Source organism: Pan troglodytes, chromosome 5, assembly GCF_028858775.2.
Source record: "Pan troglodytes isolate AG18354 chromosome 5, NHGRI_mPanTro3-v2.0_pri, whole genome shotgun sequence".
Taxonomy (NCBI): domain Eukaryota; kingdom Metazoa; phylum Chordata; class Mammalia; order Primates; family Hominidae; genus Pan; species Pan troglodytes.
In genome coordinates, this window is record NC_072403.2 from 43,649,349 (window position 1) to 44,550,407 (window position 901,059).

The 901,059-nt window shown below is 40.8% G+C and overlaps 2 protein-coding genes, 2 long non-coding RNA genes, 1 other non-coding gene and 1 pseudogene across 22 annotated transcripts; 4 read left to right on the top strand and 2 right to left on the bottom strand.

Moving 5' to 3' along the window:
* Window positions 1-43,692: 43,692 nt before the first annotated feature.
* On the bottom strand, window positions 43,693-46,236 carry LOC107975127 (uncharacterized). Its single transcript, XR_001718396.3, has 2 exons — window positions 45,802-46,236; window positions 43,693-44,219 (listed from the first exon to the last, which is right to left on the bottom strand). It is a non-coding gene; the product is annotated as an uncharacterized LOC107975127 (long non-coding RNA).
* Window positions 46,237-46,353: 117 nt separating this feature from the next.
* ZFAND3 (zinc finger AN1-type containing 3) lies at window positions 46,354-381,815 on the top strand. 6 transcript variants are annotated; one of them, XM_063812421.1, is made up of 7 exons: window positions 46,705-47,240; window positions 157,202-157,242; window positions 230,993-231,187; window positions 288,854-289,036; window positions 309,667-309,732; window positions 343,818-343,985; window positions 379,417-381,815. In XM_063812421.1, exons 1-7 carry the CDS (start codon window positions 47,170-47,172, stop codon window positions 379,569-379,571), a joined length of 879 nt encoding a protein of 292 aa, XP_063668491.1. In that variant the 5' UTR covers window positions 46,705-47,169; the 3' UTR covers window positions 379,572-381,815. The 6 variants fall into 6 exon arrangements, with proteins under 6 accessions (XP_009449458.2, XP_063668491.1, XP_063668493.1 ...); XM_009451183.5 differs by lacking the exon at window positions 230,993-231,187 and having other exon boundaries at window positions 46,354-47,240; XM_063812423.1 differs by lacking the exon at window positions 309,667-309,732.
* An 18,900-nt stretch (window positions 381,816-400,715) lies between these two features.
* BTBD9 (BTB domain containing 9) lies at window positions 400,716-877,338 on the bottom strand. Of its 13 annotated transcripts, none has more exons than XM_054686797.2 (12): window positions 877,233-877,338; window positions 835,234-835,445; window positions 831,265-831,628; window positions 829,826-830,090; window positions 817,434-817,653; window positions 814,814-814,933; window positions 631,462-631,548; window positions 572,606-572,715; window positions 512,462-512,651; window positions 480,676-480,783; window positions 419,728-419,806; window positions 400,716-402,401 (listed from the first exon to the last, which is right to left on the bottom strand). In XM_054686797.2, exons 2-12 carry the CDS (start codon window positions 835,416-835,418, stop codon window positions 402,204-402,206), a joined length of 1,926 nt encoding a protein of 641 aa, XP_054542772.1. In that variant the 5' UTR covers window positions 835,419-835,445; window positions 877,233-877,338; the 3' UTR covers window positions 400,716-402,203. The 13 variants fall into 13 exon arrangements, with proteins under 13 accessions (XP_054542772.1, XP_054542768.1, XP_009449461.1 ...); XM_054686793.2 differs by having other exon boundaries at window positions 831,265-831,676; XM_009451186.5 differs by lacking the exon at window positions 631,462-631,548 and adding an exon at window positions 850,257-850,456 and having other exon boundaries at window positions 877,233-877,298.
* On the top strand, window positions 434,539-434,610 carry LOC112209657 (small nucleolar RNA SNORD45). The gene has a single exon (XR_002944480.1). It is a non-coding gene; the product is annotated as a small nucleolar RNA SNORD45 (small nucleolar RNA).
* LOC107975128 (uncharacterized) lies at window positions 719,161-720,087 on the top strand. Its single transcript, XR_001718398.3, has 2 exons — window positions 719,161-719,351; window positions 719,632-720,087. It is a non-coding gene; the product is annotated as an uncharacterized LOC107975128 (long non-coding RNA).
* On the top strand, window positions 824,538-825,835 carry LOC104006822 (protein TFG-like; annotated as a pseudogene).
* Window positions 877,339-901,059: the final 23,721 nt, after the last annotated feature.

Consider the following 901,059-nt stretch of genomic DNA (forward strand, 5'->3'; position numbering starts at 1 on the left):
AGCAATATAAACATTATTTGTGGAGAGATGAGACTATGTTGTACCCACGAAATAAAAATAATATAAAAGGAAACAGAAAACAAGTGCTCTTAAAAATTTAAAATAATTTCAGGCCTGGCGCGGTGGCTCACACCTGTAATCCCAGCACTTTGGGAGGCCAAGGTGGGTGGATCACGAGGTCAGGAGATGGAGACCATCCTGGCTAACACGGTGAAACCCCGTCTCTACTGCAAATACAAAAAAAAAATTGCCGGGTGTGGTGGCAGGCGCGGTGGCGGGCGCCTGTAGTCCCAGCTACTCAGGAGGCTGAGGCAGGAGAATGGCGTGAACCCGGGAGGCGGAACTTGCAGTGAGCGGAAATGGCGCCACTGCACTCCAGCCTGGGCAACAGAGCGAGACTCTGTCTCAAAATAATAATAATAATAATAATAATAATAATTTCAAAGGATAATGGCTTAAAATCAATATAAGGGTTGAAAGATCAAGTTGTGGGACTCTCCCATGAAATAGAAAAAAACAGAACAAAGAGTGGGAATATGAGAGACAAAAATAAAAAAATCCAAAGATTAGTCAATTAAGTCTAACATAGGACTAATAAGAATATCAGAAAAAGAAGAACAGGCTGGGGAGCAGTGGCTCATGCCTATAATCCCAGCACTTTGGGAGGCTGAGGAGAGAGGACTGGTTGAGCCCAGGAGCTCAAGACCCCATCTCTAAATAAGCAAGTAAGCAAGTAAGAAAAAGAACTGAGACTATAGAGGGAAAAAATAAGTAAAGAAATAATAAAAGAGGCGGACGCAGTGGCTCACGCCTGTAATCCCAACACTTTGGGAGGCTGAGGCGGATGGATCACTTGAGGTTAGGAATTCAAGACCAGCCTGCCCAACATGGTGAGACCCCGTCTCTGCTAAAAATACAAAAATTAGCTGGGCGTGGTGGCAGCCACCTGTAATCCCAGCTACTCGGAAGGCTGAGGCAGGAGAATGGCGTGAACCTGGGAGGCGGAGCTTGCAGTGAGCAGAGATCACGCCACTGCACTCCAGCCTGGGCAACACAGCGAGACTCTGTCACAAAAAAAAAAAAAAAAAAAAAAAAAAAAGGAAAGCAAGCAAGAAAGAAATAATAAAAGAAAAATTTCCAGCACTAAAATACATGTTTGAGATTATCTAGAACAATGAACAGAGACCAATACAAAGCATACATCATTATAAAATTTCAAAACACTAGCGATAAAAAAGAAACCCTAAAAGCTTCCAGAGGGGGGAAAAAATTGGTTACTTGCAAAGAAAAGGAAGTCAGAATGAACTCAGATTTTGTTTATCCATAAAGTGGAAGCTAGAAGACAATTATCAATGTATTTTAAATTCTGAGGACATGGTTTTCTATCTAGAATTGTATACCCAACAAAACTATCAACCAAAGGGCAGGTAGAATAAAGACATTTTCAGGCTTGCAAGATCTCAACATATATGTCTCCTATAGACCCTTTCTCAAATCTCTCTTGGAAAATATGCTCCACTAAAAGGAGGAAGTCAATCAAGAAAGAGAAGATTTTATGGCCCAGGAAAGAAGGAATGCAACACAGGCGAAAGGTACATGGCATTTGTCAGATAAGTGTAAAGGGAACTCCCAGGATGAGAGCTGGGCAGCAGTCCCAGAGAAGAATCCATCCAGATTGAGTGGAGGACAGGACACTTCCAGAAAGATATCACTAAAAAGGAAACACAATGGTTAGATCATCTAATGTGTTTAAAAGTGTTCAAGAATTTGTCGGGGCCAGGTGCAGTGGCTCATTTTGTAATCCCAGCAATTTGAGAGGCTGAGGTGGGAGCATTGCTTGAGCTCAGGAGTTGGAGGCTAGCCTGGGCAACATAGGGAGACCCCATCTCTGAAAAAAAGAAAAAATTAAAACATTAGGCAGGCATGATGGTGCACACCTGTTAGTCCCAGCTACTCTGGGGGCTGAAGTGGGAGGATCACTTGAGTGGGAAGATCGAGGCTGCAGTGAGCCATGATCATACCACTGCACTCCAGCCTGAGCAAGAGAGTGAGAACTTGTCTCAAAAAAAAAAAAAAAAAAAAAAGGATTTGTCAAATTTGTGATATATATAGGAAAAACTAAGATTTTTTTTTTTTTGAGACGGAGTCTTGCTCTGTCGCCCAGGCTGGAGTGCAGTGGCACAATCTCGCCTCACTGCAAGCTCCGCCTTGCGGGTTCACACCATTCTCCTGCCTCAGCCTCCTCAGTAGCTGGGACTACAGGCACCCGCCACCATGCCCGGCTAATTTTTTATATTTTTAGTAGAGACAGGGTTTCACCGTGTTAGCCAGGATGGTCTCGATCTCCTGACCTCATGATCTGCTCACCTCGACCTCCCAGAGCGCTGGGATTACAGGCGTGAGCCACCACACCCAGCCTAAGATTTTTTTTTTTTAACAGAGCCAGTAATTAACTCCACAGGAAGCAGGGTAATACAATTTTTAAAATGTAATCAGAGTCTACTTTTTGGCTCAACCATGAATAATATTTGCAAAATCATAATAAAATAAACATTGAATATTGACTTATTAAAATGTGAAAAAAAGTGGAGCCAGGTATCATGGCGCATGCCTGTAGTCTCAGCTACTCTGGCTGGGGTGGAAAGATCGCTTCAGTCCAGGAGTTAGAGGCCAACCTGGAAACATAACAAGACCTCATCTCTATTAAATTAATTTAAAAGATGGAATAAAATGATAAAACTACATTGGCGGAGAAAAAGTGGAGGGTTGGGTTTAGCAAACTTAACTTTTTCATCTTCCATACTATAAAGGCAATAGTTTATACTTAAAACTAAAACATCAATAGGAAAATAAGTATTTTTTTGCATAGAAATCTGAAAATACTAGGAAAAAACCAAAACAGTTAACACTTAAAAATGGCTGCCTCTCAGGAGCAGGACTGCAGGGTGCAGAAGGCCAGTGTGGAAATGGCTGTTTCATTATAAGCCTTTAAGTATTTGACTTTTTAACAATGTCTATGTATAATTGTAATTTATAAACATCAGTGAATATTAATACTAACATGCCAGCCAAACAGAAATTAGTGAGATCGCTAATTTTTACTTCTACCTCCAGCTCTAATTCTCTGAGTCTTTTTTTGAGACAGAGTCTGGCTCTGTTGCCCAGGCTGGAGTGCAGTGGCACAGTTTCAGCTCACTGCAACCTCTGCCTCCCGGGTTCAAGCGATTCTCCTGCCTCAGCCTCCCGAGTAGCTGGGATTACAGGCACGCACCACTGTGCCCGGCTAATTTTTGTATTTTTTGTAGAGATGGGGTTTCACCATGTCGGCCAGGCTGGTCTTGAACTCCTGACCTCAAGTGATCTGCTCACCTTAGCCTCCCAAAGTGCTGGGATTACAGGCATGAGCCACTGCACGGGGTCCTCTGAGTCTTCTGTGCCTGATTCTAGCTGTGCCTCAATGCTCTTTTGTTCCTCTATCCTCTTCCCACCTCTTCTTTCCTCTCTTCACTCCCTCCTGTCTCCCCACTCCCACCACACCCTGAGACCATGCCCCTGCCAGTCAGTGAATCTCGGGAGCTGCCATAGTGCCCCCAACTCCCCTCTTACCTCTGGCTTGTCGTCCCCGCCCCCTTGATCTCATCTGCAGTTCAAGGGCTGAACTGAGTGGGCATGAGCACGAAGGCTGTTGTCCGCAGGCCGGGGGCCTATCATCTCCTGAGCCTGTCTTTATGTAAAAGGCTGGTATTCGGTTCTTCATTGTATTAGTTCCTTATTGCTGCTGTCGTAAATTACCACAAACCTAGTGCCTTAAAACAACACAAGTTTATTAGTTCCCAGTTCTGTAAGTCACAGTCTGACACTGGTCTCACTGAGCTAAAAACAAGGTGTCAGGAGGACTTCATTTCCTTCTGGAGGCTCTGGGGGAACGTCTGCTTTCTCGCCTTTTCTAGTTTCCAGAGGTTGCTTGCAGTCCTTGGCAGTGGCCTCCGAACATCTTCAAAGCCAGGCGAGTCTTTCTCACACCATATTTCTCTGACTCCCCTTCTGCCATGACATTTCTTTCCCCGATTCCAACTCTTCTGCCGCCCTCTTCTGCTTTTAAGGACCCTTATGATTACATTGGCTCCACCTGGACAACTCAGGCTCCTCCCCCTACCTTAAGGTCTGCTGATTAGCAACCTTTCTTCCGCCTGCACCCGAACTCCCCTTTGCCATATAATTTAGCATATTCACGAATTTTAGAGCACGTAGACCTCTTCAGGAGGGGGCATCATTCTGCCTGCCACAATCACGGATCTTGTTTTGCATTAATTTTGATTTTTAAAACTAGCTCATTCAAATATTAAGTCTCTTAATTGCTGAGTTTTTTGGCACCCCTAAAATTTGATGCCTGAGGTGAGTGAGGCACCCTCATCCAGGCCCTGTCTATCTTTCTTTCTTGGCCCACCCCTTCCATCCTCAAGCCCAGCCCAGCCAAGCATCTTGCACCTCAGGCTGCCCAGGATCCAGCCAAGTTCTGCAGGTGGTTTCCCAACCGCACGCATTTCTCTGCTCCGGTTTCAGAAGTGGGGGCTCAGGCTCTCAGGCTGCCGAGTCAAAGATGGGAAGAGAAAATGTTCGATTTCTCCTGGGCCCCAGGGAGGAGTCAGGCCCCAGTCACTACACACCTGATCCTCCCCTGGTGGCTGCAGAGACAGCAGCCTTAAGGCTGGCCACAAGCAGCGGGGCCTGAAGCTGGGGGAGCGGGGAGGAGAGTTGAAAGAGGATCCTAGCACTGCTTGAAGGTCATGGGCAGCCAGCGGGTGTCTGGGCCACCACAGTGGGGAATACTAGAAAGCTGATGTGGCTCTCACACTGGAGAGGCCCCTGGGAGGTAGAGGGTCTGATTCCCAGCCATCCTAGCAATGTCACAAAGGAGACTGCTGTGTTGTGGGGGGACAGGGGGAAGACTGGGAGGGGAGAGGAAAGCTGGGAGAGGAGTGGGTCTTCCTGAGGCTGTGGGGGAAGGGGAGTGGCTACCAAACATTCTGCAATGGAGACAGTGCGTACCTGAGTTCTCAGGAAGGTGGGGAGGGGGTGGTAGAAGGAGAAGGGCAAGTAGAATCAGCATGCCGCCGTAACTTACACCTCTCCCTGAGCCTGCAAAGCCACCCTCATGGGGAGGCCATGCACTTGAGACCCTACCCTTACATAAAACTTTCAAGTCCCCAGAGCACCTCAACATTCTCATCTGATTCCCACAACCCCAGGAGGCAGGCAGGAGCACCCCCATTTTACAGATGAGGAGGCTCCATGCAGTGACTTCCCACTTTCATCATGGCTCAGAGAGCCCCCACATCTCCCAGCTCCTCCTCTTTGCCTCCTGGCTTCTCTTCCTAGAACGAAAGGGAGTGTGATGGAGAAAACTGGGGAAGAGGTGAGGGTCCCTGGGCCAGATAAGAGACAAACACCACCACCATTACCACCCCTAACAACAAAGTGTCTGACTCCAGGAGTTACTATGCAGGAAAATGCCAAGCTCAACGCATCCTCCTGGAGTCAGCACTCCACGGAACTGGCATGAGGATTTTAGGGGCTCCTCCCCTACTGTCCTCCATCCATAACTGCTCAGAACTGCCTGATGCCCCCTTGCTACCCACATCCACCACTACTGAGGGCCAGACTGTGGGGTCCAGTGTCACTGGTTAAGGCTCCTGCCACCCCATCCCCTGGGGCAAAGGTTGGGCCAGATGCCTCCTCCTTCTATCCTCTGGGTCTCCCTCACCACCTGCTTCAGGGGCCCCTCACTTTCCCAGAGAATGCCCCAGAGATGGAGTTCCCCACTCAGGCCCACAGGCCTACAGACCTCGTCTTGCTGGCAGGGCGCATTGAGGAAGGGGGTTTCAGAAAAGGTGGTTTCTCTGAATACATTGTGCCCACTCCTTCACTTCATTTTATAGCACTGTACCCAGAGTACTGCCAGCCACATGGCAGGGACTTGGCAAATACAGTATTGATTAATTTACTTCTCTCTCCCTGCCGTGGCAGAGACCCCAGGAAGAATTTTCCCCCTCAAGTGGTCTTGGGGGCAGGCTCAGGTATTCAGAAGGTGATGGGATCTCCCTGGGTCCTGCCAGCATGGAAAGCCCTCCTTATGTGCCCAGCATGGCCTGGTGGGAGGCAGCAAGATGGACAAGCTGCCCTCAGAGGCAGGCATGACTGGCAGCTCCCATCAGCAGCTGCCAGCATTCTCAATGAAGTGAGGTGATGGAGCAGGTCTCCCTTCTCCCTCCCTGCCCCAGGGCTGGCTGAGCCCTCTGAATGTGTCAAATGAGAACCAGGTGCAAATTAAGTGACTGAGGCACAAAGGCATTGAAGTTGGTATTTCCCATCTGAGGTACTGAGGCAAGGTCACTGGGAATCATTAACAGGTGGAGAGAGGGAGGAAGTGGGGCTATTCAGACAGAGGCTGAGAGGCCAGAGGGAAAAGGGTAGGGTGGAGGGGGAGGGAAGAAGGGAAATTTGCACACCATGAAAGGGGAGGGGAGAGAAGAGACTTGGCCCCAGTACCCTCAGTGGGTGAGCTTGGCATGGCCGTCTTGGGGCTGAGGGCTGCCTGTGCTCTGGAGCAGGTGGGGCGGTTTGTAGCATGAACAGGTTTCTCTGATCCTCCAGCTGCCTGGATCCCTTATTGCCCAGGGGTGGTGGCCTGGGAGGCTGCCCAGAAGGGCTGGTGACCTGAGGGGCTGGAGGTCCTGGGCCAGGCCCCCCAAGGTCATGCCAGCTGACCCTCCCCTGGGCCCAATCATAGGCTTGGAGTGCACAGCTGCCAACTTATGACTCAGAGGACCTGAGTAATTGACCCACAACTAATCACTAATGGTTTGCATATTTTGCATTTACTTTACATTCTTCTGGGGGTCTCTCTGCAATCACTCCCTACAGGCCCCTCCCCCTGCCCCCATCCCCTGTCCCTCTGTCTCCCTGCTATTTCCTCCAGGCCCAGACCCACAGACCCCCATCTCCTGTCCCTGCTCTCTCACCTGGGATCAGATAGGGCAGGTCATAGGTGGGAACATCCAAACTCCATCCTCTCTGACTTAAGGGCGCAGCAAGGGCAGCTAGGGGCACCTTGGGAGTGGCCAAGATCTGTCTGATAATTAATCCTCCTGCTAATGGAGGCTTCTCTGCCATCAGGGCTTTTAAGGAAACTCAGGGAAGTCCTTTAGTGCCATCAGCGCTGTCTCTGAGGTCCATAGGGGGCTCATTAGCAGCCCTCCACCTCACAGTTAGTGGCCCCTCCTCCAAATGGCTGCAGGAAGGGAGGAGAGCAGCCCAGGGCCCTGAGCGGAACTACTGCAGCCTGAACTGCTTCCCCACTACACCCCCCACCAAATCTCTGAAGTGGAGTGAAGCGGCTCCTGCCTCTCTTCCAAAGTACTCCCCTTAGCTAGAAAGGACCTATCCTAGACAAGGAAAGCAAGGTCCAGAGAGGCTGAGTGATTTGCCCGAGGCCACCCAGGCAGCGGGACAAGCTGAACTGCAGTCGGCTGCAGCCTCCTAACCTCAGGTCTCCTCTACCTCCATCCCTAACATGGGGAAAGGCAGCCCTTTCTCCAAGGGCTTTGGAAGGCAGGCAGGCCACTGATCCAGTTGGGACTGACCCCCAGGCCAGAGGCCAAATGGGATGACCCCTGGGAGTTTCCCATCATCCCAGGATGCTGGGGTTCTTTAGTACATTGAACCAGACCTCTTTCACTTTCAGGACAGGCTGTAAAGCTCTCCGTTGTTTGTCACAGCAGTTTAAGGCCAAAGAGGCCTCTCTCAGTGAGAAATCAGGTGCAGAGTGGGGTGGTGGACAGCAGCCATACTTTCCTGATAAAGGCTGCCCAAAAGGAAGGATCGGGCACAGAGGGCTGCAGTTTCCACCTATTCTACAAACAGGAGCACCCACCCTGAGCTAGACCCTCTGCTGGGTGTGAGAAGGCCCAGGAGTGAAAGAGACGTGTTTTACTTTCAGTAAATAACTGATCAAAATGGACAGAGTGATTTGCAGCAAATCTTTTAAAGTATTCTGGGATTCAGTTTCCCCATCTTGTTTTTTTTGTTTGTTTGTTTTTGAGACAGAGTCTCGCTCTGTTGCCAGGCTGGAGTGCAGCGGCGTGATCTCAGCTCACTGCCAGCTCTGCCTCCCAGATTCAGGTGATTCTCCTGCCTCAGCCTCCCGAGTAGCTGGAACTACAGGTGCACACCACCACGCCCGGCTAATTTTTGTATTTTTAGTAAAGACGGGATTTCACCACGTTGGCCAGGACGGTCTCGATCTCTTGACCTCGTGATCTGCTCACCTCAGCCTCCCACAGTGTTGGGATTACAGATGTGAGCCACCACGCCCGGCCTCCCCCACATCTTTGAGATGGGAATCTGATCTGATGCTCGAGGAAGCCTGAAAGGCCACAGAGAATCAAGTCTCAGGGAGCAGCCACAGATGCTGCCTATTGCCACAGATGCAGATGATTCACAGATTGGAGAAACGACAATATAATTCTGCAGCACAGTACTAGCCATGGGAGTGCTGGAGAAATGGTCATGGGTACTCTTAATATTACTTTGTGGTGGTGGTGATTGCTTTTTTTTTTTTTTTGAGATGGAGTCTCACTCTGTTGCCCAGGCTAGAGTGCAGTGGTGCGATCTCGGCTCACTGCAACCCCCACCTCCTGGGCTCAAGTGATTCTCTTGCCTCAGCCTCCCGAGTAGCTGGGATTACAGGCACCTGCCACAATGCCCAGCTGATTCGGTGGTGGTTGTTTTTGAGATGTCTTTCTGACCTCAGGTCCCAGGCTGGAAATTCTATATAGCAACCTTCTTTCCCAGCTTCCCACAGATTATGGGGATAGAAGAAATGACATTTATTAAGCACCTGCTGGCACTGTGTTGGACACTTTGCATGTGTTATCCCATTTAACCCTCATGATTTCCTAATGTGATAGCTAATACCTTCCCTCCCTCCCATTTTAGAGATGAGAAAAATGTGGCTCAGAGAAGTTACGCACCTTGCCCAAGGTCACACTGTTCTTAATGTGCAGAATGTTACAGGTATTAGAATGTTCATGAAGCTTTATTCATAGTAGCCAAAAACTGAAAAAAAAAATCCAGCTACCTATCAGCAGGAGAAGGGTTGAATGACTTGTGGAACGTTCATATGATGGAGTACTCTATAGCAGTGAAAAATAATGAGTTACCGATACAAACAGCAACATGGACAATAGACATAAGTTGAGCAAATGAAGCCAACATAAAAAGATATATACTACATGATTCTATTTATATGAAGTTCACCAACAAAACTAATTTGTGGTGGTAGGGGTCAGAATAATAATTACCTTGGCCCTGCGCAGCGGCTCAGGCCTGTAATCCCAGCACTTTTTTTTTTTTTTTTTTTTTTTTGTGAGACAGAGTCTCGCTCTGTCGCCAGGCTGGAGTGCAGCGGCGCGACCCCAGCTCACTGCAAGCTCCACCTCCTGGATTCAAGCGATTCTCGTGCCTCAGCCTCCCCAGTAGGTGGGATTACAGGCACGCGCCATAACACCCAGTTAATTTTTGTATTTTTAGTACAGACAGGGTTTCACTATGTTGGCCAGGATGGTCTCGAAATCCTGACCTCGTGATCCGCCCACTTCAGCCTCCCAAAGTGCTGGGATTATTGGCACCTGGCCAATCCCAGCACTTTGAGAGGCCTAGACAGGTGGATTGCTGAAGGTTGGGAGTTCGAGACCAGCCTGGCCAAAATGGCGAAACTCCAACTCTACAAAAAATACAAAACTTAACCAGGCATGGTGGCGGGTGCCTGTAATCCCAGCTAGCTACTTGGAAGGCTGAGGCAGGAGAATCGCTTGAACCCAGGAGGCGGAGGTTGCAGTGAGCCGAGATCGCGCCACGCACTCCAGCCTGGGCGACAGAGCAAGACTCTGGCAAAAAAAATAAATAAATAAAAATAATCATTACCTTAAGGTGATGAGGGGATGAGCTTGGGCTCATGGTGATTGTGGTATGAGGGGACTTCTGGGGGTGCTGGAAGTGCTTTATCTTGATCTAAGTGGTTAGTGTTATGTGAGTGTGTGTATACTATGTAAAAACTCATCCCGCTGTACCCTTAAGATTTTTCTTAACAGAAGAGAAAGTCAATAAATAAATGTCTCATATATATCATTTTAAAAGATGCAGGTCTAAGATTCGGGTAGCTCAGTTAACTCCGGCTGTGCATCCTGGCAGGAAGTGGGGCTGGGGAGGCCGACCCTGCCCACTATCCCTTTGAAGGCACAGGTCCTGAGTCTTTGCTCAGGGACAGGGGTGTGAGCTTCCAGTCCCCAGCAGCACACCCTGCTAGCAGCTCTGCTTCCTGTGTCCACCCGGCAACTCGTGGGTAGGGGCACGTTTTCTCCAAGCCGCCCCTGGTTTTGAATTGGGTGGGGTGAGTTCAATGAGACCTTCTTAGGCTTCCCGGGAGGAGGCCTGGGGATGGCAGGAGGCTGGGAGGCCGGGAGAGAGACATTTCTGTGCATTTTGATGGGTCCTGAAGAGCATTCGCCCTGAGTGCTCAATGATATGCCAGAGCATGTCCCAAATGCGGAGGATGGGGAGGCCGGCTCCCTGGCAGATCTTCATGGAGAAGCTGACTCCAGCCGGCTTGTGTGCCCGCCCCAGAGAAGCGGAAACAGAGCCGATGCCCACACCCCCAGGGCCCAGGCCCAGCCCTTCCAAGTCCGGAGCTCACCCAGCCTGCCCCTCGGCTCCTTCATCCTCCTCCAGGCACCGTCCCTTCTTCTGTCTCTGCATTTCCCATCCTCTCCGCCCCTCCCTGTGCTGCTCTGTCTCCACCTCCCTGCCCCTGTCTCTCCATCTCCATCTCTCATTTCTCCCCCAGGCCCCCTGCTCCCCCCTTCCCCGGGCTGTGCTTCCTCTCTAGCCCAATATAAATAATAGAAATTAATTTGTCAGCCAGCACACGCAGCCCAGGCGGCGCAGTAGCGAGCTGAGGAGGAAAGCTGGTCGAAATAATTATTCTTGACTTACGAAATCATTCTTTTTATTCCTGAAGGCTAATGTGAGAGCAGCGCCGGGCCGGGCTGCGCTAATGGCGGACAGCGTGGGCCTGGGGAGGGCGCGCAGCCTCTTCTGTCCTCCTGTAATGAGCAGACCCCCCACTCACAGCCCATCCCACTCTTCATTTAAAAGGCAAATGAAGCGTGGAGAGGCACTCTCTCGGTTAATGCAGTCACAGGTGTGGTTTTAAACAGGATTTGTCCTCAGGAGCACTCCCTCTGTCCCGACGTTCCCGTCTCAGAGCGCGCGCTCTCCCCAGGTCAGCTCCAGGCAGGTGTGGGGAGGAAGCCCCTCCGCAAGGGGAAGGAGCCGACGGTTACCGAGGCTCTGCCGTAGGCCAGGCACTGTGCCAGGCACGCGACTCGCGAGCACGCGTTGAATCCTTGCAAACATCCCGGGAATGAAGTCGGACAATTATTCCCACTTTTCCCAACAGGAAACTGAGAGCATAAGCAACTTGTGCAAGCTCAAAGGGAAGAATCACCAGTGACCAAGGGAGATCTACAAACTCTCCCGCCCCACAAGAGGGTGGAGGGAGAGGGAGGCGGTGGGGGGTTGAGGAATGTATCAGTCAGTTCTGGCAGGGAACACAGGAAACACGCCAAGGTTTCATTGAAGGGGCATAAATGAAGAGGCTATTTACAGAGGTGGGGGGCAGCTTTAAGGAAACTATGATAAAGCACCCAGGGTGGCTACCATCCTAGGAGGAGAGGGAAAGGGCGGGAGCTGTGGCCATGGGAGCTGGCAGCCCCCGCAACAGGAGCTGCAGCCTACAGCCTTGGTAGAGAAATGCAGCCGCTGCCCAAACTGCCGCCTGGCAGCAAGGGAGGGGGTGGATAGATGCCCCGGGCTTTATCTCCTCCTGCCTTCAGATCTACAGCAGTGCCTCCCATTGCCTGCATCCAGCTAAAAGCCAGAGGGCAAGAGAGTCCAGTGATGCAGTCGTAGAGGTCAGCCTTCCAGGCACAAAGCAAAGTGGAGGACAGAAACTAGCACCAGATGAGATGTTCTCCTGGAAGCTTTGGGAAAGGCCATCTCAGTCCCATAGAGACTGGAGACTTTAGGAAGAGAGAACCCCCAGTCTTGGAAAAACAATTCCTAATAGGAGAGACACCAGTTCCTGTTCATAAGAGGTACCAAGTTGGGCGTCCTTGGACCCAGACATAAGCTGGGGAGCCAGAGAAACCTGGATGGAACAGGGACCCTAAGAAGTGGTTGAATAACCACCAGGAGAGAGGGAGTGGCTTCCTGAACAGGAGCTGACCTGCAAGACTGGAAGAGGGAGGAGGAGAGGAGCTGGCTGAGTGATGAACAGGGGCCAGCACTGAAGTACTGGGAAGAGATGAGGGGCTACAGCGTTGGTGGCAGGGGAGCGCAGAGTCTGCATAAAAGCATCCAGGTAGGAAAAGGTGTCTGGAGAGGTGGGCAGGCAGGGACGGGGGACCCAGGATGACTCCTGGGTCTACCCAGCAGGAGGCTGAGGTCATGAGTGAGCTGTGGGCTGAGTGAATCCGTCTCCCTGCTTCATTTTGGAGGTGAGGCAATGTGGCCAGAAAAGGCTATGATTACCCCAAGCCCACATGGGAACGGCCGGGTGGGCTGCCAAGCCGGCGAGGTGAGTGGCAAGGCCTACGGCTGGAGTGCCCAGCTGGCCTCCCTGCTGCATCTGCGGCCCCTCATCCCATCCATCTTCCTCCCGCACAGCAGCCACCGGGATCTTTCCAAAACACGAGCCCGATCACGTCACTCACACTTGAGCCCGCTGGATGCTCTCCACTGCATGGATCAAGTCTAAAGTCCTTCACTCCTTCCAAGGCTGACAGGAGGGCCATCAGCCCCCCCCACGCTTCCCCGTATTGAATCATAGCGTCTTATGTCTGCGCCTTGTGCAAGTTCCCTCAACTTGAAATTCTCCTGCCTGCCCACTCGGGCCCCATCTGGCGGATTCCCAGCCTCGCTGTACTGTCACTTCCCTCGGGATCCTTTCCCAACACTCCTCTGCCTTTCTAGTTCTCCCGTTATAAAACTTACCAGGAGACAAAGGCACCTGTCTGTGTTCTTATCTTTGTCTCCCTGACTGTAAACCCCAGGAAGGCAGTAACTTTGGCTGGTTCGTTGTTACAACCTCACTGCTCAGCAAACGCACAGTGCCTGGCACTTAGTAGGTGCTGCATGTACGTGTTATAATCCATTCAAGGGAACAAGCGAGGAAAGCTTGATGTGTGCTGACATGGAGCCACCACCACAACACACTGTCAAGAATTCAGGACAGGCTGGGCACGGTGGCGCATGTCTGTAATCCTAGCACTTTGGGAGGCCAAGGCAGGCGGACCACTTGAGGTCAGGAGTTTGAGACCACCCTGGCCAACATGGTGAGACCCCCATCTCTACTAAAAATAAAAAAATAGCCGAGGGTGGTGGCGCAAGCCTGTAATCCAAGCTACTCGGGAGGCTGAGGTAGGAGAATCACTTAAACCCAGGAGGCGGAGGTTGCAGTGAGCCAAGATCGCGCCATTGCACTACAGCCTGGGTAACAGAGTGAGACCCTGTCTAAAAAAAAAAAAGAATTCAGGACAGTGTGTGTTTGTATAAAACAGAATATACGTGTATTTATGGATCTGTACATAATATCTTCACAAGCAGACTGAAGAAACTGATATGGTGATTGTCTCTGAGAAGAGCTGGGTGAGTGGAGATAGGAGTAGAAAGACATGATTAACACTAAGTGGGAAATATTTAATAATTAATTGGGGCTGGGCGTGATGGCTCACACCTGTAATCCCAACACTTTGGGAGGATGAGGCAGGCAGATCACTTGAGCTTAGGAGTTGAAGACCAGCTTGGCCAACATGGTGAAACCCCCATCTCTACAAAAAAAGAAAAAAAAAATTAGCTGGGCGCAGTGGCACGCACCTGTAATCCCAGCTACTTGGGACGCTGAGGCACAAGAATTGCTTGAACCTGGGAGGTGGAGGTTGCAGTGAGCTCAGATTGTGCCACTGCACTGCAGCCTGGGTGACAGAGCAAGACTCTCTCAAAAAAAAATAATAATAATGATAAAAATAAAGGGGTGGCCTGGACACCCTGGAGTGTGGAATTATGGGTTTGGTTTGGAGCAACTTGCCACTGCCACCCACTCCTCCTGGGATGTCCAGCCACCAGTCACCCTAGTTGAGATGCCCAGGTTGTCCCAGGTGCCATCCCAGATCTGAGGTGGACCCTAGGGGTTGGTGCAGACAGCAGCCAGGTGAGTCTTCCCTAAGTGAGGAGGGTCTGGTAGAGCTGTCTCGGGGCTCAGAAGAAAGGCAGGGAAGTGGGGCCTAGAGAGAGTGTCATTTACCTCCCTGCTCCACTGTACAGATCAAGTCTAAAGTCCTTCACTCCTGCCAAGGCTGACAGGAGGGCCATCCTGCTGGCTCTCCACTTCCTCTGAGGACAGAGGGCTGGGAAGAAACTCAAACAGGAGGGATGGAAGTTAGATAGCAGAGAGAACTTCCCAGAAGTAAAGTTCTCAGATCAATGGAATCACACTGTATGTGATTTTGTTGTGCCTGTTTACTTTCACTCAATACCATGTCTGTGAGATTCATCCATGTTGTTGCATGTGGTTACAGGAATTCTCTTCATTACTGAGTAGTACTTCATTGTATAATAAAGGAAAGGGCGGAGCTACGATTTGTTGGTGGTCTGTTCTCATGGTACCTCAGGGCTGGCTAGAGGGCAGGGACTCTGTTCTCTCTTTCCCACATAGTAGAGGAACTGTGTGTGTTCTTTCCCTTGAACTGGGACTAATAATCGTAGTTCTGCAGGGCATCACATCAAGTGCAAGCAGTCCACCCCTCCTTGCTCCCCCCTCACTCCATTGCTGCCTCTTACCCCAGGTCTCCACTGCATTAACATCTACCCTCTGCACTCCCAGCCAGCTACTAAACATGGGAAATTGTCTTAAAGCAAAAACCACATGGAAAATTGTACTGAAAGGATTCAGCCCTTCTCAGGGTGGCCAGCAGAGGTCTGTGGGGTGGGGGAAGGGTAAGGAAGGTGGTGTCGTGGACACAGAAAAGAAGGAAAGCTTCCAAGTTTCTTCTCCCCTGGGGAGCGATGTGGGGAAAGACAAAACTTTCGAAGGACTCCATACACCCCCATAACCAGCCCAGTGACTACACACATCTTCCTGTCTTCCTTCCCATACGTGGGTACCCATGCTGATATGCCATGGCTTTGGTCACCAGATTAGCGGAGAAGCCCGTCCCCAAACCAAACTCCTACTCCAACCTAGGGAGTCCAGGAGAGAGGAGGGCTGGCTCTAACACCAGCTCTCAGCTAACTCACCAGGGGATCTTCTACAAGCTCCTCAACCCTCAGGACTTGTTTCCTCAGCAGTAAACTGTGGTAAACCCTGGAGGTTTGAACGAGATAAAGAGCCAGCAAGGGCCTCGAACACCACCTCTTCTTGAAAGAAATATGGCAGCTCATTCTTTGGATGGGGGCATGGGTGGTGCCATTTGTTCAGTGTGTCTGGAGAGAATCCCAGAGCACAAACCAGCATGCCCAGGGCAACATTCCTTACTGATGACTTAGGGGATGGTTGGGGAAAAAGGGCACCCACCTGCTCCTAGAAAGGGGCTGGAGTCTGGAACAAGTAAGTGTCCATCCTGCCCTCTCTGAGAGCCACTGCTGTCCACCTGCTCAGCACTCCCTGCCCTTTTCTTAGGCAAAGCTTTCCTTTACCCATCCTGCTTCAGGTGGCCATGGCTGAGAGTGTGCACAGGGGATCTGGGGGAGCAGCAAGATACATGTAACACCCTAGGAAACATTACCATTATTTTTTTTCTTGATATATAACATATATGCAGTAAAGTGCATAAGGCTCAACGGTACAGCTCAATTAGTTTTTACATGTGTGTACTTTCATGTAACCATCACCCAGATCAAGACAGAGAACATTTCCACGTTTCCAGCTCCTCAAAATGTATATGCCCCTTCCTAGTCAACACCCCCCAAAAGGTAGCCACAGTTATGATTTCTATTGCCATAAATTAATATGGTCTCTTCTTGGACTTCATATAAATGGAATCACACTGTATGTGATTTTGTTGTGCCTGGTTACTTTTATTCAATATCACGTCTGTGGGATTCATCCATGTTGTTGCATGTGGTTATAGGAATTATTTTCATTACTGAGTGGTGCTTCATTGTGTAAATATATATACATGTATGTATCACAACTTTTTAATTTTGATTTTTTTTTTTTTGAGATGGGGTCTTGCTCTGTTACCCAGGCTGGAGGGCAGTGGCACAACCATAGGTCATTGCAGCTTCGACCTCAAATGATCTTCCCACCTCAGCCTCCCAAGTAGCTAGGACTATAGGCGCATGCCACCTCACCCGGCTAATTTAAAAAAAAAAAAATGTGTAGGCCAGGCGCACTGGCTCACGCCTGTAATCCCAGCACTTTGGGAGGCCAAGGGGGGCAGATTACCTGAGGTCAGGAGTTAGAGACCAGCCTGGCCAACATGGTGAAACCCCATCTCTACTAAAAATACAAAAATTAGCCAGGCGTGGTGGCACGCTCCTGTAATCATAGCTACTTGGGAGGCTGAGGCAGGAGAATCGCTTGAACCCGGGAGGCAGAGGTTGCAGTGAGCCGAGATCATGCCACTGCACTCCAGGCTGGGCAACAGAGTGAGACTCCATCTCAAAAAAAAAAAAAAAATTGTAGGGATGGGGTTTTACTATGTTGCCCAGGCTGGTCTGAAACTCCTGGGCTCAAGCAGTCCACCTGCCTCAGCCTCCCAAAGTGCCGGGATTATAGGTATGAGCCACTGTGCCTGGCCCAATCACAGTTTATTTATTTAACTTCTTGTTGGTGGACACTTGTGTTGTCTCCATTCGTTAGCTATTCTTTTTCTTTTCTTTCTTTTTTTTTTTTTTTTTGGAGACAGAGTCTCACTCTGTTGCCCAGGCTGGAGTGCAGTGGCATGATCTTGGCTCACTGCAACCTCCACCTCCTGGGTTCAAGCGATTCTCCTGCCTCAGCCTCTCAAGTAGCTGGAATTACAGGTGCCTGCCACCACGTCTGGCTAATTTTTTGTATTTTTAATAGAGATGGGGTTTCACCATGTTGGCCAGGCTGGTCTCAAACTCCTGACCTCAGGTGATCAACTCACCTCGGCCTCCCAAAATGCTGGGATTACAGGCATGAGCCACCATGCCCAGCCTTGTTAGCTATTCTTAATGAAGCTGCTGTGAGCATCCTTGTACCTGTCATTTGAATAATTCATTAACATTATTTTGAGACACATTTTTGACTTTTAAAATAAATGGCAACATACCATTTCCACCTCCTTCCACTGGGTTGTGCCATGCTGGGATGAGATTACTACAACGCTGCATCATGAACGTATCTGTGGGAGAAGAGGACAGCCTCAGGACCCCCTGGACCGGCCCTGGAAGCCTCCAAATACAGTCTTGGGTCTTCGTGCCATGCACGGCACAGCTGAAGCCCTGACCAAGGTCTTCGCCATGAACCTGGGGAGGGGGAAGCAGAAAGGGTTTCTAAACCCGCTAGCCTGTACCTAGCCTGGATTTTATGTATGGCACAGATTTAGTCTACAGATGAGGAAATAGATTTGGGGAGGTGGAGTGACCTGGGTTCAAACCATGGCTCTGCCAGCTGTTAACTGTGTAGTCTCAGACAAGTTTAACTAAGTTCTCTGACCCTCCATTCCCTCACCTAGAAAAATGGGGATAATAATATTTACCTCGCAGTGTTGTCAGGAGAATTAAATAACAGATGTAAATCACCTTGCATAGCACTTGGCATCTATAATAATGGTTTTTTTTTTCTAGTTTGTTTTCTGCTCAAGGTCACATAGCTAGTAAGCTGAAAAACTCAGAAACAGAGCTTTTGAAGGGAAGGAGGAAAGAGTAAAAAGGAACAGTTTGGGGTGCCAAATTAGGGACTATGACGGTGCTTTGTGTCTTTATACCTCTAGTATCCCCCATAATGCCTGGCATACAGGGGCCACTCAATACATGCTTATTGAAGGGTTGAATGGATAAGTGAACAAATAGATCCAGAAATTCACACTAAGATTGCTTTCAAGCCTTGATTTAGACTGGCTACCAAGTGGGATTTATTGGGATGGAGAAACCAGCTTGTGGGGGACAATGGGGTTGCTGGGTATCAGTAATGAATGATCCGCTGACAGGCTCTCACCTCAGCCAGGAGAGTTTGGGCCCAGTAGACAATCAGGTTGAGTTAGAGAGTACATGTCAGGGAGCAGGGAGAAAGGGGCTGCTGGAAAGAGAAAGAGGACTTGGGAGCAGGTGCCTAAGGGAGGGTAGGGGAACCATTTGGTCAAGGAATGGAAGACTCGCTGGGACTATCAAATGTAGGGGCTCTGGGGGCTGGGCATAGTGGCTGGATCAAGAGGTCAGCCAGGGCACCTGGGAGATAACACTGTCATCCCTGTTCTCCTGTAGACCCAGGGGCTGGACAAGCAAGTTTGCAAAGAATATGCAGCAGCCAGGCAGCGGAGCCACTCTGGGATTCCTGCCCCCGCCTCCAGAAGGCGGGGTTTGTTCTCCAGCTCATTCATTCTTTGGGATGACTCATTACTGAGTTGTCATGTTGTCATCGAGTGCAGAGTTACAGGGAGGAGGGGCAGCCTGTCTCGCCCATCTGTGCACAGGCAGTCCTGGCAGCACTGCAACTGGAGAGTTCCCAGGCTGGCCACATGGGGGCGGGGGGAGCCAGGCCTGACATCCTGGCCATCTGGGGGACTCCAGTTCTGGGAAGAGCACTGGACTGGGAGTCAGGGGCCTGACTTCCTGGGCCTCCTACACCCTGGCCACCCTCTGTGCCTCAGCTAATTCCAAAACAGAAATGATGATACCTCTCCTGCCTAAAACCAGGACGTCTCATCCCTCATTTGTGTTTATACCTTAATTTGCGTGTCAGAGAAATCTCCCTGGTAGTTAGCCATACTCCAGTTTTGTTCACCCGGAGGACTTAGGGCAACTACTTTTCTTGAGATTACATCTTGCAGATCCATCCCAGGTGCAGATAGGGGATGAGAGAACACCGCGGTGCCAGGCAGGCCCTGTGCGAAATGTTTCTCTCTCACCAACCCTGTAGCCCTCACAATCACCTTTTAGGATGGACTTGAGAATGAGGGGCATCTTTTCTGTTTGTTAACTTTTTTTTTTTTTTTTGAGATGGAGTTTCACTCTTGTCGCCCAGGCTGGGGTGCAATGGCGTGATCTCAGCTCACTGCAACCTCCACCTCCCAGGTTCAAGTGATTCTTCTGTTTCAGCCTCCCAAGTAGCTGGAATTACAGGCATCTGCCACCACGTATGGCTATTTCTTTTTTTTTCTTTTTTCTTTTTTTTGTATTTTTAGTAGAGATGGGGTTTCACCATGTTGGCCAGGCTGGTCTCGAACTCCTAACCTCAGGTGATCCACCCATCTCGGCCTCCCAAAGTGCTGGGATTACAGGCATGAGCCACTGCGCCTGGCCTATTTGTTAACTTTTATATTGGGCTGTAACTTACATGTTAGTAAAGTGCCCTTATCTTAAGTGCACATACAGCCGGATGAATCTTTAAATGTATGTACACCTGTGTAACCGCCCTCCACATCAAGATACAGAGCATTTCCAGCATCCCCTATGCTTTGCCCCAGTCAAGGCTGCCCTTTAGGTAACCTGTATTCCTACCTCAAAATAGTATTTTTGCCCATTACATAGATGAGGATACTGAGGCTCAGATATGTACAGATGGATACTGATGCTCACGATAAACTGCTGTGCCCAAAGCCACATAGCTAGAAATACTACCGTTAATGCTTTTGGAGGCAGAGGGTGGTGGGAGAACTTGAAAGAGGATGTAAGACTGCTGGAACCAAGACTTCCCATTCAGCAGCTGTCCAGCATCATCTGCGCATCCTTGCACCCTCGATCTTCAGCACCCACACTTCTCATTGCACCCAGCTTTAGGCAGGAAATGCTTTTGCCTCTGCTGGCCTAGGCTACACCCTCCCTGGCTCTCTGCTTCTTGTCCCTGCTGGTGCCAGAGTGCCTCCCCTTGACTGGAGGGTCCCCTCAGGAGAACAGAACCCTGCCCAATCCCAAAGGGTTAAGCCTGAAAGCCTTTACTGAAGAAGTGATTGAGGCTAAATTCTAGGAGCGAAATGCAGCAGTTTCCTATTCGCAGCTGATAAGCCCTCTCCATAGCCCAGCACTGGGCCACCTTGGAGTGCTGCTGCAAACTGTCTTGTCACGAGGAAACTATGCTCCCTCCCAGGTCCTCCCTGGGGGCCTGGCTGAACCCGGGCTACAGGATTCTGCCTCTTGAAGCTGTTGCCCAAGAAGTGACCTAAGTCCTTCTAGGAGACTTACCCCAACCTCTTCCTCTACAACTAGTGACATCACGCGTATTTGCCAGCCCCTCAAGGAGAGATAATCCACCCCTGTGGGACCTGACTCAGTATGTGCATTCTGATGCGCAAGTTCCTATTGATCTTAACCTCAGAACTCTCCTATCTCCAACTCCTAGCATACTCTACCCTCTCTTTAAAAAGTTGTAAATACCTTGCCCTATCCTTTTGATTAGAAGTGTCTCATAGAGATGGGCTTGAGTCCCAGCTTTGGCGAATTCTCCACTGTGTGGCCTTAGCTAGGTTACCTAACCTCTCTGTGGCAAAGACTGCTAGGGTTGCCTCTCTTCTTCCACAGCAATAGAACTTCCAAATTTGGCTGGGTGTGGTGGCTCATACCTGTAATCCCAGCCCATTGGGAGGCTGAGGTGGAAGGATCACTTGAGCCCAGGAGTTTGAGTCCAGCCTGAGCAACACAGCGAGATTCCCTCTTTAAAAATGAAAATTTATGGGAGGCTGAGGCAGGCGGATCACTTGAGGTCAGGAGTTCGAGACCAGCCTGGCCAACATGACAAAAACATGTCTCTACTAAAAATATAAAAATTAGCTGGGTATGTTGGTGCACACCTGTAGTCCCAGCTACTCAGGAGGTCAAGGCGGGAGAATCACTTGAACCCACGAGGTGGAGGTTGCAGTGAGCCAAGATTGTGCCATTGCACTCCAGCCTGGGTAACAGAGCGAGACTCCATCTCAAAAAATATAAAATAAAAATTAATTAATTAATTAAAATTAAAATTTAAAAAATAGAACCTCCAAATTTTGCCTTAGCACATGACCACCCAGAAGACATTTCCCAGATTCCCTTAGTGAACATATAACAAAGTTTTGGCCAATGGGACATAAGAAGAAGTACCATGTGGCAGCTTTAGCAAAGCTTCCTTAAAAGTTATGCACCTGGCCAGACGAGGTGCCTCACGCCTGTAATCCCAGCACTTTGGGAGGCCGAGGCAGGTGGATCACGAGGTCAAGAGATCAAGACCATCCTGACCAATATGGTGAAACCCCGTCTCTACTAAGAATACAAAAATTAGCTGGGCATGGTGGCACACACCTGTAATCCCACCTACTCAGGGGGTTGAGGCAGGAGAATCCCTTGAACTCGGGAGGTGGAGGTTGCAGTGAGCCAAGATGGTGCCACTGCACTCCAGCCTGGCGACAGAGCAAGACTCTGTCAAAAAAAAAAAAAAAAAGTCATTCACCCTTTGCTCCCTTCTTCATTCTCCCTTTATCTCTACCTGGAACAAACATGATGGCTGGAACTCTAACTACCATCTTGGACCATGATAACAAGGGGCACGTCCTAGAGACGGTGGAGCAATGAGCCCAAAGGACTTGATGCGGCAGAGCTGCAATACCTGGACAGCTCACCTCTGGACTTTCACTTAAGTAAGAAATAAACTTCTCTCAGGGCCTTTGATACTTACAACAGAACCTATTCCTAATATACCCTCTAAGTCTCAGTTTCTTGGTCTGTAAAATGGAGATAACATTTTAATAGTAATTCTCTGAGGAGGATCAAGGAGGGTAACATACAAAAAGAGCATGGCATTCATAGCATGTGCTAATAAATACCTGTCCTCTCTCCCCACCCCAATGTCTGTACTCATTCAGTACAGTACTGAGCATCTGCTGTGTGTGCAACACCATGCTGAGCACTGGGAATACAGAAATAGAAGGTACAGTCATGACCCTCAAGCAGTGCCCAGGCCATGGGAGTCAGACTGGCAAACTGTCAATATAACAGAGAATACGATTACACACACACTTAAGAATGTTTGTTAGAACTCTGCTTGCAAGCAATAGAAACTAACTTAAGGACAAAGAGGGAAATGTATTATTATAAAGACAGAGGAGTGTCTTGTGGAATCCAAAGATACCATCACAACTTGGCCCCAAAATACATAGTCTTTGCCCAAAATGAGCTTAGATTATAGGACCAGCCTCAGGTTGAGTTTGACTCAGGCCCCCTACAGACAGCTTTCTCGCGCTCTCTTTCTCTCCATTTCTTTTTTCTTTTTTTTTTTTTTTTTTGAGGCAGGGTCTCACTCAGTCACCCAGGCTGGAGTGCATAGTACAACCACAGCTTACTGCAGCTTCTACCTCCCATGCTCAAACGACCCTTCCACCTTTGCTCCAAAGTAACTGGGACTACAGGCATGCACCACCACACTTGGCCTTTTTTTTAGAGACGGGGTCTCACTATGTTGCCCAAGCTGGTCTCCAACTCCTGGGCTCAAGTAATCCTCCCACCTCGGCCTCCCAAAGTGCTGGAATTACAAGTGTGAGCCACTGTGCCCAGCCTCTCTCAATTTCAAATTCCTAGGTAGAGCCTCTGAATGTCAAAGTTCTGGGCAGGTGCACCCTGATCCAATCCCAGGGTCACAGTAAACTAACTTAGTCCCTGGGAGACCATCCCTGGAGAAGGAAAGAGTGGGGAACAATTTAGGGAATAATAGAGGATTGGGTAACTAGCCCCACAGGAGTGTAAGTGATAAGGAGGAGGAACCACAGAGACCAAGATGAGATCAAGGTGTACTTATTCTCAATTCAGAGTCTTACAACTAATAGTACGAATAATGATGGTAATGATAAGACCCATGCCATAGCCAGGCATGGTGGAGAACTCCTACAACCCCAGCTACTAGGGAGGCTGAGGCAGAAGAATCGCTTGAGGCCAGAAGTTAGAGACCAGTCTGAGCAGCATAGCGAGACCCTGTCTCAAATAAACAAACAAACAAACAACAACAAAAAATACCCATGTCATATGGAGAACTTATTTGTTGCTGGGTATTGTTAGAAGCATTTTAAGTGTATGAGCTCATTTAGTCTTCAAAACAGCACCGTGAAGCCAGGCATGGTGGCGCATGTCTGTAGTTACAGCTATTTGGGAGGCCGAGGTGGGAGGATTGCTTGAGTCCAGGAGTTACAGGATACAGTCAGCTATGATACCACCACTACACTCCAGCCTGGGCAACATAGTGAGACCCTATCTCTAAAACAACAACAAAAACAGCCCTATAATTAGGTATTATCCTCACACTCACTTGACAGATGAGGACACTAAGGCAAAGTGATTTATTAACTTAGTCAAGGTTGCACATTCAGAAGCCAGGATTTGAATCCAGGCAGTATGGTTTCAGATTACTTTTGTAACCATTGCACTGTTCTTTCTCACCCTCATCAGGTTATGGAGATTTTACTGTGTGTCCCAAAGTGAGTGTTTGAGCCTTGGCCCTGACCCCACATGCATGCACAGCATGACTCGGGTGTGTGCCATTTTCTATTTGGCTTCTAGCCCAGGCTCAATCACAGAAAACTGTCTGGGATAAAATGCCTGACCCTAGGCCGGGTACGGTGGCTCACGCCTGTAATCCCAGCACTTTGGGAGGCTGAGGCAGGCGGATCATGAGGTCAGGAGATCAAGACCAGCCTGGCCAACATGGTGAAACCCTGTCTCTACTAAAAATACAAAAATTAGCCAGGCATGGTAGCACATGCCTGTAATCCCAGCTACTCAGGAGGCTGAGGCAGGAGAATCGCTTGAACCAGGGAGTCGGAGGTTTCAGTGAGCCAAGATCACGCCACTGCACCCCAGCCTGGTGACAGAGCGAGACTCCGTCTCAAAAAAAAAAAAAAAAAAAGAAAAAAATGCCTGGTCCTGGCTACATGAGGTCTCTATCAGCCCTTACTTCAGGGCCAACCATACCCAGGCCAAATTGTCCCAAACCCTTTTGCCTTCTCCCTTGTCTGCTTTAAAACCTGCTCTGGTGAAAGTAGTTGAAACTCATTCTCACAAGGATGTAAATGACTGAGAAGAGCTTAAAATACTATCCTGCATTTAATAATCCTTAAAAGCCAATCCTGGCTGAGACAGTGGCTCACACTCTGTCACCCAGGCTGGAGGGCACTGGTGCAATCACGTCATGGCTCACTGCAGCCTCAACCTCATGGGCTCAAGTGATCCTCCGACCTCAGCCTCCCCAGTACCTGGGACTACAGGCATGCACCACCACACCCGGCTAATTTATTTTTATTTTTTGTAGAGACAGGGTCTCACTATGTTGCCCAGGCTGGTCTCGAACTCCTGGCCTCAACAGATCCTCCCACCTTAGCCTCCCAAAGCACTGGGATTACAGGCCAGGGGCGGTGGCTCACAACTGTAATCCCAGCACTTTGGGAGGCCGAGGTGGGTGGATCACCTGAGGTCAGAAGTTCGAGATGAAGCCTAGCCAAAATGGCGAAACCCCATCTCTACTAAAAATACAAAAAAATTAGCCGGGTATGGTGGTGAGTGCCTGCAATCCCAGCTACTTGGGAAGCTGAGGCGGAAGAATCACTTGAACCACAGGAGGTGGAGGTTGCAGTGAGCTGAGATCACACCACTGCACACTCCAGCCTGGGCGACAGAGTGAGACTCCATCTAAAAAAAAAAAAAAAAAAAAAACCCAAAGCACTAGGATTACCGATGTGAGCCACTAGGCCCAGCCACTATCACTGTTCCAGCACTTTAGGTATATTAGCTCATTTGACCCTCACAATACCCCTATGAAGTAGGTACTATTATTGTTCCCATTAAATGCTCGAGGAAACAGGCACAAGGTGATCAACTCAGCTCCTGTGGCTCCTCTCAGTCTACCCTGGTCTCTGTTAGAGCCCCATTTTGATTCTCTTCTCCTTCCAACCCATTGCTTTCTTTCTTCATCAGTCAACCATTGTACCTGGGCCTCGCGTTCTGCCTCCTGTTTCTGTCTGCCTCGCCTCCCCTCATCTGCTTAGAAAACACACATACACTTCCCCGCTCTAGTCACTCATCATTCATCACAGTCAAAGAGGGGGAGCTGGCACAGTGGCCAAGCTCTGTGCCATCAATAGAGTGCTAATGCCCCCATCTTGAAGGAGTCTGTTGGAGAGAAGGCTGGGGATATGGACACCTGCTACTGGTGGAGACGGGGTAGGAGGGCAGTGCCATGGTGGGCAGAGAGTCTTGCTTCATCCTATTTGTCCTAAAAGGGCTTTGCAGTAAAAATGGCATGGATTCAAACCTTAGCTCTCCAGCAAGGGTCTGGAAAATCTGGATTCCTTACACTCCTGCAATTATTCCTGACCATGTCCTGGGACACGGTAGGGAGAGAGAGTCCATGAAGTTCACTTTGTATGCCAGGCCCAGCTCCTAAGGATGAGGCTCCATTTGGAGCTGGGAGGCTGGGACAACCCAGGGAGGGCTGCGGCAGGAGGGAGCAGGCAGGCAAGGGCCCAGGGAAACTGCGATACAAAGAGGGGTTCTGTAGAGGAGGTGGAGGAGTCACTGAGGGCAGAACTTCAGTCCTTGCCACTGCACTTTAAACCCACTCCTTTCCATCTGTCCTGAGAGGCTGGTGCACAGTGTCTACCGGTATGGAACGATCAAAGCAGCTCTTCTGTACACCTGGAAGGGATGAAGGCTGTATTTGGAAGTCACTGCCATGCTAACAGAGCGATGTGAAGATATGTGAAGTGCTCACCCATCTGTTCTATCACTGGATTCTTTATCATCTGCATTAGGGTGTCCTAGCATGGCAGAATTAGCAGGAAAAAAATTAGTCCAAAGACTTAGCACAAGAGCGGTTGGATCTGGATCAGCACATTACAATAAGTTAATAAGCCCAGCAGCCGTGGGTCAAATAAACATCCTACTGACACAAAGCTGGTTGATGGACAATTCTCCAGATTGACTGTACTTTTGGACCATGGCTTTTTACTGACTTCCCAAAATCAGAAATTCTGCCAGGAACAGACTTTGGCAAGAGGCAGAAATACAGCCGAACACATACACACAAATCAGATTATGAGGAATTACAAAGGTGGGAGGTGGGATTTTAATTATTTTGTGATAGCGAATCCAGTAGGAGGTGGGGGTGCCTCCCCATCCCCTTTCCCTGCTCCTGTTGTATGTCTAGGCTCAGGCTTTGTCCTGTGATTATAAACATGTTCTTTGATTTCCTCTGCGTAAACTGGAATGTTCTGGCCAGGCCTTCTTCTGGACCACATAAAAGTTTTAGGAGATGTATAAATAGAGTTAAAGTCACAGGATCGTTTCCCCACAGTTTGTTCTCTAAATTGAGAAGGCTAAAGTGAGAGGTGAAAGGACACAGGGGATGGGGACTCGCCTCTGTCCTCCCTCTCCCTGGGCAAATTCATTGTCATTGCCTTTGTCACCAGGACTTTGAACCCTGGGAGATAATGCTCCTCGTGCTTCCTGGCTTTCTCTTGTCCCAGCTCGAGGAAGCAGAATGTGGAAGTTTTCCACCAGCCCTTGCCCTGCCCTGCCCCTTCTGGGCACGTGGGCAGTTGAATACTAGAAAGATATCGACAAATTCTAATAGCCCACTCAGTCAGAAGTGTTGAGGCCCTACTTCTGTTGGAAAATAGCCTCCTACTTGGAATTTCCTTCTTTCAGAAATCTCCTCTTGGCAAGAAATTTCTTTCTCCTTGGAGAATCTCAATGTATTGAAACCTCCTTCACCTGGGGCATCTCTGCTAATGGAGAATCCCAAAGGAATCTCCTTTCTTAGCTTTTTGGTTCTTGAGGCTGAGCTGGGTACATTGCGGGACTGGAGTGGGAGAGGGTGGAGGAGGCTGCTGGAGGGAAGAGTTCCTGGTGTTTAGTCCAAAGGCTTAGATGGCCATTTATTACTTATGTTAGAACAATGTTGATAGATTTTAGATGCCATCTTGGGGGCAGGCTAGATGAGACAGAGTGGAAAGACGTGCATGTCTTGTAGGATTCTGTCACCCACTCCTCCTATGCACCCTCATTTCCCTACCTTCCCTGCAGGGCTGTGGTTCTCAATCAGAGGCGATTTTGGCACCCTGACATCAATTGGTTTTTTTTTTAGATGGAGTTTTGCTCTTGTTTCCCTGGCTGGAGTGCAATGGCATGATCTTGGCTTGCTGCAACCTTTACCTCCTGGGTTCAAGCGATTCTCCTGCCTCAGCCTCCCGAGTAGCTGGGATTACAGGCTCCTGCCACCATGCCCAGCTACTTTTTTGTATTTTTAGTAGAGATAGGGTTTCACCATGTTGGCCAGGCTGGTCTTGAACTCCTGACCTCAGGTGATCCACCCGGCTCTGCCTCCCAAAGTGCTGAGATTACAGGTGTGAGCCACTGCATCCGGCCTGCCCCTTCTTCAGCCTCAGCGCAAGCCTACCTGGACCACCTGATTGCTTGCCACAGATACTCCCATTGCCACTGCCCCAGCCCCCTCAGTGTCCACATTTTTGGAGCTTTAGAACAGGGCAGAAGGACTTTTTCGAGCTACTCAGGAGGCTGAGGCGGGAGAATCGCTTGATCCCGGGAGGCAGAGGTTGCAGTGAGCGGAGATCATGCCATTGCACTCCAGCCTGGCTGAAAAAGTGAGATTCCATCTCAAAAAAAAGAAGAAGAAGAAGAAAAAGAAGAGGTGAAGGTGCCACAGCCTCTCACCCCTCCCACTGATGAATGTGGAGAGTGTAGTCTGTCCCTCCAGAGCAGGGAGGATGGAGGGGTGACGGTGTGAGGGGGGCACAAAGCTGGCCACGCTGCTACTGTCAGAGCGTCTCTCTTCACAGCTGATCTCAGGGGCAGCATTACTGAAGCCCATTACAGCCCTAACCAGAGACAAATACAGCAGCATTAATTTAATTTTATTTACATTTCAGAGTCATTTAGAGGGAATAAATTGAACCAAAGTTGATTGAAAGTGTCCTACAGGATGGCCCCTGAGCTTCCTCAGGCTACTGGGCTTTGATAAATGATGGCAGCAGCCTCTGCCCAGAGCACCAGCCCCCCTTGAAGGCAGGAGGGAGAGAAGCCAGGGAGGGGCAGCCCACTCCAGGCAGCCAGCACGGGGGCCCAGCCCCCTCTCCCTTCAGCACCCTCCACCGACTCCTTAAACAATTTGTCCTCTCTCTGCTCCAGTTGTCCTCACAGGCCCAGGACCTCTTTGTCCACCCGCACCCACCAGCCATCCTTTAATTAGATCCAAATAGGACACGCACTAATTGAGCTCTGACCACGTGTTCTGACACTTTGCTAAGTTCTGGGGCTACAGAGATGAACAAGCCAAACTTCATGGACTTTGGAGTCAGGATTCAACTTCCAGCATCACCAGTTATGAGTTTTGTGATCAGGGCAAGTAATTTAAACTTTCTGGGTCTCAGTTTCTTCATCTCTAAAATGGAACAAAAGCAGGAAATACAAAAGTGTGCTATGTTTTAAGAAGCGGATGTGGTTCCTCCTACCTCCTGAGTAGATGTTTCTTTCATTTAGGAAAACACCTTGATGAGTCTTCATAGAAGATTTTGGTGAGAAAGAGGACAGACTGTGGGCCCAAGCTGGAAGAGAAGACCAGGCTAAGAGGAACTGAATTGCTTTGCATAGCAAAGGAGCGGGGTAGGAGGCCCAGAAAGGAGAAGAAGAGAGAAAAGCCCAGGGTTCCCAGCTGATAGCACTGACTGGATGCAGACCTCAGGAATGTTGGTTGGAGCTGAATATGGCTGTCCTTGTTTCATGGAGCCTGGACCCCATGGTTCATCCTAGTCCCTCCTTGAACCCATCCACTTTGGCTGCTTTTCTGTCCCAGGTAGGATTTAGAATTTGTGATCCTCACTGGGCCTAGAGTGCAATCACGTGCAATCACGTGCAATCACGTGCAAACATAGGATCAAGAAGGAACCTAGGAGAGACCCCCTCCAATGACAGAGAATGGCCAATACCATTGAGTGCCTGCTCTGTGTTCTAAGAACAGGCAACACTCTAACCTATAGAGATAGAAATCAGAATGGCGATAGCTTTTGTGAGGGGCTGGCTTCTTGGGTGCTGGAAATGTTCACTATCTTTTTTTTTTTTTTTTTTAGACGGAGTTTTACTCTGTCACTCAGGCTGGAGTGCAGTGGCAGGATCTTGGCTCATGGCAACCTCCACCTCCTGGGTTCAAGCGATTCTCCTGCCTCAGCCTCCTGAGTAGCTGGGATTACAGGCGCCTGCCACCAGGCCCGGCTAATTTTTGTATTTTTTAGTAAAGATGAGATTTCACCATGTTGGCCAGGGTGGTTTCGAACTCCTGACCTCAGGTGATCCACCTGCCTCAACCTCCCAAAGTGCTGGGATTACAGGCATGAGCCACCGCGCCCAGCCGGAAATGTTCACCATCTTGACCTGGGTGGTGGTTATATAGAGGTGTGGTCTCTGTGTGTTTCTGTATATAAGTCAAGCTGTACATTTTAGACGTGCACTTTTTTGTATGTGTTAGGTTGGTGCAAAAGTAATTGCAGTTTTGACATTGCATATAATGGCAAAAACTGCAATTACTTTTGCACTGACCTAATACATTATACTTTAATAAAAGCAAACAAAAATTGGCTGGGCATGGTGGCTCACACCCGTAGTCCCAGTGCTTTGGGAGGCCAAGGTGGAGGATTGCTTGAGGCCAGGAGTTTGAGGCCAGCTTGGCAACATAGCAAGGGCCTGTATCTAAAAAAAAATTTAAAAATTAGCCAGTCATAGTGGTACATGCCAGGAGTCCTAGCTACTCAAGAGGCTAAGGTGGGAGGATCCCCTGAGCTCAGGAGTTTGAGGGAACAGTGAGCCACGCACTTCAGTCTGCAACAAAGCAAGACTTGTCTCTAAAACAACAACGACAGCAAAAACCCAAACAAAAAATAAGGAACAACAGGAATGACTTTATAAAGTTACAGAATGGTGCAACCCTCACCACAATCTTTTGCCCATTTGGCCTCATTTCTTTTCACACCCCCAGTCACTGGTAACCACAAATGTACTTTCTGCCTCTATGGATTTGTCTCTTCTGGACATTTCATACAAACAGAATCATACAATATGTGGTCTTTCACTAAGCATAGTGTTTTTGAGGTTCATTCATGTTCTAACATGTATCTGTGCTTTTTCTCATTTTTCTTTTTTCTTTTGAGGCAGGGTCTCACTCTGTTGCCCAGGCTGGAGTGCAGTGGCATGATCTCAGCTCACTGAAGACTCCACCTCCTGGGCTCAAGTGATCCTCCTACCTCAGCCTCCCAAGTAGCAGCAACTACAGGTTCGTGCCACCATGCCCAGCTAATTTTTGTATTTTTTGTAGAGATGAGATCTCCCTGTGTTGCCCAGGCTGTTCTTGAACTTCTGGGCTCAAGCGATCTGCCTGCCTCAGCCTGGCAAAATGCTGGGACCACAGGCGTGAGCCATTGCACCCAGACTTTTGTCCTTTTTATTGCTGAATAGTGTTCCAATGTATGGCTATACAATTCACACGTTAATGAATATTTCAGTTTTTTCCACTTTGGGATACTATGAATAACACTGATATGAACACTTGTGTTCAAGTCTTTGTGTAGAATATATTTTCATATCTCTTGGGGGGTAGATACATAGGAGTGGAATTGCTGGCTGGTATAGTAAACTTATGTTTACTCTATCAAGAAACTGCCAAATGATTTTCCAAAGTATCTGTACCATTTTATATTCCTATCATTTTACATTCCACATGAAGTTTCCTACCATTTTACATTCTAGATGAGGGTTCCAGTTTTTCCATATCTTCACCAAGACCTGTTACTGTATGTCTTTTTGGTAACAGTCATTCCAGTGGATGTGAAGTGATATCTCACTGTAGTTTTGATCTGCATTTCTATAATGGCTAATGATGTTGAACATCTTTTCATGTGCCTAATAGCTATTTATATACCTTGTTTGGTGAATTATCAATTCAAATGTTTTGTCTGTTTTGTTTTGTTTTTTAGGCAAGGTCTCACTCTGTTACCCAGGCTGGAGTGCAGTGGTATGATCACAGTTCATGGTAGGCTTGGCTTCCCAGTTTCAAATGATTCTCCCATCTCAGCTTCCCAAGTAGCTGGGACTACGGGTGCATGCCACCATGCTTGGCTAATTTTTTTGATTTTTAGCAGAGACAATATCTCCCTATGTGGTCCTGGCTGATCTCGAAATCCTGAGCTCGAGCAATGCTCTCACTTCAGCCTCCCAAAGTATTGTGATTGCAGGCATGAACAACTGTGCCCGTCCCTTTTGTCCATTTTTAATTGTTGTCTTTTTATTATTGAGTTTCAAGTGTGTGTGTGTGTGTGTGTGTGTGTGTGTGTGTGTGTGTGTACTTCTTGGATAAGTTTCTCCCAGTCTCTGGCTTGTCTTTTCATTTTTTGGATGGCATCTTTTGAAGCATGAGTTTTTATGGACTTCTTTTCTTTTTTGCTTATTTATTGATGTATTTATTTAGAGGCAGAGTGTTGCTCTGCTGCCCAGACTGGAGTGCAATAATGCAATCATAGCCCACTGCAGCCTCCATCACTGTGTCAGCTGGACTTTTAAAAAATGAAACCAAAATAAACTGCTGTTGTGCTTAAGCCACTGTTTTTTGGGGTGTCTGTTATAAGCAGAAAATAACTGATGCAAGGCTGTTTTTCATGCACCAGTTCCCGTGGGCCATGCAATATGTACAGTATGGAGCATGAACAAGAAAGTGCAAAATTCTAAGAGGAATATTGGGAAATAAACCTTTTTTGGGTATTTGGCATTTGAGTTTGGAGATGAGTCAGGAAGTTTTCTTAGGCAACTCATCTGTCAGTTGTCTTCAGGTTGCTGATACTCACTCAGTCTGGCCAAACTAGGTCCCTTCAAGTTTTCAAAACAAATTCTATCAGTCTCTGTATTTTTTGGGAAAAAATTGAGGGGTGGATTCTAAACAATTTCATAGGGAAAGAACTCCCACCGCACAGCACACAGCTTCATAAGCCTCTATAAAATTAGACTGCTCTCCCTCAGAGTTCTGAGTGGGCTACCAACCTGGGAAACTGTCCTCACTCCCCTAAGCCTATGTCTTTTCCTGGGTCCCTTTTCTTGGATCTCTCTCAGGGAAACTTTCATTGTATTTATTTATTTATTTTTATTTTATTTTCATTTTTTCTTTATTGAGATGGAGTCTCACTCTGTCACCCAGGCTGGAGTGCAGTGGTGCGATCTCAGCTCAACTGCAGCCTCTGTTCCCCAGGTTCAAGTGATTCTCCTGCCTCAGCCTCCCAAGTAGCTGGGATTACAGGCGCCCACCACCATGCCCAGCTAATTTTTGTATTTTTAGTAGAGATGGGGTTTCACTATGTTGGCCAGGCTGGTCTCGAACTCCTGACCTCAAATGATCCACCTGCCTCGGCCTCCCAAAGTGCTAGGATTACAGTCGTGAAACACTACGCCCGGCCTACTTATTTATTTTGGAGACAGGGTCTCACTTTGTCACCTAGGCTGGAGTGCATGGCAACATCATGACCCACTGCAGCCTTGACCTACTAGGCTCAAGGATCCTCCCACCTCAGCCTCCTGAGTAGGTGGGACCACAACTGGAACCAGAGGTATGTACCACACTCAGCTAATTCTTTATTTTATTCATTAATTTTTTTGTAGAGATGAGGACTCACTATGTTGCCCAGGCTGGTCTTGAACTCCTGGGCTCAGGCAATTCTCATGCCTTAGCCTCCCAAAGTGCTGGGATTACAGGTGTGAGCCACTGCACCCAGCCCAGGGATTTTACTTGTAGAGCTTATCAGTTAGTCCCAGCTGCTGCCACCAACCTTGTGCCAGCCTGCCCGTCACAGACCAGGTCCCACCCCATGGGTAATAAATCACTTCGTTCTGGCCACGCAGCTATCCAGTGTGGGTGAGGCATCTTCCACCTGCCAGCCTTTCTGATATTTGAGGAAGCTCTCAGATTCCAGAGCATCTTTTCTTCCACTTTCCAAACACATCTTTACTTGAATGCCAGCCATGTACCATGCTCTGTGCCAGGTGTTTTAACTATATAGTGTCATTTAGTCCTCAAAGAGCCTTTACTACCAGTGACTGCATTGCACAAGGAAGGTAACCAAGGTTCTGAGGGGTTGAATAGTTCTCTCTACATCCCACAGGGAGTAGAGGATCCAGCTGGGGTGTCCATGCTGCTATCTTCTCTTGGCCACTGCATATTGACCACCTCTGGTGGCCCAGTCTTTACACTTAACTCTCCTTGTCACTTCTCATTCTCCTTGTAAGCTCCCCTGGAACACTCAGCTCAGAGTCCACTGACCTCAAGACTTTCTACTCCACAGCCTAGAAACTTCCTGAGGCTCAGACTATGTCCCCGTGATTAGAAGAGAAGCCCCATAAGGGTAGGCCCAGTGGTGCTTTCTTTCTCTAAATTCCTCTCAGCACCTGGCAAGGCTTTTCTTTTCATTTTGAACTCCTACTGAGATGAAACATTCATACAGAAAAGTGTACGAACCATACCTACACAGCTCAATGAATTCACACAAACTTAATGCACCCATGTAACTAGCACCAGGTCAAGAAATACAATATTACCGACTGGATGCAGAATTGCTGGAGCCCAGGAGTTCAAGCCTGAGCAACATAGTGAGATCTCATCTCTAAAAGAAATTTTAAAATTAGCCTGACATAGTAGTTCATGCCCGTGGTCCCAGCTACTCGGGAGGCTGAGGTAGGAGGATCACTTGAGCCAGGGCATTCAAGGCTGCAGTGAGCCGTGATTGCACCATTGCACTCCCGGCTGGGTGACAGAAAATATTACCAATTACTAGCCCCCCACAAGTCCCTCCAGTGTCCCCTTCCAGTCATTCCCTGCCCCTTGCAAGGCTAACCATTCTCCTAACTCTTGATATCATAGATTAGTTCTGCCTGTTTTTGAACTTGATATAAATGAAATCGTGTAGTAGGTATTCTTTTCTGTCTGGCTTCTTTTGCTCAACATTAATTTTATGCAAATCACTCCTATTGTTGTGTGTAGCTGTAGTTTGTTGGTTCATTCTCATTGAGAATATTTAGGAGAGGATGAAAATTAAATATCATGTACTGTGGAATAAGAGACATGGTCTTGAAACCGGGCTCTGCCACTTATGAATTGAGTGTTGGACAGCTCATTTAGCCTCACAAACTTTGGTTTCTCATCTGTAGCATAAAGAAGATAAAATTTCTTTTGAGTGGCACTTGTAAGATTTATATTAACTACAATAACCAAAGTGTATAAAGCACCTACTAAGTTACTCCATGTGGAAAGCATTTAAAAAACAGAAGCATTATTAATTATTAAGGACTTATTTGCTCAATGATCTCTGAGAAGGAAATTGAACGCAATAGTTTTGAATTCTCAATGTTCATGTTCCCCCCCGTATGTGCATGTGCATGCACATATATAAACACATCTAGCTTCACACCTGTGTACTCACACCTGTGTGTACACACTCCTCCTGTACATGTGTATACACGCACACCCTCCCACCAGCATGAGCAGTATGTGGATTTTTTCTTCCAGCAGCCCTTTCAAGAACATACACCAGACGGGATTGGGTCTGCTACATGACTGAGCAGCCCCCACATCAGAAAGTCATCATCATTGAATCCATCATGTGGTGCAGCCTTGGCAAGGGCACAGCTCCTCGTCCTGCCCAATGGGCCGTGGAGGAATGCCTCCTCCTCCAGAGCAGAGAGCAGATATGGGCAGGCAGTTGCCAGGCTGTTGAGCTGGGAGAACAGATGGCAGCTGCACAGCCTCCTTCTAGCCCAGTTTCCTGGCTGCCGGGGAAGGAGTTGCAGGCGGCAAGGATCCTGTGGAAACCGCCCTCCCTATAACAGGCCATCTTGCCCTCTATCCTCTTACTGGGCTTTGGAGGCCCCAATCCTGCCCTGGTTCACCACCTGTGTGGCTCACCAAGCTGTGCAACTTGGGGCAGGATGAATATCCTGAGTGCTTGTACTAGAACTCTAATTCTCTAATCTCAGTTATAACCTCAAGTCTGCTCCTTTACTCCTAATCAGAAGACAACTAGCCTTACCTGATTAATCATGACCTTAGGAAGAAACCCCTGGATAATTTTAGCAAATATCACATCTCTCAAATCTACACACACACATTGTCTCCAGGTATAGAAGACACTGTAGATGCCAGTCTGGTCCGTATCCCTCAGCCCTTACCACTTCAGTGATCCCACCAAATTCCAATGGCCCGTCTCTGCATGTCTTTGCCTGAGGGTTTTCTCTGAAACCAGAGAAGCCTGTTTTGCCTGCAAAGGCAGGCTGAAGTGCAATGATCTATGTCAACTATTGATGGAAGTGGGTATATAAAACTCAGTGTGCCACCTCCCCCGACTCCTCAGATGGGATGGCTTTAATGTGAGGTTTTGCACAGTCCCCACAGCTGTAGTCACTCCCAATGATAACTGGCTCGATGATACACCCTTTATTGGCCACCTTGCCATCCCCAGCTGTGTTCTCTGTACCCCTCAATCCTTATCTCAGGCTCAGCTTCTGGGGAAACCCAAACGAACACACCAATCTTTTTTTTTTTTTTTTTTTTTTTTGAGACTGAGTCTCGCTCTGTTGCCCAGGCTGGAGTGCAGTGGCACGATCTTGGCTCACCGCAAGCTCCGCCTCCCAGGTTCATGCCACTCTCCTGCCTCAGCCTGCCGAGTAGCTGGGACTATAGGCACCTGCCACCACGCCCGGCTAAGTTTTCTTAGTACAGATGGGGTTTCACCGTGTTAGCCAGGATGGTCTTGATCTCCTGACCTCGTGATCCGCCCACCTGGGCCCCCCAAAGTGCTAGGATTACAGGCGTGACGCCTGGCAATGAATACACCAGTCTTAACCTTTCGACTTCATCCTGTACATCTGAGCTTCTTTCCAGGTCATAAACCTTTCCTTGAGCCACTAATTCTGTCTGGCATTCCAAATGTCTACTCCTGACTCTCAAGCCCAACCTCCCCAACTCTGGCTCCTTCCCTAATTTCACCCTAATAATGAATTCTAACCGTTTTATCCTAAAACTCTCTTTTTCACAAACAGCCTTGGTTCTTCTCCTCGAGTCAGTTCTTGGAGTCCATCCCAGCCACACATGGTGCATTCACCCCTAGAAATGATCTGTACAAACAAGCAAGGGACTTGATAAAAAACTGCAGGCCAGTCTCTGGGATCTCAGAGTTACATGGCAGCCTGGCTGTGGCTTCTGGCTGCTTTTTTAAAACCTCTAGACAAGAACGGGGAAGGCTGGGGCACGTGTCCTGGATGGTTCACCCCAGGGAGCTCAGGGCTGGCATCAAGCCTGATGGGCTGGGCCAATTCATGAAGTTCTTGGCCATTTATTGGTCTCTAAGCTGAGCCCGCCTGAGATGAGGTGGGATGGGGCAGGCTGAGGGGGCAAGATTTCTCTCAGCTGCCTGCTCCCCAATCCCTGCAATATCCTGTCTTTCCCCCTTTAATTTTCTCCTTTTCTTTTTTGCCTTTAAGCAACAAATAGAGGACTTAAAAAAGAGTGCCCGTGTAGGCAATTCAAACATTAGCCAAGGTTAATTCACATATTTCAACTGCATTTTAGATATCTTGAAAATCAAAATTCCGAAACCATCATTCTCAGCAAACTATTGCAAGGACAAAAAACCAAACACCTCATGTTCTCACTCATAGGTGGGAACTGAACAATGAGAACACATGGACACAGGAAGGGGAACATCACACACCGGGGACTATTCTGGGGTGGGGGGAGGAGGGAGGGATAGCATTAGGTGATATACCTAATGTAAATGACGAGTTAATGGGTGCAGCACACCAACATGGCACATGTATACATATGTAACAAACCTGCACGTTGTGCACATGTACCCTAAAAATTAAAGTATAATAATAATAATAATAATAATAAAGAAAATCAAAATTCCTAGATACAATTAAGAGACAAATGACAGAGAAATAATTTGCAGTGCATATGACAATGAGTTAATATTCTTAAAACCAACATTAATGGCTGGGCGCAGTGGCTCATGCCTGTAATCCCAGCACTTTGGGAGGCCGAGGTGGGCGGATCACTTGAGGTCAGGAGTTCAAGACCAGCCTGGCCAACATGGTGAAACCCGTCTCTACAAAAAGTAAAAAAGTTAGCCAGGTGTGCTGGCAGGCGCCTGTAATCCCAGCTACTGAGGAGGCTGAGGCAGGAGAATCGCTTGAACCCAGGAGGCGGAGGTTGCAGTGAGCCGAGATCGTGCCATTGCACTCCAGCCTGGACGATAAGAGCAAAACTCTGTCTCAAAAAATAAAATAAAATAAAATAAAATAAAATAAAATAAAATAAACCAACATTAATATCTTAAGCTAAATAAGAAAAAAAAAGCTCCTGTAGAAAAACAGACAAAGGACATAAACAGATAATGCCATATAAAAGTAAATTCAAATTCAAATGGTATATTTATATACATTAAAAAACCCAGACCTCATTAATAACTCCCAAAATGCAAATTAAAACATCTATTATGTGCCATTTTTTTACCTTTGCATTGGCAATGATTAAAGAGAATGATGATATCTCCACGCTACGGAGGTATGGGGAAATCTGCTTTCTCATTCACTATTGGAGGGAGTGTAAATTGGTATGAGCTTTCTGGAGGGAAGTTTGGCCATATACAATGAACGTTAAGTGGCATTGAAATTCTTTTTTTTTTTTTTTTTTGAGACGGAGTCTTGCTCTGTCACCCAGGCTGGAGTGCAGTGGTGCAATCTCGGCTCACTGCCACCTCCACCTCCCGAGTTCAAGCGATTCTCCTGCCTCAGCCTCCCGGATAGCTGGGACTATGGGAATGTGCCACCATTCTTGGCTAATTTTTTGTATTTTTGGTAGAGACAGAGTTTCACTGTGTTAGCCAGGATGGTCTCCATCTCCTGACCTCGTGATCCGCCCACCCCGGCCTCCCAAAGTGCTGGGATTACAGGCATGAGCCACTGCGCCCAACCAGCCTTCCATTTTTTTTTTTGAGATGGAGTTTCGCTCTTTTTGCCCAGGCTGGAGTGCAATGACCTGATCTCACTTCACCACAACCTCCACCTCCTGTGTTCAAGCAATTCTCCTGTCTCAGCCTCCCAAGTAGCTGGGATTTACAGGCACTTGCCACCATGCCTAGCTAATTTTTACATTTTTAGTAGAGACGGGGTTTCACCATGTTGGCTAGGCTGATCTCGAACTCCTGACCTCAGATGATCTGCCCGTCTTGGCCTCCCAAAGTGCTGGGATTACAGGCATGAAACACTGTGCCCGGCCTGAAATTCTTTTCCTAAAAAATTTATCTAAGACATTAATAGGACAAATGGACAAAGATGTTCATTGTAAAATTGTTTATAAAAGTGGAAAGCTCACGCCTGTAATCCCAGCACTTTGGGAGGCTGAGGCGGGCGTATCACGAGGTAGGGAGATCGAGACTATCCTGGCTAACACGGTGAAACCTCGTCTGTATGAAAAATACAAAAAATTAGCTGGGCATGGTGGCGGGCGCCTGTAGTCCCAGCTACTCGGGAGGCTGAGGCAGGAGAATGGTGTGAACCCGTGAGGCGGAGCTTGCTGTCAGCCAAGATCGTGCCACTGCACTTCAGCCTGGGTGACAGAGCAAGACTCTGTCTCAAAAACAAAACAAAACAAAACAAAACAGTGTGTGGCATTCCCCTGTCCCCCAATTCTCTCTTGTTCTTGCTTTCACCATGTAAAGTACCTGATCTTGCTTCACTTTCTGCCATAAGTAAAAGCCCCTTGAGGTCTCCCCAGAAGCTGAGCAGATGCTGATGCTATGCTTCCTATGCAGGCTGCAGAACCATGAGCCAATTAAATATCTTTTCTTTTATGAATTACCTGGTCTCGGGCATTTCTTTATAGCAATGCAACAACGGCCTAATACAGTGCTCAGTAAGTGTCTTTTGAATGAATAAATGAAAGCAAATGAATCAATGAGAGAAATGAATCAAGAGGAGATTCTTTAAATAATTCACCCATACAATAGTCAGTAGCCATTAAAAAGAAACAAATAATAATAACAATAGCATGTGTTTATGGAGCTTTTTTTTTTTTTTTTTTTTTTTTGAGACAGAGTCTCCCTCTGTGGCCCAGGCTGGAGTGCAGTGGTGCAATCTCAGCTCACTGCAACCTCCGCCTCCCAGGTTCAGGCGATTCTCCTGCTTCAGCCTCCCAAGTAGCTGGGATTACAGGTGTGTGCCACCATGCCTGGCTAATTTTTGTATTTTTAGTAGAGACAGGGTTTCACCACGTTGGCCAGGCTGGTCTAGAAATCCTGACCTCAAGTGATCTGCCTGCCTAGGCCTCCCAAAGTGCTGGGATTACAGGTGTGAGCCACCACGCCCGGCCTGAGCTTGTACTACACACTACATACTACGCTAAGATTTCCTCACAGATTATATACTTTAATCATCACAATAAACCTATGAAATAGGTAGATACTACTAGGGATGGTCAGGATTTTCTCATGGAACATAATGAAACTCAATTTAAATTGTGCAGGTAAAAGAAGGAATTTATTGGCCCATGTAACTGAAAAGTCCAGAGGGTAGCTCTGGCGTCAGACTTAGTCGGATTGAAGGACTTAGACAACGTCGTGATGATTTAGTCTCTCTTTCTCCAACTCTCTTCTTTCCCTTCTGTTGGCTCGATTCCCCAGGCAGCCTCACTACAGATGGTAGGTCCTTCAGCAGCTCCAGGCTTACATGGTCTTTGGGACACTTGATCTCAGAAGACAAAGCTCACAAGTCACCCTAGGGAGGGCCCTGCCTTTCCCTGAGCCAATCCCAATTCCTGTGTCCAGAAGGATAGGGCTCCCTGACGAAACCAGTGAGTGTGTGCACCCCTGAAGAGCAGGGAGAAGTAGGCAGATAAAAACCACAGCTCATTACAAATGCCTCCTTTACAGATGAGGAAACTAAGACACAGACCAGCTAAGTAACTTCCCTCAAGTCTCTGAGCTAGTAGGTGGCAGAGCCCACATTTGAACTTAGGCAGCCTGACTTTTGAACTTAGGCAGCCTGAGTTTGGAGCCCATGATTTTAGTGTGATAGTTAATGTTACGTGTCAACTTGACTGGGCTGCACAGTACCCAGATATTTGGTTAAATATTATTATGGGTGCATCTTTGAGGTTGAGATTAACATTTGCTACAGTCTGAATACTTGTGTCCCCCAACACACATAGTCCCCAGTTTATATGTTGAACTCCTAATCCCCATGGTGATGGCATTAGGAGGTACAGCCCTTTAGAAGATGATTAGATAATAAAGGCACAGTCCTCATGAATGGCATTAGTGTCCAAGGGAGCTCATTTGCCCCTTCTACCATATGAAGACATGGCAAGAAAGTACCATCTATGAACCAGAAAGTGGGCTCTCATCAGATCAAATCTGCCAGTGGCTTGATCTTGGACTTCCCAACCTCCAAAACTGTGAGGAATAAATTCTTGTTGTTCATAAGCTGCCCACTTTATGTTTTTTTTTTTTTTTGAGACGGAGTCTCGCTCTGTCGCCCAGGCTGGAGTGCAGTGGCGCAATCTTGGCTCACTGCAAGCTCCGCCTCCTGGGTTCACGCCATTCTCCTGCCTCAGCCTCCCGAGTAGCTGGGACCACAGGCGCCTGCCACCACGCTAGGCTAATTTTTTGTATTTTTAGTAGAGACGGGGTTTCACTGTGTTAGCCAGGATGGTCTTGATCTCCTGACCTCGTGATCTGCCCACCTCAGCCTCCCAAAGTGCTGGGATTACAGGCGTGAGCCACTGCACCCGGCCCTTATGGTATTTTGTTATAGCAGTTTGAATGAATTAAAACAAAATGGTAGACTGAGTAAAGTAGATTGCCCTCCCCAAGATGGGCAGGCCTTATCCACTCTATTGAAGGCCTGAACAGAAGAAAAGGCTAGGCAAGAAAGAATTTGCTGTCTGCCTGAAAGCCTTTGAGTTGGGACATCCATCTTCTCCTGCTTCCGAATCAGACTAGAACTTACACCATGGATTCTCCTGGTTCCCAGGCCTTCACACTGCAAATCTTGGGACTTCTCTGCCTCCATAATTGTGTAAACCAATTCCTTATAATAAATCTCATATATAATTTCCCATTGGTTCTGTTTCTTTAGAGAACCCTAACTAAAAGACTATACTGCAGAACTATATATGGAAGATGTACGTGACTTATTTCAAAGTTAAAAAAAAAATCAGCTAGAGTATACTATGTGTTACATGATTCCATTTATATGACCATACACAAATGAAAAGCCTAGACGGCTATATACCAACTGTTAGCAAAGGGTATCTCTAGAGGACGATGGTATTAGGGAGGACTCCTGCTTTCTCATTGTTTGAATTTCTTTTTCCCCACAAAGGTCAAGTATTTCTAGGAAAAACAATTATTTCCATTCTTGAAAATAAATTTAAAAGTCAGCAAAATCAAATTTCACACCAAGATGGGTGTGAGCAGCAGGGAAATCAGCAATTGCTTCATGAACGTGAGGAACATGGGACGTGAAATGGCAGCATTTTCTCCCCTCCTCCCTTTTTCCCTGTCGCACTCTTCATTTTATTTAATTCATTTTTAGTTTCCTGAGACAGGCTGGAGATGGTATGCTTGGTTGCCCTTCTTTTCCCTTGGCTCTGAGAGTTTATCCATGCCAACTGGACCATAAGTGACTAAAAGAATCAACCGCACATCAGAAAACTCAAGGGCCAGAAGGAACCTTAGAGAGGATCTCGTTCAATGCCTTTTGAAAAAAAATTTCTCATCCCCTTGGAAAACCAAATTCAAATGAAAGAGGAGAGCAAAACTCAGAATTCTTGCTCTCTGAGAACATGGCGTAAAAGCCACTCGTCTAATCTAACCATATTGTTTTGCAGAGGGGTCACTCGTCTAATCTAACCATATTGTTTTGCAGAGGGGTCTCAGGTCTTCCACTGTAGGCCAACTGTACCTCACATTCCTGAGTCTACATAGGTGACTTGGAGTGCATGTATTCTGGACTTTCAGAGGCTTAGTAGTCCCTGAATTAGGCAACAAGAAATGTGACTGGGCAGGGTCTCTGCCTCCTGCTCTGGTCACAGATGCCCCACTTTCTCTTTCCTGGCAGCCCAAGGCCTTGGATCCAACCTGGATTATTGAAATTGGCTCTCATTCTCTCCAGGGGTCCAGGATGTTATAGGGTTCTCTGCTCTCATTCGTCAGTCAGGGTCAAGGGACACAAGAAAAAGGAGCTAGGGAAAATAACTCAGTGGCAAGGCAAAGAGCCTTTGTTAAGCTCATAAAACTAGAGTTGGGAACTGAGATTAAATTTTACAGATAATATTAGGATTATAATTAAATCTAGAGTTTGGATTGGACATTGGGGCTAATACTAGGTTAGGATGGATTATAATGATGACAGATTTTGAACTGAGAGTGAGTTTCAAGGGTAGGGATTAGAATTAGAGTGGAGGATCATCTGCTTTCTCTCAGGTCTCTACAAGTCCCTTCTTTTTGGTAAAGTCTTCCAGGGCTAAGTAGGTCTTTTGAATTCTTACCAAGAAGGCAGCCATTGTTTGCTCCTGACCTTGAATCATACCAGGCTCTTTTCTATACACCCTCAGTTCCTACTTCAAAAGCTCTGGCTGCTGAAGAATTAATATTATCCTTTACTAGACCCCACTGAGCACGTAGATGGCTCCTTTTGGGCCAATGGTGATTGCAAACTACTCCCAGGAGTCACATCACAGGTTCATCTGGAACATAATACACGACAGAAAATAGTCAAGACAATTACAACAAAAGCACTCTACCAATTACCCCCACACTTTGTTCCCCTAATTTGATGATGCCCTGAAATTTTATGTCCTCTCTGAGCTTTCAGTCAACTAAGTGGGCTTGTTATAGGAATTGGATCAAGGGCTCTATAGATAGAGACACTGGGAACTAAGAGTAAAGAGTTATCTGGCTAGGAACGTCATAAGCAGCAGCTAAATACTGTCTCATCTCATACAACTTCAGTGTGACAAAAAAGCTGGCAGCCTTGTGATGAACGAGGTCAGAAAAAAAAAAAAGCAGAGAGCTTCAATGTCTTCTAGGGAGGGTGGGTTGGTAACTAAGACATTCCCCCAGGATTGTCTAACTATGACTCCAATCCATTTGTGGGGCTCACATTGACTAACAAATTATTGTGCTTTTATTCATGCAACATTTATTGAACGCCTCCCAAATGCACCTTGAGTATTGTGTATATCACAGTAAACAAAACAGACATGATTTTTGGAGAGGAGACTCACAAATACATATTTAAACTATGATAGGTACTATAAAGAAAAAGAGTGCCATGTAAGATAATAATGGGGCCACCAAATTTTGATTGGGGCTTGGGTCAGGGATGACTTCTTTGAAGGAGTTCCATTTAAATTCAGGTCTGAATTTGTTTAAGTAGGAGTCAGTCTGTTGAAAATCCTTAACATGTCAATTGTTCTTTATGCTTTTGAAGTTCAGCTGCAATTTACTCGTTTATGGTCTGTGGTGGACATTTTTTGGAATCTTTGCCAAGTACATAACTTTGAGAACATAGCTTACAAAGATGGGGTTCTGGCAGCCATGTTTGCTTTACAAAACAAAGAGACCTGACTACATAACTGCCCTGATGGTCAAAGGTGATTGTACCAAGAGTACACAAGCGGACATAAATCGAACCAATCAGTTTCTTTCTCCTGGGGATTGGGATTCATAGATACTAATTAGTCTCTGTTTGTTCTTGAAGTGAGGCTGGGTAAACCTGGATTACGTTCCCAAAAAAGCAGTGAAAACAGCTCTGCCGAGATTATAAAGCAGCTTTGTAGAGAGAAGCAGAGATGGAAGAACCTGTAACCAGAGAGAAAAAGATATCGAAAAAAACCAAACACTTGGCTTCCTGTTGATGTATTAGGTACCTATTTCAGTCCTTCATGAGATCTTACCGCTCTCTGTGTCCTTGGGTTGTATAAGATTATCTCCTTGTGTTGTGTGTATACATATAAAGAGAAAAGGCAGCTGAAGCAGTCAGGAACAGGAGGACAAAGGAATGGAGATGTGGGAAAGCAAGGTGTATTTGAGGAATGGCAACTAGTGTCTGCTTCGCAGGGTGAATAGAGAAGAGTAGAAAATGAAGTCTGAGAGGAAGACTGGAACCAAATTATCTACATTATATGTAGGGACCTGCTGGTGAATGCTACATTTTATTAATCCTTTTAGTCTCCAGAGTGCTTAGCAAAGTCCTTGTGTATACTGGGCACTGAATAAATGTTTGTTGAATAACTGGCAAACAGGAAAGCAGTTTGGAAAATGACAATCACTTTTTATGTTGAATTCTCCTTTTAGTTGTCGAGTTTCCTTTTCTGTACATAAAAGAAAATCATCAAGATGCCAAGAGAGATAGTCCCACTTAATCTTTGTTAAACTCAAAGGCTGTTAAGTATCTCATGCATGTGGGAATTTTATGTCGGCTTAAATGAAGATTTAAGGGTAATATGAATCCAATGAGAGCAAGGTGTGCTGTATGGCTTTATCCTTTCTATGCATTTTTTTCTTTTCTTTCTTTCTTTTTTTGAGACAGAGTTTCGCTCTCGCTCTTGTTGCCCAGGCTGGAGTGCAATGGCATGATCTCGGCTCACTGCAACACCCGCCCTCCGGGTTCAAGCGATTCTCCTGCCTCAGCCTCCCGAGTAGCTGGGATTACACGCGTGCCACCATGCCCGGCTAAGTTTTTGTATTTTTTTTTAACTAGCGACGGGGTTTCCCCATGTTAGCCAAGCTGGTCTCGAACTCCTGACCTCAGGTGATCCACCCGTCTTGGCCTCCCAAAGTGCTGGGATTACAGACGTGAGCCACAGCGTCCGGCTTTTTCTATGCACTTTCTTACAGATATACTTATTGAAGGCTTTGGAAAATCCACCAAATTAAAACTAAACATTGTGCATAATAAATCAGCACTCACATTTTAGGGTGTTTTGGCTTTAAGTGCTTGATTTTTGCAATCATTAACTTCACCATCAACAGCATCTGTGGCATATTAAGCTAAATGCGATCCTTGCTCTTTAGAGGCCAAAATAAACATCAATGTTAACAAACCCACACAGTATGCACAAACAGAAATGTGATTTGGTATATAAAGAAATAAGATAGCAACATTTGGTAATCAAATTAATCTAGGTAATAGTCTCTCTGAGGCTCTGATATACCCGACAGGCAAGGAGGGTATACGGCAGCTATTCCTAAGAGCCAGGAAGTCTTCCTCAGCGATGGGTCTCCAAAAGGTCTGGAGGATGTTGCCTCCGTGTTGAATTAGTCATCAATAATCGATTTCTCTGTTCATGACTAACTGGAGATCAGAATGAGCTCAGGATCAAGGACTAGGATCGTTAAAGGACTCATTTTTTTAGTGTCTCAAACTTCTTTGGTCACTTACCAATTTCCATTACTGATTCAGCTACAGCTCCCCTTTCCCCTCCAAAAACCAAACGTGTCAGCTGTAGGAAGAAGTGCGGCTCTCCTAGCCTGGGCATAGGGACTCGCCTGGGCATAGATAATGTACTTGTGGCTCTGTGGTTGGGAGTGGAGACAAGGAACTCCCCAACACCGGTGGGGGAGAAGAGACAAGGAAGTTGCCCCGGACAAGGGGCTGGGGGAGGGGCATTTCCCAAAAGTTTCTGTCAAGAGACCAGTATACCGGGTGGAACTATAAGAGTTGTTTGGGTGTGGCGGGACCAGGAAGAGAGAGAGATGCCCAGGGAGTTGGCAAATTGGGGAGAAAGGCTCCCCGGAATCGCCCAGGAGCCAGAGCGGCAGCTCCAGGGACCTTGACTCCGACGTCCCGGGAAGCCAGAGCTCCACTTCCGCGTTTGGCATTGCTCCCCCAGGCCCCTCCTCGCACTCGATTACGGGTTCTACGGGCGCATGCGCCGCCACTCTGGGACTGGCCCAATTTACCCTACACAACTAATCTGCTCCTCCCCCTCCCGCTTGGAGCGCACCATTCGCGTTTAGGGGGAGGTACCGCGCCCCGGAGTACTCAGAAACCTGCTCCCCTTCTTCAGACAGGTGGAAGATAAGTTTGCTTCAGATTCTAAAAGTTCTAAGAATACGAAGGCCTCAGCCGCCCGTCGCCGGGCCACAGCCCGAGGCTCTCGCTTTCTCCCACAGCCCCGCATTCCGCCTTTGAGGCGCGGAACAAAGTGGCACGCCCGGATCCCAGCTGATCAGCGGCTGGGCTTTGGCGTTGGCTCTCCCGGGCGAGACCATTGTGACTCCTCGGGAGGGGCGCACGCCGGGGAGGGGGCGGAGCGGCCATTGTCCGGTCAGCGCAGCCTCAGGGGGAGGGGACGGTGTTACGGAGACAGCAGGGCCCGGGGCTTCAGAGCGGCCGCTGCGACTCCGGAGCCGGCGGGGGGCTCCGGTCCTTCCCTGCGCCACCGCACAGGACATCTTTCTGGCTGGGGAGCGGCGGTGAGAGCCGCCGAGGGCGTCTGTGTCCCTCCTCCCCCGCGGTCCTCGGTGCGTCCGCACGCCCCTCCTCCTCGGCTCCCTCCTCCTTCTCTCCGCGCCTCTCCGCCCCACCCCCCCCGTCTCCGCAGGCCGAGTGGTGCGGCCCGCCTCCAGCTGACCGGCCTGGAATCCCGGCTCCGAGCCCCGGACTCGCGCCCGCCCGTGCGCCCGCTCCCTCCCCCTCCCCCCGCCCCGAGCCCCCCGACGCCGCCGCCACCGCCTCCTCAGAGCGGGGCCCGGGCCCAGCCGCCGCCACCGCTGCCGCCGCCGAGCTCCGCCGCCGCCGAGCACCATGGGAGACGCTGGGAGCGAGCGCAGCAAAGCGCCCAGCCTGCCGCCTCGCTGTCCCTGCGGCTTCTGGGGGTAAGTGCCCGGCCGGGTGGGGGCGGGGGCCGGGGGCGCGGACGCCAGGGCCGCCTGGGCAGGCCTCGGGGCCCGGGAGGCCGGAACCTTGGAGGCTGGGCCCAGCCCGGGCCTACGGGGAGGGGGTGGGGGTCGCGTTCCGGGGAGGGGTGCCGGGTGGGGAGCTGGGGGTGGGCAGAGAAGGCCCTGCCGGGGGTGCGTTGCCACCCTTTGGGACTCGCCGGCCTGAAGCTCGGGCCCACGGGGGCCTCCTGGGCCACGGGTGAGGGGGGCAGGGCGGCGGGGAGGGATGAGGGGGCGGCGTTGACCGCTCCGGGAGGAGCAGGGGTACCCCTTCCCTGGGCATGTGGAAGCCAGCCCTTCCTCCCTCCCGGGGTGTGAGTTGGTGCCCAGGCACTAGGAGGGTATTTCCTCTGACTTTTTCACCTCCCCTCCTCCCCGTCCTCCGGAGACTTGCATCATCACTTCCTAGATTATATCCCAGTGCCCCATTTGCTTTTAGGAAGCTATTCACACGTCACCCGTTTGTAAAAACCGAGTCCAGAACCAGGCTGGGGTAAAGTTACAAGATTGTTGAGGTCTCACCTTCATGTAAAACACGTTTCAGGAGATATGTAAAATTTCCTTGTCAAAAAGGAAGAAAAAAACCACACAAAACCTGAAGTCAGCCTGGATTGGGGAATATGAGATCCAGTTTCCTCAGTTGGCTCTCAAATTCTCCTCTTTCTCAATTTAAGTAAAAATGATAAAAATGTTCACAGTGGGTAGCATATATTGTTTGGCCATCATGTGTTAAGGCGAAAAAAATGTGAGGTGGGAAATCAGCTCCTCTCCCTCCCCCCATTACTGTTTAAATTCTCCTGGTAACACTTTAAGCTTCATGGATTGCCACCTAACAGGTGCCTCCATCATACCACATGACTAGTTCTGCAGTAAGAAAGCTGGAGACTTTGAAGGCTGGCTTTTGTGATTTGAGTCCCTTTTCTCTTTTATCGTTTTGTTTTAGTTTTATTTTTTGAGAGATTCCGTATATTTGGAGACATAGAGGCAGGAAGGAAGATTGTTTCTGGTGAGGACATCTTGGGAAGAAGTATGGAAGTAGTTTTCCCTTTGCTATCTCCCATATTGTAGGAATGGTTAACAGAAATTAAGAGTAATTTTGGGAGTGCAGAGAAAGATTAGAAAGTGGATCTTAATGTAGACTTCTGTGGAAGTTGTCGTATCTCAAGGTTATGACAAAGAAGTGGATTTTCATTTTCTCATTTTTCTGCCTTTCTCAAAAATTTCCCTGTGGAAGGACATTAGTCAAAAATAAGTTGTGGCATATAAAAAGTCCTAAAAATGTGAAAATATTTCTAGTCTTCCCTTCATTTTGATTTGAAAATAATTGGTTTGCCTGTGAAGTGCTTTCATGGACTGTCTAATTCCCACAAGAATCTTGCGAGGTAGGAACCATTATCTCATTATTAGCTGGGGAAACTGAGGCTTTGGGTGGATAATTTGCCGCTTCACACAGGGAGTGTAGGGTGGAGCTGGTGAGCTCTTTAGAGTGCGTAGTACCATCATGTTTATGATATCAGTCTGCTGCCCTGGAAAAATCTTGTGTCACAAGCCTCAGATTGTAACTCATTGTAAGACATATGTCCTAAAGAAAGTCGCTGCCAGTGGCAGCTAATGCTCAGGATGTATCAGGTCTCTTTCCTGGCAACACGTTTATGTCCTTCGGACTGTTACCATGAATGGAATCTTTATCGAAAGACTTATATCAAGGCTTAGAAACTAAGGAAATGGAATAGCCTTTTACCTTTATTTATTTATTTATTTATTTTTGAGTCGGAGCCCTGTTCTGTTGCCCAGGCTGGAGTGCAGTGGCGTGATCTCGACTTACTGCAGCCTGCACCTCCTGGGTTCAAGCAGTTCTCCTGCCTCAACCTCCCAAGTAGCTGAGACTGCAGGTGCACACCACTATGTCCGGCTAATTTTTGTATTTTTTAGGAGAGACGGGATTTTGCCATGTTGGCTAAGGTGGTCTCAAACTTCTGACCTCAGGTGATCTGCCTGCCTTGGACTCCCAAAGTGCTGGGATTACAGGCATGAGCCACTGCGCCCGGCCAGCCTTTTACCTTTAGCCGGTAGGGTTCTGAATGCCAAGAGAGTTTGGTGGCAGCAGACAGGAAAAGTTACACTAATGTTGTGCTTGACCTATAAGCAACCAGGGCTTCTTTTTAGATACTTTCAGTCTGATACTTTTTATGAACTGCAGTTTACCTAGCAGGAGTAGTGACCACAAAACTAGTATTTTTATCGTGAAAAGTGTTCTTTTTGGTGCAATGTTTTAACCTTTCCTAAGGACGTTTGTAGACAATTGTGTAGTTTGTATTTTATACCAAAGCATAGCAACATTGCTGCCTTGTTTCCATCGTATCACAACTGACTTTGGACATGTTTCCCTTACTGTATGGGCCACATTCATATTTTGTTCACTGAGTAAACTTAGAATATATTTAACAGATATTTGAATGCCTGTGATATAATGGTGGGCAAGGAGGTGCTGGCCCCATACTCTGGGGCAGGGGGCGCAGGGAAGTAAACTGACAGTTGCAATACGTTGTACAGGTGCTCTAGGGGAGGGGCACCTACCCTAGCTGGGGTGGAGGTAGAGGAAAGTAGCCTGGAGAAAGTGACACTTTAGCCTAGACCCACAGGAAGGGTAGAAGTAGAGTATGGAAACAAATATTCCTTTCAGGCAGTGGGACTAACATGGGTGAAGGCCGGGATGTGAGTGAGAGCACTACTCATTTGAGGAACAGGTTTGTTGGGTCTGTTCATAGATTGTGAAGGGGGATCACAATCTAGAGATAAGGGGGTCTGTTGGTAGATTGTGAAGGGTGATCACAATCTAGAGATAAGGCTGGGGAATTGAGAGGAATTGGTGATACAGGGCCCTCATAGCATTGTAATGCTGAGGACTTTGGACTTTTATCCTGAGTGCAGTGAGGAGCTACTCAAGAACTTTGATCAGGGAGTGATGTATATCTTTAATGTGAAAGACTATTGGTGGTTCTTGAGAATGGGTTGGGTGTGTGGGTATGATTCTGTGTGTCTGTATGAATGTGATATACGTGTTTCCGTGGAACGTTGCCAAGTCCAGATTTGCCCTGTGGTGGCGTGAATCAGTGTAATGCCTGGGGAGAATAGAGCGAAGTACATAGAAGTGAAAGCCATTCAGGAGGTATCTTTTGCCTTTTCCCTTCATGAAAATGAAGGTGAGTATGTTTTAAAAAATTTTATGCAGCTTTGCACTCCTTGGAAGCTCTAGGTCTAAAGTCAGCTAGCCAGGGCCCACACCCAGCCCTTTGCTGAGGAGCCTCTCAGCAGAATGTTTTGGCTCCGGCAGACTAACGGCAGTTCCTTTAGGATTGCTGCTCTTTCCAGTGACTTAGGCTGCAGGACTTGCTGCCCAGCATTGTCCAGTCAGGACACTAATCAGTGTGGCTCGGTTGAATAGGAGAGCTTTAACTGCATTCTCTTGTGAGAATGCAGTTAAAGAAGAATGCCAAGAGGAGTGTACAATTCAAATGCGTTAGTGCTTGTAACACGTGGTTCCAGTTCTCTCCCTCTTGGCTTGTATGGTATAATTGTGTACAGGTAATTAAGTTATTTTATAGAGGCCATCTCCACTGGGAAACTTTGCTGCCATGGAAATTGTTGAATATTAACCAGTTGATAATAAAGTTGCAAGTTGTTTGTATTATATATGTATTTTTTTGTATTTTTTTGGGGGGGGTAGGAAGTTTTGCTCTCATTACTCAGGCTGGAGTGCAATGGCGCGAGCTTGGCTCACCGCAACCTCTGCCTCCTGGGTTCAAGTGATTCTCCTGCCCCAGCCTCCCGAGTAGCTGGGATTACAGGCATGTGCCACCACACCCAGCTAATTTTTTATTTTTAGTAGAGACGGGGGAGACTGTTCTCGAACTCCCGACCTCAGGTGATCCTCCCGCCTCGGCTTCCCAAAGTGCTGGGATTACCGGCGTGAGCCACCGCGCCTGGCCGGTATATATTAACATCATATTTTTAGGATTAAAACAAATTTTTCCTGGAGACATGGACTTAAAACTTTAAGTGAAATATGAACATTTTCTTGGCTCATTTTAGGCATTCAGTACTCAGGCAAAGAACGTATTTGTTGATAATTGTTGTATCTGAAATGAAATAATTAGTACACTTTCTTTAGATGAAATATACACATACACAAAAACACTTTTAAACTATACAGATATAAGTGGTATTAGTTGAAGCTGTATTTTAAATTATTTAGACATTTAAAAAGTGCTGAGGTGTGTAGATTCTTCACAAATGTGAAGACCTAGAATATTACAGAAAAGATAGGAAGAAAAATAAGTATAAGAATATAGTATGTGTATTATAGGATAATAGGGTAATTAGGATGGAAGGTGGAATTGTTTTCTAATTCTATTTAAGTACAGAAACATAATTACTATTGATATTTTGCTTTTACAATTGGAGATAATCTCGTGATGACATATGGAAACCTTGGGAATTACTATTTTGTAAATAAGCTTAAAGCGTACTAGACATAAACGTTCAGTCTGGTATTTAGAGAATAATGGAATAGTTAAATATGGGGCTTATTAGGTAAATTATTCATTGTTTTGATTTTAAAAAAGAAGCTCTTCTAACAAGTCATGACAAAGCAAATATCATATGGGTTCATTTTCTTTAGGGACATAGATTTTGTTAGTATTTCATTTTTATAATCATTGCTGTTGAAGCATTTTGCCTACAAACTAAATTGGCTGGATAAAAGATGTACTTTAAGATAGGGATGGGTAGAGATAAGGATAGGGGTAATCTCCTAAAATAAATTCCATTTCTGAAATCGGTACTAATAGAAAGTTGATTGAAAACATAACATGATTTGTTTTATTCCACTTTATTTTTGGCAATCATAAGATACTGACTAGTTTAGAATCAATGTATATATTTTTTCCCTCTGAGCCCAGGCTTAGTGAATTGCTGTCGAACATCAACTTTGTTACTGTCACTGTGTAGATCATCTAGCTAGTGTGCTTGGCTCCTCATAGTGTGTGGACTTCACACTCATTTTGCCTCTTCAGTCTCAGTCTCCCAATTGTAACATGTTGCCACACTTTAACCAGCTTAACCTGGGCTTTCAAGATCATGTGAACCCAGTATGAATTACTAATCAGTAGAATGTTCGTTCCATTGATGTCACTACTTATCCCTTGATTATAAAACCCCCTTAAACATTCTCTTAAAAAACAAAATGCTTGCTTGTGGAGTTTTACTTTGCATCTTTGAGTATTGTGTGCATCTGAAGATAAAACATGATTTAAATTAAGTATTCACTGTTGGTTCATTTATCTGCTTGCCCTATTTTCCTGATTACATTTGGGGGATTCAGAAAATAGGAAATTCGTCCCTTTGATGTGATGGAACACAGGGAAATAATTTTTTTTTTTTAATTTAAAGAAACATAGTCTTCTTTCTATTGGTTTGAGGCAATAGTTTTTTAGAGTTAGGTCCAGTTAGCATATGGCTCTTTTGGTTTTATCATCTTCTCTTCTCCATTTACCATCTCCCACTCTTCCAAAATAGAAGAGAATTCTAAACTTTAAATCATGCTGAAAAGTTTTGACTAAAAATCTCTTTATAATCCTTAATGGTATCAAAATTAACATTAGTTTTCACAAATTAACCTTTCCTTGCTCTAAAAATCAGAGAACTAAGAAGCCTTTGAAAAGAATAAAGTCCTTAAAAAGAAACCAAGAACAGTATATAAAAGATTATTTATTTAGAACAGAATACTTAGAGGGTGAGAACTAATATCATTTGGATTTTTTATTAGGTCATAGGGAGGTTCTGTCCATGCAAAGTGATGTAGTATTTTGAATTCCTGCAATAATCACAGATCAAAATTGAGGTTAAATATTGTTGTTTTCTTTTTCACCCAGGCCTGGGACTGGCAGGCTGCATGGCTTTGTGGCTGAGGCTGGAAGCAGAGCCTATCAAGGTCCCCTCTCTTGAAAAAAAAAAAAAAAAAAAAAAAAAAATTCTTTTCTGTTTTTGAAGAAAGGTTAAGGTTGATATCTCAGCAAAGCTACTTGAAGGAAGTGATTGGTCTTAACCCAGCACTTGTAATGCAATACTTACAAAATCATCCAGATTCTGGGTTTTTGGATTTCGTGGGACTCTGTGTCAGAGTGGTTTTCAAAAGAGGGCCTTCATTCCAACTGTGTGGATGACACTGATGTTACTCAATTTTTCTAGGGTTTCTGAGGAACAGCGATCCTGCTCTGGGCTGGGTCCCTGTGTAACAAGATTACATTGCTGAGTGAGATATTTAAACATAAGACATTTCCTGTAAGTGTCATATGCAGAAAAGGAGGTTAAGGAACTTTATTTACAGTGTCTTGGCTGGATGCTGTGGCTGGCGGCTGTAAACCCAGCACTTTGCGAGGCCAAGGCGGGAGGATCACTTGAGGTCAGGAGTTTGAGACCAGCCTGAACAACATGGTGAAACTCCGTCTGTACCAAAAATAAAAAAATTAACTGAGGTGGTGGCATGCTCCTGTAGTCTCAGCTACTTGGGAGGCTGAGGCAGTAGATTCGCTTGAATCCAGGAGGCAGAGATTGTAGTGAGCTGAGATTGTGCCACTGTACTCCAGTCTGGGCAACAGAGTGAGACTCCATCTCAAAAAAAAAAAAAAGTGTCTAATAATCAGAATCTAAAACTGTATCCTAGAATGGCACTGCCCAGTATGGTGGCCATTAGCTGTAAGTAATAATTTAAATTCAGATTAAAGTTAAAAATGTAGTTTCTCCGTCACAGTAGCTACTTTTAAGTACTCACTAGCTCAGTAACTAGTGATTACCCTATTGAGGAACACAGATATACAACATTTTCATCCTTCAAGAAAGTTATGTTGGACAGTGCTGTTCTAGAATGTTGACTGATGGGCAGCCAGAATTTTCAAGCCTGTTTTCTTGTGGGCTCTCTAGATCCCTTTTTTTCTTACATTCTGAACATGAGGGACTTAGCTAATTTAGCTCTAAATTTCTTTCCAGCCCTAACATAGTTTATTTCCACTGGGAGAAGCAATGCTATTGTTAATCCAGATTACTGGGATGTGTTCCTTTGGTCAGGAATGGGAATTAACATTTCAGTAATGGGAATTATAATGTAGTCTGTAATTTGAACCTTTTTTGAAGTGTTACTTTTGAGTCAGACATTTTAGCTCTTTTAGCACTGTTAAACTGGCAACCTCAGCGGCTTGCACAGGGAGGTATTGGTCTAACAATCAGTTTCTTTTTGGTTCAAAGAATTTTTGGAGCTACTCACCTTTTTGAAAGATGATAGGTTGTAGATAGGCTCTAGTTAGCTTTTATGACTTTTGTGGAGGAAAAATATTTGTTTTCACAAATGTAAATCTCATGGCAGCTTTTTATATGTGATTAGGGATAAGTGCATTGGATTTTCTGGTAAATTCAGGTTACCATATATAGAGAAAGGTGGGGTATATTGGAATTTCCAGCAGTAATGGACAAAACCAAACTGATCTGTGATGCACCCAGGCTAATAGAAATAAGTGAATGAAAATGCATGTCATCCATGAGGCTGAGGGACAGAGCTGCAACAGTGCCGGGCACCTGAAGTTTTGGCTACAGCTATTAACTCAAGGAGGGATGATGTACTAGCTAACTACATCTGTTCATTTAGCTGTACCAGATGTCCCATATCGTAGGCAAGTTCGAGTTTATTAGGGCAGAAGAATGTCCTGGGAGAGGTCATTGATGCCACTTGCTACCGCTCTGGCCTTGGATGGAAGAGGAGGGCCAAGCCACACCAGAGCATTTTGTTTCCAGGTTGTGGATAAGCTCTAGTTAGCTTTATTGATACTTTAGTCATTACCTGGCAGAGTGAGGTTGGTGATGTACTTAGGACCTTTTTGGGAGTGTCTTTTCTCATTTATTTCTGCTGAAGTAGAGTGGTGTGGAGGAACAGCTGTTGATGTATCTGCTTCTTGGACTCTTACACACTGATAAGTTGAAGTGCAGTTGCATAAAATAATCACACTCACAGCCACACTTCCTGGAAGGAGAAACATTCTGACCATTCAAGAATATCACAAACACTCTTCCTGTAGTCAGCTTCTTTGTCCAGGCACTTGGTTTTATTCATTTATTTTTTACAAGAAAGTAAAAAAAAATTTCTGTGGCTTATGGTACCTAACTGGAAGAGTGGAGGCAGGAAGTTGAGGAACACAGAGTGGGTGGTGGGCTTTGCTGTCAATTCTGTGCTTTGAAAGCTTTTATCTATTTCAGATCATAATTTTTTAATGGCAGCCCTTTCTAGGATGCTTTCGGCAGAAAAATGTACTGGCAAAATCGTCTCCTGAAAAGATTTACGATGAGACACATAAAGTACATTGAGTAGTATAGTTATTCTTAAACTAGTCATAAGAGTATTAACTAGCAATAAATAATAAAAAATAAACCAGAGGTAGGAGAAGGTATGGTGATTTCAATGTGAGTTGCTTTTGGATTTATGATTTCTTGGTTTCTGTGCCTAAGGAGGCATGGATGGTATTATTTTCTTTTCTTTTTTTTTTTTGAGACGGAGTCTCGCTGTGTCGCCCAGGCTGGAGTGCAGTGGCGCCATCTTGGCTCACTGCAACCTCTGCCTCCCGGATTCAAGCCGATTTCTTCTGCCTCAGCCTCCCGAGTAGCTGGGACTACAGGTGCCCGCCACCACACCCGGCTAATTTTTTGTATTTTTAGTAGAGACGGGGTTTCACCGTGTTAGCCAGGATGGTCTCAATCTCCTTACCTCGTGATCCGCCCGCCTCGGCCTCCCAAAGTGCTGGGATTACAGGCGTGAGCCACTATGCCCGGCCTGGATGGTATTATTCTTTTTCTTCAGTTGCTGCTGAAATCTAAAAAAACCAGGTTTTTCAAGTCCTTATGTGTTCGTGTGTGAAACTTTGCTTGTACATACAAAATTTTTACATTGTTTAACTTTACTGCATGCAGTTTAGTTTGCCTTTTCCTTTTAATATAACTTAAAGGTATTCTCTTACCAAGTGGAGAACTGTTCTGTGGACTGATCAGCAGTGGGTTTGAGCCTGTAAAGAGCCACTGCACTCCAGCCTGGGTAACATAATGAGGCTTTGTTGCTTTAAAAAAAAAAAAAAAAAAAAAAGTGGAGGATGCCAGACTTGGTGGCTCATGCCTGTAATCCCAGCACTTTGGGTGGCTGAGGTGGGCAGATCACCTGAGGTCAGGAGTTCGAGACCAGCCTGGACAACATGGTAAAACCCCATCTCTACTGAAAATACAGAAATTAGCTGGGCTTAATGGCCTGCGCCTGTAATCCCAGCTACTCGGGAAGCTGAAGCAGGCGAATCACTTGAATCAGGAGGTGGAGGTTGCAGTGAGCCAAGATTGCACTACTGCACTGCAGCCTGGGCAATAGCGTGAGACTCCGGCTCGAAAAATGAAATGAAATAAAATAAAATAAATGGAGGAGTGTTTTTGTATATTGACCCACAAAAATACTTGCATGTAGAAACTTTTAATTTTTTTTATTGACTTGGGAGGACATGTTCATGTAGTCTCTGAGGCCTGAGTTCCCTGTTTCTGTGGATCAGTCACTGTTAACTAGCTCACCCTGTTCCCCCAACCTCACCCATGCTGTAGCACTTCCAATATGTGCTTCAAACCGTGCATTTTATTTGTAAGGCTGATGATCTTCTTCAGGGAATATTGAGCAGGATCTATTAAGGAACAGTTGCTTTGACTTAAATGAAAAAGTCTTTGCAACTGACAGATAAAATCTTGAGTGAAAATGTGTGGAGTACTGCACTCTTGTATAGTAGGATCTCTTTAGGGGATCTCAAAAATCCTGATCTGTGGAAGTGTATGTCCCTACAAACTGCATTTTCTTACCCTTGGTTTTAAACTTTCTAGGATTATATATTCTAATATGATAGTTGAAAGCCACCAAATTTACCTAAATAGTTTTCATTCTAAATAAATTAGATTTTTACATTGTGTGTGTTTTTGGTTGGAGTTAGGGACAGGAAGAGTGGACTGTTGGTTTTGTGTTTAAAGTTGCGGTGCAGAAAAGTCATTGGACAGAGATCTGTGTAATTTGGAGGTGAGTTGGAAGGGAAAGGACACAGAAGGTGGTCAAAGGGGAAGACGGGCAAGGGGGATGAGGATGGGGACACACAGAGGAAAGTAGAATGGTGGGATTATAATTGGGAATGAAGTTGTTTTGTGGCCACCATCGTTTAGTCAAACTGTGAGAGGTGGTCTCATCTGTAGGGCTAGAGTAATTAATGTGAAAAGGTGGTGGTTAGGGCTAATGAGATGTTCTGTCTTTTCTTGAAGTGTGGTATGTGAGTCCCCTGGGACCTTACAGGAAAGTGCTAATGATCACAGGATGACAGCTGAGATACAGATTCCAAACTAAAGTTTAGTGGAAATAGCAGCAGCTTTCAGCAAAATTGGTGTTCCATCATTTTAGAAACCCACGGGCTCTTCTGCTAAGACCATAGATACCTTCTTAGCCAGTTAAAGAAAAATGCTTCATGGTTTCTCTTTGCAGCAGGCCATGGAGACTCAACCTACCTTTCTTTTATTGGTATTGCCACAACCTGTTAATTCTATTCCTTGGGATTGATTTTTCTTCTCTCCTCTTTCCCCCATGCCTGGTGGGAAATTCAACAGTCTTGCCCATCGTCTGTTTAACTTGCTCTTCTTAGAAAAACAACTCACACAAGCCCTTCTTTTTTAAAAGATTTTACAGTGAGTACATATGGGGAAGTTACATTAGATCTTAAAGAATTTAACAGTAGTATTTCCTGGGGAATGGGACCTTTTCTTATTTGCTGAGAGGCTGACGAAGGGCCCCCTTTCTCATCTATCCCAAACTCCTCCAAAACTCCGAAGATGAAGGGCATACTGATCTCTTATCTCCAGAAAACCAGCTGAACCAAGTGGCTAGGCATGGGTTTTGGAATCAAAGATCTGGATTGGAATCAAAGACGTGAGTTTACCTCTGTGTCTCTTTATCTTTAAAAAAATAGTATCTTAGAGTTGGCTTTGAGATTTAATGAGCTCTGATGCCTCTCAAGCCCTTGCCACAGAGCCTGGTCATGGTAATTACATTTATTAAAGGCCAGCTTCCCAACTTGAAAGAAGGAGCACTGATGGCAGATTAGTAAATACAGAACTATCTTACCTCATATGGGCAATTTGCATTTATAGTGATCTCCAGACTGATGCCACCTTATTAATTGGTGAAGTTTCTGACCAGCTTTTGGCCCCTTTGGCCATTTTCCAGAGCCAGTCCTTTTTCCAGCAAGTGTTAAGCACTCTATTGTGTGTCTTGAGCTATGCTAGGCAAGAGATACCTTGGTCTGGCTTCTGCCCTGAGAAAGCTCACAGTCTAGAAGGGGAGATGGATCAATAAACTGACAAAACAGTGTTCGAGAAGTGCTCTGGGAGATCACTGAGTATTGTGAGAACTCTAATGGGCAGCTTACCTAGATGGGAACTGAGGGCGGCCAGGAGAGCTTCTCATGAGTTAGGTTTGAGCTAGATATGAAAGACGAGCAGAAGTTAACCACATGAAGATGGTAAGGAGGGGATTTCTGGGCAGAGGGAACAGCATGTACAGAGAGGCACAGAGGAATGGGAAAGTGTGCTGAATTAAGAGAGGTGCAAACACAACTCAATATGTTAGCTGCAGTGTATGGCAGGAGGCAAGACAAACCTGGGGAGATGAGCAGGGGCCAGTTATGAAGATACTTCATTGCTGCACTGTTGAACTTAAGGATCAGGAAGCAACTGGGAAGCATTTAAAGATTTTAAGCATGGATAACAGATGATATTTATAATATGTTTCAAAAAAGTTAATGTGGAGGATGCATTGGAGTGTATAGGCAGAGAGACCAGTTAGAGCAATTAAACCTTTTTGGACCATGGATCCCTTTGGCAATTTGGTGAAGTCTGTGGACCCCTTCTGAGAATAATGCATAAAACAAAACACTTGTAATTACAAAGGAAACCGGTTAGCCTATGGACCATGGGAGCCTGTGGACCCTAGATAAAGTAACCCTGGGAGAAGGCAGCAGTAGGGGGCTGAAAATAATTGTAGGCTGGCAGTGGGGAATGAAGAGGGGGCTTAAGTTTAAGAGCAGCGACAGATTGGATGGCGGGGAGTGGTGGTAAAGGAGAAGAGAGGCAGCAGGGTCTGACATGGACTGCAGGATGGAAGATGATGTCAGGTCACTTGCGGTGGGTGTAGAAGTTCTTTCACTTACAAACTCTAGATATGAAAGGTCATTTGTGAATTCATCTATTCCTAAATCCAAAGTGAAATTGGAGAAGCAACTAGTAGTGCCCTCTGTCAGTGGTATGCATTGTTTTGTACAGTAGGAAAAAGTTTATGCTTTGGAAGTTCTTAAGTTGAAGTGATTCAGTGAATTTGTACTAGAAGATGGTAATGGGTGGTGAGAGAGATGATTAGTTTTAGACAGGTTAAGTTTACTTTCTGGTGAATTATAGACAGCTTAAGACAGTTTCTTGCTTTGCTTTGCTTTTCTCTTCCCTTCCCTCCCCCTCTCCCCTCTCTCCTCGACAGGGTCTCGCTCTGTTGCCCAGGAGGCTAGAGTGCAGTGACAGGATCATAGTTCACTGTAGCCTCGAACTCCTGGGCTTAAGTGATCCTTCTGCCTGAGCCTCTGAAGTAGCTAGGACTACAGGTGCATGCCACCACACCTGCCAAATTTTAAAGTTTTTTTTTTTTTTTTTTTGTAGAGATGGGGGTCTGTCTCTGTTTCTCAAGCTGGTTTTGAACCTCTGGCCTCAAGTGATCCTCCCGTCTTGGCCTCCCAAAACATTGGGACGGGCGTGATCACTACTGATGAGCACAGGAGTTTTGACCTGCTCCATTTCTAACCTGGGCCAGTTCACTCCTCCTTTGGTAACCTGATGGTCCTTTGTTCATGGCAGGTCACCATATTGATGCTGAATTTAGTGTGGACACCTGATCAGCATAATGCAGTACTGCCCAGAACTCCTGGGCTCAAGCAGTCCACCTCAGCCTCCCAAGTAGCTGTGACTACAGGCATGCTACCATTGTATCTTTTTTTATGTGAATTTTTTATTGAAATATAAATAATGAAAAATACATGAATCTTCAGTGTATAGCTAAATGAATTTTCACAAAGTGAATATGCCTGTGTAACCAGAAATAGCTAACAAGAAATAGCATTTCCGGCCCCCAAGAATCCCTCTTCCTGTCCTCTTCCAGTAACTGCTCCCTTCCTCTCTCAGGGGTAATCGCTATCCCAACTTGTACCATCACAGATTACTTACAATTTTTTTCTTCTTAGATGTTTTTCTACTTTTTAATTGAAGTATGACTTAGTTTACTGCAAACATTTCAAGTGTGTACTTTGGTAGATTAAAAAAAATAGACTTCATGGCCGGGCGCGGTGGCTCACACCTGTCATCCCAGTACTTTGGGAGGCCGAGGCCGGCAGATCACTTGAGGTCAGGAGTTAGAGACTAGCCTGGCCAACATAGTGAAACCTCGTCTCTACTAAAAAATACAAAAATTAGCTGGGCGTGGTGGCGAGCGTCTGTAGTCCCAGCTACCCGGGAGGCTGAGGCAGGAGAATCACTTGAACCTGGGAGGTGGAGGCTGCAGTGAGCCAAGATCGCGCCACTGCACTTCCAGCCTGGGCGACAGAGTGACACTCTGTCTCAAAAAAAGAAAAAAAGACTTCATTTTTGAAAGGGAGTTTCAGGTTTACAACAAAATTTACTAGAAGGTAAAAAGAGAGAGTTCCCATATACCCTTTAACTGTCTACACACACAGCCTCCCCTACTATCGACATCTCACATTAGTGTGGAACATTTTATAGAATTGATGAACCTACAGTGACACATCATTATCACTCAAAGCCCATAGTTTGCAGTGGGATTCACTCTTGGTGGTGGTATATTCAGTGGATTTTGACAATGTGTAATGAATCCACCATTATAATGTCATATAGAATATTTCACTGCCGTAAAAACCCTCTCTGCTCTGCCTGTTCATCTCTCCCTTCTCTTCAACCTTTGGCAACAACTTTTCATTGTCTCCCTAATTTTGGCTTTTCCAAAATTTCATATTGTTGGAATCATACAGTATGTAGCCTTTTCAGATTGACTTCTTTTATATAGTAATAAGCATTTAAGTTCCTTCCATGTCTTTTCATGGCTTGCTAGCTCATTTTTAGTGCTGAATAATATTCCAGTGTCTGAATTATACTACAGTTTATCCACTTACCTACTGGAAGACATCTTGATTGCTTCCAAGTTTTGGCAATTATGAATAAGGCTGCTAGGAACATCTGTGTGCAGGTTTTTGTGTGGACATAAGTTTTCAACTCATTTGGTTACATACCAAGGAACACAACTGCTGGATCATATGATAAGAGTATGTTTAGTTTTGTAAGAAACTGCGAAACTCTAACAAATGATTGTGCCATTTTGCATTCCTATCAGCAGTGAATGAGAGTTCCTGTTGCTCCATATCCTTGTCAGCATTTGGTGGTGTTGAATGCTGACACTATATGATACATATGCATATATCATTATGCATATATAATGATATATGCTCATATTATATGCATATATCATTATGCATATATAATGATATATGCTCATATTATATGCATATATCATTATGATATATGTGTATATGCATGTATGTTTCAAAAAAAAAAAACTAGATACTACCAGTTTTCAAAAATGATTATATCAGTTTACATTCATACCACCAGTATATGAGAGTTCTGGTTAGTCCACATTTTGTCAATACTTGCTGTTGATGGTCACTTTCATTTTGGATGTATAAAGTTATTGCATTTTTCTTTTAATTTATATTTCTCTGATGACTAACAAAATAGAGCATCTTTTTTCATTGGCCATTTGGCTAAACTTTGTTGTGAGGTGCCTGTTTAAGCATTTTGCTTAAGTTTCTATTAGGTCATCTGCTTTTTTCTCATTCATTTGTAAGAGGTTTTTGTTTTGTTGTTGGAGATAGAGTCTCACCACTCTCTCCCAGGCTGGGGTGCAGTGACAGAGTCATGGCTTATTGCAGCCTCAGCCTATGGGCTCAAGTGATCTTCCTGCCTCAGCCTCCCATGTAGCTGGGACCCCAGGTGTGTGCCACCACACTCAGCTAACTTAAGTTTTTTGTAGAGACAGGGTTTCACCATGTTGCCCAGGCTGGTCTTGAACTCCTGGGCTCCAGTGATCCTCCTGCCCCAGCCTCCCGAAGTGCTGGGATTACAGGCGTGAGCCACCATGCCTGGCCTGTAAGAGTTTTTTTTTTTTTTTTTTTTAATGTATTCTGGGTGAGTCCTTTTTTAGATAGCATGTACATGTACTGTATGGTTTTGTATTATCTTAAATCCTTTTGTAAAAAAATTAGAAAATGAGTGTATTTGTGTGGTAAAAAATTTAAACACACAAATGGGTATATTATGAAAAGGATGTCTCCCTCCTAGTTTTAGTCCCTTAATGGGAGACCATAGCCTTAGTCCCACTTAGTCATGGTTATGTTCTTTTGAGTATGTTTCCTATGCATATACTGCATTTGTTCTTTTTTTTTTTAACACAAATAGCATACGACACACTATTCCGGAACCACCTCGGTTTTTTCAGTTAACGTATCTTGGAATTCTTTCCAAATGAGCATATACATTTCTAGCATCCTGTATAATAAATGGCAGAACAGTATTCCAGTTAGGTGCATGTACCAGATTTTATGTAATCAGTTTATCTAGTTCCTTCTTGATGAGTGTTATTATGCTACAAAAGTAGCATGAAATATGTTGAATTTTAGGGCTTATGGACAATCTAAGTGTGAAAATGCCTTAGGTGTCTGAATTAGGAGAGAGGATGAGCTAGGGCTTTATCATTTAGGGTGACATGAGTGTGTATTGTCATAGCTGAAGCCAAGGGAGCAGGTAGAGTCACATAAGAAGTATTGTTAGATCAGTGATTCTCTGTGGGATAGAAATGGAGTTGTCAGAATCACTTTGGGAGTCTTTTCTAAAAAACACATTACTCATGCTTTCCCTAGCCCCAGTTTAGTGGGTCCATGATAAGGTTTGGATAGTTCATCCTTGACCTTTTTTCTTTCATCTCTTGAAAAAGTGTCACTTTCCTTTTGAGACCCAGTGGTATAGAGTGAAAAGATAACTAAGGATGGAACCCTGAGGAACACAGGTAGAAAAAGATGAGTTTGGAAAGGAGTTGGATACACTGAGATAGGAGATAAATCAGGTGAGTATAAGGTTAGTGAAACCAAAGGAGGTGATATTTCAATGAAGAAATGGCAGTAGGGTCATGCTGCAAAGAATGGTCAAGTTAAGATGATAATTGAGACATCTCTGCTCCTTGAAGGTCCTAGAAGAACTTGAGTAATGCTTTTATCATGCTGCAAAGAATGGTCAAGTTAAGATGATAATTGAGACATCTCTGCTCCTTGAAGGTCTTAGAAGAACTTGAGTAATGCTTTTAAAGTCATGTTTGTGCCTCTCAGCAGTATTCTGGCCCAGCATGGTACCAGGGTATGTTTTGTGAAAAATTGTTGTAATTACATCGTATGTGTACCAGAAATGAACATCTTTCATTAATCATTCATGAATCTAACCATCATGAATTGAAACTTCTCTTGAATCTATATTTTCACTTCTATTAACACTTCCAATAATATATATGTTTTTAGGGTAGTTTTTTAAAAAACTCTTGAACTTCAACTTCTTAGTCTTCTAGGTTCTGGCAGACAAGATTGCGTTCACCTCATTTGTCTTGATATTTGACTTAATTTTATAGACCTAACCATCTCTCTCAGCTTTTGTTTTTCTAGGAAGAAGTCCCTTTTATTTAGTCTGGACTTTGATTCCTATAAATATTTAGATGTCTTTTCTGAAGTCTTTCCAATTGTATGTTATGTCTTTTTGAAGTGCATCTGTGTTGCTGAAAAGATACTAATACTCAGATTCCATGTCTCTCCCCCTCCCCCGTATAGGTTGGGATGTCATAGAAAGAAGGCATTCATGTGGGAGATAATGAAATATATTTCTTAAGAAAAGCTCAGTATATATATAGGAAAAATTAGGTGAAGTATGAGGTAAGATGAGGGGACAGACTTCTTGGCTGATACTGGTTTATGCTATTTTATTCATGACATGTGCTGTATGTGTCAATATGACACAAGAAGAAAGGACATATTGGAATTATTAGAGGAGACAGTGTGAGGATTAAGGTCGAGTAGTATTTTTCAGATATTCTAAAAATCTTATTTTGCTGTGTGTGATTTTCTGTAAACATTCTTCAGTGTATTTTGCTATATGTAACTGCTCTGTTGTTATTTTAGGGAATTTTAAGCATTTCAGCATTGGAACTGTGTAATCAAAGACAATGGGTCCTTTTAATGTATAGATAGTCCTTTTTTTTTTTTGAGATAGAATTTCGCTCTTGTTGCCCAGGCTGGAGTGCAATGGTGCAATCTTGGCTCACTGCAACCTCTGCCTCCCAGGTTGAAGCGATTCTCCTGCGTCAGCCTCCCAAGCAGCTGGGATTACAGGCATGCGCCACCACACCCGGCTAACTTTTTTGTATTTTTAATAGAGACAGGGTTTCTCCATGTTGTCAGGCTGGTCTCGAACTCCCGACCTCAGTTGATCCGCCCACCTCAGCCTCCCAAAGTGCTGGGATTACAGGCGTGAGCCATCACGCCCGGCCGATAGGCTCTTATTAAAGAACAACATATATAGAGAACAGCGTGTATACCAATATGCTAAATATACACAAAAATACACTTTAAGTTTGTTTAAAATTATATTGATACAATTTAAATAGTGTCATAAATATTACGGCAACTTGATGTTACTTTATTTTAGAATATCCCTGGAGGCCTTCGAGGTTGAAGCTGTTTTGATTTCACACCCTTCTGTTTTAAAACATAGGGACTGACAGGGAGACCCAGGGCTGCAATCTGGGTGGTGCTACATTTGTAGACAAGGACAACTTGCTGTATTTTAACCCAGAAACATTAGAAAGTTTGTTCTTGAACTTCTGGCTCAGATTTAGATGCATCTTTGAAGTGCTGATATTTGGCTTATCTGAAGCTTTGGGGATTATCATTTTCTAGTTATGAAGGGAATGAAAGTGTTTATAACATTTTTGCAGGTGGAAGGTAAAGTTGTTGTTTTGTTCCTCAAATTTTTTTTTGCTTAATTTAAAAAATATTGAGATATAATTCACATACCATAAATTTCATCCTTTTGGAGTGTATAACTGTGTGTGGTTTTTAGTCTCTTCACAAAGTTATGCAACCATCACTACTGTCTTAATTCCAGACAATTTCATCACTTTGTAATTCAAGACAATTTCATCACTTCATAAAGAAATCTCATATCCAATAGCAGTCACTTCTCCCCTCAGCTCCTGCTAACCATGAATCTACTTTCTGGTTCTATGGATTTGCCAGTTCTGGACATTTCACATAAGTGGAATCATACCATATATGACCTTTTGTGTCCGGCTTCTTTGACTTAGCATAACGTTTTCAAGGTTCTTCCATGTTGTAGTGTACTTCATGTCTTTTTGTGGCTGTATAATACTCCATGTGGATATATCACATTTTGTTTATCTGTTCATCAGCTGATGGATAATGAGTTGTTTCAGGTTTTTGGCTATTATGAATAATACTGCTGTGAACATTTGTTTACAAGTTTTTATGTGAACACCTGTTTTCGCTTCTCTTATTTGAATACCTAGGAGGGGAATTTCGGGATGATATGGTAACTCTGTTTAACTTTTGAGTAAACTACCACCCTGTTTTCCAGAGCAACTACATTATTTTACATTCCCACCAGCAATGTATGAAGACTCCAGTTTCTTTACATCTTTGCCAATACTTGTCATTGCTGCTCTTTTTGATTATAGCCAACCCTGTGGCATCTCCATTGTGTTTTGATTTGCATTTCCTTAATGACTGATGATGTTGAGTATCATTAAATATGCCCATTGACCATTTGTGTATCTACTTTGGAACAATGTCTGTTTAAATATTTTGCATGTTTTAAAATTGAGTTGTATGCCTTTTTACTTGTAAGTTGTAAAATTTCTTTTTTTTTTTTTTGAGACAGAGTCTCACTCTGTCGCCCAGGCTGGAGTGCAGTGGCGCGATCTCAGCTCACTGCAACCTCCGCCTCCCAGGTTCAAGCGATTCTCCTGCCTCAGCTTCCCGGGTAGCTGGGACTACAGACGCATGCCACCATGCCTAGCTAATTTTTTGTATTTTTAGTAGAGACGGGGTTTCACCGTGTTAGCTGGGATGGTCTCGATCTCCTGACCTCAAGTGATCTGCCTGCCTTGGCCTCCCAAAATGCTGGGATAACAGGCGTGAGCCACCGCGCCCGGCCAGTTATTTTTTTATTTTTTGTAGTTGTTGTTTTGTTTTTTTTTTTTTGAGATGGAGTCTTGCTCTGTCGCCAGGCTGGAGTGCAGTGGCGCGATCTCAGCTCTCTGCAAGCTCTGCCTCCCGGGTTCAAGTGATTCTCCTGCCTCAGCCTCCCGAGTAGCTGGGACTACAGGCGTGTGCCACTACACCTGGGTAATTTTTGTATTTTTAGTAGAGACGGGGTGTCACCATGCTGTCCAGGATGACCTCGATCTCTTGACCTCGTGATCCACCTGCCTCCGCCTCCCAAAGTGCTGGGATTACAGGCTTGAGCCACCGCACCCGGCCATAAGTTGTAAAATTTATGTATTCTGGTTACTAGTTATTTATCAGATACAGGATTTGCAAATTTTTTTCCCATTTTGTAGGTGGTGGTTTCACGTTTTTTGGGGATGTGTCCTTTAGAGCACAAAAGTTTTAGTTTTGATGAATTCTTATTTATCTTTTTGTTGTTTTTGCTTGTGCTTTTGGTATATCTGAGAAAACTTTACCTAATTCAAGGTCACAAATATTTACACTATGTTTTCTCTAATAGTTTTACAGTTTTAGCTCTTATTTTACATTTAAGTTGGTTATCTATTTTTTTTTTTTGAGATGGAGTTTCGCTCTTGTTGCCCAAGCTGGAGTGCAGTGGCGCGATCTCGGCTCAGTGCAACCTCTGCCTTCTGGGTTCAAGCGATTCTCCTGCCTCAGCCCCCAAAATAGCTGGGCCTACAGGGTCCCACCACCTTGCCTGGCTAATTTTTTGTATTTTTGGTAGAGATGGGGTTTCACCATGTTGCTCAGGCTGGTCTTGAACTCTTGAGCTCAAGCAATCCGCCTGCTTCAGGCTCCCAAAGTGCTGGAATTACAGACATGCGCCACCGCGCCTGGCCAATTTTATTTCATTAATCTATAATTTCTGTCTTTATGCCAATGTCACACTGTCTTGAGTACTTCCTTTGTAATAGGTTTTGAAACCAGGAATTGTGTGACTTCTACAATTTCATTCTTCTTTATCAAGCGTGTTTTGGCTGTTTTGGGTCCTTTGAAATTACATATGAATTTCATCAGCTTGTCAGCTTCTGCAAAGAAGCCAGCTTGGAGTTTGGTAGGGGTTGCATTGCATCTCCAGATGAATTTGGGGAATGTCTCCATATTAACAATATTTAGTCTTCCTATCCTTGAACATGGGATATATTTTCATTTATCTGTCTTCAGTTCTTTCAACAACATTTTGTAGTTTTCACTGTACAATGATCTGGTCTTTTGCTTTCCAAAACCAGAAACTCTCTTTTAAATTGAAGGTTTCCTAAGACTTTTGGGGAGGCAGTTCTGCTAAACAAACAGAAAAGAGACCATTTGGTTAGAAAAAACAGAGATAACAGGAAGATTAATTATTTTAATAATAAAACAAGGAGCCAATTTATTAAAATTTTTTAGAATATGCTTTGTAACCATAATGCTTGAATCTGTTATACATTTGTCTCAGACTGGAAGTTCCCCTTTGTGACTTCAAGATACTTGAGAAACAATCAGTAATCAGTTAATGGGTTGCTGGGTTATAGAAAAATCAACACAGAGGAAATTTAGAGATCTTGAGTAAATATTTCACTTTAGTTATGAAAGAGGGTAATGAATGAAAGAGGGTATTTTAAGAAGGGTTTCCGAATAAGTTTCAGTTCTTTGAGTAATAACTTTATGGAAAGAGAGACTATTTTTCTAGTATCTGATTTTCTCCTCCCCCATAACATTTTATCATGAGAAATCAAGAATTGTACATCCATTTATTTACTACCTAGATTCTGTAATATTTTGCTTTATTTGCTTTCTATCCTTCTATCCATCTATTAATCTTATTTTTTATTTTCCAAGTAAATTGTAGACTCAATACATTTACCCTTCTGTACTTCAGCATGCATATCATTAACTAGAGTTTAACATTTGTTTTTAAGTTTTTGTTTTGTTTTGTTTTGTTTTTGAGATGGAGCCTGGCTCTGTTGCCCAGGCTGGAGTGCGGTGGCGCGAACTTGGCTCACTGCAAGCTCTGCTTCCCGGGTTCACGCCATTCCCCTGCCTCAGCCTCCCGAGTAGCTGGGGCTACAGGGCCCGCCACCACGCCCGGCTAATTTTTTTGTATTTTTATTAGAGATGGGGTTTCACTGTGTTAGCCAGGATGGTCTCGATCTCCTCACCTTGTGATCCACCAGCCTCAGCCCCCCAAAGCGCTGGGATTACAGGCGTGAGCCACCGTGCCCAGCCTGTTTTTAAGTTTTGAAGTACAATTTATATACAGTGAAAAATACATCTCTCAAGCATAGTATTCAGTGAGTTTTGACAAATGCATATACCTGTATGTCTTAGTTTGGGCTACTATAACAAAATACTTGGGTAATTTATAAACAGTGTAAATTTATTGCTCATAGTTCTGGAGGGCAAGGTCAAGGTACTGGCAGATTCAGTGTCCGATGAGGGCCCATTCCTTATAGGTGGCACCTTGTTGCTGTGTCCTTATGTGGTGGAAGGGTCTGAGGTGCTCCCTTCATCCTCTTTTATAAAGGTACTAATTCCATTGATGAGGGCGATGCCTTAATAACTTAGTTACCTCCCAGAAGCCCCACTTCTTTATACTATCACATTCGGTATTCGGTTCCAACAAATGAATTTTGGGGAGGACACCGACATTGAGACTGTGGTACTCTGTAACCCAAACCTTTACCAGGAGATATACTATGTAATGCTACTCTTGCTCCAGAAAGGTTCCTCATGTCCCTTCCTAGTCAGGCTGGTCCCTTCTGCTGTTTCTCGTACCCTATGAGGCAGCCATGGTCCTGATTTTTTTCCCCATCATAGATTAGTTTTGCCTGTTTTGAAAGTCGTATAAATGGAGTCATATGCTGTGTACATTATATACTCTTTGACACAGTGTAATGTTTTTGATATTTATCAGTGTTGTATGAATAAGTTTGTTCATCTTTGTTATTGCATACTTTAAATAGTATTATTTCATTGTATAACTATACAACCAGTTTCTCTATTCTCCTGTTTATATATACCCTAATTTGCTTTTTAAATAATAATAATAGTAATATAAAAATCACTTATCAGCAAACACCCTTACTTGACATCAAGAAAAGGACTAGAATAGATTGGAATTTACTTAGATAACTTTATATTCCATCCTTGCTCTTTTAGTTGCCTTAATTTTATTTTTAGAGTTTGGGAGATACCCTGGCCCTATGAGCATCCCAATGTTAAATAATCTCATTCATTATGTTGTGATTTCTGCTACAGGATTATCTTTTAAATCTTAATTTCTTTCTGGGTGTGGTGGCTCATGCCTGTAATCCCAGCACATTGGGAGGCCGAGGTGGGTGGGTCACTTGAGGTCTGGAGTTTGATACCAGCCTGGCCAACATAGCAAAACCCCGTGTCTACTAAAAATACAAAAATTAGCCAGGCGTGGTGGTGTGTGCCTGTAATCCCAGCTGCTCAGGAGGTTGAGGCACGAGAATTGCTTGAACCCAGGAGGCGGAGGTTACAGTGAGCTGAGATTGTGCCACTGCACTCCAGCCTGAGCAACAGAGTGAAACTGTTTCACAAAAAAAAAAAAAAAAAAAAAATCTTAATTTCTTAAGCCCACTGTGCCTTGACTATTCAGGTGATTTTGTTTCTTTAAGTGTTCCTGGCTGAGTGTGGTAGCTCATGCCTGTAATCCCAGCACTTTGGGAGGCTGAGGCAGGTGGATCACGAGGTAAGGAGATTGAGACCATCCTGGCTAACACGGTGAAACCCCATCTCTACTAAAAAATACAAAAAAATTAGCTGGGTGTGGTGGCGGGCACCTGTAGTCCCAGCTACTTGGGAGGCTGAGGCGGGAGAATGGCTTGAACCCGGGAGGCGGAGCTTGCAGAGAACCGAGATCGCGCCACTGCACTCCAGCCTGGGTGACAGAGTGAGACTCCGTCTCAAAAAAAAAAAAAAAAAATGTGTTCCTGTCTTTGCTTGTTATACAGTTTTGTAAAATCCTATCTGTTTCTCTGAAGCTGAAATCAGATCTGAGAGCTAATAGGAGAATTTTGTTTTGAGAACTATGCGGTCCACATTATTCCTGTTTAGAGACCAGTGTTTGCTTAATGGCTTGGGCCTGTTTTTGCAATTACTCAGCATTTTCCTCACTAAAAAACCTTTAATATACTCAACAATCATTGGTAAATGAGATCTCTTTTTCTTTTCTTTTCTAGCTGAGACATTGCATATTCTTTTAACATTTCCAACACTGATAGTTTTCTGTCCTTGTGTATCCTTGTAGTTTCTAAAAAAAAAAAAAAAGCTAATTTGAACATATTCTCAAAGTTAATAAATACTAACAAATGCTGAATACAATAAGATTATTTCTTTTCTATTGTTTTCTTTTTTGGGGGGGACAGAGTCTCACTTTGTTGCCCAGGCTGGAGTGCAATGGTGTGATCTTGGCTCACTGTCACCTCCACCCCTTGGGCTCAATTGATCCTCCCACCTCAGCTTCCTGAGCAGCTGGGACCACAAGACCACCACGCCTGGCTTTTTTTCTTTTTTTCTTTTCTTTTTTTTGTGAAGACAGGGTTTTGCCAGTTGCCCAGGCTGGTCTTGAACTCTTGGGCTCCAGTGATCTGCCCGCCTCGACCTCCTAAAGTGTTGGGATTATAGGCGTGAGCCACTGCACCTGGCCAAGATTGATTGATGCTTTGTCTGTGTGTCTTTCTCTGTCTTTCTGTCTTTCCTTGTCTTTCTTTCCTTCTCTGTCTTTCTTGTCTTTCTTTCTTGTCTTGCCCTGTCACCCAGGCTGGAGTGCAGTGGCGCGATCTTGGCTCACTGCAAGCTCCACCTCCCAGGTTCACGCCATTCTCCTGCCTCAGGCTCCCGAGTAGCTGGGACTACAGGCGCCTGCCACCACACCCGGCTAATTTTTTGTATTTTTAGTAGCGATGGGGTTTCACCATGTTAGCCAGGATGGTCTTGACCTCCTGACCTCATGATCTGCCCGCCTTGGCCTCCCAAAGGGCTGAGATTACAGGCGTGAGCCACTGCGCCCGGCCAGTTTTTTTCTTAAGTGAAACAGTGTTTAGGCTATTGGTGTGGTGAAAGGCCTGAAAACTGGAGCTGTGGTCTGCTGGCTGAGGTTCTGCTTACTTGTTGCTTCTGAACAAACCACTTCAACACTTAGGGTCTTAAAAAGCAATTATCGGCTGGGCGTGGTGGCTTACTCCTGTAATCCCAGCACTTTGGGAGGCCGACGTGGGCGGATCACGAAGTCAGGAGATCGAGACCATCCTGGCTAACACGGTGAAACTCCGTCTCTACTAAAAAAAAAAAAAAAAAAATACAAAAAATTAGCCAGGCGTTGTGGCGGGCGCCTATAGTCCCAGCTACTTGGGAGGCTGAGGCAAGAGAATGGCATGAACCCAGAAGGTGGAGCTTGCAGTGAGCCGAGATCGCGCTACTGCACTCCAGCCTGGGCGACAGAGCAAGACTCCATCTCAAAAAAAAAAAAAAGCAATTATCATCTCTCACAGTTGATGGGCTCAGTTGGAGACTGGCATAGCATCACTTTTACCATATTCTGTGGTCAAAGCAGTTATGGAGCCTGCCCAGATTCAAGAGAAGGAGAACTGGACTCCATTTCTCAATGAGAGGAGTAGCACAGAGCTTGGGGCCATCTTTAATCTTCTACTGATGGTGTGACTGGCAAGTGGCAATCTTGGGAGGCAGACGTAACTGAATTACAGACAGCAGTCATTTTTAGGTGTTATAATGTGTTATATACACCCTCCTTATCACTCACATTTTTTTTGTTTGTTTTTTAATTTTCTTCTGGGTTAAAATTTACCATGCCTAGGCACAGCTCCAAAGTAAACCTGTTTCGTTGTCTTTGTTGGCAGAAGGGTAAACATAAATGAAATTTGGTTAGGGGAAAGGTTTTTAATGAGACAGATAAGAAAATAAACTGTAGAAAAATGTCAGATTTCCTAGCCCCTTTTCCTCAAAGGAAGCATGTATAGCTTAATCTTCCAAGAACTAACTTGTTTTATTGCTTTTTCGTACTGTGAGCTGTGGTAACTTGCAGCATTTAGGAAAATGGTTTTTGAAGCAGGTTGCATGTATCATCAGTAGAACAGCATATGCCAGTCTCTACTCCCTCAGAGACTTGCTAGGCTGGACTTGTCCCTTCCTTGTACTCAGTGTCCTTGGAACATACTCTCTTAGATAAAATGTTTGTAAAGTGCTTTGGGAAATAATGATGAAATGGGTTGAAACCAGCATTGTTCATAATTTTCCTAACTTCTGAGCTTAAAGTGAGCCTTAGCTTATCCTTCATGATGTTTACCTTTTAGAGGTCTAAAGACTAATGGTACAGTTTTTCTTTTCCTGGTTAGATTTTTAAAATGAAACATTATTTTTGGAATTTTAGAACTTGCACTGCCCTGCATCCTGGAATTTGTGAAGTGAAGTGTTCTCTCATCTCTACCTCAGCTCTTAGAATTGCTCTGTGACCCAGGCCCTGATTAAATACCTGTACAGCTTTTCCTGATCCCATAGGACACTCATGTTGGCTTTTGCCTGTTCCTGTTACAGCCCTGATTCGTCATATGTATATGTCTGAGTTCATTTTAAGCTGTTTGAGGGTTGAGGCCATCTCAGTCATCTTTAGTTCCACCACAGTGCCTTACATTATGCTTTGCTTAAATGTATTCAATGAAATATACTTCTAGGTGCACAGTATTCCACTAAGAACCCAAGCCTTAGCAGAAACTAGCAAGTGCTATTAAAAAGTGTGGAAAATTGAGCCAGGTGCAGCTGTTTGGAAGGCTTAGGCAAGAGGATCCCTTGAGCACAGGAGTTTAAGTCCAACCTGGAGAACATAGCAAGACCCTTGTCCCTTTAAAATAAAAGGGAAAATTATAGTATTAAAGTTATGAAGAAAGCCATCGAGCACCTAATAATGGCAGCTGATATTTCTGTAGCACTATGTAGTATACAGACCCTTTCACATAAGTTGAATTGCACGCTTTGACTACTCTTGGACGTTGCAGATATTTACTCCTTAACAGTAAAGAGTCTGGAACTTGCCGAAGCTCACTCATCTAGAAAGAGGTGGAGCTGGAACTCAAATCTAGTTTGTTAGTATCTGAGGCAATCCTATAATTTATACTTGTGATTTTTTTTTTTTTTTTGAAATGGAATCTCGCTCTGTCGCCCAGGCTGAAGTACAGTGGCGTGATCTCGGCTCACTGCAACCTCCGCCGCCCAGGTTCAAGCAATTCTCCTGCCTTAGCCTCCCGAGTAGCTGGGACTACAGGCGCATGCCACCATGCCTGGCTAATTTTTTGTAGTTTTAATAGAGATGGGGTTTCACCATGTTAGCCAGGATGGTCTTAATTTCCTGACCTCGTGATCTGCCTGCCTCAGCCTCCCAAAGTGCTGGGATTACAGGCTTGAGCCACTGTGCCTGGCGTATACTTGTGATTTTTATTCAGGTAGGTTTTGCATTTGAGGTTACAAAATAGATTGAAAGATGATAGTTGAATTATTGGCTTTACTAAAAGAATGTTTATTTCTGGTGATATATTAACCAGAGATTTAATTTGCACCAGTTTGATTTATATCACCCGTTGGCAATATACTACATGTGAAAGTTACTTTTTATGTTTTTTATATTTTGAGAATTATTTTAAAATGTTAGCTCATGTAAGGTTATTTGCTCAAGTTAACAAGTGCCCCCAAAAACCTCATCAATCGGCCGGGTGTGGTTGCTCCCGCCTGTAATCCCAGCACTATGGGAGGCTGAGGGGGGCGGATCACGAGGTCAGGAGATCGAGACCATCCTGGCCAACATGGTGAATCCCTGTCTCTACTAAAAATACAAAAATTAGCTGGGTGTGGTGGCATGTGCCTGTAATCCCAGCTACTTGGGAGGCTGAGACATGAGAATCGCTTGAACCCAGGAGGTAGAGGTTGCAGTGAGCCGAGATCGCGCCACTGCACTCCAGCTTGGCGACAGAGCGAGACTCTGCAGAATATTAGACAATCAGAGTACTATTGATACACAGAAAGTGTTATGAGTGACTATTTTCTCTATTCTCCATAATATGATACATAATTGGTACCATTCTAGATACATAGGAAAGAAGTTAATCTGTTACATGTAAAGGATGCCTTGGGAATAGGTCAGTAAACTGCCTAGAGCCAGATCTGGCCAGTGAATTCGGAATTTTTTTATAAGAATGATGTTATGTTTTTAAAGCCTTGGAAAAGTATTTTTGTGTGAAAATTACATGAAATTCAATTCAGTATGTTCATAAATAAAGTTTTATTGGAACACGGTCATGCTCATTTACTTATCGTTGGTGGTTAATTTTGTGCTACAGTGACAGAATCGAGTAGTTGTGACAGAGATGTAGTGGCCTAAAAGCGTAAAATACTTACAGAAAGGTTTGTTAATTTTTCTGCCCTAGGGCATTAGTGCCTAATTCTGCCTTGTGGAACCTCAACTGAGAAAGGGCTAAGATTACCAGTGATGATCCCTTTTAGATTGCTGCAGTCTTCTTTATATTTAGTAGGAAAGTACAGATATCATTACTGTTTTGAGAACTTTATCCTTTCTTTACTCTTTGTCACTTGGCTTTGACAATTGCAACCTGGATTGGGCACTCAAGTTTTATTTTGTTCTAACATGCTGAGTTTGACTAGTCCATTGTATTTGGCACTTTGAAAAGTACTTTTTAAAAATAGCTTACGTTGAGATTTGCTTTTGAGAAGCTACTAATTGGCAGTTCCAAACTGGACAGATTGAGGCCAGGTAAAGCCTGTAGGTGCCTGTCAGGCAGCGGTGAAGTTAAAAATCACCTGCTGTCAACACCAGGGAATTCTATAATCATTTTCATTTTTGAATAAATGGAGAATCATTAGATTCCTGGAGCTGCAGCACTGAATGGGGAAAATGGTTATTCTGCCTATGTGCACTATTTCCTTTGTCTCTGTAGCCTCATCATAAGTTACTCTTTGCTAACCTCTTTCTGGCTTTGGTTAAAAATTATTTTTCTGGTAAGTTTTTAATTAGGAAATGCAGAAATAGAGCTGCTTGAGTTGTCATAACTTAAACTAGCCATGAAACTTACAAACTGGAGAGAGAGCTGTCTCGCTTAGAATGTAACTGAGTTTATTGTTGAAGTTATGTTTAAAAAGAAAAAACTTGGGAGGGTTGTGTTTGTGTCTTTATGTTTTTTTCTTCCTCAAAAATTTTTTTTAACAATGTTTGGTGTCTCGATGCTGGTAGTCTGGTATTATATGATGCTGAAGACAATTATAGACAGGCATAAGAGAATTGTTGAGAGAGCTGTCAGCTTCTCCTTTAAACTTCTATTTTGTATGGAACTTTTTAAACTTTGATCTAGTTTGACAAGTGAAGTTCTTTAAACATCATGTTTTTCTGTGGAAGGGGAATTTGAAATAAAAAATCAACTCTAAGATTTGACAGAAGTCTTAAGGCTTATAAGCCAATAGTGTCTTCTATTATTCTGGTAATTATGATAAACTGCTTTGCAAGTTGAGATGAATTAGTTTGGATTCTATATTCCTGCTGCTCATCAACGGGGGCTGCAGGGGGCCAGAAGGTTGGAGTGAAGATGGAGGAGAATGGGAGAGACGGGGGAGGACCATAGACACACTGCATTCTCAAGCGAGAGCTCCCCTTTTAGAGTTGCATTGTTCTATTCAATTTTTCTTTTTGACTTTTTCCCCTCTCCTCTTCTTTGGGCTATGGGGAGGTAAGTAATTTATAAACACCTGTCTTCCCCAGATGAATTGCGTCATATAATAGTTTGTGCTTGTGCCATTAGTATTTTTATTACTTTTCTTCTTATTATTTTTGAGATGGAGTTTTGCTTTTATTGCCCAGGCTGGAGTGCAGTGGCGTGATCTTGGCTCACTGCAACCTCTGCCTCCTGGGTTCAAGTGATTCTCCTGCGTCAGCCTCCTGAGTAGCTGGGATTACAGACACCCACCACTATGCCTGGCTAATTTTTTGTATTTTTAGTAGAGACGGGGTTTCACCATATTGACCAGGCTGGTCTGGAACTCCTGACGTCAGGTGATCCACCTGCCTCAGCCTCCCGAAGTGCTGGGATTACAGGCGTGAGCCACGGCGCCTGGCCTTGATTTTTGTTTAAAACTTCACTCCTTTTAAAATGATATAGAGTTGTGATAATAGATGGAAAATGTCCTAAAGGGCAGCAGATGGACTTCCTAGAACTTGATTTAAGAGCCCTTTTGGGAAGGAATGTTACGGTCCTGAGTAAGGGATGAGTGAGGCTCTGTGGGTTCTGCCACCATCTCCCATCCTTTCCTTTAGTTTCACCTAAATGTGATTGCTTTCTCTGCTGTACTCCTTCCTCTGTGCTTCCTTCTGTCTATCCTTGCTGCTGCCACCGTTGCTTGCTGCGGGTACCTATAAAATGGCTATGTGGTATCTCAACAGCAAGTTGAGCAGTGGACCATTAGTGAGAACATTCCATTCATCCTGGGCACAGCCCTAGTAGGTTTATTACTATAGTAGGAGGTCTGTCTTGTAGCCCTTGAGTATCTTATCTGAATTGGAAGCTAGAGAAGAATAAAACGTAGATGACTGAAACATAACCAGAAGCAGGATGGTTTTATTTCAGTTGAAACTCTTTAGAGCCAGTCAGGAGAGGCATTTTGGAAGAGATGAGGTTTTTCTATCTGAGGAAGGTTAGAATGGGATTAATAGACCTTTAAAAACTGGAATTGGGAGTCAGAATCAGTTAGTCAACAAATATTCTGCTGTTTACTTTGTGCCAGAAATGACTCTAGGCACTGGGCATACGGAGAATAAGTCACTGCCCTCATGTATCCGGCATGAGGATGACACGTCTAATGGGTAATAGTCATGTCAGTCAGTGACAGACCACAAATACGAAGGTGGTCCTATAAGATTATACTACTGTATTTCTACTGTACCATTGCTATGTTTAGATACACAAATACCACTGTGTCACAGTGGCCAACAGAATTGAGTACAGTAACGTGCTGGTTTGTAGCCTAGCAGTGATAGGCCATACCACATAGCCTAGGTGTGTAGTAGGATATATCATCAAGGTTTTTCTAAGTACACTGTATGGTGTTTGCACAACAATGAAATTACCTAATGACATGTTTTTCAGAACATATTCCCATTGTTAAGCGATGCATGACTGTAGTTAACGGAGTCAGCGATGGGTCTTGCTGTGTTGCCAAGGCTGGTCTCTGACTCCTGGCTTGAAAGCAGTCCTTCTGCCTCAGCCTCCTGAGTAGCTGGGATTACAGGTGTGAGCCACTGCACCTGGCCCTTTGACTCTTTTTACCCACTCTGTTTCCCACCCCATTAGTCACCAAATTGATTTTCTTGGTTTTATCTGTCTTGTCTCTCCCTCCTTGCCATCACTGTCACCCTAATTCAGTGAGCCTCTGCTTCCTGCTTGGCCTCTTGCCTCTTTTTTTTTTTTTTCTTTTTTGAGACAGTGTCTCGCACTGTCACCCAGGCTGGAGTGCAGCGGTGTGACAGGCACATGCCACCATGCCTGACTAATTTTATCATTTTTTTTTTTTCAGGTAGAGATGGGGTTTCACCTTGTTGTCCAGGCTGGTCTCGAACTCCTGACCTCAGGTGATTCACCTGCCTTGGCCTCCTTAAGTGCTGGGATTACAGGTGTGAGTCACCACGCCCAGCCATTGGCCTGTTGCCTCTTACTAGAGCTTCTTGTTGGATTCCAGTTTTTTCCCACTCTATTTTATTCATTTGTGGCCTTTGGAAAATAGATCTGTTCATTTCATTTACCCACCAAAAAAGGATAAGTTCTTACTCTTTGAAATAAAAATCAAACTCCTTAGTCTGCCTCCTGAAATAAAAATCAAATTCCTTAGTCTGCCTCCAAACTATCTTGTTTAGCCCAGTCTCCCACCCTTTCCCACATATACTGTATTTGAGCTACATAAAACTAATTGTTGTTCCCTACTTACAGTATTCTCTGAAGATCTCAAAGTGTTGTTGCACAGTTATGAATGGATTTCATAATGACCCTGAATCCTAAAACAGAATTATTTTTAAAATTTTTGTTCAAGAATGAAAGGCAGTATATGTATAGAAGTAAAGATTTCTGTCCAAGAGAGTTAAAATTGGAAAAACATACCTTATATCTAAAGGGACAGATTTTCAGCCATTAGGAAAAATTGGCTACTTAGAGAAGATACTCAGGTGCACAGAAATTTGACCAGCTATTATAGTGTAAGTTGCACATTGCCTGTTTGAGCTCCCTCAGTAGCTCAATTTCTGTTGTTGTTTTTGTTAATTAAAGATTGATTCTTTAAAGGCACAGAAACAATAGCTGATACATTGCAGTAAAGTGTTCATCTTAGGCATATAAAAATAATTTTGATCTAACTTCCAAAGAATTGTTAGCCATTCTAATTATAATGTAGGAATATCACAGAGCCTACTGTGACCAGTGCTTTTGGGCTTAGTTTATATTCTAGCTGTAACAAAACCCAAACTAGGCTGTGCGACTGTAGCAAGTTATGTGACTTACCAGGAAATCAGTTTATTTATCTCATAAAGGGAGTTGGACTAGGTAAGTGGTTCTCCATGGGGGTGAGGAGGATGGATTTGTCTTCCAAGGGAGCATGTGACAATGTCTGGAGATATTTTTGCTTGTCACTACTTGGTGGGAAGTGGTGCTAATGGCATCTATTCAGTAGAGGCCAAGGATACTGCTAAACATCCTACAGTGTACAGGACATCCTCCACAACAAAGAATTACCTGGCAGTGACTCAGTTTTTTTGTCTATTCAAATCTAACCTGTACTTGTTTGCTTGAAGATTTTTCTTTTTCTGCCTGGCTCCATAAGTCTACCTAATCAAAACCATGCTTCTGTCCTACTTTATCACATTGTGGTGTCTCTATCACCTCATGCACATATCTTGCCGTTTCCAAACTCCATGCCTTCTTATTTCTTCTCTTTTTGGAATGTATTTCTGCCACCTCTTATATTTACAACTTCTCCAGACATAATTTTTGTGTTCCCTTAGCATTTTGTGTTAATTTAGACTAATCATAGTTCTTTAGTTTCACACATTCTTATGTGTATTTCCTTTTTCTTTTCTTTCTTTTTTTTTTAAAGACAGAGTCTTGTTCTGTCGCCCAGGCTGCAGTGCAGTGGCATGATCTCGGCTCACTGCAATCTCCACCTCCTGGGTTCAAGCAGTTCTCATGCCTCAGCCTCCCAAGAAGCTGAGATCACAGGCGTGAGCCACCATGCCCAGCCTTTATGTATATTTCTTAAATTTTAAGTTTCTCAAAGGGTGTCCATTCCCTGCTGCTAATATTTTCTTCACTAAAGATGTCTTTGTGAGAAGGTTTGGTACTTTTCAAAACCTGTTGGTCTTAGAAAGAAGAAGGTAAGAATTGTGAAAAGCTGATTGCGACTGGTGCCCTTGTAGGTCAATAATGTCTATTTTGATGTGGCCTGAATATTTCACTTCATTTTATATGGTCGGATGCTCCATGTTAGGATTAAGGGGTAATTAATAGTAATGTATGTGGAATTCAGTGTGAGTTGATTCATTCATCTGATTCTGTATTTAATATCTAAATGGGATCAGTGACACTGGTAGGATGGGTGAGAGAAGAAAATTGGCTAAAATTGCATCATGGAAGATCAGGCTTGGATGGGGTGCCATAGGTGGGCCTGAGGGGCCACATGAGATCCCAGGAGCACAAACTTAGAGGGGTGTTGAAAGATATCAAGACAAACTGTCTGCTTTAACATTTTGCCAACAGCCCTTCTGAGCCTCAAGAAAAAAAAAAAAAAAAAAAAGGTGGACTCATTCTTGCTCTTTGGTGGCATGACCCTGGATTTCAGAATCTGGACCAGTAACTCTTACTACTAGAATTCAGTAATACTATAAATATTTTTGGGGGGTTAACTTAGGAACTGTAATCATACTCACAACATTGTTTTTAAGGGAAAATGAATTCTGAGTTCCAAACAGTTGAATTACAAATGGATTATATTCTAAAAGGGAACTGCTGATATATAAAATATAATATGGTTTTAGTAAATGCATTCTGTTTGCAAGCCTTTGCTCATGAGCAATGTAATAGGTACAGAAGTAGGAAGAAAATACTAAAACCCCTAAGAATCTAAACTATTTTATTAGGCACCTGAATAAATAAGTAGATTGTATAAGAATTCTTGATTACCAGTAAACTATTTGGGGGGGGAAAACACTAATCTTACAATGTCTATTGTATTTTCTGATTATAATAAGAATGTATTTTTAGTACAGAAAACTGAAACACATAAAAATAGGGCTTTTGCCTTTAAAAAAAAATTTTTTTTTTATTTTTTAGATGAAGTTTCACTCTTGTTGCCCAGGCTGGAGTGCAATGGCGCTATCTCGGCTCATTGTAACCTCCGCCTCCTGGGTTCAAGCGATTCTCCTGCCTCAGCCTCCCGAGTAGCTGGGATTATAGGCATGCACCACCACACCTGGCTAATTTTGTATTTTTAGTAGAGATGGGGTTTTTCCATGTTGGTCAGGCCGGTCTCGAACTCCTGACCTCAGGTGATCCGCCTGCCTCAGCCTCCCAAAGTGCTGGGATTACAAGCATGATCCACTGCGCCCGGCTTGCCTTTCTTTTTAGTGGACTAACCCACTCTAGGTCTACAAGGTAGGAGGAAAACAACAGATAAAACATTTTCATGAATGTCCCATCTTTAGGGGAGACATGAATTCAGGTGAAAAGCATATTATTGATTTAATTTCACATGTTTTGGACATTTAAAGACAAAGTTACAGAACTTTATAGCTCAAGTCCCTTTACTCTTTAGAGATTGTTGGAGGTGGTGGTGGATCCAGGTCCCCAGGTTATTATTATGTATTTTAAAGCCTAGAGAAATGTTACTAATGATTAAAACATTTATTGAGCATTTTCTGTTTGCCCGGCACTGTTCTAAGAGTGTTATGTGTATTAATTATTTCCTTTCTTCCTTAAGAACTCTATGAGACGGGTATTAGTAATATCTTTATTTTATAGATGAGGAAACAAGTACCTTATCTGAAATCAGGCAACCATGTTTTGATTCTAGAACTCTCTCTTAACTGTATTATATTTTATTAATGAGACTACATAGGCTAAAATGCCCCCCCCCGCTTTTTTTTTTTTTAAGAAGTAGGCTGACCTGAAATTGAGTCACTTAATTATGGTTGTTTCATGCTTAACAGAAGCTCTGCAGTTATATATGTCTTTGGTCTGAAAAGCTAAAGCTAATAAGTTAGTAATGAGTACAGTCTAGGAAGCAAAATTATTACCAGTTGAAAGGTTACAGGAGAAAAATAGTAGGTGTTTTTTTTTTTGTTTTTTTTTTTTGTTTTTTTTTTTGGTGAAGCATTTGGGATCTTGCTGGATTATGGTATGGTTGCTCACTAATTACCTCTTCTTTTTAATCTCTGGATGATCCCCTCTGATATCAACAAATCTTTGCTTTCTAAAAAGCAAGGTAGCGCTAAGGGAGTCATTTTGGATTTTGTGGCAGTTTAATTTTTTTTTTTTTTTGAGACAGAGTCTCACTCTGTTGCCCAGGCTGGAGTACAGTAGTGCCGTCTCGGCTCACGGCAGCCTCCTCCTCCCAGGTTCAGGCGATTCTCCTGCCTTAGCCTCCCGAGTAGCTGGGATTACAGGAGTGTGCCACCATGCCTGGCTAACTTTTTTTTTTTTTTTTAAGTAGAGATAGCGTTTCACCATGTTGGCCAGGCTAGTCTCGAACTCCTGACTTCAGGTGATCCACTTGCCTTGGCCTCCCAAAGTGCAGGGATTACAAGCATGAGCCACTGCACCTGGCAGCAATTGAAATTTGTGTCCATAATTTAGTTCAGGGCAACACCCCCCCGCCCCATATTCTTTGACAGAGGTTTGAACCCCATATTCTTTGACAGAGGTTTGAACCTAATGAAAGAGGGAAGGAATTTAGTTTTGATGTTAGAGACTTTTTTCTTACCAGGGATACTTGAATCAATATGTTAAAATTTGAAGAGAGGAGTGAGTACTCTCTCTAGTATCTTTTCTTTTTGGGGGGCAGGTGGTGGGACTGCATTGATTTAACCATTGTGAAATCTAGGTTCCATTTTGAAAAAGAAGAGCATATGTAGACCTTCATGTACTTTGCATATACACAGTGTACTTCGTTGGTGCCTCAGTCTTTAAGGATTAACTAGGAAGAATTTTCTTTTTGCATAGAAACTTTATAAAATAATGACATTGTTAATAATTCAGGCATAATATTACATTATACCTATCTTGAATGCTGACGTTGCATACAAGGGTGATCTGTAAACCTCCATCATTTCCTTGCTCTCGCTTTTAGACCTATTTCCTGACATAAAACCTTGGTGGTAGTTCTGGTTTTTTTTTTTTTCTTCTTCTTCTTTTTTTATTTTTGAGACAGGGTCTCACTGTGTCGCCCAGGCTGGCTGGCATGCAGTGGTGCTCAAGTGATCCTCCAGCCTGTGCCTCCTGAGTAGCTGGGACAACAAGCACAAGCCACCAGGTCTGGCTAATTTTTATATTTTTGGTAGAGACCCAGTTTTGCCATGTTGCCCGGCCGGTCTCAAACTCCTGAGCTCAAAGTGATCTGCCCCACTCGGCCTCCCAGATTGCTGGGATTACAGGCATGAGCCACTGTGCCTGGCTGGTTCTGTTTCTTCTCTAGTCTTACTTCTGTCAGGCTCACTTACCTGACTTCATGTAGAAGCATTCTTCCTGGATCCATGTTATTCTCTTTTCTGCTAACCTGATATTCTCTTTCTAGCAGTGCTAGTTACTTGTTTCTTTCAGTATTCAGCATATATAGCTTTTTGTGACTGCTTCAGATTACACTCAAAATTCCACCTGCACAATGAAGCAGATACCACCTACGGGCTTCCACCTTCCCTTATTTCCCCTTCCATTTAGTCAGGGGCACCCTCCACTCCACCTGTGTATGGTTTGTATTTACTTTAGGTTGTCTTTAAGTTCTAAACTCCTGAAGGCACAATTTGATTTTGTTCTCTTGATACTGTGCCTAATACCTTTGTATTTCATAAATAATAAAATATACATATTTCTTATTTTTTATATACAATAATTTTGTGAGGATGTATTTAATAATGCTAATTAACAAAGCAAATACTGTACCTAAAACAAAATGCATGGTTATAATTGTCCATTTGGTTTTTTATTTTTATTTTTTTTGAGAGTGAAAGTTTATTACAAATGAAAGATTTGACAAATTATTAATTAAAAAAGCTGACAACCCACATAAACATCGCAAAATCTAGGTGATTAATATTATTTATTGTTTAACTCTTGACAAACCTTTTTTTTTTTGAGACAAGATCTCACTCTGTTACCCAGACTGGAGTGCAGTGCCGTGATCAAAGCTCACTGCAGCCTGACCTCTTGGGCTCAAGCAATCCTCCCACCTCAGCCTCCCCAGTAGCTGGGACCACTGACAAACGCCACCATGTCTGGCCTTTTTACTTTTTGTAGAGATGGGGTTTCACCATGTATAGCTGTCCTTTTTATGTGTTTGTGCAACTATATTAGAAAATCCAGAATAATGGAATCATAAAAATAGCCCACCTTCAGATATGCTTTATAATAATCTGATTAGGATAAATATTATGTTTATCAACACAATTGCTTATTTGTTAAGAATGAAACACTGTGCTAAGGCTCTGCAGAAACATATAACATGATAAATACCTTGTATTGGGGAGACAAATGAAGTGAATACAAGTGAGTATGAAAAACATGGTACTGTGGAAACAATGGTAAGTAAACATACCAGGCAAACTGTGTGGGAATAAAAGTATCTATTTTTAAAGAAAAAAAAATTAGAGGCCCTGCAAATTTCAAATACTATTTAGCATGGGGCAGTTTTTTTGGATTTATAAATTGGATTGAATCTCAAAAATTCATTGAAATGATGTGTGATTTATGGAACAAACTAAACATATGGAGGGTTTGTAGAGTAAAGGAGTTTCATTTTCAGCAGTTGTAGAAGTCTTCCTGAGGAGGCGACTTGTCGAGCAGCTTGAGTTTATTATGGATTTTTACAGTAAGAGAAAATTGTAGGTAATAGCCTAATATGGTCTAATCTCAACTTTACCAGTCCCTGCCTCCGTAAGAGTATAATAGTTTATGTGATGGCTTGAATGCCAGATGACCAGGTCCAGTGTGTGTGAGGGTGTGGTGAGTGAACTTGTTGGTATGTCTAGAGAACTTGGTCAGTTGTATCAGATAGACCTTTTAGGGTTATGAGGAAGAGATGTTAACTTCAGGAATGGGCCTTTGAGTGTACAATAGTGTAGGATAGTGTCTGTTTATTAATTGTGCATTCACTCTGGGTCCTCTTCCTTCCTAGACTAGGAGTTAGAGTACTCTTGATGGAGAGAGCTTAGAATCACTCGGAAAACTGTGTAAACTCTAGTGACCTGCCCTCTCTGTGCCATAGTGTTTGTGAGAGGGTCTTTTTGGATAGTTTGCTAACATTCCTGTGTAGTTGCCCTTGTTGAGCCAAGTTTGACCCTAGGTGTCCAGTCAGTCTATGGCATCCTTTGCTGGGACACCAGTAGCTGGTTCAGCCTGGCACAACCGGAATATTAGGGTTGTCTTCACTGATAGACACTGGCAACTTTATGCTGGAAGAACTTCTGGGGACACTTTTCCTGGGGAGGGGATGGTAGATTGTAGGTGGTTTGTAGCAGGCACTAAGGACCTTCAAGACTTCACCAGAATGCCAACATGTGGTTGTAAGAAGGGTTATGCTTGACGTGCCGAAAGGTTAGAATAAGATTGAAAACTAGCATTGGAGTAGGCTGTGGAGTAGTAGAGCTTTGAAATCCTTTTTGAGGCTTTACATGCTTTCAAAGAGGATGGCTTCTGGCAGTGGAGAGTAGTTTTTTTCATAAAACATTTACTTTGCAAATATATAACAAAAGACTGTTTCCACCTATATGACTGAAAAATGGAGCATTGACTATAAAACACATCCTGTTATATTTTCCTGATTTGAACACAAAAGACATAATCTAACACTGTGTATTTAATATTTCCTGCATATGAGTGAAACCTGTTAAACAAGGTGAAGAAAATCTATAAAAGGTTAAGATGTTTTTAAAAACAATTTTTGGGGCAGCGTTTTGAAGACCAGTGTGTTTACTCCTTGAGGATTTATTAATGTTTAATTGGCTCTTTCGTGTTTATAGTGCTCTGCTGCAAACACCTTTTTTGATTTTACCAGTAGCTGCACTGCCATTTCTTTATACTAGAAGAGCTAGAAGATTTGCTGCCAGGGCCAGCATTGTGCATGTCGTACTTTTATGCATGTATTATTATTTTTAAAAATCCTGTGTCTGTGGGAGCAGGTCAGCTACATTTCTGATACACATATGTTTTAGCCCTGGCTTCAACAAGGAGCAGCATGTTGGGATGTAAAGAACTTTGATTTTGGAGCCAGAAAGCCCAAGTTAGCATTTTGGCTCCACCACTTGTTAGCTTTGTTGCCTTGAATAAGACAACCTCTCTTTATTTCAATTCCATTACCTGCTTTACAGGATTGTTGAAAGGATCAAGTATGTTAATGTATATACTAGTACTTTTTAGCTGAACAGAGAAAAATTTATGTTTAGATTCTATCCATCTCATTGATTCTTTCTATTAAAGACAGATGATCCTGGCACACTTTTGCTTAAATTTTATTTCAGTGTTCTGTGTTTGGCAATTTGGACTTGGCCTGTAATATCTTCTGTTGCTGAACCCTTTCTTCTCTCCATTGCTCTTCTGTACCATTTGTAGCTATGATTGTCTGTAGTTGTCACCAGAGACTTTGTTGCTCCTTAAATAGTATATTGTATGTTACAAAATATGTAATTTCTACCTACCAATTTTCTGATCTTATGGTCTATTTTCATATCTTATGGTCATGAGCTAAAAATTAATGTTTGCTTATTGGGGAGGGGCATGATAGCAGCAGGCTGGAGACCTTCAGGTGAGGCTTTGATTTCAGTGATAGGTGAGGATTGAATTCATGAATGGCTTGCAAATATTGTGGGACTGGCCTTGTACCTCAATCAGTTTGTGTAACATTTTAGAATGTAGTAGCTTTTCTCCATTGTCATTTGAATTTTGATGAATAATGATTTATTTTTCTGTCTTTAAAAAGGGTTTTTTTTTTTTTTTCCCGAGATAGAGTCTAGCTCTGTTGCCCAGGCTGGAGTGGGTTTTTTTTTTTTTTTTTCCTTTCTTTTTTTGAGATAGACTCTTGCTCTTGTCACCCAGGCTGGAGTGCAGTGGCGTGATCTCGGCTCACTGCAACCACCACCTCCTTGGTTTGAGTGATTCTCCTGCCTCAGCCTCCTAAGTAGCTGGGATTACAGGAGGCTGCCACTATGCCCAGCTAATTTTTTTTTTTTTTGTATTTTTAGTAGACGTGGGGTTTCACCAGGTTGGCCAGGCTGGTCTCGAACTCCTGACCTCAGGTGATCCACCCACCTCGGCCTCCCAAAGTGCTGGGATTACAGGCGTGAACCACCGTGCCAGGCCAAAAAGAGTTTTTTTTTTGGAATGTACCTGTAACCCAAAAGGACCTGAGGTAAGAAGTGGCAGTTTTATGGAGTACTTACATAGTAAAGAGGAATAATATTATAAAATATTATGGTTTTAAAATGCATGGGCTCCAGTAGTTTTTGTGGCTAATATTCAGAAGTTTGACTTAAAAAGAAATTCCAGAATTTCAAAAATTTGTTAGCCATAAGTATTTTGTGACTATGATGTTAATGAATTTGCACTCCCCCTGCTGGCTGACTTTTTAGGAAGACAGTGAGTTAGGAAAAGCAGAATCCTAATTCAGACCTGAGAATATCTGTCAAATTTTTTATTCTCTGTAGAAGTGGCTAAAGTTATAGGGGGTATCATTTTGAGTAAGAAATTGATTGCATTATGTCTTTCCTCATTTGGACTTGTTTGCAGTGATGTTTAGTGCCAAGGGGATATTCACTTAGTGTTTTTTTTTTTTGTTAAGTAGGTTTAGATTTTAGTTAACACTATATACCATATATTTACTCTTCTCTGTTTGTGACGGCCACATCAGGTACCTTTTTCACCCTGTTTTTTTTTTTTCAAACAGAACAACTTGTAATTTCTGTGCCTTTATTTGATCATTTATTCATTTATGGGATGTGGCTTAGTTTCTGTAAAGCACTGATAGGTGTTGAGGTGGATGAGATATGGTACTCCATGAAGCCTTAAAGCTTCTCTGCTGGAAATCTGTACCATATGCCAGTGAAATGTTAAATAAAAATGAGAGCAATGTCTAGTTAAATAGCATAAGGCCGGGCGTGGTGGCTCATACTTGTAATCCTAGCACTTGGGCGTCCCAGGCGGGCGAATCACTTGGCAAGGAGTTCAAGACCAGCCTGGCCAACATGGTGAAACCCTGTTTTTACTAAAAATAAAAAAATTAGCCAGGCATGGTGGCACACTCTTATAATCTAAGCTACTTGGGAGGCTGAGGCATGAGAATTGCTTGAGCCTGGGAGGTGGAGGTTGCAGTGAGCCAAGATCGTGCCACTGCACTCCTGCCTGGGCGACAGAGCTAGGCTGTGTCTCAAAAAATAAAAATAAAAAAATAGCATGATGAAAGTAAACAGTGTGATTTCAAAGATGAGAAAGGCTATCATAGTGTTGTAGATAAAGTGGGTATCAAGAGTGACTAGAAAAGGACACTGAAGAAATGATGTGGTTTAGGTAGACAGGAGTGGGGAGGAAAAGGACAGGCATTCCAGGCTGAGGGGACAACATGATAAAAAAGACGAGTAGGAAATTAGTGTAATTTATTAAGGGTACAGTGAAAAAAGAACTGTTTCAGGGGCTTTACGTACTTACTTGATTTGATCCCAGCATTAATCTTCTGGTGTGGTATGAGTGTCTGCATTTCACAGGTGAAGAAAGTAAGACTTACAGGGGTTAAAACTATTATGAAATATTGTGAAAGAATTATGAAACTTCTAGGTTTTCATCCTTCATATATCTGGCTGCAAATAAGTCTGTGCTCCTCTAGCAATAACTTCAGAGAGAGTTGGTTAGTACCACAGAGCCTTATGTATTATGATGTGTGGTTTTCACACTCCAAAATTTACTTAGAAATACTTCTTTTTAAGCATTACATATGGATAACTGGAGCTTTATTCTAATATTTCACTGTTTTTAGAGCCTTGTAAGCTTATTGAACTATTTCAAGTAGAAATAGAAAATATGTTGTATGTGTTTTGCTGCTCTGCATCATAAGCATTTTCTTATAATCTTTCCCAGTGTTGTCACTGATGCAAATGGAATAATTGATTCATAACATTCTTTCTTATTAAGTTGGGCTATGACTTCAGAATTATTTTTTAAAAATGTGCTCAAAGAGGAAATAGCCTAAGAAAATTTTATTTTTTAAGTTATGTTTTGATTTCTGTTTACTTTTTTATATGTTTACTTTTTATTGAATTTTTAATGTTAAAAAATTTAATTTTTAAGTTATATTTTGATTTTTGTTGTTTTTTAACCATATGTTTACTTTTTATTGAATTTATTAATATTGCAAAGTTCTTGCACTGCCAAACCATGCCTAAGAATTCAAAGAAAGAAATGGTACAGTAGACGGCCTCATTCACCCATCATACAGTATCTTAAAACTTGATTCATGTACCTTTTGATATTTTCATAGTCTTTTAAGAAGTTATAACGAGTTGGAATTTAAATCTGCTGCAGGGGCTGAGCACAGTGGCTCATGGCTATAATCCCAGCACCTTGGGAGGCTGAGGCTGGAGGATTGCTTGAGCCCAGGAGTTGAGACCTGGGCGACATAGTGAGACCCTATCTTTCCAAAAAAAAAAAAAAGAAAAAGCAGGCATGGTGGTGCTTGCCTATAGGCTCAGCTACTCAGGAGGTTGAGGTGGGCGGGCTCACTTGAGCTCACTCAGGAGGCTTGAGCTGGGGAGGTCAAGGCTGCAATGAGCTGTGATCGTGCCACAACACTCCAGCCTGAGTGACAGAGCGAGATCCTGTCTCCAAAAAAAAAAAAAAAAAAAAAAAAGTACCCTGGGCCTTCAGATGTCTAGCATAATATGGTATTACAGAACATCTCCACGTATTCATGTCAGTTCATTCCTCAATAACATAACCCCTAACAAAATTTTGCTGGGAAAAAAAATGGGTATTTTCCAGGGAAAATATTTGGGCCAACTTCCAACTGATTATTTGTTAACTTTTTTTTTTTTTTCTCAGATGAAGCCTTGTCTAACTAAAAATCCCCTATTTCTTATTTAATCATCCAGCCTCCCCTTGGCTTGCTCAGCTACTCACCCAAATACATCAGAAGGTAGGCATCGAGTAATGGCAACACTATTGCTGTGGTTGGCAGGTCTTGTCAGGAGATACTGTAACCTTCCTAGGAGTCTGATTCCTGCGCTGACACTTTGATCAAGACTGAACTCCAGTAGGAGAATGCTCCCACATCAGGATAAGTTTATTCACCTATTTGCTTTATTTACTCTTGCCAGAAGCAAGTCTGCAACTCCCTGCATTTGGCAAAGGGATTTATTAGAAGGAAACCGACATTCCACATCAAATGGTCACATACCACTTTGAAATATTTCTATTGAATCAGATACAAAACTAGGAAATTGCCAGACTGTCTCATTAGGTGGAAAGACACTTCTGTAATCCTGAGTAGGTTCCTCAAGTCCCTTTTAAGGACCAAAAACCGCAATTACTTTTGCACCAACCTACAGGTAGTTTAAACTGTAATTATTAAAAACAGAAGTGCTACATCACTTGTCTTTCACTCTGACTCTTCAAATGACAATAAAGACACACCAAAAGGTTGATAATAGAACTAGTGATTTCTTTGATTTTTAATGATGACCTGTTTTAGTGTTATTGCTTAACAGTTTTAGGTTTCACAGGTTTTTTTTTTTTTCTTTTTCAGTTTAACCAAAATGATTTCTCAAACATATTTTCAAATGGGTAAGCAGTCATGGCTTTGATTATAGTATCCACTTAATTAGGACCAGGCAGTCAGTCATCTGTTCTGGGAGGCAAACCAGTCCAGGACAAGTAGCGTTTGGACAATATGCCAAATCCTGTCACATCACATTGTTGCTCTAAAATGGGTGGATGGATTGGGTTGATGGCATACGCTAAGCTCCATGAGGGCAGGGATTGTGGCTGGACTAAGTCTAGTGGCAATTAAATAGAGCTCAAATTAAATAGAGCTTTTGCTTTGAGGTCTGAATCCATCTCCATGATTTGTCACTAGACTAGTGACAAACAGTGGCTGGGATAGCATATGTTGTTTAGACAGCTTTTGCTTGTTCTAAAAGTTTGAATGTGAATTGGGGTTTGCAACTCAAAATTTGTGTTTAATATTTGCATCTTATGTTTAATGAACATAAAGTTTGTGTAGGCCATGTGAAAATCAGAGACTGTATATTTGGCTGAATTGCTCTGTAATACATATATTTTATTTGGGAGCTCTCTGTATTACCGAGGACCAGGATAGAGACTCTTACTGTTTCTGACCTGATCATTTAAGGGCAGGTTTTTGCCAGGTTATGAGATTGATGCATCATGCCTTGACCAGTTAAGATTAGTGACAATTTAAATTTTCTGCTTTTGATTTAAGTAAAAATTCAAATTAAATAGAGCTTTTGCTTTGAGGGCTGAATCCATCTCCATAATTTCTTTCTACATGCACATGTGTAGACAATTTCCCTTTATCTGTTCTTACAGATAAACTTCTCCATAATTGCACACTTATCTGGGGATCTGAGATAAGCAAAATGATGGTTTCTTAATTAAATATGAGTACTGTGCAGTAGTAACCATAATTCTAAATGAGGATTATGGATTTTTCTGGAAGATTCTTTTTTCCTGTGGAACATGATGAGAAATGTTTAGGAGAGGGGACATAGCCATTTTTGTATGAAGACCAATTCAAGAAAAAAATATATGTATGTGTGTGGGTGTATATATGTGTATATATGTGTATGTTCATATGTTTATGTATGTTTATATATGTGGTTATACACACACACACACACACACACACGCACACATACACGCACACTCTCACTCTATATTTATTCTTTGGTATTCCTGGGGGATTGATTCCAGAACCTCCTGTAGATACCAAAATCCGAGGATGCTCAAGTCCCTGATGTAAATAGCTTAATATGGCTGGGCGTGGTGGCTCACATCTGTAATCCCAGCACTTTGGGAGGCCAAGGCGGGCAGATCACTTGAGGTCAGGAGTTTGAGACCAGCCTGGCCAATATGGTGAAACCATGTCTTTACTAAAAATACAAAATAGCTGGGCGTGGTGGCGGGCACCTATAATCTCAGCTACTCAGGAGGCTGAGGCACGAGAATTGCTTGAACCTGGGAGGTGGAGGTTGCAGTGTGCTGATAGCGTGCCACTGCACTCCAGCCTGGGAGACTGGGTGACACTTCGTCTCAAAAAAAATAAAAAATAAAAACTTTAGTATTTCCATAAACTTGCGTACATCATCCTGTACACTTTAAATCATCTCTAGATTGCTTGTAATACCTCATACAATGTAAATGTTGTATAAATAGTTGTTGTATTGTTTTGTTTAGGGAATAATGACAAGAAAAAAGATCTGTACACGCTCAGTACAGGTGCAATTTCTTTTTCCGAATATTTTCGATCTACAGTTGGTTGAATCCATGGATGCAGAACCCACATTAAACAGAGAGCTGACTGTATGTAAAATATGGCACACACAGATACACACGCACACACTTGTCTCTTGAAATTATGCCTTTTAAACTCAGATCAAACAGTATCTGTCATTGTACTTAAGCCTTATCTCTGAAGAATTTCCCTTTTTTGATGAAAAGTTAGAAACTACATATTTTACATGCATTGCAACATCTGTGACTGTGGGTTGGGGATGTTGTTTGAACAGTTTGGGTGGACTAAATAAATTGATTTCAGAGTTAAGTTGTAGACTCAGGACACGAAGGACAGTTGTGTTATAGCGTCACAGGTGCAGAGGAAGTCAGAGGCAAGGGAGTTGCCATTTGGAATGGAGAGCTGGGTTAAATAGGAGTAGGTCACAAAGAGTGTGGTCCGTAGGTAGGTTGCAAGTCGAACGGTAGGTGCAAAAGTGCAAAAACTTCTCTTTTCCAACTATGAAACTAGGAGTGGGGCTTTCACCCTTCAGTCTTCCTGCATCTTTAGCTGCTTTACTTAATTTCTGGTCTGTGTGCCCTAATGCCATATCTCTGGTGGCAACTCCTATCTTTTTGCCCCTCACCGCTGTAGAGATGGAGGTCTCACTATATTGTCCCGGCTGGTCTCAAATTCTTGGCCTTAAACTATCCTCCTGCCTCCTCCTTCGCCTCCCAAACTGCTAGATGTGAGCTGCCCCAGGCTCTGTAGTGGCAACTCCTACCTTAACCTGGAGATAGTAGGAGCTCTGTTTGTCCCAGGTGGATAGTAGGAGAGTTGATTGGAATTGTTCAGCTAAAGGGAAGCTTTTTTAAAAAAGTATGTTAGAATGGGATTAGGTGAGATTATCATTCTTTTATTTTCCAGTCTTTTTTGTTTCTTCCTGAAATTAGATTTGAGGGTGGTATTGTGAAGTTAGGTGGTTTGGTCTATATATAGTTTGCCCAATGTTGTTATATGATGTGGTATTTGAGAGAACTCTAAATTATCTTGATAACCCCCACTTCTTTTTTTCTTAGATGATTAATAAGAATAGAATTAAATTAAAAGACAGCTTTTTAATTTTAAAGACATTATTAGACTGTCCAAACATGTCTGAATTCTTAGAATTAAAGGGAAGTTTGAAATTAAAATATTGGCTTATCCAGAAAGTAGTCATGATAAGGCTGTTTTGTTGACTGCTTGATTAAAAATTAGGTTACCCAGTGGTTTTCACAGGACACTCCCAAAGATTGTTGAAAAAGACATTTTGAGTGTAGAAGTATCTGAGATACTGGTGCACTGTACTTGCTAGTGTATTATCCAGTGACCTTTGAATTTTCTGTGTCACTTAAAGAAAAGAGGTTCTTATTTTTACTTCAATCACTGTAAATGTCAGTGAGAGATAGCTCTGTGGTCACTGACTTTCAACAGTGGTAAGGTCAGGTAAGAACTTCACAAAGCCTTTTAGGAATTTGTCTGTAAAGGGCACTGTGTTGTCATGAAACATATGGACTGCTTTACTAAGGACCTGGGATGCTCACACAGAAGGCAACTCCATTTGTGGAGAAGGCTTATTTTGTCTGAATTGTTTAATGTCTTGTCTCAGACAGATGATGACTCAAAGTCAAATGTTCACCTTTAGGGGACCCAAAAGGATACAAAAGAGAATGCATGGTAATGATTGGCCTATAGGCGGTTGAGTGGCAAAGCTAGTTTAAAGAAGAAAAATCCTTCCTATCTTTTTTTGTAGTTCTGTAAACATTATTTGAAGAAACTTGGATTTCCCTGTGTGCTTTAAAGTGAAGTGCATGTTGTGCAGTAAAGAAGCAGATCTAACCTCATTGTGGAACTTGCTTGCTGTGGTGGATCACAGAAGGAATGATGTGAAGGCAACATTTATATTTTCGTGCGTGAAAAATTCATTTGAATCACAGACAGAAACTCAGAAGTGGCCATGTCACTCTGGTTTCTCTGTTAAGGAGCTGTGGTCCTAAGCTTGCTGCTGACAGGTAGCGAATTAGAAATACATCTTCAAATTACCAGTTTTTCTGCTGCATCTGCTGCATTTTAGACTAGTAAAGGGAAGGAGCAGACCAATGATTATGCCCTTTCCTCTCTGTGGCACCCCTATTTAAGGAAAGGGGATTTGAGGTTGTTGTATGGGTCCTTAATGTGGGTTTAAAATTTTTTCATTCCACATTAGTGGTACTTGTCCAATTTTTTTTGATCAGCTAAAGAAATATAATAACTGTTTGCATATTTTACTGCCTATTCGCCATAGTTACCTAAACTAGTGGCATTGCTAGAAAATGTTGAGAATTGTCACAATAAGAACCAGTACTCAGTCTTTGATAAAGTTCCCAAAGTATGCTTTGTAGGAGGGACTAATTGTCCATTGTGACATGAACCTGAATATTAGAGATAGTGTACTATAGTGAAAAAGTACTTTGGGTGAAAGACTGGATTCTTGCCCTGGCTTTCTTACTTGAGTATATGATTTAATATTTTTGACCGAGAGTTGCTATTATACCAGTTGGGACAATAACTTCCTCCTTTTTTCTTTTTGTTTCACATTTAAACAGGGTGGTTGTTAAGACCAGTGAGAGATAAATAAGCTAATGTAAATGTTGACACCTGCTACCTAGATTACTGATACTTGAAAGTTAAGAATGATGTTAATTGTTAAATTTTTCTTAGATGTCTTTACTAGATTGAAATTTCCTTTAATTCTTAATTTGATGAGTTTTTTCCTTCATAAATGTGTATTGACATGTGTCAAATGCTTTTACTGCATCTTTTGAAATGATGATATGGTTTTTCTTCTTTATTCTGTTAATGTGGCATTCCCTGCCCTGTAGGAGTGATAGTTGAATAGAAAGAAAAACAAAGAAGTGGTAATATTTGTTGTGATTGAGGGTTACAAAAGATGCAGTGGGAGTGTAGAGAGAGGAGTAATGAAATCAACCTGATAAAGTTAGGAAAACTTTCAGAGAAACTGGGCCAAGATGGAGCTTTGGCATTTGTGATAGAGGGAAGGAGGGGAGTGGTATATCTTGGGCAGAGGACATGGCCATTGTAGTGGGAATATGGGGTACATAGTGGAGGGTACTACCTAGAGATGTGACTGTAGCGCGGGGCTGGGGTTGTGAAAGGAGCATTACATGTGTGTTAAGGTTTCTGTCTTGTATGTGGTTATGGGAAGCCAAAAACCAAGCCAAAGAGTTTTGAGAAAGTGAGGAATGTGATGAGATTTTTGTGAAAGATCTCTCCTGCAGTGTTATGGTGTGGGTGTTGATGAGTTGTTTTAACAACCTTACATTCATGTGATAAACGTCACTTGGTCATGATGAATCATTTTTAAATATATTACTAGACTCCATTTGTTAGTGCAGTATTTTGTTAAAGATTTTTGCATACGTGCTCATGTTTTCTTTGTCACGATTGGATATGAGGTGTTATGCTTGCCTCAAAATCAGTTGTTAAATATTCGTCTATTTTTCTGGAAGTGTTCAATTGATGTTAGTTATTCCTTACGTATTTGAGAGAATTTGCCATTTGAACCTGTGGTTTGGTTTGTGTGAATATTCGCATTTGATAACAAATTCAGTTAGTAGAATTAGGGCTATTAGGATTTTTTAGTCTATAGTATGTCAATTTTGATAAGTTATATTTCTCATGGAATATGTCTATTTTGCCTAAGTTGTCAGATTTTTTTGGCATAAAGTTCATTGTATCGTTCATTTAATAATTTAATATATGTATGGTCTGTAGTGATTTTGTCTTTATTTATTTATTTTTTGAGATGGAGTCTCGCTCTATCATCCAGGCTGGAGTGCAGTGGCACGATCTTGGCTCACTGCTGCAACCTCCACCTCCCGAGTTCAAGTGATTCTCCTGCCTCAGCCTCCCGAGTAGCTGGGATTACAGGCGCACCACGCCCGGCTAGTTTCTGTATTTTTAGTAGAGATGGGGTTTCACCATGTTGGCCAGGCTGGTCTTGAACTCCTGACCTCAGGTGATCCACGTACCTGGGCCCCCAAAGTGCTGGGATTACAGGCGTGAGCCACCGTGCCTGGCCGTTATTTTGTCTTTCATTCATGATATTGGTTAATCTGTATTTATCAAGTTTGTTAATTTTTTTTTTTTTTTTTTTTTTTTGTGATAGGGTCTTGCTGTCACCCAGGCTTAAGTGCAGTGATGTGGTCATAGCTCACTGTACCCTCCAACTCCTGGGCTCAGGCAATCCTCACACCTCACCTTCCTGAGTAGCTGGGACTACAGGCGCACACCATTGTGCCTGGCTATTAAAAAATTTTTTTTTTGTAGAGTTGGGGGTCTCACTTTGTTGCCCAGGCTGGCCTCGAACTCCTGGCCTCTAGTGATTCTCCTGCCTTGCCTCACAAAGTGCTGGTATTATAGATGTGAGCTACTGCACCCAGTCTCGATTTTGTTAATCTTAAAAAAAAAAAATTAACTCTTGCCTTTGTTCATTTTCTCTATTGTTTTTGTTTGCCCTGATGTTTGCTTTTATTTTTCTTTCTTTCCTTCTATGTTGGGTTTAATTTGGTCTTTTTCTAGTGTCTTGAGCCAGAATCTTGGGAGATTTTATAACTTTCTTCTTTTCAGATATTGGCATTTAAAGCTATACATTTTTCTCTCAGTACTGCTTTAGTTGAATTCCACAAATTTCGGTACATTGTGTTTTTATTTTGATTAAATTCAAAGCATTTTCTAATTTCATTTGTGATTTTTTTCTTTGAAGTGTGTTGTTATTTAGAAGTGTGTTGTTAGCTGGGTGTGGTGGCGCACGCCTGTAGTCCCAGCTGTTTGTGAGCCTGATGTGGGAGGATTGCTTGAGCCTACAGTGAGCTGTGATTGTGCCATTGTACCCCAGCCTGGGCGACAGAGCGAGACTGTCTCAAAAAAAAAAAAAAAAAAAAAGGCGGGTACAGTGGTTCATGCCTGTAATCCCAGCACTTTGGGAGGCCGAGGCAGGTGGATCACCTAAGGTCAGAAGTTCGAGACCAGCCTGGCCAACGTGGTGAAACCCCGCCTCTACTAAAAATACAAAAAATTAGCCAGGCATGGTGGCACGCGCCAATCCCAGCTACTTGGGAAGCTGAGGCAGGAGAATTGCTTGAACATGGGAGGTGGAGGTTGCAGTGAGCCAAGATCGCACCATTGCACTCCAGCCTTGGCGACAGAGCAAGACTCTGTCTCAGAAAAAAAAAAAAAAAAAAAAAGAGCACTTAACATGACCTTCCACTGTCTTTTGGCCTTAGTTATTTTTTTAACTAAGAAATTAGTAATTCTTTTGTGAATGAATGAGACAGGGTCTTGTTCTATTGCTCAGGCTAGAGGGCAGTGGTGCAATTATAGCTCACTGCAGCCTCAAACTCCTGGGCTTCAGTGATCTGCTTCAGCCTCACAAATAGCTGGGATTACAGGTGTGCACCACCACTCCTCGCTATAAATCAGTAATTCTTATGATTGTTTTCTTATATGATTTGTCATTTTTCTCTGTTTTAGCAGTTTTGTCTTTTTCGTTGCTGACCATTTGACTATGATGTGCTTAAGTGTTTTTCCTTGTATTTTGTTCTGCTTATGTTTCATTGATGTCCTAGAACCTGTAAATTTCCATCTTGTAATCCATTTGGGAAAATTTTGGTCATTATTTCTCCAAATATTTTTCTCTGCCCCATTTTCTCTTAGTTCTGATTATAGAATTCCAATTATACCTATTACATGTAGGTTTAGACCTTTGATGTTGTAATACACAGTACTCTTCAGTTTTCTTATTTTTTCCCTCTGTGTTGTTCAGATTGAATAGTATCTATTCTAAGTTTACTGACTCTTCCTGTCATCTTTATTTTGTATCCAGTGAATGTTCTTATTTTGGTTATTGTAATTTTTGGTCCAGAATTTGTGTTCTTTTATGGTTTCTGTTTCTTTGCTGAAATTTCCTATTCATTTATTAAGAGACTGTTTTACTCTTTAATCCTTGAGCATAGTTATAGTAGCTGCTTTAAAATTCTTGTCTACAAAGAAAGACTGGGGAACTGTCTCAGACTGGTGGAGACTGAGAATATGTAGCAACTAAATGCAATGTGGGATCTTGGATTGGATCCTGGGCCAGAATAAAGATATTGGTGGATTGATTGGCAGAATTTACATAAGGTTTATAAATTCCTTGATAGTATTGTATCAACATTAATTTCTTGGTTTCTATAGCCATATTAGGGTTATTTAAGATACTAACATTAGAGAAACCCAAGTGAAGGTAGCTTAAAAAAATCCTTCTCTAATTACACATTCAGGTTATCATAGTGTTGGTCTGCATAGATCACCTTTTCTCTTTGAGTATGGGTCATGTTTTCCTGTTTCTTTAAATGTCTAGTAATTTTGAAATGCATCCTAGACATTGTGGACAATTTATTATAGAAATACTGGTTTCTGTTGTATACCTCCAAATAATATTAATTTTTGTTTTAGCAGGCATTTCACTTGAATGGTCTCAAAATTGAAACCATCTTTCCCACCACCATCAGCAGCTAAATTCTTTATTCAGTTTTTAGTCTTACCTGGGCTGCTGTAGTCTATCCCATGCATGTATATTTCATGGATCAGCTGGAGATTTGGGCCAAGTTTATAGGTAGATTTGAACCTCTCCATTTCTGGCTTTCTCCTTTTCTTGATTTCCCCCTCCACTTTCCACCTGATAGAATCACTCTGAACTCTGTCATCTGGTTCTTCATCTCAGTAAGACAGTAGTTTCTATCTGGATTCTATTACCTAACGTGGCTTACGTAGGCCTTCCCTCAGGCAAAAAGCCATTTAGAAAAACAAAAGGAAACTTTCTCAATGCAATTCCCATTTTCCGGTGCAGACTCACAGTTTCTGCTTGGTTTTGATTGCTGTTCAGTGCCTTCAGGTAGTTACTTTTTATGTTTTGTCCAGAGTTTATGGTTTTTACCTATGGAACAGTGGGGCCAGTAGGAACATATTCACTTCCACTTCTAGTAATCTTAGGAAGTATCTCCTGGAAGTGGAACTTGTTTTTTGTTAACCTTTTTTTGTTGAAATATATCATACACACCCACAGTAGGGAAATAGAATATTACCAAAACCTCAGAAACCCCTTTCATTTCTCTTCATGTCCCTTCTCAGTCATTACCCCCACTTGCCTCTCCAGAGTACCACTCTCCTACTCTGGCACCATAGATTAGTTTTGCTTGTTACTGAAATTTACGTAAATGATATCATTCATAGGTTTTGCTTTTTGTTTGGCTTTCATCTTTGTGTTTATGAGGTTATTCTATGTTGCATGTAATTTGTTCATTCTCATTGCTGGAAAGTATTTCATTGTGTGAATTTACTGTGATTAGTTTATCCCTTCTACTGTTGATGGGCATTTGGATTACTTTCAGTCTGGAGCTATTCCACAAAGTACTGCTTAAACATTCTTTTACATGTCTTTTGGTATACATGTGTATGCATTTCTGCAACCTTAGTACATGCTGCCAAACAGTTGGCTAATGTGGCAGAACTTAATCGTTTCATTGCATTAACAAACATTAAGTTTTTAGCTTTTAGAAAATTGGGGCCAGGTGTGGTGGCTCACGCCTGTAATCCCAGCACTTTGGGAGGCCGAGGTGGGTGGATCACGAGGTCAGGAGATCGAGACCATATTGGCTAACACGGTGAAACACCGTCTCTACTTAAAAACAAAAAAAAACCCCAAAAAATTAGCCAGGCGTGGTGGCGGGCGCCTGTAGTACCAGCTACTTGGGAGGCTGAGGCAGGAGAATGGTGTGAACCCGGGAGGCGAAGCTTGCGGTGAGCTGAGATCACGCCACTGCATTCAGCCTGGGTGACAGAGCAAGACTCCGTCTCAAAAAAAAAGAAAGAAAATTGGAACCTAAGGAGTTAATGCAGACACAATTAATCATTCTTTCTGTGTGCTACCCCCTAGGGTTTGGTCAATAAATCGGTATTTTTATAATAGAAGGTAAACACAGCCCTAATTCATACATAATCACTTGTTTGCTTGCTTGCTAGAGCCTGTCGAATTTTATTGGGATCATTTATGCGGTTGTGATTCTTGGATCTATCGTTGAGAGTTGTATGAGGTATTTTATATAGTTTTATCCGTCACATAAGTTCTTGCTGACATTAGTGGACTTAACAGATTGATGGTCCAGGGATATGTAAATTGTCTGTTGACCTAATTTTTAGAAGAAAAGCAGAATAGTGAAGGTCAGCTGGAAGATGGAAAATGATAACAAATTGATTTTCTTAGGGAGCATCTACAATATAAGGTGTGATGTTTTGTAACAGTAGTTTTTCTCAGATTGGCACACTTTTCTGGAAAGTGCTATATTTTAGCCTTTGTGGGCCACAAGCTCTCTGTTGCTGCTACTCACCCCTACATTGTGAACACAAAAGCAGTTTGTCATAGGTAATACATAAACGAATAAGGAATAAATGTGACTGTGTCCCAGAAAAACTTTACACTGAAATTCGAATTTCGTATAATTTTCACGTCTCAGAATAACATATTTTTTTTAACCACTTGAAAATGTGGAAACCATTTGTATTCATCTGCCAGGGCTACTGTAACAAAGTGTTGCAAACTAGATGTCTTAAGCAACAGAAATTTATTGTCTCATGATTCTTTCTGAAGGCTGTAAGTCTGAAATCAAGGTTTGTTGGCAGGGTTTGTTCCTCCTTAGGCAGTGAAGGAAGGATGTTTTCCAGGACCTTCTTCTTGGTTTGTAGATGGCCATCTTCTCCCTGTGTGTTCACATCATCTTTCCTCTGTATGTATCTGTCTCTGTGTACTAATTTCCCTTTTTGGCCGGACGCGGTGGCTCACACCTGTAATCCCAGCACTTTGGGAGGCCGAAGCAGGCGGATCACCTGAGGTCGGGAGTTCGAGAACAGCCTGATCAACACGGAGAAACCCCGTGTCTATTAAAACTACAAAATTAGCTGGGTGTGGTCGCGCATGCCTGTAATCCCAGCTACTCAGGAGGCTGAGGCAGGAGAATCACTTGAACCTGGGAGGTGAGGTTGCAGTGAGCCAAGATCGTGCCATTGCGCTCCAGCCTGGGCAACAAGAGTGAAACTCCGTCTCAAAAAAAAAAAAAAAATTCCCTTTTTTACAAGGACACCAGTCATATTGGATTAGGGCCCACCCTAATGATCTCATTTTAACTTGATTGCCTCTGTAAGACCCCATGTCCAAATAAGGTCACATCTGAAGTATTGCAGGTTAGGTCTCCAGCATATCTTGTTTTTGTTGCCAGGGGTTTAGGGTAGGGGAGGGACACAATTCAACCCGTAACACCATTCTTTCTTTTTCCTTTTTGTAGAGATGAAGGTCTCGTTTTGTTGCCCAGGCTGGTCTCAAACTCTGGACTCAAGCAGTCCTCTCGCCTCAGCCTCCCAAAGTGCTGGTATTACAGGTGTGAGCTACTGTGCCTGGCTCTGTAACACCATTCTTAGCTGTGGGGCTGAAAAATATGGCTAAAGGGCTAGACTTTATCAGCTGGCTGCACTTTGTCAGCCCTTGGCTTATCTGATTGTAGGAGAGATGATACCTGTAAATCTTACAAAGGCCTGTGTAGATGTATCTTTGAATGAGATGGCTAATCTTGTGGACCTTTCAAATACACCAGAAGAACGATAATCATTTTCATTTTTGAATATGAAGGACAGCAGTTTATACTGATGTACCTGAGTATAGGATTATGTCTTCTCAGACATTTAGAATTCAGGTTCAAATACCATTTTTGTGTTATTTTTAATTTTAAAAATAATAGACTCATCCTGGCCCCCCAATTGGAGATATTTTTGGGAGTGGATTGGAGTTGCAATGTAATAAAAGAAGGCTTGGAAAGTGATTTGAAATAGTTGTCCAGCATTTTGTAGAGATGCTTTTAAGGATTTTATAAACGTTTGATGAAAGTGTTATTTTAGATGTTATTCAAAAAATAAACTTAATTTTAGTACATGATTACCAATAATGCATTAGTTGTTGCTGTTCTGTTAATTCATTTTTGTGAAGATCTTAAAAGTAAATGATTTTTTTTTTTTGGCCTGCTCTACTTAAAGAGCATCCCAGAACTCTGAGGTGAACTGTTTAAAATAAAGATAAATCTGTTATCAGCAACTTATGTTCGTGAACAAGATTTTCTTCGTTGTCATCTATATATTAGTTCTTGTTTATATAATAGTTAATTTCTGTTTTTTTTTTTTTTTTTTTTTTTTAAATAGAGATGAAGTCTCATTGTGTTGTCAGGCTGGTCTTGCTATGTTGCCCAGGCTGGAGTGCAGTGGGGCAATCACAGTTCACTGCAGCCTTGACTTCTTTCACTCAAGTGATCCTCCCGCCTCAGCCTCACAGGTAGCTGGGACTTCAGGCATGCACCACCATGCCTGGTTAATTTTTGAATTTATTTTATTTTTTTATTGGTAAAGATGAAATCTTACTATGTTGCCCAGGCTGGTCTCAAACTTCTGGGCTCAAGTGATTTTCTCGCCTTGGCCTCCCAAAGTGTGGAGATTACAGGCCCAGCAGTAATTTGCTTTATAATATGTGAATGTTTTACATTTGAACTTAGGAGATATATTTACCCTAAAATCACTTTTTTTTCTATTTTATATTCATGTTCTTTGCAAGGTTTAATTTGAAAGAAAGTTTTACTGTTCGAAAATTTGGAAAATTGCTGATTCAGTATATGTAACAAATTGGAAAAGGTGAAGCAGGAAATAAAGGAAATTGGTTATTTTAAATTGAGTTAATATTCTGATGGGGAGGGCACAGCAGAAATGAAATCAGTTCAAATTTCTATTCCAAGTTTTGTTTTCATTTCTTTGACAAGTTTTAGAATCCCGTAGGCATTGATTTGTTTCTGCCTTCAGCTTCAGTAGATACAACTTAATTATTTCCTGTTAAGTAGAGTTACTGGTAGCTCCTGAAAAGGTGAGAGAACTTCTTACCTACGTGTTAGTGGTAAGTGAAGTCATCTCAGTCAGCATTATGGCAAAGCAGGTAAGTCTAAAAAGGCTTTAAAGTAAAGGTACTGCTTGACTGCCAATAAAATATAGAAGAAAATAGAGAAAAGAAAGAGCCCCTACTGTTGTAAAGGCTGTATATTTGGAATATGTTCTCATTGTAGGAGTTCTTGTATATATTCATGTAGTTGAAATGATCAGAGGTAATGAGATAGTTAATTTTATCTCTGGTCAGTCTTTCATATCAATTCGTACTCTAAGAATTTGTAAAGAATGGCTGACATGGTGTGTGTCTTAGTCTGTTTGAAAGGCAAGGGACATTTTGGAGTGTGGTTGAAAGAGCAGTAAGCCTCTTTTGCATATATTGATAGGAAAATAATGTTTATAACCATGACCCTTTTGGCTTGGGACACTCATCTCATGATCTTTTTGCCTGTGAGATTAAAATACACATACATATACCTTGGCTAATTGAGGTTATTTTCGATGTTTAGTTGTTTTTATGCTATTAAATTCCTTTGCTTTGAAGATATTCTTTGTCCACTGTGGAGACTCTGGAAATGCATCAATTAGTTCTATGCCTGCAACAATCTTCCTTGAGTGACACACAGATCCTAGGTTTTAATTTTTGTGTATTTATGCAAGTACTTTATGTATATGAAAGGAGGGCTGGAGGGTTTTGTATAGGTCTTTAATTACACACACGTGCATGCGACATTTTTAAAATTTATTTCACCAGTGGGAATCAATAAAGTGGGTGATTTTTATTGTTTATCCTGATTATGGACAAATCATACCACTTCTTTCTTGGGAGCATTGCTTTGTTGGTATTTCTTCCACACTTGTGAGGGAAAAAAGTCCTTAGTGCAGCATTGTCATTTCTTATCCTGTACATATTTAATATGAACCTCAGATTATCATGGAAATTGATTGTTTCCTTGGTAGCTGGTTGTGGAGTGTTTTTGTTTTTGTTTTTTTTTTTAATTTTTTCCATGTAAAGAATTGAAGGGTATCAGAGAAAAAAGCAGAAGTCCAGACGAGATAATAATGGTGGCTTGGATTACAGTAGTAATAGAGGAGATGGTGAGAAGTAGTCAGTTTGGGGCTATGTTTTTGCAAGCCTTGTGATAGACTGGATGTGAGGTGAAAGAAGAGGAGTCAGAGATAATGCCTAGGTTTCTAGTTTAGCACTGAGCAATCCAGTGGATGATGGTTTCACTTACTGAGGTGGGAGGATCTACTGCGTAAACATAATTTGTTAATAACTTTACATGCTTGATATTGCTTACTTGTGGCAGGGCTGGGATTCAAACCCAGGGAGGCTCACAACAAAGCTAGTGTTCCAAACACTACAAAGTACTATGTATTAATAGTTTCTTCTGGGAACTACTGATATTGAGAGGAGATGTGGAGAGAGAATGAAGTAAGAGCCAAACCAGACAAAGTCTTGGTCAAGCTAAGAAGTCCGAGTTTTATTTTAAGTGAAGCAGACGCTGGAGGGTTTTAAGCAGGGAATGACTTAATCAGACTTACACAATGCAAAAAGATCAATCTGGCTGCTTTCGTGGAGAACAGATTTTAGAAAGGAGGTAGGAACAACAGCTGTATCAGTCCAGGCAGGAGATGATGGTGGCTAGATGGTTGGTGACAGCAGTAGTTGGAGAGAAGTAGGCAGATTGGAAACAAATTTGCAATACAGTGAGAGTTGTGTGGGAACTCGTACAAATGTGGACAGCCTGTGACACTGGAGGGAAAGTATGATCCGATCCAATCCAATCCCTATTTGATTTATGGAGGTTCTCCACACAGTCATTAACTCAGCTTGAGTCACTCCAGGAGCTCACTGCCGTTACTATCCGTGGGACAGTGGGAGAGACAGATTGAGGGCAGATCACTGGAGTGATGAAGGGGGCTTGATGCAGCACTATGTGTGAGCCCTATCCTGAATGAGTTTGGACAGACAGAGGCAAGCCGAGGTCAGGCCTTGAACGCCCTGCTGAGTAGAGGGTTGTGTTGTAGGCTCCCCAGTGCTTGATGTAGCTCTGAGAGGTGAGGCAGGGCCTAGATCCCTCACGCTTGTCATAGCCCTGCCCCTGTGACCTGAACACCCCACAGCAGCACCCTGGGGCTGAGCAGCTGGGGAGTCCCACCACTGGCAGCTACAGCCTCCTCCTCTGCTGGCCGAGGCAGTTTGTCCTGCTGGTTGTGTAGTTTCTTGAAACTAGGAGAAGTGAAACAACTTCAAGCTGTTAGATTTGGGAATTAGTTTAGTTTCTGGAAAGGATTTGTCCTAGCCTAGTCTGGTTGATCAGGTTTTTTAGTGGCAAGGAAGAGACACTTAGTAATCACAGGGATGGAATGAGAGGTAAACATTTTGTGTCATTTATTATATAGGCACCCAATCTCCGTGTTCCTGGTGAAGTTCTTAAGAAGCTAGGAAAGTGTCTGTTTCTCCAGGACAGGTCAGCTGCTCCAGATAACCTTTCCCAGCCCTGTGAGTTAATTCTAGAGCTGGATTGGATTGATTTTAGCATTCTTGTGCCAGGGTCAAATATCCTTCTTGGTCACAACTGGAGTCAGGAATCTCAGAGGAAGAGCCCCTTATCCCCACCCCATATGTAGTTGAGTATTAGCCTAAGTAAATTGATTTTTCTTCATCCAAACCCCTGTGACATGTGTAACTGTTGGTTTTATGCTCCTTACAAAGTATACCTTGGAGAAATCACTGAAGAGTGGGATAGGGTGAGAGAATAGGTTGGTACCACCGTGCTCAGAACTATCTTTGTATGTGATGGGATGCTTTATATATCACTTCTTTGGTCCAGCAAGAACAGGTTTCTGCTTTACCTCTAATTCCAAATGCAGAAGTTTTTTTTTTTTTTTTTTTTTTTTTTTTTGTGGGGGAGCGGGTGGTGGTGGTGCAGGGAGTAGGTAGGGGAAGATTGGTGTTAGAAATGGGGGGAATTGCATGGAACCATCTTTATTATTCTTGATACCCCACATGGACTTGCATACTTGGGTTAGTTATTTCTTGTGGCTGTGAAATGGAGTTTTCTCTCTGTGTAACTGACAAATATATAGGTATATCTGTGTACTAGAACCCAATTAAATGAATTAACTGTAATTAAAGGTACTTAAAAATGTGTGTTTCTTAAACTTTATTTTGCCTGTATTCGGTGAATATTTTAAAAGAGTATTCAAGTAACTGGGATGAATGAGCATGCTTTTTCTCAATCTGGATGATAGTAAATTCATTATTGGTAGAAGATATTATCCTGCCTGTTATAGAACTTTCAGAATGTGAGTTAGGGTATGAAATACTGAATAACACTTGAAACCAGATATATCTGGTACTTAATTCTTTTGAACTGAATACTGCATTATTTTCAGGATAGCATGAAGATGTTGGCTTGGAACTTTTGAAGGGGCTGCGTTATAGACTCTGCATGGAGACAAACCATTAGTACTAACCACCTGGCTGTATTCTAAGGCTTAAAAGCAAAATCTTTATGTGTGATGTTTTGTATATTTGGCTTAAAAAATTCACCAGCTTTTAGAGGTTGTGAGATATGGGTCATTTTTGTTCAGATAAGAGAGGTCAATAAAGCATTTACTAACATGAAATGTTTTTCTTTTCTCCTTTCTCAGTATTAAAAGAAAGGTGAATGGACAAAAAGCCAATAAAGGGCTTAATTTTTAAAATGTAGCAACAAAAACTCACACTCTGGCTGTCATGGTACTTGAAGCTTCATATTTCAAAACTGTATTAACAGCTTTAGAAATAAACTTTACAGTAGCTGCATGGTATTAACCAGTGCTTTTCTCCTTTGCTTTATCCTATTGTGTCAGCAGGGATGTTGCAGCAATTCTTTTTGATCTAAAAATTACTTTGTTCTGGAGCTGAAAAAGAAAAATGTTCTAATCTCCCACTAAAATTTTACCTGACAGTGAGGTCAGTCACACAATGGAATAACTTGCTAAGGGAGTTCAGTGAGAATCTTTCACTAGAGATGTCCTGAAGTTGACTAGAATGAGCCAGTTGGAATCTGAAGATGAAGTTGGAAAAGTCCTCCAGGATGAGATACCCCCTCTGAACCAAATTTTTAAAAAGGAGTTAAAAAGTGTGTATTACAAGGTTTGAGAAAACAGTGCCTATTTATTCAGAACTTAGTTTCAGGTCTGTTTTGTACTTTACAAAACATCTTTCCTGAAGGATATATTTGATAATGGAAAGTATTTTTTTTTTAAAGCTGTATAGTTCTGAATCACAAATTACTGTGCTATCGTGTATATTCTGAAAAGTTCGTGATTAAATCACGTACTGTTGTGTGCTAGCACCTCATAAAAAATACTCTTCAAGGGAAGGCTGATTATGATAGTCTTTATTTTTATTTATTTATGTTTTTTGTTTTTTTGAGTTGGAGTCTTGCTCTATTGCCCAGGCTGGAGTGCAGTGGTGCAATCTATACTTACTGCAGCCTCCACCTCCCGGGTTCAAGAGATTCTCCTGCCTCAGTCTCCCAAGTAGCTGGGACCACAGCTGCACGCCACGATGCCCAGCTAATTTTTTATTTAATCTTTTTGTATTTTTAGTAGAGATGGGGTTTCCGTATGTTGACCAGCCTGGTCTCGAACTCCTGGCCTCCAGTGATCTGCCCACCTTGGCCTCCCAAAGTGTTGGGATTACAGGCGTGAGCCACTGTGCCCAGCCTATGATAGTCTTTAAATTAAAGACCTAGTTGGGTGGCTGGCAAGACTGTCAGTCATTATTAATGCCAGAGATCTGGATTTGATGGTCTGTTCTGTCTTTCTGCTAAGGCCAGCAGGAGGTAGGATTGCTGCTGGAGGGGAAGCTGTTAGCTCTGGGGCAGGCTAAATCTTTAATCTCTCCACAGGTTCCTCTTTCACTAATTAGAAAAGAAAACAGCTGGGCTGCAGGAGCTTTGCTGTTTTCAGATCTCCTTAGCCAAAAAGTACGAGCTATATAGGGTTTTGAACATAACAATAGAGCACTAAAAATACGAATTTTTAGTCTTTGGGACCTTCATAGAGATTTTTGTTCCTTGCTCCTTAGGGTTTGAAAGAAAAGTTCAGTGTTGAGAGCTGGACTTCAGGGATAGGGGTAGGCAAGAGTAGAGTTGAATGCTGTTTGTATTTAGAATTTCAACAATTGTAGTTAAAAAAAAAAAACATTCCTTTGGATGCTAGTATATGGTAAGAAGTACAATGAATTCAAAAACATTCCTGTATAATCACATGAAGACTATAGGTCAGTGGTGCAGAGCTCAGCATGTCGTCTGTGTCATGACAATTTTGTTCTTTTCACTTCTTAATAGCCAATTTAATTTTGCAGCAAAATGTGTCCAATGTTGAATTTTCCAGGTTCTCTAAAGTATGTCTCGTGCAAAGATAGCTCTGACATTAGGGTCCTTTTCAGTGGTCCAGTTGGGTGGCCATGTTGCTGGAGTGGGAGGGGAGTGGGATTTAACTTTAGGCCTTGTGTTAGCAAAAGTATTACTCTTTGTTTGTTTGCCATGTAGGCAGTCCAACCTCCCCTGAAATAGAAATGACTAGTAATGATTTGTTTCTTGTCAGTATGAGGTGGACCACACGAAGCCCCTCCCCCTAGGCTCTTCAGATTCTGTTTATTTTGGGGGCAGTAGTCAAATCAGAAGCATGATATAGCCGCCCCCCCCAATTCTCTTCCTCCTTCCCTTTGCCCAAGGATAGGATACTTGTTAAGGTTAGGGCTCCCAGGCCTAGGGTCCCTTTGATGCTTGAAAGGATTGCATGGCAAGCTATGTTTTTCTGGATTAGTCCTAGGGTTTAGTCCCTGCTACACACACTGCTGCTATACTTCCCCCTTGGAGAAGGAAATGAATGTAATTCCCATATAATTGGGAAATGCCAACCTCACTGGTCTGTGCCCCTCCCAACCCCCGCCACCCCCATTTGTTTGGTTTGGAGTGTTTGTGCCCCCCACCCTTCCACCCTTTTGGATATTAGAGATGTGGGCCATGGCCAGACTAGGTTAGCCCACTACCTGGTCTGGGCTGCATACAAAGATAATGAACAGGGAGTAGCTGGCCACTTCTTTTGGCATTTCTTTACAGAAATCCTCTTTGTTTCTATGTCTGTTCACTGTGGGACTTTGGAATTTCTTTGTGTTTATCCCATAAACATTTTCTCTTGCTCAGGACATTCCAGTGGTTGCTTAATGTTTCTCTAGTACCATCCAGTGTATGGCTATATTTAAAACATGTAGCCTGGGTGCATTGTCTCATGCCTATAATCCTAGCACTTTGAGAGGCCAAGGCAGAAGAATCATTTGAGGCCAGGAGTTCAAGACCAGCCTGGGCAACATAGTGAGACCCCTTCTCTACAAAAAAATTTAAAAACAATTAGCTCAGTATAGAGTTGTGCACCTGTAGTCCTAGCCACTTGGGAGGCTACATTGGGAAGATCCCTTGAGCCCAGGAGTTTGAGGTTGCAGTGAACTATGATCACGTCACTGCGCTACAGCCTGGGTGACAGAGTGAGACTCTTTTTGTACAAAAACACAAACAAAACTAAAGCATCTTACAGTCCTAGTTAATAAAGTCAATAACGTGAGTCACACATAGTACAAGCAGTGTACAAAGCACATCCAGAGAGTAAGTTTAGCATCCTAAGATAGTTTTATCTTACTGTACCAGCAATATTGTCACAGTAAAGAGAATTAACGTTGGATGGCCCCCACCCCCTACCCTTTGCTGTTGAACGTATAGAAAGTACCCAGACTACAAATGAGTTTTGTTTGCAGATATTTTAAATAATGAAGACTGTAGAAATCTACCCCATATTTAAATGATGTATACTTTTTCTTTTCTTTCTTTCTTTTTTCTTTTTTGAGACGGAGTCTCGCTCTGTTGCCCAGGCTGGAGTGCAGCGGCACAATCTTGGCTCACTGCAACCTCTGCCTCCTGGGTTCAAGCAATTCTCTGCCTCAGCCTCCTGAGTAGCTGGGATTACAGGTGCCCGCCACCATGCCTGGCTAATTTTTGTATTTTTAGTAGAGACAAGGTTTCACCATCTTGGTCAGGCTGGTCTTGAACTCCTGACCTCATGATCCACCTGTCTCGGCCTCCCAAAGTGCTGGGATTACAGGCGTGAGCCGCTGCGCCCGGCTTGATGGATACCTTTTCATTATCTATTTCCCTTTCTCCCGTCCACCTAACTAGTTCATAATGTATGTTCAGGAGATTCGCCAGGCCTGGGAACCTTTAGCCAGAGTTTCTCAAGGTTATAGTCATCCTTGGTGGAGAAAACTTGGATGACCAAGAGCTTTACAAGGGCCCTAGAGCTCCTGGGTAGGGAAAGATGTCTAGAGTTCTGATGTATGTGTAGCTCTTATAATAGAGATTGATTTTTAACTTGATCACATGGAAGTGGGAGATTAGAATGGTTTTGATATTGTTTGAGTCTAATCAGGGCTTTACAAGTGATTGAAAATGAAATATACCTTGATTCAGGAAAGTGAGAATTAAGAATTACATCAGGTGGCTGGATGCGGTGGCTCACGCCTGTAATCCCAGCACTTTGGGCGGCTGAGGTGGGTGGATCACCTGAGGTCGAGAGTTTGAGACCAGCCTGGCCAACACAGAGAAACCTTATCTTTACTAAAAAATACAAAATTAGCCAGGCGTGGTGGCGCATGCCTGTAATCCCAGCTACTTGGGAGGCTGAGGCAGGAGAACCACTTGAACCTGGGAGGCGGAGGTTGTGGTGAGCCGAGATCGCGCCATTGCACTCCAGCCTGGGCAAAAAGAGCGAAACTCTAGCTCAAAAAAAAAAAAAAAAGAATTACATCAGGTAAGTTTGCATGTCTTTTGAGAGATTGTTAGGCTGTAATTCCAGTGTGGCTTCAAGCTCCAGACCAAAATACCAATGAAATACTCTAGACCAAAAGACCAAATGAAAATCATTTGTCATTTATCTGCTACTCTAAATATCAAGTGGGAGGGCAAGATTACCAACAAGCACATTAGATTGTAGGGTCATTCCAGGTATGCAGTGATGTCACTCAGAACGCTTTTCTGAGAGATGTGAATGAAGAAGAAAAATTATCAGTGGATTCCTCAAGTTGCTGTTGCATAGAGAACATTTATCATATATCATACTTCAGTCACTCTAGCCCTTGCCAGATAGGACTAGTTTCCAAATCCACATGTAAATTTTGGGTTGGAATTTTGAATTCATCTATATTTTCCCTCCACCTTCAAATTCCATTTCTGATGGAAATGAGATGAGTAAATCTAACAAGGCTCTTGTAACAGACATCCACATGATTGTTTTCAGAAATCTAGTTTTCGAGCCTCTTTCTTCCAACAGTACCATCATTGCTCAGAATGTCTTGGGGGCCTCTTGAATCTGTACTCAGGGACTGAAGAGCATCTCTGGTGGCCAATCATCTTTTGGAGCTTGTATTTGTCTTTGGGTGGGAGAAATGATTAACATGTTTTTTAGAGACAAGATTGGGAAAAAAGGGGTGGGTAATTGTCAAGTTGAAGGATACTAAAGGTCTCTATTGAGGTGACTATAAAGAGCAATGAAAAGAATATTTCCAGAGATTTGGAGTCACAAGACTTGTGTGACCTTGGTTTCCTCATCCCTAGGAATACATTTATATGGTTTATAAATGAAGATCTGGGCTAGACGCGGTGGCTCACGTCTGTAATCCCAGCACTCTGGGGGGCTGAGGAGGGCAGATTAACTGAGGTCAGGAGTTAGAGACCAGCCTGGCCAACATGGTGAAACCCCGTTTCTTCTAAAAATACAAAAATTAGCCGGGTGTGGTGGAATACGCCTGTAATCCCAGCTACTTGAGAGACTGAGGCAGGAGAATTGCTTGAGCCTGGGAGGCGGAGGTTGCAGTGAGCTGAGATCGTGCCACTGCACTCTAGCCTGGCTGACAGAGCAAGACTCTGTCTCAAAATAAATAAATAAAAATAGATGTAGAGCTGAAGACAGTTCTGAAGAATTTCAACCTTATTTGAGTAATGGTGTTGATGTCCAAAATTATTTCCTTGAGGTTACTCCTTTAAAAGACAGCACTTAATTGGGCATAGAATTTGTTTGCTTGGGGAGAGGGGCAGAAAAAGTCAGTATACTTTGCCAACTCCTAGGCTCAAGTGATCCTCCTGCCTCAGCCTCCCAAAGTGCTGGGATTACAGGTGTGAGCCCAGCCAGAAGTCAGTATACTTCTGAGCGGAAGCAACTGAACAACTATTTTAAATTCGAACAGGCCAGGTGCGGTGGCTTATGCCAGTAATCCCAGCACTTTGGGAAGCTGAGGTGGGTGGATCACTTGAGGTCAGGAGTTCGAGACCAGCCTGGCCAAAATGGTGAAACCCCATCTCTACTAAAAATACAAAAACCAGCCGGGCGTGGAGGCAGGTACCTGTAGTCCCAGCTATTCAGGAGGCTGTGGCAGGAGAATTGCTTGAACCCAGGAGGTGGAGGTTGCAGTGAGCTGAGATTGCGCCACTGCACTCCAGCCTAGGCGACAGAGCGAGACTCTGTCTCAAAAAAAAAAAAAAAAAAAAAAAGTTCAAAGAATATGCTGTTACTCAACCTTGATTACTACAACCAACCTTAATGACAAAGAAACCAATGGTAGGTTTAAATTCAGTAATGTGATCTTAGGTAAATCACTTGTGCATCTCTGGGCCTCAGTTTTCTGTCTGTACAATTAGGAATTTAGATTTGATTTGTTAGAACACAAGCCTTGTTGGTTTGAAAGGCTGAATCCTAAAATAGTACAAGTTGTTTGGGTCAGAAGTAGTGGTTTCTAATCACGGGAGATTTTCTGCAGTCATATCATGGAAAGGACCCTTGATTCCACATTGGTCTCTTCAGCACTGTTGCTCAGTAAAGCTATTAAGAAGGTGGTACAGAGGTACATGTGCATGAGTATCCATGCCTATGCTACAAGTGAGAATTCCATGTTTTGGATTTTATAATTAAGAAGCTATTAGTTGTCTGGACGTGGTGGTTCACGCCTGTAATCCTGGTACTTTGGGTGGCCAAGGTGGGCGCATCACTTGAGGCCAGGGGTTCAAGACCAGGTTGGCCAACATGGCAAAACCCAGTCTCTACTAAAAAAACAAAAAACCCCAAAATTAGCCAGGTGTGGTGGCACATGCCTGTAATTCCAGCTACTCAGGAGGCTTAGGCACATGAATTGCTTGACCTTGGGAGGCAGAGGCTGCAGTGAGCTGACATCACATACACTTCACCCCAGCCTGGGTGACAGAGTGAGACCCTGTCTCAAAAAAAGAACCAAAAACTGTTAGTTGTATATCATTGTATATCATACTCCTATTCCTTAATCTGGTAATGTATTATCAATCTGAAAATTATCAAGCATAAAGAATGTTTTAATGAAGTAAGAAGTGTTGTGATATAATGAATAAAAGCCCGTTTGGCTTTCCTTTTAAATGTCATTCTAAGTATGAATTTTGCTCTTGGATTTGAAAGCAGTGAAATTACAGAGAAATGGAAGTAATTCTCTTGTAAAAACACATCAGAGTTACTTCTCAGTTTAAAAGAAATGCATTTATTGTTCTTGGCATATGTAAGAATTTGTATTAAATATGTAATAATCTTGACTTTCTTTTTAAAAATCAAAATCATGAGTACTTTGTACCAACTAAAGCATTTGTTTTATATCAAAATTATTAAAAGAAATATATTTTAAACAAGTTAGGTAACCTTAATGTATATTATGAGGAAAGTCATAATCAAATCAGAACTTACTATGTTGGAAATTAACTTGTGATAAAAAGAAAAAAATTCACCCTAAATTGTATTCCCTGATGGGAAGAATCTTATCTAGGCTAAGGCTGATACAAGTATGAAATTGTATTTTAGTTTTGCTTCTATTTAGATTGGGGAACTTTGGTTTGGTGCTAGATGCAACTGTCGTAAATATACCATGTATGCATCTTCTCTGTTAAATGATTATTTTATGTAGTGTTAGGCATTTAGCCAACAAGAGTTAATCTAATTAAGCTGTGAAGATGTTTGTTAACTACCATATATGTAATTTCTGGACAAGTTCTCTTAGCCATTGATTGTAGAAGGAGGAATATGCTTTATTCTTTGAGATATTAATGTATAGCCTTTTGGAAAACAAATGGCCTTGGCAAACACATTTACAGAGTCATGCTATCTCAAGTGCAGTTGGGCTTTTCATTGTGTTGAGATTTTTGACTTGTATGTTCTCATCTATCCGTCATTCTTGACTATACTAAGAAGGCATTCATAGACTCTTCTTACTGAGCATTTTCCTAATTTACTAAGTAGAAAAAACAAAACAAAACTGTAAGGTGGAACTGGAAGTTAAGGATTTTTTTTCTTAATTGTGTTACATCTTTCTGGTAAGTACCTACGTCTACAGCTATAAATTTTTTTACATGTATGTTTCAGCTTCCATATATTAGAGTATGGTTAAAATATTTGCAGTTTTGATTAGAAAAATAAATTTTAATGTATGAGTAAAAAGTTTCTCATTGTGCATCGTTTGAATGTCATTAAAACCAGACTTACAAGTTTGAATGTCACATAGCTCAGTCTCTGATACTGTAATAGATCAGCTTGACTTAGCTCTGAAGTAGTTTAATGAAGTCAGATAATTTTCTAAAGAGAATTAACATCTGAAATGTAGTTGCATAATTATGGCATTATCAATAGGAATACATAATGGTTCAATCATTTATGCTTTATTCTTTTAGAGCTTAATTTTTTCACGTAATTTGGATTGTATGTGCAATCCAAATTATGTGAAATTATATGTGCATTGGCTTGTATATCCCTTTTTTTTTTCCACGGTGCTCTGGAATCCTTGGAAATATGATTAGACAGGAGACCGAAATCCCATTTTCCAGATCACATTAGTTTATATTTTTGTTTAATTTCCCTGGATATGTTTTACTATTTGCGGAAAGGTTACCCTTAAAATGGGTGAGGATATAAGAAGACTTGTATAGATCTCTTTCTCTTTGATGTTGCTGAGACCTTGGACTTTTTGGCTGCAAGAGACTTAATACCCAACTGAAAGTGGCCTAAAAAATGCTATTTCTACTATATGCTAATTGACCTTTTTAAACAAAATTCAATTAAGTGCAAACTTATATTTTGTAAATACAATAAAAATGCTGCAGCAATATAAAATTACTATGAAGTTTCTAAATGTTTGCTCTCTGTTCCTGTATTTATCCCACTGTGGATTGGAAGCAAACCTTTTTTGCAGACTAGCAGTAGTACGTGGACCATCTTTTGAGTAACACAAGCATAAACTACACAATTATTATTTCACTTAACAAGAAGTCTGGATTTGGTGGTTCCAGGTTGGGTTCAGCAGCTCTGCAATTTGCTTGTCTTTCTCCATTACGTAGTTAAAAAATGACTACAGCACCTCTGAGCATGCCCTCCTCAAATGAGGACATCCAAAGCTAGAGGAAGGAGGAGGAAAAAAAGGAAGCTTTCCTTCATCTCTATTTTCTATATTAATGGGGAATAAAACTTTCCCCAGTGATTCATCTGCCACTTTGCCAACTTCCGACTCCCAGAAAGCTTCCCTTTACATGTTATTTGCCAGATCTGGGTCACATAGCCACATCATCAAATACTATGCAGCCATAAAAAATGATGAGTTCATGTCCTTTGTAGGGACATGGATGAAACTGGAAACCATCATTCTCAGCAAACTATCGCAAGGACAAAAAACCAAACACCGCATATTCTCACTCATAGGTGGGAATTGAACAATGAGATCACATGGACACAGGAAGGGGAATATCACACTCTGGGGACTGTGGTGGGGAGGGGGGAGGGATAGCATTGGGAGATATACCTGTTAGATGATGAGTTAGTGGGTGCAGCGCACCAGCATGGCACATGTATACATATGTAACTAACCTGCACAATGTGCACATGTACCCTAAAACTTAAAGTATAAAAAAAAAACAAACAAAAAAAAACAAAAGGAATAATAGATTGCTATACTGGCTTAGACCAATTTTGATTTCTCCCCTGGCACTGTGTCTAGGGCCACCAGAAGTAAATGGGGATTTTATTAGTGAGAAGGATGGAGTAATAGCTAGGTATGTTACCAAGTATTAACTGCCACACTGACAAGAGAGGTCAGAGTGTCTTAGACATTGAATTTAATAACTTGTTTCTTTGTGTTATAGTTAAGAAAGGCATACAAAGTTGATAGGAAAATGGTAAATGCATTAGCCTGTGAGACCCAGTGTGCTTGATACTGAACTATGACTCCTCTTGGTGAGTCCTGGAATGTGCCATGGGGCATTGCTGTACTTGACTGCTAGCTGGAATATCTGATTTGAACCATAGTTTAATAACTGGCCAGGTAGTTTGAAACAATAGAACATTATTATTGTTATTGATATAATCTTTATTGTGTAATGTATATTATTAGGACTTTCAAATGTGTTTCATTTTTAGAAGCTACATAATACATATTTTAAGCAGCGATTTATTTCTGATTATTTTTGCAGTATGTTAGAAAAGTAAAATAATTTGACATGTTAAGACATGTTCCATCCATCTTCAGGGTACTTCTCATGACATTTCATTTGAGCAACTAGGCTTTGTATTTTGTTACTGCTTGCATTTAGCACTCAATTCTTACTTTTAGATAATAAGAAAAAACAGGTATTTTAAAAAAGGACATGTAGCTGCTAATAATAGCATGAGTCCTATGGTTCCTTCTCTGTTCATATCCTAGCTGACAAACATACAAGCATTGCTTTGCTGGAATATTCTGAAATTAACAATTTTGAATAAGTTTATACATGTATGTTTATAAATCCTTTCCCAGTTAACATTTTTTAATTTTGTGTTTTTAAGTAAATAGCACTTCAGTTTGAGTCCCTATAGGTTGACTATTATCAAATTTGAGATGCTTACATGAGTGATCCCCGATTGCTGATATTTGGACATTTGGGTCTCAATAGAGAGATTGCAGGTTGAATGGAAAGACCATGAACCTGAGAGCCAGAAGCCCTCAGCTCTCTTGTTCTGACACTGTTAGTATCTGAATGGCTGCGAAGAAGCCCTTTATTTCTTTGAGATGTGGTTGCCTTTTCTGTAACATGTGATCTGTATTGTTCTACCTCATTGGGTTGTGTAGATAGAGTTAATACTCTAAACAATTTCACAAATATATAGTGGATATTATTATTAATAGTAAGTTTTATGGAGTAAACATATTAAAAGGTACTCAAAGTGTCTGAAGTATGGCCAGACTAACACTATCACATTAGTTATAATTGTTGCTAATTCACAAAACCAGATTGCTTTATCAGTTTATTTCAAGATAAGCACACAGTTCTGGTATTGTAGAGTTCTTGATAATCTGAGATTTGAATATCAACATATAGAACAGCAGTAGTTATTCTAAATTCAATTTTTATTTTGAAACAATTTAAACTATCTTGACAATTCATCCTAGTTTTCAGTATGTTAAAAGTGACTCTAGCCAAATGGCAGAGCAGGCAGCTCCAAACACACTAATCTCTTTACAGAAACATCGGAAGATGAGCAGAAACTGTCAGAAACAACTTTATCGAAGCTCTCAAAATAGCCAAAGCGTTATAGTAACTAAATGTTTTCATCACCACACACACATAACAACCCTGTATGTTTTAGCTATCACTTCTCTATCCCCCAAACCCGGAGTCCTCATATCCACTTGCTGTCTAAAATTTCCTTCTTTGGGACATTTCATATAAATGGAATCATACAATACGTGGTCTTTTGTGACTGGCTTCTTTAACTTAGTATAATGTTTTCTAAGTTCATCTGTGTTGTAGCCTGCATCATATCAGTGCTGCTCTCCCTTTGATGACTGAGCATAATTCCATTATATGGTTGTTACCATTTTTTGTTTAGTCATTCATTAGTTGATGGGCATTTTGGTTGTTTCAACGTAGAGCACCAAAATACATGAAGCAAAACTGACAGAAATGGATAATTTGACAAATAGTTGGAGATTTCAGGCCCCCCCCCCCCCCTTTAAAATACAAAAATTAGCCAGGTGTGGCAGTGCATGCCATGCCTGTAATCCTAGCTACTTGGGAGGCTGAGGCAGGAGAATCACTTGAACCTGGGAGATGGAGGTTGCAGTGAGCCGAGATCACACCACTGCTACACTCCAGCCTGGGCTAAATAAATAAATAAATAAATCATAGAACAACTAGACAGAAGATAAACAAGGAAATAGAAGACTTGCATAACACTGTTTAAGCAGCTAGAGCTAATACATTTATAGCACATTTCACTTAACAACAAAGTATACATTATTCTTTTTTGTTGTTGTTGAGACTGAGTCTCGCTCTGTCGCTCAGGCTGGAGTGCAGTGGTGGATCTCGGCTCACTGCAACCTCTGCCTCCCAGATTCAAGCGATTCTCCTGTCTCAGCCTCCCAAGTAGTTGGGATTACAGGTGCATGCTGCCATACCCTGCTAACTTTTTGTATTTTAGTAGAGATGGGGTTTCACTGTGTTGCCCAGGTTAGTCTCGAACCCCTGAACTCAGGCAATCCACTTGCCTCGCCCTCCCAAAGTGCTGAGATTACAGGCGTGAGCCATTGTGCCCGGCCAAAGTATACATTATTCTTAAGGGCACATGGGACAGTCTCCAGTATAGACAATGTAGTAGGCCATAACATAAACCTCAATAAATTTAAAAGGATGGAAATAATACAAATCATTTTCTCTGACCACATGGGATGAAATTAGAAATCAATAGCAGAAAGAAATTTGGAAACTCAAATACGTGGAAATTACAACATACCCTTAAACGATTAGCTGGTCAAAGAAATCAGAAAATACTTTCAGATGAATTCAAATGAAGACATAGCATGTCAAAATGTATAGGATGAGCAGGGTGTGGTAGCACGTGCCTGTAGTCCCAGCTACTTGGGAAACTGAGGTGGAAGGATCCCTTGAGCCCAGGAATTTGAGGCCAGCCTGGGGAAGCAACATAGTGAGATGCTCTTAAACATTTTTTAAAAAATGTATTGGATGGAGCTTAAGTAGTGCTTACAGAGAAATTTACAGCTGTCAGTGCCTATGTTAAGAGGGAAGAAAGATCTCAAATCAATACCCTGTCCTTCTACCTTCACTAGAAAAAGAAGAGCAAGTGAAATCTGAAGCAAACAGAAAGAAGAACAAAAATAAAGACTAGAGCAGAAATTAATAGAGAATAGAAAAATAACAGTAAATCAATGAAATCAAAAGCTGGTTCTTAGGAAAGAGCAACAAAATTGACAAACATTTATATAGATTGAACAAGATACAAAGCGAGACTCAATTAGCAGAATTAAAAATGAAAGAGGAGACACTACTGTTGACCTTACAGAAATACAAAGGATTATAAAAGAATACTGTGAACAAATTGTACACCAGCAGATTAGATAACTTAGAGGAAATGCATCAGTTCTTAGACTCTGAACTTCTGAAACAGACTCAGAAAGTAGAAGAAAATTAGAATAGGCCTGTAACAAGTGCAGAGATTGATTCAGTAATTAAAAAGCTACCTCTTAAGAAAAACTTAGCTCTAGATGGAATTCTGAGGGATTCTACCAAACATTTAAAGAATTAATACCAGTTCACACACACACACGCACACACACACGCACGCACACACACACGTTTAGGAGGAAGCACTTCCCAACTCATGAGGCCATTAATACCCAAATACCAAGACCAAAAGTAAAGTATCATAATCACATTCCAATATCTCTTATGAATATGTATGCCAAAATCCTTAACAAAATGCTAGTAAACCAAATCAGAGATGCATAAAAAGAATTGTATCCCATGACTAAGTGAGATAATCTCAGGAGTATAAGGTTGGTTTAACATCTGAAAATCAATTAATGTAATACATCAACAGAATGAAAAACAAATTATATCATCATCTCAATAGAGGCAGAAAAAGCATTTTATGAAACAACACTTTTGATAAAAACATTCAACAAACTATGAATCGAATGGAACTTCCTCAATCTAATAAAAGGCTTCTAGCTATTACTTTTTAACTGTGTTATTTTAGTGGTTACTTTTATCTTTAACTTATGACAGTCTGCCTTCAAGTGATACTATACAATTTCAGGATCTTCTGTTTTTGTTTGTTTGTTTGTTTTTTTGGAGGCGGAGTCTTGCTCTGTTGCCCAGGCTGGAGTGCAGTGGTACAATCTCGGCTCACTGCAACCTCTGCCTCCCAGGTTCTAGCGATTCTCCTGCCTGAGCCTCCTGAGTAGCTGGGATTACAGGCGCATGCCACAATGCCCGGCTGATTTTTGTATTTTTAGTAGAGACGTGGTTTTACCATGTTGGTCAGGCTGGTCTCGAACTCCTGAACTCAGGTGATCCACCTGCCTTGGCTTCCCAAAGTGCTGGGATTACACCGCGCCCGGCCCAGGACCTTTGTTTCTATCTCTTCAACTTTGTGTTATTGTTGTCATGCACTTTCACTTCTCCATATGTTACAAAACCCGTACTACACTGTTACTAATTTTGCTTTACACATTTGTCTTAGGCTGGGTGCCGTGGCTGACACCTGTAATCCCAGCACTTTGGGAGGCCGAGGTGAGTGGATCCCTTGAGTCCAGGAGTTCAAGAGCAGCCTGGGCAACATGGTGAAACCTCATTTCTACAAAAATACAGAAAATTAGCTGGGCGTGGTGGCTGGTGCCTGTAGTTCCAGCTACTCAGGAGGCTGAAGTGGGAGGACTGCTTGAGCCCAGGAGGCGGAGGTTGCAGTGAGCTGAGATAGTACCACTGCATTCCAGCCTGGGCAACAGACTGTGCCTCAGGAAAATAAAGCAGTTGTCTTTTAAGGAGATATGAATAATTAGAAAAGTCTGTTTACTTGTGCTCATTTCTTTGTGTAGGTTCATATTTTCATTTGGTATAATTCTCCTGCTCCTTGAAATCCTTCCTTTCCTTTCCCTTTTTTTTTTTTAAGTCTGTTGCCCAGGTTGGAGTGCAGCCGTGTGATCATAGCTTATTGTAAACCTGGAACTCCTGGTCTCCAGTGATCTTCCCACCTCAACCTCCAGAGTAGCTAGGACTTAACCGGTGTGTGCCTTACTAATTTTTTTATGTTTAAATTTTTTGTAGAGACAGAATCTCTCTATGTTGTCCAGGCTGGTCTCAAACTCCTGGCCTTAAGCAGTCCTCCTGGCTTAGCCTCCCAAAATGCTGGGATTATAGGCAGGAGCCACCACACCCGGCTTTAATATTTCTTGTGGTGCAGATCTGCTCGTGAGGAATTCCTTTAGCTTTTATGTTTGGAAATGTCTTTGTTTCTTTGTTTTTGAAATATATTTTTGCTGAGGATAGAATTCTAAGTTGATAGATTTTTCTTTCAGTATCCTAAAGATGTTGCTCTACTGTCTTTTAGCATGCAACATTTCTAATGAGAAATCTGTCACTGTCCTTATCTTCTTTCGTTTACATATAATGTGATTTTCCTGGCTGCTTTTAATAATTTGTCTTTATCACTGGTTTTAATTAAGCAGCTTTATTATGTGATGTGCGTTGGTGTAGTTTTCTTTGTATTTTTTGTGTTTAGTTTTGTAGAGATTTTTGGATCAAAGGGCTTATGTTTCCAATCAGTTTTTAAACATTTCTGCCATTATTTCTTCAAAAATTTTTTTGCCTCCCTTCTACCTCTTCATAGACTTCAGTTATACATATATTAAGCCTTTTAAAGTTTCCTCACTCATAGATCCTTTTTATTTTCTTCATTTTTTACTGTTTTGTTTTATTGTGACTATTTACTGCTAGGTCTTCAGGTTCCTTTTTTCTTCTGCATTGCTTAATCTGCTCTTAATTTCATCCAGTGTTTTTATCATCTCAATATAGTTTACATCTGTAAGAGTTCTATTACGTTCTTTTTCTCTTTTTTTCTTTGAGACGGAGTTTCGCTCTTGTTGCTCAGGCTGGAGTGCAGTGACGTGATCTCCGCTCACTTCAACTTCGGCCTTCTGGGTTCAAGCGATTCTCCTGCCTCAGAGGTTCTTTTTTTTTTTTTTTTTAATCTTATATGTCTAGACTTAACTTTTTGAATTTTCTTTTTTTTTTTTGATTTAGTACAAAAAACATGAACATATGGAATACAGTTATATTTATTGGTTTAATGTCTTTGGTTACTGATTCTATCATCTGTTTCAATTCTGGATCACTTTTGATTGAGTTGATTTTTCTTGTCACTGTGGGTCATATTTTCCTGCTTCTTTGCATGCTAGTTAAAAGTTTAAATTGTATACCAGAGATTGTGAACTTTACCTTGTTTTCATAGATATTTTTGTATTCTTGTAATATTCCTGACTTTATTTTGGCATGCTGTTAAGTTTCTTGGGCAGAGTTCAGTCATTTCATGTCTTTCTAAGTTTTGTTAGGCTGTGGTGTACCAAATCAACATTTAATCTAGGGTTCATTTACTCCACTACTGAGGCAAAACCCTTTTGAGCACTCTACCCTGTGTCCTATGAATTGTGAGGTTTTCCATTCTTACTGATGGGAACACGCACTATTCTAGGCCCTGTGTAAGCTATGGCATTTGTTCCCTCTAGTTATTTTCAGAAGTCTTTGTCCTTCCTTACATTGAGTAGATTTACAGATGTCATCATAATGGTTATGGTTATACTGATTTTGTTTCTTATTTGAAACAGAAAGCTCAGCTTTTCACCGTTAGGTTTGATGTTCCATTTTGGCTTTATTTAAACCTTTTTTCTTTTTCTTTTACAGTATCCTTTTTTTCTGAAAGAAAGTTTCCTTCTGTTGCCTTTGATTTTTTTTGTTTTACAAAAAACCATGGATGAATATTAATTTTTATCCAGTTATTTTTCTCTGTCCATTGGATGCTCAAGTTTTTTTCTCCTTTATTTTGTTAATGTGGCCTATTACATAAATGTTTGAGTATTAAATCAGCCTTGGACTCCCATGAAAAAACCCAACTTTATTGTACCATGGTATTTTATTGCCCATTTTGGTTTGCTAAATTTTGTTTACATTCTTTGTATCTGTGTTCATGAATGAGGCTGGTGTCTTAATTTTTTTTCCTCTTTCTTTTCTTTCTTTCTTTTCTTTCTTTCTCTCTTTCTCTTTTTCTTTCTCTCTGTCTTTCTTTCTTTTCTTTCTCTCTCTGTTTCTTTCTTTTCTTTCTTTCTTGCCTTCCTGCCTTCCTTCTGTTTTGTGTGTGTGTGTGTGTGTGTGTGTGTGTGTGTGTGTGTGTGTTTTAAATACCTATAATGCCCTTATTGAGTTTTGGCATCAAGGTTATGCTGGTCTCATCAGGTGAGTGGATGAGTGCTCCTTCTCTTGCCCTGCTGTGTTTAAGATGGATTTATTTCTTAACTCTTTGTAGAAATTGCCAGTAAAGCCAACTGAGACTGAGATTTTCTTCATTTCTAATGAAGTTTTAAATTTTGGATTTATTTTCTTCTTCACTGTAGGATTGGTTAGATTTTGTTTATTCTTTTTGGTTTTGGTAAGTTTTTTTTCCCTAGAAGTTTAAAATTTATAATTTATTAACATGATATTGTTGATAATATCCTCTTTTTAAATTTAGATATGACTTACATATAATAACAACTATGATGTTAAATTTACAATGTAATGAATTTTCATACATGTATATTTCTATCTATATATGTCTATATTTGTGTAATCAACAGCTAGAGCAAGGTAAAGAATATTTCCTTCATACCTGTAGGCTCCTTCTTGCCCTCTTCTACTTAAAGCCTTGTCTGTACGTAACTATTATTTTGATCTCTATCACTGTAGTTTTATCTATTTTAAACATCATGTAACTAGAATCATAGGCACTTCTTCATGTCTGGTGTGTTTTGCTCAACATTATGTCTGTAAGGTTCATCTTTGTTGTTGCTTATGGTAGTAATTCTCATCCCATTGTGTGAATACAGAACAGTTTATGGATTTATTCACTTGTGGGTAGACATTGGCTTATCTTCCGTCTTTGTTAGGTGTAATGCTGCTGTGAATGTTGCTTTATATGTCTCTTGGAAGAAATTCAGCTTCGTATTTCAAGAGTATATAGATGAGAGGGAATCAGTGAGTCATAGGTTATCAGTGCTAAGCTTTTGCGGTAGTGGCTATACCAGTTTACTCTCCCAGCATCAGTGGATTAGTATTTCAGTGTTCTGCACCTTTGCCAGAATTTGGATATTTTCAGTCTTCTAGCCTCTGGTGGAGTTATATTGGTGTGGCATTTTTATTTTAATTTGCATTGTCTGATGTCTACTGATGTTGAACTGTTTTCCATTTTTTTATTGACCGCATAGATATCTGCATTTTTGAAGTGCCTGTTCAAGTCTTTTGTCCAATTTAAATTGGGAATCAACAGTCAGCAAGTAGTCAGAAAAGAATAGCAAAAACACACAAAATAAATAAATTGGGAGTCAGTCTTCTTATTGATTTATAGTTCTTTTTATATTTTACACACATACCCACACACACACCCCATATATGTGTATTGCAGCTATCTTCTCCCAATCTGTGGTTGACTTTTTTATTCCCTTAGTGTTATCTTTTGATGAACAGAAGTTCTCAATTTTAATGCAGTATTATCTATCATTGTTTTATGTGGTCAGGACTCTTTGTGTTTTAAGATATCTTTTCCTATTACAGAGTTAAAAAAGACCCTCTTGAGTTCATTCTTCTAGTTTTATTGTTTTATATTTCGCATTTGGGTCTACTGTACACATTTACATGTGATGTAAAGTAATGGTGAAAGTTCATTTTTTTTTCACACTGATATCAAGTTGACCCAGCTCCGTTTATTGAAAAGACCATTTTCCCTAGTGCTTGCTGTGGTAGTGTTAAGCCACATGCAGGTCTGTTTCTGGACTTTTAATTCTGTTCCATTGGTCTGTTTGCCTGTTTCTACATCAGTGACATGCTGTCTCTATTGCTGTAGCTTTCAGATAGGTTTTCATATCTGGTAGTGTAAGTCCTTCAGGTTTTTTATTATTCTTCATGATTGTCTTAGCTATTCCACAGCCTTTGAATTTTCATATAAATTTTAGAGTCAGACTGTCAATTTCAGTTAAAAAGAAATGCTGTGGTTTTGATTGAAATTCTATTGAATCTAAGCATAGTATATATATTTCCATTTATGTAAGTCTTTAATTTCCCTCAGAAGTGTTTTATAATTTTCAGTGTAGCAACCCTGTACATCTTTTAGATTTATTTCTTGGTATTTGATATCTTTTGATATAAGTACTATGATTTAAATTTCACTTTTTAACTTGTTTATTGTTTTAAATGAGGAAATAAAATTAATTTTTGTATGTTGACCTTATTCAGTGACCTTGCTAAATTCATTAGTTAATTCTAATATTTTACAGATTTCTTTCCATGATACCCAGTCATGTTATGTATGAATAATGACAGGTTTACATATTCATTTCTTATTTATTTATTTATTTATTTTGAGACGGAGTCTCACTCTGTTGCCCAGGCTGGAGTTTAGTGGCGCGATCTCGTCTCGCTGCAAGCTCTGCCTCCTGGGTTCACGCCATTCTCCTACCTCAGCCTCGCAAGTAGCCGGTACTACAGGCGCCCGCCACCACGCCTGGCTAATTTTGTTTTTGTATTTTTAGTAGAGACGGGGTTTCACCGTGTTAGTCAGGATGGTCTCGATCTCCTGACCTCGTGATCCACCCGCCTCGGCCTCGCAAAGTGCTGGGATTTACAGGCATGAGCCACCACGCCTGGCCATTCGTTTCTGATTTTTAAGATTCCTTTTTCTTTTGATGATGTTGGCACCACTAATCTTTTTGATTCTTATTTGACTTTCCTTGCTTAATTCCACTTGCTAGAATCTCTACTATAATGTTGAGTAGATGTGGTGATAGTGTACCTTCTTACTTTTTTCCTGCATCGGGGAAAAGCGTGCAATATTTCACCATTTAATGTGATATTAACCTATTATTGTTAGCCTTTAACAATAGTGGCTGAGTAGCCACTATTATTGTTAAAATGTGCCCAGCCTGTTCATTTTTGTGTTGTGACTTTTTCTGAGGTTTCATTAATGCTTTAATGATCCGAAGTTATTGTTCATTTGTCCAATTTAGATGTATATTTGTATTTAAATTGTAGATGTAAACTAATACTTGAAATAAGCACTGTTTAAATAGGATTGATCTAATTTTAGCCCTTATGTTTTAGACGTTAGAGATGCCCGTTATTATCTTTGCATATTTCAAATAAAATTTCTTTACAATTCTTTAATTGCCCTGTTTTGAAGAAATAATACAACTAATGCACATGGTAAAAATTTAAACAGTTCAAAATGGTTTACAGTGAAAAGTAAATATTTTTACTTCCGTTCACAGTTCCATTACCCCGAGGGCAACCTATGTAACCATGGTGTTTTTTGATGGGGAGTATCCTTCTACTTTGTACTGTGCTTAACCATTATACATTTAAACAGTATATGTTTGGGCATGTACTATACATACTATTCAGCTTCTTATGATGTGTTTTATTGATTGTTTTATAACAGTGTATGTAGAATTACGTCATTCTTTTGGGTAAGATTGTTTTATATCAGTATATGTAGAATTATATCATTCTTTTGGGTAGTGTCATATTATACTCAATAGATTCAGCATACTTTAGTCTCTTTTTATGGACATTTAGGTTATTACCAATCTTGTTTTAACTGTTTAACTGTGATTTAGTTATGTAACTATTTTAAACAATACTGCAGAAACCCTTGCAATACAAGTTTTTCTGTGTATGTGTGGGAATTTCTTCCCATATTATCTTAATGTTTTTATTTATAACTTCTTTTATACTGTGTTCTGAGAACATTACATAGCAAAGTACTCTTTCAGTACTCTTGAGAATTAGAAATTACTATTCAAAATTTTACTCTCTTGGAATAGGCTTGCAGAAGACATCTCTTTTTCAAGAGGAGAAACTCATCTTACAAATGGTGTTTGAGCAAACTTCCTTTTGTGTAGAAATTCAGTGTAAAATTTTAATATCAAATAATGGGCAATATTGAGTTGTTGCAATTTTCATTACTTTTAAACTGATTTAGTTTTTAGTTTTCTAAGTAGAGTGCACTAGTTCTGTAGATTTTTTCCCCTCTTTTTGGAAAAGCACTAGTATTTTGTAAAGAATACATTACTTGCTTGTTGTTAGTATTTGTAGTAACAGGGTTATTAACTCATTCAACAAATACTTGTCACAGGTCTGTTATGTTCCAGGTAGCGGAAATTCCATGCTATGGAAATATATCAGTAAAGAGTTCGTCATGGAGCTTTTATGGAGTTGCAGAATCGGGTGGGGCAAGAATAAAATAATTGATTTAATTGTAAATAATAAAAATATGTTGGCAGGCTAATTGGTGATCAATACTAGGAGAAAAATAAAGCATGCAGGCAGAATATGGAGTGCCGAGATTCAGAGTTTAAAATAGGATATACCTTAGGGAAGGACCTACAAGAAACTGGTGGTTGCTTTTAATAGAGGGGAACTGAGTGTGTGAAAGACAGGAGTGGGAATGAGACATACGTTTCACTAGTACTTTTTTGTGCCTACTGAATTTTTTTTAACATGCAATACGTTTATTGGAATAAATTCAATTTTATTGAAAGATAGGCTACTGTGGTGTTAGAGGTGAGGGAGCAAGGGAGCAAGCCGTCCAATTTTTGGCAATTCATTCTGGTGCTTTCACTGTGGCCAGGCCTTCTTACTCAGAAATGAGTAGTAAGTGGTTCTATAATCGTATATTCCTACCGATAGCATATTAAGGAAGGAAAAGGGCATCCTGAGAAAGCAAGGGAGATTTGAGTGGTAAATGGGTAAGAGATGAAAAGTTATCAAATCCAGAAAAACCTTTTACTGTTATTTTAAATCATGAACAAGGCTGTGTTGGCCAGGTGTGGTGGCTCCCGCTTGTAATCCCGACACTTGAACTGGAGTTCGAGACCAGCCTGGGCAACATGGTGAAAACCCTTCTCTTGAAAAATACAAAAATTAGCGAGACGTGGTGGCACACACCTGTAGTCCTAGTTACTCATCGGGAGGCTGAGGTAGGAGGAGGATTGCTTGAGCCCAGGAGATTGAGGCTGCAGTGAGCCGACATTGTGCCACTGCGCTCCAGCCTGGGTGACAGAGTGAGACCATGTTTCAATAACAACAAAAAAAGGATGTGTTTGTCTTTCTAATATGGGAATGAAATCATCAATTACTAACTTCCAGTATGTTTCAGTTAAGCCTTTTAGAGGGGCTTCAGCCTTTTGAATGAAAGCAGTGAGGTTGAGTGAAGGTTTGATACTCACTTCCATGTTCTGTTTGCTGCATCTGAACCACTAGCAGACTGACTTGAGGTTTCTCTCACAAAAGCTGAAGGGATTCACAGGTGCTTAGGTTAAGTACTGGAGAGACCTTCTTGCTGAGGACTTTAACAAAATTGCAAAAGACAAAAGTAATTTAATTCCTTACTTGGATCTCTGGTGCTGTATATAAAACCAATTGACATGTAACACTTGTAGCTATTGAGGGTTAATTTTAAATATTCTGTTAGTTTGTTGAGTGTCCTCTGGTAATTCTGTTTTTAAATTTAGCGTTTGTATTTGTATATTTGGAAAGTATAGATACTGCCTGCGAAGGGTAAAGGTGGGGTTAATTTGGAATCTGAATATAAAATATTTGTTATAAAATGAATATAATAGCATTATGGCCAGGTACAGTGGCTTACTCTTGTAATCCCAGGACATTGGGAGGCCAAGCCAGGAAGATTGCTTGAGCCCAGGAGTTCAAGACCAGCCGAGGCAACATGGTGAAACAAAAAATACAAAATTATTGTATTTTGTATTTTTAATACAAAAATTAGCTGGGCATAGTGGCACATCCCTGTAGTCCCAGGCACTCGGGGGGCTGAGGAAGGAGGATTGCTTGAGCCCAAGAGGTTGAGGCTGCGGCTGTGGTGAGCTGAGATGATACCACTGCACTCTAGCCTGCCATGCACTCCAGCCTGAGTGGCAGAGTGAGACCCTGTCTCAAAACACCACCACCACCACCAAACAAACGAAACAAATATAACGTTAGTAAAAATTATAAAAGAAAATGTTGTTCATATCTTTTCAGGTGTGTTAGACCCTTCTAGTTCTTGTCTGTTGCTTCCACATCTGTTTCCAATAGCTGTAATCATGAATTAGATCCCATTTCCTTTTTTAAAAAAGTAATTTTAATTGAATGTAGACTTTTTCTTTTCAGATAGAGATGCAGCAGCAAGCTTCTTTTACTTACTTTTTTTTTTTTTTTTTTAAGAGATGATGTCTCACTATATTGTCCAGGCTGGACTTGAATTCCTGGGCTCAGGTGATTCTCCTGCTTCAGCCTCCCAGGTAGCTGGGACTATATATAGGCATGAGCAACTGCACTGGCCATGTCCCATTTACTTAACATTTTACAAACATTACCCTATGTTGTTATTTAGTTTGGAAGTAGTTTCATAGATGATTTTAAATAGTAATAATTTCAGAGTAACATAAAGCTGGAAAATTGGCAAAGCATGTCAAGCTGTGTGCAGTAATTTAGGATGGATCCTTACACTTCTCTAAAAAGTATTCATTTTTAAAAGGTTGCTTTGATCACCAGTCTTGAAAGTTTCGAGAGTCTTTATTGGTACATGATGAGAATTTTTAAGCTTAGAAAACCAATTTTGTGTTAAAACTTCTTTATTTATTGGGTAGACTTGTATCAGAATTATAATTACCTGTATAATTGAAAAATCCTATAATTTAAGGTGTAAATATTTAAGCTTTCTAGTTAGAGTCACCAACAAAATATATAGGAATATTTAATTTCTTCTTTGACACATGAAATATTCTGGCAAGCTTTCAGACTAGTAGAACAGTTTCCAGAGATTGAATAAAATTGTTTATCACTAATTTACTGGTCATCTAGATTACCACATTGGTTTTCTGGGAACTTCATCATTCAGGGGCTAATCATCCATTTTCTGAATTTTCTAAATTACTGTCAAAGCTTCTCCTATCTACTGTATCACCTTTCTTGCTACCAAGCTTTTACTTACAGCACATATTCCGTTTAGTAGAGTAAGATGGAATAGCAAGAGTATGTAACATTGACCCTAGGTCAGTGGTCTGTGGTTCTTGGGTGGGAGAGATAAAGGAGGTTTAACAATTGAGAATTTCAAAGTCATCGATTGATTTTAATATCAGTGGCAGAGCACGCGCTCTAATAGCATGAATAATTTAATCATAACTAAGGTAGGACTGATGAAAATTTTAAACGTGCAATTCATAAAAATGTGCTTGCTTTTTAAAAATTGTTTTCCATAAATAGGTTGGAATCTATCCTCTGTACCTTGTAAGTTGCTAGCTGCTATTCTAAACAATAGTCCCTTTATGAGGTGAGAGGTTTTTGTTCTGTGGATATTCTCAAAGGGCAATATGACGAAATTCTGAAATAAAGGGACAGATTTTCTTTAAAAAGAAACAAACTACTTGGCCTGCTTGGAAAGGAATAAACAACTATAGCCTACAGTTTTTGCTTTTCTGGAATGCCAAATTTCAGCTCAGAGCAGATTCTTCAGCTGAGCAATAAACCTTTGAAAATTGCTTTATAATGGAAATGCTGACAGACCATTAACTATAGTGGTGCAAATGTGCTGCTCTGACATACATAAGGTTGTCCCAAGTTGCTAAATAGAATAAACCATGTTGGGCAGTGTACATCCTGTGGAAGCCTATGTGGGTGTATACAGTTTGTCATGTTATGCCACCTGATTATTTATGGGCGAAGTTCCATCATATCACCTTTGACATGCAGCAGAAGTACCGTTTTAGAAGGAAGGAGTGGTTTAGGCTCTGCTGATGCTGATAGCTCATTTTATATTTGCTATACTGGAAAAGGCCCAGGGTAAATTTAACATGATGCATTTAATCACCATTCCAATTACAGTGCCACTGAAGCAAATCAATGTTTTCTTACTACCAATTCTTTGGAACTTCCAGGTCATAAAGTATCATTATTAGGCATATTGGAAAGTCTCAGCCCAATGAAAATGTGGATTCTGGGATTTTCCAGTTGCTTTGAAATAGTGACAGAGGCTGCCTGGCTGTACATTTTCCCCATGTATAATGAAAACTGGAATTTAAAGGGATTGATACGACAAAGCAAGAATTATATAATGACCTAGGGAAGGATGAAGCAGAATGTTCACTTCTAAAAGCAAAATAAGGAAAATGATGAAGAGGAGTGATTATTTCCATAGTAGCCTGCTTAGTGACTCATGTCACTGCTAATAATAAGTATTGTGAGAATATGTCTTATTCTTGGCTATGTTCACAGCGCCTAGAACAGTGCCTGGCACATAATGTGGATGTCAGTCAATGTTGGATTTACTTGTGCTTGTTTATTTAAAAACTATTTGGGGTTAGATTGTCAGGAACCCTGCTACATGTTGTGTAAGGCTTCTAGTGTGTACGTGTGTGTATTTCATATAATACATTTATGTGTATGAGCAGTTGAAATTGATCACTAAAAGATTTCTTAAAGGTAATATAAGTACAATTTGGTATGTTGAGTATCATGAATGAATCAATGCAAAGATTCAAGTATCTTTGGGTAGAATCATGTCCTTTGAAATGTCAGTGTACAGTAAAAAGGTCTGACATCATAACTAGATTATAAATCCTATACTCTTGTACTCCAAAGTCAGTATAGTTGGACTGGGCTTATATGTCCTGTTCGACAAAATATAAATTTTACTTTCCTGTGGCAATTCCCAAACTGGGCTGACCACTTGGACTTTTAAGAAAATGTAAGCACTCTTGGGCATTGACCCAACGATTTTCATTCACTAGATCCTGGGGTGGGGCCTAGGAATCTGTGTTTTTTAATAATTTCCTTTCTGTAGGTGTTTACATATAGTCAGTTTCTCTGCTACCCACCTTTCATGATTTACTTTGAAATTTGATGACAATCACCTTGGACCTTTTGGGTTCTCTGGAAATGGTAACCAGTAAGGTAATTAATAATTAATATCTTATACTGGTAGAGGGAAAGAAATGCTAACATGTGTCATACTAAAGATCTTTTAGGACTAGTGCTGACTTTCTGTTCATATATTTCACTGGAAAGCTATTGTCAGGACATTTTGCGGAGGGTGATTTTTAAAATGTGGCATATTCATAGAGTTGTATTGCTGGAAGTTACCTTACAAATCATTTAGCTTATTCCCTTTTATATTTGAGTTAATCTTAAAAATGTTAGGTTAGGGTGTACCACTTATTAGTTAAGTTGCCTCATTTCTCTTAGCCATGGTTTCTTAAGCATAAGATGGGAATGATAATACCTACCTACCTTATAGTTTTTTTAAGGATTTAACTGAAATTCAAAAAAAGTTGCTAGTATACATCTTGTTTGTAGCAGTGTAGCAAGTGTTCAGTAAATGTTTAATATTTTGACATACCTGTAATATGATCTATGGTATACATAAAAGCCAAAAGAGGTAGAAAAAGTTACAGTAATTAAGTTCAAGTTAAAAATGTTGTACACCCACAGGCAGAGTTTTATTTTTAAATTATGGTATAACACTTACACAATACACCATTTTAAACCATTTTAACCATTTTTAAGTAAATCATTCAGTGGTGTTTAGTACAGTCAGTGTTATGCAGTCATCACTGTCTAGTTTGAGAACATTCTTATTACCCCAAAAGGAAACCTGTACCCATTGAGGAGCCACTTCCTATTCTTTTCTCTGTATCCGCTTGCAGCCACTAATCTATTTTTTGTCTTTATGGATTTGTTTATTCAGTCTCTTTCCTATGAGTGAAATAATAAAAAATGACTTTTCACTGTATAATGTTTTCAGGGCTTATCCGTGTTGTTGTGTGTATCTTACTGCATAACTTCCATTTTTTTTAAATGACCGAATAACATTCCATTGTATGGATATAACAGCCTTGTTTATCCAATAATCAGTTGATAGACATTTAGGTCCCTTCCACCTTTTGGCTGTGTGAGTGGAGCTGCCACGAACATGCATGTATAAGTTTTTGTTTGAACACCTGTTTTCACTTTTTGGGTATACACGTGGGTGTGGAATTGCTAGGTCTTGTGGTAATTCTATGTTTAACTTACTGAGGAAGTCCAAACTGTTTTCCACAGTGGCTGCACCATTTTACACTCCATTAGCAATGTATGAGGGTTCCAGTTTCTCCACATACTGGCCAACACTTACTTTCTGTTTTTTTTTTAATTAAATTTTATAGCCACCCTAGTGTATCTTATTGTGGTTTTGATTTGCATTTTGCTGATGGCTAATGACAGGCATCTTTACCTGTGATTTTTGACCATTCGTATATCTTCTTTGAAGAAATGGCTGTTCAGGTGCTTTGCCCACTGTTTAATTGGGTTGTCTTTTTGTTGTTGAAAGCAGTCTTTTGATTATGAAATTAATTTATGTATTCTTCTCTAGGGGGCTTATTTGGAAATATATACTTGGTAATATAAAAATTTATTTCGGAATATAAAATAAAGGACTGGACTTCATTACTTTTTAAGTAAACTTTATTGGATGCTTCCTTTTAATGTATTTTTTTGGTAGAAATGAAATTGTTTTAATTTTATAGCTTAGCCTGATGCCTGATTCCATGCTTGCCTGACTCTCTGTCTGCACTAACAAATTATCAGATTTATTCCTTTCCAAAATATCATTGATTTTTTTTCAGATCATAGAATATTCCTCTCCCAACTTTTTTGTTGACAGCTTTACTGAGGTGTAATTTACATGCCATAAAATACACCCATTCTAACTGTATGTAGTTCAGTGATTTTTAGTCAACTTAACAGCATTGTACCACAGTTAACACAATGCAATATTATAACATTTCTATCATTCTGAAAAGTTTTCCTCAGACCTTTTGGAAGTCATTTTCTGTTCTGCCCCTTGGTGAACACTGATGCTTTCTGTTACTCTTGATTTGCCTTTTCTGAGTATTTCACATAAATGGAATCATAATGTATAGTCTTTTGTGACTAGCTTCTCTCACTGAACGTGTTTTTGTGGTTCATCTGTGTTGTAGCATGTATCTGTAGTTCTTTTTTTAATTACTGAGTAGTATTTCATTCTGTGGATAATACCACATTGTGTTTATTCATTCACTAGTTGATGGGGATTTGGATCATTTCTAGTTTTTGACTATTATGCATAATGAACATTTAAGTACAAGTCTTTGTGAGGACATCCTCTTTCAACTTTTTATTTTGAAAAATTTAAACCCCACAGAAAGATTGAAGTAAGTAGTATAGCAAACACCTGTTTACTCTTCACCTTCACTATTAACATTTGCCTGCTGTTCTTTGCCTTTTTCTATAAATATACCTTTTCCAGAACCATTTGTAGATATTATACTTTATCTCTTATGTATTTCAGCATGAATTTCCTAAGAATGAGAACATTCACATACATAACCACGATTTTATCACACTTAAGAAAATTAGCAGTAATCCCATGTCAGCTACTTTATAGTCCATATTGAAACTTGTCCCAAAAAGGTCTTCTGTAGTTCCCACCCCGCGGTTTCTAATGTAACATCCCCAAATGATTTATGAATCGCAGTTGGTTTGATATTTCTCTTAGTCTGTCTTAATCTAGAATGGTTCTCCTTCTTTTTGTTTGTCCTGTCAGTGAGGTTTGGAAGAATACAAGCCTTCCACATTTTAGATCTGTCTCATTGTTTTTAATGATTTGTTTTAGGTTAAACATTTTGACAAGGATTCTTAATTTTAAGGTGAAGTTGTGTACATTTTAGCACACCAGTGATAAAGTGAAAAAGTGAGTTATAGCACAAATCTAAAAATACCTTAAATGCTTTATTTTAATGTAAAACGTAAATGTACATTGCCATTAGTGTGAACATAATGTCAAGTTCTCCCCTTGTGTAGAAAAGTTTGATCACTTGCTTAGAGGTATTGAATGCCAGATTCTAAAGGAATGACTTTCTCTTTGTATTAAGTAATTTGTAGGATGAAACTTTGAAACCGTATGGGATCTTGTTTGTCAGTAACCTTTTACCTGATTGTTTCAGGGTCCTTGAAATAATTATTACATTGGGAGAATGCTTTAAAAAATAATTTCATAAGTTGTGTATTAGTTGAAGACATTTGACATTGTCTCCTTAGGTTTCTGTACTTGGGTAAATATACCCCAGATGTCTCATTGACTTGTTACATTGTATTTTATGTTTAACTCTTTCAGAGAGAAATTTACTTATGAATTTGTTATGGTAGTAAGTGTGGAGATCGATTTTGTTTTAGAAGTTGCTTTTGATTTTACATTGATAACTCAATTGCACTTTAGCACTTAGCAAGATGATAGAGAAATTAATGGAATCCATTAAGAGGGAAGACTTTCTAAATAGATGTTCACCTGACAAAACTAGATTTTTTTTCTTTTCTTTTTTTTTTTTTTCTTTTTTGAGACGGAGTCTTGCTCTGTCGCACAGGCTGGAGTGCAGTGGTACGATCTTAGCTCACTGCAACCTCCGCCTCCCAGGTTCAAGTGAGTCTTCTGCCTCAGCCTCCCTAGTAGCTGGGACTACAGATGTGCGCCACCATGCCCAGCTAATTTTTGTATTTTTAGTAGAGTCGGGGTTTTGCCATGTTGGCTAGGCTCCTCTTGAACTCCTTACCTCAGGTGATCCACCTGCCCTTGGCCTCTCAAAGTGCTGGGATTACAGGCAGGAGCCACTGTGCTCAGCCTAGGTTTATTTCTGAATGTTAAGAATTTTGTTCAGAATTCTTTTTTTTTTTTTTTTTTGATGTTTTACTAAAGCTTTTGGTGGAGTTTCCTGTTTTGTCCTCTGCATTTCTGAAATTGCTTGTACTATAGTTGTGCTGATTAATCATGGGTAGAATCTCAAAATGTTACATTCAAGCCTGTAAATACTTTCATTTCTTTTCCTGGGAAAAGAGAATACAGCATGTCAATAATATCAGTAATTAATGTGAAGCTCTTTGCTCTATCATTGATTTGTGACTGGCTTACACCAGAACATGGGAAGTGTACAGCAGAAGTCTCTTATTCAAATTGATAAAACTGATAGGTAAGTAAAAAAATGTGTTAAAGCATGGAATCTTAAAAAGCAACTTGAATGTTTAGTTTAATTTAAAACATAAATTTACATGATTTGCGTTTTTAAATGTAGGTCTAAGACTTGTTCTTTGCATGTCGTCAACTGATTTGAGAGCCATACACTTGTTTCTGCATAAGCCACACAAATAATACATTGTCTGTGATAATTTAGCATAGTAGAATGTGGCCTCTGAGACCAGGCCTCCTGGGCTGCAACCCTTATTCTCTTTTCTTACTAGCATATGAACCAAGGCAAGTTACTTGACAGTTCCTTGCCTCAGTTTCCCCATTTGTAAAATGCAGATAATACCAGTGAGTCAGTAATTGTCAAACACATACTAGTTTAAAATGATTAACTCATTTAATCCTGTTGGTAACTGGCATGTAAGTGCCTAAGTAATTGTTAATTAAGTAATGTCCAGTTTTGGTTTCATTAAGTGACATGAGAGTCTAAATACATTTGTGAAGCAATCTGAAGGTACTCTTTCTAGATTTAAAAAAAATATTTTAATTAAGACATTTTTAAATCTGGCAAATATAAATTGTGTATGTTTATGGTGTACAGCTTGGTGTTTTGATATATGTATACATTGTAATGGCTAAATCAAGCTAATTAACACCTCACACACCTATCATTTTTGGGGGGTGGGAACATTTAAAATCTCTTAGCAATTTTCAAGTATACAATAAATTGTTACTAAATATAATCACCATACAACTGATTTATTCCTCCTAACTGAAATTTTATGTCCTTTGATGAACATATCCCCAACCCCCCATTCTACTCTCTGCTTCTATGAGTTGGACTCTTTTACATTCTGCACATAAATGAGATCATGTGGTATTTGTCATTCGGTGTCTGGCTTATTTCACTTAACATGATGTCCTCCAGGTTCATCCAGGTTTTTACAAATGAAAGAATTTCCTTCTCTTTTAAGGCTTAATAGTATTCTGTTGTGTTTATATGTCACATTTTATCCATGCATCCATTAATGGGCACTTAGGTTGATTTCATGTCTTGGCTATTGTGAATAATGCTGCAGTGAACATGGGAGTGTAGATATCTCTTCAGCATCCTGATTCCATTCCTTTGGATATATACGCAGAAGTGGAATTGCTGGCTCAATTCCACTGGTAGTTCTATTTTTAATTTTAATATACTGTTTTCCATATTGGATGTACTAATTCCAATGAGTACTATACAAGGGTTCCCTTTTTCCCCCACATCCTTGCCAACACTTGTTATCTCTTGTCTTTTTGGATCATGGCCATCTAACAGGAGTGAGGTGATAACTATTCCACTGCAGTTTTAATTTGCATTTCTCTGGTGATTATTAATGTTGAATACTTTTTTGTGTACCTGTTAGCTGTTTGTATGTCGTCTTTTGGGAAATGTCTATTCAGATCATTTGACCATTTAAAAAATTGGGTTGTCTGTTTTCTTGCTATTGAGTTGAGCTCCTTGTATATTTTAGATGTTAAAGAAGTATGGTCATCAGAAGTATGGTTTGCACATATTTTCTTTCATTCTGCAGGTTGTGTCTTTACTCTGTTGACTGTTTCCTTTTCTTTGTATAATCTTTCCAGATTTTTATGATTTTTATCCATCCCAGTCTTAATAAGTTGTCCTGACCATGCTTGGCAGTATGTCTTTTGATCTGTTCAAAGCAGTCAACATAGATTTTATAGAAATAATGCATCCTTTTTGCACTTACTGGTTTGGGTTGTAACTGATTATATTATCTACAGTAACAGAACAGGCATAATTATAAGGCAGATTTGGAAACAGAAACCACTGATTCTTGTTAGACATTCAGTTCAACAGGTGGGAGTGGAGATGAGCTTGTATATTGAAAAATAGCTCTGCTGCCTGAGATGGCATCTGGCAAGCTGTGGTTATGTCATCTATTTTATGGGGGGCCTCACTAGCATAGGTTACTACAGTCAGTTGAGTAGAGTGTTGCCAAGAAAACTTAATGCTGCTTTCTTTGAAGATGAATATGATGCAGATTCACCATCTTAGGGTGCCTAATGTAGGTTGATTGCTATGGATCTGTCTTCTGCCAGTCTTTTATCTGTGTGTGTGTGTGTGTGTGTGTGTGTGTGTGTGTGTGTGTGATGGTGTAGGTAGCATATGTTTGTGAGAGGTGGCAAGTTTTGTGGCTAAGAAGATAGACTGACCTAGGACTATCAACATCCTCTGAGAACAATTACCTGTGGCTCATCACCAGTCCCCAGCACTGAGGAGGGGGACCATGCACTCTGAGTTGAATTCTGTCAGTCGGATCCTGATCCCAGTGCTTTTTAATACTTCCACCAGAGTCTTAGATGGTAGCACACAGAGTATGCTCATTAAGATTGTGAAATGGCATCAAATTGAATAGGTGGCTCAATAGAAAACTTGATTAAATTTCAGAATACCTGATGGTTCAGGAAAGTTGGCGAATATACATATGGCATTTAGCTGGATCAGGGCAAGATAATTTTCTTTTTTTTTTTTTTTTTTTTTTTTTTTTTTTTTTTTGAGACGGAGTCTCCCTCTGTCGGCGGGATCTCGGCTCACTGCAAGCTCCGCCTCCTGGGTTCACACCATTCTCCTGCCTCAGCCTCCCGAGTAGCTGGGACTACAGGCGCCCGCCACCACGCCTGGCTAATTTTTTGTATTTTTAGTAGAGGCGGGGTTTCACTGTGTTAGCCAGGATGGTCTCGATCTCCTGACCTCATGATCCGCCCGCCTCTGCCTCCCAAAGTGCTGGGATTACAGGCGTGAGCCACCGCGCCCGGCCAGATGAGATAATTTTCTTAAGGAAAGTAAATAGTTGTTGAAATTTGGTATGGGAGTAGAGTTTTTGTACTACACATGATAGTACAAAGTATCCCAAAGTGCTAAGAAAAACCAGTTAAATAAGGGTCATTGATAATGCTTTTGTAGTTGGTCCAAGTGTTGTGGGTTATTGTTAAGCTGATAATGCCTTTGCATTCAAAATCATTGATAAGAAGTCATATAATTGGAATGGTGCTTATGGAAATTACAGGGCTTCACTGTACTTAGTATTTCACAGTGTAAGCATATGATAGGGATATCAGAAAGAAATGTTCTGAGTGAGAAAACTGTTTGAAAAACTAGTAAATAGTCCTGTAGATGAATGTTGTAGTAGATACTTAGTTTAGAAATATTAAGAAATTTAGTAATTCTCTTAATAAATTATACAGGTATACCTTACAGATAATGCAGTTTTTGTTCCTGACCACCACAGTATAGCACAAGTTACACAAATTTTTTGGTTTCCGAGTACATATAAAAGTTATGTTTATACCATACTGCAATCTGTTAAGTGTATAATAGCATTATGTCTAAAAAATATACATACTTTAATTAAGATATATTTTTGCTTAAAAATCTGCTAACAATCATCCAAACCTTCAGTGAAGCACAACTTTTTGCTGGTGGAGGATTTTCCCTTGATCAAGGTGGTGGTTGCTGAAGGCTGGGTGGGGGCTCTGGCAGTTTCCTAAAATAAGACAACAATGAAGTTTGCTGCATCAATTGCCTCTTTTTTATGAAATATTTCTCTATAGAATGTAATGCTGTTTGATAGCATTTTACCCACAGTAGAACTTCTTTCAGAATTGGAATCAATCCTCTCGAACCCTGCTGCTGCTTTATCAGCTGAGTTTATGTAATATTCTAAATCCTTTGTTATTTCAACAGTGTTTACAACATCTTCAGGAGTAGATTTAACTCAAGAAACCATTTTCATTCATTACTCATTCATTTCAATTTTATTATGACATTGCAGTGATTGACATCTTCAGGCTCTACCTCTGATTCTAGTTCTCTTGCTGTTTCCACCACATCTGCAGTTATTTCCTCCACTGAAATCTGGAACCCCTCAAAGCCATCCATGAGAGTTGGAATCAACTTCCAAACTCCTGTGAATGTTGCTTTTTTGACCTCTTCCCATGAAGAGGTATCACAGATGTTCTTAAGGGCAACTAGAATGGTCAGTCCTTCCCAGAAAATATTCTATTATTTACTTTGCCCAGCTGTCTATGGCAGCTATATTCTTTTTTTTTTTTTTTTTTTTTTTTGAGACAGAGTTTTGCTCTTGTTGCCCAGGCTGGAGTGCAATGGTGTGATCTTGACTCACTGCAACCTCTGCCTCCCGGGTTTAAGCAATTCTCCTGCCTCAGCCTCCTGAATAGCTGGGACTTACAGGCACAGGCCACCATGCCTGGCTAATTTTTTTTTATTTTATTTTTTCATTTTTAGTAGAGATGGGGTTTCGCCATGTTGGCCAGGCTGGTCTTGAACTCCTGACCTCAGGTGTTCTGCTCACCTCAGCCTCCCGAAGTGCTGGGATTACAGGTGTGAGTTACCGCACCTGGCTGGCAGCTATACTCTTATGAAATGTATTTCTTAATAAGACTTGAAAGCTGAAATGATTCCTTGATCCATGGGCTACAGAATGAATGTTGTGTTTGCAGGCATGAAAACAACATTCATTTCCTTGAACATCTCCATCAGAACTCTTGGGTGACCAGGTGTGTTGTCAGTGAGCAGCAGTATTTTGAAAGGAATTTTTTTTTCTGAGCAGTAGTTCTTAACAGTGGGCTTAAAATATTCAGTAAACCATCCTGTAAACAGATGTGCTATCTTCCAGACCCTGTTGTTTCGTCCCTGGAGCATAGGCAGAGTAGATTTAGCATAGTTGTTTTGTTTTGTTTTGTTTTTTGAGACAGGGTCTCATTCTGTCACCCAGGCTGGGGTGCTGGAGCGCAGTGGTGCAACCTCTGCCTCCTGTGTTCAAGCGATTTTCCTGTCTCAGCCACCTGAGTAGTGGGGATTACAGGTGTACACCACCACACCTGGCTGATTTTTGTATTTTTAGTAGAGATGGGGTTTTGCCATGTTGGCCAGGCTGGTCTCGAAATCCTGGCCTCAAGTGATCAGCCTGCCTTGGCCTCCCAAAGTGCTGGGATCACTGGGATCACAGGTGTGACCCATAATTATTTTCTTTCTTTTTCTTTTTTTTTTAGTGGAGACGGGGTTTTGCTGTGTTAGCCAGGATGGTCTTGATCTCCTGACCTCGTGATCTGCCTGCCTCGGCCTCCCAAAGTGCTGGGATTACAGGTGTGAGCTACCGTGCCTGGCCAGGTGTGACCCATAATTCTTAAGGGCCCTAGGATTTTTGGAATAGTAGCTGATCACTGGCTTCAACTTAAAGTCACCAGCTGCCTTAGCCCTTAACAACAGAATCAGTTGGTTCTTTGAAACGTTGAAGCCTGGCATTGACTTATCCTTTCTAACTACGAAGTCCTCTGTAGTATCATTTTCTAGTATAAGACTGTTTCATCGACATTGAAAATCTGTTGTTTAGTGTAGCTACCTTCATTTTAGCTAGATCTTTTGGATAACTTGTTCCAGCTTGTACAACAGCACTTGCTGCTTCACCTTGCATTTTTGTTATGGAGATGGCTTCTTTTTTTTAAACTTCATGAACCAACCTCTGCTATCTTCAAACTTCTCTTATGCAGCTTCCTCACTTCTCTCAGCCTTTATAGAATTGAAGAGAGTTAGGCTCTTGTTCTGGATTAGGATTTGGTTTAAGGGAATATTGTGGCTGGTTTGATCTTCTGTCTTGATACTAAAACTTTCTGCATATTCGTATGTTCACTGAAGTAGGATTTTAAATTTCCCTTCAGAACTTTTTCTTTGCATTCACAACCTGGCTAACTGGCATAAGAGGCCTAGCTTTAGGCCTATCTTGGCTTTCAACATGCCTTTCTCACTAAGCTTAATCATTTCTAGTTTTTGATTTGAAGTAAGAGACGTGTGACTCTTTTCAGTTGAATACTTAGAGGGCATTGTAGCATTATTGACCTAATTTTAATATTGTCCCAAGAAAATAGGAGACAGATGGAGGAATGGCCAGTTGGCAGAGTGATCAGAACACACATAACATTTATTGATGAAGTTTGCTGCCTTGGGCTTATCCATTGCACTCTGGATGTGCTGACCCCTGCAATTTTCCACAAATGTGAGAAACTTGACTGCATAATTTATGGTAGTGGGAGGCTGCGTTTGCACTCTCCCCTGATGCTATGTGTTTTTAAAAAATTTTTTGTTTATTTATTTTTTCAGACGGGGCTTCACTCTTGTTGCCCAAGCTGGAGTACGGTAGCACGATCTCAGCTCACTGCCTCTGCCTCCCAGATTCAAGTGATTCTCCTGCCTCAGGCTCCCAAGTAGCTGGGATTTCAGGCATGCGCCACCACGCCCGGCTAATTTTTTATTTTTAGTAGAGACAGGGTTTCACCATGTTGGTCAGGCTGGTCTCAAACTCTTGACCTCAGGTGATCCGCCCGCCTCTGCCTCCTGAAGTGCTGGGATTACAGGCATGAGCCACTGTGCCCGGCTGCTGTGTTTTTTTTAACTTAAAAAAAAAAAAAAAAAGTTTGCTGGCTTGTATGGGCATAGCTTATGGTGTCCCAAAACAATGACAATAGACATTAAAGACACTGATCACAGATCACCATTGTAGATATAATAATAATGAAAATGTTTGAAATATTGCAAACCTTATCAAAATGTGAAACAGATATGAAGTAAGCACGTGCTGTTGAAACAAAGACTTGCTCAATGCAGGGTTTCCATAAACCCTCAACTTGTAAAAAGTACAGTACCTCCAAAGTGTGGTTAACTGTAGTGCTATAAAACCAGGTATGCCAGCCGGGCACGGTGGCTCACGCCTGTAATCCCAGCACTTTGAGAGGCCAAGGCAGGCAGATCACGAGGTCAGGAGATCAAGACCATGCTGGCTAACATGGTGAAACCCTGTCTCTACTAAAAATAAAAAAAATTAGCTGGGCGTGGTGGCACGTGCCTGTAATCCCAGCTACTCAGGAGGCCGAGGCAGGAGAATTGCTTGAACCCTGGAGGCAGAGGTTGCAGTGAGCTGAGATTGCGCCACTGTACTCTAGCCTGGTGACAGAGCAAGACTCTGTCTCGAAAAAAGAAAAAAATAAGGTATGCCATGTATAATTACAGTGGTCTCCCTTTATCCATGTTTTCACATTTCGCAGTTTCTGGTACCTGCAGTCAACCATGTTGTGAAAGTATTAAATGGAAAGCTCCTGAAATAAACATAAGTTTTAAGTTGCACACCATTCTGAATAGCATCATGACATCTCATGCTGTTCTGCTCTATCCTGCCCTGGTGGTGAATCATCCCCTTCTCCAGTATAACCACACTATGTATGCACTACCTGCCTGTTAGTAGCTGTCCTGGTGATCAGGTAGACTGTCATGGTATCTGTCATGGTATCTCAGTGCTTGTGTTTAAGTAATCCTATTTTACTTAATAATGGCCCCAAAGCACAAACATAGTGATGCTGACATAGTGTTAAAATTGTTCTGTTAATTATTGTTGTTAATCTTTTACTGTGTCGGATTTATAAATTAGGAAATCTGTTTGTATAGGAAGAACACAGTATATGTAGAGTTCAGTACTATCCATGATTTCAGGCTTCTGCTGGGAGTCTTGAAATGTATCCCTCAAGGATAATGGGGGACTACTGTATATCATTGTGTGATCATAGATTTATAGAATGTTAGCGGTCATTGGTCTGAGTAGCTCACTTTATTTTAATGGGTGACAAAACCCAATTGCGACGTCCCACCTTCAAGCTAAGCCCTTTCTTCCCAAGTCATTGCTCTTAACACTACTCCTGTAGCAACTGTTTTTACCCTGAAGATAGAATTATAAAGTTTACAACAGTGGGAGGAAATATGTGTTGGACATTAGAAATTTATGATTACAAAGGCAATGAAATATGATACACAAATAGCAATAGAATCTCTGGTGATTGTAGAACAGGAATACTTTAAGTCTTTTTGAGGCAGAGATAGAAAAGATGTACTCTTGAGTTCCCTTCTGTTTTTTTGCTGGGGGTTATAACCAGATAATTTTCTCTTGCAAACTCTGGTCAATCTTTGTATTTTGTGATGAATAATTAAAATAGGAAATGAATATTTTGAACTTTGAGCTTCACTTGTCAGTGAGCATTGGACTGGGAATAAGGAAAGCAGTTTATTTTCTGCTGTCACCTTTCAACCATTCCTTATCTAGTTTCGTCGTAGGTGTGGTATCCTGACTCTTTCACAAACTCCCTGAGAATGGCCTAGTAGATTGATGTAAGGTATAATATGTTTGGAATTTGAACAAATGAAAGATGTTGAAGTACAAATGACATTTAAAAAATATGTCAGTGACATTATGTATACATTAAAATTTTTCTTGTATGTGCATATTGCTAGATATTGCTTTCTCCTCCTCCATATTTTGTAGATGTTCTGTCAGTATTTTTATCTTACCTGAATGACATGAACAGAAATGTTGCATCGTGTAGAAGTCTTTTTTTGTTTTGTTTTGTTTTTGTTTTTTTGATATGGAGTCTCGCTCTGTTGCCCAGGCTGGAGTGCAGTGGTGCGATCTCGGCTCACTGCAAGCTCTGCCTCATGGGTTCACGTCATTCTCTTGCCTCAGCCTCGCAAGTAGCTGGGACTACAGGCACCCACCACCACGCCGGCTAATTTTTTGTATTTTTAGTAGAGACGGGGTTTCACCATATTAGCCAGGATGGTCTTGATCTCCTGACCTTGTGATCCACCTGCCTCAGCCTCCCAAAGTGCGGGGATTACAGGCGTGAGCCACCGCGCCTGGCCTGTGTAGATGTCTTTTCCTGGATATCCTCCAGCTTCTAGAAGTACCTTGTGCTTTTCTTTCTCAGCCATACAGCTTCCTTGCTAGCCTGTTTAACCTTGTAGTTTGAACCCTTGTAACTCTATCATCTCCCAGGTTTATGTCTCATTTTCTGACAAGGAAAGATCTAATAATAATACTTTAGGTTACTTTTCATCTTTCATTAAAATTATCATGCCTTTGATTTAATTTACCATAAATATGGATAAATCAAAGCCTCTCTCTGTAAGCCTGAATTATCTTAATGAGAGTGGATGAGTGGATGAAGCAAAAATATTTGCCACTTGGGTAGGACAGGTGAATATTTAATTATTTTGACACACTTTGGGAAAAAGTACTCTGAGCTCCATAAATGTTGTTGTTCCCCCAACCCCACCTATTTTCAAAAGCAACATTGTTAGCCAGAAGAAAAATAAGGCCAGATAATACCTTATTGTTATCTCTCTTAAATTTGTCATTCTCAGTTTAATTCTCAGATACTTGCTCTTGTACTAGATGGTTGGGAAGTTTTCTGTGTGTTTTCAAAACATGAAAAATGCCTTTTTTTTTTTTTTTGAGACGGAGTCTCGCTCTGTCGCCCAGGCTGGAGTGCAGTGGCGCAATCTTGGCTCACTGCAACCTCCGACTCTCTGGTTCAAGTGATTCTCCTGCCTCAGCCTCCCGAGTAGCTGGGATTACAGGCATGCGCTACCACGCCCAGCTAATTTTTGTATTTTTAGTAGAGACGGGGTTTCACCATGTTGGCCAGGGTGGTCTGAATCTCCTCATCTCATGATCTGCCTTGGCCTCCCAAAGTGCTGGGATTACAGGCGTGAGCCACCGCGCTGGGCTGAGAGATCTTATATATATGTTCACCCATTTTGTCCTGATGGTAACTGCATATGCATATTTAAAGGTCATGGATTATATAAAATTATATGTAATTTGTATATGCTCCTAATATAAATTTTAAAATGTTACTTTTCCCACAGTTATGAACAGATTTAAATTCTCCATGTCTGCACAGACATCAGACTTCAATATTTACCAAATTATTATTTAATATTTACCAAGCCGTTTTAAAAGTTATTGACCATGGTTTTTCAGAGGATATCACATTCATTTTTTTTTTTTTTAGCCTCCAAGTTGTTTGAGATAAAGCACTTTAAAATCTGTAAATGTTGCAGTCACTGGAAAATTTATCCCAAGCCACAAGAATTCATTCATGTAACATTAGGAGAGTTGTCATCATCTTGACGTCATTTATGATCTTCCTCACATTTCAAGGCTGTTACTGCATTGCTTTCTAGAAGATCTTCAGAGGCCTTCTTCAATGGCAGCTACTATTTGTAATCACTCTCCAGAAATAAGTATTAAATCTGTGTTTAAAACCGAATCCTCCCCTTTTTATAAAACTAGTTTGTTGTAGTAACCATGACAAAGTATCCAGTATTGGAGTTGGCTTGACATCCTTCCATACCTCAGTGTCCCTGACTAGTGATGAGAACTTCACTGTCTCAGCCATTTCACAGACTAACTGGAGAGATGCCTCTGGGACTGTGACTCTACATTCCTCTTTTGAAATCCCAAACACCATTCCTTTCCCTGGGCATGACTGCATGCTTGGATTTCTCTTTCTCACTTCCAGGTTTTTTTTGAAGCTTTTTTTTTGGCCCTTGTTAGTATTTAGTATAAAATAATTGGTGTCTGCCTCAAAAGTAAGGATTTAATTGTAAAGCAATTCCTTCTTTCTGAAAGATAACTTTAGGGAAGAAAACCTTATCTTATGTTTGGGGATATATAGTGGGACAGTTGCAATCATTGTATATATTGGGTGTGTTAGAGTTGATAGCCTCATTAAGTTTCTCTTACGTGGAAAAATTATTTGGCATTTTAATTCACTTCATTGTGTTTTTTTTTCTCCTTTTCTACAGGGGCTTTCATTCATATATTTTAATTTTTCTTGTTCTTCTTTTGACTAGTTTATTGATGGCCATGCCTCATCTTGTCTGTAATTGTTAGATGGTGCTGGACTAAACTTTCAGTAATATATACAGGGCCACAGATGGTAATGGGACTAGTTTTACATCTATACACTATAACTTTTAGTGCAAGTACTTGAAACACACAAAAATCGAGGCATTTTGCTCTGCTGTTCTTGAATTTGGGCATAAAATGCTAAAACCACTGCTAATTACAGTAACCCACTTGGAATCTAAATTGTTACATTAAAATTAGTTTTTAAAGTGAGCAGGATCCATATTGCTACATTATAGAAACTAATACCCTTTTTAACAGTTCCATCTTCTCCATTGTAATATTTCCTTAAAAAGAAAATTTGCAGACATGGTCTGAATGATTTAGAGTGATGTGTAACAGTTTGGACAGGCTGGTTGCACCCCTGAAAGCCTCCTTTGTCATTGCCAGCTAGGATGTCATCTGTTTGAACTGGTCTTTTTCGTGTTTGCCTAGGGTGAGTAGAGAGTGGTGATTTAGTAGAGCTGTTGGCTGCTTCCTGGCTGCTGTAGGAAGTTAGTTTTTCTGGCTATATGTGTATGAGGCGGGAAGCAGATTGTTAGTAGTGTTTAATATTCTAATTTTACCTCTGAGAAAACTGGGATGACTTTTAGAGTGTAGTAGGTATTGTGGTTTGTTTTTCCCTTCCTTTCCTTTACCACCCCACTCCTCGCCGCCTTCTCCTTCTCTTTGTCCTCTTACCCATCCCTCCCCTTTCCTCCTTTGTCTGGATTATTAGAAGAGGTTGAATTCGGAAATGTGACTAATTTTTACAGATTGTGTTTTTACAGACTAATTTTTAGAAATGTGACAGTTTTTACAGATTGACTCCCTTCACTGAAGAAGGAACTTTCTTTGTAGTCTAGATTTTTTTAGTTTTATGATACATGTCTAGTGTAGAGAAGTTCAGGGACCATAGGACTGGAAGAGCTTGGTATACTTACGTGCTGGTACTGTTTTTTTTATACTTTTCTCTATTTTTCTTGTGCCCTAGGTTTTTCCTTCCAGTTGGGTTAAAAAAAAAAAAGTTGTTGAGGAACATTGATATGGTGAAAGAGTTGTTTTTTATTTCCATATTTATATTAAAATAGTTTTTTGCATGTGTATGTTTCTCTGAGTGGGGAGAGATAGTAGTCTTGTGTATGTGTCAGGAAAATATTATAAATAAGATGTTTCCAGAATTCCCAGAAATTAGGACTGTTACTAGAATTCCCCAAGATGAATTAGCATGAAGGCTAATTTGTCATTAAAACATTGATATCCTTCAAAATTGAAAAAAAAATTTAGAAGAAACATTTACAACATAATCATTTCTGCCATCAAGTAAAAATTAAAAAGTACAACAGTGTTGGCCAGGTGCAGTGGCTCATACCTGTAATCCCAGCACTTTGGGAGGCTGAGGCAGGTAGATTGCTTGAGCTCACTAGTCAGAGACCTGCCTGGGCAACATGGCAAAACCCCATCTCTGCAAAAAAAAAAAAAAACCCACACAAAAATTAGCTGAGTGTGGTGGCATGTACCTGTAGTCCCAGTTACTTGGGAGGCTAAGGTGGGAGGATGGCTTGTGCCCAGGAGGCGGAGGTCACAGTGAGCCGAGATCACACCACTGCACTCCAGCCTGGGCAATAGAGCCAGGCCTTGTCTCATAAATGAAATATAAAATATAAAATAAAATAAAATAAAACGTTGTTGGCAAAGATGTATTCAAAATAGTATGTAGAACTTACCTGGAAGGTAATTTTGCAATATTTACCAAAATATACTTTTTCATCTAGTAAGGTCTCCTTCTCAGAATCAGTCTTAAAGCCATTCAAATACAGATTTATGATTAAAGATTTAAGTCCAAAAATGCTCATTATAGCAATATTTATAATAGGAAAAATTGGGGAAAAACAATTATACATCCAACAGTAGTAAGAGTGTGACTACATTATAGTATTAGTATGTAATGGATTGTCACAGAGCAACAAACATGTTTTTGAAGAATATTTAAGGCATGATAAATATTAAATGTAAATGTAAATTGAAAAAATGATATCTGTAGATTTTCATTATGCATTTCTTTATGAAATTTTTATATATACACAAAAGAAAATAGTCATGCATTGCTTCATGACAGGGACATATTCTGAGAAATGTGCTGTTAGTCGGTTTCATTGTGGAAACAATGTTGAACATCATAGAGTGTCCTTACACAAACCTAGGTGGTATAGCCTACTCCACACCTACACTATATGGTATAGCCTGTTGCTCCTAGGCTACAAACCTGTAGAACATGTTACTGTATTGAATACTGTAGGCAGTTGTATTTGTGTATCTAAACATAGAAAAGGTATGGTAAAAATGTGGCATGAAAGATAAAAAAGTGTACACCTGTCCCAGGCACTTACCATGAATGGAGCTTACAAGACTGGAAATTGCTCTGGGTGAGTCAGTGAATGAGTAGTGAGTGAATGTGAGGGTCCTAGGACATTATGTTACTGTGGATGTTATAAACACTGTACACTTAGGCTACACTAACTTTATTTTTAAAATTTTCTTTAATAATAAATTAGCTTTAGCTTACTATAGCTTTTTTACCTTATAAACTTTAAAAAATTTTAAACTGATGACTCTTTTGTAATCACACTTAGCTTAAAACACAAACACATTGTATAGTTACACAAAAATATTTTCATTATATCCTTATTCTATAAGTTTTCTTTATTGATTGATTGACAGAGTCTCACTCTGTTGCCTAGGCTGGACTCAAAAGTCCTGGGCTTAAGTGATCCTTCCTTCTCAGCATCCTGAGTAGCTGGGACTACAGGTGCATGCCACCAGGCCTGGCACCTTTATTTAAAAAATATTTTATTTTTTGCTTTTAAAGCTTTTTTGTTAGGCCCCAGCACACAGACATGCACACAATTATCCTAGGCCTGCACAGAGTCAGGAGCATCACTGTCTTCTGCTTCCACATCTTTTCCCACTGGAAGGTCTTCAGGGGTAGTAATTGGTATGGAGCTGTCATCTCCATGATAACAATGCCTTCTTCTGGATACCTCCTGAAAGAGCTGCGTAAGGCTGCTTTACAGTTAACAACTACTTCTTCCTCTTCCTTTTTTAGTAAGTAGAAGAATTACAGTCTAAAATAATGATATAAAGTATAGTAAATACACAAACCAATCACATAGATGTTTATCATTTTTTATCAAGTATTATGTACTATACATAACTGTATGTGCTAGACTTTTATATGACTGACAGCACAGTTGGTTTGTTTACTGTGTTGCTCTAACACTACAGCTATGATGCCATTAGGTGATAGGAAGTTTTTGGCTGCATAATAATCTTATGGGACTTCCGTTGTGTATGTGAACTGTCATTGATGAAAGTATCATTATGCAGTGCATGACTATATGTAATGTGTATATATGGTATGAAGCATAATAAAATGAACACCTGTGAACATACCATACAACAACCAATACTGTAAATATAATAAATTCTGAATTATAGATATCTATCTAAAAAAAGTATTTCTTATTTTGGGGAATTATAAATGAGTTTTAGTTTTTACTTTTTTTTTCTACATTCTGTTCAAGGGGTATGTATTTTCAAAACCAGAACATACTATTAAACATTATTAGAAAAAGAAAAAAATTTAAGCAGATTTCTCACTCCGTGTCATTAGAAAGAAACTTTTAAAAGTGTCTGCCACCTGTTATATTCTGAGTGACAGATCATGGCCAGATACATAGGATGACGTTATCTACCAGCCATAGGTAATGCATTGTGACAGAGCTCCAGAAAGATGACAGGCTGACAGCCACAGGAATTGTGGAGAACCTGTCTTCTAGCTGGTGTTTGACCTCTACAAAATACATTTCAAATATCTACTTAAGTGCTTTTTTTTTTTTTAAATGGTTCAGGCCTTCAAAAGAGATTTTATTTCTTCATTTAACAAGCATTTATTGGGTACCTGTTAAATACCAACCAAGAGTGACCAAAGGAGTCTTTGCTCTTATGGCACTTACATTCTAGTGGTGAAAGATAGCAGGCAAACAGGCATGTGGTGAGATATCAAAGAATGATGTGTTGTGAAAGAAGAAAACAGGAAGAGGAACTGATTTAAATTGGGTAGTCAGGCCACAGGAGTTGTAGCTCACACCTGTAATCCCAGCATTTTGGGAGGCTGAGGTGGGAGGATCACTTGAGCCCAGGAGTTTGAGATCAGCCTGGGCAACAAAGTAAGACACCATCTTTACAAAAAATAATGGACTGATGTGTGCCTAGAGTCTTATCTGCTTGGGAGGCTATAGTGGGAGGATGGCTTGAGCCTAGGCGGTCAAGGCTGCAGTGAGCTATGATTGGGCACTCTGGTCTGGGCAACAGAATGAGACCCAGTCTCAAAAAAGCAAAAAATAAAAAAATAAATTGGGTTGTCGAGGGAAGGCCAGTGAGGAGGTTTGAACTAGGATATGAGCAACAAGAAAGAGACAGCATTACAGTGATTTGGGGGTACAGGGAACAGCATGGGCATGAGCCCTACAGCACAGTTGGAGAACAGAGAAAAGGCAAGCGTGGTTGAAATGTGGTGAATGAGGGGGCAGAATGATAAGAGAGCAAGAGGGGAAGTAGGCATAGTCAGATCACAAGGAGACTTCCAGACTTTTTTTTTAAAAAACTTTCTCCAGGTAAAAAGTTTGGATTTTATACTCAATAGGAAATTGTTGGATAGTGTTAAGCAAGAAAATAACACGCTCCAACTTGTTTTAAAAGATGACCATAGCTGCTATGTGGAAAAATCATTATATAGGGTCAAGAATGGGAACGAGAAGACCAATAAAAAGCTATTTACAGTGGCCTAGGTGAGAGTTAATGGTGGCCATCATAGAAGCATTAAGGAAGGAGAGGAATACATAGATTTGAGATCTATTTGTAAGTAGAACTAATGCATCTTGCTGAGTGTTGTATCTGTAAGACTACAGGAAGGACGGGAATCAAAAATGGTTTCTGCTGGACGCGGTGGCTCACGCCTGTAATCCCAGCACTTTGGGAGGCCGAGGTGGGCGGATCACCTGAGGTCAGGAGTTTGAGAGCAGCCTGGCCAACATGGCGAAAACCTGTCTCTACTAAAAAATAGAAAAATTAGCCAGGCGTGGTGGTGGGTACCTGTAATCCCAGCTACCTGGGAGGCTGAGGCCGGAGAATCGCTTGAACCCAGGAGGCGGAGGTTGCAGTGAGCTGAGATCATGCTCCTGCACTCCAGCCTGGGCAACAGAGCTAGACTCCATCTCAAAAAAAAAAAAAAAAAGGTTTCTAGATTTTTGATGTGAGCAACTGGGAAGAAGGTGTTTCCCATTTATATGAGTGGAAAAGATGGGTCAGGCAAATTTGTGGGAAATACTGAGAATTCTAATTTGAAATACTAAGTTTGACTAAAACGTTGAGATGTCAAATAGGCAGTTAGATATGTGAGTTTGGAGCAAGGTAAAGAGATTTGGGATTGAAGGTAAACATTTGTGCATCTTCCGTGTATAGATACAGTATTTTAAAACCATGAAAGTGTGGGAGATCACTACCAAATGAAAAGTAGAGGTAATGAAGACTGAGTTTCTGGACCTCCAGTTAAGGGTCTTTGCAGGGGAGGAGCAGCAGCAAAGGTGGCTAAATGGGAGCAGTTGTGGTGGAAGAGGGTTGTTTGATCTGGGATTTGAGTGACATGAAGGTATGTGAAGAGTGTTCCGGAAAGAAGGATGGATCTAGCTGAATGCTACTGAGAGGGAATATGCTATGATCAGATACATAACCCTTGTATATTAGTTTTCTGAGGCTATTGTAACAAATTACCACAAAGTTGGTGACAGAATAATAGAAATTTATTTTCTCAAAGTTCTGGAGACTAGAAGTCCAAGATCTGGGAGGGCTTCCTTCCCTCCAAGGTGGCTCTGAGGGAGAATCCATTCTTCACCTCTTCCAGCTTCTGGGGGCTGCCCTAGCATTCCTGGGCTTGTAACCCTGTTACTCCAGCTTCTGCCTCCATCTTCATGTGGCTGTTTACTTTGGGTGTCTTTCTGAATTCCCTTTGCTACACCCTTGCAAAAATGTTCTTTGCCTCTCTCTCTTGTGATGTCATTTAGGGTTCACCTGGATAATCCAGGGTAATCTCATCTCAAAATCATTAATTAATTTGGAAAGGACCCTCCACCGCCTGAGTAAGGTAACTTCGGGATTAAGACTCGATATCTTTTGGTAGCCGTTATTCAACCTACTACCCCTTGGTTTTAGAAACGTGGTACCCATTGGAGAGCTCAATAAGAGTAGTTTCACTGCTCCAGTGAAACTTTACCTTTCATGCTTACTGTCAAAAAGAGAGCTCTGTTGTCTGTTCCAAGACCATGCAAGTTGATTACACTGCTTTTTGTTAGGTAGCGAGTAGTTGTATGCCTGTGATTAGCTTCAAGTTTCCCATGTTCAACATGAGAAAGGATCAAAGTTCCCGGAAGTCTCTGCCAGTTCTTTTGGATTCAGTGTTCTTGACCCATGTGATCCAAGCTGGCATTGTTTAGAATGACCATTATTTCGGTAGCCAAAGTCTGGTTTATTTTAGATTTAAAACATCTCTGTTTTGAGTAATAATATCAGTAGTTATATTATTTCTTTTATAACCTGATTGACAACCATGTTGCTGAAAAATTTCTATCCAGAATGTGGAATGGATGTCATTTAGGTAATACATAGGTATGGTAGGCATTTTAAATACATAAATTATCTGAAGAGAGATCAAGGGACTCTGAGAAAAAGGCCATTTTGCCATTTTTTTAAACCAGGTTTCTGAAACTCAGATGTTAAAACTGGCACACTGGTTGCCAAGTTATCCTCTGAAGGCTTTCCATGATTCCTGCTGGACAATTGGGAGTAGCAGAGGTTATATGAGTTATATCTGGCTTTTTGTGGCATTGCGTGGACAAGAGATAGTGACCGCATCAGAAGGGCGCCTGCTTCTCTGGCAGGGAATTCTGGCCCCTTCAGACAAGTTGAGTGGAGATGAGAGGGGAGGGGACAATCCCAATATTCTAGCAATAGAGAATGTTCTGCAAACCACAGATGTGTGTATACTTCATCCATACTAGTCATCTCTTTAGGATGGAGAGGCGCCTCTAGTTCAAGTTCAGTTAGTTAAAACAGGCATGTAGGATTTTCTTCATTCTCACTTCTTCCTTGCGTTGGAACTGAAATGACTGGGAATCTTGGGTTGTTTTCCTATATGCCTGCAGGGTCAGGGAGAGCAGAAGTTGTGCTTCTTCTAGATGAGAAGCTTTACTTTCTCAGGGAACTGACTTGATTTCCATAGACATTCTCACAAACCACCAGAGTGCTGGTTCTGGACTGGTATATGCCCCTCAGCTTCTATATTGGGGCAGAGGCCGAAGTTTGGCATGATGAATAGAATACAGGTGTTGGAGTTAGACCAGATTAATTCACTTACTAGTTCTGTAATCTTTGGCAAGTTACATACCCTCTTGGGACCTCTGTTTTCTCAGTGGTAAAATGGGGTTGAAGGTATCTGGTATTGTGCCTGCCACATTATAGGCATGTAATAAATGTTAGATGCTACCATTAACACATCTCTTTATCTTTTTACTCATCTTATTCACTTATTGATACTTAATTTTCCTCATTGCTGTTGTGTTTATATTAAGCAGGATTCTAAAGGAATATCTACTTGTTGACAGCATCTTTTTTGGGAAAGAAATAATGACCCCCTTTCCCCCATCTTGTGACAATTGCTGTTAGGTCTTCGGTTCCAGCACATGGGGCAAACAATCAGCATCAGAGAATACTTCCTGAGGGAGGCTTGCTTTAATTGTAAAACATAGTAAAGAGGGCAAAAGAAGGTTGGCTTATTCTATTTTTAGGGGCAGTTCTGGTCAAAGGCTCAAATCTTGGGAATGGAGTTGCTGAGGAATGAAGTTTTAAATAGGTCAGCTTGCCTAACGTAGAGCACTCCAGGAGGTCTTTGGAAGGAAGAGCTGTTAAGAATGAGTCTGCTTGGGAGAGGATCAGGAAGGGAAGCAGCGGTGAGATGAATGTAACAGAAAAGTCATTATTATTTATTATTATTATTTTTTGGAGACAGAGTCTTGCTCTGTTGCCCAGGCTGGAGTGCAGTGGTGTGATCTCAGCTCACTGCAACCTCCGCTTCCTGGGTTCAAGCGATTCTTGTGTCTCAGCCTCCCAAGTAGCTACAGATGTGTGCCACCTCTCCCAGCTAATTTTTTCTATTTTTAGTAGACATGGGGTTTTGTCATGTTGCCCAGGCTGGTCTTGAACTCCTGAGCTCAGGCATTCTGCCCACCCCTCAGCCTTCTGTAGTGTTAGGATAACAGGCGTGAGCCACCGTGCCTGGCCAGAAAAGTCATTATTGATTGCCCACCATGTAGTCCCTAGGGTGCTGTGCTGTCAGGTGCTGTGTTGTGAACAAAGGATGTTGGGTTGGCCTTTGGAGATAGCTTACACCCAAGGTCAGATATTTTTCTGTAGTTCCTAGCTTTGTGACCTAGAACAGTCTGCCCACCTATGTAATGGGGATGAGACTGTATGTCTTTGATTTCTAAGACCCCCTTCTAAGTTGAATAATGCCTTGGCAGAGGAAGGGGTAACATAGTGTTCCATTATTGGAACACTAAGCATGTGGGAATTATTTATATCCTGCTCAAGGTCATTGCCCTGGTCTCACTGCAAAAATTCAAAAAATTCCAACCTCTGGCATAAACAGGTTAAATTATTCATCGCTTGTAACCAATTCTAAGGTATTTCCTTGTTACAGAAATGCTAATGTGATTTTTTTTAAGTGCGTTTTAAAAGCAAAACAATATGGTAATACCCATCTTAGTGATGTTGGGACGATTAATAAGATAATGTATGCGAAATGCCCATCCAAGTTAGTATTCAGTGAATTGTAGCTATTATTAATGGATGAAAGGACATGAAAAATAATTTGATTGGCGTATCTGAAGAAAGAATTTTAAACAAGAAGGTCATAATGTGACTAGGATCTGAAATAGGAAAGATCAAAGTTCAGCTAATGTTATAGAGATAAATGACTGTGTATATGAGGAGAAAGTTTTACCCATTTACGAAGTATTTGTGATAACTTCATATATTTTTCTGTATGAAAAGAGGGAATGTGGTAATCATGTGGTTTAAATTGACTCCCATACCATCTTCTGGGCATTTTATAATGTTTCTGAACTTGCTGCTATATAAGCTGCTAATATACGCAATAAATAAAAGCAAACATTGGCTAATTTACAGGTAAAAAATAAAAATAAAAACCAAGTGTTTATATTTTTGTTTTTTTTTTTTTAATTTTTATTTTGTTGAGGGGGGAGTGGTGGCTAGCTAGGGACTTGTTATTAATTTATCAGTTTATTAGTTCAGTTGCCTGACCAGAAAGTTCTTTGCCTACGTTTCTGACATCTTATGTTTTGATTAGAGTGATATGGAGTTTTTAGCTCTTCTTTCTTTCTTTTCTTTTTGTTTGCCCCAGGTCCAGCAAGACTATGAATCTCTGTTCCAAATGCTTTGCTGGTAAGTGCAGAAAAAGGGTTTTTTAATTTACTTTCATTTTTCTTTCTTTTTTTTTTTTTTTGGTTGTTTTTAAGACTAAATCATTTGACCCTAAAGGATTTATGCATGGGGTTTTGTTTTCTTAGCTTGTGTGAGAAAGCAGTTTCACCTTACCAAGGTGCTTCATATATTTGCCTAGGACGGTTGAAACAGTTTTCCTTGAATGAAATCCTATCTCCTATGTACTTGCACCAAACAAACTGTCCTTGGTTTACTGTTGTTGGTATACAGTAGAACTGTAAAAAATGCGTGTGTTTTAATAGGGTAGTAGATACTCATTGCTCATCTTGACTTGAATGATTATTGGTTAATGTTGCTCTATCAATGAGAATGTAACAGAATATTTTCATGTTGGAGTCAGGAAGAGAATCAAGCTGAGTTAGCCCATCATCAGATCCATCATAGAGGCTGCCATGGTGTCTCATGCCTATAATCCCAGCACTTTGGGAGGCAGAGACAGGAGGATTGCTTGAGGCCAGGAGTTTGAGACCAGCCTGGGCAACATAGTGAGACCCTGTCTCTATAAAAACAAAAAGCCTCCTGCAGATCCCTCATTCAAATCACCTCGGGTAAGTCACGTAATCTCTTTGGACCTTAGATTCATCATTATAAAATGAAGGACTTGGGCTTGACATGTGCCAAGGTCCTTTTCTAGCCCCAGAGGTAATTGGTTAACTTCTGGAATTATGACTCCTTCATGAAGTTGAAACTTTTAGGTCTTTTTATTTTTACTTTTTAAAAAACTTTCTATCTAGCGATCCTATATAAATAAGTCTTTGCTAATTAGGATATGTTTAACTTTCCTTCTTTATTCATTTTGTCAAAGGTAAACAAAGCTGCATACTAGCTAAAGTTCTAAGGACAGGTTTTAGTCAGTAATACACTTTTGCAATAGGGAAGAGAGTCCAGTATGAAATGAAGTCAATGTCGATTTGCAGAGATGACTGGGAGTTTTAAAGGGAGAATGGCAGGGGACTTGGCAGGGTGGATAAACGGAATCTGTAGACTCAAAGAAGTGAAGAATTTAAAAAGATTGGTAAAATATGGTGATTAGGCCAGCTGTGCCTGTTAGCTGACACTGTGACTGGGGAATAGATACCCTATTTTTCCTGATGGTTACATTTTTAAAGGAATGGCTTTCAGGTCCTTGAGAAAGACACTCCTGAGTTGTAGGAGTACAGCTCAAAGGGACAGAGGAAGGATTCACAGTTGTAAGCCCTTTTTAGTAAATGATCTAAGAGGATAGTTAGGGCCTATCTTCAGATGCTGGCTAGAACAAACAGTAGATTCTTTGGCAGCCTTGAGCTTTAAGAGGCAGACAATTTAAGAGAGGCTAGGGTCATCCTAGGGAGGTAACCTTGAGCTGTTAGAAATGTTAGTATTTAAAATTAGCTGGATGTGGTGGTGTGCACCTGTAGTCCCAGCTACTCGGGAGGCTGAGGCAGGAGAATTGCTTGAACCTGGGAGGCAGAGGTGCAGTGAGCTGAGATTGCGCCACTGCACTCCATCCTGGTGACAGAGTGAGACTCCGTCTCAAAAAAAAAAACAAAAAACAAACAAACAAAAAAAAAGAAATGTTAGTGTGTGTAAGTCTTTTAATGTGAAAGGAGGGAGTGGACCAAATCATTTGTTTTGAGAGTCTGTAGTTTTTAAAGGTCCAGGTTGAGGCCTGGTCCAGAAGAGGGCTCAGAGGAGGCTGGCTAGATTTTTATTAAAGAGATTTTTGTTGTTGTTGTTAATTTTAATCTATTCATTATGCTATTTGGGCAAGGAAGTAATCATGGTGTAAGCTTTAGACCTTTACATTTGTGCCTAAACTAGGGGTTAGATGGGAAAGAATTGGGGAAGCTGACAGCTTTTATAGGTTCAAAATTTGGAATTTGTCAGATATTTAGGTTTTTAAAAGAAAAGAAATATTGGTGGGTTTTTATTCAGCTTTTAGCAGTATTTGTGCCATGTTAAAGGACTGTATTCGGGCCGGGCGCAGTGGCTCACGCCTATAATCCCAGCACTTTGGGAGGCCGAGGTGGGTGGATCACGAGGTCTGGACAGCGAGACCATCCTGGCCAACATGGCGAAACCCCGTCTCTACTAAAAACACAAAAATTAGCTGGGTGTGGTGGCCCGTGCCTGTAATCCCAGCTACTCGGGAGGCTGAGGCGGGAGAATCGCTTGAACCTAGGAGGCGGAGTTTGCAGTGAGCCGAGATCACGCCACTGCACTCCAGCCAGAACGAGACTCTGTCTCAAAAAAAAAAAATAAATAAAAGGACTGTATTCTGCTGCTTACCTTATGTATCTACAATTACAGATATGAAGAAATGCTTCCTCACTGATGAAAGGTTAACTTTATAGTGAAGACGAAAGTAGCAGTGAGACAAAATGTATACAGGTTGAGAACCCCAAATCCCAAATCTGAAATGCTCCAAAGTGCAAATGTTCCAAAATCTGAGAAAAACAAATCCCAACACTTCTGGTCTCAAGCATTTTGAATTAGGGGTACTCAACCTGTATTAGATTATATATTTGTCCCCACATGGAGACCCCATTGTAATTTAGTAAAGTATGGCTTTGGGAGAAGGCCAGACACCTTTGAATAATAAGGTGGTTCACATCAAATACTCCTGAGGAACTATCTTGTGCCCCTAAATGAATACAAAGTTAAAAAAATTTAACTATGAAGCTAGAGTTCAGCCATGGGCTTTGTGTTTCTTTGGACTTGTTACAGTTTTACTTTCTGTGTTTATAATTATCTGTCTCGTGATCTGTGTCTATTTACATTTTATACAGCCTTGCCATTTTTGCTTTTATAAAAATATTAGGACATTTTCAAGTATCTAAAGAAAATATTCGCTTCTCTCTATATTTTTTACCTACACACTACTGCTTTCTCCAGTTGCATTTGCGTGGCATGACTAGTTAATATCCTGTCTGCTGAAACAGAATTTTGTGTACCTTTAGAAATTCAAAAGAAAAGAGATCATTGAACTTTAAAAATACATTTTTGGATGTCATCTCAGTATGAACATAAGGAGAGTATAGTGAATGCAGTATTACAGAAGAGCCGTGAGTTTTACAAGACAACATAAAGATTATTTTGGCCAAAGCCACTGTGATCTTAAAAGACTCTTTTTAAAGTATATTGTAAAATGTACAGTGTACTTTAAAAGATGGAAAAATCACTTTTTAAATAGTTATTGTTTGCCACTAGGTTAAACATTTTCTTTTCAAGATTCCTTTTCAAAATCTATGTGGTGACAAAATTAGTTTGTTATAACTTGTTTACATAAAATTGAATGAAATGGGAAAAACATCTTTAAAATCTTACCAAGAGAATACGTTGTAGGTTAGGAACTAGGGGTGTGTGTATTTACTTGGAGAACTGTTTTGCTGCTGGTGAAATATTCTGCTAAGTGGTGAGCACACACCTGCCCCAATAACCATCATTACTTAAGCTATTTCTCCTTTATAAAATATTCTTGGGATGTTTGAATTTAGAGGAAAGGAATAAGAAAGGAGAAATGAGTATATGCAGAGTGACAGTTGCTAAAAGCCATTGAAATGTTAGTTGCTGGTGAACTATATACCAAATTATAATGCTTCTGTGTATTGTTAGAACGAGAAATGTTTGTGTCAGACCTTTGCATGTATGTGGAAGAGGGCCCAACCTGGCTGGGCTGGGTTTGCTAAAGACTCGAAGCTCAACCAAAATTCCTCTCTTTGAAATGAGAGAGGTTTTTTTGTTTGTTTGTTTGTTTGTTTGTTTTTTAAACTTTTTGACAACTATCTTATCATTAACCCTGGTTTGGCCTCTGTTACCTTTAAAGGCTAAAATCATTTAAGACTGTTTAAAGGATCTCTCTCTCTCATTTTTTTTTTTTTTTTTGAGACGGAGTTTTGCCCTTGTTGCCCAGGCTGGAGTGCAGTGGCGCGATCTCTGCTTACCGCAGCCTCCGCCTCCCGGGTTCAAGTGATTGTCCCGCCTCAGCCTCCCAAGTAGCTGGGATTACAGGCGTGCGCCACCACGCCTGGCTAATTTTTGTGTTTTTAGTAGAGACAGAGTTTCTCCATGTTGGTCACAGTGGCCTTGAACTCCTGAGCTCAGGTGATCCACCCCCCTTGGCCTCCCAAAGTGCTGGGATTACAGGTGTAAGCCACTGCGCCCGGTCCTTTTTTTTTTTTTTTTTTGAGACGGAATCTGGCTCTGTAGCCCAGGCTGGAGTGCAGTGGTGCCATCTCAGCTCACTGCAGCCTCTGCCTCCCGGGTTCAAGCGATTCCAAAGGACTTTTCTTCACAAAGACATTTAAGTATACTTCTTTCTCAGTCTTAAGAGAAAGGCCTTGACCTAGAAACCTTTATCATCCAATATTTTCTATGCCAGGATAACTACGACACTTACAGTTAAGTATTCTGGGGAAGCACCAGGAAGTGATTGACTCAAGTATTAGGATTTGAGGTAAAATGGACTTAAATTGCTCATCTACATTCTCTTTATCTGAGGTCATTTAGTCTATTAAAAAAAAAAAAAAAAAAGTCCAGACCCGGTGGCTCACGCCTGTAATCCCAGGACTTTGGGAGGCCCCAGGTGGGTGGATGGATCATTTGAGGTCAGGAGTTCGAGACTAGCCTAACCAACATGGTGAAACCCTGTCTCTACTAAAAATACAAAAAAATTAGCTGAGTGTAGTGGTGCATGCCTGTAGTCCCAGCTACTCGGGAGGCTGAGGCAGGAGAATCACTTGAACCCGGTGGGTGGAGGTTGCAGTGAGATGAGATTGTGCCACTGCATTCCAGCCTGGGCAACAGAGTGAGACTCTTGTCTCAAAAAAAAAAAAAAAAAAAAAAGCAAAAGTTAATCTTACCATACTATATTCTCTCCATTCCTGTAAGAATTCCTATTTGTTATTTTTCTACCTTCCCCGTCAATCCCCCTTTCACATATTCTGTATTTTCTTTTCTCAAATTACAATTCAGTACATTTGTTTGGAAATGTGGATCTATATCTCTGAAGTCTAAGACTATTGTGTAGGTAGAGAAGCCTGAAATTCCTGGAGTTTGCATAAGGATTCTCCCACCTTTTAGTTGATATATAATTCTTCCCAGTCAAAAGTGTTGATTATTTTTATATTATTGCTAAAGAAAGGTTTTGCTTAACAGCTTTGCATTTTGAAGTTGTGGAGACTTTCTAAACTATTGAAAAGGATGGTATGTAAGCACCCTGGGACACGAGTTATCAATTGATTTTGCCACAAATCTTTCCAATTATCAGAGCTGGTCTGAGGATCTCTTTTGGCCTAATTTTGGCTTTTCTTACCCCCTTGATAATATTCTACCTGTCATACTATCCTTTCATTAAATATTTTTATATAGTTTTATATATGATTTTACTTAAATAAGTAAATGAATATAAAAAGCGAGAAAATTTTATGACATAGTTATGGCAAATTAACATTTGGTTGAAATACTACCTCTTAATGCAGTTTTTCAAACTGGGTATTGTCACTCATTAGTGGGTAGACAATTTAATGGGTCATGATTAGTATTTAAAAAATTCTGAGTAGAATAGAAAATATCAGTGTATTGCACATAGTAAAGTTATTTTGTGAAACCTTTGTTTGACTTGCATTGAGTTGAAAATAATGTGTAATGGGTTATAATGTAAATATGTGTATGTTACTATTATGATTTTAAGTTTGAAACCCAGTGAATTGCAGGAGTATGGCTTTGGAAAATCTTGGAATCTAATTTGCTTTGTAAAATAGGGAATATTTCATTTGTGTCTTCAGGCAAGAGGTTAATAGTTGATTTCTTGTGATCTTTGTCAGTTCTGAGCTGTTGAGTAGTTTAGAAGTGAAGCTTAAACTAGACCTGATAGCCTACTACAGTGTTAAAATACATATGAAAAGTCAAGCATAGAGTCTAATGAATATTCCTGCCTCTTACAAAGGTAGAAATGATACTGCCTATGGTATTTTTTTTTGTTTGAGTGCAAATCCAATTCATGAATTTGTGCATTTTAGTTGACCAGTGTTTAATATTTAGGAATAGTTAGTACCTAATTCATGATGACCTCTTGTTCTAGCATATTGAAGGCCAGCTATCATTAAAGCAGTGCTTTTCACAGAATGGTTTTGCTGACCTCCTAAATAGAAGTGTGGATGGCAGAAGCATCAAAGAGGATGATCACAAGTGGGGAAGGCAGAAATTTTAAAAGAACTGACTGAAGTAACTCCTCTACTAATGTGACACCATCTCTATCCCCCACAAACCCTTGGAAATACTAGTTTTGGGAGAAGAGAGGAGTATGGTGACTAGAAAGTAGCTATAACCTGTTGATCATTGTATACTTTATAAGGCAGTGAGTCAGAAGATATGTTTAAGAAATGGAAGGTTGTTGGAGTAGCTCTGATGACAGATGCTTATCATAAGGCAAACTTAATATATGTTCCACAGTGTTCAGAATACCACTTGGTCGGTGGACTTTTAAATGTGTGCATACTTAATTTTTAATAAACCGTAGACATGGTATCTTTAAACATACTGTTTCATTTAAGACTAACTTTTAAGAAATTTGCTATCACGTGGTTCACATATGATGTACAAGTGTATAGTTGCATGAGATAAAGCTGGAAGATGACATGAAAAATTTAATTGTGGTAGTCTCAGAGTAAGAGTAATTGGGGAGCTTTAAAATTTAATTTTGTCTGTGTTTTCAGATTTAAGTATTAATGTAATTGCACAAATTACAAATGTTTAAAAAGTGAAGTGAATTTATACAGTCTAGAAGTGGTTTGTTTCTTTCTGGAATGAGCAAAATAAAATTAGCTATCGCCTGCAGCATTGGGAATCTAAGTGTTGACATCTAAGGTGAGTGATATAACAATGCTGGGTGCAGGGTGAAATGGTAGATAAACCAAAATACTAACATTTTTCTTGAAAGTGACTTGAGTTTCATGATAGTTCCAGAAGAGGATAACAAATTCCCATTTCATACCAAGTAAATTAAAATATTTCCTTATGAACTTGCAACTTAGTGGTTGCAGTTACATACTAATCTCTTTTCTGCTTCCATTTCCTGTTAGAATACCAGAGTAAAAGTGGTCTGATTCTAGTCACTTTTGAAAAGCAAAGAGTTGTAGGTTACAGCTGAATTTTGAGGCTTTACAGTAAGAGGAACAGAGTGAGTCTGACAAATTTTAAGCTCATATATTTTCCTTTTAGAAATGTAGGAACTCTGCACAAATAATGTAGAAACAAATTACCAATTTCAATACAAAAAATTTTGCAGGATAGTGGAATTTGTAAGCTTGTCATACCTTGATTTTTTGAATTCACCTTTTCCCAAAAGAAAGCAACTGTTGGCCAGGCACAGTGGCTCATGCCTGTAATCCTAACACTTTGGGAGGCTGAGGCGGGCGGATCATGAGGTCAGGAGATCGAGACCAACCTGGCCAACATGGTGAAACCCGGTCTCTACTAAAAATACAAAAATTAGCTGGGCGTGGTGGCACATGCCTGTAATCCCAGCTGCTTGGGAGGCTGAGGCAGAAGAATCGCTTGAACCAGGGAGTCGGAGGTTGCAGTGAGCTGAGATCACGCTGCTGTACTCCAGCCTAGCGACAGAGCGAGACTCCATCTCAAAAAAAAAAAAAAAAAAAAAAAAAGCAAAAAAAGTAACTGCTGCTCTTAAGACGAAGTGTTTGAATAGAGTATTTCTGTTTTTGTAATCTTTTTGACTTGATTGCTTTTGTATACTCTTTGATTTCTTCTAAGCCAGACGCCCAAGAGGGATTTCTCAAGTGTAACACACACACACATTTTGGTCATGTGTTTGTTAAAAGGGGACAGCTCAACTTACCAGGCTCTTCTTAACCATTATGTGTCTGTTGGTAGGTATCTGTTGGATGGTTGGGTGTCTGACATTCAGAATATCCACAAACCCACCCAGAAGTAACAAATGTTAATGTTTTGCCTTTTTTCTTATCACACTAAAAAGGGCACTAAAATGTCACAGTTTTCTTTTACCCTAGTCATCATCTTCCCATCTCAGAGACAACTACTCTCCTTCTTATCCTTGTATTTACACTTTTTATTATGAATGGGCATTTATATAAATATTGTTATGATTCTGTTTTTAAAATGTTTAAATGGTATTTTGTACTAGTCTACAACCTGTATTCTTTTAAATAATGCTTTTAGAAACTAATCATGTTGACATGTTGCTCTTGTTCATTTTAACTATAATATTCCATTATAATTAATGTCTAGATTTACCTAGAACAATCTCCGTTTATGCATTTTGTGCCAGTGAAAATACTAATAGTACCTCTTTGTACCAAACTGGTACTATTGTAAATGTACCAATTTGTTTGATACATTAATTGGTCACCTTCATTATAATGTGCCCTAATTTATTTATCTAGTCCCCTGTAGAGGGACATTTGTTTTCAGTGGCCATTTTTATACCACAGTTGCAATCCTGTGTTTTCTCTCTCTCTCTTTTTCAGCACTTGCTTGACTATGTTAAAAGAATGTTTCTGTAGGAAACTCTGTTCTTTATGATGTAGCCTCCCTTACTCTGAAATGCAAGCAAGACTCGGGCAACAGTTCCTTAACGGATTAGCAGTGCTGGACTGTGGCAGCCTTTTCTAATCTCTTAGTCTATAGCAGTTTGATGTCTTACTAATAAGCATTCTTAAATTGTGTGGTTAATTATTATGCTAGTCAAGATACATGAAGCAGTGTGTTAAAGATGATGATGATGATGTTATGGAAATTATGTCAAAAATAATTGTTGCATTTCTAACGGGAAACAGTGCTCAGTGCTGTGAAATAGCTGAGAGGTGGCTTCTTTCAGGCCTCAAGTGGGAAAATTATGACCATGTGTTAGAGTATGATAGGGAAAATGGAAGAAATTTAGTAGTTACTAGGTCTTTTAAGATAGTTTAGTCTGTCACTTGGCTTTATTTCTTCCCTCATGTTGGTCTAAAGCTGTAGTCTCTTTGTGGTAGACAGGATTATCCATTGTGGCATAGAGAGAAAATGTTAGAATTCCTACTTGTGTTTATTTTTGTCCTGTATACATAATCTCATTGGTATCTGTATTAGTTTCCTAGGGTTGCCACAACAAATTGCCATACACTTGGTGGTTTAAAACAACAGAAGTTTATTCTCTCACAGTTCTGGAGGCCAGAAGTCTAAAACCAAGGTAATGGCAGGGTTGGTTTCCTCTAGAACCTTTGAGGGAGAATTCATTCCACGCTGCTGCTTGTTTCTGGCTTGTCAATAGTTCTTGGCATTCCTTTGCTCATAGACATATCATTCTAGTCTCTGCTTCATCCACATGGCCTTCTCCCCTGTGAGTCTCTATCTTTCCCTCTTCTGTCTCCTCTAAGGACAATTGTCATTGGCTCAGTCTTATCCCGGATTATCTCATCTGGAAATCCTTAACTTAATTACATCTGCAGAAGCTTTTTTTCCCAAAATTATCACATTCACAGATTCTGGGTGGACATATTTTGGGAGGTGGGGACAGGGACAGGGTGCATCATTCAATCCACTACGGGAATATGTAACTACTTTTAAAACAGAAATGGAAGAGATGTGCACTCAAATTTTATGCTGATGGTACACCTTTATCAAAGCTTGGAGACTTGTAGTTTAGAGAACTGTTTGGGTTGGATACAGTTGGCCTCTTTTCATGTAATTAGACGACCCTCTGTGACATGAAAAGTAGTATAAGAGTTAAGGCCAGGAACGGTGGCTCACACCTGTAATCCCAACACTTCGGGAGGCTTAGGCGGGCGGATCACGAGGTCAGGAGTTTGAGACCAGCCTGGCCAACATGGTGAAACCCCATCTCTACTAAAAATATAAAAATTAGCTGGGAGTGGTGGTGCACGCCTGTAATCCCAGCTACTCCGGAAACTGAGGCAGGAGAATCACTTAAACCTGGGAGGTGGAGGTTGCAGTGAGCTGAGATTGTGCCACTGCACTCCAGCCTGGGCGACAGAGCAAGGCTCTGTCTCGGGGTGGGGAGGCGGGCAGTGTGGGGAGTTAATTGGTAATATTCCCTGTGTTTCATATCCTCAGTAGACTAATGCAGGCTACTGTATCAGAATGACCAGGCTTAGGTTTATGGGCTCCCTTTTAGACTTGTCAGGAATATGGATAACTTTCAGATAGACTCAGAAAAGCACGGGACTATTTTGTGCTTCAGAGGCTTTGGCTCCACCAAGTTTCAGATACTTAGCATAATTCTTGTTCTGGCTGTTGCCTTTGTGTGTGAATTAGAAGATTATGATGAGGTTGCTTTTTGACATTTTTCCTGGATATAATACCCACTTGTACTTAATTCTTAGTCCACAGTAGGGATGATGAGTAAAAAGATTGGACATTATTTTTGGGCCATTAATGTATGACTAAAATATCATCTTTCATGCTATAAAATTTTATACCCTTTAAAAGCCTCAGTGCTTAGCTGGTTCTTGCAGTGTAAAGTAGATCTAACTATATGTTAACAGTCTTAACTATTTTTTTTTTAATTTATAAAGAAAAGAGGTTTGATTGGCTCACAGTTCTGCAGGCTGTACAGGAAGCATAGTACTGGCATCTGCTTCTGGGGAGGTCTCTGGAAGTTCCCAGTGATGGCAGAAGGCCAAGCAAGAAGTTGCATATCACATGGCAAAAGCAGGAGCAAGAAAGAGAGAGTGACAATTTTAACTATTATCAAAGGTTGTTTTACATTTCTTAATTTACTTTTAAACTAAATATTGGGGAGAGAGAAGAAAAAATACCTTAAGACTTCCGGCTTGAAGAAAAAGAAAAATGACACATAATCTTAAATGGAGAATGCTGAAAGACAGACATTTTAGTAGTGGAACAAGAATTAGTTTTTGTGAAAAAAGAGAGGAAAGGCATAGACAATTACATGGGTTTTTGTTTGTTTGTTTGTTTTTTGTTTTTAAAGGCAGTAAAATCCTGAAATGAAATAATTGCAATTGTAACTAAGATTGCTGCAGCCCTTTTATATTATGAAGTCCTTTAATACAATATTATCACATTTGATTCTTACAATGTTGGTGATTTTATAGCTCCATTTTACAGATAAGGAAACTGACTCAAATGGGTTAACTCATGTTCCCAAGATTAAATAAATTTTAAAGAACTGAGATTTGATCAATGGAAGTTTAGACTTGGATCTAATCTCCACTGTTTGATGTTATTAGGATGAAAGTAGTAGACTTAGATGGAATTGTACTGTGAAAACCAAAGCTAAATAGATTAGTCGGGATTGTACTGTGAGGATGTAACAGTAACATTGTTTTGCATTTGTGTGTAGGAGTATTCTCTTTTCTTCTGCTCTTTTAGTTCAGTTGTAGTTTGCCTCTAGATCCCCTCATAATCAGAGAAACAGTGCTGAAAGCTTCACAGAGTAGCTAATTTAGGAAAAGGTGTGCATATGTGGTGGGGGGAGTGTTTTTGTCTAACACATTTTCTGTTTTGGTGGTGAGATCTTCATTTCTTAACATCTTTCTTGTTCTTGTTCATATGACTTTTAGCTCATTAACCTTGCTCTCTGTGCTGCGTAGTGAAGCACCATTTCTATTTAGTCTCCTGTGTTTAGCTTCTCAGAAGAATTTTTTTGAAAATGTTTGGAAGTGTGATTTAATTGCAAGGCTGTTTGCACATTGTCAGTGTGAAAGCAAAGATGAATTTCGTATTTAGACTGTGCAACCTGCAGATTTCATTTGTTAAACCTTCCAGTTGGTACTCCCGTTCTCTCATACATGTGTGCATAATAGTATGGAAAAAAACTCCTGTTTTGTTGTATCCATATTTATCAGTTTGGTTGAGTTATGGAAAAGCCTGTCCTTTGCTTTGTGTATTTGCTCATTTGGAAACCTTGTATAGTTTATAGAGACACTAGTGATTTGTTCCCCGGCTTCCCTGTGGATTTTGTTCCATATTACAATCTAATTCCACCTCTCTGCCCCATACTCCTGAGCTGTTAATTTGTACATTTCGATGCAGTTTGTTTCATCCTGTGTTTTTGTAATCCAAACTGAATGTAATGAGCTGTGTGCTTTAGGGACCTGGCTTTGCCTTGCCAATTAGAACAAAGTGGTTACTGAGTAAGAGTATGTTTTAAATAAAACATGGCACCTCTGAATGGTGCTGATACTCATTTGGGAATAAAAGAGATGGTTTTAACCCTTTGACTCACAAAGAAGAGCCATTACAAAAGATCATATATGTATATATTTTTTTTTCTTTGAAAAGAAGGGTAAAGTTTACCTCCATAAAATGTGGTTTTACAAGTTTCTTAAGGTAACTAAATAAATTTAAAAGTTTGTCATTAAAAATGTACTTTTTTCCTTCATGATCATTTGAGACATGTTAGCAAAATTCTGTAAATTTATGAATATTGAACCAATGGCTGCTGCTGAATTTTGAATTTGTTCATGTTTAGGAAGGTGAGGGTATATGAAACCAATAGGTATGTCAGCCTCTTTTTATTTTTATAATATATCAAGCCAAGTTTTCAATTTAGTGGTGACACTCCTTCCCCCAGAGATACTTAAAAATTATGAAGGTGAATGTAAGCTTCTACAATGTTGTGGGAATATTATTTTCAGATAATTGAATTTTGAGCCATCAATGACTTAAGGCTATTTGGAAGTTTAGCTGCACTTTCACCAAACGTTTATAGCACAGATGTTTCTGAATAGACCTTCATAGGCTAATAGTTTACTAATTCACGTCATAGAGAGACACTCATCAGTTACTTCTGTTATTGTATTTGCATCTACCCTAAAAATAGAGTTCTCTTTTTAGCTGATATAGCAGATAAACTGTAATTCATCATTGGAATAAGGAAAACATAAAACTTACTTTGAAGAAAAAGTGGGACTGTATCAAAAACTTTGAAATAAAGACATCCAAGGGAAAGCTAGACGTAGAAAGACTTGGTGACGGGTTTAGACAACATTAAAGCATGTATTAACCTATGCAAACAAGAGAGAACAAAAGGAATGCATTTCTGTAGAACAGTTCAATTAAAAAGTATGTAGGAGTATCATGTTGAAAAAAAAGGTTTCTAGAAAAATGATGTCTGTACTAGAGGAGGCCAGTTAATTGGACTAAGTGAAACTAAACATAGGCATTTCTAACATTGTACTGGGAAAGTCTTGCAAGCCCTACTGCTGGTTTGAAGAGACGATCATTGTAACAGTATTACTAAATGCCCTGTACTTCAGATTTGAAGATTAACCTCCATATTGCTAGTACTTTAAATTGTTCAGTTTTCTGAGTAAAGATATTAAAGTTTAAATGTGCTTCCATCTTCTCCTCAACACTGTTTTAACCTGTAGCTAAACTCACAGTCCAGGAGATTGAATTTTGTTTAAAAATGTTTGATATCTGTAGAGAACACTGTATTTTCCAGCTTTGCATAAAGTGACAGTGTTTTCCTTAACTCGTATGTTTTAGGATCCAGTAGCTGTTAATTTCCATGCCTGAAGCACAAATTAATGTCAGGAAGTCTTTCTCAAAAATTATTTTCATGCAGGTCCCAGGCTTCCAATGGCAACTGAAAGCTGGGTTATTCATTTCTCCTGTACCTGTTACTCAGTGTGCATCATAAGTATTTGTAAACACTGGTTTTGCTTTTAGGAAGTCTAGAAGTGTGAATCCCATTAATCATGTGATATTAGGAAATGATGATCATAGAATATTTGAGTGGAAAGAATTTTAGAGCCCTTTTCTTACCAAAACACTGGTACTCAGTCCAAATGTCTACTGAATTAATGAGTTTCAAAGTAAACTGAAGTGGTGAGGGTAAAGTGGCTTATTATTTCATCTTTTATTTGCATACTTCAACCTCAGTTTCCTTTCTCCTTCCAGTGTTATATGCTATATTAGTAATCTTGAAGATGAGACTAGAAATAAATCTATAACAAAGTTGCAACAACCCTTTAATTTGTAGATACTGCTTTAGGATTGTATGCCTTTTTCTGTTTACTATCTCTTAATTCAGGTGCTGATAGTCTTGCAGGTAAACATTCATTGTTCTGTAGAGTTGATACAGTTGTCAAATTTTTGTGTATTTGTGTGTATGTGGGTTTATGCACATGCATACAGTTATTTAGATGTGTTGATTATAATTTTTAATTAAAATTTTTATTTAAATATGACAGTTGGATTTTATATGAGATTTTATACCATATAGCAATTACAAGAAGAACTAAAACGTCCAAAAACACTATCTGCATCATTAGTACCTTAAAGAAATTTCCCCAAACTTGATGAAAATCTTTATTATAGATTTTTTAAAAACCCATGATAAAGTGTTTCATGTTCTAAGATACATACTCTGTGGAAATGGATCTTTTTTATAGTGTCCCTCTATCAAGTAGCCTGGGTTTATAAAATATCACAGAGACAAAATTCTTTTCTCAAAATCCCTACATGGCCCTACAAGAGGAGGAGCCTAAAAAAAGAAAAGAGAAAAAACTGTGTGTATGCTTCCCTTAGGCCAAAATTTGTCTTCATTGAATGGGAAAGGCAAAACTACTAAATCGGTTTTTCTTTTGTGATGACTGAGGTCTTGTGTTTTGACCTACAGCGTATATCACGTGGAGAAAGGTGCCTCTTATAACTTGGGTAGCAATTTGAGAACTTAAGTAATGACAATACTAGGTATTTAATATTTTTTCTTTTGGGCTGATACCAGTGGGCTGGGGGAGGTCCCTAAATGCCAGTGGGACATCAACTCTGATCAATGGTCAGGCTCTTGACAGTGTCTTCAGTAGGAATTCAAGGATGAGTTGGAAAATAGTGAAATGTACTAAGATTTATTGCAAAATGAAAAGCACATGCTCAAGAAAGGGGTGTGCGAGCATACTCCAGACAGGGTTTGGCTTCTATCTGTATGGGTTTCTTTAATCAAGGAGTGGAGTATTCATGAAGATTTCTGGAAAAAGGTGAAAATTTCTCAACTTTAGTGCCACCCATTTTTACACCAGTATGGATGCTCCCGGAACTGTCTTGGCATTGGTGGGTGTGATTTAGTATGTTAATGAGCATATAATGAGATCCTAGGTGAAACCTAGGTCAAATCCAGTGCCATGTTGGGTCCACTTCGTCTTAGCTAGCTTAACCCACACTCTGCTTTTCAGGGTCTTCTTGGCTCCTAGCTTATGTATGTATTTCAACAGTTTCCTTTTTGCTAGTCATGTGAAACTGCTGCCTGGAATTTTCTTTTCACCTTCGACCACCCTGTATTATTCCTGTCTCAGGGCTTGGGGGAAACTATATGGTATTCTGGAAAAATACCACGTGGAGGCAGATAATTTTGGACAATGGGAAATTTTGCATTGGAAGATCATTGACATAGTCTTTTTTTCAAGACAGAGTCTCGCTCTGTCTCCCAGGGTAGATTGCAGTGGTGCAGTCTTGGCTCACTGCAACCTCTGCCTCTCCGGTTCAAACAGTTCTCCTGCTTCAGCCTCCCTGCACCACCATGCCCAGCTAATTTTTGTATTTTTAGTAGAGATGAGGTTTTGCCATGTTGGCTAGTCTAGTCTCGAACTCCTGAACTCCAGTGATCCGCCTGCCTTGGCCTCCCGAAGTGTTAGGATTATAGGTGTGAGCCACGGCACCCGGCCGACATAGTCTTATTTTAGTTATCAGTGGTAATTTATTTTTGGACATACCATATGGTTTAATCTTTATAAAGCAAAAATGAATGTCTTGTCTAAAACACTGTTTTATATAGTTGTCATATAAAATACCTGACTTTGTTTTAGCAGACTTTTTCCTTTTTTGGTGTCAATACTCTGAGTTTATGAAAAACACAGCTCTTGCTTGAGTGCTTATCAGACACCTGGATACCTGAGGCACTGCTGGTTACCACTTATTGTTAAAATTTGGTCAGTGATTCTAGTTGCATTATAAATTAAAATTCAGAGAAACAACCCCACCCTAACATCAGAGTGGTGTTTTTGGTATCTTAAAGGGTTGGTGTGGTTTGTTTAGTGGCTCCATTGAAAGGCTGCCTAGGACTTCTGTCTGAATTTTAGATGGACATAAATACAGGGTATTCATTGTGGAGGTTCAGAGTGAGAGAATAATGGGGAATGTAAAGCATACAAGTCTGTTTTTTAAAAACTGCAACCAAGGGAACCTTTTCAAAGTACACTGTAAAGGTCAAGTGTCTTGTATTTCCTACCTGATCTCTATGTGACTGAATGGAGGCTATTTCACTTCTGATTTATAAGATATTTACCATGACTCAAGGTTTTGTGAACATCTGACATTATTAGCGCTTTTGTCTTTTGCATGGCTCCACCCTTAAGAAGGAAAACACAGACCTAGTTTACATTTAGAGAAGCCCTTCCCTATAGGCCTTTGTTGCACAGCTCAAAAGAGCAACAACCTTAGAAAAGTAATTGGGTTTTTCAAAACACAAAATTACAATTTTCCCCCCCATTCCTTCATGCACACTGTAAAGTTACCAGTATACCCTTTCTCAATAGTTTAAAATTGTGACCTATTTTTTCCCCCCTTTTGGTGTCCTGATCAGGGTTGGGAGAGAGGGAAGCATTAATTTTTTTACTAATTTCCCTTGAATTCACCAGTGCCTTAATTTCTCACAGCATTATCAAATAATTGATGTTTATGCTGTTTTGGAAACTGGCTTTTAACAAGTGTTTTTGCTATAGCGTGAATGAACCTTGACAACATTATGCTAAGTGAAATAAGCCAGTCACAAAAAGAACAAATACTATTTATTCTGCTTACGTGACGTACCTACAGTAGTCATATTCATAGAGACAAATAGAATGGTGGTTTCCAGGGGCTAGAGGGTGGGGGAACTGGAGAGTTGTTTAATGGATAAAGAAAGTCAATTTGGGAAGATGAAAAAAAGCTCTGGAGATGGATGTTAGTGGCAGTAGTTGCACAACAACGTGAATGTACTTAATGCCACTGGAACTGTACGATTAAAAACGGTTAAGATGGTAAATTTTATGTTATGTGCACCTAACCCCAGTTAAAGATAATGATTAAAATAGTGTTTACTTTTGAGTACAGTTTTGTTCTTTACATTTGCCAAAATCTTTCTTTGTTCAAATTTCTTTTAAAAATCTGTTAACAGGAGGTTAAGTGTGAATATTTCATCTTGTTCTGTGACAGTAAACTAGTCATCTATAGTAGAGAGCAGAAAATAAAAATATTTCCAGAAATAAAACTGAGATTTAAAAACAATTTAATTTTTTTCCTTTTCATATTTATCTGTGTAGATGATGCCATAACAGGCATAATTTATATTATTTATATGATTAAATTAAAAAGTTGTAGTGGCTTAGATTTTGGACAAGCTACTTTACCTGAAATATTAGTTTCCTCATTTGTCAAATTGGGGGTTACTATACCTCCTTCCCTGGGAATAAAATTAGATGATATAGATGAAATCTCTTTAAAGGTATTTTATTAAAGTACTACATGTATGTAGTTTGAAAAGTCAAAATATTACATGTAACAAAATGCCCTGCCCTTTCTACTCCCAAGTTTCCCCACATGCAGTGATTAAGAGGAAACAATGACTCTGAATTCTGTCTGCTGTTTCTTCTAAATTTATACTTCTCCATATTTATGATTAATATACATACATTGCTGACTTTCTGATTTATCAGTTGTACACATTTTTTTTTTTTTTACCTTGTTGTGATATATAAAGCCTTTGCTTTCTTATACCACCCTCTCCTATTCCCCCCAACATATTTATAGTGAAGTTTTGGTTAAATCTTCAGTATTTACTTTTTTATGGGTATATAAATATTATGACATTGGAGCATTTAGCTTAGTATTTCCTTTCTTTTTTTCCCTTCCTGGAGGATTTTCCAGAGATCTTTCTGTTACTTCTATTTTTATTCCATTGTGCTCAAGAAACATTTTGTATGACCCTCATTTATTTATTGAGACTTGTTTTATGACAAAATACGTCTTGGAAAATGTTTTGTTTGTATTTGAAAAGAATGTGCATTCTGCTGTTGTTGAGTAGTGTGTTCTTCAAGTGTCAGTTAGGTCAGGTTGGTTGACAGTGTTCAAGTTTCCATGTCTGTTGATTTTTTGCTTACTTGTTCTGTCAGTAACTGAGAGAGGGATAGTGAAATATCTGAATACAATCATGGATTAAAGCAGTTTTTTCTTATATTTGTATCATATTTAGCTTTATGTGTTTTGAAGCTGTCTTACTAGGTACATAAATATTTAGCATTTTTACATCTTTATAAATTGATCCCTTCATCATTATGAAATGATCATTTTAATTGCAGATAATGTTATTTGTTGTGAAATTTACCTTGAGATTAATTTAGCCATGCTAGTTTTCTTTTGGTTAATGTTCACATGGCATAGTTTTTTTCTTTTTGTTTTCTTTCCAACTTTTGTTTTTAGGTTTAGGGGGCACATGGGCACATTTGTTACATGGGTAAATTATGTGTCATGGGGGTTTGGCGTACAGATTAGTCACCCAGGTGATAAGCATAGTACCCAATAAATAGTTTTTTGATCCTCACCCTCCTTCCATCCTCCACCCCTAAGTAGGCCTGCGTATCTATATTTGCCTTGTATCCATGTGTACTTAATGTTTAGCTTCCACTTATAAGTGAGAACATGTGGTATTTCGTTTTCTGTTCCTGTATGTGTTTGCTAAGGATGACTTCCAGCTCCATCCATGTTCCTGCAGAGGACATGATCTTGTTCTTTTTTATGGCTGCATAGTATTCTGTGGTGTTGTCTGTACCACATTTTCTTTATCCAGCCTGTCATTCTTGGGCATTTAGGTTGATTCCATGTCTTTGCTATTGTGAATAGTGCTGCAGTGAACATATATGTGCATGTGTCTTTATAATAGAATGATGTACACTCCTTTGGGTATTTATATTCCTTTAGGTATACAAACTCAGTAATAGATTGCTGGGTCAAATTGTAGTTCTTTGAGAAATCTCCAAACTGCTTTCTTCAGTGGCGGTACTAATTTACTTTCCCACCAGCAGTGTATAAGCATTCTCTTTTCTCTGCACTCTCACCAGCATCTGCTGTTTTTTGACTTTTTAATAATGTTCTGACTGGTGTGAGATGATATCTCATTGTTGCTTTGATTTGCATTTCTCTAATGATTATTGACTTTGAGCATTTTTTCATGTTTGTTGGCCACATATTTGTCTTTTGAGAAGTGTCTGTTCATGTCCTTTGCCCGTTTTTTAATGGGGTTATGTGGTTGTTGTTAATTTCAGTTCTTATTGTGTGGGGAAAACTCTGTGTTTTTCCTCTACTCTCACACCACAGCAGTCATTTATGCAAAGAAAACTCCTGTGACCAAATGTGTGTGGGGGGGTCTCTCCCCACCACCAAGCAGTGGACACCAGCCGGGTATCCTCCAATTCAATTCTGACACTATCTACTTGGAGGTGTAGTGCCAGATCCCACAGGTTGAGGTCTCCTTCCCCAAGACTGCTCCCTTCTTTCCCCACCAGTTGCAAGCCCAGGTTTCCGGAACTTCTGACACACACATCAAGTTGAGATTCCCACAACCCCCTCTTTGGGTTCGATTAATTTGTTAGGGCTGTTCACAGAACTCAGAGAAACACGTTTACTAAGAAGGATATTTTAAAGGATACAGATAAATAGCCAGATAAAGAGGTACATAGGGTGAGGTCTGGAAATGTCCCAAGCGCTGGAGCTTCTGACCCTGTGGAGATGGGGTGCACAACCCTCCCTGCACATGGAAGAGTTCTTGTTCACCTTCCTTTTGCCCTATACATGTTCAGCTATCTGGAAGCTTACTGAACCCTCTCTTCTTGGGTTTTTATGGAAGCTTCATGACATTATCATTTCTTCCCACAGGGTATAGGGTGGGACCCTCTCATGGGAGGGTATTAAGACCCACAATCAGAAAAGGTAGGGGAACATGAGACAGGAACTGTGGATTGTGGATGTTGGACCTTTGTTGGGTGCATAGTTGGCAAATATTTTCTCCCATTCTGTAGGTTGTCTGTTGATAATTTCTTTTGACGTGCAGAAGCTCTTTACTTAGGTTCCACTTGTTAGTTTTTGTTGCAATTGCTTTTACAGTCTGCATGAAATCTCGGTTTTCTTCTGGGTTTTCATAGTTTTAGGTTTTACATTTAAGTCTTTAATCCATCTTGAGTTGATTTTCGTATGTGGTAAAAGGAAGGAGTCCAGTTTCAATCTTCTAGCCAATTATTCCAGTACTGTTTGTTAAATTGGGAGTCCTTTTTCCATTGCTTGTTTTTGTTGACTTGGTTTTTTTTTTTTTTATGAGTCAGAGTCTCGCTCTGTCGCCCAGCCTGGAGTGCAGCAGCGCAAACTTGGCTCACTGCAACCTCTACCCCCCAGGTTCAAGAGATTCTCCTGCCTCAGCCTCCCGCGTAGCTGGGATTACAGGCGCCTGCCACCGTGCCTGGCTAATTTTTTTGTATTTTTGTGGAGATGGGGTTTCACCATCCTGGCCAGGCTGGTCTCAAACTCCTGACCTCAGGTGATCCACCCACCTCAGCCTCCCAAAGTGCTAGGATTACAAGGGTGAGCCACCGTGCCCTACCTGTTGACTTTGTTGATGGTTATAGTTGTATGGCTTTATTTTGGGTTCTCTAACCTGTTCCGTTGGTCTGTTTTGTACCAGTACTATGCTGTTCTGGTTACTATAGTCTGAAGGTGGGTAATGTGATGCCTCCAGCTTTGTTCTTTTTGCTTAGGATTGCTTTGGTTATTCTGGCTCTTTTTTGGTTCCATATGAATTTTAGTATTGTTTTCTTCTAATTCTATGAAAAATGTCTTTGTAGTTTGATGGGAATAGCATGAAATGTGTAAATTGCCTCGGGCTGTATGGCCATTTTAACAATATTGATTCTTCCTATCCGTGAGCATGGAATGTTTTCCACTTGTTTGTGTCATCTCTGATTTTTTTCAGCAGTGTTTTATAATTCTTGTTGTGGAGATCTTTCACCTCCCTGGTTAGCTGTATTCCTAGGTGTTTTATTTTTATTTTTTTGTGACTACTATAGAAATGGGATTGCAGTCTTGATTTGGCTCTCAGCTTGGATATTGTTGATGTATAGAAATGCTGCTGATACTTGTCTGTTGATTTTGTATCCTGGAACGTTGCCGAAGTTGTTTATCAGATCTAGGAGCTTTTGGATAGAGATTGTATTTTCAAGGTATAAAATCATATCATGGCTGGGTGCAGTTGCTCACGCCTGAAATCCCAACACTTTGGGAGGCCGAGACAGGCGAATCACGAGGTCAGGAGATTGAGGCCATCCTGGCTAACATGGTGAAACCCCGTCTCTACTAAAAATACAAAAAAAATTTAGCCAGGCATGGTGGTGGGTGCCTGTAATCCCTGCTACACAGGAGGCTGAGGCAGTGGGATCACTTGAACCCAGGAGGCTGAGGTTGCAGTGAGCCGAGATTGTGCCACTGCACTCCAGCCTGGGCGACAGACTCTGTCTAAAAAAAATAAAAATAAAGATTAAAAAAAACCATATATCATTTGCAGAAAGCGATAGTTTGACTTCTCTCTTCATATTTGGATGCCTTTTATTTTTTTTCTCTTGCCTGATTGCTCTGGCTAGGATCTCCAGTACTGTGTTGAATAAGAGTGCTGAGAGTGGGCATCCTTGTCTTAATTCTGATTCTCAAGGGAAATACTTCTAGTTTTTGCCTGTTTAGTATGATGTTTGCTGTGGGTTTGTCATAGATGGCTATTATTTTGAGGTATGTTCCTTCAGTGCTTAGTTTGTTGAAGGTTTTTAACACGAAGCGATGTTGACTTTTATCAAAAGCCTTTTGAGACTATTTAAGATGCATTTATTGAGATGTTCACGTGGTTTTTCTTTTTAGTTCTGTTAATGTGATAAATCACACTTACTGATTTTTGTATGTTGAAACAACCTTGCATCCCAGGAATAAAGCCTGCTTGATCATAGTGGATTAGCTTTATGATATGCAGCTGGATTTGGTTTGCTAGTATCTCATTGAGGATTTTTGCATCTGTGTTCATCAGGGATATTGGTGTGAACTTTCATTTTTGTGTGTTTCTCAGCCAGGTTTTGGTATCAGAATGATGCTGACCTCATAGAATCTGTTAGGGAAGAGTCCCTCTTCCTCAGTTTTTTGCAATAGTTTCAGTATGATTGGTACCAGCTATCCCTTATTTGTCTGGTAGAATTCAGCTGTGAGTCTTCTGGTTCAGGGCTTTTGCTGGATTGGTAGGCTTTTTATTACAGATTCAATTTTGGAACTTGATATTGGTCTGCTTAGGATTTCAATTTCTTCCTGGTTCAATCTTGGGAGGTTTTATGTTTATAGGAATTTATCCATTTCTTCTAGATTTTCTAGAAGAAATGTGCATAGAAGTGTTCATAATAGTCTCTGAGAATTTTTTTTTTAAATTTCTGTGAGGTCAGTCGTAATATCCTCTTGTCATCTATGATTGTGTTTATTTGGATATTCTCTCTTGCTGAGGTCCCATTTCTGCCACTTCTCCGTACAGCTCTTCCTGTCAGCTCAAATGTCTGTGGGGGTCCTGGGGTCTCCTGCAGCTAGGATTCTAGGTCCATAGTGAGAGTGGGCTACTTCTCACCAGTTTAACTCACCCCTTCCCCAGGAACGACTGTGGGTCAGGAACAAGTCCTGGTGCTCAGCAGCCCCATGCAGGGTTCCCAGCTTCCTTCTCCTCTATCCCAGAGTCTGTGTCCTCCCTCTTTCCACTCTCGGTGACTTTCTTCTGCAGATCTGCTTGGAGTGTGCTGGTCTTCTTGATGGTCTAGTCTCGGTGGGAAATATTCTTCCTGGCTATGTCTAGTTGCCCATCTTGGCTCTTCTCCCATTTATTTTTTCCGTAGTTTTTTTTCAATTCTTTTAACCTGTGGTGTTTTTATATTTAAAATGCTTTTCTTGTAGGAAGTAGGTAGTTGAGTCTTGCTTTGACGTGTACTACAAGTCTTTACCTTTTAGTTAAGGCATTAAGATAATTTTATTTAAATGTGGTTATTGGTATAATTAAGTTTAAATCTCTCATTTTGGTTTTAGTTTTCTATTTGTCCCATCTCTTCTTTTTTTCTTCTTTCCCTGCTGTCTTTTCAATTAGTTGAACATTTTTAATGATTCTAATGTATCTCATTTGTTGACATATTAATGATTAGGCTAGGGTGTATCATATATATTTAACTTCTCACAATTTGTCAAGTGACATTCTATTACTTTATATGTGGTATAAACTTTATAATAATATACTTTCATTTCTTCCTTCCTGATCTTTATGCTACTGTTGTCATACGTTTTACTTTTGCATAATTATCTTTTTTTTTTTGGCCTTTTTTGAGACAAGGTCTTGCTCTCTTGCTGAGGCTGGAGTGCAGTGGTGTGATCATGGCTCACTGCAGCCTTGACCTCCTAGGCTGAAGCAATCATCTCATCTTAGCCTTCGAATAACTGGGACTCAGGCATGTGGCACCACACCTGGCTATTTTTTTTTATTTTTTGTAGAGACAGGGTCTCAGTATATTTCCCAGGCTGGTCTTGAACTGCTGGGCTCAACTTGGCCTCCTTCCTTGACCCCACAATGTCCTGGGATTACAGTCGTGAGTCATCACCCCTGGACTATAGTCAATTATCTTTTAAAGAGATTTAATTAAGAAGATATCATATGTACTTGTCTATTTAATAACCGTTTCTGCTGCTCTTGACAATATAGATCTAGATTTCTCTCTGGTATCATTTCCTTTTTGTCTGAAGAATTTCTTTTAACATTTCTTTTGGTAGGGGACTATTGGTGATAAATTCTTTCTTTTTTTGTAACTTTGAAAAAGGATTTCATCTTTGTTTTGAAGATATTTTCACTGGGTATAGAATTATAAATTGGCTTTTCTTCTTTAGTATTTTAAAGATACTGCTCCACTGTTTTGTCACTTGAATTGTTTGTGATGAGAAATTTGTTGGCTTTATTTTTGTTCCTCCATATTTAACATATCCTTTTTTTCTCTGGGTGCTTTTAAAATTTTCTCTTTATGGCTGGTTTTGAGTAATATGATTATGATGTGCCTGGTGTAATTTTCTATTTCCTATGCTTGGAGTTCATTGAGATTTTTGGACCTGTGGGCTTATACATTTCATTAAATAGAAAACCTTTTTTCTATTTTTTAAACACCTCCCTTCCCTCTCCCCATCACTTGAAGGGGATAACTGATAGTTATCCCACAGCTAACTGATGCTCTTATTTTTTTCTTGTTTCTCTGTGTTTCATTTTGGATAGTTGTTATAGCTTCATGTTCACTAATCATCTGCAATTTCTAATCTTCTGCTAGTCCCATCCAGTGTATTTTCAATCTCACATGCTACAGTTTCCATTTCTAGAAGGCCAGTTGGGTCTTTTATATTGTCCTTGTCTCCCATCTAGCTTTTTGCACACAGAATATAGTTATTCCGTATGTTTTAATGTTTGTATCTACCAATTATCTGTGCCAGTTCTGGGTTAGTTTTGATTGATTTTCCCCCTTCATTTTTGGTCATATTTTTATTACTGTATTTTGTCTCGTTGCATTGGATATTTTTGTATTCCTTAAAAACTTCCCATGCTTTATTCTGGGATACAGTTAAGTTACTTGGAAACAGTTTTATCTTTTGTGGTCTTGAATTTATTATTTGTTAGGCAGCCCTACAATTCACAGTCTAGGACTAATTATTCCATGCTTTTGAGGCAAGATGTCTCCTGTACTCAACAGTGTCCCATGAATTGAGAGTTTCAACCTTGCCTTGTGGGAACAGGCACATTCCCTGGCCTTGTGTGAGCACCAGGTATAGTTACCTCTAACCCTTTCAAATGGGTCTTAGCCTCAGGCTCTTTCCTCACACAGGTGCCCTTACCCAGTACTCAGCTAAATACTCCAAGGGAGCCCCTCTGTAGGTCTCCTGTGTTCTGTCTCTTCCAGTACTCTGTCCTGCAAATTCTAGCTGCTTTGTTCTCTGTGGACTCTCAGCTCTGCCTCTTCAACCAATTTTTGTGTGTGTGTGTGTGTGTGTCTCTAAGGGAATCACTGTCCTTATCTAGTGTATTGAAAACCGTTTGATACATTTTGGCAGTCTATTGGTTGTTTAAGACAGGAAGATAAACTTAGTCTCTCTCCATCTTAGCTAGAAGTGGAAGTCCTCCAGATCATCTTTATTAAAGTTAGTAGGAAAGCTAAAAGATATGTTGTTTAGTTCTGAAAAATAGAAAATCTCAAGGGAACCAAAGTTTGGTTGCTTTTTAAGGGACTTTCCGCTGTCCTGTCAGTTTACATTGGCCTTTAGTGATATATGTGCCATTCATTTCTGCTGTACAAGTCAGTAGTATTATATTTGAGCTTTTAAAGTGATGGAGCACCCCAGGATAGAAAGGCTCAGTGTTGGATCATAGGAAGAGAACGGTGGGTACAATTTTTTGGCTGCAAGTGCCAAAGTAGTAAGTTCTGCTATGACCCAGTAACTATTATAAACCACTTAGGCTCTGAAATAGGGAATTAAATGATGCCAGTGCTTTGGTGTACTCCAAGGAATCAGTGTAGCTTAATGAGTGAGAGCTTGAGCTCTGGAGGCAAATAGCCTCTTCCTGGCTCTGCCACTTTACCTCAGGGCAAATCACCAGTATAAGGTCCCAGATCAGCGCAGTAGTATGGGAATAGGAGCAAGGGTGAAATCTAAATTACATTGGGATAAAAGAATCCATGGGTTCTCGATGGGAATCATATGTAAGGAAAGAGGAAGAAATAAATGTGACTATAAGGTTTTCAGTCACTGAACAGAATAAGAAAATTGGTTGCCTGTGCTTGTGGGTGTGGGGAGGGTGGTTTAGAGTCGGGGTGGAGGGTTGTTGATGAACTGGGTTTTGGACGCAGCTTGAGATAATTTGGGAAGTGCATATGCTGTGTAGGGTACTCAGAATTTGGAACTCTGTGAAACATCTAAAATCAATTTTGAAAAATTGCCACGTTAAGATGAGGTCCTTGCACATAGCTAGTATTCATTAAATGTTTGAAAAACAAAATAATAGAGTTGAAGCTTACTGTGCTCAGGGCAATATTTCTAAAACTTGAGCATATACCTAGAGGGGCTGTTAAAACTCACATTGCTGGGCCACACTCTACAGAGTTTCTGATTTAGGAGGCATGAGGTGGGGCTGGAACCATTTGTGTGTCTTAAAAGTTCCCAGGTGCTGCAGTGGTCTGTGGATGACACTTTGAGAACCAGTGGCTTATGGAAGTAAATAGAACACAAAGGAATGCTCAGATCCTTGGAGGAGGAAGCAGAAAAGGAGATAAATGAAGTCACAGAGGTCACAACCATCAGTCATTAGAGTTAGATGACGCTAGTGACATAGATTATAGAAAGGGGATATTTTAGGATTTCAACTTTGGGTAACAAATGGCATCAAGTGAGGTAGGGAGATTAAAATGAATGAGAAATGATTATTGGATTTAATGAATACTGTTATTTGTGATCTTGGAGAGCAGTGTTTATCTTTTTGGGGTCACGGAACTTTGAAAACTGATGAAAGCTGTGGATCCCTTCAGAAAAATGTGCAAGTGCTCGTAGTTTTGCATATATTTCTAAGGAGGTTCATGAATTTTATTGAGGCACTTACATCTGCTTTAGGATGGATGGTCTCATTAAGAGTGCTAAGTGTGGAAGCCAGATATGAAGAGAGGGAAAGCGTGGGAAGAAGGAAGTAATTGTGGATATGAACAGTCCTTCAGGATTGCAAAGCCTTTTGGGAGTGGACTGATAATTGTCCAGTTTCCTTACTTGGAGGTCTAAGCCTGTGACAGTCTTCACATCTCGCTGAGTTTCTAGGGATATTGTGAAAAAAATGTACTCATTTATGAAAACTGAAATGACCCATGGCTTTCCTGACTTCCTGGTCACTTGTTTCTTTGCTGCTCTTCAGCTCTGGTGTGGTCAGAGTTACTGTGTTTGAAATGATTCAGTCTTTTAGTCTTTCTGTCATGTGTTAAGCAAGTTCCCCCCCTTTCTTCCTCTCTTTTCAGGAATAACGCAAATTATCTTTTTCTAGAAGAACTATTCTATAACTTGCCAATTCTAGTGGAAACATTTTACCATTTCTTATATCCTTAGTCTCATGCTCTGGATTTGGCATCAATTTTTTTTTTTTCATTGAATTCCAAGACTCTTTTTGTTGATTGTGTAACCTTGGACAAGTGACATAAATGTCTCGGAGTCTCAGTTTGCACTTGTTCTTGGTGGGGATGGTGATAACCTGCTTTACAGTAGGTTTGTAAGGATCAAAATAAATTAGTGAGGCACTTACTAAACTTTCAACATACATACATGTAAGTTGTTTCTTATTAGGTACAGTGTAATAAAATATATTGGTAAGCAATGCTAGGGTCATCTAGATTTGTTTTTTACTCAAGCAGAACATTTGGCTGTAGTATCTTGAAACTAGAAGCTGGTATGGAATAATTGTTGCACAGATTTAAAATGATGGATGGAATGAAAATAGAGTTGCCAGCTACTTTTTAGCCAAGAAATATGGTAGAACTCTACCCTTAGTTGTTTTCAAGGACACATGATCTACTCTAGGAAACTTGTCAGTACTTTTGTATGCTAGTTGCATATGGACCTAGGCCGAAATTATGAGGAAAAGCAGCAGGACCCTGGTAAATATTCCTGGTGGGATAATTTATGCATATACCTTTGGAGAAAAACTCCAATATGCTGTGTATGTGACATATAGGGTGTTATGCTCTATGATTTGTTTGACTATATTTAATCCAAAAATCGTGTACACAAATCAAATAGAGGGACTGGACCAGATCAATGAGATCAATAACAAAGGTAAATTTGGATTTTTTTTTCTTGGAAAGAATTTATAATATGACTATGGACAGACAATTAGTCATAAAATTTTAAAAAATATTTGTCTTTATTCTTTAGTGGTGTCCATTCAGATCTGTAAATTTTCAGTACAAAAATATGATTTTAAAAATTGCTCATTTAGGCTGGGCATGATGGCTCACGCCTGTAATGCCAGCACTTTGGGAGACCAAGGTGGGCAGATCACCTGAGGTCAGGAGTTCGAGACCAGCCAGGCCAACATGGGGAAACCCCATCTCTACTAAAAATACAAAAATGAGCTGGGCGTGGTGGCGGGCGCCTGTAATCCCAGCTCCTCGGGAGGCTGAGGCAGGAGAATCGCTTGAATGGGAGGTGGAGGTTACAGTGAGCTGAGATTGTGCCACTGCACTTCAGCCTTAGTGACAGAACAAGACTCGGTCTCAAAAAAAAAAAAAAAAAATTCTCATTTAGGTAGATTCTGAACCATTTTATGTAAATGAGATTTTTAAAAAATAATGCTGTATTTCTGCCATCACTCTAATTAGCAATCCTGGAAGCAAAATATTTGACTTAAGATAATGAGCACTTGAATTGACTTATACTTAGGGAAAAAATGGAACTACATAGTCATAGCAATTAAGCTTGGGATGAGTATGTATACATCACCTTTTCTTCCACACTTAAGACTTCTAAAAAACCTTGCTTGGCTTTTCAGGACCGCCCCCCCCCCCCCCCCCACCTTCCCCACCCCGCCGACGGACAAAATGTACCTTGTGTTTACATTGCTTGTATTTTACAATTGTAAATTTCCATAGGGATAGACGTGAATTCTGGTAAAATTTCTCCCCAAACCTTGCTTCATTTATTTTCCAAACTTTAAGATGACTGGCCCCCATTAATGTGTCTGTAAAGTTTGAACCTTAGTCAAAAGTACAAAAATGGTTAAAGGGCTTTGGGAACCAAATTCCTGCCATTGATTTTATCACCAACATCTTTCCTCTGGGTCATTACCCATTTGTTGGCTTCAGTGGAAGTATTGGTGAAGAATGAAAGAGCTAAGTCCTTGGGGTATAGAAGTGGAATAGTGAGTAAGCTGAGGTGTGGTATTCTCGGCAGCCCCCATTTCACCTTCTGAATTTGCTTAAATGCAAGACTTTGCTTTTGTGCTGGTTTTAACCAATGTGATGCAGCATAGCCTAACACAACACAGTGGTTTGTAAATCAGGCTAGTTCTGTGACATTAATGTGCAACAACAGAACGTGTTTCAACATTATCAGTGCAGTTTCTCTCCACGGTAGTGATGGTTTCCTGCAGATGCACTTAGTCTGACTTCATCAAAATGGAAATGTTAACATTGGAATTACATAGATGGCTCCAAATCCAGAAATTCTGTCCACTATTGTTATGTAAATGAACAGTGTCAAGAATGGATTTTCACTTAATTTTTTTTAGAGCCTAAAGTATTAATAGTTAGCCTATTTTCTGTTGGTTGTGGTAGTATTCCATTTTTGTTGCTTTACTGAATGTCAGTTTGAATAATATGGATTCATATTATGTATAGAAATGGTAATGATTTCACATAAATTGTCAAATATGTAAATATTTGAATATACAAGAATTTGATGTAGACATTATTGGAACTTACTATAAAAGACCTTACACTTGTGATCCTTGCTTCATATGGACAAGCATTTTCTGGAGCTGTTTCCTGGTTGTATCTGTACTTTGAAAGTCTTTCCATTAACTTTCATCTTCTAGATCCAGAATTAAATTGAGACTAAATAGAGGCTAGTTCCTCAGGCTTACAATTTAAACTGTTTTCTTCTTGAGAACACTTATAACCTAACCTGGGCCCATGAAACTTGAGAAGGCGAATTCTGTATGGAAATAAATTGTATTTGTTCAAAAGATTTTCTTGAATATCTGCTTTGTTTACTGCCTTACATTAAGCACTTTAGGGAGAAGTAAATATATACTACTTGCTCTCAAAATCCTTAAAGTCTAATTGGGGAGGGTAGGCATAAGCATTGAAATAGCAACACAGTATTTCAAGCAAGACCACTGAAATGTGTTCTGAAATCTTCAAGATACCGCAGTGTAGCATCTATCTGTCTTAGCTATAAAATGGGGATAATAATAGCCCTACTTATTTTTCTGAGGATTAATTGAGATCCTGTGTTAAATAAAATAGTAAAACCACACTGAGCTGGTCAGCTTTAGGCACACTGACCAGCCAACTCACTCATGCCTGCAAAGTTGTCCTGCAACACAGGTAATTCAGATTCATACTTAGCAAAATCATTTGTTATATGCAGTGAACCTTGAAACCTCAAATGTCAGATCCTTGAATGCCAAATGTTTAGTGTGACAAACATTTCAAGTCTATGTGGGCAGCAAACATTCATATACATATACACCCTTTACTCTGGACAGAAGGCAATGGGGAGTACCATCAGTGATGTTTGCCTGAGCCTGGCAACTTAATTCCTTTGTGGAACTGCTCACTTTCCATGAATTACATCCTCTTAGCACGTACACATTCTGCTGATGTTCAAACAACTACCTTAGAATCCTGTAGCTACCTTCGCATTTGTGTGCCTTCCATTTATAAATAAAGGGAATAAAGGGAAGTTTAGAAAATGTTGCTGTATTTACATGTTCATTCATTCTAGGTATAGAAACAGAAACTTCTCTCATCACAGTTTTTACTCATCTCCAAGTTAAATGACATTCATCTGTTCTGAGAGTTCTTCCCCACTCCTTTCCCTACCCCTTGGGAAAAAAAATTGACTGGTTTTGGTGGCTCACACCTGTAACCCCAGCACTTTGGGAAGCCGAGGCAAGAGGGTCACTTGAATCCAGGCATTTGAGACCAACCTGGGCAACATAATGAGACCCCACCTTTACCAAAAATTAAAAAAAAAAAATCAGCTGGGTGTGGTGGGATGTACCTATAGTCAGGAGGCTGAGGTGAGGGTGTTGCTTGAGCCTGGGATATTGAGGCTGCAGTGTTCTGTGATTGCAGTACTACATTCAGCCTGGGTGATAGAGCGAGACCCTGTTTCAAAAAATAGTAAATAATCAGTGCTCTTAGGATCTCAGATTCCAGGACTTGGCTCTTGGATGGCATTTCTGGACCTGCCCTGGGCCACCAGACAGGAGCCCACTCCCTTGAAAAGTGAGTCACTGCCAGGTGGTAGTTGGGCAGTACTCCCTGTGGGCCTGAGGTATCGGTGGACACGAGGTGAGGCTCCTCTGCCTTTGGAAAGGGGAGGGAAGAGTAGGAAGGACTGTGTCTTGTGGTTTGGTTGCCAGCTCAGCCACAATACAATAGAACACCAGGTGGACATCTAAGGTTTTTGACTGTAGTCTCTGGCTCCAGGATAGCACCTCTGGCCCCTCCAGGATCCTGGGGGAGCTTGCTGCCCTGAAGGGAAGGACATAGGTCTGCCTGGCTTTGCTACCTGCTGATTGTAGAGCCCTAGGACACTGAGCGAACAGAGGTGACAGCCAGGGTGTGGTTACAGTGGGCCTTGGGTGAAACCCAGTGCTATGCTGGCTTCAGGTTTGACCCAGCAAAGTCCTAGAGCTGGTGGCCATAGGAGTACTTATGTCAGTCCATACCCATCTCTAAGTGGCTCAGAGCAGAGAGACAAAGAGATTCTTTTTGGGAGAAAGTACAGGAAGAAAACAAGAGCCTTTTTCTAGTAATCCAGAGAACTCTTGGATTTTGTCCAAGACCGTCAAGGTGGTACCTCTTAAGAGTCTGCAAGAAACACAGTCCTGCTGGGCTTGAGGTCCCCCCTAAAGCAGATACAGCTTAGATCACAACACCTAAGTCCTTTAGAATATCTGGAAGGCCTTTCCAAGAAGGATGGGTACAAACAAGCCCAGACTGCAAAGACTACAATAAATACCTAACTCTTCAATGCCCAGACACAGAGGGGTGTCTACAAGTATCAGGATGATTGAGGAAAACATGATCTTACCAAATCAACTAAATAAGGCACCCGGGACAAATCCTGAAGAAATAGAGATATCAGACCTTTCTGACAGAGAATTCAAAACATCTGTTTTGAGGAAACTCAAAGAAATTCAAGATAACACAGAAGGAATTCAGAATTCTATCAGATAAATTTGAAAGATTGAAATAACAAGAATTAGGCAGAAATTCTGAAGTTGAAAAATGAAATTGGTGTACTGAAGAATGCATCAGTCTTTTAACGGCAGAATTGACCAAACAGAAGAAAGAGTGAGCTTGAAGACATGCTGTTTGAAAATATGCAGTCAGGCAAAAGAAAAAGTAACAATGAAGCATGCCTACAGGATCTAGAGAATAGCTGTAAGAGGACAAATCTAAGAGTTATTGGGCTTAAAGGGGAGGTAGAGATAGAGATAGGCATAGAAAGTTTATTCAAATGGCAGGAAAGTTTACAAACCTAGAGAAAACTATCAATATCCAAGTACATGTGAGAGGTGAAGCCGGCTGGGCCTCTGGATCTGGTGGGGACTTGGAGAACTTTTCTGTCTAAAGGATTGTGAACACACCAATCAGCACTCTGTGTCTAGCTTAAGGTTTGTAAACGCACCAATCAGCACACTGTAAAAACGCACCAATCAGCGCTCTGTGTCTAGCTAAAGGTTTGTAAATGCAGCAATCAGCACTCTGTAAAAACGCACCAATCAACGCTCTGTGTCTAGCTAAAGGTTTGTAAATGCACCAATCAGACCTCTGTAAAATGGACCAATCAGCAGGATGTGGGCGGGGCCAAATAAGGGACTAAAAGCTGGCCACCTGAGCCAGCAAGGGCAACCCTCTCGGGTCCCCTTCCACGCTGTGGAAGCTTTGTTCTTTCGCTCTTCACCATAAATCTTGCAGCTGCTCACTCTTTGGGTCCGCACTGCCTTTAAGAGCTGTAACACTTACTGTGAATGTCTGCGGCTTCACTCCTGAAGTCAGCGAGACCACGAACCCACCGGGAGGAACAAACAACTCTGGACGCACCACCTTTAAGATCTACATGTAACGCTCACTGCGAAGGTCTGCGGCTTCACTCCTTAAGTCATGCAAGACCACAAACCCACCAGAAGGAAGAAACTCCGAGTACATCTGAACATCTGAAGGAACAAACTCTGGACACACCATCTTTATGAACTGTAACACTCGCTGCGAGGGTCCGCAGCTTCATTCTTTAAGTCAGCGAGACCAAGAACCCACTGGAAGGAACCAATTCCGGACACATGTAGCCTATGAACACCAAGTAGATTTAACCCAAAGAAGACTACTTAAAGGCATTTAATAATGAAGCTCCAAAGGTCAAGAAATGGAAAAATTCCTTGAAACAAATGATAATGGAAACACAACATACCCAAACCTGTGGGATATAGCGAAAGCAGTACTAGGAGGGAAGTTCATAGCTATTAGTGCCTACATAGAAAAGAATAAAAACTTCAGATAAATAACAATGCATCTTAACTAAAAAAGCAAGAGCAAACCAAACCCAAAATTAGTAGAAGAAAAAGTAAAGATCCAAGCAGAAATACATGAATTTGAGATGAGAAATAATACAAGAAATCAATGAAACAAACAGTTGGCTGTTTAAAAGTTAAACAAAAGAGACAAACCTTTAGCCAGACTAAGAAAAAAAAAAAAGATCCAAATAAATAAAATTCGTTTCTAGTTCTTCAGCTTCCATCCTGCTTCACCAGCAACAGTAATACCTTCTCTTTATGATAAGTTTCCAGTCTGCTTCTGAATGTAGAAGCCTTCTTTCCTCCTTTTCTTTCTTTGACTTTCTGCTGTTTTTCCTCTCAATCTAGAATTTAAAGATGTTCTATTGATCTAGGTGTCAAGCCCTCTTAAGATCTCTCTATTGGATATAGTACTCTCTCATACAGCAACAGAGTAAGTAAATAATGCAAGGTACATTATAGATAAATAGCTGTGCGTTTTCCTGTACTATTCCCAACATCTCAATTATGAGTCTGTTGTTTTACAAATCCTACTTTTCTGGAAGAATTGTCAACTGTTTTTGGCTTGGGCTAGTGTTCCATATATTATAATCCTTTCCATATTTTGTTCTGTTGTAATTCGATTTCTCCTTCTGTTTCATTCTTTTTTCCTCCCTCAGGTTTTCCTTGTCCTCCCTTCTCCTAACTCCTGCAAAATAAAACAAATCTTTGAGTGCAAATCTTTCCTCAAGACTTCTGGACTATTGCTGTCTTTTCAAAGATCAGGTAATAGAGTAAAAGAGATATGAACTTTGATGTCCTGCTCTGATGCCTAGCTGTTACAGGTGCATTTACCTAGGTTCTGTATCACATGACTACCCTACCATGCTACAGGACCAGAAGGGATGCTTGATTCATAAGGTAGCCAGTCTATAACTTCTGACCTGTGTGGCTCTTGGGGAAAATGTGAACTTCTGAGAGAGGCAGAGGGAGATTAAACTGGTGATGTGCAGGTGTATTGGGCTGGGCCATCTTTGGTTGTGCAGGTTGAAGAAGAAGAAGACCTTGGCAAAGAGAACAAAGCAGAACCACTCATAGTGTCAGTGACTGCACAGCCCCTTAGAGACAGCCAGCCATCTTTGATTTCTGACATTGATTCAATCCCTGCCTTTGGATCCCAATGAGACGTATGTATTCTTGTATGCAGTTTATCTTCACTTGAGCCTAGTTAAGTAGACTACTCTCTTATATACCGCAGAGCAAAGCCAAAATACCCATATTCAAAGAACACCAACTGGTCTATCATGCATTCCGGAATCCCTTCTTCCATCATTTCTCAGTAACTTTAGTTTTCTTTTATTACTTTATGTGGTTTTCAGGACTCTATGGCTTAGTGATTAAGGGCCTAAGTTCATATCATTTACTGTGGAACTTAGGCAAGTTGTACATCCTCTCTGAGCCGTAGTTTTCTCATCTGGGGAATGAGGGTAGTAATAGGACTTAGATCCCTGTGAGGATTTAGTGAGATACTGGGTGGACAGCATACAGTAGCGGGCATGTAGTAAGTGCCCAGTGAATATTAGCTTATTGTGTGTAAATGTAGGATATGAAAATTAGTGTGTTGCTTTTTAAACTATCTCTGGTAAAAGACCAGTTCTTTTCTTCCCTCAACCTATGACAATTCAGTATTTTTGTAAAGTACAATAAAAATAACTTGATTTTTAAAAGCACCAATTGTAAAGACATAAAAATGTCCTGATTTTTATTATTATATTCAGCAAACTTATTCTGTCAAGTTATTATAAAATTTTCTAAATTCTACCCTTAATTTCTCTACTTACTTTGTTTAGACCAGTAACTACTTATTGACCAGTTACTGGTCTATTTTTTAGACCAGTAACAATTTGCAGACCGGCACTGATCTGTGGACTGTGAGTAGCACTGTCCTGGTGTATACAGACACAGTCTCATGGATGTCAGAATATATATGCGCACACATGTAAATGGGGAAAATACCCCAACCATTTCTATAAGGTTAATAGTGAGTAGCCGGGAGTTCATATATCCATTTCTTGACCCGGACAGTATACAAGGGACATCTGAGACCTCTGGAATTCCTTCCTTATATGATTGTTATTCCACTGCTTCCCAGGTGAGGGTTGTCATTCTTTTTTTTTTTTCCTTTGAGTTGTGCTGTTCTTCCCTTCTTGTCCTTCACTTCATGAGGAAACTATACTCCCTGAAGGCCAGATAAATATATGTTGTCTTAGACAAATCAGCTGTGCTAAGTAGTTGAGAATAGGATACTGAATACTGCTGCCTTATGGACTGAAGTGAAGCAATCACTGGCAGTGTGGCCAGAAGAATAACTTTTTAAATTTGAGACAGGATCTCTGTAACACGGGCTGGAGTGCAATGGCATGATCATGGCTCACTTCAGCCTCGGCCTCCCTGGGTTCAGGTAACCTTCCCACCTCAGCCTCCTGAGTAGCTGGGACTATAGGCATGTGCTACCATGCCTGGTTAATGTTTATATTTTTTGTAGAGATGGGGTTTTGCCATGTTACCCAGGCTGGTCTTGAACTCCTGGGCTCAAGGAATCCTCCTGCCTTGACCTCCCTAAGTGCTGGGATTGCAGGTATGAGCCACATTTCCTGGCCCAGAAGAATAACTTTAATGATCCTTTACACAACCGCAAACCAGACTGCATGGTTTGTAGACAAAGGGGGAATGAATCATAGAAGAGGTTGGCATTTGCATTTTCTTTCTATGCAAAGACAGTGACAGACCATGATACAGAATTGCAAACAGCACGTTCTAGAAATAGTAACTGTGATTGATGACTAAAAGTCTATACAAATGCTAGAATGTGACCAGGGTTGGGTATTCTCTTCCAAGTATTTTAGGGAAAACTAAGCATTACAGTACCAGATTTTATTTTCAGAGAAATTAGAATTTTCAGTTAAAAAGCACATACAAAGTGCCAGGCATTGTGCTAAGGTGCCTTATATCTCTCACTTAATTCTCACCACAGGTTGATCCTCATTATTCACTGAGCAGACAACGCTTAGAGAGATTCAGCAACTTGTCCGAGGCCTTGCGGTTCATAAGTGACTGAACCTGATTTTGAACCTAGGTTTGCCAGACTTATAGTTGAATTTTCTGGATTTTCTCATAAGTGGATTTTCTGGATTTACCTTAAAAAAAAAAAATCACCATGACTTTGCTGGAACCATTTGAGAAGAAGTTGCCAGCTTGATGCTCTATCACTCCCAAATACTTTAGTGTTTATTTTCTACAAGAACACTTTTCTTTGTAACTAAAACAAAATGTCCAAAACCAGGAAATTTGTATTAATAGATTGTTACCATCTAATCCTCAGGTTTAATAATGTCTTTTATAGCACACGTCCCCATAATGCCCCTTTATTTCCTTCTGGAACAGTTCCCTAGTCTTTTCATGATTTTCATGAATTTGGCACTTTTGGAGATGACAAACCAGTTATAAGTTGTATTTTCCTTGATTTGATTTTATCTGTTATTTCCTCATGTGATGCAAGCTATGTACCTTTGCAGGAATATCATGTAAATTATGTTGTTCTCATTGTACTCTGTTGTTACAGGGCATACATTTTCAGTTTGACTGATGACTAATGATGACCTCTCTAACTGCTTCATTAGGGTGATATCTGTTGGGCTTTAGTACTGTAAAGTTACTCTTCTTGTTTTTGTAATTAATAAATGTTTTGTGGGAAAGTATTTTAAAACTAGGTAAGTATCCATCTTTGTGACACTGTTTACTCATTTAATTTGTATCTACTTATACTCATGGTTTCCTATTTTATTCAGTGGATTATGATCTTCTGTACTGTTACTGGTTTTGATGCTCAAATTGTCCTAGATTTGGCCTGTAAGAGCCTCTTCAGGCATTCTGTGTCTATTTTGAGTAGTTTCAGTAGTTTCTTGCTTTCTGGCACAAAAAAGATATTCTAAGCTCACCTTGTACTTTCCGCATCCCAGCCCTAGATAATCAGTCATTTCTCCAAGGAGCCTCAGTTCTTTTTAAGGGAAAGAAGTATTTAGAAGCCAGGATCTGGGTAACCAGTGTGCTCATTACCATTGGGGTGTTGCTACTTCCAGATCCTCTCAATGGATACTTTTACATTTACCTATATTTTCTATGTTTATTTCTATGTTTAAATATATTGAAAATTGTGAATTAATACTGATAACTCCAGTTCCAACTCAATACCTCAGGATTCATTCTAGTTTTCTCACTTTCTTTTATAGTGTTCTCTTACAGCAAGAAACTTGGTTTCCATTATCCTTGATACACATGCTAAATGATTGGTCTTCTCTTGTATGTTGCCAACCTCCCATCTTTGACACTATTTTCTCCCCTTCATGGATGTCCTGTTTTTCCTTTTTAAGTGTTGACTCCACATTCCAGACACTTCCCCTTTTTTGATGTAGTCACCCTTTTCTCTCCATGTGGGCTCTCAAGTAAATTTACTTGATGATTTTATTTTACTAACATAATCCTCTTGTTTTGGTGTTTTTGCTGCCATACGTAAATTGTAACATTAAAGGTTCCCTAAAACAATTGCCCTGCTGGTAGGAGAGCACCAACTAGAATATCTAAATGGGAGTAATTGAACATTAGAACTGAAAAATAACATTTCCTGGGATCATCCTGGGTCAATAATTTGTATTCTGCAAGTGATCACAGGACTAGAATTGGTTTTTTGACAAGAAATTGGGATTTAATGGGCTATCTCTAGAAGTCTCATTAGAGATTTAAAAGAAAAACAAGTTTTACTATTCTGTAGAGGATGTAGAATGAGATACGTTCCTGGGGAGGCAAGAGGGCTAAGAATGGATGGGGGAAAAAAAGCGTTTTTATTGAAATTACTAATTGGGTGAGGCCTAACCATTGATAGGATATTATGCATTTAGTAAGCCAAACAAGATAGAGAGGTGGGTTAGCGAATACTAGATGCAGACCCCTCCTTGGAAGGGTGAAAAACCAGACCACCTGACAGAGGATCAGTAGGAAGCATGAAGCTGGGTGTTAATATGGGGGTGTGGTATTGGTAATATTTGGTGTGTGCTGCTCCATGGGGAAAATAAGCAGTAAGGATGGCTAGCAGTTACTACGAGAGAGGCTTTAAATCTTTTCAGAGTGAGAACTGGGACAGGGAGTGAGCAGGGTTGGCACACTCATTCCCAAGACCACATACTTTCTCATGTTTTCTCATCAGGCCAAGCTGATCAAATTTATTCAAACCCTTCCCCCTTCCGCCTTCCCCCTTCCCTTTCTCTATGTTGCTGGGGCTGGTTTTAAACTCCTGGTCTCAATTAAGTGATCCTTTCACCTCAGCCTCCCTGGTTGCTGGGATTACTGGCGCAAGCCACCATGCCCAGTTGACCCTGTGTTTTTGAAACACCCGAGTGTGTCCAGTAATCTGGGAACATTATGAAATCCTACCCCTAAAATTCTTAAAGATATATTTCAGTGCAGTTAAACTGCAGTCATGTGTCACTTAACAATGAGGATATGTTCTGAGTGAACTTCCTAGAGTGAACTTCCACAAACCTAGTTGGTGTAGCCTACTACACACCTAGGCTATATGGTATAGGCTATTGCTCCTAGTCTACAAACCTGTGTAGCATGTGACTGTACTGAATACTACAGGCATTTGAAACACAGTGTTAAGTGTTTGTGTGTCTAAACATAGAAAAGGTATAGTAAAAGTACAGCATTAAAAGTTTATGGTATCACTGTCGCATATGTGGTCCATCATTTACAGGAATGTTATGTGGCACATGACTGTTTATGCTATTTGGAGTATTTTTAAGCAAGAGAAAGGTATATAGGGGAATCAAATACAGATGCTTCTTGATTTAAAATTAGGTTACATCCTGGCAAATCCATCGTAAGTTGAAAATGCCGTAAGTCAAAAAGGTGGTTAATACACTTAAGCTGCCAAACATTATAGCTTAGGCTACAACCTACCTTATACATGCTTAGAGCACTGACAGCCTATAGTCGGGCAAAAATCATGTAACAGAAAGCCTATTTTATAATAAAGTGCTAAATATCTCATATTTTATTAAATAGTGTACCAAAGTGAAAAACAAAATGGCTGGATGAGTACTCAAAGTATGGTTTCTACTGAATGTGTATTGCTTTTGTACCATGGTAAAGTTGAAAAAGTATGTAACTCAAACCATTGAACATCGGGGAATGTCTGTATACAGTAGTGGTCAGAGTAGTGAGTTACTCAGAAGAACTAAAATATTGTGTGTGGGGGGAGGGGACTTGCTTCAGTAGTTATTGAAATTTGCTTTAATTTTTTTTCTCTGTTCCCCTGTACTAGATTTGAGTATTTGGGAGATACTTACTCCCTAAAAATCTGAGGGAAACTGCTTCTTTGATGGGAACCTTGCTTAGTAGATTCTTGCTCAATGTTTATTTTTAGGAAACAATCAAATCCCCTTGTGGTTATTAAATTAATTTAGTATCAGACCGGGCGCCAGTGACCTCAGGAGTTTGAGACCAGCCTGGCCAACATGGTGAAAACCCCGTCTCTACAAAAATCCCAGCTACTTGGGAGGCTGAGCACAAGAATCGCTTGAACCCAGAAGGCAGAGGTTGTAGTGAGCTGAAATGGCACCATTGCACTCCAGTTTGGGTGACAGAGCAAAATAAATAAATGAATGAATAAATGAATAAATATAAAAATAATTTAGTATCATTAAAATCAGAGAATTTAGAAGGCTTGTTAGGATGTAAAGTCATACCCAGAAGAAAAACATGTGTAGGTCAGGGATCAAAAATGTGTCAGATTTTTCATAACAAGAAAATGTGAATAGTTGGTAAGTCCGTAAATGGTATATGGCAGATCTTGAATTATGCTTGCAGTTTTCGAAAGTTTGAAATTAAGTAAAAATTAAAAGTTACAAAAGATTTTGCATGTCAAGATTCTAGCCTGTTTCTTCTGGTGTACTGAGAGGCCAGAGGAGCCCATTCTAGGGACTAAGTATTGACAGAATTTGGTTCTGTGGCAAGAATTGCCTCGTGTCCTAGCACTAAGGACCAGTAGGTCAGAGCCCTTAACTCAGATTTCAGGACAAGAAACAGAAAGATTGGAATAGGATTGGAATGGAGTCTCCCCGTGATTTTAGACAACACTTAGTATGGGGCCAGGCGCGGTGGCTCAACGCCTGTAATCCCAGCACTTTGGGAGGCCAAGGTGGGTGGATCATGAGGTCAGGCGATCGAGACCGTCCTGGCTAACATGGTGAAACCCCGTCTCTACTAAAAATATAAAAAAATTAGCTGGCCGTGGTGGCGGGCGCCTGTAGTCCCAGCTACTTGGGAGGCTGAGATAGGAGAATGGCGTGAACCGTGGAATCAGAGCCTGCGGTGAGCTGAGATCGCACCACTGCACTCCACCCTGGGCTACAGAGCGAGACTCCGTCTCAAAACAAACAAACAAACAAACAAAACCCACTAAGTATGCATTGGTCTAGGACTACCATTTATGAATATCCTTAGTCTTTCTGTGATGATCCTTGTTGAAAATTTAGATTGATGATGTAGTTTGTGATGTCGATACAAGTGTATTTGTTCACAGAGATTTGAGCATATTCCTTTCAACCATCAGGAATAACTTTTAGTTTTTGTTTGATTGTAATTTTTTAGTCTCCATTCTCTGTAATGTGCTTTACGTTGAACAAAGTGCTTTTGTAGTTCTTGTTATTTTGAACCCATAATCTGAGACCTTTTTTTCTAAGCCGTCTCGTGCCCCAGCCCTTACTTACTGAGCCCTCTTATTGTATATACTGAATGCATTTTTAAATTGAAGAGATACTATTCTGTGTATCTTTGCAGGCGAATGAGTCCTAGGTTGGCCAGTGTCTCACTAGTTGAGATTAAATTTTTGCTTATACTTGTTGATTTGACTGCCTTCTGAATAGTATTAGGAACACATTGTAAATTTGTTGTTGATGGCTGGCTGAAGTTTTCCAGCACATTTCTTGAGGTTGCCAAGTTCTACAATGACTGAATCTACTCTTCATTCATTCTAGTCAGCAGTCTGCACTTAATTCCAAGGTTTACTTAAGATTTTTTTCTGAAAAAGCAATGCTTGCTTTCCATATTTGCATATTTTTTCTCTGCCTTAATAGCAGAAACAATGGCTTCATCTTGCATTTGTATCAGATTCTTTCCATTGATACATCTTGTCCTTATTAGCTAGTTGTTTCCCAGCTGGGTGCAGTGGCTTATGCCTGTAATCCCAGCACTTTGGGAGGTCAAAGCGGGAGGATTGCTTGAGCCTAGGAATTCAAGACCAGTCTGGGCAAAATAGTGAGACCCCATCTGTACAAAAAAAAAAAAAAAAAATTAGCCCAGTATGGTGGTGTGTGCCTGTAGTCCCTCTACTTGAGAGGTTGAAGTGGGAGGATTGCTTGAGCCGTGATCTTGCCACTGCACTCCAGCCTGGGCGATAGAACAAGGCCCTGTCTCAAAAAAAATAAAATAAAATAAAATAAAAATCTTTGCTTTCAAAAAGGTTTTTGGTTGCATAGGAGGGAAAGAAAAAAATGGAATATCGAAATTAGTTGTGTATGCTGAGTTTTTCTACCACTTCCTTCCTTTGGGTTAAACAGCCTCTCTCCTATTTATTTTAACTTGTTTGCAATTTATTAGGCTTGGTAGGACCCAGCTGTTATACCTCACTCAGCACATTACCCATTTTGCTTTTTTAAAGTGACTGAGGCAGCAGCTGTTCTCCAGCTGCACACAGAAGGCCCACATAAAGCTGGGTTTAGCACATAAGCCCCACTCTAAGAGCATTGATTCACCAACCCAGTCTTTCTATTTTGTCAGCCACTCAAAGTTTATACTTGCCTCTGTGAGGCTTCAGAAATAATGGATAAATCTTCTGTTAATGAAAATACACCTCCAGATATAATATTCACACTAAGTGTGGTGTTAGAATAACAGATATGGCTCCTCAGTAGTTTTTGGACTCTTGTAGGTATATGGAATTGTGAGACTGTTCATTTTGAGGATCTGTAAAGAGTTAGGACTTACCAGGTATGATTTGAAACACTCAAGATTATCTCTTGGAGTCTCACACAATAGCTATTATTTTATTTGAATGAGACTATTGGCAGATTGATAGTTGGACCAGGTGCTATACTTTATGCCCTCTCTTCCCTTTGTAAGGTTTTCAGGCCTATTAATTTTTTTTTTTTTTTTTACACCATTGGGGTAAGATTTTATTTTGGCTGAAGGTACTTAAAATGGGTGGGTGAGTGATAGATAATATTTGTCTTCACTATTGGCTGTAAACTGGGATTAGAGTAGATTTATTTATTTATTTATTAAGCAGTCAACTAGAAACAAGTGCTGTGAAGTCAATAATATATGGCTTTAGTGAAGATTCCACTTAACTGAAAGTAGACCTGAATTATTCATGCAATTTGCCAACATTTATATCCATTAATAAAGTGGTAGTTTATTTTGAAAAAAACTTTGCACTTACTGAGTTTTTGTTGGCATTTCCCTCCCTCGAGTTCATTTGTCAAAGTCATCATGAATATACTGTTAGTATATTCATGGCTTTTGATTGTTTCACTGCTTTTTCTTAGTTTCTGAGTTGCTGATTTGGTAAAACTGTCATGATTTTCTTTGTCAGTTTTCAAATGTTGCAAAGGGGGCAGAACAATTTTGAGTCCCATAGATTATTGATGGTGCTTTGCAAGTAGTTAAATACACCCAAGGTAAAGGAAATTTTATGGGATTAAAAAAATTCTATGCTCCATTCTAGGTTGATAGTATTTGAAGCAAATTTCATTTCATTGATGGGTGGCCTCAGTACCTAAACTTTAAAAAGCATGGATTCATAAAACTGTTACAACACCACTTATGAAAGTTTCTGAAGAACTAAAGAGTTGTTAAAAAGCTACCGTCTTTCTCTAAACTTGGTTACTGTGGAGTAGCACTGTCTGATGCAACTTTTTGTAATGATAGAAATGTTCTCTATCTGTGCTATCCAACATGGTAGCTACATGTGGTTATTGAACACTTCAGGTGTGGCTAGTGTGACTTAGGAACTGCATTTTCCATTTTATTTAATTGTAGTTAGTTAATTTAAATAGTCACATGTGTCTATTGCTTTCTGTATTAGATAGCACAGCTCTGAAGCATTACACTGAGTACTTAAGCTAAGCTAGTGTTTCTGAGAGAAAGTGATCCTTTGTGATTTTCCTGAAGCTGAAGAAGGCCTGTGTATGGCCTGGAGTCAGAAATTGTTGTGACTTTTCTTGATTTTTTCATGAAATAATTTAAGGACTGTCTTTTCTTTCAAATCTGGGAAAATTCTGAAATGTTCTTTCTCATCTACTTAGAAAGCATTTACTATCACCTTTGACGAGCAATACAGTGGCCAGTATATTGTGTTGTAGGTTTGATTAGTTCTCTATCTCAGAGAGACAGCTTTAGTGACCGAGAGTTTATTGCCTATCTGCAGGAAAATAATAAAGTTTTCCTGTACTCAAAATTGCCAGACTTGGAAGTAGAAATAGCAGCTTTTGCCTTTCTGCAACAAATAATTATTCTTTTGGCTAATTCCCATACCTGCCACCTTTACCTTCATTATTTTCTCTGAAAAAGAAATCTGGGCTCATTGCAACCTCTGCCTCTCCCCTAGGTTCAAGCGATTCTCATGTCTCAGCCTCCCGAGTAGCTGGGATTGCAGGCGCCTGCCACGACACCTGGCTAATTTTTGTATTTTTTAGTAGAGACGGAGTTTGACCATGTTGGCCCAGCTGGTCTCGAACTTCTGACCTCAAGTGATCTGCCCTCCTCGGCCTCCCCAGACTGCTGGGATTACAGGCGTGAGCTACCGTGCCTGGCCTGAAATCATGCATTATATTCTCTCTCTCTCTCTCTCTTTTTTTTTTTTTTTTGGAGACAGGGTCTAGCTGTGTTGTTCAGGCTGGAGGGCAGTAGCGCGATCACACCTCACTGCAGCCTCAACTTTCTAGATTCAGGCAATCCTCCCACCTCAGCCTCCTGAGTACTTGGAGCTACAGGCGTGCGCTCCAACACCTGGATAATTTTTGTAGAGATAGGGTCTTGCTGTGCTGCCCAGGCTGGTCTCAAACTCATGGGTTCAAGCGATTGTCCCACCTTGGTCTCCCAAAGTGCTGGAATTATAGGTGTGAGCCACCATGACCAACTATATATACTCTTGTTTGGTCTGGCTACTTTCACTCAGCATATTTTGAGATTCATCTATGTTGTTGTCTATATCAATAGTTCATTCTTTTCTTTTGCTAAGTAGTATTCCATTATGTGGGTAGTACTACAGACTGCCTAATCCATTTATTAGTTGATGGACGTTTGGTGGCTTTGAGCTCCTGAACTCATGTAGTCCTCCTACCTCAGCCTCCCAAGTAGGTAGGAATATAGGTGTGTGCCACTATGTCTGGCTATCACATAAATGTCTTTATATGGATGTATATTCCTTTGCTTCTGGGTAAATGCCTGCAAATGAAATGGCTGATCATATCATAGGTTGTATGTTTTAACTTTTTAAGAAACTGCCAAACTTTTCCAAAGTGGTTATATTGTTCAGCATTCCTACCAGCAGTGTATGGAAGTTTCAGTTCCTCCATATCCTCACCAACACTTAGTATGGTTAGTCTTTTTAATTTTAGACCTTCTAATAGGTGTGTCCTGATTCCTCATTATGGTTACAATTTGCATTTCTCTAATGACATTGAGCATCTTTTCATGAGCTTATTGCCATCCATGTATCTTCTTTGTTGAACTGTTGAAATTTTTTTGCCTATTTTTAAATTGGGTTTTTTTCTTTTGTTACTGATACTATTAATATTCTTTATTCTGGATACAAATCTTTTTCATATTTATGTTTGCAAAGATTTTTTCTTGCTCTTTGACTTGTCTTTTTTATAACAGTGAGTTTTGAAGAGAAGTTTTTCATTTCAATGAAGTTCAGTTTATCCATTTGTTCTTTATAGATTATGCTTTTAAATATTTTTTCTACATTTTCTTCAGGAAGTTTCATAGTTTCAGGGTTTATATTTATACTGATGATTTATGTAAATTTTAATATATGATATGGAGGTATACATCTGAGTTTGTTATTTTCAAGCACCAGTAGTTGAAAAGGCTATCTTTCTTCACACTGCAGTGCCTTTGGGACTTTGTCAAAAGTCAGTTGTCCATATATGTGGGGGTTTTTTTTCTGGAGGTTATATTCTGTTGCATTGATCTGTTTGTCTGCTTTATGCCAATACCTCTTTTGATTACATAAACTTTATAATAATTATTGAAATCAGGTAGTGTTAATCCTTCAACTTTATTTTCAGAGTTGTTTTGGCTATTCTAGGCCCTTTTTATTTCAATATGAGTTTTAGCATCAGTTTGTCAGTTTCTCCCAAAAAACCTGCTGGATTTGTGGTTGGGATTGCTGTGAATGTGTAGATTAACGGGAAAATTTACATCTTAACAATGTTGAGTCTTTCAATCTATGATAGAAGTGATCTCTCTTTAGGCCTTCTTTAATTTCTCTCAGCAAAATTTCATATTTTTTGTTGTATAGGTCTTTCACATGTTTTGTCAGATTTATCTCTAAGAAGTTAATATTGTTGATGCTACTTTAAAGGGTATTTAACCTTTGAAAATAGTATGTGATGGTTCATATATTGATTTTGTATCTGTAAACTTGGTAAACTTATTAGTTATAGTAACTTTATTATTTATTCATTGGGTTTTCTATAAAGATGTATTAGTCCATTTTCACACTGCTATAAAGATACTACCAGAGGCCAGGCGTGGTGGCTCATGCCTGTAGTCCCAGCACTTTGGGAGGCCGAGGTAGGTGGGTCAGTTGAGGTCAGGAGTTTGAGACCAGACTGGCCAACATGGTGAAACCCTGTCTCTACCAAAAAAAGACAAAAATTATCTGGGAATGGTGGCACACACCTATAGTCCCAGCTACTTGGGAGGCTGAGGTGGAAGAATCACTTGAGCCCCGGAAGTAGAGGTTGCAGTGAGCCGAGAATGCGCCACTGCACTCCAGCCTGTGTAACAGAGCGAGACACTGTCTCCAAAAAAAATAAAAATAAAAATAAAAAAAAAGATACTACCTGAGACTGGGTAATTTATAAACAAAACAGGTTTAATTGACTCACAGTTCTGCATGAACAGAGAGGCCTCAGGAAACTTACAATAATGGTGGAAGGCAAAGGAGAAGTGAGGCATGTCTGTCTTACATGGTGGCAGGTGAGAAAGAGGAAGGGCCACACTTTAACACCATGAGCTCTTGTGAGAGCTCCCTCACTATCATGAGAACAGCATGGGGGAAACCACCCCTATGATCCAGTCACCTTCCACCAGATCCCTTCCTGGTGGGGACACGTGGGGATTACAATTTTAGATGATATTTGGGTGGGGACACAGAGCCAAACCATATCACCAGACAATCATGATGTTTGTGAATGAAGACAGTTTTACTTCTTTCTCTCCACTTTAGATACCTTTTATGGCCATGTGTCTCTTAATTGTGAGGATGCATTCAGAGAAATGCATTGTTAGGCAATGTCATCATTGTGCTAACATCATAGAGTATACTGCACCAAATACTGTAGGCAATTGTAACACAATGGTAAATATTTTAGTATCTAAACATAAGTAGAAAAGGTATAGTAGAAATATAATCTTATGGGACCCTCATTGTATATGTGGTCTGTCATCGACTGAAATGTTGTGTTACGTCGTATAACTGTATTTCTTTTCTCACATGATTGTACTGGTTAGACTCTTCAGTACTATTTATTTATGTATTTATTTATTTTTGAGACTGAGTCTCGCTCTATCGCCCAGGCTGGAGTGCAGTAGCACGATCTCAGCTGACTGCAACCTCTGCCTCCCGGGTTCAAGTGATTCTCGTGCGTTAGCCTCCCGAGTAGCTAGGATTACAGGTGCCCACCACTACGCCTGGGTAATTTTTGTATTTTTAGTAGAGACGGGGGTTTCACCATGTTGACCAGGCTGGTCTTGAACTCCTGACCTCAAGTGATCCGCATGCCTCAGCCTCCCAAAGTGCTGGGATTGCTTACGGACATGAGCCACTGCACCCAGCCTACAATGTTGAATAGAGGTGGTGGGAGCAAACATCCCTTTCTGTTGCTGATCTAAGAGGGCAAGCTTTCAGTCTTTCACCAGTAAGTATGAGATTAGCTATAGGTTTTTCACAGATGCTCTTGATTAGGTTAAGGAAGCCCCCTTTTATTTCTGGTTTGCTGAGTTTTTTTTTTTTTTTTTTTTTCAAATGAAGAATGAATGTTGAATTTTGTAAAATGCTTTTTCTTTTTTCCTTCCTTCCTTCCTTCCTTCCTTCCTTCCTTCCTTCCTTCCTTCCTTCCTTCCTTCCTTCCTTTCCTTCTTCCTTCCTTTCTCTCCTCTCCTCTCCTCTCCTCTTCCTTTCTTCCTTTCTTCCGTTCTTCCTTTCTTCCTTTCTTCCTTCTCACTCTGTCTCCCAGGCTGGAGTGCAGTGGCTTGATCTCAAGCTCACTGCAACTTCCGCAACTTCCGCCTCCTGAGTTCAAGTGATTCTCCTGCCTCAGCCTCCTCAGTAGCTGGGGTTACAGGTGCCCACCTCTATGGCTGGCTAATTTTCGTATTTTTAGTGGAGACAGGGTTTCACCATGTTGGTCAGGCCAGTCTCGAACTGAGACTGTGCCTGGCTGTAAAATGTTTTCTCTATGTCTGTTGAGATCATGTTGTTTTTCTCTTTTAATTCATTAATATAGTGAATTAATTACACTGGTTGGGTTTCAAATGTTAAAGCAGTCATACAATTTTGGGATAAATTCCATTTGGTTGTGATACATTCTATTTTTGGATAAAATTTTGCTTAGAATTTTTGCATCTACATTTCATCATGGATGTTGGTCTGTAGTTTTATCTTGTAATGTCTTTGTCTGGTTTTGTTATTAGAGTACTTCTGAACTCATAGAATGAGTTGGAAAGTATTCCCTTCCTCTTTAATTTTCTGTTAGGAGTTTGTTTAGAGTTGCTGTTGTTTCTTCTTTAAATGTTTGATGAGATTCATGAATGAAGCCATCTACACAGGGAGTTTTCTTTGTCAGAGAGTTTTAACTGCAAATGCAATTTCTTTGATAATGATACACGGTTATTCAGAATATCTATTTCTTCTTGAGTGAGCTTGTCTTTTAGTGCATTTGTCCATTTCCTCTAACTTGTATTTATGGCATAAAGTTGTTTATAACATTTCATCCGTCTCAGCTCACTGCAACCTCTGCCTCCTGGGTTCAAGTGATTCTCGTGCCTCAGCCTCCTGAGTAGCAGGGATTACAGGCGCCGGCCACCACACTGGGCTAATTTTTGTATTTTTAGTAGAGATGGGGTTTTACCATGTTGGCCAGGCTGGCCAGCATTTTATGCTTTTAATATGCATAAAACTGTAGTGAAGACACCTCTCATTTCTGATACTGATAATTTGTGTCTTTTTTTTTTTCTCTAGTCAGTCTAGCTAGACATTTATCAACTTATTGATCATCTCAAAGACCCCTCTTTTGGGTTTCATGGCTTTTTTCTGTTTCATGAATTCTCACTTTAATCTTCATTTCCTTCCTTCTACTTTGAGTTTAATTTGTTCTTATTTTCTTTCTTAAGGTGGGAACTGAGTTTATTGATTTGAAATCTTTTCTAAAAAAGATTTAATGCTAAAATTTTTCACCTCGTTACTGCTTCAGTGGCAGCCTGCAAATTCTGCTGTGGTGGTGTTTTAATATCCATCTCTGCTAATTTCAACACCTCTGTCAGTTCTGAGTTGGTTGTGATTATTCTTTTCATGGTGGGTCATGTTTTCTTACAACTTTGTGTATTTGATTATCTGTGTTTGGGTGGCAGATACTGTGAGATTTACTTTGTTGGGTGCCAGGTATTTCTATAAATGTACAAATCTTGAGCTTTGTTCTAAGATGCAGTTAAGTTACTTGGAAGCAATTTTGTCTTTTGGAATAGTGCTTTTATGGTGTGTGTGTGTTTAAAAGTGGGTTTGGAGAGGTGCTCAATGTAGAGTTAATTGTTCTCTACTTCCAAGATAAAACCTTCTTGAGTACTCTATGCAATGCTCCTGAATTATATGAGTTTTTCCAGTCTGACATTGGGCACAGGCACTATTCCTTGCCCTGTCTATGTGCGTCTCAAGCCCTGTCAAAACAATCCATTACGATGGTTCTTTGCCTGGCATCAGATAGTTTTTTCGTATGCATGTGCTGACCTGTACTTGGCTGAATAATCAGGATCCTCTCCTGATATATAACTCTTCCTTGTGTGTTTTTCTGTTCTGTGAACTCTAGCTGCTTTGTTCTCATCAGGCCTCTTAGCTTATTTCCTCAACTTACCACATCTGCTGAGTAGGACCAGCTATATAATTAGCAGGGCCCAGTGTAAAATGAAAATGTGAGCCTTTGTTAAAAAATTGTTTAGTTTCTTAAAATTCTAATTTTAATCAGATCATTAAACCAAGCACTGCACCCTTTGGAGCTGCAGCTGCACAGGTTACATGCCTACCAAGCCAGGGCTACTGCTGTACTCCACTTCATGTTCCCTTCTCTGTTCCATGGCCCAGTAATTCTCTTCAAGGCAATAAGCCAAGACAATTGTAGGGCTGGTCTCCTTTGTTTCCCATCTCTCAGAGGTCACTGTCTTTTTTTTTTTTTTTTTGCTAGATATCCAGAGTCATGAAAATTGTAATTTTTGTCTGTTTTTATTTGTTTTTGTTTCAGGCAGGAAGAGAAATCCAGTCCCTGTTAACCTGCCTTGCTTGGATGTAGTTGTTTTTAATGTACATTTTGTTTAAGGACCTTGTAGCTGCTTTTGTGTCAGACTAGGCAAAGATTTCCCTATTTGGCCTCTTGGCTTGGTGCCTTGTTTAGAGCTGTTTGGGTAAAATCTCTCTTGTATCATTTGCTGATCTGTTTTCCAATTTGTTTTCCTGGTAACCATCAACTCATTTTCTGAATTGTATCACTTGATTTGAAGCAAGTATTAGCTTCCTGCTTGAAACCACTCTACCCTTATTCTTCTTTCTGCTGCATTTAACTGCAAACTGCAATGGGTGAGGACAATTCTCTTCTTCCACCTCCTGCACAATACATCCCCTTGCAGTACAATTTGATCGGCATTTGTGCAGTAAGGTATTAACAGCTTTTCAGATATGCCCTGCCCTATTAGCAAGAATATACAGTGATACAAAAATGAATTTGTCAAGAGTTTTATGACTTCATGATCTATCGTACAATATTAATCCTGCTGCAGTGTTATTAAGTCATTTTTCATCTCCCCTCAAATTAATGTTGACGTTCTATTACTGGATTTGTTCTTGTCCCCAGATTAAAACATAAAGGAAAAAAGCCTTCCCTGCTACAATATTAAAATTAATTGTAGGGTAAGCAGTACCTAGCTTGGTGAAGTAGATTCCTGCTGGAAAATTTATAATGGGAATTTATTTCTCTGCTTTCTATTTGTTCTTGTGCACAAAAAAGCACAATTGGAATATACTTCTGAGGGCACCAGGAGAACATAGCAAGGAGCAGGGGGTACATTTAAAGTACTGAGTTTCCTAAAAGGGAAATGAGGAATCAGTGGTCTGAGCCTAAGGCAACCATACCTAGCTGGTAGTTCCAGCCTAGAGGCTGATAGGGATACTTGTGGTGATAGATGTATAGGTAGAACAATTTTGGCTGACTTAGGATGGTATTTTCTTCATAGGAATAGCGTGTTTCTTGTATTTCAAGACATTTGGGGCACTTAAACAAAAACTACAACATGGTGAGGTCAACAGTTATAAATCACAGTACGACCTTGTTCAGGACTCTGGAATGAGAAGACAGCTGTTATCTTTGTTTCAGATTTGGACTAAGTGATGCTGTTCTGTGAATATTCTCTTTTAAAAATAACTATTTTCACCCATATTGAAGCCAGGATCATCAGCTTCATGTCTATGACCACTGTAATGAGATCTTAGAGTATTGTGATTTTTGGTCATGGTTAGGTAGGTGCTTTAGAATGCTCATTGTTACTGTAGGAGGATCATGGAATTCTCAGTAAGTTTTGTTATAAATTCTAAATTTAAAATTTGTAATATGTAAATATATATGTGTATGTTTTTGATGGGAAACACCAAAATATATAGTGTTTGACTCTGGGTGGTGGCTTGTGGGGAAATAATATTATTTAAAACATTTTTCCTTGTAGAAGGTCAACATGAGTTGTGTAAACCGAAGAGTGTCTGAGATAAGTCTCAATTTAGGAAGTTTATTTTGCCAGGGTTAAGGATGCACCTGTTACAAAGCCTTGGAAGGTCCTAATGCCATGTGCCCAATGTGGTCAGGGCACACAAGCTTGGTTTTATATATTTTAAGGAGACATGAGACATCAGTCAGTATATGTAAGATTTACAGTGGTTCAGTCTGGACAACTCAAAGTGGGGAGAGGGCTTCTGGGTCATAAGCAGGTAAATGACAGTTTCATTCTTTTGAGTTTCTGATTAAGGTTTCACAGAATACGCCATTTACAAGGATAGTCATTTATGCCTTAGTCTGGCTTAGTGAAACAATAGGGCAAAGGAAGCAATCAGATGTGCGTTTGTCTCATGTGAGCAGAGGGACAACTTTGAGTTCTGTCTTCTGTCTGTCTTTTGTCCACAAGGAATTTCCTTGTGGGCAAATGGTGAGGGAGGTATGTAGCTTTTTTTTTTTTTTTTTTATCTTTGTATGTATCTTATTTAGGGATAGAATAAGAGTCAGGTTTGCCATATGCAGTTCCCAGCTTGACTTTTTCCTTTGGCTTAGTGATTTTGGGGTCCCGAGATATATTTTCCTTTCACAGTTGTGCAATAAAAATGTAGCCAATTATATGTATTTTTATATTTGTAAATGACATAAGCAGTGGAGCAGCCTTCTAGAGGGTAAAGATGATGCAAATATAGTCATGTGTAACAATGTTTGCATCAAGGGCAGACCACATATGCAACAGTGGTCCCATAAAATTATAGAGGAACTGAAAAAACTCCTATTGCCTAGTGACGTGGTAGCCATCCTAACACAATACATTACACATGTGTTTATGATGATGCTTGTGTAAGTATATCTACTGTGCTGCCAGTTGTATAAAAGTATAGCCAGTACAATTATGTACACCACATAATGCTTGATAATGACAAGAAATGACTATGTTACTGGTTTATGTATTTATTATGCTATCTATCCTTAGAGTATGGTATTTATTTTTTTAAAAAGTTAACTGTAAAGTAGCCTCAGGCAACTCCTTCAGGAGGTATTCTGGAAGAAGGCAGTGTTGTCACTGGAGATGATAGCTCTATACCTGTTACTACCCCTGAAGACCTTCCAGTAGGAAAAAATCCTTGTGGAGGTGGAAGACAGTGATGCTGATGATCCTTACCCTGTGTTGACTTAGGCTAATGTATGTGTTTGTGTTGCGGTTTTTAACAAAAAGTTTAAAAAGTGAAACAAAAAATAAAAATGTTTTAAAATAGACAAAAGCATATAGAATAAGGATATAAAGAAAATATTTTTGTACAGCTGTACATTGTGTTTGTGTTATAAACTAAATGTTAATACAAAAGAGTCCAAGGTTTTAAAAATTTAGAAGTTTTATAATATAAAAGTTACAGTGAGCTAAGTTTAGTTTATTATTGTAGAAGGAAAAAATATTTTAAACAATAAATTTGGTGTACCATGTGTACCATTTATAAACCCCACAGTAATGTGCTAGGCCTTCACATTTACTGACCATTCACTTACCCAGAGCACCTTCCAGTCCTGTAAGCTGCCTGCATGGTAAGTGTCCTATACAGGTGTACCAGTTTTTATCTTTTTTTTTTTTTGAGATGGAGTTTTGCTCTTGTTGCGTGGGCTGGAGTGCAATGGTGTGACCTCAGCTCACTGCAACCACTGCCTCCCGGGTTCAAGCTATTCTCCTCCTGCCTCAGCCTCCCAGGTAGCTGGGATTACAGGCATGAACCACCACACCCGGCTAATTTTGTATTTTTAGTAGAGATGGAGTTCCTCCATGTTGGTCAGGCTGGTCTTGAACTCCCGACCTCAGGTGATCCACCCGCCTTGACCTCCCAAAGTGCTGGGATTACAGGCGTGAGCCACCCCCCACCCCTGGCCCCATTTTTTATCTTTTACATGGTGTTTTTACTCTGCCTTTTCTGTTTTCAGATATGTTTAGATTCACAAATACCTTTGTTTTATAATTGCCCACAGTATTCAGTACAGTAACATGCTTATACAGGTTTGTAGTCCAAGAGCTATAGGCTATACCATATAGCCTAAGTGTATAGTAGGCTATACCATCTAGGTTTGTGGAAGTTCACTCTATGATGTTCACGCAACAATGAAATTGCATTTTTCAAAAGATAACCCCATTGTTCAGCAACACGTGACTTACTTTGGGCAGTGCAATGAAAAAAGCTGAAGGATAATTATTTATTTCATGATTGCATCATCCTTCACTGTAGGTGATTCCATCATTTTTCTTTTTGGGTTATAGTCTTTTTGAAAGCATAGTTGGATATAATTGATGAGTAGTGGTAAACTATCTGGATGATGAAATGTTAACATGTTTCAAGATATAGGAAAAATAAGATTGCTAAACTTCCATAATGTGTCTTATATTTATAAAGTGAGTCTATTGGACCAATATGGTAATTGCAAGATAGAGCATGAAATTTCTTGCAGTGACTCAAAAGTATAAAGGTCATGAAATGCCAATTCTTACAATTAGTTAGAACTGCTGAGAAAGAAACTAAAACAAAAATTGAGTCAGATGAACTAAGTGTTAAGAGCTTTAAAGGTAAAACTGTCCAGGCTTCCCGTTGTACATATGAGAAGAGGGAGTATATTATCAGTGGCAGAGCCATGGGTTGGAATGGGGGCTCAGATGTGCAGTCTTAGCTTTCACATTCCCCCAGGTGGTACTAGAAAGCAAACTAAAAATTTGAACAACAGTCACTCCCTTGTGAGTTCCTCTATAGTTGATGGTAGGATGTGAAGATGGTACTTTCTGAAAACATTTAAATTGTATACGATTACGTAATTTGAACAAAGCAGTGTATCACTGCTAAAAGCTAGTTGGCAGAAACTTTTGTCTTAAAAGTGATTTATTTAAAACTTCTACTGAAGCCCAGTGGACTTCTACATCCCAGCATCCAGGTGTCCAGTACTCTCATCTATAAGAGTGAGCTACTCGTCTAGAGGCTAAGGCAAGTTTCAGCTAGATCCAGCTAAGCTGGTCTGAACTAGTGGAATGAGCCAGTTGTAGCTGTTGTCATTGCATCTCCCTTTTGAGACTATAGAAGCCTAGGACTTAGTCTGTTAATTATCAGAGAGGTCATTGCTGTAGGTGTTACGTGTTCATGGGGCTACTGCAGCAGTTATACTTTTTTCAGCAGTCTCAAAAAGTTGAATGTGAAAAATGTCTGAAAAAATTAAAAAGGGATGTTTTATTTCTAATTGTTCAATGATATAAGACTTCCAGTACTTTAGTTTTACTTTCTCTCAGTCTTTAGTTTATTAAATAAAGATCTATAAACTAGGCAATGAGTGTTTATTGAGCATCAGGTATGTAAGGCACTAGAGGAATGTGATACTCAAGGGAATTCTCTTATAAAATAAAATTTCAGCTGGGTGTAGTGGCATGTGCCTGTAGTCACAGCTTCTTAGGAGGCTGAGATAGGAGGATCACTTGTGTCCAGGAGTTTGAGGCCAGCCTGGGCAACGTAGCAAAATAAAAATAAAATAAAACAAACATTTCTTTGTAATGAAATAACTCAGTTTAACAAATACTGATACATTAAGAACCTAGGCTCATGGCTGTAATCCAAGCACTTTGGGAGGCTGAGGTGGGCAGATAGCTTGAGCCCAGGGATTCGAGACCAGCCTGGGCAACATGGTGAAACCCTGTCTACACACACACATGCGCCTGGTGGCACGTGCTTGTGGTTCCACACACAGACACACACACCCACACATGCCTGGTGGCACGTGCTTGTGGTTCCAGCTACTCAGGAGACTGAGGTGGAAGGATTGCTTGAGCCCAGGAGGTTGAGGCTGCGGTGAACCAAGATTGTGTCACTGCTCTCCAGTGTGGTGACACAGTGAGACCCTGTCTCCAGAAAAAAATAATAATAAGTAAAGTTTAGGTTGGTGTTATTACTTAAGGTTCACAGTGCCACCAACATACAAAGCACATGTAGTTGAAAAGTAAAAAGAGGAATAGATAAAGGAGAATTAAGTTAGAAGAGGTAGATGAGACAGGAGAGGCAGATGTTTGTCAAATTGTGACGCTATGTGAAATTTGCTTTTTATTATTCTAGTCTCTTTTTATGCCTGAAATATTTTGTAATCTCAGATCTATCCATCCATCTAACAAGTCTTTATCAAGCACCTCCTGTGCTAAAAGCATTTTGTTGCTGTCCCAAGACTGAAACAGATAACCAGCTCTCTCAGGGACATTTGTATTTTAAAAGGAAAACACAAAAGTAGACATTGTCTGCAGATACTTCTGATTTGGCCTGCAGTGTTTTCAAAGTAGGGGAGATGTCACATCAATTCTGAGTTTGGGTTCTCTTTACAAAATATAATTTTTTTTTTCTTTTTACATTTCTTTGTGGCTCTGGTTGGCAGGAGTTGAGTAGATATTGCCCGTTAGACTGGCAGGTATCCTTGAGTTTGCCAGTCTAAACTACTGCCTGTTGTCCTGAGCCTAGCTTACTTTACTCACTTACATTACCTGCCTTATCCTTTAGACATTTGAGTTTGTGGTCTGTTAAGTGACTGAGCTCTCATGGGATTCACCAGCTGTTACCTAGGTGAGTATTTGAATGGATTTTTGGGGTGGTGGCAGTGGTTGCATGTTATTATAGGCACCAGAAATTATGTTCAGTAAGCCACTACCAGTACCTGCTGTGCAAAGAAACATCTTCCTTGGGGAGTGAAGAACTAACCACCAGTTTTCTTGTGACATTTGTTGGTTTTTTTATCCTTAGTTTAGTGGATAAAAATAAGCGTTTAAATTAGTGAAAACCCGATTACCTCCCAACCCCGTCTGTCCAGCTTTATGTTGACCTGGCTTTTAAAATCATTTATGTATTTATTTTCGCATTTTCGCAGTTCATTTAGTCTTCTTTCTCTATTTAGGAAAGTTTAATCATTATAGCAAAGGATGAGTCTCTGAAGAAGGGAGGATTGTTATATTATTTAACTATCCATACTTAACCAGGAAGGAGCATATTTTCCCCTCATTAAGAAGCCTAAGTATTAAAAAGCAATTAATACTTTATTAAAACCACAGTTACACCAACCTAATAAGTGACAACTATGTCAGTGGAAAAAAAAAATCTAGAATGTTTACTAAATGTTCCAGGCACAGGGAATACAAAGATAAGTAAGACATGGACTCATTCAGATAGCCCACAACTTATCAGTGTCAAAATTTACATTTCCTGAATATAGGGCAATGATTTATCTCTGAGAATTAATAGCCTTGAAAATATTTAAGAATATTTAGGCTGGAGTGGGACTTTACTTTGAATCAGATTGTGTTACCTGCTGTAAAGTGTGAAATTTAATCCCAGTTCTAGAAAACATTATAAACTGAGAACAAAGGAGTGGAGTTAGAAGTGAGTGGCCAGTGGAACTCTCAGCATGAGAGAAATTCATTTTTGTGATCTGATGAGTCAGAGGTTGCGGGTGGTGATGTTCAGAGGAATACATTTCTAGATTTTGGAAAAAATGATTCAGTTTTGAATTTGCTCAAGAAGTCCTCCTAGTAACAATATCTAGCATTTCTTTCAATTGGTGAGTATTAACCAAAAATGTTTACAATCAAATAAGAAGTTAGTAGTAGGCATAGAATTCATTTTATAGAAACTTTAGACCCTGGAGTGAATTATTCTGATAAAGATGATGATACCTATAATTGTGTGTGTTAGTGGGACTATAAATCTGAATCTATAAATCTAAAAATGTAGTAGGCATCTCAGTGAAGTGATTGTATCCTTTCAAATGGTTGTTCCAACTCACCTGCAGAACCTTTGTAAACTTTAAATACCCTGGCCCTGCCCCAGACTTAGTGACTCTAAATCTTAACCCCTGTGTAAGCACTGCTGTTCTGCCACAGAATTTCTGAGATCATTTGCTAGCACTTTGTTGAATCAGGATGGAGAGAGGGGAGAGGAGCAGGAGCCAGATACTCAGGTTGGGGTGACATGCCAACTCTCCTCACTGGAAAGTGGCACAGATGTAGTGACCCTCGGTCATGGTTTGTTTGGTCTCAGCTGCCCTTTCTTTAGAAAGTTGCATTATTACTGTTGGACATGCCTTCAAAATGAAATATCCTCTTTAAAATAAGCTCTTTTGAATAGATTTAGTATTTTCCGGGAATAAATTCTGAGTTTCTCAGGCAAGTCCAGAACTAAACTAATTACTTGCATATTCTTACTCTTACAGAAGCATGCTTTAAAAACTACTGGTTAAAGTTATTGCAGTTAGAAGGAAATATTGTGTGAATTAAATTTTTTAAAAAAGTTTTTAATGCTTCCTTAGAAGAAAATATTAATTTTGCCAATAAGTAGAAAAAACTGGAAGCAAAGTTCCTATAGTAACGTTATCTTTGCCTTTACACAGCTGCATTATTATTACCCCATTGGCCTGTGTGATTAATGCTTTTTCCTCACAACTGTGGAAGCACATAGGATTCTTTCTGTATCACTGCATATGAACTTCAATGCTGCTTTCCTAGTAAGCTGTGTAAATATGTGGTCTCAATATGTATCTCCAGTTTGACCTTTATGCTTTTACTCCTGCCAAACTTTGTCCTTGCTGTGGTATCTCACTACATCTATTGCAAACTTTTCCTCATCTGCCAGAAATGTCATTGCTCTAAAAATTTTTATTTTGTCTTTGTATCTCGCAATTCCTGACATTATGCATTATTTTCCCCCATGTAGTTCAAGCTGTTCATTTTCTCTCAGTAAAGCTTCTGTTTATAAGCTTACTGTTTTTTGTTGTTTTGCAAAATTAAAATATATTGCTTCCTAAATGCTTATTTGGCTCCCTGTCTTTGAAGCCAGCCTCATTCTGAGTTAAAACAAATATCTTACATTGATTTGTCTTCATAGTTCTTCTAGTTCCTCTTGTTCCTGTTGGTTATTTAAGGATGTGGCCTTAACTTAGATTCTTAGCTCCTCCTTTCCTCCCTCCTTCCAACATTATTGAATATTTGCTCTATGTTAGGGACTCTCTTGGTCTCCAGAAATAGAGCAGAGAGCAGCTTCCTGAGTGGTGTGCTTGTTCGCATGTTTTTTTAAGGGTCTAATTTTATTCATTCCACAAATATTTAGCTGAATTTTTTTTTTTTTTTTTTTTTTTTTTTTTTTTTTTTTTTTTTGAGACAGAGTCTTGCTCTGTCACCCAGGCTGGAGTGCAGTGGTGCGGTCTCAGCTCACTGCAATTTCCACTCCCGGTTTCAAGCAATTCTCCTCCCTCAGCCTTCCCAGTAGTAGCTGGGATTACAGGCACCTGCCACCATGCCTGGCTAATTTTTTGTATTTTTAGTAGAGACAGGGTTTTGCCATATTGGCCAGGCGGGCCTCAAACTCCTGACCTAAGGTGACCTGCCTGCCTTGGCCTCCCACAGTGCTGGGATTATAGGCATGAGCCACCATGCCCAGCCTAGCTGAACATTTAAGGTATACCAGGTACTATCGTAGCATAGGGATATAGCAGAAAATAAAACTGGCAAAGTCTCTATCTTAAAATACCTTGGTTTGGGTGGCTAAAACAATAAATTTATTCCTCATAATACTACTGAAGGCTGGGAAGTCCAAGATTACATGCTGGCCATTGTTGGGTTCCTGGTGAAGACCCTCTCCTTGGTTTACAGACACCTTCTTGCTGTGTCCACATGGCAGAGAGAGAAAGAGATCAGCTCTCTTGTTTCTTTTTATAAGGGCACTGATCCCATTCGTAAGAACTCTACCTTCATGACCTAAATAGCCCCACAAGTCACCACTTTCTAATACCATACATTGAGGAATAGGCTTTAACATACGAATTTTGGGGGGACACAAACATTCAGTCCGTAGCAATAGATAAAGAGCAAGCCACATAAGTTATCTGGGGAAAGAGTGTTAGGCAGAGGTGACACCAATTGCAAGGGCCATGAAACTGGGAGTGTTCCAAGATGGGTTCAGGAACAGCCAAGAAGCCAGTGTTGGCTGGCACGGTAGTTTTTGTGATTTTAGTTTTTGTGATTTTATTTGCATTTAAATCTGGAATCCATCTGGATGTTAATGAAATGAAATGCTGTTTCTAGAAGAAGGTTGTTGAAGTAATACTCTAGAAAGTTAGGATGCAGAGCCAGAGGCACAGTGCTCACCTGATCTGGGACATGGAGCAGTTTCCTCGAAGAGTTTCAAGAAAAGATACCATAACGGAGACGAGCCTTGTCTCATGCTTCTTATATTTATCCTCTGGGAGGATTTCGTTGGCTGTTACTGGTATAGCCCAGGACAGTGGTTCTCTAACTTTAGGGCTGAATCAGCATCATCTGGAGGGCTTGTTAAACTATAGACTGTTAACTAAGTAAGTCCCACCTTCAGAATTTGACTCTCTAGGTCTGGGTAAGAGCTGGAGAATTTTCGTTTTTAGTAAGTTTTCAGGTGATGGTGATAGTCCTGGACAATACTTTGAGAATCACTGGCCTAGGGGTTCTGAGCTTAAGCTCTGGAATGAGAGTTTTGCATTCAAATTTCTGTTCTGGTATTTACTAGGCTATGATTTGGGGTACTTTTGTGTGTATATTCCCCCTCCCCTCAAGCCACACTTTGCTTTCTTTGAACCCAGGGTATGTACTTCCTAGAGCCACTGTGAAGACTAAAGAGAAATACTGTATTTGAAATAGCACATAATTGAAACCTGGCAAGTGCTCCTAATAAATATGAGTTGCTGGTTCTTTTACTGCGCTCTCTTTTTGATTAGAGTGTGTCTGACCCAGTGCTGCTCAATAAAAATATGTAACATAATTTTAAAACTTCTAGTAGCCATATAAGCAAAATCAAAACAAGGCAAAATAAACGAATAATTTTAACACAACATACATGAAATATTTTAAAATATAATCAGTATAAAAGTATTAAGGTTTTAAAATATTATTTTCTTTATACTAAATCACTTAATTTGGTGTGTCTTTTGTACTTAAGCACATTTCAGTTCAGACCAGTCACATTTTAAGTGCTTAATAGCCACATGTGGCCAATGACAGCTGTTTCACATGGTACCAGTTTAACCAGCACTCTTTCTCACCCTTTCCTCTTGGCCACCTCCATTACAGATTCTTAGTCTAATTAGTTATAGACGTGGAAGTAAGCTTGTTTTAGTTAATGCACAAAGAATGACCCCAGGCATGGCAGGCATCCTTGACAGGCTTTTCTGTCTCTTAAAAGTTCAGTCAGGGATAAGAGTTTGTATTCGTGGGAGTCAGTTTTCACTAAGGATGTCATGTCACTTATAACCCAATGTCCTTTGAAAGATCTCTTTTTTTAAGTTCTGTGGGTTTGAATATTTCCCACTGGAGGAGGGTCTCTGGAAACCTCAGGAGTCTAAGGAATAACTCCGCCTGATTCTTAAAAGCTAGTCACGTGTGCTAACATTGGTTTCCAGAACTCAGCGTCTTGACTCATTGGACAGGCATTTTCCCTCTGTGTGTCTGTGGAGACTGTTGTGAAGGAGGATCCCCTTAGGATTTGTGATTATTTTTATTTTATTAATTTAATTTAATTTTTTGCATTTTTAAAATTTATTTTATTATTTATTATTTACTTTATTTTCTTTGAGACCTAGTTTCACTCTGTCACCCAGACTGGGGTGCAGTGGTGCAATCTTGGCTCACTGCAACTTTTGCCCCCCAGGTTCAAGTGATTCTCCTGCCTCATCCTCCCGAGTAGCTGGGATTACAGGCGCCTGCCACTACACCTGGCTAATTTTTGTATTTTTAGTAGAAATGGGGTTTCACCATGTTGGCCAGGCTGGTTACGAACTGCTGACCTCAGGTGAGCCACCTGTCTTGGCCTCCCAAAGTGCTGGGGTTGTTGCAATTTTAATAAACAGGGAAATTTCACTTGCCCCTGTGTTTCTGCACAGTAGCATATTTCAAAGGCATGTGGTGTACTTTTGTCTTCAGTTAAGTATTCATTTAGCAAATATCCGAGTACCCACTGTGTGTCTGTCAGTTTTCTTATGCTTTTACAGACCCTATTTTGGAGTTTCATATTTTTCAGTGATTGTTTTTTAATCTTTTAGCTTTTATATTATAAGCTACTCAATGAAATCCTACCAGAAAGAGTTTTGGTTATTAAACTTTTGTATTTGTTCAGGATTCTTTTGACATTTAACCCATTTGAAAATAAATATATGAAATGTTAAGATTTTTTTGCCTATGGTGATAAATCATGTTTGGTAATACCTTTAAATTTATAAATGGACAATGTGATTTGCATTTTTTTGAAAATACTTTATTCTTGCTGACTGGCTTTTTAAAAAATTGATTGGGACTTTTCTTGCAACTTATGTAACAAGTTTGGGAACTGTGTTGTTTCTTAGACTAGGCTTTTAAATTCACTCACCCTTGAAGGGCTCTCTTTTGAATTTGTATTTCTAGGTAGTATTTCCTATGCTTACAAAAAAAGGAATTTTTTGTCTTTGCTGCCCATCATGTATCAGCATTTAATTTATCTTTTGCTACTGAGAGAAAATGATGATTTGGGTGTGTTTGGCAATAGAAGCAAAACCTAGTATAGTGCAAATAGATGAAAAGAGTGGAGCTCCCACAATCATTCTTCTCCTCTATCAACTTTATTGTTTAAAAAGGTTCAAACCTACAGGAAAGTTAAAACACTGGAACAGTGAATTCCTATGTATCTTTCACTGAGACTGAGCCGTTACTCGCATTTTTCCACGTATGCTTTCCCTCTCTTCTTCTCCCTTTGTTTTTTTGCTGTCTTGTAGCTGGTTGCAAACATTGACGCTCCACCCTTAAATTCTTCAGCTTATTCTCCCCAAGAATAAGGATATTATTTTACATTGCCACAATATTAAGAAATATACCTAAGAAAAACATCAATAATTCCATAAAATTGAATATACAGCCCCATTCAAATCTCTTTAATTGCCCCTCAAATGTTTTTTATTGTAGTTTTAAAATTAATCCAAGATTAGGTTTAAGTGTTTTATTATGTCTCTCTTATTTTCATCTACGCTGGTTCCTTTGACAATTTTTGGTTTGTTTTTTTGTTTTTCCTGTCTTTTTTTTGAAGAGTCTAAGCCTTGATCAAAGTCTGTTTTATACAGTGTCCAACATTCTGCATTCATCTAATTGGTTTCCTCACAATTCACTTTAGCCTAAACATTTTTTGGCAATAATACTTTATTAGTTGACATGCATTTGTTACTGCATCACATTCCATAACATCAGATTGTGCTTCTCTTGGTATTGCCATGTTTGATCATGTTCTTAAGTTGATGACCACCAGATGATTTCATTGTACACATACATTTTTCCATCTGTAATTACTGTGTAATCTGGTGAGTCCAATCTCACGTTTGGATTAAAATTTTTATCGTTAAGAAGTGTCTTTTTAATCTAGAAAAAAAACAGGTTATTTAATAGCCTATGTCACATTTTGTTTTTGTCTCCTTTATGTGACATAATGAAACCATAGAGCTAAAAATACAACCTTTGCTGATTTCTGTTAGCCTTTAAAAAATGATTTTATTGTATTATTTATTTATTTATTTATTTTGAGACTGAGTCTTGCTCTGTCACCCAGGCTGGAGCGCAGTGGCGTGATCTCAGCTCACTGCAACCTCCACCTCCTGGGTCGAAGCCATTCTCCTGCCTCACCCTCGCAAGTAGCTAAGATTACAGGCGCGTGCCACCATGCCTGGCTAATTTTTATATTTTCAGTAGAGATGGGGTTTCACCATGTTGGCCAGGCTGGTCTTGAACTCCTGACCTCAAGTGATCTGCCCACCTTGGCCTCCCAAAGTGTTGGGATTACAGGCGTGAACCACTGCACTTGGCCTGTTTTATTTTTAAAGAGACTGTTTTTCTCCAAATTATTGATAACATGAACTGCTTATTGTTACCAATAAAGTATGTGTGCACGTGTCATTTCCTTTAAAAACTCAGGAACTTAAAGTAAAAAAAAGTTTTCTGAAATATTTCATAGCTTGCCTTTATCTTACTCAGATCAAAATTGTCACGTGATAATGATTGGCTTAAGTATATTTACATTATACAACACAGTAGTATTTTTGTTTTGTTTATTTAGCATGTAACTCTAAGTTCTTTAGGCTCTTTGTGATATTTTCATTTTTTGCAAAGATACTAAAATCCTTGAAAGAGTGAATGTTACCAGTAAAGATAAATCATTATCAAACTACCATTCCAACAGAGTATATCATAGGACCAGTAAAAGAATTGGATTTCTAACTTTTAAAAAAAACGATTTTTACATTTGCTTACTAGAATTATGTGTCTGTAGTTCAAAGAACAAGTTCATGGAGTGTGTCTGTGTGTGTGTGTGTGTGTGTGTGTGTTTTGGCTTCTGTTACAAAAAATATGATTACTTAACAATTATAATGTTATGATCCTGAAGATGATGGAGTCACTGTAGGAAAAATCCTTCAGTGTCTTCCATAGGACAGCAGCTTATTTCCCCTCCATAGTGGACCAAGGAACTGACAAAACACTCTTTTGTTTGGTTTTTATTTTTCTTAGAATGGCTTCTACTCACAATCAGGTTAGGCAGACCACCTGGTGTCTGCCTGTGAATGGGGATATTTATGAGCAGTCTGAAGCAGTTCTTAAGTGTCCACTTCTTTGATAGAGAGAGACTGCTTATTCCAAGCTCAGACATTACTTTTCTCTCAGAAATTGCCTGCCAACACCCCCCTCATAGTAGATTGACTAATTATGAGCTGCAGTCTTAACATTTTTCATTGTTTTGACGTTGTATGCTTGGCAGGGTATAGGGTAGCTCTTTACTTCTTCAGGCTGTCTATATTTATCAAATACAATGTAGATGCCTTTATAATATTAAATATGTGATTTGTAACTCTTACTCTCCAATTTCTATCAATAAAGCACAGCTGCTTAGTTACAACTCTGGCTGGATTAAGCAGTTTGTTTTATTTTGTGGCTCACTAGAGTAATTTGAAACAACGAAGATTTACCAAGGATATAAGGCCAGATTTTTGCAGGTGCTGTTGTGTGTTTTGTAAACAAACATTCATCTTTAGTGGCTAGATATCAGGCAGGTCCCCCCAAATTTCTGGTGTACACTAGAGATCAGCCCAGATGTTTCTTATCCGGGGTGGGGGTAAAGAGAAGGTGACCCTAATGATCATGCTCAAGAGTGTTATGTTTGGCTGATCCAGTGGTTCTGACTGCCTTTGTTCCGGGCAGTGTGTAGCAGTTTAACAGCTCCTTTGAATGTGTTAGTGAATGAATGAGAGAGTAAAAGTTGGGGATAAAAGCAGAAAGGTGGTGGCATGATAATACTGGAGAACCTGCGTGAGAATATTAATTATATGGGTGCAGTATGCCATGTCAAGGCAGCTGCTGACTCTTGACAGATCCTATTAACCCCATGTTTTTTTCTTCTTTTGAGGTGATCTTCTTAATAGAAATTTAATTTTAACCTCTTTCTTAAAATAAGGAAAACTAATCTTGGGTGTCAGTCACATTTATAATTGTAGGGGCAAGCATTTTAGAAGAACTTAACTGTTTTCAAGCACTAAATTCTCAACCTGTGTTGTCTTCAGCAACCCAAGGTATTAATATGTCTAAAGAGCCCGGTCTCTTGGTTTCTTGTGCACGTAGTTTTTGGGTTTCTATTAATGAAAGGTTCTGGAGGTTCTAGAATAAAACAGGTATACCCTTTTGGAAATTGCATTATTAACATGCAGTGATCATTATTTCTTCACCACGTTGTTGGAAAATTTAATTTTGCAGTGGGAATAAAAAATGTTTAAGAATTCAATTGATATTTATTAATTGTTGCCTATATATGTTAGGTACTGTGCCTGGGGAGGGGAAATACAAAGATGAGTAAAGCAGTGCCTCTTCCTTAAATGAAATTTTAGTTTTTAAAAAGCCTTTTAATGAGCACAAAAAGCCCTTTAATGAGCAAAACAAACACAGTTACTAAGTAAAATGAGTGCATGTGATTTTTTTTTAAAGGAAACTATCAAATTATTCTAAATATAAAAATTTTAAACGAAATTTAAAACAGTGAGACTTGGCCGGGCACTGTGGCTCACACCTGTCATCCCAGCACTTTGGGAGGCCGAGGCAGTTGTATCACTTGAGGTCAGAAGTTTGAGACCAGCCTGGCCAACATGGTGAAACCCCATCTCTACTAAAAATACAAAAAAATTAGCCGGGCGTGGTGGTGGGTGCCCGTAATCCCAGCTACTCGGGAAGCTCAGGCAGGAGAATCGCTTGAACCTGGGAGGCGTAGGTTGCAGTGAGCCGAGATCACACCACTGTACTCCAGCCTGGGCTACAAGAGCGAAACTCCATTTCAAAAAAAAAAAAAAAAAAAGAGACTCTTATCTTTCTTATCTTGCAGAAGAAAAGGAATTTTAAGCGCAGATTTTCAATGGTTGTAATTTTCCAACACCAGACAAATAATGAACACAAAATATATGCTGCTGTAAGATTATATTGATAGTCTCACAGTATTTCTCTTCAGCATTATTATCTGATCAACACATATATGAATGGAATAGTAAAACTTACATTTATCATACACTTGTTATGTACTTATTTCTTTTTTATTATCACAAAAGTATAAGTGTCCTCAATTTAAATGAGGATGCACAGAGATTAGTAACCATCCCACAGTTAACAGAACTAATAGTTTAGCAGAGCCTAGATTCAAGCCAAGCAGTCTGATCTTTTATCCAACATTTCCTGAGTTCAGTTATTCTTAGCTGCCCCTTAACCCCCTAATAGGTTTTTTTGTTTTGTTTTGTTTTGTTTTCTGTTGAGTATGGTTTGGAAGAACCTGCAAAACTCTATCTAAAATAAAGGGATACATTAACTTTTCTTCAGACTAATATTGTAAGAGAAAAAATTTAAGGAAAAATTTGGTTAATTTAATTATCTAAATCATTTTCTGTATATTTTCCTTCAGGTTCTTTATATATATGCGTATTTTTGCAGTGTATAAATATATTTGTAACCTTATATTCTACAATATGAGACATTTCCCATGTTTCTATTTTGTTTTCCAATTATTTTGAATTGTTGCATATTATACCATTGACCTAATTTATTCACATTTGCTCATCTTTTGGGATTGTTTTGGTTGTTTCAGTTTTTCATTATTATACATAACATAGTAATGAACATTTTCTGCATAGCATATTTTTCTTCTCTTGAATTATTTTTGTAGGATACATTTCCAGGAGAGTCACATGTACTCTTGAACTTCATATGTTAGTTTGTGCCTGGCAGTGCCTTTATTATGCTAATTAGGTAGGGAGACGTAAATTTGCAGAATAAAATGTGTTATATTCCTTGTAAAGTCATTTTTGCATTATCCAGTCGTTTTGCATATAAATAGTAGAAAGGGGTTTAGTTATTTATACTGTTCTCTTATTTCCATTGGAGAAAGTAAGAACTGGGGAGATACAGGCAATATTAAATTAGAAGTGCTTTAACATATCAGTCTTCTTCTTCGGCATAGTCTTTTAGTTCCTATATTTTCAGGAGTATGGCTGGTATATGATTCCAGGCCCTACAAAGAAAATGAGAATGGAGGAAAGAATAGCATTGTAATGATAGAAGAGGGTTAAGGAACACCTGTTGACTCTGATGATAAGAATTATGATGGATTTGTCATTCGTACAGAAAGCTAGGAACTTAGCTCAGATGCATGCATAGTGTGAGAGACAAGACTCAAATAAAAATACACAGGCAGTTCATATCACTAGAGAGCCCCAAGCTAGTTTCTACTTGAGGTTAAGACAGCCACTGCAAGGAGGGAGGGATAGCTGTTGGGGTAAGCTTGGGAGCACTGTGAAGCACTTCTGTGGTCCCTTGTGCTCCTGGGTGAATTAACTGGAGGTGCTTTGCTTTCCTCATAAAGGGCCATGACCACTGTTTCATTCATCCTTTGAATCCTAGTGTATACAGTGCCTGACACATAGTAGGCCCTTAGTAAATGTTTTTTCGATTTAGTAGAATTCATAGGTCGGTCAGCTTTGAAAAGAGTGGCTAGCACATGTGCAATTAAAATTGTGCTAGAGAAATAGAGGATTATTGGGCAGATGCACCAGTTTGGTGGGAAGAGACTTTGGTGACTTCAGTGGATAGGTAGCAGAATTGGAAGATTGTTCAGGAAGAAGGGATGGTGTTAACTGCTATTTTGAAATTTCCTTTGAAAACTTAGGTTCACAGAAAAACCTGCATATGAATGTTTATCATGGCAGCTATATTATGATCTCCAGAAAATGGAAGTAACTAAAGATGTTCTTCAATAGGTGAATGGATAAACAAACTGTAGAATATTATTCAACTGTAAAAAGAAATAGGCTGTCAAACCACAAAAAGACATGGATGAATCTTAAATGCAAATTACAAAGTGGAACCTGATTCAAAAAGGCTGCATTCTATATAATTTCACTAGTATGACATGGAAGATGGAAAACTAAAGTGATAGTACAGAGATCAGTGGTTGCCATGAGTTCAGGAAGTGAGGAGGATTGAATAGGTGAAGCATGGGGGAATTTTTAGGGGGATGGAACTATTCTGTATGATCCAGTGGAATAGTGGCTACGTGACAGTTGTCAAAACATACAGAACTTTTGCAGCACAAAGAATGAATTTTAATGTGTGAAAATTAAAAAGAAAATGTTTAGGAGATCCCAGGATAGAATGCAGAATGTTTTAAAAACAGACTATTACAGATGTATGAAACATCTGTAATGAGGGGGGCGGGAGGGGGAGAGAAAAAAAATGCTGAACTAAGTAAATTTGGAAATAAGTGAATTCTGAAAGACTAAAGGCAAAAGAACCTGCACCTGAGTATTGTATTCTAGTTGATGAAGTTGTTTTTCATGGGTGTACAGGTTAACAGTTCTGATACTGTTATACATGTATACTGGAATTGAGCAAATAAATAAATGGATGGTGGAAGCCAGATTTCTCATTGTTGGGGTGGGTATTTACAGAAGAGTAAGGGGAAGAGGCTAGAATGGTCCATGTGGTAATGAATTAGAGAAGGATATATCAGTAATGTGGATACTTAATGTGGATACAGATGGTTACATATAGAAATATTTACAGAGATGAATGTGTACACAGATTGGTATACACATATATTTCCTTGCTCTGTCTGCTGAGAGGGCCTGGATGCAGCAAACAGTGATTATATGTAGCACCTAGATCCTGGTTTCTAATAACCATTCTCCAATAGAAGCAACCAGGGCTCTTGGAGAAGTGGTCAGTTCTAGGACTGGAGTAGGAAATATATAAATTGAGCTTTGAACATATTATAGTGCCAAAAAGTAAAGAAGTGCTTTAAAAAACCCCACAATGAAGGGGGCATGTCAGAGGGACACAGGAGCCAGCTGAAGAGCTCCCAGTGGCCCAAGCTGGAAGGAACTATTTGAACAACAAAATAAAATACTAACAAGTTGTAACCCGAAATATAAAATAAATATCCATGAGTCCATACTGCTATATAATTAGTGATAGATAACTAAAAGGGGGAGAAAGAGATAAATTTACCATGTAGCATTCCAAATAATTTATGTAGCTACTCTGCCATTAAGGAGCAAGGGGAGCCTGACTCTCTGTTCCTTAAGTGTGGGCTGTGCTGTGACTTCCAAGTGTGGAAAGGGAGGGAAAGTAACTTTAATGGAGAAACCTGACAAACACTGCCTCAGCCAGGTGATCAAGATTAACATCAGCAGTGATAATTCATATTGATTGCATATACCCTTGATATGGTGTGTTGAGAATGGCCTCTGTGATCTTCCTCCAATCCCATTAATCCAGTTTAACCATGAGAAAAATCAGACAAACCCAGATTGATGAGCATTGTACAAAATACCTGACCAGTACTCTTGACAAATGTCAAGGTTATCAAAAACAAGTAATATCTGAGAAACTATCACAGCTAAGAGGAACATAAAGAGACATGACAACTAAATCTAATGTGGTGTCCTGGATGAGATCCTGGAATGGGAAAAGAACATCGGGTAAAAACTAAGGAAATCTGAGCAAGTGTGGACTTTAGTTAATAGGGTGTCAATATTGGCTCGTTAATTGTAACAAATATACCATACTAGTGTAAGATATTAATGATAGGAGAAATTGGCTCCTGAGTATATGGGAATTCTCTGTACTATCCTGGCAACCTTTTTATAAATCTAAAACTATTACTAAAAAATAAAGCTTTATAGATTCCATTGATTAGAAGGAAAAAATAAAGCTTTTTTAAAAAAGGAAAATACTTCTGGGTGGCACAAGTAGAATTGCTTTTACTTATCCCCCTATTGGAGTTTAAACAATTTTTTAAAAAATAAAAGCAAATTCAGATACCAAACAAACCAAAAAACTTACTGTGATGATCCTGAGAGGTTTTGAGATGATGTTGATCTCAGATTGATATTGATCATTTGGGAGACCCATAGCACCTTCCATTAATTAATTATAAATTCTTCTCATCTAATTCTGAAATGGAGAAACTGTATTTCCCATGCCCTCCAAACAAATTTGTGAAAGAGCGAAAATTTCATAGATCCTGACTGTATTTATTAGTTCATTCTCATACTGCTAATAAAGACATACCCAAGACAGGGTAATTTATAAAGGAAAGAGGTTTAATGGACTCACATTTTGGCATGGCTGGGGAGGCCTCACAATCATGGCAGAAGACAAAGGAGAAGCAGAGACACATCTTACATGGTGGCAGGCAAGAGAGCTCGTGTAAGGGACCTCCCCTTTATGAAACCATCAGATCTCATGAGACTTAACTTATTTACTGTCAGGAGAACCGCCTGGGAAAGACCTGCCCCCATGATTCAGTTACCTCCCACTTGTCCCTCCCATGACACGTAGGAATTATTCTCTAGTAAAACAATAAATTAGATCAAGGATGCTAAACTCTGTATTCACCTAATATATCAATATTTAGACTAAAAGAAAAGACTAAAAGACAAAAAGAAAAGATATCAGACCAACAGCCATAACTCAGTTCTCTTGTGTGCAACTAGGAGTAAATCCTGGAGACAAAGGAGTTGTCTTTACTTTTATTCCAAAATGAGATTTGGGTGGGGACACAACCAAACCATATCACTGACTGAGTCTTGCGCCTACCTTCTGCTTAATGCTTCTTTCTTTTTAGAAGTAGAAATATTCATGAATGAGAAAATTATAGGCACTGGACCTTCCTCTGATGCACTGAATAAAGCTTAGAGTTCGCTCTAATCACACTTGAAGGAGAATAGGTTGAAGAATGCAGGGTAATTTAGAAATGCAAGAATGCTTGTATATCCTTTTACTAAGGAGATTTTAAAAAAATCTTCAAAATAACTCTGACCACCCTTAGTGTAGAAAGTATTCTAACTCATTTTTATTCATTCTTTTAAATAAGTTACTTTCTCTTGACCTGGAGTAGGACAGTCCCAACTTCCAGTTGAATAATAATCCCCTAGAAACAATGCTTTGTTATTTCTGAAACTGGTTCACTGCTCTCCTCTTCACAGATCCATTACTACTAGTGTTTGACCTTCTGGAAGGCACAAGGTGCTCCTGAAATCATAGTTAGGACTGGGAACTGAAGGGCTGATGCAAATGTATCTTGTAAGACAGTCTGTGTTCTGTTACAAATGATCTCCATCCTGGTGTTCTTTCCTGCCCAATTCATTTATTTTTCCTAGGATCTTTGCACAGAGCAGAGCAACATAAACTCTATTACAGTCTTATCTTTTAGTGGGCTTTTGGCCAAAGGTTCAGAGCTCTAGAATTTAGAATTACTTTTTACTTCATAAAATCACAGGGTTGATGTTAGCACTTTTTTTTTCAGCCATTAATTCATCCCTTGGTCATATGTAAATAAACTAAATTTGTATGATGTAGTTGGTGGAGTGAGATGTCTGGTTTATTCAGCTTGGAAAACCTCTTTCAGAACATGGATAAACATGTATTTGTGCATTCCCATAGCTTCCGGCAAGCTCTGTAGAGAAGGTCAGAGGAATAAAAGTAAAGGCAACTCCTTTGTCCCTAGGAGTAAAAAGTAGTTGCACACAAGAGAATTGAGTTATGGCTGTTGGTCTGATATCTTTTCTTTTTGTCTTTTAGTCTTTTCTTTTAGTCTAAATATTGATATATTAGGTGAATACAGAGTTTAGCATCCTTGATCAAATTTATTGTATTACTAGAGAAGTACATTTTTACCAGTGAAAATACAGTCAAGTGTGAACATTTTAAATGCAGAAAGCCTGAGATTTTGTCCTATTCAATAAAACGGCTGAATTATAGAATACTCAAGAGATGTTGTTTTCCTTAAGAAGATATACTATAAATATTCATGCGTACTAAGCCTATATAAACATAAACTAGGCTTAGTTCAACAATAAATACTTGCAAGCTCAATGAAGACATAATGGATACAAAGATGATACCCTCAGGAAGCTTATAGTTTAGTTCTAAATTACATTACTGTATTTTCTTTCTTTTTTTTTTTTTTTTTTTAAAGAAAACAGTTTAACATCAAATGTTTCCCAGGTTTACTTTTTGCACAGTGCATACAGTTTTGGGAAAATATGTGGTTATAACACGATATTCTAGGCCAGTTATGTTGGCTCACACCTGTAATCACAGCGCTTTGAGAGGCTGAGGCGGGCGGATTGCTTGAACCCAGGAATCCGAGACAAGGCTAGGCAATATGGTGAAATCCCGTCTCTACAAAAAATCCAAAAATTAGCCTGGCTCGGTGGTGTGCCTGTAGTCCCAGCTACTCAAGAGGCTGAGGTGGGAGAATCACTTGAGCCCAGGAGGTGGAGGTTGCAATTGCCACTGCACTCCAGCCTGGGTGAAAGAGTGAGACCCTGTCTCAAAAAAACAACAACAATAAAAACAAAAGAAAACACCCCATGATAGTCCACAATTTGTTCGATGCTACTCTAGATCATCCTAAAGGAAAAAGCAATCAGTACGACACCAAGTCTTTAGAATTTCGAGGATTGGTTGATATTATCTCCCAGTAGATGAGAGAGCAGATCTTAATTTTTTTCTGTGAGCAGATTCGCTGGCTTCATCTGGGCCTTCCCTATGCTGAGTTCAATTATTGATATTTTCTTTTTAAAAAGCCACATACCTTGCTAACACGAGAAGAGGGCTGGGGGGAAAATGCCACACTTGGACAGAATGACTATAATTATCAAAACCAGAAGGCCATCAACGTTGCCTCCAATGATGGTAGGCAAAGAATGTTACTTCTCATCTTTCAGGAAGATGACAATGATCTTAGTTCGTTGGTTCTCTATATTCAGCCCCTCATATAGAGATTTGTTGAAAGGATCCACAGTTCAGTTACATATCTTGGTAACAGTTTAGAGTGACCCAACGAAATCTCTGCAGCCATGGTTACATTTTCTTTATGTGACGTGATGGCATAGCTCACTGAATGCCATTCTTCCACATGCTGAACTAAATTGATCTCATAAGTGTGCTTCTGACTTTGGATGCACAAAGTGTAGGCCTGAAATGAAAGCTATTCCTGGGATGCACTGAGCAAATAAACTGCCATAGTCATCTGCCCCCTCTCCTCTATACCACTGTATTTTAATTTAGTTTATAATAATTAAAACAGCTTGTACATTGTATTTTATTATAAATGCAATTAATGAAATTTGAGTAAATGAACCTTTAGTATTAAAAACCATCCATAATCTTTTTTTTTTTTTTTTTTTTTTGAGACGGTGCCTCACTTTTGTCGCCCAGGCTGGAGTGCATCAGTGTGATCTCAGCTCACTGCAACCTCTGCCTCTTGGGCTCTAGCAATCCTCCCACCTCAGCCTCCCAAGTAGCTGGGACTACAGTCATGCACCACCACGCCCAGCTAATTTTTGTGTTTTTTTTTTTTTTTTGTAGAGACGGGGTTTTGCCATGTTGACCAGGCTGGCCTTGAACTCCTGAGCTCAAGTGATCCACCTGCCTCAGCCTCCCAAAGTGCTGGGATTACAGGCGAGAGCTACAGTGCCTGGCTAGTCCAGAATCTTAACATTGCTATTTGTATATCTTTTTCCTTCTGCCTTCAGGGAACCCCTCAAATCACTGCTTATTACTGTGAGTTTGCTCTAACCTGCTGCCATCACCTTCTGTCGTCTGAATGAAAAAACTAATTTTTTCTTGATGACTCTAATATTGTTTGAGGGGCAATTCTTCTTTTTCTCAGCTTTTCTCATTAATGTTGTTATCTTTTATATGAAACTGAAGGATGGCCAAATCCCATTATCCAGTTATCCTGGGTCAGCTTTCTAGGTTTTACAGTGGTCCCTTGGAGGATTTTAGGAGTCCTCTATTTTAAAAATTTGGTGACATGGGGTTTGGTGTAGAAGATGCAGAGAGGCCATGGGAAGGGATTCCAGTTTGTATCCCAGAACTTGGATATATTCAGGTTGAGATCTTGTGATTGTCAAAAACTCTTGTGTATTTTGAAGGTGATTTCTGATAGTACATATTTGGTAGAATCTTACCAAGGAGGCATTTGATTTCCAACACGTTTGCTCATAGCATTATATTGCTTGCCTTGGTGATACCGTCAGTGTTCCTCCTCTGCAGGATTTTTATTTCTTTTAAATTTTTCTTTTCTTTTTTCTTTCTTTCCTTTCCCCTCTCCCTTTCCCTCTCCCCCTTCCCCTCTCCCCCTCTCCATCCCTCTTTAGGACAGCAGTGTCCTGATAAGAGTTAACACACTTGGAAGTGCTAAAGCTGTCTACACACACACACACACACACACACACACACACACACGAATGAATAAGTAGGTCTTCAGATTGAACGGTATTAAATGTAACAATATTTTCATTTATACTTTGATCCTATATTTTCTAAATTTTCAATAATAGAATATGCAGAATATAAGTTTATAATCTTCAGACTTGAATTTTTAGCCCAATACATGATGTTATTGTAGAGTAGGAATGGTATGGAAAAATGAAATCGAGAGATAATTCTCAACCTTTATTCTTAATCATTTAAAGTCAGAATTTTTGTCTCTTCCATTAAATGTCTGGCTATAACACAGATCATCATCATGTGGCAAAGGTATGTCAGACTGAGAAAGAGAGTGGCAGTTCTTTTGCGGGGCTCAGTAATTAGAGCTTACCTAAAACCCAAAATGTTGAACTAGAAAATCACTGTGGTCTCTTCTGATTCTAAAAGTTGGTGATTTTCTTGACATCACAAATTCATGCAGTTGCGTGTGTGAATAGTGAGATGTTAAACCTGTAACAAAAAGAGATAGATCTTCTTCAGTGAGATAATCAGCTTCTGGGTGGCTGAGAAGTTTTTATATGAGTAAGATCAAAAATGAGAGTCTGCTCAGCAGATTTGCAGAGAGTCTCTGATAAATTTCTTTAGTGCCATTTCAAACCCCAGGAGCTCCACATATGATGGTTTTATATTGGGCTCTGTTATGGGCATATTCTGTATCTCTACTCTCACTCTACAGATCTGTCGAAGCATGTTTTGATAAAGAGTATAGAAGTCTCAAAGATGGGTTTTAATATCTTTACCAAAGGATGGCAGACATTGACAGATGGTTTCTAAGGATAATTCCTTGCAATCAAATCTTATTTATAGTGCCAGTATATAAAATGAGTATAGGTGTGCATTATTACATTATCAATAAAAAGTAACAGTTGATTGCCACTGTCAATGGCATCTGATTTTTCTAGATCAGAATCATGTAATGTGGTAGAAGGAGCTCTTAAGTAGGATTGACAAGCCTTTATCTATCCTTCCCTCTCTGTTTTGAGACAAACTTGGGCAAGTCATTTGAGATACCTGAGAGACTGTTTTTAGAATGAATCACTTTTCTTATAATGATGGATTTTTAAAAATCATTTTAATTTATTATACAGTTGTTACATTCTGCATGGTTAATAAAGGATGACTTGCCAAGAGAAATCTTAATTTCATCAGGTTTCTAGAACAGTTTTTAAAACAGTATTGAAAACATTACTATGTTTTTATACTTCTTCACTGTGTATGAGGAAAAGTTGACCACTTGAGTGTTGTTATCAATGTACACTAAACTAGATGTACAGTTCAGGGGACATCAGCAAATATATGGACATTTGGCAGATTTCTTGAGCCAATAATTCTGGTCCTTCTCTTTTAAAAGTTCTTAGTTAGGTAACCACAGATAATTGAACCAGAGAAGTCGTCTCATGGTGTGCTAAGTAAACACAGATGAAGATAGAGCCAGCTGACTTCAGCAACTCTTCTCTGCATGGTGTGTCTCTGAGACTTACATTGAAGATGTATAATATGGGTTACTTTTACTTCAGTTTCTTGTAGTTACAGCTTCTGCATGTATCATGCCCCAGAAAAAGGTAATCATCTTCCCATTATGACATGCAGTATACAATTTATAGTCTTTTTTGTGGGGAAGGAGTTGGGGAAGAAAGTGAGTTTAATGGACCTGAGGTAATGTTTAATAACAGGATATGTAAGTTAAATTGACCAGCTGTTGTATGTCTCTGTGTTTGCTGTGATAGAATTTGGGATAGTGAGAAATTTCACACTAATTTTATTCACACTAAACAATTCTAATTGTTTCTTTTTAATAAAAAAATGTGAAATTTGCCTAATTAAGAGGCTGTCCTTTTTAAATTAAATATAAATTTGGTGTTCTTCTGGAACTCTGCTGTTTCGAGTGCTTTTTGTCCTCATTCAGTATTATTAATGCAAGACAACCTGCTTGCATGCAGCTAAGCATGGCTTCTTTCTCTTATGTATAACACAGACTGGGCAGGGTGTACAAAACTCATCTACATCCTTCTCAGAAAACTTCTGTGTAACACTGCCATGTGCTAAGCCTACGGAGGTGAGGAAGAGGGTTTTTTTTTTTTTTTTTTTAATTGATGGTTTTGGCTCAAGCTTTGGAGGGAAGAAGAAATGGTGTGGATTCTGTGAAATCACAGGATGTCTAAGTTCCAAGGGCTTTAGGAATTGCCTCATATAGTGCATCTAAATATTGCACCCCTGCCCCTCTTCCAGTCCAGACTCATCCAAGAGGATCAGCACAATTCCATTAGTAAATGAAGTCACAACTTGGGGATTGATGGGGAGAATTAATAAAAAGGGCCACAAGTGGTTCCAAGTGCTCCTGCAGTCACACACACACATACTCTGTTTAGCATCCCGAGTTCTCAGAGAAGGAAGAGGTGTGGAGAAGTTATTTGAATTTGTTAGTTCTCAGATTTTTTTTATCAGGGTAAGCAGTTTTTAAAAATTAAAGAGTGAAGAGAAAGTGATGGACATACACTTGCCAAATTTTATTCATTTGGACATTTAAAAGGAAAATCATCACCATAGAGTTATAAATAAATTATAACAAAGTAACAATATAGCATATATTTAGCTTTATGAAAAACTGATATTGTCCTTCTCATTTAACTATAAAAATTTCATCACTGGCTGGATGCTTGGTGGCTCATGCCTGTAATCCTAACACTTTGGGAGGCTGAGGATTACATGCCTGTAATCCTAGCACTTTGGGAGGCCAAGGCAGGAGGATCGCTTGAGCTCAGGAGTTCAGGACCAGTAAAGCTCCATCTCTACAAAAAATACAAAAATTTGTCCGGCATGATGGTATATTCCTGTAATCCTAGCTCTTGGGAGGCTGAGGTGGGAGGATCACTTGAGCCTAGGAGGTCGAGGCCACAGTGAGCTATGATTGTGCCACTGCACTCCAGTCTGGGTGACAGAGTGAGACTCTGTTTCAATTTAAAAAAAAAGATCACTTAGTTCGTTGCGTAGGATTTAGGAATTGCTAATCAAGTAGTTATAATTAACTTGAAGAATAATTTAACAGTATACATTTTAAATTTAAAACTATGGTATTAGCTTATATCAGCTCTAAGTGAATTCTTGCCTGATGCAAGATGTGATTCCTGCACAGCCACAGAGGGGTATTTTTAAATAATTTAGGCTCAATAAACTAAAGAAGCTTTTGGAAAATTTGAACACAACTGAGAAAGCAACCCACATCAGTTTCCGTAGGTACTCACAAAGCTGGGTGGTGGTGTACATTGGTTATATTATTTACAAATACAATTTTTGTGAGACTGTGGAGGGGATAACTTGAAATCTTGAAGAATGATTTAGGGCCTTGTTACCCAAAGTCTGATCCAGTGACTAGCTACATTAATAGCACTTGGGAGCTGCAGGCCTCACCCCAGACCTGCTGGATCAGAACCTGCATTTTAACAAGATCCCCAGGTGATTCACATGCATAGCAGGTTTAAGATACTGATTTAGAGTACCTTTCTGAAAACAAGGGTTTCAATTAGGTAACTTTCACATAGCCTTTGCCTTATCTAATTAACAAGTGTTCCAAAACCAGGATTATTAGAATAAATAGGTTGTTTAGAATAGCAATTAAGACTAGCCTTTAAAAAAGGTAGTATAGAAAGGCCTTGAGACCTGCATTAATGATAATATAGCTTATAATTAGCTTATCAATTAAATATGCATGGGTGTATCTAAAGAGCTTGAAAACTGTTTTTAAGGTTTTTCTTTTCTATCTTGATTTTATATTTAGGAAAACCCAGGTAAACTCACAAATAGAGGAACATTTTTTTAAGCAGGAAAATATGTAACAATTTTTGGACCAAATGCTTAAGAAGTGAGAATTTTGAAATGGAAACAAAAGTTGGAATCTGTCTTAGAAGTAATCTACTCCACCCCTTCTCTCCCAGCAGTTTGAGTGCTCTATTTAAAGCTAGAATTTTGAGCATGAGAACGCCACTGTGGACAACAGAGAGATTTTCTCTCTCTCTCACCTCTTCTCTTTCTCTCCTTCTATCTCCCCCTCCACCACCATCTCTCTCATCTTCTTCCCTTTGTCCCCACCCCATTGCTTTTTTCTTTCTGCTTTTCCTCTTCCCTATCCTTACGCAGGATTGTTTTACTGTTAGCCAGGTTAAGTTTAAGCTTCTTGAGGACTTTAGTACTGAAAGACAATGGCTCACTTTTAAGACCTAGTTGAAGGGTACAGATTTAGATTTGTTCAGTGTGCTGTGATCTGTAAAAAAAAAAATCACAATGGGATTTCTACTAATGGATATGTAAATATATAATCATTCCTTTTATGCTTACATCCAGGGTTTAATTAATCCTTTGGTAATTAAGAATCCCTTCAAAGTTTGCTTGTGAGCATGTTGTTCCGACCAGCTATTAGCTCCTATACTAAAATTGGTTGCCTTGCAGACCTGTGTTATCAGCAATAAGTACCTCAAAAGTCACTCAGGAGGAAAACCGAATGGAAGACCTGAGCAGAGGGAATCTTCATTGTATACCTTTTTGTGCCTTTTGAATTGAGCCCTTTGAGTATATTATTAATCAAATAAATAGTTAAATAAAATTTAAAGAGAAAACTTTCTAAACTTTTTCACTATGAGTGTGTGATCTCTGATGCCAGGTACTGTTTTGTGGAAGGGGAGAAAATACTAGGTTTCGGTAGCATCTTAACAAGTGATAAATGCTTTTGGCTTTATTTCTCACTGACATCTTGTACTTTTGGTGGTGTATTTCTTCTTTCTACTGACCAGCAAGTAAGTTCCAAAATACTGCTGAATATCAGGTTAGAAGAGAGCCAGTGTTTATTTCCCACCCTGCAGTCTTCAGTGTAAATATCTGAAAATGGTTATATTGGGAGAGACAAAAAGATCTTCCAAATCTCTCTTATACATCTGTTAGTCTACAAGAGCTTGCCAAAACTGTATTCTGAACTTTTACAGGATCCTGCTATAACCCAGCATACGTAGCCACCATCCAGATTTTGTTTTAAAAGTAGGTGTGGTTTAATTTATATTGAAGGAGGTTTCCCAGGAAGTTCCTGGGCCAGATTAGGTCTCCTCCTTCATCTTAAACTCCAATAGAAATACAGAAACCTCTCTGCTTTGATCTGAATATGTTTTAAGAGACAATGTTATGACTGGTGGTTACCGTTGCATTTTAAGTTATAAACAGTATGTAGCCACTTGCCAGAATTAACAAATAGGTTAGAGTTACATTACATTCTTTTGAATCTGAAATTGATATTTTATCACTTGTTTTGGCCTTTTTGCTGAAATGAGAATTTGTGGACGGTGGGGGCGCAAGAGAAAAAAAATGTTGGTTCCATGTCTGTCAGGTAACTGGCAGAGTTAAATTCCTATGGCATATTTCTGGTCGCAAAAACATCACTAAATGTCTAAATAAAGACCAAAACACTTCTAACATTGAATATTGACATAAATGTGAACTGTACATATATTTAAGACAGAAACTAAGCATAAGATAATATTTACCCAGTTATTCCAGCTCAGGGTGCCAGGTGAGAACCAGCCCTGGACAGGGCACCATCCCATTGCAGGGCGCACTCACAGTCACTCATTCTGGAACCGTTTAGACTCATCAATGAACCTAGTAGCATGCATAGCTTTGGGATGTGGGAAGAGTACGCAGAAAAAAAACAGGTGTGCATGGGGAGAAGGTGTGAACCATATAGACAGTGGCCTCAGTTGGGAGTTAATTTTTTTCCCCCCTTACCATCCTTCTAATGAAATGATGTTGAAGGAAACAATGTTATTTGAGGAGCCATTGTACAGGACTTTAACTGGGATTTTGAAAGTTTATATCTAATACTGTCATTTTGATTAGATTAATTCAGGTTTGGTGATATGTTGCTTGCTTTTGTCTTCAGCTGTTAAGTCTTTTCATGCCCTGGTCTATGACAAACATGGACCTGTTTTCTGTCACTATCATTTTGCTTTTTCGCCCCCAACCTTTTTTTTTTTTTTTTTCGAGACAGGATCTTGCTCTGTCACCCAGGCTGGAGTGCAATGGCGCAATCTCGGCTCACTGCAACCTCCGCCTCACGGGTTCAAGCAATTCTCTTGCCTCAGCCTCCCGAGTAGCTGGGATTACAGGCGCCTGCCACCATGCCTGGCTAATTTTTTGTATTTTTAGTAGAGATGGGGTTTCACCATGTTGGCCAGGTTGGTCTCGAACTCCTGACCTCAGGTGATCCACCCACCTCGGCCTCCCAGAGTGCTGGGATTACAGGTTTGAGCCACTGCACCCGGCCCAACTTTTTTTTTTTTTTTTTTTTTTTTTTTAAGAGATGAGGACTCACTGTGTTGCACAGCCTGGTCTTGAACTCTTGGGCCCAAGTGATCCTCGCACCTCAGCGTCTCAAGTAGCTGGCACTTACAGGTGCATGCCAATGACTGGCTCATTTTGCTTTTTCTAAAAATTCATATTAATGGATGTATACAGTTGTGTCTGGCTTGTTTCAATTCGCATAATACGTTTGGGACTCATTCATGTTGTTTTCATGTAGTTTGTTCCTTTTCATTGCTTTCCATTGCATAAATTTACCACAGTTTGTTGAGCTGATGGATATTTGGGTTATTTCCAGTATTGGAGTATTTTAAGTTGCTGTAGACCTTTGAGTACAGGTCTTTGTATGAATGTATGCTTTTATTTTCTTGCATAAATACACACAGTAGAATTTTGGGGTTGTATGATAAAGTACAGCAGCTGTATGCTTAACTTTATAAGAAACTGCCAAACTGTTTTCCAGAGTGGCCGTACCGTTTTACATTCCCATCAGTAGTATATGAGAGTTCCAGTTGCTCCATATCCTTGCCAACACCTGGTGTTGTCAGTCTTTAAAAAATTTTGGTCATTCCACTGAGTGTGGAATGTAGTTTTAATTTGTATTTTTAATTTTAATTTGTAGTTTTAATTTGCATTTCCTTTTGGTTTGTGGATTTGTACTTTGTGGCATTTATGCTAAAAGTACCAAGGAGGAAGAAGGTTGTTTTTTTCTTCAGATTGTTATCATCTTGGTTTGTAACTTGTATGTTCTCAGAACATTATTTGATTCTCCACAATCAGTAGCACAATTAATTTTATATTAATTGGTTTTGTAGTTGTCCAGAACTCTATTACACTTAAAACATGATCAAATACTATAAATTATTATATCATTTATGATCACACCTGATCAATTAAGAGGATTCGGGGAAGGTAAAACTTTATGTAAATCTTTGGAAAATGGTTTTAACCTGTTTCTCAGCTAATTAAAGAATACGTAGCTATATTTCTTGTCATTCTTTTTTTGGAAACTATAATATGAAAGTTCAAAATATAAAAAAGATACTTAAAATTAGACATGTTATAGTACTTTGAAACAAATTCTGTAATAGTATTCAGAATTGAGATGTTTAGCACACACTGCGTCAGTTATGTTAAATGGTGGGGATGGGGTGTGGCAGGCAGTAGTGGAATGTAGAATGCTGCTGTATGCTGTGTAATGTAAGCATCTCCGTTCCTAGTGGAGAAGTTGCATCGTGTTCTCAAGAAGCACAGAGGGAGACATTTGGTAAAGTACCAAGTAGTTGAATGAAATACAGTACATAGCAGATAAATTTTGTATATACTAACAAATCAGTAGCTATATTTGATATCCTGGGTAGCCGTATTTGATATCCAAACTATTAACACTTCATTACCCTGAAGAGCTTCCTCCTTTCTTTTTGATAGTGTTTTTTTTTTTTTTTTTTTTTGAGACGGAGTCGTGCACTGTCACCCAGGCTGGAGTGCAGTGGCACGATCTTGGCTCACTGCAACCTCCGCCTCCCGGGTTCAAGGGATTCTTCTGCCTCAGCTTCCCGAGTAGCTGGGACTACAGGTGCGTGCCACCACGCCTGGCTAATTTTTGTTTTTAGTAGAGACTGGGCTTCACCATATTGGTCAGGCTGATCTTGAACTCCTGACCTCGTGATCCAGCCACCTCGGCCTTCCAAAGTGCTGCAATTACAGGTGTGAGCCGCCATGCCTGGCTGATAGTAATTTTTAATCTTTATGTGATGAGGTGTGCAGGTCCAGAAATCGTAACATGAATGGCAGTTAAAGGCCTTTGAGAAAGTAGGGGAGGGTGATGGATGCATCAGCCTCGGCCACCCTCTAGTGGCTGCTCTGACCATATTGCAACTTCAATTGATCCTCTAAGTGTACATCAGGAGGGGGAATGGCTGAGGGGCTTGTTGTTTTTTACACAAAATTCTTTTTTGTATTATAAAGTAAAACATCTGGAGTAATCTAGAGGAATAACTTCAGTAAGGAGTTACCTTAAATATCAACATTGGTTATCTGGGTACTAGGATTATGGATGATTTTATTTTCATAATTATACTTGAGTGTATTTTCTAAATTTTACGTAGTCAACTTTTTGTTCTAAGTCAGAGAAACAGAAAGGAAGACTCACTGATCACCTCTGTGTGCCAGACACTGTTATATATATCATTCCTAATTCCTAATACACGAATTTGAGTTACATTGATTAGTATATACAAAATTTATGTCCTGTATTTTCAACTTCACTTGGGGCTTTAATGGAACACTATCATTCGCTTACATTTTTGTGGCACAGACTTCTTGCTGATGTTGTTTACCAGAATGTCCTTTGATTCTACTTCAGTCTTGCCTAGTAAAGTCATCTTTCTCCCTTAATGAATATCTCACCTTCTTTCGGGACCACTCACCAGTCTGTGAATCTTCAAAACAAATACATTCCATGTTCTTATTCATGTTGACATATGTTTGATATAGTACATACTGCCGTCTGTTGTAGTTATTTGTGTGTATTGCCTATTTCCTAGCTTTGCATCCTACAGCCCCAGAACAACACATAGAAAGCACACAGTATTTGCCTAAAACCATATATTGAAAGCTTCTACCTGCCTCAGTTTGTGATGTAATGGTATTTGACTTATTTTAATCAGTTGCTTGGCATTGTAGCACATTTTCCTAGAACCAGTATTTCAAATGGTGTGTAGGTGCCTAAGCCCTAAAATACTGGTTTTAAAACTTAGCCACACATTTAAAAACTGGAGAGTTAAAAAAAAAAAACAAAACAAAAAACCTCCGATGTCCAGGTTACACCTCATACATGTGGAATCAAAGTATTTGGAATGGAAGCCAGGTATCAGTATTTAAAAAAAAGATACCCCATGTTATTTGGATGTTCAGCAAAAGTTAATGAACCACTACCCTATTTAATCTATACTGCATGGGTACTAAAGTTAAACTCCTGACATTTAAAGTTTTGCTTTTGGGGAAAATACTTTTCTCAAGCCAGATGCAAGAGGTTTTGATGGCATAAGACCTACAGATAACTAACAGGCTTATTTAAGCCCAGGTATTTATTGTTAAAGGAGGTATTTGTCCAACTTACTCTCAAATAGTTCCCAAAAAATGTTTGCAAGGGGAGAGAGAGAGAATGAGAATGGTAAAGCAAATGGGGGCAAAATGTAAACGGTTGCTGAATTCTATAAAGGCTGTATGGGATTGACTAATATTAGTCTTGCAACTTTTTTGTAAGTTTGTAAAACTTTTTAAAAGTTTTGTTAAAACGAGAGAGATAATTTGTTAACACAGATAAATCACTAATTGGTGAAATAGTAGAGATTTTTGTTTGTAATTTTATTTTATTATTATTATTATTATTATTTTTGAGATGGAGTTTCACTCTTGTCGCCTAGGCTGGAGTGCAGTGGCGCGATCTTGGCTCACTGCAACCTCCACCCCCCTGGTTTAAGCGATTCTCCCGCCTCAGCCTCCCGAGTAGCTGGGATTACAGGCACCTGCCACCATGCCCAGCTAATTTTTGTATTTTTAGTAGAGACGGGGTTTTGTCATATGAGTCAGGCTGGTCTTGAACTCCTGACCTCAGGTGATCTGCCCGCCTCAGCCTCCCAAAGTGCTGGGATTACAGGCGTGAGCCACCATGGCCAGCCCTAGATTTTTGTTTTTAATTTTTAAAAATATTGGAGTGCACAGAGTACATCTGGCTTCAATCATCTGTTTTCATTCGTGTTGCTGTTTGACTGAAATCCTCTTTCTCCTGGCGGATGGGATTGGCGGGTGGTCCTATTTTCTAAAGGGAGGAGGCATTTCCTATTTAATCTTGAGGATACAGGGAAGATGGTATAGAGTTAAGCATCAACCCACTTCTCTGTCTCTTCTTTTTGCCTCTTCTTTCTGCTTCATTGGCACAAAATACTGTTTCCATTAAGATGCTTAAAAGTGATGCAGGTGCAATTCTGCAAATTTAGAAAATAATCATTCGTTGGAAGATATGTTAGATCGTTTAATTTTAACCTCCTGCTTTTTACCAATATGATGACTAAACCAAGACTGGTAGATGTAACCTTATACTTTATTTAAGGTCTACAAGGAGGAGGAGTATATATTTTACTGTTTCTCTTATTATCTAGAATTTAACATGGGATATTTACCTTTAGGGAAATATTTTATATTATAACTCTGCCCTGGATGCTTAATTAGTTAACTGTGCTTTTGTAGTTTCTTTAAGGATTGTGGCTAGTAATTATGAAAATATACTAAATCTCATTACTAATCAGAGAAATGCAAATTAAAACAAAAATGAGGTAATTTCACACCATTTTATTGGCAAAAATTAAAATGGCACTGCCAAATGTTAATGAGGATGTGTGGGCTCTGCTATTGGTGGGTGTAAGAATTGAATACTGCCTTCATGAACAGTTTGGCAATATTTGATAAAGGAGGCATTCCTTTTGGCCTGACATTTCTAAGTCTGTATTCTGGAAATGCTTGTTCAAAGGAGTCAGGTACAAGAGTATTCATCATAGCAGTGTTTATGTTAATGGAAAACTTAGAAACAAGCCAACTCTCCAGCAGCAAGTGAATAGATTAATTGTGGTTTGTTCATACCCTAGAACACTATGCAGCTATTAGCAAGGAATACATCTCAAAAACATGGTTGAATTAAAAAACAAGTTTCTGAATGATGTGTATGTATGACACCATTATATAAAGTTGGGCAACTTGCAAAATCTTGCGTTTGTGGATACTTATTTGTAGAAATAGTATTAAAACATGCATTGGAATGCAAACCCTGAACCAAATTTAGGATAGCAGTTACTTCTAGGAAACAGAGAAGGGTATAGGATTTGAGGAGTACACACAGATTTTCAACTTGGCCTGTGGTGTTTTCTTTCGTATTAAAACTCTGAAGCAAATATAGTGAAATGTTAAGATTAGACAAAGCTAGCTAGTGGGTGCAGTTGTTGTGTTATTCTCTGTAACTTTCTGTATATTTATAAAATACATGATTAGATACATTGAGGGTAGTATGTTTATAATGGGCCATACATTCAGTCACCAGTGGTAACATAGAACAGCAGACTGTGTCTTGCAGATGAGACCTAAGGCAGTAGTTCCTTAGACAGTAGTTCAGAACTTAGGTTTTGGAGTCAAATATACCTGGATTAAATTACAGCTTATCCACTTGTTAGCCATCTGACTTTGGGCTTTAGTGTGCACATCTATGAAGTAACAATCAAACTTACCTCTTAGAGGTGGGTTGTGAGATTTTAAAAAAGTATGCTTCAAGTAATACCCACTCAATATATGATAGCTTCATTTAGCCTTTAACCACCTAGATTAAATAATTCTTGTTTCAAAGAACCATACTTCAGAGAACCATGGGACGATATGTTACAAATACAACATCGCTTCTTTTCTGTATGACTGGCATAATTAAAAGTTTCTAAAAGGCAAGTCCATGCCAGAACTTAAGAGAACACACTGGAGTTATATTCTGTAGTGAGTTCCACCTACAAACTTAATTATGAAAGATCGTTGAGGTTAACTTTGTTATTGTGCTTTCCTCTTGGATAACTTTGCTTTTTAAAAGGAAAAAGCTCCTTTAAAAATAGGTTCAGTTAAACTTACAATTTTGCAGCAACCTCAAATCCTCACTCTTAATGGATTTGTCCAGTGAAAATGGTAAACAAGAACACATACATGGTATGTAAAGGTAGATATCGGTACAACAAATGAAAGTATATTTTCCTGGACTGGAAAAATTCCTTTTTGCAAAGGTTATGTTTTTGGTGATCCTTTTCTTGATTTTCAGTGCAGAATTACTGTTAATATATTTTAATTGACCTTTGAGAGCTGTCTTAGGGATCTCTAGAAATATTATTAAATATATTCATAAGCCAGGCTCAGATATTCATAATCCATAGTGAGGAAAACTCTTCCTTACTATGTGTCAGAAAGAGAAGAAGGTAGATGACCTCTCTCCCCCAAATGTCTTGAACTTCCCTTTTCTAACCTGGCATTGCTTGCTTGCCTTCTGACCAAATTCATCACATTGGGAAGTGGAAGAATACATTGCTATCTGATGAGATTTCATTTTATAAGTTCTCCCCAGTGAAAGCATTATAGGCACTTCAGAGTTGTGGGTGTTTGGCAGGTGTCTACAGCCAAGGAGAGTGAGGGAAAAGTGTTTCAAGCCCAGCTGTGTGGTAGAAATGGAGCATCTTCATCCAGCATCTCCCAGTGAATTGATCATGTGTGGAAACACCAGTCCAAAAGGTAACTCACAGCTTATGGAGGGACCAGAAGCTTTGGAATAAAGCACAGGAGAAAGAACCCATGTGAGGAAGTTGGGCAGGAGCTGTTTGGCGTTACAGTTAGAAGCATTGCCTTTCCATTCCACGATGACTTCAACTGGTATTTGAAGCTAGTTATTAGTGTGCCCAGTGAGCCATGCATTTCTGAGGTATCTCAGTGTTTTTAAAATAAAGTCTGAAATCTTGATCTGCTTAGTTCCACCAAACCCTGTTCAAATTTTTTCTGAAGGCACCTTAGCAGAGCTTGTCTTTTCATTTTGTAAATACTAAACTGTAAACAATGTTCTTAAAGTGGTAAAGGGAATATACATTTTTAGAATTTCTATATTTGATACTTGAAAAGTTGGGATAGAGGAGAGACCTGGTGTTTGTGTCTCACTGGAGAGGGAAACTCCTGCTCCCATTAAAAAAAAAAAAGAAGAATCATATATTTCTAGATGTATATTTCAGTCTTCCAGGAAACTCCCTTTACAGTTTACCTTCCTAGGCAATGATACAGACCTGTTTGTTCTATGGAAATGAGTGTTAACTATATTTTCTCAAACTACAGAAAATAATATTAATGTTATTCATGTCAGCATTCTTGATCTCTGGTTTTGGGTATTGTCCCCTCCCCCAAGTCTCTATCTCATTCTCAAAAGTATGCCTTTTCCTAGGTTCCCAGAAAACTACTTATAATTTGCCCTTCCCTCCTTTTTGCGGACTTTGAGGATCAGCTCCCTTTTGCAGTTGTTGGTGGACTAAAATGACATTATACTATCACAGTTGAGGTGCCAGTTATCTTAATATAATATGAGTTTAGCATGTTTATATGTGGCTTTTGGAATAAGATGGGTCAGGTAATATCGCCTGTAACCTGACTCCTATTTTTATAAAATGGTCATTAGCCTCATCATCCATAATCTTTATTATAAAAGGGGCCCACTGATACTACACATTCCTTTAGTATCTTCTCATATTAATAAATGAAGAACATTTTAGTTAGGTTTGCATTTTGAAATGAAATACAAAGAACCTAAAACTATTGTTTTGTAATATATCACAAGTGATTACAATAAAGCCATTATCAGGTAACGTTTTCCCCTTTACATTCTATTTTCAAAACATATAACGGTTTATTTTTTTAAACATAAAAACATACTAAGTTTTTGAAGGGGAAGTACACACATTCCACAGAATTTTTAAAAGGTATAAGGGTATACACTAAATCTCCCACCTGCTCCTGATCCCCATCCACACATTTATACTCATTTTGTTTTTCATATTTACACCTCTGCTGTGCCCTTTTCTTCCTACTCAGAATTTCTTGGAGGTCATTTCCTATCGGTACCAATGCTCATTCTTTTATTGTGGCTGTATAGTTTTACATTATACTGCCATTTATTGAACCAGTTCTCTGTTTTGGAGTATTTAGATTACCCCCTCCTAGGCTTTTACTAAAACAACTCTCCAGTTATTATTTGTGTATGTAGGGTACTTTGTACATGCAAGATTATATCTGTAAGATCAACTCTTTGATGTAGAATTGATGGGTCAAAGTGTATGTGCACTTTTCATTTTGATATTGCCAAATTGCCCTCTATAGAGGTTGAAATAATTTACACTCCCACTGGCAGTGTTTGAGAGTCCATTCTCCTGGCAGCAGAGAAGAAACTTTTTATTTTTGCCAATCTGATAGACTTTTTTTTTTGAGACGGAGTGTCACTCTGTCACTCAGGCTGAAGTGCAGTGGCGCCATCTGGGCTCACTGCATCCTCCACCTCCTGGGTTCAAGCAATTCTGTCTCAGCCTCCCAAGTAGCTGAGATTACAGGCACCTGCCACTACGCCCAGCTGATGTTTGTATTTTTAGTAGATACAGGGTTTCACCATCTTGGTCAGGCTGGTCTTGAACTCCTGACCTCGTGATCCACCCACCTCGGCCTCCCAAAGTGCCAGGATTACAGGCGTGAGGCACCACACCCGGCCTGATAGATTTGTTAAAATGATATCTTATTTTGCTTTAGTTTGTATATGTTGAGGTTGAACATTTTTAATACACTTAAAGAGTAATTCAGATTTCTGTGAATTTTGTGTTCATGCTCTTTGTCCATTTTTTCTATTAGACTTTGGGTCTTTTTTATTTGTGGGAGCCCTTTCACATTAAGAAAATGAGTCCTTTTTCTATACTGTGTGTTGCAAATATTTTCTCCAACAATTTGTCATTTGATCATGTATGGCATATGTTGAAATACAGAAAGTTTTTATTTTTACGCAGTCAAATATATTAGTCTTTACTTTTATGGCTTCTGGGGATTTTTTGGGTCATTTTGAAGGTTGTCCCTTAGAAAAATTTATGTTTTCTTTAAATGCTTCTTCGGTTTGTTTTTTATAGTTAACTAGGCTTATGTTTTTGATGAAAGACATCTTAAACATTAATATCAAAACACCATTTTGTGTTTGTTTTTTGAGATTGAGTCTCACTCTGTTGCCCAGGCTGTAGTACAGTGTGGCACGATCTCGGCTCACTGCAACCTCTGCCTCCTGGGTTCAAGTCATTTTCCTGCCTCGGCCTCCCAAGTAGCTGGGATTACCGGCACATGCCACCACACCCAGCTAATTTTTGTATTTTTAGTAGAGACAGGGTTTCAGTATGGTGGCCAGGCTGGTCTCAAACTCCTGGCCTCAAGTTATCTGCCCGCCTTCGTCTTCCAAAGTGCTGGGATTACAGGCGTGAGCCACCACACCCAGCCTCAAAACACTATTTTGGCCTTCTCATAATGCCTTTGCTGTTTAACTGCAGGATGGGCCTGCATGGCATAGACTGTAGATCCAGGCACATGGGCAAATCATAGCTTTGTTACCTAACTGCTGTGTGAGATAGACAGATTAATGTATCTAACTTTGTTTTCTCATATGTAAAATGAGAATAATTATACCTGCCTCCAGAGTAGTTACGAGAATTGGAAGATAATGTATATATTAATTATATTCTTAAAGCACAGTGTTATAGTTTATAATCCAACACACATTAGTTTTCTTCCTTCATCTGACTTAAACATCATAGTGATTGGAAAGATAATTAAAAAATTTTTTTTAAGTAGAATCACTTGGTGGTTAAAAAAAGAAACATGTTTCAAATTATCTCAAAAAAATACTGTGCTTTAGTAATACTTTTGTATTAACAAACAAGTCTCCAACGTAACTCTATCCCTCTATTTATTGCATTATTTATAAATAAATGGTAGCATTTGCTTTCCAAAGAGGAGACAACTGCTGGCTTTTGTGTTAAAGCAAGACAACTATGTAATGGCATGTGGACAAAAAATATTTTTAAAATTCTTCCTCCTTAAAGGGAAGTTTAGGAAAATACATCTCCTTATTTTGCCTCTCTCCCCATTACACAGCCTGATATTGTCCAGATTGCTGTGGATCTTCTCACCAAATGAGTTTTGTATCTCTAAGTTAATTTTCTGCCAGAATCACTTCAGGCTGATGACTGTGGTGTTTGTGTATCCATTAAGCACACTGCCAGGATATGTCCACTGCTTTCCACCTCTCGTATTAAACAGCTGTCAGCAGGTTTACAGAGCTACTCTCTTGCTCTGCATTAAGTGTAGGGAGCCAAAGGATGCTATGTAAAATGGTCTATAAAGGAGTTACATAGAGCTGGCTTAGAAATCACAGAAGATAAACAAATTCTGTCATCAGCTGGGTCAAATTTATTAGTGTTTTATACTTATATGAAGAGAAAATATATGAAAGGAAATACATTTTAAAAATTCTGTTTCTTGGTTAACCTTTTCCTTTCTTCATTTAACAACCTCCAACTAGTAAAATTTAACAATTCAGAAAAAGCACATATTGGAGGAGTCTTGGGTAAGAAGCTCTCATTAAAGTTGTATATAGCACCCTGCTGAGCTTTACAATTGGTTTTGAAATGAAAATCTGTTAGATTAGAGCAAACATTATCCCAGCTGCCGCGATAAGTAATGTGGAGAAGATTAATGATTTGTCTATGAAAGCCAGTGAGCATTAAAGTCTGCTACTGTGCCCTTTTTAAAAGGTGCAGGTGAGAGAAGAGGTAGGAAAGAAGGGAGGACTATGCTATTCATAGCTACATGTTTATCTTCTTCATATGAGTTAGTGATTCCCTAGCTTTTTTTCCCTTGATAAAACCAAGGAAGCTTTAAATTTCAATGATACCCCCAGGACTAGAATTTTTCATTGACTAGGGAAAGTAAGGTGGAACCGGAGGAAAAAAACACTGCTCTTATGTAACATTGAAGGTTCTCCCTTCTTCCAATCAGCAACGAAATTTTCTTCCTCTTTTCATGGAATTAATTGTAGTACCATAATCTGTCTTCTTGTGGTAAATGTCTGAAGATATATGGGTGAAAATTAGTGATGGTAGAGTTAATACTTTTCCTCTTCACCCATTGCATGCATCATTGAAGGTAAAATAGAGCAGGGCTGCTGTTACATAACCTTAGATTTCCTGGCTTGGTAGGGCTGCCCAAGACAATTCCTGCTTTCCCCATTCAGCAAGTGCCCCTGTTTTCTGAGACCTTCAGTGTGAGGCAGGGGGAGTGGCACCAGCACCACTGTGTGAAAATAGTGCCCTGACAGAGAAAGAATGGCTTAGATGAGTATTTAGGAGACCATCAATACTTAAATATAGGTTTATATATCATAGCAGACTTACAGTTTTATTAGCACAAACCTAATCTTGTGATTTGGAAATCAAGTCTGGTATTGGGACCAAAGTTGATTTTTATTGTTGTCTTTTTGAATTTGGTATCCTGTAAACTCTTGCCATTCAAAATGTGCTCCTTATCACCTGAGAGCTTGTAAGAAATGCAGAATCTCAGGTCCTGCCCCATGCATTCCAAATACTAAATCAGAATCTGTATTTTAACAAGACCACAAGTTATTTGAATGCACATTAAAATTTGAGAAGCTCCGATATAAACCATGGCCTGCTTTTCTAAAATCAGCATCTATTATACTTTTCCTCTTTTCCAAAGTAGGCAAGAAGGCTTTAAAAATAAAAAAGGAAAGAAAATGCTTTTTGTTTCACCAACAGGAAGCCTGATCATGATTTTAATGTCATAGCAATGCCATGTTTTTTGATGCTGTTTGTGCATCTTCCTGGAGACACTGTTTTAAAATGCAGCTATTTCTTCTTAATCCTTGCAACAGAAATAAGTCAGCTCTTTGCTGGTCTTTTAATAACAACAGCCACCATTTATTAAGAGTTTGCTGTGTACCACACGCTATACAAAGTTTATACAGTGCTCTAATCCTTAAAATACCCTCCTCTTCCCACTCCATTTTTCAAATGAGGAAATAGGCCCAAATAATTTTAATGTGACTTGCTTAGGTCATGTAGCTCCTAAGTATTAATGGGGTACAGACTTGATTTTGTTTGAGTCTAAAGACTTTAGCCTTGCTTTTCTATCCCTTTACCATTTGGTCAGAATTTATCTAAGAGCAGATAGGTAAATTGTGTAATTTCTACTAACTTGTAATATGTACTTAACTTTAGGATTACCATTATTTTGATCCTGCAGGGCACAGCACAACTTGATTGGAACAGCCTTGGGCTGGAGTAAGGACTCTTAGTATAGTTCAGCCACTAGCTGTCTTGATGACTGTTTTGTTTTCTTTCCTTTTTCTCTTGTAAAGGCAAGGAATGGGTATGTGTGTTGGGAGTGGTTAGCTTTAAGGACAAAGAATGCATAGTCTTTGAAAATAAGTAAAATCAAAGTTGCTACTAGAATGTACTATTCTTTGTGAATTCATCAATTTGTAAAAATTACTGGGAGAAAAAGTGTTTGGTAATACCTTTCAATACACTCTAACCATGAAATCTATAAGGCTACAAGGAGCTTTCAGAAGAAAGCTAGCCAGACACTGAATCAAGGAGGGTTTAATCCTTCCGATAGGTTTTTATTCACAAAACCTCTCTAGAGAAGGAGCTATGCATGTGTGTGTAATATGTATTTTAAGGTAGACATTACCCCTTTTCATTGAAGACAGTTGATGTGATTGAAGTATTATTCCGAACAGCTTAGCATGAGACATTTAATAACATTTTCAGACATTTCAATAACAACATGGAAGTTTTATATATTAAAAAGATTTGAGAGATCAAAAAATGATAAGTATATGAAGTAATGCATATGTTAATTAGCTTGATTTAGCCATTCCACAATGTGTATATATTTTGAAACAACATGTTGTGTATGACTATGTAATTTTTATTGGTCAACTTAAATAAGTTTTGAAAGTTTTAGAATCTAGAATATCCTGCCTCTAAGCTACCTGTAATCTGACTTTTTGGCATAGGCAAGGAAGAAACTTTTCATTTTGGCATGAGGAAAATATTCAAATGTAAGAGCAGTTTCATACACCTATAGACAAATGTCTTTTACTTGTCTGGAAAAATCCAGAACAATTCAAGAAGAAGAAATAGCTTTTACAAAAAATTGATGTATAATAATTTAAGTGGTATTTCCGCTTCCTTACTCAGTTTAGTCTCTGATACTTCCTATCACTGTCTAAATTACTCCATTATTAGGGGAAAAGGCCAATTTTTAAAAGCAGGTTGGGTGCAGTGGTATGTGTATGTAGTCCCAGCTACTCGGGAGGCTGAGGCAGGAGGCTTGGTTGAGCCCAGGAGGTCAAAGCTGTAGGGCACTAAGATTGAGCCTGTGAATAACCACTGCACACCAACCTGAACAAAACAGTGAGTTACTGTCTCTTTAAATCAAACAAACGAGACAAAACCAGGTTACTACTATTGACCAACTGTAGAAATCACTGGGTTCAGTATTCCTTTCTTTAAAAATGTATGATTCAACCCAGCAGTTCCAATACTAGTTATTGAAAATTCAAAACAGATGGATAAAAAAGTACATATATGGCCAGGTGTGGGGGCTCACATCTGTAATCCCAGTACTTTGGGAGGCCGAGGCGGGCAGATCATGAGGTCAGGAGATCAAGACCATCCTGGCTAACATGGTGAAACTGTCTCTACTAAAAAATACAAAGAATTAGCCAGGCTTAGTGGCTGGGTGCCTATAGTCCCAGCTACTTGGGAGGCTGAGGCAGGAGAATGGCATGAACCCGGGAGGTGGAGCTTGCAGTGAGCTGAGATGTGCCACTGCACTCCAGGCTGGGCGACAGAGCGAGACTCTGTCTCAAAAAAAAAAAAAGTACCTAAACATGCATATTTGTTGCAGCCCTATTCACAATAGCCAGTAGGTGGCAGGCAGCAGCCTATTTCTTCCATTGGATGAATGATTAAATAAATGGTGGTATATCCATACAGTGGAATATTACTCTGCCGTAAAAAGGTATGAAGTACAGATGATACATGCTACAACATGGACAAACCTCAAAAACATTTATGTCAAGTAAAAGAAACCAGACACAAGAGGTCACATATTATATGATTCTATTTGTATGAAATATGCAGAATAGGTAAGTCTATAGAGGTAGACTCAGATTGGTGGTTACCAGGGGCAATAGGAGAGGGAATGGGGAGCAATTGCTTAATGAGTATGGGGATTCCTTTTGGGTTGATGAAAATGTTTTGGAACTAGAGAGAGGCAATGGTCAAAGTTGTAAATGCACTAAATGCCACTGAGTTATTCACTTTAAAATGGTTTATGTTCTGTGAATTTCACTAAAGTAGAAAATACATATGTATTGTTCATTATTTCTCCTTTGGTTAAATCCTTTAATATATCTGGTATCCATTCACATGTCACATGATCATTCTGAGAGCTACTCTTCTCAGATTTCACATGTCTAGTAGATTTTAATATTGGATCCATTCATTACATTCCTTTGTTTTAGAAATATGTTTCCATTTTCTGACTCAGGGCTTAAGCTGCTGTAAAAATGGCAACATTAAAAATTCATTTTTCCTATAGGAATTCACAAGTCACATACTCTTATTAAGGGACATTACTCAGGAGAGACAAAGGTCTTTTTTTAGTCACATCAATACTTTTTCATAATTACTGGTGGTACTTTCACCTCTTAATTAGAAGTGGTGGTTTGTTTTTATCCCCCCTTTTTTAGGAGGCACAATATCCAAGTAATTTAAGTGGTATTTAAATGGTATGGAAGAAAAGATAATTTCTCTGAATTTTTATTTTTTTGAAACTTGTATTAACATCAGAGTCATTACTACAAAAAGTATACATGAAGATATTGAATCTTGTGAACTCCTTTTTTTTTTGGTCTGTTTTGTTCTTAGTGAAATAGTTATGCTGAATTAGTGGTATTTATTACTATAAAACATTAGCCTTTAAACAGAAGACTAGTTTGGCAAATAGCTTGCTTACTCATCTTTTGGCCAGTCTCATCCATACAGGGAATATTATTCAGAGATATAAAAGAATGAAGCACTGATACATGCCACAACATAGATGAATTTTGAAAACTTTCATGCTGTGTAAAAGGAGCCAGTCACAAAAGACTGCATGTTGTATGATTTCACTTATATGAAATGTCCAAAATAGGCAGATCTACAGAGACAGAAAGTAGATTGTTTTGCCTAGAGCTGCCGGTGGGAGTTGTCTGGAAAGTCGGAAGGGAATGAGTGGTCCTTGCTAAAGGGTACAGGGTTTCTTTTTGGGGTGATGAAAACAATCTAAAATTGGTTGTGATGCTTGCACAACTCTGTGAATATACTCTGCTTAAAACTATTGAACTATTGAATTGTACACCTTAGGTGAGTTTTATAATATATAAATTGTATCTCAGTAAAGCTGTTACAAAAATAACCTATTACTTAAAATATAAATTATTGACAAATTCTTTATCAGATCCATTTCTAAACCAAGTTCTTCAGCAAACCTCTTAATGTCTCTGTCCCCTAAATACACTTACATCCAGTTTATACTGGATCATTTTATACTTGATATATTGTTTTATGACTTTTCTTCATAAATCCTGTTTCTCTAGTCCCAAGGTCCAGAACTACTCCTTCTTTTGCCGTCTGTTTTAGCACTGTGATCAGGAAAACACTAACTATATAAGGTCTCAGAGGATGATTACTTAGCCTTGACATTCTACATTACATTATGGATTCTGCTAGCATTTATTATTTGTATTACTTTAGGATTTTTTTTTTTTTTTTTTTTGAGACAAGAGTCTCACTGTGTCACCCAGGCTGGAGTGAAGTGGCAGGATTTCAGCTCACTGCAACCTCTGCCTCCAGGTTCAAGTGATTCTCATGCCTCAGCCTCCCAAGTAGCTGGGTCTACAGGTGTGCACCCCCATGCCCCACTAATTTTTTGTATTTTTAGTGGAGATGGGGCTTCACCATGTTGCCCAGGCTGATCCTAAACTTCTGAGCTCAGGCAGCCCGCCCACTTTGGCCTCCCAAAGTGCTAGGATTACAGGCGTGAGCTACTACTCCCAGCCAATCCAATTTTAGGATCTTATGTGGTAGATATTATGGCTCTTTGCATTTTAATAACCAGAGAGAGAGAGAGAGAGAGAGAGAGAGAGAGAGTGTGTGTGTGTGTGTGTGTAATTTAATACTAGATATCTCCCTCAAGGTTTGGGACACTATTTGGGAAGCAAATTTAGTTTTATTTCCTGCCTGCACATTAGCTAATTTACTCTCTTACAGATGAAATTCCAGGTCTAAGTTTTTGAATCAATTAGTGTTTACTAAGTAAGGAATAGATTTACTGACTTTTTTTGGTGGGGGGAGGGCGGAACTAAGTAAATTCCTATTCCGTTCCCTAAATATTTTCCCCAGTCCATGAAGAGAGGTCTTCAAGAGCCTACAGGGCTCTAAGGACACAGGTTCTAGTGATGGATAGTGAACAATTAGCTCCAAGTGAAATGATGTTGTCTTGGGGTTACAAACATGTTTGTCTCTCAAAATGAGGAATAGTTACGAGAGTAGATTATAGTGATTTTCTTGCGTGACATCCTACCTCTTGCTTTTTAAAATATTTCTCCCAAATATGAATTTGGCAAGTGCCTTTTAAATGCCTTATTGTCAACAAATAGTCTCATTCAGTACATGTTCAGAAACCGCATGGTGGATTTATGGAATCTTTAAGGTCCTTCTCAAAAGAACCAAAGAGCTTTGACTAGCCTATCGAGATAACCTTTTTTCTAAGGTTACCTTTTCCTTTTGTAGGTATATTTTAGTCTGCAACTTGCCTTTCTAAAGGCATCTTTTTTATAATAGAGCATTTGTAATAGAATATATTGTTTAGCTGCCTTGGAATTAAGTCTATAAAATATGAATGAATGTACTAAGGCTTGAAAAACCCAGTGGTATGTGTGTGTAACTTATCTAGCTTTCAGAAGCTCAGAGAGAGTAGCAAGGAATCAAAGCAAAATTTTGAAGAAAAACTGTTCTTCATGGCTGGCTGCCTTGGTAGGTATAAAATATTAATATTTGTGCAAAAGGCTGATGCTCTCAGCAGAGGCTTTGAAACCAATCTGGATGTCTTAGGCAGATGGGAGGTATGGTTGGGTAAGTGGAAGACTGACTCAGCAGAATGTCTCAGGGAGCCTGCAACTACAGTTTGGGTAGGAACACAACTAATTTCATTTGAGCACAAGTGCTCCTGAAGCTCATGACTGCCCTGCTATGGAGCCTTTCTTTTGTTTCTCTGTAATTTGTACAGGGACCGAGAAGACATTGCTTTTTCTGAGGCTGGGCTTAAAGGCGGTTAGCCGGCATTCCCCAGGGCATTGTTTGCTCTTGTCAAGTTGTCTGCTCTGTTTAAGAGAGCACATTTGCTACAAGAATATTTGGAATTTGTCTTCAGTTTCTTATATCATGGATGGTTCATAAGTCTCCCTTCAGCCAGTATCCTAGAATGACAATCAGTTCCAAGAACAGGCTAAAGCACTTCCTTCCTTTTCTCTGTTCTGTAGTTTGTGCCTCATATTGAAATTTAGTTTTAAGAGTACTCATGTTATGTGGCATACTTGTACAAGACAGTGATGTATATGAGTTAGAAAACAAGTCTGTAGCTTGCATTGTAAATTTTGAGTAGGGTTTATAGGACCTATATGTTAGTGTAGTAGATATATTATTAAGAGAATTTTAGATACACATTACACCAAATTTTCTGTGTTGTATTACAGTTTTTAGAAATACTCTATTCTCCTCACATTATCTTTTTTTTTTAAGTGTCTTATCACAACCTTGGTAAATTACAGATTTGAATGTATAGTGGTCTATATTCCATGCTTGCTTGTATTTATTGTCTAGTCAAGATGTCCTTATTTTGAATTAATTTTTTCAGGCAACTGCTGATCTGCTTGATTAGATCCAGGGGTAGTGTCCCATTGCGACTAAAGTCTGCCTGACCTAGGGTACTATTGTAGTAAAGAATCCACTTAACTCTCCTTTGCAGTGTAGCAACAAAATAAGCTCAAAATTAATGTGCCAGTGAGTAAATTCAAGTTGTAGCTCTTTACCTTGGCTTGAAGTGATTCTGTGGGGTCTTGGTGTGGCTTCTGGTTATCATGGATACATTTCCTGTATTCTATGTAGAATTCTATTACAGAATATAGCTAGGTGACTTGGCTTTTTCCTTTCTTTGTGAAGCAAGGCATGGTGCAGAATAGTCCATTCCAAATCAAGCTCTATTTTTTGCTTGTAAGAAATTGTTTTAATGACTTCTGATTAAATGTGTTTTCAGTGAGGTTGACCTTGTCTCTCATTACAGAATCATGTCTTTCTCGACTGTCTTGATTGAACTTTACATAATAACCGGTGGAAGAAAAATAAGTTAGTAGAACCCAAATATTCAGTCTTGGGCATGCACAGCTATTTTAGTTTTATCTGAACTCTCTTACCTTGATAAAATGAAAGTTTGTAGAAAAGCCATTTAAAAGTCCATCAAGCTTCTTTACTCATCTTATTTAAATAGTACAGCTTATAAAACACTTTTGAAATGTCTCCATCAGGCCATATCTACAAACGAGTACGGGTGGGTGGCCCTTCTTTCTGACTGCTGATCTCAGGGTAACCAGAATAAATTGATTATACAAATTTTCAGCCTTTGGATTTCAGGAAGAATAGCTATTCTGATTTTCGTTTTATGTTTTGACTTTATTTCTACTAAATCAGTTTCTGTATTACTAAATACCAGCAAGCAAAGCATTTTTTAAAAGTTGGGTAATGAAATGTCTTCCTTGTGATTTCTTTTCTTTCTCTTAAGTATTCATTTGGATCTCTCTAACACCAGTGAAACAGCACAGCATTTATGGTTGTAATTGGCATAATCTCAGGCAATGACTAAAGTATGGACACATAGCCAAAACATATAAAGAATGCCTACATATTAATTGAAGAGACATTCCCCCTCAAAAACCTTATAGATAAATAGGCAAAAATTTGGGTACTTTAAAAAGGAGAGATATTCATAAACACATGAAAAATATGTGTAACCTTTAGTCATCAGGGAAATACAAAGAAAATATGAAGCGTTGGTGAGGATGTGAAGTAACGGCAACCCTCATGCATTTCCAGTAATCGTATAAATTATCGTCATGTATTTTATCTTTGCATATGCTTTAAACACACAAAACATTGCTACTATGTTTGTTTTAAGCTTTTACTGATTAGAGCAAATACAAATAAGAAAAACATAAAGTTTATATTTGCCTTAAATTATTCTGTATTTAGTGCTTTTCATTTCTATGTGTAGATCCATGATTCTGTCTGGTATCAAATTTATTCTGCCTTGAAGAACTTTCTTTAGCATTTCTTGTTATGTAGTTCTGCTGGATATATATATATATATATATATATATAGCCTGAGAAGGTCTTCTTTTCATGTCTAATGTATCTTTTATTTTTCATTCCTTTTCCTTTCCTTTCCTTCCTTTTTTTCCTTTAAAATTTTTTTTGTTTTGTTTTGTAGAGACAGGGTCTCTCTATGTTGCCCAGGCTGGTCTCACACTCCTGACCTCAAGTAATCCTCCCCACTTGGCTTCCCAAAGTGTTGGGATTACAGGCATGATCTACTGCACCTGGCTGTAAATATATGCATATATTTTTACCACAGTAAGCCCTGTTTTTTTCTCATTATAATTCAGTTTGGGTATTTTCTATAGCTGTATCATCAAAACATACGAAATATAGAGCAATTCACACCAGTACTTACTATGGTAAACCTCACCATATGGGACCACAGAGAATTGGGGAACAATCATAATATAGTTACCCAAAACTAAAGTATTCAGAGAAAAGGACACATTTCATTCCAAGAAGCAGTGATAAGACCAGCAACTGATTGTTCAACAGAAACAATGAACTCCAGAAGGCAGTAGGAAGACATCTTTAAAAGGGGAGAAAGAAAACAATTGTCAAGTTATAATGTAAGCACAAGGAAAATACCCTGCAGAAATAAAGGAAAGAAGACATTTTTATCCAAACAAAAGCCAAGGGAGTCTATGACCTACAGGTCTGCATTGAAAGAAGTACAAAAAAAAAGAAAAAAACTTCATGGGGGTAAGGGGATGCCAGACAAAGTGGTAGAAGGAATGGAGAACAGAGGATGAAGTAAAATTGTTGTTTAAATGAATGTTGATTGTGAAAACTAACAATTCTAGTGTCTTCTGGAGTTGAAAATAGATGCAAAACCACAATGGATGGCAGTAACATAATGGAAAGAGGGCAATAAATGGTGCAAAAGCTTGCTAGGGTTCTAAGTTGTACCTGAGATGGGGTAAAAGTAATTTAAATAAGAATGTGATAGATCAAGGATACAACCAGTGGAAAGAGCCAACCTTTCTTAAGGTTACGTAGCCAAGATAGGACCCAGGTCTTTCTGTATCCAAGGTGCTGCTTTTTTCACTACGTAGTTTTTTGTTTCTTCTCCATTCTTGGTGCTACTACCTGTTTGTTTGCCTCTGTATTTGGGTCCCCTCTTTTTCAAAAATACTTAGTTACTCTGTAATCACATACCTGGATTTTGCTAGAAGTTTCTTTCACCTTCTGACTCATCTCCTCAATACTTAATAAAATTTCAGATTCATCTTCTATACTACTATTGTCATTAAGCCATTCTCCTGATCTTCAGCGGATCTATGTTTTATGCCTTAAACTTTTATCTGTGACCCGACTATGCTCAGCCATTTTCTTACTTTGGCCCTTCTGGAAACAACAAACTCCCTTTAGCATGTTCAGTCCTGTCCTCAATTCATTATATACTTGCAAGCCTGTCTCAGTTATGGCATCTTTCTTTCGTGCTGGAGGAAAGTTCTCAGACTTTGGAGTCCAGTAGACTTGAGTACTTGTATCCTGACTCTATCACTTCCTAGCTTTGTGATTCTGAGCAAATTTCTTAACCTCTAGGAGCCTTAGCTTCTCTAATCGTAAATGAAGATATTAATAATTATAACCGCCTTAAAGTTTTGTTGGTTAATTGAGATAACACTTAATTGCCCAGTAGAGTACCCACGTAGCCATTTTAATACCTTTTAATGTATCTCCTTTGTTATGCATATGTAGACTCCAACTTACAGTTTCATATTCTGCCCCTCCCCACCACCACCACCACCCCCGCCCCCCGCTGTCCCAGGGTCTTGCTGTATCACCCAGGTCCTTGCAGTGGTGTCATCATAGCTCACTGCAGCCTCAATCTCCTGGACCCAAGTGATCTTCCCGCCTCAGCCTCCCAAGTAGCTGGGACTACAGGGGTATGGCACCATGCCCAGTTAATTTTTGGATTTTTAGTATAGATGAGGTCTGGGTCATGTTACCCAGGCTGGTCTCTAACTCCTGTGCTCAAGTGATCCTCCCTTCTCAACCTCCCAAAGTTCTGGAATTACAAGCGTGAGCCACCATGCCTGGCCTGTATGCTGCATTTTTTAATGTATTATGAGCATTTATCTATGTTACTATAAGAGTGCTAGTAATACTATTATAGATTACTGTAATATAATCAATATAATAGTTACAATATTTATATTTTATAGCAAAGATAATATTTGAAAATGTTCTTAATGGTATAATCCTAGGCTAAAAGGACGTATTATAATTTAACTATTTTATCATTGAATATGTCAGTTGTTTGAAAGTTTCACCAATAGAAATAATTTTGTGGAGAACATTTATGTCAAGTCTTTGAGACAGTTAAGTTGTATCAGAAATGTCATTTGAACTCTGCTCAGTGGTCATGGAGCTGTGATAGGAAATGTCTTTAGTGTCAGAGCAGATTATAGGAAGACATGGACCTCATTACCCAAAAGAGAATAAAACTCTGAGCACCTACTTTACTTAAAATATACTGAAGAACTGTTGGGAAAGGTAGAGGTCTAATTGTTTTCAAAGGGCATTTGATAAATATCTTCATCTCTTTATTAAAAGCTAGCATTAAGAGCAGCTGGGAGGAGTTGATTATCTAATAACTCTGGAGGGGAATGGTGATCAAGCAAAGCACAAGAGTCCCTGAACTTTATTTAGCTGAAGTTGTGCCTGCACAGTAGATGCCATGTCTTATCTTACCATGAACGTAGAAAACTTCTTTGCTTATAATTAGCATTTCATTGATTTGAGTGGTGTGTTTGAAATTGAATTATTATTATTTATTCAAATCTAGGAACTAAAATGTAAAGATAAGTTTTGGTTTTGTGTATATGAATGTACTATGCAGAGTCCATGTTGCTACTCTGTATAAGACCCAAGCCTTGATTGCCTTCCCGGAATGCTAATACAAAGGCTGTCATAGTTACTTTGTGGGCTAAAGCTGTATCCTTTAGGAAGGCAGTGAGAAACTTACTGAAAAAAAAATGGAAGCCTGCTAGCTGAAAAATTTAAACACATTAACCAAAATGGCTGCAAGTAAACTCTTATCCAAGAGCTAAATTCCTGAGAGCTGTTTGAAATAATTTATTTAGACCTGTAAGAAGATCAGAAAGGGGTTGGATTTAGTTTACTCTCTCTAGAAACTAAACATCATATAATATAGACTCTCATCTATAATGAGAAGGGATGTTGTATTCAGGAATAGGCTGGAAAATATTAATCCAGCTTTTCCAATCTTCATTATTTTTTTAAAAAAGGAAATTTTGCCTTTCTCTGTGTAAATCAAGTTGAAATGTTTCTCTAGCTAGAGTTGATGTCATTGCACCAGCCACTTGTTTGACCTAGTTAATAGAACTTATATTTATTGCAACCTTCTCCTCCTCACCTCATTTTAAGACAGGGGTTCACAAGGAATGGCCTGCAGGCTGCTTTAACCAGGTAATTAGAACAGCATGTGTGTGACAGCTAGTAGTTTAAAGCAGTAATTCAGCTGTGTCTAGATTATTCACCTTTCCATTTACTCATTTCTCTATTTGTACTGAATTTTACATGCCAATCCACAGTTTTCTATGTCAGTGCCTATAATTGACTGTCCTTGTTACATAATTAGCAACTGTGCCTTGAAATGAAACTCCTTCTATCTTTTGTTTTACTGGTAGCCAAGAAGCAGGTAGATTTTCATGTTCTCTCTGAAAGCTTTTAGGGATAGCTCAGTCAGTCAGTCAATCACAGGGTATCTCTATGACAACTCTTGTGACATTTATTTAATGGCACTTGGCAAAATAATTAAAATTAATAGCTTATTTAAACAAGCAGAGTTAAAGCTTTGTTTAAAAGGGTACTTACTGTTTCAAAATAAATTTTATTTTACAAATGACTTAAAATTCTAGAATTTAAAAAGACTTCTAATGAAAAAATATTTTCTAGCTTGTGCATTGATTTTCTAACCTTTTGTCCATTTAGGGATCTGAAAAAAAGTGGTAGTACAATGTTGGGCTTCTTAAACAGTGATTTCCTCAGCTTTTTAAGAAAAGCCTATTATGTTTTACATTCAGTTTCATCTTTTGTGTGAACTTAAATGTGCCAGATTGCATCTACAGTGTTTATTTAGTGGAGCAAACTAGTCTCTTCCTTTTCTCTTTGTGTGAAGCTTTTACCTTCTCCACCTCTACTCCAACCCATGCAAGAAATGGAGATGTTAAAATGCAAGAAAATAATGCAGAATAAGAAAGGATAAAGTCCATTGGGGTTGGCCTAATAGACTGTTGCTAAACCTGCTTTACTGAAAAGCCGCCTGATACATTATACTGGGATGTATCACCCTTTGATAGTTATTTTATTAGGAAAAAAGTATTTGCATTTCCAGTTCAAGATATAAGGAGCATCTAAGAAAGAACTACTGCAAAGCCAGCAGAGGGAGCACATCATGTGTTTGCTGGCTTGTCTTGAAAAATATGCAGTATCTTTTGAAAGATTCTTGACCAATGTAACTAAAAATAAACAAGATCATTTTTTCCAGTGTGGCTTCAAAATTAATATTTTAAAAAGGGGAAGAAAAAAAGATTCTTTGTCAAAAGCTGATAATGGATCTTCTCCCCAAATAGGGACTTCTAGGCATTTTAAAAAGTTGATCTAGACAAAAGAGGAATTAAGTTGAGTCCTCAGCAGGAATTGTAGCTTGTTCATTGAATGGTATTTATTTTACCATAGGCCTTTTTGATTAATACTTCAAATTTGACTTTTAATTTGATAAATACAATTGTTCTCATACCACTTCCCAAAAAGGGTTTTATTTTTATTTTTATTTTTTCTAAGTATGGAAGTAGCAGCACATAAGAAGGTTCCTATTACATGTATAGGATTGTTGATGGTTGTCTTGCATCTAATTTGTGCTGTTAAATAGTCACAGTTTACTGGAAATTTAAGTTTTTACACTTCCTGGGCCTAGTGTAAAGTTGATTTCCTGTTGAGCTTTCGGGGTTCATAAATATAGGCCTGCTTTTCTTTCTTGGTGGCTTTTTTGATGCATGGGATTATGGAAGTTTTATACATGCATTAAAGTTCTTTTTCCTTGGTGAACTATAGCTGAACTGTGTAACTCAAGAGCAGTAAGAAATACTTAAAAGTATTTTGCTTAAGAAAATATCTTCACATGTGACATCCCGACTCTTCTATTATGTTTCTTTACTTTGCAGTCTCATTTTCAAAATATATAATCATAGCCAAGGCATTTTTCTCTAAACTTCTTTTTAACAAAGGGTTCCCTCCTTATGCTGCTCTAATTTTGCTTATTCAGGACATGTCTCACGGTTTCTAAGCAACCAAGATAATACATATATAATAATTGTGTATTTTAGCTTTGAAAGTCTTAAAAATAATCCTCAAAAAGGGAGAGAGGGTGATTTGTTTTCTTAGGTACCCATGTTCTGAGTTATCAATATTGTTTATATTTAGACACTGACGAAATAGTAAACTTAGGTTGCTTAATTAGCATATGGGAGATCCTCATTAATGTAATTCTCTTATTGTACTTAATACAAATTCCTGCCTTTTCTTTTTCTGTAATATGAACTGTTTTGTAAGCAGTATTGAGTCATTCAAGAACTCAGCAAACACTACTAATCTAGGAAAGGTGCAGATTCTATCTCATATCCATGTTTTAATTTTCTAGAAATTGTTTAGGGTGGGAATTTCTAGAATGCTGGTGTGTGGAGCTTAGTTGACCTTCTAGGTGAAAAGGCCATTTAGTTAAAATTATTTAAAGCAAAACATTTAAAGTCTCTGGAAATTGTCCTAAGGGCACACAGCGAATGGAGAAATACTTTCAATAAAGTCTACTAAATCTCAGTAAGAACTGGAGACGTTGTGGCATTTGAGCCACAACCAGCTTCCATCCATTACCTCTCCCAGCTCCATGTTATGGAAAGTCTCCTCCAGGAGAGTGCAGCCAAGAATTCAGGGTCCCCTCTCTCCCAGACTCTTGAGTCTATTCTGCCTGGCTAAAGACAAGACAGAATAATATATTCCCTGAAATGTGATAGCAGTTTCCAAGCGCCACATATTTTCATTAGTAAAGGGTGAAAATCTAACTGGCTAAGGAAGCTTAAGCACTACCTTTGACCAGTAAGAAGTTTATGTGAACCCAGGGGTGACCCCTAAGAAGCCAGGCTGAAAGATAAAAACAAGGAAAAAAATCTGAGCAGGGACATCAGAAGCTGCATACTGCAGGGTAAATAGGCTTCACAGAATTATTCCAGCCAAGCCACTAAACAAACAACAAGCAACGCCAGAACAGGGATAGGATAGGAGAGGATGATAGAGGGTACATAACCAGACTTGGTTGTATTATCTAAAATGTCCAGTTTTCAACAGAAATTCATGCAGAAAAACTAGAAAGTGTGACCATCTACTGGGGATAAAAACAGAAAACAGAAATTGCCTTTGAGGGGGCCCAGATGTTGGATTTAGACCAAGACTTCGAATTATAAATACATTTCAAAATTAATGTAATTATAAGTAAATATAAAAGAGGTATGATTACAGACTCATCAAGTAGGGATTATCAATAAAGAGATTATACAAATAATACACATAGAAATAGAGACTTAAGAAACTAACTTGACAAGCATGTTTTTAACATGTAAATACTAAATATATGAGTATATATTTTTTATTAAAAATCTTTTTCTTCAAAAATTTTAACAGAAACAGGGTCTTAACTATGTTTTCCAGGCTGGTCTCAAACCCCTGGTCTGAAGCAATCCTCCTGCCTTGGCCTCCCAAAATGTTGGTATTACAGGCATGAGCCACCATAGCCAGTCTTAAATACATATTTTAAAAGGTAAACCACCTGAAGAGATATTCAGAAACTGTAAAATCAGAGTTTATCTTGTATATCAGTACTTTTTCATTTAGTTCTGCTTATTTTATGTAACACACCAAGTTGCTTCAGAGTTTGAAAAATGTTCTAAATAGGATCTAAACTCTAGTCATATATCCTGCCAACTCAACACATTCTTTGAGCTACTCAATCTTTTAGTGAATAGAGAATAGATATCCCTTGGCCATGTCTACCTTAGAACCTCTTAAAGGTTTGTAAGGTATAATGAATGGGTAAGCACACACAACATAACATAACAGGCCATCAGTGGGAAATATTTTTAGTGTTATTTGAGTGACCACCAATTCGTGGTGTAGCCTTCTTATTGTCTCCCTGATGTCTGATACAAGCTAGCAATCAGCAGTTCAGTAGAATAGAATTTCTGGAAAGGGTAGTTGAGTTGTAAATTCATGTCAGAGTTCTGGTTTTAAGAGAAGTATGACTGCTAATTTAACAAGCATTATAATCACCAATCCGTCACCATTTCAGAGGTAGATGCGTATGTAACTTCTTGATAAAAATTTTTCCATGACTCGGATTGAGTGTGAACTTGGGTGACTGAAAAGCATTTAATTGATTGAAAAGCATCAGCTAACAGGTAAAAGGTATACATGCTTTAATGTAGATAAAGCAAACAACTTATTCATGCCCAGAGTAGGAGACACAAGCAGCACTTCCATTGGGATGGGGCCACACAAAGGGTGCACATCCACGACTAACTCCTTGATTGGGCTGAAGACTTCTTGGGCCCTTTAAAAAGGCTCACCTTTGTCATTCTAATGAAGGGCGGGCGTGTAGGTTATGCGCTGTTCTGGAGACCAGCCAAGTGGATGCCTGTTCACCAAGTAGAAATAACTGATAACAATCCCATCATATTCCTGAATGTTTACTGCAAAGTTGTATGAATCAAAGATTAATTTTCCATGCTGCACATTTTTAATCCTTTCTTGCAGTGAGTGACTTTTCCTTCACATGATCTTGGTATGTATTATATATGAGGGGGTTATGTGGAAGAAGAACGTGAGCTAATTAGCCAAAGAACAGAGAGATTGAAGGGTAAAAGCATTAAGGAGCCACACTCAGCTCCTTCATGGCAGTCTGCGTGTAGGGCCTCCAGGGCTGCTCTGCAGCCCAGCAGGTCAGTCTTCAAGGATTAATCAGCTGGCCCGAGGCCTCTAGTCTTTCACATCTTCTCCTGTCCTTCTCTTAGCCATTGAGATATTGAATACCCTAAAAGTAGAAGTAGCTCTGTTAGAGAGCTTTGTTACCCTCTAGCATGTTGATGATACATTTTGCTTCCTCCTCTGTGGTAAAGGCAGAGATGATGGATGCAGTGCAGCCTTTTGATTGCAATTAAAAAGGAGATTCTGCTTAGCATGGTGGTCAATTAGCTCTTTATGAAAAGGATTCTGACCTTTTATTTCATACAGATATTTAAAAATATGTGAGCCTTAAATGAATCTTAGCAACTAAAACTGAAACAAATGTACCATTTTAATTGGGTTTGGAAATACTGTACAAGATAAATTGTTTATAAAATGAGATATTTTTAAATGGCAGGGTTCACCTTAGGCCCCCAGGAGGATATTCTGAGGCAGGGTCTCTAAAGACATTCATATAGGAGAATGAAAGTCGTTTCCCCCACTTTGGTGCTTTATTTTATTTTTTTTAAGAGAGAGAATAAAAAGTTTCTGGCATGAGATGGAAGATTCAGAATTGTCACCTCTACCTTTTCATGGTCAGTAGACTTTCATAGTTATTTGTCTTTACCAAATAACTTTAGTCTTCAGATGTTTACATGTCATTTTAGATGCAAAGATCTTTGAAAGCAAGGCATACCAAAAAGGAGCTGAATCTATATCATATAAGCTGCTTGGGGCAGCACTATCTCTCAGAAGCTGTTGGATCCCATCCTGAAACCTGGTTCATTTGAAGCTCAAGCTAACTGGGATCTGGCTGTTTTGCTTTTGAGAAGTAAAACTACGGAGGTTGAAGTAAACAGGTTTGGTTTTAAGTATCAGATAGGTTGGAAATAAACCTAGATCACATTTCTCAATCTGGAATCACCATACTATACTGTTAGTGTTCCAAAATTTCTCAAGTTTGAGAAACCTTGGCCTAAAGGAGTTCGCCAGTTATCTCTTCTCTGTATTTCTTTGTGTTTTGTTAATAAAATTTTAAAAGGTATTGGGTCTTATTTCTACAAGGTATGTCTTATTCCTCTTAAAATCTGCTTCCTTACTAAAGGACAATCTTACAGGACCGTAAGTATTATTTGGAAAGAATGAGATGATCTGAGGGTGTATAGAATCTCAGTGTTTTGTCTCACATCAATGATTTTTAGCAACTTGAAGATTAAAATTGTTCATAGCCAGCTTTAAAACATACCTAAGGTCATGGAATGACCTAATTGGCCACTTTCTTCCTCTTTAACCTTTTCTATACACATTTGTGTTCTGGGTTGTAAAGGATTTATAATTTTCCCAAGGATTTGCCTCAGAAGGAGACACAAGAGGAGTATAATGTATTCATAAGGTAGAGTAGTAGTCAGAAGATAAAATGCATAAATTAGATGCATATGTGTCAGCATGGATATACATAAAAACTAGAATTGAGGAAAAGCTAGTTATAGTGTAAGACATGCAGTACAGTACCATTTATGTAAATTTTAAAAATCAGTACTCTGTAGTGCATGGAAAAGTATAAGTATGTGGTCTACAAGGAGACATTCCAAAGTCATGATATTGGTTGTGTTTACAGAGCAGAAAAGCACTAGGGAGGAGAACCGTAGCTTTATTAATAATACTTGAAAATTTTTATATGCATTCATATGCATAATGCAAATATGACTAATATTAAAATGAATTCTAAATGGTGGACCAAGTGGTTATTAGGCATGTTTTCTGTGCTTTGTTTTTATTATTTTTGAAAATACATGCTTACTGTGAAAGAAAGCCGACTATTGTTTAGAAAACAATATTATTCTTCCTCATTCTCCCACCTGAATATTATTACTCTTAAACTTATGCATCTCTTGAGACATTGGGGAGAGAAATGGATTAAAAACTAGAAAAAAAACACTGAAAAATTTTATTTTTGTACAGTCAGTATATAAAGCATAGTACTTTATAACCCTGCATTTTCTACTTTTTTTCGTTGTCTGTATGTAGATACCTGCCTCAGCTCTTAAAGGACCTTCTGGTTGTTAACACTTACGGAAAAGGTTGTAGTGACTATTCTTGCATACACATCTTTTAAAATTTTTTAAAATTCATTATATATTTTTCAAACTTTTAAATTGTGGTAAATTTCACTTAACATAAAAGTACTATCTTAACAATGCTTAACTATACAGCTCAGTATTTGTCTTTCTGTGACAGGCTTATTTCACTTAATATTCTTAAAGTTCATTCATATTGTAGCATTGGACAGAATTTCCTTGTTTTTTAAGACTGCACAACATCCTGTTGTATGTATATACTACATTTTGTTTATACATTCATCTGTCAGTGGACACTTCAGTTGCTTCCATGTACATATCTTTTTAAAACTTTAGTTTTGATGTGAAGTACAGCATTTAAAAACATAAATCTTTTAATTTTGATACAATTTCAAACATACAGAAAAGCAGCAAAAACTAATACAAGATCTCCAGTATGTCCTTTATACAGATTCAGGAGTTGTTTATGTTTTGCCCCATTTATTTTATTCTGTATGTATGTTTGTATGTACACACACCCACGTGCATATTTTTCTGAACCATTTGAGCATAAGTTGAAGACATCAAGCCTTTTAATCCTTGAATATTTTCATGTATACTAAGAACAAGGACATTCTCTTAATTTAACCACAGTACAATTATCAAAATTAGGAAATCTAATATTGATACACTTCTGTTATCTGATCCACAGTCTATATTCAAATTTCATCACTTGTCTCAGTAATATCCTTTTTAAAGATAACTATTCCCTGCTGCCGCCTGTGCCCCTCCCCCTGCCATCAAGGTCTAATTCATTTCTGGCATTTAGTTATGTCTCCTTAGTCACCTTTAGTGTGTGACAGTCCCTTAGCCTGTTTTTGTTTTTCTTGACCTTTGATATTAGTAAGGGGTACGGGCCAGTTATTTTGTAGAATGTCCCTCAGTTTGTGTTTGATGTTTCCTCATGATTAGATTGAAATTACGCATTTTAGGGAGCAATATCACAAAAGTAATGTGTGTCTGTAGTGCATAGTATCAGGAAGCATGTGATTAAGGTAGTGTCCTCATGTCTCTCCACTATAAAATTCCTGCATTCCGTTACTAATTAGTAAGAAATTGTGGAAGATACTTTGAGACTATATAAATGTCCTTTTATTCATGGAAATTTCACTTACTAGTTTTTTTTAGCATCTATTGATGACTTTTGTTAACTGCATAATTTCTTCTGTGTTTATTAGTTTGCTTTCCACTGTAAGAGCTTTTTCTTCTCCCTCATTCTTAAATTATATCATTATAAACCCATGGATTTCTATTTTATTTAGTAAGCTATCCATTACTAATTTCTATTGTTATTACTATTATTGATGCTCAGATTGTCCCAGATTTGGCTCCTGGGCATCCCTTCAAACTGATTTCTGTTTTGTGATGTCACCACTGTTTTTTTTTCTTCTTCTTCTTCTTCTTCTTCTTCTTCTTCTTCTTCTTCTTCTTCTTCTTCTTCTTCTTCTTCTTCCTTCTTCTTCTTCTTCTTCTTCTTCTTCTTCTTCTTCTTCTTCTTCTTCTTCTTCTTCTTTCTTCTTCTTTCTTCTTCTTTCTTCTTCTTCTTCTTCTTTTTTATGAGACAGAGTCTCGCTCTGGGCCACTGTCATCCAGGCTGGGATACAGTGACACAGTCTCGCCTCACCGCAGCCTCTGCCTCCCAGGTTGAAGTGATTCTTGTGCCTCAGCCTCCCAAGTAGCTGGGACTATAAGTGTGCACACCACACACGGCTTTTTTGGTGGGGGGAGGGGGAGAGACAGGGTTTCACCTTGTTGACCAGGCTGGTCTTGAACTCCTGGCTGCAGGTGACCTGACCTCAGCCTCCCAAAGTGCTAGGATTACAGGTGTGAGCCACTGCCTGGCCTAATATATATCTTTTGTACTTGTTTTGTTTTCCTTAAAATGATTTTCTTAAAATAGAATTTGCTGCATTAAAAAGGTTATACATTTAAAACAATGCGTGGACTAAGTAAATCACACTTTTGGCCATTTTGAGGAGGAAAATAAAAGTATGCATGTCACATATAACTCCTTCTTGAGCTTGCTTTTTTTTTTTTTTTTTTTTTTGAGATGGAGTTTCGCTCTTGTCACTCAGGCTGGAGTGCAGTGGCGCCATCTCGGCTCACTGCAACTCCAACTCCTGGGTTCAAGCAATTCTCCTGCTTCAGCCTCTTGAGTAGCTGGGATTATAGGCACCCACCACCATGCCTAGCTAATCTTTGTATTTTTAGTAGAGATGGGGTTTTGCCATGTTGGCCAGGCTGGTCTTGAACTCCTGAGCTCAAGTGATCCACCTGCCTCAGCCTCCCAAAGTGCTGGGATCGCAAACTTGGACCACTGCACCTGGTCGAGCTGCTTTTTAAGACCTCTCTTTTAAAGGAAATTTTGTCATTATTGGCTCTCACAAGAAACATACGCAAGAAAGGAAGGTAAGAAAAAGAAGAGTATCTTTTCAGTGCCATTCAGGACTAATAGTTCACAACTATCTGAATGGTTGAACTAGATTTATAGGGTGTATTTTCAAGAACAGATGGTTAACAAAATAGATCATTTATATTAAGTAATAAAAACCTACTTGAGAAAGTCATAGATTAGCATTCATGGTGGGAGACGTTTCCCTTTTCAAATCAGACATTTCTGTATGTTTCTCACTTGAGCTCCTGCCAAGGATGCCCAGGACAGGTTGATATCTTCCCTTCTGTACCTCACTTTGCTCGGATAAAAAAATAATGTATTAGATCATTGGTATTATAATCTGACTACAGCCTACATTAAGAAATATATTTTTTATTGTGATCTAATATACACATAAGTGTGCATAATAAATATATATTACAAAGTCAGAAGTTTTATAAGAGACAGTTTAACCTTACTGTGTGTAGTGCATGCTGATATTTCCTTTTCTGTTGTTTCTCTTGTCTCGTCTTGTCTTGTCTTGTTTTTTCCTTCTTCCTCCCTCCGTATCTCCCTTTTCCCTTTCTACTGCCACCCTGTGAGCCACCATGCCCAGCCCTCTATTCTGTTTATTTAAAATGTTGCTAATACCATTGACCTTGATTTTAGGTTAAAAAAAAAAAGAAATCGTAGTAGATTTTTGCCTCTCCTCTCTCCTCCCCCCTCCTCTCCTCCCCCTCTCCTCTGCTCCCCTTCCCTCTCCTCCCTTTCTCTTCTCTCCCCTTCTCTCCTATCCCCTCCCCGTCTCTTCTCTCCCCTCCCCCTTTTTCTTTTAGCTTTTCTTTTTCTTTTCTTCCTCCCTTCCTCCCTCCCTCTCTCCTTTTCTCCCCTCTCCCCTTTTCTCCCCTCTTCCTCCTTCCCCTCTTCCCCCTTCCCCTCTTCCCCTTCACCTCCCTCTCTTCCTTTCCCTCTCCCACTCTTCCCCTTTCAACATGGTCTTGCTCTGTCACCTAGATGGAGTGTAGTGGCATGATCTTGGGTCACCACTGCCTTGATCTCCAGGGTCCAAGGACTCCTCCTGCCTCAGTCTCCTGAGTAGCTAAGACTAAAGGTGCAGGCTCATGTCACCACACCCAGCTTGCTTGCTTGCTTGCTTGCTTATTTATTTATTTATTTATTTATTTATTTATTTATTTAGAGACAAAGTCTCACTGTTGCTCAGGCTGGTCTCAAACTCCTGGCCTCAGGTAATCCTCCCACCTTGACCTCCCAAAGTGCTGGAATTACAGGTTTGAGCCCCTACGCCTAGCCCAAGTAGATTATTTCTAAAAGCCCTTCATCTACAGAATTACATGAGTATATTCTGTGAAACTATTTTTAAATGACACAATAAAAAAAATTCTGGGACAAGGTCTGTCAGGGCCAACAGTCAAAAATAACAGCTTCTCTTGTATACGTAATTGTGGCCATCTCAACAAAAACTAATCCAATAAAAAAGCATTCCAAAGTCTTTAATCTGTTCTTCTGAATACAGTCACTACTAGTATAAGCTAATTTTGGTGTTTTTGTTTTCTCCTTTAAACTGACCCTTTTCACACTTTTCCTTACACCCATAGCAGTACACTAATTACTGTCTTTGGTGCATTTATTTCTGGCCATGACTAGTTAATGGAGAAGATTTATTTAATTTAAAAAACATACTGCTGGATTTTAATTTGGTTGAAAGTAAGTCTAGTTAACACTCTTACTTTTTTTTTTAGATTGGCAGGGTAACGTTTTTAGTTTGTCTGAAATGAATGAAATTGGTCGTTTGGCCATCTTGCAGAAGAACTTGAGCGCCTGAGTGCTAGAGCCACAGTTCACTCTTGACTAGGCATCTTTAATGTCTCAGCAAGACCTTTGCTGCAGAGATGGTAATTTTCCTTGTCGCTCTTAGTTTTAGTTTTTCTTTCTAGGAAAAAAGATGAATGGAATCTAACTATCAAATTGATAAACAGTATTAAAAGAGAAATTGGGAATGTGCTGCAGCCTTTCTTGACATGCTAGTTTTTTCCCTTGAGTTTGCACTACAGTGTTTTTCACATACAGAGCTAAGCGAAATGGTAAATCACTTTCATGAAATGGGAGTTTGGGGCTGTTTGTGCGGAAGATATTTTTGCGAAGATGCAAAAGTAATTACTGTTTCTTTTTTGAGCCAGTCTTTTTAGATTTGTATGATTTCTGCTGAGACAATTGAAGTATAAAGTGTTAAGGAAATTGTACTGCTTTTGTAATATTGTAGCTAGCCTCCAAAGCGTCTTCTGTTGATTTTTGTCTGTGGTTTTTCAACTCCTCCTGTTTTTAGATCTGTTACTTAGACCTGGCATGTCTTACCTTAAAACCTGTTTAGTTATAGCTGTCATCTCCCCATGTGGAAATTCTTTTATTTATTTATTTATTTATTTATTTATTTATTTATTGAGATGGAATCTCACTCTGTCGCCCAGACTGGAGTGTTAGTGGCGGGATCTTGGCTCACTGCAACCTCCGCCTCCTGGGTTTAAGCAGTCCTCCTGCTTCAGCCTCCCAAGTACCTGGGATTACAGGTGCATGCCACTATGCCCGGCTAATTTTTGTATTTTTAGTAGAGATGGAGGTTTTGCCATATTTGCCAGGCTGGTCTCAAACTCCTGACCTCAAGTGATCCACCCAGCTCGGCCTTCCAAAGTGGTGGGATTGCAGACTTGAGCCACTGTGCCCGGCCATTCCTGTGTTGAAATTCTAATACATTAGTTGATATTTCTTATGCATGCATTCTTTGCCTTGAAAGATAAAATGAAATAAGAATCTAATCATAGTTCCTTATATAGGAATTCTAATGCAGTTCATGTAAAATTTTGTTCCTAATTTGATATACATTTTTTTCTAGCAATTTTTCTTCCTTTTAATCAGTAGTCTTCACTTAAATATTGATACAGATATAAATATATATTATCTCAAATGTTTATGAAATCTCCCACATAAAATATTATGGTATTTTATTTAACACTACCTCTTTCTAATAAGAGTAGTTTAGTAAAAAATATCATATATAGATTACAATAGTTTTCTTTTTAAATGATGATATCAGGACAAAGGGAAAATACAGATTGAGTAGTAAGACCAAGATGAGGAATTTGAACACAGAAATCCATATATAAACATCTATATAATCATTAAAGACAGTGCAGATTGAAATCTGAGCTTCCTAGGGATCAAAGCAAAAATGGAAATACTGTGTAAGCAGTTCAAAGATCATTGCGTTGTGAACTCTAAAGTGGTTAGCGAGAAGAGTAGCAAACAGTGTTCTCAGTAACAGCTCTTCAAAAAGTGTTTTTTACATGGCTTTTTCTTATACCATCCCTCATTATAGAAGCCAAGGGCGTTATATTTGAAAAGTAAGTACCGGTGATGATGACTGAACTATATCTCATTTTCCTTTTGCCCATTTGTCAGAATTAATGGTAAGCACCATCTCTCAGACTAATGCAAGATCTAAGCCTAATAAATTGCCTAAATGAGAAAAAAAATTATAAAGGATTTTTGATCTATAAGACTTCCTATTGAGCTGCATGGAATAAGAGTAAGAGATAATGGGAGTTGTTGTCTACATAGAACTTGATCGTTTAATTTGTTTAGTGCTATCTGAAGGAATTTGCCTATATCACATGCTATTAAATATTTGAAAGATAATTTCAGAATGGATAACTTCTGCCTCTTCCGCTGTTCCATTCAAGACATAATTACCCATGCTTGCAAGTGAAGTAAAAAGCATATTCCCAAATGAAAAATATTTTTAAAATGTGTTAGTTATACCCAATTTCACTTGTCTTAAGTGAAATTTAGACAAACCAGATTGGATTAACTAGGTATGAGGCAGTTCATTCCTAAGAAGGGCTTTGTAATACTTTGTTTTCTCTGTTTGATAGGGAGCTATAAATAAAAAAATTTAATACATTGACTTAGTAACCGGTGTCCATTTGAGAATCAGGAATGAGCCTGACTCGTAATCAGTAAAAGATAAAACCAACATATCGTGGTCCTATTAATTTAAAACACAAAATTTTGAGTCAGGGTTAGATTATCTGATATTTTATAAAGAACAAGGATTATAGTTGCTTGGAAATACAGTTGTTTCAGACAAAACTTTATTTTCAGTAAGCCAGTATCTGCTTAATATGGTTTTATGGCATTCATACACTCAGATTTTTATTAACGGTATTACAGAATTTAGTACAGCCTGGTAGAAAGTTCAGTTGATATCCCCAGCCCACATTGTCTAGTAATCAGCAGCTGGGAAAATCAGAGTTAGAGCTAAAGTGTACTGATCTAGTATTATAATTAGTAATGGCTATATGTTTGAAATACGACTTCTGGCCAGGTGCGGTGGTTCACCCCTGTAATCCCAGCATTTTGGGAGGTATGCGGATCACTTGAGGTCAGGAGTTCAAGACCAGCCTGGCCAACATGGTGAAACCCCGTTTCTACTAAAAATACGAAAATTAGCTGAGTGGTGGTGCACACTTGTAATCCCAGCTACTCAGGAGGCTGAGGCAGGAGAATCACTTGAACACAGGCGGCGGAGGTTGCAGTGAGCCAAGATCACGCCACTGCACTCCAGCCTGGGCAACAGAGGGAGACTCCGTCTCAAAAAAAAAAAAAAAAAAGAAAGAAATATTACTTCTTTCAAACCCAATCTGACTTTTTCTTTGGCCCTTTTGGTCTGTGATCTGTGATGCTTTGCAGAATATAGTATCTTTATTCCTTTATCTGAGAGGGAAAATGTGCCTATATGCATATACAATATTGCATATAGTTTAATAAGATTACTCAAAATTACATGCAAAAGTTTTCTGTGCACACACATTATGAATCCCCGATTATTGTCCCCACATATTTGGTGCCCCTCCCAGTGTGAGGCTCATACTTCCCTGTCCTGATCATCAGGCTCAGCTACGTGACTTCTTTTACCCAATAAAATGTTAATGAAAAATTTATTTGGCTTTTATGACCAGAAACTTTAAGAGCTGTTAGGTGGTTCCATTTCTCTTTTCCCTTTGCAGTGATACCAGCAGTGTTCCATTAAGGGCCACTCCTTCATTCTGGGTTCCTGGAATGAAGATACATGGAGCAGAGCTGCTGTCTACCCTCAGTAGACCTATAATGTGATCAAAACAAATAAACCATTGTTATAAAGCCTGTAGATTATAGGGTCATTCGTTTTTGCAGGTAAATTAGCCTAAGCTGACTGATATTAAGAACCGTAGGTTAAGATCTGTTCCAGACCTAGGTTTTTTTTTTTTTTTTTTTTTACTTTTTGTGTGTGTTTATTTATTTATTTTTGCGACAGGGTCTCACTCTGTTGTCCAGGCTGGAGTGCAGTGGTACAGTCATGGCTCACTGCAGCCTCACCCTCCCTGGGCTCAGGTGATCCTCCTACCTCAGCCTCCTGAGTAGCTGGGACTACAGGCGCGCACCATTATGCCTGGCCAATTTTTGTATTTTATGTAGATACAGGGTTTCGCCATGTCCAGGATGGTCTTGAACTCCTGAGCTCAAGCTATCTGCCCACCTCCGCCCCTCAAAGTGCTAGGATTACAGGCATGAGCCAGCATGCCCGGCCCCAACATTTTTTTATTGGTCATTAAAAAATATATTCAGGCCGGGCGCAGTGGCTCACATCTGTAATCCCAGCACTTTGGGAGGCCGAGCCGGGCAGATCACGAGGTCAGGAGATCGAGACCATCCTGGCTAACATGGTGAAACCCCGTCTCTACTAAAAATACAAAAAAATTAGCCGGGTGTGGTGGCAGGCACCTATAGTCCGAGCTACTCGGGAGGCTGAGGCAGGAGAATGGCGTGAACCCAGGAGGTGGGGCTTGCAGTGAGCCAAGATCGCGCCACTGCACTCCAGCCTGGGTGACAGAGTGAGACTCCATCTCAAAAAAAAAAAAAAAAAAAAATTCAATGCCTGTTTTATGAGGGGCAGCTGCATTATCTGCCATCCTCACAACAATCCTACACAGGTTTTAACGTTTTTGCAGTTGAGGAAACTGAAATAAAAGTAAGTAACTTTCTTATGGTCATGCAGTTTCTAAGTAGCTAAGGCAGGATTCAAACAGGTCTGTCTGATTCTTTGTGTATTATACCTCTAAACTTTCCTGTTTGTTCCTTGCGTTTATTTCACAACATCTGATCAATCATTTCTTTACTGATATGCAGAATCAATAATGCAGTTTTCAAAACTTTTATATAATAAGTGCATTTGTCTCTGTTTAAATCAAGGGTCTTACATTTTTGGCTTTCAAGGCACAGACATCTTGTATTTGGAGGTTTTTATTTTTTTTACATTTGAAATCACATGCCTTTAGGTGAGACTTACACTTGCCAGTTAGCCACAATGACTAGCACTCCCTGTTGTGTTAGGCCACCTAACTTCACACATTCATGATACCCACCTGGTCCCTGAAAACTTTCGTATTTGTATCCCCAGGATTGGCTTGTTAGTGTACATTGTTAATGAAGCCAAAGACTTCACTATAATTCATACCAGAGAAATTATTTTCATTGCATTAGTCTCAAGCTAGCAACTTTTTAAGAAGTCGGAAGAGGAATAGCAATCATAGTTAATTCAAGATTTACTATATGTCAGGCACCGTTCTAAGACTTCCACATGTATTATGTGATCTGCAAAATAACTTTATTAGGTAGATAGTATTATTATTCTCATTTGTAGGGAGAAAACTAGAGCAAGAGAAGTTAAGTAACTTGCCCAAGGTTACACAGCAATTAAGAAATAGAGCCAGGATTTGAACTCAGGCAGTCTGGTTACACACACCCTACTGGGACAGAGGATATGTAGGTTAGTTGTGCATGAGCTTTTCTCACTAGTGGAGAAAGCTTTTGTATCAGTAGTTGATAGCCTTTATATGGAGATAGATACCTTTTAGGAATTGTGAATTATATAAACATCATGTATTCTGATACCTTGGATTCACTGGATAAAAATTAGTCAGTTAGCCCTAATCTTGGGAAGATCATTGTCATCTTCTCTGAACATCCCCCTGATATGCTTTAATAGATGTAAGAAGAAAGTGTTAGTAAGCCCATCATTTCATCCTTCAAAAAAATATATCTTAGAAGTTTGAAGCACTACTTGGTCCTTTACTCTTTGGGAAAGAGATTGACTCTCCTCGCTCCCCCACCCCCTCCCCCTCCCCCTCACACCCACCCCGTCTTCATTCACCACTTTTGAGTAGGCAATTAATTTTTTTTTTTTGTTTTTTTGTTTTTTTGTTTTTTTTTGGGAGACAGAGTCTCTCTCTGTCTCCCAGACTGTAGCACAGTGGTGCAATCTTGGCTTTCTGCAACTTCTGCATCCCAGGTTCAAGCAATTATCATGCGTCAGCCTCCTGAGTAGCTGGGATCACAGGTGCACGCCACCACGCCTGGCTGATTTTTGTATTTTTAGTAGAGATAGGGTTTCACCGTGTTGGCCAGGCTGGTCTTAAACTCCTGACCTCAGTTGATCCACCCACCTCGGCCTTCCAAAGTGCTGGGATTACAAGCGTGAGTCACCGTGCCTGGCCAAGAAGGCAGTTCATTCTTTGCTTCTTTTTCCCCTTCTAGAGATGGAGTTTTGAGATGTTACCTAGGCTGGCCTGAAACTCCTGGGCTCAAGCAATCCTCCTACCTCAGCCTTTCTAGTAGCCAAGTGATATGGTTTGGCTGTGTCCCCACCCAAATCTCATCTTGAATTGTAGTTCCCATAATCCCTACATCATGCTGGTGGGAGGTAATTGTATCATGGGGGCGGTTACCCCCATGCCGTTCTCGTGAAAGTGAGTGAGTTCCCATGAGATCTGATGGTTTTATAAGGAACTTTTCCCTGTTTGCTTGGCACTTCTCTCCTGCCACCTTGTGTAGAAGGACATGTTTGCTTCCCCTTCTGCCATGATTCTAAGTTTCCTGAGGCCTTCCCATCCATGTGAAACTGTGAGTCAATTAAACCTCTTTTCTTTATAAGTTACCCAGTCTTGGGTATTTCTTCATAGCAGCATGAGAACGGACTAATACCCTGGGACTATAGGCGTGCACCACTGTGCCCAGCTGACATTCTTAAAATATAACGTATTGTATTTCTTGAATTTAAGCTGAACATTTACAAGTTTTATCTTAAGGGAAAATGTGTCTCAAAAGTTAATATCACCACTCTAAGTTGAATTTACTGAAATAGATGCAGTGGTCAGCTTAGTAGCAGAGCTTAAATGAAGGAGACCTGAAGATTGGTGGTGTGTGACCCTGGTAGGAGATGATGAGGCTGAGAACTGAGTAGAAATACTCAGGGAGTATTGAGGGAGTATTTAGGGGTAGGAATAGCCCCTTAAGTCAGGAGCTGCCTTTGTGAATAGAGGGAAGCAAGAACGAATAGGACCAGATTGTAAGAGCATACATAGGTGGGCAAGAGCAGTCCCACCACCGCTCTACCCAGTCCCACCACCTACGCTTTTCCCAGTCCCACCACCATCCTCTCCCTCAAAAGAGAGGTGCAGTGGGAATTATTTTTTTTGTCTTTTCTCCTGTCACATCTGCATGGTAAAATGAAAGGCTAATAGCATTAGGACTGTGGATACAATTATAGAAATAATCAGTGATCTAAAAAGGGGGGTGCTAACCTGCTGTTTTTGCTAATTTATTCCCAAATACTTTTCTACTTTTCTATTCTGTTGTCATTGAAGTCTTTATGAGACATTTAAAGCCTTAGGTCTGGGGTAAAATATTGCAGCCTCCAGCCTCTCCAGCAGTTACGTTCATGCCACTTCTGTGCCATTGGAGTAATTCATGAATGACACTAAGGACTAATGGCTTGAGGGGAAGTCTTTAGATTATACCAAGGATCAACTGTAAACAAAGAGAAGTTTTTTGTTTTGTTTTTAGGCTCCAACTTGCCTATTTTATTTTGTCAGCTTTACCCAGTTTTTCCACAATATGCCAAACCCTATCTGTAATTTTGATGGCTGAACTGTATGTATATATGCGCACACAGCATAAAGTGCATATTTTGTTAGAACTAGATTAATGCCACAATATTCAGAAAACCTCCCTGTGTTTTCAAAAAATTGACATATTTTGTGGTTAGACTGAAATGAGGTAAATGTACATGTTATTGTAGTACTAATGGATTGTTAGATATTTGCTGTAATGTTAACAGTTAATTTATGCCCTGTAAATGAATATTGAATATGAAACACTGTTACAGGGAAAACTGTATAGTCTGCACAATAAATGCTGTATAGGAAACAAGCCTTACTCCAAATAATTTTTTTTGCTAGTTCACACCTCTGAGTAGTTGGCTCTATAGGTGTGAAGAATCTAGAGAATGTATAATTTCAGTGATAAACTAGATTATAAAGTAAGTTTAATTGCTGAAAAGAGTAAGCTTTGCCAGCTTCATATATTCTCTTGTTGCCTGTTTTTGCAAGACACGTTTCAGGATATGCTTTTGGGAGCCAATCTAATGTTACCTGTATTTGCCTCACGTAAAAATCTTAAGCTTTGTGATTTAAATCTAAGCAAGCAGGAAGTGACTTGAGAGACCTTGTAAGTCCTGTTAGGACCAGTTATCCATGATGAATAATAAGGAAGAAATTTTTATATGTGTGGGGATAATTTATGAAATCCAAACATCTACTTATTGACAGGGTGCTTAATATTTCTCCTGTAGGTAGGAGCACTCTTGCTTCCTATAAATACATTTTGTAGCAATTTAAAATCCATTTTAAATTGTCTGTAAGAGAATTAATATTTTTCAACTTTGTGTGTTCATCAGTATCCAATACGCTAAATTCAGCAAATTTATATTATGTATTATGTGGCAGGCATTTTGCTAGGGGCTGAGGCACACTGTGAATAAGACATTCATTTATCCAACAAATATTTAATAAAATACCTTCTATGGGTAATCTTAAGGACTTCCCTTAGGAAGTAGTGCTTATATTAAGAGTTCAAATATGAGTAGGATTTACCAAGGTGAATATGAGGATAAAAAAATCTTCCACGTGTCATTATTAAAGCACTCCATGTTGACGGCCGGGCGTGGTGGCTCACGCCTGTAATCCCAGAGTGATTACAGGCACGAGGCTGAGGCAGGGAGATCATTTGAGATCAGGAGTTCGAGCCTGGCCAACATAGTGAAACCTTGTCTCTACTAAAAACACAAAACTTAGTCAGGTGTGGTGGTGCACGCCTGCAATCCCAGCTACTTGGGTGGCCAAAGCAGGAGAATTGCTTGAACCCGGGAGGCGGAGGTTGCAGTAAGCCAAGATCGTGCCACTGCACTCTAGCCTGGGCGACAGCGCAAGACTCCATTTCGAAAAAGAAAAAAAAGAAAAAAAAATAGCACTTCATGTTGAGAAAGAGCATGGAGTGTCTGAAAAACCAAGAGCACTGGAGAATGGCTAAAGCAAGGAGAGGGAGAGGAGGAGCAGTGGCATCAAATGTGGCTGAAGAAATAGCTAGTAGCCGGTTCTAAGTTCTAAGCCATGGTTAGGATTCTGGATCTGGTTGTGAAGGCAATGAGAGACCATTGAAGGGTTTAGGCAGGGAGGTGATGTTATCAGAATTTGTTTTCTTACAATTTTTTTTTTTTTTTTTTTTTTGCAATCATTGTGGTTGCTTTGTGGAGAGTAGATCAGACTGAGCCTAGAGAGGACACAAAGATTTCAATTAAGATGTTATCGAGTCTGGGCATGGTGTCTCATTCCTGTAATCCCAGCACTTTGGAAAGCCAAGGCAGGTAGATTGCTTGAGGCTGGAAGTTCGAGACCAGCTTGGCCATCATGGTGAAACCCTGTCTCTACTAAAAATACAAAAATTAGCCACACGTGGTGTTGCACACTGGTAGTTGCAGCTACTCGGGAGGCTGAGGCATGAGAATCGCTTGAACCGAAGAGGCTTGAACTCAGGATGCCAAGGTTGCAGTGAGCCGAGATTGCACCACTACACTACAGCCTGGATGGCAGAGTGAGACTCTGTCTCAAAATAAAAAAGATGCTATCAAAGGAATCTTATAGATGATGATGGCTTAGACTACAGTGGTAATGGAGAAATAGATGGATTCAAGAGATATTTAGGAGTTGTAAATGACTAGAATGGTAATTTGGGGGATACAAAATTAAGAAGGGAGAATGTGAAGTTCAAGATAATTCCTGGCTTCTGACTATTCTCTAGGTGAATGTTGATATCATCTGATGAGATGGGAGGAAGGGCAGAAGACAAGGTCTGGTTTTTTTTTTGAGGTATTACTCAAATTGCAGATTCATGGACATAAATAGGGAACATAGGATAGGAGTCGTTTATCATCATTAGGATATATACATGTAGAGGTGTGTGTGTATATTGTATGTATATATTTTTAACTTATTTGAAACTTATTTGAAAGGACATAGGCCGAGCATGGTGGCTTACACCTGTAATCCTGGCACTTTGAGATACCAAGGTGGGAGGATCTCTTGAGCCCAGGAGTTTGAGACCAGCTTGGGCAACATAGTGAGACTCAATCTCTATCAAAAAAAAAAAAAAAAAAAAAAAATTTAAGGTAGCTCGGTGTGGTGGTGTGCACCTATAGTCCCAGCTACTCAGGAGGCTGAGGTGGGAGCATCACTTGGGCCCAGGAAGTCGAGGCTGCAGTGAGCCATGTGTGTGCCACTGCACTCCAGCCTGGGTGACAGAGCGAGACCCTGTCTCAAATTAAAAAAAAAAAAAAACAAGGAAGCACACAAAAACCGTGCAGTGTTGTTCAGTCTGTCTATTCTGAGATCAGTGAAGAGAGTCTGATTTTTTTAAATTAATAAAAATAATTTTTGAAAGAGAAAAAATAATAAAAATAATTTTTTTAAAAAAAGAAGATAGTCTGATTTTTAAAGAGAAGGAATCGCCATGAGAGGTTGGGTGAGAATCTGATAGGGTAAAGGTGTTTTGCTTTTGCTTTTTAAAGAAGCTAGAAGATAATATTCATGAAAGGACACCTAAGTAAACTTAGCCACATTCAATAGCTCACAAGTCCACATAAGCTACAACATATGCATAAGGTGATAAGGTTTTCATAGTAACCAAGTCCATAAGTGCATTGGTTCTTGCTAACTCCTGTTTAAACAGTTTATTCTTGCTGAGGCTGTTAACCCAGATTAACATCCAACTACCAGAATTTTATTAAGATTTTAATCAGAAGGCTAGAAGTCTGGTTTATGAATTGGCTGGCTACTAATGGCTTTGTAGCTTTTTAAAATAAGATATTTAAGTTTTGCGGTTGAGATGGGGGTGGGGAACAATGCAGCTTTAGAAAACTAGAAATGTTTCTATGAACGGAAGCTGTAGCCTATTATGGACATAAATTGGGTGGAGAGGGGATGGTGAGCAGAACCCTGTTCTGTTAAAGGAGACCTTTATACAGTGCCTTGTATGAACCAAACTCTTGAGATACGGGAAATGAATTTTTATTTTTAAGTGGATTGAGAAACAAAAACCCCTGGCAACCTTTTCCATTTTTTAAAATTTGACTACTTGAAACATGAAGTATTTTATGGTGTGAAATACCAAATTAAAGCTTCTGGTGGGTGCATGGATTTGTAATCTGTGATTTATAGTCAGATGGGGTTTGGAGACTGAGAATGGAAATGTGGGAACCAGCAGTGTACCCTGTGCAGGCTGTGAGCTGTTAACATTTTGGGAAGCTGGGAAGTGGTTGCTTCAGTGGTGCATCCTGTAGTGGGAAGAGCACAAACATTAAGAGTCAAATAAAGCTGAGTCTCAAACCCTAGCTCTAGCATTTGTTAAGGAGGGAGCAGGTTTGCCCAGTTTATTTTGAGGGCTAAATGAGAAAATGAATGCAAAGCCCCTGGCAGAGTGCTTGACTCATAGGAGGCACTTAATTCTTAGTTCCTCTTCTACTTCGAATTTGGTTTCCTATATACCCAACTTTAGTGTCTACAATAAAGATAGAAGCCTTATTAGTGAGCCCAAGTAGTCCTAATGAGTAAGTTGGAACAAGTGCAGTTGAATTTCTCATCTCTACTTACTGATTATGAAATTAGAAATTCACAGGTATTAAGCACTTTATCTTTTAGAAATGCTGACCCACATGATGCTAAGAGTACCCTTAAAGACACACAAAACAGTTTATGAAAGGTTTAAAATAACAATTGATAAATACTTTTAAATGTAATCCAGTGATGGACTTTCTGCAGGAAAGCATTGGCCACTTATTTATCCAGTTAATGTTTATTGAGAACCATTTTTTGTCCTGGATCCTGAATAATGTAGGAGACTGACAAGTGAACGGATGATTCTTATATACCATAGTAAGCCTTGTGCTATGGGAAATCACAGAGTGCTGTGCCAAGAGAATTTGATAATATGTACCAAATGCTGTAAAAATGTACGTCCTCTCTTACCAGTTGATATACTTCTATGATATAACTTAAGGAAGCTCAATGAAATCTTGTTTATAATAGTGAAAAGTTGGTAAATGAAAACATGTAACACTAGTGGATTGGTTTAGTTCATGTATCTATAAATGAATGAGACCACGTACTCATTAGTGATCACCCATTTATATTTGACAAAGAAGAAACAGTCATGATACCTTGCTAAGAGGAAAAAAATAGGTTATGGAACAGGGTTAAAAAGAATTAATTTGTTTTCAATGAGAGAAAAAGTTTAGCAAAATTACCGAAATTCTTTCTAAATATTTTGAAGAAATCATTCTGAAAGACGTATTATTGTAATAATCTAGAAGTGGGATTGGGGGTCTAAGCATCTTGCCAAATCGGCATTGTACATCTGAAAGATAAACAATGGGGCATGTGCATATCAAAGGGAGTATTGCATAGTGGCTAGATAGGGTGTAGTTCTAGAGAGACTGCCCAGGTTAATGGGCTTGTGAAGCAGGACAGGACAAAGTGCTTTCACAGTGCTCCCAGTATTTTAAGTGCATTTTGTAGTAAGAAGATTGACGTGTGAAAAATCATTCTGAAAACAGTGGAGAAAACTATGCCAGTGAGTATGTGGGTAGCCAGTCCTGGGACTTCACTTTGCTAGCACCATTAGGTCACTTTATCTTCTGGAGACATTCCATTTCTGGGTACTAAAGGTTTCAAGCATATCTTTGTTGAGAAATTATTTTTCCCCTTAGATGATAATAAGGTAAGTTGCCAAGATTTGGGCTTCTGTTCACTCTTAACAGTATTCCCATTAAAGTGCAAACGTTTTTAAACTCAGTTTTTACAAGTAACAGTTTGCTTTGGAAAAGCTTTATTCACATAAACCTCTCTCAGGCTGACAACTTTATTCAAGGACAAGTTTAAGACCTTTGGATATACCATTAACTAACTTATAAAATTAGTTATTCCTAAGTTTTTTTCTCATTTAGAGAGGTGGGTAAGCTTGGAGACTTCTAGTTTTCTCATTTATATGAGAATTATAAAATATATCAAGGGAACAGACCTTCACTGTGTCTGAATCAGATGCAGTGGCTGTTTCTGGACCTTTCATCTGCACTGCTCTCCAGTGTAGAATGATGGGAGGCAGGCTCTGTGCCTCATATTTTGTTGTTTACTTCTTTACATGTAATATAAATCTGTTCCCCTTCATTTTCAGAGTAGACTTCTGAGAGTTTCTTTCTTTTTGGGAGTAATCAGAAGTTGGATGCTGGATGGTTCAGAAAGAAAGGCCTAAGAGAATAAGAACTGTGATGCAAATATCAGGGCCAAAATGAAGAGATAACTCTTACTTAGTGCCCCTTTCTTTAAGTTAGGAAAATAACTTTTCTTTTTAATTCTGTCATTTGTTAAGTACTCATGTGCTAGGTTCTTCATGTACATTATCTTATTTAATCCACATTTTCCTGAGAGGTATAAATAACCACCTCCCTTTGTTTTACAGAAGGCCTCAAAAGATTAAACAATTTGCTTTTATCTATATGCCCAGTAAATAGCCAGGTCAGGATTTGAATCCAGGTCATCACTCTAAAGCTCTTTGTATTGCACAGACTTTGGCATGGAAGTTAGAAAATTCTAACTCAGTTTCTGGTGAGTTGTAGTAATTTTCTCAGCTCTTGCATTCTCTATCTGTAAAATGAGAGGATTGAGCTGAATTTTTAAAGCCATCACTGGTTGTAACATTCTGTGATTCCTGGATTCTTTTTCAGATTCAAGTAGAGAATATGTAGAGCTTCTACTCCTGTCTTTGTGAGCAGCCAGTTGGGTTTGTATGTTAGCCTAATGATGTTATGACACCATCACCCTGTGCAGGTGTAGAAAAGGCATAGAAGAAGTATGGGTTAAAAGAAGGTACACTGTGTCAACTGCTGATTCCTAAAAGAAAACCTGAAGTTTTTGAACTGCCAATTCACAAAAGAGAACTTGAAAGTACCTGAGCATCAAAGTAGCATGGCAAGCATGGGCTGGAGAGTGTGTGGGTGGGACCTGGTATTCATAATTGTCTTTAGATACCAACATCCTTCACCTTCAAAGGCTTATTGTGCCTGAGTGAGTAAGTTTCTGTGTGTGCATCTGTCTCCAAGCATTGGGGATTATGCTAGATGGTACAGTGATGACTCAGTTTCAGTTCTTTCAGGATCATATAACATTTCCAATTAAATGGTAGACAGATGGTTATGGGAGGGACACAATGATTATTAACATAGGAGAGCTAATGAGATTACATGACATAAAAAAGAAGTATCATTATTGCAGTATTTTTATTCCATTGATATAGTACCTGTTTCTTGAAGGTGCTATACAAATAACACTGAGATAATAAGCCATTTTTAAATGTCAAAACATGGAAGAACAAGAAAGTGGCTAGGAGAAATAAATACACAGAAAAGAAGCAGTGGGGGCTTTAGAGCACTGATCACCTTAGCAGTTACTAACTGGCTACATTCATTGCACTCACTAGTGGTGCTGGAAATGGCTGGGGGCTTGACGTGGAGGTCTCTTTCTTGGGCCATCTTGGTGATCACAGTGCCACATCCTGTGGTTGTGATTGAAGACCATGGGCTTTGTTGTCAAATGGACCTGTCCTTGCTACTTATTAGCTGTTAACTTAGAAAAAATTACCTAAACTTTCTGAACCTCAATTTCTTTATCATTAAAATGATGTTATTTATACCTTCCTTGTTAGGGTTTTCCTGATGATTAACATAAATACGTTATACACATAAAACATTTAGTTCAGTGCCTAGCACATAATAAACGCATTATAAATGCTAGCTATTCTTACGCTGAGAATATGTCAAAAGGTAATGATTCTGATGAAGTTATAGAGTATGATAGCAACACTTCCCTCTGGTTCGAATGCTGTGTCAAGTTGTAAGAATCTTGTACTTCTCTGAATTGATATAATAAACTATAATCTGTACTTGATAGAGTAGCATTAGATTTTTAAAATATATAGAGAATAAAGACAATAATCACACTCAGATACCTACCAACAGCTTAAGAAATAAAAAATTACAGAACAAGATAGAAGACCCGTTTTTCTCCTTATCCCTTGGCCTCAAAGAGATAATCACTATCCCAAATCTGGTATATTATTTCCTTGAATGTTTTTATCTTGTAATTATTATCATTCATGTATCCATAAACAATATGCGGTATTCTTAACATATTTTAAATTTTTATATAAGTATTATTATACCGTGCATATCTTTCTGTAGCTCACTTGCTTTTCTCTCTCAACATTCTTTTTGAGATTTTTCTATTATACTTGTAGCCTTATTCATTTAATCACTGTAGAGCATTTTAAGATGAATTTTCTGTTAATGGACATTACCTGTCTTTGGATATTTTTGTGTGCCTCTCACCATCATACCACCCTCCCTCAATCTGAGATTTAACTGCTACTCTGAATTATGCTAATATTCGGGGGCTTTGAAAAGGTTTAAGGCCACAGGCGCTGTGGCTCACACCTGTAATCCCAGCACTTTGGGAGACTGAGGCGGGCAGATCACCTGAGGCCAGAAGTTGGAGACCAGCCTGGCCAACATGATGAAACTCTGTCTCTACAAAAATACAAAAATTAGCTGGGTGTAGTGGTACACGTCTGTAATCCCAGCTACTCGGGGGCTGAGGCAGGAGAATTGCTTGAGCCTGGGAGACGGAGGTTGCAGTGAGCCGAGATCATGCCACTGCACTTCAGCCTGGCCAACAGAGTGAGACTCTGTCTCAAGAAAAAAAGAAAATAATTCATTCTCTAATTGTTGGATACTTGGTCTTTGTATGCTTATTAATTATTTTGTGTGAGCGTTACATTAAAATCGTCCCCTGTAGGAAATTTGTCAGTTTCTCATCAATATAACCATTTTTGCTTTAAGTACAGTTGGCCCTTGAACAACACGAGTTTGAACTTTGTATCCCTGCTTATATGAAGCTTTTCAACCAAACCCAGATTGAAAATACGGGATGCTAAACCTGTGTATATGGAGGACCAGTATTTAATATACGCTGGTTCAGTAGGGCTGACTGTGGAACCTGAGTATATGCGGGAGTTCTGAAACCAGTCCCCCGTGTATACTAAGGGACGACAGTATTTTGTGGCTTTGGAGAAGCCTCTTTTACTATTTTATAATGATCCTCTTCACCTCTAATAATACTTTTGACTTAAAGTCTACATATTCTGACAGTACTCTAGCCATAGTAGCTTTCTGTTCATCCCCTCCTCTCCTCTCCCGTTTTTCTTTTTCTTTCCTTTTCCTTTCTTGGTTCTTTTTTTTCCTCTTCTCCTCTCCCCCTCCCCTCCCTTTTCTCCTCTCTCTCCTTTCTCTATTCCTGTCCTGTCCTGTCCTGTCCTCCCTTCCCCTTGCCCTGCCCTTTCCCCTTCCCTTTCCCCCTCTTTCTTTCTTACTCCTGGACTCAAGAGATACTCCCAAGTAGCTGAGACTACAAGTGTGCACCACCACCCTCAGCTCATTTTTTAAAACTTTTAGAGATGAGGTCTTGCTGTGTTGCCCATGTTCGTCTCAAACTTCAGGCCTCAAGCAGTCCTCCCGCCTCAGTTTTCAAAAATGCTAAGATTATAGGCGTGAGCTACTGTGCCCTGCCTGTTCATTTATATTTATTTGCCAGGTACATTTTTTTTTATATACGATTGTGTTATACTTGGGAGATTGGCTACAGGACTCCCCTGCATATACCAAAATCTGTGCATACTCAGGTTCATCAGCCTGCACTGCAGAACCATCGTATATGGAAAGTAGGCCTTCCATATATGATTTTTGCATCCCGTGAATATTGTATTTTTGATCTGCATTTGGTTGAAAAAAATCCACATACAAGTGGACCCACACGGTTCAAACCCATGATGTTCAAGGATTAACTATACTTTAACATTTTGTTCATCCTTTCATATTTATGTTTTTAGTATGTCCCTTGTAAATTGAATACAACTGGACTTCATTTAGTCCAAATATTCTGTCTTTTAGCTGATAAGTTCAGTCTGTTTACATTCATTACCATTACTGACATATTTGTACTTATTTCTACCATCTTATTATGTGTTTTCTGTTTACTCTGCTGTTTTCTCTGCTGCCTTTTTCCTTATGACCTTTCCTTCTGAAAAGTTTGAAAAACTGTTCTTTATTCCCTTTTTCCTTCTGATTACCCTTAAATTTTTAACATGCGTCTTTGGCTTTGCACAGAATGTTAAAATCAGTATGTTTGCATTCTTCTGAATAATAAGGGACCTTGGAAAACTTTTAACTCTAGTACCTTCCACTAATCTTAAACGTTTTTGACCAGTGTTTTACTCCCATGGTTTTTTAGTCACCCAGATCAGTCTTTATTATTGCTGTTGTTGCATTTAATTTTTGTACCAACTTCCATTGTTTTCTAATCCTCAGAGACTGTGAACTCCTTAATTAAGCTCGTTTTCTATTTTTCTTCAGATTTTCAAAAGAAACAGCCAGACGATGATTCCGCTCCAAGTACAAGTAACAGCCAATCAGATTTGTTTTCCGAAGAGACCACCAGTGACAACAACAATACCTCGATAACCACGCCAACTCTTAGTCCCAGCCAGCAGCCGCTTCCGACAGAACTGAATGTAACTTCACCGAGTAAAGAGGAGTGTAAGTGTCTGGCTTCTGAGGGGTGGTAGAGAGAGCAGCTTAAGAACTTTAGACGAGCATCTTGGTAATGCCTGACCCCAGAAAAAACAGCACTTCTTTTAATTCAAGATAAGTGTCCACATACAAGGCCCAAGCTCAGCAAGTTAGAGAATAAGTTTCAGCCATTCCTGAAGAAATAGCCTTTTATACCGTCAAAGTACATGAAGTTTGAACCAGTCTAGAGAGCAGTGGCTCTCCCCTATGTCTGCACATTAGAATCCACTGGGGGTTTTTAAAACAATTTTAATCTTTAGCACCATTCCCTCATTCTCATTTAATTGATCTGGAAGGAGGCCCAGGGATCTGTTATTTTTAACTCCGCAGAGGATTTCTAATATGCAGCAAGGGACCAGTAAGGGATTCTAACCCTAAAACCCTGATTTAGGAGCCTTAGATTGAAGGTTTACCTCTGTCACTAACTGGGCCTTGACTGTTTCTAAGCATTTAACTGAGATAACACTATACCTCATAGAACATAGGATGTTTAAAGGAAGGAGGAGATGGTATTACTCTTCTGTAAGTCTTCAGTGTTGGAATGCTATTATGTAGGTTAGAAGTTCACTGTCTACCTAATTTCTTTTTTTTTTTTTTTAGATACTCACTCTGTTGCCCAGGCTGGAGTGCGGTTGTACCATCTCAGCTGACTGCAACCTCTACCTCCTGGGTTCAAGTGAGTCTCCTGCCTCAGCCTCCTGAGTAGCTGGCATTACAGGTGCCTGCCACCATGCCTGGCTAATTAGTAGAAACAGGATCTCACCATGTTGGCCAAGCTGGTCTCGAACTCCTGACCTCAAATGATCTAACCACCTTGGTCTCCCAAAGTACTGGGATTACAGGCATGAGCCACCATGCCCAGCCCATTGTCTGCTTAATTTTTATAATGTCATAATATACATCTCTTTCCCTCCATCCCCCATCCCTGGCGGTACGTGAGATATACATCTCTTTTAGGGCACAAATATAGTTGATAGTATTTGTTGAAAATTATAGGGATATTATGACATAGTAGTTTTTGCCTTTTAAAAGCTCTACTTGGCCAAGCCAGGAGGATTGCTTGAGGCCAGGAATTTGAGACCAGCCTAGACAACATGGTGAGACTCTTGTCTCTACCAAAAAAAAAAAAAAAAAAAATTAGCCAGGTGTGGTGGTGTGTGTTTATGGTCCCAGCTACTTGGGAAGCTGAGGCAGGAGGATCTCTTGAGCCCAGGAGTTCAGGGTTACAGTGGACTGTGGTCTTACCATTACACTGCAGCCTTGTGAGACCTGGCCTTTTTTTTTCTTTGAAAGCTAAGTTGAAATTTAGTATTTCAAGTTTCATGAATATCTAGAAACACAGTAGGTTAGAATGTTCTGTGTTCTGTATACTAACTTTGGAAAGGTTAGCAGAAAACAAATATTTATCTAAATCTGTCATAAACTGCTATATTTGGTAATATCGAGAATATAAAATAAGCAAGTTCATAGTCTTTGTCCTCAAAGAATTTGAAGGGGAAATTACATATATTTGTTGTAGTTTATCAGTGGTTATCAACCAAGAGTGATCTCCCACCCCACAGCCCCAGAACATTTGATAATGTCTGGAGACCAGGAATGCTGCTAAATGTCCTGCATCACATAGGACAGTCCTCTGCAACAAAAAATCATTCAGCTCACGATACCAGTAATGATGAGCTTGACAAACCCTGATACATGTTTGCATACACCCATGTTGGTCCTTATGTATTAAAGACAGCAACTGTTGAAGGGCATTGACCTACTGAGGAAGTGGTGATAAAGATGGATAGAAGGTGGTGAAGAGACATACTAGACAGAGTAGAATGAGCTGTGGAAGGAAAGCTGCATGGAGTTTCTCAATGGCAAATGACTGTCTTAGGGCCATTTGTGGAAGAGAATGAAAGACAAGGCTGGAAGGGTAAGTTGTGGCCAAGACATAGAGGCTAAATGTCCAGCTAAGCTATTTGGACTTGAGACAGTAGCCATGTTTTTGAGCAGAGGAGGTGATATTATTACAGTTCTTTGGAGAAGTAGCCTTGGTTGTATTGAAAATGGAAAGGATTAAACAGGAATAACATTGCAAAGAAAGAATTTTTTTAATATTATAACTTATTGAATAGAGGCCAAGGTGTAGAAATCATATAAGAGGAGGGAAAAAACGGTGAAAATGGTAGTGGTCATGCTAAGGCAGTAGATTTTGTTTTGTTTTAAAAAATCTTTTCAAGATCATGTACTTACTGAGGAGTTGATGACAGCTGTGGCCTCTTGTCCTAGAAAAATATGCACCATCCATTTATACCCAATTTTGCATAAAATTTCTCTACAGCTTATTATGGCCCTTGGGTTAAGAACTCCTGGTCTAAGGAAAAAGTTGGTCAGGATCTCATCTGATGGAAACTGGATTGGATTCGTGCATACCAGGATCGGGCCACCACAAATCAATTCAAGCCACCAAAATGCATGTGAGGCTGAGATAACAGTAGCTACCATTTATTGAGCACTTTATATATGAGACATTATTCTACATGCATATTTTCTCATTGTTTTTCATGATAACCCAATGAGGTAGATAGTGTCATTATACTCATTCCATAGATGAGGAATTAGACACAAAAAGATTAAGTAATTTGCCTGTGGTCACAAACGAGTAGATACCAGAACCAGGATTCAAATTTAGGCATTTGGCTTCAGAGTTCATACTTTTAATCAGTTAATTCACAATGTGAAATACAACTGTCATAGAGAATAATATTTGTGTGGGCAAGAAGAATGCTTTCTCTCCCTGTCATTAAGATATGTGGAAATCGACATCATAACCAAGAGTTACTTGCCAGTTTAGGCCACTGTAGGCTGCTATGGGCTTTTTTTTTTTTTTTTTTTTTTTTAATATGAATACCTTCAGCCTGATTAAAGATGTCTAGTTGTACTAGCTTCATTTCCTTTCTCTCTCTTCTTGGTGACATCATTGCTTTGAACCATTGTATGTTTCTCTTAGACTTATACTCTCTGAAGCTAATCTCTTTCCTAATTCCTCAAGTTTCTACAGATCTAGGGAAATGAGATTTGCCAGTTGGAGATATGGTGATGACTTAAGTTTGTATTGTGTGCAACTGGGCAGGTTGAGTTGGAGCTCAGAGGAGTGAAGTCAAGATTGGCTTCATCCACATGGAGATGATAGTTTAAGCCATAGGTGTTAAGTGAGGTTGCCAAGGGTGAGAGCAAAGAAAAGCAGGGAGGGCTGGGCACATGGCTCATGCCTGTAATCCCAGCATTTTGGGAGGCCGATGCGAGCAGATCACAAGGTGAAGAGATCAAGACCATCCTGGCCAACCTGGTGAAACCCCGTCTCTACAAAAATACAAAAATTAGCCGAGCATGGTAGTGCGCACCTGTAGTCCCAGCTACTCGGGAGGCTGAGGCAGGGGAATCGCTTGAACCCGGGAGGTGAGGTTGCAGTGAGCCGAGATCACTCCACTGCACTCCACCCTGGCGACAGAGTGGGACTCTGTCTCACAAAAAAAAAAAAAAGAAAGAAAGAAAGAAAAGAAAAGCAGTGAGGATAAACCTGTGAGTGAAACTTCTGCACTTAAGGAGCAAAAAGGATAGAGGAGGCAACTGAAGAAGTCAGGAGGAGAATGATAGTGGGCAAGGTCACAAAAGCCAAAGAACAAATTTCAGTTTAGATAATAATAATGTTAGCTCACATTTATGAAACATTTGCTATATTCTAGACATTCTTCAAAGTTCTTTAGATGCGGTAACATTTAATTTTCAATATAGCCTATTAGGGTAGGTGCTTTTATTATACGTGTTTTTACAGATGAGGACATTAAAACTTAGAGAGGTTCATTAACTTTCTGCCCTAAGTTATAGAGCTATTGCAAGGCAGTGAAGCCCATGCTCTTAACACATGAATTTGGATCTAGAGCCTGTGCTTTCAGTCACTATAAGATATTGTCACAATATTATGAAAATGCTACCGAGGCTGTAAACTGACAAAGAGGCACTTGGATTTGGTGATCATAAGAGGGATTACCTAAATAAACTATTTAATAAACTGTTTCAGTGGTTTGTATATTAATTTAGCAGTCTTTGCTGAGTGTCTGCTGTATGTTAGACACTAAGTTAAGTGCTGAGTATAGAAATGAGTAAGATTAGGTCTTTATAAATAAGGAGGTCACCTTTTTGACTACATATGTCTCTCCCTGGGAGTCTGGCTTGTTCTCCCAAACAGGTGCATAAGAATTTTGGGGTGGAAGGGGGGAAGTAGCTAGTAGTGGTTAACAGTCATGTCATTTGCAAAGCTTTTTCAGGTCAGCTTTGCTCCCTCACCTAGGTTGAAAGCAGCTGTGCTAGAGTGAGGAAGATGTGTGCCAGATTTGAGGGTTGAGAATATGGGGTAAGAAAAGTACCTTGAGTTTGTTAAGAGCTGTCAGGGTGGATGCTTTAAAAATCAATGGGAGATAAAGTGATTGCCTAGTAGCAGTGAAGACCCAAGTGAGACACTAGACAGCCTGATCCATCTACATCTTGCAAATTTTTAAAGCTGTGATCTACCAAGGTGACAAAGGACGGCGGAAGAGGCAGCAGGAGATTGCCTATGTTGATATTTTAGTATCCTCAAGGGACCAGAATTTCATCTGTGGGTTCCTTCTTAGCTTCGCCTGAAGAGATGTGGAGAAGTAAGATGTAGCAGTTGTTGGAAAATGAATTTGGGATGCCAAATCCAAGTACCGTGAAATTTGTAAACTATTTAGTAGTTATGGATCCATTGTTATTGCATAGAGCTAGAAGTGCTACATTTTGTTTGGGGCTTGTGGAAGGTTTTATTATTTTTTTTCCTAATATACAAGAAAACAGATGTTGCTTAAATCTACTTTCACCTTCTTACTATCAACATGAACTTGAACTATGAACATATCAACAGAAAGTGGTGAGAGTCTGGGTACATTTTCTTTTGAAAAGACTGCAGATAGAGCAATAACTATTGACAAAAGTATGTAAAACTTAGAAACAGGACTAATTTTTACCCAAAAGAATTTCTTAATACGCTTCCCTGCAGGTAAATGAAGCAGGTATCTAAAAGCTCTAAGTGATATTTCTGTATCTGAACATAAACATATGTCTCCCTGTCCCAAACTGTGTGTGTCTGCAGAAGAGTCCATGGAGCTTAGCCGTCGGAAGCCTTTTCCAAAAATATGTAAACAAAATTCAAATAGTGACTAAAGGACTTGTTACAGCATTTAAATGCGATAGTAATGGTAACGGCTCACAACAAGTATCCTTGCTAAGTACCAGGCACTGTTCCAAGTACCTTATATGCACAGTCATCCCTCATTATACACGGGGGATTCGGCGCATACTCAAGTCTCACAGTCAGCCCTGTGGAACCCACTTAGTGAAAAGTTGGCCCTCCATATATGTGGGCAATACTTATTTTCCATCTGTATTTGGTTGAAAAAAAATGTGCATCTAAGTGGACCCACACAGTTCAAACTGCTCTTGTTCAAGGATCAACTGTATTAACTTACTTCATCTTCATAATTACCCTGTAAGGCAGGTACTTCTATTTTATCCATTTCACAGGTGTGAAGATGGAGGCACAGGATGATTATCTTGCCCAAGATCACAGAGCACTCTGGCTCCAAGGGCCTGGGTCTCTGCCACCACACCATAGCTGCCATTCTCTATCATGATTTACGATCTAAAGGACATTGCATGCAAATTAGGCTGTACAGTGGAAGATGTGTTGGACAAACTCTTAAAAAGAATAAAACATTTCTTTCTGCTTTTGCTACTGCCTATTTACTGTTCTCCCAGTTTTTAGATTTTTTCTAAGGGAGATAAAGTGTGATTTGTAGTTATGTTTTTTGACCCAACTTTTGCAGAGAGAAAGGATAATGCCAGGTTGTAGTTAGAACGCTGGAATCAGTTGTTTTGTTGTTCTCAAGTACAGGCAGATGATTGCTCACAAGATGAGGAAATGCCCTCTTAGCTCTTTATACAAGTCAGCTTTTCTGTTGTTATGCTTTTAAAGGCCTGAGCATCCCTATTTATGACCTGTTTGGTAACATGATGTGCATGTCTACCTGAGTTTTTGGATTTTTCTTCCCAGTCCCACTAGCATATTGAATGGAAATGGAGGTGTTTGGGGGGTCATGGCTGGTCTGTCTCTTTCTAGGCAGGAGAGGAAGAGAACTGATACCTGCTGCTAGGGAGGATTAATGGCAAGAAATGGACTTGTTTTCAAATAGTCTGATATTCTAAACTAGCAGTTAGAGAGTACCTATCTCATACAAAACAGTCTTCTAAGCTCTGTGGAGGTACATACTAAGAATTAAACAGCAACCAGCTCTTACATAAAACTATAGTTTACAACAGGGGTTGACAAGCTATAGCCTACAGGCCAAATCCAGCCTATCACCTGTTTTTATGCTGCCCACAAGCTAAGAATGATTTTTATTCTTTTAAACAACTGAAAAAAATCAAATAAATAATATTTTGTGAAATGTGGGAAATACATGAAATTCCAAATTCAGTGTTTATAAGTAAAGTTTGATTGGAACACAGCCCCACTCATTTGTTACTGTATTGTCTGTGGCTGCTTCTGTGCTACAATAGCAGAGTTGGGTAGTTGCTGTGGAGACCCAATGGCCTATTACAGAAAAAGTTTGCAAACCCCTGTTTTACAGAGTTCTTTGATACACATGTTCCTAGAATCATCTTGACAGTGTGCAGCATAGGTAGGGCAAATATTCTCCTTCCTATTCTATAGATGAAAAAGGGAGGTTTAGATAGTGACCCTCCTTAAGTCCCAAGAGAGGGCCACAACTGAACTCTGGGCCTTTTGCATCTATAATACGGGACTCTGGTTTTTTTCCTGCTCTTGTCTACTGCATCCACCCAAGACATACTTTTGTTGTAGTAAAATAAAATATACAGAAAAAGTGAGAACCATATTAACTGGCATGTTAGTGAGGATTTTTAATGACTAAAGCTTCATTTCCAGGTGCTGACTGGATTTTCCTTTAATATGACACGGATTCCCAAAATAGAAATTTGAGAACGTACTCCACCTCTGGTTAAATTAATTTGGTTGAACACAGATTTCCATTGTTTCCTTGGAAACTGGTTTCTGGTGATATCGTAGCTCCCTCAGGGATATTTAAAAAATGGTAGTGCCTTTTAACAGATGTCCTTGCTAGACTGCCCCGGGTCTTTGAACATCCATTGGGCATCATTGGCTACATATCTTCATTTCTGTCTAACAAGCCTTAATCTGTTCCCTGGAAATTTAGTATCACTGCCACCAAGCGGCTAAACTTCTGATTTGTTTGTTTTTACCAATTAAATTTCTAATAATCTCTAAATGAAACCAGTGTTCCCTTTTTCAGACTATGCCTACTTCAGGAGGCCAGATATTGGGCAAAACAGGCTGGTTTCTTCTAGTAAAGCATTTAGAAAATATTGCCTATTAAAAAATATTTTATGACTTCCTGCTGGGCTGGTTTTAAGTGAAATATGGTGGGGAGATTTATTTACAGTTCTCTGTGTGTGTGTCTTTCTCTTTGCTTTTCTCTAATGAAGCTCAAAGCATCAGGCCGTTTATCAGAGATAATTATACAACAGATGGAGTTTTTCTGATATATAATAGTCTCAAAGTGGAAGATTCTTTCCCATAATGAAGAATGCCCAAACTTTAAATGTCTCTTTTGATTTTAATTTAACGGTGTTTTTTTCCCCAGTGCATTTATTTATTCATCCCAAAGCTGGTTCTGCAAAGCATGCTGCTTTTATTAGGGCTGTGTTCTGAAAAGATTGATACTTTGCAGTACAGTGTAATAATGTACAGTTATATGCTATATTGAAGTGAAGAGCCATAATTTATCAAAAATCAATGTGTGAGATCATTAAGTTAATCTCTGTCAAAATACAGGAGTTGAGCAGTTCAGCAGTGTTTTCTTATAGAAATTCTTTCTGTTCCATAATGTCAGTTGGATAGGAACTTGTTTAAGTACTGGTAGTATCATCTGACCTTCCATTTGTAGTCAAAATAAGAACCAAATTAAAGCAAAACCATGATTTTTAAGTTATTCATTTTCTGGCTTGCTTTTCTTTTTCAAAACTTTTAATCCTATTTTTAAGTATGCAAGTAAAACATGACTACATTCTCAATTTTTGAATTACAAAGACACAGGTTTAGATAGAATAGAACATGAAAATATTCTAACGTCACCATCATCAATCACCACCACCCAATTCCTACTTTTTACAGAAATAACCGCTGTTTATTCATTATGGGTTGTATTTTTTCTATGCAGCTGTGTACATGTTTACATACAAGATATTATCTTGGCTGGGTGCCGTGGCTTGCGCCTGTAATCCCAGCACTTTGGGAGGCTGAGGTGGGCAGATCACCAGGTCAGGAGTTCAAGACTAACCTGGTCGACATGGTGAAACCCCCACCTCTACTAAAAATACAAAAATTAGCCTGGCATGGTGTCAGGCCCCTGTAATTCCAGCTACTCGGGAGGCTGAGGCAGGAGAATCGCTTGAACCCGGGAGGCGAAGGTTGCAGTGAGCCGAGATCACTCTAGCCTGGGCAACAAGAATGAAACTTAGTCTAAAAAAAAAAAGATTTTATTTTTATATAAATGACAGCATACTGTATATATTGTTTTATAACTTGCTTTTTAACTTAATATATTTTAGAGCTCTTTCCAAGTCTACACATGGAGATCTGCCTTACTCCTGCATAATATTCTGTATTGCCCTTACTATCCTTTTCTCTACTCTCTTCTCTGGAGGTTGTTTTTAATATTTCACTATTATGAGCCATGTCAAGTAAACATTTTTGTACGTGGCTAATGGTTCATATGTTATTTTTCCATGATAAATACATAGAAGAGGAACTAACAAATCAGAGAATATGTATATTTAAAGTTTTGATTTGCATGGCAATATTACCTTCCAAAATGACTGTATGACTTCATATTCCTAAGAATGATGTTTGAGAGTGATTGTTTACCACAGCATTACCAATATTAGGTGGGTTTTTTCTTTGTTTCTTTTTCTTTTTTTTAATAAGTTGGGCAAAAGAATAGCTCATTTTAACTTGTGTTTTCCAGACATCTCCTGATAGTGAGATTCAGCATTGTTTTATATGTTTATTAGCAATTTATAAGTCTCCAGTGATTTGCCTATCAGTGTTGTTCTTTGCTTATTTATTTTTTATTAACTATTTTTTTCTTACTGATTTGTAGGAATTCTTTTATATATATATATGTAACAAATTCTGGATAAGTATTTGTTACATATATGTAAAAAAAGAATTCTAGATAAGTATTTGTTACATATATTGCCAGTTTCTTTTGGTATGTTACTTGGCTTTTAATTTTCATTTGAGTGCCTTGTATTCATTAGAATTTTTTAAACTTTAAGTCTGTTGGTCTTTTGTCTTCCAGTTTTCTGTCTTTCTTAGAAGGCTGTCTGAATCGTAGAGTTATAAAAATATTTTTCTATATACATTTAATACTTTCATGGTTTATCTTTTTCTATCGTTAGCTCTTGAGCCCATCTGGAATTTATTTTGTATTTAAGGCATAGAGATTTACCTTTATTTTTTTTTCCCAAGTGGATAACCAGTTATGCAAAAACCATTCATTGAATAGTCCTAGTTTAAAATGCTAATACTATTACATAAACATAGATCTGTTCCTAGGCTCTTTATTTTGTTTTATTGGTCAACCTGTATATTTCTGAAACTGGAATATACCTTTATAGTATGTATCAGTAGCTTCTGATTTGGATTATATTGAATATATAGATTTTTTTCAGAATAATTGACATTTTAATAAACTTTTGGGTCTTCTCATAAAGGAATATAGTTTGTCTTTATTTATTCAAACCTTCTTCTCTGTTCTTGGCAAGAGAATGTCATCTCTGCACAAGTTTAGAGACTAAGCACCAAATTAGCAGAGGCTTTATTTTATGCTACTTTGCTCTGTCCCAGAACACCTAGCACACTGCTGGCATAGTACTCAATAAATGGTTAGTGATTTAAATATTTAGGAAAAGTTTTGTTTTTAATTTTTCTTACTTTTAGAAACCTACTTTATGTGTTTTGATACATTAAAGAAGGGACTTCTCATTGCCTGTACCTGATTTTTGAATAGCTACTTAATTTTTTAAAATAATTTTCTGTACCATACAGTAACCCCAAGACAAAGCAACTCAAAAAAAAGCAATGTCCCTACCAGATTTTGAAAATTTGGATGCTTTGTGGTGGTAACAATTCATCTCAGAGTTTTGGAATAATGAGAATCATTTTCTGTTTCTCTCTCTCTCTCTCTCTCTCTCTCTCTCTGTCTCTGTCTTCTGTACAAATAGGCACTTGCCTGTTGTAAAATAACCATTTTTGCTCGTTGGTATTTATCACCTAAATTTCCCTCTTGAAGATTCCCACTTGCAAGAGAGAATACTAGCAAGCTTTTAATACTCATTTTCAAAAGTCCCTTAAGAAGTCTGCAGATCTGAAAGGTTAGTTTCCCAAAAGATTACCTCAGTCACTTGTGAGATTATACAGTTACTGATATTCAAACTAGATTTTCAAGCAACATCATCACTGTCCCCCCTGCCCCCAATATGGATTTCTTTAAATGTTCGTATTAAATTAAATGCTCTGTCCTTCTCTGTGAAAGTAAAGGTCATGTAAACAACCACACTTCACACAGCTTTAGCTCTTGCACTCGTCATATTTTTATTTTGTGTAGGTACAAGTAATATGTGACACTGTGCTGATTTTAAATTAAATCTAAGCTTTATTTATGACAAAAATGTTTGGCTGGAAAAAAAAACATAATGGCATTTATGTGAATGTGTTGAAGCAGCCATTTTAAGCTTACATAAATATATTTTAATTGTGCTTGTGAACTTCTTTCTGAAAATTCAGAGCTGCCAATGCCAAAAAATGACTATGTAACTGTACATTTTGTATTCATGGCCTCTGTTACTTTATAAACCATCTCACTTTTTGATCCATCAAAAAGATGATTCTTTAGATTTAATAAAAACAATAAGATGTCACCTTAGTGAGGAATTTTTAAAATTCTGAAATATCAGTATAATCCCTTCACTACACAATTAAAATTGTGACATTTTCAACTATTAGTTGCAAAGAGAGATCCTATTATTAAGACCTGACAGTGTTCACTTCTGTCTGTAAAGCAAGACAGTTGGACTAAGGTAATTTCCGTTTAGTGTCACTCATCATATTCCAGCTGTGGTACAGCTAGCTATGGGAAAGTTTCAGCAAAGAGGCAGAAGAGAAGGGCACCGGTGTTCCAAGTTGTTTTTACAAGTCCACGCAACAGTACCTGTGGCCTGAATAGATGTCTTTTTTTCATTAGTCCTGAAGCCTCTTAGGAAGAACATGCACCAGTCATTTCCCTTTCTAAGGAAAGTGTTGCAACCTTTTTTCAGTAGCTGCTGCAGGCTGAGATTTATGAGAATAGTCTTGCTAGCTGAACTATGTTTGAAAAAAAAAAAAAGCTCTTCCAGTACTGAGTGGTGTCTCCATTAATGTTATGAGAATCATGCTTGTGTTGATGGTAAAATGCAAATGATGCAAATCTAGAAATCGGAGTTGAGCCTTAGTTAAGCCTGTAAATAGTCAAAAGTGAAGCCTAAATTGGAGAGGTGACAGCCCCTAATTTTGTATTCGTATTAAATATGCTTTGTCACAAGAGAAAAACAAAACAGTGTCTAAAATTAGTACTGATTTTATTAGCCAGGTGATATTTCGACCTCTAACAAAATGGGGATTATTCTATTTTTATCCCCAAGAGGGTGATGATGTCTTAGAATGTCACTGTTAATCGCTGTTGGACTTTATCACATTTTGAAGTATCAGTGGTAAGCGTTTGTCAGCATCTTAACATATGGAAAGGTATAGGATTCTAGGTGAGAGATTACATCTGAAAAACTAAAATTGAACATATTTAACTGCTTACCCAGAATCCTTTGAGAGTTCCATGAAACATGTTTTTACTCTTCTTACATACGTAGCAGAAATGGAATGTCTTGGTATGAAATTTTGACTAGCTTATTCCACTATCCCTTACCTTTATTTACTTAAATATTCACATTTTGTTGAGACTGGGAAACCCTTTTACTGTTATTTACACTTAGTACATCAGTTGGCTTCTGCAAGACTAGAAATAAGTCAGTTGGCACGTAAGGAGTATGGGGAAATTGGATCTTATATTAACCTTTAGGTTCACTGGTTCTATACCAGTGGTTCTCAAATGTGGTCCAAAGATCCGTAGAAGTCCCCAAGTCCCTCTTAGGGCATCCATGAGATCTTTCCTTTTCCAACTACATATTTATGTAATAGTGCGTTTTCTTCATATTCATATAAATTAAATACAGATATAGACATGAAAATCCAAGTAGCTTCCTTTAAGCCAGGCCACTCTCATTATTTTTTAAGTTGCAGTTATTTTTCATAAAAGAGTAAGTTTTTATGTTGACGTCTAATTATTTTAATTTTAAATGAAAACATTTTTGTCAAGTTATAATTTCATATGGGATAAATATCAATGATGTAAGATACATAAAAAAAGTTTCTTAGTGTCCTTAGTAATTTTTAAGCTTTAAAAGTTCTCAAGACAGAAAATACTAGCATGAGGACTACCATGCTAGTAAAGAAGTTACAGAAGAAAAGCTTGGAGTTAGCAGAGGTTGGTTCATGAGGCTAAGAAAAGAAGCCATCTCCATAAAAGTGCAAGGTGAAGCAGCAGTTGCTGATGTAGAAGCTGTAGCAAGTTAACAAAAATACCTAGCTGAGATCGCTGATGAAAGTGACTACACTAAACAGCAGATTTTCAAAATAGCCCAAATAACCTTCTATTGGAAGAAGATGCCATCCAGGACTTACAGGAGGAAAAGTCAGTCCCTGGCTTCAAAGGACAGTATGACCCTCTTGTTAGGGGCTAATGTAGCTGGTGACTTTAAGTGGAAGCCAGTGCTTATTTACCCTTCTGAAAATCCTAGGGCACTTAAGAATTCTGCTACATCCGCTCTGCCTGTGTTCTGTAAATGGAACAACAAAGCCTGGATGACTGCACATCTGTTTATAGCATCATTCACTGAATATTTTAAGCCTACTGTATAGACCTACTGCTGAGAAAAAGATTCCTTTCAAAATATTATTGTTCATTGACAATACACCTTGTCACCCAAGAGCTCTGATGGAGAGGTACAAGGAAATTTATGTTTCCATGCCTGGTAACACAGCATTGATTCTGTAGTCCATGGATTAAGGAGTCATTTTGAGTTTTAAGTCATAATTATTTAAGAACTACATTTTACAAGGCTATAGCTGCCATAGATACTGATTCCTCTCATGGATCGGCCAAAGTAAATGGAAGATCATCTAGAAAGGACTCACCATTCTAGATGCCATTAAGACCATCTGTGATTCATGGGAGAAGGTCAAAATATCAACATTAACAGAGGTTTGGAAGAAGTTGATTCTAACCCTCATGGATGATTTTGAGGGGTTCAAGACTTGGGCAGGGGAAATAATTGCAGATGTGGTGGAAATCACAAGAGGAGTAGAATTAGAAGTGGAGCCTGATGAGGTGACTGAATTGCAATCTCATTATAAAACTTTAATGGATGAGGAGCTGCTTCATATGATTGAGCAAAGGAAAGTGGTTTCTTGAGATGGAATCTACTCCTGGTGAAGATACTGTGAACATTATTGAAATGGCAACAAAAAATCTAGAATATTACATAAACTTAGTTGATAAAACAATAGCAGAGTTTGAGAGGATTGACTCCAATTTTAAAGAAGTCCTGTGGGTAAAATGCTGTCAAACAGCGTTACTACAGAGAAATCTTTTGTGAAAGGAAGAGTCAGTTGATCTGGCAGAGTTGGGTTTTTTTGTTTGTTTGTTTGAGACAGAGCCTCGCTCTGTCGCCCAGCCTGGAGTGCAGTGGCGCAATCTCTGCTCACTACAACCTCCACCTCCCGGGTTCACGCCATTCTCCTGCCTCAGCCTCCCGACTAGCTGAGACTACAGGCGCCCGCCACCACACCCAACTAATTTTTTTGTATTTTTAGTAGAGATTGGGTTTCACCGTGTTAGCCAGGATGGTCTCAATCTCTTGACCTTGTGATCCGCCTCCCTCAGCCTCGCAAAGTGCTGGGATTACAGATGTGAGCCACCGCGCCCAGCCTCGTTTTCTTTTTTTAAGAAATTGCTGCACCTACCCCATTTTTCAGCAGCTACCACCCCCTGATCAGTTAGCAGCCATCAACATTGAAGTAAGATCCTTCACTAGCAAGAAGAGTATGAATCACTGAAGACTCAGATGATCATTAGCATTTTTTTTAGAAATAAAGTTTTATAAAATTAAGGTATGTACATTGTTTCTTGGACATCATGCTGTTGCACACTTAATAGACTCTACAACATAGTATAAATATAAGTTTTATATTCATTGAGAAGCCAAAAAATTTGTGCAACTCGAACTTTATTGCCATATTTGCTTTATTACGGTGGTCTGGAACCAAACCCATAATATCTCTGAGGTATGCCTGTAATTGTTTAGGGGAGTTAAGGTGGAGTGGTAATACGATTTTGTTGAGAAAGACACCCTTATTAGCAAAATAGATAAGCTACCAATTGCAACTTTTGACCCACTTTGAAAATTCCCTTCTCGTAAATTACTAATTTAGATTTAAATAGTGTGAAAGATCATGTACTGAGTTAGGATTAGAACTTCTAACTCTGGGAGATTAACACTTAGATTCCTTAAAAAGTTTTGTAAATGGTTTAATTTGGAAGTTTCATTTGGAGAAATAAGAGGGCTATTATCTGTGTGTTGAAGAATTTCTGTAAACTTAGATTCCAACTCACTATATGTATCCTTGTTTTTAATTGATAGGGCTTTTCAAACTCAATTATATAGACAGCCTAGTTGTGTCCTTTCTGATTAAAACAATTCATGAATTCCAGGTTTAGGGTGAGGTTGGAGATTAGGGTTTTCTTTTCTGAAGAGATTACTTTTCTTGTGCGTTCTACTGTGTACCTGATACACATTAAATACTGTCAATTCTTTGCTATTTTAAATCTCCATTTGTATATTGAAGGTAAAAGAAGGAATATTTAACTGCTCAAGAAATGTAGATTGTTTGAATTTTTTGAAGATAATTTTACATTCTTAACATGGACACATCAGGAAACAGTGCAGTTTGTTTCACTATCTCCATTGCATAGATTTTTTGAGGTTTATTTTGTCCTTTTTTTTTTTAAGAGGAAGCCTCATCAAGAAATTCTTGATAAGATATCCTGAATCTCTCTCTGCCCAGGGAGGCTTAGGAGGAAAAAAAAAAAAGATATTCTGAATCTCTACAGAAGGGAGAGAATTGTAGCCCTTTAATTTGTTGTCCACAATTACCTTTAGAACTGTGAGCCTGGAAAAGTGAGATGCTGCAAAGGTAAACAATGTACAGATTATGATAGAGTGGAATTGACAAGCTGGTTAAAAACGGATGATGCATTTTTAATTAGCCTACAGTGCCTTTAGTTGATAAAATAATTAGATACTTTTATGTAAATGTCAAGTTAATTAAGTAAGAAAATTGAAGTGTTACAGATCTACAAAAGGAATGGCTATTTTTGCGTATTAATGTTTTACAGTTACTATGAAAGGACTGATAGTAGAATATTTGATTATTGTGCTTCTGGCAATGTTTAGCTGACCAATTCCGTGGTAGTCTATTTTTTTCTAATTGATGTGCTATTATTTGTGTTGAAGGTTTTTAGCACATGATTAACTGCAGCAAGTCAGGGCTAGTGGAACCAGAAGCCAAAAATAACCAGTCATCACAGCTATTTTAACAAAACTTTTCAGAGTAGATTGTTGATCTCTATTTCAAGATTAAGAAGAAATGGTATTTGTATTTACTCAGCTGTGGATTTTGAGTGCGTGAAAGGCTAAATGCAGCTATCCTCCAAACCACTGTTCTTGACTTCCTCCTTGAGTTGTAGTCTTCAACTAGCCGATGGGATTGACCACTACATGAGTAGGTAGCCCTGGGTTTTTTGACATGCTCAGTAACTCTATAGGAGACTGGAAAAATATAAGAATTCTGGTGCTTCACTTTGAAATGTGTGTGTTGATAGTTAATGGGGTATCTTTATTTAGTTCTGTTTTTGCAGGTTACAGTGAAGTGAGTATGCAGATTTGACCCATGTCTTCAACTTTATAGGGCTGCAGTCAGTACTCCTTCCCCGGGAAAATCTACTGCCATATTGCAAATGCTGTAACAATTTCTACTTGTTGGGAATACAGCTGAAGAATATAGTTTCATGGCTTTTATGTGGAATTGCAAATGTGATCCATAGTGCTGCATTATGTATGACATCTTTAATACAAGAATAGAAACATCCCTAGAAGAAAAGGTAGAATATTCACTCTTCTCTAGTCACAAACCAGTTACCAGAGGCTTTATTCACATGCAAACTCCAAACTTTAAATTGTTGAAACTTGACGTTTTTTAAGGAAAAAGTTCTCTGAATGTAATATCAAATGCAAAATGTTAGTCTGTTAATAAATATCTCCGGATAATGAAGAAACTTGAAAAAATTCAGTTAATTTGCTTTAGCAAAAGAAAGCAAAAAGCATTTATGATGATTGGCTAAAAGTTATTTCAGGTTGGTTAATCTTGATATCATCTGGCTCAGAATCCCAAGAACCTGTCGTATTAAGCAAGGAACTTTGTAATTTTTTTAGACATTAATAAACCCAAACTCAGTTGCCACTGATACAGGCTAGAAGATAATGGTTTTAATTGTTCTGTGCTTAGAAATACATCTATTGTCCCAACCTCAGTCCCGGTCAACACACACACATACATACTACATTTATCTATAGAACCCACAATCATGAAGAGGCTTTCTCACCTTTTTCTTTAGTTACTACCTCTGTCTACCCTGTTGTTTGGAAAGAAGAAGAAAGGTGAAAAATGGGAGCCAAGTTTACAGTGAGTCATGGGGACTTATGCCAGCCACACTCTCAGGCATTAGAAAGTCCAGAAAGGAACTTTGACCCTTAATGTCAACTCTCAAAACTATTTTGTTTGCTGTAACCAAATGTTACCCATGTTATATATTTTGTTGTTGTTGTGGACAGAAACCTGAAAACATTTTCTGTGAGTGGCCCTTAATTTCCTGCATTGATTTTAACAGAGTTGATTTGGAACTACCTGTAATTGTGTGGATGACAGCGCAATTAGTGTAGAATATATGTGTGGTGCTGATATGTTCCTGTTCTGGGTTTTAAAGTGTTTCATAGGTTGTAGTTTGCCAGACCAAATTTAACTCTAAGCTCTCTGTTTATAACATTGCCCAATTATCAAAGCTGGGATATATTATTACTGCCAGTTACTCTTGCTGTCAATTTGTCTTGGCTCAACTATGGTTCCATTTGTACTTTACTGTAATATAGTGAATACATTGGATTAGGTTGTTAGTTTAACAAGCTCTCTGGAGAACACCTTCATGATGATGCATGTTGAGATATGCTAGGAAGCCTTAAAGTTTATTTGCAGAAACCTACAGAAATGTATTCACTAGAAATTTTTAAAAGAATAAACTCTCAACCTAAAGACAAGGTAAAGATTCTCTTATTTGATAATCCTCTAGAACATTTGTAAATATGGGTGTTAATTCATGAGTCTCAGCCAGATTTCTTTAGGGATTTTGATTTGACAGTTTCTCCTTTCTTATATAATTCTACTGGATGAATTATTTTATGTGCTTTAAAAAAAGCATTTTGTTAGTTAAGCTGTTACCCTTGTGCACTGTGCAGCTCATGGTGTTATGGGAACTTAGTGATCTTGGCCAGATACCGAGTTAGGGGTAATCAGAAATTAGAAATGACTGGACTGTTAATATTTACATTGTGCTCAGCTGGTTTATAAAAGTACACTAACTTCCTCCTATGTCCACCCCAATCTCTTACATCAAAATTTCCAGGGTCAGGGCTTGGGAACTTGTATTTTAAAAAATGATCCCCAGGACTTTCTGGGTGTTGGGAATGTTCTCATATTTTAATCTATGGTCGTTACATAGTGTGTATGTGTTAAAATCCCTCAGGATGTACATTTAAGTTCTATACACATCATTCTAATATTGCATTCTCTCAAATGTTACACCCTAATTTTAAAAGTTCCTCCAAAAAAAAAAAAAACACCACATGTTCTCACTCATAAATGGGAGTTGAACAATGAAAACACATGGACACAGAGAGGGGAACATCACACACCAGAGCCTGTTGGAGGGTGGGGGTCTAGGGGAGGGATAGCATTAGGAGAAATACCTAATGTAGATGACAGGTTGATGGGTGCAGCAAACCACCGTGGCACGTGTATACCTATGTAACAAACCTGCACATTCTGCACATGTATCCCAGAACTTAAAGTATAAAATATATATATATATTAAAATATATAATCTGTTACTCTTCTGATTAAATAGTTCGCAGTAGTCACTTAATGAACGTTATTAAGCATTCACTGTCTATGTAGCAATGACCCAACAGTAGATAACAGTGTGATTCTTGATCCTTGGGAACATAAAATCAAGTGGAAGAGAAAGTGATAATACGTAATATAAAGTTTTATGGTTTATGACATCTTTCTGTACAGATGATTCATCAAAAGTCGCTTATTGGCAGTTTTACTATTTCCATTTTTTTGTTTGTTTTGTTAAAGAAACCGAGGATCACTTATGCAAGATTACTCAGCAAGTAGGGAGTAGTTGTCAGACTTTAACTCAGTCTTCTAAAAAGCCTATACTTTTCCAGAAATAAGAAGGTTTCAGTTAACAAAAACAAAGAACCCTCACATGGAAGCAGAAGTTACAGCATTTTATGGAGCTATAGAAGCCAGTCCAGGAGGGTTTTTGAGGATGTTGAGGCTGTGTTAGCTTTGCATGTTTCTCATTGTCTCTTCTTGTTCCCTGTTTTCATGTCGCAGTTTACCATTTGAACCTCTGGAATTTTAGTCCATTACACTTTCTCTGGTGAATGTGGCATTTGTAGAAAAATGTTCAGTTGAAATTACTCTGCTCTCTGGTCTGCCTTTCAAAACTGCAATTTATTCTTGCCTCATTTTCAAATTCTTGCATTTCCAAGTAATACAAGCCAATGATGAATGTTCTCCTTCCTCATTACATATAGCCTTTATTACCTGTTTCATGTTCTTTGGCACTCGGCCACTTTCTATCTAGCTATTTATTGCTGTCATGTATTGTTCTGTATTTATGTACAGAAGTTTTTTCTTTTTTTTTTTTTTTTAAAGAAAGATTATGATCTCCATGACTGTGTGGTGACACATAGTAGGTATTTGCTAAGTGTTCTTTGAAGTCAACAGTGCACTTACTTGGTTTTTTCCTCTTTTAAAATTTCCCATCTGTGTCTTCTTACACTCACTAAGGGTTGTTGCTGTTATGGCCTTGTTATAGTAAAGAGTAAGCTAAGAGGGAGCTCCTTAGGTGGGCTCTCCAAGTCCTTAAACCCATGAATCTCGGCACTATACACTCTAGGAACAGGTCTCAGAGCTCTTTCATCTTTCCCTCCTTTTCAGTGAGTAACTTAAATGATATGAATTATTGTTGTAGGAGATACACAACTCTGCCAAGTAACCATCTTTTACTTCTGCTAGTCACAGTCACCTGGGGACCCTTTTTAAAATAAATGTGTAACCTTTGCCTATGTGTCCTATTCCTTTATGATCACCACTGCCCATCCCAGGGCATGTCATTGGGGAGTGTTGGGGTATGTATCAATATCAACCTCAGAATGTGTTGAAGGTCTTGATTTTGCAGAATGAAATTATTGATTTTCAAGCCTTCACTCACCCAACAACTATATCTCTTGCATACTCTTGAATTATGCTTATGCATCAGATCTCTGGGCCCACCAAGATTCCATAAAGGGCCTCTCGATATCATATTTCTTATAATGAAACTAGATATTCTTCCTTGGTCAGCAATGCTTTCTTTATATATGAGAATGATTCTTATTTCTTCTGACAAGCAGTTTATTGTTTCTTAAGGCCCCCTCCCCTTATTATGTAAGGCTAGTTTTTCAGTAAATTCCAAGGTAGAGTGACTGCTGAGAAACCAACCTAAGAGAGAGTACTCTTGCTCATCGTTCCGTGGAAGATTGCATCTCCCCAAACTTGTGGGTAATTTCCTCTCACCCAGATCTGAATTCTAATTAAATTTTTATTCTTTAACTTGTTAACATTATGTGAGACTCGGCTGTTTGTTTTTTTTTTTATGAAAAGCATGTTAGAATGTAGAAAGACTATGCATCTCTGTAGACTAAATTGCTGAACTAAAATTAGGTCCTTAGAATTAACCCACCACCACCACCACCACCGTCTTTCCTACTACTTCTCCTCGTTATATTTTCAGGTTGATCTTTTCCTTTTTAAAGTTTCTCTTTACTCAGAAAAGCAACTATATGGGCATGTAAAGGATGTGTCCTGACTGATGCACCTGCCTTTCTGTTTCTAGGTGGGCCATGCACAGACACAGCTCATGTCTCATTAATCACACCAACAAAAAGATCCTGTGGTACAGGTATGTACGTCATTCTTATGTGAATTCATCCTTATTTGAATTCTTCACAGAAGTTAGCAACTGGTTCTAACTTGGTGTGCTTCTCAGGGTACTCTGATTTCTTCCATCAGTTGTGAGGTGATATGTGCTTAGTATTCACGGCGGAGTGTCAGCAGAGGTCAGAATGATGTTTTTGGGGAGTCAGATTGACTGAGTAAATGCAGCTAGATCCAAGAAGGTGGACATCAAAATATACATAATTTCTAATATCTGAAGAACGTTATTAAGACACAACAGAAATGCAGATCATTGCCCAGTTTGTAGCATGTAACTAATCTGAGGGCCAAGATTGAAATTTTAATAGTTTTAATGTAGAAAATCAGTGTTTTAAATTGACTATTGTAGTATCCTAGTATTTTTGGATAATTATTTTCTGTCATTCGATTTAAAGCCGTGGATATACTGAAATTTCTCTTCTAGATGCATAGAATCCCAAAAACATCTTTGTGCATCTGTGACATTTTTATTAAATATGAAGTCATGAATCTTGTGGCTCTCTAAAGAGCAGTCAGAATGCCCATTGTTGCCTTCGCCTGTAGCTTAATTTATTTTAAGCGATATTTGCCTTTTCTAATAATGCTGTCTGCTATTTAAAATATCTCAAGGATTATATTTGGAAGAGTCAAAATAATTATATTGTTTTTCTAAAGGTCACAGAGTATTTTTCATAACTTAAAAAATCCTTGTAACTCCCCAGCAGAAGTAGCACAAACTGTTTCCATGTACAAACTTAACACTGCAACCTCAGCTCCTTTAAATGCTCATAATTTGATGCTAGGCCTCAGTCAGGCCCATGTTTGCATAGTTTCAAAGTAACATCCAGGCACTGAATTCTAAGGAACTCAGTTGTACTCTTCTCTTCCAAATGACCAGCTTTGAGGTAGGGTAGGGGGTGTGAGATAGTCTTGGCATTTTCTTATCCCTCTTGTGCCCAGTTCCCAAGCTCCACTAGGTAGAGTAGATTTCTTTTTTTTACTGAGGTAGAAAAGAGCTGTGCCTGAAGTGAGATAGACCATCCTGATTTTAGCCAGCGGGAAGTCAGAGAGCCAACTACCTGCCCACTCCAGCCAGAAGCTTGAAAACATTCAGTGTCCTTTGATTTGAGGTCCAGCACTTCAAATGCACAGTACTTTAGTCTTTTGTTTTTCCTTCCAATCTTGGCCCTCAGAGAAGGCTTTACTGTTAAGCACTACCACTATGTTCAGGTAGCAGTCAAGGAGTTGAACCTTGAACACACTGGGTCATCCTGAGAGGTTTGGGAAGGAGACTCATGTACTCAGATGCTGAAACAAGCAGGAAACTCTGGTGAATATCACTTACTTGTGTCCATCTTCTAGGTAGATCTGTTTCCTCCTCTCTGATCCTATACTATTTTGTGTATCTAAAACTAATAATGATATTTATTTTATGCTTACTACATTGCCAGGTATTATTTTGTATATTTTATATACATGGTAATTTAATTTTCAGAACAGTTCTGCAAGATAGTTATTATTTTTCCTCTTTTACAGATGAAAAAATGTAGGCACTCATAAACTTAAGTATATTTTCTGAGATAATATTGCTAGTAAGTGATGGAGCCAAGACTTGGACACAGATCTTTAAGACACTAAAGCCTGTGCTGTTTTCCCCTATATCATGCTACTGCTTTTCACATTTTATTGTAATTGTTTCTTCTCCTAACCAGACTGTGGAAAAGCAGACTGTTGAATGAAATATGGAAAAAATGAAACATATATTTGGAAATATAGCATACACTAAAGTAGTTTGAAAATGTGAGTTCTAAAATCACATCTGGTTTCAGATCTAAGCTTAGCCACTTACCAGTTGTGATTTTAAGTAAATAAGTTAACATCTCAAAATTTTGTTCTTCATCTGTAAAATGGGATGATAAATCTCTCAGGTTTGGTATAAGAAAAAAATAATATGCTCACCTAGTAGACCTTCAATTACTGGTAGTTTCCATCATCTTAATGAGGATTATATCTTTATAGTGAGCACCCATTAGATGGTGTTGATAAATACATCAATGAGTATTTTAGGCAGAAAGAAGAGTAAAGTGGAAGTACTGGCATTCTTTGCTGTACTCAGTTTTATTAACTGATTTTATATTGATCACGTTCTTTGTTACATGTCAGTATTACAGTGGCAGTTGAAGGTGGTAATATTTTTAGATCTCCATTAGTGAAATGACAGGCATTGAGCTCTCAGTCATACCTTTGTAGGCCTTCGTTTAGGTGAATACCTACCTCTTAACTAGAAAGAGATGGAGAATTTCTTGCTTGGAAGGAAATTAATGCAATGTCCAGGTCATCTCCTAAAAAGCCTGAAGGAAAATTGAGATTTCTCAGCAATGGACATTAAAGGTCATCAAGTTAAGCCAGCTGTACTTCTTTTCAAGAAGACTGTTCTGTGCCCTCTTAGGCTAGCCAGACTGCCTCAGCCTTAAATATTGGCCCTGACTCTAAAGGACAGAGCTTCCTGATTTTGAGAGGTAAATTTAAATGATTTATTTTGAGAACCACAGGTTGACTGTCTTTGTCTCCATCTTTCTCTGTGTCCTGCAGTCAGCAGGTTGCCCATGGTGGGGATTTCAATCATTTTTCTTCTGAACTACCAATTGTTATTGTTATTTTGCTGGAATGTTCCTTGTAGCCTTTATGTCTAGGTTCTTCAAGTTAGGATTCACGTCTATGACATGTGCTGTACAGTGCTTCTGCTGTGAGGTAGTCTCCCAGACAGAAACCACATGGGCCTTCAGGCATAGATGGTCAGTAAATAATTACTTTACAGTGGTGTCATTTCTTAGGAGACATAGAGTGAGACCTTAAGTGAGATCTTACCTACCTCCTCCCATCCAATCTATCCTTACAAGGTTGGACCTAAAGCAGCCTTGAGCTTAATAATGATGTGTGTTAGAACAAGGATACTGAGATTAGACTAAGGTGGTTCTTTAAGTCAGCCGTCTCTGACAAAGGGCACACAATGTACTGTCTGAGGTGTGTGGAGAAAATAGCAAAAGCTCTTTATCTCAGCCTTAATTTATATTTTGCAAATTCACTTTATTATATGTGTGTGTGTTCATACATATACTTTTATTTATTTATTTATTTTTATTTTTTAATAAAGACAAGGTCTTATTATGTTGCCCAGACTGGTCTCAAACTCTTGAGCTCAGGCAGTCCTCTCGCCTTGACCTCCCACAGTGCTAGGATTACAGGCATGAGCAACCGTGCTCAGCCCATACATGCAGTTTATAAACAGCAAATACACACACAAATATATACATATTAAAGGTACATGGCCAGTTAGATAGGACTATGCAGTTTAAAAAGGTTAATGACTTCTTCAGTAAACAGATCATTTTCTTCTTAGTACTTTGAAAATTAGCTCTAAGGATTAGCATTAGACCCATTATTATGTGGTTTAGTAAGTGAAGACCTCAGTGATTGATTAATCAGTCACCATTTGTATTTCAAGCAATTACTGTTTTCATCAGGTGAAGGGTATTGTCATATTTTAGAGGTGGGCAGCAGTGTAGAGTGGTTGGTCTACAACTATCAAAATGAGAGAGGCAGCTCTTTTTTAAGAAATTGTTTTGTGATCACTGTGAGTCTACGAAGCAGATTGCAAAAAGTAGCTGTAGTAGCAAATGAAAGATCAGTTTGTCTTTGTGAGATAGATGGTAAAGACTTTTCTTTATATGATGGCTTTTAGCCAGACAGAATTATTAACAGTTAAACTCATTGTAATCTTTAGATTAAAAAAAAAATAAAAAAGCAACACGATGATCATTTTGGTATTTAAACAGAGAGAAATTAGATAGATGAAGGGTGTGTGGTCGTTCCCACTCCACCCCACCCCTACCATCTTTGTAGAGTTCTAGGATCTCCACAGTCAATGAAGAGTTGAAAAGTACTGCCAAGTCCTAGGTTGCTTTTGGTTAGAATATGTGAGTTAAAGCACATCATACCTTCAGATTACTAGACAGAGTTTACATTTCTTCAGAGCTCAGAATGTTTTCCACATGTTCCCTTGTTAATTCTCACAACATTCCTGCCAAGAACAAGTATTTTGTGAAGGAAAGAGATCACTTTCCTTGGCAACAAACTACAAGAAGATTCCCTTTTGTCCCTCATATTTTCTAACTGTCAAGTTATACCTTCAGCTAATAAAATACTGTAACCGGAGTTACAGTCATCTCCTTTAGATAATTTTATTTGGAAGGTATTTGGATATTTAGCTGGCTATCTTCATGACAGTATATTTTTATGTTTAAAGTGGGCACAGATTCAATGCAATCCCTATCAAAATACCAGTGACATTCTTCAGAGAAATAGAAAAAAATCCTAAAATTTATATGGAACAACAAAAGACCCAGAATAGACAAAGCTATCGTAAGCAAAAAGAACAAAACTGGAGGAATCACATTATGAGACTTCAATTTATACTACAGAGCTATACTAACCAGAACACCCTCAAACTGGCATAAAAAGATACGTAGACCAATGGAATGGAATAGAGAACCCAGAAACAAATCCACACACCTACAGTGAACTCATTTTTGACAAAGGTGCCAAGAACATATACTAGAGAAAAGAAAATATCTCCAATAAATGGTGCTGGGAAAACTGGATACTCATGTGCAGAAGTATGAAACTAGACCCCTGTCTCTCTCCACATACAAAAATAAAATCAAAGTGGATTAAAGACTTAAATCTGAAACCTCAAACTATGAAACTACTACAAGAAAAGATTGGGAGAAATATCCAGGACATTGGTCTGGGCAAAAATTTCTTGAGCATACCCCACAAACACAGGCAACCAAAGCTAAAATGGACAAATGCGATCACATCAGGTTAAACAGCTTCTGCACAGCAAAGAATACAGCTAACAAAGTGAAGAGACAACCCAGAGAATGGGAGAAAATATTTGCAAACTACTCATCTGACAAGGGATTAATAACCAGAATATTTAAGGAGCTCCAACAACTAAATAGGACAAAATCTAATAATCGATCAAAAAAACAGACAGAAGATTTGAATAGACATTTCTCAAAAGAAGACCTATGAATGGCAAACAGACATATAAAAAGTTGCTCAACATCATTGATCGTCAGAGAACTACAAATCAAAACTACAATGAGATGTCATCTCACCCCAATTAAACTGGCTTATATTCAGAAGACAGGCAATAACAAGTATTGACAAGGATGTGGAGAAAAGGAATTCCTTGTACACTGTTGGTGGGAATGTAAATTATTACAACCACTATGGAGAACAGTTTGGAGGTTTCTCAAATAATTGGGCTCCCATATGATCCAGCCATTCCACTGCTGGGTACATAGCCAAAATAAGGAAATAAGTATATTGAAGTGGTATCTGCACTCCCATATATATTGCAGCACTATTCACAATAGCTAAGAATGTTTCCAGCATGAAATGTTTCCTTGCTGTTAGGTTACTGGAAGTTTATATGATATTTTAAAAATTGATTCAGAAGCTGAAGAGTGTTGGTATTAAGTCAGAAGTGGCCCCATAAATCTTAGTAATACCTACACTTATGTGTTTTATCTCCTGGTAGAGTCAATATTCATGGAAACAATATTCATTGGAAGCAACCTAAGTATCTACCAACGGATGAATGGATAAAGAAAATGTGGTACTTATACACAATGGAGTATTATTCAACCATAAGAAAGAATGAGATCCAGTCATTCTTTTTTTTATCTGTTCCATCATTTGCAACAACATGGATGGAACTGGAGGTCATTATGTTAATTGAAATAAGCCAGGCACAGAAAGACAAACGTTGTACTTTCTCTCTTATTTGTGGGATCTAAAAATCAAAGCCGTTGAACTCATGGACATAAAAAGTAGAAGGTTGGTTACCAGAGGCTGGGAAGGGTACTGAAGGGTTGGGGAAAGAGGCGGGGATGGTTGATGGGTACCAAAAAAATAGAATGAATAAGATTCACTATGTGATAGCACAACAGTGTGACTATAGTCAATAATAACTTACTTAAAGAGTGTAATTGTATTGCTTGTAACTCAAAGCGTAAATGCTTGAGGGGATGGATACACCTTTTCATTTTATAGTCCTTTTATTTCTGAAATTAAAATAAGAAAGAATTCATAGGCAAGTTTGCGGACTTGACAGTATTGTCAACAGACTTTTGCTCCGCTCTATCTATATTCACTTTTACTCTTTTTCCAGCACATATGTTGAGTAGATAATATTCTCTCTGATAGACTTGAAAAAGAATGGTTAAAACATGCTGTGTGTATGTTTAAAATGTGATTATAATTAGTAGAGCAGCAAATAAAATAACTATTTGTGAGGCCATAAGGGAGCTGTAGAAGTGTCTGAGATTAAAGCAGATGAGACTAAGAACTGTCCCATTAAATATCAAGGCAGTTTTTCCAGAAAATGTCATCTTTCTACCCTATAAGAAGCATGTTAATTCAATTTTACTTTATATCCCTCTCTCCCTCCCTCCCTATTTTCGGTCACCTGTTTTCCTTTCAGTGTGACAAACAGTGACATGAACTAGAATAGCTTTGTATTGTTCATTGTTCTCTTTTTTCCCCCCAAAAACAGAACAGTTTTTCCCTTTTCTTGACTCACTTCTTTTTTTTTTGAGATAGAATCTTGCTTTGTCACCCAGGCTGGAGTACAGTGGTACAGTGGTGCGATCTTGGCACACTGCAACCTCTGTCTCCCGGGTTCAAGTTATTCTCCTGCCTCACCCCCACCCTCCAAGTAGCTGGGATTACAGGCACCTGCCACCACACCCGGCTAATTTTTGTATTTTTAGTAGAGACAGGGTTTCACCATGTTGGCCAGGCTGGTCTTGAACTCCTGACCTCAAGTGAACCACCTGCCTCGGCCTCCCAAAGTGCTGGGATGACAGGCATGAGCCACCACACCCAGCCTTGACTCACTTCTTTTGTACAGCCTGCTTATGATATTGTTTCTTCTTGCAAAGACGAGAAGAAAACCCCCTTCATCTGGAAGTTAAGAGAAGATTGATGTGCTGAACACTTTCACATCAGTGTTTGGAAGCCAGTTAAAGGGAAATGTTTCCTTGTTGTTAGGTTACCGAAAAGTTTATATGAGATTTTTAGAATTGATTCAGAAGCTAAAGGTGTTGGTATTAAATCAGAAGTGGCCCCGTAAATCTTGGTAATACCTACACTTGTGTGTTCTGTCTCCTGGTAGAGTCAATATTCATGGAAACATTTCAGCCAGTACATTTAATCCTAGAGAGTTGTGTCAGTGGCTATGAACTGTATTGTTCAATATTACACACTATAGTTGGCTCTTCCAAGGAGGACTTCACATCTTCCTCTGCTCTGTGAAGTTTTGTTTTTGTTTTTGAGAGGGAGTCTCGGTCTGTCACCCAGGCTGGAGTGCAATGGTGCGATCTCAGCTCACTGCAATCTCCATCTCCCGGGTTCAAGCAGTTCTCCTGCCTCAGCCTCCTGAGTAGCTGGGACTACAGGTGCGTGCCACCACACCTGGCTAATTTTGTATTTTTGGTAGTGATGGGGTTTCACCATGTTGGCCGAGCTGGTCTCAAACTCCTGACCTCAAGTAATCTGCCCACCTTGGCCTCCCAAAGTGCTGGGATTACAGGTGTGCTCTGTGGCATTTTAAAGGGAGGTAGCTTCGGGCGTGAGTTCAACTGTATAATTCACTTTTCAAATCTTTCTTGTTGGTCCTTCAGGTATAGCTCTTCCCTCAGGTCTGCAGTATCAGCATTTGAGGCAGAAAATTAGAAATTTGACCTACTTATGTAATATGCAAGTTCCCATCAGGAGAATATTAGGGAAGATATAAACCTTTCATTTTTTATTAGCGTTTAATGTAACCATTGAAGAAAGATCAAAACAGTAAATCTGTCATGGCAAGGAAAAAGTATTTAAATAAATGTTTTACCTTATGCACTCATCATCTTGGGTCCTGAAGGAGTTCATTTGATTCCTGGGGCAGGGGACAAAAGGAATATCAAATATTTGGCAAGATTGCAAAAATTTCTGTAATCAAAAAGGTGCCATCTGACCATGTTTTGCCACAGAAAGCAGTTCTCACCAAAGTTTATCATGGCATGTCATAGTGGCTGTTTGCTGACAGTGTGTGGGTTTTGGCCATTCAGTGGATGACTGGGAAAGGGAAATAATCTACTAATTGCTTTCCCTTGGGTTTTTTGTTTCCCTGGAAGAACTTTAATCAGTCTGCTTCTATTGTCTATGTTGAAGAACAGAATGAAGGAGTGAGGTAAAATATACTAATAATTAGATGATTTGATACTCAATATGTAAATAATAGGTGGGTTTAAAGGCACCTCACACAATATATAGATTTCAGATAAGATGAGGGAAAATTAACTGTTTTGTAATTGGAGCCCTAAATGAGAGTTAGGTCCCATTGCCACCTATGTTTGTGTTACAGCACAATGTATAATGTGTCAGTTTGCTATACTTAAAGTCAAAAACTTGTATCCAAGGCCTCGTTTGGACTTTACTCAGGAGAAGCAGGGGCTCCTCTTCTGAGAAAAGGCTGAACATAAGTGAATAAGTGGAACATCAAGCCAGGATGCAGTCTCGTCAAGAGGAATTTTTGCACCTGAAAAATAAAAATGCACTCTAGTATAAAAAGGAAAGGGAAGCGTCATGTGGCTTGTTGCCCTTTTGGAGATGTGTGTGTGTAAGAAGTCCAGGCTTTGCTGTTGAGCTTTTCGTGATTCACATGCTTTGCACAAAGTCAGTTTGCATCAGTCCACAAATGCAGTTACAGCTGGTTTTTTTTTTTAAATAGTCATTTATTTTATCATAGGTTGCATTCTTACCAAGGAGAAAGAGCCCTGAACTTTCATTAATTAGCTGTTCTGTTGCTCCACTGGGGCAAAATGCCTGAGCCAATACTATTTAAAAAGCATATCAGGAATTTAATTCCCCTCTCCTCCTTTGAAACTTGAGGATTTTTTTTTTTTTTTTGGTGGGGGTGTATAGGTCTGGGGAGTGCCTTTCAGGTGCTGCTCCATAGCATGTGTGTGCCTGTTAGAAGGCAGCATGTTAGAAACGCAGCCTTCCCAAAGCAGTCTTACCAGAAGGAGTGGGATAGAACAGCCACAAAGCAGCATTATAAATCGTCTGAGCCTTGCAATGATACTGCCCATTAAGGAGCCTTTTTTTTTTTTTGCCCCACTCAGTTCCTGGCTCTACTAATAGAACAGCGCATCAAGCAAGGCTGTAAATAAAAGTTATTACCTAATAGGTGGGTGCCGAAGTGGAACGGACGGAGCTGAGGCATGGAGGCCTTATTACTGCTCATCAGCAATTATAAACAGGATAAAGTGTCTGGGACTTGCGCTGATGCAGCGAGGGCTAATAGAGGCTGGGGATGACACTGGGCAATGATAGGATGATGTATGCTGATGGGTTTTACTGCCTCATCTTGCTGCTAGCTTCCAAGACAAGTTGTATTCTCTGTTTTCCTGCTTGCTCATCTGTCTGAAGAGATGGTCCCATTGCCTCTCCCGCCAGCAGGTGGGCTGGCATTTATTCCTCATACCTGTGTCTGCTTCCAAGGCACCCCCCTCGAGAAGGATCTTCAGAAATATTTCATAATCATGGCCGATTAAAGTTGTAATCTTATTGTATAGTCTGCCATCATAGTTACAGATCACACCCTCAGAAGGAGTTGCTTATGTGGATTATAGGACCAGCTGAGACACTGTGGTTAGGCAGCCAGTCCAGCACTTTACTAAAAGACTGCTGTGACAGAGTCCTGTAGTAGATTCTGTAGGAACATGCAAAAGAAGTGATAAATGTGTATCTTGCCCCTGGGAGCTTACACCATAGAGAGAATAAGTACAGAAACAAGTACAACTAATTCCAGCTTTTGCGAGCAAGAGATGTAACTTATGTTTATTTCAAAAAGTGAAGAACAGGAAGATAGATTATGCCAATTATTAGGAGCAAATATAGTACTAATGTTGTATTTTTGTTTTCAAGAATTATCTTCCTCGTGAAATGCTTAGAATTCACTTTAGAGTCATGGGGAATGATCAAGGGATACTAGAATGTGGAGGGAAAGTCTAGGAGTAGGAAGGACTGTGTTTTCCAGTGAATGGAAAACTTCAAATGTGACTTGGCAATGCTTTTGAGTAGCACATGAGCACCTAGTACTTGGAAAAACTGAGATACAGCTCTGTTCAACTTCGAGTGCTCAACTTCACTAAATCACAGTAATGAGACCTTTGAGATAGGAGAAATCTGTAACGGAGCCACAGAAGAATACTTTTTGGAAAGGGCTTTCCGGTTTGATCCGGTTTCTGGTACTTCATGTATTTGTCATTTGTGCCTTTAAGTAAATACACATCTTTATGTGTAGTACCCTCAAAACTAACCTATCAGGAGACTTCCTACTGTTAGAGATATTGTAGTTTTTCTCTGATGCCTTAAGGTGTGCCTAGGTGTATCTCAGTTTTGAAGAAGCCTAATACATGATAATCCCAGTAGTATAAGCTACATAAACTAAGAATTAATGTTATAGGAGGATCCTTCAGTCTATAAAATGCCTTGCCATTGGGTTAATGTAAATAGGTTTTTCCTTTTGCATATAAAGTAATACTTGACTTGCCAAAAAAAACCAGTTCCTACTTATTTATTCAGGAATGTTCTGTGGGTAGTGGCCAGTGGAATAGAGAAAGAGAGATAAATCTGATTAAGATATGTTTGAAAAGAGTAATTGACAGGATTTGATGGCTGATTAGAGTTGGCTGAAGAAAGACTGCAAAGTATAAATCTGGAGAACTGAGGGAAGAAGGATGTAACTGACAGGGAAGGAGTAGGAAGAAAACTTGATTGAAACTATTTTCAGTTTCTGATGAGTTAAACTTAAATTATTATAGTCCTATAGAAAATTATAAATATGAGCCTGTTTTAGAAATTGCTAATTTAGAAACAATGATTAAAACTGTGCAAATGAATAAAGTAGAAGAATGGGGGGTAAGGACTGTGTTTCAGGGCAGGAAAGAGAAAGAGGAGCCAGTGAGTTAAGGAAGCTAAAGAAAGGAGAAAGCTTCCCACAGGATCATGAAAGATGCATGAGAAGAGGGATCAGGAAATGTGAGGACTAAGGAAAGCTATGGCCATGGCTAGCAGAAGATCACTGGAAAACCTGAACGAAGTTTGTGTAATGTGTGGGAAACGAAAGCCTGAAATCATTAGAGCGGGCCTTGATAACAAGGAAATAAAGGCAGCAGACAGAAATCATTCATTATGGAGTTAATTGAACCATTAAAAACTAGCAAATAGTGGTGGTTGGAGGGAGAGACAGGGTCAGGCATTTTTTGGTGTGGAGGTGGTTAAAATAGTGAACTATTTTGCCCCTACTAAAATACAAAGAAAAGGGATCCAGGAAGAGAAATAGAAAAGATTAGAGGAGAAATGGAAGAGGCATACAGGCAAGACTCAGCAGAGGCAGAAACCCAGAAGGGTTATTTCTAAGAGTGTAAGGAAGGACATACAGTCAGAGATTTTCTCAGTAAATGAGTAGATAGTTAGCTGAGACAAGATGAACTAGGGAGTTTCTCCTAGAAAAGGTGGTCGCCGTGTTCTGAATAAAGGAAAAAATAATACCATAAGTTGTAAGTAGCAGCAGAGAGCTGAGGGTATAAGGAAGGAACTATTGTGGACTGAGGAGGGAAGATAGCATCTACAAGTAGTAGCTAATTCAAGCTGTCATTAAGTAGTTTAAGTTTATAGTGGGCCAAAGTAACACTTTCCATGGGTACTGCATTTAATCCAGAAGAAAAAAAAAAGCAAAGGAGAACAAGTGGTGCTCTCTTTGTTTTTTAATAAGATTTCATTTTTATAAAAGTAACATGTGGTAGCACACCATATCACAGAATAGCTTAGAAAAGAAAGTAATAACTTGGATATGATCCTACTCCACAAAGCTGACCAGTGTTTCTCTCTTGACAGTTTTAGTACCTTTGTTCTGTAGGTTACCTTGTAATTATGAGAGGAAAATAATGCTTAAAGTCCTCCTTTTTAAGATGTCAACTGGCATGAAATAGGAAGATTTAGCTTATACTATTCCTCATCCCAGTGTTTGCTATTTTATTGTTGATTTTCATTCTTTCCTGATCCATCAACTTTCAGCATCATCTCTTAATGAGGATATTAATACATCTGATTGGAAATACTTATTCATCATATCTTTGGTCGGCTACACTTGTAATTTTTATATGTCATGGTTGTTAGTTAATACAGGTTGAGTATCCCTTTATCCAAACTGCTGGGGTCCAGAAGCGTTTCAGGTTTCAGATTTTTTAATATTTGCATTATACTTACTGGTTGATCATCCCAAATCTGAGAATCCCAAATCTGAAATACTCCAATGAGCATTTCCTTTGAGCACCATGTTCCAGAGCTCAAAATTTTGTAGCATTTTGGATTTCAGATTTGGGGATTAGGGATACTCAACCTGTATTTACAGTCAGGCTGTAACCAGAAGCAAATCCTCCATGTATGTTCATAGGTTGTTCCTAAAAAATTGAAAGCCCAATATATGACATTTACATTATTATGACTCTGTAAACGTTCCCTGTCAGGCCACCAACGTGATACATGCTAAGAATATATTTCTTTTTCTATGGGTCTAATGAAAACAGTTAATGGTGAACTATTTAGAAAGCAAGCTTTCATTTACTTTTCAGGGCTAGAATCTGTGAGCCATTGCATAAGAATCTCTGAGCCATGGAAAAAGAATGTTCCTACAGCAAAGCCAAATTGATCCTTTATTATATTCCATCAGTTGCTCAAAAATCATGCCACATCTTAGTTTGCCTTATATTTGCATTATAGCTTTTTAATACAGGTCCCCCCACCCCTGGCATTTATAATTGCCTTTCTTTTTTTTCTACAGTATTTGGTTTTACGTCACCACTTACTTCCTAACTCTGTATTTACACCTTTCACCTGAAACCTTTTTCCTAGCGCCTACCCATCTTTCCTCTCCAATCTGAACTAGATTCTGTAAGCCCGCGGTGACATCCTAGAATTTCCTTTCACTGCTCAAGCTTTTATTCTCTCATTTTTCCAAATACACCCCCAAGTTAGTGCCTAAAAGAAGCAGTGTTAGAGTTCCTGCATATCTGAAAATTTTTTTCTGCTTCCATTATGTTGGAAAATTTGAGTAACAATTCTCGGATGAAAGTCATTGCTTCAGCCAGACATACGGTGGCTCATACCTGTAATTCCAGCACTTTGGGAGGTGGAGGTGGGTGGATTGCTTGAGCCCAGGAGTTGGAGACCAGCCTGGGCAACATGGTGAGGCTTTGTGTCTACAATCAATACAGAAAATTAGCCAGGCATAGTGGTGCGCACCTGTGGTCCCAGCTACTTGGGAAACTGAAGTATGAGGATCACCTGAGCCCAGGAGGTCGTGGCTACAGCGAGCCATGATTACACCACTGCACTCCAGCCTGGGCAACAGAGCTGAGATGCTGTTTCAAAAAAAAAAAGTAATTGCATTCTTGTCTTCTAGTATTCCATGTTACTACTAAGAAGTCAGATGCCACTGATTATCATTTTTATGAGTAATATACCTGGATTTTTTTCACTTTTAGAACTCATTAGGGTTTTGTTGTTGTTGTCTCCCCCAACCCCCCGAGACAGAGTCTTGCTCTGTCACTCAGGCTGGAGTGCAGTGGTGTGATCTTGGCTCACTGCAACCTCCGCCTCTCGGGTTTAAGCGATTCTCCTGCCTGAGCCTCCCAAGTAGCTGGGATTACAGGCACCTGCCACCACATCGGGCTAACTTTTGTATTTTTAGTAGAGGCGGGGTTTCACCATATTGGCCAGGCTGATCTCGAACTCCTGACCTTGTGATCCACCCGCCTCAGCCTCCCAAAGTGCTGGGATTACAGGCGTGAGCCACTGTGCCCAGCCAGGGTTGTGTTTTTATAAGCTTAGTGTTCTAAAATTTGTAGTGAAGTGTGTATTAGGCATCCCTTTTTTCCATTCAAGATGCGAATACTTGCTAGGTCCCTTAGATCTGAAGACTGATGCCCTTCTTCAGCGCTGGAACTCTTTTATTTTCCCCTATCAACTTTCTGGGGGTTTTTTTGTTTTGTTTTGTTTTTCTGGGATGCTTATAATTTAGATGTTGGAAGTGCTATTTTGATAATCTTTCTCTAATTCTTTTCTCAGAGTCTTCATTTCCTGTTTTCTGGATGATTCTGTTGACTTTGTCTTCTGACCCTTTTATTTCAACAATCATACTTCGAGCTCACTTTTGTTCTCTGAAGATTTTTTTCGTAATGTTCTTTCCTTATTTATGTATATAATAATTTCATGGTAATGTCTTCTAAGCATATTCATTAGCGGTTAGATTTGTCATTGTGCTCTTCTGTTTTCTGAATTACCAGTGATTACCTTGAGACCGGGTTTTCTGTTTATCTTGGTCTTCTTCATGCTCTAATTCTCCTCATTTACCTGGCAAAGCTTGGTTTTCTGTTGACTTTTAAGAAAGAGGCTGTGGATGAGTGGGGAAGATAGGACTGTTTTGGTTTTTGAGAGTCTCACTCTATTCACCTAGTCTGGAGTGCAGTGGCGTGATCACCGCTCACTGCAGCCTTGACCTCCTGGGCTCAAACGATCCTCCTACCTCAGCCTCCTGAGTAGCTGGAACCACAGTCCTGCACCAGCACACCCGGTTAATTTTTCTTTTCTTTTTTTTTTTTTTTTAAGCGACGGAGTCTCGCTTGTTGTCCAGGTTGGTCTTGAACTTTTGCTCTCAAGTGATCCTCCTACCTCTGCCTCCCGAAGTGCTAGAATTACAGGTGTGAGCCACCGCACCCAGCCTAGGACTGTTTTCTACTACATCTCTTTGTTATGTGAGAATTTTTACTGGGGGCTGTGTGTGGGAAGCAGTGAGTATAGGTATTAACTGGCAGAATTAGTGGTAAGGAGGTTGAGAACCTGCTGTTAGGCTTTCAAATTCAGGAGGAGAATTCGACTATAAGGGACCATAGAAACAGCTTTGCCTAGACAGATCATTCAGTTGCTTTGAAGAAGAGCTGTCTAGATTTTTGCCAGGTAAACGTGGGCTGGCTGCCATAAAGTTATTATGAAGGAAGTGAGATAATTTATCTAAAGCACCTCACCTAGCATGATGCCTAGTAAATGCTCAGTAGATAATAGAGATGTAGACAGATGGTACCTGACAATCTTGAATGAAATGAGACTGAAGAGAAACTTGAGGGAGTGTAGAGGAAAGTGAGAAAGAACTTAGAGATGGAATCAGAAGCTGATAATAAGCACCTGAGGCCAGTCAGATTGGAGAATGCAGACATGGAAATGAAGTAGAAGTCAGTGGAGATAGGGAAGGAGGGAGAGCCATAGCAGCCCTTGTTTGAACAGGTGAGCGCTGTGAATGACAGGAAGCTCAGAAAGCCCCTTTGTCCTTTCTTAAGAAAATTGAGAATTATAATTGGGAAAATCAGACTTCCTTTTTTGTTGTATTGCTTTTTTCTAGCCTGGCCCCACCCCGCTTTTTGAGATAGGGTCTCGCTCTGTTGCCCAGGCTGGATACAGCAGTACCATCACAGCTCACTATAACTTTGACCTCTTGGGCTTGAGTGATTCTCCCACCTCAGCCTCCCGAGTAGCTTAGGACTACAAGCGTGTAGTTGTCTCACTGCAATCCCCGCCTCTTGGGTTCAAGCAATTCTTCTGCCTCAGCCTCTGGAGTAGCTGGAACTACAGGTGCGTGCCACCATGCCCGGCTAATTTTTGTATTTTTAGTAGAGACAGGGTTTTTTCACCATGTTGGCCAGGCTGGTCTCCAACTCCTGACCTCAGGTGATCCACCAGCCTTGGCCTCCCAAAGTTGTGGGATTACAGGCATGAGCCACAGTGCCTGGCCAGAAGTTTAACTTCTAAATGAATGTTGTAAGAAAATGAAAACAGTATTGCCCATCTTTTTTTTTTTTTGAGACAGAGTCTTGCTCTGTTGCCCAGGCTGGAGTGCAGTGGCACGATCTTGGCTCACTGCAACCTCTGCCTCCCAGGTTCAGGTGATTCTCCTGCCTCAGCCTCCCAAGTAGCTGGGATTACAGGTGTGTGCCACAATGCCTGGCTAATTTTTTTTATTTTTAGTAGAGACAGGGGTTTCACTGTGTTAGCCAGGATGGTCTCGATCTCCTGACATCGTGATCCGCCTGCCTTGGCCTCCCAAAGTGCTAGGATTACAGGCATGAGCCACCGAGCCCGGCCCATCTTAAACACAGTTAAAGTAAGTCCTCACTTAACATTGTTAATTGGTTCTTGGAAACTTTGTCTTCAATACATATATATATGTGGTTTTTGTTTTTTGTTTTTTTTGTTTTTTGTTTTTGTTTTGGTTTTGGTAGAGATGGGGTTGCTCAGGCTAGTTTTAAACTCCTGGTCTAGGCCTTGGAAGTTAAATATTTCCGTATGTATTGGTGGAAAGTAATTCTTAACAGAGATTTCACAAGCTTGCCTTTTAAAAACATAAATATTCCTATTTCCTGAGGTCTCTAAGCTTTTATACTAACAACTGAGAACTCTTCTTTCTAGGGCACATCACAATTTAGGGGCCACAGAGGGTTAATAGTTTCTTGCGATTAAAATCTGGGTAAGAAAGACTGGCTGTTGCATCCAAACCAACAACATGAGAAGATACTTTAGCCAATAAATTCACTGGTTTATGATTAAAAATCAGACAGTTTAACCTTGAAGGCATTTTTGTCATGGGGGACTTAATATTGTGATTAGTTATCTGAACAGCCAAGTGCCTCTGTGGGTTCAGTTAACCAGCCTCCCACTATATATGTATAATTATTTCTAGTGCATACACATACTCTGCCATAAAAGCTTATTTGGCCTTATGCACCCTGTCATTCTGAATTCTCTGTTTCATTACCAGTATCCACCCACAGAGTTTCAGAAAGCCATTCCCAAATAGCAGAACCACAACTCAGAATTTTAAATAAACTACACCTCCATTAGCTCAATAGGACAGGGGAATTAGTTACATGCTATGCATTTCCCACACCCATCCACCCTTTCAAAACTTACTAAAAATGTATACATATATAAGCAAGAAAATAGGGCATTTAACTCAGATTGTGTTAATTTTTCTGTTACTTTAGCAAGGGGTAAAGAAAAAGACTATAGCAGACAATCTTTAAAATTTTTACCTTGAATATGGGTCCCAAGGTATATATGTATTTACTTGAAAAATGTACTGGGTGCTGCTGCTTTTTTTCTAGAGGAAGTCAAACAACTCTCTTCAAAGATAGTGTTATTACATTACAGCTTGAATTATATGTCCAAATATGCAGATGGCTTTTAAAAGAAAGCTGTATGCAGGGAGAGAACTCATGTAGTACCATTTTGAATGAGAGGTGTTAGCTGTAGCAGAATTTGTTTTCCAGCTTGGCATTAACTGATAGTTCCTGTAACTGACAAGATTCAGCTCCACTTTTTCCTTGGCATCCTGTTGATAAACCTATTTCTTTTTTTCTTTTTTTTTTTAAGACGGAGTCTCACTCTGTCGCCAGTCGCCAGGCTGGAGTGTAGTGGCATGACCTCGGCTCACTGCAACCTCCGCCTCCCAGGTTCAAGTGATGCTTCTGCCTCAGCCTCCCAAGTAGCTGGGACTACAAGCACACACCACCACACCAAGCTTGTTTTTGTATTTTTAGTAGAGATGGAGTTTCACCATGTTGGCCAGGATGGTCTCGATCTCTTGACCTCGTGATCCGCCCGCCTCGACCTCCCAAAGTTTTGGGATTACAGGCGTGAGCCACCACGCCCAGCTGATAAACCTATTTCTAGAAGATTAAAATCATATCTTAAGGTCTTGGTCATCATCCTTCCTAGAATAGCCATTGCAGTAATTAATGCAATGAAAAATAGGTTCTTATTGGTGTTGGAGGAAGTAAGGACCAAGAGATGACAAGTGAAAGTCTGTGAGTAATCACTGAAGTGTACCTACAGGTAAGTTTTGACTTCACTGCAAACCCAGAGAAGCATGAGTTCTGACCCTACTGTTGATTACCAGCTACAAACATGTTGTCATGTACTTTCCCATCAGACCTAAGCAGTGTCAGCATTTCTGAGAAAGAATTCAGTAGGCACTCCAGCCACTTATCTCTAAGGATAGCTGCTCTGGAATATAGTTATGGATTTTTCTTTTTTTAACATAATTTCAGACTTCAGAAGTTATAAGAATATTTCCTAAAATTCTTAGGTACCCCCCTACCCAGCTTTTCCTAATGTTAACATTTTGTCACATTGGCCTTATCTCTCGCCCTCTTTGTGTCTGTCTGTATACATGTATGCATGTGTATTATATCCATATCCCTGACCATTTGAGTAAATCGCAGACATGACACCCTTTTATACCAAAACTTCAGTGTGTAATTCTTAAAATCGGAATTATTTTATACAGCTACAGTACAATTGTCAAAATTGCAAACTTAACACTGATATAACATATAGTTGAGTTTTAGTATGGTGGATCACAATGTGGACATCTTGATAAATCTTTTAGTGAAGATGGTTGAATTGAGGTTACAATGTTAGATAGTTGCTCCTCTCATGTTTCAAATACATACTAAAGACAATTTTCATAATAATGATTTTATGCAGAATTCCTTGCTTCTGATTTTTCAGCAGCTCATTTTGCAAATGGAGTTCTCTTTTTTTATATATAAACCATTTTCTTAAAGCAGCTTTCTTTAGCTCTCTTAAACGTTGTACACACTTAGTAGTGCCTACATCAACACTGACACAACCCTGTATAAGGAACACCTAATATACTCATTCAGGGAGAAGAAAAGGTGTAAGGCTTTCTCTGGGCACTCTGTGTTATAATATACCAGAAGAAATCTAACTTTTGGTTCATTTAGCATCACATCACATGAGGTGCAGAAGTTATTTATTTATAAGCTTAAGGATTTGTCTTGGGAGCAGTGAGTCAAAAGACTAAAGTTCGAGGCGGGCAGATCACTTGAGGTCAGGAGTTCAAGACCAGCCTGGCCAACATGGTGAAACCCCATCTCTACTAAAAATACAAAAATTACCCGGGCATGGTGGTGGGCACCTGTAATCCCAGCCACTTGGGAGGCTGAGGCAGGAAAATTGTTTGAACCTGGGAGGTGGAGGTTGCGGTGAGCGGAGATCGTGCCACTGTACTCCAGCCTGGCAACAGAGCGAGACTCCCTCTCAAAAAAAAAAAAAAAAAAAAAAAAAAAAAGACTAAATTTTGGGTGGAAGAAACTAAATGATAGGTAGGGAGAGGAACTGAATTAAGCTGATGCTAAACTGGAAACAAAAATAGTTTAAAAACAAATCAGCTATTTAATTTTAGCATCTACTCAGTTATGCATTCAAGCTGATTTTTTTAAACAGCAAAATATAAACGTTCAAACATTTCCCCCTTACATTAAACCTGGAGCATATCCCACAGGATGACAGTCTCTCACTGCTAGATTACCATCATTAGCAACTTGTCCTGTTACAGAAATCATCTTCCTCCTTTCTTCTTTCTTCTTCCTCCTCCTCTTCTTCCTCCTCTTTCTTCTCTTTCTCCTCCTCCTCCTTCATCTTCTTCTTCATCTTCATCTTATTGAGTACCAGTAGAGTACTGAACATAGCTGATTCTGCCCCCACCCTGAAAGCTTGCATTATAAGTCAGACAGGCAAAACATTTGGAAGATGAGAAACACTCACGAGTAGGGTACTTAGGCTTCATAGGGGTGGGATAATTTACATGGGAATATCTGACTTTTTGTCTGTATGTGTGTTTTTGATAAAAATTCAGAAAATTTACTTGAATTAGTGTCTCATTCATCTTTACCCATTTCCCCACCTCACCCCTACACTCAGTGTTTCTCCATAAAGGAAATCTATTTTCAGTCTTTTTGGCAAAGGACCCAGGGCCAGATTAGGTTAACCCCTGGGCAAGTCATCTATACTTAGAGACCAAGGTGTTGGGGTACACCATTATTCGAAGACTTCTGGCCTGTCTCTTCCCTCCAGACCTGTCCAAATATAAGTCAACAGTAGGAGGAAGTGCCCACAGTTGCAGGTACTATCCAGCTGCCCAAAAGTTGTATAATTTTATAAGGCCGAATTTAAATGCCTCTAGACTTCACGTAACTACAGAGTAGGCAGGAGACTTACTCTGTATTTCTAGAAAGTTTAACTTTTTTGTTTGTTTTTTTGAGGCAGAGTCTTGCTCTGTCCCCCAGGCTGGAATGCAGTGGCGCGATCTCGGCTCACTGCAACCTCCGCCTCCTGGGTTCAAGCAATTCTCCTGCCTCAGCCTCTGGAGTAGCTGGGACTACAGGCGCGTGCCACCATGTCCAACTAATTTTTGTATTTTTAGTAGAGATGGGGTTTCACCATGTTGGCCAGGCTGGTCTTGAACTCCTGACCTCAGGTGATCCACCTGCTGCGGCTTCCCAAAGTGCTGGGATTATAAGTGTGAGCCACCGCGCCTGGCTTGGAAGTTTAACTTGTAAATGAATGTTCTAAGACAATGAAAACAACATTGCCCATCTTAAACACAGTTACAGTAAGTCCTCACTTAATGTTGTTGATTGATTCTTTCAAACTGCGACTTTAAGGGGAACGACAACAGGTCCTCAGATAACATCATTTGGTTATGACGTTATGAGAAAAAAAGTTGGCTTTGTTATATGTTGTTTTCCTTAAAGTCACAGTTTCTAAGAGCCTGTCAGCAACATTGAGGACTTAACTGTATATGAAAATAAATCTGGGTGTGTGTGTGTGTGTGTATATATATATATACACAATATATATATACACAATATATATACACACATATATATACACACACGTATATATACACACACATATATATACACGTGTATATATATACACACACATATATACACGTGTATATATATACACACACATATATACACATATATACACGTGTATATATATACACACATATATATATACACACACATACATACATACACACTTCACGGACTTCTCAAGTTTCTCTCTTTTGGCAGATGAAAAATCTTGGCTGATTTTGCTCTTCTGATAAATACTGCAAAAGATAGTAGAACTGAAGTTCTATCTAGTCTTAACACTGTACAAACACTGTACAAATCTTTGAATTCTTATGGTCATAGACTGACTTGGGGCCAAGGAACAGATTAAAATTAGGGGACTTGGGCGTGTGGACTTTGAGAAGTAGATTTTTCTGTTAGGTTTTTCAGTTTTGCTTTTCTGTCTGTTTTGTCTTACCTTAGTTCAATGCATTGTAATGTTGTTGAACTCCAAAATGCCCAAGCATGTTATAAAAAGGAAAGGTTATCTGTTGAGGTTCATTTGTCATTTACAATGAGAACTGAAAAATTTATGAGAAAAAAGTAATATAGTTGGGCAGGCAGGAGAGGTCTTGCTGATATGGAGAAGCTAAAACAAGGAAATGGTGCTAGGCTAAGTATCAGCCACAAAGGATGACTGCTGTATTGCTAGCCTGACAGGTTCCACTGACCAGACACCTCTTTGAGGAATTTAGCTCCTGGCAATGCCCTTTCAGTAATTAGTGCAGTGGAAATGGCACTTAACAAACAGGGATGGTGGCTGCAGTTTTTCAATGAACCCATCCTCATCTGTGCCTTTTTGGTAAAGAGACCTCACGTATGAGCTGTAGGACACTCTCGGGGTGGTTGAGAAGAGGAAGCTTTGACTTCTGCCTGTGAGACCCATATAAAGCTGAGAAGACATGTTTTGCCTTATCTGATAATTAAAAGCAATAAAATTTCAAATGAAAATACCTAGGTTTTCTTGTGCTAATGGGGAGAAGTTTTTTTTGTATCCTACAAGTAATCAGTAAAGAAACTTTTGTGGATGAAGTCTTTAAAAATAACATGCAAGTATCTAAATCCAAGATTAAGCCTAAGATATGACTGGTGGAATGATGTTGTACATCAGAAAAGAAGATAATGAATAAATTAAGTACTGTATGACTACAGTCCACAGAAATCCAGAGAGTTAGCAGGAGTGGAAAGAAAATCATGTGAGAAGTCTTATAAATCATATTCTAAGAGCAGAGATCAAGTAGAATTATTCAGCAGAGATACATCCTAGATAAATTAATAATCATATTTGGACAAGATAATTTTATGAAATAGAGGAGCTTGTTTTCATTCCTATATTTGCCCCAGGATCTGTCCCCTGCCCTCATCCCAGAGACAGCTGGGTCTTTGTATACGCAGAAAGTAGCAGAAACTTGTCTTCGTAATAAGGTACTCTTATGGGAAAGCAGAAGTAGCATCTTTAAGTGTAGCAACTGTTGGAGACAGGATATATAGTAGTTAAGAGCAAGGACTCTAGGCCAGGCTACTCTTCACTTATTAGTTGTTTCACTTAACCAATGCCTCAGTTTCCTCATCTGTGAAATGCAGGTAGTAGCTACCTCATAGCCTTGTTGTAACACCAAAATGAGTTAATATATGTAAGAGCATTTAGTGCTGATAAAGAATATGTGCTTTGTGTTAGTGTTCATTATTGCAGTTATTAGGAAGCTTAACTTCAAGGAATCTCTTTTGTCATATCCACCTTCCATGATAAGTGGCCTTAAAAATAGGCTTGTACAAGTCCAGGCATGGTGGGTCATGCCTGTAATCCCAGCTACTCCAGAAGCTGAGGGGAGGATCGCTTGAGCCCAGGAGTTTGAGGCTGCCGTGACCTGTGATCATGCCACTGCACTCCAGCTCGGGTAACAGAGCAAGACCCAGTCTATTAAAAAAAATTTTTTTAAATAAGTTTGGACACATGGGTTGTGTACACACTGTATGGTTCCATGTATATGTTCACATATGTGACATTCTTGAAATGACAAAATTCTGGAAATGAAGAAGAAATTAGTTTGTCCGAGGTTGCCAGGGATCCGTGGGGAACGGGGAGGGAAGTGGACATGGCTATAAAAGGGGAATAAGGAGAATCCTTGTGGCGATGGGAATGTTGTATGTCTTGATGGTATCCATATCAGTATCTTGGTTGTGATGTTGTACTAGAGTTCTGTGAGATGTTACCCTTGGGGAAAACTGGATGAAGGGGGCATGGGATCTCTCTGTATTATTTCTTGTAACTACATGGGAACCTACAGTTACCTCAAAATAAAACATTTAATAATAAAAAGAAAATGGGCTCGGAACATTCCTAATAGAGAAAAATTGGCAGTGAAAGCCATGTGTATATCTGAACAGACAGACCAACATTAGGTAAATAAGGCAAATAAATACCACAGAAGGAAAACTGAGCTGACCATTGACATTTTAGTGAGATGTTCATGGGCCCCCAAGAAAAAAATTGAGCCCCGTGGGTTCAGATGGAGGGAGAAGACAGACAACAGCTTCATTTCCCTGAAAACTCATCAAACTGGTGTTCTCCAAGGGCCTTTGCTTCCCAGACTGTGAAATGTTCTATTTAGTGGATGGTTTTTGGTAAAGAGAAGAAGGTAGATGAGTAGCAACTTACATACAAATGACATTCTTTTTTTTTTTTTTTTTTTTTTTTTTTTTTTTTTTTTTGAGACAGAATTTTGCTCTCACTGCCCAGTCTGGAGTGCAATGGTGCAATCTCAGGCTCACTGCAACTTCCACCTCCCAGGTTCAAGCGATTCTCCTGCCTCAGCCTCCCAAGTAGCTGGGATTATAGGCATGCACCACCACGCCCAGTTAACTTTGTATTTTTGGTAGAGATAGGGTCTCCATGTTGGCCAGGCTGGTCTCAAACTCCCAATCTCAGGTGATCTGCCCACCTCGGCTTCCCAAAGTGCTGGGATTACAGGTGTGAGCCACCACTCCCGGCCTACAAATGACATTCTTAACGGCAGGCCTATGAGAAAAGAATGTGGGGATGACAGGTATGAGCTAAAAATCATCTGTCTACATGCCTGGAAATACAGTAATTAAATCCAGGAGATACCTTGTCTGACTTTTCTCTCATCTACTTCTTAAGCACCCCATCCCCCAGAGTTTATCACTTTTACTTTCTGTGTTCATAACACTCCCCTCATACCACTAAGTATGGCGCTAGTTGTTTGTGTGTGTGTGTGTGTGTGTGTGTGTGTGTGTGTGTGTGTGTATGTGTATATCTTTCCTTCTGGATTGGGGCCACCTTGAGGGGACAGCTCACTACTGTACTTAGTTTTGATTTGTTACTTCAAAGCCCAATGTCTATTGCACAGTAGGCACTTATGAAATAATGAATGAGATATTGACTGTCGTCATGGCCCTGGACAGAGTAGACATTAATCGAGAAGCCTATATAAATTAAACAGATCAAATAAACTGGGAATATTATTGCACTAAATGAAATTGTGGTTATTTTTACAAATGAACATTCCTGGGCTTTTCTTTATGTTTTTTAGTCTGGTGAATTTTTTCCTTAGGTTTAAAATAAGAATTTTAGAGAATTGAGTAATGCAGCTATGAAGAGATGTCTTACAGCAACTACTAACAGCAGTGTGGTGTCAGTCAGGAGGTAAAGGGCAATCAGAAAAAGACAAGGAGACCATTGGAAAGGAGATAATTGGAAGAATGACTTGTGTGGCCTGCTGGGTTCAATTTCAGTCACAGAGAATGCCATCAGACTAAAACAAATCATGATTGAAAGCACTAGTAGCAAGCTTATCTCTTAATGTTTGTGTAAGCATCTCCTCCTTGCCAAGACACACATGAGCCATATTCTGATGTCCAGTATGTGGAAGAGGTGAAGTGGAGGCACCTAAAGGAACAGCATTCTTCTCCCCAACTGCAAGGTGCAGTAGAAACTGGGTTGATTACACAGTACCTTCCCTTCACCTTCTTTACTTGTGCCAGTCCTCCAGCCATGCCATGTGGGCTTGTCAGGTGCCTGCTGGAAGTTTTACATTTCTGGTTCTGAATGTGTAACAGAGAAAGTATACAATTAAATATTCCCTTCCTGCCAGGCACAGTGGCTCACACCTGTAATCCCAGCACTTGGGGAGGCCGAGGTGGGCGGATTACCTCAGGCCAGGAGTTTGAGACCAGCCTGGGCAACATGGCAAAACTCTGTCTCTACTAAAAATACAAAAAATTAGCCAGGCGTGGTAGCTCACACCTGTAGTCCCAGCTACTCGAGAGGCTGAGGCAGGAAGATCACTTGAGCCCAAGGCTGCAGTGAGCCATGATTGTGCCACTGCACTCTAGCCTGAATGAATAAATAACCACCTCCTTAAAAGTTACAGGATACCATTGATTGCTTGATTGATTGATGAAGGAAAGAATAAATCCAGGTGGTGGTACATTCCACAGGAAAATTAAGAAGGACTGTTAAGAAAAAAAAAGCTCACGTTATTTGAATGAATGAACAAATAGTTTGAGGGACATACTGTTCTAAATTAAAAGAGATTTAGACATAAGAGCCAAATGTAACACATGAAACTTGATTGGACATGCCTTTAAGAACAATGAGGGTAATTTCACTATAGACTGAATATTAAATATTGTGTGACATTGGGGCATTCTTAATATTCTTAGGTATGATATTTTGGTCATGTAAGGAAATGCCCTTATTATTAGATATCTATGTATTCCAGGATGAAGTATTTTGATGTATGTAGCTTATTTTCAGATGGTTCTGGGAGAAAAAAAGTATAAATATGGAGGGGCGAGTGTATTAGGATTCTTCAGAGGGACAGAACCAATAGGATATATATATTTATAAAAAGGAGTTTATTAGGGAGAATTGGCTCACATGATTCCAAGGCGAAGTTCCATGATAAGCCTTGGGGAATAAGCTGGGGAATAGAGAAGCCAATAGTGGCTCAGTCCAAGTCCAAAAGTCCCCAAACAAAGGAAGCTGACAGTACACCCTTTAGCCTGCAGCCGAGCTCGAGTCCCTGGGAAGCCACTGGTGCACCTCCAGAGTCTAAAGGCCGAAGAATCTGGAGTCTGATGTCCAAGGGCAGGAGGAGCAGAAGCAAGCATCTGGCACAGAAAGAAGAAAGTGGACCAGAAGACCAGCAAACAGACTTATCCCACCTTCTTCCTCCTGCTGTGTTCTGGCCATCCTGGCATCTGATTGGATGGTGCCTACCCACATTGAGGGTGGATCTTCCTCTCCCATTCCACCAACTTAAACGTCAGTTTCCTCTGGCAGACACACCCAGACACATGCAGAAACAATACTTTATCAGCCATCTAGGCATCCCTTAGTCCAATCAAGTTGATACTTAGTATTAACCATTATAGTCGAGTTAAAGGAATGTGATAAAACATTAATTGTTGAATCTGAATGGAGTGTACACAGGCGCTTAGTGTATTATTCATTAAACTTTTCTATATGTTTGAAATTTTTAAATTTATTGAAATTTTTAAAATAAAAAGTTGGGTAAAGACTAAATGCATTTTTCCTATGGCTGGCAACAAACCAAGGGTGTCCTCTCTCAACACTGGTATTCAGCATCATACCAGAAGGACTAGCCAGCACAGGCAAGCAAAAAAAAAATGGAAGGCATACAGATTAGAAAGAAGAGTTAGAGGGAAAACCTTGCCCTCTAAAACTGTTGGACTTGCTGCCATGACTTTTTTTTTTTTTTTTTTTTTCTTGAGACAGAGTCTTGCTCTGTCGCCGAGGCTGGAGTGCAATGGCGCGATCTTGGCTCACTGCAACCTCCACCTCCTGCGTTCAAGCGATTCTCTTGCCTCAACCTCCTGAGTAGCCAGAACTACAGGTGTGCGCCACTACCAGCTGGTTTTTGTATTTTTAGTAGAGACAGGGTTTCACCATGTTGGTTGGCCAGGATGGTCTCAATCCCTTGACTTCGTGATCTGCCCGCCTCAGCCTCCCAAAGTGCTGGGATTACAGGCGTGAGTCACTGCGCCCAGCCTGCCATGACTTTCATTTAAGATTGTTCTATTTGATGGAGAACTGTTCCCCCATGGCCCATTAGCTTCTCCTGATTGATCTTTTGATGAATTCATAGTCACTTGTTTCTGGTATCATGGTGTTACCGCCAAAATCAGCTTCCAAGTTCCTGTGCACCAGAAATGGGAAGGGAAGATGGGCTGTGAGGAAGTGAAAAACCTAATCTCAGTCTTTAAAACATACCTTTGGGGTTTTGGGTACTCATCTCCTGAAGGGCATATGATAATTTTATTATGACTCCTGACTTCTGTGTGTTCTGCGGCTCTTTAAACTGTCTTCTAGTCAAAAATGTCTCCACAGAAGCAGCTTCTGCGTTGCTATCCGGAGGACCAAAATCTGATTGGTAGATGATTAAGAGTTGGCCCCAAGAAGATTTCTGATGCCATATGTTTTTTGAGCATACTAAGGACAAAGACCTCAAAGCTCAGGTGCACTCCCAAGATGGTCAGCCTTCCTGATCAGCCATTCCAGATTTCCCAATCTTGTGTTCCCAGGAGGAGAGGGAGACTAATGCTTAGGAATTATACTGCCTGGCAGTTTGTGAACAACTGACTTTTTAAATGTTTATGATCTAGGACATGGCATCCTAGGAGTATTTCAAGCTAGATTCGTCTCCATATCAAATGAAGATGATGGCATTCTCCACAAAATTTTAATAATCAGCCTCTTGAACCTTGTTCTCTGTCCACACAATGGCTTTTCAACAGATGTGTTACTCCAAAATTATTTTAGGGTCATTGGGAACATTAAGAAAGGAAGGGAAAATTTCAGTCAAATGAGGTGGGAATTTTTTTTTAATGGGTAGCAAGGTGTTTTCTCTCTTAAAGTCTTTCATGGCACACAGAGTAAAATGTCAGGAGAAGATGAATCTAATCCCAGCATATACCCCGAAAGCAAAGCATGAGGAGAAACACAGAAAGTACCTGTAAAGCAGGTTTTTTTCAAGCCTCTTTTATCAGTTTTTCCAGTGAGAGTGTGGTATTTTTCGTGGACAAAGGTTTTACCAGCTAAAAGCTCCTTTTAAATGGTCGAAGGAGAAACAGCAGTGATGTGTGAGGGTTCGTTAATTATTGCTCTTACTGATGTTTGCACAGGCTGTTGGGATCATAAATGTCAATCTGTCAAGAGACTGATAGGTTCTAAAAAAACTGATTGAGTATCTCAAAAGCTGTCATAGAGCCTGAGATTAAACAGATTCATCTTTCGTAGAAGTAAGGGACAGTGTGGGTGAAGGGAATAGCAGAAGGCTTTCTTCTCTTTGTTGCCACATTGCTTCTCCCACTCTCCTATTCTGTATTGTGAGTGTTGGCTTGTACAGAGGCCTAAAAGCCTGTCTGCCTGAGATGTCAGGAAGCCACAGCCATGGTTAGTGCACGGGGTGTGTGCAGGCTGCCAGCTGCAGGGTGACAGGAGATTAAAAGAGATTGAGATTCAGCTTTGACAGGCATGACACAATTTATTTGGAAATTTTCAGGCGGGAACATGAGTAATAAAGACAAGAATGACAGTAAGGAACAAATGTGAATTTCTGCCAGAGACAAAACAGAATTTCAAAAGAAGTAGCTCTGTTTGTTGTCTCCAGTTAAGCTTTCCAGTTAAACTGTGTTCTTAAATTGAAAGTCTTAACACTACTTTCTGAGATTGGCTAGGAAAGTACAATTAGAAGAATTCCTCTCTTCAGAAGATTCCATGTCTTTAAAATTACTGTACAACAAGCCCACCATATCCATGGGTTCCACATCTGTGGATTCAACCAACCATAGACTGAAAATATTTGGGAAAAAATGGACGATTGTGTCGTACTGAACATGTAGTTTTTTTGTCATTATTCCCTAAATAATACAGTATAACAACTATTTACATAGTGTTTATATTGTATTAGGGATTATAAGTAATCTAGAGAAGATTAAAGTACAGTTGATGCTTGAACAACATGGGTTTCAACTGTGCAGGTCCACTATGCACAGATTTCCTTCTGCCTCTGCCATCCCAGAAACTGCAAGACCAGCCCCCCACTCCTCCTTCGTCTCCTCCTCAGCTAGTCAGCGTGAAGACAACAACGATGAAGACTTTGATGATCCACTTTCACTTAAGGAAGAGAAATTGTGTTTTCTCTTCCATATGGTTTTCTTAATTTTTTTTTCCTGTAGCTTACTTTATTGTAAAAATACAGTATGTAATACATAAAACATGCAAAATATGTGTTAATTGTCTGTGTGTTATCAGTGAGACTTCTGGTCAGCAGGAGGCTATTACTAGCTAAATTTTGAGGGAGTCAGAAGTTATATGAAAATTTTCAGCTGTAACAGGGGTCAGCACCCCAAACCCCATGTTGTTCAAGGGTCAGCTGTATACGGGAGGATGTATGTAGCTTATATGCAAATACTTTGCCCTTTTATATAAGGGACTTGAGCATCTATGGAATTTGGTATCCTCGGGGGGTCCTGGAACCAATCTCCCTTGGATACCGAGAGACGGACTGTGCAGTACTTGTCTCTCTGTCGAAAATTAAGCAGCAGTTACTTTCAAACCAAGAAAGCTAAATAGGCAAAATCCTTCTTCTTAAGATTTTCCTTCCTTATTTAATCACATTATGATTCTTGATCAGACTTTCCTTTGACTAGATCTGATGTGATATCTTTCTCATTCTATTAAACATTGGCAGAGAAAGCAGGAGTCTGGTGAGTACCAAGAATTGTGAACCTGGAATGGGGGAGCGGCAGCTCTGTGTGGGTATATCTACTACACTAGATTATGTTCTCAAGTAAAAGCATACTGGAAAAAAAGAATCTGCTTTGTTGGCCCTTTATGAAGGACCTTAATTAGAAGTCACTGTTAACTCCTGGGGTGGGAATGGTTTCCAGCTTGGCACGGGAGTTCCTCCTGCTACTAATGAGCATGCTCCTTGCAAGGACTCGCTGCTTCTGACAGTTAAAGCTGCATGTAAGAGTTATTTCTTGTCACCTCTCTCTCCACATTTAACTGTTACTGCCCAAGTTCAGAGTATGCAAGTAGACTGTTAGGTGTTTTCAGGAAATTGGCAATGCTTCACGGTAACAGGGAATGATATTTGTGAGTAAAAGTAAATCATTACAGGTTAATTTATTCAAATATGGGTAGTAGATGGTTGCTTTAATGTCAACCATGTTTGGATTTTTTTTTTCCTGGTAGTCTTTTTCTAATTGACATAAAACTTACAAATGAATAGTTGAATTATTTAATTCATTATCATGTCGTTAGAACCCCTGCCCTGGACATCTGTTTCTCTTATTTAAGCAACTCGCCCTGTGGCACAAAGGTTTCATTAACTAATTAGCAGAGGAAATGTAAATTTCTTATGCAAGTGAGGATGATTCTATAGATTACTATTTATTTCATTAGCTTCTCATTAAAACACTAAGTTGACTTGTGAGAAAATGCCGGAGAATGGTTTGCTTCTCGAAGAAATTACACATACACAGTCACCTTCTTGGGCAGTAGCTTGTGGAGGATAGTGAGCAGTTTTGGAAGCTTATTTACCCTCGCTCTTGGTGGCAGGGAGCATTAGAGAGCATCTAACAGATCTTCATCTAGGGAAGGGTAAGTGGGCATATTCCAGAGCTTCAAAGGTGTGGATCTCTTGCTATCTGGAATAGTTCTTTGATTCTAAAACATAACACATTCTGTTAGACATTTCTTCTGCCTTGCTTTAGAATCATCTAGCATTGCTTCCTGGGGCCCAGACTTTCTGTACATGGATGCCTTTGGTCATAGACTTGTACGGATGCTGGGACATTGATTGTCAGAGGACCGAGTAGGGCTTAATGGTGTTCTTTTAGGATGATCAGTATATCATACCAGAAGCCGTGGCAGCATCAGAAACCTCCTTTAGGATTCATTGTTCCAGAATATTCCATGCCTACTGCCTACCAGAACAAATAACTCAGTGGTCTTTATATTAATGTGGAATAGATCAAGGAAAATCTCAGCATGGGATCATGTAGACATTCCTTAGTGTTGCTATTGAATGCCCATTGGTCAGATAAGATGGGGAATTAAGAGAAAAAGAGGTCAAGACTGCACAGGCCTCCTAACTTTGCAGGGCAGGGGTTGGGGGGTCCCATCAAAGTGGGTTGTTTGGTGATGACTAATGATTGTGATTATGTAAATATGAATTCTATTTCTCAGCCATAGGACTCATACATTTAACAAATTTTTCTTCACATATCTAACTCCCTTACTTATTTGGACATAGTTACCTTATGGATAATATTGCCACACTGAAATTCTTTTTGTCTTTATTTTTTCCCCCGGCTTCATTGACACAGTGAAATTAAATTGTCTTCTCCTTGCAGGAAAGGTTTGTTTTAGAAATGGGTGCTTTGCAGATGGACAGCATGTTTGACAGTTTGGGATAGATTCATGTAGAAAGAGCTCTAAATGTGAACTCTGCATTTTCAGACACAGAGGTGTGAAAGAAAGGGGCTCAGGGTCTGAGCAGTTCTGTGTTAGATTAGAGGTGTGCTGGCATTGTGCCAAGGCCCTCCAGATTTTAATCATAGTAATAATGAAAAGGCCTCAGCTGCCTCCCCATCTTGTGCTGACACCTGCCTCCCAGTGGGAGTAATTTCCTTAAAGGATGCTTTGAATTTAGGACTTTGTCTCAGAAAAAAATTTTTTGTTACAGTTTTTACTCTAGAATTTTCTTGTTACAAAAAAAAAATTCTAAATAGGGTTATTGATACAAATAGAGCCATTGCTGGTTTGTGTAAAAGGACCCCGCCTGCAGAGAGCAGTGTGGCTCATACAAGGTGAATTTCTTTCAGCTGACTGCTTTGTAATGATTTATATTTAAATTGTTGCTTGTTGCTCTTGTAGAAGAAGGGAGAGCGCCTGCCCTATCTGTAGCCACCTTACTCACCACACTGACTGGGCCTGGACAGCTTTGCTCAGCAGAGCTGGGAAATAGGCTGAACTTGCCTTCAATTGTTTTCATCAGAGTCCTTATTTAGTTGGTTTGTATTGGGGCAAAATGTCATGTAGGACTGGAAGAATTAAATGAGATGAAAAATGAAGTCTGTAGTTGCTAAGAATGGTGCAGGGCCTCCATATGCCAGTACAGCACATCAGGGCTGGGGGACTATGAGCAAACTACCAGCATCACCATCGGGGTCCACTGGACAATCTTGGGTGAAGTGCAGCATCTTCCTCACACACAGGGAGGCTAGGAAAGGGCATACAGACAGCCTTCACTAAAATACATCCTATAGGCTCTGGCTTCTCACTAGAGCCACTTTAAGTAGAACATTAGGACTGCCTAGGAGACAAATTCATTCATTCAAGAAATATTTATTGAGCCATAGGCATGGAGGGAACATCAGTGAACAAAGCAGGTGAAATTTCCTGCCCTCTTGGAGTTTGCTTTCTTTTAGGGCATAATGTTAAAGATAAGTGCTGTGGAGGAATAAAAGGGAAACAGACGAGGGGAAGTGCTAAGAATAGGGATTCAGTGATCTTGAAGTGATGATCAGGGAAGAAGCCTTCAATGAAAATGTGACTTTGCAAAATAAAATTTAAAAGAAAATGTGACGTTGGAGCAAAGATATAAAAGGGAATGATGCAGGGCCTCCATATGCCAGTACAGTGCAGCAGGGCTGGGGGACTGTGAGCAAACTACCATCATCACCATCAGGGGCCTGGGTGATAAAAGAGATAAGATCCCATGTAGATCTGGGTGAAGAGTGTTTCAGACAGAGGGAATAGAAGGTACAAAGTACCACAGGTAGGAGACAATAAGGAGGCTAGTGTAGATAAGCAAAGGAAGGAAAGCAGCAGGAGCTGAGCGTGGGGCAAGTCATGCAGGGTATTTGAGAGTCTAAGTATCTGGACTTTCACTCTGACAAGGGGAGCTATTAGAGGGTTTTGAGCAGGGAAGTAACATGATTCTAACTTGATTTTTAACAGAGTCACTTGTCTGCTATGTGGAGAATAGACTGTAGAGACAAGGGGATGAGCAGAGAGACCAGTGAAGAGGCTCTTGTAGTAGGCTTGATGAGTTGGTAATGGCTTAGACCAAGGTGGGGGTGACAGAGGGGTAAGAGGTGTGGCATCTGGATTATTTTGAGGAAGACTGTTTAGGAGACTCCCTTCTGGAAGTAATTTAGCACAAACAATTTGGAACTTGGTAAGAGGTACATCATGGGTATGCAAGCAGCTGTTTCAGGAATACAGAGCCCCAAAGAGCTGCCCAGTTTATTGAAGGCAAGAGTCGTTTACAGCCTTGTCTGTGATAAGAGCTTTGTTGCATCTTAATTACTTTTTTGAAGTTGTGCAAGACACAGTTTTCACAGAGTACACCCCCCTCCACCTGCCATTTTGGCTCCACCTCAAGGTGGGGTGCCTGGTGCTGCTGCTGCTGCACCACCCCATGGTGGAGTTCATAGGGCAGCTTGCATGTGCACCAGCAGAGGTACCCCTTCATTCTGAATCAAATTGAACTAATTGTCAGTATTAGAACCTGACTTTTGTGTCTTTAAGAGCAGAAACGTGAGTAATTTTACTATAAAAGATTACAGATCACTCATCAAACGCTGGCTTTGGGAATGGAATTGTGAAAGCATAGTGATACAGAGATACGTTAGACATAGTCCCATCTCTAAAGAATTACGGTCTACTTGAGGACAAGCAAATGCCCAAGAAAAGATATCTAACCGATACAGGCAGTAAGCATCTAGGTCCCAGCAAGGGAATACGAAGACAGGACCCCATTTCTAGCTGGAATGGTCTCCTCATAGAATCTCAGCTCTTTTTAAAAACAACAACATAGAACTGGTTTTTGTTGAGCCACCCACACCCTCCTCTCCAGCTCAGGCCTAGCTTGTTAGAAGTCAGCACTAAAGGTACACGTTTGTCATAGTTTGTGCAGTATAAACCAAGCAAGTCAGAACTGGCTCTCACCTGTCTGATTCCTGGACAAGGGCAGTAGCCTGGTCAGGAGAATGCCTGGAAATACATTAATCAACTGTGCTTGCCAGGCCAGGCACTAATCCTGATCCCCAAATATGTTGTTTTGGTCAGATTCACAGTCTGAGAATGAGGCTTCACCAGTAAAACGGCCACGACTTCTTGAGAATACGGAACGGTCCGAGGAAACCAGTCGATCTAAACAGAAGAGTCGACGTCGGTGCTTCCAGTGCCAAACCAAACTGGAGCTGGTGCAGCAGGAATTGGGATCGTGTCGCTGCGGTAAGCATCTCCCCCAGTGGTGTGATGGAGACTATATCCTTAACACCTTGGCCCAGCTTTGGAAATTTAAGTGGCTGAAGTCTTTCGTTCTTCTTCTGAGTACTGTAAGTTTGCTACAGTAGTGCATGCGATATAGGTTTGGGGCTTGAGAAATCAGGAGCATAGTATGTTTGCCTCTAAACACCCTTTATTCTCACACATGCAAAAAAGACAAAAACATCCCCCTGTTCTTAATGCATATCTCCTTAGAGCTACATCTCACTGCTTAGTGCTTTCAACTTCCCCCCACCACTTACTACTCTGGTTTCTTCTCACGACTTCAGAAGTTTACCAAACAAGCAAAATTCTGGAGTATGTACCATAAAATTCAGATATTAAGTTAATTTTGAATGAGCTTCTTACTATTTATGATAAATGGAAGATTTTTGGAAGCTTTTTTTCTCCATATCCCTGTTAAATTAAGCTTTGATTAGAAAATTTCCTTTGAACCTTAGTTCATCTAGTCAGTTAATACCTTGAAATAGCCTTTTTTTTTTTTTTTCTGGGCTGAATCCATCCTCCTGCCTCTGCCTCACAAAGTGCTGGGATTACAGGCATGAGCCACCATATACCCAGTCTGAAATAGCTTTACAGTCACCTTTCCTTCTGTATTCTGTAGTGTAATACCTTTTAGAATTGCTGCACAGGGATGCCTACCCACAGTGGAATGAAACTTAAGTCAACCCTTTCTCTCTTCTTGACCACATGTATCATGACACATAGGAACGAAATTGTGTAGCAGCATTATTTTAGGCTGATTTACAGTTTCCTGTACTTGTTTTTATTTCCTGGTTTTAAAACCTAATATTATAAAATTGTTTGAGGACCAGTTCAGCTGTCATCAGGCTGACTTTGAGACCTGTCTGTAGCCTCTGAGATTCCTATTTCTTTCTTTCTGAGAAGTCAGCTTTAGAAGCCCCCTTTCACTTCTGGGACAGCCGAAGATATCCTACAAGTACTATTGCTGACAGTCAGGACTAAATAGTTCACTCAGCAGTTATAAAGTAATGGTCACTGGAAGTTTACTATCTTCTGAAGCGGCAGCCTTTGCTGCTACGGTTCCTCAATTATCTGCACTATTGGAAATGGGAAGGAAGAGAGAGGTTATTAGCTTTTCATAGAAACTACATTGGAACTCCTATTCCTGTTTTGACCAGATACCTGTTTGTTACACATTCTGGTGTATGTGGTACTCCACGAGATTAGAAGTGCATATTCAACTGCAGAAACCGGAACCAGCATGGGGAGTCTAAATGTTACCAGATAAGGTTTTTAGGGCATTTTGGTTATAGTGCTAAGCATTTTTGGGAAACCGTAAAGAGGGTTAGGATAGGTGGTGGGAATAGAGGCTGACAGCAGTTTTCAGATGTCCGTGTGTTCATGCACGCAGTATGGCCCAGGTAAGTTCAAAACCTTATTCTTAGGCTATTTCGATCAACCCTGCCAGGCAATTTTAAATTCTTGGTGATGTAGGGCAGGGACACTGTGGATGGCTGAGGAAACTCTGGGCTCTGCTGGCTAACCAGCTTCGCTCCACTCTGAAGAGGCTGTCTCATCTTTTGTGATCTGCAGATTCTTGCTTTGGTCTTCATGTGAACTCTCAGGGAATTTGAGCAGTTCAGTCTGTTACCAGTGTTGTGAGCCTACCTGGTCATTTTAGCTGTTGCTTTTGTAACGTAGGCTTTTGATTGTTCCTCAGTTAGAATTGTGGGACTTTCCTGAACCTTCTGTTCTTGTTTCTTCCTTGAAAGTAACTGAATCCTGGGTATTACACAGGATTTGCCATAGCGGATCAAGCAATTGGTCTATCAAGTATGCTGTCTTGTCCCCGGCAGTGGCTAATGCTTCTTCTTCTTGTCAGGCAAACAGGAGATTTCACAATTTAGCACTGAGATCTGAAGATGTAACCAGGTCTCCCAGTTTACCCTTCAGCTTTGACGCAAACTACCTAATTTCCTAAGGTCTTAGCATCCACCTGAAAAAAAAGAAAAAAAAAACAGTAATACATGTTAGATGACTTCACATTCACTCAAGTAAAGCCAACTTGTCTAATCTCTGGTAAATATAGATTACTCTGCCATGCTCTTAACCTTTGTGGGCAGGAGGCTGGATTGCTAAATGCATATTGGGTTTGCTTCAGTATGCATCCTTTTTAAATGTTCTAACATGTAGTCTCTTGGCTTGTGCCCAATTCCGAAAGTCTGCTTTTAGGGAGATTTGACTTTTTCTGTTGGAGAAGAAAGCCCTGAGCTTTCTGCAGTCTCAACAGGATGTAACTTTCCTAGAGTCAGCTGGGCATTCAGTTTGACCCACTGAGAGCGTTACACTTATGTGCCCAGAAAAATGACTGAGTCAACTGTCACCCTTCAAAAGATGAAGGACAACAATGGGAACATGCCATAAAAAAGTCTGGGACTGTTTTTGACAAAGAGCTCTTGTGTTCCTCCTGCCTGCTTGGATCTCTCTAGGAAAGGGTGAGTTGTACTGTTATTTCCTTGAGGATGCATGGATGTTGGAGAGATGTTTAACTGCCCTGAAAGGTTTTAGAGGGGGGATAACACAGTAATTTACTACTGAAAGTGAAGACTCAGGAAGGTAGTTTGAGCTCAAACAGAACACTTCTTCCCTGCAGAAAATCTTTTTTTAAATATATATTCGCAATCTTTTCTTCCATTTGCCTTCCATTCTGTACAGGTTATTAACTGCTGACAAGAAATTCACATCTCATAAATAATGCTTAAGAGCCATTGCTATATAAATTGAATGTGTTATGAATTGTGATGGGCCTTTTTGTAGCATTCGATGCCTAGAGCAGGAAGAACAGAGGATGTCATTTTCATTAATTTCTAATGAGGTGCCAATTAAAGGCAGGGAAGACGCTCCAAAGGGAAGAATGGCCAAGCTCCCCTGAATCCTCCGCCCCAGGGCTGTCATCCAAACACTGCCAGTGAGGCCTTCTCTAAAAATTCCATTAAATTACAGTCTCATCGAGAGCACACACAGACACATTCAGCTTCCCTTTGATCTTCAAAAGAGCAATTTGTAAGGCGAGTTCTGAGCCTTCTTACATAGGGAACAGCTAGAGGTGATAGGAATTGTTAATTGCCAAGACACTTCATGGGCTTTCAATAAGGAGGAATTTTGAAGAGGAATTCTCCTCTGCCTCCCTGTGACTAGATAACCTTTAAATCAACAATACCAAAGTAACACCCTTTTCCTGTGAAATCTTTCAGGGTGCCAATTAGAAAAGGCATGTGGTTGCGAGGCTGGGATTATATCCTGCATCTTAGAGCATCTTCAATAGTTTAACTTCTCAAGATAGAAAACAGTTGCCTGAAAATGGATCTATTTGTTTCATTTTCTACTCAGTAGGCAAATTGATCAGGTCATTGTCATTGCAGGAGTCTTGTCTCCTGCATTGACACCTAGAGGATGTTCTTCTGCAATCTGGCCATCTTCATCAAATCTGGGCCACGTCACAGCCACAAGAATGCCGTCTTCTCTGAGCAGATCTTGATTGATACACGTAGCTTGGCTTCCTTTTTTTTTTTTGTGGAGACGGAGTCGCCCAGGCTGGAGTGCAGTGGCACGATCTCAGCTCACTGCAACCTCTGCCTCCCAGGTTCAAGCAATTCTCCTGCCTCAGCCTCCCTAGTAGCTGGGACTACAGGTGCACACCTCCACGCCTGGCTAATTTTTTGTATTTTAGTACAGACAGAGATTCATCATGTTGCCCAGGCTGGTCTTGAACTCCTGAGCTCAGGCAGTCCACCTGCCTCGGCCTCCCAAAGTGTTAGGATTACAGGCATGATCCACCACGCCCGGCCTTCTTGGCTTCTTAATCACTGTGCAATGCTTGCTAGAACTGCAGAACTAATTTTTAAATACCAGTTGAAGAGTGTAAGTTTTAACATATTTTCAATTGATGGTGCATTAACAAACTTAAGTGGATATGCTCCCTTTGGGAACAGTAGTGCTTTTATTAACCTCCTGAGTAATCTGACATCCTTTATTGTTTTCAAAATAAGTTTTCTCTTCACTTTAGAAACCTGAAGTGATGTGTTAGCTGGGGCCTCTGGAGTAGTTGATCATCTCCAAGTGCCTCAGTGGTCATTGCTGCCTTATCATTCACTGTCAAACCAAATTCATCAAGCATTTACTGAAATCTGAATATGCAGAAAGCATTTTCTTAGGTTTTGTGGGGAATATAGGAGCTAGAAATACAGAATCTAAGAGCTTACAGTCTAAATCTGTGGTTTCAAGCTTGAGTAGGGGCCTGGTGTGGTGGCTCATGCCTGTAATCCCAACACTTTAGGAGGCCAAGGTGGGGGAATCCCTTGAGGCCAGGAGTTCAAAACCAGCTTGTTGCCTGTCTCTATTTTTTGTAGAGATAGGCAACATAGTAAGACCCTGTCTCTATGAAAAATTATTGCCAGGCAAGATGGTGCAACCCTGTGGTCCCAGCTACTTGGGAGGCCAAGGTGGGAGGATGGCTTTCAGCCCAGGAGTTCGAGGCTGCAGTGAGTCTTGGTCACACCACTGCATTGCAGCATGGGCAACAGAGAAAGACCATGTCTCTTAAAAACTAAAAAACAAACAACAAAAAACAAGAACCAAAACTTGAGGGAGCATCACAATTTACCTGGAGGGCATGTTAAAAACAGATTGTTGGGACCCACACCCAGAGGTTCTGATTTGGTAGAACAAGTTCCCATGGAATGTTTTCACAGCCTTTCTGTTTTTTTATGATATTGATGTTTTTAAAGAATACAACCCTCTATCCCTCCCCTCACCTATTTTTTAGTAGAACACTCTTTATTTGGGGTTTTAATAGAACACTCCTTATTCTGATATTTCTTCATAATTAGATTCAGGCTACGAATTCTCACCCAGACTACTACATAAATAATCACGCATCCTTCTCAGGGTTTTATGGGAGGCACAGATGTCCATCAGCCCTCATTGTTGATGTTAATTTTGATATACCCACCTAGTCAGGGCATTCCCTGGTTTCTCCACTATGTAGTTACTATTTTTCCCCTTGCACCTATAAACCAATCTGTGGGAAAACACTTTAAGACCAAGTAAATGCTCTGCTCCTCGTGAAAAATTTTCCCTAGATTCATCACCCATTGATGATTCTTGCCTAAGCCAGTCTCTGCTAGGAGGGTTGCAAAATGATGATTTACTAACTCTAGCACTCCCTCAGCATTTACTATTTGGCACTCAGCATTCTTCTATAAGTGAAGCCACCTCCTCTCCCCCATTTATTTATCTGTTACTGGCATGGACTCATGGGCTCTTATCTTTTTTAATGGTTTATGATTTGTTATGGTACAGTTGTCCCCTGGTATCTGCGGGGAATCGGCTCCAGAGCCTCCCATGGATACCAAATTCAAGGATGCCTAAGTCCCTGATATAAAATGGTGTAGCATTGCACATAACCTACGTACATCCTCTCATATACTTTGTCATCTCTAGATTACCTAGAATACCTAATACAATGTGAATGCTATGTAAATTGTTACATGCTGTGTTGTTTAGGGAATAATGACAAAAAGAAAAAACCTGTGTCAGTGCAGACACAACCATCATAGGCCTAACTACATTTTTGATCTGTGGTCGTTGAGTGCGGAACCCATGGATATGGACAACCGACTGAACTTAATTATTTTGGTGCTCAAATTGTCCTGGATTTAGCCAGTGGAAGTTATTTTCTGCTGGCTCCTGTGCTCTTGTGGCATACTTCCCATCTTTCTTCAGTGGTGGGGGGAGGATTTGGGAGCATTCCCTTATTCTTTGGCGTAACAGCATGTGTCCCTAAATTTCCCCAATCCTGGAATCAGCCACTTCTCCAAGGATCCCCAAAGTGATTTTAATGTGCACTCAAGTAGGTATTTGCTGGGCCCAAGAGGAAGGCAGACATACATAAAATAACTGGAACAGCCTACCATAAGCATTTATCAAGGTATAAGTATAAGGTATAAGCCTATGTTATAGTGATATGGAGAGGGAGAGATTAATTGCAACTCAAGGTTCTGGACAGGCTTTTACAATTGGGGCTTTAAAGGAAGATTGGGACTCAGATATGGGAAATGAGGGGATGCTTGGGCAAAGCTGGTATTTAGGAGATGAACTCTGTTCAGCTGGATGAAGTCTTGGAGTCAAATGAGGACAGACTGTTAGAAAGGGAGGAAAAGGATTCCAGATTCCAGGCTGAGGAGTTTGGATGTTCGTTTATAGTGAGAAGCCATCAATAGTTTTGAATACAGTCAACATGATCTAATCTGACTTTTAGAAACATGAAACATGTTGGAAAGCCATGGAGGTTGTTGAATCTTTTCAAGGGAATGATCTAGAGAGAATGTGAACTGATTGAGTCAAAAGGAATATGCATGTGTCACAACTGTTGCTGCCATTGCAGGGGGCTACACAATGAACAAACAGTGATATCCGTAAGGTCTAGAGTGGGGCAAGGAGCTGCAGTGATTAGGACACATGTTGGGGACATGCATTACCAGGCTGATCCATTTCACCAGCATCAGAAATCAGCCCACGTGTCTGTGTCTTAATTTTAATTCTTATTCAAGTGTAAACCTGTCAGGAACATTTGGCATTCTGTCTTATGTCTCTAAAGGAAAGTGAGGCAGTATGTTCTTATAAAAAGCCTTATTCTGTTCACAGTGTTCTAGCCTAGATCCACCAGAAAACCCTGTTATGCAGAGAAACACCTGAGATCTTTTATTATGACCAAAACTGATTTGACTGGTGAAATGTTATCATTATTGCCATTGTGTGGAGAGTCCATGCTCTACCATGAGTTATAGGGAGAGAGTGTATCCATCTGGGTCACCAAAATGTGTCCGGAATTGGTGGGTTCTTGGTCTCACTGACTTCAAGAATGAAGCTGCGGACCCTTGCGGTGAGTGTTACGGTTCTTAAAGGTGATGTGTCCCGAGTTTGTTCCTTCTGATGTTCGGAGTTTCTTCCTTTTGGTGGGTTCTTGGTCTCGCTGGCTTCAGGAGTGAAGCTGCAGACCTTCGCGGTGAGTGTTACAGGTTATAAAGGCAGTGCAGACCCAAAGAGTGAGCAGCAGCAAGATTTATTGCAAAGAGCGAAAGAACAAAGCTTCCACAGTGTGGAAGGGGACGCGAGTAGGTTGCCACTACTGACACGGGCAGCCTGCTTTTATTCTCTTATCTGGCCCCCACCCACATCCTGCTGATGGGTCCATTTTACAGGGCGCCAATTGTTTTGACAGGCTGCTGATTGGTGCGTTTACAATCCCTGAGCTAGACACAAAAGCTCTCCACATCCCCACTAGATTAGCTAGATACAGAGTGCTGATTGGTGTATTTACAAACCTTGAACTAGACACAGAGTGCTGACTGGTGTATTTGCAATCCCTTAGCTAGACATAAAGGTTCTCCAAGTCCCCACTAGACTCAGGAGCCCAGCTGGCTTCACCCAGTGGATACCGCACTGGAGCCGCAGGTGGAGCTGCCTGCCAGTCCCGCGCCGTGCGCCCACAATCCTCAGCCCTTGGGCAGTCGATGGGACCGGGCACCATGGAGCAGGGGGCGGCGCTCCTAGGGGAGGCTCAGGGCTGCGCAGGAGCCCACGGCGGGGGGCCAGGCGGGGAGGCTCAGGCATGGCGGGCTGCAGGTCCCGAGCCCTGCCCTGCCGGGAGGCAGCTAAAGCCCGGTGAGAAATCGAGCGCAGTGCCGGTGGGCCGCACTGCTGGGGGATCTGGTGCACCCTCTGCAGCTACTGGCCTGGGTGCTAAGCCCCTCACTGCCCCGGGCCGCTCCGAGTGCGGGGCCCGCCAAGCCCATGCCCATCTGGAACTCTAGCTGGCCCACAAGCGCCGCGCGCAGCCCAGGTTCCCGCCCGCGCCTTTCCCTCCACACCTCCCTGCAAGCTGAGGGAGCTGGCTCTGGCCTCAACCAGCCCAGAGAGGGACCCCCACAGCGCAGTGGCGGGCTGAAGGGCTCCCTGAGCATGGCCAGAGCGGACGCTGAGGCCGAGGAGGCGCCAAGAGTGAGCGAGGGCTGCGAGGGCTGCCAGCATGCTGTCACCTCTCAAGAGCATGGTTAAGCAAGACCCCGGCCTTTAGGAACTCCTGTTTATATGCTGAGTCTGGGTGATGAAAGACTAAAGCTTCTCCAGTACTCCTAAGACAGCAACAATTGGGATGTATGTTACCTGTGACTCAAGAGAAGAAGGTGTCCCATCCATCCCCCCAAAAGGAAAAAAAGTTCCACAACCTTTTGATGGGAGTTATTATATATGTGAGAGCTAAGGGTAACTAGAAATCTTGAGGCAAATTCTGAGAAAATTTTCTTCCTTTGCTATACTCCTCCCTTCACTCTCACTGTACTTTTTACCTAAACATAAGTATGCTATCTGTATTCCCCATTTAATCTTTGATGTGTAAGTGTTCCAGTCTAAAACCAGATAGATTAGTCCCTCTGCTGCTCCTCTGTAAATTGCAACTTGAGATGTTAGAGCAAAACAAATGAAACCTTTTACTGAACACGAACTCCATGTATTTAGCCCATTAGTGCAGGACTGTCCCAGAGACCCAGCCTACCCTATGTTCTTTGACAGGGCTGTAGAGAGATGTCAGAAACATGAAGAGCTCCCTCTCCCTAAGCAAAGGAGTATCAAAGACTGAGCTCTTCTTACAAGACCGAATGTGCAGGGCACATCCGCTGCAGCCTGTGTCACATCCCCACCCATCCCATACTGACAGGTATGGCAGAAGACCCTTATCCCATGGCATGAGATAAATTTCCATCTTTTTAGCATACTTGCAGCTACTTCTATAGTCTAATATTAGTGGCAGTAACAGCACAATAATAGTGTTACCAAAAGGTATTTGGATAGGTTATCCTGCTTAGAATACCTTTTTTTATGGGGAGAAAAATTATTATAAAAGGAAGTGAATTATTAGTGTCTTTTATTTTAGTTCCAGTAGTAAATAGTTTTAGTTAATTCTTTGTTTAGTAAAGTTTTTAAAACAGCTTTTTGAGAAATAATTTACGTACCATAAAATTTGCCCATTTTATGGTTGAATGAGTTTTATTACTTTTTTATTTCTTTAATCTTGTTTCAGACCTTGATTTTTTAGTTCTTATTACATTATTTATTTCTTTTTAAAATCTTTATTCAGAAGTTGAATGAGTTTTAGTAGATTTGTGTAAGTTGTACAGCCATCACCAAATTCAGTTGTACAATACTTCCATCATCCCAAAAAGTTCCCTCATGCCCCTTTTCAGTCGATCCATATTCTCTCCCACCCTAGCCCCAGCCAACCACTTTAAAGTCTGTTTTCTGTTGCTATAGTTTCACCTTTTCTACAATTTTAATATCAGTGGATTCATACCTACATAGTATGTTGTTTTTGAAATTCATCCATACTATATATCAGTAGTTCATTCCTCTTTAATGCTGAGTATTATTTCATTGTATGGATATACCACATGTGTTTATCCATTTGCCAGTCAACATACACTTGGGTTATTGCCAGTTTGGGGCCATTATGAATAGAGCTGCATTTATGCAGAAGTCTTGTGTGGACATGTGTTTTAATTTCTCTTGGGTATATACATAGGCATGGAGTTGCCAGGTTAAATGGTAAGTGTGTCCTTAACATTGTAAGAAACTTCCAAGATCTTTTCCAAGCTTATATCATTTTATATTCCCATTAGCAATGCATTAGGGTTCCAGTTTCTTCCTGTTCTCGCCAACATTTAATATTGTCAGTCTTTTTAACTTTAGGTATTCTAGTGGCTGTGTAGTAGTATCTCATTATGGTATATTAATTTGTATTTCCCTAATGACCAATGATGTTGAACATATTTTTTATATGTTCTTTGGTCACTCATATATCTTCTTTTATGAAGAGTCTGTTCACACTTTAAAATTTTAACCATGTTTACAAAAAGATTCACAAAATTGCCATCTTAATATTGTAACTCATCAATATGATATGTCTCTCTATTTAGGTGTTTCTCAGCCACATTTTATATTTTCAATGCATAGCTTGTTAAATTTATTCCTAAATATTTTAGTTTGTGATGATACTGTGAGTGGAATTTAAAAGTTTTATTTTTAGATTGTTTTTTTTTGCTACCACTTAGAAATATATCATTTTATATCACTTTTTAAATACTGCAGCCTTGCTAAATTTAACTTGTTAGCTCTCGATTCCTTAGGATTTTCTACATCCATGATCATGTCATCTGCAAATACAGTTTTACTCCTTTCCAATCTATATGCCTTTTATTTCTTTTTCTTGCCTTATTGCACCTCCAGCATAATGTTGAATAGAAGCAGAGTCATCCTTGCCTTTTCCTTGATCTTAGGTAGAAAACATTGCATTTCATCACTAAGTATGATTCAGCTATAGATTTTTCATAGCTGCCCCCCACAGGTTGTAGTTGATTAATACATTCTAGGAAAACATGGGAAATGTTCAAATATGTTCACCAAAAACAGATGATTATTTAACCCATGGTAGGCTACCACGTAGCCTGTAATTGGTCAACAAAGCTGTGTTCTAAAGAGTTTTGCCATCCCATAGACTCATTTCTGTTTGCAGATGAAGCATATTCCCTGTGTTGATAGTCATATGTCATGCGTGTGTCTAGCTAGAGTGGTGAAAGCCTGCAACCTGAGCTTAGCCCTCTTATTTTTAAACCAGTATCATAAGAGACACCCAGATAGCTGTCCTGGACTATACTCACTTGAAGTGATGAAAGCAAGCCACAGTGAGAGATGTTTAGAAATGCTTTGTTTGAATTAAAGGCATGAAAATTTGTGTGTAGATAATAGAATCACGTACCACCAGAATTAGAAGGAGCCTTAGTAATCATTTAGTCTCATCTCTTTTTTTTTTTAAATAAATGAGAAAACCAAGATCGAAAAGGTGGTCCCTCACCTCAGATCACACCTGTGTGCTAAATAGTGGTATTCTATGTAGCCCCTGAACTAAACTTCAAGGCCTGATGAAGAGTTTCTGCCCAGGGACCCCTCATGGCAGTGCCTGCTCCTCCCTTCCTTCAGCTTAGGTTTCAGCCACACTCACTGTACCTCCCTGTCACTTCTTCCTGCCCTGTAGTCTCTATTGAACCCAGACTATCTCTTCTGAAGTACCCACATATCTTGGTCTTTCTTCCAAATTCACCAGACTCTCTTAACTTCTTCTTGTTAGTTCAGCCTCTAAAACCTTGCCCAGGACTTGGGACCCTGTGTGGAGCCTTTGCAGCAGAACCACCAAATAAGGCCAGTTATGGCAAACACACGCACACACATAGTAGTTAGTATTTAGTCAAAATAATCAGATTTTTAAAAATGTTTTCTTTCAGATTAATAATAAATTACTCACAAAGTTTTACCAAAGATATGTCCTTTCCAAAGCCTTTAATGTGTAGTTAAAACTAATTTATGTTAAGCACATTGTATGCAAATACCTGCTACTAGGTACTCTTAGTCACCCTAATAGATTCTTCCTGTGATTCCCCTCTTTTAAAATTTTTATTTCCATAGGCTATTGGGGAACAGATGTTGTTTGTTTACATGAGTAAATTCTTTAGTGGTAATTTGTGAGATTCTGGTGCACCCATCACCCAAGAAGTATACACTGCATCTTATTTGTAGTGTTTTATCCCTCACCCCCTTCCCACCCTTTCCCCTTGAGTCTCCAAAGGCATTGTGTCATTCCTATCCCTTTGCATCCTCATAGCTTAGCTCCCTCTTAGGAGTGAGAACATACAATGTTTGGTTTTCCATTCCTGAGTTACTTCACTTAGAATAATAGTCTCCAGTGTCATCCAGGTTGCTGCAAATGCCATTAATTCATTCCTTTTATGGCTGAGTATTATTCCATCATGTATATATGTATATATACACACCACAGTTTCTTTATGCACTCATTGATTGATGGGCATTTGGGTTGGTTCTACGTTTTTGCAATTGCAAATTGTGCTACTATAAACATCCATGTGCAAGTATCTTTTTTGTATAGTGACTTCTTTTCCTCTGGGTAGATACCCAGTAGTGGGATTGCCGGATCAATGGTAGTTTTACTTTTAGTTTTTTAAGGAACCTCCACACTGTTTTCCATAGTAGTTGTACCACCAGCAGTGTAAAAGCGTTCCCTGTTTACTGCATGCACAGCAACATCTATTATGTTTTGATTTTTTGATTATGATCATTCTTGCAGGAGTAAGGTAGTATTGCATTGTGGTTTTGATTTGCCCTTCCCTAATCATTAATGATGTTGAGCATTTTTTCATATGTTTGTTTGCCATTTGTATATCTTCTTTTGAGAATTTTCTATTCATGTTCTTAGCCCACTTTTTGATGGGATTTTTTTCTTGTTGATTTGTTTGAGTTCATTGTAGATTCTGGATATTAGTCCTTTGTCAGATGTATAGATTATAAAGATTTTCTCCCACTCTGTGGGTTGTCTGTTTACTATGGTGACTGTTCCTTTTGCTGTGCAAAAGCTCTTTAGTTTAATTAAGTCCCAGCAGTTTATTTTTGTTTTTATTGCATTTGCTTTTCGGTTATTGGTCATGAAATCCTTGCCTAAGCCAATGTCTAGAAGGGTTTTTCCAGTGTTATCTTTTAGAATTTTTAGTTTTAGGTCTTAGATTTAAGTCTTTAACCCATCTTGAGTTGATTTTTGTATAAGGTGAGAGATGGGGATCCAGTTTCATTCTCCTACATGTGGCTAGCCAATTTTCCTAGCACCGTTTGTTGAAAAGGGTGTCCTTTCACCACTTTATGTTTTTGTTTTGTCAGAGGTCAGTTGACTCTAAGTATTCGGGTTTATTTGTAGGTTCTCTGTTGTTTTCCATTGGTCTGTGTGCCTTTTGTTATGCCATTACTATGCCGTTTTGGTGACTACGGCCTTATAGTTTAGTTTGAAGTCAGATAATGTGATGCCTCCAGATTTGTTCTTTTTATTTAGACTTGCTTTGGATATGCGGGCTTTTTTTTTTTTCCATGTGAATTTTAGGATTGTTTTTTCTAGTTCTGTGAAGCATGTTGGTGGTACTTTGATGAGAATTGCACTGAATTTGTAGATTGCTTTTGGCAGTATGGTCATTTTCACAATATTGATTCTACCTATCCATGAGCATGGGATGTGTTTCCATTTGTTTATGTTGTCTATGATTTCTTTCCGCAATGTTTGTAGTTTTCCTTGTAGAGGTCTTTCATCTCCTTGGTTAGGTATATTCCTAAGTTTTCATTTTGATGGTTTTTTTTTGTTTGTTTTGTTTTTGCACCTATTGTAAAAGGGGTTGAGTTCTTTATTTGAGAGCTACTGATTTGTGTACATTAATTTTGTATCCAGAAACTTGCCGATTTATTTAATCAGTTCTAAGAGCTTTCTAGAGGAGTCTTTAGAGTTTTCTAGGTGAACGATCATATCATCCATCAGCAAACAGTGAGTTTGACTTCCTCCTTAATGATTTGGATGCCCTTTATTTCTTTCTCTTGTCTGATTGCTCTGGCTAGGACTGCCAGTACTATGTTGAAGAGGAGTGGTGACAGTGGGCATCCTTGTCTAGTTCCAGTTCTCAGAGGGAATGCTTTCAACTTTTCCCCATTCAGTATTTTGTTGGCTGCGGGCTTGTCATAGATGGCTTTTATTATATTGAGGTATATTCCTTGTATGCTGATTTTGGTAAGAGTTTTAATCATAAAGTGACGCTGGATTTTGTTGAATGCTTTTTCTGCATCTACTGAGACGATCATGTGATTTTTGTTTTCAATTATGTTTATGTGGTATATCCCATTTATTGACTTGAGTATGTTAAATCATCCCTGCATCCTTGGTATGAAACCCATTTGATCATGGTGGATTATCTTTTTGATATGTTGTTGGATTTGGTTAGCTAGTATTTTGTTAAGGATTTTAGCATCTATGTTCATCAGGGATATTGGTCTGTAGTTTTCTTTTTTGGTTATGTTCTTTCCTGGTTTTGGTATTAGGGTGATACTGGCTTCATAGAATGATTTGGGGAGGATTTCCTCTTTATCTTGTGGAATAGTGTCAATAGGATTAGTACCAACTCTTCTTTGAATGTCTGGTAGAATTCTGCTGTGAATCCGTCTGGTCTTGGACTTTTTTTGTTGATATATTTTTAATTAGCATTTCAGTCTTACTGCTTGTTATTGGTCTGTTCAGGGTATCTAATTCTTCCTGATGTAAGCTAGGAGGGTTGTATCTTTCCAGGAATTTATCCATCTCGTCTAGGTTTTTCTAGTTTATGTGCATAATGGTGTTCATAGTAGCCTTGATTGATCCTCTGTATTTCTGTGTTGTCAGTTGTAATCTCTCCCGTTTCATTTCTTATTTAGCTTATTTGGATTTTCTCTCTTCTTAGTTAATCTTGTTAATGGCCTATGAATTTTATTTATCTTTTCAAAAAAAAACAGCTTTTTGTTTCATTTATCTTTTGTGATTTTTTTTGTTTCATTTAGTTTTACTCTGATATTGGTTCTTTTCTTCTTCTGGGTTTGTGATTCCCCTCTTAAGGAGTACTTCTAAGAAGTGTGGGCCTCAGCCCAGCGCTTTAGAGTCCTTCTTTAGAAGGTAAAAATGCAGTTCTTTAAGTAATTTTAATGTACCCCCAAGTTAGACCATACTGCCTGTACATTTTATAGACTCATTTGTTCATAGGAAACACCAAGATAATTTAGAAACAAAGAGAATTACTGGAAATTGCAAATGAGTAGTACCCACATCAATGAGGTTTCATATTGGTTCCAGTCACTTCCATTCTCTCTCACTTAGAGATTTATACCTTTTGGGTGTGTAACACATACCTTCCTCCCACTGTTGTCCCCTTCCTTGCCAGACTCAAAAAATCTCAGCAGGCAGGAGTACATGATGCTCTGTAACTTCCCACAGCCCCTGTTAGAGTATGTGGCCTGTAGTGGCTGCCCAGTCAGTGGTGACTAGTAATGTACAAGAAAAAATTGAAAGTCCAAGAAATGTGGTGTCCTCATGAGCCTGCTGCTTATGATTAGGGGAAAGCCCTTTTGGAACAGTGTTTGAAAGCAGGCCCAACCACAGCTGAGTGGGAATATTTCTGGGCCAGTAGCCATGTAAATTCTTGAGGTCCAGGGTACATGTGCAGCCTCAGGATTTCCCAGTGGAGTATTTGGCTAAACGAAAAAGATCCAGATAGAGTGTTTCCCCCCCACCAATTTTTATTGGTAGAGGAAGAAAATAATTCAGACTAGACATATATGCTGTCAGATAGGGTAGTGTCCTTGCTTGCTTGAATTAAAATTATTTGGTATGCTTATGAGTTTAATTAAATAACTCAACTTTGGGGAAGGGTGTACTTGCACAAATAAAACCTGTGTTTGTATTAGTACTTGGACATGAATAAGATGGGTTCTGTGGGCTGGGTGCGGTGGCTCACACCTGTAATCCCAACACTTTGAGAGCCAAGGTGGGAGGATCGCTTGAAGCCAGGAGTTCAAGACCAGCCTGGACAATGTAGCAAAAACCCGTCTCTACAAAAAAATAAAATAAGCCTAGTGTGGTGGCATATGCCATAGTCCTAACTACTCAGAGGCTGAGGGAGAGGAATTGCTTGAGCCTAGGAATTTGAGGCTGCATTGAGCTGTGATCATGTCCCTGCACTCCAGCCAGGGTAACAGAGTGAGACCCTGTCTCATAGAAAACAAAATACATGGGTTCTTCGGAGGTCACAGACCTACTGTGTGTAACCGCACTAGTCTCTGATTCCTGCCTAACAAACTTGCGATTCCTTGACATATAATCCAAGTAATTAAGGTATCTTAGAAGCCATCCATCTGGCGCCAGTCCAGACCCCTAAACTGACGCTGCATAAACCCCATCAGCAGTTTCCTGGCAGGTAGTCCCACTGTGTACATCTGCATGGAGGGAGTGTGGCATCTCCTGCATGGAGGATGTATGGCATCTCCTGTTGCTGGGCAACTTAGATTGACTAGGTGCTTCCTCTACCCAGCTTAAACTGGCCTCCCTCTAGAACACATACTCATTCCCCCTCACTCTGCCCTCCGGAGCAATCTGTCACAAATCCTCTTCTTCAAGCCTGTTCACAGATTTGAGCACTGCGATGTAAGCTTTCCAGCAGCCCAGCTCCCGCAGTAACAAATTCATTCTCAGAGACCACAGAACTGATATTGGAGCATGAAGGACAGGGTCAGAAACAGGACTGGACTCAGTGTTTGTCTCCACAGTTTTTCTCAGCTGAGGCCCTCACAAAACCTGGTGTCTTTTTTAGCAAAACCCTTCATCTGGTGATCTCCCCCTGAGACAGCTCAACAGTCTTCTCTTCTGTGGAGTCCATGGTTGGCCTCTGTTTATGATATATGTCTCAGAGCATATTGAAATTGTCTGTTTACATGTCTGTCCTTTCTCCAGACCATGAGCACTTAACGATATTCTTCTGCAGTTCTCGGCTCTTACTGCAGTGCCTGGCGTGCGGTGACACATTAATAGACACTTGAATACACTGTGAGATCCCTGCGTCTTGCAGTTGTGATCATCTGGGTGAAGGAAAAAGAGGAATAGCTTTATTGAACAGCTAGTATATCCTGGGTACCTGTACTTGAGTTATATCATTTGACTCTTAAGAGCATTGTTGGACAAGGCCGGGCGCGGTGGCTCACGCTTGTAATCCCAGCACTTTGGGAGGACGAGGCGGGCGGATCATGAGGTCAAGAGATCAAGACCGTCCTGGCTAACATGGTGAAACCCTGTCTCTACTAAAAATACAAAAAAATTAGCCGGGCGTGGTGGCGGGCGCCTGTAGTCCCAGCTACTCGGGAGGCTGAGGCAAAAGAATGGCGTGAACCCGGGAGGCAGAGCTTGCAGTGAGCCGAGATCACGCCACTGCACTCCAGCCTGGGTGACAGAGCAAGACTCTGTCTCACAAAAAAAAAAAAAAAAAAAAAAAAAGAGCATCATTGGACAAATGGTACCTCCTTTTTTACACAGTTGAAACTGAAACTCTGAAGCTTAGAAATATGAAGGTAGCACCTGGGATTTGAGCCCAGGTCTGTTGAGCTCCCAGAACCCCACCACTTTTTCATATCCCCAAGCTGGCCCATGGGGTCCCCAAAACAGTGAGGAGAGGACTACAGCAGTAACTGTCCATATTTTCAACCATACAGAATTTAGTCCATTCCTTAACCACTTCCCCGTTTCAGAGATGCTTTTTATTGAATGGTAAAAATGTATGTACCTGACTGTGAGAACCACTTAAGATGGGGTAATGAGTCATCCAGTGCACTGTGTTTTGTTGTGTCCCGAATGCCACATCTAGATAAGATGCTTCTGGAAAACCGGGTTCACAGCATGGTCACCTTTTGGTCTCCCGCTGTACCTGGGTAATATGAGACACAGTGGCATTTAATTCTGTTGACATGCACATTCCGTTCTCCTGAGTGCTAATTCATATCCTCATATTCCTTGAAAAGTTACCTCCTCCAAGATCCCTTATTGCAGTTGACTTCCCCTTGGTGCTCCCGATTTATTACACATCGGTGAATTATATTGATTTTATTTGCAGTTGATTTCTTGCTTTGCTCTTTGTGACCCTCAGCTATTTTTCTCTGCATGTGTCTCCAGCTATCTTAAAAGGCAGGAACTAGTGACTTCTTTTTTTCCCTTCTCCTCCACTCAGCCCCTAGAATAGAGCTCTGTAAACAGTGCACAGGTGACCAATAAATACTTTTGACTCCTTGAGCTTGATAGCTTCTTTCCCTTGCTGGACTGACAGCTTAACACTGGAGCCTGAATCCTTTATTTATTAGATGAGATTTCTATAGCACCTTTACTCTGAGAAGATCAATATCAATGAAGTTTGTTTCTGCTTCTGGAAAGTGCTTTTTACCTAAGCAGACCAAAGTCCTGATAAGACCACATGACAGCCCTTACTCCTCAGCTGCTGGGGCCTGGAGACGCAGACTAAGAAAAGCCTCACCACTTCACGTTTTGCTGTCTTGTTGCCAGCCACGAGCCTGAATAAGATTCTGTGCCAGCATAAACTCTAATGTTGGTGGATACTGTAGTCAGTGTTACAAAAAGAGAATTTGCATTTGGAGAGCATTGCCATCTTTTGGAAGGCAGACATGGAGAAGACTGCCTTAGAGGTCAGTATATCTGCCAATAACCAGATCCCTGTGAATGGAGCTTTCATGGGTTGTTGGCTTTCACCTAGTGCCTGATGTCAGGGGGCACTAGAACTGTTCAGTCTCTCGAAGTCATGTTGCTTAGCGAGCTAAGGTTACTGGGACAGGACTCATGAGGGGCGTGACAGGTGATACATTCCCAGAGACTCAAAAGGAACAAGCCCTGGATAAGTTGGGAATAAGCGCTGAGAGGTGACACTCTTAACTATTGGGAAAAGGGGCTAGCACACTTCAGATCTGGATAGTTGAGACTGACCATGAAATACTACAGCAAAGTTCAGAGGCAAAAAAACTGAAAAAGGTGGATGTGTTAGCCCTATAGTTCATTGGAGAAGTGCCTAAAATAATTGGATTAACTGGCTTCTCTAAGAAATTTCTCACCTTTCTACATCTCCGTGTTTTGTGCAGGCATCCCCATCCATAATTCAGGGTTAGACAGAGCTCAGTTAAGAAATGAACACGTGAGGCCGGGCGTGGTGGCTCATGCCTGTAATCCCAGCACTTTGGGAGGCCAAGGCGGGTGGATCACCTGAGGTCAGGAGTTCGAGACAAGCCTGACCAATATGGTGAAACCCTGTCTCTACTAAAAATACAAAAATTAGCCAGGTGTGGTGGCGTGCGCCTGTAATCCCAGCTACTCAGGAGGCTGAGGCAGGAGAATCGCTGGAATCTGGGAGTTGGAGGTTGCAGTGAGCCGAGATCGCGCCACTGCATTCCAGCCTGGGCAACAGAGCAAGACTCCATCTCAATTAAAAAAACAAAAACAAAAACAAAAAACAAAAAAAACACGTTTCCGGTGAGCTGTGTAGACAGATGAGAGGTACACACGTAAGAGCTGCTTGGTGTGGACACTTACTAGCATCACCAAGTTTGGCCTGCCCTTGAGCCTGCAGTCCAGAAGGCTCCCTTCTCTGTGGAGCAGGTATTAAGGCAGTCATAGCTGTGGATTTCCTTTTCCTTTTCCTTTTTTGAGAAACAAAAATGGTCACAAGTAAAAAGAAATCCATGTGTTGGAGAGAAAAGAGACACAGTAGAGAAGGACTAGAAATGTCTGGAAATGGAGGCGGGGCAAAAATGGAGGTGTGATGGTGGGTGTGGGAAGTCCACTGGCATTGACCTGAGAGAGGTGTTTGGACACAGCTGCCAGTGCCTGAGGATGCCACTGCTTATTTCCTCCTGAGATATGAAGGATGTTCCCTTTCTCTGTTGTTGCCTGTGGAAATGAGAGGCAGAGCCACCTGTACTGTCTAGTGTATTGCTATACCCCAGTACAGTGCCTGTGACACAGTCCAAGGAAGATTACAGGGAATGTCCCATGAAGCTTTGGATACTTCCTTGTTCGTGATCACAGGCCACACCAACTGGTGCACATGCTAAAATGTACAGTGCCTGGGTGGGTGACCGGAAGACAGATGACTCTGGCCCGTGGGGAGTACTGCCTGACTGCTGTCTTCCATAGAAGACAGATCTTTGCATGATCCAAGGCAGGCCTGCTTCATTTACTCTGATGGCTCCTCCAGAAAAGTACTTTGGGACGGCAAGGGAGCTAGGGATGAGTGTGTTCCATGCCGATACTAGATTTCTTTGTTAGTATTAAATACTTGCTTTTGCTCTAGGCCACAGGGTGGGAGGTGGCAGGCAGTGGCTACCACAGGTGAAGATGGGTCCTGTGGGTCCAGGAGACAGGCTGGCAGCCACCTGTCTGTGCCTTGAGGACTGTAAGGGTCATAAGGACACATGCTGTGCACAGCAGGCCACTGTTCTCCACACACCCAGTGCTGTTCTTTCTTGGACCATGGCAGCTGTGAGTCAGCGCACCGTGTAGTTTGTGCATCCTTGTGATGAATGCGCAGGATGACATTTGTTTCCCTGAGCTCTGCACCATATGTTCTAGATTCACCCAGGAAGTGGGGGTTCCAGATTTACAAACTAAAGGGCTAGGTTTATGTTAATACTCTTGCATCAATTAAATTGCTCTTCCCTCAAATCCAGGATTAATTTTCCATGGAATCTGGAGTAACCAAAATACCAGGGTGGAATAGGAAATGGATGTCAGTGGGAATTGTGTGGTTACATTCAATTCTGTGTTGTCTGTACTCCGCTTGTTTGTAATTATGAGCAACAGCAAAGCTTCAGTTCCAGGAGAGTATCCAGTGCTATCTTGGACACTTCTGGGTTACCTCTAAGAGTGAGCTCAGCAAGTGTAGGCTCCTATGAATAACGGCAATAGAAAGGCACTGTTAGGAAAGTAAACGTGCTACTGCAAAAAACAGGATACACCACAAGCCAGACAGCAGTAGTTTTTCAGTTGTGCCCAGTGCACTTGTGTTCACCCAGGTAACTGGATGAACTGTGTGGTGATGGTGTTCTCCTGTGAGGGGGAGGGGCACAGTTACTAGCATTAAATATTGCTAGAAATATTTTTCTATTTTTCTATCTTGTTGCTAGAAGTAATATTTTTCTATTTTTAATGAGTCAAATGCTGACTCTATTTATTTATTCATTCTGTTCATCTTTATTGAGTTGTAGAGGAAGAGCAAGGAGTAAAACTGACAAAAGTCCCTGACCTCTTGGTGCTTTTATTCTTTAGGGGAGAGATGCAGTAAGCAAGGGAACAGATAAACAAGGTAATTTCTGATGGGAGCAGGAGATATGATGTAATAAAACGACAGTGTGATAAGGGAAAGGGGGAGCTGCAAATAGGGAAGGGGGAGGCCAGCACCTGGGAGGACATGAAAGCTGAGCTGAATATAAAAGCTGGGAGAGCCAGCCATTCAGAGAGTTGGGAGAGCAGTGCCCTAGACAGAACAAAGGCCCTGGAGGGAGGAACAAACTTGGTGTATCTGAGGAAGAGAAAGCTGGCCAGCCCGGCCAGAGCACAGTGCGTTGCGGGAGGAGAGTGGAGACGCAGCAGGGATCAGTTGGGGGCTTGCATGTCTTTGCAAAGAATCTGATTATTGTAAACATAGTGAGAAGGCATTGAATGGTTTTAAGCAAAGGAGTGATCTGACTTAAATTTTAAAAATATTCCCCTGGAGAGCCAGGCACGGTAACTCACAGCTGTAATCTTAGCACTGGGGACACGGAGGTGGGAGTATCAGTTGAGCTCAGGAGTTGGAGACCAACCTGGGCAACATAGTGAGACCTTGTCTCTATTAAAGAAAGAAAAAAAAAAAGAAAAATATATTTCTCTGGGAGAGAAACACATGCTTGTGTATGCACAGATGCATGGACTCTCAAGAATACATAAAAATAGACAGTGGTGGTGGTTGCTGGGCTTCTGGAGAGGGTAGCAGAATGAGATGGGAGACTTTCTGCTAAATATCATTTTATACAATTTGAATTTTTATTATATTCATGTATTACCTTTAAATAGGCAAAGTAAGAATAAACAAATACAAAACAAGTACATCTCAGGTCAATTTTTTTTTTTTAAATCCAGAAGTTCCCTCCAACTGCTGGGAGGGGGACGGCTTGGAGGGCAGCAAAGGCAGAAGCAGGCAACACGCCTGAGCTCTAGCAGCCTGGTGGAGCCATCGGCCTCACCGCATTCCAGCCCTGCTGGCTGCCTTTCTCTTCCATCAGTATGCCGAGCTTATTCCTGCCACAGGACATTTGCATGAGAAGAGGTGCAGAGCCGATTCAGGACATCATTTAGATCTAACTAGACCTCTAATAAAGTCAGTGTGAGGAGTAAGGAAAAGAGAGGAATCAAGAATTGAGCCCACAGTTTGACTTGAACAGCAGCTGGGTGGATATATTGCCACTCACACTGAGGCAGAGAAGATGAGATAAACTAACAGAGGTCAAGAAGATGAAGAGTTGTTTCAAACATGGTACAGTTGAGATTCCTAGCATTATTCTAGTCAGACGTGTTTGTCAGGTAGGCCATTGGATATCGGGATTTGGATTTGAGGGGAATTCATAGATGGAAATATAAGTTCAAGAGGCATCAGCATGGATACCCTATTTGGATCTGGATGAAATTACCTAAAGGAGAAAATGCAGGAGGACGTGATGCTGGGTGATTTTAGAGGAGAAACCATGAAGGATTCCAAGGAGCAGCAGTCGGTCAGGTGGGAAGAAAGGAGTGTGACATCACAGAAAATGAAAAATAAAAGTATTTTAAGAAACAGAAAAGTGGACAAATGCTGTAGAGGTTGAGGTGAGGATATTGGATTTCGCCCCTTGAATACCTGATTGGCCTTTGCTTGCTCCCTAGGGTTCAGAGAACACAGTCTTTCTATACCTAACCTATCATTCATTTACCTGACCAAAATATTTTGAGTGAACCAAGCAGTATTTTAGGGATAGAGGATATGTGATAAATTACAGAAGCATGGTGCTTGATTTTATGAAATCTAGCCAAGGAGACAAATTAAATGAACAAATTCCACAAATGATGCTGAATTAAAATTGTGACTAGTGATTGAAGGAAAAGTTCAAGATGCCTTGAAAGCATCCAACTGGGCCCTAACCTAGTCTGAGGGTCCAGGAAGATCTTCCTGAGGAAGTCATTGAAGCTAAGGCCTGAGTAAGCAAGAATTTCCTTTGGAAGTCAGTGTGTCTGGGACATAGAATGCAAGGGAGTAAATGGCACAAGGGGAAGCGGCAGCCAGGGTTGAGATCGTGCTTCAGTGGGGAAATTTTTATTGTAATCAGTGGAGCACGGTAATCACAGACAGGGCTGGATCTCATCATCTCATCATGTTGGCTGCCCTGAGAAAGGTGGCTTTGATGTGGGGCGACCACCTAAAGGAAGCTGTTGCAGTAGCCTTGGAAAAAAGTTACTGGTCTCTTTGACTAGGTGGTGGCTTATGACGCTGGCTGCTCTGAGGAAGGTGGATTTGATATGGGGCGACCACCTAAAGGAGGCTATTGCAGTAGCCCTGGAAAAAAAGATTCTGGCGGCTTTGACTAGGTGGTGGCAGTAGAGATGGCAAGAAGTGAATGGATTTGATTTTTGGAAATCGTATCCACAAGACTAGGTAATTGAATGTGAAGAGTAAGTAAGGTATCAGTGATGACTCCAGGTTTGTGTCATGAGCCACTGGCTGCATGGTGGCCCTATTCTCTTAGAATGGGAGACATTGAAGAAGCAGCAGATTTGTGAGGAAGCAGCAAGTGTCCTATGTTAGACATCTCAAGTCTGAAATACCTGAGATGCCAAGTAGATAATTGAATACACAGATATGGAGCTCCAAAGAGAGGTCTGGGGCAGAGAGATAAATTTCAGAATTGTTAGCATACATAGTTAGAATTTTAACCTTGAAGAAGAGTGTGAAGAGTGTAGGATTAAGACAAAAAGAAGGTCCAGCACTGAATAATGCTAATATTTCAAGGATAGCAGATGAAGAGCTATCAGAGAAAGAGAAGGAAAACAAGGTAAGCAGATGTCACAGAGCCCACAGGAGTAGTCAGCTTTCTAGAGGTTCTAAGTGATAATTGAAAAGGGTCATTAGATTTAGTGATTTTCAGGCTCCATTCATAGGGTGTTTTGTTTTGTTTTGAGACAGGGTCTTGGTCTTTTGCCCAGGCTAGAGTGCAGTGGCTCGATAATGGCTCACTGCAGCCTTGACCTCCTGGTTGCAAGTGATCCTCCTGCCTCAGCCCCACAAAATGCTGGGCTTACAGACATGAGCCACCATGCCCAGCTGTTCATCGGGTGTTTTTTATACCCAAATTGTAACCATTAGGTGAAGTCGTCATATCTGAGCCCCCTCTCCTACACCCCCAAGTGAAATGGAACTGGGCTATGTGGTTATTAATACCTTCCACACAGGAGATTTGTAGAGTCCTTTAGTGGGCTATCCATTCAGTAGGGCTTTCACTATAGTGTGTAGTCTGACTTCAGATTTGAACTCATGTCTGCAGAAAATATTTTTCTATACTGAATAAGCCTCTTCCCCTTCAAGGCAGGTGTTTTTAAATAAACTAACTTTAAACATGGAGAATCAAGAAGCCAGCTTCTCTGCCCGCCCCCACCCCCACCCACACCACACAGTCTTATAACAGTGGACAGCAGACATTGTGGGACTTCTGACCTTGCAGTTCAGATTTTGTGGAAACGAGGCAAAAGCATGCTTGTACTTTTAAGCTCCTCGGAATGACCTTTTTGAGTTATCGTGGTGAAAACAAGAAGCCCTTAGAGAAACTTCATTCTTAAAACAAGCACATAAAACAAGTGCATGTGATGCTGGCACAGTTTGGGTGAAAACATAGATTGTTTGCAGAATGTCTACAGCCCATTCCTTTCTCCTGCTCTTCCTTTCACTACAGCGCCCAGCCTGACAGTCTTGGGGAAATAGACATGAGGCTTTTCAACAAACAATCAGTACGTGACCAAACTTGGCAACACATGCTCTGCCTCTGTTTGTGACAGAGGCTTGCAGAATACTCAGCTGTACCTGTAGAGGAGCTCCTCTCTGATGTCCTTGGAAAGTTTCCGTGTCCCTTTCATGGTGTCCCTAACCACTGAGTACTTTCCAGGCTGCACTATATAGTCTTTGTATATTTAATTCAGATTTCTCTGAAATTTGCGTATCTTCAGAAATTTTTACTGAGCTTGTCACTTAGCATGCATTTATAGTCTGTAAAGACAGGCTTGTGGAGGGGGAGAGAGGAAACTTGTACATCATATGTTCAGAGGAAGATTTCCACATTCGTTCTCTTTTGTCGGCAGTGACTTCTCAAAGGAGAATGGAACCAGAATCTAGATGGGGAGGTAAAAGCAAGTGGGGCAGAAAAAATGTTGTGTGAATGGAGGAGGAAGGAACAGACATGATGGGGGAAGGGGGTCAGAGTCATAATGCCAAGCACGTCAGCTGCACCATGTAGGGCAAAATGGCAAAAGGGATGACCCCACCCTGAAGAATCATCCCAGGACCAACCAGCCTTCCTTGAGCACATGCCGGGTGCTTCACAGGCACGGTTTTCATTTATGCCTGTAACAGCCCCATCTTAGAGCAGACACAGCGGAGGTTCTTCAAGGTTAAATGGCCTGAGCCACATAACTGTCAAAACAGGGCAGCAGGAACCTGAATTCAGTACTTGGGTCTAAAGCGCACACTCCATGCTGTATTATCCTGAAAGAGAATGTGTAGTTCAGCTGTTAAGGGACTTGCTGTGGAAGCAGGGTTGAAACTAAGTTACAGGTCTCTCCCCACCCCAGTTTCTCATCTTCTTACTCCCTGTGATCCCAGTGTGTTGATTGAAAGGTCAGTTGGGAAAGATGGGGAAAATGTTCCTTTCTTTTCCAGGTGTTTCTCTGGAGAGAGATGTGTGGCATTTATAGTCTGATGCCCCCTGACCACATTGCCACTCGGACATTCTGTGACTTGGATGAACTGACTCTTGCCTGCAAAGGTGCCTTCAGGGAGGCTAAACAGGCCACAGCTCCCTGGTGAGCCATGTGTCAGGAGCCTGGCAACTGAGTTACCCCCATGGGCCCAGGCTGTGTCCTCAGCAGCTCCTGGATGGAATGCGTGCAGCCCCTTTTGTCATCTCTACTTTAACTTTGGAGCGGGTTTTGTAGGAGACTGCTCTGTTTGAGAAGATAATCTTATAAAGGATTGGGAAATGCTGAAAGAGAAAGCCAAACAAATCAGGAGCCTACTGAAAGGAGGATAAGGTCGTTCCCAAAACAGAAGTTTCTTACCAGCACAGCACTCTTCCCCTGAGAGCCGTGTAGAGGCTGGAGGAGGTGGAGGGGCCCGCCAGCAGTGCAGGTGCCTCCTTAGGGGTTTTTGGACCCTAAAGACTGCCCCAGGTACCAAGTGGTTAATGCTATCTGCTTTCAGCTACTGAAATGAAATGATGTTTGAAAGAGCAAGTCATTTCATTATTCTTGTGGCAAAAACTGCCTTGAGCCATTTTCTCTTAGTTTTTAAATATATGTTCATCTCCAGATAAAACAGCCTAGCATATGAGCCTGCAGCCAGCCCCCGTCTCCTTGTGGGCTGGGCATTGAAGGGCTTGCTTGGAGGAGAGTTCTCATAAGTCACAATATCTTTCATGGTGTGGGCCTCCTAACCTTACCCTACCCGCTGGGTTGCAAAAATAGGTTTTCCTATATGGAGGCAAAAGAGTAAGCGATGGAAGGTTTGTTCTCTGGCTGTCAGGTAAAGTGAGGGCTGCTTGAGCTGGGTGATAGAAGGAGACATTACTGGGACGAAGCCGACATTCTCCACAGAGGAGAGGAAAGAGGTAATTAGAGCTTTTGCAAGAATGGGGCTGTCTGGAGAAACAATAATAAAGGACATCAACAGTGGTGAATTTTTTTATACTTTTAAAATGGCGTGTGTACAAACTGCATGGGGTGCTTCGTTAAGCTGGACTGTGGCACAGTTTTCTTGCCTGCACTGCTGACGGCTCTCTGAGAGCGATGTGACGGCACATGCCAAGGGAGGGCTCTCGATCACCGCTGACTGCACACAGCTGCCTTATGAGTTCTTTGCACAAGGCTTTTGTATCTTTGCCTCTATCATACTGCTTTTGGTTCTAACATTTAGCTGGCATGTAACTGATATTTTAATTTATTTGGGGGAAAGCAGATGATTGCTTCTGTTTTAAAGCTGTCTCGATATGATTTAGTGTTTCTTATGAAATTGTTGAGGAAGAGCGTGGGCTTTTCTAAATTGCAAGTTTTCCTTCTCTTTGAAAAGCAGACAGACTGATGCCCAGCTTGTTGATTCACTGTGGCTTTGGTTCCAGCACCCTGGGCAGCTGACTTCTGTCCATCCAGTGGTTCTCTTCTCAGCCCAGCAGAGCACTATGTCAGCCAACTCAGCAAGCTGGGATCCAGTTCTGTTTATTGGAGTCTAATGATTTTCCCCCTACCATGCAAAGCCAGGGATGGAGGAGAATGCAAAGCAGATGCCTTCCATTCCCAAAACACCTGCAGCTGCTTTGCCTGTACCCTGGCCTGATGAAATAAAATGCATTTAGATCCTTTAATATAATACATTTCTGTGCTACAAATTCTGCCTTGGCCATTGGGTCACCGGATGTGGTATAATCCAGGGATTGCTGCTCGTGGGAGTATAAATGGCTAATGCTTTACAACAAGCTTCCTTGTAACCACCTGCTGTTCCCAACGTGTACTTACATATGAGCTATGAGGTCAGTGAGCTGTCCTAAGCTTTAAACAATTATTACCTTGCTAGAAAAATGTGATATATATATATATTTTTTTTAATAAGGTTGCTTGATCATTTAAGGAAGATGGGTCGGGGATATTTGTCATTTATTTTTGAAATAGACACTTCAGATGCCAAGTGGTTCATGAGTTGATGTACCACTTGAGATTAATGAGTTGAGATTTGGAGGGTCAACTCAGGATGCTTTGGGAGGACTTGGATAGCTTCTGTCTGCTGGAGCTCATGTGCATCCACAGGAATAGTCTCTGATTTACCAAAGAACCAGATCTACCTGCCTGGGCCCCATCGCTGTGCTGCACCCAGCACAGGCTAGGGGGTGGTGAGCAGGTGCCTCTGCGCAGACAGCAGCGTGCTGCCACCTCGGGCTGCACACCAGCAGAGGCAGAGCGTGTTACAGTACCACATCCCCAAGGCTCATCAGTATTTTTAGGTCCTCCTTCAACTTTTGACGATTTAAAATTTAAATGAGCAAGAAGTGTAAAACATTTGCAAATGAGGTAAAAACACCTGAGCAGCTGGAGCTGCAGCCCTCCCTGGGCTGTGGCTTTAATAAAACAGCCACTTGAGGGAGCTTCCAAGTGAGGGATCTGCAAGAAAGCAAATGTTTAATTTATTATAGTCCAAAAGTATCCAGAGCTGTCCAGTTTTGCCAGCTTGAAATAATTCTTTTTACTTCAAGATAAAGCCAATATTTAACATTTCTATCTGGCACCGATTGAATCAAAATGTCAGGGGCTCAACTTTTGTGACTTTCAGCATCACCTTCTTTGTCTCCCTCAGGAAATTCTGTGTAAAAGGGCAGTTCAACACCTGCCCAATTCTTAGGGATTGGAGGGAAATGCTGGCCTGTAGGGTCCAAGGGCCTCAGCCAAGGGTGGAGGCCTCACCTCAGGCAGGATGTAAGGTGGGCTCCTTCCCTTTGCCCTCCAGCTCCTGCTCCACCCACCTCTCCAGACCCCTTACAGTAGCCCTTCCCTGTGGCCACTGGGGGAAGGGAACCAGCGGACGCTACTTGACTTGGTTCAGCTGCCCTCTGTGCCTAGCCTGCCAGCATTGTCGAGAGGTAAAGAACACAGAACACACACCCAGCCCGACCTTCTAGGTTGAGTTACACCTTGGAGTGTTCCTTTTGGGCGGTGATTGATGTTGATTTTTGTATATAAGTGAGTGAGATGTTGTTACAATTTTCACAGCACTTAGAACAAGGTGTTAGATGTTGTGGCACCTTTGCCTAATTATGGCATTTGTGCAGATTGTTCTCAGTCATGTAGGTTTAGTCTCAAAACATCCACTCCTCCTCCCTGTGTAGACAGAGGTAAGCTGTGGCTGTGGATGAGAGCATCTGAATGAATTGTATCCATTTCAGATGTTAGCTTTAAAAGCTATAGGGTCATGTTAGAAGTTTGGTTCCCGCCAAATGAGTAATTTTAGAGATCTGCACATCAGATCGTTATGGGTCTTGGAAAAATGCTCCTCCTCAGTTCAGTTTTCTGCCGGGAATGTGTTTCTAAGGCCCTGTAGGTATTGGGCATCTTCAGGTTTATGTGGCACATGGGTCATTAGGGCCATAGGCCCCATTTCTGCATCAGGAGGGCTGAGTCCAGATGTTCTGGTTTAATATTTATGAGTGGCTTCCATTGAAATACCTGTCCTCCCGAGAGAAGTGCCCCTACCCCCCGCCTCTCTATTCCGGGTGAGTGAGCTGAAAACTGCCTCCTGCTTTTCTCATTCACATGGGAGTCTTTCGGAACAGAGTTTTAGATAGGTCTTGAATTGTGTTTTTGCCTTTTGCCATAATCTTGTGTCTTTGGTAGCGACAGTCAGGGAAGTGATTGCTCTACCCCCATCACTGTGCCAAGCCACAGGCTTGGGCGGGGCCCTGGGATGACAGCCTTCGGTGGTTCAGCCACTGTGGCTGTCTGGACAGGCATCCTCTTCTTCCATTCCTGTTCCATGTGCCCCCTCGCGATGCTGTCTGCTCACTTGAAGGAGATCTTCTCAGATGGAGGGTGTAGCTGGTGGAGACCCTGGGGAAACCTTCCCCCCAGATCACAGGGGGTGACTGGTACTACCTGCTGTGGTTGGGCCTCCTCACTAGTCCTGCTCTCTCTCTTCCCATGCCCAGGGCAGCCTGTCAGAAACCAGGATGGTAGCAGGCAGAGAGAGGCCTCAGTCCAGAGGGCCATGGAAAGTGGAGTCATGGAGCACAGTGCCTGCAGAGCTGCTGTTTTTCCCTCCCTTTGAAATTGAGGGCTCATCCTAAATTGCTCTTCAGTGCCAGCAAGCAAAGGGACGCCCACACAAGTTCTTCAGCATTTTGTACAGATTTACTGAACGCAACTCAGGCATCCTTAAGGAAGCTCTGCAGCTTCCTCCTGGACCAGTATTTCATGAAAATCCAGTAATCTTGCGCTCTAAGGAGCAGGGTAGCCAGTCATGTGACTTGGCAGGGGAAAGGGCTAAGGTTAAACCACATTTAGCAGGCAGATTACATTTTCAGCCACTTTGCCATGACTCTTCCTCTCTCTGTTTGGGGGGTGAGCATCCTTTTAACCATATTCCCCTATCCCTTATCCTCCTTTATCCCTTCAAAGCACCAAATGATATATAGCTGTAGTAAGCAAAAATCTGTTGAAATGTTTTTAAAATTACATGCTGCTGAACGATAGGGCCATAAGGAAAGTGTAGATATGGGAATGTATGTATGTGAATGAGTCAGTGAATTTGATTTTTTTTATTTGTACAAATGTATGGGGTACATGAGAAATTCTGTTACATGTATATAATGCATGTGATCAGGTCAGGGTTAGGGTGTCTGTCACCCGAGTGCAGTACATTTTTGCTAAGTATAGTCATCCTACTCCACTATCTAACATTGAATTTATTCCTTCTAGCTTACTATGTGTTTATACCCTTTAATCCACTTCTCCTCATCCTCCTCCCTCTCCACATTCACCCTCTCAGTCTCTCTCTTTTCACTCTCTACCTCCATGTGTTTAAATTATTTAGCTCCTGAATATAAGTGAGAACATGGGATATTTGCCTTTGTGTGCCTGGTGTATTTCACTTAAGATAATGACTTCCAGCTCCATCCATGTTGCTGCAACTGACATGATTTCATTCTTTTTGACTGAAGAGTATTCCTTTGTGTATATATACTACATTTTATTTATCCATTCATCCCTTGATGGACACTGAGGTTGATTCCATATCTTTGCTTTTGTGAATAGTGCCACAATAAACATGCGAATGCAGGCATCCCTTTGATATATTGACTTTTTTTCCTTTGGGTAGATACCCTGTGGTGGGATTGCTGGATCAAATGATAATACTTAGTTTTTTGAGAAATTTCCATAGTGGTTTCTATAGTGGCTTTCCTAGTTGACATTCCCACCAACAGTGGGAGTCCTTTTCTCTGCATCCTCCCCAGGATCTGTTATTTTTTTGTCTTTTTAACAATAGCCATACTGACTGGGGTAAGATATCTCATTGTGGTTTTGATTTGTATTTCTCTGATGATTAATGATGTTGAGTATTTTTTATACACCTATTGACTGTACATCTTCTTTTGATAATTGTCTATTCATGTCCTTTGCCAGTTTTTAATAGGATTTTTTTTTTTCCTGTTAAGTACCTTATGTACTCTGGATATAGTCCCCTGTCAGATGAGTTGACTTGCAGATATTTTTTCCCACTTGGCAGGTTTTCTCTTTACCTGTTTGATTATTTCCTTTGCTGTGCAGAAGCTTTTAATTTAGTTAAGTCTCATTTGTCTATTTTTGTTTTTGTTGCCTGTGCTTTTGAGGTCTTAGTCATAAATTCTTTGCCTAGATCAATGTCCATAAGAGTTTTCCCTAGGTTTTCTTGTAGTATTCTTACAGTTTCAGGTCTTGAGTTGAAGTCTTGAGTCCATTTTGAGTTGATTTTTGTGTGTGGTGAAAGATAGGGGTCCAGTCTCACTCTTCTGCATGTAGCAGGCCAATTCTCTGAGCACCATTTATTGAAGAGGATTTCCTCTTCCCAGTGTAAGTTCTCATTGGCTTTGTCAAAGATCAGCCAGCTGTGAATATATGGCTTTATTTGAATTTGATTTTAATATATAACTTTTTAAAATCTGGGGAAAAAAGAATTACATGCTACCCTGGGTAATAATACCAGAGCTGCTGTCGTAGTTCAGCAGGTCAGTTCTGTGTCCTCAGTGTGTTCATCCCTTCTGGATGCCACCGTCCTTGGCCCTCTCTGGAAAGGCCCTTGTTGGTTTCTAAGAAATGAGGTAGAGGAAGTGTTAAGGCTGGCCTAGCTAACATGACTATAAATCCTCTGTGTTTTAAAACTGCTCATCATTGAAATTATGGAAAATAATCTTCTGTAGCAGCCTGGACTCATCTCTCTCCTTACCCAGCTTGGATCCCAGAATTCAATCAGAGAGCGACCCAAGGTTCATGACACTTGTAGTGGTTTCTGGAAACAGATCTGTGAGTACCAAGAAAAGAGGATAAAGATTCATCCCATCCACCAGTCATTCCCATGCACCTCTACCCGCCATGCCCTGTATCCAGGACAACCCCCTTCTGACACCAAAATGCATTTCACCATTGGCTGCTGTCAGTAGATAATATCTGCTCAGCATTTGGGACAAGTTCCAGACATAACTTCCTCTTAGTGAATGATCCTGACAGGAGAAAGAATTGATGCCATCTAATAACCTCAGTGCAGCTACTTGGGAAGTTAGCCCTCCAGAGTTTCCCCCAAAGTTTTCTCCAGTGAATTACAGTGCCATATATTCTCATTGCTACCAGCGCTGCTCCCAAAATCTATCTGCTGTTTAATAGTTTTTACCTTTCAAAAATGCAAGCTGGCTGGGCGTGGATTTTTGAAAGCATTCCTCCTGCCTTGGCCTCTCAAAGTGCTGGGATTAGAGGGTGCCTTCTAATCCCAGCAATCCAGCACTTGGAAAGGTCGAGGCGGGAGGAATGCTTGAAGCCAGGAGTGTGAGACCAGCCTGGGGCAACATAGTGAGACCTTGTCTCTACAAAAATAAAGTATAAAAAAACAGCTAGGTGTGGTGATGTGTGCTTGTAGTTGCGCTACTGGGGAGGCTGAAGCAGGAAGACCTCTTGAGCCCAGAAGGTTGAGGCTGCAGTGAGCTAGGATCGCACCACAGCGCTCCAGCCTGGTGACAGAGCAAGACCCTGTCTCAAAAAAAAAAAAAAAAAATCTAAGCCAAGTGTCAAGATGTGTCTAACAGGTACACAGAACCTGGGCAGAGAAATAAGGTGTTTTGGGCTGGTAGAGGGAATGTCAGGGTAGCTACTGTGATAGAGGGTAGAGGGAGTATCAGGTAGCTACTCCTTGGGCGGTAGAGGGAATATCAGGGTAGCTACTGTGGGTGCCACTCCCTGTTCCTTTTTCCAGAGTCCTGGGGCTCTCACATCCACCAAGCTGGCTGCTCACTAGCTGGCGGAAGGCAAGCTAAGCAAACATGGAGAAGGGGGGCCAGATGTAGCATTTCCCTTCCACCCCAGTCCATCTTTGACTAATGAGGTGTTAAGCTGAGCCAGGAGCCAAGTTAATTCCAGCAGTAATCCATTTCCTGCTGCTTTTATTCAGCCAGCACCATTCATCAGAAAGAGAGGAGAGCCCTTGGGACCTTCTGAATCATCCCAATATCTTGAAGAAAGGGAAGGGGCAGCAGGGGTCCACCCACCCCTTATTATAGATGCTGAAAGTACAGAAATATGTCAGGACTTGGTGACAAAAATGTCTATAGACACATCCTGATGCCATCCTGCTGGTGCCCCTACCCTAAGCCCTGACTGGCAGCAGGTTCTCCCTCACCAGGTAGGCTTTGCTACAAAAAGATGAATTTACTTGTTAGATGGAGGATGCATATTGAGGCCATCCATGCCTCTGCTGCAAAATCCTTTAGGAGAAAGACAACTGGTATCCAATATCTTCGAGTAATGAACTTACCAGTAAATGTAACACATGAGCTCATTAATCTTAACTTTGCTTTTGGACCAAGTGGGAGCTCGGCTTCTCGGGAGACAGAAATTGCATCTCTGTTCTTTTCCTTAAACCCAATCCCAATTTAGAGTCAAACATAATGCCCTGCTCTCCCTGGGAAGCAGTTAATAACGTTTCCTCACACAATGGATGGCCCAAGCTCAGCTGGGTCACTCCAGCCCCCTAGGCTGTGTACATGTCCCTTGCACACAGCCTGGGCTCAAGACTTCCTAGTAGGGTGTGAGTGCCAGCTACATCCTTGAGACTGGTTAGTGCCCAGCCATTGAGTACATCACACACTCTTCCCTCAGGCTGAGGAATATAGGTGAAGTTAATCTTAGAAGTTAAGGCTATTGAATCTTAACCTTAAATCTTAAGGCTGTTGAAACTGTTCATCCTGTGGCCACTTCGTCCTTGCTTGGGCTCTTGCTGTTCTTCTAAAAGCACAGCCTCTACATCTCTGAAAAGAAGTTGAGGATGTGAGGAGGGATGAGTCAGTTTGCAAGGGGCGGCTGCCTGTTCTTTATGGCCTGGATGAGGGCTTAAAAGAAAGAAGTCTGAAAAGAGATGCTGTTGGTTGGAAAACAAGTAAGGAGAGTGTTTGCTTGGGCAGGCTGCTGTGGGATGCCTGCTCCAGACAGGGAGAACAGGTTTAGGAATGGATCTAGATTTACCTGGAAGCTTGCTCCTGTGGACCTGATCCAGGCCCACGGGGCCTGGAGGTGTGGTGAGATAATGCTGATGGGATGAGAAGGTGGTGAGGAGCCAGCCAGCACTGGCAGGTGTCTTCCTAGCCCTGATCTTGTTCTCCCCAGCGTTTTGAAAGAGGCGGCCAGCAGACTCTGGGGACCTCAGACGTCTGTGCTCCACATGCGTATCGGCCGCTCTAGAGATTGCCTGGGAAGCTGGAGGGAATGGGAGACACCCCCGGTGCAGCTGCGCCCTGAGTTCTCTGAGCCTGGCTCCTGGCTCCCTGCAGCCCTCCCCTCCTTGTTCCTGACCCAGAGTGACTTTACCTGTACCGGCTCCCTGCTCAATAGGCCTCTTGATCTTTCATCACTGGTCTTTTTCTCTTATTTGCCAGACCAGTGTCTCCCTTGGATTTCTCTGCTTCAAAAAGAGCCTTGCAGCATCCTGCGCTTCTGGGAGGGAAAGACAGCTGGAGGCCTGAGTGTGGGCATCTCAACCTCTCTCACCTACCCAGTGGAGTGAAGGACAGCTGGGGGTCCGAGTGTGGGCATCTCAACCTCTCTCACCTACCCAGTGGAGTGAAGGACAGCTGGGGGTCCGAGTGTGGGCATCTCAACCTCTCTCACCTACCCAGTGGAGTGAAGGACAGCTGGGGGCCCGAGTGTGGGCATCTCAACCTCTCTCACCTACCCAGTGCAGTTAGAAGTGTCAGGTTCCTTGGAGATGGCGATTGGAGCCCAGCATTGCTGTCTCCTCTGTTTCTATCTAATACTTTTTCTAGCACTAGAAATAATCCACTTTTTTGAGAGCTCCCACTCATTTTTGGGTTGTGGTTTGATCACTCCCACCATCCTCTCAAGCCCCGGCTGTACAGGAGGTGGAATGTCATTTAAGACATAATCATTTCTCCTGCCTCCTAGAAATGGTGGGCATCCTGTGGTGGAAATCACAGTTTGCCCGAGCCAAGCAGATAGCTGAGCTGACAGCCTGTGCTCTTCCGCCTGCATGGTGCTGGAGAGGAGCGCAGAGCCCACTCATTTGCAAGGACAGGGCTGTGTCTCACAGCCATCAACTTAGGGTTCTACCCTTCAAGGGTCCAGGCAGGGACAGGCTTGAGCAGCTGTGGAATGCGAAGTGCTGACCCTCTTGCTCCAGGGTGCAGGTGTTGGAGTGAGCTCTCTGCTGCATCAGGAATCCCTGCAGTGACTGTTGTCCACTCACTGGGATGCCCCTCCATCCTCTGGACAAAGGCAATTGTGAGGCTCTGCGCACTTGGAGGCCACCCTAACACACTCTTTCCTCTGCTTCTCCCGCTGCTGCAGGTTATGTGTTCTGTATGTTACATCGCCTCCCCGAGCAGCACGACTGCACATTCGACCACATGGGCCGTGGCCGGGAGGAAGCCATCATGAAAATGGTGAAGCTGGACCGGAAAGTGGGGCGCTCCTGCCAGCGCATCGGGGAGGGGTGCTCCTGAAGGCCAGGCATGGCCACCACATGACGCTGTTCTTAGTTCACTAATGTTAGCCTTATTTAGGACAAAGTCAGCCAGACACCTTGTACTGGGCACGCGTCAGACTGCAGCCAGTCCGTTTCCTTTCTTTAGCCAGCCATCCTGGTACTGTAGTTTAGGGGTTGATGGTGGTTGAAATTGATTTCTGGCTGGTTACTAAGGTGCCTGCTAGCCATTGTATAAAATTAAAACATGAAGAATATTTTTTTTTTGAGCATGGCTAGTGGATTTAAAACAACACATACCTGTCACTGCTGGAGTCAAACTTATAAAAAGCCTTAAGTGGAAAGTGTTCCAGACGGAGACTCTGAGTTAATAGAGGAGTAGAAGCTGGTGTTAAAGTTCCCACGACGCACATGGCTTTGCCAGAAACTCTGTTTAATGATCGGCCTTTCACCTCTTCACTTATCCTTAGTCCCAGTAGCCAGGATACCTGATGGCCACGTGTGCCTTGGCCACGGGAGGCTGCTGAGATTGGCCACGTGGCTGGGCTGGGTGGTGGCCTCACTCTCCCACAGAGCTGGAAATGGGGGGTGGGGGACAGATTCTTACGGAAATTTTTTTACCTGACTTGCTATGAAAAAACTCATCACACAAGAAGAGAAACAGTAACCTCACTTTGAAAATTAGCTCCACTCAAGACTAGTCCACGAACGAGACCCGCCTTTTCTACACAGGATCCAAGGTCACGAGAAGCAGCCAGAGTGCCCCGCCTCCGCCGGCTCTGGTCTGCCATTCGCCAGTGCAGGGATCTGGCACGGACCAGATGTGGCGAATGGCAGCACAGCGCGGTGGCTGGGTCTGCACACTGGCCTCTGCAGCCAGATTTCTATATTGGGAGTTTTTTAAAAAGACATTTCATAGCCAACAAGAATCAGTAGAAGTGCTGGGAGCAGCAGCTGGGGAAGCTGCCGCCCACGGGCTCTGCCCCTTCCAGCTGGAGCCGCCCGTGCCTCCAGGGGCCAAGAGGATGATGTCGTGGCCTCCATTCTCGTTTCTATGCAGCCCCATAGTCCAAGGACACCCAGTCCACATCTACCATATAGCAAGTTTAGTAAGGGAAGGCAGCATACGTCCCAGGGACAGTGGGTTTGGATCTGTCTAGAACAGCGGTTTGTGGCTGTGGCCCAGCTCCGAGAGTGATATTTGCTCTGGTAGGTGAGGGCCTGAGGGTACATTTCTCCACCTGTGCCCCCTCATGTTCACAGAGGATTTCAGCAGCTGCAACTGTGCACACCAGGTGGGGAAGGGTGGGGGTGGGCCTGGTTGCCCCATGTTAGGAAATCACTACCAGTCAGGTGGGGCTGGGGCTGGGTGGACAGGATCAGGATTCCCTTGAAAGCCCAGGCAGGGTGAGCAGTCCCAGTGGTCCTAGTGCCGCATCAGATCCAGGTGGGTGAGGGCAGGAGGCCCCTGCGGAGGCAGCGTGGATCTGCCCACACATAGGCTACTGGAATAGTTTAACCCAGCAACTTTCCTTTTTATAAAACAACAAATGGTTCAACTCTGTCTGCAAATTAACAGCTGAACACCTGCAACTGCAAATGTTTTTTGATCCGACGTACTGAAATAGGAAGTCATGCTCTTCCCACCCTCCACCCACCAGAGTGGAACCCGCTGCAAAATCCCCAGCCTTAATTCTTGCTTCAGGACCCAGACCGGTGTCTTGCTCTAGGGCAACCCAGGGCAGAGGGGCCAGGTCTGCCCAGCGTTTACCACTGCTGTCAAGCCACAGCCCTTGGCCACCATACGGGCCATCCTCAGTGAGGCAGCCCCCCATAGGCCTCCGCCAAGCTCTGGTCCCGAAGAGGCTGTGCGAGCCCTTCCCGGCCCTCCCCAGGCCCCCCCCCCCCCGCCCCCTCCTCTGCCTGCTGCGTGGAGGCAGCCATGGGAAGGAGCCCAGGGGAGCTGGCCTGGGGGAGCGAAGCCCATGTTCGCTTCCTGACTTAGAGCTGGGGGTGGGGGTGGGGGGTGGGGCTTGTTCCCCTGCAGTATCTGTTCTGTGAAGTTTGTTAAATGTAAGGAAAGCTTAAATTCTTGTATCTTTAAAAGAGAAAATCTTATTTAACCCTTTTGTGTTCTAGATTTACTTACACACATAGCCTAGAGCTCAGTTTTAGTTTTAACATTGTGAAAATATTAAAAGAATCTTGTAACTTTATTCTTTTTTCTCCTGCTGAAAGAAAAAATTAAACCAATCATATGAAAGTTTGGTTTTCTTGTTTCACCCCTTCTCCTAAGTGCCCCCTGGGTTGCTGGGAAAACTGACCCATCTCCCTGGCCAGGGCTGGAAAGAGATGGGGGCCTGTGTGCAGAGACCGTCTGCAGTACTTGGAGGCACTCGTCCAGTTAGTGTCCAGGCTAAACAGCCGCTTCCTTGCTTTCTGTTGGGAGCCTCTGCCCTGGGAAGCTGCGGGACTGGCCTTGGGGTAAAGGTGGGTCTGCAGGGCCAAGCCTGTGCCAGCAGCCAGGAGGTTACACGCTGGGGGGGATCAGAAAACGAGCCCCAGCCCTGAGGGCCCCAGGCGTGGGTGGGGTGGGTGCTGGGTCCTGAGGGAAGGCAGCATGCCCTAGACCCGAACCCCACCCTAGGAAGGGCCTCCAGGATGGATGACGAAGGCTCCCAAAGGCTGGCTTGGAGGAGGTGTGCGCTGTGGCACTCTTTGGTGTATAGGATGAACTTAACTACATTTTTAAATGTTCAAAAAACATTTGGCAGGGCAGGGGCGAGGCACAGGAGTGGGACCTGTCCCCACTTCTTTTAGGACAGAGATATTGACCGCATAGTTGTCATGAGCGTGATGAAAATCCTCAGAGGAAATCAGAGGCCCAGTGGCGATGAACAAGCACGGGGGCAAAGGGCAAGAGAGGGCCTTGGTGGCCTGGGTGTGAGGCGGGCCTGCAGGGAGCAGTGGGCTGTGCTCTGCCCACTGGTCCACAGGAACTGGGTCTGCGTCAGCTCCTTCCTGATTGCTTCACAGAGGCTTTTATGCCAACAACAGTCCACAGCAAGAAGAGGGGATGGTGGGAAGACAAGCAGAAACCTTCCTGCTGGGTGGCGTGAGAAACAGGAAACCATGGGTGGGAGTGGGCCGTGGTCTTCAAGGGAGCCATCAGCAGCACATTCAGGGAGCTGTGAGCAGCCCCTCTAGCCCCAAGAAGGGGGTCTCCAAGAGAGAGGGCCCCAGATGGGCACAACAGTAACACAGATACCCAAGAGAAGTCTGCAGGAGTCTCAAAAACTGATTTCCTCAGCAGCCATTCTCGCAACTACATGGGGGAAGGCTGCAGTGAGGGAGGAGTGATCGGAGAAAGACATGGAGACTTGGGACCTGGGGCGGGCTCTGGGGGAACTCAGCACACAGCTCGAGGCCTGCGAGGTGGCCCCATATCTTGTCAGCACTGGGTCCTGTCAGAGGGCTTGGAGAAGGTCTAAGAATCAGAGATAGATAACAGACAATTAAGCAAGTAATAACAGTGTATTAATGCCTAAGCAGAAATACACAGGAAGAGGAGCTACAGACCCTGTGTGACTCAGCTGTGAATAATATTTACGTACAAATAATGTAAACACAAATACTAGTGAATATTGCTCTGGTAAAAATATATGCTGGATCTCAGTAGGAGACTGGGAGAGGGAAAGAATGTGCCTGTGTATTGGTGGCAGAGGATAAGAGAGCCAAGTTCTTGTTCTTAGCAGGAAATCAACAAAGGATGTCCAAAGCTGAAAACTTGAGAGTAGTATGTTATTTAGAAATATGGAGGTAAAAGAGGAGGAAAAAGCTTAGAAGTTAAAATTGGTTTTCTTTGGGGTAGGAGATAGGAATGCAGTAGGCCTTATATTTACGACTACAGTTAAACGTGTAACATTGATTGAAAAATTGAAATGCTTTAATAAGGGAATGATGGAAGCCCTTCCTGGGAACTGAGGGGCCAAGTCCTCAGAAACCTGCCTTACTGTTCTCTGAAAGTGGGTTTCAGGGAGTTCAGGTCTCTGAGATGCAACATAGAGTGTTGGTTTTGATCAGAGCTGCTTTGGAAGATGCAGGCAGCTGGCACATCACAGCACAGCACATGTTTAAAAACCCTGAAGGCTGAGGGCGGTGGCTTGAGCTTATAATGCCAGCACTTTGGGAGGCCAAGGTGGGAAGATCCCTTGAGTCCAGGAGTTCGAGACCAGGCAACATGGTGAGACCTCATCTCTACGAAAAAAAATTTTTTTTTCTTTTCAAACCCTGCATGTGGCATGTGATGCAAAAAAAAAAAATTTTTAATTGCTGCGGGGAGCGGGTGGTGGTACACGCCTGATAGTCCCAGCTACTCGGGAGGTGGAGGCGGGAGGATCGCTTGAGCCCAGAGTTGGAGGCTGCAGTGAGCTAGGATTGCACCACTGCACTCCAGCATGGGCAACAGCCTGAGAGCCCATATCTAAACATATATATGTTTTTTTTTTTTTTTAATTTAAAAACCCTGGGAAAGGTGCCTGTGGCAACACCAAGCTTATTTGTTACCAAAAAAACTTTTCTTAATCAGCACACCTCGGGAAAAGTTGCCCTGGTTCATTGAGCACCTACTGTGCGCCAAACACCTGAAAAACTCTCCCTTGATCCTGTGTGATTCCACTTGGAGGTACCTAGAGTAGTCAAATTCACTCCCTTCAGGTCAGCCTGGAAGTTCCTATCTCCGGGCTTCTGTGGTATGCCATCCAGCAACCCAGATGTTTGGCTGGGCAGACAGATGGAATGTCACCTTTCCTTTGGCTTAAATGCTGTGCCCAAATTCACACAGAAACACAGAAGGGTGTTTCCTGCCCGTCACTGGAGAGCCTGGGATGGGAAAAGTGCCTGGAGCAGGAAGATGGCAACACCGAGTGCGTGCTGGGCCCAGGCCTGGCCCTCCCGCTGCACACCCTCTGGAGCGTCCCACAGGGTTAGGTGATTGAATTGTTGGCAGATGAGAGCACCCCAGACCCGGGACCTAATAAAAGGCCTTTTGAGTTTTCGACCTGGAAGGACCCCACACCTCAGGCTCCCCTCCTGGCCACCTCTTCCAGGCAGCTCTATCAATCCTAGCAGTGAGGAGTGCAGTTGAAGGGGCCTGGGGCACACATCACAGGGTTCGATGGGAGAACTTGCTGACAGGGAGCTGGAGTGTCTCTGGAGTCCTCAGGCTCACACCCACCAAACACCAGGAGGAGCTGAAGAGGAGGGAGTCCCAGACTAGGAGGAGAGGGATCTGCTGTGTATGACAAGGTGCCCAAGTTCGGGGTGGGGGTGGGGACCAAGACATAGATCCCAGAGGTAAAGCTCTGGGTCTGCACCGTGGGAGCCCCATTAGGGGCATCTTCCAGCCCACAGCCCTGGCTAGGGTGACCTTCATTCAACACCTGCTATATGCCAGGCAGCATCCCAGACACTGGGGATATGATGGTGACCCAAACTACAGCTATAGGGAACAAAATAAGGGCAGTGCAAAGAATATTAGAGGGGTGACAGGCATACACGATACGCAGGGGGAAGGGAGCAGGGGGAGAAGCATAGGGTCTGAGGGTCTTTGTCTGCGATGGGCATGGAGGGCCCTGCCTGCCGCTTGGGGGTTCGGTCAGGCTGCCACTGTGCGAGGAACAGCCTGCAGGGAGTGAGGGAGGACACAGACCAGAGGACCGGCTGGCTGGTCCGGGAGGCCAGCAGGAAGGCTCAGTGCTCCAAGGTGGCAGGGAGGTGGTGAGAAGAGCAAGATCCTGGACTGATTTTTGAGGATGGAGATAGCAGGAGTCGCCGATAGGCTGGGTGTGGGTGAGAGAAGAGAGGAACTATAGACAATTTCTAGTTTGGAGTGTGAGCCGCTGGAAAGATAGAGATGCCGTTAATGAACGACAGGCAGGAGCGTGAAGGGGGTGGGATGAGAGCAGATGGCTGAGGTGTAGACAAGACACCCAGCTAGAATGTGTGTGTGTGTGTGTGTGTGTGTGTGTGTGTGTGTGTGTGTGTGTGTGGCGGGGCTGGGGGGTTGGGGAGGTGGTGCCTGGATACACAGTTCCAGGGCTCAGTGGAGAGGTCCTGGGGGGTTGGGGAGGTGGTGCCCGGATACACAGTTCCAGGGCTCAGTGGAGAGGTCCTGGCTGGAGATGGGCATTTTTCCCCAATAATTTTTATGGTAGTAAAATATGCAGAACACGCAGTTTCCTGTCTGAACCATCTTTAAGTGTACAGTTTAGTATTATTCAATCTATTCATAATGTGGTGCAACCATCGCCACCGTCCATCTCCAGAACTGGAAGTGGAATCATACAGTACTCGTCTGTTTGTGTCTGGCCGATTTCACCCAGCACGATGTCCTCCGGGCTCATCCACGTGGTAGATATGTCTGTGTCCTTCTTAAGGTGGATGCTACTGCACCGTATGATGAAACACACGTGCTTGCCCACCCCTTTGTCAGTGGGCACTGGGGTTGCTTCCATGTTGTAGTTACTGTGAATGAGGCTGCTGTGGATGTCGGTGTACAAATGAGATACACAGTTTCGAGTCACCTGCATAGAGCTAGTATTTAAAGCCACAAGCTGGGCCAAGGACACCAAAGAAGGGAGTGTAAATGTAGAAGAGACGGATGGAGGCTGTGCCTGGGGATGCCATCCAGAGAGACGGAGGAACCTGCAGAGGAGACCTAGAAGGAGCTGCCAGCAAAGCAGGAAGAGACAGAAAGACGGGAGTCCCAGAAGCCAGGCGGGGAAAGGAGCATTTCGAGGAGCAGGGAGTGGCCACTTCTGTGAGCTGCTGCCCAGGCACCAACCGTCCCGGCGCTGGGGACCAATTCCTGGGGAGGGAGACTGGAAAGGTTGCCCAGCTGGACCTCTTCTTCAAGCAGTTTTGCTACAATGGAAGCAAATGGGCAGGAGAGTGGATGTGGGGGCGAGGGAGTTTATTTTTGAATAAGGAGAAGTTGCTGCATGTTTTTATGCTGTTGGAATGATCCCGTAGCGAGGGAGAAATTTGGGATCGATGCCCATGATGGGGTGTAGAGCGCAGGGTGGCAGGTGTGGGCGCAGGGTGGCAGGTGTGGGCACAGGGCAGGCAAGCAGGGGTGGTATCCTTCTGCTCTGTGTTCTCACGGACATATGGAACAGGGTTGTGAGGAGTGAGTGAGGTTGGGTGAGGGGGTAGCAACAGTTTGGTGGGGCACTGGCATGGATTTACCGGGAGACAAAGCCTTAGCTTGAGGCCCCTCACTCGTGATTGGGCCTCGGCAATGTGTTTGCATGTTCCCAAGATTTTATAAAATTTGCAAAAGTGAGATACTTTAACTGCAGTTGGTTAAAACCATTCCCTCCTTCCATTCTAACTTCCCTTCCTTCACACTTCCTCTTCTGTTGGGTGATGTTGAGGCCACATGGTACTTTTGGGTTCTGGCTAAGGGTAAGCAGAGTTAGGGACACGATTCGTTTGAGGTTAGTGGGATATATTTGTGCGTTCACAGTCACTTCTGCATTTAGTAGGTCATTGCCAGTCATCCTGGGGTAGGGCTGGCTTCAAGAACATGCTTCTTGTCCACTGCCTGACACCTGGTGTCGTAACCAGAAGGAGCAAGGCCACGGTTGTACTGTGATAGGAACGTGTCCTACGGGACCTGGAACAGGGAGTACCGGTTGTGGAGAAGAGATGAGGCTTGATATATGTGGAGCCGGAAGTCTGTGGAAAATTCTTCCCACCAGCAGGTGTGTGAATATAAACCAGGAAGACTTGATTCTCATCAATACCTGCTCGATACAGACATTCGCTCTTGTCAGGAACACGCTCGACAGTGCCGCACAATCAGAAGCGCACCACACTCCTGTCAGAGCATTAAAGATGAGTTTAGGAATGCTGGGGGTGTTCTAGAATCTTACAGCTCAGATATGAAAGAAACTTGGTAACAGTTGCCCCACATTTGACGACAGTTCTAAAAATTTACATGACTATGCCAATAAGAGTTGTGAAGATGACAGAAACTTTTCTAAAGTATCAATAATTCAAAACAGAGATCGACCATGCTCAAGGAAAGATTGAGGAATCTTTCTATTCCTACATGATATTACAAGATCATTATCATGGGAAAGGGTGATGAAAGAGGACACAGCCAAGCAATGTAGGAACAAAATGTGACAGGTGTGTCACCACCAGTGAGGGTGAACTGCAGACATCTGGGTGTTTGTCGACTTTAAAACGTGTAATTTGTTGTGAATTCTTTTCCCATGTTGTACCTAATTTGGGAGTCAGAATTTTTACTCTTTTTCTTAAAGGGGGGCTCCCAAACTGTATAAACTTCCGGCCCTGCCTAACCTGGGGGAGGCTCAGAGTACCTGGGGTCTTTCGCTGTGTCCCAGGACCCTGAGAGGCAGCGCAGTTGGGTCAGCTGACAAGACTGTCCTGACGAAGGGGCAGCATGCTGATGTCTCTTCTGGTATAAGCTCCTTGTCTTGTGACGAGATGACACGTTGAGTGGCACTGGTCAGAGAGCGAATGAGAAATGTTGTGGAGATGTCGTGATTGTTAAACATGTTCTTTCCCTCAATTCTGGCGCTCCTCCCGTGGAAAAGCGGAGCCTCTCCCCTTGGACACGGGCAGGAGCGTGTGTGGTGGAGGTGACCTTCCCGTCCATGAGGCCACATCTGAAAGTCGCGTGAGAAGACCCATCTGGTGCTCTCAGGCGACATGAGCCTTAACACGGGCTGACGCGCAAGAAGTCTGGCTATTCACATCAGAAGGTTGGCGATAATCGAAGAGTGGAAAGTGCCAGCGAGGATGTGGAGAGGCTGGAACGCTTGCGTGTCGCTGGCGGGAATGTGAAACGGCACGGCCGCTCTGGTAGACCCTCTGCTGGCTTGTCAAAAACTCCAAAAGGAATTACCACGTGACCCAGCAATGCCACTGCTAGGCATACACTCGAGAGAGCTGAAAGCTGGGACTCACACAAGTCCTCCCATGTTCCAGGCAGCCCTGTTCATGACAACCCAAAGTAGAAACAACCCAAGTGTCCGTCAGGGGGCCGAAGGATACACAAAGCCTGATGCAGCCCCGCAGTTCAGCCATAAACGAAGGAAAGTGCTGACCCGAGCGGCAGCCCGGGTGAACCTCGGAAACATTCTGCAAAGTGAAAGGAGCCAGCCACGAAGGTGAACGTGTGGTTCCGTGTACATGCAACAGCAGGGTGGGGAGCGCGGCAGAGACAGACAGCAGGTGGGCTGGCACCAGGAGCTGGGGGAGGAGAGGATAAGAGCAACTGCCCAATGGGTGTGGGGATCCCTTCTGGGAAGTGGTGGTTGCACAACACCATGATGTGCCGAATGCCACCGAATTGTTCATTTTAAATGGTGAATTTTACGTTCTGTGAATTTCACCTCAATTAAAGAAAAAAAATATTGCTCCTTTGAAGCCTCCATGCTGAAGAGACCATGTGGCAAGACCAGACGGAGACAGTGGTGCCCAGGTGCCCAGCTGTGCACCAGCAGCACCCATGGCCAGTGAGCAAGGCTCCAGATGGCCCACCCCAACCTTTGGGCTGACCTGGTGGTGCCAAGCGGAGCAGATAGGAGCCGTCCCTGCCAAGCCCTGGCCAAACTACAGGTTCCCCAGCAAAACAAACGTTTAGGCCACCAAGTCCTGCAGGGATGGTTCTGCGATGTCAGAGGGCTTGCAGGGAGCTGTCGGCCCCACAGCAGTCATGGGTTGAGAGTGGGCTCAGTCAGCCAGGTTCCAGAGGGTGTTGCTGGGCCTCCCAGGTGGCTGTGCCAGGTGAGGATGGGACTAGAGAGCTGTGTGGGGACCAGATAGGGGAGAGGGCCCTCCTGGGGGGCCTGTCATGAGCAGGGACAAAGGGTGTGACATCAGCAGTCCTGGTAGACTCAAGGCAGGAAGTGCGGGTAGGGCAGTGGACGGCAGGAGGAGGGAGAGTTCTGGCACCTTCCATGAGGCCCTCAAAGGAAGACCTGCCCCTTCCAGGCCCCGCGGTTCCTCCTCCACTTGGTCAGCTCTGGCAGCAGGGGAGGGAGCCCCGGGCCTGGAGTCAGGATGCGGTTCTGGGCCAGATCAGCCTCTCCTAGGCTGGGAGAGCTCTAACGGGGCCCCGGCCTCTCGTTCCCTAGCTGGAGAATGTGGAAGGTTCCACAATCTCAGACCCTTGCCTGGTGGCTCTCAGCCATGACTGCCTTTAGAATCACCCGCGGAGTTTTTAAAGATTTCCGTGTCTGAATCCGCCCAAGACCAAAACCAAGTCAGTCTCTGGGGTGGCCGGTCAGGGGTGGTTCCTCACAAAGCTCTGCAGGCAATTCCAGGGTGCAGCCAGATCAAAGCCACCACCCTAATGCAGCCTTGCTGCTGCCCTGCCGCGCGAAGGCACGAAAGCCTGAATCTGGAACCTGTGACACCCTCATTCTCCAACTGGAGCGCCCCAGTGTGCAGACGGAGCGAGTCCTGGGTGGATTTTCTCAGAAATGGCTTCCCATTTTTTTCCCCCTTAAACTTGCAAGGCCCATGGAAGCTGGGCAATAGTGTGTGATGGAGGACATCGGACTTGGCCCCACATGATGTCATTGTCTTCCGTGGGTGCTAGGTGCTTTTCATAGGCCCCTGGGCACCTCCACCTCCAAGCAGGGCCCTGGGGCACACCTCCCTCCAGGCAGGGCCCTGGGGCACACCTCTGGCCTCCAGCAGCTCTGAGGGGAAGCTCGGGTTTGCCAGGAGCAGCAGCCACTACCTTCTTGCATCCTTGTCTCTTAGTGATCTGCTGCCCCAAGAGGGCTGTGGTGACAGGTGGTCGTCAGGGCATCACCGGGAATGGCACAAATACAGCAGATGTCTTACCACGTCTGTGCCTCGCTCCCACTGGCCCAGTGGTCAGGAGTGGCCAGGCTGCCACTTCCCTCTTGCGTTTCTGTCCCCTCAACCCCTGCAGGCTCCTGAGCTGCCCCTGCCCACTTCAGGGCATCTGAGCAGTGCCCTTGGCCCTCGGTCACATCTGCAGTGTCGTCAATCGGGGTGGGCACTTGTGGTCCCATGGAAGGGCCTCCCGGCTCGGGCCTGTTGCCCTGTACCCAGCGCTGCTGCCCCTCAGACTTCCCTCGTATCTCCCCAACAGCTTCTGGAGGCCAGCAGGGTGCCCCAGGGCCCTGCCCACTCCCAAAGGACCAGGCCCCTAGAGGTGGAGGTGTTGGGGGGAAGGTGGCTCCAGATACTCTGAGGAGCCCACATTTCCAAAAGGGACCCAAAAAAGACAGGAGACACAGCCGGGAGGAATGCGCAGGAGTGGAGTAGACGGAGGCGCCTGACAGTGAAATGCAGTGTTAGGACTATGTTGTAATAAAAATGCAGGCAGAAAGGGCCACTGGTGTAGACCCAGAGAATGTTAACATCATCACAACGGCTGGCGTCTCTCTCGCTCTCTTACACACACACACACACACACACACACACACACACACACCACCTCCCCCAACCCCTGCCCCAGGCTCATTTAACCCTCACAGTCCCAAAAGGTGCTACTGTTAGCTCCACTGGACAGATGAGAAAACCAAGGCTGCTGAGCAGGTGCGGGGAAGGAAGGAAGCCCCATGGCGTTCTTTGCCTTGGAGCAGATAGGGCCTGCCCTGGTGGAGGCGCGGCCACTCTGAATTGCTCGTGGGTCCGAGGACTGGGTTCAACATGGAAATTTCGTCCAGTCCAGCCTGCCCGGGGCTTTGGGTCATCCTCTGTTTCTTGGCTTCCACCATTTCCTGAGCTGCTGGCACCTTCTTGTTTTCCATTCTGGTTTTGTTTTTTTGTTGTTGTTGTTGTTTTTAAACGATTGGTCTTTTTGGTCATTGCTTATGATGGGGTGAAGGGGGTGTAACGTGCTTATCTTACCTTTTGCACACATTCCATTTTAGTCAAGACTGTCAACTTGCCCTCCAAACTGGCAGTCTGCCACCTGGAATTCAAAGTCCAAGATCTTTAAAATTAAACTAGGTGAAACAAGTAGAATGTTCTGGAATTTTTGAGGTCTCAGCTAGGTGAGGAGACAATGAAATGTGGAGCCACTTCAGAAGAGTCTGTCCTTCCACGTCCTGGGCCAGTGAATCCTGGTATGGAATACGCAGGGTGGCTACGGGGCACTGGTGGGAAATCCCGTCAATGGAAGAAATGCTAAGACTCTAGAGGTGGGCAAAGGGTGTCTTTAGAGTCTGTCGTCAGTCCCTACCAAAATGAAAGACCATCAGAAAAGGAAAATGGGGTCCCAGACCCCACACAGGAGCTTATAATGAGCCTCAGGGACTGTCCCAAGCTCCAAAAACTACGTGAGCACCTACCAGAGCCAGATGCTGCCCGTGGGCCTGGCCGGCCCTCAGCCTCCTCTTGCTTGAGCCCGCCCTGCCTTGGGCTGCATTGCCAGCTGTGGGGACAGCCTCGGAGCCCTCAGCCTCCCTCACTGTCCGCTTTTGCCTCCGCAGGCTCTAGCTGCTTGGCTGCCCAGGGCTCAACGTGGGACCAGCCCCTCTGCCTGGTCCCCTCCTCTAGGCTCTTGGTTCTAAACACCAGAGATGCCGGTGACCCCAACCCCTCCCTCTAGCCGGGACCTCACCCGTCCCCGGGCTCAGGGTCCTCGCCGCTGACTGCGCATCTAGTCCAGCTGTCCTCAGAAGCGCTGGGTGGGTTGTCAGAATCAGAACCAAGGAGAGCACTTAAGAATGCCGACCCCTGGGTCCACAGCAGCCCCCCAATCAGAGCCTGTAGGGGCGGGTGGTGTAGACATGTCACTTGGTCAAGTTCCCAGGTGATTCTTACCCACCACACAGTTTGAGAACTGTTCTAGTAGTCATCGAGCAAAACAGAAAAACATTACAACCTGAGCCAAACCAAAATTATCAGGTCATCCTCACTCGTTCTGGAGCCCAAATAATAAAATCTTAATGATTTCCTACAAACTGGGACTCCCAGTGTTTTTGGTTTTTTGTTTTGTTTTGTTTTGTTTTGAGACGGAGTCTCACTCTGTCGCTAGGCGGGAGTGCAGTGGCGCGCTCTCGGCTCACTGCAACCTCCGACTCCCTGGTTCAAGGGATTTTCCTGCCTCAGCCTCCCTAGTAGCTGGGATTTACAGGCACGCACCACCACGCCCAGCTAAATTTTTGTAATTTTAGTAGAGACGGGGTTTCACCATGTTGGCCAGGATGGTCTCGATCTCCTGACTTCGTGATCCGCCCGCCTCGGCCTCCCAAAGTGCTGGGATTACAGGCCTGAGCCACCGCACCCGGCCCCACTCCTGGTGTTAAAACAGTTTTACTCTGCTGACGTCTGAAGACAAGGCATGATCCTCTGGCTTGGGATAATGTGAGGAAGTTGCTGTTTTTCCATCACAGACTAGTGTGAACTTTAATTTGTGTCATTTTCTTTACTTGTTGGGGTTTGTGTTTGCGGTTTCTAAGTCTGGCTCCCTGACCTCCTCTCTCTCTGGTAAACCCAGCATGTCCAAAACTGACCACCTCCAAGCGGCTCCTCCGCAGCCTTGCAAGTCCGGAAACGGCAATCCCATCTGGGGGTCAGCCTTGCCTCTGCTTCTTCTCTCAGGCCGTGCGTGCAGCAATCCTGCGAGGGGGCCCCCCGGGATAGCAGAGCCCTCCACCTCCCCCCTCCGCACAGCAGAGCCCTCCACCTCCCCCTCTACCCGCACAGCAGAGCCCTCCACCTCCCCCTACCCGCACAGCAGAGCCCTCCACCTCCCTCCACCCGCACAGCAGAGCCCTCCACCTCCCCCCACCCGCACAGCAGAGCCCTCCACCTCCCCCAGCACAGCAGAACCCTCCACCTCCCCCACGCACAGCAGAGCCCTCCACCTCCCCCACGCACAGCAGAGCCCTCCACCTCCCCCACGTACAGCAGAACACTCCACCTCCCCGCTGCGCACAGCAGAGCCCTCCACCTCCCCCACCACCGGCACAGCAGAGCCCTCCACCTCCCTGCCGCCCTCACAGCAGAGCCCTCCACCTCCCCCACCACCGGCACAGCAGAGCCCTCCACCTCCCCGCCGCCCTCACAGCAGAGCCCTCCACCTCCCCCGCACTCCCATAGCAGAGCCCTCCACCTCCCACCTCTGCACAGCAGAGCCCTCCACCTCTCCCGCCCCCGCATAGCAGAGCCCTCCACCTCCCCCTTCCGCACAGCAGAGCCCTCCACCTCCCCCCCTACCCGCACAGCAGAGCCCTCCACCTCCCCCCCACCCGCACAGCAGAGCCCTCCACCTCCCCGCCTACCCGCACAGCAGAGCCCTCCACCTCCCACCCCTCCACACAGCAGAGCCCTCCACCCAGCACAGCCTCCACCTCCCCGTGCACAGCAGAGCCCTCCACCTCCCCTCTCCGCACAGAAAAGCCTCCACCTCCCCGTGCACAGCAAAGCCCTCCACCGCCCCTGCTCACCCCCCACTGTCGCCTCAGTCCTGGGAAGGATCCTCAATCCTTCCCAGCCCCACCGGCCCGCAGTGCACTCTCCAGGCCGCGGCCTGGTGAGCCTGTCCCAGTGTGAAACCGACCAGGGCCTCCTGTGCTCAGAACTTTCCACTGGCTCCCACCTCAGAGACAAGCCCGATTTTCCATAAGGATCCATGAAGCCTCCTCACCGCCTCACACCGGCCCGCCACCCCTCCCCCTCCTCCGCCACACCAGCCAGGAGGCATCGAGCCTTCTTCCCCTGGCCCCCTCCTCCTGGAAGTCTCCCCCAGAGGGCCACGACTCTTGTTCCCCACCCCTCAGGGCTTTACTCAGCTGTCACCTTCTCTGGAAGCCTCTCTGGGCCACGGACTTCAACATGCACGCCCAGCCAGGCGTCTTCTCCCTCTGCACATGGGCTGGGCCACATTCACACTGACGCTGGTGTCTGCTCCCTGGAAGGTGAGGGAGGGCAAGAGGGGCAGCCTCCCTGCTCCATGCCCAGCACTTGGGAGGCAGGCGGCATGGGGGGGTGGTGGGGGGGTACAGTGGCCTGGGCGGGGCGGTGGCAGGACAAAGCCCAGTGCTCTCTGGATTGGGTTTTGTCTTGTTCAATACTCACGTCAGCCAATTATTGGCAACAAGTTGTCAGTTCTGGAAGATCGAAGCTAGGTGGGTGTGCTCCCGAAAGGATGCCTGCATGGTTTGGAAATGGAGCACCTGACTTGGAGCCCCAGTGCTCGGCCAAAGCCACCAGGTGGAAGTTAACCAAAAACATGGAGAGTCCCTAGTGTAGGTTCCAAGAAAAAATTCCACTGAGAGGAGCAGACCCCTGCCTGGTTTCCACGTGACAACAGCTCAGGAGGAGGCCAAGGCTCCAGGTGGCCGGGGTCCCTCATGTTCAGCGCATGGAGCCTCGGGCCCCACATGCACCAGCGGAGTTGCTGGAGACTCAGGCCCAGTTGTGGGGTCACAGGAGAGGGCACTGGATCCCAGACGGCAGGGCCTGCAACACTGAGCACACACCCAGGACTCGAGATTGGGGCCAGGGAGAGCGGCAGCGCCTGCAAGGGGCCGCCTCCTGGCTCACTGGTTCCCTTCCCCGCGTCTCCCCTGGGAAGCAAGATAAATGGGGGAAGTTGCTACCAAATACTCACGGGCTCGTCAGGTAGAAGAAGCAAGACATGAGGAAGAAAGCAGCTGGGGCTAAGCTCAGAGGAGGAGAAATGACAAGGGAAGGGGACTGGGTTCAAGGTGGTGTTTCCTAACCCCCCAAAAATGGCATCGAATAGGCCATGGGGTGGGGTGGAGAGAGTGCCACAGGAGGTGGGAGGGAGCTGGACAGCCCCTCCACCCTGAGGGAAGGCCCTCAGAGCCGGTGACAGTGTTGGCCCGAATCCGCTGGATCTGCCCACGCCGCCGCCCTGGAGCAAGCCGGCCTCTCTGTGCCTGCTTTGCTCCAGGGCTGTCTGCCTCCCTCCACGAGGCAGAGGAAGCGAGCAGGGGCCTGGGCGGACACCCCTGAGTGCCTGGGCCTGCAGAGAGGGCCGGATGGCAGTGTCCATATGAGGGCACTGGGGCAGAGGGGCTGACCCTGGCCTGGGCCCCCTGCTTGTCCCTGGACATCGAGAGGGGTTGCTGCAGAGAGTGACGACTCGAATACAGCACAAGTCACCACTTTATTTCTAAGAGAAAACCTGCATTTTCACACACATGGACTCAGGGGTTTCGAACACACGGTTTGTACATCTGCCCGCTTAGGTTGCTCTGCAAAATGAGGAAGAAGCCGCATCGTGCTCACAAATAATACACATTCCACATAGCAGCACAGCCTTTTGGGCATCTTTGGAGTTTTAGACGGAGCTTCTGGAGTCACAGAGCCATTCCCAACCAAGGCCTGGCATGGTCCCTGCCCTTGCATCAGAGTGGCCTGGGAGGTACACACATCTTTACAGGCCCAGAAACGCCAAAGGCTGGGAGGCTCTTGTTCTCTGGTGAATCCGGATTCAAGACAGGCTTCGCAAAAGCAGCTCTTGGGCCGAGCTCCAGGCCTAGCCCTGAGGACCCCTGGCCTCCTGGCGCCCCTCCAGAGGCTGCCTGGCTAGTCTCTCGCTTCTCCAGGCACTGGGGGGTGGGGAAGGGTGGCCTCAGGGACATAAGGACCAGGGAGCGTGTGATGATGGAGAGATTTCTCACTGTTCTTCTGAGGAGGTGCAGCCTCTCTGAAGGTCACTGTGGAGGGCGCACCAAGGCCTGGAGAGCCTTGGGGAGAGATCAGGCCCCACAGACCTGGAAGCTCTGCCCCAGTATCCCCCAGCCTGGGCGGCCGGGCTGTGCTCCCTGAGGACCTTACTGGCAGCACCCTGCCCTGCTGACCCTGGAAGCAGCTGATTGAGGGGCCTGGGAAGACCCCATGGCCTCCAGCAGGTCTCAGAATGACTCCTGTAGTGGCTAGGACTAGGGCACTGGCCGCACCCTCAGGCCCAGGTGGGAAGTGTGGGCTGGGGATAAACCCAGCAACTCAGGACTAGCAGCAGCCATCAGGGGCTGTGGTGCAGGAGCAGCCACCAGGGCAGCACCAGGAGGCAAAGGCCCTGAGGGAGATGAGCTGGTGCCATCCCCTCCCAATTCCGCTCAGATGGGCACCCTCGCCTTCCTGGGACATAAACCCCTGGGGCTCATGTGGTGGGGAGCAATTTGGCAGCAGACAGATGGACTAATATCAACGTCTCCAGTGACCCAGGGCCCAGTCCCTGCCCGGAAGGCTGCTCAGCCCCTCCAGCCCCTGTCCCGCCTCGCAACGCCTCCTCTGCGCCAGGGCCAGGGCCTCTCCCCCTAGTGGAGCGACTGTCCACTGGCTTTCAAAGGCGGCACTCCTCAGCTGTCACAGCCGCAGTGACAGCCTTGGGGAGGCTGAGGGGGCTCTGTCAACCAGGGGACACTAGTGGGGACAGGTGTGTAGCTCCTGGCTGCAGGGCCTCCTCCACCCCCCCCTCCCCCCCGCCCATTCAGGGCTATAAATACTCACGGACGCAAATGGTAAATGCTCCCAGACATTTATCATAAATTACAGGTGGATGATTGTGAGTCTTCAGGCCATGAGGCCTCTTGGGGACTATTTCAGTTCTTTAAAAAAAAGAAGACATGAAGCCGATGGGGCAGGAGGGCCGTTCAGCCTGGCTTCTGACTGGAAGCTCGCTGGGTGCAGCAGACTGGCCTGGGAGATGCCAGGGTGCTGGGTGGGTTGGAGGCTGGGCCAGGGAGCACCGTGACCAGTGGTGGTCACAGAGGACGTGAACGATGACGTGGGCCCAGGTCGGAAGCAGCCAGAGCCAGATGAAGGGCACCTGGCCCCTTCTGCGAGGTTGGAGCGTTATGCCAGGAACAGGTGTTCCCTGTACACTTTTTTAAGTGAGTAAAGAGAACAGTGATTTTCAAACAATGGTGTGTTGGGTGGGGCGGCTCTTCCATGCACCTGTCCCCTGCCTCTGCAGGAGCCCAGCAGAAAGTCCTAGCTGGAAGGCCGTGGGGCTTGGGGCCAGCACTGTGCAAAGGATGGGTGAGCACGCTGTCCCTCGGAGCGTCCTCAGTGGTGCAGCCAAGAGCCAGGAAGGGCACAGCCTCTTTCCTCCTCCCTGATGGAAGCCAGAGACCTACCACAAACAAAGACCTGCTGCCTCCGCCCCTCCTCCCTCCGCCTCGCCTCTGCAACCGGTCTTTCCTCCAAGCAAACCTTTTCCGCCCCCTTCACCATTCACTCTGCAAATGACCAGGGCCTCCAAATCCCGTCCAGCCCCAGGTATGACTGGATCCATGTCAGCGAGAGAGATGATGGGGGCATTCCAGTTGTCCTGCATGCCATTTAAACCTTTCCCTTCCCTCTCTTCTGGAAACTCTGAGCAAACACCAGGCACTAGGACAACTTCTAATTTAATATTATAATAATAAAAGCCACGGTGGCACAGAACCATGAACTGCACTTTAAATTCCTAACTGAACTCCTGCCGGGGCTGTTATCAGGAAAAATATGCAGAATCAATGGCTGCAGCTGCCAAAACAAATGGAGTATGCCCACCTCTGCCACGGCATCGCTGCAGACCTGCCCTGCCCGGGCCGTGCCCGACCTGGGCATCGCTCGGAGGAGCTGGTCACCACATAGAAGGTAAGATTAAAATAATAACACCGACAAGCAAGCACTAATGAGGAAAAACTCCTGGAAGGAAGCAAATTTAATTTTCTTTTCCTCTTTGACACCTTTCTTCCCTGTCCAAAGGGAGGTTCTTAATTGAAGTCTGTGAGGGGAGCGCTCCATCTCTTTATCACCAAGTGGCCTCAGTACACAGAACGCTCGCTTTTTATTGTAGATTATACCTTCCTTTTCCCCCTTGGCTCTGGAAAGGATAAGTGATTACAATTTTGTTATCTTCTAAATTAAAAAGAAGGTGAAGTTGACTGGGCTGGAGCCATCTGCACAGCAGTTTGACAACTGGGGCGACAGCATAATACTGGGCAATTTTTTGCACAATTCAAAAGCTTTTTTTTCTCTTTTTTGCCAAGGAATCAGTTTAACAAACATCCTACTCTTGCTGAAAATAATCTCTTTTCCCAACTCTTCTAGGAATAAAACACTTTTAATGTATTTGTCAGGAATCGACACTTCATTTAATAGGATTTAAAAAGTGACAATTTAAAGAGCAATTGAGAAGAGTCCCACATCCATCATGGCTTGTGCTTCTAACTAAAATCAAAAGAATGAAAGCAGAAAAAGCACTGAGAAAATGGTAAAACGGGTGTCTGTGTGTGTGTGTGTGTGTGAGGGAGAGACGGTGGGGGCGCGGGGTGGTTCATAGCTGCTTCAAGTCCAAAGTGCTCACAACGGCTCCTGTGAGACTGCCCTGCTGGGTGCTGGCTGCACGGACACAGCTGCTGCCCGGCACACACCCTACCTGCCCTACACTCTCAGTCCACCCCAAATGACCCTCCCCAGAGCTGCCAGAAGGTGACTTTGAAGGCTTTTTTCCCCAAAAGCTCCAATGAAGTTGCCTTTCTACTCTCCAAAAATAATAATAATAATAATAATAATAATAATAATAATGAAAAGTGAAGGGTGGGGGTGCTGGCCACCTCCCATTTCTTTGCCTGGGTGGTGTTGACCACGGCACCCTTGTGTCCTTTCCGTTGGTTACTGAGGACCATTGCCCTCATGGGCCCAGGCCACAGGCACCCACCTGTCAGCCTCACCTGCCACCTCTCTTCATGTTGGCTTGTTGCCCCTGGGGCTGGCCTGGGCATGGGGGAGCTTATCTCCCCGACCAGAGGCTTGGCCATGTCTCCTTCACAACCCCCACTCCCCGCGGACTGAGCCTCCACTCTCTGCTGGGCTTAGGGCTCTGTGGTGCCCAGGAGCCCTCCCAGCCACGTGCCAGCCCATCCCATCATCAGCACTTGCTTTTAGCTTCAAGTGTTTAGGTCGCTTTGGTCCTGGTGGCCCAGGGGAGAAGTGCTCTGTAGGACCAGCCAGGCTCTGGGGAACTCCAGGCTGCCCGGGGACTTTCTGGTAGCCACTCACTTGTCCCTGTTCCCTGGAGATGAGGTCCTTGCCCTGGTGTGTGGTGTGACACACCTTGACTTGGCCTCCAGGCCCAGCTGGACACACGAAAAGAGTTCCTGCCTCAGTCAGAAGGCCCCTCAGGGAAGGGCAGTACCCCTCCAGCCTGGGAAAGGAGGTGAACCTGTGTCCTTCTGGAGTCCAGGGCAGGCTCCCAGCAAAGCGAGGGGAGGCGAGCTGGCAGCGCGGCTGTGAGGGAATGAGACTTTGCCATCAGTCCTCACCAATGACATCTACTGTTAGTGCCACCCCATCTTCCCCATACTTCTCTTTATCTGATGATAAGGGGCATCTTTAAAGTGCTGGAAGACAGGAGGGACAGAGATCTGGAAGGGCATGCCCCGAAGGAAAGAACCGCCACAGGCCAGGGAGCTGCAGATGTGGGTCTAGGGCCGAGGCTTTGCAGCGTATTCCTTTTCAGATGTGAGGCCGAGCTGCCAAGCTGCTATCTCGTTCCCGGAGCACAGGAGGGCTCTGCATGCTCTGTGGGCAGGGGACTGGAGGGTTGCAGATGCAGGGCCGGGCAGCTCCTCCAGCACCCCCACCAGCCCACCCTCTCTTCCCAAGGTCAGCAGCATGCCGCTTCAGGCCAAGGGCCTCTGGGCAGGCGATGCCCATGTTTAAAAAGAAGCACGTGAATGGCTCATTTCAAAATGTTTGAACTCTGCCCTTGATATGACTGTCTGGCTCCTTTGTCCCCATCTGGGTGGAAAACACACTGGGGAAGGAAGTGCTGAGTGTGCAGGAGCTCTCTGGCTAATTGGCAACCCGGGGCTGGGGGCTGACAGAGTCAGCAACCATGCTGGAGGGCCCCCCACTGTGAGCGGGCGCCCACCGTTCCTTACAGGAGCCTCCTCCCATTATGAAATGCCTGGCATCCCAGGGGTGTTCCACTCTCCCACACAACAGGGAAGTGGCAGAGATCAGAGCTGAGGGGATAGGAAGCAGCTCAGCCCTGCAGCTGGAGCTACCGGGGAGGATGGAGAGCTGCAGACCCTGGCTTCTCCTCAGGAACGTGTGCGCCCTGCCCCGGTGGCCCTCTGATGTCTGCCATCCTGTGTTCACACGGAAAGACAGTCTTCCAATTTAATCACACAGTTTGATGCTACCCTACTATTTCCATATGGACAAATCACTCAAAATCAAGTTAAACTAGGAGGAAGCGGCTGACCCGTTGGCTCTTTCTAGAGCGCAGCTGATATGTCTTTGACACACCTGAAAGGAAACTCCCACGCCCTCACCCTCCTTTAATCAGGGTTGCAGGTTGGCGCTGAGGACCCAAGGACTGCAGTGCTGCTCACGTGCCATGCCGTCCTGGGGAGACTCCCAGGCTGATGCTGATGGCGACAGAGGCCGGAGCTCTGGGGATAGCGGAGGGGCAGGCAATGATGTGCGCAGTTACCCAGGGCAGGCAGCACTGGAATGGAAATCACTAAGTAGGAGACGGAGCCACATCAAGCCACCATCGTCAAATGAGGTCCTTTTGATGAGGATTAGGAGAAAAGCTTCTTGGAACTGCTATTTTTCAGTCCCCAGTTGAGTACTGTGGTGTGGGGGAAGCACGGAGTCCCAGTTCTGCGTTCCCGACGCTGATGGGCAGGTGGCTGCCTCTCCAATGCTTCGATAAACACAACTGGAGGGGCAGCTAAGCCACGGCAGTCCCCGGCAGGTTTGGCCATGCCAGAACTCGGTATATGTTTATCTACATGGACTTCGGAACAGTGAATTAGCAGCGGGCATAGTAACTATTTCCTTGTCAGCCTCCCAAGCTTAAAGGCTGGATCCATGTCAGGAATGACAGGTGAGTAACTCAGCCACATGAGTGACTATTAACTCCAGTGTCCACAGGTTGATTTGCTTGTGTGCATTTGTGGCACTTCCTCTGTGGCCCAAGTGCCGGGATGAGCTGCATCCGTGTCTCATTTAGGAGACATGCATGATGGGTCTCTGTCCCCGCAAGCTGAACCGTTCAAAACCAAGGAAGGAAAATTATAGCATCAAAAGGGATTAAAACTAGTGATTTGCTGTTTGAGCATTTCAAATGGATCCGGAACACCTATGATTCACTGAATGGAGAATAACTAAAACAAATAAAAAAGCATTTAGTTGCCAGGGCAATGTATTCCAGCAGAATGAACACTCTATGGAGGCCCATTCCTAAAGGGTGCCTCCAGGTAGCAAAGGCCCGATGGCTTTCTCCTCCGCCTGAGTGTTTGCGTGCCATTTTTGTATTCCAACACAGGCCTGTCTATGACTTCCTCCTGTTCCCTGCGCCTGGGCTAGATTAGAGAGGTAGGGTGTTAATGGTGGACTTGATGAAGATTGAAGACCCATTTTCTCCCCCTTGAGACCAGCCTGATTTGGATAAATTGAGAAGAACAAAGCAGCCCCTTTCTGTCCTTGGGAGAAAACCTGTTCGGTGTCTGCTTTTGCAGCTAGGTCGGCTCCTCCCTGGAAAGGGGCAGAGGTGGGGGCAGTCAACAGAGACCCCTGCTCAGGGAGGAGACCGTTTCCTGCCGCTGCCCGAGCCCACCAAGTCACACCAGGCCCGCTGCCTCCTTTATTGGTGCTGCCGGTTGGGGGAGCGTGAGTTGGAGCCTGGGCTGGAGGGTAGTGAGCTGCCACTAGGCGCCCGCAGCGCATGGGAGTCGAGCTGCTGACCGGCCAGGCTGGTGTCCCCTGTCCCCGATTCTTCACTATTTTCCTCCTTCTGGCTGCTCTGCTGCTCTGGACACTCAAAGTGGACACAGTGGAACACCTGGGAGAGAAAAGGAAAAGACCCCATGAGTGAAGGGTCAGCATGCGGCCCTGGAGTTGCCGCAAGTCGAGATACTGTCCTGCCCAGCTTTGGGGGCCACCACGAGGGAGTTAGAGGAGGTCCTTCCCACTGCGCACGCCTGCCCCGGCGCAGACACCTGATGGCAACTAGCATGCTGTAAACACATTTTGATCAGTCAAGATGAAAGGAAATGAGCCAGTGGCCCAAAAGTTAGAGACACCATGACACGGATTCCCACAAAATGTTCACACTGGATTACTCCGTTTTTGCCAACCTTTGTCTAATGGGCTCTTTTTTCTTTTTTAATTAATTTTTGTATTTGGCAGTTGGGTTAAAAGTCAACAGGAGTTGACTGTGGTGGTGGTGATTCGATTCTGTGAGGTTGTGGAAAGCAGGTCCACAGATAACGTCCACCGTCTGTGTGGCATCTGCGTGGGTTGTCTCTGGGTATTCTGGTTTTCTCCCGCGTCCCAAAGCTGTGCACTTGAGGTTCATTGGTGTGTCTGCAGGGTCCCAGTCTGAGTGCATGTGAATGTGTGTGAGCGTGCCCTGCAATGACATGGTGTCCTGTCCTGAGCTGGTTCCTGATGCATAGTTCTCCTGGCCCTGCAATGGTTGAGCACAGACCCTGCTAAGCAGCTGTGCTGGGGAATGGACTTCAACCTCATGTGGCTCCAGCCAGTCTGGAACAAACGCCCCCAATGTGTAGAAGCCAGCCACCTGGCTGACAGTCACCCTCTGGGAGCTAAGAAGAGTTTGCATACCTGACAGCAGGTCAGCCTGGAAGCACCATGAACTCTGTGCCAGCACTGTGCAGACAGGGCACAGCACCGAGCTCAGCGCCCCGCAAGCAAGGGTAAGCCATGGCCCTGACCTGGAGAGTAGACAACGTGCTTCAGGGGGTCCTGACATGCATGTGTGAGCTGTGGGGTGCAGGAGAGAAGGGCGGGGTGGGGGCTGTCGTTGCCACTGCACGAGCATGTGTGCACATACATACACACGCCCTTCTACCGTAGAATCAAGTTCACAGAGACAAATGTAGTATCAACTGCAGAATTATATTGAAAATATAAATTCCACACTTACCTCCCTGCATCACTGTTTTTTCCATATTCCCACTTCAATTCATTTATTGACCACTGTTTTAAATTTCACATTTTCTCATATGACGACTGAGACCGTGTCTTCCTGGTGTGTCCACTCTGTTTTGGGAGCTGCCATTTTCTCTTAGAGGGAGCTGATTTCTCTCCTTACAGGGCAGGGGCTCAGGCGCGGTCCTCGCCTCCTGCAGACCCCTCACTGCCTCACGGCTGAAGCTGTCCCCACTTAGCCTATGTCTCCCTCCTTTTCCTTTCTTTCCTTCCTTCCTTTTTTATAAAATCTCCTTCTGTGGGTCCATCTGCAGGGCTTACCAGTCAACAACCGGAGGGGCTAGGTCCTAGGGGAAGGCCTTATGTGGAGATCTGAACACTATTTGGGCCATCAGCTCTGCCCTGGGCTAGGCCAGGGGAATCTGAGAATCATCCTCTAGGTGACAATCATTAATCCACTCCTCCATTAGCTTCACATTCTTGCAGCTCTTCAGTAACAACACCGCCCTGGGCATGTCGGCCACTCGTGGGTCACTTGCCTTATGAGTGTTCCTCCTTCCACACCCAGGGATAGGTGAGGTCAGGCTCTGCGGGGCCAGGACACGCCTTGAGAGTGCAGTCCCGGTCCTCAACACACCGCCCACTAAAGCTTCTCATAACCCAGCAAATACGCCTTCTCTTTTGCAGTATGACCCAGAGCCATATTCTGTTCCCACGCCCACACGCAGGACTTTTCAGGACAGGCTGCGTTTTACTGCTCCTTCCCCCTGCTGACACGGGAGCTCTTTATCCGGCCCCACCATGTTCTTTAATCGGTTATTTGTGTAATCCCTGCTCTCCCTGCTCCGTCAATATCTCCGGAGGCCGCTCCCCAGAGCCTCAGGCTGATACTAATCCTGGAATTGACTTACGTTTGTCCTACTCCTTATTACCTTTCCTCAAGCTCGCTCCTCTGGTATTGAATGGTTTTTCTCTCCTTTTGCTCTTGCAAGGTTCTCTACAGTCCTGTTAATTTCCAGGCCAGCTCTTCCCCCACCGGCCCCGCAAGCCTTCAGGGTGCCCCCTGCTCCGTGGCCCACCCCGCTGCCTGCCTCCTTCTACTGATCTGTCAGCTCCAATCTGACTCAAGGACCAAGGCTTAGTCGTCCTTCTACCTGCTCGGGTTCTTGCACAAGAATAAACAAATCGATAAAAACCCTGGATTGAGAGATAAAGTTAAAAAAGACCTCAGAGTGGCCTGGTGCTACGGCTTGCGCTTCACAGCCGGCCTCTCACTGGAGGAGGGATCAGGGCGGGTCTCTGCTCCGCACTGCGCTGGTAAGAGCCTGGGAAGAGATGCTGTCTGTGGTGAGCACGTGATAGACATTCCACGACCCGACCTGTCGGTGCCCTGGTTCTCATTGTTTCTTCTCATTTCCAGCTGCATTTATCTCTTGTCTAACTTGGGCAGTGTTAAGGGCACAACTGTGTTTAGCCCATTAGCCAATTTGTTTTCAGATAATAATGCAAATGGCTGTTACTCCCAACACACCTAACAAGACTGACAGCCAATCTCAACTGCTTCTGTGTTTTCCTATGGATATTTCTCCTAAAGAACTCCTAACTATCTCTCTCCCTGATGCCACAGAGCTCACGGCAGGCCCTGCCATCAAGTTAGGGGACCCTGGAAGCCCCTGGAAGCCCCTGGCCGTAACTGCCTGACTGAGCTCCCTGTGGCTCTGCAAGGAACTGGGGCCATCTCAGAGCTGCGTCCCAGTCTGTGGCCCCAGAATCCCAACTAAATGAAGTGCAGTCTCCCTGAGCATCTCCACCAAGCCACGCAGGTGCTGCCAGATTCAAAGGCAATACACAGGCAGGAGTTAGTTACTGTATTAAATCACAAACTGTGTGGCGAAGATTCTAAGTGGAAAAGAGTGTTTTTACAAATGGATAGGCGGGTGAAGACACAGAACCTGCCATGGGTGGGAGTGGGCAAGCTACAGGTGACAGGTGGGGAGGGAACAGCCTCTGCACACCAACAGAGACAGGATGAACATCACATATGCAGCAGACACGGCCAGAGGATGACGCTGCACACGTGAGCAGGGTCAGGAGGTACACACGTACCACAAGCATGAAGCACCTCCTACGTGCCTGACTGGGCGAGGTCCCAGCTGCCCTCAGAGGGTGTACGGTCCAGTGAGGCCAGCAGACACATAAGCCAGGGAGAAGGAGCCCCAGGGCATAGAGGAGTGGGACCCAGCCAGGCAGGCAGTCAGGGAAGGCTTCCTGGGGGAGGAGACATCTGAGGTGAGTCTGGAAGGAAGAGGCAGCCAAGCTAGAGAGGATGGAGGAGTGGGGGACTTGGTGTGGAAGGAAAACAGGAAGAACTACACAGGTTCTCAAGCCAAAGGGTGGCAACAGAGCAAGGAGGGCCTGGGAGCAGCAGGGTGTGGGGGGGAGGGGTGGGGCAGAGGCCACACCCAATGGGACAGGGCGAGGGCCTGGCCTTAAGCTGGGTAGGGATCCTGATACTCTTGGACAAAGGAGGCTATTTATTTATTTATTTATTTATGAGACAGAGTCTCGCTCTGTCGCCAGGCTGGGGTGCAGGGGGGCTATCTCAGCTCACTGCAACCTCCCCCTCCCAGGTTCAAGCGATTCTCCTGCCTCAGCCTCCTAAGTAGCTGAGACTACAGGCACGTGCCACCACACCCAGCTAATTTTTGTGTTTTTAGTAGAGATGGGGTTTCACCATGTTGGCCCGGATGGTCTCGATCTCTTGACCTCATGATCCGCCCACCTCGGCCTCCCAAAGAGCTGGGATTACAGGTGTGAGCTACCACGCCCAGCCTATGAGACTCTTTAAAAACTAATATTTCTTAAACTAAAAAAGTTATTTAAAAAGGAATATACATTTGTGGTGACAAATTCAAATAACAAGTATTTTAAAAATCTAGATGACAACAAACCTTTAAACCTTGGAATCCCCTGATTTAGCAATTTGGAATCAATAGGCAGGAGTCATTTTCAAATCAAGAAAGATCAGAATTTGGTAACAGACTGGATGAGACTGATAAAGGAAAGCGCCCACAATGACTGTCAGGGTTCCCTGGAAGGGATGGGGGCGGGCATACTGCGGTGCTACAGAAGGTGGCAGCAGCAGGTCCCAGGGCTCCAGTTACAGCAGCTCAGACCTGCACTCATGCCAAGGACTCTCACAGACCCTTTCCCTGCAATGATTTCACTGAGTGCAGACTCCAGCAGGTGCGCCCACAGCGCGGCTCCTGCCCTCAGGACCTCTCAGGCAGATGGGGGCAGAGGCACCTCTGTGCAGGGGCCTGTGTTCACTCTTCCGCAAATGGCGAGTAGCAGGCTGGGAATGAACCTCAGGGCTGTGCCTTCCTTAAGCCTGGACCTTTCCACTGTATCAACATACCTGCCTCACACAAACAATTCTACCAGCACGGGATCAGTAATATTTCATACATCAGAGGTGTGTGAGAAACTAATTTTGCCTGGAAGAGAGGTCAGGGCAGGCTACAGAGAGGAAGGTGTGCACAGGTGAGGCCTTGAGGGGTTGGGAGGCAGGGAGGGGAGCTGCTTTCCAGGCAAAGGGAACAAGGAGAAGATTTCCACATAAAGATCTGGGCCTTGGCACCTCACTCCTGGCAGCCTGTCTGTAATTCACTCTGGTCACCCCTCTGTGGAGCAGTGTGCCTGCCTCAGTCATCTCTGTTGATGATTTAAGCCTAGCAGCCTTCAGCCAAACGTGGCAACTGTGTAAGCCAATACCCAGCTAGCTCCTGGACCACTCAGATGCCCATCAACATGTACGAGGCTGGGGTTACTTCTCCTGGGACCCCAGAAATCCTCAGATTTGCATGCAATGCAAATGGGCATTCGGGGGGGCCTGTGGGTGGTCCCAATTCTGTTCTTGGGAGCGGGAGTGAAAAGCAAGCCTGTCGTGGGGAAACTGGCACCTTCACTGGTGGCCACGCTGCTGGAGCTGGGCGTGAAGCTGCCTCCGGCCCTTGGAGAGGAGTGTGAGGGAAGGGAGGCGGCAGTGCTTTTTATACACAGGAGCTGGAGGAGGGTGATGGCAGCTTGGAGGAAGTCATCACTGCCATGGTAGGGGGGAAATCTGGAAATACTGGGCATGTGGCCCTCCCCTTCCCACCGTAACCCCAAGCTCCTCAGCCCACTTTCCACCAGGCACCTTTGGGCCTCCCTCTAGGTGGAACAGCCAAGTCCTGAGTCTCTCTTTGCTCAGAAGCTCAAGTGATTCAATTTCTTTTCTCCAAACTTTCCCAAGACTGCAATACCTCTTGGAAAGGACGTGACCAAAAGTGGCTGAGACACACTGGGCAGAGCCGCACTACTCATTTATGCAAAACCATTACTCCGGCCGCCGCATCAGTCTCCCTTCCCCTTTTCAGCAATCATGTATCCCATTAGCCTGTTTGATTGCCGCTGCTCACAAAGGGGCGCCTTCGCTGAACCGTCTTCAATGGCCTCTGGATCTCTCCCCTGAGAGAAGCCGGCTAATTTGGAATGTGGTCGTGTGTATGAATCCGACACAGCCTCAGTCACAATCGGGTGTCCTTTTCTGTAGCTGCTGTTTATGATCACTTTGCCTTGCCTCTCTGGGAGCCATAATTCACCACATACTGGAGATAGCCTGGGTGTTCTTTTCTCCGTGAACCCTGGACAGGATGTACACAAATGTGCTAGCCCCTTCTTGGTGACCAGGCTAATTCCTCAGCTGCTTGGTGGCTGCTGCTTCTCATTAGAGGGATTCCCTAAGCACTATTTGCTTGACAAATTTTCAAGGTTTTTAAAAGCAGAAGCCTTTGCTAATTTTCCCAAGTTGGCCTAAGAGTCCACTGTGAACTGCAGCAGAAATTGGGGAAATTTAATAAATGTTGATCAATGACTCTGCCTTGCTTTCCTGGTTCCTCCTGAATAATTTCCACAGACTGCTTTCATGCCAACCAATACAAATAGGATTTCTGATCCAAGTTTTCAACTTACAAATACAAGTTGACAAATCTTTATAAAATAGATATCTACCTCTTGATGTCTGTCCATAAGTCAGATGCAAAGCCATGACTTCTAACTTACACTCCCCTAAAGATCCCCTGTTTCCCTTTCACAGTGGCTGGTGTGGTGGCATCACACACCCACCCAGCGTTCAGTGACATAACAGATCCTGACGATGGTCACCATTAACATCTCTCTTATGCTCGCCTCAGAGCAGAAGGTAACAGTCCATCTACAGACTGCAGAGATGTTTCGTTCTTGTTCTTTAAAAATGAAGACGAGTGCCTCCAACAAAATATCCCTTTTGATAAACCTTGGTTTTTTATGTGCATCTGAACAGCCCAACATACTGTTTTCAGTTAGGGGCCGGGCATGGTGGCTCACACCTTATAATCACAGCACTTTGGGAGGCTGAGAAAGGCGGATCACTTGAGGTCAAGAGTTCGAGACCAGCCCGGCCGACATGTCAAAACCTTGTCTCTACTAAAAATACAAAAATTAGCCAGGTGTGGTGGCAGATGCCTGTAATCCCAGCTGCTCGGGAGGCTAAGACAGGAGAATTGCTTGAACGTGGGAGGCGGAAGTTGCAGTGAGCCAAGATCGCGCCACTGCACTCCAGCCGGGAGACAGAGCGAGACTCTGTCTCAAAAACAAACAAACAAACACAACAAAAAACAAAACTAGGAATTACTTCATAGGGAGACATTTCCAAATTGCAAGCAACAAATTTTCAGTATTGCTTAGGGTGATAGGATACCCAAATATTTTTGCACTAAGTATGGAGGTAAGTTTCTGGGTGACAATGCTTATATACGGCAACAGCTTTTAAAAAAACTTTACAATATCATTTTCTCATATTCACATAGGCCAGGATATCCACAGATAGTTGGAACTCTGATGCTTGGAAGGTTCTGGAAGAAGAGGCTTTCCAATCCCTATCACCCCAGGCAGCCCTGGAATTCCTGCCCTGTTTTTTATGTGTGTACACTCCAGAGTTCCAGGGAGAGAGTTACTTTCTTGTCTTAATGGATTCGGCTATAGAGTGGTAGAGGTATCTTTTAGTTATTTTTTTGAAAAACTAAGAAACAAAAAAAGGGAAGTGTTCTTGTTCGCAGGCTTCTGGGATGCCTGAATCTCCCCACCTGATAGATGTGGCCTCACCAGGGCCCCCTTCCCACACCAGACAGGCACCAAGAGAGCCTGGCCATGGTCCTGCTCTCCCCACAGGGCTGGCCCATGTGTCTCCAGCTGCCTGGGTGGTTCTTCACTTTGTGTGACCAGGCTCCGCATGTACCTTCTGTCTCAAAGGGCTCCAGCTGCGTCGAGGCTTCCAGCATCACCCCTCACTGCTGGCACAGCAATGGGACACATCTGAGGGGACCCTCACAAGCTGCTGTCTCCATGCGTCTCACTGCTGGGAGGCTCCTGGGTACTCATCTGCCCAGGTCTGGGGTCACTTTCTCCCAGGCCAGTTGAGGATGGAGAATTATTGTTGCTCCAATATGACAGGTCTAAGGATTGTGCAGTGTCTGAAACAACCATATGTGCTCAATGTTGTCCTGCTTTTCCTCTTTTTTTCCAATAAAATCTTTCATAACAAACATTTAAATATAAAGAAGCCCACAAAAGGTCTTCTTTTTTTTTTTTCTGAGATAGAGTCTTGCTCTGTCGCCCAGGCTGGAGTGCAGTGGCACGATCTCGGCTCACTGCAAGCTCCGCCTCCCGGGTTCATGCCATTCTCCTGCCTCAGCCTCCTGAGTAGCTGGGACTACAGGCACCCACCACCACACCTGGCTAATTTTTTAATTCTTTTAGTAGAGATGGGGTTTCACCGTGTTAGCCAGGATGGTCTCGATCTGACCTCGTGATCTGCCCGCCTCGGCCTCCCAAAGTGCTGGGATTACAGGCGTGAGCCACCGCGCCCGGCCTAAAAGGTCTTCTTTTATAATTATGAAACAAACTAAATATTTTTCTGCCTTTTTTCCTGTCTCACTGGGAAGGAAGCTTTAAGATCTAGTTCACTCTCCTTATTTCAAAGGCAAGTGTCCTGAGAGGCAGGGAGGTAAAATGACACTGGGGCCACACAGCTGGCTGGAGGGGAAGCTGGCACCAGTGCCGAGGCCCCCTCCTCCCTTCCTTCCACTCACTGCTCGCTCCCCTCAGTGCATCCTCTGCCTCCCTGCCTGCCCAGTGCTGGTTCGTGGAACCAGCTTCTAGAGCCTCCGCACCCCTTTCTTCTTAGCCTGGCTCTTCTGAGGCACCTGGCTTTGATCATTATCTGCAGGTATAATCCTTAAATCCAAGTTTTTGTTTGGATGGCTCAGCTTTCACTGCCTCTCCCCCAGCCTATATTTTTGTGCAACCGAATGCTTCCAGACTCTCTCATAACCATCAGAGCTCTGCCATTCTCCAAGGGCATGGCAGTCACAGCCTTGATGCCATCTTCAGTTATTCCTTCATCTGGCTTCAGGCTGTCACAAGTGATTCCTGAGAGCTCATTCCCTTTGGAATCCCACACCAACGCTCTGGCCCATGGTCTGATTTATGGAGGGGTTACTGTGTGCCAGGCACTGGGCTGGGTGCTGAGGACACAAAGATGCTACAACACAGTCTCTGCTCTCAAGAACTGCAGTGTGGTGGGGAGCCAGTCAGAACCTCCTGCTTTTGAAGTTTCCATGAATGTAATCCTAGTATGCGTATTCTTTGGTGTCTGGCTTCTGTCCTTCAACACGCTGTTACATTCATCCACCTACAGTCCCTGCAGCCCGTTGTATGAGATGCTGTGCTTTGCTTACCCATCCTCTGTGGATGGACGCTCGTGGTGTCCCGTTGGGTTCAGGATGAACAAGGCTGCGGTGACAGCATCCTCACTGTTGCCTCCTAAACTGGTACAATGCAGATTCACAGGTACCAGGCTGCCCGCTGGGCTTGACTATCCCGGCTGTCCCTGCACTGCCTCCTCTCTGGCCCCGTACCTCGCATGCGCCATACAGGGCCTCCGTGCTGCCATCTGAAACCTAAGTTTGTTTCCATTATTTCTATTCCCAAGCAGGTTTTCTTTGTGGGCATCCATTTCCAGTTGCTGGGACATGAAGCCCCTGGAGGGCCAGGTTCTCTCCCACACAGAAGTGGAGTCTGAAGGCTGGAACTGGTGCTCTCTGCAGACCAGGAGCTTTTGCAAGGAGAGGCCTGCCTCTCCATTTGCTCTCTCTGTGCTCTGCCACAGAGCACAGAGAGCGCCCACTGGGGGTTCTGGCCCTGGGGCCAGCATGTGACTGCTTTGAGGTGCTTCTGGGCTGAGACGATGGTCCTCTGGAGGATGCTGCCGGGGAAATGCTCAGGGGGCCAGAGAGAGTGGAATCAGACCTGGGGCAGGGGGACCTCGGAAATAATTATCACCATGCCAGGAAGGAGCACTTGTTTCACTTTTTCTTTAAGAGTCTGTTTCCCTGTTTTGTTTTTTTCCATTAGAGCCACATGTTGCTATGGGAACGAGGGTGGCATGGGAGCCCAGAGCCACTCACTGGTCTGACCAAAGCCAGTAAATAAATTCTGCCTCACTCCAGGCCCTGAGCCGAGTGGTCCTGGAGGGCAGCTCAAGCAGCCACTTGCAGACTTTCTGTCCTGCTGCTGTCGGCCCATGCAGATGCTCCTCTGACACGCTTGTGGGCTGATCACTCTCCTTGGAATAAGGAGCGGCCAGCCTGCAGAGTGCTCTGCACCCTCCCACCCTCCCAGGTCCTCTAAGACATAAACTCATTCATGGCTCCCAAACTGCAAGGGCCAGGATCACTCGATCCGTTTTACAGATCAGGACTCACCCTCCTCCTTCAGGGCTGGCTGCTGTTTTCATTCACTGATGTCTCTACCATCAATCAGGTACAGCCATTTGAAATCTCACCCAGAGTTAAGGGGCTTTTTAATGGGGATTCATTTCTACCAGGTGGTGAAGCTGCCATCCCCTTAAGGAAGGGTCCTGCCTCAGTTTCTCCCCAAGATCTAGCACAAACTGGTGTACACAGCATGCTCAGAGCCACCTGCTTATTAATGCCTGACTCATAGAGTTCTGGGCCAGGGTGCAGCTGGGCTCATTTTGCACATTGCCATCTATTATGCCTTTGTGGGAGATGCAGTGGCCTCGATGTTACAGCCAGACTGCCTGGATTCACATTCTGATTCTGCCACTCAAGACTGGGGTGATCTCGTACAAATTAGTTAACATCTCTCAGCCTCGGTTGCCTCTAAACTTTTTACTGCCAAAACTGTATGCTATAAGGCACAGTTTTCCCATAGAAATACCATGTGGGACAAGAAACAGTGGTGCCTCCCCCTCACTGAGGAAACCCCAATTCTGGCTCAGATAAGATTTGTCCCCTTGCTTTCTTTTTCTTAGCAGTTTTACCACTTGTGTATGCACGAATGTTGTAGTAAAGCTTTGCCTGCTTTTGAAGTTTCCATGAATGTAATCCTAGTATACGTATTCTTTGGTGTCTCGCTTCTGACCTTCAACACGCTGTTATGTTCATCCACCTACAGTCCCTGCAGCCCGTTGTATGAGATGCTGTGCTTTGCTTACCCATCCTCTGTGGATGGACGCTCATGGTGTCCCGTTGGGTACAGGATGAACAAGGCTGCGGTGACAGCATCCTCACTCCTGCCTCCTAAACTGGTACAAGAGCTTTGTTGGAGAATACACATAGGAGTGGAAGTGAATGCTCAGCCATAGGGTGAATGTGTGCATATGCTCCTTTAGGACAAAACACCAAACTCTTCTCCAGAGTGACAGGGTTAGTCCATCTGCCCACAGCACTGGAGGAGAACTGCCCACTGCTCCACAATTTTGCCAACACTTAGTATTGAGTTTCCTCATCTTTAAAATGAGGGTGAGAGTGGAACCTACTTCATATATGAGGATTAAATCATGTAATAAATATAAAGGGCTGGAAGATAACCTGGCACACAGTAAGCGCTCAGCAAATACTAGCTACTATTATTGCAATTAATAATAATGATTATTATTATAAGGGTCCTAAGCTAGGAGATGCTGAGATATCTGGTGCACATACTTTTCCATTTACAAATGTTTCTGGTTTAAGAAAATCCTCCATATGACTACAGAAACTCTGTATTGGAAAGCCACGGCCTCTTGATAATGAAAAGTTGGTTTACTACATCTTTTCCTTTATTGCTTTCTTTGATTGACTGACTGGGAGAGGGAGAGATGGGTGTACAGATGAGATCACTCACCCATTCATTCAGTTAACAGGTCCTCTATGCTTACACATGCCAGGCACCACGCTAGGTGCCAGGGATACAAAGATGAATATGACACAGCCTCTCTCCTCACTATATAAATTCAGTAAGTAAAATGGAACCTGAGAGCTGCCTAAAGCCTGTCAATACCATCCTCAGTTTCTGCTATTGACTTGGTAAAAGCTTTCATGTAGGTTCTTGTGAGCAGAAACCCTGTCTTTCTGAATACATTGCAGAGAATTTCCTTTTCCTACAGTCCTTTTTAACTCTCAAGACTGCTTGTGGGCCCCTGAGCTCCCAGCGTACTGAAAAAAATCACTCCAGAACTTTCAAACCCACATTTTTATAAAAGCCATAAAAAGAAACAGGCATACCTTCTGTTTCTTGAACATCACTGCCTGATTTTCATGGGTGCACAGAATTGATCTTATTTACTCCCAGCTGGGTTTATTTAAGGATGTAGGTATGTGCCTTTGTTATTTGCTCAGATAATTAATAACATATGAAATGGAAGGGTTTCTGGGAGACCCCGCACATCAGAACCAGTGTGGTTCTGAGCACAGTTTTGGGGGCTGAAACTAAAGACTCCCTCGATGTTTGTAACGTTGTTGACAAGGTCCAGTTTATTTTAGACGTGAGAAACTTAGAAGAGGAGCAGTGTCTGTCTCCCCAGTGGCTCAGAGTCGATTAGCATTGAAGGCAGGTGAACGACCACACAGGAATGACCATGAACTTGCTAAGCTGGCAGCTGAGACCACCATAAAGTGACTGAGGAAATGGTCAAGAAGGACCTCCTTGGCCACAGGCAGTGGGGACAATCAGATGCATGGAAACAATGGAAGCGGAGGGTGGATGTGCTGAAAGACACACCGACATCTGTCTGCCATCTAGTGCTGAGCATAGGAGGAAGACAAAGGAGTTGGGGGAAGCGTTTGAGGGTAAAGAAAAGACACACGTGAGCACCGGGCCGAGCACAGGGGAGCTTCCAGAGCCAGGCGAGCAGGGAGCAGAGGACCACAGAAGCACATACTGGTGGGGAGTGAAAGTGGAGTGCACTGAGGAGTTCAGATAAATGATAAGGATGATGCTGAGTACACAAGGAACAGGGGTCACAGAAGGAAGTGGTGGAGTCTTTAAGAGGTAAGCATTGGGGGAATTTACTGACAGAAGTCGTAAACGTAGCTAAAAAATTAAATGAATTCGTTGCTGCGGTGCTCACAAAGGAAGAGGAGAGACAGATGCCAGCAGCAGACGTACACTTCCCAGAGGAGAGGGATGGAATGCCGCAGGAAATCAGAAGCGTGCCAGAGCAGGTGATCAAGAAATCTACACTCTCAGACTGCCGAGGCCGCTGTCGCCTGAGAGCTGGACGGATCGGAGGGAAGCGGGGAAAATTAGCATGCAGCAGACGGAGACTGAGCCTTTGGATGCAGGAAGACCTGGCCGACTGGAGCAAGACAGATACACACCTACAGCAGGCAAGAAATCCCAGTCCGCCTTAGCTCAGTCAGGCCAGCCTGGGGGGCCTGCTTCCACGCACTGCCTGCTGTCCGCCTTCTCCTATTCCAGCAGCTGCCGGGGGTGTTTGGAGTTCGGGGCAGTTTCCATGGTCCCTGTTGCAGAGCTATCAACCCACTGAGCTCCTGCCCCCAAGAATGACTTCAGGTCTCTCTAAACAGCCGGCTGCTCTGCTAGCTGCTACTTACACACTGTCCAGGCCACTTCCCAACTTTTGCCAAACTGCCCAGCCACCATCTTCTCTTGAATGCTCTTCCATAGGAGCCTCCATGCTGTGCTTCCCCACCAGTCCCTGCTCTGCCCGCCTCTCTCTTGATGGGGAAGCACCTGCAGAAGACAGGCCTACCTGGGCCATTCGGCAAAGCGTGTGTTCACGCAGATTTCCCTTTATTGTACACACACAGACAGACCTTTCCATGCCATAGACCAAATCCATCGATAGTTTTTGAAGCTAGCACAAAGTCTCTGCGTTCACAAACACTGAGTAGCTAAAGGGAAACAGAGTGTTTCTCTGGCTCTGACTAAAACGAAGGCCACTGTTACGGACTGATGCTTGTGTCCCTCCCAAATTCCTCTGTGGAAGCCCTAACCCCTAATGGAATGGGATTAGAAGTGGGGTCTTTGGGAAGTGATCAGGTTCAGCGGAGGTCATGAAGGTGGAACCCCCGTGATGGGATTGGTGTCCTTATAGGAAATGAGACTGAGCGCTCATGCCTGCGCCCTCTGTCATTGTCTCTCGCGAAGTGCACACACCAAAGAAGGCCGTCTGAGGACAGAACCCAGAAGACGGCCCTCACCAAGAACCAGAGTCTGCTGGCACCCTGACCTCAGACTTCCAGCCTCTGGGACTGTGAGAAATCAATATGTTACTTTAGCCAACAGAATAGCCAGCTGAGACAGCTGCTGATGTTACTTAGCAAACAAGCAGGGACAGACGGAGGAAACCCTGCATCCTCTGCCCTCCAGGCCACGCTCCATAGTGAGAGAGGTACCCTGACCCCTGTTTTTGATGGCACAGTTCTGGCTCCCATGGGACTGTGAATCAGGGTGGTGCTGCACTCTCATCTCCAGCCTCCTGTCCTATGCTGCGGCCCTCCCCAGCTCCACGAAGTGCTCTTGTCCATGCGGTCATATCCTCTAGAGCTGTCTCTCCCAGGAATCCTGCCTGACCCAAGTCACCCTCCTTCCCTGATGTGACCCCGTCCCTCACGCCTCTGAACTCTGCCATACTGGCTTACACACATTTCCATTGTTCTCTAAGATAGGTGTTATGACATTTTTCAAATAATGTCCCAGAACCCAGTATGCTGCAGTAAAGAACATTCTCTGAGGGTTTGCTGTATTCTTGATGCCCAATAAAGTTCAGCTTTATTGTACATTTTTTGTTTTTTGAGTCAGGGTCTCACTCTGCTGCCCAGGGCTGGAGTGCAGTGGTATAATCATAGCTCACTGCAGCCTCGAACTCCTAGGCTCAAGCGATCCTCCTGCCTCAGCCTCCTGGGTAACTGGGACTATAGGTGCACACCACCGTGTCTGCTAATTGGTTTTCTTTCTTTCTTTTTTTTTTTTTTTTTTAATTGAGATGGAGCCTTGTTCTGTTGCCGAGGCTGGAGTGCAGTGGCACAATCTTGGCTCACTGCAACCTCGGCCTCCTGGGTTTAAGCAATCGTCTTGCCTCAGCCTCCCATGTAGCTGGGATTACAGGCACATACCACCATGTCCAGCTAATTTTTGTATTTTTAGCACAGACGGGGTTTTACCATGTTAGCCAGGCTGGTCCCAAACTTCTGACCTCAAGTGATCCACCTGCCTTGGCCTTCCAAAGTGCTGGAATTACAGGTGTGAGCTACCAGGCCCAGCCTTTTTTCTTTTCTTTTTTTTTTTTTTTAAGTAGAGACAAGGTCTCACTATGTTTCCCATGTTGGTCTTGAACTCCTGGGCTCAAGCGAACCTGTGGCCTCAGCCTCCCAAAGTGTTGGGATTACAGGCGTGAGCCAATGCACCTGGCTTATTGTGCCTTTTTTTGTTCTCTGAGAATGAGATCCTGTTCATTATTTATTTTATGACTTAAGATGATTCCTGGCCCAGTGTGGTGGCTCATGCCTGTAATCCTAGCACTCTGGGAGGCTGAGGCAGGTGGATCACCTGAGGTCAGGAGTTCGAGACCAGGCTGGCCAACGTGGTGAAACCTGTCTCTACAAAAAAAAAAATTACAAAAATTGGCTGGGCTTGGTGGCGGGCACCTATAATCCCAGCTAACTGGGAGGCTGAGGCAGAATAATCACTTGAACGCAGGGGGCAGAAGTTGCAGTGAGCTGAGATTGTGCCACTGCACTCCAGCCTGGGTGACAGAGTGAGACTCTGTCTAAAAAAAAAAAAAAAAAACCAAAGATGTTTCCCAGTTGACAACACTACTTTGAGGCTTTTTTCCCCTGATCAATAACTGATTCAAAAAGACAACTGAGCAAGTTATTCACTAGCCAAATGGGATGGATCACAAGTTAACTAGTGACCTACTATCCAACCCATTTAAAATGGCTGGTCCAATCTCCACCAAAGTGGTTGGGGCCCCTTGCACAGAGATTTTTGGGAAACTCATCATCAAAGAGAGGTCTTACACTCCAACTTCCGAGCTCTGTAATGGGAAATCATTCTTCATCTAGAATAGCTTTGAAAAACAAGTCCAAGATTCTTTTCTTCTTCCTTGGTCACTGAGGTAACAGGGTTGGGACCTAGGGCAGCCCTAGAAGAAGGCCCTGGGCAGACTTGCCTTGCTGCTTCTTAGCCTTTTCTGACTTGAGAATTCCTTCTGTTATAATACAAAATTTCAGGGTTCCATTTGGGAATTAAAAAAAAAACTGGTCTAAAATTTTTGGGGGGATGCAGTGTATAAAAAGCAAGAACTGCAAATGAAAAACAGTTAATTCGATTTCAATATGTTACTATGTAAAAATTTCAATTGTTTATGACCTGGTGTTTATAATTCTTGAATTTTTCTTTAGAAAACATCAGTTGGTTTACTTTTATAGTTTTCAGATTTGTTTTGAAATAAAGAGGCAAGAGGAAAAGTTCCAGGTTTCTGTTTACAAGTTCCTCTCTGCAAGAAACACATTGTAGATGTGGACCACTTTTATTCTAAATAAATAAAAAGCCAAAATGAATTTAAATTATCACAATATTTTCACGTTTAAAAATGCTTTTTGAAGTACCAGAAACACGTTGATGTGTTCTGGGGAAATTTTAATTCCATAAAGACAATGCATGAATCCCAAGCACAGGGCCCATTTGCTGGATGGAAACGAGGAGCCCTGTGTTCATAAAGCAGTAAAAAACCTTTCTGCTTTCATCTAGGGTCTCTCTCTCAAGCTGTCACGCTGGTTATTATTTGCTACTTAATGTTGTGCTCCCTCGGGCACAGGGACACCCCACCGCCACCGCCCTGCCGGCCAGTGTAGCCCCTCACAGGCACCCAGGGCACTATCCTGTGACTTGAGCTCAGGACTCACACCAGACTCGGGCTCCGCCCATCCCTGTGCCAGGGCCCCTGTTGGGAGTAGAGAGGGCAGTGATCATGGGTGAGATGAGGATGGGCAGGCCAAGCAGAACCCAGGCATCCTGGCTCAGGGAGCGGGTGGCTGAGAGCTCATGGCAGGAAGGTGGGAAGGGGCAGGAGGCAGGATTGCGTGTGGGCTGAGGCTCCAAGGTCCTGGTGTGTGTTCCGCTGTGCCGTGGAGCTTCATTTATAAAACACAATTCAAAGGTAAAAAGACCCTAAGCATTTCAAGATGGTGCCACAGAGCATTAAACCTCAAGCACTGGGTCCCATGCGACTGTCCTGGTGGCACACCATAGAGCCAATCCTGCATAAATCTGAGAAAGATCACGGAAAGGTAAAATTGCAGAAATGTTGCTACTTTTATGTTTCTCATCTACCTGTTGCATTTCGACCCATCATTTCCTACGCTGCCTCTCTTAAACCAGAGGTTCTTCGGAGGCACACGCTTGACACAGTGTGACTACAAAACAGCAAGGGAGCGATAAGGCAGCAGCACGGCCGCCTGCTAGACGCCATGCTCAGAGGGGCAAGAAACCTCATACAATTGCTGTCATTTGGGAGGGCTGAGGACTCAGAGACAAGGGATGGGGTGTTTGACCTCTCAAGCCCTCTGTGGTTGGCCGATTCCACAGAGAGCTGTAGGAATTAGCAAAGCAATAGGGGCTGGCTTTCATTTGCTAATGAAGAGATATCCAAAAATGATAATGATAACCCCACTGTGCAATTGCAGGACTTTCTCCACACCAAGCTGTCTGAATAGCAGGCCATTAGCAGGCAGAACAAACAATTCCACTTAACTCAGGATGTAGCATTTACCTGTACATCATGAAATCTCATGGCACCTCTCATGAAAAGAGACCCTTACCTCATTTGCTGTGTTGTGTGTCCCAACGATACGGATGAAGGAGGCAGGCTGCCTTTCAAAAGTTACTGACTGCCAGGACCTGTGAGAGGAAACAACCATTTGCCTGATTAGATGGTGCGGTTGACTCTCTGGTAGTGTGGCCGATGGAGTCATGTCCACTGAGGAGGGAGGGCTTCCCGTCCTCGGAGACCTGCACTATAGGAGGGGCAGGCAGCTGGGCTGCACCTAATGTATGGCTGAGAGAGGCAGGACATACACAGTGTCCCTATTCAGGAGCTTACAATCCCATCACAGAAGGCACTCCTCCCCATCTGTGAATGTCACTTAGGCTTCTTACAAAGCCCTCCATAAACAAGCACAAAGGGCAGACCAAGCTCATTACAACAAGGGGTGGGGGGAGGGGGGAGGGATGGCACTGGGAGATATACCTAGTGTTAGGTGACAAGTTGATGGGTGCAGCACACCAGCATGGCACATGTATGCATATGTGACAGGCCTGCACGTTGTGCACATGTATCCTAGAACTTGGAGTATAGTAATAATAAAAAAAAAAGTGCGGACAAATAGATGTAATCACGGTGGCAGGAGTTCATAAATACATTTCCCCATCTATAAAATGGGGCCATGACAGGGCCTACTCCAGGGCTGTTGGCAGAATGACCTCAGTCATTCATCAGATGCGCAGCCGAGGGGGAGCAGTTACTCAGCACGGCAGGCTTCTGGGAGGAGGAGAGTTTTGAAGAGGGCAGGGATGCAGGAGGGCTGCAGAGTTCCAGCACTTGGGTTGGGGCAGTGGGGGTCCTGCACCACCCTCTGACCCCACCATGTGAGTGATGGCACATGGGGGTTGTGGCAAGTTCTCCACAGGCCTCTACCCCCTTCTTTCCTGCTTCCAAAACGCTGCCCCCGACACCGTCTATTCTTAAGACTGGCCTGACTCTGTCTGGGTGGTTTCAAAAGCATCCCCGATATTTTCAAGGCAATTCCTCACTGATCAGCATGGGCCAGGCCAGCTCATTTAAGACTCAGCAGAGCAGGCCCTGAACAGACCCTGAGAGGAGGAGTTCTGCTCTTGGCTGAACGCTCAGCAGCTCATCAGAATGCACTGGAGGAGTGCACGGCACCCACGACTGTAAACTCCAGTAATATTTTCTGTAATAAATGTGAGGAGTTCACAGTTGCTGCCATCCCTCCTCCGCTCTCACAGTGGAAATGCCAGCTGCTGGGAAGCTGTTTCCTGTAATTGTCTAATTACCAAGTAATGTTAGCAAAGAAAATATATATGTATTTGCAGTTTGTTTTTCCCCCTTTGGTTTCAGGTGTTCCATCTTCCCTCTCACTATGAACCTCCCACTGAGATTGATTCACTGCTGCCTGGACACCAGTCCCCTTAAGGTCATTAAAAAGTCATTACCATCTTGTGTGTAAAGTCTGTGCCCCTGAAACCAGTGTTCTGGAAACAAAGAAAAATCACTGTCTCCATAAAAATGCTCTTATTCACACATGAAGGTGACGCCATCTGACCATGCCCAGGGCTTGTGCTGGTGGCCCATTTTCTCGGTGGGCGACTGCTGTCCTCCCAGACCCCCAGCTCTCTTGGGGAGTTTGCTAGATGGGATGCAGCCCGTGGGCCGGTGGCAGGGGGGCCTGCAAGGCCCTGTGGGGTTTCCACAGGCCTAGCTGTCTCTTGCAAGCCAAGCAGTGGAACTGACCACACACTCACGTTCTTCCTCCAGCAGGTGAGGGGAAGTGAAGGGAGCAGCCCCTGGCCAAGGTTCACACTGTTTGGGACATCAGAGTCCCATCCCTGTCCCTAAAGGAAGCTAAGAGTACACTAAAGCTGGCTCACTGGCTGCTTCTCAGGCCACGCCTCCAGAAAGAGAAAAAGAAATAGGATGAGTGACAGTAGCTGGTGACAGCTATTAGGTTCAAGTCAGTTTCACAAAAAGGACTGGCTTGGGGAGGCGGCGGGAGTGGAAGAAACTGAGCAAAGATTTTGTTCTTTTCAGCCTTCTAGCTCGATGCCTGTCAAATATCAAAGTGATTCTGTCAAAGTGATGCTTTGTCAAAGATCAAAGCTCTTAGTCCTCAACAACATGCGTGTGGCTCTGAGAGTGAAGGCAGGCCCAGAATCACGGCCCTGTGGTCCCACGCACTCCTCCCTCCATGATGTAGAGGAGGTTTGAGGAGCCCAGGCAGTGAGGTCTCGCTGGGAGCCGTCCTGGGCAGAGCCGGCCTGAACCTGGGTCTCCCTCCCCTATCTCCCTTGCTGCTCCTCTTGCCTCCACTCTCCTCTCCCTACGTCAGGCTTAGGGCTCTGGGCTCTGGGCTCTGGGCTCTGGCCCCACTGCCCTTGCTTCTGCATGGGGAGGCAGGAGAGGCAGGGGAGGCAGGGCTGGCAGGGCAGCAGTCTGAGCGGGAGGGAACTTTGAGGAGTAAGAAGATCAGAAGGTCTCAATTTAATACCAATCTTCCATTACACTGCATTAATGTCTAATCACAGTGGACTTCAGCCTGAGAGTTGAATATATGATTTCATTTTCAGCAGAGCCGGATAGCAATTCTAAACCAAAGTATCAGTAGTAAGGGAAGTTGGTTAGGACAAGGAAATGAGCATCTGTCTCCCCCCATCAGATTCCATTTCCCCTGAACTTTTTCAGAATAACTTGCCATGTTGCTTGAAGGGGAAATGACAAGGCGGCACCAGAGTGGTCACCACATTTGCAATCACTGTGAAACCTCAAAGGAGCTGCCTTGGCTGAGATTTCACAGGGCCAGAAAACCACCAGCATTGTTTAGTCAATGCAAAAGCTTGACTGCCATATTTATTGGGCTTTATTGATAGCTGCATAAATATTCCAACTCACCAGGTACCCAGAATCTCTTCTCTAGTAGGCAAAACTTCCAGGAAAGACAACAGACTGCTAGAGGCATGGCAGCCCGCCCAGTTCAGAGCCAGGGCTGGGCGCTGAGAGGAAGGTGTTTGAACAGGAGCAGTGAATTGTTAAAAAATAAATATGGTCTTAATAAAAACAAAAAAGCTTAATAAGAACAAAAAAACCCACGAAGGATTGACGTCCCAACCCCATACTGGCTCTGACTGGATGAACCGTTACCCTCTCCGGAATGCTGACAGAAATAACACCGGTCACCTGCTCACAGAAACGCATCTAGAATGAGGTCCCAATTATGTCCAATTTAAATATGTATCTATACACATAGGTATTATTTTTAAATTTTTAATTATTTTTTATTTAATAAAAATTTTAAACTTATTTACTTTTTAAATTATTTTTTGTTTATTCTTTCCCATGCACACATGTGCAGAACTATACACATATGTATTAAAACATAGATGTCTATAAGAATGTTTGCCAAAATGTTGGTCCAGATTTTAGCTTTGGATGGAAGAATTTCAAGAGCCATTTAGTTTACTTTGGTGCTTTTCTGTCCTGTTTGAACTTGGTAGAATGTCTAATACACATAAGCATTAAACAGAGTACCTATCTTGCCTATTGTCCAAGGATTTAATAATACAGATCACACGGCCTGGAGCCAGTGAGAATGCCAGCACTGTATTACTGTGCCAAGTATTCCAGTGGAGAGGTCATGGGTGACGGTCAAGACAGCAGGCTTTACTCCTGGTCTTTCAGGACTAGGGGCAATGTGGCACAGGGGTGGAGAGCATGGGCTCTGTACCCTGGCTGCCCGTGTTTGAATCTTTATTTTGTGCTTTTAACAGCTCTAGGACCTTAAGCAAGTTGCTTAGCCTCTCTAGGCTGCAGTCTCTTCACCTGTAAAATGGGAATAATAGGAATAACTACCTAAATTATTTTGGTAAAGATTAAATACATTAACAAATATAAAACATCTAGAAAAGTATTGGCATATATTAAATACTACAAAAATTAGTTGATAGTGTTATTACCACTATAATTACATTCAGCCAGTGAGATACAGTGTTCCTGGGCCTCATCTGTGAGCTGTCAAGTTTGACAGTATATGATTCAATGATTACCACAGAGGTTCTTGGGACACCCAAGGTGACTCCCATCAGCACCCATGTCTTGGAGGCAGACAAGCAGCTGGCCTTTGGAAGAATTAAATAAGTATGTTTTGAATACATTCTTGTGCATGGCACCTGCTGGGTGCTATGGAGGACACGTGCAAGATGTAGTGCCCCTTCCTTAAGAAGTGTGTAATCTCACCAGGGAGATGAGCTCTCCTTCCACAAACTCATTAGACAACAATGCAAACAGTACAGTGGTCCCAACTTATAAACAGGTGCTGTTCCAAAACTTGCCTTGTAGTTGGTTGGTTGATGCTTGGAAACAATTTTTCCATAGAAATAAAGCTATAAATTTTGAGAGGGTGCCCAGACCCACCCACAAAACTCAATTTAACCCATAATGAAGCTAAAAGACTAAGTATATGTGAAAGAGGAAAAAAAGAGATATTGTTGCCAGAGTAGTAATTAAGCAAGCCAGAAAAACAAGGGATTTAAAACAATCTTTCTAAAGCTGCTTGAGGAATGAGGATTAAATTCTGTAATGCAAATGAAATCATGGGGATGTAGCTGGAACATGGTAGGCGGTCTTTTAATAAGGAAAGTTAAAATAACGGGCCAGGTTTGTCATCCTAAAAGACTTCCCCATCCACAGACCACTGCCTGGTTTACAAAGTGTCTTAGAGTCGTGATCTATCTCATTTGGTTCCCAACACAATCTTTTGGGTAGGCAGCCAGGCAATCTGAATCCCATTTCAGAGGCGAGGAAACTGAGGCAAAGAGAAGAGAAGTAATCTGTGTCACATCCTAGAGCTGTCAGGATAGAGTCAGCAATAGAAGCCAGATTTAATGACTGTGAGCTTAGTTTCTTTCCACCAAAGGGCAAGATGAAGACCTTTCAAATAATTTAGAGGCCAAGGCACTGACTAGTCACTGTCCCCTGGGTTTTATTTTCCTGGCTCCCAGAATATTATTGACACCTCATTTACGTGTCTGTGTCATGACTCCGGGGCCAGAACCATATGGATCATACACACGAGTGGATCATAAGGTGGCCTCAGGTAAGTGACCATCTGCTAAAGTCTCCGTTTCCCGTGTGAAGTAGGGGTGATAACAGTACTCACCATTTGGGGTTGTGAGGACTCAAGGAGAAAACACAAAGAGCATGGCATGTGGTGAAAGCAAATTAACTGTTGGCTATTACTCTCACATCTTTACATTCACACATATGGCAAACTGGAAAGAAAAGAGGCTCAGCAGGTGCTCTATGAAAAGATCAGTATGGAAAAAGATCTAAAACAGAAGCCTTGCTCAAAAGCAAGTTAGAGGACAATATGTACAATATGGGATTACACACACTAAACTGTATGCATGACTCAGGAAAACATACAGGTCTGTAAAATAGTGTGAAATATTCTGGAAGGATAGATGCTAAATTCTTGACAGTGTTGGCTGAGGAGAGGGCGAGGACTGGGACTGCTGATGGGGAACAAAGGAGATTTCAGCATTAACTAGAATGTTTCATTTCTTTGATTAAAATAAAAAAGACTTGAAGTATATGCAAAAAATATTAAATAGGGTCAATTCTGGGGATAAGTATGTGAGCAAATGTTATATTATTTTTATTCTCATGGATTTTAAACAGTTCTTGAAATAAATAAAAAGAGACAGAAGAGGAGAAAGGGAGTAAAACAATGTCTGTGTTCAGGTGGGCAGGAATTTGCTGGAGATGGAATTAGCTAAACTACAAATATAAAAATGAGGGGGGGAAGTGGAGTTGGTCCTGCAGTAGCAGTGTGGATCCGGCAGGTGGTGCTGCTGGCTCCAGCCAGCTGTGTCACCATCGGAAAGAAGCAGAGGACAGGAGAGCCACCGGATGGGAGGAATGTACGGTCGCCATCAGCAAGGGAGGGTTGGCGTGAGTGGCTCCGGATGATAAGGACACTGCACAGGCCCATAAGTGACGAGAGAAAGGGTGACCGTAGTGCTCAGCAGAGAGCAGCTCTCTGTCCTGAGCCTTGTTTTGACTTCTCTGAGGATTCAGGATCCTGTGGCAATGGTGAGGGTGCCTAGTCTTCTTGAATCTGGAAAACTATGTGACTCTACTGCACATACTATAAAGAGAAAGCACATATCAGAACTTTTCTGCAGCAGACCTGTTGAACATTGGGGAGACAGAGACAGGAAAGTATTTGGCTAGGGCCAGACTGGCAAGTAAACACAGCAAACTCAACACATGGCACAGAATGCATTCTTTCCACTAAAATGGCACTAAAGAAATATTTGTTTCCCATCAAATATATGTGTTATATATTAATTAATTAATACATGCAGACACATGCATGACCACAAAACAAAGAGGAAGAATGAGGAGGTGTGACTGTCTCTCTGCATCGGCACCTCAGAGAGGAAGGCACACAGAAAGCAAGTGGAATCACACCACAGAACCCTAGAAAGGCTCAGATCCTCAAGTCACCAGCTACCTTTGAAGGTGGAGGTGTGCAGGGGGCTGAACCAGGAAGACTGGTTGAAAGAAGGAAAAAGGAGCAGGTGCACTCCTCAAATCCCTTCCCCTCCTTCCTGCATAGTGGGGACAACCATCCCTTCACCTTGACAGGAGACACACATTTCCCTCTGGAGACCATGAACAGAGAAGATCTGAACTCCGGGGACCTAGGCACAGCAGAGGGTAGAATCCTGTAGCAGCTGAGAGCAAAGGAGTTACATGGAAGTCATATCCCGGATGGTGAGACCCCCCAGTTCCCTTCCCTCAGTTGGCTTTCAGGCCACCGTGATACAGTCTTAAACCCCAGGCAGGAGACTGGAGAGTCCCTTTCGAGAGCCGCTGACTGGCCCAAGAGGAAAGAGCTACAGATACTGAACGACCTTCCCTCTCTCTGTCCCTCTCTCCTTTCTTCCATAAATATTGATCAAGTCCTTACTATGGAATAAGCCCATTTTTAGACCCTGAGGATATAGCATACAACAAAGTTCCTGCCCTCCAAGAGCTTATGTTCTAATGGGAAGGAGACAGAAAAAAAAAATTTATCAGCGTTAAAAAGGGGCTATGGAGAAACACAAAACAGTGTTAAGTAGACTTGGAGGAACACATTGCTTTAGTTAACATATTTAGGGAAGGTCTCTTGGGTAAGGTGACAAATGAGCTAACACCTACACAACTGGAGGACACGCTCATGCAGATCTGAAGGGGCATTCCAGTGAGAAGGCACAGAAAGCACCAGTGTGCTGGGCAGGGGTATCCTAGTGAAACATCTAATCCCTGCCTGATAACCCTCAGTGAAGCCCACAAACCCATCCATATACTAGAAGCTTCCAGCCAGCTTTCACAATGCCTAACATTTAAAGGGGAATGGGGGCAAGAAAAGCCTGGGCTGCTGCCCCTAAACTGTAGGCAGGGGTGACCATGGGCTACCATCCTCGAGGCTTGGGGTGGAGGCACAAACAAAGCTCTATTTTAGGGCCTGCCTCTACAGACTGCACACTGTCCTGGAGCCCAGCGAAGCTGGACCTGAGGTCAGGAGAAGCATGGCCTGCTGTCCTCAGGGCTTAGATGTGCACAGGCTATGCACTCAGGGCTGAGGGGCAACCAAGGTGCTGGCTACCACAGCAGGGGCTGAGGTATGAGCACCACGGGCATTTCCCACCTGCAGGCCTAGGCTACTGTCACTGAAGGTGGCACTGCCCTCTCCAGGGAAACAAATGAAAATGAAAACAAAATAGACCAAAACCTGTGGGACACTGCAAAAGCAGTACTCAGAGGGAAGTTTACAGGTTTAAGCCCCTATATCCAAAAGTAGAAAGGTTTCAAATAAACAATATAACAATGTACCTCAAGAAACTAGAAAAGGAAGAACAAATCAAACTCCTAAATTAGCAGGAGGAAAGAAACAATAAAGATCAGAGCAGAATTAAATGAAATAGAGACTACATAAAAATACAAAGGATCAATGAAATGGAAAATTGGTTCTTAGAAAAGATAAACAAAATTGATAAACTGCTAGCTAGACTAACCAAGAAGAGAGAAGACCCAAATTAACAAAATTAGAAGTGAAAAAGGAAACATTACAACTGATGCCACCGAAATACAAAAGATCATCAGAGACTATTCTGAACAACTATATGCTAACAAACTAGAAAACCTAGAAGAAATGGATAAACTCCTGGAAACATGCAATCTATCAAGATTGAATCAGGAAGAAATAGAAAACCTGAACAGATCAAAAATGAGTAGTGAAATGGAATCCATAACAAAAAGCCTCCCAACAAAGAAAAGCTCAGGACCTGATGGATTCACTGACAAATTCTACCAAACATATAAAGAGGAACTAATACCAATCCTCTTCAAACTATTCTAAAAAACTGGGTGGCACATGCCTATAATACCAGCTACCTGGGAGGCTGAGGGAGGAGAACTGCTTGAGTCTGGGAGTTTGCGATTGCAGTGAGCATTGATTGTGCCATGACATGCCAGCCTGGGCAACAGAGCAAGACCCTGTCTCTAAAAAAAATAAAGTAAAAAAAAAAAAAATCCCAAAACCAAAGAGGAGGGAATACTCCTTAACTCATTCTGCAAGACCAGCATTACCCTGACACCAAAACCTGACAAGAACAAAACAACAAAAGAAAACTACAGGCCAATATCTTCAATGAACACAGACACAAAACTTCTCAAAAAAATACTAGCAAACCAAATTTAACAGAGCATCAAAAAGATAATACACCATGATCAAGTGGGATCTAACCCAGGGATGCAAGGATGGTTTAACAGACACAAATCAATAAACGTGATACATTAGATCAACAAAATCGAGGACAAAAACCATATGATCATTTCAATAGACACAGAAAAAGCATTTAATAAAATTCAACATCCCTTCATAATAAGAAGTCTCAACAAACTAGCCATATAAGGATATACCTCAAAATAATAAAAGCCATCTGTGACAAACCCATAGCTAACATCGTACTGAATGGGGAAAAGTTGAAATTCTTTTCTGTAAGAACTGGAACAAGACATGGATGCCCACTCTCACCACTCGTATTCAACATAGTACTAGAAGTCATAGGCAGGGCAATCAAGCAAGAGAAAGAAATAAAAGGCATCCAAATTGGAAAAGAGGATGTCAAATTGTTCCTTTTTGCAGATGACATCTTATATTCAGAAAGACCAAAGGATTCCACCCAAAAACTCTTAAGGGTTGATAAGCAAATTCAGTAAAGCTGCAGGATACAAAACCATCATACAAAATTCAGTAGCATTTCTATACACCAATAATGAACTAGCTAAGAAAGAAGTCAAGAAGGCAATCCCATTTACAATAGCTGCCATGGAAAAAAATTCCTAGGAATAAATTTAACCAAGGAGGTGGAAAATCTCTACAACGAAAACCACAAAATACTGATGAAAGAAACTGAAGAGAATACAAACAAATGGAAACTCATCTTATGCTCATGGATTAGAATAATTAATACCATTAAAATGACTGTACTGCCCAAAACAATATACACATTCAATACAATCTCCATCAAAAATACCAAAAATCCAAAAATGTCGTTTTGTGTTTTTTGTTTTTTTTTTTTTTTTGAGATGGAATCTCGCTCTGTTGCCAGGCTGGAGTGCAGTGGCACGATCTCATTTCACTGCAACCTCCACCCCACAAGCTCAAGCGATTCTCCCGCCTCAGCCTCCCGAGTAGCTGGGACTATGAGTGTGCGGCACCACACCCAGCTAATTTTTTTGTATTTTTAGTAGAAATGGGGTTTCACCATGTTGGCCAGGATGGTCTCCATCTCTTGACCTAATGAACCGCCTCGGCCTCCCAAAGTGCTGGGATTACACACGTGAGCCACTGCACCCAGCCCAAAAATGTCATTTTTTACAGAAACAGAAAAAAAAAATCCTAAAATTCATGTAGAACCAAAAAAGAGCCAGTATAGCTAAAGCAATCCTAAGAAAAAAGAACAAAGCTAGAGGCTTTGCAGTCACTACCTGACTTCAAAATATAGTACAAGGCTATAGTAATCAAAACAGATGGTATGAGTATAAAAACAGCCCAACAGAGTATACTGGAACACCCAGAAATAAATCCACATATCTACAGCCAACTGATACTCAACAAAGGAACCAAGAACTTACACCAGGGAAAGGATACCCTCTTCAATAAATGGTGCTGGGAAAATTGGATATCCATATGCAAAGTGGACCCCTATCTCTCATCATATACAAAAATCAACTCAAGATTGATTAAGGAATTAAATGTAAGACCTGAAACTATAAAAATAATAGAAGAAAACATAGGGAAACCAGTTCAGGATATTGGTCTAGCCAAGTGGGACTGTATTAAATTTAAAAATTTATGCACAGCAAAGTAAATAATCAATAGAGTGATAAGGTAATCTGTTGAATGGGAGAAAATACCCGCAAACTATTCATCTAACAAGGGACTAATATCCAGAATGTACAAATAAAAATTTCATTAAAAAATGGGCAAAGGACATGAATAGACACTTATCAAAAGAAGACATACAAATAGCCAAAGGGTATATGAAAAAATGCTCAACATCACTAAGCATTGGGAAAATGTAAACCAAACCCACAATGAGATATCATCTTACCTCAGTTAGAATGCTATTATTAAAAAGACAAAAATAATAGATGTTGGTAAGAATGAAGAGAAAAAGGAACTCTTATACACTGTTGGTGGGAATGTAAATTAGTACAGAAACCATGGAAAACAGTATAGAGATTTCTCAATAAACTACTACTATTTTTCAAGCTGAGAAATAAATTTTTAAAAATCTAAAAGTACAACTAGAGGAAATGGATAAATTTCTGGAAACATGCAATCTACCAAATGATCCAGCAATTTCACTTCTGGCTATCTATCCAAAAAAAAAAGAAATCAGTATTTCAAAGGGATATCTGCACTCACATGTTAATGTGGCACTATTCACAACAGCAGAGAGATGGAATCAACCTAAGTGTCCATCAATGGACGTAAGGGTAAAGAAAATGTGGTACATTTACATAATGCAATACTGTTTGGCCATAAAAAAGAATGAAATCATGTCATTTGCAGCAACACGGATGAAACTGAAGGTCATTATGTTAAGTGATATCATTCAGGCCCAGAAAGACAAACCCCACATGTTTTCTCTCATATGTAGGAGCTAAAAAAACTTGATCATATGAAGATAGAGAACAGAATGATAGATGCCAAAGGGTGGGAAGGGTGTGAGGGTGGGAGGGGGAAATGAAGAAAGGGGGGTGAATAGGTAGGAATTTACAGTTAGTTAGAAGAAATAAGTTCTAATGTTCCATAGCAGACTAGGGTGACTATAGTTAGCAACAATGTATTGTATATTTCAAAGTAGCTAAAAGGACTTGAAATGCTACCAACACATAGAAATGATAAATACTCAAGATGATGAATACTCCAAATAACCTGACTTGGTCATTACACATTCTATGCATGTAAAAAGCATTCACATGTAGCCCATAAATATGTAAAACACTATGTATCAATAAAATTAAAAATTAAAAAAAGATAACAGCAACTGTTGATGAAAATGTGAAGAAACTGGAACCCCTATACACTGCTTGTGGGAATGTTCAAAGGTGTGGCCACTTTGGAAAACAACCTGGCAGTTCCTCAGGTGGTTAAATAGAGAGGTGTGATATGATCCAAAAATTCTACTTCTAGATACATACCCAAGAAAAATGAAAACACATGTCCACACAAAAAGTTGTTCATGAATCTTCACAGCTGCATTGTTCATAATAAAAAGTGGAAACAACCCAAATGTCCATCAACTGATGAATGGATAGATAAATGTAGTATATCCATACACTGGAATACTGTTCAGCAATAATAAGATTTTGATACATGCTATTAATATAATACGATGAAGCTGCTAAGTGAAAGAAGCCAATAACAAAGGATCATGTATTGTATGATTCCATTTATATGAAATGTATAGAATATACAGACAGAAAGTAGATTAGTGGTTGCCTAGGGCTGGGGAATTAACTGGGGGGATTGGGAGGTGATGGCTATTGGGTATGTGGTTTCTTTCTGGAGTAATGAAAATGTTCAAAAATTGATTGTGGTGATGGATGCAAACTCTGTGAATATACTAAAGCCATGGAATTGTACACTTTCAGTGGGTGAATTGTATGGCATATGAATTGTATCTCAGTAAAGCTGTTTAAAATGTTCAAAAAAAGACTGTAACATGAAAGATGACCAACAGCAAATAGAGAAAAGTAATGACTCAGAGGACGTGGATACAGTTCAGTAAGCAGAATAAAGCTTCAGGAAAAAAAAACCCTAAATTATCCTCAGAAAGATAAAAGGAAGCATTATTACATCTTTGAAATAGGAATAAATAAAATGATATGAAAAAATAACATTTAGTGAACAAGAAAGTGCTCTTGTAAATTAAAACTATGAGCGACATAAATAATTCAACAAATGGGTTAGAAAGTTAAGTTGAGGAAATTTCCCAGAATGTCAAATCAAATGACAAAGATAAAAAATAGAAGAGAAAGTATAAGAGAATAGAAGAATCAAATGAGGAATTCCACCATCTAATTTAGATGTTCCAGTAAGAAATATGATGTTCCAGAGAAAATATGAGCTAGGAAAGTGCCAAAGTCACACAACAAATTTTCCCACATATGAAGGACATAAGATTCCAGGTTAAAGATCCTACTAAGTAGCCATTACAAGAAATGAGAAAAGATCCACACCAAAGTATATTATTAAGAAACTTTGGAAGATCTTAAAAGTTCTGGAGGGGGAAAAAGCAGGTCATCACAAAGACCTGGGAATCAGGTTCACATAAATTTTTCAAAAGCAACATTGGGGGTGAGAAGATAATAGATCACTTCCTTCCAAATGCTGAGGGAAAAATTAGTGACCATTCCCAGACAAAGTAAATGAAGTATGAGAACAGAATAAAGAAATTTTCATTCAGGCATAAAAAAAATTCACCTTCATCCTCTCTTTGTATTTATGCGAAGAAAAATAAAAATAATAAAATAAAAACTTCACCTCCAATGCATTCACAAGGAACTACCAGAAAATGTGTTCCACCAAAACAAAGGACCAACTTAAGATAAAGAAAGTTATGGGATACTACCGCTTGAGGCCAGGAGTTCAAGACCAGCCTGGCCAACATGGCAAAACCCCTTCTTTACTAAAAATACAAAAATTAGCCAGGCATGGTGGTGCGCACCTGTACTCCAAGCTACTCAGGAGGCTGAGGCATGAGAATTGCTTGAACCTAAGAGGCAGAGGTTGCAGTGAGCCAACACTGTGCCACTGCACTCCAGCCTGAGTGACAGAGCAGGAGTCTGTCTCAAAAAAAAAGAAAGAAAGAAAGAAAGAAAGAAAGAAAGAAAGAAAGAAAGTTAGTTATGGGATCCACAAAACAGAGAATGTGAAATGGAATAAAGGCAAGAGGAATTCCTAAGATAATGGGATGGGAGATCCCAGGATGAGAGCCGTAAAACAGGCCCACAGGACAACTAGTCCAGACTGCAGAGGGAAGGCGGGCAGCTCATGGGAACATCTCAAGGGAGAAAGAGAAACTAATTGACCAGATGTGTTAACCAGGTTACAAGAATTTGTGTTGCTCTGACAACACAAATTGTGTTGTGGGGGAAGAATCAGTGATAGTACACAGAAAATTAATGAATGATAGGTATACAGAAAACTAAGCAATTTTTTTTTTTTTTGGAGATGGAGTCTTGCTCTGTTGCCAGGCTAGAGTACAGTGGCACGATTTTGGCTCACTGCAACCTCGCCTCCCAGCTTGGGAGGCTTGAACCCGCCTCCCGGGTTCAAGCCATTCTCTGCCTCAGCCTCCCAAGTAGCTGGGATTACAGGCACCTGCCACCATGCCCAGCTAATTTTTGTATTTTTAGTAGAGATGGGGTTTCACCATCTTGGCCAGGCTGGTCTTGAACTCCTGACCTTGCGTGATCCACCTGCCTCAGCCTCCCAAAGGGCTGGGATTACAGGCATGAGACACTGCGCCTGGCCACTTTTTAACTCTAGGGAAAACAAATGATAAAAAAAAAAGGTGATCATACTACACTACATGGCTTGGCTCTGAACGATAGTTACATAGTCATCCTAATGCCAACAAGAAATCTGATACAAAGAAAAACTGTGATTTAACTAAACAGGAGGATGAAGCAGACAGGTGCATGTGTGTACTTGCAAGGGCGGAGGGCAATGAAACTAAATCCTTATCTTTCAAAGTAGGAACACAATAGATAATTCCAGTAATGTAATTAGGAAATAGCAGAATAAGCATATAGTTTAGAATATGAAGATACAGACCAAAAAAAAAAAAAGTCTAAAAGAGATGAATATGTTTGCCTCAAAATCTAAAAGTCTGACCATGTGTTATATTGGACAAGGTAGGGTGACACAGGCACTCTGACATATTGCCAGAGGAAGTACAAGTTGACATACCCTCAACTAGCAAAATGTTAAATGCACATACCCCTAGAGCCAGCAATTCCCTTATACTACTTTAACTTATGATGTGTTTGCAGCATAGGGAAGAAGAAGAATAGGGATTGCACTGCAGCATCATTTGAACAGCAAGAGAGCCACCTAAATGCTCATCTCTGGGGACTGGTTAAGTACATTATGGTAGATCCCTATCCTTATAATGAAGGACTATGAGCTGGGGGATGGGGGATGGGGAGAGGGAGGAAATGCAAGAGATCTCCAAGGTACAGAAAAATCTGTGTTAAAAGAAAATGGGGTCAATGATGTAATGGCATGTATTAGCTGAATCCAGAGTTGATATGAGTTCTAAAATTACACTGAAGCTGGGTGTGGCAGTTCATGCCTGTAATCCCAGCACTTTGGGAGACCAAGGCGGGAGGATTGCTGGAGCCCAGGAGTTCAAGAGATCAGCCTGGGGCATATAGTGAGACCCTGTCTCTACAAAAAGTAAAAAATTAGGTAGGTGTGGTGGCACATGCCTGTAGTCTCAACTACTTGGAAGGCTGAGGTGGGAGGATCACCTGAGCCTGGGGGATCAAGGCTGCAGTGAGCCGTGACTGCACTGCTGCATTCCAGCCTGGGCGACAGAGCGAGCCCTGTCTCAAAAATAAACAAACAAACAAACATTAAAAATAAAATAAAATTACACTGAGACCTTGAAGGAAAAAAAAAAGTAAATGGGGAGAATATATATACTTGTTTATGCATAAACTATCTCTGAAGGAAAAGGTAGGAGGGAAACATTTCAGTCTACAGTTTTAGATTTTTAAATAACATTAAATATATTTTTTGGAATATATAGTTTTTTTCAAAATTACTTTTCAAAAGAGGAAAAAGAAAAGCAGTTGCTTTCCGAGAATGGGACTTGGGGTAGGGAAGCAGCAGAGGACTGCTGCTTTTTGTTAAAAGTCTTGTGGTTTTACTTCACTCTCAAAACTGTCCATGTATAACTTTGATAATTTTTTTTTAAATTACAATTAAAAAAAGCAGAGCCTAAGAAAGGGAGCAGAGCCTATGGCGACAAGGAGTGGAAAAGGTACATGGGAAGCATATGTATTTACAGCCTTTGGGAGCAGGGCTGGAAGGCAGGCACGAACCTTTGGAACAGATTCTCGAAAAGGGAAGAAATAATAAAAGCTGTCCCCTGTCAACTGAGCTTACGGCAGTGACGGCGGTGCCCTCTCCAAGTTGTGTGGCACTGAGACGTGACGGGTATTAAAGGCCTTGAGTGAGCATGGAGACTTGCCTGAAGATCCCTCTGACAGTTCTTTATGAGTGAGCCTCTTGAGCTGACCCCACAGCTGCCTGCCGTCCCTCCAAGCATGCTGCTCTTATTGTCTGGCGCATTGTAGTGATGGGCCAAGGACCACATTCATCTCTTTAATCATATCTAAAGATGATCTATGGACTGGGGATATGAGAGAGAGAGCATTTTCCAGAACACTGGGTGAGGTGGGAATTACTGTGTTTTAACAGCCCTTAAGCTGGGCCTGCATGTCTGTCCCCACTAGGTCCCCAAAGGCAGAGCTAGAGAGGGTGTCCTATGTGGCAGAGACTCAAAATCAGCCCGGATCCTGTTTATTCCCTTCTGAAGAGCTTCCTTGGCCCCAGATCTCTGATACCAGTCTAAAGTGGAGACTCAGTGTACAGGCCTCTGTCTAATCTGGCACCCCAGGAGTATGTTCTTTTGTTCTGCAGGATGCTTAACTGGATTTTATAGCTGTCTCGCTGCCCAGACTTACAGGGAATTCTGGGTTCGTTCCATTCACCCTGTTTGTCCATTCAACAACTATTTATTGAGACCCTCTATGTGTCAGGCTTAGGAAAAATGGGGCCAAGCTGGTCTAACCTGACTGCAGACCTGAGGCAGCAGAAAACCGCATTAGGAGCTAAGGGAATTAGTGATTGTTTTGGCCACATGCTGACTAGCCAAAGGCTCACTAAGATCAAAAGTCACACATGGGAGCCTCACAGACATACCTTGCTGGTTTCCTGAGTATTTTTTAAAAAGTTGAGTTAGCTGCCACTTAAACATTGGGAAATTTCACAGCAAAACAGAGATGCCTCCCTTCTCTTGAAAACCAGAAGATCTGGCATGCATGAGTCCTCTTCCCTGCCTGACAACAGCTGGAGATGAGGAGAGCTTTTGGTGGTCTCTCTTACTCCCTGCGCCTGCCCTGGCCTGCTTTGCTCCCTCACATCACCCATCTGGTCTAAGGAGGTGGCCGAGTGTCTACCCCAGCCTTAGATAGAGCTCGGTGTTAAAATGGACTCTTGTACAGTAATCTCACCAGGTTCAAAATTCTTTGCGGATTTAGCACCAGAACTGACATAAAAATCATGTTTCAGGATTAAGAAAAGTAAATCCTTATACTGTTTTGTTCTTGGCCTCGAGACAGGTACAGCTGAGGACATAAGAACTAACTACAGTCCTCACTTCCTGCTGCCTGCCTTCCCTTGGCTGTGGTTAGCAGAAGTCTGGTTATAGCTGGACCAGTGGGTCTTAACCTTGGCTGCACATCAGAAACACCCGTGGAGCTAAACTTTTGAACTCCCAGACCACAGCCCACACCAATTAACGCTCAAAACCTCTGGGGGGGTGGGCCCCGCTTGAGTCCTTTTTAAATTCCTCAGGTGATTTCAATGTATGGCCAAGGCGGGCCCCTTGCCCAGGTTGGGGATTGAGTGTTAGGAGCAGCTTGCTAGAATGGACATGTGGCATCTTCTGTCCCGACTACAGTCCGCTTCCACCTCCCTGCCTGACTTCCCTCCTGGGATTCCTTGATCTAGGTAGGTGAGCATTTGATGCTTTCTGGCAGAGGAGGAACTTCAGACTTCCGTCTGGTAAATGCACTTGCATCTACTGCTCTAACGTAAGCCAATCTTGAGTTTTACCTTCTGTGCTCATAGCGTAATTTTCCCTTTTAGAGGGGTTGCCTCTCAAAGAGAGGGGCAGGACCCTCCTACCAGCTCCTCATATTCTAACGCTGTGGCAGCTACAGAAAGGGATGTGTCCCAGGGGCATCCATGGCGGTTTGAATGACTACGTGGGGAGACAGGGGAGGGGGGTGTTTTAATGCTCGACGTCTCACTCAGTACCCCAGCCCCAACCTTGCTCCCACTCTGCCATACAGCCTCCTTGATTCCCCTAAGGGGATGCAGTAATTGATGATTAGCATTCCAAAGCTTGGCTTACATCCTGCTAGCCCGTCATATTTAATTACATTTTAACTATATTCGTCTTCGATAATAGCACGAACATAATTTAGATAATTATCTCTCTCTCTCTCTTATTCTCTGACTCTGTCTCACTTAGAGCTTCCTGCAACAAAAATCACTTTCTCGGCTCAAACACATAAACAGACTCTGGGGCCAAGTGCTTTTCTCTCTCCTGCAGCAGTAGCTGTACTAGAAACGCAATGATTTTGAGTATCATGCAGAAAAAAAGGAAATTCGTGTTTCTTCCTGTCTCTGTATTCATGTTTGTACACAAGTGGTGGTGGGAGAGTGCGTGTGTTTGTGTGTGTGTGTGTGTGTGTGTGTCTGCATCTGGGCAAGAGTTTTTGTGTAGTACAGAAACAGGAGACGCCTAGTCAATCAAATTAGTGTCTATGAAGCACCCTCTTGGTCTGGCATTTCTTTCTTAAAGGTTTAATGGTTTCGCTCCCAAATTTAAACTCTGTTGAAACAGTTCTAAATGTCTAGTAAGTCTTTTGAAGAGATGTGTTCTTTCCAATAGGGTTTCTGTCACACTTGGATCTTATAATTAATTACCTTTACCCTTGTCTATTATCCGCCTTCTCCAAGAGACCATCAGGTATGAGAGAGAAACTGGGACTCTTCAGGGAGAGTGTGTCTTGAACACACTGCTACACATTACCAGGCATCCCAGTCCCTCCTGAACATCAAGTGGATCACACACATCTGAGTTCCTCGGCCTAACAGCTCCCCTCCCCTTCCCCATTCTGGGCAAAAGGTATCAGAGCCTTTGTTGGTTTTCCTAGAGAAGCTGGCCATTGTAGCTGAGCTCTTTAGGTACAAAGATTTTTATGTTGCAAAGTTCAAGTCTCTGAGAAGATTCTGAACAAATAAGGAATAAGAAATGGGTTCATAAGGCCAGGCACGGTGGCTCACGCCTGTAATCCCAGCACTTTGGGAGGCCGAGGCGGGTGGATCATGAGGTCAGGAGATCGAGACCATCCTGGCTAACACGGTGAAACCCCGTCTCTACTAAAAATACAAAAAATTAGCCGGGCATGGTGGTGGGCGCCTGCAGTCCCAGCTGCTCGGGAGGCTGAGGCAGGAGAATGGTGTGAACCTGGGAGGCAGAGCTTGCAGTGAGCCGAGATAGCACCACTGCACTCCAGCCTGGGCGAAAGAGCGAGACTCCGTCTCACAAAAAAAAAAAAAAAAAAAAAATTCACTCTAGGCTATGTGCAGTGGCTCACACCTATAATCCCAGCACTGTGGGAGGCCTAGGTAGATGGATCACTTGAAGCCAGGAGTTCAAGACCAGCCTGGCCAACATGGCGAAGGCCCATCTCTACTAAAAAATACAAAAATTAGGGGGGTGTGGTGGTGCATGCCTATAATCCTAGCTACTCAGGAGGCGGAGGCACGAGACTCGCTTGAACCCAGGAGGTGGAGGTTGCAGTGAGCTGAGATTAAGCCACTGCCCTCCAGCCTGGGCAACAGAGCAAGATTCTGTCTTAAAAAAAAAAAATCACTCTGGCTCAACCTTGTCTGATGTTGAACAGGAATATGGGGCTATATTTGTGTAGTTAACAAACTCTTGCTGTCACTTGTTTGAGGCCAAAATTCCTAGCTGTTCTTGGAAATAAACACTCAGACCAGATTTCAGGAGCTAGGCAGAGTGTCTAGACCAACATTTTGCCACCAGTGTGTTGAGTCCACCAATTGACCCTTCTCGTGTGACTGACCCATGGCTGGGTGATGTGGGGAAGGGAAATCAGCAATTTGCTGATTCTGGCAACTGCGTAGTAACCTGTTGGCCCACCAGAAAAATTATTATAGAAACCATTTAACGTGGTCCCAGGAGAGGCTGTGGGGTCCTGTCCTTGGTGATGTTAAAGAGGGGCACAGGAGTGGCCCTCCCTTGGTGGCCAGGAGAATGTTAAAGCCTGGAACTCTTTCCGAGCAGGGGCTCTCCACCCATGGCGCAGGCTCTGGGCTAATCACTCCCGTTCCTCAGCGATGGCTGCTGGGTAGAGTGAGGTGGACGCAACACTGGGCAACACTGGTCTGTGCTGAGGGGCCTGCCTGGGGCTGTGGTTTCGTGTGTGAAATTCCTATACAGAACAAGCTGGGCTACTCTGGGCCAGCCTGCGCTGGGGGACAGGAGGGTTGAGAGGGGGTGACACAGGACTATGGGGCATGACCCTGCACAGGCTTCACAAACTTTGATTTGCTCCCTGTTGCTCAGAAGGTTGTTCCTACTTTTGACCTCTCAATACCTAGCTTAGAGGCTTGGGAATTTTGCTGAAATTTGCCTGAAAAATAACAAAAACCAGGGTGTAGGTCTCCACTAAATGGCAATGGCAGAGCCAGCCGCTCGGCCACACCCCTTGCCAGCAGGCATCTCTGGAGGCTGGTGAGGGGAGGGAGAAAATTCAGTCTGCTGTTCCCCAGAGGATTTCCTGCCCCCAGAAAACACAATGCTAAACAAAGTGATTGATTTAATGACGTCAGCAGCTCCTTTCAGCCTGTGAGGAGGGCAGGTGAGCTCCTCCAAGGAGACGGCCTCCTTCTCCTGGCTCCGTGTGGCTGTCCAATACCACCCCCTTCTCCCCCAGCAGCGCATTCCCTCCCAGAAGCACCCTGGAAATGTGAGGACTAGGCATGGGCAGGAGCCAATTTTCAAATGTTAAGAATTTGGCAATTTCATTTCCTAATGTTTTAAATACCAAAGGGATTTAGAATACAATGAGGACTAACTGGCCCCAGAATTTCAGGTGTTTTTTTTTTTTAAGGCTGCTTTTGTGGAAATTAATGTCAAAAGCCCATGCAAAACAAAGCCCAGCCCTGACCTATGATCTCACACACAGCTAGGCAAGCGAGTGGCCTTCCAGAAGGATCACCAGACGGTCTCAGAATCAAACCTGATCAATTTCATACCTAAAAGTTACACTAAACCCCTGTGGGTATTTTAGATCTGATGACAAGCCAAATTCGTTCAGCACCTGACAGTGGGGAGATATTCAGTAAAAACTTTAAAAATAGACTCTCCCTCTCCAGCCATTAAGGGCCTGATATTTGCAGCTGAACAGACAAGAAGTTGGGAGCACTTGGGAGAGCTTAAAAAAATCTCTGGAGTAAAAAAAAAAATGTTTTCCTATGATGAAAACTATTGCCCTTAGCACAGAGCGGCCCAAGATTAGCCTAGAGCTATTTAACACACTGGAATCTCTGAATATGAGTTCTGTAATAAAAAGGTGACAAGTCTTTGAGGCAGGCCCCATAAAGGCCCTTTCCGGGATCTGCATTAACTGTCACATTCAACACAAAGCACTGCATTCAAGACAGTGAATGATCTGCAAGCCAATGTGAGGCAGTATGTGGCATGTAACAATCTTTCTTCTGGGACAGTTTCTGTCAATAAAAAAGTTGAATTAAAAAAAATAAAAAAAATCATGGCTGGGTGTGGTGGCTCACGCCTGTAATCCCAGCACTTTGGGAGGCTGAGGCGGGCGGATCATGAGGTGAGGAGATCGAGACCCTCCTGGCTAACATGGTGAAACCCCATCTCTACTAAAAATACAAAAAAAATTAGCCGGGTGTGGTGGCAGGCGCCTGTAGTCCCAGCTACAGGCTGAGACTGAGCTGGAGGCTGAGGCAGGAAAATGGCATGAACCCAGGAGGCGGAGCTTGCAGTGAGCTGAGATTGCGCCACTGCACTCCAGCCTGGGTGACAGAGCGAGACTCCATCTCAAATAAACAAACAAACAAAATAATAATAATAATAATTTCTCCCTCTTTTCAAACATTTTCTTGATTTAAAAAAAGTCACCATTAGCACTCTCTGGTGTTGATGACTTTTCGGGTCTGTCTGTGTTGGCCTAGATTTCTCTCAGGCTTATAAAAGGTGCATGTTCTCTCCAAGGCCCCTCGCTCCCCACTGGCTGGTTCCAAGTCACTCTCTGGCCCCTCCCTCAGATTCCTGCCATACACTGGCTTAGATGCAGGCAAGGATGGGCTTTCTCTGCAACCCTGCTTCTTCCTGCACATCTCAGCGCCCTCAGCCAGGCGCCATGTGGCATTATGCCAGTGCCAGAGTGTAGCAAGGACTGACCTAGCCCGCTGGCTCCCTGTGAGTTCACAAAGAAGGTGGACAATGAGACAGGACAGGTGACAAGGGCATATGTTAAGTACATACATGAAGTTAAATAATTTAAATCATTTGACACAAAAACCAGATGCCAAGACAGGCAGGGGGATCAGCTGGGCACTGAGAGAGGCTAAAGGTGTGACAGGGCAGGGAGAGTCTGCAGGTCACTTTAGTTGGCCAGAAGAGCGAAAACAGGGAGGAGGAGGCTGCAAGGGAGGTCGTGTGCTTTTTGTGAGGAATCCTAATTCCCCTCAAACCAGCAACCCCAGAGATTCCCAACCCATATTTTGCCAGCCTGGGCTTCCTGTGTGCCCAAGGTTTGATGCCATGTATTTCATTACACCTGCTTTGAATTTTGTTCATGCCATCAGGGCTAAGATATCAAGCAATGACTTCTTTACTACTTCATAGTAAACAAGCAGCCATAAGACACAAGAAAATATGGCTTCCTTTCAGACTGTGTTTCAGTCTACCCCTAGCTATTCACCGTACTAGTCCCCTGCCCTGAAGGTTTAGCAGAGTTGAAGGCAGATGCCAAAAAGTCAAAAATTGCATTCAACAAGGTTAAAAGTTATCCTTGGCACATGGAAATCTCTTGCAATAAAATAACATAAGGCACTTGCTGAAGCTACATCAGCTGATTTTTCTGTATTATTTCTTGAGGAGGAAGGTTGCTGGGTGAAGGGGATGGGTGAAAAAACTGACCAGTAACTCTTTCTGATTCTATTGTCAGGCTTTAAAATCAGATGGATCAGCTATTAATCTCAGAAAGCCAGCAGTGAACGTGTGCAATAAATTTGTCATCATTTTATGAATAAGCTCTCGGTCATGAGGGCTTACTGTCTGGCAATTCACCTTTTCCATGATATTTTCTATCACTTGTATTTTGGAGCAGCTTAGAAAGAATATTATTTGTGTTCCTGCAGATCTGAACATAAAAAGCCCTTAGAGTGATGGAGACGAACAGGCAAGCTTCAATGTCGGCCTCCGGGCTCGCTAAGCAAATAGTTTACCCACGCGCGAGTGAACAGCACCAGGGGACAGGAATCACTCTTCCCAGGCCAGGAGAGCACCATCCCCTCAAGAGCTGCTAATGAAGGCCCTGTTAGCGCTGGATGACGTCGCACATACCCATTGGCTTTCTGTCAAAGATTGTCAAATAGAGCTGTTGGTAATCACAGCTGGCAAGTTATTTAGTCAATATTTTTGAAAAGTTCAACGGAGTGTGTGAAAGCATAAAGTAGATTTTCCTAAAGTTATCAGATGATTTACTCATCTCCCCACTTTGTGATGGCTCAGCTGCCATCAGAATCACACTGGTGTCCTGCTGGGCAGCCCTGGAGGGGTGTGGGGCAGGACATGTAGAGACAGATGAAATTTCAGCTGTTTTATCATTCAGCTGTTTTTTCCCGTCAAGTCAGCAGAACTCTAGATCTGAAACTCCATACTGCGGAGCCTTCAGAGATTAACAATAACAACAAAAAAATCAGACCAATCCCTCCCCACCTGCACCCCCCACACCACTGCCACTAATCCTTCCATTGTTCCATTCCATCCCTTGCCTAAATACTGCCCCAGGGGGAAGGCCCTCAATATCAATTTTCGGGTTCTGAGGAGGACATCTCTATTTTCACCTATCACTTCTTGTGAAGAAGCACGGCTCTGTTCTATAATTAGAGATGACAAGTATTCTTTTGGGGCCATTTCTTCTGGATGTAACAAAACATCACAAAGGGGAAACACACTCAATTAAGAATGCAACTCTGACATTGTACAGTTTGTTGACTCAGAGCACGTGATTGGGCCTCTACTCTGAGTGATGGCTGTACCCTTGGGGTATCCATCTTTGTTTTTATGATTTTCATTTTCTTATCTTCAATTTTATAACCTTCATGAGAAAGAAAAACCATGATTCCCAACTTTGGGTCAAAATGCCCCAATTAGCAGACAGACCTGTGGACCAGCAGACTGGTACAGGATCTGTGGAGCACTCCTCACAGTCCTTGGCTAGGACTATGGTGGCCAAGCAAGTCTATCAAGCCTTCTGCAGAAATGGAAGCATTTGGGAAACACAGGTTCCCTCTTAAGATCTTAGACGTTAGAATTCCCAAGTCTGAGTCCCTGGAGAAGTGGATTTTCTGCAAGTATAATGGCAGGTTTATGTCCCATCTCCTAAACTCTATTATTTCCCTGTGGACCACAGTGGTTGGCAGCTGGTAAAAGCATCTGAAGGATTTGTCATGGTAGTGAAATTCTCACTGGTCCTCATAACAGAACCACTATACAATGAACTGTGTTGCAGCTGTCACTAACACCTTCATAGTCAGGGAGGAATATAGCAACCACCTTCTGGACAACCCCAGTGATGCTCTAGTCCAGGGCTTCCCATTGGTGGGGGTAGGGGTGTGCATCCGCAAGTGATTCTGATGCATATTCTGATGCGCTATTCCAAGGTTCTCAAACATGAAGTTCAGCATCACCTGTTGGGGATGCTAAACACAGACTGTTGGTCCACCCTTGGGGTTTCAGATTCAGTAGGTAGGAGAGGTGGGGCCTGAGAAGTTGCATTTCTAATGTGTTCCCAGGTGATGCTGATGGCCTGGGAGCCACACTTTAAGAATCCCTGTTCTGGGCCAGGCGCAGTAGTAGCTCATGCCTGTAATCCCAGCACTTTGGGAGGCCGAGGTGGGTGGATCATGAGGTCAGGAGATCAAGACCATCCTGGCCAACATGGTGAAACCCTTTCTCTACTAAGGATACAAAAAGAAAAAAATTAGCCAGGCCTGGTGGCGGGTGCCTGTAGTCCTAGCTACTCAGGAAGCTGAGGCAGGAGAATCGCTTGAACCCGGGAGGCAGAGGTTGCAGTGAGCCGAGATAGTGCCACTGCACTCCAGCCTGGGTGACAGAGCAAGACTCCATCTCAAAAAACAAAAAGAATCCCCGTCCTACAACAAAGTGGTCAAGCCTATGCCCCATCAGGTAGAAGGTGGCAAAGTGGAAAAATCAAGGGAGGCTTTAAGAATAAGAAAGTAAGGAAGACTTAGGAAGATAATTTTAGTGACAGTGAGGATGAGGGACTGACATGGAGATACCGTGGGCAAGAAGGTTCCAAATGCAGTTCTCAAAAGTATTCCACAGGTATCCTGGTCAGGCGGAGAGGTTTGTGAATCCAGGATTACTAGGGTGGGAGAGGGGCTGTGATGGAACAGAATGTCTAACAGACTAGGAATCACAACATCTGGGTTTGGGCCCAGTTTGGTTTTTTAAACATTATTATTTTCTTTTTTTTTTTTTTAACTGAGAGAGACAGCCAACACGTGGGCCCAGGTTTTGCCCTTCACTGGCCGCATGGCCTTGGGCAAATCACTTGATCACTTGAGTCTCTGCTGTCACACCTGGAAAACCCTATGCTGCAGGGAGCTGCGCAAGTCAAACAAGGCAGAGGCTGGCAGAGGCTGCTGTAAACTATCCCTATGAAGGTAAGGCCTTACCCTGCTGCTGCTCCATTGTCCCCGAGGGATGTCCTACCTGTTGCGGGACCAACTGACCCTCCCTTACATGGTAAGTCTACCCTGGGCTCTGCCTTCAATCTACTCCTTAGGAAGGAGGAATATGGGAACTAGCTCAGCAGTCACATGAGCCTTGTTCTGGATCCCGTTCTGGTTGTGTAGTTGGGTCCTAGGAACTGGCTCTCACTGGTTCCTGATAATTCACCAGTATGTCATATCTCTGGTTCCAGTAATTATTCTATATTCAAGTCTATGCCTACCCCCAGGGGCAACAAATGTTTTCTGTAAAGAGCCAGACAGTAAATATTTTAGGTCACACAGATCTCTGTCACACATTCATTTTTAAAATGTAAAAACCATTCTTAGCTTTGTACTAAAGCAGATTGCGGACAACTTTGGCCCTAATTCCTGTTCTACCCAATCCTCTGAACTTCTGAAAGGCCTAAGTTCCTGTTGTAACCTTTCCAACCCTCTTTGTGCTGCAGTCTGTTTTCTGAACCTGCTACCACTTGCCTGGAACACTCCCTAAGTGCCAGATTCTATGCTGTGCTAATTTACCTGTTGTCCTGAACAACCCAACCCCTTGGACCTGCCAGATGTCCCCTGGGATTTCTTATCCTGACTTTCACTCATTTCTACTTTAGATCCCTTCCCAAATATTCTGTGCCATTCCAGTAGGTGTGGCCCATGTCCAGGCCCTGACTTTCCTGGTCTGGAATGTCTACCACTAGTTGCCTAGCCTCTAAATCCTGAAGTTGAATGTGTGTGTGGCACGGACAGAAGCTCACAAGAAGGACAGCCATACTGAGGCTATGATGGGGCAACTTCATGAAGGAAATGCTGGTCAGCTTGACTTAATTTTTTTTATTCTCAAATCCCAACTGATCAACTGACTGTATATTTCTCAGGCATAAAAATTTAATGACAATTTCTAGTTCTACATGGCATTTTATCTGATATGGGAAGAACAATCCATTTATGAGGGTGACTTTTACAAAGACCATCTCCAGTATACTTTTTTGGAGTACCCGCCCAGGCTGTGTACCAGGTTTGGTGATACTGACAGTTACTGATGACTGACTAGCTCTTTGTATAGGGTCTAGCAAGGAGAAATACAGCCCAAGTGCTGCCCAGTCTATTTCTTCAGAAGGAGGATGAGGAGAGGGACAGATAGTATTAAGTCATTACTATCACTTTCTTTTCTTTTTTTTTTTTTTTTTTTTGAGACCGAGTCTTGCTCTGTTGCCAGGCTGGAGTGTAGTAGCACAAGCTTGGCTCACTGCCAGCTCCGCCTCCTGGGTTCAAATGATTCCCCCACCTCAGCCTCCTGAGTAGCTGGAACTACAGGTGTGCGCCACCACACACAGCTAGTATTTTTTTTTTTTTTTTTTTTTTGTATTTTAGTAGAGACAGGGTTTCAGCATGTTGGCCAGGATGGGCTCAATCTCTTGACCTCATGATCCACCCACCTCAGCCTCCCAAAGTGCTGGGATTACAGTTGTGAGCCACCATGCCCGGCCTCACTTTTTCTTTCTTAGACTAAATACTCTCTCTTTACTGAATCACCCACCTAGGTTCACTTCTCCACTTTCAACTTTCTGAGTCTCTGACTTAAAACTGTTCCATTACGTCATATCACCTAGATGCTGGGTTGTCATGCATCTTACCTGAGCTATTATGAAACAACACAATAGCAGAATTTGGTTATTCACTAAGAATAAATAAAGCCAGATGGTCTCAAGATGAGTGTGTGTTCTTACAGTAAAATGAACTCAGCAGTCACTAAAAAGATGAAAAAGCAGATACTGTTGGCTGGTTTTGCCATATAAGCCACCAATAAACATTTGTTATACTTTTCTGCAACATGATGACCTAAAATACATATACAATTATAAATCATTTCAAACACTAAGGAGGGCATTTGGCTATCTCTGCCATCTTTCCTCTCCAAAGAGCTGGATAATTAGACCCTCTTTGGAGGATACATTTTTAATATGGTATATCAGTAATATTTCATGTTATTTAATATGGTAATATGGTATATCAGAGTCATGTGTTGATGTGGCTTTCCGTGCTTAAAATACCTAACCAACCACGGAAGTAAATTTGTTAACTATCAAGATAATGAAAAAGTGCGTCTACCTCTTGGGCTGATGTGTTTTGCGTCTCTGGGCTGGTGGCAATGGAGGTGGGTACAGGGAACATGAGGCTGAGAACATGGCAGTGGGTGATGGTGTTGGGGGACATGCCCTAGATGGTGAGCGTGCCCTCTCAGGGCACGGCCCCACCTTCCTCAGCACCGTGGGTCTGCAATACTGACGTTCACTAGTCCCACTGCAAAGCAGGCTGTGTTCTCACAGCTCCAAACTGAATACAAAGGTTCTTTGAATGGGAGTTTACTCTTGGCTTTCTTTGAATAAGCTACTGATTCACTTTGGCAGTGAAAAAAGCTCCATCCCACCCCAAAGTAGCTTGTACTTGAAATACAGCTTCTAAGAAACAGGTATAACCCTATCAGTGTTTTCACTAGGACTTGAATCCTTTCTGCATGGTTTGAAAATATACATTTGTACTGGCCAACAGGGATCTTTTACTCAACTCTCATAAAGTTTTACAATGTATGATTCATTTTAGAAATGAGACTTGATAATGCAGATTTATCACAATGAGAAGGCTGCCTTTAAAATGTGATTTAATGATGCCTATACTTATTTGCTGACATCTTTATAAAACTGTTAGTGTGGAAATATATTTGTCTTTTCGAAAATAATTCTTCCTTTTACAAGTGTTGTGCAACACAAGAGCCGTACATTAAAAATGCAGCCGAAAGAATAGCAGTGGTTTAATTATGCGAAGACAATGTCACACCAAGCACCATCACTGCCTTCTTGAGATTCTTGGGACACTACCAGGCCTGGCAAATATATTCTCCTTTCCAGCTCCCTCCACCCATGCATGTGAGTCTAGGCTTGGGGCTGCTACTGTAACCAGAGGGTAGAGAAAGGCTTTCCAAGGTCATACAGATGCAAGAATGCAGTAAATAAACAGGCCACTGATTATGATTTAGCACTGCTTTTCTTTCTACCTCAACCAGGGTTACGAGCAGATCTTGATGATTTAACCTTTCAGCCAATTAGAACAGAAGGTTTGATTGACAGCCAATGAATAAATAACATTTTAGTGCAGGAGACAGAATCATCCTCCCCTATTAATCAGTCCCTCTGCCCATGTGCAGGTAACACAATATTTATCTCGCCACTCTGTTACAGTCCCTTGGGGTATCATTTCATGGCCTACCAGTAAAAACTTCACATCTACAGCAACTGCCCCTCTATTACTGTCGATAACATCTAATTGATATGTCAAACCTCCAAGGAATGCAGTAAATCGAAACACTGCCTCCCAAAAGAAAATAAACAGGCAAAAAGGTAAATCAGCACCTGCCTTCCTGTAATCACCCAGCCACCTCCTGTCCAAAAGCCTCCCCCCAGGGAGCCACCACCACCATCTGCCCTTCAGTCTGAGACATCCCAGCATCCCAGATAAACGGACACATGGGCCAAGAGTACCACTAAATTCCTGCCCACAAAATGTCACAGTGATGCCTGAGGAGTGCCGCCCGTCAATGAACCATTGCATTGAAATAATTTTGCCAGGGGAAACCCAGCTAGACTGTGAATGCCACAAGCATTATGTGGGGTATAGTTTGGAAAAGAACAGTAATAACAACCCAATAACAATATTACAGACTTCCCTCTGAAGAATAAGCAATGCTATAAGAGATATGATCTCAAAAGGCCGGGTGCGGTGGCTCACGCCTGTAATCCCAGCACTTTGGGAGGCCGAGGCAGGCGAATCACAAGGTCAGGAGTTCAAGACCAGCCTGGCCAATATGGTGAAACCCCACCTCTACTAAAAATACAGGAATTAGCCAGGCCTGGTGGTGCATGCCTGTAGTCCCAGCTACTTGGGAGGCTGAGGCAGGAGAATCGCTTGAACCTGGGAGGCGGAGGTTGCAGTGAGCTGAGATTGCACCACTGCACTCCAGCCTGCTGACAGAGAGAGACTCTGTCTCAAAGAAAAAAAATAAAAACTAAAAAATAAAGAAAGATGATCTCATTTATCTTCCAAATATCCCTACAGGGTAGGGAGGAGCTGGAATAATTATTCATTGAAGTCCAGCCAAGGAAGAGACTGGTCTAAGTACTTATCATGAATTGGGTATGTTTGACACTGGAATATAAGATTTGTCTTAAATCACAGGGCTCTTAGCTACTCAAATATAAAAATCATATAGCTGAAGAGAGAAAGGACTAAATTAGCCTTAATAATTCATTCTTTTTTTTTTTTTTTTTTTTTTTGAGACAGAGTCTTGCTCTGTCACCCAGGCTGGAATGCAGTGGCGCGATCTCAGCTTACTGCAAGCTCTGCCTCCCGCGTTCACGCCATTCTCCTGCCTCAGCCTCCCGAGTAGCTGGGACTACAGGCGCCCGCCACCATGCCCATCTAATTTTTGTATTTTTAGTAGAGACGGGGTTTCACCGTGTTAGCCAGGATGGTCTCGATCTCCTGACCTCGTGATCCGCCCGCCTTGGCCTCCCAAAGTGCTAGGATTACAGGCATGAACCACTGCACCAGACCTTGATTTTAATAATAGACAACATGAGATGTACTATATATCATTGTGGGGGGAGGGCACCAGGGATCGTAAAGCTTCCAGTTGAAGAATATGTAACACTCATCTCTGTCTCTCAAAAACAAAAATACTCACATTTGTATTCTTACACATAAGGGTAAAAGGTAGCCAGGGCATGGGAACTATTTAGCAAAAATAAAAAATAAATGTAAAGATAGACCGACAAACAGACAAAACATATTTAGAGCTAAACATGTTATACACATGTAAGGAGGTTTGTAGCCACACATGTTCTTTCTGGAATCCTATTCCAGAAGTTCCAAACCTGAGTTTAGGGGAAGGTTTTATTTTATTTATTTATTTATTTTTTAAGATGGAGTTTTGTTCTTGTTGCCCATGCTGGAGTGCAATGGTGCAATCTTGGCTCATTGCAACCTCCACCTCCCGGGTTCAAGCAATTCTCCTGCCTCAGCCTCTCAAGCAGCTGGAATTACAGGTTCCTGCCACCACGCCTGGCTAATTTTTTGCATTTTTAGTAGAGACAAGGTTTCACCATGTTGGCCAGGCTGGTCTTGAACTCCTGACCTCAGGTGATCCACCTGCCTCGGCTTCCCAAAGTGCTAGGATTACAGGCATGAACCACTGCACCAGACCTTGATTTTAATAATAGACAACATGAGATGTATTATATATCATTGTGGGGGGAGGGCACCAGGGATCGTAAAGCTTCCAGTTGAAGAATATGTAACACTCATCTCTGTCTCTCAAAAACAGAAATACTCACATTTGTATTCTTACACATAAGGGTAAAAGGTAGCCAGGGCATGGGAACTATTTAGCAAAAATAAAAAATAAATATAAAGATAGACAGACAAACAGGCAAAACATATTTAGAGCTAAACATGTTATACACATGTAAGGAGGTTTGTAGCCACATATGTTCTTTCTGGCATCCTATTCCAGAAGTTCCAAGCCTGAGTTTAGGGGAAGGTTTTATTTTATTTATTTATTTATTTTTTAAGGTGGAGTTTTGTTCTTGTTGCCCATGCTGGAGTGCAATGGTGCAATCTTGGCTCATTGCAACCTCCACCTCCCGGGTTCAAGCAATTCTCCTGCCTCAGCCTCTCAAGTAGCTGCGATTACAGGTTCCTGCCACCACACCTGGCTAATTTTTTGCATTTTTAGTAGAGACAAGGTTTCACCATGTTGGCCAGGCTGGTCTTGAACTCCTGACCTCAGGTGATCCACCTGCCTTGGCTTCCCAAAGTGCTAGGATTACAGGCATGAGCCACTACGCCCGGCCTAGAGGAAGATTTTAGATTATCACGACAAACAAGTGAACAGCATCTTAATAGTCAATCCCATGAAACTAGAGCATTAAATAATCACCCTTCTAAATATGGAAAGGTTTTCCTGTGCAGGAATTCTAAAGTTATTTTTATTTTTTTAGAGACAGGATCTCACTCTGTGTCCCAGGCTAGAGTACAGCAGAGCAATCATAGTTCACTGCAGCCTCAAACTCCTGGGCTCAAGCAATCCTCCCACCTCAGTATTCAAGTAGGTGGGACTACAGGCACGAGCCACCATGTCTGGGTAATTTTTATTTATTGTTTTTGTAGAGATGAGGTCTCCCTATGTTGTCCAGGCTGGATTCGAATTCCTGGCCTCGAGTGATCCTCCCACCTTGGCCATCCGAAGCGCTGGATTATAGGTGTGAACCACTGCACTCAGCCAGAGTTCTGAATTTAACATCAGTCCCCTTCCTCTCTGCTCAATTCTGCACCCATTCACAGCTCTGCCCTCACGCTGTCATACTCAGTTTTACCATTTCTGCCAAACATTTTCTTTCACTTCCTTTTTGGATTCTCCTTTTTTTTTTTTTTTTAAACGAAAAATTGGTTATATCCAGCCTTAACATCTTCCCTAAACTTTTCCAATTTCTCATCTTGCTTTAGAAATCCCTGTTCTAGGTTTACTTCTTTCTATAGTTTTTTTGGAGTGACTAGAAATTCCTTAAAATAATGAGGTATGGCCTGGCGCAGTGGCTCACATCTGTAATCCCAGAATTTTTGGAGGCCAAAGCAGGCTGACTGCTTGAGGCCAGGAGTTCAAGACCAGCCTGGGCAACATGGTAAAAACCCACTTCTACTAAAAATACAAAAATTAGCAAGGTGAGGTGGTAAGCACCTGTAGTCCCAGCTACTTTGGGGGCTGAGGTGGGAGGATCACTTGAGCCTGGGAGGCAAAGGTTGCAGTGAGCTGAGATTGTGCCACTGCACTCCAGCCTGGGTGACAGAGCAAGACTCTGTCTCGAAAGAAAAAAAAAACTTATGAGGTATGGACAATTCAGTAATAAGATTTGAGTCTCATAGTCTGCACGACCTCTTTTTCTATGTTTTCATTCCTCTTGGATTTGTCTATTTTCCTGGCTCAGTTGGCAAGCGCCTGGCCTGAGCAAAATTCCTAATCTCAGATATGGCCATGAGCGTATTTCTGGATAAGGGCCATCTCATTATGATGAGAAAGGAAAGGACTGTCCAAATCCAATGCCACTGCTTCAGGGAAGAGGACCCTTGGGGTAAAACCAATGTTGGATGAAAAATACTTAAGAACCTCACACAAAGGCTTTTTAGAGATTACCATCCAAAATACACACAATGGAGAAGCTCTATCAACTGAAAGGTCTGAACAAGAGTAAGGAAACCATACATGAAGAGTAAAAAATACAAAAGAAAAAACTTGTGTAAGACCAAGATCTATAAGAGAGAGAATGATCCATTATTGAGTCAAAGATCAATATGTAGCTGGTTCAAGTACAAAGGTAACTTTTTTTCCACTTCTAATTTTCATAATTTACATATTTAATCAGAGCTATCCAAATATCACCCATTACAAACCCACGCTTAACGTGGAGCTTGTTTCAGAATATGTGTGTTAGGTAGTACTTACATTGTTTACAAGGCTTGGTCATTCAGAACAAAAATGTAATTTCAAGGTAATAAGTATGATGTTGCAGTTCTATAATCTAACTGGGTAGATTCATAAATGTGAGTCAGAAAGTCACACTTAGTTTAAGGTAACTAACTTCTGATGGAATTCTTGCTGATAGATGGTGAATGTAGGTCTTAATGAGCTCTCCTATGAAAGGGGCACTTACCATGGACAGGAAGATATGAAAAAGCATGCTCGCTCTGTGGGTGCCCCTCAAGGCAGCCTTTGCATTTGTACCAAAATTCAAAGGACAGAAATGTTCAGTCAGAAGTTCTCTTACCTACCTCACTCCAGCTAGGGAACCAAGGCCATCTATCTCTTTTCCCACAATGCCATGGACAAATGGAATAGAAACAAATCAGCAAAGGTAGCTGCCACATCTTGCCCAATGATGTGTCTTAGAGGCTCTGAGATTCACTTGAATGAAGTCACCAGCAGTGAAATTCACAGTTAATGGGAAGATGCAAAATGCTCAGGAGACATTAGAAAGCTAGCCCCATAGACCCTGAAGGTGAAGACCAAAAGCTTCCCCAGCGGTAAGATATAGGAGAGAAGGGGCATTCTCTGGCCCTAAACTTACTAATGTCCTCCTGGGGAACCATTCCTTTAGTAACTATTAATAAAAAACTGTTAATATGTGCCAGGCATTTTATAGGTGCTAAGAATGTAGATATGAACAAAGCAGACATGGTCTCCACTTTTAAGGAACTTAAAGCCTAATGGAAAAACGTAAGTTATAAATAACTTAAAATTATAAATTGTGACAGGTGTTATGAAGGAAAAGAATACAGTGCTATGACGGAATAACAGGGGAGGCCAACTCTAGCTTGGCTGGAAAGGGTCACTTAACCAGCCAGGCAAGGGCAGGGGTACGAGGGACTACCTATGAGAGGAAAAAGAAGCATCAGGGGCAACCCAGGACTTCAAGGTGCTTACAATCTAGTCAGAGAGACCTAATGACATCTGACGTTTGTATAGAGTTTTACCACTTACAGATTACTTTCATTGCATCAATTTATTTAAGGCAGATATGACACACACATAGAGAAGACTAACAATACTGGTACTTGATGACTGAGCACGTTTCATTGGCAAGGCTTAACTATGAGGCCAAAGGCCAAAGGTGGATTAGCTTCTCTACTTTCCAGGGTTCCCAAATCCTAAGGCACACTAGTCTTTTTTGCTCCAAAGTACTTAGCTCTTCCTGTGCCTTGCTTATTTTCTTATAATAACACTTGCTCTCACCTGCCCTCTCTGTTTCTCTGCTCCATCCATAGGAATGTTAGTTAGGCTTGTTCAGGTTACTAGGATAGGTCACCTTAGGTTTCAAAGGGGGGTGGGAGTGTGAAACCACCTCTTTTGTGGAGAACTGATAAGATACTGATCCCCGCGCCTGCACAATTCAAAGCATGGCAACGTATGTATAAGCAACTGTCTGTGGCTACCCTTCTCAAGACAGAACAGGGAACCAGGCAGGACTCAGCAGCTCTTACAGTAACTGAACAGAGCACTACAGTGATGACAGAGTGGGGGCAGGGGTTCCTTGCTGCTGCTCCAACTCTGCAAAAGGAGTCAGGAAATGGGGCTTGGATGGCATGCAGCAGCCACCAAGATGGCAGAGGTTCACAGAGAATCTCTAGCTCTGTGACTGCAGATGAGACACAGGCTGAGATGAATCTGGCTGTTCTGCCCCAACTGCCCCCAAAACAACACACACAACTGAAGAGTAGGCAAGGAGAAAGGTTAAGAATCTAGGGGTGATGGCAAGATTTTTGACTCTGGAAAAAAAAGTATTAAAAACCCTCAAACCTGAGATTTGGGCATAAGAACACTTAAATCTCAAGGTGCTTGCTCAGGGGTGAGGACCCGTGTGTACACACACACACACACACACACACACTCACAGAGTTACCCTCCACCGACATAAGAGGCTTCTAAAGTCATTTGTGGTACCATGGGGATCCAATTAACTATAGTCTCTCACAAACATTAAAACCCTAGTTAGACATGAAAACCACTGCTGCGGCCTATCAAAGGCAAGCCTACAGCTGACAGAGCAGCCTTGAATAAAACAAAGATCCAAAGACAGCAGGTTTACTCTGGAAGCAATCGACTTTATAACCACAATTTGACCCAGCATTTTACAGTGGCGACTAGCAGAGGCTGGGGCAATGTGAGGGTTACACTTAACAAGTATGTCCTGGAGAGGCTTGCTCACCCACTGTGTGCCTCAAGTCCCCTTAGTGCGAAGTCACTAGAGAGGGAAACCAAATGCTATACTGAAAGGAGATGCAGAACACTGTTTAGAGGCAGGTCATAAATTTTCTCTGGAGTTTTCTGAGGATTCTGGGATTCTGATTTGCTTCCAAATGAGACCACTTTTGGGGTTTGTACTTTGAAGTCCTGGCTGTCGGCATTAGTGCTGCCACCTGGTTTTGTTTTAGGGGCACATATTTAGTAGGCGGTTACATTCTTCTATATGCTGGTTTTGAATTCCTTGGATCTCTAATCCAAAGATGCTTGAAGGCCTAAACAATGAACCTCTCAAAAATAGGAGAATAAAGAGGCACACAATGAGGTCCGGCAAAGTGCTACAGAGCCCCAGACAAACATGTCAGTTACTGTCCCTGTCCCTTCCGCCTGATGAGGCTGGGAAGGAAGGTGATCAGAAGGTGGCTGGGACGGCAGGGCTGGCTGGCCACAGTGGCAGGCTGAGGAATAGGTTCAAGAGTGCTTCAGAGAGGCCATAAAGACTCCTGCAGAAGGTCACGGCTGCATATCTAGGAAGAAACAAGGGATCACTTTCCTTTATGTATGCAGCTCTGCTGCTGACAGAGCTCTGAGAGTATAATGGAGAAGGTGGCCTGGGACTGGCATTCTCTCCTTGCCAAGAACTCAGGGATCTTGTGCTCTGATTAGCAGCCAGACTGGAGAACAGTGAGTTCTGCGGCAATGGGCACTTCTGGAATGCTGTGTGGTCTTTTCTTCTGAAGAAATCAAAAGTGAATCCTAACTTACATGACATTCTGGAAAATGAGAAACTATGGAGGTAGTAAAAAGATCAGTGGTTGCCAGAGGTTGGTACTGGAGAGTTGGGGAGTAGGGATGAGTAAGTGGAGCACACACTCTGTATGATACTATAACAATAGATGTCATTATACATTTGTCCAAACCCATAAAATGTATAACACCAGGAGTCAACCCTGGCCAGGCACAGTGGCTCAAACCTGTAATCCCAGCACTTTGGGAGGCAGAGGTGGGCGGACTGCTTGAGTCCAGAAGTTTGAGACCAGCCTGGGCAAAATGAGGAAACCTTGTCTTTACAAAAAGTACAAAACTTAGCTGGGCATGGTGGCCATGCCTATAGTCCCAGTTACTCGGGAGGCAGAGGTAGGAGGACTGTTTGAGGCTACAGTGGGCTATGATAACACCACTGCACTCAGCCTGGTGACAGGGCAAGACCCTGTCCCCCCCCCCCCAAAAAAAAAAAGAGAGAGAGTAAACCTATGGACTTTCGGTATTATGGACTTTGGGTACTATGATGTGTCAGTGTAGGTTCATCAAATGTAACAAATGTACCACTCTGGTGGAGGATGTTGATACTTGGGGAGGCTGTGCATGTAGAGGGGCAGAAGGGATACAGAAAATCTCTGTAACTTCCTCCCAACTTTTCTGTGAACCTAAAACAGCTCTTAAAAAAAATAGTCTCTAGGCTGGGCATGGTGGCTCATGCCTGTAATCCCAGCACTTTGGGAGGCTGAGGTGGGTAGATCGTGAGGTCAGGAGATCGAGACCACCCTGGCTAACATGGTGAAACCCCGTCTCTACTAGAAATACAAAAATTAGCCAGGCGTGGTGGCATGCGCCTGTAGTCCCAGCTACTCAGGAGGCTGAGGCAGGAGAATCGCTTGAACCCAGGAGGTGGAGGTTGTAGTGAGCCGAGATCGTGCCACTGTACTCCAGCCCAGCGGCAGAGCGAGGCCCCGTCTCAAAAAACAAAAACAAAAACAAAAACAAAACAAAAACAGTCTCTAGGCTGGGCATGGTGGCTTACGCCTGTAATCCCAGCACTTTGGGAGGCTGAGGTGGGCGGATCACGAGGTCAGGAGTTCAAGACCAGCCTGGCCAACATAGTGAAACCCCGTCTCTACTAAAAATACAAAAAATTATCTGGGCATGATGATGGGTGCCTGTAATCCCAGCTACACGGGAGGCTGAGGCAGGAGAATCACTTGAACTTGGGAGGTGGAGGTTGCAGTGAGTGGAGATCACACCACTGTACTCCAGCCTGGTGACAGAGCAAGACTCTGTCAAAAAAAAAAAAAAAGTCTCTAAAAATCCTGAAAACATATTAATTAGGTACTTCATCTGATACACACAAAAAATAGTAACTGGCAAAGAGTAGACAGATGCTCATTACATGTGTGTTGAAGGTATGAAGTAAGATTTTGTTAAGTGCAAACCTCTGGGTTAACAGAATGTAGGTTCTCACAAGACAGCTCTTTAAATTATATTTAAAGATAATTATCATGACCCTACAGCCCCTTTGATGGTTTACCTGGATCTTGTTTTATCCCTAGTTCCTTTAATTGGTCCCCCCATGAAACAGTTTCCTGAACTCCCATCATCTACTTTTGCACAGGTGCCCAGGCGTGTCTTGACCAACACAGAGCACAATAGGAAGGTCATATGGATATATGAACACCTGGCAGACAGTGTAGACTAAGACTGCTCAAGGTTTGTAGCAGCCCCACCTAACTATTAGCTCTTATTGAATTTGTGGCCAATCAAAACCACAGTTCTTTTTCCCATAAACTTCTCTCAAGCTTGACTGCTCCCATCCTGTACTTGTAGAATTGATTTTCTGAACCTAAATGGAGAGCATCACATTTATCCCCATTAAATTCCATCCTGTTGGTTTGGTCTCACATTAGGGCCTGGAGAGATCATTTTGAATTTCATGTCTGTCATTTATCACATTAGTCATCCCTCCTAGCTTTGTCTCATCCAGAAACCCGAGAAGCATGCCTTTCAGGGCATTGATAAAAAGGGTGAAATGTTCAGGACCAAGGACAGAGTCAGAAACACTAACAAGACCTTTCTCTCCTCTCCCTCATCCCCACCCGGACCGCCAGTCCATTCTACCAGCAATACATTTTCCATAGCCAGCTGCTTCTCATCATCTCCACTGTAAGTGCCCTAGTTCAAGTCATCTCTCATCTGTGTTAGAGCAACAGCTTCCTTACTAATCTCACAGTTCCATATATACCCCCCTTCTGATTTGTTCTCCACACAGCAACCAGAATGAACTTTAAAAAGCAGACATAAGGAGCTGGGCGCGGTGGCTCATGCCTGTAATCCCAGCACTTTGGGAGGCCAAGGCAGACAGATCACCTGAGGTCAGGAGTTCAAGACCAGCCTGAACCAACATGGAGAAACCCTGTCTCTACTAAAAATACAAAATTAGCTGGGCATGGTGGCAGGTTCCTATAGTCCCAGCTACTCAGGATGCTGAGGCAGGAGAATTGCTTGAACCTGGGAGATGGAGGTTGTGGTGAGCCGAGATCGTGACATTGCACTCTAACCTGGGCAACAAGAGCAAAACTCCATCTCAAAAAAAAAAAAAAAGACATAAGTTCTTACTACTCCCTTGCCTAAAACCCTCCAATAACTCCCCCACCTTGTTCCTAGAATAAAATTCACACTACTTACCAAACCTAAAGGTCATATATGATCGGAGATCTACTGGCCTCATCCCATCTCATCCCAACCTCTGCTTCCTTCACCGGCTTGGGCAGCACAAGCCATCCTTCTGTTCTGCACACATACCATGTTAATTCCCTCTTCAGGGCCTTAACTATTCCTTAGATCCTCTTTTCCCAAGGCTTTGGAAGGCTGGCTTCTATCTATCACTTATTTCAGTTCAAATGTCACTTTCTCAGAAAGGCCTTTCTGGCCTAAAGTAGCTGCTTCTTGCCTACCACAGCCTAGTCACTCTCTAATTACATCTCCATTTCATTTTCTTCATGGCATTTATCAGTAGTTGAAACTTCCTTATTTATCTGTTATTTCCCCCTACTAGGATGTAAACTGATGAAAGTAGGGATCCTGTCTGCCTTGTTCAATGCCTAAGACTTCATAAGTGCTCAATTATTATTTGTTGAATGGTGAGAATTATAGAATTGGGAGAAATTCTCATAATGGTGAGAATTATAGAATTGGGAGAAATCAAATACATTTGCTATGACCTAACTTGCACTACTAAAAATGGCTCTTGGTTTCATTTTTATACCACCATTATTATCTACTTTGTTATCAATATTTTATGATGCCATCAAAGAATCAAATTGAATTACCAGCATTGAGTTAGGTCAGACAATAATTGATAGTAGAAATGCATTATGTGGGATAACACAGACATGCTACTTAAAAACCATGCACTATGAGAGACCTCCACATTGCTGGTGCAGAATTAACATCTCACCTGCAGCTGTGTGGCTACAGGATTAGACTGTTTTCATATGAAAAGTACCACTTAAGAGAGTTGCTGCTTAATCAGATAAAGTTCATGCCAATGTCTCTAACTCCTGCATTTATATATAATTTTGCCCAATATAACATTAAGGGCAAGGATAATTCTGATTTCAAAAATCTGAATTTTATTTACTTAGAATTCCATCACAATGCCAGTAGAAGACTCTATTTACAGTAGGAACTCATACTGTTGACCTAGTAGTCAACACATAAAGTGGGCCATAAAAGAGGCTAGAATGGCCCATCAAGAGCCTGGCAGCTCATCAACCCCAAGCCATCAGGCCCACTCACCTGAACCTGCACTGGCACCCAGCAGTGCTGTGGTCTAGCCGCATGGGAGAAAGACAGGACCAAATTTCCTACTATGACAGCAGGGCATTCTGGTCTGTGTTTTGCCCTTCTCTCACCCATAAAATGAAATCTTTCCATTTGAACACATAAATTAAAATGCATTTCAGATGTAATCCCTGATCCAGCCACATATTTGTGAAGAGAGAACCATGAGAAATAAGGAAGGGGTGGGCAGGGACAGGAAATAGGAGAGAAGGGAAAAGGGAATCTGTTTACCACACCTCTCTTCCTCCTTCTCAAAGGAATTGTAAGGAAAAAGCAGAGAAGAGTTATGTTTCTCTGCTATAGTTTCAGTTTAGCCCCATGAAAAGCATGTGGCCCTTTTGCCAGCCAAAAGCTGTAGGGGTTCTATAATCTGGAGTATTCATGGTCACAAAACAGGACAAAGTGAGGGCCTTCTGACTGCACAGAGCTGCCCTGCTCCCTGGCATGGACAGTCCTTCTTGTAAGGGTAGTTTCAGCCCTGGTCTGGAAATGTCCCATAGTCTCTGTTTTCTTTTTTTTTTTTTTTTAGACGGAGTCTTGCTCTGTTGCCCAGGCTGGAGTGCAGTGGCGCAATCTCAGCTCACTGCAAGCTCTGCCTCCCGGGTTCACGCCATTCTCCTGCCTCAGCTTCCTGAGTAGCCGGGACTATAGGCGACTGCCACCACGCCCGGCTAATTTTTTGTATTTTTAGTAGAGATGGGGTTTCACTGTGTTAGCCAGGATGGTCTCGATCTCCTGACCTTGTGATCTGCCTGCCTCAGCAGAAAAGAGATTAAAAGATACAAGAGAGATGTAGTATAGCACAAAGATCTTCCCAAAAGATTTGTTATTGGACTTTCTAGCTACAGTTCACTTTTATTTATTTTATTTTATTATTATTTTTTCACATAAACCTTTTGCAACTTTTTTTTTTTTTTTTTTTGAAGATAAGGTCTCGCTATGTTACCCAGGCTGGTTTCAGACTCCTGGGCTCAAGCGATCTTCCCACCTCAGCCTCCCAAGTAGCTAAGATTACAGGCGTGCATCACTGTGCCTGGCTGAGGCCTTTTTAAATGAGTCTCTCTGGATCACGGATTAGTAACACATAAGAGGCCAGGCTTCCTCCTATAGCCCAGGCTAAACCTGGCTGATTCCAACAAGCCCTTCCCAGAGGATGCTGTGTTCACCCTGGGTAACCATCCCTTTCCAGAATCCACCCACTGAGGAGCTGGGCCAACTGGATTTTTAATTCAAATTTTAGGCAGGATGGTCATGCTTCCTTGGTGGGAGGCCTTTTCTTTCCAGATCTGTGGGAGGGCTCAAGTGTTTGATCTTCAGGATAGTGAGCAAGAATTTGATTTGGATTAGTTTAAATCTCATTTTCTGCCCTTCCCTAGTGATAACCTTTATCTAATTCACTATAAGATGGACAAAATCTGTGTTGTAATTCAAATTTTTAAAAAAGACAAGTTGTTCCCAAAATATAACTACTTACTCCTTCATTCCTAAATTCATTCACTATTTTTTAAAAAAAATAACGAAACCATTTTTAAGCTCCTACTACATGTCAGACTCTGTGCCAAGTTGTGGTGATTCAAAGATGAATAAGACATGGTCCCTGACCCTTGAAGAGATATCAGATAAACCCATAATATATCAGAGCAGTTCTTTGCGGCACATATTTAACTTCTGTGACCATAGCCTCCAAATTCTCTAACAGTGCGGTATTCTGGAAAGAGCACACACCCCTTATGCCCATTCTACTGCATCCAGCACACAAGGCTGGGCAGAAAGCAAGGTTCTCTGCAGCAGCCTACCCTGGAAGTTTCAACACAGCCACTGCACTATGACTGTGGCCTTATTTGGCCTGCCAGCGCCTTTCAGTGCTTACCTTTTGGCAGGTAGAGTTTAACAGGAAGCAATAGCCCTGCTACCAAATGACAGAATAACACAATCTGAGGGTTGATGACCTTTGTATTAATTTAAACATCTCAACCTTTCTCAACCAGGACAGGCAGCCACCTCCACTTGTGAACCTGAATTCGGCTGCCACAATTTGCATGCATAATGTACTGAAAAGCCTTCTTTATAATGTTTACTTCTCTGTTTCTTCCAAATGAAATCACTGAAGGGCAAATTTGATTTTCAAATCAGTTTTAAAACATCTGCCTTCTAAAAAAGTAAGAGTAAAGAGATAAGGCTTTTAGATTACAGGCAAGGGCTAATTATTTTAACTGATACCACTGTGTCCATGCTAAAAATACAAATGTGGAGACATTTTTAATGCAAACCCAACATCTAATGGATGTTAATATTTCATTAGGAAAAGGATTCCAGTCACAAGGTATGTACCTTGTGATTTTAGAAGGAAAAGACTAACTTCCTGACCTTTCTTTAAATATAAACTCATCTGACCTTGTGCTTCAGCACCTCTATTTGTTGTTCTATATGACTCTATTTCTTTCAAATACATAACTATGTCTGTCACAGCCTTCATCTCCAGGAAGCTCAAGGTGTTTAATGTATTTCAGTTTGTTATTTTATTTTCTCACTTTCTGCAAAGAATATCTGAGGGTGCAGGCTTTGCTCTAAAGGTGGAGCTATCACCCTGCAGCTGCTTGGGCCCAGGTATGTGACAGTTAATGACAGTTTCAAAGGGCTAAGGAGGTGGGGAGAAGCAGTTACAAGGGTTGGCTCGACCCCACATGGAAGAGTTGAATGCTCACACATGTATTTTATATATACAGCATTCATGCATGTGGGTGTCTGTACATCTGTCAAGGCAACACACATTAGAAGAAACTTTAGAAGTAAATCCATTATATTTTATGTCTTACATAACTATTATACACTTTTACTGATAAAATAACAATAAACGGTATTATTTTAATAAAAACAGCCCTTGGAGCCCAGCACCAAGCCTTGTTTTAGGAATGGCATCTTACAGACGTGGAGACAGAGGCACAGAGAGAGTAAACGTCTTGCCCAAGGATGCTCGGCTAATCGGCGGCAGAACCATGGCTAAGAGCCAGGCCTCCTGATTTTCAGCCCAGGGATTTTTATTTTGCCTTTTTTACTTCACTCATGTACAGATAATGCTGCCATATTTCACACTTTTCTTGCTGGTGGCAAATACTAGTAAAGAGTCTAATAACACAATGCCTGGTATAAAGGCTAAGATTGAAATAATTTTACATTAAACAGAAACAATTCCAACACAGATTTTCACTTTCATACATGCACCCCTTATTCCAGCAATTACACTGTACTTCTCCCGGGGACAGGCTCTGAGCCCTCCACCAGTTAAGTTCTAGTACATAGTGGGTACACAGTAACTGCTAAACCACAGGAGGTTTGCCGCTCTTGTTCCACAGCGAGCCTGCACTTTACACTCTGACAATCACCAATCACCGTGGGCTCTTTAATTTTGTGGTCAGGCAGATTTTTGCCTGCCACAGTACTGAACTCATAGTAGGTACTTGACAAAAAGGGGTTGAATGAGTGAAGAAAGGTCTGCATACGTTTCCTGCAGGTAGATACTGCATTTTCTTATCAGTAAAATGGGAGTCTTGAGAGAAGGTAGTCAAGACTGGAGGGTCAGAGCAAGGACTAAAGGAAAGCCAAGGGCTGGTCACATTTCCCAGACTCAATCTTTTAGAACCAACCTTCAGGGCTGACATGCAAACAGAGCTACAAAGAGAGAAATGATTCTGAAACCTGAGCTAGTGAGGAGGGCTCAGGTTTTGCTGCAAACTCAATTTGGCTCCCAGTACCACTGGCTGAAGTTTAACAAATGAGATCACCATATTTCAAGGTTTAAGACAGGGAGGGGTCAGTGACAAAGATGAGCTTGACGTGCTCATCTTAGCAGCTCATGGCCCCAAATGTAGGGTGCACACCAAATGGAAAAGGTCACAGGAGACCAACAGAAATCAGGTAAAGGAATGACACAATAACACAGTAACAGAGATATCTGTAACTGACACTTCCTATTTTCATTGAAATGTCTGCTTTACTCAAAGGTTTTCACATGTGAGTATTCAGCTGACCCTTGGATCTTCCCTTTTTTGTGCCAGGGATCTCTCTGGCACTCTGTGAAGCATATGAATCCCTTCTCAGAATGTTTTCAAATGTATAAAATAGAACACACAAGAAACCAATGTTACTGAAGTACAGTTGTGTGCACAGACCCCTTGGGCATAGTGACAATGAAAGACCCCTGGCCCGAGGTAGAAAGGGTAGGCTTTATCAGCTGGGAAAACAGGGCTGCGTATGGGACAGGACATCAGAGTCGGGAAACTGAGACTCTGGATCTCTTTACAGCCAGAACTCTTATTTTTCAAGAAAACATAATTTAGATGTTCTTATGTAGGAAAGGAATGCCTCACTTAAGAAATAATAAAAGCAGCAACAGCTTTGACGCTACTTTTCCACACCCTCTTTTAGATGCGTTTCTCCTCTTCATCCCCTTTTCCAGATACAATGGAGACCAGGAACTAGCAACACTACTATAGATTTTAGGTCCTCTCTGAAACTACAATTCTCAGTTCTCCAGAGCTCCCATTTCCCACTTTACTTTTCATTTGTAGTAAAATTAACAAATCATATGACCTAGACATTTCTGGTCTGTGACATCATTTCAAACCATCCCCAAACCTGAAATCCAAATAGCCAACATCCTAACAGAGGCTAAAGAGCAAAGCACAAACCCAGTGAAGGGGAAACCACTTCTGTTTTGAAGGAAAGACTCATTTGGATTACGACAGTTAGCCAACACACGCAGGTCTGTAATGGGGGATATCTCCATATAAAATTCCTAAGTAAAAGGGTCACAAGAACTATAAATCCTAATTTAATTCAGCCAATCTAAGTAAATCCCAAAGAAACATGCTGGGCTAGAAATCAAATCCCAGTAAACAACTGGAAAATGTGGGCACAGTAATATGAGGACTCCAGAGATTTCTGCAGCAAATGGATTGTTCTAATGACATTTGATTAAAAATCTGCTTCCACCTGGGTCAGTGCATTTCATGTGCAGAGTGGATTCAGTTCCGCATGCAGAATAAAAATTTCAATGGAAGGCACAGTGGGAGGAAGAAAACAATAGCTCCCCAAACCCACAGTCATTGAATGGTGTGTCCAGGTTCAGATCTGGGAAACAAAGAACTGTGAGATGAGAGATGGCTGTGCCAAATGAAGAGGATGCATTTTCCCTGAGCATCACTGCAAAAGGGGCCCAGGGGAAGCCTGATCTCAGGCCAAACACACACTTTTCCTACACCTCACTGCTCAGTAGCTGAACTCTGTAAAGGTGCAACTCATTTGCTTTTTAGTTTTGTCTTCATAAATTGCACACTTGTCTGTGATTTGGACAAATTTTTAAGCAGACACGGAAAGCAAACAATCATTCAACTTCAGTTTGCTTTGTAGGTGACACTTAGGAAGAGTCAGCGTATTGGAGAGTCTTTTTGAGGTGTATGTTGTTTTCAAATCAGACTACAGGCAAGTAGTCTATCTTTTCTTTTCTCCCTAACTCCACACAGAGCTCCACATAGAGAGGGGATCTATCATTCTGATCAACAAATCCAACTTTTTGTGCCAAAAGGGCAAAATAATTTCTTAAATGTAAGGTCAGTTCAAACAACTCCTGCATGTTAGTTGCCACCATTCACTAATATCCTGGTTTTAGCAAGTCAGATGCACCAAAGTACCAGGAAGGCCACCTGTGTGGAGATAAATGGCAGTCCCCAGTGATCATGGAAGTACCAGGGCTCCCATCAACATGATTCATAAAATCACATGATATCACAAAATCAACAGTTTCTGGTCTTGCTTAAGCCATCTGATAGGAGTAAATGGTTACCAAGATGCCTACAGAAACTAATGAATGAATAGATAATGCCAGCTATATCTCAGAAAGAAGAAAAGATAATCTGATGAAAAAACAATCTTAATTCCTTACAAAAAAGTGCTGAATCTTATGGTATTTCAAGTGTCAAGAAAAAATAAACAGATGACTTTAAAGAGAGGTGGGGAGGGTTACAATGTAAAGCATTTGTCTGTTTCCTTTTCAATGGTATTTTCCAATGTTTTTTAAAAAAAAAAATCAGCCAGATATGGTAGCTCATGCCTCTACTCCCAGCACTTTGGGAGGCTGAGGCAAAAAGACTGCTTGAGGCCAGGAGTTCGAGACCAGCCTGGGCAATAAAGAGAGTCCCTGTCTCTATTTAAAAAAAAAAAGAAAAATTAGTTGGGCATGGTGGTGGCATGTGCCTATAGTCCCAGCTACCTGGGAGATGGAAGCAGGAGGATTGCCGGAGGCTAGGTTTGGAAGCCTAGGTGACAGAGCAGGACTTTGTCTCTTAAAAAACAAAACAAAATCAGCAAGCACCTCATTCAATCTTTTTTAAACAAAAAATTTGAAGAAATTGATTCTGAGCCAAATATGAGTGACCAATGGCCTGTGATACAACCCTCAGGAGGTCCTGAGAACAAGTGCTCAAGGTGGTCATTTGGGGCACAGCCTAGTTTTATACATTTTAGGGAGACATGAGACGTCAATCAAATACATGTAAGATTTACATTGGTTCCACCTGGAAGGGTAGGGCAACTCAAGGACGGGTGCTTCCAGGTCATTAAAAATTTTCTGATTGGCAATTGGTTGAGAGTTATTATCAACAGAAAGGAATGTATGCTTTACAGTAAGCTGTTGCGGAGACCAAGGTTTTTTTTTTGTTTTTTTTTTTTTTGAGACGGAGTCTCGCTCTGTCGCCCAGGCTGGAGTGCAGTGGCACGATCTCGGCTCAATGCAAGCTCCACCTCCCGGGTTCACACCATTCTCCTGCCTCAGCCTCCCGAGTAGCTGGGACTACAGGCGCCCACCACCACGCCCAGCTAATTTTTTTGTATTTTTAGTAGAGACGGGGTTTCACCGTGTTATCCAGGATGGTCTCGATTTCCTGACCTGTTGATCCGCCCACCTCGGCCTCCCAAAGTGCCGGGATTACAGGCATGAGCCACCGCGCCTGGCCGAGACCAAGGTTTTATCATGCAGGTGAAGCCTCCAAGTAGTAGGTTTCAGACAGAATAGACTGTAAATGTTTCTTATCAGACTTGAGATCTGTGTTGATGTTAATGCTGGTCAGCTTTCCCTGAATTCTAAAAGGGAAGAGGGTATAATGAGACATGTCCGACCCCCGCTTCCATCATGGCCTGAACAAGTTTTTCAGGCTAACTTTCTAATGCCCTTGGCTGAAAGAAGGGGTCCATTTGGATGGTTACTCCATTCAATCTTAATGGGGTGGGACTCGGGAGAAGAGTACAGAACATAAAAGGCCCTCTTCCTCTCTCAGGAAAGGACACCAAGTCATCTAGTGCAAGTTCACTTTACACTTCAGATATAATCTCTTGGCCAGGAGCGGTGGCTCATGCCCGTAATCCCTGTAATCCCAGCACTTTGGGAGGCCGAGGTGGACAGATCACGAGGTCAAGAGATCGAGACCATCCTGGCCAACATGGTGAAACCCTGTCTCTACTAAAAACACAAAAATTAGCTGGGCGTGGTGGCGCACGTCTGCAGTCCCAGCTACTCGGGAGGCTGAGGCAGGAGAACTGCTTGAACCTGGGACGTGGAGGTTGCAGTGAGCCAAGATCGTGCCACTGCATTGTAGCCTGGCGACAGAGCAAGACTCTGTCTCAAAAAAAAAAAAAAAAAAAAAAAAAGATATAATCTCTTATAGGAAATTTAAAACAATAACCTGAGACATGGCAGTTTTCTCACCCAAGCTATTGGGCTAAGCTTCAAGATACCAAACCCTTGAGTAAAAAGCACAGCCAGGAGACAGCTAAAAGGAGCTTAAGAATGTATATAGTCATTTTATTATAAATGGCTACTCTGGAGCCAATATGTTTGACTTTGACTTTTTTAAGGCAAGATTAACCATGACACATTTTGGTCAAGCTTAGGAAACAACTTGCTAATAATCTATCTTGTGAAAAAAGATGCCTCTGGAAATTCATCATATTGGTGGAGGGAGAAAACACCTACATTTTGGCTGTCACTAAAAGCCAAACAGAAACTTCCTGTTTTCAAGGGTCAGTGGAAAATTACTGCTTATTATATAGTATTACATTTACAGAAACTGCAAGTGCTCATCACAAACTGAACGTCACACTTACCTTATCAGAAAGAGCAGCCTGGCACTGGCACAGGAGTGCAACAAAACACGGTCAATTTACTAAGCCTCCCGATAGCCAAGGTTATTGTTGGCAATACAAAAGGTAACAAAGGAGTGGACTGGCTGAGCGTGCAGGCTGCTATCCTGCCATCTCTGGGAAGATCTGAGCTCAAGGCACACCTGAACTTCCCTCCAGCAGGCTGAAGAGAGAATGAGTGATTTTCTTGTATCCACCAAGGCCAGGCCCATTCCATCTAGGTAGTAAGTACTTCCAGATTTAGCATGCTGCCTACTCCCATAAATGTTATCCCTACTGAGTCACTCAGAGAAGATTTGGTCTAACTCCATGTGTCAGAATCCACAAATGCCTCTATTTGCATTGGGATCAAGGCCCCTCAGTCTCAGCTGGTCCTGAGCCAATTGGGAAGGCTTAATTAGTGAGCCCATGAGAGGAGGGAAGTGCCCAGCACAGAGCCTGACCTAAAGCAGTGGCTCAAAATATGTCCACTAAATTAATGCCTAGATAAATATCAGACTTTTGAGTTAACATAAGCCCATGCCCTACAGTTTAGGGTTCCTGGCAGGGAAATGATTCAATAGTATTTGAATGATAATTTTAATTAAGGAAATGGCAAAAGAAGAAAATACTGCCTGAAAATATCAGTGGTTCTATCCCCCAAAATGAAAAGCTTAGAAAATTGTGCCCTGTGTTCCCTTCTCATCTCCTCAGAAATTCATAAAGTTAATTAATATTAATGTAAGAACACCATATTAAAGCAATGTGAAGGTATAAATTTGAAAATCAGACTAGAAATTCAAAAATGAAGGCATTTGGAGTTGTAGATTCACAGTACGTGCCATGTCTAACTAAAAACTTGATTACTTCTTAATGTTATTGTGGCTCTGTCTTCACAGGGCAATTGGGGCTTTCAATTAGCCTACCGGATTCACCCTCAAACAGGCAGAGGCTGTGATAGGAGGGGCTCAGTGGTGCTCCGAGAACACCAACTCTGAAGTCCTGTTGGTTTAAATCTGTGACCCTGACACTAGATTAATGTAGATTTGGGTTTTGATCTTAATTAGGAAAAATGAATTCTGAAGACTCAGAAATGTGAAACAAACAAACAAGCTTCCAGGAGCCCCTCCTTCTCCCACCCTCAGCATACCCTAAAGAAAAGACTACACATTTCAAAGCTCCAGCATCAGAATTTCTATTAAGCTTATATGTCCACTGCTAAATCCTACAGAGAATTCAGTAACTCTCCAGAGAATCAGGAAGGAAAAAAGAACAATATAAATAAGTTCTCTCCTCTAATAGAGCAGTACCAACATATGCTATCTTCCTTTGCCTAAGAATCACCTCACAGCAGAAATTTACACTAAGGCTCTGAGAACCGGAGATGAGGAAGCAAGCAGTATTATCCAGTCTTCCTCATCTGAGGAAAACCACGAACTCTCTGGGACAAATTTAATGTGCAACATTGCCTCAAGGTAGAAGGCCGAACAAGATGACCACTCATCAGGTCAAGATTGCTAAGCCACATTACTAGGAATACAAACATTCTTTTGCTCCATTTAGGTTTATTACATGGGCTCCATACTGTTGTATAAATTTGGATAAAGAAGTGAAAAGTGTATGAGCAGAAAGCACTCGCAAACTCCCTCCAAAGCAGCTGGTAAATGTGTGCAATTCCAGATGATCACCACTCTGAAACTATACTTTAGAACGTTGTAAGAAATGTTTATTACTGATACTCAGTACATAATTTACAACACCACGGTGAAATTCACTTACATTTCATTTCAAGGGATGGTGAAAAGAAAATGTCAACTGTGGGGAAAATATGCTTTATAGAGCTTGGCTTAAAACAGAGGGGAAAAAAACCACACATGCAAGTCTCTTTTCGTGGAAGGAAATAGTCTAATAAATGGCCTAATGAACAGTGTAATGATTTTTTTTAAGTAGGCAATAGGAAGGAAAAGGGAAGAAAAACAGGCTAATATACTCTACAACCTGAATAATGAACCCCTAGATAATCTAGATTTGACCACTGGTGTAGAAGCTATACTTTTAAAACCAATTTTAAAGTATGAATTATGATACAGCTAATAGGCTGGACAAATTAATATTCTGTGGAAGTAGTACTGACAGCAAGGTAGGGAATCATATAAAAATAAAGGTGGATTTCTTTGTATCCATAGTCTTCATCATACTTCTGGAAGGTGGATAGTTGACTTGTACCTTTATGTGATTTTAAAATCTGAAGTTCATAGCCTCCTTGGGTTGGGAAATCACCAGTCGTCCCAGCCACAACATGAGCCAGTAGCAGATGGGTAGGCTCAAAATGCATCTTTTCAGAAAAATTTCCCTAACTCCATCCCATACTCTGATAATGTTTATATACTTACAGTACTTACATATCTGATTTTTCATGTTTACTGTGGTCTTATAGGCCATGCAAAATTCTGGGAAAAAGGGACTTCATTTCCTTCTAGCTCCTTTAACTTCCAAATGTTCTGGGTAGAGAGGAGCCTCCCACTGGGGGTCCACAGGATCTGCTGGCAGCTCTAAATTTAGAACTCAGGCAATTCACATACTTAGCATCAAAATCTACTTTCCGCATGCCTCCCAATGTTTGGGTAAATTTATAATAAAAACTTCCTGCAATACAAAAGATAAGTCCCCTTTAAATATGCAGGTATGACTGGCTGACTCCTTATTGCTATTTTCTATTCTAAAATAAGCATCAGCTTTAGGTACTTCATAACCCCATAAACAAGTGTGAGTAACTGGTGTCTCCAAGTGTGGCCTAACGTATAGATGACTTCTATAGGGCAAGCCTGCTGATATCTCATCATTAACACAAGGATCTGCCTAGGGTCAGACTTGGCGCGCGTGCACGTACGTGTGTGTGTGTGTGTGTGTGTGTGTGTGTATTGTCTAAAATCTGCTATTTTCTTCATTTTTCATTTTTTGAAACCATTCCTTTTACAGGTACATGTTTCTTCATTGTTCAAGTTCTAAAACTCTTGACAAAATTAACACCAATGTTTGCCCTTTAAAAAAAAAAAACAGAAAAGAACATGACTGGCTTTTTTCATTACTGTCAAATGCTGTGTAGAAAAACGGAATTAAGTATGAAAAGAGAAAAATAAAATCTTCATCGAGCATTTCAAAAGTGACAATTACACAACCAGAGCTCATTAATTGGCTCACGCTTCTAGAAGGAACAAGCAAACATACTCCTCCAACCTGGTAGGGCAGAAAAATCTGAGGACAACAGCCCTGTCTGTTATTACCAATATGGGATTTATGCGACAGTCAAGTGCTTCAATCTTCTTGGAAACTAACATGTCACCCAACTATGAACTATGTCTCATCATCATTAGTATCAATGAGGAAGACATTTCCTCCTTTATATCCTGCTTTCTTTCTGTTGCATCTTATTTGTGACATCAAGTTCTTTACACAAAACTCCAAATCACATGGTTAGCAGTGACCTCCTGGAACCAACCCAAAGTTTTTGTTAAGTGTGAGATTAAGAAACAAAGCAGGCGAAATACAAGTATCAAACCTTTCTCAACATTGTCACTAACAATGGCAAAGAAGATGTAAAAAAAAAAAAAAAAATCACAGGCAAAGTAAATTGTCTCTAGGTTTAAATGTACCATTTTTCAATCTTGCTATACTTTGGAAGACTTTACTGAGGCTATAACTCTCCACCTTTAATTTATCCTGTTGTCCTCAGCCACTGCAGCACTTAGAAGAAGAAATATTTTCCTCTTTCTACCATTCCTAGGGAATAAATAGCAGATACAGAAACAGATCCCAGGACTAAGTGGCAGTGCATTCAGCAAGGGGACAGACAATGCTTCTTGGATATGAATACAATCATGCTGAAGACCAGGCAGCAGATGGGTGGACTCCACACAGGTCTTTCCAGGTGACAGGGAGACAGTCAAGGTGCTTCTCAGGGAAGGCACAGGGGAGAAGCTTCCCAACATTAGGTTGCTGCTCCAAGGAGGTGCTCCAACCTGCCAAGTAGGCCAGGGCCCTTGGAGAGTGCAAACTCAGATGGGAATGAACTTTGGGTGTCCCAGGGAAAGGCAGAAGAAAGTACTCTCAGAGAAGCGGGCTTTAAGGAGCCCATGGAGAGAAGCATAAGGAAAATGTAGCTGGAGTGTCCTTTCCAGGGAAACACAGCTTGTGCTTGGGCTAAATGGCAAGGTTCTGAAGAGCTGCTGGGATATTGCTATGTATAGCACTTAATTTTGTTGATTTACTGCTGGCAGTGAATAAACCATGTCACTCTGCCAGCATATGCTACTCAAATAATGGCAAGGACAAGCATCCATAAAACACTTATGGCTCTAGCAAAAAAAAAATTTTTTTTTTCAAGTAAAGTGTTTTTAGATTTTAAAAGAAATACATGTAAATTGGTCAGAAAAATGTTGAAAATTAGAAATAATTTCCATAATCCCTTATACAAAGTCAACCATTATGAATATTTTCGCATATTGCCTTTTGGTTTTCTTCTTCCGTAATTCTTTCTACTTATGATAACACTTCTATAATTTTGTACACTGCTTTTTAAAAATCTTAGGTATTTCCTTAAGTTATTAAAAAAACTCTTTGCAGCATCATTTTTAATAAACACCTAGATTGGGGGAAAAATTTACTCAGAAGGGAATTTAGATGGTAAATCTGGCAGGAAATAGAAAGCTTGCGATAAAATTAGAAGCTAAAAGCTAGAAAGACTAGGTAGTTCCATATTAGGACTACAGAATTCTCAAGTGGAAAAAGAAAATTTTCATTACCTAATTCTTTTTATCTAATCGTTTGTATTTGCCAAAATGTTTGCGAGGGGCACAGTTCTGGATAGATGATGGCTGAAGTCACTAATACTTTGGCAGACAGAATTACTATTCAATGGGACCATGACAAAGCAAAGAAATTGTTTAAAAAATGAATGCAAATGAGGACAATATGTGAGGGAGTATACTCTGACAGGAAACAAGACAGCTATATAACATGGCAGAGGCACAGCCAAGCACACGAAAGGTAAGGAAAATGACTTGGGGTCACTGGGGACCATCAACAACTGACTACAAGTCAGCACAGGCAGTGGTGCTTTTGGGAATTCAGGTCCAAGATGGCTGACATTGGAGGCACAGTTCACTCTCCCTTCCGGGAAACCACTGACATGCCATCAAAGAAATGCAAAGAGAATACATTCAAAAAGGTTGCAAATTGGAGAGGACATTAGTAAATGAAAAATTTTGGTGAATTTTGAGAAAATGATATGCACATGAAATATTACTCATTTATAAATCGAGGAGAACTGGGCAGATTTCCATACCGAAGCAAACTGAGCAGGATGAATGACAAATGACCCACATCCAGCCATGTCACTGTGAAATTTGAGACTACCGAGGTGAAGAGAAGATCCTAAAGGCTTCTATAAAGAAAAATAAATTACTGCAAAGAACATGAATCAGACTGACATCAGATTTCTCATCTGCAACATTAGATACTAGAGGGCAATAAATCCAAGCTGTCAGACTTCTGAAAAAACTGAATTCTATACCCAGTCAAACTATGATTCAGATATGCTGGGGTTCTGAAAATTTGTTTTCTATATCCCTTTTCTGAAAAAAATTACTTATAGATTTGTTCTCTGCAATGGCCATGAATGATCTTTCTTTCTTTTTCTTTCTTTCTTTCTTTCTTTGAGACAGGCTCTTGTTCTGTCACCCAGGCTGGAGTGCAGTAGTGTGATCTTAGCTCACTGTAACCTCGAACTCCTGGCTTCAGCAATCCTCCCCGCTCAGCCTCCTAAGTAGCTGGAACTGCAGGTGTGTGCCATGATATCTGGCTAATTTTTTTTTCACATTTTGTTTATTTGGTAGAGACTGGGTCTCACTATGTTGCTGGGGCTGGTCTTGAACTCCTGGCCTCAAACAATCCTCCTGCCTCAGCCTCCCAAAGTGCCGGGATTATAGCAATCTTTTTAACTAAATGTTTAGGCTCAACAGACCCAAACAAGCCATAATTGGCTTCAGATTCACCTAGGAGACAGAATGGGAAACATAGCAAGCCCCCAGGACAGCACCAGGTATTTCTTCCCTTCGGGAGTCTTTGTAGCAGTCAACACAACTGTCTGGGAGCTATTCTTTTTGGCCTGCAGGTGACAGCTCAAATAAGAGCATTAAGAATCAAAAAAAAAAAAAAAAAAAGTATATAAGACTGAAGGGAAAAAAAAGAGTATATAAGACTCAACAACGGGTAAATGTTGAGCTGCTCTGGCTTAGAAGCCTCACATTCCAAATAGAAACTAATACTTCTTGTGACAGCTCCATAAGCACAGATCCCAGAATCACAAGGAATAAGCCCAATTACAAAAGTCTCTGCACTCAATGAAGCACAAGGATCTATAGTTTCTGACCAGATATTTACAGTTCTCCCAGGCCAGATGCAATTTACCATTCAGGGGTAATTTTTTTAAATCATAAGCAATGTTGCTTATAACGCAGCAGACATTCCACTACCATCAGGTTTTCAGGGGAACAGGTCTAGAAAAGTAACAGGGGCCCAAGGTCAATATCTTAAGAAAAGGGAAAGGGTTTTTTTTTTTTTAAACTATTTACCCACATTCCACAAAAAGAAAATGAAATTGAGGAAACAGTGTTACTAATGATAGGAAAGAAGAAGAAATTTTAGGATTGCAGACATAAACAATCTGTTCAAAATCAACCAATGAACAAACAGTATGCTTTAGAAGCTTCTGCAACGGAAAAAACTAATCAGGAACTTCAAGAAAACAAAAAGCTGTCTAATAGGAAGCTATTTAACACGTGGAATAATTTTGAGCACTTGTAAGAAAATCTAATCTGTTTCATCAGAACAGTACAATTCTTCCAAGAGGGGAACAAGTTTACTGACATATTTCCCTAACTCTAGATCCAACCAATTACTAGATCTGTCATGAACCATGTTTATATAATCATTATATTTTAATGAGTTCTTAGTGTTTTTCCCTTTTCAGGATCAATTTATAGTTAACATACAGATGGTTTAACTATAAGTTATAGAACAAAAAATAACTATCACAATGTCAATATAGTAAAGCAGCTAACAGAAGATGAGAAGTAGAATGGGAAAAATGAGGGAAATGTAGTGGGTGGTAATTTCTTCATCAACGTAGTAAAGAGTCGAGAAATATTGTCTATAACTGATGGATTAAAAAACAGAGGTTTAGGCCGAGCGAGGTGGCTCACGCCTGTAATCCCAGCACTTTGGGAAGCCGAGGTGGGGGGATCACAAGGTCAGGAGTTCGAGACTAGCCTGACCAACGTGGGGAAACCCTGTTGGTGAAACCCCTCTACTAAAACTACAAAAATTAGCTGGGTGTAGTGGCGTGTGCCTGTAATCTCAGCTACTCAGGAGGCTGAGGCAGGAGAATCACTTGAACCGAGGAGGCACAGGTTGCAGTGAGCCAAGACCGCGCCATTGCACTCTAGCCTGGGCGACAGAGAGAGACTATGTCTCAGAAAAAAAAAAATAATAATAATAATAGAGGTTTAAGTATATTGTTTAATTTTAAAAGATAAATACTAACAGAACTAAAAAACATAACTAACAAAAATGAGGAGTGGTTAAATGAGCTAAATTTCTCATTTGTTTTATATCAAGGAGTTAGTAAAGTTGTTAAGTTAATAAAAGAGGTGTGATTTTTTTTTTTTTTTTTAAAGATGGGCTTGCGCTCTGTCGCCCAGGATGGAGTGCAGTGGCACAATCTTGGCTCACTGCAACCTCCGCCTCCCGGGTTCAAGCAATTCTCCTGCCTCAGCCTCCTGAGTAGCTGGGTTTACAGGCACGTGCCACCAGGCCCAGCTAATTTTTGTATTTTTAGTAGAGACGGGGCTTCATCATGTTAGCCAGGTTGGTCTCGAACTCCTGACCTCAGGTGATCCACCCATCTTAGCCTCCCAAAGTGCTGGGATTACAGATGTGAGCCATTGCGGCCAGGCTGCTTTCGACCATTTTTTTAGTTTTTAAAACTTCTCGACTCTAAAAATATTTCAGCCAGGTGTGGTGGCTCACGCCTGCACTTTGGGAAGCCGAGGTGAATGGATCACCTGTGGTCAAGAGTTCAAGACTAGCCTGGCCAACATGGTGAAACCCTATCTCTACTAAAAATACACAAAATTAGCCAGCCGTGGTAGCATATGCCTGTAATCTCAACTACTTGGGAGACTGAGGCTGGAGAATCACTTGAACCCAGTAGGTGGAGGCTGCAGTGAGCCAAGATTACGCCACTGCACTCCAGCTTGGGTGACAGAGTGAGACTCTGTCTCAAAAAAAAAAAAAAAAAAAAAAAGTGAGAGCTTTTAAAATAAAGGGTGCAGGTCAAAGGGTACAGGATTACATTGTATGAAGAAAGAGGGGTAAAATGTAATTTTAAAAAATTAGTCACTATAAAAATGGAGTTATCTATAATAGAAAATGACTGCTTATCCTGAAAACAAACCAAGAGAAGCTCCAACTATAGCAGACTTAGGAGAACTATGAAGGAAAATATCCCACTCCTGGAGCAGAGAGACTAACAGAGACACTGGAGAATCTTATTTCCCAGGGATTTTTCAGAGGACAGCAAAAATCTATGTTTTGATTTCTTGACGAGGTAGAATGCTATCAAGAGGCGGAGCTATGATCTTTCAAAACTCCATATAATTTCTTTTATAACCGCACGCACTCTGTTTCAATAAAGAGCAGACTACAATTCTTGAAACTAATAGAGTCCTCTCTTGAGGTCTGTGCTGTAGCATATTAGTTAAAAAGAAAAACCTTTTGCCTTTTATCATTTACATATCTTCTATATTTCTTAAGACCTAACTTTAAAAAGGGAGGTACAGTACATTCAAGTTACGCCTATAAACAAAATCATAACCTCTGGTTCCATTGATTCTTACAAGGTTAACAGGCATATTTGCCTTCTTATTACTACTTTTGTTCTTCTAATGTATTATTTATTTATTAATTTGTAAAACAATGCTATCGCATCTAAGTGCTATACAAAGTTAAAAACATATAAATTATTTAAATCCACCAATGAAAAAAAATTTAAAGAGAGAAAAAGATGTTGGTAATTTAATGCAAAGCTACTAGAAGAGGATCTAATGAGTGAACAAGACTTTGAAATCAAAAAAGTCCCCATTTAACTAAATACAAAATGAATATGACACGTACCTGGTCAACAGTTAGTCAATCAGCTCTTGTTAAAAACCCACACTGGGCCGGGTACTGTGGCTCATGCCTGTAATCCCAGCACTATGGGAGGCCAAGGTGGGCGAATCACCTGAGGTCAGGAGTTCAAGACTGGCCTGGCCAACGTGGTGAAACCCTGTCTCTACTAAAAATAGAAAATACAAAAATTAGCCTGGCGCAGTGGCACACACCTGTAATCCCAGCTACTCAGGAGTCTGAGGCAGAAGAATCACCTGAACCTGGGAGGCGGAGGTTCCAGTGAGCCGAGCTCATGCCACTGCACTCCAGCCTGAGCGACAGAGTGAGACTCTGTCTCAAACAACAACAACAACAACAACAACAACAACAACAAAACACCCACATTGTATAGCACCTTTGTGTTAGTCCGTTTTCATACTACTATAAAGAAATATCCAAGACTGAGTAACTTATAAACAAAGAGCTTTAATTGACTCACACTTCCATATGGCTAGAGAGGCCTCAGGAAACTTACAATCATGGCAGAAGGCGAAGGTTAGGCAAGCACCTTTTTCAGAAGGCATCAGGAGAGAGAAGAGTGAAGAACTTCCAAACACTTCTAACACCATCAGATCCCATGAGAACTCACTCACTATCACAAGGACAGCATGGGGGAAACTGCCCCCATGATCCAGTCACCTCCCTCAACACATGGGGATTACAGGTCCCTCCATCAACATGTGGGGATTATAATTCGAGATGAGATTTGGGTGGGGACACAGAGCCAAACCATGTCAACCTTTAACAGAGGGACATAAAAGAGAAGAGGAATCCAGTTTACAACAATAAATGACAAAAGAGACCTGTGGTGGGTAAGACAAGTACAAGATGACAAGCTTTGAGGAAGTACAAGGTCTGGTCTGGGAGCTGTGGACCCAATAAGCAAAGACTCTGGAAAGACAAATGCATAGTTGTTCATGGGCCGTGGAGGCCCTCCTATTGTATAAAAAGGGTTCCAGGAGCTTGGGATAAATTAACCACTTTGTTTCCCCCTTTTCATCATCTAGCTCGGTACAGTCCTCTTTAGCAGTTTTGAGTCCTAAGAGGCAATGTGGTATAGTGGCAAGAAGCTGGATTTAAATCTCAGCTCTGCTTCTGGAAGAAGAGGCTGAGAGGGTAACAAGATCTGTGCTCCACGGGGAAGTGGCTACCCAACCAGGAACTGACTACATTTCCCAGCCATAGTAGCATCTAGTATGGCAATGTGACTAGTTCATCTCAGTGGCATGTGAGTGGAAGGCATGTATGCTACCCCTAGAGCAAGGCTTTTCAGAACTAGGTGTACCTTCTCTGTTCTTTCTCCTGCCAGCTAAATGTGGCTGATGCTGAGGAGGACCTAGATGGCAGAACAACAAGAAAGAAGCTGCCTGGGTTCCTGTCACTTCTGGGAAAATCACTTAACTAGGAACACACACACTGACTGTCCCATGACTGAGAAATAAACTGTTGTATTAAGCCACAGAAATACTGAAGCTTATTTGTTACAGTAGCAAGAGTTAACCTAACCAATATATATATGCTGATAATTACTACAATAATAATGGTGATGGTGTCAGACATTGCATCAAACAAGCCATCATTAATACTGTTAAGAAATCTTGGCCCAGCCTAGGCAATATGGTGAGGTGCTGTCTCTACAAAAAAAAAACAAAAAACAAAAACAAACAAAAAAAACAATTAGCTGGGCACAGTGGCATGCAGCTATAGTCCCAGCTGCCTGGGAGACTGAGGTGGGAAGATCACTTGAGCCCAGGAATTTGAGGTTACAGTAAGCCTTGATTGCACCACTGCACTCCAGTCTGGGCAACAGAGTGAGACCCTGCCCCCACCCGAAGTAAGCACATGAAAAGATGCTCAACATCATTAGCCATGAGGGAAATGCACATGAAAACCATAATGATATGCTACTTCGTCCCTACTAGGATGGCTATGGTCAAAAAGATGGGCAATAGCAAGTGCTTGTGAGAATGTGGAGAAATTAGAAGGCTCAGCCATTGATGGTGGGAATGTAAAATGGTGCAGCTGCTGTGAAAAATTTTGGCAGTTCCTCAAAAAGTTAAACGCAGAGTTATCCGATGACCCAGCAATTCTACTCTCAGATATATACCCAAAGGAATTGAAAATATATGTTCACATAAAAGCTTGTACAGGAATGTTCATAGCAGCATTATTCATGATAGCCAAGAAGTGGAAACAACTCAAATGTTTATCAACTGAAGAATGGATAAACAAATGTGGTATATGCACACAATGGAATACTATTCAGCCATAAAAAATGAAATTCAGATATATGCTACAACACGGATGAACCTTGAAAACACTATGCTAAGTGAAAGAAGCAAGGAACAAAAGGTCACATACTATATGATTCCATTTATATGAAATGTCCAGAGTATGCAAATCCATAAAGAAAAGACAGAAAGTAGATTATTGGATGCTGGGGCTGGGAGAGTTGGAGGGAAATGGGGAGTGACTGCTAATGGGGAAGATGTTTCTTTTTGGGGTGATGAAAATGTTCTGGAATATTAGAAAGCAGTGATGGTTGCACAATACTGTGACTATACTAAAAACCACTCAATTGTACACTGTAAAAGTGTAAATTTTATGGTATGTGAATTATATATCAATTTTAAAAAGAAAAATAAAAAGAGAAATGCATTTGCTCCACCTTGCCTCTTAGAGATTCTGGCTCTACACAAAGAGGCACTGATCTCTTTTCATGTACCATGATGCTAGGCTGCTCAGAACCCACAGACTCCTTCCTCCTATCTTCTGCTGCAAGCAGACAAGTCTAAACAGCCCCAGTGCCATATGCATTAAATGCCTCTGTTTGCATGTGGAGAAATAAGGTACAAGGCTTTCCTTAGTTTGAGTAACAGCATAGTTAACGAGATGAGATAAATAAATATTGACGCTAGCCCTGAGAATGCTATGAGTGTGGGGAATAGGATAGAGCCCCATAATAACTACTGAAGTATGTATTGCTTCAGCAAAGTTCTCTAAGGAAGAAAACAATCCTAAAAAATGTTCTCACTCATAGGTGGGAATTGAACAATGAGAACACTTGGACATACGGGGGGGAATATCACACACCGGGGCCTATTGTGGGGTTGGGGGGGTAGGAGAGGGATAGCATTAAGAGAAATACCTAATGTAAATGATGAGCTGATGGGTGCAGCAAACCAACATGGCACATGTATACCTATGTATCAAACCTGCACATTGTGCACATGTACCCTAGAACTTAAAAGTATTAAAAAAAAATGTAGTGTGGGGTATGGTGGGCATGGCGGGGTCGGGGGTCTGAGAGAGGATTGCATAAGGAAAGTATCTTTTTTCGCTATTTAGGCACTCATGTCATTTTCAAAAGTGTGAGTCAAATTCACACCACAGAATAGAGAAACCCTGTTTGGTGACATCAAGTAAATTTCATGTAAGTATTTAATAGTCAAAACTGAAGAGAAGATCACTGGAGTGTGTTTTCCACCTCCAAATAAGAATGTAATTTGGCGATTCTATGAATTTTCTTTTGAGCCTCCCAATCCACTGGGAAGACTGTCTTTTCAATAGGAATAAATTCCTGAAAAGACACAACTTACTTGCAGGAGACTTTAGTTCTGTCAGCAACCATGGTCCACTGTTGCTGGTTGGTAGAAACCTCAACGTAGTAGCTATAGCTTCGATCATCACAATCCCAAAGTAGTAACCTGAACAAAGGGAAAAACATAAGATTGCTGTAAATGTTTTAACTGGTTGTTTCTTTAGGTTGTGGGCATATCCCTCCCACCCACCTCCTTTGTTCACCACATTTCTAGGACTGGACAAAGAAGGTGAATCCCAAAAAAGTATGAAGAGAACAGGCAGAGTCACTCTGCAGTGAGAGGCTTTTAATCTTTAGTTCTTTTCATAAGTCCCCCAATCCCAGGCAGGCTCTGCCCCACTGGTGGCAAAGTTCTTTATACTGGTTTAGTAGAGAGATGTCCCCAGATCACCTTTCCAGCTTCTTCTAGCTCTCCTCTCCAGTTGGCTCGGCTGACCACTGCTCATGGGAGAAACTGTAATTTCGAGCTGATTTTTATTTTTATTTTTAGAGACAAGGTGTTTCTCTGTCACCCTGGCTGGAGTGCAGTGGTGTGATCAGTGGAGTAATCAGTTGTGTAAACAGTGGAGGCTCACTGTAGCCTCCAACTCCTAGGCTCAAGTGATCCTCCCACCTCAGCCTCCTGAGTAGCTGGGACTATAGATGCATACTTCTTTTTTTTTTTTTTTTTTTGGTAGAGGCACAGTCTCACTATGTTGCCCAGGCAGGTCCTGAACTCCTGGCTTCAAGTATCCTCCTACCTTTGCCTCCCAAAGTGTTGAGATTATAGGTGCAAGCCACCGTGCCCAGCCTAATTGATTTTTTATTTTTATTTTTATTTTTAGAGCAAATTTTCACCCTGCTGCCCAGACTGGACTGCAGTGGTATGATCATAGCTCATTGCAGCCTCCAACTCCTGGGCTCAAGTGATCCTTCTACCTCAGCCTCCCAAGTAGTTACAGGCATGCACCACCATGCCTGGCTATTTTTAAATTTTATGTAGAGTCAGGGTCTCGCTATGTTGCCCAGGCTGGTCTCAAACTTCTAGCCTCAAGTGATCCTCCCACCTCAGCCTCCCAAAGTGCCAGGATTACAGGTGTGAGCCGCTGTGCTGGTCTAATTGATATTTCTTATAGTATTTTCTAGTGGGTGATAACCCCATCACCTTTATTATCGTGTTTTAGCTTCCTTCTTATTCTCACCAGGATTTTTACATAGCTGTAGTAGGATTATCTGATTTGGAGATATAGGCAAATATACATTCATTTGCAAAACTTTCATTATTTAGAAATTGATTACCTTGGTCCTGTTCTTATCCCCCTTTTCTGCCCAGATAGGAACTTAAGCATTAACTGTGTAATTCCATTTACATGAAGCTCAAAGCAAACAATTTATCTGTTGGTGACAGGAATCAGAACAGTGGTTACTTCTGGGGGAGGTATCGACTAGGAAAGGGTAAAAGGGAACTTTCTAGAATCCTGGAAAAGTGCTATTTTTGATCTGAGTGGTAGTTACACGGGCATAAATGCATGTAAATAATCACTGAGCTATACATAAAAGATCTGTTCACTCTCTGTGTGTGTGTTATTCCTCCATTAAAAAAAAATATATATATGTATATATATATTTTGAGATGGAGTCTCACTCTGTCTCCTGGGCTGGAGTGCAATGGCGCGATCTCGGCTCACTGCAACCTCCGCCTCCCGGGTTCAAGTGATTCTCCTGCCTCACCCTCCCGAGTAGCTGGGATTACAGGTGCCCGCCACCATGCCCAGCTAATTTTTGTATTTTTAATAGAGATGGGGTATCACCAAGTTGGCCAGGCTGGTCTCAAACTCCTGACCTCAGGTGATCCACCTGCCTCAGCCTCCCAAAGTGTTGGGATTACAGGCGTGAGCCACTGCAGCCGGCCTAAAAATTAATTTTAAAAAAGAATCTGAGCATTGCAGTACAGGATTAGTATTTTGCTTCTGACAGTGCCACAGGGGAGACAGATATTGTTTTCTATTATTTCAACCTTAAAAGTCCTTCCCATACAAACTATGTGTTTTACTGCTTTATAGTTGGTCATATGTGTTTGCTTCTTCTACCAGCTGGCATAGATAGTGAACTCCTTGAAGGCAGTGTCTATGTCTTACTGATTTTTTCTATACCATTCACATAATGTCTCACATGGAGCTTAAACTCAGTCAGTGCTTGCTGAGCAAATCTATTCTTTGTAACTACAGCAATAATGGCCCGGCGCAGTGGCTCACGCCTGTAATCCCAGCACTTTGGGAGGCCAAGGCGGGTGGATCACGAGATCTGGAGATTGAGACCATCCTGGCTAACACAGTGAAACGCCGTCTCTACTAAAAATACAAAAAATTAGCCGGGCGTGGTGGTGGGCACCTGTAATCCCAGCTACTTGGGAGGCTGAGGCAGGAGAATCCCTTGAATCCAGGAGGCAGAGCTTGCAGTGAGCTGAGATCATACCACTGCACTCTGGCCCGGGCCACAGAGCGAGACTCTGTCTCAAAAAAACAAAAAACAAAAAAAAAATCAATAATAATGATCATGATGGCCAACATTTCTTTAATGTTAACTGTGTATTAGGCCCTATGTTAAGTGCTCTGTACAATTTGTCTTATTAAAATCCTTCTAAATATCCTCTTAGCAAGCACTATTATTATGAAATTACAGACATTGAAAGTGTGAGGATTAAAGCATGTTAAGTAACTTGTCTAAACTCATACAGTAACTAAGTGATGGAAATGATACAAGGTTCTAAGCTGGTACCTTCACCAAAAGCCCATTTCTGTAATCCCACTGCCAAATGTTTCCATTACTCTCAGTTTATATATCTGGTTCACAATTTACAACCTCTAACCTATCAATCTATAAAAGTAGTTTGTATTATTTTCCCTTAATCTTATGATTATAATAAGTGAAAATCCTTTGCACAAGTTCAGTTTAGTATCACATATAAAGCTATTACTGAGGACTAGGATTGCCTGTATTTTCCGTTTTCCTTTACCGTTACCTTTTTTGTTGTTGGGGGAGGCTGGGGGGACAGCTTCTCTCTCTGTTGCCCAGGCTGGAGTGCAGTGGTGCAATCATAGCTCACTGCAGCCTCAAACTCCTGGGCTAAAGCAATCCTCCTGCCTTAGCCTCCCAAGTAGCTGGGATTACAGGCACACATTACCACACCAAGCTAATTAAAAAACAAACAAAAAAAAGATTATTTTGTAGAGATAGGGTCTCACTGTGTTGGCCAGGTGGGGTCAAACTCCTGGCCCCAAGCTACCCTCTCGCCTGGCCTCCTAAAGGGCTCGCCTTCCCTTTCATTCCTTATTTTCTATTGTAATTCTGTTTGCTATCAATTACTAAACCCATGCTACCTAATATTTTTGAACTCATCTTTTAAGTAGAGAAAACTGTTAAATGGGTTTGGAAAGCATTAGTAGATGATACCTACTGATTCTCTTTAATACACCTGAGTGTTTAATCTCTCCAAGTACCCTGAATGAATCAGAAAGGATTCCACTCTGTTGTTCTTAAGTGGCCCAAAATTCTACTCTTAGATTACACTACTTTTCTTATAAGAACGTGAATCATTTCCTTCATTAGTCATTTCCTCAAATATTATCCTAGTCTGTAAGCACTTTTATGCAGTCAGCCTATGCTAATTTATATTTATTTTGAGTAACTTTTAAAAGTGTATTTTTTGCTCCTATGTTTGTCTGGTTCTCATTTTGATTATAAGCACTTTAGAAAGATGTTTGGTCTTTCTCTTTTTAAAAACTCTGCTTCAAACATGTAGGCTCTGTTCATGGCATATGTTCCATATATGTTCTGGATTGAAATCATTCGTAACTCTGACACAGTAGAGTAAAACTAGGGGAAAACTTCAAATCAATTAATCATTCTCTTCATTTAACAGTTCTGTTACCAGAACTGTTGTTGGAAGATAATGTTGAGGTTATTTTCCCCAATGGAATTTTTAATTATTTATGGAGAGCTAGGTTTATCATATTCCCTATCCTTCTAGATAATCATAAGCTAGTGTTTCTACAGAGGACTGAAATGAAAATGGTCAGTCCGTTTTGGGATAGAACCTAACCACATCTCAAAACATTTCATGGAAAATGACAGCCTTGAAGAGGATATGGGATATGGAGAAGATAAAAAAAAGAAGGATAAATTATGAGTATCATATATGTTCTAGTAGATATTCTTGGAGTGATAACATATTTGAGGAAAATTTTAAGTTGTATATATCATGCTCTGTAAGTAGCTTATTCTATAAAAGTCCTCCAATTTGTTTCAAGGCAAATTATTATCTTAAAATGAAGGTAATCTGAAATTCCAGTAACTTTTAAAACATATACACACAGTGCATATGGTTTGTAACTTGCTACTTTTGCTTAATGGTCTATTATGAATATCTTTTTGTAACATCAAATATTCTTCTACATCATATGTACTGACTTCATAGTATTTCACTGTATGGATGTCTCATACTTTATTTAATCAATCTATTATTATCTGACAAGTAGTTAATATTTCACTGTTATGAAAATTCTTTTTTTTTTTTCTTTGGAAACAGGGTTTTGCTTTGTTGCCCAGGCTGCAGAATGCAGTGGCACAATCAGAGCTCACTGCAGCCTCAATTTCCTGGACTCAAGTGATCCTCCTGCCTCAGCTTCCTGAGTAGCTAGGACTACAGGTGCACACCACCACGCCCAGCTGATATTTTTTTTTTTTAATTTTGTTGCCTAGGCTAGTCTCCAACTCCTGGCCTTAAGCAATCCCTCCACCTCAGCTTCTCAAAGTGTTGGGATTAAAAGCATGAGCCACTGAGTCCAGCGTATTATGAAAATTTTGTGATAGACATTCTTAAGCTAAATCTATGATTATTGTCTTTGAATGATTCTGTAAGTGAAACTCCTGGAACAGGGCATATAACATCTTGAGGCTTTGATGTATATCATAAAATAGCTGTATATTTCTATTCCCCCCAACCCCAAGCAAAAATCTATACCAATTTATATTAACACTACCAGCACTGCATAACAAATGCCTGTTTCTGTGCATCATCACCAATATTATATATTATGTTTAAAAATACTGCTAATTTGATAGCTGAAATATCTTATTAATCTGCAATTTTTAACTTATTGAGCTTGAACATTTTACCCATTTTCTACTTATATGTATCTTTTTGTTAATGACTTACAAAATGTCCTCTATATTTAAAGGATATTAATCCACTGCCTATCATAGTTTGCATGCTGAAGGTATTAATTTGTATTAGCCTAGTCTATCGATCTTTACCTCACTAATTTATTCTGGCCTAAATTCTTTTTTTCTGAACAGCAGCCAAGTGCTCATACTGGTTGAGACATCCTCTCTCTAGTCCTCTATTAAGAGTTCCCAGGGACTGGAGATGTGGGGTCATGGTGACTCCTGAGTGGAAAAGGGACACTGACGGATCTCAGGTCATCGAGCCTAGGGCTCAGACTCAACCTACATGTTGAAGTTTTAAAGAGGACTTCTAACTCATGCCTAGGATGCACATTTGCTTGGAATTTAGGCTCAGCCAAACCCCTTTGTTGATTTGACTGAAAAAAGCAACTGCAGCTGAAGAATACTAAAGGAAAAACTGATTCAACCTCTGCTTTTCCATTGAGAGGAATTTTGCTCTACCAATTCCCTTCACTTCTTTGGCTGCCTGCAAAGTGTATTCTTATGTCTTTGTGCCTGCAACAACAGAGAGCTATTTCTGACTTGTAAACTAGCTGGGAATGTTTGCATGGTGAGCTCATCCAGGACAGACACTCTCTATGACCTTAACTGAAATGAGCTCCTTAAACATACACAGCACACTTCCACCCATAGATCAGAAGCCATTTTCAAAAGGGGCTGAATAAAGGAAGTTGCTGGCCAAGATTTATTGATGCAGATCAGGTCGGTGTTTAGCTGTTGCCACAAACCTCTCTAACTAATGAGCACAGCATGAAATGCCTGGTGATATTATATATGTTGTCTCCTCCATCTTCCCTTATTCTCATTGTGCAGTTTCCCTAAAAGCAGTGAAGTGCTGGGCTTTTTTTTTTTTTTTAATTGATTAGCAGATGTGATTTTGCTTACATCTTCCATAAATGCTCTGGCTGGCTGCATACCATTGATTACCAGGGGTTCAGTTTACAGCAACTAATTGCTCTCCTTGCTGGTATTTTTGATACAAAATTCAATAGCGAATATGTTTTCAAAACTCTTTTCTTTGTGGCTTGAGTCAGAAGTGACTCAAGGCAAACCCAGTGGACTGAGGTTTCCAGTCTTTAAAATAGTTGCTCTCTCATCAGTCTGTGAAGAAAGTTTCCAAATTGTAGCATTTTAATTGGAAAGTCTACATTATGCATGCGATGACAAACTATGTTGTGCTGAATGGCACTTTTTTCATCCTTTTCTTAAGGGATTAATACTGTGCCAGATTGTGAACAATGGCTGAAGTATAACAGTTGAGGTCAACAGCTTCTCCACTGAATTGGTGCCTTTTAGACCAGAAGCAAGGGCCTGTTTTGCCTGTTTCTAACTGTCCATCATTTGTGGGAAATTCCACTGGAAGGCCTGGGACCATAATGCCACTGTTGCTAAATTTTCTCATTTGGGTGAAAACCAACTAAAGGAAGATCAGCAACCAGGATATTAGTGACAGTGCAATAACTTATGATCAAATCCATTCCTAATCTTTCAGTTAAAGTCAAAGATACTCCTGATCTCAAAAATGTATACAGTATATTCTTTGGTAAAGATCCTTTAAGTTCTTCAGAAATAATTGTCTTCCATTCAACAATTCAAAAAATATTTACTGAATAACTACTCAGTAACATTAGGCAAGTCACTTTACTTATACTTTGGTTTCATCCTTTGTGACATTAAATGTCGAGATTTGATGGCTTCTCAGCACTCTTCCAGTTCTAACATTTAATATTCTGTTATAGCATATGCAGAGGTTTTTTTGGTATGTCTGTACGTTACACAGTAACTCCTGTCTTTGACAACTCTTTCCAGCGCAACCTCAAGGTGGACGTGGGAGATTCCTGAGCTCAGTTTATCCTCTGGACTTGGAAGCTGCCCAATCCATGCTGGGCTAATCAGATTTCCTTTCTCAAAAATTTAGAATTATGTGAGATTCCAGCTTAACGTGCCCTGTTCACTTAAAATGAGATGATGAAAATACAGGCATTCTGGGGTGAGTCTCTTTGATCACAGGCATACAGAAGCAAAGAAAGATATCTGCAGTGAGAAGCAGAGACCACAGGCTGTGCAGTCCAGGGAGGGCTACCTGGGGTCCCGAAAGATTCCAATGTCTGGTTTCAAAACCTACTAGGGCCCTCCGAGTTTCTGCTCTAGTATTCCATGAGAAATCTTCTAATCACTTAAATAAAGTTACCATTTGCGGCTTAACCTATCTTTACTTGGTTTCTGTTACCTGGAACTAAAAGGGCCAAAGATAAGCTCCCGGTGGAGTGCACTGGACAGAAAAGGTACTCAATAAGAGTAGATGTTATGGCAGTGAGGATAGCAATGATACCGTGATGGCTACAGGACCAGAGAGACAACGAGGTAAAGAGCAGGGGTGGTGGGAAACCTCAATCTTTTCGTTCAATTATGAAAGAGGATTCTATGTAGAAACGGAGAGTGGTAAGACTGTGGTGTACGGTGGCAAGGCAAAACAGGCTTTGGAGTCGGCTCAGTGGCATCAGTGGAGCTGCAGGGAGAGAGCCTTGCAAAGATGGAACAATCAGTGTCGTTTATAACTCTCCTCAGCGGTGGCACTGGGGAAGCAGGGCCAACAGTGACAAGGAGGATACAGGCCAGGGTCAGAGAACGAAGGGCCAGGAAAAGTAATGACCACCTGTAGGCTTCTGAGGAGGTAAGTGGGATCAGAGATGGTAGACTAATGTTCAGAACAGAGAGAGACTGGAGGTCATGATGCAAAGAACAGATGCAGCAGCTGTAAAGGTGAGAGAGAGAGGTAAGGAGTTGTGGTGACAAAGGGAAACTTCAGCACTTTCACCTAATTCGGAAAAGTCCAGTTCCTGCTCCTCTGGATGAGAAGCAGAAAGACAAACAACACATTAGGGTCCCTATTCTAATCTCTGCTACTGAGGGGCAGGAGGGAGCCTGTAACAGCTTCCAGAAGGAATTAATACATCTTCAGAGAAACAACTTTGCTGGTGAGAAAGAGGGACTTTCCCAAAGATGAGAGGGCTCCTTATTGTCAGCTGTCACAGGGTTCGATGATGTGGCTTCACCCTCAGGTGGGGAGCAAGGTCCAGCTGAGAAGAGCTGCTGGAGGACGCTGAGTCCAAAATGAGATTCTCAGCGGGAGCCTAGAGCCCAGTAACCATGTTTCCTTAAAAGTGTGTGAAGTAGACCAGGCGGCTGCCCTGCAGACTCCAGACATGAGAACCCCTGAGGTGTTGCCACTGCAGGGGCCTGCCTCTGAATGGGCCACGACCTTTCAGGGCAAAGGGAACACCAGTCTCCTAATAGCAGGAGGAGGGAAAAACTGGCTGCTCATCAGATGGAATGGATTCTGGGGAAATGCATTAGTCAAAGGACATCAGAGAGTCTACCTACTGTCTCATAATGTTTAATCTCTCATATCTGGGACGTGGAGGGTGATTTCTCTAAAAGGGGAAGAAACGATGGCACTGATTAACAACATTCTCTTGCAGGTAGCCAGAGAAAAGGCAAGCAGAAGCTCTCGGGTGTGTGGCATATGTAGTTTCTGTGTTTAGTCAACTGAAGTCCAGGATTACAAAAATGTGAGGAGGTGGCAAGTATACATTTTGGCTCCACTGTGTAGGCTGGCTCATTGAGAAAGGGGGATATTTAAGGAGGGATTTTCTTTCTCATGAAATCTTATATTTGATATAGTATAATATGTATTTATTTATTTAAAGCCCACACACCATGAGAAATATAGTATAATCTAGGTAAGTTATCTGAAAGTGGAAAAATATCAATGGAGAATATGCCTGGAGGATATAACTGTGGAAAGCTGGATGGGGCAAAACTTTCCAAAACTTGGAGACAATACAAAACTACCAATCTTTTTTTTTTTTTTTAAGACAGGGTCTCAATCTGTTGCCCAGGCTGGAGTTCAGTGGCGCAATCTTGGCTTACTGCAACCTCTGCTCACTGCAACCTCCGCCTCCCGGGCTCAAGTGATCCTCCCACCTCAGCCTCCCAAGTAGCTGAGACTACAGGCACTCGCCACCATGCCTGGCTAATCTTTTGTATTTTTTTGTAGGGAAGGTGATTTGCCATGTTGCCCAGATAGGTCTCAAACTCCTGGGCTCAAGCGACCTGCCTGCCTCAGCCTCCCACAGTGCTGGGCTTACAGGCGTGAGCTACCACACCTGGCTAAAACAACCAACTTTTAACAGCTAACTAAGACCATCTTTTCACTTCTTAGAAAGATTAAGTTTTTAATTTCAAGTTTTAGGTGATAACATAAAAGCTAACACCACATTACCAAATACATGGCTGCAGCTGCAATATTCATTAGATACTGAGTGTGGAATGAATGGTGAACAATTAATCATAGTCCCACCTCACATTCACACAGACCTCACTAGTTTCAAAATGTTTTTGCATACATTATCACATTTGGAAAAAAAAACAATTTATAATCAGCACATTTCCTGCTTTCAACGCAAATCTATTTTCCTAAGTTTCCTGGTTAATTTTCTTACACGGGCTAAACACTGCCCAAGCAATCTTTTACAGATTATTTAATCACTTGACAAACTCTTTTTTTTCTTTTAACAAATAAATTTTGCCCCAGGCTTATGATCTAGACTTCATACTACACAGTGCAATTTAATGAAAATTCTCGGCCAGGCACGGTGGCTCACACCTGTAATCCCAGCACTTTAGGAGGCTGAGGTGGGTGGATCACCTGAGGTCAGGAGTTCAAGACCAGCCTGGGCAACATGGGGAAACCCCATCTCTATTAAAAATACAAAAATTAGCCGGGCGTGGCAGCATGCACCTGTAATCCCAGCTACTCAGGAGGCTGAGGCAGGAGAATCACTTGGACCCGAGAGAAGGGGGTTGCAGGGAGCCGAGATTGTGCCATTGCATTCCAGCCTGGGCGACAAGAGCAAAACTCAGTCTCAATAAAGAAAGAAAGAAAGAAAGAAAGAAAAAATAAAGAAAAAGAAAAAAAGAAAATTATCTCATTTCATGCTTTCAATGTGGAAATATGATAAAAATTTGTCCAGGCCAAACAGCCCTTGAGAAGAAAAGCATTCTTATATTTTGGAAAGTGACTCTAATACAGCCCCTTCCTTAAGCAAAATGTTGGCATCACAAATATTGGGAACCCCTCAAATGGTCTTATGATATTTTAAAAGGTGAAGTCACAATATGTTACAGACCTTTTGGGCAGTGACACACTAGGCAGGTATGCAGCTTTTACAGATCTTCCCCCGTGTTTAAATTTGGCATCACCAATTCCCCTCTCCAGCAAGGCCATCTGCCTTGATCCCAGCAGCTTCCTCCTCTTGATGAATATATACAATCAGTGAGATCAGCCTGATTTGGTTCACCAGCAGGATCAGAAAAGGATGTGTGAGAGGCAGAAATGCCGAGGTCCTGCCCAGACGATAGGGCTTAGCTCCCAGGCATCAGGTCCAGCTGGCTTTTAGCTTCATTTGCTAGGAAGGCTATTACGGGCTGTTGTGAATGTAAAAGGCCAGAATCAGTTTCTTCTGTTAATAGCTGAAGGCAATATGCATTTGTGTGAGCTTTTCTGTTCTCTGTCCTCAATTCTATGAAATTATTAGGAGGGCGATAAGAACAGACAGACACATTAAATTGCTCAAAATGTACTAATCTACAGCTGAGTGTTAAGAATTCTTGGATTTTTACTTAACATTTATGACTCCTGTGAAACAAAAGGCCCCAGTGTGGGCCTTCATCCAACAGGTAGGGGAGTAGAGTCACCTTGGCTCCAGGTTCCCTGCATAACACCATCCAGTGGCCCCTCCCTTCAGCTTTTTGGACCAAGTCCATTCAGGAGAGCCCACTGGATCATGCTTCTACAGTGCAGGGACCATGCATGGCTAATGACCTTGGTATTTCCCAGCACAATGCCTTACACATCATAAGCTCTACTGAGTTAAACCGAAGGAGAGGGGCCGGGCACGGTGGCTCACGCCTGTAATCCCAGCACTTTGAGAGGCCAAGGTGGGTGGATCACAAGGTCAGGAGATCGAAACCATCTCTGCTTAACATGGTGAAACCCCGTCTCTACTAAAAATACAAAAAATTAGCTGGGCGAGGTGGCAGGCGCCCGTAGTCCCAGCTACTCGGGAGGCTGAGGGAGGAGAATGGTGTGAACCCAGGAAGCAGAGCTTGCAGTGAGCCGAGATCGCACCACTGCACTCCAGCCTGGGTGACAGAGCGAGACTCTGTCTCAAAAAACAAAACAAAACAAAACAAAAACCGAAGGAGAAATGAGGAGCAGAACAGGCGAATTATGATGGAAAGAGGTGAGGCAACTATAGATACATCACTCCTCTCAAAAAACCTGGGTCACTTATTCCTGTACAATATCTTCAGTGTTCTATAGAATGAATTATGTTTCAATGCAAAAACAACCTCCCCCAGCCAGTACTTCACCCCTAGCCCCAACACCATTTTGGAGAGTCTCACATAAGTGATAATTTACGAAAAATATCCATTCTGACTGCTATTTCATCCACTGAGCTTATTCTCCTGCCCATCCGCTGACCACATGCTAATAGGTGCCCACACTCACAGCCTACAATGCACCAAGAAGCAGCGCCAAAGAGAAATTTAATAAGTGCCATGGCTCCTCCCTGTTCCCTTGGGTCAAGTTTTCACAAGAATCTGTATCTGTGGGAGAACTCACAATTTAGCTACATGCGGATCTTTGTATTCTCTTGACCTGGTGATAAAGGGAAAGAACAGAAGGGCAAAACAGGTGGGAAGGCTCAACTCTGAATATTACAGTCAGGAGGATGTTCCAGCAGGGATGAACGACCGGCAAAACTCTTCCTGTTCAATCACGTAATCTCTCTATTTTTGTTCTTACCAAATCTCTTCTCTGGTCTCTCTTAACACAACCAGTACTATTTTCCCACACCTCTTTCTCTTTCTTCTCAGACTGACCTTTTCACCCAAATCAGATCTGGGTTTCAACCTTTGCTCCAGCTTTTAAATCATCTTCTTTTCCCCACAGAGCACAATCTACAAAGTCTGGAGCTCTTGCTAGAAATGATTTTAAAACACTTGCCTATCCAATTCAGACCTCCTTCAGACTTACTACCAGCGTGAGCTGCGACTCGTTCCTCCTTCAGGTTCTCGCTTGGCGAAGTTACTACTGCCCCCCTCCCACTGCATTCCCAAATCTGTTTATTCCAGTGGGCCATGGACAATGAAATGCTGTCTCTCTATCTACTTGTCCTGGAATTTCCTCCCTGTTAGTCCCTCCTCTAATGGACTTCTTTCATGAAATAGTTAGTGAAGGCTCTCACATGAAAACAACTACCCTCTAAAACACAAAACAAAACTATAATAAGTTGCAAGTGCTATACAATTTAAACACTTAGAATAAGTACATTTTTCTGTTTGAAAGCTGAGGTGTCTGATAAATCATAATTCTCTATGTGGTACATGACTTACCATTAAAAAAGAGAACATTAATGAGAAAAATAATAGCAACATCTCCACCAGTATATAAAGGTGAAAATCCTAACTACCAACTATAAAGTCTTATAAACAAAAGATAATTAATCAATTTAATATGTAACTGTGTGATAAATCTTTTGAAGAATGGTGAGAAGCCAGAAAAATAAAGCAATATTTTATGTATTTTTTTTTTGTAACAGCTAGAGGAAAAAATGGCTCATTAAGTTTTTCAGTGCAATTCTTTTGATCACTGGCCACTCAGTACAGGTTTCTTGATCCAGGTCTTCAAAGCTGGGATCACAAGTTTTAATTCAAACGTTTTCAGCTGAACATTAATAACGCTGGCTTTCCTAACTGCTAAACAGCTGTAATTAAACCAAACTGGGGTGGGTCATAGGACCAAAGGCTAAATGGGCAGTTGCTTTTTTTTTTTTTTTCCCTGCGATCACCTATACTGAACAGGAGGCCCAGGCAAAGGCTCTGCAAAGGGAGGGTCTGCAGTTCTCCCCACTGCTGCAGAAGATGTGAGGATGTTGTTTCTGTCTCATGAATACTCCCCAGAACTGCAGAGTACCTTCCCTTCTTCCACATTTGTTTGGTTGAGGCAACATCAGACAGGAAAAGCATTCCCTCTTTGGAATGTATTCTGCAAGAATTGCCTTTCTAGAAATAACCCTCCCAGGTGCCGACATGAATATTCACCAGAGTGTACTGGGCACAGAGGCCAGTCTCCGTGCCATGTACACTAATCCTTCAAAATGTATTCCAGGCAAGCTACCAGGGTAAACTCCTGTACAGAAACCAGGCTTTCCGGTGATAGACACTGGATGACTGAGAGAAGGAAATCTGAGTGATGGAAGCAGAGATGAATAAATCACTCCTATCTAGCTAAGGCCCTGCTGCAGCTAGACCTTGTGACATTGACTCAAGCACAGCATGAGGCTTCATTAGAATATTGCACTCTGCAAATTAAACTGTTTCTTTTGTTCAGCCGGCTCACTCTTCCTCATCAAGAACAAACATTTATGTCCTCTATGCCTTATAATCCTTTTTGCTGGACCCCTTTTAACTTTCTTCTTATTTTGGCTGATAGGACCTACATGGGCATCCTGAGAACACGGTCCTCGTGCCATGCAGCCATCCAATGCACATGCAAGCTTACCCCCCACCCCCCACTACCCCTCTGCATCACTGCCCTGACTCCCATTCAGGAAGGTAGAGACAAAAAAGATCAGGAATTTTCACAAGCCAGGAAAGAAATCATGCCAAAGGTGGGTGAGATCTCAGATTTCTCAGGATCCTCCCACTCTGGCACTGAATCCCCAAGAGCCAGCATTGATATTCCTGTGGTGGGGCAGAAGAGGACCCCAGCCTATCTGAGTCACACATGAGAGTGTTTGGGTGTCAGGGGCTGGGAAATATCCCTGAGGTAACCTCCAAGACGCTGGTGCTGGAACTGTGTACAAAGGATGCATATGAATAGCCTGGGGGAAATGAGGAGCTTGGAGGCTCCTAGCAGCCAAAGGGAAGAGGTAGCACGAGCAGGTAAAAGGAAAACAGTGAAGTTACTAGTTATTTCCTTAGCCTATTAGGACCACAAAGGGTTCCAATGACTCTCCTTGGGCCTTTGATGGACACAAGGCTACTGTCCACAATTCCTTGGAATGTGTAATGAATAGCAGTAGCTTCAGATGGGAGGCAGGAGTCCCAACTCTGACTCTGTCTTGCTTCACAACTGTATCCTCTCAGATTTATAATCTGGGAAGTGGGTGGTAGGGGGATAGGGGAAAGGAGGGAGATGGATTTTAATGTACGTGATTTCTGATTCCTTTTTCAAGTCTATTTTTCCCTTTTAATTACAAAGCGATATATGATAAATCTTTGGCACTTTTATAAAGTATCCATTATAAAGAGGCATTATACAACTTGCAAAGAAATATAAACCAATATTTAAAAAAATATTCTTTAGCAGCAGAATCTCTTTTACAAACAACATCTTGGCAGAATCTCAGTATCTAAAACAGATAAAAGTAGAAATGCTCTTCTGAGGTCAGAGTTGGGGAATGAAGCCTCATCCACCAGGACTTCCTGTTGGCCCCTCCCTTGTGGCAGCCCACAAGGCTCATTCAATAACAAAACACAGTAGGAAAAACCCAGTGGTCATGATATTATATATTGTCCCCAAACTAAATGCTGATTTTAATATTCCTATCTTTCAATAACAGGATTATTATTATTATTCACATTTTTTTGAAACCATGAGGGGCAAATGAACTTCCCTAACACTTCACTTTTACCTGTATGGGCCAGAAATGTTAGTGAGGAAAGGAACTGAATGGATTAGGCATTGGTAAGCCATGGCCTGTGGGTGCCTATTTTTGTAAATAAAGTTTTCTTGGAACACAGCCATGCCCCTCAGCAGGGTTGAATAGTTGCACCACAGAGACTGTATGGCCTGCAAAACCTAAAATATCTACTACTTGTCCCTTTATGGAAAAACTATACCAACCCCAGGCATAGACAGAAAACTAAAGCTGTTCTATTTGAGCAGTAAAGAGTTATGGCGCCAAGGTAAGAAATAAAGATACAGTTTAAACTAAGGCTGAGCTAGCCTAGAAATGTCTAAAGTCTCTTTCTTCTGTTGTTTCAAGAGATTTTAATGCAGCGAATTCTACATGGAGCTTTCAGATTGTGCTGTAGTCACAATCTCATTTTTGTTACTGTGACAACTGCAGTGGCAATTCTTGGCTTGCCTTTCACCCTAAATTTCTGGTATTTCTCCTAAAAGAACTACAAAGAAAATGCGGGGCGGGGGGCAGGGGGGAAGCGGAAGCAGCAGCAGCAGCAGCAGCAGCAGCAGCAGCTCCAATTAAAAATGAAAACCATTTCCATTCCCAAACCCTCGTTATTCCCTGAACTGATCAAGTGCCCAGGAGCTACATTCTCAAACTGATAGGATAGTCATTGACCACTACCCTCTAGATCCCTACTAAAGGGGATGGAAGTAGTAGGGTAGGGTGAAGAAATTACAGAGACATTTAAAGTCAATAAACAATATGTCAAAAAAATAAAGTTTTATAGTCTTTGATAAGGCAGTTAATATGACAGTAGTAAAATAATAATATATCAGTTATAGAGGAAGATGACACTATAGACTAAAACACACCAATTAAGTACACAGTGCTGAGTTGTTTGTTGGTGACCAGGAGAAAATGGATTTGTACAGATCTATCCTGTTGCCAGCTCTGTCTACTGTAATTATAAAAAGCATTTTACAAGATAGCTGGCCAGGGCAGTCTATGACCACAGAACAATAAAAACCTTATAGTACTTGGCATTTTAACAGAACTACTCCCTTAGACTCTTTAATGAAACCAATTTTAAATGGATGACTCTGTTAAACACGTTCTTCTCAAATAGATGCAACTAATCTCCATGAATTTTCTGCTTGTCTCTGAGTCTAATGTATACAGCTAAAATCTCACTACAGTGAACACATCGTGACAAAGTCATTTTCCTATTTTACTAGTAGGGCTATTATCAACAAGATATTATTTATCTGGTTACCACCAATTCTCAAACAATTCTTTATAGATGATGGTTTATCTATTTCTAACAGGGTTCCTATGAACCTTCTAATAAAAACAGTACTTGATCATATGCTCTTTGTTATCTTTTAACCTCAGAGAGGAGATGAATACAGAAAGGTCAGATATCAGGAAAAGAAATGACAAGAGGTTTGCATTGGACATCAGAGGACAATTAAATGGTATATAACTGTCTAAAGGAATTAGAGCTATTGTTCTAGATCCCAACCAACCCTTCTCACAAGGTTCTTGAGGTAAGTACATGCCAAGGAAAGTTCCAGCAAATGAGAAGCAAAGGGATACTTTATTGTTGGTACTTGTACAATTTTTGGCTCAAAACCCTAATGCAAAGGGTATATAGGACATGGAGCACTCCCTGTTCCCAAGTTGCTTATGCCTGAACAGCTTCAAACCAAAGCAAGCCAGGAGGCCTTCTCTGTCCCTTTGTCAACATCCAAAGCTTATTCTTGGTTCTTACCACTATAATGTAAGGAAGAATCAACCCAGTACACTTTGTAGTACAGTAATGTCCTTTTATCCATGTGGGGTACATTCCAAGACCCCCAGTGGATGACTGAATCCACAGATAGTATACAACCCTATATTTTGTATACTATTTTGTTTTGATTTGATAACTGAGATGGCTACTAAGTGACTCCTGGACTACGGTTCAGCTGCACATGTCAGACAAGGGGATGCTTCACATTCCAGGGAGGATGGAGCAGGCCAGTGTGAAATCTCATTACACAGTCATGCAATTCAAAAGTAGAGATAATGACATGCAATTTAAAACTTTTCCATTGTTTACTTCTGGAATTTTCCATTTAATATCATGCACCACAGTTGACTACAGGCAACTAAAACCACAGAAAGCAAAACCACAGATAAAAGGGGATGACCATACCAGAGAATCAGAGTAAATATAGGGAGATCACTGCCCCCCATTGCCTAGCACTGAGCTGCCCCTGAGCTGAGTTAGAAATTGGTTTCATTAAATATTCTTACTCTTACTGCCCTAGGAAATAAAAAATAAGGGTATCCAAGGAGAGAAAAGGATGGATCTGCTTACCACTTTGTTGTAAAGAACAGAATAAAGGAGAAGAGTCAGGACAGAAGGAGGAGAACGAATTACAAAGCAGGAAGGCAGGGCCTCCTTCTAGGTTGTAGTGGTCCTGGCTCATGCCACTTAGGGCCCAGTGGGAGACCAAAGACACAAGTGATTCCACTAAACTATTCTGAGCCTGCTCTGAGTGCTGCAAACAGACTAATCTGATCATCATCTTCTTGTCCACAATTTCAGGAAGGAGTGAAGATGGATATAGGGGAAGGCATGAAGAAATGATCGAAGGAAGAGGTCCTTCACGTCCCTTGTAAGTTGGATTCCTAGGTATTTTATTCTCTTTGAAGCAATTGTGAATGGGAGTTCACTCATGATTTGGCTCTCTGTTTGTCTGTTATTGGTGTATAAGAATGCTTGTGATTTTTGTACATTGATTTTGTATCCTAAGACTTTGCTGAAGTTGCTTATCAGCTTAAGGAGATTTTGGGCTGAGACAATGGGATTTTCTAGATATACAATCACATCATCTGCAAACAGGGACAATTTGACTTCCTCTTTTCCTAATTGAATACCCTTTATTTCCTTATCCTGCCTAATTGCCCTGGCCAGAACTTCCAACACTATGTTGAATAGGAGTGGTGAGAGAGGGCATCCCTGTCTTGTGCCAGTTTTCAAAGGGAATGCTTCCAGTTTTTGCCCATTCAGTATGATATTGGCTGTGGGTTTGTCATAGATAGCTCTTATTATTTTGAGATGCGTCCCATCGATACCTAATTTATTGAGAGTTTTTAGCATGAAGGGTTGTTGAATTTTGTCAAAGGCCTTTTCTGCATCTATTGAGATAATCATGTGGTTTTTGTCTTTGGTTCTGTTTATATGCTGGATTACATTTACTGATTTGCGTATGTTGAACCAGCCTTGCATCCCAGGGATGAAGCCCACTTGATCATGGTGGATAAGCTTTTTGATGTGCTGCTGGATTCGGTTTGCCAGTATTTTATTGAAGATTTTTGCATCAATGTTCATCAAGGATATTGGTCTAAAATTCTCTTTTTTGGTTGTGTCTCTGCCAGGCTTTGGTATCAGGATGATCCTGGCCTCATAAAATGAGTTAGGGAGGATTCCCTCTTTTTCTATTGATTTATAGATTCAATGCCATCTCCATCAAGCTACCAATGACTTTCTTCACAGAATTGGAAAAAACTATTTTAAAGTTCATATGGAACCAAAAAAGAGCCCACATCGCCAAATCAATCCTAAGCCAAAAGAACAAAGCCAGAAGCATCATGCTACCTGACTTCAAACTATACTACAAGGCTACAGTAACCAAAACAGCATGGTACTGTTTAGATCAATGGAACAGAACAGAGATAACACCTCATATATAATGCCACATATCTACAACTATCTGATCTTTAACAAACCTGACAAAAACAAGCAATGGGGAAAGGATTCCCTATTTAATAAATGGTGCTGGGAAAACTGGCTAGCCATATGTAGAAAGCTGAAACTGGATCCCTTCCTTACACCTTATACAAAAATTAATTCAAGATGGATTAAAGACTTAAACGTTAGACCTAAAACCATAAAAACCCTAGAAGAAAACCTAGGCAATACCATTCAGGACATAGGCATGGTCAAGGACTTCATGTCTAAAACACCAAAAGAAATGGCAACAAAAGCCAAAATTGACAAATGGGATCTAATTAAACTAAAGAGCTTCTGCACAGCAAAAGAAACTACCAACAGAGTGAACAGGCAACCTACAAAATGGGAGAAAATTTTTGCAACCTACTCATCTGACAAAGGGCTAATATCCAGAATCTACAATGAACTCAAACAAATTTACAAGAAAAAAACAAACAACCCCATCAAAAAGTGGGCAAAGGATATGAACAGACACTTCTCAAAAGAAGATATTTATGCAGCCAAAAAACACATGAAAAAATGCTCACCATCACTGGCCATCAGAGAAATGCAAATCAAAACCACAATGAGATACCATCTCACACCAGTTAGAATGGCGATCATTAAAAAGTCAGGAAACCACAGGTGCTGGAGAGGATGTGGAGAAATAGGAACACTTTTACACTGTTGGTGGGACTGTAAACTAGTTCAACCATTGTGGAAGTCAGTGTGGTGATTCCTCAGGGATCTAGAACTAGAAATACCATTTGACCCAGCCATCCCATTACTGGGTATATACCCAAAGGACTATTAAATCATGCTGCTATAAAGACACATGCACACATATGTTTATTGCGGCACTATTCACCATAGCAAAGACTTGGAACCAACTCAAATGTCCAACAACGATAGACTGGATTAAGAAAATGTGGCACATATACACCATGGAATACTATGCAGCCATAAAAAATGATGAGTTCATGTCCTTTGTAGGGACATGGATGAAACTGGAAATCATCATTCTCAGCAAACTATCGCAAGGACAAAAAACCAAACACCGCATGTTCTCACTCATAGGTGGGAATTGAACAATGAGAACACATGGACACAGGAAGGGGAACATCACACTCTGGGGACTGTTGTGGGGTGGGGGGAGGGGGGAGGGATAGCATTAGGAGATATACCTAATGATAAATGACGAGTTAATGGGTGCAGTACGCCGACATGGCACATGTATACATATGTAACAAACCTGCACATTGTGCACATGTACCCTAAAACTTAAAGTATAATAATAATAAAATAAAAAATAAAAAAAAAGAAATGGTCAAAGGAAAAGCAGACTGTATTTGTACTTCTTCTCCCAAGATTTAAAATTGTCATATTGCTATAATTACCCTCCCACAGACTGTACTTCTTGTTTCAAATGTCCCCAAAGTCAGGAATACTCATTATAATCCTAACAAAAAAACCAACCATGTTAACCAAGAAGTTAGAAAAGCAAAAGACTGGAGGTAGTATGACGGTCATTGCCTGTATCTTCTTTGAAAGTAAGAGGTCTTTTTTTAAAAAAAAATCTATCACTTCATTCCAAGGCAAACAGACTTGACTTTTTCAACTCCAGATCTTAAAGACTGAAACTACTATTTATAGTGGGACTTTTGATATAATTAATCTGTCACTACAAAATAATGTAGGTATGCCGTAAAATTTCTGATCTTGGAATGTTGTATGTATACAAGAAGAGCCAACTCTGTTTTGGTTGATCAAATACATCTGGTTAACAGACTCCATGTAAACTGACTATTTAGGTAAGAGTTTGGATATGGTAAACTATAGTTAACTAAAGTAAAACGAAACCAAATAAAATTTATTCTGATTTTGATCAATCAGGAGGTACTGGTAATCTTGCCCTGCCTCCCAAATTTCATCGTGGCATGAATTATCACTATGCTGGCAAAGCACAGGAGACCAGTTACAGAAAGCCTGTATATTAAGTGTTTGCAACAGAAACTTGAAGTTTTTTCCAAGAAGTAAGTGTCATGAATATGAAACCATACATATATAATCAATGAAGCCTCTCATTTTGGGTCAGAATTGTGCAATAAACAGACATAGGCTTTTATTTACAGAACTTTTTTCTTTTTTTTGAGATGGAGTCTCACTCTGTCACCCAGGCTGGAGTGCAGGGGCGCGATCTCTGCCTCCTGTGCTCAAGCGATTCTCTTGCCTTGGCCTCCTGAGTAGCTGGGATTACAGGCGCCCACCACCACGCCTGGCTAATTTTTGTATTTTTAGTAGAGACAATGTTTCATCATGTTGGCCAGGCTGGTCTTGAACTCCTTACCTCAGGTGATCCGCCTGCCTTGGCCTTCCAAAGTGCTGGGATTACAGGCGTAAGCTACCATGCCCAGCCAGCTACAGAACATTTTTGAAGCTGAGAATAAGAGAAAATATTATTATCATAGTACTGTTTTAGATACATCCAGAAGCTGTGGACTCTAAGGGAAGCTTTTAAAAATATAAGGGAAAAAGCCCCCACTGAATTATATACTTTAAATGGGTGAATTATATGGCATGTGAATTATATTTCAATAGAGTAGTTTTAAAAAATAAACAGAACACATGAAATATGGAGATCTGTTAAAATTCCAAAGCACATGTGAAATGTCAAGCAGGAGGTAGTGTTCTGTGGCAGAGCTGTTGGCTAGATAAGCCAACCCCCTTACCATGACCCTCAGTTTCTTAGCCAACCTTGCTAGGGCTGACCGTATGACATAGTTCTACCTAATAATTCTAAGTGAAAGTTGGCTGGGTAGGGCTTCAAATAAAGCTTTGGATTTTCCTAATAAAAGAGGAATAAACTTGGCTGGTAGGCTTTTATCCTTGTATCCCTTTGTCCTTCTTTTTCCTGCCTAAACACAGACATGGTAGCTAAAACTGTAGTCCCTATCTTGTTTCTCTGGGGCAAAATACACATGGAAAAGACCAAGAAAATTGTAGAGATCACTGAATTGCAGAACCAATATGGGCAGCCATGCCCCTGTGGACTTTTTGTTATGTGACACAAAAACAAACAAACAAAACAAAAAATAAAACTGAAAAAAAAAGTCTTTCTTAATGAGATTATTTGTTATTTACAGCCAAATGCAAGCTCCTTTGGAGCAAATGACCTCTAGTAAAACAAATGTAAAGTCTCAGTTGCAACATATAATGGCAGTTTCTATAATTTATGACCACAGAAATCAAGGGTGGATTGAACCATAAGATGTGATGGCTCCTTTCATTTTCTTTGTAAGGCTATAGGAGGTTCTGCAGGATCATGAAACAAATTAGAATCTTTGGAGCTGGAGTTTTACCATGGGTTGTGTTGTCCTACTCCTGATGGAGAGAAAGGGATGAAACTCAAACTAGGCTTTCATTTCTTCATCTTGTAAATGAAAACAGTGAGAGCAGCTAAAGCTCCAGAACCACTGTAAGACATGGTGACTAAAAGAACCATTAGCCATTTCTAAAAATTAAACTGTACAGAAGGTCTAAACACTCTTGGCTGGTGTTTGGTTACAGTAAAAGAATAATGTGGCAAGGCAGGTAATATCCTAACCATTGAGGGATATGGTTTCAGGCATAATAAGGTAAAAGGAAGAAAGAAGATCCTGACCATTAAGTCTTAAGGGCAGCAAGGAAAGAAAATCCAGGGAGAAGTAAAAGCATACTCTGCATTTATCTATGTAACCAATCCCCCTTACACTGAATCTGATACATTGCTGAAAGAGGCAATGCAGCGGGCAAATAATGATTCCTCAGCTAGAGCTAAGACCCTGAGTGTCCAGGAAAGTTGCTGAAAGGAGTCCTTGATGGGCACCAACCAGCCTGTCATCATAATCATCCTTCCTAGAAGAAGAATGCAGAAATGGAGGTGGACAGAGAGGAGAGGCAAGAAGAGGAGATGAAAGAGTTTTTCTTGGTCTCAGTGCTTCTGCTTGTTCTTAAGTAGATATACAAGCATGTTTTGGTCAAGTGCCTCTGTGGTTACCAATGTACAAAGGGCTAAGCTTTCTAAAAAGAGAGATACACTGACATCAGGTGCTATCGAGATGTACCAAAAGTATCTGAACAAAGTGACAAAGTTGGGCTCCTGGGAAAAGAGTCTCTGATTTAAGGGTACTTGGGGGAAAGAATAAGAAGATTTTCAAAGGTAGATCACTGCTTTGAATTAATTCAAGAATTAGCCTTAAATGACTGTGACCCTTCATCAGTTTTTTCAGAATAGCTTTATTCTGAAAAATACTCAAAAGCTATATTAAAGCAATTTGACGTATTAAATGTGTACAAATTTCAATTTGCTTGAAGTCCTATGCTTCTGTTAGCCCTCATGAGAATAGCTGCATTTCTGTGACCCCGTGTGGCCTATCCTGGGGCAGCAGCATGTAAAACATCTGCCACAGAAGGAGGAGGCTGATGCTTTCCACTCATTTCGTTTTCCAAGGTGAACAATTCTGGTTTTTAAAATGATTGCTATAATCACTACCGGTGAAGTATTTGTTTTAAAGAGTTCTTAACAATTCTAGATAATTACTAAACACACACGTGTGCATGAAAAAATGGGTCAGATGGGGCCGAAATCCTCTGTAAAAATGTCTTCTTGATGGGTTAAAATCTTGGAAAGCTAAAAGGATTCTTTTCATATATCCAGCTATATCTTATGATGACTACTTGCCAAGTTCTCCAATCACTCAACAGAGGTAAATGGTTGACATGTGAGGTAAATCACACACATGAACACACAAACATATTTTTTTTTTTTGGCATTTAACTTTTCCTGCTTTTCCAAAGAACATCTGAATTCTAGTGCCCCTCCTGTATTTTTAACACACAACTTAGTTGCCATAGCAATACTTTCTGGTCTTGAAATACCTCTAGGATGAAACTGGCTGAGGCATATTTACCATGCCCCCAAACTATCCTGCTATCTGTTTCCAGGATCCAGGATTTCTGGCCCTCTATGCATTCACACAGTTCAGACTTCAGCACCTACTGGGAACCATAGATAAAATTATTTGCTGTATGATTTTTCTGGGAACCAGAGCTCTGAGGTCTGAGGGTGATAAAAGAAGACTTTAGAGTGATGCAGATAGGCTCAGAGAGAAACAACACTTAGTAATAAATCATGGATCAGTGAGACAAGGAAGAATTCCTTGGTTCAGGGCTGTGACAGATGACATTCAGCATGACTGATATGAAGCAAATTTTGTAAAATATCTTTCCAATTTTGACTAGAATTATAGGCAATCTTAATCCAAGCCAGAAGAGTCATGTATTTATATGTTTGCTGTATTCTTCAGGCTATAAAAAGGAAATTTCTAGCTCTCTAGGTTGCAAAGAAGGCTGTCTTAATGTAAATAGATGTACTGCTTGCCTGTGCAGCACTCAGACAGAATGAAATGGAAGCGGCATGGAACAAGTGAGGCAAGCATTTTTACCTGTGCTAATGTCAGAGCCTAACTCCAGAGCTCAATCTCAGTCATTTGCTGGAGATGCTGGATCTTTAGCAGTTTCCTCACATACACTTAGATAAGACACACTGAGCAAATATGATGTCCAATTTAGTTGATAGAACTCCCTTTAGTTGCACTAGCATCTATGTTGTCAGTTTAGTCAATGAGTGTTTATTGAGTACTCACAGCACAGAGAAGCATACTATGCATTTGGAAACTGCTGCAAAGACTCAAGCTCATCACAACATTAAAAAATCACTATCTTCAATTTGAGATTATCTGTGGTCCTACTAGAGACTGAGTGCAGCACAGATGTAGAAAATACTCAAATAATTACAAAACATTATTTGAGTCATTAGCCCCAATTCCTCTACCCACCCTTATTGACTAAGCCTTCATTTGGCTATTAAGTAGGAAAAAAATGGCATTTTTTACAGTTCCTCTCCTTTTTCTTTTCTGTGCTTATCCTTCTGGAGGGAAGTGGATGAGCAACAGTTAGGCAGGGTGGTAAGCAGCAGGAAGAAGAAAAAATAGCAGTCTAAAGGAGGTCACGGTAATTTACAAACTGAATAGATAATCTAGAGTTGGTTGTAGCCACACAATAGTGAAAGGACAATTGAACTCGGCATGGGCTTGACAGTTCACAGAGAAAGAAAAATATACCAGATGAATAAGGACCACAGTGGCATATGTAATTCTTTTATTATTATTATTTTTTTAGGATCAACTTGCTATTACTTCTTTTTATCTACTTAATAACTACAAGACATAAACTGATTTGTGGTTCAGACAGTCTGTGCCAGATTAACTTTTTAAAGTGGTAGAATTGTTTTTTCCTTCTGCAAAACAAAAAGAGCTTCACCCCACAGACTAAAGAGATTATGAATACCCATCAAGAACCTATTTTGGGCTAGACATCTTTTGTCCTAACATATTGCATTTATATAATATTTTCCAACTGAAGAACTCAAAATGTTTTTGTGTCATTAACTTCTTAATACTCACAACACCCACAGAGACAATGGGTTTAGTTAGCTGCATCTGTCTACACAGTCTTATCTTTTGACACCCTATTTACTTACTATTATTTGTTATTTAAAATATTTTGGGTATTTCACTTACACTATTGCACATATCAATTGCAAAAACATCGTTCAAACCAATGTAAAAATTGTTAATTTAACTGACTATCTTATAATTAGGGTTTCAACAAAGTGCTGTCATTTATTAGCTGGAAAAGACTGGATGATAGGTATACTTAATGCATAGCATATTTGAGTTCTCATACTAGCCTGAAAACACTAAAAAGGATATCACAATTAGCAAGTAGAAAGATAATAAGTCTTAAACTAAGGCAACAGAGGGACTATAAACTAAGACATTAGGTGGATTTGGTTAGTTATTATGACTCTACTCTGGTCTTTTTATGTGGTCAAGCCTCTGAAGACTTCCCGTTATTTAAATTTTAATGTTTTTAAAATGGCATGAAAATGATATAATTACTACTCAATTATCCACTTTTAAGGCACATTTCAGGTAATTTCTCTCTCTTTTCTTGAAAATAAAATGCGTAACTTTTGCTGTGCTTGTAAACCTAGCAACACCAAGGACAAACTCCTTTATTTCCCAGTTATGCTACCTTGGGAATGAGAAAGAAATGCAAGAGACGAAAGAGCTTCCTGTTAAATGGTAAGTTAGGACACCTCCTGCTGTTTCTTTTCTAGGAGCGGACTGGATCAAGGAAGGTCAGGAGCAGACAAGGTGGTTTCTAAAGGCATGCGGGCCTCCCCATCCCTGCCCCTCCTCTGCTCTGATGGCGCTGAAGAAACACTGAAACAGGGGTGGTGGTGGCGGGGTGGGATGGAAACATCTCAGGCTGTTACCTCTCAAAGCTATCTCTCAGCTGGCCATGCTATCCCCTCCCTCCTGCTCCAGCCACACTGGCCTCCTAGCTGCTCCTGTGGCCTGCCAGGCAAGCTCCACTCCAGGGCTTGGCACTGCCCGTGATGCTCATCCCCAGAGGACTTACTGTCCCCATCCTTTGGGATCTGCTCACACTTCACCCTTCTCAGTGAGGCCTTCCTGACCACCCAATCTAAAACTGGACTGTGTCTCCAACCCGGTTTTTCCTCCTGATTCCCCCATGGCACTTCTAAATATCAGCCATCTAAAAAACAGCATTTGTTTATTATCTCCCCTCAACCCCACTAGAATGTCAGTTCCATGAGAGCACCAATGTTTATTTTGTTTATTCAATGCCATATCCCCAGTGCCTACAATAGTGCCTACCACATAGTAAGAGGATTAGTAAATTTTGTTGAATGAATCAACGAAAATGCGGGTATAGAGAGAGGCTCAGAGATCATGTTTGGAGTCTACCCTTTCTATTATACCACAGGATATTGGTATCTGACTCACTAAGAGGATTAGACAGCCACTGACCATGCTTACTTAGGCCCAAACATTTTTCATCAAGAAAGAAGGCTCTACTTGCCTACCCAACTACAGAGTAAACTCTCAGAAAAGGAAGAAATGGCTTCTGTGGATGAAAACAGCCAAACAAAAGAAATCCTTATTCACAAAGCAATTATGTTCTTCACTTAGCAATAGCAAATGCAGTGACCAAGATAATTCATGTTTGGCCAGGTGCAGGGGCTCACACCTGTAATCCCAGCACTTTGGGAGGCTAAGTCAGTAGGATCACTTGAGCCCAGGAGTTCGAGACCAGCCTAGGCAACAAAGCAAGACCCTGTCTCTACAAAAAATTTTATAAACTAGTCAGGTGTGGTGGTGCATGCCTGTGGTCCCAGCTGCTCAAGAGGCTGAAGTGGGAGGATTGCTTGAGCCCAAGAGGTCAAGGCTGCAGTAAGCCATGATCACACCATCATGTTTGAGACCTTTGCCTCTGTAGTCACCAAATATAAAGGAATCTGAATATTTAAAACCAATATACCATTGATTGGGCCCTACCACAGCCAGGGTAAGAGAGGGTTTCCAGGATTTCCAGATCTCCTCCCTCCTAGATGGGGAAACTGTTAAGTCACTGGGCTCTGTAATACTCTCCCTCTGGTGTTGATGCAGAATCACTGGCTTTCTTCAGATACAATGCCTAGGAAAGCAAGTCAGCCATCACAAGCAATAGAAGCTGTGGGTCAAATGTCACTGACTAATCAACCTGTCATTGGTCAATTACTCATCCCCATGAAGGGGTACCACTCATCTAGTTTCCTGTCAATAAATGTCTATCTGGCCACATCAACTGTCGCTAACTGAAGCCTGCCAAGATCTCCAGCATTGTCACAAGCATTGGTGGCTAAGCAATCTCTCTCCTTTTCCTCTTAATAATGTCACAGAAGAGGCAAATGCAGTTCCTGACAACATAATGTTAGTTTCACAGAGACGTGTCTCTTTGAAGGCTCAGCCAGTTATACAGAGCTTCAGTTGCATGGATTTTTTTTTTTTACTGGGAAAAAAAAGCGGGCTTAAGGAAGTTGGAGGCTTCATACTGTGCTGAGATACACAATTCTGCCTTTGGTGTGTTCATGCTCATCATCCCCGCTCTGAGTCAGGAAAAGAAAAATTGTTTGGGAGAACCACTTTCATTCCACATTTTAAAAAAACCCAAATGGGCACTGTTCTCTCTTGTCTTAAGCCCCAGTGACAGCCTTTTCTGGAGTCAGATTCAACATCTCTGATTCTCTGGGTAGAGCTAGAGGCCAAGGTGGCCTTGCCACATGAAGAGCCTGTTTGTTTCTCTGAGTTGTCACCCTGATAATAACCTCATGTAGTCCACACTAGATTTAAGATTCTAGGTTTCCTGTTGTACCCCCTCCCCACAGTTTCCCCTTCTTTTTTGATAGACTACCTCATCAGTACATTGAATCTTTCAAGGGAAGCGTATTCTGAGTTGCCACAGGCTTTTATGTATCAGGTATGGCTGGGAGGAGGCAGCAAGTGAACATTTATAATACAAATGCTCTGATAGAAATTGCATATAAAATTTATGGGATTACTGAAGAGGGATCTATCAATAAGTTCAGGAGATAATGGACGGTTAGAGAAGCATTCCCAAAGGAGTGGAGCCTAAAAGGGGGAATAAAAAAAGAGCCAGGTAAAAAAGGAGGTAATGAGAAGGTAGTGAGAGATGCAAACAATGATATCAGCATGATCAAAGAATTGGAGGCAGGAGGGTAAGAGAGGGTGGAACCCATGTGCAATGCTCTTATCGCTGGATAGGCTGTGACAGAGTCCAGAGTAGCACAGGGTTGGGTAGGGTGGGGAGGGGTGCACACGCAGGACACGAGGTTGTATAGACAGAGGTAAGTCAGATAGTTCTTAAATGCCTTAGTCTGAACTGTCTCCTGAAGGGAACTACTAATCATGATTCCTCTGAGAGAAGGGTGTGGCCATATCAGATGTGTGGGAGGGACGGTTGTGGGTGGGGAACTGGGGGGCCCAATGGAGGTCTGGAAGATTGGGTAGAAAAGTGAAACAACTATTGTGCAACTATGGTAATGCAGTGGGACACAGAAGAGGGGAAGGATTTGTGAGATGTTTAGGCTGTACTGACAGAACTTTATGGCTGACTGGATGAGAGAGGAAGGTGAAGGAGAGGAAGGAAATCAGGGAGATTCCCAAGTTTTTGGCTCAAGTAATGGACAAATGGATGGTGGCACTGAATGAGATGGGGAATCATGACATGACGTGACTTGAACAGGGAGGGAAGGATAATGGAATTCCATTTTAGGCATCTTGGTTTGAGATGCGCATAGAATACTGTTAGATGGTGGCGGTGGTGGGGAGGGAGGTGTGGGGTACCAGGTAAGCAAATGGAAAACGGAGAACATTAAAAGAGAGTGGGCAGAGCTACTAAACTTCCCGTTTGCTTCAATCTTCATTGGCAAGGAGACTGGTCTTCAAATTAGAAATGTCAGAACAAACATAATAAAGAGAAAATTGAAGTCCCAAATAGGTGAAGTGAAAGAGAGTATCTAGTCAATTTAAATGATTTCAAGTCTCCTGACTCAGATGAGTTACACCCCAAGCCTACTGAAACAAATTGCAGATGTAATCTCAGAGACACGATTGGTAATCTTCAAGAAATTGTGGAGGCTATCAGGGGTGCCAGAAGACAAAAGAAAGACAACTGTTTTCCAGATTTTTAAAGTAAAAAGGGATAGATTGTAATGGAAAATATAGAGGTTTCACATCATCTTTAACAAAAATTCTAGAATAGCTTACTAAATAGATGGTTTACAAGTACTTTAGTTAATGCATACAGATGACAGAAAGGAAGGTGGGGTATTATTTGCTATTCAACAGAAGTTTATTTGTACAGGTAGCTGATGTGGCTTGTCTCTTTCCCTCCCTAAGCACAAAGTAAGCTGGTCTGGCCTGAGGTACAAACTCGAGGCTTCTCTATCTGTGATTTGTTGCCTATGGTACTCAGCCTGTGATGTGGCCCTTTATAAAAAAGGGTCAACAATTTAAATGAAGAATCCACAGTCTGAATTCTCCAAGAAACCCAGCATCAACTCCTTAGGGTGCCCTGGGGAACCAGCAAGCAGCATCAACTTCTATGGTTATTAGCCTAAACATCAATAAACCTTTGCTTATTAGAATATTAGTACCTTATTTTTTGTGCTATTTCTTTCTTTATACATACTGATTTTCAAATGAGAACAGGAAACAACAAAGCAAATGTGGTGGAACATTATGGGGGAAAGGCAGTCATGTCTTGCCAATACCTTTACTCCAGGCAGGCTAAGATATACATATACATATACACACACATACATATATATATAAACATTATATGTTTTCATTAGCCCTTCAGAGACCTTCTTAGAACATTAAATAATAAAAAGAAGAGAAGAGAAAAAGCAGCTTACTTAAGACCTAGATGGCAATCTTCAACTAAAAGTATAGTCATGCACTGCATAATGAGATGTTTCAGTCAAGGACGAACTGCATTTATGATTGTCTCATAAGATATAATGAAGCTGAAAATGCTTATCGCCTAGTGACATCATAATGTCACAGCACTATTACTTTATTAAAAAAATTTAGTGTTGGCTGGGCGCCATGGCTCATGCCTGTAATCCCAGCACTTTGGGAGGCCGAGGCCGGCTGATCATTTGAGGTCAGGAGTTCAAGACCAGCCTGGCCAACATGATGAAACCCCATCTCTACTAAAAATACAAAAATTAGCCAGCCATGGTGACAGGTGCCTATAATCCCAGCTACTTGGGAGGCTGAGGCAAGAGAATGGCTTGAACCTGGGAGGCAGAGGTTGCGGTGAGCCAAGATCGCACCATTGCATTCCAGCCTGGGTGACAATAGTGAGGCTCCATCTCAAAAAAAAAAAATATATATATATATACACACACACACACACACACACACACACACATATAGTAGCCTAAATGTACAATGTTTAAAAGTCTACAGTACAGTAATGTCCTAGGCCTTCACATTCACCCATCACTCACTCACTGACTCACCCAGAGCAACTTCTTGTCCTGCAAGCTCCATTCATGGTAAGTGCCCTACACAGGTGTACCATTTTTTATGTTCTTTTTTATTTTAATTGAGATGAGACCTTGTAATGTTGCCCAAGCTGGTCTCGAACTCCTGAGCTTTCAAGCGATCCGCCCACCTCCGCCTCCCAAAGTGCTGAGATTACAGGCATGAGGCACCGTGCCCAGGCACCATTTTTTATCTTGTATATTATATTTTTCTTGTACGTTTTCTATGTTTAGACATGTTCAGATACACAAATACTTACCACTGTGTTATAATTGCCTACAGTCTTCAGTATAGTAACATGCTGTACAGGTTTGTAGCCTAGGAGCAACAGAACATACCATCTAGCCTAGGTGTGTGGTAGGCTATATACCATCTAGGTTTGTGTAAGGACACTCTATGATGTTTCCACAATGACAAAATTGGCTGACAGTGCATTTCTTACAGTGTGTCTCTGCCATTAAGCAATGCATGACTGTATATCCTCTGAGGGATATCACCAGTCTCACGTTTAAAAATTATATAATCCTATAAATCAAGCAAGGTTAAAGTTCCCTTCTTAAAACAAAAAGGAACAACAAAAAGCCCAGGCGCAAAGATCACTAAGATTATTCAGAACCAGATCTCGAATTCAGATCTGTTTGGTTCATATGTAATTTATTAAAGTTGAAAATGATTTTTCATTCTATATAACCTATCTTGACATTATCCTGTAAGTCTCTAACCAATACAAATTGAGACTTGAAAAGGACATAAGCCACCCAGGGAGAAGCCTCTTGTCTAGTTCCTCCATGAGTCTAACTTCAGTGTACTGCCCCAGTGGAAAATCCAAACAAGCACGCTATATCTCGTTGTTGTCCCTTCCTTCGGCTCCCACTCCTTTCTTGATATTTAGAGCAAAGAACAGTAGAATTTCTTCACTGAAGTTATTAGGATTATCATTTTACCAAAATACAATCTATATGTATATCTTCCATTTTAAAACTTATGAATGAGGAGGAATCTTCTTACCGTATTGACCCAATCATGTACGGCTGTGCCAACTGAACCACAATCGCACCACTTCCTAGCTGGTGACATGTGTAGCCAGAATCCCAGTCATAATTCTTAGTGTCCCCATTCAGCAAGGCATTTCGGCTCCGACTGACTCCTTCAATCACGCTGGCACAATCAGCAATTGTTGCAACATTCTCCATGGGAACTGTGAATCCAAAAACAAGATTTGGCATCAGGATAAGAGAAGCCAAATATATCTCTATAGTGTGCTCAGAACAAAATTAATTAATTGCTATCTCAAATCAATGATAAAAGAAAAATTAGAACATCTGGATTATCTTCAGATATGAATACATTTTCCATGCCAAACAGCTTTTTAAAAAAATGTTAAGCCCAGTGGGCATGGTGGCTCACACCTGTAATCTCAGCACTTTGGGAGGCTGAGGTGGGCAGATCACTTGAGGTCAGGAGTTTGAGACCAGCCAACATGGTGAAACCCCATCTCTACTAAAATATAAAAAATCAGCCAGGCGTGGTGGCGTGTGCCTGTAGTCCCAGCTACTCTGGAGGCTGAGGCAGGAGAATTGCTTGAACCCGGGAGGCAGAGGATGCAGTAAGCCAAGATCGCGTCACTGCACTCCAGCCTGGGTGACAGAGCAAGACTCGTCTCCAAAAAAAGAAAAAAAGAAAAAGCAAGGCATAGAAAAACACAGGCTATGTATTCACTTATACAAAGTTTTCAACAAAGTCAAAACTAAAACATACTTTGTTTAGAGCTATATACATAAAACTAAAAAGGGAATCTAGGAAATTAATACACAAAATTAAAAATAGCAGCCAGGCACGGTGGCTCACACCTGTAACCCCAGCACTTTGGGAGGCTGAGGAGGGCAGATAGCTTGAGCTCAGGAGTTCAAGACCAGCCAGGATAATGTAGTGAAACCCCATTTCTACCCAAAATACAAAAAATTAGCCAGGCGTGGTAGCACACATCTGTGGTCCCAGCGACTCGGCCTACTGAGGTGGGAGGATTGCTTGGGCCTGGGAAGCAATGGTTGCAGTGAGCCGAGGTCATGCCACTGTCCTCCAGCCTTAATAATACAATGAGACTCCCTCTCAAAAAAAATTTTTTTTAATTGATTTTATGTCTAATAAATACTGCTCTTGTTCTATATCTTAAGCTAGCTGGTAGGTACATAGGTATTTGTTTTATTAGTAGTCTCTAAGCTGCAGATATTTTCTATTATTCTGTATAATATCTATTATTCTGAAAGTCTGTTTAAAGAAACATGTTAAATTCAGAATTCTGAAACTCACATAATAGGAAAGTGATCCGAGACCTGGTACCAAACCCATTTCAGAATATACAGTTGCCCTCAGCCATGATTAATTTCTTTTTTTTGTCTACTATTCTGTGCATTGCAACATATATGCTCTTCCCATTGTTCATGAACTGCTGCATCTTAAAAACCCAGCTGTTCTGATTTTGAGTCTCTCTCTATATAACTCAAGTCTATATCAACCTGCTCATTTATAAAAGTCAAGAACTTCCACAAAATGATGGATGCTCACTATGATGTAAGTTCTCTAAACACTGAGAAGAGAATAAAAGGTAAGGGCCTTTTAAGTCCCCTGGGACCTTTTCTGCGCATTTAAAACAAAAACCTTTAATTTTCTTCAGACATTTAAGTTATTTAACCAAAACCTACTTACATTCAAGGTTTGTAGCTTACATCAGATAATTTAAAATAGATTGGAAAAGAAAAAAGTAATTTTACATATATCTTCTATGCAACTCATTTATTTTCCAAAGTTGGACATGCTTGTACTTAAGCCCTCATCTCGTATGCTTTCACTAATTGCTTTGCTCTCTGTAGCTGAGTAAAGCCACCCACAGAGAAGAAAGGAAGGGAGAGGAGGGAGAGAGGATGAATTTTTCTGGTGATGAATTCCTTGATTATGAAGCTTAATTCCAAAGCAACAAGCAAAAACACTGGTGAAATTACCTGTAAGGACAGTTTCCTGGCAGAGAAGGAGCTCAGAGAGAAGCTCCCTGTGACTTTGGAAAGAAACAGAAGTGGACTATATTTAGAAGGTAAGTTATGGTACTTCCATCTCCTGGAAAAAGGGCAGTATTCTTTGATTTGGAAGAGAGAATGAAAGGAAGTGGTATAAGATGTACAGTAAATTGAGCTGAGACATAACACTGTAGACAGGTTATGCTGCAGCAACTGACAGGCCCCTACTCTCTCAGTGGCTTAACATAGCACACATTTATTTTTTCACTCACCCTATGTATTCAGTGACGATCAGCCAGGAGGCTCTGCTTATTGTATCACTCAGGGATCCCAGTGACAGAGGCTTCATACTGACATGTGCTTCCCCAATCACAGCCGCAGTGGGAAGAGAGTAAGCTGGGCACAGGCTCTTAAAACTCTTCCCCAAAAGTAATGCATGTCACTTTGTACATATTTCATTGTCTAAGACAAGTCACACGGTCTTATCTAACTTCAGAGGGGACTAGAAAGCACAACCCTGCTGTGTGCTTGGGAAAAGCTCCAGGGAGAAAAAATGGGGTATTTGGTGAACAACATTTAATGTCTACTACAAACATTAAGCCTGGATGAAAGAGCATTTAACAGACAGGTACATCTGGTCATCTGTTTCAAGTATTTAAAGTATTTCAATGTATGAATATTCTAAGATTTATATATCTATTCTCTTGCTGAAGGACATTTAGATTGTTACCATTGTTTTCTTTGCCATTACAAACAAAGATGTCTTCTTGTATTCCCAGGTAAGAGTTTCTTAAAGGAATACTTAAGATTTCTATGTATGTGGAAGTGGAATTACACTCATGGCTATGAGTTAACTTCAACTTCCCTAGACATTGCCAAATTTTTCACCAAAGTGGTTGTAAAACTTTATACTCTCTCCTTGAAGAGGTCCTTCACATCCCTTGTAAGTTGGATTCCTAGGTATTTTATTCTCTTTGTAGCAATTGTGAATGGGAGTTCACTCATGATTTGGCTCTCTGTTTATCTGTTATTGTTGTATAGGAATGCTTGTGATTTTTGCACATTGATTTTGTAACCTGAGACTTTGCTGAAGTTGCTTATCAGCTTAAGGAGATTTTGGGTTGAGACGATGGGATTATCTAAATATACAATCATGTCATCTGCAAACAGAGACAATTTGACTTCCTCTCTTCCTATTTGAATATCCTTTATTTCTTTCTCTTGCCTGATTGCCCTGGCCAGAACTTCCAATACTATGTTGAATAGGACTGGTGAGAGGTCATCCTTGTCTTGTGCTGGTTTTCACAGGGAATGCTTCCAGCTTTTGCCCATTCAGTATGATATTGGCTGTGGGTTTGTCATAAATAGCTCTTATTATTTTGAGATACATTCCATCAATACCTAGTTTACTGAGAGTTTTTAGCATGAAGGGGTGTTGAATTTTATCGAAGGCCTTTTCTGCGTCTATTGAGATAATCATGTGTTTTTTGTCACTGGTTCTGTTTATGTGATGGATTACGTTTATTGATTTGCGTATGTTGAACCAGCCTTGCATCCCAGGGATGAAGCTGACTTGATTGTGGTGGATAAGCTTTTTGATGTGCTGCTGGATTCGGTTTGCCAGTATTTTATTGAGGATTTTTGCATAGATGTTCATCAGGGATATTGGCCTGCAATTTTCTTTTTTCTTTCTTTTTTTTTTTTGAGACGAAGTTTTGCTCTTGTTGCCCAGGCCGGAGTGCAGTAGCGAAATCTCAGCTCACTGCAGCCTCCGCCTGCCCAGCTCAAGCAATTCTCCTGCCTCAGCCTCCCAAGTAGCTGGGATTACAGGTGGTTGCCACCACGCCTGGCTAATTTTTTTTGTATTTTTAGTAGACACGGGGTTTCACCTTGTTGGTCAGGTTGGTCTTGAACTCCTGACCTCAGGTGATCCACCGGCCTCAGCCTCCCAAAGTGCTGGGATTACAGGCATGAGTCACCACGCCCGGCTGAAATTTTCTTTTTTTTTTTTTTTTTTGTTGTGTCTCTGCCAGGTTTTGGTATCAGGATGATGCTGGCCTCATAAAATGAGTTACAGAGGAGTCCTTCTTTTTCTATTGTTTGGAATAGTTTCAGAAGGAATGGTACCAGCTCCTCTTTGTACCTCTGGTAGAATTCGGCTGTGAATCCTTTTGGTCCTGGGCTTTTTTTTGGTTGGTAGGCTATTAATTACTGCCTCAATTTCAGAATTTGTATTGGTCTATTCAGGGATTTGACTTCTTCCTGCATTAGTCTTGGGAGGGTGTATGTGTCCAGGAATTTATCCATTTCTTCTAGGTTTTCTACTTTATTTGCTTAGAGGTGTTTATAGTATTCTCTGATGGTAGTTTGTATTTCTGTGGGATCAGTGGTGATATTCCCTTTATCATTTTTTTATTGTGTCTATTTGATTCTTCTCTCTTTTCTTCTTTATTAGTCTGGCTAGTGGTCTATCTATTTTGTCAATCTTTTCAAAAAACCACCTCCTGGATGCATTGATTTTTTGAAGGGTTTTTCATGTCTCTATCTCCTTCAGTTCTGCTCTCCTCTTAGTTATTTCTTGTCTTCTGCGAGTTTTTGAATTTGTTTGCTCTTGCTTCTCTAGTTCTTTTAATTGTGATGTTAGGGTGTCGATTTTAGGCCTTTCCTGCTTTCTCCTGTGGGCATTTAGTGCTATAAATTTCCCTCTGAACACTGCTTTAGCTGTGTCCCAGAGATTCTGGTATGTTGTGCCTTTGTTCTCATTGGTTTCAAAGAACTTATTTATTTCTGCCTTAATTATATTATTTACCCAGTAGTCATTCAGGAGCAGTTGTTCAGTTTCCATGTAGTTGTGCAGTTTTGAGTGAGTTTCTCCACTGCTCAAGGAAATAAGAGAGGACATGAACGAATGGAAAAACATTCCATTTGTTTTTCATGGATAGGAAAAATCAGTATCGTGAAAATGGCCATACTGCCCAAAGTAATTTATAGATTCAATGCTATCCCCATCAAGCTCCACTGAATTTCTTCATAGAATTAGAAAAAACTACTTTAAATTCCACATGGAACCAAAAAAGAGCTTGCATAGCCAAGACAATCCTAAGAAAAAAGAACAAAGCTGGAGGCATTATCCTACCTGACTTCAAACTACACTACAAAGCTACAGTAACCAAAACAGCATGGTACTGGTACCAAATAGATATATGGACCAATGGAACAGAACAGAGGCCTCAGAAATAATGCCACATATCTACAACCATCTGATCTTTGACAAACCTGACAAAAACAAGCAATGGGGAAAGGATTCCCTATTTAATAAATGGTGCTGGGAAAACTCACTAGCCACATGCAGAAAACTGAAACTGAACCCCTTCCTTACACTTTATACAAAAATTAACTCAAGATGGATTAAAGACTTAAATATAAGACCTAAAACTATAAAAACCCTAAAAGAAAACCTAGGCAGTACCATTCAGGACATAGGCATGGGCAAAGACTTCATGACTAAAACACGAAAAACAATGGCAACAAAAGCCAAAATTGACAAATGGGATCTAATTAAACTAAAGAGCTTCTGCACAGCAAAAGAAACCACCATCAGAGTGAACAGGCAACCTACAGAATGGGAGAAAATTTTTGCAATCTATCCATCTGACAAAGGGCTAATATCCAGAATCTACAAGGAACTTCAACGAATTTACAAGAAAAAAAACAAACAACCCCATCAAAAAGCATGCAAAGGATATGAACAGACACTTCTCAAAAGAAGACATTTATGCCAACAAACGTAGGAAAAAAAGCTCAACATCACTGCCCATTAGAGAAATGCAAATCAAAACCACAACGAGATACCATCTGATGCCAGTTAGAATGGCGATCATTAAAAAGTCAGGAAACAACAGATGCTGGAGAGGATGTGGAGAAATAGGAACACTTTTACACTGTTGGTGGGACTGTAAACTAGTTCAACCATTGTGGAAGTCAATGTGGCGATTCCTCAAGAATCTAGAACTAGAAATACCATTTGACCCAGCCATCTCATTACTGGGTATATACCCAAAGGATTATAAATCATGCTGCTATAAAGAGACATGCACACATATGTTCACAATAGCAAAGACTTGGAACCAACCCAAATGCCCATCAATGATAGACTGGATAAAGAAAATGTGGCACATATACACCGTGGAATACTATGCAGCCATAAAAAGGATGAGTTCATGTCCTTTGCAGGGACATGGATGGAGCTGGAAATCATCATTCTCAGCAAACTAACACAGGAACAGAAAACCAAACCCCACATGTTCACACTCATAAGTGGGAGTTAAACAATGAGAACACATGGACACAGGGAGGGGAACATCACACACAGGGGCCTGTCAGGGGGTGGGGATCTAGGAGAGGGACAGCATTACGAGAAATACCTAATGTAGATGATGGGTTCATGGGTGCAGCAAACCACCATGGCATGTGTACACCTATGTAACAAACCTGCACATTCTGCACATGTACCCCAGAACTTAAAGTATAATAAAAAAATAAGAAAATAAAATTTTGTGCCAAAAAAAAAAAAAAACCTTTATACTCTCAACTAATTGCTCCACATCCTCACCAACTCCTGGTAATGTCAGACAGGTAAGTGTGAAATGGGATCTCAATGTGATTTTAGCTTTTAACTTTTTTGTTAGGTGAAGTTGAACACTTTTTTTTCTCTTTTTTTCCCTCTGGAATCATTCTCAATTTCTCTTCTGTAAACTATTTTTATCTTTTGCGTATTTTTCTATTATCTTTCTAATTGATTTTCAGGATGCCAAGCTTTTGTAGGTCAATTTATTGAGTTGAAATATTTAATCTTTTTCTTTATGACTTATGCTTTTCCCTTTTCAAAAAAATTCTATTATTGTTGTTGTTGTTGAGACACGGTCTCATTCTGTCATCCAGGCTGGAGTACAGTGGTACGATCACGGTTCACTACAGCCTTGGACTCCCAGGCTCAAGCAATCCTCCTGCCTCAGCCTCTCGAGTAGCTGGAACCATAGGCAGGTGCCATCATGCCTGGCTAATTTTTTAAATTTTTTATAGAGACGAGGTCCCATTTTGTTGCCCAGGCTGGTCTTGAACTCCTGGGCTCAAGCAATCCTCCTGCTTCAGCCTCCCAAAGTGCTGGGGTTATAGGCATGAGCCACCACGCCTGGCAAACTTTTCCTTTCTTGTTTATAAGTTCTTTCCTACACCAAATTCATAAAGATATTTTCCTAATTTTCTCCTACAATTTCTCAATTTTTTCTTTTTATGTTTGTTTCTTTAATCTATTCAGAATTTATTTTTAGTATGCTGTGAGATGAGGATTTTCATCTTTTATTTATAAATATGACTAATTTCCCCAATAGCATTTAGTGAACAGCCCATCCTTTCCCCCACTAATTTATGTTACTTTAGTCACATATGAAGTTTTTGTATATATTTGCATCTCCGTTTAAGATCTGTATTCTGAGGCTGGATATGGTAGCTCATGCCTGTAATAATCCCAGCTCTTTGGGAGGCGGAGGCAGGCGGAGCGCTTGAGGCCAGGAGTTTGAGACCAGCTTGGCCAACATGATGAAACCCCATCTCTACTAAAAATACAAAAATTAGCTGGGTGTGATGGTGCATGCCTGTAATCCCAGCTACTGGGAGGCTGAGGCAGGAGAATCGCTTGAACTTGGGAAGTTAAGGTTGCAGTGGGCCGAGATCATGCCACTCCACTCCAGCCTAGGCAACAAAGCGAGACTCTGTCTCAAAAAAACAGAAACAAAAACAAAAAAAGATCTGTATTCTGTTTCACTGGTTGATTTGACTAGCCTTGTGCCTTTACCATGCTGTCTTAATTACCATAATTTTAAAGTAATTGTAAATCTTAGTTAGCTCCTCTTCTCCCCCTCCTTTTCCTTTTCTTTTTTCTTTTACATTGTCATATATTCTTGGCCCTTTCAGGAAAATTTTTTATTTTGTTTAAGTTTTCAAACATACTGGCATACAATATTTCACAGTACAGCTCTTTTTCATTCAAAGTATTATTTATTATACCTTGCCTTTCTTTTTTGCCCGGTTCTATACAGGTTTATCTATTTTATTAGTGCTCTTAAAGAACCAACGTTGGGTTTTGTTGATTCTTTTCCTTATTTCCTGTTTTACTAAATTCCTGTCTTCTCTTTATTATTTTCTTCCTCCTGCTCCTTTGGATTTATTCTATTTTTTTCCTAACTACTTGAAATGAATGTTTAACTCACTAATCTTTTTCTTTTCTAAAAAATGTATTTAAAGCTAATATAGTATTTTACTTCTAACTCCTGTTTCACCTTTACAATTTTTTGATATTTAGTGTTTTGAAGAGTACCAGTCAGGTATTGTGTAGAATGTCCCTCAATTTGGGTTTGTCTGATATACAGTATTTTAAAAGTTAATCATTTCTAAATATTTTATAATTTCCTTTATCATTTTTCCTTTGACCCATGAATTATTCAGAAGTACGTTTTCAACTTTCTAAACATCGTTTTTCAAGTTGTCTTTCTGTTACTGATTTTTAATTAAATTGCAATGTGGAAAAAAAACTGTGGTGTGTCCGATGTGACTTCGTAAAATCTTAGATTTACTTTGTGGTCTAGTACATGGCTAATTCTTATGAATGTCTTATGTGTGCCTCAAAAGAATGTATATTCTCTAATTTGGGGGATGTACGGTTCTATATATATTTATTAGATCAAAATTGCCAATTGTATTATTCGAATATTTATATGCTTACTAATTACTGGGAGATGTTTGTTAAAATCTCCTGCGGTCAGGCGCGGTGGCTCACGCCTGTAATCCCAGCACTTTGGGAGGCTGAGGTGGGCGGATCACAAGGTCGGGAGTTCCAGAGCAGCCTGGCTAACGTGGTGAAACCCCGTCTCTACTATAAATACAAAAATTAGCTGGGCATGGTGGCGCGCACCTGTAATCCCAGCTACTCAGGAGACTGAGGCAGGATAATCGTTTGAACACGGGAGGTGGAGGTTGCAATGAGCTGAGATTGCGCCACTGCACCCCAGCCTGGGCGACAGAGTGAGACTGTCTTGAAGAAAAAAAAAATCTCCTGTTATGACTATGACTATAGATTTGTCAGTTTTTCCTACAATTCTGTTGATTTTTGCTTTATGTATTTTGAGACCACATCATCATGTACATCATCTTAGAAATTATATCTTCCTGGTAGATTGAACCTTTCATCATTATGTATTACTGTTCGTTATTCTTAACAATGTTTTTGCCCTAAAGTCTATGTTGTCTGATGTCAAGTAACTATAACACCTTTACATTGTCTACTATTTCCTTAGTATCATGTCACTTTCTATTTTTCTGGTCTCTTGTAAATAATATAATAGATTTTTAAAAGATTCAGTGTCCTTAACTGGCAGTGCGTATTTTAACTGGCAGATTTACATGACTCCCATTAATTGTTATTACTAATTTATTTGAACTCGCTTTTATTTTCTATTTACATGTTTTTTCTTTGCTGTTTCTCTTACCTTTCTGCCCATTCTGCTCCAGTTTTCTTTCTTTTTTTTTTTTTTTTTTCTGAGATGGAGTCTCGCTCTGTCACCCAGGCTGCAGTGCAGTGGTGCTATCTCGGCTCACTGCAAGCTCCACCTCCCGGGTTCATGCCATTCTCCTGCCTCAGCCTCCCAAGTAGCTCGGAATACAGGTGCCTGCTACCACACCCGGCTAATTTTTTTATTTTATATATTTTTTATTTTTAGTAGAGATGGGGTTTCACCATGTTAGCCAGGATGGTCTCGACCTCCTGACATCGTGATCTGCCCGCCTTGGCCTCCCAAAGTGCTGGCATTACAGGTGTGAGCCACCACACCTGGCCTCTGCTCCAGTTTTCTAAGAATGGATAGATTATTTCATTTCCCCCACCAGCTATCCCAACTGATTTGGTTTGGAGGTTATATATACATTAAATTTTTATCCTTTCATGTCTCTTAAATTTTAGGCAAGCATACCAGATTTAATAATCTCTAAAATTAATAATTATATATTTCTTCTCCTGACCAATATAAAAGACCTTAACACATTTTTGCAATTAAAAATAGTTTTGACACATAATATTTGTACATACTTATGGAGTACATGTGATATTTTATTACATGCATAGAATGTACAATGATCAAGTCAGAGTATCCCTCGCCTCAAGTATTTGTTGTTTCTATGTACTGAGAACATCTCATGTCCTCTCTTTAAGCTATTCTAAAATACACAATACAGTGTTATTAACTGTAGTCCCCTACTCTACCGTCAAACATTAGAACTTATTCCTTCTATCTAACTGTATATTTGTACCCTTCAACCAGTCTCCCTTTATCCCTTCACCCTCCCAACCCCAAACACACACAAAACCTTCCCAGCCTCTGATGCCGATTTTTTTACTCTCTACCTCCATGAGATCAACTTTCTAAGCTCCCAATTATGAGTAACAACATATGGTATCTGTCTATCTGTGCCTGGCTTATTTCACTTAACATAATGACCTCCAGTTCCATCCATGTTGCTGCAAATGAAAGTATTTCATTCTTTTTTTTTTTATACTTTAAGTTTTAGGGTACATGTGCACAACGTGCAGGTTTGTTACATATGTATACATGTGCCATGTTGGTGTGCTGCACCCATTAACTCGTCATTTAGCATTAGGTATATCTCCTAATGCTATCCCTCTCTCCATCCCCCACCCCACAACAATCCCCAGTGTGTGATGTTCCCCTTCCTGTGTCCATGTGTTCTCATTGTTCAATTCCCACCTATGAGTGAGAATATGTGGTGTTTGGTTTTTTGTCCTTGCGATAGTTTGCTGAGAATGATGGTTTCCAGCTTCATCCATGTCCCCACAAAGGATATGAACTCATCATTTTTTATGGCTGCATAGTATTCCATGGTGTGTATGTGCCACATTTTCTTAATCCAGTCTATCATTGTTGGACATTTGGGTTGGTTCCAAGTCTTTGCTATGGTGAATAGTGCCGCAATAAACATACGTGTGCACGTGTCTTTATAGCAGCATAATTTATAATCCTTTGGGTATATACCCAGTAATGGGATTGCTGGGTCAAATGGTATTTCTAGTTCTAGATCCCTAAGGAATTGCCACACTGACTTCCACAATGGTTGAACTAGTTTACAGTCCCACCAACAGTGTAAAAGTGTTCCTACTTCTCCACATCCTCTCCAGCACCTGTTGTTTCCTGACTTTTTAATGATCGCCATTCTAACTGGTGTGAGATGGTATCTCATTGTGGTTTTGATTTGCATTTCTCTGATGGCCAGTGATGATGAGCATTTTTTCATGTGTTTTTTGGCTGCATAAATGTCTTCTTTTGAGAAGTGTCTGTTCATATCCTTTGCCCACTTTTTGATGGGGTTGTTTGTTTTTTTCTTGTAAATTTGTTTGAGTTCATTGTAGATTCTGGATATTAGCCCTTTGTCAGATGACTAGGTTGCAAAAATTTTCTCCCATTCTGTAGGTTGCCTGTTCACTCTGATGGTAGTTTCTTTTGCTGTGCAGAAGCTCTTTAGTTCAATTAGATCCCATTTGTCAATTTTGGCTTTTGTTGCCATTGCTTTTGGTGTTTTAGACATGAAGTCCTTGACCATGCCTATGTCCTGAATGGTATTGCCTAGGTTTTCTTCTAGGGTTTTTATGATTTTAGGTCTAACATGTAAGTCTTTATTCCATCTTGAATTAATTTTTGTATAAGGTGTAAGGAAGGGATCCAGTTTCAGCTTTCTACATATGGCTAGCCAGTTTTCCCAGCACCGTTTATTAAATAGGGAATCCTTTCCCCATTGCTTATCTTTGTCAGGTTTGTCAAAGATCAGATAGTTGTAGATACGCAGCATTATTTCTGAGGGCTCTGTTCTCTTCCATTGGTCTATATCTCTGTTTTGGTACCAGTAACATGCTGTTTTGGTTACTGTAGCCTTGTAGTATAGTTTGAAGTCAGGTAGCGTGATGCCTCCAGCTTTGTTCTTTAGGCTTACGATTGACTTGGCAATGTGGGCTCTTTTTTGGTTCCATATGAACTTTAAAGTAGTTTTTTCCAATTCTGTGAAGAAAGTCATTGGAAGCTTGATGCGGACGGCACTGAATCTATAAATTACCTTGGGCAGTGTGGCCATTTTCACGATATTGATTCTTCCTACCCATGAGCATGGAATGTTCTTCCATTTGTTAGTGTCCTCCTTTATTTCATTGAGCAGTGGTTTGTAGTTCTCCTTGAAGAGGTCCTTCACATCCCTTGTAAGTTGGATTCCTAGGTATTTTATTCTCTTTGAAGCAATTGTGAATGGGAGTTCACTCATGATTTGGCTGTTTGTCTGTTATTGGTGTATAAGAATGTTTGTGATTTTTGCACATTGATTTTGTATCCTGAGACTTTGCTGAAGTTGCTTATCAGCTTAAGGAGATTTTGGGCTGAGACAATGGGGTTTTCTAGATATACAATCATGTCATCTGCAAACAGGGACAATTTGACTTCCTCTTTTCCTAATTGAACGCCCTTTATTTCCTTCTCCTGACTGATTTCCCTGGCCAGAACTTCCAACACTATGTTGAATAGGAGTGGTGAGAGAGGGCACCCCTGTCTTGTGCCAGTTTTCAAAGGGAATGCTTCCAGTTTTTGTCCATTCAGTATGATATTGGCTGTGGGTTTGTCATAGATAGCTCTTATTATTTTGAGATACGTCTCATCAATACCTAATTTATTGAGAGTTTTTAGCATGAAGTGTTGTTGAATTTTGTCAAAGGACTTTTCTCCATCTACTGAGATAATCATGTGGTTTTTGTCTTTGGTTCTGGGAATGCTGTATTACGTTTATTGATTTGCGTATGTTGAACCAGCCTTGCATCCCAGGGATGAAGCCCACTTGATCATGGTAGATAAGCTTTTTGATGTGTTGCTGGATTCGGTTTGCCAGTATTTTATTGAGGATTTTTGCATCAATGTTCATCAAGGACATTGGTAGAAAATTCTCGTTTTTTGTTGTGTCTCTGCCAGGCTTTGGTATCAGGATGATGCTGGCCTCATAAAATGAGTTAGGGAGGATTCCCTCTTTTTCTATTGATTGGAGTAGTTTCAGAAGGAATGGTACCAGCTCCTCCTTGCACCTCTGGTAGAATTTGGCTGTGAATCCATCTGGTCCTGGACTTTTTTTGGTTGGTAAGCTATTAATTATTGCCTCAATTTCAGAGCCTGTTATTGGTCTATTCAGAGATTCAACTTCTTCCTGGTTTAGTCTTGGGAGACTGTATGTGTCCAGAATTTATCCATTTCTTCTAGGTTTTCTAGTTTATTTGCATAGAGGTGTTTATAGTATTCTCTGATTGTAGTTTATATTTCTGTGGGATCGGTGGTGATATCCCCTTTGTCATTTTTTATTGTGTCTATTTGATTCTTCTCTCTTTTCTTCTATATTAGTCTTGCTAGCAGTCTATCAATTTTGTTGAGCTTTTCAGAAAACCAGCTCCTGGATTCATTTATTTTTTGAAGGGTATTTTGTGTCTCTATTTCCTTCAGTTCTGCTCTGATCTTAGTTATTTCTTGCCTTCTGCTAGCTTTTGAATGTGTTTGCTCTTGCTTCTCTAGTTCTTTTAATTGTGATGTTAGGGTGTCAATTTTAGATCTTTCCTGCTTTCTCTTGTGGGCATTTAGTGCTATAAATTTCCCTCTACACACTGCTTTGAATGCGTCCCAGAGATTCTGGTATGTTGTGTCTTTGTTCTCGTTGGTTTCAAAGAACATCTTTATTTCTGCCTTCATTTTGTTATGTACCCAGTAGTCATTCAGGAGCAGGTTGTTCAGTTTCCATGTAGTTGAGCGGTTTTGAGCGAGTTTCTTAATCCTGAGTTATAGTTTGATTGCACTGTGGTCTGAGAGATAGTTTGTTATAATTTCTGTTCTTTTACATTTGCTGAGGAGTGCTTTACTTCCAACTATGTGGTCAGTTTTGGAACAGGTGTGGTGTGGTGCTGAAAAGAATGTATATTCTGTTGATTTGGGGTGGAGAGTTCTGTAGATGTCTATTAGGTCCACTTGGTGCAGAGCTGAGTTCAATTCCTGGATATCCTTGTTAACGTTCTGTCTTGTTGATCTGTCTAATGTTGACAGTGGGGTGTTAAAGTCTCCCATTATTATTGTGTGGGAGTCTAAGTCTCTTTGTAGGTCACTCAGGACTTGCTTTATGAATCTGGGTGCTCCTGTATTGGGTGCATATATATTTAGGATAGTTAGTTCTTCTTGTTGAATTGATCCCTTTACCATTATGTAATGGCGTTCTTTGTCTCTTTTGATCTTTGTTGGTTTAAAGTCTGTTTTATCCGAGACTAGGATTGCAACCCCTGCCTTTTTTTGTTTTGCATTTGCTTGGTAGATCTTCCTCCATCCCTTTATTTTGAGCCTATGTGTGTCTCTGCATGTGAGATGGGTTTCCTGAATACAGCACACTGATGGGTCTTGACTCTTTATCCAATTTGCCAGTCTGTGCCTTTTAATTGGAGCATTTAGCCCATTTACATTTAAGGTTAGTATTGTTATGTGTGAATTTGATCCTGTCATTATGATGTTAGCAGGTTATTTTGCTCATTAGTTAATGCAGTTTCTTCCTAGCCTTGATGGTCTTTACAATTTGGCACGTTTTTGCAGTGGCTGGTACCTGTTGTTCCTTTCCATGTTTAGTGCTTCCTTCAGGAGCTCTTTTAGGACAGGCCTGGTGGTGACAAAATCTCTTAGCATTTGCTTGTCTGTAAAGTATTTTATTTCTCCTTCACTTATGAAGCTTAGTTTGGCTGGATATGAAATTCTGGGTTGAAAATTCTTTTCTTTAAGCATGTTGAATATTGGCTCCCATTCTCTTCTGGCTTGTAGAGTTTCTGCCAAGAGATCAGCTGTCAGTCTGATGGGCTTCCCTTTGTGGGTAACCCGACCTTTCTCTCTGGCTGCCCTTAACATTTTTTCCTTCATTTCAACTTTGGTGAATCTGACAATTATGTGTCTTGGAGTTGCTCTTCTCGAGGAGTATCTTTGTGGCATTCTCTGTATTTCCTGAATTTGAATGTTGGCCTGCCTTGCTAGATTGGGGAAGTTCTCCTGGATAATATCCTGCAGAGTGTTTTCCAACTTGGTTCCATTCTCCCCGTCACTTTCAGGTACAACAATTAGATGTAGATTTGGTCTTTTCACATAGTCCCATATTTCTTAGAGGCTTTGTTCATTTCTTTTTATTCTTTTTTCTTTAAACTTCTCTTCACGCTTCATTTCATTCATTTCATCTTCCATCGCAGACACCCTTTCTTCCAGTTGATCGCATCGGTTACTGAGGCTTGTGCATTCGTCACATAGTTCTTGTGCCGTGGTTTTCAGCTCCATCGAGTCCTTTAAGGACTTCTCTGCATTGGTTATTCTAGTTATCCATTCGTCTAATTTTTTTTCAAAGTTTTTAACTTCTTTGCCATTGGTTCGAACTTCTTCCTTTAGCTCAGAGTAGTTTGATCTTCTGAAGCCTTCCTCTCTCAACTCGTCAAAGTCATTCTCCATCCAGCTTTGTTCCGTTGCTGGTGAGGAGCTGCGTTCCTTTGGAGGAGGAGAGGCACTCTGATTTTTAGAGTTTCCGGTTTTTCTGCTCTGTTTTTTCTCCATCTTCGTGGTTTTATCTACCTTTGGTCTTTGATATGGTGACATACAGATGAGTTTTTGGTGTGGATGTCCTTTCTGTTTATTCGTTTTCCTTCTAACAGTCAGGACCCTCAGCTGCAGGTCTGTTGGAGCTTACTGGAGGTCCACTCCAGACCCTGTTTGCCTGGGTATCAGCAGCGGTGGCTGCAGAACAGCAGATATTGGTGAACCGCAAATGCTGCCTGATCGTTCCTCTGGAAGTTTTGTCTCAGAGGAGTACCCCGCCGTGTGAGGTGTCAGTCTGAACCTATGGGGAGTGCCTCCCAGTTAGGCTACTCGGGAGTCAGGGACCCACTTGAGGAGGCAGTCTGCCTGTTCTCAGATCTCAAGCTGCATGCTGGGAGAACCACTACTCTCTTCAAAGCTGTCAGACAGGGACATTTAAGTCTGCAGAGGTTATTACTGTCTTTTGTTTGTCTGTGCCCTGCCCCCAGAGGTGGAACCTACAGAGGCAGGCAGGCCTCCTTGAGCTGTGGTGGGTTCCACCCAGTTTGAGCTTCCCGGCTGCTTTGTTTACCTACTCAAGCCTAAGCAACGGCGGGCGCCCCTCCCCCAGCCTTGCTGCCGCCTTGCAGTTTGATCTCAGACTGCTGTGCTAGCAATGAGTGAGGCTCCGTGGGTGTAGGACCCTCCTAGCCATGTGCGGGATATAATCTCCTGGTGTGCTGTTTGTTAAGCCCATTGGAAAAGCGCAGTATTAGGGTGGGAGTGATCCAATTTTCCAGGTGTTGTCTGTCACCCCTTTCTTTGACTAGGAAAGGGAATTCCCTGACCCCTTGCACTTCCCGGGTGAGGCGATGCCTCGCCCTGCTTCGGCTCACGCACGGTGCGCTGCACCCACTGTCCTGCACCCACTGTCTGGCACTCCCCAGTGAGATGAACCCAGTACCTCAGCTGGAAATGCAGAAATCAACCGTCTTCTGCGTCGCTCACACTGGGAGCTGTAGACTGGAGCTGTTCCTATTCGGCCATCTTGGCTCCACCCGATTTCATTCTTTATTATGACCAAATAGTATTCCATTGTGTGTATAAGCAACATCTTTATTCATTCTTCTATTGATGGGCACTTAGGTTGATTCCATATTATTGCTATAATTGAATTGAGCTATAGAACACCCTGCTGTTCTCTGCTGGAGAACTGCTCAATGTGGGGGAAAACACTTCCCCTACACACATTTTGGTGACTGCAAGTGTGTAGTGTTTACTATTTAAGAAAAGAGAAAATGTTTGTTGTTTTTCTAATACATGTATCAACAAGCGTCAATCTCACAAAGAAAACTGGTTAAGAAGAACAAGTGACAGAAAAATACACAGAAGACAATTCCATTTATATTGTTTAGTGACACATACATATGTGATGAATTAGAAAGGAAAGCTAGGGAATAGTAGACACTAAAATTCAGATTAGTGGTTACCTCTAGGTAGGAAGAGAGTGGGGATACAACTCGGGGAGGAACACACAAAGGGCTTCAAAGGTTTCATAATGTGCAGTTTCTTTTCTTTTTAAACTGACACATAATAGTACATATTTATGGGGTAAAGTATGATGTTTTGATACGTGTATACACTGTGTAAAAATCAAATCAGCATCTTCAGGATATATCGTCTCATACATTTAACATTTCTTTGTAGTGAAACATTCACAATCCTCTCTTCTATTTATCTTGAAATATACAGTACAACACTGTTAACCACAGTCAACCTACTGTGCAACAGAACACCAGAACTTATTCCTCCTCTCTAACTGTAACTCTGTACCAGCTGACCAGTTTCTCCTTACCTCCCAACTCTTCTCAGCCTCTGGTAACCACTACTCTACTCTCATAGCTATGAGATCAACTTTACACTTCACATATGAATGAATCATGCAGTGTTTGTCTTCCTGTGCCTGGCTTTCTTATTTCATTTAATTATCTCCGGTTCTTCCATGTTGCTGCAAATGACAGCATTTCATTCTTTTAATGGCTGAATAATATTCCATTGTGTGTGTGTGTGTGTCTATATATATATATATATATAACATTCTCTTTATACATTCATACATTGATGGACACTTAGGTTGATTTTATGTCTTGGCTATTGTGAATTATACTGTAATAAACATGGGAGTGAAGATATCTCTGTCATAGATTTCATTTCCTTTAGATATATACCCAGTAGTGGGATTGCTGAGTCATATGGTAGTTTATTTTTAGTTTTCTGAGGAACTTCCATACTGTTTTCCACAATGGCTGTACTAATTTACATTACCACCAACAGTGTATAAGAGTTCCCCCTTTCTCCACATCCATGCCTGCATTTGTTATTTTTTATCTTTTTGATACCATCCATTCTAACTCAGGTGAAGTAATATATCCCCGTGGTTTTTATTTGCATTTCCCTGATTAGTGATGCTGAGTATTTTTTCACATACCCATTGGCCATTTGTATGTCTTCTTTTGAGAACTATCTATTCAGATCTTTTGCCCATTTTCCATTGGATTATTTATTTATTTTGCCGTTGAGTTTACTTCCTTACATATTCTGAATATTAACCCCTTATCAGATGCATACTTTGCAAATAGATTCTCCCATTCTGCAAACTGTCTATTCACTCTGTTGACTGTTGCCTTTGCCATGCAGAAGCTTTTCAGTTTGGTGTAATCACATTTATCTATATTTGCTATTGCTGCCTATGCTTTTGGGGTCTTATCCAAAAAATTCTTGCTCAGACCAAGTCATGAAGCATTTCCCCCATGTTTTCTTCTAGTAGTTTTATTGTTTCAGGTCTTACTTTTAAGTCTTTAATTCATTTTGAGTTTATTTTTGCATAGGTAACATTCTATTTCTTAGGCTGCGTGATGAATATGCAAGTGTTCCTGCTCACCAAACTTTATATATATTGTATTTATGTTCTTTTGCACATATGGAATATTGGTTTTTTAAAAGTTTCACACATCTTAACACTGTTTTTATGAAAACCAGAAAGATGGTAAGCCTCTGAAAGTATAAAACCTTTTATGATTATGTCGAATGCTGATATCCTCTGTAGACAGCTTGGTCTCACCAGTTGTCTCTGTTTACTCTGTGTTAGTTTGTCAGTTTCCACCTACGCTATGCCTTACTGCTTCACAATTTTTTCCCTAGGTAATCTAATTCAATTAGAGCATCAACATCACAGACTATCACAAAATCATTACTGATATGCTTTCAAACTCTTTGGGAAAAAAAGGCTGGGATCAGCACTCAGAATTCCTTTTCTACAGACACATTTATAAATGGATTTGTTAAACAGATTATTTCTGTCTCCAACGTATTTTCTAAGTTGCTAATATCTAGCAACTTTAGTTGCTATATATATATATATATATATATATATACACGTGTATATATATATACGTGTGTGTATATATATATATGTGCTGGTGAATAGCATACTATTGTTTCTACTTTGATCTCGACATAATTATTCATTAATGTTTATTAGTTAAAGTATGGATCTACAAAACGAGCCAAACAGAGACACATCCAGACACACTCCACAGACTCACATGTGTGTATATATATCAGTGATATATGTGCATATGGATACGTGTATATCAGTGAAATCTACCCCAAGTCCTAAATTTCCTTTCAAGAAACAGCTTTTACTAGAAATCAACTAGCAATCTGATAATCAACTCTACTATTTAATTCATAAGGCAAAACATCAAAAGAAGGCTGGGTGTGGTGGCTTACACCTGTAATCCCAGCACTTTGGGAGGCCAAGGTGGGCAGATGACGAGGTCAAGAGGTCAAGACCAGCCTGGCCAACATAGTGAAACCCCGTTTCTACTAAAAATACAAAAATTAGCCGGGCATGGTGGCGGGCACCTGTAATCCCAGCTACTCGGGAGGCTGAGGCATGAGACTCGCTTGAATCCGGGAGGCAGAAGTTGCAGTGGGCTGAGACCATGCCAATACACTCCAGCCTGGGCAACAAAGCAAGGCTCCGTCTCAAAAAACAAACAAACAAACAAAAAACCAACATCAAAAGAATACCATCTCTCTTAATTCTTTTTTTGTTTGTTTGTTTATAAAGACAGGGTCTCTACGTGGCCCAGACTCCTGGGCTCAAGCAATCCTCCCACCTTGGCCTCTCAAAGTGCTAGGACTACAGGCATGAACTACCATGCCTGGACTTCTCTTAATTCTGATTCCTACTTTTTGCTAATAAGTCAAATTAACAGTATAATAACCAAATGATGCTGACACCTGGAAAGAAGAAGAAAAGGACCTAAGGCACAAGCCCAGTGGATTTACCTTCTGTAAATCACCAAGATGAGACAATCATTCTAGCACTGTCCCACTTAATAGCCAAATCAGTACTTCAATCTGATCTAAACTGACAGCCAGAGATTCAGAATGTGAGTTTCATAAGGGCAGGAACTTTTTTTTTTTTCTGCAGCTGTATTCCCACCGCCAAGAAACAATGCCTAGCACATGGTAGGCGCTCAATAAATATTTGTTGAGTAAATGAATCAAAGATAGAAAACGATGCCTATGTAAGGTTGTGGCGCTTAACCTTGCTTAACATAGTTCCTTACAGAAAGCTAGGAAAATCTAAAAGTTACTGAATAAAGCAGAAAAAAATTGCTTTATCAGTGGAAGTTTTCTTAGAAAAGTAAAATATGATCAATCTCTGGGTCTTGACCTAAACATTAAAAAGAAAATAAATATGCCCATGGTAGAAGAGTTGCTATCTAAGCACTACCCACACCTTCTGTTCTCTCAACTTCTCCCCTAAAAGTCTGCCCCACATGTAGAAAGTTTGGTCACTCATGGTAGACTAAAATATTGTTTGATGGAGAAAACATTTTGAGGGGCAAAAGTGAGAAGAAGAATGCAGATAACAATGTAGCTTTTAAAGACTATAAAAGGTTATTGTTTTTGTTTGTTTTGTTTGTTTTTGAGATACAGTCTCACTCTGTTGCCCAGGCTGGAGTGCAGTGGCACGGTCTCAACTCACTACAACCTCCAACTCCCAGTTTCAAGCAATTCTCCTGCTCAGCCTCCCGAGTAGCTGGGACTACAGATGCACGCCGCCACACCGGGCTAATTTTTTTTTGTTTTTAGTAGAGATGGGGTTTCACCATGTTGGCCAGGCTGGTCTCGAACTTGTGACCTTAAGTGATCCACCTGCCTCAGCCTCCCAAAGTGCTAAGATTACAGGTATGAGCCACCATGCCTGACCCTTAAAGACTATAAAAGGTCTTTTATGCCCGAGGGGGAGAAATGTCTGCTTTAGTCACACTTACAGTAGTTGTGACAGAAGATGTTTGTATCAAATGTCACCACTGGTTTACTAATATACATACGCCACATCCTCCATTTCAGCAGGGAATAATTGTGTTATGAATTTTTCTTTCTAGAAACACAAACCTCAGCCTACCTAGTTGGACTGCCTTAAACAATTACTCAATGGTTTGAATAAGTTCTGTGGTCTTTCTTACTGGGAAAAATTAGAGAGCGATTCTATATCTGAATGCAGCACACAGAAGGTTCCACACTGTTTTTCTTCCCAGAGGAACTGGGCCACTCCCCATTTTGAATGTTCATTATCGTCTTTCATATGCGTCTGATAAATTTATTAAAAACACCATCTGGATGGGACTGAGCTTTCTGCTCTATTTCTAGTCTTCCAGTTTCCTCCCTTGTCCCACTGGAATTTCTGTCCCAATTTGTGTCACTTTGTTTACAAAACCATGCTGCCAAAACCCAGTGTCTTGCATCTGTCTCTTTCTGGTGTTCCTTTGCCATCCCTCACCTACATCCCTATTACAACAGCCTATGCTAGGAGCAAAAGGCAAAGGTGAACCGCCTGGACAGAAATTACTTTTCCCCCTCTGTGCACATAGCAATTCTGCTCAGACAAATTTAATTTGCTGCTTCTGAATGCAAAAGTTGCATGTTAACAAAGTGTATACATTCTGCAAAGTGTATGAATATTGGAATGACTCAGACTGCAGGGAACTGCAGAAAAAGTGATCTGAAAACAATTTTACTGCTCTCTGTTCTTACAAAGCACCAGGGGTGGCCAACAACTTGCCTCTAAATTTAATTCAGGAGTAATAAATTTTTTAAAAGGCAGTATTACTTCAGTAGGACATGACCTGAGGGCCACCTGTACCAGCTATATTTAAAGATAAGACTGACATGTTATTTAACTGTCTCCAGAGATCACTTTTGAGAGGTGGAGGAAAAAGACCCACTTGAAGCAGATTTTGTAAAAGGAAATAACACTTAGCAGTTACAGAGGACTGTCATCTTCAAACACTGTGCTCTGCTGGGCTTTATTCAATGTTTCCCTGGCTGTTTTCATTACAAAATTGTTTTCTAACAGCACAGTGGTTCATGCAGCAAGCAAATGGTTAATAATCTCTGAGTAGATCATTCTCTATTGCCAAGATTTTCATAGAGATACAAAGCATTTCCTGTTTAAGAAGATAACTATTAGCTTGAGGTCCTACCTAGATGTCTTCCCACAGACCTATCACTTCTTTTTTTAAAGGAGTAAACACACCAGTGGCCTAGCCCCAGGCCTACACAGGAATTTGTTGCTGATCAGGCAAGCTTCTAACCCAACTGTAATCCAACCTTCTGTCAAATTATTCAAGAGGAAAAAATATCCACAGCTGTTCTGTCTTAACAGCTGTAAAAGAACAATAGCTAATTAGAGAACAAGCCCATCTTTCTTGGAAACTATCAAAAAGCTGTAAAAATGTATTGTACAACACAGGCACTTAGTTATATTAATGCCTAGTTTTATCTATCAGGTTAAGAAAATCACTTTTCAATCATATATTACATCACCAAAGAAAAACCATGGGTTATATATAGCATACAATTTTTAAGCTTTTCCTTTCCCAAAGTTTCCCCCAGCTGCTGCTGTGAGAAGGCTGCTTCTGAACACACTTCCAGAGAATTCAGTCCTGACCACCTCTCCATACCTGTGGGTGAAGCCCATGGGTGGAAAACAGGCTATGCCTTTTGAAAACTGGAGCCCCTTTCCCCTAATCGATTTTTCCTTCTTTCTTTGCTATTTTGTCTGTTTAATTAGCATTGATCCAGTATTCTGATCTTTCCTGTTCTAGCTCCAATTTTTACATTACCAAGGTTGCCCAAATCACATCTTATCTTAAGATTATAAGGGCTCCGAAAATCATGCTGAGTCCATTTTAGCCAGTGATAAGAAGAGGTTAAAACTTCCCTAAACTTCAGATGTGTTCCCCTCCACCTTTTGCCCCTCAAACACATGCAAATTTTATGAAGCTATAGCTCTAAACACTTCAGAGGAAGTGGCCTGCTTTCTAGAAGATAAGAAATCAGAGATGGTTATCCCCAGGGACAGAAGTGAGGTGATGTGGCAACAGTAGATCTCAAACATACAAGTTCACCAGGATCAGTGAACTTTCTCTTTCTCCTCACACTGGGGCCTTTGAATGAAAGCACTTTCCAAAAATAACTGTATGGTTTACTCTCTTATGTGTAGTTTGACAATCCTGTAGTTTAAATGCTAGAGGTTTTAGCTGAGAAAATCAATTCAAAGGCCTTAAAGAATCAAGCATCAGATGTTAGCAGTAATAACCACTGCAGTATATCAAAGAGGGATTCACTCTGAAGGTGAGGCCTTGAAATTGAGGACAGAGGCATTTCCAGGTATAAAGAAAAAGGATACCCCAAACATCCAATTCTGTGTTTGAACTAGTAGGCAATATCTCTATTTTTTTCTTTCCTCCGGACATAACTTGTCAGGGAAGAGACTTTACATCTGCACTGTAAACATAACATGTGATGTATACAAACATAGCAAAAGGAATAACCAACATACAAATAGTCACTTAAACTGGTTTTGCAAGTTTGCAAAATGATTTCTCAAAAAATTAAGAAGTTTTAATATAAAGGGCATCTTTTTCTGTGAGCAGTATCATAAGTTTCACATGAATTTATTTTTCCTTCTTCCCTAAAAGATGTTCAAATTGTTGCAGGATTGCTACTTAAAATCAACAGAGTTTTGTTTTGTTTCTGTTTTTTTGAGGCAGGGTCTCACTCTGTTGCCCAGGCTGGAGTGCAGTGGCATGATCACGGCTCACTGCAGCCTCAACCTCTCACAGGATGAGGTGATCCTCCCACCTCAGCCTCTGGAGTAGCTGGGACTACAGGTATGTGCCACCAAGCCTGGCTTATTTATTTATTTATTTATTTATTGTATTTTTTGTAGAGATGGGATTTTGCTATATTGCCCAGGCTGGTCTCAAACTCCTGAGCTCAAGCATTTCTCTTGCCTCAGCTCCCCAAAGTGCTGGGATTACAGGCCTGAGCCACTGCGCCTGGGCCAACAGAGTTATTTTTGTACCACACTACAAGTTTAAAGGGTCGTCAGGTCCTTTAAGTTCGTGACTCAAGTCAGAGATGTCACCACAGCTTGGGGAGTATTTCTCATTCACATTGAACAGAGAACAGAAGACATGCAAAAGGTTGTTAAAAAATCCCACAAAAAGGCCAGGTGCAGTGGCTCATGCCTGTAATCCCAGCACTTTGGGAGGCTGAAGCGGGTGGATCACCTGAGGTCACAAGTTCGAGACCAGCCTGGCCAACATGGTGAAACCCTGTCTCTACTAAAAATACAAAAATTAGCTGGGCGTGGTGGTGGGCGCCTATAATCCCAGCTACTTGGAAGGCTGAGGCAGGAGAATTGCTTAACCCAGGAGGCAGAGGTTGCAGTGAGCTGAGATCATACCATTGCACTCTGGCCTTGGTGACGGAGTGAGATTCCATCTCCCAAAAAAACAAACAAACAAACAAACAAAAAACACAAAAAAGTGGTGGTTTATTTAATATTTTTTTTTTTTTTTGAGATGGAATCTCTCTCTGTTGCCAGGCTGATGTGATCTCGGCTCACTGCAACCTCCAACTCCCTGGTTCAAGCGATTCTCCTGCCTCAGCCTCCCGAGTAGCTGGGACTACAGGCACGCGCCACCACGCCCAGCTAACTTTTGTATTTTTAGTAGAGACAGGGTTTCACCATGTTGGCCAGGATGGTCTCAATCTCCTGACCTCGTGATCTGCCCTCCTTGGCCTCCCAAAGTGCTGGGATTACAGGTGTGAACCACTGCGCCCAGCCTATTTGATACTTTTTTTTAACGATCCTTTAATAAAGAATAAAGTAGCAGCCTTTCTTTTTTTTTTTTTTTTTTAAGCTAGAGGCTGTATCTGGTTCAAACATTAATATTTCTTTAAAATGCATCAATAACTATAAAATTTGATTTTTTCTAAAAGTAGTACTAACAGTGAGGTGTTTAAACATTAAATGGAGCTGGGTATGTTACAGAGAAAATGTCCCCATCAGATCTGTGGCAAGTATGCTCCTACAATCCCACTTTGGCAGAATCTTCCTGCCAGAGCCTTTGGAGGCAGAGAGAAAAAGGTGAGACATAACACCAAATCTCTTGTGCCTTAACCCTCACAAACCATCCTGGATTGAGTGAGAGGTGTGAGAAGGAAAGAATCTCCGCAGATTTCATGAAAATAAGACTGGAATGTAGAAGAAACATACCAGGGGGAAAAGTGAGTACGAACTTCTGAATACTGCATTCAGTATTGAGACTCCTTAATCAAACCACAAAGGGTGCCTGAGGGAACAACTTGTCCCACTGGGCACTCTCAGTTCTACCCTGAGGCACCACTCCAGGTCTGTGGGTAAATTGGGCAAATCCCTGAGTGTGAAGGACGCCTCCTGAGCTGTGAACTTGGAGACCTGGGGCAGCTTGGCTTCAAAGGCAGCCAAAATCTTCCAAGTCACCTGGAATGACCCTAATCAGACTTCTGAAGTAGTTATCAGAAAAAGAAAAAAAAATCTGGGCAAAATATATAATTTATACTATGTTCTGGGGGCCAAAATTTATCTAGATTGAGGAAACAAAATCATGCCATGTTTTTCAGTAGACTTAACTGAATGTGTGATGAAAAAAGTACAATAAAAGGTAATTTTAAAAGAGCCTTTTACTATTGTTTTAAATTCTTTTAATGACCTACATTCAGTGCTTTTGGAAATGAAAAAATGGGCACAGTCTTTTTTTTATTTTTTAATTTTTGTGGGTACATAGTAAGCATATATATATTTACGGGGTATATGAAATATTTTGGTACAGGGTATCCATCACCTCAAGCATTTATTCTTTGTGTTACAAACAATCCAATTATACTCTTCTAGCTTTGTTTGTTTTTTGAGACAAAGTCTCGCTCTGTCACCCAGGCTGGAGTGCAGTGGCATGATCTTGACTCACTGCAACCTCCCCCCGGGTTCAAGCGATTCTCCTGCCTCAGCCTCCTGAGTAGCTGAGTTTACAGGCAGGCACCACCTCGCCTGGCTAATTTTTTTTGTAATTTTAGTAGAGACGGGGTTTCACCATGTTGGCCAGGCTGGTCTTGAACTCCTGACCTCAGGTGATCCGCCTGCCTCGGCCTCCCAAAGTGCTGGGATTACAGGCGTGGGCCACTGCACCCGGCCCTTCTAGTTATTTTTAAATGTACAATTAAATTATTATTGACTATAATCACCTTGCTGTGCTATGAAACGCTAGATCTTATTCATCCTTTCTATTTTTTTTTTTTTTTTGTATCTATTAACCATCCCCACTTGCCCCCTACCCACCCACTACCTTTCACAGTCTCTGGTAAGAATCATTCTACTCTCTATCTCCATGAGTTCAATTGTTTTCATTTTTAGCTCCCACAAGTAAGTGAGAGCCTGGCTTATTTCACTTAACATAAAGACCTCTAGTTCCATCCATGTTGTTGCAAATGACAGGATATAATTCCTTTTTATGGCTGAATAGTGCTCCATTGTGTGTATGTACCACATTTTCTTTATCCATTCATCTATTGATGGAGACAACGTTGCTTCCAAATCTTGGCTATTGTGAACAGTGCTGCAATAAACATGGGAGTGCAGATATCGTTTCAATATACTGATTTCCTTTCTTTTGGGTACATATCTAAAAGTGGGATTGCTGTATCATATGGTAGCTCTATTTTTAGTTTTTTGAGGAACCTCCAAACTGTTCTCCATAGTGGTTGTACTAATTTATATTCCCGCCAACAGTGTACAAGGGTTCCCTTTTCCCCACATCTTTGTCAACATTTGTTATTGTCTGTCTTTTGGATAAAAGCTATTTTAACTGGGGTGACATGATATCCCATTGTAGTTTTGGTGTGCATTTTTCTGAAGATCAATAATTTAGAGTACCTGAGCACCTTTTCTTTTTTATTTTTATTTTTTTGAGACTGAGTCTTACTCTGTCGCCCAGGCTGGAGTGCGGTGGCGCGATCTCGACTCACTGGAACCTCCACCTCCTGGGTCCACGCCATTCTCCTGCATCAGCCTCCTGAGTAGCTGGGACTACACGTGCGCACCACCATGCCCAGCTAATTTTTTATTTTTAGTAGAGACGTGGTTTCACTATGTTGGTCAGGCTGGTCTCAAACTCCTGACCTCAGGTGATCCACCCGCCTCGGCCTCCCAAAGTGCTGGGATTACAGGAGTGAGCCACCATGCCCGGCCAACCTGAGCACCTTTTCGTATGCCTGTTTTCCATTTCTATGTCTTCTCTTGAGAAATGTCTATTCAGATCTTTTGCTCATTTTTAATCGGATTATTTGATTGTTTTCCCTATAGAGTTGTTTGAGTTCCTTATATATTCTGGTTATTAATCCCTTGTCAGATAAGTACTTTGCAAATATTTTCTCCCATTCCTGTGGAATATTTCTTTGCTAATTGTTTCTTTTGTTGTGCAGAAGCTTTTTAACTTGATGTGATCCCATCATCCATTTCTGCTTTGGTTGCCTGTGCTTGTGGGTTATTACTCAAGAAACCTTTACCCATTCCAATGGCCTGGAGAGTTCTTTCAATGTTTTCTTTTACTAGCTTTGTAGTTTGAGAGAGTAAATTTATGTATTTGATCATTTTGATTTGATATTTGTATATGGAGAGGGAGATAGAGGGGTCTGGTTTCATTCTTCCACATATGGATATCCAGTTTTCCCAGCATCACTTATTGAAGACTACCTTTTCTCCAGTATATATTCTTGGCACCTTTGTCGAAAATGAGTTCACTGTAGTTGTGTGGATTTATTTCTGGGTTCTCTATTCTGTTCTATTGGTCTATGTGTCTGTTTTTATGCCAGTACCATCCTGTTTTGGTTACCACAGTTCTGTAGTATAATTTGAAGTCAGGTAATGTGATTCTTTCAGTTTTGTTCTTTTTGTTCAGGACATCTTTGGCTATTCCAGGTCTTTTGTGGTTCCATATAAATTTTAGGATAGTCTTTCTATTTCTGTGAAGAATGTCATTGGTATTTTGATAGGGATTGAATTGAATGTGTAGACTGCTTTGGATAGTATGGACATTTTAACAATATTGATTCTTTCAATCCATGGACATGAAATATCTTTACATTTTTTTGTGTCTTCTTTAATTTCTTTCACCATTGTTTTATAGTTTTCATTGTAGAAATCTTTCATTTCTTTGATTAATTCCTAAATATTTAATTTTATTTGTAGCTATTGTAAATAAGATTACTTTCTTGATTTCTTTTTCAGATTGTTTGCCATAAGCATATAAAAATGCTACTGGTGATTTTCTATCTTACAACTTTACTGAATTGATCAGTTCTAATAATTTTTTGGTGGAGTCTTTAGGTTTTTTCAAATATAGGATCATATCTTCAAACAAGGGTAATTTGACTTCTTCATTTCCAAACTGGATGCTCTTTATTTCTTTCTCTTCTCTGACTGCTCTGGCTAGGACTTCCACTACTATGTTGAAAGTCCTAAGTGGTGAAAGTGGGCATCCTTGTCATGTTCCCGATCTTAGAGGAAATGATTTCAGTTTTTCCCCATCAGTATGATACTAGCTGTGGGTCTGTTTTATATGGCTTTTATTATGTTGAGGTATGTTCCTTCTATACCCAGTTTCTTGAACTTTATCATAAAGGGATGTAGAATTTTATCAAATGCTTTTTCATCATCAATTGAAATAATTATATGGTGTTTGTCCTTTATTATTGATATGATATATCATGTTGATTGATTTTCATATGTTGAACCATTCTTGCATCCTTGGGATAAATTCCACTTGGTCATGATGAATTATCTTTTTTTTTTTTTTTTTTTTTTGAGATGGAGTCTCACTCCGTCGTCCAGGCTGGAGTGCAGTGGCGTCATCTTGGCTCACCGCAACCTCCGCCTCCAGGGTTCAAGTGATTCTCCTGCCTCAGCCTCCTGAGTAGCTGGGACTACGGGTGCATACCCCCACATCTGGCTAATTTTTGTATTTTTAGTAGAGATGGGGTTTCACCAGGCTGGTCGCAAATTCCTGACCTCAGGTGATCCACCTGCCTTGGCCTCCCAAAGTGCTGGGATTATAGGTGTGAGCCACTGTGCCTGGTGAATGAACTTTTAATGTGATGTTGCTAGTATTTTGTATTTAAAATATTTATGTATTTCAAATACAAAATACTAGCAACATCACATTTGTTGTTTGTTAGTATTCTGTTGAGGATGTTTACATCAGAGGTATTGACCTGTAATTTTATTTTATTTTACTTTATTTATTTATTTTTGAGCTGGAGTCTCGCTCTGTCGCCCAGGCTGGAGCGCAGTGGGGGAGATCTCGGCTCACTGCAAGCTCCGCCTCCCGGGTTCACACCATTCTCCTGCCTCAGACTCCGGAGTAGCTGGGACTACAGGCGCCTGCCACCACACCCGGCTAATTTTTTGTATTTTTAGTAGAGACGGGGTTTCACCATGTTAGCCAGGATGAATTTTATTTTTTTTTAATGTGTCTTTGTCTGGTTTTGATAACAGAATAACACTGCCCTTGTAGAATGAGTTTGGAAGTATTCTCTCCACCTTTATTTTTCAGAATAATATGAGTAGAATTAGTATTAGTTCTTCTTTAAGTATTTGGTAAAACTCAGCAGTGAAGCACTTGGGTCCTGGGCTTTTCTTTATTTCTTTCTCTTTCTTTTCTTTCTTTGGGAGACTTTTTATTACGGCTTCAATCTCGTTACTTGTTATTGGTCTGTTCAGGTTTTGGATTTCTTCATGGTTCAGTCTTGGTAAGTTGTTAAGTTAGAAATTTACCCATTTCTTCTAGGTTTTCCAATTTATTGGCATATATTTGCTTATAGCAGCCTCTAATGATCCTTTAAATTTCTGCAGTACTGGTTGTAATGTCTTCGTATTCATCTCTGATTTATTTATTTATTTATTTTTGAGACAAAGTCTTGCTCTGTCGCCCAGGCTGGAGTGCAGTGGTGGGATCTCGGCTCACTGCAAGCTCCGCCTCCCGGGTTCAGGCCATTCTCCTGCCTCAGCCTCCCTAGTATCTGGGACTACAGGCGCCCGCCACCACATCTGGCTAATTTTTTGTATTTTTAGTAGAGACGGGGTTTCACCATGTTAGCCAGGATGGTCTCGATCTCCTGACCTCATGATCCACCTGCCTCGGCTTCCCAAAGTGCTGGGATTACAGGCGTGAGCCACCATGCCTGGCCTCTGATTTTCTTTCTTGGCATCCTCTGTTTTTCTAAGTTAGACTGGCTAAAGGTTTGTCGATTTTATTTTTCAAAAAAGCAACTTTTTGTTCCATTGATCTTTTGTATTATTTTTTCATTTCAATTTCATTTACTTCTGCTCTGATCTTTATTCTCTCTTTTCTTCTACTAACTTTAGATTTGGTTTGCTCTTGCTTTTCTAGTTCTTTAAGATAAATCATTAGGTTGTTTATTTGAAGTTTTTCTTCTTTTTTTGATGCAGGCACTTACAGCTATAAACTTCTCTTTTAGTACCACTTTCGCTGTATCCCACAGTTTTGGTTTTTTTTTTTAAATCCCACAGGTTTTGGTATGTTGTGTTTCCATTATCATTTGTTTCAAAAATATTTTCAATTTCCTTCTTAATCTCTTCCTTGACCCACTGGTCATTCAGAGGCATACTGTTTAATTTGCATGTGTTTGGATAGTTTCCAAAATTCCTCTTCTTACTGATTTCTAGTTTTATTCCATTGTGGTCAGAGAAGATATCTGATATTATTTCAGTTTTTTTGAATGTTTTGAGACTTGTTTTGCGGCCTAAGATATGGTCTGTCCTTTAGAATAAACCATGTGTTGAGCAGAAGAATGTGTATTCTGCAGCTGTTGGATGAAATGTTCTGTAAATATCTATTAGGTCCAGTTGGTCTATAGCACAGAGTAAGTCTGATGTTTCTTTATTGATTTTCTGTCTAAATGATCGGTCCAATGCTGAAAGTGGGGTGCTGAAGTCTCTAGCTATCATTGTATTAGAGTCTCTCTCTTTAGCTCTAATAATATTTGCTTTATATATCAGGGTGCTCCAGTGTTGGGTGCATATATATTTATAATTGTCATATCCTCTTATTGAGTTGACCCCTTTATCACTATATATGATCTTATTTGTCTCTTTTTATAGATTTTGTCTTGAAATCTATTTTGTCTGATAAAAGTATAGCTACTCCTGTTCTTTTTTGGTTTCCACTGGCATGGAATGTCTTTTTGTATCACTTTAGTTTCAGTCTATGTGTTTCTTTATATGTGAAGTGTGTTATGTGTAGACAACAGATTGTTGGGTCTTGTTTGTTTATCCATTCACCCACTCTATGCCCTTTGGAGAGTTTAGTCCATTTATATTCAGTGTTATTGCTGATGAGTAATGACTTACTCCTGCCATTTTATTATTTGTTTCCTGGTTGTTCTGTGGTCTTCTCTTGCTTTCTGTCATCTTTTTAGTGAAGGTGATTTTTTCTGGTGCTATGTTTTAATTTCTTGCTCTTTATTTTTTGTATCTATTGTATGTTTTTAGATTTGAGGTTACCATGAGACTTGCAAGTAATATGACCCATTATTTTAAACTGTTAACAACACTGATTACATAAACAAACAAGAAAAAAGAAAACTAATAAAAATTCTATAATTTAACTTCATCTCCCCACTTTTTAACTTTCTGTGGTTTCTATTTATATATTATTGTACTATATATGTCTTCAAAAGTTGTTGTAGTTATTATTTTAATCAGTTCCTCTTTTCATCTTTCTACTTAAGATATGAGTGGTTTATATACTACAATCTCAGTCTTCAAATGTTCTTTTTCTGTGTACTTATTATTACCAGTGAATTTTGTACCTTCAGATGACTTCTTATTGCTCATTAACAACCTTTCCTTTCGGACCAAAGAACTCCCTTTGGCATTTCTTGTAGGACAGGTCTAGTGTTGATGAAATCCCTCGCCTTTTGTTTGTCTGGCAAAGTATTTATTTCTCCTTCATGTTTAAAGGATATTTTTTCTGGATATACTATTCTAGGGTAAAAGGTTTTCCTTTAGCACTTAGTTTTTTATTTTTTTTGAGATGGAGTCTTGCTCTGTCCGCCAGGCTGATGTGCAATGGTGTGATCTCGGCTCACTGCAACCTCCACCTCCTGGATTCAAGTGATTCTCCTGCCTCAGCCTCCCAAGTAGCTGGCATTACAGATGTGCAGCACCATGCTCGGTCCATTTTTGGTATTTTTAGTAGAGACAGGGTTTCACTATGTTGGCCAGGCTGGTCTCGAACTCCTGACCTCGTGATCCACCAGCCTCGGCCTCCCAAAGTGCTGGATTACAGGCATGAGCCACCGTGCCTGACCTTCCTTCAGCACTTTAAATATGTCATGCCACTCTCTTCTGGCCTGCAGGTTTGCACTGAAAGGTCTGCTGCCAGACATACTGAGCTCCACTGTATGTTATTTGTTTCTTTTCTCTTGCTGCTTTTAGGATCCTTTTTTTTTTATCCCTAACCTTTGGGAATTTGACTATTAAATGCCTTGAGGCAATTTTCTTTGGGTTAAATCTGCTTAGTGTTCTAAACCTTCTTGTACTTGAATATTGATATTTTTCTCTGAGTTTGGGAAGTTCTCTATTATCTCTTTGAACTGACTTTTTACCCCTATCTCTACCTCCTCTTTAAGGCCAATAACTCTTAGGTTTGCCCTTCTGAGGCTATTTTCTAGATCTTGAAAGCATTCTTTATTCTTTTTTATCCTGTTCTGTTTTGTCTTCTCTGACTGTGTAATTTCAAACAGCCTGTCTTCAAGCTCAGGCTTTTCTTTTTTCTGCTTGATCAGTTCTGCTAGTAAGAGACTCCAATGCATTCTTCAGTATGTCCATTGCATTTTTCAATCCAGAATTTCTGCTTGATGCTTTTTAATTATTTTCTTTGTTAAATGTATCTGATAGGATTCTGAATTCCTTCTCTGTGTTATCTTGAATTTGAGTTTCCTCAAAATAGCTTTTTTTTTTTTTTTTGAGACAGAGTCTCGCTGTGTTGCCCAGGCTGGAGTGCAATGGCGCAATCTCGGCTCACTGCAACTTCCACCTCCTGGGTTCAAGCGATTCTCCTGCCTCACCTGGCTAATTTTTGTATTTTTAGTAGAGACAAGGTTTCACCATGTTGGCCAGGCTGGTCTTGAACTTCTGACCTTGGGTGATCCACCCGCCTTGGCCTCCTAAAGTGCTGGGATTACAGGCGTGAGCCACTGTGCCCAGCCAAAACAGCTATTTTGAATTCTCTCTTTGAAAGGTCAAATATCTCCATCTCTGCAGGATTGGCCCCTGGTGCCTTATTTAATTCGTTTGGTGAGGTTGTTTTCCTGAATGGTGTTGATACTTGTAGATATTTGTCAATGTCTGGGCATTGAAGAGTTAGGTATTTCTTGTAGTCTTTGTAGTCTGGACTTGTTTGTACCCATCATTCTTGAGAAGGTTTTCCAGGAATTCTAAGGGACTTGGGTGTTTGATCTAAGTTTTTGGTCACTGCAGCCATATCTACACTAGGGACACCCAAGCTCAGTAATGCTGTAGTTCTTATAGACTCATAGAGGTACTGCCTTGGTGGTTGTGGATAAGATCCAGAAGAATTCTCTGGATTGCCAGACAGAGACTCTTGTTCTTTTCCCTTACTTTCTCTCAAACAAATATAGTCTCTCTCTCCCTCTCTGCTTTGTGCTGGGGGAAGAGTGACACAAACACCGCTGTGGCCACCACTATTGGGGCTCTGCTAGGTCAGACCTGAGGCCAACACAGCACTGGGTCTTGCCCAAGGACCACTGTAACCACTACCTAGCTACCACCTATGTTTGTTCAAGGCCCTAGGGCTCTACAATCAGCAGGTAGTGAAGCCAGCCAGTCTTGTGTCCTTACCTTCAGGGCAGTGAGTTCCCCCAGGCCCCATGCAAGTCCAGAGATGCTGTGTAGCAGCCAGAGCCTGGAATCAGAAACCTTAGAAATCTACCTGGTGCTCTATTCCACTGTGACTACGCTGGCAGTGAAACCACAGACAAAGTGCTTCCCACCCCTTGCCCCAGGCAGAGGGGTCTCTCTCCATGTCCATTACCACCACAAGCCCATAGGGAGTACTGCCAGGGTACCACTGATGTTCACTTCAGGCCCAAGGGCTCTTCAGTTAGTTTGTGGTGTATGCTGCCAGGCCTGGCACTCACCCTTAATGGCAGTAGGTTCCCCTCTGGACCAGAGTAGGTCCAGAAATGTTGTCTGAGAGCCAAGACCTGGAATTGAGGACCTAAAGAGCCCACTTGGTGCTCTTCCTCACTGTGGCTAAGCTGGTACCTAAGCTGCAAGATGTTGCTCTACCTATAAAATAAAGATAATAATCCCTTTATTATTCCGTCTCCTTTTCTCAAGCAGTAGGAGTCTCTCCTCATATCCACCACAGCTGCGAATATGCTGGGCCACACCCAAAGCCAGCATGTCTTAGTCTCACCCAAGGCTCACAGTGTGTACTACTTGGTTACCACTGCTGATTATTCAGAGCCCAAGGGCACTTTAGTCAGCAAGTGATGAATCCTGCCAGGACTGGGTCCTTCCCGTCAGGGCAGCAGGTTCCCTTCTGGCCCAGGGCGTGACTAGAAATGTCATCTGGGAGCTAGGGCCTGGAATGGAGGCCTCATGACTCTGCCCAGTGTCCTATTCTACTGTGGATGAGCTGGTATTCAAGGTGCAAAACAAAGTCCTCTTTACTCTTCCCTCTCCTCTCCTCAAGCAGAAGAAAAGGGTCACTTTCATTGCTGTGAGCTGTGCTGCCTGGGGTTGGGAGAAGGATGGTGCAAGCATTCCCTTAGCTGCCCTGGTTGGTGTCTCACTAGGTTGCATACTCCCCAAGTCACTGGCTCTTAGCCCAGCACAGCACTAGGGCTTGCCTAGGAGTTACAGTCCTTGTGGCCTAGACAGCCTTTCAAGTTTATTTAGAATCCCAGAGCACTTTACCCTGTGACGGTGAGGCATGCCGAAACTCAAGTTCTGACTGCTGGGATGGGAGATCTCCCTCTGGCAAGGGCTTGTCTAAATGCTCCCTCCATGGGCATTGGCTGTGTTCTGCCCAGTGTTGGCAGCACTGAGTTCCAATGCAAAGCCCCACAATCGCAGCACTCTCCCCCTCCCCCAAATGCACAGATTCTCTCTCCATGCCATGTGGCTACTGGGGGAGAGATGGCATCAGCAATTCAAGACTGTCATTCCTATCCTTTTCAGTGCCTCTTTCAGTGATAGTGAGTTAACCAGGTACTGTGACCACTCACCTGATTTTTCATTCTTACTAAGGTGCTTTTTTGGTAGACACTTGTCAAATTTGGTGTTCCTGGGGGGAGGAGGACCAGTGGAGGCTTCTATTTGGCCATCTTACTCTGCCTCCTTCTCAATACAAGTATTTTTAAATGACACTTTACTATAAATATTTTCATATCTGCCTTTTAAGGAATATCTTATTTCTGCATTTTAACTCTCTTTCCATCATATCTACATATTAATTATGCGGGAGGAAAACAGCTGCTCTTCCCTTCCCAGCTTCTGCTTGAAAGTCCACTGCACAAGGCAATGGACTAGAAAGCAGGCATTCAGAGAACTAACCTCACTTCTGTAAACAGCTTCCTAGGCAACGTCAAGGAAGCCATTTAACCATTCTGTGACTGTTTCCCTACCTATAAAGATAATAATCCCTTCTTCTCCCTGCCTTTTTATGAATATTGACAGAATAAGTTAGACAATGTTTACAAAAGAATTTTGAGAGTTTCAGAGAAGCATAAGACCTAGGCTTGGCACTTCCCCAGACACAGAAAGCCAGATTTTTCCCCATGTGGAATGGGTAGGTGGGACCACCATTTCATAAATCTGGGTATTACACAAGATGGGGGACAAGCCACCTTTAAGGATAAGAGGCAAAGGAAGAACCAATAACAATTCTACCGACCTGCAAAAAACTATTAGCACCTGCTAGTGTAATATGCAGCTGGCAGTTTCAGAATAACCGAGAAAGCAGTTCCTTCTGATCGATATTTGCTGGGGACAGCAATTTCTGACCTACTGAATCAGATCAAGATCATCTGAGTCATTTGACCAAAGTAGCCTCTCTGTGCTAACAGTACAGTGGCTAGGGGAGGTCTCTTTTCATTAAACAAAGGGGTCTTCCCACAGTCTGCCTTTTATAATCGTCACTGCTTTAAGGTTTCAAGAGCTATCACAAAGGAATAAGCAAATCACAACATATTAAACGAATCACAGACAGAAATAGGCTTATAATTTATCAGTGAGACACACAGTGACATTGCCATGTGGCTGCTCCATTCTTCTTGGGGAAAGGCAGGAGGGAGAAGCGGGAGAGAGGAGAGAAAGAAGGAAAGGTACCCTACAGTATTTAGATGGTCTTCAAATGTTCATAATTTCCTTAGGGTGTGCTCGTTGCCAAGTTGACAGATGTTGCAGGAAAAACCTGTACTATTCTGAAGAAAGGCTAACCTTTCAAGAGAGGAAGAGGGGGAGGGAAGCAGCCCATCCATTCGGTGAAGGGATGACATTAAACTGGACAGCAAACCACCCTTAACATGCTGGATCTTTGAAAGGCTGTGTGATAACACTGCCAAAGAAAACTGTTCTGGAAGAAATCTCATTTCACTATGGTTTTCCTTGCCATAAGTTTAAATTTGTTTTTAACACTAAATATTAGAACTCCTTAGACAAGAAAATGATGATTATTACTTTTCATACCACCATGACTCCAAGTGATAAGTTGCACAACACTCCTCTAAGGGAAGCCATGGGTATGCCATATTACACTTTCTCCTGTTTGCCTACTTTCTTTTTCATTCATTCTTTCTTGTTTTATCCACACACACACACAAAACTACACACCACACATATTTACATATATATATAAAGAGAAACAGTTTTTTTCAAAGCAGTCACTGTCAATTCTTTCATCCCAGTCTTCCCACTGGGTGCAAACTTACACTGCTCTTCTGCTTGCTTGGTCCTTGACATTTCCTAAAAAGAGCCTTCTAACAAAGGATTGCGAATGCTGAGTATTAGTACATGAGACAAAATGGTAGTTTTGCAAAGCCCTGGCCCTTTCCCACCAAACGAGAAGGAAGAAAGCACATTAAGGCTTCCTTGTTTAGGATCCTCAGCTGTAAGTCAGTCAGTGCAGCAAAATCAGCATTCTGGCTGATAAGGAAGGAGAAGAGACAGCCAAGCTATATCCCTTCTCACTGTACATTGCCTTGGTCCTCTTCCTGGGGAGGATTGTGTCTCCAAGATACTCTTCCATTATTTCCAACTCTAAACCTCCTGCTTAAAAATCCACATGCTCTTGCTCACTAATGTGACTATTAGTCATTTTTTCCCGTGCCCTAGTTATACCTAATGTTTTTGTCAGCTGTGACTTACCTAATGCATTCTTGAGGAAGGCAGATTAACTAACCTACCCCTTTAAAGATTAACAGCAACGTGCCATAAGGAAAATTATACCTCCAGCATGAAAATCTGCAATTGGGGAACCATTTTACAGGATCACATTCATTTATATCAATTATCTTGTTTATCAAAGACAATGAAACACCAACTGGTAGTAAAAAGGTACAGAGGGTACAGTGAGGAATAATTAGGTCTTACCCACCCAGAGGCCAATAGCCATTTACCACTCCATTTTGGGGAGTGACGTTTACAGTGTCTGTTTTATAACTCACTTCACATTAACTCTGAAATGTCAAAAGCAGGCAGTTAATTGTTTATTATACAAAATGTCACAAATGTAAAGCACTGAGATATAAAATTATTATAACTGATTTACTACAAGAAATCCTGCCTTTTAGCTTTTATAGCTTGTTTGTCAGTCTCTGGATCTAAGCTTAACTACCATAATGTAGCCTGTGTGTGCCAGACAGTTACTGTCTGATAAATAATCTTTTCTTCACGTACTATATCCTTGAGACAATTGAAAAATAAAAATAACATGATATGAAAATTACTAATATGGTTTAAAGTAATATGTACTCAGAAGAATGGGAGATGTCTGAATAGTAACGTCATGTGTTCTGATTTCATTCTAGCTGAGACTGAGATTCAGAGAATCATGACACAAAGCTTATCGAAGTAGTTTAACAAGATTGGGTGTGCACTGCCCAAGTTCTCCAAAGCTGCTACAGGTCTACAATAACATTATGTATCTACTCTAAAATCTTTGGGTCATGAAATTACACAGCAGCATGATAATTTTTTCCCATCACCTGCCAAATTTACAGAAACCAAATCCCCTCCCTCTGCTACCCACTATTTCAATTTTGCAATTTTGCCAAACCTACCCTTTCTGGCAATCCCCTTGTCTTTAGGCTCAAAGAACTCAGTTTTCCTCTAGAGCCATAAAAATCAAACAGATGGGAAGAAAAAGGGTGCAGAGGGACAGAAGGGATAAAGTAGGAGTAAAACAAAACAGTGTGTCTCCATGGGGAAGGAAAGAAGAGCCAAGGAAGCCAGCTGGGTAGGGGTGAGTGTGAGGTCAGGAATGCTCCTTAATATTCTATTAGATACAACTTATACATCGTATGTTTTGTGGCAAAAATTTAGTAAAACAAATAAATGACAATAGATACCAGTGGACTACTGAACTTCTGTTTACAGTTGTCAATTTCCATATGAGAGAAAACACACCATTTTGTACTTACAGTAGGTTAACTCTCCCTCCTAGTATTGCTGAGGTCTTAGATATATGTTAATTTGCTTGGCTAATTCACACAACCGGTGAAGGCCTGGTAAGAATCTCACAAGCATGTGATTCACCAAATCACAAAATTAATAGTTAAAAATTACTCTGTAAAGGCCAGGTGTGGTGGCTCACACCTGTAATTCCAGCACTTTAGGAGGCCAAGGTGGGAGGCTGCTGGAGCCCAGGAGTTCAAGACCAGCCTGAGCAACATAAGCAGACTCTGTCTCTACACTTTTATTTTTCTTAAAATTACCCAGGTGTGGTAGCATGTGCCTGTAGTCCCAGCTACTCAGAAGGCTGAGGTGGGAGGATTGCTTGAGCCCAGGAGGTGGAGGCCGCAGTGAGCTTTGATCATGCCACTGAACTCCAGCCCAGGTGACAGCCTGTCTCGCGGTGCGGGGAAGGGAAGAAAGAACTTTGTGGAACACTTAGTTCAAAAAACGGATAATTTACATCTTGTTATACATTGGTCCAGAAAACGGAAAAAGAGGGAAAGCTGTTCAAGCCATTTTAATATAGCTTTGTTTATAAAAACAGCTTAGAGATAGGCCAAGAAAATAAATTTATAGACCCATTTTATTTAAAGAAACAGATGCAAAAATTCTAAAATACGTATTAGCCAACCAAAGCCAATAATTACTTACAGAAAACGTCATGTCTAGGCAGCAAGTGTCCTAGGAATGCAAGTATGGGTCATCATTAGAACATCTATCATTTCAGTGGATTAAAGAAAAAATGCTCACTGATTTGAGCAAAAGAGTGTTCTATTAGATTATTCTGACTGAAGTGTGGAGAAGGATGAGAAGGACTAGAGAAGCTGCAGGGCCTGCTGAGCAGACAGACTATGGCAACAGGGAGAAGAGGTGAAGGTAGCTTGTACTAGGGTAACAGCAGTAGTGGTGGTGAGAAACTGACCGGGAATCACAGCAGTGATATACTACTTTATGGCCTTCATAATGGCAAAGGGTACGTGGGAGGAAAAGGGCTCTTTTGTACTCCTGGCCCTGGGAGTATGAACTGGCAGGAAGACAATCTGGAAGTATGAAGCAAAATTAAATATGTGCATACTTTAGTACTCAGGCATCTCACTTTTGGATAAAGGTTCCAGAGAAACTAACACACAGGTGCAAAGGAGACAGACACAAGGAAATTCATTGCAGTCCTGTTTTTGAGAACAGGAAGCTGAAGACAACCTAGGTTTCCATCACCAGGGGAATCAATGAATGAAACATGAGAAAAATAATGGCACCTACCTTGTGAGACTGTTGCAAGGGTTAAATGACTTTATGTAAATTGCTTAGAACAGTGATGACATACGGTAAGGACTATATAAATTTGCTAATAATATATTTGTAATTATTATGATGGAACATTAAGTAACATTAAGACACATGATGTATAAATCTTAATACTGGGTGAGAAAGTATAAAAAAGAATAAGATCTATAACATAAAAACATTTCTGAAAATTAAAACACATATACAAAATTGCCCAATATTATAGATTTTACAAGAATAGGAGTATATTAAGGAAATAAACATACTAGAGATGGTATCATAAAGAGAAGGGAACAGAAGCAGGATTCAAAGAAGAAAAAATATGAATAAAAGAGAAGGTATTGCATGGACCACTAAGGATGGCATATACGATTAACACAGTTCTCTATACCTAATGGATACCTGTTTCAAAACAACAAAGAGGCTGGGCGCGGTGGCTCACGCCTGTAATCCCAGCACTTTGGGAGGCCGAGGCGGGCAGATCATGAGGTCAGGAGATTGAGACCATCCTGGCTAACACGGTGAAACCCCGTCTCCACTAAAAATACAAAAAATTAGCTGAGCATGGTGGTGGGCGCCTGTAGTCTCAGCTACTCGGGAGGCTGAGGCAGGAGAATGGCATGAACCCGGGAGGTGGAGCTTGCAGTGAGCCAAGATCGTGCCACTGCACTCCAGCCTGGGCAACAGAGCAAGACTCCGTCTCAAAAACAAACAAAAAAAAAACAAAACAAACAAACAAAAAGAGCCCCAGCTCATTAGGTTAGTTTTTTTCATTTTAGAAATCTAAGGCTCAGAAAGATTGTCTTATTTATTACATAGTAAATCAGCAGCAGAGTGGAAACCAGGATTTGGGTTGATCTTCTGGTCCTCAGAATGCAACACATCATTCCACTTATTCATTCATTCAACACTTACTGAGTATCAGGGTTCCAAACACTGGGAATACAGCAGTGAACAAAACAGACAGGCTCTTCTATTATCAAACCATGTAAATAAATGTATAGTTACAAATGAAACTAAGTGCTCTGAAAGAAAAAAACTCCACATCTATAAGCATCATACTAAGAAACTTTACCAAGACTAGGGGTAGGGGGGGTCAGGGAAGCCTTTTCTGAAGAAGTGACATTAATCTGAAATTTAAAGGTATAACAGAAGGTCACCTTAAATAAAAGGGGTGGGGTTTGACAAAGTGAGAGGAAGGATAAGGAGAGGGTGAGGGGCATTCCAGAGCGAACAGCAAGTGCAAAGACACTGTAGTCAGAGAATGAATGGTGTATTTTTGAAATGGAAAGGCCTGTGTGGCTGGAATACAGAAAGCTAGATGAGAATTGGTACAAGATGAAGCAAATATGCAGGCATCATACCATACAGGGCCTTGAGCGCCATGGTGAAGATTTTGAGCTTTCTCCTGAGGGCAACAGAAAGTCTCTGAGTGATTTCGCGTAAGAGAGCATCGTGATAAGACAACACTGGGGGGAGCATGGAGAACAGCAAAAAAAGACTAGGGAGGACATGAGACCAGTAAGTAGACAGAAATGACAACGGTGAGGAGAGGTGGTGGTGGCTTGCGCTAGGGTGGGAGTAGCAGTAGTGACAAGAAGGAACAGATTTGTCATTTGGAATATAGTATCAATATAAAAGTTTTCTATAATTAGAAAATCTCTCTGATCATGTATATTTTACTTGTGTTTCCACAGCTTACTGAGGTTTTACTGAGATGTGCTTCCAACTTTTTATAACAGGCATCTACTGAACATTAATTCATCAAAGAATCACTGCAAAAAAAAAAAAAAAAAAAACAGCTGGTGTTGCGGGTAGGGGTATCCTCCTCCCCTACTTTCCCCACAGCCGTGGGGCCTGCCTGTACTACTGACAGTTCTGAATTGAGAACTCAATCAACTCATGTTTGATATTTTACAGAGTCATTTCCTGAAGATTCCAATTCAAACATTCTAGCACCTTCTGCACTTTTACACCTCACTTGAGTCCCTCACTTTTACATTCGGCTTTATTACCACTTTAGTTGGTTTCATCACAGCTTCATGGAAAACAACTTCACCAAGGACCATTTCCTGTCATTACAAGGGCAGAATTGAAGTAATCCCCTGCTTGAGCACTAGGTAGTTTTTATGATAATTTTACCACAGGTAATGTTGTGATTTTTAAGTATATTTCCCTCCTGTAGCACTGTACCAAATCCTGTCTTAAAAAAAAATAAGTATCTAATGCAGCTATAAAAGAAACATACCCATCTTCACAATATTAATGAGCCAATAAATTTAAAGAGATTGCTGTGGCCCAGACTGGCTCACCCACCAGGCTTCCACTCCTATACAATCATTTCTTTTTATGCAAAACGGTGACAAGCCCAAGTCCTGTTATATCGGATTATGAAGCAGGAAGGGGCCAGCAGGTTTAGAGGCCCCTTCCCAAAACTGTATACAGCAGTCTGCCCCCACAGCCTCCAAATACTAAAGGTTTCTTTTGGTTCACGAAGCACAGCCCCACATCGCTATTTTAATAAGTAATACTGTAATGCCCCAAAGACTGCCAAAATCTTTTCTTCCAGTGCCCTCTCCCATTTTAAACATCTTTCCTGAGACATAACTGACATAATAAACTGCACATATTTTAAGTGTACAATGTGAGTCCTGATATATGTAGACACTCGTGAAACCATCAGCACAATCCAGATAACAAAGCTTTCCATCATCCCCTGCCCATTTGTAATTCTTCCCCCAAGCTTCAGAGATCTGTAGATCTGCTTTTGTTGTCACAGATTAGTTTGCATTACTTAGAATTGTACATAAATAGAATCACACAGTACATATTTTTTTCATTTGGTATCTATCATCTAGATTCTCAACTCTTGGTTTATTCAGTAGAATCATCAGGTGTATCACTACATTTCATGAAGAAATTACCCTGTCTCACCCAGAAATAGGACTTTTCTTAGTTTAGTGGCTATATTTGGGAGCGCATGGAGTGCTGAGGCGCACCAGAAGGCACTGCTGCTGGCCCTGCACATCCTGCCTTGTCCCTCACTTAAAGTAGGCAATGTGGAAATAACTTTTTTAAAATTAACTTTTTTCTGATTTTAAAAGTAACACATATTCACTGAAAATATGTAATACTTTCATTCATAGAAAATATATAAATACAGGAAAATGTAATAAAAACCCAATAATCTCAGGTAATCCCATCATCTAGAAAACGTGTGAACATTTAGATGTTCTTCCTTACATTTTTACGCACTATTATGGACTGAACTGTGTCCTCCCAGAATTCATATACTGAAGCTTCACCCCTAATTTAGAATGTTACTGTATCAGGAGACAGGGGCTTTAAAGAGGAAATTAAGGGTAGAGCACTAATCCAATATGACTGATGTCCTTATAAGAAGAGGAAGAAACACCACAGGCCACTCAGACAGAGGAAGGGCTACGTGAGGGTATAGCGAGAAGGTGGCCATTTACATGCCAAGGAGAGAGACCTTAGAAGAAACCAAACCTGGCAATACCTTGATCTTGATCTTGGACTTTCAGCCTCCAGAACTGTGAAAAAAATATATTTCGGCCATTTAAGGCACCGTGTGTGTGTGTGTGTGTGTGTGTGTGTGCGCGCGCGCGTGTGTGTGTCTGTTTTATGGCTGTCCTAGCAAATTCATACATGCAATTAAAAATACATATATTTAGGGCCGGGCGCGGTGGCTCACGCCTGTAATCTCAGCACTTTGGGAGGCCGATGTGGGTGGATCCCGAGGTCACGAGATCGAGACCATCCTGGCTAACACAGTGAAACCCCGTCTCCGTTAAAAATACAAAAAATTAGCCAGGCGTGGTGGCGGGTGCCCAGAGTCCCAGCTACTTGGGAGCCTGAGGCAGGCGAATGGCGTGAACCCGGGAGGTGGAGTTTGCAGTGAGCCAAGATCATGCCACTGCACTCCAGCCTGGGTGACAGAGCAAGACTTCATCTCAAAAAAAAAAAAAAGAAAGAAAGAATATATGTGTATGTGTGTGTGTGTGTGTGTGTGTGTGTGTGTGTGTGTGTGTGTAATTTAAAAATACTGGCATCGATCTGGCTATAAAGATGGCATCCTACTTCTATTTTATATTCTATTATGGTTATTTCCCTATATTATGAAATGTATGAATATTCAGAAATTTTGATGTGTGAGTGTGCCATAATTTATTTTGTTATGCCATATTATTAGACATTCATAATCTTCCTCTTTTGCGGTTATTATAAATAACACTGTGCTGAACATTTATGTAGAAGAAGTGCTGTTCCTGAATATTCCTTTAGGATGAATTATTAAAGGTCAAAGTAGTAGATAAAGGAGTATTTTAAAGACTTTTTTTTCCTTTTTTTTTTTTTTTTTTTTTTTGAGACAGAATCTGGCTCTGTCACCCAGGCTGGAGTGCAGTTGCATGATCTCGGCTCACCGCAACCTCCGCCTCCTGGTTTCAAAAAACTCTCCCACCTAAGCCTCCGGAGTAGCTGGGATTACAGGGGCGTGCCACCACACCCAGCTAATTTTTGTGTTTTTGGTAGAGGCGGAATTTTGCCATGTTGGCCAGGCCGGTCTCAAACTCCTGACCTCAAGTGATCTGCCCGATTTGGCCTCCCAAAGTGCTGGGATTACAGGGCTGAGCCACGGCGCCCTGCCTAAAGACTCTTAATAGATATTGCCAAGTTGTCTTCTATAAAACATGTACTGGCTGGGCGCAGTGGCTTACGCATGTAATCTTAACACTTTGGGAAGCTGAGGCAGGCGGATCACTTGAGGTCAGGAGTTCGAGAACAGCCTGGCCAACAGGCAAAACTCCCTCTACTAAAAATACAAAAAACTAGCGGGGCGTGATGGCGGGCGCCTGCCTGTAATCCCAGTTACTTGGGAGGCTGAAGCGGGAGAATTGCTTAAACCTGGGAGGCTGAGGTTTCAGTGAGCTGAGATAGCGCTATCGCACTCCAGCCTGGGCAACAAGAGCAAAACTCCATCTCAAAAAAAAGAAGATACTTAGTATTACTGAGACTGGTAAGAAATAGGCAGTCTCATATGCTGCCAAGACGTGGATGGTACATGTTTCCTTTTTCTCTTTTCTTTTCTTTTTTTTGTTTTTTTTGAGACAGAGTTTGGCTCTGTCACCCAGGCTGGAGTGCAGTGGCGTGATATTGGCTCACTGCAACCTGCGCCTCCCGGGTTCAAGCAATTCTCCTGCCTCAGCCTCCTGAATAGCTGGCATTACAGGCGTGCCACCACACCTGGCTAATTTTTGCATTTTTAGTAGAGATGGAGTCTTGCCATGTTGGCCAGGATGGTCTCGAACTCCTGACCTCAGGTGATCCACCCATATTGGCCTCCCAAAGTGCTGTGATTACAGGTGTGAGCCACTGCGCCTGGTCAGTATTTTCATTTAAACTACCTTTGCCAACAGGATTTTAAAAGTGAAACTTGAGCCAGGCACAGTAGGGTGCACCTATAGTCCCAGATACTTGGGAGGCTGAGGTGAGAGTATCACTTAAGCCTAGGAGTTTGAGGACAGCCTGGGCCACATAGCAAGACCTCGTCTCACAAAAAATAAAATACCGTCAAATTATTAGAGACGCCATCTCTAAAAAAAAATTTTTTTTAATGAAACTTGACAAGCCGATTTTCAAGTTCATTGGAAAAGAAAATTGGAAAGAATAGCCTAGAAAACTTAGAATAACTATGAGTGTAGATTTGCAGCACTAGAGAGCAAAATAGATGACGAAGATGCTGTGATTTAAATGATACGATGCAGAAGCTAGAGCAGATATACAAATCTATGATATATCTATTTTAAGTCAATGAAACAAAGAATAAAATAAGCAAGAAAGAATTTCAAGACAATTGGCCACAAATTTTAGAAATAAAAGTTAAACCTCTACCTCAGACCAAACACAAAAGAAATGTTAAATGGAGTAAAGAGCTAAATGCTTACACACACCCCAACAATAACAAAAAAACAACAAATCACTGACAACTACTGCAGAAGAACATGTTTTTATATTTTGAACTGGGGAGGGAGTTTCTAAGCAAATCATAAAATCAGATGACAAAAAAAATGACTGATAGGAATAACTCAAAATTGAAAATATCTATGCAAAAAGGCAACATACACAAAGTTAAAAGGTAACTAACAGGGTGAGAGAAGATATTTGCAATGTATATAAAAGGCAAGGAATAAATATCCATAATCCACAAATTAATAATAAGAAAGAAGCAACAGGCCAGGCGTGGTGGCTTATACCTGTAATCCCAGCACTTCGGGAGACCGAGGTAGGAGGATTGCTTGAGGCCAGGTGTTTGAGACAGCCTGGCCAACATGGTGAAACCCTATCTCTATTAAAATTACAAAAATTAGCTGGGAGTGGTGGTGCATGCCTGTAAGCCCAGCTACTCAGGAGGCTGAGGCATAAGAATCACTTGAACCCAGGAGTGGAAGTTGCAGTGAGCTGAGATCACGCCACTGCACTCCAGCCTGGGCAACAGAGACAGACTTCCTCTCAAAAAGAAAAAAAGAGGAGGGGCCAAGAAATATTTAAAAATACTCAGTTTTAGTAATAACTAGGCTAATGCAAGTTGAAACACAAAAACATTTTATTTTGGCCAGGTGTAGTGGCTCACACCTGGAATCCCAGCACTTTGGGAGGTCAAGTTGGGAGGATGGCTTGAGCCTAGGAGTTCAAGACCAGCCTGAGCAAACATAATGGGACCCCTGTCTCAACAACAATAACAAAAATAGCTGGGTGGGTGGTGCATGCCTGTGGTCCCAGCTACTTGGGAGGCTGAGGCAGGAGGATCATTTGAGCCCAGGAGGTCAAGGCTGCAGTGAGCTGTGATTGCATCACTGCACTCTAGCCTGGGTGACAGAGACCCTCTCTTGGAAAAAAAAGCAAAAAAAGAAATATTTTACTTATGTGCTTCTGTATTGTTTGATTTTTGATGAGACATGACTTTGTCTTATTTATATACATATAAAACATTTTTAATGAAAAATATTTGCCAATTCAACAAGCCAAAAAATGGTATTTTGTTTCGATAAGCACTTAATTATTAGCGAGGCAAAACGCTTTCAAGTTTATGGACTATTACATTTTTCTTTCTTTTTAAATAACTGCTGTTTATATATACATTTTCTGTAAAGGAATCATCTTTTTTTTGTACTTATTTTGTCATGTATGTTGCAATTATTTTTTCCCAGTTTGTCAAACACCTTTGAATTCTGTTTATGGTTTCTGCCTTTGCTTTTGTGCTGAGGAAGTTGTTCCTCACCTTGAGATAAGATAAATACGTATTAATACAGTTTCCTACAGCTCTTTTGGAGTCACATTGTAAAATCTACCTCTTTAACAAGAAAATGCTTTTGTATCTAGCATGAGGAAAAAATTTCATGTAACTGTTTGCAACTGTTAACTGTCTCATTTGCTGTGTTATCCTTCGGTTCTTAACTGATGTGAGATGTCACCTTTATCTCACATTACATTCTTACACATACTGGGATCTAATTCAGAGTTTGGATGATTGCTTTATTTATCTACCAGTTTGTTCTTGCATTAATGCCACATTACTATGCAGCACTAATTTTAACACCTGCTGGGAATAGACCCCTCATTCATTTTTTATTTTTTATTTTTTTCAGGCTTTTTTAAGGGGATGGGGAGAAGGAAAAGATATTTCTACTTATTTATTCTCTTGGAAAATATTTTAAAATAACTGAGCAAAATATTAAAAAAACACACACATAACTGGGATTTTGAGTAGTAGTACTGTATTAAATTTATACATTAAAATGGGAAGAACCAACATCTTTGCAATATTAAATTTTCCTATCCAGGAATATTTCTTTCCATTGTTCAGTGCTCTTTAAAAATTTATAGTTTCTTTACATTAAAGCCTGTGGATTTAGTAACTTTATTCCAAGGTAGGCATTTGTTGTTTGTGGGAGAAACAATTTAAAAACTCCAGCAGATCTCCTTGTCATGCTCACTTCACAGCAACAGAATTTGTGAGTGCACATCATCCTACTGCCTCCCACCATTGTTCTAGACCGTTATCCCATCTCTAATGGCATGAGGTAGGTCAGGGGTGGATGGTTCTTGGTAATATGGCTAGTGATGGAGTAGAAAGAAGGCAAAGGCATTCCAAGAAGCACCAATGACCAATCTCAGATGCAGATGCTGGCCATGTAAAGATGTTCCTGCTTCTATCATATCCTTTTTCACTTTTGTTATTACCCTGTATTAGCCAAATACACATGCTGAAAATAATGATGTAAAAAGAAAGGGCAAGATAGGGCCACCCATAGGTCCCTTCCCTTAAGTCTTTCCTTATTCATCAAAAAGTCAAAGGTAGAGAGTATCAGTAAAATGTGCAAGTATTACGAAGTGAAATAAAAACAGTTAAGTTAGTTTTGTGCAGTATTTCCACTCTTCTGGTAAAAACTTAGATACAGGTATGATATGGTTTCAATCTGTTTCCCCACCCAAATCTCATGTCAAATCATAACTCCCAGTGTGGGAGGCGGGGCCTGGTGGGAGGTGACTGAATCATGGGGGCAGACCTCCCCTTTGCTGTTTTCATGATACAGTTCTCACAAGATCTGGTTGTTTGAAAGTGTGTAGCACCTCTTCCTTCACTCTTTCTCTCTCTCTCCTGCTGGCAATGTAAATAAGTGCCTGTTTTCCCTTCGCCTTTTGCCATGACTGTAAGTTTCGTGAAGCCTCTGCAGAAGCAGAAGCCCGTACAGCCCACAAAACCATGAGCCAATTAAACCTCTTTTCTTTATAAATTACCCAGTCTCAGTTATGTCTTCATAGCAGTGTGAAAGTGGACTAACACAGAAAACGTGTACCAGAGAAGTGTGCCATTGCTACAACGATACCTGAAAATGTGGAAGCAACTTTGGAACTGGGTAGTGGGTAGAATTGGAACAGCTTGGAGGGCTCAGAAGAAGACAGGAAGATGAGGGAAGGCTTAGAAGTTCTTAGATTTGTTAAATTGTTGTGACCAAAATGCTGATAGTGATGTGACAGTGAAGTCCAGGCTGAGGGGGTCTCAGATGCAGATGAGGAACTTATTGGGAACTGGAGTAAAGGTCACTTTTGCTATGCTTTAACAAAGAGACTGGCAGCACTGTGCCCCCTGCTCTAGGGATGTGTTGAACTTCAAATTTGAGAGAGATGAGTTAGGGTATCTGGAGGAAGACATTTCTAAACAACAATGCATTCAAGATATGTCCTGGCTGCTTCTAAAAGCATATGCTCATATGCATGAACACAGAGATTATCTGAAACTAGAACTTATATTTAACAGCTGGGCATGGTGGCTCATGCCTGTAATCCCAGCACTTTGGGAGGCCAAGGTGGGAGGATCACTTGTGGTCAGAAGTTCGAGACAGGCCTGGCCAACATGGTGAAACTGTCTCTACTAAAAATACAAAAATTAGCCAGGCATGGTGGTGCACACCTGTAATCTCAGCTACTCGGGAGGCTGAGGCAAGAGAATCACTTGAACCCAGGAGGTGGAGGTTGTAGTGAGCGGAGGTTGTAGTGGTTGCACCATTGCACTCCAGCCTGGGTGACAGAGCGAGACTCCATCTCAAAAATAAAATAAAATAAAATAAAATAAAATAAAATAAAACAAAACAAAACAAAACAAAAACAAGCTGTACGCATTTACATTTACCTTGACACACACATCCATACTACTATATGTATCTATCCTTATAATAATAAGGGAATACATAAGTAGAGCCCAAAAATTCAATCCTGTAAAATAAAGTAAATCCTATAAAACAAGAGCGGTAAAAATTTTTTTCCAGGCAATCTTTATTCTTAAAAAAAAATGGAAAGGATAATAAGATACATATTGATATGGTTTGGCTTTGTGTCCCTACCCAAATCTTATCTTGAATTGTAATCCCCACGTGTTGAGGGAGGGACCTGGTGGGAGGTGACTGGATCATGAGGGTGGAATTTCCCCATGCTGTTCTCATTATAGGGAGTGAGTTCTGATATCTGATGGTTTAAAAGTGTGGCACTTCCTTGCTCTCTCCCTCTCTCTCCTGCTGCCATGTAAGGTGTGCCTTGTTTCTCCTTTGCCTTCTGCCATGAATGTAAGTTTCCTGAGGCCTCTTCCCAGCCATGCACAACTGTGAATCAATTAAACCTTTTTTCTTTACAAATTTTCTAGTCCCAAGTAGTTCTTTTATTTTATTTTAATTAAAAAAAATTTTTTTTTGAGACAGAGTCTCACTCTGTTGGCCAGACTGGAGTGCAGTAGTGCAATCTGAGCTCACTGCAACCTCCGCCTCCTGGGTTCAAAGGATTCTCATGGCTCAGCCTCCTGAGTAGCTGGAGCTACAGGCGTGCACAACCAAACCTGGTTAATTTTTGTATTTTTAGTAGAGACAGGGTTTTGCCATGTTGGCCAGGCTGGTCTTGAACTCCTGGCCTCAAGCAATCCGCCTGCTTTAGCTTCCCAAACTGCTGAGATTACAGGCGTGAGCCACCGTGCCGGGCCTCCAGGTAGTTCTTTTTTTTTTAGTTTTTTTGAGAGGGAGTCTTGCTCTGTTGCCAAGGCTGGAGTGCAGCAGCATGATCTCGACTCACTGCAACCTCTGCCTCTCAGGTTCAAGTGATTCTCCTGCCTCAGCCTCCCGAGTAGCTGAGACTACAGGCGTGCGCCACCATGCCCAGCTAATTTATTTATTTTTTTGAGATGGAGTCTCACTCTGTTGCCCAGGCTGGAGTGCAGTGGCGCAATCTTGGCTCACTGCAACCTTTGCTTTCCGGATTCAAGCGATTCTCCTGCCTTAGCCTCCCGAGTAGCTGGGATTACAGGTGCCCGCCACCACGCCTGGCTAATTTTTGTATTTTTTTGTAGAGATAGGTTTTCACCATGTTGGCCAGGCTGGTCTCAAACTACTGACCTCAGGTGATCCACCAAACCTCAGCCTCCCAAACTGCTGTGATTACAGGTGTGAGCCACCGCACCCGGCCTCCAGGTAGTTCTCTATAGCAGTGTGAAAATGGACTAATACACATATGTACACACTGACCACATACTAAGCTGAGAACCCTAGAAGGGAAAAGTGAAAGGCTACAGCTCACTGTAACTTCTACTCCAATTCCTCCATCAGGTGCAAGGTGGTCCACTAGAAGGGGCTCTGCCTGTGGAGTGGGTCGGAAATAAGCTTTTGCACACACTGACCATTTTGTGTGATTCTCTCCTGAGCTTCCCCACTCTTCCCTTCCTTAAGGACTGACTGTATTATTCCATTCTCATGCTGCTATGAAGAAATACCCGAGACTGAGTAATTTAGTAAAGAAAAGAGGTTTAATTGACTCATAGTTCTGCATGGCTGGGAAGGCCTCGGGAAACTTATAACCATGGCAGAAGGGGAAGGAGAAGAAAGGCACCTTCTTCACATGGCAGAAGGAGGGAGAAGTGCTGAAAAAAGGGGGAAAGTCCCCTTATAAAACCATTAGCTCTTGTGAGAACTCACTCACTATCACAAGAACAGCATGGGGGTAACTGCCCCCATGATTCAATTACCTCCCACCGGGTCCCTCCCACAACATGTGGGATTATGGGAACTACAATTCAAGATGAGATTTGGGTGGGGACACCACCAAACCATATCCCTGACCCAATTTATACCCTCCACTAGGAGGTCTTCCTGATACCAGTACCCCAGCTCTGGTTAGTGCCCCCTATTCAGCGTTCCTACAGCATCTGCTGAAACCTCCCGATACATGACTTATTTTACTGAGTTGTCACCTTCTGTTTAAGTGTCTTTCTTCTCTATTAGCTCTTAAGATCCTTCAAGGCAGAAACTACACCCATGTGTCTTTCTCTCCCCTGTGTCTAAGATACACTCAGCAGCCTCTTAATAAATGTCTGCTTAATGCCAAGAAATTTACAGTAGCTAAAGAAGTTAAGCTTTATTGACAAGCAGAACCAGCCTTAATATCTGGTTAGAGAAATAGGACTTGGAAAAGCACAGCCTCCTGGTCTAGACTAGTTCAGACTCACTAGTGCCATTGTAGGAAACTATCTGCATTAAGGCCTTTAAGGCCCCTCTGCCAAGCCAGGAAGTTTGCTTCTTTGCCACATTCTAACACCTTCATCTGCTACTGAACTTCCTCACACCCAAATCTCTGTTTCTGCTCCAGAGGACATTCACTTTACTAAACACAGTTGTGAAGCACAGAAGTTGTGTTATATGTCTAGGTCACTGGATGCCAAAAACCCTTAACAGCCCAGATTTCCAACTCTGTTTACTTTCCCAAAAATTTTACAGCATTCTAAACGTACTGTTACAATCTCAAAATAGTTTTAAATGACAGTAGTAACCATAGACAACCTATTTCTATTTACTATCTTCAGCTCCTCTGAGGGAAACGGTATTATTGCTATGTAAATTAGCACTTCTGTAATGCTCCTTAATATTTACTGAATTTTCCAAGGCCTAGCTCAAAATACCATTCTTCATGAAGCCTTATCTTACTAGGCAAGAGATACGTTCAGTTCCTTTGCAGCCCAAATCAATACTTAACCTTTCTCCACAGCTGTTTATGCCTTTGTCTGTTGTTCTCCACTCCACTTATTTCCATACCTTGCCAATGTGACTGTCCGGCTACTTTGAATCAGATGGTAAGTTTCCTGTTGGAAGGAGCCCCCTTTACAGCGCCTGTCTTCCGGTCTTTGTGCCAGGAATCTCTTTGCTTTCAGCTCTATTCCTTCCCTTGTCCTACACTGGATCTCAGAGGCTAAACCTTTGAAAACTACGGTTTCCCAGACTCCCCTTGCCAGCCTGTTTTTTTGTTCTGCCAACAGAAGAGACTGGTGGGAGACTGAAATATAGGAGGAAGGAAAAAGACATGTTCTTGTCTATTTGTTTCCGGTGGTACTGAAGGTAGCAGCAGGTGAATATGGACTCCGGTGTTTCTGTTCAGATAGCACAGTTCCAGTGGTGGCAGCAGTAGTAAGTGTACCAACAGCTTCAGCAACAGAGTTCTTGTGCTTCTGCTGCTGATTTTGGTTGCCCTAGATCCAATCCCAGTAGTCCCCCCTTATCTGCAGGGGATATGTTCCAAGATGCCTAGTGGATGTCTGAAACTTCATGTAGTACCAAACTCAATATACACTATGTTTTTCACTACACAGTAACAGGCAGCTAGCATATACAGCATGGATACACTGGACAAACAGATGATTCACATCCCTGGTGGAGCAGAGTGGGATGGCACAAGATTTCATCATGCTACCAGGAATGGCATGCAGTTTAAAACTTATGAATTGTTTATATCTGGGATTTTCCATTTAATATTTTTGGACCACGGTTGACTACAGGTAAATGAAACCACGGAAAGCAAAACCACAGATAAGGGGGTCTACTGTACAGAACAAAAAGTTACCAGTCTTCCTGGATCCATGCTGGTAAGACACAAAAGTAACACTTTAACGGCCTAAAGCTGATAATAGAATCTTATTCCTATTTTTTGAAAGGGTTAAAGAAACCATAATTTTGAACCTAGAGCTCTATGCCCTAGTTATTATCTCTTAAGCAGAGAGGTAGAACCAGGGACAAGGATGAGAGGGACATATGAGAACTTCTATTTTCCAGGAGAACCAGGAGACCTTAGGAAGCACAACCCGACTTCTGTAATGCTGAATGCCACACTCTAATCTCAGTGTAAAGTGTTTACTGCTCCCCCAAGTCTTACTAAAAGCATATTCTCTATTCATCTAGAAGACTCATAAGAAGAGAAGAGCCATTTAAAAAAGAAAAAAGGGAATGCAAATGGCCCTTAAACATATGAAAAGATGCTGAATTTCTCTCCTAAGAGAAATGCAGTTAAAATTGCACCGAGATACCATTTCTCACCTATCGAACTGGCAAAAGTCCAGAAGTTTGACAACATGCTCCGCTGGCAAGGCTGTGGGGAAACAGTCTTTATCATACAATACCAGGGAGAATTTAAAAATGTTATAATCCCTATGAAAGTGAATTTGGCAATATCCAGGAAAATTCTATGTGCATTTACTCTTTGATCATACAATCCCTTCTCTAGAAATCTATCCCAAAGATATATTGGCAAAAATAGGAAAAGACTTATACACAAGGCAATAGCACTATTTGTAGTAGCGGAAGATTGAAAACAACCCAAACGGTTCATCAATAGAAAACTGTTTATTTAACATCCGTTAAATAAACGATGGTATATCTATACTAATGAGGACCATGCAGCTATAAAAAGAAACAAATAATATCTTTCTCTATAGCTAGCTCCAAAATAAGTGTTGTACAGAAAAGCAAGGTGAAACCAAGTGTGGTGGTATGTGCCTACAGTCCTATTTGCTACCCAAGAGGATGCCTAGAGCCCAGGAGTTCTACAACAGCCTGGGCAATAGAGCAAGACCCTGTCTCAAAAAAAAAAAAAAAAAAAGAAAAAGAAAATAAAAGAAAAAGAAGCACAGTAAGGTAAAAAATATATAATATGTATGGTATATAGTGTGCTACCAATTATTTAAAGACGTTGGGAGGATACAAAATATAAATTCAGAAATAAATATATTTTCCCACTTTTAAATGGAAGGATAACAACAACAACAAACTAAAGGAGGAAAAAAAGAGATTACTTACAGAGGTAGAGAGGGCAGGAATAGAAGCTTCATTTCTCTGAATATAGCTCTTTTGCAGATTTGATTTTAGAACAATGTAAGTATTTCACATAGTTAGGAAACAAAAGTTTTTTAAAGGCAATCCCTAAATATTGAAAGCAAAATGGAACAGATGAACCTAATTGTATACTGAAATAGTGGCATAACTACACAGAGAATCATTGCAAGTGACTTTAAAACATAGTCATTTTACTGTATATTTCTAGAGATAGAAGGACCTAAAAATCAGTAACAAAAATCTTAAAACTCATTTCAGTAATCATATGGTTCATAGCTGTTATGTATGTATTGGGGATAGAGCAAATGAATATTGTACTGTATCACTGATAACCAAGATTTTACCTATGAGGAAAAAGAGATGAAAGAAAGATCAAAAGCTTAAACAAAAATCTTGTAGTACTGAATTTGAATTAGAAGTGTCAGCATATACTCATGATATATTTCATCTGCTAAATATATGTCATATAAATAATTAAGTGTATGTGCACGTATTTCCTAGTTCTGTCTACTGAAGGTCTAGAAATAGCAGCAAACACAGTAGCAAAGATCATCTACAGTATCTACACTGAGGTTTCCAAATGTCATTTTCCTCTATACGGTACCAAGCCTTCAGGAAGGAATGGCTGATTCTAGATCAAGGGCAGGAAATGTACAAAATAAACCTAGTACATCTTGTTATGCCAGAAAGCACGGAACTATCAAGGACTACTAAGGTCTTATCAAAAGGACTCAAAAACCAATTTGAAGAGACTAAAGATACAATGATTTGAATATCATTACTAATAACTGCAAGTGATTAAAAGATTTCAATCGTGTTTATTCCCCAAAACTCAAAATGTTATGTACTTACCTCCCCCTAACAAATCCCACAAACAAACTTTTGTCACCCTTGAAGAATGCTAGGGAACCACCTCTTTATTTTGAAAACTGGTGAAGAATGTAACATTTATCCTTCTTTTCCTGAGCGAATTGTATCTCAGGGTTACTAAATGAGCGTTGAGGAAAATTTTCTCTTTCTAGGGACTAAATGAAGAAGGAATGACGTATTTGGAAAATAACCATTTGCAATCCAAAATTACAAAATAATGAATCCAGGAAATAATCATCAATGGATGTGAACATCCAAAACAGAGAGACAACTAGAGGTTTTCTCTGCTTCTGGATAGATACACACAACACTACCTATGGAGCATTATTACCAAAAAATAATAGTTGAATCTGATTAAGGCTCTATCTAACTACCAAGTTACAAGAAATGCAATAGATAAACATGCTAAATGTTACCACGGAAATTCAATGGCCAAAATCCAGACTGGTAGACACTCTATACGAGAAAAGCCTAGTTTCTTAACAAATAAATAATTAGAGAAAAACAGACAAAGATAGACAGATAAATAGAAGAGAACATATAGATTTAAAGAGATTAAAGAATCACAACAGCTATTTGCCTAATATGGACCTTAACTGAGTTCTGATTTACTCAACCTATAAAAACACATTCTCACTCCAGACTTTGAAACAATTAGGGAAACTGGAACACTGACTGCATATTTAATGCTCTTAAGGAATTACTGTTCAGTTTTAGGGTAGTATGATGGTATTGTGTTTATGGCTACAATAAGGAGGCCTTACTTTTAGATGTGTATAATAAAGTATTTATAGGTGAAATGATAAAATGTCCAAGATTAATTTCAAAATAATCTGATAGGAACAAAGTAGATCACATACAGATAAAACTACGTTAGCTGTGAATTGATAATTTTTTAAAGCTGGGTGATAGGTACTATTCTCTCTACTTGGATAACTAGTAGGGCATTAAAAAGTGAATTTAAACACAAGATTAAAAGGAAGATTTGGAAATCATTACAAAAAGCAGAAGAACTTGGCAAATACTATGCAAGTATCACCAAAGTGGAGTGCTAAGGCAAAGTAAATACATTCTTTGGGAGGTTGAACATTTATGAAATAGCAGTCACATCTCTTCTAATTACTTCTTCCATGTCTCACTGGTAAGACAAGTTAGGGTTTCTTACAAATGCCTCCTAACACAGAGGAGACAGTCATCACAGGCTGACTCTCCCAGGAAAGAATACATTCTAGCAAGATCCAGAGGCAGCCACCAAATGAGAAGAGGCTGTAGTGGCAGCAGCAAAGGTGGAAGAAAGGCCCAGCTCTGGGCAATGTGGTTGAGCGAGGGCCTCTTCTCGTGGCTATATGAACCCGAGGACTACAAAGTCTCCCACGAGTCTGTGCAAGTGAAGCTGCATGAGGCATGACACACAGTCATAAAAATGGGAAAGAACCCCTTTGGTGGGAAAAGAAGACTAAAATCTCATATAGTGGGTGTGCTTAATTTTACTTAGGTTATTTCCTGTCATCATTATATATTTTAAATAATAACATTAGAATCTGACTTTTTAAAATGATAAATATTATAAAAGTGATTTTTAAGGCCTAGAGAATAACTAAAGGAGCCTGCACTATGAAAAGAAGACCAGGAACTATGAAAGAAAAATGTTCTGAATCTAGAAACATAAAGGTAGGATTTGAGGGCCGGGCATGGTGGCTCACGACTATAATCCCAGCAGTTTGGGAGGCTGGGGCAGGTGGATCACCTGAGGTCAGGAGTTTGAGACCAGCCTGACCAACATGGCGAAACCCTGTCTCAACTAAAAATACAAAAATTAGCCAGGCGTTGTGGCCCACACCTGTAGTCCCAGCTACTTTGGAGGCTGAGACAGGAGAATTGCTTGAACCCAGGAGGTGGAGGTTGCAGTGAGGCAAGATTGTGCCACTGCACTCCAGCCTGGACAACAGAGCGAGACTCTGTCTCAAAAAAAAAAAAAAAAGTAGGATTTGATACTCTAATTACTTATGATGACATTATCTTAGTTTTACTTTTTTTCCCCCAAGAAATCATGGAGTTCATATCAGTGATTCTCAGGAGGGGAGTGCATATTTCACAGGATATAAGAAAGTGTAAGAAATAAGCATCTGCAATTTAAAAATAACTCCAGGTGATTTTGACATACCTGTACCCTCGTAGAGGACCTGTCGAGGACCAGTAGGGTGACTGGCCAAGGCCTGTGTGCTGCTAAAATGCACCTGAGATTATCAACATGGAAAGCTGGAGATTACTGTTTTAAACACCTCTGTAAGGTAAGCAGAGCTGCAATGTCAGACAGAGGATAAAGAAATCCCCCTGAACTTCCTCACCACCCACACCACTGCCGAGGATGAGCAGCTCTGAGCTGTGAGGATGGTCCAAGGAGGGTCAGAGGGGGTTCCACTGCAGGCAATCTTCTGGCAAGCACATGTACATATCTGCCTACCTGCACCACTGCTCCCACTTGGCTGAGGGACAATAACAGGCAGATGATTACAGTGCTCTTTGCAGTCAAACTTGTGAGCATCATGGAAGAGTGCTTGAAGAGTGTTTAACCAGACACCAAAAACACTTCTTGTTTCTCTGTAATTTTCTTTCATCACCAACATATCTGAGACTGTTACAGCTTCTGATGATGCTGACTAGTTCAATTTGGACAAAACATGCATGCCAACAACAGCACCCCTCATTACAACTAATCCTGAGTCTCATGCCAGATAGGCTTATTTCTTTCATAATTACAGTGTCCACAAACCTGTTCTTCCTAAGAGGGGGCTGATTGATGTAGATGGTACCTTCCATGCAGCATGTTCAAAATGCAGTGCACTGAGCTGAAATGAGTAGCCAAATGCTACACATCTTGTAAATAAGAAGGGTCTTGGTTTCTAAGATCCTTCTCACTGAGGGCTCTCCTAACTACACAGTCAGATATACAGTGAGGCCTACAGTCTATGGAAGAGCCTGGACAACAGGTGAAAAAGAATGCCCTCCCCACAACCCTCCATCACCACAATTCTGTACAGCCTATAGAATTAAAAAACAATAATATCAGGTAATGCTTCAAACTTGTTAACTTTCAAATTACTTAAAAGTCACACAAATTATTAATATTTATATTTAATATTAAAATTATGTTCATAACAAAATTAAAACCAAGGCAGCTATTTCAGTTGAGCTCTAAACACTCTCTATATTGGAAAATTTTCCACTCCTGCTACTTTATTAATATTATTCTCCCAAATCTCTATAAGTAAAGGATTAGGTTTTAGACACAGCAGGTGTTAGGAAAATTTAGGCTATGACCATTCAAAGAGTTAATAAACATTTGCAAGTTACACTCATCTTTCCCATTATAGTTATTCCCATGCTTTTAGGTCAGTATGGACATGTGTGCCAACGTGAACAAAACTTGGGAAAGAGAGGAGACATGAGTCCCTTTGTAAAGCTACAGAATTCTATCTTAGACCACAAGGCAGGGACATCTTATCCCCGCACCAGAACATATGAAGTCCCTTCTCAAAGCAAACTGCAATAAAGGGACAGAATCAAGGAGCTAATTGATCTAAGCATGATCTTTGCAGCAGGTGAGTGAAAACCTATGGGCATGGGGGAAAAAAAAGCAGAATAAACAGTCTGGATGGGCAAAGCCACTCATGGTATCTAGAATGTCAAGACCTGGGATGGACTGTGCACAACGCCCAGACTACCCATTACTGAAAATAAAAACAAAACAAGACAGAAAACAACCAAGCAAACAATTACACTAAAATTTAAAATCCTCTTTCCAAATATCAGTCAGGCAGTATTTCCCACCAAATAACTTGACTTTTGCAATGACAATTCAAAAGTGACAATTCAGTCACTTCACTTTGGTCTTATTTAAATTATATGGAGGCACTTTTGTGAGTTGAACTTTCTTGAGGCTACTTCGGGCAAATATGAATTCATATATCCATGAAAAGAAGATACCTCCACAGCTAAGCATACCACTCATATCCAATCAAAGGCCAAAATACCTGCACAGCCATGGAAAGTCTGAACATCCAATCAATATCATACAGACTTCTCTTCAAACTCACCTATCATTAAATCCCTTGGTGTGAGGGGCTTCACCTGACTATTACAAACATTCCCTACATAGCAAATCTGAATGAATTACTAAAATATTTTCAATTCTTTAGCACTAGTACAACATTTACATTCATTCTTTTAAGTTCATTGGAATTACTATATTGAATACTTCTAAAAAATGTAAGCCATTCCCTATGCCACCTAGCAATAAGGCATTTAAATCAACCAGAGTCCTTAGAACTGATTAAGATAAGTTAAGAGAGTAACAAAGTATTTGAAGATAAAATATCCAAATATATATACAAAAATGTAATGGTAATACTTACCTATCAGCCCCTTCTCAAGAGTGAAGGTTTTGTTTGTAAACATACATTCAAAAGCCACAATGTGAAAAATCTTGTTCACTGTGTTGTGAGTCCCAACAATTCGAATATACCTGACGGTAAAAAGAAAAGAAAATGTGTTGAAAATGAGCTCCCACCACAACCAATCCAAGGATAACAGAGTAAGACACGTCACTTAAACATATAGTGCACCAGGATATAGACCAAAGGAGACTCTGAGCTTGACTTCAGACCCTATATCTGCTCCTTATGGGTAGCTCCAATTGAACCTAGAAGAATTATAGCAAAATAAGGGACATGTCATTTTGCAGAGAATTAAGTAGAACTTAGATTTGATTTACCCAGAAAACCAAACCAGGTACTGTTCAGTTCAACCCTTGAATGTCTGTCAGGTACATGACCATAAGACATTTATACCGGAGAATAACAAATAGCTTCTGCTCTTGCCTTGTGGTTAGGAATGTGCTGGAGCACATGTGCACAAGCAAATGCTTTCCAGCTCAATGGAAGATTTCATCCACTGCAGATGAACACATGAAATCAATATTGCTTTCTTGTTTAAAAGAAAAAATCCAGAAACTACTGAAAACTACTCACAGTTTCTTTTATTTTACTACTGCTCCTAAATCTTTGTTAGGAAGTTAACCTTATATACTTACGCCAGCCCCCCACTTGACTGCTGGGAAGTCTCCTGACCACAGGAAGCGATCTGTAGAGATGGCCCAGCCTGCTCTGCAGCCTCCCTCCTGGCCACGTGAATCTGGCACCTGCACACAGTGCAGAGTTTCACTGGGCAGCCCTTGAGCATCTTGGCCTGTTCATCCTCTTTAACTCCCTGGAGACTTCATCTCCGACAAACAAGCATTAACCTTGGAGTAACTTGCTCTCTTCACTCTCCAAAGGGACCTGACAGTTCACAGGTTAATGAACAAACTCATTCTTCTGAGTGTCACACAATTCCATGAGGGATGTGCCACACACCGTCTTACTGGAATTCAAAGTAAGAACCAGGAAAAATAACTAGATTAACTGATAATGCCTCCCAGATTATGAACTATGCACTCTGAAGGATGGGGTATATTAAATGAACAGATTTCAATTAGGGTATGACAGACTGGACAAGGTTTTAGTAATCTCCTCCCCTCTGCTGTGTAAAACAACCTTCAATTTAGACGATATAATTTTACTTCTGAGTTAACTGCTATTCACTAATTTGGTAATTTCCTTACATTTCTCATCAGTCCAAGTTAACTGTATAATGTAAATGCTGATTTAGAAAATTCACATTAAGGAAACTATATTTGGGGTTTTTATATCATGGGCTATTTTCCCTCCTGATTCTTCAAGCTTGACTCTCACGGCATTCCCTGTGCACCTCATTTAGCCATCTGCTCCTTGACATAAGCTGATCACTCACCTTTATAACCAATATTAATGCTATGTCCTGAACTGACTGTCCAGTGTGCTCACACCTACTGCAAGGAGACACCACTCTTCCCGTGCTGAGAATCAGGGCAACTGCTACATGTACCAGAGCCCACTGGTTAAGCAGGAATTTGGCCCTAATCTGTTCCTTCGAGCCCTCAAGGCAGACAGAAGGTATTGATTTTACTGGGTTTGGGTGGGTGGGTAGGTTCATTCAACATAAGTTCTTACTGGTCTGGGTAGTAAAGATTATATTGTCCTTCACTTTGGCAGTGACAATCTCCCTGGTGCTTTCTGGAAGGGAAGGGGTGTATTAATTCTGGCACCTTGGCCTGAATCTAATTTTGTCCATTTCCTTAAACCCACAGGAACTCAACCAGCATAGCATTTTCAACTACATATGGCTGTGTCAGCCTGAGTGCTGCTGTCTGCAACCTTGGAGGGAATGGAGGGAATGTGGTTTAGTGGAATTTGATCAGATCATTTCGCTATTCTCTAGCTCAAGTCTCTACCAAAGGAGAGACAGCTCTCCTACTGTGCACAGAAGAGCCAGGAGGTGACTAGCAGGGCCTTTTCCCAATGGCGGTTCTTAAGGTTAATATATACCAGGCTGACCTAAGGGATGCAATAACCTTCCTTCCCTCCTGTTCTTTCTTTTTAAAACACTATATGGAATCAGGTTTTCCAAGTTTAGATAACTAATTCCCCAAATTTTACCCAGTGCAAACATTAGGAATGCGAGAAAATGGGCAACCCTCCCCTCCTTTGCCCTGCAGTTATAAGCAACTGAGAATAAAAAGTTATACTGGAATACATTTTATACCCTTATGATAGTATTTGTGATCACAAACAAAATAATATATATGGTGGGAAAAGCATTGAGAGATGCCTCCAGATAAAAAGTTCTGTGTAAATGAAGATAATGTTATCTCTGCTGCATAATCCTGAAGTCAAATTAGCAATTCACCATTATATATCACACCTTTTGATCAGCCTGTTATATGTAATGCTCATAACAAGTTTAATTATTCTAGTTCTACAATGCTTTCTAAGTCTCTAGAAAAAAATTGTAGCATAATTTGCAAAAATGGCATAAAGTCCCTACTCAAATACACATTTTAAAAAATGTGACATCAAAAGAAAGAAGCCAAGCTCCTTTTTCTCAAGCAAAAAGTTGTAAATATCCTGGACTTTCCCCATATAAAGATCTAGCCTAGAAATGGCAAAAGGCTTCAATTAATGGCCCAACATCAATGACTGGTAGGAGCAGCCTGAAGCTCTACATTAAGAATTCAGGGCCAGGCGTGGTGGCCCTGTAATCCCAGCACATTGGGAGGCCTGGGTGGGTGGATCACTTGAGGTCAGGAGTTCAAGACCATCCTGGCTAACACGGTGAAACCCCATCTCTACTAAAAATACAAAAATTAGCCAGGCTTGGTGGCACGTGCCTGTAATCCCAGCTACTTGGGTGGCTGAGGCAGGAGAATCGCTTGAAACTGGGAGGCAGAGGTTGCAGTGAGCTGAGATCGCGCCACTGTGCTCCAGCCTGGGTGACAGAGTGAGATTCTGTCTCAAAACAAACCACAACAACAAAAAAGGCCCTGTCCAGCACAGGAGTAGTGCCCTGCTCCATGAGCAATGACTGAAAGGGGGAGGAGGCAGCACAGGTACCATCCTTGACAATGAGCATATTTCCTTAACAGGGCTCACGGTGGAGCATCCCAAGATAAAAGAAGTTATTACTACCCAAGTTATTGAAAAATCCAAGGGATAGGAATGGGAGAGTCCTCTCTCTTTTTGCTTTTTCTGAAAAACAAAACAAAACTTGGTTCTCGGTCATAACACCAAAACGGGAGAAGTAGGTATCACATTTTCTCTGTCACAAGAAATCCTGAATATAGGTAAAGTTTAAGATTTATTTCTTTGCCTTTTCAGCACAAGTCAGACTCTGATTTAACCAGATAATAAGGGCAGTGGCAGCTAGTGACTTCATCAGTGTGTAGAGAGGAGAACTGCTGAAAAATAGAACAGATATCCTTTGTTCTTGCTGAGGTCCTCAACAGCAGCTCAGACAGTTGGAAGATAATTAAAACTTAAACAGTGCAGAGGAAGGCAAATATGCAACAGATTGGCCATTTCTGATGAGGATGAAGGCTGTCCACGTGAGCCATAGTGTAACAGTCTGTTTCCAATATTCCCCTCCCTTCCCTATGTTAGCTGTCTTCAAGTAGCTGACAAAGACTGGATACTGAACATAGTTCAGTACACAATGTTTCAATACAGAAATTTTCTAGGAGCTATAAGATTACGGGTGAATGAGATTCTGTCTTCTTTAAAAAAATAAAACTGAAACCCTCCAAGGACAGCACTCTAAAACTGAAAGGCACTACAGAGTTTTGACACAATGTGGCTTTTAGCATCCAACAGAATCAGGTTTGTTGCCCAGCTCCATCAATTAAGTGTGTCACTTAAGGGAAAAAAATAAAATATACATATATTTTTTGAGACAGGGTCTCATTCTGTTGCCCAGACTGAAGTGCAGTGGCACGATCATGCCTCACTGCAGCCTCGACTTCTGGGCTTAAGTGATTCTCCCACCTCAGCCTCCCAAGTAGCTGGGACTACAGGCATGCACCACCATGCCTAGCGAATTTTTTTGTAGAGATGTTGCCCACATTGGTCTCAAACTTCTGGGCTGAAACGATCCACCTGCCTCAGCCTTCCAAAGTGCTGTGATTACAGGTGTGAGCCACCGCACCTGACCCCCAAATTTTTTTTTAAAACTTAGTTTCCTCCTCTATAAAATGAGGTCAATAACACGAACTTTACAGGGTATTTAAATGAGACAAGTATTGAAAATATCGAATGCAGTGCTTGGCAGAGTAGGATACCATTAAACAGAAATTCAAAGAGTAGATTATAGGATGCAGAACTTCTTGGTTAGGACTTTGAGAATGCTGGTTGTCTTGGAGAGTACAGTAGTTAGTCCCCCCTTATCTGTGGTTTTGCTTTCTATAGTTTCAGTTATCTGCAGTACAGTATAATATTTGGAGACAGTGAGAGGGAGAGAGACTGCATTCCCATAACTTTTCACAGTATATTGTTATAATTGTTCTATTTTATTATTATTGTTGTTAATCTCTCACTGTGCTTAATTTATAAATTAAACTTTACCATAGGTATGCATGCATAGGAAAACATACAGTATATATAAGGTTCAGTACCATGCATAGTTTCAGGCATCCACTGAAGGTCTTAAAATTTATCCCGAGGATAAGGAGGGGATTACTGTATTACTGACTTTAGATGTTAAAATGGTGCATCTATGAGAGGCAGGCCAAGGAGAAGACTTCAGGAACACAGGGAGGGGCTTGTCCTTCCACTTAGGACACCACAGTATGGGGTCTATGGGCCATAGAAAGCAAGCGACATTCAGAATGTAGATTTCCTGGCTCTGTGGCGCTTCTCGCTTTAATCCTCTCGCCTTTAAAAAATGTTCTTGACCTGTCTTAGCTAAGCATGAGGAAGCAAGGGAACAATCTTTTGCCCATATTTGGATTTAAAGTTTAAAGTATCTTCTCCCTTCCTCCAACCCAGGATCCCTTCTTGGCAGAGAATGTGAAATCCAGGGAGACTGCTCAGGGCCACGTGGTCCAGCTAACCATACCCAGTGACGTGGTTCTTTTTTTGTAAGCCCTGGAAGTTAGGAATTTGAATTTGTTAAGAAAAATGCATTTCTTCACAGAGAGACAGCATAGTACTATGACCTAAAGAAATTTTGCTTTGGAGATTTCACAGCATTCTCTGCCTGTTCTGGGAAGGTACGAGTTCCTTTTCTTAATCCAGCTTTAAGTCATTGCTTATGAGGATGCTACTAGATTTAATTTCTAAGGCACATACAGTACATCTTTAACATACTAAAGAAAATATAGAAAAACAGCAACTTCTGCATTCCAACTTTAAACCCATGGTATTCCGCAGTCTTCAGTTCTAGTGGAGCACAAGCCTACCTGTGGTTACAGTTAATCCTTAACCTTTGCCTTAGTTATGTGATCACCTAACTTCTGTACTGAGCACATTTTATTACAACATAAAATTGAATTTGGTAAGAAATATTTAAATGAGCTCTCAAGGGATTAACTAAAGCTAAAATCCATCTGAATTCCATTCTTTGGTAAACAAATATTTATTCTCAAATTGAACTTTATATTCTTAGGTTAAACAAAGAATCTTGAAAACTAGAGTTAGCCTGAGATTGGTACAAAAGAAGGGAACCTTAACATTTTGGCTCTTCCTTCAGTAACCATAGAGGACTCTGCGGAGAACACTGTTCTTTGCTGTGGCCAGAGGCAGGCACCTAACAAGAACTTAAGCTACAGCATTCACTAGAGATTTGAGATCACCCAAGGTTTAGATGCACCATTTCCAAGATTCCTATTTGACCTTTTCCTTTAAGGAGATACTAAGAATATACACAAATAATTCTCTAACCCAAGAAGCAGGTAATGCCTGTGGGTTTCCCCAGTGTAAAATTTTCTTCTAGTTCTGTGTATAATGTTAGAGCTCTTATAATCAAGCCACTGACTGGAGGGGGTGTGACTTCAGGTCTTGTTGCTAAGGCAGCAAGTGGAAAACAAGTTTACTGCCAGAATGACAAAAAGCTTCTAGAAAAGCATGTTGCAAAAAAAGATTTGTTACTCTTAGAAAACCTTCCCTCTGGCTGGTCTGTGGAGCTATAGATTCTCTTGTACTGACTTCAGCAAAGGGGCCAAGCAGCATTTGCTTGTTTGGGAGAGGAAGGATTATTGAAAGGTTAAACACTACACACAGGGCTAAGCAGAGGCTACTGTCTCAGAGAGCAGCCTGATGCTGCTATCTGACCATTTGCCCTGCAAAGGGAGCTATCATGTCCTGGCACCTCCACTATTCAACCTGAAGAGCAAACAAAACAGAAAGTCTTGTTTTTTAGAGAAAACTCATACTATATAGAATCAATTATATGGAAGGGATGAGATGGTTAGAAATAATTACTAATACACAAAGCCATTCCAATACTAAAGACAAATATTTGTTTTTTTGTTTTTTTTTTGAGATGGAGTCTCACTCTGTAGCCAGTGCAGTGGCGTGATCTCAGCTCACTGCAAGCTCCGCCTCCTGGGTTCACACCATTTTCCTGCCTCAGCCTCCCGAGTAGCTGGGACTACAGGCACCCGCCACCACGCCCAGCTAATTTTTTGATTTTTAGTAGAGACGGAGTTTCACCATGTTAGCCAGTATGGTCTCGATCTCCTGACTTCGTGATCTGCCCACCTCGGCCTCCCAAAGTGCTGGGATTACAGGCATGAGCCACTGCCCCAGCCGTAATTGTTTTTTATTTGGGGGAAAAGTGAATTTTGAACAGTAGGCTTTTCCTGTTCACCAAATATGCACAATCTAAAACCTGCCATGATGTGCCTGCCATGATGTGCCTTCAGTGTATGAAATTATATTTTGAATTAATATTACAAAAATGATTATAATATTTACATAAATCATATAAAAATGACATAAGATCTAAAATGTATTTAATTTATGTACTTTTTTGCCTGCAAATATACCATACGATAGCCTTTAAGGTATACTGGGTAAATCTGCTAGTACCAAGATTTAATAAAAATCTACTAGGGGTCAGGCACTGTAGCTCATGTCTGTCATCCTAGCACTTTAGGAGGCCAAGGTGGGAGGATCACTTGAGCCTAGGAGTTCAAGACCAGCCTGGGCAACAGAGGGGAACCCTGTTTCTACTAAAAATTTAGAAACTAGCCAGGCACGGTGGTGCACGCCTGTAGTTCCAGCTACTTGGGAGACTGAGGTGGGAGGATCAATTAAGCCCAGGAGGTTGAGGCTGTAGTGAGCCATGATCATACTACTGCACTCCAGCCTGGGTGACAAAGTGAAACTCTGTCTGAAAAGAAAAAAAGAAAAAAGTCTACTAAATAATGCTAAGCCCCATGAGGAATCGGCCAGAAGCCTTGATCAGACATAAGCCTTGATCTGGACAAGTTTATAATACAGTTTGGAAAGCAAGACGAAAACATATCAAACTATATGACTTGACAGAACTGAATCAAAAGAAAGGCCTAGGTTCTAGTCAGAGCTTCATAATGCATTAGATAATACAAATGGGGTAAGCTCCTTAATTTTTCTCAATCCCAGGCTCCACATGTGTAGTAGTGGTAGAGAGAAGGCCATAAGAGCTTATTACCTATTCACGTATGGTAGCTTAATCTTGAAACACTGAATTTAGCAACATGAATATTAAAAGTCCTCCCAGGAACTACTCTTGCTTCAAAGACCAAAATAAAACAAACATAGCTAAAGGAGAATTAATTCTCTTCCTACCTGCTCTTCCCAACTCATGATCACTGATTCATCCAACAAATATTAACTGAGCACTTACTATGTGGTAGCTATTGCTACTGGGTGCTGGGATATGGGACTGAATAATACAGATAAAATCCCTCCCTCACAGATTTTATATTTAAAGTTGAAATAAACAACAAATTAAAAAATCAAATAATTATCCAATGATTGATAGGTGATCTATTTAGCACTGAACTTTATAGACAAAGTTGCTAAATTAGAAGGATAAACAGACATAAAACTTCTACCTTCTGGAATAAAAGAAGAGTCAAACAGGAAAGTACAACTAGCTCTGTCTAAGAACATGGCTATAATGTAAATGAGTCTGAGGTGTAGACATAGTACACCTATTATAGCTATTTAGCAGGATACAGGCAAAAATCTAATTAAATAGGCTTCTTAGCATCTGGAAAGAGGAACTGATTTGAATTTCAAGCAATGTCTTGCTTATTTCATGGTTTAGTTTTCTTTTTATTCTTTCCACTTTTTTCAGACTGTAATTTTCAAGGGATTATAGAGAGAGAAAATGAGATGTGGAGTATATAAAATGAAAAATGAATAAGGGAGAGGGGAAGAAGAGAGACGGGGGAGAAAAAAGGGAGGGGGATAGAGAAAGAGAGGAGCAAGGGAGAAAGAGAAAAACGAATATGAACAAACCAACCCCTTCTCCGTCTCTGTTATGTGCTAATGTGAACAAATTCCCATATGGGAATAATTTTAACCAATTTCATTACTCAATAAAACATCTGAAACCAAGAAGAAGTATACTTTAAGAAATAGAACTAATTTACCAAAAGTTCAACATTTGCATTTTTTCACTACTTTTCCCCTAGCCCAAGATGCTGGGGGTGGGGGAGAGAATTTCACTAGTTTTATCTTCAAAATGTGTGCATTATCTTTTCCAGTTTATCCAATAAGCTATGCATTTCCACGAATGTAGACAAATGAGTCTAATGGAATTATGAACTAGAAAAAAAGCAGAACAAATTTAAATTTGTTAGTTTCCCTATGAATCTATAAGAACTCATTTGGCAACTATGACCTGTAACATGCCTGCTACTTAATGTCAGGGCAAGGAAAGTTTCTCCTTTTTTTAACCTAAGACTAGGGTGGGCATATGCCATTAATTGTAACTTAAAAGTTTAAGGTTTGGAAGAATCTGTTTTTCTCCTTTTTTTTTTTCTTTTAGAGTAGAGAGTTAAATAGAGGAGGAAGAGAGGCAAAAGAAGGAAAAAGAATTAGTCTCTCCCCAAAGAAAAATCTAAGAATACTTCTAAGAATGTAAACATTATATACCCTGAGAAATCAGAACAGGAATTGCCCAAGATGGCTTAAAAAACAGAAGTGAAAACTAAGCATCAAAACCAAGAGAGTGATAAAGAGAGCACAGGGAGTGAGGAAATCACAAATCCTTACTCTAGACTCCTGAGAAACTAGCACTGGAATTAAAATAAAAGCTAATCACTTCTGCATATTGTACAAACAGCATCTGCAGGCATTATTTCTTTTCATGGAAAACCCATACTCCGTACACTCATACAACCGGTTGTGTTATATGTTCATATATATAATATATCTAATGAATATATCTAATGTATACAGTATTGTTATATATGATAATACAATAGGTTCAGCTTCAGGCTAGAGATTTCAAAGCTCGACAGAACATATGGTCCTTGAAGCCTCTGTATTCTCTACAAGCTATGTAAAGAAACCTGTGTTCCAGGCAATTGCTTCTTAGAGAACTACTTGAAATGTATTTATAGAAAACAAGCCCAATGCACTGAAGTCCCACCTATGCCACATACTATCCCTAGACTGCTTCAATTTTCACAGAAAATTTCAAGGACCCTCCTTTTCCCCTTGTGAAATTCTGAACCTCTACTTAGTGAAAGGATCATTAAAGAAAAAAATCCAAAGATTTACTTAGCATGCAATTTGAGCATCAATAAACTTATGCATAAAGCTACCAAAAAGAATAAGAATAGTCAAAGTAAATAAAAATAATACTGCAGAAAACTTGAGGAAAATGCTCACCACAGCACAGAAATGCAAACAATAACAGGAGAGAAAGAGAGAGACAGAGAGAAAGAGAGAGAGAGAGAGAGGAGACACACACAAGTATTTTTGTGTTAAGTGCCAAAACTAGTATAGATATGTATAATACACTATCCCAGGGACTGTTAAAGCTGGAAGTGCATGACCAATTTCACTGTGGAAGCCTATACTCCAGTTTCCAAATAGCATGAAGGATTACTAATTTCAGCACTACTGGTATAAGAGATTTTGCTGCTGAAATCTGTCAATGTGTTAGAACTTTAATGCAAGCAAAACAGAAACCAAAATAGCAAGACGCTCCAAGTGGCACTATTTGGTGGTCTACAGAGTCTGCTTATAGTAGGGGCTGAGCAGACATGGGATTCAAACCTAACAGTCTACCCAATCATTTAAAAAGACATTTCCCCAGATGTACACTTTATGTGTTAGGAGTCCTATGCACTGTTGAAGTTCAATTTTGAAGCCTGTCTGGTGGATTAGCAAGCAGGCTGGGAGGGGGAGTAGTTTGGCAAGACTGTTTTTTTCCCCTCCCCAAAGCTTCTTGAGAGTTCTACCATTCATGACCTAGACTCTGCTGGTACAGCATTAGTGCTAAGCCAGTGATCAGAAAGAAAATGTCAATCCTCACACTTGTTTCAGAAATTCAGAAAAAGAAAAACTTAATGAGTGGAATGAACAGAAAGTAAACTGTGTACTTTGTAAGAAAGGATGTTTTTTAATATGCAAGAAGATTCTATCATATTACTAATAGTCGCTGCTACTGCTGTGCTGCTTGGCCTCTTCATTAAAACAAAACAAAGCTGGTTTCACTATGAAGCAAGGTATCATCCTGGGATCAACCTTCACCATCACTGTAGGGATTCTTTCATCTCTCTCCTGTGTTAAACAGCCTGCACGCTGTATCTCACACTTTCTTCTTTCTTGGTCTCTTCTCTCATTTTGGTGGAGTACATTTACAAACAGTTTCCTGAGATATGGTTTCAAGGAGATAAAATTTTTAAGACGTGGTCTGAACATTATCCTTAGTCCACCTTCGTATATGATTGGTTGTTTGGCTGGGTACAGAATCTCAAGTTGGAAATAGATTTCCTTCAGTACTCTGAATGTATTGTTTTACTGCCTGTGAACCTTCTAGTTTTGCTTTTGAGAAGCCACTATGATACCAGATCAGGTTATTTTCTTCCTTTTGTCTTTTTTTTAAAAAAACCATGTCCTGCTCTGCGAGCATGTAGATTTTCTCTACATCCCTTATATTCTGAAATTTCATGACAATGATGATGTGACTTGCTGTGGGTCTATTTTCTTCCAGTGGGCTGAGCACTCAGAAGGCCCTTGCAATTTTGAAACCCATGTTTTCAATTTTAGCAAATTTTCTTGAATTACTGTTATTAATTTATTCCCCTGGATTTTTTCTAATTTTTCTTTATGAAACTCTTAGTTTTCAATATTGGACTTCCTCATCTTGACCTGCATTTTTATATTTTCTCTATTTGCCATATTTTTGTCATCTTGTTCTACTTTCTGGGAGAGTTCCTCAACTTTAGCAGCTATGATGCCTCCTGAGTTTTCCATTTTTGCTTTAATATTTTAAATTTCCAAGTGTACTTCTTATTCTCTAAATGCTCCTTTCTTTTTGGTCTAGGGTTGCCATATGTACCTCAATCTCTTTAAAGATAGCAACATTTTTTTTAAAGTTTCCATATCCTTATACAGGTTCCCTCTATTTGGTGTTTTTGTTTCAGATTAGTTTCCTCACATGTCTGGAGGGAAACTAGAAATGCAATAAAGATTCTAAGAATATAGTGAGGCTCATAGACTTTTAGCTTCATGTTAGGATTACCTAAATGGGTTCACTGTTAGGAAAACCCTACTTTTAGATTCTTTAGCTCTTCCCTCTCAAGATGATCAGATTATCCTAGGAAGATGTTTCTAACCCTTGCATGGAAGACATGGGCCTGACTACCAGAGTTCTAGAAGCTAAGTGGTGAAACAGGATAGAAGAATGTGTTTGTGGATGGGGGTGCTGGGGAGGGTGGTTATGTGTGTTGGAGGTGTTACTGAGTTACTGAGAGGTAGGGTCTCAACAAATGACCACTGAATCCTCCTATGGTATGACCTTTCTCAATTGTGCACGTTGTCTCTCCTGTTTTAGAGACACTCTGTTTTATCCACCTCAGAGAATAAATTTCCAATTTTCCATCAGGATGAGGGAGAAACAGTCAGAGTTTTAGAAATAGGGGAGAGGATCTAGAGCTCTTGATTGTTTCATAAACATGTAGTTAACCAATCTTCCTCACAGTAGCCCTTCCCTACCCACTTCATTCATCACAGTTTCAGAGGTACCTGGTGCCTTTAATTCCTAAGCCTTTGAGAATTCAATAGCTTAGGATTCAGTGTTTTGGGGGCCTGTTAAGTCATTTACCACTTGTTCATCTGCTTTACATCTTTCTCTTCCACATCTTTGCCTCCTCTTCCCATTTTCTTTATCCTTGTGGGTTTACACCTAAAAGAAAATCTCTTTACTGTTATTTTAGTGGAGTTTTGTTCAGAAGGGAGTGAGAATTGATGTGTTCTGAAGGGAGTAAGAATCTGCCATCATAACCTGAAACCTTAACTATTTTTCACAAGAACAAAATGGATTATTCAGGCTCTCCGCTCCACTCTCCCCATCCCTTTGGTTATTCCTGTAAAAACAAAAATTTGAGCAGAGGTCTTTGCTGGACTTACTGAGTCTGAGATCTTGGCCTTTCCAGGCTGCTATCACTTGGGTACAACCACCGAGACTGTCTGGTACTAGGACAACAATACAGGAGACGATAACCATTTCTCTTCATTTCCTTTCCCATCTTCAGCCTGAGGGCTACAACTCTTTATTCCTTCTTGTCTTAAAATAAAATTTCACCTTGTTGCTGCTCCTCCATCCCCCTCCTTATCCCATGCCTTCTACCAGGTCTTCAAATGGCTATCTTAGATTACTTAGCTACTTTATCTTCTGAACTTGTTTTTTCACTAATTAAATTCCAAACAAGGATATGTCCAGACATTCCCATAAATTATCACCATTCTGCAGAAAGATTCAAATCATTGAGTAATTTTGTTAGCCGGTCTCTCTCTCTCTCTCTAAAAGAAAGAGGGGGTGTGTTAATTCCTACTGAGTAAAAATAAAATAACTCAGCTCATCCTCACACTGAAACAGCTGCACAGACAGCACTGGCTGCTCTGTTTATCTTGATAACTGTGGAAAAACACCATCTCCTCCCCTTCCCGCTCTCTCCAGAACAATCACTATATTCCACATGCAGATGGGGTGATTTAGATCCTCTCAAGCAGAGACAGGCTTGTCTGGTGTTCTTCCTGCACATCCACACTGCACCCTTCCTTTGCTTCTGTTGGCACAGCCCAGTTGCTTCAGATAACAGCTGCTTCAGGAAGACCTGATAGATTCAGCTGTGGATCCCCTGTAGGCTTCCTGATGCCCCAGCTCAGCCAGCTGCATCTAAGCAGAGCTACGGGAATAGAGTGCCAAAGTAGGAGAAAGTACATACTGTACATCCTCTTTAATCCATGGAGTTACTGCCGCAGCAGCAGAACGGGAGGGGAAGGAAAAACAAATAAATACCTCATAGGTATGGGGAGCAGGGTGGCCAAGGATTCTAACTCAGAGGAGTAGTGAGCAAAATGCAGGTGAGTAGGAAGAAAGGTTTCAACAAGGGTCCATTCCATTTTACTGCTTACTCCAGGGAGGCCAAAGAAATCCTCTGTTTTTTGTTTGTTTGTTTGTTTGCTTTCCTGAGTCATTCAATGAGTCAGACAGGATTTAAAGACAATAATAAATGATTTCAATGGATTGTGACCTTTTTGTTAAGCTAAGGAAAGTTAAGTTAAACATGCAGCATGGCCAACTATCCAGGTTTGCCTGGAACTGTCCTGGTTTTAGCACTAAACATCTCCTATCCTAGGAAACCACTCAGTCTCAGGCAAACCAGGATAGTTGCTCCTCCTACGCCACCAACAGCCATTTCCCATTCCGGGATCTATGTGAAACTGGGCAGCATTCAAATTCTACACAGCACCTTCCTTTTCTTCCAGGGCCGCTCCTGCCACACAAACTCTCCTCAACCCTAACACTCTTCAGTCTAACAGACGAGAGCATGAAAAGGCCATTCTGTGCTTGACTCTCAGCAGAAAGGCAACTGTGTCATTCTGAGTTCTCCCAGCTTGTCTTCTGGAGTCCCTGTCGGAAGCACAAGCCATCTAGCCCAATAGAACTGAATCAAAATGATGATGGCAGAAATGTCTTACTGCCTAGAGAAACAGTGCATCCCTCAATAACTTTAAAATGCTGAACTCTGAAAAGGAAGCCAAAGAAAACTCAGTTACACAGGGGTTGATAATTCAGTATGTGCATTACTCAGGCTCTCCCTTCCCTCTGGCCCCAGTCATCAGGCCATTTCACTGCTCATTAGCAGGGAAAAGGAGGAAGGAAAGGTGGGGGAAAGTTGAACCAGCCAATTTTTCTATTTATGAGCAGGTTTCCTAGGAAAGGTGTTCAAACTATCGGCTCAAGAGGTTCTTTGGTGGGGATAGAAGGTTAAGCTTTGGGGGTTGTGGCACGATTTGTTGATTTTCATCACTTGATCTCTCCTAATTCTCAAACAGAATGAACTGTTGGACCTCTGTTTTCATTGAAAGGTTAGCAAAATTACAAATGTTAGACAAAAAAAAAAAAACGTACTAGTTAAACTATAGAAGATCCTATCTTTTTAAAAAGTCATTTGACAAACACTAGAAAGAACTGGTAATGCTAACAATTTACAAGATAAATATAATTGGATAATTATATACTGTGCTTTAACGTTTTTACAGCTTAAATTAAAGAAGTCCCCCAATCCAGATTAAGTGTGAAATACTAATTTGGGAAAGATACCAGAAAGAGCAATTTGGTTTTGGTTTATTCACTTAACTTCTCAATTTCCTCATCTGTAAAGGGGAAAATAACAGTACCTAACTTTGTGGGATTAAATAATACATATGTTAAGTGGTAAGCACTTTACCAAGAACATACTAAGTGCTCAATAAATGGTACCTAGCATATAGTAGGTACTCAAAAATGTTAAATAAATATATCATAATTTATTTAGCATTTTTATTGCACAACTACTATATGCTGAGCACTTTTAGGCACTAGATATGAAAAAATATATGAACAAGTCAATCTCTAAAAAAGGTCCCCTCTTTTAATGCAGACAGGAAATTACAATACATATTAGTACATTCTGTTATATAAATTCCACACAAATAGCATGATAGCACATAGGAATGGTACATAATCCAGACACAGACAACCACGAAAGGCTTCCCAGATGTGACTGCTAAGTATTGAAAGATGAGTGGGGGTTGTGGGGGATGCCAGGAAAAAATGTATGGGGAAGGAAAATGCAGGCAGAAGAGTAACATGTGCAAAATCTAGGAATATGACCCTAGGACCCTAGGAAGACAGGGGAGCGCAGTAGGACTGGAGTCTACACTCAACTGGGATGGAGAAGTAAAGGCGGAACACAGGGTGTGGCTGTGAGGAGAACAACAGGATGGAACAACAAGATAACGGCTAGAGGGAGACTGTAGAGTCAAAAGAGGGATTTGTTTTGTTTATTAGTAGGTAAAATTGATTTTAGCAAGTTTAAATGCTGCAAAGGGAAAGAGCCAAGAGCAAAGAGATGAAGGTTGCTGCTTCCAATCAGTGTAAGGGAGGACCAGGATCTGACCTAATGGCATCCCTTTCCAGTTTTAATGAGGGTCTCCTTGGGTGCCTCTGTGAATCTGTTCAAGCGTTGAGGGGTCTGGATCAGTGTTTCTTGACCCTGGTTGTGTATCAGAATCACCTGGGGGACTTTGGAAATATATGGATGCTACCCTTAGAGACTGTCATTTAACTGAAATGGGGCAGAGAGTCTAATATGTAGCTAGGGGGTGGGGACTATATTAGTCTGAATCATAATAAATACCCATAGTCAGATATAAATAAAAACACGTATTTCAGTTGAGAGCAGTGGCTCATGACTGTAATCCCAGCACTTTGGGAGGCTGAAGCGGGAGGACTGCTTGAGGCTGGGAGTTTAAGACCAGCCTGGGTAACATAGCAAGACCCTGTCTTTACAAAAACAGGAATTTCAAAATTAGCTAGGTGTGGTGGCACATGGCTGTAGTCCTAGCTACTGGAGGGATGGGAGGATCACTTGAGCCCAAGAGTTGGAGGCTGCAGAGAGCTGTGATCATGCCACGGCGCTCCAGCCTGGGTAACAGAACGAGACCCTGTCTCTTAAAAAACAAACAACAGCTGGGCATAGTGGCTCATGCCTGTAATCCCAGCACTTTGGGAGGCTGAGGCAGGTAGATCACCTGAGGTCAGGAGTTCGAGACCAGCCTGGCCAACATGGAGACACCCCGTTTCTACTAAAAATACAAAATCAGGCAGGCGTGGTGGTGCAGGCCTGTAATCCCAGCTACCCAAGAGGCTGAGGCAAGAGAATTGCTTGAACCCAGGAGGCAGAATTTGCAGTGAGCCAAGATTGTGCCATTGCACTCCAGCCTGGGCAACAAGAGTGAAACTCTGTCTCAAAGAAAAACAAAAAACAACACCACAGAAAAAAAAAAAAAAAAAACAACTCCACAAGTATTTCAAAAGCAAAGATGAATTACTTTGAGGTTAAAGGTCCTTTGGATTAACAGACTGCTGGTCTACTTTTTCAATGTAGAGGACCCAACACACCTCCACTTGCTTTTCTGGCTCTATTACTAGCTACTTCTATCATATGCTCTATGTTTGAATCATGGGTAATTCCCCAAAAGTACTTCAGGTGTCTTGGCTTACTCACATGGATTCTGTTCCTAGGTATGCCTTTCTCTCCTTACTCCCATAGTGAACTATAACTTTCGCCCAGCTCAAATGTCACATATTTTATGTAATTTCTCTTGAGTACTGATTCATCCCAAGAAGCATTAATTTCTCCCTCATCAGTGCTCATATAACTTCTATTATGGTGTGTCTCACGTTGTATCAAAGTTAAGTGTCTACTTTTCAGCTTCTTCTAGTGGACCTGATCTTTCTGAAAGCAGAGACCATTCCTTGTTCATTTTCCTTTTCAAAGTACCCATACAGTGTCCAGTACAGTACACGGAATGCACTAACATGTTTACTAAATGAATGAATCAATGTGGGTAAACAAATGGTAATCATTGTAAGAACTGAAGAATAATTTTAAAAGATTGCTAAGATTCACCACAGCAAATAATATTTATGTGAAATTATTTCTTAGAAGAATATAAATTACTCCCAAAGAACAAATAATTTTCCCAGTGGTATAGACTATGAAACGTGATGCTTAAGGCTTGGTACATATAAATCTCAATTAGACAGTGTTTCTTTCTTCAAAAATCCTTTTTATAAGGTAGCCATATACTGGTGGGATAACATTACGATGTACAGTGGCAGCAGGATTTGATGAGTATAGCAGAAGAAATGAAAACCACCAGTAAGGTTTCTAAGTGACAACTGTCAGCAGGCTGGAGAACTGCTTGTAAATACAACAGAATTAAATAACCATGATATGATGGCAGAGTTGCTCAAACATAATCACCAAAGAGATAAAAATTCCTCTCTAGAAGGATAATATTATTGCAATCTGGCTTTCACTCATGGGAATCTCAGTAATAGGAGAGAGTGGCCTGGAAATGACAGAACCACACGACAGAAGAAAACGGGAAAAAAAGAAGCTGAAAATAAAAATTATCCCAATTGTTGCTAAGAGAAGGTGTATATTGCCTGCTTTCATGGAATTCATCAGCATCAACTTTTTATTTTATTTATTTTATTTTATTTTTAGAGACAGGATCTTGCTCTGTTGCCCAGGCTGGAGTACAGTGGTGTGATCATAGCTCAGCGCCACCTCCAACTCCTGGGCTCAACGATTCCACCTGTTTCAGCCTCCAGCATAGCTGGGACTACAGGTATGCACCACTGCACTGGCCAACATCAACTTTTTACAACGTTTCTCTAGGCTGGGAGCAATGGTTCATGCCTGTAATCCTTTGGGGAGGCCAAGGCAGGAGGACTGCTTGAGGCCAGGAGTTCAAGAACAGCCCTGGCAACATAGTGAGACCCCTGTCTCTACAAAAACAAAAACAAACTAACAAAAACCTAAAAAATTAGTTGAGCATGGTGGTGCACACCTGTAGCCTCAGACATTCTGGAGGCTGGGGCAGAAGGATGGCTTGAGCCTAGGAGCTGGAGGCTGCAGTGAGCTATGATTGATTGCACCACTGCACTATAGCTTGGGTGACAGAGACCCTGTCTCAAGAAAAAGTTACTCTAACTCTGAAGAGCTTGCATGTCATACACTCCAATTCTATTGGCAGGATTGTATTTATCGTAACTACTTTGGGAAAAATAGAAAGGGAAGAGATAAAAATATTTATGTAATCAGAGAAGTACAAAGAGAAGAAAATAAAATGTTTTGAGAGGCATATTACTGGGAGTAATGGGAAGAAATTAAGAAAATGGTGAAATTAGGTTACATATCAGAATTCTCTCAGCATGATTTTTCCTGTGGTATGAAAGCATCTCCTGGAATAATAATGCTAATTTTAAATGCCCTCTTAATAAAATGTTCAGATTGCTACAGCCTATTAGACAGCAATTTAAACCTTGTGGGCTCCACTTCTCCTGTCTTAGGTCTGCTGCAGTATGGCTGTCACAGAGAATGAGGCCTTAAGAATCCTGGTCACTTGGGGGTTACACTAGCCAGGTAAAAGATGGAAGGCCCATCATTCAAGTCACTTAAAATTGGACACAACATTAGAGAAAATGCAATGGAGCTGAGTGGGATGAACTAGAGAACCTAATGTAGCATTAAAAAAAAATCACATTCATTGGTGCCAAGGGACATTCGGAGGACACTGTGTTTAAATTTGGGGCTCATTTTATAGGAATGAGTGTCAACTGTCCTTGATCTTGCAGCTGACTCTACACACAGGAACTCCCTTGTTAAAATATTAAGAAAAGCGCTGTCATGCTGACAGGGAATAGTTTAAATCCCTAGCTCCCAAAATGATTTCCATTGCTTCCTCCTTTGGTTCAGTGATGATGATGTCATCATGCATCTGCAGTTTGTTATTTTTATATGAACACAAAAACAGACAGAAAATACATTAAAGTGATATGTAATTTTCTATGCAAATGCTTTCAGACTAACAAGAGTTGTGTTTTATGATTAAGTGGAAATTGGTTATTTGCTTTAAATATTTATGATAAAGTATTTAGAATTAACACTTAAGCAATTCAATCCAGGAGATTTAAAAAACTGCAATATTCCTTGTCTGACCTTGGCAGCTAAGGTGATATAGCCCATGTTACCTTAGCTGTGGAGGGACTTTATATAATAAATCACAACAAATAGTAGTCAAAATGGTTTTCTGAGTAGTTCTGCTACCAAACCCAGGTAACCTAAAGCAAATCCTTTAATCTTACTTTTTAGTGTGTCTAACAGGATAAAATGGGAAATACTAACATATCATACACTGGAAAAAAACTAAACCAACTAGACTGACGAATAAGACAAGGCCCTGTAGATCTTGAGAAAGAGAGATCTTCTCTGTTCTGAGACTTCTGGAGATCCTCAAAATCATTCAGCCAGGTATTAGTTTTGTGTAAATGAATCACATCCTAGGACATGGGAGTCCTATGATAGCAGATGTTCCAAAGTGCTTGGGGGAGACTGTGAGTAATCCAGTCTCCAAAGGTATTTTTAGGACTAGGCTAAATAGTAACACTTTTAACACTGAGGCAATGTTGAATGGTTTGTAATAATATATTATAATATTTATGACAAGTTTTTAAAAAGTAATTAACATTTATTAAATACTTAGTCTATGCCAGGCACTACGCTAAGCACCTTACCTCTTTTCACTCATTAAATTCTCTTAACTTATGAGGTAGGCATTATTACTATCCACATTCTGCAGATGAGTAAAGTGGGGCATAACCAGAGTGTTTAACTAACTCATTCAAGCTCACAAGCTGGGAAGTGATGAGCTATGCTTTGGGCCTGGCTGAAGAGCAAGGCTGTATTTCAGAACATTATAACTGAAGTAAAAATAACCGGAAGAAAAAAATCTAACATTGCTGGTACCATCCATACCAGCAACAGTAACAGGCTACTCAAGATACTGAAGATACAGGCTGGATGTGGTGGCTCACACCTGTAATCTCAACACTTTGGGAGGCCAAGGAGGGAGGACTGCTTGAGTCCAGGAGTTCAAGGACCAGCTTAGGCAACACAGGGAGACAAAATTTTTGTTTCTACCAAAAATTTTAAAAATAAGAAAATTTGCAGGGCATGGTGGCACACGCCTATAATCCCAGCTTCTCAGAAGACTGAGGTGGGAGGATTGCTTGAGTCCAGGAGGTTGAGGTTGCGGTGAACCAAGCTCATGACACTCTACCTTCAGCCTGGGCAACAGAGCAAGATCCTGAGTCAAAAAAAAAAAAAAAGATACTGAAGGTACAATCTCTCAAGGCCAAATGCTACTGATAAGTAACATTTCTGCATGGTCCACAATAAATAATTTGAAAATAATTATGGAAAAATAATTTCTGTATTTAAAAACTGGAAGGAGAGACTGCTCACCAAGTAGACAACTGCTGGTTTTCAAAAACAAGGTTCAGAAGAAAGAACAGAAAACAGAGATTTTCATTTCCATGTTAACTGGATACTTCTCACTCAAAAGGATGAAATTATATTGAACTCTGGTTCTCATCTTTGCTTCCTAAAGGTATCTAGTTCTCCAGTGCTTCAGGGTGAGAAAGACCAGCTTTACTAACTCAGAATTAAAAGAAGAGTATGACCTGCTTCATAAGTATATAGGTTTGATTTATCCAAATGTAAAGAACTTACAAGTTAAATATTTTTAAAAATCCACTGAATCTGATTTTCACTTGTCTAGATAAGAGGGTTACAATTTTAATTTGCAAAATAAGTACCCCCTTCCTTGCTTCCATCATAGCCTAAGTGTCCCCTTAGAATGACATACACAGGCATTGCTCTGCCTCTAGCTTCCTTTCAAGGAAAATCTTTTCTTGTCTATAGATTAATTCTGACAGCTATCTGGAGTCACCAAGAAACCACTCCATTTCCCCAGCACTGTGGGTCCCCGTCAGCTGACACAAGAAGCAGGTTTCGAAAAGGAAAGCTGTCCCCTAAGCATGTCATACAAAGCATGTATATACTGTATACTTTATAACAGGGCAGAACCCAAGAGTAAAATGAGGCCTGGCCTTTCCTTAACAAAAGAGAATTGTTGGTTTATGAATTAAGGCCAAAAGACACATATTTAAAACGAAATATTTTGGAAGCTGCTAAACATTGAAATGCTCCTAAACAGTATCAAGTACACAACTGTGATTGGTCCCATGAAGGAAGTGGAAAAGAATGATGAATGTAATGGTGATCGATCTTATAGGGACTTTTTGGAAGAATAAGAAAGGGAAGCCTTTCAGCTTTATGGCCATTCACTAGGAATAGAAAGAAGAATGATCTTTTCTTCACGTGATATATGCTCAGTTTCTTCTAGCATCCCTGTATTGTTGCTATTGCAATTTCTCTGCATCGGTCTTTGGTTAGGTAAGGTAAGCACACAAAGTGTGCTCTCAATGTCCTGACTATAGAGACCTGATGAAGGCTCCAGTTTTAGTAATAAGAAGACTTCACGGTGAATACAGATTCAAAGGGCCGAGTTGTTTTTCTTCAAGTGCACAAAGCAGACACCCTATGAAAACCCTCGCCCAAAAATGTGAACACTTTAGAACAAGAATTAATACAGATAAACGATTTCTGACTTAATGAACCACAGTGGCCAGAAACCTGCTGATCCTGCTTTCCCCTTCCAAAACTTGCTGCTCTCAGCTCTGGCCCTGAGGGTGGCCTATAATTTACATTAAAATAAAATATTGGAAAGATTAGTAAAATTTGGTTAATTTGTCCATCTTTTTTCATAAGCAACACATAAAAGAATTAAGATTAGAAATATACATAATACATTACACAGTTGAGTGGTAGCCTCTTGCTACTTTATAGTGACTTAGATTTTCTTGAGAAGGAGGACTCAGAGCATGATTTCTGACAGGTACACCATAGCAGCTGCATGCCTCTGAAAAGAACTGCTGTTTCAACTTTTAGGGGAAGAGAAGCTTCTCAAGGACTGGACTGCGTCCTCTTTGAACTCTGTAAAATGACTAATATTTAGATCTGGTGTCTTGTTTGCAGTGAGGGCTCAATAACTATTCAGTGGAGGAAATTATTAGCTATAGAAGAAGAGACAGAGAAAAAACCCTGGAGAGTACAATCCTCGGAAGTTTCAAGCCCTCTCAGATCACAAATGGTGCTTTCTTTATCAATGGGCAGATAGGGTAACTAAACATATCTATTGTGCAAGACTGATTTTAAAATGTGCTCCTACCTGTAGATATTTATAAAAGCAATTATGTATATCATCTTGCAAGAGTGTTGCACCAGAAATGGCAAAAAAAAAAAAAAAAAACCATCCCTGCCTGAAAAGCTCCATGTTTTCCCCTTATTCTGTGTATCCATAGTAAACTCAATTCACTGTAATAAACTTTTCAGAGAGTATATGTGTGTAGTGGTGGTGGTAGTGATGGTGATGCGATAATAGAAAGGAGGAAAGGTGTGGTATAGCAATAGTGCCGTCAGCAATAAAAACTACAGATTCTTTTTGTTCTTAGCTTTTAGACACTAACAGTAAAACAGAAGAGAACCCAGTGCACCTCTTACTCCACACCAATGTTTTGCACCTCTTTCTTTATTATTACTGCCTTAAGGAAGCTTTTAAGACATTTTTAATCCCTCCCCACTTTGAAATTTTAATACCACAGATATACTGTATATCTGCTTATGTACCACATGTATATCTGCACTTTATACATAAAAAAGAGGGAGACTTTTTTCCCCCAAAACCAATTTCCATCCCTTTGGGGGAATACATTGCCCCTTTTGATGCATGCGCTATACTAGAGCTCCTTTACCCTTTTTTTTGCGGGGGGAATGGAGTCTTGCTCTGTTGCCCAGGCTAGAGTGCAGTGGCGTGATCTCAGCTCACTGCAACTTTTACCTCACGGGTTCAAGCGATTCTCCTGCCTCAGCCTCCTGAGTAGCTGGGATTATAGGTGCCTGCCACTGTGCCTGGCTAATTTTTGTATTATTAATAGAGATGGGGTTTCACCACGTTGGCCGGGGTGGTCTCAAACTCCTGACCTCATGATCCGCCCGCCTCAGCCTCCCAAAGTGCTAGGATTACAGGTGTGAGCCACCATGCCCGGCCTTTACCTTTTTTTGACTCATGTATTCCTTTGAGAATCTGACAGAAGTTATGAACCCCCTTCTTGCCCCCTGTCCAAAATATGTACAAAATTTTATACACAATCAGAGCATTCACTGGATCCCCTGGAGCCTACCCATGGCCCTCAGGCTAAGGGTCCCTGCTCTGCATGCTCTCCTTAGGTGACTGCACACATTTTCACACCTCTAACTTCAGGGTATTCTTCAATCACAATTCACAGCTCGATCACTAACCTCTGTTTCCGGCTCAGATGTGTAGGCTGAAGACATAATCATTTAGATGTCCCATAGACACTTCAATTTCAATTGTCCAATTCTGAATTCATCGTCTTCTACTCAAACCTGCTTCCAGATTCCAGTTTAATTCATGCCGCCATACCTTCCTAGTTTCTCAGGGAGAATTCTGAGTTATCTTTGATTCCTTTCTCCTCACTTCATAGCCAATCAACAAGTCCTTCCCACTGTCTTAACTTAATATTTCTCAAATCTGTGCCTCTTTTTCAGCACTCTGCCCTAGTTCAGGGCTTATCATCTCCCACCCGAAACACTCAAATGATACCTCTGCCTCTACTCTTGCCATCCTCCATCAAATCCATTCTTCAAACTTCTCCCTAAGGAAGCTTCTGAGAATACAAAATCTGATCATTTCTGCTTAAAATACTTCAATGACCAAGCCCCTGAAGAAACACAAATATACAAATGGGCTTCCAGGTAAAATTGCCTTCCTAGATTCCTAATAGAATCTCTGAATCACCTGCCCCTCAAGTCTTCTTTTCATGCCATCCCCCTCCCTACCTGATGCTCTCCTAATATCCATCTGAGGACAGTTCACTCTAGACGTTGTGCAGCTTCACATTCCCACCACTTCCTCTGCCTAAAACAACTTCAGCACCTTTTCTTCCCTTCCGCACCTTGTGAAGTGATTGCTCTCATGAACAAAACTTCTCTGAAAAGTAATTTCAAGGAAAGATGTTTGTAATACTCACAGAAGAAGAGAGATAGGTAAGGAGGGGAAGAGAGAAGGAATACAAGAAATATCTTGGGCAAAATTGGAGCTTTAGCTCTGCTGCCCTTCTGGTGCCGGGCTACCTGTTCTCTTGGCCAGGGCTCTTCAGGTACCTGACTAAGCTGGGCCAATCAGGTTCTATTTCCAGGGGTTTGGAATTAGCAATTAGGATTCTAGCTAGTTGGTTGGTGTTTCTTGAATTGGGAAGTAATATAAATCTGAAATGAAGGCAACTATCATTGGCTATGTATTCTCACTGAAGAAGAGGATGTCTGTGGATAAAACAGTAATGACAGAGAGGAGACTACACAGCCCTGGAAGGACAACAAAAATAACATCAGCTCGTGAGCACTTTCCAGTCCCTATTCTGGTCTCTAATAAGGCCTGACCATCTTTCCTTCCTTGGTTCCACCAACAATCTCTGTATCCTGATTGTAAATTCCAGTTTGTTTTGGCCAGTCTGAGCAGATTTCTGCTCCTTGTGATATAAGGGACTTGATTATGTCAGCATTAGTAAAGAAGTGATATCCAGTATGGAATCCCGATCACCTTCTTTTGTTTCATAGCCAGTATTACTCACTCAACCTGCCTCTTTGAATATATTATTTTTGTGTAAATGGTAGGGCAATCATATTAAAAGTCATAAATGTACCTCATTTAAATAAACTATCCAAGCTTCAATGCTCCAAAAAACATAAAACAGAATTGAAAACAAATGAATCTTTGCTTTGGGCTTTAAGGCTTATGAATTAAATGAGCTATTAATCAGACTTGGAAAGATACTGGCTTCTTTCCCATGGTCGTTACTATAGAATTATTTTAAAGAATCAATAGAACTCCTACATGACTTTCTAGTACTTTCACTCTCCAGTTTACTCCAGAACTTATTGCTAATTACTGTAGGTCTAAGAGAATCCACACACAAGTGACAAAAGACATAAATTATTTACACAGCTATTCATCTGCAATGGACATCCCATCAGATTCAACCTTGTAAGTGTCATAGGACCAGTTATTTTTAAATCAGATTGTATTTTATAGGAAATAATAAAGATGCTATAGCAGCACAATAAATTCACACTAACAGCAGATCTGCATTTCATTGCAACAAATGTCTCTACTCTATTAAGCAAGTACTGAAATTTGCCCTTAACATGTCACGGAGTCATGGGTTTCCCTGGAGATGTCTGCAAACCTGCAGCTATCTGAGGGTGAGGGCCTGGTGTGGGACATTTTTTAAAACTTTTTTTCCACATTTCCCAGTTTCCACATGGGAAATGAGACTGTCTTAGAACTCAAAGAACTTGCTCTCACCTAAAAGGACCTTGCTCCTGGCATGTGTTTTTCTCATCTGAGAATTTTTTTCTTCTCTGCTGTGATCCATTTTGTCTCTGCAACAGAACCATGTTTATCATCCAGGACTTATCACATTGCTCTTGCTGACTGACTGAGTGGTCAGCAAAAAAACAAGTTGATGAGTCTGGGATGTGAGTACTTGGCAGCCCCCCATTGCTTTAATGGGTCTCAGCAGTATTAGTTTACTGAAAGACGATCCAGTCTGCCTGGGACAATTTACCACTCTGTGTATTGTGCACAGATGAGACCTTTTATCTTGTTAGAGTTTAACTTTGGCCCTCTCTCCAAAAGACAGAGAAATTTAAACTCTGAAAGTGTTCCAACAATCAGGCAGCAATAAATAAAATCAGCCCCGTGTGATTGTGATGGATGCTAAGAACACTTAGGATTACCAGACGATCACTGGCTGGGAGGACTAGGGTAGACCGTGAGCCTTCCTTCCCAGGATCTCATCCAGCACATGACAGACAGGCCCATTCTGCCCAGTGGTGTTTGTGAGACACAGCCCTGTGCAGAGGCACAGGGTGAACGAGATGGATGACTTCTCAAGGTCACTGCTGTCGCCATGATTCATTAATGTCGGCCAGGCTGCTGCTCTGAGCTGTGTTTTCCTAAAGCAATAGACTCTGCTGTCCACCTTCTGTAAATAATAAATCTCTCAGCTTCCCAATCTTTCTGTAATCTGCACACCAGCACACTGAAAATAATGTAAACAAGGTCAGCTCACAAAATAAGGCATGGACCCATAGTGAGTCCAATAAGTATGGTGTGACTGTTTTTCGTTAATGTCCCCAAACCATTTATATCAATATCTAACCTATAATTACAATTGGGGACATTAATAAAATTTTTAAATTCTTGTACCTTTTATGGCCTCGGTGTCAATTTCTAATTTTTATAAAACTGAAGGGAAGATTTGTACATACTAGTTTTAGACAAACCAAATAAAACAGTGGAAGGCAATTTTACCCACAGAGTAACAACTATAACAAATCGCACCTCAGTGTAAAAGAAGTAGGTTCAATTAGATGGCCTCCTCCCACCACTCCTCCCAGGTCCCATGGGAATCACAAAATGCACATAATTCACCATCTCCTGGGCCATCGGTGCCACATGTGCCAACAATGAAACAAATGTCTTTGGGCCTTGAATGAGAGAATTTTTAGATGCACCTCAGCTCACTCATAAACCAAAATCTAAAGTGATTAAAATTTAAGTATCACCCCAATTCCTGGAAGATAATATCTTTATACAAACTGCTAGTTTATTCTCTTGCCATGTGGAGTCACACTCATTATTAAAAGACGTTAAGCCTCATCGCAGTATGATGAGGAACACTAATTTGTCACATCCTCAGGCTACTTCTGCAGCTGTGAGTTGGGGTTTTAGTGGGTTGGTATGGACTGACATAACACATTTTCTAAAAATCAAACAGTGCTACAGCAACTAGAAGAAAACCCCGCTCCACAAATCTACACATCCTCCAAGAAAAAAATAACACTTTTAAGTATGAAGCAGAGCAGGATAAAACTCTTTTCATCCATATTTGCAGGAACAACAAATTAATACTTTTCTGTGTTTACTTTCCCTTTTTAGGGGCTACGTTCTTGTCGTTTTCAGCACTGAGACCGTGGCCTACCCATCTGGTGCTAGAAGGTCCTAGAATGGCTGTTCAGACCTCCTGACTTTTCCCTCTGTACCCTCCATTCAGACGACATAAGCCTCTCTCCAGTCTTCCTTCCAACAATTTTCCCAAATCTGACACGATTTCTACCTCTGACACATCCAAATGCCTTCCATTCCAACCATAAGGATCTTATATGTGCCATGAACATGTATAGCAAAGGTCTGTCAAATTCTACACAAACTCTTGGCTGGACTTATTTTTGTCCCTGTTTGCTTCTCCATGTTTTTCTCCCTGATGCTAGGTTTCTCTGTATGTCCTGCAAGCATGCATTTCCTTTTTTATGGGGGAGGAAGAGAGTGAGGTCCTTTTATTAGTTTTTCTGCAGTTTGAGGGCTGCTGGCTGTGTGTGTGGTGACCAGCAGCAAGCACTCAGAGACCACTATTTGACAAGGACCATGGTCCTTGGTAGATACATATTCACAAGAGATCAAAAGAGTAAAATGTGTCATTTGCTCTTTCCAGTGATTCCCTGAACAGCACCGAAAATAATCTAGGATTCAAAATAATCCCTGATGAAGCTGATTAGTAGACAGACTGTACATTTCAAGTAGTATTATAAATAATTAGTCATAGACTATTCATGCCAGTCTGTTGCTTTTGGGACATATTATTCTGTGCACGATCTATTTTTCTCTATTGAACCTCATTTTAAGTGAACTGAATATAAGGATTATGATTAAATCATCTCTGTATTTCCCACGTTCTTAGTATATTACTTAAAGCCCCATTATATATTGAAAGAAACTTACTGTGACAGTTTCCTTTGTAATAAAACCATAAAATATGCACTTCAGAAGGCATTCTGCTATACCTAGTGTTGGGAGGTGCATATAAACTTGTTTTCTGAAGACAAGGTCTCACTCTGTCACCCAGGCTGGAGTGTAGTAGCATGATCACAGCTCACTGCAGCCTCGACCTGCCAGGCTCAAGCGATCCTCCCAGCTCAGCTTCCAGAGGAGCTGGCACTACAGGTGTGCACCACCACATCCAGCTTTTTTATTTTTTGTAGAGACAGGGTCTCACTATGTTGCCCTGGCTGGTCTCAAACTCCTTGCCTCAAGCGAACCTCCTGCCTCAGCCTCCCAAAGTGCCAAGATTATAGGTGTGAGCCACCACCTCACCCAGCAAAACTTGTTAACATTGGTTTAAAATTCAAGTTTAAAAGTTTATATCATTAAAAATCAAAACTGAAAAAGGATATACAGATATTAAGGCAAGCAACATTTTACTCTGCTTCCATGCCTAGCATCTTTCTGAAAAATTAGCTTTTTAAATATCTACACTCAGCTGGGTGCAGTGGCTCAGGTCTATAATCCCAGCACTTTGGGAGGCCAAGGCAGGCAGATCACTTGAGGTCAGGAGTTCAAGACCAGCCTGGCCAGCATGGTGAAACCCATCTCTACTAAAAATACAAAAATTAGCCAGGCGTGGTGGCACACGCTTGTAATCCCAGTTACTTGGGAGGCTGAGGCAGGAGAATCGTTTGAAACTGGGAGGTAAAGGTCGCAGTGAGCCGAGACTGTGCCACCGTACTCCAGCCTGGGCGACAGAGCGAGGCCTTGTGTCGGAAAAAAAAAAAAAGTATATATATATATATATATATATATATATATATATATATATATAAAATCTGTACTCGAACTATATAAGAGTAAGGAGAGACAGCACCAAAAAGTTATATTCTGTAAACTTCAGAGGTAGATTTATTAATATTCAGAAATTTCTAAAGAATCACATTGTTATTTTTAAATCAAATATTTTAACTGATTGTATCCTAATAAAACAACTGTCTCCCTGACACTTCAGCCTCCCACAGTTCTGGGATTAAGGGTGTGAGCCACTGCCCCCAGTTGAGACATCTCTTTTTTAGCATAATCAATAAAATGAACAAACCATTTAATGAAGTGTTTTCAATTTAAAACAAATTATTTGGGGAAAAAAAGTTCTGCATACATCCAGACATTACCCACCCCCCCCAGCTCTTGCACACACACAACAGACACCTTCAGAGACAACTCACCCTGCATAGAAATCAGCACAAAATCAATACCTTTTATGTGGCCCTGAAAGCACTGATAGACCTATGGATACCCCTACTGCGTCTTAGAGAAGTATCATTGGCTTTTTTCCCCTGACTATAGTGGCAAGGAATTGGAGTCAGAGTTGGCAGCGACATTTTAGTGATCTTTGGAACACAATGTCCAAAAACAGAAGGCAGTCACTAGGCGTAGCTGAGATGTGATAGCCATCACTCTGGAGATTTGAGGGAGGAAAAAGAAGCTTGCAGTTGTCTTTCACATGTTTCTGCCTTTAAGGCAGGAGTATATACTGAATCATTCTCAATATTCCTTCCATCTATGGAATTCGAAGTCCCTTGATAAAACCAGCGTTGAAGAAGTCAGGAGGCAAGATGTGCCAGGACTAGATAAGTGCCAGGAAAGTTAATGCAAGAAATGCTATTGAGTTGTCCACATGATCTTTTCCTCAGAATGTAAAGTACTGATAATCAATGTAATAATAAAACACAGACTTGGTCAAAATCATGCTCAAGGTTTATTTGGACAACTAAATTGCTTGTATCTTGCTTTTTATTAGCATCAAATATTTTTTTCTTCTGTCCCTGCCCCCAGCGTCAAATATTTACCAAGCAATCATAAAATGCATGCTATCGTGTGAGGGGCTTGGCATTAAGAAGTTTTAGTGTGAGTTAGAAAGTCTGCACCCTGAAGATGCTTACAGTTTTTAGGACCAAATTCTAGTCATTGCATCCATTAACTACAGAGGATGAAAAGTCAGCAAGTATTAAAGTCAGACAGCTGAGTCTGGGAACATCTTCCACATTTTTGTCTATCACTTGCTAACCATAGTATGAAGGGTTACCAGATATTTGAACTCTGACAACAATATCAGATCTTTTCTTGCTCAGAGGAATTTAACTATCTGAATTATTGAATAGATTTCTTCAAAGAAGACAAGGTCTGTGGAAAAGGGCAAGTTGGAAAATCCAGCTATGGTTTGGTTACGAAGGATAAACACACAAACACTGCATACTGTGCAACATTAATTCTTTTAAAACAGAAGTAGTATGTTTTGGTCATCAGTTTATTACTAAAATAAAAATGTAAATTTGGACTTAACTAAAACTTTCCCAAAGCAATTAATCTTGAGTCTACAAACGAAAGAAAGAAAGAAAGAAAGAAAGAAAGAAAGAAAGAAAGAAAGAAGGAAAGAAAGAAAGAAAGAAAGAAAGAAAAAACGTGTAGGCATAACTATGACAAGAAAATAAAACTAAGTCTGCTGTCTTATATGTCAAGTTCAATATAACCAGAAAGCATACCCAAAATTTAGGAGCAAAAAGCTAACTCCGAATTATCCCTTGCTGCTTAATGAGTACAGGAAGCCACAAAAGAAAAATTGCCCATGTGGCATTTTTTTCCCCCACAAAAGACAGATGTTATACAAAGTAAAGAAAATTTAGCGTAAAAATGTGTGTGAAGAAAGGCTCACAGGGAATGATTTAAGCTCAAATATTGTAAGGGTTCAACACAGACAAGTGGACTAAGGGCCAACTAAATATGGACCTGCTCGCTACAAATAATGCTGAAGAGTATTCCACGGATGAAAATTAATTTTAGGGGTAATATATATTAATGTGGTAGGAAGCAGGGAATTGAGAAAAAAATAAAATTAAATTAAAAGAAGGAAAATTTATCCTAAATGCTAGAACTTTCTCACAATCTATGTGATCTCAATACCACCTAAGGAGGTTAATGTATAAAATACACACATCTCAAGTGATAAAGGCTGGTATGCAGATAAACATTCAAGTTAAACAAAATGAAAACTGTAATAAAATTATTCTAAATCCAGAAACAAAAGCTGTGTTAACTTTCTGATAAAAGAGAAATCATTATATAAATCATTAACCCCTAAAAAACCTCCTAACACCCTGCAATGCACATCAAATTTTATTGCAATTATGTACAAAGAAAACTGGAGACAAGCTGATGTATTCTGCTATCATTCATTTTAGCTAGTCTATATACTCTGGGTACTCAAGAACTCTGTGTGCTTATTATGTTATATTTGTCCTTCTTGGAGTGGTTATACTTGTAAAAAGCTATCCAGTACCTTGAACAGACTGGATAATTAGAATTACGATGACTGCCATTTGAATATACTATGTCATAATTTCCTCTAAGTGCATTATCCTACTTGATGATATACTTGCCCTCTCCCTGGCCGGTTATTAAAGACTGCTTTCCAAGGCAGACATAGGTTCCTTGAGCAAAGTTAGGCTTATCTAAACCAATTGCTTTAGTTGACAGATGAGGTCTCCAGTATTTCATCAGGTTCACTTACCTGAACCTACTGTATTTCATTTATAACCATCTTATTCTGTTCAGAAAGTACATGTTTCTCATTCAAAGTGTTACCAGTCGATTTTGATTTCTAGATAAATAAAAAGTAAACATTTTACATAATGCTTTCATACTCCTTTGTAGAAGCTGAAGTTTATTATATAACTATATACTGCTACCTAATACATTCTTTTTGGAAGAAACCATGTTGGTCACAGCAAGGAAGCTACTCTGGGGCTAGGACTAGTGTTTCCATTGGAAACAATTACTCACAACAGAATGAAATCTTCTCTATTCAGGGATGAAAGGACAGACATTATTCATTATGGTACCTTTTAAGAATATCAGAAACCAATGATAGTATGCAACTGTTACAGCTGAGGCCAAAGCAATCTATTACCCAAATAAAAGGAACAAGATATAATGTCTACTTTGGTATTTCTCAATTTACTGTGCGTTTCACTCTTGGGTTCTTACAAACTAAGAACATGCACAGGTGCACACAGGCATGCACACACACACGGACACCCACACATACCTCAATCAGACCTACCCAGAACTATCCCTCACTCACTTTATTAACTCTGGACTCCCTTTGGAATTCCCAGTTGCAATATTTGAGAAGGTTATTTTTTAACCATCTATCAAAGAAGACAGATGTTCCTATCTTCTTTTTCATAATCATATTTACCCAAAACATTAATTTTCCACATAGTATTTTTTTCTTGTTAATAGAATTACTACTTTTTCTAATATAGGAATTGTTATATAATCAATAGGGTGGTATAAGAAATCAATGTCCCAACTTCTTCCTTAAAAAGAAATCTTTAGATTCCTTCTTGAAAAAGATATTTTTAAAGATACAGGTGCTGCAGAATTTTGCTCCTTAGTTCAGCTAAAATCCTGCTCTACTCACCCTTCAATATGTCTGCGTTGTCTAAATTTTCCTGGTCATGGGATTCTTCCCCTGGCAAACAGTGTGAACTTCCGAACTTCCCATGGCTCCGCCCCATCCTCCCAATGGAGTGCACAGGCTAGTCGGAGACTGTCGGGGAACCCTCCCCCTTATCTGCCTCCTGCATCTATCATTGACAGGATTTCCTTATACAGCAGTATAGCTAACTTATGTGCAGAGAAACCCCTCCTCATGAAGAACATCTAAAAATCATAGGCAAAACTTTTCTTTTCTTTTTTTTTTTGAGATGGAGTCTTGCTGTGTCGCCCAGGCTGGAGTGCAGTGGTGTGATCTTGGCTCACTGCAACCTCCACCTCCTAGGTTTAAACAACTCTCCTGCCTCAGCCTCCTTAGTAGCTGGGATTGCAGGCACATACCACCATACCCGGCTAATTTTCGTATTTTTAGTAGAGACGGGGTTTCACCATGTTGGCCAGGCTGGTCCTGACCTCAGACGATCTGCCCACTCGGCCTCCCGAAGTGCTGGGATTACAGGCATGAGCCACCACACCTGGCCCTAAACAAAACACTTAAACTTAAATTCTCTTAAAAGTATGGTTAAGTTGGCAGTAAAGGCCAGGTGCGGTGGCTCATGCCTGTAATCCCAGCACTTTGGGAGGCCAAGTCAGGTAGACCGCTTGAGGTCAGGAGTTCTAGATCAGCCTGACCAACATAGTGAAACCCCATCTCTACTAAAAACACGAAAATTAGCTGGGCGTGGTGGTGGGTACCTGTAATCTCAGCTACTCGGGAGGCTGAGGCAGAAGAATCACTTGAACCCAGGAGGCGGAGGTTGCAGTAAGCCAATATGGCACCACTGCACTCCAGCCTGGGCGACAAAGCAAGACTCCATCTCAAAAAAAAAAAAGAAAAAAAAGGGGAGGCAAGAATCGTTGGAAAGGAACCATTCCCCAGGGATGAGTAAGACTTAGAGCTGGTGTTTGCTCTGATGTAGGGTGACCATATAATTTATCGCCCAAACCCGGACATTTTTGAGTATGAATAACTAGGCTACAGCAAATTAATAATTTTCCAGGCATACCAAGATATATGATCACTCTACCCTGAGGTCATCTGCTGATCCCCGGTAGCAGTTTGGATTTTAACAGGCCACATGTAGGCTTGGGGAAAGGAGATAAAGCTTGGGGTCTGAACAGGGAGAGATGCTGAAGCAGAGGCTCCTGAACAAAGTCCAGACTCCCAAAAGGTAACATTTTTAGTGGCTGACTTTCAAAAAAGAAAGAAGTCTATCTTGCAAAAGGAGATAGGGTTGAAATACAGGTGAGAATACAGGGTGATAGGGCTGAAATACAGGTAAGAATGGGGTGAAAGCTTAGAGGGCAGCCAGTTCAGACTGAAGCAACTTAATTCAAAAGACTTGAATATTGAAGGCTCTCATCACCACTGTAATCTCTGTAATCTGACAAATCTTCTAGGGGGTTTGCTCTACTAAAATAAGGGATTAATCCAAGAAATGGAAGAGAAGAAATCAAAGAAGTATGAAATTCAATTTGGGAGACAGGCAAAGAGAATTCCAAGGATAGCAACAAAGGAGAGGCTCAGATTGACAGCTGTGCATAAGGCTGAGAAAGCAAGAAGGTAAAGAAGGTTCTAGAAAGGATATCTCTTAAGAAAAAAAGGAAACAGAGTGCTGGGAGAAAACTGTATTTAGATGCTACTAGAAGGTGTAAAAAAAGATTATCAATAAGTATTAAAAACTAACTTCAGGAAAAACAAACAAGAAGGGAAACAATCATACCACATATGCTCAGATATTAATTATATTTGCATGACCACAGTGAAAATTACTTTTACTACAAACTGTAACATAACTACATTGGGAGGATAGGGAAGGAATGCACGGGAGACGGCAGTGTAAAAGAGCCAAACAGTCATCTATTGTCATAATAGGAAATTAATAGAAAGTGACTACAATTGATTAATCAAAAGAAAGATGTCCCACATAGGAAATATAGGTATGTATAAATGCCCAAAGAAAGAGCTAAAAGAGTGGTAAGTCATTGCCTTTGGAGATGCAGACTGGAGTAAATGAAGAAAGGTGAGTGTGGGAATTGCTGTATTTGTTATATACTATATGCTCTTTAGTACTATTTGACTTTTTAAACTATATGCCTGTATTACTTTAATAAAAATAAAAAAATTGTAAACATATATGAATGAAATTATTTTCAAGAATATGGGTGAAATAAAGATAGAACTTTCATAATTTCAAAATAAGGAATTTCCAGACAAAGAAAAATAAAAGAATTCATCATCAACAGATTCTTACTAAAGGAAATTCTGAAAGATATACTTCAGGAAGAAGAAAAATGATCCCAGAAGGAAAATCTGAGATGCAAGAAGGAATGGTGAGCCAAGAATAGGAAATATTTATGGATAATGCTAAACACACATTGACTAGATAAAACAATAATATTGTCCGACTTGTGGGTTAAAAATCAAATAAAATTCTAGGAAAGAACAGCATATAGGTCAGATCAAGGGTGACGGGAAATAACTCTCTTCTAACATCCTTATTGAGTCTAGAAGAGGGTAGGCTGGGTGAGGTGGCTCATGCCTATAATCCCAGCATTTTGGGAGGCTGAGGCAGGAGGTATACTTGAGGCCAAGAGTTTGAGATCAGTCTGGGAAACACAGCAAGACCCTGTCTCTAAAAAGGAAAAGGAAAGAGTTTTTTTAAAATACAGCTGGGAGTGGTAATGTGCGCCTGTAGTCCCAGCTATTCAGAAGACTGAGGTGGGAGGATCCCTTAAGCATAGGAGCTCTAGGCTGCAGTGAGCTATGATCATGACACTGCACTTCAGCCTGGGCAACAGAGCGAGACCCTGTCTCTACAAAGGAAAAGGAAAAAGGGTAAAGAAATGGTTTAACTTTAGAATAGCAAATTAAAAATGCATGTTAAAATTTCTGAAATCTAGTATAACCACTAAAATAGGATGTATAACTTCCAGTATAGTAAGAGGGGGTCAGAAACCAGAATGAAGAAAAGCAACAATACAAAAGTAAACATAAAAGGAGGAAAGAATAAAAGAAGTAAAATTTAAAAAAATTCAACAAATAGCAAAAAATGATATGGGAGAAATAGATCAAATGTATTAGGAATCATAATTAATGTACATGGACTAAATTGTATAGTTTAAAAGACAGATAACCAAGCTGAAGAAAAGTAAAATCCTATGACACGCTGTTTACAAGAAACAATAAAATATAAGGGCAAAGGAAGCCTGAAACTAAAGGTATGGGAAAAGACATAACAAGTGTAGATGCAAAAGTTACAATAATGTCAGAAAAAACAGACATTAAAGTAAAAAGCATTACTCAAGAAAGAGGGTAACTATATACTGATAAAAGGTTCATTTAATTATAAATATATAACAATTCTAAGTGCATATGCAGCTAATATAGTTTCAAAATATACTAAGCAAAAAGTAACAAACTGAGAAACTGACAAATCCACTATCCATCGCAGATTTTAACTGCTTTCTCTCAGCAACTGATAGATCAACCAGACAAAAAGTCAGAAAAAATATAGAATATTTGAGCAACACAATTAAAATAACATGAACATAAAGAGAATAATGTTCTCAATAACTGAAAAATACACATTCTTTTCAAGTACACAAAGGATTTTATTTTTAAAGGCTACGTTCTAGGTAAGCGTCAACAAATTTTAAAGGATCAGTATCACACAGATCACTTTCTCTAATCACAATCAATCAACTGGAAAACAATAACAACTCTACATACACACATACATACACACCTTAACAATAACACCAAAAACACACGTACGACTGCAATCTAAATACATTTCCAAAGAATCCACGGGTCAAAGAAAAAATAAGTAATGGAAATTAGAAAATACTTAGATAATATAAGAATAACAATGAAAATAACAATTAATGAAAATAACAATTACTAAAACTTGTGGGATGACATCACTAAAAATAGTGTAGTAAGAGACTCCAGGGTTCCATCTCTTAATGAAAATCAACTAAAGTACTGGCAAAAACTGTCAGAATCAACTTTTGCAGAATTATGGAACCTAATTAAAACCCTTCAACAATTAGGGGAAGGCTTGGTGAAGAAGGAAGCTGCTGCAGTAAGAGAGCACTGTGGTGTTTTAAATTGCCCACCTACTATCTCCCACAACACCTTAGATTTGTGGTGGCTGTGAGGACAGCAGCCCACGCTGCTGGTGAAGGTGTCCAATGCCAGAGGGAACAATAAGAACCTTAATCTCAACTAATTGTGGTTGTGGATTTTGACCTACCTGGTAGCTCCCTTAAGGACCAGCTCAAGAGTTTGCCTTTGTTCTGCCAGCCTCAGATCCTTCCCAGGAGTGAGGTGGCTTCCCAAGTAGCTTTTACAGAACACACTTAAAGGCACAATTATTGGTCACAGCAGCCTGGGGAGGTTGCAGTGAGCTGAGATTGTGCCATTGCACTCCAGCCTGGACAACACAGCCAGACCTTGTCTCAAAAAAAAAAAAAAAGAAAAAGAAAAAAAAAACAACGGCAGTAGAAAAAGGAAATAATAATGATCAGAGCAAAAAATAATGAAACAAGAAACAATGACACAATACAGATAATTTTAAATCCAAAGAAGGTTCTTTGAAAAGGGTGACAAAATTTAAGAAAGATGGATCGATAAAAGAGAGAAAGGACAAACAATTTTAGGCATGAGGAAAACAAAATACTTAAGATGCTAAAGAGATTAAAAAGATAAGAAATTATAAATAACTTTAAGTCAATAAATTCGAAACCTTAGTTGAAATGGACAGATTTCTAGGAAAATCTGAATTATCAAAACCAACTCAATAACAAATAGAAAACCAGTGTGGTGCTATAAACATTAAGATATTTAATCAACAGTTAATAGTCTTCCCACAAGGCCCAGAAAGTTTTATAGGTGAATTCTACCAAACATTCAAGAAACAGACAATTTTAATATATACAAATTCCTCCAGAGAAAGAAAAAGAATACTCTTCAACGCATTTTATGAGGCTGATATAACCTGAAAACAAAATTAGACAAGCACAAGAAAATTCTAGTTGACCTCATAAACACAAATGCAAAATCCTAGAAAAATTTCAGCCAAACAAATTCAATGATATATAAATAATCATCATGACCAAATTAGGTTTATTCCAGGAGTGCTAGGCATATTCAACATTAGAAAATCTTACAATATAATTCACACATTAACTTTAAATGAGAAAAACCCTGTGATTGTCACAATATTTCCAGTAAAAACATTTGATAAATCCAATCACTATTTAAAAATTTAACAAACACTCAGCAAACCAGGAATATAAGGCAATTTTCTTAACTTGTTAAAAGGCATCTATCAAAATCCTATAACAAATGTCTTTCTCAGTGGTAAAATGATAGAAGCATTCCCTTTAAAATTAACAAATAAACTTCAGAAGGATGATCACCATTGCTCCTTCTATTCAACTGCATTTCTATACATTCTGTAGTAAGCAAGCAGAATACATTGAATTAAAAGACACTGTACAAAATGGCAACAAAAATAGATGTTACATCTAGAAATAAACCTAACAAAAGATGTAGCAGATATGGAGAAAGTTATAAAATTTTGTTGAATGACGGTAAAGAAGACCAAAGTAAATGGAGGAACACACCATGTTCACGTATACAAGGATCGAACCTTATAAAGTTGCCAAAAGAACTGGTAACGTTCCATCTGTTACACTAAATGGTGAGTAATGGGTCTTCATTTTATTGAAACTCATTGCTATAGATTGAATGTTTGTGTCCACCCCTCCTCCAAATTCATATGTCGACATCTTAACCCCTTGAAGCTGATGGTATTTAGGAACTGGGGAGGTGATTTTGGATAGAATTTTGCCCAAGTCCAGGGATGACTGAGTGGGCTGTGGCAGACAGTGCCTTTTGTATTGGATAGCTGACAAGCTGCATGGGAATACGCACTCCTCCTCAGTCATACATTATCTTTCTTTGGCAGGCTGGCAGCATAGGGCTCGGCGGGAAAACCTTAAGCCTCACTTTAATAATGGTAGCACATAAGGCACAGTGATTCTGACTCAGTTGCAAGCTGAGTGCAAAATTGGAGTATATTCTACCCTTAAATCTCACCTTTAAAAATTTCCTTTTTCTTTTAAGCTTGCAATTGATTCTTTCTGTAAAGTATCTTGTGATACTGTGAATTAGGCAATATAAATATAAAACACACTGCATTATATAAAGTTTTACTGCTTCTCTGCTATAACATCAAATATGCTTGATTCTCTAGGCCTAATTTGTGTATCTTTAGACTCACTGAGTAGGTTTTACCTGATGAAGAATTCAATAAAATGGTATTAAAAGAGACAAAGATTGCTATCAGATATAAATCCCTTTTTATCTTTCCTCTGAGCTTAGGCCTTTGGCAAATGGTTCTTTTGGATATGCAAAATGTATCCCACCAACAAAAGCCTGCTTAGTTCATACAGAAGTTAGACTAGTCAGCACTTATAAACTGCAATAACCCATCACTGTGAAATATATATTAGAAGGTCTTCACAACTAGTATTTCCTAAGAGTCACATAATAAGGAAAACCACAGTGCTTTCAGGCCTCAGAAGACTAGAAAACAATTTGATTGGGGTAATATGTGATAACTCCTAAATAACCTAACATTTCACAAGAAGACAATGCTTAAATATGGTGGCCTAGAAAAACATTCCCAGGGTAAAACGCCTCTAGGGTGCACAGGGAATTTTGTCTCATCCTGTATGCCATAAACTGACAAAAATATACTTGCTCTGTATCAGAAATGTTCAGGATTCTTTTAGCATAAATAACAACATGGGGAAAGCAAGTTCTGTCCAGTGTTAGTGTAGGAATATAATCAAGTTCAGCTTTAACTGTAGCTATCTGTCATTTGGCTTCAGCCTCAGCCTTTGAAGGGGCGCTGAGAGCCTAAGGTCTGCTTCAGTGTCAATTCTGGTATCCCTGAATGTATTCAGGATCAGTGACCATGTGGTCACATAGGTTCCTAAGATATCTAACTAGCATAATAACTACAGAAATATGAACAAGGTATGCCATTTGGATCTAGGGTTAATATCCGTTTATTTCACTTACTTTTGTAAGCATACTAGATACAACTTGGTGTGAAAATCTTATGCACTTTTTTTTTTTTTCTTTTGAGACAAAGTCTTGCTCTGTCGCCCAGGCTGGGGTGCAGTGGCTCAATCTCAGCTCACTGCAACCTCCGCCTCTGGCTCAAGCAATTCTCCCACCTCAGCCTCCCAAGTAGCTGGGATTACAGGTGCCTGGCACCACACCTGGCTAATTTTTGTATTTTTAGTAGAGATGGGGTTTCACCATGTTAGCCAGCCTGGTCTCGAACTTCTGACCTCATGTGATCCACCTGCCTCAGCCTCCGAAAGTGCTAGGATTATAGGCGTGAGCCACCACACCCGGCCCTTTATGTACTTTTGATATTAAAATCTTAACAGTCAGCTGAAGTCTGAATGTGTATTTATTATTGTCAGAGTAAAATGTTACAATAACCATGGTGACTATATAAAAATTATTAACTTTTGTACAAAGTTAATTATTAAACCTAGAGTGCTCAAATAAATGGGGAGACAGGTTAATAGAACAAATATTAGGAAATAGTAGATTGGCTAGATATCTTTAAGAAGAACATTATATGTTTTTTGAATCAACATGCCTACAAAAAATTTTTAAAAACAGGCAAACTGTTAGAGATTAAATAATATCATACTTTTTTTTTTTTTTTTTTTTTTTTGGAGACAGAGTCTCACTCTGTCACCCAGGCTGGAGTGCAGTGGTGCAATCTCAGATCGCTGCAACCTCCACCTCTCAAGTCCAAGCAATTCTCATGCCTTAGCCTCCTGAGTAGCTGGGACTACAGGTGCATGCCACCATGCCTAATTTTTGTATTTTTAGTACAGATGAGGTTTCGCTATGTTGGCCAGGCTGGTCTCAAAAAACTCCTGGCCTCAAGTGATCCACCCAACTCGGCCTCCCAAAGTGCTGAGATTGCAGGCGTGAGCCACCACGCCCAACAATAATATCCTACTTCTAATCTTTATAATATTATTCGGTGAGAATATTGCTATTTGTAACCCTAAACGAAAATCCTTTATTTAATTTTTGTTATTTCATTCCACTTAGGCTACAAGTTTCAAGAAACAATTCTGTTTCAGAAATCTTCATGTCAGAATAAATTTAAGGTAGGATATCAATTTTGCCACCTCAAAATTTCATAAGGAAAAACTCCAAAGTAATATATAACAGCATCCATGATAAATTATCTTCAATTTAAACGGAATAAATATAAGAAGAATGAAGAAAATAACATAAGATTAAAGAAATGTGAGATGCTCCAAAATATAATATATTGCTCCTCCCAAAGACTTCAGTTGAAAGTGAATGTCTACTGTCACAAATGTGCAATATAGCGCTCACAGGCTCATTTAGCAGGTGCTGAGTGCTCAGAATTCTGGTTCCTGCAATACAAGGTCAAATTTTAAAATTCTGATCAATATAAATGTAGTAAAATTATAGTGATATTTATATTTGGGATACATTTTCCAGTTTACTCTTTTTTTTTTTTTTTTTTTTTGGAGTGGGGGGCCAGGGTCTTGTTCTGTCACCCAGGCTGAAGTGCAGTAGTATGATCTTGGTGTTCTGCAACCTCTGCCTCCCAGGCTCAAGCAATCCTCCCACCTCCACCTCCCAAGTAGCTGGGACTACAGGTGTATGCACAACATCCAGCCAATTTTTATACACTTTTGTAAAGACAGGGTTTCACCATGCTGCCCAGGCTGGTCTTGAACTCCTGAGTTCAATCCATCTGCCCACCTTGGGCTCCCAAAGTGCTGGGATTACAGGCATCAGCCAACGCGTCTGGCCCAATTCACTCTTGTTACCCAATAGTCCCCTCTGTGTTGGTAGTATTACTGGTCCCAATTCCCCATTTGGCCAAAATGTTTATTTGATGCATCTCTAAAGTGACATTCTATATTGTGTAGTAAGAAAGGATGCTTGCAGGTAGAACAAGGAAGCACTTAAGAATTTACTCTTGGACATTCACCTTCCTAGAAACTTCAAATTAAACAATCAAATCATGTTTCTTTTTCAACTATGTTTCTGAATATAAATCTGTACATATTTGTTTGTTACAGGGAGAGACTATAGTAAGTCTAGAATAATAAGACAAAAGTTGGCCGGGCACAGTGGCTCACACCTGTAATCCCAACACTTTGGGAGGCTGAGGCGGGCGGATCACCTGAGGTCAGGAGTTTGGGACCAGCCTGGCCAACATGGTGAAATCCCGTCTCTACTAAAAATACAAAAATTAGCCGGGTGTAGTGGCGCATGCCTGTAATCCCAGCTACTCGGGAGGCTGGGGCAGGAGAATTGCTTGAGCCTGGGAGGCAGAGGTTGCGGTGAGCTGAGATCACGCCACTGCACTCCAGCCTGGGCAACAAGAGCAAAACTCCACCTCAAAAAAACCCAAAACAACAACAACAACAATAATAATAAATAAATAAGACCAAAGCCATATGAAGGCATCATGTATCTAATATGCATGATTCAGCAGTTGGTATCTAGTCAGTATGACAGACACTGTGAGTAATGGCCACAAAATATAACATATGGATCTGCAAGAAACCTTCTAAAAGTATATCATTCATTTTGTTCCATTCATGCCCAGAGGAGAAATCTGCCAATAGATAAATTCGTGGGAAAAGGACTTGCCCAGAAGCCAAATACATCCATGCAGAATCATAAAGGAGAAGAGCTAATTCACAGGGTGTCAGACATTTGTGGCAAAGAGGCCTGAAAACCAAGAGAGAAAAATAACGGCCCGCTTCATTAGCATTCTATGTTCTCAGAACTAGGTAGCATCAATTTGAAATGCATGTACTCACTTCACACTGATAGGATATACCAATTCTACCTACCCTTTCTAATCACAGTCCCTGGGACTGTAGTCTAGAGTGAAATGTAATCTCCAAGTGAAAAATAAAAAATGATGGAATAAGTAATTTCCTCACTCAAGTGAAATCTGGTTTTATGATGCTCTTGCTCAAGAGACATCTGTTAGCACATCTGGATTTAAATGTTCAGATATGCACTTTGTTCCAAGAAAATGCTTCTGGTGCAACTGCCCCTGACAAAAAAAAAAGTCTACTTTATTACAACAGCTTTGAGGTTCACAGTTTAACTGGTTGGAGCCAGACCATGTTGTTGGTAACTATGGCCCCTCTCCTATTTGACTTGTACAGTAACAGCAGCATTAGCTCTCTAACATTAGGGGCTGTTTTGTTCTGTTTTTAAAAGAAAGTTTGGTATAACTTAGTGCCTGTATTAGCTGTTAGGATTACAGTCTACTTAGACTTTTATAATGATTTGTTTTCAGCTTTATGTGTTCCACTGAAGAGAAGGGAACTAAAATGCTTTGGAATAGGGAGCTATTTGTGTATTTTCTGCACATGGTATATTAGATTTTCCTATCTCCTCACTGTATTACCAGAGTTCATATTGACTGAAAGAAAATATATCAACTGAATTTAGTGTGTTTATAGATTCAATATGGCCATTTTCAAATGAACTGTGTTGAAAATGACAGTGTCCATCAATCCTTTGGCCAGTAGTTTTTTGTATATGTATAAAAACACCTATTCTGTTTCTAAACTTTAACCTTGAAATACTAATACCAATAACCTGAGGGTCATTTAAACTGAAAACTAAAGTTAAACTTTCAGGACTTCTGAAATATTAAAGTGTCATTACAAAAGCTACATTTAAAAAGTGGTTAACAAATTGTGCTTTATGATCCACTGTCTTACCCTTTCTCAAGAAAGAAATCTGAGTATTGTTATACCACAGGTTTTATACTAGCAAGAGAGCATTTTAAACAAAGGGGGAAAATGACAACAGGACAATAATAATTTATTTTTAGCTCTATGTAATGTACCAAACTCTCTACTAGATCTTCTAACTGTGGCAGGAAATTTGTGATAATTTATAGTATAGTGATTAATTAATAGAGGTGAGGATTTAACAAAGAATCTTTTAAATTTATTTTCACCACATTTTAAAGACATATATTATATCTATGGCCAAATTTCTTTCTACTTACCCTTGCTGGGAAAGTTTCATTTCCTTTAACTCAATACATAAAATCTGCACCTTTGTCTGTCAGAGAAATATGCTCAGATGTGTTCTGTTTCATGGCTTGATACACCATAATAAATTGTTAATGATACATTACTGCATCAAAAAAACAGGCAAATGCAATACTTTCTTCTTTGTACATTCCAAAAAGACCCAGGAAATTTCAAAATACTCTCTCTTTAACCCTTCAGCCTCAAAGATACCACCAGTAAACACGTATGAAGCACCCGCACTACACATACAGCCCCATGCTGGATGGCGTTGGGCGTTCACTTTCATTCACAACTGACTATGCTTTACAGTCACTTCATGGTATACAAATATTTTTACACAAATGTGCTGTAATTTTTTTACCACCTTTTTTCAAGAATGAATTACTCAAATGCATAGATATCCAAATTGATTATTGTCAGCTGACATGACACAGAAATGGCACAAAGGATCAAGAAGACTAGCTTACGTGAAAAAAGAAAATATTGAATAAAAAAATCAGCTGTCTTAATTTGGTATGAAATTGCTTTAAAATCCTGGGAACTGTGAATATTAAACTATACCAGTATTGTACATTTTACAGGTTATATTTTCTCTCTGGCTTCTGGTGTCTTAAGCTTTATGTTGGTGATTTATGATTTATATTGTCAGTCAAAGCTCTTAATAAAAATACAGCTTTATGTTATGCAGCTGGGAATAGAATTTTTTCCTTTCTCTCTCCGTAGAGTCCCACATACATATTGAATATATTCTAGTGGTAATTATAAAATACGAGGTTATAGGGCCATCACTGATTGTCATCATATGCCACTCAAACTTCTTCCTGATGGTACAATGAAGTGACTGAAAATACCTCTCTGCTGGTGCCGTCACATATCTCAGAGTGCGCTGCGCTACAACACAGAAGCCTTTCATTCTCCTCGGGATGTAGAGATACTTCCAAAGATTTTCTTTCTTTTTTTTTTGAGACTTCCTCAGCCCCCTGAGTAGCTGGGATCACAGGCACCTGCCACCATGTCCAGCTAATTTTTGTATTTGTAGTAGAGATGGGGTTTCACCATGTTGGCCAGGCTGGTCTCGAACTCCTGACCTCAGGTGATCCATCTGCCTCTGCCTCCCAAAGTGCCGGGATTACAGGCCACCCAAAGATTTTCACAGTACCAGTACATTAGGCTCTTTGGACTTGGCAAACCTAGCTTACCTACAAAGGCTTGTTTCACACAGACTAATCTCTATCATGTAGTCAAAGAGAACAGTTTCCAAAGTGGGTTGTGTACACTCCAGGGGTTTGTAAGATTCTGATTCATTGGTTATAAAAAGAAAATACTAGAATCTATCTTACCATTACTTCTATTGTATACTTTTAAAATGCGTATATTTTTGTATGTTTTATAATGTACATATTAGTTCAGGAGTACATGTATATAATTTGTAAATGAATAAATATGTCAGTGGACCCCACTCAAAAATCTTCTTTGTAATAGTTTTAGTAAGATATAATTTATATACTATACAATTCACCAACTTAAGTATACAATTCAGTGGTTTATAGTATAGTTACAGAGTTGGACAACCATCACCACAATTTAGAACATTTTAATTACCTCAGAAAGACCTGTATCCTTTAGCTGTCACCTCCTCATTCTTTCAGACCTAAGCAACCATTAATCTATGTTCTGTCCCTATAGATTACCTATTCTAGAGATTTCATATAAATGAAATCATATAATGTGTGATATTTTGTAACTGCCTTCTTTCACTTGGCATAATCCTTTCAAGGTTTATCCACATTGTAGCATGTATCAGTACTTCACTCATTTTAATGGCTAAATAATATTCCATTGTATGGATATACCACATTTTATTTATCTATTCATCAATTGGTGGACATTTGGATTGTTTCCATTTTTGGTTATTATTATGACTAGTGTTGCTGTAAACATTCATGTTGAGTTTTTATGTGGATATGTGTTTTCATTTCTCGAGTACACACCTAGAGGTGGAACTGCTGGGTCAAGTGATAACTCTATATTTAACATTTTGAGGAACTGTCAGACTATTTCCAAAGTAGCTGTACCATTTTTACATTCTCACCTGCAGTTTATGAGGATTCTAAATTTCTCCATATCCTTGCCAACAAGGATCAGACTATTTGATTCTAACCATCCTCCTGGGTTGAAGTGGTATCTCACAAGCTTTGATTTGCATTTTCCTCATGACTAATGATGCTGATCACTTCTTCATGTGTAATTTTTTTTTTTAATGGAGTCTCACTCTGTCGCCCAGGCTGGAGTGCAGTGGCCTGATATCAGCTCACTGCAACCTCTGCCTCCTGGGCTCAAGTGATTCTCCTGCCTCAGCCTCCCAAGTAGCTGGGATTATAGGCACATGCCACCATGCCCAGCTAATTTTTGTATTTTTAGTAGAGATGAGGTTTCACCATGTTGGCCAGGCTGGTCTCGAACTCCTGACCTCAAGTGATCCACACCTTGGCCTCCCAAAGTGCTGGGATTATAGGCATGAGCTACCTCGCCTAGCCCATGTGTAAATTTTTTTACTAATGGGTACATGATCCAAAAAAGTTGTGAGACCCCTGGCATAAAGTTCTCTAGCAATTTCAGGAGCAGTTATCCAATATAAACCCCAGAGAGCATTCTAAAGAAACAATAACAGCTAATGTTCAAGATACTAAAATCTTCATTAACAACAAAAATGAACATTAATAGGTGAAATCAGGACAAAAAGCATGGGAAATCAAAGATCAACCAGACACGGATGCCTAGACAGTACCCCCAAATTCAGGACATTACACAACTCTAAGGAACATGCACAGTATCACCTACATTGTCACCACTGCTTAAACTGATACATGGCTCCGATCTCATTACAAAGAGGTAGATGGTGATGCTTTAGTCACTTCTTTAATACAATCGTAAGCAATTTAAAGAACTGTACTTTTTTGCAAAAATTATATCCACTCTACATTTTGGTGTTATAGAACAACAGTGACAGTCAACATCTTTACTTAGCAAAATTCCTTTTGGAAATTGCACTGGTCTGTGAAATCCAAAAGTCTGGGAACTCCTGCTTTAGTACATACCTTCCACTCTAGAAAAGACCTTAGGTCTCCCTAATTTACTCTATCATTCCTGCTTTTATATGCTTATACTTATTGTCTCCCTAATCCTGGAATATCAAAGCTTCAAATCTTACCCATTTTTAAAGACTTCACGTCTTATTCATTCATTCAGTCAGTTTACTCAAATATTTACCGAATATCTAAGTGGAAGGCATCAGGCTGAGGGGAACAGAATTTGGGTGAGGAATGTGTGCCAAGATGATTAGCTCATGAACCTTACTCTCAAAGGTTTTACATACTACCCTCTTTATCAAGTCTTAAGTTATAAATTTGGTTAACAATTTCCTAATCACATCATCTGTTAATAGAACGATGAGGGGCCACACTATTTTAAATCAGAGCTGCTCTGGAAAATCTAGCACATATAGGTCACAGTACCCATTACACAATACACAGTCTCTTGGAGAAGGCTTTTTGGATGAGTCACAGCTTTAAATAGGAAAGAAGGCAATAATGAAGGTCATACCTGAAGTCAGATCAGTGAAGCAGAGCTTCCTATCTTCTTACATCTAAGAACTAATGTCAACAAATCTTCTGATTATTTTACCAAGAAAGAAAATGCTGTAATGATTAATTCTCTTTTAACTAATCTTTTTGATACCTCAAATACCAGAGTGGTTGTTTCTGAATAAAAACTTGCTTGTTTTTCTTTTTCTTTTTTTTTTATAGCCATTCTCTCTCTAATCCTTACCCTGCTGAATTTAATTGCCTTGGCAATGCCAAAACAATGTCTGATCCTAATAGGTCAGCATTGATCGCTCTAAACCAATTGGTTCCTTCATTAGCAAGAAAATGAAGTAAAGAGAAAAGGCAGGTGGCTCCCGAACAGGCAGCTGGGCTTTTGCTCCTCTTACAGTGCCTCTCTCTCATTAAATAGTAGCTGATCGATTGGCAACTTGCTCAAAATCCACAAAAACTATTCATCACTTTTGACACAGACCTGTTTTAACAGGCCACACAACTCAAGATTTGGATACCCCAAACAGTCTATTTGTGGGGCCCATCACATTCTTCCCAGACAGATGTCTCTTTGGATCATATGGAGGAAAAAATGTAGACACATCATGCAATAGACCACTTTCTGGCAAGACACCAAACAAAGTCCAGAATGGCTAATCCCAGCTCCGAGTTTCCGGAGCAAAGTCTTCCAAGAGGAGAGTCCTCCTCCCAGAGTCTAGATTCTATGGCACAGACCAGCAAGAGGAAGCAAGGAGGGTTAAAAATGTCAATCATCATCAGACAGAAAGAGAGAAAAACAGAGTCAAAGAAGAAAAGGGAATGCTTTAAAAAAAGAGAAAAAAAAATCACAGGAAAAACAGACTGCGTTACCTTGGTTAGTTGGGAAATGATCCAAGAAAGAGAATAGACTAGGAGTTTTGTCAGATGGCTTAGGGAACTGCCTCTCTGCTAGAATGAGTGAGTCCCTCATTCCTGGGGCAACAATCACACAACCAGAGACACAGCAACTCCTTTTGAAGCTGGGGAATACAGCCTAAGAAAAGGGGGTGCTACCCAATCTTGACTAAGCATCTACTATACCAAAGACCTTGTTAGGCAGTTTACATAAGCTATCCCACTGAACCTGATGACAGTCTTATGAAGGAGCTAATTTTATCCTCATTTGCCATACTAAAAAGAAAAAGTTTCAGAGATATAAAGTAACCTGTCCAACAACACGTAGCAAGAAAGAAATGGCAGTCAGAATCTGAATGTAGTTCTGATTAATTCCAAAGACCGTGCCCTTTTAATGAACCTCTAAGAGGGAAACTGAAAACAAAACAAAACACCAAAAAATATAGAGTTAATTTATAAAGCACAAAAATAAAGAAAAATATAACATAAGGCAATGATTTTTAAAATTTTATTTATTGTGCTCATCCTTAAGACAATGATTTTTTTTTTTTTTTTTTTTTTTTTGAGATGGAGTCTTGTTCTATCGCTCAGGCTAGAGTGCAGTGGCATGATCTTGGCTTACTGCAACCTCCACCTCTCAGGTTCAAACAATTCTCCTGCCTCAGGCTCCCGAGTAGCTGGGATTACAGGCACGTGCCACCATGCACGGCTAATTTTTGTATTTTTTAGTAGAGACAGGGTTTCGCCATGTTGGCTAGGCTGGTCTTGAACTCCTGACCTCAGGTGATCCGTCCGCCTCAGCTTCCCAAAGTGCTGGGATTACAGGCGTGAGCCACTGTGACCAGCCAAGACAATGATTTTTAATGGGAATAAAAAGAATAAGAGGAACATGTAGCCATATTTAAGGCTATTGCTTTCATTCTGGAGGTTCTTGCAAATTGACTCTGAGTTCTGCATATTCTGAGGGGAGGAGGCAGGGCCAACATTGTCGACAAGTCTCCCTTTTGCTTGCTGCCTTTCCACAAAGCTAGCAGAGCCAGAAGAGAACTGGCCTTAGAAACAACCGAAACCACAATAGTAGGTCAATTTTCTCTTAAATTTCGAATCCACAAACAGAAAGAACTTATTCAACTTCTATGCCAGTAAGTAATTCCTTGGTCTAATAAAAAAAAAAAAATCTACGAAAAACTTCTCACTTCCTATACTAGCCACAACACAGTTACTCAATAAAAAGCACTTAGCAATATGTTGAATTTATTCACCAATCATTCACAAAACACCTTTCATGGTCAAGGTACTTGCTAAAGCCTGAATGAACACTGCTAGGGCTGTTATACCCTCTCATTACAAATACAAATTATCTGAAATTGTATTACAATGTTGACTTACAGGGGAATGTCTGCAATATTTGACAATAAAAATAACCAAAAGGTGAATTTTTGACATAATCAGATTTACCACTTATGACAGACAGATGGAGATGTGGAGCATCTCAAAATCTTCATTCTATTAAGAAGAATTGGGAGAAAGAGAAGAAAGGAGAAAGGGATATTTAATAGGGGCCTATTATCTGTTTGGGCACTATGTAATATCCTGGGGATACAAAAACAAAAAGATGAGGGCACAGTTCTCTAGGAGTTCAGAGTCTAGTAGAAAAGACAAGATGTTTGGTCATTCATCCATCCATCCACTCACCCATCTATACCTTCCTTCATTTTTCCAACCAGCAACTATTTACTGAGAACCTATGATGTGTTGTCAAGTACTATGCTGGGTACTGAGGATATAACAATAAACCAGAAGGATGTAGTCCTTGCCCTCATGAACTTAAGAGTCTAGTGGGGAAGTCAGGCCAGGAAACAGGCAACTATAATAAAATGTAGTAAGTACTACGAAAGGAGAAAGACAGGGCATTCTAATGGCATAGAATAAGTAGGCCATTGGTGCTGATGGTGGTGATAGGGTGGGGGCTGTCTTGGTAAAAAGAATGCTTCTCACAGAAAGACATATCTGGATTGGAACTTGAGGGATAAAACGAAGTTAGAAAGACAAGCAAGGAGAAGAGAAACAGAAGGGAGAAGTTTTTTGTGGTAAGAAAGAACAATATGTAGCAATATCCAGAGACAAGTCAGGGCATGCCAGAGGGGCTAAAAAGAAATTTTACAGATGCATCATACAGTGGTAGCCAGCCTCCAAAATGGCACCCAATGGTTGTTTTCTGTTATTCATATCTTTATGTCGTTCCTTCTCATACTAATATCCTATTGGTTACAAAGGTCAGTCCCAAAATGACAATGTCTGACTTTCAAGTCTAGGGGAAAAAAAAAAAAAAAACATGGCAGCTTCTGCTTTGCTTTCTCTTAGATCACTTTCTCTGGAGGATGGCAGCCACCATGCTGTAGGGACACTCGAGCAGCCCTCTATATAGGAAAATGTGGAAAATCTGCCAACGGCCAGTGTCAACTTGCCAACCATGCAAATGGGCCACCTTGAAAAATGAATTTCTCAATCCTATTCATAACTTCAGATGACTATAGCCTTGGCTGACATCTTGACTTTAATCCTATAAGAGACTGTGTTGTAGGTATGAGCTGACAGATGATATAACCAAAAAAGAGAGGGGAAAAAAAAAAGAAAAAAGAGACTGTGATGATCTGAATATTTATTTCCCACCCCCAAAGTTCATATGTTGAAATTCTAACCCCAATGGACAGAATTAGGAGGTGGGGGCTTTGGGGAGGTGATTAGGTCATGAGTGAGGAGCCCTCATGAATGAGATTAGTTCCCTTATAAAAGAGGCCAGAGAGCCAGGTGTGGTGGTTCACACCCATAATCCTAATACTTTGGGAGGTTGAGGTGGGAGGATTACTTGAGCCCCAAAGTTAGAGACCAGCCTGAACAACATAGTGGGACCCTGCCTCTACAAAAAAAAATTTTTTTTAATTAACAGGGCATGTTGGTTTGCACCTATAGTCCCAGCTACTCAGGAGGCTGAGGTGGGAGGATTGCTTAAACTTGGGAGGTTCAAGGCTGCAATGAGCCATGATCGTGCCAGCTTGTCTCAAAAAAAGAAAAAAAGGCCAGAGAAAGCTTCTTTGTCCCTTCTGTCATGTGAGGCCACTGCTAGAAAGCACCACCTATAAATGAGTAAATGGCCCTCACCAGATGCCAAAATTGTTGGCACCTTGATCTTGGACTTCTCAGCCTCCAGAACTGTGAGAAATAAATTTCTGTTGTTTATAAGCTACCCAGTTAATAGTATTTGTTAGTAACAGCCTGAAGAGACTAAGACAGCGACCTCAAGCCAGAACCACTCAGCTAAACTACTCTCAAATCCCTAATCCCTAGAAACTGTGAGATAATAAATGTTTACTGTTTCTTTTTTTTTTTTTGTCTTTTTGAGACAGAGTCTCGGTCTGTCGCCCAGGCTGGAGTGCAGCAGTGTGATCTCGGCTCACTGCAACCTCTGCCTCCCGGGTTCAAGCGATTCTCCTGCCTCAGCCTCCCGAGTAGCTGGGATTACAGGCATGTGCCATCAAGCCCAGCTAATTTTTTGTATTTTTAGTAGAGATGGGGTTTCACCATGTTAGCCAGGATGGTCTCGATCTCCTGACCTCGTGATTCGCCCGCCTCGGCCTCCCAAAGTGTTGGGATTATAAGCGTGAGCCACCGCACCTGGCCTTGTTTTAAGTCACTACGTTTGGGGTGATCTGTTACACAGCAATATATAACTAATATACACAGCATTTAAGATGAGAGGAAGGTGACTGAGGTAAGAAGTTAAAAAGACAGGGCCAGATCAAGTAAAAATTTTCATGAAATGATATTAGCCTTTATCATGAAAACAATGGAAGTCACTGGAGGTTTTAAAAGAGGGAAATGACAGTAAGAGCTACATTTAGCAAGAATATCTGGCTACATTGTTCTTGTTTGGGAACTAAACAGAAGAAAGATAAAACCAAAACCAAAAAGCTTAGTTAGTGTACTGAATGTGAACCTACTATGTCTCTAAGATTCCCTCAACCTCCAGCAACTTTCTCTTTAACATATACTGAGTCACCCTTCTACCTGTGAACTTGGATAAAATGTCATACTGCTTTCTGAACAGTTGCCAAGCGGTTGGAGGAAGTCAGTGGGAAACAAAAAATTAGGGTGAAGCCGTGTCTGAACAACCTGCTGTGTGTCTTGCCATGACCAGCAAGGTAAGGTGCTATATCCTACTTTTCCCTCCTTGATTTTCCTTTATCCTTTACCCTTGCCACTTTGGGCTGGAAGTTACTAAAAAAATGTCAGCACTTTAATTCTTGCCTCAGGCTCTATATCCTACAGCTGTTAATGCCTACTGCAGTAGTCACTGCCCACAGTTACCTATTTAGAGGTAGAAATGTGGTTAATCTAAATTAAGATGAGCTGTAAGTGTAAAATACACACTGGATTTTGAAGACTAGTATTTAAAAGAAAATTTTAAACACGCCGCTTTTTATGTTGATTACATGTTGAATTGATACTTTGAATATATTGTTTAAATAAAATACATTATTAATTTCACTTGATTCTTTTTTTCTTTTCTTTTCTTTTTTTTTTTTTTTTTTTGCGACAAGGTCTCACTCTGTCATCCAGCCTGGAGTGTAGTGGCGCAATCTCGGCTCACTGCAACCTCTGCCTCCTGGGTTCAAGTGATTCTCAGGTCTCAGCTTCCCAAGTAGCAGGGATTACAGGTGTGCACCACCCCACCCGGCTAATTTTTGTATTTTTAGTAGAGACGGGGTTTGGCCATGTTGGCCAGGCTGGTCTTGAACTCCCGGCTTCAAGTGATTCGTCTGCCTTGGCCTCCCAAAGTGCTGGGATTACAGGTGTGAGCCACTGCACCATCTCACTTGCTTCTTTTTATTTTTTTTAATGTAGCTACTAGAAAATTTAAAATAACATAATATTTCTATTGGACAGCACTGTTCTAGAGGACCTAGAATAAGACAGTACACAAGTTAAGCAAGAAAAGGGCAATTAGTTATTGCAATGGAGATGTAGAAAAGAAGACTGGAAAAGAATTTAAGGACAAACCATTGCCAGATAGAAATGACTGGCTGTGGAAGAGGGGAGGAATGAAAGATGACGCCCAGCTTTGTGGATGGGGCAACTCATTGAGATGAGAACTTCAAAAGAAGAACATGTTGGAAGGTAGGATTAATTACCTTGAGGCATTCTGTTGTGAATTTCAGGTGCCTGCGCATCACTCTAGTGAAGCTATGCAGTGGCCATATTTCAGCGTGCTATTCGCAAGCACAGGAGAGAGAACTAGGCAGGAGATGAAGACGTGTTATTAACAGATGCCATGTGAGCCCATGAAATTGCTAAGAAAGAGTGTGCAGAGTGAGAAAAGTGGAGGACACAAACAAACACATTATCATTCTAGATTGTGATAGGTGTTATACAGAAAATAAAGCAGAATCACAAGACAGTGATAGATAGGGCTGAGGGGTTAGTTAAGTTTGGGGATAAATGAGATGGGAGTAAGGAAGTATACTGGACAAACAAAGCATTCTTGTGGAGGAAACGTCAAGTGCAAATGCAGAGAGTTATAAATAGCCTGACAGGTTTACGGAAGGAGCAGGAGTGCGGTACTATTGGAATATATAATAGAGTAGAAGGAATGGAGCAGGAGAAACTGCATGGGCACAGAGTGGGCAGATCATGCAAGGCTCTGCATTTTAAGCTGTGGATCTTGGACTTTATGCCATAGGTGAAGAGGAGCCCTGAGAAGTTTTAGTAGAGGAGTGACATGACTTCATTTGATTTTTACAACTTTCATCAAGATACATGTTCCTAACTACAAGGAGCCCCACCTACTTGGTTCTGACATATCACTGGGTTCCATGAAGCACAATTTTAAAAACACTATATTAAATGACTTCTCTAGGCCTTTAAACCTAAACAGTCTATGGTTAAAAGATCAGTGAGAGAAATATAAAATTGTACTTGTGCCAGGTTCACAAGTCTCTCTTTCTTCTCTGTCCCAATCCTCCCCTCATTCACACTCAGATAACTGTGTGCATGGCAAGCCTGAATGTTAGGAATATGAGGCCATACCAAGGAATCAATGTCACATATTCAGACAAAATACATGGGAAGGAGGAAGTAAATACCCTCTTGAGGGCTGTCATTGAACCATCCAAACTTAAAAGAAACAATACAAGTCACAGCCTGATTATTCTGCAGTGGCCTCATCCAGGCCCTTTCGCCATCCTCTGTCTACCTGCTCACTGGCTCTTAATGATTCCATTGCCCACTCACCCTCCCTTCATAGGCACACAGGTCCAGAAAAGAAGGAAACCCCCAAAGAAGTTAGCTACGACAACAAAGGAGAAGAAAATTAGCTGATGGCTGAAATAGAGTTTAACATTATCTGTTTATTTCAACTTTACTTCATCAAAGCACTTACCATTTTTTCCCATTTATTTATTCTTATACCCATTTAAACATATAATTATTTAATTTAATTTAATTTGTGGCCAGAAGAAGTGACTTGTGGAGATATACACTCCCTGCCCTCAGTTCAGAGCCTTTTGCCATCACACTACTTTCATTCCATCATGGGTTTTCTAAGATGAAACGTTTCATAACACTAAGAGAGAGAAACATGTGTTTTTAGTAGGAAAAGGTTTGTTTTTAAAATAAATGGTGTTCAGGAATAGCTTTCACCAGTGTTCACAGTCCTTATGATATAATAGCAGGTCCTATGGTGAGAAAAATTTGCAAACACTTTGTAAAAACACTGAGAAATGACTGTGTCTCAACAGCCAAATGGGTTTCTGAACAAAAACTAAATTAAATCCATTATGAAAAGCTTTTCAATGGACTACATCTAAATCCCAGGGATTTCTTAATCTTTCTAGACTTTAATATAATGCAACTAATACTACCTAGATTTAGAATATTAGGATATCTGAAAGTAAATCTCTAAATCTTAAAATTGCCTACTAGATTAACTACAAATACTATACACATATAATCACATGAAAGGCAACAGTGCAAGTGAAAGAATGCTGGACTTGGGAGCATAAAGACTTGTTTCTGCTATGTTTTCTACTCATTGTATGAATTGCAGAAGCTTACTTAAACTTTGTGTCAATAAAATGCGTCAATAAAATGTCATTAAAATGAGATTACCAGTAACTAATAAATAATTTAAATTCCCTATATAGGTTCACCAACCACCCTAGATGCGTTTGGTAATCTATGGCAGAGACTGTGAGTTGCCTATCCAAGAATCCATCTATTCTCTTTTTCCTAAGTAAAACAACCTAGATTTTTTTTTAAGCTGAACCCATATCTGCCTAGAATAAAGGCTGTATTTCCCAAAGTCCTTTGCAGCTAGGAGTAGCCATCTGACTATGTTCTGATCTTTTCTTTCTTTCTTTGTGGTTTTTGTTTTTTTTTTTTTTTTTTGAGACAGAATTTCGCTCTTGTTGCCCAGGCTGGAGTGCAACGGCGCAGTCTCAGCTCACCACAACCTCCGCCTCCAGGGTTCAAGTGATTCTCCAGCCACAGCCTGCAGAGTAGCTGGGATTATGGGCATGTGCCACCATGCCCAGCTAATTTTTTTTTTTTTGTATTTTTAGTAGAGACGGGGTTTCTCCATGTTGGTCATGCTGGTCTTGAACTCCTGACCTCAGGTGATCCGCCCGCCTCGGCCTCCCAAAGTGCTGGGATTACAGGTGTGAGCCACTGTGCCTGGCCTTGTTCTGATCTTTTCACTATTTTTGGCTTTCCTGTCACTCTTCCTTTCCAAGGTATACCTCTGTACCTGTGTTCCTGACCCCATCGGGTCCTGTTTCCTTCACCAGTTCCTTCTTCCACCTGTCCCATCAGCTATTTCTTCTCTGTAGTATCTTTAATTGCTCTCTCGCTGCTAGCCACTTCCTCTCAGCCCAGATCCTTAAGCAACACACCTGTTTTAAGTAATCAGCCCCTCTTATCTCCCCTTTCTTATCAAACTCCTACAGCCCATAGTTTATATACCCACGTTCCACTTTCTCATAGGCTTAGTGTCTCAATCTGTTCCTTTTCTCCTTTGCTCTACTGAAACTAATCTGAAAAATCACTCAATGTCCTCTAAGGGCCAAACCCCATGGCCTCTTTTCAGTCTTTACCCCATTTGACAGCCTTACAGGTATATAGCATGATTAACCACCCTTTCTCCCCAAAAGCCTTCTTCCCTCCGCCTTTTGTAACATCTTCCCTAGGTTCTTCTAATGCCTCTCTGACCAATCCTTCTCAGGTTCTTTTGCACCCTTATCCTTTTTCATTCACTCCAATCATCACTCCCTAGGATACCAGCCCAGATTCCCTCTTGTCTCAGCAAATACACAATCCAAGGTAGTTTAGTCTCTCTCAGAGCATCAACTACTTTTAAACGTTTATTTGGCTTTCTGATTACAAAAGTATTCATGCTCACCGTAACAACTTTAAAATAATTTTTTAAAAGAATTTACTTTGTGCCTGGTCTAGGTTAGGAATTCTCATGTGTACTATTTATTTAAGTTTCACCATAATCCTATGAGATAAACATCTCCTATTCCTTCTGCTACAGTGCTCCTTCCCCTTCTTTAAACCAGGCTAATTACTTCAGGCCAGGTCATGGCTCAAGAGTCTTTTCCTTCCCCGACCTTCTTTCCAGATTAGGACATCATATTACTCTCTGAGCACCCTGTTCTTTCCTTCCATAATATGTATCACAATTGGTATTTGATATGGTCTGGCTCTGTGTCCTCACCCAAATCTCATCTCGAATTGTAATCCCCACATGTCAAGGGAGGGACCTGGTGGGAGGTGACTGGGTCATGGGGACTGTTTCCCCATGCTGTTCTCATGATAGTGAGGGAGTTCTCACGAGAGATGATGGTTTAAGTGTGGCACTTCCTTGCTCTTTCTCTTCTTCTCTCTCCTGCCACCATGTAAAATGTGCCTTGCTTCCTCTTTGCCTTCTGCCATAATTGTAAGTTTCCTGAGGCCTCCCCAGCCGTGCAGAACTGCAAGTCAATGTTAAACCTCTTTCCTTTATAAATTATCCAGTCTCAGGTAGTATCTTTATATCAGTGTGAAAATGGACTAATACAGTATTTATACACCTTTTGTTTACCATGTTTGCCTCCAGGCTCGATAATGGCTCAAACAGTCTTGCTGAAGGATCCTTTGAAATTAAAATTTCCCAAAGGAGGAACAGAATCATTGTTGTATAAAAGTGAAATGATCAACCCTGGTAAAGAGACAAGAAGTAGAGACCTGGAGAATATTTCCATGTTGCTTAATCTATTGTCTAGGTTCCAGGATAGAGCTATTATGAATTATTCACAAAAAGGCAGTATGTATAGTCAAATGGTTAAGAAAACAGCCTTTGGAGTGAGTGACCTGGGTTCAAGTTCCAGCTCTGCCACTGATTGATCGTAGGACTATGGGCAAGGATTCTTCATTGTAAAATGAAGACAAAAGTTAGCATTAAATGAGAATAATTCATTGTAACATACATAGCAGCTTAATGCCTGACACCTAATAAGTGTTCAACAAATGTTAACTATACATACTCTACTCTTTAAAAGAATCCTAACGAAGACTACAAGTGGCTTTCTATATTGGTTCCAATATATTTGAAATTATAACCAGAAGATGTTCTTTAAAATTGCTAATATAATCAATATACAAAATCAATTGTATTTCTATAAATGAACAATGAAAAAATGAAAATAAAATTAAGAAAACAATTTCATTTACAATAGCATCAAAAAGAATAAAATATTTAGAAATATATTTAGCAAATATGCAAGACTAGTACATTGAAAACTATAAAGTATTGTTGAAAGAAATTAAAGAAATCCTAAATAAATGGAAAGACATTCTGTGTTCGTGGATTAAAAGATTTAATATGTTAAGGTGACGATACTTCTCAAAGCAATCCATAGATTCAATACAATCCTTTTCAAAATCCCAACACACTTATTTGTAGAAAATAGACAACCTGATCCTAAAATTCATATGGAAAGAACCCAGAATAGCCAAAACAATCCCCCATCCCCAAAAGAGTTAGAAGAATCACATTTCCTGATTTTAAAACTTATGACAGACCACAGTAATCAAGATAGCGTAACACTGGCATAAGGGTAGACATATAAACCAACAGAATAAAATTGAGAGTACAGAAATAAACCCATACATCTATGGTCAACTGATTTTTGACAAGGCTGCCAAGACAATTCAAAGGGGAAAATGTGCCTGGGACAACTGGATGTCCAATACAAAAGAATGAATTTAGACTCTTACCTCACACCATATATAAAAAGTAACTAAAAATGGATCAAAGACCTAAACATAACAGCCAAAACTATAATACTTTTAGAAGAAAATAGAGGTGTATGTTATAACCTTAGATTAGGCAACAATTTCTTAGCAATGAAACCTAAATCAGCAAGACTTGGTGGCTCATGCCTATAATACCTGCACTTTGGAAGGCCAAGGAGGGAGGATTGCTTGAGCTCAGGAGTTCGAGACCAGAGTGGGCACCATAGTGAGACTCCATCTCCACTAAAATTAGAAAAAAAAATTAGCTGGACTTTGGTGGTGTGCACCTGTCATCCCAGCTACTCAGCTGGTTAAGGTGGGAGAATTGCTTAAGCCTGGGACACAGAGGCTGCAGTGAGCTATCATTGCACTCCAGCCTGGGTGATAGAGTGAAACCCTGTCCAAAGAGAGGAGAGGGGAGGGAAGGGGAGGGGAAGGGAGGGGAGAAGAAGGAAAGAAAAGAAAAGAAAAAAGAAAAGAAGAGAAGAGAAGAGAAGAAAAGGAAAACCTAAATCACAAGCAACCAAAGAAAAAATAAATTGGACTTCATCAAAATTTAAAACTTTTGTGCTTCAAAGGACATTATCAAGAAAGCAAAAAGACAACCCACAAAAGGAGAGACAATATTTCCCCACAAAATTAAATCATATATCTGATAGGGGTCTGGTATTATATACATATGTATATCTTAAAACTCAACAATTTTTAAAAATCCAATTAAACAATGGGCATATAAACAAAAACCAACTCAATTTAAAAAGGGACAAAGAATCTGGATAAGACGTTTTCCAAATAAAACCCTGTAAATCCCCAATAAGCATATGAAAAGACACTCAATGTTATTAGCCATCAGGTAAATGCAAATGAAAACCACAACTGATATACCCACAAGGATGGCTATAATCAAAAATGTCTGATAATGACAATGGGTGTTGATGAGGATGTTGAGAAATTAGAACCATTTCATACTGCTAGTGGGAATGTAAAATGGTACAGTTTCTATGGAAAACAGTCTGGCAGATCCTCAAAAAGTTAAAGACAGAATTTCCATATGACCCAGCAATTCTACTCCTAGTTATATACTCAAGGGATCTGAAAACATATGTCCATACAAGAACATGTATATAAATGTGTATAGCAGCATTATTCACAGCAGCCAAAAGACTAAAATGGCCCAAATATCCATCAACTGATGAATGGATAAGTAAAATACTGTATATTCATACAATGGAACATTATTCAGCCATAAATAGAAATGAAGTACTGATATATGCTATAACACAGATGAACCTTGAGAAAATTATATGAAGTAAAAGAAGCCAGACACAAAAGGCCACATATTGTATGATTCCATTTACATGAAATGTCCAGAATACACAAATCCATAAAGACATAAAGCAGATTAGTGGTGGCCAGGGGATGGGGAGAGAAGGGATTGGGAAGTGACTGCTTATGGATACAGAGTTTCTTTTTAGGGTGATAAAAAATGTTAGTGGTGATGGATGCACAACCTTCTGAATACACTAAAGACCACTTAATTGTACACCTTAAAATGGTGAATTTATGGCATATTAACTATATCTCAATTTTTAAAATTCCAAAATAAGCTGCTAATATAAATCCATTCCTTTAGCACACTAGCCCATTTTCTTTCCTCAGCAGACTTAGAGAACAAGTACTCTTCATTTACCATAGCATGATTTTGTGAGTCTTTAATATCTTCAAACAGTAGTAGACCCAGTTAGGTAACCTTACTTGATACAGAAGTAGAATAGACAAATTTGCATCTTATCTGGCACAGTTCCAAAACAGAGGATGCATTCATTACTGACAGCACAGCTAGGGCAATAGAAGAATCACACATTTGAAAAGTGAAAGCTTCCGCCCAGAGCAAGTCAATAAAAAAACAAAACCCCAAACTACTAACTCTTCATCCCTGAGCCTGCCTGGCATGCATGGGATCTCATTCTGCCAAAAACCAAATTCAAAACAAATATCAAGATTCTAGGGAGGGCAAAGTTCAAACAAGCAAAAGCATTTCTAGTTGTTACTGCAGATAAGGGATAAACTGATGTGTTTCATTCTGGGCTTGTTATTATCAAATTGACCCTGGCCAGCAGAGGATAAAATTAGGATGGTTTCACTCCAGGTAAAAAGGTAGAGCTCAGTTCCAGAGTGGCCCCCACTTGAAATACTTTCTACTTCAATTAATTCTGTCAGAAAAGAGGCAAATTCAGAAATCTCTTCAGGTTAGAGCCCTAGCCCTTTTCAGTGTTGTAAAATTCATACTGGCAAGAGGCTGAGGTAGGAAATATTACTGTCATCACTGAGGCTTTCAGTGCTTATTGTCAATCGTTATGAAACGATCTTGTCTGATTCATACCTCTAAACAATCAGAAGAAATCAAAGTAACAATGTAAGAGTTTCAGGAACAAATACAAAACTTGCCTGATGGTTGTAGCTTTGAGTTGTGCAATTCTAGGAACGTACCATGATCTCTGGCTTCTATCCAGAATGCTAAATAGACAATCTATCTGAGGAAGGGCCTGATCCCTCATACCTGGCCTGGGCAGGTCTGTGACTACATGTGTATCACTCGCTTTGAACCTGATACCCTATAAGACAAGGGAAGAAAATCTGGAAACTGGCAAAACAGTTAAAAAAAAAATTGGACAGTCATTGTAGGGCTCCTGCCAACTTCTGGTTTCTTGCCATAGAGAGTAATGATTCCTGCCAGTCACTTAGAAAAAGAATAGCTTCTAGAAAAGCTAAATTGCTATGACCTGAAAGCAGCAACTCTGCATCAGCACATAAAAACTTACAGGAAGTTGGAAGTCTGAAAAATCAGATTCATATTCAGAAATTTAATCTCTCCTCCAATACTGAAGCTATAATGAAAAATAAACTCCTGCAAAAACACATATTAATCATTTTATTGGTTCTGTTGTTAAAAAAAAAACAAACAAACCATAACACCCAGCTAGTGTTACATTCTCAGTGCAAATGATATAAGGTTTTGTGATGGCAAAACCTTCAAATTATTTTATCCATATTTGTTCTATAACTTTTTAATACTAAATATTCCCAAATAAATAGAAGTCAGTGCACTCAGGAAAGCAGCCATAAAGCCTATCTGAGTTTCCATACTGATCGCAGATCTTCTAGTGTTGGTCTAAATATTCTAGTGATAAACAATTCAGCACCTAGAATAATTCTCCATGTCAGCTGTGCACAACAGTTACAAATGAAATTTTGAAAACGTCTTTGGGGGAATAAAAGCTTTGTGAAGATGTTGGGGGAGGGGCAGTGAAATGTGGGTGCTTCAGAGATCAACAACAATGGACAGAATGTTAACGAGCTATGACGTCAGCAGAGACATGTATTGGTAAGCTACCATTCAAGTGGGCTCAACTTTAGGCCTCTCAACCCAAAACCTGAGCTTAGATCCAACACACATTCATAGGTCTTTAGGTAAAAGGCAAGGGAAGATAAGGAAAGAAATTCTTCACAACTCCGTAGGACAGGGACCTAGCACCTTCTTATAAATCGTTGGCTCCTACACAAATCTAACATTTTAGAGTCTCAGAAAAGAGTAACCATAAGGAGCATCAGCATAGGCCAAAGGCAAAATTCTTTGCCAAGCTCTAAGTGCTGTTGAGATTTTGATCTAAAGCCCGAGAATTGATTGTGTGTGTGTTTTTTTAATCTCCAAATTCTACTGACTATCAGCAAGTTGAAGCACGCCCCACATCACACTGTATAGGAATATACATGCATTACCATTCCATTAAATTTCTTGTCAGAATTGGTACTTGGAAAAGACCTCTTAGATTAGGGAATACATTTTCATTTACAGTAAGGAGTTGGCATTCCCAATTCCCAGTGGTAGTACTAGAAGAATTGGAAAAATAATTTTCTGATACTCTTACTCTCAAAAACAATGTTAGAAGATTAAAAGACTAGTCCTGGATATGCAATCTTAATAAGAAGAATCACATTGGGGAAACTAAATTTCTACAGGTATCGTGTCATCTGAAATCAATAATCGCCTTGGTGAGGAAGGTAGGACAAAGTACTTTCTTATTATGATATTTTAATGGGGATCACACTTTGCTGCCCAGGCTGGAGTGCAGTGCCTATTCACAGACACGACCACAGTGCCCTGCGGCCTCAAACTCCTGGGCTCTAGCAATCCTCCTGCCTCAGCCTCCTGAGTAGCTGGGACTATAAGCGAGTGCCACTATGCCTGGCTATGATTATCACCATGCTCAAGGAAGCTCAATGACCAGTCTGAGAAGGATTCACATGGTAAGTAGCAGAACCGGGTCTGGAAGTGAAGTCAGAGTTCAAATTCCTTGTTCTGTTTCCACTACCTGGCTGTCTTTTGTAAGGAGAATGGGAGGCAGAAATGGGAGTGAACAAGAAGAAAGCAGAATAAAAATGTATGTTGCACCTGAGTATTTCTCAAATAGATTTTAATTTTATTTTCCTACAGGTTTGGAAAAGTATTTGATGACATTTTAACTGTTTAAACTTTTATTTTCCTTTTGAATCCGACTTGCAACACATCTGTTGATCACATATAAAATAAAATTGCCAGAGATTAAGCAATGAGTTGTTTTCAATAAATTCCAACTTTTGTTCCCAGTCCAATTCAAATGGCAACTTTCAGAATGAGGCCAAATTGAAAGATCATTTCAGAGCAATAAAAGAGGAAGTTCTTTCAGTAGGGAATCACTTTTGAGTTCTAGTTCTTTGCAATGTTATATTTAAGACCAATTACTTATCCAGTATGCCTGTGTACCAGCCTGGCTATGCCCGGATCAGGACGAGAAGCAGACCAGCCACAGTTCTTCCTGTGTGCAACCTGCAGCAGCCCCTTGCAGAGTCTAGCTGGGGTTTTGAAGAATTCTAGTCATGCATTTAATAAAAGTCATTTTCCCAATGTGCTAGACTCCAGTTCTAACTTGGAAAAAGGGAGCTAAGTTGGGTAAAGTTAAATGTGGGGAAATATGCAAGACAAAATCAGCTAAGTGACTGCTTTCAACAAAAACCAAAAACTATTTCATTTTCCATGGGTATTTTCACAATGTTTTCCTATGTTCATGACTATAAAGATGATCAATTGTAAATCCTGAAGTAGCAATGGAAATAATTATCAAAACTGGATTCAATTAGAAGACTAACAAAATCCATCATGCTTGCCTTTCCATCCAGATAAATTCAAGAATCCCTGCATTCAAGGTCCTCAATGGAACAACTCTGATGTATAATCAGATCAAAGGAAAGCTGTTTTTGCTTTCTTTTTGGAGATAATTTATTTTTCCTAAAAAAGGAATCCCAATGAAACAGCTGATACATAACCTAAAATTAGGCCACTTTACTTACTAACACTTGAGGGACATGATTTAAAATCATGGCACTGGCAAAGCGTGGTGGCTCATGCCTGTAATCTCAGCACTTTGAGAGGCCGAGGCAAGAGGATCACATGAGGCCAGTAGTTCGAGACCAGCCTGGGCAACACAGTGAGACCCCCATCTCAAAAGAAAATAGAAAAATTAGTTACGTGTAGTGGCATGCACCTGCAGTCCCAGTTTCTTGGGAGGCTGAGGCGGGAGGATCACTTGAGCTCAGGAGTTCAAGTCTGCAGTGAGCTATAATCGCGCCACTGCACTCCAGCAACAGAGCAAGACCCTGTCTCTAAACAAAACAAAACAAACAAAACCAAAAAAACAGTTCTCATATTCTCTTACTTCCTTTGCCTACTATCCTAATGCTTAAAGGTTAAATACATTGAAGAGAATCCAAAAAGAATCCAAAGCTTTGTGATCTGGATAGGGGATGAACCCACCAATGTTTGTTTTTCCTTTGCTCGGGTTGAAATAATTCCAAGACTGCCACATTGACACCTTAGCCTTACATCATGAGATATAGTTGTTAAGGTCACTATATTTGCATGTTGGCTTAACAAGAAAAATCCCTGAAAAACCACTGAACATACAAACTATAAATACTCCAAAGTAAACAGTTGCTGTGTAGAATCAACAAAAAAAGAATATATGCAAAGAGGGAACAAATCTTTTATTATTTCCTAAGTCTTACCAACAACAGGCTTCCAAATTAATTTTGTCTTTACCCCTCTTTGTCCGAAAAACTAAGGCTAAAAGCAGTAGCATTTCTACCATCCCTCCCTCACTCAGTCCATTCTCAGGAAACACAGAGCCCAAAGGAAGTATCCAAAGGAAAGTGATACGAAATTCTAATGCTTAGGTACTACTTCAGGTACCAGTGCTATAGAAAAAGACCAAAGAGAAATAATTGGTGGACAGGCGCAGTGACTCATGCCTGTCATCCCAGCAATTTGGGAGGCCGAGGCAGGCGGATCACTTGAGGCCAGGAGTTCGAGCCCAGCCAGGCCAACATGGTGAAACCCTGTCTTCACTAAAAATACAAAAATTAGCCAGGCATGGTGGCAGGTGCCTGTGATCCCAGGTACTTGGGAGGCGGAGGCAGGAGAATCGCTTGAACTAGGGAGGTGGAGGTTGCAGTGAGCTGACATCACATCACTGCACTCCAGCCTGGGTGACAGAGACAGACTCCATCTCAAAACAAAACAAAACCCAAGACAAATGATTGGTGGCCTACAACATAATGTGAATTAACTTAATTCCTTAAGCAAACTTAATCAGCATACTTTTCTGAGATATTCTATAAGGGCTTAATAAGTGTTCATTAGTTTTGAAATGGGAGAAAAGATGTAAGATAGAGTACCCTGTAGTTGTTTTTTAAATACTTATTTCTAATCTATATTTCTAAAATTCAGGAAAACAGATGTTCATAAACTCCTGTTTACTGATTAAGAATTTCTTGAAAAGGCTATCTCTAAAATATGTGATCTGGCTGAGCATGGTGGCTCACGCCTGTAATTCCAGCACTTTGGGAGGCCGAGGTGGGCAGATCACCAGGTCAGGAGATTGAGACCATCCTGGCTAACACAGCGAAACCCTGTCTCTACTAAAAACACAAAAAATTAGCCAGGTATGGTGGTCCGTGCCTGTAGTTCCAGCTACTCGGGAGGCTAAGGCAGGAGAATCTCTTGAACCCAGGAGGTAAAGGTTGCAGTGAGCCGAGATCATGCCACTGCACTCCAGCCTGGGCAACAGAGCAAGACTCTGTATCAAAATATAAATAAATAAATAATAATCAAATAAATAAAATATGTGAGCTTATGGGTGGTTGTACAAGTGTGTGATTTCCTGAGTATAAAACTAAAAACAAGGCATAATTCGAACTAATGTATCCAGTCAGTTATCTCCCTAGCATGAACCCAATTCTGTAATCATTTTCTAGAGCTAAACCGTTATATTTTCTGGGCTATAACACATCAATGAGTTTTTATTTAAAAAAAAGAAATCATTCCACTTGCTCAAAGAAATTAATGACTTAAAGAATATCAAGGGTTTTTATTTGAATATTTTTACATAGTTGATAAAATCCAAAACATCTATCTCATATATCTTAGAATTAGAAACAAAAATCTAGTTGTCCAGGCATGGTGGCTCACACCTATAATCCCAGCACTTTGGGAGGCTGAGGCGGGAGGATCACTTGAGTCTAGTAATCACTTGAGACAACCCTGGGCAACTGTGTGAGACCCCCACATCTACAAAAAGTTTAAAAATTAGCCAGGCATGGTAGCATGCACCTGTAGTCTCAGCTACCTGGGAGGCTGAGGGGAGGATCACTTGAGCCCAGGAGGCTGGGGCTGCAGTGAGCCGTGACCACACCACTGCACTCAAGCTTGGGTAACCAAGTGAGACCTTATCTCAAAACAAACAAACAAAAAAAAGGAATAAAAAATAATGTTAATGGAATAATCTCAAAAACTTAGCATTTTTTATTCCATGAAACTGAAGGACTGTGCTATGGAAGATTTTTTAAATGAACAGCTCTAAAATAACTTTCATTGATAAGAAAACATGAAAATATTACCTGATCATGTAACACCTATGAATTAAACATCTTCAGTGAGGAAGTTCCATAGAGAATGATACTGAATGACTAACTTAACAATGCAACAGTGTGCAATGTCATGTCACGAGGGCCGGGTACAGTGGCTCACGCCTATAATCCCAACACTTTGGGAGGCTGAGGTGGGAGGATCACTTGAGCCTGGGAGTTCAAGACCAGCCTGGGTAACATAGTGAGACCCTGTCTCTATAAAAAATAATTTAAAAAAACAAGAAAATATCATGTCATGAATTCACATATTATTCATGCAAGTGGTTCCCTGCATGTATCTCCAGTCCAACCTCTCTCTCTTGTGACCTCCTGTCCCACATTCTGATTGCTGACCAGGTAGTTCTACTTGAATATCCTTACCTACTCTCCATACTCAACCTGGCCCAAACTGAGGGGCAACATGCATAAAAAAGAACATGGCATGAAAGTAGACTTGCACGCTGTGTTCTTGGAGAGGAAGACAAGATCAGAGGATGCCACTACTCTCTAATTCTAATTAATAAATGTTTATCTCAGTAAAAATACCATAACCCATTCCCCATCAAAATTAGATAAGTTGATTATAAGGCTAATTTAGAAGAGCAGTCATGCAAGAATAGCCAAGAAAACTCTGAAAAAGAAGAGCAGATATTAAAACATGTTATAAAGCCTCTATAAATAAAATAATGTAGTATTGGCACATGAATCGACTGCTCAGTGGTGTGGAGTAGAAAACCCAAGATATAGAGCCAAACTACATTTGAAATTGTATGTTTACTATTTAATAGAGGCAACAACGCAAATCAGGGATGGACTTTTTAATAAGTATTGTTGGGTTAACCAGATAGCCATACGGAAAAAGATAAAATCAGATACATTCTTTCTCAATGTGCTTTAGTTCCAAAGCAAACAAACAACAAAAAATCAGATCCATCTTCATACTGTACATGAGGATAAATTCCAAATGAATCAAAGACTTAAATATAAAAAATGAAAAAATATTAAGCATAAAAAAAAATGCCGGGTGTAGTGACTCGCACCAGTAATCCCAGCACTTTGGGAGGCCAAGGTGGGCAGATTGCTTGAGCTGAGGAGTTTGAGACCAGCCTGGGCAACATGGCAATACCCCGTCTCTATAAAAAACATTAAAAGTCAGCCAGACATGGTGGCGTGTACCTGTAATCCAAGCCACTCAGGAGGCTGAAGTGGGAAGATCGATAGAACCCGGGAGGCAGAGGTTACAATGAGCCAAGATTGTGTCATCTGGGCAACAGGGCAAGACTCTGCCTCTGCCTATATATATATATGTGTACACACATACACACACATATACACACACACATACATATATATGTACACACACATATATATAAAATAAAATAATTTTAAAATGGGTCAATTCCTCTATATTCTGAAAGTAGAGAAACATTTCCTATGTGACTCATCATCCAGATGCAAAAAGGAAAAAGACTGGTCAATCTGACTACATAAAAAACAAAATTCTACATACTAAAAGCAAAAAAAAGCAACACAAAAGTACAAACAACAAACTGAGAAAAAATATCTGCAACTTCTATCACAGAGAGATTAATATTCCTAATATATAAAGAATTCCTAAAATAAAGAACTAAAGCCTGTGTTGAAAACTGGAAGACAGAACCGAGCGGAGTTCACAGAAAAGATCGGCAAGCATCCCCAAAACACACGAACATATGCTCAACTTCCTTCTCGATAACAGAAATGAAAAGCTCTCACCAACTAGATCTCTCAAAGTTTGAAAAACATACTCTGTTGGTAAGAGTGTAGGGAAACAGGCCCTCTCATACACTGTGGGTAGGAACTGGGGACATTTGAGGGAGCAGCTGAAGTCTTACGACTATGTAACAGTCTACAAAGGAGCCAGCAGCCATTTGGACTACATTAAAAAAAAAAAAAAAGTCTGACCAGGTGCGGTGGCTCACACCTGTAATACCAGCACTTTGGGAGGCTAAGGTAGGCAGATCAAACAAGGTCAGGAGTTTGAGACCAGCCTAGTGAACAGGGTAAAACCCTGACTCTACTGAAAATACAAAAATTAGCCGGGTGTGATGGTGTGTGCCTATAATCCAAGCTATTCAGGAGGCTGAGGCCAGAGAATCACCTGAACCCAGGAGGTGGAGGTTGCAGTGAGCCAAGATCAGGCCACTGCACTCCAGCCTGGGTGACAAAGCTAGACTCCATCTCAAAAAAAAAAAAAAAAAACAGTTGGAACTTTTGTAAACTGCCTTAGAAATTCCCAGTCTAGCCCACTGTGTATAGTTGTATATGATGAGTAGTTGCACATGGACTATATAAAGTGGTACTTACTGGAACTGTTCAATGTGTGGCCCTGCTACCAACCGCCTAACCCTTAGAAAATCATTTCTTCCTACCAAACTCTTCTTTTGATTCAAATTAAGCTTAGTCCTTCCATCTCCATCCTTTCCTTCTCTCCTTCCTTCCTTCTTAACTATGCCCTTAGGGAGGACAATAACATCCCTCTTTTAAAAAGTATTCTTTCCCAAACTTAGACTCCTCTTCAGTAACGTGGCTTAAACTAGGAAAGACAAACTGAAATGTCCACGTGGGTGGCATGCGAGCTGGATGAGGACAGACTGGAGAACATATGCTTATACTCACTGCAGTGAGGCAGCGGGGGCTGTGGATCTGATGTTGAGAAAGTTTCCTATTTTTCAAGAGCAGCTGGTGATTTGGATATTTTTAAGAGAAATTTCCCAATTTTTAAGAGCTGGCATCCAATTTTTATTTCCTTACACTGTATAGGCCAAACAAAAATGCCACTGTTTAGACCTCTAGTTTGTAAGGCCTGTTTTACATCTTTTCTCAGCAGGCTTATTTTTTAACCAATTAATCATCTAGATGGCTCTTCTCTAGACCAGCCAGTTACTCATCACTTTCAAAATACAGAGATCAAAAAGGGACATCATTTTCTAAGAATGTGATGCGACTGGTACATCTCTGTTTTACATGTCATTTTCCTGTACAAACATTCTAGGACCTCATGCTTTTTTTAAAGAGTAGTGTATCCCATCCTATGCTGGAACTTGCCCATGGTCACACAACTACTATTTTTTTTAAACAATATTCTAATTAGAAACCTATTACTTTGATGCCTGGTTCAGCCCTTCTGTCTCACTGACCTACTGTGTAACCTTCAAGTTCCCCAACCATAAAATGAGAATAATAATAATAATCCATAAAATGGTTGTAATAAGGTGTCTATTGATGGGGTTTTTGTGAAGACTGAATGATTTGTTATGTGTAAAGTGTTCTGCACAATGCCTGGCACCTAGATACACTTTCCAGACAAAGTGACAAGTGCTGTTATTGTAGCTATTATGCAGCTATATGCTCATTTAACATAGTTCAGATTACCCCCAAAAGTTTCACAGAAGTTTAGGTGTTACATTTATTACCTTATCTTTATGTTTGTGGACTATCACTAAAAGAGACTGAACTGACAAAATTCGCCATTTACAAAAACAAAATCATTGCTATTCAGTACATTGTGCTTGTGAAGGTGCTTATTTTAAGTGGATTGCTTGATAATATGTTGTAATATTCTCCCTGCTATCTGGAATAGGAAGACATCCATAACTACTGGGGTCATCCAGAAGGTATTCTCTCATTCTTAGAGCTGTCTTTTGTGTTCCATGGCATCTCATACATAATAGCTAATAGTGGCTCTCCCAATAAATTTTACTCATTCTCTGAATAATGAAGGATGAAAGTCACAAGGCCCTGATGATTTGAATTCATCATTTTTCCCCCAACCATATATTATTTTTTAAAAACAACCAACAGAAAGACCCTTTTCTCCCTCTGGCTACTGCCCTTTCCCCTTTTTTCTTTTTCCTTCACATCAATCTCCACTTTCTTTCTTCCCACTTATTCCTCAGCATGCTGCCTGCCATTGGTCTTCCACTCCCACTACTCCATGGGATCTGTTCAGATATTTTTCAGCCCTGCTGACTGCTATGCACTCTTAATGTGACTGACTACCCCATTCTTCTGTGATATCACTCTTCCTTTTTTTCTTCCTGCCTCTCCTATGCTGTTCATCAGTATCCTTCTCCTTTATGCATGGCCCTCTCCCTTTATGCTGTCCCATAAACATGGGTGCTATTTAAGAGTTGTGCCTGGCTTTCTCCTTTTACTTTATATACCTGTCCTAGGCAACTCATGTATATCATGATTTTAGCTACTCTCCTAAAACTACTGACACCCAAATTAAGAATTACTAAGCTCCAGACCCACACTTTCAATTGCCTACTAGACACTTCCCCTAAAAGGTTCTACAGGTACTTTAAACCCTAAACATCTAAAATAAAAGTTATCATCTCAATGTTCCCACTCTAAGTTGCTTTTTTTCCCTTTCTAACGTAGCAAATGGCATCATTATCAATATAGACCTAGCTACCTACAAAGGCATACCTTTCGTAGGTAGCATAATGACCCTCCCCAAACATGTCCATATCCTACTCCCCAGAATCTGTGAGTATATTAGACTATATGGCAAAGAGAATTAAAGTTGCAGATGGAATTAAAGTTGCTAATCAGCTGACTTTAAAATGGGGAGATTATTTACCCTGGATTATCTGGGTGGGAACAATGTAATCACAAAGGCCTTTAAAAGTGGAAGAGGAAGGCAGAGATTGCTAGCTTTGAAGAGGGAAGGGAGCCATGAGTCAAGGAACATGGGTAGCCTCTAGAGTCTGGAAAAGCAAAGAAAATGCTTTCTCCCTTAGAGCCTCTAGAAAGGAATGCAGCCCTGATAACATCTTGATTTTAGCCCAGTGAGACCCATTTTGGAATTCTGACTTCCAGAACTCCAGGATAATTATTTCGTGTTGTTTTAAGCCACGAAGTCTGTGGTAATTTGTTACAACAGCAATAGGAAACTAATACAGCACCCAAGGTAGAAGGTGGAGAGTTATCCTCTACTTCTATTCAATTACTCTCTAAGCATTGCAGCAGTTATTACCTAAATAACTTTCAAATCCAATTCCTCTTCTTCTTCATCCCCGTTATTGCAACGTGATAATATTTCATCTAGACTATCACAGCCTCCTACTGGTTTCTGTCTTGAGTTTGGCACTCTCATCTATCTCCATTCCTATCCACTGATCCTCCATTCTTGCTGGGCTGCCTAGGCTGCAGTCCTTAAAAAAAAAAAAAAAAAAAAAAATTCTGCCTCACTCATATTTCTTCAAATGGCTCCTCACTGACTTCGGGATCAAGTTCAAACACCCTAACAGAGCCTATGAAGTCCTAACAGAGCCAGAGAAGTTGGCCAGAACCAGAGAGATTGGCTAGACGTAGCATCAAAACATCGCTAAGGCACTATACATTGCTAGAAATGTAAAGAAAGAGAGGAAAATTACACTTAACAGAATTCCATAGTACCAAGTACTCCATGAGACTGGAGAAAAACACTTCTGATTAGCCACTGGGAGGTGGGTAGGGTAGGGTAGGGTGGAATGAAAGCCCCAAAGAGATTCTTCAGTGGCACAGATAGATGTTGAGTTGTAGATAGTTGGGATAACAGGCATGACCTACCCTGCCTACCCTAATCTCTTTATTTGTAAGGGCAGCTTCTAAGAGGTAGTGCTGTAGTCAGCCCTATGGAGGAGTCAGGTGTCCCCCTCTGTACTTTTTTTTTTTTTTTTTTTGAGACAGAGTCTTGCTCTGTCACCCAGGCTGGAGTGCAGTGGCGTGATCTCGGCTCACTGCAAGCTCCGTCTCCCAGGTTCACACCATTCTCCTGCCTCAGCCTCCCGAGTATCTGGGACTACAGGTGCCCGCCACCATGCCCAGCTAATTTTTTTTTTTTTTTTTTTTTTTTTTTTTTTAGTAGAGACAGGGCTTCACTGTGTTAGCCAGGATGGTCTCGATCTCCTGACCTCGTGATCCGCCTGCCTCAGCCTCCCAAAGTGCTGGGATTACAGGCATGAGCCACCACGCCCCGCCCCCTCTCTGTACTCTTACATTGCCTGGAGCCACTCTCTGATGTCACACTTATCTTATTCACATCTTTCAGTTTCCACATTTAAATACAAAACATGGCTGAGGAGGCTCTGCAATTTGGGGCACAGTCACCAAAGGGCTCAGCCCTTGTCCTCCTCTCCAGCCCTCAGTACTATTGAACATTTCCAGAAAGGGTGCCAAATTACTGGTCTATCCTAGATCTGGAAGCTACATTGCTCTATGTGTGACATGCAGGTCCCATCCTTTGCCCAAGGACCTCGTGGTTTTGTTTTTTTGTTTGTTTGTTTGTTTTGAGACCGAGTCTTGCCCTGTTGCCCAGGCTGGAGTGCAGTGGTGCAATCACAGCTCACTGTAACCTTGTCCTCCTGGGCTCAAACAAGGTGCTCTGCACCTCAGCCTCCCAAGTAGCTAGGACTACAGGCACATGCCACCACACCTGGCTAATTATTCTTTTTAAAATTTTTTGTGTGTGGAGACAGGGTCTCACTATGTTACACAGGCTGGTCTCAAACTTTTGGCCTCAAGGGATCCTTGGCCTCCCAAAGCACCAGGATTATAGGCATGAGCTACCCTGCCCACGCTGACCTCTTCTATTTGTAAGGGCAGCTCCTAAGAAGTAATGCTGTAGTTAGCCCTGTAGACAAGTCAGGTGTCTCCCTCTGTACTCTTACATTGCCTGGGACATGCTCTAATATTGCACTTATCTAATTCGCATGTAACAGTTAACTGTTTTTAAATCCATATCCTTGCCTAGAATGTAATCTCCTAAAGGGTAAGGCTTTGTCTTATTCACCTCTGTGCCCTAGCACTTAATAAAGTGTTGACACATAGGTCAGTGCAGTGGCTCACATCTGTAATCCTAGAACTTCGGGAGGCTGAGGCTAGTGGATCACTTGAGTCTGCGACTTTGATACTAGCCTGGGCAGCATAGCAAAACCACGTCTCTACAAAAAATACAAAAATAAGCTGGGCATGGTGGCACGTGCCTATAGTCCCAGCTACTTGGGGGCTGAGGTGGGAGGATCACTGGAGCCTGGGAGGTTGAGGCTGCAGTGAGCCCTGATTGCGCCACTGCATTCCAGCCTAGGTGACAGAGCAACACCCTGTCTCGAGGAGAGAGAGAGAGAGAGAGAGAAAAAAAAAAGTACTGACACATAACTGGTATTTTTCAAATAAATAAGTATATGAATATTAGTTTTAGTTGACTTTCATTTTCCCATGATATGAAGCAGTCTTTGTTTTGGATAGTCAATCATCACAGCTAACTTTTTCCCAAAGGGGAAGATTTTTTAAAAGGCACACCTTTTAAAAGTCATTCATTTATCAGCTTTCTACCATAGGAAAGAAAGCAGCTGAACAATGTACCCTAGAATTCTTGCCTCCTATAATTGAAGAATGCTTTTTTCTATTATCATTTATGTCTTGCTTATGGCCCATAAAAAGTCAGATTTAACCGCATTGGAAATTTAAGGGAAAAATATAAAGGATCTTGATGAAACAAAAGCATTGGTATGAGATGAGCCTTCCAAGAGAAATAAATTACACAAAATCACTCTTTCTGACTCTAAATACAGGAATAAATATGTTTAGGGTTGCACAACTACCATGTAAATGTGTTAAGGCTCAGATGCAGAAATTGGCCTAATTGTATGTAAGGCTATCCTTTCACAAATCAGACAGTCTGGACTTACCTACTGAAGTGTATGCTGGCCATTTCTCCTCTTTATCTCTACCACTTCCACTCTGCTCCTCCCCCACCAAAGAGAAAAAAAGGATGCAGAGAGGAGAAGAGATTGTATGTGTGTACCAAGATGAGTGAGTGAGTGAGTTTGCTGGTTGCTGTAGGAGAACCTTAGGAAAATCTTCTAATAGAACCTGAAATTTCTCAGGTCCCTCTAAAGTGATGAGTTTTCTCCTTATGGCAGTATTGTTCAAACTGTTTTTAATTATGACCACCCTAAGGAGTTTTTCAAAACATTTTTTCCCCAACTGCTCCCTACCCCTCAAGAAATTTTAGTCCCACAGCTATACTGTGTATCCGTTTGTGTACTATATGTATAACTGTATTTTATACATAAAAAGAATAAGTTCTTTTAGACTTCAGGAATGAATTTTTACTCCCTTGGGGCAATATCACCTTGGATGAGAATGCATGGACTAGAATAGCAACTGTGCACAGTGGCGCGTGCCTATAGTCCCAGCAGCTATTTGCGAGGCTAAGGCAGGAGGATTGCTTAAGCCCAGGAGTTTGAGTCCAGCCCGGACAAGTGAGACCCTGTCTCTAAAAATAAAAATAAATAAAAGGGGAATGCATGGACTAGAAGATACAACTATGATAACCACTGTTGTGAAGCAAGGTATGCTAAAGATCACTAAAACCATTCTTACAAAATAGCAAGACAGGCAGGCTAAAGATCAGTAAATAGCTATGTGTTTGTATTTAAGGAAAATAAACAGATGAAATTACAGTATAGGATTTACCTTTATTTAGGATACCGCTATTAATAGTTTACTATTTTAATGCATGTATTTTATAACCTTTCTAGGTGTTGACCCTGTCTCTTTACTTAAGGTCTACTGAAATAATGGCTCAGAGGACATGGGCCACTATTATATTAAACCTGTTAGGTTGCTTTGTGAGGGAATGAAAATGTTCTAAAATTTACTGTGGCACTGTAAATCACTGACTTATATATTTTAAACAAGTGAGTTGTATGGTATATAAACGATATCTCAATAAAGCTGTTACAAAAAATAATGCTATTAAAAATATTTGTACATTTCATTTATGAGAGCTGTCAATCTCTTACTTGACCTGAAACTTAAAATACACTGTGATTAAAAGAATCAGAATATGATCTATTTATAAAAGAAGGGAAAATGCTAATTTAGGAAGACTCTAAAATACTCGCTTAAAAATACTAAGGGAGCTGGGTGCGGTGGCTCATGCCTGTAATCCCAGCACTTTGGGAGGCCGAGGCGGGCGGATCACCTAAGGTCGCGATTTCAAGACCAGCCTGACCAACATGGGGAAACCCCATCTCTACTAAAAATACAAAATTAGCCGGTTGTGGCAGTGCATGCCTGTAATCCCAGCTACTCAAGAGGCTAAGGCGGGAGAATCACTTGAACTCAGGAGATAGAGGTTGCAGTAAGCCGAGATGGCGACACTGCACTCCACCCTGGGCAACAAGATTGAAACTCCATCTCAAACAAAACAAAAAAAATACTAAGGGAAACTATTTTAACATTTTTTATGGTATTCAAAGCAATCTTCCTTTCAACAAACTAAATGTGTAACAACAAGGGAATATAAATAAATGATACTAGACCTGAAATAGTCAAAACTGATTTATCCCAAGGTACTCATAAATCTACAAATTCTGAAAAAAACACTGACATCTCATTTCCTGACAAATAAGTAGTAAAAAAAATCAATCTTTCTAAGCTTTTAATTATTCTGTAAGTAGAAGACTACAACAATTTATAATACTAATAATGCCAATTTTGCCACTAAAATGAACACTATTCTGCATCATTACTATGATGACTGATATCCAGGAACTTATCTAACTCTCTGAAGAGATTTTTCTTTAATGACTTTATAAGAGTTATTGTGCATATTAAGGACCAGTAGAAAACAACAGAGTGGCACTGAAACGCTTATACTGGGCAGGAAACTACACTCACAAGCTGAGAAATGTATTCAGCACACATGGGGTAATATCAGCAGTGACTCAAACTTGTGCATCAATAAAATCCCTGGGTCATGGACCTTTGAGAATGTTTCTCACTTGTTAAATCCATATCCAACAGTAGGATTTCTCAAAATAATGGAATATCATGCAGCCATTAAAATTGGTACCTGTGATGGCTACACAGAGAAGGTTAAAAAAAAATAACATCCTAGGCTGGGCACAGTGGCTCACACCTGTAATCACAGTACTTTGGGAAGCTGAGGCGGGGGGATCACAAGGTCAAGAAATAAAGACCATCCTGGCCAACATGGTGAAACTCTGTCTCTACTAAAAATACAAAAATTAGCTGGGTGTGGTGGCACACACCTGTAGTCTCAGCTACTCAGGAGGCCGAGGCAGGAGAATCACTTGAACCTGAGAAGCAGAGGTTTCAGTGAGCTGAGATGGCACCACTGCACTCTAGCTTGGCAACAGAGTGAGACTCCGTCTCAAATAATAATAATAATAACATCCTAGAATAACATAATAAAACAATTACATAAGAAAAAAGCACAAACTTTTAAAAAACTATACATTTTATAACATATGCATTTTATAACTGTCAAATACAGTAAAGAAAGTTACAGTGATAGGATTGTCTAAAGCTTTTAAGATCCTTATTTTCTTTTATGATGTCTTAAAGGGTATTTAATAATAAAAATGTTTTAGAAAACAGTTATAGGGCTGGACACAGTGGCTCACGCCTGTAATCCCAACACTTTGGGAGGCCGAGGTGGATCACTTGAGGTCAGGGGTTCAAGACCAGCCTGGCCAACATGGCGAAACCCCATCTCCACTAAAAATAAAAAAAAAATTAGCCAGGCATGATGATGGGTGCCTGTAATCCCAGCTATTAGGGAGGCTGAGACACGAGAATCACTTCAACCCAGGAAGCAGAGGTTGCAGTGAGCTAATATCGCACCACTGCACTCCAGCCTGGGAGACAGAGCAAGATTCCATCTCAAAAACACAAACAAACAAACAAAAAAGAAAACAGTAATAGGAGGCAAGATTATTTAGAAGACAAGATTATTTTATTCATTCGTTTTTAAACATGTGTTTTGGTTTCAAAATTTTTATCTACTAATAATTTAATAATTCTTAAGCCTGACTTCAGTCTTCCTTTGTACATATATGTCTAAGGCTGCTGACAGCCCATCTCAAAGGCAGGCTTCCGTATATTGGCCTCAGGATAAAAGCACATGGAGCAGCAGATTTTAGTGGTTCATAGTAATATAGCTAGTCATAATCATCCTCTATGTCTAACATTTCATCCATGACCAGATAAATGGACGAGAGGCCGACTCCACTGAATTTTGAGATGACAACAAACAGTAAGGCATTAGCAGACACTAGAAGTTCTGACCAAGGTTAAATTATCAATGAAATAATTAAGTTCATTAATGACAAGTACAGGGTACATCGGTAATGCAAAAGAAACAAAGAAAGAAAAGTAAATGGAGAGTATAAATATGAAATGCAGAAAACTTGGCAAAAAATATGCATGTCTGTGACTGAAAGTAATGATCAGTTACTCTTGGATTCCATTAAGTTCACTGATAACAGGTTCAGAATGAAGCATAAGGGATTTAGGATAACTAATTTAAAACAGTTTTTCAATTCATTAAACAAAAAGCCAGTGCCTTCAAATGCAATTGTAAACCTCCGTACAAAGTTAATTTTCTAAACCAGGGGTTTTCATGGGGGGTAGTATCATTCTGGGGAGCATTCTGGATTCTGCTGGAGCACTTCACCCTTCTTGTCTAATTATTTCATTTCTCCTTTATGGTACAGCTAGAACATAATATTGATTTATTCAAACACCCTTTCTGTGATAGAATCAATATATACAAAAATGGATAAAGTATAAAGGAATAACTTAGCAAGCTACTGTAAAATGAACTCCTACCCAGCATCTCAGAAGCCCTCATGTGCCCCTTCCTACAACCCATTCTTTTCCTTCATAGGTAACTTGGCTACTTTTAATCTTTATACTTTATACATTTTAGAATAAGCTGATTAAATTCCACTAAAAACAGTTGGGGTTATATCGATTTTTTTTTTAAAGTTTATGTGTGTGGGCAGGTTATATTTTCTATAAATTTTATTTCAGGACAGTAAGGGGCACTGGATAATATTTCTTTTAAAAAGGGAATATTGGTGCTGATAGGGATAAGAACCAATGTTCTAAATGAAATGAAGATGTAGAATAGGGATCCCTGTAGAACAGGGATCTAACATTCTAAGACTATATCTTCTATGAAAAATAAAACTCAAGATAATCACTGAGAATATCTCCATTTAAAAAACTTTCTCAGAGGTCACGATTTGCCTCCCTAATTATTTTACACAGGGTTTTCTAGGCACTGGTATATTTTGATGTTCTTTATCAAAATCCATTAACCCCTTTATAAATCTTTTTGGCCAGATGCAGTGGCTCACACTTGTAATCTCAGCACTTTGGGAGGCTGAGACGGGAGGACTGCTTGAGGCCAGGAGGTCACGATCAGCCTGGTCAACATAGTGACCAGGTAAGTCAGATACATAGTGAGACCTCATCTCTATTTAAATATTTTTTTTTAAATAGACTGGATGTGGTGGCTGAGGCCTATAATCCCAGCACTTTGGGAGGCTGATGTGGGCAGATCACATGTGGCCGGGAGTTTGAGATCAGCATGGCCAACATGGTAAAACCTCGTCTCTACTGAAAATACAAAAATTAGCCAGGCTTGGTGGTGCATGTCTGTAATCCCAGCTACTCAGGAGGCTGAGACACGAGAATCACTTGAACCTGGGAGGTGGAGGCTGCAGTGAGTCAAGATCTCTCCAGTATACTCCAGCCTGGGCAACAGAGAGAGACTCTGTCCCCCCAAAAAAATACATAAAATTAAAACCTTATTATTATTATTATTATTTTAAATAGTGTGAGATAGGGTTTTGTTCTGTTACCCAGGCTGGAGGTACAGTGGCACGATCTCAGCTCACTGCCACTTCTGCCTCCCAGGCTTAAGTGATCCTCCCACCTAAGCCTCCCTCGAAACTGGGACTACAGGCATGTGCCACCACGCTCGGCTAATTTTTAAATTTTTTGTAGAGATAAGGTCTCACTATATTGCCCAGGGTGGTCTCAAACTCATGGGCTCAAGCAATCCTCTGCCTCGGGCTCCCAAAGTGCTAGGATTACAGGTGTGAGCAACTGTACCTGACCAGCTCCTTTACAAGTTACCATAAAATGAACAAAGGACACAAATATTAATGCCAAACAGGTTATTATAAGTAAATCGTTCATTTTGGGAATTAGACCCAAAATAATTAACAAAACTTGAAATCCACCAGGTCAAAGCATAAAAGTTAGTACTGGGATTTTGTAGTTAAATCATATAGTAAAAAATGGTAAGGCAGATACAATGCATTAAAAGAATGTCTTCAGAATTAAAAATTCAATTCAGTCTTGGTGGTCTAAGATGAATAAGCAACTATATTTTTAAATAGTTCACGACAGGGCCCGTGCCATGTTCAGCTTTTTCACTTCCTGTCTACAGGACCATGGGCAAGTTACTTGACCTTTCAGAGGCTTGGTTTCCTTCTCCACAAAATGAAAATAATCCTGGCATTCAACTTTTTGTGTGAATTATTGGAGATATGTATTCAAAGCATCTAGGCTAGGTACCCAGGAGAAACTAAATAAGTGATGGTTATTAGCATGAATTTTATACTCATTCATTGACTAATGAAAACTTGTGAATGACTGAATGAGTTTCAAGTGGATTATATTTCCAAGGCATCTGCATTGTAGGCTTTTACTTCTCATTGCAGAATAAAAGTCTCTGGTTCCTTTAAAGAAACTTCAGGTATCAGCAAGCAGATAGCATAAGTTCACTGAAAATTCATCACACAAGGTCATATAGTCCATTCAGTTTATAAGGAACAAATTTGGAAGCAATTGGGAAATTCTCTGTGATACAGAAAAAATATAATACCGCCCAACAACTGGCTCAATGACAATGCTCCAGCTCATTGTAAATGTTTAGTCAATTATGGGCCACAAACATTAGGTAGATCTCTCAACCTACCAGGTGTGAATCTGAATGAGTTATAAAAGTTATAAAAAGTATATTTTTAAATTTTTTATTCTTTTTGAGATGGAGTCTCGCTCTGTCACCCAGGCTGGAGTGCAGTGGCGTGATCTCGACTCACTGCAACCGCTGCCTCCCGGGTTCAAGAGATTCTCCTGCCTCAGCCTCCCAAGCAGCTGGCATTACCGGTGCACACCACCACGCCGGGCTTATTTTTGTATTTTCAGTACAGACAGGGTTTCACCATGTTGGTCAGACTGGTCTCAAACTCCTGACCTCAGGTGATCCACCCGCCTCAGCCTCCCAAAGGCCTGGGATTACAGGCATGTGCCACCACACCCAGCCTATTTATCTTATTTTATTTTTATTATTATTATTATTTTTTGAGACAGAGTCTCACTTTGCTCCCCAGGTTGGAGTGCAGTGGCACGATATCGGCTTACTGCAACCTCCGCCACCCAGGTTCAAGCAATTCTCCTGCCTCAGCCTCCCGTAGCTGGGATTATAGGCACATGCCACCCAGCTAATTTTGTATTCTTAGTAGAGACAGGGCTTCACCATGTTGAACAGGCTGGTCATGGTGATCCACCTGCCTTGGCCTCCCAAAGTGCTCGGATTACAGGTGTGAGCCACCGTGCCCGGCCTTTTTTTTTTTTTTGAGTGAGAGTCTTGCTCTGTCATCTAGGCTGGAGTGCAGTGGCGTGATCTCAGCAACCTCCGCCTCCCAAGTTCAAGTGATTCTCCTGCCTCAGCCTCCTGAGTAGCTGAGATTACAGGCGCCTGCCACCATGCCTAGTTAACTGTTGTATTTTTAGTAGAGATAGGGTTTCACTATTTTGGCCAGGCTGGTCTCAAACTCCTGACCTCGTCATCTGCCTGCCTCGGCCTCCCAAAGTGCTGGGATCTCAGCTACTCAGGCGGCATAAGTCACCGAGCCCAGCCCTAGTTCTAACACTTATAACACTAGTGTGACAGTAAGCAGCACATTTAATTTCTACCAGTTTCAACATCTCATCTAAAAATGAGAGGAATTATGTGGGATTCATTTTAAGCTCTGAGATTCTACGTGTAAAGTACATACACGGAGAGAGAATAGGAGAGGGAGTTCTAGTTTGTCCCTTGCAATCACATATTATTTAATGATAAACCCAGGCTGGACATGATAGCTTACGCTTGTAATCCCAGCACTTTGGGAGGCTGAGGTGGGTCCTCCTCACTTGAGCGCAGGAGTTTGAGATTAGTTTGGGCAACACAGTGAGACCCCACCACTACCAAAAACTAAAAAAAAAAAAATTAGCAGGGCTTGGTGGTGTGTGCCTATAGTCTCAGCTACTCAGGAGGTGAAGGTGGGAGGACTGCTTCAGCCTGGGAGGTCAAGGCTGCAGTGAGCCATAATTAAGCCACTGCACTCCAACTTGGGTGACCAAGTGAGACCCTATCTCAAGAAACACATACACACACACAGACACACACACACAACAAAAGCAAGCCCAGACCAGAAGCTACAAAAGCAAGCCCAACCAGAAGCTACGTGTGATATAATTCTTGATGTCTTTACAAAAAGTAGGATCAGGATGGACCTCCAGGTGGAGAGGAGGGGCTGTCCAGAGCTGCTTCAAGCCTGTTCCCAGGGGATGCGGTAATTAATGAAGAATGTTTGATGTGGTATTGAGAAACAGGACTAGCTGGATTTCCTAGGCCGACTAAGAATCCCTAAGCCTAGCTGGGAAGGCCGCATCCACCTTTAAACACGGGGCTTGCAACTTAGCTCACACCCAACCAATCAGAGAGCTCACTAAAATGCTAATTAGGCAAAAACAGGAGGTAAAGAAATAGCCAATCATCTATTGCCTGACAGCACAGCGGGAGGGACAAGGATCGGGATATAAACCCAGGCATTCGAGCCGGCAACGGCAACCCCCTTTGGGTCCCCTGCCCTTGAATGGGAGCTCTGTTTTCACTCTGTTTCACTCTATTAAATCTTGCAACTGCACTCTTCTGGCCCGTGTTTGTTAGGGCTCGAGCTGAGCTTTTGCTCGCCATCCACCACTGCTGTTTTGCCGCTGTCGCAGACCCACCACTGACTTCCATTCTTCCAGATCCGGCAGGATGTCCGCTGTGCTCCTGATCCAGCGAGGCGCCTATTGCCACTCCCGATTGGGCTAAAGGCTTGCCATTGTTCCTGCATGGCTCAGTGCCTGGGTTCGTCCTAATCGAGCTGAACACTAGTCACTGGGTTCCACGGTTCTCTTCCGTGACCCACAGCTTCTAATAGAGCTATAACACTCACTGCATGGCCCAAGATTCCATTCCTTGGAATCCATGAGGCCAAGAACCCCAGGTCAGAGAACACGAGGCTTGCCACCATCTCGGAAGCAGCTTGCCACCATCTTGGAAGCTCTGTGAGCAAGGAACCCTGGTAACAGTATCATGTCTAGACAAAGAGAGAGACCATCCAGCCTCCAGTGTCCCCTGAAATGCCTCAGTGAAGCTTCAATTCCCCATCTCCCCAGATTCCCAGGTAGCGATTCTACGTTCTGTATCCTACATCCTAGGCCTGTAGGACCTCTCTGCCCTCCACAGCACCCTGATACCCATGTCCATTCTCCTGGACAAATAACCAAGAAACCACTGTACCTCTATCCCTTTATGGCAGTGCAGTTCAGCCATAGCTGAATATTAAAATCATCTGAGGAGCTTTAAAAAAAAAAAAAAAGCTGATGCCATGCTGAGTATGGTGGCTCCCACCTATAATCTCAGCTATTCAGGAGGCTCAGGCAGGAGGACTGCTTGAGCCCAGGAGTTTGAGACCAGCCTGGGCAACACAGCAAGACCTCCATTTCGAAAAAGAAAAAGAAAAAAGAAATACCGATAGCAGATGCACCCCAGACCAATTTCATTAGGTTCTCTGTGAGGTGAGCACTAGGCTCTGGGCTTTTGTAAAAGCTCCCCAAATGATTCCAGTGCACAGCTGGAGCTGAGAAAAGTATGCACCAGGGAGCTGGAGCAACCATATACTACATGGGCTAGCCATGCACAGAAAAGATGCCTCCCTAGAAAGGAAAAGAGGAAATCCCTGCAGCTAGAAATGCTGGAGTTTTGTTTTTCTAACCTGTGTGTCAAAGTATTTGTGTATGTGCTTATCAGTGAACCAAAAAGATTAAATTATAGTGGTCTCAAAAAACACCCCTGTCAACAATCAAGATAATTATAGGTAATGGAGAACTAACAAAAAGAAGAGAAAATCCACAAAGATCTGTTTCCACCGCATAAAATAAATATGAATTGCATTCTCTTAGATCAACCATTCTCTACTTGACTAATTATAATGCAGCACAATAACGATGAGGTATGTTATTACCTGTACTGTGTTAACTAGAGTAAGGTTTATTTGATTGCAAGATTAAACTGTTCCTGTACGCTTAACCTTCATAGTTAGTTACTCCTGAACAGTGTAATGTTTGAGGGAACATTGCTCCTGGGCACTAGAAGTGTTAATGTTCAACATTTGCATAAGTCAAGGTACTTTTCTATATTTGCATAAAAAGAGGTAAGCAGGCCCCTTCAAAGGAATGACGAACAAAGAGCAGCTACTCTGAGGGCTGGAAGTTCTAGGAAGGGAGCTTTTTGGGTGAAGGGGATAACAGTGGGGCAGTACAGGCACCAAAGATTAACGAGATATATCCCTGACATTTGAACATCAAAAGGTGCTTCATGAAGGACTTTTTAAAAGGGGACTGAGAAGTTTGAAGTGGTCACTCATGCTTCTTCAGGAGTTGGGCCCTTGAAAGGAAAAGCAGCATTGCAATAGAATAGCACCCTGGTTGAATTGACCACTCCCATCTTTAGGCCCCCAAAAACCTTTGTACACAACTCTATGTTAGCATGTTAGCACTTGCTCTATTAATGCCCCACCCCCGCCCGCTCCCCACTAAAACTATGGTCTCTGTTGCCCAGGCTGGAGTGAGTGGCATGATCGCGGCTCACTGCAGCCTCGAACTCCTGGGCTCGAGTGATCCGTATTAAAGCATTTTTTTGGCACACTCTATAAGGTCCTTGAAGACACAGGGTCCTGAAAGGAGCCAGGCACATTCCTCAGCCCCGGGCTCAAAACAAACAAGCCCAGTACAAACACATCCCATCCTCCCATCCCACCACATATCGCCATATATCTCTCAAACTTCCTGAGCCCAGTACAAACACCACCAGGAAAGTCTCCGATAAGGAGACAGCCGTTCAAAGTTTTACTGAAAGAGCGGGAACCAAAAGAATTCCTTTGTTCCCCTGTAACTTTCAGGCTATAAAAAGCAAACACTCGCATTGTTCAGGGCCCTCTTGTATGCTGTGGAATGGAGGGACCAGGTTCGAACTTGTAGTAAAGATCCTTGCCGCTTGGCTTTGACTCTGGACTCTGGTGGTCTTCTTTGGGGAACTAATGGTCTGGGCATAACATCTGGGTGCCCGTCCGGGATTCCCCAAGCCCACCAGACCCCTGGTCAACGGATCTGCTAGGATCGATCTACTGATAGGTGAGCTGGCTCGTCTCCGTTTGTCTGTCTGCGTCTGTTCTGAATCCGAATCTGTGACTCGCGAGGTCTGAAACTGGAGCTGGCACAGTCCTGGCGGACGCGCTATAGGACGGCCAGCAGAGACCGGTGGGAGATGTCCCCTGGCTCTCATCTGATCTATATTGCAATCTGAGCTGCCCCGGTTTGGCGTGCAGCAGCTGTCTCTGATCTGAGCTGCCCCGGTTTGGCGGGCAGCAGCTGTCTCTGATCTGGGCTGCCCCAGCGCGATCGCAATCCAGGCAGCTAACTCTGACCTGGGCTTCCGGTGCGCGCTTGTGATCTGAACTGCCTCGGTTTGGCGGGCAGCAGCTGTCTCTGATCTGGGCTGCCCCAGCGCGACCGCGATCCAGGCAGCTAACTCTGACCCGGGCTTCCGGTGCACGCTTGCGATCTGAACTGCCCCGGTTTGGCGGGCAGCAGCTGTCTCTGATCTGGGCTGCCCCAGCGCGATCGCGATCCAGGCAGCTAACTCTGACCCGGGCTTCTGGTGCGCGCTTGCGATCTGAACTGCCCCGGTTTGGCGGGCAGCAGCTGTCTCTGATCTGGGCTGCCCCAGCGCGACCGCGATCCAGGCAGCTAACTCTGACCCGGGCTTCCGGTGCACGCTTGCGATCTGAACTGCCCCGGTTTGGCGGGCAGCAGCTGTCTCTGATCTGGGCTGCCCCAGCGCGATCGCGATCCAGGCAGCTAACTCTGACCCGGGCTTCTGGTGCGCGCTTGCGATCTGAACTGCCCCGGTTTGGCGGGCAGCAGCTGTCTCTGATCTGGGCTGCCCCAGCGCGCTCGCGATCCAGGCAGCTAACTCTGACCCGGGCTTCCGGTGCACGCTTGCGATCTGAACTGCCCCGGTTTGGCGGGCAGCAGCTGTCTCTGATCTGGGCTGCCCCAGCGCGCTCGCGATCCAGGCAGCTAACTCTGACCTGGGCTTCCGGTGCACGCTTGCGATCTGAACTGCCCCGGTTTGGCGGGCAGCAGCTATCTCTGATCTGGGCTGCCCCAGCGCGCTCACGATCCAGGCAGCTAACTCTGACCAGGGCTGCCAAAGTGCGCCTGCGATTAGATATCATTAATAAGTCAGATCAGATTTCCTTTACGGGGATTCTTACCCACATTCCTTTACAGGAAGAGACTACAAATTATTACAGGATGGGTAATACCCAGAGCACTCCTCTATCTCTCCTTACGAATAATTTCAAAGAAGTTAGAGCAAGGGGCCATGATCTTGGTATAGAAATCAGGAAAGGAAAGCTAATTACTCTGTGTCGCTCCGAATGGCCTGCCTTTGATGTGGGGTGGCCACCCAAAGGGACCTTCCAACTTGCTGTCATCACTAGGGTAAAGTCCAAGATTTTCCTACCTGGGCATGCGGGCCACTTAGATCAAATCCCATATATCCTCATATGGCAGGACCTTGTTGAGAACCCGCCTCCTTGGCTGTCCCCTTTCCAATTAGCCTCTGAACCCTGTAAGGCACTGGTTGCTCGACCACTAAAATCCAAGCAACCAACTGCCCCCCCCCCCATCCTGTTCTACCTGACAGCGGGGACCCACTGTTCACAGAACCCCCTCCATACCCCTCTGGGCCCCAGGCCCCAGCCCCCCTGGCTGAGCTGCGGGAGGGAGCAGGCAGACGGGAGGCGGCCGGCACACATGGGCCCGCTGAAAGGGAAAGTAACTTTGAAGGGCCGGCGGGGCGGACGTGAGGGCGCACTTCGTGGACTAGCCCCCCTCAGCCGCCTGACTCCACGGTGGCTTTACCCCTTCGGGAAATAGGACCCCCAGATGACACAGGAATCCCCAGGCTCCAGTACTGGCCATTCTCCACCAGTGATCTGTATAACTGGAAGACTCAGAGTGCTCGGTTTTCAGACAACCCCAAAGATTTACTGGCTTTACTGGATAGTGTCATGTTCACCCACCAGCCCACTTGGGATGATTGTCAGCAGCTCCTCCGAACCTTGTTCACCACGGAAGAGTGAGAGAGAATACAGATAGAAGCTAGAAAGCTGGTCCCGGGGGACGACGGTCAACCGACTGCCAACCCCGACCTCATAAACGCAACCTTTCCTCTGACCAGGCTGGCGTGGGACTACAACACGGCAGAAGGTAGGGGACGGCTACACCTTTATCGCCAGACTCTAATGGCAGGTCTCCGGGCAGCTGCTCGCAAGCCCACTAATTTGGCTAAAGTATATTCTATTCTGCAGGGAAAGACAGAGAGCCCAGCTACCTACTTAGAAAGATTAATGGAAGCTTTTAGACAGTACACCCCTATAGATCCAGAGGCTCCAGGAAGTCAGGCAGCTGTTGTAATGTCTTTCGTAAATCAGGCAGCCCCCGATATTAAGAGAAAAACTCCAGAAATTAGAAGACTTGGAGGGAAAGCGGATTCAGGACCTCCTTCAGATAGCCCAGCGGGTTTACAATAACAGAGATACTCCAGAGGAAAAACAATTTAAGGCCACTGAAAAAATGACCAAGGTCCTGGCAGCAGTGGTACAGAAAGAGCATCTACAGCCAGAGTACACCCAACCTAGGCGGCCCCCCGGCATGATAATCTGAGCAAAGACCAATGTGCCTACTGTAAGGGGGCTGGCCACTGGGTAAGAGACTGCCCCAAAAAGAAACAACAAGGACAGGGACCCCCTAGGTCTACACCCGTACTAGTCACTCAAGACGAAGACTAGGGAAGGCGGGGTTCGGACCCCCTCCCCGAACCTAGGGTAACTTTGCAAGTGGAGGGGTCCCCAGTCCAGTTCTTGGTCGATATGGGAGCACAGCACTCGGTCTTAGTTAAAACTAATGGGAAATTATCCTCCAAGTCCTCGTGGGTACAAGGGGCCACAGGAGTTAAGAAATACCCATGGACAACACAAAGAACAGTAAACCTCGGAGCCAAGAATGTAACCCATTCTTTCCTGGTCATCCCTGAGAGCCCCTGTCCCCTACTGGGGAGAGATCTGCTAACTAAAATGGGAGCACAGATCCATTTCCTCCCTGAGGGGCCCGTCGTGACCAACTCCCACAATCGACCCGTGTCCGTCCTGACTATAAACCTAGAAGATGAGTACCGGCTCCACCAGGAGAAAGCGGCCCCTGACCAGGACATAGCAACCTGGCTCCAGCAATATCCAGAAGCTTGGGCGGAAACGGGGGGCTTAGGTCTAGCAAAACACCGTCCTGCCTTATTTATTGAACTTAAGCCTGGGACAGACCCCGTGTGGGTACGCCAATACCCGATGCCCCTAGAGGCCAAGAAAGGGATTGCCCCGCATATCCGCCGGCTCCTTGACCAAGGGGTCCTTCGCCCATGTCACTCACCCTGGAATACTCCATTGTTGCCGGTACGAAAACCTAATAGTGAAGAATACAGACCTGTACAAGACTTAAGAGAAATCAACAAGAGGGTTGTGGACATACATCCAACTGTGCCTAACCCATATACCCTCCTAAGTACCTTAAACCCTAAACATCAATGGTACACTGTTTTAGATTTGAAAGATGCTTTCTTCAGTTTGCCTTTAGCCCCTCAGAGCCAAAGGCTCTTCGCCTTCGAGTGGAATGACCCTGATAGGGGCATAAGTGGCCAACTGACATGGACCAGGCTGCCGCAGGGATTCAAAAACTCTCCTACCCTGTTCGATGAGGCCCTCCATGAAGACCTGGGTGAGTACCGACGTAAACACCCTGAAATAGTTTTACTACAGTATGTTGATGACCTCCTAATTGCTGCTGAGACCCAAGAAGCTTGCATCCAAGGGACCAAGGGTCTCTTACAAGCTCTGGGGAATCTAGGCTACCGAGCCTCGGCAAAGAAAGCTCAAATCTGTAAGCCAGAGGTAACATATCTAGGGTACCTGCTTAAGGGAGGGCAGCGCTGGCTAACAGACGCCCGGAAACAAACTGTTCTGCAGATCCCCAGGCCACAATCCACCCGACAAGTGAGAGAATTCCTGGGGTCGGCGGGATTTTGCAGACTATGGATACCTGGGTTCGCAGAACTGGCTAAACCCTTGTATCAGGCAACACGGGGGCAACAGCCATTTAATTGGACAGACGAAGCCGAGTTGGCCTTCCAACAGATTAAAACCGCCCTACTCTCCGCGCCTGCACTAGGACTACCTGATGTTACCAAGCCCTTCCACTTATATGTGGACGAGAATAAGGGTGTTGCCAAGGCGGTAATAACTCAGAACTTAGGCCCCTGGCGGAGGCCAGTTGCCTACCTGTCAAAGAAGTTAGACCCAGTGGCTGCCGGGTGGCCCCCTTGTCTCCGAATGATTGCGGCCATGGCTCTGATGGTGCAAGATGCTGATAAACTTGTCATGGGGCAAGAATTGCGGGTCGTTACTCCACATGCCATCGAAGGTGTACTCAAACAGCCACCTAATCGATGGATGAGTAACGCCCGGCTCACCCACTACCAAGGACTACTACTAAATCCTCTCAGGATAATTTTCCTGCCCCCAACGACCTTAAACCCTGCCTCGCTGCTGCCCAACCCGGACCTGGACGCCCCACTCCATGACTGCACCAAGATACTAGCTCAGGTGCACGGAGTTCGAGAAGACCTGCAGGACCGCCCACTTCCTGACACCGACCTCGTCTGGTTCACTGATGGGAGCAGCTTCATGCATCAAGGCCAGAGGTACGCTGGAGCGGCAGTAACTTCAGAGACTGAGGTAATCTGGGCGGAACCCCTGCCCCCAGGGACATCGGCCCAGAAGGCCGAACTGATAGCGCTCACCCAAGCTCTTACCTTAGGGGCGGGGAAAAAGCTGACAGTATATACAGACAGCCGATATGCTTTTGCAATGGCGCATATACATGGGGCCATTTACAGGGAATGAGGGTTACTGACGGCTGAAGGAAAAGAGATAAAAAACAAGCAAGAGATCCTAGCCCTGCTAACAGCCCTATGGAGGCCAGAAAAATTAGCCATTTTACATTGCCCAGGGCATCAGAAACTAACTACTCCAACTGCTCAAGGCAACTTTCTGGCAGACCAAACTGCAAGGAATGTGGCGAAGGCTCCCAGCCAACTCCTTGCACTCCAGCTCCCTGACCCGGGCCCCTGGGACTTGCCATATTTCCCTGAATATTCAGAACAAGATCTCCAGTGGATTGACAAACTTCCCCTGAAACAAATCCAGAATGGGTGGTGGACTGATACTAATGACCAAACCATCCTACCAGAAAAATTAGGACAACAGGTGTTAGAACACATCCACCGAACCACCCACCTGGGGGCCCGGCGGATGATAGACCTGATCAGACGCTCCAAGCTCAAAATCAGACATATAGCTGAGACAGCCAGCAGTATCGTGACAAGTTGCAAAGTCTGCCAGCTTAACAACGCATACCCCCAATCTCAAGCTGCAGCAGGAACAAGGCTCAGGGAAACCAGGCCCGGTATCTACTGGGAAGTAGATTTTACTGAAATAAAGCCAGGAAAGTACGGGTACCGGTACTTACTTGTCTTTGTAGATACTTTTTCAGGGTGGACTGAAGCATTCCCAACCAAAAGAGAAACTACTCAGGTCGTAGCAAAGAAAATTCTGGAAGATATCCTTCCCAGGTATGGCTTCCCCATCCAGACAGGGTCAGATAATGGGCCCGCTTTCGTCGCTAAGGTAAGTCAGGACTTGGCTTCCATCCTTGGGGCAAATTGGAAACTACATAGCGCTTACAGGCCCCAGAGTTCAGGACAGGTAGAAAGGATGAATCGGACCTTAAAAGAGACCTTAACTAAATTGACTATAGAGACTGGCGCTAATTGGGTAGTCCTTCTCCCCTATGCTCTGTTCCGGGCCCGTAATACCCCTTACAAACTGGGCCTTACCCCTTACGAAATCATGTATGGCAGACCTCCACCCCTGGTTCCTAGCTTAAAAGATGACCTGCTTAAGTCTGAAACAGAAAATGTCTCTGAATTCTTATTTTCCTTATAAGCCTTACAGAAAATTCACCAAGAAATCTGGCCCAAGCTGAAAGAGCTATACGAGACCAGTCCCCCACCGACACCCCATCCATACCAGCCGGGAGACTGGGTCCTGGTTAAGCGACACCGACAAGAGACCCTAGAGCCCAGGTGGAAAGGACCACTCCAAGTACTCCTGACCACACCCACCGCCCTGAAGGTAGAAGGCATTGCGTTGTGGATCCACTACACCCACGTCAAGCCAGTGGACCCAACCTCCGACCTTCTGGGGCCAATCACGGCGGCAGCTGAAGCACCGGACACGTGGACTGTGGACAGAGCTAAAAACAACCCCTTAAAACTCACCCTGCGCCGGCAGCATAGCTCACTGCAAACATGCAGTTAGGTAGTCTAACTCTAACATTAGTCGCCCTAGTGGCCGCTGGGGAAAACATAAAGCCAGCTCCTAATCCCTTTGTCTGGAGATTCTGGCTTTATGAAAACCAAACCCACCCTGGGCAACCTCATAAGCCCGGGAAATTAGTGGCCAGTGCAGATTGCCCCTCCTCAGGGTGCAATAGCCCAATTTTACTAAATTTTACCGATTTCCCAGTAGCCAAACCAGTGGCACCAATAATATGCTTCGAGTATGATCAGACTGAATACAACTGTAAGCACTATTGGTGGCACCAAAGTGCCGGCTGCCCTTATAACTATTGTAACATCCATAAATACCAATGGTTGGGTGGAAAAGAACAGATAGATTCCAGATGGCCCTTCCATCACAGACGAGATAGAGACCTTTCATATACATGGATAGTTAGAGACCCCTGGAACTCCCGCTGGACCACGCCTCAACACGGGGCTGTATACTACTCCTCCGCCTCCACATGGCCTAGCAGTCACCTCTATCTGTGGCGGGGTCTAGTGCAGGTACGGCCCCTGGTCCATGGAAATATCCAGCGACAAGAAAACCACCTGACACAAGATTTACGTCCTTTTTCCTGGTTAAAATTATTGCAAGAAGGATTAAAACTTGCCAACCTTACAGGACTTCACAGCCTGTCTGGCTGCTTTCTGTGTGCCACTCTAGGGCGTCCACCGCTAACCGCTGTCCCCCTGCCATGGGGATCCTCCACCTCTGCCCAAGCTAACAACCACCGAAACCTCTCATATGCCCCTATCCCTAACGTGCCACTATACCTAAACCCCAGTCAAGAAAAGTTTCCCTACTGTTTCTCAGGAACTAATTCCAGCCTCTGCAACATCACTGCAACGCCCCCTAACATCACCTTAAGGGCTCCGTCAGGCATATTCTTCTGGTGTAATGGAACATTATCTAAAAACCTATCAAGCCCCTCCGTTACCAACCTACTGTGTCTTCCTGTCACATTAGTTCCCCGGTTAACTCTACTTACTGCCGGCGAGTTCCTAGGGTATACCGGTAACTGGGCTAGTGCTGTTATTCACCCAGACCCTAGACCGAGACCTGCACGAGCCATATTTCTCCCCCTCATTGCAGGAATCTCCCTCACCGCATCCTTCATGGCAGCCGGACTGGCTGGGGGAGCCCTAGGTCACACCCTCATAGAAAGTAACAAGCTGTACCAACAATTTGCCATTGCTATGGAGGAGTCAGCTGAGTCCCTTGCCTCCCTCCAGCGGCAGCTCACGTCCCTAGCACAGGTAACCTTGCAGAACCGGAGGGCCTTAGACCTACTCACTGCTGAAAAAGGGGGAACGTGTATGTTTCTAAAGGAGGACTGTTGTTTCTACATAAATGAATCAGGGCTCGTGGAAGACCGGGTCCAACAGTTACGCAAGTTAAGCACAGAAGTAAGAACACGGCAGTTTGCTTCAGCTGCAGACCAATGGTGGAACTCATTTATGTTTTCTCTGTTAGCCCCCTTCCTTGGACCCCTGCTGAGTCTACTATTTCTGCTTACTGTAGGACCTTGTGTTGTTAACAGAATTTTGCTGTTCGTTAGAGAAAGGTTTAACACTGTACAACTCATGGTCCTCAGAGCCCAATACCAACCTGTAAACGCTGAAACAGAATCAGACTTATAAGACCCAAGATTGGCTCTAAAAAATACCTGAAAAGAAAGGAGGGAATGAAAGGAGCCGGGCACATTCCTCAGCCCCGGGCTCAAAACAAACAAGCCCAGTACAAACACATCCCATCCTCCCATCCCACCACATATCGCCATATATCTCTCAAACTTCCTGAGCCCAGTACAAACACCACCAGGAAAGTCTCCGATAAGGAGACTGCCGTTCAAAGTTTTACTGAAAGAGCGGGAACCAAAAGAATTCCTTTGTTCCCCTGTAACTTTCAGGCTATAAAAAGCAAACACTCGCATTGTTCAAGGCCCTCTTGTATGCTGTGGAATGGAGGGACCAGGTTCGAACTTGTAGTAAAGATCCTTGCCGCTTGGCTTTGACTCTGGACTCTGGTGGTCTTCTTTGGGGAACTAACGGTCTGGGCATAACAGTCCATGACTTGTTTCTCTTTGTTTTCTCATGCATTCCTAACACCAAGAACAGTGTTTGATACAAAGCTCTCAAAAATGAGTAAATGAATGAACCAATGAATGGTTCCCAAACAACTGTTAAATAATACAGCTTATTCAGGTATTGGAATGATTTTTCGTTTTTTTCTTTTTTTTTTTTTGGAGATGGAGTCTCGCTCTGTTGCCCAGGCTGGAGTGCAGTGGCGCGATCTCGGCTCACTGCAAGCTCCGCCTCCCGGATTCACGCCATTCTCCTGCCTCAGCCTCCCGAGTAGCTGGGACTACAGGCGCCCACCACACCCGGCTAATTTTTTGTATGTTTAGTAGAGACGGGGTTTCACCGTGTTAGCCAGTATGGTCTTGATCTCCTGAACTCATGATCTGCCCGCCTTGGCTTCCCAAAGTGCTGGGATTACAGGTGTGAGCCACTGCGCCCGGCCCCAGAATGATTTTTCATTTGACTCTGTCATCTACTGCATTAGTTCTTTCCACTTGCCTATTATATTTTCTTCTAGGTTTCTGGTCAGGAGAGAGCCAAGAGCAAAATCCAGTGATACCCCATTAGATACTTCATGGGCGTCACTGATTAAAGAACCAACAACTGGGCTGGGCATGGTGGCTCACGCCTGTAATCCCAGCACTTTGGGAGGCTGAGGCAGACAGATCACTTGAGGTCAGGAGTTCGAGACCAGCCTGGCCAACATAGTGAGACCCTGTCTCTACTAAAAATACAAAAATTAGCTGGGTGTGGTGGCATGCGCCTGTAATCCCAGCTACTCGGGAGGCTGAGGCAGGAGAATCGCTTGAACCCAGGAGGCGGAGATTGCAGTGAGCCGAGATCGCGCCATCGCACTCCAGCCTGGGTGACAAGAGCGAGACTATATCTCCAAAAAAAAAAAAAAAGAAAGAAAAACGGATTTGAATATAATTTTACCATCCTATTGAGCACCTTGCACACATACGTACTTAAATGTTAACCTATCCTTCCTCTTATCTGCAAAACGTCATAAGAAACTCCATCAAATACTTGGCTAAAATCAAGTTACACTGCATCTACAGTGTTGCTCCAATTTTCCAACAATAAAACCCTAAAGGAAAATCTAATTCGGAATGACTTATTTTCAGAAAATTCAAGTTGGTTACTAGTGTTACGCATTTTTTCTCAAATGCTCAGAAACTATCAGGTTAATCGCTAGTTCTAGAATGACTGCCAGGGATAAAAGCCAAGCCTCTTTGCATAGAGAATTTCTCCTTTTAGGGGAAAAAACAATCACATGTAATATTAGGCTTCTTGCTAAAAATTATGCTGAATGAAAATTCCAAAATCAGATCTGAAAGTTCTCTGAGCTTCCTGGGATGTAATTCAGCAGAACCTAGAGATCAGAATTAATTTAAAGTGGAAGATACTCATTTAATCTCCCTTTGATTCTCTTACCTACCCTGGGCTCCCATATCTTCTTAAACATGTTTGTTTTTTCCTTTCCTGTTTGAAGACCAAACTCATTACTGAAGAAAAGTAAAGTAAGGTAGGAGATTATAATTCTGTTTTGTCACTGATAGCAAATAACATCAGATGATTTTTCCTAGGTAGGAACTATCCTTTTCCTTACTTTTTTTCCTTATTATTCACAATGCGGCTTTAAAGTTTTTTATTTTATTTTATTTTTTTAGAAATAGGTTCTCACTCTGTTGCCCAGGCTGGAGTGCAGTGGCATGATCATAGCTCACTGAAGCTTCAAACTCCTGGGCTCAAGGGATCCTCTTGCCTCAGCCTCCCAACTAGCTGGGATCACAGGCTTGTGCCACACCACACCCAACTTATGTTTTATGGGTTTTGTTTAGAGACAGGGTCTCATTATGCTGCCCAGGCTCATCTTGAACTCCTGGCCTCAAGCAATCTTCCCACCTTGGCCTCACAAAGGGCTAGGCATGACCCACCGCAGCTGAAAAAAAAAATTTTTTTTTGAGACAGGGTCTTGCTCTGTTGCCCAGGCTGGGGTGCAGAGGCATGATCACAGCTCATTGCAGCCTTGAACTTCTGGGCTCAAATGATCCTCCTGCCTAGGCCTCTTGAGTAGCTGGGACTACCCTAAGTATTCCTGGCTAATTTTTGTTTTTTAAATTGTTGTAGAGACAGGGTCTCCCTATGTTGACCAGGCTGGTCTCGAACTCCTGGACTCAAGTGATCCTCCAGCCTCAGTCTTCCAAAGCACTGGGATTACAGGCATGAGCTACTTCAATAGGATTTTCATTCCCATCACTCTACTGAAATGTTTCCTGTCAAGGCTGCTATCAATTAATCCTGTGCCAACCCAATGGTCAGGTCTGTCCTGGTCTTACTCTTCTTAGCGTCATTTGATGTGGTTGACTTCTGTCTTTTAATGCCTTCTATACTTTGCTTTCACAATGCAGTACCCTTCAGGTTTCCCTTCTGTCCCTTGACAGCTCCTTCTCATTTCGTTGTTGACTCTACGTCTTTGTCTTGACCTCCAAAGGTGGAGGGCCCCATTCTTCAGTCCTTGTCTCTCTTCTCTTCTCTCCTCTCTCCATAGGAAATCTCACCCAGTCCCATGGTTTTCAATACCCATCTGTATGCTAATAACTCTCAAAGTTTATCTCCAGTCCTGATTTCTCTCCTGAGTTCCAGACTCATAAATCCTATTGCCTCTTCAATATCTCATGTGGACATACACTAATATTATGATTATGGGTAATAGTAATAATATTAACAGTAGCAGCAACAATAGCTAACATTTACTGAGAACATAGTATGTGTCCAGTTGTGTTTTAAGTGCTTCAGGGCATTAATACATTTAATTTTCATGTAAACCATATAGCATACATACTATTACCAACCCAGTTTCACAGATGAGGAAATTGAAATAATTTGTTCAATATTCCACAAGTAATAAATGCCAGAACCATGCATTTAAAAATTAAGATAGCCTTAAAAAACCCTAGATTCCCATCCCTCAAACCTGCTCCTCCCCATTGTCTTATCTACCATCATTCACACCCTTGCTCAAACAAAAAAATTCTCTCCTAATCTCTATCTACTCTGTCAGCAAATTCTGAATATAACCTGACTCTGACCACAGGTCTTCAATTCTACTGCTGGCACCCAATGCACATCCCCTATCACTTCTCCTCTAGACTGATAAATGAATAGTGTACCTCCTTACTGGTTTCTCTGCTTTCTACTTGTCTGTCTGTATCCCCATTACAGCAAGAGTGAAACACTTTTTTAGTTTTTAAAAAGCTATTTAAAATCTAATGGCATCCAATCCCATTTGGAATACAATTTAACCCTGCAACATGGCCTACAGGGGTCTTGCTATGGGGTTGAGTGTGTCCCTCAGAATTCATGTATTAGAAATCTGGTACCTGGTCCTGGTATGGTGGTTTTGGGAGATGAGGCCTTTAAGAGGTGATTAGATCTTTAAGAGGGACTAATGTTGCTCTTTCAGATGAATTCTGGTGGAAGTAAGTGAATTCTTCCTCTCACAGGACTGGATTAGCTACCTCAAGAGTAGGTTGTTTTGAGGAAAGGCTATCATGTTTTGTCTCTTTTGCACAAGCTTTCTTGCCCTTCTGCTTTTCACCATGTTATGATGTGGTAAAAAAGCCCTTGCCAGAAGCTGCCACCATGCCCTTGGATTTCCCAGCCTCCAGCGCTGTGAGCCAAATATAGTTCTGAAACTGCCTTTGCAAAGATCATGACAGTGAGAGAAATCTCTCATGGCTGACTTCATCTTGCCTCTAGCCTCACAGGCTGACTGTCCTCACTCATTCCTGAGCGTAAACCAAGCTAACCACGGGAGGAATTTGGAATTAAGTATGATAACAGTCCCTCTCTAAAACATCCCCTCCTCATTTGGGGCTGAGACAGCATTTGTAAGACTAATCAGAGGCCACAAGATTGGGATTATGGGAGGGTCCTGAATTCTGCTAAAATGTAGGCATAGTTTCCATAATCCCCTTACTGCTCAGAATCACGTGGACAGAGGTCATAAGATTTGTGAATTCTCCAACTGATCCTATAGATAACATCACTATTGTAGAACCTAAGATTGGTCTTCTGAGATGTTTTTCAGACTTTTGCATTCTGGCAACCCACTGAGCTCATGACTAATGACTTATGATTCAACAGGTCCTGTGGCACCCACCCTCCCCACCTAGAGGCAGATTCAGTGTATGAGGACCATTTTCCACACTCCTAAGATTACATCCCCAATCAGCAGCATCCATTCCCTAGTCCTGTGTCCACCAAACTATCCTTGAAAAACCTTAACTTCTGCTTTGAGTGATACCTCCAGTTCTGTTGCATGGCCAGCTTCACATTAATAAAACTCTTTCTCTACTGCAATAGCACAGTCTCAGTGAATTGGTTTTCTCTGTGCAGCAGGTAGGAAGAACCCACTGGGTGATTATATTTCTTTTCTTTAAAAATTACCCAGTCTCAGATATTCTGTTATAGCAACAGAAAACTGAATAAGATAGCCCTATATGATCAGGCTCTCAGCCACATCTTCAGCCTCACATACTACCACTTGCACTACCTCTTGCACAAACAGGCCTTCCTCTGTGCCTTGAGTATACCAAGTTCATTCCATCTTTGAGGATTCTGCAAAGTTCTCCCTTTGCTTGGAATGCTTCCCCTTGAGATTTTTACTTGCCTAATTCCTTCATGTCAGTTAAGATTCAGCTCAAACTTTACCTTCTATGATGTCCCAACTCAAAAGCTTCTCATCCCTCTACTGTCAGGCCTCTGAGCCCTAACTAAGCCATCATATCCCCTGTGACCTGCACATATACATCCAGATGGCCTGAAGCAACTGAAGATCCACAAAAGAAGTGAAAATAGCCTTAACTGATGACATTCCACCATTGTGATTTGTTCCTGCCCCACCTTAACTGAGCGATTAACCTTGTGAAATTCCTTCTTCTGGCTCAGAACCTCCCCCATTGAGCACCTTGTGACCCCCGCCCCTGCCTGCAAGAGAAAAACCCCCTTTGACTGTAATTTTCCACTACCCACCCAAATCCTATAAAACAGCCCCACCCCTATCTCCCTTTGCTGACTCCTTTTTTGGACTCAGCCCGCCTGCACCCAGGTAAAATAAACAGCCTTGTTGCTCACACAAAGCCTGTTGGTGGTCTCTTCACATGGACACATGTGACATCTACCATGTTTTATTTTCTTATAGCATTCATTATATCTGAAAATGCCATGTTTATTTCACTGTTTATTTATTGTCTTCCCTTCCTCCACCATAATATGTAAGTTCCATAACAACAGAGACCATGTCTGTTAAGTTAACTGCTGTATACTCATGACTGGAACAGTGCCTGGCACTCAATCGCTATTTGCTGAAAGTGAGAACTAAGCTCTGATTTTTCTTATCCTGGCCAAATTCTTCTCTAAGGGGTCTGGGGAGTCATGCTCTACAAACCATATATTCTCAGCAGATGCGTTTTACTTAACACTATATATTCTGACTTACTTTCCATTCTGACTCTGGTATAGCATTATGTGACAAAGAAGAAAATCAAAATATTTTACCCCAAGTTTCTTTGCCATATTCTGAAATGACCCTGCAAAAAAATTTTGTGGGGCAAAATTTGCATCTGTAAAGAATCTCTATTAACATAGCTAGAACTTTTTCTTCCAGTTTCTCCCAACCCTGAAGAGATTAACAGAGTCTAGCACCTTTTAAAGGTCTGAATAGAAAACATTCGTCATCTGTTGTCTCTAAGGTCAGCCACTATGAGACTTCAAAGGAACCTTGGTCTCCACAATCTTTTATCTTAACCTGAATATTTCCTTTCTATTGATCCCAGGTCTTTATACAAACTCAACCAGAAAACGTTTAAATGTACCTATAGCCTGAAACACCTCCCAGTCCCGCTTTGAGTTGTCCCACCTTTCTGGACCAAACCATTGTATTTCTTAAATGTATTTGATTGATGTCTCCTGCCTCCCTAAAATGTACAAAAAACCAAGCTGCACCTCAACCACCTTGGGCACATGTTGTCAGGGTCTCCTGAGGGCTGTGTCACGGGCCAAGGTCACTCATATTTGGCTCAGAATAAATCTCTTCAAATATTTTACATAGTTTGACTCTTTTTGTCAACAAAAGACTGAATTCAAATTCAAATAGCTTTCTCTTACACACTCTCCCTAGTAGTAGTCTATCATGCAGGAAATTTGTGATTATGCATTAAATTTTGTTTTAATTGTTTTATATAGACAGATATATGTATACTACAGTCCCGCAGTATCCACCGGAGATTGGTTTCAGGACCCCTGCAGATAACAAAATCTGCAGATGTTCAAGTCCCTTATATGAAATGGTGTATTTGGCCGGCACAGTGGCTCACGTCTGTAATCCCAACACTTTGGGAGGCCGAGGCAGGTGGATCACCTGAGGTCGGGAGTTCGAGACCAGCCTGACCAACATGGAGAAACCCTGTCTCTACTAAAAATACAAAATTAGCCAGGCATGGTGGCGCATGCCTGTAATCCCAGCTACTCGGGAGGCTGAAGCAGGAGAATAGCTTGAACCTGGAAGGCGGAGGTTGCAGTGAGCTGAGATTGTACCACTGCACTCTAGCCTGGGCAACAGAGCAAGACTCTGTCTCGGGGGGTGGGGGGGAAGTTAATTGCTAATATTCCCTATGTTCCATATCCTCAGTAGACTAATGCAGGCTACTGTATCAGAATGACCAGGCTTAGGTTTATGGCGCAAGACCAGACTGGCCAATATGGTGAAACTCCATCTCTACTAAAAATACAAAAATTAGCCCGGTGTGGTGGCGGTGCCTGTAATCCCAGCTGCTCAGGAGGCTAAGGCAGAGAATCGCTTGAACCTGGGAGGCACAGGTTGCAGTGAAAAAAAGAAAAAGAAAAGCATGGTTAAAGTTTTGTTCTTAAAAAAAATCTAGAACACACTAGAAAAGAAAAAACAGCCAACTTTTGCACCAAAAAAACTCACAGACCTACCTTTCTTTCTTTCCTTCTTTCCTTCCTTCTTTCTTTTCTTTTCCCTCCCTTCCTTCCTTCCTTCCTTCCCTCCCTCCCTCCCTCCCACCTTCCTTCCTTCCTTTCTCTCTCTCTCTCTTTCTTTCTCTCTGAGACTGAGTCTCACTCTATCGCCCAGGCCGGAGTGCAGTGGCGTGATCTTGGCTCACTGCAACCTCCACGTTCTGGGTTCAAGCAATTCTCCGGCCTCAGCCTCCCGAGTAGCTGGGATTACAGGTGCCCGCCACTGCGCCCGGCTAATTTTTGTATTTTTAGTAGAGATGGAGTTTCATCATGTTGGCCAGGCTGGTCTCAAACTCCTGACCTCAAGTGATCCGCCCACCTTGGCCTCCCAAAGTGCTGGGATTACAGGTATGAGCCACCTCACCCAGCCCAGAGAGTATACTGGTATAACCATAGGCCCAAGGGGACATTCAATATTAACATTCTAAGTACAAAGTTAACAATTTGGAGCAAAATCATGAAATGTCATAAATTCCTTAAGTATCCTGAAACTGAAAGTTATACAGAATCTGCCTAGTACTGATAAGTAGATAAATAGAAAGTACCATTTCAATAAACGTAAAAAATGAAGTTAAGAGGTAAAGATTCCTGCCCATAGTCAACATAAGCAGTAGAATGAGGAACACCCAAAAAGACACATTCCAATTTCCTGTCTTAAATCCAAATCTCCCACGCTACTTTCTATAAATACTTTATTGTCCAACACTGAGAAGAAGGGCTATAGAATCTTCTGTATGTGAAACTAATGAAGCAATAATATCTACCCCAATTCTATTTTATTTATTTATTTTTTTTGAGACGGAGTTTCACTCTTGTTGCCCAGGCTGGAGGGCAATGGCACGATCTCGGCTCACTGCAACCTCTGCCTCCCATGTTCAAGCAATTCTTCTGCCTCAGCCTCCTGAGTAGCTGGGATTATAGGCGTGCGAAACCATGCCCAGCTAATTTTTGTATTTTTAGTAGAGACGGAGTTTCACCCTGTTGGTCAGGCTGGTCTCAAATTCCTGACCTCAGGTGATCCGCCTGCCTTGGCCTCCCAGAATGCTGGGATTACAGGCATGAGCCACCACACCTGGCCCAAATTCTAATTTGAATATATGTTGACATCAACTTTCTCATTCAAGGGGTTTTTCATAAAAAGAAGGGAGCGGACAGGTTTGAATGCCTTGCTTGCGCTCCCAACTCCCTGGCTTTACCCTCAGTAAGAACAGCATCTCTGACTCATGGTTGTTGGCATTATTCAAGTCACAGAGTGAGTTTCTCTCAGTATCTGTAAACAGGAAGTGCTATAAATTACAAGTCTACAACGATGATGATAGTTGTAGTCATAGGAATATGTATATGTGCACCACTCTTCAATCACTCAGCTTTTTCCTGGCTTTCTGTGATATCTAAAGCAAGCCAGTTTTTCCCTTATCTTCCTAATGATGCACAATCAAACACAGTATCAAAAAGGGCTGGGTTGGTGATAATGCATATTAAGCATCTAATTAATACAAATTACAATAAACCTAAGGCTTAAGGACTATGAATACATAAATACAGAGTCAACTATGATCACGTGTGTATTTTTAAGATTGAAAGGTCAACGTGACACAAAGACAGGTGGACACCAAAGATGCTAATGACAAAGCTCCCCTGGATGTGTGCCACTGCCTCAGGATAACGAAGGGAGGGTCACGGCAGCTGGTAACTCCTGACAATAGAGAAGCGGGGTGGTCCTAGTGAGTATCTTACCCCTGTCCCCCATGGCTCTGGAGTTTATCAACTGCAGGATTTGCCAGCTCACAACAGTTTTCAGAGGAAGAAATATAGGACGATGCAAATACCTTATCTGGATTCATGTTCTTTTCCCATTACTATTAATTTTTACTTCTATTCACTGAAAAGAAGACATGTGAAAATAATATATGTCTTTTTCTGGGTTTATTGTTATTTCTTTGAAAAAGAAAGACATTTTGAGAAAGACTGTGAAAACTGTAATGCCCTTTCCACACGTTTTCTGATGTGTTTCATCTTTAATCTTATACCCCAGACGTATCTGTCTTACTTTGTAATGCTTGTAAAGATTCCAGGCTTTCTGCTTAGTACAGAGTTCACGTAGAGAAGAAGGTTTCATTAATGATAATTAAGGTTGAAGATTATACTGAAATGTTCAAGAGTAAACTAAAATACAATTTTTAAGCAGGGGACAGTGTTCAAATAGGATCTCTGTATTTAGGCTTTGAAAAATCCAGTGGTCAAGTCTTTTTTCTGGGTGGGGAATGGGAAAACAAAATGAAAAGGGGAAAGAAAGGAAAAGGAAAGTAACCTATGTTGAAAGGTGACATGTCAGACTCAGTCTCAGATTTTAAGAAATCTTTTCAAGGTCACATAGAGCTATGTAAGTATTGAAGATGGAATTCTAATTTAAACAAAGTCTACTGGTTCCAAAACCCAGGGATCTCCTGGGATACGAAGCGAGGATATTTTCACTCACATCAACAGCACTGACTGAAGCCTGAAAACATTTGTAGAAAGGATCTAGCTTGAAGAATACTACTACTTGATTCAGTAAGGCCAAACAGGAAAAAAAAAGGAAGGAAGAAAGGAGGAAAGGAGGAAAAGGAGGAAAGGAGGAAAGGAGGAAAAGGAGGAAAGGAGGAAAGGAGGAAAAGGAGGAAAGGAGGAAAGGAGGGAGGGAGGGAGGGAGGGAGGAAGGAAGGAAGGAAGGAAGGAACGAACGAACAGACTACTACTGGATTGCAGCTTACGGCAATTTAGTACATAAAAAACTGCTTTCACATACTTTGGATCCTCAGCATAAGCCTGGGCAGCAGAAAAACCGTTGAAGTGGAGAAATGGTACAAGGTGCAGAGTATAGCTGATAGTTTTTCAGAACTAAGATGGCAAGTAGATGATTATAATTCTGGCAGAGGCATGGGAGTGATGGGACAGTGCACGAGTTCAGTGGAGGAAGAAATAAAAAGTACTAATTAAAATATCTCCTGTTTCTACCAACAAGGCAACATTTTCAACACTACCAGGAAATAAACCTTTCCGTCATTTAGGTCTCAATTAAATGGACAGATTCCTTTCCTTTGGAAACTACAAGGAAGGGTGAAAGTTCATTCTTTCAATCTTACAAGTATATTTATTGAGCATTTACTATGTACCAGGTACAGTTCTAGGTGCTAGAGAGCTTCATTTTAGTGGGGAAAGATAGAGACAACAGATTAAAAAGACAAAATAAATTAGTAAAATATATTTGGTTATGTGGTGATCAACACTATGCAGAAAAACAAAACAGAAGGAAGATGGGTGTTTGGCCTTACTAAGGCCTTACTGAGAAAACGCAATAGAAGTGGAGGCCTGAAGGGAGTGAGGAAATAAGCCATGAAGATATCTGAAGAAAAAAGCTGCCAACAGAGGGGACAGCAAGTCCTGCAGCAAAAGTCTATCCCTTGTGTGTTCAAGAACAGCAAAGCGTGTCCTGGAGTGAAGAAAACAAGGAAGAGAGTATAGTAAGACAGTCCAAGAGAAGACAGGACACCTGATAATGTGGGGTCTTGTAGGCTCGTGTAGCAACTGACTTTTTTTTTTTTTTTTTTTTTTTTTTTTTTTGGTGAGATGGAGTTTTGCTTTTGTCACCCAGGCTGGAGTGCAATTGGACAATCTCAGCAGCTCACTGCAACCTCCACCTCCCAGGTTCAAATGATTCTCCTGCCTTAGCCTCTCAAGTAGCTGGGATTACAGGCGTGTACCACCATGCCCAGCTAATTTTTTTTTGTATTTTCAGTAGAGATGGTGTTTCACTATGCTGGTCAGGCTGCTGTCGAACTCCTGACCTCCAGTGATCTGCCTACCTCGGCCTCCCAAAGGGCTGAGATTACAGGCATGAGTCACCATGCCCAGCCTGTTTTTTGTTTGTTTGTTTTTAACAGAGTCACACTCTGTTGCCCAGGCTGGAGTACAGTGGCACAATCTCTGCCCACTGCAACCTCTGCCTCCCGGGCTCAAGTGATTCTCCTGCCTCAGCCTCCCGAGTAGCTGGGATTACAGGCACCCACCACCATGGCCATCTAATTTTTGAATTTTTAGTAGAGATGGGGTTTCACCATGTTGGCCAGGCTGGTTTCAAACTCCTGACCTCAAATGATCCGCCCTCCTCAGCCTCCCAAAGTGCTGAGATTACAGGCGTGAGCCACCACACCTGGCCGCAACTGTGACTTTTAATTTGGGCTTCAATTTTAACAGCTCACTGCAGCCTCAAACTCCTGGGCTCAAGAAATCCTCCCTCCTCAACCTCCTGAGTAGCTGGGACTACAGGCATATGCTACTGTTCCACGTTCTGGAAATATTCTGAAGGTAAGAACTAAAAGGACTTGCTGGCAGACAACAAGAGGGATATGACAGAATGATGGCCTAAGCAAAACATTGGAATTACTATCTAGTAAACTCCTGAAGACTGCAGAAGATGGGGGATTGTAGAGGCTAGCTCAGGAGTATGGCTTTGTTTATGTTAAGTTTCAGATTCCTATTAAACATTCAAGTAAAAGTGTCAAGTAGGCCACTGAATTTATGAAGATGGGGTTCAAGGAAGTCCAAGCTGGATATATAGATTTGGGAGTGTTCAGCATAGATATAGTTTAAAGCCCTTGAGACTTGATTGAGGTCACCAAATTTGAGCATGCTTATGTATAGAAAAGAAAAGAGGGTCACAGATGAAGGCCAAGGCACTTCAGTTTTAGAGGCTGGAGGAGAAGGAGGAACCGGCAAAACGCACTAAGTAGAAACAGCCAGTGGGATAGGAGGAAACCAGAGAAGAGAGGTGTCCTGGAAGTCAAGTAAATGACATTTTTCAAGGAGCAGGGTGTTAACAACTGAATCCAGTGCTGCTGCTAAGTGAAGCAAGACAAGGACTCGGAAGAGACTACTGGGCTCAGCACTGTGGTAATAACTGGTGACCTTGACAACGGCAGTTTGAGGGTGTAAGATGAGGGAAGGCCTGTTTGGAATAGGTTTCAGAAAGAACACAACCATTTCTGGACAACTTTCTTTTTCAAACATTCTTAGATAAGCTTTTTAAATTCTTCCATCAAGTCCCTTACAATTGTAAAAAGCAAGCAACACTAATGTTAATTAAATGTTTAGTGTATATTATAGTAACATATTACCTTTAGGTATGTCAAATTTATGGCATAATAGACATATTTTAATGTGTTGAATGTCTACTTTATAATGCATTAGTGTCTTCTGCACCACATATACTAATTAAACATTTATGTATATTTTATAAAACTTTTAAAGCACAGATAATGAGCTATAGTAGATATAACACCGGTCAGGGAGCCAGGAGATCTGGGTTTTCTAATACAGCATTGGCCAAATCTAGAATTTTTTCTGATATTGAGTACTAAGTTAGCAAAGTAATTTGCACTTATACTTTTCCTGTAGGAAAACATAATCCATTTTATCATATGCTTCCCAGAAACACCCGGTGGAGAAGTGGAGAAGCTGGGTGACTGCCTATGAAGGCAATAAAGAGAATCACAACCCCAAGGGTAAATTTCATAGAACTCAGAGCCAACACTAAGGTAAAACAGAAACCTTCTAAGGAGCACAGAAACACTGGATGACACAATTCCAGGCCCAAAGTGTTGTGGGGCTGCTGGCCAAGGTAGCCTGTGTCCCAAAAAGGGCCAGTTTAGAGGTCCTGCTTCTAGGTGAAGGGCTAAGAATGTGTTCTCTTGGGTGGTAGTAGATCCTTTGGAGGGACCTAGTCCCTCCCCATTTGTTTGCCAATTCCTACAAATCTGGGGGTGGGGAGGTGGTTGCAGGAGACTTTTGAATACAGAATCCTATATGAGATGCTATAGAGAGTTACAGAGAAGAAACTTATCACCTTAACCTAGCAGATGTTTTTGTTTTAGAGAGGGGGTCTCAGTCTGTCGCCCGGGCTGGACAACGCGAGCCAATCATGGCTCACGGCAGCCTTGAACATCTGAGATGTTTCCACCTCAGCTTCGGGAGTAGCTAGGACTACAGGCACCCGCTACCATGCCTGGCTAGTTAAAAAAATTTTTTTTTTCATAGAAACAGATATCATTTTGTTGCTCAGGCTGGTCTTACACTCCTGGGCTCAAGTGATCCTCCCACCTTGGCCTCCAAAAGCACTAGTATTAAAGGCATAAGCCACCACATCCAGCCTCTGGGAGATATTAAGAAAGCAATAATAGCTGGCATTTATTGAGCTTTTACTGGGTGCCAGATACTATTCTAAGTGCTTTACATATATTACCTCATTATTCCTGACAACAACCTATGAAGTGGATGTTATCAACAGTCCAATTTTACATATGGCCCAAACAAAAGTTAAAGTCATACAGTTATACCTAAAGGTATACAACTAGAAAGTACAGAGCTGAGAGATAACCCAGTCTGGTTCTACAGCCCCTCTCTGATGCATGAAGCCTTCCTCCCAAAATTCCCAAGATGGTAAAAGTTCCTATTTTAAGGGACCAGGCAAAACTGCGGCAAGAGAGAATAGCTTCCCAGTACTAGATTGCACAGAAATACATCTAACAAAATCACAGTACCTTCATAATGCTGATGTTGGTGAGACAGTTTTTGTTAGACTCCATTGCTGTTTTGTGGGGGCAACATTTTGTCTGTGAATTCCTATAATAACAGAGTCTGGGCCGGGTGCAGTGGCTCACACCTGTAATCCCAGCACTTTGGGAGGCCGAGGCGGGCAGGTCACGAGGTCAGGAGTTCGAGACCAGCCTGGCCAACATAGTGAAACCCCGTCTCTACTAAAAATATAAAAATTAGCCGGGCATGGTGGTGCCTGCCTGTAGTCCCAGCTACTCGGGAGGCCGAGGCAAGAGAATTGCTTGAACCTGGGAGGTGGAGGTTTCAGTGAGCCAAGATCACGCCACTGCATTCCAGCTTGGGCAAGAGAGCGAGACTTCATCTCAAAAAGAAAGTCGTACTATATATATATTTAAAATAAAAACAGAAGTACTAAGTACATGGAGAGGAAGAATACACCCAAAGAAGTTAATATGATGACCCCAGAAGCTTCACCCAGTCCACACTGTTTAACAACAGATGTCCCTCCTGTGAAGAAGGAAAGTTGGAGGTCATATAGAACAGACTCATTTGTACTCTTTTTTTTTTTTTTTTTTTGAGATGGAGTTTCGCTTTTGTTGCCCAGGCTGCAGTGCAATGGTGCAATCTCGGCTTACCGCAACCTCTGCCTCCCAGGTTCAAGTGATTCTCCTGCCTCAGCCTCCTGAGTAGCTGGGATTACAGGCATGTGCCACCATACCCAGCTAAATTTGTATTTTTAGTAAATAGGGGTTTTTCCATGTTGGTCAGGCTGGTCTCGAACTCCCAACCTCAGGTGGTCTGCCTGCCTTGGCCTCCCAAAGTGCTGGGATTACATGTGTGAGCCACCGCGCTCGGCCCATTTGTGCTCTTAAACATAAAAGGATCAAGGATTTTTTTTAAAAAAATTGTAAGAAACTCAAGCTAGACAGAATCATCTTAATTTCTGCTATGTTTGTGAAGCAAGTATTGACTTGGCAGGCAAATGGATTGTGGTGGTATGACTTTGTAACACAATGGACCACATGAACAATTTAACAAACAAAACTAGAATTCTATACTAACTTTATCAGAGAAGAAAAATTCAGGCTGCTGTGAGGGGAATCAACAGAGACTGAAACCCTGACACTGACAGACAAATGTCCTCTGAAGCCAATATATAACACACTTAAGATTAGTTTAGGCTGGTCCTGCTTCTAGGTGAAGGGGTGAGAATATGTTTTCCCTGGCTCAACTTCCCACACCTCAATGCCTACAGATGTGTTATCACCTAACTGTTCACTTGTTTCTGTCATGTGTTTTCATGTTCATTTCACAATGCATGCCCTGCCCCTGTCTCACTTTCCCCTTATTCTGGCATATCAGCTCATATTTCCCAATTTCCCACTATAAAGGGCATACAGTGCTACCACCTCCTCTCTCCTCCAAAATAGCTTCTCCACCATTCTCACTCATTATAGGGATTAGCAAGCAGTCAGCTGCTCAAGCCAGAAATCAGGAAGTTGGCCCTGAACACACTCTCTTTGTCTCTCTCTCTCTTTCTCTCGCTCACTCATTTCCACCTCTTACCCACATGCACACATCCAATTAATCGCCAAGTCCTAAACTGGCTTCCTTCTAAATTTCTCAAATCTATTTACATCTCCTGCCCCTGTTGCTACGACCTTAGCCTCCTAGCTAGCATCTCTTCTCTCATCAAAATTACTAAACAGTCTCCTTACTGGTCTCCCCATCCACTCTGAGCTCCCTCTAATCCACTCCACACCTCTGCCCAGGGGTATGATTCTTCAAAACGGAGCGGTTTTGAAAGATACAAATCTGCTTGTGTCATTCCCCTGCTTAAGTGGTTTCCTGCCTCTACAGGCTGCATCAGTGTGACCTAATCTGCTCTTGCCTTTGGTCACTGTGCTCTCTTCTTAACAGGCTTCTCCCAGTTCTTCACACTGGGTACCTGATCACTAAGTGCTGGACCTTCTTTGTCCATACCTTTTTGCTTTTCCTTATCTACCTCAGCTCTAATAGCAAAGAGCCAGGCTTAACCATCTAGAAGAGGTTAAATCCCCTGGCCATGTGTCTTCATTGGACGTTTTGTGCTTTCCTTCAATGACTGTCTACTTCATGGGAACAAATACTCTGAGAACAGGGATCAGTCATGTTTGTGTTATTCACTACAGTAAATTCCTGGAGTCAGCACAGTGCCTGGCGTGCTTGGTAAGTATTTTGTGAATTTACTCCAGAATCATAAAAGAATCATATGGCTGCATGGAAATTTCCTGGTTACTTAGTCCAGCCCACTGCTGATACTTCAATTCCCCTCCTCTAGAGAACTGGAGTCTTTCTTATAGCATATAGAATAATTAGTTAACAAATATTAATAAGGAAAATGGTTGTTGTGAAAAAATGTAAAGTATCCTACGGCCTAGTGATTATGAGCTTGGACTCTGGAGCCAGACCACCCAAGTTAAAATCCTAGCTTTGCTACTTACTAATTATGTGATTTTGGGCTTCTTACTTAACCCCTCTGTACTTCAGACTCCACATCTATAAAATGGGGATAAAAAGGGTACCTTTTTCATAGGGCTGCTATGAGGATTATATAGACTGTTATGTTGGTGTTGGCTACTATTATTATTACTTGGTTTTATATTATGTGTATGCCACAATTTAAATGTTAAAACAGCTTTATGGAAATGGGCTGACTTGTCAAATACAGTGCTAAAAAGCTACTTGCCCCCATGGTAACTTTTCACTAACTAAAAGAAGATTTATTCATTTATTCATACATAATTAGAGTCATTATTTCTACTTACTGATATCTAGATCCAGTTCTCTTCCTTCTGGACACATGGAAGACTAAATTTCCTATTCCTCTTTGGCTGGCTGGGGCCATGTAAATTGTGAGTAGGAGTGGCAGGAGTCCCGTCTGAACTGGAATATTGAATTGCTAGAGTGAGACCCTCTAGAGCTCTTTTTCCCCTGACTGTGATCATGGCAGCATGTATTGAGTCTCTGTCAGCGTGGGTCCCTGAGTGACTACAATGAACAAAGACCCTACCAATTCTTACTGAATTTGTTGTATGAGTGAGAAATATGGCACTAAGATTTTTAGAGTGGTCTATAACTACAGTATAACCTAGCCTATTCTGACTGATATAGTAACATCTGCAGGCTATTACTTTCTTAATCAATCCATAGCAGAGAAAACCTGGATAGGATTCTTTGGTCTTAACTATTTTTCTGTTGACTATCCTCAGATTTGACCAGAGTTAATCTGAAGAGTTTAATAAAAGGCTGGAGAAAGTCAAAGTCTACCAGGAAGGGAAGTGACCAACCAACCAGCGGCTATCAAGTTAATGTAAGGTGTGTCAGTCTGAAAGAGAGTTAGTGTAATCCAGTGAAGTCTCCTCCAAGTCAGACTGTCTAGTATTATCATTTTATTATTCTGTAGTATTACACATTCAAAGAATATGGGAGATTCTATCTGTTTATGAAACACATTCCTAAAATAGACTTGTTAAAAAAATATTCTTTTTGGGTTATCTGTATCATCACAGTTTTTTCATTAAATACAGACATGAACTGAAAAAGAAAAATGTCTAAATGACTATATATTGAAAGAAAAAATGTCATCATCAGATCTTAAAAATGAGAATGTGGAATTTACAATTCCAGAAGACATTTGTATTGATACTGTTACCATACAATCTGGCAAGATGAGTATGGTGGGAAGGACAAAAGGCCACATGCTTATCTCTTGGCTAATATAAAGTTATTGAGAGGCTAAATATAGAATATCATGCCAAGTACTGCTGAAAAGGAAAAGAAATTAGAAAACTCATTTCTAGAAGCACATAATTTAGATGGTAGTTGAAAGAGTATATTAAATGTTTGTAATGCAATTTCTATCCCCCTTAGACAGAGGCCTTACTGGTCCTCTGAGGAAAGTTCTCACTGAACCCAAGGGTAAAAGATTAGAGCAAAACAAAAAGTGAGACACGTGAGTAGTGAGGGCTCCACTCACATGGCTCAGATAACTGCAGACTTGCCACTTTCTAGCAGAAGTATGTGGGCAGCTGAAGACACAGCACATTCAGTCAGTGTAAACCATCACAAGAGATTGACCACAGAAAGGTAGCCCCTTTAAATGCACCCTGTACTTCTGCCATGTAGCATAGGTAATCATAATTAAACAACTAGTTTTTTTTTTTTAAGAGTGAGGTTAAGAGCAGAAGTTTAATAGGCAAAAGAAAGAGAATAGCTCTCTGATGCAGAGAGGGGTCCCAGAGAAATGGGTTGCCCTAATCAACTAGTTTTATAAGGATTTGTTGAGAGTCTGTCTCTACCAGTGGACTGTGAGGTAGCTGTTCACTTTTGTTTCTGTCACGTGTTTTCACATTCATTTCACAAGGCATGCCCTGCCCCTTTCTCCCTCTCCCCTTATTTTGGCATGTCCACTCGTATTTCCCATTGTTTCATGGAACGACCCTAGTCACACTGATACTTGGCATTTATTGAGTGGTAACTCTATGCCAGGCACTGATATAAATTTTTACATTTATGATTTCACCTAATCCTGGCAATAATTATGAGGCAGGGTCGAGCTTTAGCCATATTTTACAGACAGGGAAATTAAGGCTTAAACAAGTAGCTTACCTGAGGTCATATAGTTGAACTTGAACCCAGTTTGTTGGACGTCAAAGCCAATGCTCACTATACTACACTAAATAGCTAGGCAGAGTGGGATCAGTCTTTCTAGCATGTACTGCAAAGTCCTAAAGTGAAACCCTGCATACAAATCTAGACAAATTAAACCAGGGCAGGCAAAATTCCCGTACACATGGCTAATTAGAAAGTCTGAATGATCCTCAAAACTCCTTGGTTTAAAAAAATCAGTACTAATAATTCTTCAATGCAACATTCATATTTTTCTTCTTTAATGGCATTTCACAGCTCACCAAACAATTGTCATTGCTTAGATTTTTGCAAAGAGTACTTGACCACAGTATTTGTTGTTTAGCAAGTAAATGAAAATATATCGAGATCTGTAAATGTTGGCTAGTACTGAAAGAAAATGTTGCAGTAGAGTGAAGACTCAAAAAAATCCTGCTGGTTTGTCAGCATGGAAACATGCATGGCCCATCCATTAGAGATACAGAATTTGGGTCACTGTATATAGCAATTCGTTACAATTCAGCTGTCAATTTTGGGATCAGAAAAATGAGAAGAGGCTCAAGGGACTTTTCAATCACCTGACGTAACAAGCAACGAACAAAAGACATTGCAAATAATTCAGCAAAGTCAAAAAGAACCTTAAACATTAGTAATATTTGGAAACTGTGACTGAGTTCATGTAAAGCGCACTGACATCCTTATTCTAGAAGAAAAACACCAGCAGGAGAAGAAACAAGAGCTCTAACAGTCATCAACAATTTAGCATGTTGCTAAAGAGCAAGAAAGTGGAAAAATTCAAGGATGTTACAGTACAGACTCTGTGCCATCATACTGAACTTTGACACAAAAGAGCTAATTACTAGACATCTTTTCTCAGCAATTAAGATTACAAAGCAAGAAAAAATATAGAGCTGCCTGCCTCGGGAAGAAGAAAAAACCCTGTATCTCTTCCTTCTTTTTCCCTATTCACCAGCCTCTTTATTGGAAGAAGGCTGTACAATGTAGTTTATCATGTCAGAAAAACATCTCATCTTAACATGATTGATATTTAAGCTTTTCCAGGGTAAAGTTAAAGAAGCTGGTGGGATACAAAAAGTAAATTAAAGTTTTAGTCATAGGATGAGTGAAGACTGGAGAAAGGTACGTGGACATTTGGTCCTCATTCAACAGCTTTAAAACGGATCTCTGGACCTATATTCACATAACTCTCCAAAAGGCAATTTATGCTTTAAATTCAGCTTGTTCAGTTGCAGCTCTGGTTAACTCCAGAGCTCAAGCCTTGTTACAGTAATCAGGGTGTGTCAAGGGACATACGGGAGGAACCAAACGGATGGAAATGGCAAACTTTGCTTCATCCCCAGCCAAAGCCTCTCTTCCGCAACCAAAATTCTCCACAATAGTGTATCATTTTGTCCCACCTGAAAGTACCTTGAATGAGGGGAAAGCACAGATAACTTCTCTAACCTTACATATGCAAAATCCTTATCAAATGAGGAAAGGAAAGGTAAAAGAAAGAGAAGGAGAGGGGAGAAAGAATGCAATATAAGAGGGAAGGTGACGGTGGGAGATAAATATTTTTGTAAGCCAAGGTATAGAGTAAAATTAAACATGGAAGGAAAAAGGACAAAGACAGTATTCTAGCTTATTATATTCCATTCTTAAATTTAGTAGCTGACAACTACCAAGCACACTAAAGGCCAGTTCCTATCCCGCTCTTTTTTTGCTTGCATATCATCCCTCTCTTTTTTTGAGACAGAGTCTCGCTTTGTCTCTGCACTCCAGGCTGGAGTACAGTGGTGCAATCTTAACTCACTGCAACCTGCACCTCTTGGGTTCATACAATTCTTGTGCTTCAGCCTCCTGAGTAGCTGGGATTACAGCCGTGTGCAACCATGCCTGGCTAATTTTTGTACTTTTAGTAGAGACGGGGTTTTGCCATGTTGGCCAGGTTGGTTTCCAACTCCTGGCCTCAAGTGATCCGCCTGCCTCGGCCTCCCAAAGTGCTGGGATTATAGGCATGAGCCACCGCACCCGGCCCCTCTTGCTGGCATATAATCTCTTAATAAAGGTTATTCCATTCAGCCCCTTGTCCCCAGAGTTCTATTATAGTATTTATGAGGACCATATGAGAAAATAATTGATATAACCACATGGCCCATCTGGGTACTATTCAATTACAACTCAGAGACCATGCAGTAATAGTGTTTAGTTCTGGGTGCTACACTTTACAAAGGTCATAAAAAAACTGGAATGCACTCAGAGGCAAGTGTTTAGGACAAAGAAAGAACTCAAAACCAAAACAAGAGAGGACCTGCATCTGTTCAGCTTACAGAAGAGAGGCCTTCCAACACTTGAAGGGCTCTCATAAAAGAAAAACCTGGTTACTGTTTTTCAAGGGGGAAGAGCTAAAATCACAGGTAGAAGAGGCAGAGAAATTTCAGCTCGATAAAAGGAAAAAGATTTCTAAGCAGCAAGTCTACTCAAAGAAAGAATAGGCTGCCTCAAAAGACAGATTCTCACCTGGAATAGACAAAGCAATCTTGAGCAAAAAGAACAAAGCTGGAGGCATCACACTACCTGACTTCAAAATATACTACAAAGCTACAGTAACCAAAACAGCATGGTACTGGCATAAAAATAGACACATAGACTAGTGAACAGAATAGAGACCCTAGAAATAAATCCACACATTTACAGCCAACAAATTTTTGACAAAAGTGGCAAGAATATACAATGGGGAAAGGGCAGTCTCTTAAAAAAAAATGATGCTGAGAAAACTAGATATCCACATGCAGAAGAATGAAATTAGACCCTTATTTCTCACCATATATAAAAATAAACTCAGCTGGATGCAGTGGCTTATGCCTGTAATCACAACACTTTGGGAGGCCAAGGTAGGAGGATTGCTTGAGCCCAGGAGTTTGAGACCAGTCTGGGCAACGTAGTGAGACCTCATCTCTATTTTTTTAAAAAAGAAAAAGATAAAAATCAACTCAAAATGGATTGAAGCCTTAGATGTAGAACCTGAAATGATAAAACTACTAGAAGAAAACAGAGGGGGAAAGCTCCATGACATTAGTCTGGGCAATGATTTCCTAGGTATGGCCTCAAAAGCATAGCCAACAAAGGTAAATAAATATAGACAAATGGGATTACATAAAACTAAAAAGCTCCTTCTGCACTCCTATGTTCATTCCAGCACTATTCATAACAGTCAAGATATGGAATCAACCTAAGTGTCCATCAACGAATGAATGGATTAAAAAATGTGATATAGATAGATACATAAATGGAATACTATTCAGCCATAAAAAGAAGGAAATCCTGTTATTTGGATAAGTCTGAAGAACATTAAGTTAAATGAAATAAGCCAGGCCAGAAAGACAAATACTGCAGGATCTCACTCATACGTGGAATCTAAAAAAGTTGATCAAATAGAAGTACAGAGTGAAATGGTGATTACCAGAGGCTGCGGTGTTTAGCAGGGAGGAGAAGATGGGGAAATGCTAGTCAAAGAATACATATTTACAGTTAGACAGAATAAGTTCAAGAGATCTACTGTACAGTACAGTGACTACAGCTAATGACGATTTATGGCATTCTTGAAAAACGCTGAGAGAGTGGATGTTATGTGTTCTCACTACAAAAATGATAACTATGTGAGGTAATGCATTAGTTAGCTAGATCTACTATTCCACTAAGTATAATACTTCAAAACATCATGTTGTACATGATAAACAATTTTATGGGTCAATTAAAAAGAAAGAAAAAAAAGAAGATGATGACAAAGTCCCAGTTCAGGCAACAGGGAGACAACTACTTAGCAGAGATGCTTAGAGAGAGATTTAAGTACTAACTGAATGTCCAGGATCAGGTTAGTGCTTCTCTAAGTGTTGTTCAAAGACAAACTGAATTAACCATCGACTTATAAAAAAATGTAAATTTAGCAAATAATAGAAGTTCAGAAAATAATGCAAGTTCCTGAATCACTCTCTGGGTTCCGTGACTCAGAAGGGGACAATGCTTGGGAATGTGCATTCTAACAAGGTCTCCAGGTGATTCTAATGTACACTCAAGGTTAATAACTAGACTAGTTGACCTTTGAAGCTTCATCTATCACTTATCCTCTAATATCACTGGGCTGTCCAAATAGTTTCCCTGCTTTCATCACTTTGTTTGTTGCCTCTGTGAGAAACTTACCCTCACTCAGGTTTCACTAACCTCTTCTCTATTGAAAGTCTACCCATTCCTTCAAGATGAGCTAAAATGAGTAAGTGATTCTTTTCTGCTTTTCCAATCACATATGATCGCCGATTACTCTAAACCTCTGTACCACTACTTTGTACCACACCAACGGAACTTGTTACTGCACACTAGAGTTAATAATAGTCACCTATCACTATAAATACTTTGAGGGAAGGATCTCTGTCTCATTCCCCATTTTATTCTCATTGCCCAGACACATACTGTGTTATAAACATAACTTGACAAATATTTGCTCAATGAATAAATGTAGATATTTTGTGCTTACTAAAGTGCAAGTTCTTTGAAGACAAGTGCTCATCTCTATCACTGTAGTCCTAGCACAGTGCTTAGACAAGAAGGTCTGATAAACCTTGACTTAAACTAACTTATGAGTAACTGACATTTTCTTTCAGCGTTCTCAGGTAACAAGCAATTTTTACAAACAGTTGTCTCAGACAGTACCCATTGTTATCTCTTATAACTCCCACTCACCTTAAATACATATCTTAATACTGTTTGAAAATGGCAAACATTGTTGCAGAAGAGAGGCAAAAGAGTACACTCCTCTTTCTTCTATAGAACAAGGATGATGGTGACCACATATGAAGACGATGATAGTACCCAAGTGCCATGTTTACTACTGGTATTTGTTGCCAAGTCTTGATTCATCCTTGATAATTTCTGTTCCATCCACCTCTCTTTTTCATTCCCATCTGACACTGACTGTTCTATGAACTGCACTCTGAAAAGTAACCATCAAATTTCTAATAATCAAAACCAGTGGTCATTGATCCTTGGGTTTGCAAAGTTTTAGTTCATATACCTGAAAAATACTGTCTGTAGTGTACTTGAGGAGAGAAGACTCTGATATATTTTACAACGTGAGCATCTTAAGAACTACAAATTTTTTAAAGTCCTCATTCTTTGAAAACTTTAAAAAGTCCTCAGCCCTTCCAATGTAGAAGAGCTCTTTTACCTAACGCTTTTAATTGGAACTATTCTACCTGGTTCCATCCTCTACTCCCTGTTCCATTTCTCCATTTTATCCTCACAGATAACAATAACAGGAACAACACTTCTACTAATAATAACTATCATTAATTGATGTCACTAAACTATGTATTTTACAAACTGTGGTTAATTTTTATAAGACTATCATATTATTCTCCCCATTTTCAAATGAGGATTCATATGCCCCAAAAAGGTCAAGTAACTCAGTCCCCAAGAGTACACCACTACTAAGGGATTAATCCGGGATTCCAACCCATATCTATTTAGTTCCAAAGCCAATACGGTATACCACTATACTATGCTGTCTCTTAACAACATTAATAACTTCAATTACTATTGCAATCATTTTGAAACTTTGAAATTGCTAAGTTTAAAAAAAACCGTGTTTTAGTAAGATAAATCTAGTGATGATGTTCAGGATGGATCAGAAGGAAATTAACTGGAGGTTGGAAAAATCAATTAAAGATGTAATAATTTAGGCATGAGTCCATAATGGTCTACATTAGGATGCTGGCAATGAGAATGGAAAAAAAAAGATGAATATAAGAGAAATTATGAGAGATGAATGAAAAGAACTTGGCAACTGCTTAAACATATGAAGAGTAGAAAGGAATCAAAGCTGATTTAAATTGTAAGTCTATGTGACTAAGAAGCAAAAGGGGTGCCATGAAGTGAAATAGGTAAAACAAGGGGAGAAAAATGATAAATTTCTTGTTACTATTATTGAAAGTAAAACAATGATATGACTTAGATGTAGGAAGGTGATCACTTTGTAATACATCTATCTTTAAAATAAGAGTAAAAACACCATTATGCCTTTTCCTTAATGTGATACGGAAACTGAGGAAAAGGACATCAATTCACATAAAAACACAGATCTCTGACTGGAGTAAATACTCGTGTTTTCCTTGTATGCAATCCCTTTCTCTTCCTAACTTGTAAGAAGTGCAATGCCTGCAAATTCCAATACCATTCATTCAAAGGAAATAGCTAATAGGTCTCATCTGTTTAGCTAGAAAGCGTATAACAGATCCTTCATAAGAAGACCACAGACAATAGTTTGAGTGAAAATTTATGCAAAGTAACAGATTAGTAATAGTTTTATACCAGCAGGGCTTCATGTCTCATTATTTTATACAGACCACTAATAAAGTTTAGTATTAGAATTTGAAAAGGAACAGAAAATGGAAAGCTCTCCCCGTATAATTTATTGTCATCTTTCAGCTATTATATGGGTTTCATTATGGATTTCTATTCCAAGGCGTTATTCTTTGTTTTATTTTCAAAATGTGGCTCATACTTTTAAAATGGCTTTCTGGGAAACCTCCACATTTGCATGAATTCAAATGAAACTCCGTTCTCTGTTGTCATCATTCTGTTCAGCAGCTTGTTACATATTTTATAGGGTTAGGAAGTGATTAACAGTGGACTCCTCTACAGCATTCCATAAAACAACAAAATCACCAGTAAGGCTCAGCAAAGTAAACATCAGAGTGGTTTTAAGTATTTGGTTTTATCACTTTTAAATGACAAGTTTTTTTTAAATGCTATGATATAGTTGAGGGTGTAGCTACAGCAACACCCCCCTGAGGACAGCCTGACAACTGGATAGATTCTGTGTAAAGAATGCCCCTTAGTTACTTAGCTCTTCAACATTCTCTTATGATATCAACTGGAACATCAAATGTCCCTCTGCCTATCATCCCAAATGGAGAGAGAAGATGATAAAGGGAATTAAAATGCTACAACTGCAATAACCGCTATATAAATAAATCAAGCTGCTTTTTGGAAGAAGACATTGGAAAAAGGGATGTTTCAAATAGCGGGCGAATGTTGAAGACACATTCCAAATCCAAACTTGTATATTCTATATATTTAAGAAATAGAACGATACACACCACACCAGGTCGTGCATCAGCAGGACAAAAGTGGCTCCTTTTTACTGAGGGAGATAATAGAAAAATAAATGCTAGGAAGTGTTTCAAAGGAGATCAAAAGGTGCAGTGATTAATGACTCTGATGTACTTCAAAATGAAAATTCTTCAAGCAAGTAGGTTTGGGTTTCAAGTAATTAACCTAACACTTGAACAATGGACTGTTACAAAATATAATGAAGTTAAGTACAAAACACTGTCTGATAAATGTTAACTCAATGTTCATGTCCTCTGGCGGACACAGCTATTTTATTGCATATAAGGACAAACTCTTAAAAAACGGGGGAAATATATTATTATACACCTTATTAGTTGAATTATTTTTGAGGTTAGAGAGTTTAAAGTTTACATATGGAATGTTGGATCATAAAGCACTGAAAATTGTCCCACTCTTAAGAAAATTCAAGTTTAAAGACATCTTTTCACAGTGGTTTTTAAGAAGCATCATTACCATAATTAAATATTGGGCCAATATTTAATTATCTTAAATATAATATAATTAAATATTATATGTGGTGGCTCATGCTTGTAATCCTAGCACTTAGGAGGCCGACACATGAGGCTCACTTGAGACCGAGAGTTCAAGACCAGCCTGGGCAACATAGTAAGACCCCATCTCCGCAAAAAATTTTAAAAACTAGCTGGGCATGGTGGTGTGTGCCTGTTGTCCTAGCTACTGGGAGGCTAAGGTGGGAGAATTGCTTGAGCCCAGGGGCTTGAGGCTGCAGTGAGCTATGAATGATCATGCCACTGTATTCCAGCCTAGAAGACAGAGCAAGACTCTGTCTCTTAAAAAAAAAAAAAAAAAACACTAAATTTCAGAAATAATCAAGTTCATGATAAAATGAAACCTCACTCATTTAACAAAAGCTAATATAAATGAGGAGAATTAATACAACATTATCAGCTTAAAGAAAGTCATTGCCATCTGGACTGTGCAAGAGGAACCAACACTTCCTATAACCAGACACCTCTGTTCTGGAAAGAAGAATAAAACTCATTTTTGTTGGCCTTCCAGCACAACAAGCATTATAATGAAACAAACTAAATAAATAAATAAATAAATATTTACTCAATACCTAAAGAGCACTGTCCATGATCTTTTTGCTTTCATTTTAAGTGTATTTTAAAATTTACAGATAGTAAAAGTCCCCCTTTTGGTGTACTATTCTATGAGTTTAAAAAATGCAGAGACTCATGTACTTACCACCACAACAATCACAAAACAGATCCATTACCCCAAAACTTGGGCTGCCTTTTTGTAGTGAAATTCTCACCTCACCCTTAACCCCGGCAAACACTGATCTGCTTTCCATTGCTATCATTTTGCCTTATTTTTTTCTTTTGAGACGGGGTCTTGCTTTGTTGCCCAAGCTGGTCTTGAACTCCTGTGCTCAGGTGATCTTCCTAACTCAGCTTCCGGAAGTCTTGGGATTACAGGCGTAAGCCACCGTGCCCAGCCTCATTTTGCCTTTTATAGAATGATATATAAATGGAATCATACAGTATGTAGCCTTTTGAATCTTGCTTTTTTCACTTAGCATAGAACATCTGAGATACATACATGCTGTTGTGTGCGTAAGCTGCTCATTCCTTTTTATTGTGAGTAGTACTCCATAATATGGATATACCACAGATTTTTCACCCATTTATGGACTGAAGGGGTATTTCAGTTACATCCAGTTTTTGTCAACTTTTTTGTTTGTTTTTTTGTTTCTGAGAAGGAGTTTTACTCTTGTTTCCCAGGCTGGAGTGCAATGGCGCGATCTCGGCTCACCGCAACCTCCACCTACTGGAGTAGCGGGGATTACAGGCATGCGCCACAACACCCGGCTAATTTTGTATTTTTAGTAGAGATGGGGTTTCTTCATGTTGGTCAGGCTGGTCTCTAACTCCTGACCTCAGGTGATCCACCTGCTTCGGCCTCCCAAAGTGCTGGGATTACAGGCATGAGCCACTGCACCTAGCCCTTTTTTCTTTCTTTTTTTTCTTTTGAGACGGAGTCTTGCTCTGTAGCCCAGGCTAGAGTGCAGTGGCGCCATCTTGACTCACTGCAGCCTCTGCCTCCAGGGATCAATCAAGTCATTCTCCTGCGTCAGCCTCCTGAGTAGCTGGGATTACCGGCATGTGCCACCACGCCCTGCTAATTTTTGTATCTTTAGTAGAGAGAGGAGGTTTCACCATGTTGGCCAGGCTGGTCTCAAACTCCTGACCTCAAGTGATCCACCTGCCTCAGCCTTCCTAAGTACTGGGATTACATGATTGAGCCACTGTGCCCGACTTGTTTTTGTAAACTATTAATAATGTTGTTGTAAACATTCTTATTCAGGTTTTTGTGTGAACGTACGATTTCACTTGTCTAAGGAGTGAAATGGTGGTATCATATGGAAGTTTATGTTTAACTTTGTAAGAACAACTATTTTTCCAAATTGGTTATACCATATTGCATTCTTACCAGCAGATTCCAGATGATCCCCATCCTGACAGGACTTGGTATTATCAGTTGTTTTGTTAATAAAGTCATTCTATTAGCTGGGTAATAGTTATCTTATTATGGTTTTCGTTATCTCAGTGTGATTTTAATCTGCATCACCCTAATGACTAATGATAATGGGCATCTTTTCATGTGTTTGGTTGCCATCTGGATATCTTTGTGCCTGTTCAAATATTTGCCCTCTTTTCTTAAAAAAAGTTGGGTTGTCTGTTTAGTTACTTTTAAGTTTTGAGAGTTCTTTATATATTTTGGGTATAAACCCTGTGTCAAATGTCTGGTTTGCAAATACTTCCCCCCCAAACTAGTCTTTTTTACTTATCTTCTCAAATATCAGCTAGTTAAAGAAATATATCATTCCCCTGCTCAAACAATTTGCCATACCCTTTCACTAAATTATCTGGCCTAGCATTATAAAAAGCACTTTGAAGGAAATAAATACAGTGACATGATAAAGATAGAGTTATCAGGAAAGAGTCTCTGAGGTGATATTTAAACTAAGGTCCAAATGATAAGAAGCCAGACAGAAGAATATCCAGCGAGAGAGAAGAGCAAAGCAAAAGCGCTAGGGTGGGAAAAATGTTGGCAAGTTCAAGGACAAGAAGGTAGAACATCCTGGCTGGAGCTCAGTCATGGGGGCAGAATGAGATAGGAGATGAGGACAAAGAAGCAGAGGCAGACAGCAAACCATTTAAGGTCACATAGGCCCTGGAGGGATTTGGAGGTGAGACACCAATGAAGAGTTTTATGCAGAGAGTAATTTGACCCTGCTTAACTTCAAGAAAATTTATCTGGCCGCCACATAAATACTTTACTGGAAGACCAAGCAAGAAGACCAGTTAGAAGGCTCCCACAGTCTGGGCAAGAAATGGTGTTGGTGTCAACTACAGTGGTGTTAGTGCAGATTGCAGTAGATGGATTTAAGGTATATTTTAGAGTTAAAACCAATATGACTCTCCAAAGGACTGAAATGTGAAGAGTTAATTTTTTTTTTTTTTTTAAGGCAGGATCAAGGATGAGTCCTAAGCTTGGGGACCAAAAAATAGGATGGATAATAGTGACATTTAGTGGGATGGAGAATAACTGATTGGAGGAGTGAAAAATCAAGACTTCCATTTGGGAAGCTTGAGATGCCTAAGAGATAGTACAATAGAGATTTTAAGACAATGGCTAGAACACAAGGGAGAGAGGCCTGGCCAGAGAGATTAAATTTGAGAGCTAGGAGCATATACATGTATAAGAAAGGAGAGTATAAGTAGAGAAAATAGGGAGTTCAGGATGAATCTCTTAAGCACTCTAACATCATACTGAAATTATCAGTTTACATGTCTCTCCCCCAACTGGTCTGTTAGTTCTTCGGATCCACAGATCATGTCTTTTTCATATCTGTAATTAACAAATCGTATTGCCTGATACTTAACAAGTGCTTACTAAGTGTTGCGGAACTCACACAGGCATGATATGTAAGGGAAGATGACATCATCATGTATGTGGTGTATAAGGATTGGTGACGACAAACAACCCTAAGGAGACTGTAGTCCCAGAGAGCAAGCTTTACGCGCCAGATTTTGCCATATCCATGATGGGCAACTAGTCTCTCAAGCAAAAAGGAGCCCTTCAAAACAGCAGATTATTGTTTCCTATAACACGATTGGAAAAAAACAAAACAGATTAAAATATTTGTTTGCAAGTAAAAGAAATCACTTTTCACCTAGAATTATTCTGAGGGTTCTCTTTTCTACTAATTTTAAATTCCTACCTGCAAAATGAGTTCTTTCATTAGAGTTTACAAGCTAATACGTCAGATAACCAGGGTAAATTGAGACTGAATATTTTCGATTTGATAATCTGAGTATGAACAACTCCTCATGTTCCTAAAAACGCAAAAGGACCCAGTAGTCCCTGCACTGCTGCCCTACATTCCTTCCACATTTGATTTGTCCTCCCAAAAGACTCAGGAAATAGCCTTCCCTAAAAGGCTTAGAAAATAGCCTAAACAAAAGCTCAGGATAATCCTATCATGATATAAGATTCCCCTCCTCAACAGTCTGGCTTTATTGGAAGGAAAAATGTAACATCATAACTCAGCAAAAACTAGAATAGACAGATCCCTAACAGGAAGAACTAACCAAAGATACCTGACATCGTTCTAGCAGTTTTCAAAATATACTGTGAGTTTTCACTGTAGCAACATATTTCTACACAAACACACACAAAATCTCACTTTGTGGTCAGAAGCAAGGTCATCTGGATTATTTGAAAAATGGCAAATGGCAAATTACCACTTATATGAATAATGGTAAATTGAAGAATATATTGATTCTGTTTTCCCCCTCCTTATAACAAATGAGAATACACAAAAAATTTAAGTATGACATAAAAAGGCCATTTTATGAGCATCTTTGCCAGTTGAATACTTTAATTATATGACATTAAATGTTCTATTAAAGGTATTATTTCAAAGATGTCAGGCAAAGTGGAATTCATGCTATATAAAAGTCTGACCATGCTTTTATTTTTTATTTATTTTTATTTTTTGGAGACAGAGTCTCACTCTGTTGCCCAGGCTGGAGTGCAATGGTGTGATCTCAGCTCACTGCAACCTCTGCCTCCTGGGTTCAAGCAATTCTCCTGCCGCAGCCTTTCAAGTAGCTGGGATTACAGGTGCGCACCACCACGCCTGGCTAATTTTTGTATTTTTAGTAGAGACAGGGTTTCACCATGTTGGCCAGGCTGGTCTTGAACTCCTGACCTCAGGTGATCCCCAGCCTCGGCCTCCCAAAGTGCTGGGATTACAGGCGTGAGCCATGTGCCTGGCTATGACCACCCTTTTATAACAAAGACATTTATCACTGAATATGCATGAGCTCTCCCACAATTCTCCAGCTAGCTTGCAGTTAGGTGAAGTCATGTTACTGGTTCTGGCCAATGGGTTGTGAGTTAAAGAACATATCACTTTCACGCTGAAAAATGTAAATGCTGGTGTATGAATCATCTACTCTGGCTTCCCATGCTGCCGTGCTGAAGGAAGCTACATGTTCCAGATAGTACAGCTATAAGAGGATAGAGCCTCCATTAGCCTAGGTCCCTGAGAGCCTACGAGGAACAGAAGCCTTGACCTATGGCAGATGTGTAATGTCAGCAAGAAATAGACTTTTGTTATGCTAAGTTACTGAGATTTTGTTTTTGTTGCTGTTATTACAATACAGCTTAGCCTATCCTTACCAATACACCTTCACAGTTAAACATTATGTTCATAATTTGCTCAAAAAACCCACTTCACACTGCACACAGGTACATTTAATTTGCAAGTATAATTATTTGCAAAGACCATTTATTTTAAAGTAGAAGTCAATATGTAGCCTTTGATTTTAAAAGAGCCATTTTATTTCTTACTGTGACCTCCAGAATTGATTTGTCTACCGTGGTTTTACAACATTACGAGAACAGAGTTTTTGCTTTGTATTATTTCATTTCTTTCATCATTTTAGAAGATCATCTCAAGCTAGCTTATGATATAAATTTCAATTAGAAAATCCTAGCAAAACAGTCTATTTAACAGAGAGGGAAGTCAATGCTAATACAATTATTTCGGGGAGATAATCTGTTTGCTTATATTTTAACACCTAAGTTAACAGACTTCTCTGTTACAACACTAAACTTCCAAGGATCTGCATCTAAATCTTAGGCAGTAAGAAAATGTAAACATCACGTTTCTGTAATACATGAGTTTCTCTGTACTGTATATTTAAGTTCTGTGTTTTCTTCCTTTCCAATTTAGCAATATCACAGCAATCATCAAACAGTTGGATCCGAGAAATGATAAAACCAGTCTGCCCCTTATGTCATTTCTACCCAGGAATATGACAACACATTCCTATTTGTTTTTTGGTTAGTAACAACATTAGTCTGAACATCATTATGCACACCGCAGTTGTGTATTTATTTCCCCTTTCAAGAGAAAAAAGAATTTACTGGTGTAATATAAGAACAATAGGACACCCCTACACTAATAGCTAGTGAATTTATAATAAACAAAAAGAAACGTTTCTTCACATACCATATAGACACTCAGCCAACCCATAGAATGTGTTACTAATCATTTCACAGTTAGGGTTTTTTTTGTTTTTGTTTTTGTTTTTTTGAGACGTAGTCTTGCGCTGTCACCGAGGCTGGAGTGCAGTGGCGTGATCTCGGCTCACTGCAGCCTCTGCCTCCTGGGTTCAAGCAATTCTCCTGCCTCCGCCTCCCAAGTAGCTGGGACTACAGGCACCTGCCATCACGCCCGGCTAACTTTTGTATTTTAGTAGAGACGGGGTTTCACCATGTTTCCCAGGCTGGTCTCCATCTCCTGACCTCAGGTGATCCGCCCACCTTGGCCTCCCAAAGTGCTGAGATTACAGGTGTGAGCCACCACGCCCGGCCCCACAGTCTGGGTTTTTTTAAAGGCTGGATAACTTAGTAATTAATGAAATATTTTATGTTTGTCACCTAACTATGAAAGTAATTAAATTTGGTTCTTCAGGAAATTACCTCCCTGGTTCTAACCAGGCGTTTCACGCTCACTCTGTTTACCCTCTTGGGGTAAAGGGAATGGCACAGTAAGTTTTATAGTTACAGACCTCACATTCCCTTCTTAGGGAGAGTGAAGTTTTCGTTTGCTTTTAACAACTTTATTGAGGATTAATGGAAACAAACTGCACATATTTGAGATGAACAATTTGTTAATTTTTGACCTGTAAAACCATCACCACAATCAAGATAATGAATATATCCATCACCCCAAAAGTTTCCCTGTGCTATTTTGTAATGGTTCACTCTCATATCTCTCCACTCCCTACCTCTGTTTCCAATCTGTAGTGCTTTCTGACATTATAGGTTATTTTGAGGTTTCTAAAATTTTATATAAATGAATCATACAGTATGTATTATTTTTTGTTTGGCTTACTTTGCTCAACATAATTATTTTGAAGTTCATCCATATTGTTGCATGAATCAATAGTTCATTCTTTATCATTTAGTATTTTATTGTACACAATAAATTAAAACACAATTCGTTTTATCTGTTGATGAACATTTTGGGTTGGTTCCAGTTTTGCATATTAAAAATGAAGCTGCTATGAACATTTACGTGTAAGTCTTTGTATGGGTATATGCTTTCTTTTCCTAGGGGTTAAATACCTAAGAGTGAAATGGCTGAATCATATGTAGGTATATGTTTAACTTTTTAGGAAACTGCCAAGCTGTTTTCCAATGCGGTTATACCATTTTAGATTCCCACCAACAGAGCAGCAGAGTGTTAGAGTTACAGTTCCTTCACATCCTCTCCAACATTTGGTATGGTCAGTTTTAAAAATTTTAGTCAAACTAGTAGGTATGTAGTGGTATCTTATTTTAGCCTTAATTTGCATTTCCCTAACATCTAATGGCATTGAATATCTTTTCATCTGTTTATTTGCCATTCATATATCCTTTTGGGTGAAGTATCAGTTCAAATGTTTTGCCTTTTTCCCCCTGAGGTGTTTTTGTTGTTGTTGTTGAATTGTAAGAATTCTTCATATGTTCTTTATTAGATATATGATTGCAAATATCTTCTCCCAGTTTGTAACTTATCTTTTCATATTCTTAAAAGTGTCTTTAGAGGAGCAAAAGGTTTTACATTTGAAGTCCAGTTTTCCAATTTTTTTCTTTTATGAATTGTTCTTTTGATGCTATATCTTAAATACGTTTGCCTAAAACAAGAGAAAACAAAGGTTTTCTCTTACATTTTCTTTTTCCTAAAGAAAGTTTATAATTTTAGGTATTACATTTAGATCGATAATCCAGTTGGGGTCAATTTTTGTCTATAATACAAGGAATGAATTTTAAGTTCATTTTTACATATGAATATCCATTTGTTGAAAAAATTTTCTTTTTTCCACTGAATTGCCTTTGCACCTTTGTTGAAAAGCAGTTGTCCATAATTGTGCGGGTCTACCTCTAGGTTCTCTATTCTGTTCCATTATCTTTTATATGACTACTATACTGTTTTGAGTAAGGTAGGTTTATAATATATCTTAAAGTCAGGTAAACGTTAAGTCACTAGTTTGTTTTTTTCAAATCCGTTTTGACTAATTTGGCTTCTTTGCATTTCTACATGAATTTGAAAATAAGCTTGTCATTTTCTTCAACAATGCCTGCTGGGATTTTATTGGAATTGCACTGAATCTATGGATAAATACGGGGGAGAACCAAAAACTTTACAATATTGAGTCTTCTGACCCATACACAATCTCTCTCTCCATTTATTTCTCTAAGCTTTTTTGTTTTGTTTTGTTTTGAGACAGGATCTCACTCTGTCGCCCAGGCTGGAGTGCAGTGGCGCCATCTCAGCTTACTGTAACCTCCACCTCCTGGACTCACACTATCCTCCCACCTCAGACTCCTGAGCAGTTGGGACTACAGGCACATGCCACCAAACCTGGCTAATTTTTGTATTTTTTGTAGAAACAGGTTGCCATGTTGCCCAGGCTGGTCTCAAACTCCTGGGCTCAAGTGATCTGCCTGCTGCAGCCTCCCAAAGTGCTGGGATTACAGGCATGAGCCGATGCGCCTGGCCTTGCACATCTTTTATCGGATTTTTCCCTTAAGTATTTCAAATCTTTTGATGCTATAATAAATGAGTTTTTAAAAATCAATTGTTGATTGTGGATAGCATACAGAAATACAATTGATTTTTGTACAGTGATTTGTATCCTGCCACTTGCTAAATTCACTTATTAGTTTTAGTAGCTTTTTTGTGGATTCCATTGAATTTTCTGCATAGACAATGATATTGTCTGAGAATTAAAAAGTTTCACTTCTTCCTTTCTAATTTGGATGCCTTTTACTTCTCTTCCTTGCCTCACTGCATTAGCTAGAACTTCCAGTACAACGCTAAATGGAAGACATGAAAGTGGATATCCCCAACATAGTCCTGACGTTAGGAGGAGAGAGTATGTAACTTTTGACATTAAGTTAGCTATTGAATTTCTAGAGATGCCCTTGATCGGTTTTAGGAAGTTTTCTTATGCTTCTAGTTTGCTGATATTTATTGGGAGTAGGTGTTGGATTTTACAAAATTCTGCCTTTATTAAGAAGATCACATGATGTTTAGTTTGTGTTATAAGCTCAACTGTGTTCCTTCTACCCCCTAATTCATACGTCACAGTCTTAAACCTTGGTACCTAAGAAAGTGACTGTATTTGGAGACAGACTTTAAAAAGGTAACTAGAATGGGCATGGTGGCTCACGCCTATAATCCCAGCACTTTAGGAGGCCAAGGCAGGTAGTTCGCTTGAGTCCAGGAGTTTGAGACCAGCCTGGCCAACATGGCGAAATCCCATCTCTACAAAAAATACAAAAATTAGCCAGGCATGGTGGCATATTCCTGTGGTCCCAACTACTTGGGAGGCTGAGGCAGAAGGATCATCTGAGCCGGAGATGCAGGGGTTGCAGTAAGCTGAGATCCCACCACTGCACTCCAGCCTGGGGAACAAAGTGAGACCGTCTCAAAAAAAAGGGATATTGAGTTAAAATGAGTTCGTTAGGGTAGGCTCTAATCTGAGAAGTGTCCTTATAAGAAGTGATTATGACACAGTCACACACAGAGGAGTGACCATGTGTGGGTACAGGAGGAAGGCAGCCATTTGCAAGCCAAGGAGAGAGAACACAGAAGAGATCAAACTTGCCAATGCCTTGATTTTGGACTTCTTTCAGACTCGTGAGAAAATAAATTTCTGTTGTTTCATCTATCTAATTTATGATATATTGTTATGGCAGCCCTGGCAAACTAATAGTTTTGTTAATTTACTAAGTGACATTGATTGACATTTGAGTGTTAAACCAGCCTTGCATTCATGAAAAAAAAAACCCCACTTGAAAGAGTTGTCCTTTTTATGGATTGTTGGGTTCAATTTGTTAAAATTTTTAAATTCTGTGTTCCATGAGGAATATTGTCTATAATTTTCTTTTCTTTTCTTTTCTTTTTTTTGAGACAGAGTCTCACTCTGTTGCCCAGGCTGGAGTCCAGTGGCACAATCTCGGCTCACTGCAACTTCCACTTCCTGGGCTCAAGCGATTCTCCTGCCTTAGCCTCCCAAGGAGCTAGGATTACAGGTGCCTGCCACCGCGCCTGGCTAAGTTTTGCATTTTTAGTAGAGATGGGGTTTCACCAAGTTGGCCAGGCTAGTCTTGAACTCCTGACCTCAGGTGATCTGCCTGCCTCAGTCTCCCAAAGTGGTGGGATTATAGGCTTGAGCCACTGCACCTGGCCTATAATTTTCTTTTTTTATAATATCTTTGTTTGGTTTTGGAAGTAGGGTAATGCTGGCCTCAGAGACTGAACTGGGAAATATTCCCTTCTGTTCAATTTTTCTAGAAGAGTTTATGTAGAATGGATATCATTTATTCCTTAAATGTTTAACAGAATTCATCAGTAAAGCCATCTGAGCCTGGTGTTTCTCTGTGGAAAATCTTTTAGCTTTAAATTCAATTTCTTGCCCATGTGGGGCGGCTCATGCCTATAATCCCAGAACTTTGGGAGGCCAAGGCTTTAATTCAGGAGTTCAAGACCAGCCTAGGCAACATAGTGAGACCTCATCTCTGCTAAAGTTAAAAAAAAAAATTAGCTGGGTATGGTGGTGTGTGCCTGTAGTCCCAGCTACTTGGAAGGCTGAGGCAGAGGAATCACTTGAGCCTGGGAGGTTGATGCTGCAGTGAGCCTTCATTGCGCTACTGCACTCCAGCCTGGGCAACAGATAGAGACTGTCGCAAAAAAACAAAAAATCAATTTATTTAATATATATGGGTACTCAGGCCGGGTGCGGTGGCTCACGCCTGTAATCCCAGCACTTTGGGAGGCCGAGGCAGGCAGATCACGAGGTCAGGAAATCGAGACCATCCTGGCTAACAGGGTGAAACCCCGTCTCTACTAAAAATACAAAAAAAAAAAAAAATTAGCCGGGCGTGGTGGTGGGCGCCTGTAGTCCCAGCTACTCGGGAGGCTGAGGCAGGAGAATGGTATGAAACCAGGAGGCGGAGCTTGCAGTGAGCTGAGACTGGGAGGCAGGAGAATGGCTTGAATCTGGGAGGTGGAGCTTGCAGTGAGCCGAGACCACGCCACTGCACTCCAGTCTGGGCGACAGAGCTAGACTCCATCTCTAAATAAATAAATAAATAAATTTTATATATATATATGTATTTCAGTTATTTATTTCTTCCTGAGTGACTTAGGTAATTTTTATCTTTTTCTTTCTTTTTTCCTTTTTTTTTTTTTTTTTGAGACAGAGTCTCACTCTGTTGTCCAGGCCAGAGTGCCGTGGTATGATCATGGCTCATTGCAGCTTCAACCTCCCAGGCTCAAGCAATCCTCTCATCGCAGCCTCCAGAGTAGCAGGGACTACAGATGCATGTCATCATGCCCAGCTAAGATGGGGGTCTCACTATGTTGTCCAGGCTAGTTTCAAGTTCCTGGTTTCAAGTGATCCTCCTGCCTCAGCCTCCCAAAGTGCTGGGATTACATGCATGTGAGCCACTGTGCCCAGCCAATAATTTTTATCTTTTAATAAATCTGTCCTTTACAACTAAGATGTCTAACTTATTAGCATAAAGTTGTTCATAGTACTCTTTATTAGTCTTTTAATATCTATGGAATCTGTACTGATGTCAGAATTTCTAAAGTTGACTGAAAATCTGAGCTCCATGCTTCCTTTTCCCTTTTTTTTTTTTTTTTTTTTTTTTTAGACGGAGTTTCACTCTTGTTACCCAGGCTGGAGCGCAATAGAGCTATCTTGGCTCACTGCAGCTCTGCCTCCCGGATTCAAGCAATTCTCCTGCATCAGCTTCCCGAGTAGCTGAGACTATAGGCATGTATCACTACACCTGACTAATTTTGCATTTTTTTAGTAGAGACGGGGTTTCACCTTGTTGGCCAGGCTAGTCTCAAACTCCTGACCTCAGGTTACCTGCCCTCCTCGGCCTCCCAAATTGCTAGGGATTACAGGCATGGGCTACCGCACCCGGCCCCTTTTCCTTCTTAAAGAAGGCAAAGCAGGTTTTTTGTGAGTTGTTGTTGGTTTGTGGTCTTGAACTAAAACTTCCCAGGTTCAAGTTATTTTCGTGTCTCAGCCTCCTGAGTAGCTGGGGTTACACGTGCCCACCACCATGCCCGGCTGATTTTTGTATTTTTAGTGGAGAAAGGGTTCTGCAATGTTGGCCAGGCTGGTATCGAAGTCCTGACCTCAAGTGATCCACCTGTCTCAGCCTCCCGAAGTGCTGGGATTACAGGTGTGAGCCACCGTACCCTTCCTCAATCACATTTTTAAGACAACTATATATCTGGAACATCACTCATGCCTAGAGAAGCTCTATTATTGATAAAATAAAAATCCCAAAATTCAAGTGCAATTAACAGCAACCAGTCTATGCATAACCAAACATACATGGAGAATCCACTAAACTTCAGTCAATAAATCAGGGAACATTTACATTAGAATGTGCTAATGAGAGAGCTGATTAAACAAAAATACAAATGGCAGATTTTCCTATTTGTGGTCCTGAATTAAAACAAACAAACAAAAAAGAATTACAGAATTAAAAGGAATTATTAAGACCATTTCCTAAAACCACAGAGAAAGAATGCCATAGAAAAGGATCTCATTCTATTTTTGTCCCTTTTAGCTTGGTTTTCAGAAACCGTCAGACGCTTCTTTTCCTCAAAGTTTCTTCCCCTACACCTAAGAGAGGATGTCTGTCATTTTTGCCTGAACAAATACAAAACTATCTGTTTCTGAATTTGTGTTCTGTTAGAGTCTATGTATACAAATACCTTAGAAATAAAACCAATGTAAAAATCAGAAATTACCTCCCCCCATATTAGACCACAATACCAACTTATATATTATTCAGGTATACTAGAGATAGTTGAACTCAGGTCACAGAAAGTTAGAGTTATAAGAAACTGCTGAGCAATCTGTTCCATTCATATCCATTGCTTCAGCTTGTACAGCATCAACTGAGAAGGTGATCTACGCCATGCACCACCATTCCACATTTCCACCTGCCTCTGGGACAAAATCACTGATAGCTTGCAGACACTTCAGTTACAATGTGTCCAAGAGATTCATCAATTCATCAAAATGCTTTTTCCTCCTTCCTCTTGACTTCTCTATTTCTATTCTGGCTCCACAATTTTCCTAAATTACCCAAGCTTAAAAATTTCATCATGTTTGACTCCACTCCTACTTCTTCACTCTTTCCATCCTCCTCTGTAGATTCTATTTCCAAAATGTCATTCAAATCTGAACTTTCTTTCATCTTTCCAAGTTCAGTGCCTCGTTATCATAGCTTACTTTTTTTTCTTTAAACGGCTTTACTTAGGTATTACTGGCATATATAAACTGCACATATTTAAAGTGGCTCTACCTTTGTTTTTTATAGGTAATTCCAATAGAATTTCTGAATTCCAATTTCTCTGTACCCTCTATCCTTCATTCTAATCTATTTTACTCATGGCTTTCCAGTACATTTTTCTTAAACTCTTGGCCTCAATTTTCCCACCTTGGCTTCCCGAAGTGCTGAGATTACAGGTGTAAGCCACCATGCCCAGTCCCCCAGCACATCCTTCTAAAGCACAGTTCTGACTGGGTAATTTCCTAGTTTTCAGTCTTCAAGATCAACTATCATGTAAATTCAACCCCTGTTGCATGGCATATTCAAAGTTCTATTCTGACCCCAACCTATATATCAACCTTATTTCCTAACATTCCCTACATACCTCGCACACACCTTATATTGCAGCCAAACTGAAGCACTTGTCATTTCCTAAATATGTCCTTTCTCACTCCTGTAACTTTTTCCAGAAATACATTTCTCTGCCTCTTCTGTCTAAAGAAATCCCAGGCATCTTTCAAGGCCTAGTATAAATATTGTAAGGAAACCTTCCCTGCAAATATGGGCTTCCTTCCTCTAAACTCCTAGAGCATTTGTACTTCTATTACCTCACTTAATACACACTGCTTTATTATTTTGCATCTATCAAATTGTAAGCCCCTTGAAGGCAGAAATCATGTTTTATTCTCCTCTGTAACTCTCAAGTTTCCCTAGGATAGTCCTTTAAAATTCAACTCAAAAGAGATCAAATCATCTACTATATAGAGTATACCCAGAAAAGATACTCAAACATTTGGTGAATGAACCAATGAATGAATATCACAACCTTAGAATATAAAACTTTCTTAATAAAATAACATTTACAGACAGAAATACAGTTTCTATATCCCTCCTCAAAGGTTGCTTTACCTCTCTCTGAGCAAAGCTTCTCTCAGCCTCACTCCCCATCCAAAATATTTAACTTTGACTATGTAGGGAAAATCCCCAGAGGACAGATTTGGGACTCAGAGGATTATTAAAACATTTGGAAAAACCCATGAAAAGAATTTCAATCCTTACTAAGGAAATAAAATATCACTTGTCAGTCCTACTAATCTTGTTGGTATGTTTCTAAAAATCTAAAGTTGCATTAAAAAAAAAGGCCTATTTAGAAATGTGTGGATGGTCAACAAATAAATAATCTGAATGAGGCAAAAGCAGTGGATGGCCTACCTCACCATATTTCACTGACTTTCAATAGTGCTTTTATATCCCTCAGCTCCAAATAAAAGTGTCTAGGAACTTTCTTAACCATGCGTCCTGAGGAGTACAAAAAGGGGTATTAGGGCATTTAAGGAACCCACTCTCTTTTTTTTTTTTTTTTTTTTTTTTTTGAGACAGTCTCGCTCTGTCGCCCAGGCTGGAGTGCAGTGGCATGATCTCGGCTCACTGCAACCTCCGCCTCCTGGGTTCCAGCAATTCTCCTGCCTCAGCCTCCAGCGTAGCTGGGACTACAGGCACATGCCACCACGCCTGGCTAATTTTTTTGTATTTTTAGTAGAGACGGGGTTTCACCGTGTTAGTCAGGATGGTCTCGATCTCCTGACCTCATGATCTGCCCGTCTCGGCCTCCAAAGTGCTGGGATTACAGGCGTGAGCCACCGCGCCCGGCAGGAACCCACTCTTAAAATACCCTGTATGATTCATGGCATCATAGCCTCCTTGTCACTTAAGAGACTTTGTTAGAGGACCGTTACACAGATACCAGGATTTTGTCGTCTGAGTAGTTTTAATTTGAATTGCGCAAATATCACTTAATTTTCACCTTGAAATATAGCACCTCTATTCCACAGCCACATCTTTTGTCCTTTCAATAAACTCTCACACTCACTTTCATTTATTATATGCCACATACTCTTTCAGACTTGAGATACTTGGAAGCCATACAAAATATCTTAATACTTAATTCAAAATTGAGCACGTACACAAGAATTTAGAATTACCTCAAAATTTTATCACTGTCAGAAAATACTGTAAAATACTTCCTTAGAAAACAAAAGACATCAAAATAACATCCTGGAGACCAGACTGATCCTCCTAACACCAACAAGTTCCAAAGAGAAAACAGAGAAAGAAAAGAGAAGGAAAATTTTAGTGAGTGGTAAATTTCAATTCCTTATTAAAGACATAAATATGTTTTGTTGCCAGTAATTTTTAAGGTCTCTGCAGACTGTGTGCTTTGCAGTTGTTAAACGGGCTTTGTTCTCTTTTCTACAAGAACAGAAAAAATAACCACGGGAGGACAGAAAATAACCAAGTGGAGAACCTAGCCATGAAATGCAGTCCAATCTTCACATTTATCATCCTGGCCAGTACAGGCCTGTGTATGCACTGGCCAAACTTAGATGGGAAGACAACCATGATCCTGGCCACAGAAGTGCATCTAGCCAAAAGATGTCTTGTTCTTGAAAATGGAAGCATAGGTTGAAGACGGACTGGATTATAACTCAGGGAATTGCACACAATGTCCTGTCTGGACATAAAGGTTGATTAGGGAGGGTTGGTTTTATTGTGAACTCAGAAAAAAGGACCTTTGTGGAAATCCTTCAGATACCATCCCATTTATCCTAGTGATCTACTGGTTAGCTTTCAGAAAATGCTTTAGCATTTTAATGTGAACATTTTTGAAGTTTCTAAGTCAAACAACCAACAAGAGAAGAACTGGCCTTCTCAACAAGAGAAGAGTGTGTACCTCTGCAGAGCAGCTGATGATAGCATGAGCCATCTAAAGCATGAGCAGCACTCTGCTGATAAAGCACCCTTCACACTTAGTCTGCCTTCAGAAGAGAGGAGCATTAGAAGCCCTCCTGCCTCAGTCCAACAGGCCAAGCAAAATGCCAGTGAGTATCAACTGGAAAGTGCCACCTCAGAAGCCTTTAAAATCACATTTAATTATACGATTCACTGCTGCTTCTTTAACATGCACTGAACGAAGTAGTAAATTAGAAAAGAGCAGTTTTCCAAGATTCATTTGCTACATTAAAATTCTTTGGGAGTTGTTTATAAAAAATCTCCATCGCAAGATGATGACTTTTGGAGCTCTAAGGAACATGTAAATAGAGGATGGTAAACTTACCATAGCATCACTATTTTAGGGGCAGAACCAATGGCCTTAATTTTCTGCAAATGTACTTTAAATAAGTTGTAAGGTATTCCATTTATAAAAATGGCTATCAAACCTTAACATACCCTTGAAAAGAGATAAAAGCTCAGCTCTGGGTGACCTAATTGGCAACTTACATCAGTCTATTTTTAAGGCACAATAATCATTTCAACTGGCTAACAAGTAGCAACTTTGGGTTTACTAGGTGGTACTCGGCAGTGATGCTTCCATCAAAGCAAGGAAGATGAGGTCAGTGCACAGTTTGCCTCACCCAAGGAATCCGACCCACTAGGACCTCAAGAACAAAACTAACTTGTATAACTAAGATTAACCCACAATCCACTTCTTTCCCTCATTTTTACTAATGAAAGGCAGGTTTAGAGCTCAGAATAAATATAGGTAACAAGTCTAAGTGACTTGTACTGACTAAAGGTTTTTCGTTGTTGTTGTTGTTTTAAGCAGGGATGAGTTCTCACTATGTTGCCCAGGCTGGTCTCAAACTCCTGGCCTCAAGAGATCCTCCATCTCAGCCTCCCAAAGTGCTGGGATTACAGGTATGAGCCACTGTGCCCACCTGTGACTGAAGTTTGCTCAAAATGATCCACAGAAGCTCTTCCAAAGCCCTACACCTTTCATCCCTGAATCGTCTCCTCCAGCTCAAGGTCACCCAGAGAAAGAAACTAAAATGTCATTACTTGGAATTATGTCTCTTCATTACCAAAAAGAAGATCCAACTTATGTTATTTCTGGCCCATTTAATAAATATTTTTTGAAGGTAAAAACATGGTCATTGAAGCAATAATGATTGCCTCTTTTGAGCTGAATATATTTGCAATTTCAGGCCTCTATAAGCCAGTTAGAAATACAGGGAATACATGAAATAACAGAGCTTCTCTGAACATTCTGCAAGATTCCACTTTGCCTCTGTAGAAAACGTGGGTATTATATGTAGATTTTCTGCAAAGTGCTCTGAAAATTCCATAAATCCCATCCTGCAGGGATTTCACTTTTCTGTAGCCTTTCCACCACACTTGTATCCTATCCCCGCTAAATATATGCTGCAATACCAACATTTCCATAGACAAAGCACTGCACACTAATAAAACACAACACTGTTTACATACAGTGCAAATATATAACATATTTTTAGCATAGGTTAGGAGCAATATTTTTAGATGGATGGAGCCTGCAGTGCTATTAGTAACAAACTTCTACTGTAAATTAGTGGCCTAAATAGAAATTTATGTTCCATAAAACCCAGCATGAAACAATAAGTTAGAAATATTTAAATAACATTTTACAGAGTGTTAAGCAGCAAGTGCAACTGTGTCAGGCTGAGTTGGTTACTGAAAAGGAGAGTTGGGCACTGTCATAGAAAGGTCCCCAAGCAGCAAGATGATTCCTTGGTCTTTTATATAACTTAAAAAAAATTATATATGAAATCCAGATTTGCCATACTAGTATGTCAAAGGTAGCCTACATGTTGAAAACAAGTAAAAAATAACCAACCAGTCCAGGAATAAAATGTTGCAACTTCTACAGACAAAAGGCCAAATGGCACCTACGGGAGATGGGATTTTGGTTCCTACCTTCATTCGTTTTCTAAAAATATGCTAGGCCTGCAATGTGAAAAGATGAGCTTATATCTAGGTAGGCCTTTCTAAGATCTATAATCCTGCTCAAGTCATAATCAAGCCCACTCTTGCATTACTCACATTTCACAGAACAAAGAATATTTCTATGATTTCTTGGGGGAAAATCAGCTTCCAATTTAAATGTATCTTTGCTCTTCTGCAAAATACCAAGATTTTAAACACTGTATTCAAAATCTAATATTGTAAGCCTGATACTATGGTTGGATCCTGTGAAGTATGTGAAAACACCATGGAAGCTCCTTAAATTTGTAATTTAGATATTTTTCCAAAATAATGGAAGTGAGGATTGGCTGGGGAGGTAAGGAAGGAAGAAAAGGTCCAACTTCTGTTTCTCTTCCAAACAGAACAAGAAGTCTTCAGGGATTCAGTAATAGAGATGACAGAATGCCATGTCTTCAAGTGAAAATAAAATGATAGCTTTCTCTCTTCTGTTTATCCATCTGCAATTCAGTAGGACAAATGCAATACTCTTTTTAAAAAATGGGCTCTGGAACCTCAATAAAAAGAAGTGAGTTCTCTGATTCATAAATAATGTCCCCAAATAAGAAATAAACAATAGTTTTGGGTTATGGTTTTGTTTTATTAAGGCAGGAGATTGGTACTGGCATGCTGATTTTTTCCAATGGATTATCCAGTTTTCATCCTTAAATTCCACATGCCTAAAATTGGATTCATTTCTTTCCCAATCTGACTTATCTCTTTGCCTATTTCTGTCAGTGCTACTTTAATTCTACCAACCGTCTAAATTAAAGCCCTCATTCATCACTTCTGATTCCTACTCTGCTCTTATCGGTAGAACCAATATGGAAGCTCAGTAAGAGTACAAATCCTAAGTACACTGGGATGGTGTCTCTTATTCACCTTTCATTCATTCTTTCGCCCCTACCATATGACAAAGACAGTGATAGGTACTGGGTAAAAGTGAACAAAACAGTCACAATCCCTGCCTTCATGGAGCTTACAATCTAGTAGAGAAGACATACATTAAATAAAGATATAATAATAAATTGTGATAAGTGCTTGAAAGAAAAATACTTGGTATGGAGGAATTAATTAAGGGGTGCTGGTAGTCAAAAAGGCTTCTCTCTGGTAGTAAAAACTGAGCTGAGACTAAAGGGTAAGTATAACATATAAGTAAGCTAGGTGAAGACTAGGGGAAGAGTATTCTAGAAAGAAAGGCAATGTGTTGGGAAACCCTAAGATAGGAAAGAGCTTGGCACACTTTAGGAAAATGCACAAAAGGCCAATAAGGCTGGAGTATTTAATAAATGGGCAGTACAGTGGCCTTGTAGACCATATTAAGAAGTTGGGTTTTATCTCATACTTCCATATAATGAGAAGCTTAATGGGTTATGTACATGATCTGATTTATGTCTTAAAAAGAACACTCTAACTGCTGAGTAGAAAATGGAGAGAAGAAAAGATGGAAACAGGAAAACTAGTTATGGGGCTACTGCAGTAGTTCTGGAAAGAGCTGAGGCTGGGCGTGGTAGCTCGTAACTGTAATTCCAGCACATTGGGAGTTGACGTGGGCGGATCAACCGAGGTCAAGAGCTTGAGACCAGCTCGGCTAATATGGTGAAATTCTGTCTCTACTAAAAATAGAAAAATTAGCCAGGCGAGGTGGTACATGCCTATAATCCCAGCTACTCAGGCGGCTGAGACAGGAGAATTGCTGGAACCTGGGAGGCAGAGGTTGCACGAAGCTGAGATGGCACCACTGCACTACAGCCTGGGCAAAAGAGTGAGACTCTGTCTCAAGAAAGAAAAAACAGAACGGAAAAGAAAAGAAGAGAAGAGAAGAGAAAAGAAAAAGGAAAGAGCTGAGAGTGACCTGAACTAATCAAAGCCATCTTCATTCCCAGGGCCTAGCACAGCTCCTGGTTCATACAAATAAATGAATCAATACCAGCATCAGTTCTCAAAGCTCTTTTTTAATAGTATTTCCACTTGTTCCAGCATAGAGATATCCTCCTGTCTCTTTCTTAAACATAATTACATTCATTTCCAGGGCCAAATTTTTAGTCCACATCATGATTAAAAAAAATTAGATGATCTCTAATGCCTATAATTTGAAGTTCAAACTCAACTGCCACATTCAACTCCATATGAAAGTAAAGTATACTTTTAAAAAAAATCTCAATCAGATAAATAAGCAAAAATTTATATACAAGAATATTCATCAGAGCGTTATTTACAACAGCAAAACAGAAACTATATGTGCTTCAATATAGGAAAAGTCAAATTATGGTACCTCTATATAATGAAACACTATACACCCCTCGAAAATGTTTTCAAGGAACATTTAATAATGTAGGGAAAAGTAAAACAATGTTAAATGAAATAAGCAGAATATAAAACATACATAATATGATCTGAAGTTCAATTTTAAAAAGAATACATACATATACACATGGCCAAAAAGAAGTAAAATGAAGTACTGAATTAGTGGTCTACGGACTATAAGATTATGGGTGATTTTTACCATCTCAATCTTTTTCTATTTTCCAAATTTTCTTCAATAGTAATACTTATATTCTCAGAAAATCTCCTAGTAACAGTTACATTTAAAAGGAAAAAACATCTTCAGCTGGATCCACATTGCTGTCTCCATCTTTGTTCAAATCTGTGGCTGTGTTTCCTACAGCCCAGCTTCCACCATTGCCTGAACATAGCATATTCCTGCTCTGCAGCTATGGGTCTGTGAGGCTTCCCTCAGCATCTCAAAGCCTGCTCTCAACATTTACTACGCAAAGCACTAATCTGACACAACATATGCTGCCTTTAGCTCTCATCTTCTCTGTCCAATTCACTGTTTTCTGGTTTTTTGTCCTTCCCCACAGCACCACGCACAGCATCATCCTATACAGGAATGTAATATTTGTTGACTGCCCAGAATGAACAAGTTATTCCAATATAAGGGCCACAATTTGGTTCTGAGAAGAACAGCATACCCATGATCTCTTGGGTCTCTGCTGTTTTTCAGCCAAAAGCTGCTGCCATACTTCCCCGTTTGAACCACGGACTGATAGGGCAGGGAAGAGACTGGAGAGGAGGTCAGCTCAACCCCTGAAATGAACACTGAGTTCTAAAGGTCCAGAGAGATTCTCTGAGAGTCTCAGAGAATCTGAGCCAGGCCTGGAAACACGATGGCTCTAGATTCAGTGGTCTTATTCCCAGTCTGTTCTATGGCAGCTCACTCCAAGAGCTCTTCTCCCTAACTCTTCAAAGAATGTAAACTGGCAAATTAAGTCTGGAAATCTCCATTCGATTTCCTGAATGTCCATTTGGCAGGCTGGAAAAAATTAATTTGGGGTTGCCATTGTGTTTTTCACTCTGTATAATTTAACCGTTAAATATCAAAGGTTCACTGAAGTAAATGAAAGTAGTTTTTAAGCTTAACGGTTAGACACTTTAAAAATTGTTTTCAAGGCAGCACAGCACAAAGGCCAGAATCATCGGATCACAAATTCCTCCCAGGGATATAAAATTAAAAGCATAATTCAGTGTACTTGTAAGGCTACATCTTCCCTTCTCACATCCTTGGAATAAATGAATGCAGACCTGAGTGAAGCCAGGGTGCATAACATGTGCTTATGAGCCAGCCTGAAAAGTACACATTTCACAACTCCAGGAAGACATATTAAAGTCACTGATGAATAATTATTCTGATAAAGCTCTAAGATCCTATGAGGTTAGGCTGTGATTTGAGTTGACAGCTTTGCTTATAAACATTGGTTCTAAAAAATACCAATTAATGATTCATTTGAATCCTGCTTTGCTCTGATACTGTCCAAATTCTGGCATTTCATGTCATGTCGTCGTCTTTTACCATATAAACTTCAGTTTTATCAAGGCAAAGACAGTAAAAAATACTTTCAAGTAAAAATAATACAAATAACAAAGGATCTATTTTACTGTTGTGAACTCTGACAATTTCCTCTTTGCATTAAAAAAGATAATAAGTGTCAAACCAGTTATTATAACACATGACAGCTTCAGAATAGAGACAGCGTATCCAGCTTTATATTATTCAGTATAGACACATGGGAAAAGAGCAAACAGTTTTTCTAACAGATTTCTCTGCCTCAATGCCAATATGGCAAATAATCATAGGAAAATGTTATTACTATACCTAATTTTCCCTTGGAGCTTTTAAATAGAAACTTTTGTTAACTGATTTTTAAAATATGCACAGGGAGTGAGGACAGCAACAACACTACATGGGGCCCTGCCAGTGACATTCAGGCTTCAGAGAGGTGACACCTGGGATGGGTGGGGTTCTGAAGATTAATAAGGGCTGAGGACCAGGGGATGCATGACAAAGACAGATGTCTATCCTAAAAGGGAAGAGCTCCTGAAATGGCATGAATTCCACTGAGGGAGAAGTTGGGGAAATGAAATGAGAAAGCTTAATCTGCGCTTTCTTTCTCTAATTACTGGGGATGACAATCAAAATTAGAGGAGAGTAAAGTAATCCAGATGTACAAGGAACAGAAGCAAAATGAAGTAGTTAAAGACATTTTATTAGAGACTAAGAGCGATTCACTTCAACTAAGTGTTACCTAGTACCTACTATGTGCTAGCTGTAACATCGAAATACAATTGAATAGACAGGGCTTATTTTGTAAGAGCAAACTCTCATCTACAGGACATGCCAGGGGCAGAATCATGCTTACAATAAGATGCTCAGAAGCAAGACTGTCTTTTCCTTTATACCTAAAAAAGCTTGTTTAGCAAACAGAGTTATCTTTATCTGAAATGCTTCTAATCCTGTGCTTTGTATTTATATCCATACCTTTTAGATAAGACCTACTTTATTGCCAATTCTCACATTTTACTGAGCTAACGAGCAGTATCTATATTTGCTGATTTTATTTTCTGTCACCCTAGTGTTATCATAACTTAATGCTATCAGGGAATAGGAAAGAATCAATGCTGATTATAGTTAAGAAAGCGAGGATGAAAGCAATACGAACTGGGGGTATTTGAATTTGTAAAGCCTCTACAGGAGGTCTTCTTATCCTCTCATTTAAGAATCACTCACTTAACTCAAACTGAGCAACGATGCCACGAACACATCAAGTAAAGCCATCAGTGGCTCTGTGGTGAGGCAGCATGGTTTAGTGGAAAGAGAATTCACACAAGGTCTTTAGAGTCAGGTGAACCCGTTTTTGAAATCTGGCCCCATCACTTTTTAAAAACGGTGCAACCTCTCTGGGCTTCAATTTCTTCATCTGTAAGAATGAGAATACCCCTGCTGCCACAGGGATGTTATACAGGATTAGGTAAGACAAAAAGCATGTGTGAGTGCCTAAGAGGAAGTAGCATGTGGTCAATACATGCTGTTTCCTCTCTTTTCCCTCAACTGCTTCCTACCAGGAAGGGGGAGGGGGTCAGAAGTTTAAAAATTTTACCACCAGTCTCTGATTATGTGCGTATATATGTGAGGAGAAACATGTGCAAAGGAAGGTTATGTATTTCTGAGTACTGGGCTCTCATGAGCTTTGCCACCTTTAAAATATTTTGGTTTTATTTTATTGATTTGACTATCATATTAGCTTACTCATATATATCATCTGACACATCCATTTACTGGTCTTTTAAGCATCTCTGGGCATGTGGATGCTTGAAAAATAGTTTATTAGTATGATTTGACTATCTCTATCTTGTCTCCTATTTTTTTTAGAGAATTACATGGCCGGCAGTGAGGATGGTGTCAAATCTCATCAGTCATCTACAACCACTTTCTCTGACCCTTTCTGCATCATTGAATTTGACTCCCTTTCTTCCCATACTCTCCTTAGAGGACCTAAGAGGAAATGTGCATGGGCAGACAAAACAGAAAACTAAAGGAGGGAAGATAAGTGGGTTCTTGGCTTCCGGAAGGATTCTGACCCACTTCACTTGCCTTCAAATTCTGTGTGAATTTATTTCAGAAGCTACAGGGAAGAGCTAAGAAATCCTGTTTTCCTTGGAGAAGGGAAGAAACAAATGCCAGATTAAAACTCAGAGGAAACTCTGGAAATTATAAGTGAGGCTGCTACTATATAATGACCAAGTCGCCTTGGTATGTCTTGTGAGCTAAAATTCCATTTCACTTTTATCATATATAAAACCAGGATTATAGCTCCAGGAGGAGCTACAATCTGTGTCCTCTTTGGTCTATCTGAACATCCCAAATAGTATCACAGTCTACCTGAAGAAGTGCTGCTGAAATAGACTGACAATGCTTCAATTATTTTGGCTGCAGGCAAAGACAAAATAAGTCTCAGGAGTTCTCCAAAAGCTCAAAAAGTTCTCTGTAAACTATGCTGTTATCAAATGGAAACTACAAGAACGCGACCAACACCACAGGAGGAGAGATTTCCCTGGGCTTTGCTCTGGCTATGAAAGAGTTTCCAAATATACAATGAAAAGTCAGTGGAACCTGACAGGGGCCCAATGTGGAGCACAGGGGTTCAGACACACAACCCCTCCAGCTCCTCTCCCGACGGCTTCCCACCCACTGAGCACTGGCCAAACCCTGGTTAAGCGAGCACTGACCTTCCTGTTTATCTGATAATCCACACAGTGTAGATGGGAAAAAATTGAAAGATAGAAAGGAGGAAGCATAAAAAAATCATTTCCTCAATGTTAGTAAAAACATAAATTGGTTACATGACAAACATGAGGTGGTGATTATGTTAATGGTACAATGGCAAAGTTATTACAATCTTTGGAAGAAAAAAAAAATCCCATTTCTTCAAAACTTTCCAACATTTTAAAATCCAAGCCCAGGCTTGAATCACTGCTTTATGAGGTAACACTCCCTTTCTGACTGCATCTGTGTGACTGGGCCACCAAGTCCCACTGATGTAGTTGGTATTACTACTGCTCAATCAACACCTCTCAGAACAACAACTTTCACTTCAGAATCCAAGCCTCAAGTTATAGGGGGCACTAAAATCTTTTTTTATTTTTATTTTTAAAAGACAGGATCTGGCTCTGTCGCCCAGGCTGGAGTGCAGTGGCGTGATCTCGGCTCACTGCAACCTCCACCTCTCGGGCTCAAGCAATCCCGCTGCCTCAGCCTCCTGAGTAGCTGGGACTACAGGTGTGCACCATCATGCCCAGCTAACTTTTGTATTTTTGGTAGAGAAAGGGTTCCGTCATGTTGCCCAGGCTGGTCTGGAACTCCTGGGCTCAAGCGATCCTCCTGCCTCAGCCTCCCAAGGTGCGGAGATTACAGGCATGAGTCACTATGCCCAGATGAGCACTAAAATCTTTAAATAAATGCTCTTTTCTATAGACTGCTAGAGAAATAGAAGGGAAAAAAGCAATACAATACTTAAGATTTACTGGAGAAGTACTACTGGGAATTGAGGGGAGAGTGTACTCTTTGGAAACAGATAAACGTAGCTCTGAAACCCTGCCTTGCTCCTTGCTAGCTGCATGATTCTGAGCAAGCTTCTTGATACTCAGCTTCCTCATCCATAAATACGGGGAGCAATGCACTTCCTTTGCAGGGCTCTTGTGGGCTGAGAGACAGCATGCATTCAACACTCAGAGTACCTCTCCTTTGCCAGTGCTCAATAAACAGTAGCTCATCTCTGCCATTCCTGGAGTTAAGGCAGAAGACCCACAGTACAGCACTCTGCTTAGGAGCTCTTATGAAAGTGTAGGTCAGATTGGTGCAAGTCCTGTCAAATGGGCATTGGTGGGTTACACAATCTGCTTTTAGCCTCTCATTTAAATTAAGCATGGGCCAGAACATCAAACTCTTTTCAAGAAATCAGTGCTTTAACTGGGACCCTGAGACTACCTCCATGCAAAGTAGTATATAAGTAAAAAGCTCTAATTTTGCTTGTAGCTCAGCTATAGAACACACCAAAACCCCCCACCAAACCCACTGTTCTAAGTAATGGAAGTGTACTCTGAGAACCATCTGAAAAGAAGCCTGACAACTTGCCTGTCTTATTCCCCACCTGACCTCAATCTTTCTTCCTCTGAGTGGATGATTCCAGTGCCAGTTTTAGATCCAGTGCCTACCCAAGTTTTGGCGCTTCCCAAACAGACTGTAGTGTTGGTAGACAGCATATAGCCATCACACAGGCTGACACTAAGAGATAATGGGTATGAATGTGCGCTCTGTGCAAAATCCTCATGGGGAAGGAAGGCAACACCTGGGTACCTTTGGCAATGTAAAAATTCTCTTCTTTTAAAAATGCTCTTTAAACAAAGAGCTTCATATCTAGACTCAAAAATGCCTTTCCATCAGTATCAGCTTCTCCCAGGTAAAAGGAAGTGAAGACAGAAACAATGGAAATCCCATTGAGTAGGGAGAGGCAAAACAGAAAGGTTTATTCTAACATGAGAGGAGCCCATGATGATGTGAAAGGGAAAGAAGAGAGAAGAATGGCATATAACCTGGAAGATTCAAGTACATTCACAGATAGATACTTTCCCAAGGTGTGCAGGAATCTAGCCCTTCTTCAAGGAGACAACCATAGCATCATATAATTCAAATTAATTCCTTTCTGAATGAGAGCTGAGTAACAAAGACAAAACTTGGCAAGATGGCACAGCACAGTGAGTGCAAAATTGTATTCCCAGTTGATACTTGGTGAGATGTTAGGTTGTCAGCTTAATGTAAAATAAAATGAGGCCGCACATCGTAAAGTGTTTTGAAAAGTAAAAATCCAAGGGAGATATGAAGGCAGCATTTTAATGAGTCTAGAGAAAATGAACTCCAGGGTGAGCAGCTCTGCTCGCGACCTCTTTTCAGTTGGTATCCCATAGGCCTCTGGGAAGCGGGGCACATGAGGGAGGGGCCAGTGCCTGCCTCCACACTACCCCCTCTCCCCTAATGAGGCTGGCAGCACCATTTGCTAGCACCTGGCAGATGAGAGAGAAAGAAAACCTGGTGTGGAGACCCCCATCCATTAAAGGCAAGAGAGTGAAAAGTGGGAGAGAAAGCTCCCAAGTTCAACAGCAGTGACCTAGGGTCATGCAGTGAGGACTTACAAAGGTATAAAAGCTTCTTTATTCAGGTGGTTCCTTTCAGCGCAACTTATTTCATGATGCTTAATGCAGGCAGTTAAAAGAACAGTTCAGTTGAATATAACTTACACTACGTCACACAAATCTGGAGTGCCCAAGGAACATTAATTTCAGGGAACACACTGAGATTATAACCAGCCTTTTTGCCAGGGGCAGCTTGTAACTCAGAAAGTCATGTTTCATTTAGGATGTGCTGTATAATGTTGAAGGGGAAAGTAACTATTTTGTTTTGTTGTGTTTCTTCCCAGTCCAAGAAGAAAGCATTTGGAGAAGTGCTACACATGCTCAACTGAACTTCCTGTCAAATTGTTCTCACTCGTTTTGGCACAAGTCTGCTTAAGCCATCTCTCATTAACATTTACTCTTGCCCGAAGCCCTCTATGCCCCCAACCCCTGCTAATCTTCCACAAGCAAGCTGATCACACTGGGATTTCCTTTTCCCAGACACGTTTGATTCTCACTTTCTCCTGAACCTAGAAATGTGCTTCCCACCAAAGCATGCCAGGCACTAATTCATCCCTACTGAAAGGGGCTGCTAAAAGCGCATCTTCTTCCAAATGGTAGTGAGGTGATCCTTTCTCTTTCTTTTTTTTTTTTTTTTTTTACTTTTAGCTACCCCTCAATTCTGGTGTTCAGTAACAATGTATTCCACTTAAAAGAGAGAAATCATATTAATTATTCTAAGATATAAACACTTAATTTTATTCATGCTCTTGAATTACTTTCCTTTCTACCGCATGTTTGTGTAGCTGTTATATGAGTCCTTTCTACTGATGTAGCTGTCATTCCTTCAACTCAGTTCTTGCCAAACACTGAGCTATGTCTGGAGATACAAAGATAACTACTCTTGTTGAAGAGATGCCAGTTTAGTGGGGGAGACAGACATGTAAACAGATCTGTATCTGAGATAGATGGCCTGGGTAGGAAAAGAATATATATAGCACAAATAACTCAGTGGACCTGCAAAAACAGAGCTTGAGGCCATGATATACCACAAAGACCCAGCAAGGCACAAGCACTGTCAACATGAAGGTAAGGCTTCCATTTTTGCCTCTTTCAATCTGGGTACATCTATTCTACATACTCTGCCTTTCCTCCTGTTACAGGAAAAGAAGGAACCTCAATTCTACCTAAAGTCAATCTTCTCCTTGAGCTAGAGATCCAGCCCCTCTCCCATAATGAGGTACACGGCCCCTACAAAGATCCACTCTCCTGCATTATCAAATCCTCCCTCCCTGTGGTATCATTCCAGTCCACACACACACATACCTTAACATCATCCTCCCTTGACCCTAGGTCCCCCTCCATCCTCTTCATCATTTCTCTGCTTCCCCTCCCAGTGATACTTTATCTTCTACATGTATTGCTACCCCTATTCCCTCAGCCTCTATTCCCTTCTCCCTTGACTCCACTGAAATGGCTTTTAAAGGACACCACTAAGCTCTATCTTGCTACAACCAGGAGTCGATTTTCTGTTACCTACTGCCCTCTCCCATCTCCGCTCCTCATACCGAAAGACTGACTTTTTAAGACTTCCATGAAAATGTTGTCCTTGTTTTCTTCCTGCCTCACTGGCAGCTCCTTCCCAGTCTCTTGTATTCACTTTTCCTTGCCCACCTGCTGTCTCGTCTTCCCTATAGTCCATTCTCACACTAGATCACACTAGAATTATCTTTCAAAAATCTCAACTACCATCACCTGGTTTAAACCCTTCTATGGTTTCCCAACATCCTTAGAATTCCACACTATCAAGTCCCTGTAGGACATGGCTCCTGTCTACCTGTCTGCCCTCATTGCTAAACATACCTTCCTCCCAACACCCTACAGACTATCTACCCACCAGATTTCAGAAACACATGGCCTTCTTTCTGTTCCTCAAAAACCCCAAGCTAGTTCCTACTTCACAGCCTTTACTCTTGCTGTTCACTAGCCTGGAACACTTCTCCCTTAGATTGCTGCATTGCCAAGCCAACTTCTTGTAATTCAAGTTTTGGCTCAACTCACTTCCTCAGAAAGGCCTTCCCTGACTGTTCTGCTCAAGTGCTCCTTCCCCAAACTCAACCACTGGCTAGCTTATTCCCCCATTCCAATTTTGTCAAACTATGACTAGTCAGTATCATATTTATTTCTTTACATCTCATTTTTCTCTCTCTCCTACTACAGTGTAAACTGCATTAAGCAACAACTTAATCTCGTTTACTGCTATATGTCTACTTCCAGGCACAGTGTTTAGTATATTGTGGGTGCTCCGTAAACATTTTACTCAACGGATAAATGAAATGACGATGAAATCCTTGTTTAGAATCCCGTGTTCAGCTCTTTGCTCTTCAACTGTAGACATGCACAGAAGCATAAAGGTGAGACATAATAACTAGTGCACAGGGAAATCAGACCTATGAAACTAGAACTAGAATTACTAAGGAAGTGTTATATTTTTATTCTTCAGGGGTAATCATTAGTTGTTTTTTAAATGTCTAATGAGGATTAAATAAAAAGAAATGGATTAAAGGTTCAGCAGATGGGCGAAAGTTCTAGAGTAGATAAAATGTGGGTTAGATTTATAAAAACACTTCCTGGGACTGACTACTATTTGAGATTATAATCAGTTCCTGAAGAAGAATACTGGATATCTTTTTAAAACAAAAAGAGATAACAGTAATCCTTTATCAATTGAGTGCTTCCTTTGTACCAAGACCTCTGCTAAGTCTGTTTTACAAGCCTGATCTCCTTTGACATTTGTAGCAACCCTATGAGACAGGTACAGGGATAGCTGGGAGATGTCATGGGTTCAGTTTATGACCACATAATAAAGCAAGCCACACAAATCTTTTGGTTTCTCAGTGCATATAAAAATTACGTTTACACTGTATGGTAGCCTATTAAGTGTGCAACAGCATTATGTCTAAAAAAAGTACAGATTATTAATTAAAACATACTTTATTGCTAAAAAATGCTAACAATCATCTGAGTCTCAAGTGAGTCATAACCTTTTTGCTGGTGGAGGATCACGCCTCAATGTTGATAGCTGCTGACTGATCAGGGTGGTGGTTGCTGAAGGCTGGGGTGGCTGTGACAATTTCTTAAAGTAAGACAATGATGAAGTCTGCTGCATCTATTGACTCTTCTTTCATGAAAGATTTATCTGTAGCATACGATGCTGTTTGACAGCATTTTTACCAATAGTAGACCTTCTTTCAAAATTGAGGTCAATCCTCTCAAACCCTACTGCTGCTTTATCAACTAAGTTTGTGTGACAGCCTAAATCTTTTGTTCTAGAATCTACCATTTCAACAATATTCACTGCATCTTCACCAGGAGTAGATTCTATCTCAAGAATTCTATCTTCACTTTCTTTGCTAATCCATAAGAAGCAACTCCTCAACCATTAAAGTTTTCTCATGAGATTGCAGCAATCCAGTCATATCTTCAGACTACACTTACTGCTGTTAATATTTTGACCACCTCTCACGAATCACAAATATTCTTAATGGCCTCTAAATGGTGAATACTTTCCAGAAGGCTTTCAATTTGCTTTGCCCAGATCAGAGGAATCAAAAGAATTTGCCATCAAAGGAATCACTATCTATAGCTATAAGCTATAGCCTTACAAAATGTATTTCGTAAATAAGACTGGAAAGTTGACATGATTCCTTGATCCATGGGCTGCAGAATGGATGTTGTGTTAACAGGCATGAAAACAACATTCATCTCCTTGTACAGCTCCATCATAGCTCATGGGTGACCAGGTACATGGTCAATGAGCAGGAATATTTTGAGAGGAGCTGTTTTGTCTCAGCAGTAGGTGTCAGCTGTGGGCTTAAGATATTCAGGAAACCATGCTGTAAACAGATGTGCAGTCATCCAGGCTTTGTTGTTCCATCTATAGAGCACAGGCAGAGTAGATTTAGCATAACTCTTAGGGCCCTAGGATTTTCAAAGTGATAAATGAGCACTGGCTTCACCTTAAAGTTACCAGCTACATTAGCCCCTAACAAGAGAATCAGAAATGTCCTTTGAAGCTTTAAAGCCAGGCAGTGACTTCTCCTCTCCAGCTATTAAAGTCCTGGGTGGCATCTTCTTCCAATAGGAGGCTATTTCATCTATCTTGAAAATATGCTGCTTAGTGTAGCCACCTTCATCAATGATCTTAGCTAGGTCTTCTGGGTAACTTGCTGCAGCTTCTACACAAGCAGCTGCTGCTTCATCTTGCATTTTTATGTTATGGAGATGGCTTCTGTTCTTCATCTTATGAATCAACCTCTGCTAGCTCCAAGATGAATCAACCTCTGCTAGCTCTAAGCTTTTGTTTTGCACCTTCCGCACCTCTCTCAGCCTTCACAGAATTGAAGAGTTAGGGCCTTGCTCTGAATCAGGCTTTGGCTTTAGGGAATGTTGTGGCTGGTTTGGTCTTCTATCCATACCTACTCAAACTTTCTCCATATCAGCAATGGCTGCTTTGCTTTCTTATCATTCCTGTGTTCACTGGAGTGCTTGGACTTTCCTTCAAGAACTTTTCCTTTGCATTCACAACTTGGCAAACTGTCTTAAGAGGCTTAGCTTTCAGCCTATCTCAGCTTTCAACATGCCTTCTTCACTAAGCTTAATCATTTCTAGCTTTTGATTTAAAGTGAGAGAGATGTGGCTCTTCCTTTCACTTCAACACTTAAAGAGACTACTGTAGGGTTATTAACTGGCCTAATTTCAATATTGTGTCTCAGGGAATAGGGAGACTGGAGGAGAGGGGGAGATGGGGGAACAACCAGTCAGTGGAGCAGTCAGAATACACACATTTATCTATTAAATTCTGTCTTCTATGGGTGTGGTTTGTGATGTTCCAAAACAATTACAATAGTAACATCAAAAATCATCGATTACAGATCACTACAATAGATATAATAATAATGAAAAGTTTTGAAATATTGTGAGAATTACCAAAATGTGACATAGGCACACAAGTAAGCACATGCTGCTGGAAAAATAGGGCCAAAACACTTGTTGAACACGGAGTTGCCATAACCTTCAGTTGGTAAAAACAAAACAAAACACCACAGTATCTGCAAAGTGTAACAAAAAGGGGTATGCTTGTAGCACTATTCTCATTTTAACTTGAAATGGTCAGATAGTTGGTAAATGACCAAGCTGGGACTGAATTCGGTCCATTTAACTCTAAAATCTGTGCTTAACACTTATGTTTACAAGAGAGAGCTGAGATGGGCCCTGCTGAGAGCATGAGAGTTAAGTAATTGAATCTGTACCCAAATCTAGGATTCTAACATATTTTCAGGAACAGCACAAAGGACACAATATGAAGAACAATTTAAAATAGTCCTGTGTAAGGTAGATTCCATCTTTGAGTGTAAGGTAGATTCCATCTTTGAGCTTTTGGTTATAAAGACATTTGAAGAACTAGACAAAATTATGTGCTTGTGGTTATCCATTATATAAATTATCTCCTGTCATTCTGAAGGATTATTTTATTTATAATCTGAAGACCTACCTTAGGAGGGGGTGGGCTGGGTGTGGTAGCTCATGCCTGTAATCCCAGCACTTTGGGAGACCGAGGAGGGCAGATCACTTGAATTCAGGAGTTCAAGACAAGCTTGGGCAATGTGGGGAAACCCCAGCTCTACAAAAAATACAAAAATTAGCTGGGCATGGTGGCACATGCCTGTAATCCCAGCGACTCTGAAGGCTGAGGTGGGAGGATCACCTGAGTCCAGGGAGGTCGAGGCTGCAGTGAGCTGAGATCACGCCACTGCATTCCAGCCTGGGTGACAGAGCGAGAGAGACAGAGAGAGAGTCAGCGAGAGAGAGAGAGAGAGAGAAGGAAGGAAAGAAAGAGGAAAGGAAAGGAAAGGAGGAAAAGAGAAGAAAGGAAAAGAAAAGAAAAAAGAAAGTTGGAGGGGAATCGAGTTTGCAAGTATCACCAGGTATGACTAAAACAATTTCTTGCTCCTTTAAGGTTTTGAACAGAGATCAGCAAACTATGGCCTGCGAGCCAAAAATAAATTTTATATTTTTAAAGTATTGTTTAGAAAAAGAATAATTTGTAACAGAGACTTTATGTTGCCCACAAGGCCTGAAATTTTTATTATCTGGTTCTTTACCAAAAACATTTGTTGACCTCTGCTCTAGATCTTAAAAATGGGTGCACAAAGTATGAAATAGGTGTAATAGAGAATAAAGTCCCTACTTAGAAAAAGCAATTCCCTAAAGGTTGTTTTTTTTGAGACAAGGGATCAAGCCATCCTCCCACTTTGGCCTCCCAAGTAGCTGGGACTACAGGTGCATGCCATCACCTCTGGCTAATTTTTAAATTTTTTGTAGAGACAGTGTCTTGCTGTGTTGCTGGTCTTAAACTCCTGGCTTCAAGCTATCCTCCCACTTCGGCCCCCCAAAGGTGTAAGCCACCATGCCCAGCCCCTACAGGTTTAAGTGTCCAAGGGATTTTTTTTTTTTAATATCAACAACAAAGATTCCCAGAGTCAGATTTTCAAATGGATCTAGCCTCCCAACTTAGCATCAATGAGATGATATTAGGGGACAAAAAAAGAAAAAGAAGATGCTGAGAAGCTTGGGGAAGAATCAGAATTATCCAGGTTTAGAGCTGCAAGGAACCGTATAGAAACTATGGACCAATGTTCTCTAGCTCCGTAAATGAAGAAACACCCAGGGACGAGGCAGTGACTTCAGGCTGCGATGTGTCGGCATAGCACAGTCCTGTCTCCGGGCTCCTAGGCCACGTCTATTCTCACTGTGCCATGAGGCCTTTACCTTATTACAGAGACATGCTCTGCAAACCAAGGTGTGGTGGACAGCTTTTTAAAAGGTCAGACGAAAACCAGCAGCTCTGCAAAGAACGTGTGATCTGAAGGTGAAGTCTCAACCCATTTTGTTAAGAAAAATTAATGTTTCTTTTTTTATAATGCTTTTTTGAATTTCAAAAGTGGTACACATTCATTATAGAATTTTCATTAAGAAAATTATTTTTCAATAAGGAAATGCAAAAAAAGAGAATAATTATTCATAATCTCTCCATCCAATAATAAAATATTTTCAACATTTTATTATTTTCTTGCAACTTTTTTTTTTTTTGAGACAGAATCTCACTCTGTCATCATCCAGGCTGGAGTACAGTGGCATGATCGGGGCTCACTGCAGCCTCGACCTCCCAGGCTCACAGGATCCTCCTGCCTCAGCTTCCCAAGTAGCTGGGACTACAGGCATGCTTCACTATGCTTGGTTAATTTTTGTATGTTTTGTAGAGATAGGGTTTCACCATGTTGTCCAGGCTGGTCTTGAATTCCTGGGCTCAAGTGATCCACCTGCCTTGGCTTCCTGAAGTGATGGGATTATAGGCGTGAACAACTGTGCCTGGCCCTTACAGCTTTTTTAAAAATGCAGATACACATATGCCATTTGAAAAATTAGAATATTCCCAGAAGTTTGAGACCAGCCTGGGAAACATAGCAAGACCCCATCTCTACAAAAAAATTTAAAAATTAGTTGAGCATGGTGGCACATGCCTGTAGTCCCAGCAACTAGGGAAGCTCAGGTGGGAGGATCACTTGAGCCCAGGAGTTCAAAGTTGCAATAAGCTATGATTGTGCCACTGCACTCTAGCCTGGGTGACAAGAGTGAGAAGACCCTGTCTCAAAAATAAATAAATAAGTAAATAATTACAGTATTTTTTTTCACTTAATGTCAGCATTTTTGTGTCATGTAAATTTTCCTAAAACCTTTTAACATTATACAATTCCATTGTGTGTATGTATAATAATTTCTGTAACTTCCAGGATGGACCAGCTTATAGAAAGAATGTTTTATCTCGCCCTCACCAACAGTTATTATGAGCATTATTCAAAATATTTTTCCATTTGATAAGCACGAAATGGTTTCTCTTTGTTTCACACTGATGTTGATCCTTTCTTCACATGGCATTTATTTATATGCCATCTTTTGTGAATTGTCTATTCCCAATGTCACACGTCCTATTCCCATTTTTCTTCTGAGGTATTCATCTTCTTTTTGATGATAAGAGCCAAACAGAAAAGATTTTAACCTTTTCTTCTATCACAAATATTGTATGTTTCCCACTTTTCCATTTGCCTTTTAATTTTGTCTTTTTAATTTGTTGTTGTTTTAATCTCGAAACGTAGCATTTCCAGCTAGTCAAATCCTCTGCATTTGTCCTTTGTAATGCCATATAAGGAATGATCTACCGAAGCTGGCTAATGACCTATTAGTTTCTAAAAAGCAGCCAGTGTAAGTCCCCCAAATCTGCACAGCCTGCAGAGGTTCCACTCAGTGGTGGCCAGATGGAAGGAATGTGGAGTAGAAACGCTACCAGATGGACTATGAGTCAGGAGGCCCAGATGCTTGTCCTGGGTTTGCTGCCTGCTTGCTACAAGTCCTTAGGCAAATCTCCCATTCTCTCTGGGTACCATAACCCTCTGTCAACAAAATGAAAGGTATGGACACTACACTCTCAAAAGACACATCCATTTCTTTTTTCTTTTTTTTGAGACAGAGTTTTGCTCTGTTGCCCAGGCTGGAGTGCAGTGGCGCAATCTCGGCTCACTGCAACCTCCGCCTCCCAGGTTCAAGAGATTCTCCTGCCTCAGTCTCCCGAGTAGCTGGGATTACAGGTGTGCACCACCAGGCCTGGCTAATTTTTGTATTTTTAGTAGAGACCAGGTTTCCCATGTTGGCCAGGCTGATCTCGAACTCCTGACCTCAGGCGATCCACCCGCCTCAGCCTCCCAAAGTGCTGGGATTACAGGTGTGAGTCACTGTGCCCGGCCGACACATCCAGTTCTAATGCTCATTCTTATTTGACATGTGAAAGAAGGGAAGTCAGTGCTAGATGTTCCAGGCTAGTCAGAATCCACAACCCCAGAGAGACCTGTCAGTGAGAAGAGGGAAGAAGGTGAGAGACGGTAAAAACGAATGTCTGACAGGAGAAAACTTGCAGCCCTTTTGACATGTGGCTTATAGAATTTATTTCAAGTAAATCAGCATGATCTGGAAAGTCAAAGGCAGCAGAGAACCAAAACTGAAAAAGGGCTTACTTCTAGTGCATAGATTTTTCCAGAAAAGGCACCAGGTAATCTGACTGTGACTTCCTCTAAGCCAGTTGGGGGATTATAAATGTTGGATATGGGCATAAACGCCAGAATAAAAAGATCCAAAAGGGATGTGGATGACAAAAGTGGTACAAGTTTTGATGTAAAAGGGAAAAGCTGTTCATGAGGGTCATCATGTTGAGAGAGATCTCTTTGAGGGCTGGTATAGATCAGATCATAAAAACAAAAGGGACAAAAGACAACGAAACTCAAGCATAGGAGAAGAAATGGTCTCAAGACAGTTTGGCAGGTTTGTAGTACAGATGAAAGTGATGTCCTCTGTCCCGTGGAAATACCGCAAACACAATATCGTGAAATAATAATATGTGCTTTGAAGTATTAAGGTGCTGGCAAGAAAGGCAAGGTGTTAGTTACATAATAGTGGCATTGTGTTGTGGGTGCCACCAACAAAGCCCTGAGTCCAGGTGACACAGGGTCATGAGAAATCACATTAATGAGCTAAAGTCCTTACCTACCATTGCTAACTAACTAGTATTTTATTTATGTGTATTTAACAATTATTTTTTCTTGCATAAATTAAGTAATAACACCTGTTTTCTTCACTTTATTGCTACTTTAGTAGTTATTTATCCTTTCCATTTTATTTTAGCACTGATTAAAACATAAAATGTCTTTAGGAAATGTTATGTCCTAATTTATGGTTTAATTTAATCTTAGCAGTCAAACACTGATGACATTGCATCTCTTTAAAAAATTAGCCTATTATCACACACCAATAAATATATTCTTTAAAAAAAAATCTCATTCTCAAATGAGAAGAAACCACAAAGCAATGAGGCAATGAAGGAAGAAAAACAAATCCTGAGTCTTTCACCTGGCCCAACAGGGTGTATTAAGAGTAATTATGGAGTGTATTAAGAATCATTAAAGTAATATTTCCTTGGGTTTCTGTGATGAAGGATGGCTCATCTGTTCACTTCCAATACTTAATTTTTTCAAGCTTGCTGTCTTTCATGTAAATAAAAAGAAAAGAGTAACTTTCCTTTTCCAAAAAACACAGAAGGGCAAAAACTACACTACAAATAGCTTTTACCCTCAGGCTCAAAGTTCTCAATAAATTAAATCTCCATTATTGTTTACTCTGTTGTGGATACAACTGAAAAAAGATTAACCGGGTCCCACTTTAGAGATGAGAAAATGGGCCCACAGAAACAGCCTAAGTCAATCTATAATACACAAAGAAACAAAGGCCAGCCTTTCCATCCAAAGGCCTCTCCTGGGATCTCGGTTCACAGTCTCCATTCAGGGTTCAACAGCACCCCTTCAGGACTGCACCCTAAGTTTTTAAAGGAGGGAGATGTGCAGGAAGGAACACTGACCAGGAGCAGGTAACTGAAGCTCAGCCCTAGCTTTAGCCCATGCTATTTCTATGATCTTGGGAAAGTAATTTTCATCTTCCTATGGCCCCATTTCCTTCAATATAAAATGGAGATAATATTTACACCTACTGCCTCAGTGTTTATAAAGTTCAAATGGAGGAAAGGGCTCTTTTCAAAATACAGGCCACCTGTGTTATTTATGAATTTAAAATAGAAGAATAAAGCAACTAAAATAATGATTTTTAAACTTACATCATACTCTCATTCATGAATTTCATAAACTCATCTCCTAAAAGTGCTACATGGCATACATGTAAGAATAAACATAATTTTTTATTTCAATTATTTGTTTTAATCAACTAAGAGAACTATTTTGTGTGTATGTATAATATTGACATTTTATGGTAAGGAAAATTATAATGTGGCACAAATAGCATATCAATTCTTTTCTTAAAGTGTTGATAAACCAAAAAACTGTCAATATGCTAATAATAAAATTGCATTTTGCTCTAAATTAAATGTACACTTTCGATTTAAGATTTTATTCACAAAATAAACAGTACCACCGCATAAAAAAATTACATGATGATATAAAATACTATGTGAAGGAGTTGGCAAATTATGTTTATAGCTGTTCTTTAAACCTAGACAATTCTAATCTAGAATTCGATCTAAAAATGAGATACTTCTGCATTTTTAACCCTTAAAAAATTGTCCATTCAATACTACTCATTAAAGCAAAAAAGAAAAAAAATTTTCAACTTATACACAAAAATTCCATAAGGTTTAAAATAATAAGAAAGTGTGCTATAACCTACCGATTACTTTGAATAAAGGATATTTATCAACAATTACACTGGGTAAAAACGTTCCTTTCTCCGAAACCCTGGAGGAGCAATGTTTAATGAGAAAGAATTATTTATGCCTACAAACACAGAACTGTAATAGGTAGTTTTAATGTAACACATCACAGCAGTAGATGCAGGCGGCCAGAAACGTGTTACCTGGTTTTGACTTATACCCAATTTCCAAGACCAGACTAAGACTTTGTAAACAGCAGGGGCTTTTAGTTTTGTTTTTCCTTATTATTGATAGTGGATGGCAACAATATTTGTGCTGACGGGGTCTTTGGGAGGAATACTGAGGTTCTCCCTTTTCCTGAGGAAAATGAGGTCTCACTCATCTCCTATTTGCCAGGACTAGTGATCTCAGCACATGCTTTGGTCTTTTTTCTCTCTGTTTAAGTGCTGGTAGTAATTTAGTGATTTCAATCATTGCTACATTCATTTTGGAATAATAAAGTGATGTTAGGAGATTCCTGTCATTGCGAAGACAGGTTTTAGGAGGAAAAGGATCTATAGTTAGTCAGTTTTGCTACCAAGAGTAGCCGTTGGTACACTGAAATCAAATTAACTACAAAAACATCAGGGATACGTGTGGGGATGGAGCTGGCTGTGGGGAGATGAGCACTGAACCCAAACCAGTCTGGGCCAGAGGAAAACTCTACAGTCTCATCATGCAACAAAACAGGGAAATTGGTTTTAGCGTTTTTAACTTTAATTAGTCACATTAATTAATGCTAAAAACAATGTTAACAGTATATTATTTTCATCTAGTTAAATAAAGGATTACACACATTTGAGTAAATTACACAGCATTAAACATTTCAATAACTTGAAATGAAGCCATTACTGTCATTCAAACAAGTTTCCACAGCTAAAGGCTGAATGTTAAGTATGAACTGATTTGGCATTACAAGAATATAAATCCTTTATCTTTTTACTGAGAAGAAAAAATGAAGAGATTCGATGACTTCTGACTTGAATAAGTGGTTTGCAGTAGCACAGCGCCCTCCAGTGGCCAAATTTCAAAATGCAGTTTCAAAGGACAAAGTTCAGCAGCAAATCTTTTCATGTTGAATGGTGTTAAGCTGGTAACATTAGCTCCTTTTTCTTTTCTCTTTTAATATAATTGTTTATCTCAGCACATATTTTCAATATCAAACCATTTTTCTATTGCCAAATTTCCCTCACCAAATTAAAATTCTTCTATTCAAATCTGATTTGTTTTCCCTCAGAAATATTCTGAAAAGTAAAAAAGAAATCAAAGTGAAACAAAACAAACCTAATGTGGACACAGACAACTGCAATGAGAGGGAATTCTCTATATGCCTCAGATAATGGTGAATGCCAGCACTAGAGTAGTAGTAATGAATTCTTAAGTGTTAAAATCCAAACTCCAGAGTAAGATTATACAAATTATGGAACTCTATTTTGCCTGATATACATCATGATGAGTACATATGGCGAGTTCAAAGTTGTAAGCATATCTTTTACTCATTTTTTCTACATGTGAACATTTCTGTTTTTAAATAACAGTATAAAAGATTTCACTGTATGCACATTCTTTCACTATTACAACTCCTATTAAAATGGATCCAAATATTTTTCTGTGGAAGTAGGAAAAGATAACCCTTTGGTTACCTTTGCAGATTACCAGAAAAGCTCCCTTAGGCCAATCTAAAATACTCCTATTCTTGAAAAGACATTGATTTCTCACATGAAAAGAGATCATAATTCCACTTTTAATAACTACTGCCATAGAGTAAACACTAATAATATTCTTGGTCTGCCAAATAAATACTGCAAGGCATCTGGGGGCATACAAGCCCCGGATCCTATACCAAATAGTTACTAGGTAGCATGAGGGAGTTTGCTATCAAAAGGATAATAATAACTAGCTATTTTTTCCCTTTTCTGCCTACCCAAAGAATAGAAAAGTTTAAGCATGTTTTAAAGAATCATACCTTTCACCGAAACTGACAAAGCAACTCTATATAATGTCAAGAACAATGGCTGTGGCCTTGCATCTTGTTTCCACCGCTACAGATCAAAACAGGCAAATAACATCTCTGTGTTTCGTTTCTTCATCTACGAAATGAAGATAATTGTTCCCATCTCATGGGAATGTGGTGAGGATTCATTGTAATGATGCAAATGAAATACTAAGCCTGACTGCCTGAAACTCACACAGGAGATCTTCAAAGAATGTTAGTTCTCTTCTCCATCTATTCTTCCCAACAAAAGAATGCAGAAGACCTATTTTCACCAGAAGGAGGACTGGAACCAGAGTTAGCAGGTATGGAGTCACATGGGTGAATCAATAAAACCCACTCAAAATTTCATCTATGAAAAACCTGTCCTTCTTTATTATACATTAGAAGACCCAAAGATGGTTCTGGAAGCAAACACACTGAATTCTGGAAAGGGGAGGAAAAGGAACAGAATTGGCATTTGTTATGTGCTTCATGTGCTACTGGTTGCACCCAGCTTTTCTATACATAATCGTATTACTTAAGGCACCACAGAACTCTATACAGCAGTTAGAACTGTGATGGAACCAGTGAGGCTGGCTTCCTCTTATCCAAGTATGACTGGAGGACAGGGCTCAAATGACCGTGCCGGTGCATCTGGGCGGGCGGGGGGGGGGGGGGGGGCGGGGGTATGACAATGAAGAGGAGGTGCAATAACAGCCCCATGGGGATGATAACAGACAGAATATGCGCATGAATAAGAATGTCTTACTCATCCCATCTTAATTACTTTCTTCTGTCTCTTTCTTCATGTTTAAGTATTAAGAGCAGTGAGGTGGTGAGAAATGGTATGGGAGTCATATCAGAATCTTTTGGAGAGAAGAGATGGGCACATGTGTCATCTAAAAAAGCATTTTCAAAATTATAATAAAATACACAACATTTGCAAAGCAGGCTTTCTGCCCGTTGTGACCATGAAAACAAAGCAGCTGAAGAGGCCTGATGCGAAAGTGACCTCCTCTGTGCTCTGTCACTGGCAAGAACAGGAAAAACACTTGGGGCAAGCAAGCCAGCCCCACTTTCACACATGACTCACACGACTGAAGGAAAGAAAGGGCATCCTTCTCAGGCTGTCACTGCCTTCTTTTATTACAATTCTTACTTTTTATAATATTTTAAATAATATTAAAGGAGATGTAAGATTTCTAAGTTTATCAAAGAGACATGAGTTTTTAAATGTTGAGAAACACATTTTTCTAAAGATGCAAATCAGCCAGGCGCAGTGGTTCACACCTGTAACCATAGTACTTTGGGAGGCTGAGGTGAGAGGGCTGCTTGAGCCCAGGAGTTCAAGCCCAGCCTGAGTAACACAGGGAGACTCTGTCACTACAAAAAAAAAAAATTAAATTAAATTAGCTGGGCATGGTGGCACACACATGTAGTCCCACTCACTCAGGAGGCTGGGGCAGGAGGATTGCTTGAGCCCAGGAGGTTGAGGCTGCAGCAGGACATGATCACACCACTGCACTGCACTGCAGCCTGGGTGACAGAGCAAGACCCTGTCTCTTAAAAAAAAAAAAAAAAGAGAGAGAGAGATGGAAATCAGCTTCAGGAAAATGAGAGGGTAAAGGGAAAAAGGACTCAATGGACAATTTTTAAAATTCGGGCTTTTGGCTAATGGTCATTCCAATTAAAATGCAAATGAATGAGGCTTCTAGCTTTTGCCAGCTTGCCAAGTACCCTATGACTTACTAGTGGCAACAGCCATCATGCCTTCCCTTGCTACATTAGTGTCTAAAACAATGCCCTAAAAGCTTAAGAGAGCTGGTGGCAGACAGCAAAGTAGCCAGGGCCTAGCCACATGCTCTCACCAAGATCCACCCTGAAGGTGAAAACTTTCAAGCAGGGAAGCAAAGGTACCAGCATGTCCCCTTATCAACATGGGAAATACCTTTTTCTCAAAAGGCAAATGCCACAATACAGAACTACGACCATCTAGCAAGCAAATGACAGATGGGTCTAGACACATAAGGTAAAGGACAAAATTGGTTTTGGTGACTCTCTGAATATTCATGGAATCTATAAAAGTCCAATTCTTTTAGGATGCAGTCTGTTAGAAATGAATATGCAACTGTACCAAATAAAAACAGTGTATTTCTCAAAATGCACACAGGGAGGGGACTTTTCCCGCCTCCCATTGCTGTCACAGGCAGTTGCTGTATATGATCTAGTATTATCTGAACTGTATATCGATTTGTGATTTATATTCTCTAATGTAGGTCCCAAGAATACACTTTTTTTCCCCAAACTGTACTTCCTCTGGCATTTCACACATCACAAAAGATGCAACATTCAGTAAGATGTTTCCTAACCATAGCATTAGAACGGGCTAGCTCTTCAAAATGATCAGGTTTCCCGGACCCTACACATGGCAGCAGTATGGAGTCCCTTTTTGCAAATTTACCAGTTCATTATATGGAAAGAAAGAGAACGAGAAAGGGAGTGAAGGGGAGGAAAGGAGAGAGCAGAAAAGATGAAAGGGAGGAAAAGAAAACTGAGAAGAATAAAGTATTCAGCAAGAAGGAACTGACGTCAAAAAGGATGACTACTTACAACTAGACCTATTCACAATAAAAACCATTGTATGGTAGAGGATTTCCAAACCTTGTTGCTACAAAACTCCAACTACTGAGCAACCATTACAGCAAGCAAAGGCTTCAGAGCTGGCTATTCTCTCAAGTCCCAGGCAGAACCGAAGGTATTATTTTAAGTCTTAATTAAGCAAGCTAGGCTACAGTCAAACTGCAAGCAACACACTGAGGTAGCAACAGCTAGGTTTATAGAAAGAGGCATTTAATAAGAATAATGTGTGTTAGGCATGCTGAAAAATGGATTTCAGGCTGAGATGCCCCTTGGTCTCAATACCGTTATGTTTGAATCTTGTTGGCTTTATGGAAACAATAACTATAAAGTGTCTTTCACGTTAATAAGAATTTCCAGCACAACCAACATCCAAGTGATTCCCAACAAATTATCAGACACAGAAATCTGATCATTTAAAAAAGTGGTTTACTGTACAAATTTAGCTGCCTGAGGCACCTGTCTATAATATCTAAAACCAAATCCAACCTATCCCAGTTTTTCCACAACTAGGTTGTTCCAGGACTGGTGAGGTATCAAGGATGAGTCACAACACCAGAGCTGGACTCTGCCGTCCACACTCCATGTTCATGGGCAAGAGAATGCTAAGCATATTTCTTCACAGACTGTACTAAACAGTTCTACATCACATAAGCTAAATTTCTTTCATTATTTAGAGACACATATATTTCAAAATTTGTATGGTTCTATCTTTTTCTATCTAGTACTAAAAAAAAAAAAAAATACAAGGCAAGAAGTAACCCAGAAAAGGATGTAAGAGGAATACTAGCTTTTAAATGCCTTGGCTCAGAAGTGTCCTGTATCCCTTCCACTCATAGCTCGTTGGCCTGGGCAAGTCACAAAGCCCAAATCCAATAGCAACAAAGGCTGGGCAACATAAGGGGACACATGAAACCTGTGGTGAGCACCACTATTTCTACACACCATCCAATTTCAAAATTATTTGATTCTAAAACCCAAGAAGCCCCGGACCACTCCTCCTGTAAGTGTCACTATCCACACCAAGGATGTGTGTACCCTCTACTTTGGTAACCCCCCACGCCCCATCCCAGTTGATACTGAGGCAGACCTCAGTTCTGTGTTGATTTTCTCACAAAATTACATTCAAAACAAATGGAGCCCTAAAGATATAAATTCCACAGAACAAAGACCTGTACAATCAAGTTAAATCCCCACACATTTTTATCCACATCAATTATGTGTCATTTAAAAGAAAGAAGCCATAGTAATGAATGATCTAACATAACTGGAGTCTAAACAATGCCTGTCAGCAACTGCGAGAGGTTCATCTTTTATAGTTGGTCTTTTGCTGAGCCTATTTTCATCAGCTTTCTTATTTTCTCTTTAATTTTGCTAAGTGAACACTATTTTGACAAGAGGTTAAGCAATACACCAAAAAAAAAAACAGAGAAAAAATATTAACAAATTAAGCACTTTTGTCTCATCCTCCTCAGCACACTGCCAAGTATTGCCCATTGTACACTGCAGTCGCAGAAAACACTGCTCACAAGGACCGCCCGCTCTGCATTCAGCACACAAATCACTCTATGATCACATGCATTTCTCTTTATTTTTAAAATCTCCTCATTGTTGCCCATGGCACTTGAACACTATTATTACTAATCCAGCTACTCCTAATAATAGTATTTAAGTAACTTGTCATCTTGGGAACTTTATAGACAATAGCTAATTAATTGTCAAGCATTTAATGTAACAGGATTCTAATCTCCAACCTCTGAAGCAGCGTATTTATTTGTTATAATGGTAAAACTTCTGTTTAAATTGCTTATTTATGCAATATATATTCTCTATCGTCTCAATTCTAATTTTTATATCTGCTTTGTAAGTAAAATAAAGAATCCCATGCAGAAAGACACAGACAGTACACTTCACAAACAGTAATGAATCTCTTGTGACTTCTTTTATTCACACTACAATAGATTCTATATTACCATGCAGAGAAAAACAAAACAAAACACCATAGATTATTTCCCTCGTTTGCTCACAGTATTCTGATAGGAACAAGAACTTGAAGGTGCAGCATGCTGTCTTAGGACTGTGAGTAAATACGATATTCTGTTGACATCTTGTTCCTGCTTTCAAACAACCAGGTATGTTACATATGAACTGTCAGAGCGCTGAATAAGTTTTCCTGTCTAAATGTGCCCACATTCTTTTCAGAGACGTCATCTTAAGCTGAGCTCCGTATCTTAGTTGAATACTGCAGTTAACAATTTCTTAACTTGCAATAGTCATTTCAAATCAATATTTAAAAGGTATAATCATTACTACTTTTCTGCTAACCTTCCCCTCACACACACCATGCATACTTTCCATGTGGCAATGGAAATGGTCTGAATCCAGCAGAAATAGAAAGGTGTCAAAGAAAGAGAGATAGAATCTCTTTCTCAGGCCCTTAATGAGGTCTCCAGAGCCAAAGGCAAACCAATAACAAATTGTATTTTCCACATATTGGGGGATGGAGGGGGGAGGAAAAGGCAGCAGAGAGGTGGTAGTAGGGGGGACCTGGAGCTTGTCATCTGAAATTAATTGAACTTAGCCATGCCAAGAAAACACTGGTAATAAACCCTCCCCATCTAAATTAAGGGTTTTACACCATGAAAAAAAAAATAAAAATTTATGGCAGTAATTTCATCTGGGTTTTTCAAAAAGTGCTTGCTGATTTTCTTGTACTCAGTAGAAAAATCCCCAAGGAGCAATGCAGACTGCAATAAGGCAGACTTCTAAAAAGATACCATTTAATTTCTCACTCCTCCCTTTGCACTATTACCACACTTCCACTTTTCTCTAACTCAGTATTAACTCTCTCAACACAATTCGCTTCCATTAACTCTGAGCAACATCTTACAGGGCAGGTGAGAGTGCCTGATCTGCAAATGCCTATCCATTGCTCTTAGCAAGATAAGGACAAGTCAAGAAAACCAGAAGCCCCGGAAGCGCATGCATAAATTCTTTATGATACCTGGCCATCTTAATTGAAGGCATCAAAAGTCTTAAAGCCTTAAAAATAACCCCAAAACAAATCCATCACTCAATGTCTTTAATGCCAGTGACAAGAACAGATGAGTGAATTCAGTTCCCAACTTGTGGGTCATAGGCGGCATGGCAGGTACAGAGGCCAAGCACAGATATATCTGCAAAGGTTCTGCAGATCTCCATGGGTACAAAGCACTGGCTGAAGACCAAATGTTTAATGTATACAACATAGAGTATTCATTTTCTAATGAATTTTCTATCTAATGTCCATAGATATTGCTGTGATGAATAAAACAGAAATTTATTAAAACGAGAACAAAATTCACAGTTGCTTTTTGTTCACTTTCTCAATGGATGCTGTAAGTTAAAAAGTTAACTTACAGTTCTAAAATTTTTTTTAGGCCAAAATGAGCCTTCACATTGAAGAAGACAGAGAACACCTGACGCGAGTGTTAGTGCAAGTTGAGTATCCCTGATCCAAGCATCCAAGATCCTCCAGAATCTGACTTTTTTGAGTGCCAACATGATGAGCAAAGAAAATGCTCATTGGAGCATTTCAGATTTCAGGTTTTCGGATTAGGAATGCTCAACCAGTAAGTATAACACAAATATTCCAAAATCAAAAAAAGTTCAAAATCCTTAACACTTCTGGTCCCAAGCATTTCAGATAAGGGACACTCAACCTGTATCTTCAGTGCTTTCCACTTGGGCACATGGTAAACACTCAATACTTGTTGATCATAGATGTGAGTACATTTTTCTTGGCCCCTTTTTGCATCTAGTTTTTCTTTCACTGCAGTCCCTGCCAATTTACATCACCAATCCCATCCCTTGGTGTATAAGACAGCAACAGTTCTCAAAATGTAGTCTGGGGACTCCTGGGAGTCCCTGAGACCCTTCTGGGAGGTCTGTGAGATCTTCTGAATTCAGAGAAGTTATTTACCTCCCATGTCTGTGCACTTGAGCTTTCCACAGGCTCCATCACCTGTTCTGTCACAACAGATTGAATGAGAAATGGAGAATCCAGCAGTCTTCTATTTATTATGCCAGACATTAAGGAGATTTGCAAGGCTACTCTCTCCATTAAATTAATTTTTAAGTAGTTATTTTTCATCAAAAATGATATCTATATTGACATGTAATGGGTTTACTGTTGTATTTTTAAGACAACAGATAAATATTGACATATCCTGCATAAACAAAAGCTCTTTGGGGTCCTCAACAATTTTTAAGAGAATAAAGGGCTCCTGGGAACAAAAGTTTGAGAACTACTGGTATAGAGATAGCAATCTGCAATATCCTGGTGTCAATGAGAAGCTGGTTTCTATCGTCAAGAACTCTGCTAATCCCTAGAGATGCTGATGCTGGACACCTGCCAGATGGGGATGTTGTAAAGGGGATTCAAATGTTGGCTTGGGTGGCTGGGCCAGCTGCTCACCATGGTCCGTTCTAACAGAAGATTCTATAATTCTGTTTGAGAGGGAACCTAAAGAAGTCTTTCAGAGCTTTGGCTACTGACATGGAATATGAATAACACTTAATTTACCTTCATTTTGCTACCCACGAAACAATATGAGTACATTTTTTTTCCATGGTGTATTCTCTTCATTTTGGTATAATATTTCCAACATTTTGGAAGCAAGGTGATTTTTAAATTTTGCTTGTTGGGTTTTTATTAAAAGAAAAGCTTTCTCTTCCATGTCCAGCCTCCTACCATGTTCAAATCACAAAGACCAGTACCATTTGCTCTGAAGGGAAAGAATGCTAAGGGAAGAGGACTCTGAGAATGTCCTATAGACCAAGGTCAATAACGAGGCAAACATTCTGCTGACAGAAATCCCCAAGGCAAATACACGAATACCAAACCTGCAGAGATGAGCAGGATATCTTCATCTTCTGCGCAGGTCTTACTCTTGCGTAACACAGAAATAGGATGGCTTATCGTTAATGAGCACACTGTGCCCACAGAAATGAATAAGTTGTTTAGAATATATGGCATCAGATTCATGAAGGGAAAGAGCTATTAGGAAAATAAAATGACCATACTTGTGCAATTTGATTCAATTCAATGAACGTTAACTGAGTGCCTGGTACATTCCAGCCATTATTCTAGGTGATCATGAAGAGAGGATAAATAAGCTTTACTGTCCAAGAACTCACACTCTGAAAGGGAAAACAGGTAAATCACTGTAACGCAATGTGATAAGTGATATAAAAGTAGGTGCGCCACACTATGGAAACAGATGAGAAAGCAATTAATTCAGTTTGGTGGAAATAGGGGAAAACTGACATTCTACGTGTAATGAAAAGGGAGGGAAGTGAGTTTATGCCTAACTCACTCTCCAATCTCAGCTGAGCCCTCACTATCTCCTCATGCTCTTTCTATGTGTCACTTCTATTATTCCATTCTCCACAGCAGCTACATCACACCTCCTCCATTCCTCTCATGTCTCCTACCCAATCCCCCATCGCCCTACTCTCAGCAGCTGTTCCCGCTGCCTTCTGCAGAAATGAAAGAGGAGGGGCAGCCTCTAGCCAACAACCCACAAACAGGGCTGCTGCCCTCCCCCTTCTCTCCAGGAGAAGGCCCAGACTAATCTCTCCACCAAGACTTTACAGCCCATCTACCTGTTCTCCCTTCTCAGGTAGCTCTGCTCTTCAACCTCTCCCTCTCCAACCTCTCTCTCTCCTGATTTCTTATCACTAGCAGTTAAACATGCTTCCCCAACAGCCCTCTCAAGTTACTATTTTTTTCTCTTAATGCCCCATAAATCCCAGAGCCAGGAGATAGAGGAGGCAGCTGTCCTTGTTCCCCCCTACTACTCTCAAACCACTTCATCCCTTTTTGCTTGCAACTCTCCCTGCCCTTTCACAGTTCTAGCTCCACCCACACCAGTCACCATTACCTACCAACTTCACACTCATCCCACCAAACTAAAAACTTACACTCCTGGCTCACTTTTCCTCCACTCCTACTGCTGGCATCACACGCCAACAATAATGCACACTATGTAAACAATATATTGGCCTCCCAGGTCCTTCATTTCCTCAACTACAGGGACCCTTTCTTCCGTTAAACCTCAGTGATTCAAATCCATGGGCAACTCCTTCAGTTGGTCAAGAAAAATCATAACTCTGCCAAAATCTAAATGCAAATATATCACACTCTAACAGCCCTTCCCATCCTTTCTATTCATTTGCTTTATTGTCTCCATTGCTAACAATTCTTGCCCCTCTTTGAACCTTCTAATCCACTGATCCCGCCACAGTCTCACAATCCCTTTCTGCCCTCATTTCCCTCCTCTGTTCAGCTTAGATACTATGGTCTATATATAATTATTCCCTTGCAGAGTGCCCTCACTTCCCCGTCTGTCTCTTTCCATCATACATGCCTGGCAAACTCCAGCCCTAGATGATCTCAAGTATCCATCTTCTCTGGGCACAAACCCAAGTAACTGCATACGGCTAGAGAAAAATCACACAATTGGACTTCATTTCAAATGCAACACTGCTCAGCAATCTTACTACACTCCCGCTCCTACTTTCTAGGAATTCTTTTGTGCTTTGAGCCTTCCAAGTAACCTCCTCTTTAACTGATGATCTGCTATTATTTTACTGAGACTACAAACTTCCTCATGTTACCACTACCCAAACTACAAAATTATGGGCATCTATAATTTTCCTTCCTCCCTTTCCCTATGAAAGTCCAATCCCTCCACTGAACTTTAGACCACATCTCCTCTTACCTTTTGAGGACTTTGCACTGTCACTGTCAGTTAGATCCCTCTTCTCCTGTATCATAGATCTCTCATAAACTGCTGGTGAAAGGTGGATTTTTTTAGGCTTTGGGGGAAGTTATTAACAATATAGTTTAAAATTATATAAAATACACCTATCTTTCAACCCAGGAAGCCCATTCCTAGAATGTTTCCTATGTAAATACATGTACCAGTGTGTAAGGATGAACACAGAGACAGAGAAACATGAATGTTTATTGTACTATTATTTTCAGTGACAAAAATGAAAACAAAGGGAATGTTCATCAATAGTGAAAGGTTGAGTAAATTGTGGTAGAAGCATCTATGAACCATCATACAGCCTTCAAAAGAATGAATTAGGTCGATTCCGGTGCAATTGCTATGGCTCTACTTCCTTTCACTTGTCTGCTGTTTCCACCAAAACACTGGAAATGCTTTTGTAATAGCAACCATTAATCTAGATGATGCCAAATTCATAGACACTTTTCTGACTCTATTAGAACCATTTAACAAAGTTGCTTATTCCTTCATTCCTGAAGCACCACCTCTCAGCTTCCACTATACCACCTTTTCCTGAGTTTCCTCCTCCCTCATAAGCTGCTTTCTCAATTTTTTCTTACAAGTTATATCTCCTTTGACCACTAAATACTGGCATTCCTCAGGGCTTAGTCCTGTATCCTCTTCCCAGGTGATCTCATTCATTTTCATGGCTTTAAGCAAATCTACATGCCAACGAATTTTAAGTATCTGTCTATAGACCAAATCTCTCCTCTAATTTCCACGTGTCTACATTCCACATATCTACATTCAGTTGCCAACTTAAAATCCCCTATGGAGGCCAGGTGCGGTGGCTCACGCCTGTAATCCCAGCACTTTGGGAGGCCAAGGCAGGCAAATCACTTGAGGTCAGGAGTTTGAGATTAGCGAGGCCAACATGGTGAAACCCCACCTCTACTAAAAATACAAAATTAGCCAGGCGTGGTGGCAGGCACCTGTAATCCCAGCTACTCAAGAGGCGGAGGCAGAAGAATTGCTTGAACCTGGGAGGCGGAGGTTGCAGTGAGCCGAGATCGCACCACTGCACTCCAGCCTGAGCGACACAGCGAGACTCTGTCTCAAGAAAAAAAAAAAAAAAATCCCCCATGCAACTGAATTTCAGTATATATAAAAAGAGAACTCTTGGGCTGGGTGCAGTGGCTCACACCTGTAATCCTAGCACTTTGGGAGGCTGAGGTGGACAGATCACAAGGTCAGGAGTTCGAGACCAGACTGGCCAATATGGCGAAACCCCGTCTCTATTAAAAATACAAAAATTAGCCAGGTGTGGTGGCATGCGTCTGTAGTCCCAGCTACTCAGGAGGCTGAGGCAGAAGAATCACTGGAACCCGGGAGGCAGAGGTTGCAGTGAGCTGAGATTGTGCCACCGCATTCCAGCCTGGCAACAGCATGGCTCCGTCTCAACAAAAAAAAAAAAAAAAAAAAAAAAGGAACTCTTAATTCTGCATTTCCACACAGCTCCAAATTGCGCTGCAACTCTGGGTCCCTCTCATTTTTCCTGCCTCAGTAAGTGGTGCCACCATCTATGCTGACTCTAAAACCAGACACCAAAGTTCTCCCTCCTCCCTGTCTCTTGACCCCTCAGACATTAGCCAAATCATCTTGATTCTATACATTACACAGATGATCCTTGTTTTACAATGAGTTAAGTTCCAATAAACCCATCATAAGTTGAAAATATTGTAAGCCAAAAATGTGTTTAATACACCTAACTTACCAAACATCATAGCTTAGCCTATCCTACCTTAAATGTGTTCAGAATACTTACATTAGCCTACAGTTGGGCAAAATCATCTAACACAAAGCCTGATCCATAAACAGTGTTGGATGCTCATATAATTTACTGAATAAAGTAAACTGCAGAGATTCGGCTGTTACCCTCGTGATCCCGTGCTGGCTGAGCTGCAGGGCTTGCTGCCACTGCCCAGCAGCATGAGAGAATATTATATCACATATCACTAACCTGGGAAAAGATGAAAATTCAAAAGTCAAAGAGAGTTTCCACTAAACACATCCTGCTTTCACATCATTGTAACACCAAAACTTCCTAAGCTGAACCATTGTAAATTGGAGACTATCTGTATTTTACTAGCCAGTCTCTTTTCTCCACCTCCATTGCCACCAGCATAATCCAATCAGTCATTAACTGACCCCCTGCTTCTGTTCTTGACCCACCTCCATTTATAATCTATTCTCCACAAAACAGTCATTGTGACTTTTTTTAGAATGTAAATCAGACTGTATCACTCTGCTTAAAATCTTCCAAAGGCTTTCCATTTTTCCTGAATAAAATACAAATTAATACCATGGCATAAATGACCCAACTGGTCTCAAAGTTTCCTATCTCTTCAGCACCATCTCATTCATACTGTTTTTCCCTAACTCACCTCACTATGGCCATAAAAACCTCCTGTTCCTGCTGGCTTCTAGAATAACCCAAGCTCTTTCCCATCCCAGAGCTAATGCACTTGACGCTCTCTCTGCATGAAATCCTCTTTCCTAGGCTCTTCACACCTGTCTCCTTCACATCCTTCGGATCTCAGTTTAAAATAACACCTTCTCAAAGAGGCCTTTTCTGACCACACAATCTTAAGTAGGGCCTCACTGTTATTCCTGACCACAGCTTGCTGCTTACTTCCTTCAGAGCCCTTCTAATTCTTTATTTGTTATTCTTTTATTGGGTAGCTACTTCACTAGAATTAAGATCCATGTGGACTGGGATCTATTCTCAGCATGTAACACAGAGTGTGTCTCACAGAAGACTCTTACTAAATGATTACTCCAGGAAGAAATGAACAGAATGATCAAATTTCTCCTGTCTCAGCAATTCTTCAACCCCTCCACTCCCAGCTACCACCTATCTGCCTATTCTGTTTTCTCAAACTTTTTGAAACAATTGCCTCTTCATGATTATTTTACTTCACACTCTTCAACCCTCTTCTCTCCATACCATCCAACTGCTCTCCCTTCTGATGTAACATGTTTGTTGTTAAAGCAAATGGAAATGTCTTACTGACCTCTCCGTGACATTTAATCCTGTTCATCACTCTTTCCTTCTCAAAAAGTTCTCTTGCCTTAAATGACAATTCACTCTTTTGATGTTCCTCTTACCTTTACCACTCCTTCTCAGTCTCGTAAGCCCCCCTCTTCTCTTTTCCTGAAACGTTAGTGCTTCTAAGGGTTCCATCCTAGACCTTCTCTCTATATATACACACTAAATCATCTCATGTACTTGTAGAGTTTCAGTTACTATCAATATGAAAATGTCTCCCAAATTTTTTTTTTTTTTTTTTTTTTGAGACGGAGTCTCGCTCTGTCGCCCAGGCTGGAGTGCAGTGGTGCGATCTCGGCTCACTTTACGCTCCGCCTCCTAGGTTCACGCCATTCTCCTACCTCAGCCTCCCGAGTAGCTGGGACTATAGGCACCCGCCACCACACCCCCCTAATTTTTTGTATTTTTAGTAGAGACGGGGTTTCACTGTGTTAGCCAGGATTGTCTCGATCTCCTGACCTCGTGATCCACCCGTCTCGGCTTCCCAAAGTGCTGGGATTACAGGCGTGAGCCACCGCACCCGGCCATGTCTCCCAAATCTTTAGCCCAGATCCTGCTTCCATGCTTCAGACAATTTGCTCAAATATCTAGTTGACAACTCTATTTAGATGTCTTTTTGCCACTACCAACTCAATATATTTAAAGTGAATTTATCACCTTCCTCTGTCAAATTTGCCTTTTCTTGTGTTCCCATCTTAGTGAATGGTACCTCCATCCCTCCCATGACCCCAGGCTAAGAACCCAGTCTTTGTTACTTCATGTCCCTCAACCCCTCCCCCAAATAGACACATTTATTTTTAACCAAGTTCAGTGTGTTCTACAAATGAAGTTATTTCTGGAATTTGTCCACTTCTCTTCATTCCCCCGCCACTGGCACTTCTTACCTACACTTTTGCAAGTCTACAAATTCTCTTCATATTTCTCTCAAAGCCATTTTTCACAGAGCAGCAGGAGTGATTATATGAAAGCATAATAAATCTTATCACATCACCCCACTACTTAAAACTCATCAATGGCTCCAAATGTCTACAGGATAAAATTCAAATTTCTTGGCCCAGCAGACAAAGCCCTGAATGATTTGGACTCTGCTTGCTTCTCCAGTCTCCCCTCTCACTGCTCCTTGCCTCCGCTTCCATGTTCCACCCACAAAAAACTACCAACTTCCCATGCTCTTTCTTCTTGCAGTCCATACATGTTATTCCCCCAAATCCAAGACAGGCTTTTGCCTTACATTCTGTATTCATACCCTCCCCACCCCTCCATCAACCCTAACCTTCTAAGACTAAGCTAGGCAATCCTCTTCTGTGCTCATAAACTATCCCAGAGCCCTACTTCAGAGAACTGTAATTTCCTATTAACTTGTCAGTAATCTTACCTACCCACCTTAGAACCAGTGAGTCAGAATCTCCAGGACAGGGACTCTAGCATCTGTATTTTTTAAACACTTACCTGTATAGCTAATGCACAGCCAGCACTGAGGGACAACTGTTTTACTTCCCTGAAGACAAGAAGTGTGATGTTTACTGTTGTAACCCAATACCCAGCATAGTGCTGACACATGGAGGTTACTCAATAGGGGGAAGGGGGAAATGATTATACATTTAAAATAATCCTCAAGAACAGGTTTGGATGTTCTCCTGCACAAGGGTAAAAGGACATATTACCAGGAGTGCAATTTTTAAGAATGAAATTTCTATTTTACTTTCAGTGTTAAGTTTTTCTTTGCTACTGCTAAACAATGTTCTCTTTGCATCAACTATAAGTAAAGAATGGCAGCTAAGATATGTTAGGCCTAAAAAGTTCAGTACAAATCAGCTGTCACATCTATAATTCTGCATACTTTGCCTTCTTGACCTTATAAATACTGGCTGGAAAGGCACAAGTCACAGAAAAACATCAGCTATTTGAGCATCTGTACTTTCTCAAAACGCAGTGAGAACTCCTGAAATAAAGCACTGAAGTGGGTTAAAATGGTTCTGAACCTTTTAGAGACAAAAATAACTACACAATACTTTAGTAGCAAGCATGTATAAAATATTTTTAAAAGGCATAGAATTAACACTTCCGAAAAGAAAAATCTAATAAAACTGAACTCAGGGAAGAGGCATTGCACAAAACAGGGAAGAAACATCTTTATATTTCCCTCATTGCCCTGAACACAGCAGCCTCAGTATATATTTGTTGAATGAATGCTTGATAAATGATAAATAAACACAGTTCTGAAGGGATTACTCATATTTTCCTATCCTGATCAAAGAGCTGGCTACCCCCAGCTTCATGTTTCATCAAAAAAATATTTATCAAGTGTCTAAACCTACCTGGTAATGTGCTAGTACACAGCATACCAAAAGAACCACAAGAGCTTGGCTTTTGCATTTCCAAGATTACTATGCAAATCCTACAATTGGCTTTGTCTCCCAGCACTAGCACCACCAAAAAACACACAAACTCTACAGTCTAGCCACATTCCCTAAACACGCCATGTTCTTTCATGATGCCATCAGTTTTCACATACTGTCATGCTTAACAACTGGGATACATTCTGAGAAATGCAATTTCGTCATGGCGTGAACATCATAGAGTATACTTACACGATGATGGATGCCATAGCCTACTATACACCAAGGCTAGATGGTATAGCCTATTGCTCCTAGGCTACAAACCAGCACAGCATGTAACTGCACTAAAGACTGTAGGTAACTGTAATACAATGGTATCTGTATATCTAAACATAGAAAAGGAGAGTAAAAATATAATCAGCACTTACCATGAACAGAGCTTGTAGGAATGGAAGTTGTTCTAGGTGAGTCAGCGAGTGAGTGGTGAGTGAATGTAAAGGCCTAGAACATTACCGAACACTACAGCTGACTTTATAAATACTGTGCACTTAGGCTACACAAAGTTTATTTTTAAAATTTTCTTTCTTCAGTAGTAAATTAAACTTAGCTTACTGAAACTTTAATGCTTTATAAACTTTTAATTTTTAACTTTCTGAATCTTTAAAAATAATACTTAGCTTAAAACACAAACACATTGTATAGCTGTACAAAAATATTATCTTTATATCCTTATTCCATAAGTTTGTTTTCTATTTACATTTTTTAACTTTTGAACTCTTTTGTTAAATACTAAGACATAAACATATATATTAGCCTAGGCCTACACTGGGTCAGGATCATCAATATCTCTGTCTTCCACCTCCACATCTTGTCCCACTGGAAGGCCTCCAGGGGCAGAAACGTGCATGGAGCTGTCATCTCCTATGATAACAATGCCTTCTTCTGAAATACCTCCTGAAGGACCTGCCTGAGGCCGTTTTCCGGTTAAATTTTTTTTCATAAGTAGAAGGTATATGCTCCAAAATAACTCTAAAAGTATAGTGAATTACATATGCTATACTTTTATATATAGGGTTGCTTACACCAGCATCACCACAAACACGAGTAACGTGTAATACTACAATGTTATGATGGCTATGACATCACTAGGAGTTAGGGATTTCTCAGCTCCTGTATGGGATCACTGTTGTATATGTGACTTGCTGTTGATGTAAAGATTATTATGCGGCACATAATTGTTACTGTTCCCTCTGCCCCAAATAACCTTCCCACCTGAAAAACTCCTACTTATCCTTCAAGACCTAGATAAATGTTACCTTCTTTACAAAATATTGTCTGAATTTCCCAGACACAATCATTTCCTCATCTGTGTCTGTTCCACAGTATTTTGGAAATACCTTCTTTTTTTTTTTTTTTTTTTTTTGAGACAGGGTCTCACTCTGTCACCCAGGCTGGAGTGCAGTGGCATGATCGTGGGTCACTGCAGCCTTGACCTCCTGGGCTCAAGTGATCCCCCTGCCTCAGCCTCCCGAGTAGCTGGGATGACAGGCGCCTGCCACCACGCCTGGCTAATTATTTTATTTTTTGTAGAGACAAGATCTCCCTATGTTTCCCAGGCTGGTCTCGAACTCCTGAGCTCAAGCCAACTGCCTGCTTGGCCTCCCAAAGTGTTGAAATTACAGGCGTGAGCCACTGCTCCCAGCTGTAAATACCTCTGATGTAGCTTGAATCATATCTAAATTATGATGATTAACTTCATATTCATTAGGCGCAATTCAAAGAATGAGGGGAAACCATATATTTGGGTCATTTTTCTCACAGATATGGAAAAGTTTCACATGGAAAGGCAAAAGGTAAAGATTTGCTTGCATAGATGTCAGGAAGGGCATTTCAAACATAAGGCGCAGTTCTGGGAAGGACTTAACCTTAGATGTGTACATGTAGAGGAAAGGGAAATGAAATGGTCTAGGACCCTCTTGAAAGCTCAGAGTAGGAATTTTGAGTTTCATCCACAGAGCAATGAAAACCTACCACTATTTTTCCCCCTTTTTTTGAGACGGAGTTTCACTCTTGTTGCCCAGGCTGGAGTGCAATGGCACAATCTCAGCTCACCACAACCTCTGCCTCCGGGGTTCAAGTGATTCTCCTGCCTCAGCCTCCCCAGTAGCTGGGATTACAGGCACGCACCATCACGCCTGGCTAATTTTGTATTTTTAGTAGAGATGGGGTTTCTCCATGTTGGTCAGGCTGGTCTCAAACTCCCGATCTCAGGTGATCTGCCCGCCTCGGCCTCCCAAAGTGCTGAGATTACAGGCGTGAACCACCATGCCCGGCCACTACTATGTTTTAAAAAAGGAAAGGGATACTACAGTTTGCATCACTCATTTGATCAGATAATTCCTGTGGAACATGTACATACCAAACCCCACATGGTGACTATTAATTAGGTGTCAACATTTAGATGACCCATGTAAAATTCACTCTTCCAGTAAACTGTGAGCTATTTAAGAATAAGGATGTGGGCTCATTCACCACTGTATCATCTCCAGTGCTAAGGAAAGGGTGGGAGCTTGCTGACCGAGCTGAACTGAATTCTTCCACACCTTTAAGTAACATGCCCTGCAAAATCACTACCAGCTTCCACAATAAGGAGGACTGTGTTGCTGCGAGGTAAACCATTTTGCCCACCCTTTCAGACACACAAAAACAAACACACAAATAATTCTTTTAGAGGCAGCCATGACTAGTTTAATAAATTTCACTAACTCTCTTCATTACCTTTAAGAAGTGAGTTTTTAACTCTGAAGGGGCAGATTTTTAATAAATCCATATTATTACAAACCATTCTTTATATAAATACGTTTAGCTATTATATTGATAGAATTTTGTAGTTGAGATCTAAGTATTTCCATATAGCTTAATGCTAAAGTTTAACATTATGGTATATGTAATGTAAAAATGAGGTGTTAAGATGATGTATAGCCTGAAAATACCAAAGTTAACAAAAGTATAATAAGAAGCTAGTAAAAAAAGCTATGCTAACAAGTACAGAGGTTCTTAAATGGGTTGGACCATACACTCCTAGTATAAATTCCAAGGAGTTCTTAGTGCCCGACCTTTACCCCAATGCCTAACCATAGAATCCATTAGTGTCCAGGCAATCCTAAGGTTTACTTGGCTTACAGAATTTTTCTTATAAGGTTCATTTAACAAAAGCACATTTGAAGAAGTGCTCCTGGCTGGATGCAGTGGCTCACGCCTATAATCCTATCACTTTGGGAGGCCGAGGGGAGTGGATCAGGAGTTCCAGAGCAGCCTGATCAACGTGGTGAAACCCCGTCTCTACTAAAAATACAAAAAAATTAGCCAGGCATGGTGGTGCATGCCTATAGTCCCAGCTACTCGGGAGGCTGAAGCAGAAGAATTGCTTGAACCTGGGAGGCAGAGGTTTCAGTGAGCCAAGAACGTGCCACTGCACTCCAGCTTGGGCAACAGAGTGAGACTCTGTCTCAAAAAAAAAAGAAAAGAAAAAGAAGTGCTCCACCTTGGTTAAAAAAAATCCCACGACACTTCCAACAACTCCAAATTAAATGGAAGAGATGTTCCTTGGGCTGACAGTAAAATCAAATTAGGACTACTACTCATAAAAATGAACCCAAGCAATGATTCTGCTTTGGAGAAAAAGATTAATATGAAGACACACACACACACATACACACATCATTTATAGCTATTTTCACAGTCTATTATTAAACGTAAAACTACCAGCAGAGGTGGGGTAGACAAGCAAAAGTACCAATGCCATGACTAGACATATTCAAGTGGTGGCTTTTTTGGGGAATCAGGTGAGAGGAAGGCTGTCTGTGCGTACCAGTGCAGTGTTCACTTAGATGATATTTTTATTTTTGTAGCCTTACTAACATATTCCAGGTTCAAAAATGCAGGATATGAGTCTTGACTGTAGAAACAAATTGCCAGCTGTCACATAAAGGACAACCTCATTTAGTAGAAGGCAAATGCTAGCACAGAACAAAAGTAAATAAAGATGGCTACATATGCTCTAGCTTTCAAACCAGAAAGTGACAGTGATGAGAGAAGCAGAAGAGGGAAAGGATTAAACATGAAGAAGAAGAGCTGCTACCAATAGCAGACTATCTGACTATTCAACCAGTCTTCTGGTGCAGTAAGAATGCCAATTAAAATGGCTGGTATAAGGATGTGATCTAGAGATCTGATGGCTAAAGAAACCATGGGGGTACAACCAACACACTCCTGTTATTGTATAACTAAACTCAGATGTTATGTGTAAAAGTGCTTTATAAACTACAATGCTCTACAGAAAGACATCGTACTGCTATTATTCCTAATATGTGTCTATTCTTCTTTTAATTGTAAACTTATTTTTTAAAGTCCCAATTCTTTGTCCATTTTTTCATTTCTAATAAAGAGCTGTAATTGTCAATACCACTGTTATTTTACCTTTATTTTTTCAAGAACCTTCAGATAATATATGCTGCTCAAATTGAGTATCTTATAGGAATAAAGCATGAATGAAATATGTAATTTATATGAGAATGAAACATGAACAAAGTCCACCCCTTTCATGTCTTACAAACATGTCCATAAAATGTCACTCATACCTATTAAAATTCTCATATGTCCTGGGAGTTCCCATATCTTCACAGAACCAACCACTCATTAAAGGTTAGGGCAGGAAGGGGAAAATAAATAGCTGCCCTTTCCTGACAAAGAAGGAGGGCTTGGTGATGTGCTTTCAGTGGGTAGAATAAAATAAAAAGGTTTTAAAAGGGTCAAAGGAAGAGCTTGAAGAGAACCTTAAATGTCTGACTTCACCATCCACCTTAAAAGGACTACTTCATCCAACTAAAAACTAAAATGGACCACCACTAGCTATTAGAGAACCATCTAACAAAGAAAGAATTTTTACAAGTGACCTCTGGTTACCCTTCAACACTGCAGCCCTTCGAAACAGACTGGCACCAGAGCAAATGTAGCCAAGAAGAACCTAACATTTATATTTTATGATTTTATTTCAATTTTTCATATAATTTTTAGTAGACCTACTTATGTGGATATAATTTAATTCTAAAGTATTTGGGAAATACATTTAGTCCAGTTGTGCCTGGAAAAAAAAAGGTAATTTTCCAGTTTTACAGATGCTTCCAGAATTCTCTCTGAAGATGGATTAATCTACAGTTACTCAGCTGCAGAATATTACTTCTATTCCACAGACTTTCTATATGAACTATTAAATCCATTAGATCGATAGCAATTCCTCCCACCTACTCTTAAAGAGCGGATTTAATGAGAACATCATTTTCTTATTCAAGGCTTTCTTTCTTAAGAGAACACAGTCCTATATGAAAACAGTCAACATTTCCTCTTACATCATGACAACTTCATACAAACAGAGCCTGGGGCAGGGCAATGAGGCAAAATGCTGGGTGGTAAATAAGCGAATTTGCTTAAAAGATATCACTATGGAATTTGAGCTTAAAACTGGACTGGACTTTAAAAGCCAGTAAACTAATACTATTTTCTTTCTCAAAAACTCCTCAAATCACACAGGAACTAACGGCATCATGACACTGAACAAAGAAGTGTTATTTTCTTACTACTAAGCATAGAACTATCCAGCATTAAATAATTTATTTCAATATCCTCTCTCCATACTCCTCTCCTACAACTAAAAGATAATAGGGGAAGAGATTTACTCTTTTATTCTTTCTGGACCTGCATATTAAGAGAGACAACAGAGATATTATGTCTATTATTCTTGGTTTAGACAAAATAAGCAATGGGAGGCCTCGAGACATAGTCACTAGCTACTAAGCTCTCTCTCTTCTTAGCCTTTACACATGAAAAGCACAGAATAAATCATAAAGTACTACTCGATGCACCAAAAATTAAAAATGGAGACAGAGGGTGGATCAATGTGCATTGTCTCACAAACACAGTTTCAAAGATAATTGGTAATGTTCTCTTTTTCCAAAGAAGTGAGGGTTAAATATAGTCACTCTGTACAGAGACTGATGATCTTCAGGATGTGTAAATTATACATTGTAGTTACATAACAGACTAAATCACAGTCATCAACAAAAGAAAATTCGGCACAATTCTTGAATTTTTATGATTCTAGCTCATAAGTAGAGCCTCAAAAAGGAGAAAATATCTCACCTTAATCAGCCCTACAAGTAGCCTCACCTCAGGGCAGGAAACAAGTAACCAAGGTAAATGAAAGAGGAAAGTGATCACCTTCACTGGACTAGAAAATAGGAGGGAGAGTACTTTGTATTTTCAAGATTATGTTAAATGAAATAAATAAGTCAGCCATTCCATGAATTAAAAAAAAAAAAAGAAGGGTTCAACTAACCAGATACATGTAGAACTATGTGTTTAAACACCTATAGAGCTACTGTGACTTTATGTCCCTAGGTTAAGGCCAGGCATGAAAACCAGGTGAAAGAACACAGATTCCTTCAGAACACTTTCAAAAATCTGGATGGCACAAACTACAGACCGGCAAAGAATTTCCATGCCTCCAATGCAGCTTGAAGGGCTACCTGGTCCCAGACTCTGTCATGCCTGCGCTGCCCAGTGTAGGCAATTCAGAACGGGTCAAGAGCATTCAGTAGGTGACATGCTAGGAAGGTCCAAATGCTCTGCCTCAGCTCCCATGATGACACTGAAGCAGGAAATCTCAGGCTTATTAGATGCACCCAATTAACATTCATCTCTGACTAGTTCATCCTTTTATCTCCCACATGAAAACAGCTACTATTACTGTGTAGTATCTATTAAGCAGTCACAGTGATCTGAGTAAAGTATATTAATGGAAAAAATAAAGAGATATTTAATAAAAAGAAAATGGAAGACACATATGAGGAATGCAAAGACCAGACCAATCAAGAATACATTATTTCCTTCATTCCATCAGATTGTGCCTCTTCTGCCACCAACTCAACACAATTTGCTCACTGCACTCTGAATAAAAAGTGAAAATTATTCTCTTTAAAATGAAGTTGGCATTGTAAGAACTTACAGAATTCAAAGCTAATATTCAGAGGTTTTCCAAGTGTCCAGAGCTCCAAAGAGCCCATCAATCCTGATAAACTTGGAGAGACTAGACAATCTAAGGGTACTCAGGGCCACTCCACTCTACCTCAGTCATACTTCAGAATGACTACAAAGGAGTCAATGTTGACCTAGATCCACAGCAACCAAGATGATCTGTGAGCTCTGGAACACTGCCAACACTTCCTAAAGAGATTTCCAGATCTGAGAAAGTAAACCAGTTCATAATGTTAAACTTTAGAGCTTTGGATAACAAAAGCAGTATCTGGCTTACTTTGAAACTAGTATGTTTCTGAGTAATCAAATACCAAAGTAATGCTACAGCAAAAAAAGTTTGACTTCAACCTTCTTGGGTGTATTGGGACACACACCTTGTGTATCTTGTCAGCTACGTGCAGCCAACTCCTTCTCTGCCTCCCCCACCCGCTGCCTGGCCACCTTCCCCTCTCCTTCTCTTAGTTGGTGCCCCATCCAAGTCACTTTTGGACTTGTATGAAAAACCACAGTGTAGTACATGGGATCTAGCATCCTGAGTAGCCACAGAGAGCCAGAATGACATAGCCTGGTCATACAGAGGAATTAGCTTCCTGTGGAGTAAACTCCTATTAACTAGGAACAGGAGACAGGAAGAAATATCAGGCAGATAAATTCTCCCCCTTCTTTCTCTTTTCCAAGGACTACTCTTAGTTCCTCCTTGCAACCCTTTCAGAGAAAAGCTGCATGCTTCCTGAGTCACCTTCCATGTCTCTTCTTAGTTTGTTGTAAAGCAAAAGCTAGCTGGCTCTATAACACATCGAATCCATTTCTTTGCACCTTCCCTTCTTCCTTTTGCCCTTACCCTTATAGACTTGGACCTGCAACCCTCCAAGAAAGCATTACCACCTTAATCCTCACCTCAGGCTCTGTTTTCCAGAGAACCCAAGGCTTAGCCACTAGGCTTATAGGAATTAATTCCAGATGAAATTAAGAAGAAATCATTAAAACACACATTTTCAAAATACACTGAGTCAAAGAATGACAAGTATTAAAAAGTAGAAAAATATTAAACACCTAAAAACCTAAAAGACCAGGGCCAGTACAGCAGCAAATGTCACTAACTGAGAAACCATTCAGGCAGCAACAATAATTACATATAGAATTTCTTTAATGTGCCCCCCACCCCCGAACCAACTTCAGAGGACAAGATCAGGCATTTTCATTAAGGAATAATGCTGTGTAACAGATGTTGTTGCCTATAGAATTTTCTCACTAATTGTATCAGTCCTAATTGTATAGTATTCTCTCCTCCCAACGTGAAAAGAAGAGGAATGCACTTTCCAGGCATAGATCTTGAATAGTAATCACCATGGTTCCATTATCTTCACCAATGACTGATATGGGAGTGATAATTTCAACTGGTTCTCGCCAATTGTGTATGGAGATCTCTAGGGAGATTCTGGGAAAGGTTTCTTAGCTCTTTCGAGCAATAAAGGGAAGAGATGTTATTGCATTTGGACCTTATGCCTGGACCTGTAACAGTCATACTGTGATCATGAAAGGATCCAGTTTGAGCACAAAGCTTATATAATGATGGCAGAGTCTAAAAAACAGAAAAGCCCAGATCTTTGACAATATCATTAAGCCACCAAATTAACCAACCCTGAGCTGACCAATCTCTGTGCTTCTATATAAGGACATGTATAATACTTCCTTACTATTTAAGGCTCTTTGAGTCACAGTTTCCTCTTATTTGTAGCTATAAGCACCTTTACTAACTGCACAAAGCATCTGGCTGGTTGGAGAGGCATGTGAATGGCTACTTATAAGGTGCCATTATACAAGGGATAAGGTTAGATTTGAAAAGAACTGGTCTTCACTCTCAAGAGCTTATAATCTATTTTTTATAAGACATATAAAACAATTGGGAAAAAAGTGATATACCAATTAAAGAAAAAATAAAGGAGCACAGGTACCCAGAGTAAAGAAATCATCAGTGAAGGACATCAGAGGCAGTTTTCTAAAAGAGATAAAACCAATACATATGCTTTTTGTGCAGCACTAAATTCAATTAGTGTAATCCAACTTCCAGGAAGCTTTCTGCTGCAGATATCTATAGTTCTATCACTTGAGCACAGCATCCTCTTGCATGTGGGAAATGTGACTTCCTTTACTCTGAGCTCAGGGATGGGCACCAGACCCAAGGTGAACTAGCCAGAGCCATTTTCTTAGATTTTTTAAAACTTGGGATCATAAGGGCTCATAAGGATTTGGGTTACACTGTTGTATGGACTTGTCCTAAGACTTGTGCATTTCTTTGTAAATTTTGTATCAAAAGAAAAAGATAAATAAGTATTGAATTCTATAATACCCATGCTGAAGTATTTAGGAGAAAGTATACTGATAGCTGCAATTTATTTTGAAGTGAATTTTTTAAAGATGCAGTGACAGATGGAAGACAGGCTGATAGATATGTGACACAGCAAGCAGAGTAACATACTTGTATTTATAATATACTTGTACTGTAAAGTATACTAAACTGTCACTTTAAAATCCTTTCAACCTTGCTTTTTCATTTGAAAAACTTCATTAATAAAATTTGGGTGTGGGAGGAACTCAAGCTGCAGTCCCACTCTGCTGGCAGTGCTGTGAGCAATAGCTCAGGAGCTCTCTCTGGTCATGTTTTCCAGGGTTTCAGTAAACAAGCATGCAGAAAGAATCAGGAATAAGGAGTGAAAGAGTTTTGAGTTGTCTGAGTTGTCTCCAGCTCCAGCTACCCTTGAGGCCTAGCTGCATCCCTGCCATTTCAGCTGTTACATAAGCCAAGAACTTCTGGTTTGCACCTAAGCTAGATCAAGGTGAGTTCCTACTGCTTACAACCAGAGTCTTGACTAACATACTAGCCTAAGGCAATAATAAGTATTGCAGACAAAGAAAGATAACCACTGTAGCATCACTTATAAGAATAAAATACATAAATTACCTAATCATTCAGTAAAAGAAAAATAGTGACAATTTTATGGTGTTTTGATGATATTAACACTCTGGATAAAATATTAAATGAAAATCTCACAAAACTATATGTATAAAACTATATACATACACATGCATATGCATACACACATACATATACATTATGATCCAATTTTGTAAAAAGAAAAAAACTGACAGAAAAAAAAATCACATGAAAATACACAAAATTGTCGGCCAGGCACAGTGGCTCACACCTGTAATCCCAGCACTTTGGGAGGCTGAGGTGGGTGGATAACCCGAGGTCAGGAATTCCAGACCAGCCTGGCCAACATGGCAAAACCCCATTTCTACTAAAAATAAAATGAAATAAAATTAGCTGGGTGTGGTGACATGCATCTGTCGTCCCAGCTACTCAGGAGGCTGAGGCAGGATAATCACTTGAACCCGAGAGGCAGAGGTTGCAGTGAGCCGAGATCACACCACTGCACTCCATCCTGGGAGACAGAGCAAGACTCCAACTCAAAACAAAAAAACAAACAAAAAATACACAAAATTGTCAACTGGTTATCTCTGGGTTTAGGATGATTTTGTTAAAATTTATACTTTACTTACTAAGTTTTCTTCAATAACCATATATTACTTGTAGAATAACCAAAAAGGAAGTTAGTTTTAAAAAATTAATTTACTGCCATTAAATATTTAAAAGGCCAGGCATGGTGGCTCATGCCTGTAATCCCAGCACTTTGTAAGGCTGAGGTGGGAGGAGCGCTTTAGCTCAAGAGTTCGAGACCAGCCTGGGCAACACAGAGAGACCACATCTCTACTAAATATTAAAAATAAAAAATTTTAAAAAAGCCAGGCCTGGTGGCGCATGCTTGTAGTCCCAGCTACTTGGGAAGCTGAGATGGGAGAATTGCTTGAGCTCAGTAGAAAGAGGCCACAGTGAGCTATAATTGTGTCACTGCACTCCAGCCTGCTTGACAGAGTGAGACCTTGTCTCAGACAAAAAGAAAAAAAGAAAAAAGATACGGGTTGCTTCCTAGGCACCATTCCCACCATAAATGATCTAAATATTCATATGTGTCTTAAATCTGCCATTCATTTCCCAGGGCCAGGGACACAGGAGCCCAACAGTTAAGATCGTGACCTTACACACACTGTGTACCCACAAAAACTGAAAATAATTAAAAAAAAAAAAAAAGATATGACCTGTGAAGTCACACCACCTCAGTTCAAATCGCCACTCTGCCCTTTATCGAATATATGGTTTAGGGAAAATCAGTTAATCTTTTTTACCTTAATTTCTCCATCTACAAAATGTGGAAATAGTACCTTACTATTACAAGTTTAAGAAATAAATGAAATAATATATATAAACATTTAAAACAGTGCTTGAAGCACAGGAGATGTTAACCATCATTGTTACCATTCTTATTAGCAGCTTTTCTACTTTAATACAGGTTGAGTATCCTTATATGAAATGCTTGAGACCAGAGGTGATTCACATTTCAGATTTTTTCAGATTTCAGAATATCTGCATTATACTTACTGGTTGAACATCCCAAATTTAAAATTCTGAAATCTCAAATGCTCCATTGAGAATTTCCTTTGAGTATCAAAAAGTTTCAGATTAGGAAGCATTCAGATTTCAGATTTTCAGATGTGGGAGGCTTACCTGTAACACAGTTTAACTCCTCAGGCACTATGAATTCACTCATTTCTACCTCCTCACTACTTTTTTTTTTAAATGGAGTTTTGCTCTTGTCACCCAGGCTGGAGTGCAATGGCACGATCTTGGCTCACTGCAACCTCTGCCTCCTGCGTTTAAGCAATTCTCCTGCCTCAGCCTTCCAAGTAGCTGGGATTATAGGTGCCTGCCACCATGCTTGGCTAACTTTTGTATTTTTAGTAGAGACCAGGTTTCACCATGTTGGCCAGCCTGGTCTCCAACTCTTGACCCCAGGTGATCCACCCGCCTCAGCCTCCCAAAGCGCTAGGGTTAGAGGTGTGAGCTACCACACCCAGCCCCTCCTCTCTACTTCTAAGTTATCAATTTTTACACCTAGCCTATTCCCTCTTTTCAGTCATGCCCTGTCCTAGGCACAAGACAACATCCCACTGCCCGAGTGTGGGCCTCCTCCTTTCTGAAGCTAAGCTCGCAGGCTCCGTCTTATCCTTCCCATCTGCTCCAGCTCCTTGCCAGTTCATTCCATCTCCCTCTCCCTAATCTTTCAAATGCTTAGAACAGTGCCTGCTAAGGCTTTGTTCTCTACTGGCTTTTCTCTCTCTGGCTGAAAATGTACACATATGCCATTTTTTGAGAAAAAACAAAAAAACAACAATTTGAACCTACTAGAGCTATTCTATATTTCTTCTTACTTTCACATTTATACTTCTCAAATTAAAGTCCCACAACATGGTTCCCTATACTCTAATGAAACTTCACTTAATAAGATTACTAATGGCCTTCTTATTGCCAGATTCAATAACTATTTTAGGCTCATTCTGTTTGTTCTGCAGCCTCTGACATCACTGACTATGTGCTCTGTTTGCAAATGCTTCTTTGACGTCCGTCTGGGTCTTCTCCCAGTTCTTTGGCTGCTTTGCCACATTCTTTCAAACCAGATGTTCTTCAACAAATAAGCCCAGCTCTTTCCATTGCCTCTCTTGGAGATCTTGATGCTTCCCATGGCTTCAAATATTAGCTCTAAGGAGGTGACCATATATCTAACTCCAGTTCTGACTTCTCAGTATCAGTCCTTCTTCTTGAGTTTCAGCCATCCATTTCCAACTACCAGTCAGGGATTTCCAATTGGCCTTTCAATCTAACGATGTCTGAAAAGTCTGATATTCCACCCACAGACAGCTCCCTATTCTGGTTTTCCCTCTGTAGTGAAAGATACCAAGTGTGGGGAGACTGCATACTAGGCAGGAGAAATCTGCTCAAAAAAAGAGTCAGGGCTGGGCACAGTGGTTCATGCCTGTAATCCTAGCACTTTGGGAAGCTGAGGGCAGGTGGATCACCTGAGGTCAGGAGTTCAAGACCAACCTGGCCAACATGGTGAAACACCATCTCTACTAAAAATACAAAAATTAGCCAGGCGTGGTGGCACGTGCCTGTAATCCCAGCTACTCAGGAGGCTTAGGAAGGAGAATCACCTGAACCCAGAAGATGGAGGTTGCTGTGAGTTGAGATCGCTCCACTGTACTCCAGCCTGGGTGACAGAGCAGGACTTCGTCTCATTAAAAAAAATAGAGGCAGGCAAAATCCTTTGAATTTTCCATGATGACACCTCTTGCAGACACCTCTTCTTCTCCATTTTTACTGTACTACCCCAGTCTAGCCCTGTGCTATAACATCCTAACTGGTCACCCTGCCACCACTCACCAACCGTCTCCACCAATCTAGCAATCTATTTTATATTAAAATTAAAATACTGCTTGTACTATACCACTTACAAAGATCAAATCCAAACTCCAGACAGTTTGGACTTTCAGAAGTTTGGAAGTCTCTGAGAGTTGGGCCAAAGCCTACTACCCTTGTGCCCTGCCTTCAAACCCTCCTGTTTCAGAGAGCTCTGTCCCAACCAAACCAATCCACTCAGTGCCCTCTACACACCTTGTAGTCTCCCTGTCTTGCATGAACAGGTAGGTCTCTCCCCTCCTCTAAGATTATCCAAATGCTATCTGCCCTTCAAATATCTGCTTAATCCTACCATAAGTTCTTCCAACAACATTTTAGCCTACAGTATTTTTTTCATTATCATTAGCAGGCACTGTATCATTAGCAGGCACTTTATAGATAGTAGCTAACTTTATTTAAATCTCACAATAATGCTCTAAGTCAGGTACTGTTACTATCTATATTTAACAGATGGGGAAACAGAGGCACAGAAAAGCTAAACAACTGCTCAGACATATTGCTAATGAATGGCAGATTCACGGTTCACACCCAGGCAGTGTGGCTCCAAAGTCTGTGCTCTTAAACCACTGTGTTCTGCTGCCTATGTGGAATCCTTTGGTATTTCTGACTACACTATTCATTTGTCAATAAGCTGCTTTGAGATATCTCTTCAATTATTAGGTTACAGGACATACTTATGTCTTTTCTCCCCAATTAGACAAATTTCTTAGACAGCAGAGGGTGAACTTTTAATTATTTTGATTTCTCCACAATTACTAATCACTATCAATAAATATTAATTTATAAATTAAATATAAAATATAAGAAAGTGACAGAAATAAGAGTAACTAGCCAAGATTTTAAAATCTGAGAGGTGACTTCAAACAATTTTTAAGTATACAAAAGGTTTAATTAAAGGAAAGTGGTTTTTAGCTGAGTTTCCATTTCCAAATGATAGAACAGTATCAGGAAAAAAACTAATGATTACATATTATGAAATGTAAGATATACTGAAAAATTTTTCTTCTCCTTAGAATTCATAAGAAGTTAAAAAAATCCCAGAAAAAAACTGAGTAGTCTTGCCTGAAAGTAGAGAAATGGATTAGTATTAGAACAGTAAGCACGTAGCAAGAATTAAATCAATGTTTATTTAACAAATGAATGAGCTACCTTGACCACAAAATTATCTAAGTTGTCTCTTATAGAACATGATTTTAATGCAGAACTGTAGTCCAGTAAGTCCAACATTATGAGTCTTCTGAAAAATGTACACAATGACTAAATAACATAGGGTTATTTAGTTCTATCCATTTAGAAACTGGTTTTAGTTTTGCCATAGCTGATATTCATTTTGGCAATATTTAAATAACAAATTCAGTCACTTCTTGAAGCCACCCTTGCTTGATAAACATTATAAAATTAACCCACAAAGAGTTTTGAACTCTGCCCTCTAGCTAAGTTTTTCAAGACTCACAATGAAGGAGTCAACAGAGATCAGAATAATTCATTCCTTCCTTTTGTCCTTCCTTCCTCTCTTTATCTCTCTGTATCTGGAGTAGCTGGTAGTGTCAAACAAAGGAAAGCCAGCAAAACTGGCTAGCTGGTTAATGTCTGGGTGATCAGGCCCTTTGAGATGACTCACCCTTAGTAAAATTCATTTAAGACTCACATACGCACTAGAATGGTTTATTATTTTAATATTTTGTCACATGGGGGATATCATGATGGCATGATCAGCACTGATATGGTTTGGCTGTGTCCCCACCCAAACCTCATCTTGAATTGTAATCCCCATGTGTCGAGGGAGAAAGTTAGTTGGATCACAGGGGTAGTTTCCCCTACGCTGTTCTCATGACAGTGAGTGAGTTCTCACGAGATCTGATGGTTTTATAATCAGTTTTCCCTGCTCTTGCTCGCTCTCTCTCCTGCAACCTTGTAAAGAAGGTGCCTGCTTCCCCTTCTGCCATGATTGTAAGTTTCCTGAGGCCTCCCCAGCCATGGGGATCTATGAGTCAATTAAACCTCTGTCCTGTAAAAATTACCCGGTCTCAGGTAGTATCTTTATAGCAGTGTGAAAATGGACTAAAACAGTTAATTGGTACCAAGGTAGTGGTGTACTGCTATAAAGATACAGAGAATGTGGAAGCCACTTTGGAACTGGGTAACAGGCAGAGACTGGAACAATTTGGAGGGCTCAGAAGAAGACAGGAAGATGAAGTTTGGAACTTCCTAGAGACTTGTTGAATGGTTTTGACCAAAATGCTGATAGAGATATGGACAATAAAGTACAGGCTGAGGTGGTCTCAGATGGAGATGAGGAACTTACTGGGACATGGAGTAAAGGTCACTCTTGCTATGCTTTAGCAAAGAGACTGGCAGCACTGTGCTCCTGCTTTAGGAATCTGTTGAACTTTGAACTTGAGGGGGATGATTTCTTCTGGAGGAAGAAATTTCTAAGCAGCAAAGCATTCAAGATATGGCCTGGCTGCTTCTAATCGTGCATGCTCATATGTGTGAACAAAAAGATTATCTGAAACTGGAACTAATATTTAAAAGGGAATAAGAGTGTAAAAGTTTGGAAAATTTGCAGCCTGGCCCTGTAGTAGAAAAGAAAAACCCATTTTCTGGGGAGATATAAAAGCTGGCTGCAGAAATTTGCATAAGTAAAGAAGAGCAAATGTTAATAGCCAAAACAATGGGGAAAATGCCTCCAAGGCATTTCAGAGACCTTCACAGCAAACCTCCCATCACAGACCTGGATACCCAGGAGAGAAGAATGGTTTTGTGAGCCAGGCCCAGGGCCCTGCTGCTCTGTGCAGCCTTGGGACACAGTGCCCTGTATCGCACCTGCTCCAGCTCCAGCCACAGCTAAAAGTGGCCAAGGTACAGCTTGGGCTGTTGCTTCAGAGGATGCAAGCTCCAAACACTGGCGGCTTCTAAGTGGTATTAAGCCTGTGGGTGCACAGAGGGCAAGAGTTGAGGCCTGGGAGCCTGCACCTAGATTTCAGAGGATGTATAGAAACATCTGGATGTCCAGGTAGAAGTCTGCTGCAGGGGCAGAGCCCTCATGGAGAACCTGTACTAGGGCAATGTGGAAGGGAAATGTGGGGTTGGACCCCCCTACATGGAGTCCCCACTGGGGCACTACCTAGTGGAGCTTTAAGAAGACCGCCACTGTCCTCCAGACTCCAGCATGGTAGATCCACTGACAGCTTGCACCGTGCACCTGGAAAAGCCACAGATACCAGACACCAGCCCATGAAGGAACTGTCCAAGACTGTGGGAGTGCACCCCTTGCATCAGTCAGCATGCCCCAGATGAGAGACATGCAGCTAAATATCATTTCAGAGCTTTAAGATTTAATGACTGCCCTGCTGGATTTTGGACTTGCATGAGGCCTGTAGCCCCTTTGTTTTGGCCAATTTCTCCCATTTGGAAGGGGTGTATTTACCCAATGCCTGTATCCCCATTGTATCTAGGAAGTAACTAACGTGGTTTTGATTTTATAGGCTCATGGGCAGAAGGGGCTTGCCCTGTCTCAGATGAGACTTTGGATTATGGACTATGGACTTTTCAGTTAATGCTGAAATGAGTTAAGACTTTGGGGGACTGTTGAGAAGGCATGATTGGTTTTGAAATGTGAAAAGATGGCTGGGTGTGGTGGCTCACGCCTGTAATCCTAGCACTTCGGGAGGCCAGGCAGATGGATCATCTGAGGTCAAGAGTTTCAGACCAGCCTGGCCAACATGGTGAAACCCCATCTCTACTAAAAACACAAAAAATTAGCTGGGCATGGTGGCATGTACCTGTAATCTCAGCTACCTGGGAGGCTGAGGCAGGAGAATCACTGGAACCCAGGAGTTAAGAGGTTGCAGTGAGCCAAGATCGCACCACTGCACTCCAGAGCGAGACTCTGTCTCCAAAAAAAAAAAAAAAAGATGTGATTTGGTGGGGGCCAGGGCAGAATGATATGACTTGGCTCTGTGTCCTCACCCAAATCTCATGTCTAATTGTAATCCCCATGTATCAAGGGAGGAAACTGTAATCCCCACCTGTCAAGGGAGGGAGGTGACTGGATCACAGGGGCAGTATCCCCCATGCTGTTCTCATGATAGTGAGTGAGTTCTCACGAGAGGTGATCATTTTATAAGGCAGTTTTCCCTGCTCTTGCTCACTCTCTCTCCTGCAATCTTGTGAAGAAGGTGCCTGCTTCCCCTTCTGTCATGACTGTATGTTTCCTGAGGCCTCCCTAGCCATGCAGAACTATGAGTCAATTAAACCTCTTTCCTTTATAAATTACCCAGTCTTGGGTAGTATCTTTACAGCAGTGTGAAAAGGGACTAATACAAGCACATTCTACATTGTAGTTAAACCACATCAATATAAGTCAGAATCATAATCAGAAACCAATTTCCTAGGAAAGGAAAGACTATCACCATGATTCCCACTTTTTTTTTAATCATGACAAATCACTCTCATGAAAATCAGAAATAGGAAGGCAGAATAAGACAGCCGAACAGAATCCTCCAGTGATCATCCCTCCAGCAAGAACACCAAATTTAACAACTATCCATATAAAAAAAGCCCCTTCATAAGAATGAAGAGTCAGGTAAGTGATCATAATAATATTATATTAAGGAAAGAGGCACTGAAGAGGGTAGGAAAGACAGTCTTGAATCACCTACAACATCCCTTCCCCATTCCCCAGTAGTGGCCATGGCCATGTGGCACAAAGAGAGAATCTATGCACTTGGAGAGAGGCAGAGTGTAGTGACTGTGGGACTTTGCATTGGAACTCAGTGCTATTTTGTCACAGTGGAAAGCAGCACTGGGCAGAACTCAGTTGGCACCTATCAGAGGGAGCATTTAGACCAGCCCTAGCCAGAAAGAAATTGCCCACCCCAGGGCTCAGAACCTGAGTCCTGGCAAGCCCTGCCACCACATGCTAAAGTGTTCCGGGGCCTTCAATGAACTGGAAAGGCAGTCTAGACCACAAGGATTTAAATGTCTATGCAAGTCCTGGTGCTGTGCTGGGCTCGAAGCCAGTGGACCTGGGGGGCATGTGACCCAGTGATACACAAGCCAGGGTGGCCACGGAAGTGCTTGCAACACCCCTCCCCCAATCCCAAGCAGCATAGCTCGCAGCTCTCAGAGAGACTTCTTCCCTCTGTTTGAGAAGAGGAGAGGAGAAGGAAGAGTATTTTGTCTTAACATGGATAACAGCTCAGTCATGGTAGAATATGGCACCAGGCAGAATCCTGAGGCCCCCATTCCAGGTGCTAGCTCCCAGATGACACTTCTAAACACATCTTGGGCCAGAAAGGAACTGTTGCCTTGAAGGGAAGGACGCAGTCCTGGCAGAATTCATTACCTGCTGACTAAAGAGCCTTTGGGCCCTGAATAATTAACAGGAATAGCCAGGCAGGCAGTACTCATTGTGGGCCTTGGGTAAGACTAAGAGCTGTGCTGGCTTCAGGTGTGTGACCCACCACATTCCCAGCTGTGGTGGATACAGGAAGATATCCTTTCTGCTTAAGAAAAAGAGAGACAAGAGTAAATGGGACATTGTCTTGCAGCTTGGGTGCCAGGTTGGCCACAGTGGGATAGAGCACCAAGTGGGCTCCTGGAGTCCCCAGTTCTAGGCCTTGACTCCTGGGTGGCAATTCTGGACCTGTCCTGGTCCTGAAGGGAGCCCACTGCCCTGAAGGAAGAGACTCCGGACTGGCAGCATTCACTACAAGCTGACTGAGAAGCCCTTGGGACTTTAATGAACATCAGCCATAGCCAGGCAGTGGTCACTGTGGGGCTTGGGCAAGACCCATTGCTAAGCTGGCTTCAGGTCTGAATTAACAGCCTGTATCACCCCTCCTCCAGTTCCAGGCATCTCAGCAGAGAGAGACTCCGTTTGTTTGGGGGAAAGAAAAGAAGAGTCTCCACCTGGTAATCCAAGAAATTCTCTTGGATATTACCCAAGACCACCAGGGTGGTACCTCTATGAGTCTGCAAGACCCACAGTGTTACTGAGCTTGGGGTGCCCCCTAAAGCAGATATAGCTGCAGTGACCAAAGACTTAGATCCCTTTGACTACCTGGGAAGCCTTCCCAAGAAGGACAGATACAGACAAGCCCAGACTGCAAAGACTACAACAAATACCTAATCTCAGTGTCCAGACTCTGATGAACACCCACAAGCATTAAGACCATCCAGGAAAACATGACCTCACATGTTGCGGGAAGTCAGGGACCCCAAACAGAGGGACTGGCTGGAGCCTCGGCGGAGGAATATAAATTGTGAAGATTTCATAGACATTTATCAGTTCCCAAATAATAACTTTTATAATTTCTTATGCCTGTCTTTACTTTAATCTCTTAATCCTGTTATCTTCATAAGCTGAGGATATACATCACCTCAGGACCACTATGATAATTGTGCTAACTGTACAAATTGATTGTAAAACGTGTGTTTGAACAATATGAAATCAGTGCACCTTGAAAAAGAACAGAATAACAGCAATTTTTAGGGAACAAGGGAAGACAACCATAAGGTCTGACTGCCTGTGGGGTCAGGCAAAAAGAGCCATATTTTTCTTCTTGCAGAGAGCCTATAAACAGACGTGTAGGTAGGGAAGAAATTACTAAATTCTTTTCCTAGCAAGGAATATTAATATTAATACCCAGGGAAAGGAATGCATTCCTGGGGAGAGGTCTATAAACAGCCGCTCTGGGAATGTCTTGTCTTCTGCAGTTGAGATAAGGACTGAGATACGCCCTGGTCTCCTGCAGTACGCTGGGCTTACTAGGGTCAGGAAAAACTCCACCCTGGTAAATTTGTGGTCAGACCAGTTCTCTGCTCTAGAACCCTGTTTTCTGTTGTTTAAGATGTTTATCAAGACAATACATGCACCGCTGAACATAGACCCTTATCAGTGGTTCTGCTTTTTCCCTTTGTCCTGTTCCCTCAGAAGCATGTGATCTTTGTTAGACCCTTATTAGTAGTTCTGCTTTTTGCCCTTTGAAGCATGTGATTTTTGTACCTACTCCCTGTTCTTACACCCCCTCCCCTTTTGAAACCCTTAATAAAAACTTGCTGGTCTGAGACTCAGGTAGGCATCATGGTCCTACTGATATGTGATGTCACCTCTGGTGGCCCAACTGTAAAATTCCTCTCTTTGTACTGTCTCTGTTTATTTCTCAGCTGGCTGACACTTATGGAAAATAGAAAGAACCTACATTGAAATATTGGGGGTGGGTTCCCCCAATACTCACAAAACAAACTAAATAAGACACCAGAGACCAATCCTGGAGAGACAGAGATAGGTGACCTTTCAGACAGAGAATTCAAAATGGCTGCTTTGAGGAAGCTCAATGAAATCCCAGATAAAACAGAAGGAATTCAGAATTCTACCAGATAAATTTAATGAAGAGACTGAAATAAAAAGAATCAAGCAGAAATTCTGTAGTTGAAAAGTGCAACTAACATACTGAAGAATGCATCAGAGTCTCTTAACAGCAGAACTGATCAAGCAGAAGAATTAAGTGAGCTTGAAAACTGGCTATTTGAAAGTATACAATCAAAGGAAACAAACAAGAAAATAATTCAAAAAAGAATGAAGCACACCTACAAGATCTAGAAAACAGCCTCAAAAGGGAAAATCTAAGAGTTACAAGTTTTAAGGGGTGGGGGTAGAAAATTTATTCGAAGTGATAATAACTGAACTTTCCAAACCTACAGAAAGATATCAATATTCAAGTACAAGAAGGCTATAGAACACCAAGCAGATTCAACCCAAAGAAGACTACCTGAACACATTTAATAATCAAACTTCTGAAGGTCTAGGATAAAGAAAGAAACAACATTCAAAGGAGTTCCAATAGGTCTGGCAGAAGACTTCTCAGAAGAAACCTCACAGGCCAGGAGAGAGTCGCATGACATATTTAAAGTACTGAAGGAGAAAAACTTTTATCCTAAAACAGTGTACTCAGCAAAAATATCATTCAAACATGAAGGAGAAATAAAGACATTCCTAGAAAATAAAAGCTGAGGGATTTCATCAACACCAGACATTTCCTACAGGAAATGCTAAAGGAAGTTCTTCAATCTGAAAGAAAAGGATGTTAATGAGCAATAAGAAATCATCTGAAGGTACAAAACTCACCGATAGAGAATACAAAGAAAAATGGAATACTATAATACTGTAATTGTGGTATGTAAACTACTTACATCTTAAGTAGACAGACTAAAAGATGAGCTGATCAAAAATAGAAACAACAACTTTTGAAGACAGACAGTATAAGAAGATATAAACAGAAACAGCAAAAAGTTTAAAAAAAGCAGGGAGGTAAAGTTAAAGTGTAGAGTTTTTATTAGTTTTCTCTATGTTTGTGTATTAGTTTGTTTATGCAATCACTATTAAGTTGTCATCAGTTTAAAATAATGGGTTATATTATTTTCAAGCCTCATGATAACCTCAAATCAAAAAACCTACAACAGGGAGAGGCAGGGAGAAGGCACAGCAAGATGGCTGAATAAAAGGCTCCACTGATTACCCCCACTCCTGCTCCCACAAGGACACCAATTTAACAACTATCTACACAGAAAAAGCACTTTCATAAGAACCAAAACTCAGGTGAGCACTCACAGTACCCGGGTTTAACTTCATATCCCTGAAAGAGGTGCTAAAGAGGATAGGTGTTGAATTGCCAACACCACCCCCTCCCCATCCTGTGGCAGTGGCCACATGATACAGAGAAGGAATCTGTGCAATTAGGAGAGGGACAGCAGCAGTTGCAAGGTATTGTACTGAACTCAATGGTGCCCTGTCATAGCAGAAAACAAAACTGGGCTGAACTCAGCTGATGGCCACAACAGCAGAAGCATTTAGACCAGTCCTAGCCAGAGGGGAATTGCCAATCCCGGCAGTCAGAACTTGAGTTTCAGTGAGTCTCACCAACGTGGGCTAAAGTTCTCTGGGATCCTAAATAAACTTGAAAGGCAGTCTAGGCCACAAGAGACTATACTCCTAGGTGAGTTCTAGTGCTGAACTGGGCTCAGAGCCGAGGGACTGAGGGGACAAGTGACCTACTGAGACACCAGCTAAGGAGGTGTTTTCGCCATCTCTTCCCCAACCACAGGCTGCTCAGCTCACTGCTCCAAAGAGACCCCTTTCTTCCACTTGAAGAGAGGAAAGGGCACCATAAAGAGGACTTTGTCTTACATCTTGGATACCAGCTCAGCCACAGTAGGATAGGGACCAGTCAGAGTCCTCAGGCCCCTTTTCCAGGCCTTAGCTCTCAGATGACACGTCTAGATGTACCCTGGCCAGGAAGGCAACCTGCTGCCTTGAAGGGAAGAACCCAGTCCTCGAAGGATCCATCACCTGCTGACTAAAGAGCCCTTGGACCCTGAATAACCAGCAGCAATACCCAGGCAGTATGCCATGGGCCTTGGATGAGACTCAGCATATCCCCAGCTGTGGTGGCTACAGGGAGAGACTCCTTCTGCTTGAGAAAAGTGAAAGGAAAAGTAAGGGGGACTTTGTCTTGCACTTAAGTACCACCTTGGCCACAGGCGAGTAGAGCACAAAGTGGGCACCTTCACTAAAAGGAAGACAGGAATGAAGAGAAGAACACAGAACAACCAGAAAACAAAAAACAAAATGGGAGGAGTAAGCAATTACTTACCAATGATAACAGTGAATGTAAATGGACTAAACTCTCTAATCAAAACACAAAGAATGGTTGAATGGATTAAAAAATAATAATAATAATAAAAAAACCAAGACCCAACAATCTGTTGCCTACAAGAGACATACTTCACCTATAAAGATACACATAGACTGAAAATAAAGGGATGGAAAAAGACATTCCATGCTAATGGAAATCAAAAAGAACAGGAGTAGCTATACTTATATCAGACAAAATAGATTTCAAGACAAAAACTATAAGAAGATAAAGAAGTCACTATATACAATAAAGGCGTCAATTCAGTAAGAGGGTATAACAATTATAAATATATTTGCACCCAACACTGGAGCACTCAGATATATAAAGCAAATATTAAAGCTAAAGAGAGAGACTCTATTAGAATCATAGCTGGAGACTTCAACACCCCACACCCAACAATGAACAGATCTTCAACAAAGAAATGTCGGGCTCAATCTGCACTTATAGACCAAATGACCTAATAAATACTTACAGAAAATTTCATCCAATGGCTGCAGAATACACATTCTTTTCCTCAGCATATGGAACCTTATCAAGGATAGACCATATGTTAGGTCACAAAAAAGTCTTAAAACATTCAAAAAATTAAAATAATATCAAGCATCTTTTCTGATCACAATGGAATAAAACAAATCAATAACAAAAGGAATTCTGAAAACTACACAAACACATGCAAATTAAACAATATGCTCTGAATGACCAGTGAGTCAATGAAGAAATTAAAAAGGAAATTGAAAAATTTCTTCAAACAAATGATAATGAAAACACAACATACCAAAACCTATGGGATTCAATGAAAGCAGTAGTAGGAGGAAAGTTTATAGCTGTAAGTGCCTACATCAAAAAAGAAAAACTTCAAATAAACAACCTAATGATGCATCTTAAAGAATTAAAAAAGAGCAAATCAAACCAAAAATGAGTAAAAGAAAATAAATAAAAATCAGAGCAGAAATAAATGAAACTGAAACAAACAAACAAACCAATTGGAAAGACTGATGAAACAAAGACTTGGTTTTTTGAAAAGATAAAATTGACAGATCTTTAACCTAACTAAGAAAAAGAGAGAAGATAAAAAAAATCAGAGATGAAAAATGAGACTTTACAACTGATACTGCAGAAATTCAAAGGATCATTAGAGGCTGCTATGAGCAACTATATGCCAATAAATTGGAAAACCTAGAATAAATGCATCATTCCCTAGACACATAAAACCTACCAAGATTGAACCATGAAGAAATCCAAAATTTAAACAGACCAGTAATAAGTAATGCAATCAAACCCATTAAAAATTCTCCCAGCAAAGAAAAGCCTGGGACCCGATGGCTTCACTGCTGAACTCTACCAAACATTTAAACAAAAACTGATACCAATTCTACTCAAACTGTTCAAAAAAAAAAAAAAATAGAGGAGGAGGGAATACTTCCAAACTCATTCTATAAGGCCAGTATTACCCGATACCAAAACCAGACAAAGACACATCAAAAAAAGAAAACTACAGGTCAATATCCCTGATGAACATTGATACAAAAATATACAACAAAATACTAGCAAAAGGAATTGAACAAAACATTAAAAAGTTCATTCATCATGACTGGAATTAATCCCAGAGGTGCAAGGATAGTTTAACATATGGAAATAAATCAATGTGATACATCATATCAACAGAATGAGGACAAAAACCATATGATCATCTCAATTGATGCTGAAAAAGCATTTGATAAAATTCAACTCCCTTCATGAGAAGAACCCTCAAGAAACTGGGTACAGAAGGAACATACTTCAACATAATAAAAGCCATATAAGGCAGACATGCAACTAGTATCATACTGAATGAGGAAAAACTGAAATCATTTCTTTTAAGATCTGGAACATGATAAGGATGCCCACTTTCACCACTGTTATTCAGTGTAGTAGTGGAAGCCCTAGCCAGAGCAATCAGATAACAGAAAGAAATAAAGAGCATCCAATTTGGAAATGAAGTCAAATTATCCTTGTTTGAAGAGGATATGGTCTTATATTTGGAAAAATCTAAAGACTCCATCAAAAAACTATTAGAACTGATCAATTCAGTAAACTTGCAATATAGAAAATCAACATACAAAAATCAGTTGCATTTCTATACACCAATGGCAAACAATCTGAAAAAGAAATCAAGAAAGTAATCCCATTTACAACAGGTACACATAAAATTAAATACCTAGGAAATAAGTTAACTAAGGAAGTGAAAGATCTCTACAATGAAAACTATAGAACATTGATGCAAGAAATTGAAGAGGACACAAAAAAATGGAAAGATAGTTCATGTTCATGGACTAGAAGAATCAATATTGTTAAAATGTCCATATTACCCAAAGCAATCTACAGATTCAATGCAATCATTATCAAAATACCAATGACATTTTTGACAGAAATAGAAATAACAATCCTAAAGTTTATATGGAACCATAAAAGACCCAGAAGAGCCAAAGCTATCCCAAGCAAAGAGGACACAACTGAAGGGAATCACATTACCTGACTTCAAATTAAATGACAAAGCTAAAGTAACCAAAACAGCATGTTACTGGCATTAAAAAACAGATACATAGACCAACGGAACAGAATTGAGAATCCAGAACAAATCCACACACCTACAGTGAACTCATTTTCAACAAAGGTGCCAAACACATACACTGGGAAAAGGAGAGTATCTTCAATAAATGGTGCTGGGAAAACTGGATATCCATATGCAGAAAAATGAAACTCTGTCCACAACAAAAACCAAGTCAAAATGGATTAAAGACTTAAATCTACTATCTCAAACTATGAAACTACTAAAACAAAACACTGAAGAAACCCTCCAGGACATGGAGGGAGCAAAGATTTCTTGAGTAATCCTCCAAAAGCATAGGCAAGCAAAGCAAAAATGGATAAATGGGATCATATCAAGTTAAAAAGCTTCTGCACAGCAAAAGGAACAATCAACAAAGTGAAGAAACAACTCACATAATGGGTGAAAATATCTGCAAACTATCCATCTGACAAGCAATTAATAACTAGAATAAATAAGGAGCTCAAACAACTCTCTAAGAAAAAAATCTAATAATCCACTGAATAGACATGTCTCAAAAGAAGACATACAAATGGCAAACAGGTATAAAGAAAGGTGCTCAACATCACTGATCACCAGAAAAATGCCATTCAAAACTGAAATGAGGTATCATCTCATCCCAGTTAAAATGGCTTTTATCCAAAAGACAGGCAATAATAAATGCTGTCAATGATGTGGAGAAAAGGGAACCCTCGTACACTGCTGGTGGAAATGTACATTAGTACAAACCATTATGGAGAACAGTCTGGAGATTCCTCACAAAACTAAACACAAAACTACCATGTGATTCAGCAATCCCACTGCTAGGTATATACCCAAAAGAAAGGATCAGTATATCGGAGAGTTATCTGTACTCCCATATTTACTATAGCACTATTCACAATAGCCAAAATTTGGAAGCAACCTAAGTGTCCATCAACTGACGAATGGATAAAGAAAGTGAGGTACACAGTGGAGTAATATTCAGCCATAAAAAAAGAATAAGATCCTATCATTTGCACAACATGGATGAGGTTATTATGTTAAGTGAAATAAGCCAGGCACAGAAAGACAAACTTCACGTATGCTCTCATATTTGTGAGGCTAAAAAAATGAAAACAATTGAACTCATGGAGATAGAAAGTAGAATCATGGTTACCAGAGGCTGAGAAGAGTGCTGGGGGTGGAGGAAGTGGGGATGCTTAATGGGTACAAAAATCTAGTTAGATAGAATGAATAAGATCTAGTATTTGACAGCACAATAGGATGACTACAGTCAACAATAATGTATTACACATTTTAAAATGGCTAAAAGAGTATCCCTGGATTGTTTGTAACACAGAAAAAAGAACAAATACTTGAGATGATGAATATCCCATTTACCCTGAGGTGATTATTACACATTGTATGCCTGTATCAAATATCTTATGTAACTCAGAAATATAAACATCTACTATGATCCACAAAAATTAAAAATATTTTTTTTAAAAAATTGGAAATACTTGTAGACTGTAGAATTGTTGCACTGTTTTGTGTATAGAGAATTATACAGGAATTATGGGGGTGCTTGACCAGTCTCTACTCCAAAAAACAGAGTTAAATGATCCAAATGAACAAAGGCATCAGACTACAATAGCCATACTCTTAACCTTGGAAACAACCACTCCCCTATGAAGTGCTTAGATATACTCTACCAGAATTTATCTCAGTTTGAATTTCTTTTTATTATCTTCCACAAATGGCCAGCAGGCCTTCTGATGGACGTATTTTTGTGGATATGTAAATATACACAAATTATCAAAGACTCCTGCAGGGCAGGAAACAATTCTATCAATTTCTGCAGATTTTTCAGAACTAATGTATCTGGTTAATCTTCCATTTTAACACAAGGGCAAGCATATCTCTTTAATTTTTTACTTATTTTCGAGAGGTGAGAATGGGGAGTTAGAGAAAGTGCTTCATTTTGGCTCCAAGGTATTGACAATATGACATGGAATTTTATGCTACGCACAAAGAAAACATTAGATAAAAGATTGGGTGGAAGACCTTCAAAACTTGTCCTCCCTTCTTCTACAGCAAATTTTAGCTGGCACATGGCTACCAAACTTAAGACTACACTTTCCATTTTCCTTTGCCAGTAGGTGTAGCCAATAGCTAAGTTCTCACCAAAGGAACTTGAGTGGTAGTGATGTATAACACTTTCAAGCCTTGGTCCTAATACATTGGGCATACTGTACTCTGCTATCACCGAGTCCACCAAAGGAACCATGTAAATCACCCCTGAAGGATGGCAGAGCCACCTTGCCAGCCTGAGTACCATGAGGTCATAAGAAAGAGCCTGCCTATCAGCCCTGGACTATTAAGTGAGAGAAAAATAACCTTCTACTTTTATAAAAGTCATTGGGTCTTTTTGATGCAATTGTTTAATCTGTACCCTTACTAATAGTTATTGATAAAATTAAACATCAGACCCACATGTTAGAATCCAAAACCACTCTTTGCAAATTTATAGTACTGAAGTACTAATTTGTCAGAAAGAATATCTCAGTATAAATCTATTCCTACACACTTGATGCCTAGGAATTCATTAGTTTTTTAAGATAAAAAAGTAATGGTTAAGTCCATAGTGTTAAACCCAAGAGACAGAATTGCAAATTACTTTGGGGAAATTAAGGGGTTTCTGAGGAACACATGCATTGTCAACACTAATAATAAAAGGCAAATGGGAGTTGGGGGAGTGGGAGGAGTAGGAGAAATGATAAAGTATTCATTGTGATTTTAATTCTGCTATCCAAGTACATTCTGGGAGTGACAGGTGTTATCTACATAATATTTTAACATTCTTATATATAAGCAGGAGCAATTTCTTTTAACATTTCTTATATGTAAGCAGGAGTAATTTCAATACCCCCAAATTATTATCTAGATTAGTTTTTCATCACAATTTACCTTAGTAAACAGTCCTTTGTTTACCTTCCCCCGCCCCCCAAAAGAGACCCAGCCTGGGCGCAGTGGTGCAATTATAGCTCACTGTAACCTCAAACACTTGGGCTAAAGCCATCCTCCTACCTTAGTCTCCAGAGTAGCTGGGACTACAGGCATGTGCCACCATATCTAGCTTTTTCTTTTTTTTTTTTTTTTTTTCTTTTTGAGACAGAATCTTGCTCTGTAGCTGAGGCTAGAGTGCAGTGGTGCGATCTCAGGTCACTGCAACCTCTGTCTCCCAAGCTCATGTGATCCCTACACCTCAGCCTCTTGAGTAGCTGGGACAACAGGCACACACCACCACATCCAGCTAATTTTGATGCGGGGGGCAGGAGGGGTTGTTGTTGTTTTTGAGACAGGGTCTTGCCCATGTTGCCCAGGATGGTCTCAAACTCCTGAGCTCAAGTGATTCACCGACCTCAGCCTCCCAAAGTGCTGGGATTACAGCAAACCTAACTAATTTTTAAGGTTTTTTTTGTAGAGATAAAGTCTCGCTGTGTTGCCTGGGCTGGTCTCAAACTCCTGGCCTCAAGCAATCCTCCTATCTTGGCCTCCCAAAGCACTGGGATTACAGGCATGAGCCACCGCAGCCAGTCCTGTTTACCAAATTTTTAATAACATTTCCCATATTCAATGTCAACAACGAATGTGACATTAATTAATGACTGTATCTTAGTTCAACCCAATAATACCAACTTCAGTTTTATTAAGTATATTTATTCCTCTAACCAAATGAACCTGGGGTTAACACTAATTTCAAATATGGGTAGGTGTTTAGTAAAGAATCTGAGACTCTGGTGTGTAAATTCATATAGGACAGATGGCTGATGTTATAAGTATTATAACCAGAAGACCACTGTTATACTCAAGAATTATATTGTGCCACAAACAACTTTTGATATTAACCAAAGGTAGAAGCATAGATGATCAAAAATAACTTGCAAACCACTACTAGTTGGCTTTGAATGGTCTATCAATTTTTAAAAGAGATTTATTTGATTACATTTTTCTCAGAATAATATGAAAAACGACCTATGTTCCTTGGGTACAAGCCAAGTGATAAAAGCAAAACTAGTGGTTAAACCAATTCAATTTGGGTATAAAAACCCACCACAAATAAAATAGAAAGTAAACCAATTGTAAGAGATAAATGAGATTTGACTACAGGTGTTAAAAATAACATATTTTAAAACATGATTCCATGTTAGGCTCTATATGGAATCAGGCTCACAGATGTGCAACTAAAGAAAAATTGTGCTCTATTAGAGTTCACAGGCTAAGAGAAGTAAGTATTTCTAGCAACTTTTAGGTGGTTGGATTACTGATCTTAAAGGTTTCTCAGAGGGCAGGGATGTTGATGTTATTAGTGCTTTTTCCTTAAAAGTCAAGGTTCTTTATCAGTACCTAAAATGAATGGGACATGTGAATCACAAGCACTTCTATATGTACTCCAAATTTTAAAATGGGGCTGAGATAGTTTAGGACTCAAAAGTATACTAGGGGCACAGGCGCCAAAAAGGGGGCATATAGGAAAGCAGGACTTTTCTTCTTCTACCTTGCTACTGTGCCAAAGTATCAAACAACTTTTTGGCCTGGGTCAAGTTCCATCTTTTGATTTTGTTCAGTGCCTAAGAAATCATTGGCATGTAGTAAGTGCTAAGTAATAACACACATGGTGGAGGTATAATAAATTAATATGAAATGCTCCATAGGGGGTCCAATTTTATGGAATAGGCTAGTAATCCATGAGCCATATTTCTGATAAATTGGTTTATGTTACAATAAACTTTATTGTATTACAACAGATTCCGCTGGCTTGCAGCATATTACACACTTGCAAATCCCAAACCTATAAAGCATTTATTTTTTATTTAAGATTGATAAAATCATGTCCATCTTAAGATGCCTCTGGGCACTTACATGGTATAAAAGTAGACACAAAATTCTAAGAAAAAGAAAGCCTGGCTCTGTTCAGATTTAGTTTTTGTTCTTTTTTAAGTACTAAACAAAGGCAGTATGTCTTATACCTGAAGGTCAACCCAAAGTGCAAACTTTATAAAGATTTATAGAATAAAAAGTCTGTCTCAAGAAAACACTGGTATCCCTGGACAGCAAAGACTTGTGCCGACTAGCAGGAGAGCTTCAGCGGTGCCTCACTGGAAGCGAATGTTAAGATACCTAAGGGCTTAAGTATAAATTTTTTAAAAACATAAAATCACTACTCTGAATTTAACTCCAAAGCAAAGCAGAGCTGTGATGTATCTCATGCTGCGTTCTATGATGTTACATGCTAGAGTGACAATACTTTATACACAGCATCACCTTCCCATGGTCTGTACTAAACAGGGCCCTTCTCTTTCACATACATTCACAGCTTGATGAGAAGGACATCAAGTCAAGAAAACACAGTAGCTGTCTTAATGCTGGGCGCAGATGCAATGATGAATAGAAACTTCAAGACAATGTTTCTGGTCAACTCAGATGAAAGACTCCTAAAGTGAAGTACATATTATTCATATTTATTCTAATTTTTGTTTTTAGGCCTCCCCTCATATAAAAAGCATGAAAAAAATGAATGTCAGAATAATAGAATATTTGAACATGTTATTACTGACAATAGACAAAAAGCTTCATGGTTTTGTTTTTTGTTTTACTATTACATTACCTATGCATATACAATGCCTTGCATATAGAAGGTACTCAAAATATTTGAGGAGAGAAGAGAAGGGAATACGGGAATAAGAACAGGAAGAGGGAAGAATTCAAACAGGAGGGAATTTTATAACTGGAACATGGACATAGAGGTCAATTATAACATTTTCATTCTGGCCAGGCGCAGTGGCTCACGCCTGTAATCCCAGCACTTTGGGAGGCCGAGGCAGGCGGATCATGAGGTCAGGAGATGGAGACCACCCTGGCTAATATGGCGAAGCCCCGTCTCTACTAAAAATACAAAAAATTAGCCGGTCATGGTGGCACATGCCTGTAGTCCCAGGTAGTCGGGAGGCTGAGGCAGAAGAATCACTTGAACCCAGGAGACGGAGGTTGCTGTGAGCCGAGATCGCACCACTGCACTCCAGCCTAGTGACAGAGCAAGACTCCATCTCAAACGACAACAACAACAAAATTTTCATTCTGGGATTGACCCACACTGAAATCTCTACTAAGAATCAGTCAAAGCTCTGCTTTCTTCCTCTGCTTCTAGAAAGTTTAATATAAAGTCAGCCATCTCTTCCATTTGTATATGAGTAGAAATTCTAAGGTTCCTAAGATTGCTGTCATGCTTACTAAAAAGATAAAACAGTTTTTATTTTCTGAAATAGAAAACTTATATGAACTTGACTACATATTTAACCCATAAATTTATACAGAGAATACACAGGGAGGAGAGATCAGAGATGGTTATCAAGAGAGTACAGTTATGACTCTACGGCTGGACAGGTGGCCTTCACTACTCTTTCCCTAGTTGATTTCATCTACCCAACAGCTTCAAACAAACTATATGTCAGTAACTCTCAATTTGTTATCTCTTGTATATACACAAGACCTGTTTTCTAAGAACAAGTCTTGTGTATCCAACTCTCTCTGGAAACTTCCATTTGATGACTCACATGCATCTCAAACTTGGCAAGTCTCAACTAAATGTTTGGTCTTCCCGCACCCACAGTATGTCTTTTTTCCTGGTTTCTGTATCTCAGTAAATTGTACCCCAGTTCACCCAGTTTTCATGCCAAAAACCCAGTGTCAAGGATGTCTCCCTCTCTCATTCTCTCCTCTATCCATTCTCTTCCACATCCACTCTATCCATCATGTTTGTCATTACCACCCTCAAAATATACCTCAATCTCATTTTCCCCCTGCATTTCCACTGCCATCACACTAATCCAGAGATTACAAAGTGCCACCCATGAGATCCTATCTGACCGGTAAGGCTGTTCCATCTGGCCCATAGTATTTTTATAAACTACTTAAATTAATTGATAATATTTATAAATTTAAGACTTTAACAAAACACTCTAGATTCCTTACTTCTCTGGGAAAATTTAAAAAGCTGGCAAAACTAAGCATATGATTCCACTTGCCCTAACCTGGGTGGGACTCAGGAGAGGCTACACCTCTTAACACAGGGTCTATGCTCTCTATTGCCTCCTAACACTTAGGCCCAAAGAAAGTTGCTATTATCAATGCAATATTATTTTGCTTATAAGGATCTGTTTTATACTTTTGTACTACCTGGCCACTGAAAGCAAATGAGTTTGTGAACTACTTTCTATTTTATTTCTTTAACTCCATTAAAATGTGAACCAGATCATATCACTTCCCCAATTAAACCTTCTAATGACCTCACATTGTCTTAAAATAAAAATCTAAACTCTTACCTAAAAGGCCTTACATAATCTGACCTGTCCAGTCTCATCTCCTGCCCCTCCCCTGACTCACCATGTTCTATCTGTACAAGCCTTCTTTCTTGTCCTTGTTACCAATCTACAAAGGCTCTTCGCACAGATATCCACATGGGTAACTCTTCCCTGTCATTCAGGTGTTAGCTCAAATATGACCTTCTAAAAAGGTCTCCTCTGACCACAGAGGTATTCCCCTACTTCCCCACCCAAGCCTATAACCCACCCTCACCACGTTCACTTTCTACCACCTTGTCTTATTTTCTTCACAGCAATCATTGATCTTTAATATTACCTTGCTTACTGATTTATTTACCTATTGTATATTTCAACCCTCTAGAATGTAAATGATGCAGGGACCATGAATGTCTTACTTGCCACTGTAATTCCAGTGATTGGCACTTAGTAATAAATGTTTGTCAAATAAACAATGCGCTACAATAAGAGCTCTTACAATTTTCAATGGGCTCAGTCAATACCCATTTACAATTCATTTCTCATTTTTTCTAATCTAGAGGCTAGACTTTTTTGCAGGTTGGCATGCCATGACAGAGTTCATTTACTCATTCAAAAAATATACATTGCACCTGTTTGCGATACTGACATCAAACAACCAAAAAACCTGCCTTGAAGGAATTTATAATCTAATAGGGAGGGACAGATGATAAACAAAAGTTAGTAAATTATATAGTAAGTTGGCTCTCCATATCCATGGATTCCACATCCATAGATTCAACCAACCAACTGTAGATCAAACATATTTTTAAAAAATAATAAAAATTGTAACTTAAAAACCATTCCAGTATAACAACTATTTACATAGTATTCACCTCATATTAGGTATTATAAGTAATCCAGAGATGACTTTGAGTATACAGGAGGATATGTGTAGGTTATGTGCAAATACTATACCATTTTATATAACAGACTTGAGTATCTGGGGATTTTAGTATCCATGGGAGTCCCCATGGATACTGAGAAACAACTATATATTATAAGCTGATAAAACTGAATAAAAACATAAGGTGAAAGAGAGAGTGCTGTAAATGTGTGTCAGTGAGTGTGTGTGTGTATGTGTGTATATGTATGTATATGGGGAGGGTGCTACAATTTTAAATAGAGTTGTCAGGAAAGGGTCCACTGAAAGGGTGTCATCTGAGGAAAACTGGAAGGAGGTGAGAAATGAAGCATTCCAGGTAGAGGGAACAGCAAGTGTACAGGATCTGTAGCAGGAGCTCATCTGGTGTGGAACAGCAAGGAGGCCAATGCGGTTGAAGAGTGATGAGGGTGTGGGCCAGGCTCGGTGGCTTATGCCTATAATCCCAGCACTTTGGGAGGCCAAGGCAGGCAGATCACCTGAGGTCAGGAGTTCAAGACCAGGTTGGCCAACATGGTGAAACCCCGTCTCTACTAAAAATACAAAAATTAGCCAGGCGTGGTGGTGGGCACCTGTAATCCCAGCTAGTTGGGAGGCTAAGGCAGGAGAATTGCTTGAACCCAGGAGGCGGAGGTTGCAGTGAGCCAAGACCGTGCCATTGCACTCCAGCCTGGGCAACAAGAACAAAACTACAACTCAAAAAAAAAAAAAAAAAAAAAGAAGACTGATAAGGGGAGATGGTTGTAGGAGATGAAGCCTGAGAGGTAAGAGGAAGCCAGATCATGTAGGGCACTGCAGAACATTCAAGAAGTTTGACTTTTACCCTGAGATGAGGAATGACTGGACAGTTTTTTGTTTGTTTGTTTGTTTTTTGAGACAGAGTCTTGCACTATCTCCCAGGCTGGAGTGCAGTGGTGCAATCTCAGCTAACTGCAACCTCCGCCTCCTGGGTTCAAGCAATTCTCCTGCCTCAGCCTCCCAAGTAGCTGGGATTACAGGCATGTGCCACCACAACCAAGTAAATTTTGTATTTTCAATAGAGACAGGTTTCATATTGTTGGCCAGGCTGGTCTTGATCTCTTGACCTCTGGTGATCCACCCACCTCAGCCTCCCAGAGTGCTGGGATTACAGGCGTGAGCCACCATGTCCGGCCATGATTGGACAGTTTTAAGAAGGCTTTGACTTATGTTTAAAAAGGAACAATCTCTGGGTTTAGATAGCGGCGATGGTTGCAGAACTTTGGGAATATACTAAGAAACACTGAATTGCACACTTTAAAAGAATGAATTTTAGGCTGGGCGCAATGGCTCACGTCTGTAATCCCAGCACTTTGGGAGGCGGAGGCGGGTAGATCACGAGGTCAGGAGATCGAGACCATCCTGGCTAACACGGTGAAACCCCGTCTCTACTAAAAGTACAAAAAATTAGCTGGGCGTGATGGCGGGTGCCTGTAGTCCCAGCTACTCGGGAGGCTGAGGCAGGAGAATGATGTGAACCCAGGAGGCAGAGCTTGCAGTGAGCCGAGATCGTGCCACTGCACTCCAGCCTGGGTGACAAAGTGAGACTCCGTCTCAAAAAAAAAAAAAAGAATGAATTTTATATGTGACTTATGCTTTAATATTTAACACACACACACACACACACACACACACACACACACACACACACACAAACTGCTCCAGGGGTTTGAGAACAGACTATAGGAATATGAGAATGGCAGCAGGCAGACCAGGTATCAAGCCACTGCAATAATCTAACAGAGAAGGTGATGGCTTGCATCAGGTAGTAGCTAGTGGATATGGTAAGAAGTGGTTCCAATTCTCTATATATTCTGAAGGCAGGGCCCTTAGGATTTGCTGATGGATTAGATATGGTACATGAGAAAAAGGGATGTAGGATGACACAAAGGTTCTATCCGATGAGTTTTCTCTTTCCTGATATAGGCCTTGCCCCTTCCTGTTAGACTTTCTTGTTCTTCCTGCCTGGAATATTGACAAAGGGCTGGAGATGGATCTACAAAGACAAGAATGAGGACAAATGCCAACATACCAAGAATATCAGAGTGGAAAGACAGAAATAACCTGGCTTCTGAAGGTACTGTTGAATTCCTATACCAACCTGTCATCTAATAAGAATAAACACCTCAATTATTTATGCCAAAATTTCCTGTGATTTGTATTAAAATGTATCCCTAATTGATACACATGGTGATTTTTTTAATGCAAATATACTTCATTCTATTTGTCTTTGATTTATGACACTGCAGATACTGTGTTTTTCAAAAATTGAAGGTCTGCAGCAACTCCATTTCGAGCAAGTATATTAGCACTATATTTCCAACAGTGTATGCTTGCTTCATAACTCCGTCACGCTTCAGTAATTCTTGCAATATTTCAAACCTTTTCATTATTATTATTTATTATATCTGTTATGATACTGTTTTTTTTGTTTGTTTGGTTTTGTTTTGAGACTGAGTCTCGCTCTGTTAGCCAGGCTGGAGTGCAGTGACATGATCTTGGCTCACCCCAACCTCCACCTCCCAGGTTCAACTGATTCTCCTGCCTCAGCCTCCCAAATAGCTGGGATTACAGGTGCCCGCCACCATGCCCAGCTAATCTTGTATTTTTAGTAGAGATGGGGTTTCATCATGTTGGTCAGACTGGTCTCGAACTCCCGACCTCAGGTGATCCACCCACCTCAGCCTCCCAAGTGTTGGGATTACAGGCATGAGCCACTGCACCCAGCCTATGGTGATCTGTTATCAGTGATCTTTGATGTTACCATTGTAATTGTATCTGGGGCGTCACAAGCCTCATCCATATAAAATGGTGAACTCAATGGATAAATGTTGCTCCATTTATCTGATTGCTCCATCAACTGGCTGTTCCCCCATGTCCCTCTCTCTCCTTGGGCCTCCCTATTCCCTGAAACATGACAATATTGAAAGTAGGCCAATTAATAATGTGACAATGTCCTCTAAGTGCTCAAGTGAAAGGAAGAGTGACACATCTCTCACTGAGCAATATGGCAAAACCTTGTCTCTACAAAAAATACAAATAATTAGCTGGGCATGGTGGCACATGCCAGTAGTTCCAGCTACTCAGGAGGCTGAGGTGGGAGGATCGCTTAAGCCTGGGAGGTCGAGGCTGCAGTGAGCCATGATCATGATGCTGCACTCCAATCTGGGTGACAGAGCAAGACCCTGTCTCAAAAAAATAAAATAAGATAAAATAAATATAAACCTGCTAAAACAAATCCTTTAATAGCTTCTCCTTGTTCTCATAATAAAGTTCAAAATCCACAACAATTTCACCTTCTCTATCCTGGTTTACTTGCTCCATCCACATTGTCCAACTTTTTGCTTTTCTCAGTTCTTTGAACCCATCAAGTTCCTTCTCATCTCAGGGTCTCTGTACGTGCTGTTCCTTCATCCGTTCATGCTGTTCCTTCATCCTGCACCACCTCTCCTTCTCCTCCACCTGGTTACCTCCTGTCTTTCCTCAGGTCTCAGCTTAAACATCATTTCCTCAGGGAGGACCTCTCAGAGAATCCTAAACTTCACAGCACATATCATATGATAAGTGAAATGGTAGAATTAGCTATATGATTCCTTATTTATTATCCATCTTCACTACTGAAATATAAGCTCCTTAGTGGCAGGGACTTTTTCTGTCTTATTAATATTATCTGGCACACTGTAGGCTTTCGGTAATTATGTGTTAAATGAATATATGAATGAAGTTTCTTTTCCATTGTGAAAATTTTGCTAGGTTCTAAGGAGTTAAAAAGAAAAACATTCCTACCCACACAGCAATACTTCAAATTTTCAAATTTTGCAGTGTAAATTACATAAAACACTATTATATCCTTATTTTTTATACTCATTTAGTTACCTCTGATTCAAAATTATGTTTCTTTGCAGCAAATCTATAAGTATACTATTCTCTAGAAACACATCAAAAACATTTATATGTTATATTTTCAGTAAGAAGTGATAGGATTATTTCAATTTCACTCATTTTCACTCCACCAAAATGGTACAGATTTTCCAGGCTGAAACAATTCATTTCCCTTTCATTTACACACTTATGTGTGAAGGCGGCATGAAGTATGCCATAGGAATCATCTCTCTTCGAAGTCTATTACGTATGCTTTGTAAATTACTGAAAATTGAAATCATCAGTAATCATTTCTTCCTGTTCTCTTGTCGGGCTAGAGTTCTTTTTTTGTAGAGCTTTCTTTTCAGGTTTTGCCAACACATTTTTTCAAGTCATTTTTCCTTTTCCTTTAAAATGAAAATGTGCCTACAAAGTTCAAAATCCTGCATTCCTAGATGGCATCTTGGAAGAAAGAATAGAGCAATTTCAAAGCAAAATATCTATTTTTTTTCCCAACTCACGCATTAATCTTTCCCTAGAGATATGTAAATAGGTAAAGAAGTGAGGTCCATACATAAAAAGAAACAGTGTACTAAGATGTTTACCTGAAAACCACACTATAATTCAAATATTGTTAAGGGTCATTGTCAATATGTTTAGGCCAAGAGCACAATCTACTTTTAAACTGTTGTAACCTGATAAAAGGGATAAAAGTTTGACACAGTATTCCTCTAAAGAGAGCAATGTAAAAAGATGAGCAATAAATCCATAAGGAAATGGATACAGCCAGGCAGAAATTATGGAAAAGGCACCAGGAAAAAATCAATAACTGCAGAAAGGGACAAGAGAACCCATGGGTAAAGGTGACTTGTAAATTCTAAGGATTTAAGATCTTTTAGAGGATTTTCATTAGATTGGGCTGTTTTTCCCCAAATCCAGCCTCTCAGTATAAATAAGTGAAGGCTATCTTCTTAACCAGAAGTTCACAATATTTTTTAAAAGTAACCTACAATGTGACTCCTTTTAATGCTCAGTTTCATAAATATGCCTCACACTTCAGAGACATTCATAAAACATCCCTCAGTATTCCAATGAGCTATGAACGCTGGTAAGATAAAACATGATGCTAAATCCCAGTTATTTACCTGTAAGGTTCTCTTTATGAATCTCTATCACCCAACCAGCTATTACAGTTAAATAGATAATGGATATAAAACACTCAACACTGTGCTAGCACAGAAGCACTCAAGATATATTAGCTATCCTTTGTTCCCATGGCACTGCCCCAAGTCTTAGGAAATGTGATGTCTCTAAACTGAGAGCCCTGGTAACCTGCTCTGGAGGGCAGTATGTTTGTCCCCAAACAGGCTGGCTCAGTATTTTTGCTTACTATTTGAGAATCAAGAAGAAAGTAAGATTTCAGTAGGTCCTCACTTAGGAACTGTCAAACTAAAGGAGAAAAGCAATCCAAAATGACAGCTGTCAGGAGAGGAAAAAAAAAAAATCTTAGTGGTAATAACAAGGTTTCTGCAAAAATAACTTTTCCCAGACAGTTGACACCAGAAGTGACTGTGCAGCTAAGCCTTCAGAGTAGGGAACCACCCTACTGCTTTCCTTTCTTTCACAAGTAAGTTTCTCAAAACAGTTGTCTATACATGCTGTTCCCAGTCCCTCTCTCCATTTTGAACCTACTCCTATTCAGCTTTCCTCCTACCACTCCTCTAAAACTGCTTCTCAAGGGCATTCGGGATCTCCATTTTGCCAAATCCAGTCATCAATCATCAGTTTTAATCTTACATGACCTCTTGGCACCCGACACAGTTGATCACTCCATCCTCTGTGAAAACACTTCCCTGCTTGGCTTTCAAGAATCTATCCTCGCTGAGCCACCACTTTGTCCCTGCCTCACAGGCAGCTCTTTCTCAGTCTTGTGTACCGGATCTTCCTCTGTACCTCGTCCAGTCTCATGGCTTAATAACTTCTAAATTTATGTATCCAGCGCAGACTTCTCCCTTGGACGTTAGACATATATTCAACTTCCTCTTCAACATCTCTACCTAGACATCTAAAAGGCATCTCAGATCTAAAATGTTCAAACTGAGGTATTCCAAAACCTATTCTTCACATTCTTCACTGTCCTTATCTCAGTCTAACATAGTTCTATCCTTTCAGTTGTTCAGGCCAAAACTCTTGATACCATCCTTGATTTCTTTTTCTTTTTCTTTTCTTTTTTTTTTTTTTTTTTTTTTTGAGATGTTGTCTCGCTCTGTCGCCCAGGCTGAAGTGCAGTGGTATGATCTCGGCTCACTGCAACCTATGCCTCCCGGGTTCAAGTGATTCTCCTGCCTCAGCCTCCCAAGTAGCTGGGACTACAGGCACATGCCACCACACCCGGCTAATTTTTTGTATTTTTAGTAGAGATGGTGTTTCACTGTGTTAGCCAGGATGGTCTCAATCTCCTGACCTCATGATCTGCCCACCTCAGCCTCCCAAAGTGCTGGGATTATAGGCATGAGCCACCGTGCCCAGCCTCTTTTTTTTCTTACCCCATATCAAATCTATTAGCTAATGCCACTGGCTCTACCTTTAAAATACGGCAGAATCTAAAGCAATCCCTACCTCCACTGCTTCTACCCTCATCCAAGCCACCACTATCTTTTGTCTAAATTATTCTTGTTAGAATGTGTCTGCCCTTATACAACCTATGGTCTACCTAGTAGTTAGAACAATCAAATCACAGGATTCCTTGGCTCAATACCCTCCAGTGGCTGTCAATCTCACTCAACCAAGCACTCTGCAACCTGGCCCCATTTCTTTTCTGACACTGTCTTATACTACTTTCTCTTCAGCTTCAGCCCTAGTGCCCTCCTTACTATTCCAGGAGCATACCAGAGCCAGCTGCTGTTCCCTCAGCCTGGAATACTCTTGGCCCACATTGGCTTGTTCATTAATCTTCAGGTCTTTACTCAGATGTCACCTTTATAAGGAGGCCTTGCCTATTTGAAATTGCAAACCCACCCCATAAACATCCTCTTCCCTGCTTTATTTATTTATTTTGTTGTCTCTCTCTCTCCCCAGTAGAACATAATTTCTATGAAGACAGACATGTTGTCCAATCTGTACTTCACTGAATCTTCAATACCTACAATACTGAGGTTATTCAGACTGGTCTGGGAATCTTCAGAGTGAAGACAATGCTCAGGCATCAGGCAGGGTGATGTTCACTCCAGGCAAAGGGCATATCATGTTTAAAGATACAGAACAATGAACTAGCACAGTGTACACTTGGAATCTAGAAGCAGTTTGGTTTGGTTGGAGCTTAGGGTTTCAGCAGGAAATGAGACTAGCAAAGTAGGCCGGGATCTAACACTCACTAAGTGTTACCCTACTCTAGGCATTGTTTTAATCCCTTTATATTATTCTTATGCAATTTAAACATCATAGCAAACCTTCTCCTACAAAGAAGCCACTATTGTTATTTCTATTTTATAGATGTGCAGACTGAAGACAGAGAGGGTAAGTAACTTGGCCAAAAATCACTCAGCTAATAAATGAAAGCCAAATTCAAAGCCAGGCAGACTGACTCTAGAACTGCACCCTGAACCAATACACTATATTGCCTCTGTGCTATGGATCTTGGGTTTCATAGTATAGACAAGGAGGAGCCACTCAAAGGTTTTACACTGGCAAACAATAGGTTTAGTCTGCATTTTAGGATCACAGCAATGTGGAGAACGGATTAGAAAAGTGTAAAGAGACCTGCAAGGTCCAAGCTATAGAGATGTTGAAGGCAGGGTTTAAGGCAGCAGTATAAAGAAAGGAAGACTTTACAGACACCCAGGAAGATTTTATAAACACCCAGAATGTAGAAATTATTAGGGATTTTAAGAGTGTGGTGGCTGAAGACCCAGGAATTCCTGCTCTGCCATTTACCATTCTCTCCATATGCATTTACATTTACAGAAAATAAGAAATCACAAGCTGAATGAAAATCAAAGTATGATACTATGAGGTGGCTCAGCATCTAAATACCACAAAGCAGGAATACAGTAAAACTGGACTGGAACATTTGGCTTAGGATCAAGATGCAATTAAGGGCCTCTATCTTAAGTCCAATTCTGTATCTTGGGATTTTCCTATCTTCAGGCCAACCACACAGTGTAGAAATAGGAAGCAGTGTCCAGCATACTTAGGCTTACATGCAAAGAGAGAACAAGAATGAGACACAGAACAAATGCCTGGGTTGCACAAAGTGTTCTGGTTGAACTTACTACACTGACTATATGGAAAGAGGAAGTATAAAAGTAGTCCAGAAAGAGGAAGTAATGGCAGGACTAACTCATCGCAAGATACTCTCAAGAAGAAGAGTAAGATGGCAAGGCTGGCCCAATCTCAAAGATTAATGAAAAAATAAAAATGGGCCGGGCACAGTGGCTCAGGCCTGTAATCCCAGCACTTTGGGAGGATCACCTGAGGTCAGGAGTTCGAGACCAGGCTGGCCAACATGGTGAAACCTCATCTCTACCAAAAATACAAAAATTAGCCGGGTGTGGTGGCTGCAGCCTGTCATCCTAGCTACTCGGGAGGCTGAGGTAGAAGAATTGCTTGAACCCAGGAGGCGGAGGTTGTAGTGAGCCAAGGTCATGCCACTGCACTCCAGAAAAGAAAAGAAACAGAAAAAAAAAAAAAAAGAAAGAGGGCTGTATGGCTGCATGGTAAATATAGCCTGATCAATATCCTGGACTCTGACTAATTAGGTTAGCATAATGTTAATATATGTTTGTCCCTTTGTATGCATGGGGGATTGGTTCCAGGACCCCCAAACCCCCACCAAGGATATCAAAATCTGCAGATGCTCAAGTACCTTACATCAAATGGCACAGTATTTGTATAGTATAACCTACACACAACCTCCTGTACACATTTTTTTCTTCAATCCACATCAGTCAAATCCTGCATATTTTAAATCACCTCTAGATTACTTATACCTAACACAATGTAAATGCTATGTATATAGTTGGTGCACTGTATTGTTGTTCATATTTGTTTTTTAAATTGTATTGTTATTTTTATTGTCTTTTTTCCCCAAATATTTTCAATCTGCAGTTGGTTCTATCTGTGGATACACACAGCTGACTGTATCAGAAAAGCCATCAGACCCTAAGTATGATGAAAATGAAGGGGGCAGAAGACAAACTGGATTACCACACCATGATGGGTCAATCTGAAAGTCAAATTAATGCCAAGATTGTGGTGAGGGGAATATAATTTCACTTGATATTGATTAGATTTGGAGGGGGCAGGCTGGTCACTAAAACAGATCCAACACAAAGCTGTCATCTTAGCCAGCTTAACTTAATTCTAGCATCTTTAAGCCTGATGTTTTGAGTGTTGGAAAAGAACAAACTGGTTATCCCTTACACTATATTCCCTAATACTAGTTGAGGGGTGACCTCTCTAAAAGATCAAGAGCAAAAAGTCTTTTTAAAAGATTCTAGACAATGTAGGATACTCTTTGACATAAGAGCCAAAGCCAACAGAAATAATCCTTCCACCCTTGGGAAAAGAGATAATGGCAAGACTTCTCGTTAATAATCTAGCTAAATGATAGAACTTAAAAGATCTTTGACTAGCTGAGTGTTGTGGCATGTGTAGTCCCAGCTACTTGGGAGGCTGAGGTGGGAAGATCAGTAGAGCCCAGCAGTTCAAGGCTGCAGTGAGCTATGACCATGCCACTGCACTCCAGTCTGGGTGACAGAGCGAAACCTTGTCCCTTAAAAAAAAAAAAAATCTAAGATTGATTACTAAACCATTGGGAACAGGAAGTTCTGGGTTCAATGAATTTCTATATATTTTTTCATACTGGACACATGAAAGACATTAAGCAAAACACACTATTTACTAGTTTAGCCATCTCAGTGTCAACTTTTCAACATTTTGATGAAAATTTTGATCATACTAATAAAAGAAACCATATGGTATTGAATATTTTCAGCATCTAAGATGGTAAATCTCAGAGTCAAATCCTCAGACAAACATAAATTAAGATTTATGGCTAGCATGATATATGAGCTACATGATTTGCCATAAAATAGAGGAGAAGGAGTCAGTCACACATCATACTTTTGAGTGAAAAGCAATCTCACAACTATTAAGAGATTCATGATGTGCCCGTCACACAGATGCTACAGACAGCCACACAAATCCTGTGAATGTTTTGTCCCCAGATCAAGGGACTTATCTAAACTATACAATGACTAATTCAACCCCTCTCAGAGGAATGAACTTTTCCAATAAAAGAAAAATAAATGGAAGTGCCAGCCACTTTAAATCAAGCACTTAACTAACGTGTTGCTATTTAAATTGTAGATAAATATTCTGGCCTAAGTTCAAGGGAGGCATGAATGCAAATGTGGGTCATAATGAATGAGCTCTATTTAGAAAATGGCTTTAAGGTATACATTTACTTTTCAAGTTCCCAAAAAAATAATCTTCTGATTTTATTAGAACGGAGCTTGCATACTGTTTGGAAGTTACCAGAAAATCAACTGTGCATTGTAGTTTCAAGTGATATATGTTCTTTTCACAGATTTCAAAATCCCCAAAACACTGAATTCTTGGATACTATCACAACCTTGGGGTATTCCCCAGACTCTAAGACTTAAAAAAAAAAAAATCCAAAAAGGAATGGTATCCTCAGAAATAATGGGCTTCCAGAACCTTGGCTGTAGTGAAAGCAGCCAGCAGGGTATATGAGACTCCACTCTTGCTGTTGCAGCGGAGCCTGCCAAGTCTACCAGTAGGCCAAATTAAGGCTGGTAAAGTTACAAACACGTTTTCCTTTTCAAATGGATTAGGAAGCTCCAAAATGTATTCATCTTAGAGTGTGAGTAACATCAAAGCTATGGGTGATGCTACTAAAGAGAAACAAAGACTTCAAAAACAATATTGCTACAGTCCCCTCCAGTACCCCCAAACTGGAAATCTTTATTTATGTAATGCCTTTTGATTTAATGAGTGACCTGCAGTCCTTTCTCCAAGATAAAAGTATAATCTGCTGATTAGCTATTCTTCTAGAATAGATTATTGCTCATCAAGGTTCTGTTTCTTTGCCTCACTGGTTAAAAGACAATTTTACTAAGGATGACTCACCCCATCTCTAACTCTCCTTGCCTATTTGTTGCTGCTGTTCGTTACCAGCAAAACTGGAGAGGGAAGACACACAGACACATAAAGACAAGTATATAACCCATTACAGGAGGTTCTCATTATTCCAGAACAACAATTACCTGAAAAAGGACATTTAAAGTGAATTCACTTGAAATAACGACCAAAATTCCATAGTGAATGTGGAAAAGGGGTTTCATTACATTAAAAATTGAGATTAAATGTAAGTATATATTTAATCTTCTACTTAACAAAACGTATGTAATAAATGCAACTATGTGCTAACCAAAATAGTAGTAGTAGCAGTAGTAGTGATAAACAGTTGTTAGATATCTTTTAGTTTTTCTAGCATTTCCTAACTTCCCCAGCACAATTACAGTGAAGAATATTCTTCCAAAAATACCTGGACATCACCAACATTCCTTTAATTTTTAATTGTCAGATTCTTCTTTTGAAATGCCTACCATGTCATCATTTTGGTGGATTTTCTCTTTTTCAATTATGCACTGGTCTCATGCTGCCAGAATTTTATTTGCCAGTGGCTTCGTATGTCAGTCTGGCAGCTTTTCAACCTCACTTTTCTCTATTTCATGAAATCTTTATTTCTTGTATTTTTGCAAAATCTGCCATCTGACTTTGCAATTGAGTACACTGATTTTACATCTTCCGAACAATCAGTAAAACACTATAACTAATGGGATGGGCAGGAATAGAATTCACAGGGACGAATGTTTGAGTGGGAACTAATTTTACACGTGGACAGTTCATTAGTGAACATTTTTATACTATGATTACTTCTGTTTCCCTATGCAACCTTCAAAACTGCAAGGCTTGAGGTAATGAATATTCAGCTAACAAGGGCATCATATACGAAAGGCCACAGTCATCATGGAAATGCCTGTCTTTGGGAACTAGAAAGGTTTCTCAGGGAACTAGAAGCACATCCCAAGGTACATCCTAACATTCTACATTTTAATGTTTCCTGTCTGCATGGCCTATCATCATAGTATAAATAGACTAAATAAAATGATAACTAGTATGCATCCCACTATCTGATCATGAAAATGATTTCAATCTGGCACCATTCACTAACTATAACAGCAAAATTAAAATCTTGATTTATTAATTTAAGCATTCAAATGTATATCTGACAACTGCCAGATTCCAGACCTACTAAGGGGTCTGGAAAGTCAAATGGCAAATGCTTTTGGAAGATTAAGAGATATATAGCAAGCATATGGATATTATCCTTGTCATATAAAGTGTGTGTGTGTGTGTGTGTGTGTGTGTGTGTGAGAGAGAGAGAGAGAGATTTGATCACCCAGGAGTAAAAGTTATTACTTCAGAATCCAAAGTCCAAAATAAAACATTTTTTTTTAATCTTTGAAGCCTCACACACAAAAAAAGATAATACCACAAGATGATAAACAGAGATGAAAAAGATAGCACTGTGTGTTTAAAAAGACCTTCGGCCGGGCGCGGTGGATCATGCCTGTAATCCCAGCACTTTAGGAGGCCGAGGCGGGTGGATCACCTGAGGTCGGGAGTTCGAGATCAGCCTGACCAACATGGTGAAAACCCGTCTCTACTAAAAATACAAAAATTAGCCAGATGTAGTGGCGGGCGCCTGTAATTCCAGCTACTTAGGAGGCTGAGGCAAGAGAATCGCTAGAACCCGGGAGGCGGTGGTTGCAGCGAGCCGAGATCGGGCCATTGCACTCCAGCTTGGGGAACAGAGCGAGACTCCATCTCACCAAAAAAAAAAAAAAAAAAAAGGGCCAGGCGCGGTGGCTCACATCTGTAATCCCAGCACTTTGGGAGGCCAAGGTGGGCAGATCATGAGATTGGGAATTTGAGAACAGTCTGGCCAACATGGCAAAACCCCGTCTCTACTAAAAATACAATAATTATCTGGCAGTGGTGGCAGGCGCCTGCAATCCCAGCTACTCAGGAGGCTGAGGCAGGAGAATCACTTCACCCCGGAGGCAGAGGCTGCAGTGAGCCAAGATCGTGCCATTGCACTCCAGCCTGGGCGACAAGAGCAAGACTCAGTCTCAAAATAAATAAATAAATAAATAAATAATAAAAAGACCTTTAGAGTCAGACAGACCTCAGCTTCAGTCCCAGCGGTTATGTTCTAGCTGTGTGATTGTAAGTTCAATATGCTCTCTAAGCCTCAGTTTCCTCATTTGTGAAATACAATAGTTGGACAATAATACTTATTTCCTGGGTAAGACCAAATGAAATACTCAGTGTCTGGAAAATTGTGGGCCTTATCTATGTTATCAACCATATCTTAGCTAATAAATAATTTTCCTCCTTCTTCCAGGCATTATGACAACAATGTAAGCCTTCTACCTGTTTATAAAAACAAGGTATTAGGATATCACTATGAGGACTCTGTCAGAATCCCTTGATAACGCCAATATTATAAACAAAGCTTCCCAAAAAAACAGAGGTCCCAGACCAGGCACATATCTTCTAAGCCTTACAAATAAGGGGGGTAAAGTTATTTAGATATGAGAGTAGCTTCTTTCTCAGTGACAATGTATAACACAACCAACTGTGAAGTTGGACATAGCCAAGTTAGAATCCACTTTTCTGATTTTGAGATCTTAGAGAAATTACTTAACCTTTCTGAGGCTGTGTGAAATGAAGATAATAAATAAGGCCTGCCTCCAAGAGTTGTTTAACGAACTCTTGGTGGTTCATGCCTGTAATCCCAGCACTCTGGGAGGTCAAGGCAGGACAATCACTTTAGCCCAGGAGTTTGAGACCAGCCTGAGCAACACAGTAAGACCCTATCTCTAGAAAAAATAAAAAATAAAACCAGCCAGGTTTGGTGGTATGTGCCTGCAGTCCTAGCTACTCCAGAGGTTAGAGGGTAACTTGAGACCAAGAGTTCCAGGGTAAAGTGGGGAATGATTTTGCCACTGCATTCCAGCCTGAATGACGCAGTGAGACCCTTTCTTAAAAAAAAAAAAAAAATCTATCAGGTCTAGGAGCCTTTTGGTGGAGCCTTTAGGGTTTTCCAAGTATAGAATCATACTGTCAATGAAAAGAGATAATTTGACTTCTACTCTTCCTATCTGGATGCCTTTTATTTCCTTCTCCTGCCTGACTACTCTGGCTAGGACTTTCAGTACTATGTTGAATAGGCGTGGTGAGAGTGGACATCCTTTCTTTTAATGTTTTCAAGGAGAATGCTTCCAGCTTTTGCCCATTTAGTATGATGCTGGCTATGAGTCTGTCATAGATGGCTCTTATGATTTTGAGGTGTGTTCTTTTGATGCCTAGTTTGAGGTTTTTTATCATGAAGAGATGTTGGATTTTACCAAAAGCTTTCTGTGCATCTATTAAGATGATCATATGTTTTAAATTCTGTTCACGTGGTAAATCACATTTATTGATGTGCGTATGTTGAACCAACCTTGCATCCCAGGAATAAAGCCTGCTTCATCATGGGGAATTAACTTTTTGATGTGCTGCTGGATTTGGTTTGCTAGAATTTTGTTGAAGATTTTTACATCTATGTTCACCAAGGATATTGGCCTGTAGTTTTCTTTTTTCCCATATCTTTGCCAGGATATCAGGGTGATACTAGCTTCACAGAATGAGGTAGGGAGAAGTCTCTCCTCTTCCATCGTTTGGAATCATTTCAGTAGAATGGGTAGAATGGGAACCACCAGCCCTTTTCTGGATAGCTGGTAGAATTTGGCTGTGAATCCATCTGGTCCAGGGTTTTTTGTTTTTTGGGTCTTTTTTGTTCGTTTTGGTTGCTAAGTTTACTATAACTGATTCCATTTCGAAACTTGATATTGGTTTGTTCAGGGTTTCAATTTCTACCTTATTCAATCTTAGGAAGTTGTCTGTTTCCAAGAATTGTTCCATTTTTTCTCGATTTTCTAGTTTGTGTGCACACAGGTTTTCATAATAGTTTCAGAATACAAAATCAATGTACAAAAATCAGTGGCATTTCCATACTCTAACATTCAAGTTGAGAGCCAAATCAAGAATGCAATCCCATTTACAATAGTCACACACATACAGGGAAAAAAAAACTAGGAATATGTCTAAATAAGGAGGTGAAAGATCTCTACAAGGACAACTACAAAACACTGCTGAAAGAAATCAGAGATGACACAAATGAATGGAAAAACATTACATGCTCATGGACTGGAAGAATTACTATCGTGAAAATGGCCATACTGACCAATGCAATCTACAGACTCAATGCTATTCCTATCAAAGTATCAACATCATTTTTCACAGAATTAGAAAAAACTGTTCTAAAATTCACATGGAACCAAAAAAGAGCCTGAATAGCTAAAGAAAATCCTAAGCAAAAAGAACAAAGCTGGAGGCATCACATTACCTACTTCAAATGACACTATAAGGTTACAGTAACCAAAACAGCATGGTACTAGTACAAAAACAGACATGTAGCTCAATGGAACAAAATTGAGAACCCAGAAATAAAGCCACACACCAACAACCATCTGATCTTCAACAAAGTTGACAAAAACAAGCGAGGGGGAAAGAATTCCCTATTTAATAAACAGTGCTGGGATAACTGGCTGGTCATATGCAGAAAAATGAAACTGGACCTCTCCCCTTCATTATACACAAAAATTAACTCAAGATGGATTAATGACTTAAATGTAAGACCTCAAACTATAAAAATCATAAAAGAAAACGTAGGAAATACCATCTATCTATACATCAGCCTTGATAAAGAATTTATGACTAAGTCCTCAAAAGCAATAGCAACAAAAACTGACATGTAGGACCTAATTAAACTAAAGTTTTGCACAGCAAAAGAAACTATCAACAGAATAAACAACCCACAGAATGGGAAAAAATATTTGCAAACTATGCATCTGACAAAGGTCTAATACCCAGAATTTATACGGAACTTAATTCAACAAGCAAAAAACAAATAGCTCCATTAAAAAGTGGGCAAAGGACATGAACGGACACTTCTCAAAAGACCTACAAGTAGCCAAAAAACATATGAAAAAATGTTCAACATCACTAATCATCAGAGAAATGCAAATCAAAACCACAATGCGATACCATCTCACATTAATCATAATAGCTATTACTATTATTTTTGACTTGTCAGAAATCGATAAAATGCTTTATTTGTATATATGCAAAATCAAAATCTTTTTGTACACAAAATATTTGCAAATTAATAAAAACATAACATTACTGCTAAATATAATCCTTTATATAAACATTTAAAAAACTACACAATATTTTGCTTTCCCTTTTTTGAAATTTATTTTTTTTAACTTTTAATTTAGGTTCAGGGATACATGTGCAGGTTTGTTTATATAGGTAAATTCGTGTTACAGGGGTTTGATGCACAGATTATTTCATCACCTAGGTACCCATTATAGTACCCAATAGCTATTTTTCTGATCCTCTCCCTCCTTCCACCCTCCCCGCTCAAGTAGACCCCAGTGTCTACTGTTCCCCTTTGTGTCCATGTGTTCTCATTATTTAGCTCCCACTTACAAGTGAGAACATACAGCGTTTGGTTTTCTGCTACTGGATTAGTTTGTTAAAGATAATGGCCTCAGGCTCCATCCATGCTCCTGCAAAGGACGTGATCTCGCTCTATTTTTATGGCTGCATAGTATTCCATGGTGTATATGTACCACATTTTCTTTATCCAGTCTACCATTGATGGGCATTTAGGTTGATTCCATGTCTTTGCTTTATAAATAATGCTGCAATGAACATATGCATGCATATGTCTTTGTGGTAAAACAATTTATAATCCACTGGGTATATACTCAGTAATGGGATTGCTGGGTCAAACGGTAATTCTGTTTTTAGTTCTTTAAAGAAATAGCCACACTGCTTTCCACAGTGGTTGAACTAATTTACACTCCCACTAGCAGTGTGTAAGTGTTCCCTTTTCTCCACAATCTCACCAGCATCTGTTATTTTTTATTTTTTTACTTTTTAATACAGAATGGCTATTATTAAAAAATAACAGATGCTGGAGAGGCTGCGGAAAAACAGGGAAGGATTATATACTGTTGATGGGAATGTAAATTAGTTCAGCCACTGTGGAAAGCAGTTTGGAGATTTCTCAAAGAACTTAGAACTACCATTCAATCCAGGAATCCCTTTATTTGTTATATACCCAAAGGAAAATAAATTGTTTTACAAAAAAGATACATGAGCTCATATGTTCATTGCAGCACTATTCACAATAGCAAAGATATAGACCAAATCTAGGTGTCTATCAAAAGTGGACTGGATAAAGAAAATATGGTACACATACACCATGGAATAATGCACAGCCATAAAAAAGAATGAAATCATGTCCCTTGCAGCAACATGAATGCAGCTAGAGGCCATCATCCTAAGTGAATTAACACAGGAACAGAAAACTACTCTCTTACTCATGAGTGGGAGCTAAACAGTGGGTACATATGTAAATAAAGATGAGAACAGTATACACTGGGGACTACGGTGGGGGAGGGGGCAAGGGCTGAAAAACTACTTATTGGGTACTATGCTCACTACCTGGGTGACAGGACCATTTGTAACCTAAACCTCAGCAAAACACAATATACCCATGTAACAAACCTGCATATGTGCCCCCCGAATGTAAAATAAAAGTTGAAATTAGAGAGAGAGAAAGAGAGCATGCAAGTGCACCTAGTACTATAAAGCATCTATCCTTATTACCAACACCCTGCAGATAATGCCATTTTCAAAACAAGATATTAACAAATTGTATTTTTCTTAAGAAGCCAAAATCTGCAAAGATCAAATTATGATGTGGACTCCTTCAGACCCAGATTCCGTAGGGTACATTTAAAAACATATGCTTTGCAGTCTTGAAGATAGCACAGGAAAATAGAAGTCATCACAATACGAAAATATAACATTCTTTCTGTTACACAAAATGGAGATGTGTCTTATTCCCTTGACTGTCTTTCTCCTTCCCTCTTCAGTTTCTTCCTCCTGAATCCGTTTAATCAGTATTTAAACATGCTTTAGCACCTCTCGTCTTTAAAAAGTACATGCATTTCTAGTGTCCACCAGGTACCTTTATTTACCTTCATGGCGAAGTTTCTCAAAAAAAGTGATCTATTCTTTTTTTCTTCATTTCCTCATCTCCCAGAACTTTTAAAAAGTAACTTCAACTCCCTATTTATTTTTTAAAAATGATCGCATAGCAAGTATAACAAAAGATAAATAAAAATCTACTACTACTTGCTTAATCAATATTAAAGTTTGGTGTGTATCCTTCCACACCATTCTCTATTCTCACATAAATCCAAATAAACATTTATATACATATGTAAGGTTGTTTATTGACAAAAGAAGTATCTCTAATATGTGTTGTTCATCTAACAATTTTTATTAAAATCCCTCTAGGTCAATTCATACAGATATAATCAATTCCTTATTGATGGGCATTTTGGTAGTTTTCAGTTTTTTGAAGCTATAAGCAATGCTACAATAAGCATGCTTACATACCTATTTTCTTGGAATGAATTTTGCCAACGAGGGGATTGCTGGCTTAATGGGTGTATGCATGTTTAATTTTATTATAAAGTATACATTTCCTTCTTTAACCCACTCTAATCTGACTTCCACCACTACTGTATCAGTAAGACTGCTCCTGCCAAGGTGAACCATGCACTGAGTGTTGCCAGGGCTGATGGACACTTCCCATTCCTCATCTACTTGATCTGCCACTGATGACCTGTCCCTCTTTCTTGAAGCCACACATTCTTGACTGTCCTTTTCTTGCTGGCTATTCTTTCCCCATTTCATTTTACAACTTCTCTTCTACCTGAGCAAATTTTGGAGCACTTCAGACTCAGTCCTAGGTCCTCTTTGCTTTTTCCTCTACACTTTACTACATTCTATTTCTTTTGGATCTAATTGGCTCCTATGGCTTCAAATATCATCTTCTAAGACAACAACTCTTAAGTTTCTATTTCTAGCCCAGACCTCCTTTTCCATCTTCAAGCCTGTATCTAACAATGCTCCCTGGAAGTCACATAAGCTGAAGAACACATCTCAAATCCACTCGTTTCTCTCTGACTCCACTGCCACAATCCTTACACAAGACCACCACTCCTCTCCTATGCTACAACAGAGGTCTCCCAACTGGTTTCCCTCCTTCCACTTCCGCCCACCTCAATCCATTCCCCACAAGGAGGCAAAGTCTTTAAAAAACTAAAGTCAGATCATGTCACATCCCTCAATACCTTCCTAGGGGCTGCATTTTTGATAGACTACCACAAGCTCTTTAACGTGCCCCACACACACATGCAGACCTGTACGACCTGGTCATTACCCACCTTTCCTCCTCTACCTCGCTGCCACTCCCAGCACACTGACATCTTTTCATTTCCTTAAGCAAGCCAAGTTCTTTCCTCCCTCAAGATTTCCCTACCTGTCTCTGCTCCAAACGCTTTCCCCTTTTGTCTGCCTATCTAACTTTTTTTTTTTTTTTTTTTGAGACGGAGTCCTGCTCTGTTGCCCAGGCTGGAGTGCAGTGGCACGATCTTGGCTCACTGCAAGCTCCGCCTCCCAGTTCCATGCCATTATCCTTCCTCAGCCTCCTGAGTAGCTGGGACTACAGGTGCCCGCCACCACGCCTGGCTAACTTTTTTGTATTTTTAGTAGAGACGGGGTTTCACCGTGTTAGCCAGGATGGTATCGATCTCCTGACCTTGTGATCCGCCCACCTCAGCCTCCCAAAGTGCTGGGATTACAGGTGTGAGCCACCACACCCGGCCTTGCCTATCTAACTCTTAATCATCACTTAGGTCTCAAAGATCTCTTCCCTGAAGGACCTCCCCTGACTCCCCAGTTTAAACTGTATTCGTGTTATACCTTTACTGTCCACTTGTGCTTTTCTCTCTCCACATTTATCACAGCTTTCTTTCTTTACTTGTCATTATTGTGTTTAATATCTGACTCTCCTACTAAGCTGTAAGCTTTAAGGGTAGGGGATGTGTATTCAAAACTCCCCACTGTTAATTCTAGTCCCAGTACAGTTCCTGCCATGTAGCAGGCACTCAGTATGTTTTTGTTGAATAAATGAGGAAAAAATACTTTTATTTCATTGGGGAGATCAAAAATTCTCTGGAAGAAGTGGCATTTCAGCTTGCTAAATGAATAGATGGGATTTCAGGAGTGGGGATGAGAGAAGAATATTTCAGAAAGAGGAACTGAGACCACATGTTTGGTACTAGTTAGATATTTTTTAATCTAAAATCCAGCTCAATCCTGGCACCAAGCATAACATAAGAATCTCACTATATGGCCGAGCACGGTGACTCATGCCTGTAATCCCAGCACTTTGGGAGGCCAAGGTGGGCGAATCATTAGGTCTGGAGATTGAGACCATCCTGGCTAACATGGTGAAACCCCATCTCTACTAAAAATACAAAAACAAAATTAGCTGGGCGTGGTGGTAGGCATCTGTGATCCCAGCTACTCGGGAGGCTGAGGCAGGAGAATCGCATGAACCCGGGAGGCGGAGCTTGCAGTGAGCCGAGATTGCACCGCTGCACTCCAGCCTGGGCGACAGAGCAAGACTCTGTCTCAAAAAAAATAAATAAATAAAAATAAAAAAGATCTCACTATATAAAAACAAAGCAGATAAAATAGCAAATGTCACCATTTTTTTTCTTAAATAATAATTCTGCAACTAGCTCAAACTGATTCCTTCACAACTTCTGTCTACCTATGTCATTCCATTTCCTAGCCATTTAGGTTCTAAACTTCAAAATTCTTCTTGATTTTTTTTCTCCATATTCAATCAATCATAAAGTTTGACTGGTTTTTTTCTGAACTGTCTTTCACAGCTATTTCCTTTCACCCTTTTAATGAAAGATATTCTAATTCAACCCCCCTTCACTAATCACATTACTGCAACCTTTTCCTGAACAAAGTTTCTCAACCTTGACGCTATTGACATTTGCAGCTGGATAATTCTTTGTTGTAGGGAGATGTCCTGTGCATTGTAAGATGTTTAACAGCATCTGTGGTTTCTACTCACTAGATACCAGTAGTATGCAACCCCTCAAAACAGTCTCCAGACATTGCCAAATATCCCTTAAGGGAGCAAATTCACCCCCAGTTGAGAACCACTGTTTCCATGAGATGACCTCATGGGAAAAGCCCTATAAAACCATCTGATCAAAACTCTATCCTTTGAGGCTAACTCGACTTTCATCTTTTCTATGAAATTGTGATATCTATCAACAACAAGTGCACAGTTGTTTAATTTTTACAAATAATGAAAAATCTGCATAAAACAAATGAGACCATGATTTGCTTGTCAGTTCAAACAAAGATTCAAAATAATGATAATGCCCATTGTTGATAACAATGTGGGAAAATGGAAACTATCATTCATGGAGAGGAATAAACGTATAATATTTGTGGATAGCATTTAGTAAAATGTTTCACACTTTGAGATAACTATAATACTTTGACCTTGCTTGTTTAGAGATAATCAGATAAATGGGCAAAGACTACATTGTTCTGTAATTGCAAAACTGGAAACATCCTAAAGGTCCCTTAATAGGAGACTGGTCAGGTAAGCAACAAGCAACGATACATTTAGAACACTTTGCTATTGTTTAAAAGGATAAAGTAGGTTGGTCTGAAGTAGTGAGTTATCTCAATTGATTGTTCACAGTCAGTTACAGATCGAAATCCTTATTCTACTCTTTGTCCACTTCTCACTACTGCACTTGACTAAAAAAAAATTAAAGATAAAAAAAATTTTAAGGGGAAAGTAGATTTTATTGATATAGAATAACAACCACAATAAATATAAAGATATATGTGTAAGGTTTCAAAACAGCATGTACTACATAATACCATTTTTGTAAATAACATGTTTGTGTATGATTACACATAGAAGGCTAAAAGATATGTCAAAATATTAACAAAATTTCTGTAGTCAAATCATATTTTAAATGTATTAGAGGAACTGCTAAATCTTCTTGAAAAATCTTAAAGAAGTCAAGTATATGAATCTATACTTTAAAATCTTCAGTTTACTTAAAGCAGGTATATTCTCCACCTTTATTTCAGGCAAATATCCTGAGTTGAAATATTTTTTCTTAACCATACTTTTGCCCTAGAGAAATCAATGGTAAAAAGGAAGTTTACAGAGAAAAATATACTTTTGTGCAGACAGCTTACCGGTGTGATGCAGCCATGAATCACACTGAAAATAAGTCCCTTGAAATCAAAGAAAACAATATGTTTATACAAAGAATGTGCCCCAAAGTTCCCCAACAAAGAAAAGTGTTTAATCGAAATATTCGTTGACAGCTGGTTAGTGCTGATTCTCAAGTAGAAAAGAAAATCAGTGTCATTGTAGTCTTTTGTTTTGTGTGTAAGAGCTGAATATGCAAATGAGACCAAAATGGAGACTCATTATCTGTTTTACACTTCAAGTGTGATTTTAAGCACTGTAGGTATACATACACACACACATCCAGAATACACATATATCTCAACAAACCATGCACATCATCTGTTCAGAACTGGGAAACGCGTGCATGCTTCTACAACATTAAATGGAAGGCAGATGGTAGTCACTGATCAACAGACATAAAATAAAGTCCTTCTAAATCCTACTCTCTCTAACAGTCCTTCTAATTTTTTTCTTTAGAAAAATATCAAGCAGTTTTTCGTTACTGTTGATTTGCAACTCCAAAATTACAACGGGCAATGCAAAACAGGATTTAAAAGAAGGAAAAACGTCTTTTGGCACAGATTTCTCCTTCATAGTCTTAGGCAGGCGATAACACTAACTTTGAAACTCATAGCATACTGTAGTTTTATCAGTAACTAATGTGTAAATTAGTTCTTTCTATAACTGAAGGTTTAGCTTTCAAAATAATTACTGATCATTTTAGTCTGCATCACATTTCTTTTGCAAAATGAGATGAACTAAAACAGCTGTTACATTCTAATAGCTTCATAATGTGCACAGAATTTCTATGACTATTAGAAATTAAACCTATACCTTCTTATCATGAAGGACATATTCATGTGTATATATGACCCATATTATTTGGAAGAAGAATTATTAACTAATGAAATTATAATTTGAAACATAAGTAAGGCCGCTAAAGAAAATATTACAGCTCTTAAATGAGGTCAATGCCAACAGTCCACTCCAATCCACAATCCACTCCCCCCACCTTTCTTCGCATCAATAAAGTGCTTTGGGCTGAAGGAAGTCCAAGTGTTCGTGCTACCACCGTTCCTTGCAGGGACTGAGCCCTCTATTTTCATACTGGGAGATGAATTTTTAGAAGGTGAACCAGGCCTGGCACTCTGCCCAGATTTTCTGGCAGCCGACAAGCAATCTGGTTTTACTTCTGGTCTACTCTCCCTTGAGCTAACCTTGTATCCACAGACAGCACCCTGATCTAGGGAACTTCTACGATTTATAATGATCACTGAGAAAGCTCTGATGATTTTACTAACCATGAGACTTGTACTCACACTCTTCTTTAAACATATTTCCTGTGGAAAAAAAATATAAAATTTTGTTTCCTATTATTTCCTTCTAACACTGGCAAAAAAAAAAATAGCAGTGTTAAAAGGGTATTTTCCAGAAAAACAGATTATTATCCAGGCACCTGCATTCAGGGATTTTAGAGAGCTAAAGAGATTCAACAAGATACCTGATGAGCCACTACCACCAAAGGAATATAAAGCAAGGTCCAGGAACTGCAAAATGATTTCAAAAGTATACAAGATATATAATTAATGGCTAATTGGGAGATTCAAGCTACAAATACTATGAAAGGTCAGAGCAATCATTGTTAAGTAGTATGGGGTGAAATTTGAATGTACAAGATTTAACTCTCCACTGAGAGAATTATTAACTACTCAACAATATAATTTTTAGAGCACCATTGCCAAAGTAAGCAGGACAGAAAAATGACTGTGTAATTCACACACAAAAAATCTGTATCTAAGTTTGTTTGTTTATCTACAAGATCTAATTGTCCCTCCATCTTCTTGGTCATCCAAAAAGCAATCAATGAAGTTTTATTTCATTGACCGCATTTTCTTATTCACTTTAGAAGCTGGATTGAAGGTCCTGGAAACTCTTCCTCACCAGTTTCATTAATTCCTGGGTTCCATTCCCAGTTCCGTAGCTCACTTTTGTCTCTGTTCCTTGTGCTGGAGGCTCTTGGCTCATATTTAGAAGCCCTCAGGTCCTGGATGGCATTGCATTCTGTTCCTTCCTTGCTTCAGGATTTCCTAAGTTTCATAAACAAGTGTTGGGAGAGTTGCAGTACACCAAAACAGACTCCTAAAGGAGATTTCACAAAGGAAAACTGATAGACTAACATTCATTTCCTCACATGCAGCATGTACCCAACAATGAAATATCTATGAAATGTATTATTTTTCTAAGCAAAAGACACTAACTCAAGTCCTGCCTCCAAAGGAGGGGAGGGGTACTTTCTTTACTTCTTGGGAACTTTTACTGTTTTCTGTGACAACGTAATTTATACTTCTTCGCAGGGAGTCTTTTAATCTTAAAGAAAGAAGTTTTAAAAGCGATAGCTTTAACTAAAACCAAGTAACTCCTAGATACCTTACACAGTTATACAAGGTACCACAGAAAGAGAAGATTGTCATTTATGTATGTTCTCTGAGCTTAGGGACATAGGTAGGAATTACGGGTGGGTAGATGGTAAACAGACAATTTTGATTAGTGAGACAAAAAAAGGTATTCTTTGTAAGAACCAAGAATGATGCTATAGAAGCAGAAGAACCTAATGATGGAGAGCTTTGAGAGAAGGGTTTAGATTTGGCCAAGTCCAATGTAGAGTCTACCTTAGGTAAGTGTCCTGAATACACATTATTTTGCCTGGAAGGGCAAAAACTATACCATGAAATTCTTGAGAGCAGCCACTGTGTCTTGTTCATCTTTTTATGTCTGGCACCTAAATGAGGTGCCTACAATATAGCATGTGTTCAATAAATGTTTCTTGCGTGAATGTCTGAATGAATAAATCCCATAAGTAATAAAGTAGTATTCAGAAGAAAAATATGAGAAAAGAGATGTTTGATGATCAACATAGAAGGTGCTACCTGAACTTAATCCTGGGCCTAACTGCTTGGGAAGCAACTGTTAGCAGAGGCAAATATAGTTTTTGCCCTTTCAGAATGAAAAACAGACAATGGCTGTTTGTGGTAATAACAACAGGTGATTAATGTTAGTAACATCATCTCATGCAATAAGCTTATTAGGACACTAATTTATATTCTAAAATTATAAAATACAATGCAAAGGAAAAGGGCAATCCTGTTCTGTTTTCTCACACAAAAGAAGCTCAACATGTTATTATCCTCTAAACAAAACAAAACAAAGAAGCTTGGATTCAATTGAATAACTTAAGGACAAACAGTCATTTCTCAAAGGTCTTACTGAATATAAAACATGGCTGGGTTTCTGGGGATTTTTTTGCTATTGTTGTTGTGTTTTCCCCCTAATAAAAGGGTTCTAGGTGAAAATAATAAACAGAAAATTTCCCAACTAAAAAAAAAAAAAAAAGCAACTCAAGGTGTGAAGAGATCTTGTAAACAAAAATTTCATAATATATGGAATTTGTTTCTAAACACAGTTTAATGAAAACAAGCTAGGATTTAAGAATATTAGGTTCACTCTATAATAATACTCTAAAATGATCTTATGGAGAACTAAGGGGCAGGAAAATTCGAAGCTCTACAAACAAACTGACAAAACATACCTAGATAAAGGATTGCTGCACTCCCTTTGGAGCATTTTAAAACAGAAAATATCCCCAGTTGTTCATCATCATTATTAGTATAATGTGTGTGTAGTCTGGGTGGCTGTGACCAGCACTAGTAGAATTTGGCCACAGCAGGCCCTCCCCTACAGGATTGCTGGAAACTGCTCCTTCCAAAGAGGTAGTAAGAGCTTCTTCAGGGCTCAATGCCTCCTTCTCCTACTCTAAGGTAGAGCTATTTCTTTACCTTGATTCTTGCAGCAGCAATGTAATGTGGAGTCAGGCAGACCTGGTTACAAATTTAGCTTTTCTAAGGCTCAATTTCCTCACCTATAAAATTAAGTAGCGGTTCTTCTCCTACAGGACTATTGTAAGAATTACACAAGGTAATGAGATGTGCCTGACCCATAGAAGATACTCAATAAATGTTAGACTGTTCACTTCCTACCACTTCTGAGGTCCTGTAACCTCATTTCTCTTTATCCTCATTCCTCTTTTCTTCTGTTTTCTGATTCCTTTTACATATTTAGAGAATCTATCTCCTATCTCCTTTGAGTTACTCCTCTCTTTCAAAATTCCAAAGGAAGGTTGAAAAATATATATATTTGCATGAAACTGAATAGCTGGACTACAGAAGCCCACATTTCTCCTATGCCTTGCAGATGACAACTCAAGAACTAGCTAGCAAGCACCAAAATATATACCCCTGGACTTTGGACATAATTAACGCTCCACATCAGCAGAAAGACTTAAATAGTACAAATAGTTTCACATGTTATTTCACAAATCACAGACTTTCAGAACAATTTATATTTAAATATGATGGTGTAAAAAAGCAATTTTTAAATTCTCTTTAGCTTCGAGTAAAATTGTTATAATTTAGTGACACCATGTGGCTACACTTTGCTTTGCATTCTTAGAAGAAAATGTTCCTCTATGAGGGTTGCTCTTGCTAGTTCAATTGTAATATCAAGGTTGTAGGTAGATGGACAACTCAAACTAAGTATGAACTAAAAAGATAACTTTTTAAAAAATGAAACTATTCCTATTTCTTTTACATCTGAATAAGGCATTTCTTGAATTGTGAAGCTCTTCAGTCATAAGAAGAAAGTAAAGGCTCAGCATTATTCTAGCTAGGATTCTAAAGCAATCTAGTGAACACTGAATAATGTAAGAGTGTCTACCTTTAAAAGTAAATAAATATATCAATGCCCAGTTATGGGCAGAGGTGTAGGGAACAAAAGAGAAATGAAAGAAGACATACATTATACGAGTGTTAATATAGCAGGGAAAGAATGCTTCCATAAATAGCAATGCTTATTTTCTCATTTGTTTTATGTAGATCTATAGCACTAAGTAAGTACTATAATCTAATAAGAATAGGTGAAAAAAAATTATGCTGTATCTATTGACACCAGGAATGAGGGGGGCCTAGAATGTATAGTAGCAATAAATGAGATTAAAATGCCATATACCAAAACACAGTAAAGTTAGAGTATTCCTCTAATGAGGTCTCCCACAGTAGACCAGCTACTGCCAAATAACATTCAATGTACACCAAAGAAAATATTTAGATGTTGTGTAAATATCTAAAACAATGGGCCAGGCATGGTGTCTCACACCTGTAATCCCAGCACTTTGTGAGGCTGAAGCAGTCAGATCGCTTGAGTCCAGGAGTTGAAGACCAGCCGGGGCAACATGGCAAGGCCCCATCTCTACTAAAAATAGAAAAAACTAGCTGAGTGTGGTGACACATGCCTGTAGTCCCAGCTACTCAGGAGGGTGAGGTAGAAGAATCATTTGAGCCCAGCAGGCAGAGGTTGCAGTGAGCCAAGATTGCACTACTGCACTCCAGCCTGGGTGACAGAGCAAGCCCATCTAAAAAAAAAAGAAACAATCACACACACACACACACACACACACACACACACACACACAAAACCAAAAACAAATAAAACAATGACCAGAAAATATCACCCCCTTCATCTCAGCTTAAAACACCTACCCCCCGTCTCTGGCCTTTTCTAACCATCCTATTTAAAATAATCCTTCTCCCCTGACTTCTGTTACTATCACAGTACCATCTTTGCAACACTTATAATTATGTGATGTGCTCTTATTATTTGTTTGTTTTAATCTGTTTCTCCCAAATTCCAAAAGCACAGAAACCTTGGCAATCTTCTTCAGTGTTGTGGCCTCAATATCAAGTACAACAATAGCATAAAGTAGGCGCTTATTTGTTGAATGGGTGAGTGACGAATGAATACATAAAATCTATTTCCTTAGCTGGTGAAGCATGCCTAAATTTCCTGTTGTAAGTGAAAGTAGAACCATTCTAGTGAGATGTTTATCATCACTTATGGCCTCTAATGTGACTACAACAACCAGAAGACAGCCTAGCAGATGCTCTATGATACCCTTTCTTTTTTCTATGACACATATGGCACACACAATTTCTCATTCTAAGAAAAGAAGAAAAAGGAGGGAAGTGAACTACAATAATTAAAATACTTTCAGCAAGAATCAAAGAAATCAGTGGAACTGAGTAGGGTATATGCTAGAATCCAGCTCATGATAAATATGGCTGATCACATTAGGATAGCAAGAAATGATTATTAAATAAATGACTTTAATCAACTGACTATCCCTACCTGAAAAGATCTATGCAAAATATCCTGACTGTATTAAATACTGAAGATATAAGGCTTTAAAAAAAAACAAGTAGTGGAAAAAATATATATATATACATAAAAGTTTAACATACTTTAATATTAGAGTGAGGAATAATCTTCTAATCATAATACCAAGCCAGAAATCATTTAAAAGACTGACAGATTTGAATACATTTTTTAAAAAGTAAAATTCTATATGGCAAAAAGTACCAATAAAACACTAAAAATGCGTTAACAAATTTCATATATGACAGGCAAAAGGATAATGTCATATATATATATATGTATTGATACAAAGTTCTCACAAGACAAAAAGAAAACTATCTCAGAAGAAAAATATGCAGAAGACAAAAACAGGCTTTTCATAAATAAGAAATTAACAAATGGCCAGTATTAAAAGATATTTTAACTCACCAATAAAGAAATTCAAAGTAAAATAGGATTTTTGTTTTAAACAAATTATATATTACATTGGCAAAACGGTGACAGTGTCTGCATTGGTGAAGGTTGACAGAAAGGGGCATTTTTACATGCAATTGGTAGAAATTGAGTACAACATTTCCAGATGGCAAGTTTTATCAATATTTAAAATATATACATTATAACTTTATAATGAGAGGTATTTCCATTTTGATAATTTTTTTAAAAAGGAAATAAAGAAAGAAACCGTTTTGTATTAACCAAGTTCACCTCTCCTATGCCAGACTCTAAATTGTCAATTTACACCCATCTCAACACCCTGTCTGGCCTTGTCTCCAGTAAACAACGCTCCTAATCCTCCTCTAAACTCTGACCAGCCCCTGAAGTAAATACCTCTCCCACCTACGCTCTTGTTCCCTCTCTCAACGGGCATAACCTTGAGAACGTTGCTTTTAGCCCTGCTTTCTTCTCTCTCAACTCCCAGGTTTTAGACCAAGATCCCACTTGCAATTCCAGCCACCAGTCACATGCACACTTTGAATTCTACTTCTATCCATTTACACTCATGTTCTAAAGTTTTCTCATTTTTCAGCAATATTATATGGCTGCCAAATTAACAGCACCATGTTGAGGAATAGCTCAAAATTTTAAAAGCACCCCCCAGGGTACTCAATATTCACCATTCATTACTAGTGTTTTCTGTTTAGTATAGGCCCGATCATCTAAGAAAGCTGTGGAAAGGACTGGGAGAAGAGTTTACCAGATAACCAAGAAGACAATTTGAAGGTTACAGATTATGGGTAAAGCGGAAATTGCCTTTCCTGAGAAAGAAAAGGCTGATAAGACATAACAAGGTTCTCAAGGCATATGAAAAACTGAATATAAATTGATGAGTCACTTTTCTCCATCTCCAGTTAAAGGGTGAAGAGGATAACTGGTCTAAGCTTTTGGCTACATAGAGCAATCCCCACTTAACTCATGAACATTCCTAAAACGAGTCCAGAAAGGCAAAGCGGACCATTGCTCTGCGTTCATTATCATGGTTGGAATGTTCACACTGGCTTTGAAGCCTGATATTATCTGCCATTAGATAACATCGACTATCTTGGTGAGGTGAATGCTGACTGAATTACATTTGACAAGATAGATGAATGGCAAATCTTATGTTATATATATTTTACCAACCAAAATATATGAAAACTCCTAGACATATACAAAGATAGGCCGGTTGTTAAGATAAAACTGTTTAAGGCATGTTTTGGACTGTATGTATGGGTTGGCGATACAAAAAAGTACCAAAAAGACTAGGGTCTTTAGAGATTAGAGTGAGAGCCACCTCACAGTGAGAGCTACCGTGACCAACGAGGATGGCAGGAATGACTCTCTCTGAAGGTCAACCACCATTCAGGAGTTTCTGAAATTAGGAAAAATAATAAAAATGACTGCCATTTATTGAGTCCCTCCTTTCTGCCACAACTGTGCTCTGTACATGTAAATGTGCTGTATCATCTAACTCTCACATCAAACCCCATGAAGAGGTGTTGGTATTCCTATTCTTTATGGATGCAGATACTAGGGCTCAGAGAGGCACAATCTTATTACAACACAAATATGAGGTGAAACAAAGATTTGAGAAGAGCTCTACCTAACTCCACAGCCCATTGTTTTTCTACTACACAGTTCTGATTTATATGCAGTTTAGCCTAAACTCAGAGAGAGGACGGGGTAATCTCAGATTTCTCATACATAAGGTATCATTTTTGTAAATGTATTAGATGTAATCTTTCATCGATACATGACACTCACATTCTTCAGGAATAACCTCCAAATTCAGTTTCCTGAAGAAAAAACAAAGTAACCTTTGCAAACAGTTCAGAACCATTTACCATTACAGAGAATTTTCCAGCACTCATACATGTATTAATGAATACATTGATAAAAAGTCTCAAGGAATATATGTACATATTAATGTTCCATCAATCTCTCTTCATTACAGAGTCATTGCCTTGACACCATGAAACCTGTGCTAACATTTATAGAGTACCTACTGCATACAAGGTCACAGTCTGAGCACTATGCAAGAATAATAAAAGATTAGAATCCATACTGCCTGCCTCCAAGAGCTTATAATTTTAGTATCAGAGGCAAGATAAACACGCAAAGGACACTAAAGAACAAAGCTGACATACAAACGTGCAAATTAACTAACATAATGCAAACTGAACACTTACATGCTAAGGAAATAAACAATTTATTTGCCCAGTGAAGTTCTTGGAAGAAGTGCAGTTAGAACATTGTTTAGGTAGACAATGAATAATTGTGAAGATAAGAAACACCAAGACATCCTCAGTTAATCTACAGAGACATATTCTTAGGTTCATTTTTAAATACTATCAAAATTATAACCTAGTAAAAAAGACAGTTTACTAAGGAAAGTAGTAATTAATATAATAAAGTGGCTATAATTTTAAAAAAATTCTTATTAACATGGATATCAAGATTCTTTCCTTTTCTTGTTATCATTATCACTAACATCACTGTTGCTCATTTTTTTTCAACCAGAATTGGGAGCTGGCTATACCAAGACAAAAACTGGCATCATGAATACAGCCAGGCTCTAAACACGTAACAGCTCTACCAACAAAGTCAAGGCCAGACAGGAAAGACAAAATAAGGAGAGTATAATAATGCTCACTAATATATAAAGGTAAAGTATATTTTCTAAAAGCCAGAGATCATGATCAAAGGCACGTTTCCATACATACAACAGGAGCTTTCAGGTGGGTAAAGCACACAGGCTGTCATGGCTGGTATTATTATATTCATGATGATTTGTTCTGGGAGTCATGTTCCTGTTGTTTCAAATTAAATGCAAACACACAGTCCTTCAGTCCATATCAGACGCTTTGTTATGCTGCCTGTGTTTTAATCAGATACAACAGTAATAACCTGAGTCAATGCAGACTCAATCTCCTCCTCCATGTGGGGGTCCCTCTGTCACTCTGGAAGTATCCCTAGGCAGCTCTGAGATATGGAATCTTCACTCAATTTCTTGTCCCTCTTATTTTAATCCATTCAAAACTCCTCTGATAAAAGAGCAACCGCTAGACCTGAGACACTTTAGTCTGTCTTTGGGGAAATGAAATTGATTTTCTTCATTTTCACACAAGAGGATCCCTGGGTAACAATATTGTGTCCGGTCATACCAATAAAAAAAAATGTAGGCAACGTTCTTTACTGTACCAGAGGCTGAACGGTTTTGTGAAGTTCCTTAGTGGAGGTAAAAATTCAGCCTTTTGCTGTTAGACCGTAAGTTTCACAAGTATAAGAGTAACTTCTGACCAAGAGACTAAGTGCTGTGGTGCCTTCCCATCTGCTCCCAATCAGCCACAGTGGGAGATCAGATGGGTCATGGGTGAGGGGCCAGCTCCACATTCTCCATGGTGTACACTCACCACATCCCTTCCCTTTTCTTCCTGAGCGAACAAACTAATCACTTTCTACCTTTAATCTTTTGACTTTAAGGTAAAAAATATCTAAAGGCAATTTCCAGTGAGAAAACTACAGCAGAAAAAAGCAACAAAATTTTGGGGGTCTTCAACCACCTAAACAAATTCACTAATTTGTATAGGCTTTACAAAATTTCAGAAATTTTAAATGATGGATTATACCTAAAGGGAGAATATGAAATATTAAAACAGTAGCTTTTTGATACTTTTAAAAGACAACCATATCGAGGGCTGCGATACATAACAAAAATAAAAGCAGAGGTGCTCTGGCTGAAGAGAAGCTCTGAGCCTAGAGCCCCACTAGCTAAGCCTCATTTGCCCCAAATGCAACCCCACTTGAAACACCTGTTCTGTCAAACCCCATTTGTTAACCACTAACCTAGAGAAGAAAACAGATAACCAGAACATGTACAATGGCATTCAAAGATGTCCTCTGGCCCTGGCCATTCCCAGGGAAGACTCCAGAAATATTTCTCATGGCTTTCATAAGAAGAATGCACCCCCTAACAATAATTCTGCTTTCAATGTATCACAATGAATATTACCATTCACTGTATAGCATGGAGTTTAAAAAGCATACCACTTCTCAAATGTTCCCTGTCCCTTCTCATTCATTCACATGTGTACTACATACATATTATACAAGACATGTTGTATAAATAGTTCCACAACACACTGTAAATATTAAGATGCATAATTTTCCATACTTTCCTAAGTTTTTTACTTGGGATATGTTTAGTAGTTGACATCCTGAATAACTCTTTTTTCAAGATGAAAAATGCAGTTCTGCTTCTCCAAGTCCAAATCTCCTTATATAAGAATAAAAATCATTTATTAACCACTGAAAACTAACCTGCAGACACGGGCTGGAAAATATAATTTCTGCCAAGAACGACACAGATATTGTGAATGATCTATCACTCTGACCCAATCAAGTTCATCCATTGACACTTCAATGAAGTATGAGTAAGACCTATGAATCAAAAGGAAAAAGCAGAAAAAAATTACCACATTAAAATAACAATACAAAGCTATACTTTAATAAAGTGTTAAAAGGTACAAAAAATACAGAATTCACTAATTACATTTTCTACATAATCAAATTCTAATAACAAAAGAATGTTATGATAGCATTCACCTACAATGCACTGAAATTATCTCTCAGGTTGTCTGTCTGCTTTCTCAAATCATAAGCTGCTTAAGAACAAAGGCCATCCTGTATTTATATTCATATCCCCAGGGTCCTACACAGTGCTTGGCACATCAGGCATGCAAGATATTTACTCCTTTTCAAACATGGTCAGGATGTCTCACCTATACCATATTAGAAGATAAATGATGCCACGAGAGAGAGAAAGAACAGAAAATGGAGAAGCAGGAAGTATGCTTTCTCCCTCTACCTTCCCTGGCCAGGGTGTTCGGCCACCCCTCTAAGGAAGAAAGTCAACTTGGAATGGCTCCCTCACAGAGGGCAGCTTATCTCCTGCTGCCTCCCAGTCTCCTACCCTCCCACATACAAGCTACCTGCAAAAAAATCAATGACACCAGTCAAGAGATAATGCGTGTTTCGTACAACTTAAAACTTGCCAGCTGATAATCTGGCAGTAACAAAAACAGCCTATCATCCTCCCCTAGTCAGCTACTCCGAACCATTACATGCAGGTCCCATCCTGAACAAATCTATATTCCCCTGTCATAAGCCAAATTTAAATTTGAGATGCAGTTATTACTTGTATTGTAATATCAACAGGAACAATCTTGGAAGATTTAGGTGACCATAAATGTCATCCTGCAACCCACAGTTGTGACCAGAAAAGGTCAGCTTATTTTGTGTCATCCCCTCACTTTCTTTGCTGTCCCCTCACTCTCATTCATTTTATCACTCAGTCTCAAACTGATTATAACCTTTTATTGAACTTCTCTGGGTTATCAGTAACAGAGGATATAATTTTACAACATGTCAGAATCTTTTTGGCTTAAGATTCTGAATTTTTCACCTTTGCTTAGAATGGTAACAATTTCTGTAAGAAAAGAACTGTTATGTGGTAAAGTTAAATCCCCCGTGAATGTAATGCACATACTGACACAAAGTGGCCTATAAATATTTAACATCACAGAAACAATGACAACTACTTTGCTTCAAACATACTAAACTTTTCTTTTATTATTTTTATAATAACTTCACTATTAGTTAAATGAGTGAAATACGTAAAGCTTTTAGAACAGTGTCTACCACATAAAAGTAATGAAAGTACTGCATATACGTATTATTATTATACTGTTATAATTAATCAGAGACTCTTGGAAATGAGATATGTGGATTGGCTCCACTTTGCCAATTAAAAACATCAAATTATATCCATAAGCTACATATCAGAAAATATATTCTTAATAAAAAGGAAACAGGAAAAGATAACCTGGGGATCTCACACATCATGTACATGGGAAATGCTGACTCACACTTCATAAAGCTTCCCCTCATACTTGGCTCAAATGGCCTAAAAGGCCAGTATAGTGGCAGTTGTGCTAACAGAAGAAACACACTACCTTGTAAGGTTTGCAGGGCATCATCATCATTACTATTTAAGCCCTTCATGCCCAGATCTAAAGAGGCATAAGTGGGGCACAGTTTCTGGGTATGCCGGGTTTAGATTTATGATAAACAGCAATGAAGGAAACAGTTCAGTTCTTGTCACTCATACTGCTCTGGTACTTCTGCCATTATGGTTGAACCTAGAAGCCACAGTGGGTGAAAGCATCACAGTGGCTGGAAGAAAGGCAGAATTCTGAAGCCCCCAAGAAACTAAATGGGTTCCCAAACTGGAGTTCATTAAACTTTTTCACAAATTTCTTTTGTTTTGAGGATAATACTTATCTACACACTAAAAGACATTATTTCTCTTCACCATATGGTAAAATGCATTTAAAAAGTTATAATATTCAAAACCAATGAATCAAGTAAATAATGTTAACTCATGGTAGAATACAAAACGACTATTAAAAATACATTTTAGAGGAATATTTTTTAAAGGGTAGAGTGTTCACAATATATTAATTTAAAAGTAAAATTAGCTTTTTGTATATCTAATCTTCATTTTATAAAACTATGTTTGTGCAGGTTTCTGTTTTGTGTGTGTATGTGTCCATGCATAATTGAAAAAAATGCTAGATACATATGAAGATTAATAATGGGTAATGAGATTAGTAGCAATTTTTATTTTCTTCTGTGTGCTCTTCTATATTTTCTATGGTTTCTACAATAAACACATATTTTTATAAGAAGAAACAAACAAAAAAGTGTATTTCTTTTAAAGAAATATATCCTTTAACTCCTTCCCCAAAACCAACCTTCAAGAGATAGCAGAATAATCACAAAGAAATAAACCATCATATCTGTAAAACAAAAGTAAATGACCACAAAGCTAAGTCATCTCAAACATAATGTCAGTTTCTAAGTCATGCTAATCACTTACCGGCTATCTCGGTCCCACAAGAGTATCCGTATGTGATTGATAATGGATGGCTGACCTAGCTTAATCTCGATGCCAGAACGGCAGTCATCATCAATTGGGTGCCTTGAAAATCCATGATCCAAATCATAATTTTGAGTATCACCATCTAATAAGGCTGATTTCAGCTCCCCCTTTACAACTTGGGCTCCATACTTCATAGTTGCAATGTTTTCTTCTGGTACTACAGTTAAAAATAGAAAAAGCAAGGTTAATGATTACTTATTTATTCTGTATTTTTTGAAAAAAATACAATTCTAGCATTCCAGTTTATTCTAGTATCTGCATTTAAGAACAGCATAGACAAGTTTATTTGATAGAAAATACAGAACATCTATGAGGATTAAGACACCATTCAGAGGCCGGGTGCAGTGGCTCATGCCTGTAATCCCAGCACTTTGGGAGGCCGAGGCGGGTGGATCACTTGAGCCCAGGAGTTTGAGACCAGCATGGGCAACATGGGAAGACCCTGTCCCTATTAAAAACAAACAAAAAAAATGTTCAGAGTTTAAATGTAATATTAGTATCACAACCACAAAGTGCTTGAGACTAATGTTATTTTTCAAAAGTTAATAAAACTAGAAAAGGCATGTACTAGGACAAACAAATCAGCTCTGCTGAGTTCATTCTACTAGTAACTTTAATATCTACTAAACAGGCGGGGTGCAGTGGCTCATGCCTGTAATCCCAGCACTTTGGGAGGCCGAGGTGGGCGGATCACCTGAGGTCAGGAGTTCGAGATCAGCCTGGGCAACACAGTAAAACCCCGTCTCAACTAAAAATACAAAATTAGCCAGGCGTGGCGGCACATGCCTATAATCCCAGCTACTCGGGAGGCTGAGGCAGGAGAATCACTTGAACCTGGGAGGCAGAGGATGCGATGAGCTGAGATCGCGCCATTGCACTCTAGCCTGGGCAACAAGAGTAAATCTCTGTCTCAACAACAAAAAAATCTACTAAACAAAAATAGCATGTAAGATGACCTGTACCTGCCATCTGGACTGAGGACAATGTATAAAAGCAAAGCAAACAGGTCAGAAATCTGTTAAAACAACAGAAAAAGAAAGGTTCCAATATAGCATAGCTGTTAGTTATATATGAATATGCTGAAATTAATTAATCTAGCTTATAAAACAAGATCATTTTAAAAAGATATCTTTTTTCTGCACTTGAGAATTTTTAAAAATGAAAATTGATAGTCTGTCATCAAAATCAGTATCATGGTTATTATTAAATCCCCTCCCCTCACCAACATTAGATTTATTAAGCACCAATTGTGCCTGGGACTCTGAAGTCCTCCATGTAAATTATGCTTCACAGATGTGGAACCTATCTTCCAGGTACTAACATTCTAAAACTGACACTCTCCATGGAAAGACAAGAGGCTGCAGAAAGATGTTAAGAGCTTGAAGAGTCAGAGATTAAACAGTGGCTCCACATTTAGCCAGGTGCATCACTTTGAAGAAGTTTCCCTCTCTCAACTTCCATTTCTCAATGGGGTAAGGGGGAGACCATATCTATCCCCCAGGTGTTTCTGTTTAAGAATTAAATGAGATGATGTTTGTAAAGCATATTATGAGCTCTACTCATATATACATATATTTTCAAAATATACAGCCATTACTATTAAGAAAACATATTAAAAAGCACATGATAAGAGAACTATGTATGTTTACAGACTGTAAAAAAATACCGAATTCTCACAGTACACATACATTTTGGTTGTGTGATTTGAATACGGGAAAGTCTGGGCTATAATCAGGTTATTGGCAAAAAGATAGTAATTCATCATTGCAGATTTCTGGAAAAAATTTTTTTAATTTCAAATGAAGATGAGTAAAGAGAGTGGCACCAGAAAAGAACAATACATTGCAGCTGAAAAATGGAAGTTTAAAATGGAAGCAAAAGACTGTAGCAACCCAGCAAAAATAAACAAAACATCCTAGTTATGCTTAACTTCTTACCATCAGAAGTTTAAGTGCTATCGATTTATAACTTTCTAAATTCTATTAGCATGTGATAATCACCCATATTCTTCCTCTTTAACAAATCTTCTATAATACATGTGCTAGACACTGTCCTAAGCACTTTGCAAATATTAATTCCTTTGACTTACTCCTCATAATAATCCTTTGAGTACAGTACTATTATTACATCCATTTCACAGATGAGAAGCGGAGGCAGAAAAAAGTTAGACAGACTTACTTGTCCCAGGTCACAAAGCCAGGAAGTAGCAGAGCTGAGATCAGAACCTAAGCGGTCTGCCTGCAGAGGCCCTGTTTTTAACAGAATATTCTGCTCCTTCCCTCTTGAAGGGTTTCTGATGAATGGCCATACCTTCTCCCTCTTTCTAACCCCTACTTCCCTCTAAAATTGCCTTAGACCCAGAGGAAAGAAACAAATAGTCTGATATAGGGAAAAAAAAATGTTAAAGTGAAAAAAACCAAGCTTAAGATTCAGGCTCTATCATTCACCCCCCTTGAGTAAGGCCTGTTAGTCTCTCTGAATCTGCTTTCTCATCTAAAAAGAATACTTTGTCCAACTGACCTCATAGGGTTACTGTAAAAATTACACTACAGATAAAAATTACAATACAGATAATATATGCTAAAGTAACATATAAAGCGCTCATTCAGTATTCAGTCAAAAGGCATTTTTCTGAGGACTCATCCTGTACCAGGCACCATGCAAGGTATTGGGAAGAATTAGTGAACTCGACAGAGATAGGCCCTGCCCTCCTGACACCTCCAATCTAGAGAGGAAGTACTTTATAAGCAAGCAAGCAAACAAAAGCTTAAAATCCATGCTATTCAGATATCAATGATGCATAACTACTTGGTAAAAATAAATGTGTTTTCCCTTCTTGCTAGGCATAAAAAGTGGAGGTGCAAAGTCTGTTGCTGCTGATCCCTGGAACCATCTCCTGCAGTCCTGACACCACAAGTCAAAACTAAGCCAAAGGCTGGGCACGGTGGCTCATGCCTATAATCCCAGCAGTCTGAGAGGCCGAGGCAGGTGGATTGCCTGAGAGGTCAGGAGTTGGAGACCAACCTGACCAACATGGCGAAACCCCGTCTCTACTAAAAATACAAAATTAGCCAGGTGTGGTGGCATGAGCCTGGAATCCCAGCTACTTGGGAGGCTGAGACAGGAGAATCACTTGAACCCGGGGAGGCGGAGATTGTAATGAGCTGAGATGGTGCCACTGCACTCCAGCCTGGACGACAGAGCCAAGACTCTATCTCAAAAATAAAAAATAAAAAAACTAGGCCAAAGACGGGAACATCAAGCTCTCAGATTTAGAATCTAATGCCACCTTTGGATTTTCTCTAAACATAAGTTTCTTCAACACTAAAACTTATGAAGCTAGGGGTAACATACCAGGCACAAGAGTTTCAAGTGATTGTGACTAAAGTCTAAAATGGAAATGAAATTTCTACCACAAGTCTAAGTCTTCTTTTGAAGTTTATTTCAAGGGTACTTGAAAACTTTCCTAACCATTCTTGATACAGACAGATTCATTCCCTGAAAGTACTTTTCACTTCAAAACAGAGAACATCTACACAAGTGGAAATTCTCTCATGGTAACTATATGAGTATCTCATTGGATAAAAATATACCTCCAAGAATTTTTCTGCAAAATCCATAATTAAGTGATGAATATAATAGGAAGAATCATCATGAGAAAATTCAAATCATAATAAAATAAATCAAACCATAAATATTCTTAGTGCCTATATCTGTCTATCAGTAGAGAAAAAAAAAGCTCTTGAAAAAATACAAAGTGCTGGCTGGGTACAGTGGTTCATGCCTGTAAACTCAGCACTTTGGGAGGCCGAGACAGGTGGATTACTTGAGTACAGGAGTTTGAGACCATCCTGGCCAACATGGCAAAACCCCATCTCTACTAAAAATACAAAAAATTAGCTGAGCGTGGTAGTACATGTCTATAATCCCAGCTACCTGGGCAGCCAAGGCAGGAGAATCACTTGAACCTGGGAGGTGGAGGCTGCAGTGAGCCAAGATCATGCCACTGCACTCCAGCCTGGATGACAGAGCAAGACTCTGTCTTGAAAAAACCAGGTGATAAAGATTAAACAAGATAGTAGGTAATCATAATTTTTTACACATAATTTTTAATGCATTTTACAAGCATTAAGAAAAATATTAAGCTTTGAAATTCTACAGCTAGGTAGAGATTGCTAATTATTAGAAGGAAAAATTAAGGAGAAATGAAGCAGAATGTACCCCTAGCTACACAGTGCCAAAATCTGAGAGGAGTGCTGGGTTAATTACCTTGTGCTTTTCTTTCATTGCTTTATGTTCTTAATTATCTTTTATCGAACTCTCTATTACATGTAGGTTGACAGGGTCATTCGCCCCAGTGGATTATTTGGATCCAGACTTAGTTCTCTTCCCAAAGCAATCTACTTACCCAATTCTGTCACCTAAATCATTTTCTACTCCCCATCCCAACTTCCCTAGAAAATGTATGGATGCTCCCTTCCTGTGAATAATCCCCAAGAACTGCAGCATTACAAGTGACTTTCTTGACAATTCCTCACTTACCTTAACTTTACCTCCCCCTTTTTCCCACTCTCTGCAGGCCTCCTTTCCACATTTGACAGTACTGGCACTCAAACATACCACAGAATGGAAATAAAAAAGAACCCAGGCAGAAGAATCTATGGAAGAGCATTTTCTTGGTGAGTCAGAAGACCGGCACTTTGGTTCCAGTTCTGGCATTGAATTCACTTGGTAATTTAGGCAAGTTACATAGATCGCAGAGCTGAAAGGGACCTTCATCCTATTAAATAAAAAAAAAAAATCCTAGGGTGCTTCCTATGTGCTGCTCACTGTACTAGACTCAGCCCTCCCGAGCTCACCATCTCAGGAGACAAGAGCACGTGTACCGACACTACACACTCCCATGGAGGAATACTCATTAGAGATGATGTATACATCCCCTATTTACATATGATATTTTCTCTAGCACAATAAACTATAGTTGGGAAGATACAAATAGCATCTTCTATCTTTGAAGATACAAAGCCAAAGAGTTTTATTTATTTTACTTGTATTTTTTTAGAGACAGGTTCTTGTTCTGTCACCTAGGCTAGAGTGTGGTGCCACGATTATAGCTCATTGCAGCCTCAAACTACTGGGCTCAAGCAATTCTCCTGTCTCAGCTTCCCAAGCATCTGGGACTACAGGCACACACAATCACACCCAGCTAATTTAAAAAAAAATTTTTAGAGACTGCATCTCACTATATTGCCCAGGCTGATCTTGAACCCCTTGCCTCAAGTGGTCCTCCTGCCTTGGCCTCCCAAAGTGCTGGCATCACAGGTGTGAGCCACTGCACCCAGCTCAAAGAGCTTTGAAAGTATTAAAGGTTCACTGTTACTATTACTATCTTTATGTGATAGATGAGACAAATTTAAATTCTAGTTTAGAAGCCAGGGATGGATTCATTCAGCCACTCATTTATCACTTAGCAAAACAAAAGTCTAGATTCAGGCACTGTGCTACTAGGTAGGTGCTTGAAAAACAAAGGCAAAACAACATAATTACATTGTTCAAAAAGCTCAACCTAGTATAAGAATCTAAGCAAACAAACCAAGAAATATAATATCACAGTTGCAAGCTCCCTCAGTCTGAGGAAACTATAGGGATAGGTACAGGGTAAACAGGACAGACCACACACACACGCACACACACACACACACACACACGCATATTTATGTGTTAACCAATAATGTAACTTAGCAGTCCTATGAACAGACTGACTTTTTATTCAATAAAGATATCTTGAGGGTAGAATTTGTGATATGCTCCCTACTATAAACATTCAGAAACAAGAAATTACTCTCTTTCCCCAAATCTAAAACCTGAGATATACAAAATGAAATATAACTCAGCCTTAACAAAAAAAGCACTAACTTTTTAGGATAGATAGAAATATCTCCACAGCTAAGACAAAGCTAAATGTCTGGCAGAGGTACAGGTAGTTCAAACACCCTAAGGAAAAAAAAATTCATTAAAAAGTTAATTCTCTTTCCCCAGCTGTACAGAAAAATGTTCATCATTATATATGCATAAAACTAGTCTAAACTACCTTCCAGAAAGACCATCACAGATAAGTTTAAAACACTGTTTGGATCTTTTTTTTTTAAGGGGGAAAAAAATCCCTGTAATTTGGTAAAAGCCTTAGGACATGCAGCTCTAAGAATTAAACTGTACAGTAACCAATGATAATAAATTCAAAGAAAAAGCATTAGTCTCTATATCCCAGTCCCAAGATAAAACCTCTCTACACTTCATGAAAAGTCCCCAAAGACACAGAATCTACATCCAGATTCTGAACAACAACAACAACAAAACCAAATTCTGTCAATAACTTCAAAATAAACAGACCTATCTTTTCAAGTCATCAGCCCAGGAACACTTCTGAAATTTTATGTCCTTTTTTTCCCCTAACAGTGAAGAAATTTGATAAAAGAAACAATGACATGAATGTTAAGATAACATTTACTGGCCAGGCGTGGTGGCTCATGCCTGTAATCCCAACACTTTGGGAGGCTGAGGCAGGTGGATCACCTGAGGTCAGGAGTTCAAGACCAGCCTGGCCAACCTGGTGAAACCCCATCTCTACTAAAAGTACAAAAATTAGCCAGGCGTGGTGGTGGGCACCTGTAATCCCAGCTCCTTGGGAGGCTGGGGCAGGAGAATCACTTGAGCCCAGGAGGCTGAGGTTGCAGTGAGCCGAGATTGCGTCGTTGCATTCCAGCGTGGATGACAAGAGTGAGACTCCATCTCAAAAAAAAAAAAAAAAAAGGGTAAAATTTACTTAGAAAATAACCTATTTTTGGCGATTGGGTGGGCCCACATGAGCCTACAAGTGAGGTGCAGTGGCCATGGAGGGCAACCGAGGGGTCAGTGACCACAGACTCCCCGCAACACCCCAGCCTGGCGGCCTGACATCAGCCCAGTCAGTGGAGACCTGTGGAGAGGTGACGGTGGTGGCCTCCACAAGCCCTCTTTCTCTAGGGTTGTATAGATAGAACATCCTGGAGTCCACCATGAACAGACAGTTGGACCTAAGTGGGAAGGTAATCATGAAAGCTCAACTTGGGGAGGATATTCCAAAAATTCCTATTCATAATGAAGATATTAATATTACTTATGATGAATTAGTGCTAATGATGCAACGAGTTTTCAGGGGAAAACTTCTGCGTAATGTTGAAGTAACAATAAAGTATAAAGATGCAGATGACGATCTTATAACAATTTTTGATAGTTCTGATCTTTCCTTTGCAATTCAGTGTAGTAGGACACTGAAATTGACATTATTTGTTAATGGCCAACCAAGACCCCTTGAATCAAGTCAGGTGAAATATCTCTGTCGAGAACTGACAGAACTTTGAAATAAAGTGAATCACTTATTGGATAGCTTGGAACCACCTGGAAAACCAGGACCTTCCACCAATATTCCTGAAAATGTTACTGTGAATGGTAGGGAAGAAAAGCCTGCTTCTTCGGATTCTTCTGGAAAACAGTCTATTCAGGTTATGGCAGCAAGTACGTCAGCTTTTGACCCTTTTAAAAAACCAAGATGAAATAAAAAATAATGTTACGTCGGCATTTGGCTTAACAGATGATCAGGTTTCAGGGCAACCCAGTGCTCCTGCAGAACACTGTTCAGGAACATCTGACAGCATTGCCGCCTCCTCCTCAGTAGCAGGTCACCCACCAGGAGTTCAGCCACAGCAACCACCATATACAGAAGCTAAGATACAAGCAGGTCACACTGAAAGTCAGCTGTATCAATAGTACCAGCAACAGGCTAGCTATGGTGCACAGTGTCTGTGGGCTCTACCTCAGCAGCCTCAACAGTATGGTATTCAGTATTCAAAAAGCCAGAGTCAGCAGACTGGACTCCAAACAACCTCAGCAGTTCCAAGGATATGGCCAGCAACCAACTACCCAGGCACCAGCTCCTGCCTTTTTGGTCAGCCTCAACAACTGCCTGCTCAGCTGCCACACGGTACCAGGCAAGCAATTATCCTGCACAAATTTATACTACCCAAACTTTTCAGCCTACTAATTATACTGTGGCCCCTGCCTCTCAACCTAGAATGGCTCCAAGCCAACCTGGGGCCTATAGACCAAGATCAAGTTTTACTTCACTTCCTGTAAGTAGCATGACCCCTCCTCCAACTGGGCCTAATCCTTATATGTCCTCCCTTTGGTCACGGCTATACCCAACCTGGACCTGGTTATCGATAAGGAGGCTCATCTACACCAATTAATGTAGCTGCTAGCTATTGGCCTCCCAAAAGACTCCAGTACTGTTTTAATCTGTAATGAAGTTCACAAATTTTAAAAGCAGAGCATTTTTTATGATATCTTTGTTGCTGTTAATTGAAAGTATAATTTGCTGGAACACAAAGACCAAAATCAAAGTTTTTTCCTCCCTGCTTAAAAATGTAGCAACTTCTTAGTTATTTTGGAACACTACTCTTACATGTGTGTAAAGTGATTGACCTTCTAGCTTCCCTTGTCCAGAGGATATTAAAATGCTAGTGTAAGGTTTAGTCATCTTACTTGGCTTTCTGCTATTAACATGGTGTACTAAAAGTAGAGCCCTTTTAGAATACGACTAGATGTCATGTATAAAATGTAAGACTGATAGATTAATAAAGATGATTGAATAAAAAAAACCTATTTTTTCAGGGTCTGACAGGGAAGTGTAATGCTTCCTTGTATTTATATTATTGATTTTATTATTCATATGCTTTAAAAGTCAGGAAAAACAGACTTACTTAATCATTACTCAAGTTTACAAGTTAGATAAAGGATTCCCAAACATTTACATAGTCTCTTCCTTGAGCTCCCCCTCATTCACTTCAAACTGAAGAATTTAACATTGATGAACAACAATCTGTGTATATATCATTCCAGAACTGAGTGACTCGACTGGCTAAGTTCTCCCTTTCGCAACTAATCTCCTGAGTTTCTTGTAACCCAGGTACTACCCTTATACTGACCAGTTGATCAATTCCAAACTACCAGTAACCATGTGAAATGTCCAAAACAAATTCTCACTCCTGCAAACATGTCCCAAGATTATCCCTATAATGAATCCAGTTCTAGGGCCTTTTCAGCACTTCAAATCAAATGTAGGGCAAGAGAGGGAAAGGAACTTATATAAGACAGGATCCGACATGATAATTTGAAAAGCCTAACACTAATTACTCATCTTACTACCTCTTCACTTGCCATCCTCCCACACTTTATCCAAGGCTGACACTTAACTAGTACCATTCTCTAGCACCTCTGATTTCTTCCTGGACCTCTCCCAACCTGATCTCTCTAGCTACCATACTATTTTTTTTTACTACCTTTCAATCCAATTCACAAATCAGACAGGCAATATGTTATCTCTATTATCTTTTCAAACATCCATGGCCTAATTCCCTGGCAGCCAATCTTCTGTACAGATTACTTATCAACTAATCACAATTTATATCCAAAAGTTGTCTCTCAATTTTCTTGACCTCCCCATCATGAGCTACCACTGACCATTGAATCCATAGGAAAGCTCTCTCCTCCGGTTGTCCTCTGTAACTCCATTCTATCCCAAATGTCTTCCTTCTTCCTTCTCTACCTTAAGTTCCCTGGCAATAGGTTTTCTCCAAGTTTCAGACTTTGATTTTTACTTCTTTTTCTATACTCTAGCAGCTCAGGTTTCAACTCTTTTATCACCAGCTTTGACTGGTCCTAAAGAGTAATGTGTTCCTATTTCCTATTAGACATTTCTCCCTGCATTCATTCACTAAGCATTCACCAAGCATTCACCAATTACCCATTATATGCTATTTAGTGTGTTAAATGTTGAGGATATAGAGATCAATAAGGCCTATAAAGATCATCTCTGCCTTCAAGGATCAAAGACAAGTAAACAAAAATGTTTAAAACAATGTGATCAAGGTGGTAATTCTCACACAGATATACACAGAAAAAAAAAACACATCATAATGATATATGGTAACAATGGTTTCCTATATTGAGCTTACACACATTATTTGCACACATTATTTTAATTAAGTCTCATAACAATGCTAGGAGATATAAAAGGTAAAATTCCTTAAATAATTTAATACCAGATTGTACAACTAGTAAGTGACTAATTCAGGATTTGAGGTCAAATTTGTCTGGGCCAAAACCTATGTTTCTTCTCCTATGCCCAGTGAAAAGAAATCTAGACCTGATAAGTCAGGAGAGAATTCTGTTAAGAACGTCTGTTTAAGATCAATCAGTATTTCAAGAGAATGTTTAAAGGCATAGTCAAGAAGAGATAACTCAGGGAAATGACTAGTTTGGGACAGAAGTTACAACTTGCAACCCCAAAACCCTCAAACTCAATCTAAAAAACAAGCTCAGCATCTTCTTCAAAGAAGTACTGTACTGTATTTCATTACAGACATACCTAGTGTTCAAATTTTTAAATTTCTGAAATCGCAGTGTAGACATCATAGTGTGTCACAGTTAATTGGCAGTATTGTTTCTTTTCTTAGTGGAACATAAAATAATGGTGCCTGAGAATTTCCGGCTTCTTAGATTTGATAACAAATGGTAACTTTCTCCTAAACTTAATCGCCACATTTATATCCCTTGAATCACCAAGATCTATTTTTTTCCATCGTATCCGTTCTAATCATCCATTATTTTCCATTTTCCCTGCCACCAATCTGGTTTGAGGTAGTATCAATTGTGCACAGATTAAATACTCTCCTCACTGGTCTCTCTGAATCAGTTTTCCCCTATTCTAAATACTCAAATACAGCACTATGGATCAGTCTTTCAAAACCACCACTGTATGCATGCCACTCTCCCTCTCTCAAATTGGTTCCCCACTGCATATAAGGGAGATTCCAATCTAGTTTCCAAGACTTCCATAAACTGGCCTAAGCTGACCTTCACATAGTTTCTTTGCTATTAATCAATAAAAGCCTTCTACTCTAATCAAGCTATTCTGTTTATGGTCTCTTCAAATGCTCTAACCTCTGTCTATTAACCTCATGATTCTTCCCATCTGAAATTCACCCAACTCTTATACTATTCAAATCAAATGTCAAGGCTCAACTCAAGCTTCATAACCTCCATGAAATCTCCCTCAACCATTCCAAGCCACTTCTTCTTCTGAAGTTCTATAACATGTACTCCCTTTAATATTGTTGTATTTAACTTTTCATGGTAGTTTATGTCTTATTTCCACAATGAAATTAAAAGGATCAAAGGCAGAGACTATGTTTAACAATTATGCAGCATAGTTTAGTGGTTAATTACACAACTTCTGGAGCCAAACTACATAGGTTTGACTCTCAGCTCTGTCATCTTTCTGTGTGACCTTGGGCAAGTTACTTAACTTCTCTGTTTCAGTTTCCTCATTGTGTAAAATGGAGTCAATAACAGTATACACCTCAAAGAGTTGTGAGAATTAAATCGTGTAGGACCTGTTCTTGATACGTACTATGCACTCTGTGTTAATTGCTATAAATCCATTAATAAGAAAAATCACCACTTAAGTGGCAATAAGTATCGTAAGTGTTAGCTACACTATGTATGTATGTTACGTAAGTGTTAGCTATTACTATTGTTATTTAGAATCTCCATGTTCAGCCGGGCGTGGTGGCTCATGCCTGTAATCCCAGCACTTTCTGAGGCCAAGGCAGGTGGATTACCTGAGGTCAGGAGTTTGAGACCAGCCTGGCCAACATGGTGAAACCCCGTTCTCTACTAAAAATAAAAATTAGCCGAGTGTGGTGGCGGGTGGCTGTAATCCCAGCTACTCAGGAGGCTGAGGCAGGAGAATCACTTGAACCTGGGAGGCGAGGTTGCAGTGAGCCGAGATTGCACCTTCCATTCTAGCCTGGGCAACAAGAGTGAAACTCCATCTCAAAAAAAAAAAAAGAATCTCCATGTTCATGGTACCCAAAATAATAAGTACATAGAATGTACTCAGTATTTATTTGATGGAGGAAGGAAGAAAAGGTCTTAACATGAGCAGCAGCTTTTTAGGAAAGTGTCCATTTCTGACATTCTGGGGAGGAGTTGAGAAATCTGTCCAGGAATGACAAGAAATACCTATTTGGGGGTCTACAAAAGCTAATCAATCTCAGGAGGAATTAACAGGAAAATGACAGGGAAAGACATTCCATAGGCTAGCTGTTTATAAACGTACATATTTCATGTACACCTGCACTATACGGTTCTGTAGTAGCTTTGCGGTTTTAATGGCATGAGAGGCATACCAAGCTTCTTGGTTGAGTTTAGGATAGACAGGTACTTACTGAGCATGCCTCTATAATTGAGGTCCATATCCCGGCTCTCAGATCGCACTTTAATGGCATCCAGGATGGCATCAGGAGACAGCAGTCCTGAAGGCCTCACAACATTCAGAAGCTCTGTGAGGCTCATGAGAGGTAAACGCACAGCCTGCATGATTTCAGCATGATTCTCCTTTGAATTGTGCTTACACCAGTTTAATAAGGCTAGGAAAATATCTTTTTCAGGAGCTGCAAATGAATCTCTTAACACGATGTTTAAAAGTGCTGTCTGAAAAGGATAAAAAGGTAAAATTCCAGTTATATGAAGTTCAACCACTGCATGATCAATCAGTAAAAGCTTACAGGACAAGTATAACTTAGCCAATTAACTCTTTTTGACCCTCTCCTTCCCTTATGTTTTGTGCCACATATTCTCCTACTCATTATGGCTGTGTAAACAACCAAGATGGTAGCACCATTCTTTTATGCTCAGGTATCTTGTACCACTACATCAAACATTTAATCTTTCCAAACACATCTGCATTCATCTTTTTTAAAACAGCAAAAAGAAAAATGCCAAAGTGAAAAGCTGTCAATACATTCAGATTCTTCAAGAGAGTGTACACTGTTAAGTTAGAAAGACATATTTGGCATTTAACCTTCAAGAGAGTGTACACTGTTCAGTTAGAAAGACATATTTGGCATTTACAATTCAAATTTTGTTCCACAGTATTACTTCACTACCATACTTTTGGCTCTCAGATCTCCAAACTGACCTCCAGGAACAATGTTGCAACCCTCAAAGATCATTGTCTTTAAAAATCAAGTAGAAAAAAATGAAATAGGATAACACAGATCTTAATTTACACTCAAATCAAGATATGTAGCTTTTCAATAGATTTTTCTCATTAGAAATACCCAGGTTCTAGAAGGAACACAACAAGGGAAATGGAGAGACAATCACCACCCAGAGTTCAAAGGAAGATTTGAGCAAAACAGTTTTACTCTAGCTATAACACTGAATTTTAAGCCAGCAAAAAAAGCAGGGACTTAAAGACATCAAATGATGCATCAGATCTCCTCTATGAATTTGCCTGCTTGCTCTAAGGAATCATTAGTCACACTCTCTGTCAGAGAAAAACAAAACCAAAAGGTAGTATGCAATACCAAAAAGGACCCTATTTGATTGTCACTACCTTGAAAACAACCACACAGCAGCACAGTCTCTTTTGCACATAAAACTTAGCTGAAGAACCTTAAAAGAAAACACAACCAACCAGCCCCTCTCTTTTATGATCTAGAGTCCTGGTAGCTAGATGCAAGTGGCTAGACCAGATAACCAATGATAACGCTTTGATACCAATGATTTTTTTTATTATTCTTAGTCCATTGCTATACTTCTACAGTATAGGTATAAATAAAACAATGCATGCCTATAAATTACTTGTAGATAAATGACACACCTTAGAAAGGGAGAGGAAACCTTCACTTGAGAGGACTTCCTGAGCATTCCTATCCATAAACATGCAGCACATACAAGTTAACTTGGGAAGTGAGTAGAGACTGGCAACATCAAAAGTCATGCAGACATTCTGAATGTTAAGTATGGTGCAGAGATACTCAGAGGTAGAATCCTCTAGCTCTGGAAATCCATATTTATGAGCCAGGCTCAAAAAGTCCAGCAGCACCTCCTCCTTCTCATCTGTCAGCGTTGCCCGCCCAGTGTAGATATATTTGAGTAGCATTGTGAATGCTTCTGCAGTGGTGTCTTGGAGAGGAATTTCTGCTTCAGGCTGAGACTCTCGCATTCCACCATATAATAATGCTCTGCACATCAGGGAAGAAACACATGAAGAAACCCTCAAATAGGATTTGCTACAAAATACTGGAAATAACAGTTATCAACATTATGCAAATATAAATTTTTTTAATGACACAAAGAACCAAGTGAAAAAATGCAAAGTAATCATTTAAAATGGTTCTTTACAGGACACAAGAGGAATGATTTTAAAACTATTTGAATTAATTCTGTAAGCCACTGAACTAATGAGATACTCTGAAAGCTCAAGATATGTGACAGATATCAAATAGAAAGATGAGAGTGATCTTTTGAGAGGCACAATGAAGTTGATATAAAGATGTTAAAGGTCAATAAGGCAATTTAAAAAGTAAAACTCTATAGGAAAAGATATAATCAGATAAACACTAATATGATGCCATTCTCCCCTGTAAGACTGGCAGAAGTTAAAAGGCTTGTTAATATCAGTGCTGCAAAAGCAATGGAAAAACATGTTCTTTGATACGCTGCTTTGAGAGTATAAATGGCAGCCCTTTATGGAAAGTAATTTAGTAGCATCTAGTCAAATCTAAAATGTGCATACCCATCAACTCAGTAATCTCTCTTTTAGGACTCAATTCTAGGGAAGTAATACAGTAAAGAAAAATGTGTAAGAAAACATACCGAAACACTAGTAAAAATCTGAATGTCCATCAGCAGCAACATGGTTAAAAAAACTGTGATATACGCATTCTATGCAGCCATTAGAAAGCTCAAGGGAGATCAACAGGTACTGTTTTGAAAACATGTCCAGGATATGGTAGGCAAGTAAATAAAATTGCAGATCCATATGTACTGCATTAAAAAAGTATATAACCAAATATTTACATGTTTATGCACATATGTCTATATCGGTATTTCTTTAAATCAAGAAAAATCAGAGGAAATTCATATTAAACTCTTAACATCACTTATTTCTGGAAAATGGTATTAGATGGCTGGGAGACAAAGACTTTCATCTGTTACTTTATAAATTAAAAATGAAATTACTGATAGGATTACAGTGATTTTTTATTTTTTTCCTTTCAGATTAAACAAAAAGCCCTACATTATTGCTTATCTAAAAAAATGAAAACTAGACAATCCAGTTAGGTAATGAATTTGAATTTCTACCTCTATCAATCAAGAGGAATAATATGAACCAATTAAACTTCCAACCTATCAGGAAAGAAGGACGAAGAGGACAAGGGAGAAGTGCAGAAAAGGGAGAGAAGAATACAGAATGAGAAAGAAAAGATGCAAAAGTGAGATGAAGAGACTGGAAATAAGAAAGAGATTCTCCGTGTTGCTAAAATTCTCAGAGTAGGACTAGCATTTCAGGGTTACCTACCTGGAACTTGTCCCACCCTCCCCCAGGACCTAGCATTCTTGCTTGCCCCAGAAAAATAGTTGAAATCACCCAGAAAAGATTCATGAATATTCTGAGCATACCTCTTCACTGGGTTATACTCTGCCTAAAAGTACCCCTGAAGGTTTCCATTAATCCAGAGAGCATCCAACCATTACCCTAAAATTACCAAATTAAAGAACTTCTCCTTCTCAGGGAGACCTCAAGACTTATCCCCAATCCTGTATGATCCATGGTATTTATCTGGATTCTCAATGCTTTAAAAGTGGTTTTGATGAGGCTCCCTTGGAACAATAAATATGAACCCCCAACTTCAACAAGGAGACAAGCACAGAGGTTCAATGTTTACTATGAAGAGTTTCCTCCTATACAGTTCCTTATCTGGGAATTGATAGGCTATTATGACAGCACTTAGGCCTCTTCTGACAGCTGACAATTAACATTCCTTTGCACATGAATACTGTCAGCATTGAGAACCTGTCTAAGGTAGCATTGAGCTTAGCTCTAAGGTAGCATTGAGCTTAGCTCTAAGGTAGACTTAGAGGTAGAGCTTAGCTCTAAGATAGTCTAAGGTAGACTCTGAGCTTAGCTTAGTGAGCCAGCAAATATTACAAAGGTTCAATATCTACAGAGACATCAAGAACAAGGTCAATAAGCGGGGGGAGTATATTCCATTCACTCAATACAATCTTCAAATTTCTCAAAGTATTTGAGTTTTTTTTAAGGATATACTAATCACCTAAAAGATATCCTCATAGAGTTGTTTCAAATTATTTTTGAAAGAGGACAAGGTACACTGTATTAATAAATAATAAACACAGGCTGAGAAGTTCTGACTTAATAAAAAGTGGGCTCTTGGCCAGGTGCAGTGGCTCAAGCCTGTAATCCCAGTACTTTGGGAGGCCGAGGCGGGCGGATCACAAGGTCAGGAGATCGAGACCATCCTGGCTAACACGGTGAAACCCTGTCTCTACTAAAAATACAAAAAAATTAGCTGGGCGTGGTGGCAGGCGCCCGTAGTCCCAGCTACTCAGGAGGCTGAGTCAGGAGAATGGCGTGAACCCGGGAGGCGGAGCTTGCAGTGAGCCGAGATCGCGCCACTGCACTCCAGCCTGGGCGACAGAGTGAGACTCCGTCTCAAAAAAAAAAAAAAAAAAAAGTGGGCTCTTATAAAACACTTTAATAGTAATGACTGGACCAAAATTTTAAAAAGAGGAAGAAATATAAAAGGAAAAGTGTGCAGAGGACAGAAGCTGATAACAAATAATGGCTAGACCAAGGTCGGATGCCTTGGCAGAGTTGACCACTAGGAAGAATAGGAGAGTGCTAGAACTTTTAACAGACTCCTCACTTTTCTAAGCTCCCAGTTTCATCTACAGTGGCATTTTACATGTGTAAGATTGGAAGTTCATGAAAAACCACAGGAGCTCTAGCTACAGAGTAAATATTTCCAGGAGACACACTTTACCACAACATGTCTGACTCTAGGTGTTGCTGTCTTGCTTAATTCTGATTATAAAAGCCAGACACTGCAGTTATCACTACAAGGTAATTGAAATTTTCTCTAATCCAATGGAATCTCCATTTTAGATACCAAGTTTCCCAGATAAATCTATAACTCTGTGAACCATCTTTATCCTTAAAAATAGAAAAAGATCCATTATCATGCATAAATTATAACTCACTCAGTAATTCAGTGATGACTCCCTTTTGACAAATATTAGGTAAAATGTAGAGTAGTTAAAGATCAGCTTAAGATTTATAACCCTGGAAATTAAGGACCCAAGTAACCAACAACAGCTGCATACAAGTGCACGTCTTAGATCTGCTGGGTTACTAACAGCTCCTAGACCTCAAACCAAGGGGTATATGTGTCCATTAGCAGGTCCACAGGGCAGTCTACCTATGCAAAAAGAAGCTTTAGTCCCATTAGCCATCTACTGGGAGAAGAAGGTGAGGGCAACGAAGACTCAGCCTGAGAAACATTCTTGAGACCTTGAAAAATGGTTGATTGGGCACTATTTGGTCTGGGAATCCTTCTAATCCTTTAATTTTAAGGTGGCTCCTAAAGGAAAAGGTGATTCTCAAAAAATAACAAAGTCTACAAGGATGAAATCTTTATAGATATTGAATTGAGGGACTGCAAGACTTTGTCATTATACTTGGTTATATATTTTTCATAGAGCAGAAAATACCAGTGTTTTCTACAAGTGAACTGAATTTTCAAAAAAAGTATTACACACTTACCGAAAATATTGGCACCTGGCTGCTAAAATTACCCTGTGGGCAGGAAAACGTTTCTTTTCCACCACGAATGTGACGTCGCCATATTCTTCCCCAATCAACAAGGCACCAATATGTTCAGACAAAATGTGCACATGATCAATTTCCCCCACTGCAGTAAAGGGGCGAAGAGGGTGGCTGTTACTCATCTTGTGGAATAGACGATAGTCGTTGTTCTATCATATAAAGAAGGAATGAGAGTTAGTTGGGGGAGGGGAGTACACGTAGAAAATCACTTACCATAAACACAGCTAAGTAAAAATTTAAAGTGCTTAGAAAAATTCCTATGAGAGAGTTAATCAATGGTATCTTTATTAACCCATTTATTTTGAGAAGGAATTCAGCCTGCTTCCCTTAACTGTACTCCCTTCATCACACTAGGAAAGCAAAAATGCCAGAGTCTCCAAACACTAACAGCACTTGGAGCCATCACAGTCTAGAAAACTGAGCCCAAACACAGGTCTCATATTCCTTACAGTACCTTAGGAAAAGAAAAATCAACAATCAGAATAACTTCTCTTTTACATAGATATATTGAGCAAAGTTGGGTACAATTATACCAAATAGAAAAGTCATTCAGGCACCGATCTAGGCCTAAATTACAAACAGAATAAATGAAATAATCAGATTTCAAATAAGAAGTTTTGGTACGAAACCATCTCAAATATTTCATTTAAAAAAAATCTTCTGGGGCCAGGCACGGTGGCTCACGCCTGTAATCCCAGCACTTTGGGAGGCTGAGGTGGGTCGATCACCTCAGGTTGGGAGTTCAAGACCAGCCTGACCAACATGGAGAAACCCCATCTCTACTAAAAATACAAAATTAGCTGGGCCTGGTGGCGCATGCCTGTAATCCCAGCTACTCGGGAGGCTGAGGCAAGAGAATCGTTTGAACCCAAGAGGCGGAGGTTGCTGTGAGTCGAGATGGCGCCATTGCACTCCAGCCTGGGTCACAAGAACGAAACTTCTTCTCAAAAATAATAATAATAATCTTCTGGAGTCACAAAAATAACTTGACATTTATTAATGAACATTTGCAGTAGCATCCTAAGCTCCCCACATCCAACAAAAGAGTAATTCCAACAGTTTTCTCAAGACTGTGGCTTCTTTTCCAAACTTGTTGCTCTGATGATCAGGCTGCCAGTGTTTACCAGAACATCATTACATTTTGTCTCATTTCCAGGCACCTTCCTTGCTTTTGTATACATGCCTTTCTACAAAATTAACTGAAAATCAAAGGGCTAAAATATGATTAACAGCTTTACATGTAAGAAAGTGGGGGGTTATAGTCTTAGGAAGCTAAAAATGTTTATATTTTTTAATACTGAATGTACTTGCAGGTACTTAAAAAAAAAAAAAGTTGGTCTTGTTCTGTTGCCCAGGCTGTAGTGCAGTGGCGTGATCACCACTCACTGTAACCTCGAACTCCTGGGCTCAAGTGATCCTCCCACCTCAGCCTGCCAAGTAGCTGGGACTACAGGTGTACACCATCATGACCAGCTAATTGCAGGTACTGCTTTGATAAGTGTAAGTAACTGGCAAGTATGTCAGAGGCTTGGCTAGCATTCAGATGCCCCCGGTGAAGAGGTAGTTGATAGCTCAGAGGTAGCCAACTACGCCTCTGCTGCATCAGAGACTAGAGAAATTGAGCCAGATATGTTATCTCTGCTAGACCTCCACACCTTTTTGAGCTCTCCAGTTGAACCACAATTAAAGGTTGAACAGCTCTTAATCTTTAAACTCCCACATCCAGATCATTATTAGCAAGGTGTGTCAAAAATGGTCTTTCTCTTCTGTGACTGCAATGGAAGATCTTCATGGACCAGGTTCCGAATCTGCCTGCTTTAGTTAACCTACCACCATATGCCCACCCTCAAAAGGGGGAGCAATAGCAGTGATGCAGAAGAACATGGAAAATGAGCTAAGCAAGAAAACACCTACCCCAGGTAAGTGAGCAAAATCCTGGTTCTCTACAGTAGGAACATCAGAGAACTAGCAGGATAATCCCCTAACTGCCAAGGTAAATCCCTCTCCCTCAACTGCAGCCTCCATTTGAAAGCCCTAAAAACAGAATAATCTCTAGTCACTTGTGTATGAAAGACCAAATTCAGCTTAAGAGGATCTATTTGAGAGTATGAGCAAGTAATGTGTGACACAGTAGTCTTAATGTGTATATACAACAACAGTGTAATATAGGAGCTGGAAAACTTTCTATAAAGGGTCAGATAGTACATGGTTTAAAGCTTTGCAGGTTATACAATCTATGTCAAATGATTCAGCTCTATGGTAGGAGCCTAAAGGCAGCCACAGGAAATAAGAAAATGAATAAACATGGCCATCTCCAGTAAAACTATTTCTAGAAAAGACCTAGATTAGACTCGCAGGTCATAGTTTGCTAGCCCCTGGCCTACCCCGTGATCAAGGACTGACGTCAGGGACTGACCGTACTCTAGGCAAAGGATCAGACTGGGAGTTTTTTTGTTTGTTTGTTTCTTGCTGGGTTACCCAATTGATGTTCCTATGATCATTTCCTATGTTGGTCAGGAAATTCAGAAAGCTACTGGTACCTGACTTCAAAACCTCTTCAATACAAACTCTCACATCACTCTCCAATATTTCAATGATCGTGCATGATTCTAAACAAAACACTCTTCCTGGCTGAAAAAAATGCAATGTATATACCCAGTAAATATATTTAATATATTTTCTGGTATATTTTCTTAATATTTTATCCAGGTCATGGCTAATACTCATATTACTTACTAAATGACTCTTGATGAACAACGATTGATTTTTGGTTAACCAGCTCAGAAGGGAAATTTATTTCTTAAACTGATATATCATAAACATTAATATTACATATGTATCTACCATAATAAGTTCTCCAGATCTCTACTTCTCAATACATCTAATTTCATTTTGCTAAACTTGCATTTTAATTATGTTTTTCCAAATGGAAACATGAAACTGTTTCGTGTATAGAAAATAGCCACTTAGGATAAAATAAACACAATTTTATTGGCATACATAAATAATTTTAATTAGACTAGTGATTCTCAATGAGCTTGCCCAACATTGGAATCACATGGGGAGCTTAAAAACAACAAAAAAAGATGCTTGAGTCCCACTCATCAGAGACTCTTATTTAATTCGTCTAGAATGGGGCCCAGGCATTGGAATCACCATTCTGAAGTGATTCTACTAAGCAACCTGGAAAAACAGCCACTGATTTAGACTCTATATTGTTGTAGGTTTCCATCCCTTGCTCAGGTATACAAGTATACAAAAAAAATCCGCAGAAAAAATTTATTTAGGATATAATTTAATTTGAATCTTATTGCAAAGATGTAAAAGATACTAACAAAGTTACCAATGGCACAGCTTTACACAGAAAATGAGTATTGTTTCACCAATGGGATAGTTTACCTACAAAGTGATAGTTTCAGTCTACCTATGTGTATTTCAAAAAGTATGCTGGCCAGGCACAGTAGCTCATGCCTGTAATCCCAGCACTTTGGGAGGCTAAGATATGAAGATCATTTGACACCAGGAGTTCAGGACCCTGTCTCCACAAAAAAATTTAAAAATTAGCCAGGCATGGTGGCATGAGCCTGTAATCCCAGCTAATTGGGAGGCTGAGTCAGGAGGATCACTTGAGCCCAGGAGTTAAAGGCTGCAGTAAGCTATGAATGTGCCACTGCATTCCATCCTGGGCAACACAGCAAGACCCTGTCTCAAAAAAATTAAAAAGAAAAGAAAGAAAACCAAATTAAGGTTAAATGGATTAGGAAACAAAGAGGCAAAAACATCAACATTTGCAGATAATGACTGCCCACATGAAAAATCCATGAGAATCTACTGAAAAAAAATTAGAGAAAATAAGAGGGGTTCACTAAAGTGACCACATAAAATAATTATATGAAAATATCTAGCATTTTTCCATGCCAAAAACAACTAGCTAGAAAATATTAGTAAAAAGATCTGCAATTTATAATTGCAAAACACATGTAACATGTAGTAATAAACTCATAGGACATGTAAGGAAATTATAAAACTCCACTGAAAGATTTAAGAAAAATACAAAGACATAAGTTGTTTGGGGATAGAATGATCCAATATTATAAAAAGATCCATATTTTCAACTTACCATGGGTTTATCAGGACGTAACCATATTGTAAGTCTAGGAGCATCATTTATATAAATGTAGCATTTCAATTAAATGGGGGAAAATAAGGATTTTTTTCAATAAAAGGTATTGGCTAGCCATTTGGAAAAAAGTAAGTTGAACAGTCATATAAGAGTACAAAATGAAATATATATGGATGTCAGCTTCAGCACTTTCTGTAAAGCAAAAAAACTGGAAAAAACCCTGAAGGCTCATTTAAAGAGAATTGGTTAAATAAATAATGGTATGTCTATACAATGAAATATTATAAATTATTTAAAAAGAATAAAGTTAGATACTAATGAACAAAAAAATCTTAAGTATGTGTATTTACATGCAAAAGACAATCTACAAAACAACAGTATAGTGAAATATCTTGTTTAAAAAAATACACTGAAAAAGCAAGAATATAAGTCAAATTGTTAACCAAGGGTTAAGTCACTAGACTGGGGCTGTTGGAAAATTTTACATAGTGCACTACATACTTTGTAATGTTTACAAATTTTATAATGTTTATTTGTAGTAAAACTATAAACAAATATTTCAGTAAGTTTGGCCACAAAATTACAAAATAAATTGCTTTGTTTGTGAGATAACAAGTGTTTGGATTTGCCATAAGCAATAGAAATTGATTTAGTGACTAAGACAGAAATGGCAAGCAGAAGGGCTATGTATTATCTCCACAGAGAAAAATTAATTAACAACTTGAAGGCAAGGACATAAAGTTCATTACATTAAAACTGGCAAGAGAAAAAAAAAGTTCATTATACTAAGACAGGTAAATCAGATACCTGGGTAGCATGGCCTACTAGGACACTCCATCTGATATATCCCAACTAAAGATCTTCACCTAAGAGAGTTTCAGTCTGACTTTTTCTAGACTTAAGGCAGATTTTCCCAGATGCAAAGTGTTCTTCAATTTGCCCCTACTGACTGTCCTGGAGTCTAAACTTGCTGATCCTCACAGCATAGGGCAAGGGTAATGTATTCACTCAAACTGTTCCCTCAAGGTGGGAGGAAGAACAGCAGGAAGGCAGGGGGACGAAGGACTTACACTGAGAATGGACAGGAATATCTCAACTAGGAAATGGTACCTTTCACGGTACCATACACAATTATTAGTTTTGGATTCTGGGACCTCATATGAATTTACTTACCAGGGATGGTGGCACAGAAACTATACTATTTTTCTTGGCTAGTTAACTTTCATGAATTCAAATGCACTAAAAATCAAAAATGACTAAAGCAGCAGTACTAAAGTCCTGAGGGTTATTGCCTGCTTATTATTCAGTAAGAAACCAACACCCATTTGTTCTAACCAAAATAATAAACAATGTCCGTCAATACACTGAGAGTACCATATGTAGTTCATAATGCTGTAACGTTATAATTGCCCCTTAAGGGGGAAAAAACCAAGTTGACCCAAACATCAATTTCTTTACTTAAAGCTCACTTATACAACTGTTTATAAACTTTAACCAGAGCTAACTACATTTTTTAGAATTAAAGTTTATTCTCCAGTGTTTAACCAGGAAATAGTCAAAGAGCAAAGTTCCACAAGGTGGAGACGCCAAAGAGTCCTTGAACACTGTATGAATCTCCCCTGGGAAGCCCTCTCTGCCAGGTGTATTTCCTGACTGAAAAGCCTTTACGGGAAAAAAGACCTTCTGCTCTTTAATTGCAAAATATAAATGATCTTTCTCTTGAGGAAAGAGATAGCATTTACAAGCATATGGTTTAGCAATTTCTTTCTGGTCTTGGTACCCATGTGCTGTGTAATTTGAAGTAGTATTCCTTAAACTTTAAGTTAATATCGCTTGGGGAGATAAATGATGTCCTGTCTGCATCTTAAACACTCTCCAAAAAAAATCACATTCTACTTCTCACAGAAAGGATACTTCACTTCTCTTGATATATACTCTACCCCGTCATCCAAAAGTCTAAGGAACAGGTGAAGACTGACCGTGCTGCTAGATGTAACCTTGACTCTGATATTTTGCAAACCCAATTCTAAACCTTGCAGAAGAGAATTATCCTCCAGCCAGTAAAGTGCTACGTAAGAACATGACTGGAGTTCACATGACAGGATTCCTTACATACTTTCTTCTCTGAGAAAGATTTTGAATGTCCAGTTAAGCTCCAAAGTCTTGTCATTCTGTAATTTTATGTTTGTAAATAAATGTTTGTAAATATGCTCAGGTTTGACCACTAAAGAATGGTATCATAAAAAATATTTGACAAAATTATTTTATTGAGCATGCATGTAATTCCAATTACCAGTTAACACATTGATTCTCCACTTCTTTGCCAATGAACAAACTAGCTTCTGAATATGTATATGATTCATTCAATTAAAGATTTATTGAGCTCTCTCTACAATACAGGCTCAGTGCTAGGCGACAGAAACACAAAGATTAATAAAAGTCTCTACTTTTGAAGAACTCATTGTCTACTAAGGAAAGTAGGACCAGATAACAAGTAATGTAAATTCTAAAACTCATAGGGTGGCCATGATTTTATGAAATTTAGAAAGTCAAATACCTCCATAAGTACCATACCAAAACAACCACAAAGATGCTAAATAGAATACTAAATGAACAGAACTCAGAAAATTATCAGTTATATTCTTATATGAGAGTAAGGGTTAATATTCAAATAATTGCCTATGTGCTCTCCAAAGTGGGCTGCTCATATTCGAGGGAGACTGCAATACAAACCACAGGAATTTGGAAAGAAAACATTAAGACTTATATTGATGTGTTTGTATGTATTTATTTTAGACATGAGGTCATGCTATGTTGCCCAGGCTAGACTCTTAGGCTCAAGTGCTTTTCCCGCCTTAGCCTCTCAAGTAGCTGGGACTATAGGTGCACACAACCATGCCTGGATTGATATTAATTTTTAACCTAGAAAAATGAGAATAAAAATCAGCTTTGCTAATTCTTTTTTTTTTTTTTTTAAAGGCAGTCTTGCTCTGTCACTCAGGCTGGAGTGCAGTGGTGTGATCTCGGCTCACTGCAACCTCCACTTCCTGGGTTCAAGTGATTCTCCTGCCTCAGCCTCCCGAGTAGCTGGGATTACAGGCGTACACCACGATGCCTGGTTAACTTTTGTATTTTTAGTAGAGACAGGGTTTCACCATGTTGGCCAGGCTCGTCTCAAACTTCTGACCTCAGGTGATCTGCCTACCTCAGCCTCCCAAAGTGCTTGGGATTACAGGCGTGAACCACCATACCCAGCCAGCTTTACTAGTTCTTAGTAAGTGGATGGCACTGCCTCCTTCTCATGATCTACATGTCAAAAACAGTCATTTGTGTCATAAAATAAATAGGTGACTTGAGAGAAGAGTGGGAATTCCACAAAGATGCAGGGCTGAAGGTAGTGTCCTTACTTGTGCATGGGAAGTATTAAGTTAACATGTGCTTGCTTAAGTGAATTTTCCAAATGTTATCTAGTTTTAATTAAATTCTCTCTCACAAAATGACAAGTGAATTACAAAAAGGTTCCCACAGTCTGGGCAACATAGCGAGACCCCTTCTCTACAAAACTTTTTGTTTTTAAATTAGCCTGGCATGGTGGTGTGCATCTGCAATCCCAGCTACTAGGGAGGCTGAAGCAGGAGGATTGCTTGAGCCCAAGAGGTCGAGGCGGCAGTGAGCCATGTTCATGCCACTGCACTCCAGCCTGGGTGACAGAGCAAGACCCTGTGTGATGGTTAATATTGAGTGTCAACTTGATTGGATTGAAAGATGCAAAGTATTGTTCCTGGGTATGTCTGTGAGGGTGTTGCCAAAGAAGATTAACATTTGAGTCAGTGGACTAAGAGAGGCAGACCTACCCTCAATCTGGGTAGGCACCATCTAATCAGCTGCCGGCATAAAAGCAGGAAGGGTAACAGCCGACTTGCTGAGTCTTCTGGCCTCCAACTTTCTCCCATGCTGGATGCTTCCTGCCTTCGAACATCAGACCCCAAGTTCTTCAGCTTTTGGACTCTTGAACCTACACCAGTGGTTTGTCAGGGGCTCTCGGGCCTTTCGCCACAGACTGAAGGCTGCGCTGTCGGGTTCCCTACTTTTGAAGTTTTCAGACTCGGACTGGCTTCCTTGCTCCTCAGCTTGCAGAGGGCCTATTGTGGGACTTCACCTTGTGATCGTGTGAGTCAATACTCCTTAATAAACTCCCCTTCATATATACATCTATCCTATCAATCCTGTCCCTCTAGAGAACCCTAATACAAAAAACAAAAAAGGTTCCCACAATGAAACCACTGATTGAAGATAATATAACATTGTCAACACAAGCAAATAATAAGAAAATGGCCAATATGACAACTTTACTACTTACTAGTAGTAAAGATTTTATAAGAAAGTGACCTTTGATTATTTTAAATGATTAAATCATTTGAAACATACAATATAATTAACAATGAACCTCCACACAAAAAGCATTAAAATATTTGTTGACTAAATATATATTCGTTGGATGTATTAATCTGAAAACAAGCTTAAAACCAAATTAGAATCTGGTAACAAATTAACCATTTTATAGTAGGGACACTGAAAGTACTTCTCATCTAACAATAATGGCTACTATTTATTGAAGACTTGCTTATAAGCCAGACACAGTCCTAGCATTTTTATATACATCATCTTATTTAATATTCAAAGAATTGAATTAGGTAGGTACTTTTAAAATACCCATTTTACAGACAGGAAATTGAGACACAGACAAGATTCGGTAACTTGTCCAATCACATACCCAATAAGTAGCAGATTCAGAAAGGGTTTGTCAAGGTCCTGAACTTATAAGACCTTGCTAAGTAAATGTAAGATATCAGAAATGATTCTGACTCTGACTTCTAGACCTGTCAGCTAACTCCTCAGAGCAGCAGTTCTCAAACTTTAACATACCATCTTCGGACTAGGTAAAATATGCAAGGGTGATAAGAATGAAATGCTATTTTTCAATTATCTTTGGGAAGATTATACATACATGTGCTTTGCTAATACAAAGAGAATAATTCATACTGGAACTGCAATGTACAATCTAGTTACTTAAAAGTTACAAAACAAGAATACTGTTGACACAAATATGCATCAATATATACTACAGGGTTAAGTGAACAACCTATAAGAAAAATAAAGACTAAACAGTAATTTATAATGAAAAATTAAGAATAGAAACCAATGTAAAGCTCAACTCAACATATACTGACAATATATGTCTTTCTAAAATGTAAAGTAATTCCATTTTATGCATGTTCATATGTTCATATGTGGAGCTTTGCAATGTTGCTACACGTTGGATAGTATCCAAACTTCTTAGTAGAAAACTTAAATTAGAAGCCTTTATAAACTGTAGTATTATGCTAATGTGGGTTTATGTATGCCACATTTTGCATACTCTTAATGCTTCACTTGATTGGTTATCAGTAAGTTGCCAAAGGATATACATAAATGAAACACTATGAGATTTTCTGCTATTTGCCAATATGTTTTGGACCAGTGGCCTTGGGCCATCTTTTGAGAAGTGTTCTTCTAGACTATGAAATGCTCCAGGCTCACTTTGTATAATAACTAACTCTGTGGTGGCTGGGAGAAGCTACTCCTTTATTATTTATTATTTAATCACAAAATATGAAGACTCCCAAGGCAAAAAAAAAAAGGCCCAATTTATAATTTGCCAAATTATTTTTATTTCAGTTCAAGCCCTCTTCAGTCTCTCTGGATTCAATCTCTTATTAAAACAACCTTTCCCAAGTAACTATGAAAAAACAAACAGAATCATTCAAATCTTCCAATAAAATAAATATCAAATGACCCAACTGAGCTTCATTCTGATTTTAAATTCCCCAAAATCCTGAAACTTCCTTCTTCTTCTTCCTTCCCTTCAGAAAGGATCAGGTACAAAAACTTACCAGATTTTCACAATCTAAGTTCTAAATGTTTACCTATAAACTACCTTATTCAGTCACAAACATTCCCCTCAGTCTCTTACTTCTCATTTGCTCTAGTATGTGACTCCCTATAAGGCAATCTCCCATAAAATAAGATGACTTTTAGGAATGACAAGTCATAGATTGCAACTCTAAGAAGTTGCTATCACTTATAGATCTCAGAGATTATATAACTATCCTTTTCCATACTCTCAGCCTTATTGGTCCCAAGCCATTGAAAACTGCATGATCTGTATTCTGGGAGCAGAAAAATATATGCACCTAGAGCCAAAAAGCAATGAAAAAGTCATGATGAGTGCAGAGGTTATTAGTTGTAATAATATTTGAGAATACAAGACAAGCAATTTCTGTTTAATTTCTTCAGCGGCAACTTATGGGTCTGTAATATTCTTGCCCAGATTTAAATTATATGATATTTTCCTAATTAATAAAGGTTATTATAGCATGAACTCCCATTAAAGCAGTGGAATCATCAATTGCAGCAATTTAATTTCTTTGTAGCAAAGCTACTGTGAACATATGCATTACTGTCTGTGTAAAGGAAATTGGCTTTTCATTGGTAGAATGTTATAAAAATGTTCTACTATGCATACTTTGACTACTGTTTGTTAAACCTAGTATCTTGGCTATTTTCTGTGGAATTGTAAAATAAAAAAAGATCAACTCTGAGAAATTTGTACAACATAAAATATTTTTTTGTTGTTGATAAAAAATTTAATTTTTATTTTTACTAACTTCTAACTAAAATTATCATTTCCTTCTGTAACTTGTCATCAAAGATATTTTCTTTGACGTCAAAGATATTTATAAGTTTATTTGTGCCATTCTAGAACATAATCTAAAGGAAATGTTCCATGAATTATACTAGTATTTTGCTCTTTTTCCCCCTATATAACCTCTTCCTCATTTGTTTTATGAACATTGACTTTATTCTAACTCCAACATAACATTCTGTACTGTGATTTTTAAAAAAGAAGCAGAAGAAAAAGAAACTCAGAAACAAGTATCTCCATGCAGTCTAGGAGTTACTGTCCAAAACCTACAGCCATTGACTGCCTGAGCTAAGGGGCCACTGAATTGACCAAGAATTCTTCCAAATCCAAATCTACAGTGTGTATGTAAGAATAAAGGAATGAACAGGCACAACTCAAGCCAACAACTTCATTTTAGGAACAGAAAAAGCTTAGGCAAAAAGAGTTTACAGCCTAGGCAACAAAATGAAACCTCATCTCTTCAAAACAAACCAACAAAAAACTAGCCAGGCATGGTAGCGCACACCTGTGGTCCCAGCTACACTGGAGGCTGAGGCAGGAGGTTCACATGAGCCTTGCAAGTCAAGGCTGCAGTGAGCCATAATCACACCACTGCACTCCAGCCTGGATGACAGGGCAAGACCTTGTCTCAAAAAAAAAGAGTTTAAGTCCAAGAAGTCCATGTCTCTAGACTTTTCCTATAAAACTATCAGCCTTTAATGTTTCAAATTTAATTTTACCACCAGACTTCCACAAACCCCCAAGAATAAGCAAATATGTGGCCTGCCTTTCACCTTCTTCTATGTGTACATACACTTCACCTGCAGTGTGGGAGAATAAAATCCAATTAAAAAAAGACACAGAATATATTTTTTCCTTCTGTTTTAGAACAAAAACTCTAAAGGGTAGTGGACGGTTTTTCTGTATTCTGTTCACTAATACCCTCAAGACACTAATGAATAATTGATGAGCTTATGATTAGACTGCTATCCTCAGTTTTGAACAACATTCATGGAACAAATTTAATTCACATCTAATATTGAATTCTCTTTCTTTTATCATGATTGAAATATGCATCAAGGTTGATCTCTGTTCCTTAGAATTTCATCAGTTGGTTCTTTACCTAAAGTCATAATATTGGTATTTGACCAACTCAGCTAAAGCACCAACTTGGGATGTCACTGACACAAATTCTCATAGCCCATCAAAAGAAGATATTGGAACTATGCCTTTGTAACAGAAGCTTACAATGCAGGTACCTTAGAAATAAATATACTGACACAAGAAGAGAACCTATTTACACTTTATAAGCAGAATACTGTCTGAAGGTCATTTCTAAAAGAAAAAATAAATTGTGGTTAATAAATTTTTTAAATGTTGTTAGATTTCATTAGTTGAAATGGCATCACATTATTTGACAAATATAAAGCCATCAAGTGTAGCAGAAATGCTGTAAAAGACAAGTGCCAGCAGAAATGTTGTAACAGATAAATGCCAGCTTCTCGAAGTGTATATAAACCAAGAACCTTATGTTTTACTTGGCAAACAGGAATCAGCCGCTGATAACGAAACAAGATTCATAAAATACTCTCTTTGCTGTAGCCATGGTAAATCTAAAGCAACCCACACGCGCTGTGGATAAAGTGAGATTTAAGTAATTAAAGAAGGTAGCTTTTTAAGGATATTAAATGAAAGATGTTCCATGCAGACAACACAGCAAGGGGAGGAGACACTCAGTGGCACTAATGGAAAACGTGAGACTGAAAAGGAAGTTTGTTCTGAGTAGCAACAGAGAAGAGACAGAAACAAATAAACACTGTGGTAGATAGAATCTTACAATATAAAATGTGCCTAAACTACAATGTCCTCACAGGAACAAAGATCAGAAATGGAGAAGTGCTCATAGTTCTGTGGGGGTTAAGATCTGGGCAGATCATTTTAAGTCCCTTGAAAAAGGGAAAGGGAAATTAGGCCACATTCTGTAGTCCTTCAAGCTCTAAAACTGTAACAAAATCATGTATGTAGGAAACAATGTTCTCATATACTGTTGTAAGTATAAACTGGTTCAGCTTTTTGGAGGTCAGTTTGGCAGTCTATCAAAATTTTAAAAATACATTTCCTATGGCCGAGCAATTTAGTTTCTAGAAATATATAAGGTTATTAATTACAGCATTGCTTGTAACTGCAAAAAACGGGGGTGGGGACTAAACGTCCATCAATAAGGTGAATGGAAAATATATTACAGTGCATCTATACAATATAGCCATCAATAAGAATGGAATAGATCTATATGTTCTGACTTGAGCACCAAAGCATGGTCAGTGACATAAGCAAGCAGACCTCATACAATAGGATCCATTTATTTAAATATACGGAATACATGTGAGGATATATGTGTGTTTAAATACATATACGTATATGTACATGCGTGGTATCTAGAAGGTACCTAAATATTTATTAAGTAAACACAGACATAGAAAAAAGAATTCCAAGCACACACATCATACTGTTTACAGCAGTAACCTCCAGAGAGGGAAGTGGGAATGTAGGAAGACAGGGAATGATTGGGAAGTTTTATGATTAAACTTAATGTATTTCTCAAGTGTTTCCTTCTTTTATAACAAGAATGGATTTCTCTTTTACATAAATGACATTTTGAAAAATTTAAACAGTGGAAATTACTAAAGAAATATTTATCAAAAGGATGCATTTTTTAAAATGCATTTTCTTAAAAATATAGATGACCTCCTACTTGTACCAAGAAACAGTGCAATGAGACATGAGCAAACACTGATGCAGACAGAATTTTAGTTAACAAGAGACTTTTTAGAATTAGCTAAATATGTGTCCAAATGCAAATCCTGGAGGGCAGTGACTAGGTCTTTCTTCCTGGTGTCCCATAAGGATGCAATAAACAAGTATGACACTAAACACAAATGTGAGACTCCATGTGAGTCTCAGGAATTGATTATAAAATATACATACCCATCTTAAAAATATCTCTCAACTATTTATCATCAAATATTTTCATTAGGAAGTTCTCCATTCCCCTTGTATTCAGTGGGTATTTAGTTTCCTCATTTCTACTTTACTAACCAAGGTTATACTCCCTTATCACACTTTGTATGTTTCTCATTTTTTTCCAAATATATTTAAACTTACAAAACCACTTAATTATCATACTGCATCTTTCTTGGTGTTTGCTCTCAAAGTCTCTAGCGATTTAGGTTTTTTTTCCAACTGTCAAGTCTATAAATACTTTGAGTGGAATGTAAACAAACCTTAACAACGCTATTATCCTGAGAATCAACGCCTTAAAATCTCTACATATCACTATTCAATTTTTCCATTCACAAAAATATAAAACTCATGGTCAGGTGTTTCTAGACGGTGCATAGGTGTGCATTTTCAGAACACAGGAAGGGTAGGACTCTGTTCTTTCTACACTTCTATGTTATTTAGTTTGTTAGTTTAGTTATAATGGGTAGGACCTATGAAAAGCAAGTGTTTAAGAATGGAAGTTCATGAAATAAATGATTCACATAGCTGACTTTCAAGAATGTCTGCTCTTCAACTAATATTCAAGCCAACAACTGGTAAAGGCCTATTCTGAGCCAAGCCCAGCCTAGCCACAGTGGAATAAAGAGCAGTTAATACCCAGATACCAACTAACCAAGTTTATTATCCTTCTCTTGTGCTGTAACTTAGAGATCATAGGCAAAAGATAACTGCAACTCCTTCTCCAAACACTCCCTTCGCAATCAACAAAAGATGACATTCCAAAAACAAATTATATATAAGCCTTTGAATTCGTAAGTCTTTTCATTAGAAACAATGTTGCAATATCTGGTGGCCAGCCCACAAATGCCTATTTATTCCCAAAATGACTTAAGGAATGGAGTACTATGGAAATTAACCATGATGAGTAACAATGTGGGGAAATGCAGAGTCTCAATTTAGAAAGAAAAAAAATACCTTACTAGCTTCCTGGCAATAAAAGGACAAACTCTTTTCCATTCTCCACACTCTCCCCACCCCCAAATCCCCTTCAAGTCTGAGATGAAGAGGCCAGGGGCACTCTCTGTTAACAGACACAAGAATTACTACTCTTACCTTCTTCCCTTTCAATTGCCTTATCTGCTGATTTTCAGCAAACCAAGGTTTGCTCTCTTGGGCTCATGAGGCTGTAGAATGCAGTGTCTAATTTCCATCAACTCTCCTGTCCCTTTGGAGCTGCAATGGCCACAGTGATGGCCACTTGCCACATGTGGCTACCCAGCACTTGAAATACAGCAGGTCCAAATTGAGACGAGCTGTAAGTGTAAAATATAAATTGTATTTCAAAGACTTACTAAAAAAAAAACATGTTTTTATTGAGTAGTTGTCAAATTGGTAATATTTTAGATATATTAGTCTTCATAAAATATATTAAAATGAATTTCAACTGGTCCTTTCTACTTTTTTCATCAGAATAGCTATTAGAAATTTTAAAATTACATACAAGGCTTGCGTTTGTAACTCACATTATAGTACTGTTTGACAGCGCTGCTTTAGAGATTGTCTTAGGAAAGGCAATAAAGAGTATCCAAAGTCATACTGCCAGAATTAAAATCTCAGGCCGGGTGTGGTGACTCACGCTTGTAATCCCAGAACTTTGGGAGGCCAAAGCAGGTGGATCACCTGAGGTCAGGAATTTGAGACCAGCTTGGCCAACACGGTGAAACCCCGTCTCTACTAAAAATACAAAAATTAGCTGGGCATGGTGGCGGGTCCCTGTAATCCCAGCTACTTGCGAGGAGGTGGGGTGCAGGAGATGGAGGCCGCAGTGAGCCAAGATCATGCCACACTCCCACCTGGGCGATAGGTTGAGTCTCTTTAAAAGACAGAGTGAGACTTTATCTTTTTAAAAAAAAAATACAGCTCATATGGACACATGTATTACTCAATGACAGCATTTTGTGTATTTCCTGCACATTTTGTTTCAATATAAAAATGTCAGAGGGAGCCTGGGAATAAATGGTTAAGGGGTACTGACATTCCTGTAGCAATGTAAGGAACCTCAATCTGGACTCTGGGAGATGTGGGCCCTGACTTTCCTATCAGCAAATCAGCTGTCCTCTTTGGCTTTTGTTAATCTCATTTGTAAATGAGAAGACAGGGCTAAAAGTTCTCTGAAGTCCCTTCCAGCTATGAGTATTCTCTTCCTCTCCTTCCGAACAGCTATGTCAAGTCTCACCAGAACCCTTACCACCATAAAAACATCCAACTTAAGCAGACTTTGCCGGTGAGGAGCCCTCCTGCTTATTCACCTTGTTCACCAGCTAGTGAGAGCCAGGGATATGGAGCTGCTGGCTCTTCTGACTTGTCAAGTCTCTCCTCTCATACCTCCAGGCCTTTTACTACTGGAACTTCTTGTATTCTCCTTGTCTGGCTAATTCTGCCTCTTTCAAGGCTCAGAACAAGCTTCAAGCCCTTCAGCAGAAGCCTTCACTGACGCTGCCAATCTAGGTCACCTCTTCAGTCAGATTCTGTTCCCCCATCACCGCCCCTATCATACCTTGCTATGATTTTGTTACGGACCTGTCTTGTTGGTTAGTAAGCTCCCAGAGGACAATAACCAGAACACAGAGGCTACAGGCACTCAACAAATGCTGAATAACATCTTACTCATCTTTACATCCCCAGCACCTTACAGTGACTGGCATATTTAAGACCCCAAAATTAACAAAAGAGGCCATACAGATATTAACAGACCTCTCTTCCAAATTCCAGACCCCTATATTACCACTGCCTACTTTACATTTGCACTTACTTTTCTCAAAGATACCTCAAAACTCAATTCACACTCTCTATGCCCCTCCCTAGTAAAAGCCTGTCCTTATGCAATGTTCCCTAGCTCAGTGAATCCGGCTGTGGAAGCCAGAAAGACACTGCCTTCGACCTCAACCTAATCCATCAGCAAGTCTTTTGCTTTTACCTCCTAAGATAGCTTTCAAGTCAATTTACTTCTTTGCAACTTCCATGCTACCATTCTAGTTCACTCCACTTTCATCTCTCACTCGGACCCTCACATAGTTCCTAAGTGATCTCCCGCTTTCCACTCAGACCTTCCTCCAAACTGTCCTCCATGCAGGAGCCAGAAAGAATTTCTCAAATTACAAAATTTGAGTATAAACCATTTCCCTCATCCTTTCCCTCCAGTACTGCTGTCCCTATTTAAAACCCTTCAGTGGCATTCCACGGCTCTTATCGTAAAAGAAGCACAGAAAAAAACGTTTAACTGGGCCTTCAAGGCCTGTGGAATCTGGGCCCTGCCTAACTCTAATCATTCCCCCTGACTTTCCTTAGCACTGACATGCTCCCTTATGCCACAGGGCTTTGGCATAAGTTGATCCCTTGTTGGGACCATGCTTCTTCTTTTCACCGTCCATCATCCAAGTGCAACTCAGGTGCCATTTCCTCATGCAGCCTTCCTTGACCCGGGTCTAGCCAGCGCTCTTGTCATCTGCACTTAGAAGGCTTTTCTTTTCCTTCACAAATTGTTTCTCTTTGTATTTAGACATTTCCACCCTTACATGCCATTTCTCCATATAAATCTTTTGAAAATATAAATCAGATCAGTCACTCCATTGCTTAAAACACTTCAGTGCCTTCCTATCTCATGCTGAATAAAAATCATACTCCACCAAGATCTACAGCTCTGCAACCCAACCACCTCCCCAAACTCATCTCCAACTCCTCTCCTGGCACATTCTGCTCCAGCCACACTGGCCTTACTGTTCCTTAAACACAGTCAAAGCTTATTACTGACTTAGGATCCTTATCATTACCTTCCCTCTACCAGAATGTTTTGTTCCCAAAGCTTCACACTACTGGCCACTCACCATTCAGGTCTTGGCTCCCTAACCACCCTACATACCCTACTACCCCCTTCACTCCCATACCATTTCTAACCTTCTACTCCATTTGATTTTCTTCACTGCTCTTAGCCCTAGAAGATAACCTCCATGAGAGCATGGGTTCTGCTCTATTCACCTCAGTGCCTAGAAAAGTACCTGGCATAGAGGTACTCAATACCTGTGTGAATGCTTAAAGTAATTATTGCGGTCCTTTTTCAAATAACTGCACTTCACTGACAGTGAAGAGTTACACATATGAGGATGGGATAATGTTGGCTGTGGTAGGCAGAAATGTAAGATGGCTCCCAAGATCCCTGCTCCCAGGTACACACACCCATATAATCCCCTCCCCTTGAGAGTGGGCAGGACCTGGAAATATGATGGGATAGTTACTCCAGTAACTTTATATAAGAGTCTTGTAGCTGACTGGAGGGAGATTCTCCAACTAGCCTTGAAGAAGCAAGCTGCCATGTTGTGAGAGGCCCATTGGCTAGCACTTGGGGGTGGCCTCTAGGAACTGAAAGCAACCTCTAGCTAACAGCCAGCAAGAAAAGAAGGATCTCAGTGGTATAATCACAAGAACCAAATTCTGCTACCAACCACTGAGCTTAATAGAGGACCCTGAGCCTCAGATGAGATTATAGCCCTGCTGACACTTTGATTTCAGCATAGTAAGACCCTGAGCAGAGAAGCCAGTTGTGCCATGCTTGGACTTTTACTTATATAATGGCCATCAATACTATCAGACCCAACGCCTACTTTTTATAACAAATATTTTATTACAACGCCCTACTATTCTGAAATAAAATTCAGAGATATATAACCTACTAAACACTTTTTTTTAATGTATTAGCAAGCCAGGCACATGTCTAATAGTCCCAGCTACTCGGAAAGTTGAGGTGGGAGTGGGAGGTGAGGCCAGCTGGACTTCCTGGGTCGGATGGGGACTTGGGGAACTTTCCTGTCTTACAAGAGGATTGTAAATTGCACCAATCAGTGCTCTGTAAAATGCACGAATCAGCAAGATTCTAAAAGTAGCCAATCGCGGGGAGGATTGAAAAGAGCGCACTTTGATAGGACAGAAACGAAACATGGGAGGGGACAATAAGGGAATAAAAGCTGGCCACCTCAGCCAGCAGCGGCAACCCGCTCAGGTCCTCTTCCACACTGCGGAAGCTTTGTCCTTTTGCTCTTCACAATAAACCTTGCTACCGCTCATTCTTTGGGTCTGTGCCATCTTTAAGAGCTGTAACACCACAAAGGTCCGCAGCTTCATTCTTGAAGTCAGTGAGACCAGGAACCCACCAGCAGGAACAAACTCCGGACACATCTTGGGGACTTGTCCAGGCTATCGCTATGCGGTGAGTACCATCGGACCCCTTTCGCTTGCTATTCTGTCCTATTTTTCCTTAGAATTCAGGGGCTAAACACTGGGCACCTATCAGCCAGTTAAAAGTGACTAGTGCGGCCACCAGACTAAAGACACGGGTGTCAGGCTTTCTGGGAAAGGGCTGTCTAACAACCCTTGCCTCTTTGGAGTCGGGAGCGTTGCTTTGCCTGGAACCAGCTTCTGCTTTTCCTGCACTTCCGGGCTGAGCCGAGGGTCAACAGAGAGGAAAGCCATTCAGCTCCAGGGTCCCAACAAAAAGTTGGTTGACCCTGCAGCCATGAGCAGAACTCTCAAGGTTACATCACCCAAGCGAGACTCGCCCATCTATTCTATCTATCCTGACCCTTGCCTCCTGGGTCCCAATGCCTCTCAGAGAAGTTCCTCCCACCTCTCTTCTCCAAGGCTAGTCCTGCTTCTCAAAACCACTCCCTGTCCCCGATGCTCTTCTAGTTTCTCCTATAAGGATAATTTGTAACATAAATTTCGGGACTCTGTTCCCTTCTTTAGGCACCCAGGCTCACCAATCAGAAAGACATAATTTTTGCCCAAAGCCCCGTCATAGGGGGTACTATCTGGAATTTTAGGATGCCTCCTCAGACTAGCAGGACTAACAAAGGCCATTCCCAAAGCCAGGATATGGAGAGCCTCAGAAATTACAGACTCCAAAATTGGGGGGATATCCTTCCTATTCAAATGATGAGAAGTGAGGACAAAAGACGTCACTCTTCCAATGCTGGAAATCCCTTCCCTCCTTCAGTGTATGGCCCTCCACTCCATTTTGAGGCATATCATCTTCATAGGACAAGGGTAAGGTCCTAGCACCAACAGGAGAAAACACTTAGGACTCTAACTAACAGGTTTTTGAGGATGCATCGGTAAGGGCTACTAAATCCAACCTTTCTCGGTCCTCTTTGTGGTCTAAGAGGAAAGGCAAGGGTGCAGGTTTTTGAGAATGTGGTGGTACGAGCCACTAAATCTGACCTTCCTCAGTCCTCTTTGTGGTCTAGGAGGAAAACAAGTGTTTCCACTGCTGCTTCAGTGAGCGCAACTATTCCAAACAGCAGGGTCCAGGGACCATTGTGGGTTCTTGGATGGGGAAAAATACAGACCAAAACCATGGACGTTTTTTCCTTTCAGATGGGAAACACTCAGGTATCAATAAGCTCACCCTTGAAATGCATCCTAAGCCACTGGGACCAATTTGACCCGCAAAACCTGAAAAAGCAGCAGCTTATTTTTTTCTGCACTACGGCCTGGGCCCAATATTCTCTCCCTGATGGGGAAAAATGGCCACCTGAGGGAAGTATAAATTACAATACTATCCGGCAGCTTGACCTTTTCTGTAAGAGGGAAGGCAAATGGAGTGAAATACCTTATGTCCAAGCTTTCTTTTCATTGAAGTATAATCCACAACTATGCAAAGCTTGCAATTTACATTCCACAGGAGGACCTCTCAGCTTACCTCCATATCCTAGCCTCCCCACAGCTCCCCTTCCTATAATGATGAGCCTCCTCTAATCTCCCCCACCCAGAAAGGCAAAGAAACAGGCAAAGAAATCACCAAGGGACCACAAAACCCCCCAGGCTATCGGTTATGTCCCCTTCAAGCTGTAGGGGGAGGGGAATTTGGCCCAACCCAGGTACATGTCCCCTTTTCTCTCTCTGATTTAAAGCAGATCAGAGTAGACCTGGGGAAGTTTTCAGATGATCCTGATAGGTATATAGATGTCCTACAGGGTCTAGGGCAAACCTTCAGCCTCACTTAGGGAGATGTCATGCTACTGTTAGATCAAACCTCGGCCTTTAATGAAAAGAATGTGGCTTTAGCTGCAGCCCAAGAGTTTGGAGATGCCTGGTAACTTAGTCAAGTAAATGACAGAATGATAGCCGGAGAAAGGGACAATTTCCCTACCAGTCAGCAAGCCGTCCCCAGTATGGATCCCCACTGGGACCTAGACTCAGATCATGGGGACTGGAGTCACAAACATCTGTTGACCTGTGTTCTAGAAGGACTAAGGAGAATTACGAAAAAGCCCATGAATTATTCAATGATGTCCACCATAACTCAGGGAAAGGAAGAAAATCCTACCACCTTCCTTGAGTGGCTATGGGAAGACTTAAGAAAATATACTCCTCTGTCACCCGACTCCCTCAAGGATCAATTGATCCTAAAAGATAAGTTTATTACCCAGTCAGCCACAGATATCAGGAGAAAGCTCCCAAAAGCTAGCCCTGGGCCCTAAGCAAAATTTGGAGGCATTATTAAACCTGGCAACCTTGGTGTTCTATAATAGGGACCAAGAGGAACAGGCCAAAAAGGAAAAGCAAAATAAGAGAAAGGCCACAGCCTTAGTCATGGCCCTCAGACAAACAAGCCTTGGTGGTTCAGAGAGGACAGAAAACGAAGCAGGCCAATAACCCCGTATGGCTTGTTATCAGTGTGGTTTGCAAGGACAGTTTAAAAAAGATTGTCCAAAGAGAAACAAGTCACCCCCTGGACCATGTCCACTATGCTGAGGCAATCACTGGAAGGCACACTGCCCCAGAGGACAAAGGTTCTCTGGGCCAGAAGCCCCCAACCAGATAATCCGTCAACAGGACTGAGGGTGACTGGGGAAAGCACCAGCTCATGTCATCACACTTACTGAGCCCCGGGTAAGTTTAATCATTGAGGGCCAGGAAATTGACTGTCTCCTGGACACTGGCACAGCTTTCTCAGTGTTAATCTGCCCTGGATGGCTGTCCCCAAGGTACATTACCATCTGAGGAATCCTGGGACAGCCTTGTAACCAGGTATTTCTCCCACCTCCTCAGTTGTAATTGGGAGACTTTGCTCTTTTCATATGCCTTTCTTGTTATGCCTGAAAGTCCCACACCCTTATTAGGGAGGGACATATTAGCCAAAGCTGGAGCTATTATCTATATGAATATGGGGAACAAGTTGCCCATTTGTTGCCCCCTACTTGAGGAGGGAATCAACCCTGAAATCCGGGCATTGGAAGGGCAAAAAATGCCTGCCCAGTCCAAATCAGGCTAAAAGACCCCACCACTTTTCCTTATCAAAGGCAATATCCCTTAAGGCCTGAAGCTCATGAAGGATTACAGGATATTGTCAGATATTTAAAAGTTCAAGGGTTAGTAAGAAAATGCAGCAGTCCCTGCAATACCCGAATTCTAGGAGTACAAAAACCAAAAGGTCAGTGGAGACTAGTGCAAGATCTTAGATTCATCAATGAGGCAGTAATTCCTCTACATTCAGTTGTACCTAACTCCTATATCCTGCTCTCTCAAATACCAGAGGAAGTGGAATGGTTCACTGTTTTGGACCTGAAGGATGCCTTCTTCTGCATTCCCCTGCACTCTGTCTGCCAGTTTCTCTTTGCCTTTGAGGATCCCACAGACCACACGTCCCAACTTATGTGGACAGTTTTCCCTCAAGGGTTTAGGGATAGCCCTCATCTGTTTGGTCAGATATTGGCCCAAGATCTAGGCCACTTCTCAAGTCCAGGCACTCTGGTCCTTCAGTATGTGGATGATTTACTTTTGGCTACCAGTTTGGAAGCCTCATGCCAGCAGGCTACTCTAGATCTCCTGAACCTTCTAGCTAATCAAGGGTACACAGCATCTAAACCGAAGTCCCAGCTCTGCCTACATCAAGTCAAATATCTAGGCCTAAGCTTAGCCAGAGGAACCAGGGCCCTCAGCAAAGAACGAATACAGCCTATACTGGCTTGTCCTCGCCCTAAGACATTAAAACAGTTGCGGGGGTTCCTTGGGATCACCGACTTTTGCCAACTATGGATCCCTGGATACAGTGAGATGGCCAGGCCACTCTATACTCTAATCAAGGAGACCCAGAGGGCAAATAGTCATCTAGTAGAAAGGGAACGAGAGGCAGAAACAGCCTTCAAAACCTTAAAGCAGGCCCTAGTACAAGCTCTAGACTTAAGCCTTCCCCCAGGACAAAACTTCTCTTTATACGCCAGAGAGAGAGCAGGAATAGCTCTTGGAATCCTTACTCAGACTCACGGGACAACCCCACAACCAGTGACATACCTAAGGAAATTGATGTAGTAGCAAAGAGCTGGCCTCACTGTTTACAGGTAGCTGTAGCGGTGGCCATCTTAATATCAGAGCCTATCAAAATAGTACAAGGAAAGGATCTCACTGTCTGGACTACTCATGATGTAAATGGCATACTAGGTGCCAAAGGAAATTTATGGCTATCAGACAACCACCTGCTTAGATATCAGGGGCTACTCCTTGAGGGACCAGTGCTTCAAATACGCACATGTGCGGCCCTCAACCCTGCTACTTTTCTCCCAGAGGATGGGGAACCAATCAAGCATGACTGCCAACAAATTGTAGCCCAGACTTATGCCGCCTGAGAGGAACTCTTGGAAGTCCCCTTAGCTAATCCTGACCTTAACCTATATACCGATGGAAGTTCATTTGTGGAGAATGGGATACGAAGGGCAGGTTATGCCATAGTTAGTGATGTAACAGTACCTGAAAGCAAGCCCCTTCCCCCAGGGACCAGCACCCAGTTAGCAGAACTAGTGGTGCTTACCCAAGCCTTAGAACTGAGAAAGAAAAAAAGAATAAATGTGAACACAGATAGCAAGTATGCTTATCTAATCCTACATGCCCATGCTGCAATATGGAAAGAAAGGGAGTTCCTAACATCTGGGGGAACCCCCAATAAATACCACAAGGAAATCATGGAGTTACTGCATGCTGTACAAAAACCCAAGGAGGTGGCAGTCTTACCCTGCCAAAGCCATCAAAAAGGTGAAGAGAAAAGGCAGAAGGAAACCGTCGGGCAGATGCTGAGGCCAAAATTGCTGCCAGGCAGAACCTCCCAATAGAAATACCTATGGAAGGACCCTTGGTATGGAACAACCCTGTCCAAGAGATTAAGCCCCAGTATTCCCTGACCAAAACAGAATGGGGACTTTCACAGGGGCATAGTTTTCTCCCCTTGGGGTGGTTAACGATATTAGAGGGGAAGGTACTCATACCCGAAGCCAGCCAGTGGAAAATACTTAAGTCCCTCCACCAAACTTTTCATATGGGTATTAAGAACACTCATCAAATGGCCAAATCCCTATTTACAAGGCCAAATCTCCTCCGGACCATCTGACAAGTAGTCAAAGCCTGTGAGGTGTGCCAAAGGATAATCCCTCGGTCCGTCGTAAGGCCCCTCTGGGGCAACAAAGAATAGGGCACTATCCCAGAGAGCACTGGCAGTTAGACTTCTCCCATATGCCTAAGTCAAGGGGATTTCAATACTATGTTAGTCTGTCTTGATAACTTTACAAATTGGATAGAAGCCTTCCCCTGCAAGACAGAGAAGGCTCAGGAAGTGGTTAAAGTCCTAATTCATGACATAATTCCTAGATTTGGGCTTCTCCAAAGCTTACAAAGTGACAATCGTCTGGCTTTTAAAGCCACAGTAACTTAGGGAATTTCCAGGGCACTAGGGATACAATATTATCTTCACTGCACCTGGAGGCCACAATCCTCAGGCCCCATCTCTGATAGGACCAAAAATACCCTAATAGGATGTGCAATCCAGCTTTTATGCTCTTACATTTCCAACCTCACCTATTACACAAGCAATGAAAAGCCTATACATGGCCCTGTAACCACGAACACCGTGTTAACTTTCCAAGCCCCTTTATGCATCCAATGCAACCTGTTATCAGGCCTGCCCCTGGGGCACCTACTATCCCATCAGTGTAATTACACCCTACAACTTCAAGCCCCAACTGATCATAGTAACTTCCCAGTTACCCAAACAGCTCCATTCAGATGGCTTGTCGCCCTGCTTCACAGTCTGGGTTTTGTAATGGCAAACATACTCCCTGCATGACCATTCATCCCTGCAATCCCTGCAGCAGCACCCCCACCACTAATGAATGCCTTCTCATCCCGTCTTTCAATTACTCTCTTGAATGGTTCCTAGTAGATACAAAACAGTTTTTTCTCCAATGGGAAAATAGAACACAGGGAGCCACTCAGTTTGCTCCCAACACCCCTTTCCAGCCACTCACCGGGGCTACCTTGGCAAGTACTCTAAGAGCATGGGAAAATGAAAACAACAAACTCACACACCTTTTTAACATATACAACCAGTTCTGTCTACCCAGCTAAGACATATTCTTCTTATGTGGAATGTCAACCTATATCTGCCTCCCCACCAACTGGACAGGCACCTGCACCTTAGTCTTCCTAAGTCCCAACATTGACATTGCCCCAGGAAATTAGACTCTATCAGTGCCCCTCAAAGCTCAAGTCTGTCAGCACAGGGCCATACAACTAATACCCCTACTTATAGGGTTAGGAATGGCCACTGCTACAGGAACCGTAATAGCTAGTTTATCTACTTCATTATCCTACTACCTACACACTCTCAAAGGATTTTTCAGACAGTTTGCAAAAAAATAACAAAATCTATCCTTACTCTACAATCCCAAATAGACCATTTGACAGGAGTGACTCTCCAAAACCACTGAGGCCTAGACCTCCTCACTGCTGAGAAAGGAGAACTCTGCACCTTCTTAGGGGAAGAGTGTTGTTTTTACACTAACCAGTCGGGAAAGTACAAGACGCTACCTGGCATTTACAGGAAAAGGCTTCTGAAATCAGACAACGCCTCTCAAATTCCTATACCAACCTCTAGAGTTGGGTGACATGGCTTCTCCCCTTTCTAGGTCCCATGACAGTCATCTTGCTATTACTTGCCTTTGGGCCCTGTATTTTTAAACTCCTTGTCAAATTTGTTTCCTCCAGGATTGAGGCCATCAAGCTACAGATGGTCTTACAAATGGAACCCCAAATGAGCTCAAGTCACAACTTCTACCAAGGACCCCTGGACTGACCCACTGGCCCTCTGACTGGCCTAGAGAGTTCCCCTTGGGAGGATACTACAACTGCAGGGCCCCTTCTTTGCCCTATCCAGCAGGAAGTAGCTAGAGCAGTCATCACCCAGTTCCCAACGGCAGTTTGGGTGTCCTGTTTAGAGGGGGGATTGAGAGGTGAGGCCAGCTACACTTCCTGGGTTGAGTGGGGACTTGCAGAAGTTTCCTGTCTTACAAGAGGATTGTAAAACGCACCAATCAGCACTCTGTAAAACGCACCAATTAGCTCTGTAAAACGCGCAAATTAGCAGGATTCTAAAAGTAGCCAATTGCGGGGAGGACTGAAAAAAGTGAACTCTGATAGGACAGAAATGGAACATGGGAAGGGACAATAAGCGAATAAAAGCTGGCCACCCCAGCCAGCAGCTGCAACCTGCTCGGGTCCCCTTCCACACTGTGGAAGCTTTGTCCTTTCGCTCTTCACAATAAACCGTGCTACCACTCACTCTTTGGGTCTGTGCCATCTTTAAGAGCTTTAACACTCACCGCGAAGGTCCGCGGCTTCATTCTTGAAGTCAGAGAGACCACAAACCCACTGGCAGGAACCAACTCTGGACACAGGAGGATTGCTTGAGCCCAAGAGTTTGAGACCCACCTGGGCAACAGAGTGAGACTCCTATCTTTAAAAAAATTAAATATTGCTTCTCAGCCTTTTGGCTAAAATCAAGCATAGTAAAAAAATAAAAACAAAAATAAAAATACATTATGCAACAGAATGGTACACAAAATGGTACACAAAATCCTACCCCCCATCCAGAAAAAAAAAAAAACACTGTAAGACAGAAACAAAATAAAATAATTTATAATGAAATAATATTTATCTCATAAAATTACATTAGAAGACAAAGATACTCCTATAAATTTTCATCATGTCCTATGAGGGGAGATTCCATGTCTAATAAGAACTGGTTTAAGAATTAGTGTACCTAGAATACATGGACTCCAATTTAGGAGAATAGTTAATCTTAAAATGTCTAATATTTGCTAATTTTGTCTCTTTTTGTATCATGTTGTAAGGCAGTTTTCATAGTTACATTAGTATTATATTTTTATTCTAACCTTTTTCCAAAATGGACTTAGGTTTGAAAGCTTCATAATTTCCCTTTTGTCCTTCTCCTCCTCAATTATTAAGTACTCACTGGGTACATGACACTATTTCTTGAAATTAATTCTCACAATTAAGTAGACCTTTAAAGCTTCTAATTCATTTCCCAACTCACATTTTTCAGATGTGAAGAGAAAATCATCATCATCTAGTAGCTCATTATACATGCTATAAAATATTTCACCGTTTCACCCCATCTGTGAAGTTGGCCATAGTAAACATGTTTTGTTGCCTTAGTCAAGATTTATGATAATATAATAATGTAATTTTAAAGGCCACATGCCAAAGTACTTCCTAAATTAATAAAAATACTTAGCACTTAACCTATAACACACTTTAAAATCATCACATAATCTTGCAGGTAGCTATTTGCCCATGTGCCCAGGGCTAGTAACAATTGATGGAGAGCCTGTCACCAAGCCTATTTACTTGATTTATTTTACAGTAGCCTTCTAAGGCCACGTACATAATGGGTACTCACTTTGTGATGGGAAAATAAATTATTTGGTCTGGACAACCTGACAGTGTTACTATTAAGTTATTAATTTGCTAAGAGGGAGTAATTCCCTGAATAGCCTTCTTTCCTGCCCAAATAAGAACACAATTAGTAAATATTCACAGATTCCTAGAACATAGAGCTGAAAAGAATTCAAGCATCATAACTATGACTTTTTACAGATGAGAAAACTGAGGGACTTGTTCAAAGTCACAACATTCAAAGGCAGAACCTGAGATAGAATAAGGAGAGATACAGCATCTCAACTTTCTCATTTAGAAAATGGTCGCTGCCCCCACAGGGTAACTATGAGGATAAAATAAAACACATGAAGGACATAGTACAGTGCTTCACATGTAACAGTCATTTCATACTATCATTTTCCTTCTCACATTTTCTTTCTGACATGTATATTGCATTGACAACAAATTACACTCCATTCAGGAACAGGAGTCACCTGAAGGCTACAGAGGAATCACCTAACCCCAACTCTCATAAGTTAAGTCTATACTCCCCAAAAGTTTCAAGGACTTTCAATTTGTTGGACTGAGCCCAAGCCAATGTCCCCAGAGTTGAGAGTATGCAGTTTACAGCCAACTGTTCAACCTTGTGCTCCACACATACTTAAAAAAAATTTTATTATTTAATTTTTGTGGGTACATAGTAGGTATATACATTTATGGGGTACATGAGATGTTTTGATACCAGCGTGCAATGCATAATAATCACATCATGGAAAATGGGGTATCCATTCCCTCAAGCATTTATCCTTTGTGTTACAAACAATCCAATTATACTCTTTTTAGTTATTTTTTAAATGTACGATTAAATTATTATTGGCTATAGTCACCTTGTTGTGTTTTCAAATACTAAGTCTTATTCATTCTTTGTTGTTTGTTTGTTTGTTTGTTTGTACCCATTAACCGTCTCCTACTAGACTACAAGTTTTTTTGTGGGCAGGAACCACAAACGATTCTCATTTGGACCCAGAGCACCTAATATTACCTAGCAAGAGGTCAACACATGTTTGCATGGACGAAAGAGAAGCTGCCTGGGCATCTCCTTCCCAGCTCCACCTGAATTAGGTCAATTCTTATCATAAAGGAGCCACACCATACTCGAATTCAACTTACATGAATTTAACTATTTATATGGAATAAGTTAGAAATAGCGGGGCCTACTCACCACTCCACTTAGTGACTACATGCTCTTTGCTGCAATCAAGCCTAAAACAAAAGGTGTGAGTGATTTTAGAAGTTTCTCAATCACTGGTAAACAAGTGAGGAATTAAATGAAGGCCCTAAAGAAGCACTGACCACAAAGAGCTAGAGAAATAGTAGAACACAGTCATCCCGCCTTGGGAGAATTAACCTTCCTTAAAAAACTCATTTGGTGATTTCTCCACATCAAAAGAATTTAATTACCACTGAAATAAAAGGCACACAATTACTTCAGTAAAGTATACATATTTTAATGTTTAGGTAATTAAACTTTCAATCTAGGGGTGACAGACCAGTAAAGAGAGCAAAGAAATCAATGAAAACTATGCAAATGCACACAAGATTATTACCACTTTAAAGCAGCAAATGAAGTATCTGAGAGAACTTCACCAACCCACCAATTACACCACGGCAAAGATGGCTTCACAGTGGTGCTTATGATGCAGGTCAGAAAATAAAGGTGGCACTCATGAAATGAGGTGCTGATAAGCCAGATTAGGGCTGTCTTATAAAACTAGTAAAATTAAATTCTCATAATCCAAATTAGCTCATTTTTGGACAAGCTTGTATTAAGAAATCCATGACATGGTACTCTGTAGGCATTAAGGTACTGATATGGAACAGCCTCCAAGATATAATGAGAGAAAAGCAAGATGCAGTACAATACATATGGGCTTAAGAATAAACATTAGAATATGCCACATATACACAGCATATTTCTGAATAGATATGCAAGAAACTTTATTATTTTCAATCTCCCCCAGTAGAATGGACACTCCATTAAGGCAGATCTTGGCCTATTTTGTTCACCCCTGCATCCCCAAACACGAGAACAGCACCGGTGTTGGCAGTGAACCAATGGTAAGCTGTTTCAAAGAGGGGGAACTGGATGTCTGTGGGGTCAGGATGGGAGAGCGACTTAATTTCCACTGTAAATGCTTTCATATTTTAAAATTTTGTACCATTTTTATAAATTACCTCCTTAAAAAGTGATTTTTTTTTAACAAATGAGTCGCTCAATGAGATGTTACAAAGATTTATTAGGCTGACTTTCATCTCCAGGACTTTAGCAAGGTACTAACTAAAAACTGCAGCATGAGTATTAGCAGGCTTGACAGGAGTGAGGCTCATGCTGTTACTAAAAAGGATCAATAATAACTAGAAAATTTTAACTGGTTTAACCACCTTAGAAAACAGTTTCCTACTATTTACTAAAATTGAAGCTCTGCCTATCATATGACTAAGCAATTCTATTCCATATATCCTAAAGTAAGGTGTATTTGTGAGGCATGCGCAAAAAGGGTCATAACTTTTTTATTGATAAGCAGATTATCTACCTGGGAGTGGGTAGGAACAAAGTAGAAGGGACAGAAGACATGGGAGTGACACTCCTCTGAGAATAACTTCAACTTTTGGAACCATGTTAACATTTCACATACTCAAAAAAGGGCAATAAATAAAATCAAAAATAGAGAGAGGGGCACCTAACATGAAACATAAACAGAATCAAATGAACCAAACTGTATTTCAAATGAATAACATAACCACACAGAAGAAAGCAAGGGAGAAGAGAAGTACTAACTCCTATAACTCTGAATACAGTATTTGGACTACAGGTCCCCACGCTAACATTTGTTAAAATGCTAACCTCTAGTTAGTGGGTTTCTTTTTCACAAAGGTATGGGCTAACAATTTTGAACCTACTTTCTGGGTACATTAAGAGTATACAAATAAGTAAATATGTTGTCAATAAAGGGAGTCAGGTTCTTACTGTTGAACAAAGGCGTTACAAACACGAAAAGGGGAATGGGTAGAATAAACTCCGCAGTGTAGGGTTGAAACTGGAGGTGTCAGTATGAACTTATGGTTAATATACAAAAATATAGAAATGTGTGGAATACACATACATTGAAACTGAAGGTGTCAGTATGAACCCATGGTTTTTAATATAGATATACAAAAATATAGAAAGGTATGGAATACACACACACACACACACATGCAACCCATAACATCTATTTGCTAAGAGGGCCTAGAAGCAATGATACCTCAGTAGCTGTGAGCACACCTAGCACTGAGATCTTGTTTCTAAATATAATTTTCTACCAAGTGTTCCTTGGAGAAATAGCTGATTCCAGGGAAGGGGTAGGGAAAATATGAGATAAACCTGGTCTCTCTTGTTGTGCCAGAAAATAAGAAAGTGATCAAAGAATCAAGGGGACATGACAGACAGACACAGACCCAGCTTGAAAAGGCTGGTCAAATACGGAACAATATGAGTTTAAAAAAAAACAAAAACAATGATAGTAAAAAATTAAACCCATTGAATAACATAAGAATCCATGAGATCACTGAGATATTAATTAACTAGTTAATTAATGGGGGCAAGTCAACTAATAAATGTAAAAGGAGTGATGGAATTAGGAAATCTTCATTTGGCAACAATCATGACAATAATGGATTCAGCAAATAGTCATCAATGGAGCCTAAAACTAGTCGGTGAAAGTTTGAGGAGTAACAGGATATTTACATCCTCTCAAAGTATCTCCCAGAAGATACCATTTACAAAGGAAAGGCAGAAACTTTACAGTGGAGAAACCAGGCAGAATCCATCTTAACTAAGTGATCAAAATTAACATCACCAATAATAGAACAAATCAACATTAGCATCTTCAAATGAAGCACTGAGAAAAATACATCACATCTATATTACCGCCAAAACTGCATAATGTGGATCTAATCATAACCAGATAAACCTCAAGTGAGAGACATACTATTAAAAAAGTAAATAGGCCGGGCACGGTGGCTCATGCCTGTAATCCCAGCACTTTGGGAGGCCGAGGCAGGAGGATCACGAGGTCAAGAGTTCTAGACCAGCCTGGCCAATGTGGTGAAACCCTGTCTCTACTAAAAATACAAAAATTAGCTGGGTGTGATGGCATGTGCCTGTAATCCCAGCTACTAGGGAGGCTGAGGCAGGAGAATCGCTTGAACCCAGGATGTGGAGGTTACAGTGAGCTGAAATCACACCATTGCACTCCAGCCTGGGCAATAAGAATGAAACTCCATCTCAAAAAAAGAAATAAATAAATAAAAACAAAACTGGCCTAAACCCTTATATAATGTCAGTGTTATAAAGACAAGATTGAGGCACTATTCTAGATTAAAGGAGACCAGGCCAGGCGTGGTGGCTCATGCCTGTAATACCAACACTTTGGGAGGCCAAGGTGGGCGGATCACCTGAGGTCAAGAGTTTGAGACCAGCCTGGCCAACATGGTGAAAACCCCGTCTCTACTAAAAATACAAAATTAGCCAGGCATGGTGGTGCTTGCCTGTAATCCCAGCTACTTGGGAGGCTGAGGCAGGAGAATGGCTCCCGGAAGACAGAGGTTGCAGTGAGCCGAGATGGTGCCACCGCACTCCTGGGCAACAAGAGTGAAATTCCGTCTCAAAAAAAAAAAAAGGAGACCAAAAGAAAAAAAGAAAAACTGAATGCACCACATGGCTGGTTTTTTGTTTTGTTTCACTTTGTTCTTGTGTGTTGGATTTTTATTGTTTTTGTTGCTCTAAAGGGTATTCATTGATAAGTCAATTGGGATAATTGATGAAATATGAATAAAGCCTATAGGTTAGCTACAACGATAGTATTTAATGATTATAAAACAGTTAATAAGAGAATATCCTTGTTTTTAGGAAATGCACATTGAAGGATTGGGTATTATATCTGCAACTTTCTCTTCAACAGTTCAGTGGGGCAAAAGGAGAGAGAGAAGGATAAAACAAATGTGGTAAAATGTTAACATTTGGGAGATGTGGTGAAGGTTATAAAAGAATTCTTTGTACTATTCCTGCAATTTTCCTGTATGTCTAAAATTAGATTAAAATTAAAAACTAGAATAAAAGAGTTAAGCAGGTAATTTATACTTGTTAGGGGTCAGGATAGTGAAAGTTAACATCTGACATGAAGTGCCAAAATATAAACCTAACTGCAATATGTTCTGAAAAGGTTGCCTAAGCCAATTATGTCCTACATACACCTTCTAAAGAATGAGACTTGAAATAAAATGGATCTACTTAGGACCTTACTTGAGGATAAAAGTTAGTAAAGTACCCAAAGGACTGGATTATAAATTAGCAGACTCATCTAAGCCATGCAGCCCAATGTCACTGTACCATATGGAAATTGAAACACGTGCCTTCAGACAGTGGTTGAGCAAGCATTTTTCTTCTAAAAGTTTGGAAAGTGAATTACCTTACCTAGAAATGTTTGGTTCTATTTTAGATTAATTTAAAACCATTAAATATGAATACAATTGTATAAGAATAAATGTATAGAATAGAATAGGATAAAAATGAAAACATTCTGGCTGCATTAGTACTAAAGCTAATGTGATGGATATAAAACTTCAAGGAATCCACAACAAATCTGTAATTTGTGAAAACTTTCCTTAAAATTTAAAAACCACTACCTTTTCTTCAGAGCATTTCCAGAAAATACCATGAATATACAAGTCAGAAAAATTATTGCATGTGCTAAAACAGAGACAATCAACATCAACTGAAGAAATGGCTTCACAGGAAAAAGGATTGATGGTTGTTTGGAAATATGCCCACAAATTATTTGACTCTCCCCTCAAAAAAGGTGGAACCTAACTGCCTTCCTCCCTGAGTATAGGCTAGACTTAGTGCCATGTTATAACAAATCAAATATAGAAGGAGTAACAGTGTTATATTCAAAACAGGACATAAAAGGCACATGGTTTCCTCCTTGCTCTCTCTTGCATCACTTGCTCTGGATGAAGCTAGCTAGCTGACATGTTATAAGGATACTCATGCAACCCTATGAAATTTCTGAGGTCCCCTACCAACAGCCAGCAAGGAACTGAGGCCTCCTGTCAACAGCCATGTGAGTGTACCATCTCAGAAGCAGATCCTCCAGCCCCAGCCCCAGCCCCAGCCCCAGCCCCAGCCCGTCAAGCCTTCAGATGACTGCTATAGCAATGGTCAAAACCTTGATTGCAACTCATCAGTGACTCAGCCAGAACTACCCAGCTAAGCTGGTTCTGAATTCCTGACCCACAGAAATCATAAGATTAAAAAATGTTTGTTGTTGGCTGGGCACGGTGGCTCACGCCTGTAATCCCAGCACTTTGGGAGGCTAAGGCGGGCAGATCATCTGAGGTCCGGAGTTTGAGACCAGCCTGACCTACATGGAGAAACCCCACCTCTACTAAAAATACAAAATTAGCCTGGCGTGGTGGCGCATGCCTGTAATCCCAGCTACTCCAGAGGCTGAGGCAGGAGAATGACTTGAACCCAGGGGGCGGAGGTTGCTGTGAGCCGAGATCGCGCCATTGCACTCCAGCCTGGGCAACAAGAGCAAAACTCCATCTCAAAAAAAAAAGTTTGTTGTCTTAAGCAGCTAAATTTTGGGATAATTTGTTACATAGCAATAGATAACATAGAATTTGATTTAACAGTTATTCCATTTGCAGAATTATAAATTTATAGAAATATTTCTTGTAAAATTAACTGAAATTAACTATCATTTACAAAGATAGTTACAGTCTATATTTCCAGGAATGTATAAAATAGGACCAAAGAGTGACTTAGTCAAACTGCAAGGAATGAAAACCTTGCAAGTCAGAATAACTACACTGAACCATAAATAGAATGTATTAATTTTGTAAATAGGTTTAAAAATAAACACCTAAGTGGAGGAAATAAGTAATGTGCAGAGAAGGGAGATTAGCTGGGAAATCTCAGGTAAACATTGTTTGGGGTGAAGTTTTAAGGGATTTTTTAAAAGAGTTGACTTTACTAAAATGTAAACTTGAAAAATGTAAACTTGAACTGTACTTGAAAAAGTACAGTTCTTCCTCTAGAAAACTTGGCACCTATACATAAAGAAGTGGGGCTGGGTGCAGTGACTCACACCTGTAATCCCAGTACTCTAGGAGGCCAAAGTTGGAGGATCCCTTGAGCCCAGGAGTTCAAGAACAGCCTAGGCAAACAGTGAGACCCTGTCTATATAGAAACAAAAATAAATTAGCCAGGCATGGTGGCATGCACCTGTCATCCCAGCTACTCAGAAGCCTGAGAAGGGAGAATTGCTTGAGCCCAGGAGGTTGAGGTTATAGTGAGCTAGGATCACACCACTATACTCTAGTCTGGGCAAGAGAGCCAGACCCTGTCTCTATTTGAAAAAAATAAAAATAAATAAAAAGTGGGAAATCTGAATATTCATGTAAGATCTCCTGTGAGTCAACTAAAAAATAACTGGGGTCAAATACAGCATGTCTTCATAGGACAATCAGCATTGGAGCCATTAATTGTCCAGCCCCCATTCCCTTCCATCCCTAACTATATTATCAAATTGTCTTCAAACATTTAGGCAGTTACTAAAATTCTAACTTCCTCCAGTAACTTTTCCTAAAACAGCAGAAATGAGACTGCATTTCTACATCAAGATATTAACATGCTGAAGACCCATGGTGACATAAGGAATTGGCATGAAGTAAAAAGAATATAGGCTGCAGAGTCCACACCTGGGTCTGTACTGGAGCCCAGTCCCACTTCTCACTGGCCACAAGCTACAGACAAACAGTTCCCATTCTGGAACTCAGTTACCTTATTAGTAAAATGGAGATAATGTCAAATTGACAAGGTTGTCATTACAAGGATGAAACAGTATATAGAAAGGGCCTTGCATAATGTAGCCATTAGATAAATAGCACCTTGTTTTTAATTACTCTCTTGCTTATATGCATTATGCGTATACTTCCCAAATCAAGAAAATAGGGACACAGACTGCCAGAATATTTTTGTGTCTCATATTCAGATGCAAAGGCAGCCCAGGAGGTTAAGGTGGACTTATGACATGTTATAATTTCTGAAACATTACAATAGCTTATGAGTTGCTGTTAAAACTGAACACTTAGCTGCTTAAGAAGCCAGAGTACCTAGTCTCTAATCAATATTTATACAGTACTTATCGTATTCTTTTTATTACTCCAAATATGTTCTTTCTCCTCTATCAAGTTACAAATTTGATTGCTAAAAAAAAAAAAATACATCTCTATACTCGTCATGGCCCCTTGAATACATAAGGCTGAATGAATTTAACTTCAAGTCCTCAATGTCTCTTCCTTCAATATAATCTTAAGATTATAAAAGTCAGGCTCCTTCACCCTGCCAATATGCATACATGTGTGCACATTCATTTCCCCAAGTAAAACCAGACTTAGGTGCACAAGGCAATTATCATTTTCTCTATGCCCAGCACTTCACATGATTTCTGGCACACTATAAACGCTTAATGAATGTTAGCTGGGAGATAAATGAGAGAGAACAAGCACCTAGGCAGAATAGTGAGTAGCTAACCTGTCAGTCACGAAGCTCCAATTTAACTCCAATTTCACTCGCTTTACAAATGTGTTTATAATTTTGCACAGCTACTGTTTTATTTCCTTATATAGTGGAACTCCCTTGTAACTTCCTCTCACTAGGACTAACATGTGTGCTATATGCCAAAAGTCTTCAGTATATGAAACATGTAAAACCCAAAGAATATTGGCAAGCAAGGAATATGTCCTTAGATTCAGATTCTCTACATCCATGTTTCTGTGATTATACCTCTTCCTGTTTCTTTCCTGTGGGTTTTGCTCATTTCACCCATCTTATCTGTAAACTTCCCAGGAACAGGGAATATATTATTTGCTTCCCTTTTAAGATTCAATGTGCCTAATACAGGACACAGACTGGAATCCTGGCACATATTATTAAAAATTATTTTGCAAACTGGATTGTTGTTTTTTTAAAAAAAAAGGGGGGAGAGGGCATCTAACACAAAGTCAAATGCACATAGCTACACACCAGATATATGAAAGAAATTTTCTGTAGTTATTTTGTGTGTGTGTAAAATTAGAAATTGTATCCTCCCCATGACTCATCAGAGATAAAAGAGGATAAATGAAATCTGTGTGTGAGGTACATGCCATCATGCACCAGGACAGTATTAAGCAGCTTCAAAGGTTATTGCTATGTATCAGGCATTATAATAGATTCTGGAGAAAACAAAAATAAGAATGAGATAAGCTCTACGAAATTGGAAATCAGACTGGTAGACCTAGAGAGTCTGGAGGCTGTTAAAATTCTTATTCTTCTCTAAACTATCTCCTGGTTCTCCATACACTTCAACCACTTTGTTAGTGCTGGTTCCTTTTCTTTCATCTATCCTCTAACAGCACCATCAGCACCACCTGGAAACTTGTTCAAAAATGCAATTTTTCAAGCCCCAGTCCACACCTACTTAATCAGAAACTATGGGGTTGGGACCCAGAAATCTGTGCTTTACCAAAGCCTCCAGCTATTTCTTTTTTTTTTTTTTTCTTTTTTGAGATGGAGTCTCGCTCTGTCACCTAGGCCAGAGTGCAGTGGCCTAATCTCGGCTCACTGCAATGTCCACCTCCTGGGTTCAAGCAATTCTCTTGCCTCAACCTCCTGAGTAGCTGGGATTACAGGTGTGCACCACCCCGCCCAGCTAATTTTTGTATTTTTAGTAGAGATAGGGTTTCACCATGTTGGCCAGGCTAGTCTCAAACTCCTGACCTCAAGTGATCCACCCACCTCAGCCTCCCAAAGTGCTGGAGTTACAGGCATGAGCCACCACACCTGGCCATCTCCAGCTCTACCTAATGCATTTTCAAATTTTAGAACTACTATGGTTTGCATGTGTCCTCCATGTGTTAGAGGAGACTTGATTCCCCAATGCAACAGCAGTGAGTGGTGGGATCTTTAGTGATTAGGCCATGAAGACTCTTTTCTCATGAATGAATTAATGCCAGTAGAGTGGGAATAGGTTGACACGATCAGTTCAGCCCCCTTCCCTCTCTCTCTTACCCATGTGATGCCTTCTGCCATGTTATGACACAGCAAGAAGGCTCTCACCAGATACTGGCACACTGATCTGGGACTTCCTAGCCTCCAGAACTATCAGGAAATAAATTTCTGTTCTTTATAAATTAACCAGACTGTTCTTTATAAATTAAACTTAGATCAGTTCTTGTCTTAGTTTGTTTTGTGCTGCCATTATGAAACATAAAATATGAAATAGCAGCACAAAACAAAGACAAGAACTGATCCAAGTTTAAATACTGATTTAAATGTCCAAAAGTTCCATTCACCACCTTTTCCAGTTCTCACTCTCCATTTTTCTGGCATTGGGGCCTCTCCTACTATCTCTACATCTATAACTACTACTAACAATAACAGCAACAGCTGCCATTTATTATATTAAGCATCTATAAGACAGGCATTGTGTTAATCACTGTGCACATAGTACCTTTGTGTTAATCACTGTGCACATGTATAATCTCCACAATTCTTTAATTCAGATAAGAAGCCTAGGCTTAGAGAAGTTAAATAACTTGCCAAAGGTCAGCCAACCAATAAACAGCATAACAGAGATCTGACCTGCCATCTTCCTAACTCCAAAGTCCACTAAGTTAACTACTATACTAACATACCTCCTAGAAGGTTGCTACTCCCACAGCCTCAGCGGACATCTATATTACAATTGTCCCTAACCATCTCATAAACTCTGAAGTAGCATTTCCAGTTACTTAGTGGATCTCTCTTTTTAAACTCCCCACAGAAACCTCAGAATTAACACTGCCATTATTTCTTCTCTCCACTTCAAACCTGTTCCTCTTCCTGTGATTTCTAACTTAATGTCATCATAAGCAAACAGTTGCTCAAACTAGACATATTATCTTTGACTTCTCACTCTCCCTTACCTCTAGCTGGTCATAAATGTAGAGATTTTAACATCTAAAAATGTCTCCAAAATCTATCCATTCCCATTGTCCAACATTTCTCACCTACACTCTAGTCTCCCTGCCTCTCTACTCTAATGCAACCTGCACACGAACTGTCAACTTTCTGATTATTCTACCTCTATGGCTCTCCACTGCCAAGGGATGGGAGGAGTCTAGACTTTTTAGGATGAAGTAGAAGACCCCCTCATAATTTGGCTCCAAAAACAGCTTCCTGCCTCATCACTTCCGCCATGCAATAAGAAGTGATTAGGCCCTCATGAATGGATGCATGCCATTATAGCAGGAATGGGTTCATTATCTCAGGAACGGGTTCTTGAGATGAGTTCAGCCCTCTCCCCTCTCTTGCCCACAAGAAACAACTCAAGATATTTCCAAAAGCGCCATTTAATTTTAATATTCAGCAACTTTGCTTATGCTGGCCCCTGGAATGCTCTCTTCCCCCTCTACATGTGGCGAAATTTTATTTAACCCTCAGAGCTAAGCTCCATCCCCTTCTTTTCAACATGTTCCCTATCAGTTTTTTCTCCAGCCAAAGCGCTCTACTCCCCCAGCACATTATTCATTCCAAAAGTGATTAATTTGTCACAGCACATAATGGTTAGTGGTTTATCTCTTCTGACGAACACTTAGTATGCTGAGGATATACTGTGTCTTAACTTCTTTGTCTTCCCAGCACCCAACGAAGTGTCTCGCCATAGCCAGCACCCAGTAAGTATCTGCTGAGTTGTTAAATAATGCAACATTTGCAGTTGTAACTTTACACATCTTGGTTAGCAATTCAACTTCAGGTTTACACACCACTCAAAAGAATTTTCACATAACAGAAGATGTTATAAATAAAGACCAAGGGTTCAATATTCAGCAGCAGGGTCTTTAATTATTCTGAAATCTCTTTGGTCAGTATTTTTAAGCATCGTTCATCAGAAAGACTCCTTTCCCAACTAACATTTGTATATTTTACAGGATCAGCAGTAAAGACAAACCTCAGAGAGATAATCCCAAGCAAAACTATGTCACTGAGTGTGACTGGATGACTACTGGTACATCATTTCAGTAAATTTCCAATACAATGGCCCAAGTACATCAGGTAGATTTTAGATAATGAGACATGCACCACTGACTACCTAAAATACATGCACATTAGTGAGGCATCGATTCCAATTAGTAATTGAAATCAAAAGTATATTAACAACCTGATATTGGTTCAAGCGTAATATCCTTTACTTTCAAGTAAGGATAACACTTATTCTTGTCAAAGACTGTACTCTGATTAATACAGCCTCTATCCCACCTTACAAGAAGGCTGTATGTTGTTAACAGTGGGATGCTGATAAGCCCGCCTTAATCCTTAACACTTTGCCTTCCCAACCTGCTAAGCCATGTCTCTCCAGTATTCCCCTATAAGAGACGTTCCGCTCCAGTTACCAGACATAAAAGTCGTCTTGGTATATCCTCCAACAACCAAATTCACATTATTATTTTCTCAGCCCCTGGTTTATTTCTTAACAAATTTTAACTTCTTTCAGAAACCAAGTCAAATCTTGCCTCTTTCAAAGAGTTCCCTAACTCAGCCTACACATCCTGTCTTTTCTGATTTTCTACCACATTTATAGTCCTCAAACAGCACTGGTTACCTGCTACTTAACTTGGTTTTATAATTATTTTATACATCTCCTAGCTAGACTACTGCTCTCAAAGGGAAAAAAAAAGACAGGTCTTCTATGTCATTTTTCACTCCATAATCCTCCTCCCACACCTATCATGATACTGGGCAGAGGGAGGCACATGTATTAAGTACTTGATGGACTGAACTCAATGCTTTCTATACATAGATACACCACTTGAGCATAGTGTGCTATATAACAAATATCCATTGCATGCCTACTCTGTGGCAAGCACATTTTTCCTATGTGTTAGACATAGGGCAAGGAGGAAAACACAGATGACTCCTGTCCTAAAAGCTATTACAGTGGAGGGAGGAAGACACTTTGAATTCCGAGTAATTTAATAAGTGTTACAAAGCAAGGTTATTACTGGTTCCAAGAGGTAACATACTTTACAGATTCTCAGTTATGAAACAGAATCATAGAATTTTAGACCTAAATGAGAACCTTGAACTTATTTTCCTCTATCCTCTTACACAAAACATTAGATTTCAGTACAGCCTATCTTTTCACTGGTTCTACACATTGCCTTAATCAACAGAAAGAAAAGACTGGCTTCTTCCCTGTCTCCAATACTCCTCGCTCCCAAGTATGGTAACCACAACCCCTATACATCTACCCATGATAGAGTCCAGAGCACTGAGAAGACAGCACAGGGCTGAGGATGAGCTACACCTTTACACACTGGGTTCTCCCATCATCAACACTTTCCAGCCTACACAGTGAACAGAATCCGTATTTTCTGCCCAGAAAATAGCAGCCTGTACTGCCTTTAGGAAAAACAAACAAAACATGCTTCCATACTTCCTTGGATCTACTAATGACAAAAGCACAACACGGTTCTGGGAAATATAGCAAGATAACTAAGTCTATGAGGAAGTAAGAAATGAGGATGCCTATCAGCACCTTGGTCTCAAAATCTGTAACAACAATGTACTAAAACGCCAAGGAAACACATGCACATACATGTGAAGTTAGAAACTCTAGGCAACAGGTTGGCTGCCCCGGATCTATACTGACAGGTCGCCCTACCTAGGTCGTGGGTGTGTCTGATGCCGCACGCAGGCACTGATTCACAACTCTCTCCATAACAACCAGCTCCTACTCAGAGGCTGGCCAGGGCAGGGGAGATGAGGGCCCCAGCAGTCCCAAACTTTCCAAACCCCCACCCCGGGGTCCCGGGTTTCGCCTCCTCAGTCCCAGGCAACGTCGTCTCAGACAGGATACGAGACTGCTAGGGAACCTGGGCTGCCCCTGATTCGAACTCCTCTCTTTGGGAGGCTGGTAGAGCCACCCCGAATCCCCGAGACGTCTACTTCCCACTACACCTTCGTGGACTGCGAAAGGGACGGCTACCGCTCTCCCAGAGCACCCGGGCCCAAGAAATGACCCTCGTCAGGCCCCGTCCCAGCTCCTCCCCCGCCCCCGGAAAAAAAGGCGGGGGGGGGGAGCGGTGCGCGCGGATACGGCGGGGGCGCGCGTCCCCGCGCCCGGGGCCCGCGCAGCAGGTGCGGCCAGGCCCCACCTCCCCTGCAAGGACCCGGCTACTCACCCCAGCGATGTTCCTCTGAGACCAGGCTGCGACACAGACGCCTCTTCCGCCCGCTCCGCACCCCCCTCTGCGCCACCGCCCCCTTGGCCGCTGCCGTGGCCGCCGTCCTCGCCGCCGCCCCGGCTGCTGCGGCGCGCGTCCGCTTTCACGCACTCCGCCGTGGCCGCGCACGCGCCACTGCGCGCTGGCGTCACTTAGCAACCGATCGACAGCGGGCTGCTGGGTCCGGGGATGCAGGCCCAGAAAGTCGCCTAAGGCAGCTTTTTCGCATCGGCCCGACCCTCTGCCCCTCCAAAACAGGGGGCCCCAGGGTGTGGCTGCCCTGCCGGCACCTGGCTCCGGGTAAGTCGAGTCACCACACGTCACTGTATGGCGTCACCGGCGCACGTCACTACGGATGGGAAGGTCCTGGGCGCCTGTGGAGTGACCTCGTCCAGACCGCCGCAGACCCGATCGGCAAGTTCTTGGAGGTGCAGGAAGGTTCTCCAAGGAGTAGGACCAGAAAGGGATGAGAGCGCGAGCGCGGTTAATGTCGAGGCTGCTAAGTGACGCTCGTTAATTTCGCAGCAGGGTGTGACTGGCCCAGCCTTGACTCTCAGTTTCCTCTCTCAGTAAATGGGCATAATAATACCGGTCCAGCCTACGCTGGAGAATTGTGAGGTGAAAATGAAATAAGGTATGCAAAGGTACTTTGTAAGTATAAAGCCCATTTGACTTGGTGACTCAAGCCTGTAATCCCAGCACTTTGGGAGGCCGAGGTGGGCGGATCGCTTGAGCTCAGGAGTTCGACACCAGCCTGGGTAACATAGTGAAACCCCGTCTCTACAAAAAAGACAAAAACTAAATGGGCATGTTGGCGCGCGCCTGTAGTCACAAATGCTCGGGGGGCTGAGGTGGGAGGATCGCTTGAACCTGGGGAGTTCAAGATTGCAGTGAACCGTGATCGCGCCGCTGCACTCCAGCCTCTGCAGTGAGAGCAAGACACTGTCTCAAAAAAATGTATTTATCTATCTAGATAGATAAGAGTCCTAGAAATCCGGGTGCAGGTCTGACTGTAGGTGGTGTAGGAAAGTCAGTTATCCCCGACGCTGGAGCAAGCTAGGGGACCGCCCGTGCAGTTGTTGGAGGAGACAAATTGGGAAGGACTTAATTCCGGGCAAAGGAAGCTTCATGAGTAAAAGTAGAAAGTGAAAATGGTCAGGAAAAGCAAGGCTTGGGGCAGGGAGACCCATTTTTAGGCCATTGCAGTACTCCAGACAAGTGATAAGAACATTAAACAAGGCATTGGCAGTGGGAATAGAGGAGGGGATAGATGTTAGCGCCATTAAGGTGGTAGAATTCACAGCACTGAGTGCGGATAAATGAGTAGGCCAGATTTCTAGCATGAGTGCTGAGGTAGACAGTGGTAACATTTAGCAAGATGGCAAGCTACATGAGTCTTGATTATCCACAAGTGTCTAAGTTACTATTATAGATAGTGATGGTGACATTTCTTAGGAGGATGACCAGATATGTGGAGTATGATCATGAGTTCAAATATGGATATGTTTGTTAGGGAAACATTTACTCTCCATTCACAATGTCTTTCTTCCATATGGAATGATATCCATTAGTGTAATACTCTCCTGGTTTCTCATATACCTGTCTGCAACTCACTCTTCGCTAGAGGAGTGACTTCCTGATTGGTGAACTTAAATAGGAGAAACTGGACATGTGGCATCTATCCCATTCTTTTTCTCTTAAAAGATAACTGTCTTCAGGGAACTGTCCTGGTGTTCTTTTCCGTTTCTTCTGGAGCAGGGCCTGTGGGTAGGGACAAGGGTGCCTAGTCCAGGGCTACAAAGAGAGTATATCTATTTAATTCCAGAGTTTGACATTAGGAAGCTGTCTGTCCACAGATAATATTTAATACCAGCTTTGTCAGCTGTGTTACACAGAATAATGATCCCCCCCAACCAAAAAAAAAAAGGATGACCACACCCTAATACTCAGAACCCATGAATATGTTATATTATGTGGCAAAAGGGACTTTGCAGATATGATTAAATGATGTATCTAGGGAGATTATCCTGGATTGTCTGACTGGGCTGGAGGCAGGAGGGTCAGAGTCAGAGAAGGAGATGTGATGATGGAAGCAGAGGTCAGACAGAGATTTGAAGATGCTATACTGTTGGCTTTGAAGATGGACCCAAGAAACGCAAGCAAATTGTAGAAGCTGGAGAAGGCAAGGAAATGGATTCTTCTCTAGCACCCTAGGAACACAGCCCTGCCAACACCTTGATTTTAGGACTTCTGACTTCTAGAACTGCAAGATAAGAAACTTGCATGTTTTAAGGTACCAAGTTTGTGCTAACTTGTTACAACAGCAATAGGAAACTGATACAGTCAGTAATAAAGATAATAGTTGGTTTCCTGCAGCTTTCTCCATTACCTGGAAAAGAAGGGTACAATTCAGTAGGTCCCCTCAGAGACTATAGCAATATGACTGTGACCTGATGGAACCTCCACATCTAGAGAAAAATGTCCAATAAACACTCAAACTATACAGGTCTATGAATGAGGAAAGAGGTTGAGTTAAAATAGATTTGGAAGAAATAAATTAATAATTGGTAATTTAAGCCCGAGGCATGGATGAGATCAATCAGGGAGAAAATACAGAAGACATAATAAGGAGAGGCAAGGATAGGGCCCCTGGAGAGCACTAACTTTAAAAGGAGGTGCAGATGATCAGAAGCCCAAAAAGAAGTCTGAGGAAGAATGGCCAGAGAGAGAAAAGGAGAACTAGGTGAGCCTAATGCCTCTGAAGCCAAGCAAGCAAGATGGAGAGGGGTCAACAGAGTCAGAGACCACAAAAAGGCCAAGTATATCAAGAACTGGAAAGCATTCACTGGATTTAGCAACAGAAAAGTGATTGGTAACCAACAATAGCAAAACTTCAGTGGGATAGTGGAGATAGATACCAAATCACTGAGATCTGAAAGGCAGATCAATATAGTGGATTGGCCTCTAGACTAGTTTGATGGGAGTTTTGAGATTCTAGTCTTGATTCTGGCCATTAACTAGCTAGATAACTTTGAACAAATCCCTCAACTACTCCAGGCTTTGGTTTTCTCATCTGGCAAAGGATGAGATCAAGCTGAGTCTATAATTTTCTCATTAATTCCTAGATAATCCCCCCAGTTTTATTTTTTATTTTTTGTCATATCTGATTCAATACTTTTATTTATTTTTATTTTTTATTTTTGAGACAGCATCTTGCTCTGTTGCCCAGTGTGGAGTGCAGTGGTACAATCTTGGCTCACTGCAGCCTCAACCCCCTGGGCTCAATCACCCCAATTTCATATCAGACTCACTTGTTTATAACAGCACACTTCAAATCCTTCTCAGACCATTTTCCAACCACTAAGAATCAGTATATTTCATGCCAGCTTCTGTCCTAGATACTATGGCTATAACACAGTTTTCAAGGAACTCACAATTTGGAGAGAGAGAGAGAAATACTAAGTATGTAACTAGCTGTCATAGTTCTTTAAAAAGAAAAGAAAAAAAAGTAAGGCCAGGCGCGGTGGCTTATGCCTGTAATCCTAGCACTTTGGGAGGCCGAGGCGGGTAGATCACCTGAGGTCAAGAGTTTGAGATCAGCCTGACCAATATGATGAAAACCCGTCTCTACTGAAAATATAAAAATTAGCCGGGCATGGTGGCATATGCCGTCATCCCAGCTACTCAGGAGGCTGAGACAGGAGAATCACTTGAATCCGGGAGGCAGAGGTTGTATAGAGCCAAGATCTCGCCATTGGACTCCAGCCTGGGCAACAAGAGCAAAACTCCATCTCAAAAAAAAAAAAAAAATTAGTAAGTAAATAAATAAAAATTAAAAATAATAAGATAGCCCTGATTGTTGTGGCTCATGCCCCGTAATCCCAGTGCTTTGGAAGGCCGAAATGGGAAGATCACCTGAGGCCAGGAGTTTGAGACCAGCCTGGGCAACATAGCCAGACACCCATCTCTACAAAAATTTTCTAAAAATTAGTCAGGTGTGGTGGTGCACACCTGCGGTTCTAACTACTTGGGAGGCTGAGGCAAGAGGATTGGGTGAGCCCAGGAGTTTGAGGTTACAGTGAGCTGTTACCAGATTACAGTGAGCTATGACTGTGCTAGTGCACTTCAGCCTGGGCAACAGAGCAAGACCCTGTCTCAAAAAATAAGTTTAAAAGCTAGATATAATATATTGTAAGTATAATACAATATACTATAACAGAATCTGTATGAAGTGAAATGAGGGATATATAAAGTGATATAGATAAGGAAGCAGTTAGCTCTATCTAATGGAAGTCAAGAGTGTTGTACTTACCTACACTGTTAGGTAAACACAGTATGCCTCAAAAATGGACACAAATATATTAAGGCATTTCCATGGAGGTAAAAAGAGAACAGGAGAATTGTGCTAAACCAGCGTTGTCACCTAACATTCCTTCTAGGTAGTTTTGTTGTGATCTAAATGAATATTTATATATAACTGTTTCTAAACTAAAATTGGTTAATTGTTAAAATGGACACAAATAAAAGTTAAATGCAAGAATAATTTATATTTTTCCAGTAGATTCAAGAGGAAATATTTATTGTCACTAATGCCATGCTTTAATACATTTGCTTGTCTAATCCTCATGTATTATCTTACTTAATTTTGTAAACATTAGCTTATTGTATAGATCACTGACAAAGTACCTGTTTTAGCAGATAGGGACAAAGTTTAAATAATTTGGCCAAGGTCATAGTAGACCAAGATTTGGACCCAGCACAAGCATCCTCTTTCCAGGAAACCTTCCCTCAGGCCCTTAGTTGGTTTAAGTGCCCTCTCTCTGTACTATTAGCATATGCACACACATTCATTTTAGCGTTGACTTTAATAATAAGGATGTTTACCATGTACCAGATACATAGTACTTGCACCTATGTTATCTATGTTTAAGTGTTTTGTAGGCATTAGTTCATTTAAGCCTCATAACTGCCCTTTGAAGTAGGTGATATTATTCACAATATTTTATAAAACAGGAAGCCAAGGCATAGAAAGTTAAGTAATTACTCAAGGTACAATTAATAAATGATAAAGCTAGGATTCGAATCTATGCTTTTAACCCCCCAGGCTTCATACTATGTACCCTTTCCCTCATACTGAGGAATTCTAGAAGGCATAGTTGACAGGTTGTTGTGTGTGATATCACTCTGTGTTCCTCATATGAACACAAGAGAATTTTCTCTCTGAGCCACAAGTCATGAAATATTTGGCTACCCTTGAGTAACTGATGTGTTTTCTCTTTATAGGCAATGTGAATTATATAACTGCCTGTTTTTCACTTTTCACTTTGCCAAGAAGCTCTGAGTAAATTTGTTGGCTCAGCGTTTGTAAGTGGGTGAATTGGCCTGCATATCTGTATTCTGTTGCTTTGAAATTTTTAAAAATAAATAGTTGAGAGAAAAATAATGTAAATTTTCTTTATTTTCCAAATTGTTGACAATGTACAATGATAATTTTTATAATTAGAAAAATAAACTTTGTTCTTAAAAGAATGTTTGAAGCTTCAAATGATTTCTCATGCTTTGACTCTGTGAATAAGAGCTGGTTTCAGGTTAAGTTGCATGAGTTAAATATAGAATCCAGGTTCATATAAAACCAAGACTTCTGTATGACCTGGAAAGTCCAGATCAATAGAATTGTTCAGACGGATCAAAAAGTATTTTAAGTAGCATAAAATAGTTGTAGCCCTTCTTGTTTTTAACTTATGTTTAAGTAATTTGAAACCACTTTTAGGTTATTTGGACACATGCTCCCTCGCTTTAGAAATCAAAAAACCCATTATCTTCCTATATGCTGATGATATTTTATTATAATAAACTTTATGGCTGATTTTGTTGCTCACCGTTTATCAGAAGGAATACATCAAGATCACCTGTTCCAAAACTAAAATAATTTTTTAGGGCACATGTCCTCAAATTTAATTGGCTTAGATCCAGTAACTAAATACCACGTTAATTTATTTACTTAAGGGTATGTTTTGCAAGTAATTCTTCCAGGTAGATTTACTGGCCAGCCACTTTGCTAAAAGCCATACATTTCATGGGAGCATTAATTAGATTTTCCTACCGTCAGAGTGAGCAACTGATCATTTCTTCTTTGAAAAATTTCAATCCAAATTTTGATCATTCTCCAACAGAGCATTCTAATGCCTAAATGGCCTAGGCAGGTGGGTAAGTACTCTATACTCAGCCCAGCAGATTGTTGCTATGTGGTATAAGCATCCAAAGTTGCCAGATTTGAAATCTGTTGACCTCTAAATATTGGTAACTAATGGGAATTTTTTTTAAAGAAAAGAAAAACATGACTTGTCTGTGAGTTCGCAGACCTCTTGCTCTATTGGATGGAACTTGATGGTCTTGAACACTTATTTTTTTTATTTTTGAAGTGTTGTTTTTTTAAGGAAAATCCTAGATTGCCTGCAGGGGCTCTCTCTATTCACTACCATATGGAGAGGAATGTTCCTATTTAGGTGAGAATCTTAATGGGGTGACTCACTCTTCACAAAAGGCTGTCAGCCCTCTACCATCTGCTTTTTAGATTACTGAATTCTAAACAGTATGTATCTGCCTTTAGTCAGCCACACAATATTAGCTGGTCCATCAGGACACTGCATACCTGACCATATTGTCCTGAGCACACACACAGAAACTTTCCTCATCCACCACCAAGAGTGTTTTCATGGCTTGTATTTTGAGTATTGTGTATTCTGCATATGTTAAGCAATTCTGGAAGAGACAACTCCACAGAGCCCACCAGTGCATTGTGTGGGCAAATAGGCAAAGCTTCCCCTCTGCCCTCTGAAGCTGTGCTGAAAATGAACTGACAATATGCAGATTAGGAGAAAAGGGTATGCAAATTTATTAACGTGCATAAGCACAGGGGAATCACAGGAGAATGATTATCCAGTAACACAACGAGGTCCAGATGCTTATATACCCTTAATAAGAGAAGGAGAGATGGGGGAGATGTGGTAATTTTAAGGGACGGTAAGTTATTTTTAGGAGGAATAAATGGCTCCAATGCTCAGGCAATGGTTAGTAAATGATTCTCTTTGGGAATTGAGTGGGAAGGGAAAGTGGATGATAGTTTGGGACAAAGTTTGGGCTCTACATGTGGTGTTTAATTTTCAGTCTCTTCCTCTGATGTGAGGTTTAATCTCTAGTTAATGAAATTTCAGGGAGGGGATCAAAGGCAATTGTGTTCCTCTTTGATGGGTCCAATTTATAGGTATATAAGGGAACTAAAGAGAAGAGCCTCATCCTGAGCTTTAGGAGAGATAAGATTGGAGTTGGGATGTGGGTGAAGAGGTGTCAGATTTTGAAGCTGCTTCTTTAGTACTTCAAAGTGCCATATACTGGGGTATCATCTTCTAAGCTCCAATAGCTTTTACTATAGGATTGTTACTGTGCACTTGATCACATGAGAATTTTCTTTCAGAGCCAGGTATCATGAAGAGCTTGGCTGCTCTTGAATAACTGATGTGTCTTGCTTACAGCAAGTGAATTGCATAACTGGATATGTGTTCCTTTTCACCTTAGCTGCCATGAAGCTCTGAGTCAAAGTGTGGCTCCATTTTAGTGCCTGAGTAGAAACCTGTGGTCTGTATATCTGCATTCTAATTTGTTTTCTACTGGTACTGAACCTTGTACTTAAGTTTGGGTTTTCTCCTCTGGTTTATCTATAATTTCCTTTTGCGACGGAATCTCACTCTATTGCCTGGGCTGGCTGGAGTGCAATGGCGAATCTCAGCTCACTGCAACCTCCGCCTGCTGGGTTCATGCAGTTCTCCTGCCTCAGCCTCCCAAGTAGCTGGGATTACAGGTGCATACCACCACACCTGGCTAATTTTTTGTATTTTTAGTAGAGACGGGGTTTCACTATGTTGGCCAGACTGGTCTTGAACTCCTGACCTCATGATCCACCCACCTCGGCATCCCAAAGTGCTGGGATTATAAGCGTGAGCCACTGCACCCAGCCGGTTTATCTATAATTTTCTACATTCTGTTTGTAATTTCACTAGCCACTTCAAGTTGTTTGTGAAAAAACTAGGAAAATGAATGGTAAATATACTTATGATGACTATCTTATTCCTAGTCCCTTTCCCTCACTTCAGGTAAAAGTTAAAACTTATACACCTGGCCAGGCACAGTGACTCATACCTGTAATCCCAGGACTTTGGGAGGCCAAGGCAGGCAGATCAACTTGAGGCCAGGAGTTTGAGACCAGCCTGGCCAACATGGTGAAACCCCGTCTCTACTAAAAATACAAAAATGAGACAGGCATGGTGGTGTGTACCTGTAATCCCAGCTACTTGGGAGGCTGAGGCACGAGAATTGCTTGAGCCTGGGAAGCAGAGGATGCAGTGAGCTGAGATTGTGCCACTGCATTCCAGCCTGGGTGACACAGCGAGACTCTTCTCAAAAAAAAAAACTTATACACCCTTCTCTGCTAAGAGTATATCTTGTTTATGAGTTCTCTAGCATTTTACATAAGATAAATAGAGCTAAAACGATGAATTGTCTTTTAATGTTATTGCAGCTCTGCAGCATGTCATTCTCTTAACTTTGCTTTTTTTTTTTTCCTGAGGGAGATGGATAGGTGAAGTAATGGTTGACAAGCATAAGTGGGAAGCTTCAAGTCCCAGGTTCTCCCATCAAATCATTTTCTCACAATCTTGCTCAGTATTCTCTTCTAGTAGGCCAGAATTTGAAGGATTAGCTCTCTGTATATATAATCTAAATCCTACTCCTTGTTTTAAACTCTTTTTGATTTCAAATATTAATGATCTGGTACTATTCACTAGTGTATCTATTTCCACATACTTTCTTTAACTGAAGGTACATGGAAGATTCTAAGCAGGATTCATTGTTGTCTTAATACATCTTTTATATTTGCTAAGCTGAAGGCAGAAAGGTAACTGAGTGCTATGACTATTCTTAGGCATTGTCATCAACACCAATGTGTCTATGATTTAATATTTTAATACTGTACTTACCTTGAGAACTGGACAGTAAAGTTGCTTTGTAAATGTAAGGTAAACATTTCAAATATACTATAATCTTTGTAGTCATATTTTGTATTTTTTCATTGCTTAATATACCCTGAGCCAAAAACAAAAAAAAATAGCCTAGGCTATTTTCTACTTCAATTTTCATTTACTTGGCTACTTTGTGCCAGGCACAGAGGGGATACAGAGATGGAGGATATCGTTTCTGATCTAAAGGAGCCAACAGTCTAGAACTGCACTGTCCAGTATGGTAGCCTCTAATCACATGTGGCCATTTTAATTTAAATTAAAAATCCAGTTTCTCGGTCATACTAGCCATATTTCAAGAAGCCAATAGTGGGCGGGCACTGTGGCTCACACCTGTAATCCCAGCACTTTGAGAAGCCGAGGCCGTAGAATTGCTTGAGCCCAGGAGTTCGAGACAAGCCTGGCAAAATAGTGAAACCCCATGTCTGCAAACATAAATAAATAAATAAATAATAGCGGGGCATGGTAGTGTGTGCCTCTAGTCCATGCTACTTAGAAGGCTGAGGCAGGAGAATCGCTTGAGCCCAGGAATTTGAGGCTGCAGTGAGCCAAGATCTCACCATCGCACTCCAGCCCAACCAACAGAGGGAGACCCCATCTCAAAAAAAAAAAAAAAGAAAAAAAATTGTCAATAGCTACTGTATTGGACAGTGCATGTATACAACATTTCTATTATTGCAGAAAGTACTTTTGGATTGTGTTGGTCTAAAACTCATATAAGACTCAGACATGCAAAGTAGGGCAAGGCAATTTCAGACAGAAAGATCGTGTGTGAAGTATGCATAAGAATGACTTGGGGGGCATGTTGATTCCTGCTGCCAGATATTCTCATTTAAGGGGTAGCAGGAGAGCCTGTGTTTTTAACAAATACCCCAGGTGATTCTGATGCGGAAGGTGTGTGGACTACACAGAAAAATCATGTAGGGTAAGTGGCAATCGCCTAATAGAATGATTCTGAACTTCCTACTTAAATGGCATCTGGTGCTTGAGCCAATCTAATTTTGACTTAGCCAGATAAGAGTGCGGTGAATACATTTGTACCTCAAGTGTTGTAGAGCATTTTGTACTCTTTAGGTGTCTAAAGACATATCAAAGGTTATAGTTGTCTTTAATTTGTCATGTACATTTTGAATACTTTAAAAGGATGTGTTTCAGTCAGGATAGGCTAGGTTATGCAACAGTAAAAACCCCAAAAACATCAATGTATTTTTCCAAAAGGGAAAGAGAGAACTCTAGAGGATCTCACACTACCAAGAGTCCAGAAAAGACAGACATCACTTCTCACAATTCATGTCAAAACTCAACACAGAACCAACCCTAAGGAAGCCAGAAAGTGCAGTCCTACCGTGTGTTCAAAAGAGAAACAGAACCAGATAAGGGTGAGCAGCACCTATGATTACCACGTGATGGTAAAGGAAATAATGGTGATCGTGCTGCAAGACAGATGAGACTTCCAGACACACATAGTGGTGGTGAATGGCAGAGATGTGTAGGACTAGGATGAGTTTTAGAGAAATTCTTGACTGAGAGAAAGAAGCCAGCATGAAATGACGAAGAACTGAAGGTTGAGTTAGAGTGTTTTGTAGACAAACACCGTTGACTACCTCTCTCTTTAAGACAAAGGCTTGATCCTGAAAGGGATCTTAATCTAAGGTTTTGGGTTTTGTTTTGAGACAGGGTCTTGCTGTGTCACCCAGGTCAGAGTGCAGTAGTGCAATCACAGCTCACTGCAACCTCAACCCTCTGGGCTCAAGCAATCCTCCTGCCTCAGCCTCCCGAGTAGCTGGGGCTGCAGGCATGCACCACTGTGCCCAGCTAATTTCTTTTAAATTATTATTTGTAGAGATGAAGTCTCGTTCTGTTACCCAAGCTGGTCTGGAACTCCTGGGCTCAAGCAATCGTCCTGCCTCTGCCTCCCAAAGTGCTGAGATGATAGGCATGAGCCACCATGCCCAGCCTGAAGCTTTGGGTTCTTGAGAGGATGATGTAAAATATTATGATATAGGCAAAGGGACACATCTGTAAGCTGACAGTACTATGTCAGAGAAGGATCAAAGAGCCAGCAGTCTCAGAAGAGTCCTGCTTCTGTCTAATCTGGGGAGAAGAATGTTCAGTCCAATGCTACCTGAAGGGCCCCGGGCAGTAGACCCTGGTAGAAGGAGAAAAGTAGCTCCAGGAGAAGCCATTTAATTCCACTGATAGCAGGAGTCAGCTATTCTGGATTTTGGTGGTTTTGTTTTGGTCTTGGTTTACTTTCTTCAAGCTATTGAATGCCCCTATATATGACTATGATTTTTCTAATGTCTGCACACATCAATGTGTGTATCTAAACTGTATAACTCATAAATATTCAGTGACTCACCTTGTAAAAGGATTTCAGTCTCTTGCTCTAGTGAAGCAAGATCATGTGAACACTAATTTTGACCAGTGAAATGTAAATGAAACTAATGTGTATTAGTTCTAGCTGAAGTTTTTATGCTCTCTGTTCCTCTGCCAAGATGACCAACAGTGTTCCAGAAAAAAACTGTGCCATTGATTTTAGCTGAGACCCTCAGAGGCCTGTGTAGTGTGAGGAGAAATAAATCTTTGTTGTTGTAAGCCGCTGATTTCGGGGATCATTGCTACTGAAGCATAACCCAGCCCATACTAACTGATATTATGTGGATTCTGTCACCATCTGTGCAGAGTAGGCCGTTGAGATCCATCAGGCAATGATGGATTAGAATGAAAAATAAAGGAGAAATGTATGTTCCAAAATACTGTTTTATAATGATAAAAAGCCAAATGAAGAAGATATAATTGGGCCAGGCATGGTGGTTCATGCCTGTAATCCCAGCACTTTGGAAGGCCAAGGTGGGCAGATCACCTGAGGTCAGGAGTTGGAGACCAGCCTGGCCAACATGGAGAAACCCTGTCTCTACTAAAAATACAAAAATTAGCCAGGCATGGTGGCACGCGCCTGTAATCCCAGCTACTTGGGAGGCTCAGGCCGGAGAATCGCTTGAACCCAGGAGGTGGAGGTTTCAGTGAGCCAAGATCACGCTATTGCACTCCAGCCTGGGCAACAAGAGTGAAACTCTGACTCAAAAAAATATATATATAGTTGTTATAAATCTCTATACATCAAGCAGTTTAGTAGCAAACTACATAAGGCAAAACCTTTTAAAAAATACAAGGAGATTTTCATAAAACTATAATTTTATTAGAAGGCTTAATACGTGTTTCTAAACTTTGATGTACCAAATGACTAATAATAATAACAAGGCTATGGAGGATTTTAATTAAACCCTCAACGAGCTTGATATAATAGTTTTGAATAGAACTTAGTATCTTATAATAGAAAATACAACTATTCTTGTCCAAGGAACATTCACAAAAATCAATCATACGCTTGTTCACAAAGAAAATTTTAAAATGGTAAACTTCAAAAAGAAGAAATGATAGAGTGTACGTTCTCTAGCCACAATGAAATTAGAACTAATATTAAAAGATTGCAAAATAAAAATTATCTTGAGATAGAGGAAATATAAACTGCAATTATTTTCTTTTAACTTTTAGGTTTGGGGTGCATGTGCAGGTTTGTTCCATGGGTAAACTTGTCTCACAGGGGTTTGTTGTACAGATTATTTCATCACCCAGGTATTAAGCCCAACACCCAATAGTTATATTTTCTGGTCCTATTTTTTTTAATCATAGAAGAATAGCAATGGGCACTTTATATATCAAAAGCTGTCTTGTGTAACCAAAACAATTCTCAGAGGAAAAAAATAATAAATTAACTTTTGAGACCAAGCGTGGTGGCTCACACCTGTAATCCCAGCACTTTGGGAGGCCGAGGCTGGTGGATCACCTGAGGTCAGGAGTTCGAGACCAGCCTGGCCAACACAGTGAAACCCTGTCTCTACTAAAAATACAAAAAAAAAAAAAATCAGCCGGCTTGGTGGCACATGACTGTATCCCAACTATTTGGGAGGCTGAGGCACGAGAATCATTTGAACCCAGGAGGCAGAGGTTGCAGTCAGCCAAGATCGTGCCACTGCACTCCAGCCTGGGCAACAGAGGGAGACTCCATCTCAAAAAAAAGTACTTTTGAGATTAAAAAAAAAATTGTAAATAAGTGAATTAATCATTCCACTTAGAAAAAAGAAGGGAGGTCGGACACAGTGGCTCATGCCTGTAATCCCAGCACTTTGGGAGGCCGAGGCGGGCGGATCACCTGAGCTCAGGAGTTCAAGACCAGCCTGGACAACATGGTGAAACCCCATCTCTACTAAAAATACAAAAAATTAGCCGAGCGTGGTGGTGCATTTCTGTAATCCCAGCTACTCAGGAGGCTGAGGCAGGAGAATTGCTTGAACCCAGGAGGCGGAGGTTGCAGTGAGCCAAGATCGCGCCACTGCACTCCAGCCTGGGTGACAGAGCGAGACTTTGTCTCAAAAAAAAAAAAAGAAGGGAAACTGAGAAACTGGGGATGGACGTGGGTATAGAAGTGTACCAGTTAGTTATGGCTACAAAAATGCTGCATAACTAACACACACAGTCTCAGTGGTATACAGCGATAAGCATTTTTTTCTTGCTCATGCTGATCAGCTAAGATCCCTGTGCTTCAACTGTGGAACACTCTGGAGTCCAGGTGGGAAGGGCAGTGGCTCACTGGAGCATGGTTTTCTCATGGTGACGGCAGCAGTGCAAGAGCACAAGCCTGACCACAGAAACATGTCAGGTCTCTGCCCAGGTCACATCTGCTAACATCGTCAGATCCTACCACTCTCTTTCTCACTCACTCCACTGTAATTGCTTTGGCCTCTTTGCTCTTCCTGCTGCTCTCCCTGTGCCACCACGCCAGCTGATTTTTTTTTTTTTTTTTTTTTTTTTTGTATTTTTAGTAGAGACAGAGTGCCCTCCCCTAGCATATTCATTCCCGTGGCTCACTACCTCACTTCAGGTTTCAGCGTCAATGTCTTTTGCCAATGAGGTCTTTTCCGACCAACCTGTATAAAATAGCAACTTTACCTGTATTCCACCTTTCTCCATAGCAGCAACTATCAACAGCAACTTATATCTACACACATACATGTATACTTGTTTATTTATTGGCTTCTCCACTAGAATGTAAGCTCTGTGAATTTAGCACTTTGATTTGCTCACTGCTGTTTCCCCAGCACCTTTAGCAGTAACTGGCAAATAGTAGAACCTAAATAAAAATGTATTAAATGAAGAAGTGAGAAACCATTTCATACCAATCAGATTGCAAAAAGTAAAGTTTGATCCCTCCTGTTGTTAAGTTTGTGGAGCAACTTAACTCTTCAACACTGCTAGTAGACATGTATAGTACGATAGTATAATCAGTGTTTCAGAGACTGCTCATTTACTTCCAATATCAGTTCTCCCTTTCTTCCTTAGTAATAGAATCCACTATTTTTTGTAGAGCATTTAACCACCCAGAATAAAGATGACACATCCCTGTCTCTCTTGCAGCTAGGTGTGATCAGGTGACTAAGTACTGGCCAACAGTATATACTTGGAAGTCTTTCTTCTCCTCTTCTGCCTTCTTGCTGGCTGGAATGTGTATGTGATGAGTGAAGTTTGAACATCCATATTGCACTACAAGATGAAGGCCACATGCTAAAAATGGTGGAGCAGCAAGACGGAAGTCTCCTGTATCCCTGATGATTTTGTGAAGCCACCACTCCACCCTTGCACTGCCTAGCTCTGGATTTATTTTATATAAGTGAGAAATGTTTTGCTATTTTTAAACCCGCTGTTATTTTGGACATAGTATCGCTTGCAACTAAACCTAATCTTAACAGATAAATCACTTTGGAGAATAATTTGACATATCTAATGAAGTTGAAGATGGCATGTGCCAGGACCCAGAAATTTCACTCCTAGGTGTAACTCCTAGATGTAACCCTAGATATAGTTCTCCCAGCTGGGCACAGTGGCTCACGCCTGTAATCCCAGCACTTTGGGAGGCTGAGGCAGGCGGATCACCTGAGGTCGGGAGTTCGAGACCAGCCTGACTAACATGGAGAAACCCCATCTCTACTAAAAATACAAAATTAGCCGGGCGTGGTGGTGCATGCCTGTAATCCCACCTACTTGGGAGGCTGAGGCCGGAGAATCGCTTGAACCCAGGTGGTAGAAGTTGCAGGGTGAGCCGAGATCACACCATTGCACTCCAGCCTGGGCAACAAGAGTGAAACTCTTTCTCAAAAAAAAGAAAAAAAAAAAAAAAAGAAATAGTTCTCCCATATCTATTCATGGAGACATGTACAAGCATATTCATAGTAGTGTTGCTTCTAATAAGAAAAATATGAAAGACCGGGTGTGGTGGCTCATGCCTGTAATCCCAACACTTTGGGAGGCTGAGGCAGGCGGATCACCTGAGGTCGGGAGTTCGAGACCAGCCTGACTAACATGGAGAAACCCCATCTCTACTAAAAATACAAAATTAGCCGGGCGTGGTGGTGCATGCCTGTAATCCCACCTACTTGGGAGGCTGAGGCCAGAGAATCGCTTGAACCCAGGTGGTAGAAGTTGCAGGGTGAGCCGAGATCACACCATTGCACTCCAGCCTGGGCAACAAGAGTGAAACTCTTTCTCAAAAAAAAGAAAAAAAAAAAAAAAGAAATAGTTCTCCCATATCTATTCATGGAGACATGTACAAGCATATTCATAGTAGTGTTGCTTCTAATAAGAAAAATATGAAAGACCGGGTGTGGTGGCTCATGCCTGTAATCCCAACACTTTGGGAGGCTGAGGCAGGCGGATTACCTGAGGTCAGGAGTTCGAGACCAGCCTGGCCAACATGGTGAAACTCCGTCTCTACTAAAAATACAAAAATTAGCCGGGCGTGGTGGCACATGCCTGTAATCCCAGCTACTCAGGAGGCTGAGGCAGGAGAATTGCTTGAGCCTGGGAGAAGGAGGTTGCAGTAAGGTAAGATCATGCCACTGCACTCCAACCTGGCCGGCAGCACGAGACTGTCTCAAAAAAAAAAAAAAAAGAAAGTCTTTAATATCTAGAAACAGAAGAATGGATAAATAGTGGTATTTACAAAATAAATATTTACAAAAAACAGTATACAACAGGGGATATGAATTAACTAGCATATATATATCAACACAGATTAGCTGTATATTATATTTTTGCATACGTTTTTTAAAAAGCAAAAGAATATTACATATTGCTAAGAAGAGAACACTCTTCATCTTGCTCCTAACCAAAAGTATTCCTCTTGGCTGGGCGCTGTGGCTCACGCCTGTTATCCTAGCTCTTCAGGAGGCTGAGGTGGGCTGATCGCTTGAGTCCAGGAGTTTGAGACCAGCCTGGGCAATATGGTGAAACCTCACCTTTACTAAAAAGACAAAACATTAGCCAGGTATGGTGGCATGTGCCTGTACTCCCAGATACTGGGGAGGCTGAGGTGGGAGGATCACCTGAATTTGGGAAGTCAAGGCTGCAGTGAGCAGAGATTATGCCACTGCACTCCAGCCTGGATGACAAGAGTGAGACCCTGTCTCAAAAAACAAAACAAAACAAAAGTGTTCCTCTTACTCATTTTTTCCCCCCATTTATGATTGTTTCCTTAAAACAGGATCTCACTCTGTCGCCCAGACTGGAGTGCAGTGGCACGATCTCGGCTCACATCAACCTCCACCTCCAAGGCTCAAGCGATTCTCCTGCCTCAGCCTCCCAAGTAGCTGGGATTACAGGCATGCACCCCTACCACCTGGCTAATTTTTATATTTTTAGTAGAGACAGGGTTTCACCATGTTGGCCAGGCTGATCTTGAACTCCTGATCTCAAATGATCCACCCCCCTCGGCCTCCCAAAGTGCTAGGATTACAGGCGTGAGCCACCGCACTCTATCAACCTTTTGTTTTTAATTGAAGTCTAACATATATACAGTAAAGTGTACAAATAATCATTATGCAGCTTCTTGGATTTTCACAAAGCAAGCCCAGGTCAAAAAATAGAACATCGCCAGCACCCCAGATAGCCCCTATTATTATTATTTTATTTTTATTTTTATTTTTACTTGTTGAGACAGGGTCTTGCTATGTCACCCAGGCTGGAGTGCATTGATGTGATCATGGCTTACTGCAGGCTTAACCTCTCAGGCCCAAGTAATCCTCCTATCGCAACCTCCCAAGTAGCTAGGACCACAGGCATACACCACCAAGCCCAGCTAATTTTTTAATTTTTTTGTAGAGATGAGGTCTCACTATGTTGCCCAGGCTGGTCTCCAACTCCTGGGCTGAAGGGGTTCTCCTGCCTCGGCCTTGCAAAGTGCTGAGATTACAGCCATAAACCACTGCACCTGGCCTTACCAGTTAGCCCCTATGATACTGAAGAAAAGGATTTTGTTCAGTCGCTGGAGGAGAGTCGCTCTCTCTGTGTCTCCTGCCAGATGAAAATCAAGAAGCATCTATCCTAATTGTAACTAACAGCCATCCTTAAACCAAGAGGAATACCAGCTGTAGGATGAAAAAAACAATACTGAAGTTCAGAGTGAGGAGACAGAAAGAGCCTGACACCTTTTGATGACATTATTGTTTGAACTGTGTCAACCAAAACTGAAATGTACTTTCCCTCTGTAACCCAATTACATGAGCTTTTAGTTTCATTATTAAATCTGATTGAATTGATTTTTCTGTTTCTTGCAGCCAAAAGCATTCAATGTGATACAAACAGGTTAAAATCTATCATTATTTTATTTCATTGATTTAGGTCAGAACTTGAAATAGCTAACATGTCTTTCTTTTTAATTTTATTCAAAATTCACCAAGCCAGATATTGTTTTCTTTCATTTGATGACTATTATTAGAGAAATAATAATAGATAATGCTGTTTATTACATGCCCGAAACTATTCTAAGCATTTTTACATCTATTAACTAATTTCACGTCTTCAGAAATCCCGTGAAATATAGAATATTATGGTGATTACACCATTATACAGATGAGGTTTAACCAACCCCAGCCCATTTCAAGAAAGGAAAATATGAGAATACTCTAGTACATTACAGTACAGTAGCCACTAGCCACCAACTGCGGCTATTGAGCACTTGAAATGTAGTCTAAGTATAGTGCTGTATGCACCAGATTTCAAAGACTTTGTATAAATAATAGAGTATAAAATATCTCGTTAATAAGTATATCATATTGACTAGCCATTGAAATATATATATATTTTTTGTTGTTGTTGTTTTTGAGACGGAGTCTCGCTCTGTTGCCCAGGCTTGAGTGCAGTGGTGAGATCTTGGCTCACTGCAACCTCCGCCTCCCAGGCTCGTATGATTCTCCTGCCTCAGCCTCCCGAGTAACTGGGACTACAGGAATGCACCAGCACACCCAGCTAATGTTTGTATTTTTAGTAGAGATGGAGTTTCAGCATGTTGGCCAGGCTGATCTTGAACTCCTGACCTCAGTGATCCGCCCACCTCGGCCTCCCAAAGTGCTGGGATTACAGGTGTAAGCCACCGTGCCTGACCTATTAAAACTATTTTTGATAGATTCTGTTAAAGCATATTAAATTAATTTTACTTTTTTCTTTTAAGAGACAGGGTCTCATCGGGCCTCCCAGCTGAAGTACACTGGCACAATCATAGCTCACTGCAGCCTTGACCTCCTGGGCTCCAGTGATCTTCCCACCTCAGTCTCCAAAGTAGCTGGGGCTACAGGTGTGCACCACCACTTCTGGATAATTTTTTAAAAAATTTTATGTAGGGATAAGGTCTTGCTATGTTGCCTATGCTGGTCACAAACTCTTGACCTCAAGTGATCCTCTCACCCTGGCCTCTCAGAGTGCTGGGATCACAGGCAGGAGCTACCACGCTCGGCCTACTTGTTTCTTTTTATATTTTTATGTGGCTCCTAGAAAAGATGTTTAATTCTACATGTGGCTTGTGTTACCTTTCTATTGGACAGTGCTACTCCAGTGTGGTGGTCCTCACAGTGTGGTCCTGGACCAGCAGCATCAGCATCACTTAGCAACTTGTTGGAAATGCAAGTTTCTGCTAAATCAGAATCTCTGAATAGAGATCTACTACTTTCTGAATCAGAAACTCCTGGAGTGAGGCCCAGGAATCTGTGTAACAAGCCCTTCCTGTGATTCTTTTTTTTCCCCCCTAACAACTGTGAGATGTAAGTTTCCTGTTTAAAATGTGTAGTTTAGTGGTTTTTAGTATTTCAGAGAGTTGTGCAAACATCACCACAAAAAGCAATCTCATTCCTGCTGTCAGTATTCCTCATTCCCCCATACCACCATCCCCATCCCCAGGCAACACCTAATCTGCTTTCTGCCTCTACAGATTTGCCTATTCTAGACATTTCATAGAAAATGGAATCATACACCATGCAGTCCTTTGTGGCATCTTTCACTAAGCATAATATTTTCCTCTGTAAATTCTTATATGCTAAAGTCTGAGAACTGCTGTCCTAGGGTAGAAGTGGAAAGGAAGTAGTCAGAGAGAGTGTGAAAAACCAAGAGTATGAAAAAAGAAGAATGCCCCGATCATGAGATAGAGAAAAGAAATGACACCAGAAGGGCATTAACAGCAAAAGGTAAAAAGCAGTTTTTTCCATGTGGGAAAATAAGCTACCAGCCTTGTTCCCAAAGTCCAGGAAGACTGACACTGAGGCCAAATATAATTATATATTATATTCCTGTTTTGCTCTGCCTATATTATAGCTTTAATCTTTTTATCTCCTTAAATAATAATCAAACAGATGATAGTTAAAGCCATGAGAGTAGGTGAAACTGTCCCAGGAGGAAGATATTACAGAAAAGAAAAGGCTACTGCTGAGGACAGAATATTGGAGGAATGTCTTTCATTCCTATGCTGCAGTTTTCAAAATGGTTCATGCCCACTTTCTCCCTTGAATCTATCCGTAACCCTGTTAGGAAGTAAAGTGAGTATCACTATCTGGACTCCTTATTTAAGACGTGATTCCTCACACGGATATAATTTGCTCAGGGTGTCATGTTGAGTGGTTGAGTTGAGGTTTCTTCTCCACTCAGTATTTCTCATCTGTATTTAAAGGGAAGAGGAAGAAATGGAGACAGAAGGGCCGGTCAGGAAGGTAGGAGTAGAACTAGGTGGGTACAGTTTCATGGAAGCAAAGGGAGGAGTGTTTCAAGGAAGGCCATCTTGTTTGCTCCCTTGAATTAAAAAAAAAAATTCTTTGAATGAACAGTGTTCTTTGTTGAGTGATCAATCATACTGTGCAGTAAAGAGGTATCAACGTGAACAACCCGGGGAGAACATGCTTTCTCTTGGTTCTAACCTACAAAGTCTTCCTCTTGGCATTAGTTTTCCATTTATCATAGGTCTCTTAAAAAAAAAAAAACAACTTTTGTTTTTAATTGAAGTCTAACAGACATAGAATGAGGTACACAAATAATTATATAGCGTATTGGATTTTCACAATCCAGGTCAAGAAATAGAACATGACCAGCACTCCAGAAAACCCCTATTCTCTCTCCCAGTTACTATCTTTCTCTCTTCCCCAAATATAGCTGTTTTCCTGACTTCCAATATAATGGATTATTTTGAGAAGAGGGCATGCCAGAGTGGATAGTCTATGTGTGGCCAGAAAACCTATCAGTTGACTGTGTCCCACAGAAATGCCTGTAAGACATTTCATTTACCAAAACAATAAAGAGTGCCAGTGATGGCACTGGTGTCATTGGAAACTCAGTGGTTTCTCTGTACTCCAGAGCTGATGGCAAAACATGCTGTTGCAGAACTGAGCTGCCTGACAGTAATGGGGATGAAAGGTCTTGTAATAATAGAGGGCATGCACTTAGCCTTCAGAAATAAGGTGAGTGCGATTATTATAATGAGCAGCGAGGTCAGGGTGGCAGTGGTGAGGAGAGGAGGATCATCTGGAGAGAGCTATGGAGAAGATTAATAGAATATGGATTCCCTAGGGGAAAGTAGATGGACAGCAAAAAAAGTATTGCTCAATCTATAAACCTGTGAATTATGTCAAGTAAAACAAATGTATTACTCAATCTGTACAATCAAAAGAAATCAAAGATAGATAATGAAAAAATGAAAAGGCTAGTGCCATTGACCCAATATTTTAAAAAATCACAACTTCTTGCCTAGTTCCCAAGCATGAGCCTGTTTTCAGACCCAGAATCTACCGACTGAGTGACAGGCCAGGTTAACAGAAAGAATGACCCTGCAACACCATAGAAGTCATATCAGTCATGACTTCCCCCCAATCATTCCCCAGAGGAACTACAGTCATTTACTAGGGTAGCCATACGTTGGTGAAAGAGGAATACCCAATATTTTGAAGACTGTTGGACACAAGGCTCAAGTTGTCATTGATACCTGGGAACCCGAAGCATCATCATGGCCCCTGGGGCTTAAGGGAGTCAGATAATAAATGGAGTCCTGGCCCAGGGCCAGTTCACATACCCAGCCAGTGGTCATTTCACTCATCTTCTGCTATATAATTGGAACCCACTTTATAGTTGACAGAACACCCATGTTGTTTCCTTGAACTGTGGGGTTAGAGCTATCCTAGTGGCGTAGGTTATGTAGAAATTTCTGCAACATACCCCACTCTGGCCAAAATAATAAATAAAAAATCAGTATCAGATCCTGGGAGGAATGGCAAAAATTAATACCAGCCTTAAAGATGTAAGGGATGCATGGGTGGTGAACCCCGTCTTATCTCCATATAATTCAGCAGTCTGGCCTACATAAACACCAAGTCGATCCTGTAGGATAACTGTGTTCTACTGCAAGTTCCACAAGTAGTTGCCCAGTTACAGATGCTCTACCAGATGTGGAATCTTTGTTTAAGCAGATTAACACAGCTTCAGTTGTACATTGTGAAGCCATTTGATCTAAATATATTTTTCCAGAGGACTAGAAGCTAGTTTGCATGTTCATGGGATGGACAAGATGATACATTTACTATCTTGTTCTGAGGCTATGGTGACTTTCGCCCTGTGTCATAGTTTGAAGTGATCCGGACCACCTGGACATTCTGTAGAATACCACATTAATTCACTCTATCAATGACACTATGATCACTGAATTAGATGAGCAAGAAATGGCAAATATATTTAAGGTCTTTGTAAGACACAGGAACACTAAGAAGCATGAATAAACCACACAAAGATTTAGGGACCCAACATATCACTGATGGTTTTAGGAATTCCAGGGTCTATGGTATGACAGGTCATCCCCTCCAAGGCAGAGGAGAGGCTGGGCACAGTGGCTTACACATGTAACCCCAACACTTTGGGAGGCTGAGGTGGGCAGATTGCTTGAGCCCAGGAGTTTGAAAACAGCCTGGGTAACATGGTGAGACCCTGTCTCTACAAAAAATACAAAAATTAGCTGGGTGTGGTGGCTTGCACCTGCAGCCCCAGCTACTTGGGAGGCAGAGGTGGGAGGATTGCTTGAGCCTGCAAGATCAAGGCTGCAGTGAGCCATGATTGTGCCATGGCACTCCAGCCTGGGTGACAGAGTAAGACCCTGTCTCAAAAACAAACTAACAAAAAATGACAACAATAACAACAATGGAAAAAACAAAGCATATCTCATACTTGGGGATACTGCTCTGACTCATTTATTGAGTACCTCACAAGGCTGCCAGCTGAGTTCAGGCCAAAGTAGGAACAGGCAATGCTGCAGGTGAGGGCGGCAGCCCCACTGCCTCCTAATGATAAGGATCACTTACTTCTTTCAGAATGGTGATTCTTCTTGTTGCCTGAAGTAGCAGGGCAGCAATCATAGCTTAAAAATTAATAGTACTCATTATATTGGTTCCCTTTGGGAACCAGGACCTCTAGACAAGCAGAGCCCAGAGTTGTGGGGCTGGGAATTACACAGGCCCTGAGTGGATAACTGGGAGCAATGTTGAAAAGGGGGTTACTCGTATTTCCAACCCTTGGTTTCTGAACCCATGTATAATACCTGTTGGGAATATGGCACTAATAATGATCATTTATTTAGGGTATTTAATGTGTCCTGGAGGATAGCACCTCATCATCACAGAGTATGGTCTCCAAGATGGCACCTCAGCTGTACCTTGAAAAGACCAGCAGCTTCTGGGTGGTGCAGCATGTGGTAGGCCTAGTGGATCCCATGGTCATGTACCCATTACCATTAGGTTGGGGCAAAGGTAATTGCGGTTTTTTCCATTGAAAGTAATGGCAAAAACCTTAATTACCTTTGCACCAAGCTAATACATCTTCTTTTTGTAAAATGGGCCTCTCGGTCTAATGAGACATTGTGTAAAATCTTGTGTTGCTAAGGATCAAAAACTCTCTAGGCCCTTGGACACTCATGCTAGCTGAGGTCCTGTGGTCAGAAAGGTAAGCACATACCCAGAATACATGCTGATTCCAGTCAAGATGCATTACTGCCCCTAACAGATGGAGATGGCTCAATGAAATCAACTTGCCACCAAGTCGCTGATTGTTTTCCTCAAGGTACGGTGTCATAGCAGGGGCTCAGCACTGGTCTCTGCTGCTGACAGGTCGGCAGAGTTGAGTGGCAGTAGCTTGGAAAGTGAGAGCCAATGCTATGGGACCCATGAATGGCTTTCGTCTCTGCCACTGTGACCAGTTCATTTGTGTTGTCCAAAACTGATGGCTTATGACAGAGGTTGGCTGGTGTGAACTGGCCAGGTTATCTGTCTTCTTGGTTGTTTAATGCATCTTCTATGGTGGATGCA

Bases quoted from the DNA above. Each gene is read 5' to 3' on its own strand.
- ZFAND3 (XM_063812421.1), top strand. From the start codon at position 47,170: ATGGGAGACGCTGGGAGCGAGCGCAGCAAAGCGCCCAGCCTGCCGCCT. The intron at 157,243-230,992 runs GTAAGTGCAGAA...TTTTTTTTGTAG, and splicing joins CTGTTCCAAATGCTTTGCTG to AGACGGGGTTTTGCCATGTT. The intron at 231,188-288,853 runs GTGAGTTTGCTC...ATTTTTCTTCAG, and splicing joins TCAAATCACTGCTTATTACT to ATTTTCAAAAGAAACAGCCA.
- BTBD9 (XM_054686793.2), bottom strand. From the start codon at position 835,418: ATGAGTAACAGCCACCCTCTTCGCCCCTTTACTGCAGTGGGGGAAATT. The intron at 831,677-835,233 runs GTAAGTGTGTAA...AGTATTTTGTAG, and splicing joins GCCAGGTGCCAATATTTTCG to CAAATCCTATTTGAGGGTTT. The intron at 512,652-572,605 runs GTAAGTATTACC...TTGGATTCACAG, and splicing joins TCTTGAGAAGGGGCTGATAG to TTCCCATGGAGAATGTTGCA.